This window comes from Natator depressus, chromosome 2 (genome assembly GCF_965152275.1).
Source record: "Natator depressus isolate rNatDep1 chromosome 2, rNatDep2.hap1, whole genome shotgun sequence".
NCBI classification, from domain to species: domain Eukaryota; kingdom Metazoa; phylum Chordata; order Testudines; family Cheloniidae; genus Natator; species Natator depressus.
This window is the reverse complement of record NC_134235.1, coordinates 235976381-237045639: the sequence shown is the minus strand read 5'-3', so window position 1 is coordinate 237045639 and position 1069259 is coordinate 235976381. Positions and strand designations below refer to the sequence as shown.

The 1069259-nt window shown below is 41.8% G+C and overlaps 3 protein-coding genes, 1 long non-coding RNA gene and 1 other non-coding gene across 29 annotated transcripts; 2 read left to right on the top strand and 3 right to left on the bottom strand.

The window, feature by feature from the left end:
• Window positions 1-91376: 91376 nt before the first annotated feature.
• CREM (cAMP responsive element modulator) lies at window positions 91377-172391 on the bottom strand. Of its 11 annotated transcripts, none has more exons than XM_074946216.1 (9): window positions 172358-172391; window positions 163333-163393; window positions 161026-161149; window positions 132962-133108; window positions 126244-126341; window positions 125793-125935; window positions 116730-116918; window positions 101985-102141; window positions 92267-92819 (listed from the first exon to the last, which is right to left on the bottom strand). In XM_074946216.1, the coding sequence occupies exons 2-9, from the start codon at window positions 163350-163352 to the stop codon at window positions 92675-92677; spliced, it is 1023 nt and encodes a 340-aa protein (XP_074802317.1). In that variant the 5' UTR covers window positions 163353-163393; window positions 172358-172391; the 3' UTR covers window positions 92267-92674. The 11 variants fall into 11 exon arrangements, with proteins under 11 accessions (XP_074802319.1, XP_074802317.1, XP_074802316.1 ...); XM_074946215.1 differs by lacking the exon at window positions 172358-172391 and adding an exon at window positions 171941-172054; XM_074946224.1 differs by lacking the exons at window positions 125793-125935; window positions 126244-126341; window positions 161026-161149; window positions 172358-172391 and adding an exon at window positions 171941-172050.
• Window positions 111812-111884, bottom strand: TRNAF-GAA (transfer RNA phenylalanine (anticodon GAA)). Its single transcript has one exon. It is a non-coding gene; the product is annotated as a tRNA-Phe (tRNA).
• A 36225-nt stretch (window positions 172392-208616) lies between the features above and the next one.
• On the top strand, window positions 208617-293329 carry CUL2 (cullin 2). 3 transcript variants are annotated; one of them, XM_074946213.1, is made up of 21 exons: window positions 208617-208747; window positions 214258-214396; window positions 222983-223085; window positions 223760-223854; window positions 241308-241413; window positions 241848-241930; window positions 253511-253607; window positions 253704-253814; window positions 254640-254802; window positions 256423-256547; window positions 257783-257890; window positions 260200-260259; window positions 260632-260760; window positions 260906-260992; window positions 261586-261738; window positions 262180-262257; window positions 275277-275343; window positions 277004-277206; window positions 280310-280411; window positions 284513-284629; window positions 292752-293324. In XM_074946213.1, exons 2-21 carry the CDS (start codon window positions 214278-214280, stop codon window positions 292881-292883), a joined length of 2238 nt encoding a protein of 745 aa, XP_074802314.1. In that variant the 5' UTR covers window positions 208617-208747; window positions 214258-214277; the 3' UTR covers window positions 292884-293324. The 3 variants fall into 3 exon arrangements, with proteins under 3 accessions (XP_074802314.1, XP_074802315.1, XP_074802313.1); XM_074946214.1 differs by lacking the exon at window positions 208617-208747 and adding an exon at window positions 208848-208975 and having other exon boundaries at window positions 277043-277206; window positions 292752-293329; XM_074946212.1 differs by lacking the exon at window positions 208617-208747 and adding an exon at window positions 208856-208975.
• A 78325-nt stretch (window positions 293330-371654) lies between these two features.
• On the top strand, window positions 371655-1017908 carry PARD3 (par-3 family cell polarity regulator). 13 transcript variants are annotated; one of them, XM_074946199.1, is made up of 25 exons: window positions 371655-371810; window positions 445697-445798; window positions 605702-605882; window positions 650974-651152; window positions 679014-679145; window positions 735924-736015; window positions 740422-740505; window positions 757678-757803; window positions 759379-759761; window positions 775890-776029; window positions 782776-782904; window positions 787212-787250; window positions 801169-801357; window positions 801825-801995; window positions 813852-814002; window positions 820139-820328; window positions 825176-825324; window positions 826602-826646; window positions 834280-834507; window positions 841093-841309; window positions 864953-865063; window positions 887629-887886; window positions 998405-998525; window positions 1011574-1011701; window positions 1015792-1017908. In XM_074946199.1, the coding sequence occupies exons 1-25, from the start codon at window positions 371691-371693 to the stop codon at window positions 1016183-1016185; spliced, it is 4059 nt and encodes a 1352-aa protein (XP_074802300.1). In that variant the 5' UTR covers window positions 371655-371690; the 3' UTR covers window positions 1016186-1017908. The 13 variants fall into 13 exon arrangements, with proteins under 13 accessions (XP_074802300.1, XP_074802299.1, XP_074802307.1 ...); XM_074946198.1 differs by having other exon boundaries at window positions 825176-825327; XM_074946206.1 differs by lacking the exon at window positions 679014-679145.
• On the bottom strand, window positions 777742-784579 carry LOC141983262 (uncharacterized). The gene is made up of 3 exons (XR_012638330.1): window positions 784466-784579; window positions 778593-778720; window positions 777742-778097 (listed from the first exon to the last, which is right to left on the bottom strand). It is a non-coding gene; the product is annotated as an uncharacterized LOC141983262 (long non-coding RNA).
• Window positions 1017909-1069259: the final 51351 nt, after the last annotated feature.

Genomic DNA, 1069259 nt, shown 5'->3' with positions numbered 1-1069259 from the left:
CCCATTTTCTTCACGCTTTTCCCCCCTCCCCCTTCCTTTATTTCTTCAGGATTCTCTCCTGGCCAAAAGGGGGCTTCAGGGGCGCTGGAACTGGGGGTGCCCCAGCAGCACCCCGTGGCTTTAAGTTAAAGTGTTGGTCAATGGCGTGCAGGACTCCCATTGTAACAAATTTCGGAGTAGCAGCCCTGTTAGTCTGTATTCGCAAAAAGAAAAGGAGTACTTGTGGCACCTTAGAGAGTAACAAATGTATTTGAGCATAAGCTTAAGTGAGCTGTAGCTCACGAAAGCTTGTGCTCAAATAAATTTGTTAGTCTCCAAGGTGCCACAAGTACTCCTTTTCTTTTTACAGAACAAATTGAAAGTAATAGAGATGGGCCAGCCAGACAATCCAGTTAGGTACAGAGCTAGAGCTTGGGTATGGTAGTGAATCAGGACTAGGGGTCAGGTTTGACAGCATCGAAATCACACAGGTTGTTCTTGCGCTATTTTTGCCCCAAATGACAGAAAACTCACAAAAGCCTCTGTATTCTTAAAAAGAAAAGGAGTACTTGTGGCACCTTAGAGACTAAGCAATTTATTTGAGCATAAGCTTTCCTGAGCTACAGCTCACTCCATCGGATGCATTCTTAAGATGTCATTTCCATTCAAATCTCAACCAGAAAATAGGCCCTTTATAATTTATGATTGATCAAACTATAGGGGCTGGCCACCTAATCCAAATTACACCCTCTGCCTGTCCACCTCGCAACAGACATTCACCAATGGCAAGTAGGAAACTTTCTTTGGCAAAGGGTATGCTAAGCCATCAGTTTCTTAAGTATTAATTTGCATAAAATTGTTTCTAGCCCTGAAGGTGACAAAGATAATCTTCCGAACATGAAGTGAGTGTAACCAATGCAGTGCTGTCTTCCTACACTCCATTGTCTCTATATTCATAGCTTTCCCAAACAGCAGAGTGACTACTCTCAGTTTCAGTGCTACGCAAGACGGAGATTGTGCTTTATATGAATTATTGTTGATTGATTGCTGTGCCGAGTGTTTAATACAAATTAATTGTAGATTTCCAAATGTTATTTATTTTTTTAAACATCGCATTATTTTAAGCCAATCTCATGATTTTTGGAGGCCTGATTCATGATTGTTGAACACTTTGGTTTGCCAACATTGGTAGAAGAAACCTATACTTCTCAGGTTATGAAAAGAGTTTTGTCTTGTGGCTTTATACTGTGGCGGCTCAAAGCAGTAGTCTCATGAGATTTGGTACTGTTCTTAAAACCTCAACTCCTGGAGTCATGTGATTACATGAGAGTTTCAGCTTTCATCCTTTAAAAAGTACATTTCTGGACCTCATAGTTGCATAAAAATCTTTGATAACATGCTCTAAGGCACCCTAGAGGCTCAGAAACCAGAAAGCAGAAGAAAAGAATCCAGCTTTTTAAAAGTAAATCTCATCTTTTAGCCAATTACAATTTTATGAGGCCTGACTCATATTTGAATGCTTGAGGTTGACAATATTGCAGTAGCACCCAAAAAGGTGTGTAACCTTTATAAATGCACAACTTTTGATGAGTTATTTGTTTACTTACCCATGGCTGTTTGTACTTTACTTTAGTAACACATATTGATGGGAGCATCTTTCCTATTTTCTTCCGTTGGGAGTGAATGTCTGAGTTTCATCCAAAGAAACAGAAATTAAAACTTTTTGTTTTCCTTTTTTAGGAAAAGTGTTAGCTTGTGCACTGTAATGTCTAGTACTTTCCATCATTAGCCAGGTGTCACAGTGACTGAGCTAAACTACCTCTGATTCCTCCTGGTCCTGTCAAGTGCATCCACCTTTCAGACTCAGACCTCTAGCTATCATCTGGCTTAGGTGGAATCATACAATTCTCCCACTCACAGACCAGGCCCTGGGTTGCCATCCTCTGGTACTTATCATGGTTGCCTTAGCAGGTCTGACTTAGGTTCAGACCCTATATTTCTGTACCTTCTGGGACAATGACAGTGGTAAGCACTGATCAAATAGTTTTCTTCAAGCAAAGTATTATTTTTTTAGAACAAAAGCATATTAGAGAAAACCTAACAACAGTAAAACACACTACGCATGTCTAGCTTAGCAGGTGTCTTCCACATGAGAACCCTAGTTAGGACTGGCTTCCTATAATCTCTTCCATGGAGCCTCTCTCTGTCTGCATGCCTCCCTTGTCAGAACTCACTGATACTGTCTGGACAGCCCCTCACCTTCTTGACAGGGATCAAGACACTTTTTAACAGTTTGTAGTCCTTTTTGATCTCTAGCTTCCCACCCTGGCAAAACAGCTGTGCCATTTCAGCCTGGAGCCTTGATGGATGCTACTGTCTTTTGATTGTGTGCCTGGGTATTCTTATCTGGGAAGCCAGTGGGTTACCTTCCTGTACACACCCATTGAATTTGAGCATTATAGGCATATAATAAACATCACTTTCCCCCAATATACTATAATTTTTCCTCACTAACAATTATTACACAACAGTATTCATAATATTATGACATAGTTCATTTCTGGCACACTAGGTTCTTTGTATAACTTTATATATCGTATGCGTTTTCGTCTATAACACTAAGAAACTTTGGCCAAAAACAAGCACTTATAAAATGGTACCTAAATAAACAAAACAGAAATATTTCACAGACATACATCTAGCCATACATGCTAGTAACTAACAGAGTGTATTCACTCTTGCCAATCTGTTTCTCTTGGCGCTAAGTAAATGCAACGTCTGCTGCAGGAAATATGCCATTAAATGCAATGGGCTGGATTCATCCCTTTAATGAGAGTGTCTCAGCACCTTTTAAAAACAGTTTTATTTGCATGTGTAAATCTGGAGTTAGGCACCTTCTATTAGAATTGAATACAAAATTCCTACTAGATAAGAAGGAAGACAGAAAAATCAGAAGTTGTTATTGGAGGTGAGTTTTGAAACAATTAAAACACTGATATATTTTTAAACTAGACATTTAAAAAGCCGCCTTTAAAAATGTATAAGACATTTTGAACAAATTAATGTAATTTTCTCTTTTCCTATTTGGTTACTTGTGTTCTCAATTTTATCTTGACTTGTATTCTTCTTGGTTTCACCCTCAAATCTCAGTTGGCAGTCTATTGATAAAAGAGGCTGGTGCTACATTTTGTATTTAAAAGATAATGTCAAGGGAAGAGAACATTGCCACAGGATAATGGACTCCTGCTGGTGCTACACAAGAGCTGAACCCAAAACACCTGTGAAATAAATGTCAAAAAGATATTCTTGGATGTTCAATTATAATGACTTTATTTTAGTGACATCAAATGCATGATGAAAAGGAGTACTTGTGGTACCTTAGAGACTAATGCATGATGCAAATCTTATTATTTGATAGCTCTTGGTACAGTAAAGTCAGAGCTGCTCCCTGAACCATTATTAACTTGGTTAAGTTCCACTGACTTCAAAGGAAGATCTGTTGTGTGTTTCATTTGATCAGAGATCAGCATGAGCTTCTTTCTTCTGTGAACAGCTCTATTCTGCCTACTGCAGGACAACCATAAAGCCCCTCAACACTAGGCCCAGGCCTTTGAAGATTGGCCTGCTTGAAGCTGACTAGACTTATATGGCACTTACTCCTGCATAACTACACAGCTTATCCCACAGGAAAGGGAGTGGGCTTCAATAAGGAGGGTTACTGTCAAGTTATGAAGATGGAACCCCTCGGGGTTCATAAGGTTTGATCTCTGAGATCTTCCTATAACGTCCATGAAAACTTGCAAATGATTGGGACAGTCTGAGGTGGATCATTGTACTGCTTAAAATAAGAAGTCTATTGACTCCAGGTACCACTGTTGATGTACAAGAATCTGGAAGATAGTTTTTAATCCAAAATCATTTTCAGTCTGTACAATAAATAACATGGGAGACAGAAGTGAAAAAGTAGGAATGCATTATAAATAATAGACTGGTGGCAACCATATCTTTTTAAATGGATTACATTTTCCAGGCTCATAATTTACATCTGGAAAAGAAAATAAGCTAGAACAGAAACTTCCATCATACAACTTCCATCCCACTCTGCCCCCTAATGGCTAACAGAGGTCCTACTTGCAATAAAATGTCAAAATTTTAGCCCCAGAGCAACGTTTTATAAACCCTTGAAAATAAAAGTTTAAAATGAAACTTCTTGTCATCTCTTAACTAAGACAAGACAATTTGATCACCATTCAATTTCAATAATGGAAAGAATTTTTGACATGCTTCATTTATAGGGTATAATTTCTTCAGTCTCTGTGTTATACCAATAAAATAAAAACTAGCAGGATCTTATTAAAGGGGATAAGACAAAATGTCACATTTATTGTGAATACAAAAATAATCAGAGTAGGCAGTCAGTTATAGCTATAACATTTCATTCAGTTTCACATTCATTCACACGTTCGTTCATACACACACACAGGTCGTGCAAATTTGTTATAGTTACCAGCCTGGAGGTTGCTCATGCCAAGTTACCAGCCAGGTAAGTTGGGCATGAGGGTAGAGCTGAGTCTTTGTCAGTTGCGCATCCGATGCTCCTGGAGGGTGGTAGCAGAACCGGACTCAAAGTTCTCAGTTTCTAGAATCTATTTTTGTAGGAATTTATTCCTATACCAGTCTATGGGAATTTCTTCATCATGCTGTTGCTGAATCGATCAGCAGATGGCACATTCCTGACGGCTCTGTGCTGCCAGATGTTATCTTGTTCTTTAGTTCTCCCCTCCTTGAGGCTGTTGGGTGGATTCCAATCTGCCCTCCGGGGGTCCTCTAATTGTCTCCACTCTGCGCATTCTTTGGCCTGATACTGAACTCCTCGGCTGGCACCTCCCTGGTCATTCATTTATTATCTACACCAAGCATCCATCCACAAACATCCTCTATCTCTATTTTAATTACAATTGTTAACAAAGCGAGATAAATACAACAAAAGGGTGGGGAGTCTCTGTGTGCTGTTTCTGTTGTTACAAAGTATCGCTTTGAGTCTCTCTCTGTCTTAGGATGTACTAACACAATTAGCAGCTTGCAAGTTTCATACAGAGAGGGAGAGAAACAGTTAAAATGAAAAAATTCTTGTCATCTCTTAACTAAGACAAGACAATTTGGTCACCATTCAATTTCAATAATGGAAAGAATTTTTGACATGCTTCATTTATAGCGTATAACTTCTGCAGTCTCTGAACCAATAAATGTATTGTGTTCCTAATGGCACATTTAAATATATATGTTCCATGTATGATAAATAAGGTTTAGAAAATAAAGTCTGTTATCCCAAAGGTAGTAAGAAAAAACAGAGTTAAATAAGAGTAAATGTCATTTTTATGTGGAGATGATTGACAGATCCATATTAAAAAAATCTAATTCTATGCTAATTAGAAATTTAATCTGGTCATTCAACCTATTTGTGTTTATTCTGATTCATTGTGTCAAATTGTAAAGAATTACATAATTAACCTGACATAAAACTCCATCTTGGGACTTTAAAGAGGTGAATGCCCTTGAGGGTATGTGGATTTTCTGTCAAATGGAGCTGAGACTAGAGACTTCTAGTTAACCTTTCAGTGCTAAGTGCCTACACATCAAGGAAGTAGAGAGAGAACAAACATCAGGGTTTAAATAATTGTGGAAAATAATGAGAGAAATTTATTTGAGTATTATTTAATGAGACTCCATCTACAGAGGAGAACAGACCTTCTAATGAAGTCCAAGAATAAAGAACGAATGTAATATAAATACCTACACATATAAACAGAACATAAACATTGCAAAGAGGTATATCTAGCAACAGAGCGTACTCAGTCTGGCTATTCTGTTGCCACTTGCATTTAATAGACCCATTGTCAGCTAAAGGAAGAATGCTATTATACCCACTGGGCTGGATTCATCCCTGGTGTAACTGCACTGATTTCAGTTGGAGTTGGTTGTGCTCAGCACTTCCAAACACCAGGCTACTATTATTAATCAGTCATACAGACCCAGATCCTCAAAGGTATTTAGGCTCCTAACCTGCATGGAAACCAGTGCCAGTTAGGAGCCTAAATACCTTTGAGGATCTGGGTCACAGCTACTTAGCTCTCTCAGACACTACTGGACTTGGGAGGGAAAGGGGCAAAGAGGGGTCTGGATAGTGTCTGCCTTTGCTATCACTGCCACTTCTTTGGCCATGGGGAAGGAAATAAGTCTTTTCTCCCTTCAAATAAGGAGGCTGGGAGCACTGCGGCCACCATTTCATATTTTGGGCTCAGTTGCCTGACTGCCAGGAGCTCTATGCCTCCACTGCATGACCGAGAACCAGCCTTCCCTTCTCCATCCAGAAAGCGCAGAGACTTCTTTGTAAATGTAGAAATTATTCCAGAATGTCTATATCCCTGAGTCTTCTCTCAGCTTCTCAACCTCCTCTGGTGCTTCAATAGCTGCCTCACAAGATAACCCTGTCGTAAAGGCTGACAGCTTCATCTGGTGCTTTAGCTCTACCCTGTAGCAGGATGTGGTGGTGGAGGGCAGTCTGCAAGTTCTTCAGCCACACTACTCCTAGCCTTAGCTAGCCTTGGGGAGACGTAATTCTTAAATCACAATGCAATATGCTTCTCCACAAAGCAATGCAACATGTGAGAGATCAGTCCAGTTAGTACCTGTTTTAGGAGGTGGTATTTAATGGTTGAAATAAATAGTTGGTTAGATGTAGGTGGAGAAATACTGTGTACATAAGGTTTTGTTGCTGGTCAGTTCTGTTGGCATTACTTCTGCAAAAGTGTCTTAACTTGTGAACATATTCCACTTGATTGTTTGTTTATACCATGCAGGCAAGTTCACGAGTAAATTAATATCTGACACATTTCCTTTCCTGGTCACATGGAGTCCCTTGCTGTGGTTATTTTCTTTAAGAAAGAAATCTCGAGCAAGAAAAAAAAAATCACTAGAACACATGCAGTGACAAAAACCACTGTGTAATCATGCAGTTAGAGTTTGTAGATGGGGTTTTCTGGTGGATCTAATTGTAGGAGCCACAAGTAAGGGTATCAAATGTTTGATCCCAAGTGGACTAAAAGTGCAATTAAGTACATCTTATAATAGTTGCAACCTTTCTGTCAGGTGTTGTCAGCACCTGTAAGGGCAGGCTCGAATAGTTAGGGGTCCCTCTTAAAACTAGAGGGTCACACACTTTGTTACTTCAAGGCCAAGCTCACTGCTCACCACAGGGCCTCCAGGAATTCTTCTGTTCCCTGTGTGCCCTCTCACTTCCCTCTGTATTTCAGGGACTCCCAGCAGCTCCCATCCCTCATACCACAGACTCTGTGTACCCTCACATTCCCCCTACTGCCAGGGTCTCCCATTTTTCCCCCCGCAATAAGAGGGGCTCTGTGTGCCCCATTGCCTTCTCTGCCACATGCCAGAGACCCCATGTGCTTTAATATCTCCTTCCCCATACTACTGTCCCCCATTCATTGTATGCCCTTCACCCCACATCCACAGACCCCCATTCCTCCCTTTGCCCCATTACATGGTTTCAGTGTGTCCCCCATTCTCCCCATATCAAAATCCCCTAGTCCCTTTTCTCTCCCATGCCAGGGCTCTGTGTGCACTCTCCTTCCCATCCCCCATTCTTTTTCTTTCTGTCTGGGACACAGGTCATTCAGAGTGTCGGCATCTTAAACTGTCCTGGGAGTGTAAGCAGAGCTGAGGTGAGAGGTGTTGTTATGGTGGAAGGTGTTAATGATGGCTCTCAACTGGTCCTTTGATCTACAGACAGTTACAGAAGTGACTGAAGCTACTGGGTCTACTGGGAGATCAACTATCACTCTGGTGTGGCGCCAAAGACATGTCATTTCTATAAGGAGCTGCACGCCATTCTTGGCGACAACCCCACATCCACCATCAAGAGTCCCATGGATACTTTGGGGTCAGTGGAGGCAGCGGCCAGCGGACTCAACCATGATGACAAAGTGGTGGACAAGAAGGTAGAGCTGGAGGATGATGTGGAGCACATGGCCGGGTCTTCTGATGGCAAGGCAAGTCAGGACTCGCAACTCTGGAGGAGTCTAGCCAGTCCCAGCACTCCAGCTGTGGTGAGCAGGATGCAGGAGAGGGGAGTGCCAATAAGTACTCATTTTTGTACAGTGAGAGGAGATTGAGCTCTCATGTACATTGTTATATGGTAGAGGAGGGATAAGGGACAAAAATTAACAATAGAGCCTGTCTGTCCACACAATGGAACCATGGCGGAAAAGTTTGTTAATGTACATGGGGATGTCCTGGGAATCCTCCACAGGGATCTCTAGGAAACTTTCCTGTAGGTTGTAGTGGTCCCTTGCTCTCAAGTCGGGAGAGAGGCCACTCCACCTCACTGCGTCAGGCAGCAGCACTTGGGCTCAGACCTCACTGGTGGCAATTATTTCTGCAGGGACCAGAGTGGCACACAGGTGAGCAGCATACGGAGCCAGTCTGAAGCCACATGCATGCAGGAGTTACACCCTTGCATCCTGGGTTACCCTTAGGGGTGAGATATCGGGTTCGATTACCCTAGCCTGTGGAAAAAGGGTACCAATATTCAGAATAGGCTCCCTAGACACTTATAGTAACCCCCTTCTCAAACCACCCTTTGTCCCTTCTTGCCCATTTCCCCTTAACCTCCACCCAAACACACCATTATTTGGACTCATGCTGAAAGGTGTGCTAGCCAAGGGACAGTGGGAAAGAGGTGTATGTAACTTTTGTGATTCACAACAGTGAACACACTCACAACACTGTCTCTGTTCATTGTTTCTTTGGCTTCTGCAGATATGCCCTTGGGAACCCACTCCTCCACACCAGCAGAGTGTGGCAACCCAGGAGGAGTAAGGAGGATATGTTTCACAAAGTGCTGCAGTCAACAGATGCAGCATATAGCGAAACAAGAGCATGGAGGGAGACTATCAATGAAAGACTCAGGCTGGATGGAGGTACGTTGGGTGTCCAAGGATCACTGTGGGCATTTGCACATTCCCCACTGGAATCTTCTGGTCTGGAAAGAAAGTCCCAGCATGCAGCTTTCTATACAATCCAGTGTTCCAAAAGATGCGTGTTTCATGCGCCTTCCCTGACCACCCCGTGCTGCTGTCAGAGAAACTCCGGTGAGCCACCAGCACCTGCAAGACAATGGAGAAGTATCCCTTTCAGTTGATGTACGACGTTGGGGGCCAAAATCGGAATATACATTCCATATATTGCCCTGCCGCAGTTAGGGAATCTCACTGTCTCAAAGCCATCAGTTGTTTCCAGCACATTACTGTGAGTCAGAGTCCTTTGTAAGAGGAGGCAATTAATGATACCACACACTTGCATCACCACCGCCCCCACAGTGGACTTTCCAACTCCAAACTGATTCGCAACTGACTGGTAGAAGTCTGGAGTTGCCAGCTTCCACACAGTGATTGCTACTTGCTTTTCCACTCTGAGGGCAGTTCTCATTCTGATGTCCATGCACAGCAGTGCTGGGGCAACCTCCACATAGTTCCAGAAAGGTGGCTTTGTACATCCAAAAGTTCTGCAGCCACTGCTCATCATCCCATACTTGCATCACGATGCAATCCCTCCACTCAGGGCTTGTTTCCTGAGCCCACTACCGATGGGCCACCATATGCAGCTGCTCCATGAATGCCAGCAGAAATCTTGAACTATTTGTTTCCATGGCAGACAGCAGGGCAGGCATCACCGATTCACTCAGTGTTTTGCAGCTCATGAAATACTGCAGAACCAGCCACATAGTGTTCATAACACTCATCATTGGTCAGTAGCTCAGGATCCACGTGCTCAGGCAGAGATGCTGGGCACACAGCTTACAAGGACTGTTGAAAAACAGTGCAAAATGAAGCAGGAAGCCCATGGAATTATGAGATGGAAAGCACTGCATCACAGGACAGCGAGCACATCCCCATGATTTACTGCGATCCGTTCCCAGAGCTCCCAGTGGCAGAGGGTGACAGAGGGTGGTGAGTTGCACTGTGGGATAGCTGCCTATGATGCAACGCTCTCTCTGTCAATGCAAGAGCAATGACTGTGGATGTGCAGAGCCAACACAAGGAGTGTTTGGGTGGACGTGATCCACTGATGTTATTAAAGTAACTTATCATCATCAACATAACTAAAGTCGACTTAATACTGTAGTGTAGACATGGCATTAGGAAGAAAAGGTCTTCATGTGTTGCTAGCTGTGAAAGGAAGAGATGCATACCCATTGTCAACATGCACCAATATCAAACTATCTAAGAAGGCAGACAAAAGAAATGAAGTAGATTTATTTCTTTTCCATGATCAGATGGGATCTTCCATTTTTATAGGAGAAAACATGAATAAAGCGAAGGATGTGGGAGGGAAAGGGTGTAGTTAATTAAAAGGACTCTCACATACTATGGTGTCCGCAGAGCACCTCAGTCTAGCTAGCAAAATCTGAATAACTTTTGTAGTGCCATCTATAAACCCTTCTCATCTGAATCACCCCTGCGGAGAGGAGCACATGTAAGCAACAAATCAAGCTTCCTCTTTAAGAAAAGTACACATGACCAATATAAGCCTGTTTTTATTCTCAAATTCATCCCCCGGACATGATATCCTTCAGGGCTGGAATAAGGTAGAATCCATGGATTTGTGGATCAAGCCCTGAACTGGAAGGCACCCACAAACTACAACTCTATATGAGGGGTCTGCTGTCAGAGACTGCTGGGCCTGCCATGGGTACTGGGAAGAAAAAAAGCATTGCAAGGGTGAGGCTAGAAAAAGAAGAGAAGGATGTTATGGAAAGCTCTCTTCTATCAATTAGCAGGTTTGGTAACCTGTTCTTGCATCTGGTAATAAGAAGGTGCCTATTTTCTGTGCGAAGACTACTACAAACCTAGCAAACACAGAGTGGATCTGGAATCCCTGACTTTTTCCAGCATTTCATCTCTGGTTCCACAAAAGGCAGATTTTCTGGTTTATTTTGCACATCCTCAGCTAACCCAGAACTCTTTAGCCACGTGACCCTCCTAGAGGTTATTATAGTTGCTATTGAGATGCTGCGGTTTCAAAGGCATCCTGTGTGGCTTGAGGGAATGTTTAGCTATATTCTCCCACAGCTGTTTGTCTGTTTTATCCACCTGTAATGTCTTAGACGGTGAGCAATCTGGGGCAGGACATTTTTTTATTCTTTACTTAAGAAGGATGGTCCAGTGGTTAGAGCACTGGTCTGGGAGTTAGAAGACCTGGGTTCAATTTCCTGCTCCACCACAGGCTTTCCGTGTGACTTTGGGCAAATCGTTTATCCTCTGTGTACCCCATCTATAAAATAGGGATAATAGCACTTTTCTCCCTCACAGGGGTGGTCTGAGGATAAATGCAGTAGAGACTGAGTTACTCAGATATTATAGAAATGGGAGCCAAATAATTAAACAAAATATATGATTCATATGGTACTTTAAGGTATACACAGTAGAGTTCTTTGATGCATGTCCCGTGCCTATCTTGAAATGCCTGGTGGAGATTGATGTAATTAAGGAACAAATCACTTTGAAGTTTCTGTGGCTTATGAACTCTACCCACAACATCACTTGACTGAGTGAGCAGGCAGAAGTAAATCAACTGAGAGAAGAAAAGCTAAAAAGATATGAAAGTAGCCATCTTTCCACTCTAAATAGAGCCAGTGTAAGTCACCAGAGCTTGTAATATGGCCCTGGGAAAATTAGTCACTGACCTAAAAACACTTCCCACTGGATGTCTGTGACTACATTTCACATACTGCAAAGAAAAATAATCACTGACGAGAAAAGAACAAAAGTAGATAAAGAAACACCATATGGTGAAGTGAAAATAGATTGTGCTAGCAAGTACATAAATAAAAGTATAAGGAATATAAATATAACCAAAGTACATTAAGTTAATATTATTGGCCAATTTAAAATAGTCAAAAGCCAAAACAGAAGACTGGAGTCTGCCTCTTAGTAGAAATAAAACAGAGGTTTCCTTTAAATCATCCAACATTCTCTAAGCACAACAGGAGTGGGTAATTGTACATCCCCAGTTTGCTGCAATCCCAAGCAGCACTGGCCTTTTAGAAGTTGGGACTCCTAAAGATGACCTGACATTTTTCTTTAAATCCAGCAATTTATGGTTAAACAGGAATTCAGCATATTGATTTAAAACATATTAGGCCACATACTCAGCTGGTATAAGTCACCAAAGCACTATCAAAATCAATGAAGAGGCACCAATTTACACCAGAATCTGGACCACTTTTTTTGCTTTTTAGATTAGTGATGTCCACACCTGCTGCAAATCACTGGCTCTCACTTTCCAAAAATGCACTCTGCTGATTGACTCATACCAACCACAGGATTCCACTTGAGGTGGTTTATTGGGATAAAGCAAGCCTATGTTTTTGCATTCGAATTTTACTGTTTTCCAACGCTATTAATGTTCTTAGGCCTGATACATCATTCCATCACTCCAGTTTTATGGCAGTGTAAGCTAATTGCACTCAGTGATGTCACACTAATGTAAAACTGGAGTGAAATGCTGGTGAAACTAGGCCTTTGTTTTCAAACTGTTCTTCAAAGGAGACGATTCAAAAGACATTAAATCATGACAGCTCAATCACAGTTTAGGCTCAATCACTGCAAGGTATAGAGCACATTGTGATAATTTATTAAAATTCTAAGAAATAACGTGGGAGCATATTACAGCATATGACTACAGGCTGCAACCCTCCTGCGTAGGCTTGGCTTGAAAACCAGAAGATATATCTTCTCAAATTCATTTTTCTTGAACAAACAGTGCAGAAAAACAATTAACTGCCTTTCTATAAATGTTGTTTGAGATGTGTTGTACATATCCATACCACTGTAGGTGTGTGTGCACCTTCAGCACAGATGGAGAACTTTTTCCTTCGGGATGGCTTGAGCACTCTGTTGTCACATGCCCCTGTGTGCTAGTATAAGAGGGTGGAGCTGCCCCTGACTCCCCTCTCCCCCCTCCAGTTCCTTCATACCAGGTAGACTACAACAGAGAGGAGAAGGAGGGTGGGTCATGGAATGGACACATGCAACACATCTTGAAGAAAAGTTACAGAAAGGTAGGTAACTGTTAAGCAGGGCAGGGCAGCAAACAGTCCAGGCTCTGGCCTGCAGTCAGGTAGAGCTGTAGCACCAGCCCAGTGTAGGGGCTCAGTCAGGGATGAGACCAAGCCCAGTCTCTGGAGCTCAGGTGTGGGTGAGCGCCAGATGCGGTCTGTGGGGCTCAAGTAGGGGTGACTGAGGAGTGCAGGCCTCCTGACCCAAGGAGGGCAACTACTGTCACCCCATGACTGGGGTGGCGGGGGAGATGCAGGCTCGCCCAACTCCACCATGTCCCAGCCCAGGGCCATAGCAGGGGCAGAGTGGTCTGCCACTGGGTCAGCAGGGATTCACCCGCAACAAGCTGACCTTCTTTCAGGCCTGCTCTCAACCAGACTGTTGCCTGGTTTCCCTGGGCTGCTTCCTACTCACCCCCTCGGCTGTACCTGTGTCCAGGGGTCATCCTCAGTCTCACCAGGATGCACCACCAAGTGTAGCAGTAATAGCACCTCAGCATCAACAGTGTCTGGGCTCTCTGGAAGCTCAGGCTGGTCCCCGTGGCAGCAGCGGTTCTCCTTGGCATCCCACTCAAGCAGTGGGGAAGATGCATCTGTCTCCTTCGTCAGCTCCCTCTCAACTGGGCTGCTGGGCTGACCTTTTATACTTCTGCTTCCTGTCCCGCCCCTTTGCTTCTGGCATGTGGCCAGGCAGCTTGTGGCGTTCCCTCCGCGTCCACTTCTGAAGGAGGCCACACCTCCTCGCTACACTACCTTAGTGAGAAATTTAGGGTGAGGGCAGAGATAAACTTTATTGTTATGGAAAACTGTACAGGTAGGCTCTGACACTACTGCTCTCAACTTGCCCATCCTTCTGACTGAGGTAATGGCAACTACAATTGCTACCATCCTAGATAGGTGGGGCAGAAAGCAAGTTGTAAGAGATTCAAATGGAGGTCCCATCAATTTTTCTAGGACCAAGTTCAGATCCCAAGGATGGATAGGATCTTCCATGTGAGGGTACAATCTGACCAAGTCCTTTTTCACCAGATTTTTAATGGGATCAGAGAGAAGGGATCTACTATCCACCAAAGTGTGGATGGCCGAAATAGTTGCCAGATGTACTCTCAGAGAGCTAATTTAAAACTCTGATGTTTTAGGTATAGAAAATGGTCCACTACGAGGTTCAAGGTGCATGCTCTGGAGATATGCCTTTTTTGATGGGACCAAATGAAGATGCAGTTCCAGATGAGTGCCCCTTTTTGAGGGTTTTCTACTATTCAGAAGCACTTTCTCAACATCCGTAGGAAAGGGTCTCTCCAAAGGTGGTGTTAACCATGAAGTATCCAGGCTGTCAGGTGGAAGACTTGCAGGTTGGGATGGAGGAAGCAGGCGGGGTCCCAAGAAAGAGAGAAGGCGCACAGGAGGGGATCCTTCCAGGTACCTCCAGGGTAGCAGAAAAACATCTGTCAATGAGCCTGGGCTGAAACCTTCCCGGGAACAAAAACAATGGCATTTTCTGTTGGTCTTTGTTGGAAACAGGTCCAGCTGGGGAGTTGCCAAGAGCTGGAAGATGAATCTAGCCATATCCCAGCATAATGACCACTCATGGAGATCAGCTTAGCTGATCCACCAACTGTTCTGCTTCCCTGGAAGGTAAGCAGCTCAAAGATTAATCAAATTGGTTATGCAAAGGTTCCAGAGGCAAATTGCCTCCTGGGATAGCTGGGTTGACTGCACCCCTCCCTGTCTTTTAATGTAAAACATAGTCACAGAGTTATTTGTAAGAATGAACACATTCTTTCCTGCTATATGTGGGAGGAACGCTGAATAGGCTACTCGTACAACTCTTAACTCCCTGACATTTATATGAGTCATTAGATCTTGAGACGATGAGAGACCTTGATTCTGCAGAGACTATATTAGTCCCCCAACCCAGGGATGATGTGTCTGTGACTAGAGTGAGAGCAGGTAATAGACATAATGTTAAGATTAAAGGGGACCCCCCCAACCTCCAGAGGGTCCAATACAGAGACGACAAATGTGACATTTGCACTTGAACCACCTTGTCCAAATGATGATGACTCACGGCATACCTGGATGCTAGCCATCCCTGCAGCTTTCTGAGATGCAGCCTACTGTGTTGAACAATCTGGGTACATGCTGCAATGTGACCCAGGACACTGAGGCAGCTGTGTGCCATGGTGAGAGGATATTGTGACAGGGTCAGGCCAGATGGCTATAGGAGAGTGATCCTATTGGGATCCAGGAAGTGGGCGGGCAAAGCTCGCCCACTGCTAAAGGATCCCCCCCCCAGCCTAAGGGGGGATCCACAGGACCTGGAAGCCAAATGATTACGTGGGACAACTAATGAAGAACAGGAACGGGAGTGCGGTCAAAGGGTCAAAAAAAGGGAACCGGACGGGGACACCCAGCAGAGGACCCCGGACAGCACCCACCGCTCCTCAAAGGCGTCAAGGGAGTCGGTGGACGCTGCTCAGAGGAACTCTGCCCGGAGGCGTGAACAGACGGAGGATCGGAAATAGGCCCCGCAGTCGCAGGAGACTCCATCGGCCAACCTCCTCACCCTGGTTTTATAGATGGCCACTTTAGCCAGGGCCAGGAGGAGGTTGACCAGGAGGTCCCGCGACTTAGTGGGGCCACGGACAGGGAGTGCGTAAATAAGAAGGTGAGGAGAAAAGTGCAACCAAAACTTTAATAAAATATTGGTGAGGAGCCGGAATAGGGGCTGCAACCTGGCGCACTCCAGGTAGACGTGCGCCAGGGTTTCCCTCACGCCGCAAAAGGGGCAGGTGTCCGGGATTGGGGTAAACCGCGCCAAGTACACGCCCGTGCTCACGGCCCCGTGTAGGAGCCGCCAACTGATATCCCCGGCGGGCCTCGGGACTAAGGTGGAATAGAGGCTGGCCCACCGGGGCTCCTCACCCTCCAGAGGTGGCAGGAGATCCCGCCACTTTGTGTCAGGGCGGGACGCGAGGGTGAGGACATGAAGGGTGTGGAGCACGAGCGTGTAGAGATGTTGTTTTGGCGCGGTCTGGAACCGGACCGGCTGCAGCTCGTGCAGCCGGCTCACGGTGAAGGGGCGGGGGGCTATAGGAGAGTGATCCTATTGGGATCCAGGAAGTGGGCGGGCAAAGCTCGCCCACTGCTAAAGGATCCCCCCCCAGCCTAAGGGGGGGATCCACAGGACCTAGAAACCAAATGATTACGTGGGACAACTAATGAAGAACAGGAACGGGAGTGCGGTCAAAGGGTCAAAAAAAGGGAACCGGACGGGGACACCCAGCAGAGGACCCCGGACAGCGCCCACCGCTCCTCAAAGGCGTCAAGGGAGTCGGTGGACGCTGCTCAGAGGAACTCTGCCCGGAGGCGTGAACAGACGGAGGATCGGAAATAGGCCCCGCAGTCGCAGGAGACTCCATCGGCCAACCTCCTCACCCTGGTTTTATAGATGGCCACTTTAGCCAGGGCCAGGAGGAGGTTGACCAGGAGGTCCCGCGACTTAGTGGGGCCACGGACAGGGAGTGCGTAAATAAGAAGGTGAGGAGAAAAGTGCAACCAAAACTTTAATAAAATATTGGTGAGGAGCCGGAATAGGGGCTGCAACCTGGCGCACTCCAGGTAGACGTGCGCCAGGGTTTCCCTCACGCCGCAAAAGGGGCAGGTGTCCGGGATTGGGGTAAACCGCGCCAAGTACACGCCCGTGCTCACGGCCCCGTGTAGGAGCCGCCAACTGATATCCCCGGCGGGCCTCGGGACTAAGGTGGAATAGAGGCTGGCCCACCGGGGCTCCTCACCCTCCAGAGGTGGCAGGAGATCCCGCCACTTTGTGTCAGGGCGGGACGCGAGGGTGAGGACATGAAGGGTGTGGAGCACGAGCGTGTAGAGATGTTGTTTTGGCGCGGTCTGGAACCGGACCGGCTGCAGCTCGTGCAGCCGGCTCACGGTGAAGGGGCGGGGGGCTATAGGAGAGTGATCCTATTGGGATCCAGGAAGTGGGCGGGCAAAGCTCGCCCACTGCTAAAGGATCCCCCCCCAGCCTAAGGGGGGGATCCACAGGACCTAGAAACCAAATGATTACGTGGGACAACTAATGAAGAACAGGAACGGGAGTGCGGTCAAAGGGTCAAAAAAAGGGAACCGGACGGGGACACCGAGCAGAGGACCCCGGACAGCGCCCACCGCTCCTCAAAGGCGTCAAGGGAGTCGGTGGACGCCGCCCAGAGGAACTCTGCCCGGAGGCGTGAACGGACTGAGGATTGGAAATAGGCCCCGCAGTCGCAGGAGACTCCATCGGCCAACCTCCTCACCCTGGTTTTATAGATGGCCACTTTAGCCAGGGCCAGGAGGAGGTTGACCAGGAGGTCCCGCGACTTAGTGGGGCCACGGACAGGGAGTGCGTAAATAAGAAGGTGAGGAGAAAAGTGCAACCAAAACTTTAATAAAATATTGGTGAGGAGCCGGAATAGGGGCTGCAACCTGGCGCACTCCAGGTAGACGTGCGCCAGGGTTTCCCTCACGCCGCAAAAGGGGCAGGTGTCCGGGATTGGGGTAAACCGCGCCAAGTACACGCCCGTGCTCACGGCCCCGTGTAGGAGCCGCCAACTGATATCCCCGGCGGGCCTCGGGACTAAGGTGGAATAGAGGCTGGCCCACCGGGGCTCCTCACCCTCCAGAGGTGGCAGGAGATCCCGCCACTTTGTGTCAGGGCGGGACGCGAGGGTGAGGACATGAAGGGTGTGGAGCACGAGCGTGTAGAGATGTTGTTTTGGCGCGGTCTGGAACCGGACCGGCTGCAGCTCGTGCAGCCGGCTCACGGTGAAGGGGCGGGGGGCTATAGGAGAGTGATCCTATTGGGATCCAGGAAGTGGGCGGGCAAAGCTCGCCCACTGCTAAAGGATCCCCCCCCAGCCTAAGGGGGGGATCCACAGGACCTAGAAACCAAATGATTACGTGGGACAACTAATGAAGAACAGGAACGGGAGTGCGGTCAAAGGGTCAAAAAAAGGGAACCGGACGGGGACACCGAGCAGAGGACCCCGGACAGCGCCCACCGCTCCTCAAAGGCGTCAAGGGAGTCGGTGGACGCCGCCCAGAGGAACTCTGCCCGGAGGCGTGAACGGACTGAGGATTGGAAATAGGCCCCGCAGTCGCAGGAGACTCCATCGGCCAACCTCCTCACCCTGGTTTTATAGATGGCCACTTTAGCCAGGGCCAGGAGGAGGTTGACCAGGAGGTCCCGCGACTTAGTGGGGCCACGGACAGGGAGTGCGTAAATAAGAAGGTGAGGAGAAAAGTGCAACCAAAACTTTAATAAAATATTGGTGAGGAGCCGGAATAGGGGCTGCAACCTGGCGCACTCCAGGTAGACGTGCGCCAGGGTTTCCCTCACGCCGCAAAAGGGGCAGGTGTCCGGGATTGGGGTAAACCGCGCCAAGTACACGCCCGTGCTCACGGCCCCGTGTAGGAGCCGCCAACTGATATCCCCGGCGGGCCTCGGGACTAAGGTGGAATAGAGGCTGGCCCACCGGGGCTCCTCACCCTCTAGAGGTGGCAGGAGATCCCGCCACTTTGTGTCAGGGCGGGACACGAGGGTGAGGACATGAAGGGTGTGGAGCACGAGCGTGTAGAGATGTTGTTTTGGCGCGGTCTGGAACCGGACCGGCTGCAGCTCGTGCAGCCGGCTCACGGTGAAGGGGCGGGGGGCTATAGGAGAGTGATCCTATTGGGATCCAGGAAGTGGGCGGGCAAAGCTCGCCCACTGCTAAAGGATCCCCCCCCAGCCTAAGGGGGGATCCACAGGACCCAGAAACCAAATGATTACGTGGGACAACTAATGAAAAACAGGAACGGGAGTGTGGTCAAAGGGTCAAAAAAAGGGAACCGGACGGGGACACCGAGCAGAGGACCCCGGACAGCGCCCACCGTTCCTCAAAGGCGTCAAGGGAGTCGGTGGACGCTGCCCAGAGGAACTCCGCCCGGAGGCGTGAACGGACTGAGGATCGGAAATAGGCCCCGCAGTCGCAGGAGACTCCATCGGCCAACCTCCTCACCCTGGTTTTATAGATGGCCACTTTAGCCAGGGCCAGGAGGAGGTTGACCAGGAGGTCCCGCGACTTAGTGGGGCCATGGATAGGGAGTGCATAAATAAGAAGGTGAGGAGAAAAGTGCAACCAAAACTTTAATAAAATATTGGTGAGGAGCCGGAATAGGGGCTGCAACCTGGCACACTCCAGGTAGACGTGCGCCAGGGTTTCCCTCACGCCGCAAAAGGGGCAGGTGTCCGGGATTGGGGTAAACCGCGCCAAGTACACGCCCGTGCTCACGGCCCCGTGTAGGAGCCGCCAACTGATATCCCCGGCGGGCCTCGGGACTAAGGTGGAATAGAGGCTGGCCCACCGGGGCTCCTCACCCTCTAGAGGTGGCAGGAGATCCCGCCACTTTGTGTCAGGGCGGGACGCGAGGGTGAGGACATGAAGGGTGTGGAGCACGAGCGTGTAGAGATGTTGTTTTGGCGCGGTCTGGAACCGGACCGGCTGCAGCTCGTGCAGCCGGCTCACGGTGAAGGGGCGGGGGGCTATAGGAGAGTGATAGAAGGCAGGTATATTAGCCCCAGGATAAGTAGGTCTCTTTTCCCCTGGTAATTGAACAGGGGTTACTCCAAGTTAATTAGGTCACCTGGGGCCAATTAAGGGCCTGCCAGAACCTGTTAAAAACCTCCCCTCCAGTCAGATAGACACTCACAATAGGAGCGGTCAGGAGCAGGCATGCTACTGGAGAACTGGACAGTGCAGACAATGACAAACACTGGAGACAGACCTCACAGGAACAGAGGTGAAGAGCAGGGGAAACCCTTCCCAACAGGGTGTACAGCTCTTCCAGACCCAGAGGTTTGGGGAGAAGAGACCCTGCCAGAGGGGAGAGACTGAACTGGGTGCCTGGCCTGCTGCCACTACACCCAGAGGAGTTACCAGAGACTAAGAGGCTCCCTTCCCTCTCCCCTATCAGGGAGGCCTGGAGGAACCCCTGCCCAGACAATGTGGGGGCAGTAAATCCAGAGGCGTGGGAAAATTCCCAGGGAGAGAGGCATCCCGCAGCCTGCCACTAAGAGGAAGCATGGAACCCACTGAGGCAGAGAAGGAGCTCAGCCACAATATGCTTTCAGCCACCCAAACCCTATAAGTGTTTTGAACCTGGATTGCAGGACCAAGGCCTTGGTCTTTGTGGAAACTAAGATAACTCTGGTAAACTCTATTCTCTGTGCCAATTTTAGAATTGATTTGTCCCAATTTACTTGGAGCCTCCGTGCAATGAATGTGGACAGGACAGAGGATACACTAAAGCCTCAGACTAACCTCTGATCAACCAATCATCCAGGTACAGTAACATGTGGGCTCCTAATTTTCATAGATGTGCTGCCACCATTGCCATGCACTTCGTGAACACCAGAGAAGCAGTTGAGAGACCGTGAACTGATAATGGGACCCATCTGCCAAAAATCTGAGAAGCTTCCAATGGTTGTGGCACATCGCAACATGGAAATAAGCCTCTTTAAATTGAGTGTACCAGTCTCCCTGTTCCAGGGGGAGAACAATTGAGGCTAGGGTAACCATGCGGAATTTTATTTTCTTCAGGAATTTGTTAATCTCTCTTAGATCTAAAATAGGCCTGAGACCTCCTTTTGCTTTGGGGATCAGGAAGTGGCAGGAATAGAAGCCTTTCCCCCTGAAGAAGCAACTGGACCTCCTGCTGAAGGACGATCTCCTGAGAGTGGTCCCTGAAGAGGGATGGGGAAAAGGGGTGGGAAGATTCAATGATCTGATGTTACATGGGCCCAAGCACTTTAAAAGCAGGATAAGTGATTTGTAAACAAAGGTGGAAAACTGATAGACCTACTTTAACTGGTACACTGCCCTCGACCAACCCATCAAAATGCCTGTTTGGATGAGGCAGCTGGGTGGGATGAGCCAGGTGATGCTGAAGAGGAGGGCAGTGGAGGTTGTCTCATATAACCCCCACCCTTTCTCATCAGCAAACCTTGAGAATGGGGAACAAATCGCTGGTGTCTGTATGACTGTTGTGGATGGAACTGTTTCTTCTTTGTCGCCAGAGTATAGATTCCAAGTGATTTTTAATGTCACCATGGAATCTTTTAGGCTATGGAGCCTATCATCCATCTTATCTGAAAACAAGGAAGGACCATCAAAAGGGAAGTCCTGGATGGTCAGCTGGCCTTCAGAGGGAGCCCAGATGACTGCAATCACAAACATTCTGTCATAGAAATAGCTGATGACATGGTTCGACCAGCCAAGTCTGCGCCATCTAAACTGCCTTAGAGAGCAGTTCTGGCAACTAGCTTGCCCTCATCCACCATTACTGCAAATGACTGCATGTCTTCTGGTAGCTTGTCTTTAATTTGATAATGTTCTCCCAGAAGGTGAAGTCAGAGCAACTCAGGAGTGCCCGCTGGTTTGCAATCTTGAGTTGCAGACTTCCTGTGGAATAAAGTCCAAACAAGTCCAGTTTTTTTTTAATCTTTGTCTTTTGGCATTGATGCTTGGTGCCGTTGTCTCTCCTGTTCATAGCAGCTCCCTCCACCAAGGAACCCAGGGATAGGGTGTGGCAGAGACCAATCGCTTCTGCCCCTTAAGTCCACAAAGAACTCAGAAACCTTTATGCTGGTAAAACACCGGGTGCAGTTTATTCACAATGTTGGTTCCCAACAGCCTTGTAAACTATTCATCATTACACCTATAGTCTTAGGCAGCCCCCAGCTCCTAGGGAAAACAGGTCAAAGCAATCTCTCTCTCTCTCTCTCGGTCTACTTCCCCGCATCCCACTTCCTTCCTTTGCCTTTTGTACCATGTGCCTCATGGCTTAATTAGCCTCTTAGTTCCCCCCAGTACATCAATTAGGCATAGCTCTTCTTAATGAGGTCTGCTCTGGAGTAACTAATTAGAGCTGCAGTGACCAGAGTGCTGGCTCAGCTGCTGTTGCCCGGCACTCTGTCACAGAGGGTGAGAGCATATGCTCATACCCATTAGAGAGGCCACAATACCTCCTTTCAGTTCAGTTTGCTGCAGGGGGTAAGGAGAATGGTGTCTGCCACAGCACCTTAACCAGCTCAATAATGGCTTCATCAATCGAGTGACTTCTGTTCCTTGGTGCTGATCTTGGCACTGGGTACTGGAGAATGATGCCCTTAATGCCTGGAGCAGCCTTGATGACAGTGAACAAGACGGTTGAACGGAGAACATAGGAACGGCCATACTGGGTCAGACCAACGGTCCATCTAGCCCAGTATCTTGTCTTCTGACAGTGGCCAATGTCAGGTGCCCCAGAGGGAATGAACAGAACAGGCAATCATTGAGTGATCCATCCCCTGTCATCCTGGAAATCAGGAGCTAGGGACAAGCAGAGCACTGGGTTGCATCCTGACCATCTTGGCTAACAGCCATTGATGGAGCTATCCTCTATGAACTTATCTAGCTCTTTTTTTGAACCCTGTTATAGATGAAAACTGGTCAAACAAGACCTAAAACTGAATTTAGCACTAAAACCAGCTAATTAACTTTAAATTAACAAATTTCGAACAATAACAGGATATATGTACAAAGGAGCGAGGGAAGCACTTATCACAAAAAGCCTGATATTGCTCCGACAACTGTCACTGGCAGTAGGAAGGAACTGAGGGTGGCCGGGGGTGGCTCTGCCCTGTTATACCAGCATGCAGGGCCATATGGCAACAGAGAGCACTCGAGCCACCCTAATGGGTGGAAAAGAGTTCTCTGACAACCGTGCTCAACACACACACCTCCAGTGGAATGGACATGTGCAAGCACTTGAAGAAGAATTATCTCTTGTGTAAAATAAGCCTGAATGTCCATGTATGAACACTCGATCATTTTCTGCCAGATTTGATTATGAACTACCAATAACTAGAAGGTTTTCCCATAAAAAGAGAAAGGAGAGGAAAAAAGAAAATGCAGGAAAACAAGACCCTTTGTTGGCAACACACCCTGTGTATTAAAGTGATCTCTAAGAGTAAAAAAAGCTGAACCATATTCGTCATGGGGACTTGATGCAGGAATTACCCAGTGACGTTCTATTGCCTGCATTATGCAAGAAATCAGGGTACGTAATCACAATGGTCCCGTCTGGCCTTAAAAATCCATGAAAAACAGTCTTGTTCCGATTTTGACTGTATATATATCCAACATGTATAAAGTTTTCTGAAACCCGGCTTTGCTGGGACTTTCATCTCCTCTCTGTCTGTAGAATGGTTGCCAATGGCACAGTGGTTCTGATGTTCATTTTCTAAGCAGTGTATCAATTTTTCTATAAGCAAGATATGCTGTTTTCTCTGGATCCATTTTACCACTTGCAAAATAGTCCCCGTTTCTCAGCCATGATGAGATGTGGACAGAGAATTCCCTATACATGGCTGGAACTGTACCCAGTGTATCGGAAGCTGAAGTTAAAAGAGCATCGTATGTGTGATTTTAACATTTCCCCTAAAATGTTTTGCCAAAAAAGGCTTAATTTCAGGGTAAATCTGCCACTGATGTAGGGAAGTGGATTTCTGGCCACAACCTATCAAAGAGAAAGGAGAGCAAATGTTATTAGTGACATTAATGGAAAATACAATCTTCATCATCCATCTGTAGTATTCACATTTATACCTATTTGGACTTCATCTGTAATCCTTAGTCACATGGATAGTCCCATTAAGCCTTGCAGAATCAAACCCATTGCAGGCCAGCGATTATGAGAAAGAGAAACACATATATTGTGAGTTAAGTATTTCATGGGGTCAGTGGGGGCTGTGGGTGTTCGTTACCTCTGAAGATCAGCTCAGTTTTATTTAAATGGCTAACTTTAGGCCAGCAGTTCCCAAACTTTTGAGGGTTGTGCCCCCCACCCCTGTCCGCACTCCCTGCCTCCCAGGGGCTGGGAGCAGAGCTGTGGCTCCAGGGAGGGTGGGAATGGATGCATGCAGACAGGGGTAAGAGGGCCAAGGCTGGGACAGCAGCTAGGGGTGAGTCTGGGGCCAGGAGTGGGGCTGCAGGGCAGGAGTGGAGCTGCAGACGGGCTGCGGAGGGGGCCGACAGATGGACCTGTGGTCAGGGAACAGCTGGGAACAGAGACATGGCCAGCGGCCAAGGCTGGGGGCTGGTGCAAGGCCAGGAGTGGAGCCAGGTCGAGGCTGTAGTCGGGGCCAGGTGTGGGGCCGGGAGCCAGGGATGCGGCTGGGGGTGGGACCGGAGCAGAGCTGGGGCAGGGTGACGCTTCCTCCCAGCCCCCATGGGGGCTGGCTTGGGGCCCCCCCCAAATATTCTTCCATGCCCCCATTGAGGGGCACACCCACAGTTTGGGGAACTCTGCTTTAGGCCATTCAGACATTGGCCTGTGTTGAATGAGGCAGGGATTGTGTGGAACAAATAGTTTGTGACCATGTAATGGTTGTACTATAGGGCCTAATCCAAAGCTCACTCCAAAGTGAATGGAGAGACTCCTATGACTTCAGTGGTCTTTGATCAGATCCGTATAATGCATCTGTGCAAAGGAGAAGAATTAAAGCTGGATGATCCACCTTAGTTTTGTCACTTGTTAAAACTTTTTTGTGCTTGACTTTGAAATTTTCACATTTTTGTAATGAAGTCTCCTTTTCCTTGTATCAGATGAGTCTTATATTGTATGTTATACACTTCCATTGATGTTGTAGCAAATCACTGAGGGATTTGTGCCACTCAATGTCAGTGGAACTATTACAAGACATTATTGACAGAGAAGATAAAGACACCATGAAAGGTAAAATAGAGACATGTCCATTTTGCACCAGTCATAACTTTTTGCGTTAATGCCACAAAGATCTCACAGTAGGGTTTGAACGTAAAAATGGCTAAGGCCCTCATTTCATTGGATCTATGCAGGAGCATGCTTACCCCTGCACAGAGCCTCTTTTAAGTCTATACCATAGGGCAATATCAGGTACAAGGTTCTGCCTGTTTAGATCTGGGTTGCAAAGGTTCAGTCCATCAGGGGAAGATTGGCACAAATTGGAGATAAACAACTAACTCCCAGTGAAAAATGAGTGAGGGCTGGATGCCTACCTCCTATTTGGGCCTTTGAAAATCCCCCCAATAGAACTTTAACCCAAAGTTATAATAACCAAAAGTTACATTTTTTATTTCCTTATCAAAAAGCCTGTATTTCTGCCCATTTCTAGTTTCTCCGCAGGCAAGTATTACTTTTGGTATATTCCTCACCCAGATGAGATACTGACATTCAAAATTAAGCTGGATAATATTTTTATTCTATGAAAAACTGTTTGAACACCTCAGGCCAATTAAATCTCCAGCAGTTTATTAGAACTCCTCTGCTGTGTTGTTCTCTTCTTTGAATTTATTACAGCTATTGCTCAACTTCAGCCAGTTGAATGTTTCCACATTGCATTGCTAAGCAAAGGCCAGAGCCAGAAAGGTTGAGTATGGAGGCTGAAAACAACCCTGGCTTTTTTGTCAGTCTTGTTATCATCTTTATCAATCGTGCTGGGAATCTATTTTCTGAACAATCTGATTTTACAAGCAGAAGTTGCTGGATATCTGAGGGGGTCATTGTACACATGTATTTTGAAGTAACACATACAAGGCCTTTTGCTGTGCCAAAGGAAAAAATATCAGTGTCACAGTCTTCTTTTTGTCACAGAGAAGCCCACGTATTTTACAAGAGAAACAGTTTCCAGGTGAATGTATCAGCTCTGTCACTGAGCAAAGCTTTGCAGCTTTCTGTGCCACTTCTCCACAAGACTCTATTAACACCAGATGCACAGCCAGCCAGCCACTCCAGGTTGTTACCAATTAATTATTTGGCAATTGCGAGCTACTGCTTTCCCTTTCTCAAGTTGTACACACTGGTGTCTACTCAACCTTGAGTTTTGAAAATCTATCTGGAGGGCAGGGGAAGTGAGAAAGCCTGTCTATTCCATCTGCTGACACGATGGAAAAGATTCTTCAGGGAGTAGGCAGAAGAACTACCCCTCATCATCCCAGCAAAAATCAACAAAGAACCCAGTTTCTTCAGGGAAGTCCTACAAATACAAGGCCGTCTCTCTGATTCAGACATTTTTAAAAATGATTTTATTGCTCATGAGGTGTCCTGGATTGACAGTGCTAGAATATGAATGCATAATTAGTGCCATATCCTGCTCCCATTTATATCACGGGTAGTTTTGCCATTGATCTCAAGGAGAGAGACGGATTGAGCCTTACATTGTGCACATGCATGTGTAGCAAGATGGTCACCTGCTCCTGCCCTGAAGGGCTTGAAATCAGCCCTGCGAGAGGGCTGTGGCTGGGAGCAAGCAGTTCCTGGGCTGATTGGGAGAAGCAGGCTCAGCTGTGGCCACACCCCAATCAGGGCTCAGCTAGCCCTTATAGGAAGACAGTGGGCCACGAGCAGAGAGTCTCATCTAGCTGTGGAGGGAGGTGGGCGGGCTTGGCTGTAGGGGAGCTTGAGACGGAACCTGGAGTGAAGCAGGGCTGGGGAAGGCTAGAGGAGCTGGGATGCTCCAGACTGGAAAAGCACCAGGCTGCAGGCCTGGCAGAAGGCCAAAAAGGGTACTGGGATTGCAGGGGGCAGCCCATGGGTAGGCAAAGGCAGCAGGTCCAAACCCCCCTTGCCTATGATGATTGGCTTATACACTGCAGTCTGCCCCAGTGTGCGGGGGCTCAATAGTGACTGGCAGTAGCCAAAGACTGAGGTGAGATGGGGATAGTGGGTGGAGGTTCCCTGGGGAGGGGAGACCCAGAGACTGTGAGGGTACTGCCAGGGGGCAGCATCCTGGCTAAAAGGTGCACTGGGGTCCGGGAGGGACATGGGGCCAGCGGCAAGCGGGACACAGGCCTGCAAAAGGGGCTCTGGAGGCTGGAAGAGCTAATTCCCTGAGAGACCAGCAGGAAGTGCTGCAGGAGTGAGTCTCACCCCATGACAGCACATCAGAACCCTACCATGCATTTAATTCAACTAGTTACATGAATCAGGAAAGCACCGATTTGCAAATAGGGCTTCCTGCACGGTAGTCTATTTAGACAGGTAGTAATTCTATATTATCTTATACAAACACACTGTGTAGCACCAGAGAAGCATTAAATGCATCTTAAAAACACAGCCAGAAGAACATTATTCAGTGTCTCCTAGTCAACGAGGTATTTTGGCAGGATGCCTATAGTACCTACTAATTAAATTCCATCTTTCTCTGATGGATCATTAAAATCCATAAATAAGATAAATGTGGGAAAGTTTCGCTGAGGAGAATCAATGCTATCAAATTAGTTGGCACGATCAACCAATGTACCTCTAGAATTAACATGTAGAGGCTGCTCCAGCAAAAACCAGCTTGATTTTTGTATATCATTGCAATGCAAACTAATGCATTGCCCATAGCCAATTATCAGTTCTATCTTAAAGTTAACAGGTGCTGTCTGAAAGTGGAAATATAGCATTGTAATGTCTGCTGTCTCAGCCTTCAGGAGGAGTCCACCTAGAATCCTTCTTTTTGTAGTGTTGGTAGGAAGGTCTCTGTGGATTAGTATGTTGTTCAGAGGAGTGTTGGAAATATTCCTTGAGTCAGAGACGTCGAAAATAGGATTCTAGGTCACCACAGAACTGTATCATGTTTGTGGGGGTGGAGGGGCAGAAGGAGAGGCCCCGAGATAGGACAGCTGTAGCTCACGAAAGCTTATGCTCAAATAAGTTGGTTAGTCTAAGGTGCCACAAGTACTCCTTTTCTTTCCACATCCATCTGTCTGCCTGTTTTTCTTCGTGCTCACAGGAAGACTTCCATTATCCACAACAGACTTTGGATCATACCTCTTAGCACTGGGTACACAGGGCAACCTATACTGCTACAGCAGAACCTTAATATATACCAATCTCTGTTGCAGTAGCTAGCTAATCCAAACAGCCAATTGTCATTACTTTCTATTCCAGTAAACTTATTGATTATCATTCCTGTGATCACTACTGTCTGTTGTACAGATAAGCAGCATCCAACAGAGAAGTGCTTAGCATAGCTTCTGTTGGTTCGCTTGGTAAATTTTGCTGCTTAGGGTCTAACCAGGTTTCCTGCTGCAATTATCGACTGATGTTGTGAGCTGACATAAAACCTGTTTGTACTAGTATAAGTGTGATTTCCATCAGATATATTCACCATATCTTTGAGTGGCTTTTTCTTATGGGGAATTGTTGTTAATGGTACAAAGCAGATGAATTGGTCAGAAATCTAGCCCTTAATGAGATCTAACATGTTTTACCCTTGTGCTATGTAAGGATTTTACTTATTAGACACTTATTCCCGCACCAAGTGATTGCTTTTAAACTCAGTTGATCTTACAATATTTCTCAATTTGTGCAAAGTTAATGTATTATTTTAATGGGATTATTTTTAATCAGCTATTCCATTAAGTGGGTTTCACTTGGCTGGGCATCTATCCAAGATCTTAGATAACTGTAATCTCTTCAAGGTAGCCCACAAATTTATCCATTGAGCCACTCCATGAAGGACATTAATTGACTCATTTTCTCTTTGATCTATACACAGACTTCTCCCGTGCAATAGCATTAATTATTATAAATCAGTCAAACAATTTTATTTTTTATGTGGCGCCCTCTCGAGTGATTTACATACAAAGAAAATTGAGGTAACATTCTCAGCAGAAATGAAATTGACTGAAATATGCTTTACATTTTTCAAAATAGTCCACTCTAGTTTACATTTAAGATTACATGTACATGTATGCATACACAGTAATTATATATTTCTTCTCCAGGTATAGTGAATGAAGTTTAAATTTTTCTTTACCTTTTTATCAGTAGGTAAAATAATACTGGTTTAGCAGTATTCTCCATTTTAGTGACAGGGAATACCAATTCAAACCCATAAGGAAAAAAATTTAACTGTGTCCACTCTATATCTAAGTATATATGCACATCGAATTATTGTGTATATATATGTATTGTAGGCAAGGTTGGTAGTGCTATTCTTAAGATTTCCTGACACTTTCATTGTAAGACCCTATTTTCAGTTGCTTACAACTTTCTAGAATTTTAACTATTTGGGATGAAATTTGCCATGCCAGATATTTGCCTCAGGCTGAACGTTTCTGGAAAACGTCAGCCAGAAATGATTGGTGGTTTCTGAGAACAAGGCTATGGAAAAACAGTGTTCTTCTTTGAGTGCTGTCCCTGTGGATGCTCCACTCCAGGTGATGGTGCATCCCAGCCACTGCAGTAGCAGTGCCTGGTTGGGACGCACGCACTCAGCTGCTGTCTCGTGACGTCCTTAGGGTCTGCCTGAGCATGCGCGTCCTGCACCCCTCTCAGTTCCTTCTCAACCATCCTCGGCTGAAGACGGGACTTGGGGCGGTGCTCATCTCTTCCCTGGTTACTGTAGGAAATAAGTAGAGAAAAATATAAAGTTAGCTAGCCATTTCCCAGTTCTCCCTTTAACATAGTTTTAGTTTAAAAAAAAAAAGTTTCCTCAAGTTAGTCTCTCGTTGAGACTTCCCTGGCTGCTCATACTTTAATTATGCTGGGGTTGCCAGGCTTTAAGAAATGTGACTCCTGCAAGGAGTCTATGCCGCGGTCTGATGGGCACTCACTCTGCGTCAAAAGCCTCAGCAAGACACACATCCCTGTGAAGTGTCTCCACTGTACCAACTTAAAAACTAGAGCTCGCCATGACAGAGACTCGCAGCTAAACGTGCTCCTCATGGAGAAAGCTCTGCAGCTGCCTATGGAGAAGGGCAGTAAACCCTCTCCCTTGCGCTCCCCTGCCAAGTCAGAACCGACCGGGAGCATCGCTTCACCCTCTCATGCGAAGAGGCAGGAAGCCTAATGTCTCCTCTCAGAGACATTCAAAAGGGTAAAGGATCTCCAGCAAGTTCTTTACCCTTGGTGCTGACAGCTCCGAGAGCAGGCAACTCCGACCGCCTCAGCAGCAACTCACACGAGGCGCAAAAGCCTTACTTCCACACAGATTCCTCACTATTACGCATCTCATACGCACAATCTCCGTTTGCCCCAGAATACAGGCATGGACCTGCCTACAGCTTCTTGGTCACATGGCAGCCACCACCTTAGTGGTCAAATACACCAGGCTGCACATGAGATGCCTTCAGGGTTGGCTCAACTCCAGCTACAAACCCAGCAGACACATTTTCTCCATAACACTGACTCCACTACCGAATGTATTGGCCTCCCTACATTGGTGGGCAAAACTAGAGACCCTATGCCCGGGCATTCCCTTCCATCCACACTCCCCAGTACTCATGCTCACCACGGACACTTCCCTGATAGGTTGAAGTGCACCTAGGTGACCGCAAGGTACAGGGCCACTGGTCCCTATCAGAGATGCATCTACATATCAATCTTCTAGAACTCAGAGCTGTCAGGTACGCTTGCCTTCACTTTCTTCCCACCATAAAGAAGTCCATCTGAGTTCTGATGGACAATGTAGCATGTATGTTTTAATCAACAGGCAGGGAGGAACACAATCTCACTCCCTATGCACAGAAGCCATCCAACTATAGAATTGGTGCATACAACATCACTGCTTCCTACCTGCCTGGGTCTCACAACACTACCGCCGACACACTCAGCAGATGCTTCTCCAAGGAACACGAATGAGAATTACATCCCACGATACTCCAACAGCTCTTCTCCCACTGGTGCACTCCCTCAACAGACCTGTTTGCCACTTCTCAAAACAGCAAATGCCATCTATTTTGCTCCAGAGCGGGACACAGGAACGATCTCTAGGGGATGCGTTCCTCATTCCTTGGAACAACTCCCTCATGTACGCTTTTCCACCAATTCCACTGATACACAGGATTCTACGCAAGAGAGGACAAGGTCCAGGTCATACTTATTGCCCCAGCTTGACCCAGGCAGACACGGTATCCTTACCAGCTACGCATGTCCATCTGTCCTCCAAAGACTCTCCCCGACAGACCAGATCTCCTCTCCCAGAACTGCGGTTGGCTTCTTCATCTGCAGCTCTGGAAACTATCTGATGGCATGGTTCCTTCATGGTTTCAATCCCACGAATTACTCTGCTCGGAACAGATCCAACATGTCTTCCTGCACAGTAGAAGGGACTCCATTCGTAAGACTTACCTGCAAAAGTGAAAATGCTTCTCTACCTGGTACTTCCATAGACGCTTGACACCCCAGACTGCAACCCTTTCTGACATCTTAGACTACCTTTTCGAACTAAAACAGGAGGGGCTTTCTCTCAGTTCTATCAGAGTACACCTTGTGGCCCTTACCACCTTCCATGACACTCTGGACGGCGATTCACTTTTTGTCTTCCCCCCCATGAAACGCTTCCTCACAGGTCTACAAAATCTCTACCCTGAGGTTCATTCACAAGTGGCCTCCTGGAATCTCAACCTAGTTCTCCACGGCCTTATGAAACCTCCTTTTGAGCCCTTGGCTACCTCATCCCTGCTCCACATGTCCATGAAAGTGGCTTTCTTAGTTGCCATAACATCAGCGAGAAGGGTTGGTGAAATAAGTGCCCTGATGGCCTACCCTCCCTACACCATTTTCTCTAAAGACAAGATTACTATGCGACCCCACCCCAAATTCCTCCCCAAGGTGGTGTCTACCCTCCACCTTAGCCAGCCAATACTCTTACCTGTATTCCATCCCAAGCCCCACACAACTCCACAAGAAGCGGCGTTACATACCCTCGACGTCCGACGGGCTCTTGCATTCTATCTTGACAGAACTAAACCATTTCGTAAATCCCCTAGGCTATTTGTTTCTACTACTGAGAGATCAAATGGTGATGCTATCTCTAAGCAAAGACTCTCCAAGTGGATCTCAGACTGCATCAGATCCTGCTGTCAGACCCAGAATGTTCAACCACCACAGAGTGTTAGAACTCATTCTGCTAGAGTAATGTCAACATCTGTTGCCTTCCTCCACAACGTACTTATTACAGACATATGCAAGGCAGCCACGTGGACATCTGACCACACATTTGCCAAACATTATGCTATCACTCAGGATACCACAGCAGACACCGTAGTCAGCCATATGGTACTGTCTACCATTGTCCCTCATGCAACTCCAAAATCCCATCAACCACAGTGCATACTGCTTCACAGCTGGAGCGGAGCACCCACAGGGACAGCACTTGAAGAAGAGAAAGTTACTCACCTTGCAGTAACTGAGGTTCTTAGAGATGTGTGTCCCTGCGGGTGCTCCATTACCCACACTCTTCCCTTCTACTTTGGACTACTAATCAGACAACTCTACAGTAGAGAAGGAACTGAGGGTGGTCCAGGACATCCACTCAGGCAGACCCTGACGACGCTGCAAGACAGCAGCTGAGCACATGCATCCTGACCAGGCACTGCAACCAAAGATCTCTGATCAACGGCACCGGGATGCACTGTCACCTGGAGTGGAGCACCCACAGGGATACACATCTTGAAGAACCTCAGTTACTGCAAGGTGAGTAGCTTTCTCTTTTGTCCATGTAAAAAAAAAAAAAATTCTGGAGACCTATTTCTTTCAACAGCTGTAGTGCCTTTATGCTTTCAAGCAGAGACTTGAAATTTGGCAGCAGGATGGCCTTTGAGTCAGTAATGTGCCTTTTGCTATCCCTGTGAAAATCTACCCAAATTTATAAGCCTTAGAAAATTCACAGTTTTCACATGCTCAGAGACTTTTTGATTTTTAGCAAGATTCTTTCAATTCTTTTGCTCGAACATCTCATAGTTTCTAGTGTCAACCAGATGGAGCATATTCATCCCCATGGGATGGGAGGGAAAGGAGTAGATTGGGACAAGTAGTCTGGTGAAACTGGGACTGAAGGAGTGCGGGTGGGAAAGGTAAGTTGTGACTGGGACTAGCTGGACAAGGAGACTGGGATCTAGAGGGAAGGGGAAGCTGGAACTAAGAGGGAGGAGAGGATGGAACAGGCTGAGCAAGAAGATTGGGACTGGGAACTGGTGGGGGCCAGGGCAGGTACTAGAATCCAGTTGGCTGACACACACTGAGATCAGACAAGGAGCGAGGGGCACGGGGAGGAGAAAGGAGAGCCTGGGACTGGCTGGACAAGGAGCCTGAGACTAGGAACCAGTGAGAGGGAGGGGAGCCAGATCTGACAAAGCACTGGGTCAGGGAAGAGAACTGGGTTTGGATGGACAAAGACTGGGGCAAGGAGCTATGGAAGAAGTGGGACAGAAAACAGACTGGATGAGGAACCCAGGGAGGACATCTGGATCAGGGAGAGAGTGGTGTTAGGAAGAGAGAAGAGGTAGGTCCGATGAGGACTGAGGAGGGGAGAACTGGGAATGGCTGGGAACAAGACTGGGGGCAGGAGGGTGGAACAGGGACTGGCTGGGCAAGGAGACTGGGATTGGAAAGCCTGAGCAGTGGAGACTACATGGGGATTAGGTAGATAAGGAGAATGGGACTAGGACAAGGACCTCAGGCTGGGAAAGAGACAGGGCTGGGCCAGGGCCAGGGCAGAAGAATGTGCCCACTAGAGAACATTCCCCTCCAGAGCCTAGAATAGAACTCAAGATTCCTGTGTCTCACCATTTCTCTGCTGTCAGCAAACATCTGTGAAACCTACTGGCAAACTACATGTCTCACCCCTCTCTAGTGCTGGTCCACATAGAGAGGATAACAACCTACTACTGCTATCAGTTATTCCATTAGCACACGTGGCAGAGGTCTTTGCAGTAAATCTAAACATTCCAACCCAGGTGGTGATCCATATATGTGTCAATACGATGCCACAGAATGGAAACTTTTTTTTCCAGTTTTTTTTAAAAACCTAGGAAATTGCAGAAAAGCCCCTACACTAAAATAATATTATTAATTCAAGTCAAGTACTCAAAAGTTAAGAACTGCCAGAATTTAGGTTTCCTGTACAACCTCAATTTGGTCCCCTTGGGTGCATGCAGTATGGTACGGTTGCTAATTATGAGCCTATACTATTTTTTCCCACAGGACCACTGCCTCATTCAGTGCACCGGATGTGCCTGCAGTGGAGATGAATCAAGGCTGTGTAATAAAGGAGGCTGTTGTGTCTAGGATCCCTGCTTCATTTGTTGCAGAATTTGGAAGGTGTGTACTCTTTGCAGGTACTGGGACTTGGAGGATCTAGGCCTACCCAAAACTAGAGGTGCACCTGCTCAATGGAGAGGGAGAAGCCACTGGACCCAGGCCACACCTGAATACTGGGGACAACAAATGACAAAACATGGACAGGAGTAAAGTCAAACAGGGCCACCCCTACCCATACGCAAAGTACACAGCTGTGTAGGGCACCAGGTAATTTGAGGCACCAAAGTTCCTGGTGCCCTGTGCAGCTGCGTGCTGCTCTTCCCCCTGCCCCTGCTCTGCCCCAGCCCTGCCTTCACCAAAGCCCCCACCCCTTCCTGCCCCTGCTCCGCCCCCACTCCCCTGAGGACCCCAGCAGGGTTGGGCCTGCACTCCCCGGTGGCAGGAAGTACAGCAACCTGGCCCCAGCTGTGCCACCGCTGAGTGCTGTTAGGGGCTTATTCCTTCATCCACTCACTTCCCTGGTCCTTCTCGCATGACCAGAGAGCAACAATACCCGAAGTCCAAAGGTGCAAACAATTCGATGTTTATTGGGGTGAACTTCCAGCAAGCAATGGTTCCAGTTTCCTTCCTTAATGTCCCCCGTGCCAGCTCTGACACCACAGAACCTTGCCTGTGTCCCTGTTCCCGTTCCCATTTCCCCCCATTAGCAAAACATGATTCCAATTCCCCAACCCCCATTCCCCACCTTTCTTCCTGATTGACTGCAGACTATATAGTAAAACTTGAGTTCTGCTTAGCTATACCTTAACCAATCATTTTACCAGAATTTAACTAACAAGGTTAGGATTGGTAACATGGATATTTAACCAGTTATATCCCACCACCTTAATTAGTTTACACCCAGCAAAATTAATTATACTGCAGACAGAAACAATCACAGAACCAGACAGAGATTATACAGACAAACAATAAAGAAAGTGGGACTACAGTGATAGAACAACACAGAAATGAGGGTTTCAAAGTAGCAGCTGTGTTAGTCTATATCCACAAAAAGAACAGGAGTACTTGTGGCACCTTAGAGACTAACAAATTTATTAGAGCATAGCCCACAATCTTATGCTCTAATAAATTTGTTAGTCTCTAAGGTGCCACAAGTACTCCTGTTTGTTTTTACAGAAATGAGGATTTCACATCCCAGCTATTGATAAGTGTGGTCTTGCCAGACAGGATGCTATCAAACTAAAGTTTCCTTTTACATCTTCTAGGCACTTCTCTTTCTCTGGAGGCAATAGGAATACAATCCTGTCCTGATAATGCCTAACAGCCCAAAAGCACCTTATTTCAATATGACGAGTTTGGAATGTAAGGATGTGACCATTTGCTTCCCAGCTTTTGGCTGCCTCTGCTGCTTAGCCAAAGGTCTTAGCCTAAGAACAAGGCCTCAGACTGTCGCAGTAAGAGAAGGCCCTTACACCGGCAGACAGTGATTTTGATTCTTTCTTTTATACCTCTATAACTAGCAAAGTGATAAGAACATACCTAAATTCTTAGCGTATAGGCCTTTACAGACAAGCCTGAATATCTATATCCTAACAAGTGCTGGGGGGTGGTTCCCCCCTGCCCCCCAAAGCCAGGTCCCCCCATGGAGGCCTGGGGCCCCACACACCCCCTCTGCAGGGGGTGTGGTGTAGGGCCCCAGAATAGCTAGGGCTTGTCCTGAAGTTATAAGTTGAAAATCAGGGATTCAGAGGGGGGGCACCAAGCAGAGAATGCCTAACAGTGCCTACCACTCCTCAAAGGCATCTAGAGAGTCAGTCAACTTTTCCTAGAGGAACTCTGCTCCCCAGTGAAACTTAGCCAAGGACCAATAGTCACAGAACACCCTGCCCGTCCGGCTTCCTCCTCCTGGCGTGATGGATGTCCATCTTGGCCAGCACCAGGAGGAGTTGACGAGGTCCTGCAACTCTGTGGGTTGTGCATAAGTGGGGAGCTGTGGGGAAAAGTGAGCCAGAACCTTAGTAAGAGGTTCTAGAGGAGCTGGAAGAAGGGCTGGAACCTGATGCATCCTACAGAGATGTGTGTGAGGCTCTCCTCACCACAGATTGGAAAGTGTGCACTATTTGTAGTCCTGGGTCAGGTGGGTCTGCACAGAACTAATGCCCTCCTCCACCAAATTAAGGGGGAGGACCCACTAAGCCCAGGTCACTATTGGTTTCTGAGACAACAAATGATAAAACAGGAGTGGGAGTGAGGTAAAAGGTTTAAAAAAAAATAAGGGATCCAGAGGGGGACACCAAGTAGAGAACCCCTGACAGTGTCAACTGCTCCTCAAAGGTGTCTAGGTAGTCAGTGGACATTGCCCAGAAGAACTCTGCCTGGAGATGTGATTGTACAAGGGATTGCAGATAAGGCTTTAGGGTTGCAGAGCACCTGTCTGTTCAGCTTCCTTCTCCTGGAGCAGGAGGCTCATACCAGCAGGAGGTTGACAAGGAAGCCTTACAACTTTGTGGGCGATGGATGGTGTGTACGTACATGAGAAGGTGCAGGGAGAAGTGGAGCCAGAACCTCAGTAAGAAGTTTTGGAGTAGCTAGAAGAGGGGCTGCAACCTGACGCACCCTATGTAGATGTGCACCCAGGTCTCCTCCTAACTACAGATTGGAAGGTGTGTAGTATATGAGGCAGGGGACTGCAGAAAGAGAAAGCATGGTCTCATGGTTAAGGCAGCAGAATGCAGCCCTGGGAAATGAGATCCTATTCGTGCTTCTGCCACAGAATTCCTGTGTGGTGCTGGGCAAATCACTTTGCAGAGTTCCTCATTGTGTGTTCCTCATTTTCTGATGCCCAACTTGAGTACCTGGGATCTAATTACAAAAATGCTGAACACTCACAGCTTCAACTGAAGTCATGGGAGATGTGCTTTGAATATATTAATGGGTGGTGGGTATAAGAGGCCAGGGGAGGCTAAGCCTCCCTAAACAGCCAGCCTGCTGCCTTTTGAGCACACTGCCGCCGAAAGGGTGCCCAGGCCGTGACCCTGCCCATGCTCCGCCTGAAGGCCCTACTCCCACTCATCCTTTTCCCCACAAGATCCTGTTCTTACTCTCTCTTCCCATCCCCATTCTGCCCACATGGGGGCCTTTAGGGAGGGAGTCAAGAGGCGCATGTGATGGACGGGTGGCCTCAGGGGTGGGGGCAAAGAGGCACATGTGAGCAGTGAGTGGCCAGGCAAGCAGGCAGGGGCCTCGGGGGAGGGGGCAAAGAGGTGTGAGTGGTGGGTGGGAGACTGCAGGGGAAGAGGTGTGAGAGGTGGGCAGGGGAGTCTTGGGGGAAGGGGCCAAGCGGAGCCAGGGGTGGAGTGTGGGTGGGGATTCAGGGGGAGGAGGCTGAGTGGGGGCAGGCCTCAGGATGGTGCCACAGTCCAAGTTTACCCAGCCTTCCCAAATGGAGGAGTCACATGCTGCCCATGAATATATTACATGCTATATAATGCTAAGTAATCTGAAAAATCAGGTCCTAAAGGTGTCTCAAATTGGGCACGCAAAATTAATGGATATTTTTGACCTTTATCTCTGTCTCAGTTACCCCTCTGTGAAATGGGGATAATATTCTTCACCTCACAAAGCTGTTGTAAAGATTAATTAATTACTGTCTGTGAAGTACTCAGGTACTATAATGATGTGCAGCTAACAAAAGCCCTTGAGGAAATTCATAATTCTGTCTTCAGAGCCGGAATTGAATAGTGTGCAGGAAATAAGGCAGGGGGCCACAGATTGAACAATATAGATTAAATGTAATATTGAATAGCTGCTCGTTAATTTAACACCATCCATCCTGTGCACTGAAGGAGGCAGGATGTGATGGGGTGTCTACCTCACACTAGCCTATAAAGGGTTAATGGAACCCGAGGGAGGCTGTGGAGCAGCCAGGCAGGCCCATATAAGAAGAGCCGCAGGGGAAGTGGCCCAGGGAAATAGACTGTGGGATGGGATTGGAGGGGGATGCAGCATGTGGCTGCCATCTACAGGGTCCCTGGGCTGTGACCCGGGTGTCCCCTTCTCCCCCACCCCCATTTGCCACTGAGGAAGTGGCTGGACAGTGGACTACAGTTCCCCTGGAAGGAGAACAGAGCACGACACAGCCAGAGGGCTGAAGAGGACACTGTGTTCACTGGGACAACTCGCATCTTGGAGCCGAAGTGATAGCAGTGAGACATCACCAGACAAGGGTGCACAGGCAGACTAAGCTAATTCCCAGGACAGCCAGCAGGAGGCACCACAGTGGTGAGTCGAGCCCCATCACACAGTGGTACTGGGGAAAAAATAGTATGCAATCATGTCATTAGAGACTGTATCATAAAGCGTAAGTACAAATTAAGGTTACATAAACACCCTTAATTCTGACACTTCCTAACTGTTGTGCTTGATTTTTTTTCAACTTTAGTAATGTGTGTAATATGCACGTGTCTGTTATCTTCATGGCAGCCACAGAGAAGGTACAGAAAAACATATATTACTCTTGTAGGAAGGTTGCAACTAACACTATTTTATTTCTTAGAATCCAGACCCTACACACAAAAATCCAAAAACAAAGAGAAAAAGTGGGCTGCTCCCTATAGCAGAGGCACAACTCAACCCTCATTACTCTAGGCTGGCTTTCTGCAGACTGACTCTGATTGCAGTCAGAGCTACAGAGCTCCATAGCCTCCAAGAAGGACCAGGAAACACTTTACAAATTAAAGTGATAGCTTGTAATTTTAACATATGCCAATTTTCCATATACTACTGTCACTTACAATGTACATACACAAATCAATACACACACAAAATTAAGAAGGTTTATATTTGTAAGTATCACTGATTAAGAAAGCGTCTGTGTGACATAATGAAGGACTATACATACTTCGTTAGAATGTGATCTCAGAAGGCAAGCAAACAAGATTGAGCAGATTAACAGCAGGCAGAAGCAAACAGAGTAAGACTAGGAACTGTGAACCAGAAGAAGGTAATATAAAACTGTAGCTATTGTGTGTAGAATACAAAATGAGCAAGGTTTAAAAGAGGAACACAGGGAAATAATTAACTGGAAGGAACAAATGGGGAAGCATGACAACATAATTCAGTCCTAGATAAATATCATTAGCAGGTCTCAGTAACACTAACCTCCTGAACAGTGGAGCAATTGGAGTTACTGGGAAGAATATATCAATAGCAACAAGAAGCAGGCTATCTGCAAGGGATTATCACCGTACTGAAATGTGCAAAACAAAAGACAAAATCCCTAAATTTTACTGTTGGCTCTGACACTCTGTGGCCTTGGAAGGGTTATTTAACCTCTGTGTCCTGTGACAAAGTTCCTCCTCTACCTTGGTGTGTCTTGCGCTTATTGGTGGATTTGCTCACCTCAGAGATTCATGGCAGCCCTCAGTTTGGCCGTTTTCATGAACCCAGAGTCCAGGTCAACTCTTGTGTCTGACCAGGAGTTGGGAGGATTTGCGGGGAGAACCCAGGCCCACCCTCTGCTCCAGGTTCCAGCCCAGGGCCCTGTGGAATGCAGCTGTCTCAAGTGCCTCCTGGAACAGCTGCGTGACAGCTACAACTCCCTGGGCTACTTCCCCATGGCCTCCTCCCAACACCTTCTTTAGTCTCACTACAGGATCTTCCTCCTGGTGTCTGATAATGCTTGTACACGTCAGTCCTCCAACAGTCCACGTTCTCACTCTCAACTCCTAGTGCCTCTTACTCCCAGCTCCTCACATACACACCACAAACTGAAGTGAGGTCCTTTTAAAACCCAGGTGCCCTGATTAGCCTGCCTTAATTGATTCTAGCAGCTTCTTGATTAGCTGCAGGTGTTCTAATCAGCCTGTCTGTCTTAATTGTTTCCAGAAGGTTCCTGATTGTTCTGAAACCTTCCCTGTTGGAGGACGGGACCGTCCCTCGCTTGCTCCTCAGCTATCTGCTTTCTTGTCTTTCCTAAAGCCCCCTGGCCTGGATTTTTCTTACTTTTGGACCCTGCCTTAGTCTCCCCCCCCGACCGGGCCGGACGCTTTGCTGATTTGGTTTGATTTTCTGTTGTTTTTTTTGTTTTGTTTTGATTGCTGACAAGTTGCCATCTTGCAGCCAGCACCACCACCCCCCCTCGCCTGCTTTCGGGCGCAGCTATTTGTCTTAGCTGAAACCCCCGGAGGAGGGGGGGGAAGATTGCCGATTTTGCTGTCCGGAGGGGGGAGTGAAAGCCCCCAGACCCAGCCGCTTTGCTGGCAGCTCGGACTATCTCTACAACGTTCTTAGCATGCCGGAAGTCTTGGAACACAGCCAACACGGCCAGAGAAGAAGGATTTCAGAAGACAGGAGAAATAATTTAAGAAGCTACGAATCATCATGAAGGGGGCCGTAAGACTGAGTAATTTTTCGAATTTTACTCTCGTGGGGGGAGTTTGACTGTGTTTTAATTGCATTTGTGGCGGCACAGGGGGCGTGGCAATAAGCTGCCCCCCTGATCCATTAGTGCCCCCCACCCCCCCCACCATTACTACAACTGTCACGGCCCCCCGTCACTTCGTCCCTGCTGGCAATCTGCCATCCGCCTTCGGATCCAGCTGTTTGCCTTGAACTTTGCCTTTCGGACCGGACATAACAGCTGACCAAACGAGACTCTTTGGACAAACGTGCGTGGGTTTACACCCCCCCCCCCCGGATTGCTTAGTTTACAGCCTGCCCCTATTATTGGATTCCCCCCCCTCCTTGTCCACCCCATTTGGTATTCCCCCCCCCCCTGTAGCCTAGTAGGGAGGAGTGGTTAATTTGCTTCCCCCCCCCTCCTTTTCTCCTTCCGGTGTCTCTCCGTCCCTCCCTGCTTACAATGGCGGCGAATGAGAGAGGCGAGGCCCCTTTCATAAATTTAGTTGTTTCTCCCCCACTCCCCCTGTGCCCAACCCCCAACCTTGCCCCCCCCACCACGATTGTTAAAATACTTGCCACCGCCCCTGCTGGGGCACCGGCAGCAGGAGGTACCGGAGTGATTACTGCTGCTGCTACGCCCCCTGCCCCCTCAGGTTCTAGGAATCCCGTGCCAGCTGGCCGCAAAAGCCAGGGCGGGCAGAAAGGAAAGGGCCCCGCCAAAACATCTGGGCCCTCCATGGCAGGGGCGGCCCCCACAGCCGTGGCCTTGTCATCGACCGTGGCACCCCTCCCCGCAATTCCCTCCACCAGCTCTGCATATGTCCCCCCCCCGGCCCCCAGGACGTATGCTCGGGCGGTGGCAGGCTCCCCCCTGCCTGCCGCCTCGTCATCTCGCCCACCCACTGCCTCCGCTACAATCACCAGCAGTCGGGGCCCTTTTTCCGCCCTGACCAGGAAGCACGGTGTCCGTTGCCTCCTGGTGCCCGCCTCGCCCCACGTGGAGACATACGTGCAGGCGTTGGCGAAGGTGGTAGGACCCACAGCTATTGTGGCGGCCTCCAAGATGTATGGGAAGGTCGTTTTTTTCTTAGCTACGGAGGCTGCCGCCCAAGAGGCGGTGGAGAGGGGCCTGGTGGTAGGGGGGGTGTTTGTCCCCCTAGAGCCGCTAGAAGACCTGGGTGTTCGCCTCGTCCTTACCTCCGTTCCCCCCTTTTTACCCAATGCTGCCCTGTTACCCGCTCTCTCCGCCCTGGGGAAGCTTACCTCTGTCATCAGCCCTCTCCCGTTGGGCTGCAGGGACCCCACCCTCCGTCACGTCCTTTCTTTCCGCCGGCAAGTGCAGCTTTTACCGCCGGCGGGGGTGCGTGACGGGGAGGCGCTCGAGGGGTCCTTCTTAGTCCCCTACCAGGGAGCCCGCTATCGGGTCTTCTACTCCACCGGAGAGGCCCGGTGCTACCTCTGCCGCTCGGCCAGGCATGTCCGCAGAGACTGCCCTTTGGCCCGGAGGGGAGGGGCACCTGAGACCCCCGAGGCCCGGCAGGCTATCGGCCCCGTTGTTGCCGACGCCCCTGGCTGCCCAGCACCTGAAACCAACCCTCCTCCTACTCAATCCACTGCTGCTCCCGCCCGGGCCCAGGAGACTCCTTCCCTACTACGCCCGGGCGAGCAAGGGAGTCCCACCCTTGCTACTACCACCTCAGTAGAGCCAATGGAGGAGGGTGCGACAAAGATATTATCGGGCATAGGAGAGGGCCCACCCCAAGGAGAACCCCCCCTCCTCATGCTGCCTCACCGCTGCACCCCCGAACCCCTGAACCATCACCTCCGCCCCCTGACACGACCCCTGCTAACCAGCCCCCGGACGACGCTATGGAGGACTGGAACTTAGTCCAGGGGAAATGGAGCAAGCGGAAGGCTCGAGCTCCGCTGCATCCATCCGACACGGAAGCCCCCCGGAAGACCAGGAAGGGACGCACTGACATCGAGCCCTCCGCTACGACCACGAGTGAGGTCCATCCGCTGGTGTCGGGAGGAGAAGACAGACTGGCTTTGGAGGGCAGAACTCCCCCTCCACGGGAGACCCTTCCCTCCGAGACCCCTGAGGACGCCCTTTCTGCTCGGATACCATCCGAACCCCCCGCGAACCCCGAGGCAACCGCTGAGGCGGGCCCTAGAGGAGAGGCCCCCGGGGTAGCAGGCGTTGGCCTCTCCTCCGTGTACGCGGAGATTGAGGCCCTAGATTTGACCCCAGTCACCCAGGGAGAGGATGATCTACTCCCGGCTGGCCTCAGACTGGGCAACCTCACCCCAGCCCCTTTTTCCCCATACTCCCTCCCCCTGATTGCCTTCCCGGGCGAGCACCCTGCAGAAGGTGGTCCACCACCAGATGCCACAGCCGCCAAGACCAACGCGGGGCCAGCGCCTAGCATTACTGGGAGCCCCCTCCCTTACCCCTTAACCCTCGACTCTGCTCAGGAGGCACCTTTCTTCAGTTGCTTGCCTCCTGAATCTCAGAGCCTTACCTTTGCCCCTGCCCCCTCCCCTAGCCCCACCCAGTTTATCCCCTCCTGCGATGCTCCTGCTGCCCCTGGGGTCGTTTCTTTTCCGCCTTCTGCAGATTCCCCCCAAGGAGCAGTTTTTGCACTTTCTAGTCGCGACCCATTAGGAGTTGCAATTTTTTCCCCGCCATTCCCTTCCACCTCAAGGCATGAAATGGATTTCATAACCCCAGCCTGTCAGACCCCCCGTCGGTGGTCCGCACCCTGCCTACCCGCCTTAGCGGACCTCGAGGCTGTATTAAGAGCCCCACCGGGGAATACCCCGGGAACCGTAACCCCATCCCCCCATGAGCAGCGGCATGCACTACGGAAGTTCTTAGAACACACCCGTGGTGCCCGCAATAAGGTACAGCTAGCTCTTCAGCTCTGGGGGGACTTTGAGCAACTTTTTCGGACCACAAGGGCCCTTATAAAGGAGGGCAAAGGGCAAGGCAGGCGCGGTGCTGCGGCCTACGAGCGGGCCCGCAACTTCCAAAGCGATCTACTCATCTATGAGATGGGTCACGGATTGGTGTGCAACCCGCCGGGGACCACAAACACCCCCGCCACCGAGAAACCTCCACCCCACCAGCCCTCCGCATGATGCCTACTCTTATTGCAACCTTGAATACCAGGGGCTGTAGGATGGCTCTCCGCAGGTCCCAGGTGCTCTCTTACCTTCGGGAAGGAGGGTACTCTGTAGTTTTCCTGCAGGAGACCCATACGGACCCGACCTTTGAGGACAGGTGGCGGCTGGAGTGGGGGGACGGGGTCTACTTTAGCCACTTCACGACTTGGCAAGCTGGAGTGGTGACCCTGTTCTCCCCCACCCTACGGCCCGAGGTGCTAGGGGTCACTGAGGTCGTGCCGGGCCACCTGCTGCACCTTCGAGTCCGTATGGAGGGGCTCGTGGTAAATCTTGTTAATATTTATGCCCCACAAATGAGCCCAAAGCGGCCACAATTTTACCAGCGGGTGTCCGACTTTCTCGGCACCCTAGATTCGCACGAGTGCCTGGTCCTGGGAGGAGACTTTAACACCACCCTCGAGGAACAGGACTGCTCAGGCGCCGAGCCGAGCCCGGCTGCCGCGAATATTCTTCGGGGAATAGTTGAATATCACTCCCTAGTGGACGTCTGGCGTGACCATCACCAGATGACACCTCCACGTTCACTTTTGTCCGGGTGGAGGCCAATCGGTCACACCACTCTCGGTTGGACCGTATTTATTTATCCCGTTTCCATCTTTCACAGGCCCACTCCTCTACCATTCGGCCGGCCCCTTTTTCCGACCATCATTTAGTTACTATAACGGTCTCCCTCCGTGCAGAGAGACCGGGGCCGGCCTATTGGCACTTTAATAATAGCCTGTTGGAGGACGAGAGCTTCGTGACGTCCTTCCGGGAGTTTTGGCTGGCCTGGCGAGAGCAATGGCGTGCCTTTCCCTCGGTGCGGCGATGGTGGGATCTAGGGAAGGTCCGTGCCAAGCTCTTCTGCCGTGACTACACTCGGGGCACCAGCCGACGGAGAAATGCGGCGATAGAGCAGTTGGAACGGGAGGTCTTGGAGCTGGAGAGGCACCTGGCCGCCGACCCCGAGGACCCGTCCCTCTGCGGAGCGTGCCGGGAGAAGCGGGAGGAGCTTCGGGCCCTCGAGGACCACCGGGCCCGAGGTGCCTTCGTCCAGTCCCGCATCCGCCTCCTTCGGGAGATGGACCGCGGCTCCCGCTTCTTCTATGCCCTGAAGAAAACGAGGGGGGCCAAGAAGCACGTCACCTGCCTTCTAGCGGAAGACGGCACCCCCCTCACGGATCCGGAGGAGATGTGTGGGAGGGCCCGCGACTTCTACACAAGCCTTTTCTCCCCGGATCCGACCGATCCTGGCGCTTGCAGGGTGCTCTGGGAGGACCTCCCCATGGTCAGCGTGGGCGACCGAGAGCGGCTAGAGCTGCCTCTCACCCTGGCCGAGTTCTCGGAAGCCCTCCGCCGCATGCCCACCAATAAATCTCCGGGCATGGACGGGCTGACCGTGGAGTTTTACCGCGCGTTCTGGGACATCCTCGGCCCAGACCTAGTCACTGTCTGGGCTGAGTCCTTGCAGGGCGGGGTCCTCCCTCTGTCGTGCAGGCGAGCGGTGCTCGCCTTGCTGCCGAAGAAGGGGGACCTCCGCGATTTACGAAACTGGCGTCCCGTCTCACTCCTTAGCACGGATTACAAAATCGTAGCGAAAGCAATTTCGCTGCGGCTTGGGTCCGTGATGGCGGACGTGATCCACCCAGACCAGACCTATACTGTCCCAGGTCGCAGCATTTTTGACAACCTATTTCTAGTCCGAGACCTTTTGGAACTCGGGCGGAGAGATGGTCTGTCGTTCGCCTCCTGTCTCTTGATCAGGAGAAGGCGTTCGATAGAGTAGACCATGGGTACCTCCTGAGCACTCTGCGGGCGTTTGGATTCGGACCTCAGTTTGTGAGTTTTCTCCGGGTGCTGTATGCCTCCGCGGAGTGTTTGGTTAGGCTCAACTGGACCCTGACCGAACCGGTCAGCTTCGGGCGAGGAGTGCGACAGGGGTGCCCCCTCTCGGGCCAGCTGTAAGCGCTTGCGATCTAGCCTTTCCTCTGTCTCCTCTGCAGGAGGTTGACGGGGTTGGTGCTGCGGGAGCCGGAGCTGCGGCTGGTCCTGTAGGCGTACGCCGATGACGTACTTCTCGTGGTCCAGGAACCGGGCGACCTGGCGCGAGTGGAGGCATGCCAAGCCATCTATTCGGCAGCCTCCTCCGCCCGAGTCAACTGGGTCAAGAGCTCTGGCTTGGCGGTGGGGGACTGGCGGCAGGTAAGCTCCCTCCCACCCGCACTTCAGACCATCCGGTGGAGCGCGGGTCCTCTGCTCTATCTCGGCGTTTACCTTTCCGCCACGCACCCTTCCCCGCCGGAGAACTGGCAAAATTTAGAGGGCGGGGTGATAGAGCGGATCCGGAAATGGACGAGGCTTCTCCGATGTCTCTCCCTCCGAGGGAGAGCACTGGTGCTTAACCAACTAGTCCTGTCCACGCTGTGGTACCGGCTCAACACCCTGGCCCCGGCCCCGGGTTTCCTGACCCACCTCCGGAGATTGATTCTAGAGTTCTTTTGGTCGGGAATGCACTGGGCCCCTGTTGGAGTTCTTCATTTACCCCTGAAGGAAGGAGGACAGGGCCTGAAGTGTCTGTACACTCAGGTCCGCGTTTTCCGCCTCCAGGCCCTGCAGAGGCTCCTTTACAGTGCAGGTAGTTCGACGTGGAGCATACTGGCGCACGCCTTCCTGCGCCGCTTCCAAGGGCTCCGATACGACCGGCAGCTCTTTTACCTTTGTCCGAGAGGTTTTCCGCGAGACCTCTCCGGGCTGCCGGTCTTCTACCAGGACCTCCTCCGGACCTGGAAACTGTTTCTAACGACCAGGTCCGTGGCGGCCACCGCGGGAGCAGATCTCCTCACGGAGCCCCTGCTACACAACCCCCAACTCCGTGTGCAGGTGGCGGAGTCCCGCTCGGTGCGCCAGAGGTTGGTCCTGGCGGAAGTCACGAGGGTCGGAGACCTCCTGGACTACGACAGGAGAGACTGGCTGGATCCCCTGACGCTCGCTCGGCGCATGGGGCTCTCCAGCCCCCGTACTCCCCGGCGCGTACTTCAGGAGGTGAGGGCCGCCTTGACCCCCGCTGCTCGGGCTTATGTCAACCGAGCCTTGCGCGAGGGCGCACCACGCCCATCCTCTACCCCAGGCCCGCCGGACCTTTCCATTGGGCCCCTACCCTGCCGATCCCGACAAACCCCTCACCCTTTCACTGCGAGCCGGCTGCATGAACTGCAGCCGGTCAGTTTTCAACTTGCACCACGGAAATATTTGTATACACTCACGCTTCACACCCTTCACGCCCACACCCTGGTGTCCCGCCCCGACACAAAGTGGCGGGACCTCCTGCCACCTTTGGAGGGTGAGCAACCTCGGTGGGCCAGCCTGTATTCCACCTTGGTCCCGAGGCCCGTCGGAGACATCAGTTGGCGGCTCCTTCACGGAGCTGTGAGCACGGGCGTGTTTTTGACACGGTTTACCTCCATCCCAGATACTTGCCCTTTTTGTAATGTGAGGGAAACCCTGGCGCATGTATATTTAGAGTATGCCAGATTGCAGCCCCTTTTCCGGCTCCTCACAAATATTCTATTGCGCTTTTGGCTTCATTTCTTCCCTCACCTCTTTATCTATACACTCCCCATCCGTGGCCCCACAAAATCGCGGGATCTCCTGGTTAACCTCCTCCTAGCCTTGGCTAAAACATCCATTTATAAAACCAGAGAGAGGAGGTTGGCCCATGAAACGTGCTGCGATTGTGGGGCCTTTTTCCGATCCTCAGTACATTCACGTATCCGGGCGGAGTTCCTCTGGGCGGCGTCCACCGACTCCTTGACGCCTTCGAGGAGCGGTGGGCGCTGTCCGGGGTTCTCTGCTCGGTGACCCTGTCCGGTTCCCTCCGTCTGACCCTTTGATTGAGGGGAAGAGCGAGAGACACCAGCCCCAGCCGTTGCCGCTGTGGATACCATCATTACTGTCATCTAGGAGGGGGTCCTATAATACATGGGTGTCTATCCCTCCCACCCCCAAACCGCCCACCCAGCAGCCGTGCCCATCTTGCCGGGCACTCTCAGGAGAGGGATAATCAGTGACACTGAGCGCGGCACTAGGTAACTCGAGGGGGTGGAAGACCATGTGTGTCGAGGAAGCCCCCCCCCCCCCCCGCTCTAGGCCACCAGGTAACTCAGGAGGGTGGAAGACCACGAGTGTCGAGGAAGCCCCCCCGCTCTGGGCCTAGGCTAGCCTGAACACTTCTCCCTCCTGAAAGCTGCTGTGTTATACCTTCTGTTTGCGTTGTTTTGTTGCATAGTTTGTTTTGTTTCTTTGGTAACTCTTTGCAAGTGTTACACAATAAAATTCTTTTCTGTTTCAAAAAAAAACCTTCCCTGTTCCCTTACCCAGGGAAAGGGGACCTGCTTTGCCTGGGACCAATGGCTCTCCCTTTGGTCCCAGGGAAAGGGGACTTGCTTTGCCTGGGACCAATGGCTCTTCTGTGGCCCTCTGGCCTGGAGAGAGGGAGCTCCTGCTGCTCGTACTGCTGCTACTAGGCCCTGGGCTTTCCCTGCAGCTTTTCCCCCCCTTTTGCCCCAGCCACCCTTACTAGCTTCAGTTTGTTTGCCTGCCCTGCCCGTTTCCCTCTGCAGCGTTTGTTTGTTTGCCCCGCCCCAGCCTTTGAAGATAGCCCCTTGGTTTCCCTGTCCTACCTCCAGCCCGCTTAGCCTCTCGCTCTGTGCACCCATGCCCACTCCCATGCACTTGTGCCCCTCCCCTTTTTAGTTTGGACCCCCTTCACTGCACCCCCAAAGCTGTTGTATCCCCCCCTCCCCTAGTGCAGCTAGAGGAGTCAGAATTCCACCCAGTGTCGGTTATTGACTCCTAGCCCTTGATTGCCCCCCCCGTCCAGCCCACCCGTTTTGGCTCCCTCCTCCCCGGCCTGCAGCCTAGCGGGAAGGAGTGGTCAACCTGCTTCCCCTTTCCGCTCCTCTTTCTGGTGTCTCCCCCTCCCTCCCTGTTCATTATGGCGGGGGACAAGGCAGTTGGGGCCCCTCTGGAAGACCCCATCACCTCTCCCCCACCTGCCGCCCCATTGCCCCCCCGAGCCTCTACCTCCGCGGCTGCAGCCAAACCACCTGCTACTGCCCCCGCTGGGGCACCGGCAGCGGTGGACACCGGAATGACCTCTGCTGCTGCCACGTCCCTCGCCTCCTCCGACTCTGGGGAACCCTCCCCCAGCCAGCGGGAAGGGCCAGGGTAAAAAGAAGACCAAGCCCTCCATGGCAGGGGCTGCCCCCACTGCCGCGGCCCCACTATCGGCTGCGGCATCCCGCCCTGCTGTTCCCTCCACCAGCTCTGCAGGCGCCCAGCCCCCAGAGCGTACACCCAGGTGGTGGCAGCCCCCCCGCCTGCCACTACATCATCTCTCCCGCCCACCACCTCTGCTACCATCTATAGTGGCTGGGGCCCCTTCCTGACCTTGACCAGGAAGCATGGCATCCATTGCCTCCTGGTGCCCGCCTCGCCCCATGTAGAAACCTATGTATGGCCATTGGTGAGGGTGGTGGGGCCCATGGCCATTGTGGCGGCCTCCAAAATGTATGGAAAGGTCGTCTTCTTCTTAGCATCAGAGGCCACCGCCCAGGAGGTGGTGGAGAAGGGCTTGGCAGTGGGGGTGAGTGTTCGTCCCCCTAGAGCCGCTAGAGGACCTGGGCATCCATCTGGTCCTGACCTCCGTCCCTCCCTTCCTTCCCTCCCAATGCCACCCTATTATCCACTCTCTCTACCCTGGGGAAGCCCATTTCCATTGTCAGCCCTCTCTCGTTGGGCTGCAAAGACCCCTCCCTCTGTCACGTCCTCTCGTTCCACCGGCAGGCGCAGCTTCAACTGCCGCCGGCAGCACGTGACGGAGAGGCGCTTTAGGGGTCATTCCTGGTCCCCTACCATGGGGCCCGCTACTAGGTGCACTATTCTACGGGGGAGGCCAAGTGCTACCTCTGCCGGGCTGTGGGGCACGTCCGGAGGGACTGCCCCTTGGCCCGGCAAAGAGGGGCATCTGGGACCCCTGAGGCCCCTGTCTGCCTGGTGCCCGAAGCCACTGTCCTCCTCCTCAGTCCACCACTGCTCCCGCTCGGGCCCAAGGGGCACCTCCCCCACTATGCCCAGATGAGCAGGAGAGCCCCGCCTCCGCTGCATGCAATCCGGCAGGGCCTGTGGAGGAGGGTGTGGCAAGGATACCGCCAGGCATGGGAGAGGGCCTGCCCCAGGGGGAATCTTCCCTCCCTTGCTTTGCCCCACCATTACCTCCCCGAGTCCCTGAGCCATCACCCCTGACCTGACCTCTGCTAGCCAGCCCCCAGATGATGCCATGGAGGGCTGGGCCCTAGTACAGGGGAAGCGGGGCAAGCAGAAGGCTCAAGCTCCGCTCCTTCCATCTGATGCGGAGGCCCCCCCAGAGGACCAGGAAGGTGGGCACTGATGCCGAGCCTTCCGCCTTGCCCACGGGTGCATTCCATCCACCGGTGCCAGCTAGGGAAGACGTGGCAGCACCGGAAGGTAGTATCTCCCTTCCCTTTGAAGCCCCCGATGGAGCCCCACCTGCCCTGGTACCATTTGAAGTCCCTGTGAGCCCCGAGGCAACCGACGCTTCGGGTGCCAGCGGGGAGAACCCCAGGGTGGCAGAAAGTGATCTCCCCTCCATTTCTGAGGAGATCGAGGTCCTGGGTCTGACCCCAGTCACTCAGGGGTAGAACGACCCTCTGCCAGCGGGCTTTGATCTGGGCGACCTCACTCTGGCCCCTCCCTTTCCCCATGCTCCCTCCCGCTGACCGTTACTTCCGCTCCCGCCTCTGAGGAGCCCCTGGACTCTTCCACCAACCGTGCCGCAGATGGCACCCTGCTGACAGCTGCACAGCCTGTTGAGACAACAGCCAGTGCCACGCGGCTGGGACCCGAGCCACCAGGGGCACCCCTCGTTCGTATGGAGCAATCGACCTCCTTCCCGGGCGAGGGCCCTACAGAAGATAGTCCACCTCCTGATGCCATGGCTGCCAAACCCACCATAGATCCTGCGCCCGGCGTCGCTGAGAGCCCCCTCCCCACCCCATCAACCCTTGAGCCTGATTGGGAGGTGTCACCACCCAGCTGCTTGGCTTCTGAAGCCCAGAATCTCGCCTCTGCCCCTGCCCCTGTCCCTGATCCCGGCTCTGCCCTTGATGCTGACCCTGTCCCTATCCCGTCCACCTCCCAGGATGTTATTGCCGCCCCTGGGGCTGTCTCCTTCCCTTTTCCGACAAATGACCCCCAGGGAGCGGCCTTTGTGTTTCCCTGTCCCTACCCACTAGGGGCTGCTATCTTCCCTCCGCCACCCCCTATTGCCCCAGGGTCTGAGGCGGGCCGCGTGGCACCAGCCTATCATGCGCCCCATCGGGGGGTCTGCCCCTTGCCTGCCCGTCTCGGTGGGCTATGGGGCTGTGCCAGGGGCCCCATCAGGGGATGACCAGGAGATAGTAATCGCACCCCGCCATGCGCTGCGAGCGGAGCTGCGAGAGTTTTTAGAAGACGTCCGGGGCTCGCACAAGGTACAGCTTGCTCTCCAGCAATGGGGGGACTTTCATCAGATCCTCCGGGCCACAAGAGCCCTTATGGGGGAGGGTAAAAGGACAGGGAAGCAAGCTGCCACAGCCTACCAGCGGGTCCACGGCTTCCGTGACTTGTTACTCACCTAAGGGGTAGATCACAGTTTGCGAGTGTCCCTGCCGGCGAGGAACCCCCCAGCCCTCCTCATGGCACCATTCATCATTGCCACATTGAACACCCGGGGCTGTAGGATGGGTCTCCGCAGATCCCAGGTGCTCTTCTTCCTTTGGGAGGGGGGTACTCTGTGGTTTTCCTGCAGGAGACCCATACGGATCCGGTCGCCGAAGACAGCTGGCGGCTGGAATGGGGGGACAGGGTCTACTTTAGCCATCTCACAGTTCATACGGCTGGAGTGGTGACCCTGTTCTCCCCCGACCTACGGCCAGAGGTGCTGGGGGTCGCCAAGGCTGTGCCAAGCTGCCTGCTGCACCTCTGGGTCTGTATGGAGGGGCTCGTGGTCAACCTCGTTAATGTCTATGCCCCGACATTGGGCCCGGAGCAGCTGCAATTCTATCAGCAAGCGTCCGCCTTCCTCGGCGCCTTGGATCCTCACAAGTGCCTGGTCCTGGGCGGGGACTTCAACACCACCCTCCGGGAGATAGTCGAACATCACTCCCTGGTGGACGTCTGGCGAGACCACCACCCAGGTGACATTTCCACGTTCACCTTTGTCCGGGTAGAGGCCCATCGGTCGTGCCACTCCCGGTTGGACCACATTTATTTATCATGCTTCCACCTTTCACAAGCCCACTCCTCTACCATCCGGCCAGCCCCATTCTCTGACCATCATTTAGCCACCATGATGGCCTCCCTCTGCACGGAGAGGTCAGAGCCGGCCTATTGGCATTTCAACAACAGCTTGTTGGAGGATGCGGGCTTCGTGGCAAAAGCCATCTCGCTGCGGCTAGGGTCCGTGCTGGTGGACATGGTCCACCCAGACCAGACCTACACAGTCCCGGGCCGCCCCATCCTTGACAAGCTGTATCTGGTCCTGGACCTCTTGGAACTCGGGTGCAGAGATGGTCTGTCCTTTGCCCTCCTGTACTTGGATCGGGAGAAGGCGTTCGACAGCGTGGACCATGGGTATCTCCTGTGCACTCTGCGAGCATTTGGCTTCGGACCCATTTGTGGGTTTTCTCCAGGTGCTATACGCCTCTGCAGAGTGTCTGGTCAGGCTCAACTGGATCCTGACCGAACCGGTCAGCTTCAGGAGAGGAGTACGGCAGGGGTTCCCCCTCTTGGGCCAGCTATACGCTCTGGCAATCGAGCCCTTCCTCTGTCTCCTCCATAGGAGGTTGACGGGGTTGGTGCTGCGGGAGCTGGAGCTGTGGCTGGTCCTGTTGGCATATGCCGACGACGTACTCCTCATGGTCCAGGCCCTGGGTGACTTGGCGCGGGAGGAGGCTTGCCAGGCTATCTATTCGGCAGCCTCCTCCACCCGGGTCAACTGGGTCAAGAGCTCTGGCCTGGTGGTCAGGGATGGCTGGCAGGCAAGCTCCCTCTCACCCGCGCTTCAGGCCATCCGGTGGAGCATGGGTCCACTGCTCTATCTCGGCGTTTACCTTTCTGCCACGCATCCCTCTCTGCCAGAGAATTGGAACTATTTAGAGGGCAGGGTGATAGAGCAGCTCCGGAAATGGACAGGACTACTCCTGTGCCTCTCCCTTCGAGGGAGAGTGCTGGTGCTTAATCAACTAGTCCTGTCCATGCTCTGGTACTGGCTCAACACCCTGGTCCCGGCCCCGGGTTTCCTGGCCAACCTCCAGACATCAATTCTGGAGTTCTTCTGGTCAGGACTGCACTAGGTCTCTGCAGGGGTTCGCCATCTACCCCTGGAGGAGGAAGGAGCATGTCTACACACTCAGGTCCATGTCTTCCGCCACCAGGCCCTGCAGAGACTCCTTTATAGTGCAGGTAGTCCAGCATGGAGTTTACTGGCGCACACCTTCCTGCGCCACTTCTGAGGGCTCCGATACGACCGGCAGCTCCTTTATCTCCATCCGAGAGGTCTTCTGCGAGACCTCTCCGGGCTGCCGGTCTTCTACCAGGACCTCCTCCGGACCTGGAAACTGCTTTCAATGACCAGGTCCATGGTGGCCACCTAGGGGGCAGATCTCCTCGAGGAGCCCCTGCTGCACAACCCCCAGCTCCGCGTGTAGGTGGCGGAGTCCCTCCGGTGCGCCAAAGGTTGGTCCTGGCAGAAGTCACAAGAGTGACCTCCTGGACTACAACCAGGGAGACTGGCTGCATTCCCTGACACTTGCTCAGCGCATGGGGCTCTCCAGACCTCATACTCCAGGAGGTGTGTATTTCAGGAGTTGAGGGCCGCTTTGCCACCCGCTGCTCGGGTTTACCTCAACCAGGTCCTGCATGAGGGTGCGCCCCACCCACCCTCCACCCCAGGCCCGCCAGACCTTTTCATCGGGCCCCTGCCCCATGACCCAACCGACACCCCCACACCCCTTCACCATGAATCGACTGCATGAGCTGCAGCCAGTCCACTTCCAGACAGTGCCAAAGAAACATCTATACATGCTCGTGCTCCATACCCTTCACGTCCTCACCCTCGCATCCCGCCCCAATACAAAATGGCGGGACCTCCTGCCACCTCTGGAGGGTGAGGCGCCCCGGTGGGCCAGCCTACACTCCACCTTGGTCCCGAGGCCTGCCAAGTATATCAGTTGGCGGCTCCTTCATGGAGCCATGAGCACGGTCGTGTACTTGGCGCAGTTCACCCCTATCCCAGACACCTGCCCCTTTTGCGGCATGAGGGAAACCCTGGCACACACATACTTGGAATGTGCCAGGCTGCAGCCCCTATTCCGGCTCCTCATGAATATTTTGTTACACTTTTGGTTACACTTTTCCCCTCACCTTCTTATTTATGCATTCTCTATCCGTGGCCCCACAAAGTCACGGGACCTCCTGGTCAACCTCCTCCTGGCCCTGTCTAAAATGGCCATTTATAAAACCAAAGTGAGGAGGTTGGCCGATGGAGTCTCCTGTGACTGTGGGGCCTATTTCCGATCCTCTGTCCATTCACGTATCCGGGCAGAGTTCCTCTGGGTGGCATCCACTGACTCCCTTGACGCCTTTGAGGAGCAGTGGGCGCTATCTGGGATTCTCTGCTCAGTGACCCCATCCAGTTCCCTTTGTTTGACCCTTTGACCACACTCCTGTCCCTGTTATTTCATTAGTTGTCCCCCATACTTAGTTGGTTTCCAGGTCCTGTGGGTCCCCCTCTTAGGCTGGGGGGGATCCTATAGCAGTGGGTGGGCTTTGCCTGCCCACTTCCCGGATCCCAATAGGATCACTCTCCTGTAGCCCTCTGGCCCGACCCTGTCACAGTCCATTTCCTTATCTGTAAAATTCTTGTTCCACCATGTCATAAATATAAAGGGAAGGGTACTGTATACAGTACTGTAAAAGCCGTCCTGGCCAGAGGCACAAAATGCTTTTACCTGAAAAGGGTTAAGAAGCTCAGGTAACCTGGCTGGCACCTGACCAAAAGGACCAATAAGGGGACAAGATACTTTCAAATATTTGGGGAGGAGGTTTTGGTCTGTCTGTTGTGTGTGCTTGCCAGACACAGATCAAGGAAGCAAGCAATCCAACTCCATTGGAATCAGTAAGTACTAGCAAGGGAATGGGTTAGCTTATTTTTGTTTTGGCTTGTGATTTTCTCTGTGCTGAGAGGAAGGTGTATTTCTGGTTTTCTTTTTGTAACTTTAAAGTTTGGCCCAGAGGGAAATCCACTGTGTTTTTGAATCTGATTGCCCTGTAAGATTATCTTCCATTCTAATTTTACAGAGGTGCTTCTTTTACCTTTTTCCTTTCTCATAAAGTTCTGTTTCTTTTAGAATCTGAATGCAGGTGTGTGTGTGTGTGTGTGTGTGTGTGTGTCCTAAAAAAAACCCAAGGTTGGTCTGTGCTCATCTTGTTTATTCTCAAGCCTCCCCAGCAAAGGGAGTTCCTACTCCCCCCTACTATCCCCCCAAGCCCCCGCACCCCAAGTGGTCCTTTCCCGGAGTTTGTCTAAATCACTTGGTGGTGGCAGTGTTACCTAATCCAAGGTACGAGAGAGAATTCATGCTTGGGGAGTTTTTAACCTAAGCTGGTAGAAATAGGCTTAGGGGGTCTCTCATGCGGGTCCCCGCATCTGTACCCTAGACTTCAGAGTGGGGAGGGAATCCTGACACACCATGAAGAATTCCCCTGCATCAAGTGCAAGCTGACGACCCTTCTAGAAACAAAATGTGGACTTCAGCATTAACTGACTTCTTTGAAACACACAAGGTCATTAAAATAACTCCCAGAAGGACTGCTGCAAGATGTATCACTGGAAGATCACACTGAAAAATGGAAGCAGGAGGAGGTCAGGTGGAAGAAGATCACATCAGAAACTAGAACTGTTTCTACATGGATTTCTCCATCTCAAGAGAAATGCGCAAGATAACTCAGAAGAAGCAGTAACAAGTTCTGCTGGTGGGGGACTCATTACTAAGATGTAAGGACAGAATAGCATTGTACAGTATGCAGCACAATGGGGCCCTGACCTGATTGAGGCTTCTAGATACTATCACAATACAAACGTTAAATAACTAAAGAACATTCTACAAGCAGGATCCTGTGCTGCCTGTTGCTAACAGGAGCAAAAGGCTTAAATGTGTTACAGAGTGCAGAGGAAACAACAGTTTCAGAAGCTCTTTGAAAAGTATCGTCGATGATTTCAGAGACCTAGCCCAAGAAGTGAAAAAGAGGACAGCACTGGTGATTTCCTCAAGTGTTCTGCCAGTCCTGAGGTTGGATAAGTAGGATTGTAGAAATAAACCAGTGGCTAAAGAGATCGGGGTGGGGGGGTTTAAGATTCACAGAGCACTTATGCTTTCTCCTTTTGTGGAGGGAAGGGGTTTTTCAAATTGGACAGCTTTGCCTAAATGGTAGGGAGACCTACCCCACTAGCAGAACTAGTCAGGAAGTCTTCAAATTAAGGAGCTGGCTTGGCTAGGAAATTAGTTTGGAACAGAGTTTAACTATTGTTTCAGTAAAAAACATTTTCCAGCCTCAGGCATAGTCTAGCCTGAAGGGTGGAGATGTAGTCAGTTCTAATACTAGCCAGACTCACCGTGTCAGAAACTGCTGGAATAATAATTAAGCACTTCTTTAAACACTGTTCTTGGCCCAGTAATTACCAGTGTCAGAAGAAATGAGGTGGGGCAGAGAAGAGGAGAGAACACAGAAAGGCAGCATAGTAGAGAGAGTTAATTGAAATAAAAATCCCAAATGAATTTAATTTAGAAAGTCTGCAAGTATAACACACAAGACAAGTGTACACATGCCCTCTCTCTAATTGCCTGAGCTGTGACAATGTGAAGAGGATACAGTGAAGAGGATAAGGACAAATTTAGGCTGCTACCAATTTAAAATTACTTCCATTAATTTCAAATTGTGAATGTAAACAAGACTGATTTACATACAAATATTCATAATGTGATGAAAATTTGGAAGTATTATGCAAAGTTGAATAAACAAATTCAAATATTGTGTATCCATGCACCACTTAGGAAAGTGGTTTTCAAACTTTTTAGGCTGCATACCGCTTTCCAAATAATATAGTCTACCACATACCTCCATCTGAGATAGGGTCATAATATACCTATGAAAACAGAAAGGAAAAAAAATAAAGGTCTGTAAGGGATAACATGATGCCATTGTCCACCATTATGGGATTTTTCTTGTGTACTCCCTGACAAGAGCTTGCGTATCCCTAGGGGTACTCTAACCCCAGTTTGAAAACCACTGATTAGGGAGTATTTCCATTATTAAACATCATGCTACAACACATGAAAATTAATTTACTGTACAAGAACCTCAGATTACATCTGAAGCACTGTCTTCTTCTGGGATAATTCACTTTCTAAAAGAGTTTTAATATTTTTACTTTCTTGAGTTCCCAATTATAGATCTATTTATGGCAGATTCTGCAAATACCATTTTTGTCTTTAATCCATATTATTCACATTTTTGAAAAAAGGCTAGTGAATTTAAGACATTTGCTATTATTCAGTTATATTTAGGCAGCAACCAAAGGCTCTATCCAGGATCAGGCATTAATTGTGCTTGGTGCCAAATGATAGTCTTTCAATTAAGGCTGCATGGAACCCTAATGAAATCTATGGGTGCAAGGGACCTCCTGCTCAGATATGACTGCAGGGTGAGGGTCTAGTTTATTAACTATTGCAAGGCAGAGATGAATGAAGTTGGTCTTAAAAAAAACACACACACACAAAAAAAACACTTCCCACTCAAAGCATAGATTTTCTCCACTGTTTCGCTTTTGTTTCCTAATTGTTTTTTCTCCTGCTTTCTTCTCCTACTCTCTCCAATCCCAAAATGAATTTTAATTGGAATGTTGAAAGGTAATTTCCTTCCACCTCCATATCCTGTGTTTCAAAAGGACTAATTTTTTTAATATATTTTTATTCCACATTTTGTAGTCCAAGGCTAACTAACTACTGCCCTCCAGGAACCATTATATTTATCACTCTGAATACAGGTTGCAGTGTAAATTCTTGACATTTGTGTATGTTCAACATTCAGGATCACCTATTTTGGCTCCTTTATCAGTCAGAAAGAAATCTGTAAATTTAAATTTTTTATAGGTATGATGGCTTTGGATATTGGAATGATAAAATTAGTCATTTTATTACTCGATAACTCTTTAGTGCTGACTAAATATTAGTTTTATCTTTTCCAATCATTGCAAAGCAGCTTTTATTGTAGAATTAAATACTAAACAATAAAACCTTCTATAAAAGAAATTTTTTACTCCTTTCATTGGTACTGTTTGATTCTTTAAATTGTTGCTTGGAAAATAATAAAATACAGTTAACACTTAATTCCACCAGGTGTCACTGGTGGAACAATCATAGGATTCATTTACTTTGTTTCAAATTCTAACAATGAAATTTTACAACTAGGGGGGAGTTGGATTCTCAAATGGAAAAATCCTTATGTCCTCTCTGCTCAGTTACCTGATCGAAAACAAATCAGCACAATAGGGATTTCTTCAATTAGCATGTATATTTAGAAGTCAACCTATTGAAAAAATTATTTATCAAGCTTGGTTTTACAAAAATGTCAATAAATAATCATAGAATCATAGAATCATAGAATATCAGGGTTGGAAGGGACCCCAGAAGGTCATCTAGTCCAACCCCCTGCTCGAAGCAGGACCAATTCCCAGTTAAATCATCCCAGCCAGGGCTTTGTCAAGCCTGACCTTAAAAACCTCTAAGGAAGGAGATTCTACCACCTCCCTAGGTAACGCATTCCAGTGTTTCACCACCCTCTTAGTGAAAAAGTTTTTCCTAATATCCAATCTAAACCTCCCCCATTGCAACTTGAGACCATTACTCCTCGTTCTGTCATCTGCTACCATTGAGAACAGTCTAGAGCCATCCTCTTTGGAACCCCCTTTCAGGTAGTTGAAAGCAGCTATCAAATCCCCCCTCATTCTTCTCTTCTGCAGACTAAACAATCCCAGCTCCTTCAGCCTCTCCTCATAAGTCATGTGCTCTAGACCCCTAATCATTTTTGTTGCCCTTCGCTGGACTCTCTCCAATTTATCCACATCCTTCTTGTAGTGTGGGGCCCAAAACTGGACACAGTACTCCAGATGAGGCCTCACCAGTGTCGAATAGAGGGGAACGATCACATCCCTCGATCTGCTCGCTATGCCCCTACTTATACATCCCAAAATGCCATTGGCCTTCTTGGCAACAAGGGCACACTGTTGACTCATATCCAGCTTCTCGTCCACTGTCACCCCTAGGTCCTTTTCCGCAGAACTGCTGCCTAGCCATTCGGTCCCTAGTCTGTAGCGGTGCATTGGATTCTTCCATCCTAAGTGCAGGACCCTGCACTTATCCTTATTGAACCTCATCAGATTTCTTTTGGCCCAATCCTCCAATTTGTCTAGGTCCTTCTGTATCCTATCCCTCCCCTCCAGCGTATCTACCACTCCTCCCAGTTTAGTATCATCTGCAAATTTGCTGAGAGTGCAATCCACACCATCCTCCAGATCATTTATGAAGATATTGAACAAAACCGGCCCCAGGACCGACCCCTGGGGCACTCCACTTGACACCGGCTGCCAACTAGACATGGAGCCATTGATCACTACCCGTTGAGCCCGACAATCTAGCCAGCTTTCTACCCACCTTATAGTGCATTCATCTAGCCCATACTTCCTTAACTTGCTGACAAGAATACTGTGGGAGACCGTGTCAAAAGCTTTGCTAAAGTCAAGAAACAATACATCCACTGCTTTCCCTTCATCCACAGAACCAGTAATCTCATCATAAAAGGCGATTAGATTAGTCAGGCATGACCTTCCCTTGGTGAATCCATGCTGACTGTTCCTGATCACTTTCCTCTCATGTAAGTGCTTCAGGATTGATTCTTTGAGGACCTGCTCCATGATTTTTCCAGGGACTGAGGTGAGGCTGACTGGCCTGTAGTTCCCAGGATCCTCCTTCTTCCCTTTTTTAAAGATTGGCACTACATTAGCCTTTTTCCAGTCATCCGGGACTTCCCCCATTCGCCACGAGTTTTCAAAGATAATGGCCAAGGGCTCTGCAATCACAGCCGCCAATTCCTTCAGCACTCTCGGATGTAACTCGTCCGGCCCCATGGACTTGTGCACGTCCAGCTTTTCTAAATAGTCCCTAACCACCTCTATCTCCACAGAGGGCTGGCCATCTCTTCCCCATTCTGTGATGCCCAGCGCAGCAGTCTGGGAGCTGACCTTGTTAGTGAAAACAGAGGCAAAAAAAGCATTGAGTACATTAGCTTTTTCCACATCCTCTGTCACTAGGTTGCCTCCCTCATTCAGTAAGGGGCCCACACTTTCCTTGGCTTTCTTCTTGTTGCCAACATACCTGAAGAAACCCTTCTTGTTACTCTTGACATCTCTTGCTAGCTGCAGCTCCAGGTGCGATTTGGCCCTCCTTATATCTTTCCTACATGCCCGAGCAATATTTTTATACTCTTCCCTGGTCATATGTCCAACCTTCCACTTCTTGTAAGCTTCTTTTTTATGTTTAAGATCCGCTAGGATTTCACCATTAAGCCAAGCTGGTCGCTTGCCATGTTTACTATTCTTTCGACTCATCGGGATGGTTTGTCCCTGTAACCTCAACAGGGATTCCTTGAAATACAGCCAGCTCTCCTGGACTCCCTTCCCCTTCATGTTAGTCCCCCAGGGGATCCTGGCCATCTGTTCCCTGAGGGAGTCGAAGTCTGCTTTCCTGAAGTCCAGGGTCCGTATCCTGCTGCTTACCTTTCTTCCCTGCGTCAGGATCCTGAACTCAACCAACTCATGGTCACTGCCTCCCAGATTCCCATCCACTTTTGCTTCCCCCACTAATTCTACCCGGTTTGTGAGCAGCAGGTCAAGAAAAGCGCCCCCCCCTAGTTGGCTCCCCTAGCACTTGCGCCAGGAAATTGTCCCCTACGCTTTCCAAAAACTTCCTGGATTGTCTATGCACCGCTGTATTGCTCTCCCAGCAGATATCAGGAAAATTAAAGTCACCCATGAGAATCAGGGCATGCGATCTAGTAGCTTCCGTGAGTTGCCGGAAGAAAGCCTCATCCACCTCATCCCCCTGGTCCGGTGGTCTATAGCAGACTCCCACCACTACATCACTCTTGTTGCACACACTTCTAAACTTAATCCAGAGACACTCAGGTTTTTCCACAGTTTCGTACCGGAGCTCTGAGCAGTCATACTGCTCCCTTACATACAGTGTTACTCCCCCACCTTTTCTGCCCTGCCTGTCCTTCCTGAACAGTTTATAACCATCCATGACTGTACTCCAGTCATGTGAGTTATCCCACCAAGTCTCTGTTATTCCAATCACGTCATAGTTCCTTGACATCACCAGGACCTCCAGTTCTCCCTGCTTGTTTCCAAGGCTTTGTGCATTTGTATATAAGCACTTGAGATAACCTGTTGATCACCCCTCATTCCCAGTATGAGGCAGGAGCCCTCCCCTCACAGACATTCCTGCCTGTGCTTCCTCCCGGTATCCCGCTTTCCCACTTACCTCAGGGCTTTGGTCTCCTTCCCCCGGTGAACCTAGTTTAAAGCCCTCCTCACTAGGTTAGCCAGCCTGCTGGCAAAGATGCTCTTCCCTCTCTTCGTAAGATGGAGCCCGTCTCTGCCCAGCACTCCTCCTTCATGGAACACCATCCCATGGTCAAAGAATCCAAAGCCTTCTCTCCGACACCACCTGCGTAGCCATTCGTTGACTTCCACGATTCGACGGTCCCTACCCAGGCCTTTTCCTTCCACGGGGAGGATGGACGAGAACACCACTTGCGCCTCCAACTCCTTTATCCTTCTTCCCAGAGTCACGTAGTCCGCAGTGATCCGCTCAAGGTCATTCTTGGCAGTATCATTGGTGCCCACGTGGAGAAGCAGGAAGGGGTAGCGATCCGAGGGCTTGATGAGTCTCGGCAGTCTCTCCATCACATCGCGAATCTTAGCCCCTGGCAAGCAGCAGACTTCTCGGTTTTCCCGGTCAGGGCGGCAGATAGATGACTCAGTCCCCCGGAGGAGAGAGTCCCCGACCACCACCACCCGCCTTCTCCTCTTGGGAGTGGTGGTCGTGGAACCCCCAACCTCAGGACATCGCATCTCATGCCTTCCAACCAGCGGAGTCTCCTTCTGCTTTCTCCCCCCAGACATATCATCTGGTCCACTCTCCGCAATGGTACCTGTGGAGAGAACATGAAATATGCTTAATGCTTAGTTTTATGTTCCCATCCATGTGTTACTTATTCAGGGTACATTCCACTGCCTTTTACACAACTAACATTGGCTTAGCAAAGGAGCAGAGGTCAGTTTGATGATCTAGGCATAACAGGTATTTAAAATTCTTATATTAAAAAGGTATTATCTCTCAAGAAAGTTATTCTAACCATGACACACACTTACTTACTTTTCCCTTTTAAATTCAATGTGATTGTAACAGGGTCCACAACCCACCCCTCTTCCTGGAGTCTGCTTGCTGCCCCCAATAAGGCTCAGAGAGGCTTCAGGGTTGTGCAACACCCATGTCTTTATTCACCTACAGTTATCCCACCACCAGCATCTTTCTATATACAACTGTACAGGATTATTCAACCTCTTTCACAGGCAGAGTCAGCCTTCAGTTAGGCAGCCTCTAGCCCCTGAAATTCTCTCTGGCTGCCCCCACAACTTCTGGCTCCCTCCCAGCCTTTATAGCTCTTGGCTTGTCAGGCCAGCAGGTGTTGCCAATCCTCAGGCCAGCATCAGGCCTTTTCCAACAGCCCCAATCTGTTTCCCCTGATTGGATCTGACTGGGCAGGGGCTAATTAGGTGCTTTTGCACCAGTACCCTGCTACAGTGATGTATGCGAAGAAAGTTTAGGCACATTAAAAAAAAATCAGAAAAGCAAAATACCTCAGTTGGAAAGAACACAGGCCACAAGGCACAGGTTTTCTATCCATGTGACTCAGAGTTCATTTGCTTCAGGGATCTGGTGGTAACTAATAATTTATACTTAATTTAAGAATACAAAGCAATTTCAGGAAGAGCTCATCTTTTAATCATGTGCAAATTTCATCATAGCATGTTTTTAAATACAAAAGGAAGACTGGTTGGGGGCTGGCCAGAGTTGAGGGGTGAGGGGCCCAGCTTGGGAGAGGGAAGAGGGCTGGCTGGGGTGGGAGCAAGGGACCCTGCTGGAGTGGGGGCAAGGAGCCCCGCTGTCGGGGCTGTCTGTAGTGGGGGCTGAAGTGGGTATACGGCTTGGCCTACCGAAGCAACCAAATGTGCAATCCTCTAGTAAAAAGAAAAGGAGGACTTGTGGCACCTTAGAGACTAACAAATTTATTTGAGCACAAGCTTTCGTGAGCTACAGCTCACTTCATCAGATGCCCGGCTCGCTGGCGTGGAGCCAGGCGTGGAATGCGAGTGCCTAGTGGGCCACTTTTGGTAAGCAGAACTGGTGCTCCGGGATGAACCGAACGCTGGGTTAAGGCGCCTGATGCCGACGCTCATCAGACCCCAGAAAAGGTTTTGGTTGATACAGACAGCAGGACGGTGGCCATGGAAGATGGAATCCGCTAAGGAGTGTGTAACAACTCACCTGCCGAATCAACCTGAAAATGGATGGCGCTGGAGCGTTGGGCCCATACCCGGCCGTCGCCGGCAATGAGAGCCGCGGGGGCTACGCCTTGTAGGAGTAGGAGGGCTGCTGCGGTGCAGCTTGAAGCCTAGGGCGCGGGCCTGGGCGGAGCCGCCGCAGATGCAGATCTTGCTGGTAATTGCAAATATTCAAACGAGAACTTTGAAGGCCGAAGTGGAGAAGGGTTCCATGTGAACAGCAGTTGAACATGGGTCAGTCAGTCCTAAGAGATAGGCGAGCGCCGTTCCGAAGGGACGGGCGATGGCCTCTGTTGCCCTCAGCCGATCGAAAGGGAGTCGGGTTCAGATCCCTGGAAGTGAGCTGTAGCTCACGAAAGCTTATGCTCAAATAAATTAGTTAGTCTCTAAGGTGCCACAAGTACTCCTTTTCTTTTTGCGAATACAGACTAACACGGCTGCTACTCCGAATCCTCTAGTAGTAATTTTGTACTTTAGCCAAAGCCATAAGCCGTTAGGCACTAATTCCATCCCTATTCAGCGAAGTCCCTGAGCATGTGCTTAACTTCAGCAATGTCCTTAAGTCCCATTGACTTCAGTAGGAGCTAAGCATGTGATTAAATGCTTTGCTGAATTGGAGAACTCCTTCAGTAGAATGAGCATCTCTTGCCTTAAGTCTTAATTAAAAAGAACCATTCTTTACCTTTTGATTATTTCATTAGTGCTCAATATGTGATGAATGGAGCCATATATTGAGTTATGCTGTGTGCTACACCTTTTCAGATAGAGGAGACATCCTTCCTGCCACGTATGTTTTTCTCCAGGGTGGGAAACAAGTGTTGTTATACCAATAAAATAAAAACCAGCAGGATCTTATTAAAGGGGAAAAGGCAAAATGCCACATTGATTGTGAATACAGAAAGAATCATAGTAAGCAGTTAGTTATAGCTATAACATTCCATTCAATTTCATATTTATTCACACATTCATTCATTCACACACACACACACAGAGGTTCTGCAAGGTTGTTATCATAGTTACCAGCCTTAGAGTTGCTCATGCCAAGCCACTGGCCAGGTGGCCTGGACATGAGGAGGGAGCAGGGCCTTGTCAGATGCTCATCTGATGCTCCTGGAAGTTGGTTTGCAGAATCAGACCCCAACGTTCTCACTTTATAGAGTCCATTTTTACAGGAATTTCTTCCTATGCCAGTCTATGGGAATTTCTTCATTGTGCTGTTGCTGAATCAATCAGCAGATGGCACATTCCTGACGGCTCCGTGCTGCCAGATGTTATCTTGTTCTTTGGTTCTCCCATTCTTGAGGCTGTTGGGTGGATTCCAGTCTGCCCTCTGGGGGTCCTCTGGTTATTTCCACTTGACGCCTTCTTCAGCCGATGGACACTGGATTTTTAGGCTGGCACCTCCTTGATCATTCAGTTATTATCCACACCAAGCATCCATCCACATACATTCTCTATCTCTATTTTAATCACAATTGTTAACAAAGCGAGATGAATACAAAAAAGGGCGGGGAGTTTCTGGGTGCTGTTTCTGTTGTTACAGAGTATTGCTTTGAGTCTCTCTCTACAAAGAATTGCTTTGAGAACAGACTCTGTCTCAGAATGTACTAACACAATTAGCAGCTTGCAAGTTTCACACATAGAGGGAAAGAAACAGTACCAAAAACCAAGAGACCTCTTAATTAGTAATACCATGGAATTTAAACTATGGGGAATCAAACTCATGTGTGATTTTAATACAGAACTTCTTTAATATGATCCAACAGTGTTATAGATCTGTATCTGGTAAAGTTTTTATTTGGTGTGAGTTCAACCACATTTGAAGCATCATGGAAGAAAGTCATCAAATGTGGTTGCAATGGCCAGGAAGTGGCTCACATTAGAAGCTTGTAACATACCTGTGGTCTTGAACCAACCAGGCACCACATAACAAAACAGTAGTTTAGCTGCATCACAAGACTTCTGAGTAGTGACATTTTTACAGGATACATTAACCACATCATCCTTCACTCATATGGCCATTAAAGGGCAGGAAAAATCTCAGGGGGTAACAAAACAAAGACACTTCCTTTGCTGTTTTCTCCATTTAATTTAATAGATTTCAAACTGTACTTTCCCCTTTAATCTACACCCAATATTCACTTCTCACAATATGAGCAACTGCTTTGACTGTCTGAGGCATCTGAGGCTTGTGATGTTATTTCCAGGTTATGGGAACTCTGCAACCTCTGTAACTCATGAAGTTGTGATGGTAACAACCTGCCTCTTCTTTGAAGTGCTGCATCACTACATCCACCATGCACGTTACAGTTACTACATTTTACTGACAATTACTAATAAACTACTCTCCTCATTACCTGCTGGACACCAATGAGGTTCAGAACTGAGGCCCATTAGAAATCTGTGAATACTACACAGGAGGAGGACAGGCTGTATAATAGAGATTAGAGATGGAAAAGATCTATTTGATCAGCTTATTTATCCACCTACCAGATTGACTTGGGGTAATTACCAGATTGACTTGGGGTAATTATTGCATTGCCCTAAAACTTAATACTTGAAATCTTGAAACTTAAGAAACTTGTTGTAAGTTAATGCTCTCCCATTACCCAATGAATACTAATGCTGTTGTTGAAATAATGAAAGTGTTCTTATGTTTATGCAGTACCTTTGATTCAGAAGAATCCCAAAATACTTTATAAACTGATTTAAACCATATATTGCACAGTAATCACTTTATTCAACACTGAAATGCAGCCATTTCTGCATCAATTGTTTAATGGCTCAGCAACAGCACACAACAATGTAATATTTGACTGCTTTAGGGGAAAAAAATCCTTCACACTGATTTGACTGTGGTACCATTACCATAATTCCATAATTGGACAAAGCACAAGGGAAAGTTTTAAGTAAGCAGAATGAGGCTACTCCCAGGTAGAATGAGAGTGGGATGCCAGGCTCCTCTGAAATGCTGCTGCTTTCAATAAAACAGAAGCGCTCTATCTTATATGGCCCCCAACACCATAGTATCTGATTTCATCACAATCTCTAATGTATTTATCCTCCCAACATCCTGTGAATTAGGGAGGTGCTGTTATCCCAGTTTTACATATGAAGAACTGAGGCACAGACAGGAAAAGGAACTTGCCCAAGGTCACACAGGAAGTCGGTGGCAGAGCAGTGATTTTACTCCAGTCCTGTTGGGATCCAGGAAGTGGGCGGGTGGAACAGGAGAGTGGCCACCAGCGGACACTACCCAGAGGAATTCTGCCCGGATGCGTGAATGGACTGAGGAGCGGAAATAGGCCCCACAGTCACAGGAAACCCCATCGGCCACCTCCTCTCCCTGGTTTTGTAGATGGACATTTTGGCCAGGGCAAGGAGGAGGTTGACAAGGAGGTCCCGCGACTTTGTGGGGCACGGATGGGGAGTGCGTAGATAAACAGGTAAGGGGAAAAGTGCAACCAAAAACATAATAGGATATCCAAGAGGAGCCAGAATAGGGGCTGCAACCTGGTGCACTCCAGGTACACATGCGCCAGGGTCTCCCTCCCGCCGCAAAAGGGGCAAGTGTCTGAGAGGGGAGAGAACCGTGCCAAGTTCACACCCGTGCTCACAGCTCCATGAAGGTGACATCCCTGACATCTGACATCCCTGGTGGGCCTCGGGACCAGGGTGGAATATAGGCTGGCCCACCGGGGCTCCTCACCCTCCAGAGGTGGCAAGAGGTCCCAGGCCACTTCATGTCAGGGCGGGACGCGAGGGTGAGGATGTGAAGAGTGTGGAGCATGAGCATGTACAGGTGTTTTCTTGGCGCAGTCTGGAACTGAAGTTGTGCAGCCAGCTTGCGGTAAAGGGGTGGGATGGCCTGGCAGGTCCACAGGGCAGGGACCCAATGAAAAGTTCCAGAGGAGCTGAGGTGGAGGGTGGGTGGGGCATGCCCTCTCACAGGACCCAGTCGAGGAAGACCCAAGCAGTGGGTGGTAAAGCGGCCCTCACCTCCTGAAGTACGCACCGGGAAGTGTGAGGCCTGGAAAGCCTCATGCGCCGAGCGAGTGTCAGGCAATCCAGCCAGTCTCCGACTCTGGTGACTTCTTCCAGGACCAACCTCTGGCGCACTGAGGGGGACTCTGCCACCTGCAGATGGAGCTGGGGGTTGTGTAGCAGGGGCTCCGTGAGGAGGTCCACCCCCTCGGCAGCTGCCACGGACCTGGTGTCCGAAACCAGTTGCCAGGTCCGGAGGAGGCCCTAGTAGAAGACAGGCAGCCTGGAGAGATCTCGCAGAAGAACCCTCGGATGGAGATAAAGGAGCTGCTGGTTGTATTGGAGCCCTCGGAGGCAGTGCAGAAAGGCGTGCACCAGTAAGCTCCACACCGGACTACCTGTACCATAAAGGAGCCTCTGCAGGGCCTGGAGGCAGAAGACGTGGACCTGAGTGCGCAGGCACTTCAGGCTCTGTCCTCCCTCCTCCAGGGGCAGGTGGAAGACCCCTGCAGAGACCCAGTGCAGTCCTGGCCAGAAGAATTCCAGAACCGACTTCCGGAGGTTGGCCAGGAAATCCGGGGCTGGGACCAGGGTGTTGAGCTGGTACCAGAGCATGGACAGGACTAGCTGATTGAACACCAATGCCCACCCTCGAAGGGAGAGGCACCAGAGTAGTCCTGCCCATCTCTGGAGCCGCTCTACCACCCTGTCCTCTAAACCTTGCCAGTTCTCCGGTTGAATCCAGTCCCTAGGCTAGTGCCCTAACCACTGGACTGTCCTTCATCAATATAGCTTGAGAGAGGAACTGAGAAGGGCAGGATGAATGCCCTGGGATATGGATCCAGGGCTGCAACTTGTATTTTCCTAAAGTTTGGGTTCAGATCCTTATAAAAACCATCTATAGGAAGCCCAGATTATCTTTTGTGGATAATTGCAGGGGACTTTGTCCTTCTTGCACTAAGAATACCAAGTCCTCTACACACCTTAGTAAGATCAGTTAGTGAAATCTTTAATGAATTTCATGAGGAAATCATCCAGCTTTTGAGAGTAACTATGATCTAGGAGCTATGGCTACTAAGGTTTCATCGTGTGAGCCTCAGACGGGTAGGTTTAGGAGGCCAAGTGAAGGAAGTCCCAAGAGACTGGCATTATTTGTGGCAGACAAACACATACAGCAATTTACAAACCAAGAGTACCTTCATTAAGTTACGACAAGTGCTGAGCACATTATAAGAACCAGGGGCGGCTCTACCAATTTTGCCGCCCCAAGCAGCCGGCACCGTGTTGCAGCGGAGCTGCAGCCGAACTGCTACCGTGCCCGGAAGAGCAGCGAAGCTGTGGCCCAAAAGCCACCACAGTGTGAAGAGCAGCAGAGCTGCCACCGACTTGCCACCGCGGGACACGGACTGCCACCCCATTCTGAATGCCACCCCAAACACCTGCTTGGAAAGCTGGTGCCTGGAGCCGGCCCTGATAAGAACCTATATAGAACAGAATAAACTAGTAAGGGATGATCAGGATTAATTAAACTTGAACTTGGTTGATCTTTCTGGCTGCCCAACATATGATGGGAAAAAGGTAGAAAAAAGTAACCTTGGAAATCCAACCAGGGGATAGATGAGAGCATCTGGTCTCCAGGCCTGTGAGTGCAAATGCTGGGGACAGAATTTATCTTTTTGGGACTGGGTTGCACTGGTTTGCAAACAGGTCTGTTTGTAAAAAGAACCACCTTGACGCAATATGATCAAAACTTTCTGGACTAGCCCTCATTCTACTTAATCCAGCTCAGGACAGCTGAGACAGTGGGCCAAGGATTTATGTGACACTAAGGGACAGACCCAAGTGTTCCAAGTACAGAAGAAGTTGTCTGACCTGTCTGTTTAGACCAGGGATCGGCAACCTTTGGCATGCGGCCCGTCAGGGAAATCTGCTGGCGGGCCGGGATGGTTTGTTTACCTGCAGCTTCCACAGGTTTGGACGATCACAGCTCCCACTGGCCACGGTTCGCTGTTCCAGGCCAATGGGAGCTGCAGGAAGCGGCGGCCAGCACATCCCTCAGTCCGTGCCACTTCCCGCAGCCCCCATTGGCCTGGAACGGCAAACCGCAGCCAGTGGGAGCTGCGATTGGCCGAACCTGCGGATGCTGCAGGTAAACAAACCGTCCCGGCCCGCCAGCGGATTTCGTGGACGGGCTGCGTGCCAAAGGTTGCCGATCCCTGGTTTAGACTTTTAAATTTTGTTCAGCCTAGTATGGTGAGACACGTCACCGTGATTCTATTGTCACTCTTCATATAAATGGCTACAATTCCCAGCAACACCCTTGGGAGGAGGCTGACTATTGCATTCTCTTTTGCCCACAACTCTAGGAGGCTGATGCTGACCTGGCATTCATGGGGACACCACTTCCCCTGAAATATATGAAATCGTATCTGAGGAGCTCTTCCCACCAGACTGGCCTAAGCCCTCATATGGGTTGCTGGAGGATCTGCCAACAGTTTGTCTTGGAGATATATGTTGAGGTGATCACTGCACCCCACAGGGGAAGGCAAGCTTGGGCCAGTAGAGCTTCACTTTCTTGTAGAGAATCCCCCTTTGTTGCAGCCTCTATGGCTGGTGTTGGGGAAGAATTTCCTGGCTCTTGTGAATCATAAAGGGTAACAGGATTGGCAGTCTGGGTAGGTCTAAAGTTGCAGTTGCAACTGACACAAAGCTTTCTTGCGCATCTCTTAATGATGGATGATTTGATGAGCCCAAAAGGCCTTTTTCCCAAGGCTTACCAAAGAGCTCCATACCATCAAATGGCAACTGAACTACATTGCTCTCAAAGTGGGGTCTGCATCTAGAGCCTGGAGCCACAATTTTCTTTATGTTTCAAGGAAGCGATCTGGTGAGGTAACAGACGGTATCACATAGAAGAACTCATGTCAGGTTGAATCTAGTTTCTTTCTAGTCCCCTCTTTCGGTCCCCAGAGATCTCTTTTTCTGAGAGTAGAAGAGGAAGTGGTGGCAAAACAATGGAGGTTGGTTTTAAGGGGTTTAATCTTTTGGTCAAGAAGTCCTTTGGTGAAAGTCCACCTCATTGACTATGATCAAAACCTTTTCTGTGTGAACCTGACCCTAAGATGAAGGAAGGCCAAGTCAATCTTTGGGACAGGAGAGAACTCGGTGGCTTTATTCCACTGGATTTGGTAGTAGAGACTTCACTGATCACTCTCTTTTTGTCAGAGTTGGGTTACTTCGAGTCATCAATGCTCTCAACATGATCTGCTTTTCCTTTGCTGCATTCTGAATGAGCCCTAGGGAACTGGATTGCTGATTGAGCTATCTTGAGAAAGGAATGGATTAATTCAACCAAGAGATGGCAAACAGAAGACCTGATTTCTCTCTGTCAAGGTACTCAGAGTGGGATGAATGTTCCTCCCCTCTGATGAGCACAGGGCAAATCCTTGTAATCAGATATGCCAAACCCATGGAAAAAAAAAGCAGAAATTGGGCCTGTTTTTGGCTTAATTGGCTTGTGAGTTGCTTATTGGCTAGTTTTTGGCTTCTTGCTTAATTGCCTGATAGCTGCTGCTGCTTTTTTTTTTTTTGGATCGGCTCCTGGCAGGCAGGTGCAAGGGGAGGCAATCAGGGGCTGTCACGGGTGCATAGTGGGCCCACCACAGTCCCAGTCTGCACACACACTAGTCACATAGTGTGTTGGGGTTCTTAGGGATTGACTTATTTTGGCTTTGTTTTGAAATGGGATTAGCTTGATTTTTGGCTTCTTGTGAAAGTCAGGGTGCTTATTTACCCCATGAAAGTTGGGAACTATGCTTGTAATTTGTAGGGGAATATGCAGAAAAGAGGCCACTTTGGGAAACTGGGAAAGGGAAATGGTATTTACAGTCCTTTCATTGAGAGGATACGAACAGACAGTTTGATCAGATCTCACAACACATCATCATCAGTGAGCCCAACTCTAAAGGCATTTGATACTTAATTCTCAGAGCAGAAGAAAAACTAAAGGTGGGTTTTTTCAAGTCAATGGATCGTGCACTCATAACTCCCTAATGGACTTCTGAAAATCCAAGCCTTACTTATTATAGAAGATGCTTGTATAGCCCAAGAAGCAGGCCTTCATTCCGCAGATCTTTGCACTGTGCACATCAGGAAGTGCAATGCTGCTGCATTCCCACAGCAAGAGTGAGCAGAAACTATTCATCGGCAGAAATGAGGTTAAGCATTAAGATTGTGCAATGACCAGAAGCAAGCTTCAAGCCCCTTGTATGCTCTCTCCATTACACTCACAAAGGCAGAGTAAAAAAATGAAACAGAGGTAGGTGAAGAATGGTCTTAACTGAATCCTCTTTGGCTGTATTCTGGTGACAAGAGAGGAATGACTTTGTAGCTGCACAATAATGCTCTTAAGTGTATTCTTGGAATCCCCTCTATTCCTTGTCCTCATCATCATTTTATACATTGTGCTACACTCAATATTTGTCCTATGCAAGATCAAGATTGGAATAAAAAAAATGTTTGAACAGTATGTCTCACAGACAGTGAGACTTCTTTTCAGGCTACTGCATAGCCCCAAGCAAAAAACCAAGTTCATAGAATCATAGAATATCAGGGTTGGAAGGGACCCCAGAAGGTCATCTAGTCCAACCCCCTGCTCAAAGCAGGACCAATTCCCAGTTAAATCATCCCAGCCAGGGCTTTGTCAAGCCTGACCTTAAAAACCTCTAAGGAAGGAGATTCTACCACCTTCCTAGGTAACGCATTCCAGTGTTTCACCACCCTCTTAGTGAAAAAGTTTTTCCTAATATCCAATCTAAACCTCCCCCATTGCAACTTGAGACCATTACTCCTCGTTCTGTCATCTGCTACCATTGAGAACAGTCTAGAGCCATCCTCTTTGGAACCCCCTTTCAGGTAGTTGAAAGCAGCTATCAAATCCCCCCTCATTCTTCTCTTCTGCAGACTAAACAATCCCAGCTCCCTCAGCCTCTCTTCATAAGTCATGTGCTCTAGACCCCTAATCATTTTTGTTGCCCTTCGCTGGACTCTCTCCAATTTATCCACATCCTTCTTGTAGTGTGGGGCCCAAAACTGGACACAGTACTCCAGATGAGGCCTCACCAGTGTCGAATAGAGGGGAACGATCACATCCCTCGATCTGCTCGCTATGCCCCTACTTATACATCCCAAAATGCCATTGGCCTTCTTGGCAACAAGGGCACACTGTTGACTCATATCCAGCTTCTCGTCCACTGTCACCCCTAGGTCCTTTTCCGCAGAACTGCTGCCTAGCCATTCGGTCCCTAGTCTGTAGCGGTGCATTGGATTCTTCCATCCTAAGTGCAGGACCCTGCACTTATCCTTATTGAACCTCATCAGATTTCTTTTGGCCCAATCCTCCAATTTGTCTAGGTCCTTCTGTATCCTATCCCTCCCCTCCAGCGTATCTACCACTCCTCCCAGTTTAGTATCATCTGCAAATTTGCTGAGAGTGCAATCCACACCATCCTCCAGATCATTTATGAAGATATTGAACAAAACCGGCCCCAGGACCGACCCCTGGGGCACTCCACTTGACACCGGCTGCCAACTAGACATGGAGCCATTGATCACTACCCGTTGAGCCCGACAATCTAGCCAGCTTTCTACCCACCTTATAGTGCATTCATCTAGCCCATACTTCCTTAACTTGCTGACAAGAATACTGTGGGAGACCGTGTCAAAAGCTTTGCTAAAGTCAAGAAACAATACATCCACTGCTTTCCCTTCATCCACAGAACCAGTAATCTCATCATAAAAGGCGATTAGATTAGTCAGGCATGACCTTCCCTTGGTGAATCCATGCTGACTGTTCCTGATCACTTTCCTCTCATGTAAGTGCTTCAGGATTGATTCTTTGAGGACCTGCTCCATGATTTTTCCAGGGACTGAGGTGAGGCTGACTGGCCTGTAGTTCCCAGGATCCTCCTTCTTCCCTTTTTTAAAGATTGGCACTACATTAGCCTTTTTCCAGTCATCCGGGACTTCCCCCGTTCACCACGAGTTTTCAAAGATAATGGCCAAGGGCTCTGCAATCACAGCCGCCAATTCCTTCAGCACTCTCGGATGCAACTCGTCCGGCCCCATGGACTTGTGCACGTCTAGCTTTTCTAAATAGTCCCTAACCACCTCTATCTCCACAGAGGGCTGGCCATCTCTTCCCCATTCTGTGATGCCCAGCGCAGCAGTCTGGGAGCTGACCTTGTTAGTGAAAACAGAGGCAAAAAAAGCATTGAGTACATTAGCTTTTTCCACATCCTCTGTCACTAGGTTGCCTCCCTCATTCAGTAAGGGGCCCACACTTTCCTTGGCTTTCTTCTTGTTGCCAACATACCTGAAGAAACCCTTCTTGTTACTCTTGACATCTCTTGCTAGCTGCAGCTCCAGGTGCGATTTGGCCCTCCTGATATCTTTCCTACATGCCCGTTCAATGTCTCACTTTGGAGACTTAAGTTAAAAGTGTCCTCTTACACCTTTATATTTACTTCTTATCTATATGTGTGGACACCGTGCATTTCCCATGCCTCTGAAGGCTGCTAGACTGCAACACTCCTCATGGGAAAGGACCCTTTCATCCATGCCCTTTTACCTGAGAATCCCCAGCAAGGAATTCTTCAGACATACCTCATTCCATCCTTTTTCTTAGAGGTTGAAAGGACGTTACTTACCTTACAGCAACTGTGGTTCTTGGAGATGTTGTACTCAGTGTGGATCCCACTAAAGATGCACATGAGCCTCATCAGTGTGAGACTGGACATTTTTGCATAGTGGTGTCCACTGGGGCTGTGCACATGCTCTTTGCCTCCTCATACTCCTGTGCGAGGGCATAAAGCATGGGGGATTGCTCTGAGCCTTCCTCTGTTCCTTTGCAGTTCAAAGCCTCTGATAGTTGAGGACTCCAAAAAACAAGGATGGAGGGAGTGTTGTGGGATCCACTCTGACTACTGCATCTAAAAAAACAGCTACTGTAAGTTCTTTCTTTGAGCTTCTGTCCATGTGGGTGTCTGGCAAGCAGCTTCTCCTCAGGATGGTGGGAGTTGGGAGCATCATTTGAATGAGCCAAACAATGAGCCAAACAATTATAAAGTGGACTTTGAGATAACTGAATGACAGTCTCACCTGTTTCAGGAGCAGCGTACACCAGAATTTTTGGTATCAGTTCCCTAACTGGATTCAAACCATTTGGAGCTGCTTATATGAAAGATCTTTTCCACTTCGAGAAGTAAATCTTCCTGGTGGAGGATTTTCTGATTTGCATGAAAATCTTTTGAACCTGTATGGAGCAGTTTCTCTCTGTACTGCTCAAGCAGCCAATATCTAAGCCATCAGTCATAACGACTATGGGTACAGGTGCAAGATCTAATTGTGGTTCTGGGATATTGTATCTGGCAGGCCAGGTCTGACATCCAAAACTGGCTTGCTCAGTAGAGGGCTACCAGGATGACCGTAGCCTTGTTCCGATGTTGGATAGCATCCTGGGGATCAGGGGAATTGGCGATGGAATATGAGGTCTATGGTAGACTCCTTCAGTGACTGCTTATGGTTGGTAACTGCATGCCTGCTTACAAAGTCTTCCGGGTTGTTGTTGACCCCTAGAAAGCAGGGCTAATCTGTGTTGATGAAACCACATCCATAGTCTAATGGCCTCCTGGCAAAGAGGGGATGATCGGGTGCTTTCCTGTTTGTTTATATAGTGCATCACTGTGTTGTCTGTCAGGATTTCATATGTAATCTTAGGTCATCCTGAGGTCATGTTCCTTATGCATCTGCAGGAGGTTCAGGTAGGCACCCCAAATGCACCCCTGAAACATCTATGATAGGTGTCATAGTTGGGGAGGAAACAAAAGGACCCCTTTTGGTATATTCAATGGGTCTGTCCAACAAGTTAGCTCTCATAAGACTTGGGACGGGACTATGACCTTTTTGTCTAAGTGATGTCTCGACAGGGTGTGCACGGACCTCCGCCATAGCTGTAAGGGCCGATGATGAAGTCTGGCAAGCAGCATCATATACGTGCATGGCAATGTGTGACCAAACAGGCCCAGACACAGATACACCATAATTGAATTTGACTTCAGGTCATCGACTAGTAATGGAAGAGAATCTGCCTTCTGGCTGATATGGAGTCAGTCATAGCTCCTATGAACTCTATCATCTGTGATGGGGCAATGGCAATTTCTGTAGGTCATAAAGAGTCCTAATTGGGACAACAAGAAAAGTATGTTGTCATAAAAATAAAGGGAAGAGTAAACACCTTTAAATCCCTCCTGGCCAGAGGAAAAACCCTTTCACCCATAAAGGGTTAAGAAACTAAAATAACCTCACTGGCACCTGACCAAAATGACCAATGAGGAGACAAGATACTTTCAAAGTTGGAGCTGGGGGGGAAACAAAGGGTTCTCTCTGTCTGTGGGTTGCTTTTGCCGGGACCAGAGCAGGAATGCAGGTCAGAACTCCTGTAAAAAGTCAGTAAGCAATCTAGTTAGATATGCTTTAGATTCTGTTTTGTTTAAATGGCTGATAAAATAAGTTGTGCTGAATGGAATGTATATTCCTGTTTTTGTATCTTTTTGTAACTTAAGGTTTTGTCTAGAGGAATTCTCTCTGTTTTGAATCTGATTACCCTGTAAGGTATTTACCATCCTGATTTTACAGAGGTGATTCTTTTACTTTTTCTTTAATTAAAATTCTTCTTTTAAGAACCTGATTGCTTTTTCATTGTTCTTAAGATCCAAGGGTTTGGGTCTGTGTTCACCTATGCAAATTGGTGAAGATTTTTAGCAAGACTTCCCCAAGAAAGGGGGTGTAGGGCTTGGGGAGATTTTGGGGGGAAAGACGTTTCCAAGTGGGCTCTTTCCCTGTTATTTTTGTTAGACACTTGGTGGTGGCAGCAATAAGGTCCAGGGACAAAAGGTAAAATAGTTTGCACCTTGGGGAAGTTTTAACCTAAGCTGGTAAAAATAAGCTTAGGGGATTTTTCATGCAGGTCCCCACATCTGTATCATAAAGTTGAGAGTGGGGAAGGAACCTTAACATATGTAATCCAAGGATCTCACTCGCCTGCTGGAACCTGTCTCTGATCAGCCAATCATTCAGGTACAAGCAGATACAGATGCTCTGTCTCCTTAAGTACACTGCAATTAGTGCCAAGCATTCTGTGAATACTCTTGGTGCACTGGAGAATCCAAAGGGCAGAACTCTGTATTGGTAATGGTTTGGCCCCACTGTCAATCTTAGGTACTTCCTGTGGGCCAAGTGGATTTGGATATGGAAATACATCTCCTGCAAGTTGAGAGCCATGAACCAATCTTTAACTTGGAGAGAGAGGATGATAGAGGCAAGAATTACCATCCTGAACATGAGACAGAGTATTTGTTGAGTCTTCTCAGGTCTAGAATAGGACAAAGACACCCTTTCTTCAAAATCAAGGTACACTGGGACTAGAAGCTTCTCCTCCTGAACTTTTCTGTTACCTCCTCTACAGCTCCCAGATGAAGCAAGGAGGCCACTTCTGATTACAGTAGGCTCTCATGAAGAGAGCCCCTGAAGGAGGATGGACAAGGGGGATAGGTGGAGAGTAAAGAGTGAAAATGGATGGGTTAGCCATAGGTGATGATCCCTAACACCCATCTGTTTGATGTAAGGGCAGATCATGCCCAGAAGAATTGGGTGAGGCAGATTCCAAAGGTAAAGGTCATTTGATTGGCTCTGATGTGGCTCCCAACTGTGCTGTCAAATTTGCTGTTGTGTGCCAGGGGTAGGTGTGTTGCCGAAGAGGAAGGTCAGTGTCCTCTAAAGTACCTTAGTCTTTTCTTGGCCTGATATTCGGGATACTTGTGCTGGTCGGCTGGTGTCTGTGGCCTCGACTGGGCCTATGGGTGCTACAGCTTGTGGTCCAGTGTTGGGCTGCAAATCCCTGGGGGTTGTAAAGTGACCTTTGAGTCTTCTAATGAGTGAAGAGCACTATCTGCCTGCTCTCTAAAGAGCTCCATGCCCTCAAAAAGGGCAGGTCCTCAGTTGTGTTCTGTACCTCCTGTGACACTGTGCCCCATACTCTTCATAGAGATATTATGATTATGACATACTTATGATATATTTTGTGCAAGATAAGGCATGTGAGATGTCATTGGAAAGATTATGATTTACTGAATATGATTATCCTATTTGTATGCATGTATCTTTTTTGTATCTGAAGTTATGAGCACTCTGCAAGCGTTAGGATCGGTCGGATCCGGGGAGAAAAGGCTGGCGTAGAAGGCCCTGGCTCTCCCGCACATCCCCGCCGGATCCATGAGGGGGTTGCCGTCCTCTGCGAGGAGGCAGGTGACGTGCTTCTTGGCCCCCCTCTTTTTCTCCAGGGCATAGAAGAAGCGGGAGCCGCGATCCATCTCCCAAAGGAGGCGGATGCGGGATCGAACAAAAGCACCCCGGGCCCGATGGTCCTCAAGGGCCCAGAGCTCCTCCTGCTTCTCCTGGCACGCCCCGCAGAGGGATGGATCCTCGGGGCTGGCGGCCAGACGCCTCTCCAGCTCTAAGACCTCCCGTTCCAACTGCCCTATCGCCGCATCCCTCCGTCAGCTGGCGCCCCGGGTGTAGTCACGGCAGAAGAGCCGGGCGCGCACCTTTCCTAGGTCCCACCACCGCCACGCCGAGGGAAAGGCACGCCGCTGCCCTCGCCAAGCCAACCAGAACTCCCGGAAGGATGCCATGAAGCCCAGGTCCTCCAACAAGCTGTTATTAAAATGCCAATAGGCTGCCCTGGCCTCTCTGCACAGAGAGAGACCGTCACGGTGGCCAGGTGATGATCGGAGAATGGGGCTAGCCGGATGCTGGAGGAGTGGGCCTGTGAAAGATAGAAATGCAATAAATAGATGTGGTCCAACCGGGAGTAGCGCGACCAACGGGCCTCCACCCGGACAAAAGTGAACGTCGAGACGTCCTCCGGGTGGTGGTCGCGCCAGACGTCCACCAAGGAGTGATGGTTGACTATCTCCCGGAGGACATCCGCGGCGGCCGGGCACTGATCGGTCCCTGAGCGGTGCCGCTCCTCGAGGGTTGTATTAAAGTCCCCGCCCAGGACCAGGCACTCGTGAGGATCCAAAGTGCCGAGGAAGGTGGACACCTGCTGAAAGAAACGCAGCCGCTCCAGGCCCGATGTCGGGGCATAGATGTTGACAAGATTGACCATGAGCCCCTCCAAACGGATCCAGAGGTGCAACAGGCAGCCCGGCACAGCCTTGGCGACCCCCAGCACCTTGGGCCGTAGGTCGGGGGAGAACAGGGTCGCCACTCCAGCCGTACGAACTGTGAGATGGCTAAAGTAGACCCTGTCCCCCCCATTCCAGCCACCAGCTAGCTTCGGCGACCGGATCTGTATGGGTCTCCTGCAGGAAAATCACAGAGTACCCCTCCTCCCGAAGGAAGGAGAGCACCTGGCACCTGTGGAGACCCTTCCTACAGCCCCGGGTGTTTAACGTGGTGATGGTGAGAGGTGCCATAAGGAGGGCTGGGGGGGATCCTCGCCGGCAGGGACGCTCGCAGTTCCCAACGGGCTGCGCAACAGTCCGTGACGTACCCCGTAGGTAAGTAGGGAGTCACGGAAGAGGCGGACCTGCTGGTAGGCCGCGGCGGCCTGCTTCCCGGTCCTTTTACCCTCCCCCATAAGGGCCCTCACGGCCCAGAGGATGAGATGGAAATCCCCCCATCGCTGCAGGGCGAGCTGCACCTTATTACGGGAGCCCTGGACGTCCTCAAGGAACTCCCGCAGCTCCTCTTGCAGCCTATGGGGGGCCGGGGTCACTAGCCCCCGGCTGTCCTCCAGAGGGACCACTGACACAGCCCCGTGGCCCACCGAAATGGGCAGGCAAGGGGCAGACCCCCGACGTGGCGCCCGATGGGCTGGCGCCACGCAGCCCCCCTCAAACTCTGGCTTGATTGGGGGCGGCAGAGGGAAGGTAGCAGCCCCTAGTGAGTCGGGACTGGGGAATACAGAAGCCGCTCCCTGGGGGCCATCCTCTAGGAACGGGGAAATAACGGCCCCAGGGGCAGCAATGATAGCATGGGAAGTGGAGGGGGCAGGGACGGGGTTGACATCAGGGGCAGGGCAGGGATCCAGAATAGGGACAAGGCAGGGATTGGGTGCAGAGCCAGGGAGAGGGGCAAAGGCAGGATCCTGGGCCTCAGGAGCCAGGCTGTTGGGAAATGGCCCCTCTTGGTCGGGCTCTTGGAGCTGGGGGCAGGGCAGGGGGCCCTCCGTGACACTGGGCTCCGGCACCACGGCCGGCGGAGTAGCCACAGCATCGTCTGTGGGGTCCCCAACCGGGAAGGAGGTCAGTCGCCCCACGCCCTCGAGGGGCAGCCCGTGGGGCTCGGGTCCCAACCACACTGCACCAGTGGTCGCCTCGGTGGGCTCAGCGGCCAACAGCAGGGTGCCACCCACGGCCGGGTAGATGGAGGAGTCCGGGGATCCCTCAGCGGCAGGAGCAGAAACAACGGTTAGGGGAAGGGGACATGGGGAAGGCGGGGCCAGGGTGAGGTCGCTCAGATCGAGGCCCGCTAACAGAGGGTCATCCTTCCCCTGGGTGACTGGGGTCAGACCCAGGGCCTCGATCTCCTCGTAAATGGAGGGGAGCTCTCCTTCCGCCACCCCGGAGGTCTCCCCGCCAGTGCCCAAAGCGACCCTTGCCCCGAGGCTCATGGGGGTTCCGGATGGTAACGGGGCAGGTGGGGCTACATCGGGGTCCTTGGAGGGAAGGGACTCCAAGAGAGGGACGGTACTGCCCTCGCGTGCTGCCACGTTTTCCCCAGCCGGCACCAGGGGATGGTATGCGCCCGCGGGCAAGGCAGAGGGCTCAGCATCGGCGCCCCCCCTTCTGATCTTCCAGGGGGCTTCCGAATCGGTGGAAAGGAGCGGAGCTCAAGCCTTCCGTTTGCCCTGCTTCCTATGGACTAGGGCCCAGCCCTCCATGGCATCATCGGGGGGCCGGCTAACAGGGGTCGGGTCAGGGGGCAAGGACGATGGCTCGGGGACCGTGGGAGGCAGCGGTGGGGTGGAATAAGGGAGGGAAGATTCCCCCTGGGGCAGGCCCTCTCCCATGCTTGGCGGTATCCCTGCCGCACCCTCCTCTAGGGGCCCCACCGAATTGTAGGCAGCAGAGGCGGGGCTCTCCCGCTCGTCTGGGTGTGCTGGGGGGAGCGCCCCTTGGGCCTGAGCGGGAGCAGCGATGGACTGAGTGGGAGGAGGGGCGGCTTCGGGCGCCGGGCAGCCAGGGCCGCCAGCAATGACGGGGCCAGCGCCCTGCCGGGGCTCGGGGGTCCCGGATGCCTCCCCTTGCCGGACCAAGGGGCAGTCCCTCCGGACATGCCCCATCGCCCGGCAGAGGTAGCACCGGGCCTCCCCCGTGGAATAATGCACCCGGTAGTGGGCCCCCTGGTAGGGGATCAAAAAGGACCCCTCAAGCGCCTCTCCGTCACACGCCGCCGGCAGCAGTTGCAGCTGCACTTGCCGGCGGAACGAGAGGACTTGACGGAGGGCGGGGTCCTTGCAGCCCAAGGAGAGAGGGCTCAAAACAGAGATGGGCTTCCCCAGGGTAGAGAGGGCAGGTAACAGGGTGGCATTGGGAAGGAAGGGAGGGACGGAAGTCAGGACCAGGCGGACGCCCACGTTGTCCAGCGGCTCCAGGGGGACGAACATGCCCCCCCACCGCCAGGCCCTTCTCCACCGCCTCCTGGGCGGCGGCCTCCGATGCCAGGAAGAAGACCACCTTCCCGTACATTTTGGAGGCCTCCACAATGGCCGTGGGCCCCACCACCCTCGCCAACGCCCGCACATACGTCTCCACGTGGGGCGAGGCGGGCACCAGGAGGCAACGGACGCCGTGCTTCCTGGTCATGGTGGGGAAGGGGCCCCGGCCGCTATAGCTGGTAGCGGAGGCGATGGGTGGGAGAGATGACGTAGTGGCAGGCGGGAGGGCTGCCGCCACGTGGGCGTACGCCCTGGGGGCCGGGGGAGGGACACCCGCAGAGCTGGTGGAGGGAGCAGGGGGTGGGATGCCGCAGCCGGTGGCGGGGCTGCGGCAGTGAGGGCAGTCCCTGCCATGGAGGGCCTGGACTTTTTGGCAGGGCCCTTCCCCTTCTTCCTACTCTGGCCCTTCCTGCCAGCTGGGGGGGGCTCCCCCAGAATCTAAGGGGGGGGAGGGACATGGCAGCAACGGAGGTCACCCCAGGGCCCGCCGCTGGCGGCGCCCCAGCAGGGGCAGTGGCAGATGGTTTGGCAGCGGCAGTTGAGGTAGAGGCTTGGGGGGGTGACGGAGGGGCAGACGGGGGAGGGCTGCTGGAGGGGCCCCACCTGTCATGTCCCCCGCCATAATGAGCAGGGAGGGAGGGGAAGACACCAGAGAGAGGAGGGGAAAGGGGTGGCAGGTCAACCACTCCTCCGCGCTAGGCTGCAGGCAGGGGAGGAGGGTGCCAAAAGGGATGGGCTGGACAGGGGGGCTTTTGAGGGCTTGCCGGGGACAGTTACCGACTCAGGGTAGGAAACCGGCTCCTCTAGCTGCACTAGGGGAGGGGGGTCATAACAACATTCGGGGAGTGCAGTGAGATTGGGGCAAACTCAAACAGGGGAAGGGCACAAGTGCATGGTAGGGGGCATGGGCGCACTGAATAAGGGGCCAATCAGGGCAGGGGTATCACATGGGGAGGGGGGAGAACCAGGCTGGAGGCAGGACAGGGAACCTAGGGGCTGACTTCAGAGGCAAGGGCGGGGCAAACAAGCAAAGGCTGCAGAGGGAGAAGGGCGGGGCAGACAAACAAACTGAAGCCAGCGAGGTGCTGGGGTAAAGGGGAGGGCAAAAAGGCTGCAAGGGGCAAAATGGGGCAGGGAGCCAGGGACAAAGCTGGGGGTTGCTGAAGGGGGTCAGTCCAGGATGGGGCGTGGGGCACGTGCGCCCTAGTGCACTCGCAGAAGAGTCAGTGCGGGCTGGCTGCTGCTGCAGGCCCAAAAGGTGGTGAAAGGGGGCAGCAGGCCAAGCAAGCAGCGGAGTCCCAGAAGCAGGAGCTGGAGGCAGATGGTAAGTGTCCACTGGGGATGGTGGAGGGGGCAGCGCTGATGGTGGTGGTGGTGGGGGGGGAGGTTGGGGAGGACACACTGATAGAGTAGGGGGCAGGCTCCACGCCACACCCCCTGTGTCCCCACAAACACAGTCAAAACCCCCACCACAAAAGCACAGTCCAAAAGTTACTCAGCCTTCTGGCCCCCTCCACAATGGTCTGCAGAGTCCTTGTGCGCTCCCCCAGCAGCAGATGGCCTCGTCATCTCCTCCATCGGGGTCCAGCAGCTCTCAGGCAGCAGCAAAGGCAGCAGCAGCAGCCTGGTGGCCAGGCAGGCAGAGAGGACCCCTTACAGGTGGTGTTGATGGTGGTGGTGGTGTCCACAGCAGCGGTAGCAGCAACGGCTGGGGTAGGGGTCCTTCACTCCCCCCCTCTGGGGAGCAGGCGAGCAGCCCCCTCCCCCAAAGAGGCTGCAGTTGGAACAGTAGCAACAGCACCCAAGGGTGGGTGGGGGAGTCCAGCAGCTAGCCAGCAACCAGGTAGCGGAGAAGGGGGGTGGGTGGATGGCATCCGGCCCGAACAAGGGAGCAGCTGGAGCAGGGGCAGTGGCGGCAGCAAGGGCCCAAGGCCCAGCAACAGGAGCAGCAGTCTCCCTCCTCCCTCCAGGCCAGTCGGGTTCAGCAGAGGAGCCAAAGACGGGTCTACTGGCCACTGGCTGAACAGGGTTCTGTTCCCTGACTGACCAGAGCAGGGGCTGTTCCAGGCTAATAAGAACACCTGACTCCAATTAACCTGCAAAGAGTCTGGTGAGGCCATTAAGCTAATGTGACCACCTGACTCTAATTAAGGCCCTCTGATACTACAAAAAGGCTCACTCCAGTCAGGCAGAGGAGAGCCAGGGGAAAGGAAGTGTGGCTGAAGGGCTGGTTAATGAAGACACCCTCAAGCCATTGGTAAAGGAGCCCTAAGGTAAGGGTGATGAAGAGAAAAGTGGGAGAGGCGTGGGGAAGTGGCCCAGGGAAATGTAGCAACTCTGGCAGTGAAAGGTCGGCTGCTACTATTAGGGTCCCTGGGCCGGAACCCAGGGTAGAGGGCGAGCCCAGGTTCTCCCTAACCTGCCACTATAAAAACACCTCCTGGGAAGGGAAGACAGGCCCCTGTAAAGACAGGGGGCTAAACTGTTTGGGAATAAGCCCATAGGGACAACACAGACTGTGGGAGTTCTCTCACCAACCTCCTGGCTGGCTTGTGATGAAAAGGGCTCAGTAGACTGTAACCCTGGCCCTAGAGAGAGAAGAGCTATGTGGAGGGTCATATTGAGCCTCAGAGGCTAGCATAAACTGCCTAGAAGTGCGGGACCCACGGGGACAAGGCCAGAGCTCTGCCACAGTTGAAAAAATGAACTCAGGATGACATGTTTGCCGAGCTCATGCAGTCCTCCCGCATGTATTGGGCCCAGTTGAATGTGTGGAAGCAAACTATTGCGGAGTCGCATAAAGCGTTACATGAATACGAAGAGAGGTGGGACATGCGCGATGAGAGCAGGCAGGATGCTATGGTCAAGCTCACGGGGGGAGCGAACTGACATGCTCCTGCTGTATGCAGGAAAGGCAGCAAGACCACAGACTGCTGCTGCAGCCCCTGTATAACCGCCCTCCCTCCTCCCCAAGTTCCATAGCCTCCTCATCCAGATGGCCAAGAACATGGGGTGGGGTGGGGTAGAGGCTACGGGGACCCACAGAGTCAACCCCAGAGGATTGCACAAGCAGCAGAAAGCTGGCATATCTGAAATTTTAATTTTAATTCTGGACTTGTCCTTCCCCTCCTCCCCAATCTAGCTTCTGATTTCTCTCAATGTTTTGTGCAACAAATAATACAGAATGTTTTTTAAACAATTGCAACTTTATTTCCTTTCATATATATAGGGGGCGGGTAACGTTAAGAGAAACAAACACAACTGTAACACTGTACCCTGGTCAGGCATGAATCTGGCTTTCAAAGCTTCTCTGATGCGCAGCACTCCCTGCTGCAATCTTCTAATCGCCCTGTTGTCTGGCTGTGCGAAATTGGCTGCCAGACGAGTTGCCTCAACCTCCCACCCCGCCATAAATGTCTCCCCCTTACTCTCACAGATATTGTGGAGCACACAACAAGCAGCAATTACAATTGGAATACTTGTTGTGCTGAGATCTAACCGAGTCAGTAAACTGCACCAGCACGCTTTCAAACATCCAAACGCACATTCTACCACCATTCTGCACTTGCTCAGCCTATAGTTGAACTGCTCTTTACTACTGTCCAGGGTGCCTGTGTACAGCTTCATGAGCCATGGCATTAAGGGGTAGGCTGGGTCCCTGAGGATAACTATAGGCATTTCAACATGGCCAACAGTAATTTTCGGGTCTGGGAAGTAAGTTCCTTCCTGCAGCTGTTCAAACAGACCAGAAATCCGGAAGATGCGAGCATCATGCACCTTTCCCAGCCATCCCATGTTGATGTCGGTGAAACGTCCCTTGTGATCCACCAGTGCTTGCAGCACCATGGAAAAGTACCCCTTGTGGTTTACGTACTGGCCGCCCCGGTATTCCGGGGCCAAGATAGGGATATGCGTTCCGTCTATTGCCCCGCCACAGTTAGGGAACCTCAACGCATTAAAGGCATCCACAATGGTCTGCACATTTCCCAAAGTCACTACTCTTGATAGCAGCTGGTCAATGATTGTGTTGGCTACTTGCAGCACAGCAGCCCCCACAGTAGATTTGCCAACTCCAAAATGATTCCTGACTGACTGGTAGCTGTCGGGCGTTGCAAGCTTCCACAGGGCTATGGCCACTCGCTTCTCAACTGTGAGGGCTGCTCTCATTTTGGTGTCTTTGCGCTTCATGGCAGGGGACAGCAAGTCACAAAGTTCCATGAAAGTAGCCGTATGCATACAAATGTTTCGCAGCCACTGGGAATCATCCCATACCTGCAACACTATGCAGTCCCACCAGTCTGTGCTTGTTTGCTGGGCCCAGAATCGGCGTTCCATGGCATGAACCTGGCCAACACCACCATGCTCTCCCAATTGCCCCGTGTCGTGCTTCTTGGAATGTCTGTGTCCACGTCCTCATCACTATCATAATCTCGCTGTCGTCACTTCCTTGCCTGGTTTTGCAGGTACTGCACATACTGCTGGATAATGCGCGAGGTATTTACACTGGTCAAAACTGCAGTGGAGATCTGAGTGGGCTCCATGGCTATGGCACCTGCATGGGTAATCCTGGAAAAAGGGCGTGAAACGTAGGAGAGCAGAGTGGCAGCAGAAGAGGTGCTCTTCGGTTCACGGTAGCTGAAAAAAGGCGGTAAATGGTTGTTTTCTGTAGCTTTCATGGAGGTGGGAGCCCAGGACAGACAACATGGAGAAACTCGGAAGCGCTGCAATAGCGGGAGAGCAGAGTTGGCAGTGGAAGCTGTGCTGCTCGGTTCACGATGGCCAAGCAGAGTTGGCAGCGGAAGCGTTCGATGAGGAAGAGAAAGAGTAGATAGTAGAGATTACATGGGAAGATGAAAGGAAATGAGAGGTGGATTCATAGTAGCAGGAGAGCAGCGGTGCACCATCTGCTGAAAGCAGTATGGTGTCTGCACGCCAAAAAGGCACGAAACGATTGTCTGCCATAGCTTTCGCGAAGGGAGGAGCGACTCATGACACACACCCAGAAACACCCACGAGAATGTTTTTGCCCCATCATGCACTGGGAGCTTAACCCAGAATTCCAATGGGCAGCTGCAGGAACTGTGGGATAGCTACCCACAGTGCACCACTCCAACATTCGATGATAGCCTTGGTACTGTGGATGCACTCCGCCAAATTCACACGCTTTAGTGGGGACACAGAGACTGAATGTATAAAATAGCTTCTGAAAATCTGAATAATTTCAAAATAATTTCATACTGTAGACATACCCAAAGAGTTCTCACCACATGCAAAAGCTATATAAGACAAGTGAGTGACATCATCTGGGTTCTTCACTGACTCCCCACCCAAGAAGGCTCCTGGAAACACCTGAGGAACACAGAGTGAACTGGGGGAAGTGCTGGACCGAGACTAAAGGGATTTTTAGCCTGTGAATGAAACACCTGGGCATTCCAAGCTGTAAGCAAATGCAGCTTGCCCCTTAAGAATCTGCAGCCTGCTTGTATCATCACTTAGGGTGAGACTTTGCTATTCATTTCCAATCTATATAGTATATTAAGCTCAGTTTGCAGTTTTTTTATTTGCTAGGTAATCTGCTTTGATCTGTTTGCTATCCCTTATAATCACTTAAAATTTATCTTTTATAGTTAGTACATTTATTTTTACTTTGTCTAAAACCAGTGTGTGGGAATCAGAACTCAGGTTGGAAAGTTGTCACATATTCCTCTCCACATTGAGGAAGGAGGTGAATTTCATGATCTTACACTGTACAGTTCCCTGTGCAGGAAAAGCTGGTATAATTTGGGTTTACACTCCAGAGAGGGTGTATGCCTGAGTAGCTGTGAAGTTCCCTAGCTGGAGCCTTCCTAGGCAGGGGCTGGTCATAGTGTTTGCATGTAACTGCAGCTGGGTGTGTCCCTAGCTGTATGTGTGCTGGTGAAAGTGCAGGCTGGAGCCTGGTGTGGGCTGGGCAGCTTGTCACAGCAGTACTGTATAAAGGGAGCCCAGACTGGTGGGTCAGGAGGCTCAGTGGTACCCCTGGGGGGGAACCTGTCACACCTCCTTTGGGATACCTGATGCTTGGAGACACGGTGCTTTGCACATCATCACTGTGGTGACCACAGACCTCACCACTATGTCAGAGGTATCCATTACAGCTTGCAGTGCCATCTTGGCTACTAGTTGACCTTCCTTTATTGTGTCTCTTAGCTCCTTTCTGCTATCTTGCAGGAGCTTTGCAAGGAGGGGTTTCACCCTTGGATAATAAGGCCTGTCAGTTGGCCATATGCAGCTGCTGGGAGGTACAGGAATATGACTTTCTCCCAGACACATCAAGTACTTTTAGGTCTTTTGGGATACGTTTGCTCAAATTTGATTTCCTGTACCACCAATATGACTAAGGAGCCTGGGGTGTGGTGGGAACAGAAGTTCTCAAAACCCAATGGAGGTAATTGGTATCTGTTCTCAACCCATTTCACAGTAGGTGTTTCCATGGGAGATGTCAGCCACAGAGCCTTGGCTGGGTCCAGTAATCCCCTTATAAGGAGAGTGATCCTGGCTGGACCAAAAGCTGACAGGATGTTGAATAGCTTATGGGATTTTTCTGATATCTGCCATCTCTATCTCCAGAGTTTTGGCAATCTGCTCAAGGAATTCCTAGAATGACTGCAAAAATGGACAAGGCTTGAAGCCTGTAGGTTTCAAGTCTGCAATATTAAGGAGACCTGTGCAGGGCGAGGATCAATATAGGGAGTGTGTCAATACAGGAGAGTCTGTATAGGGAGGTCTAGCTTTTGGTTCTCAGACTCAAGATGGGTCAATATGATCACAGCCATCAAAGATTAAGGTAATCAAAGATGTTTTCAAGAACTTCAGAAGGTTTGCATAAGATTTAGTCAAAGCTAAGAACTAGCAGGTCTGAAATTGTCCAGGTTCTGCCCCACTGCTGGGGAGGTGGGGGGGAAAAGAAGGAACTGAGGGAGGGTCATAGTTGTTCTTGCCCTTTATGCATTCACACAGGAGCACAGTGCACATGCATGGCCTACTCAAAAATTTCCAGACACATGCACACCTACAGTGGGATCCACATTGACACCTATTTGAAGACTTTTTTTTTTTCATGTCACCAAAACAGGCTGCATGAAACTCCCAGACAGTAATCTAAAGCTACATGGGCTGCAGTAATATAAAATGTATTAAGAATAGAAAGAGAGTCAGATTAAAACAAAATGGCATTCATAACATGAATTAATAGTCTTACCCTCTTCAAAAACTATTTCAAATAGGTCCATTCCATGTCATTACAGAGAATAACAAATCTTTTCCTTTCCTCAGGAATGTCCATCTTGTCCCTTGACTCTCTTTCTATTCTATTCACTCTACTCTTTGGCCAGGTAGCATGTTAGAGAAGCTGCCTTTTATCTTAGGTGTCTCATACCATTCCTTCCTTTTTGCTTTGTCCTTCTGGGATGCCTCAGTTGTACCTTGATCAGTCCCCCTGTAACCTCCTCCACAAATATATTTACATAAATGTAATCATGGAGAAGTATATGACAGTCTCTTATGAAATGTTCATTATATGTGTCCTGAATCCATTCAGGATTGGATTTGCTGTTTTGAATAGTCAGTTTGTGGTTCCTGTTTTTTCTTTATCACCTCGACAACCCAGATTCCTTCTGTGGGAGCATATACATATAGTTCTCTCCAGTCCCATCCTTGCATCTTATTTCCAAATAAGCATTTCCCTTCTCCAACAGTCATAGGATCTTTGTTCTCTCTTAGCAACCATATATTTGCATGTTAATTGTCCTAGTCAGAGGTGTTAATCTGAAACTGGCTCATTCTGTCTTTAAAAGTACAGGGCTAATATTTTTGTAATTCTCAATTAACGTTAATTCTGTGTTATACCAATCCAAATTACAGGACGTTTCTCCATTTTTCTAATCTCTTTCAGTTAGAAGAACCAGTCTTTTTGCCAAGTGGATTTTTCTGAAGGTATAAAAATATGATACCTTTCATTGCTGCAGATAAGTAAATAAATAATCTCTAAACGAGAGTTTTTCAAAAGGATAACCACCTATCAGGAAATCCTTTAGGTTTAGCTTCCATTGTTTACCGAAAAATTTTCCCTGTGGAAGAATGAATTTTTAATTACAGAACATATAATAAATGTGTCTTCTAGAACCTTGAACAAAGGAGGGCCCATAGTACAAGCTGTACCGACTTGGAACAGACATGGAATCCATTTGTTCCAGTTTCCAACAGTAGCCAACACCAGATGCTTCAAAGACTGGCATAACCACACAATGCAATTAATTTTGCAATACTATACAGTGAAGGGAGGGAGCTCTTCCAGACCCAGCAGGTGATCAGTTTATGCTTTGAGCACAACCTTTATAATTTTATGCCAACCATCTTAATTGCAGATGTTATGAAAGCACAATAAAATATATTGTCATAGAAAAAGAAAGTGAACTTAAAGTTACTCTTTAGGAATCCTACTACTTTAGTCATTGCCTACACAGTCTGTTATGAGCTCTAAGGCTTGCCCCAGGTCAGCAGGGAGGACTGTACACATTAAGACTGAAGCATGTTGCTGAGTATGGCTCTTCTGAGAACAAGGTCCACTGGAAAGGACATGGAATCAAGAGCTAATTGACCTGTAGCTCATGACTACACTAGAACACAGAATTTGTTTAAGACGGGGGGATGGAATTTAGGAATATAAAAATTTCAGTCCTTCTACTGAGAAGAAACTCGGTATTTGCATTTCAGGGACTTTGAAGTATCAGTTTTGCTGATCCCATTCATGATTTATGTTTTCCATTATAGTAGTGTGCACTGGGAAAATACAGTGGAATGGAAATTTCTTCTCCCAAAAACACAACCTTGTAGTTACTCAACACTGGCTTCTAAACCCAAAGAAATCAAGGCCCTGAGAATTAAGGCCTCTGATGTATCTGCCTGGGCTATCCCATTCTCTGAAGTCTAGCTGATCAGGTTGCATAAATACTTAATCCAAAGTTTTGGAGCAGAGGGAAACAAACCCATAGTTGGGACCCTCCTTCCAGAGGGTGTTGTGGTATCCTCTCGCACTGAGGATATCTCTCCGGGGAGGAAACTCCAGTTATTAGGAAGAGACAGATAATAGTTATGGGGGATTCAATCATTAGAAACGTAGATAGCTGGGTTTGTGATGACCAGGAGACCTGCATGGTGACTTGCCTGTCTGGTGCAAAGGTTGCGGATCTCCTGAGACATCTAGATAGACTTATATGTAGTGCTTGGGAGGAATCGGTGGTTGTGGTACATATAGGAATCAATGACATAGGGAAGGATAGGAACTCTTTGCCAGAGGATGTTGTGAAGGCCAAGACTATAACAGGGTTCAAAAAAGAACTAGATACATTCATGGAGGATAGGTCCATCAATGGCTATTAGCCAGGATGGGCAGGGATGGTGTCCCTACTTCTGTTTGCCAGAAGCTGGGAATGGGCAACAGTGGATGGATCACTTGATGATTACCTATTCTGTTCATTCCCTCTTGAACACCTGCATTGGCTACTGTCAGAAGACAGGACACTGGGCTAGATGGACCTTTGGTCTGACCCAGTATGGCCGTTCTTATGTTCTCCCTACTTTCAGTCCTTGCATGAAATCCTGAGCCCCCTGAAGTCAATGGGAGTTTTGTCATTTACTTGAATGCGGGGGGTGGGGCAGTTTTACTCACAACTTGGATCTGACACTGAACAATTGGATCACTCCCACAAGTCTCCATTTTATAAAATCGTTATGTAAACATGTAATAATTTAAGCATTATTTTCCACCAAGGCACAATAGAAAGTTGAGTTTACCAGAAATTTCAACCAATTTGGAGTGGATTTATTTTAAAAAACATTCAGCTCTCACTTAAAGGCCATTGTGGAACACCATAAGCCAGCAGAGAGCTAGTGTTGGTTTGAGAGCCTCCCTGCCCCCCCCCCCCCAAAAAAAAAACTTCAGTCCCTTTTGCCATCTCATAGAAAAAACAAAAAGGATTCCACTTTCTCAGCCCCCATTATAATGAACATCTTGGTCCTGTTCAGAACACTGATCTGTTAGCATTCAGGATGCAAAGTCAATTCTGATACATAATCCACTAATACATCAGATATTTTGTATAATGCTTGAAGTATAAGTAACAAGGAGCCATCTAACAGATATTTGGAACTTCATCCAGGTGTTTAAAATATTTATATTATAATATTGAAGAGCTTGCTTAAGTTATATAAAGTTTATACTAAAACCTTCTCCAAGGTATTTTTCATATCTCACCATCGGATTAAAAACAGTTTAAATGTGCCAGATGTTTAAATGAACAACAAATGCTACAAAGGGTAAACAACATGGTTCTATTAAAAACTGTCTTCAACCATGGCACTCAGTGACAGCAATACAATATTTTCTTGGCAAAGCAACTAAGAAAAATAGGCCATAAATTAATTTATAGTCTAGTATTCTAATACACTTGTGTAATCATAACATACTTTATATAAACTCTTTCCTGAGATACTTTGGGTAGTTTAATTTTGTTGTATTACTGGATGCATTATCTTTGATGATTCACTTTAAAACACCTGTACAATATTTTTGTGTGTAGGACACTATCAATAACACATAAAAAGTAGTAAATGCAAATATAGGGCAATGGAACAGCTCTTATAAATGTTGCACTTTTAACCATGTTACACACACTTGAACATTTGTCTCCTTTGGAAAAAAAAATGAGGTTACATCTAAGAATCTACAAAATGCAAAAAAGTATTTCAGGAATGTTAGGGGTTGGAGAATAAGATAAATGACACAAAGAAAAAGTCGTAATTCTTATTGGCTAGGTGTTGTCTTCAAAAGCAACTGGACATGTTGTAATCAGTTCACAGCATAATAAATATTTCTACTAATCTGTTTTGGAAGAACAAATGTCTTTTAGGGTTTCAAGCTCCTCTATAAGTTTCTTGTTCTGAACTTCTAGCACTGCAACACGACTCTCCAGACATTTTATGTATTCTTTCTTCCGACGTCGACATTCTTTAGCAGCTTCCCTGCAAAAAGCAGAAGTAAAGAGTGCAAACAAAAACGCCATTTGCAGCTATTAGAAAATGCAGATTGAAGAAAGCTCAATATAGTATGGAGACCATGACAGCATTCCAAATTTTGGAACAATTTCCCAAATCAGTCTGAAAACACTAAGCAAAACTGGGTTCACAAGGGTCACAAGTGTCCCTTCCTCAAATTCACATGGCAATCTGTAGAATTGCTTCATCTCATGACTTGATTAAAGTTCATAGTAAACAAGGTCCAAGTCAAAGACAGTTATTCTGCTTTATGGCAATAAAGATCTTTGAGGGCCTTGAGTTCCTCAATCAGTGTCTTGTTTTGGTTTTCAAGCACAGCCACACGATTTTCAAGACATTTGACATACTCCTTCTTCTTTCTGCGACATTCTCGAGCAGCTTCCCTAGAACCAACACAAGGCAAATGACTACAGGAACAGCCACAACACGGCAAAGACTGGATAAGTGAAATTACCTGAAATCCCTACAATTCCACAATAAATCAATCATACGTCAGACACAAAGAAAGCTAAGCAATAATTGTAGACAATTGCACGATTAAACAGCAACTTAAGACAACAGGAACAGCTTGTTAATTAATATAGTTTGCTCAGCTTTTACAGTACGATGAATGAACTTTTACTCACATGAACCCAGACACATACAGTGGGGACAATAATCAGATGTTAATGAACTGCCTTCAACTGCACTGTTATGATTTAATTACTGCCTTCATTTCTGAAAACAGCATTTTTTTGTTCCCATTACATCCCATGTTGATGTGCTTACGCAGGTATTCGGGGCATCATATTCTGCAATCAAAAAATTTAACTCCAAAAATGTTACAGAATTACCTTTCAAAACACTTAATGTAGAAGCACCAGATTACATGCCAAGTTTCAATTTAATGTAACCTTGACCTTACTTTTGCAAAACTATTGGTTAGGGTTAGTTATAATTCAACATGGGCATAACTGTTTTCTTTAAAAACATTCACTTGTACTCAGAGTTCTGATTCTTCTTTTTATGCAAAGACAACCACCCTTTTCACAAATCTATTCAAAATTCTGTTACATAAAAGTTAAGCAGTTTGGGAAGGATTTTCAAAAGCACTTGAGTTACCACCCAACTTCGTTGGATATTTAAGCACATCTGAGAATCCCACCCCTTAATATTTACAGGGATGATGTTATAAATTGTCATCATATATTAAGAAAAATGCTTTCCTGCATTCTCTGAAGAGGGTGTGAAACTAGTTCAGAAACTGAAGAGAAAAGAATTAAAAAGAAAAGGAAGCAGTATGAAAACACGACAATCGTGATAGAGTGATTTAAAACGAAGATAGGCAAGAGAGCAACACAATATCATGAATGCAATAAGAAAGGATGCAGCAATTCAGTAATGTAGAGATTTACATAGGGGTCTATTTCTTCCTGCTAAGTGCATGCATCTAAATTCCACTGAGGTTAGCAGCAGGTATGCACATGCATAGATGAGAAAACAACACCATTATAGAAGTCAGAGTAATGAATGAAGAAAGCAAGATAGTTTAGCTTATTCTGCACACCAAAGTACATCCCAAAAAATTAAAAAACATATCCAAAGTGACCCAGTGCACCAACTGTCACACCTAAAGCGACCAAAATTGAAGTTATCCTATGGCAGTTTTATTTATTTTGAAAAACATCTTCCTCACAGCATGCCATGTAACAGTCTGCAACAATAATTTCAGAGTACAATAAAAGTTTCTTTTACAGTACACACTGGATAGATACTTCATTACACACCCACCAAATTTAAATGTAGTTTATATTTAAAAAAATACAAAGGAGATAATGTAATTTGTGTTACAGAGAAAATAACTGATTTTAATCACAGAAATATTTTTCATCCTGCAGGATTTATATTTTTGATGTACATTTGGGTAGAGGTTTTGAAAATAATGCAGATATTCGAGTTTCAGACAGCAATAATTTTATGCTTCCTTCCAAAAGAAGCAAGCAGACAGCAACTGTAACCCACATGCTTTATACTTATGTTTGCCAACCCTCCAAGATTGTCCTGGAGACTCTAGGAATTCAGATTAATCTTTAACTAAAGATTGTCTTGTGACGAAACCTTCAGGAATACATCCAGCCTAAACTAGCAACCCTATTTATACTGCATCATCTGACCTTGTTTGTTCCAAGAAGGAGAGAGAAGCAGTGGAGGGGAGACATGGATTTTAGTTAGCATACTGTGTCTCTGCATATGCGGGGAAACTTTATTAAAAGGGCCCAGAAACATTCAGAAATAGGGTGTGGCAGTTACTTAGACATACTCACTAGCTTTTTCTGAAGTTGTATAGGAAGTTTTCATTGTGGGCAATCTGCTTGGTCTGACAGGTCACCACTCTCTGAGAGCTGAACCAATGAAAGCATACTGGGGAAGAACAGAACTGAGAGATGTATCTCCTAAAGGGCTGGGTCCCAATACCTGTACCACTCTGGATCCACAGGCTACAGATTTCTTTTTCACTAGCAACTTAGGAGACCTATTCCAAGGGCTGAATGCTTCTAGCCATGGAGATTTCCAGACTGCCTGTCTGCTGACAGGGTTCTGAAGTATTTGAAAGGACTGAGATGCACCCATTCTTCCCAGGCTCTGAAGAGTCCAGGTGACACATATTACGTATTATGACTACACTATAAAAAAAAAAAACAGTTACTCACCTTCTTGGAACTGTTCTTCGAGATGTGTTGTTCACATCCATTCCAATCAGGTGTGCGCGCACTGCGTGCACAGTTGCCGGAATTTTTTCTCCCAGCAGCTCCCGTTGGGTCAGTTGTGGAGCCCCCTGGAGTAGCACCTTCATGGCACTCAATATATGACCCTACCAACCCGGCCCCTCCTCAGTTCCTTCTTGCTGGCTACTCCAACAGAGGGATAGGAGGGTGGGTATAGGAATGGACATGAACAACACTTTTTGAAGAACAAAAGTTACAAGAAGGTGAGTAACTGTTTTTCCTCTTCAAGTGCTTGTTCATATCTATTCCAGTCAGGTGATTCCCAAGCTCTACCCTGGAGGTGGGGTCGGAGTCAAGGAATCGCTGATTGGAGCACCGCTCTGCCGAAAGCTGCATCATCTCTGGCATGCTGTGTGATGGCATAGTAAGAGGTCAACGTATGCACCGAGGACCAAGTAGCTGCCCTGCAGATTTCCTGTATCAGGACCTGGGCCAGAAATGCAGCTGATGAGGCCTGTGCCCTTGTGGAATGAGCCTTAAGAAGCAGGTCTGGGACCTTGGCCAGCTCATAACATGTGCGGATACAGGCCTTGATCCAGGAAGATAATCTTTGAGATGAGATCAAGAGTCCTTTGATGCAGTCCGCCACTGCCACTAACAGCTGGTTCAACCTCCTGAACAGCTTTGTGCACTCAATGTAGAATGCTAACGCCTGCCAAACATCCAATGAGTGCAGCCTTTGCTCTTGGGTACTGTTGTGTGGCTTGGAATAGAAGACAGGTAGAAAAATGTCTTGGCTAGTATGGAATTGTGACACTACTTTAGGGAGAAAGGCCAGTAAGGTCTGAGTTGTACCTTGTCCTTGCGGAAGACCGTGTAGGGTGGGTCAGAGGCAAGGGCCTTGAACTCTGACACCCTCCTGGCTGACATGATGGCGACCAAGAAAGCTACCTTCTATGACAGGTAGAGAAGGGAGAAAGTTGCCAGTGGTTTGAATGGGGGTCCCATTAATCTGGAGAGGACGAGGTTAAGGTCCCAAACTGGAATAGGCTGTCTAACCGAAGGATATAGCCATTCCAGGCCCCTAAGGAAACATCCTACCATAGGGTTAGTGAATATGGAGCGTCCAGACGTGCCCGGATGGAAGGCCGAAATAGCAACAAGGTGTACCTTGATGGATGATGCTGCCAGGCCTTGTTGGTTGAGGTGCAGAAGCTACTCCAGGGTGAGTGGAATAGACAGCTGGAGTGCCGGAATGTGATGTTCGGCACACCAGCAAGTGAACCTTTTCCACTTGGCCAGATAAGTGGCCCTGGTGGATGGTTTTCTGCTGCCGAGCAGGACCTTTCTTACTGGTTCCGAACACAGGAGCTCCATTGGATTTAGCCATGAAGCTTCCAAGCTGTGAGATGGAGGGACTGGAGGTCCGGGTCATGAAAGTGACCGTGGTCCTGCGTGATCAGATCGGGGTAGAGTGGTAACATGATGGGAGTGTCCACTGACAGCTCCAGAAGCATCATATACCAATGCTGGCGGGGCCATGCTGGGGCCAGCAGAATTACTACAGCTCTGTCTCTGCGGATTTTCAGCAGTACTCTGTGCACGAGTGGGAATGGTGGAAAGGCATATTGAGACGGTCTCCCCAGGGGAGCAGGAACACATCCAAGATCGAACCTGGGCTGTGTTTCTGAAAGGAGAAGAACATGGGGCATCACCTGTTGCTCCGGATGGCAAACAGATAGACCTGGGGAAACCCCCACTTTTGGAAGATGGAATATATGTCAGCGGGATCGATGGCCCACTCATGATTGTGAAACGATCTTCTGAGGTGGTCTGCTAGTTCATTCTGCACACCTGGGAGACAGAACTCCTTCAGGTGAATGGAGTGGGCTATACAGAACTCCCATAGCTGAAGGGCCTCCTGACATAGGGGGGAAGAGTGGGCTCCACCTTGCTTGTTGATGTAAAACATGGCCGTGGTGTTGTCCGTCATTAACAACACACAGTGGCTTTGGAGCCAGAATAGAAAGGTTTGGCATGCTAGCCATACTGCTCTGAGCTCTCTGATAATGATATGCAGGGAGAGCTCATCCTGCAACCATAATTCTTGTGTCTGGAGCTCTCCCAGATGCACCCCTGCAACCCAGAGCTGATGCGTCCCTTACTAGGGACAAGGAGGGCTGGGGGCTGTTGAAGGGGACTCCCTTGCAGACTGTGCAAGGGTTGAGCCACCACTGGAGGGACTCGAGTACTTGGTCTGGCACTGTGACCACAGATTCCAGGCTATCGTGCCCCAGGCAATATACAGACGTGAGCCATGCTTGAAGTGGTCTGAGCCTCAGTCTGGCATGCCGAACCACATAAGTGCAGGCTGCTATGTGGCTGAGGAGACTCAGGCATCCACTTGTGGTAGTGGTTGGGTACCATCTGAGGCTTTGGATAATATCTGTCATGGTCTGAAACGGGGTCTCTGGCAGGAGCCCCCTTGCCTGCACCAAGTCCAACACTGCACCGATTAATTCTATTCTTTGAGTTGGTGACAAGGTTGACTTGTTCATGTTGAGCAGGAGACCCAGCCTCTCGAAAATTGCTCTGACTAGTCGGACTTGAGACTCCACCTGCTGGCTGGTGTGCCCCCTGATTAGCCAGTCGTCAAGGTAGGGAGATACCTGCACCTGCCTCATGCGGAGAGAGGCTGCTACAACCAACATACACTTGCTGAACACTTGAGAGGCTGTCGACAGACCAAAGGGGAGGACCATGAACTGATAGTGTTTGTGTCTGGCTACAAACCACAGAAATTGTCTGTACGCGGGCCGAACAGCTATGTGAAAGTACGCGTCTTTCATGTCTAGGGCAGCATACAAGTCTCCCGGATCCAGGGAAGGAATAATAGTGCTCAGGAAGACCATGCATAACTTCCACTTCACCATGAACCTGTTGAGGCCACACAGGTCTAGAATGGGTCTGACACCCCCCTTTGCCTTGGGGATTAGGAAATAGCGGGAGTAGAACCCCTTGCCCCTTAGCTCCTGAGGAACCTCTTCCACTGCTTCTATGCAAGGAGCGATTGCACCTCCTGGATAAGAAGCTGCTCGTGAGAAGGGTCCCTGAAGGGGAAGGGGGGTGGGAGGGAGGGGAGGAGCACAATTGGAGAGAATATCCCACTTCTACCATGTGGAGAACCCAGTGGTCCGATGTTATTTGGGATCATGCACGGTAGAAGTGGGATAGATGATTCCGAAAGCAGAGTTGAGGATCCGATATACAGTCTGGCACGTCGTCCCCGGGTGCACCTTCAAAAGGCCTGCTTGGAGATACGGGCTGGGATGGCTTATGCCTGCTGTTCCTACCTCGCCTTATAGAAAAGTCTTGCCTAGGGCAAAGTTGGTAAGGACGTTGAGGGGGCTGAGGTTTAAAAGTGTTTTCGCTGAGTAGCTGGGGTATGCATCCCCAGCGACTTCATCATTGCCCTCGAATCCTCTAGGTTGTGTAGCCGGGAGTCTGTTTGCTCCGTGAATAATCCTGTCCCATTAAAGGGCAGGTCTTGCAGAGTCTGTTGGACCTCGAGGGGTAGGCCTGAAACCTGAAGCCATGAGGTTTCATGGCTATGCCAGAGGACAAGGTACACGCTGCTGAGTCAGCAGCGTCCAGTCAGGCCTGTAAAGAGGTCTGTGCCACTGTCTTGCCCTCCTCCACAATGGTCCCAAACTCGTCTCTGGACTCCACTGGTATTAGCTCCTTAAATTTGAGCATGGAGTTCCATGAGTTAAAATTATATCTGCTCAGGACTGCCAGTTGATTAGTGATCCTGAGCTGTAGGCCCCCCGTGGTGTAGACCTTTCTACCAAAAAAGTCAAGTTTTTTAGAGTCCTTGGACTTAGGCATGGGTCCCTGCTGCCCCTGCCTTTCACGTTCATTGACCGCAGACATCACCAAGTAGCAGGGCTGTGGGTGGAAGTACAGATACTCGTAATCCTGGGAGGGAACAAAGTACTTGCATTCTACTCCCTTGGCCCCTGGAGGGATGGAGGCTGTGATCTGCCACACAGTTCTGATGTTGTTTTGAATAGTCCTAACGAGTGGCAGTGCTACTCGGGATGGACCTTCTGGGGCCAAAATGCCCACCATTGGGTCCTTCTGTTCCACCAGCTCCTCGGCTTGCAAGCCCATGTTGCAAAAAGAAAAGGAGTACTTGTGGCACCTTAGAGACTAACCAATTTATTTGAGCATGAGCTTTCGTGATCTGAGCTGTAGCTCACGAAAGCTCATGCTCAAATAAATTGGTTAGTCTCTAAGGTGCCACAAGTACTCCTTTTCTTTTTGCGAATACAGACTAACACGGCTGTTACTCTGAAGCCCATGTTGAGCGCCACCCTGCGGAGTAGATCCTGGTGGGCGCGATTATCTATGGGTGGTGGTCCTGAGACAAAAGTTCCCGCTACCGCCTCATCTGGGGAAGAGGGGGATGCAGGTGGGGGAACCAGGTCATCTAGGGCCTGCTGGTCCATGGGGACCTGCTGATTGACCTGCTGTTCTGGGTCGATGATCCCCTGTTTCACCATAGGGGCAGGGGTCTGTGTTGGTGAAGATGCTGTAACCGGAATCCCTTCAGCACCTCTGGGCACGGGAGCCTGGGCTCAGATGCCACCGACTGGGAGCCCTTGGACAAGGTACCCTGGGGACTGGTGATATGCCCAGGGCGTCCAAAAAGGCCACTGTGCCGGTCCTTGCAATTGGGGCGGCCATGGTATTGTACCCACATCAAGCCGTCGATATGTTGAGCGGTGCTGGCTCCGGTGTGAGTAGCTAGACCCCATGTCTGATACTGAGGATGGGGACCGGTATCTAGAGGGCCATGGCAGTGCCATTCGGAGCTGGCCAGGTGAGTGGTGCCACATGGAAGGGGAGCCGTGCTGAGACCTCGATCTGTATCGAGCAGATCGGTGATGCAATGATGACTGGTGCTGGAAGTGGGACCTCTGACGATCCAGGGACCAGCACCGGGACTCTGAGTGGCATCCCCTTCCAGTGCTAGGGATTGCTGACCTGGTGATGTGGCCAAACACATCATTGTTGGTTTGCCGCAGGATGGTAGCACCATCGGTGGTGCCGGGGGCTTGCTACAGAGAGTTGGAAACTGCGCGGCCTCGAAGGTGTCCTGAGTGGACGGCAGCTCCACCTCCTCCACCATGTGGATTGGGGAGTCCAACGGTCCCCGGCTCAACAGTACTCCTTGCATGTCTGAAGTTCCCAAAGCCGACTCCAAGGGTCTCAGGGCCGGGTGTTCCTCTCTGGGACACGTCCCATTGGCAGAGACCACAGGGGAGGGTCTCACAGGAGATCCGCCTCTACCCTGCTTGGCGTGCTTCTTCTGCAGTGCTGGAGAGTTGGACCAGTGCTGGGCAGTTCCCACAGTCTTAGGCACGGGGGATCAGCGTGGTGCCACAAGTCTCTGTTTGCTCGGAGATCTTCTGCAGCGCCAATTCTGTTGCCGATGCTGGTGTGCTCTGCACTGAGGAGCTCGATGTTGGCTCCTGCCGTGCCAAGGTGGGCTGCAATTTAAGAGCCGCCTCCATGAGGAGTGTTTCAACCTGAAATCCCACTCTTTTTTGGTCCTGGGTTGAAAACCCTTGCAAATCCTGCACCTATCAGCTTGGTGAGCCTCCCCCAGACACTTTAAAGAAGCATCATGGAGGTCGCCTGTTGGCATGGGCTTATTGCAGGACTTGCAGGGCTTGAACCCCAGGGATCAAGGCATGCCCCGAGGTCCCCAAGGGGAAAGGTTGGGATGGAGGGGAAACCTCCCCATTCCTAACAGAACTACTAGCAACTAATAAAACTAGAATAACTATAAACTACTAAGGTAAACTACACTATAAAGCTAGGGGAAGCGAGTAGAACTTGTAAGCAAGCCACTCGCAGTTCCGACAACCATCACAGGCGGTAAGAAGGAACTGAGGAGGGGCTGGGTTGGCAGGTTCATATATTGAGTGCCATGAAGGTGCCATTCCAGAGGGCTCCACAGCTGACCCGACGGGGAAAAATTTCCGGCAACTGTGCACGTGGCGCATGCACACCTGATTGGAATGGACAAGCACTCAAAGAAAAAGCTAGGAAATCATCTCTGAAAGAAGATCAGAGGCAAATGTGTTTATACATGTATACTAAAGAATAGAACTGTAAATGTAATGTTGAAATCTTATATTTAGATATATTTAACAGCAACAAAGGGGTGGACAATTGCTGGGGCTTTTTGGCTCCTGAAGAAGTGTAGGTAACATAACTATGTGATAAGTACACTAGCTGGATACCTCTACAAAATATGACTGGCAATGAAAAAGTTAACACTGATATTTAAATTGTCATAATTATATTTCAGTGTTAAAAGTCCATGGGGATGAGTCGGACAGCTCATGCCTTTGATTTGAGAATTATTGTTTCAGGCTCTCTGTAGACTCAGGAAGACAACACTGCATTGCTTTCTGATCAGTTAAGATTGAAACTGATTTTCACAGTCATGAAGGCTAGAAATATTTTTTTCAATGAAAGCTTAGATTTAGTAACACAGTTTTGCAGGAAAGGTGTTCCTCATGACTCAGTGGAAGAAAAGCAACTTATGGTTTAGTTAATTATTGGCCATTATACATCAGTTCTATGTAGGTACACACTTGGTGGTTTAACAGCTAAGAATGTTCTGCTCTCCCTCCATCAAATCATGGGCCACAATACCTTAAGAATAAGAATTTATTATAATACTTTCCTTTGAAGAAGATTAATCGTAGCTGACATTTGCACTTTGCCGCCGTAACTAATAATTATATTACAGCTACACACTCTTACCTATTTTTCATAAGTCTCAGTTCCCTTTTGCGTGTTGCCTCTTCTGCTAGCTGCTGAGGGCTATGCAAAGTTCCTGGTGAAGCTGCCATTACCACTCCCTGAGGCAAGGCTGTGGTGGGAGTTCGTATCTGGTAAGTTGGCATATCTCCAGTGGCAGCTGTATTAAAGAAGAACGTTTTTTACTTTATATAAACTTAAGCTGTCAAAATCTAACTGAAATAGCAAATGTCTGACACGTTAATCAGGATCTCTATTATATCAAACATTTCATAGGCTTGTGATGTGATGACACAAAAGCTAACAAATACAACTAAGACATTCTTCTATCTACTTTGTAACACATTAGTTACACAACACATTTTAAAAGTAGTTTTATGTTTTTAACTTGGAACCAGTCCCTTTCTGAGCTCTCTCTGTGTTTTCTTAGTTTCTCTAATTTTTCATTCATTTCCAAGATGTTCTTTTGCTACTTTTATGACAGAGGCAACCTTTAAAATGTCATTAAAGCTGGGTAAGCCTTAATGTATGTGGCATGTCTAACATTTAAAATTAATATACATTTAAATGTTGAGTGTCTCACACTTAAAAATAAGAGCAAGTTCTTGCCTATTAATTTTGATATGTTTTCTATATCATTGCAGACCAAAGAGCATAACTTTCCCTCATCACAGCAGATGAATACAGAAGATCAAATTTCAGGTGCTATCACATCTCATTAAATTTTGTACTGCGTTTCTTTAAAAAAAGTAATTCCAATACACAAATAATGGAACAGTCAGTGAAATTCAGAAATGGGTTAAACACAAAACAAAAGGTAAAACTCCCTCCCAACACTCCACTCTTTTGGGGGAGAGAGAGAGAGAGAGAGAGAGAGACAGGTTGGGAAGATAGAGAAGTCAGTTATATGGAGGAAAATATAGAAAAAACTAAATTAATAAATAATTACCCTTCTTACAGGCTTCTTCCACATCTTTTCACACCAGTGGATCTTCTAAAGCAGTACTCAGAAATTGTGAAATGGGAGAAAAATAGATTTAAAATAATAGACTCCTAGGAAGACCACACCAAAATTCACTGGACATAGGTCACATTCAAGCAAGAGAGGATGGCCTTGTATGTAAGGCACTGGACAGATTGGCATTCAAGAGATATAGGCTCAGTATTGGTCTCCCTGTGTGACCAATGACAAGTCACTTAGCTCCTGATTTGGCGAGGTACTTAAGCACATGGATTTTGTTTCAGTTCACCATTTCTAAAATGGAGTAATACTTCTGTGGTCCTACACTATATTTATCATGTTTATTTAGATAGTAAACTCTTTAGGGCAGGGATTGTCTTTCACTGGATGCATCTTCATTAGGAAAAAGGTGTCATCTTAGTTAACTAGCATGAGTCAAAATCCTAATGAAGACAAGAACGTTTGTAATTTTTACTTGAATTTGCAGATAATCCTAGGCTTCCCCATAGTCTTTAAGATCACCTGTTAATGCCTGTGTAAACTATAAACTGCCTTTTATTTCACCAGGATTTTAACTCATATCAGCTAACGCAAGACAAAAACACCCTTTTTTCCTCAAAACACACTGCCCCTATGTATATATACACAAGGCTCGAGCACAATTGAGCCCTTATCTCAGTTGGGGCCTCTAGAGGATGCTAGTGTAATTCAAATAAATAATGATAATAAGGCCTTGACCAGGTCAGCATAATGTCTTTCCCTACCTAACAAATAGATGCCAGTGAGTTCTAAAAGCATGATGTTAGAGGAAAACAATTGTTTTGAACCAGCAAAGCTAGCAATCGGATCATTACACCAAAACTCAGACAAAGCCTCAACATTTTTTAGTTCACATCACTGTATAACAGAATAATGTGATTGTGCAGTAGAGTAAATGTCTTCAAAGTACTTTACTGAGTGAAATTACATTTGAGCTGTGATTATTTCTATCTGCAAACCATTTTATATAATGTCTCAAAAAATTAGAATTGACCAGAAAGGAAATTGCCATTTTCCTTAAAGACAAGCTGCAAAAAGTGACATAAAGAGATGTACATGTAAAGTATATCCACCTGTTTTTCTATTCTTTATTATTATTTGTTTCACATCAAGAGCCTTTGGTGCTATACACTGCACAATAATAAATATAGTTCCTGTCCCCAAAGATATCATAATCTAAAAGGGAGACCCAGGGGATGGGACACACTGGGAAATTCAGAGGATGGGGTGGCTTTATTTGGTTTGGAGTGGGGTGGTGGTTGTGTTTTAATTATAAATAAAAAACATGCTTCTTGTGAGACTCACAAAAAAATGGATTTTTAAGAGGAACTTGAGCGAAGACAGGATTACACTTGGAAAGCTGGTATGAGCAGCATTACCTACTACTCCTGAGATGATACAGAAAATGCACAGAGCCACAAAGGGAGAAATGAAATTGTGTATTGAGACTGGAATCATTGTCAGAGTGAAATGGTTAAGAGGGGACACAAGGCAAGGTTTAAAATTTAGGTAGGGATGGATTATGAAAAGCTTTAATGGGAAGACAGATGTTTTAGAAATGCTGATGTTTGGTACCATTCAAACCTATGTGAAATGTGCTCAGATTCCATAGTGACGGATGCGTTACAGATACCTGCAATAACTAATAAAATAATAATGATGATCCATTAAACACTGGAAGAGTGGAAGTGGAAAGCCTCAAAATAAAGAAGGTCATTCAGTTTATTATTTACTTTAAACTAATCTGTTTTCGTCTTTCTGGTCCCCCTGAGGTAGAGATTCACCAGCTCCTGCTCTATATGATACTCCACCATGTATTCTATTGGTGACTTCCATGGCAGGTATGATCACCGAGAAAGTCAAAGCATCATATTGAATATGAGTCAGTGAGACTATTTCAACAACCCAAAGGACAAAAGAAATAATATAATCTGATCAATGCAGATGGACCCCTGCGAACATGTGAAACCCCATTGTCTTTAATGGTACTCTATGCAAGTGTAAGAGTTTTGTCTACCGTACAAATCAGACTGCAGGATTTTATTAGAGAGGGAAGAATTACAGCCACAGTGTTCTGTTTCTTCCTGAACAAAATCCCAGAAAAATGTGATTCACAATAAAAGTATGTGCTCAATTCACTTATCTTAAGGAAATACAGTAATATTCATTATGACTTTATAAAGAAACGGAATGTAGACTGTTATTGTAAATTCTTTTCATAAGACAGACCAAACTCAAATCAAGCACTAAGGTCTCTGGTACGTATTGGTAACAGCCAAAGATTGGGAACCAGGATAGTCCTAATGGCTGACCCATGCTCTCACTGCATTTCCCCAGGCAAGTCACTTTCTCCTTAAGATTAGGCAAAATTAGTTAAGCAAACTGGGTAAAAAGCAGTCATTGAAAGCACTGGGCTGTATCTGAGTTCAGGCACATAATTTACAAAATGACTGAATTACTAAAAAATTACTGTTTTATCTTACCTTGTAAATCAACCTTATCTGGAGAATTTAATAAGACCAACATACTAATAAAAATCCCTTTAAAAACAGGCTGTTGAAAAAATATTCTCTTGCTGAGCACTAGAGAGGAGGCAGAGTCAAGTTCTTATAAAGAACTATCCAGGAAAAAGAATGACAGGCTATATATCCCTCCCCCCTTGTGAGGCATAGCAGTAACTACCTAATTAGAAGCATTTTTAACTTTTCCTCCATAAGCTTTCTAGTTAGCTCCTGAATAGTTGTTTGTGTGAGCACAGGAACCTAAAGTGCGGACCTAGAGAAGATACTTACACTTTTGGAGTAATAAAACAAAGTATATGAAATAGCTTTACTCAGCTAAGCGCAGAACGTAGATACAGGCTGCAAACTAGATAACATTACAACTCCGCAGCGGTTGATGAAGCAGAAAGGAACTGACTAAATCACAGCATGACTCGGAGCTGACGTCAATGTGTATCTTGTTTGAAGTTTAACTTTTCCAGTTCCCTACTGCAACACGATTCCAGGAAATCTAATGACGTCAGTCCTTTGAACTCAATTAGCTGAGGAACAGACCATTTTAAACAGAGGAGGAAAAAAACAAGCAGGCATTACAACACTCACCACTACAGCTCTTTCAGATGCATTTGTGCTCCCTATTTTCTTTAGTAATGAATAGTAAAGGCTTATTTATATAACTGGAACAGTGCACATCTTTCACTTACAGCTGCACTTTCGTTTTGACAGGCTAAAATAATCTGACGCGATAGTTTATTTATTGCCCAACCAAAAAGCAACAGACCAGCTGCACCTATCATTTATAAAGAAAAGAGACTGCTGCAATGCAACAACAAAGATACACTAAAGAGTGCTGTTAAAAATGGTTAATTTACACTAAAATGCTGCAATAGCTAATGGGGAATAAAAATAATTGGCACCAATTTGTGCAACTTTACACTGTAAAATTAAAGAGCTACTTCAACAAGTTCTAAAAACAAGTTCCACATACTGCTAACTATGAAACCTTTTCTGGATTTCCAAATAAAGTATAGAACCTGCTACTTTAAAGACCCTGACAAGAGATTCCTCCTACCTGTTTCATCTCCTGTTACGGCCATGATCAGCTTTTGCATATGGGATTCTCTTGTTGCTCTATCACAGCCCAACATGAAATGTTTCAAACTAGCAAGCATGTGCAGGATTACAAGCAGGAACACTGACATCACAATGACCTCACTGGCCTACCTCTGTCATTAACATGCTTTGTCCTGGAACAGCTCACTAAAACTGCAGCCCCAAAAAACCTGTTTTTGATGATAAAGCATCCTTTCATATTTCTGTAGCCTAGCTTTGGTTTATTCCAATTTACATATTTTCCTAATTTACAAACGACACTCATCACAGATCTACTTGCAAATCAGTCTCAAAGACACTGACAGCAAAGTCTGATGGAAATTATTTCATAATCTTAGTATTGCCAGTTCCAAAAATCATGAGTCAGAATCCCTAAAAATAGTGAAATTAGACCAAAAATCAAGAGATTTTTAAAAGAAGTGTAAATCATATTTTTTGGACTGCCTTCTAATTTTTCAACTCTTTCTGCTCACCCCCAACGTGTGTGACAATTATAGAATTGCCAACTTCTACAAATTTATTGTGAGTATTTGTTCCCCTGGCTGGAGATTTTCCTAGAAGACCCAACTGAGACCAGGGCCCCATTGTGCTAGGTACTGTACAAAAACATGGTAAGAGACAGTCTCTGCCCTAAAGAGCTTACAATGTAGTGCAAAACATAGTGATGAGTTTGTGACATGGGAACTCAAACTGGGACTCACTAATCTCTTATCATATGGGACTACCAAACATCCATTTGATGGGAACAATCCTTGCTGAATGAGGAAGGACTAGCAATGCCCTGAGCCTCCAATACTCCATGAGTACAAATGTTATACCTTTGAGAATGAGGCTGCTTTCTGGGCCTTGTACTTGTAGAACATAGTGTAGGGCGGCTCTGAGGTAAATGCCCTAATCTCAGAGACCCTGAAGGCAGATGTTATTGCTAAGACCTTCCATGAGAGGAGAAGGAGGGAACAGGATGCCAAAGGTTTGAAGAGGGAGCCAGTGAGCCTAGACAGCATGAGATTTAAGTCCCATGGAGGGACTGGGTCCCAGATGTGAGGGGTAGAGTTGCTTCAGAACTTTTAGAAATTGGACTGTCAAGTCATGAGCTGAGACCGACCTACCCTGGAACGGGGGATGGAAGGGGGGAAATAACGGCCAACTGGACCTTAGTAGATGAAAGAGACAGACTTTGGAGCTTGAGATGCAGGAAGTAGTCCAGGATTGACTGCAGTGAGGTTTGTTCAGGCTGAATACCTTGGTCCAATGCCCAGCATGTGAACTGCTTCCGTTTGGCCAGGTAGGTCACCCTGGTGGAGAGTTTTCTGCTGCCCAACAGGACTTGTTGGACATGGGCCGATCATTCCTGCTCCTCCATAGGCAGCAGCCAACCTATCAGGTGCAGCGTTGCCAGGTTGGGGAGCAGAAGACTGCCATGGCTCTGTGACATCAGGTCCGGCTGAAGCAACAACTGTAGCAGGGCATCCACCAAGAGGTCCAGCAGCGGGCTGAACTAGTGCTGGTGCGGCCAAGCCAGCACTATGAGGATCACCTTTGCCCTGTCCTGTTTGATTTTCATGAGGACTCTGTGGATTAATGGCACTAGAGGGAAGGCATACATGAGTGCCCACGACCACGGGAGCAGAAAGGCGTCTGACAGAGAGACTCTGTCGATCCCCCAAATCAAGCAGAAAACGTGGCACTTCCTGTTCTGCATGGATGCAAACAAATCTACCCGGGGAGTCCCCCACATTTGGGAGATGACGCTGACCACCTCTGGGTGGAGTGACCATTCTTGGCGAGACGAGAAGATCCTACTGAGGTGAACTGCCAATGTGTCCTGGCCCCAGGGAGATGCATGGCTACGAGATGAATGGCATGATGAAAACAAAAGTTCCACAGCTGAAGACCTTCCTGGCAAAGGACTGACAAGTGGGCTCTGTCTTGTTTGTTAATATAGAACATTTCAGCGGTGTTGTCTGTCAGGATCTAAACCACCCTACCCCCCAGATGCGACAGGAAAGATTGGCAGGGCAAGTGAACTGCTCTGAGCTCTCTGATATTAATGTGGAAGTGGCAATTGTGACTCGACCAATACCCTTGTGTGCTGAGATCATCCAGGTGGGCTCCCCATCCCAGATCTGAGGAATCGGAGATCAGGGTTACTGACAGGGATGGGGCCACAAAGAGGACTCCCTCCAGCACCGATATGGGATTTAACCACCATGTGAGTGATGACAGTATGTGGTCCAGTACCCTGACTACACAGTCTATGTTGTGTCTGTTGGGGACGTAGACTGACACCAACCACACCTGTAGGGGCCTGAGCTGGAGCCACGTGTGCCAGTCCATATAAGTACAGGATGCCATGTGGCCCAACAACCTCAGGTACGTATGAGCGGTGGTGAGAGGGTGGGCCCGCAAATACGAGATCAGGTCTATCATGGCTCCTCTTGCAAAGGAAGGCTCTGGCCCAAGTGAAGTTGAGGACTGCCCCCATGAACTCTCTCCGTTGCACTGGTATCAGAGTTGATTTTTCTTTGTTTATCAACAGACCCAGATCGCAACACATGGAACGTACCAGATTGAGGTTCCTCTGCACCTGACCCCGAGATCAACCCTTGATGAGTTGCAGGGTCTTAGCCAAATCCGGCACCAGGTGCAGTGTATTCGGTACCAATAGGACCATCAGGTCTTTAGCCACCTGGGCAGCCTCGGGTGTTGCAGGCCCCAGAAGGAGCCGGGGTCCCCTACCGCTCCCAGGAGTCGGAGGCAGATCCCTAGTTGGGCTAGGGGGTCTGACCACAGCGGCACCCTGTTGCAGCTCCATGACGGGCGCATGGCCTGAACTGGGACCTATGCCCAGAGACCCCTTCCCTTCCTTGTATGGCGCTGGGGAGCTTCTTTTCTTTTGCCGCTTTTTGGACACTGGCGAGGGGGAATGGTGCCAGAAGGAACCTGGTGCTGACGGAGTGCTCCGCACCAATGCCGAGGTGCTGGGCACAGAGTCTGATTGGGAAGGCTCCAACACCAGGCAAAGTGCAGCCTCCATGAGGAAGGCTTTCAGGCGGATGACCCACTCTATCTGGATTCTGTGACAAAAGTTCTTACAAATCCTGCACTTCTCCTTTACATGGGACTCTCCCAAGCACTTCAAACAGCTGCTGTGGGGGTCACTAACAGGCATAGGCCTGTTGCATGATGAACACAGTTTAAAGCCCAGGGAATGGAGCATGCCCCGCTCTGGGGCAAAGTCCCTGCCAGGACTCTAACTACTAAACTAACACCTAACATTTAATAGCTAACTAACTAACTATATACAAAGAAGACAGTCAATGGGCTGTTAGAAAAAACGCTAACACTCTTGCGAGGCAAGACAAAGCACTTCGGTAAGAAGGAACTGAGAGGGCACAGGACCGGTGGCGCCTAACATACGGACGCATGAGTGCGGCACTCCAGGGGGTGCCACAGCCAGCCCTATGGATACTGCGAAGGCAAAAATCTCTGACGACTGTGCATGTGGGCACGCACACACCTAGAATGGAATCAACATGAGCAAGCACTCAAAGAAGATTTCTTAATTTCAGTGTATTTACTCCAATTACCCAGAAACTTCCAATCAAACTCACACTGCAGCAGCTTCACTCTTGTTGTGCTACTATGAAACACTCTCTCACAAGGCCTGGACAAAAGTGTACATATGAGCCAGCAATGTCATCACACTCTTCCCTCATTACTATATTGCCTCTAAAGTACATAAACATTTATTTTCAAATGAGAGTAGCTGCCTTTAGTGAGCAAACCAATCCATTCTTCTCCTAACACTAACTTTCTCAGTTCCTTTTATTAGTAATTCTCCCACTGATTTAACTTCACCATAATGTGCTGCCTTGGTGGGTCCTGTGCTTTTGGTGGATTTGCTTGCCTCAGAGATTCACGGCAGCCCTCAGTTTGGCCACTTTTGCTAGTGGCTCAAACCTGCGTTCACTCAGCTAACCTCATCACTGGCCAGCATGGGAAAAAGGAAGGAGAACAATCCCCACAGTCTCTGCTGATCCACCGTGTGGGTCGGGGAACAGCCCAGAGACCCTCCCCTCTGGTGGAACCCACAGTCCATGTCAACTCTTCCTGTGTCTGATCAGGAGTTGGGAGGTTTGGGGGGACCCGGGCCCGCCCTCTACTCCGGGTTCCAGCCCAGAGCCCTGTGGACTGCAGCTGTCTAGAGTGCCTCCTGGAACAGCTGCGTGACAGCTACAACTCCCGAGGCTACTTCCCCATGGCCTCCTCCCAACACCTTCTTTATCCCCACCACAGGATCTTCCTCCTGGTATCTGATAATGCTTGTACTCCTCAGTCCTCCAGCAGTACACTTCTCACTCTCAGCTCCTCATGCCTCTTGCTCCCAGCTCCTTGCATGCACGCCACAAACTGAAGTGAGGTCCCTTTTTAAACTCAGGTGCCCTGATTAGCCAGCCTGCCTTAATTGATTCTAGCAGCTTCTTAATTCGCTCCAGGTGTCCTAATTAGCTTGCCTGCCTGAATTTGTTCCAGCAAGTTCCTTCTTGTTCTGGAACTGCCCCTGTTACCTTACCCAGGGAAAATGGACCTGCGTAATCTGGGACTAATATATCTTCCTTCTAACACTCTCCTGTAGCCATCTGGCCTGACCCTGTCACATATCCCCCCGCTCTGCTCAACACCACAGGGTTGGGCAACTTAGGACATCAGGCAGTGTACGTGTGACAAGCCATCTGCATTGCCATGGTGGCTTCCAGCCCGGTGTTGTATGGTGAATTGAAAAGGTTGTAGGGACAGGAACCATCTGGTCATCCTTGCGCTCTTCTCTTATTTCTCTGCATCCACTGGAGGGATGCATGGTCGGTCACAAGGGTAAACTGTCATCCCAGAAGGTAATAACATAGTGTTTCCATCACCCATTTCACACCTAGGCACTCTCAACCACGGCATACTTCTGCTCTCTTGGGAGGAGTGTCCTGCTGAGGCAGAGAACTGGGTGTTTTTCGTCTCCGACCATCTCATAGAATCATAGAATATCAGGGTTGGACTTCAGGAGATCATCTAGTCCAACCCCTGGCTCAAAGCAGGACCAATCCCCAATTTTTTTTGCCCCAGATCCCCAAATGGCCCCCTCAAGGATTCAACTCACCACCCTCGGTTTAGCAGGCCAATGCTCAAACCACTGAGCTATCCCACCCTCTGGAAAAATCATCTGCTGAAACCTGGGATTGAACCAGGGACCTTTAGATCTTCAGTCTAACACTCTCCCAACTGAGCTATTTCTGTGATAGGACAGCTCCCAATCCTACTTCAAATGCATCTGTTTGTAAAATGAATTCTTTGTTGAAGTGCAGGGCTATAAGCATGGGGTTACTGCAGAGGGCTGTCCGTAGATCCGTGAATGTGTTCTCCGCAGCATCAGTCCACTTCACTATCTCCGGACCCCGGGCTTTAATCAGGTCTGTCAAGGGACTCGCTCTGGTAGCGAAATGGGGAATAAATTGCCGATAGTACCCCACCACACCCAGGAATGCCCGGACTTGCTTTTTCCGATTCTGCCGGGGCCAATTTTGGATAGCCTCTAGTTTGTTTAGTTGGGGCTTGAATATGCCCCGTCCTACAAAGTAGCCAAGGTATTTAGCCTCAGCTAGCCCTATAGCACACTTGGCTGGGTTGGCTGTGAGGCCAGCCCATCTTAGTGTGTCCAGAACCGCTTCCACCTTTTCCAAGTGGGTCTCCCACTCAGGGGTATGGATAATTACGTCATCCAGGTACGCAGCTGCAAAACTGGTATGGGACTGCAGGAGCTTGACCACAAGACGCTGGAAGGTGGCATGTGCCCCATGCAGTCCAAAAGGAAGAACAGTATATTGAAACAGACCCTTTGCTGTACAGAATGCCGTCTTTTCTTTTGCCTCTTTGACAAGGAGAATCTGCCAGTATCCCTTTGTTAAATCAAGGGTGGTCAAAAATCAGGCATTGCCCAGGTGGTCAACTAACTCATCAATATGGGGTATGAGGTATGCATCAAATTTGGATAGCTCGTTCAGCTGGCGAAAGTCATTACAAAACCTAGTGGTGCCATCGGGTTTGGGAACCAACACAATCAGTCTCAACCATTGACTGTGGGATTCTTCAATGACTCCCAGCTCCAACATCCTTTTTACCTCTGTCTTGATCTCCTCCCTTTTTGCGGTTGGGACCCGGTAGGGCCTTAAAGTTACCTTTGCCCCAGGGTCTGTGATAATGTGGTGATATGCTTCGGTGGTCCCATCTGGTTTGGTTGAAAACATGTCCTGGTATTGGTTGATTATCTCAGTTACCTCCTTCTTCTGGTTTGGTGTCAGATCAGTGGATATCCTGAGCTGCTCCTGCAGGTTATTTCCCTGGATTGGGGTCTCTTGAGCCATTACATATGCCTCTCGCTGGTGCCAAGGCTTTAAGAGGTTAATGTGATAAATCTGTTCTTGTTTCCGGCGTCGTGGTTGCCACACCTTGTAGGTTACTTCCCCCACGGGTTCAACCACCTCATAGGGCCCCTTCCATTGGGCCAAAAGCTTGCTTTCTGCTGTAGGTATCAACACCAACACCCAATCCCCTCGTTGGAACTGTTGGACTTTTGCCTGGCGATTGTAATAGGTTCGCTGGGCCTCCTGCGCCTTTTCCAAATGTTACCGTAAAATAGGGGTGACCCGGGCTATCCGGTCTCGCATCTGCAATAAATGTTCTATTATATTTCTCCCCTCATTGAGTTCCTCGTCCCAGATCTCTTTGGTGATATCTAGTATACCACGGGGGTGGCGCCCATATAACAACTTGAAGGGGAAAAACCCAATTGAGACCTGAGGTACCTTCCAGATGGCGAACACAAGGTAAGGTGGTAAGGTGTCCTAATCCTTCCCGTCCCAACTTACCAGCTTCCTTATCATAGCCTTGAGGGCTCGATTAAACCTTTCTACCAGCCCATCAGTCTGCGGATGATAGACTGAAGTTCTCAGGGTATGTATATGGAGCAGGGTACAAAAGTCCTTCATTAGCTTTGACATAAATGGGGTTCCTTGGTCTGTTAATATTTCCTTTGGTAGCCCCATTCGGGCAAAGATCCCCACCAGCTCTTTGGCTATCGTTTTAGAGGCCGTATTCTGCAGGGGGACAGCTTCTGGGTAGCGAGTAGCATAGTCCAAAACAACAAGTATATATTGGTGGCCCCAAGCCATCTTCTCCAGGGGTCCCACTAGGTCTATGGATATTCGCTTGAAGGGGACCTCTATGATGGGAAGGGGTACTAAAGGTGCCCTCAAGTGGGGACAGGGACTGTGCTGCTGACACTATGGGCAGGACGCACAGTACCTCCGCACTTCTTCATGTACTCCGGGCCAGAAGAACCGTTGTAGGACCCGTGCCAGGGTCTTCTCTACCCTCAAATGCCCCCCAAAAAGATGACATGGGGCAAGACTTAATACAACGGTCTGGTGTTTTTGCGGTACTAGGATCTGCTGTACCTTCTGCCCCTGTCCTGGTGCAATCTGGGATAAGAGATCCTTCTTCATTATGAAGTAGGGTCCTGGTCCCTGGGTTTTCCCTTCCACGGGAACCCCATTTATTTCAGTCACCTCTTTCCTAACGTTGTCGTGCCTTGGGTCTGCAGCTTGGTCCCGTCCAAAATTTCTTCTCCTGGGGCTAATCTGCCTGAGATCTAGGGGGCCAGTCTCTGTTGCCTCTACTGTTTCAGAGGCGTTAGGGTGGGGATCAGACTCCAGTGTTTCTCCCTCCTGGGCGCCTCCCTGTTCAGCTGCTGGGTCAGTATTCGGTTTCCAAGACCTTAGCTGCCCTTCTTTCCCTTTTCGTATTTCTACCCTGTCTGGGAGTGCAGGACAAATCTGGGGATATTTCAGAGAAAATTGGGGCTTGACAGTCTACTGTGGATGCCTCACTAATTTCAGGGTTCCCCTCTTTCTCCAATCTGCCTACAGGGAGTAAGTCTCCAAACCCTGGGAAGTCCCTCCCTATGAGCACCGGGTATGGGAGTTTAGGTACTACACCTGCTGCTACCTCAGTAGTGTTCCCTTGGATCTCGATTTTTACTGGGATGGTGGGGTAGTAACTGACTGTCCCATGGACACATGTTATCCCCATATGTTTAGCCTGCAGCAGCTGACTACGCTTTATGAGCTTCCCGGAGATAAGTGTGATAGCACTCCCCGAATCAACCAGTGCTGTAGTCTCTACCCCATTTAGTTTCACTGGTCTGGTGTACATATGTGGGGTTAGTGAGACCCCCACAAGGTGGATTAGGGAGCATGGGTCTGCCTCGTTCCCCATGTTACACTGCATACGCTCCTCGGCATTGGGACACTGTGCAGCTATGTGTCCCCACTACCCGCAGGCGTAACATCTGTATGGAGCCCTAGGCGTTCCCTGGTCTCTTGGTTTGGGCAGTTTAACATCACGATCCTCTTCCCCCTCAGTGCTTCAACTCTTTGTGATCTCTGGTGGGCCTTCAGCCCCTCTCTTTTTCCACCTGGGCCCTCCTGGCAGCCCAGTCGCTCGAGCTCTGGGGCTTGGTACTGCTAATTTAACCCGGGGTGCCTCTTCCTTAACTGGTCAGGTCAGCTCCCTCGCCGTCCTTCGCCTCTCTACCAGTGCGACAACCTCGTTGTAGGTGGAGGGCTCGTTCTGGCTTACCCAGGCGCAAAGGTCTGGCGGTAGTCCTTTCACGTACTGGTCGATGACCAGAACCTCTAGTATCTCCTCCAGACTCCAGGACTCAGTTTGTAACCACTTTCGTGCGAGATGGATGAGGTCATATAATTGGGACCACGGGGTTTTGTTTTCCTGGTACCTCCACTCATGATATTGCTGGGCCCGCACTGCAGTCGTTACCCCAGATCTGGCCAGGATCTCTGCTTTCAGCTGGGGGCAGTCTGCCGCAGCCTCTTCAGGCAAATCATAGTAGGCCTTTTGGGCCTCCCCACACAGGAATGGAGCGAGGATGCCAGACCACTGTTCTCGGGGCCAAACCTCCCGCAGGGCTGTCCTCTCAAAGGCCAGGAGGTACGCCTCTACATCATCCTCCCGCATCATTTTCTGCAGCCACACTGCCTCCTGTTGGTGGCTGCCTGGACATGGGTAGTCTCCTGCTGGGCAGCCATGGCTTGTATCAGTGCCCGCACTACGTCCTCCATTGTGGTGAGAAAAAAAATAAACCCTCTCCCTGCCCCCCCCCTTTTTTTAATAACACCCTCCTTCTTCCGCTGCGCTGTGAACACCAAATCCCACCGCTAACACCAGTTGTGACAAAGTTCCTCCTCTGCCTTGGTGGATCCTGCGCATATTGGCGGATTTGCTTGCCTCAGAGATTCACGGCAGCCCTCAGTTTGGCCACTTTTGCTAGTGGCTCAAACCTGCCGTTCACTCAGCTAACCTCATCTCTGGCCAGCATGAGAAAAAGGAAGGAGAACAATCCCCACAGTCTCTGCTGATCCACCATGTGGGCCAGTGAACAGCTCAGAGACCTTCCCCTCTGGTGGAACCCACAGTCCAAGTCAACTCCTCCTGTGTCTGATCAGGAGTTGGGAGGTTTGGGGGAACCCGGGCCCGCCCTCTGCTCCGGGTTCCAGCCCAGGGCCCTGTGGACTGCAGCTGTCTAGAGTGCCTCCTGGAACAGCTGCGTGACAGCTACAACTCCCTGGGCTACTTCCCCATGGCCTCCTCCTAATGCTTGTACTCCTCAGTTCTTCAGCAATACACTTCTCACTCTCAGCTCCTCGTGCCTCTTGCTCCCAGCTCCTTGCATGCACGCCACAAACTGAAGTGAGGTCCTTTTTAAACTCAGGTGCCCTGATTAGCCAGCCTGCCCTAATTGATTCTAGCAGCTTCTTAATTCGCTCCAGGTGTCCTAATTAGCCTGCCTGCCTGAATTTGTTCCAGCAAGTTCCTTCTTGTTCTGGAATTGCCCCTGTTACCTTACCCAGGGAAAATGGACCTGCTTAATCTGGGACTAATATATCTTCCTTCTAACACTCTCCTGTAGCCATCTGGCCTGACCCTGTCACAGTGCGCACCAACAAAAATCACTTTGTGAAAAAATCATTTGTATAAATCTAAAATTTAGTAGATCACAAAATATACCTTGGACAACAACTTGGCTTCCAGGTACAAAAAACTGCTGTGTGCCATCAGGTGTTTGTGCTGCATATTGCACAATGGTAGCACCTGGCTGAGAAGCTCCTGAATTTGTCATCGTTAACGTCTGCAGTCCCTGGACGCCATCAGAAGCTGGATTAGAAATCTGGATTGCTCCACCTTGAGCTATGGCAACTAAATACAAAAAGAAAAAAACAGATTAGGCAATAAAAACAAATATATACAAAATATTATACTATATCACTTTTGGAAGAAAGGTTTTTTTCCATCAGAGAGGGACTTCCAATCATCTCTGTGCTTAAAGAAATTTGCAGAACTAATACTATGGCGTGGCATGCTGAATGAATATATTTTTAAAAAACTGTACCAGTCTCTTACGTGTCATACTCCTGTTTTATATTATTCAACTTTTGGGTCAATCACATGGAGAATGCACTACTTCACCCATTTTTTTTCAGTTTATAATCCCAGCAATTCTAATGCTTCCATAATAATTTCCATATAAGACTGATAAAGACAAATCATCAAGCCATTGGGGAAATGGAGTAAGAAGTTGAGGGTAATTATAACAGATGCAACGGGAAAAATAAAGAGACATTCAAATTTATCCTGACCCTTCCATAAGATGCAAAATACTGGGGGATCAGGAGGAAGGGAAATGGGTACCCTTCCCAGGAACTCAAAATTCTCTAGTCCTCCTTTTCTCAAGTTAGGATGTCTAGGTTTAGGCACATTGCACTTTAAGGTTATCTATTTGAGAAAAGACTGGGAAATTTTGTTTTGAGATACCAAAAATGTGAAAATCCGAATCTATTATCATCCAGTCAAAAATACAAAAGAAAACGTATGTATACATTTTGCCCATATCAGCTTGATTAAACTCTTCCATGTGACTCACAGAATACTCAGCACAGTAAGTGTTTTGTAAAAATCAAATTCATTAAAGGGGTAAATGCTAACTTCAGCAGAAGTTCACAAATACTCATTTAAAAACAGGAACATATTCACTAACTTCTATAATACCCACTTAGAAACATCATTTAAAGAGTACCCATTCCCTGGGAAGACGTAAATGCTCTTTCTATGCAGGTATTTAAACTGCACACATCACCAAAGTATTTAAATGTTGCTGTGTGATAGTACATAAAAATCTATTATAAGCATAGCAGTGTTGCCAACTCATGATTTTACTGTGAGGCTCGTGTTACTTGGTGTGTTTCTTAAAGTCTCAGCTTCTGGAGTCATAAGAGTTCAGGAGAATCTCAGCTTTCATTATTTTTAAAAAGTAAGTTTTTGCCCCTCATGGTTGTGGAAAAAGGCTGTAAAATGTGAAACCTAAAGTTTCAAAAAGTATAAGATAAATAAAAATATATTTATTATTTTTAATCTTATGATTTTTAAACATATTAGATGATTTGGGGAGGTCCTGACTTGCGATTTTTGAATACCTGAGGTCAGCAATACAGGATGTTTTTCTTTAAAATGCAACACAGTGCATTAAGCTTAGCCCATATCAGAGGGCCTTCAATTACTGACAGTTGATCTAGACACAAGATACACATACTGGTACTTCAAGTGGTTAAAACTTTTGAAAGGTAGGGGTGTTCGTGTTCCAGTTTCTTTGCACAAAGGGCCAGATATGATGGTGCAGGTGCCCTATAGCTAGCTTGTAGAGTATTGGAAAATTCCCCCTGTATAGAACGTTGGGTGAACCAGCTGGCCTTGCATGAATCACTGAGGCATGGTTCAATCCCACATCCAACCTGACTCTAGCACAGCAAGTCCACACAGGATATTCTATATGTCACAAGCCAAGACAGACTCCAGAAGGCACCAGAAAAAAGAAAGGAGGTGGAGTAGCAGTCCTGCTCCCGCCACTGTTGCCAACTTTCACACGGTAAATAAGTACCCCGACTTTCACAATAAGCCAAAAATCAAGCCAATCCCTAAGAACCCCAACACTCTATGTGACTAGATCCCCCTGGTGTGCAGTTTGGGACTGTGGTGGGCTCGCTGTGTACCCCTGAATCTCTTCCCCCTTTGCCCCTGCTTGCCAGGAGCTGATCAAAAAAAGAATCAACAAGCTACAAGACAAAAACTAGCCAACAAACAACTCACAGGCCAATTAAGCCAAAAACAAGCCCAAATTCTGCATTTTTTTCATGGGTTTGGTATTTCTGCTCCCCGCAAGCCTGGGATGCACAAGATGTTCCATCCCAGAAACAACACATTTGAGCGCATCCATATGACCAGTGAGATGGAGGACCAGAGGTATCTAGGACTCCTGGTGTTGTACAATCCCTCCAACGGAAACCCTGTCAACTTCCTGCAGGATCATATAGAGCTGCTGCCCAGCATGGTATTTGAATCCCCCAGATTTCTTGTCCTTCACAACTTCAACATTCACAGAAAATGTCAATTATACAGCAGTATATGCTCTAATGGCTTACATGGAAACCATTGGATTCTCCCAGGCAATCTCTGGACCTATGCATGCAGCCAGAGATAAGTTGGATCCTATCTTCAGTCCTGGACTGGCAACTGGAAACTTCACCAGCATACCAATCTCCTGATCCAATCATCACCTCATCCAGGCAGAGATCAGACCCTTCTCTCCTTCCCATCAGGTAGTGACCACCAAAGCTGGTCCTCCCCTGAAGACTCCTGAACACCCTACGTTTTCCATTCATCCCAGGAGAACAAGCCACCCAAATACAAGGCCAAGGTGCAAATGAGTTTGTACAACAGTACAGTACCGTGTTGTCCACTACTATCAACAGCTTGGCCCAAGCCATCCATTCACACAGACAACAATGATCACTATGGGTCTCAGATGAGCTATGGCAGATGAAGTGCACATCTAGAAAGGTAGAATTCCAGTGATTCAAAAAAACATTTTAAATTCCTCTACCATAGCACAAAATAACACTTACAAGACTATGCCACTGCAGTAAAGATGGCAAAATGAGCCTTCTACTCCTTCAGAATCAACGTGGCAGAATCAAGGCCTACAGAGATATCTTGCATAGTGAACGGCCTAATCAACCCAGACTGCATAGCCTGAACATCCAAATAATAAAGCTTTGAAGAACTGTCAAAAATCTTTAATTATAAGATTAACTAAATACATACATACAGCTAACTGGGAAAGAAAATTCTACCCCTAACTAGATTGCATTATCCTCCCCATGACCCATGACTGAGTTTGGTTCCATCACACATGCCAAAACTCAAGAAACCCTGAAAAAATATTAGAATTACAATCAGTGAAACAGATCTATTTCCCTCCCGACCGGTAAAAGCCAGTGAAGAACTATTAAGCAAAGTTCTAATGGAAATAGTCAATGCCTCTTTCAGAGAAGCACATCTACCAAACTCCTAGAAAAATACAATAGTTTGCCCAACTCTCAAGAAGCCAACACTCAACCCTGAAAATCTTTCCAACTACTGTCCCATCTCCAATCTCCTGTTTCTGGGCAAAATAATTTAGAAAACAGTAACCACTAAGCTCAGGCAACATGTGACAGCAGCCAATCTCCTGGATACCTCATAATCAGGACTCACCACAGTGAGGGCTCTAGTGGCACTAAAAGATTATCTCCTCATGGCCATGGACACAGGTAAAATCAACATGCTTATACTGTGGACCTCTCCGCACACTTTGATACAATGGACCACCAAGTAGTACGAACACATCTACATGACATAGCAGGAGTAAATGGCCACCAGTATAGACTCCTATTGTTCCTCTCCAACAGAACTCAGAGAATGGAGATAAACAACTGCTCCTCCTCTCCAAAGGCCCTCACCTGTGACGTCCCACAGGGATCCATACTATCCCCACTTCTCTTCAATACATAAGATCACTGGGAGAGTTAATAAGACATCAAAGGCTTAGTTGCCAACATTATGCCGATGCCACTCAACTCTCTCTCTCATTCTCAGCTGATGTAACCACTGCCTCCACTAACATGTCAGAATGTATACAGGAAATTAGTTTTTGGATGAAGAGAAGCTGGACTGAACTGAGCTCAGGCAAGACTGAAGTGATGCTGGACAGAAAGGGGAAATATTTCCAAGAGCTAATCAAGATGTTGTCTCCACCTTCCATCGAAGACATATAGTCCTCATTCATCAAAGGGCTGCGAAGGCATACAGGCTCTCAGTGTCCTGTTTAACTCTTCGCTATGCTGGGTAGCATTAGTTGCCAAAAATGACTCTTTTTTTAACCTCCAGTTTGCTAGGGACCTTCATCCCTTCCTCCATCCTACATACCCTGAAATTGACAAAGGGGAAGTGGCCAGGGCATCCTTACACTGTGTTGATTCTTGGCTGACATAACAGCTCCTTAGGATTGTAAGTGGCTGGAATGAAGTGACAAACTTGCTGTGGCTGAGGATCTGTGCTTAGAAGCTCAAGACCCAAAGGAAGTAGTTAGGCAAAATGGTATATTTTTATAAAACAACAGTAAATTCCAAATGGTCAAACCTAAATTTCATCTGCCACTATTTAGCAGGAACTGACCATCAATACTACAACTTGGATTGACTCTCAACTCTAACTTTTCTTTCACATGACAATTCTGACAACAACGAAAAGCATCTCAAGAAACATTTTGCTATAATTCCCTTAAGCAAAGGTAGATCTAATATACTGAGTTCACTGCAATAAAAGGTGGACGGGATTTTGTTTTAAGGTTTTTGTCCTTTTCACATACAATGAAGAACTTTTTCAGATCTAGTTAATGAACTATTAAATTATGGAGTAAGAAAACTGCTTGCAAAAAGATACAGATGTAAAAACAGAGATCCCAAACCAGACTCATCGTCACATATGAAGGTTGATATCTGCATTCTTGAACAGTGCCTAATATTGAAGCATACTGCTGCAAATGTATTTAACAAATACTGTACATGAAATCAGTCTAAAAATGCAGAACATGTTGTTCTAAGCTATCAGCATGATTTCTTATTTGAGGGAAGAAAAGCATGCAGCAGGACACTTCTAGATCAGGCTCAAGCCAAAGCCTTTTAAAAATTATATTAAATAAAATTTAATTAAATTTCTTATGGACTCTGTTAATTCAAGCAGACATTGGTGATAAATTTCTTTTGCTTATTGCAAAGTAGATGTCTTTCTGAACAAATATTCCAATTAAAATAAAGAAAAATGCCTGCACTACTAGTTAGTACAGTTTTGGTGAATTGTAACAAAGGAAAGTAATATGCAATTACAATTTTAAAAATTCTTGTTACTAAAATTTGCACTTAATTTCATATTAAAACATTAAATTTCTTAAAGAAACTCACTAAACAGTCACAAAAATAATCAGAATAAAGTTTTAAAGAGTTCTTTCAGATTAGACAAGAGCGATCCCTGAGCCAAAAGAGGGAAGATGGCCATGTGGAGAGTATTTTCTCCAAAGAATCCCAAAATGAAAGTGGAAAAGCATGGAGTAGACTCATGCAAGAATGCCCAGGATTGCTGCTGACATCCTGAAGCCCAGGAGGTGGTGGTCCTGATTAATGCAATTATGGGAGTTCTTCAGGCTTTACTGAACAACACCTCAGATCTTAGCCACCAGGAGGAAGACAATGATGTGACTAGTGAAAACACAGGTCCCCAGATTGCCTGGCTGCTGAGTTAAGATGTTTTAACTCCCAGTTCATCGCAAACCTGTAGGACTGAAGATTCATTGTATGTCTGTTACAATACACCTCCACAGACCCTACGGAGTTCCCCTTGTACGACAAAGATGATAAATGTCTCATTGCAACTAGAACCAACCCAACCCAAAACTAACAGACCGGTGATATTTAAGAAGAAAAAATAATTTTGGCATTAATGGTGGCTACATGATTTCAGATATGGGGAACATAGTTAAGAAAAGTAAAAGTTGGAAAACATGACCAAAGGAATTTTTACACAGAAAGAAGATTTATTCTTTGTAGCACTCAGTAATAATATTTGATACTAATTCTTGATGCTAATGGAAATGTTTAACCCTTCACACATAAGGCCCAATTCTGTTTCCATTCAGATCAGCATCCAAATTCATACTGACTGCAACAAAGCAAAATTTAACTATAATTCATGTAGAGCTTCTTTTATATGTACTGAAAGTTGCTGCGTAGCATAAGTAATCATTGAATTTGTGTTTAATTTCCAAATGCAGATAGTTTCTTCTGGCACTTATTTTCTTTTCAGTCTTGGATACATTCAACAACTCTATTACTTTGTGTTTTGCTACTTCCATTCCTTCAAGCCTATCCAGGTTTTCCTGAAAAGGCTACGTTTTGGAATGAATTCTTCACATTTTTTAATATAACTTCAATGCTGAGTCTCTTGACAAAACTGTAGTTTGGTCAGGACGACCCAAAATGAAAAGCTGAACACAACTAATAAATAGTGGTACAAGTTGTGAGCAGCTCCCAAGAGGTCCTGAGCACTCCTATTGCAGTCACTGGGAATTAAGGAATCAGCATCTAGCAGGAGTGACTATCAATGCCCTTACTTTTCAGACCCAACAAATTTAAGGACTTTTATATTCTACAGCAGGGTTCTCAACGTTTTTCTTTCTGAGCCCTCCCCCCTCCCCGCCCATGCTAGAAAAACTCCACGGCCCACCTGTGCCACAACAACTGGTTTTCTGCATATAAAAGCCTGGTCCGGCATTAGGGGATAGCAAGAGGGGCAATTGCCTTGGGCCCCATGCCACAGAGGCCCCCACGAAGCTAAGTTGCTCAGGCTTCAGCTGCAGTCCCGGGTGGCAGGGCTCAGGGACCTGGGCTTCAGTCCCATGCGGTGTGGCTTCAGCTTTCTGTCCTGAGCCCCAGCAAGACTAACACTGGCTCTGCTAGGCGGACCACCCGAAACCTGCTTGCAGCCCCCCACGGGGCCCTGGACCCCTGGTTTTGAAACACTGTTCTACAGAACCTTAATTTGGTCATCACCATTAACATCTCTACAACCAGAGTAATAATGAATATGAAGAATAGTAATTAGTAGTTCACTGTTAAATGTAAATTTAGTTTTCTCAGTGTTGATAAAATCATTTTACTTTTACAAATTATAAAGAATAGCTAGAGGAATTCTAAGAACATTTAAAGAATTAATTTATCTAGAAAGAGCCATCTATCCTTTTATAAGTTCCATTGTTAACATTTTAATAGGAGTCCTCTGTTCTCATTTACATGCTTCAGAAGAAGCAGACCTCCTTGCCATTTTCCTGCCATTGTGTAGGAGAAAATACACTGCTGTTTTTAATAAAAATCTTCATTATTTTGACACATGAGAAGACCTGAGACATAAATGACTCATTGTAACAGTAAATTCTTTGTTTTTAATGCTATAAAAAACTCTATATAAAAAGGAAAAAGATTAAAGGAAATTCAACCTACAGAAGAGAAATGACTGCAAAATCTAACATTCATAGTGAGGTGTGAAATGTTTGACACGTAAATAAAGCAAAAAAAATCTTTAAGGAATACTGCTATGAAGCTATTTTTTCTACCACTGTTTAGAGAAAAAGGATGAGCAGTTCGAAATTGTAGCTTATGGTTAATTCCATATAGAAAAATTATTATTAATGCAACAGGAAGATTGGAAGATCAATCAATCAAAAGTCAGAAAACTGAGAGATAAGCGAGAAAGTTCCACTGTACCTTTCCCTCCTGTGCTTATCCCTAAATTATGGTCTCTATCTCATTACAAATTATATGTCAATTCATACCATAAACAATGTTATGTTTATATCATGGAGGTCATGGTCATTCTCTGCTTCAGCCCCAGGGGCTGTGGGACTCTGGAGCTGGCAGCCAGCGGGGCCCTGGCAGGGTTCCAGTGACAGGCGACAGCAGCGACAGGGGGCCCCCTGCAAGGTTCCAGCGACAGGTGACAGACTCCTGAGGGGGCCCTCCTCAGGGTTCCGTCAACGGGGCGACAGCCTCCTGCAGGGGCGGAGGACGCCTCGGCAAGTGGCTGGGGGTGTGCCATTTTCTCTTTGGGAAATACGGTCACTCTGCAGCTCCCAGCTACCGCTGGCAGAGGGGGAACCCCAGAGCTCCCAGCCACCATGGAGGCGGGGGAAACCATAGACACACATTTCAGAGTAGCAGCCGTGTTAGTCTGTATTCGCAAAAAGAAAAGGAGTACTTGTGGCACCTTAGAGACTAACCAATTTATTTGAGCATAAGCTTTCGTGAGCTACAGCTCACTTCATCGGATGCTGTGTCTCATTGGAGACACAGCAGCAAAAGTCACAGACAGGTCACAGCTTCTGTGAATTTTTGTTTATTGCCGATGACGTGCCCATGACTTTTATTAAAAATAACCATGACAAAATCTTAGCCTTAACCATAAATAGGATGAAAACTATAATTTGTACAATGTGACATGCAATAAGTTACCATACAGTACACACATTCTTCAGATGACTTGATTACTGACACAAGTAGAGATTAAAATACAATGAATACTCTATTTCACACTACATAATTTGATAGTATTGATATTTTGCATTAGATTAGCAAAATGGTATTACATTTTTAAGACAAAAAGTGAGCCATAGTCACATACAACTTTGTATTGCACTGTATTGATGTTTTAATCAACATTTTCCAATCAACATGCGCATTTAATACAACTTTAAAACAATACAGTTATAAAAAATTCTTATAATATACAAATACAAATACCTGTCTATGGAAAAGACAAGAGAGACACCTACATTTTGCTCTTTCAGCCAATACCTGGTTCTTCCATTCTTTAAAGCACAGTACAATTTCAAAATGACCCCAAGTTTGGGAAATTAACAGAGGCTTTGAGGTTGGGGGGAAACAGACCAGAAAAAGTTTTATTTTTGCTAATATGATGTGGCAGAAGATGCAATCTGCAATCCTCTTGGACAAATATGAAGATAAATCTCATTCACTTTTTCCTGGTCCAAATAGTTCTCTCTATTTTTCACTCTGCTATTTTTAAATTCAGCAAAAGATAGTATCAGATTTTTTTAAATTAAAATGCTATACTGTATCTTAGCATACATACTGTATTGCCCTGTGCTAGTCTGATATAGGCTGGTTGGTACTGCCATTGCAGGGATGCCAGAAGGTGTTCCTTCTTCCTCTGACTTTTCCTCTTCAATCTTAGGGACACCAGTAGGATCAGAAGATAGTTCATTCAGAATTTTTCTAAAACATAATTTAAACAATTTAATTTAAAGTACAGATTTAAAATCAATGCCCGTACGAGAAACATTTTGAGGACTGTCTTTTACTGATATTTATACTATGAGTAGCATGTATGGAATGTTGTAGCCGTGTTGGTCCCAGGATATTTGCAAGACAAGGTGGGTGAGGTAATATCTTTATTGGACCAACTTCTGAATGGTGATAGAGACAGGCTTTCGAGCATACACAGAGCTCTTCTTCAGGTCATAATAGTAGTAATATGAGTAGTATGTGGCAGTTAAGCTCATTTTAAAAAAGCATAAACTTACCGGTATGAAGGCCTTCTTGAAAGAATCTCTCTACGTTTTTGAGAATCAGTTACACCCTCCGAGTCTGCAGAGTCCTCTGCATTTGCAACTGATGTTACCTATAATTCCAAAATTTCTGAAATTCATCATCTTATATAATACAGATGCTGGTAACAGGGTTGTGACACTACACCCCATATTCTTCATAGAATTATTGTTATAATATGATTATAGCATATCTAAGATATATTTTATGCAAGATGGGTCTTGTGAGCTATCATTGGAAAGATTATGATTTACTGAATAGGATTATCATATTTGTATGCATGTATCATTTTTGTATCTAAAGTTAGGAATATTGACTACACATCTGTACTACAAAAGTGTTTGCACCTGGGGAATGCCCACCAGACAAAATGCAATCAGTGTGGCTGGTTAGCTGGGGACCAGGCAATGAACCATTAGGGAGAACAATAGGTCTTTGAAGATGCTAATCTCCCACATTCCTGGGATGCTACAAACAAGACCTTTGACTCATGGCTGCTTTGACACTGCAGGGCCATGTGATCATGTCACCTGGTACTGGACTCCATGATAGAATACCAGTATTTTTCCATGGCAGGGAGAGGGGGAGGAACCACACTGGAAAACAAAGGATTCCCGGCATATGTAAGTCAGGGAAGTCCTGACCTATGTAAGTCAGGGAAGTAACATAATGAGTGGTTGTTCTTCACTGAATCCCTGCCCAGGAAGACTGCTGGAAACATCTAAGAAACAAAGACAGAGACGGGGAGGAGCACTGAGCGTCTATCTTCTGTAGTTAATAACCTTGTTTTGTTTTCTCTAAAACCAGTTTGTGGAATTCATAACTGGGGGGCAAAAAACTGTGCATATCTTCCTCCACATTGAGGGAGGGAGGGAGTGAATTTTATGAGCTTACGCTGCACAGTTCTCAGTGCAGTGCAAGACAATAACATTTTGGATTTACACTCCAGAGGAGGTGTGCACTTGAGTGCTGGGCAATTCCTTAGCTGAAGCCTTCCCATGCAGTGCTGATTTCAGTGTCTGTGTCTTTCTGCAGCTGGGTGTGTCCCTACCTATGTGTGTGCTGGAGAAGGCTTGAGGGCCTGGTTCAGCAGGACAGTGTAAGGGAGTCCAGGGTGGTGGAACAGGCAGGCTCAGTGGTACCCCAGTGTATCAGATGGCATCCCGGGGGTGAGGGCAACCCATCACAAGGGTGACTGACTTACAGGCTACGTCTACACTATGAGCTAGGCTGTGATTCCCTGCTCATGCACACATACTTGCATTAGTTCTGATCGAGCAAGTACGAGCATAAACAACAGCATAGCCACATTAACACAGGTAGGGGGAATGGAAGCACAGCTTAGCTGTGGATACATATTTGGCACATCTAGGCTGTGCCTCCGTTGCTACCACAGCCACACTGCATTTATACTTGTGCTAGCTTGGCAAGAGCTAGCACAAGAGTGTGTACACGAGCAGAGGAATCACAATGCTAGCTTTTAGTGTAGACATAGCCTTACTCTGCCCAGGTCTACCAGAGCAGGGGTTGCTCCAGCCGGCCGGCTAGCGACCACTGCCAGGAGCCGCCGGAGCAGTGGCTGGTGTGGCTGTCCCAGGGGCCAGCAGCTTGGGCAGCCTTGGGGTCAGCCACACAGGCCCCTGCAGAAGTTGTGGAGATCAGGGAAAATCACAGAATCTGTGACTTCTGCGACCTCCATGACAGACATGGAGCCCTACACGTAAATAATTTCCATGTTCAGTGTGGTGGAACCTTGAAATTTGGTACGCTCATTCATTATAAACTATAGGACTATGCCCAAATTTGAATTCTGACATTTCCATCATAGATCATCAACTGGACACCAATTTGAAACATACATTAATTTTTTTCTGTGCCGTGATCTCCAGTTTGGAGAAATAAAGGTAATCCAAATTCTATATTTCTAATTTTAGCCAAAAAAAAGTCAGAGATGAATGCATACATCCATGTTGTTAATCAAATCCATTCAAAAATGTAGATTGCCATCAGCTAGTAAAACATAACCATTTCTTAAATTGCAATTACAGAATTAATCAATTTCAACTTAATACCAAAGTCAAACTAAATACTAAATGCAAAATGTCATACTAACATAACTTTAATTTTAACTTCAATGCTAATGCACAATATACGTGACATGCAAAAGTTAAAGTTGCTGTGATAACCTCACCACAGCTACAGAAATTAAGTTACCATCCAGAAATTAAGGAATGCATTTAAAAACAAAAATGATCATCTAAAATACTACATACCACATGTGCACAGGGGCTAGGTTAGTATTAGTGTGCAAACTTTAACTTTAGAACTTTCTTGACTTTTGTGAGTTGACATTTTCACATTTTCTTAGAGTTGCATTAGCATCATTTTTTACATATTAATTTCAGGTTGGGAGATTTTAAATGCAAAAAACTGCACAGCTAAACCACAGTCTATACCAGCAGATATTATTTTGTGCAAAACTGAAACTGCGATTAACTGAGTAAGGCAAAACACTATTTACATGATTCATTTAACTGCTCAGTCCACAGTTGTGTAGGATATGTGCAAAAGTGGAACTGTGCAGTTACATTAGTTAAATGGAAAATAGCATATTCACATAGAGAAAATCAAAAACTACAGTTTTTGTAGATTAGGTAATTTAGATAGTCTAACTATTAACTTGATTCAACAAAAGTGAGCTAGTAGTCTGACAGAGTCAGACTTGGACACAGTAAAGGTTCCTACACCTGGAGCTAACATCAGAAAAGATAGAACTCAGACTATTGCTGTACCTGTCTCACATAATCTAGGGCCCTAAATGCTTGTGGCACAAAGCAGAACTTGCGTGGATCCGAAAGGGCATGACTTCCTGGAAGATTCTGAAAACTTGTGGCATTAGGGCACCTCATCCCAAAAGTATAAACAGTCAGAGGCCATGACTTCAAAGACCTACAGGTTACTGTAAACAAAAGAAACCTAACGTCTCTTTTCCTTTACTGATTTAACTGCAATTCCATTTCTGCTCAAAACCATTTTGCTCAAAACAGTATGGTGCTTGCTAGGATAGTGTGCGACATACACAGTAAAATGAAGCATCCACATAATTCAAAAACATAATGAGAGATATTTCTGCAACCGTGCACAAACCTAATTTTAAACTAGACTGCAAAACCCAGCTGGGATGAGCAGAATCAATTTGTGGAGGTTCTGCTCATTTCTCTCACAGAAATCACGAAGATTGGCAAAGGGGACTTAAAAAAGTTGCCTTAAGGATTCCCTTAGCCTAGGTACAGGGTCACTCCAAGGCAGGTTGGAGGCATGTCAGCGGTCCAAGGGGCAAGGCAGGAACATGATGCTATCCAGCAATAATGTCAGGCAGAGTGGTCTCCTTGAGGACCCTTATCTGATGTGCACTGCTGAGATACATTAGGACAGTGGTTCTCAACCAGAGGTCCGGGGCTCCCCTGGGGGCCGCAAGCAGGTTTCAGGTGGTCTGCCAAGCAGGGCCAGAGTTAGACTCACTGGGGCTCAGGGCAGAAAACTGCAGCTACACCACATGGGTCTGAAGCCCGGGTCCTTGAGCCCTGCCCACCCAGGGCTGAAGCCGAAGCCTGAGCAACTTAGCTTCGTGGGGGCCTCTGTGGCATGGGGCCTCAGGCAATTGCCCCACTTGCTATCCCCTAGTGCCAACCCAGGATTTTATATGAAGAAAATCAGTTGTTGTGGCACAGGTGGGCCGTGGAGTTTTTATATCATGTGTGTGTGCATGGGGGGGAGGGAGGCGAGAGGCGGGACGACTCAGAAAGAAAAAGGTTGAGAACCCCTGCACTAGGAGATCTAGCCTCAAGTATGTAGCATACGTCTTCAAAATGTGGAGAAAGTGGCCAAAATCAATACATGTAATTTCTTGGCTATCTGTACATATAATTGGGGGTTATACCAATGAAAGGGCTATACAATTTGGTTGCTGTAATGAGTTCTGTACCTATGGATTTTTTTTAATGATATGATAAAAATACTTAACACTTGCTGTTTCGTGAGGGATTACCAGAGGAAAAAAAGACTTCATTAGAGAGCAGCCAGAGCTGCTGGTTCTACAGGCTTTCACCATCTCCATTCCTTCCCAGCTCTACTCCAGCTCACAGCTCTAGATTGGTGTTTAACTACAAGGCCAAGTTAAAGTTCAAGGGCAGGGTGGGTAAAGACCCTTCAGCCCCTCTTTCTTCCTCCCTCCTATGAATCTGTTGTAGACACCTGGCAAAATGCAGAGGGGACTGGGTGGAAAACAGAAATGAACTTCAAAGAGTGAGCTGAAATGCAAAACATTCGCCACAATGCAGAGCAGTTAAGATCCCTAATTTTGGGCAACAGCTTTTTCACTCAAAAGGCTGTGGTATCCCAAAATACTCAGTCTTTTGTCACCTTTCTTGTTCAACCTCTTGTGAAGCCACGGGGCAGAAGGGGGCAGGAGACTGTGTGCAGGTACAGGCACCATATCATCAATATGCAGATGACATTAAGCTTCTTTTAGTGAAACCCAGATTATACCATTTCCTCAGTGTCTCAGTGTCCAGTAGGGTCCTGGGTGAAAGCCAGTTAAATAAAGAGGTGCTGCTGATTGGATGGGGAGAATACTTTAAGGATGTGATGAAATCTATAATTGCTCATGTTATGGGGTATACCAGCCCTTTAGAACCCCGTAAGGACAGAAACACCCTATCTCCCTTTAATAACCATATTCATAGAATCATAGAATATCAGGGTTGGAAGGGACCTCAGGAGGTCTTCTAGTCCAAACCCCCACTCAAAGCAGGACCAATCCCTAATTTTTTCCCCCCAGATCCCTAAATGGCCCCCTCAGGGATTGAACTCACAACCCTGAGGTTAGCAGGCCAATGCTCAAACCACTGAGCTATCCCTCCCCGCAAAGGTAAGGGAAAAAAGGAAGCAACCAGCCAGGGTTAACTGGGCACAAGTGCTTCCTTCCTTCCACCCTGATTGTGGGAGAGGACAGGGCAGCTGTAATTGGCCCAATACCCGTTATGGGAGAGCAGTTGGTTCCTGTTCCCCTAATAAAAGAGATGGTTGGTGAGAAACCCAGGGGAAATGCTTCTCTTGCTGGGTGACTTCAAGCCATGGGGCAAATATTTTATTTTTTTATGTTTGTTCCAAACTAAACTGAGTTGAAAAATGGTGATTATAGCAAGTGAGAAGGGCTCTCAGATATTTGTTTGTTTTATTGGTAGAGCTGAGTCTGCTGTAAATTACTTTTGAAAGCAGTATTTTCTTTTGAAACTCAAACACTGGTGCGGCTGCCAAAGTGTGGTCCAGCCCAAAGCTTGGGCCTCCTACTCCTGTAGTCCACTATCTTGGGTTCTTGCCAGGCTCCATACTACATACATGTCCCAAATAGCAGCAGGGCGAGAAGTTCAGTATTTCACTTTCCACTGGTTAAGAGAATGTACTCCTCCCTCACAGACACATCCTCACCGTGTTTATATGTCTCTTTGTTATCTAACTGGGGCTAAACTTGAAAGCTACTCAGAAGCTTCAGCGAATGCAGCATGTGGCTGCCTGCCTTTCAAGCAGTCCAGTGAGAACATATTGCTCCTGTGCTCTATGTGTTGCCAAATAATTTCTGGGTGAAATTTGAGGTCTCTCAAGTCCTTGATATGAGTGGTTAGATTCCAGTTGTCTAAGACACCACCTCTCTTTGGAAGGAACACTTCTGCTCTTTCAAGAGTAAAATTTGAGTGAGCTGAGGATAGGATTAGCAGGGCCGGCTCTAGGCACCAGCAAACCAAGCACATGCTTGGGGCGGCACTTTTCAAGCGTGGCATTCAGCCCCCCGCCCCCATTTTTTTTTTTTTTTGGCTTTGGCGGCATTCCCCTTGGGGCAGCAAAAAGCCTAGAGCCGGCCCTGAGGATTAGGCAAGGTATTGCCACTCACAGCAAATACTCCTAAGCCTGGTCACTTTCAGAGTAGTTGTAAGATATTTTTATTCAGTCTTTTCACTTATGAGAAGCTCTGAAAACTCCTGGTGCTTAGTACACTGGTCCCCGTCTTCTAACTGAAGCAAGATCAGGCTTGTGAAGGTTTGCCAAATATATGCTACTTGTTTTGTAGCCATTTTTAATTTTTATCGACCAGTATATCATGTAAAGCAAACCCAGATGCAATAATGGATGCTGCTAATTATAAACAATAAGAAGAGAAGCTGTATTTATAATACTTTTATTTGTACTGCTCCCAGATACTCTCAATGGGGCCCCATTATTCTAGACTTTCTACTAATACATTGAAGAGATAATCCACGCACTGAAAAGTTAATAATCCCATTTGAGACGAGGAGGAGCAGAACAACCAAATGAGAAAACAAAGTGGAAGAGTCATTAAAATAGGACCGTGTGATTATACAAGTTTGCTATTGCACAAATTGAGGGTTGAAAGGCATCATTTCTTTAAAAGATAAACAAGAAATATTAATGAATCTCTACACACCACCTGCCTAGCTATTGTCAGTTGGCCATTACCCATGGGCATCATGGTAGAAGTGGGTCTTCTATCCACTGGTGAGAAAGAAGATGGAAAGTTGAAGATCCAAGGTGGAGGTTTCAAAATGGGAGTGGGGGGAGAAACTACAAGCTTAAAATAATCAATATCTACAGCAAAAAATATAAAGGACAGCTAACCTGAACAGCCTGCATTGGTGTTGACTGAATCACTGATGGCTGTGCGGCTTGAATCACTCCCTGGACGTGTACAGTTTGACCAGAAGGCAACTGTACTAGAGTTACAGCTGGAGATCCTCTTCCAGCACTTGATCCAGCTACAGAAACCTGCAAGAATTATGATAATCATGTTTAAATAAAGTGCATTGTGGATTTCAATTTAATACTTCAAAAAGCAGTAACACAGATAAGTTAAATGATAAAATTTTGAGCCAAACTGCAAGAAAAAAATACACACTATACTACTTATTACTAGGACAAAATTATTACTATTTGTGCTAATTACATACCTTTAAGCTGTCTCAAATTGGTGACCAAAAAAACCACTTGTCACTTTTTAAAATTTTGACCTTTAGTCTTAATTTTTCAAGGACCCTGTCTGTTTTTTATTAAAGAGCTCCAAGCTTTCAAAGACTAAATCTTCTACCCCGGCTTGTACTTTAGGACAGAATCACAGAGCTCTCAGCTAGAAGTATCAGTATGGGGTGAACAAATCCAATCATGATAGGATACTCTCAATCAGTGGTATGAAATCCTTTGGTCCCCTTTTATCCAATCTTTGGCTTTCTACTTGTATTCTTCAGGAAGATGTTCTAATATAGAGGACAATTTTTTCCCATAATAAAACAGTTGTATCATTAAAGCAATACTTGGATTGTAAACTCTTCAAAGCAAGGACTGTATCTGTATTATGTTCATACAGTACCTAGCACAATGGGGCCAGTGCCTCTCAACACTACTGCAATATAAACAACAATACACCACAACTGATGATTTTCAATCCTCAAGGCTGACATGGTGGAGAAATATGGTTTCTTACCCAGATTAGCAATCATTCTGGCCTCTTTTTCTTACAGTATTCTACAACAAAATCTTCCTCCCTTAATCTCTGGTGCAGCAGTAAAGCCTATCAGAGATCCAGGTATTGGGTGGGAGAAGAAATATTCTAATCCCTATGGTGGAACATGTTAAATTGTATCAGTTTGTTTGCCAACAGGTAGTCATAACCCCTTTAAAAGGCTCCAGTAAACCTTAAATAATTGACAGCACAATCTTCTCTTTTCTGGGTCTCTAAAACCAAATTTTGTGAGACATCTTGTTGAATTATGATACCTCTAAATTTAGAGCATATGCCATTCTAGATTAAAAAAACACTTAGAAATGCCTACAGCCATCCAGCTGCCAGAGATGTTGAAATGATGGAAATATTGTCCTATGGAGAGGTAAACAAGACTGGAAACAGTCATGAAGCAAAAGGAAGATTTTAAAGATCACTGTAATCGATCTGAATCTGTCTCTGGCAAATCATCCCTAATCCTGGACACAAGAAGAAAAGGTGATATAGAAGAAAAGAACAAAGACAATTTCATAGGATTTGTAGAAGATATGATGGGATAGCCTAATTTTTGCAATGAATTGATCTTTGACTAATAGCGGTAGATATGCCCAATGGCCTATGATGGGATGTCAGATGCGGTGGGATCTGAGTTACTACAGAGAATTCTTTCCTGGGTCTCTGGCTGGTGAGTCTTGCCCACATGCTTAGGGTTTAGCTGATCGCCATATTTGGGGCTGGGAAGGAATTTTCCTCCATGGCAGATTGGCAGAGGCCCTGGGGATTTTTCGCCTTCCTCTGCAGCGTGGGGCACGGGTCACTTGCTGGAGGATTCTCTGCACCTCAAAGTCTTTAAACCACGATTTGAGGACTTCAATAGCTCAGACATAGGTTAGAGGTTTGTTAGAGGACTGGGTGGGTGAGATTCTGTGGCCTGTGTTGTGCAGCCTGTCAGACTAGACAATCATAATGGTCCCTTCTGACCTTAAAGTCTATGATTCTAATATGAACTCAGAATATGATCCAGATTTTAACTAGTGGTAATTGCCGTCACACAAGAGCCATTACAAGGAACGAACAAGGGTTGATTCTAAATATTTTCAAAGTATTCTAAATTGTCAATACATACTACAAAATTATTAAACAATAAATTTGTAAGCACCTGGAAGATAATAGGGTCATAAGGAATAGCCAGCATGGATTTGTCAAGGACAAATCATACCAAACCAACCTAATTTAATTCTTTGATAGTGTCAGTGCCTAGTGGATAGGGGAAAAACAGTAGATATATGTCTTCATTTTACTAAGGCTTTTGACATAGTCCCATGTCACATTCTCATAAGCAAACTAGGGAAATGGGGTCTAGATTAAATTACTAAAAGGTGGGTGCACAACTGGTTGAAAGAGCATACTCAAAGAGTGGTTATCAATGCTTTGCTGTCAAACTGGGAAGGCATATCTAGTGGGATCCCACAGTGGTCAGTCCTGGGTCCAGTACTATTCAGTATTGTCATTTAATGTCCTTGAAAATGGAGTGGAAAGTATGCTTATAACATTTGAAAATGACATCAAGCTGGGAAGGATTGCAAGCACTTTGGAGGACAGGATTAGAATTCAAAATGACCGTGACAAATTGGAGAACTGATCTGAATTCAACAAGATGAAATTCAATAAAGACAACGGAAAGTACTTCACTTAGGAAGGAAAAATCAAATGCACAACTACAAAATAGGGAATACTGGTTAGGTGGTAGGGCTGCTGAAAATGATCTTGGGGTTCTAGAGGATAACAGACTGAATATAAGTCAAAATGTGATGCACTGGCAAAAAAGGCTAATATCATTCTGGGGTATATTAACAGGAGTGTCATATGTAAGACACGGGAGGTAACTGTCTCACTCTACAAGGTACTTGTGAGGCCTCAGCTAAAGTACTATGTCCAATTCTGGGTGCCACAGGTTAGGAAAAATGTGAACAAACTGGAGAAAGTCGAGAGGAGAGTAACAAAAATGATAAAAGATTTAGAAAACCTGGGATATAAGGAAAGGTTAAAACACTAGCCATGTTTAGTTTTGAGAAAAGATGACCTGGGGGACCTGATAATAGTCTTCAAATATATTAAGGGCTGTTATAAAGAGGACTGGATCAATTGTTCTCCATGTCCACTGAAGATTGGACAAAAAGCCATTTGCTTAATCTGCAGCAAGGGAGATTTTAGGTTAGATATTAGGAAAATCTTTCTAACTATAAGGGTAATTAAGCTCTGGAATTGGCTTCCAATGGATGTTGTGGAATCATTGCAGGGTTGTAAAAACAGGTTGGACAAACGCCTTTCAGAGATGGTCTTAGGTTTACTTGGTTCTACAACAGTGCAGAATTCTGGACTTGATGACTTCTCAAGGTTCCCTCCAATCCTACATTTCTATGATTCTAAAAAGAGCCAGGCAAACATAATCACAACAAACCTTTCAATTTTTAGCTAGAGCACAGACACCAGTAATACAAAACAATACTATAACTGATATGAACAAATTCTACCACACAACTGATAGTTATTACAGCTTGTTTCCAGTACATTAGTAGGATGCATGGAATTTTCACAACAGGGGCTTGAATAATCAGGAGTAACCCAGTTCTGATTAACTGAAATACCTGGATAACCAAGGTGTAAGTTATGTTCCCTAGAGATGCATTAAATGAAGTTCCTGTCCTGTGGATCTCTTAAATTTTACTGAACTAAATTCTCCAGGAACGGAGAGACAGAGGAGTTTCTGTAAGATCCCTTTGGAATTTAAGAAAGCCTCATGAGTGGAGCTTCAGTCAACGCAACTTTCGGCTACATATATTATTTAACCAGTTACTTCAAGTTAACTAGAGTTGTCAAAACTGGGATTGCACTGCACTGCCACAAAAAGTAGCCTTCTAACCTAGGCCCAAGTTTTACCTAAGCCACTTGTCCTAACATAGACATAATGTCTATTTGTGCAAATTACTGGTGTTTCTTAGGTTAAATACACTTTGGACAGCCCTAAATCTTTACCTGGCCATGTAACACTTAATACATATTCTAATACTTTCCTAATAAATAAGCACAAAAATTTATATCAAAATTCAACATTTCTGGAAGTCAGTTTTTCTTATAACGGTTTGATTTAAAATTTGGTTGAATTGCCTGCTCTCCTATAAGGCTGCACCTTAACTAGAATATTGAACTATAAAAGCTTCTAGAGCAGGCTTTCCTTGTAAACTTAAAGGCTAATTATATATAATAGCCATTACAAGTAGAGTTAAGAGTCCATTTTATGCCAGATTATAACCACACAAGAAAATTTATCCAAAACTCTACCAGAGTAAAGCTTATTTAAAATTTCACAGGGAAAAATGATTTTGCTCTAATGAGTTCATATATGAGATTATGTTCCGGGTGAAAACAAGCACATTTAAAACTGGATCAAACTAAAAGTAATCTGTTCTTATTTACAGAAAGAACTACATAAATAGAAAAAACATAATTCACACATCAAACTAGTATTACATGAAAATTATTACATTTGAGTGACTTTTTCTTTTAAGATTTGCAGAACCTTAACAAAAAGTGATTTCAACACATCAGATTTACTTCTGTGATTTTTTAATTGAGTTTTGTTTCTGTAACTTTGAGATTAACAATCATGTTTCCATTCTGATACTGTGTATCTTTTAAAAACAAAGTATAAATAATCCTGTACAAGTAACACTGGATTTATTTTCTTTCATTCTAAATTGTTGACTGTGTTCCAAAATTGCAGCCTTCTGCATTAACTAAAATACTAGAACATTTTGACTTGTTTATTAGGTTACTTGTGTACTGATACTGATGGAAGTAGTCTTGGCAAGCCATGCAATCCTTACGTCAATGATGAGCAATGCTGCCTACGACATCTGAATTTCAAGGCTTGCCTAGACTGTCGATTACTGAAGGCTGATGATCAGCAATGGCAATTCAGCAACCTGAAAAACACAGCTTTAAAAACACTGAATAGTGCAATGTTACAATGCATTTCACACTGTCCCAGGCAAGCAGAGGAAAGGAAATGTTGCATCATGTAATATCATGAGATCTGATCCACTGAGGTGCTCAGCTCTCTCAAATGCCAATGACTGTCAACACGCATCAAGGTCACTCAGCGTTACACAGACACTCATTTTCTGTATATTTAGAGCCAGATTGTGTCCTACTTCTGGATCGACATGAAAGAGAGGAGAAGGTGTAGGAAGGACTACACACAATCTCTATTCTGATGCTTGAACCTGCATCCATTCAAAAGGAATACTTCCCAAGGGTAGTGGCACTGCTATGGGGAAAAGGAGTTTTGAAGGTCTCCTGCTTCCCAGTTCTGTACTGATTATGAAAGATGGAACTCCTCCTGAACAAGGATTTTTAAAAAAGGCACAGAAATGCTCTCCTAAATCCCTCACCTATGAGTCAAAAACTTTAGGTGTTGAAAGGACTTGGGCCTTCAGCAGAGAGAAGATTTTTATGACTGTTTTCTTTTTTATATTGTACCCCACCAACTGGTATCTGGAAATCTAATACAAAAATTAAAACAACCAACTGTCAACAAGTGGCATAAATCAAACCCATTCCTACCTCAACCAGTTCCACCCTTCATGAGATAAATATCCTGGGGACAGGCCCAAATTTTTAAAATATATCTTATCCGCCCTCCAACCAATTAAAAATAAATCACACCTCCCCCCCCGCCAAAAAAGGGGCTCTGACTACTGGAGAGAAATCAAGAACAAAAGGCATTCCACCAAAACGGCTCTGTGCCCATACCCAGGAATTAAACCACGGGACAGAAAGCAAAGGTATTTTGATAAGACACAATTTCTGCAACAGCGCAAGGGCGAAGAGGTTCTCTCTAAAACAGTCAGCTCCCAAGCCACTCATGGCTTTATAATGGTATCCCTTGCTTGAACTGCACTCCAGAAAGAATTCTGAACCACTGCTCATGATGACTTGCCCCAATCAGGCTGAATGCTGACTGACTTGCCTCAATTAACCTGCATGCTGGCTAGCTGAATGTTATCCATATTCTTCAAAGTCAGTCTTAAGACTATATGCCAATATAGTGACAAAAGAACAGATAACTGTGTTGAGATCTGCATCGGAAGGAACAGGTTGGTCTAGTCTGGACTCAAGAAACAAATGATCAATTGAATGAAATCCCAAGATCACAACAACTGAGAAAAATTGTGAAAGTACCTTTTCAATCAAGGGAGTAGGTACAGTTCCCTTTCTTTTCAGATGTACTTTCCTCTACCTAGCAACACCAGCTTCATTTTTTCGTTATTGAATTTAAACCAAGCACTGAGAAGGTAGAAAAACTGAATATTCCAGATTTGATGTGGAAACACAGAGTTCACTTTCATCAACTTAATGATAATACTGCAGTTCAAAAGGCCTTTCTTCAACAGCCTTACATACATGAGGGTGACAGGATGGAATGCTGTGGGACCTTCACTAGGAGAGGACATGCAATTGCCCATCACAATCCTCTGAGTCTTCCCTATATGAGTAAACAGATCCTCTGTAAAACAATCCCATTCACCTCTATCAGCTCCTACAGACAAGTTAACAGTAACTCAGGATAGCCTTATCAAAACTTATACAATTTAATAAAATTGTATGTACTATGACCTCTGATCACTGCCAGAAGATGACCAAACAAAGCAAAACGTGTTCTTTCAATTTTTTCCCCAGGTCTAAAGCCAGACAAATCCAGGAATCTAAAAGAACATAGGTGTCAATTAAGGTATCTTTAAAGTGGAAAGATTGTTCCTGTCAAACAGATGGTTTCTTGCGTAAGAGCCTAACCACTACCTGCTGTAGGTCACCAGCCAGCTTTCTTTCACAAAAGATGACATAATCAATTCTGATCAATAATGGGTGTGATGTTTCACTCTATATTCTTTATGAAAATATGCTTATAATATGAATACAACATAACTGAGATGTACTTTATGTAAGATGGGTCTTGTACGGTAACACTGGAAAGGTTATCATAGAATCATAGAATATCAGGGTTGGAAGAGACCTCAAGAGGTCATCTAGTCCAACCCCCTGCTCAAAGCAGGACCAATCCCCAACTAAATCATCCCAGCCAGGGCTTTGTCAAGCCAGGCCTTAAAAAACACTAAGGAAGGAGATTCTACCACCTCCTTAAGTAACCCATTCCAGTGCTTCACCACCCTCCTAGTGAAAAAGTTTTTCCTAATATCCAACCTAAGCCTCCCCCACTGCAACTTGAGACCATTACTCCTTGTTCTATCATCTGTTACCACTGAGAATAGTCTAGATCCATCCTCTTTGGAACCCCCTTACAGGTAGTTGAAATCAGCTATCAAATCCCACCTCATTCTTCTCTTCCGCAGACTAAACAATCCCAGTTCCCTCAGCTGCTCCTCATCAGTCATGTGTTCCAGTCCCCTAATAATTTTTGTTGCCCTCCGCTGGACTCTTTCTAATTTTTCCACATCCTTCTTGTAGAGTGGGGCCCAAAACTGGACACAGTACTCCAGATGAGGCCTTACCAATGCCTAATAGAGGGGAATGATCACATCCCTCAGTCTGGGAGCAATGCTCCTACCTATGCAGCCCAAAATGCCGTTAGCCTTCTTGGCAACAAAGGCACACTGTTGACTCATATCCACTCGTCCACTGTAACCCCTAGATCCTTTTCTGCAGAACTGCTGCCTAGCCACTCAGTCCCTAGTCTGTAGCAGTGCATGGGATTCTTCCATCCTAAGTGCAGGACTCTGCACTTGTTCTTGTTGAACCTCATCAGATTTCTTTTGGCCCAATCTTCTAATTTGTCTAGGTCGCTCTGTATCCTATCCCTACCCTCCAGCGTATCTACCTCTCCTCCCAGTTTAGTGTCATCTGCAAACTTGCTGAGGGTGCAATCCACGCCACCCTCCAGATCATTAATGAAGATATTGAATAAAACCAGCCCCAGGACTGACCCTTGGGGCACTCTGCTTGATACCGGCTGCCAACTAGACATGGAACTATTGATCACTGCCCATTGAGCCCAATGATCTAGCCAGCTTTCTATCCACTATATAGTCCATTCATCCAGTCCATACTTCTTTAACTTCTTGGCAAGAATACTGTGGGAAACTGTATCAAAAGCTTTGCTAAAGTCAAGGAATAACACGTCCACTGCTTTCCCCTCATCCACAGAGCCAGTTATCTCGTCATAGAAGGCAATTAGATTAGTCAGGAATGACTTGCCCTTGGTGAATCCATGCTGACTGTTCCTGATCACTTTCCTCTCCTCTAAGTGCATCAGAATTGATTCCTTGAGGACCTGCTCCATGATTTTTCCAGGGACTGAGGTGAGTCTGACTGGCCTGTAGTTCCCAGGATCCTGCTTCTTCCCTTTTTAAAGATGGGCACTACATTAGCCTTTTTCCAGTCATCTGGGACCTCCCCTGATTGCCATGAGTTTTCAAAGATAATGGCCAATGGCTCTACAATCACATCCGCCAACTCCTTTAGCACCCTTGAATGCAGTGCATCCGGCCCCATGGACTTGTGCTTGTCCAGCTTTTCTAAATAGTCCCAAACCACTTCTTTCTCCACAGAGAACTGGTCACCTCCTCCCCATGCTCTGCTGCCCTGTGCAGTAGTCTGGGAGCTGACCTTGTTAGTTAAGATAGAGGCAAAAAAAGCATTGAGTACATTAGCTTTTTCCACATCCTCTGTCACTCGGTTGCTTCCCTCATTCAGTAAGGGACCCACACTTTCCTTGACTTTCTTCTTGTTGCTAACATACCTGAAGAAACCCTTCTTGTTACTCTTAACATCTCTTGCTAGCTGCAACTCCAAGTGTGATTTGGCCTTCCTGATTTCACTCCTGCATGCCCAAGCAATATTTTTATACTCCTCCCTGGTCATTTGTCCAATCTTCCACTTCTTGTAAGCTTCTTTTTTGTGTTTAAAATCAGCAAGGATTTCACTGTTAAGCCAAGCTGGTCGCCTGCCATATTTACTATTCTTTCTACACATCGGGATGGTTTGTTCCTGCAACCTCAATAAGGATTCTTTAAAATACAGCCAGCTCTCCTGGACTCCTTTCCCCCTCATGTTATTCTCCCAGGGGATCCTGCCCATCAGTTCCCTGAGGGAGTCAAAGTCTGCTTTTCTGAAGTCCAGGGTCCGTATTCTGCTGCTCTCCTTTCTTCCTTGTGTCAGGATCCTGAACTTGACCATCTCATGGTCACTGTCTCCCAGGTTCGTCTCCACTTTTGCTTCCCCTACTAATTCTTCCTGGTTTGTGAGCAGCAGATCCAGAAAAGCTCTGCCCCTAGTTGGTTCCTCCAGCACTTGCACCAGGAAATTGTCCCCTACTCTTTCAAAAACTTCCTGGATTGTCTGTACACCGCTGTATTGCTCTCCCAGCAGACATCTGGGTGATCGAAGTCTCCCATGAGAACCAGGGCCTGCAATCTAGTAACTTCTGTTAGTTGCCAGAAGAAAGCCTTATCCACCTCATCCCCCTGGTCTGGTGGTCTATAGCAGACTCCCACCATGACACCACCCTTGTTGCTCACACTTCTAAACTTAATCCAGAGACTCTCAGGTTTTTCTGAAGTTTCATACTGGTGCTTGAGCAGTCATACTGCTCTCTTACACAGTGCAACTCCCCCACCTTTTCTGCCCTGCCTGTCCTTCCTGAGTAATTTACTGAATGTAATTATCCAATTTGTATGCCTGTATCATTTCTGTATCTGAAGTTAGGAATATTGACTATGTATCTGTATTTCAACTATGTTACTTTGAGTGATGCCCACTGCTAATACTTCAGATACAACAATGGAAAAGCCAGACAGGGCAGATGGCCCATTAGCGAGGACAAAGGCTTGGCCTTCCTGCAGACACTACATACTGCACCTGACTCATGGATGCTGTGATACTACAGAGTCAGGTGATCTTGTCACCTGATACTAAATATTACCTAGGACTTCCTGTAACTTTCCACTGGAAGGGAGGGGGGTCAGGTTTGGGAAACAAAGGATTCCTGCCTTATGTAAATCCAATTTAATGGTGGCGAGGAAAGCAAACAAGGCTCCTCCTCTCCATGGCCTGTCTGCCCAAGCAGAAAGTCTGCTAAAGCCACCTGAAGGGAAACCAGTGGGGAGTCCAGACTGAAAAGAAATATAACTGGAACTCTGAACCACAGAAACTTTGCAACCTGCCTAAAATAACACTTAGAGTAAGAAATTACATTTTGTAACCTGTTTCTTAAGTATATTGAGCTTAGCATGTGTACTTCGGTTTATTTGCTCAGTAATCTGCTTTGTTCTGTCTGTTATCTCTTATATTCACTTAAAATTCACCTTTTGTAGTTAATAAACTTATTGCTTGTTTATAATATAACCCAGTTTATGTAATTTCTAACTGGGGGGGGGCAAGAAGTTGTGCATATCCCCCTCCACATTGAGAGAAGGGGCGAATGTCAGAAAACCTTTGGGTTTGTACCCCTTAAAGGGAGTGGGCACTAGAGTGTTGGGGAGAGCCCCAAAAGCTGAATCTTTCCAGAGTGGATCTCTGTCTCTCTGTGCAGCTGGGTGTGGCCCTGCCTATGTGCTTGGCTGGAAGAGGCTTGTGAGCCTAGCCCAGCAAGGCCAGGAAAAGGGGACCCAGGCTGGCAGAATAGGCTGATTGAGCAGAGGAGGCTCAGTTAAACCCCAGCACATCAGCTGACACCCCAAAGGGCCCAAACCTGTCACAATGGGCCTGTGCTCTCCCCACTTGTTACTAGCCATGACATGTGAAGGCCCATTTCACAGGTGGCTGAAAAAGTTTATTCCAAACATCTTGCAGTTCCATCAACAGAGCTGTATGAAACATAGCCACTGCAGAAATCCAACTGATTTTAACAGCAATTAGATAAACTCTCCAAGAGACAGAAATGCTTGATTCTGGTTCTAAGTGGCATTAAGATGGATCCAACAGGCTGCTTACTGTTCACTGGTCTAGACTTTGTAGATCCTGTGGTTTAGGAAAAGAAAAATGTTTTTACTTTCACCACAGAAATGGCATAAGATGTATATATAACAAATCTATGTTACAATCAACTGGGAAAAAACCTGCTACTAGCTCATAAGCCTCCTTTCTTATTGATGTATTTGTCATAGGTCATCTCTGTGAAGATGCAGAGGAAGGGGGAATACCTAAACAGCAATGCTTCAATAGTCAAAGTAAAAAGAGTATAATGGTCCAGTAGGCTTTTAATACACTGGCCCAGTGGCTGATCACCATTATTCTTTATATTCCTACAGTCCAACAGGATTCATTAGTCTCCCAGGGCAGACACTTGAGAAACACGATTGGAGAAAAGATAAGTAGTTATCTTTGTCACGGTTTCAGGGTAACTACACCTGTATTCCCCACTCCGTAGTTCACTCCAAGAGTTCCCAATCAAGTCTCAGGTCTCCAGCCATCACCTGTCTTTGGGCAGGGATCCTTGTGCGACTTCCTTCTGACCAGGGGGTTGTAAGGCTGAACAACTCCCTGACTTACACTGCGATATCCCCAGGGCCAGCAAGCCAATTTGCCTAAAGGCCAGCATCTGTGCTTTGCTTTGTCTCCAAGGTCTGTGAACAGCGTATTGTCAGCAGTTACAAGTTACCACACAGCTCTTTCTAAGCAAGCACATTTATTCTTAAGGTAAAAGCATTAGAGAGAAAACATAACAACAAACAGATTTAAATACACAATAAACATCCCGGGGTCATCCATGCTACTAGGCCAAAGTCTTTCGGACCCTTCTGCAAGGGTTGGAGTTGCCCTTGGACAGAAGGCCCTGTCTGTTTTCTGGATCAGAAAGGCGGCCTGAGTCAGTGTTAACCCAGACTTTTATCCAAAACTCCTTTCTTTGTCTTATGGCTGTGGTGGGCAACCTGAAGCCGGTCAGGGTAATCCGCTGGCAGGCCGCGAGACAGTTTGTTTACATTGACCGTCCGCAGGCACAAACACCCGCAGCTCCCAGTGGCTGCAGTTCGCCATTCCCGGCCAATGGGAGCTGCGGGAAGCGGTGCATTCCACAGGGACGTTCTAGCTGCTGCTTTCCGCAGCTCCCCTTGGCCAGGAACAGCGAACCGCGGCCACTGGGAGCTGCAGGCAGCCGTGCCTGCAGACAGTCAATGTAAACAAACTGTCTCTTGGCCTGCCAGCGCATTACCCTGATGGGCCACAGGTTTCCCACCACTGTCTTAAGGTTTCTGGACAATCCAGTTTAAACCAGTATATGGGAGCCTCCCCAGGTGGTGGAAACTCTCGTATGGGGGTTACAATCTGACTAATTTGCCTTCATCACCTCCCACTGCTTTTGGTTCCTGGAGAAGTTGTGGGAACCCTCCCCACTGGAGTGGCATACAATCCCTAGCCACAGTGATACACAAATTTAATAGAATATTGTCCTTAAAGATATTGTATGGGATTGCAATATCTGTCACACTCTTACCACTGTTGAAAGCAGCGTTGTTGTAGCTGTGTTGGTCCCAAGATATTAGAGAGACAAGGTGGGTAAGATAGTATCTTTTATAGGACCAAATTCTGCTGGTGAGAGACAAGCTTTCAAGTTTACACAGAGCTCTTCTTCAGGTCTTGAAGATGACCTGAAGAAGAACTCTGTGTAAGCTCGAAAGCTTGTCTCTCTCACCAGCAGAATTTGGTCCAATAAAAGATACTATCTCACCCATCTTGACACTCTTACCACCTTATTTAACATCTTGTCCCCCTTTATAAAGCAAAGCTGCATTTAACTGTGAAGTCTGGATTCCAGCCAAACGCCAGATGTTGCATCTCCTCACAGTAGTCAGACCATTTGACCATGTTGCTAGGCATACTCAATCCAAAGAGAGAGCACAGAGAAAGCTGCAAAGTAATTAATATTGCTTAACTCATTAAAAATCTCATGCTCCTGATTTAGTTCATCAGAAGCAAGGTCAATAAACATCTGGCTGGACAGAACAGAAAAAAAGGAATGGATGAGTAGCAATCTTAAATGCCATTCAAGAAATGTCTCATGCCTTGAGAAGAGCTAAATCATAGACTCATAGACTTCAAGGCCAGAAGGGACCTAATCTGGCCTTCTGCACATCACAAGCCACAGAACCTCACCCACTCACTCCTGTAATACACCCAGAACCTCTTGTTGAATTATTAAAGTACTCAGATCATGATTTAAAGACTTCACGTTACAGAGAATCCGCCATTTACTCTGATTTAAACCAGCAAGTGACGTGTGCCCCATGATGCAGAGGAAGGTGAAAACCCTCCAGTGATCCCTCTTGTCAGTAATTTTGGGTAGCAGCCAGAGAGCTGGTGTAGAGAGATGATTTTGAAGTCAGGGAAAGCAACATTCCATTCAGTTGCTTTTTCTTTATTTAATTCCTCCAGAGACAGAATATCTAAGAGAAGCAACCTGAGTGAGAACCACAGATCCATTAGTATGTGAACATACTGAAATATGATGCCTACGAATCCCCTATAGAATGAGAATGCCAACATTTTCCATTCAATATACCTACAAAAATATCCATTTGATACTCCAGCCTAGGGAACTTACCTCCCAAGGAAGTGAATAGCAATGTCTTTAAACTTTCTGTGTAAGACAGTGGCTCACCTTCAGACTCTGGCGCATAGAAGTCTCCCAGATGGGAAAATTTGTTAACCAAGTCCTCCTCATCTTAAGTCAGGAGACACTTAAAAAGGGGACCACTGGAATGCTAATACTCCTTCCCAGAAGTAGGCCGTGCTACAGAACCAGGCTGTGGATTTGCAGAAGGAAGAGCTGGGAGAAGTTGATCTGAAAATGTAAAGCTGGATAGAAGCAGTTGGGGAAACCAGGTCCTGAAGATGGCAGCCAACTCTTGTTCTAACTGGTTGCAGTGGAAAAGAGCCCAGTCAAGAGACAAAGAGCAGAGTCTACTATAATGCTTTGCTTCAGAGGAACAACACGCTAGAAAAACTTCACAGTCAAGAAAAAATGTCCGGCTGAGCAAAAACAGTATGCAGCTATAACAGTGTGCCCCTGGTGGCCAGACAGCTAAAATGCATGTTGATCTGCAAGAGTTGCTAGGGCGGCACTCTGGCTGCTCACAGCTCTCAGTAACCCTCCTCCTGCTGCAGATTATTTGATGCCCAAACAAATTTTTGCAGAATTTAAGATTTTTTTTTAATTGTAAAATGCCTATTTTTTTCAGAAGGGCTGAGCACCTACAGCTCTCACTGACTTCAGCAGGAGTTGTGAGTACTCAACACTTCTGAAGATCAGATCATATGTTTTAGCCCTTATTGCTGAAAAGAAAACTTTCCAAATGTGAATTGATTCTGTGCTCTCTTCCTGAGTCTGCAGAAAACAACAAGATGTAAACTGCTTTAACTATAAATTTCCATGTCAAATTATATACCAAAATTTCTCACTATTTCACAGGTAATCATTTTAATTGAAACATCTAACTAAGGTGTATAGCTAGTGTGACTTTAATCATCTGGTGCTGATTGTGACAAATCTGACAATTTCCTGCAACATCCTTCAAAAATCTTAATGAATGAAGTTTAAGTATCTTTGCAATCCATTGTATCAAATGCAAAGGTTATGTATTATTGTGGGCCAAGATTGTATGTAATGTCTCCAGCACGGAGATGTGAGGTGAACCCTGGGAAGAGTTATGAATTTCAAAGGAGGCACTGAATAATGTGCCAGACAAGAATGGACTTTTGGGACAAACAGTAAACAAGTTTGCCTGAGGAGCCTCTACAGGGAGGTGAATGAAAATTCCCCAGCTCTGTTTATGCAAAAAACCTAGCCTTTTGAAGATATGCCCTGGGGAGAGGATCATTATCTGCTGATTACCTGTTCCTGGAGTCTCAACATCAAAGGCCCAAGCTATATAAAGGAAAAACTAATTTATCCTTGGGTGTGCTAGTTCTAAGCTAAGCTGTTATGAATTTGTGACCTTGTTTAAAGGGCTGACTCCTATCAGAGACCTTGGTGAAGTAGGAGGATGATTTCTGGTAAGCTTATTAGCATGTTTGTAGGTACTTTTGTCATTTTTAATATGTTTTCTCTGTAATGCTTTCACTTAAGAATAAATGTGATTGCTTATTAAGAGCTGTGGGGTAACTTGTAATTGCTGGCAATTAGTTATTCATAACCTTCAGAGAGAAAGCAAAGCACAGACACTGGTCTGTATAGGCAGTCTGGCATGCTGGAAATATCACAGTGTGAGCAGGGAACTGTGCAGCCTCAAAATTCAATGGTCAGGAGGGAGAGAAATGTGGGTCTCTGCCCAAGAGAGGTGACAGCTGAGGAGCCGGGAGCCTAGAGTGCATGCCCTTGGTGGACCATCGCGGAGAAATACAGACGCAGTTGCCCTGAACTGTGACACAAATAATTACAAAAAATCTTTACCAAGGAAAGTGCTTTGTTTAGTTCATCTGTCAGAAGTCCCAAGTGATAGACTTTCCAGCACTTCTCTTGAGATACTATTCCACAGGCTAACAGAGCTCAATGCTACGAAGTTTATCCTGATATTCATCCTAGATTTTATACTTCTTAATTTCTTGCCATTATTCCTAGTTAGAACTTGAACTGAGCCACCTGAGAGAGGAAAAGGAATTGGGGGGCAAGTAAGTGGTGCTTATTTATTTTCCAGTTCAATCTTTGGAAGACTGAAATTACTGCCTGAAGGAACACGGGAGTCTTAAAACCATCAGGAGCACCCCTACACCAAATACATGCACTTTCCTGAGAAGATTCTTTTTCTACAGGGGATATAAAAGTACCAGAAGAGAGAAGAATTAATAAACAGAGCAAATGCTGTCTAGCAAAGGAGAAGCAGCAACACATACCCCGAAGAGACAACTGTAGTGATGACTAACTAGCCGGGGTCTGAATATATGGGGCTCAAAATGAGAGAAATCAAAAAGTACAGACCACTTGTCTTCATTGGGCAGGAATCCTATCTAGGAAAGTTTAAGTGGTAAAAAGATCACCTTGCAGGATTTCTTCTTCAGTGGACCCGTTCTCCTGCAGAGGCCTCAGGTATAGCCCTAGTAAGTGGGGTCACATGAGTGCATGAAGCTATTACGCCTAACATCTGCAGGAAGAACAGTACACTTCTCGGGTGCTGGGATCCCAGAGGATACTATCTCCCAAATGGTATGGAAAACTCAGTGCTCGGAATAACCCCTTTTTTTATGCCAAGATAAAAATAGGTGCTTCATTACTTAGGCAAAACCTCAAGGGTTGGAACTATCTGTATGTTTTCCCTAGAAACAAGAACACTCCCTGAGCTCACGATACTCTGATCAGTCAACAGTCTAAATACAGGGAAACAATGATACTTGTGTTGTCTGAGGAATGAAGACTCAGCAGTGAAAACATTCAGTGATCTAGAAAGACCAAAGGGTAGGATATCATAATGACAGTGGCCTTTTCCTACACAAAACCAGAGATACTTCTCATAAAATGGATGGATTATCAGGTATAAGAGATACTGTCAACACAACCCCTTTTCTTTCTGTAACAAGAAATAATAGGAGAAAAACATGTTCTCCATTTTACTACTAAAAGACCACCTCTATACCCTCTTTTTAGAGAAGGAAGATAACTTCCTCCCTTAATATCTTCTCATGAGAGGGATCTCTGAAAATGGAGTGGAAGAGGAAAGGGTACAAATCTAAAACTGAATAGTTAAAGCTGTTGACTATCACATCAAACTGTCTGCTTGGTGCTCAATGCAACAGGCAATCTTACCACTGAGATAAGGCAGACCACTGACAAAAATGTTTGAACTTCTGCCTGAAAGAGGAGTGTCTATGGACAGACTTCCAATCTGTTGGAGGTCAAGGAAGAGCTGTGCCTCTAGAATCAAAGGGAGTAGTACCCTCTTAACTGAAGGCATTTAAAGTAGCTAAAGATGTCTGGAAAGTTGTCCAAAAGTTTTCAACCTTTTTAAGCTATCATCTCTTTCTTCACTAACAGATCTTTTCACGCAGAAAGTGAACTATTGTGGTCTGAGCTTCATACAGCAATGTGGTGCTCTTCAGCCAAGAGAACTAGTGAATGGTAATAGCTGCATTATAATGGGCATTGTATGCTAACTCGTAGAGCATGTTTGGCCATCATCTCATCTTCAGACACAAAGAATTTAAGATCTTGCATGAACTGAGAAAGGATTTAATAAAAAATGAGCAACAGCTTGTAACCTGAGAAAGTTGCACTTCTCAAACATGGCTTGCTAACTGTCAATTCACACCTGCAAGATTACATCTTTTCCAGCACCAGTGAGATCTTTTTAAAAATTATATATTTTCAAGAGTGTTTTTTCCTTAAGAGTTCAGTTCTTTTACAATCTAGCCTTTTCGATCAGTCTCCCTTTGATAAAGGTACACTGGTAAAGTGGGAATGAACAAAGGAAAACATACTTGAAATACTCACTAGAATATAGTTTTTCAATCACTGTAAATGTAACTATCCTCTTTGCACTGGCAACTTACTTGTGTCTAGATAGTGAAGTGGAAATGTACAGAAAAGACCATAAGAGCTGCTTCAGCCTCATGGAAACCTATGAGATGCAACCTGCTGTTTTTGATATCTTCTGTTACTCTTTTCCATTCCTGCAAGGATATTAAATGAAAAAGAGAAAATACCAGTAGCTGTAGTTCTTTAATCTGGCTCCCTCTGGCTATTTACACTTGTAGTATCTAGGTGTTTACGCTGCACATTCCAGGATCACATAGAAAGAAGTGTTTACTGGAGATACTCGCTCTTTCTATTCACACTGCTTCACACAGGGTTTCAAAAGTATAAAAGGGGAAATGGCCTCAGCCACCCTTTAGTTCTTTCCACTAACGCAGGAATTCTTAACCCAAAATCTAAAGCAGTTAAGAAAGCAAGAGAGGAATGTGAATATGCAGAGGTAACACTATCTAAGAGCAGATCTACACTTAAAATGCTGCAGCAGCTTCTCCCATCTGTGTAGTTAATCCACCTTTGCAAGAGGCTGTAGCTACATGGAAAGGAGACGCCCTCTTGTTGACATACCGCTGTCTGCATAGTGGCTTAGGTCAGTATAACTGCCTTGTTCAGAGGTGTGGATTTTTCACAACCCTGAGCGACACAGTTATACTGATGTAAGTTTATAGTGTAGACCTGGCCTAATAATTATAGTTGTGGAAATATAACTTCTGTCACGTTGAGGTAGTCCACATATTTTCATTTGTAGAAGTTTGGCAAACAGTACCACCCCCAAAAAGGGCACAGATGTTCTAGGTGAACAAGAACTTCAGAAGTGCTAAAATGAACAACAGCTCTGGATACCAGGTCCAGAGAGTATTAGAAGGGACTTGTGATAGGTTAGTCTGCCCTTTAAGGGCAGTGGTGCCAAAGGGTCAGCCCACCACCCAATTATATGGCATGGTCCTTTAATGTTTTGAGAGGTTTTGGGGTATGCAAGGATCTAGGAAATAAGAGGTATTGCTGGAGAGGAAGAAGTCCTGGCAATAAACAAAATGTGGGAGAAAGTCAGTTACCGTTTCTTTAAGGGTCCAGGACTAGTGAACTTGCAGAGTGGGTGAGGCAACCTACTGGGGATGAGCTGGAAGAAGGAGACTGGCATATACGCTACCTCCACCCCCTCAGCAGGGTAGACACCAGCAGTAGAAGGCTGCCTACTGAGCCCTCCAAGTCCGAGGACTAATTGGGAGAAAAGGGCCAGCTGAAGGAGAAACTGGCTAAGGTTCTATAGAAGGCCTAAATTACAACCCAGCTCCAGGGAGGAGAACTGGAGACGCCTGCCTTAAGGAGAAACAGAGAGACTGCCTAAGTTTCAATCCAACTTCGGGGAGGAGATATAGGGACTTCTGTCTTAAAAGAGGGTTACCATTTAGGCTACCTCTACACTATGAGCTAGAGGTGTGATTCCCCTGTTCGCATACACCTACTTGTGCTAGCTCTCATCAAGCTAGCACGAGTATACACAGCAGCATAGCCATGGTCGTAGAGGCTTAGCTAAGCTTGCTGAGCAGAAACCCACCTGAAACTGATGGGTAGGACTCTGCTGCCGCTACCTGTGATACCTTGGCTACACTGCTATTGATACTCATACTAGCTCAGTGAGAGTGTACACCCCTGGATTGTACTGTAGACACAACCTTAGGCCCTGTCTACACAGGCGAGTTTCTGCACAGTAAAGCAGCTTTCTGCACTGTAACTCCCAAGGTGTACACAGTGCCAAGCCACTTAGTGCGTAGAAACTGCGCAGCTGCAGCGCTTTTAAAAAAAAAACCCCAACGAGAGGCGTACAGCTTTCTGCGCTGGGGGTACAGGGCTGCGGTGCCAGTGTAGACACCCTGGTCGATTACAGCGCTGCAAATGGCCTCCGAGAGATGTCCCACAATGCCTGTTCTCGCCTCTCTGGTCATCAGTTTGAACACTACTTCCCTGCCCTCAGGTGACCAACGGTCATCCTCACCCCATAAATTACTTTGGAATTTTGAAAGTCCCCTTCCTGTTTGCTCGGTGATGCATGCAGTGGTCTCAGCACATCTTTCCAGGTGGCTATGCCTGCTCCATGCACTAGGCGATCCCCCGCTTGGAGCAATGCCGAGCTGCTGGAGAGGAGAGGAGGCTGTCCAGTCCCAGCTGTGCTCCAGCCATAGGAATTATGATACTTACGGACAGATTTCACAATGCATGACAGAAAGGGACACTGACCAGGACACACTGCAGTGCAGGGTCAAAGTGAAGGAGCTGCAGAACGCCTACCACAAGACACAGGAGGCAAACTGACACTCTGGTGGTGCGCCCACGAGCTGCCGGTTCTACAAAGAGCTGGACGCGATACTCGGCAGCGATCCCATGTCCACTGCGAAGACCACTGTGGATACTTCGGTGGCTCGCATGCCAGTTGAGATTGGACCGAGCCAGGAGGAGGAAATCTTGGACAAAGATGTGGAGGGGGAGGGGGACCCAGAGGCAGAGAATGACTTGGAGGTCAGAGATGCAGCCAGGAGCTCTTTTCTACCCCGGAGGAGACTAGCCAGTCACAGCTGTTAGATGTTGGTGAAGTGCAAACAGGAAAGGAGGCCCCTGGTAAGTGGATTTGATATGGGAAATCGCTGAAGCGAGTTGTTGGGAGCAGAAGGGTTGCAGAAATCAGGCTTGTCTCCCACCGCATGCCTATTTTGAGCAGCGGAACACGCTGTTGATAGACTCCCTCACTTCAAGGAATCTCCCTCAGAGATCTCCAGGAAACTCTCGTGGAGATACTGAGCAACCCGCTGCCACAAGTTCCTCGGCTGAGCTGCTTTGTTTCTTGCCCCATTAATGGTAACTTTCCCGCACCACTGTGCCATTATAGGTGGTGAGGGGGAGGAACCATTGCTTCACACAGGCAAGCCACTTAGGGGCCAGGGCAGAAGCCACAGTCTTGGAGAAGACTCTCCCTTGATTCCCTGCTCACCCTCAGCAGCGAGATATCTTCCATAATGATCACATCCTGTGGAAAGTGTGGGGACAGGAATGATTATCAGGCCCCACCTACAGTGCTGGCTCTCCCCAAGAGCCACGTCCCCAGTGTACAGCAGGGTCTGGGAAGAGTGATTTACCTTGCCCCTGCAGCTACTCACCATTTTGGGGGTCTTATGGCTCATGTGTGCTTGCGTAGGGTCAGCCAGTTAGTGACAGGTGTGAGAGTACTGGCTGTATTTTAAATTACAATTCAGTGTTCTCCGTGTTGCAAACAATACGGCTTCTGTACAATGTTGCATTTAAACTTCACAGAGATGACCTTGGGAGCCCAGCCTCCTTCTTTATTATCAGCGACTGAACGGCTGCGCAGAATTAGAAAGCGGCCAAGAAGAACTAAAGAGAACTTTCTGCGTGATGTTATGATGCACTCCGCCGCTGAGAAACAGGAATTGAAGGAGTGGCGGGACAGCAAGAAGAGGAACCGAAAGGAGAACGCGGCATGCCAGAATGAAGCCATGGAGCGGCTCTTAAAGGTTATGGAGTGCCAAGCAGAGACGCTCCAGGCAATACTAGCTCTGCAAACCGAGCAGAGCTCTCCGCGCCCGCCCTCCCCTGCAGCTGCTGTCGCAAAACTCTTTCCCATGTGTCCTCCAGACACCGCCAACACACTCTTATCAACGTTCTGGCTCCAGTCTCTACCCACAGCATTCCATTCCTTCCTCCTCACAGGCCAGAACTGTGGATTCCTAGTACACACTGCACTCAACATCCTTAACCCTTCAGTTTGGCCCTGCTGAAGTACTGCACCTGCTGCACTGTACTCCAAAGAAGAAGGTTGGATCTGATCCCTGGACATACACAAATCTTTAGCCATCCCAGGACCCCACCTCCTCCTGGGACCTTCCCTTCCCGCATCCCTCTCACTGCTGATTTTTTTGTTTGTTTGACTCTCTCCTCCAGTTGTTGCTTTTTAATAAAAAATTGTGTTGGTTTGAAAGCAATCTTTATTCTATTAATTGAAAGCAAAAAGAGCCCTGCAAAGCAACATACAATTATATTAAGCCCACATATTGCATTGTCTGCACCAATTATCTCCAAGCATTACAGGCACTGCACTCCCAAGCATAGCAACAAATATTAGTGGCTTTCGGTGTCAAATTGCTGCCTCAAGGCATCCTTGATCCTTATGACCCCGTGCTGCACCCCTCTAATAGCCGTGGTCTCTGGCTGCTCAAACTCAGCCTCCAGGCACTGAGCCTCTGCGCTCCTGCCCTGAGTGAAACTTTCACCCTTCCCTTCACAAATATTATGGAGCGTACAGCATGTGGCTATAAGCACAGGAATATTGTCATCGGCCAGGTCCAGCTTCCCATAGAGGCAGCGCCAGTGGGCCTTTAAACAGCCAAAAGGACACCTAATAGTAATTCTGCACTTGCTCAGCCTGTTGTTGAACTGCTCCTTGCTGCTGTCAAGTTGCCCTGTGTATGGCTTCATAAGCCACGCCATCAAGGCTTAGAAGGAATCTCTCAGGATCACAATGGGCATTTCGACTTCACCTACGGTGGTCTTCTGGTCCGGGAAGAAAGTCCCTGCTTGCAGCTTCCTGAACATGCCAGTGTTCCAAAAGATGCGTGCGTCATGCACCTTTTTGGACCAGCCTGCGTTAATGTCTGTGAAACGCCCATGGTGATCCACAAGCACCTGGAGAACCACTGAGAAATACCCCTTGCAATTAATGAACTCTGTGGATAGGTGGTCTGGTGCCAGAATTGAAATGTGTGTCTATCTATCGCCCCTACACAGTTGGGGAAGCCCATTTGTGGAAAGCTATCTACAATGTCAAGCGCGTTGCCCAGAGTCACGGTCTTTCAGAGCAGGATGCGATTAATGGCCCTTCAGACTTCCATCAGCACAAGTCCAACGGTACACTTTCCCTCTCTGAACTGGTTAGTGACTGATTGGTAGCAGTCTGGAGTAGCCAGCTTCCACAGTGCAATCGCCACACGCTTCTCCAACGACAGGGCAGCTCTCATTCTCATATCCTTGCGCTGCAGGGCTGGGGCGAGCTCATCACACTGTCCCATGAATGTGGCTTTCCTCATCCAAAAGTTCTGCAGCCACTGCTCGTCATCCCAGACATGCATCATTATGAGATCCCACCACTCAGTGCTTGTTTCCCGAGCCCAAAAGCGGCGTTCCACTGTGGTCAACACCTCTGTGAAAGCTACTAGCAATCTCGTGTTGTAGCTAGGAAGCGTGGCGAGATCAGTGTCACACTCCTCTTGCCTTTGTAGTTTAAGGAATAACTCCACTGCCACGCGTGACGTGTTGATCAGAGTGAGCAGCATACTGGTCAACAGTTTGGGATCCATTCCTGCAGCCCGAAGAGGCAGGGAGCGCAGTACACAAACTGTTGAAAGATGGAGCCAAATGCAGACAGAAGCACAGAGATTGCTGGGATGCAAAGCAATGCATCACGGGGCACTGGGACAAGACTCAGGATGCCCCATGACCCTCTCCGCCTTCCCACAACTATTAGCAGCTGAAGAGGAAGAGGTGTTCTGTGGGATAGCTGCCCAGAGTGCACCACTCCGAATACCGCTGCAAGTGCTGCAAATGTGAACACACTATTGCGCAGGAACCTGACAGTGTGAACACACAACAGCGGTTTCCCGTCAGCGCTCTCTGAGCAGCGCTGTAACTGCCGGCGCTATAACTCTGCCAGTGTAGACATACCCTTAGAGTACTACCCCAGCTCCCAGAAGGAGCAAGAATGATTACAAGGATTTTTAAAGAGACCAAAAGTGAGTGTGAACTGGGATGACTGAGTGAGTTACACTGTAGACTTAATAAACACTCAATAAAGCAGACCCCAGAAAGAGGCTACATATTTTGAACAAATCTAGTTGGGTAATTGATTGAAAGAACCCAGGAAGCGCTGAGTGAGATACACCAGCAGAGAGGTGAGGAGCCACAAGGGTGTATGCCGGAGGACAGTCCCCATGACAGGATTGCAACCTCATTCTCCCAAATCAGGCTTCATTTGAATGGGGAAAAAAAGGTTTAAATCCCACATAGAGCCTCAAGTAGCAGCTTTACAAAATGTTAAGATGAAGACCATCAGAAGGCATATTATATCTCCTGGGGGACGAACATCTGCCAGGTCACAGCAATTCTGAAACACAGTCACACTGGATTCAAATTCTGAACTGTGATGAACAGATCCCTGATCTCATATGCATATGCCCCCAAAGAAGAAAGAAACTGTGAATAGATTTGGTGATATATAGATAACTTAAGACCCAGTGGACACTTAAAGTATGGGGCATAACTTCCCTGGATGTAAATAAGGCTCAGGGAAAATACAGACAAGCTAGAACCCAGAAAGAGCTGGAAGTAGGAGAGAGACTATGTTAGCCATCTAGTTTCCATAACCAGGACTTCACCCAAATTCATGTCTAGGGATCTGGTGACTTTCACTGGCTGGTAATGTACCAATTGAAGTAATTACCAATTGAAGCAATTACCAGTTGAAGCCTATGTGGTGCCTGTCACAGGACTGATCCTTTAAGAGGGAATCAGGGACCCACCTACCTGTGACAAACTCCTGTAACAAAAAATGAGCCAACTTATACCCACCAGGATCCAATTAAATCCTTAAGTGACTTATTGCCAGTTGTTTAGCTAATGTGCCTCATTAAGGGTTACTAGCACTCAGTTGGGCTCTAGAAAACAGGAAGTGCCTGAGAAGAGTAGCTCTCAGGAGAGCACACCAGAGCAAGGAATCTGGATGGTGTGTTCTCAGAGAGAGTAGCTCCTCAGCAGCAGGAGGAGGAGAAGGGACGATAACAATGAAAACGGAAAGGGAATAATGCCAGGAGTCTGAGGGGCTGCAGCTGGCTGGACAAAAGTGGCTGCAGGTGAGTGCTGCAGCAGATTAAGGTAGAGACCGGACCGGACCCAGAGAACCACAAGCCCCACAGAGGAGGCTTTTGTAAACCCCAAACTCAATGGGAGAGACTTTCTATTTCAAATATATTTTGATTTAATAAAGTAGAACCATAACAGGGGAACTTTGTTTTTCATTCTTTTGGACTGTGTGGCATTCTTACGGGAAATTGAGGTAGGAAGAACCTATAGTGCCATGCTCAGCCAGCAGGAGGCATATGGGTGCAGCCACCACCCCAAAACAATGCCCTATATTTAGTGGGTAGTCTCAATTCAGTTTTTAATTCATAGGTGTTGTGACAAAGTTCCTGCTCTACCTTGGTGGGTCTTGCAATTATTGGCGGATTTGCTCGCCTGGGAGCTTCATGGCAGCCCTCAGCTTGGCCGTTTTTCTGAATTCACAGTCCAGGTCGACTCCTCCTGTGTCTGACCAGGAGTTGGGAGGATTTGCGGGGAAACCGGGCCTGCCCTCTACTCCGGGTTCCAGCCCAGAGCCCTGTGGAATGCAGCTGTCTAGAGTGCCTCCTGGAACAGCTGTGCGAAAGCTACAACTCCCTGGTCTACTTCCCCATGGCCTCCTCCCAACACCTTCTTTAGCCTCACCATAGGACCTTCCTCCTGGTGTCTGATAATGCTTGTACACCTCAGTCCTCCAACAGTCCGCGTTCTCACTCTCAGCTCCTAGTGCCTCTTGCTCCCAGCTCCTCACACGCACACCACAAACTGAAGTGAGCTCCTTTTTAAAACCCAGGTGCCCTGATTAGCCTGCCTTAATTGATTCTAGCAACTTCTTGATTGGCTGCAGGTGTTCTAATCAGCCTGTCTTAATTGTCTCCAGAAGGTTCCTGATTGTATTGGAACCTTCCCTGTTACCTTACTCAGGGAAAAGGGACCTACTTAGCCTGGGGCTAATATATCTGCCTTCTATTACTCTCCTACAGCCATCTGGCCCGACCCTGTCACAGTGTACATGTCACAGAAATCACTATCACAGGACCTTTATTAGTTAAAGTAGAAAAGGCCAAAAATAGGATGAGTTTTCAGAAAGAACTACCTTCTAACCTTTATACCTGACTTTCCAAGTCAAGGTTGAAGAGAACAGGGATGAATGGGTGCGTCTGGTGTGTGTGTAAACTGCACGGGCAATATGGAGAAGTTTGGATTGCAGCTGATACACAATTTCTATGGAGAAACAGATACAACACCCTTCTGGGTGCTGCCAATCTGAGTCCTTTCACAATATCACAAGCACTAACCTGATAAGCACAAAAAAAGGACAGGTCACTTGAGTAGGTACTACGGCAGAGCAGTTGGCACAGTCCACAGGGAGCCAGAGACTAACACAGGAATGCATCCTGCTCACACAGAGGTTATGCCAATAAACTGTATTTGGATAAAATAGGCATCTCAGAAGCATTGTCTGGATTAAAAATAAACATGTGATGGAAAGCCATAGGAGTTGAATGGCACTGAGGTACTGTAGTATTCCAAAGGATCAGGATATAAATACTGACCAGCATACTGGAATGTTAGTAGCAATTTCCTTTTAATGAAGATCATGGAAAAAAACCTGAAGCTTTTATGGAGCTCACCTAATATATCAAACTAAAGTTTGATTTTTTTAATTGTCACCTCCATTCTATTAATCAGCAAAATACTTTTCCAGAGAATATCTAAAAAGTTTTTTAAAAAATAAAAAAAATCCAGAAAGTGCCATCAAGTGCATAGGGAAGAAACATAAGCAATGATTCTAAGATGTTTTGCCTGCAGAATTGGACTCATTTTGAGTAAACAAGAATACTGGGGGGGAAAAAACAAAAATTATCTTCACCCATTATCGTAAATTGCTAAATCAAGCATCTCCAAATTCTAGGATACATGAGGTTCATCTCCTCCCTCTAATCCTGTAGCTGCCTCAACTTAATAGGACAGCGTTATCAGATAACTACTGCATAGCAGTACTTCCAAGAATACGGAAAGACAGTCTACTGGCTTCCACTACAGTGCTATCCTGAGAAACTCTTGAAGTGTTACTTCTGTGAATGACTTACAATAATGTGCTGTAAGAAAAGGAGTACTTGTGGCACCTTAGAGACTAACCAATTTATTTGAGCATAAGCTTTCGTGAGCTACAGCTCACTTCATCGGATGCATACTGTGGAAAGTGTAGAAGATCTTTTTATACACACAAAGCATGAAAAAATACCTCCCCCCACCCCATTCTCCTGCTGGTAATAGCTTATCTAAAGTGATCACTCTCTTTACAATGTGTATGATAATCAAGGTAGGCCATTTCCAGCACAAATCCGGGGTTTAACAAGAACGTCTGAGGGGGAGAGGGGGTAGGAAAAAACAAGGGGAAATAGGTTACCTTGCATAATGACTTAGCCACTCCCAGTTGGAGGGGTTTTATTATTAAGGATCTACAACCTATCCTGAAGGATGACCCAACACTCTCACAAATCTTGGGAGACAGGCCAGTCCTTGCCTACAGACAGCCCCCCAACCTGAAGCAAATACTCACCAGCAACCACATACCACACAACAGAACCACTAACCCAGGAACCTATCCTTGCAACAAAGCCCCGTTGCCAACTGTGCCCACATATCTATTCAGGGGACACCATCACAGGGCCTAATAACATCAGCCACACTATCAGAGGCTCGTTCACCTGCACATCCACCAATGTGATATATGCCATCATGTGCCAGCAATGCCCCTCTGCCATGTACATTGGTCAAACTGGACAGTCTCTACGTAAAAGAATAAATGGACACAAATCAGATGTCAAGAATTATAACATTCATAAACCAGTCAGAGAACACTTCAATCTCTCTGGTCACGCGATTACAGACGTGAAAGTTGCGATATTACAACAAAAAAACTTCAAATCCAGACTCCAGCGAGAGACTGTTGAATTGGAATTCATTTGCAAATTGGATACAATTAACTTAGGCTTGAACAGAGACTGGGAGTGGCTACGTCATTATGCAAGGTAACCTATTTCCCCTTGTTTTTTCCTACTCCCCGTCCCGCTCAGACGTTCTTGTTAAACCCTGGATTTGTGCTGGAAATGGCCTACCTTGATTATCATACACATTGTAAGGAGAGTGGTCACTTTAGATAAGCTATTACCAGCAGGAGAGTGGGTTTGTGTGTGTGGGTGGGGGAGAAAACCTGGATTTGTGCTGGAAATGGCCCAACTTGATTATCATACACATTGTAAAGAGAGTGATCACTTTAGATAAGCTATTACCAGCAGGAGAATGGGGTGGGGGGAGGTATTTTTTCATGCTTTGTGTGTATAAAAAGATCTTCTACACTTTCCACAGTATGCATCCGATGAAGTGAGCTGTAGCTCACGAAAGCTTATGCTCAAATAAATTGGTTAGTCTCTAAGGTGCCACAAGCACTCCTTTTCTTTTTGCGAATACAGACTAACACAGCTGTTACTCTGAAACCTGTAATAATGTGCTGTATTATCTGTGGCCCTTATTCTGCCATGTCCATAACACAGCAGTCATCATTTGGGACTATATCTTTATTGTTTTTAATATGAAATCACTACTCCAAGAACAAAAGACTGATACAGGACAGGGGGATTTAATGATGAACTGTAGAAAAGTATCATGTTCACCCAAAAGCAAGTAACAATTATAAATGATCATTTTTATTTGTTTTTCTTAGCTTCCTGTATGTCAAATTACCTGAGCTATGGGGGGAATCTGACTTTGGCCTGGCTGATTTTGTATGCAAACAGCATCGCTCTCTGCCACAGAATCTGTTGCACTTCCATCCTGTTGCGATTCAACCATTTCCATGGTCATTTGTCTAAAAATAAATAATATAGTGCAAGGAAATGAATTCAGACCTGAAGAAGGGATATTTATTTCAACTCTATTAAATTATTTTTCTCCTCAACTCCCAATTTCAGCTCTTTAAAACATCTGACAAAAGAGCAACCCAACAGTATCCTAGCATCACAGTGTGTTGCCATGCATGACCTGTAAATTAGGAATCAAACTCACTCTCTTGGCTAGCAAGGACTAGATGCAGCATGTAAGCAATACTCCCAGCACTGAGTAAGGAAATCAAAGCCTCATTCTCTAGCAACCCATTATGTCCAGATACTAGCTTGCGCTGCTGATTCCAGGAAGAGACCTATCCAGCCCTTCCATATAGGGAAGGGGAGTGGAAGGAACATTAAAACAAGGGGAAACTGAAGATGAGAAGAGAAACTGGGAAAAATAAGAGGACCATTCTGAGGAACCCTGAGGGAGAAATATCTGGCAACTATTTATTCAGTCAGGTCTATCAAAGAAGCAGTAGTGCATAGATTCAGTATAGTATAAATGGAAGTGACAATTAGATATCTAGGAAGAATTGGTTAGAAATTTTTATCTTTTCTTTATTCAGTTAGGTTAGATAGTCATAATACTGTGTATCCTGCAATGGACACAATCAGATCCACAAGATTATACCTAACAAGTGAATATTTATTCTGGATTACCATGTCTGGATTGTGTTTTATTTTGTTTTGTGATGAAAGCAAAACTTCATTCAATTCCTATTTGTATAAATTAGCCACTGGAGAGATATACCAGAGTAGGAAATTATTAAAATATTGAGACATCTGAAAAGTGTTGACAGAAATATTGTACATAAATCCTACTGTTCTGTCCCACTAAATAGAAATATCATCCTCCTTTAGACAAAAAATAATTGTATTATGTACTTTTGTCTCTTTTGCTAACAGTAATTCCAGACGTGAAGATCTCATATTCAGGACACTGAATTGATTTTGTTTTGAACCAAATGACAGATGTTTAACACTTAATTTTTAAATTGGTATCAGCAACTCTCTTGTGATTTTTTATCCTGTAAATCTTAAACCTACACTTGGGTAAATTACATCCATCAATTGAAACACATAAACCGAAAGACTCTGTTAGTGGAGAAAACTTTCAAATATATCGGCTACACAAAAACACAATTACCTTACAGTTGTTTTTCCATGATATTTCTTGACACACTTGCTCATAATGGATGGTGGGAGTGTTTAAAACAAGAGCTTGGTTTTCCTCAGCTCACTTTCTCGCCTACTGAACACTGCAGTGAAGTTATGATGTTGAAGTTGTGATGTCACAATCATCACCATAGCAACAAACCAATGTCACAAACAGTATACAGCCTTCACTGCAGGCTCAAGGAGAAGTGTGACATTAAAAGAGAGATCTTGTTCAAACATACCAAATATTATAGGAAATGCAGGAAAAGACCAGACAAGGAAAGGAAAATCACCTATTTGTTGTTCTAATTTTTCTGAAGATATAATATGACACGGTTCCTATTCTTGGGTCTTCTGCTATCATGTGAGACAAGCAGGAACTCCCTGTTTCAATGGTTTGAGGCCCCTGAAGAACCCATACATATTTTTAATGCACAAGCCAACTCCTAGTATCTCAATGCTCTCTGGAATGTTATTTCTTGGAGTGAGAAACAAATAGCTCCTTAAACACTACACATAATTTATGTCCAAAATAAGTCATCAAAATGTTTGTCTTCCACTATGGTTGAGAAGGAATCAAGTTAAAAGATATCATCAGAGAAGCAGAATTACAGGTAATTTTCATATCTCTAAGAATACCATCTTGACCGAATACACAAAAATGCCCTGCCTCCTTCCATCTCAAGCCCCTGTGCTGATCTCAGGTTTCAATAAGTCTCTTCGTAAGTAGGTCTTGAGTTATTTATGGCTTTAATGGTTAAAACTGCCAGCTTGAATTCTATCAGAAAATTCTCAGGAAGCTACTGCAGCTCACAGAGTGCTAGCATTCATACACTGTTAAAGTAAAGTTCCTCTTAAACGAGCTTGTTTCCAAATGGTGTCAGTGTATACACAATGAGGAATGTATTAGAGTAGTCTATCTTTCGTGTAGTTTGTTAGAAAAATTATTTAATACATCAACAGCGGTTCCAATTCAATCCATAATAATATAGTATTTAATATTTACCCAGATGGTACCTCCTGCATTCCTGTTTCTTCTCGTGAATTCCTTTCCCCTGGAAATAAAGCTAAAATAATAGTACAGTCAAAATCTTTGGCTGTTGAGAGCACTGGTGCTCAGTTTGCACCAAGGACTTAATCAGAGCAGAGTGTATAACTTTAAATGGGGCAATTCTGGATTGACTCATAGGCTACTCTGAAGATCTCCTACTGTATCCAGCCACTTCTTCCTACAGCACATGTAAGTGAGAAGAGTATCTTGCTGAATTACTGTACTTCTTATGCACATACCCAGTACAGTAATAGGCAATGATCTGGGAAGAAATAGTCTTTCTCCCAGAAATTTCACTATGACCTGAGACTCAGCCTTGAGGACACTAGTTGTTTAATATGTACATCCAAAAGGATGTCCCCGTAGATCAAAACAGCTTAAATACCAGGATCAATAATGTAGTTAGTATGCATTACCAACATAGTCACTAAAACTTTCTTCTGGAATTAAGAGTAGGATCCTGATTATTTTACCCGATGCAGCTCCAAAATCATACCTTCATATTTCATATCCAAGATTGTCTGTTGCTCAGAGATAAGGTTTAGTTCAAAATTACTAATTTTACCCCCGTCCCACGGAAAATGTTCCATTGGCTTCTCTTGGCAAGGATCATCTATCATGCTGTAGAAACTGACATGTTTCCAATTTTACTACTTTATTGCTTTGGGTTTGATTTATATTGAGTCTGGACCCATACATCCATTAGTTAGAAATGTAGCACTTTTCTCGCTTTGGTGAAAAGACAGTCTCCATTAGCTGTTGAATGTCATTGCCTGTTGCTCTAAGCATCATTGAAACAAAAGCAATAAAGTGTTTGAAGAAAATGCCTATCTAGTTTTGTAATCTTGATAGTATCTTTTATTTACCAGATAGGGACTTAATCCCTTATGGATTGCTGAAGGTGCTCCTCCTACAGAAAAGTTGTATTATTCTATTTGTTTTTGACACCTCCATGATCCTTCCTGATCTTTCTAAGGGCAAGTCTTTCATGTAGTATAGACAGCTAAACACTTAACTAATTTCAGTTCACGTGTCTGTTATTAGATGTATGTACAGTTAAACTGTACTACTGTAAATAGTGAAGACAACTAAAAAATTAAGAAAGTATCTCTCGGATATCTGCAGCATTACAAAATATGACAAGAAAGAGGACTGTATTTTTATTATGCTCTAGATTTTAGTTAAAACTCATGGGAAATTAGAACGCAAATCTCAGAGGCAGAACACAATTAAAATACACTTTAGCCACACCGAAGCATGGGAATCTATTCAAATGTATTCTCCAAAGATACAGCTGAATATACTCTGGATTTTAGGTAGACAGATGATTTACTATTTTTAATCTTCAGCACAGCCAAAAAGCACTAGAATTGTTTATATTGTCTTTTTTCTGGTATTCCTGAGATTTGTTAATACCACTGTTCTCCTAAAACATCACTTCTGGCCAAGCCATTATTGTTATTATTTTCAAGAGGAAATTAATTTAAATGTCAACAGCGTGTGAACGCATGCACTTGTTGAACAAAATGTTAAACTGAGCACAGAAATTGCCTTCTCCAAGTATGAAGGTCAAATGAAACCTGAAACTTTGGGCCTGTAAAAGACAAAGCTTCAAAAAGGTAAATAGCCATTTAAGTCCCCTTGACATAAACATATATAAAAGGCCTGACTAAAAACAAAGTTGCAGTATAACAGCTGCATAATATAAAGACATAGTGCAAGACAAAGGACCTATTTTGGTTGGCATATCTGAAAATAGCAAGGCAGGTGATATGTTTTTCCAAAAGACTATTAAAACTGTTCTCAATATCAAGCACCCATGAAACAGACAGTTATTAATTTAGTACAGACACTACCAAAATGGAAGACTTTTTCTTACTATAATGTAAGCAGAGTTTTGATTAGAGGCAAACCACCGATGACAAAGGAAATGTATTGACGGATTCACTGCTCCTAAATTTAAAACAAGGCTCTACATCGGGGTGGGCAAATTACAGCCCGTCGGCCAGATCCAGCCCATCAGGGCTTTGGATCTGTCCCCCAGAATTGATGCCCCCAGGGCGCCACGGGCCCTGCGCCAGTCCAGGAAGCGGCTGGCACCACGTCCCTGCAGCCCCTGGGAGTGTGGGAGCAAAGGGCTCTGTGCGCTACCCTCGCCTGCAGCCACCGTCCCCCACAGCTCCCGTTGGCCGGGAATGGGGAGCTTTGGGAGTGGTACCTGATGACAGGGATCACGTTGTCTGGAAAATCAGGAACAATAAACAGTTTCTATTTGTTTTTTAAGGAAGACTGATCTTTCAAACCATTATAACTTTATAGGCCTTGCATATGGACTTAACCCTAAACTCAAAAATTGATTTTATATAAACATGGTTTAATTACAAATCAGCTACATATCATGAGATTTATTTTGATATTAAATATTAATAGGATTGTTACATTTTTCATCTGGGTTGCTTACTACCTTTCAAAAGTTACGAGGCAATACATTGATATTAATTAGGCAGGATTTTTATATTAACACACACAAGTTACATGACTGCACTTCCATGAATTATGGCTGAAAATATATTCTGTAATTTAATGTAAGGCAAACGTATGTGTATGGTGAGGAAAAATCATGGGGCTGGAAACACATATGCCTATTTTCTCTGTCTCACTAATGACACTGTAATAACTTATTGTGACATTGTTTATTGTGTACCTAGTATTGAGATTTTGCAGTTTGAGTAACAGGTACACTCTGCATTTGGAAATGTGTTTATCTGTGTCTTTACTGTTAAATTTGCAGTACTTAACTTTCTCAGAGCGTCAGGAAATCTGAAATCCTCTAAGGAAATGCTTTTACTGTTTGAAAACATATTAAATTATATTGCATTGTGATTTGTTTCGTTTATGTATCAGTTTCTTTAATCTAGTGTTTTTGAAGTTTATTTCAGCTTGTGGGATGGATGTTTGGCATTGGCCTCATATCAGAACTATGTTGACATACTGCTCAATTAATGAGAAAATGCCAGTACATTAAGAGTGTTACTGACAAGAGATTTTATATGTGGAAATAGCTTGAAAACAGCGTCAATAAAGATGTCAGACATGTAAAAGAGAAAAAGGAGAGGCAGAAGTAACCCTCTTCTACCCCTCCTCCCAAAATAAACTTCACAGCCAGAAAATTCATTCCACCAGAAACCATTTGCCTTATGAGCCACAGAAGCAGCATTACTGGATAAAAGCCAAGTAGAAGTAACCATTGCTAGAAGGGAAAGCTGATCATGTGTAGAGTCATGCAAATCTGCAGATATCCATGGATATCTACATCTATGGATGCGGATAACCGCAGATCATGTTTGTGGATAGATGCGGTCATAAATATAGGGGGAAGGGTAGCAACCTTTATGTATCCTTGGCAACTGTACTGGGGGGGAAGGATTTGTTTGTTGTTCCCTCTCTGGATGGAGGGAGAAGCCAAGCAGGTACAATATCTCCTGAAAATATACCTGGAATAATCCATCTAAAACCACAGAAACTGTGAGTAGGGCAAGGAAACATGTTAGGTTATCTTTTGTTTTGGACCGTGAATTTTCCTATGATACAGGGGTAGTTTCATTCCTGTTTTTGTAACTGTGAAGTTGAGCCCAGAGGGGAATCCTCTGTGTTTGAAATCTTTTTAGTACCCTGTAAAGTTAACTTGCATCCTGATTTTGCAGGTGTGATTCTTTTACTTTTTACTTTATAAATGAAGTTCTTCTTTTAAAAACCTGACTGATTTCAGTGTCCTGAAGACAAAAGGTCTGGTCTGTGCTCACATTGCTAAGACAACTGGTTGGTAGTTTATTCTCAAGCCTCCCCAGGAAAGGGGGTGAAGGGGCTTGTGGAGATATTTTAGAGGGATAGGGATTCCAAGTGACCATTCCCTGAATATTTTGTGTAAATCACTTGGTGATGGCAGCAATATCAGTCTAAGGAATTAGTGCCTTAGAGAAGTTTTAACCTAAGATGGTAAAATATAAGCTTAGGGGGTCTTTCATGCGGGTCTCCACATCTGTACCCCAGAGTTCAGAGTGTGAGGGGGAACCCTGACAGATGCAGATCCAAATTTTATATCTAGAACCCTGCAAAGCTGTAGATATCCACTTTGTATCCACAGACCATATTTGTGGATCATGGATTGGATGCAGATACAAATTTTGTACCTTTTGCGCAGGGCTCCAATCATGGGACGCAAGATAGGCAGATGCCACTCAAATTTGGAGACATGAACCTTTATTTTGAAACTTTTTCTTTCCCACTGAAGGGAGACTGATTAAAAAAAAAAAAAAAAAAGCTTAGCCCTATAAAGATTAACAAAATACTTTTGAGGAAAATAATTGCATGCTGTTTTTAATTTTGAAATCCTTATAACAAAAAATTAATCTTTAATACTTGTTGATGAGATTTAGCTGCATAACCAGTAATCAAACTGCTCCAGAATTCAGTATGACCTGAAGCATCAGATACCTTAATTAAATACACAGAGCCATTGTAAAATAATTTAGTTTATTCCAGTACACTTTTATGATATAAAATATCAGAATGTATAAATTCTCAACAAAGGTTGCTTAGTAGTAAAGAAACTGCTACTAAATAAAAAGCAGATAAGCTATGTGATTCAGCACTTCCACTGATGTCTCACTGGGTGCATCATTTTTCTGCCTCTGCAAATCTTTCAAATGTCAGATGGACATTACACATTTTAAGGGTTTTCTTCTTCTGGCTACCAACCCTGTAAACTTCATCCATAGAGTGCAGGGCCTTGTGTTTGAGGGAAAGTTGCAGATAGGAAACTCAGAATCCATTTTTTTATGGATTTCAAGGCCATTATTTTTTCTTCAGGCCAACAAGCAGGGACCAGACAGAAATAGTGTTCAGGAACATGTATTTGTTATGCAAACTGAGCACCACCTGCAGCTCTCTCTATTTAATAGCATCATTCTATTCATTTCATATCAAGACAGTAGTTCTCAGATTAATTTCCATTATTAGTAGCACTCCCCACTTTTCATCTTGTCCCATATTCCAACATTTTTCCATTCTATTCCTTTTCTCTGAGGACTGTAACAATTTTAGCAAAAGGGGGAGGGGGAGTCACTGGTATTAGGGCAGGTAAGATGATATATGTCACTCAGGACACATCTGCTCACCTAATACTACAGGTGAGAGAAATTCAATATTAGGCCTGCTGTGATTTTTAGACATGCAACAGCTGTGTCAAAGAACAAAGTGGAGTTCAATCTACAGTTACAGTGTAGATGAGATTACCGTTTAATGTGAAGATCTGGTTGGAACAGCTCTTCAGCTGCATGAGATACAACTGGACTCAGGCCTGTGTAAAAGCTTGACAACAGCAGAGTTGGAGCCAAAACACTGACTCAAAGTTTCGGAAAGAGACCTGTTTCTTATCAATCCCACAGGGACCTTCTCTGCCCTTGCCCGCAAGGCTATAATCTAGTTAAAAGGGATCAGGCCCATCCAGATCCCTTCCCAGAGAATTGCCAAGGAAGGCTACCAAGAAAAACGGTGACTCAGTGCCATTCACCCGAAATATTATACAAAACAAGAGCATCCCCAGTAATACACAGACACACATATTGCTTGAGAGTCTGCAATTTACCTTAGCCACTTCCACAAAGTGCTTCCCCCATAACCTGCCACACATAATACCATCCTTTGTGCCCCCCATCTCCTCTTGATGCATATACGCAGTGTTACTCCTACCCTAACCACAGAGGACCTTGCTGAGCCCCTCCCGCAGGCAGTGTGCCCTCACTCCCTCTATACCAGTGGTCCACAACCTCTCTAGACTACTGTATCCCTTTCAGGAGTCTGATTTGTCTTGCGTCCCCCCAAGTTTCATCTCACTTAAAAACTACTTGCTTACAAAATCAGACATAAAAATACAAAAGTGTCATAACACACTAATACTGGAAAATTGCTTACTTTCTCATTTTACCATATAATTATAAAATAAATTGGAATACTTTGTACTTACATTTCAGTGTACAGTACATAGATCAGTATAAACAAATCATTGTATGAAATTTTAGTTTGTACTGACTTTGTGTCATAAATATAAAGGGAAGGGTAACCACCTTTCTGTATACAGTGCGATAAAATCCCTCCTGGCCAGAGGCAACATCCTGTTACCTGTAAAGGGTTAAGAAGCTCAGCTAACCTGGCTGGCACCTGACCCAAAGGACCAATAAGGGGACAAGATACTTTCAAATCTTGGGGAGGGGAAGCCTTTTGTTTGTGCTCTTTATGTGGTTGTTCTCTCTCGGGACTGAGAAAGGCCAGACAGAAATCCATCTTCTCCAACCCATCCTAATCCAAGTCTCCAATATTGCAACCAGTATAGGTAAGCCAGGCAAGGCAGATTAGTTTATCTTTTGTTTTATGTGAATTTTCCCTGAGTTAAGAGGGAGGTTTATTCCCGTTTTCTGTAACTTTAAGATTTTGCCCAGAGGGGGATCCTCTGTGTTTTGAATCTGAATACCCTGTATTTTCCATCCTGATTTTACAGAGGTGATTTTTTTTACCTTTTCTTTAATTAAAATTCTTCTTTTAAGAACCTGATTGATTTTTCATTGTTCTTAAGATCCAAGGGTTTGGGTCTGTGTTCACCTGTACAAATTGGTGAGGATTATCATCAAGCCTTCCCGCAGGAAAGGGGGTGAAGGGCTTGAGGGGATATTTGGGGGAAAGACGTCTCCAAGTGGTCTCTTTCCCTGTTCTCTTTGTTTAAAACGTTTGGTGGTGGCAGCATACTTTTCAAGGACAAGGCAAAGTCTGTACCTTGGGGACGTTTTTAACCTAAGCTGGTAAGAATAAGCTTTGGGGGTCTTTCATGCAGGTCCCCACATCTGTACCCTAGAGTTGAGTGGGGAAGGAACCCTGACACTTCATTAGTGTTTATGTAGCCTGTTGTAAAACTAGGCAAATATCTAAATGAATTAATGTACCCCCAGAAGACCTAGGTGTACCCCCCCCAGGCCTCTGTACCCCTGGTTGAGAACCACTGCCCTATACAAACACTGTGCTCCCTCCCACACACATCACACCAAGTACTGGCAGCCTGCTGCCAGTTGTACACATGTCGTGTGCCAGGGCATCCAAGGCTAACCCTTTACATCAGCATGGACCCTGTTATTGCTCCATGCTACAGCATGGGAATAACTCCCTTCTCTCTCTCAATAACAAACCAAAGAGAGAATGACTCTGAAATGCCGTGATTACGGCATCCACCTGAGAGGGGGAGATTTCAGCCCAGTCCCCTGGCTCCAATCACTCTTACATTATTTATCCATAGGGGAACAGCTTCAACAGGAGACACTAAGGGAGCCCCACATCAGAAAACTCCCACAGTTCAGTGGTTAGAACACTCTCCTGAGCAGAGAGGGCTGGTATTGAACAGCAATCTCCCACATCTCAGGCAAGCGCTCTAACACTGGGATCAGAGTAGCAGCCGTGTTAGTCTGTATCCACAAGAAAAAAAGGAGTACTTGTGGCACCTTAGAGACTAACAAATTTATTTGAGCATAAGCTTTCGTGAGCTACAGCTCACTTCATCGGATGCATTAATGCATCCGATGAAGTGAGCTTAATGCATCCGATGAAGTGAGCTGTAGCTCACGAAAGCTTATGCTCAAATAAATTTGTTAGTCTCTAAGGTGCCACAAGTATTCCTTTTCTTTTAACACTGGGATGAAAGTTATACGGTTGGGGACACCACTTCCTCTGGCTGTTTGTGTGGATGAAGCAGGCACCTAACTTATTTCTTCAAGCAATAGGTTAGGCAGTGAGCCTGGACAGTTGGTTTCCCTTCATGGGCTGATAAACAGATTGATCTGCAGGGAGGAGTCTGACTTACGCCTGGTCTACACACATTGCTTAGGGCTGTGAAAAATTTCATGCTGTGCGACATAGTTGGTTGATCTAACACCTCCTCTCCCGCAATGCACATGCTGCTAGGTCAGTGGAAAAATTCTTCCATTGACATAACTACCACCTCTCGAAGGGGTGGATTTTCTACAGTGACGGGAACACTTCTTTCGTCACGGTAATCAGTGTCTCCGCTACTGTCGCTACACCAGGGGAGCTGCAGCTGTGCCCCTGTAAGACTTCTAGATACGGCCTTAGGAGGTGCCTCGCTCTGTGAGCAGGGATGGGGTTAGCACATGCCCCTCTGGCCAGGCTCGCTTAGGCAGCTCTTGCTCTAGCTGGCTGGCGTTTGTGGGTCGCATCCTAGGCGCCTCTCTCCCCTCGTGTATCCTAGTGGGAGTCCAGGCGCGGGACTCTGCGTTGGGGCTGGCGTTGTTGTTCCTGTAATTTTCTAGGTACCTAAATGTTAGGTGCTGTGATGCTCAGCGGTGTCTCAATCCCTTTGGGGACCCCACCCTCAGTCTCTCCGCGCCCCCGAGCCCCAGGGGTAAGAGCAGCGCTTTCCCATTCCCGGCCTCCCCGGGTGATGTGACGATGAACCTCCCCCCACCAGACTGAAGCGCCTGCACCCTATCGCCGTGAAACTGACCTGCTGATAGAGGGTGTTTAAAGGGGAGGGAGCGAAGCCCAGAGATTCGGAGAAAGGCACCCGTGGGCCCGGGAGTGCGGCGGTGGGGAGCCGAGCTGCTCGGCTGAATCGCACCCTCTACGGAGGGGCAGGCGGCTGGGTAAACAAACCCCTCCGGACGGAGCCCCCCGGGGACGGGGGGGGGGCACACGCAGCGCGTCTCTCTCTCTCACACACTCTCTCTCTCACACACACACACACACAGAGCCAGGGCGGCCGCTCCCGCCCTCTCCTCTCGCGGCCCTGCCTGCCCTTATGCCCCGCTCCTCTCCACACCCCGCGGCTTGTCTCCCTCGCCCGGCCTCTCCCCCCACTCCCGGCCGGCAGGGGGTCGGGCTGCGCGCACACACACGTGTCCCCGCCCCCTCCCGCACTCACCCGCCGCCCTGTACGTGATGCCCCCGTCACAGGGGGGTGGGGGGGATTGGGCCGGGCGGAGCCGCACGTCGCCTCCACGTCAGCGCTGATGCAGCCGCGCCGCCGCGGGGGCGCTGAGGAAATGGCGCCCGCGGCAGCTCCCCGACCCCGCGGTCACAGGAGGAGGAGCCCAGGCCGAGGCAGCCGGAGCCGCCCGCGCCGATTGGTTACAAACGAGAGTCAACGGCCGGCGCCGCGCCAACCGCTGCCACGGGACTACCAGCCAGGCACCTGATTGGTTGCGGCAGGAAGGCGTCTGTTCTCTCAGGACTCCCCTCTCTCTGTTTGGGGAGGGTGGGTGTCTCTGGGCATCGCACCCCGCTAGCTTGGGGCCTGACCCCATCCCCTCCTCAGAGGCACGGGTAACTTGAGGGGTGCGGGCCGCCCGCACAGCCTCCATGGGCATTGGCGGGGGTGTGATCTCCCCTGTGAGCCAGGCCGGGGAGGGTGTAACTCACCCAACACACAGGCATTGGGGAGGGTATAACTGTGCCCCAGCCCCACACTCACCACACGCCCTAGACCCCATTGGAAGGGCAGAGGGTTTAGCGTCGAGGCTGCTGGGTTTTATACCGAGCTCTGCTGCTGGTTTCTGCGACTTTGGCTCATCACTTCTCTGCCGCAGTTTACCTTTCTGTAAAATGGGTGTAAACTCTTACCTAAGATGTCTGAGCATGTTAAAATACTTGTGGGGGGCACCAGGAAGCCACTTCCTTTCTATATCACGGAACCTGCTTGTTGTATTAGGAAACCGAATTGTCTGAGAAGTTCTTATATATTTCCTTTCATCTGAAGATATCAAAGTACTGAGGACAGTTCAGCAAGATGTTAAGTGACCTGCTCAAGGATACACTTGTGGAATATCTTTGTATACCAAAAAAATTATTCTTTAATTCACATTACATTACTAAGAAATGTTTTTGTGTAGGGGTCTTAATCACACATAATACAGTATTTATTTTATATTTTTTAAAAATCCCAAAATGTTAGTATAGTATATCAGAAAGTTGCCAATAGATAAAAGAGAGACTGGTGGCTGAGTTTATGTTCTCTCCCCCTAGAACCAAATAGATACATTTAGTGACTATAAATAATGTTTGGTACTTACTGTGCATTTGACATCTTTGCTGTATTCTGGAAGGTATAATATTGGTAGCCTTAATTTTGATTATGCCCAAATTCTATGTAAATATTTGGGCCATGGAGATTATTGCTACTGTTCTAGTTTGTCTTCTCGTACAAATGTTTGTTGTTTCACAGTATACAAAAAGAGAAGAAGAATGATCCTGTGTTAGGGCACTAACTTGGGGACTTGTGAGACCTGGGGTTGATTTACCTGCTTCATCACAACTTCTGTGTGACTTTGGACAAGTCACTTAAGCCCAGATCCTCAAAGATATTTAGGCACATAACTCTTATGAAATCAATGGGAGTTAGTCCCCCAAATACCTCCCAGGATTTCCAATAAGGCCTCTGTAAAATGGGGATAATACTTCCCTACTTCACAGTGGCATTGGGAAGATAAACACAGTACAGATTTTGAAGAGCTCAGATAAGACACTAATGGGGGCCGATAAGTACAAATATCCCAATGTACAAAATTTTAAGGATATAAACTCTGCAAGTAGTATGCCAATTGTAATATTTGAGACTCAAGTGTTTATACCATATGTTTTACATAGCATGTTTATACAGTACACAACTTTTATTCTGAAGAGTCACCTCTTAATGCACTGTCCATCAATACGGTGTGTAATAATAATGAATTTCTTCTATGTGCTTGCTTAAGTATTTGAGAACCTATTCAGTAGTGGTTTGTTTTTTTAAAAAAAGCAAAGGTCTGAATTAATTTTCAGATAAATTACTATGATTAATGAGTTGGAAATTGTCAGGACTGGTTATGTTTTGTCCATTCCCATCCTCCCAAGAAAGTAAGTCAGGTTTTCAGTCTCATTCACTGAGTGTGGGAGAAGAAATCTGGGCATCTATCCTGTTTACAGATCATGATTGGCTGGCTCCACCACTGGTCCCACTGTTGAGGCACAAACAAAGTGACATTTATCAAACGTTCAGCTTTAGGTTTGTTAATTTTCCTTTGTGTAATCAGTTCCTAGTAGATGTTTCTCTATTAAAATGTTACTTAGTACAATTGTCAAAAGTACAACACAATGCAAATAAAGTAATTGTAGTAACCTAAATATTATCACTTTTGAAATGTTTTTGTTCTCCTCCTACATTTCCTTTGTTGAAATATTGAACAACATCCCCTTCCTGTTTTCAATTCTTTCCACCTTCTCTTATTCATTGTGACTTCCTGTATGCTTCGCTTTTGGGGGTTTTGTGTTAGTGTTTCCTTGCTTTCTTACCCTAACCTTTTCCTGTTAGTATGGTAGTCATTTAACCCACTAGGCCAGGGGTGGGCAAACTTTTTGGCCTGAGGGCCACATCTGGGTGGGGAAATTGTATGCAGGGCCATGAATGTAGGGCTGGGGCAGCAGGTTGGGGTGCGGGAGGGATTGCAAGGTGTGGGAGGGGTGCGGTGTGCAGGAAGGGGTTCAGGGCAAGGGGTGCAGGAGGTGTGCGGGGTGCAGGAGGGGGTTCAGGAGAGGGTGTTTGGGTGCAGGGTGCGGCGGGGGTTGGGGTGCAGGAGGTGTGTGGAGTGCGAGAGGGGGCTCAGGGCAGGGGGTTGGGGTGCAGCAGGGGGCTCAAGGCAGGAGTTTAGGGGGGTCAGAGCAGGGGGTTGGGGTGCAGGAGGCGTTCGGGGTGCGGGCTTTGGCCCGGCACCACTTACCTTGAGCGGCTCTGGGGTGGCAGTGCTGTGCAGCAGGGCTAAGGCAGGCTCCCTGTCTGCCCTGGCCTTGCACTGCTCATGGAAGTGGCCAGCATGTCCGGCAGTGGCTCCTGGGGCTGGGGTGGCGCAGGCGGCTCTGCTGTGCGCTGCCTTCGCCTACAGGTACCACTCCCAAAGCTCCCCATTCCGGCCAATGGGAGCTGCGGGGAGCAGTGCCTGCAGGTGAAAAGCCCCCTGCCCCCCATCCCGTTCCCCCAGAGGCCGCAGGGACGTGGTGCCAACTGCTTCTGGGAGCGGTGCAGGGCCAGGGCAGGCAGGGAGCCTGCCTTAGCCCTGCTGCACCACGGGGCTGGCAATCCCACAGGCCAGATTGAAAGCCCTGATGGGCCAGATCCGCCACAGGCCATAGTTTTCCTTCCCCTGCACTAGGCCCTATGGCAACTAATTGAAAGGCCAAGCGCTGGATCAAACAATTTGATTTAAAATGTTATGTCAATTAGAAAATATTTAACTGAATATGCAGCTAAGACTAAGGAACTAGCAAGCCTGAAGAGTTTGAAGTCAGCTATTTAAATGGCATCATTATACATTACATCTAAAGCTTAATATTGTTTTAAAGCTCAGAATCTTTAATGCGATATTCAGCTTGACCTAAAATTTTACATGGGTGTGATTGAGATGTCATCAAAACCTTTTTCTTGGAAATGTAGTTAGGGATTTAAGTGACTATGTTAAATAAAAGAATGAGTTTGAGTGGGTTTCATGTTCACTTGAACCAGGCTTAGGTTTTCTGCCCTTCAGTATGAAGTTAAAAAAGAGAAAAACACCTATCTTCTGTATAATACGCTAGGTAAGTGATGGATATAAATCATCTCTCATCTTCCCAATGAGTTGCTAGCACCTTGCAACTTTCAAAACTAGGCTCTTAAAAGTTAATTTATTACAGCTTTATTTATATCACTTTGTTTGACATTCCAGTATGATCTTGCCTCAGATGTTTTTAATTGAATGTAGATTTTGAATGGTAACCTGGAAACTGAGACCCCAGCCTCTGAAACTCCAATGAAAGCCAAGAGACAAGAAACCAAAGAGATTGCATTCTAGAGCAGCAGAGAGGACGGACCAAATTCAGCTCTGGAATAAATGGGCATGGCTCCATTGAAGCCAGTGGAGCTGTGCCCATCAAAGCCAGAGCTAAGTTTAGCTAAGAGAATCAGAGCTATGAACAGGGGGGAAAGGTGGTGAGGAATAAAATTGCTGTGTTCTTGCAGTGATAAGTTTGGGGCAGTATCTGTATTTTCTTAGTTGAGACCCAGACCTTGCATGTACTAGAGCAGGGGTTCTCAACCTTTTTCTTTCTGAGGCCCCCCTCAACATGCTATGAAAACTCCTGGACCCAGCAGGGGACGGGGGGGAACTCAGGACTCCAGGCCAGGGGTGGGCCCTTGGGCATAGGCATAGTTTGACTTCTATTTTTAGGGGCAGGGGCCGGTGGGGCTTGGGCCAGCTCTGCACAGCAGGGTCTAAGAACACAGTGTTGCCTTCACCCCCTGACTCACTTCAGCAGGCCACCTGGGCTGTCTGGGTTGTGTGTGGTGATGGTTCAGCTCAAAAAGTTTGAAAACTGCTCAGCGTACAGGGAGAGGTTAGCTAGGGGCTGTGTGCAGGCAGGGAGGTCGCTCATGGTACAGGGAGTGGGTAGCTAGGGGCTGTGTGGGATCGGGGGGCAGCTCAAGTTGCAAGGAGAGCATAGCTAGGGGCTGTGTGCAGGCAGGGGGGTAGCTCAGGGTGCAGGGAGAGGGTAGGTAGGAGCTGTGTGCAGGCAGGGGGGTAGCTCAGGGTGCAGGGACGGGGGTAGCTAGGAGCTGTGTACTGGGAGGGTTCCCGTGTGGGCAATACTCCCCAAGGGCTCTGCCAGCCACAGACTGGGGTCCCCCTGCCTAGGCAGCTCTTACCGGTTGCATGAGCTAAGGAGCAGCCGCAACCCTGGGCACCAGCAGCAGATGACTCCCTGCTTCATGACACCAGTCAGAGCAGCAGCTGCCTGCACTGCCCGACTGCAGCTTCCTGCCTCCGACCTAGCCAGGGGGTTGGGCCTCGGGGGTGGGGAGAGGAGGAAGTGGGGTGTGGAGCTGCCCCCAGGACTGCTCCACTCTGGCATTGCAGTGCCGGGGCTCGGAGTTTCAGCCTCTTGGCAGGGGATGTCTCGTTTTTGTTCAATATCTTCATAAATGATCTGGAGGATGGTGTGGATTGCACTCTCAGCAAATTTGCAGATGATACTAAACTGGGAGGAGTGGTAGATACGCTGGAGGGGAGGGATAGGATACAGAAGGACCTAGACAAATTGGAGGATTGGGCCAAAAGAAATCTGATGAGGTTCAATAAGGATAAGTGCAGGGTCCTGCACTTAGGATGGAAGAATCCAATGCACCGCTACAGACTAGGGACCGAATGGCTAGGCAGCAGTTCTGCGGAAAAGGACCTAGGGGTGACAGTGGACGAGAAGCTGGATATGAGTCAACAGTGTGCCCTTGTTGCCAAGAAGGCCAATGGCATTTTGGGATGTATAAGTAGGGGCATAGCCAGCAGATCGAGGGACGTGATCGTTCCCCTCTATTCGACACTGGTGAGGCCTCATCTGGAGTACTGTGTCCAGTTTTGGGCCCCACACTACAAGAAGGATGTGGATAAATTGGAGAGAGTCCAGCGAAGGGCAACAAAAATGATTAGGGGTCTAGAGCACATGACTTATGAGGAGAGGCTGAGGGAGCTGGGATTGTTTAGTCTGCAGAAGAGAAGAATGAGGGGGGATTTGATAGCTGCTTTCAACTACCTGAAAGGGGGTTCCAAAGAGGATGGCTCTAGACTGTTCTCAATGGTAGCAGATGACAGAACGAGGAGTAATGGTCTCAAGTTGCAATGGGGGAGGTTTAGATTGGATATTAGGAAAAACTTTTTCACTAAGAGGGTGATGAAACACTGGAATGCGTTACCTAGGGAGGTGGTAGAATCTCCTTCCTTAGAGGTTTTTAAGGTCAGGCTTGACAAAGCCCTGGCTGGGATGATTTAACTGGGAATTGGTCCTGCTTCGAGCAGGGGGTTGGACTAGATGACCTTCTGGGGTCCCTTCCAACCCTGATATTCTATGATTCTATGATTCTATGTCAGGGCTCGGGGTTTCAGTCCCATGGTGGGGGGCGCCGGGGCTCAGGCTCTGGGTTTCAGCTGCAGGGGTCCTGCGGCCCCCTTGAAAGGGCTTGTGGCCCCCCAGGAGGCCACGGACCCCCGGTAGAGAACCGCTGTACTAGAGAAGTGTACCAGTTTAACTAAAATCACTTTTAAAATTATCCTGTTTACAAATAAGTGCAAATTCCTAATATAGCAACACTCAAACCAGTGTAACCATATGTCCAGGATTGAGGGAAACTTAGTACCACCACAACACAGAACCCGCTATTGCTCTGTCCTCAGTCGCACACCAGGGGCCTGCAAACAGCCTGGAGTAGCAAGGGGCTGCCCTCCTCCACCCAGGAGTGTCAGAACAGGTCCCTTATTGTTCTCACAGAGAGACAAGGGGCTCTCAGTAATGAACAGGGTGCCTCTGCAGACTCAGGCAAGCATCAGTGCTTTGATAACACCCAGTCCATGTTTTCAAGTTTCTGAACAATCATGAGGGCTAGAAACTTTTGTTATTAAATAAAAGCTAAGCGTCCAATGTAATCATATAAATGTAGGTTGTACGGCCCTTAGCATGGCCTATAGTAGGGGTGGTCAAACTTTTTGGCCTGAGGGCCATATCGTGGTGTGGAACTGTACGGAGGGCCAGGTAGGGAAGGCTGTGCCTCCCCAAACAGCCTGGACCCTGCTCCCTATCTGCTCCCTCACACTTCCCGCCTCCTGCCTGCCCCCATCAAAGCCCCCAACCCATCCAACCTCCTCCCCCAACTCCTTGTCCCCTGACCGCACCCCGGGACCCCACCCCCATCTAACCCCCGCCTGCTCCCCATTCCCTGACCGCCTCCCCCCCAAACCTCCGCCCCATCCAACCGCCCCCTGTCCCTTGACTGTCCCCCAGAACGCCCTGCCCCTTATCCAACCCCCCGGCCCCCTTACCATGCTGCTCAGAGCAGCATATCTGGCCGCCACACCGCCCAGCCAGAGCCAGACACGCTGCTGCGCTGCCCTGCATGAGCAGGCAGTCCCGCTGCCCAGAGTGCTGCACACGCGGCGGTGTGGCTGTGTGGGAGGGGGGACAGCGGGGGAGGGGCCTGGGGCTAGCCTAGCCTAGCCTCCCGGGCCATGAGCTCAGGGGCCAAACAGGATGGTTCTGCAGGCCGGATGTGGCCCGCGGGCCGTAGTTTGCCCACCTCTGGCCTTTAGTGTCTGTACCTTCATCCAGCTCTGTATTGCTTTAGTGCTAATTGGTAATTTACCAAAGAAAGCTAAATCAGTGTAAGCAATAGGTTAAACTGGTTTAAGCGTTTCTACATTTTGGCAGGTTTCAGAGTAACAGCCATGTTAGTCTGTATTCGCAAAAAGAAAAGGAGTACTTGTGGCACCTTAGAGACTAACCAATTTATTTGAGCATAAGCTTTCGTGAGCTACAGCTCACTTCATCGGATGCTGTAGCTCACGAAAGCTTATGCTCAAATAAATTGGTTAGTCTCTAAGGTGCCACAAGTACTCCTTTTCTTTCTACATTTTGGGATTGTACCAGTATAAAAAAAGCAAATGGGATGTTAGGAATCATAAAAAAAAGGGATAGAGAATAAGACGGAGAATATCTTATTACCCTTGTATAAGTCCATGGTATGCCCACATCTTGAATACTGCGTACAGATGTGGTCCCCTCATCTCAAAAAAGATATACTGGCATTAGAAAAGGTTCAGAAAAGGGCAACTAAAATGATTAGTGGTTTGGAACAGGTCCCATATGAGGAGAGATTAAAGAGGCTAGGACTTTTCCAGCTTGGAAAAGAAGAGACTAAGGGGAGATATGGTAGAGGTACATAAAATCATGAGTGGTGTGGAGAAAGTGAATAAGGAAAAGTTATTTACTTGTTCCCATAATATAAGAAGTAGGGGTCACCAAATGAAATTAATGAGCAGCAGATTTAAAACAAATAAAAGGACATTCTTCTTCACTCAGCGCACAGTCAACCTGTGGAACTCCTTGCCTGAGGGGTTGTGAAGGCTAGGACTATAACAGGGTTTAAAAGAGAACTGGATAAATTCATGGAGGTTAAGTCCATTAATGGCTATTAGCCAGGATGGGTAAGGAATGGTGTCCCTAGCCTCTGTTTGTCAGAGGGTGGAGATGGATGGCAGGAGAGAGATCACTTGATCATTACCTGTTAGGTTCACTCCCTCTGGGGCACTTGGCATTGGCCACTGTCAGTAGACAGGATACTGGGCTGGATGGACCTTTGGTCTGACCCAGTATGGCCATTCTTATGTTATGTTATGTTCTTATGACTATACAGATTTTTAAATCAATTTAATAAAACCCATGTATATTTCAATTACATATAAGGGTTGTATTGATTGTACTCTTGTGAAATGTACCTGCTGAAATGTGGGTGCGGTAAAATATTCTAGAAAATTTGTAGTCTGTGGAGGGTTACATGACGTTAGAAAAGGGGTTACATTGTATATAAAAACATTGTTTGTAGACTTTTCTTATTAGGATTTAGGGGGTCAGTTCTTGGCCATTTTGAGATTATGCATTGTAATGCTTGACAGGAAAATAAAGATTTGGTGCTTATTATTGCAACAGTACTGTGTTAAAGAATTTTGTTTTGTTATGCATTGTAGTACAGTAACTCCTCACTTAAAGTCATCCCAGTTAACATTGTTTCGTTGTTACATTGCTGATCAATTAGAGATTGTGCAACACTGATCAATTAGAGATTGCGCAATGCTCCCTTATAACGTCGTTTGGCAGCCGCCTGCTTTGTCCACTGCTTGCAGGAAGAGCAGCCCGTTGCAGCTAGCTGGTGGGGGCTTGGAACCAGGGTGGACCAGCAGCCCCCCATCAGCTCCCTGTTCCCCTAAGTTTCCTGTGTGGCAGCCGCCCAGCAAGCTATCAATTGCAATAGTTCAGCTGTCCCTCCCCCCACTGCCATGTGCTGCTCCTGCCCTCTGTCTTGGAGCTGCTCCCAGGAGCCTCCTGCTTGCTGTGCGGGGGGGGGGGGAGGAGTCAGGGGGGCAGGGAGAAGAGGGGGGCTAATGTCAGGGTGTCCCCCTCCCCCCTGCTCCTGCACCTGCTTACCCCATCTTCCACAGAGCAGGGGGACACACAACAGGGCTCAGGACGGAGGAAGCTTCCTGGCAGCAGCTGCCATCTCAGCTTGCTGATGTACTTAAAAAGGCAATATATTTAGAGTGCGGTCAGCGTACTTTAAGGAGCAATGCACATCTCTCTCTAATACACAGGGTGTGTGTCTCTTTCTGCCATGCTGTCTCCCCTGCCTCCATTCATGCTGCCTTGTAGAGTGTGAGGCTACACATAACAACGAGTTAACCCTTGAGGGCTCAGCCAATTGCTAGTTCATCATTTAGCAGAAAGGCATTCCCTGGGAAATATCCCACTCTCTGACTTCACCACCTCAACCAAGCTTCACAATCATCATTGCTGTGTACCAATATTAAATTGTTTGTTTAAAACTTTTACTGTGTGTGTGTGTATATATATATATATATAATATAGTCTTTAGTCTGGTGAAAAAAATTTCCCTGGAACCTAACCCCGCCATTTACATTAATTCTTATGGGGAAATTGGATTCGCTTCACATCATTTCACTTAAAGTCGCATTTTTCAGGAACCTAACTACAATGTTAAGCAAGGAGTTACTGTAATTGCTTCCTGGCTGCTTGTTTCAATGACTGCAAACCTTATTTAAGTATTTAAGTTTTATATACTTTTGTAAATTTATCCTGGCTAGATGTGTTACAGAACCACTGTTCCAACTAGTTTCAGATGATGTACACATTAAGATATTGTGAAATGTGCTTTTGCTCGGATAAAAAGACAGCTGTAATTCAGATGTTGAAGTCTGATATATCATGCATCCTGAGTATCTTGTAATGTTTTGTTTTTCTGTAGTTTCTTCTATGTTATTTATTATGCCAGAAACCTCTGTTATATTTTTTGGGGTAAGTGCTCGCCAAAAAATACCCAGTATTTTATCTTCACTTAACTCAGGGGTGGCCAACCTGTGACTCCGGAGCCACATGTGGCTCTTCAGAAGTTAATATGCGGCTCCTTGTATAGGCACCGACTCCGGGGCTGGAGCTACAGGTGCTAACTTTCCAATGTGCCGGGGGGTGCTCACTGCTCAACCCCTGGCTCTGCCACAGGCCCTGCCTCCACTCCACCCCTTCCCACACCCTCCCCTGAGCCTGCTGTGCCCTCACTCCTCTCCCTCCCCTCCAGATCCTCCTGCATGCCACAAAACACTGATCGGGAGGTAGGGGGAGGCGCTGATCAGCGGGGCTGCCGGTGCGGGGGACGAGCTGGGAGCTGATGGGGGGCTGCTGACATATTACTGTGGCTCCTTGGCAATGTACATTGGTAAATTCTGGCTCCTTCTCAGGCTCAGGTTAGCCACCCCTGACTTAACTGTTTCTACGGAGCTCATTGTTTTGGGTTTTTCTAGCAGGGCTTTTTATCCTGGTTTTGACTTACATGATTTGTTGTTCAAGGCCAACATTTTCTCCTTTGAAAGAGTGCATACCTGTAAATATTTCAAAAGATTAATAAAAATAAATGGCAGGGGAGGGTGGGAGAGAGAGCTTTGAATTTTGTAATGTCATGCTCAACAGATCATATGTAGATGGGTAGTGTTTACAGCAGACATACCATGCTTTGAAAGGAATCAGGATTTTGGGGGGAGTTTTCCAACATCTAATGGGCTTCATGTAAATAAGTGTGAGAATTCTCAATGAGAACATTAAACTAGAAGAGATTGTCTAGATTATATATGTAACCCTTCTGCCAGGTGGAGCCAGCAGCAACCAGGGCCAGGTTCAATATCTAGGGGTTCCTTTCCATTCATACAACCTAGAACTGGCTCGAGCTCCCACACCGTAACCTGGAAAATTAACACACGAACCCTGGGCGCAGCTGAGAGACAATACTTCCCTACTCGTGAGCACAGAGTCTGAGTGTAGAAAAGAATTAAAGGAGGGAACTAATTGGGCATTAATTTTGGAAAACACCGCAAACAGAGCAGGTAGGGCAGAAACACAGTCCTACAACAACTGATTTCAGCTCTGATTGGGCATTTAACCTAACAAAGAGGTTCCTAATGAAACCTATTTAGCTCTATTCTTTGAACAGTGGGGAAGAACAGGTTAAACCACTCTAGAGAGGACCCTTGAGGCTGTGCAGCCTCCTGGTTGGGGATACCTGTCCCACCCCCTCTTACTTTCACAGGGCTCTGACATTAAGACCCTGGCTTAATGAGGTTCTTTCAACTGAAGGTGACCCCCACATTTGGGACAGGTTAAGCACAGTCCTGCTTTCCTATATTCTTACAAAAATAACAAGGAGTCCTTGTGGCACCTTAGAGACTAACAAATTTATTTGGGCATAAGCTTTCATGGGTTAGAACCCACTTCATCAGATGCATGGAGTGAAAATACAGAAGCAGGTATAAATACATGAAAGGATGGGGGTTGCTTTACCAAGTGTGAGGTCAGTCTAACGAGATAAATCAATTAACAGCAGGATACCAAGGGAGGAAAAATAACTTTTTGAAGTGGTAAGAGAGTGGCCCATTACAGACAGTTGACAAGAAGGTGTGAGTAACAGTAGGGAGAAATTAGCATTGGGGAAATTAAGTTTAGGTTTTGTGATGACCCAACCACTCCCAGTCTCTGTTCAGGCCTAATCTGATGGTATTCAGTTTGCAAATTAATTCCAGTTCTGCAGCTTCACATTTGAGTCTGTTTTTGAAGTGTTTTTGTTGAAGAATTGCCACTTTCAGGTCTGTTATTGAGTGACCAGAGAGATTGAAGTGTTCCTCTACTGGTTTTTGAATGTTATGATTCCTGATGTCAGATTTGTGTCCATTTATTCTTTTGCGTGAGACTGTCCGGTTTGGCCAATGTACATGGCAGAGGGGCATTGCTGGCACATGATGGCATATATCACGTTGGTAGATGTGCAGGTGAATGAGCCCTTGATGGTGTGGCTGATGTGGTTAGGTCCTATGATGGTGTCCCTTGAATAGATATTGAACATATCTAATTTACATAAATACACCTGACAAGGTATACATTTGCTCTGACATGTAAGAAGCTACTGGGTTCCTGTCTGTCACATAGCTGATTTGGGCAGACATAAAAGGAAAGGGGAAACTGATGCAATGGACACTAACATAAGGAGAGGGTGTGTCTTCTCTCTTCCCAGCTGACGGAAACTAGAAAAGCCTGGGTTGGTTATTACCCAGTAGTCTGAGTTGATTCATTCTGGTTTTGAAATAAAGCCAGCCCTGAAGTAAAAGATGGGAAGTGGCCTGGAGTTCGGACGGACACACGCATGCACACAATTTATGGAAATTTGACTAAGAGCACTAGTTACAACCAGGGCTTCAACAACCAAGTTTTTCCACACAATTTTGTCTTGATGTCAGTTCCATTCAGATTACAGATCAAATAAAAAAGGACAATCCTTGTGGAACAAGAAAAAAACCCTTCTAATATATTATGAAAAGTAATAATGTTAAAAAATGTAGTTAAAAGATCATTAAAACAAAATTTACAATTACTTTTAAAATAGGGATAGCAGGATAGGAAGTAGTGGATTCTTTCTACTTTATATTCTGAAGTCTTGCATACACCCAGAATTGCTTTTGCACTTTGATCTCATACTGGGCATGATTCATGGAAATACAAGGCTGAAGGATAATTTTACCCTTGAAATGCTTACGGGGTATATCCACAGGCATGTGTTAGCAAGATGTGTTCACTAAGTGAAGTTTCTCAGAAGAACCATGAGGGTTGCATTGTTTTCTGCTGGTTACTGTGATCTTTCAATGTAAATATTTATACCATTCCAAGATTTATAGCGGAAATCCTTGTCCAGGAACTTGAATGAACTAGGCAAGCAACTAACTGTAATAAACCCAAATTAAAATGGCTTCAACAGAGCAGAATGTACCTTGTTCAGCAACTGAGCATTCATGCTGAGACAGTTGTGGACATATCTGATATATCCAGAGAGCAACAAAGATCTAAATATTTGAAATAGGAAAATTGAAAGTTCTAAAATCATTTACAGTTCTGATAAAACTTAGCACAAACAGCATTTTATGTATTCAATGTCCTCTAAAAACTGCTTTTTGCTCACTTAAATTCAATACTGCATTTCATTATAAAGTTTTATCATTTTAAAAGTACACCACTTAAATACACAATGGTACTAAAGGATTCTAATTTACTCATTAATAGAATATATTCCAGATCTGTGTTCATTGGCAATATAAAAAAATTGGGGAAATTACAAGGAGAGACTAGTTCAGGGGGTTGCTACAGAGGTATGGAACCTTTAGCTGACTACATGGCCCATGTAAAATAAGTTGTGGTCTTAGATTCAACGAGGAAAGATGTTTGTTTACATCATAAATGATGGTTGTTGGAACCCTAATTGGCAGTCTCAGCAGAGAGACCGAGGAAGCCCTGGAAAGTGAACTAACACTCTCACCATTAAAGATGATGGGGGTGACTAATTCACATCGGTTGAGAAACTTGGACTCCTGCTTTTCTGTTTTGTGGCTAAATAGATTGAGATTTCAGTATTGTTAGTCAGACCTCTTTCATGAACAGTAAATATCTGTATCACTGGTTTACTATATATTTATTGAATTCCAACTAAACTACTTAGTATTGCCATCTAGTGGACATAACTGGATTGCTATTTACCATTTCTTGAAAGAGTAAAAAGAAACTTGCATTAAAAAGGCATGCTGAAATTATCGTGTTATTTAACTTCTTAATTGACTTCCCATGGCAGAAGCTACAAGAACAACACATTTCTTCCGAAGGATCTTGGATAGCCACAAAATCTGTCCTACACTTATACTCTAATTATATGAATGTTATCTTATGATGGACAAAAGAGGCTGACAAAAACAAGATTTTAAAAGGAACCCATGTTTTCTTTGTGAGGCTTTGAAAGTTCTGTGCTGCTGATTTCTTGTGTTTTCCACTGATGTCACTTATGGAAACATTTCCCAACATGTGAGGCACATCTTCCCAAAGGTCTAACTGGGGGGCGGGTGACATAAGAGAAGCGTACACAGACCTCTTGATTATTTTCCAGAGTCTCCGCTTCTTTTTTTAAATTAGTTTCCAACTGTTATGGTTATGGAGACAACTTTCAAAATGTGTGACCCCAAGTGTAACCAAGGCAGCAGTGTCTTCCTGAGTTTGCAGACAGACTGAAGCAAGAGCTCCAAAGGGTAATCTGCCCCATTTAGTTCAATAGGTGCCAATTCAAATGCCAATGATCACACTTTAAATATCCACATTAACTACATCACTTCTCATTACACCATGTTATAAAATGCTACACAAGCATTTCTTGAAGTAAGGGGGAAGAAAGAGGCTTGAGGGATTAGCTTGGATGTGCAAGACATATAAGTTAAAATGAGCGAGCCTTTACCAATACATGGTATGGTCGAAGGGAGGTTTCATTTTTCTGAAAGGATACTCATATCTGAAGTTTGGGAAAGTTTCAAAAGTTTGGGAAACACTGGCTTGAGGGATTGAGGCTTAAGTGAATAATTGTTCAAATGAATCTAAACCACGTAGAAGTGAAGACAGAGCGGAAAAGTTAACAATCATTAGAGGACTAGTCTGTTCAGAAAGGGACTGATTTGATTGGGCACATGTTGATTTCAGTATCATTTGTGAGGATATTATTATTACTATTTATTTATTATTTGGACTGGCTGAAATGTTTACATTTTCTAATAACTTCAGAATCATAAGCCACAAAAGCATTACTAATCGCTGAGGGGACTTGAAACTACAACTCAGGAAGAAATTCCTGAAATTATTCTTGTCATAAATATAAAGGCAAGGGTAACAACCTTTCTGTATACAGTACTATACAATCCCTCCTGGCCAGAGGCACAATATCCTTTTACCTGTAAAGGGTTAAGAAGCTCAGGTTACCTGGCTGGCACCTGACCAAAAGGACCAATAAGGGAAAAAGATACTTTCAAATCTAGATGGGGGGAAAGGCTTGGTCTGTCTGTTCTGTGTGTTTGCCAGAGAGAAATCAAGAAAGCAAGCAATCCAACTCCATTAGAATTAGTAAGTACTAGCAAGGAAATGCATTAGTTTACTTTTGTTTTGGCTTGTGATTTTCTCTGTGCTGAGAGGAAGGTGTATTCCGGGTTTTCTTTTTGTAACTTTAAAGGTTTTGCCCAGAGGGAAATCCTCTGTGTTTTAAATCTGATTGCCCTGTGAGTTAAGCTTCCCTTCTAATTTTACAGAGGTGCTTCTTTTACCTTTTTTCTTTCCAATAAAGTTCTGTTTCTTTTAAGAGCCTGAGTGATTTCTCTATGGTCCTAAGACCCAGGGGTTTGTGTCTGTGATCACTACATAACCAATTGGTTAGGATATTATTCTCAAGCCTCCCCAGGAAACGGGGTGTAAGGGCATGGGGGGATATTTTGGGGGAATAGGAACTCCAAGTGGTCCTTTCCCTGATTCTTTGTTAAATCACTTGGTGGTGGCAGCATACCCTCCAAGGGCAAAGAGTTTGTGCCTTGGGGAAGTTTTACCCTAAGCTGGTAGAAATAAGATTAGGGGGTCTTTCATGCGGGTCCCCACATCTGTACCCTAGAGTTCAGAGTGGGGAGGGAACCCTAACAATTCTCTTTGAACATATGGAGAAAAATCTTAGCTTATTCTTATTGCCTTATGTTACATTGGGTCAGTGTTCTCTAAAAAGTGCTCTATGGATAAGTGGGTACTGAACTGTAAAAACTTTATTCTTGATTCTTTTCTCAAACCTTGGCTCAACAGTTCCAAGAAATATCTACCAAACCCATGGATATTAAGTATATATTGTACAGATCCCAGTAGGAAACAAATAGAAATTTGCTATCAGAAATGGACTGGCAACAGGCATAGGATATTTTACATTCTGAGTAACAAAGAAAAGCAATTTAACTAAAAAACAACGTATCTAGTGAGTGATGCAATTTATGCAGTATTTTTTCAGAAACCATAATCCATAAAATTCTTAAGAACCTGATTCATCCTCCTTCAGATATGATGTTAGCCTTTATACTCTGTAACATGCTTTACTTGTGTTTTGTGGCAAGACCCATGATTTTTGGAGCTCATTTCTGCAGAAAACTGGAAATACTCTGGCAACATGAAATAGATAAATATTTAGAAAAATTAGGTTTCAACAATATTGTCTATGTTGCTGATTTTAATATTTATTTCAATGAAAACTCTGTGAGTGTTTTTCACATATTTTGGGGTGCTGCCTAATTTTCAATTTGTCACAGTATCTAATACCGATGTCATGCAAACTGGGGAAGGAAGGAGAGAAGAGTGTAACATGCTGCAGAATCTAGTCATTATGTCATACTCCCTCCTTCAACCTGGAAGCAACATGGAAAGACAGACATAAGTGGAGTGGGAGGGAAACAGGCCAGATAGGGAGGAGGAGGTTTACAAAAACAATGGATGGCACACAGATAGCTCTTGGCACATTCAGCACCGACCCAGTCTATTTATTTAGTATTATTTATTTAAAGTTATTGAGGTGCCTGCAGGTTCATGAGATACATAACTGACCTGTGGTACTCACTGTTGTAATTATGAAAGGTCTAACACACAGGAATGCTGATAAGAAATTGATCTCTATTTCCTGGGCCAACTCACAAGCCCTAGGTCAGGGTCCAAAACACTATACCCATAGCACATGATAAGGATCAATATCCAATTACTCCATTAGCTGTTACTGCTTACACAAGATATCATTGGGTAAATCTACACTGCAATAAAAAAACTCACAGAACCAAATCTCAGAGCCCAGGTCAATTGACTTGGGCTCATGGGGCTTGGGCTGCTGGGCTAAAATTGCAGGGTAGATGTTTGGGTTTGGGCTGGAGTCTGGACTATGATGCCCTCCCCACATGCAGGGATTCAGAGTCCAGCCCAAGCCTGAATGTCTACGCTGCAATTGTTAAGTTGCAGTCCGAACACCGTGGGCCCGAGTCAGCTGACCCAGGCCAGCTGCAGCTGTGCAACAGGTCTTTTATTGCAGTGTGGATGTACCCATTGAGTTCATATGCTTAGTGGGATTCGTAAAACGACTGGATATTTATTATGGACAGTATGTGTAGCAACACCTACTATTATGGCTGCCTAACAGTGATTTTAGTTGCTTATAAAAAGAAAAAAGAAAAGGAGTACTTGTGGCACCTTAGAGACTAACCAGTTTATACTAACCAGTTGCTTATAGTTTTGTCAAATGGTAACTTTCTAAACTAATCTTTTTGGGTATGTCTTCACTGCAGAGTTAACTTGGGTGAGTAACACCTGGTTTAAATTAGCCAGAGTGTGAGCAGCTACACTGCAACCCCATATTTGAGTGTGTCTACTCAGCTGCATCCACTCTGGGTGCTGTACTCACTAGGACTTCTGTGGGGGGCGTATCCCATGGTTCTTAGTGCCGCAGTAAGCTGAGGTGGTTTGAAGATAGGAACTTTGATGGCTTGGAGATTCCTGATATTGTATTAAGCTCCTAATTATCAACAGACCTCATAATAATCGAGAAAAATGTATATATGTTATCAAACAATTGCTCAATATTATTTTATAAGCTAACTCATAAGCAGCACAGTCCAACAGAGTGTGAAGTAAACCACTTTAAATGGGTGTAAAAGGATGTATCCAGTGATAAAGGATATCTTTGGGGGGGTTTTCACATCTATACACACACTATTCATTTTTTGATTCTCTTTATTTCCTTATTTTTATATATATTGTAAAGTATTTAGAAAAAATCATATTTAGAAAAAAATTAAGAGGGAGTTAAGTTTGTATTAATTGCTTAGCGGAAAAACCTCAAGAGTGTTAACATTAAAAAAAATATTGGAAAGCCAATCAATTTTCCATTGAGTTAAAAATGTAAAGAATAAAAACTAAAAAATTACAAAATTCAGAGGTAATTCAACTTTAATCTGGCCCTATACCAAATGCATGAGACAATCTTATGCCTACATCCCATACATCTTCATTGTTGACACTAAGAGCCACTATGCTGTTCCACATCCTTACTATTTTGGGTACTCTAAAATATGCAATACTCTACTATATATGTGCTCCCTACACAATCACAAACTTTCGTCCAATTCATCTGTCATGGACAAAGCAGCAATATCTATGTTCTCTTCCATATTTAATACTAGATACAGACCGAAGACCTATTCATCCCCCACCTTCACAATATAGTTTCTTTTTGTCAACCATTAGAAATCTTGCCACCATTTTTAATCTTTGTTTACCTACACGCAGTGGTTCTCAAACTTATTTGATTGCACCCCCCTTCTTTGTATCTGTAGTCACTTACACCCTCCCCCGGACAGCCAGAGCTCTTTAAAAAAAAAAAAAAAGCATATAGATTGTGCCTCCCTTGACACATTGCCGCTTGGGTGACCAGAAGTCCTGAGAAAATTGGAACTGTCCTGACTTTTAGTTCTTTGTCCCACATCCCGACCGATGCACGGTCAGGACGCCACTTGTCCCGATATTGTGGCTTTGGCTGCTCCGGCGGTTGGTTGTTTTTTTTTTTTTTTTTGCTTCAACAACTCCGCTCCGGCCACTTTTTTTTTTTTTTTTTGCTTCCCCCATGTTTCCCGATATTTTGTCCATTTCATCTGGTCACCTACATTGCCGCACCTCCCTTAACTTCTGGTCTACGGTGATCAGATTCCTGTGGGTTGAGGATTTCTTAAACCCTGCTTCACTTGCTATTTGCTTACACAAACCTTGCTATGGAAAATCTTGGGTGGACTTTATTAGGATGTCCATATCTTCAGGTTGTATAAAGTCAATAGGCAAACAAGATGTCAACTAGTTGTGATACTTCTCATAGGCATGTATTTACCTTACATATGGTTACATAGAGATCAAGTTTTTTGGAGTATCTTGTCTCTCCTTTTATCTACTATCCAATGTTCATGCATTAATTTTTTTTGAAATTTACCATAACTCTGTCTGTCATGCTGTGCATTTTCTGTGCAGAGTACATACAAATTTAGGAGAGGTATCACATTTTTCTTTATACGACTTCAGAACTTCATGTCCATTTGCATGGAGGTCAGTCCTGGGGACGGTTTTGTTCAACATCTTTATTAATGATCTGGACAATGGGTTAGATTGCACCCTCAGCAAGTTAGCAGATGACACTAAGTTGGGGGGAGAGGTAGATACACTGGAGGGTAGGGATAGGGTCCAGAGTGACCTAGACAAATTGGAGGATTGGGCCAAAAGAAATCTGATGAGGTTCAACAAGGACAAGTACAGAGTCCTGCACTTAGGACGGAAGAATCCCATGCACCGCTACAGGCTGGGGACTGACTGGCTAAGCAGCAGTTCTGCAGAAAAGGACCTGGGGATTACAGTGGATGAGAAGCTGGATATGAGTCAGCAGTGTGCCCTTGTTGCCAAGAAGGCTAACAACATATTGGGCTGCATTAGTAGGAGCATTACCAGCAGATCGATGGAAGTGATGATTCCCCTCTATTCGGCACTGGTGACGCCACATCTGGAGTATTGCGTCCAGTTTTGGGCCCCACACTACGGAAAGAAGAGAGCCCCGTGGAAGGCAACAAAAATGATCAGGAGGCTGGGGCACATGACTTACGAGGAGAGGTTGAAGGAACTGGGCTTGTTTAGGGTACATCTACAGTACGAAATTATTTCAAAATTATTCAATTCAAATTTTTGGAAGCGATTTTATACATTCAGTCTTGTGTGTCTGCACTAAAGCGCGTGAATTTGCGGAGTGCATCCACAGTACCAAGGCTAGCATCGAATGTCAGAGCGGTGCACTGTGGGTAGCTATGACACGGGTCCCGGAGTCCCCGCCACCCATTGGAATTCTGGATTAAGCTCCCAGTGCATGATGGGGCAAAAACATTCTCACGAGTGTTTCTGGGTGTGTGTCATCAGTTGCTCCGCCCATGGTGAAAGCTACGGAAGACAATCGTTTCGCGCCTTTTTGGCATGCAGACGCCATACTGCTTTCAGCAGATGGTGCAGTACGGTGCACCGCTTCTCTCCTAGTACTATGAATCCACCTCGCATTTCCTCTCGTCTTGCTATGTAATCTCTATAAGTATCTACTCTTTCTCTTCCTCATTGACCGCTTCTGCTGCCAACTCTGCTCGGCCATCGTGAACCGAGCAGCGCAGCTTCCGGCGCCAACTCTGCTTTCCCGCTCTTGCCGCGCTACCAAGCTTCTCCATGTTTTCTGTCCTGGGCTCCCGCCTCCATGAAAGCTACAGAAGACAACCATTTCCTGCCTTTTTTTGGCTCTCATGAACCAAAGAGCACCTCTTCCGCTGCCACTCTGCTCTCCCATGTTTCGCGCCCTTTTTCCAGGATTACCCGTGAAGGCGCCACGCAGCAAGCATGGAGCCTGCTCAGATCTCCGCTGCAGTTTTGACCACTGTAAATATCTTGCGCATTATCCAGCAGTATGTGCAGTACCTGCAAAACCAGGTGAGGAAGTGAAGACAGCACGAATACGATAGTGATGAGAACATGGACACAGACATTCCGAGAAGCACAGCGTGTGGCGATTGGGAGATCATGGTGGCATTGGGCCAGGTTCATGCCATGGAACACAGATTCTGGGCTCGGGAAACAAGCACAGACTGTTGGGACCGCACAGTGTTGTGGGTATGGGATGATTTCCAGTGGCTGCAAAAGTTTTGTATGCGTACGGCCACTTTCATGGAACTTTGTAACTTGCTGTCCCCTGCCATGAAGCGCAAAGACACCAAAATGAGAGCAGCCCTCACAGTTGAGAAGCGAGTGGCCATAACCCTGTGGAAGCTTGCAACGCCCGACAGCTACCAGTCAGTCAGGAATCATTTTTGAGTTGGCAAATCTACTGTGGGGGCTGCTGTGCTGCAAGTAGCCAACGCAATCATTGACCAGCTGCTATCAAGGGTAGTGACTTTGGGAAATGTGCAGACCATTGTGAATGGCTTTAATGCACTGGGGTTCCCTAACTGTGGTGGGGCGATAGACGGAACGCATATCCCTATCTTGGCCCCAGAATACCGGGGCGGCCAGTACGTAAACCACAAGGGGTACTTTTCCATGGTGCTGCAAGCACTGGTGGATCACAAGGGAAGTTTCACCGACATCATCGTGGGATGGCCGGGAAAGCTGCATGACGCTCGCATCTTCTGGATTTCTGATCTGTTTGAACAGCTACAGGAAGGGACTTACTTCCCAGACCAGAAAATTACTGTTGGCGATGTTGAAATGCCTATAGTTATCTGTGGGGACCTAGCCTGACCCCTAATACCATGGCTCATGAAGCTGTACACAGGCACCCTGGACAGTAGTAAGGAGCAGTTCAACTATAGGCTGAGCAAGTGCAGAATGGTGGTAGAATGTGCGTTTGGACATTTGAAAGCTTGCTGGCACAGTTTACTGACTCGGTTAGATCTCAGCACAACCAATATTCCAATTGTAATTGCTGCTTGTTGTGTGCTCCACAATATCTGTGAGAGTAAGGGGGAGACATTTATGGCGGGGAGGGAGGTTGAGGCAACTCGCCTGGCGGCCAATTTCGCACAGCCAGACAACACGGGGATTAGAAGATCGCAACAGGGAGTGCTGCACATCAGAGAAGCTTTGAAACCCAGTTTCATGACTAGCCAAGGTACGGTGTAACAGTTGTGTTTGTTTCTATTAAGTTACCTGCCCCCTATACATATGAAAGGAAATAAAGTCACAATTGTTTAAAAACCGTTCTTTATTATTTGTTGCACAAACACATTGAGAGAAATCAGAAGGTAGACCGGGGAGGGGGGTACTAGAGGAGAGGGGTGGAGGAGGAGGGAAGGACAAATTTGGAAACCCAATCAAAATTTCAGATATGCCAGCTGTCTGCTGCTTGTGCAATCCTCTGGGGTTGAGTGTGTGGGTCCCCGTAGCCTCCCCCGTGTGTTCTTGGGTGTCTGGGTGAGGAGTCTATGGAACTTGGGGAGGAGGAAGGGCGGTTATACAGGGGCTGCAGCAGCAATCTGTGGTCTTGCTGCCTTTCCTGCATTAGAGCCAGCATACAGAAGAGCATGTCAGTTTGCTCCCCCATTAGACTGAGCATAGTATCCTGCCTGTTCTCATTGCGTACATCCCTCCTCTCTTAATGTTCATTTAATGCTTTACGGGACTCTGCAATTGTTTGCCTCCACGCATTCAGCTGGGCCCTATCAGTGCGGGAGGACTGCATGAGCTCGGCAAACATGTCATCCCGAGTTTGTTTTTTCCGCCTTCTAATCTGGACCAGCTTGTGGGACGGAGTAGATAGGGGCTGCGTTGAAACATCTGCACCTGCAGGAGGAGAAAAAGGGAGGGTAGTATTTTAAAAGATACATTTTAGAGAACAAAGGGGACACTCTTTCTCAGTGAAACAGGCAATGCATAGTACACAGCATATGTTCTTTCTGTGCAAGGTTGCATTTTGCCTCTTATACTGAAGTGCCTGCCACTCTGGTGTGAGTAAGCCATCACACGCGGCCAGGCAACAGAATTCAGCTTGCAGGCAGCCATGGTAAGCCCAAGGGGCACATGGGGTTCTGCTTCTTCTGTATTCATTTCAATGCTTTCAAACTGCCAGGCCCCCTTTCCCATAGCAAGCAATGCCTGGTGGGTTTGCCATATAAAAGGAGGGCCTGCGGGCTCTCTGGGATGATTGCATCACACAACACCGCCCCACACACACACCCTGTGTGACTCCGATGAGGCTTTAAACTAAACACGAACAGCCCAGCGCAGCTGGGTTTCCCCGCACCCCGTGGCTCCGATCAGGCTCTCACTCACCAGAAGTGCCTTCTCTAGGGTCACGGTCTGGGAGCCCACACTGGGACTAGGGGGAGGCTATTGGGTCCAGTGTTAAGTTGGAGAGGGCCTGACTGTTATAAAAAGCCAGTCAGCTGTAAACCAGCTGAGCGGCGAACAGCAGAGAGGCTAACAGAGGGAGTTCGCCTGGAATCTGTCTGAGAGGAGATATGCTAAGGGCTGCATTAGGGAGGCTGTGTTGGTGAGTATCTGAATGTCTGTTGGGGAACAGTTTGACCATGTGCTTGACTGGTTGTTTGAAAAGTGTGAATTGGGAGTGCTTTGTTCCAGGTGAGCCTTGAGTGGGCCTGACTTACAAAAAGCCAGTCAGCTGCGAACCACCTGAGTGGTGAACAGCAGAGATGCTAACAGAGGGAGTTTGCCTGGGGAGAGCCCACTGAGGCTTACATCTTGCCGGCACTTCTGAGTAGTTACTACAACTCCTGAGGAAGCTCGTAGAAGGAAGGTAATATGGATGGGGAGTGTTCAGCTATTGTGACCTGCACTGAATGTGCCATGTTTGTCTTTCTTCCATAGGAGAGAAGCGACTTTAGAGACCAGCTTGCACTTTGTACAGACATATTGGAAGAGAAGGTTCAAGGTCTGGAGAAACAAATATCGACCCTGCGTTGCATAAGAGAAACTGAAGATTTCCGGGACAGACGTCAGGATATGCTTCTATGGGCACAATGTTCTGAAGATTCAGAGCAGGCTGCGCAGCGGAGACAGGAGGACGGTGAAGAAATTTGGCAGCATGTGACCTCCAGAAGAAGAAAGGGGAGCATCCATGTACCAGCAACGCAGATACAGGTAAGCAACCATTTTCATGTTCTCTCCACAGGTACTAATGCGGAGAGTGGACTAGATGATACATCTGAGGGAAGGGAACAGAAGGAGACTCCGCCAATTGGAAGGCATGAGATGCACTGTCCTAGGGATGGGGGTTCCACGACCACCACTCCCAAAAGAAGGAGACGGGTGGTGGTGGTCGGGGACTCTCTCCTCTGGGGACTGAATCATCTATCTGCCGCCCCAACCGGGAAAACCGAGAAGTCTGCTGCTTGCCAGGAGCTAGGATTCACGATATGACGGAGAGACTGCCAAGACTCAGCAAGCCCTCGGATCGCTACCCCTTCCTGCTTCTCCACATGGGCACCAATGATACTGCCAAGGATGACCTTGAGCGAATCACTGCAGACTACATGGCTCTGGGAAGAAGGATAAAGGAGTTTGAGGCGCAAATGGTGTTCTCGTCCATCCTCCCTGTGGAAGGAAAAGGCCTGGGTAGAGACCATCGAATCGCGGAAGTCAACAAATGGCTACGCAGGTGGTGTCGAAGAGAAGGCTTTGGATTCTTTGACCATGGGATGGGGTTCCAAGAAGGAGGAGTGCTAGGCAGAGAAAGAAGAGAGGGAGGAGCATCTTCGCAAGCAGGCTGGCTAACCTAGTGAGGAGGGCTTTAAACTAGGTTCACCAGGGGAAGGAGACCAAAGCCCTGAGGTAAGTGGGGATGTGGGATACTGGGAGGAAGCACGAGCAGGGGAGCGGGAAAGGGGAGGGCTCCTGCCTCATACTAAGAAAGCAGGACAAACAGCAAGTTATCTCAGGTGCCTATACACAAATGCAAGAAGCCTGGGAAACAAGCAGGGAGAACTGGAAGTCCTGGCACAGTCAAGGAATTATGATGTGATTGGAATAACAGAGACTTGGTGGGATAACTCACATGACTGGAGTGCTGTCATGGATGGATATAAGCTATTCAGGAAGGACAGGAAGGCAGAAAAGGTGAGGGAGTTGCATTGTATGTAAGAGAGCAGTATGACTGCTCAGAGCTCTGGTATGAAACTGCAGAAAAACCTGAGTGTCTCTGGATTAAGTTTAGAAGTGTGAGCAACAAGGGTGATGTCGTGGTAGGAGTCTGCTATAGACCACCGGACCAGGGTGATGAGGTGGACGAGGCTTTTTTCCGGCAACTAATGGAAGTTACTAGATCGCAGGCCCCGGTTCTTATGGGAGACTTCAATCACCCTGATATCTGCTGGGAGAGCAATACAGCGGTGCACAGACAATCCAGGAACTTTTTGGAAAATGTAGGGGACAATTTCTTGGTCCAAGTGCTGGAGCAACCAATTAGGGGCAGAGCTTTTCTGGACCTGCTGCTCACAAACCAGAAAGAATTAATAGGGGAAGCAAAAGTGGATGGGAACTTGGGAGGCAGTGACCATGAGATGGTCGAGTTCAGGATCCTGACAAAAGGAAGAAAGGAGAGCAGCAGAATATGGATCCTGGACTTCAGAAAAGCAGACTTTGACTCCCTCAGGGAACTGATGGGCAGGATCCCCTGGGAGAATAACATGAGGGGGAAAGGAGTCCAGGAGAGCTGGCTGTATTTTAAAGAATCCTTATTGAGGTTGCAGGAACAAACCATCCCGATGTGTAGAAAGAATAGTAAATATGGCAGGCGACCAGCTTGGCTTAACAGTGAAATCCTTGCTGATCTTAAACACAAAAAAGAAGCTTACAAGAAGTGGAAGATTGGACAAATGACCAGGGAAGAGTATAAAAATATTGCTTGGGCATGCAGGAGTGAAATCAGGAAGGCCAAATCACACTTGGAGTTGCAGCTAGCAAGAGATGTCAAGAGTAACAAGAAGGGTGTCTTCAGGTATGTTAGCAACAAGAAGAAAGTCAAGGAAAGTGTGGGCCCCTTACTGAATGAGGGAGGCAACCGAGTGACAGAGGATGTGGAAAAAGCTAATGTATTCAATGCTTTTTTTGCCTCTATCTTAACTAACAAGGTCAGCTCCCAGACTACTGCACTAGGCAGCACAGCATGGGGAGCAGGTGACCAGCCCTCTGTGAAAAAAGAAGTGGTTTGGGACTATTTAGAAAAGCTGGACGAGCACAAGCCCATGGGGCTGGATGCGCTGCATCTGAGAGTGCCAGAAGAGTTGTGATTGCAGAGCCATTGGCCATTATCTTTGAAAACTCATGGCAATCAGGGGAGGTCCCAGATGACTGGAAAAAGGCTAATGTAGTGCCCATCTTTAAAAAAGGGAAGAAGCAGGATCCTGGGAACTACAGGCCAACCAGCCTCACCTCAGTCCCTGGAAAAATCATGGAGCAGGTCCTCAAGGAATCAATTTTGAAACACTTTGAGGAGAGGAAAGTGATCAGGAACAGTTAGCATGGATTCACCAAGGGTAAGTCATTCCTGACTAATCTAATTGCCTTCTATGACGAGATAGCTAGCTCTGTGGATGAGGGGAAAGCAGTGGACATGTTGTTCCTTGACTTTAGCAAAGCTTTTGACATGGTCTCTCACAGTATTCTTGCCAGCAAGTTAAAGAAGTATAGGCTGGATGAATGGACTATAAGGTGGATAGAAAGCTGGCTAGATTGTCGGACTCAACGGGTAGTGATCAATGGCTCCATGTGTGGTTGGCAGCCGGTATGAAGTGGAGTGCCCCAAGGGTCGGTCCTGGGGCCGGTTTTGTTCAATATCTTCATTAATGATCTGGAGGATGGTGTGGATTGCACCCTCAGCAAGTCTGCAGATTACACTAAACTAGGGGGAGAGGTAGATATGCTGGAGGGTATGGATAGGATACAGAAGGACCTAGACAAATAGAGGATTGGGCCAAAAGAAATCTGATGAGGTTCAATAAGGACAAGTGCAGAGTCCTGCACTTAGGATGGAAGAATCCCATGCACTGCTACACACTAGGGACCGAGTGGCTAGGCAGCAGTTCTGGAGAAAAGGACCTAGGGGTTACAATGGACGTGAAGCTGGATATGAGTCACCAGTGTGCCCTTGTTGCCAAGAAGGCCAATGGCATTTTGGGATGTATCAGTAGGGGCATTGCCAGCAGATCGAGGGATGTGATATTTCCCCTCTATTCGACATTGGTGAGGCCTCATCTAGAGTACTGTGTCCAGTTTGGGCCCCACACTACAAGAAGGATGTGGAAAAATTGGAAAATGTCCAGCGGAGGGCAACAAAAATGATTTGGGGACTGGAACACATGACTTATGAGGAGAGGCTGAGGGAACTGGGATTGTTTAGTCTGCAGAAGAGAAGAATGAGGGGGGATTTGATAGCTGCTTTCAACTACCTGAAAGGGGGTTCCAAAGAGGATGGATCTAGACTAGCAGATGACAGAACAAGGAATAATGGTCTCAAGTTGCAGTGGGGGAGGTTTAGGTTGGATATTAGGAAAAACTTTTTTACTAGGAGGGTGGTAAAGCACTGGAATGCGTTACCTGGGGAGGTGGTGGAATCTCCTTCCATAGAAGTTTTTAAGGTCTGGCTTGACAGAGCCCTGGCTGGGATGATTTAGTTGGGGATTGGTCCTGCTTTGAGCAGGGGGTTGGACTAGATGACCTCCTGAGGTCCCTTCCAACCCTGATATTCTATGATTCTAATAGTTCCTGGCTAGGGGGAAAACGGATTCCTCACTTGCCGCCTTTGCACTGTCCTCCTCCTCCTCTTCATCCTCCAGTAACTCATCCTCCTCGCTCCATGCAACTCCCCTCTTGCAGGTGTCCACGGACAGTGGTGGGGTAGTGGTGGCGTCACCCCCCATAATTGCATGCAGTTCACGGTAGAAGCGGCATGTATGGGGCTGTGACCCAGTGTGCCCGTTCACCTCCCTGGCTTTTTGGTACATTTGCCTGAGCGCCTTGATTTTTGTACGACACTGCTCTGTGTCCCTGGAGTAGCCTCTCTCCATCATGGCCCTGGAGACTTTAGCGTACCTATTTGCGTTTCTTTTTGGAACGTAGTTCTGCCATAACAGATTCGTTTCCCCAACACGCGATGAGATCCAGTACCTCCCGTTTGGACCATGCTGGAGCTCGTCTGTGAATCTGGGACTGCGTGGTCTCTTGTAATGGTGGACTCTGCGAGGGACAGCTCTAGGATTTTTGCCGCCTTAAGCAAAAAAATGTTTGGCCACCCCCGGTTTTTTTCCGTGCCCCCCCGGCTCCGCCCCAACTCTGCCCCTTCCCAACCCCTTTCCCACCCCTTTCCCAAATCCCCGGCCCCTCCTCCTCCCCCGGGCGTGCTGCATTTCCCTCCCCCCCGCACCATTGCTGCCTGCAGCTCCCCCCCACAACCTCCCGCCCTAGCTCACCTCCGCTCTGCCTGCTCCCCTGAACACGCTGCTGCTCCACTTCTCCCCCCTGCCTCTCAGGCGAGGGAGAGGCCGCGCGTTCAGGGGAGCAGGTGGAGCGGAGGTGAGCGAGGGTGGGGGGGAGCTCAGGAAGTAACTCTGGGGGTAGAGGAACCGCTCCCTGCCCCAGCTCACTTCCACCCCACCGCCGCCGCCTCCCGAAGCGCGTGGCTGCTTGGCTTCTCCTCCCTCCCTCCCAGGCTTTCAGCGCGAAACAGCTGTTTCACGCGCGGCAAGCCTGGGAGGGAGGGGGGAGAAGCGGAGAGGTGGTGGCGCACTCAGGGGAGCAGGCAGAGGCGGAGCGGAGGCAAGCTGGGGAGGCAGGGGCACATTTCTAGGGGCGGCCTGGCTGGCGCCGGAATGCCGCCCCTTAGAAATGTGCCGCCCCAAGCACCTGCTTGTTTTGCTGGTGCCTAGAGCCGGCCCTGGACTCTGCATGGTCACCTGTGATGGTGGACTGTGCTGATGGTGACCAAACAGGAAAAGAAATTCAAAAGTTCCTGGGGCTTTTACTGCCTACCTGGCTAGTGCATTGGAGTTGAGAGTGTGGCAGATGACAGAACAAGTTGCAGTCGGGGAGGTCTAGGTTGGATATTAGGAAACACTGTTTCACTAGGAGGGTGGTGAAGTACTGGAATGGGTTACCTAGGGAGGTAGTGGAATCTCCATCCTTAGAGGTTTTTAAGGCCCCGCTTGACAAAGCCCTGGCTGGGATGATTTGGTTGGGGTTGGTCCTTCTTTGAGCAGGGGGTTGGACTAGATGACCTCCTGAGGTATTTTCCAACCCTGCTATTCTAGGATTCTATGCCTAAGTGAAGCTCTCTTTAAAGCAGGGGTTCTCAAACTGGGAGTTGGGACCCCTCAGGGGGTTGCGAGGCTATTACATGAGGGGTTGTGAGCTGTCAGCCTCTACCCCAAACCCTGCTTTGCCTCGAGCATTTATAATGGGGTTAAATATACAAAAAAGTGTTTTTTAATTTATGAGGGGGGTCACACTCAGAGGCTTGCTATGTGAAAGGGATCACCAGTACAAAAGTTTGAGTACCCCTGCCTTCAACTGTATCCAAAACAAAAATCAATTTTTTCTGAAGTGTGTGTGTGTAAAATTGTTGACTTCTAACATTTAGAACTGTAAAAATACAGAATTGACTTTCTTCAAATTTGACTTGATTTTTAAAGGACTGCTGTGGTTAGAAAAGTGACTGTAGAAACGGCACCTTATTATTAAATATATGTGCTTCCTATCCAGGGATTTCCCTATACCCTGCCTGAATTTCCCCAACATCCCCGCCAGTGGTCAACTAGTTACATGCAATGTTGTCAATTTAGTCATTGGTTGGAAATTTGAATTGAAATTGAAACATTAATATGCACTTTGAAAGCATATACAGTATATAATAAAATACTTGTACCTGAAAAAGCATAATAGGTTTCAAGAGTAGGAACAAAGACTAGCTTCCTCACACAACTGTTATTTTTTCTGACAATGTCAGTGCATTCGTTTCAGCAATGTTGGCCAACCTAATCATTTCAAATTATGATTTGTAAGCAAGGTCTGAATGAGCTCTCCCCTGACAGCTAATGATGATCTGGAGGGTGGGGGGAAAGGCTTTGGACCAGACTGTATTTACATGAACACACCTACTCAAAAAAAAAAAAAAAAAAAAGAGTACTTGTGGCACCTTAGAGACTAACAAATTTATTTGAGCATAAGCTTTCGTCAGCTGTTTAGTCTCTAAGGTGCCACAAGTACTCCTTTTATTTTTGCGGATACAGACTAACACGGCTGCTACTCTGACACCTACTCTACTGCATCCAGGAGACCGAACTGTGTTGCCCAAATGATCAATTTTGGCTGGTGTTGGGTTACAAAATCATTGTGACATAGCTGGCATCACAGACACTTGGTGGGATAATACGCATGATTTGAATATTGGTATAGAAGGGTACAGCTTGGTCAGGAAGGACAGGTAGGGAAAAAAGGGAGGAGGTGTTACCTTATATATTAAAAATGTATACATTTGGACTGAGATTGAGATAGAAATAGGAGACAGACTTGTTCAAAGTCTCTGGGTAAAGATAAAAGGGGTAAAAAACAAGGGTGATGTCATGGTGGGGGGTCTACTACAGACTGCCTAATCAGGAAGAACAGGTGGATGAGGCTTTTTTTTAAACAGCTAACAAAATCATCTAAAGCACAGGACTTGGTGGTAATGGGGGACTTTAAATACTCAGACATCTGTTGGGAAAATAACACAGCAGGGCACAGATTATCCAACAAGTACTTGGAATGTATTGGAAACAATTTTTTAATCTCAGAAGGTGGAGACAGCTACTAGGGGAGAGGCTGTTCTAGATTTGATTTTGACAAATAGGGAGGAACTGGTTGAGAATTTGAAAGTAGAAGGCAGCTTGGATGAAAGTGATCATAAAATGATAGAGTTCATGATTCTAAGGGCATGTCTTCACTAGCAATGTTAAAGCAGTGCCACGGCAGAGCTTTAACATGGCTGCTTAGTCGTGGCACCAGCATTATAAAAAAGCCACCTCCACAAGGGGCATGGCTCCCAGCGCTGTAGCACTGTCTACACTGCCACATTACAGCGCTGAAACTTGCAGTGCTTAGGGGGGGTGTTTTTTCACACCCCTGAGTGAGAAAATTGCAGCACTGTAAAGTGGCAGTGTAGCCAAAACCTAAGGAATGGTAGGAGGGAGAAGAGCAAAATAAAGACAATGGATTTCAAGAAGGCAGACTTTAGCAAACTCAGGGAGTTGGTAGGTAAGATCCCAGGGGAAGCAAGTCTAAGGGAAAAAACAATAGAAGACAGTTGGCAGTTTTTCCACAGTGATATTATTAAGGGCACAAAAGCAAACTATCCCACTGAATAGGAAAGATAGGAAGTGTGGCAAACCAACCTGATAGCTTTCTTTGACAGAGTAACAAGCTTTGTGGATGGGGGGAAGCAGTAGATGTGGTATATCTTGACTTTAGTAAAGCTTTTGATACTGTTTCACATGACCTCATAAACAAACTAGGGAAATGCAACCTAGATGGAACTACTATAAGGTGGGTGAAAAACTGGTTGGAAAACCATTCCCAGAGAGTAGTTATCAGTGGTTCACAATCATGCTGGAAGGGCAGAACGAGTGGGATCCCACAGGGATCAGATTTGGGTCTGGTTCTGTTCAATATCTTCATCAGTGATTTAGATAATGGTATAGAACAGGGATCGGCCACCTTTGGCACACGGCCCATCAGGGAAAGCCACTGGCAGGCAGGGATGGATTGTTTACCTGCAGCGTCCGCAGGTTCAGCTGATCGCAGCTCCCACTGACCGCCGTTCACTGTTCCAGGCCAATGGAGGCTGCGGGAAGCGGCAGCCAACACATCCCTTGGCCCACGCTGCTTGAGGCAGAGCAGAAGCTGTTAAGAGAATTATGAAGCCACTTTTAGTCTTTTTTCAGAATCTAACCACAACTGGATTATCCATTGGAAGTTTCTAGTTTCTCCATATTTTTTCGTTGAGCAAGTGAAAAAATTATTAGAACACGTGGGGAGTGTGTGTATAGGGGTTGTCATGCTTATATAACACACTAACAGCTAAACTGCTTTTGCTCAAACTTAAAAACCTAATTAGCAGGCTAAAACCAAACAGCATTCTTTCTGGGATGAAACTTTCCATGTGCATCTGAAAGGGGAGTTAGAACTGAAACTGTATTTCTGAACAAGGTATCAATTGCACTAGCAAATGCTACTATATATTTTGATTTTTTTCCTCTGTTCAGAAAGTCATTGTTTGACAATCTTCTTTTTTCTTGTCACTCTGAACTTCCAAACTGAAAAGAAACACAACAAATCTCCCAGCACAGAGAACAGATTTGTTAAGAATGTGCAATTGGTTAGTTACTTTTCTGACCATAACTACCCTTTAAAAAGCAAGTCAAATTTGAAGAAAACATTTTTTTAAAGTCATGAACATTGAAGTCAACAATTTTACACATGCACTTTAAAAAAAAAAAAAAACATTTTCTATGGCTTTGTTGGGTTGCAAAACACTAGAATTAGTTACTACTCGTTACTATGTAACCCAATATCAGCAATTTTTCTGTTTAGGGGCCTTCAAAGGCAGGTTCCACCTCTCCCTTCTCCCCATCCCTGTTTCTGTATGGAGAAGCCACTGGCCCACTGACATTCCCAACTGCCAAGAACCTTTTGACTTCAACGTTCTATTCCCTCCACCTGTTAGAGGTCTCGCCTGTACAGGCATTCTAAACGGTATGATACTGTTCAGCCACTAGGTGGTGCTGTGTGAGACAAACCTTAATTAAGCTAGCCTCAGCCACTCCTGACAAAGCATTAAAGTATATTGTTATAGCAAACACATCTGGTGTGTATCTCTATGAGAAGCTCTGTAGTCAGTCCCTATCTGTGACAGAAACTTGACTGCTAGTAGCAGCCCTGGAACCTACGGTGTACAAGAACTACATGACATCATTCAAACCCATTCTACTTGCTGTTTGAATAGTAGTAGAGCTGAAGAGTCTATCATTCAATGTGCCCCTTATTTCACCAGAACCTAATACAGCTGCAGATGTTTCACCATAGCACAACCTTCCTCTAACTGCAATTGATCTAAAAATATCAGCAGCCTTAGGACTATCTGACCCTTACAAGGTGCTGCACTCTTACTCTAGGTGATTGCACAGACTTGCCCAATTCTTGTTTTATAGCCCACAATCTGGCCTTGCATATTTTTCTTTCTGGATAGCTGCCAGAAATTCCCCCCTCTCTCAGTTGCTGGGGACTATATTCTTCTTATTTAGGAGAAGCAGGGCTTGTAGTTAATAACTACATTATTTGTATTTAAACATTATATAACTCTAACACAAGAGCAGCCACAGCCTGGTGTTGATTGCAACTTGCAGCTCTCTGCAGTCCAGAACCCCACCTTCCAAAATGGAAAATCACCTTTTATCACTATAGCCATATTTGAGTCCTGAGGTACTAATCAGCTGCTCCACCCTGAGGATGCTTTATCAATTGCTCTGGGTGAGGTAAAGGGGGCTCATTATCTCTCATATGATTTGCATCTGGTGCCAGGGGTGTAGAGGAATAGTCCCCCTTGTATGACCCAAACCCTCTTGCCCTTGTGATGGGTTTTGTTCTCTTTCCTATGCTAAGCAGTGGCAGCAGAAGACATCTTCTTGATCACTGAATAACAGTGTTCTGAGGAGAGATGCAAATGAGCAGGCCCCTCTCAAGAGAAAACTGGCCTAGCCTCCCGGAAGAATGAGAGATGAGCACCATTTGGGAAGGAGATGCCTGAGCCCTATTAAGATTAGGAAGAAATTGATAGACTGTGAAGGTAAAAGCTTGATGGGTTGTTTGTTTGGGTTGAAGGGTTGGAGAAAAGTAGAGAGTACTGTAGTGGGGTGTCTTTGTTCAGAGAGGCCATTTATAAATGGCTATATCCTTGAAGGGAGGAGCTGGTTTACAGGTGTGATTCAGCATGATGAGAGAAGAGCAGAGGGGAAGTTTAAGAGGTAAGGAACAGATGGGGAAAGTCAACTGTGAATATATACAACTTATAAAAATGTTAGTTTTACATAAGTTAGTTTACACCTTTTTCAGGGGCCAATGTAGGTAGGTCTATGGTGGAATTTAGCAATCCTGCCCAACTTATACAAACTGCAAAAGGCATCTTTAAGCAAAACAGCAGCCTGTTAAGTTATGTCTTGGCTAAGAAAATTTTCACTCTTCCCAGTGACTGGCAACTGATGATTCCCACAGCATATCCTTAGTGAAAGCTGAAGAGGCAGCTATGCAGAATACTGTGAGGAGTCCCTGAGGGTGGGAGGTACATAAGAATGGCTATACTAGGTCAGACCAAAGGTCCATCAAGCCCAGTATCCTGTCTTTCAAGAGTGGCCAATGCCAGGTGCCCCAGGGGGATTGAACAGGACAGGTATTCATCAAGTGATCCTTTCCCTGTCGCTCATTCCCAGCTTCTTTGGCAAACAGAGGCTAGGGACGCCATACCTGCCCATTTCCAGGATCCCAACAGGCTGGCTAATAGTCATTGATAGACCTATCCGTCATGAATATATCTAGTTCTTTTTTGAACCCTGTTATAGTCTTGGCCTTCCACAAGATCCTCGGGCAAGGCGTTCCACAGGTTGACTGTGTGTTGTGTGAAAAAATACTTCTGTTTTAAACCTGCTGCCTATTAATTTAATTTGGTGACCCCTAGTTCTTGTATTATGATAAGGAGTAAATAACACTTCCTTATTTACTTCCTCCACACCAGTCATGATTTTCTACACCTCTATCATATCCCCCAGTAATTGTCTTTTTTCCAAGCTGAAAAGTCCCAGTCTTATTAATTGCTCCTCATATAGAAGCCGTTCCATACCCCTAATCATTTTTGTTGCCCTTTTCTGAACCTTTTCCAATTCCAATATATCTTTTTTTGAGATGGGGTGACCACATCTGCACACAGTATTCAAGATGTGGGTGTACCATGGATTTATATAGAGGCAATATGATATTTTCTCTCATTATCTATCCCTTTCTGAATGATTCCCAACATTTTGTTTGCTTTTTTGACTGCTGCTGCACATTTAATGTATGTTTTCAGAGAACTATCCACAATGACTCCAAGATCTCTTTCTTGACTGGTAACAGCTAATTTAGACCCCATCGTTTTTTATGTATAGTTGGGATTATGTTTTCCAATGTGCATTACTTTGCATTTATCCACATTGAATTTCATCTGCCATTTTGTTGCCCAGTCACCCAGTTTTGTGAGATCCTTTTGTAGCTCTTAGCAGTCTGCCTGGGACTTAACTGTTTTGAGTAATTTTGTATCATCTGCAACTTTTGCCACCTCACTGTTTTCCCCTTTTTCCAGATCATTTATGAATATGTTGAATGGGACCGGTCCTTGTACAGACCCCTGGGGAACACCACTATTTACCTCTCTCTATTCTGAAAACTGACCATTTATTCCTACCCATTGTTTCCTATCTTTTAAACAGTTACCAAACCATGAGGACCTTCCCTCTTATCCCCCCATGACAGGTAGGAGCATATCAAGCTGTGAGAATCTCATGGGTAGTGGGATATTTGTTATAAATTATGTGGAGATGTGAGTGAGACCTCTAAGTAATCACATGTGGACTGCCTTCACTAGGCGAAAAAGTGTTCTTAGTTTGTGTGTAAACTACAGACTGGCTTGTCTTCATTAGGAGTTTATCTTGTGTGAGTTAAGTCGATTGAGAACACCTTCCCACAGCCGGGCGAAGAAGGTCATGGGGGAGTTAGCTGTGAATGTATGTTTGGAGACCTAGGTATTTCGTTATAAATGCCTGTGATTAGCCTCCAAGTGTATGTCTTGTATTATAAGCGTTTTCTTTATTTACAGTACTTATTTTCAGTCAAGCAATGGTATGAATACAATAGTAAATAACATGAAAATGCATGATGGGCTTTCTGGAAGGGCTGCATGCCCCGCCTCCCACCCCTCCCCGCAAGAGGCACTCCCTCGGTCCCTAGGGAATTGGACTCTATGTGTAGGATGAGACCTTCCTGGGCGGACAGATGATCCCACATCTCCCTGCTGGAGGGTTTCTTGTACTGTATCTATTCCTGTGTTTTTAATTCTGTGAAAGGCTGGAGGCATGCGAGGTGCCGGTGGTGTGGTGCGGTTGTATGGGAGGACGCAGCAGTGGTGTGTGTGCAGGATGTGCTGCAAGTGCATAGGGAGGAAAAGTGGATGCAGTAGCCGTGGTGGAGTAGCAGAGCTGCGACTGTAATGCTAGAGACCGGTGCGAGCGGAGTCCCATATGCCTAACTTGCATTGCCCCAACGATGCTCCATTTCAAGCCGTGAGTGCAGTGCACCACGGAGACTGATTTATTGCGATGCACAGAAGAGCGGAAGCATGCGCAGAAGAAACCATATGGAAGCTGGTGAGTAACGCATGCGCATGGAGGAGAAGGGAAATAAATCCGAACAAGCAGCGCGAAGCATGCGCATGCGGGCCCCGCCTGGCCCTGCGCTAAGGGGAGTTCAATTAGTTATTTGCGGTAACAGAAGTCGAATGAATTTAGACTCTCTGCACTTCCCGTAGTGTGGACTGTACCAAAGCCGGCCGGGGGAGAGGTGCATCGCGGCCAGGCCTGGCCCGGCCGTTCGCCCAGCGCCTTTGGGCAGACGCAAGCAGTGGCCGGCTGTGTGATTTGAGGCGCACGCAGCGAGGCGGGTGAGTATCCGGCAGGACCGGGGCGCGATGGGGCCGGAGTGTCCGGAGGCTTCTCCCCCATACCCCTTGGTCTGCAGTGCATTGGCGGCGCCGGCGGAGAGACGGGGCTGGGGGCCGCGGCTGGGTAATGGCAGCGCTGTGAGGAGGGGGAGCGGGGCAGGGACTGCAGCCTCAGGACACGGAGGAGGGAGGCCGGCCGGCTCCGCTGACTCAGGCCTCTGCTGCCAGGTAACCCCGCGCTGGAGGCGCCTCTGGCTCCCCAGCGAACGCCGTGGGGAAGCGGAGCGAGGGCTGCCCCCGGCTCCGAGGGGGTATGACCTCTTCGCGCACGGCCTGGATCCGCTGGGCCCGTCTCGGGGGGGGTATGTTACCGCCGAGCGCCTTTGCTGGCCCTGCGCCTCCCGCGAGGGCGGACTCCTTCCCCTCTCCCCCGGGGTCTGTTGGCTGCTGCCCACAACCCTGGTCCTCGTGACGGGTTTTGTTCTCCCTACGCTAAGCCCCGCCGGGTTGAGGTCCCGGCCATGTTTGACTCCTTGCACCCGTTCTGAGTTGTTCCTCGCAGGCCCCGAAATCCGCCCCCGGCCCTCGAGGGAATGAATGTTACACCCCCGTCCCCGCCAGTTTCACTTTTGGTTTGGGAGTGAATAATGTGGGTGTGGAGGGGCAGGGAGGTGAGGGGCCCACTCAGCCTACTCATTCCGCTGCTGGGCGATTTCGAGGTTGCTGGACTTGGCCAACTTACATCTTTTTGATGTTCCAACTTAAGTAGGCAATGTTTCTCCCCCTGGCTGGCCCCCACACTCCACCCTTGTGTCTTTTGTTTTCACAACATATTTATATAGCTGAGAACTATTGGGACCTGCATGTGGTCACACAACCTGCGTTTATCATATTTAATAGCCCCACTCTCATAAACAGCACATATGAGGACGGGAACCAAAGGCTGTTTGCTGCTTCTAATGTACAGTGGGACATTATGTCTACCTGTTTCACTAGTGAAACCCCTTGGTGTAGAGTAGACCTGCACTGATGCAGCTTACTTCAGAGCAAGATGCACTAGTTTGTTACTTTTTATAGTAGTGCAGTGTGTCCGCATTGTAGCTACACTTATACACAGGAGTGTTTTTGTAACACCCCCTTATAGACAACCCGTACTGAATTTTCTGAGGATTAGTTTATCTAAAAATGTTTTGAAATTATAAAAAGAAATTATGTAAATACTTTGCTGGAGAAAAACTGCAATAATATATCCATCTCCAATATTAACTCAAGCCAGTTAATATTTTACATTTTTGGGCTTTTTTTGTCACAAAGGATCTGAAACTGCTATACAGACTACATATATGCAGCACCACTGAAATACAGCTTCATTGGTCCTGTATGCCTCATGGCGGGGTGGGGGAGATACTTTCTTCAATCAAGTTAGTTTCTCATGACAGAAAGAAAAATCATCCTTCTGTAGAGATACTCGGAGAGAATTGGGGCAGCAACAAACTGGTGCACAGCATGCTACCCAACCCTTTTGAGGGGATATTGTTGAGGGATGTGGGGACATGGCAATTAAACCCTGCTCATACAAAAAGTGCCATGGGATCCTTCATACTCTTAAAGAGCAGAGATAACTTCTGCTTAGGTCTCATCAAAAAGTGTTCCCACATATTTTAATATAATTGTGTGATTAATCCTTTTAGATAAAGACCAGTTACTAATTTTTGTTGGTTGCCAAAGACCTGCTTTGTTGTGGTTTGTTTTAGTTTTTTACTGGTGTTCATCTTTGTTTTGGAAGACACATCCCTCAAATCTCTTCCTTTCCTGGGATTTATTATAACTTGTTGCCATTTTTGTCAATTCATGTTAAGAGTAGCAATATATTATCTCTGGATTCTGGAAAATATCTTTTCTTTAAACATAGTAGTGTCCATTTTACAAATGTTTTGAATGTTTCTACGAAACTGAAAATACTAATACATCACTTGGTGTGTGTTAATAGTAATAAGTTTGGTTTTTAGCAGGAAAAAGGCTGCTGTTTTAGAACCTAGGACAGTATCTTGATGTAACTTGGTATTCTCATCTGTATAAATGTCCAATACTGCTCAGAATCCTACTAAGCTCTCTTTCTTCATGTTATTCTAGTGATGAGTTCCACAGGCCAATTTTTTAAAATATTTCCTTTTATCAGTTCAAAACTTGCTGCCTTTAAATTTTATTAAATTTCCCTTTGTTACTGTTGGAGAAGGTAAATAGAAGTGCCTCATCTACTGTCTCTTAAATCATGCATTATTTTGTATGCGTTTCCATCTTCCCGCTTTGTGTCCTCTTCAAACTACACGGACCTAATCTTTGCAGTCTTTATATGCAAATTTTTCCATGCTTCAGATCACTTTTGTCAGGGATCTCTGAACACCCTCTATTTCTTCTATATCTCTTTTGGCGAAAGTGGCCAATATTTGAATACGGTATACTAAATGAAAGTGTGCCATTCTTCTGTATAATGGTATTTGTATTGTATTGAAAAGAGGTTGACTTATTTTTTTTTAATTTTATGCATTTGACAGCACTTTGTCAGTTTCAACTATTTTGTTCATGGCTAGGTGCTCTTTTGTCTCATGCGCAAGCATGCACTTCTGTAGGGGGAATTCATGTGTACAGTCTTTCCTGTATAAGAGTATATCAGTAGCATAAAAAGCTACTCCTGTTCCTGAGTTTGGGACCTAGGGGAGTTGGCTTTTATCTAAAGATATCTGGATCTTTTGCTTCCTTGGTAAGGTTAAACCCTCTCCTATACTATGTCTCAGAATTTTGACCCTTTGAAGCACTGATATTCTACCTTCCTTCTGAGGCCAACTGTCAATGGCTTTGTTTCTATTGCTTTCAAGCAATCCCTGCTGACCTCAATCTGTTTGGACATTGTATAGAAGCCGTACACAGCAACTATGTAATCCACTGGGCTAGGAACCATTCAGTAAGGAGGCAAGTTTATTGCCAAAGTAGAGAATGCTACTTGGTTTTCAGCCAGTAGAGAAGACTCCAGAAAATACCAACAGCGGTTACTATGTAGTAGGTGAGTGTGCTGACACATGCAGTGAATTCCTAAATGTTACCAGGTTGGTACCCTTCAAGTTGACCAGCTTTGTTACAAATAGAGAGTCATTACTCCTTGAGAAAGAAGACAATTTTTCTCTCTGCAAGACAGTTAAGGTCATTGAACAATAATCCTTTCAAGGCTTCAGTATAAAAAAACGAATAATTTTCCAACAGATCAAGATACATAACAAAGGATGAGCTTTCTGGATGATGATGAACTTTCACTGTTGTTCAAGGTGGCTGAATTAAACCTGTTGCTGAAGTGACAATCCTTAGGCACTCAGTATTATAGGAGATCACATTGTAATACAGTGCACAACCCAACATTTTACACTGCACTCCTGACTTTAAGGATGGGCTGCCTCCTTCTGTCCCTCCTTCTCATACAAAAGTTCATAAGTACTAGAGAACCTTGTGTGTTCAAGCAGTGGCAATATGAAGGATTGTGAGGAGGCATCTCTAATTAAGAATGACAAATACAGGTCTTTCTGCTTCTCATGGACCAAGCACTGCAAGTAGCTGAGCTACAGAACGCTGTACTCTTCGGTGTCCATTGACTATTTTTTAGGTCCTTGAAGGTACTAATCAGGGGTGGGCAAACCACGGGCCAGATCCGGCCCCTCAGGGCTTTGGATCCGGCTCATGGGATTGCCACCCCCATGGTGCCGCAGGCCCTGCACTGCTCTCAGAAGCAGTCGGCACCATGTCGGCGGGGGGGTGGGGGGGCAGAGAGCTCTGTGTGTTGCCCTTGCCTCCAGGCACCACTCCCCGCAGCTCCCATTGGCCAGGAATGGGGAACTGTGGCAAATGGGAGCTTTGGGGGAGGTACCTGGAGGTATGGCAAGGGCAGTGCGGGGAGCCCTGTGGGCCCCCCATGGCTGCGCAGGGACATGGTTCCTGCCGCTTTCCAGAGTGGCATGGAGCCAGGGCAGGCAGGGAGCCGCCCTGGATCCGCTTTAGGTAAGCAGTGCTGGGCTGGAGCCTGGCTCCCTCCTGCACTCCGAACCCTTCCTTTTGCCCCAATCCCTTGCCCTGAGCCCATTCCTGCACACTGCACTCCCTCCCACACCCCTGCCCAGGCCCTGCATACAATTTCCCCATCCAGCTGTGGCCCTCAGCCCAAAAAGTTTGCCCTCCACTGTACTAAATCATGAAGATCTGAAAGTGTCGGGATTCAAATAGAATAGAGTAAGTACCTGATATGTATATAGAGCTCACAAGCATGATCATCTCAAAGTCTCAAGGGTAGAGTCTGTCCAGTTCACCATCACTGTTAGGAACTATGTAACAGCATGTGAAGAGCATAAGCCTAACCCTTAACTGAAAGGGATAAGGAAGAAACTTTTATCTTATGGGAATAACCATCCCTGCCCATAAACCCATTGTCTGTACAGGGTTTCTTAGTTTTTGTTTCTTGCTGCTGCCAGACACAGGATGCTGTACTAGCTGGACCACTGGTCTGATCTAGTATGGTAATTCCTGTGTTTTTAAAATTGACACTTATCGCCTAACCTATGGCTCACTGATTTGATCACAACGCCTGGAGTCAACTTTACCTGGTTTAAGGATTACCAAGTATTCACATAACATTATTAAAACCATTTGGAAAGAAAGTGTTGCCTAAGCTACTAACACTTGCTCATTCTGTTAGCAGCATATTCTGAAATACGTTTCTTCAGTGGGTTACAGTGTTAACCTCCTGCTTATTTTGTGTGTGCATGTGAAAATATGTATGGTCAGTATAGCAAATTTATACTTGTGTTTTCCAGAAGAATACACAACTTCTTGACAAGCAAAAATGTAGAACTACTTTTTCATTGTTAATCATCAGAGTAAAAGGTGGATGGCTAGAGTTTTGTGCCTGGTCTGTCAAATTTTCATGACAAATATTGGTGGCCTGAGATAGATGTAGGGCACACAATACTAACTTGTTTATACTTTTAATATATTCAGCATGTTGTTTGTCATCTGAGAAACTGTAAGCTCCTTAGGGCAGGGACAATCTTACTTTGTTCAGAAGCAACCAAAGCAAATCATAGCATTATGTGAGAGTGTTAAGTTGTAAACATTATAAAACACACTGTTCCATTCAGTTTGGCAGATTTGATGTTACTTTTTAGAAAGCTTAACTTCAGTCTTCATAGACTTGGACTTTGTGTGACCTTAATGTTAGAATAAGAGGTGCATTTAATTTTTACATAGGGTCCTTAATGCACAATATTACACCAATGTACATAGTTATAATATAAAGAGAAAGTTTAAAGGTGGTGCTTTTAAAGAAATTACTGTTTGCTTTAAAGGAAGAAGAGTTTCAGGGCTCTATCAGTTACTTTCTAAAAACTCTTGAAATGTTCTGTTTGACTGCTTCTTGATGTTTAGGAGGTTGAGACTAACGCCTTTTTTTTTTTTTTCCCACCCCCCTACAGATTAACACTAAATCCCCACAATGTCCCTGAAACCACGAGTAGTTGATTTTGATGAAACATGGAACAAACTTCTAACAACAATTAAAGCCGTTGTAATGTTGGATTATGTTGAAAGAGCGACATGGAATGACCGCTTCTCGTATCCTTTTAACAGAATTTCAACTTCATTTTTCTACATATGAATATATTTTAGCACAGAGTGGCCCTCGCAGTTTGTAACACAGTAATGTGGGCTTGCTCCAAAGCCCATCAAAACGAATGAGCTCATTTCACGGACTTCAATGAGTTTTTTGGATGAGACGTTGAGAGGAAGACATGAGGTTTTGTACAAATGTTACTTGTTTTTCACTGTTTTTGTATAGAAGTGGAAATAATCAAGTCTCAGTTTTTCACATTGCTTTCAGCAGGATAAATCTTAGTAGGTGTAATGAGAGCTGTTTTAACTATTTTCTTTCCCTTCCAAAGAGGTATTTGTTTTTGTTGTTAAACTCATTTTATATCAATCTTCCACTACGCTGGAACTGTTCTACATTCAAAACATCTATTGGTTGAGACTCCTCCTCCTAAAAGCAAGCTATTTTTAATTGTACACTCAAGTAAAACCACTTAGTTCTAAGTATTCTTGATAGCATGTAAAGACACAATTGTTATAACTCAAATCACTTCCTTAATTAACAGTGGCCAAGGCAAAAACTTCTGCAGATTAGCAACTCACATCCTGCTTTAATACCATTTTATTCTTCTCCAACAGCCAAGGATAAATACATTTTTTGTTTTGTTAAATATAGCTTGTGGTGATACTCACCCTTCCCTCTTTTACGTATAGTCTTACGATATGAAGAATCTTCTTTTTTTGAGACAGAGAAGCATTGTTGTTGCAACTAAAATAGGCTTGTAGCATAATGAAGAGACATAACCTACTGACTTTTTTTTTGCCTTCAGAGGGGAAAGCTGCCTTGTTATGGGGAATAATGGGTGAATTTTCAGAGACTCACCTGCAATCTGAATCCTTCTGAGAAGCAGTAATTTTCAGATCTAGGAGTCCACATACTACAGGACAAATTTGATACCTAGCTTTCTACCACATAAATTTACAAAAAGGGAAGAAGAGCCTTTTGAATCTACGTCCCATTTAACAAGCTGTGTTTGCATTTCAGAGTAGATGGCTTTCTATTGTGTCCCTAAATAATAATATAACATTGAGTTTGTTGCAAGTCCATTTACCACCTCACTTTTGAGGACAACAAGTTTTCTGCAAGGCTCTTGCATTAGAAGCCCTTTTGTAATTGCACGTCTGGAGTCATGACTTCTCACCCTGTCTTTGGGACAGCCAGATTTAAAAAGTCGCTAGTGATTTGGTTTTGAGGACTTGATTTTGTCAAATTGTTCTGTTACTCTAAGTGCAACTCCTGAAAACCAAAATAAGCTGTTTAAGAACTGCATATTACAATCTCACAAGGAAGCATAAAGCAAGGCTGTAGCTCTGAGATGTAGAAGTTAGCCAGAATCTTCTTTTTTTAAAAAAATAGTCAAGTCAAAATACTTGCAAATTTACATTTGTTTCACACTCCAAGAGCCTGCAAAGGAATAAGATAAGTGTTCCTGCCCTGATAAATCACCCACCACAGCATTATTTATTTATTTTTAAATTGTACATGGGAGCCATTGTTTTAAAAATTCAAGCTGGCAGCATTTTTCATGTTTCAGGAGACATTGAAATTGTTACTTCATAAATCACTATCTGGAGCTGAGTGTGTGTGTGTGTGTGTGTGTGTGTGTGTGTGTGTTAAAAAATACTGTCTTTTTCCTATATAACCCCAGTTTGTAACTTTTGTGTGAGGAACATGGAGATTATTTTTCAACCATGCATGACCAATTTTGTACTGATCCCCCGTCAGAACTTACTCTGCAGCTGACTGAATATCAGTCAACTAGAGAACGCACACTAGCAGACTACCAAAATATGCTTAGTGGAGGCCCTTGATGTAATTCCTAGGACCCCGGTGGTCAAAAACTCTTAACTCCATGTTTAAGAAGGTGGCAGCATAGTGACTATTTTGGCATCTTGCAGCTATAGGAGAGAAAGAGATCTTCTTGGAATATCCTCTGCAGCAGGATGAGCTTCTGTAGCTTGTAGTTTCTAAGCAAAGATTGGCTCTTTTTGGAGCTTCTACTAGCTTAAGTAAATTATATACATCAACACAAGTCTCATTAGTGGGTATTCAAAACTTAATGACATTACCAATTTTTTCCTGTACAGTCAGTGTTACAGTTTATTTCAGATTTGGAACAATCATTTAGTAATTCAGATGCTCTTACAGTGACACTTTAAAAAATAAAAAGCTAGTTTTAAAAAGCCAGCTTTTTTACAAGCTGGATCCCACTCACCTGCTACAACAGCTTCAGATGTCTTGCTTAAATGAACATAGTTTAGTTTGGAACAACCTGTTTCTTAAGAGTTCAGATTTTAGATATTTGCAAGGGCTTTAACCTTATACTAACTTTTCTTAAATGTATATGAAGGAAATGTTACACCATTTGCCTTCATTTTTCTTGTCTTTTATTAGACTTCGTAACCTAGAGAAGTAATGTGGCAAAGGCATTTTGAACTGTCGTATTAAAACTCTCTCACTATTTAGCACACTTACTCATTATAGCACGATTGATCAGTCTGATCTGTTTATACTAGCAACTTTTAAAATAAACTGCTACAACCAGAAGATGGTTATGAAGAATTGGGGGGAGGAGGAGGAAGTATTTAGTTTTTAACTGTGGTATGGTATTAGAAACCTAATATTTACTGTGAATAACTTAGTATTTATATTGCTACAGAAAAAGGAATCCAATTGATTCTAGACCACATTTTGTAGCAGTGTACACTGCAAAAATGGAGACCTATTTACAGGAGTTGAGTGGTCAAAGTGGGTGAGTGGTATTTCAATGAGGGATGAGGTTCATCCATTGAGAGCACCATTTCTGGCATTTGCTTCTCCCCTCTATTCCAACAGAGCCTGAGGTTTATTGATCTTCTTTTTATAGGGTTGTCTTTTTATTTAGAACAAGCCTCTTTAAAATGATGACGAAAACAGGATAAATGAGTTTGGGATACCAACTGAATAGTGTTACCTGCCTCTGATAAGGAGCAGCTCATAGACTGTCTCTTTATTTAAAGCATGACTCATTTTTAGTTACCTTTGACCTTCAGATTTCCTCTGTCTGCACCTCCACAGAAATAAAATTGTTCTGGCATTATTTCACTGTGCAGCGTTATCGCAGTACAGATGCTAGTTTGCTTTGTTTAAAACTTGTTACTGTAAGTATCTTAGCTATTGAGAGTAACTTTTTAATTTGGAATGTTAACGTATTGAACAATTTGGTGTGGCAAAGCTTCTAATCAGTAACTAGCAGGACACCGGTATTTTTATCAGATTTTATTGGGGTAAGGTAGCTAACTGCCTTCTTTTATTTCGCACACTGTTTAACAATAAAAGTAAATCTTTAGAAAGATGATGTTCAACAGTGCAGAATAGTGTGGCGTTTTGTTTTTCCTTTAGTCTGTTCCACAATATCCAGATCCACATTTAATTGCAGAATTCCAGGTGCCTTGGCTTTTCACACCTGAATAGTCACTTTTTCAGCCAACCAAACAGACTTGGGGACATCTGAAATAAAGAATACTGTATATAGAATATTTCAATTGGGTATAAAATGCTAGTAGTATTTCCTGCTCTGTTTTCCCCCCTAACATTTCACAAAGGATTCTGCAAGAGACTAGAAATCTGGGAGTCTGGATTTACGTTTTGTATTTTTTTTTTTTTTTTAACACTCCCATCTTAATTACACTCTTAAATAGGATGCCAGCATAATTCAGGCTTTCTTCACATTGGAGTCTGTTGCATGAACATGGCTGCCAACCTTCAGAATGGGATGTGAGCTTCCCTTGTCAGCTGGTTCCAGATGACTTGCCTGTATAAGAATTCTCTGGAAGTTCTGCTTCTGTCTGATGTGCATCAGTTCAGAGACTTCTGCTACTATATGATTCTAATCTGGATGGGTTTTTGAACCTTGAGATGTGAGTATTCAGGAGGATTTGGGGACCTCAGAGGTTAGGTTGGTAATATTTATCCACCCTTTCTAGATCCTCTCCTTATCCTGAGACAAGCCTAGTTTTGCATTGCTGGCTCAGGCACAATGCAAGTGGCAGCTGCCATTCACAGTGTCACATACATACTCCACATGCTCTTGCAACCTCTTCTCTCTACTTAGGGACATGTGCCAGTTGTGCCTCAACTTATTTGGCCTTGGCCAGCTGTCAGATATAGCGGCTGAAATGAAAGGACAGCTGGCTTCCATTGTTCAAGATAAACCCTTGCATAGTAAAAGCGGGATTCCATTCCATCTCCCAAAAGGACAGGAGAGACCCCAGGACAGAAATGACTAGGCACGTCTTGGTTTGGAAATGGATATTTTTGGGACATATTAACAGGGATTTTTAATCGCCCTTTTCTTTCTTAGGGGCACTTCCTTTGTGAGGGAAGAGATTTCTTTTAACCAACTGTGAGGACAAGTTTGACTGAGGAATCGCCTCCAATATCTCTACATTATCTATGTGAACTGACCCTTTTTTGGGAGCAGGGCTCTCTTTTGGGAGCCAACAGTCTGAGTATTTCACAGGCTTTTTTTCCCCTCTAAACAAATAATTTTTTTGCCTTCGATAGAATTATGTTTGTTTAATGTCCCACTGCTACTCAGAAGGCTCTTCCACTTCAACCAAGAAAGAAAGTGAGCTTACTCTTGTGCCAGGATGGGGAAGGAAGAACCACAAAAATAAACTTTTTCCTTCTTATTCCTGATACTGTATTCAAGAGAATGTCTGTCTGATTCAGTTACTGTTTGACTCCATTGGCTAGAGAAGCTGCAGATCCAACCTGAGTTAAATACTTTTCTGAAGGGTCAAACAGGAGTTGGTGATACTAGTGCACAAATCGATAAAGAAAATTATTTGCTTACAGTGGGAAGCCCCTGTGAAACTCAAACAGTGTAGGTAGTTTGCTTATATTCAACATGCTTACAGAAGTCAAGAAGTAGTTGAACAGATTCCTCAAGTAGCTGTAGCTTCAGCTGTACTTTCTTAGCTAAGTGTAAAATTGATTCCAGCTAAGGGATAATTCTTCCCTAAAGACCAAGAAGAATTCTTCTGGGGAAGAATTCTAATGCTTTGGCAGGTATTAGTCAGGCTTCTGTCAAAACAACTTACTTTAACAGGATAGCCTTGAGTAACGAGCTAAATTTGTCAGGGCAAGAAAATTTAAGTTTAGTACTGAGAGAGAATTCTACCATATGCATTTCTGGTAGATTTTGCATTTGACACTATTAAATTCTCTACTTTTGCTAGCGCTTCTAACCTAGGCAGGTGTGCTTGCTTACCTGGAAGGCAGATGGATAAGTCAAGTAGCTTCATCTGTGTATTTTAAAAAAGCTTTTGTTGAGTCATTTGGCCAAAGCAATTATGGCACCTAGTGAAAAGGGACAATTCCTTTACTGGCTACAAGGATGGAAGATTTTCTGACCCTGGAGCTGTAAGAAAAGAGAATTTTCCATATGTTGGAAAGGCTTGGAATGATGGGAAGGGGAACTAGGGTTTGAGCCTCTTTAGATCCAACAAAAGCCATTTTGATGCCTTCTTATGGCACTAAAGTAAGGGCAAGACTTTCTATGTATTAAAAATAAACTAATACACACAGGGATATGAATTAGGATATGCTGTGGAGCTCCTTTAATCCTGCTCTTCACAGCAAACTATCCCCAGCTTTCTCCAGTCTTTCTCCAGTGACATATAGTGTCAACAGTGATCTCTAATTTTTGGAAACTGAGGCACTTAAGTTGTCCCACTGAGAGAGCAGCATTTAAGGGATTTTACTCTGTATTCTTTGTGGTCCCCAGGACGAATGGCACAGTGAGCAATTCTGGCACTTGAAGGGCACATCTTGCTCATGAAAATCAGCAAGCTCAGGATGGAAACTGGTTTCTGTCACTTTGTCTATCCAGAATTATTGATACCCTCATGAGGTTGCTGTGTACTATGGTGTTCTGTATAAACATCTTGCCTTCGGCCCATGAGGACTCTTCAAGTTTGATTCTCAGAAGCTGGCCACACAGCTCCCTGAAGGGAAAAAAGCTAAAGATTCCACCAAGAGAGATGCATGTGAGTCTACTCAGTTTGAGTGCAAAGGGGACCACGAGTCAAAATTTGTCTCCTGTTACTCCGAGTTTGGAACTATCAGACCATAGAAGACCTACAGTCTTGCCTGGACTAAGCACATTTCTTCATCCATGTCAAAATCTTGACTATAGAATAGTAAATAAATAGCAGAATCCTGGGGGCTCTTTTCTTTAGAGACACCACAGTCCTTCTCCAGTGGATTCAGTTGCTTGCTTTTATTCAAGAAGGCTCACACTCGACTCCGCAATAGCGTGGCTAAGCAGTCTGCAGCTTCACCTGGGAGTAAGTGTCTCAATGAATTTTTCACTTTAGTGTCCCAGTGGGGCGTTCCCAAATTTTGGATCTCTGTGTGTCAAAGATCAATGTGAAGATGTAATTTTTCAAGGACAAGAATGCCAGAGAGTTGGTGTCCTGTTAACCATGTCTAAGCTACCGCCTGTATGCCTGCTTTTTTCTTTCCTCAAGCCAAGGATCTCCCCAGAATCCAAGTGCACAGAACTATTCACTGATCCCCACCCAGGAGGATGTGGTGGTATTCTGTAATGGAGAATTTGAGAGACCACCTGTACGATCGTACTGCTGCATCTTCTGTGTTTGGGTTCCACCCCTGCAACCAAACCCAGACTGTCTGTTGACAAGAAAAAATAGAGGTTACTTTGTCTCCCCTGTTCTGTTTTCTGTGCTACAGTATTGTGGAAAGTGAGCTACATTTGTATACTGTTTCCCTGGAAAATCAGGCAGCCTGCTGAAAGCTAAGATGTCATATAATCCATTTTCTTCAGGAAGGAATTTCTTTGCGTATGAGTTCAACATGACAACATAGTGAATGTCCTCAATTTCCCAGAGAAGACCTACTGTATCTATTCATCCCATGTATCAAGATTTTTCAAACTGGCTAATCTTCACTCTAAGTGATCAACATGGAAATTCATCTTGTTTCTAATGTCATCCCTACGAATTATTGGCATGGTGCCAACCACTCTGTTAAATGATAAATGTGTTTTACCAGGGTTTCCACCCAATAATTTCCTTCCCTCTTTGCATGCTGAGGAGAACCCTTCTTGTAAAGTTTTATATTAATATAATACTCCACACACAGATTACAATTCTTGGCTTCTAAGATGCCAGCTGCCACGTAAACCCCTTTCTGACTTGTTTGTTTTTGTACTTCAGTATTTTCATATTATCACTTGCATTTAAAACTAAGAATTACCAGTAGGTTTAGAAAACTTCTTTGTATATTCTTTTATTGGTGTTGAATGACCAAATGGCTTGCCTGCTGTCCATCTCCTTTTAAACTTTTAGCAGGCATGCAAACATGCCATCCTAAACTTAATGTAGTACATGATTAGAGGAAGATGGGTCATGTGTGCTATCTTGCAGTTCATATAATCTTTTGTATGCAAAGGTTTATTTCTAAGATACTGTACTTCTAACAGGGATGATTACATAAACTTACCAAAATCGATCAGCATAAATGGGTTTTTCATTTTTTTTTCTTTTGCCTTTCTACTTTTCAAAGGTTACTAAGCAATACATACTAAAAAAATTGCCTAGTGACCCTAGTATCTGTAAAGGGATCATCTTTATTCTAAAATGTATATTGTTTCCTTGACCAAGTGATAAATTGTTGAAAAAAATTACCTTTTCTAGTCAACTTTCCCAACTACAAGCTTTGTGCTTGCTTTACAGTCACACTTAACTAAGCAAGTCGTAAGAGCAAAAGTGGATCCATTCTTCAGTGTCAGTTTCTCTCCATACCCCAAAAATAGCAAGCATAAAAATTCTAATATACTCAAATTCTGTATAGGATGGGGATGATTTTTGGCAAATAAAAAGCATCTATTTTGCTTGAGAGTGAAAAATAAATCTTCAGTTTTTGAGATTACCTAAATTTTTTATTTTAAAAAGTCACAGCTTCAGAAACCAGGGAAGTTATATTTCTCACAGAGCAAGGTAAATACTTGTCAAAAATCCATCAACTTTATTGTTTAGTTTCCACTACAAAATACTTCTTTTATTAATACAGTTGTCAAATACTAGGATTCCAAAACCTATATAAATTGATTTCTTTCTTAGTATGTGTGGTGGTAATTCACGGAGTTCATATATCTCTAAAAATGCAATGAAGTGGTAACTTAAGACCATATGCTTTTAGTAAAGCTAATGATGCAAGACTTTAAAAAGTGCGCCTAAATTCATCTTTAGACAATAAGGGACCGAATTTAAAACAGTGCTGAGCACTGAATTGTTGGGCGCCCAGCACTTTGAAAACCAGGCTGTTTTTTAGGTGTCTAAATATGTATTTTGGCTGAGGGGTTTTAAAACAGTGTGTGTAATGTCTTACTGTTCGAAGAAATGGTATCCAAAGAAGTATTGTGCATACACCTGTGTGACACATTATAGCTCTTTGTTTTATCCAAAATATGAAAAACATAAGTATAACCTTTAAATTTACAAAACCTGTTTAAAGAACCTTTTAAACCTTGACTTCAGACTCAGGGACATTTATGCTTTATGTGTGGCCTATCCAGAACCTCTTGGAGAGAGACTTTATACCGAGACTAAATTTTTTTTGGAAAATCATGTACGCCATTTGCACAAGGTAACTATTATATGACTAAAAATATGCATGTTTTGTCACTGTACTTAACAAAGAAATTCTGCAAGTCCTGTGTGGATAGATGTAGCTGACAAGAGTACATATTCTTGCTGCTTTCACTACTCCTTAAAGGGAGTATAAAACATGGTCTCGTAACCCAAAAGTGGTACAGTTTGTTACATTTTGTTGGCTTTAGGGGGATTGTAAATGCGTTTAGTGTGACTGGATAACTTCAACTATAATTATTTGAATAGTTTTCCAAAAGCTGCTTATGCTTCTTTATTGTTCACTGGTAAAAAAGTTGAAAAAAGGAGGGATGGGAGAGGATGGGGAAGCACAGAAAACTAGATTACCAAAGCATTGTCCAACTGAGTATTTGCATTATAAACATGTACTAATGAGGATATTTCAGCAATTCTATTTTTGTCATTCATATACCCATTGACTCAATCAAACTATATTTTTTCCAGCATGTAGTATAAATTAAGTTTCCCTGAAATAGGGACTGTCTCAGTTTGTCTTTATGGCTTGAAGTACACTACTGAAACTCATAGTAATCGATTGACTCTGTTATGCTGTCAGAATTGTAATATACTGCACATGCATAGGTACACGATATTTTGCCATTACATTTGGAAGTAAACGTTTACAATATGGCATGTTTTTTTCCTTCATAGCGTGTTCTGGAATCTGAAGAACAAGTACTGGTTATGTATCATAGATACTGGGAAGAATACAGTAAAGGAGCCGACTACATGGACTGTTTATACAGGTAAATGTTGCTAACGAGTTTTTCAGCAATGTAACTGCAGGTTACTGGAGTAAGAAAGTTTTGAGAATAATTTGTACAGAGTTGACTAAAGGATGCTGTAGAAGATGATTGCTCACCTAATATGGTGGTAGCTTGAGCCATGGTTAGAATATGGCCCAGATCATTAATGACTACAGTGTTATAATTTGATGGTCTATATGAAATTGGATCGTGATCTCAATTAGTGTTTAGTGCAATGGTTCCCAAACTGTGGGGATGACCTAGTAATGATCTGTGGAACACATGCTAGTGGTCCACAGAAAGTTAGCTGGCCAAGTTGTGCCAACTCCCTCTTCCGTTTCTACATGCTACGTGCATTAAAGATACGAGGGAGTTTTTTGTAGCTCAAAAGCTTCTCTCTGTTACCCACAGAAGTTGGTCCAATAAAAGATATTACCTCACCTACCTTATCTCTGTAGTTCACTAATCTTGTTGTATGTAAGAATTGTTTGAGTGATGCAATTTCCATCCTTGGTGCAAATAGAATCTGATCTTGCAGGCAAGGCCTTTTTGAATAGCAGTGCCCTTCCTTTGGGTTGGCACCTGCACACTGAATGGCCTCTTGATACTTGTAGCGAAAGGCATACAGGACAGTGAGGCCTCAACCATTGCTCAGTTCCTTCTTACTGCCTGTGACTGCAAGATGGAACATTGGCAGCATCTACATCCCTTGCTTCTAGGGATTAGGCTATTACTTTAGTACCTTTTAGGTAGGTTAGAGTAGTTATTGGGCTAGATTTGTTACGTTTCATTTTTGCCCACTGACCTTCAAAATAAAAAACCCTTTATGGATACCTGTTTTCTTTCCATGCATGCAAAGCAGCCCGAGTGAATGAGACCCCCTAGGAGAAGTGGGTGGAAAGAACAGGAGAAGCCAAGTTAATACTGATGTTCTTACTCTATATTATGTAAAACTTTAAATTTGACACTTCGTTGATTTTTTTTTTTTTTGGAAGTGTATAAGCTTCACAAGTTTGTTTGTGAGGACTATACCATCATGTCTCACTTACAATATCTCTTTAAAAATCCTGCTTTTTTCAAGGTTTTTTCTAAATTACTTGTATAGTGAGAACGCCATATGAAAATAAAAATGTTATCTTCAGTCTCTGGTATAAAGGTTGAAACCTGTATAGTTTCCAAAGAACTTGTTGGATGAAGATTCTAGGCTTGCAATACAGCATTCAGTTTTTATATACATAAAAGTTAATTCCTAAAATTATTAAATTTGCTTTTCCTGTTCTTTCTACTCAAAGGGTTTATTTGAACTGATAGACTTGGTGCCAATTGATTCAGCTAAGGGAGTGGCTCCTTTTCAAACATGCCTAGAAAGAAATTTAGTTTATGCTGTGAGAGGAAGAAAAGGATGCAATCTTCTCTCCTTTGAACTTGTTTGATTCCCAGTCTTTGCTTTGCTTTTTTTTGGTCTTGCGGTAGTGCCTAGAGGCCCCAGTTGAGGATCAGACCCATTGTGGTACGCACTGTGCAACATAGCAAAAAGATTATCCATGCCCCAAGACGTTATAATTTAAATATAAGACAAGATACCGGGTGGATATGACAAATAGTTGACTGAAGCACACGGTAACATACTGATCATAATCCTCAACAGATAAGCAGCAGTTACATCACTCCAGCTGTCTAATTGTCAAATGTTTTATAGGCATCATGGCAGAAGTATGGTAAGGAGAAATTTGAAGGGCAGTGCAGTGTCTTTAAAGGTAGCATGCATGAAAGAGTGAAGAGCTGATTGAAAAGTTGAATAAAGGGAACAGTGTTGGGGTAGGAATGATGCTGGGGGTGGAGTAGAGTTGGAAGTTTGGTGCTTGCTCCTTGTGTGGGCTGGCAGAGGTCCTGCTGCGTGCCTCCCCAAATAGTCCTTGGGGATGAGGGGGCCACAGTTTGGGGATCACTGCTCTACTCACTGTTGTAGCCTAAGTATTTATTCAAACTGACTCAGCATGTCTCATTCCCTAGACCTTTAGTCTTACCTATATTGCTTTCAAGCTTAGGCTTTGGCAAAATTGGAATTCACCCCATAATGACTAGAAGATATAGCTGCTAGCCACTGAAATTTTACATGGATAGATACTAGCAGTTTCAGAAGCCCTTAGCAGGCATGATCAATAGTGGGTAAACATAGCATATGAGGGGCATTAGTTGCACTGCATTGAGGTCCCTTCCAACCCTGATATTCTATGATTAAATGGTGTATTCTTATTGAAGGCATTTTCAAATCCGCAGGTGGTGGTATGCAATACATGTGCAGCGAGGGCCTGTGTCTGCAAAGAGTTAAAGTGTGCATATAGTTACTCCTGTGTGAACTCTATACAGGAGTATTTAGGTGCATAGTCCTAACTATTTGCAGAATTACTCCCTATGTACATTGTGGTACATGTTAATGTAGTGTTCGTCACATAAATACCAATCCATTACACATTGACACTAATCATATGAATAAAAATCCACTTCTGTTGTGTAATATAGAAATTGGATTTCACTGACACTGTTTTGTGTAATTTTTCTGGGAGTGTTCCATTTTTGAATAAGTGTGGAGTTAAACTAAGAAGACTACAGATGCTAGAGCTATTCCAGCCCCTTGGGTAGTGTGTCTTTCTGGCATATGTGTGATTTAGTCGCTTGTGATGACTGTAGTTTACACATGTTGGATCACGGGTTTTTGTAAGAGACACTTTGTGTAAATGTAGTACATGTTACTTAGAGGGTTAAAAATGTACAGGCTTATCTGAATTACAATATCTGAGTAGTCCACCTGCCAACAATGAGAGCCAGTTTTGTAATTAGATGAAGCTATATTTTATCCTTTAAAATTCAGGGCCAGCAATACTGGCCCTAATTTTTATTCCTGCTTTGCAGATAATATTGTGGAGCTGAAAAACTTTCAGCTAAGAAGGAATTTTTATGTCCATATTTTGTGTTTAAATATTTGAAAAGAAAACGTTGCAACTTTCACTGTAGTGTTGGGGATGCTACTGCTCTTAGAGTATGAGATATGTAAAAACAATTCAGAGAGCCACATGGCAGCTTTTTTGTACTTCACTGGCTAATTCAAAAAAATTCCCATTAGCTACAAGAAAACTAGCAGATGAGTGGATATTATGGACATAAGTATCGCATGAATAAGGAAACTATGGGGCATGAATCACATTGCATTTAGTACATTCTTGTCTAAAGCTTCCTGATAAAGGCACTTTAAAGGCCTGAATAATGTAAAATAAATACTAAAGATAAGTTTTTTGTATTAGTGGCAAGAAAATTAATGTTCTTTACATAATGCTTCATGAAAGTAAAATCAGCTGAACACTGTCATTCTTCTGTTTCTTTTAATCTTTGAGTTAGATACAGTCTAGTAGTGACATGTCTTTAATCTAGGTTGTGAATCTTAAATTGTTTGGCTGTTAAAACTAAGTAACGCAAAGATTTTAAGGTCCTAGAGGTACCTGTGCTAAAATAATAAAGTAATTTCTTATCTCCATTTGTTGGTCCTCTTCAAATTAACACAGAACTCTCTTCTAAATGTCATTAAGATTTGATACATTAAAGTATTGTACAAAACACTTCTCCAAAATGCTTGGTGGGGGAAAAGACTGATAACATAATTGTCACTGAGTAGATGAGTAAGGAGTTACTCATAACTTTTTTTTATCTCAAGGTTGCTGAACATGTTTTGATTTCCTTATTTAAAAACAAGTCTGAACTCCATTTCAAAATAGGATTCTATTATCAAGATTAAATTTATGATACATAACCACCTTTATAGTTATCTTTCCCATAGATCTTTCTTTGTTGTAGTAGTACCTAAGGGACAAGCCTGGCCCATTATGCTCTTCACTATACGAACATTATAAATGACCCTCCCTTTCCCAAGCGATAGAATTAATTACTAAAACTGGTACAAAGGAATATTTGACCTTGAATAAATTTCTGTTTTAGAATTCTGATGTGCCAGAATCTCCTAGTTGAGGTCCATGATTACAATTCTGGTAGTTCAGCTGACCAACATAAGAGCTAAATGAGGAACAAAGTTAAACATTATAGCTTATTTCTGTTGTGGTTCTCATACATGCTTTCCCTAGTTGGTTTAATGGTGTGAGTTTCTGCTATGTACTGTGCTTTTAGTTCCAAAACTGCCCACTTTCCATCTGCCAAAACATCCTCTTACCCTTGGAATTTCTTAAAATGACTCTCCATTGTAGGCACAGCAAATGATCTATGTGAATGTTTACTATGTTAATACATAACCTTTTTATTTCTCTAGTCTTACTTGCTCCACTCTAATCTCTTTAGGGAATAACTTTCTATACATGAGGCATCTTGTCACCGCTTCAGAAGTTAATTCCTTGAATGTCTATGTCACATGATTGAAATAATTTATGCATAGAATTGAATTAATGCTGTCTGCTGCTATAGTTAGATTTGAAAACTTGGCTCTCTGAGTTCTGAATTGCTTCTACTTAACAGGAGTGAAAGGTGAACAAGGGGGATTGATACTTGTATCTACTGAATATGAGCAGAGTTTTCTTTTATTAAAAATGTCACTAGCATTAAAGACTTGACATTCATGATGCACTCTCGCTGTAAGCTCTTCAAAAGAGTCTACTTCTGTGTATAGCATGTAGTCCAGAGGGGTCTAGTATTGTTCCATTTTAATTGTATGCTGACGCTGGAGTCTCAAGATCACTGGCTGTAATGGTACTTGTAGCGCTTTTGATAATAAGTGAACTCTAATTGTATTAATATTCACAAAGCTCTGACGGCTAGTTATCCTTATCTTACAGATCTGTAAACTTAAACAGAAGTTGTGAATTGACCAAGGCTATAGAGTGAATTAGTGACAGAGGCATAATTAGAAAGTAGGAGGTTTGTTTTCTACTGCTGCTCATACCAGTTGAGCATGCATGGTACCAGATACTGTTGGCCATTAGATTCTCGTCCCGCCCCCCCCACCCCAAAAAAAAAAAATACAAACAAAAACAACACTTAACATTTGGTATGATTTATCCAGTTTGAAACTTCGGTCATAATGGATACTGTCAGTTGAGTTAAGCTTGTGTGCTTCTGTTAACTGATCCTAGTTTTGAATGTCAGGGACTGGAGACACCATTCTCAGTGAAGAATCTTTGACTCCAGAATAGTCTTCCCTTAAGCCACGTCTACACTATCAAGCTTACAGTGGCACAGCTGTACCAATACAGCTGTGCCACTGTAAGATCGCTCATGTAGCCACGTTCTGCTGACGGGGGAGAGCATCTCCCCCAACATAGTGCTACGCAGACGAGCACTTATGCAGGCAAAATTTGTCACTTGTGGGTGTTCTCTCATACCAATGAGCGACGTAAGTTTTGTAAACATAAGTGGAAGTGTAGACATAGTCTTTGACTTACTGGGCCTGATACAAGGTTGTTCCTGTATTTATAGTTAAACCTATTTTATTACCTTTAGTGTTAAACTATTTCCTTTAAATCTAAAATGTCTTGTGTGCTCTAGCCCAGTAGGCTATTTCCCCATTATTTTTTTTGAAATCTCAGTTTTTAGGAAAGTTTTAGGTGTCCCCTCAGACTTTTACAATTGAGTTTTTCCTATATCAGGGTGTCGGATGGATAGTGGGGAGATTTTTGTTTTGACTTCTAATTTGTGGTATTTTCACCCTAAGGCTTATATGGATGCACTTTTTAAAATTTTTTTTTTAACAAAGGCAAAGAAATAGCACAGAGGTTCCCAAACTAGGCTTCATGAACTCCCATGTTACAGGAGGTTCCATAGGGACCCTGGGCAGCATGAAGCCAGCAGTTCGGAGCCTTGGGGACTTCCAAGAGCTAAGCAGATCAAAGCAAGCATATCTATCTGACTGAGGAGATTTAAACTTCAAGACTCCTCTTACGAAATAGAAAGAGAGGTGGATTTTTTTTGCTGTTTTTAAAGTTAAATAGGCTGCTAGTGTTTTTAAATTATGAAGAACAAGTTTAAGCTTTGTTATGTGTGTTTTCCTGGACTGCTCAAGACTTGCATGCTTGTGTAGAAGGAACTCTTTGAGTTGGCTTCTTAAGTAACTTCATGCTGTTTCACATCTGATACTCCTTGATGCAACATAGGAGCCAGAGGTGCCAGTATGTGGGGGCGATGAGGATCATGTGGCCTCCATGGGCCCCCCCACTTTTCCAGAAGAGTGCGTGGGGACTTCAGCCCCGTGCCCCTTTTTTCTACCGGCTCCTCTGACAGGAGCCTTGTTTTATAACCGGCTTAATCAAAAGTGATACAAGCTACAAAAGTGAGATCTTGGAAGAGTGTTGCTGTTTTCATAATGTAATAAAAATACTGTAATGATTGATAATGTATAATGTCATAAAAACAAACTTTGTATTTCCAAGATCACTGCTTTATAACTTACGCTGAGGTAAGGGAGAAACTCCATCAAACTATTCATTTTTTTAGAATAGGAGCCGTGTTAGTCTGTATTCGCAAAAAGAAAAGGAGTACTTGTGGCACCTTAGAGACTAACCAATTTATTTGAGCATGAGCTTTTGTGATCCGATGAAGTGAGCTGTAGCTCAAGAAAGCTTATGCTCAAATAAACTTGTTAGTCTCTAAGGTGCCACAAGTACTCCTTTCCTTTATTCATTTTTAGGAAGGGGTTCACGAGACTTGATTTTAATGAAAGGGGTTCGCAGTGGTTAATGTTTGGGAACCACTGAAATAGCATGGAATCCTTTTAACTTTCGGTAATGCTGTTATCTGAAATAAGTGATTGTGCTTGGAATTTTATATTTGAGGGTTCATGTTAGTGGTTCTCAAACTTTTTACCATGAGATTATACTTCTATCAGAGCAGACAAGCTCAGGTCATGGATTCATTTTAGTTTACATTAAACTAAACTCATATGAAAACCGACATAAAAGAAGAAAAATAAAAATCTGTGTGTTATACAGTTACAATAGCTTTCACATTGATCTGTTTCCTTGAGGTAGATGAGCTTCTTTTTCTGTGCCCAATTTCTTTGGGGGTGGAAATGTTGACCCAAATTGAATCGTGATCAGGCCACCAGGCTAAAAATAGTGTTTGCAGGGGAGCCCTTGTCTATCTAGAACATAAGAATATTGCCAGAGGATGTTGTGAAGGCCAAGACTATAACAGAGTTCAAAAAAGAACTAAATACATTTTATGGACGGTAGGTCCATCAATGGCCATTAGCCAGGATTGGCAGGGATGGTGTTCCTAGCTTACCGGTTCTCAACCCCTGGGCCATATGCAACCCAGTTAGCACACAATTGTGGCCCAGCTCAGCTGTGCTAAAGGCCGGCCCGCATGGCGGGGTCCAGGTTTCTGGCAGCTCAGTGGGGTCTTGGCTATCCAGCGCAGCAGGGTCCAGGGAAGAGGCTGCCTTGCCCCTGCAGCCCAGGTAACGCATATGTGGCCCACAGTGATAAATAAGTTGAGAACCACTGCCCTAGCCTTGGTTTGCCAGAAGCTGGGAAGGGGTGGCAAGGGATGGATCATTGGATGAATACCTGCTCTGTTCATTCCCTCTGGGGTGGTTGGCATTGGCCACTGCCAGAGGACAAGATGCTGGGCTAGATGGACCTTTGGTCTGACCTAGTATGCCCCGTTATGTTCAGTAGTTGGAAGTTGAAGCTAGACCATTTCAGACTGGAAATAAGGTATACATTTTTACTAGTGAGAATAATTAACATTGGAACAATTTACCAAGGGTTGTGATGGATTCTCCATCACTGGCCATTTTAACTCAAGAGTGTATAGTTTTTCTACAAGGTATGCCCTAGGACTGACTTCGGGGAAGTTCTGTGGCCCTGTAATAGAAGAGGTCAGACTAGATAACAGTGGTCTCTTCTTGCCTTGGACTCCATGAAAATGTTCCTGCCTGGACAGGACCACCATCACTCTGCTGCCTGAGCACCCACAGTTGTGATTTTGAGTGGAGGAGGAGGAGAGTATCGCTGTTTAATAGTGTCAAAGCTACAGTTGCCACCAGACTGCTGGTGTATCGCTGGACAGGAAACCTTGCTCAGATCCTGCTATCCTGCTTAGATGAATGAGACCCACCAATTGGAGTTGGAACAGGCATACAGGAACTATAAAAGAAAATGTCATACAGCATTTTACATTGTCTTAATTTCAAGACTGTAAATTAGAGGCAAGTATCAAGACCTATAAAACCCGTGTACCTATTTTGAAGTACAGTTTCCCCTCTCAGGGAGTGGCAGATTATTACAGAAGGGAATGTTTACCTCCGAAAGGATCTGTCCAACACACTACTTGCTCTTTTCCCCTCTACAGCACTGTTAGGACCTTAACTGCACAATGGACACAATAAACTACTTTTTTTACTTACCCTGCACTTTGAAGAGCACATGGTTCATGTGTTGTCACTGATGATAAATTGTATTTCTTTGATGTGAAGAAAAATAGAAAATTTACTTTCTTGAAATGAGTGTGGACATGCTGTTTCAGTAGTGGTCTCCCTAATACCATGTACAATGGTAAATATTACGTATTTACTTTTGATATTCCCATTTATTCAACCAAGACTTGTAGTTGTCCTTTTATCATAGCATTACACCTCCTAGATCATATTCTGTTGGTTATCTATAATTCCTAAATCCTTTTTGAAGCCCCTGCTTTCTAGAATACAATTCCCCTATCCCTCTTCCTCAATTTTTCTATTAAATATGATTTCCCCCACTTTAATTACAAATAGAAATATTGGCCAAGATTTTTGAGTGACTAGTAATTTTTGGGTGTCCAACTTCGATGTTTTAAAACCTCCTGCTTTTCAGAAAATGTTAAGTATTGTGACAGGGTCAGGCCAGGTGGCTGTAGGAGAATAATAGAAGGCAGATACATTAGCCCCAGGCTAAGTAGGTCCCTTTTCCCTGGGTAAGGTAACAGGGAAGGTTCCAGAACAATCAGGAACCTTCTGGAGACAATTAAGACAGGCTGATTAGAACACCTGCAGCCAATCAAGAAGCTGCTAGAATCAATTAAGGCAGGCTAATCAGGATACCTGTTTTTAAAAAGGAGCTCACTTCAGTTTGTGGTGTGCCTGGGAGGAGCTGGGACCAAGAGGCACTAGGAGCTGAGAGTGAGAACACATACTGTTGGAGGACTGAGGAGTACAAGCATCATCAGACACCAGGAAGAAGGTCCTATGGTGAGGCTAAAGAAGGTGTTGGGAGGAGGCCATGGGGAAGTAGCCCAGGGAGTTGTAGCTGTTGCACAGGTGCTCCAGGAGGCACTCTAGACAGCTACATACCACAGGGCCCTGGGCTGGAACCCGGAGTAGAGGGCAGGCCCAGGTTCCCCCCCAAACCTCCCAACTCCTGGTCAGACACAGGAGTTGTTGTCCTGGACTGTGGGTTCATGAAAATGGCCAAACTGAGGGCTGCTGTGAAGCTGCAAGGTGAGCAAATCCGCCAGTAAGCGCAAGACCCACCAAGGTAGAGGAGGAACTTTGTCACAGTATCCACCATCCAAAAAAAGACACTTTGAAGGTGTCTCAACCTGAACATCCCAAATGACTAGATACAATAGAAAGTGTTGCTAGTGTGTTTATACTCCTGTCAACTTCATCACTGAAGCAACAACATTACTAATGTTATAAGTACACATCTAAGAGCTGGGATTGTTAATTTGTGTTTGTTTTCAGCTGACCCTGCAGAAGAAGGGACAGTATCTTATACAACTAAAGATTCTATTTAATCTAAAAATGAAATTTAAAAAATACATATTAATAAAGCTCACATAGCAAAAAGTTCTGGCTAAAGCACTGCACTACCCAGTAATTTAATTACGAGCAAAACCTGTTGAAGTATTACAGAACTATATTATAGAGCAGCACCATTTGTATAAAATGGCACACTTAAGGTCAGGGCCAGAGAAGTATTGTGCCATCCTATTCCCCTTGATGTATACCATTGACTTTAAGCCTAAGGATCCTTCAAAATGTGAAACACATTCTTGTTGATCACTGATATCTTCACTTGGAAGGGAGCTGCACGTTTATGAAATCTGAAGAGTGTGCTGTGTTTTGCCTTCAGTGAAGTGCTCACTCATTTGAATCCGAATAAGTAATAAAAGTTGCACAGCAAGATTGGCATTTTAGTTTGTGGAGATGAAAATTGGCTATTACCCCCGTCTGTTTGTATCAAATCATAATAAATGCCTTTAACAATTATAGTACTTGTGAATAATCACCCATGCAATTTACACAGCAGAAAAGAAGACTGCTGGACTGAATATTCATACATGAGCTGAATGGGTTATACATATTGTCTAATAATGCATGTATAAGTCCAAAGATGAGTACAGAACCATTAAATTGTGAACCTACATTAAAAATGATACCCTCTGCTTTCTTTAATGAGCTTGTACTGCTTTTTATTCCTGTTAATTCTGAAGAGCCCAATACAGCTTACACAGATTCTGTTCCTCCTTATCTGCCATCAGAGTTGTTTGCTAGATTCTAGTTAGTGCATACTGAGAGTACAATTTCAGTACAGTGGAATTAAACAGATATAACTTGACTAATGTAGCTTGCAGAACTTTCATTGTGCAAGAAGGAAATAACCTAATTTGACTTTCAGAGCCTAGGCTTAATTTACAGAGTTAGCACTTGGGAGGTGTGAGGATTTTTTTTAACATGCAAACTGGAATACATAGGACCCCATAATACTTTTTTTTTTTTTTTTTTTTTTTTTGGAGTTGCTGTTCAGTGTATAACTACAATTTAGGAGTAGACAACATTTTTGTAACCTTATGTGGAATTCTTTATTTACTATTTTCTGATACACAAAAAGATACTAAGCACATCACAGAAACAAGTAAGGACTCATATCTGCCCTGTAGAATTTACACAACAGGTGATGTGATGACGTGGCTCATTGATGGATAGAAAGAGGCAGGGGCTAGGGTTTGAGACACGTTCCTGTCCTGGCAGTTCTGTTATGTCAAGCTTTTTTATTACCATTTTACTTCTCTCAGGCAATAAGGCAAGAATGAGCAGATAAAACAAAATTCAATTAATGAATTGGATAGGTCAGCCTAGATAGCAAGACTTACAAAGAATCTCTTAAAACACATTCATGAGCAATGGATACAGCAGTTAGATATGTAGATATCCAAATGTGCTTCTAAAACAAGCAAAGAATTTGAATACGTATAGTGCTGCATGATCCAATTGCATGTAATTATAAATTGGCAAGATCATGTACTATTGTTTGTCAAGTGATCATTAAGCATGCAACAATTAGCATCATAAAGCAAAATTATGAGTCTCAGGTGTTAAAGTGACATCCACTTCGTAACATCTTCCCACTTCTCTCCTTTGTGATTCCCCCTACTTTCTAAAAAGAATGGTGCTAATTTATATCTGCACATATTGGAGCTAAAGGTATATACATTTTTCAGTTGAAGAGTAGTAGATTTAAATTCTGACAACTTGGATCTACATTAATAATGAGCAAATCTTATAACAGTAAAGCATAATTAATCCCTCACAGAGGTCTTGCTTCTGTTTAAAGGGATAGTGTCAGGTCAGTTTTGGCCTATAAATTTCACTAAACAGATTACATAACCTGAGGCTAAGAGATGTATTTATGTATTTTTAAAAAATCAATAGCAAGTTTTTTAACTAACCGTGCCACCCACCTCCTAGTTCCGTGCTGTGTTTACAACACAAACTTTGCAGCACTGGGAAGCTGTAAGTGAAATGACTCCATTTTAACTTTTTTTTTTTTTTTTTTTTTTTTTTTTTTACTGTGTATTTGTATGTGTTGTAAGTGGTGGTTAAACTTGCCTCGTGTCTTCTAAAGCATTGGTTGTATCTGGTTTGAGGTAGGGTGTGTATGTGGGGTTTTTTTGTTTTGGTTTGGTGTTGGGGTTTTTTTGGTCAGTGATCGTCTTAGAAGTGTGCGATTATTTTCACTGGGACTACTTTTGTAGTGGTGAGAAAGTGGCTGTGTTGGTATTTTTAAGGAATCATTTTCTGTGGTACCCTGAAACTCTACTTCCCCTTTTTATTTCTTATGTTGCAACTTATTGATCTCCGTATCAGTCCAACTTTGCAATTAATCCTTTTATCAACATACATTCAAAGATGTTGGCTGGTTTATTTCTTCTCAATCTGGTTTGGATCCAAGGTAGTGGTATAACTGGAATAATTCATAGAAATCTGATTTTTGAAGTTTGTATTGTCTCAATTTCTCAAATGTCAGGTCTGCTTTGTAAGAATTGATCTAAGTAAAATATTTAACTAGGAAAAACAAATGTTTGTGGGACAAGGAGCAGTCACAGATTTTTAAGACAAGACTATCATAATCGTTCCTTCTGGTCTGACCTCTTGCACAACAAAGGCCAGAGAATTTTGTTCAATAATTTCTACTTTAAGATCATAACTCCTGGTTTTGAGGTAAAGCATATTTCTTAGATCTCCAGTCTTCATTTAAAGACTTCAAGTGATGGAGAATCCATCAGACCTTGGATCATCTTTGTAGCTCTTTTCAGAACTCTTTCCAGTTTGACATCCTTTTTGAATTGTGAATTCCAGAACTGGGTAGTATTCCGGTAAGTCTCTCTAATGCTATACGTAGAGGTAATGTCAGCTCCCTATTCCTACTCTCTGTCCCCCATCTACTACATTCAATGACCAAGTTAGCCCTTTTAGCCACTTCATTGCACTATGAGGTCCATAGTGCAGTTGCTTATCTACCATGACTAAGGCTAAGATTTTTGTCATGGTTATTTTAATAAAAGTCATGGACAGGTCATGGGCAATAAATCAAATTCACAGAAGCTGTGACCTGTCTGTGTGACTTTTGCTGCTGCGGCTCCATGGTTTCCCCTGCACCATGGTGGCTGGGAGACATGGGGTTCCCTCTCTGCCCGCGGCAGCTGGGAGCTGCAGAGTGACCATATTTCCCAAAGAGAAAAACGGGACATCCCCAGTCGCTTGCCCGAGGCTGTCTCCCGTCACTGGAACCCTGAGGAGGGCCCCCTAAGAAGTATGTCACCTGTCGCTGGAATCTTGCAGGGGGCCCCTTGTTGCTGCTGTCATCTGTCACTGAAACCCTGCCAGGGCCTTGCTGCCTACCAGCTGCAGAGTCCCACAGCCCCTGTGGTTGAAGCAGAGAATGTCATGGAGTCTCTGGAAGTCACGGATTCTGTGACAAAAACATAGCCTTAACCATGACCTCCAAATGCTTTTTACAGTCACTACTTTCTAGGATACAGTAATCCATTGTGTTAATGTTACCTACGTTCAAGTTTGGGATAGCCAAAAAATACCTTGTATTAGTTGGGTCAGGAAGCCTTTAGTATAGGTTTAAGTGTTTCTAAATAGGAAGGGTATTTTTAGTTGATGTGTTTTGAGTGCAGTGTTTTCCTTTATAGAGTTTTTGATGAATGCTGATTTTTCTGGGTAAATATAGAACAAAATATGACTGTTACGCACATCATCACACTTCACTACACTTGGGGAATCTGAAATCAAGCAAAGTAAATGTTACCAGGCAGAGATTACTTTTTTCATTTATCAAAAGAGCACAAGTAATGAGAAGTAAACTTAGATTTAAAAAAAAAAAAAAAAAAGTTCTGTTGTCTAAGAAACAGGTAAGGACTTTTGTTTGCAACCTGTAATTTTAAAGTTGATACTCTAATATTTGTCCATCACTTGGAAGTTATAAAACTGTATACAGTATGTACTGAGAATTATAGCCATACATGTCAAAACATAGTGCCTTTTGGAACAGGTCCGATCCAATTAATAATGGCATCTTGTATTTACTGACAATTTTTATGTGCAAGTACTCCAAGATAAATACTGACTAAAATAATAAATCAAGCAATTATTTCACATGCTGTATAAAAGTCATTAATATGTAAGAGCTAATGGGATAAGATCATGTGATATTAAAATAAATATTAAATTCATTCTCAATTGTGTTTTCAGAATTCCTTATGGAATTCCAGTGTGGTGCTGTGGCCAGAAGGGCTAATGCATGCCTTATACGTGTTGAGAGTTGAATATGGAATAAGAGTAGGGAGGTTGTGTTATCTCTGTACTTGGCACTGGTCTGACTGCTACTGGAATACTGTCTCCATGTCTGGTGTTGTAAAATCAAGAAAGATGTTGATAAATTGAGGAGGATTCAGAGAAGAGCCATAAAAGATAGGAAAACATGCCTTATAGTGAAAGAATCCAGAAGCTCAGTCTGTTTAGCTTAACCAAGATAAGTACCTAAATGGAGAACAAAACTTTGGTAATGAGCTCTTCAGTCTAGCAGACAAAAGTATAACAAGCTCCAGTGACTGGAAGTTTGACCAATTCAGGCTAGAAATAAGGCATACATTTTTAACTGCGAGGGTTATTAACCATATGCACATGAAATTGCTAGTTAGTATCAAGGATTTTTAATACAACTATTCAGGAGTAATACCCTATGATTGGAGAATAGCTAATGTCAGACCTGTGTTTTAAGAAAGGGGGAAGTTATCTGGGCAATTACAGACCTGTTAGTCTAACCTCAATAGTATGGAAGACTGTGGACCGCATGATAAAAGAAAGGAAAAGAAAAAACTAATGGATGTAAATGGCAAAGGGAATGTAATGCACCATAGGAACATGGGTTTACCAAGGGTAGATTGTGCCAGAATAACCTGATTTCCTTCTTTTTGTGAAATAAATATAATATATATGATAAGGAAAATCAATAATATACCTAGACTTCAATAAAGCATTTGACACGGTACCAAATAGCAAATTATTAGTTAAATTAGAGAAGGTGGGGATTAGCACAAGAACTGTAGGTACATAGGGAACTGGCTAATGAAGAGAAGGGAAAGGTGGTGCTGAAAAGTGGAGGGAGGTTACTAGTGGAGGGTTTCAGGTTTGAGGGAGGTTACTAGTGGAGTTCCTCAAGATCTCTCTTGGGATTAGTCTTACTCAATATTTTTATTATTGACCTTGGCACTAAAAGTAGGAATGTGCCAATGAAATTTGCTGATGATACAAAGTTGGAAGTTATCAATACAGAGGAGAATCAAAACATTATACAGAAATATCTGGCAGACCTTGAAGACTGGAATGATGGGATTAAAGTCAATGGTAAAAAGTACAAAGTCATGCACTAGGGCAGGGGTCCCCAATGCGGTGCCCGCGGGTGCAATAGCACCAGCCGGGGAAGTTGTGTGCGCCCGCAGGATACCGCACCGCTGAAATGCTGCCACTGAGCGAGGCCGCCGGCGAACTGCCCGCCAAAATGCTATCGAGAAACGGGCAACATTTCTCGGAGGCGACACTTCTTTCCACTGCCGCTTCTATGCGGCATTTTGGTGGCGGGGTGTCTGGCGCCCGCCACAGTCTTCTGGGAATAGGAATGTGCTATTCCTACAGAAAGGTTGGGGACCGCTGCACTAGGGTCTAATAATAAGTTCTGCTACAAGCTGGGGTCTCCTCAACTGGAAATGATCGAGAAAGAGAGAAACCAGGGTGTGTGGGTTGATCACAGAATCATGATGATGGGCTACCAGTGTAATGGAGATGTGAAACAGGTAAATGCGATCCTAGGATGTATCAGGTGTGGCATTTCCAGTAGAGATAAAGAAGTATTAATGCCATTGTACAGGGCACTGTTAAGATCTCATGTGGAATACTATGTACAATTCTGGTCACCCATCTTTAAGAAAGATGAATTCAAACTGAAACAGGTGCAGAGAATAGTTATGAAAATGATCAAGAGACTGTAGGTCCTATTTTATGAGAGTAGACTGGAAAAGGTTGGTTTATTTAGCGCAGTGATTCTCAACCTTTCCAGACTACTGTACCCCTTTCAGGAGTCTGACTTGTCTTGCATACCCCAAGTTTCACCTCATTTAAAAACTACTTGCTTACAAAATCAAACCTAAAAATACAAAAATGTGGCAGCATGCTATTACTGAAAAACTGCTATTTTTTTACATTTTTAACCATATAATTATAAAATAAATCAATTGGAATATAAGTATTGTGCTTAAATTTCTGTGTACTGTGTGTGTGTGGAGAGAGCAGTATAAACAAGTAATTGTATGTATGAATTTTAATTTTTATGGACTTTGCTAATACTTTTTATGTAGCCTGCTACATAAAAACTAGGCAAATATCTAGATGAGTTGATGTACCCCCAGGGGTACGGGCACCCCTGGTTGAGAACCACTGGTTTAGCTTGTCAGAAAGAAGGCAGAGAGAGGCTATAATAGCTTTTTATAAATACATTAGAGCAGTAAACACCAAGGAGGGTGAAGAGCTATTTAAGCTAAAGGAAAATGTTGGCACAAGAACAAATGAGAATAAACTGGCCATGAACAAATTCAGGTTGGAAATTAGAAAAAGGTTTCTAACTGTCAGAGGAGTGAGGTTCTGGAACAGCCTCTCAACAGGAGTTGTGGGGGCATACAACTTATTTAGTTTTGAGAGTGAGTTGGATGAATTGTTTAATGGGGTTCCTTGGGATGCTGGGGAGCAGGGCTCAGGAGCCCAGGTGGGCACTTCTGGTTTATGTACTGTTCCTAATTGCTCATGCTTCACAGTTTCAGTTTGTCACCTGCAGGGGTCAGGAAGGGATTCCTTCCCCTTTCCCCTTCCAGTGTGTTCTGGGGTGTGGTTTTTACTGGTCGTCTTCTGAAGCAAAAGGCTGGAAATGGGACACTGGATGGAGTGGACTAGTGCTCTGAGGGGGTACCGAGCATGCTTTGCTGACTGGTTCTTGCTCACACTGATCACCCAATGTGGGGTCGGAATGCTTCCCGCGATAAGTTTGGCAGTGACCCTGGCGGTTTTTCACCTTCCTCTGCAGCATGAAGTACAGGTCATTTGCCGGGATTATCTGGGTATATCTCTCTTAATGAATTCCCTGATACTGATGTCGGATATTGATGCATCTTGATCCCTCCTGTCCTCTACTTGTGACACATAAGTTTAGTCTCCTGTGGGCTATAATACTTTGGTCTAATTTTGGTTGTTGGGTTTAGTATACAGGTGCTGGGTGGTGTTGGTGTCCTGTAATATACAAAAGGTCAGATTAGATGATCTGATGGTCCTTTCTGGCCTTAAACTTTCACTCTATGACATTGGAACAACTTGCCAAGGGTTGTGGTAATTTTCTATCACTGGCCATTTTTTTTAAAAATAGGCTTTTTTTAATGCTGTAGTTCAAGTGAATTAATTCAGGGAGGTCCTACAGCCTTTGTTTTTATACAAGAGGTCTTGTAATAGTCATTTTCAAAGTCACCTGCTTTCTCTCCTTCCACTAAGCTAAAGACATTGTGTGGTTACAAAGGTTATTGAAGTATTTAGTATCTCACTCAGTTTTGTGCTCTGGGGGTTGATTAAAATGCTTTTGTTTCCATAGGTACCTCAACACGCAGTTTATTAAGAAGAACAAATTAACTGAAGCTGATCTTCAATATGGCTATGGAGGTGTGGATATAAGTGAACCACTGATGGAAATAGGAGAGGTAAGTAGCTGTAAGAGGTAAACATAAACTGTACATAAAAACACATCTTATAATTCAACTGTGTTCTTTTAAATATTGATTTTTAAAATTAAAAATATGTACAGTCTAAAAATATATAGCTTGACTTTCAGTGGGAGTATTGAGCACCTTGGAAAATCAGGTTAAAAAGTTTTATAGAGGACTTGTCAGTTCCTTATCTGAAAAGAAAAATTAAATAAGGTACAACCTGGAGGTGGGAGGAAACCTATGTAGGTGTGGATCTGGGTAAAATATTGTTGATAAAGCAGACCTGGAATTTGTCAAACAAAAGAATTGAGAATGAAAACAGAGATTGGGAAGGATGTTAATTCCTGCCCAAATCTTGCTTCAGTTTGTGGATTTTTAAACTTCATTTACTATGGGATAAGTTTTCTGTGATGTTTGTATCTTTACAGCTAGCACTTGATATGTGGAGGAAATTAATGATTGAGCCACTGCAGGCCATTCTCATTCGAATGCTCCTCCGAGAAATCAAAAAGTGAGTGCTTGCTTGTTTTCTATGAGTTACAATGTTTCTAACCTGGTCTAAAATTTTTTTGTAATTGTTTGCTTGGAGAGGCCTGTGAATTGATTGGACTTCAGCTAAGCTGCTTTCTTATTTTATTATAAGCCAACTCTGAACATGTTATTACCTCATTAATGTGCCAAAAGCTTTAGTTGTTGAAAATATGAATGCTTTTGTTGCAATTTACTTGTGCAGAAAGAGAACCTGAGTTGAAAAATTTAATTCTCTATAGTTAGGCCTGGAAGAATTTAATGATGATTATTTTTTTGAAATTCAGTTAATATCGATTTTTATTTTTAAGCTTTCTTAAAAAAATTTCTATTTAAATAAATTTCCAGTTTCAAACTGGGGCTACAGGGGGCTACCTGTGTGGCTACAGGACTGATGACACTGGATCCCTGCAGCTGCGAGGTGTGGAGAAAGCTGTCATCTTGGCAGTGCAGCGCTAACGCTCCTGGGGGAGGTCACCCCCTTGCTGCATGGCTCCTGCCTCGGGATGGCCCCCACACTCCCAGCTGGTCTGTGAGTGAATGGGACCGTGACAGTGGGGCTGCAGAGAGTTCCCTGTGCTGCTGTGGGGCTGGATTCCTGTAGGCGCAAAGTGGGAGATTTTTTTTTTCTCATCTGTTTCAGTGTGTCAGGTGAAATAGATGTTTACTAAGGACTAACAGTTCAAATCAAATCCTACCAAGCCTAACTATAATCCAGAGGGAATGTTCTTTAGTACCGAAGACTTGAGACTAGAACTCTGCTTTCTCTTCCTACTTCTAATGCTGAGTTGAAGAGAAACCTTGAGCTAGACACAGTGTTTGTGCCTCTCTTTATATATCTGTGTAATGGGGATTTTTACCTACTGTACATAAGGAAGTGTGTTGTGAAGGTTAATATTTCTATACTGGTTGAATATAGTTAAATGAAGCACTTTGTAATTGCTTTATAGCATACTAGTAACTATTCATATTTCATTTCTACTCCTTTCAACTGGATTTTATGAAAATGTGTTAAGGACTGATATTACATCCTTCTGAAAACATTACTTCTGAAGCCTGTAATGTACCTAATAATGTTTAGAGCTGCCTAAGACCACTTCTTCTGGAGCCAACAGGGACACTGATTCAAGGATAAATTGGGTGTTAAGTAACAATAATCATATCTTAACTCTTGAGTCTGGTGAATGAGGGTCATAAGGGTATACCACTTAGCAATTCAGAAGTTTCTGTTTAATTACACTAAGGACAAACAGCACGGATTCTCATCTTGACTATTTATTAGCTGACCTAAATGTGAATGACACTACTGAGACAGAGGGCCTGATCAATGAAAATTGGGTATTTTGTAGGAAAAGGATGCTGACACACTTATTAGAGAGGGCTATTTATTGTCAACCATGAAGCAACACTTTCAATAACTATGAAAATGATCACATTCCTTCCCTGTGGAGAATTAGCTGATTATGGGCCTGATCCAAAGATTGTTGCAGTCAATGGAATGTCTCCCATTGATTTCAGTGGGCTTTTGATCAGGGCCTATAAGAGAGTGGGGCTGATTGATGGGTTTTTTTTTTTTGGTTTTTTTTTTTAAAGAAACTTTGAAAGTGGTAAAAACTGTGTGCCTGTAGGGCTCCAAGCAGCATTATCATCTAATGGCTAGACCTGATTTCTCTTTTCTGCTCTGCCACAGGCACTGCTATATGACTTGGAGCAAGTAATTTCACATCTGTTCCTTAGTTTCCCCATCTGTAAAATAAGGCAAATGACTTTCCTTTCTAAAGCAATTTATAATCTATGCGTGATGAAATGCAGTATACAAGTGAGAATTGGTTATTATTGTTACAAAAAATTATTTCTTTCAAGTACCAGACAGTGTAGTGCTTTCTGTCAAACTTTTACAATTTTGCCTTTGCTGAACTAACATTTCAGTAGTATTTGTGCTATCTTCCATGATTCATAGATATTAAGGTCAGAAGGGATCATCAAGTCTGACCTCCTGCACAATGCAGGCCACAGAATCTCACCCACCCATTCCTGCGATAAACCTCTCACCTATGTCTGAGCTATTGAAGTCCTCAAATCGTGGTTTAAAGACTTCAAGGTGCAGAGAATCCTCCAGCAAGTGACCCGTGCCCCATGCTACAGAGTACATCCAATCGTACATAATTAGTACAAGCAATATTGCCAGCAACTAATATTATGGCAAAGAACAATTGTGAAGATTTTAGTGGCAACTGCAGTAGCTGTCTTTTAGAATCAAGTTTAGCAGTGCAGGAATTGCACAATATCTTCTGAAGTAGCAAATATTACATGAAGTAGATGGAACATTGAACTATATAAAAAACTAAATTATATGCACACTTCTCATATCTAGTACTCAGTATGCAAGCCTGTACATAAAAGTAAATTCTGCTTCATGCAATTATTTCGCAGTCCACTAACGTGTTTTATGTTTTTTAAAAAGCATATCAGTAAGTAGAAGGGGAATTATACCTCTTATAACTGGAACTTTTAATGCATAACACAATATAAAATTAGTAAATAAATATATCCCAATGATTGTAGCCTTGTTGGTCCCAGGATATTAGAGAAACAAAGTGGGTGAGGTATAATCTTTTATTGGACCAACTTCTGTTGGTGAGAGAGAGAGAGGCTTTTGAGCTACACGGAACTCTTCCTCAGGTCTAGGAAAGATATTCAGTGTCGCAGTTAAATACAAGGTCAGACAGACAGTGTAGCATAAGTAGTTAACCTTGAAAGATCCCTTAGAATATGTGCTAAGTGGCCTGTTAACACCTGTCACAGAGTCAAGTCACCAGGGTGATGCACTGGAACTATTCCATACAAAGCCAGTCAGGACTCTGGGGTAGCATGCCTCCTCTCTCTGAGCATACTGTCTCCAGGGCAAGAAGCTTACACAGCTTTGACCTTCTGGGGTCTGACCTTGGAGCATTCAGTATCCCCTTCTACATCATGCGCTTCCCGCAGCGAGTCCATCCAGGCGGGGTTCCTGGGGAAGCCAGAGAGCCCTGCACCCCAACTCCACAGTCAGATGTGACTCTAAGCCAACCGGTAAAACAGAAGGTTTATTAGTCAACAGGAACACAGCGTAGGACATAACTTGTTAGCACAGAAAATCAGTGACTTTCGGCCAACTCCATCTTGGGGGGAGGGGAGCCCAGAGCCAGGGCTCTGGCCCTCCCCCTGTGCCCCAAGCCAGCCGAGACTGACTCTCTTCCAGCTGCCTGGCCCCTGCCCTGCCCATTGCTCTTCCTCCGGCCTTTGTCTCACTTCCCCGGCCAAGAGTCACCTGGTCGCATCCCCCTGCTTGGTCTCAGGTTATGAAGGGGCGGCCATAGCATCCACGCACACAGCTAGAGCAGCCTCCACAAAAGTGATTCACCCTTATTCCCACCATCTAGACATTGGTGCAATACACAGGGAAACTGAGGCACACACAGCATTCATGCAAAACAGTAAGACTCACATAGGCTCACATACAACATAACAAGGGAAAATCTCAACTATGTCATAACACCCCTGGAGTCATAAGACAAAAAGGGGGTTTAGTGGGTTGCAGATTGTCATAAATTATAAATCCAGTGACTTTATTAAGATGGTGCTTGTTAATGTCTAGCAAAGTTATGAATTTAAGCTCCCAGGCTCATCTTTTGCAAGTGTTGTGCAGGTTTCCTTTGTGGATGAGGACTGATAGGTCAAATATAGAGAGATCACTTTGTGAAAAGTGTTCAGCCACAGGTGATACGATATTTTTCTCTCTCATCATTTTCCTGTGTGCGTTCATTCAAGACTCTCCTGATTGTCTTTCTGGTTTTACCCACACAATAGTTATTGGGACATATAGTGCACTGGATGAGGTACACTGCATGTTGTGGTAGGAATCTGTAGGAACCATAGGTCTTGAAAGGTGCGATATGTGGGGTGTTGATCATGGTAGCAGTGGAGATCTGTCTGCAGGTTTTGCATCTGTTGTTCTGGCAGGGTGTCGTGACACTTTGAGTTAGTGTGTCCCTCAGAATACCATCTTTGCTACCATGGACATAATTTCCCTAGATACCAGAATCCTTAACAATGACGGCATGGGTGCCTGTTTCAAATATTTACAAGACAATGGACAACCCTCAGATACCCACCCCAAAACACATGCCAAACTCATCCGTTTAATCCATTTTACATTCAACAACAAACACTGAGTCAAACTGCCATAGGTACTAGGATGGTTACCGAATATGCCAACTTCTTCATGGGCCCCCGTGAAGAATTACTGCACAAATGCACCACAAAACCAATTTGATAATTTCATCCTCTGCACAGATGACTTAAGATCTCATAGATTTCCTCCACAACTTCAACAACCACTGCCCATCCAAACTCTCTCTGGAACACTTCCGCACTAGTATCAACTTCCTGGACACCATGATCAGCTTCAACTATAAAACCCTACAGACAACTACATACGAGAAATACACAGATCACGACACTTACCTTCATATGTCCATTAACAAACCAAGAAATCTGTTATCTACAGCCAGCCACTCAAATACCACAGAATATGCTCTGAGGAGAAAGCCGGGGATATACTCAAAATCACCTTCGCCCAACAAGGACACTCCACCAGAGAAGTAGATCACATCATGTAATGGGCCACCCAAATACTCCAAGAAAACCTACTTCAGTACAGAAATAAATCCCCCTCCAACCGCATACCCGTAGTTGTCACCTACCACCCCACACTGGGACCCATACTGGGTGTTATCGAACAACTCCAGCCCATGCTCAATGGGGACCCCATCCTGAACAAAATCTTTCCTGAACCCCATCTTCTGGCCTTCAAACAACCTGCCAACCTCTCCAAACCAATCAGAAGCAAGCTCCCCACAGACCAGGACGCACCAACTCAAAGTGGCACAAGATCCTGCCAAAACAACAGATGCAAAACCTGCAGACACATCTCCACTGCTACGATGATCCACCTCCACCACATCACGCCTTTCAAGATCCATGGGTCCTACACATGCCTATCACAACATGTGGAGTACCTCGTCCAGTGGACTAAATGCCCCAATAGCATCTATATGTTTGAAACCAGACAATCACTGTGCTCTCGAATGAACTTACAGAGGAAAGTGCTAACAGAGAAAAACACCATATCACCTGTGTGTGAACACTTTTCACAAAGCGATCTCTATATCCGACCTATCAGTCCCCATCCACAAAGGAAACCTTCACAACAACTTGAAAAGATGAGCCTAAGAGTTTCAATTCATAACTTTGCTAGACACTAAAAATCATGGTCTTAATAAAAACACTGGATTTATGATTTATTATAACAATTTGTAACCCACTAAATCCCCTCTCCCTCTCATAACTACAGGGTTGTTAATGGACCACTTCAGCTTGAATTGTCCCTTAGAATATGGCTTATCTACTTACGAGAAACTATTTGTTTGACCTTGTATTTAGCTGTGACACTCTGAGTATCTTTCCTAGACCTGAGGAAGAGTTCTTTGTAGCTTGAAAGCTGGTAGTAAAAGAGAAAATCTCATCCACCTTCTCGCCTATATTTCACTGAAACTGTTGATATGTTGGAAATGCTTTTTATGGCTAGATTGTCAAGTATGTTATAGAAAAATAACTATAAATGTTGTGAAAGCTTTTTAGTGCAATACAAACTGAACAATTTACTTGGAATTTTTTTTAATAAAGGCTTCTGACCAAAAGCTTAAACACATTTGTAGTTATGCTTTTAACTAAGTACAAATGACCGTTATACTCTGTGTTTAAAAATAAGCCTGTAAAATGTGTATTAGTTTTAAAGCAAGAAGACAGCAAAATATAACTAGGAGACTTAAAAATAATCCTGAATATAACACACTTTGTTCCCCCCCTCTAGCCCAAGCTATACTTCTACAAGGCAAGCTGAATGTCAACTTTTGCATTTGTGTTTGAATACAGCAGGAAGCAGACAAGATCATGAATTGTGAGGAAAATTCAAGTATGAGATACCTAAACAGAGAAATAATTTGAAAAGGATTGACGTGCTAGTTCAAATTAGAGTAATTAGTAGAAACTGACTAAAACTAGGTTACAGATTTTTGTATTAAACACATATAGTTAACTGGTTTCTTTATCAGAAGGGTAGCCATGTTAGTCTGGATCTGTAAAAGCAGCAGAGAGTCCTGTGGCACCTTATAGACTAACAGACGTATTGGAGCATAAGCTTTCGTGGGTGAATATCTGACAAAGTGGGTACTGATGAAGTGGGTATTCACCCACGAAAGCTTATGCTCCAATACGTCTGTTAGTCTATAAGGTGCGACAGGACTCTTTGCCTGGTTTCTTTACTAGTTATGAAATTACTAATAGTTGTTGAGGTGTTCATATTATTCACTGTGAAAAGAAAACCTATTACATTCAGTAGCACTCAGAAAAATAAATGTAAAAGTGGCATTTTAGTCTTCCATATTCTCAATGACTTCCATATCAAATTTGACTAGTTAACAAGTCTTAAAGGTTTTCTTAAAGCACAGCTTGTTCAAAAATCAAACTGAGTTCTTCCTCATGGTATACTTCCATAATCATTACAAACCAGTAATGTATTTTGTAGTTTTTGTTCACAAAATTTGCAACATAATTTGCTCTTTAGTAGTTGGTTTGTTTTGCAATGTTGAATATTGGCATTAGTGACATAAAAATTCCTAGTAAACAAGCAGATATGAATCGGAATATGTACTTAAGAATAAGATACTGTGTACGAACTATCCTGGATCCATTTTTTTTTTAAACAGATTTTTAACCACCTTTATTAACAGAACTTTGGATCTGAAGTAGTAATTGGACATTTGTTCCTGCATTCTTTCTGGTTACTTAAAGAATTAACACTACAATACATTTATTTTGAAGGCCATCTCATGTAAACATAGGCTTTCCTTGCAAGGACAGCCTGTGTTTTTACTGTTGTATCCTGAACCTTAAATGTGCCTATTGGTCACAGTTGTGCAGTGTGCAATATAATGTTGCCTTGTCATTCCACCACTATAATTTAGTTGTTAAAATGACATAACAGTGTGGTTGACATGAGTTTCATTGTGTTCTACTTTAAAAGTTGTGCAGTTTTCTTATTTGATTGTAAAAAATTCAAGCGTGGAGGTGTTGGCAAGTTCAAGTGTAGCATAGTCTTGTGGTATCTATATGCTGCTTATTTGACTGACAGGCCATCTGATGTATCAGATAAATGCATGGTGATGAAGTTTTCCACATAGTTCTATCAATAAATATATTAACAAAATAATCTATAGCAAGATTATCCTGCTCAGAAATAAGTTTTATATGTGCTCATCTTAAAATGAGGAACTTATAAAGTGCCTGTTAAAAAATTACTGTTCTAAAGAACTGTAGTGGGCATTGTCATTTCTGAAGAATCATTTTTAATAGCTATATATAAAGATGTTTGTTTTTAACATAATCTTATTTTAAAAAAAATTAAAACTCTGAAGTGGCTTGAAATATGAGGAAACCCTAATAGTGTTCATTTACCTTTTAGACTATTTCCTCCTTAGTTTTTGTGAGCCAAAACATATTCTCTTTGCCACACAGTCCTTTTGGTCATGTTTGAAATACTTACATAATAGCATACTTGTAGTGAAAGAGTGAGTACACTAGAAAATGTTTGGCAATATAGCTATACCAGCAAACCCTCCTACTGTAAATGTAGCTTCTATCAGCAAATACGGGCTTTGGCTTTTATAGCTTATTCCAGTTCCTCAAATAATATAGGTTATACTGACAATAGTTTTTTGCTGGTATATCTGTCTCTACACTAGGGCTTTTGCCAATATAAAAAACTGAATAAAAAAAATCACCCTACAAACCCATGTTGTTACACTGACAAAAGTTTCTAGTGCATACCAGGCCTGTGCTTCTTCAGTGGGCCAATTCTGTCGCTAATTTTAAGAACTCACCTTTTCTTTTACTTTATATATAGTTCACTTTTTTGTGTGATGGTTGCGTCTGGACTATTTTTGTTCCTCTTGTCTGTTCTAGGTTTCTTGGTTTATGAGTTTCATTATTGTAGGTACATAGAAAGCTTGATGGTACTGGTTGCTCTAAAACATTACTAACACAAACAAGATTGTAGATGTGATGTGTCTGTAAAATGTCTTTAACAAACACACCTGCTGCCTTTTTGTCTTGGCGAAGGTCACTTTTTCCTTGATGATCTTTCTGTGTGAGTTTCACATTAAGGAGGTGACAGTTTTGAATAATCCTCTTTGGACCCTCCAGAGGAACTCTCTCATCAAAGTGACAGAAAAATGGCCATGGATCTCAGGGCAAAACACTAGATATAGCTTGCTCCTTAGGTTCAAAGGGATTTCAGAAAACTTCAAATCTTGGAATTACTTAAATGGTGCTTAATGAGCCAATGCCTGTGGATCCAGGAGGTATTCCAGAACAGATGTTCGTGCTGGAGCTTCATTTGGTATGATATAGTGTTTTAGTCCTTGACAGAGTAGTTTCTCTTCTGACAACGTCTTTTCCTCTTCTGGTTAGGACCTGAGAGGTATCTGAGTCAGTCTCAGTTACAGCAGAAATAAGCCTCTTCCAGGTCATTCTGGCATCCAGCTTCCTGCCTGCTTCACAGGGAACTATTTCTAATTTTAGATGGGTTTAGAGGGGAGCTCAGAGTAATTAACTTTGTGTGTGTCCTGGTCCCTATACATGATAGCCTTTTGCTGCTCTGGACCATTTTTGCTGTTGAACCATGTGGTCTTTTTGATAGCAACCTCTTGCTTCTCACTAACATACTTGTTCTAGAGGACCACAAGAAAATCCTGTGCCTGTTTGTTACTCTTCACATAAAAGGGAGAGAAATACTTGATCAGTTCTATGTGGACCTCCTCTGATTTGGAGAGCATCCGTCTATGACAGCCTTTCAGGTACAGATGGTAGGGGATGAATACAATGTGCTGTCTGAGTCAGTGCTTGGCAAAAATGACCATTGTTTGACTCAGAAAGGAGCTAATGTTGGCTGTAAGTTATTAAAGATGAAAGTATTTGTAAGATGGAATTTATCACAATTTTTGGTAGCAGTTTTGTTTTTGCTATTATGCTTGAAGCTAATAAAGTACACATTCTGAGAAGTCAGCGTCAGACTGCATCATGGTTAATGGAGGAGGAGTTTGAGTTCGAGTTCGTGGGAGAAAATGACACATCATGAGAGAGAGTGGCTTGGAGACTGAAGAACGCAGTAGAGAATACAAGAAATTGAGCAAAAAGAAAAGGAGTACTTGTGGCACCTTAGAGACTAACCAATTTATTTGAGCATAAGCTTTCGTGAGCTACGGCTCACTTCATCGGATGCATACTGTGGAAAATACAGAAGATGTTCTTATACATACAAATCATGGAAAAAATGGGTGTTTACCACTACAAAAGGTTTTCTCTCCCCCCACCCCACTCGCCTGCTGGTAATAGCTTATCTGAAGTGATCACTCTCCTTACAATGTGTATGATAATCAAGTTGGGCCATTTCCAGCACAAATCCAGAGCAGACAGATTCAAAGGCAGACTTGATGAGACTAAAAAAAAATACATCTGAGCAGAATGAAAGGAACTTGAGAATTATAAGGAGAGTAAGAATATAAAAGATATATTCACAGTGGTCAGCCTTCCTACTAAAAGATTTTCCCTGCAACAGAGTATAATAGAAGATCATGATGGCAGAGTTCTTAGTGAAGGTGGTGATATCAAACACTGGTGGATGGATTATTGCGCCAGTCTCATCAGAGCCACTTACAATGCAGGACAACAGAAAAGAGAATACCAAGACAGAGCGATCAGTCTTGAGGGAGGAAGGGGTCTGTGCTATTATGAAAATGAAGCCTGTGATAGCACCTAAGTAGATAACATAACTAGAATTGCTAAAAGTGATTGGTGACAACTATATTGATCTTGTGGAAAATTTGCAACAATGCATGGTGTACATAATTCAGGATTGCATTAAGTGAATGATAGAAGCAGAGCTATCACCACAACCAGCTGGTTTCAGAGAGGGATGAGGCACATGTGATCAAATTGCGAATATATGTCATATCCTATTGAAAAATGCAGACCGTATAATCACCCATAGATTGTTTCATTGGTTTCTCCAAAGTGTTTGATGTCATCTGGCATGACCGTCTCTGAAGGATACTGCCAAGCATGGGGATTCCGGAGCATCTCATTGAATTAGTATCTAATGTCAGTAACAGACCATGATTTGAACAGCAGTGGCGACAATAAGTGGTTAAACTTTTTTCATTGGGCAGCATGAGAGACAAGAAGGAACATGTATGAAGAATTTATTGTGTGAGAAGCCCTGGAAGTTTTTGAAAAGGGGCAGGAGCTGGGATTTCTGTTGGTTGCAGCGAAGAGCATCGTACCTAAATTTAGTTAAGAAGTGTCCACCATCAATGCTATGAATGTAGAAGTCTGTAAAAACTGTTAGTGAGGAATATGGATTATTCCTGAATGTGGTGAAAACTAGATGGATGTATGTTGAAACAATAACAGGATGCAAGTGGACATAACAATCTAACAGTCAAGTGGTAGAGGCAGCAGATAGGTCTGATCCCAGATGATTAGATTTATCTAACGAAGGAGTCTACACCAAAAAAATTAGAAGATCACCAGGGATGGCTTGCTCAGCCATGGTTTTCCTTATGAAAGTGTGGAAAGACCATGGCATCTTGGAATGTACAAAGGTTCAACGGGTGAAAAGCTTAAGCTTTCTCCATTGTTACTTATGAGTGGAATCCTGGGGAAAAAATGCTGCTGACAAAAGGAAAATTGAAGCCATTGAGATGTGGTGCTGGTGAAGACACTTGTATCTCGTGGATGGGAAAGACAAAAAACACTTATATTGGAAATATTATTGGAGAGAAGCAGACACCGCTCTCTGAAATCAGCAAGCGCAAGCTTACGTACTTGGGTCACAGCCTGTATAAGAATGAGAATAACCTGGAGACAGTTAATGGAAGGGGTGGTGGTGGGCCATTTGTAGTAAGGAACGACCAGCATAGAGATGAATAAATTGTGTGTGGCCTATCATTGGGAGGTCAGTTGCTGAGTGTGCAAGTGAGTGATGGATCAAAAAGTCTTCAAAAGTTTCTAAGACGTCACCTGTATTCAGACAGGAATAAATGGATTTTACTTACTTACCTACTTCCTAACAAGCTAGAGTTCATTGACTTATGTAGCATGCTGATGTAACTTATAGTATTGTTAATGTACTCAGTACTTGGTAATTGTTCTGTGGAGGCTGGCAAAAACTTATGCATCACCATTTATGTAGTCTTCATGGCATGAGAAGAAGAGAAATTGAATCAGTGTTCATTAGTGTATCATGTAAGGTTTGGCTTTATAAATTTTTGTCTTTGGTTAATTTAAACAAAAACAATAACTGGAAAATCTTCCACCTAATGTCAAGGGGTTCAATGTCTCATGTTTGTCTTAGTAGTCATACAGTTTCTTAGGAATGCATATTTGTTTTTGCCTGTTTCAGTGATCGCTGTGGAGAAGACCCAAACCAGAAAGTAATCCATGGGGTTATTAACTCCTTTGTTCATGTTGAACAGTATAAGAAAAAATTCCCCCTAAAGGTAAAAATGCATGATTGCTTGATGTATTTTTAATTGTGAATGTTAATACTTTAATACCTTGTATTATTTGTCCTTGATTAGACTTTCTTGATTTAGTTTTATCAGGAAATTTTTGAGTGTCCTTTTCTGAATGAAACAGGGGAGTATTATAAACAAGAAGCTTCAAACTTATTGCAAGAGTCAAACTGCTCACAGTATATGGAAAAGGTAAGAAGCCCTACTTTGACTTGCATCTATTGTGTATATATAAAACATCTAAAGGCAGCGTACAGAACAAGTTAATTACTTTTTATACAATAGAATATTAAAATGTTGATTATTTTAGAAGGGAAAGATTTTTGTACTAATTATCCTCCTGGTGATACAACTACATGCACTCAAAATGAAAAATAGATGGTTTTTATTTTGAAGACATGTTAGTTTCTACAATTCTGTCTCATTACCTTGGCCAATGAGAACGCACACATGGTGGTGTCCTTTGACAGAGTGAACATAGATATCGTACAGATGGGAGATAGGCTTTCCAGAAACCTTATTAACCAGCTTATGAAATTAATTGTATTTAAAGAACATAAACTGGCTGGCAAGACCAAAAATGAGGAATTTACTTGCTGTCTGCACTGTAGAAAGTTGTTCCATAATTATTTCCCCGTTTTAATTGTCTTCTACCTCTATCATGTTCATTTTATTACCTGGAGAGGACAGGGTCACGGAAGCCAGGACAAAATAAAGTTGCAAGAGGAGGAGCATGGTCAGCAACTTTAGATCTTACAAACTATAATGAGGTTTGAGCCTAGTCAGTAGTTGTGAGTCACCAATGCAAACAGGAATTAATGCAAGAAATAAAGTTAATGATTCAGTAGGTAGCACTCTTCTCTCTGAATTAGCATTGAACTAATGCCTCAGTGTCATGTACAAATTCAAATTTGCCTTCTTCCTACTTAAATTCTCAAATCATACGCAATTCTCCTTTCCTCTCCTGAACTGTTCTGTAGTATTTATCTGTTCTATAGCTTGAAAATTTGCCTATAGGTTTTAGGTAGATTAAAAGATGAAGAAATGCGATGTCGGAAATACTTACACCCCAGCTCATATGGCAAAGTAATTCATGAATGCCAGCAACGAATGGTAGCTGATCACTTGCAGTTTCTGCATGCAGAATGCCATAATATTATCAGACAAGAGAAAAGAAGTGGTAAGTCTCACAAAATATTAAATATTCTGTAGGTGTTGTGTATGATGTTTTACTTTGCAATTGATTATTTCAACAGATAGAACTCTTCCCTCTGCATTAACATTGAACTAGTGCCTCAGTGTCCTGGACAATTCCAGTATTCTCCTTCCCTTTTTACCTACCCAGCCTCTGCTTAAAATAGCATAACTTGTAAGACTTAGTTCCTATATTACTTATATTTATGCATTTCCAAACAGTACTAGTTTCTCATGATTCCAGCTTTCTTTGGAAGTGAGGAAGAACAAATGTCAGAGAATCCTACTGCTCCAAAGTGTTGGTACATATGCCTTTTTACATATGTCTGAGGAAATTCCCCTGATGTCAGACTTTCTTAGACTGCAATCCACAGGTGCTTTCTACCCCAACCTTGGTCTTCTTGCTAGGGGGATAGCTACTGAAAGGACCCAGTGTGTCTCAAAGTAATAAGCACCTTCCAAGGCACAGGAAAAATCCAAACTGCTTTTTTTTCCTTGTAGCAGCCCATTAATAAAGTTTATCTTGCCTCTTACTATATGCTCTTCAGATTATTTATTCGAGTGACCCCTGCACGTTTCCCACTATTGGGAGATGTATCTGTGTTGCTAGAATCTTGTAGAAGCAGTGTTTACTGCTAGTCAGATTCTTGTTCATCCAATGAAATATCTGTATCCTTGACACCTGATGGTGGTGTTAATTTAGGCATCTAATTCTGTAAAGATGGGCTGGGAATTTAAGAGGGCCTCACTACTTCCTGTGTGGATGTTGATGGATATTGACAAATAATTCTTCAGGAGGTTTCCTCTATCATACCAATCCTGCACTTGGGTTGGTTATATTCCTTGCTTGTGTATGTAAAGTAGGAATTGCTGGACAGATTCATTCTACTATAAGTCTGTGTCTGGGATGCAGAAATATGAATTTCTATCTATTAATTTGTTCCTTGACACTGGCTTGTAGTAACTCACCAAGAGGAGAGAGTGATAAGCAGTGTTCCTACCACAAATATTCCTAGCTACACATTTTCAGGATTAAAGTTCGGTATTTTATTTCACGTTTTCTTTCATCAAGTTTTTGTATTGGATGGTAGACTCCTTTTGCTGTCTCCTAGGAAACAATCACTTAGATATTTTAAAAGTTTTCTAAGCTGATGTGGAGCAAAGTGGGAAAAATCTAGCAGAGGATGCCAGAGCTCTCCAGATTTGCCACCGATTACCTGCTGACATGGAGGTCCAGGAAGATAGGAAATAAATTAGCCTAGTGGTGTTCTACCTTTTTCATACTGGGCCACTGCCTCTTGTCTCTCCACTCCTATCTGGAACTCTTTCAATTTAGCAATATGTGAAGTGTAGGTTGTTTGTAACTCCACCAATTACCAGGTGAAAATTGATGTGTGTTTCAACCTTCATCCTTCCTTTTTCTGCTTTTCGCTTTATCTTTATGTTCAATATTTAGATTATTTATTTCATAAGATTTTTCAAGGAAAGGGACAGTTTTATTTTAATATTGGTAAAGATCCATGCAGATTTATGGTGCTATGTAAATGTTAATTTAGAGTAGTGGATTTTTGAAGTATATTGTGTAAAAAGTATGTTTTTATTGCAGACATGGCAAATATGTACACTCTGCTTCGTGCTGTGTCAAGTGGTTTACCTCATATGATTCAGGAACTACAAAACCATATCCATGATGAGGGCCTTAGAGCAACCAGCAATCTTTCTCAGGAAAATGTAAGTTTCATGTGGCAGCTGAGTTAACCTATCTTATTACATTCCTGATGAAATCTTTGCTTTCTTCCCTAGGCTGATTTAGTTTATTGCCTACAGATGAGTGGTGGCACTGAACAGAAACATGAGTATAATGTTGTCGCTTATAAAACACCCTATTAAACAATCTTTTTTTATTTTTTTTATTAAATCTTGTTTATATTAAATAGATTTAGAACTTTGTGCACAAATTGCAGTTTTTGATCAGCTCTCAGTTGTGTAATGCATTGATTCAGGTTTTTTAATTTCTTCTTGCTGGATCAACTTGATCAATTTTTTTTTTTAAATAATTGTGTGAAGTCATCATGGCGAATGGCCTTCTGCTGTTAAAAGGTGCTCTTGTTCTGCTAAATTTTGTTCCCAGATGGTTGCCGATGGGTCATTTTGGTTCATTAGGAAACAAAAATATCACTTGGTTTGAGTAAATGTTATTTGTAAAGCGGGGCATCCTGTGCTAGTACCAGAAAAGTCTTTTTCACTTAGTTGCTGTATAGTAGCAGTTGTACAGCTGCGTAGTCCCACGCTTGCATCAGAATTTCTGAAAGTACTTTGACTATTGAATTGTTCTGCTCAAATGTTTTTGTTGAAGTACTCGCTTCTGATATCCCTTGTGGAATGTGCCTGTGGCACTGCTGTTGTAGAAAAGCAGGGCTTCCACCTACAGTTCTGTTCACACGTTTATACAGCACTACTTTCAACTTGACATCTAGATCTGATGTTCGCTTTAGGAGGGCAGTTCCTGTCATCCTTTTTTAAATTAGAACTCTCAGCCCACTTTTCTAGAAGGTGGTACTGTTCTTTAGACTCTCTCAAGTGTCAATATGCAGAGGCTACCTTGAAGAAAAAAGTTGACTTATTTTAATAACTGTGGTTTTAGAAGAGAGGCTTGGGGTTGACATCCATTTATCATCTTAATTCTGAAAGTCTGGTGCCACATTTCATGCCATGTTTTGGTGCTTATGTCTCAAGGGCACATCTTCTCCAGGCCATTCCCAAAACTCAACAGTGCCATGGCCGCATCCAGCTAGTGTGAATATGCAGGAGAAACTGTCTTAAAGATTCAGTTACTTGTTAGTGACCTTGATTTTTGGTGGTGATCTTCCTCCAGAATAACCATGACAATCTATATTAATTTTTTACATTTTTGTATAGCTATTGAATTTTTCAATAAATCTGTTTTCTGTATTGTGTATTTTTAGATGCCAACTCAGTTTGTGGAGTCAGTTTTGGAAGTACATAGTAAATTTGTTCAACTTATCAACACCGTTTTGAATGGTGACCAGCACTTTATGAGTGCCCTTGACAAGGTAATTTTTCACAATATAGTAAACAACACTACACTCCAGAATATGTAATCTTTTTTTTCACCGGAGCAATAAAACAATACCCTTGAGAGAACTCTCATGGAGGTCTCTTGTTTTAAAGCAAAGAAGAAAAAAAACTAAGTAATTTAGTACTCTCAAAAACAGATCCTGCGTACAAAGGAAGCAGTCACATTTCTTCCAACCATTGGTACTTGAGTTCAACCTAAAAGGATGGACAGCTTTCTCATCAAAACAGCTGTTTAAGATCCTGAAATGAAAATGGATCCCTTATCTCCAACTAATGTGAAAATAATATAGCATATTTATAATATACTGTGTCTACTAAGCAACTTTTAAACAACATCAAAACTGCCTTTTCTCTTGGCAATAATGAATTAGACTCTGATCACTGAAGTTGCCAGGTATGTTAAATAAACATTAATTTTGTATCTTGTTGCAAATTACTTGATTGTACAGAGTTGTGTTGAAACTGTTCAATTGCTCAACATGGGTAATTGCCCTGTTCTGGTTACGTACCGTTTTCAAGACCGAGGTTTATGTAACTGATTTGTAAAATGTGCAGCCAGTTAAGGCATTTGTTCCTAGGTACTGCAATTGGCACCGTATAAATATAATGTAAGTTAGATTGTAGAAGTAGTTTATTTTATAATAGCATGACTAGGCTCTCTGAAGATCAGGTGTCTGGTTTCCTCAAGAAAAGATACATGGTATCTAATGCCTTCCACCAGTTGTTAATTTATTGGACCAGGATTATAATTTTCACATGTACAATATTTTAACTATTAAACAAAATTTTCTTCTCCCCGGTCACCAAACTCTGGACAGCTTATGTCTTAGATTTTTGTTGGGGATAAAGATATAGATTAGGATAAATATTGTATATTTGCAATATAACTTTGTTTTTCTATTTTGGGGGTGTATTTTGAGCTTCTATGAGTTTTGTCCATTTTTGTCACATCCTATATTTTCTTAATACAAGGCTTTTCAGGGGCTTGTAGCCATGTATCAGGATGTTGCTGAACCGCATGATGCACTGTGCAGAAGAGTTATAGGTTTGACCATATTCCTGCAGGACACCTCATCTGTACAGATGAGTTTTGGCTTTAAGCTTTATAATGTAATATAGAAAGTTAATGGTTATCTGTGGTGATAAATATTGCCTATATCATATGTCAATTAAGTGTTCGTTGAATTTTGAAGCTTAAAATTCCATACCTACATACACAGAGTATAGACAAGGTTCCTTCCAGAGAAGGCCTCTGTAACCCCTCTTCTCCAAGGACATCATGTGATTCAGCAATGTGCTGATGTTCAACACTACATCCCTTTGGAGCCTATAAGAAAAAACAAACAAACTTCAAACTCCTGGAAAACACTAAAAACACAGGAGTAGAGAGCTTCAGTGAAGCCCTTCAGCTTGCTTTCTTTGGAAAAGAGCTTGTGACCCAACAATCCTTGAATGTATATATAATTCACAGGAACTGGTGTATGGTATTTTTTGGTTTTGCATATACTCAAGTTGTGTTGCAATTATTTCAGTGAGACTTAAATATGAACTGCTCTTCAGAATACTAGTGTTGACAACTCTGTTACTCTTCTCATCACTTATGCCCTGATCCTGAGTTATCATTTAATTCCCTTTTCTTCTCCCTTGCATTCAGACTCTCTCCAGATCTCATCTTTACTATAATGTTTCAGAGATCTGCCTCTTCCGCTTCTCCCCATAATCCTTTAGATGCTGAGATACTTTTACAGTCTCCCCCTGAAGTTCAAATATATGCTCCTGACTTAAGGCTTTGCTGCTGCTGCTTATATCTAATTTGATCTCTCTTTTCACTCCCCAGTGTGTACTCCCAGCCCAAATTATATACCATTCTGATTTCTCATCTTATTGCTCCCTTTGTGTTCCCCCACTCTCGTGTTTGTTCATCCTGCTCCCTACTTTTTGAACACCTTTCATCCTCTCTCCTCCTTTGCATTCCTAATCAAAACAGTTCTGTGACCTTGCTTTCCGTAGCTGACTTGCTCACCTGTGCTATTTACTCCTCCCCTTTGGTCCTCCACAGTCTCACTTAATAAATATCACTGCTTATGATTTGCTCATTGTATATTATTTCACGTTATTTGTGTCAATCATTATCTCCCTCTTTTTGTCCATTTTTCTGTTTGTCTTTTTTTAGGATAGTCTTTGCCCTGAAGAACTTGCAGTGTGTTCATACCTCTCTGTAAATCACCAAAGCAAAAGTTCAAGTATTTCTTAATATTTGTCTTTATTGTGTATTTCTACATAGGCTCTAACATCAGTAGTAAACTATAGGGAACCCAAGTCGATCTGCAAAGCGCCCGAGTTGGTAAGTAACACATATTGTGCTGTAATAGTGATCGTAGTTTAAAACAAAAACCCAAGCACTCAAAACAGTCATTATTAACACATGGTGATCACCAAATTAAAATAATTTTCACTTACTGAATCATCTTCAAAAGCCTTTTTTAAAAATAGGCATTTAACCTATTGAACCCACACAAAACGTGCATGTTCTGGGCACACAATCTGACGTGCCTTTGTTTCAAAATGTGGCCCTTTGTGTCTTGTTTGTGTCATTTGTAAGCTGAGCTCTGTCATGTTTTAACCCGTATTTAGTAGTTGCAGATACCTTCAAACACTGTTGTTCTCTAGCTTGACAAGTCAATTTTGTTTTGCTTTTTGTTTTTTTTTACTTGAGCTGGCCAAGTATTGTGACAACTTGCTGAAGAAATCAGCCAAAGGAATGACAGAGAATGAAGTAGAAGATAAACTTACAAGTTTCATTACTGTTTTCAAATACATTGATGACAAAGACGTTTTCCAGAAGGTAACCTCCAATTTTTAGTGAATGTTAAAAGAAAAATGTAATTTAGCTAAACCGCTTTACATTGGATGTTTGTGTTCACATTCTTTTTTAAAAAAAACCTCACATCTGAGAAAATATTTTGCTTACTTTGTTTTGTTTCATACAGTTCTATGCCAGAATGTTGGCAAAACGATTAATTCATGGTTTATCTATGTCTATGGACTCTGAAGAAGCCATGATTAATAAACTAAAGGTAATATGAACTATCTTTCAAAATAATATAAACAGCAGTAGTAACTGTTGAAGCATGTCTTGTTTAAGAGGGTCAGCAGAGGATGCCAAAATTAATTTAGCAATTGGTAGCTGCTGTTGCCAGTAGATGATATGAAAAATCACATCATCATCTGTTCTGAATTCATGTATTGATACACACAAAATCCATTACCTGGAAAACCCCAAATATTATAAGTAGTTCCTTATTTTGGGTAGTTGTATAAAATGTGCCACTTGATCCATATTTCCATAATAGTAGTATCAGTCAGTGAGCAAAACTAAGGCAGTCCATTAGAAACTTTCAGTTTTGTAAGTTAGTATTGGGCAAGGACAAATTTTAGAAATACGTTGTATAGAAGAGCAACCCTCTTAAGACAGGTAATATAATTTTACATATGAAGGCATTATTGGCTATACTATAGATGGCAGGCATTAGCAATATAGAAGTCTGTGTATCAGTACTGTTTTGTGGATGTGTACAATATATTAAAGAAATATATATAAAGAAATGTGTGTATAATATATTAAAATAATTATCTTACCTATGAAATGTATTTAAATGTTTCATTACAGCAAGCCTGTGGTTATGAGTTTACCAGCAAGCTCCATCGAATGTATACAGACATGAGCGTTAGCGCTGATCTCAACAATAAATTCAACAACTTTATCAAAAACCAGGATGCCATTATAGATTTGGGAATTAGTTTTCAGATATATGTTCTACAGGTACTAATGAATAATTTATTGCTATTCAGTTACTGGTTTCTTGTATTTCCATAACAAGTAAACAATTTTCTAAAATCTAACTAATATGAACATTTCTCAGACTGAAATTGACAACTTATAAATTTGATATCACTATTTAACAATCCTGATGATATAAAACAGCCTATTATTCCTAGCTTTTTTGAAAGATAGTCTACCCTCTACACTGCATAATGGTAAGATAGAAACAAAGGCCTTAACAGGTTTCTTACCTAGAGCAAAGGCCTCACAACAGTATGCATTTTAGTGAGTCTTACAACTCCTTTTCTAACTCATATGTCTTATAACTTGACTTGAACTATAGGACCAGTTCTTAAAAGGAAGATTTTGTTTAGTGTATATGCTCCTTGGAGCTCATTTTAACATGTTAGAATGTTAATTTTTTTCTCCCCCTACCCCCAGGCTGGCGCATGGCCTCTAACTCAGGCTCCTTCATCAACATTTGCAATTCCTCAGGAACTGGAAAAAAGTGTACAGATGGTAGGTTAGTAGTTTCTTGCAAATTTGTAGCAAATTTAATAATACTTTATTAGAATCTCAAACAAAAAGCTGATAATTGTTATTGTGAGGCCACTGTGTCTGTCGGGTGTATACGTAAACCACAATTATTCGAGCTCCAGTTATCTGAAATTTGAGTGGGTTCCCCAAATAAAAGTCTGATCTTATGAAATTCCAGGTTTTCAAATTTTAGCTGTGCCCTTCTAGCTCTTCAAATAATTGAAATTTATAGGAACATACCTCTGAGCTCAAATGTTGATCCCTAATATTCAGGGGGAAAAGATGATCTTTTGCAATATCAAATCTTAGCACATATAAGTATCTTGTCCTGTGATTCAGAGGAGCCCTTGAAAACCAAGATTCTGACTGTTCTGCATGAAAGCTCTTCTTGCACTTTTCAGAACAGTATGGGTGTTTCCCCCTGTGCTCCTTGCCTTTGTCCAAAAATCTCCATCCACCCCTATTGGCATTCAGAGTTCTGTATGATTGCTTTTTGTCCTCCATCCTAGAAGTGGCACCATTTCAGAGGCCCTGTATTTTTCTTATATTCTTGTATTCTAAATTCTAGTTACATGTACCTTGTATATATTTAAAATATACAAAATATCTGTGTTGACCTGTGTCAACATGTATGTAGGTTGTGAAGCACATTGGAAAGAAAGCATATAGAAATGAAAAATATTTTTATGTTATCAGAAAAACTGAAGTCTGTAGAAGTGTACACGTACAATTTCAGGATATAATCTTAAATTAATGTCTAATGGAAAACATCTATATTTGCTGTAAAGTGTCCTTTTGCTACTTAATAAAAGTGTTTAAAGTTTTTTAATGAAATATTCCAATTTCAACTTTAGTATATTAAGCAATATTAAATCCTGTAGTACATCAAACAAGAAAGTATTCTCATACTATACTCATTCCACCAATCCTGGCACTGCTGGGAAGTCCCACCCCATGGCTGTTATCACTGATGCAGTTCTCTAGAAGATTCCTGGAGGTGAATATACAGCCTTTATTAGAAGGTGACTCCTCAGCATGCTCCTAATATGCGGCTTCTGCAACAGCTTTCTCCCTCAAACCTATTAGGAGGCCCTCTTTACTACTGTTATTAGATGGGAACATTTTTATGCTCTTCCTTTTGTGTCTTTCTTCCCTCACTGGCCTTAAGAGCCACCAACAGACATACCCACCCACAAAAGGTCTCCACTGTTAGCCAATGAAAGCAGCTTTGCCTTCACCACTTGCACACGCATTCTGCTCCTTTTTCCTGTGCTGTCAACAGCTATGCCTCAGCTTGCTAAACTAGCAGCGCCCCCAATCAGTAATGATTCCAAAGATGTCCAGTGAGGGCAAGACTAAGAAGGAGTCAAGTAGCCCCTACTCCACTTCTGGAATTCCTTCTGTTTTGATTCTCTTTTTAAATAATGGTCTGACCCCTTCTTCGTTGACTTGGGCTTCTGTCTACTCCCTTTTAGCATTGCCTTTCTTTTCCTGTTCCCAAGAATTTTTATTGTGCTCCAGGTTCTTGATCCCCCATGTTCCTCAGATAGTACAGTGACAGGAATTGGATATATGACTTAATAGCTACCTTAATTATGTTTTTGGTCAAAGGCAATGTTTCTCCCTACTTCCCAGGACTCTCCAGTGTAAGGTCCTGCAAGGATTCCTTTTTAATTTTTGGCCATTGTTCCTCTGGGTTTTCAAGGGCCTTCTCCTTTAGTATGCACCACATGTCTCCAGAGATTCAAAGGCAAAAATGTCTGGGGGGGGGGACGACTAAAACCTCAGAGGGTTGTAAGCTTTTGTGAGTTTGATTCAGATATGGACAGTAGGTTAGTCTGAACTGAGCGCCTTACCTTAGTTGAAAATTGAAGCGCTCCAGATTTTCTTTTCTCCCTATTTCCCCAGGCCCCTGAAAATAAAAAAGCCAACAGGGAGGCTACCTGAAGGGGTGTTGCCCACCCCTCAAGACCTCTGATATAGAAATCTTGAATCCATTTTCAAGGAATTAGGATTCCTGTTCTACAGTCCATCTTGTGGCTTTGATCTGTCTGGTTACTTCTAGAGCCTCACTGTCTTACCTAAAAGCCTTCAGTAAAATGTAGAAACCATACTGGGAAGGTAAAACGTTTGTTAAAGGTCCCTGTGATGATATATGCTATTTGAGTTCTATGCTATGCTGTGCTCCACATATAAACAATATTTCAATTGACCATGATTCAGGCTCACTTCACAGGTATGTTCTTTGGAGGAGATCCTAGACATCACCATTGAGGAATCCTCAGATCTGAATGAGCTTGAGTTTCCTTGGGTGAACAAGGAAAAACATCCAAAAACCAGATTTAGGCAGTACTGATACTCTGCCTTTCACTCAAAGTATCTTTTCTCTCTCTTTTCAGAGCAGACCCAGAGGTTACTATTCTAGATGCTCTTTCCAGCAGTGCAGGCTTTCAAATCCCATGCTTCTGTCAAGCAACAATGAAGAGTGGTTGGCTCACACTCCACTTCTGCCCATCAAGGAGAGACTAAATCTGTCTTCTTCGAGTGCTTGCACGTGTCCATTCCAATGTAGGGGTGTGTATGCCCTGAGCAATTGCTGGAATATTTTCCCCATAGTGGTATCTGTCAAATTGGCTCTACCACCCCCTGGTACTGTGCGCTAATAGTGCCAGTATAAGGGGCCCTGCTGAGCTCGCGCCCCTCAGTTCCTTCTTACCACCCATAGCGGTTGCTGGAACTTCCCTCGTTGCTTCGGCAATCTTCTCCAGTGGTTTCCTCTCATTTGTTGCGTGTATATATAGTTATAGTAGCTAGTTAGTTTGAAAGTAGTTTTAGTAATCTTTCGAAACCAGACACCTCTACACTTGTTGAAGAGGCTTGTCCAGTCCCCGGTGACAAGGTATGCCTCCCTCAGTCACCAGGCTTTAAGCCGTGCTCTTCCTGTAGCAAGTCGATGCCATTGAACGACCTGCAGTCGAGTTGCCAAAAGTATTTAGGGGAAACTCACAGGAAGGATCGCTGTCAGATCTGCAAGGAGTTCAAGCCCCGTACCCAGAAAGACCAGGCAGTGAGACTGAAGGTCCTCCTGATGAAGGCAGCCCTGAGGCTAGCATCAGAGCCGCAATCGGACTCTGCACCGAGAACCTCTGCTTCGATGTGGAGAGCGCTTCCCACCAATCGAGACTCTCAGCACCACTCCGCCTTGCCCAAGAAGAGGCACCGCAAGCACTGAGACAAAAGTTGCTCCCTGATACCAAAAGGGAGCAGGCAAGGGGACAGGAATAGTGTGAGACTCATGTCATGCCGATCTCCCTCTCTGGCACTGCTGCAGCCCCCACCATCAGCACCGCTACTGACTCTGGTTCCACATACCCCATCGAGGGATGCACCATCCTCCGGCAGGCAGCGTACCAGACAGTTTGTTGTACTGTCCACTCTGGAGGCATATGCAGCATCTAGGGACTTGCTCATGCTACCGGTACCAGGATCCTCTGACATCCAGGACTCGGTGTCGTCGAGTGGCAAAGAGGCCTTACCCAGCCTCCAAATGGCACTGAGACCACTCTCCAGGGGTAAACCCCCTCTAATTGCCTCACCCCACGTGTCCCCACAGAACCACTAACTGGCACCGGGAGGATTGGCACCTCCATGGTCCCCTCAACTTAGCTCATCTTCCTCATCAGGGTTGGAGGTGAGGTCCTATTTTTCCCACCACTGGGAGCGCCCACGCTACTCCCTGCACCTGTCCTACAAATACTGGGATATATCTAGTGCAGTGGTGCCTCAAACACGTGGACCATGAGGACAGGCACCGATGCAGTGGCCTTTTTGGAACCTCTGTGGGTTTCCACCAGGCCAGGGCACCGTCTCAAGGCATTCTTATTCGGTAGCCTCAGATGGTAGGGTGCTTCTGATTCCGTGCTGCAAGACACCAGACCTGGACTCTGCTGTTGAGCCTGGTACCAAGCTGCTGGAGCATGTCCCTCAGGTCACTGCTGACACAGAGGAAAGAGCAGAGTCCTTACCCGCCTCCCCCTCTTCTTCCCCAGATGATGCACTGGTGGCTTCCAGAGTATCCCCACCCCAGGATGACCACAAGGCCCACCAGGACTTATTAAAGCAGTGGCCTTGAATTTGGGCATGTAGGCGGAGGTGGTGGAAGAGATCGCACTTGGCCTTCTGGACATTTTGGCAGTGGCAGGCCCCTCAGGAGTGGCTCTTCCCCTCAATGAGGCGATCATGAAGCCCGTTAAGGCTCTCTGGCAGATCCCCGCTTCTCTCCCGTCTACAGCTAAATGGGTGGAGGAAAAATATTTTGTACCTGCTAATGGCTGCAAATTCCTATTCTCTCCCCCTTCTCCTGGGTCCTTAGTGGTGGTAGCCGCTAATGATAGGGACCATCAAGGTCAAGCGGGGCACAGACCTAAGGCGAAGGGTCCCCAAAAGCTGGACTTGTTTGGCAGTAAAGCCTGCTCCACAGGGAGAGTGCAGCTCTGCATAGCAAACTAGCAAGCCTTGCTAGGTTGCTATAATTTTACCTTGTGGGAAGCAATGCAAAAATTTAAGGTTCCCCAGGGTGCCAGGCAGGAGTTCTCTTCCCTTGTAGAAGAAGAGAAGACACTGGCCCAGGCCTCCCTGCAGGCAGCCTTGGACACCGTTGATTCCACGGCCAGATCAATGGCCACCGGCTGTCACCATGTGCAGGAGCTCGTGGTTACAATCCTCTCGGTTTCCTTAGGAAATGCAGCAGACGCTCCAGGACCTTCCATTTGAAGCAAACAGATGCTAAGCTGTAGATGCTATATTGCCCTAAAGACTATAAGGCAACTGTGAAGTCTCTGGGCCTGTATATTCACCTGCAGCATCTAGAAGGCATTATAGGCCCCAGCAGTCTGGGCGTTTCTACTCTCAACTGCCCAGACACCTCCAGAGGAGGAGAAAGAACAAGGCATTCATGCTGTTGCAATCTGTCCCTTCGAAGCACCCTTCATTTCAGGATCCAGTTACCTGTATTTTTCCCAACTGTCTGTTCCATTTCCTCAGCGCTTGGAACCACATTACCTTGGACCTCTGGGTCCTAAACACAGAAGAATTTGGGTATATCCTCCAATTTTTGTCAACCCCACCTTCCCACCCACCCTCCCTGCCCCTCTCCAGGGACCCTTCTCATGCGCAACTATTGAAGCAAGAAGTCCAGTCCCTTCTTCGGATGGGGGCCATGGAAGAGGCTCTGCATCAGCTAAGAGGAAAGGGGGTCTATTCCCGCTACTTCCTGATCCCGAAAGCCGGGGTGCGTGCGGGGGGGGGGGGGACTCAGACCGATCCTAGATCTGTGATAGCTCAACTACTGTCTTAAGAAGTTGAAGTTCTGCATGGTCTCCTTGGCCTTCTTCATCCCTTCACTGAATCCAGGGGACTGTTATACCACCCTCAACTTAAAAGACACACACTTGCACATATCAATTTTCCAAGGACACACGAGGTTTCTAAGATTTGTTGTAAACCAGACCCATTACCAATTCATGATTCTGCCATCTGGCCTATCAGCTCCCCGTGGGTCTTCACCAAGTGTATGGCAGTAGTAGTGGCTTTTCTCAGAAAAAGGGGAGTTCACATTTTCCCGTATCTCAGTGATTGACTAATCAAGGGCCAGAATTCAGGGGGAGCCCGACATAGATCTCGTACATTCGACCTTCCCGACTTTGGGGCTATTAATAAAAGACCAGAAGACTATTTTTATCCCCATCGAACTAATAGAGTTCATCGGGGCAGTTCTTGACTATTTGCAGGCAAAGGCCCTGCTCCAGGAGGACCCCTTCTCAACTTTGATAAGCTGCCTTCTGGCACATCCGATCATCTCACCTATCAGGTGCACAGAACCAGCTCTCAGATTGCCTCAGCTGGTCCTTCTCTCCTCACCATGAGTGGTCCCTTCTCCTGGATATCACAATGGACATCTTCCAAAAGTGGGGTAGTTCCCATATACACTTGTTTGCAACCCATGACAACAGGAAATGCTAGCAGTTCTGCTCCTTGAGGGAACCTAGCCCTGGGTCTATTATGGATGTCTTCCTGTTAGCATGGATGACTTGCCTGTTTTATCTTTTCACTCTTCTTCCCCTTCCCTTCCCCAGTTAATTAACAAGGTTCTGTCGAAGATCAAGCAAGACCAAACATGAATCATCTTTATGGCCCAGACAGCACTAAGGTTCATCACCCTCCTAAACCTTTCAGTGAAGGTCCTAATCCAGCTTCCACTGCTGGATTAATCACACAGGACCATGGCCAGCTGCTCCACCTGAACCTCAGCTCTCTTTATTGATGGCCTGGAACCTTCATGGCTGAACCCTGAAGAGCAGGCTTGCTCAGAGCAGGTTCGTAAAGTCCTACTGGGCAGTAGAAAACCTTCCACTAGGGCGACATACCTGGCGAAGTGGAAATGATTCTCCATCTGGTCTTCAAAGCCTGGTGTTCTACCTATGCAGTCCTCATTGCAGCTTGTTCTGGAATATCTCCTACTTTTGCAGCAGCAAGCCCTAGCTTTTTCTTCAATCAAGGTCCACATGGCAGCTAATTCAGCCTTTCATCTGAAGGTTGACGACAGGTCAGTTTTCTCTCACAAGATGATAATTTGTTTTCTCAAAAGGATGGAGACAGTGTTCCCTCAGATAAAGGAGCTGATATCTTCCCCCCCGGGACATAGACCTTGTCTCATCAAAACTGACGATCCTGTTCTTTGAGCCACTAGCAACACGCTCACTGTTGCACCTCGCTTGGAAGGTGGCCTTTTTGGTGGCCATTACATCAGTCAGGAGAGTTTGAGATCCGAGCCCTCACCTCGGACCCCTATATACAGTTTTCTTCAAATATAAAGTGAAGCTACACCTGCACCAAAAGTTCCTCCCAAAAGTGTTTTCTCAATTCCACTGCAACCAACCAATTTTCCTACCAGTATTCTATCCTAAGCTGCATGCAGATAGGGAGAAACGTCTTCATTCCTTGGATGTCAGACGAGCTCTGGCATTTTATATTCAGAGGACCAAATCGTTCCGCAGATAACCGCAGCTCTCCATAGCTGTAGCAGAGAGAATGAAAGGGCTTCCCTCTCTGCTCAGAGGATTTTGTCTCAGATCACATCATGTATCCAGGCATGTTATGACCTTGCGGGGGCTCTCCCTCTGCCAAACCTGATCGCTCATTCCACAAGATCTCAGGCCTCTTCAGCGACTTTCCTGGATCAAGTTTCTGTTCACCATATCTGCAGGCCTGGGACCTGGTCCTCGGTGCACACGTTCTCAGCACTGTATGCCATCACTCAAGAAGCCAGAGATGAGGCCTACTTTGGTCACACAGTGTTGCAGTCTGCTTGTCCTTAAGCTCCAAGCCCACCTCCAGTGCACCTACCTGTGAGTCATCTACACTGGAATTGACATGTGAAAACACTTGGGGAGGAAAAAATGGTTACTGACCTTTTGTAACTGTTCTTCGAGATGTGTTGCACATGTTCATTCCAAGGCCCACCCAGCATCTCCTGTCTTGAAGTGGTTGGTAAAAAGCAACTGAAGGGCGCGGGCTCATCAGGGCCTGTTATACCAGCCCTATGAGAGCACACCAGGGGGTGCTAGAGCTGACCCAACAGATACCACCAAGGAAAAAAAATTCTGGCAACTGTGTCGGGGTGTGCACACACCTCTCGAAGAACAACAGTTACAAAAGGTCAGTAACTGTTTTTGGTTTTTACTGGCCCAGATGAAAATCAGGACCAATGCTTTGTGATTGTCAAAGGGCTACATCATTGAACTTGTCTCCTTCTGACTAGATTCATTTCAGCCTCTCAAAGGATACAATAAAGTTTACCTCCTTATTCCAGTCTATATGGCTGATTCCACATTCATTTGTTTTGCTATTGAGAGACTTATATTATTAGTACATTGTTCTATCCTTTGATCTTTTCTTAGCTCTAAAAGTCCTCTAAAAATCCTGTTGATAATGGTGCCAGCTTCAGTGTGTGGGGGGAAATCCTTGTTTTCCATAGTTTGAACAACCTGCTTATGAGATCTCCTTTCTTCCAGCATACTTATGGACAAGTGCTCTCTCTTCTTCCAGACCATGGGTTTATGGTGCACTGTAAGAGCTCTTACTTTCCTGGGACATGGTCCTCCTAGGCACTTAACTTCACATTCACCTCAGCAAGGTGGTTCTCATAGGTCAGAGGTCCCACAAACTAAACGGTTCAGTCCAGCCTGGTCATAACCATGTGTTAGATTCTGTATCTTCTATACATTCTGGTATCCTGTCAACCCATCCTTAATTCTCCCTCTCTCCAGGCTTTGTTTTGGTATGAGACTGCTAAGGAGAGACCATATACCTGCATACCACCATTCCAACACAAGTAATTCATTTTCTCAGATGGTGGAAGAGCTCCCAAGATCTTGCACGAAGGGAAGCCTGTTTCTGACGTGATCGTGATCTTCATGAATGCAAGCTGAGAGGGGCTGGGTTAGTCACCTGGGCTTCCTCGTGTACGATGTGCAAGAGGGAGGCTCCGTACAGTAGCAGCTGACTGGAATTCTGGGCTACTAGGTTTATCCTGAAGAAATTTGTTTTTCGCTGAGAATCAGAATGGTCCTTGTGGAATGCTGTAACTAGTCAGCCATTACCTTCACTATCAGACAAAGGCATTCAGCTTCTGAAGAAAGGTGCTTCATGGGGGTTCTGACGTAGGCCTAAAGGAAGATGATAGAAGATCAACTATGTATGGGAGTGTCTCCGGACTAATTGATGAACAGGCAGGCAGGTTTTCTTCAAGATCTTAGAGCTCTGGAACTTCTCAAAAATATACTTTATTTGCATCTTATAACAGCAGTTTTAATGTGTACTGCTTCAGGCACTGGGAGAAGGCAATCTGGAAAATAGACATCTTCTCCTTAAAGTGTTCAAGCGCTGTCTTCTATACATTCCTCCTCTGTCATTATTAAACATCATTGCCAAGAGAAATCGGATTGGGCCAAACTGACCCAAGGAAAAACTGTCTTTTTTTTGGCCTGTCTCAAGGAGAAGTCCCTGGAACCTGCTTAAGTTCTTCCCATAGCCAAAGAACATCCTGACCACAGGGTCCAACCAAACTCCTGAACCTGAGCTTCTTGTCCCTTTCAGCTGGGAAACGAGAGGCTGAGACTTCTGGACTTTTGCTGGGCAGTATCCTGACAGGAGATAAAATATTAGAACTAAGACTTACCAATGGGTATGATCCATATTTGAAGCCTGGCATCAGCTGTAACAAAGGCTCAGTCAAGGGACTGCCTTTATGTTTATCTGTTTTTGAGAAAAGGTTCCAGCAAAATTTCAGGTTTAGATGGTAGCACTAGGAGCTTGGAGGATCTGTAAGGGAAAATCTACTGCAGTCTCACCCCTGTATTTCTAGATTTCTTCATGCAGTCGAAAGGATTGGACTACCTTTATGCCGTCCCATGCACAGTTGGAAACTCAGTCTGGTTTTGCAAGCCTTGTTGCAACTTCTATTTGAGCTTTTTGGGGACTGCTAACTTTATCCACAGCATCAAACTAACTTTTCTTGTTACAATTACCTTTAGCTCACAGGAAAAATGAATTTGAAGATATATCTGTTAAGGAACCTCTCTCATGCAGTCCATTCCTTACAAAGGGGTCCTGTGAACCACTCTGGAATGTGTAGTCCCCGTGAATTTAGTTTTTCATATCAGTCAAGATATTTCATTTCCTTCCTTGATCGCTCCCTCTTTCTCTTCCTTACAATTTACTAATCCCCAGCAGTGCCAGGATTGGTGGATTGCATATGGTGTGAGAATGGGACAATTTGTTCCTTACCTGTAAATTGGTTTTCTCATATATAACAATCCACCAATCCTTTATTCCCTTCTTAAAGTTACTGTTTGTTGTTGATAGGAAATTACTGTTAGATGTGGATGCTTAAGCTTTAGAAGAATCTACTGGTAATACGAAGTACCCACTGCCTATTTAGACTGGGAACTGGATTCCAAGAATCTTCTAGAGAGCCACCTCAGTTACAAGAGCCATGCTCAAGACTTCCCAGCAATGCCAGGATTGGCAAATTGTGTATATAAATGAAGACCAATTTACAGGTGAGGAACAAAATTGTCCAATAATACTGGAAAGATACTATTAAGGACTTTTTTTTTAAAGGAAAAGAGGAGACATTCATTTTGTTCATTTCTAAGTGAACATCTTTGTACCCTTGGACCTCTTATTGTGTATATTTTCTGTGTGTGGCTTTGTAATATGAGCATGATAAATCTATATTGAAATGTCTTAAAATAGTCGCACCAAAAATCAGTTTCCAGCGCTATGAATGTGACACCTTACAGAAGCACTAAAATGTATGTAAAAACGTAAAGGAGGAAGAAATGAACGAGATTATTACTGTGTTGAACAATGTCGTCTAAGGTTTTTCAAGAGCCCAATGATTTTAGATGCTTCAGTTTTGGGGTGTCTGGTTTGATGTGCCTTAAAAAGGAGACTGCTTTTCAAGTGGTGGGTGTTCAGCACTTCGTGAAAATCAGAAACCTTCAAAGTTCAGGGAGGACATCCAGAAATTGATGCACCCGGAGTTACTACTCATTTTTAATAATCTTGGCAATTAGATCTTGATAACTCAGTTGTGGCAGATCTGAGGTCATATTACTCTCTAAAAACATCAAAATAGTAGTGAAATTTGCTTGCACTTTAACCTTGCTTCCAGAGTCACCTCTGAAAACTGGGATGGAGTGGGTGTGGTTGCACGATCTGCGCTTGGTGATGGTTAATCCTGCTCAATTGTTAGCCTACTAGAAAGAAATTAGGCCCTTACTTTTGTGGGTTTGATAAAAGCTAATCTGCTTACATAGTGCCTTCGTTGGCTCATCAACACTAAGCACATGTCTAGAAAAACATGTTAGCAGCAGATGTAATGATATAAAATGTAAGTAGTGAAGGAGACAGGAAACTGGATTGCAAAGTGTTCCCTGCTTTCCAGGAAAAAAACAACCTAAAAAGTAACACATTTAAAGAGTTAGAACCAATTCTTTTTTATAACATGTTTAAAAACATTTTGACAGGGTTCTTTAAATAACTTTAAAATGTTGGGCCATTTGGACTAAATATGACTAATAGAAATACTCTTAAAAGTGCCTACTTCAAGAGGATGTAGGCTTCAGTTATGTTAGGGAATTATTCCGAAATACAGACTGTGCTCATATCTTGTTCTTCCTTTTTAATGCCTCTTATGGAAAATTGTAGCGTTCCTGTGCTTTGAAAATTATTATTTGGATTGTGACTGTGATGTTGAAATTTAATTTTTAACTGTTTGCAAAGTGAAACAATACTAATATATGATCCACACAGGCTGGCCAATGCCACCGCAAAGGGGAATTCAATCCACCTTTGATGCTTTTGAAGGACACTCTTTGCTTTTTAAGGGTAGTATATCTCTGTGGCTCGCTGGACCCCTGTTGTGAATAATAATGAGGGGATTATCTGATGGCCATGTTGCTACTAGATATCGTCCTCTTTTTTTTTTTTTCCTTTGCAGATGTACAGAATTAAATGTTAGCTACAGCTTTTACTTGTATTTCTGACTTTATTGTGCTATTTAGAGTTGTGTTAATCAAAATATGGTGCATTCTGCTTTTCACTTTATTTAGTCAGTAGAATCTTACAACTAATTGAGCTTACTTCAGGAAGATACAAAATCTCTATAGATCTAGCTCAAAACGGCTTCAAAGAAATCATTAAGAGAAAATAATTGTTTTTCTTCTGAGCTTTTTATTCTTTTGTAATCTCTGGCTGTCAGTGGGCTATGCTCTGAGAAGTTGTCACCCCTGTGGTTGGGGAATTAAATAAAAGCTGCTTTTTGAGGTCTTTCTACTAATAACTCTTCTTTAAGCATCTACTTCCTTTAATTTATTAAAATAAATATGTATGGAGGAAATAAGTAACATAAAAATGGGTACGTATTTGTAGTGTACAATAAATTTCTGAAATTAGAATAAATTTAATCTAAAATAAATTAATTGTATGGAACTTTCTTGATTATCTGACTCTCCAGACCTCTTAATTTGTGTTGAAAATCCGTTTTGTTCAAATTTTCATACCTGAGAAATTTAAAACATTAATGTAGTTTATTACATCATGTGTATCATGAGTAAGCAGTCAGGTTAGTACATGATGTTATGGTACATTTCCTGAATTATCTTTTACATTTCTTTATTGATGCAAGTTATTCTGAGAGATGTTAATCTAGATTGTTTCCATATTTTTGCTGCACCTTAGATAACGTGTATATATCATAATATGTAATAATTATATATGATTCGCTTTAATAGCAACATCCATCAAAACAGCTAGATCTAGCTAAATTATATCAAAACACAAATGAAGTGGGTTTTCTAATTTGATTGAAACAGTGAATCAAAATTAGTGTGTGAAGGATTATGATTGCATCAAAGGAAAGGTTACAAATATAATTGTACTGTGCATATGATGATAGAAGCGACAATGTAACAACCGTAATAGTAGTAATGCACTATTAATACTATAATAATAGTACAATATTATAATAATTGTTATACAAATTTTATCAATTTATTCTTTTGGGATCAATATTGACAACACTTGTATTTGAACAATACTGAGCTACAGCATTGATTGTTAATTCATATGATGATTTCTTGATGTCATCTCTGACATATTCAGTCTCTAAAGTCTTAGGTTTCAAATTATAATATGTAGATTTAAACATGTTTGGCTAAGACATTTTGGTCAAAACTAAAAGCTCAAATTTTTCAACTTACACCTTGTAAATATATGAAGAAATACTGTGTAGTATTTTTAAATGTGTAGGTACAAAATATTGAACATTAAATTAGTATTTCTTCTCTACTAACTATGGTAGTAATGTGACAGTGAATTATTAAGGCTATAAATAGTTATAAGTGATATAACTGAAGATGACTTTTGTTTTACAGTTTGAATTATTTTACAGTCAGCACTTCAGTGGGAGGAAGCTTACTTGGTTACATTATCTCTGTACAGGTAAAATAAATGCATATTTCTGATGTGTTGAAAACTTACAAAATAGCACATGCTTCACATAACAGGCAATAAATAATTTTCTGTTCTACATATATGTAAACTCCTTTCCAATTTGAAACAGTTTTTTATAAAGCCATGTGTCTTTTTTTACATTCATAGTATATTAACATGGTTTTGCCCTTATCTGAAGCAGCATTTCTTAATTAATCTTTTATAATCTACATTTTATGCATATAATTAATTACATCCAATTATTGGTTTAAAAAAAAAACATTGATGTACATTGTAGGCTTTAAAAGCCATGGCAGAACTTCTGGGTTATTAACCAATGAACTGACCTTCAACCAGTTAATTGTTCTGTACTGCTTGACTGCTTGGGTGGCCTTTTAGCTTAACACGAGTACACAGAAGTTTTAAGTGAGACTAGTTTAAGTTATATTGCCAACTACCATTTAAAAAAAAAAAAAAAAGTTGGCTTCCCTGGCCTGTTGCATGAGGTTCCGCTCTGTGATTCACAACTAGGAGGAAGCTGGAGATGAGGGGGCTGGGCTACAGGCTGCCCCGGGGTTGCAGCGGGGCGTGAGGACTCCCCCCAGCCCTCTTTCACCGCAGCAGCTTGGGGCCGGGTGAGAGGGGCCTCTCCCCAGCCACGGCAGCTCTGGCTGGGCTGGGCTGGGCCAGGGTAGGGGCTCCTCTCCCCAGCTACAGCAGCTCCAGGGGAGGGCCGGGCCAGGCCAGGGGAGGGGTGCCTCTCCCTTCCTGCATGGCCCTTGATAGCCTGCTGCGTGGCCGCGCAACTTAAAGGGAACTTAACTTATCCTTTAGTTCTGTGAGCCATAAAATTAATGATTTTACTTTTTTCCCTGCTCATTCTAAATTATATAAATTATATTACTTTGATTCGTAGCATTAATTAAGCCATGATTTACTATCAGTCATTTGCATTATATTTCCAATAGTTCAGTAAACCGGGTCCTTAATAATTGAGCACCATAGCCTATTTTTTAAAGGTGAATGATAAAGTCAGAGTAGCACACAGCAGTGCATTGCATATTCAAATGCATGCACTGGCATGACAACTGAGGATCCCCATTAGTCTAGTTCTACCCTACCCCGCCCCACCCCCACAAGTTCTCTCCGGTGCTTATTTTTTTCAAGGGAAATGTAAAGAAACTTATAATATTCAGAAAACTCCCTTTGTAGAAAATTCTCTTTTTCCATTGAGCATCCTTACTGTAAGACAGTGTTAACTGCAATTTTAACATTGTAATGCTCTGAAACTATTTGGGATTTACTTTCTTCATTCCTATAAATGAAATTCTGCCCTGTCCAAGTGCAATATTAGCAGGCTTCACTTCATCTCTCAAACATGTTGCATACCTATAGCATACTGAATTTTTGATTAAAAAGTCCATTAATCTGTTTGCATACACACATACAAAAATGACTACACAAACAGGGTGTACACTACACACACAGCTAGATTAAAACCCGTGCAAATCCCTGATCTGTATGCACATCTGTAGTAGTGTGTGTCCAGGACTGCACATGCAGCTTTTAATATTCAAGTCTTATATGACTTTACAACATAATTGCAAACTTATTATACCAGTTTATGAAACTACTACTATTGTTATTATTATTATTATTACTACTACAGGTGAAGTAAAAATGAACTATTTGTGTAAACCTTATGTAGCCATGGTCACAACATACCAAATGGCAGTACTGCTTGCCTTCAACAACAGTGAAACTGTCAGTTATAAAGAGCTTCAGGATAGCACACAGATGAATGAGAAGGAACTGACAAAAACCATCAAATCGTTACTTGATGTCAAAATGATCAACCATGACTTAGACAAGGTACGTTGTAATGTCACAAAGAGAATGTGTAACATTTCCAGTCATGGTTTGTTTCTGTTTTCTCATGATTGTTTGTTTGTTTTTGTTTTAAAAAAAGTGTTTGCTCTTCACTTAGGTCCGTGTTATTTTCCCCTATGCTTGTTCTCAGATCCCTGTGGGAAAGGCATGAGCACCCACCTCTGGATGGAATAGCCAGTGGGGAGGATAGACGAACAGATGTGCTATCCAAATTCCTCACACTGGCTGTACGCCAGCAGGGTCTGCTGAAAAGGTAATACAGCTGAGGCAGTATTATCTTTTCTGCTGAGCCCCTTTTGTGTGCAAAACCTTCCCTTTATGGCTTCAGAGGCAATAACTATCAGTGAAAACTCTAAGCATAGCTCCATTAGAGCCAGGCTGATTTTGGAGTAAAGAAGAGTTGTTATGGCCTGGGATGGAGGCAGTGCAAAGGCACTGACCAGATGCTGGAACCAAACCACTTGTTCAGTATTGTCTCTTAAAGTCTTAGAATAAAGTGGCCCATGAAATAAGAAGTATTTTTAGTTGAAGGTACCAAAAGGCTTGCAAAAAATAGGTAGCATATATGAGAGAAATGCTCTATTTACTATCTGATATGTCTTCTGTCAGGGGATTGTGTTCTATCCTTATGGGGCTGGACGAGATCATCTAATGCAGCGGTTCTCAACCTGAGGTCCGAGGACCCCTGGGGGAGGGGAAGCTGCGAGCAGCTTTCAGGAGGTTCACCAAGCAGGGCTAAGGTTAGACGTGCTGGGGCCCAGGGCAGAAAGCTGAAGTCCCATTGCATGGGACTGAAGCATGGGGCTCTGAACCCTTCCACCTGGGACTGGAGCCAAAGCCTGAGCAACCTAGCTTTCTGGGGGCCCCTGCAGCACGGAGCCCCAGGCAATTGCACTGCTTGCTACCCTCTAATGCCAGTCCTGGCTTTTATATGCAGAAAACTAGCTGTTGTGGCACAGGTGGGCCATGGAGTTTTTATAGCATGTTGGGGGGGAGCCTCAGAAAGAAAAAGGTAGAGAACCTCTGATCTAATGGGTCTTTTCTATCTCTGACTTTCATATATAATACTTTTCATAATTTTCTGTTTCTGGAACCTCAAATTGATACTTTATGCCCACTAACTAAAAAGATCTCTTTTTAACATCACTTCTGACTGGAAGGGGAGTACAATAGCTTTGTAATTTTTCCTTCTTGATATGTTAACTTTTGTATGCATCTGTCCTTTAGCTAGAGCTTTGGCTCCGGAGCCGCATGCAGGTTAATATGCAGCTCCTTGCATTGGCGCTGACTCTGGGGCTGGAGCTACAGACATTAACTTTCCAATGTGCCAAGGGGTGCTCACTGCTCAACCCCCTGCTCTGCCCTGGGCCCTGCCCACCCCTTCCCCCAAGGTCCCTGCCCCTTCCCCCGAGCCTGCCATGCACTCACTGCTTCCCCCTCTTCTCTCCCGCCCCCCGCCCCGCACATGCGAAACAGCTGATTGCGGCAGGCAGGAGGTGCTGACTGGCAGGGCTGCTGGTGGGCTGGAGCGGGGGGAAGCTAATGGAGAGCTGCTGATGTATTACTGTGGCTCTTTGGCAATATACATTGGTAAATTCTGGTTCATTCTCAAGCTCAGGTTGGCCACCCCTGAGCTAGAGTGTTCATGTACCAAAATACCTATACGAATTATGTCTTCCTTTCACGCCACCCAACAATGAGAGAGAATGTGCACAGCTCAGCTATCAGTGTACTTATTATTACATAAGTCGGTGAACTCCAGGGTGCTAAAACAGTGAAGTGCACTTACTTCTATTTTGCAAGTGGTTTACAAATATCTGAACCACACAGCAGCTAGGAAAGAAAATGCAAAGCACAACATATGTTACATACCATACTTCCTTTCTGTTCAAGTTCAGAAAGACGGGAAATTAACTTTTTTCCCCCTTGGTGATAGATTCACTGGTTCATTCGAATAATTTTCTTCCTAGTGGCTGTTTGGCCAAGATTGTATTTTTGTTCTGATTTATACTTAGCATTACTGTGCTTAAACTGTTAAGTTTTTGATATGCTATATTGCTTGTAACTGCTGATCCTTAACCCTTAATGTATTGTCTACACTGTGCCTCAGTGGCAAAAAATATTAATTTAATAAGCTAGATTTCTTGTAGAATGTGAAATTAAAGTTGCTACCTAAGCATGTCATTCGATAAATATTGACTTCCTGTGTTCTAAATACTGGCATGTGAACCAGCCAGTGTGTAGGCAGTATTCCAAAGCACTCTATGAAGGAGCCCAGTAACTTGCCATTTTACTGTGGTTGGAGAATTGGTAGTACTTGTACAGGTTACTTGATTGGAAACTGGTAAAGAAGATAGGTGCTCATGCTACATGTCATCCTGCTGGCCAGTTTAGAGAGTCATTGTCTTCAGAGCACAGTGAACAGCTAGCATGGCTATCGGGCATGGAGGGGATAAAAACAGACACGTTTTTTGGAAAGAGCAACGATTAGAATGATGGGAGAACCCATAGTTGGATCACCATGTACACTACAACTATAAAAATTTTGTAGGTGTTAATTTCTTTGTTGTTCAAGCAAACCATGCAATGTATAGAATGACTGACTGTAGAAAATGCAGCAGTCTCCCCAAAACTCTTCTATAGATAAATGGAAATCCTAGTCTCCTCTCTTGGCTTAAATGCACTGTGTGTTCTCAAAAAAGTCTCTCCAAATTGTATTTTAGAAATACTAAAACAACTAGTTTCAGTAATAGAAAAAAATTGCTTTCATTGTTTGAACTGATTAACACTGTTTATATATGGCAGTGTTCTTTCTGTTCATTTTGGTTCTAAAATAAGCTGATTTTACAGCCCAAATAAGCTGTAGCATGAGAAAAGTTGAACTCCATTCAAATGGATCTTCAGAATTCCAAAACTTTAATAAGTTGCAGTCGACTTCTGACCATGCATATGAGAGTCCTATTTAGATGTGTTAATTTTCCCCATAAACTGTTAGCCACCTTAAAAAATGTGTATGCTGCTTGTGCTTTTTGGCAACATTTGTGTATTTTAACATTCATAAATGTGTTTTTTTTTTTTATTGCAGGAAGATATAGAAGCAGAGTCTACTTTTTCATTAAATATGAACTTCAGCAGTAAACGAACAAAATTTAAAATTACCACATCAATGCAGAAAGACACACCACAGGCAAGTATTTTTCAACATCAATAAAAGTCAACAGTTCAATAAAAGCGTTATTTAAAACTGACTTCATCTAAGGACTTGGCTACACTTGCAAGTTAGAGCACATTAAAGCGGCCCTGGGGTGCCCTAGCTCACTGCCCGTCCACACTGGCAAGGCACATAGAGTGCTCTGACTCCACAGCTAGAGCGCTCCCGGTACTCCACCTTGGCGAGAAGATTAACGCTTGGTGCGCCTTAGCTGAAATGCCTGGGCGTCGGTGTGAACGAGGTGTTGCATTACTGCGCTCTGATCAGCCTCCGGAAATGTCCCATAATCCCCTTAAGTCAAGTGGCCACTCTTGTCATTGCTTTGGAATCGCTGCAGGAATGCGGATATGTCCTCTGAAAGCTCCGTTTCTGACAGCCGGCTGCTTATCTGCTCTGACACAAAGCAACCATTAATGTGGAATGCTGTGGCGGGAGGGGGTCTGCTGCTGTCTGAACTTACAAGACAGCATGCTGACATGCTCTCAGCCCCCCAAAAACCCACTCTCTTCCCCCACATACACACAAAACACTCCCTGCCGCACTCCATGCCCCTCTTGCCCCCATTTGAAAAGCACGTTGCAGTCACTTGCATGCTGGGATAGCTGCACCACTCCCAATGCACCACTCCCAATGCTGCTGCAAGTACCACAAATGTGGCCACGCCAGTGTGCTTGAAGCTGTCAGTGTGGACAGACTGCAGCGCTTTCCCTACTGCGCTCTCCGAAGGCTGGTTTAACTCAAAGCACTCTACATCTGCAACTGTAGCCATGCCCTTAATTAATGTAAGTCTGGTGTAAACAGATCCAAGTGTATCTACAAAGGGGTTTAAACAAAATCCATTAAAAATATCTATATCTGTTATATTAATGAAAGAAATCTATAGTTATACAGAGTAATACTGTAACACATTTGTTATTGTTTAATACCCTTAACTTGTTTGTCTTCATTAAAGGTAGTATCCCCTACTTGGAATACATTATATTATAATAAATGGTAGGATATCTGGCTTTGTTCGAAAGAACAAACCCAAGAAATTGTGGAATCTCTATTTTGAGTTCTGTATATAATCAAATTTGAAGTTGTGAGCATGAGGGTACACTCTAGCTCTGATCTTAGCCTTCCATGTCTTAGCCTTCCATGTCCTTCTGAGGCAGCTATTTTTTGTTAGTGCTTTTTAAACAAAAGTATCTTAGAACCTAATCACAGCCCTGAAAGGATTACTTAGTTTGACCCTTTTTAAAACATCAGAACTCAGAAACCTGTATCAGAATGTCTTTCCTTACCTTTACTACTGCTAGAAAAAGGAGATAAATATGGACTTCCAAAGATTTCAAAAGTGCCTATTTTCATCAGACTGAATGTTTTATGTTTCAGAACCATTCTTGAAACTATTTAAAACTACAGAACTGTGAAGAATGGGTTTCACTAACTTAAATTGAAGTACCAAGTATTCAGTGGTTTTGTGGATGCAGAATCTACTTCCCCTGCTCCTAGTCACAGAATTGTATTCCAGAATGTAAACTTTAATTTTTTAAAATTGCTTCTGACCCTCATGGCTCTGAAGATTAAGCTTCAAATTGTGAGCGAGGTGTGAATTAGTATACTGTGTGATGTTGTCTTGAGTGAACAGCATGGAACAATAGTTCTGAGAGGTGTGAACTATTCTATTCATTTCAATATGTTTCAGCTCTCAAGATAAAAATGTTGGTGTTTTATGGTGTCTGCTACTTGACTGCTGATCACTCTTGGAGAAATATGCAACTAATGTGTTTATCCCACACATTCAGTTTGATTTCCACACCTCCTAAAATGTCCAAAGATCTAACAGCTTCCAGCATATCTTTTTCCCTTGCTAACTTCTGCAGTGTTGTTGCATTGTTAATACAGAAATCTAAGACACACTGGAAATAGATAATACAGAAACAACATGCAATTACTATGTGTGCGCCAGTATTTATTTTTATATTATTCATATTCTTATTTATTAAAATACATTTTTAAATTGAAATGAAACTGTTATAGAAATCCCAGTCTGCCAGTATCAGAGAAGCCACAGACCTTGTTACAGGCCCTGTTCAGTTGCCATTTGCTTCAGAGTATATGCAACTGTGTATATAGAGCCTTTAGAAAAGCCCGTTCAAAATCAACACCACCACTAAACTTTTCAGAAATAACTCTTTTTTGGATGCCTAGTTTTGTTTAAATTTTTGCAATATTTTTGATACGTGTGTGTGTGTGTCTATATGCTTGTTATCAAGGTGAATATAACATAAGAACATCCATAGTGGGTCAGACCAATGGTTCATCTAGCCCAGTATCTGTCTCCTGAAAGGTGGATGTTGAATTAAAAGAATCCCATCAAAACCTGAATTGATTGTTTCCCTTTCTGTTTAAAGTATACTCAGCTAATGCAGTAGCAACTTTTTGAGGTAGAATTTTCCACCCAAGGCTTCTATGTGATTCATATTTGGGCTTCACTTGCCACCTTTCAGAGCTTCTATGAAAAATCTTTTATAGAACCATTCTTTAGTAAGACTGCTAGTCTTCATTTTTTTGTCATCTCAAGGTTGTTGTTGTTGTTAAAACTTAGCCAGCTGCAGGCACATCTGTATAAAAATGGAAATAGGATTACATGTCATTCCTTGTTTCCTTTACTGAGCATAACATCCTGAAACCATAGCTTATTCCTTTTCCCTCTACCAGGATCTTTACCTTTATTCATCTCTAGCTCTCTTGCCTTTTTCATGAAGTCCAGGCCCCAGGCCTCCCTTTCAAGATCCATTTCAGCTGTCGTGCTCCTTTATATGTGCTCTTTTTCTCCTCCTTTATCCTTCCACTTTAAGCCTTTCTGAAGCTACCCTTGCACTCTTATCCCATTCGTAGATTTTCACCTTCTTCCATGGCACCTTTTGTGCTTTGAATTCACTCATCTCAGATACCAAGCAACTTTCCTTTCATCTTTCAAGAACATCTTCCTCCTGAAAACACACTTCTTTTATGGAGTCTTTTTGCACTGATCTCTTCAGACATCTTCACCACTTCATGAAATGTCTACCTGAATTAATTAAGGTTCTCCAGGCAGGAGCATCTCTCTTTGTTATATAAAACACTGATCACATGAATCATAATTTATAGATTCTAATCTGACTGAAACAGTAAGCATTTCTGTCTCTGTATGTGGGGGAATAATGGGCTATTAGTACAGATTGGGACAGTTTTAAACAATTTCTCATTAGAGAATGTTAATTCAAAAGGATTTACATATAAGGGATTTGTAGAATTTTAGGAGAGCTTTACAGTTTAAAAAGTGAGTGAACACTGCAAATATGCAGAGCTATAATTATGTTTTTATATCATGCTTTATGTAGATCAGGCTGCAATACCTGTGCAATCTGTTCCTAAAGCTAAAATATCTAGCTCCAGAGGGATCTGTTGGTGGCAGTTATGGGCTACAGAGGCTCTAACACTGCTCTCGTTCCCAATGTACACACATCAGGGAAAGGGGATTTGGACAGAACACTCTGATACTGATCCTTAGCTGTGGTTTTGGCTGCTTAGGGTTATTAGCAGTGTGACGGGGTCCCCGAGGTGCAACCTGGACTGTGGGACTGGTGAGCCCTTTGTTCTAGCAGCCTGAGCTCCATCTCATTTTGTGATGCTGTAAAGCCACAAACCTCTGGCAGGTACTGTATTTACATAGACATCCACAGGGACACACCCAGCTGAGTTACATGAATGCTTTCCCAGCCACTCATGAACCAACAATACAGAGGCTCCAGCTAGTTCCTCCCAGTCTTGCACCCCAGAACTGCACAGTCTTATACTGGTCAGAAGCCTGAACAGTGCAAGTTCCTTATCTGGTTTGCCACTTCTGCAAGGGAAAATGGATGTGCACTAACCTTTGTAACCTCATAGACGAGAATCCTGCCCAGAAGCTCTAAAATTGAGATTTAACTAGAATTCATTGTTAAAATTTGACTTTTTTTTTTCCTTTAGCAAAGTCAGAAGCATTGTAGATGTTTTCTAAATGTTTATTGATCGTAGCGTGTTTGCATCACCATTTTTCCCATATTTCAGGAGATGGAGCAGACCAGAAGTGCTGTAGATGAAGACAGGAAAATGTACCTTCAAGCTGCTATAGTCCGTATCATGAAAGCACGTAAAGTGCTGCGACATAATGCTCTTATTCAGGAGGTAAGAGGAAATGCTGTCCATTATCATGATTTAAATGAAAAGCTGTATGATGACTGAGTGCTGTGTTTAATCACAAAACTGAAGCAGTGTATCCCTCAGAACTAATATTTTAATGACTGGCAAGAATTTTTCTAGAGTTGCTTTAGTTCAGAATGTAGGAGTTTTACTTAAGTGGGAATGTTTAGTTGTGGTCATCTGGTCTTGCAGTTATCCCTGTCACAGGAGTTAATGTATAATTTTCATGGTGGTACCCAACAAGCCCAGAGCTCTTATGATAAGGCTGAATTTCATTTTGCTTTATAGCTCAGTTTTTAAAAGTATGTTGAAATTTTAGACTACATTTCAATTTTTAGGAGAGACAAAGTGTCTTAAATTCTCTAAACTGCATTGATTCTCCCCCACCCCCAAAAACCCCGCAGAATGTGCATCTATCAAAAGTCACTAGTGATCTTGTATATTCAGCTTGAGATCTGAACACCCACCTTCTGAAAATCAGCTCTGTAACATATCTTAGTTTGAACTCTCCAAAATTGAGAAACCCTCAGTCCTAGCCACTCTTGAAAACCCTGGCTCAGGTTATCTTCCATCACTTAAAATCATATAATTATACTATATGTTAAGCTACCTCCATCCTATAACAAAATCCAGTCATAACCAAGTAATATAGTAAGTAAGTAAATAACCCATTCCATCTCAGTATCTACCTCATTCCCTCTGCACTCCCACCTTGCCTAAAAGACAGGTGAGCCTTGCAGCATGCCCAGGTGGTGGTAGATTTAGGCTATTTTACATCAAGAGAAGGAATGAATTACCAAGTCAAGGAGGTTTTACAGGAAAAAAAACTAGTTGGCAGCTCCTTCCCAAATTTAACCGAAGAGTGCTCCTGCTCAGATGCCTCTGCAGATCTCCACTCTGGCAATACAGAACAAGGAAGGAAGCAGTCTATCAAGACAAGTCCTGTAACATTTAGAGCTTTATAGACAAAACCAACACTTCAGTTTCCACCCAGAAATTGAATGGCAACCAGTGAAAATCACACAGCAGTGTTGTCACATACCTTGTTGACACTCCACTCATCAGGTAGTCAGCCATACCTTCCAAATAAACTTAGAGTAAACGTTTCAAAAATGCCTTACTGACGTATGACCATAAGCCTCAATTTCTAAAGGGATTTAGGCACTTAGGAGCTAAAGTCACTTTTGAAACTAGGCCTTAGGATCCAAAGTCACTTAAGTGCTTCTGAAACTTTTTTCCAAGATGCAGAGCAAATTATGTGTAGTGTTATAGAAGTCTAAGAATTAACACTAAGTTGGTGCAGCCTTCTTTCTAGGCTAATTTGTTTACACAAAGAACAAGTCACACCCATATGATATATATTCTAAAACTTTAGCTTCTTAACTGTCCAAGTTGAAATGCTTCTTTCCCAGTTCTTGCAACGTTTTTATTTCGTGTCAATGGCAGTACATTCAGATTTCTTATTACCTTCAGTCCCATTACATTTTTCTAGCAAAAATTGTCACTTCTTTGTCTGAGACATTTGCACCTCTTCCTGTAGGCAGGAAGGTACTAATGGCAGTTCATATGTGGCCACACACCTTCCACCAGGCACCAGATTTTTTGGCTGGCAGCTCAAACAGAATAGTGGCTCAGTACTCCCACTTTAGCTATCCCCGTGCTTTTAAAGCTTTTTTTCCCGTAGCAGCAAGCACAGACTTCTCCAGCGTCCCCACCCCACTTAGGGAATCAAAATTTCTATAGCTCTCAGCTCTGAATGTGATCACCCGTTAAGCGCCTTTCTATTTCTCCCTACTTTCTTTATTTAACTTGCTGAACAATGGTGGGAAAGTAAAAGGCCAAGAGGAGATCCAACTATGAGGAGACCCTCTTAGGACACACAGAAAGAGAACATTCTACCAGTTTTTCTCTGTATATACACCCTTGCTGTCCCACAGGAAGGGTCTAATAGTCCAAACCTGTAGGGGACTCTGCATCCAACCCTACACCAGCCAAGACTCCTCCGGAGACAACTCAGCACAGGGCAGTCAGTCCTCTCTTTCACCTGGGACTCACCATGCCAAAACATCTTCACCAATTCAGACCATCATACCTCTCAAGAGGCTGAACAATCAAATCAGTGAAGAAAACAAAACTTAGCCTGGAGACTCTAGCTTCCGCCATCACTACAGTCTTTCCAGTAGACTTTCTAATGATCGTGGACCTAACAGATGCTTCCTTGCATAGTCCAGTCCAGACCTGTTACCTGAAATTTCTTTTGCGTACAGAAATCATCACTATCAATACAAAACCTTACCCTTTAATCTGTGTACCCCAAGGTGCTTATGAAGGTATTGTTAGTAGCCAGTTTGAGTAGTTCAGGGCTTCATTTTGTACTAATGTTTTTAGAGCATAATCCAGGATGCCTTGCAGAAAGATTAGGAGGACCCTCTCCATGCTTTTGGCATACAGATATGTGATGATTTAATACCTAGCGCTCTTCATCAGTAGATCTTGAAGTGCTTTGCAAAGGAGGTAACCATCGTTATCCCCATTTTACTGATAAAAGGAATTTTTAAATCCCTTCTTAAAGGATTATTTGTGTAGAGAGTTGAGAAAGCTGCAGAACATCAAATGACCCAGAAGTCCCTGAACCAAAAAGTACTCCACTATGATGTCCACAGAGATTTCTCAATACAGTAAGATCCAGACACTGATCTCCACACAACTGTCATCCATCTATCTTCATCTGCAATTCCTGGGTGTTCTGATTTCATGCTTAGTGGTTACTCCACATGCAATACTGCATGTGGCAGAGTTTCAGTGATTCCTATTGTGAGCCTGGAATCATTCCCAAAAAAAGACATGAAGAAGAGTAAAAACACCATCGGTAGTGATCCGGTCCCTCAGTTGGAGAAAACATGAAGCCCTTACAGTGGTAAAATCCTCCCTCAGATTCCTGACCTTGAATGCTAGTCTCTAAGAAGTTATCTAGGACTCCACAATACGCAAGATCAGAAAAAGTCTTCATAGAGCATCAACTTTCCAAAGATTAGTGGCCAGTTGGGCCTGTAGGATTTCTAGGATAACCAGAGGAAGGAGTATGCCTCAGTGGGATACCATGACAACATAAATAAATCAACAGTGGAGCATACAGGAAGTTCAAGTCAAAAGCTGGAGTGATGCAGAGCCTTGTCTAGGCAAAAGAGGCATTCCACCCAAAAAGGGACCGTGAATACAAGCAAACTAACTTAGCTATCGGTGAATAACAGAGGTCCCTGAACCAAACTCCACCTGATGTCCATTGAACTAGGACGGTGGTGGGCAAAATACGGGCCCCATCCGGCCCTCGAGCTCCCACTGGGGAGCAGGGTCAGGGGTTTGCCCCGCTCCGCATTTGCCGTGGCTTCTTGCAACTCCCAGAAGCAGTGGCATGTCCCCCCTCCAGCTCCTACACATAGGGGCATCCAGGGGGCTCCACACGCTGTCCCCACCCCAAGTGCCAGCTCTGCAGCTCCCATTGGCGGGGAACCGCTGCCAATGGCAGCTGCAGGGGTGGCGCCTGTGGACGGGGCAGTGCACAGAGTTGCCTGGCCAGTGCCACGCCTCCACATGGAGCTGGAGGGAGGACATGCTGCTGCTGCAGGGGTGGCGCCTGTGGATGGGGCAGCATGCAAAGCTGCCTGGCTGCACCTCCGTGTAGGAGCTGGAGGGGGGACATGCTGCTGCTTCCAGGAGCTGCCTGAGGTAAGCGCTGTCCAGAGCCTACACCCCTGACCTCCCCCCATGCCCCAGCCTCTTGCCCCAGCCCTGATCCCCCTCCAAACCCTTCAGCCCCAGCCCGGAGCCCCCTCCTGCACCCTGAACCCCTCATTTCTGGCCCCACCCTGGAACCTGCACCCCCAGCCCAGAGCCCCTCCCACACCATAACCCCCTGCCTCAGCCCAGAGTCCCCTCCCATACTCCAAACCCCTGTGCTCAACTACCAGCCCCCTCCTGCATCCCAAACCCCTCATCCCTGGTCCCACCTCAGAGCCCACATCTCTAGCCGGAGCCCTCGTCACCTCTGGCATCCCAACCCCCTGCCCTAGGCCAGAGCCCAGCCTCTCCCCCCCACCCCCCCCCGGCCGAACTCCTCATTTCTGGCCCCACCCCAGAACCTGCATCCCCATCCAGACCCCTCACCTCATCCCGCACCTCAGCCCCCAATTTAATGAGCATTCATGGCCTGTCATACAATTTCCATACCCAGATGTGGCCCTCAGGCCAAAAAGTTTGCCCACCCCTGAGCTAGGATGTCCCCCGCTGTATCCAGTTGCAGTATGAAATCGTTTTCACCTGGGAAGCAAATGAGAGATTCCTGGCAAAAGATACTGTTGCTCTCAGATAGCCAGGTCTGCTTGTATTTCCTTTTTCCCCTTCTTCCATTGCTAGGAAGATTGTTGCTTTCTCCTTTCTAATCATTTTCATCACCTCAAATCGCCTACTGGCGTAAATTTTCAAAAGCACCTAAATGACTTAGAAGTATATATCCCATTTTCAGAAGTGACTTAAGCACTTAGACTCTCACTGAACTTCAGTGGTAGTCATACAGCTTGGCTACTCAGCAGCAAAAAAAAGTGTACTCCTCTAAAGTAATAGACTCACCTAGCCTCTCACAGACCTGCTCTCTCGGGCTGCTCAAGAGTATGGACAGTACTCTTACAAGTGTTGAGAGAGATCTATGATGATGTCTTCCACCATCATTGTGTATCTAGTTCTCAGGGATGAATAGGTTTTTTAATTTATCTACTAATTCAGTGTTTCAACATCTCTGATGTGTGAATGGAAAGGGCATGGCCAAGCTCCAGAATCTTATGAACAAGTCTGAACTGCCTGGAGTAGTTGTAAGAAGAGAGGCACAGCTCAAATATCTCACTGTGGGGGGAAGTTAGTCCCGGAAAAAGATGGTTTCTGCAGGCCAAATTAGGCATTTAAATGCATCTGTTCAATTTCTTCAAAGTCTGGGGCAGAAGCAGCACGGGTATAATGGATTAGAATTTAGCAGACAATTTTGGTTATGATGCATAAGGAGGTACAGAATCTAGCTTGTTCCCTCTTAGAATCATAGAATATCAGGGTTGGAAGGGACCCCAGAAGGTCATCTAGTCCAACCCCCTGCTCGAAGCAGGACCAATTCCCAGTTAAATCATCCCAGCCAGGGCTTTGTCAAGCCTGACCTTAAAAACCTCTAAGGAAGGAGATTCTACCACCTCCCTAGGTAACGCATTCCAGTGTTTCACCACCCTCTTAGTGAAAAAGTTTTTCCTAATATCCAATCTAAACCTCCCCCATTGCAACTTGAGACCATTACTCCTCGTTCTGTCATCTGCTACCATTGAGAACAGTCTAGAGCCATCCTCTTTGGAACCCCCTTTCAGGTAGTTGAAAGCAGCTATCAAATCCCCCCTCATTCTTCTCTTCTGCAGACTAAACAATCCCAGCTCCCTCAGCCTCTCCTCATAAGTCATGTGCTCTAGACCCCTAATCATTTTTGTTGCCCTTCGCTGGACTCTCTCCAATTTATCCACATCCTTCTTGTAGTGTGGGGCCCAAAACTGGACACAGTACTCCAGATGAGGCCTCACCAGTGTCGAATAGAGGGGAACGATCACATCCCTCGATCTGCTGGCTATGCCCCTACTTATACATCCCAAAATGCCATTGGCCTTCTTGGCAACAAGGGCACACTGTTGACTCATATCCAGCTTCTCGTCCACTGTCACCTCTAGGTCCTTTTCCGCAGAACTGCTGCCTAGCCATTCGGTCCCTAGTCTGTAGCGGTGCATTGGATTCTTCCATCCTAAGTGCAGGACCCTGCACTTATCCTTATTGAACCTCATCAGATTTCTTTTGGCCCAATCCTCCAATTTGTCTAGGTCCTTCTGTATCCTATCCCTCCCCTCCAGTGTATCTACCACTCCTCCCAGTTTAGTATCATCTGCAAATTTGCTGAGAGTGCAATCCACACCATCCTCCAGATCATTTATGAAGATATTGAACAAAACCGGCCCCAGGACTGACCCCTGGGGCACTCCACTTGACACCGGCTGCCAACTAGACATGGAGCCATTTATCACTACCCGTTGAGCCCGACAATCTAGCCAGCTTTCTACCCACCTTATAGTGCATTCATCCAGCCCATACTTCCTTAACTTGCTGACAAGAATACTGTGGGAGACCGTGTCAAAAGCTTTGCTAAAGTCAAGAAACAATACATCCACTGCTTTCCCTTCATCCACAGAACCAGTAATCTCATCATAAAAGGCGATTAGATTAGTCAGGCATGACCTTCCCTTGGTGAATCCATGCTGACTGTTCCTGATCACTTTCCTCTCATGTAAGTGATCACTGATCCTGATCACTTTCCTCTCTTAGCTTTGCAGGAATGAAAGAAGTGAAGTACAGTTATGGGAAATGTTATCCGATGATTACTGAGGATAATTAAGACTGTCTGGCCATGATGTCTGTTACAGAAAGTGCCTTTTAGGATTTTTTTCATTCAAAATATGGGCTATATCAACCCCAGCCAACCTGCTACTGAAAGGCTCCATTTTTTCTAATTTGTCTTTATTTGTCCTGTATAGTGGAGTATGGGAGAGTGAGCTGAGGTTTTTTTAATGGTTTTAAAACCATGTAATTGATGAATGGATGACATGTTTTGTCCAAACAAACATGCTACTGAGTGTTTCATAAAATGCTTATCCATTTGGTATATTTTTGTATTTTTTTTCTTCATATATGGTCTTTAAACTGTTAGTGATGGCTTTTCAAAAGGAAAATGAACTTATTTGCTGCTATTCTTCCTTTTTAAAAAACTAGAATTACCTTTTTTTTTTTTTTTTTTTTTTGCCACGACAAACGACCAGCCTTAGTTATGATGATGCATGAGGAGAAAACCGTGCTTAGCTCTGAGATCCAATGCTAGATTTAACCTCTTTAGCCCTGGTCTACCCGGGGGGGGGGGGGGGTGTCGATCTAAGTTACGCAGCTTCAGCTATGTGAATAACGTAGCTGAAGTCGACGTACTTAGATCGACTTACCAGGGTGTCTTCACCGTGGTGAGTCGACTGCTGCCGATCCCCCATCGACTCCGCCTGCGCCTCTTGTGGCAGTGGAGTACAGGAGTCGACGGGAGAGCGCTCAGGGGGTCGATTTATCGCGTCTAGACTAGATGCGATAAATCAACCCCTGCTGGATCGATCGCTGCCCACTGATCCGGCGGATAGTGCAGACATACCCTTACTTATTGCTTTACTTGTAATCTTGAGCATAATTCATTTGGTAGTCCGATTATAAACCCAAGTTAAAGGAATACTGTCAATCACTTCAGATTTGCCTCAACATTTTTTATAAAAACAGTTATAAAACCTACAACTAATAATTGTTTTAGTTTTAAATTCTAATTGAAACTATTCTTTTACAAATAACTAACTACTGTATAATGTTCACAAATGAAACACTGCAGCACTTATAACTCGGAAGTGAAACTGACCTAACTGATTTCTAGTGTATTTGCCAAGCTGACAAATTCAAAAAGTAAACAACATAAATAGCGAAAAGCACATTGTATTTTTAAAATGATTTTCTTTTTTATTATCTAAGACAGTGATTTTGAACCTTTTCATTTGTGGACCCTTAAAAAAATTCAAATGGAGGTGCAGAGCCCTTTTGAAATCTTAAACATAGTCTGTGGACCCCCTGGGGTCCATGAACCACAGGTTGAAAACCACTGATATAAGAAGTTGTTAATATTGGTAAAGAAATTTACACTATATGAATTTTAAATTGAATGATTCCCTTTATCTGTTCTGTTACAAGCTAACCAAGGGGTGCAACTGCAAGTTACAATTTTCCATTGATGGTAAAAGTAAACTTAATCAATAAAAGAAATAGATATAGTCAGGAAAGAAACAATCCATGTGTATTTTTTGACCTTAGTACATGATGGAGGCTTTCTGTCTCTCAGAAATATAGTATGTAGTAATAATTTTTGTGGTCTTTTTTTCTTTAGAGAAAATTATATTGCATTTGCGTTGAAGCGATGTTAATGAATAAGTGATACATTTAAATATTTTTTTTTCCACAGGTAATTAGCCAGTCGAGAGCTAGGTTTAACCCAAGTATCAGCATGATTAAGAAGTGTATTGAAGTTCTAATAGATAAACAATACATCGAGCGAAGCCAGGCCTCAGCAGATGAATACAGTTATGTAGCATGATATTGCTCTCCAGCAGGTGTGGTTGTAAGGAGATCATTGCTGTCACTGTTTGGTGTGTTCCTGTGGGAAGAAGCAGGCCTGTGCCTCCATAACTGGTCACTTGGCAGCCCCTGTTTTTCTGCTGTTTACAACATCACCAGTGCCACGTCATGAGCGTCAATGAAAATGCCTATAGATATTTCAAGCTCATGTCATTATGACATTTCTTAAAACTTTACTAAAAGAATGAGTGAAGTATTGCTGAAATGTGGAAATTTGGTTGGGTACCATGCTTTTTTTTTTCCCCCTCCTTCACGTTTGCAGTTGATGTTTTTTAATGTATCTTAAAAGAAAAAGTTAAACTAAATATTGTATTATGACAGATATCCTAATAATTGTATCTACATTAAAATGTAAAATAAAAAAGATGAACATGATACTGCTGCTTGTCAAATAAAAAAAATAAAGAAATGGAATGTGTTTCCAGGTTAATGATTATAAAAGTAGCTATGAAATCATGCCTGTTGATATTCTGGGGCCCTAGAAGCTCTGAAAACTGTATCCATTATGTTCATTTTTTGAATTCCCTCCGATTTAGCTCTTTCATGGGGACTTGTTTATAAGGTGCTGAAAATGAACATGGTAAGTAAAATAGTATTTTAAAAGAGTATACTTATGTTAAAGTACATGTTTTGATTATCTGGGATCAGGCTAATTTTGATATATTTTGTCAATGTCTAAAGGCCGTGTGTGTGTGTATATATGCGTCTGTCTTTCTGTCTTTTTCTCAGTATACAGCGGGAGAATAACCAGGCAATTGAGAGAATTAGTGTCATAATTCATGAAGTTAGAGTGATTATCATAAATCTCCAACTGGTTAGTTTAGTCATCACACTCCTGAGAAGGAATATAATTGACCAGTAATTCAAAATTTGCTTGTTATTTCGCTTTATACACTATATATGTGGATCCAAGCCCTACATACAGAAGGCACCTGCTGCTGCTGCTACTCTCCAGTTCCTGAAGAGGATTTCTGTCCTTTCTCCCGAGCTCCTAAGGCACCTTTTATTTACTCCTTTCTCCCACTGCTTCCTCTCCTTTGCTAGCTCCCTACTGCAGAAGTGGCCTTCCTCTGTTCACTCAGGCTGATGCTCAGCCTCTCATTTCCAAGACGACGACTATGTGAATTACCTGGTTAGGTACATTAGATTGGTTTGTTGTGTGTTTAATACCGGAATGCATTCAGAATGTGCTAAAACATTTTGTTTATTTGGATCTTGCTGAATAAGTAACAGTAATGGGCACTACACATTTCTGTATATACATGGTGCATGCTTTTATTAGCATTGTTAGGATGATCTAGATTCACAACACCAAGCTCACTTCCCAGAATAATATGCAGTACTGACCTGAGTGATAGAATACAGTAGGTCCCTGTTCTGTAGAGTGGGAGCTCAGTTACTGTACTTTCAAACACATGCATTCCAAAGATGGTACTAAAGCTTCTTAAGGCAAGTCTATACTTTATTTCCTCTTGTGATTTATCTGTATACTAGACAGCTCCTTACTGTCCAATTTTCTAATCCTATGTCTGTACTCTCACTAGAATTTTTAGTATAAATGCGTTTACGCACAGGTCTTGCTGGTAGAATACTAACGTTTCATGTGGTCAGAGACAAACTTTTACAAACCATCTTTTACAGAACCATTCTGTAGACTAAACAGAATTTTTGCTGGTGCACTCCAGAACAAAAATTTGGGGCTTCAATGTTACCTTATCTCTGGGGGGTTTTTAGACAAGTGTACTTCTTAGTCAAGACATGTCTAGTCATTATAAAAGATCCATATATGCCAGTATAGTTGGCATCCTCATACAATATCTTTCATAAGTATACACAAACTGAGTCACTGCCCTTCTCCTTGAAATGTAGCTGTAGCTATGCAGTGCTTTGAATTTTACTTTAGAATTTATTCCTACCCACACCCTCCCCCCAGGGAAAAAGTAGGGGAAAGATTCAGCCTTTTCAAGTTGGGTTAGTTCACTGAAGTCATTCTTGGCACAGGGTGATACTGCTTACAGCATTGTGCTACAGCCTGGCAACTGTCATCTCAAAGCACCAGCAAATGCTAATAGGCAACAAGAGAAGGTGCGAGCTACAAAAAGAGAGGAAGGAAAAGGCAGATTTTCAAAAATGCTACAGTCTTTGTGTGTTCCATTATGGAGCAAAATTAAATCTGAGGTTTTCATCTGCAATAAGCCTGTTAATGTATGTGATTTGCTGGTATATTTGCAGCCATACTGCTGAAAACGTGATTTTTGTCCATCTGAGAGCAAAACTTTTTTCCTGATATTACTGTCGCTCTTAATCGGCATTATGGATAATTCCTCCATTGAGAACATCAATTTAACTCTAAATCTAAATTTATTTTTAAAAATTAAGGTGGGTCCTGTGTTTTTCTTTCCCAGATCAAACTTGCATTATTTGTAACGTTGAACTTTGTCTTGGAACTCTCAAAAGTGCTGTATCTATGCAGTGCTGTGCAGTGTATAAGAGGAAACTTTCAAAATCGCTTGAGAGAGCATATCTTTCTTAATCTGTTCATAGCTCCCCACTTTCAGCAAGTGTACCAGTATTCTGAAGAATGTCTCTATTGACTAGGTAATAAACAAAACTATTTTAGGAGAAAATACTTTTTTATAAACTGTTATCTTTCAATTATATCTTTAGGACAATAAGTGGCAGAATGTATCCTGTAACATATAGGCTGATGACTAGGGGTAAAGAAAGAATGTGGGGGAGTGTCCACATTAATTTTCACAAATGTGTTGAGTACCTCAAATTAAAACCAGTTAATGGGAGGTACTTAAGTCTGGTGAAAGCACCCTTCAGGAGTAATTGTTCCTGATCTGATTAGTATTTAGCATCACTGTGATATATCTGAAGACATCCAGAGTGGCATGAGCTGAGACAAGTTTCGCACAACTCTGGGGAGCTGATAAGACGACATAGTTTTTGTACAAGACGCAGCAGGAGCAGGAATCAGTAAGAATTTCCAATCTGATCATGGTAATTTTGAAACAATGCAAGATTGACCTTCGCTTTCCTTGACCAAGAGCAAGTTTGGACTCTGCAGTAAGTACTAAAGACTGTGCTACATGGTGTTCAGAAGTTAGACAACTATAAACTGTGTTATACAAAAGAGGAAAACAAGTGATGTATAGGATTTGTGTACCTTCATGGATGTGCGTGTTGCTTTGTGAGGAAATAAAGACAAGCTCCTTGCCCTGTGAATCAAGTAAAAAATACAATAAAATGACAACAGACCACAGGAGTTAGAGGTAGGGAAGCAGGCTATGGGAGAGGTTGTTGTTTTGGGGAAATTTAGTTTCTTCAAGTATATGTCCCTGGGAGTGCTCCATGGTATGATGCGCATGATGATGCCCATGCGCTATCGACCAGGGATTTGAGTTAGTCCATGTCTGCTTACTGCATGACCTCATGCCTCAGAACAGAAGCTGGAAATGGGTGACAGGATAGATCACCTGTTCATTCCCTCTGAAGCACCTGGCGTTGGCCACTGTTGGAAGACAGGATACTGGGCTAGATAGACCTTTGGTCTGACCCAGTATTGTCATTCTTACGGTCATATAGGGAGGAGCGGATTGCTGCCGTTCCAGTTCCTTTTCAACAACCTGTGGTTTGAGACGGAGCAATTCTGTGTCCACTGCTTCTTAGTGGCTATTAAGCTACTTTATCCTTCCATTATTGATATTTCTTTTTGCTTATTATATCCTTATTGGCATAAATTGTTGCCTTTGGGGGGTCCCCCGCCTTTTACTTCTCCCCCAGCTTCCAGGACTGAATCTTTTGCTCTCTTGGCCTCTTATCTGGGGTACACCAAAGGCCCCGGGATTCAAAGCCTGTCAGACGTGCAATAGGTTTTTTCCCCTGGAGCAACAGGCATTCTTGCAGTCTCGGCATCTCTCATGTTCCACCCAAATGCAAAGTTTTTATGGGATGTAAAAGCAAAGAGAAGTAAGTGAGAGAGAAGCTCTTCATGCAACAGTCCCTAAGGCTTGTGTGGGGTCTGACTCCCCCAGTACTTCAGTATCTATTGGAAGCTGAAACACTCCAAAAATAAGAAGAATAATAAAAAGTCTCAGTCTTCTGAGAGAAGAAGAGGAGGTAATCACTTCAGAGTTGTTCCTGAGGAGCCTGTGGCTCCTGGAATGGTACCTCCAAGGCTCCATCAGACATCAGCACCAGAACCTCGGTATTGTCTAAATCAGGGTCGGCAACCTATGGCACGTGTACCAAAGATGGCAAGCAAGCCGATTTTTAATGGCACGCTGCTGCCTGCCGGGTCCCAGCTGCCAGCCCCGCTCAGCCCACTGCAGAACCCAGGCCAGCAGCGGGTTGAGCGGGACCGGGGCCAAGACCCCGGCAGGCAACAGCGTGCCATTAAAAATCCTGCCCGCCCCGGCCCACTCTTCTCTGCCCCCGTCCCCCCTACCCCCCCGCAGGGGCAGGGTGAAGAAGCTTGGTCTGCGGCTGCTGATGCAGGGCAGGCACAGTCCCCCCTCCCCCGCCTCTTCCCCCAGCATGCTGGGTTCCTGCCCCTCCTCCTCCCTGCCGCCCATCAGCTGATGGCCCTTGCGAGGGAGGGGGAGAAGCAGAGCCGCAGCGGGCTTGCAGCTTCGGGGAGGAGGCAGAGACGAGGTGGGGACAGGGTCTTGGGGAAGCGGGGTGGAATCAGGGCATATCCCATCCAGCCCCCTGCCGTGAGCCGCTCTGGGCAGGGGGCTGGGAGCACCCCCACGATCCTAGCCCACACCCCCAGCCCTCTGCCCTGACCCCTGCACCGCCGCCCCCCCCCACACACACACACACACTCCCGGCCCTCTGCCCTGACCCCTGCACCCCCCACGACCCCAGCCCTGACTCCAGCACCCCCCACATATACCCAGCTCCCTCACACCCCATGCCCTGACTCCTCCACCCCCTCACATGCCCCCAGCCTTCAACCCTGACTCCTGCACCCCCCATGCCCTGATTCTTGCACACCCCACATTCCTACCCCCACCCTGAGCACCAAATGGGAGCTCCTGCACACACATTCCCACCTGCACCCCTTGCACCAAATGGGAGCTGCCCTGCTAAGCACTCCACATCCAAACCTCCTGCCCCAACCCTGGGCCCCCTCCCTCATTCTAGCTCTTGGCCAGGCCCTACACCCCAACCCCCAGCCTACTCCTTCACCTCCAGCCCTGTGCTCAGTGCACTCCCACCCTCAGCTCAGTGCAGAGAGAGAGAGAATGGGCTAGAACCAGGGAGAAGGTAGGTACCCATTCTATGTGGGCAGGGCCGGGATCTCAGACCAGCAGTGGGCCTGTGCCTTTGACTGGGTTTCTGCAACTTCTCTCCCACACAAGGTATCTTGACACCTTCCCCATTTTTCTCTGCTTTTAAGACTAATCTTGGCAAACTACTAAAAAACAGACTGCAGGAATAATCCAGCACTGGCGGGACTGTGAATGGCAGGGACCACAGAGGATAGATTCCATCCAACTTCCAGGGCTGCATTTATTCTAGCTTTTATTTGCTCAAATTTCCTACCATAGCAATGACAGGACCACTAGCATACACTGACTGCCAGCATCAAGCATGATGTCACCTAACATCAAGCAGGGCTGTATGGCACAGTGCTTTAAAACCACTAGTGCCTTGTTTGTACTCTAAGTACAGACACAGCCACTCCTTTTACTGGTGAGCCTGAAAGTCCAAGGTCATCCTATAGTGATTGTTGCTTTAGAAAAGCCCAAGAGCCACAGCAAGTGTCTTGTAATTTCATCTGAAAGATTCGTTTTTCTCCAACTAATAGTACGTTCCGCTTTGATACAAGTGAAGTGTTAACTCAGTAGAAGTGATCAAAAGTATTTTTCCACTCATGGCCCGGGACCCCATTGTGCTAGGCACTATACAAACATAACAAAAAGCTAGTCCCTGCTCCAAAGACCTTATACTTAAATTATAGGACAAGAGACAACTGCTGGAGCCAGACAGATAAATGGAGGAGTGGAGTACATGACAGGCAATGGTCTCAGGCTACTGGTGTGCGGAGTGTTAAGTTTTTTGTAGGCATCACAGCAAAGGAGCATTTAAGGATGGGTTTGAAGGAAGCTAATTAGAGAAGCTGTGTGGCTATTTACTTTTCCAAACACTGTGGCTGGATAAACCAATTTTCTTGTACTTTCTGTTGCAATAGAATCCATTTCCTTGTCATCATGCTGGCCTGGAGATGTCTGGGTAGCTTTATTTCTGCTTTAAATTTCCTATTCACAGCCTGGTAGGTAAAAACCAATAAAAGTATGCAAGTTTTTGCTTGGTGTTAGAGCAGAAAGGGGATGAATTTCCTTTGTTTCAGTAAAGTGGGTTGTATGTACTAGTTTCAGGAGGTGCAACATTTCATTTACAGGACCAGCCTGCAGGTGCAGTACTCAATTAATTTATAATGAATGTACTAAAATGTACTATGCAGTCACTTGCATCTCCCCATGAGGGGATTTATCAGTAGCAAATAAAGAGAGTCGGTAAAGTTGTATGTTCTCAACTGCACCAGAAACTTTTAGTGCAAAATTCTGCCAGATCTTGCATGAATAATCTGAACTGGAGCTGGGATGCTTTCTCCACCCATCAAGAGAAAAGTTATGAATCCTAGAACTCATTAAAGTAAGAGTCTAACATCCTTTTGAGAGAGGTACTGGTACCATGTAGTCTGTAAAGAAGAATGCCATCTGGCTACATTCATCAGGAGCATCTTTTTTTTTCTGCATGAACTATTTCTGGACTCTGAGTACCCAGATGAAAACATAGTTGACAAGAACATCTCATTACCTTCCTTCAGGCAAAACTGGGCTGTGTATAAATGTGTGATCCTACTTTCTGACAGGGAAGAGCTTGAGTGTGAGAAGTTCAAGCATACAATTATTTAAATTAAAATAATGGTTAAACACACATACTATAGCATTCAACCTGCACCCATGGATTGCTCCCACTACCACCTTCTACTTGTCTTATTAAATCAGTCAAGGTATTCTCTTCATTCACATCTCACTCCATGCTCCTGCTCCTTGGGTAGAGTGATGCAGCCTTGTGCAGATCAGCCAGCAACTGCCCAGTTTCCCCGAGGCAACCAAGATCATCACTTCCAGTCCTCACTGATGCCAGCAAGAACCATAATGGTCATCTCATGCTTTATCTCCCTCAACAATAGATAAACTGCCCCACGGTGCCTTTGGACTGCATAGAAATGCCTTCTAGGATGCAAGGCAATAGTATAGGTTGGTTAAATAAGCCTGAGGCAACAGGATTTACTGTTATCCATTATTGCTATAGTGCAATGCAATAATTAGCTGAATACAAAGTGAAAATACAGACCCCTGCATGCTGTATGCAGTTCAAGTGTGTTATACTCCCTGAAATTTCTACACTAGTGAGGAAATATGCAAGACCTGCCTTGGCCCCATTTACAACAAAAGGAACTCAAGAGCAGTGAAAGAACTCTGTAAAGTACTACTGGCCCTGGGTGTTAATAGAAGCCATCTATAGTACATATGTTGAGATTTTCCCATAAGTGTCATCTTGAAGCCTCAACATTTTACATACCATCAGGGAAACCTGACACGTGTTGCAAATTATTTCTCAGTTGAGCTTGACTTCCTTTGTTAAAATGCATATAGCTGGAGAGAGTGCAACACCATTTTTACCTTGCTTTCTACAACAAACGGGCATGGGTAAAGAGGCTTGAGCATAAGCTGAGGCTTTAGTAGCTAGTCTATATGTGAACCTGCTCCTTAAGTTCATCCCAAATCATGGGAAAGGTGTAGTTATAGTGTGAGGAATAGAATATTAACCTTCTACCCCCTTCCCCTTTTTCCTTTGCCATTCCAATAAATAAAATGGACGTAAGAGGAAAATCTGCAGAAGCATCAATCTCCAGCTAAATTAGTAACATCATGTAGCTTAACCAGGAGATCTGCAATCATCTAAAAATCAAGAGAGTCCTACAAAAAGTGGAAAGAAGATCAAATTACAAAGGATGAGTATAAACGAATAACACAAGTAAGGACAAAATTAGAAAGGCCAAGGCACAAAATGAGATCAAACTAGCTAGAGACATAAATGGTAAACAAGAAAACATTCTACAAATACATGAGAAGCATGAGGAAGACCAAGGACAGAGTAGACCCATTACTCAATGAGTGGGGGAATAACAACAGAAAATATAGAAATGGCAGAGATGCTTAATGATTTCTTTGTTTCGGTTTTCACCAAGAAGGTTGGTGGTGATTGGATGCCTAACGTAGTGAATGCCAGTGAAAATGAGGTAGGATCAGAAGAGGCTAAAATAGGGAAAGAATAAGTTAAAAATTACTTGGACAAATTAGATGTCTTCAAGTCACCAAGTCCTGATGAAATGCATCCTAGAATACTTGAGCTGACTGGGGAGATATCTGAGCCATTAGCGATTATCTTTGAGAAGTCATGGAAGATGGGAGATATTCCAGAAGATTGGAAAAGGGAAAATCTAGTGCCCATCTATAAAAAGGGAAATAAGGACAACCAAGGGAATTACAGATCAGTCATCTTAACTTCTGTACCTGGAAAGATAATGGAGCAAATAATTAAACAATCAATTTGCAAACATCTAGAAGATAATAAGGTGATAAGTAACAGTCAGCATGGATTTGTCAAAAGCAAATCATGTCAAATAACTTGATAGCTTTCTTTGACAGGGTAACAAGCCTTGTGGATAGGGGGAAGCGGTAGATAGGGTATATCTTGATGTTAGTAAAGCTTTTGATATTGTCCGACATGACCTTCTCATAAACAACCTAGATGGAGTTACTATAAGGTGGGTGAAAAACTGGTTGGAAAACCGTTCCCAGAGAGTAATCATCAGTGGTTCACAGTCAGGCATAACCAGTGGGGTCCCATAGGGATCAGTTCTGGGTCTGGTTCTGTTCAATATCTTCATCAATGATTTAGATAATGGCATAGAGAGTACACTTATAAAGTTTGCGGATGATACCAAGCTGGGAGGGGTTGCAAGTGCTTTGGAGGATAGGATTAAAATTCAAAATGATTTGGGCAAACTGGAGAAATGGTCTGAAGTAAATAGGATGAAATTCAGTAAAGAAAAATGCAAAGTACTCCACTTAGGAAGGAACAATCAGTTGCACACATACAAAATGGGAAATGACTGCCTAGGAAAGAGTACTGCAGAAAGGGATTTGGGGGGTCATAGTGGACCATAAGCTAAATATGAGTCAACAGTGTAACAATGTTACCAAAAAAAGGGAACATCCTTCTGGGCTGTATTAGCAGGAGTGTTGTAAGCAAGACATGAGAAGTAATTCTTCCGTTCTACTCCACTCTGAGTAGGCCTCGACTGGAATATTGTGTCCAGTTCTGGGAGCCACATTTCAGGAAGGATGTGAACAAATTGCAGAGACTCCAGAGAAGAGCAACAAAAATGATCAAAGGTCTAGAAAACATGACCTGTGAGGGAGGATTGAAAAAATTGGGTTTGTTTAGTCTGGAAAAGAGAGGACTGAGAGGGGGCATTATAACAGTTTTCAAGTATGTAAAAGGTTGTTAGGAGGAGGAAACATTGTTCTCTTTAACGTCTGAGGATAGGACAAGAAGCAATGGGCTTAAATTGCAGCAAGGGAGGTTTAGGTTGGACATTAGGAAAAACTTCCTAACTGTCAGGGTAGTTAAGCACTGGAATAAATTGCTTAGGGACATTGTGGAATCTCCATCATTGGAGATTTTTAAGAGCAGGTTAGACAAACACCTGCCAGGAATGGTCTAGATAATTAGTCCTGCCATGAGTGCAGGGGACTGGACTAGATGACCTCTCAAGATCCCTTCCAGTTCTATGATTCTATGTACTATATGGTGGGACAACTAAAAGCAAATCCTCCTAAAATGCCTCCTATTCTCAATATAGCCACAGTGTCTATTTCTTTCACTCTTACTCTGCCCGGCCTCTTGATATATTATTGCTTACAGGGGGAATGGATGCATAAAAACAGAAGCTTAGGAGGATTTCCAGCTGACAAGGTCCTGTTTTCAGCATATTCAGTGAATGGTAAATACTATGATTATCCCCCTCCTGATGGAAGCTAGCTACTCTAATATGCATAAAACCACTTTCCTCAGCAGCTGTGAACTAGGGCCCAAGCTTACAGCAACTGGGCAGGGGTAGGGTGGGGGTTGGGTGTGTTTTTTAAGGCAACTTTGGAACTGGCTGAGAGCTTCTGGTATATCTTTTGATTTTACTTCCACAATGGCCTGTAACTTACTAGAAGCATATGGTAACAATGCATACGCTTCATATATTATAGATTCATATTATTTCTCGGAGAAAACTGGTTGATATACCAGCACCTTGCGAATTAAATAACATAAATTTCAACTCTGTATCTGCACTATTCCAAAAGACACACACCTCACTGTTCCTCCATAAACTCTGTACTCAAGTCCATCTCCCTTGCTTTTCTTCAGCCTGGAAGTTTATCCAATCCTGCTAATTAAATCTGTGATCAGCGCAGGGAAGAAAGAGGGAGGTTGGGGAAGAGACTCAAGTGTGCCCAAGAAATGCACAGAGTGGTAAATTGTTGGCTTGCAGTATGTAAATTAGAAAAGAGGCTCCTGAGGCAGCAGATCTGAAAATTACAGGGTCACGTACAGTATGTAGTCATCTGTACTCTGGAGTGATCTCAAAGATGCCAGGTAAAGGGATTAGTGTCCATTTTTGTCCAAAGAATCTTTCCCAACCTTTTAATATATTGGTGATATATGTCTAAACACTGCAGTAGCCACAAAATGAAAAGAATAGACACCTCTCCATGTAGGAAATTCAGTGCATGAATTCCAGACGTGCTGGAAGAAATCTGAGTCACCTGCTGTGATTCACAGACATGTCCCTTAGAGCTGTTGAAAGATGCCTGGAAACATAACAGCCTGGAGAACAGAGATTGCCACTCCAGATTTGCTGAAGGAAACCTCCCACCCACCTGGAAACACGTCATAGTCTTAAGAAATGTTCTGTTGACTGGGTGGACCTCACAAACAACTGCCTGCTGCCCATGTGTGAGCAAGATCATTGAGAAATTAGCTGAATTGCTCCCACATGCACCTATCCTCAGCTAATAGCCTGAATCCCTTGTACTTGGCTTCCAGTTCAGGTTGTGGGTGCCCTCCGCACACTTAGGGACAGGAGGTCATCCAGCAGTACCACAAGGCATGATGATGAATCTTCCTCTGTTTGGGCATTTCAGTTTTAAAGGGGAAAAAGCATGCATGTGATTTGACAGTGGGGGAAGGACTAGAGATAGGACTCTGGGCACTGAAGAGGGAGGGGAATTAGGCAAGGGGGATGGGGGTCGTTGTTCTGAAGCATTTGGCAATAAGGGGAAGAGATTGCTGGCTTTTGTGGCCTCGCTGACAGGCTGACTCTATTCTTTCCCATACCCAGGCATGAGCTCTGGAGTTCAGGCTTGTCAGGGCTGGAAAATCTGCAACCTTTCCTGGTGTGGCTCCTGTGAGCGTGGGGCTACATGTCCTAACGTGCCGTGCTTTGTCAATGGCTTTGCAGAGAGAATCAATGTCCGTATCCTACAAAGCAAGACCGTCTGGATTATGTAGTTCCACACTCACTCAGGTGGGGTGCCAAAGGAAGCTGTGAGCTCCAGGCACTGCACTTAATTCTAAAATGAACAGAGACAGCAGTGATAAAATGTGTAGTCATGCTCCACTGGACATAGAAACTCTACGTGGCAGATATGACATCTGAAAAGTCTCTCTACATAGCCTTGAGGTGCAGTTCTACTGTACAAGTCTGAGCAGATTGGATTTAGCTAGGACTTGTCCTAACAGTTCATTAAAAGGTTCCCAGTATAAAAAGAAAGTCCTTAACAGAGTTCATTATTTGGGGCAGCACTGCTAAGGTCTTTCTCTAGGCCATAAATATTATTTCAGTATCATCGGTACAATAGCTACCAGTTCACTTATTAATTTCTTTTTAGGGCTGGTGTCCTGCTACAGTAATATAAAATTCAGACACTTAAAGAATACAGTTTCAAAACTTTTTGTGGGTTTTAGTTACATGCATTCTGTTAAAATCAATGGAAATAATGGGACTGAAATGCTACCAGCCCCTTTCAAAATTTTCTCCTTATTGTTTAAAATGGCTACTCTGTTATTCCAAACCTATAATAATGTTTGCTTTGCTGAATTCTAAAGAGAGTAAAATCATGTTCCTTTCAGAAGTGACTCCTCTTGGCTCTCCCCTAGCCCTTACCTAGTTTGCTATCTCTTTGCATAAGGAACAATTTGGGTCAGTAGTGAAATTTTCTAACTTTATAGAATGTAATTTATTTATTTCAATACTGTCCTCTGGGAAAAACTTAACTGGGCCTTCTCCCAAACCACTCTTTTGGCATCGCTAACTTCTTTTAAGATGGTGTCTTAATATAAAACCATAAAAATCATATTAAAACCTGCCTGAGTTTTTATCCAGGCAGTGTGGGGCTCTGGTTTCACTCCTAAGGGATAATGCAGGCTATCAATCAATGTTTCACATGTTAGAAAGTAAAATTTTCATAACATTTGGTAATGTTGGGGGTTTTTCATTACACTCCAGCAATCCCATGGCTTGGCTAATGTGCATCTTTCTTTTTATTAAGTGCATCTTAATGCTTGTGATGTCCTCCATTTAGCTACAGAACTGGTACAATATGGACAACAGCATAGTATCCTTTCAATGTGCCTCAGCCTTACTTTAGAACATTATGTTGGAGAGGCCAGATGGAGGAGCAGCACGATTTGTTGTTTCGTCTTCATCTTAGTCCTGGATCTCTCTGCTGCGGCTGCATCCAAAGAGATACATGTCCAATGGGAACTGAACTAAGCTCACCAAACACAGGTGAAATTGTAGTGTGGACCAGAACATGCTCCCACTCCCCATTCTTCAGCTTCCAGCGGCCAGTTCTTTTCTTCTCTGCATTGTTGGCTGGCTGGGAAGGGTGGGGGAAGGTGGCTGACAGCAGTCAGACTTGCTTTGGTGAGCAAACCCAAGGCCCAGATCAACAAAGGTTTTTAGGTTGGAAGTTAGGAGCCTGAATACATTTACGGATCTGGGCCCAAGTTTTTAGCTCTCATGGCTGCAGAGAGAAACTTGAAAGCATATCCCCTTAAGGGTTCAAACACCAGATGCAAATAAGAGGAAACCAAAAATTACTATTTTAAAAAATCTCATGAATTTTAAAACAGTCTCCTGCCATACAGGGGCCTGGCTCATGATTTTTTAATGGTGCAGGTGGGCAGAACTACAGCAGATGCCTCCCTGCAGGCTCCAGCCAGCAACAATTCCCATGTTCCTATGGGGTAGGCAGAAGACTGCCCTGAGACTCCTCTGTGCAGCTGGCTCAGCTCCCTCCCAGGCTTGATTGGGTTCCTTTCCTCCATTTCCCCCTTCCCTCCCACAGCTGGGTTCAGAGGGTCTTCAGAGGTGAGGGAGGAGTTCTAGATACTGGCCTTCCCACCAGCAGCAGCCGCCACTGCAGCCACCTCTCCTCTCGGTAAAAGATACAAAGAGGGGAGAGACCTTTGGGGGTATCTTGGGGAGACAGATAGGGCTCAGCACAGTGAGCAGGGAAATTTGGGGAGAAGGGGAAGGTTTGAGAGCTGGAACAAAGGCAGGGTCTCTTGTGGAGTGGGCACCTCTTAGCATTGTCAACTGTCATGGTTTCTTTGGGAGCCTCATGATTTTGGCCCTGCTAGAGCTAGTCTCATACTGACAAGAGAAGCTCCAGCCCTGCCTGGGGAAACACCCTCTCTGACTGCCTGTCTTCCCAGTGGGGGCTGCAGGACACAGGCAGAACACTCTCTCTCCCGCACACCCCCGGGAGCAGAGTTTTTAGGTGAGAAAGGGAGCAGCTGACACCATTCTCATGGGCGGGGGAAGCAGAATTTCCCCAGCAGCTCAGGATGTCTTCACTCCCTCCTCCTCTCCAATGAAAAGTGGGTCACTCTGCTGTTCCTCCCTAAGTCTTCTCCATCCATACAACAGGAGGACTGAGGAGGAAGTCAGAGCCTCTGAAGCTAACACTGTTCCCCCCCCCCCCCACAGGGGCATGGAGAGCAACTGAGGGGGGCTAAGGCAGAGAATTAATCAATCATGGGTGGGGGGGTCTGGGGAGAAGCTGGGAGCTCTGCACCATCAAGCAGCCTGAGAGCACCTGCAGCAGGGGCCAGAATCACCTTACTTGGTACATTTGGGAAAGCAGCAGCCCTGTAAGTATCCCATGCAATGGAGGTGGGCAGGAGGAGGGCAAAAATCAAAAGAGGACAAAACCCCCACAATAGAATCTAAAAAAAAAAAAAAAACCCCAAAAAACGAAGATGTTGGGCCAGTTTTGTGATTTTGTGGGGCCTGACAGGGTATTGAATCTTGGGGGCTGGCAATATGGACTTTGTGTATGGACATGGGTGGGGTGGGGCAAGAAAGCAACTTAAAGAGTGGGCACTGGCAAGTGCTTGGTACTGGTACGGTGGAGCCTTGGTAGGGAGAGCTGGCAGAGACAGCGGGGACCTGAGACAGGGAGAGAAGGGGGTGGAGCTGGAGAATATGGGGTTTCGGGCAGGGAAACACGGGAGTTGCTGCAGCGTTTTGAGGAAGGAGCTTGTGCTGGGAAGGATGGGAGTTTTTACACAGGAAGGGGAGGATGAAGGGGGTGGCAGGAGGAGCAATGGAGGGGAAACGTGGGATTGGGGGAAGAAGGAGGGAGAATGTGGTGTTTGTGAGGAGGTAGAGGGGGAAAGTTGGGGTTTGTGCGGATGGAGGGAACATTCATGAGGCTCCCTTCAATGTAAGTGGGGCCTTATGCTCTGTGGAGAGGGGATTTTTCCTTCCCAACTTCAGTGGCTATATATATTCCAGTGTCACAAACTCATTCAAAGAGGCCTACAATCCTTATTTTGTTACTATCCTATCAACATGGCTAGTTCAAGCCAAGTTTCCTAGCTGTGAAAGCCACTGTGCTCTCATCAGTCCCTTGTGTCCCCCAGTGCTAAGACTTCCATGGCTTTCTAGATGATTATTTGACAGCAGGAGATCAGATTTTTCTCCTGCTGTCATTATATCTAGTGTTGTCACCATCTCCTCCTCTTTGTCACCTGACTGCAACTTACACTTTCTTTGTCTCAGATCCATACTTTGTCCATTCTGCTTAAATGAAGGCAGGGTCAGCATCAGGTATCCAACATTTGGGGCCCATGAAAGTTTGTTTGAGGCCTGTGCTGCTCGTTAATGGGAAAAAAATTGATGGAGCTGTTATTGCCACTTGTGAATTCTCTCTCTGCTCTTCTAGCAGGCACCACTCTGTGAGGAGCTTTTAGGCACAGATTTATAAACTTGGGATATCATACATTTTTTCTAATGCATCTTACTGCTTAATAAGGTTCTAATGGATACGGTTCATACCCTCCATCAGAGGGTTAAATCATTTGGAATCCCTGGCCTGAAAGTTCAGATGTCCCAGAAGTTTGTCTCCTCCAACTCTTGTTTCAGTCGTCACTTGGCTTCTAATCCTTCTAAACCTTTGAGGTCTGTGGGAGTTATGGGTTCTTTGTGGCACCCCACAGGACTGAGTCCCTTTACTATAGATTTTTCATTTAAACAGTTTGTACATGGAGGGTAAATGGAGCAGATTTTGTTACACATTTAGCATAGTGGAGAGGGAAAGAAATTGATTTCAGGCTCCACATTTCATATGTGAACCACCACATCTCATAAAGGCCAAGGCCTGGGGCAGTATGTGCTGAATTTTTAAAGAAACGTCCATTCATCATAGAAAGCTGTGAGCAATCGCAGCTCCAGAGTAGCAATCAGTGTTACGTATGGACGCTGGTATACCCATAATTAACTGCCCACAGGCATCCCAGAGACTTCGCAGCAGTGTCTGAATTCCATGCCAGTTGGACTGTGCTGTGGAATATTGAAAAGAAACTCAGAAGAGGCTGCAGTTTTTACTGAATCTGCAGAGTAAGCACCTTGGCTAACTTTTTTTTTTTCCAAGCGGTTTCATATTTAATTAATTCTGAAAGTCGTAACTCTTACTTCCTTCTTCAGATCTGAAGGATGAGTGTGCTGTGAATTTAGGTATATTACAAAGTAATATTTTCCCCTTATATAGGTGTTCTTCCCCCTAAAGGCTGAATAAATTATTAGGCCTCAATTTCTCATAGAAACAGCCCACAATGCCACCAGGCAGGCACTTTGCTTCACCCCACCTAATTCAATCTGTACTGCACACAAATAGAAACCTTGCAGCTCGTTTGATCCACTGTAGATATTATCAAGTAAACATGCTTGGCTGAGCCAACTTTCAGAATGCTAAAAACTATTTCAACTCCACCTCCTTTCCCGAAACATTGCTGCGGTTTATGAAATCTGTTTTTTAAAGTGTTCTGTACTGTAACAGGTTGAACTTTCTCTCTTCTGAATACAATCTGTCCTGCCTATTCCGTTCAGCTGATGAAAACTATATTACTCCTTCCTGAAGACTCAGTTTTGCTGCAAAAACTACAAGAAACCAGCCAACCAATAATGGCTGTGAGGCAGCCAACGATAACTGAAAAACATTCAGACAATTTGAAACAGTCAGGAAGCATTAGGGCTAACCTCTTTCACCACAGGATCTTATCTTTGTTACCCTCATCCTTCCTCTCCATTTTTATTGGTGACACTGACTTGTATCTTGTTTCAAATTAGAGATGGGATTTAGGTTCAGTTATTGGCTTTGCCACAGACATTCTTGTGTGATCTTGGGCAAGTTACTTGATCTCTTTGCCTGAGTTGTCCATATGTGACACTGGGAGAATAACACTTCCTTTCTCTCAACTGTTTGTCTATCTTGTCTTGTCTATTTAGACTATAGGTTGGTAAGGGCAGGGACTGTGTGACTAGCACAATGGGGCCGTGATCTCAGTTGGTGTTTTTAGGGGCTTCCATAATACAAATATCTTATTTAATAATAGATCATAAGCGGTTCAGGGCAAGGACCGTGCCTGTTGTGTGCTTTTCCAGCATCTACCAACTTGGGCTGTGCTCCTGACTGGAGCTTTTAGGTACTGCTTCAGTACATGTAATGATCTCAGTAACGCTAAGTCTGCTAACAACAAGAGGGACAGCTGAAAAGCTGTCATCTCAGGATAGTATTTCCCACTGGGTTCCCAGAAGGTGGAAGATGGGTCATGGTCCCAGTGCAGAGGAGAGGCACCGGGGTGAGGGGTGGTAGGGTAGTGGTGCTGGAGAGCAAGCCTGCCCCTCACTCACCCTGCCGTGGCTCCGGTCCCACAGGGCTGGCCCAGCTTCCCATTTTGGTCATTGTGACCTAGCGCACAGGGGCGCAGCACCACTCAGGTTTGGACAGGTCATCCTCATGATGGAGGGGAAGCTGGGCCAAACCTAGGTGGTGCTGTGACCCTGTGCTCCCGGTCGCGACAGAAGCCAGGCCCTGCTCCACAGAGTGCATGCTGGGCGGGCTGACAGTTGCTCTCCAAATCCTCATCCCAAAGTCTCCTCTCTGCACCAGGCCAGGATTAGGGTTGTGGTACCAGGGCGGAAGGGGGCTGCTGCTGTGGGTGGTCAGCACCCCATTGGTGTGTGAGGTGGTGACTGTGGCCACTGGCCTATGACTTTAGCACACACACCCTCCTCTGAATTTGGGACCTGGATGAGTCACAGAAAAGACAATTTTCAGTTGGTGGGTCACCTTCCTAAACAGTCTGACAAGACAAGAACTTGTCCCTCCATGTCCTCACCAGCATATGGACACTCAAAGTTAGTGTCTAAACTCAACCCCTCTCTGGAGTTCGGGTTATTGATGACATAACAACAATTCCCAGCTTAAGCTTTCTCCCCAAGCTAGACTATTTCTAGAGTTTTCCTTTTCTCTTATAGTTCCTTCTTGGTTAAGAGTTTATAAATATTCAAAGTGTAAACATCAAGGAGGAAGAGAAATTATTTAGGGTACTACTAGGGATATAATCAGGAGTGATTGAAAGAAAGAAAGAAATGGAAAACTCAGGCTGAATAGCAGAAAAAGCTTCTTTTCCATGAGATCTGTACAACAGCCTCCCATGGGTAGTGATGAGAGCCCCAATATTTAAGGTATTTAAAACTAGAGTGGTAAAGCATTAGGACATATACCTCAGGGAAGCATTTTGCATTGACAGGGGGCTGGACTTAGCAACCTCTACGAGGTATTTTCTATTTCTGTTTTATTGTGATTGAGACTAGGGGTGGGCATCAGGGATTTCCAGCTGTGAGGAATATAAATTAGGATAAGAATCAAGAAAGCTCTGAGGAATAAGAGCTTTGTCCTTTAGGAAAATTGAATACTCTAAGATTGCATTAAAAAAAAAACTAACAAGATTAGTATTTAAAATAAAAAGTTACATCTCTGCAAATGGGCTGTACCAAGGGACAGAACTGAATTATTTGCTTCATTGTGCTCAGTTTTTTATTACATGGCTTTAATCTACAGTAGAAGCAGGGGTCATCTAGTTTAGAGGGGGGTTGTTTTGTGTTTTGTTTTGTGAAGCTTCTGCTTTCCAGAATGAGCTCCACAAACAATTGTCTCCTTTTGATTTATTTAAAGTGATCTCATGACTTTCCGCTATATAATAATAATAATAATAATTAGGGCCCTGATCCTGGATGGGGCTGAGGACGCTCAGCTCCACTGAAATCCATGCCAGCATGACGGGATCAGGTCCTAGATTAACGAAGCAATGCTCATAAAGCACTCTAAGTACTAAGCAATTTTCATTATCGGGGCAGTTGTGAAAGCTGATGACACACAGTTAATGAGATATTTCATTGAAGGCACAACTACTGTAAGTTGTTTGAAAACAACCGAAAGTAGATTGAATGCTAGGTCACACTGGGATTTGCTGAGGGTGCAGAACAGCTGTTCAGTGGTGTGCAGGTGGCGCTGGGAAGGAGGGGGAGAAGCAGGGATGGGGTGCACTCAGGGGAGTAGGTGGGAAGAGGAAGGGGTGGAGTGGGGGCAGGCCTAGGGCAGAGGGGAGGTCAAGCACCCCCGGGTAGAGAGGAAGTCAGCGCCTATGTTTGTTTGTTTGCAAGTTTCAGCTACAATGGTTGAGCCATTTCCGAGAATGACACTGGGGGGAAATATGTTGGTTTTCCCAGGTTAAACGATTGTTACAGCTGTTTCACTGAGAAGCTCTAGTACCTCTAAGCTTGAAGTTTGACCAGCAGGTTGTCCTAGAGGCAGGGGCATGCCTTTTGCCATATCTGTGAAAATCAGCCAAAATTTGGCCAAGATATAACCCTCTGGAAATTGCAGTCCATACATGTTCAGTAGAGATATGTCAGAGTTTGGCAGCAAATGTTTCTGATTCAGTCTGTCCAGGGCATGCTGTGTCCCAAGTCTGCAGGTGTTGAGCAGGACTTTCCTGGCAATTACTTCTCTTGGCTTCTGGGGGCCACTGTGGTGCCAAGGACAGGAAATGAGACTCGAGAGATAATGTGTCCTTTGCTGTCAGTGCTGCCCTGCCAGTTCCCAGGCTGTATGGCGGAGAAGAAAACGGCCTGACTGGAATGCAGAGGGCTCAGGAGCTGGTGGTGAAGACAGATGGAGAGGGGAATGCCAACATACTATTTTTTCTACAGCACCTTCCCTCATTCAGTGCACAGGATGCAGCGTTGTCAACTCTCGTGTTTTTTTAGGGTATGACAGGATTTTGGCTGAGAGGGAAATAAGTCTCACGACGACACAAGAAATTCCAGCAAATTCCTCGAGCAAATATGAGCCCTCTGGCTGACTGCCGAGCTTTCCCAGCTCCTGGGGCAGAATGCTGCAGGCAGTGCTCTCTTCCTCTCCCTTTTCCCTCCCACCTCGCAGTCTGAAGCCATTCTCACAGCAGGGACGGAGGGAGCTAAAGAGCCTGGCAGCTGAGGACTCTTCTGCTCCCTCCTCCCCCCACTCCCAAAACTCCCACCCCTCTTTTGAGCAACGGGGCCAGGATGGTTTGGGGCAAAGAGCACGAGAACAGCCAAACAGGGTCAGACCAATGGTCCATCTAGCCCCATATCCTGTCTTCTGACAGTGGCCAGTGCCAGATGCTTCGGTGGGAATGAACAGAACAGGACAATTATCGAGTGATCCTTCCCCTGTCATCCAGTCCCAGCATGTGGCAGCCAGAGGTTTAGTGACACTCAGAGCATGGTGTTGCCTCCCTGACCATCTTGGCTAATTGCCACTGATGGGCCTGTCCTCCAGGAACTTATCTAATTCTTTTTTGAACCCCATTATACTTTTGACCCTCACAACATCCCCTGGCAATAAGTTCTACAGGTTGACTGTGCGTTGTTTGAAGTATTTCCTTTCATTTGTTTTAAACCTGCTGCCTATTAATTTCCATGGGTGACCCCTGGTTCTTGTGTTATAAGGGGAGTGAAGAGCCCCTATAGCCAGTGATGAGCTGCCAAAATCTTAACAAGCTGTTCCCTCCTCACCCCACGAGGGGGTCATGGCCCATCCCCACCCGCCGGGGACTCCTGCCCCATCCAACCCCCCACGTTCCTTGATACCCCCCCAACCCTGCCCCATCCACCCCTGTCCCCTGACTGCCCCCAGAACTGGGCAGGAGGGTCTCGTGGGCCAACATAGTGGGTGCCCACCCCGCCCCTAAGAGCCAGAGGGACCTGCTGGGGGGGCGAGCTGGGGAGTCCCAGTGGTGCTTACCTGGGGCAGCTCCCAGGAAGCATCCAGCAGGTCCCTCTGGCTCCTAGGGGTGGGGGAGCATAGCTAGAGGGGGAGCAGGGGGAGCGGCTGCTCCCCACACTGATCACATCAAAAGTGGTGCCTTAGGCACCGACTCTGTGGGTGCTCCGGGGCTGGAGCACCCACAGGGAAAATTTGGTGTGTGCAGAGCACCCACTGGCAGCTCCCTGCCCCGTGCCCAGCCCTAGCTCACCTCACCTCCACTCCGCCTCCTCCCCTAAACATGCTGCCGCGCTCTGCTTCTCCGCCCCCCTCCCCTGGCTTCCCTCGAATCAGCTGTTCACGCGGGAAGCCTTGGAGGGCTGAGAAGCAGGCAGCAGCTTCTCAGGCTCAGGGAGGGAGAGGTGAGCTGGGGGGGGGAGCGGTTCCCCTGTGCGCCCCCCCGGGGTTACCTGCTGTGGTGCAGGCAGCCCTCCTCACGCCCTCCCCCCGTCCCAGCTCCCCTTCGCTCCGCCTCCATCTCCCTGGGCTTGAGTGTGAAGCCGCTGCTTGCTACTCAGCCCTCCCAGGCTTCCCACGCAAACAGCTGATTCGCGGGAAGCCGGGGGAGGGGGGTGGAGAAGCAGAGGGGGTGGCATGTTCAGGGGAGGAGGCGAAGAGGAGGTGAGCTGGGCGGGGCATGGGGCGGGGAGCTGCTGGTGGGTGCTCTCCACCCATCAAATTTTCCCCGTGGGTGCTCCATCCCTGGAGCACCCATGGAGTCAGCACCTAAGGTGCCACTTCTGGCCCGTTGTTAAATTTAACAACCGATTCTAGCAAACTGGTGCGAACCAGCTCCAGCTCACCACTGCCTATAGCTCCCCCCCAGTCTGGAAAGGGGAGAGCTGACCCTGCTGCAGAGCCCCCAGGCCTAGAAGTTGGGGGTGAAAAGTCCTAGGAGGAGCAGAGGTGAGGTGGGGGAACTGAACTGATGAGGACTGAACTCAGGCATTGGGGGCTGGGGAGTGAACCGGAGGAGGGGTGACCTGATGGAGGCTGGGGGGAGCAGGGGATGGGCAGATGTGGGAATTAACTCCTTCAACGGGGGCCAAAATCATCTTTGCCAATAAAATGGGGAGAGTGGACAACACATTCTCTCTCTCTCTCTCTCTCACACACACACACTCTCTCTCTCTCTCTCTCTCTCACACACACTCTCACACACACACACACACACACACAGAGGAGTGTTCAAAAATAAAAAGACAGAACAAAAAACAAAATATGATATTTTTAAAAACAAATCTCATGATTTTGGGAGGGGGTCTGACTTGTTTATCTCTTAGGGGGGTTTGAGTCAGGATTTTTGATCTCTTGTGGTTGACAACACTGAGGATGAATCTGGGTTGTATAGTGAATGACCCGTGCCCCATTTGTTGCAGAAGTTGGAAGGTGTTTAGTGAATGAGGCAGGGGGTCTTCAGGAAGAGAAAAGATGGTCTCATGATGAAGGCAGTTGAATGTTGCCCTGGAGAACGGGATTCTATCCCTGCCTTTGCAAACAGTTTCCATGTGATGCTAGTCAAGTCACTTAAACTAAACTTGTCACACATGGTCACTAGCTGTGTTCATCATTTTTGGGGTGCCCAATATGAGACACATAGAGCCAGATTTTCAGACGTGCTGAATGCTCACAGCTGCAACTGAAGTCAACGGGAGCTGTGCTTTTAACACAAAGTGCTATTAAAAATGCTAAGTATTCAGAAAAAGTAGACCTTAGGTTTCTCAAGTTGAGCACCCAAAATTAGTGAATGCCTGACAATTTTGGCTTGAATTTCCCTCTCCTCCAGGTATCCATCTGTAAAACGGGGACACTAATACCAACTAATCTTACGGCAACGTTGTGAAGACAAATTAATAAATGTTATGGAGCACTCTAACAGTTTGAATGTACCATAGAAATATCCATAAGGAAATTAAAAAGTTTGCCTTCAATACATGGCTTGGGTGGTAAAAAAGGCTTGGGGACCATGCATTTAAAGTGCAGGATAAATTAATGAATTGCACAGGCAACCTTAATTCTGGCCTTTCCTAGCTTTTGCGTGACTTTGCAACCTTAACATTCTTTTAATGTAACTTTTTGTATGTAATATTTAGAGAATGTCTGTAGCTCATATGAGTAGACCGTAAACTCTTTGGGAGAGGAACTGTCTTGTGTGTGTGACAGAAAGAGAGAGAGGCCTCTCACAATGGCGCTCTGAGGACTTTAAACATCATTATAACAGAAATAATAATAATACTTTTATAAACAGTAAGGACCTAATTATGTTACCACATATAGGAGGTTGGTGTCAGTGGAGTGGTAAGTGTGCAGGAGTAGCATAATTGGGTTCCAAATTTAAAAAAACAAAACAAAAAAACCCTCCTCCACCAATCACAAGTTGAAAGCTATAATTGTAGGGCTAGCTTCTGTTAAAGTGCTATAGACAGACGGCTGGACACTCATTCAGCAGTGAGATTATCCCCCAACGCTGAGAAGGCTAGGACTTTAGACTCTGCATCACTGACCATGCACGGTCACTGACAAAGCAAAACCATGACAGATCCACTCTACCACTTCGTAGTGCAAACAGCATGTGTGTCTTTTGATAACTGATGGCTCTGGGAATTAACCACCATTTAAGGGATCAATAGACTGTGCAAGCTAAAGCTCTATTATGTTATTACGTACCAGAATAATACCAAATTAAGTTTTACTTCACTGCGTAATGTTGTATTACTAATTTAAAACTCATGGAAAGAAAAATTAAACTTGCTTGCAGAAACCACTATGCTGGAAAAAGAAATATTTATCTCCCTTTTTCCCATCTGACAGCAATTTCTCTTTGGTCAGCCGTAGATACTAAAAATAGCAGCGAATGTAAAGGGTTAGCTGTATCAGAAAAGGAGATTAATCTTCAAAGCAAGTGCCGTCTCTGTGAGAGCAGAAAGCAGAGGTGCAAATTCAGAATAGCCTTTGTGATGCTATGCTGGCATGTGTCACTGGAGTAGTAAATAGCATTGACAGGACCCTGTGGTCAGGAATGTTCAACTGCTTCCCGACACTGACTCTCCTGAGAGAGAGGTCTCCACAGGCCAGGGTGTAGAGGACACAGACCCTGTGACTGTGGAGCGTGAGATATTTGTACGTTTTGTAGATTCAGTCCCACAATACCTTCATGGGCATAGCTCCCACTGATGTCAGTGGGCATTGTAGACATGCCCAGCAGGTTTCAAGTACGGGGCCCAGTGTGATATTTATTTTTTGAGGAAGTGGTCTCATGTGGTTTTTCTGACAGAAAGAGACCGGTGATACCTAAGAGCTGCTGCTCTTAACTTTAGTTGGTAATTTAACCAAGAGATTGATTCTGAAGGAGAAACATAAAGAAAATTTGCTGCATGTCCCATAGGCATGGATGAATCAGCTCAGAACAGCAAAAACTAACCCAAGCCTGTAGCTAAAACTCAGTGTGACCATTCTTTCCCAAGCAGACTCCCAGCCACAGGAGTTTGAACCAAGATGATGGAAAATTTCCCTTCATCCCCATTATTCTTGGGATGCTGTTCCTCCCTGTTTAAAAGCCTGTTCCTGTGCCATTGAGGTGAACGGGCCCTTGCTTTTGACTTCGGGGTGACGAGCTCTGCTATTCGGGAGAGCCTCAGGGGTACAGCCGCTACTCCTCCAGATCGAGAGGAGCCAGCTGAGGTGGTTTGGGCCCTTGATAAGGATGCACCCTGGGAGGTCTCCCTTGGATCTCTATTGGCTATGTCCCACTGGGAGGAAGCCCGGAGGCTGACCCAGGCCACACTAGGGGGATTCTATCTCCCGGCTGGCCTGGGAATGCTGGGGAATCTCGCAGGAGGAGCAAAAACCTGGTGCAGAGGAAAGGGAGGTCTGGTCCTCCCTACTCTCCAGGCTGCCACCGCGACCCTCACCAGGAAAAGTAGCATAATGGGAAAAGAAGCAGCAGTTATGGACGTCAGTGGGTGCAGGATCAGACCTTAAATCCTCATCTGACTTGCACATTATCAAGCCACACTTCATACATTCTCCTCTGCTAGGAAGCACTGCTGGAGCAGCACATGCTGACTCTCACCTCAGAGACTGAGATGTGGACATCATCTCTCACCTGCCCCTCCTGAGAGACTCGCACCTGCCTTCATCCTGCACAGAGCTGCTACCATCTCACTTTCTTGTGTTCATTTAATAACATCAGAAATACTGACTCTCCAAACTGAGTTAGTTATTTTAGCCAAATAAATAGGAATCCCTGCATTGTTTTCAATACCAAGCACACTTGTTCTGTTCTCCTCCCACTATTTTTGTGACTTTATCCTTTCTTTTTACCTTAGTAGGCTGAGATTTGAGATGGATCTGAACAAAAACCTGAGATCCAAAAAGCCCTGAGAGTTATGGTCCCAAATTGAAAATTGTGCCTGAATGCGGGTCAGCAACCCAGCAAAGCATTTAAGCAGGTACTTAATTTGAAGTACTGTATGTCAGTCAGAACTAATTAATCACGTAAAAATGATGGGGGTAAGTTTCACACCTGCACAGTAGGTTGGGGTGAGTGGGAATGTGGGTGAGTGTGAGTGGGGTGAATATGGGAGTATATGGAGGATCGAAAGGTGGGGTTGTAGCAGGAAGAGTGAGCGAGAGAGAACATAAGAGTAGGGTGACCAGATGTCCCGATTTTATAGGGACAGTCCCGATATTCAGAACTTTTTCTTATATAGGTGCCTATTACCCCCATCCCCTGTCCCGATTTTTCACACTTGCTATCTGGTCACTCTACGTAAGAGCATCAGGGCTACCATTATTTATCAAGTAATTAATCATGTGCTTAACACCACAGTGCCTTGTGGTGCTCTAATATTCTGATCAGGGGCAATGGAGTCTTCCTAAAAGTGGGGGAACATGAGGCCCTAACCTCTCTGTGACCCTGCCCCTCCTCCTCCCCATGAGGTCCCGGCCAAGCCATAGCTGGACCAGGGAGTCCGGGCCCCTCTACCGCCCAGTGTGGGGACGTCTGAGAGCAGCCCCTTGCCCATGTCCCTGTCCCCTGGGATCCCCCACTCAGGGCAGGTGGAGGATCTGCAGCTCCCCACAGCTGCCCACGTGGCTCTTACTCCAACCTGGCTCCAGCTTCCAATCTGGCCTGGGGGCAGGGACTTGGAGCCAAAGAGCCATGATAAGAACTGCCCGAGCAGCTGTGGGGAACCGTGGACCCTCCATCTGCCCAGGGTGGGAGCCTGGGGGGCAGAGATACATTCTGGGGACTGCTCTTGGTCTCCCCACCCCAAGCAGATGGAGGGTCCGCAGTTCCCCATAGCTGCCTGGGCTCCTCAGGTGGCTCTTACCCAGGCCAGGCTCCAGCTTCTGGCCTGGTCAAGGGGTGAGGCCCTGGGAGGAAGAGCAGGGGCAGGGTGTCGGGCCTGTGGTGAAAAGTGGACAGGCCACGGCCCCTTGGCCCCCCTGTTCTGGCGCCCCTGTTCTGATCCATAGCTTTTATCTTGAGCACATCTCCATTTGAGATGCATTCTGTTCACCAGCCCGTGAAACAGACATCCCAGCTTGCAGGCAGCTTTGATTAGAAGTGCCTGACATTTGGTTCTGTGAGAAATCTGGAAAAGTGCTAAATGTTGGCTGACTATCAAATTAGTGAAGATGTAAGAGGGATGAAAGAGGAAGGAAAATCAAGCTTTTCTCTGTGTGTAATGATGAAAGTCTGTAGTAAACAAACCAGCAGAGCCTTTGGCGGATAAGAGTAACATTCTGATCTTCACCAAGGAGCAGGCCTTGTGTCATTTGTTCCAATAAAAGGTACAATTAAGGACTTAGTGGCTCAGTAATTAGTTACATGTAATCATTGTTTGAATTCTCCTAGCCAGGATCATGTAAAGCCATGCTGATTATAGAGCATTACAAAGCCTCAGAAGTCAGAACATGATTCAATTCTAAACATACCATGGAACACATGGACCCTGATTATACACCCAGAGGAAGATTCCACCAGCCACACCCCAGAAGAATCAAACATTCTGTTCTCACAAATAATATTGGAACCCTTATTAATCTTATGGGCTAACCTCAGGGGTGGCAAAAACGGTTGTGTAAGTTTCACACCTGTACAGTAGTAGGTTGGAGTGAGTGGGAACGTGGGTAAGTATGAATAGGGTGAGTGTGGGAGTATACTGAGGATCAAAAGGGTGGGCTTATAGCAGGAAGAGTGAGTGAGAGGAGAGCATAAGAGCATCAGGGCTGCTATTTATCATGAAGTATCTGACATCCTTGTCTTGGTTACTTTGTCTGCTATTAACTCAGCATTTTTGAAACTTACTCCTACGTATGACAGTATGAAAGTTACTTCTATGTATATTTCTGTCTATCTCCATGATGCACACTGAATCCAGCCCAGCATGTCATTCCTTGTCCATGTAGACCATTCCCTCAAAGAATTATTCACTTCTAAGCTTTTTTAAAATATTAATTGCCCACAAAAGCCACTTGCCGCTGCTATATTTCTCCTCCATGAACATTATCATTTAAATATTCTTCTTCACCTTAAACCTGAGAAACAAATAAGATACAAAATCAAAAATATTAACAAAGACATTGCAGATTCCTTTAACATCATACATAGCCTCCCACCTATCATTATCCAACGCCTTGCTACCATTCTCAGTCCCCTCAGCTAATTCACTTATTAATTCTCTTCACTTCACTCTCTCCTCCCCTCTTGACTCCTTTGCTTCTCTTTCCCGCTGCAAAGTCCATCCCTTCAACTCCTAGGGTTAACCTAGGTTCATTCATAACATTCTCTTTCTTGTCTCCTTCTCATATATTGCTGACTGCCTCTCTGAAAATGCCCTGCAGCCATGCAGGCTTCCTCTATCCCTTGTTCTCTGCTCCTTTCATTTTTGGGTCCCCTGGAGTCTGGCTCTCTCCACTTCAGAAAAACTGCTCTCACCAAGATTTCTAAGTCTTATCCTACCCAAATCCAAGGGCTGTAGTTTTGACACTGTTGATCACACACCCCTTGTTCAAATTTTGTCATCCCTTGCATTCGTAACTCTGTCCTTTCCTGCTTCTTCTAACTTTGATTGTTCCTTCAGTATCTTGTTCAGTTGGTCCACTTCCTTCCTCTTCTTCTTCAGCAGGGATCCCAGAGGGCTCCTTCTTTTCTCTTTACATCTTTTGTGAGTGATCTCAGATGCCTACATGGCTTTAACTACTGCATCAGCTTACACCAGTGACTTTCAGATCTACCTCAACATGGCTCCCTCCATCCAAACTTATCTTTCTGACATCTCTTCTTTAATGTCTCACCACAGCTTAAATATAAATGGCCAAAACTGACCCGTCACTGTTGACAGCACCACCATTCCTGTCTGTCACCTAAGTCCAGAAACTAGGAGTCATCTCTGACTCCTCCTCTCTTGCCTGCACATGCAGGTGGTGTCTTAATCTTTCCACTTCGCTCACCATAAAATTTCTTTGATCACCCTTTTCCTTTCTGCCCAGATAGACAAAAGCCTCATCCAGGCTCTCAGCATCTCCTGTCTGGAATAGTGTAACCTCCTCCTCTCTGGCTTTGGTAGCCCCAATGAAAGTCCCCTGCACAGCTGCTAAGATTCTCTTCCTAACCAGTCACTTTGACCACCTCACATTCCTTTCTAATGCCTCCTTCTTGTTTCGTCACATCAAGCGTAAGCTTTTTATGGACATTTTGAAGGATCTTCACAGCTCTGTGCCTCTCTACTTACCCACACTTCCGTCTTATTCCATCACTCCACCTCCTCTGCTTCTTCAGCAATTCCTCATTTGTTCATACACAACCTCTGAACCTTCTTTGATGCTGACCCTTATGCACAAAACACCCTCCCTCAATTGATCGAAAAGGCCAGTGCTCTCTCCTCAACACACGGTTCTTTCATGATGTCTGTAAAAAAAACCAGACAATGAGTGATGGGTTGAGACACAAATGAAAATAGCTAATATTTATAGTTTTCAGGGGAAAAAATAGCAAGGGCCCATATTTGATTGTATCCCTCCACTCCCTCTCTTCATGTCTTTTATCTTATATTTGTACAGCACAAAGCACAATGGGACTCTGATCATGATTGGCATAACACAATGTGATTATTTAATACTAAGTGCATGAAGGTAAGTAGAATGACTTCAGTCCTTAGCACGTGGAAATAGGAAACGGTTAAGAGAAGATTGCTTATGCTGCTCTACCTTTCTGCAGAGTTTTTTTTCATTTTCCTAACTTCATGTCTGATCCATTCGACAATAGCATGTGTCAGCAGCAACAGAGGCTTTGCCATCAGATGCATTTTCAAAATAGAGCTCTTAAAAGAATTCCAGCTGTCGTGCTTGTCATTGTTTAACCTTTACTGACTGTGCCTCTTGAGGGTATCTTTGTTTCCATTTCCATGAAGGTGGTGGTTGTCAATCAAAGAAACCTTAAACTAAAGATTCCATTATGTTGCTTGTGGTATCATATATATTTTCTCAATTTGTATAACAGGCACAAGTGCGGATAGTTGTCAGGAAATATAAAATGGACATACATGTTCTGATATGTAGTTCCAAAGCTGTGTCAAGAAAGACTGGCAGTAGCAGTGTTTATTTAGAGCCAGATTCAGCCTGGCTCTTGTGCAGGTGCACAGGGATAGCGGTATCATGCAAAAACTCCATTCACATGCTGTAAACTACTCAGGGCAGGGACCATGTCTTCTTAATTTCTCTGCTGCATTACGCACACCTGTCACTCCATTTAACTTTGTTACCTCTTTTGACCTGATCAGTTAGCCAAAATTCAGGTCTTGTGGATTATTTTCCAGTCCGGATGACTGGAAAAAGGCTAATGTAGTGCCAATCTTTAAAAAAGGGAAGAAGGAGGATCCTGGGAACTACAGGCCAGTCAGCCTCACCTCAGTCCCTGGAAAAATCATGGAGCAGGTCCTCAAAGAATCAATCCTGAAGCACTTACATGAGAGGAAAGTGATCAGGAACAGTCAGCATGGGTTCACCAAGGGAAGGTCATGCCTGACTAATCTAATCGCCTTTTATGATGAGATTACTGGTTCTGTGGATGAAGGGAAAGCAGTGGATGTATTGTTTCTTGACTTTAGCAAAGCTTTTGACACGGTCTCCCACAGTATTCTTGTCAGCAAGTTAAGGAAGTATGGGCTGGATGAATGCACTATAAGGTGGGTAGAAAGCTGGCTAGATTGTCGGGCTCAACGGGTAGTGATCAATGGCTCCATGTCTAGTTGGCAGCCGGTGTCAAGTGGTGTGCCCCAGGGGTCGGTCCTGGGGCTGGTTTTGTTCAATATCTTCATTAATGATCTGGAGGATGGTGTGGATTGCACTCTCAGCAAATTTGCGGATGATACTAAACTGGGAGGAGTGGTAGATACGCTGGAGGGGAGGGATAGGATACAGAAGGACCTAGACAAATTGGAGGATTGGGCCAAAAGAAATCTGATGAGGTTCAATAAGGATAAGTGCAGGGTCCTGCACTTAGGATGGAAGAATCCAATGCACCGCTACAGACTAGGGACCGAATGGCTAGGCAGCAGTTCTGCGGAAAAGGACCTAGGGGTGACAGTGGACGAGAAGCTGGATATGAGTCAACAGTGTGCCCTTGTTGCCAAGAAGGCCAATGGCATTTTGGGATGTATAAGTAAGGGCATAGCGAGCAGATCGAGGGACGTGATCGTTCCCCTCTATTCGACACTGGTGAGGCCTCATCTGGAGTACTGTGTCCAGTTTTGGGCCCCACACTACAAGAAGGATGTGGATAAATTGGAGAGAGTCCAGCGAAGGGCAACAAAAATGATTAGGGGTCTAGAGCACATGACTTATGAAGAGAGGCTGAGGGAGCTGGGATTGTTTAGTCTGCGGAAGAGAAGAATGAGGGGGGATTTGATAGCTGCTTTCAACTACCTGAAAGGGGGTTCCAAAGAGGATGGCTCTAGACTGTTCTCAATGGTAGCAGATGACAGAACGAGGAGTAATGGTCTCAAGTTGCAATGGGGGAGGTTTAGATTGGATATTAGGAAAAACTTTTTCACTAAGAGGGTGGTGAAACACTGGAACGCGTTACCTAGGGAGGTGGTAGAATCTCCTTCCTTAGAGGTTTTTAAGGTCAGGCTTGACAAAGCCCTGGCTGGGATGATTTAACTGGGAATTGGTCCTGCTTCGAGCAGGGGGTTGGACTAGATGACCTTCTGGGGTCCCTTCCAACCCTGATATTCTATGATTCTATGATTCTATTTCCTTTTGGAGTAGAAATTGATGCCGAGGTCAGTTGTTTTGTTGATGCACTCCTGGTTATTTACAAAGAATGTACAAAGTCCTGTTTCCCTGACCTCGGAATCAAACTGCAGGAGACAGTTTCTTTGCTCACAGTTCCAAACCCCTTTCCACCCACCACTTAGCCCAAAAGTTCTCTCTCTAGACTTTTTTCTTAGGTTCATGCTACCATTGCTTCTGTGTCTGGTGCTTCCTTGTTCCTCTCTTGCTGTGTCTACACTGTAAAAATGCTGTGTTCTTAACTTGGGCTAGCTAATATGCATTAGCTAATTGAGGTTAAAATAGCCGTGAAGACACAGCAACTCAGCCTTTAACTCAGGTTAGCAGCTTGAATTTAACCCTAGGTTAGACTTTAATGCAAGCAGCCAGCGGAAGTTAAAAGATAAGCAGCCCTATCTTTGCTGCTATTTTAACCCAAGTTAGCTAATGCAGGTTAGCTAATCTGAGTTGAGAACACACTTTTTTGTTGTTTTTGCGGTTGCTGCTGCTGTTGCAATGGAGACACAATACCCAGGAAAACCCCTGTACCCATATAGCTCAGTTTCTGAGGAGCCCTTCAGCCTGTATTTGGGTGGTAGTTGAAACAATAGGAGTCATCTATTCCACAGAGGAATTTAATTGTTTCTTACATTTATCCTGAATGACCAGTTTCAGCCATGCTTAACCCAACCCCAGCATAACCGTATAGTAGACATTGACATCCACATTTACAGTCATTTGGTTCCTGCAAGGTTCCCTCCCTCCTCCATTTTAATTTGTAATCAGAGGCATTGTAATCAGAGGTCAAGTATCTGAAATGTTTCTCCCCATTTACAGACCTGCATAGCTGTCCAAATGGAAAACAATCAACCTGCTAAAAGAGCCAGAAAGGGAAAATGCTTTGGGATTGGGGCTATTTTCAAATTAGAAGGATTGTAGTTAAAATTAACGAGGAAGCCAGTGGCACTTTAAAGACTAACAGATTTATTTGGGCATAAGCTTTTGTGGGTAAAAAGCTTCCTCGTTGTTTTCGTGGATACAGATAACACGGCTACCCCTATGATACCTGTAGTTAAAATTGTTTTCACTTTTGCATATGTGAAAGTGTATTCCCAGCACATAAGTGAGGATTGTCATAATGGTCTTTCAGAGAGACTGTACTGGAAATCTGTGTAACTTTGTCCTTCCTTCTTTATCCTCCCTGCTTGAGCTTCATATCACCCTTTGCCCCATGCACCAGCATTTCCACCTTCATTCTTCCATTTGGGCTTCTTGCACAATTAGCTCCATGTCTTCTTCTCACCACCCCATGCATGATACAGCCACAAAGCCCCTTCCCTGTCCACATCTTACAGACCCACTTTTACCATGCTGCTTGCTCTGCCCCTAGTTGACTTGTATATAAAATTCCTATTATGTTGTCTCTCTTTCCCTAACCACTAGGTACCTTTCTGTCTGGCCAGAGACTGAGCGCTCCTCAAGGCTGGGACCAGCCCTCCTTGGAATAAAAAGTACCTAGCACATCTTGGGTGCTACCAAACATAAACAAATACAAGTCATAATAATAATTGGACTATGAATCAGTGCATGTAGAAACCCATTTCAGTGTATACTTAGCACATACTTCCTTTCAGAGAAGATTTTTAGTGTTTATACTTATTAAGCATTATTTATTAATACAGGAATATGTTGCCAGTAGAAGTTAAGTAGGTCTTGCGTTACAGAAGAAAGACTTAGCACTGTGAAATGATTATAAAATAGCTACATGGCTTATTGTGAGCAAGAATATAAAGACAAACCAATAAAATACACTCCCAATGCAGACTTATATCCTCAGGCCCTTGGGAATCAACTCCCCATGTAACAAGGGCAACAATGTCATAATATATATAACGAGGAGTCCTTGTGGCACCTTAGAGACTAACAAATTTATTTGGGCATAAGCATTCGTGGGCTAGAACCCACTTCATATATATAGTCCTCAGTTTCCAGCTAATATGGGCATGCAAAAAACACTGAGAAGTACATAAGGGGAAAAGATTAAAAGGAAAATAAACACATGGGAAGGAATGAGGGGGGTTGTTCCAAATTGCATTTTTAATTACAAAGGTCCTGATCACGGCTGGAGCTGTGTGGTCATGCAGGGGCTTAAGCGACAGTGGGTGTCTAAATCTTCCCCGCTCCCACACACAAGCCCCTGCGATCTGCACAGCTTTACTGAGCCCTGGGTCTGGGCACATTGGGATGGGTGCTGCAGTTTTGCCATTATCAGACACGATGCAGGTGGGTAGGAAGTAGTGGAGAACTGGCATTGGCTTTTTCCCCTCTGCTGTGTACCAGTCAGCACAGCTGAGCCAATATGGGGGTGGGGGGTGTTAAGTAATCTGCAACTGCTAAGGGCCAGTAGCAGATTACTACCTGCAGTGAGGCATGGACATGAAAGGATTTGGGTTTGAGCCTTTCAGAGAAATGATTCCTTTCCTGTGCTGCTCCTGGGGTGGTGCATGTACATGCCACCCCTTACACACAGAGGATTGTAAAGCAGATTCTCTAGCCCAGATATTTTTCCTATCACAGTTTACAAATAACAGAATAAACTCAAATCAAATTACAATACAGTAACTGGTTTCAGAGTAGCAGCCGTGTTAGTCTGTATTCGCAAAAAGAAAAGGAGTACTTGTGGCACCTTAGAGACTAACCAATTTATTTGAGCATAAGCGAATACAGTAACTGTGCTGTTGGGTAGTTTAAATTCATTGTCATTTGCTTCCTGATGTAGTGCAATTAACTTCACTGGGTTTACACTGGGAATTTGGCTCACTATTAATAAATCTGCTTCGATGTACACATTCCCTTCAGTGTCGGGTGCCTAAACATTGCAGCATGGTGCTTAAGAACCAGACAGTAAAATTGACTAGAAACCAAATGGCAACAAAAGTAAAACTGACTAGTCTATTTTCATTGCCAAGTTGAAAAAGGTGCAAAAAGGAAAGAAACGAGTTACGTTGGGGAACAGTAATTTAGAGCTTAAAAACTTCTTTCAGATCTGTTAATTTAAGTTATTAGTAACACAAATGGAACATTTGCTTTTAAACAATACATAGGCCAAGATTTTCAAAATTACCTTGTGATTTTGATGCCCATCTTGATACATCTTAAAAAGGCCAAAATCACTAGGCATTTTAAAAAAACTTTGTAATTATTTTTTGCCAGACAGTGTCTGTTTAAAATCAGTATTTTTAAATTATACCATATTACCAACATTTTTTCCCTTTTGTTGATTATTAAGGGTCTGATTCTGCAATCCTTACTCAGGCAAACCTCCCACTGACTTCAAATGAAATTCCATTGGAGTCAGTGAGGTTTTTAGCCTGAATAAGGGCTTGCATGATGGGAACATTGATTTATTCCTCCCCTCCTCCCCCCACAGTGAAGTTATGCTCCACTTCATCTGTATGTAGGTGACAGAAACTCATTGTAAAGTGATTACTGGAGCCAATGACCAGAAGAGCAGTGGTGGGTCAAAAGAACTCAGTGGCAGCACCCATCTCTGAATGGTTACACACATTTGACCATTCTGTGGTTAACCAAAGTCCTTTTGATATATTTCACAGGATCATAGTCATAAGAGATAGGAAAGCCCGTCTGATGAAGTCTGCTAGTCTTTTAATTTTTAATCACACACCAGTAGAAAAGTATATCTAGCTATCATTACATCACAACAAACCAATCAGCATTCTTGATTCACCTCCCTGCCTTTCCCAAATCCACATGATTCTTCAGGGCTCTTGTTTTGCTGCTCTCAGAACACAGAGGAGTCAAGCTCTCTGACTGGCTGGAGGAAAGGACCTGTAAGTGATTTTCCTGTTGATGCAATGTTCATTAGCATCTTTCCAAAAGGATCTGTTTCTAGGCGTTAGGAATGTGGAAAAAGAAGATGCTTATCCACAACACAATAGTAAATTCTTAACACACCCCAAAGGAGGCAGTGTTTGTATAGTTCTTTGTTTAAGACCTTGACAAGTGGGTGGTAATGAAAACTAAAGAAAATCCTCCTCACAAAGTATGTGGCAGGTCTGCTGAACTTTTGTTTACAAAAATGTTTTAATCCATTTAAGTTCAAAAAAGTTGTCTTGATATCAAGTTGTTTAAAAAGTTTTCAGTGTTTCTTTCAGCCAAGCTGTGTATTTAGCCTGTTATACCTTCTTCAGGATAAAACAGAAAGAGCTGTATTTACACATTCAGAAACCACTACTGACTACCCTCACATTTAACAATAAAAAATGTAGGGCCTGATTTTCATAGGTGCTGAGCACTCACAGCTGTCCTTGGCTTCACTTAGGCTATGTCTTCATTGCAAGTGAGATGTGTTTTTACCTTGGGATTGCTAACATGAGATATTGCAGGGGTTCTCAAACTGGGGGGGTCAGGACCCCTCAGGGGGTCATGAGGTTATTACATGGGGGGTTCACGAGCTGTCAGCCTCCACCCCAAATCCTGCCTCCTGCATTTATAGTGGTGTTAAATATATTTAAAAGTGTTTTTAATTTATAAGGGGGGGGTCTCACTCAGAGGCTTGCTATGTGAAAGGGGTCACCAGTACGAAAGTTTGAGTACCCCTGAGAGATCAATCTTGATGTAAATCCTAGTGGAGACAAGGCTCAGGTAGTTTTTACCTCAATATAGCTTTTTGAGGTCAACCCTGCACCCTCCACCTGGGGTTCACCTCAGCTAGCTGCATCGAGGTAAACATACACTGCCTTATCTCCCCTATGATTTTACGTTGAAAGCGATCTCGGTGTAAAAATACCCCTTATTTTTGCAGTGAAGACAATGCCTTAGAGTTGTGGCTGCTCTGCGCCTCTGAAAATCTGCCCTATAATGATTAGATTTCAATATGAGTTGATGCCTAACTTGCTTTAGGCACTTTTGGAAATCCAACCTGGCACCTACATGCATCTTTAGCCACTTAAATGTCTTTGAAAATCTGGCTCTTTTGTATCCTTTAAGTACGATCCAGCATTTATCTTTCAGAGCAACTGTTTCAAAGGGATTTTGGGTAACATATTACTGAACTGTAAAACTGGGTGTAGGTGAAATTATATGTCTGTGCCTGTGACTTGTTTCTAATACACTCTAATAATAGCCTTGTCAATACTAATAGCCTTCTGGGCCAGATCATGAAACTCTTACCCATGTGAGTAATCTTTACTCACACAGTTAGTTCCATTGACTTCATACTGGTCTGTAAGTGTTAATGAAGTAATTAGTATTTGCACAGTACTTAGAGGAAAAGAAATAAGTGCAATTATCATTAATATGTGTGCTAATGGCTTATGGGAATTTACAAGCTTCTAAGTACACAAACTACTAAGAGAGGAAAAACATATTTCCTGGCTGCAAAATTATTAAACAGTTAGAGCCAAGCAACAGAAACCTCAGAGAAAATTTCCCAGGTTCTCCCTGCAAATAAATTGCTGTACAGTGCAATTCAACTTTATTTAGAGTAGCATATTTCTTACAGTGTGTCCCCAAACACTTCACTCAGCTTCGTTGCTGAGCTATGCTGCAGAGTTAACTAATAAACAAAAGGGAGGAAGTGAAAAATTAAAAACAAACAAGAAGAGGCCATTTTTCAGCTGAAAGTTGAAATGCAGTAGAGAGTTCAGGGAAATAAAGGAACACATATATTACAATATTATATTATATTATATTTGGTTATAGACAAATTGAATTTAGTGATGTTAAGCAGACTGAGGAACCAGTTCTGACTTCAGTGGAGTTATCCAGATTCACACCAATGTAGCAGCTATTAGAATCTAGCCCTCTATCTGTGAGAATTCATTGCCAGGTATCTGCCTGATGGGTTTTGCCCACATGCTTAGAGCTAACTGATTGCCATATCTGGGGTCAGGAAGGAATTTTCCTCAGGGGTCAGGTTGTTGAAGACCCTAGGAGGTTTTCACCTTCCTCTGTAGCATGGGGCACGGGTCACTTTCAGGTGTAAACTAGTGTAAATGGTGACTTCTCTGTAACATGAAGTCTTTAAAGTTTAAATCATGATTTGAGGACTTCAGTAACTCAGCCCAAGGTTAGGGGTCTATTATAGGAGTGGCTGGGTGAGGTTCTGTGGCCTGCAATGTGCAGGAAGTCAGACTAGGTGATCACAATGATCCCTTCTAACCTTAAAGTCTATGAGTCTGTAAACCTTTCTCAGATAATCTGCACTAAGTTTGTTGACTATTGATGACATTCATGTGGCTTCTTGTAATGCTGTCCATCCCTCAATCAGGAGTTTATTATTTTTTTTTTTTTTACCCCTTTTTGATGCAAGCTATTAGCCAATATTTGGGGCCTCGTGTGTTTCCCTGCATTAGGAGAAGAAATTGATGATAGAGTCAGATATTTCTTTGTTGCAATCCTGTTTATTTACAAAGAACATACAAAGCCCTGTTTCCCCAAATACAGTAAGAAGCAAACAGGAGGCAGTTTCCTTGGTCACAATTCGAAGCCTCCTTTCAGGCAGCACTCTTACGCAAAATTTCTCTCTTCATTTTTGTTTAGGGCAACGTTAGCACATTGCTTCTTTCTGGCTTTCCTGCTGCCTTCTGACGCTGCTTGTGTATGCTCCCTCCATGCACATAGCTCATTTTTTGATCAGTTTCACATAGGACCTGTATGTTAGCTGAAACAATAGGAATCACCACCTATCTTACTCCAAAAAGTCACATAACTGCTTCTTACATTCATCCTGAATGAAGGGCAGTTGTCACACTCTGTATTTTCAACATGGTTTCAACCAAATTCCATCATAACATTATTTTTAAAGATTGATTTAATGGACATGAATAGATATTGTTTAGGTAGCAGTGAGATGTTTCAGAGCAAGTTACATTTCCAAAATATATTGGCAGTGATTGTTGGTGATTACAGGTAGGAAGCAGAAAGGAGATGGCTCAAAATACCCGCTCCAAACTGAGCAAAAACAAAACAGTAAGCCCCAAAAGAGCTGTGATGAGAAGCTAAAATATTAGGTTACATCTTCAGCTTTCACCAAGTGTCCTTTGCTCATAACTGCATAAGAGTCCCCCAGCACAAAGGAATCCTTGGATAGCATGAGGTGTTTTTTACACAATGGTACATAATACTCTGGCTAAGTCCTTGACTGCTCTAGCTGACACAATTTCCAGCAGGCCTTAAGTTGATGTAAGATACACTGGTGCAAACCATTTGGTGAAGCCTTTAAACCAGCTTAATCCTTGCTTACGTTGGCTTAGCTTGCATTTGTAAATTACCAATTAAGCTAACCTGATTTAAGCGAGGATTTAAATTAGTTAAAGGATGTCTACATTAGGTTGATGTAGATTGATTTAGAAGTGATTTTATTAAACAGAGCAAATTTCCTAATGTAGACCAGGTCTTAGAGAGTACTTTTCCCAGTGCAGGTCCAAAATCCATCTCTTTGGAGGATAAATAGGCATTACTGTATACTTCATGTGTTCTATCCTGCTACTCTCCTTTGGTGCTTTACAGGTAGCCTTTCATTTCCATACTGCAAGAAGAAATGTCGTGTAGCAAGATGTCTGCTATGTTTAGGATGGCAGTGTGTAAATGAAAGGCTCTCCATGGGTATTGCAAAATCATGATGGAACGGTATCTGTTAATGTTCTGTATTAGCTTTAGTGTGTCACTGGTGGACTAAATTCACTTTCCTTCTGCCCCATCCTGAGGTCCTTACATGTAAAGAAGAGCCAAAGGGTGTTTGCCAGAGTGAAACCTGAGGCTATTAGGAGGATTTTGCTCCTTGTGAGGAGGGATAAGTGAATCTTATACATTTAGAAGGAGCAATTCAGATAAGCATTGCATGTTTGGATAGTTACACCATGCTTATCCAAACTAGCCAGACCTGTTGAGCATGGGTTGTAAATCTCATGAGGACAGGTTCTTTCATTGCTGTATATATGCCAAATATCATAGATACTATGTGATAAAGTCAATCTCTCCATAAAAGTTTGCCCAAATGTTATGGTGATGGACACTTCAGAAATACGTACAAAATATATAATAATAATAACAACAGCAACAATAAGTAATAATTAATAAACCACCTATTATATAAAGAATTCCAGCCACAACCACCATGCTGTATGTCATAGTGTGTGGTTCTCTTCTACATTCACTCATTAAATTAGATTCTTAGCTCTACCTCCCAGGGTCCCATCCTTTGTTTGGAATAGCTCTCTTGTTGTACAGTGCTCCTAGCTCCCAATAATCCTTGAATGCCTTTTTTAGGCTCTTCTGGATAATAATGGTCCTCAACCAGTAGTTCTTAACTTCTCTTAACTTCGTGTTGTGTGCACAGCCCCTTGCTGGATCAGGCCTAATATTTGTCAGTTATTCACACAATACAGCCAAATGCTGGGATTCCTGTTCCTATCCAGAATTCTGATACTCAAGGTGGATTACATATGATAATAAAATGACAGCACGGTGAGCTAGATGCTAGTAGCCATAGATCATGATTAGAAAGGAATGTTATGACAACATAATCCTATTTAATTCAAAGCAATCTTCCAATGGAAACCAAACAAATAAAGGTTGCCTCTCATTAAACACAAATGCTTTGCTATAACATTCTATCATGTCACAGCAGAAGCCAGTTGCTGTGTGACTGAAATCAGTACAGCATCTCTTGATCCATTTCTTGAGCACTGTTTTGGTTTGTCATGCTTGGCACTGGTGAGGCCTCAGCTGGAGTACTATGTCCAGTTCTGGGTGCAATATTTTAGGAAACGTGGATAAATTGGAGGGAGTCCAGAGGAGAACAACAAAAATTATGAAAGGTTTAGAAAATCTGACCTGTGAGGAAAGGTTAAAAAAACTGGACATTTAGTCTTGAGAAAAGAAGACTGATGGGGAACATACCAGTCTTCAAATATGCTAAGAGCTGCAATAAAAAGAATGGTGATCAGTTGTTCTCCATGTCTACTGAAGGTAGGACAAGAAGTTATGGTCTTGATCTGCACTTTGGATATATAGGTTAGTGTGACACTCTGTACCTCAAAGGAGCACCCTGGAGCCCCATATTCACCACTGTGAAAGGATTATGATATGTCTGATACAAATCCATGTCTTGTGAGGTATCATTTTAAAAATCTTGATCTGTTGCACATTAATATCCTGTTGGGTTGTATGTGCTGTCATTGTACATCAAGTTATGAAGTATTGCTATATGTGTGTTACTGAAATATGTTGTGAAGTTGGGCAATGCCCACAGCCAGCCTTTCAGTTACAACAAAGAAGTAGCCATCAATAGCCAGATAGCATTAATGGCTCATCAAAAACAATCCACTATCCCAGAGGCTTCTTGGAAAAGTCATGTATACCCTGGGGGCAGACTAACCCACATCACAGCAGGATCCTTCTAGAAGCTGGAAGAAAGTATAAAAGAGGGAGCGTGACATCATCACTTGGTCTTTCCCACCCCCATCTCAACCCCTGGGAAATTGTCTGGAAGAAAAAGACTTTGAACTGGGGAAGATTAGTCCTAGGCTGGAAGGGGATCCAGTCTGTGTACTGAGGAACTGTAAACTCAGCTGACTGTACCATCTGGTAGGGTGAGACACTGCTTGATTCAAATCCTGCTTAGTCTGTTTAAGTTAGAATTTAGACTGCAAATTTATTTTTGTTTCTTAAGTAACCAATTTTGATCTCTGTGTCTGCTACTTATAGTCACTTAAAATCTATCTTTCTGTAGTTAATAAGTCTGTTTTATATTTTACCTAAAACAGTGTGTCTTTGGTTGAAGTGCCTGGGGAATCTCCGCTCAGATTATGATGCTAGCATATGTTCAGTCCGCACTGAGGGAGCGGATAACTAAGTAATGAGCTTAAACTGGTCAGGCTTGTGACCAGTGCAAGTCAGTACAGTTCTGGGGAGCAACGCTGGGGAGCTGGGGGAATTGGTTGACGCCTCTCAATTGATGGTTCATCAGTGGCTGGGAGATCATCATGGGTGCTGTGTATCGCAGGCCAGGGGAGGCTAAGCCTCCCCAAACAGCCAGGTGTGACTCTGCCCTGAGGCCTCCTCCTACCTCCCGCTCTTCCCACATGGCCCCAACCCAGGCTGCTCCTCTTCCCTGAAGTGAGCAAGGGCTGGGGCTGAGGCTAGGGCAGGCCGACTGGCAGCCCGGGACTCAAGGTGGCTGGGGCCCATCCTCGGGCTGCCTGGCTAGCACGGGCTGGCTGGGGCGGGGTGACCTGGGACAGCTGGCAGGCCAGGACTAGGGATGGCTGGGAGGGGCTCCTCTAGCTGTGGTGAGGAGCTCAGGGCTCTGATGGGGTAGGGGGACAAAAGGGGTGGGGCACGGCCTGGGGTAGGGCTATGGGCTAGCCTCCCTGAATGGGCAGTTCATGCGCCACCCATGGAGATCATTTATGTAGCTGTTGGATATGTCCCTGCCTGTGGATGGCTGTGTAAATGCCAGGCACTGCACATGTGCAGAGCTATAATTATGTTTTTATATCATGCTTTATGTAGATCAGGCTGCAATACCTGTACAATCTATTCCTAAAGCTAAAATATCTAGCTCTAGAGGGATCAGTTGGTGGCAGTTATGGGCTAGAGAGGCTCTAACACTGCTCTCGTTCCCAATGTACACATACCAGGGGTTTGGACAGGATACTCTGATACTGATCCTAAGCTGTGGTTTTGGCTGCTTAGGGTTGTTAGCAGTGTGACGGGGTCCCCAAGGTGCAACCTGGACTGTGGGACTGCTGAGCCCTCTGTTCTAGCAGCCTGAGCTCCCTCTCATTTAGTGATGCTGTCAAACCACAAACCTCTGGCAGGTACTGCACAAATGTTATACCAATAAATTAAAAACCAGCAGGATCTTATTAAAGGGAAAAAGGCAAAATACCACATTTATTGTGAATACAGAAAGAATCATAGTAAGCAGTTAGTTATAGCTATAACATTCCATTCAATCTCATATTTATTCACACATTCACACACACACACACACAGAGGTTCTGCAAGGTTGTCATCATAGTTACCAGCCTTAGAGTTGCTCATGCCAAGCCACTGGCCAGGTGGCCTGGACATGAGGAGGGAGCAGGGCCTTGTCAGATGCTCATCTGATGCTCCTGGAAGTTGGTTTGCAGAATCAGACCCCAAAGTTCTCACTTTTTAGAGTCTCTTTTTATAGGAATTTCTTCCTAGGCCAGTCTGTGGGAATTGCTTCATCATGCTGTTGCTGAATCAATCAGCAGATGGCACATTCCTGACGGCTCCGTGCTGCTAGATGTTATCTTGTTCTTTGGTTCTCCCATTCTTGAGGCTGTTGGGTGGATTCCAGTCTGCCCTCCGGGGGTCCTCTGGTTATTTCCACTTGACGCCTTCTTCAGCCGATGGACACTGGATTCTTAGGCTGGCACCTCCCTGATCATTCAGTTCTTATCCACACCAAGCATCCATCCACATCCATCCTCTATCTCTATTTTAATCACAGTTGTTAATACAACAAAAGGGCGGGGAGTCTCTGGGTGCTGTGTCTGTTGTTAGAGTATTGCTTTGAGTCTCTCTCTGTGAATTGCTTTGAGAACAGACTCTGTCTTAGAATGTACTAACGCAATTAGCAGCTTGCAAGTTTCACATACAGAGGGAGAGAAACAGTACCAAAAACCAAGAGACCTCTTAATTAGTAATACCCTGGAATTTAAACTATGGGGAATCAAACTCATTTGTGATTTTAATACAGAACTTCTTTAATATGATCCAACATAATCCCCCTTTTGACACTAAGATTTATAATCGTCAGTGTCACTTTCTATGTAGCCAATTCAAGAGAAGGTACTGTGAGGCAATTTGAGTTTGTGATTCCAATTCATGCCACATACACGATCCTAGTGATGTATCTTTACTACAAGGTTCTGGGGCAACAGGCAAGGTGAGGCACACCCACTTTTGAGGAGTCCATTCGGTACAACCTCTAGTGTCCAATAGCTTCCCTCCCTCCCCAGCCCACTGGCTCAAGGTCCAGGGTAGCCAGAAGGATCCCATGTGTAATATGGGGAGTGGGTTAACCTTCAATACCTTTGCCTCCAGGGACTGTTGGTGTGCAATTTTGACAACAATTTCTCCCATTAACAAGTCTGGTTTCACAATACTGGAAACATATTGCATCCATTCATGTTGATAAGTGTCAAACAATGATCTCTTTCTTTGTTTTAACAAATGCATCAAACCCTTAATATTTCCCAATATGACGCAGAACATTTTGTGTTCCAAAGTAGCTCGTGCAAGTATCTGCATTTCAGTGCATCCCAGAGCTATGGCTGTGTAGTTTCCTATTTCTAATATTTTTTTTTTAATGGATAAGTCATGTGGTAGTATTAAGCCATTACTAAAGATTCCATCGGCCTTTTAGGTTACCCAGACCAATTTGGACCAAGTCTACGTTGGCATGTACTTGTTTTTGTATCAGGCTGTCCTGTAGCTGGGACAGAGAGCTTAATTTATTTTTAAGTTCCTGCAGGTCTTCAGTATCTTTTTTTTTTTTTTTTTTTTTTTTTTAACACACAACAGTGCTAGCAACAAGACAAAACACAAGACAAAACATAGAACACAAAACACAATTTCTATTGTGACAGTAGATTCATGGTATTGGGTTACTTTTCAGCTGGCATCAGCTTTTCCTGATTTTTCTGAAAGACAAAAAGAACATGTTTCTACCCCTTTTGGGGTGGCAGATTATTGCTTAAAATATTTCTTTTACAAATACCCTTGCTGATTGCAGGCAAAACAGAGGAATTGCCCCCACATTTTCCTGTTTTTGTTCTATAGGTGGGCCAGGTTTCAATGGCTTTTATCTTTTAAGGGTTATGGGGAAATTATCCCACTGTTTAGTCATTAAATCCCTGAGTTTTCCTTCTTATACAGCAGACCAAGTTTATAATGTTTTTCCTGCTGTGTTAAGCTTTAAGTTTTATTTACAGGTAATAACTGAGAAGCATCATTACCATACGACCTTAAAGGGTTTTTCCAAAAATCATACACACTATACGTTGTTACAGGGATACTTATTATCATTAAATTTATTAAAATTATCTTGTTATCCCATGCCTTTTATTTAGGCAATTTGTTTGCTGACCAGGTGTGTCCTTTATCTGCAGCTCCTTTGTGCTGCTAGTTCTTTCCTTCCTTTATCATTTAGGTAATTTGCATTTTCACAGAAGCTTCCTGCTTTTGGATTTAAAGCCATCAGCAGCTCAGAGACTCTATCTTAAAAGGGACACAATCAGCTTTCACCAGAGTTTTGATTACTTTTAACTTCTGCTTCCAAAACACACAGCAATCTGAAAAAGAAAACCCAACCTATTGTGGCTCCCTTTGGAGCCCTAATAGCATTTTAATTAAGTAGCATGGTATGTTTGCATTTCTTTTGCCCCTTCTACAATATACCCTGCACATGTTCTGGGGCAAATGCACATTCCTTCCATAGTTTAACTTCTATAACATTATCCAGATCCATTTTTACATAAGGTGTCACTATTCCTTTTTTTTTGCTTGCAGAGGTTTCATGTACCTTTATCAAAGTGACAGTCTGATTACTCAGAGCCATTTTAAGACTCAGTGTTTCTCACATTGCTTCTTTTTGTTTTGTGCACCTCACCCCTGCTGTTGCTTCAGAGGCACTGTTTTTTTAATTTTTTTTTCTACAACTCTCATCTGTTATTTTGTTACAAAAACAAACAAACAAACAAAAAGAATCGAGAGAATTTTTTTTTTTATATTCTCCTGATTTTGACTGCCCAGCTGCAGCCACAACTTAAAAACATTTTAAATTTTGTAAAGCATTGAGTTACCTTTTAAGGGTTGAATGCCAAATCCCAAAGCCAAACAGCACTAATTACCTGTGTCTAGCAAAAAGGTCTGTCAGTTTTGCAACTTTGAATTAAAGAGTCAAATGGATTTTTAGTGGCATTATTTAAAACAAAAACAAAACCAACTGGTCCTTAGAACTTTACATATTTACACACACACAGATAGATACATACACATTTTCTTTTCTTTAACATCCCTTCCACGTTGCTCTGTTTTTTTACATCTTACATTCCCTTTATACATTTGAGGCAGTTAAGTTCCAATAGAACCCCCTTATGTTCTTTTAGCAAATTTGACTAAATTGTCCAGTCAAATGATTTTAATCAGTTTATTTTGCCTGGCTAATTTACAGACATTCCTTTGGAAAAGGGCCCATTTTTCCCTCAGAATGGCTGCAAAGAAACCAAGAATGCTCTTTCTCTAACACTTTTTTTTCCTTTTTAACATTTTCACAAAGTTTAGCTGCTTAATTCCCTCCAGCCTCTGCAGAGTTAACTTTTTTTTTTTTACTCTTTCTCTTTGTAATTATGCCTGGGGGTGCCATACATAGGACCTTCTCCCCCTTTACCTGCCTCCCTCCAGCCTCTGCAGAGTTAACTTTTTCACTCTTTTTGTATTCCTGGAGTGCCTCTTTCACTATTTTCAGCTGGCTTTGGGTATTTGTAGCCAGCACCTTCCAATTGTCTGCTCCCTTTTCCGTTTGTGCCTTTTCCTCTTTACATGAAGACAAGCGGAGGGAAGAATCCTTACATGCCTCCCACAACAACCAAATTGCTGCTGCATCTCTTTTGGCAGCACTAGAAGGTTTGTATATGAGGATATACTGAGCCAATCTATCCTCTAGGTCCGAAATAGTGCAGAGATCAGCTAGGGCTTGTTTAGTCCAAGGACTGTGCCCAAATTTTTGAAGGTTTTGTTTAAAAGGTGTAATTTCTTTAACAAAAGGTGAGGTTGGAGTTCCTTCTGACTCCATTCCTCCCTCTGGTACTGGCTTACCCTGTTTTCTTTTAAACATCTTAACATGGATATTTCAATCTCTTTGTCACTGCTGGTATTACTTAGCAAGTGACACAGCCTAGATTCTGAAATCATAGCTTAATCTATGCGTTTTTCCCCTGCTACCTTCCCGGAGGCCAGCAGGTCCCCTGCTACCTTCCCGGAGGCCAGCAGGTCTGGTTAACCTATTTCTCCCTGCTACCTTCTCGGAGGCCAGCCGGTCCGGTTAACCTGTTCTTCCCTGCTACCTTCTCGGAGGCCAGCAGGTCCCCTGCTACCTTCTCGGAGGCCAGCAGGTCTGGTTTAATCTGTTTTTCCTGCTACCTTCTCGGAGGCCAGCAGGTCCCCTGCTACCTTCTCGGAGGCCAGCAGGTCTGGTTTAATCTGTTTTTCCTGCTACCTTCTCGGAGGCCAGCAGGTCCCCTGCTACCTTCTCGGAGGCCAGCAGGTCTGGTTAACCTAATAGAAATGCCTAGCTCACTAGAGCTGGCGGTGTGCACACCAATATTTACAATAACTGAGGTTTTTTACCAATATTCCCCCTTTCGCAATTCTCCACCAAAATGTTATACCAATAAATTAAAAACCAGCAGGATCTTATTAAAGGGAAAAAGGCAAAATACCACATTTATTGTGAATACAGAAAGAATCATAGTAAGCAGTTAGTTATAGCTATAACATTCCATTCAATCTCATATTTATTCACACATTCACACACACACACACACAGAGGTTCTGCAAGGTTGTCATCATAGTTACCAGCCTTAGAGTTGCTCATGCCAAGCCACTGGCCAGGTGGCCTGGACATGAGGAGGGAGCAGGGCCTTGTCAGATGCTCATCTGATGCTCCTGGAAGTTGGTTTGCAGAATCAGACCCCAAAGTTCTCACTTTTTAGAGTCTCTTTTTATAGGAATTTCTTCCTAGGCCAGTCTGTGGGAATTGCTTCATCATGCTGTTGCTGAATCAATCAGCAGATGGCACATTCCTGACGGCTCCGTGCTGCTAGATGTTATCTTGTTCTTTGGTTCTCCCATTCTTGAGGCTGTTGGGTGGATTCCAGTCTGCCCTCCGGGGGTCCTCTGGTTATTTCCACTTGACGCCTTCTTCAGCCGATGGACACTGGATTCTTAGGCTGGCACCTCCCTGATCATTCAGTTCTTATCCACACCAAGCATCCATCCACATCCATCCTCTATCTCTATTTTAATCACAGTTGTTAATACAACAAAAGGGCGGGGAGTCTCTGGGTGCTGTGTCTGTTGTTAGAGTATTGCTTTGAGTCTCTCTCTGTGAATTGCTTTGAGAACAGACTCTGTCTTAGAATGTACTAACGCAATTAGCAGCTTGCAAGTTTCACATACAGAGGGAGAGAAACAGTACCAAAAACCAAGAGACCTCTTAATTAGTAATACCCTGGAATTTAAACTATGGGGAATCAAACTCATTTGTGATTTTAATACAGAACTTCTTTAATATGATCCAACACTTACACAGCCATCCACAGGCAGGGGGACATCCAGCTGAGTTACAAAAATGATCTCCATGGCACTGTCAGAGGCTTGTAGCTTGACATCAGCATCATCACAGTGTGAGGGAGAGCCCAGGCTGGTGGGTGTGGAGGGCTCAGTAGTTCCACAGACCTGGTTGCACTCTGGGGACCCTGTCACAGTTAGATATTTTAACTATAAGAGGAGTTAATTTCTGGAGTAGGCTTCTAAGGGAGGTTGGGGAACACCCATCACTGGAGGTTTTTAATAACAGGAGACAAACACATCTCAGGGTGGGTTAGGTTTACTTGGTTCTGCCTCAGTGCAAGGGCATGGACTGGATGGCCTCTCCCTCCAAGAAGAGAAAACATTACAAAAAATAGAAAGTGCTTGTAAGGCCACCAAAATTGGCAGGAGGAGAAGGGACAATGCGGCAGATGTAGTAGCTAAAACTACCTTTAGCTCAAGTTTTGAAATTGACTAGATTGAGTTGACTGTGCCCCTTTAACTCCCACCATTTAAAAACTCTCACTACTGATTATGGGCCAAGGAAGACAAGGAGAGGCCAGATTCTGCACTGAGTAAGACCTGCGTACATCACAACTAACTCACTGGCTTCAGTTGGGGTTACTCCAGAATCTGGCCATACATTTCTCAGTCAGTATAATGAGATAAAGGGACAAAAGAGCTCTCTTAAATTGGTGCTGAACAAATCAAATAAATGTAGCAAAGATTAAGTAGGCGAATGGGCTTTTGTTAGGAAACCATCCAACAAAGAATGCCATTGTGTAAAGACAGAGCATGACACAGTTATAATGGAGCTACATAATTTGACAAGATGTCTGAAGAAGAAGAGCATGAGTAGCAATGATGGAGCAGGAGCCATGGTGGAGCAGGCCTGCAAATAAATAACCACCAACCTAGTGGCCTGTCAGGGGGAGGGGAATACAAGCAGCTAGGTGGCAGCTGCAACTACAGAAGCAAATAAATCCTCCCATAGTCATTCTTCCCTCGCACCCCCAGCCCCGTGCTTTTCAAGTGCTGATGGTTGTACTGATTCAGCTGTTTTGGTCATTCTGAACATTTGGCGTCACACCTGGTGTTAGTGGTTCTGTTACTGTTTTACATACTCTGATCTTGCATTGGTGTTCTCTTATGCAGCTATTCCTTTGGGAAAGTCAGGGCTTCCTGGAAAGCATGGAAAAAAGATCCCACTACAACAAGTGTTTCAGTTAGGATTGTCTCCAGCAGGCTAATCTTACATTACTGCATTATTATACATAGCACCAATTCTCTTAGTTTGTTTTTCTGAATGAGTATGTCACTTTCTCTTCTTGAATGAGAAGCACCCTAATGTCTAGGCCAAACTCTAGGGTTCTGACACAGGAGAAAACAATGGGTCCTTTTGCCAAGGACTGCGTAAAAACTAAGCAAGGATTTCAGCATTTGGCCCCATATAGCAGAAGTTAATCCTGTCAGTGGGATATCTATGTCCAATGTTACCAATGATAGTTATACATGTGAATAATATAGTAACATTGCACACGCCTGTAATACCTTTCTTCTGAGGAACATTGGGTCCGATTCACACTCAGGTCTGCTCCTGTGGGCAAAAAAGAATTACTTTTGCTGAGCCAGGAGTGTTTAAAAAGAACAGGAGTACTTGTGGCACCTTAGAGACTAACAAATTTATTGGAGCATAAGCTTTTGTGGGCTACAGCCCACTTCATCGGATGCATAGAATGGAACATATAATAAGAAGATATGTGTGTGTGTGTGTGTATATATATATATATATATATATATATATATATATATATATATATATATACATATATATATACACACACATACATGAGAAGGTGGAAGTTGCCATACAAACTGTGAGAGGCTAATTAGTTAAGATGAGCTATTATTAGCAGGAGAAAAAAACTTTTGTAGTGATAATCAAGATGGTCCATTTAGACAGTTGACAAGAAGGTGTGAGGATACTTAATTTAGGGAAATAGATTGTGTGTTATTAGAGTGATTGGTGGTGTGCTAATTCAGAGCATCTAGCAGTGTAACAGAGCATCTAACAGTCTTGACCTCTAGGAATTCTTTTCTGCTCTAGGAGTGGAGGATCAGAAACATATTGCAATATCCACTGAGCCAAAGAGACAATTTAATATATGTATGTAATGGTTCATTATTGCTTATACAGAATTATAGCAGTAAGTAAATCCTTTGGTATTGTATATTGGAAATACACAAATGTTGTCTGTGTTGGAGTAGAACTAGCTGCAAAATACATCCTGACTGTAAACAGTTTCAGAAACTGTACAACATGGCAATGGACAGTATTATACTGTTTTGATCCTTTGCATTATTTTACTGTTAGTTGCACTTGACCCCCAGTTGCTATTTGTTTTATTAACCTGTTTTGCCCAAACTGGCTGTGCGCTTGAGAAATGTCGTGAAGAGATCCAAGGAAACAGTGACAGGTAACAGCAACTGTCTGAAGTGGTGTCAGATTGACTATCACTTTCTATATGTGGACTATATAGTACTGCTTGGACCAACCTCTGCTCTCAGTTACACCGGTATAAATGTGGAATAAATCAATTGACTGCAATCCAGATATTTCAGATTTCCTGTAGCATAACAGAAAGCAGACTTTGGCCCTCTGTGGTTAGGGCTAGTGTCTCACACAATTTTTGATAAGGAGACCACACCAAATCAGAATGGTTCAAAGAGTCCAAAAGTTAATTCAAATGGCTATTTCCTCTGGTGACAAGGTTTATATTATACAGTGAGATATGAAGAACTATCACAATTATTCAGAGTAACAGCCGTGTTAGTCTGTATCTGCAAAAAGAAAAGGAGTACTTGTGGCACCTTAGAGACTAACCAATTTATTTGAGCATAAGCTTTCAGGTGCCACAAGTACTCCTTTTCTTTTTATCAAAATTATGCTACTTGTTTATAGTTCATATTGATAGTCTCATAAATATGCACAATATTGCTTTACTTAAGTAAATAAGCAGATATAGTTAGCTACTGCTGGTACGCATGAAATCTGGTTATTCAAAAAGCTAACTTTGTACACTGTTTCGCATCACTTCAGAAATACAGGGTGTTGAAACTGTTCCACAACAAGGCCTCTCAGTACAGATACTGGGCCAGATCCTTCAGTGATGATGGATGGTTTATTTGTCCATAAACTGGCCTATCTGGCCCAGGGAGGATTGCCTCAGAGTAAGGGTATTCCTGCGGTAGTGCAGAGCTGATGTTCCTACCGGGGCATGCACCACACACCCTCCCTGCTGCTTGCACCCCAGGCAAAGGGAGTGGGATTGTTGAAAAAATGCATGGGAGAGCACCCTAATGCAATGCTGATCCTGGGCTGTGTCTTTGGGCCCCTGTGGCCATTTAAAGGCCTGCCTAAGTCCAAGCAGCCCTTAGGCCATGGGGGAAATGGCCATGCAACGACACCTAGCTGTGGGTAATACGAAGGTGAGCCTTAAGCCACGTTTGCATTTCACCTTCTGACTTGCACTGTACATTTTGGCCTCACGTGAGGCTCTGACCCATTCTGTTGTTTCTGAAGAGCAAATTGTTACAGGTTGAGGCAACACTCACTTCAGACACCATTGCCATCAGCCTTCCCATGTACACACCTACTTCATTGTATAATAATGTTTTATGTAGATAAAATGACTCTGGATCCTCTTATGACATGAGAGTTTGATTAATTAGATTTTTTTTAAAAGCAGGGATAGGACATGCTCACCTCTGTACTATCTCATCCTCCTCCCACGACTCTTATTTATCTCTTTCATCCACCTGTTGGGTCTTGTTGCAACCCTTCCTGGGGAAGGAGCTGTCTTCTTAGTACCTGTTTGTATAGCTTCTCGCACGGTGGGGCCCTTAAGCTTGATTGGTGTCCCTAGATACTAATATAATGCAAATAAATAATAATAAAGTGGCTGATTTTTCTGTGCATTGCAAATTACTCACAGGACTGAAGGTAAAAAATCCAATACAATCTACATACCACACAGACTATGCTGACAGCTTGTGCCACACGCTCTCAAAGAAACTGCGGAACCACCTGATCAACATCCTCTACAGCAAACAGGGAAAGATTAAGAATGAGCTCTCAAAAATGGATACTCTCATAAAAAAACCAACCTTCCACACAAACTTCCTCATGGCTGGATTTTACTAAAACTAGACAAGCCATTTACAACGCACACTTTACTTCTCTACAAAAGAAAAAGGACACTAAACTTTCTAAACTACTACAGGCTACAAGGGGCCACAGCAATGGTTCCCTCAACCCACCCAGCAATATTGTTAACCTATCCAACTATACTCTCAGCCCAGCAGAAGCAGCTGTCCTATCTCGGGGTCTCTCCTTCTGCCCCTCCACCCCCTCGAACATGATACAGTTCTGTGGTGACCTAGAATCCTATTTTCGACGTCTCCGACTCAAGGAATATTTCCAAAATACCTCTGAACAACATAATGATCCACAGAGGCCTGCCTACCAACATTACAAAAAGAAGGATTCTAGGTGGACTCCTCCTGAAGGTCGAAACAGCAGACTGGACTTCTACATAGAGTGCTTCCGCCGACGTGCACGGGCTGAAATTGTGGAAAAGCAGCATCACTTGCCCCATAACCTCAGCCGTGCAGAACACAATGCCATCCACAGCCTCAGAAACAACTCTGACATCATAATCAAAAAGGCTGACAAAGGAGGTGCTGTTGTCATCATGAATAGGTCGGAATATGAACATGAGGCTGCTCGGCAGCTCTCCAACACCACTTTCTACAAGCCATTACCCTCTGATCCCACTGAGAGTTACCAAAAGCATCTACAGCATTTGCTCAAGAAACTTCCTGAAAAAGCACAAGATCAAATCCGCACAGACACACCCCTGGAACCCCGACCTGGGATATTCTATCTACTACCCAAGATCCATAAACCTGGAAATCCTGGGCGCCCCATCATCTCAGGCATTGGCACCCTGACAGCAGGATTGTCCGGCTATGTAGACTCACTCCTCAGGCCCTACGCTACCAGCACTCCCAGCTACCTTCGAGACACCACTGACTTCCTGAGGAAACTACAATCCATTGGTGATCTTCCTGATAACACCATCCTGGCCACTATGGATGTAGAAGCCCTCTACACCAACATTCCACACAAAGATGGACTACAAGCCGTCAAGAACACTATCCCCGATAATGTCACGGCTAACCTGGTGGCTGAACTTTGTGACTTTGTCCTTACCCATAACTATTTTACATTTGGGGACAATGTATACCTTCAGATCAGCGGCACTGCTATGGGTACCCGCATGGCCCCACAGTATGCCAACATTTTTATGGCTGATTTAGAACAACGCTTCCTCAGCTCTCGTCCCCTAACGCCCCTACTTTACTTGCGCTATATTGATGACATCTTCATCATCTGGACCCATGGAAAAGAAGCCCTTGAGGAATTCCACCATGATTTCAACAATTTCCATCCCACCATCAACCTCAGCCTGGTCCAGTCCACACAAGAGATCCACTTCCTGGACACTACAGTGCTAATAAACGATGGTCACATCAACACCACCCTATACCGGAAACCTACTGACCGCTATTCCTACCTACATGCCTCCAGCTTTCACCCTGACCACACCACACGATCCATCGTCTACAGCCAAGCTCTGCGATACAACCGCATTTGCTCCAACCCCTCAGACAGAGACAAACACCTACAAGATCTCTCTCAAGCATTCTTACAACTACAATACCCACCTGCGGAAGTGAAGAAACAGATTGATAGAGCCAGAAGAGTTCCCAGAAGTCACCTACTACAGGACAGGCCTAACAAAGAAAATAACAGAACGCCACTAGCCGTCACCTTCAGCCCCCAACTAAAACCCCTCCAACGCATTATTAAGGATCTACAACCTATCCTGAAGGATGACCCAACACTCTCACAAATCTTGGGAGAAAGGCCAGTCCTTGCCTACAGACAGCCCCCCAACCTGAAGCGAATACTCACCAACAATCACATACCACACAACAGAACCACTAACCCAGGAACCTATCCTTGCAACAAAGCCCGTTGCCAACTGTGCCCACATATCTATTCAGGGAACACCATCACAGGGCCTAACAACATCAGCCACACTATCAGAGGCTCGTTCACCTGCACATCCACCAATGTGATATATGCCATCATGTGCCAGCAATGCCCCTCTGCCATGTACATTGGTCAAACTGGACAGTCTCTACGTAAAAGAATAAATGGACACAAATCAGATGTTAAGAATTATAACATTCATAAACCAGTCGGAGAACACTTCAATCTCTCTGGTCACGCAATCACAGACATGAGGGTCGCTATCTTAAAGCAAAAAAACTTCAAATCCAGACTCCAGCGAGAAACTGCTGAATTGGAATTCATTTGCAAATTGGATACTATTAATTTGGGCTTGAATAGAGACTGGGAGTGGCTATCTCCCCTTGTTTTTTTCCTACAAACCCCCCCCCAAGACGTTCTGGTTAAACTTGGATTATTGCTGTGCACATTGTAAGATGAGCTATTGCCAGCAGGAGAGTGAGTTTGTGTGTGTGGTTTTTGGAGGGGGGTGTGTGTGTGTGGGGGGGGGGTGGTGAGAAAACCTGGATTAGTGCTGGAAATGACCCACCTTGATTATCATGCGCATTATAAAGAGAGGTTTCAAAGAGGGATGGGCTATTACCAGCAGGAGAGTGAGTTTGTATGTGTGTCTGTGGGGGGGGGGGGGGAAGGGTGAGAAAACCTGGATTTGTGCTGGAAATGGCCCTCCTTGATGATCACTTTAGATAAGCTGTTACGAGCAGGACAGTGGGGTGGGAGGAAGTTTTGTTTCATGGTCTCTGTGTGTATATAATGTCTTCTGCAGTTTCCACAATATGCTATGCATCCGATGAAGTGAGCTGTAGCTCACGAAAGCTCATGCTCAAATAAATTGGTTAGTCTCTAAGGTGCCACAAGTACTCCTTTTTCTTTTTTTCTTTTTATGACTATACTTTGTTGATTGGTATCACATGCTTGCAAGAGGTTACATTGTCATTACCCAGACTGTTAGCAGAATATTCTCCACATCCTGTTTGATGAATCACACTGAGTAGCAGGTATTTTCATATCCATTAATTGTATGCATGAGTATGGTTCTGGGAACCAGGAACTCCCCAGCTGTAATCCTGGTTCTGACTCAGTGTGACCTTGAGTAAGTTTCCACCTCTTTATATCTCAGTTTCTAAATCTGTCAGATGGGGACAATAATACTTACTTGTACCTATTGTACAGGAATGGTGCAAGAATGAATTAGTTAATGGTTGTAGCGTGTTTGAAAATGTAAGAGAACTAAGTGTTGCTGTTTTGGAGAGAAAATGTCTTGTCATTTGCTCCCTGCTCAGTTTATGATTGAGGGCTCTTGTCTTCAGTAACCAGTTGGGGACTTGGAAGTTCCTGGGTCTCCTTGGTTCATTTTGCTATCAGGGCTGACCATAGGTGCAGAGTTGTAGTGAGGTCAAGTCCTTCGAAGGCTACATGGGTGGACAGAAACTCAGTAATTTCAGAATGGAGGTCCAGGTCTTGTCTGTTCCTGACTGACCATACTGGTTCCAGTTTTATTCTCGGGCCATTTTAGAGAAGGTGCTTTAGATGGCTGTCTCCTTAGCTGCTCTACAACTTTAGCCTCCCGGCTTCTGGGACACGACAACTCATTTGAGGAGCCTGCTAAGAAAATATAGCTCTTCTGGCAGATGTCAGAAGCAGCTGTGTGAGCAGGGAGCTGTTTCAGATTTGTTACTTTTTATACAGTTTTAAAGGGATGTGGCAATAGAAGAAAGGAAAATCCTCCACAACACAGGCCAGTAGCTTCTTTGCAATAAGAGTTTTTAAAAATATTATTGTTATACTAAGGCTGCTGAGCCAATATCTATGGCGGTAGCCATCCTTGTGCAACTTTCACCTTGGGCAGGAGTAACCCTTCCAAAGAGAAACAAGGTTGCTCAGTGGCACAGACGAGAACTGGAATCTCCAGGCCTGAGGATTCAGCAGCCCATGGAGAAAGGAGAGCTCATTTGCATGAGCTTCCCCTCCCCCTAATCTGCAGTCCACTGTATCTCAAGGGCCATATGCAACCAGACACAGAACAAAGGCTGCAAGGCCTGCTTGTGTCTTGCTGAATCAGCAGGCCAGATGTAGAGCTGCTTCTCTGTGGCCTTGCAGGAGCTGCTGCATGGAGGAAGCTAGAACCCTGTACTCTTGGATACTGAACTTGGCATTGCTGGGGAAACATATCTCCATTACCTAAGATACTTTTAATTACTTTTTGTTAGCTTGTATTTTTAAACGGCATTGTAAGAATTTCAGTGTATTCCGTGTGGATGTGCCTACACGGAGCCATACAGAACAGTAGACAGGTTGCCCTGTGGAGTGTGACTGTTTCAACAAGTGCTACATGCAGTCAGTCTGTAGCAGTATCTATTTGTTTTCACTCTTTGCTATAAATGTTGTCCTGCAAAATGACATTTTTTGCATAGAAATCTGAGCTTACTCTCTTATAAACTATAGTGTAGCCTGAGTGAAACACGTCTAATAGTGTTCATTGGAACAGTTATAAAGGTTATAGCTGGAGTCATTAATGGAACAGGTGAAATAGATTTATGTAACCAGGGTGGTACCATTTATAAAACAGACCCTGGTGTAATTGCGGGTATCACACTATGAAACATAGAGTCCATAAAGAGAAATGCCCCTGCAGCCACAGATGAAAATGTTGTAGCCTAAAATTTATCTTCCTATAATTCAGCTCATGTAATTTTGTGGGTCATTGAATTATAGGATAGAAAGAAACAAAGGGAATGGCTTGGGATAAAGTACATTTTTGCTGATAAGAGATTTAGGAGGAAACAAACAAACATTGCTGTATGGCTAAATATTGGTAGAGGAAATTTTATTGATTCCATATTAAATTTTTTGGTATAGTTAAAAATAGATACACCTAATTAGCTGCTTTGGCAATTGTATTTAAGCGACAATAGCAAGATCTAGTGTTTGTGCTGCAAATATCAATATGTCTTTACTGCAAAAATATATGTTTAAAATTTAGTTCAATATTTCTGTCTATGAATAGCCAGCTGTTTTTTACAGGTCTCGGTATGAATCCTGTTTGAATCTCTGCAAAACTTGAAAGATATCACCTGGCCACACTTTTGTTGGTTATATTCTATTATTTTGACTTTGGCACTAAATCTGTAAAATCATTACAGCAATCTTTACACAACAGGAGTTCACATTCATTAGGGTTTGTAAAATACTTGGAGAGATTCTCCAGTACCAGATGACATACAAGTGCAAAGGAACAGAAATGTTTTCTTCCAGTCACTAGTGAGAGAGTGGAACCTTTTCCTTCTAGAGAACAAATTCTCATTACACGATCATTGCTATATAGGAGTGACATAATCCCCCATCCCATGCACGCTACCATCTAGCTCCTAAAGTGCTTTTATAAATTTACATTTCATAATCGCCACAGCCCTGCCTCATGTCTTCTCTTTATTCTTCACCCGCTGTTGACCAGCTACTTCTGAGATCACTAACATGCTGCAATTGTGCTGGGTTGCAGTGTTATTTCACCCTCCTCTAACTGCAGAGTCCTGCTAGAATGTACTGCTCTGCTCGCTTATTACTCTACTTAGAAGCAAGTTCAAACTTGCAGTTTACAAGGTGACTCATGTTGTTCCCTACATTGCTTCCTTGCCCTTGGCTGCATGAGCTGTGCTTCCTCTCTTATGCCAGCTCTACAGGATCCAAAAATGCACTGAGAGTAATTATTCTGTTCTTCTAAACAAATTTGAAAGCTGCCTGATTCTGTCATTGCATTCTGGTTCCTGCCTGGGCTATTTATTTATTTACACAGCACCTACATATTCTCATGCTTTAATATTTGATTTTTTTTTAAATATATATATTTATAGACCTGAAACATTAACAGAAAATGATTTTTTTCTCTCAGTCCTTTCTTTTTAATACTCCCATCACTGCAGGGTGTCTGGATTCTGACAATAATTATGTAAGTCCCAATCAGTCATTTCCTAGCCCAACCTTGTGTTGTTCCATGAATTGAACAACAGGTAGTGATCAATGGCTCCATGTCTAGTTGGCAGCCGGTATCAAGCGGAGTGCCCCAAGGGTCGGTCCTGGGGCCGGTTTTGTTCAATATCTTCATTAATGATCTGGAGGATGGTGTGGATTGCACCCTCAGCAAGTTTGCAGATTACACTAAACTGGGAGGAGTAGTAGATACACTGGAGGGAAGGGATAGGATACAGAGGGACCTAGACAAATTAGAGGATTGGGCCAAAAGAAATCTGATGAGGTTCAACAAGGACAAGTGCAGAGTCCTGCACTTAGGATGGAAGAATCCCATGCACTGCTACAGACTAGGGACCGAATGGCTCAGCAGCAGTTCTGCAGAAAAGAACCTAGAGGTTACACAGAACAAGAAGCTGGATATGAGTCACCAGTGTGCCCTTGTTGGCAAGAAGGCTAATGGCATTTTGGGCTGTATAAGTAGGGGCATTGCCAGCAAATCGAGGGACATGATCATTCCCCTCTATTCGACATTGGTGAGGCCTCACCTGGAGTACTGTGACCAGTTTTGGGCCCCACACTACAAGGAGGATGTGGAAAAATTGGAAAGAGTCCAGCGGAGGGCAACAAAAATGATTAGGGGACTAGAACACATGACTTATGAGGAGAGGCTGAGGGAACTGGGATTGTTTAGTCTGCAGAAGAGAAGAATGAGGGGGGATTTGATAGCTGCTTTCAACGACCTGAAAGGGGGTTCCAAGGAGGATGGATCTAGACTGTTCTCAGCGGTTCCAGATGACAGAACAGGGAGTAATGGTCTCAAGTTGCAGTGGGAGAGGTTTAGGTTGGATGTTAGGAAAAACTTTTTCACTAGGAGAGTGGTAAAGTGCTGGAATGGGTTACCTAAGGAGGTGGTAGAATCTCCTTCCTCAGAGGTTTTTAAGGCCCAGCTTGACAAAGCCCTGGCTGGGATGATTTAGTTGGGGATTGGTCCTGCTTTGAGCAGGGGGTTGGGCTAGATGACCTCCTGAGGTCCCTTCCAACCCTGATAGTCTATGAAACGTGTGTGGATCTTTTAAAATATTTTAGTGATGGCTAATTCTGTTACTTGTCATTAGCATTGTAATTGTGGGAGGAAATCTTTGCAAAGGCAGAGGTTTAACATGTTGCTGAGAGCCATGGTCATTCTGCATTTTGGTGAAAGGAACTTCTTTAGCCAAGGGCTAGCTGCCAGCAATGGCTGGAGCTAATAGCAGTTCTCTCAATTGTGTGGGGGGGGGGGAAACTGTCCTTGCCTAGAAGAGACTACAGCTACATAGGTCCCACAGGCAGGAAGGGCGACAAGGATGGCCTAAAGTTGCACCCTGGGAGGTCATGTTATCCTCAGAAAGGGTATTAAAAAATTAATATGAGCTTGAGCCACACAGTTTGGATCTGGATGAGCAGCCAAACTTTTCCATAGTTCGAAGGTAGAGATGGCTTGGGTGAATCTGAAGTTCTGACTCATCCTGTTATGGAGAGTGTGGCCCAGTCACAAAGTTCAGGTCTGGATTCAAGCTTTCCTAAATTTGATGTGTGTTTAGCTCCAGTGTTTTTTATTCTGGGCACACCTTTAATTAAAGTGATCAGCAATGTGACCTGCCAGGACTACATGAAGTTAAGCTTTCTGAAAATTCCAAGTATCAGAGGGGTAGCAGTGTTAGTCTGGATCTATAAAAGCGGCAAAGAGTCCTGTGGCGCCTTATAGACTAACAGACGTATTCGAGCATAAGCTTTCGAGGGGGGAATACCCACTTCGTCAGATGCATGTAGTGGAAATTTCCAGAGGCAGGTATAAATATGCAAGCAAGAATCAGGCTAGGGATAACGAGGTTAGTTCTATCAGGGAGGATGAGGCCCTCTTCGAGCAGTTGAGGTGTGAACACCAAGGGAGGAGAAACTGCTTCTGTAGTTGGCGAGCCATTCACAGTCTTTAGTCCTGAGCTGATGGTGTCAAATTTGCAAATGAACTGAAGCTCAGCAGTTTCTCTTTGAAGTCTGGTCCTGAAGTTTTTTTGCTTCAGGATGGCTACCTTTAAATCTGCTATTGTGTATCCAGGGAGGTTGAAGTGTTCTCCTACAGGTTTTTGTATATTGCCATTCCTAATAGCTGATTTGTGTCCATTTATCCTTTTAGTAGGGACTGTCCAGTTTGGTCGATGTTCATAGCAGAGGGGCATTGCTGACACATGATGGTGTATTGGTGGACGTGCAGGTGAATGAACCGGTGATGGTGTCGCTGGTGTAGATATGTGGGTAGAGTTGGCATCGAGGTTTGTTGCATGGACTGGTTCCTGAGTTAGTTACTATGGTGCGGTGTGTAGTTGCTGGTGAGAATATGCTTCAGGTTGGTGGGTTGTCTGTGGGCGAGGACTGGCCTGCCTCCCAAGGCCTCTGAAAGTGAGGGATTGTTGTCCGGGATGGACTGGTTGTTGTGGCATTGATGGACAAGCAGGGGGGAAATGGCCAGTGTATGTAGATGTACTGCCTAGAAGCTACATCGTGAATGAAGAGTGCCTCTCCTTTCACTACTAAATAAAACTGTATAGATTTCCATAGAAATAGAATATATATTTGTTCTTTTATATATATTTATTCATATATATATATATATGAATCAGTCTCTCTCTCTCTCTCTCTCTCTCTCTCTCTCTCTCTCTCTATATATATATGATTTAGTTACAACTGTTAAAATATTTAATTCAGCAAAAAGGGGGAAACAGAAGGTTTTATTTTATCAATTATAAAGAAAATAGAAATATCCACAGTTTATCTGGTTAGTAAAAATAGCACAATGTTCATTGTTCTCCAGGATAGTTCTGATGTTCATAAATATTGAAAACATGTGTCTGTCTCTGATAAACTGTATCAACAGAACTGTGCATTGTAGAATGTGTTCAGTCAGTGCTTCCCAGTAACAGAATTAATGGCTTGCCAGTTTTGGAGAGTAGGTGTTTTTTGTTTTTATTCAGAAGTATTAAAGATCTATTGAACTACCTTATAAAACAGGAGGTCCCCCACCCACAACACATCTGGGGTACACTAGCAAAATGGTGCAAGAAAATTCTTGCTGCTTGATTTGCTGCCTATGCTGCACCTGTTCTGTGGATAAAAAGAGCACATCAAATTCTGGAGGCATAATTCTCCACTGCTTTGAACCTTGTGTAGTCATTTCCCCTTGTGTAAAAGATGATCAAATCAAAATTCTCCAGACCCTCATTTCACCGAAGGTACAAGACTGCAGAAAATCAGACTCCAGGTCTTTTCACAAGCACTAAAAACACAGCCACTCTTCCTCACATTGAATTGTCCCAGTGATGTCAGTAAGGTTCTACTCAACATGAGTAAGGACAGCAGAATCTGGCCTTCAACATTTACAAATAATAGGGTCAAACTCTGTTCTCAGTTCCATCTGGGAAATCTCTGTGAGATCTTTAATCACCATCAGCCTGCTCTCCCCACCTCTTTAGAGAGCTGTGTGGATTGTGCTCGTATTACTGGCTTGTCTTACCCCCTTTTATTTATATGATCTGAAGAACTTTCCACAGCAATGAAAAGGAGAAGGGAGGGCAGGTCTGGTGAGGCAAAACCCTGTGAGAGTTGTGGGGAGAACTTTTAAGAGAGAAACTCTGGGAAAAGGAGACTGGCAAAGGTGAAGAGATACATTAAGACAGCAATGGCCTTTGATAGAGAGAAAGAGAAATCGCATACCACACGGTTGGAGGGGGGGAAGAGTGATGGGGAAATTGCTCATGGAATTAGGGGCCCCTAACATTTATTCCTATGTATGACTGCCATCTTTCTGTACAGGAAGTTGGAATCTTGATGACAAGCTTTCAATAAGCTTTTTCCATTTTCTTCATTCGTATGTAAATTATCATACTGCATAAACAAATATGAGTTTGAACAGAAAATATATTTGTTGTAGGAGGCAGAATTTATAGTAGATCAGACTCTCAGTCCATCTGATCTGGTATGTGTTGTCTGAAGTGAAAGCAAAGAATCCAGAGGCAAATTATAAAGATTACAACTGCTTGATCTTGAGAGATTAATCAGCTACAGGAGCAGAAGGGCTGGAGCATAAACTCAGATGGTGAGAACCAGATCAAACTGGTTCTCACAGAAATCCACTCCACCCACACAGCTGTCCGCTGAAGACATTAGGTTACTAGTCTTACTTCATCAGAACAAACTTTCAATGCCTGAGCAGCAATCATAAGGGCCAGATCTTGTTGTCCAACTACTTCTCAAAGCGGGCTTTACCAATTATTAACCCTTTTTGTGAGAGTCACACATCACAGCATCCTTTCATGCTTCAGAGGACAACACATACACAACACCTAACCTGTTGCGGACTGCTGTTTCCTTGAGTGTGGTCGGGGGGTGGGTGGTTCTTGACCCCCAGGGATCGTTGCATATGCACTAAAGAATGCCATACTGGTATGACATTTTCTACATTTAAATGTCGCTAGAATATTTGTGTTCTGTAAGTTTTCATGCCATTGTTATCACCAGGGTATTCGAGTACCTTCTTGCCCCTGGTGCTCAAAGTGTATACAGGAATTAGCCATGGGGGCTGGAAATGGAAATGCCTGTCCACACTGGGGCAATTCCAGTAAGGCAGGATGTCTGATCACCATACCACAGCCAGCCAATCAAAAGCCTGTGTATGCTTACCTGCATGTGCATGGACACCCCTGCAAAGCTGTTCATTCCTCATGCGTCCCTTCCTACTGTTCATAAATGCAATTGTTTAGGTTTGACCAGGATTGAGAATCTATAATGAGGTAAAAACCCCTCCCCCTCCCAAGAAAAGGATGGTTGTGGGGCTGGTGATTCATTCCTCTGCAAACTATGAAAAACTTGAGGCAATTTCCTGCATTTTAAAGGAGAGACTATCCCGAATCACTGGATTTTTTATTATTTGTGGTGTTTGTCTCTCCCCAAACTCCTTCTCCAGAGAGGAGAAGTAGCTGGCAGCAGTGAGTCCCCTTTTTCCTTTCCCCATGGAGGCAATGGGGAACCAGCAGAGTTTGGAAAAGAGGATATGAATAATGGACTCCTGGCTACCTTTTTTGCCCCATCAGGTGGTACTGCCTGCTCCATCTGCTGCCAGGGAGACTGGGAGCCTCAAACACCTGGGTCAGGCACTAGCTATTCCAGCTGCTCCCGCTTCAGATTCCCACCCAGACTGAGGAGTTCTTACCTTAGCAGCCAAGCAGGACGAGAACACCAGAACAGGACTCTCATAAAACTAGAGGGGGCAAGGATGGGGAGCTCTCCCTTTGCTTTCAGGTTAGAGGAACAGCTGTTTTCCTCTGCTCTCCCTCAGATAGTGGAAGCCTCTCAAAAGTCCCAGGAATATAGCAGTGTTCAAAGGTAAAAGCAGAGATAGGTGATTATCTAAAAACACTTTTAGAAATATTCAAATATGATATTGAACTCACCTTGTCTATTTTGTGCCTCCCTTCTTGTCACTTTCCATCAGTATTCTAACGTACAAGTGAACGGGCAGGCAGGAAATTTTAAGCAAATATTAAAAAATATTCACAGATAGTAAATTTGGTATGAGCATTAGTACTCAAAGACTTTCACTCATCCAACAAGGGAGCAGAAACAATACCATGTAACCTGTGTAGTCAGGTATGCAAATTAACCCATGCATCCTATATTGCTAAGGTCAAATAATTAACCTGTTAAGGAATGATCCTCAGATCAAATTTTGTGTGTGGGGAAAATTTGTCAAATTTCATATTTGTAAATCTATTTTTATTTGTATTGTGGTAGTTCAGAGGCACCCCAGTTCTGCATAAGGACCCCTTACTGTACTAAGCATTGTACAAATACAGAACAATGAGTCTCTCTCTGCCCCCAAGAGCTACATCTCAGGGCTTGTCTCCACTAACATTTAGTTCACAGCAAGCTGGGATGTAAATGTATCCCATGCCAGCCTGCTGCTCACTGTCAGTAGGGACCCTGCTGACGTGCACTAACCATTCCTTACTGCGTTTTGGTCTGCCCTGCTTTGAAACAGGAGTGGTTCAAAGTGCACTAATTAATTACTGTTAGTGCATCTCAGCAGGGTCCACACAGACACTTAGTGTGCAGCCGGTCAGTGTGGGGTAGATTCGCATCCTGGTTTGCCTCGAACTAAATGTTTGTGTAGACAAGCCCTAAGTAACCTAACTGTAAGGTGCTCACAGACAGTTTGGAAATAGCAAATAATTTGATAGGTTCTCTTTTTCTATGAATTATTCACTCATCTGTCGGTAAAACAGACAGGGAATTGCTCACACCACCTTCTCTGCATTCCCCTGGAGCTGCAAGAGCCTCTGGGATTTATTTGCATATACTCTTGGGGTAGTCAGTGAATCTCTACTAAAGTACAGTACTTGGGCTTGCTTGGTAAAGGGGTGTTTGTGATATGAGGACACGGGGATTCGTTTGAGGTGCGTGACAGAGCTGTGATTACAATGCAAGGAGATCTATGTTTTGCACTGTAGTAGAGTTACCATTTACAAAGGACCTCTGCAGCACCCTGCTGCTGTTTCCCTGTCTTCAGGGCCCCTTAAGAATTGCACACAGGTATTTCTCAGTTACTAATGCCCCACCTCAAGCCAATTTCAACAACAGAAATAGTCCTTAGCAGTCCTCAGGGCCAGAACAAAGTCCATCACACACAAGCCCCTATTTAGCTTTGCTGTCTTTTCTTATAGCCAGAGCTCTTCTTCTGTTCTGATCACCCTCCCAGCTGGAGTGTCACCTTTTAGCATTAACCTATAGGCACAGACTCCATCCAGATTTCCCCTCAAGTGCTGCCTTGGCTCTTCTTTATCACACCTTCCTTCAACTCAAGGTCTTTCCTGTAGAGGCCCTTCACACACCACTATTTCTCTACAATTTCCTGTACTACCTTCCCTTCATTGCTGCTTCCTGGTGCTCTTTATAGGGCAATCACCCTGCTCTCTCCCAGGTGTGGTTCACTGTGTAATCAGGGTTGGCTAGCCCAGGCCCTTAAGAGGTGAGCCACCCTGTTACAACCACCCAAGGCTCTCCAAGTATAGCAGCCTCCAGCCACTCACTGCAAAGCTCTTTTGTCCTAGGTGGGGCTTGTGATTAATTTATCCTTAATTATGTTAATTGAAGAGTGGGGTCACAGCCATCAATCTCAATGAGGTCTGTGGTTCATCCACTCATTAGTACCTCTCAGTTTAAGAGTACAAGGCCACAGAAGGAAACCACTGGGGCGGGGGTGCACCTGAGGAACCCTTTGGTCAAATGGCATCAGATCTGGAGCACTTAACACTACCCTATGCCCCCATCAAATTTCAAAGCAATCCTGAGTAACCATTTGGATTTTGGATCATTTACAATGGTTGAGCTTTAAAGCGTATAAAATTCCAGGAATGGAAACCCTCTAGTCATTTTTCTGTATTGGTACATATGTACTGTAAAACAATGTGCATTTACTTAAATACTGTTCGCAGTTTGGCTTCCCCAAAAACTTACGGGGTGCCATCTGCAGACTGACACCATTTTAACTCGCATCACATCAATACTTTGATCTCTAGTTCTGCACAAAAAATCCTACCTAGGAACTTTTTGCAAAGTGGCTATTTTTTTCAAGGCTTATATCTCTGCAACCTGTAGCTCAAATGACCCCAAATTTGGGTGTCTCACCGTATCCTGCACCCTCCTGAGGCACACCAGATTTCAAGGGAATTTGTCTAAGCATAGATTTTTAGAGGATTTAGAAATGTCTATCTTTAAAGAGAAGTTGGAGGCAACCTTAACTATGGTGATCAGTGCTTCCACACCTCGTGGCAGGCAGGCTTCATAGTTAGTTGCTGAGAAACGAGTCAGCTTGCAACTCTCTTCAGTACTCTGAATTTTTAAAATTTGTTTCTGTCTGACAGGAAAACAGTGCTTCACTCACTCTCATTTCAAACACTGCCTTTTTATCTGGATCTGGAAATACCCATTTTTAGAAGTGAAAGCTTAAATTCTGCAACTGCTCATTGGTAAGTCCTGCACTTCCAGGGAAAATTCCACACTCACTATTGGTGAGTGAGCAACTGCATTTGTCAAACCCTGAGAGTGTCAACCACATCATCTTTATCTACTATTTTATCAGCTATTTCTAATAACAGGTTGAAGAGACACAATTTTTCTTTACAGAAAATGGGTTTGTTTGACTTTATCAGATTTTACTTATCCAAGTCCTGTACTAGTATATCTTCAATTAGACTCCCAGTCAGTTTCCCTCGAATTGAGGTGAGATTTGCAGATCTGTAATTCCTGGGATGTCACTTGGCTCCTTTTCTGAAAATAGGCAGTAGCTTGACAATTTTCCTGTTTTTGAGAACAGTTTGATGTTTTTTAAGGCTATATTGCACATGCTGATCCATGTTGCCACTATTTCACTCCTTATTTCTTTCCCCTCTGTGACGAATAACATCCTGTCCTGGTGATTTACTGCTCTTGAATTCCTCAAGCTTATGCATACCTTATGTTTTTATGGTATTATTAGTAGCAAGGCTAAGTTTTTAAACAAGAAAAATGAGTTTCATAAAATCTGATTTAAACCTTTACATTTCTATAAGTGAATAATCATCAAATAATGGGTCAGCTGAATACCCAGAACAGATATTATTGGTATAATGACAGGGGGATTGGTATTGAACAGTTGTGAGAGTCTGTGGCAAATCAGAAGAAAATGGGATTTTTGTTTGTAATGTATTCCCTACCAATAGGACACTAGCCAGAAGATCAATAGAGCTAATCTTATCTGTCCAACCTATCTAATATTTTTTAGGTGCGTGAGGGGATTGATCAGGCCTTCTCTGCCCCTTGCTGGAGGCATTGGTGCCCTGATGCCCTCCACTCAGACCAGGTTTCCTGCAAGACAGTCCTCCAAAGGCCGAGAAGGCCAAGAAGAAATACTGACCAACGAAGAGCTAGCAGGCCAGTTAAAAATGGTTGCCTATTTCATCTCAGGGTAGTGCAGTGTGAGAGTGGGATAGACCACCTCCTCCTCCTTGATAGCCCAGAACCCCATGCCCTGGCCCTGGCCCTGGCCCTGGCCCTCAAGCACTGCAGTTAGGCATTTGACTTGGAGTGTTGTTTTGTTTGTGCATTTAAAGGTACAGAGTGCCAAAGTCTGTTGTTGAGCTGGGTGTAGACTGATGCTAAGCTTACAGCTACAGCCAATGGATTGAGGCAGGGAGTGCCTGCAGTGCCACACTTGGCCCCGCAGGGGTTACTCTGAAGCAGGCTCACCTGCCTCAAAGTGTATTAGTAAATTTAGTCCAAAATCTGCCCTCAGATAGGCATAGAGAATCCCTGCTGAAGACAGTGGGAAGTATGGGTGTGTATCTTAGGGAAGAATTTGTTCCTATACCATTTCAATAATTTCTCCTATTTAAAGATGATAGTAGTCACAACTCAGCAGGATATCGACTCTTTGATCTGTTCCCAGAATATTAAATCTGCCTGAAGTGCCTGGTGTATAGGACTCTTGTTTACTCAACGTAAAACAAGATGAGACCTGAGCGAAGACTCTCCTTTTGGCACTGTGCACTAGCTCCATGTACTGTTTGTTCCCTTTCTACTCATGGCAACTTCTGGAGTTTACTGTATTTTATTCATTACAGAAGTCAGCAAATTAGAAAACAAAGGGGGGAAAGATCTTATATGTTGATTGCATTCATACCACTTTTGCTTCTCTTGAAACATGCACCTTCATGAAACTGATATATGTTACATGTATTGAGAGTACTGCACTTTAATTTCACCAGGTATAACCCGATTTTAAACCAATGCAGGATTTTATAAGATTTAGAGCAGATTAATGTACACTAGTACCTCAGAGTTATGGACACCTCAGGAATGGAGAATGTTCGTAACTCTGAACAAAATGTTATGTTCTTTCAAAAGTTTTACAGCTGAATATTGACTTAATGCCGCTTTGAAACTTCAGTATGCAGATGAAAAAATGCTGCTTTTTCTTAATTTAAATGAAACAAGCACAGTAACAGTTTCCTTACCTTGTCAAATCTTTTTTTAAACTTTCCCTTTATTTTTAGTACTTTACATTTAACACAGTACTGTAGTATTTGTTTGGGTTTTTTGTCTCAGCTGCTGCCTGATTGTATACTTCTGGTTCCATATGAGATGTGTGGTTGACTGGTCAGTTCGTAACTCTGGTGTTCATAACTCTGAGGTTCTACTGTACCATAAAACACTGCAATTGCATTTTGGTAACTGTAGCTTGTTCTGTTTATTGTCAGAGTCTTTGTGTTCTGCAAAATGAAGACGTATTTACCATATACGACAAGCTGTCACAGATTTTAGCTCAACACAGGGAGTCTCTTATTTCACTTCATTCTTCTCTTTACTGCATTTCAGCAGCTGCAAATACAGCTAAGGAAGATAAGATGGAGGAGAGGGGGAAAGGAGATGAAGATGGAAAGAGAAATGGGAAAAGGTGTGGTAAAGAGAATAAAAGATTGGGGGGGAGAAAAAAAAGAGAAGAAATGTCAAGAAAGGATGTAAAGAAAAATGAGAAGAAGGAAAGAATGAAGTTGGGTGCGCCTCTCCTTTCCCCCATTCATTTGTTCTTATTCCATCTTTTCTTCTGATTTAGCCCCAAAACTATTTTGATGGTAGTGTCCTAATTTTCAAAGGGGCTGAGCACCCACTATTCCTCCTCAGTGGGAACTGCAGGTGATCAGCAACTCTGAAATTGGGCCATGGTGTGCTTCTGGAGCTTTTCGGAGTATATGGGAAGTCCGTTCAAGGGTTGTTCTGCGGCAGCATTCAAGATAATTATGTACATCCTGGGCACACTTGTGACAAGGAGTTCTAGTAAATGCATACTCCGATTATCCTTTCTACCTGGCCACTTGTTTCTTGTTTATACTGTAGAAAATTAATTTTGCAGGCACTTCAGAATCTTGCTCTGGAGCAAATATTTATGCAGGCGTGGTGGTGTAAATGGAGTGAAAGTGGCCAAGGTAATGCATCTAAATAAATGTTTAACAGGGATCTAGGTTTTCTGAGGGTATGTCTGTATATTAATCCTTCATATTCCCATTAAAACCCTGAACGTCTCTACCCACTTTTTTCCATTCTTTAAGTCCCCTGTGAGGCCCCATGTTGCAGCCACCAAATTTCAACCAGTGAAGACCTGATGGAATTCCCTTCGCTCCTACCAATGCTGTTCCTTAATCAGCCAGAGAATTCATTGATGAATGCCACAATACATCCCTTCACCTTTTACTCCAAGAAGGAAATGAATGGAACCAGAAATTAAACTGGGATTCCTAGCAGTTCAGAGTAGTGCCAGCAGAAAAATGATTTCTTAATATATGTATAAAACCTGTACATAATTTGCAAGGTGGAATCAGATAAAACTTGAGCACTGGCAAATGAACTGGCATAGCCTCTGTTCAGAGAATATGTTGCACTGACAATATCTGAATGAAGGTATGTCTACAGAACAGGCATTGCAGCTGTGCTGTTGTAGCGCTGGAGTGCAGATGTTTCCTACATCGACAGAAGGATTTTTCCATTGACGCAGTCAATTCACCTCTCTGAAAAGTGGTAGCAAGGTCGCCCAAAGAATCCTGTCAACCTAGCGGCATCTATTCTCAGGAATACTTTGACCTAATTATGGTGCTCAGAAATTTTTCAAAGATCTGTGACATAGCCAGGGGGAGCTAATTTTTAAGAGTAGACCAAGCCTTTTGACAAACAGAGCCCAGTATTGTAGTTGTTTCTTGCTATTATTTATTTGGGGATTTAGGGTCTGATCCAATGCCCATTGAAGTTAATGGAAAAACTCCCTAAGTCTTTGCAATTGCTAGGGAATCCTAGGGATTCTGTGATTCACAGTTTTGAAGACTGACATTTAATCTGTTGACCCTTGCAGTCCCTTCTAACCATGAGTCTATGATTCTGTGACTCCCAGCCAAGAATGACTGAGAATGTGGAAGAAGAACAAGGGTGGAAGGGGGACAACCTCTCAGCAGACTCAAAATGTCTTGAAGTAGATTCTGCAGATTAAGATCCAGACTGGTGAAGTAATTTTATGGTAGTTTTATGAGAGCAGAGAATTTCTAAGAACCTTGAAAATAAAATTAAAATGAACATCCTGAGTCTTCCAGTCTAACCAACACAATAATTTTGCCTTTGATAATTTAACTGCATTATCTTGATGTGTCGTGCTGTTCAGATCATAATAGGAAGGAAAGCCCCTCAAACTGTGTTTAATACATTATTCAACAGGCTCTTAACAACATGATCACTTGAAAGATGATTACTTAATTTTGCTACTTAAATGATTTTATATGTACTCACATTAATAGTATGGGGGAGCTGGCAGGTTTAAAATTATCTGTACAACTTTAATTCTGCATCCTTGTGCATATTCATTATGAGACCATCCTTAATTACAGGATCACATACCGTTTTTTCCACAAGACACTTACGTCATCCAGAGCACAGAATGCATCCACAAGATAGCAGAATTAAGGTTGCATAGGTACCCTTAAATCTGACATTTCCTAACGTTCAAGTACTTGATTTTTTCAGTCTAAATTATGTTCTCTTAATGTAGTTTTTTGGTATATAGAGGACTTGGCACAGACACTTGATTCTTCTCCCAGATGAGTGCCCTAACCACTGGGCTCCAGGGTATCTTGACCTGGGTCTCTCTCAATCTCTCCCGTTGAAACTGTTCTGCTTTGTATGAAATATTTAATATTCATTAGAGCAGGGACTGCAACCTGGGTCTCCCAGGTGAGTGCCCAAACCAGTGGAGTATAAAATCATTCTCTCTCTGGCCCAATGAATATTTAAGTATTGCATACAAAGCAGAACAGCTTCAACAGGTTTTTCATGAAAAAGGGCTGACTAGCGTAGGCACCTACTTCCACAGTGTTCATGGCTGTGAAACCCAACTGGAGGGAGGCACCTCCATCCAGCCCGGAGCTAGGCACCTAACACCCTTTGGCAGGGGAGGCGGACCTTCCCCTTTCCTCAGCATTTCCTGCTGGCTAACTTAGGTGGCTCTGTGCTTATTCTCAGGTGCTTAATTCTTCCTATGCATTGTAGCATTGTATAGGGCACCTGGGTGCCTAACTCAGGGCCCTGGATTCCACTGTTATGTATTACCATAGTGCTTAGGAGCCCTAATTTTGAACCAGGAACCCATTGTGGTAGGGGCTATACATACACAGAACAAAAAGGCAATCCCTGCTCCAAAGGACTTACAATCTAGGTAGCCTAAATGTTAGGTGTTACTATGTTAAGTCTAAGTCCCCATTCAGTGAGACTTAGGCTCATGAATCCCTAACTTTTGAAAATAGGACTTTGGTTTCTATGTCACTTAGGTGTTCTTGAAAATTGTACCCGAAGTCTACAAAATTTCTGATGATTTTTTTTGTTTTGTCTGCATCATCTAAGTAACAGTTCATCAGTATACAAGCCCTTTCCTCCTTTTTATTTCAATCCTTTCAGTAGCACCTGGCCTGTACTGGTCTGTCCATACCATATTCTGATTGAGTTTTACATCTTTATAATTTAAAACTGCATCACTTTGAAACAAGGTATAAATTGAGTTAGTGTGAAATATTATTACTGTTAGACCAAAAGTCATTTGTAACCCATAAACTGGCTGCCAACTTTGAAATGCCCATCTGACAAACATTCCTAGAACCAATTGTCATTCTACTGCTCAAATATCTTTTGATGCTTAAATCAACCTCACATCAGATTAGCTGCATTGGGCTTGGATAGAATCTCTTTGGGGTAGTGACTGTCATTTACTATACGTTTGTAAATGGGGCTCCAGCTTGGTTGAGGTATTTAGGTGCTACTGTAATATAAATCATCATTAATAATAAACTCTGATTATTTCCATCTGCTGTTTCATCACCTACTCCTTTCTGCCAGTGGTAATTGCCTTAGAATGGAAATCTTCCAACAATGTACCAGTTAATAAACGGTTTGTCTAATCCTGCGGCATAACTAGCCACTGAAAAACTCAGCATCCAAAAAAGATATATATGTCACCCCTATTGAAACATGGGATCCTTTCATTAAGTACATGGAAAGTACTCGTAATTTATATAAACCAGCAGACTTGCCAATTTTTCTCCTAATTAGTATAATCCTTTTCTCATAATCTTTTATAATGTTTCATACTTAATTTATCTTGCATAATTAGCCCTTGGACAGTTTCAGAAACTTTGCTGTTTTGGGGGTTGTTGTTTTTTGGCCACATAGTCCTGTTTTATGGTTGTATACTTATTCTTGCTTGAATAAAATTTGAAAAAACCCAAGCACACCCCAAATCCAACAATCTTGCATTAGAGCTGTTTGCAGATGCTTTTTTGGGGGACCAGGAGCGTAGGAATTCCACACACGAGGGGCAATTTAACCCCTCTAATGGTATGATCCTTAAAAGCCTTATACACTTTAGTACTCTGTCTATACACGTGAATGTGAATTTGTAAGATTTGGCCTTAAGTCAGGTCTCAAGATATACTTCCTTCTCTTACCTTGCTGCTCTATTTTCCCATTTAAAAAACTGAATACTGAAAATGTTAAAGTTTTATTTAACCTGCATTTATGTTGTTTTCCTGGAGACTGCTAGAGTGGCTGGGGAAACCACCAATAAGCTTGTTCCATATAGTAAGGGCAGGATCCATAGTTTTAGAAAAACATGAAAGACCTCTAGCTGTGGCTGTGCATGAAGTGACTAATGTTGACCAATGACCAAATCTATAGCTAATTAGTTTTGTAGCAGTGCAGGAACATTTCCAATATGCAACATTATGTTTCAATTAGGGCTGTCGGTTAATCGCAGTTAACTCACGCGATTAACTCAAAAAAATTCATCTCGATTAATCGCAGTTTTAATTGCACTATTAAACAACAGAATACCTATTGAAATTTATTAAATATTTTGGATGTTTTACTACATTTTCAAATATATTGATTTCCATTACAACACAGAATACAAAGTGTACAGTGCTCACTCTATATTATTATTTTTGATTACAAATATTTGCACTATAAAAATGATAAACAAAAGAAATAGTATTTTTCAATTCACCTCATACAAGTACTGTAGTGCAATCTCTTTATCATGAAAGTGCAACTTACAAATATACATTTTTTTTTGTTACATAACTGCACTCAAAAACAAAACAATGTAGAACCTTTAGAGCCTACAAGTCTACTCAGTCCTACTTCTTGTTCAGCCAATCGCTAAGACAAACAAGTTTGTTTACATTTACAGGAGTTAATGTTGCCCACTTCTTATTTATAATGTCACCAAAAAGTGAGAACAGGCGTTCGCATGGGACTTTGTTGCCAGCATTGCAAGGTATTTATGTGCCAGATATACTAAACATGCTTCCATGCTGATGACACTCTTTAAAAAAATAATGGGAAGGAGTACTTGTGGCACCTTAAATTTGTTAGTCTCGAAGGTGCCACAAGTACTCCTTTTCTTTCTGTGGATACAGACTAACATGGCTGCTACTCTGAAACCTAAAAAAATAATGTGTTGTTTAAATTTGTGACTGAACTCCTTGGGTGAGAATTGTATGTCTTTGGCTTTGTTTTACCCACATTCTGCCATATATTTCATATTATAGTAGTCTCGGATGATGACTCAGCACATGGTGTTAATTTTAAGAACACTTTTGCTGCAGATTTGACGAAACACAAAGAAGGCACCAATGTGAGATTTCTAAAGATAACTACAGCACTCGACCCAAGGTTTAAGAATCTGAAGTGCTATCCAAAATCTGAGAGGGACGAGGTGTGGAGCATGCTTTCAGAAGTCTTAAAAGAGCAACACTCCGCTGTGGAAACTACAGAACCTGAACCACCAAAAAAGAAAATCAACCTTCTGCTGGTGGCCTCTGACTCAGATGATGAAAATGAACATGTGTCGGTCCGCGCTCCTTTGGACTGTTATCGAGTAGAACCCATCATCAGCATAGATGCATGTCCTCTAGAATGGTGGTTGAAGCATGAAGGGACATACGAATCTTTAGCACATGTGGCATGTAAATATCTTGCGACACCGGCTACAACAGTGCCATGCGAACATCTGTTCTCACTTTCAGGTGACATTGTGAACAAGAAGTGGACAGCATTATCTCCTGCAAACGTAAACAGACTTGTTTGTCTGAGCGATTGGCTGAACAAGAAGTAGGCCTGGGTGGACTTGTTGACTCTAAAGTTTTACATTGTTTTATTTTTGAATGCAATTATTTTTTGTACATAATTCTACATTTCTAAATTCAACTTTCATGATAAAAAGATCGCACTACAGTATTTGTGTTACGTGAATTGAAAAATACTGCTTTTTACAGTGCAAATATTTGTAATAAAAATAAATATAAAGTGAGCACTGTATACTTTGTATTCTGTGTTGTAATTTAAATCAATATACTTGAAAATGTAGAAAACATCAAAAAATATTTAAATAAACGGTATTCTATTATTAAGTGTGATTAGTTGCACGATTAATTGCGATTAATTTTTTTAATTGCTTGACAGCCCTAGTTTCAATAGATAATGGAAATGACTATAACATTGCACATTACAAAATTTACTGAACCACTACAAAACTGTTTATTAAGTATAGAGACTCTGGATAGCTCTACTGACTTTGCTTCTTTGCAGCTGCTTCTGCAAGTTTCTCTGATGATGTCTATTATACCAATGATTTATCACTCTTCCATCCTCTCCGCATGTTTCCCAGCAGCTCTGGCGATCACCTGGAAAGTACAATAGCAGCAGGTTAATGGAAAACTTCAAAAGATTTAAAGAATAAATCATGGCTATAAAAAAAAATTGGAATGTATTTACAGCTCATATGTCTGGGATAAGTGAACTGTTTACTTCAGTTTTATTTCTTAAATCTTACCTTTATATTTCATAAAAGTGAAAAATTATACACAATAAACAAATGGTAAAATATAATATGGCAGTACACAGATCAGAGTAATGGGATATATAATATTTTGTATGTGTATGCATCTGAGAGAGAGAAACTTTTATTTAATTATCTGAATAACATTAATTAAGCGTCAAAATATTCCTATGAGAAATGTATTATTCCTATTTTAATTAAGGGAACACTGAAGTACAGAGAGGTGAAATGTACACCACACTTTGGTGGCAGTCCTTTAGGAGAGAGAACTTCCAGGTGCTTGTCTCCTACTGCAACAACTAGGCCAGGTCTGCTCTTGGAAATTAAGTCAGTATAACTACATCACTCAAGGGTGTGAAAAATCCACACCTGAGCAACACAGTTAAACTGACCTAACCCCACATGTAGACAGTGCTAAATCAATGGGATAATTCTCCTTTAGACATAGCAACTATCCCTTGGGGAGGTGAATTAACTATGCTGATGGGAGAAGCCCTCCCATTGGCATTATTAGTGTCTTCACCGAAGTGCTACGAGAGCACTGCTGCAGTGTTTTAAGTGTAGACCTGTCCCTAGACACATTGCCTCTTATACAGAGGGATATAGTTTCCAATTACTACATCACTAGTTCAAATCCAATACAGGTTGATAGTGGATGAAAGTTAGCATATGATAACTGCCTGTGTGAAATGAGTTGGTTGTCCAAAGCCCACTGGAGAAGACTTCTATCGACTTCAGGGGGTTTGGCATAGGCTCCCAGGTAGGTGGGGGTGGTGGGGGTAGGGATCAAACCTGGCATCCTCACTGGCTGTATCAGCAGACAGGCCAGTAACTCAGTGGGTGTGGGAAAGGACACTCACCTTCAAGAGGCGCTATCTCAATATCAGAGGTGGACATATTGTCAGGGGGCTGTAGAAAAGGTTACATAGCTTTTGTCCAGGCTTTACCTGTTGGGTGGGTTGAAGGGTTCAATTTACAGGACTGCCATCTGATTACTTTTCAAAAGCATTATACTCACTGAGAAAAGAAACATGTCAGGAACTTAGTGTAGTAAAATCTGCTAATACCAGATACATATTATAGTACTTAAAGTGTTAAGATATAATATTATGAACATATAGTTTCTACAGAAGTAGTGCCTATGTAGAGAATATTTAATTGTAAATAATTTATCCAAAAGCTATGAAGAGCCGATCATCTGACGTCTTGATTACTGCAACATCTGTTTTCTTTGGCCATGACAAATGCAATCTTGCCACACTCATCTCCATGCAGAATGCTGGTGGAAAGTCATTTCCCCAGCCCGCTGCTTTGACCATATCACTTCTTTCTTTGCATCCCTCCACTGGCTCTCCCTTCTCTATTGCATCAAACATAAGGCACTTGTATTCACTTTTAAGGACCTTTATGGACAGCTGTCATCCTTATTTAGGTCATACTTACAGGATGGGGGACTCTATCCTGGGAAGCAGTGACTCCAAAAGGATTTGGGGGTTGTGTTGAATAATCAGCTGAATGTGATCTCCTAGTGTGATGCAGCAGCCAAAAGAGCTAATACAATCCTGGAATGCATAAACAGGGAAATGTTAAGAAGGAGTAGAGAGGTCATTTTCCCACTGTATTTGGCACTAGTCCGATTGCTGCTGGAATAGTGTGTCCAGTTCTGGTGCCCACAGTTCACGTAGGAAGTTGATAAATTGGAGAGAGTTCAGAGAAGAGCCATGAGAAAGATTAAAGGATTAAAAAACATGCATTATAGTGATAGACTCAAGGAGCTCTATCTATTTAGCTTAATGAGGAGAAGGTTAAGGGGTGACTTGATTACAGCCTATAAGTGCCTACAGAGGGAAAAAAATATTTAATAATAGGCTCTTTGGTCTAGCAGAGAAGGTATAACGTGATCCAATAGCTGGAAGTTGAAGCTAGATAAATTCAGACTGGAAATTAGGTGTAAATTTTAGTGATAAGAGTAATTAACCATTGGACCAATTTACCAAGGGTTGTGGTGGATTCTCCATCATGGAAAATTTTTAAATCAAAATTGGATGTTTTCCTAAAAGATCTGCTCTAGGAATTATTTTGGGAAGTGTTATGGCCGGTGTTAGACAGGAGGTCAGACTACATGATCACAATGGTCCCTTCTGGCCTTGGAATCTATGAAATTATCGTCTCATTTGCTATTGAGCAGTTAACACTCTGCTGTGATCGGCCCATGGTGTTAACATTTCAAACAAGCATCTCCTCATGCTGCTCCCTATCAAGCTGACCAATATGGTCTCATTCCTTGTACTCCCACATCTGTCTCGTATGGTGACTCTGTGAAAACACCAAAAGGGAGGATGGTTCATTTCCCCATGCACTGCTGTAAATTTTGGCCTATGTCTCCTATTGACTAACCAAGCTTCTTGGGGTTCAGGGTCCTCTACTTCCCAGTCTTGATGACTGAGAGCAGCCTTAGAGTGCTGGGAGACTGCTCTGAGTCAACAGGTAGGTATAGCTGCTCCTCTTGTTGATAAGCCACAAGGTGGGAAATTGTGAGGACCTAGGATCTGGTAAAGATCCTTGGGGGCAGGAAACAGAATTTCTGTCCGTGGCTCCTTCCATCCCCACCTCACTTGGATCGATACAGGTGAACACCCATTGAAGTCAACAGGGATCTGCCCACACTGATCCAGTTTGTGTGTGTGTGTGTGCTCCTGTGCATTGTTCCAGTCTGCCCTGCCTTTTGTCCACCAGCAAAAATTGCCAAAAGTGGCTGCTATGACTCTTTCACCTGACATGTCTGGAACATGCAAAATATCTGGCTAGAAATTCATTTCAGAGTGGGTGGCTGATGAAAGCAACCTGAAGAGGTAGGCACACCATGGCTCCACCCCTACAGCCCACGTTTGTGTCATGGCCCTGCTCCCCACATGGAATGACAGTGCCCCCCTTCCAAGAGGCAGGGTCACTCAGGAACACCAGCATCGGCCCTCTTCCCTCAAAAGGAGCAGAGTGCATCTGCTTAGTAGCCAACTGCACTTGTCCCCTCCTGCTATACATGGAGTCCTCTGCTGGGAGTAGTTAGGTTCCCCCCCCCAGCAGTTAACACCCATAGAGATGCATGGGGTAGTCTGTTACACGCATATCATGTGTTTCCAAGCTTTTCTTTGCAAGGACCAGGGCTGGGAGCTTGTTTAAAATGAAAGCTGAGATTCTGCTACACTCAGGTGCCTCCAGGAGCCAGGGCCCTGGGCCCCTAGGCAGACTTGAGTGTGGCGCAGCTCGCACCCACCTGGACAAAACAGGCCCTTGACATTTTGGGAAAAGCACGAATTTGGGAAAAGCACCTAAAAGCAGCAGAAGCGAGGGTGTGAAGAGAGGCAGCTGGAGGGGGGTGCGGAGGTTTAAAACCTGCCCCCGCCAGGTGAAGTGGTGGGGGATGTCAAAGTGGGCCCCCTTATTGCTAGCCTGGGCTCCCTCTCTCCTCCTCTCCCCCCTATGGCTGCTTGCAGCTTGACTTGGCAGGGATAGCCCGGGGGAGGCAGAGAGGTCTGGGGCCGAAAAGCGCTGTAGGGCGAACGAGGCACGAATCACCCGCGCCGGGGCTGAGCAGGGCTCCCCACTGCGGCAAGGACACGGCTGTGGGGCCGCCTCCTTTCACAGCCCTTAGGAGAGTCCCGCGTAAACAGCGCCCCATGGGCCTCGGCCCTATTCCTGGCTCTCCCCTCCCCCGGGCTCGCCCCCGTGACCCTCCCCGCTGCCCCAGGCATGTGTCAGGAGGCGCAGCCCCACACCCAGCCCCGCTTCTGCCGCCGGTGGGGGAGGGCCGGGCCCGGAGCCCGAGCGAGCGGCAATGCCCTGCGCGGCCATAGCGGGGAGACAGCGCGGCCCTTCCCCCGCCGCATGGGAGTGAGCCGCCGCGGCCGCCGCCTCGCTGCGCGCAGGAGGAGACGCGGAACAGGTGGCCAGAGGCAGCAGCGAGCGGTGGCACCGCCCCGGCGGCGGCCGAGCATGTGAGCGGGGCCCCCGCAGCGCCGGCCCGGGACTCGGCCGGTCCGCAGCAGCAGCAGCCGCCGCAGCCGCCCTCCCTGGGGCCGGGCTCCTGCCCGGTGCTGGCGGCTGGCCGCGGGGGGCGCAGAGCCAGGCGCGCCCGGAGCTGGGGGCCGAGCGCGGGCGGGCGGGCAGCGTGTGCGGGGCAGGATGAAAGTCACGGTGTGCTTCGGGCGGACCCGGGTGGTCGTGCCCTGCGGGGACGGCAACATGAAAGTTTTCAGCCTCATCCAGCAAGCGGTGACCAGGTACAAGAAGGCGATCGCCAAGGTGAGGGTGCGCGCCCGGGGCAGCGAGCGGGGGAAGGAGCAGCCGGAGCAGGGAGAGGGCGCCTGGGATCAATATGGCGCTTCCTGGAAAGGGGGGAAGGTGCAGGCTGCTCGGCTGGGGAGAGACGTGGGCATGGGGCCGGAGGGGCCTGGCCTCCGCAGCCCCCCTGTCCTGGGCGAGGAGGGGAGTTTGGGTGTCCCACCTGGCGGAGAGCTCCAGGGACGGAAGAAGCGCGGGGAGTTTGGGCCAGAAGCGCTGCTTGCGCCTGGGGGCAGCGGTCTAGTTTTCCTGACAGTAAAGTTGAAAGCGCTACTGGGCTGTCTGGCCCGGCCCTGGGGACAGGGAGCGTGTGTCTGTGTGAAAGGAGCTGCTAACTGAACATGGCTTCTTTGTACCCATCGGTGCGAGCTGAGATTTATCCGGGAGCGAGATACAGTCGCAAAGACTTGTGTGTTTTGGGGCCTAAGCTCTTTGTTCGTTACTATTTTGTAACGAGCAAGTGAGCCTCTTGTAGGTGTGCTTTTGAAAAGGGGGGGGGGGATTCTTCTCTCCCCTCCCCCCGTTTTTCTTATTGTTGGTTGCATACACCCTAAGTGCACCAGGTCCATACAAACTGGGATATTGGCTGTCACTTCAGGGGTCACATCTTGTTAGTTTAATTGTCCTGGAGAAGGCTGTGTAACCGCATGCTTTAGGTTTTGTTACATTTGTTCAAAGCCTGGTGTTTGAAACAGAACAAAATTAAAATCCCCCAAAGCAAGTCTCCTTTAAAATGATTTCTCTTTCCTGAGCAGTAGTTACTGCAAAGAGTTCAAATCCAGCCCCAGGCTTCCCGGCTGCTCCAGGCCCAGGAGGAAAAGAGCAGTGAAATGTGTGGAGTTCACAAAACAACAGGCATCTAATGTTTATATCTGAAAAAGTAATATGTCCCTTGCACTACCGGAGAACAGAAAGGTGCTGGAAAGAGGATGGGCTGCAGAATAAAAAAGCTAGTGATGGGTTAAAGAGCATTTTGTTGGATTATTTGCTAGGATGATCACTAATGTGAAGCAGCACATTCTTCACAGCAAGTCGATGCCCTCTTGTCTGTGTCAGAAATGCTCATGTCAACACAGAGAATCGTTTACTCTTCCAGTTATTGCGAAAAAAAGTTGACAGTATAGGCAGCCTCTGTGCTGGAAATATATCCATTACCTTTATGTTTCGAAATGTAATTGACTTCCTACTTGCTTTTTGGTGATGTTAATAATAATTACAACTTGTCTGGAACAGTTTCTATATGGTGTTGGTGTATGATTAAATATAGTCATTTACAAACAATTGTATCTGCCCATCTGTATACACTTACAATATTTTCCTTTTTTGCTGCAAAACATTTTTCATTTCTGATCAACTTAATTCCCAGACCTATTTGATAAAGACCAGTCAGTTTAATGAAATTTCGGCTAGTGCTTCCCTCCCCCCCACCACTAACTTTGCTCAAGTAGTTGGGTATGAATTATTTTTTACCTTTCTGAAATTTTTTTCTGTGCAGGACTTGGTTGCAGAGTTTCAGTTTAGAAATTGTTACTTCAAGATTTTTTGAAATTGCACCAAGCTGTAGTTTAAAGTCTGTTGGCATTAGCATTGGTGGATTGGAAGTTATGTGCATGGGTTTTTTCCAAAGAAAACCCATGACTGGTATTGGAAAAGGGGCAACCAAAGTTTCCCTGTTTTGTTTCCTTTTTCTTGAAGATTTTTTTTCTGGGACAATCACTACTTCTGAGTGTATTTTTAATATGCCTCTTAAGTGTAATGTCACATGGCATTGACTAGGGAAATAGCATCTTGACATCTTTCAGTGAAACTTTTTACTATATACCAACTGTAGTTATTTATACAGCTTCATTAATGTGCATGGCATTTCATATGCAAATAAAAGACAATGTCCCAAAGCACTCTTAAAATTAAGACACAACACTGTAAACCCTGACTGATGAGCTTAATGCTACTCACTTAAATGGGACTATGTTTAGCAGTAAATATTTGCAGGATTGGTCCCTAATTTATACAATATTAATGTTACATTAATACCATTATATTAAATCTGTGGTTCCCAAACTGGTCTGGGAATGAATATCTGGCTGGTCATATTGTACTGGATCATGTTCTTATTTCCAGCTGTTAAATTGCGTTAAAGACAGCTACAAATACATTCTTAATATTATATTTCCATGTGAGCAAATTGCAGTATGTAACACAGGGAAGTTATGTGAGAATGAGTGGGAAGGATGTTTGCTTGTATGTTTGCAAATGGAGGGGAGGGGCCAATGACAAAAGCTCTGTGTTATTTGGCTACATTATGGGAAAAAAATAAATTAAGAACCTCTGAAATGTGATATATTGACAGATCAATTATTTAAAGATAATTTACAACTTTGCTCGCTCCTAGCCTTCAGAGCTCTTGATCTTGGGTTTTGGAAAGGACCAGTTTGCTTTTTATTTTACTGTGTGTATTTTGCACGGGGTAAGCTTTGTTGCAGTTGTGTGGGGTTGGAATGGTGTTAATTACAAAGAGATGGCTTCTATTATGTGGAAATTCTGTTGTGAAAATGCTAATCTACCCCAACTGAGACCACAGGCCTTTCTTTTAGGGTTTTCTACTGTTAATTTGAAAGTGAGGTTTGACATTATATGCGTTGCAGATCTTCCATTGAGACACTTGGATAATATAGTGTTGAGTCCATGAGTGCCTCTGTAAATAAATATATATAGTTTTTACCAAATGTTTCCCAAGTAACAGTGTGGATGTTCATGAGTGAGTAATATGGAAATAGTTAGGTATGGTAATATCAGATTTTTATGGTCACTGCCCCACCCTTCTAGTGTAAATTAGATGGTCTTTTTATATTGGAGTTCAACAGTTTTACAGCTCTTCACTTTTTAAAAAGAAAAGGAGGCAAGGAATACAATGAGTTATATATTTGAGGGAACAAGTGTGGTTTTTTTTAAATTTATTTTTGGTATCATGTTGACATCATTTGAAGTTTTTCTGACTTTTCCAAAACATACTACTCTAGAGTCAGTTATAGCCTCGTGCAGGAAAGCAGAAATTTGATAGAAGTTTATATAATGTTTTAACACTTACATGAGACTGTAGGCCCCAATCCTGCAAAAATGTATGCACCTGCTTAATTTTGCATATTGTGCGTAGTCTGAGTGATTTCAGCAGAGCTGCTTGCAGGGTGTAAAGCACATGGGTAAGGCTTTGCAGGATCAGAACCACACTGAGCATAGCTCTCTTTCCACAGTTTTCAGTTTGTGACTAGCAGTAGATCTAAACGAAGAGTGGTTTTGATAAGCCGACACAACACTAGCCGTCTACATGCATACTGTACAAATCAAGAAATACCAATGGAGTTATTCTGGCACTAAAGACCCTGTTTGGAATTGTGTGCAAATGTGTTCATAAAATACTGAGTGTGTAACTCAATCTTTAACCTTTATTTTAATTTTATTTTTCTCACTTGGAATTATTTGAACTGAATCAAAGTGGTGGGAATGGAAACAGCACCTGTTTAAAAACAGGAAATTAGGGTCAGAAAAGAAACCCTTACTATTAAAATAAAAAATAAAATTAAATAGCATATGAATAACACATTTCATTTTCTTCGGTTATTGCCTTTTATCATTCTGTAGTTGTATTTGATGATTAGGAATGAGTAAATCAGTCCCCTTTATATTTTAATTGTGAATATTTCCCATTATAGATGCAAAATCTCTCTCTCTTTAAATATGGGTTAACTTGTTAGTATGATGGACTGCATCCCCATGCCGATGTGATGAAAAGTCTAAACATTTTCTTGAAAGCTTTATTACAAGTACTCTATCTTTTAAAATATTCCAATAAAGGTTGTATAGTTGAAATATAAACTGCTCTTTCTCAACGAGTTTAAAACAAACAAAAAAACCCACCCAACAAACCCAGCTCTCAATATGATGCATTCTTGAATTGTAAGCAGGGCTTACAATCCACTTGCCCAGGATAAGAAGAAATCTTTCTTTGGAGAATGCAGTCAAGTTTGGCAGACTCTAAGGCCGTGTCTCCATTGGGATTTTAGCCACTGGTATTGCAACATCAATGTAATTTGACTGATGTAGACCCCTAATGAAGAAACGCTCACTGGTATAAACCACTATGACTTGCACCAATGCATTTTACCCTGGCTAGTAGGTGATGGGTACATTTTCCAAAATGTACTTATGGGGAAAGCAGAAGTTTTTGTGTAGTTCTGCTCACAATATTATAGTAATGACTTTGAGTTTGCAAGTTACAGAGGGTGGCAATCAGAATGTTGTAGGGGGACTTTGAGGGTATGAATTATGAAAAAAGAACAAGAAGACTTGGCCTATATAACTGAATAATGAGTTGAGAGCTAGCGTATCTTGGGAGTGTGTATGATTTTCAAAGGAAATGCATGGATTGATGCCAATAAACTGTTTGACACAGTAACTAGATTAAAATATGTATTATGGACTGCTACAGATAAGGGCACAAGCAACTGAACAATTCAAGTTGAATAACTTCACCAAAAGATTGACTTAAATACCCAAGATTCTGAAATTTGTCAGAAAAGTTAGTTATATGTTTGTAAGAAGCTGGGACATGTCCTCTAAAGAGGAGCAGATTATCTGTTTGGTATTTTTAGTCTACAGTGGCTTTGGTATGAGGTCCCTTTTTGGTTCTCATTTTTGAATTTCTACCAGCCTGGTCCTTGATTTTTGTCGCTGTAAGTGTTTGAAAATATATAAAGAATGTAAAGTTTACAATAAAAAAGATAATGCACAGTTACTCTGGAGGTGAAAATGATGGAAGCAATTGTATGTGTTATTTTCTTAACGTTTGATGTGTGTGACTGGACATGTAAATGTGCAGAGTAAATGAGAAGTTGAATATATTTCATTGAGAGTCTTGAGAGAGACAAAGCCATGGCAGAGGCCAGTAGACAGCAAGTGGTTGATGGCACACCTCAAAGAGAGAGAGAATCAAATGGGTGTACTTTCATTGGAGGCTACAATGCCGGTATCCACCAAAAGTACTGAAAACTGCCAGGTAGGGAAAAGTGATTCATAGGTAGATTAAGGTCAAAGGGACCATTTTGAGCATCTTATCTGAACTCCTGCGGAACACAAGCCAAAGAATCTCACCTGGTAATCTCCTGCTTGAGATAGTAGCAAGAAGGCCTCCAATCCCCCTATTGGCACCCTAAAGATTTTAAGAGAAACTTTCAAAGATTGTGACTCTGAGAGTGAAAATGAGGCTGTAGACTTGCTTCGAATGGTTCCTTACATCTATTTTCCCTCATTCCCCCAGAAAATCAGAGCAAATTTTTTGGTGGGAGATAGTGATGTAATATAGAACATCTGGAACAAAGCTTAGTTGTCAGTTTTAAATTCACACTGGGACAGTAGTGGCAGAAAGTATCTGCTATCTGACAGTTTGATCACCTGTGTGAGGTGCATTGGTCATCTCGCACCCTAAATGCTCGTGGATATCGGAGTACATGCCACAACTGGCGTTGTTGGCTGTCTAAGCAAAAAGGTCAAGCATCAAATGGGTATGTGGTCTCAGCTACTTGAGAGCTGGGCCTCCCAAAGTTGAAAGTTTCAGCTTTGTGCCTGGAACTGAAGTGCATTGGCAGGGAGTGTGGGAAATTTGTACTCCTAGTGAATGTGCTGCACTTTTTCCTGTTATGTGATCATCAGTGCTAGCAATGTGGCACAAGTGAAACAAAGTACCAGAAACCATGCATTCACTTCAAAATAAGTTTGTTTGTTTAAAAGCTGATCCCTCAAAGATAGTCTGTTATGATACAGTGATAATGACTTTAAAAAAATACCTGATTTCCATCACTTTTTTGATATTTGCAACATAAAACAGTTTCTCACCTCCACCCCACCCCCAAAATAATTACTGAAAAACTCAGTCCTAGTGATATAGACCAGCCCATGGTTTCTAGGGTCCTGGTGCTGCGTTGTGTAGTGCATGGATGGACTGCTGTGGCAGCATGGAACTCCACTGACTTGAGTGGGGCTTCACTCAGGAACTGTATGCTGCTACACTTTGCATAACTGGGACCTAGGTTTATGAGGGCTAGCTTAGCTGGGACCACTACAGTCACTTCTAACCCTAAAGTATTCTCTGGTGTCTCAGTAAGAGCACACAGGAGAAAAAGTGACATGACAAATGCTCAGTTGCTTCAGTGAAAAATCTGATTTTATTGGGCATCACTTAATTCAGTCTTTGCATAAATCTTGAGCCTCCTTTAAAGCTAAATAAATGTACCCTAAGCTAGCCTCAGAATAGGAAAAGAAGCCGCTACTCATTTCAGTTGATAACCTGAGGCTGAAATTTATCTGTCCAGTATTTGACTTTTGATGTGCAATGCTTGAAAAATTTACCACGTCACCCAGCCAAAGATTGATTTGAATGACTGGGTACTTCCATGGCTGCTCATAGTTCTGTAAGAATGATTCTTGACCACTTTACTGATGGTGGGTCTGAATAGAAGCAATGAAACTGAACTGACTGTTAATTTTGCTCTATTGCTTGGCAAAAGCTGGAAGTAGGAGCAGAGGGGTTGGAGTTTTCTGCAGTCTCAGGAAAGAAACACTGTGTTGGTTTATATTAAGTTCATGTTTGGAAGTTCATCACCATAAAGACTAGGAAAAATAAATATTTTAAAAATATAAGTGTACAGTTTGCAGACATAGATGGACCCTTGACTGTCCTTTTCATAACGAATATAGCTGATCGACTATTGTTAGTAAGAATAAATCCATGAAAATTAGGATGTTTCTCACAAGTATGGTGCCTACCCATCTTTTTATCAATCTGATAAATATATTCCTTAAGCTGGACAGTATAAAAACTCCACACATACAGTGTACATTATTTAACTTAATATTATGGGGCTTCTTAATATATACATATTCTTTTATGATGGAAATAATCTATTTGAGCATGTGGGAAAAATGGTTTGAGAGTTACATCGGTGTGTAATATATAAACTCTATTCAGAATCTATTAATGGTATTTCATAGGTTTTTAAACAGTGCTCGGGAGGTGGGGGCTGTGAAAGAACTTGGCATGTTAAGGGGAACAGTCACTGTATCTACTTTGGAGGATCAGTTTAAAGTCCGTACTTAGGTTGTAGGGAGTTGCCAGGCTTCCTTGTTCTAGGCTAGTGTCTCTCAACCTTTTTGTGCTGGTGACCCTCTTTGGACTTAAGAAAAATTGCCCCCCGCTTGTGGCTTTGTGATGAAACACGTAAATTAGCTTCATGAGGGCCTCTGTGCTGTGGGTCCCCAGACAATTGCCCTGCTTCCTACCCTCTAACACCTGCCCCTGCCCAAGCCCGTCTCACGACCCCCAGGTTGAGAAACACTGTTCTAGGTGATAGGCTTCAACCAGCGGGAAACCATTTGAATCTCATAGTCCTCTACACTTTAACCTTTCTAATAATGGTTGCTGATGTTTATTTAAAAAATGCCATTGGAAGTAACACGTTCTTATTTGTGCCATAGACTATGACATCTCTTTGCATCTTAGTACACTTAAACTGACTTTAGGCAAAACAAGCTGGATTAAAAGGAAAAAGAAAAAATGAAGATGATATAGACAATAAGGTTCGTGTTGCCTTAAAATTTCCTTTTGTTTAGGCCAATGAGCAGCTGCTCCAAAAGAAAACATTTTTTTCCCTGAAAGCAATTTTTTTCATGTAAATATAAATTGAATAAAATGTGCAACAGTACTGACCTAATACACTGAAAATAAAATGGAGTTTTCTTTCTATAAATCTAGAGCATTGCATAGCTCTTCTTGCTCAGAAATATTTTGCAAGCAGTAACAAAACCAAAAGGGTTGGGCGGGGGGGAAGGTAGTACAGTCTAAGGAAGTTCTGAAAGGTATTTTGGGGCATCTGGTGTGTGTGTGTATGTATGTATATGATGACCCCTCCCAGTTGTAACAAAGAAAATGTTGGTTGAGTCACTGTAGTGGCTCAGCAAGTCTGGTGCTGGAAGACAAATAAAAAATTAAACTGCCTCAGTGCTGAATTACGTTATCCAGCAGATCTCTGAGAAGGGGCATTTAACTTAAAAGGGCTCAGAAGCAGTGCTGGGCTTGAGCCTTGTAATGTTTGTCATTAACAAACTAGTAAAAGGGAAATGAGTCCAACTCCAAAGCTATCCAGAAATGGACAAATTTCAAACTAACAGGGAACATCCAGTTTCTTTCACTGATCAAAATATTTTAGCAGTTGCAGATTTTTCGACTGTAGCCCTAGTTGTTTTCTAAAATTGTTTCCAGATGTTACCGCTAGATCAAAGAAGATTTGTATACTCTCTTTGTTGCAGTATATACTGTATGTTAACAGGCACTGGTTACAGAAAAGGTTATTTATTTTCCACTTCAGTTTCTTCTTTGTGTTTTTTTTTTAACATTGGTAACATTTAGCACATAAAGAAAAGAGAAACCAACACCTAGAAGCTGTTGACTTTTAAATACATATGAGCTTTTCTCCTGTGAGTAGACCTGTTGAAAAAGTGAACAGCATTTGGTCCCTTCTCCAAATATCTTGTAAAATGTAGAGTGCTTGGCCTTTGAAGTTCTTGTACTATAACTGCTAAAGAGAGAGTGGTGTTTGAAGTTTTAGGTTAGGGAATGTCAGTACAGAAAATATAAATTGCATTCTGACATTACTAACAGCATGACTTGTGTCCATAGGGACTTTACAGAGTCCTTCTATCAGCAATACAAAAAACTCCTGATCGCTGGTGCTAAGGGGTATCCATTCCCATTGATTTAGATGGGAATAATGACCTGCAGTACCTTGCATGACTGGGCCCTTAAATGCAAGTGAAAGCAGGTACTGATAGCTCATTTCAGCCTGAGGGCGGTACAGTTTTAGAACTGTAGTACTTTGATTGTGGGCCCAGTCCAGATGTTGCTGGGAAGTAAAGGTGCCCAGAACCTTGTAGGATTAGAGCCTGGGTAGTTGCTGCTTTATTATGGCCATCTTCTGAAAAGCCATACCCCCGTGTGTGCTCCTTTGTACTAGTGCAATTTACTTGTCTAGCCTTTCAATTCATTGTCTCTCTGGCTCTGCAAGACTTTCATGCTTACTGGGCTAGGGAAGTACTGGAAGGAGAATGACTGTGGGAAGTAGGGAGAGGAAAACTGTGAGAAAGGGACGCATTCAGGAAGAGATGCGGTTCTACAAGAGAGGAAGAAAACAAATGGGATATCCCTGGAGGCTGGCAAAAAGAAAGGGACTGAGGTAATGAGAACATGAATAGGGCCCCCCTAATGAGTATTCCCTTTCAAAGAATGCAGACGAAGGGAAGCAAAGAAGTTGTTTGTATGGAAGCAAGACAAGATAAAGGAATGAAATGAGTAAACAAATGTATAAAGTGAAAGAGCTAAAGTCTAACTCTTGAAGGAGGAAAGAACAAAACTGGTAAGGAGGGGAGTGTGTGAAATGCAATCTCCAGAATTCAAAACGAAGAGACATGGGGGTATCTATCATAGAACAGGGATGAGAAGATTGGAATTAGTAACAAACTTTTTTCAAAACAATTTTTTAAAAAAGAGAAAATGTTATTGGGCAAGGGGAGGTTTGGGTAAAATGTTACTGAGAGAAATGAATCACTATATTACATGTGCACACTCTTTCCACATGCTTTCACACACAGCCTGTTGATGATGCTGAGAGGTTCAGGTTCCATTACATGGGGAGTTGGAGGCTAATGCTTCCCTCTTCTTATGTTTTTTTTTTTTTTTTTTTTTTTTTTTGGAGGATAGGAGGTGGTGGTCTTTCTGGGTGAATATATATCTTTAATTAGGAAGAAGATTATAAAGATTGAAACTAATAGTAATTCAAAAATATTTTTGGACTACTTTCTGCTTTGATTAATCAGTAAGAAGAAGATTCTGAGTCTCTAGCTATGGAAATATGTCCACGATAATTGTCAGGATTTCACATTTTTTGAAGAAAATTAGCCAGAGTTGCTAAGCTAAAAATTGTTCCACTGTACCCCACTTTTTTGTATCGGCTTACAAAGTCCCTTGATTACTACTTCATTCCCCCAAAACAAGTGCCGAGTAACGTATGTCTTCTCTATTAAAGATCAGTGGCAATATCCTACTTAGGAGAAATATGCAATAACAAACCAATGTGTACATGTATCGCATGTGAAATAAAGGAATAACTTATTTCGAGTTTCCAGAGTTGATTCTGAATGGAGAGGGGCAAGGATTTAATTAAGAAATGGTACTTTAAAAAATGAGCACTCTTCCTGAGTGATGATAGATTTAAAAAAAAAAACCTGTCTGAAGGTTTGAGCACTATGGATAGATTGCTATCAGTTTTTTTTATTTCATAATAATTTGATGTACCAGCTGCTTTAGCTTCATTAGTAAAATAGCTAACTGGAATAACAAGATCTGAACTCATTTGGATTCAAGAATCTGTTGCATTGAACAGTGTTTGCGTTTTTAAAATGTACTTTTTTGTGTGTGCATGTGCTGTCAGTTTCTCCTCTGTTGCCTCCCTGTGAAGACTGCTTGCCTGCAGCTGAAAGCATTGGGAAAGCAGCCAGTTACCAAATACTGACAGAGGTGGAATTTCAACAGTGTAGTGGTGGTGGCACAGCCTTTCCTAGTGAATGAGTATTTAACCTCTGTAAAGCATATAGGCTCTGAAGGCACAAGAATTTTATCCTGCTCTTGAATTTGGATCACCCTGTTGGCAGCAGAGAGGTGATAAACTATTGTTCAGCTCAGAGTATGAGGCTAATGTTGAAAGATGAAAATATGGTGCCGTTGTGATCCATAATTGATCGCAGAAAAGCCCACTGAAGTGTAAAGTGCAGTTATGGTCAGCAAATTGACGTCTTGTTAGTTAACTTATTTGTTCTCTGTGCAAAAAACCCTACTTTCCGCTATGTTGTTAAAAGGCCCCAGGCATGGTGGAGCAGGTGTGATTCTTCTGGTTGGAGGCAAGATTTTTAGGAATCATTCCCCTGCAAGCCAGAGAACTCAGCTCTGTAGATGACTCAGCACAAAGATACGCAGGCAACTTTTGCTGGGGCTAGTGGATTCACTATCCATGTCCCATCCCTGCTCCAAACTGCTTCTCCATGGCAAGTGCAGAAAGGATCACTTGGCTATACTGTCACTTAATGTGTGAGGGTAAAAGATTTGGCCTTGTGTGTGCCCTGAAGCATATTATTTACTTTTCTGGAAGAGATGATGTTTTTGCTCATGTTGGCATTGGAGGGCTAATGAAGTGGAGGAGAAAAGAGCTCAAATGTCTTCTGCCTTGTGTATCATCACAAAATTGTTAGCTAAAATGAGCATGCAGAATCTCTTCCACTGATGATGATGTGAGAACAGAACACTTAAACTCATCCTTGGATTTGAAATTTCAGCACTGGAGGCTAGAAAAATTTCTTTGATTTTTTTCAAGCCGAACAAATTTGAGAAGTTAGCTCAGCAAGAGAGGGGAAAATGTTGAACCTCACTTCATGCCATTTTCAGAGCCTCTCGTCAGATGGATAACCACACTTCGATACAGATATATTAATTCACAGGAATAGTTTTTTCATGTTTAATTTTAAAACAAAACACATTCTATAGCACAAATTGATGGATATTGTCTATTACAATTTTGTAATGGTTGACCACTCAAGGAAATGTAGTTTGAAGTCCCATTTTAAATTAAGTAACTGCTAGAAAAATGTGTAAAATATCAAGTGAAAAAACAAAGGGCTCTGTGTTACCCTTAACTCTGCAGCTGTGTGTTACTCTATCTAACCTAGGCTTCAGGTTACCATACAGCCAGGGAATGTGATTTTTAAAGGTGTTACACTGTGTGTACACAGAATGTTCAAAGGTGTTTCAAATTATGCTAACACTTTTTTTTGGGGGGGGGGGAGGAAGGAAGGAATCTTTTTCAATGTCTAGATGAAAAAAGGCCACAGATAGGGTTGTGAATTAAGTGTAGTGAATTAACAGGATTGAAAAAAGGTACCTTTTTTGTCACCTAGACAGCATCTGCACTGCAAAATTTCCTACCCTACGTGCACGAGCAATATAGTGCAATTCGTTGAGATATCCATGGTATGTTTTAAGTTTCTGGCATTGAAATAGTCTCTCTCCATTAAGAACATAATGGTTTGCTAAACCAAAGCCAGCTAGTAATCGGCTTTTAAAATGGAATTGTGCTCAGTGTTTTGCAAAACATCGCCTACTCCATTGGGATGTTTCCGTGAAGTAAATACTTCATGAACTTTTCATTGTTGAGCTTTATCACGCAGCAGTCGTGGCCAGGTGCAGCCCTACAAACTAAGCCCTTAGACCCAGGCTAAAATAGGTAAACTTGGTATTGTATCATTGGTTAAGTACATAAACCGTCTTTACCAAATGAAGCTTTTGGACCTGATCCTGTTGTCTGTGGAAGTAAGAGTGCTTGAGGCAGTTCCCTTTGCCAGAATGGACCCCTATTTTGAGTGAAAGAGAGAGTTGAAACATGGAAAGTAAGCGTACAAGCAAAATTAATGTGTGGTCAGTTTAATAGGATGTTAAACTGACTGTAGATTAATTTTGCTTGTAAGCTTACTATTGAAAATGAACTAATTAACTTGAATTTACTGCTGTATTTATTTGAACGTTTGGAGAAGTCTAAACAAATAGAGGGAGCTTCTAAGTATTTTTCCGAACACTCTATATTTCAGCCTGATATCAAAATTCAGTTATCTTAGTTATTATAGTGCACTTTTTTCGTGGTCCATGGTTGATAAAAATGAGATGTAGGGCTATGTGCGATCAGGTTATTGATGGCCCCACAGCCCATATCATTTGTTTTCTTCCCCATGGCCTCACTTCCTGAGGATCATGCAGGGGTGAAGTAATAGAACTGTGTGGAAACCCCCTCTATGAGAGTGCCCTCAGGATGGATGAATAATTGCACATGCATGGACACTAGTCCTCTGTCTCAAGTATATTGTAAACATTTATTAAGCCAATTATTATATTTGACTAAAATTTGCTGCAGAAAGTGGTCTTTCTGGTCGTTCTAAATTCATTACCCTTTAATAACTCGGTGCCTGTGTGATCTTGAATATAATGGGGCAAGGTAAAATGGAAAGGACTATTCAGTTTGTAGTTGAATGGAAATTTATTAAAATAATTTATTTACTGAGGTTGTAAACCATTGGAGGCCATCTCATAAAATGAACAACCTGTTTTCTGGGTGGTTTTTAATTGAGTATAATATTTATTGTATTGCTGATAGGCTAGATTGAAGTAGCATATGAAGAAGCTGTTTCAGCCTTTGAGACAACTATATAGAGAGACATGCCCCTAAATTTTCAGAAGTGAGTACTGATTTTGTGTGCCCCAATTTTGTCACCTTAAAGCAGATGGATTTTTTTTTTCTTTGAAGGAAGGTGGGTGCTTAGGATATTGTGAAAATATGCTCTTTATAGCTGCCTCAAGATGGGCTAACTTACTAGTCACTTTTGAAACTTTTAGGACGTGGCACTTGCCATTGCAATTACAAAAGACATTAAAGTTGTCACTCCAGTCTCTCCATCAACTGTATAGTGATGATAGTTGCTGCATTTTATTAAAAATAATGGGAATCTTGTCTGGAGAAAATAGCACATATTGTGAATAATTGTTTTTTTATTTAGTATTTTTCCACTAGTTGCTTTCTAAAAAGTTAATATTATCTTGGATTTTTTGTTACTTTATCAACCCCTAATTTCATTTCAGTGAAAGCCACTTTTTAATTAATCTGTGTAATTAATACGGCAATTAAATTGAAGAATAAAGATGCAGAAGAGCTTTCAAATCACATGCCTTTCAGTAAATGGCCTATTGCATCACCTGACTGATCAGGAGGTTCTCTTTAATGTAGTGTTTGAAAGGGCACACATCATACACTGGACCCTTGCTAGAATGTGGGGTTTGGGATCCATGCGTGGTACCGCATTAACGCGGGGACCGCGTTACCATGGATCCCAAATTAAATATTTAAATTTGGGATCCATTGCCGTGACCACGCTGTATGCGAATCCGTGTTATAGCGATGCGCACTCTAGCGAGGGTCCGCTGTAATTGTAATGGTCTTCATTCTTTGTAAGCACAAATAATGCCTCTAGCCTCTCCAGCAAAGAGAAACAGTCCACTACTTTACACCTTCTTGCTCTTAGGGCTGTGGTAAGTTGAAGTGAGTGGTCCAATAAAGTGTGTATCAAAGACATATTGCCGAATAACTATTTCAGATTCACTCAGAAATTGGCTTCTGAGTTTTCTGATTGAAGTGAATGTCTCTTCCCTTAATGTTTGAGTTTAAAATGTGACTATATTCTGAAATGACTGTCAACTGGCATTGTGGAGATCCATATTTTTTGTCAGTTATTTCCATATTTAAACAATGTACAGGTTAAAAGATATGGGGAGGGTGAAATTCAGCCCCATTGAAGTGAATGGGAGTTTTGCCAGGGACTTTAAAAGACGTCAGGATTGTGTGTGTGTGTGTGTGTGTGTGTGTGAGAGAGAGAGAGAGAGAGAATTCCCATCTTCCCTTAAGAGCCAGTACTACAAACCCAACCTGGGATCTGAAAGACAAGCTATGTTCTTTCTGTCTTTGCATCATCACAAATAATAAAGGTTCTGCAGAACAAATTATGCCCTCATTATATTTGCTGCCAGACTGTCTTCACTGGAATCATGCAGAGCTATCAGAGGGCAGAATTTAGCCCTGTAATTAAGAGCTTCATTAACATCAACAGATGTTGAGCCAGCAACAGTAGAGGCTTTCCCCATAACTGTTGGCTTGGAAGTGCTAATAGAAGTAGAAAGTAGTAAGAAAAGTTGTTTTAATGGCTTTTTTTTTTTAAGAGTAGAACCTCATGCACAAATAATTAAGTTCAGTGTAGCAATGTATTTGAATAGGAAAAATGGCATTTTGTTGCTCCTCAGGCCCATTCTGTGACAATTATGAGAATTTAGCGGATAGAATTCTATCACACTTCAAATCTTTAAGACTGGGAGCAGGTTGTAGTAAAATGTAAAATACAGGCTTTTCCCTCTTGGGTGGTTCTAATGTGCCGCTCTCTGCAGGGCAGATGTTCATAGACTTTTGCAAGATGTGTGTCCTTTGCCAGTTCCTTTAATAGTGGTTGGTTGAATAGTATGTGTTCCATGGTTGAAGGAAATAGAAATGCTGTATTGATCTTCAAGCACTGGATAATGTGTATGTATAAAACTACCCTTCGTTACACAGGAAATATGTGTGATCTGTTTATGACATATCTACATTATAATATAGTTATTCTGGAATAGTTATAGTTATACAGTTATTTTAGTATAACGCTCCCCCCTCCCCCCCGGTGGACACTTATTCTGGAATAGCTATTTTAGTGAATGTCCAAGTGTCTGCAAGCTCTGAGTATTGGCATACAGCTCCTTACATGCTAATGAGTGGGGAAATTACATGCTACAATTGCCATTTAACAAAAAAGTTACAGTGTCTTCCAGTTTTCTGAAGCATCAGATGAATCCCATGGTCAAAAGGTAGGAAATATCTAGTTAGCCCTCTTTTGCCAATCCTATGATTTGAAAGGGGGAATGCTTTTCTCATTGCCCAATTTGGTTCAAAGGCAAGTTCAAGTATAAAATGAATGAAATAGGATCTTCACACTCTTAAAGTCCCTACCCTCTGTGGCCAGGGTCGGGGCTGATGGGATGTAAGCTCTCTGCCTCCCTGCTAAAGTATTCCTGAGCAGTTCCCTAGCACTTCTGTGGGAACAAGCTGCAATGCTAGAGGGAGCTGCTCTGGATGAAACCACAGAGAGGAGTCACAGTGTGTGTAGATGCCAACAGCTATGCCTCCTAACTAGAGAGAGACTGACTGTAAGTGGGTAGGTGGAAGAGGACATGGATGAGAATGGAGGGTGGGTGTCAGGGTTAAATCAAGGTTTCCTGCTTGCTGATTTAAATAGATTTCAATAATCTAGTGTATATGTACTTTTTAGTTATTTTCCAAAAGAGAGGTTGAATCTCATTCATTGATCACCATTAAAACGTGTTGATTTTTAACTAAGGCCGTGTCTGCTCTATGGGCATTACAGCAGCACAGGTCTGCAGCTATGCTGTCTTAACTCAGAGTATAGCAATGGAAGGGTTTTTCCTGTTGCTGAAGGAATACCACCTCCCAGAGTCACACTAACTATGCTTCCGTTGACCAAGCTGCGTTTATATTGAGGGTTAGGTTGGCATCACTACAGAGCTCAGGGGTATGGATTTTCACACCCTTGAATGCTATATCTCTGTTGACCTAAATTTTAAGTATAGACCTCGTCTAAATGTATGTGGCCTTTATGCTAAATTTGATGTTTCTTTTTGCTGACTGGGAGGATGTACTCACTCAGATTCATAAATAAATATATATAGATAGAGTATAAGTTAAGTTACATAATGGCTTAATTTTAACATTTTTATTATGTTAGAAAATGGTGAAAGATGCGTTTCTTTCTTTCTTGGGATTATTTTGTCAAGCTCTATTGGGTGGAAATTCAAATTAAATTAAAAATGCCCCAAACCAGTATTTAATTTATTTTATTAAATAAAACTACCTTAAAAGTGCTGGATACGTAAGGAAAGAGTTTATTAAAAATGTTTTGCCTTTAAAACTGACTGACTGCTGTGCAGATGTTTGGGTTCGGGCTGCAGCGCAGGCTCTAGGACCTTGCAAGATGGAAGGGTCCCAGAGCTTGAGCTGCAGCCTGAACCCGAATGTCTACACCACAGTTAAACAAACAGTCCCTTAGTCTGAACCCCACCAACCTAAGTGAGCGCTCTCAGGCCAGCTGCGGGTGTCTAATTTGCAGTGTAGACATACCCTCAGAGGTAAGGGACTTGCTTGAGACTACATGAGAATTTCATGGTCAAGTTGGAAATTAAAGGCAGACTTACTCCCTTTTCTGTGGCTGATTAGGTCACATGACTATCCTTCCCCTCTGGTAAAGATGTGGGAAAACACTGCTGTATTTTATGCTGATGCTCACAGGTGCTGGAACTAGGAATGCTGGGGTGCTGCCGCACCCCCTGGCTTGAAGTACTAATAAAAACCCAAATACATGGTTTCTGCCTTCAGCACCCCCCACTATAAAAAATTGTTCCAGCATCACCACCTGTGTTGTTTTGCAGTCCATATGAAAAAACTCTTACGCCACATTCAGCCAGTCCATTAGAGGACAATGTCTTGCAGTAGCATCAGCAAATTGAAGACGAAATTAGTTTCCCTCTTGTATTTGGACTCTGTGTTTTGTTAAATTTTGTCTTCTTACTCTTTACCTTGGTTATAATTCCTTTCACAGTTCTAAATGTACTAACATTACTGTAGAGATTTTATGTAGTGTGTAATACTTGGCAGTGAGAATATTGAATCCGGAATTGTATACCTGCCTACATGTTTCTAAATCAGAATTAGGGCAAAACATTTCAGCTTCGTTTTAATGTGATGTAGCTGTCTTATGCCAGATGTTAGTAAATGGTATGCAAAACACAAGCTGCCAGATTACCTGGTTGTAACGTCTCTGAAGCCAGTGGAGTTACGACCATGATAAATTTGGCCCAAAGTATCAGATGTTGCCCTGACTTATTTGTAAATGTTTGTCTAGTCAGTCAGTTACAGAGGAATTAAAAGGCTTAATTTTGGTGTTAAAGAGCTGGAATTTTGCTTTTAGTACAGACAGTATTCCAATTATGGCAGCTTTCAGTTGAAAACCAAAAGCATTTATTAAAGGCCATAACATTCAGTTGATATTTGTAAGAAATGATGGTGAGGTGAAGAGATGATACATAGTAGAGTAAAATAGTTATGTCTGCATAAGTTTACCTACATTTAAAATTATGGGGCTCGTTGTTTGGGGTTTGTCTCTGCTTGCAGATGATAGTGCCAGTGGTGCTGCTATAACCAATAATAATTCTCAACTCCCTCTACTTGTGGCATGGAAGAAAACTAGAAATCTTTGCATAAATACAAGGTTGGATGACCAGAACTTCGAAATGGCCTACCAGGACACCTGTCACAAGGAGAAGGGGATGTGCTGAGGACTGTTATGGGCTGTTATGGTGGTAGTAGGGAAAGGGGGAGTTGTAGCAATCTGTGAGAGGAGAGAGTGGCACCCACTCCTCAGCCAAGCAACTCTCCTTCATCTCCTTTCCATGCATGGAGCATGCAGGGCTGGATTAACTTTTCGTGGGCTTGGCGCCAAACATATTTGTGGGGGTCCCATGGAGGCAATAGAGCATGGCATGGGAAGCATGGCAAGAAGGGACAATGGGCAGCTCATAGGTTATAATTTCACTCTAAAATGGCTCCTTACAACACAAACATTTGAGTTTGGAAGGTGGTACCTCTCTGTAGAAAAAGAAAAAATATGGTAATGTTCAGAAAAACTATAGCTCGCTGTTGTTGTTTCTCATTGAAGACTTCATTAAGAGTCTGTTAACGAGATGGATACATTACAAATGTTGACTTCAGTTTTTGGAAAGATTGAGCTTGTGGGCTATGCAAACAAAATAATTTATTCAGTAATTTTAGATTACATTATAGTCATTGTTCATCTTCTCTCTTTTTGACATGTCATTTAAAAAGGCTTTCTAAATACAGCCCATGTTCTACAGAATCTGTTGTTTGCCTTTGACAGACACACTATTGTAATATGAGTGAGGATGTGTGATGGTAAGCAAGGCTATAAGACATGATAGTCTGATTCATGACTCCAGTACATCTATTATAAAATATTGCTTTGATATCACACAAGATCTTTGTCTCTCTCTTGTTGAAATACCACTATTGTTAAGGGTCTCTCACCTCAATTATAAACCCCTGAAAAAGAACAAGCTGGTAGCAGTCAAATTTCACCACATTGTAAGGTAATAAAGTACTCTGCTCTTCCTGTTCTCATTAATGTTCCTTTTATCTCCTCCCACGTGACTCTGACTTTTTTCACATTGCTTCCTTCATCTGGAACAAGCTGTCTTCCTACATGTCATGTGACTCCTCCAACGCCAGTTTTATCATTCTGTTCAGTTAGTTTCCCACCTTTTTAATATCTGGTCTGGTGCTGTTTGCTTTAGCTCTTGCAATTGATCTTAAATATAACACCACCTTCCCTTCCCTACAAACTGTGTGTGTGCACGTATATATATATAACTAGAGGTATCGTTATATTTTAATATATTTTACTTGCTTTACATCTTTCACACTGGTTCCATCCCATTATGCTCTAATTTTATTTTTGTAATCTCAGTTGTTACCTCTGGTTCGTGGGCAGTTTCCTATTGTAAGGGAATGTCACAGTGTGGCTGGGCCCCTTAGGGGGAAATGGTCTGAGGTCCACCTGAAACAAGTTTAGCTCATCTCCCCAGGGGAGGAGGATGAGTAGTAATGACTGAGGTCAGGTAACTATCTTGGGCCAGGCCTAGGGATATAAAGAAGAGTCCTGAGAGAGGGTGAGTGAGGAGCTAGTTAGGTAAGCCAAGAGGCCAATGCAAGACAGAAGTTTGGAAAGTAGCTGAAGCTACAACTGCTGATCCTGCAGGGAGAAAAGGGTCTGTTTGGATTCCTTCCTGGAGCTGGGTTAGGGGGCTGGGGACTTCTGAGTCAAGGAGAGAGAACTAGGCTTTAAAATGATGGACTGGGTGGTGTTTTTGCAGAGTTCTGTGAGAAGGAGAAACTGAGGGAGTCCGAGTGGCTACTCAGGAGGCAGTTGCTTGGTTACAGAGAAAGAGATTGTCCATTACCCCCTGAAGAAAGGTGTAAATAAATAACACACAAACTTCATTTCTTTTGTCTCTGTCTCTGACATCCTCTAAGACTGTATTTTATTGAAATAGCAATAATTAAACCATTAGGTTAAAAAAACCCAAATAATAAAATCATTGCTGTTGGATTTCTTGAAAAGTGGTCACTCTGCTGAGCCACTATAGAGTATTGTAGTATGGCAAAACACCTTCTAGTGCAATTTGAGTGCTCATTTTGTCTACATAACTGTCTTCAGCATATGCCTGTACACGATATGCAGTGCACAGCTAACGGTTGTGCTGTTGTCTTAGGTATACCCTCATGTCTTCATTTAAGATATATTAATCACAGCAGCATTATATTACTTGATGGTATTTGAATCTTATCCAAGGCCAGTACAATATGTTTTCAAAGTATGTGCAGACAGTTTGTTGAAATCAAAGTCCCTATAATTTTTAATTTGCAAATGTGTATATATATATATGGCAAACAGTGACTGTATGCTTAAAGTAAACATTGAGTTTCCTGTATTCTGTAGTATATCCAGTTACATCAACAGTAACTTGTGCCAAGTCAGAAGATGCTAAATTTGCTTTACCTTTCTCTTGAATTAAATAGCTAATGGAATGGATTCTTCTGTTTTAAACTTTGCATTCCTGCCAGTGTACACACTGATGCTTTATTTTGAAACCTTGCTTGACTTTTGTAGTCTCTCGAAGAGCTTGATCTTGTAAATGCTTACTAACAGGCCACAAGACTTACCACAGTGTATAGGTCCACTGAAGACAATGAGACTATTCATGGTGGTAAGTGCTGCACTGTAAGTGGACAGTGCTTCCAGAAATGGACAATAGGAGTCACTTCTGTTGTTTTTTAAAAGTCAGTTACATTTCCATATGGAGTTTGTTTGAAGAATTGCTTAAAGGGACACTGCTGGGTCAGTTCTGCCTCAAAATATACGTTTCTTTTAAAAAAACTTTTACAATATCTGAATTCAACATAAATGTCCTTCTGAGTTTTTGTATACGGTGCTGTTGTAGCTGTGTGGATTCCAGGGCATTAGAGAGGGAAGGTGGGTGAGGTAATAGCTTTTATTGGACCACCTGCTGTTGATGAGAGAGAGAGAGAAGTTTTTGAGCTTACACAATTTTAGATGTGTGAAAGCTTGCCTCTCTCACCAGCAGAAGTTGGTCCAATAAAAGCTATTACCTCACTCACCTTGTGTCTCATGATTCCACCCCCCGCCCCCAGCCAATAAAATGCTTGTTTGGGTTAGACGTACTTCTGTAGTGTTCACAAGCCGAACACTGCATCATAAAAGACAGAAAGTGACACTGACCAATCTGCTTTTATTATCGAAGCTGAGTTATATGTAAAGATCATAAACACTATTAGTAATGAAAAGTAAATTATTTAATATGAGATGGCGTTTCTAAAGGAGGAAAAAAAATTCATTTTAAAAACATGATAGCGTCCCAATAAAACAAATAACTTGATAGCGTCCAAATAATGTTTAATTTAAATAAAATCTTATAAATCTAAAGGAAAAAAACAAACCCCACAATATAATATGTGCTTATATTGATGCAGGGACTGCCCATACGTGACTGTAATCTGGCATCCAAATCTGTTGGACCTCTTTCTGATCCTCATGATACTACTGTTCTGTCTCTTTTCCTCATGAAACTGTGATTGACGTTCTTTTTCTGAAGCTTCTCTATCCAGCTGGAGCAGAAAATGTTCTTAGTTCCTTTTGTTTCTTAAAACCACTGACAGCTCCAAGCTGGTTGTATCAGTAGAGGCAATATGAATGGGCTTTCTGCTTTTACAAACCAAGCATGCTTCCCCGAGTGTTGCCATTCACTTTGTCCTTTATCTGTCAGGAAAAACTGTTCTGTTTGTTTTTTCCTCCAACACCTCTCCTTTTTATCAGCATGACACAAAGGGCAGATTTTATTATTTGCATTCTGCTGAGTTACATACCAAAAAAGGAATCATCCCAACTGTATCTGTCACTGAACCAGCTCAGCTATTATTCTTCCTTTTAGACATGCCAGTTCACATTTTGCTATATACATCACCTAGAAATGCAAGTAGAGAGATTTTTATAAACATCTATCATAGTCTTCATCCTGTTACTTATGAATTTAGACAATAGCCTGAGGTGGTGTAGGAAGTACTTGCTACTGTCTGTATGGATTGCTGATGGAGAGAATGTATAAAAAAGAAAATGGGTCCAACTAGGTGCTGAGTACCTTCTGCAAAATTCTAAGCTCCATCAAGTTCTACGATAAGGATGCTACAAGATGAGTCCCATGTAGGAGGCAGTAAGTTACCCTGATGACAAGATATCTATTAAGGTCCTGATCATGCAACAGGCTACATGTGGATAGAACCCCACACCTACATGGTGCCACATTGAAGACAGTGGAGTTCTGTGCAGGCACAGGGATCTTGTCAATGTACAACTGCCTGCAGGATTCAGCATCTAAGATTGTAAACTCTTTGGGATAAGGACTGTATTTTACGATTTATTTCTACGGCATCTAGCATAATGAAAATCGTTATTGTTAAACTCACTAATATGCTCTCATCTGTTATTTTTAATGTGTTTTTTACAGTTCCAAACAAAAGCACCATTCTTTCAAAGATCTGTGCACATGCTTAACTTTAAGCACATATGTGTCTTACTGATTTCATTTTTTTTAGGCACCAATCCTACAATTGGCTGTGTCTAGGCAGACATCTGCATCTATGTGCAACTTCACTGAAGTGGATGCGGGAGCCTGTCTGCCCAAGTCATTTGCATAATTGGGGCCTGCCTTTTAGATGTGACAAAATGACTGAGGGTTACAAAAATGACTGAGCATGTAGGACTAGGAATCATGTGGGTTACTGCAATGAGATGATTGTTCATATAGGAATGTACACATCTTGGTGGTTCAATTCATGCTTCGAAGGTGTGTGTGTGGGTGTGTGTATATGTGTATATATATATATATATATATATATTTAAAAATATTGGTTTCACTTGCATGAAAAACTATACCATAATACTTGTGGGAGAAATTGATTAATGGGATACTAGAGGCTCAGGTCATCTGACTTAGATAGGAAATCAAATCTATGATCATCTCATCTGCCTTCTTGTATAATGCACGCCATAGATTTTTTTTCACCCTGCATTTCCTCTGTACAGCCCATAAAGTCTGGTTGAGCTAGAGCATATCTTCTAGAAAGACCTCTAATTTTGATGGCAGATCCCCAGGTAAATTGTTCCAGTGCCTAATTATTTTCACTTAAAAATTTGCACCTTAATTCTAGTCAGAATGTGTCTAAGTTCAGCTTCCAGGCATTAGATTTTATGACTTTGTCCACTAGTAAAGAGCCTTCTACGATCAGAAATCTTCATCCCTCATAGGTACTTAGAGACACTGATCAAGTCACCTCTTAACCTTCTCTTGGATAAGCTAAATAGCTGAAGCTGAATGCGGTCAGGGTGGGGAAGGAGGGGAGGTGCATGCAACAAGAGAATAGCGCCTGACCCTCCAGTCAAGTCCATATGGATGAAGTCCCGTCAACTTTATTTGGGTTCTAGATGGGCACAGGCCTCTTCCCAGCTGGGTTCAATTGTAGGGTCAGGATATGTAAGTAAGAAGGCAAGTTGACTTTGAACTATTAATGGGGGAGGGAATAAGCCATGTTTGGGACTTTCAAGGGGTTTTACTCCCATTGCTATGTATGATCCAGCTCTATGATTTTAGACCAAGCCCTGGAATGTTCATTTGCATGGACTGTTCTGTGGTTTTATTTATTCACTTGTCTATTTTTGGTATAAGTTTTTGTTTTATCTTCAAAACAAACAAAATGTGTACTAGGAAATGGATTTCCCTTATTTCTTATAATCCAAAACGCTCCTCTTTCTGAAAACGCAAACCTTCTAGAAGAGAACGTGACATAAGACTGTACATTTTATTATTTGTATAATAGCAGTGTCCAGGAGACTCAGTCATGGACCAGGACCTCATTGTGCTATGCAATGTTCAAAGATAGTCCCTGCTCTATGGAGCTTACAGTCTAAGGCAGAGGTCCCCAAACTGTGGGGTGTAATGTTCGGCTGGGTGTGGTGGTGGGGAGGGAATGCTATCCAGCCTGTAGCTTAATGTTACATATGTAAATAACCTCATTGGCTTCAGTGGGGCTGCTAAAGCACATAACTTTGTGCATGCCAACGACTGATGGTTTTGTTAGTACAGACCCTTTCAGTGGTAACTTGGGTAACACTAATCCAGACAGCTCTTTAACAAGAAGGAAGAACAAAAAGACAGCCAGAAAACCTCTGCATCACTATGAAATTATACCTTCTAGTTATGCATAATTTGTGTCTGAACTGTAGTGTCTGTGCATTAGACTGTGAGCGGCTTAAGGACAGGGACAGCATTTTCCTGTTTCTACATTGTTGGTAATTGGCATTTAAATACATAGCACATTAGTAAAACATCAGTAACGGTATTCATCTTCAATTTTTGTACCACATAAAAGTGTGTATGTGTGTGTGCTGGAGTAAAAATGAAAACCACTGCAATTTGTGTGCTAATAGAAGTTGGGGTGGGGGAGGAGCGGACGGCAGTGGGTGGGGTGATAGTCACAATTTGCTCACTGTTGGTATGTCTGCACTTGGAGATAGGGATGTAATTCCCAGGGTGAGAAGGCAAACTTGCACTAGTTCTGATCAAGCTAGTACACTAAAAATAGTGTAGCTGTGGTGGCTGGAGGGGCTAGCAGCCCTGACTCTGTACCTGCCAAGACACTGGAAATGCATGCAGATGGCTAGCCCCTCCTACTGCTGGCACCACTCTGGTTACATGCTATTTTAGTGCACTAGCTCAATCAGAGCTTGATCGGTGTGTTCCTTGATCTGGGAACCAGCTCAAAGTGTAGACATACCCTGTGGGGCCTCTCCATGATAATACTTGTAGCAAAACCCCTGCAGCAGTGTTTCCACTTCCCTGTGTTTCGAAAGAGATCTCAATTTTAGCTCTATTTCAGTTACGCAAGATCTTGCCAGGTTGAGTTGCGTCTCTTTTATTCACTCATCTCAATTGTCTTGAGGGCAAGCACTGCAGTCACAGGTGTGTGGAAAGCACCTAGCATGTTATGGGTGCTATCATTCCAAATTATAATAAAAAGCTCTTAAAATTAGTGCCCAAGATAGGATCTTTGGGTCCATGGGTTTGCTTATCAGCCACTTATAGCATGTGTGACTGTCTCATTTACATCATAACCCTACAGACCCTTTTAATGAATAGTGCTGAGTCACACCATGTGTTTGATTTAAATTGATTGAGGCATGGTTCTAAGCACAATATAAATGCAAAGGTAAGTCTTACAGGATGTAGCCCTTAGTCTATGAACCTTTGAGGGCCTCTCTTTCTCTTTGTATTGCACAGCACAGTTCCAAAAGCATTTATTAATAATTTCTATTATTAAATATTTAGTCTATAACTTCTTACTGTGTTCATGTTCTTGACTATAAAATGATCTCTGGTTCTCTCATTGGCTTAATGATCCCCTATAAAGAGCTCTGTGTAAGCTGCTCTGTCCCACCAACAAAAGTTGGTCCAATAAAAGTTATTACTTCACCCACCTTGTTTATCTAACCATCCTGACATTTTCTTCCAAACATGGACTTTGGATATCAATTTTTGGTTTGGGAAGATGTCTTCAAAAGGGATCTTGGGAAACATGGGATTGGTGTTTTCCCAACTTACTGCCTCTAGGTAGACCCGCCCTCAGACATGGTTAGATGGCTATCACTCCTGTCTTCATTGCGACAACCATAGAGCTCGTTGTTCTGGCTGTATTCAGTCTGCTCTCATTCAAAACATTAAACTTTCTCACTATTTCAAAGCAATGATTTCTTTAGGCTCTTCCAGATTCTCAACACTTGCTGTTGCCCTAATGGGTCTCAGTAGCAAGCGGGAAAGTGAAAATCTGGAACTGTTTAGACTTGAAATCTGGAATGGGAGCTCAGAGAAATCGAACTGATTTCAGTTTCTTCTGTCATGCATGAGACTCGGTATAAGCAGTAATTCAAAGCATTTATCTAAGTTTTAAAGAAAGCTGGTCTGAAGCTTGTGCTCTGATATATGTGTGTTTTAGACCTGATGTGTTAAAGTGGGGGATCTTATTTGTCCTGTGATTTTGGACAGGCTACTGGGCTTCAGTTTGGAGCTTTCTCAAACTCTCTAATGCACAATCTTATTCCTCTGCTATATCTCGTGGAGACTTTCTAGAAGGAAGCGGAAGATGACTGCCTTGCTTTGCTGTGTTCACTACATAGAAATGCAATAATATATACTATGAATGGTATATCACAATATTATGTAAAGGGCTTTGAGATCTTTTGGTCAAGTGTTGTATGAGCACTAAGTACATTGGGTCTATGGCCCTCTATTTTAGTGACTCCTAGTGGTCAGTGAGGGTTAGTAGTAGTAGTTTGAATTTTTCTTCATATCTTTGTTGGTGTTGAAAGATGTGGTTGGCTCGCATTAAAGACGGTATTGTTAGAGGAATGCATTTATAGCAATGAACTTCCTAGGTTCAAAACATTTTAGAGTTTAAAAAATTGTTTTAATTTTTAATACCCCCCCCCCTTTTTTTTTTTGGCTCACTTCTCTTAGCTTGGATAGGGAGAACAGATTAGCCAATTTCCCTCTTGGTTTTACCTTTAGGTTCCTAGCACTTGTATGGTTCTGTGATACTTCAGTTGCAAATACTGCAGGAAAATATTTGTTGAAATAAACAAAACCAAAATGTCTTCTATTGGAATATTTAAAGAAAAGTTTCAGTCTTAGATTTTCTAAATGCTTATTTTTACAAACTCTTTGTTGGATCAAAATTGGTCCAAAACTATGTCATTTCATTGTCTTTCTAGTTTCCATTCAGAACCCAGCTCTGATTACACTTTGATTGATTTGAGCTCTGACTTTGGACAGACTTTCTGCCCAAGAAAGAATCTTAAACTTTGCCCAGTCTAGCACCCTGATGTAAAGTATATATCAGAGAGTTTAAATGACTGTTTCCTGTTACAGCAACATTGAGACTTGATCATTTTGACTTTTGATACAGTGTTGCTGAATAGCCTTGCCTGTCGGTAATCTTATATACGTTTCTTTATGGAGTGCCACTATTTCTTTGGCAGTATTGGTGTGGGAATTTACCTCTTTCCCCTTTTCAGTACACATTACAGAAATAGGATTTTTGTTTTGATTTTAAATTTTGAGGTTATATTTCAGTTTTCCTAGGTTAGGACTCCACTTCCAACCAGTGGTCTGGGATCACTGCGATGGTAGTTGTTGCAAAAGCAGATACAACATTAAGAGAGCAGTGATATGTTAGGATATTGACACAACTTAGTATTGTTTTTCAAAGCTGATGTTTTAAGCTTCTTTAAGATTTTATCTTTATATGTTTTAAGTCATGTTATAGAAGATACCCATTGTCTGCCCCATCTCACATGGTGAAATATCAGAACATAAGAAACGAGTCATCATGAAAGAAACCAAGCCAGGGAATCACTGCTTACGATACACACTACTGTGTTTAAGTTGTATCATTGCTATAGAAAGCCAGTAATAATTCAATTAATAAATCGTTCAACACCAGTACCATATACTTGAGTCAGACTGCCCTCTTTGTGAGTGCATTTTCCCACCCTGTCTCTGGAGCATGAGAGATTTCTATGTAGGTAACAGCCATATATTGACAGAGTATGTTGAACGAGAGAGAATTCTTCCAACATGGAATATTACCAAAGTTGGGGGACAGAGGGAGGGAAGCAGGTTTTAAGGGTGGGTTTGGGGAAGCAAGAGCGATCTGGTTGGATTGAGCAGGATCGAGAGAAGAGAGACATTGAACATTTCAAATAAGTGCTTTTATTTTTTTAGAACTTTGGCAAGCCATTGTTAGCTCTAAATGTCTGAGGCTGTGCTGTAAAGTGTCAGTGGTGAGCCCTATCGATATTCAAATCCTTATTTTTGTTTTTATGTTGCACATTTCTTCTTCCATGTGATTGTAAGCAATTTACAAAGAGAATTTGGAATGATAATGTTCATTCAATGAGAGACAAGGTGGGTCCAATCTTTTATTGGACCAATTTCTGTTGGTGAAAGAGACAAGCTGTCGAGCTCCACAGAGCTCTTCTTCAGGTCACTGTGAAGTTTGAAAGCTTGTCACTTTCACCAACAGAAGCTGGTTCAATAAGAATAAGCTGGTTCACTCACCCTGTCTCTCATATCTAACACTGCTCCAACAACACTCTCCATGTAACGAAATTTCCAAATGTCAGTGTCTATTAAAAATAGTTTGAAATATTTATATAGCTCAGTTTCTTCTATTAAACATTGTTGATCTCCACAGAGCCCCTCTGCGGAGCTTTGATTGTAAAGATTGTTTTAGTTTTGAGACTAAGTGAAAATTAGCATCTTAGCATCAATTCCTCCAATTAGAGTTAAGAGCCTCCCCAAAAAGCAAATTTTGTCATGTCAAGGCTCTATCAAGTTGTAACACGAATTCTTATAATGTGATTTGATTTTGCCAAGAGTTCATTTGGTATAGAGCCATTAACATAGGGTTGCGAATTGACAGCCTCTGCATTCTTCTGCTGCTTTGCCACTGACTCACTGTGGAGCTTTGGGAAGTCATTTCACACCTCTGCTCCATTCTGTCTATAAAATGGGAATAATATCTCGCAGCGTGTTGATTAAATAAAGTCTCTACTGACTTTGAACTTGTAAAGCATTAATGGCTTGACTGTGTCATTTGAGCAGGGTTTTGCTGCAGTGCTTCACAGGGAATATGAGGAGGCATGTTTCAGAGAGCTCCCTTGTGTGCAGAAGAAGTATGCCTATTGCATCACATTCTCATGGAGGGCAGCAAATTTTCCTTCCCTATGTGCAGGTGGCCAACTGTGTTGGATGAGTAAGGCTACGATTTTTGTCACGGCGGTCACGGAATCCATGAGTTCTGGAGACCTCCGTGACTCCAGCCTGTGGCGGCCAGGAGCTACTCATGGTGGCAGGGGGCAAGGGCCCCTGGAGCGCCAAACCACTGTGGGCACCCTGCAACTCCTGGCTGTTGCAGGCAGTGGAGGCCCTGGGAGCTCCCCATTTTGTCACTGATATTTTTACTAAAAGTCACAGATAGGTCATGGGCTTCTGTGAATTTTTCTTTATTGCCTGTGACCTGTCTGTGACCTTTATTAAAAATATCAGTGACAAAATCTTAGCCTTATTGAGGAGGCATGGTGGGGAGAGGAGGACCAAGACTACATCTATTCTCCACCCCTTTGCTCCCTTATGAGCACCATTCATCCTTGGAGGGATAGTAAGGAAGTGAGCTGAGAAATGCCTATTTGCCCTTTTTTGGGGGGGGTGGAGGAAGGGGAAAGTGAGGAAAAGAGGGAAGTACTCAGTTGGGAAATTAGGTGTATCATTAAATTCTCAACATGACAACAAAACCCACTTGAAGCTAGCCATTTATGAGCTTTAAAAAGTTTGTTTTTTAAAAAAGTGACTTTAAGGTAAACTTTCCAAACATGTCAGGGTATTGGTTTGTATTTGAATGAGAGTATGAAAACATTTAACCTTTTATTTTCTTCAGCAGCACGGAAATGTTCTTGGTTGCTTGATAAAACATAACACTCATATTTCAACAAAGTAATACTCTTCCCAGAAATAGATTTAAAATTTTGATACCTGCTGTCCCCATGACTGAAAAGCCAGAAAGCTAAGGAGAGGTTGGATAGAGACAAATGCATTTTACATATGGCTCACTGCTGCTTATGAAGTGTTGCATTTAATAAAATATTAAGATCCTTGAAAAACCCATGGGAAGGTTGTGTGAGAGAGAAGCAGCAGTGTTTTGTAACCAGTTCCAAGCCGTACAGGGTGATCTCAATCTGAGAAGTGGACATGCTGGAGCAGCTCTATGAGCTCTTTGAAGAGAAATTGTAGCAATTGTTCCTTCTAATGTAAACATTTGTAATGCTAATTAAAAGGCACATAGAAGAAAATTGCTGTTCTTACAAATATGGAATGGTCTTAAATTAGTTTTTTTCCCCCATTAAGAATAACAGTAGTACTATTTTGCAATTTATGATGGTAATGTTAACAAATAAAGCCTTGTCTTGATGCAATTCTTTTAAATATTATTAATGTAGCTCCATAAAACAAGTAATCCTAAACTATAGATAACCTTTCTAGTTATCTCTATAGGCAAGTATTCTAGACATCTACAGGCTTTTACTGACATTGTTTTGAAGTAAATTTGATAATGGTGATTTGATGGGACTGGTAAATTTGATAAAACTACTCACTATTCTGTACAGAAGTGTAACTAAGTGCTCTCATAAAGTTTTATCGGTAACTTGGCACAGATAATAACAAACAGTACTACAGTTGGCACCCATGTTAGCTTCATAGCTCTGGAAGCCAAACTATCCACTTACCCTCTGAAGTGTAATACCTTAGCTCAGGGTTGAGGCAGGGTGCTTCTAGGGATTATTACATGTGCATTTCTGTAGTGTCTATTGCTGTAGTGTTGATTGCCCGTACTTTACTCATTCATGAATGAGTAGAGAACTTCAGGTTTCAAAGCTGTCAGTTCAGCACCATTAATGAGCCTGGTGAATTTAGAAATTTTCTTAAAGCTAATGTTAAAAAATTATATAATATGTTGAGAAAAGAGTGTCTGTACCTCTGGGTGTCGTGCTTAGATTATCCACAAATACAAAGTTTGTTTTAAAAGTCACAAGATACATGTAGTGCATAATCAGCAATAACCCAAATTTAGATGAATAAATTTAACTACTACTAAAGTGAACTAAGACTTTCCCAAGGACATAATGAGGGGACAGATAAGTTAAGTTTCTGGCAATACAGTGTCAAGTCATGTCTCCATGCCCATGAGCAATATAGAACTTACAGAACTCTAACAATATAGTTAGAATTTGTGTTTAGTACTTCAGTTATAAAAGCTTTCCTTTTCTCCTTATAAACGCTTTTATTCAAAACTCAAACATTCCAAATCAATGACAGAATATGTTGCAGATGGGGGCTGAAATATCCAATATGTCCAACTCTCTTTTTGAAAGTAAATGGGAAGTTGGGTGTCTAACTTCCTTGGACTCCTTTGAGCTTGTGTATTTGTAAGTCCCGCTTTTAGCTCATAAGTAATGGATAAATAACATTGCAAGAGCCTAATGCAGTACAGGGAATGCTTGAAAGTGTTGTGCTTTTGGTGTTGTGGGCAGAGAGCTCAGTTCCCCCAGTAATTTTTCAGTTTTGCTAGGGTCATTGAACTTTTATACCACCTTCTCTTTGGCTCCATAGTGTGTCTATTCCCCAATGAATAGACATGTATATAGGCAACTTTCATCATGTGGCCACGAGGGCAGGTAACCAACCCGTTCAGAGGATGCTGACAACATTGTTTGTTGAACTTGGTGCTGCTAATGTGCTTAGAAAGGATGTTTCACAGCTGTGAAATCTTGTATGTGCTGATCCATGGAATGCAAGTGCTAAAGCAATTATGACCAATCTGAATCTACAGTATTTTTCTCTTGGGGGGTGGGGGTGTGTGTGTGTGTGTGTGTGTGTGTGATGGATGAATATAACAAATGTTATAATTGGTTATGGTAAGTATTTTGTGATGGAAATTAGTATTTTAAACAGTGAATGTAGAAGTTGTGAGAGCTACATTTAACAATACAGTACACAATTCAGAATGACAGGAGAGCTTGGGTGGTGTAATCGGCTAATATAATATCTTTCTTTTAGATCTGTAAAGCAGAGGCCTGGGGTGAAAAACATTGGGTGGAACAAATTCAAGGTATAAATGGAAACACCTCATATGGTCAGGTTTTACTAATGCAAAAGCTCAGTGAAAATGATTTTTAAGCTTGTAATTTCAAATGCTTACAGAAAAGAAATGTTAATTTCTGTCAGTTCACATCAGATGCCTTACAAGGGTTGGTATGTCACATATCAGTGATCTGAAATCATATCAGAAAGGAGGTCAAGGGTCAGACAAATGTTTAACAAGGGAATTTGTAAGAGTATTGAATGGCTGCAAATAAGATTTAAAATCCGGACTATTTTCCCTGCCTGTAGACTCTGTAGATAACTAAATCTGAATTTGAAAGCATTCGGTCTTCCAGTAATATTTCTGCCCTCTACTGTCAAGACTGCAATTTGCGTGCAATATTACCAATGAGAATTGGTCATAAAAATTTTGCTGATAAGAAAATCTGTTAACCAAATAGTCTGCCTCAGAGAGAGGGAGAGAGCCAAACCAGTGCTCATTTCAGCCCTGAACAGGAGATCAAAGCAGGGACACATGGTCTGTTTGTGGAAGAATTGACTGACATTTCCACCAACTGGTGGATTCTATCCATAGTTCTAGTGCTACAGAACAGATGTTGAGCTTCTCCCACTATTTCCAAGTTGTCTTCCCGCCTTGCTTCCCAGGAACTGTGACTGAGAGCTGGCTCTCTAAGCGCATGTTGACAATGCAGAAAAAAGACCAATAATAGCAACTTTCAGAGCCTGGGTCAGCTGACTTAGGCTCATGGGGCTTTTGCCATGAGGCTAAAAATAGCAGCGTAGATGTTTGGGCTCGGTCTGGAGCCCGGCCTCTGAAACCCGGCGAGGGGGTGATCTCAGAGCCTGGGCTCCAGCCTGAGCCTGAACATTTACAGTGCTATTTTTAGCCCATTAGTGCAGGCCCAAGTAGGTTGCCCCAGTCTCTGAGACTCTCTGCCACAAGTCATTCTTTGCAGTGTAGATGTACTCTAAACGGTCAAGGACCTCAGTCCTGACCTGTGCCTCAATCAGATGACTGAAGGTCCTGGGGAGGCATCCTGAAACGATGCCTGCTATAAGAGGGACGGGATTTCTCTCAGTTTAGGAAAGATCTGGTGTGAAGCTCTCCACAGCAGTCTGCCTGTGTATAGTGTAAGTGCTGCTGTTGTAATCTCGACACTTGCTACAGTGATGGAAGGTGTTTTTCCATTGCTGTAGTTAATACACTCCCTTCAGAGATGGTAGCTAAGGTTATGGAAGAATTATTTCATCAGCCTACTGGTGTCCATGCCAGGGCTTAGGTTGTCATACTGCGTCTCTATGGGGTGTGACCTTGCTGAGCAATGTAGCTAGGTCGACCCAGTTTTTAGGTGTAGCCCAGTCCTTACTGTACACGTGGGACTAGCAGAGTCCCTATGGGAGCCCTGAAGGGGCTTACTGGAATAAAACCAATGAAGGGATTTGGTTAGGAAGAGCTTGAGGAAACCAAGTGGTGGGGAAGAAACCTGGTTAGAGTAACCACAGGATGGAGAAAGGAGAGGAATTTGAGGTGAGAATGGATGGACAGTTCTCTGTATTGGGTCTGGGGCTGGAACCAAGGGCAGAGGGAGAGGGTCTGTGTTCCCTTATCTCATCAGCAACGTATGTGTGTGGGGCAGAAGCCCCTGCAATCCATGGGGGAAAGGCCTAAGCTTGGAGGGGTAGAGATGATGAACCTTGCTGCCCAGAGAAGGAACTACTTGCACCTAGGAGGGTGAAGGAACTATTTATGTCTTGTATTCTAATAAACAAGCCCAGCAGAGGGTGAATGCTGCTTGAAATATGAGTGTGTGCGCATTGATTGGAGCGTCAGGGACAGGGGTGCTGGAACAATTTGTATAGTGGGGGTGCTGAGAGCCATTGAAACAAACTGTAAACCCAGTATATCATGGAAACCACTTCAATGTAGTGGGTGCAGCAGCACCCCTAGTTCCAGCACCTGTGGTCAGGGGGGAAAGTGAGGCCAGGATGACTGAACACTAGGATGAGGTAGACTGACTCCCTTCCTCCTGCCCCCATGCACTCCCGGAGGTTTAACCTCCCAGTTCTCTCTCTAAAGGAGCTGCCACACAGACACTGTCACCTCAGATTGATCGCTCAGAGCACAAAAAGTGAAGTTCTCTATTAGGTTGTTTCTTGCAATTCATGTAAACCAGTCCAGATTGTTCTTCCCTATAGTTAGATTTTTTGCTTCACTCTGGTTAGATTCCAACTGATAGGGAATTAAGAATAGTTAGTCCATATACTGCTTTACATCTACCATACGTTCTTTATCATTAAAGATTCCTGCAAAGTAGGTAGATATTACAACCTCCATTTTACAAGTGGGGAAACTGAGAGAGAGAAGTTCAAGGCTTGATATTGTAAGCTGCTGAGCACCCTTAACTTTCATTGAAATCGGTGGGAAAGTGCTAAGGGCTTTCAGTGCTTGTGGAATTGGACCTAAGGCCAAGTCTACACTACCCGCCGGATTGGAGAGTAGTGATCGATCTATCGTGTCTACACTAGATGCGATAGATCGATCCCCGATCGCTCTGCCGTCGACTCCGGAACTCCACCATGGCGAGAGGCGGAAGCGGAGTCGATGGGGGAGCGGTGGCTGTCGATCCCGTGCCGCGAGGACACAAAGTAAGTGATTCTAAGTCTATCTAAGATACGTTGACTTCAGCTACGCTATTCTCGTAGCTGAAGTTGTGTATCTTAGATCGATCCCCCCCCTCTAGTGTAGACCAGGCCCATGTGATTTGCCCAAGGCTATACAGAATAGGGTTGGAATTAGAATTCAAGACATACCGGTTACTAAAACCAAGCTGCCTCTATGAAGCATAGCTCTTAACAAGTTTTTCCCTTTGAATTTGTTTTTACTACTTATAAATTACTGGCATGTTCTCTAGTTAATCCTTTTAACAAGACGTGCATAACAAAAGCATGTGCATTTTCTGCTCTCTGTGGAAAACAATACTTTCCCAAGATGAGTGTTTCCTTCTTGTTGCTTCTTTTCTGTCTCTTACAACTGCTGTACTGTGCTTTTGCCATCATCTGTTGTTTTTGTGTTTTTAAATCTAATATGGATTATAATATCCACTGGGATAACGATATGTAGCTCTGATAAGAATGCACTTGAAATATTGTTTTCTATTTTGGGCACTATGTTAACTCAAAGAGAACAGTTGAGAGAAGAACAAAAAAAATTGTGGGTTTGGGAGGATCAATTTATGAAGAAAGAATGGAGGGGCTGAATATATTAGCTGTCCTTTCAAACTATATAGGGCTGAACATAATCTACATTCTTCAAATACATTCTCTAGCCATGGAGAGGAATTATTTAAGACATGTCTCCAAGGTGTCTCTTCAGAATGTGGCATTTAAAATGTTGCATAATCCTAGTATCAGGACATATTGTGGTTTTACTTCAATTTAGCTGGTTGAAGTGAACCGTAGGGTTAGTTATGTTGGAAAAAAAACCAACTTTTTCCTTTTGTAGGCCAGCTTTAATATGAAACATGAGCGTGTAACTGAGGTGTGTGAAGAATTGGAAAACTTAGGCTAGATACATCTGGTAACAATGAGCTATGTTAGGATGTTGAGTGAGGAGGGAGAAGCCCCAGTGATTTTGTTATAAAATTCAGAGAAAAAGCTAGAAAAATGCACGGAAAGATCTTTGCTGCATTGCTTGCGAGCTGGGCTGGATTATATACAGTAGAACCTCCGTTATGAACACCTTGGGAATGGAGGTTGTTCGTAACTCTGAACAAAACATTATGGTGGTTCTTTCAAAAGTTTACAACTGAACATTGACTTAATACAGCTTTGAAACTTCACTATGCAGAAGAAAAATGCTGCTTTCCCTATTTTTTTAAATAGTTTAACACAATACTGTGTTGTGTTTGCCTTTTTTTTTTTTTTTTGGTCTTGTGCTGCTGCCTGATTGTACTTCCAGCTCCAAATGGGGTGTGTGGTTCACTGGTCAGTTCATACTTCTGATACATGCTTTTTTGAGTGCTTTGGAAACTTGATTTGTGGAGAGGGACTTGGAAAGCTGGAGACACTTGACTTTAGCACCAAACTCTTGCAGCCAGTTCTTGTTTGTGCTGCTGCCTGTCAGACTCAACAGCAGAAGTTACATCCTATCAGCGTAATTCATTTCTTTTGGTCTGGAGGCCATTTCTATAGCCATTCTTGTTCCCTAGCAGTAGTGAGTATCTGAGTCACTTTCAAGGGTGACGAGCCAAGGAGGGGGAAATGGTGTGTGCCATTGTTATGCTCCTGTATGGTGTGTGCAAAACACCAGAAAGGTGTGTGGCTTCTTTTAAAATTCTCCTTCTTTTTTTCCTTAGAAATATCATTTTTAGGGTTTGTCTTCCATAAAATTTGGATGACTTGGTGTGTGTTGGGCACTATCCAGCCTGTAATTGAAGTGAGGATGTTGAATCTTTAACATAAACCCGGAAAAGAAAAATAAATGTCTTTTTTGGCACCTTTCTATAGGAGCTAACAAATACTCTTCTTCCAAAAATAACTTTTTTTTGCTTGTTTATTCCTCAGCGTCAACTTGGGTGTTTACTGGTAGTGTTGGATGACTGACTGACTGACTCTTGTGTGTTGAGTTTTCTCAGCTCTGAACTGAAGGGGCTGAGATGTTGAGTCTATGACAGAAAGCTTTTTCCCTAATTGTTCTTCATATAATTATGTTAACCCTCTTATTTAACCCAGGCACAACCCACCCCGGTCAAGTTCCAAATAGTGCAAATAAAAATCACTTCCGTAAATCAAGTTTCACATCTATGATTTTTCTGAAATCTTTTTACCATCTCTCTAGTTATCCAGAGAACCTTAAAGGGTAGACAAGACCTGAATTTCTGATATAGAATATAAGCCAAATAAAGAACAGTCATAACCAATTTTATATATCATAAATGAGCAAAAAAAAGTAGGATTTTTTTTCCTTTCAGATCAAATTGTGAATTACACATTTCTTATGAGCAGAGGCAAACTGTGAAAATCCAAAAAGCTTCTCATAGAAATAACAAAAAAAAAAAAAAAGTCAACCAGTGAAACATTAAAGAAGTGGTAGGTATTTTTTTGAAGTTTCCAAGTGAACTAAAAGAGGGCGAGGGAGAGCACTATGAAAATCACTTAATCAGCATTAATTGGGAAATAGAAAACAATGAGTGTCTTAACCCCAAATCCTATTTGTGCACTGGGGACTTCTTTTTTTAGTGGAAGAACATAGTGTGTAACAAAGAGAATTATTTTTAAAAAGTCCATTTAAATTTTAAAGAGCAAGATGATAATAGCATTAAGACACCTCAGGGCATGCTCAATGTTTAATTAATATACACCTTGGATGGTTGAAAGCCCTTTGCCTGTGGCTATGTGCTTCCCAGTACACCAGAGAGCTCTATTAATGGACGAGTAAAACAGGCCTTGACATGTCATACTATATTAGCTTATGGGAATGTGATGATGACCAAGGGAGAATGCTATTTCTAGCAAGTCTTTTAATGGTTGAAGTAGTCTTTTGTATGAAGTGAAAGCATTAATATTGAATGGATGATGGATTGTATACATTTTAGAAATTAATGTGACAGTAAGTTAGGGCTAAATCTTGTCTCCTTCTCTCTCCAGATGCTAAAGGGAAAAGTAGGCGCAAAGAAATTGCGGAGTCCGGCTTCTAACAATGGGGAGATAAGGTGATGGCAGGCAGTTTATCAACGCTAGATGCCCTACAAGGACATCTCTTTTTATGGATGTCTGAGCTGATGAGGGGGAAGTGTTGCCTGTTCCTTTTGTACAGGAGTAGCATGCTCCCTTGTTGAGAACTTTATTTCTTTTAATGGCATATTGCTTCCCAGCTACTTTTGGTGGGGTGATGCATCTTCCTCTCTTCAGCTCTGCCCCGCAATAGGTATAAAATATGCCTGTAGTGTGTTATGAGATATATGTATATTTCATATTGAGACCTAATCTGTTTAAATACTCAGGCACTTATTAAAATTAACTTGGACAACTGATTTTCTCAGATGTATTGTATTCTATTGGAGGCTCCTATGTATTTGTGAAAAACATGATGTGATTATATAAAATATCATTTTTTGTATTATTCTGATTAACACATAACAGAAAACTTTGTCCATGTGAGGTTAGAACAGTGAGAATATTTTTTGTCTTCCAACATAAAATGTTCTCACCATTCCTTGAAAGAATAAAATGCATTGAAGCTTGTTCCCATTTTGCTGAGCAAAGCATTCTGAACTTTTCATGGTGAGAGGCAATAGTTGTCACATACTCTATGGTGTGTTAAACACATTTAATTAAAAACTGGTATTCCCAAGTTAATTGCTTCAGGTTCTTCTCTTGCTGAGAGATATCATTTGTCTCCTATACCTGTCAGCATTTAAAATCTATAAATAGGGGTATTTATGAAGTTAAATGGCATGTCCCTGTTTTCTTCCAAGGAAATACATTTGACTGGGGGAACTTTGAAGGATACAAAGGGGAAAATGGATGAGTTGCTTGCTCTAAAAGTGAAGGAGGGTTATCCTTCCTCCTAGCTTTCATTAATACTGAATATCTAACTAACCATTTACTACTTTTTTAAGAAAAGTCAGGTTTGTGTTTTTTATGTAGAGAAAGGAACTTGGAGAAGTAAATCGAAAAAATAATGAGCAAATTGAAGGAAGCAAAAAAAGTAAACCACTCACATACTCTGAGTCCCTGTGTAATTCATCATGTAATTTCTTTGGCAACAGTTCCAGAAATAGTCTTGCTGCATTTCAAAATCATCTCCCTTTCCTTGAGCACAAAGTAATAGCCTTTTCATTGGAGGAAATGCTGTACTGATGAGCATAAAATACCACTGAGAAACAGCACAAGTGAAGGCACTAGTCCAGCTTAACGGAATGCATGTAATTGATTGTCACAAGAGGAATTGATTCAATGTAAGTACTTTTTAAGCGATCCCATCATGGTCACCTAGCAAAAACAAAACTGTAATAGGCGCCAGTGGAAGTCTAGTAAAAATAATAGTGTAACTGGATGGATCCCAAAGGCATCTCATCAGTAAAGTAGTTTTGGCCTAAATGGGGACAACAAAGAGTTGGTTCTACAGAAGACTTCGCTTTCCTTGTCCCCATTTTTTCATCTTCCTCCTCAAGGCTCCACAGCAATTCCTCAACCTTCACTTATTTACCATGAAGCATTTACACTTTCGTAGTCCAGTGACTGCATTTGTGTGTGCTACGTACTGTGGTTTCTGTTTTTACACACACACACACACACAGAGAAAGAGAAAGAGAAAGAGAAAGGTAACATGTTACTATCAGAATGAGACTTGGTATTATTTCCATTTCTAGAGTGTAGTCCTAGTGAAATTCAGGTTACTAAATAAAGTAAGATTCCTTTTAAGTAGCCATACAACATATAAAACTGCTTATGAATATTTAGGTTGCCAAGTCAAGCACTCAGAAATTAGGTAATGCCAGAGTCTAGGTTGCCAGTGCAATACTGCCTCCTTGTGCATAAACATTATGACAGGGAGGGTGGAATTGGGACTCCATTGAAATCAATGGCAAAACTCCTGTTGACTTCAGTGGAGTCAGGATTTCACTCAGAGTGGCAGAGGAAGGGATAGAACTCAGCTCGCTTAGTTCACAGCCTTGAATACAAATGAACACCCTTGCTGCTTATATAACTCTCTCCTGTGTTTATTATCTCTCCTGTACATTGAATGAAGCAAGGATCCTGTAGAATTAATACGTGGACATGTAACTGGAGACTGCACCATCATGTATACATAGAAGGGAGCAGGATTGCATATACACAAAGAATAAGAAAAGGAGTACTTGTGGCACCTTAGAGACTAACAAATTTATTTGAGCATAAAGCTTTTGTGAGCTACAGCTCACTTCATCGGATGCATTCAGTGGAAAATACAGAATAAAAATAAGAAGAGCTCTCTGTAATTGGAAAGCTTGTCTTTTCCACCAACAGAAGTTGGTCCAGTAAAATATATTACCTCACCCACCTTGTCTCTGTACACGAAGAGGCAGTTTTCTGCTTCACACACAGCAATTTTATCCTTCCTTAACCCTCCATTTTGTCAGTGCCATTAACGTTCCATTTTGTCAGTGCCAGGTGGAAGAGCTCTTATGGCTGCTTGCAGGTGCACCTTCGGGAGTGGCACCATCCTGTCCTGCCACTCCCCTATGATCACTCAGATGTGGCTAGTGTGTCTCTCATCCTACTCCCCTGCAGGGTCTATGGGGCTATTCTTGTCACACTGTGTCTCTACTTGAGTGAACTGCCTTAGGGAGCTCAATCAAATGTGTCTGCCTTCTCCCCACACCAACGGGTGTGTGTGTGTGTGTTGAGCAGCTGCTAGGTGCACTCTCCTGTCACACAGTCATTGCTTGAGGGAAAAGAATTCTCTAGTTTTGTCATCAGAACTCTGCCCACCCTTATCCCCTCCCATCCCTGGGATATTTGTCCTGAATGGATCGATCCTTGTGAGCCTGCAATCCATGCTTCCCTCTCCATATCAACACTTTCTTTCCATGTTCCCTCTATCTTCTTTTTCCCATTCCCCAGGATCTTTGCCTGCACTTTCATTCCCCCATCCTCCCCACAGGACATCTGTTACCTTTCCCATCTTGTGTCACCCACCAAAAAAAAAAAACCAACAAAAACCTCATACATATATCCAGGATTTCTAGATCTTTCACCAGGTTTCTGTCTGTCCTCTGTTCCCAGTAAGGGCCTCTGTATGTCGTTCCCCTCTGCTCCCCCCCACTATATCTGTCCTCAGATCTGTTTGCTTGTAGCGCCCTTCCCATAGGAAGAAGGTGGTCCAGAAATCAGCTGAGCAGAGAGGATCTGTGTCCTACTTAAGGTAACCCATGCAGGGGCTCACTTCTCCAGGCCCAATGAAGAGCTGAACTGACTGAGAGAAGCAGAAGGGTTGGGTATGCTGCTAGGAGAAAGTGCTGGGGGAAGGCAGGTTCGAAGTTGGTGGATGCAAGTCTCCATTTCACCTTTTCTTATGCCAGTGTTACTGACTGTCGTCAAATACAGTTAGTCCAGCAGGCCCCAAAACTTACAAATAAGAACAGTTATCACTTTAATTTGGGGATAGTACTTAAGGAGTTAAGTTTTATTTATATAACACAAATGTGCTAAGTCCCAGAATTTCAGTAAGCTTGCTGACACATGCATAACATTTTAACAAGGAAGTCTTTGCTGCCAGAATGAAAGAAATGACTTTGATTGTGGGTGGGTAAATTTGTTTGACTAAAGTATTTGAAATAGAAGCAAAACAGCTACATAAAGAAATCATCTCAAATAAGACAAATGATTTAGGAAGCTTGGGTTTGTTTTTATTTTCCAATCGGCTGAATCAGGAGAGTATGAAAATAAGTGTCCAGCAATTTGTACAGAATTCTGTGAAATGCCACCAACGGCAAAAATGAATCTGTACAAAATACAGGATTGCTTTTCTGTTTTAATGTAATGGACATGACTTCCCATGAGCTGGCTGAAAGATTTCTTAAGTTACATGGGTGTGTGAATCATGCGTCACTAATCCTTTTAAATGTTGTTTTTTGCCTTAACGTTAACCTGGCGTCAATTTCTATATTAAATGATTTGACAACTCAATAGACTTTACATCATTCTTGGGTGTGGAACTATAAACTTCAGCTGCTTCTGTACTATATGTAGCTATAACTATATCTTTCTGCAGTTACTCTTTCTCAATTAAGTTAAATAATTAGACACAATATATTAATTATATCCAATTTTAAAGTCTATTTTAGAGTAAGGGAAATATTAGCAAGAGCATAGGGTATGGACAAAATCAAACCAAAACTTTAAAAATATTCTGGCTACAGATTCACTTCCTTTCATTGTGGAATATTTGTTTCTCTTGCTTTGAAGTAGTAACTGAAATCACTTTGAATGGATAAAAGATGGTCTATTTTCATTGGCGCTTTTATTAAGAACTTCTGCTTTGCTATTTTGTGAGGTCTTGTAGCCATTTCCCTTCACTGATGTATAATTGAGGTCCTGCTTTCTATTGTAAGAACACATCAGGAGGGCTGTTGTTTTCCTTCAGCTATGTAAACACGATGATTTTAGAGAAGGTAGTGCTGTTTCTGGGTTCTATCCCCCTCTCTGTTGATACCAGTAGGTTTTGTAGATAAAGGATACCCTAAAAACAGAAGGGAAAGAGAGAAAGCAGTGGGCCACGTGCTTCCCCCTTGGAGAGTATGTCTGAGGAACAGTTGGCTACTCTGTCTTTTGTCTGACTGAAGCACTGTTAATTTTTTGTTACATTTTTTAAAGATTTGAGACATGAGGCAGGTCTGGCCAGAACCAGTCTGAGTAGCCTCCTGTGAAATAAGGCATATGAATCCCCAAGCAAATTTCTGTAACTCCATGTAGTATGTTTCTGGAGTGTGCTGAGAGATTTCAGCACATGCGGATGGCTTGGGTACTCGTGGTAGAGTTATGGAAATTTTGCCCACTGGAAGATCAAGACAGTGTGAGAAGAAGATGCCAGTTTCAATAATTGGTGCAGGTGCTTGCTTGCTTGAAACTGCCTTATCCATCAAGCCTGGTGCACCCTTTCTTCTCACCTGTCCTCATCTCTTGCTAGGCAGGTTTTGGACTCTTCTGACTCCTACCTTAAAAATGGGGCCTCCTTGCCTACTTCTATTCTGAGGCCCACTTGCGTACCCTGGCTATCTACCATTGCTGGAAGTCTAAGGTAAGCATCTGGAGCACAGTAACTTCGGATTGATCAGTCAGTTGGCTGATGTGCGAACCAGTTAATTTATTCTGTTATTTATTGACACTGTCTGAAAGGCCATTTGTGGGTGGGGTGGAGTGGGGAAGCTGGTGTGATGATTTACTTATCTGTTTTTCTCTAGATCCTGCAATGATGGGTGCCATATACATTTCTTGTTAGATACATGGAGTGTATATACATTGATCTGTAAACTGACAGCCTCACCTCCGCCCCTCCCCCCCCCAAAACAAACAACCACCACCACCAACCATACACACACCTTTTTTGTGGTGAGGGCTATGCGGCTGCAAGCCATGCATATGCCTGGAACAGGATTTGGAAGGACTGCCCCTCAAAAAAATCACAGGATTATAGGACTTGGAAGGGACCTCGAGAGGTCATTTAGTCCAGTCTCCTGCACTCATGGGAGGACTAATTATTATCGAAACCATCCCTGACAAGTGTGTGTCTAACCAGCTTTTAAAAACATCCAATGATGGAGATTCCACATCCTCCCTAGGCAATTTATTCCAGTGCTTAACTACCCTGACTAATGTCGAACCTAAACCGCGCTTGCTTTAGTTTTTTTTAAGCCCATTGCTTCTTGTCCTGTCTTCAGAGGTTAACAAGAACAGTTTCTCTCTCTCCTCCTTGTAACAACCTTTTATGTACTTGAGAACTGTTGTTATGCCCTCTTCTCCAGACTAAAGACACCCAATTTTTTCCCGTCTTCCCTCAGAGGTCATGCTTTCTAGACCTTTAATCATTTTTTGTTACTCTTCTCTGCTGGACTTTCTCTAATTTGCCCACATCTTTCCTGAAATCTGGTGCCCAGAACTGGACATAATACTCCAGTTGAGATCTTATCAGAATGGAGTAGAGCGGAAGAATTACTTCTTGTCTTGCTTACAACACTCCTGCTAATACATCCCAGAATGATGTTTGCTTTCTTTCTTGCAACAGTGTTACACTGTTGACTCATGTTTAGCTTGTGAACCACTATGACCACTAGATCCCTTTCTGCAGTATTCCTTCCTAGGCAGTCATTTCCCATTTTGTTTGTGTGCAACTGATTGTTCCTTTCTAAGTGGAGTACTTTGGATTTGTCCTTATTGAATTTCATTCTTTTTACTTTAGACCATTTCTCCAGTTTGTCCAGATCATTTTGAATTTTGATTCTATCCTCCAAACCACTTGCAACCCCTCCCAGCTTGGTATTGTCTGCAAACTTTATAAATGTACTCTCCATATTATCTAAATCGTTGATGAAGATACTGAACAGAACCAGACACAGAACTGATCCCTGCAGGACCCCACTCAATATGCCCTTCCAGTTTGACTGTGAATCATTGATAACTACTCTCTGGAAATGGTTTTTCACCCAGTTATGTACCCACCTTATGGTGGAAAATGTGGAGTATGTAATTCTCCAGGCCTTTTTACTGAGGGGAAAAAAATATGGGGATGGAACATTTGGCATTTGCCAACCTAAAATATGCTTCTACCTCTTGAACCCCTCATCTTATTTCACCTTCCTTTTCTGTGAGTCTCCCAGACTACATTTAATAACAGTTCTTATATCTAGTTGTTTTCATTGATCTTCGTTTCATTGATCTTTGTTGTCCTGTGCTGCTATGAGCTGTTGGCTGTGAGATAATCTGCTATCCACTTTGGCCACTTCTTCAGTCAAGCTCAGTGTATCTACTAAATCCTTTTTCAGTGCCTTCAAACCCCATTTTGTTCTGCTTTGTAGCTCCTTCATGCTTGTCTATTCAGCTTCTTCCAAGAGTTCATGTGGTTCTCGGTTCAAATTAAACTGGCCAGGTAACTTCAAAAATGTGGGCCTAGAATTGTAATTGTGCCAAAATATCCCAGGGATCTGGGCTTATAGAATTTGTTGTTAACCTAAAACACCTGCCTTTTCATGTTTCAGTATTTTATAATTTGGATTCTCAGAAGGAAGTAAAAGTTTCTAAAAACCAGGACTCTGAAATGTGTCCGAGTTCCCTTCTATAACTTTGTTCTTCTAATTGCTGTTGAAAATACTTTAATATGTGTTTTGTTGGAAATGTAAAATTCTTCAGCTCGTTTTTTTGGAATACTAAATATACCGTAGTATTCATTCAACTAACTAAAAATAGACAAAAGTACCAACCTTACACAAGTAAACGAGATATACAACACATTTCATGGTAACCTATGTAGAAAAATTAAATGTGAGGCCTTAGAGCTTTCTACTGAAGGTCATCTAGGAACAGAGAATACCATTGTGTGTGGAGGAGAAAACATTATGACACTGTGCTACTTGCCACGGCTGTTCAAAACTCTATGGTGTCAGCAGAAATTGAATACGGATCCTTCTTATCCAAAAATCACAGGTCCTAACTAGTAGAACTGAAGGAGAATTTTGGTTTTGTTGTTAGCAGTGTAGGTCGTATGACATACAGTTTGGATGTGATTCCATCTAGCATAGGGTGTTGTCTGTCACATATAAGCAGACACTTACATTATTTACTCGTGGTAGCCCCTGTTTATAGGGACAGAATCCCTATTTTTCAGCAAAATGACCATTTTCTCCTACCTCCTTCCCATGAGTTCTAATAATCAGATCTTTGGTGGAGCTTTAGTCTCCAAACTGTCCCTGTATATAGCTTTAAAAACTTTTCATGTGTATTTTTACCAAGGAATCCATTTTAAAACCACAGCATGCAAGCACTTAACTATGAGAAAACAGCATCTTTAGTGCCAAATTAAAACATTTTATACAAAAGATTAAGAAATAAATGAAAGGTAAATAGGAAAAACAATACAGACATAACGCTATACAAGTGTCTTTGTAGAAACCAGTGTTCCCTGCTGGGGTACCAGTCCTTCAGTGTCTGATCCTCCCGAAAGTGCTCTGACTCTTAGAGGCATAACATTTACGTGTAGCTTTTCAGGGAAATACCAAGTATGATATGTAGCAGTAGATCCACACTAGGTATTTAGAGCCAGTAATGCCCCCATCCAACTCCTCTTTTTGCTGACTTTAATGGTAATTGAATATGGCCCTAAATAAGTGATCGCACAATTAACTTGGCTTTGCAGAATTGTTTCTTGGCATTTAAAAAGGCTTCAGTCAAACCAGAATATTTAAAGCACAGGTCCCAGATATTGCTGTCCTGACCCAGTCCATCTCTGAGATTTGAACTAGTGAAGACATATGGTCAGAAGTACCCCAAAGCTAAAAATACCAGATAATTGGAATAAAAGGCAGGCTTATCAAGCAGCACAGATACCTTGTTATCTGATCTAAGTGACCATCTTACCTTGTAAAACTCTGTCAGCTGTGGGCTATAGCCCAAAAATCAAGCAGTGCATCTTCTAGAATATGGCAGGAATCATTAGGATTACTTAAGGGCATGTATTTGAGGGACGTAGAACCATAGCTAGTGAACAATTGTATGCTTTTTTCCTTGGCTGTTTTCCCTAATGTTTCCCTGATGTGTTACCTGCTCAGAGCTGGTCCTACATGTTATCAAAGGATGTCTGAGAGTCACTGAGAAGGCTGCTAATACTTCCCTGTCTCATGCCCCACAAGATATCTCCCCACGAAAAAAACCCCATCTTCCTGCTGCTCCATCCACGACATAGCCCCCAAATGTAGCAAATGCAACACTCTACTCTCCATTAGTTTTAGTCATGCTTCTTATATTTACTTCTAGTCCCAAGCTCCCTTTCTGTCCTCTTGCCTTCAGGAGGAGCCAGTGGAGTGGAGGCAGAAGGGTGGGGTCTTCATCCCCTCACCCAACAATAGAAAGGGATGTAACCAGCAGGGGGATCCATTTTTCAGCTTCTGTACACCAGGGAGAAGAAAAGGTTTCTCATTTCCTGGGGGTGGTCCACACCCAAACTCCCACTGAAGCCAGGCTTATTTCAAAATGGAAGTGGCTAAAGTTGAGTTGATTTATTATTAACTTTGGTGAATCAGTTTTGCCACTTTGTGCCACTTTGCCACAACTACAATATATCCATATTTAGGATGCAGAAAACAAACACAAACAACCCCTTGTTATGGGCATAAAATAAAACTGTAGACCCAAATACCTCTAAGATTGGGACTTGGTATTTGAAATCCTAACCCAGATTTTTTCAAACAGCCCTATCCCCTGGATGGGCTGAATTAAAATCTCACTTCCATTCACCCCCAGGTTTCAGAGAGAACGATTATCTAAATTTTGCAGCTTGAGGTTATCTCTATTAAATTACATATTTAATTATTTCAATACATTTGTTAAACAGATATCAGAAGTGATCTATTCAGAAAATAATTAAACATCAAGATCAGAGGATTAATTAAAGTAATAAAGTATATAAATTTCCCTTCTGAGTTCATGTGACATGTTCTCTCCTACACATGAAACTATAAGACCCTGAGGGACATTACTGTGTCTCTACATTATAATCATAAGACTAGCTGTTTTATCTGTCCCATTTTGAAGGTGTACTTTCCTATGAATCTTGAAAGAGATTGATGTTTACTCATCCACTAACCCAAATATCATGATGTCAGCCAATCCTTAGTAAACTGACTAAAAGATAAAAGATTAATAAAAGAAAGAATAGTGTTATAGATGGTTAAAATATTATATACATACAAATGTTTGCAAAGTTCTGAGATCAGGTTTGTAACAGTGATGGACTAGTCTGCTGGTTTGCAAAATGACAGGTTTCAGAGTAGCAGCCATGTTAGTCTGTATTCGCAAAAAGAAATGGAGTACTTGTGGCACCTTAGAGACTAACCAATTTATTTGAGCATAAGCTTTCGTGAGCTACAGCTCACTTCTTGGTTTGCAAAAGTCTCTCTGGTAACTTCCAAAAGATTGGAAGGTCCTTAGTCCATAGTTTGAAATATTCCTTTTAGTTGTAAATCCACGGTCAGTTGGAGCAGGAATGAGACAAAATAGATATTTCTCAGGTGTCTTTTATATCCTTTGCCACGTGCATGGAAATTTACTGTCCCAAGCAAAGCCCACAGCCCCTGTGTATGGAAAGTTACTGACAAAGATGGAGTCCAAGGTCATGTGTCCACATCACATGCCCGAACATGTTTTGCTGAATTACAGGGGTGGTCACTGGCTCCTTGCTATCTGAGGCACTTTCAGGAATAGGTATCTGGAAAGTTGATTCTTCTTATCATGGCCCATCAAGCTTGAATAATCCATTTACAATGGGCTGGGTGGACTGGATGTAAACTACCTTGTGGGTGTCACCCCAAGAGCAAATACATTTCAGGTCCAAATACATAGCCAATATTCAAAACTTCAGATACAGTGACGATACATGTGTTTAACCAGGATGACCATACTTAACAGATTGTAACTTTCCCATTGACACATACATGATTGACTTTGTATCAATTTAATATAATTGTATAATATTGGTAGGTAGCAACAATGATACAAATGGTCCTCTTAAAAAATACAGCTAGAACCCTATGTGGATACACAAATTTGGATCTGTATCTGAGGTAATGAAATTGTATCCAACCCACGATCCACATTCCACCTGTTATACGGATCTGCACCAGCACCCTCTAGAGCTGCAGTTCTCTACTGGCCCTCCATGATCCCCTGGGTGGGCTGCAAGCCAGTTTCAGGGAGTCCATGGCCCTGCGAGGCTGGAGCCTGGTGGGGAAGTGCTGGATCTTGAGGCTTTAGCCCCACTAGGGGGCGCTGGGGCTCAGGGCTTCAGACCCACAGTTGAACCCCTGTAACTGCGGCCCCACGTTGAGAACTGCTGCTGTAGTCTAGAGCCCTGGCAGATTAAAAAAAAAAAAAAAAAAAAATTTGGATCTGTATTCAATCCACAAAGAGGAGAAACCAAGAACTGCATCCGCGGTTGCAGATATCTGCAGATATATAGTGGATTTCTGTGGATTTGCAGGGCTCTACATATAACATTACAATTGTAAAATCATGTTATGTGGGTATTCAGTGTTAATTAGTGCTAGTTAATGGATGCTGTAGAGAAATCTCAGATAATAAAAATCTTTAATTCTATATTTTACCTTATTCCCTGGTGTTGTGATACATTAGGAAGGTCCAGGATGACTAAGATAAGTAGGCTTACTGGAAAGAGATTTGCATAGTTTCTTCCTGGAGCTCATTGAAAAGGAAATCACTAATGCCATTGCTCTTGCCATATCCAATAGGCAGTGTTTGCTTTGAAGAAAGGAAAACATGGGTTTTGGATGATTTAATAAACAATTGATGCTCTTCTACAATTATAATGCTAACCAGCATTGTGGGTTTTTTTTTCTTCAGATTGGTTGTGAAACCTTTAGGGGTGTGTTGTTTTAAAAAAAAAAATCAACTTTGTGTAAATAATTTTTCCCCCCCATGGGCTAGGAAGACTTCAAACAGTTTTATCTGTCTAGTGTTCTAGTGAAAGAATCTTTTATAAATACCAGTTTGTGAACAGGCGGACCATTAATCTAGCCCCTCTCCCCAAACAGACTTAAGTTTAACCAGGTAATGAACACTATATTATATGTTTCTAGTGGATGGGCAAAAGAAAGGACAGTTCTCTTGTCTTTTACAAGCCTTAAAGGTATGCTTCTAGACTGGAAAGCAGAATTATATTTCATTGCATTTTTAATGTGACCTTTTTGTGTGTGATTTCGGTCATTTCTTTGTCTTTTGCCAAGGTTGGGCTTTATTATAGAAATTGGAATTCACTAGTTTAAAGCACTTTCTAAGAAGTGTTGAATGCACCAAAATGTCATGTTGCATATTATGCAAAAATTTTAAAGCTACTCAACATTGTTCCCTTCCACGGGAATCTGCTTTTACAACTTCATGTATACTGTTTTGCTCCAAACAGAAGAGAAGGTTTCCCTCTCCTTCACAGTAAAATTCAGCCACCTTTGGATCCACTGATCCTCCAATCTGAACAGATACGTTTTCTGTTTCTTTCTCTGTTGGACATGAAGTCTAGCTGATTTGCTTCCCTCTTAATCTAGTCTCCTGCTTTAATTTTGACCAGTACAGACACGCCACTAGAGCTTTAAGCAATCTTGCAAGATGTAATGAGCCATTGGCATTCAATGTACAATTGTTAGATGCCTCATACAACTATAGATGACAAGGAAGTGAAATAATGCTTCAAACATTAACCCTGTCTCCAGCTATCAGTAATCTGCTTATGTTAAGGGCCTGATTTTGCAATCATAATTCATATCAAGTAGAGATGACAGGTTTTATAAGGTGCTGGATGGAATTAGTGGGGTGATAAAATAAAGGGAGAGGATGTGCTTGTATATTAGTTTGCAAATATTCAAGGCAATCATATCTTCCTGGAAGTTCTCTCTCTCTCAATTGGTACTATAATCTTATGGTGGGTGGGTGGAATGCCTGAGTGTAGATGAGTGACAGAAATAAGTTCATTTTGGGGAGGATAGTGAGAATGCTAGATGTGCAAAGGAAGGTACTTTGTTTCAGGCATGGGGGAGGATTCTGAAAAGGTATGGAATTATGACTGGGGGAAGAGAACAAAAGGAGCTTGAAAATGGGTAGGATAGGACATGATAGGAAAAATGAGGGCAGAGTTGACGATGAGCTAAGGACGTAGAGGAAGGAGAGGGGTTTAAATGTGCAGAGGAAGAAGACAGCTAATAGAGGATGGGAACTCTCTTGGGGTGGGGCTGAATTACTATTATTGCTCACTCTTGACAGCATACAATGCTTTCAGTGCTGTACAGGCAGCAAGGAAGACGGGATTCTTGCCCCAAGGAGTTTATAGTCTAACACAGGAACAGCCAGTACAGGGCAGACAGTGATATATGTGTTGAAGGGCCTGAGTTCAAACACTGGCATTCTGTTTGCATGTTTTTAAATAACCATGTGAACAACACTCGAGGGGAGGGTAATGTTGTTAGAGCTTGTGGAAAAAGCTAGGCCTTATCTATACCTAGGTTTTAGCCCTCAGTGGATTGTAACTGCTGTATCTACAACTGTGCAAATCCCAAGTGTAGGCAAGGAAAGCTGCAATTTTCACTGCTTAAGCTTGCCTGTGCTTGAACCCAGGATCTACACTTGGGGTTTGATGGGCACAGGGACAGCAATTTCTGGTCTCTGATGGCTAAATTGGGGCCAATCCCAAGTGAAGATGATACCTGAGTTTAAGTATGGCTTGGAAAAAGTGACTATGCGTGTGTGAGGAGGAAGTTTAATTGATATTTTTTGCTGAAGGCTAAATAGCTACAAAATATAGGGTTAAACTGATGTAGGAATTGATGAGATTGCATTCTCAGTAGGGGTCTTGTCTTGATTTTTTTAGGGGTTATCTACACTTAAAACACGGCACCTGCACAGCTGTAGTGCTTCAGTGAAGATGCTGCCTATGCTGATGGGAGGCGTTCTTCCATCACCATGGGTACTCCACCTCCCGGAGAGGTGGTAGCTAGGTTGAAAAGAGAATTTCCTATTGACCTAGTGCTGTCTACACCAGGAGTTGGTTGGTTTAACTGTGTCACTTGGGTGTGTATGTTTAACACCACTGGGCAACGTAGTTATACTGACCTAATTTCCTAGTGTTGACCAACCCTCATTAAAATTTCTTGCCTGCCTGTGGCACTACTTACAAATGTTAAATCATAAGGATGATGATACATTTAGGGTCTGTTAAATAAATTTAAAAAAAAATCTGAAATCTCTCAAATTTGGTAACAGAATATCTGTGTAGCGGTAAAACAAAATTAAAAATCAGTTCCTTTTTACTTGCGAAGATGGGAGGTGAACGTTTTTTGGTTTTTTTCTTCCCTCCTCACTAAAACCTAGAGCAGTATATTGCAGCTCCTGCTCTTTTCGTTGATGATGATGAAAGCATCCAGAACCTAACTCACATTTTGGCAGGTACATTTCAATTAACCTTTTAAGCAATCAGACGTATTTATGTAGTGTAATGCTCTGTGTTTTCAAAGTGTTGGACAAACACTAAACATGAGCAGAAATGGATAAGTGAAACGTGATTAGGTAAATATAGTCTTGAATAAGAGTCATTGGAATGTGTTTTACAGATGAAAATAAGTAGTGGCAGTTATTTGGAAAGAGCTGCAAAATATTTCTACTATAAATTTACATCTTTCAAAAAGATGCAAGTTTAAAAACTCTTTTGTTTAAAATATCTTGAAAGGTAAGATTAATATAGTAATATTAAGTGTGCTCACAAATTCTTATGCAACTTGCTGACTAGTAGCAAATTTTACTGAGAGCTTCAATCTCTCTAAATATTTTTTCACTTCATAATTGCATAGCTACTATATGTAGATGACATGAATGGCTTGGGGGAGTCTTTCATGTATGAGTCACTGTTCCCAGTTCAATCCAGTTAAGTAATGATGGAAAGTGGTTATCTGGTAGTTCTTCAGTCTGTATGAACACCGTATTGCACATCATAACTGGTAACTTTTTGGACTGTCTTAGAAGTCAAAGAATGAAAGGGAATTAAACTTTCCCCTTATCCATAAAGGTGGTCACTCCAGTTCAGGATTGGGCTGTTTCATTTGCAACGAGTGAAGCTGAATGCAAGTTAAGCTGAACAAGTGGATCTTCATTAAACCCTGTGCACTGCTCTGTCTGTGTGGCTGAGTTGCTTGCCGTGTAACTCCCTGTGTTCCCTGTTTTAGTGATCTTCCCTTTATAACAGTCCCTTCAGTGATTCCAATTCCACTGGTTGTGGTACAGGGACCAGTTGTGGGACAGTGCGGAGAAGACTGGCCCTCTGCTGTTCCTGTTGTAATTGGTCTATGGTTATAAACAGAACAATTTCTTAGGTCTATCAAGCTATCACCTTACTCCAGGACTAAATTCAGTATGAAAAATACATTATATAGTTGTGTTGGGACATTGCACTTGGTGGCATATTGCATCGTGCCAGGTTCTGGGAATTCTTACCCTGCTCCTGACACAGTAGGTAGGGTCCAGACATACCCTTTCATAAGTTTTCCTTATAATTAATGTAATGGTGAACACACATCTCTTGCCTTAGTTTGGTTTTAAGAGGGGCTGTTTCTAGAGTTGCCTTTGCAAGGCCCTTCTGTCCCTGCCTCTGATTACTTAGGCTACATCTACACTACAGCCGGGATGGATGCTCTGAGATTGATCCATAGGTAGTCGATTTAATGGGTCTAGAGAAGACCCACCAAATCAACAGCAGATCGTTCTCCAGTCGACCCCTGTACTCTACCCCTGATGAGAAGAGTAAGGTAAGTCGACAGGAGAGTTTTTTTCCCTTTGACCCCCTGTCCTGTGGTGTAGACCCCACGGTAACTCAACCAAAGATACATCGACTCCAGCTATGTTGCTCACATAGGTGGAGTTGCGTAGCATAGGTCGACTTACCGCGGCAGTGTAGACATAGCCTTAGAGTCCCTTGAAACCTTGTATATCCTTGGCTGGAGTTAAGGAGCTTGTCCAATCAAACACTTAATTCACAGTAAACGAGGATGTAAATCTACCCCCCACTAACGTGCCATTTACTAAGTATCCATGGGAACCCTGTTAATGTGCGCTAGGAATTCCCGAGTGTGCTTTGATCTACGCTGCTTTGTAACAGGCGTAGATTGAAGTGCACTAGGGAATTTATAGTGCATGGTGGCTGGGTCCACATGGACACTTATGCATGTCAGGTTATCGTGTGGTAGATTCACACCCTGGCTTGCTGTGAACTAAAGGCTTGTCTACACAGTGAGGTAATATGCTTTATGGGGTGTGATTTCTAAAGTGCACTAATGTGTTGCACATGAACTGGTTTGTGTAGACTATGCTGGTGTGAACAAAAGGTTTCCCAGTACACTTTAATATAGTACTGTTTCAAATAGCACTAATTGATGTAGACCCTGTTTATGCATTTTAATTAATGTGCAACATGTTAGTGCACTTTAGAAATCACACCCTTGTAGAATGCATTACCCCACCATGTAGACAAGCCCTAAGTATGTGTAATAAGTCCTTATATGATAGATTTTGGTCTACCTGCCAGCATTCATAGATTCATAGATACTAAGGTCAAAAGGGACCATTTTGATCATCTAGTCTGACCTCCTGCACAACGCAGGCCACAGAATCTCACCTACCCACTCCTGCCAAAAACCTCTCACCTATGTCTGAGCTATTGAAGTCCTCAAATTGCGGTTTAAAGACATTAGTCAGTAGAAGTCAATTTGACATTTTCCTAATTTTGTCCCTTGTTAGCTATGTACAGTTGTAAGCAAATATTAATGCTTCCTTATTTGCTGGTGTGTTGACTACAAATGTTTGTATCTTGATTCAGTTATGTAATCTTAAATAAACAATGCTGCAGGAGTATCTTATAAAAAGCATTTAAATACTTGTGCACTCTGTAGTGCTGCTACTGTCTTCAGGAAATACTTTATTGCTTGAGCAAGTAAGTAAACTCAGTTTCCTGTCAGAAACTTAACACAATGTATACATGAAACTTTATTCTTACTTGCTGGCTCAACCACCTTAAATAACATAAGTTCTTCTTCAAGAATGGTCCGTATCTATATGCACACCATCCATCCGAGTCTGGAATGTCTTGCATGCAGCGTCTGTTGGCTTGCACATGCGCCCATGCTCTCCTTGTGCCCCCAACTGAGGGCATAAAGGGCGATAAGGCTGATGCCTCTCCCATTTCTTCTTACTCCTGCATGGTCTGAATTGGAATCTTTGGTGTCCTTCGCTCCTTTTTATTATGTCATAAGTGTATAGTTAGGATTTTTCTCCCGCCTGGGGATTTCCCCCCTGAGAAGCCTGGGATTATGACCAGGGTCTTGGGGTTCAGAAGTTGTTTCCTGCCCTTGCTTCTTTTCTGAGCGTGACAAATACTATTGCAGCATTTCCCACTCTTCCCCCTCTCCCCCCAGCTCCTGAGGGTTGGAAACTGAGACTCAGAGAACACCTTATGGCAAAGACAATGGAGCCCCATTCAGATCCCAACATCAGCCTCAACAAGCGGGCAGTGCTCCTCTGAGCAGAAGCTTGAGAACGGAGGCTGGCTGTTAAGCCTATGAGAAGGCTTCACAGGAGAGTAAGGGACACTCTCATAGACATAAGAACATCTTCAGGAAAGCAGACTTCGACTCCCTCAGGGAACAGATGGCCAGGATCCCCTGGGGGACTAACATGAAGGGGAAGGGAGTCCAGGAGAGCTGGCTGTATTTCAAGGAATCCCTGTTGAGGTTACAGGGACAAACCATCCCGATGAGTCGAAAGAATAGTAAACATGGCAAGCGACCAGCTTGGCTTAATGGTGAAATCCTAGCGGATCTTAAACATAAAAAAGAAGCTTACAAGAAGTGGAAGGTTGGACATATGACCAGGGAAGAGTATAAAAATATTGCTCGGGCATGTAGGAAAGATATAAGGAGGGCCAAATCGCACCTGGAGCTGCAGCTAGCAAGAGATGTCAAGAGTAACAAGAAGGGTTTCTTCAGGTATGTTGGCAACAAGAAGAAAGCCAAGGAAAGTGTGGGCCCCTTACTGAATGAGGTGTTGTACCAATAAATTAAAAACCAGCAGGATCTTATTAAAGGGAAAAAGGCAAAATACCACATTTATTGTGAATACAGAAAGAATCATAGTGAGCAGTTAGTTACAGCTGTAACATTCCATTCAATCTCATCTTTATTCACTCATTCATTCATACAAACACACACACACACACACACACACAGGTTCTGCAAGGTTGTTATCATAGTAAGCAGTTAGTTATAGCTATAACATTCCATTCAATCTCATATTTATTCACACATTCACACACACACACACACACACACACACACACACACACACACACACACACACACACAGAGGTTCTGCAAGGTTGTCATCATAGTTACCAGCCTTAGAGTTGCTCATGCCAAGCCACTGGCCAGGTGGCCTGGACATGAGGAGGGAGCAGGGCCTTGTCAGATGCTCATCTGATGCTCCTGGAAGTTGGTTTGCAGAATCAGACCCCAAAGTTCTCACTTTTTAAGAGTCTATTTTTATAGGAATTTCTTCCTATGCCAGTCTATGGGAATTGCTTCATCATGCTGTTGCTGAATCAATCAGCAGATAGCACATTCCTGACGGCTCCAAGAAGTTATCTTGTTCTTTGGTTCTCCCATTCTTGAGGCTGTTGGGTGGATTCCAGTCTGCCCTCCGGGGGTCCTCTGGTTATTTCCACTTGACGCCTTCTTCAGCCGATGGACACTGGATTCTTAGGCTGGCACCTCCCTGATCATTCAGTTGTTATCCACACCAAGCATCCGTCCACATACATCCTCTATCTCTATTTTAATCACAATTGTTAATACAACAAAAGGGCGGGGAGTCTCTGGGTGCTGTTTCTGTTGTTAGAGTATTGCTTTGAGTCTCTGTGAATTGCTTTGAGAACAGATTCTGTCTTAGAATGTACTAACACAATTAGCAGCTTGCAAGTTTCACACATAGAGGGAGAGAAACAGTACCAAAACCCAAGAGACCTCTTAATTAGTAATACCCTGGAATTTAAACTATGGGGAATCAAACTCATTTGTGATTTTAATACAGAACTTCTTTAATATGATCCAACAGAGGGAGGCAACCTAGTGACAGAGGATGTGGAAAAAGCTAATGTACTCAATGCTTTTTTTGCCTCTGTTTTCACTAACAAGGTCAGCTCCCAGACTGCTGCGCTGGGCATCACAGAATGGGGAAGAGATGGCCAGCCCTCTGTGGAGATAGAGGTGGTTAGGGACTATTTAGAAAAGCTGGACGTGCACAAGTCCATGGGGCCGGACGAGTTACATCCGAGAGTGCTGAAGGAATTGGCGGCTGTGATTGCAGAGCCCTTGGCCATTATCTTTGAAAACTCGTGGCGAACGGGGGAAGTCCCGGATGACTGGAAAAAGGCTAATGTAGTGCCAATCTTTAAAAAAGGGAAGAAGGAGGATCCTGGGAACTACAGGCCAGTCAGCCTCACCTCAGTCCCTGGAAAAATCATGGAGCAGGTCCTCAAAGAATCAATCCTGAAGCACTTACATGAGAGGAAAGTGATCAGGAACAGTCAGCATGGATTCACCAAGGGAAGGTCATGCCTGACTAATCTAATTGCCTTTTATGATGAGATTACTGGTTCTGTGGATGAAGGGAAAGCAGTGGATGTATTGTTTCTTGACTTTAGCAAAGCTTTTGACACGGTCTCCCACAGTATTCTTGTCAGCAAGTTAAGGAAGTATGGGCTAGATGAATGCACTATAAGGTGGGTAGAAAGCTGGCTAGATTGTCGGGCTCAACGGGTAGTGATCAATGGCTCCATGTCTAGTTGGCAGCCGGTGTCAAGTGGAGTGCCCCAGGGGTCGGTCCTGGGGCCGGTTTTGTTCAATATCTTCATAAATGATCTGGAGGATGGTGTGGATTGCACTCTCAGCAAATTTGCAGATGGTACTAAACTGGGAGGAGTGGTAGATACGCTGGAGGGGAGGGATAGGATACAGAAGGACCTAGACAAATTGGAGGATTGGGCCAAAAGAAATCTGATGAGGTTCAATAAGGATAAGTGCAGGGTCCTGCACTTAGGATGGAAGAATCCAATGCACCGCTAGAGACTAGGGACTGAATGGCTAGGCAGCAGTTCTGCGGAAAAGGACCTAGGGGTGACAGTGGACGAGAAGCTGGATATGAGTCAACAGTGTGCCCTTGTTGCCAAGAAGGCCAATGGCATTTTGGGATGTATAAGTAGGGGCATAGCGAGCAGATCGAGGGATGTGATCGTTCCCCTCTATTCGACACTGGTGAGGCCTCATCTGGAGTACTGTGTCCAGTTTTGGGCCCCACACTACAAGAAGGATGTGGATAAATTGGAGAGAGTCCAGCGAAGGGCAACAAAAATGATTAGGGGTCTAGAGCACATGACTTATGAAGAGAGGCTGAGGGAGCTGGGATTGTTTAGTCTGCAGAAGAGAAGAATGAGGGGGGATTTGATAGCTGCTTTCAACTACCTGAAAGGGGGTTCCAAAGAGGATGGCTCTAGACTGTTCTCAATGGTAGCAGATGACAGAACGAGGAGTAATGGTCTCAAGTTGCAATGGGGGAGGTTTAGATTGGATATTAGGAAAAACTTTTTCACTAAGACGGTGGTGAAACACTGGAATGCGTTACCTAGGGAGGTGGTAGAATCTCCTTCCTTAGAGGTTTTTAAGGTCAGGCTTGACAAAGCCCTGGCTGGGATGATTTAACTGGGAATTGGTCCTGCTTCGAGCAGGGGGTTGGACTAGATGACCTTCTGGGGTCCCTTCCAACCCTGATATTCTATGATTCTATGATCTATGTCTAAGACAGTCCCATAAAAGAAGGGATCCATCCCCGACGCTGTCAAAGTTGGGAGAGCCAGCCGGCAAGGTGCTGAGCTCTTAAGCCTGACTAAATCCTTTTCGGGGGCATATGGAACCAACGGTTTTGACACCAGCTCTCATGGTGAAGACATGGGATAGACAGCTGCTGGTACTTCCATCTGCTTTGGGAGCCGAGGTGGTACCAATAGCGACTTGGCCCAGAGAGCCGACAGCAACTGTCACCAGAGAGACTCTGGCTCCACCAGTGGACTCTTCTCATACTCCAGGACAGTTGGAGACCTACGTCTCCCTGGAAGACACTTTTGCTCTCTCCATCCACATTCACCGCACCTATTGGGTCTGTCTATATTCTGGGACATTGTTACTTCAGGGAAGGAGACACCATCGGTCCCATCGATGATCAGGGATCCAGCTTTCTCTGCTGATGAGTCTGTGGCTCCGCAGGCGTTTCTCTGGCATTGAGGAGTGGCAGCCCCAAACAGAACCCCTGGAAGGTCAGAGTTCCGATCTCCAACCAGACACGACTGGCCAGGAGACAAGTGGTACCCTGTGTCATGGAGTCCCACTCTACTATTGGAACCAACTTATCGGCAATGTTGGGCATTCTGTGAGCCCTAATCCAGACACCCAGGATCAGTACACAAGTCCCATATGCACAACTGGCCCCGGGTATTCGGAGGAGGATGGAGAGCCAGATCTGACAGTTCTGGATCCATCTTGTCATAGTGACTGGTAAACAATACTAAGGGTAATGCACAGGATAGTGACAGAGCTACAAATCCAGCTGGAGGAAATTCAGGTGCCTCAGCATGTCTTGTTTACTAGACATTCTGTAGACCTCCAGTCCCAGTAGAAAGAAAAGGAGGACTTGTGGCACCTTAGAGACCAACAAATTTATTTGAGCATAAGCTTTCGTGAGCTGCAGCTCACTTCATCGGACACATTGCATCCGATGAAGTGAGCTGCAGCTCACGGAAGCTTATGCTCAAATAAATTTGTTGGTCTCTAAGGTGCCACAAGTCCTTCTTTTCTTTTTGTGGGTACAGACTAACACGGCTGCTACTCTGAGTCCCAGTAGAATGGCCCTCCCAATCAGGGAGGCTGTTGTGGACCCCTGCTTCTTGTGCTCCCACCCCTAAGAGGGCCATGAAGCGCTACTTTGTCCCATCCAAGGGGGGAGTTCTTGTTCTCTCATCCTCTGCCAAACTCCATGGTGACTCAGGCAGCTAAGCAACAGCACCCATAGACTACTTGCTCTGCTAAGGGACACATGACAGTCGACCTTCTGGGAAGAAAGGTCTTCTCTTCCACCTTCCTCTAGTTCAGGATTTCTAATTATCAGGCCCTTTTGTCCGAATGTGATATCAGTTATGCTAGATTTCTAGAGTTTAAGGACAAGCTCCTAGAGAAGAATGGAGCCCACTTCCAGGCCTTCGTGGATGAGGGCAAATTGCTGGCCAAGCTGCAGTGCATGCAACTTGTGGTTGCAGTCCTCAGGTTTCCCTAGAGAGGTGCAGAGTACCATCCAAGATCTGCCGTGGGATATCATCTAGCTATTCCATGAGAAAATGGATGATACTTTCCATTCCCTCAAAGACTCAAGAACAGTGCTTTGCTCCCAGGGCATTTATGCCTCTGCCCCCAAGAGGAAGTTTTATAGGAATATTGGGCAAGACCACCTCCTCAGCCCTTTTATCATCAACGTCTTCAGGAGTCACCACAAAAGATAGAGGGTTTATAGACACAGAAACCCAGCCCCTGCAACATCCACGCTACTTCTTTTGATGGTCCTGTCAAGACCTGTGTCCCTTTATTGATGCCTATTTAGATGTTTGAAGGCTGCCTTATTCAATTTGTCCAAAAACTGGAGGGCCCTAATTACAGACAGATGGGTGTTAGAGGTTATCCATGTCAGTTATCTAACTGAGTTTCTGCAAACTTCTTCCCACAGGCCCCCTTGCCACTTCCTCACTTTTCTCACAAGGAGATTTTATGACAGGATGAGAACTCCCTGCTCTTCAGGGACGCCATAGAAAATGTTTCACCTCAACACCACAGGAGTTTATTCTATTCTCCTTGCTTCTCAATCCCCAAGAAGAATGGAGGCCAATTCTTGATGTCAACTAAACAAGTTTACCCGAAAACTAAAATTCCGCATGATATCCATGGCACCAATAATTCATTTGTTAGAGGAGGGCACGTGGTTCACAGTTCTCCTCGTGCAAGATGCATGTTTTCATACAGATGTGCAGGCACTCCACAGGAAGTTCCTCAGATTCTTCTTCAGTCAAGACCGTTACCAATTCAGATCACTCCCCTTTGGTCTGATCATAGCACCCAGGATGTTGACAAAAGTGTCCCCCACTCCCCCTCCATGGTGGCTGCTTGGATAAGAAGAGAAGGATTTACAGTCTTCATACCTTGATGACTGGCTTCTCATAAGCAACTGCAAGGAGATCCACAGGGTAACCTGTGATCTGCTCAGACTTTACTTTCCTAGGTGTCTTTGTCAATCACGAAAAATCCACGTTGACCCTCATGAGGTGCATAGACTTCATAGGGCCGATGTTAGACTCGACTATTGCAAGAGCATATCTGCCTCTCAGGAGGTTTCAGAACATGAGAACTCTCGTATACAGGGTCACTATCAGACACAGGATATCACTAGAACTTGCCTTTCCCTACTTGGCCACACGGCCTCATGCACACACCATTCACCAGGCTACATCTATGATGCCTACAAGCCTGGCTTGTCTTGGTGCACTCACCATAAATGACAAAGTCATAGTTCCAACCAAGGTATTAGGCTCTTTTTTCTGGTGGACAAAACTAGAGAAGGTTCAGGTAGGGATCCTTTCCCCCACACCTAAGGCAGCCTTTATTATTGTTGGCTTCCTCTTGAGTTGGGGTGCACACATGGGTGACCATATGGCACACGGCATTTGGACCCCCTGGAGTCAACTTACTAGACCTTGGGGCAGTCTGTCAAGCCTGCAATGCCTTTCTCCCACTCATCCAGTCCAGACCTGTTCAGTTAATGCTGGACAATATGACAACAGTATTTTATATGAACAACAGGGGGAAATGAGGCAGTGGAACTGGTGCATCAAACATCATGTCACCTTATCAACAGCTTTCTTACCATGGTGAAAAATTCCCTCGCGGATTGCCTCCGCAGACACTTTTCTTTGAATCACGAATGGGAGACTCATGATTCCATTCTCAACAACGTCTTTGCTCAATGGGGAATACTGGCATGGAACTTTTCACTTCAGGTCAGGCCGTGAGTTTGTCACGGAAGTCACTGCGTGATCTCCATGACTTCTGCAGTGGCCGGTGCGCTTGGCCTGGGGGCCGCCAGAGCAGCTCAGGCAGCCTCTGTGCCTGCTGCACTGGCCGCTACTGGGGCAGTCTCAGGCCACCGCCTCTCCCCCGCAGCAGCAGGAGTTTGTGGGAATCAGGGCTAGGGGTTGGGACATGGGATGGGGGGAGGGCACTGTGTGGTGCTTACCTTTGGGGGGCTCCCCAGAAGCGGTGAGATCCCTCTGTTCCTAGGCGGAGGCGCAGCACAGCCAGTGGTCTCTGCAGGCTTTCCTCGCCCACAGGTGCCGCCCCCACAGCTCCCATTGGACGCGATTCCCGGCCAATGGGAGCTGCGGAGCTGGCGCTTGGGGCAGAGTCAGCACACATAGCTGCCTGGCCATGCCTCTGCCTAGGAGCAGAGGGAGGGGGATGTTGCCACTTCTGGGGAGGCGCAGAGCCAGGTAGGAGCCTGCCAGCCCTGCCAACCCCCCTAGCACCATGGTCCAGGGCCATGTGCTGCCGCCCGCCCCCGTCACCCCCCTGCACCCATTACCCCCCCCCCCCCCCGCACGCTGCCCTCCCCCCAAGCACTCCCCCCCACCCCTCTCCCTCCAAGGTTTAGTCATGGGTATACAGTACAAGTCATGGACAGGTCATGGGCTATCAGTTTTGTGTGGTTTTTTTTTTTTATTACTGCCCATGACCTGTCCATGACTTTTACTAAAAATACCCGAGACTAAAACGTAGCTTTACTCATAGGTGAACAGCAAAGTTCCTTGTTACTGCTCCAGAGCAGCCCTAGTCAAAGACTCCTTGGGAGATGCCCTGCTGATGTTGTGGAAGGGTCACCTGGGGGTATGTTTTCTTCCCAATTTCTTTGATACCACAGGTTTTGTGGAAGATATGCTGAGACAGAGTTCTAGTCATCCTCATCCTGCCTAACTAGTCAAGACAGTTGTGGATCACAGTTCTGTTGAAGCTATTAGTGTGACACCCATGAACATCCACAGGCCTTCTAATACAACACCGGGGCAAGATCAGACACCACAATCTGGGGTCTGCAACTCAGTCTGATATTTGGGTGGGCATCAGAGATAGAATGCTCATGTTCACAGAGTGTGCAATCTGTCCTTAACCAACGCGGAAAATGTTCTACAAGAAGCTGTTACGCAGCTAAATAGAAGTGTTTCTCTGTGTGGGCTCATCAGTGCAAGTTGTCTCTGGATTCCACTGTAATCCCTGATATCTTAGAGAAGCTCCTCACACTTAAGTCCTTCGGGTCTTGCATTCAGTTCCCTGTGGGTGCATTTAGAAGCAGTCAGCGTTTTCCATCCTCCAGTGAATAACAGTATGATTTTCATGCACACTATCACAAATAGATTTTGAAGGGGATTCTCAGATCCTGTCCATCAGTGATGGTGATCATACCTCCGTAATCCCTTAATTTTTTTCTATCATCTCTCACAAAGATGCCCTTTGAGCCATTAACCACATGCTCTATGACCCATCTGTCCATGACGGTGGCCTTTCTGATAGCTAAACATTGGTCAGAAGAGTCAGTGAACTGGGAGTGGGCCCACCAGATACTACCTTCTATAAAGAAAATGTCTTGCTACACCCCCACCCCAGATTCAGACCCAAGGTAGTTTCCAAGTTTCATACAAGTCAGATCATCTACTTATCTGTATTCCCTCCCCCCTCTTCCAAATCACATGCATGAGAAATGGAGAGAAGAGTCCACAGGGCATTGGCCTTTTATCTTCAAAGGACGTTAGAAAGATACCCAAACTATTTGTTTCTGTAGTAGATCAATCAAGAGGCCAACCTATATTGGTGCAGAGACTTTTGAAATGGATTTTAGATTGTATTACCCTTTGTTACTAGCTAGCTGGTCTCCATGCCCCATCACTTCTGGGTTTATTCCACCAGGGGCAAGCTACTTTAGCTGCATCTCTGGGAGATGTACTCTTACTAAAGATATGTAGGGCAGCTACTTGGAGGTATTTGCATACATTTACAAGACATTATGCCCTGATACAGTCAGCAACAGTTGAACGGTGTGGACAGCACACTTTTTGACTAATGCTTATTAATCTCCCACATGAGGAATACACATATAGACCATCACTTAAAGAAGAAGTGGAGGTTACATACCTCTATGCGGAGGCTCTTTGAGATGTGTGGTCTCTATCTGTATTTCACTACCTGCCCTCTGTCCCCTCTGCTGCTGATTTGTTACAGGGAAACTGGAGAGGCATTTGTTCATACTGCCCTCTGTGCCCTCGGTTGGGAGCACAAAGAGTGCTACAGTGCATGTGTGGGCCAGCGGACGGTGCCTGCAAGAAATTCTAGACTCAAGTGCATGGTGTGCGTGCGTATCCCATGTGTGGAATATGGATAGGGACAACACATCTCAAAGAACTTCTAGTTACAGGTAGGTAACCTCTGTTTTCCCTCATGAATCAGATACTGTATGCACTTTCCTTCCATGTGGTTCAGGCATGTGTCTTTACATAAGTAAGTTTCATCCTCCAGATGTTGACTTTGAAGATTCCAATATAGCAATAATAACAATGGAATAATTATAATGGGTAATGGTATTTCATTATTTAGTAGTTTCTTAGTTTATAGTAGTTGCTGGAAGTGAAACACTGTATCTTCTGTAGTATCTACAGTAATATTTGCCATCTTTAATGTTCATAGTCTGTATCTGTCTTTCAAGAAGGTAATCACTGTTCTGTGTCAAATGCTATCGAATTAGATGACCTAATCCTATCCAGCCAAGGGGAACAGATCGATACTCATTCTGCTGCATGTTTCTATGTTATCTGATACCATTGACCACCAAATGCAAATCCTGCCTCTGAGAAATCTCAGGGGTGAACAGAAACATTCTGAAGTGGCTCAGCTATTTCCTATCATGCTGAACTGGAGAGTTACTTCTAGGGCCCTCACTTTGAGTCTTCCAAATTCATTGTTCTCCCATGTGTTGTTCAACATTTAGATGATGTAATTGGAAGAGCTGGTGAGACAATATGGGCTGAATTTCCAGCAGTACACAGATGACACCCTGCTTCACATTTCCTTTATACCAAATATAAAGAGCACTATCTTCCTGGATGAAGAACTAGTGAAATCTTGAACCCAGGCAAGACCATGATGATGGTAAGAAAGAGGAAAGCACTTTGAAGAATTTGCCTCCTCTTACCTTCCGGCCCTGCCCATCTCCCAAGTTAAGGGCATCTGCATTAGATTGTTTCTATGCACAAATGGGGTATGTTTTTGCCACAATAGCACTGAGGAATCCAAGAGCACTAAGACAGAAGACTTAGAACAATCATCTAATTAATTTTATTCATGGCCACTTTATAACCATTTACTCTGGTCAGCATTATCCTTTACCTTAAATAGGTCGTCTTTCTCCTTGATATATTTATAGAGAGCAATCATATCCCCTTTGTCTTGTGTTATGCTAGGCCAATGGAGCCCAAGTTTTTATTCTCCACTTAGAAAACAGGCTCTCTGTTCCCCAACCATCCTATTAGCTATTCTCTGCACCTGTTCCAATTTGAGTTCTTCTCTCTTGAGCAGAATTATACTCAGTATTGCGGATACCTTGTATAAAGCCATGAATACTTGAGAGATTGCCCCTCTCTCCATGCGCATGACTTTCCATGGTAGATAGTTTTCACTGGAATAATGAAACTGCTGATAAGAATGGGGAAGCTTGTAAATGCAAGAGACAAAAGAGCTGAATCTAGATGTGGAACTCACTCCCACAAGAGAAGAGGATGGCTACAGATCTCATCACTTTGAATGCCAAACATATTTTTTTCCAACTTAGTTTCCTTCTATAAATTCTGCGCATGCACACCTATATGTATATATTTGTTACTACGATAACTTCCCATACTATTGGTAATGGGACATGTGTCATGGATGGGATGGAATCTGTATTTCTGTGGAATTATTTGTAATGTTTATTACGGAAGTACAGAGAAATCTTTTCAGGTGACTTTTCTCTAGCTCTAGGATTGGGAGATCAGAGGGAGGGGTAGAATCAGTAGTAGGAAAAGGGGAAGTCAGTGAGCTGGACTTTCCTGCCCTGGAGCAGGACACTCACAGGGTCCTGGTGGCCCAGGGATTTTAGAGAGGTCACAGCTGCCAGCTCATATATCAGGTCTCCTCACACCACCATGTGAGAGTGGCTATTCTATGATGTGCGGGAGCACCTTGAACTCCCATTAAAGTTCCCTATCTTGTAGATTTAGGTCTTCAGAGAGCAGTTGAGTATGCTTATATTGAAATAGCTATTTCTGCATGCTTACACAGGATACCGTACAATTTCTTTGTCTTTAAAACTTTTTCTTCCTGCAGCTGAAATATTTGTTGCACAGTGGGTCTTATTTGGAATTCCAGAAGAGATATGAAGTGAATTAAATGTGATTTGAATGATAATATTTGTGCTTGCTAGGCTGTTGGGCTGTGGGACATATTTAGAATCCATCTTATATTAAAAGCTGTTTGCTGCTTTTCTTTGGCACCTGAAAGTTTTTTTTGAAAGTTCCCTGCCGTAGAACAGAGGTAGACATGGAAATGAATAAATGTATTTGCAAATTTTCAGATGTAATCCATTTTGTAACGTAACCATTTTCATTTCAGCCTGTTACCGTTCTCCAATGTTTGTGGTTTGTTTTGTGCTATGATGTTGAACAGAGAGTTCTGGTACACCCCCCAGGCTGATTATTTTGTGTTTTTAATGTATGTACTCTTTTGCCATAAAAGCTTTATCTATTGTGAAAATATTCAGGAAGAGTGCAGATAACAGCACCGTATGTAATGTACTCTTACGTTCCAGACAATTTTAAACACATACAAGAAAAATGTGCTTGCATTTACTATTTGAAGTATTGTAAAGGTAAAGCAATCATTAATAGAATTGGAAATTCGAAACCTCTAAAACATGCTAATTCTTTTTGAAGTTGTATATAAGAAACCCCCCAATAATTTCAGACAAGAATTACTTGATGTAAGGACATTTAATATTAAAAAAGTCACACTTCTATAAGGGTGGTCTTGACAGCACACACAAACTCTAATGGCTTTATTTGAATAAATGACATCTAATTTTGGGTGCCTCCAATTTAGAAATTTTCAATCTGCTTTTCAGAAATTTTGAGCAGCTGCCATTGATTTCAGTTTGATAAATAGATGCTTCTTGCCTTGCAAAACCAGTCACCCACATTAAAGGTTACATTTGAAAGTTTGTTACCAGTTGGTGTTGATCTGAAAGCATGGAGTCAATGTAACTACATCTTAAAAGGATCTAGTTTAGTTTGTTTCCAGATAAATAAACTAACAATTGTAGTGGCTGCTGATAGGGCTGCTGCCAGCTCTGAGATGGAGGAGTCAGTAGGCATGGGTTCCTTGGAATATCTCTTAGCAGTGAGTGAGCAGTAATGCAAATGGTGCTCTCTGCTGGCCACTTCAGACATTTTAACAACCAGGCATCATTTTGTTTTAGTTACACGAATATACTATGGCATATACCTCTGGATGTACTGGAAGGAACAGTATGTTGATGTCATGACCAGATGCCGCAGCAATGAGCATCATATGAAAAACTAATAAGTAGATTAATAAAGGGAAGACTGAGATTAGATTGTTTTTTAAAACTTGTGCGTGTTGTGAATGTCACAAAATAAAATGCTCTAAACAGGGAGGTCTTCACTACTCACCGGATCAACCCCCCCCCCCCCCCAGTGTAGACCAGGGCTTAGGAAACTTATTTCTGTTGTCCCAACACAGGTATCGATTTGTGAACTGAGAAGCTGCAATTGCCTTCCTCTTGAATAGGTTGAATTAAAATATGACAGAAAACAGTTTTACAGTAACTTTCCTTCATGATTTAGAAACTCCTTTGTACTCTTTTGGAAAGGATAGAGTTATGAAAACAGAGTACATAAAATATTTAGATCTAAAGGAGTAGGAAATCACCTTCTATGCCATTAACAGACATAATTTCCATTGCTTTTCCCTATATATATATATTCTATCCTCTGCATATGGTTCTTCTTTCCATTATATGGGAGAGTACAATCATAAAATAGTAAAAGGTTACTTACAGTGATGGCTTTCTCAGTTTATCTTGAGTATGTCTTATTTTTCTATGTAATCCCTGTGGAATAAACAAAATGTAAACCACTTACTAGGTTTGTTGGACAATCTGTTCTTGGGTTCACTTTCTAGGTGAATGTTCACTTAACAAAATATGTATCTTCTTTAATTACAGAAAACTCTGGGGTGGAAAGTGAAGTGTTTACAAATGTCAAATATAAGTAATTTTCAGAGCACAGCCAGGTAGAATATGTAACTGGGTGGTGTACCCAGGAAATAGGAGGACTGACTTGCTTAGACTTGAGGAGTGTGATGCAATGATTACATGAATGTATTATTGCAGTGAATTTCAAGTTTAGCATTACCTATGCCCTTGAATTGAATGAAGTGAACTGGCCAGTTCTGCACATTGTTCGAACTATGCTAAAACCATCCACATAGCTTTTACAAAATAATTGTGCCTTACTGATTTACCCTTCCCAAAAGAACTAAATTGTTCTAGAGCAGTGTAATTTAACCTCTTGCTGTAATAAAATGCAACTTGATAGCTGTTGTGCTGAAAACTTAAAAAGTTCGTTGAACTCTGAGGTTAGCATCAACAAGTAAGTGAATATAATTGCCAAAATTCTAAAAATCCTAGTTCTGAGTAGCTAAGTAGGAATTTTAAAAGCTTAATTCTACTTCAAAAAGTGAAATTCAAACTGTCACCAAAATGTTATTGTCCTGAGTAGCCATCTGTGTAAAATTGTAATGGACTCTAAGTAGATGTTGCTATAAAAATATTTTCCTGAGAATTTCTTAAACAATTTTCTCAATAGCATTTTAAAATATATTTAGTTCTTGGTATTGGTCCATTTTAAAAAGTGGCATTTCGACTTAAGATTCCATGTATTTGCATCTTCGCTGTTTTTCAGTTTTTTTTAAAAGGGAGTATTTGGTCTTGGTCTTGCAGCAGGACAGCTTTGAATCATAATCTTTTATGGATATATTTTTTTATACACAGCAAAAATTGTGACACAGCCTGATAGACACACATCAGATGTCTGTATAAGTTCAGAAAAGGGCACCTTGAGAATTTTTATTGCAGAATTTAGAATTTAGTCTAGTGCAGGGTTTCTCAAACTTCATTGCACTGCGACCCCCTTCTGACAAACAAAATTACTACACGACCCCGGGAAGGGGGCCCAAAGCCCAAGCCGCACCATCCTGGCCAGGGGGGGCAAAGCCCAAGCCCAAACACTGCTGCCCTGAGGGGCACCAAAGCTTGAGGGCTTCAGCCCTGGGCAGTGGGGCTCAGACTTTGGCTTTAGCCCCAAGCCCCAGCAAGTCTAATGCCAGCCCCGGTGGCCCCATTAAAATGGGATCATGACCCACAGTTTGAGAACCACTTGTCTGGTGTCTTTTGAAGGTAGTAAATACTATGGATGGGCTCAAGCCACATAATGTATAGCCTAGTTTTGAATATTTCCAAAGCTGAGGTTTTTGGACAAGTTATTTTTGTTTTGCTGTATAGTATAGATAGAAACCATTGCCAAAGTTTGGACTCAGTTCTGGGTCTGGATTTCAGTTACTCACAAAGTTCAGTGGTGGTAGAAGCTTGTGTTTTCATTTGGCCGTATCTATTTCTAGAAACTAAAGTCTTTTCCATTGCTCAAAAGGCATGTAGATAAACACTGTAAAATGTGGAGTAATCACAGGGAGCAAAGGGGACTCAAGAAATGACACTCTCAACATGGTATAGAGGAAACTTAAATGAAAAGGTTTATTGTTGTTTCATATTTATTTAGCAGATCTTGTCTGTGTAGGCTCTTGCCAAACTTGTTTTAGGTATTTCTTGTCTAGTCTTGCTGACCTACTATTTTGTGTTAGTGGCTTGTCAAACCGGAAGAGCCACAACAGATGCAGCTCAGGTTTTGTGGAGTAAATTGTAAAATATATGTGGTGCATGAAATTAAGTTTTTTCTTTGACATTTCTCACAGAAGAGAAAACCACCTTTTAAAAAACAAAATACTTGCTAATTGGCGGAAGAATGCAGCTTGTATCTAAACTATGTTTTTACTGTAGATTGGGCATATGATGTAGCATAAGGGCAGCAATTGTGTTTCTGAAGTTGTCCTTCCATTATTGATCCTGTAATTTTGTGTGTTTGCTAAGTTGCCCTTTTATTAACGTTGAATGGAGTGGAACTTTGGCGTGCACACTGTCTGAAAACAGGATAAAGATCCAGAAATACCAGAGTTCGGCTTAATGCTGGCTGTCCTTGTGGATTTAGCCACCCTTGTATCTGTACCCTATCTATAATAGCCCCATTTTACAGACAGGAAACAGAGGCTAGGGAGGTTAAGCTATTTAGCCTAGAACAGTTAGAGTTCAGATGATGGGGTTGAAGAGGCAGGTTGGTTCTTGTTCCCTGTAAATTAGTTCTTTCTCATTTCCAGATGGTGATAAAGTTGGGCTTATATCTCAAATCCTAGTTAAGTCTTTGAGCTGGGGTAATGAGTCACTGTAATAAGTGACTTGTTTTGTTTTGAAGTGTAAACCTTATTGTAGTCTGTCAATTCTGTCAAGTCTTAAAAACCCAGCTGTATGTATTCGATCATTTGACAGTGTTTTTTTCAGATGCCGGAGGTAGAGGTACTTTACATAATGGGGTGTGAGACGAAAAACTAAGTCTTCCCTACTATTCACTGGTTTGAAAGTTGAGTTTACAATGGCATGTTTTCTTTGGACTATGTTCTAGAGCTTGCCATGAGAAACGTTAGGACAATGTGTATAAACTGATAGCTTTGCCTTATCTTTTTATAAACAGTGAAACATTAAATGCTCAAATTAAACAAAAGCATACATGATTACCCTCTTTCGTATAATCACTTCCGGGTGTATATGCCCCAGAAGGTCCAATTGCAACTTGGAATGTTTTTTCATAAAGTAATTTCAGAGAAGAATTTAAAATAAACTTGAGCTCTCCTGTTTACTGTAGAATTTTCGATATATAGACGAATTACATAGGAATGAAGTGTTTTCGTCTCCTTTCACAAACAAAAGGCAAAGTAGGTCACAATCTTAATCTAGAAACACTCTCTCTCTCGTAAAAAAAATCTTGTCTAAAATCTGTCCATTAAGTTTTATATGTGTACAGGGTTTTAGCTAAATCTTGGTGCACTTGGCTGATATTAAAAGCTTTCCTGATTTGGGTCTACTCAGTAGCTAAAATGTAGGTTGTATATGGAAACAGCCCCATAACTTGGTATTGCCTTGCCAAATGGGGGGTTGAGCTAGGGAGGAGAGAACGCTGCCTTTTGTAATGTTTCTCTAAACAGAAAGTGTTAAGTTCATTTTTGCAAGTGTAAAAATTGTGTTTCTGGTACATTTATGATGTTATCTGAAACTGCTGATATTTTCTAATTAAACAGCTATAAAAATGATGCCAGTATTGTCTAAAGCCCTGTACCTCACAGTAGCCATGTAGTATGTTGAGCTAGTACTTGTAGAAAACTTTTTGTATAAATGATGATGTCACTAGGGCAATTACCATAAGGGGAAACTGTGTGTTAGGTAAATTAGGGCTTGTTTAAACTGGCAATTTACAGCGTTGCAACTTTCTTGCTCGGGGTGTGAAAAAACACCCCCTGAGTGCAGCAAGTTTCAGTGCTGTAAAGTGCCAGTGTAGACAGTGCACTAGCACTGGGAGCTACGCCTCTTGTGGAGTGTGTGTTTTTTTTTTTTTTTTTTTTTTTGAGTGCATGGGGAACTTGGCGGGCGGCAGGGAAGAACCCCGCGGGCCGCTTGTTTGAGACCCCTCGCATAAATGAGAAGAGTAAAAATCTCTAGGCAACTTAATCCCTCCCAAATCATAAAAGCATATAAACTCAGAACTGGTTTTCCATTGATTTCCAGTGATACTAAAGCCAATGTGTGTATGAGAAGATGCCTAAATGAACAGGGCAGTTTCACAGGGGTGTCATTTGACTAAACCAGTCACTTAAAACAAAAATCGAGAGGAAGAAGAAACATTACTTTTCCCTCTGACTTTCATTACGTATGATTGCTCTGCTTTCCATGCAGTTTCTCCCAAGGTTTAACAATAGCAATGAATTTATGGGAATTGAGGGCTATGACCTCCCTTGCCTATCTCCCTTTCCATCCTAAGTCCTAAGAGTCCTAAGATTCTTAAAAAGAAAAGGAGTACCTGTGGCACCTTAGAGACTAACCAATTTATTTGAGCATAAACTTTTGTGAGCTACAGCTCACTTCATCGGATTCTTAGGCATTCACATGAGAGATGCTACATGGAAGGCAAAACTAACATGGTTAGAGAGCCAAGGAAGTATAGATCTTTTAAATTTAGATTATATCTGTTCAAAGTACCCCTTTCCCTGTGGCAGTGGCAGCAGTGGTATGAAACCAAGGCTGATGCATGTTGTGTTTATGCTGCTGTAAACAGTGTTGCCATGGGGTGTAAAATACTACTAGGCATGAGGGCAGCCTAGATTGTGTTACTAATAAAGTTCTTTATAGGCTTTTGGGGTGGCAAAGGAAGGGACAGGAGGTGTAGACAAAGAAAGGGAAAGTGGGGTAGGGCAATGGAGACCTAGAGGACAAAGAAGGATGGAAATCAATACGTAGCAGCAAAGGAAAAGAGAAGTGGAGGTGTAACCGGGGGGGGGGGGGGGTGTTTTCCAGTAAAAGCATTTGCTTCGTAGCATTTTTTTCTACCATGTAAGAAAAAACTCCCCTCAAATGTTTTGGCACCACACCATATTAAAACAGGGGATATACCGGTGGGGATGGCATTCCTGTCTCCCCAACTCCAGTCCTTCACATACAAAAATGAGAAGAAAGCCCTTCTTCCAAGAGCTCTACCTCCCACACATCACTGATTTTTGTTTTGTACCTTTCTCCCCATTGGTAGCGGTGTAGCTTTGAGTTTGAAAAAGTGATAACTTGAACTCCAGTAGTTTACGTTGCCTACAAGATATTAAAAGTTAAAGTGAGAGTTAATGGTAACTCGTAATTTTAATTATTCAGAAATGCAAATGGGAAATTGAGATAATGTGACTGAGGATAAGTCCTTTTGAAACGCCAGATGCTCCAGCAATTAACTTGAAAAACAGCCTCTGTTTAAAAAATTCCACAGTATCCCTGATCTCAGTCAGTCAGAAACTGTGTAATACATGCTCTTGATGTCAGATCCATGCGCAACAGATTTGTGACCCACTGCCTAGTAATGTTATCGTTGTTTGTTCCTTCGTTCAGCACCAACAGTGCCCTTGGCGTGGCCAAGATACACCCAAGAGACAGCCCCAACCTCGAAGACCTTACAATCTGATTAAGCCAGATGCAGAGCAGACGTTATGACTGGGAAACCCAGAGCTATTAAAACTTTTTGAGAGGTTTTGGTGAAAACATATGCTTTGTTTCCTTCATTTAAGTGGTGGGTGATACCAGAGGAATTTCGAGATGTGTTCATAAAATATTTAGTCCATTCCTATTATAAGGCATGCAGGCCATGATTTTCAAGCTTTCGGTGGCCCATCTTCAGACCCCTTTTAAGTGTTTCATGTTTAAAAGATGGGTGGTCAGTACTTTCTGAAAATCAGGCCTCTTTAAGGTGCAATAGATTGGGCCCCCCAAAATTGTGGCACCCAAACTCATTACTCAGTTTTGAAAAGTCTGGCCACCATATGAAATTTATTGAATTTGTCCTAATGTTAGACATTGAACAACAGCTCAGAGTGTTGTCATTGTGGCATGAGTGGGCTGGCTAAGATGCAAAGAAGAGTTACATATTATGTCATGTCCAGCCGTCTGTGGCCATAATAGGACTTTTCACTATAAAAATGATCTTGTTTGGAAATAACAAATGTAGTAACCCAGGCTCAATACAGTAGATATCAGTAGGGAAATGGGCATGTACCTCTATTGATGCAGTACCATTCTACTGATTGTGCTTGTATGGTACAAGGGTGGGGGAAGTTGTGGAATCCTATATCCCCATTTGTTGGTAAATTATGGTATCCTTCCTTCCAAATACAGAATGTATACCATATCTGAGACATACGTGTCTTGTATAGCAATAATATGTGAAAGAGCATTGTTGGAGATTGATGTGATGTTTCTGAAATGTTTTTTGATGAACCTTGTACTGGTGTATAGAGAGAGTTTCTGTTTATAGGGACCTGTTGACCAAAGTGCTTTGACTATTTCAGTCTGAGGAGACATTTTTGAAAATTTTCTGTCACCTAGAAAAACCACCCTAAGACAGGGAAGTACTATCATGCCCCATCCCTCACTGGTGGTGTAAGGTGCTCAGATACTACAGTAATTGGGACCATAGAAATACTGATGCTATCAGAAAGAAGAATCTTTCACTTTACATAATTCACTTGTGTTAGAGGGTGAAAGGTTTTATGTACAGGACTTGAATCTGAATGGAAACTTTACCATTAACTTCAGTAGGTATAGGACTGGGCAAATTGACTGTTAGGGAAATATCTTTTTACCAATATATACTTGAAATATCTGATGGATCTTTTTTCTTTGCATACAGGATCCAAACTATTGGATACAAGTACATCGTCTGGAGCATGGGGATGGAGGAATCCTAGACCTTGATGACACTCTTTGTGACGTAGCTGACGACAAAGATAGAGTGAGTACAGACTGTTATTAAACACGCTCAGGGTTCATTGCCCGTGAACACACCATGTTTCATATTTCTAGCGTGAACACTGAAGATGAGGTAGGAGAAAGAAGAGAAGGGATGGAAAAAGGTGAGAGTCAAACAACGTGAAAGTAATTTTCCTGAGTTTTCTAATATTGGCGCTTTCACAAACATGCTAAGTACATAAGTGAAATTGAGCTGGAAATGTAATATAAAATATTTGATTTAAATTAAGATGCTTTCATTATGCAATTTAAATAAAGTTGGAATATGAAAGTGAGGATGAGAAGAGAGAGGAAATCCCTAAAAATCATATACAAGATTTTCCAGAATGTGTCTTAAATTTAGTATCTTAACTCCATGTTTAGGCACCTAAGTAAGTAGCCTAATTTTGGGTACTGAGCACCCCTGATTTCATTTTCAGAAGTCATTGATTTTATTGGGAGCTGCTGGGTACTCAGCACTTGTGAAAATATTAGTCTGCTTATGCACGTTCAGACTTTTGGGACCTATTTTTGAGAATCTCAGGCATGTAACGCATATTTGTTTTGTTTGCAGTCAGCTAGGCTATGTTTCACTTTAATACTGTCTTAAGTAATATAGTCAGATTGGATAAAATAGGCAACACTGACATTAATAAGCTGGGGAAGTTTTATGTAATGTGCTAAATATTGGCATTTCACTGCCAAGCTGTGCTCCTAGCAATTCTTACTGAAAATGTAATTCCACTGCACTGGAGCAACTGAGGACTGTGATTGAGCCTTCAGTCTAGAGGTATGATTCTCAGGGCCCTGCTCCTTTCACCGCATGACACAGAATTGCCTTTGTGAGTAGCAACAGGCAATCTGAAAACCTTCTTGAAAATTACTCAAATGTAGAAATGGATACTGTCCTTAATATTTTGCTTGAGACTGAGTTTAATTGACTGGGTTATTTTAACAGCTGTACTAAGAGTTTAAAAATCAGGGAATCATGGGGTATGGACTCCTCACTGTCTGAAATGCTGAGGTTACTCAAGTTCTATAAAGTAACAACATACAGTGTCTAGTTTTTAGAAATCTCCTCTATAAAAATAGTGCCCAGCTAAGAGATCATGACAAGTGGAGACCATGTAACATTACCATTTCATCCTAAAGCACTTCCTACTACCGCTTTGCTTAAAGGCCTCAGGTAGGACGACTATTACCATCAACACTGGTTTTTCTGTTAAACTTACTTGAGTCATGTACTCTTTACTCCTCTCCTTCCTAAGGGAGGAACCTAATATCTGGTTACTTAGTGATTTTCATTTTTTGGCTCTAACCTTGGCTTGCAGGCTTCCAGTGTGGGACTCTTCATACTGAAACCGTATGTAGGTGTTTTTATGTGCATGACTAATGGAGAAAAATCTCTTGCTGCCATTGAAATAAGCAGTGCCATTATTACAACAGTATTCTCTTTCTGCTTAAGTGGATAAGATCCCTTTTAGACAATTGACTTACACCATTTCTGTAGGTTTGCCTAGTTTGTTTCCTCTGATTTTATAAAGCTGTCATTTCTATCCTCAGTTTCTACTCACTGCATATATCACTTAAATTTTATTTTTTAAAGAGCCTTGAGATGTTGATGTGAAGGGTGAAACATAAACGTATGTTGTATGTAGGTTGTACTGTACTAGTTTATCCTTGAATTAATCATTCCAGCTTGACCTTCCCTTTTGATTGTTTTCAAGAACTGCAGTCATTAGTCACTAGGTTTTGATTACGTATCTTCTGATATTTTTTTACACCCCCTTTGAACACCAATGACTTTTCTAATTCTGTTTCAGTTTTGGGTTGTTAACTTCTTTCACATATAGCAAATATTTTAATTGTTTTATGTTTGTCAAACCTGATACAGAGCTCAGTATTGCAAGGAGCTGAGCATTATTGGCCCTCTAGCCAGGCAAGCACGTAAGTACATATTTAACTTTAAAGGCCATGTGCTTAAGACTGTTTAAACAACCCATGGTTAAAGTTAAGCATGCACTTAAATTACCACTGAAGCCTGAGATTACTCATGTGCTTAAAGCTAAGTGCTGAAGTATTTTGTTGAACTGGGGCCAGAATACTGAGCACCTTGCAGAATTGAGATCATAACATCTGTATGTTCATTTTCAAGGAGGAGATATTCAAATGCACAAAGGACAGCGGAGTTGGTCAGTCATCCTCAGTGGCGTTAATGCTACACATAGGAGTAATCTTTAAAATGGCAGTGCTGCATTTTTCTTAATTGTCCCCTGCTCCTGTAGTATCTAACTATTACTCTAAAATTGCATATCTTCAGTTTATTAAGGGTCTAATTTTAACTAAGCAGCCATACATATAAAACATACAGGTTTTTGTAAAGTCTATTATCTTGCAAAACTCTGCTACAGAGTATTTAACAATTCTAGTACAGAATATAAAACAATTAAGGACTGTACAGTCTTTGGGAACCTTAACTGTAAATACATTAAATGTTATGCGGGGGGCAGCTACTTTAGTAAAATAACATAAACTCCAGGAGTAATGGGGAGAATATTTGCTTCAGTTCCAGTGTCTACATGGAAAAATTGTTGTATGCTATAAATGCACATAAAGATCCTTATAGACAACAGCTGCTAAAAGTGGAATAAAAAAAGACATGTCCTTGTGACGGTTCCTTACCCATTAAAATGTGGCTTGTTAGGACAGTCTTATTTTATCTTTTTCACTATCCCTCTTATCCCCTGGTTTCTTTTGTACCTTAATAAAATGGAAAAGATTGGTGGTAGTGGACTCTCTCTGGAGTGATTTGAAATGTTAAAAACGACCCTGAATATATGGGGGGGGAAATATACTTTAGAATGTTAATTGTGTGCTTAGCTTATTTTCTCTTTGAAACAACAACTTCTATGTTAGTGTTTTTAACATAAAAATAGAAACTGCAGGATTCAGTCTAATTTAGACAGCAAATCAATTTGACATTCACATTAAACTGCATTACCATGATGATGAGAAAGTTAGCAATGTTGGAGACTTTTTATGGAGCTATATTTCTCAAGAGGGTACTTTTTTTTTTTTTTTTTTTTTTTTTTTTTTTTTACAACTCTAAACTATTGAATTCATTTGCAGTTACTTTAGCTTATCACAAAATGCTGATAAGATATAAACTCTTGTTAGCCTATTCCTAATGTCATTTATGAAAAGTTGATTTATATTTTTAAATCTTTTATTGATGTATAATAGAAAACTAGTATGTGACTTCTGCTCCTTGATGCAAGCAGATTAGGTGATCATGCTTTGGATGGTTTTTAGTTGTTTTTTTTTCTTTTTTCTTAAAACAACTTCAGTTTTGAACAGTTATGAGGGTACAGCCCCCTGAGAAAGAGGCATTAGGATATTTACCTGTTCAAGTAATCTGACTGGATGAATCCTAAATACTACTTAGTAAAACTAGTCATCGTATAAATATCCCTACATGAGATTAAAATTTAATACGGTATTTCATTAGATAATAAAACATTAATAGATGCACAAAAACCTGCTTCTTTCTGTGTAATAAGACACTCATTTGAAAGTTGCCAAGACATTCAGTTTCGTTAGTGGAAAAACATTGTATAATGGAAACATTGCTATTGAAAAATGTATTTTTTTTATATATCCATATGTAAGCATTTTTCAATCGGAACAGTTTTTGGTTAGCGTTCAGAAAAATTGTTTGACTGGAAGAAACAACAGGAATCTACTTATGACTGGAGGTATCCAATCCAAACCCAAAAGAGAGGCATATTTGGTATTATGAAATGTGATCAATTCAAATGATATTTTTCTGTGTACTAGGAAACTGTTTGAAATACAGTTAATGTTTTTCAATATAAAGTGCATTGCTGGTGATGTCTGTGAGGAATTAATCTTGACTGCAGTTAACTTTTCAGTATCTCAAAAGTTTTTTTTTTCTTTCCCCCTTTGTTTTAAATAACTTTCAAAATAGTTTGAGTCCTTAGAGACTCCAGTCTGGAAGGTAGGGCACTCAGACTTCCACACTATCAGTCACCAACTGAGTTAAGCAGCTTTTCTGTCTAGGCAGCCCTAATAAGGAGAACTGTGCAGAACTTTAGCCTTGGTATGTGATTGTACAAAATCAACACAACTTGATTGGCTGTATTTGCATTATTAACAGCACAAAGTGGGAACTCTCCAGATAGATTGAGTCCACAAAACAGTTTCTAAATTTATTTCCTTTGTGTAAAATTACAGTGCTATCATCTGTATAATTAATAATTTATTCAAATTGTACAGGTTTAGGGACTGATTGCTGTAGGGGGTCGCTATTCGAATGTAGAGTTTTTTTTACCTCTAAATTATCATAACAAATTCTGTTCAGGTTAATAGGTTTCCAAAGAGCCATTAGATAATATTGTGCAAAATTCTCTGTGATCTCACTTGAGTTCCTAATGGATATGCGTGCATATGGAAAAAACGTCTACCCTTCCTTCCATCTTTTGATTATGGTCTTTTCAAGTCAGATTGAGGCACATGGAAGGTGGTGCTATTGTCCAACTTTACTTGTGTGAGTGAAAAGGACTTATTCAGGATCTCAGACTGGCACCATTTATGAAAACTAAATCACTATAAGAAAAACAAAATACAAAAAATACTTTTACTCTTCTGTTTCAAAAAGCATGTATATATGTATATAAACATAAAAAACAGTCTGTTAGGTAAGTTCTAAGTGAAATGATTACTACTTGGCATGGATTTAGGACAGAGGCGCATTTTTTGTGTTGAAAAAATTAAAAATAATTTGTAATTCGAGGCACACAATAATTTTAGTGCTGCTACCAAATGAATTGCTCAGAGACTTGGGGTTTCTGTCTGGTGTAACTCCAACATATCATTTGCATGACAGGGTTTGACTTCAAGGGAAGGGTAAATGCAGTAATTAGGCTCACAATTTCATTATGGTGGATAGTGTGACTATAAGAAATAGTGACTCTATCTCTGGAGGCTGTGGGGTATGAGGTGTATGGCCGTTGTTCAGATGGTCTGCTTACCCGATGGTAGATTGGATTTTAAGTAGCTTTGGGTTGTTTAAGATTTATGCTGAATTAAAGCATCAGCCTTTCATGGTTCTTGTACTGCTTTCTCCCGAAGTATAGTGTACTACTTCTCAATTCACTGCTGTTTTCCTGTCTTTGGGTTATGCTCATAGAAGAAAACATTGTGACAGTAACTTTGCTGAAATTATTCCACAATCTAAGAACATGCTTTCTTTGCCTGGCCTACCATTTCCTAATATACCATCAGCTCTTTCCTTCTGCCTAAATCTTCATCTTTTATTTATGCACGATGATGTGCAGAGATGCAAAGTGAGTCAATATAATGCAGCCAAGTGGCACTATCTAGACTAATTTCCATACTTGCATGTCATTGTAGCTGCATATTTCTTAGCAGATTTTTTGTATTATCTGTGGTTCAGCTGTTGCGAAACAGATCAGAACATGATCTTTTTATTGGTGATTATGGACACCAGATAGGGCACTATTTTTTGATTAGTGATTAGGAAGCCAGAGAAATTTGTTGTGTATTGTGTGTGAAAAGTAGTTGGTGAAAATGAGAGATTCATTAGGTAGATCGTTGTTGAAATGGAGTCCATGAAACATTCAAAACCAGAGCTGTGTTAAGTGATCAAATTATTGCTGAAATTTCCAGTGAGCTAACAAATTGCATTTTACACAAATCCCATTTTAAAGCCGTATAAAGGCTCTTTATCCTTTTAATTAATTTCTGGCCATGTCTTGCCTAACAGGAGAAAATGTAAGGCTTAAACAGTTGCCTCCATGTGATGTTAGGTCAAAATAAGAACTCTTGTTGTTTTTTAGTATACTGAAGCGAGGGTATTTTGGTTTGTGATGAAACTTTTGGGCTGCCGTAGAATATGGGCTATTGAAGCTGCTGTTGGACTATAATGGAGGGTATATCATCTAGATGTACAAGGTCCATGTTTTGGAAAACATGGATTATATTTGTTTGCAGCCAAAGTTGTCATGCAATAGACTACCTTAAACCACCTTAAAAATAAGTCAGAGAATTGTGCACATGTGTAATGGTCTCGTGGATGAAGGCACTGGACTGGGACTCAGGAGATCTGGGTTCAGTTGCTAACTCCACCACAGACTTCCTGAGTCATTTTTAGATGTTACGTAAACCCTGATCCTGTAGTGAGCTCTCTCTGGGATGACTGGCGCAGTGCAGTGCATTACACGTTGCAAGATTGGGGCCGTGTCTCTCTGTGTCTGTTCCTTTTCTGTGAAATGAGGATAATAATATTTGAAATCACACAGGATGTTGGGGGCATTAAATTCATTAGTTTGTGAGGTGCTCAGATTCTACATTGATGGAGGCATTATAAGATTCTAGCTAGATAATTATGTTGCGTTCTCCCAAATTATGGGTCTGATTTTGCAGTCTTTTCTACAGGAAAATTTCAACTGAGTGTAAATCAGAGTTCTAGCTGAGTAAGGACTTAGAATCATAGAAGGTTAGGGTTGGAAGAGACCTCAGGAGGTCAACTAGTCCAACCCCCTGCTCAAAGAAGGACCAACCCCAACCAAATCATCCCAGCGAGGGCTTTGTCAAGCTAGGCCTTAAAAACCTCTAAGGATGGAGATGCCGCCACCTCCCTAGGTAACCCATTCCAGTGCTTCACCACCCTGCTAGTGAAACAGTTTTTCCTAATATCCAACCTAGACCTCCCTCACTGCAACTTGAGACCATTGCTCCTTGTTCTGTCAACTGCCACCACTGAGAACAGCCTAGCTCCATCCTCTTTGAAACCCTCCTTCAGGTAGTTGAAGGCTGCTGTAAAATCCCCCCTCACTCTTCTTTTCTGCAGACTAAATAAGCCCAGTTCCCTCAGCCTCTCCTCATAAGTCATGTGTCCCAGTCCCCTCATAATTTTTGTTGCCCTCCACTGGACTGTCTCCAATTTGTCCACATCCTTTCTGTAGTGGGGGGGGGGGGGGGCAAAACTAGATGCAGTACTCCAGATGTGGCCTCACCAATAATCACTTCCCTCAAAATGCTGGCAATGCTCCTACTAATGGCAGCCCAATATGCCATTAACCTTTTTGGCAACAATGGCACACTGTTGACTCATATCTAGCTTCTTGTCCATTGTAATCCCCAGGTCCTTTTCAGCAGTCCTTAACTGCTGCTTAGCCAGTTGGTCCCCAACTTGTAGCAGTGCATGGAAGTCTTCCGTCATAAGTGCAGGACTCTGCACTTGTCCTTGTTGAACCTCATCAGATTTCTTTTACCCAAATCTTCCAATTTGTCTAGGTCATTCTGGACCCTATCCCTACCCTCCAGCATATCTACCTCTCTTGCTGAGGATGCAATCCATCCCATTATCCAGATCATTAACGAAGATGTTGAACAAAACTGGCCCCAGGACCAACCCCTGGGGCACTCTGCTTGATATCAACTGCCAACTAGACATCGAGCCGTTGATCACTACCTGGGATCAACACAATTTCAGGGTTGGGCCCTACATTTCTCACAAAAAAAGACACAATTTAGTTAAACTTGGACAAGATTATCACCGTGGCCTAAAGATCACTTCTTCAGCCGCTAACAGTGTATGACCAAAATATAAGCTTAGCAGCATCTAGACCAAATTCAGTAATTTGTGGAACTGGACCAAGTCATTAGTGAGCTTGAAAACTTAGAATTGTAACATTGTAAAACTATTATAAACTTATGCAATGCCTCTTTTCACTCATTCCTCAAATCCCTTCCAATAGCATTTAACTGAATTTCCAATTGTTACCTCTGTTGCTGTCATGTATTGTGACCTCCATCTTTGCACATGTTTGTGATTAAAATAACAAAGTTTGTACTTAACAATATTTGTGGCTGCTGTGCAAAGCGTATAACATTGAGGAAACATTTGAGTTTCCTATCTGAATGAACAAACATCTGGAATTGTGCAGAAGTCTCTACTGCTGAGAAATGTTAGTTAGCTTAAAAAAAACAATAACAAAAAACCTTCCTTGAGATGAGAATCTTTCTTGTATGTGTGTATTCCCTTTTTAATGCTGTTTTGTAAGTTGCTGATCTCTTCACCACTTGGTTTTTCTGATCACTTGAAGTAAAGATATCTACTGATGATTTTTTCTGTTTGCTTTCTGGCATATAGTTGCAATACCCAGAGCTGCTTTCCTGTTATCTTGGCATGTCTGTTGTGTTTTATGCTGTTTTTATTTATGTACATACATGTATGAAACAATAACCACAACTATTCATAGAGTTAAAATGCTACTCAACCCCAGAAAGGGTAGACAAATCTGGCCCAGAATGATGATGAAACATTACCTTGTTGAAACATACTGTGATATGGAATGATCATTTGATCCAAGTTGCTGATGTTTCAGAAAGGTCTGTTTGCCATCCAGAGGTGCACTGACAGATTAATTGACCTTCTTAAGGTAATATGAATACAGTTTTAAAAGACGCTGTTTTTTCTGCCGGGTAGTGTTTGCAAATAGGTAAGAGTGGCTTGAAGATGTACTTACCTATGAAAATGATTTAAGTAAAATGTGGTCACCATACTTTGGCTGTATATGTGAAAAGAGACCTCTGTTGATCTGAAGTAAATATAATGCCCTTTCCTAGAAAAGCCCAGGTTTTGAGGCCACCTTCAATTTTCACTTCTTGTAAATTACTGGTGATAGTTTTAAGGTTAAATTCTGCTTCTGAAATAAACTTAGACATTTAAGGCCATCTGGTTGTCTGGATGATATTATTCTGCACTGCCACGAAGGTGGGAGATCAGGGTTCAGTTTCCAGGCTTGGTTTCTTGCTCCTTGAATCAGCAGGAATTGGAACCACTGTAGAAAACCAACTACCAGACAGAGAAGGATTTGCATTGGGTGCTTCAATGGAAACCCTCCTGATAAAAAGGTGTGCTTTGGGTGCAATATGAGTGGAGTCCCCACCTCATTCTTTTAGGCAGAACGGGTGACCACAACTTAGGTTGACCAGACAGCAAATGTGGGGAAACAAACTGGATGGGACGGGGGTGGGGGATAATGGCCTATTTAAGACAAAGCCCCGAATATCATGACTGTCCCTATAAAATCAGGACATCAGGTCACCCTACTATAACTGCAGGCCTTGCATGGCATGGAGTAAAAGGGCCTTCCTCTTTTGCTAGAACCGCATGTCTTCTGAGAGAGAATCTAGTGAAAGGTAGCTGGAGTCTCTTCATGAAATGTCTAGTTCATTTCTGGAGGACTTTCCATGCTTCTAACACTGGTGAAACTAATTCTGAAATTAAAACAAAACCCCAAAAATACCTTATGACATGCCTGCATTGTCACCGATTCTGTACACAATATCCAGGGACTTGCTCTCCATATATTCATGTCGTCACTTCACATACAAGACAACTGTGAATAATTTATAGGGTAAGACTTACCCGTTAGTTTAGGAAAACCTCTGTGGGCTAGGCCTTTTGTGTATAAATCTCACTTTCTCTACAGCAGGGGTGGGCAAACTATGGCCCATGGGCTGGATCTGGCCCGCCAGCCATTTTAAGCTGGTCCTCGAGTTCCTGCTGGGTAACGGGGTCTGGCGCTTGCCCTGCTCCGGTGCTCCAGCCAGGAAGCAGGGTCATGGGCCACTCCATGCAGCTCCTGGAAGCAGAAGCATGGCCCTGCTCCGGCTTCTATGTGTGGAGGCAGCGAGGGGGCTCCGCTCTGCATGCTGCCCCCACTCCGAGTGCCACCACGCAGCTCCCATTGGCCAAGGGGCGGTGCCTGCAGGCGAGGCAGTGCACAGAGCTGCCTGGCCACAGCTCTGCGTAGGAGTTGGTGTTGGGTCATGGCTGCTGCTTACTGGAGCTTGCACCCCGAGACTCTCCCTGCACCCTAACCCCCTGCCCCAGCCCTGATTCCCCTCTTGCCCTCAATCTCAGCCTGGAGCACCCTCCTACACCCAAAACTACTCATTCCCAGCTCCCCCCCCCCCGCCGCACCCTATTCCTCCAGCCCGGAGCCCCCTCCCGCACCCTAAACTCCTAATTTCTGGCCCATCTCTGGAGCCCGCACCCTCACCCCCTCCTGCACCCCAACCCCAATTTTGTGAGCATTCGTGGCCTGCCATACAATTTCTATTTCCAGATATGGCCCTTGGGCCAAAAAGTTTGTCCACCCCTGCTCTACAAGGTATATCTGTGGAGTACAACAGTAACAGCAAGCACATAGCTCAGTGGTTTGAGCATTGGCCTTCTAAACCCAGGGTTGTGAGTTCAATCCTTGAGGGGGCCTTAGGGATCTGGGGCAAAAATTGGGGATTGGCCCTGCTTTGAGCAGGGGGTTGGACTAGATGATTTCCTGAGGACCCTTTCAACCCTGATATTCTATGGGAGTGATGCTAATGCAGAAGTGAACTTTTATCAGTGACATTCCATAAGTGCAAGATATCTGAAAGGATAGTAAATGACCACTATAAAAGAGCATGTTCACTTTCAATGAATAAGGGTCATCAAGATAGATTTATTATAATATACACTGAGATCGGCAGTAGACCCATTTTAAACTTTATTGGAGCCAAGATTAAACGCTATGGCTATCCTGTTTTCAGCACTTTATTTTTGGACCTTTCCTTTGTACTGTTTTGATGTTTTATAGAGAAGGCCACTTTAAAAACTCCCTCTTAAGAAAGGTGATCCTGCATAATGTAGCATTTCCCAGCATTCCTAGGTGGTATCTCTAACTAGCAAGAGCAGCAATCACACAAACATTCCTTCTAAATCGGGACAGATGTCCAGTAAGAATTGCCCAACCTCTTTGAAAGATCTGCTCAACGTCTGATACAATCATTGCTGCAGTTTTCTCTGTTTTGATAAGTGGTGAAAATGAAGGTTAATAAAACAGTCTTGTAACAGACAGCTATGAGGAGAGAAGAGCACTATTCTTTGCGCGTCAGCAAACTACCCCCAAATAAGACACATTAGGGCATAAACAACTGTAAAAACAGTTAATTAACAAAAGCAGGTTTAACTTACTATGGTCTGATGGAAGGTGTACCAAGCCTGTGGTTCGCCTGCCTGGCAACATAAATCATGTAATACGTGTACATGCAGTTTTGGGCAAAAGCTAGGATTGGTGCAGTCTAAATCAGCATAGCAGTAAGTTTGAGGATTACGCCATTATAATCGCAGGTTTCAGAGTACCAGCCGTGTTAGTCTGTATCCGCAAAAAGAAAAGGAGTACTTGTGGCACCTTAGAGACTAACCAGTTTATTTGAGCATAAGCTTTCGTGAGCTACAGCTCATTTCATCGGACGCATTATGCTCAAATAAATTGGTTAGTCTCTAAGGTGCCACAAGTCCTCCTTTTCTTTTTACCATTTTAATCATAATGGTCCTAGTACAGTTATGCAGTCAAAACATCCATACCACAGTACAGTGGATCACAAAACCCACATCCTCATCAGCACAAGTTGTAGTCCACAGTGGTTTTGGCTTTATTTCCAGATTGGCTTAAAAAGGAAAATATAAATGGCTGGCGGGTTTAAAGGAGCAAATCCTCGCCCTAGTTATTTTATTATCAAATCCTTTGACTTCAATTTTTATGGTTATGCTACCGTATTTTAATTTTTTCCCAGTACTCTTCTCCCAGTGTGCTGCTGTATGGACACCCACGCACAGCTTTCTGCTCCCCAAAACTTTGCTGCATCTTCTTCGGCTACCAGTCTGCCAGATGCATTGGTGATGGGTTTGGGTTCAGGGATGAAATTCTCTTACCATCTCCAGGCTGCCAGTTTCATACAATAGCAGCTTGTTGCTTTCAGGCTACTGCTGGCTGTGTCCACTTGTGGAAAATATATGGAAATAACTGTGTGGGGGGAAATGAAAGAAAAAGGCAAAGTTAAATGACCTTAAATTGGTTGTTTACTCGGGATGGCCCCATTTCCCCCCGCACCCCCCCAAAAGGGAGGCTAGCAGGTACCTTTTCAAAACTCAGTTTAGGACCAAAAAAAGTCCTCCTTCTGGGTAAAATAAAATTGCTACTTTAGTTAGACCAGCTTGGTTATTCAGATGCATAATCTCAGTGGCTTTTAGCGAGGAAGGAGTTAAGAGGATGTTTTGAACCCAAACTCTTCTGGTTCATCCCCACACCCTGTTGGTGCTAGAAGTACTTCCACACCCTGTTGGCTTGTAGTGCATTTCCTTTTGTTCACCTGTAGCATGGTTAGCAGGATAATTACTGCATTTTTTAAATCAACATCACAGCTGCAGCCTGTTTCAGTTTGTACAGTAAGGATTTTGGACCTGCTCTCCAATGTCAGTGCTCCTTAAAAAAGCACCTACTCTTTTCCAGGTGTGTATCCTATTGGCAAAATTAAAATTGCCTTTAGGTGGGCTTTGTTTTTCTAGGTTGTATCTCTTCCTGTATGATTGAAGAGAGTCCATTGCATACTTGGTGTTCCTTGGAAGGTAGCATCTCTGCTGAATTTCAGTTTTTTGGGACATTGCCTGCTTTGGAGGTAGCCTGTTTATTGTGGATTTAAAATGGCAGACAGACCAAGACGGAAAATTACAAAGAAGTCTTCCTCTTTTTCATATGATCCCCGGAGAGACTCTGTGAAAGTTCGGAGATACTACAAGTCTCTGAGCTTCAAGTCAGCTACTTTGGACTCTCAGAAAAGGCAGGTGCAGGAAAAGCCGGTTTGTATCATTTTTTTAAAAATAGCTTTTAAACAAAAAATAAAATAAAATCTGTATTTCTTAAATTCTGAAATAGTAAACCTAGCTTTGTGAGTCCACAGGAAGTGGGAAATGACATGTATTTATCTGTGACACTTGTTTGTGTTGCTGTTAAACTGCTGTTGTGAATTCTTTTTTTTTTTTTTTTGGGGTCACAAGAGTCAGTAGTAGTTTTTTTTACCCCTATGTAGAGAAACCTTAAAACCTATTTACTTTGTTTTTAAGGTACCTAGATTGGATTTTAGCCTCAGGAGCTGCTTCTTGCCCATAACTTGCGTCATATGATCTTTTTTTGTGAGTTGTTTGTCTGTCATGTTCTTCAGACAATTTTAAAGGTTCGGTAATCAGCACGGTTATTTAAATGAAAACTGCTTCATTGCTCTTCCTTTCTTTTTCAAATGTTGAAAAGTACCATACTGTCGGCTTTAGGGATTGAAGTATTTTAATTATCTGCAGAACAGGTAATGCAAATGTGCAACAGCACCTCGTCTGGAGGGACCAGTTCCATGGGTTACAGGGCAGCGTAGCCTCTAAACTGCCCTACACTTTACTATTGTAAAGGACTGAGTTTGAAATTCTTTTGTTTGCCTACTGAGGTAGTAATTAAATGATAGTTTCAGAGGAGAGAAAATGCAGTATGGATTTCAGTAAATGAAACTGAAGTGGGACAATTGATAGATTATGTCCATATGCACAGTTACATTTATCAGAATGTTTCTATATGTTTATAATATATAAAATCAATACTCCTCTCAATGATTAAATGAATATGTATTCCTATCTACACATGAAATGCCTTTCTAAAAGGCTTAAATAGCTTTCATTGGTATGTAAAATGGACTGTGTGGAAAATAAAGGTAAAAATATTTTGCACATAGTATACTATAAATGCCTATAAATATGTTAGTTTTCCATTAGCAGCATTAGGGAGGGGATTAGTTTATATATGAATTAAACACACAAGTGTATTCTCCATGCTGCACCCAATGTATCTGTGTTCAGAAATTTTCAAGACTGGAAGTGAGATTTTGGCAAATATTATATCCGTTTGAAGCAAAAGAATTACATTGTTATCATGCTAGTATAAGATGAAGCACTTGTTTTAAAAACACATTGCATATGACTTCGCTGACCTCACAGAATAATTTTAGATTGCTAATATTTTCTTGTTGTGCTTGGAGATTTGAACCACAGAATATTTAATATGAAAATCTCCAGATGTAGGGTGTACTTCTCCAGTGCTGTTCATTCTAACCTTAAAATGCTATTTAATCTTAGGTTTTAGAGTAGCAGCAGTGTTAGTCTGTATTCGCAAAAAGAAAAGGAGTACTTGTGGCACCTTAGAGACTAACCAATTTATTTGAGTATAAGCTTTCGTGAGCTACAGCTCATCCCATGAAGTGAGCTGTAGCTCACGAAAGCTTATACTCAAATAAATTGGTTAGTCTCTAAGGTGCCACAAGTACTCCTTTTCTTTTTATTTAATCTTAGTTACAGTTGAACCTCACTGATGTGCATTAAAGGCTGGAAGACACATTTTTGGGTTGCAGAATTTTGTAAATCAGTGAATATATGAAAAAACAGGATAATTACTGTAATTTCATACTAAATTAGCAGATGTAACAATATAATTTTAAAGTAATAGTGATAAAACTTAGTATTTAAAGATGTAAAAAGTTAAAGCTATAATTGAGCCTTTGGGAAATGGGGAGAGACCATCAAATTTTTGTGTGAAGGACGCAATTTATAAGGGATAACAAAATCAGAATTAGTGAGTACTACTTTTGAAAGTTTTCCTGGGTTTGTGTATATTTCTTCCTTTGGCTAGCTGCCATAGCTAGTGCATGACCCCTAGTGGTCAATAAGGAATATTTTTAGTTTAATGAGTCAACCTTATTATTTAAAAAAATAAATTAATAATTTTAAGTATTAAATACTTAGGTGGAGATGCCATAATATGCTGTTTTAGAAGATGGAAAGGTGCTAATCTGTTTTAGATATTAAAACGTTTTCTATTCCTGCTGTCAGAAGGAAGAGTTTAGTTTTTGCCATAAACATTTTTTCTTGGTATATTGTGATGCAAGCTAAGTACTAACCATCAGTCTCAGTCTTATAATCATCCATATTTTACTTCTTTGGTTTTGAATTCAGCAAGCCTTTTGACAGTCTTAGCGTTTCATGTTAACTCTTAAGTACTGTTTTGAGGAACTTATGTTGGAAGCACTACTGTACACATAGGGCTAGCATTTTGATCATTCTGTCATCAAACCATTAAAAACATTGGTGGCGAATTGTTGGTCTGCATTTGCTTGTATAGATGTATTCTTGGGAAGTGGTTCCCAAACTTTTTACCAAGGGAACCCACCAATTGCATTTTGTCTTTTTTGGAGACCCACCATTACTTTTATACTGTGTGTATATTTATTTTATATATAAATAGTCATTTATTTATGACAGGTTTCAGAGTAGCAGCTGTGTTAGTCTGTATCCATAAAAATAAAAGGAGTACTTGTGGCACTGTAAGGTGCCACAAGTACTCCTTTTCATTTATTTATATATCTATATATAAATGTGTATATATATGATTTACTATTTTTAATGTCTTTTAAAAATTCAAAAGAAAAACAGTCTCCTCCCTAATCCTCCCGTTGTCCCAGTCCTCCTCCTTGTGGATTGAGAACTCTAATAGGGCTCCTGCTCCATGTAGTTTGAGGTCATCACTCATTTATGTGAGAGTGGAAGACAGGATACAACAACCCTCATCCCCCTCCCGCCCTCAATCCCAGCCTGGAGCACCCTCCTACACCCCAAACTACTCATCCCCAGCTCCACCCCAGAGCCCACACCCCACAGCTGGAGCCCTCAAACCCCCCTCCCCCCGCACCCTATTCCCCCAGCCTAGCTTGGAGCGCCCTGGCCCCATCCTGCACCCACTCAGGTGTCAGGCCTGGTGCCTGTCCAGGTGGAATTCTGTACTTCTCCCACGCAGCAACAAGGTCACCACTCTTCCGGTCTTCCACTCTCACATAGATGGTTACAGAACGAAATCCAAATCCATCACACTTGTATTTCTGGATAATGAAGAATGATATATAGAACACCTTTTAAATTTTTTTGGGGAAGGGGAGGAAAAGTTGCTTACTAGATATCAGTAATAACATGGAAAGGTGATATAAGCTACCTAAGTGCACCAAATAAATACCATCCACTTAGACTGTGATAGCTAGCAGTGTTTCCAAGTGCTCTAAATAAAAGCACTGTTCAAAAAAGGGGTGGGGAGAGGGGACTTTGTTGACTCTTAACTGACCTCCTAAAGCCTAATATCCAGTGATCCACACATGCCCATGTCTTCTCATATTAAGAATATTTTGGTGCATTGTTGAAACCATTTTAACCTCGCCAGGAGCTTTGAAATCCCCAAATCAACAGTTTTTATTACAAACAAACTGCATTGGTATCATGCTTTTGACTATGTTGTGGGCTGGCTTCCAACAACAGTTTTTACATATTGATAGGTTTACAATGATGATAACACCATTTTTTACTCACCCTGAATAATTTGTCATTTCAGCCCAGGGTAGGGTTTAGGGCAGCAGCCCCCTCAACTAACCCTCACAGTCCAAGCGAAGGACTGTCAAATCATAAATCCTCCAGTTGTTGAAATTCTTCAGGCTGTCCCCTGCCCACTTGTTTTTTGTCTTTGTATGTAGACTGGGCTCTGCTAGTAATCCCAGCTGCTGGGATACTCCAGGGTCCATTCTGCTCCTTCCTCATTAAGGCCTCATGGAAACAGCCCCGCAGTACCCCCAAGTCTTGTGAAACTGGGGACTGAGGTCACAGATGAGCTCTCAGGCTTGGCAATACAATGTTGCACTAAACACACAGCAAAAAATGGTGGGCCATTAGTGTCTTGATTATTATGCAACTAATTAAGACATATTAAAATAATAAGATACAAATGATGTGTACAGTGTGCTCAGCTAAAATGTCAGGCTGATGCAATGTGTTTTGTGGGATTTTGCATATTTTCTATATTAAAAAAAAAATAATTGTTCCAGCAGCAGTGGTCTGCTTTTGTATCTTTGATTTGATGTTTATGAATGACTCTTTCTAAAATATTTGCCATTGAAATATGGGAATAGGACAAAATAGAACCAAAAACTAAATGAGAAATCCCACAGATTTTAACTAAAATTCCTGATGACCTCCTGCATACATTTTGATAAAATCCTTTGAGTTCTGATGTCTTTTGGTCTAGTATATTTTGTTTCTCTTGCTATTTGTTTAGGTATGTATAATCAAAGCGTGTTTTGGGAGCAGTATAATTTAAAAAATAAATGGTGTTGCTCATTGACGTAATGACAATAAAAGATCCCAGTTGACCTCTATTCCTGCCCCACCCTGCTTGCCCAATCTGGTAAAGAAAAAGAATGTCATATGCCTTAGATAGCCACTGATGCCACTAACCTACCTTAATTTACACCTTGACATGGAAATTACTCCATTACAAGTCCTATACTCCCTCAGGAAGAGCTGTTGTAAATAATTTGAAGTGGGTCTAATATGTGCAACCTTAGGTCTCCACCTCTGTCTTTGTCAGTTGAAGGGATATCATGGACCAGTGAGACCATGGCTGTTTCAAGGCACAGGGAGCTTTCCTTTAACTGGATTGTAAAGCACTCTTCATATCTATTTTGTGCTATGTAAATAATATATTAGTACTATCTATTTTAGGTAGTCAAGTAATTTTTGAGCTTATTATATCATACTTCTTCATTTTTAAACCTCCAGAAAAAGCTGCAACTTAAAATATGTATAAAGCATTTACTGATGATAGTGTACATTTCAGCAACTATAAAATTTTTAATGTATTTGCTGACTCCTTGCATTTTAAAAAAATTAGTTTAGTAGATGTTAATCTTGTAAAACTGTCACTTCCAGTCACAGGCCTAGCTAATAAAATTGTCATTTTTAATATAGTTTATATTTCTGTTGGCCTGTGAAAGAGCAAAATATTCTACACTTTACAAAAGGGTTATTTTTATGTTTCATGACCAAAGTGGAAAGAAAATTTAAATTAATGATATAAAAATGTGTCCCCTGATTCAAACTATATTTCTCAAAGGGAAAAGGAAGCAGTGTTTTTGCTTTCGCAGCAATTTCTCTGTCACTTGAACCATGAATCAATCACAGAGGTAATAAGACATGGAGAAAATCCAGTGGGAGCTGTCTGATTTCATATATGCTGCAGTTCAAGCACTTATTTTCTTTTGATTTGTGGATTGTAATTTTCACTGACAGTATTAGCAGCTTTTAGAAGAACAGCCACTGACAAATGACATCCTCCCAACCAGATGCTACCTCATCTGACTTCAGCCTAATGATTGCATTATCCAGCTGATCTGAAGTACAATAAATCCTAATGGTTGTACATCTATTATTTAAAATAAACAGTCAGCAGTGAAATGGTGAAGCGGCGATGCCATGTTCTATACTGCTGCACGTACTAATTTCTTAGCTGCTGTCATATAATGTTAATTTTTGTGACTAAGATCTTTTGTCCCACCTAAGCTCTTTGGGAAACTGAATGTGTGCGTGAAATGAAAAATACTGTTTGACAGCATTTTAAATTATTTTTATTTATCTAGCACATAATATTTAAACTGTTAAATACTTAGAGATGCTTGTAGGGGTTCTAATAAATTTTGAAACCTCGTTCTCACTCTGTGTTTGATATTATTATTATGAAAATAAGGATAGCATTAATAATGTGAACAGAATGAAGAGATTTGCTGAGGGAGAGACTCCCAAAAAGAATGTATGAGATTTTGGGCTTTTCTGGGCAGTTTCAACAGCAACTGTAGATTGTGAAAATGACCACTCTCAAAGTATACTGTAATGAAGCTGCATTCAGTGCACATTCTTAGGTTTCAAAATGCGGTAATAGATTGGAAACTTATTGTGAGCTCCTATAGGAAAACCCCTTTTATAATGAGGTAAAATGGAAGTCTGAAATTGTTTCACTCTCTTTCATTCAGCAAATTGCAATTTGTGTTGTAGAAAACCTCAGTTAAGTTCTCTTTAGGAGAATGAGTGATTTCTCTGTAGGAGTTCATGGAGCATATTTTTAATATACATTTGATTTCGTTTATCCTCTTGCCATTATGAATCTCAGCATTTTCATTTCATTAAAATTTCTGTACGTGCACAGATATTGTAATATATATTAGGAGTCTGCCAGGATGAGCAATAAGTCTCTTGCATTTAAAACATCTCCTGAAGTTTTTACTTTTGGGGACAGTGAAATTTTATGGTTCATCTTCTGTGTTTCTTTAAGAAACGCTAATGTACTGTGTGTTTTATCCTTTTGGAATCGTTCTGTTTTCCACAGTAGTGTAAGCAATGCTGTTAATTCAAAATGCCAGCATTCTTCAAAACTGAATCCATCTTGTACTGTAGCTAAACTTTCTATTTCTTCCTCCATTCACATTCTCTGATCATTGCTTGAAAAGTAGCTTTTGTTATCACTGTGTACCAGATGCTTCAGAGAGAGGTGCAAGAAACCTTGTAATGGACAATTATGTCATAACCTGCCCACAGGGAAAGTTTCTTTCCAACTATTATTTATTGGTTAACTTATGCCATGAAGCATTTTGATATACCCTTATAGATTTTTAATCCTTTGTCATGTATTTGATACAATACAGTGCACATTGAGTGGACAGGCACAAAATAAATGTAAATGAGTTGTATGACTGAAAACGCTAGCTCAGGTTTGGTAATAGGATATAAATTCTGTCACTTTTTTGTTCACTGCTTTAAATCCAGCCCAGATAATATAGTGTTGGGTAGCCAAACAGTGGTCCCTATGGGTAAATTAATGGTCTTAGTCCAGTCCCAACTAAATTAAACCCCATAACAATCCCATTTGTGACAACATCCCAGTGGCAACTGCAGTAATTGTTTACATGGAAAAGTCAGTTTAGAAAAGTACTGAATGCATCCTGAGTCATCTTTAATGAAACTTAGCATCTGGAAGCAAGAATTGCCAGATGACCTGCAAGCTCTCCATAGACCACTCCTGATCCACCAATCACAGTTTCAGAACCTCTGCCATAGACCCTTGCAGAGTAGAGCAAGATCTTGTTTAAAAAACATAAAACAAGCAGTGCCTATGCCACGTCTTAAGGAAATAACTTTCAGGTTTTCTTGATACGTCATAACGAGCAAAAAAGACATAAGCCTCCTTTTTTCTCCTGTGCATTCCATTTTTAAGCTGTTAGAAACAAATATAAATACAATTTGTTTATTATTTACAGCAAAAGCACTGTTTTTAATTGTAATTATTTCCTTTTGTTTAAAGAAAAAACTTGGGTGAAAGCAGTAAGTTAATGTACTAGCCTTTCACATTTCTTCACCCTAGCTAAGATCTAGTTTTAATCAAGAGCAGAATCTAGTGGCTTCAGTTTTGTTTGTGTTTCATGTTTATGCAAACAAAACTTCTCACAGTCTGGCATTACTGAAGAAAATGGACTTGATTAAGATGTCCCAGGTCTTAAATATCAGAAGTCTGGCAAGTCACTATTGAGCTTCAACACTTAACATGCAGTTACTAGTTTTAATCATTAGAGTGACAAGGTGGGTGAGGTAATATCTTTTACTGGACAATGTCTGTTGATGAGACAGACAAGCTTTTGAGCCACACAGAGCTCTTCTTCAGGTCTGGGAAAGGTACTCCCAGATCTGAAGAAGAGCTCTGTGTGGCTCGAAGGTTGTTTCTCTCACCAACAGATAAAAAATATTACCTCACCCACCTTGGCTCTCTAACGTTCTGGGACTGATACAGCTACAACTACTCTGCATAGTATCAATCATATGATTGAATTTTAATAAAAATCACAAATCGTTTCCTCCACTAGTAGTTTGCAATGTCAAAGCATGTATAAGTTAGGATTTTTGTTTTGTTTTGACAGAAACCCACAATATGATCATGGTTAAACAGATAATTTGTGTCAGACATTTTCCACCATAATAGCCTTTTGTAAATATTTGTGACAGTAGCCAGCTTTCAATACTTTCAAAAAAAATTACAATAAATTTCTGTTAAAGCAAGCTGTCAAATAAAGAACATCTTTTTCTTATAACCCTCATAGTGCATTGATGAATGATACCCAAGCATCGGTGCTTCAGGTTATTACATTAGTTGGCGTACAATAAGAGTGAATATAGATGTAAGACTAAGACATCAGTCTTCTTCCTATCAGCCCACTGCAGCTGTTTGGTTTGAGAGAAAACGTTAGAGTACTGATGCTGGTGGTAGCTTGGAGACATTGATAGATGTGGTTTATGTGAAAATACTTACAGGATGGTATTTGTAGTGGTTCATTGCCATTTTAGAATGGAAATGATTTTCTGAATCATTGAAAATGTTGTTAAAGTTGCTGGTTGTTTCTACAATGGTAGAGGGAGCTATTTAGTATGCTATATATAAGTGTGTATGTGATGTCTGTCTGTGTGTAAACCAATTCCCCAACCCCCTTAAGAAGTTAAGTAAACTAAGGCCATGTAATCTAAAATAATTAGTAGACGCTGAATTAAATTACCTTATTGTATGTGTCATTGGATTAATTTCTGCAGTGCCCTTTAGAGTCAGATGACTGTTTTTGGATATAGGTGTTTGAGAATTGACAGTTTTCTAAAAGCATTTGGGACTCCTGTATGCTTGTAGTTACTAACTTATATAAAAAAGTAAAAGCTTTCTCCGTGCTGTACCAAAGAAACAGTGCCTAACATCTGCTTATTTGGTCTTTCCAGTTGATGCAGTAGATGTGTAGGTTTTCAGGGTTAATAAACCTTTTTTTATTCTTGATGTTTCATCTTGTGTGTTGAGGGCATTTCTTTTCCTGCGTAATTGCCTATCTATATATAGTGTCAGTGGATATATTTAATAAATTGTATTGCTAAGGGGCAGGAACCTGTTATCGGATTACAACTCATTCTTGGGAGTCTCTCTGTATTGTACATGTTCCTTGCTATTCACGTAGCTGGTAAACTAGGAGATTGGAATCTTAATGGCTTACCCCTTTTTTCCTCATTCAGATTTATGGCTGCTGTAGAATGAACATACTTTTGCCTTCCAAAGTAGAAAATGGGGAAATCCTTAAACCCTTTAGTACATGAAATCCAAATCTTTTAGGCGTTGTTTGGATAAGCACCCAAATGTTTTTCTACTTTATGCCATCCTCTGGAAATGTCACAGAATAGACCTGTCTCCCTAGAATTCTCTAAGACTACTCTGGCATTGTGTATAAGGTTAAAACCAGGTCAAACAAATATTTGCTGCACTTATCTGTTCTTAATTACTCCTACATGTTTTGGCCTGTTAATACCTTGTGGGCAAGTTTTTTTCAATTTTTCATGAAGGATGCTATATAAATGAAGTGTTGTTGATTTATCTGTTTCCATAGTTGTTTGCCTGTGTCTCTGTGTGTGTAATTTTACAAAGATTGGAGTTTTAGGTTGATCCCTTTTTAATTAATTAATAAGTAAATAAATAAAAACCACACACACACACACACACACACACAAGGAGGCCACACAATGTTTGGATTCAGATACAGATGTCTTCAAAGAACTGAGTTTTGGTTCAGGCTTATCTCTATCTGTAACATTTAAACCCCTTAGTATGTGGATCATAATCAGAATAATTTTTTTGTGTTAAAATATAAGTTTTGTTAACATCCAATATGAAACCCAAATCTGGAGTATTTTTCTGAATGTTCTTAAATATATTTTTACCAGTTTTTAAGAATAAAACATGAGTAAAGATGCTTCTGAAGAGTGTGAAGCTAAGAAAATATCTAAGCTCTGTTTTGAAATCAGCTTAGGAACTGGCGACCACATAGAAATGCCCAAAGCTTTCTGGCCATGCTCTTAATGCATTGGCTCCCAACGTGGCATCACATAACACAATGATGATGTCGTGAGCGGATTCTCTACTTATGACATCATACATGGCTTGTGTCTATTGTTCCCCATTGGTGAGGTTAGTGAGTGTATAAGCAGTGGTGATGTTGCCATGTCTGAGAGTCTGGTCACCCATGATATGTTCGGAGATGGGAGTCCTGCTTATGAGGACTTTATAAGCATTCCTTGACAAGGCCAAAGCAATGCTGCTGAGGCTGACATGGCTACCACCGTGCCAGCCACTTGGAGTGTCTGACTGATAACCCTGGAGCAGATTTTTATGAGTAGCCAAATTACTGAAAAGTTCAAGAGTTTCAGCACAGGAAGGATGAGGTTTAAATAGACTTTATTGATTTAAAAGCTGCCTTTGACTCTGTTGACAGTTGCGCCCTTTGGTTCTGCCTGCAAGCTGCTGGTGTGCTTTGCAAGCTCCTCAACTTTCGTGTAGAAATGCACTGCAGAAGTGAGAGCTGAGTTGATGTTCAACTGGTTTGAGTACAACAGCAGTGTCAAGGGTGCATGGCTGCCCCTGATCTGTTCAACACTGTTATTTGACCAAATCATGGAGGCCATCACGAGCCACCTGCTGTGGATGGTATTGCATGATTTCTCCATAGCAGACCTAGAATATGCGGATGACAGGATATATTTGCATCCTCATGAACTAATTTAATCAGTGCTCTGAATATATTTATGAAAGAAGTAACTGAGCTTGGTCTTCTAGTCACTCGGAAGAAGACTAAACTGATGAAAGTGACTGATGTACTTCTGTCCCTTCCCATCATAATAGATGCACAAGAAGTTGAATTCATCAACTCCTTTGAGTATCTTGTCACCAAGGAGGGAGGTGTTGCCTTGCTGACATGAAATCAGTAAGGCTATAGGTGTTAGGCACACTCTTTGTAAGGCTCGGCCACTTCAACACCACATATCAAGTTGGGCTAAGATGCATATATATCAAGTAGCAGTGGTTTCTGTCCTTTTGTGTGTGGCTTTGAAACATTGGCCACCACAGAGATGCTAGGGTGCCAGCTCTATGCTTTCAACATGAAACAGCAGTGACATATTGAAGGCATATAGTGGTTCCATCGTGTAACAAATGAGGATGTTAGGCATTGGGCCAAGCGATCTCCAGTGTCTTCCCAAATGACTCAACACTGGCTCAAGTGGCTTGGTCATCTGCTTCGTATCCTGGAGTCCATACCAGTTCTTCAGCTTTATGTATTCGATCCAGCAAAAACTGGATGGAGAAGACTTTACAGACAGCTTCGCACATGCTGGAGGGATATCATGGCTTCTAACTTTGTCCGCCTCAGCCTTTGTATAGAGCAGGCGGGAACATTGGGAGGAGACGGGGCTATTTGGAAATGGGTGATTCCAAGTGTGCACTCTGTGCTCCACGAGCAGGAGAATGTATGAAGAAATGGCAGAAGTTGCTTTGTTTTCAAGTGAATGGAGTGGCCTGGAGACTTTTGGGAAGAAGTAAGTAGCACTTTTGTCTGATCTTGTGGCTATTTTTTTTCTTTTTGGTCTTGCCACAAACATCCTGTATTACTGTGGGCAAGTCGGTTTTGGAAGAAATGTTAGTGTGACACAAGAGGGAAAATGAGTAGAGGGAATGTGGGGTAGCTAGCTTTGATTCTGTGTACTGAAACTTTAAATATAAGATAGAGGGTTTCCTGACGCTTTGCTAGGTCTGAGCTGGCATGTGAGGAGATTCAAGATGAAGGATCATACAGAGGGAGTGTCTTTCACTGCATGCACGCTCAGACTTTTGTTCTGTATTTGGTGTTTTTCATTCATTTAAATGATCACCTAGGCTGAAAGTACATGTTGGTTCTTTGTGAATGAGAAACATGAAGTTTTTACTAGTCCTGTTTGCTAGTGCCACCCCATATATTTAGAAAAAGAGAGGACACTCAGTTTGGTAGAAAGGAACAGGCTTCAGCTTTATGGGAAAAAACACATATACAAATGCCAGGTCTTGTATGGTAGCAGAGCCAGTGTTGCCAGTTTCTGCAGTATTTGTTAATATTCTTGAAGCTCAACCCCAATAACATGAATCTCACAGCTTTCATTAAAGAGAAAAGAAATTGTAGGTGTATTGAAGAGAAAAGCAAACTTCTTTTGACTCCATGTGATGGGGTGTTCTCCCCACACTGGCCCTGCAAGAGCTGAATTGGGCCAAGTGAGCCCAGATAGCCAGTTAGGCTGCAAACGGGGGAGATTTAGGCTGGTGGAAGCTAATTAGAAGGAAGCTGACCTGTAAGGGAACCTGTGGGGCTTCTATAAAGCTGGGACGATGGCAATAGTGTGGGGAGGCAGCAGGGAGGAAGCCTGCAGTCTCACTTCCTGAGGTAAGGGAGAAGGAAGGGGGGAAGGAGTCCAGGGGTGAGAGCAGGCAGGTTGGTGCAGAGGCACACCTTAATTGTTCACTGCAGGGCCCTGGACTGGAACCCAGAATAGAAGGTGAGCAGGGTTCCCCTACTAGCCACTGAGGGAGTTGCACCATAAGGTAGTGAACAGGAAGACAGCCCGAGTCACTGTTGGAGTGACATTGTCAGGGCAGCAGGTGTGAGGACTACCTGATGTTTTTTGTGGCAAGAGACTTTAAAAGACTACACCAGAAGGGGAAACCACTGAGTGACCTGGCCGGAGGGCTGAGTCACAAAGAGATGGCAGCAGCTCCTGGAGCAAGAGATTCGCTCAGTCTGCAGCCCCTCTGCAGAACCTCCAGGAGGTGGCACTGTCTAGCGGAGAGTAGCGTGCCCTGGTACACTCCTTTGGAGCCAGGATTTCACCCTAAGTTTCTAGCACTCATAATTGCAGAGAAAAGTTTAAAAATAAGACCCAAGTGCACCCTACAAGGCTTAAAACCTAGAAGATAAATAAAAAGGAACCAAAATCTATTTTTAAAAAGAGCTCTTTATTTGTTTGGTGGCGTGTCTCACGATGTTTGGGATTGGCAATTCTGAAGCCCAACAAAACAAATGGATACCTTTTTATGTCCCAGTATCAAAGGGGTGCAGCCTGAACAAATTTTGACCTTTTCGCAAGGTAGGAGTCTAAGCCCATTTGTAGGAATGACTTTCCTTTGTGCCTGGTGAGGCTTTTTTCTCTAATTGTTTTTCATTACCTCCACGCAGTTAGACTTTGTGCCAGAGCTTTAGGGAAAGGAGCTGTCTCCTATTTCCTTCTGCCCAGAACTATTCCCACTACATATTTGCCACATTTGGCACCTGCACCTGCCTCCAGCTTCATGTTCTTGGAAGTTCTCCAGATGGTGGGGGGAGGGATAGCTCAGTAGTTTGAGCATTGGCCTGCTAAACCCAGGGTTGAGAGTTCAATCTTTGAGGGGGCCATTTAGGGATCTGGGGCAAAAATTGGGGATTGGTCCTGCTTTGAACAGGGGGTTGGACTAGATGACCTCCTGAGGTCCCTTCCAACCCTGATATTCTATAATTTCTATGATTAAAAAGAAAATAACAAAAATGCCATTCATGTTAGAACACCGCAAGGCACAATTCCTGTAGAGCTGGAAATGGGCACTTTCCAATGCTCTCATCCCTGTCTTTGCGAAAGAGAGAATAATTTACACCCACACGCATTTCAGGGATATTGCATTGAACAATTAATTTAATGCAGGTGAAGGGCCAGGTGACGAGGTGTTGAATTCACATGGCTTTCATTGAGGTTACAAATGCAAAGTGGCATACTACAATACTTGATTCTTATGTAACATTCTATATGTTCAATCTCTTTTATGAGCCTTAAGTAATTTCAAAGCAGTGTACAAAAATTGATCAATTAATCCTCAAAACACTGATCTGGAGTAAAAGACTGTTCCCATTTTACATATGGGAAACTGATTAAAGTTAAATAACTTGCCAAAGACAACACATCAAGTCAGTGACAGCACTGGGACTTCATTACTGATGGGGATTAGAATTCAAGTGTTCCTAGTTGCATGCTTAGGCCACTTGACCAAGCTGCCCAAAAAGAGAAAACAATGGGCCTATTGTAAATGCAGTATTGTTTAGAGATAAACTACTAGAATGTCCAGTTTCTCATCTATTGGTTCTTTTTTTTTTTTTCTAAAATAATCTATTGCTCCCTTTTCTGGATTAGAGAAGAGAAAACTTTTTCAGTCACAGCTGTTAACTGGAATTTGCCCTGGAAGTCTGGAATGTGGCTAGAGGCTTTCCGTATGTATGATGTTAGGGCTTTCTTCAGCTAGGCATTTGTTGACTCTGATGAACATAGTATGAGACCCTTTAGATGCTGCTAAAAAGTGAACATCAGTAGTTTGTGACAAATTCTGAAGTAGGCTTGTTTTGTTCAAGTTACTTCTAAAAGGTGGATTTTATACATTATTTTTCTAAAATAAAACTGAAAAGTAGAAGTAAAAATGTGCTTTAGATCTTGTACATGTTTAAATTATTTTGTGCACTAAATAGCTTGTGGTTATTTTCAATTTATTTCACACCAACTGGCTTCCATTAGGACTAGCCTTGCCAGTGTATTCTGTAATTCAGTAGTTGGGGAAAGGATCTCACTTTGTGATTTGAGGGTACATTTTTTTCTCTAAGGCTACTGAGGCAGAGGTAATTACAGTTTCAATTAAAAAACATTTTACTTAAACTACCCTGTGTGTCTTAAAGGCTAGTTTTATAGAATTTTGAAAAACACTTCTGTGACACTAAATCCTTATTTCATCTTGACTCTTCCAATTAATTCACAGTCCCAAATCTCAAATACATACATGGTGTAGTCCTGACTGTCACTGGATGATATTTAAATACATGTGAGTGGATAATATCTGAGGAAAAGATTATAGCTGAGTTAATAATAAAAAAATATAATGGTTCCATTCATTTACAATTTCCAGCAGAACAGTTTTAGCTAGACATTAATATCTGTGTCCCAAAAGGGGGAGATTGGATAGTTTGAGATTGTTAATGGCAGTGACTAAAATTAACGGATGGCTACTTGGCAGATCCTCTGTTTAGTTCCTTTTGGGCAGATATCTACTTTGTAATTGGCATTAATTATCTCTTAATAGGCAATCTCCTCAGAAAGTTACAGTGGACGAGAAGCTGGATGAGAGTCAACAGTGTGCCCTTGTTGCCAAGAAGGCCAATGGCATTTTGGGATGTATAAGTAGGGGTATTGCCAGCAGATCGAAGGACGTGATCGTTCCCCTCTATTCGACATTGATGAGGCCTCATCTGGAGTACTGTGTCCAGTTTTGGGCCCCACACTACAAGAAGGATGTGGAAAAATTGGAAAGAGTCCAGCGGAGGGCAACAGAAATGATTAGGAGACTGGAACTCATGACTTATGAGGAGAGGCTGAGGGAACTGGGATTGTTTAGTCTGCAGAAGAGAAGAATGAGGGGGGATTTGATAGCTGCTTTCAACTACCTGAAAGGGGGTTCCAAAGAGGATGGATCTAGACTGTTCTCAGTGGTAGCAGATGACTGAACAAGGAGCAATGGTCTCAAGTTGCAGTGGGGAAGATTTAGGTTGGATATTAGGAAAAACTTTTTCACTAGGAGGGTGGTGAAGCACTGGAATGCGTTACCTAGGGAGGTGGTGGAATCTTCTTCCTTAGAATTTCTTAAGGTCAGGCTTGACAAAGCCCTGGCTGGGATGATTTAGTTGGGGATTGGTCCTGCTTTGAGCAGGAGGTTGGACTAGATGACCTCCTGAGGTCCTTTCCAACCATGATATTCTATGAAAGTAAGTACCCTATTGGCCAAAAACCAGTCCTTTCTGGTGAGGATTGAAGCATGTTTCATGAATTATATTACAAGGCACACCACTCGCTTCAGACTCCTATTTACTCCATCCTACACAAACCTGCTGTTACTTCTGCATAAGATACCTGGGAAGAGAAATATTGAAGTTAAGGTTATAAAAAACTTCCTATATGGTAAAGACAAGAACCCCACATAATCTCAAGTGGCTTCTTTCACTGTTTTTTATTTTGGGATCCTGTCTTGCATTAAGAAGGCCAGTGTTCTAAGTTTGAAATCTGTGCACTAGTGGGGCATTATGAAGGAGCTATACGCATTCCATGGCTTAGATTGTTGTACTGCGGTTATGTAGAGATGTCATCAATCTGGCATCTTTGACCAACATTATAGACTCATAGATATTAAGGTCAGAAGGGACCATTATGATCATCTAGTCTGACCTCCTGCACAATGCAGGCCACAGAATCTCACCCACCTACTCCTGCAATAAACCTCTCACTTATGTCTGAGCTATTGAAGTCTTCAAATCATGGTTTAAAGACTTCAAGGTGCAGAGAATCCTCCAGCAAGTGACCCGTTCCCCATGCTACAGAGGAAGGCGAAAAACCCCAGGGCCTCTTCCAATCTGCCCTGGAGGAAAATTCCTTCCTGACCCCAAATATGGCGATCAGCTGTACCCTGAGCATGTGGGCAAGATTCACCAGCCAGATACCCAGGAAAGAATTCTCTGCAGTAACTCAGATCCCACCCCACCTAACATCCCATCACAGGCCATTGGGCCTATTTACCATGAATAGTTAACATGATTTTGGCAATTAATTAATCTTTATCCCATCATACCATCTCCTCCATAAACGTATCCAGTTTAATCTTGAAGCCAGATAGGTCATTAAATTCGTTATTTGGGAGAAAGGATTGGTGAAGAGCAGGAGCAGAAAAAAACAGATTTGTAGACAAATTCAGTGATACCACCTGTAGCAATTTCTGCCTTCAAAGTTGAACCGTTAGATTGTTAGTTTTGCTGTAGGATCAACTTTTGAGAAAGCAGAATAATTTATCATTCAGTTTTTTTTTGTTTTTTTTAAGTTTTCACTCCCTAATAGCAAAATATTGTTGTCAGATACATACAGGCAGCTCCCATTGTCATCAGCCACATAGGTGGATGTGACCTCTAAGGGCAGAGCCTGGGTATCTGATGACCGAATTGAGCCTTGTAAAATAATTAATTTCATTATACATTTGCATTTCTAGTTTGCTATGATTTTGCCTTTAAAACAGTCAACAATTAGGACTTCATAATCCTAGAACAAATCCATATTGCTTTGAGTGTGAATTACAGAATGCAGCAATTTTTAAATGTGTTCACAGAGAACATAGTTTATCAGTTTTTTATATAAAAACTACATATGAGGCTAAGTAAGGGGTTTGGGAATTTTGTTTTGATATAGCAGTTTTGCTTTATTTTAGTTAATATCTCTTTATGTTAAAATTGCTGATAATGCCAAATGATAGTATGATATTCTACTTCTAAATGGATTCTTAACCTGTGTCAAACTAATTATAATTGAGTCTAAATGTATGTGTTTAATTTTGCATTTTATCTGTTATCCTCTAGATGGAGTAGCTTGTTTGATCTAGGATATTTATAATAGGGATTGACAGAGTAGTAAAATACAGCAGTGAACTGTTTCATAGCCTTAGTTGCTTGAAGGTTAAAGTAGAATTAAAAAATTAATAAAGAAGAGAAGTGTGGTCTTGAAACTTTCACCCTAGATACAAATTCATGTACACCTTGCATTATCATTTTTAATACAAAGTTTGTATCTAATTATATTCCAGTTTTAAAAAAAATCCACATATCAGATATGTTGAGAAGAAAAGAAAACTTGTTTGTAATTCCATTATATAAATAAAAATAGTAGCCTAAAAGTGCCACTTTGGAAAAAGAGAGAGGAGAAGGCACCTGGGCCAGATGAAATACTGTGGATGTACAGAAGCCATTGGGAAGGGAAGGCATCAAGTATTTTACAAACCTATTCAGCTATGTTATATTAAGACAGAAAATGTCAGATAAATGCAGAAAAGCTTTGCGGTGACTGTTTTTAAACATCAAGGAGATATTACACTGTGTGCTGACATTACATGCTATGAAAGTGTGGGAGAAGATTATTGAAAAGCATCTGCAAGGAACAGTTGAAGATGGAAGGGTCAGTATAGATTTATGCTGTGAAGAAATACAATGTGGAATGTGCTGGTCACTGATGACTTAGGCTTTGTCTACACTGGAACATCGTCTGTAAAACTTTTGTCTTTCAGGGGGTGTTAAAAAAAAATCTCCCCGAACGACAAATGTTATACTGACGAAAAGCGTTGGTGTGAACAGTCAGTTGTCGGCAGGAGCGACAAACAGCAGCTACACCTTTTAGTGGCACGGATATGTGGCGGCACAGCCTTGTTGCTAAAAGCGACATAGTGTGGACAAAGCCTTAGTGATATGTGCAGAACGTTGTGAGAATGTGCAAATCAACTTTGAATAGTGGTAATGCAAGTTTGAGCAGGAGGGACTTAGAGGGAACATTGCTAAGACTGAGGCTCTGAAAACTGGGGAGGAGGACACACCATAAAGGATATTACAGGCATGGTACGAAGAGGAGTGAAATAATTTTAAATATCTAGGATCAATGATTACTGACCACGGTGCACTCCTGAATGATGCCTGGCATCATAGCAAAGCTGCTTAGTGAAAATAGCAGGAGCAGAGCCCAGTTTGCTGATTAAAAAGATGCAAATAAAGTTGAAAGAGCGTATAAAACTGTAACTTGACCCATCCTAATGTACAGAACAGGGACTTGATAACCACAAGAAAAGAAATTCGTATGCTCTCCACTATGGAAGTGAAGATGTTGAAACAGTCTGTGATAGGAACGATGATGAAATGCTCTGCGATAGGAATGAGGTGGTGACGGGCCTAGTGTCCCAATTGAAGACAAGTTGAGCGAGGCTAGGCTATGCTGGTATTCATGTGTCCAGAGGAGACCTGACAGGTATATTAGTGGGATAGCCCTTGCAATGATCGTGGATGGAAGGTGACCAAAAGTGATGGAAATGGTGTCTCTTAGAAATAACTTAGATTACAATCTCAGTTGTCTGCTTCTATCAGAAGTAGCAAAGTTTGCAAGAGGGTGTTTATAATGCGCAAAGCTGGAGTTTGGAGTAACCCAGCTCCCTGAATGTTATAGCATGCATTGTTGAGTGGGAGAGGAGGCAAGCAGGTCTTGCATCAGGGCTCAGTAGAGAGGCAGAATACAGAGCTGAATCCTGATCATGGAGATGAATCTTCATGGGTGTAGGGGTTCTTCCATATGAAGAGAGTTGTGTGTTTGAGGCTGTAATCATTCATGTGAGGCAGTGGAGGGGGAGATATGAGGTTATGGGGTTGAGGGTGGAGGTCTTCAGTGGCTATAGGGGCTTTATCTATTATCAGATACTAATTCTGAGAAATAAAATAGGCCAGAAAACATATCATAATATATTTACACATTAAAGTTGATTACATGGCAGATTATTACTTACACAGAACACTTTAGTTGAAGCAGAATGCCTGTTAAAACTGTGTAAAAGATTGGAAGTAGATGTTCCATTTTATACTTTTGTCACTCAGGTCCATTGAATTGTTCACCAGTAATATGTATGTGTGGTGCGTTTATTTTTTCTTCAGTCTGTACCTGGTATTCCATTCAGCAATGCAGCTGTTTACAATATTAGCACCTAAATTGTCAGAAGTAGGACCCCACTAATATTAATTGGGGAACATGCACACAGTGGTGAGCTGCTTCATTGTATGGATGCAGGCCTGATAGATGGACAGGCCATTCTGAAGGCTGGTGTATGGCTAGGTATATGGGTTGAGGCTAATGTCAAGAATATAATCTGTAGATTTTAATTACTCCATCCATAATTGTATGAATCAGGATTATTCAATTAAGTAAGTAGTTGATGATTTCACGATATCTTCCAACAGTAATTAAAATAGGCGGTATTAAAGAAAACAAGAGAAATCAAATATAGGACACAACTGATGTGTATTAAATAGGGACTCCCAGTCCATTTCATTCTTAATTGCATCAAAACATGACACTGAGAAAACTGTACGGTTGCACTGATAAGCACTCAAAGGAAATCACAGTTAAAATTGCAGGTCAAACTGTCCTCTTCTCCATTGTGCATGATATTCTTTAATTGCATTTTGACCTAATGTTTCTCAGATAATACAATATATCATATAATTTTCCTGCTGTCTGTGCACATGTAACATCTTGTAACTTCTTTTCATTCTTACATGTTTTGTATTAGTTTCATTGCTGTCATGGTCTCTTGTTTCCTCCATGAGCACCACACAGAAGCAGACGAGGCTTGCCAATATGGAGCTCGTTGTAGGTCTGGGGCCTTAGGCTTTTTGTATAAGTTCTTTTCTGTTCAAGGTATATATTTTATATTCAAGCATTTTGAGATCTATTGATTAAAAGTACCTAGCTTTCATATTGCACTATTATTATTTCAATAATTTAGTCAGAAACAATATTCTAGGCACTGCTTTCCAAAAGCAGCTCTGGATTACTTATGCGCAGTCCAGTGGATGGTGGTTATTTTAAGTTGTTTGCATTACGCTAATACATAGAGACCTCAATCAGAATATCAGTACTGCAAGCAAACCTCTGATGTAAACACTTAGAGACTGAAACCAAAGAAAATATTTGTATGAACCTCTTGCAAAGTATTACTACTGAGCTTAACACAGTCCTACATATTAGTTCATGGTACATAAAATATTGGCTGATGCGATATAGTGTGTTCTCTCCTTTTTAGAGTTTAGGGCATCCATCTGACTGAAGCAAAAGGTACTTTGATGAATGCTGTCTGGCCTCTGACTGTAGAAGGAGATTTGCTCTGGTAGAGCAATGCTTGATCTAACTAAGTTAAGCATTAAGCATAAAAATTGTGACACGAATATGAAATGTTAACCAAACAAAACCCCCGAAACTGTCATAGGTCAGTTGGTTAGGAAAAGTTTTATTCTAATAGCAATTGCACATGCAAAGTGCATTTGCAAGTGTGTGTCTAATTTAGACATTGTATGGAAATAATTGCATAATAGTACAGAGTAGTCCTATCTTTAAAAAAATCAATCCCTTAAGTGTGTGTGTTCCACTAACATTCTCTTTTGAATAAACATCTGTTGCATTGTCATTGAAATATAAGGACTAAAGATAGGCCAAAACTGAAAAATCAATTGAGAGAGAATTTCATGATAAGCACCAAATTCCTCATGGTTCGGGCTCTACCAAATTCATGGTCCATTTTGGTCAATTCCATGGTCATAGGATTTTAAAAATAATAAATTTCATGGTTTCAGATATTTAAATCTGAAATTTCACAGTATTGTAACCATGGGGGGTCCTGACCCAAAACAGGGTTCTGGGGGGCAGGGTTGCAAGGCTATTGTAGGGGAGTCGTGGTATTGCCACCCTTACTTCTATGCTGCTGCCCTCAGAGCTGGGCAATATCATACCATACCAGCCTCACTTCTGTGCCGCTGCTAGTGGCAGTGCTGAGCTCCTGGCCAGCAGCTGCTGGTCTCTGGCTGCCCAACTCTGTGAAATCTGGTCTCCCCTACAATAGCCAGATTTCACGGTGAAGATCCCATTTCATGGTCTACTTGGTGGAAAGTCACATTGCAAAATTTTCCAATGCTACAAACAACGGTGTTTTCATAATGTTTGGGATTACAAATCAATTAGATGAGGTAAGCAAAATAATTTTTCTCTCAAGAATTTTTCAATTACTTTACGCTAGGGTTGCCAACTCTCCCAGAATCGGGCTCGATCTTCCAGGGGCTACTGAAGCCAATCCAGGAGATTTTAGGCCACTAACAGTCTGGCAGCACAGTGGGGCTAAGGCAGGCTCCCTACCTGTCCTGACTCTGTGCGGCTCTTGGAAGGGACAAGGCACAAGGGTGCTGAGGGGGCTTCTGTGCGCTGCCCCCACCCCGAGCACTGACTCTGCACCTCCCACTGGCTGGGAACCGCAACCAATGGGAGCTGCAGGGGTGTTGCCTGTGGGCAGAGGCAGTGCATGGAGCCGCCTGGCTGCCCCCGAGCCTAGGAGCTGGACATGATGGCAGCTTCCCTGGCGCTGCCTGAGGTCAACACCGTCTGGCCGGAGCCCGAACCCCCATCCCCTACCCCAGCCCTGAGACGCCCCTGCACCCAAACTCCCTCCCAGAGCCCATACCCCAAACCCCCTCCTGCACCCCAACCCCCTGCCCCAGGCTCAGTCCAGAACCCCATCCCACACTCCGAACCCCTTGGCCCCAGCCCAGAGCCTGCACCACAAACCCCTGCCCCAGCCTGGTGAAAGTGAGTGAGGGAGAGCAAGCAACGGAGGGGGGTGGAGTGAGTGGGGGTGAGGCCTTGGAGAAGGAGTGGGGTGGGGTGGGTGGGGTAAGGGTGTTTGGGTTTGTGTGATTCGAGAGTTGGCAACCCTACTTTACACCCCTATCTCAGTATACAGCAAAATCTAAACAAGAACACTCTTTGGTTAAATAAAAGTTTCTGCTTGTAGTATTTCATAAGTTGTGCTTTTTATAAAGCTTTCAAAAACTTGGGCATTACTTTCAGTTGCTTTAAGGTCAGAGGGTAGATAAACGAATTCTACACAAATTAACTCTAAAAAGTGAACTTCCCCCCCCAGGCACAGTAATGAAATGTTTAATAAAAGCCTGTTTCTTCGCAAAATGTTTACATCAAGGATGCATGCATTAGTTTAGTACTCTTGCAGTTTTAATGCAGCATCTGTTTTCAAATCTGAGAATGTTAAAAAGGCCTTAATACAGATAGCAGTTAGTGCAATAGGGAGTTGCTAAGGTTGTTCCATGAGTGCTCCCACAGACTTGCGTTGTTATTCATAATGTAAATTCTCTCTGTTCCCAGCATGTACATAATTAATGGAAGAAACTACCCAAGAAAGAACTAAGCCACAAATAGGTCATCATGACCAGATGTTTAATTATTGTCGTTAGGAAGCATTTGGAACTACCTGGTGTGCACTTTAAAAACTTAACTATAATAGAATTCCCTTGGATTTTGATGGATTGGTTCCATTGTATTAAACGATGATTAAAATAATTAGGTGCACAGTGTTGAAGCATTAATCTTCTGAACATCTTTATCAAGAAGAGGTAATAATTATGCTGCAGTTGATATGTGATGCACGTTATACTTCTTTTCATGCCTTATCTGATTTTTCTGCAACTGTGCCAGGCTTTAATTAACGTGCTTGAGCAGTATGAAAACTAGTGCATCTATAATTATATCTTCAGTAGCAATATTGTTAACCTTTCAAGATAATATGTTTATCACCTAGAAAGTGCCTAGAGTTAGGGTCAGCTATCTTCATTATCAAATAAATATTGGAATTAAATGAGAGAGCGATAGTATTCTTTCTCTGAAAGCCAATAATTCATCAAGAGAAGCAGCCTAACTGAGGCTTGGTCTACACTAGAGAGTTAGGTCGACATAAGGCAGCTTACGTTGACCTAATTATGTCTGTGTATACACTACAGCTTTGCTCCCGCTGAAGTAAGTGCCCCACAACACTGACATAATAACTCCTCCTCCCTGAGAGGCTTAGGGATTATATCGGTGTAGTCAGGGTGTGCAGCGTCTGTGTAGACACTGCATTCTTACATGGCCAGTTGGCTGTCGTTCTTGTCAATTTCACAAGCTCCAGCATGGAGCTGTGAATTTGACAAGAAAGCCGGGGGCCAGTGATGGGCTCCAGCTAGAGTCTGGGTCCTCCTTCCCCGCTCCCAGCCAGGCTGCTGTCTGTGCTTCCTACTGGAAGCCCTGCTGTTGCGGGGCTGCTGCCCAGGGTCCCTGCTTAGGGAGGCGAGAAGCCCAGGGTGGTTGCCCCCTACTCCTGGTGGGGAGGCAAGAAGCTGAGAGCTCAGGGTCGGGCAGCTGGGCTCCTGGCAGGGAGCTGTGCAGAGCGAAGGGCCCTGGCTCTCAGCCCCGCACACTGCTTCTTTTCAGTTGGTGGAAAACGCTCCTGGTGAGGATGTGCACCACCGACAGAAGGAGGGTAGTGTGGACATTAGCCATGACAGTAACATAGGGTGACTTAAGTTTGTAGTGTAGACATGCCCTGAAAATCTTACATGGTAATTGATCCTTTATATATGTTAATTTTTGTCTTGTGAGGACTAATGTTTTGATGGTGAAATGACAAAAGAAAGTACAAGGCATTTTCCCCCACAGGTAATGTCAGTTTTCACATGGCTGTTCTCTGTGGAGTTTCAGTGCACAATAGAAATGAATGTAGTATGAAAACTTTTTTTATTATTTTCTTCCATCACAGACCTGTTGAAAATTACATGTTTCTGTGCTGGTTCAGTTTTATTCAGTTAAATCTGGGTAGTCTCCACTGACTCACTGTAGTGCGTCTTTCGTATTTTATCTTAATGTCGTCATGTTCTTCAAAGTACTAATCAGAACATGGAGTCACTAGCTACCTCTTGTGTCCAGTCTCTTGAACTACACTTCTCTTTGCTTTATAAGACAGCTAGGTAGTCAGTAGCTTATTATGATAGTTTCAGAAAAAAATGATTTGTTCTGAAGGATTAGGCTTCAGTAATAGTATTTTACTGTTATGCTCAAACATGTATCAGCATTTCCATGATAACTCCCTTATTTTCAGTGGTATACATCATTCCTGTTGAAACTGTCTTTCTGAAATTGGCAGAATGCTATATGCTAGAGCCTGACGTTTTGTGTCGTACAAAAATTGGAATGCATAAAAGCCACAGAGCCGAAAAAGAGAGCATCTGATTACTGATTTTAGTTCTTTATTTAAAAGTAGCAAAATGTTTGAATTTTTCTGTTTAAGAATAGGTAGGACACATGATAATATCAACGAAAGTGGCTAAATTATAAATATTGACTGTTTATGTACAATTATTGAAGTGGCATTTTAAGTGTATGAGAGAGGGAGTGTGAAAGAGCAAGCGAGCACAGTTGTGCATAGCAAGGATAACGTTTTGTATTGCCGTGGCACCTGGAGGCTACAATTGGCATTAGAACGCATGTGCTTTGCGTTGTGCAGACGTTCTCCAAACATGGTACTTGCTCTATAGAGCTATTAATTTAAGCTTAAAATGCTATAACTATAACTTCATAGTATCAAGTCATTTTTGAGAACAGGAAAATACACTTGGCTTAAATAGTAATCACTTTCCTGCATTGGTTTTTTTTTTGTGTCTTTAAAACATCCACACACCATTGGGAAGACAACAAATGACCGTTAGGTCTTTGGTGCTTTTGCCTGGGCATTTAAGATACACTTCCCTTCGTTATTTATAGTCTATGTGCTGGGAAAGCCTGTATTTTAAAAGAGGCTACAAATATGAATCACTCCTGTTCTGGGAGGCAGTTGCATATTCTACACAATAATGTTGCCCACTCACAATCTTCGGTATTTTTCTCAAAGCCCCAATTACTGAAATAAGGTTGTTGCCTGACTATCTCTGCTTGCTTTTTTCCATCCCCAATGAATTTCCTAGCCCTCATGGTTGAAGAGAGCAGTTTGAAAACCTGTTCCCTAAATGATCCAACACCAGGAGGCAAATTGAAACAATATATCTAACGTGTCGTTTTTAAAAAGTTCATTGTTGTTAAACCAATCTCATGATTCTTTGGGTCTGACGCATGTTTTTTAAATTCTTGGTGTCGGCAATACTGACTATTGTTTCTTTAAGTGATTTACTTTGGCGTTTTACAGCATGTTAGCCATGTTAATCATACTACCTGTATGAATGCCAAATAGTTTAATTCCTATGTTTTACCATTGTCTGCAGAACTCTTAAGCTGACACAGCATGACTTTTGTTGTCTTGGTACTTACTGCCTACCTGCCAACATCTTCTTTCTGAAAACAACAAATGTGCAGATTTGCATGAGTTTTCAAATATTTTCATATATTTATGCAGAATCCATCAAAGCATGTTCCTTCCCATGTTAAAGTTAAACGCTAAGAAAGCCACAACATTGGGAAATAATTCCTAATGTTTGCAGGAGGTAATGTTAGATTTGAATTTGGCCCTCTTGTGGTATGCGTTCTGATATGGCCTTTAATTCAAGATCACGTGCTATTTTTTCACAGGAACGTCTACCTCATTTAGTGTCCAGGATGGATGGAGAAGGAGGCTGAATAAAGCTTTGCATAGGAAATTATTAATCGAGTGTTTCCTAACTTTTGAATGCTTGACTTTGTCACCTAAATAAAAAATTTAACTTAATTTTTTTGTATGCAATACGTAGGTATATTGAGTTTTGTTTATAGAAAGTATAGTAATGTCCGAGAGAATTCAAGTAAGTTATGCTCATCAACCAATGTAATCACTTGGCTCTTCTTAAATTTTTTTTAAACGTTTTTATTTCTGGCTAGATATTTAAGAGCAAATGGTATCACCAAAAAGCAGCATTAGGTTTTCCTTTGACCAATCCCTTCCCTTTTCTGACCTATAGTAGAAGGTTAGTGCCAAATAGTCTTGCTAGATCTTGCCTTAAAGTGTGCTTTCAAACCCCCCACCCTCCTCAGAGAAATTTGCATGATGGTTGAACAGGGCAATCCTATATAAAAAGAGAACTTCAAAAAAGAAACTACTTAGTTGAAGTGTTTTTCTTTTTTTACTGCACTGTATATTTGAAAGGATTGTTCTCTTAAGTTATATAATACACTTTCCGCATTATGCTTTATCCAAGGACAAATGCCTTTTTTGTCAGCTTTTCTCCCTTCTGCTAGTATGGCAACTACTGAGCCCAGATGCTATTCTTTGGAGGGTGATGTTTTCCAGCAGCATGTATCCTTGGCGCACACTTCAGACAGTTGTTACGCTGAGGGTGCCAAATGGTTGGGTTGTCTCAGTTGTTAGGTTTCTCTGGATACAGTTTGTTCATGACTTGTCTTTGATTTTTCTGATGTATACAGATTTTACAGTTTATTTGTGAAAAATGTCAGTGCAAATCCCTCACATGGGCAGGCTTTTATTTACAAGAGGGAAGGATGGCTTCACGTATTTTCTGTTAGAATTTAAAAGCAGCCAAGGTCTTGTTACATGTCCTTTTTGAAATGCCTTTGGAAGCAAGCAAAAACAGAAACCATACATTGAGAGTCTGAGTATTCTGTACTGTTCTTTACACACCTGAAGTCCAGTCGGATCACTTGGTTGGCAGAACTTTGACACTTCTAGAAAGTAGGTGACATCTTGTGTACTGAAAGACACTCTAGATGGGAAAGGAAAAACATTTTAAAAAAGTTGGTATCTTAGTCTCAATGGAGGAACGTTTTCAGTTGCTGTCAGATACGATCTCCCACCAACCTCCCATCATAAACTCCATGGGCTGAACTGGGCTGCTAGGATTCCTTTCTCAACCCAACGCCACTGCTCCTAACTCTCCCATAAAACTTTCTGCAGGCAGAGAGTAATCAGATACGACTCTGAATGCAAACAGTTCAATTTCTTGAGTAGGTAATTACCATTTTTACATAGACACTTTTCAAAGTGTTACTGTACTTTAAGAAATTATCCCTTTAAATGAAATCTCAATCTGTTATTTATAAAATGCAAATAAACTCTTCAGGCATATAGAGGTACCTTATGCCAAGATATTTTCATGTACAGTAGGTATTCAACCAAAACAAACAAAAAATTATAAAATACAAGACACACTTAAACAGCATTGCAATTCATAGTTTCAAAGCACTGTACAAACATTGGCCAATTCGTCTTCCCAGCAGCCCTCTCAGATAGATTACTATTATCTCAAAAAGAAAAGGAGTACTTGTGGCACCTTAGAGACTAACCAATTTATCTGAGCATAAGCTTTCGTGAGCTACAGCTCACTTCATCGGATGCATTCAGTCTGTATTTTCCACTGAATGCATCCGATGAAGTGAGCTGTAGCTCACGAAAGCTTATGCTCAAATAAATTGGTTAGTCTCTAAGGTGCCACAAGTACTCCTTTTCTTTTTGCGAATACAGACTAACACGGCTGCTACTCTGAAACCTACTATTATCTCAGTTTTACAGAAAGGGAAACTTGGAGACAGAGAGGTTAAGAAATTAGCATGAGGCTACACAACAGGGCAAATGTCAGACCTGGAATTAGAGCTCAGATTTTTCTGGCTCCTAACCGTGTGCCCTCACACTAGTTGGTTCTTAATCTTAAAATATCAGTTCATAATTTGAATTCCATATTCAGCTAATGCATCAATTATTATAATATCACAGTGTATTAAAGAGTTTAGATTTATAAACATTTACCATTTTCCACATTATTTTAAACAAAAAAATGGCATGTAGGCATTCTGCATTGCAGATGTTATATGTAATGTGTATATAGTGTGTGTATCTATTTTGCTGAATTCAAAATTGATGCTTTCTTCCAAACAGAAAATTTTTGCAATATATTTCTTCAACTATATATATCTATATCTCTAATTTGATGTTGAATAAATATATTGCAAACAGGTTGGCAATTTAGTGTCAGCAAAACAGGCAAAGATTACTTATGAACAGAATTCTTCTTTCATTTGTAAAATTAGTATTAATTTCTTTTGAAAGAGAAGATGGTTAGAAAGCTTTGAACAACTGGGTAAAAGTGCTTATGTTGCAACTGAAAAAGCAGTAGTAAATTAAAACACAGAAGCACTACCATATCGTATTAAATCTTCCAAATCCATTAGGTTTCAGAATATGGTCTTAAATTCTGTATTTAGTTACCTTACCATAGCTAGGCCTTTTGAACGCATGATAACAATGTTGGAATTTAAGTAGCACATGCACTCCAAGAAGTGCATCTACGCTAAAATTTTTTTTGAAAACTCATCAATGCATTACTGCTAACTTACTTTATCATAGGAACTGGTAAGAGAACCTTCTTATAAAAACAAAAACAGAACTTCAGTTTGACCAAAACCAATGAAATAGTTGGTCCCAAATGTGGGCCCTGTTCAGCAAGAAACTTAAGTATATACATAACTTTTAGTTGCAATGAGACTACTCACCTGTTTAAAGTTAGGCATGTGCTTAAGTACATCACTGATTTGGGGTCTTAATGTGTTTATTCTTTTCTTTATAAATTCCTTCAGGTTTTCTTTGAAAACATTTAATACCTTAGTAAAGAATTTTTAGGCCAAGGGTTTCTTTACTACTAACATACAATAGTAATCCCAAGACTTCTCAAACATTTTTGTGGTATGGACCATTTTTTAATAGAAGGCTGGTCTTCTGGGCACTTCTGTTCCCCTTCATGATGCATACCCTGCCTCCCCAATCTTTGTACAATCATGTAGAATCCTGTGGCATCTACAGCACTTGCTTATATAGAAGTTGGTATCAGGAAGGTGACTAATATAATGTTAGCTGTCTTTACTATGGTAAGTTTTTAAGCTTTTTTTTATTTTGCGAGGACGGGGAAATTACTCACACCATCTACATTTGCTCTTCCTTTCCTATTTGATGTTTTGACCTTTGTCATTTTTGTTCCTCTCACCTTCTGTTCCCTTTCTCTCTGCACATGCTTTTCCTGATCCTTTTCTTTCCTTGGATGCTTTTTCTTCCCTTGCTCCTGGGATGTTCCTCTCATATAGCAGCTGACAGCTCCCGGCACCTCTCCTTTCCTTCTGTAGCAGCAGCACCTAATGTAGGAGACTAGGTTTGCTGATCATTGTCCTAGTTTCCAACTGCTTTTCTGGGCACCCAAAGTCACATTTTCAATTAGCACAGCTAGAAATCAGGGGGAGTCAGCACTGTGTAAGCAGCAGCCATTTCTACATGGACCACCAGCAAGTGCTTTGTGAACCATTCTTTGAAAACTGCTCATGTGCGTGTGGTTGTCCTGGCATACCCTCTGGTGGCCAAGGTATGGATGCACAGTGCTCCTCTAGGAACCCCCTGCTGTCCCTTAATAATTACCACACAGATTTTTATGGTTCAGACACCTTTTCCTGGGGTTTTATTTACTTTTCTGGAATACATGTTTTACATGCTCCATCTCAAACCTCATAGTTAACTTAAGTACGTCTCTGCGCTCCACGAGTTAATCTTCTTTCGGAATGGTTTGTTGCTCCTAACAGCTAGGCACAATTTGTTCCTGCCCTCCCTGGGCCTGCCTTTCTTTGTGAAGGGGCTTGCTGCTTCTAGCCCTAGGTAAAACTCTTGTACTCCCTAGACCTTCCTTCTTCCTGAAGGGATTTGTCTTGCAGACAGGCTCTGCCCAGAGAGAGAGACATTCTCCAAGGCACCTCTTTCCAGACCTCTCCAAGCTCTCTGTCCTACCTTCCCCTTCTTAGTTATACTCCCAATCACGTATCACCCTGCCTCCTCCTCATGTTCCAACTGGATACACCTTTTTAGTCTTCAGGAAGGCTGCTTCAGTTAAGGACCCAGCCACCGTGGGGAGCAGCTTCATCATACTTGTTGAGGTGTCTTGCCTTTTAGAGTATAGCCGGGGTGAAAGTAATTTAAAAGTCTTACTGGTATAGGGGCCTGGCTTTGTCGGCTGTGTTCGGGCCCGTACTGGCGACCACTTCTTACTGGTATGCTGTACCGGCCCACTTTCACCTCTGAATATAGTATAGCAAATAGTTAAGTTTAGTGACTTGAGGGTTGTGTTTGTGGAGCCCTCAGATGCTGATGTTTTATCTCAACTATAATCTGTGACACACATCCCCACACCCGCTCCATCCCCGTCATCAAGTTTGAGCAGGAAATCTCCTAAGAATACTTTTTCTTGCAGATTTCTGATACTACTTCTGCTGGCCCTGCCTGAAAATGCCTTGACTAATCTTCTTTATAGTATTTTGTCACTTTCTGTTTCAATTAGGTCTGGAAGCAAAAAGGAAGGTGGTTTTTTTTTTGGTTTTTTTTTAAAATGTGTGCCAGCTCGGCCCTTATTTTGTATTGGGGGTAGAGCCTGGGGAAAAGGGATTGGGAAACTAAATTCTGCCACTGAGTCATTATGCAGTCTTAATCAAGTCCCTTAGGCTATGTCTACAGCTTATGTCACTCAGTTGTATGAATAAATCACCCCCCCCCCCGAGTGACTTAAGTTTATACTGACATAAGCACTGGTGTGGACAGCACTATGTTGGCGGGAGAGCTTCTCCCACTGACATAGCTTCTGCTACGCATGGGGGTGGGAATAGGTAGGCTGATGACTTAGAGTGGCTACATTTGTTAAGCCGCTGTCCTTGGCGTAGAGAGCTTACAGTGGTGCAGCTGCGCTGCTGTCAACTCCCTAGTGTAGCTGGGCCCATAGATACGCATTTTCAATGGTGGTCTCTAATTCTGAGTGGCTCCATTTTCGAGTGCTCAACTTCAATCACAGTAGGGTCAGACTTTGAGGTACTGAGCACCCAAAATGCCAGCTGAAATCACCGGGAACTGTATGTGTTTAACTCTAAGTATCTCATGACAAGGGCTAAAACCTGCACCTGTACCTGTCGTTCTAACATCTGCAACCAGATTTATGCTCCTGGAGAACCCATGCAAGGTTCCAGTAAACCTTATTGATCTACTGAGAACATTACTTATGTAGACAGTGATCATGTCTCCAAGTCGGTGGAACCTTTTGTGAGGGAAGCGTTTCATTATTATTTATTATGTCTTTACTATACTATTTTATCTAATTCAGGATGTTTATCATTCTAGACAGTCATTTAAATTAAAATAAACAATTTAAAGTATGTCATTAAAAATATATTGTGCCAAAAACAGAGCCAATAATATGTCCCCGGGACCAAAAAAAAAAGAACCTCCAAACGTTGTGGACAATTTAAAGTGGGCAAATTTAATTATAGCAGGAAGTGCAATTACTGAATGAGGTATGAGAGACATGGGAAATGTTCCCATCTAAATAATGACCAGAATGTGCTTGTTGGAATGATATTCCATTACACGTTCAAGGCCTTAGGATTACAACACTTTCAGGTTATTAGAAGATGATGATAATACTGTGTTTTATTACCAAATTACTATCATACTCTCTGAGGTATGAAGTGATATTAATGACCATTTTCAATAAGAAATAACATTCTGCAGCATCAGTATCATTTAAACATATTAGAATATGTTACAATGCGCAGTAATGCCCTAGGGTATAGAGATGAAAACTAAAGAGTTTAATTTTAAAATGCAACTGGGAAATTATTTGGACATTCAAAAAAGCTTCAGGGTGAAGATTCATTAATAGAGTGGTTTTTTTAAAACATTCCTGATAAATCCAAATATGCATGTAGATTACTTGGATGTAATTGTGGTTTATTAAAAACATTAAAAAAAATCAGTTCATAGCCTGTGTTTTATTTAGTGCAGTGTATTAAATTTCAATCATGTAAATGTTAATGAAATATAGAAATGAACCAATAAAAGAATTAATGCTAATTAACATATCTATGTAAATGAAAGCACGGTAGGGAGTTAACATATTAAAAATATTTTTCAAAATTGAAGCCGCTTTATAGAGTACTTTATAATGCAGTACTCAGTTTCCCTAGTAATATATTCTTTTAATGAAAAGCCCAGTGTAAAACTGACAGGTTACAAACAGCCATCCTTTAGAGGGTTTTTTTTTGTTTCCTACAGTAAATATTACAATACTTACATTTTGCCAAGGTCAGATGCTCAGACTTGCTGACACTGTTGTCATTGATCTAATGAACTGTAACTCTCATGCCATCTGTTTGTTATGTTGATCCCAAATAAATAAGTTAATTCCAGTCATCCAGAGCTGCCAAACACTGGGGCATTGTATTATGTCAAAATATCTTTCACAAAAAAAATAATGCACGGAGTATCTTTAATTATTTTTACTACAGGATGTTCTAAAAATGAAGGATTGCTTTTTCTGTATAAACATAATATTCAACATAAATTTCACCTGATTTAGATCTCTAAAATTCGGATTTTTGGCTTTCAATATCTATACATTTCCACGAACAGTCCATAAATCACTGTGTTGTGGTTGAGACCCTGATATTGGGTAATTGTGCATTACATAAGTGTGTCCTCAATGGGATGTCCTCAGGATGGTTTTGTAGCTACAACTCAGGATTTGTTTTTTTAATTTTAACTCCTATGTATCTGATATTACAAGGCCTATGATAACACCTGCTTGCATATCTGAGATCAGAACCAAGCACTAATAGGTCTATTTTATCCTTGATATCTTATTGTTCACTCCCTTTTAAAGATAAATTTAAAATAAAATGTGCCAATTACACCACTTAAACAATGCTTGCCAGTTCTGCATCAAAGATGAGAGCTAGAAACTTTTTTAAAATGCAAGTTGAAATTCTCACGCATTCTCGATTCTAGCACCTGGGATTTTACAAAAAACAACAAATCATGAGACTTTGGATAAAATTGTAAGAGTTAGTACGGCAGGCCTTCTCCCAGTGACATCAGGATCAGGCCCCAATTGCTGAAAAAATTGGGCCTTCGGGTGGTGATGGGGCTAGCAGGAATATTTTTGAGTGATCCACAGGTGTGATGGGGAAAAGGTTAGTGTTTAGGTGCAATATGTTCCAAGGTCTTTGTAGCTTGGTGAGGTGGACTGTGCATAGTTCTCACTTTTTTTGTCCTGTGTAATGTTGTCTGCAAGGAGTTTGTGGCTTTTTCTTATCACCGTCTGATGTCCATTGCAACACACTGTACAATTTCCCAAGCTGTATAGTTTTTAGGGTTTCTTGATGATCTTTATTGGAGCAAATAGGATTCTGAACCATGAAACCATGATGCTTAAAAGCTTGGTGAAAATAGTCTTCAAGGTCTCAGAGGCCTATCCATTTTGTAAACCGAAAGTCAGTGACAAAATAATTTGTGAGCTATGTATTCCTCAATGAGTGACTTGTCAGACTTTATCCAGTTGGAGTCATCAATTTGTAATGATTTGCCAAATAAGAGGCTCAATTATCTTTTAGTAGTACTATGGGAGGACTCATTACTTCAAGTAAAACAGTTGCCTCCTTTTGTAGTGTGCGAATGTATAGCTGTAGTCACATTTTCTATTATTTGTGTATGCACAATGACTTTTGTAACCTTAAGTTCCCTTGTTCTGTCATACCTTTAAGTCACTCTTACCAGATGTTGTTACTGTATCCATCTAGTGATTGAGAGATGTAGATTTCTGAAAGGGCCGCTGTCAATTTTAAAATCACGTTTGTCAGATGGCTTGCTGTTGTGTAACCCTGAAAATTACTAAAACTGACACAGACTAGAGGAAAATAACATTCATTGTTTAGTCTGTTTTCTATGTGCACTTTGTACAGAGTCAGTTTCACTGCTGTGTTGGTGGTCAGTAGGACTTTGTCTCATGTGTTTGCAAAATAACATCACTTTCATGCTCTGCTCTTGGTCGGAGTCAGTATAAATATTCTTCCCTAGGCTTTGCAAGAGAGAGGGCAGCAGAGCTGCTGCTGTTTGGCTGGGGCCAGGAAGGGTTGTCTCTTTTTCTCTGGACCCCAAGTGGGTTGAGGCTGGGGGTTGGAGGTAGTTTGCTCCCCTCACTAACAAGACCATTGCATGGGACCCAGGATTGCTATCACTTTGATAGAGAATGCTGCGGGGAGCATCCTTCTCATGCCCTGGACCCCTGGCTAAGATCAGGGAGCTCCCTTTTTATTCTTATACCTGTATGGGCTGGTCAGCCCAAGGTGACCCACACCATGTCCTGCTGCAGGCCCTGGCTTGGGGGAGAGAGTACTGTGACAATTTAATAAGTAGGTTCTACTGAATGAGACTCTGAGGTAAGGGAAGAAGCCAGGAGATACCAGGAGGGAAAACTGGGGTTTGGAAGGAAGATGGGGGCACCCTTCTGGGAAGGAGCAAGGCCAGGTGGAGGAGACAGTTGTCCTTCCCCAGGGACAAGGGGAAGAGTGGAGATGGTAGGGAGCAAGCAGAAGCTAGGGGCTGGAGTGATATCAGCCCTCCCCAAGCCCAGAAAGGGGAGTCTAGAAGGGGTTCAACTCATCCTCTTTTCCAACCTTTCACCCTCCAAAAGGGTTGGGATTTGGAGGCAATGGGGCTTCTCTCCCTGTGGGAGCCAAAATTAGGGGAAGCAGCTTAGAGAGTGAAGGGGAATGGAGAGCATCAATCCTAGTCTGCCCCTTCCAGGGGGATATAGGGACTGAGCAACCAGACAGGGAGCAGCAGGGATCTCCCACCCTGGAGACAGGGAACAGGCGCAGCCAGGCTGGTAAACTATCATTTCTCCCCTTCCCATGCCTTACCCCTTACAGCAGGAGCATGGAGCAGCCAAGGAGAATATGGGGAGAATTGGAGGGAGGTCTTCACCCCTGGTAGAATTCCTCCACAGTCCTGGGTAGGAAGGAGGACGGAACCAGCCAGTGGAGAACAGGAGTAGCATGCAGAGAGAGAAAGGGAAAGTTAGCATAATGGTCCCGGGTGCTCTTGGCTCTCCCACTCCCCTGTTGAAAGATCAGTGGCCACATTATATAGGACTTGGATTTTTAAAATCATGATTTATACTCACCTCATTGCATTGGGAGCAAGATGGGCCTGTTACAGTTGTGTTCAGTGAAAGGAGTAGAATTTTTTTTAAGCAGTTTGGTTAGATTAGAGTGAAATGTGCCCTATAATAGACAAACACATGGACAAAGGTTTTCATTGTGGTTTATCATGACGTGCGGAACATGTTTCTGGGTGACCAGCCCAAACGAGTCCCACTGAATAAATGCGTCAACGCCCAACTCGCATCCCCTCAAACCCCATAACTAGCTGTCTTGCACTGATTTGTCTTATAACTTAAAATAAAGAGAAGGAAATGTTTTTCAGAATTGTGTGCATAACTAATTTGAAAGAGGTTAATAAAATTGTAAGTAAATAAGTGATCCACACTTGAAGAAAAGTAAGATATACTATCTGTTCAGCAGAGGTCACTGTAAGTTTGTGATTGAGGTATTTTAGTCGTGCTCGTCAAGATGTTATTAACAGCAGTAAACCTGTAAGGAAATTCTCAGGACTGCATCTAGTTGAAAGCAAACACGCACAAAAAAGCTTATTTTTCACAGACATTTGTTGTGGAAATAGAAAATTTAGGTGATTATGTATAGTGAGGCTTTTAATGAAGCTAGAATGTTAGCACCCAGATAAGTGTGGATTATACGTAGCATTTACCCTGTAGTGTTACTTAGAAGAATTTATCCAGATCATTACTTCAAGGGAAATTTAAGAGAGCGAGAAGAAAAGCTTCTATCAAAAACTCTTTCATGTATGTACTTCTGTTTCTAGTTATGATGCATGCACCTCTTACTTTTCTGTATCAGGCAGTTTGTGTTATAATGGCATTAATAGGGACTCAATAATTAAGGTTATATAGAGTAGTTGCTTTTTGTTAAAAGTAAGATCAAAATCCCTCTTTCACAGTTCAGTTATTGAATTTAGTTTCCCAATATAACGTAATTACTGTTCAATAAGCAATTGAATCTTCTGTGACTTGTTTTTGGATAAAACAGTCACTAGCTTTTCCAGAGAAGATAAAGTTTCAAAACATTGATTTTTAATTATCCTGAGAATCTCATTTGGGGGGATGAACCACAGATACTGCATACTCAGACTTCATCCGAACACACATGCATTGCTATAGTATCTTGAATAAAGCCAATTAAAAATTTAAAAAAAGGAATTAAATAGAAGAACAAGTAATCCCCTTGTTTATCATAACTGTTTTCGTTTCTGCCAAGAAAAGCCAACAGATATTTATGAATCTGCCATGCACTTCTGTTCTCTGACATTGTCATCTTAGCCCACCTGGACAGCTGCCTGAATCCCCAGCTCTGCTTCTCACATGCACCACCAGCCAGCTCCTGACAATCTAGGCAGCTGGGAGCTCTGTTTCCCAAGCTCTATAGATATTGACTAGGGCCCTATCATTTTGGTGAATTTCACAGTCATTTAAAAATTGTAAATTTCATTATTTCACCTATTTAAATCAGAAATTTCTCAGTGTTGTAATTGTAGGGGTCCTGACCCAAAAGGGAGTTGTGGGGGTGGGGAGGGAAGGTTGCAAGGTTATTGTAGGGGGGTTTGCAGTACTGCTACCCTTACTTCTGCGCTGCTGGTGGTGTTAGTGCTGCCTTCAGAGCTGGGCATCTGGAGAGCAGCGATTGCTGGCTGGGAGCCGCTCTGAAGGCAGCACTAACACCACCAGCAGCAGCGCAGAAATAAGTATGACGTGGTATGGTATTGCCACCCTTACTTCTGCGCTGCTGCCTGCAGAGCTGGGCCCTCAGTCAGCAGCCGCCACTCTCCAGCCACCCAGCTCTGAAGGCAGTAGAATAGTAGTAAGGGTGGCATGGTATGTTATTGCCACCCTTTCTTCTGTGCTGCTGCTGGCAGGGCACTGCCTTCAGAGCTGGGCGCCCAGCCAACAGCCGCCACTTTCTGGCCACCCAGCTCTGAAGGCAGCACAGAAGTAAGGGTGGGAATACCGCGACCCCCATAAAATAACCGTGCAACCCACCCCTGCAACTCCCTTTTGGGTCAGGGCTCCCAATTTCAGAAACACTGGTCTCCTCCCGTGAAATCTGGTCTTGTGTGTACTTTTATCCTATACTGTACAGATTTCACGGGGCAGGCCAGATTTCACAGTCCGTGACGTGTTTTTCATGGCCGTGAATTTGGTAGGGCCCTAATCTTGATTTATCCCCTTTAGCTGGTATGGTAAACTGCTAAACTATACATACAGCAAGACACACAATCACTCTCTAGGTGAGACTCTTTCTCCCTCGTTATGCACTTCCAGTTACTGTCGCTCTGATAAGAATAGTCCCACTAACTGGTCCGACTAACTGTCCCTCACCCTACTTGAGAATCTTAATCCATTTTTAGAAATGAACTCAAACCAAACCTTAGAGGTTCTGAAATGATTAGATGGGTTATTTTGCATTTCGGATTTTTGGTCAAGCCTGGAATCACAAGTTCCAAAATACTGCAAGAGATGCCTGTTTTTGCATGATTTCTGGCCACAGCTAGAAAAAGTAGTAGTAAGATCTCATGAGGAATCTTGTTTTCTTAAGGTTTCTAGTCTAGTTTTGAAAAACTGGAGAGTTTAAATAAACGTCCAGAATTTGGGATTCTTAGCCTGACATTGATTATTTTGGGTCTCACCCATTTTAATATGGAATTAGTGGTAGCAAACATTCATAGTTTTGTATTGGGCTCCAAATGGACATTGAGAATTAAACATAAGGAGCTGGGACAAGACAACTGGATGAGAGAGGCAGATGGGAGCAGGTTGTTGAAGGGTCTTGAAAAAAAATGACAAGGAGCTTGAAATTTTGATTCAAAAGGTTATGGGAAGCCAGGAAAAGATCTTGCAGATGGGTTCATTCCGATCAGAGCAGTGAACAATGCAGGTGATTTTTACGGTTTTATTTCGGAGACAATGAAGAGAGGCAAGGTGGTAGTCCAAGAGGTGAGAGGAAGAGCTTACAGTACACCAGGTGGTGCACAATGAATGCGTGGCCAAAAGATTTTGTAGTGAAGATGTGGAAGAATGGGCGCATGACTGAGGTTGTTAGTCACTCCACTTTACATTGTCATGTGAATTTTCTGTGCTATATTCTATTATTTTTTGTCATGCTGGCTTCTTTTCAAGGAAAACCGCCGGAAAAGGGAAGGGGGAGTGTGTGTGTGTTATAAATAAGGTGGAAATGCCATCAGTTTAAAAGGGTTTCCCGAGTACTAGCACCTTCTCTGCAGGATGAGAAGGCTAAGTCCGAGTGCAATGAGGAGGATTGGGTAAATTGTGCTTGTAAAATTCATACAGTCAGAATTTTGGAAATATGCAGCAGACTAGATTTTTTTCAGATGTTACCTCCCTACAAACTCATTGTAATTTCTGCAAACTACTTTGTTCATATATTAATAGTGTGTGCTTCATTCCAGTTTTGTTTTCAAGAGATGAATTGCACTAATTAGGTTAATATTGGTTATCCACAGTTCAGTAAGAAAATATTTTCACTACCAGAATGTGTATTAGCACAAAGCTTCCATTTAATAGGAAGATTTAAATTTAATATAAAAGCATCTCTTCTCTGTTGTCTTTAAAAAACTCATATTTGCGTAGGGATTGTACAAAATGTGTCCCACATTTATGGGTATGTCCACCCTGATTAGGAAGACGTTTCCCAGGGACATTGCCTGCATGCATTGTTTACAAACAGGTTAGCATGTCCATGCAGTGACGCTGTTTGTGACAGATCTGTACCAATACATTCTGGGATTTCTGAAGCATGCACTCCTAGTGCAGGATGCTGCTGCTGAGAGCAAAGGCTTTTGGGTAATTTTCAAACAATAGGCACTGCAGCTGATCTTTCTCACAATGAACTAGTAAAGCTGTAATGCCTGTGGCTTCCTTTTGACCCAGGAGGCTAATCATTGTCTGACTCTGTTGGTCCCAATCAGACCTTGAAGTCCGTGATCCCAGGTGTTCCAACCAATATGTGTACAATACCCACGGTGCTGTATGTGTAGTGGTGTGTTTGAAAGAGAGCACATGTGCCAGCTGTCGTCTTGGCCGATGCCCTGGGGATTGAGATGGGGACCTCCAGAGCTAAAACATCAGCTGCTGCAGCTTGAGCTAGAGAGACCAACTTTTTGGTTCGGGCTGTAATGGAGTCCTATCCCCTGCAGATTTGTTAGGGAGGACTTGTACACACCCTCATCAGTGGGTTATACGCACAGGGCACTGTAAAATCATTGCAAGTGCAGAATGTTCCAGCCAATGGTTTTTTCCAGCACTTTTAAACTTAGGCCGGGACTATGTATATCAGTAAAACAAAAACTGATAACTCACTTTGAAATCAGTGATGAAACTTGTGCATTTTAGTCCAGTGATTATTCCTTTTTGACTCTTGATTTGGGTAAATAAATTAAGTAACTTCCAGTTGCATTGTATTTATTCAGACTGACTGATTTGTTCCGCCCCCAGCTAGAGTTGCTGAGAGATCATATTAGTTTAACCTTTACATGCTGAGGTGTAGATGAGAGAGTTGTGGCAGGAATATAATTTTAACATGTTCAGTCAAACTGTTGAGAAAATAGATTGAAAATGCTTAATACGTGAGATATTGGCAGTAAATCATATTCTGCTTTATAAAAAAATATCCACACTGTGTGTACTGGCTACATATAGAGTATGAATATCTATGCATATATCTATTTGTATAAATAGCTGTTAATTACTGCTCTAATCAACTATATTATTTATACTTATTAATTTCACAATATTATTCTACAATCTCTTAATTGAAGATTTTCCAGTTATAAAACAAAAGATGCAAACAAGAAATACAAATGCAGTATGGGGCTTGAAATTCAGGGCATGATCATGCAATTTTAAGACCAACCCTGCATATTTGATTCTCAAAGTAGATGACTCCTGATCTGAAACAGCTGTCCCTCAGGCTGAGTCAGGGTGACTTTTGCTCAGTTCCCACTTTGCTCCTGGGTCTGCTGGAATTGTAGGCACAGGAGAGCAGCTTGAGATCATGACTCCTTCCTCTCCAGCAGCTCATCAGATTTCACTCTTTAGTCTGGCTCTGTGTGACGGTCCTCTTGCCCTTGTTATGGAGTAAAACTTCTCCCCTCCTTGCAAGTCCATTTTCTGTCTTCCCTACCAGGTTGGTACTAATGGCTCCCTGTAGGAGTTCTATGGCAATTAAAAGGCATCCGCATTAAGAAGAGATGGGAGAGCCATCTTTACTGTCACTGGGCAGGAAAAACAGAGAGTAGCCTTGCAGATAAGGATTGTTCTCCACAGCATTCAAGAACTGGAATAAAGAGGTAGGGAAACCTGGGGCAATGATGGCATCGAACGAGGTAGGTGGGGTTTTAAGAACATGGTGTTTGTGTGAGGAAATCTCCATTAAATGTAGGTTCTTCTTATATTCAGGGGCTGAGGGTGGAGAGAGAGACCTCATCCCCAAACAAAACTTTAGAAATCCTGGTTTCCTCCCACAAATCCCATTGTAATCCAAGCAGCAGTAAGAAGATGCCATTTAAGGAGAGGTGGGGGGAGAGAGAGGAAGCAGAAGAAAAAGATGAGGTGGTGGTAAGGGGACAGAAGATGTCTGTGATCCCTCCTGAGTCAGCTGCACAAATTTAATTTGCATCCTAGTTTAAATTTATGATTTTGGCTAAGAAATCATACGATTCTACTGATATTTTTCTAAATCGTCATTCACATACCACATATTAAATGGCCAGTGATGCACAAACTATTGATATAAACATTTTACTGTACATCTTTGATCAGTCACCAGGATTTTGACTGAAAGCTATGTTTTCTATAGTTGAGGGATAGGCAAGAGAATAGTGTAAACCTGCAATCCCCACCCCAGCTGCTTCCACCCACCCCATGGGACAACGAGCACCTCCACTGAGCAATTGTATGGGCCAGATCTGGTATAAATGGCAGCAGCTTCAGTGACTCCACTGGAGTTGCCCCCGTTTACATCAACTGAAGATCTGGCCCTGAATTTTTTCTGGTCTGAACCTGGATTATTTTCTATGGTATGTAGGTCCTTATAGATTCTTTCTCTCTAGTTGTTTAAGACATTGTGTTTTGCCTCTAGAAGCTGGGATCATTATCAAATTTATGACATGGAATCATAGCAGTTAGGTAGGTGCCAGATGGTCCTTCACCTGCAGGGTTTGGAAAGAGAGAAAACTGACACATACGTAGTAAACTGGGGGAAGGAACTGTTTGTCCTGACTGAAGCAGTACAGGAAAAACCCAACTCAAACTGAGCTAATACTCCAAGTTGTTGATTAAAGTGTATGACAGCCCCTGTACAACATTAGTTTGATTAAGTGACTGACAGAGCTTGGAGTCAAGTTGGGAAAAGGGAGAATGTGTCTCTAATGCCAAGTGCTTGTGCAAAGCGTTTCTCAGTTGAAATGAATTTTCCCACTGAAAAAGCCAACAGCTTTTCTTTGTCACAACAGCTTTCCCCCCAGCTCTGTTCCGAGACTTGTCACATCACTTCAGACATCTTGAAGCTTTCAAAAATGTTTTAGCAGAACGGAGCAGGAATTTCACTATAAACTGTGTTTCAGATGATGATCTTACTAACTTTATTGATATCGCTACTTCAGTGTGTTAAAATTAAGATGACAGTAAATAGAGCAGCATCCCATTAAACAGGGCTTGGTCCCTGTCAGTGTACATTGTACACACTGTTCAAAAATGGAAACTAAACCAACTGCCTTTGTAGTGAAGAATCCGCTCACTTTGGTGGAATAAGAACATTTTCTTGTTCAGAAGACCAGGTGTGGGCAATTTTAAGACACACTGTCAATGTGGGAAAACTTTATTTTGTGATGGGTTTTCAGTACCTCTGCTGACCTGGAACCTGTTCTGTAGAAATTTCTAGATACGTCTGAAATTAGTGAATAGGTTTGTTTGCCAGTGAGGTCGCTGCTTTACAGCCTGATTTTATTTTTTTTTTAATTTAATTTTATTTTTTTTTGGCCTCCTGGTTGTTCCTGCAATGAAGAGGTTGTAATTCTGACTGACTAGCATCACCGGCATTACAATGGCAACAGGTGAACTGACTATGTAGTGTCGTCAATTCACTCAACTAACCCAACAGGACACGTATCCTCACCTTGTTGGGAATTACCTGGGGTATTGTCAGCCCAGCATGGAGGCCCAATGTCCTTCCTTTGCTTCCGCTACATGGTGGTTTTGTGCATGTGTTGCTTCTTCTAGAAATGGAGGCACACATCTTCTTAATCTTATTTTCTAGTTATAAAAACTTTCTTTTGTCACAAAATATAATGACATGACGCACTCCGCGGAGAGTGGATCAAAGCCTCAGTCCAGCAAAGCACTTAAGCAAATACTTAATTTTTAGCTTCAGTGGGACTGCTCACATGTTTATGTTTAAGATGTGAGCTTAAGTGATTTGCTCTTTCTATATTTAGATACTTATATAGCCCCTATTACAGTAGTATCTGAGCGCTATCTAATAAGATACTATTATCTGAGTAGTATCATGAATAAAATTGTATCTTTATTTTTTACTGCAGTACGGTTTGTTTTTGGGATGGAGAGAGCGGACTGTATTTTCATTCGACTCGGCATTTTACCCACAGCAACAGGCGTGTTCTCAGCTCTGTGCGTGTAAGAGAGGGAGATTCAGAAACTGGCGGAAGAAATGAAATAGCAAAATTTTTCACCTTTGGGAAAATTTTAGAAATTCTCTTAAGAATATATGAGAGAAACATCAGATTTAGCCTTGATGATATCAAGGTGAAAATCAATATCTTTTACACAGGCTCTTTCATTAACACATGAAAACACACAGAAAGAACACGCAGAAAGGTTTAACCCTTTCTACATGTACAGGAAAATGGTTTACTCTGTTGAAGCTAAATAGTCTATTTACAGGGCACACTCGTTTTTTTTTTTTTATTTTCTAGTGAAGGGTTTCAGATGCATTTCTTTCTGGCTATTAATGATAGTTTTATATAGCACGATACAGTTGAAATCAAATATTCCTGTTTCTCTGAAAACAAATTCAGAATAATTTTTCTTTTATAAATGTGTTTAAATGCATCACTTTACTAGGGACATAATTTCAATCTACTACAATTTAAACAAAATATGATTTAAAACTGCATAAAATGTGCATGTTAGAACAGCTTTCTATTCTCATATTTCAGGAAATTATCATTATTTGAGGAAGATATTGGGATAAATAGTCATGAAGTATCTTAAAAACAGAGGAATTGTCATATTGATCAGACCAGTGACCCATCCAGTCCATTATCCCATCTCTGACAATGGCCAGTGCCAGATGTTACATAGGGAGGTGCAGAAAGCCCCATAATGGACTATAATGAAATAATCTTAACCCTAAAGGAATTTCTTTCCTAACCCCAAGCTGCTAGGCTTTGGCTTAAGCCCTGAAGCATGAAGGGGTTTGAATCAATGTTTTCCTCTTTAAAAATCCAAAATGTTTTCAAAATATCCACGTTACAATATTCAAGTTCGAAAACACTATAATACTCCAGTATGTCATGGATTTATGGTGATTGTCCTGTAACTGAAACATTCTTCCATGCCATAAAGGAAATTCAATTAAAAACTGAAGATTTTCTTAGCAAAAGGAAGCGGATGCTTTGGCTTACTCCAAGGTTTAGGTTGGTACTAGTCACTGTACTGCAGACAGTGGGTCATATTAATCCCTGATATAGCACTGCTGACATCAGTGGAGTACACCAGTTATGAATGTAGCACTGTGTGTGTGTATGTAAGTAGCATAGGGCAGGTCTACACTGCAAATTTGCAGCGGTGCAGCTACGTCGATGCAGCTGCACCACTGTAGCGCTTCTGGTGAAGATGCTTTAAGTCAACAGGAGAGAGCTCTCCCATTGGTTTAAAAGCTCCACTCCATGAGAGGCGGTAGCTATGCTGGCGGGAGAAACTACGGCCAGCGCAATGGTCAACATAACCATGTCACTCAGGGGTATGGATTATTCAGACTTTTGAGCACCGTAGCTATACTGAAGAAATTCTGTAGTGTAGACCAGGGCATGTTCTTTCTGTTTGTCCTTCTTTGTTAGTTGGCCTCAAGTCAAAATCCTCCATCACTATTCAGATGAGAGTTTACAGTCTGTTGCTATTCATATAATAGGTCAAATACAAACACCTTGAACTCAGGAGATGTTTGAGTTTAGATTTGCAAGCATCTATATTCAGCAGTTGTCAACGTATATCCAGTTTTTGTTTTTGTTTTTTTAAAGTGAGGTTCTCAAGACTCACAGCTAAGCCTCTAAGAAAAATCCCCCAGATATTGCGAGACTCATTATAAAACTGCAAGAGCTTGTAACACTGGTCATTTTAAAAGTTCAGGATAAGGGCCTGATCCTCAGCTGGTATAAATTGCCAGACTCCAGCAAAATCAGTAGAGCTATGCCTACTTACACCAGGTGATGATCTGGCCCAAAGTACTTTGCAATAACGTTCGTAAGGATACAAAAGAATGCCATGCAGGGAAGATTTCTGATGGATGGATATACAATACATCTAAACTATTTGGTATTCTCATTTTCTCATCCATATGTGGTATTAATGTGTTCATACACATGATATATATGTGTATAAGCTAAAATAAATGTATTTGTAGACACACAATCTCCATGATGTGTATTGTACTTTGGGGAAAATGTGTATTACTAGAAGAATTTGAGAGGAATTATAATATAGTTTTTGTGATATGTGGGTAGCACACATAGAGCCACCTATTGTAAAAGTTCACCACCGCCATTTTAAAGGGTCAGTTTCAGATTCTGTTAACTTTTAAAGTTTTTTACCCTTTTTTGTTGAAAGTCGGTAAGCTTGTCGTAGGTCAGGGAGCAAATGTTTTCTGAAAATTTTGCCCAAAGATGTTCAATTGTGTTAAAACATGGAACGATGTAAACCGAACAAAACAACCGCCTTACCCACCCCACCCCACAAAACCCTGTAGTTTTTCTGCTAAGAAAAAAAATCTGTTCAAAAAGAGGTTACAGATTTAGCATCTCAGTGAGAATTGGTTAGAAACCTGCTTTATTCAAGTTGGTATTAATCTGCATTTTTGAATGCCTTTGAATGTCTGTAATATGTTCGACAGAATTTAAACATCTGGATTTTTCTGCTTGTCAGATATAGATTTTAATTTTGTGACTCCATCCAGTATGGGCTGCTTCATGTGCTTCAGATATTGACTTTCATGTTTAACTTGGGCACCTTTTTCCTCCCCAAATCAATCATTACCAAGATTAAGCAAAAGATCAAAACTCTCCCAGTTGTAGAACAATATAGCATTTGTCTCTTGTGGTGTTATCCCTCTTGCTGTTCGGCCTGTTTACAACTGAACAATCCTAAACCTGGGAAAGCCTTTGGAAAGCCTTTTTAACATCCTCAAACTGATACAGTTTTTGGAATGTGGCCTATATACAGTGGACCTTATGACTCAAACCAAGTGATAGTTGGGCATTTCTTCAGTTCCAAGTTCTTCGTAACAGTTTAGCCCTTCTTTTCTTATTAGACCAAGAGGTATTTGAAGCATCTTTAATATGCTCTTATGGGACCACTTCCTTGTTGTCTTTAAGTTCAGAGGCTACTTTTGGGTCCATCCACCTTGGTCTGTCCTTATACCTTAGACAAGAACTCCATTAATGCTAGTGGGATTTAGAGCTGTAATTTCCTCAACAAAATGTCCTAGATTAACTATCTCAGGAAGACTGCAAGAGCAGCATCCTGAAGGCAACCTCAGAACCTTGTTTGCAGCAGATTTCATGTTGGAGGTGAGCCCACCCAACCCCTCCTTCCTCCCAAAAAATGTTTCATAAGGGGTACTTGTTTCATTTTCAGCAAGCTTGATCTACCAGAATAGCGGAACCACTCTGGTACAGAGTTAGGGGATCTTTAGTGGGTGGTGTATTTTTTACTAAAGGGTTCTTCAGTTACTTCTGGAATTTGTCTAGTTGGGTGATGTTAAAGATATGTTCCAGAGTCCTGCAGGTTTGTTTGTGTGTGTCTGCCAGAATTAGAGAAGATGTAATTGCCTACTTAAGTACAACCTTCTGCAGAAATGTCTTTTTTGCATAGTTACTCTAGATCCTTGCTCGTCACTCTGGCATTTCCTCTTTTCTCAGCCTTGATTGAATTAAGGTCACCCACCTTCACAAATATAGCAGAGAAGTCTTGCATGTTGTGTTCTAGACCAAGTATTTTTTTAAGCAAAGCAGACCAGATAAAATTGAAGATAGTGCTTTTGTTGCAGAATTTCCATTTGGTTGAACTGCCTGATGGATGTCAGAAGGCAGGGATAGCTTATCTGTATGTATTTATGGGTCTGAATGAAAGAAACAGTTTAAAGAGAGAAAAACTTCTGTTTTCCTTAGAAAATATCCTTCACCTGATTCTTCAACTTAATAAAGTTTCTTTCAAATCAATGTTAGCATTACTATATCAGCTGTGTGCATTCTGTGCATACACAGAAGCTGAACTCCAATTTTTTTCCTTGTCAGGTTTTTTTATAGCTACTTAATCAGACAGTGAAGAGAACTGTTGTCTGGCAATGTCACATACTAGAACAGTAATTTCTACACTGGTTTCTGGTTTATTGATCAGATCTCACGTGCAGGCTGCACTGATGAGATAGACTCTATCCGCTAGAGCAATGAGTGCTGCAAGAGTTGGGAAAATGTAGCTTGTGTGATAAATATATTTTAGTTTTGTTATCGAGGTCACTGAAGTTTGCGAGGCATGTCTAAGGGCCGTATTGCGTGATATGGTGTATTGTTGCAGTATGTTTGTAGGGTGTGGTAGTTGGAGTTTCCAAGGTTCTTAAACAAAATAATATATTTTTTCATCCTAATTTCCCTCTCTTACTGAAGCTTCTGTCATTGTTGTTGTTATTATTTATATAGCACAATAAGTGTGAAATAAGGCAAAACTCCTGCTTTGATTTTATGCAATTAACATTAATAAACACATGGGTGAGGGAGGGATTAGTGGGCTGATAAAAGGAGGAGAAAAGCTCTTTGAAGACTGTGTGCGCGCGCGCGCATGTGTCATTTGCTTTGTTGTTGTGTGTTTGTTGTATGAAGGGACTGTGGTTCGCTGTTACATTGCATGTGTCTGTATACCCCTACACTCTCATATGCTGAGAAACCTATCATTAGTGGTGGAAGGCTAATCAAAAGAGCTTGATGGTGAAGCAAAACTAATGACCCTCATGACCAGACAAGAGTTCGTGAAAATGAGGTTCAGGGAATGTATACAAAAGTCAGATAAAATATTGGAAAAAGTTTTTATATAGGAGCATGTAGCATCTGTTTTATATCACTAGCAGTGACACCACTAGACTACTTTCTCAAAGAGTCTTCAATTGCCAACAAAGTTATACACTGAAGCCTTCAGTAATCCCAATACTGGGAACTTAATTCTATCTTTACAGAACATCTGTGGGGTAATTGTTTTCTTGTGATTTTTTTTTTAAATTCCTGTTTTATTTCCCTTATGGCATTTATTCACACAATGGCAGTTGCTGGTAGCTGCCTAATTGTAATGTCACTGAAGATTTTTTTTCTTCAGGGCTTTGCTAATGGCACTGCCATTGATTAACCAGAAACTGCATAAGCCTTCATTGTATAACCACTTAAATGCTTGTTTCTATTACATGGGTAATGGTTCTTGTTGACCCTACTGTCTATATCATAATTATAAAAATTCCCCATTGGCTACTGCGGCAGTATGCAAAGTCCATAGAAGGGCAGGAAATCAGATATGTTCATATTCCTTTATGTTTAGTATAGGTTAAGAAAGAATAGAGGGTTTAATTGTTTTATTTTACCTTTTTAATGATACAAAACATGCATGGGAAAATGTGGATAGAAATATAATCTGAAGTATAAATAGATTATTTTGTAATTTTCTAAAAGTAATCTAAAGCATCTCAGCATGTACAATGTGGAACTCACGCACATTGAGTTTTTTCTCTAAAGCCATTTGGGGTCAGCAGCCGTTCTGGCCATCTTAAACTTCATGTAATGCCAGAATAGTTTTTTGTTTTTGTTTTTTAAATCTTCAGACTTCTCCCACATCAATCTCTAGCTGTGAGACCAATATGGAGGTGCCCCTTTCATACAATCTTGGTGGAAACCAGGCACGTGCTGTAATCCTCTGGGTTGTGTGTGTATAAATACAATAACAATAAAAAATACTATGTTAAAAGAACTTTAAGGTTGCATGGTCAAGTGCTCAAAAGATAGGAAATGGCAGAAGTATGGTTGCCTATGCAGTCTTAATTGATCCCCTTTTATGAGTAAGCGTTATGATAATAGAGTTTTTAATTAGATGATTACACATTATTTTTTCCACAAGATGCCTGCCTCAGTTATTGCACAGGGTGGACCTGCTCTGGGGATGAATCAGGACTGTGCAGTGAAGGAGGCTGCTGTCTCTAGGATTCTTGCCTCATTTGTTTCAGAAGCTGGAAGATATGCTCAAAATGAACAAGGCAAGGAATTGCAGAGCACAGGAGAGACAGGATCGCTGTTTTCAATTCTGATGCCTGGCCTATAGCAGCTCTTCTGAGGTTCTGTAGTCCTAGAGTAGAGCATGCTCAGTCTTTCCATTCACACAGTCTGTTCATCACTGGAAGCTTCAGAGGTGGATCATGCTCAGTGAGGACAAAATGTTTCCGGAGTTCAGCTATTAAACTCTAGCAGGTCTCTATGGAGCATGGGCAAACTGAATTTTCAGAGACTTATAACTTGGCCAAATTTGGGGATGGCAAAAGTTAGACCCTGACACACACCTGCTAAATTTGAACTCCCTACTCCATAGTATAGACACATGGGAGCATTTAAAAGAAAGGGCTTCAGGAATTTAACATGGTCAAAACACTGTGTTTTTTCCTTAGCCCTGTTTTCATAAACAGCTGAGCTGTTTTGGCTGCTTTTCCAAACAAACAAACAAAAAAAACAGTCTGACACCTGGCTTGGAAAATTTCAGCCATAATAGTTGAAACTTAGTCAGGTTATAAGCAACTGAAAAAAGGGTCTTAAAATGGGAGGTGGTGTGCCCCCTTAATGATACTTCCACCAACACCTGTAATAAATCTGTAATGGCACATATCAGTTAAGAGCAATCATATTTGATTAATCTCATCTTCCTTCCTGGATGTCCAGGATGTTGCTGGTTTCTTCTCCACCGTCTTAACAATTAGACCCTTCCTTTCTGTCCCTTAAACAATCTTGCACAGATTTCCTTCTCTGTAGTTCCCTCCTATGGTAGGGGTCAGCTGGGCCCAATATTATTAAAATGCTGACAGCCTGCTGTGTGTTGCATAAGATGCAAATAAAATGAAGTCCCTGCTGCTATGATTTAATATTAGGAATTATGTTAAGAATATTTATCATTGAAATAAAATCCATTGTTAGACTAAATAGAACTTGTTATGCTCCAGAGAGAACCATGCTGTTCATTTTGTGTCTGAATTGTTTCCTATTTTAAAATTGTGCTCCTCTACGTAGGATCCATGTCAAATTCTGTGAGTTCTTTTGTGTGGTGTTTAGCCCACTTACAACAGTTAACTAGAAATAATATCTATATTTTTGCTCATTTAAATTAGGATTTTTTAAAATCCCAAAATACCCCAATGTGTCTTTGAATTCATTTTCTGAAAAAATAAAATAAAAATTACGAGACCTGAAAGATACAACTAATTAATGTCAATGTTTTTTTCAGCTGAAGACAGACTTGTTCAGGTCAGCTTTTTCCCATGTTGCCATATTGTCTAAACTTTCCTCCTGGCTACAAAATTGATAGGGGTCTAATAACCACAGTGGAGACAAAACAGAAACATAAAGATCATATATTGTATAATCATGCTGATTACTCTGAACAGTACTATGCTGCAGGTTTCACTAATGATGATTAATTGTGAGCCAGGCTACATGAACTGCCATGTAGAGTGGATTGTAATTAAATAAAAATATAATCATTTTAACATTGTGCCACTAATATATATTTACGATAGATAGGACTTCTGAAAAGAGTTTGGTTCCCTACAGTCATTAGGAAGTTCGCTTATACATGTTAACTGCACAGATGTTGTTAAAAGCTCATATTTCAGGCCATAAAAGCTTATTTTATTTTTGGATTGTAGTATAAATAAGCTTTGTACATCTGTCTATTTTGTGAGGTGCTAAAGAAGTTTTTTTTGTTTTTAAAAGCCTGGTAACTTAAGGAGGGTAGATTTCTGAAAACCTAATATGGGAGAGCACTGGTCTACAGCAAAGCATTGTTTATACTATTGTTTAAAAAAAACCAAACAAAAACCCCAAACAACAACAAAAAAACCCCCAACACTTATTGATTTTTGTCGCCTCATTCTGGTTTGGCAGTTTTTTCCAGCACACAGAAGGAGAATGTTAAGTATGGGGGATCATTTCAGGTATCTCGAAAAATGCATTGGCAGTTCATGGCTAGTTCTTCAACACTGTTAAATAAAACACACACACACACACCTACCCCCCCCCCCCCCCCACTTCTCATCTTTATATAGAAGATATATTTGTGTGGCTGTGAAGAAGCCTGAACGTTTCAGGTCATTCCCAAACTCAGGAAACCTGAAAGGTCTGTGTGGGTATTTTTTAGTGGGAGTACTGAGCTTCTTTGTATATGGGTTTTATGTGGGTATTTTAAGGAAGGAATTGTTAGGCATACCCCATTTCTAGCCTACATACTTTCTGAATGTAAATTATGTAACAAATGCATGACAAGCATTCATAATATATTAGCTGTGTGCAAGCAGAAAAATATAAAAGCTTTAAAATCAATAGTTTTCACCATTTCTGCCCAATGGAGTCTTAGTGATGGTTTTTTTTTTTTTTTGGCTGGCACCGATGTTGTGTTGGGCCAGCAACCATTCCAGTTGTTAGTTGGTCACTATCTTGGGTGTCTCGACTTGTGTGTAAATGTCATTGACCTTGATATTATCAGGAGAGTGTTCCATGCAGTGTCTCAGAAGATTTCTGAATAACCGTGCAAGGTTTGTTTTATTTCTATAGTCCACTAACAGGAGCGCTCCGACTATAGAGCTTTCTAGGCTTACAAGGTATTAGAACTGTATTATTAGAGAGGTCAGTGTAGTGGCCTTGCATCATGTTGGAGGGAGCCATGTTGATGTCGGAAGTGTATCAAACACTTGTAGCGAGATTGTATCGGTCTTGAAAAAGCTATCATATCAGGAATAGAGCTATCTTATGCGCTTGGTTGAGATTGTATCAGCGCTCTACTTCTCCTGTATGAGCAGACAATGTAGTTTGTTTTTTTTAAATATGACTTGCTTTTAAAATATGTAATGGTTGAACTCAAAAGAAATGAAATATTGATATGCACAACAGAGTGAATTAACAGCAGATGGGCCTTAACATTAAGTGTTTATGCAGATTTTGTTATTGATTAATATTAAATAAACCATTATTTCAGTGATTTTCTTAATCATTAATGGAATAAATTAAAAATTAACGTTTTTTTTAAATCCAGCACTTTCTTTGGAAAAAACCCCAACACAGAGGGTATTACCAGATATTGAAACATCATGTGGAAGGGATGATGAGCATCATGTTTGCTGGGTGATATGTGAGGCCATCTTGCAGAAAGACTGAATGAGGCAGGGATACTTGAATTTTATCATAGCTGTAATCAGGCATTTCTTTGGAAATGTAGGGCCTTAGTCTCACTAGTGATCAGCACCAGTTGAAGTCATTGAGAGCTGTGGATGCTCAGCCCCCACTGAAAACCAGGCCAGTAAAGTTTATTTGTGTTTTATGGGGCATGAAGAATAGCTTCTAAAACCCTCTCTTGCTGCATTATTAAAGAGTAGACAATGTAATTAAAATATATGAGAACAATATTTTCTGGGCAGGATCAAACTTTAATTACAAAAAATATTTTTGTTAAAAATACAAAATAAAATATCAGATTTTTAAGCTACTAACAGCATCAAATTAAGAATGGCTGTCATGTTTGTTGGCACTTTTCCTATCTATGCAAATAAAAGAAACAACAAAAAAAATCCAGATTATACTCTAGAAAGTGCAGTGCCTGCCAGAGATGCAGAAATGTTTTCTCACTCTAGAGATGTTGTAGAAGCTTCAGATTAGTTGTCAGAATGGCCAAAAAAATTTGCTTTGTGATTGACTTTGAAGCGCACCTGTTCTCTCTCTCTCTCTCTCTCTCTCTCTGTTGCTGAAGTGTTGCAGTGTGGGTAGTAGTGCAGTAACCTACTAGCACCTTGGTTCTGCTTCCCCCGAGCCACTCTGTTTTTTGAGGAATGGGACAGTCTTGGCAGAAGGTAATCAATCAAGCAGAGTGCTGTCATTAGGCTTGAGGATATTTACCCCGCGGGGTTGCTGGAATGGTTCCAGCGGCTGCTTGCTGAGGGCAGGATGCACTTAGGGATAGAAATGCATTTTTGTGGAAAACTAAGCAACAATTTTACTAAACAAAACCACACAGTAGCAGCAGTTTGTGATGAGTTAAGCCAGTAAACCTCCGAGTCTCATTTGCCCAACCATAATATGCGGGCTGCAGCCATTTTTTCAACCAAGAATATCTAAAATATGTATCTTTAGATTTTACTTATTCAGGCCCTGTCATTCATAGGTACACACAGTGTACCTAATTGTTAAAATTAGCAATGGGAAAACCTGAAGGGGTTGGACTCTGGTAAACACCCACAATGTAGTGTGATTATCCAGAACTTCATTCTACATAAAACTTCCACTTCTTACACTGTAGGAGACATTAGAGGGAGGGTATTCCTGCTGCCTGCTTTCATTGTGTAACTGTGAATCCTGCTTTCCCTTCTAGTCACTGGGCTTTCAGTGGGCAATCCACTCTGTCTTGTGTTCAGAGCAACGAGACTGCTGCCTTATCATAGACCCCAATCAGCACTACACTTGAGCATGGCTTAACTTCAACTTTCTGAGTAGTATCATTGATTTCCCTGGGATGATTTATGTTTGATTCAGCAAAAGATCAAATGCTTTGTTGGATCATGGTCCTAGTCAATAGGAACCAGAAACTCATGGCACTGGGTCCTACATTTGGGAGTTTATGGAAGAACTTCTAATTAATGTGATTGGTTCTTTTATTGATTGACAATGAAAAGTACAAAAAGTAAGTGATTTATAGCTTGTGTATGTTTCCAAATACCACATGCTTCATGGGATCTCCAGTAAGATTCTCTTAACTTCATTGGCTGTGTGGTCATCCCTGAAGACAGTGGAGGAGTGAGTCACCTGGTTGTCCTCTAACGGGCAATACCAACTTCCCCCTCACTCAGGAAGACCTGATATCAGTTAAGCATCTGTCCATGTACAGTAGTTCTGTTCCCAAACAGATTTTTGTATCTTTTATTCAAAATTAATTTAGAACCGGTAATGTGTTTATGGCATCAGTATCCAAACAACATTGATAAAAATACTTTGTCCCAAATTTCATTGCACATTACTACTGAATTGTAATATTATTTACCTAAAGATCTTCTATGAAACCCTGTTTTCCTGGCTTCTGCTGTGGAACTACTTTAATTCTGAGACTATAATACCGTCAGAAGGATTTAACTTTTTTGACATGAAAAAAACCACTCTATATACTCTTCCCAGTTTAATATTACAATGCTGAAAATCTATAGTTTTGTTATTGAATTAATACAAAAGTAGATGTTGAAATTTTTCATTGAACAGTAATGGTCACTTCATATTTAGATGTTTAATATAGTTTTTTGGTTATGTGTCTGGTCCTATGAGAAACTAGTGATCATTTGCATACCTTAGTTATGCATGAAATCCAATGGTTTTACTCTACTTTAGACTGTACGAATCTGTTACATTATCATTGATGTAGCTATGTCCACCAACTTCCTCCCTAAGCTATGTTTTTGAATTTATATTACTTGCTATATTTTTGAATTAATATTACATCGCTACATAGGTCATGTTCTTATTTTCTTTTAATAGGTACTAACATTGCAGTATTATTTGTTATCTATTTTAATAGAGACAAACCAAAGATTCTCCTGCTGTCTCTTCAGAGGCAAGTGTATTTGAATTCTGCCTCTTCCTGTGTTTTAAAAATTTAAAATCTAGAATAGACTTTATATGTGTGCATAATATTAATAAGTATTTCTTTATGAGCTTGAGCTTCTGCTTCTTAAATCCCTGTACTCAGCTAGCAATTCCATTTGCTCCCAAAAGGCTCATTTCCTCCCATAGCTAGATACCTTTTAAGAAGGTATAGTAAAATCAGAATCCTGTTACCCAATTACTAAGATGATTTCCTATACAGTTTGATTCCACTAGATATGCTAGGTAGATCTGCCATTATTGAGTATGGGAAAGACCGTTTAAACATTTCAGTTTATTTCCAGAGATGGCAGAAACCTCAATGTTTCCTTTTGATATTGCTGGGTTTTACTATTTCAGAATTAATAGATGGGTTAGGTAGGCTAGAGTACCAAATGCAGTGCAGTCCCTCAAAATGATGGTCATGTGAGATGTATTGGTAACAATGGGAATAAGTTTTTTTTTTTTTTTTTAAACAAAATTAACCATCATGTTGCAACCAAATCATCACTGTGCTTCTTGATCGTCTTTTTTGCTCTTTGTGGCATGAATAGATATTCTGGCCATCAGAGATGCTTGTAACTTCTTTAGAAATCTCCTATGTAATTGAATAGTGGTCTCTGCTTCCAAAGCAACTTGATTCCTGTTATAAACCATTGATAGCCACTTAAGAGATTATCTGCAAGTTGATTAGAATTTTACAACTCACATTTACCAATGTATAATGTACTTGTAAATTACAAAATATACTGCATAAGATATTAGATTTTCAAATGCCTTTTGAATGAATATGAGACCAAGGTAGAGGATATTATACTTCAGTGTGGCTGATGGAAAAATTACTGATTTCTGTTGTGTTAGCAGGTGCCATATACATAGCAGACCAAGGTAATAATAAAAGCATACCATATTTATTAAAGCATAACTCAGTGTGACATGCTTCTGGTCTAGCCCATAGATGCAGCAGCCAGAGTCCTGACATAGTGGGAGGAACAAAGTAAGGTCACAAAGAAGTCAACTTCTGTATAGCACAAACCCCTGAACAGTCCTCCAAATAGAATGAATGTTGGTAACACCCTTAATAGGCCTTCATTAAAGTTTCTGAGAAGTGAGGTGGGTGGGAGATGTACCAGACTTTTCATCAAAATCCTACACCTTTCTTCTCCAGGCAACTTTCCAGTTCTGAGGCCTTGAAAAATGATCCAATATTGATTAAAGTCTGTGCAACCAATCCTGTTACACAGAAAGTAGGTTAAGGAACCCATAAATAAGGGAAGAAGTTCAAAAGCATGTAAACTAAAATAAGTCCTTAAACATGGTGGTGTAAAGAGATCAGACCCACAATATTTTACAGAACAGGAGAAGAAAATGATGTTTGTCATAATAAGTCTTTTGTGGATGTTGTCTTAGTGGCAGCAATCTTAAAGAATTTGAGCTTGAGTTAATGGAATGATGTGACAAATGAGGTCAGAGAAGGTCGAGTTTTATTAGCAACCCCATTGTTCAAATATTTACTTAGAATGAAGGCAGCTGGCGACTTACACTATCACAGGACGCTTGGTGTGGACATGGGTACTGTAAGTGCTCGTTCAGGGCTGAAGAGTGGTGACTCAGCCCTGTCTTTCCTACAGTGCTAACATAAAACAATAGAGCTCCTGACAGGATGGGTAATATGCTGCCAGCTTGAAAGTGAACTTGGGTGTGAAAGGAAACTGCAAGGAAGAGAAGACATGAAGGAAGTGAGAGGTGGAAGAAAATGATAATCAAAGGAAAGAGGAACTGCATTTTCTGTGTGAATCGTATGGATTCATGGTAATGCCAAGAAAAGCTCATGGTGTTGTAGTTCGACATATCCTTTATCCTCCTATTCTTGTAGAAAATTGAGGATGTCATTAACTTCAACAGCAGTCTTTTTCAGATCTCTCTCTGTGTGTATCAAAATGATGGGTTAGAAACAAATATGTGCAAACTGAGTAATCCAGTAATGTAAGCTAAGGATCTACTTTTGTGAACTTTTAAAAACCCTTATAGACACTTGGAAATTTATAGTCCTCTTCTGTGTTTGACAGAAGATGGTGTGTGATAGCCCAGAAGTCAGTGGAAAGGAATATGAACTATAAAGGAATTTTTATTAATGATGGCACGGTGTAAACTGTGCAAAGATCTGGAGTTTATATTCAGATCAAAAACATTTCAGATGTCGATACCTTGGATATGGATGTTATAGCAGTGGCTATAAATAGATGTACAGAAAAGCCAAGTTAGCAAAATAATAGCTCAGATGTAAATTATAATTTTTATTTTATTTGTTGTATCCTGACAGCGCAGAACTGTATGTGAGCAAAAGAAGATATGGTTCCTGCCTGAGGAGCTTGCAGTGTAAATGTGCAGATAACACAAGTACCAGACACAAATGTACCTGGAGGTGACCTGTGAACGTTTTAATCTTACTGTTGAATCACATTATGTGCAGAGCAGTTTGATGGTTGACATACATGTTAATGATGTGAATTGGTTTGTTTGCTTTGTGGAAAAAGTGAGTTTTATGGGAGGAGGGGAAACTTTCGAAGCTACAGATGGTAGATGCCCAACTGCCATTGAAAGTTGATAGGAGTTAGATGCCTAACTGTGCAGTCTGAAAATATCCTCCAAACACTGCATAATGATTTAGGTCAAAATTTGAGGGTGAGGTTTACAAAGAAGCATAAGGGAAGTTGCCTGGTCGTCTCCCATTGAATTTCAATGGCATTTGGATGCCCAATTCCCTTAAGCTCCTTTGAAAGTCCCAATTTGGATGCTTGTCTTAGTATGCTAAATAAAATGCCTAATTTTCAAAGGTGTTAAGCATCTGTTGGTTTTATTAATGTCAATGTGTACTGCAGGTCTAGCTATTTTTATTTTGAAACCTAAGTTGAGTCACCAAAGTTTGAAAATGTTGGCCTTGAAATCTAGAAAAACAGCTGTTAGAAAATAATCTTGTATTGCATAGATTTGTCAAGTTTAAGGCCAGAAGGGACCATTAGATCATCCAATCTGACACCTGAAATAACAGAAGCCATTTATTTTCATCCAATTACCTCTATATTGAGCCCAATAACTGGCATGACTATAGCATAATTTGTGTTTGGCTAAAGCATATCCTCAAGAAAGGTATCTAGTCATGGAGTGATGGAGAATCCACCACGTCCCTCGGTAGTTTGTTTGAATGGTTAACGACTGTTTAACAGTGAGGAAGAAGTTAAACTAGACCTCACTGGAATTACAGTAGAGTTATAAACACCAGAGTTACGAATTGACCAGTCAACCACACACCTCATTTGGAACCAGAAGTATGCAATCAGTAGACAGACAGATGACCCCTCTGCCCCAATACAGTACAGTACTGTGTTAAATGTAGACTACTGAAAAAATAAAGGGCAAGTTTAAAAAAAAATCTGACAAGGTAAGGAAACAATTTAAATGAAACAAGCACAGAAACAAAGATGGTTAAAAGCAGCATTATTCTTCTGCATAGTAAAGTTCAAAACTGTTTTAAGTCAATGTTCAGTTGTAAATTTTTGAAAGAACAACCATAATGTTATTTTCAGAGTTACAAACAACCTCTGTTCCCGAGGGGTTCATAACTCTGAGGTTCTACTGTAGTTTCACCCGCTCTTAAACTTTGCAAACTAATAGTTTAGAGCACTGAACTGAAGAAGAGGGGAAACCAAGTCAGCTCTAGCAATGTTTTGTTAAGGGCTGAGACTGTTCCTTTTTGTTAAAGTCATGTCTTGCTAGCAACATTTTTCTTTTTCTAGATAGCTTTTTTTGTACCGTATATGTTTAATCTATTGGTTGAGGACAAATCATTATTTTGCTTTAGAAAAGAGGGAAGATTTAATCAGTAATTCTACTGATGGAAAAAAATTAATAGGAATTGCCAAAATAATGGGAAATTGTGAAGTTAAATCAATTACTAGAGAGGCCCCATTCAGTCCTAGTACATGGGAAGCCTTTATTTTGAGGGAAAATAAACATTTAATTTTGCTACAGATTTCAAACACACTTAATATCTGTGTGGTGTGGAGGCAGAGGATAAACACAAACTGCCCTTACCCAAAATTTCATGAAAAGATTAAATATCCTATATTGCATATTTCCCCAAGAAACTTTTTTCATATTCTTGTTAACAGCATGTTTTGGGACTCTAAAGATAATTTACTATGGAGAATGCAGTTTCCCATTTGAGGAGGTAAGGCAACAAGGAAGCATTTTTAATAAAAACCAAGCACCAACAATATTTGTTCAGAACTACTATATGTATTTTTTAGGGCTGTCAAGCGATTTAAAAAAAATTGTGATTGATCGTGCGATTAATCGCGCTGTTAATAATAGAATACCGTTTATTTAAATATTTTTGAATGTTTTCTACATTTTCAAATATATTTATTTCAATTACAACACAGAATACAAAGTGTACAGTGCTCACTCTGTATTTTTATTACAAATATTTACACTGTAAAACAAAATAAATAGTGTTTTTCAATTCACTTAGTACAAATACTGTAGCACAATCTCTTTATCTTGAAAGCTGAACTTACAAATGTAGAATTAGGGACAAAAAACCCCTGCATTCAAAAATAAAACAATGTAAAACTTCAGTGCCTACAAGTCCACTCAGTCCTACTTCTTGTTCAGCCAATGGTTCAGACAAACAAGTTTGTTTACATTTGCTGGAGATAGTGCTGCCTGCTTCTTGTTTACGATGTCACTTGAAAGTGAGAACAGGTGTTTGCATGGCACTGTTGTAGCCAGTGTTACAAGATCTTTACGTGCCTGATGCACTAAGATTCACATGTCCCTTCATGTTTCAACCACCTTTCCAGAGGACGTGTCCATGCTGATGACGGATTCTGCTCGATAACGATCCAAAGCAGTATGAACTGATGCATGTTCATTTTCATTGGTGAGTCAGAGGCCACCAACATAGGGTTGATTTTCTTTTTTGGTGGTTCTGGTTCTGTAGTTTCTGCAGAGAGTGTTGCTCTTTTAAGACTTCCAGAAGCATGCTTCACACCTTGTCCCTCTCAGATTATGGAAGGCACATCAGATTCGTAAACCTTGGGTCGAGTGCTGTAGCTATCTTTAGAAATCGGATATTGAAACGTTCTTTATGTTTTGTCAGTTCTGCAGTGAAAGTGTTCTTAAATCAAACAACATATGCTGGGTTGTCATCTGAAACTACCATAACACAACATAGGTGGCAGAATGTGGGTAAAACCATGGAGCAGGAGACATACAATTCTCCTCCAAGGAGTTCAGTCACAAATTTAATTAACACTTTTTTGTTTTTTTTTTAAAAAACAAGCATCATCAGCAGGGAAGCTTGTCCCCTGGAATGGTGGTAGAAGCATGAAGAGGCATACAAATGTTTAGCATATCAGGCACATAAATGGGCTACAAAAGTGCCATGCAAATGCCTGTTCTCACTTTCAGGTAACTTTGTAAATAAGAAGTGGGCAGCATTATCTCCTGTAAATGTAAACAAAACTTGTTTCTCTTAGCGATTGGCTGAACAAGAAGTAGGCGCTAAAGTTTTACATTTTTTTGTTATGGGATGCAGTTATATAGCAGAAAAACCCCTACATTTGTAAGTTGCACTTTCATGATAAGTTTCAGAGTAGCAGCCGTGTTAGTCTATATCCGCAAAAAGAAAAGGAGTACTCGTGGCACCTTAGAGACTAACAAATTTGTTTGAGCATAAGCTTTCGTCAGCTACAGCTCACTTCATCGGATGCATTTCATGATAAAGAGATTACACTACAGTTACTAGTATGAGGTGAATTGAAAAATACTATTTCTTTCATCATTTTTACAGGGCAAATATTTGTGATCAAATGTAATATAAAGTGAGCACTATACAATTTATATTCTGTGTTGTAATTGAAATCAATATATTGAAAAATGTAGAAAAACATCGAAAAATATTTAATAAATTTCAATTAATATTTTTACCAGTACCATTAAAACTGTGATTAATTTTTTTAATCAAGATTTATTTTTTTGAGTTAATCGCGTGAATTAAATGTGATTAATTGACAGCCCAAGTATTTTTGTAATACCAGCCAGGCGTGTGTTCCACCAAGCTATATATTATTGTCTGGTAAACACACATGGATATTTGTATCTTAGAAAACAGTAAATTATTTTTTGGGATTTTTCTTTAGCTGAACGGTCAAACACCTTAGTACGTCACTGATGCCCACCCTTTACATTGTCATTTGAATACAGTACACATGAGATACCTTACTTCCGAGTGGGAGTCCTGTCTCTGAAACTACCCGATTTTCTGCTCTTCTATATCAGGGGTCGGCAACCTATGGCACGTGTGCCAAAGACGGCACGCGAGCCGATTTTTAATGGCACGCTGCTGCCTGCTGGGTCCCAGCCGCCGGCCCTGCTCAGGCCACTGCTGAACCCAGGCCGGGACCCTGGCCTGCTCTTCTCCGCCCCGCAGCGGGGGCAGGGTGAAGAAGCTCTCCCCGCCTCTTCCCCCAGCGTGCTGGGTTCCTGCCCCATCTCCTCTCCCTCCCTGCTGCCGATCAGCTGATGGCCCTTGCGAGGGAGGGGGAGAAGCGGAGCTGCAGCGTGCTTGCTGTTCCTGGGAGGAGGTGGAGAAGAGGTGGGGACGGGGTCTTGGGGAAGGGGGGTGGAATCAGGGCATATCCCCTCCAGCCCCCTGCCGTGAGCCGCTCTGGGCAGGGTGCTGGGAGCACCTCCACAACCCTAGCCCACACCCCCAGCCCCCTGCCCTGACCCCTACCCCCCCCCCCCACACCCCAGCCCTGACTCCAGCACCCCCCACACATACCCAGCCCCCCACACCTCATTCCCTGACTTCTGCACCCCCCTCACATGCCCCCAGCCCTCTGCCCTGACTCCTGCACCCTTCTCACACACCCGCAGCCCCCTGCCCTGACTCCTGCACCCCCCACACCCCATGCCCTGGCTCTTGTACCCCCCACATTCGCAACCCCACCCTGAGCACCAAACGGGAGCTCCTGCACCCCCCCCCCCCATTCCCATCTGCACCCCTTGCACCAAATGGGAGCTGCCCAGGTAAGCACTCCACACCCAAACCTCCTGCCCCAACCCTGAGCCCCCTCCCTCATTCTAGCTCCTGGCCAGACCCTGCACCCTAACCCCCACGCTGCTCCTTCACCCCCAGCCCTGTGCTCAGTGCACTCCCACCCTTAGCTCAGTGCAGAGAGAGAGGAAGAGAATGGGCTAGAACCAGGGAGAAGGTAGGTACCCACTCTATGTGGGCAGGGCTGGGATCCCAGACCGGCAGCAAGCTGAGAGGGGCCGGCAGCTGGGACCCTGGCTGGCAGGAGCCGGTGGATGGAACCCCAGACCAGCAGCGGGCTGAGCCGCTCAGCCCACTGCCAGTCTGGGGTTCTGGCTGCCGGCCCTTTGCTGCTGCTGCTGGCCTGAATGGAACCCCAGGCTGGCAGCAGGCTGAGCGGGCTGGTGGTGTAAGATCAGCATTTTAATTTAATTTTAAATGAAGCTTCTTAAACATTTTGAAAACCTTCTTTCCTTTACATACGGCAATAGTTTAGTTATATAATATATAGACTTATAGAGACCTTCTAAAAAACGTTAAAATGTATTACTGGCATGCGAAACCTTAAATTAAAGTGAATAAATGAAGACTCGGCACACCACTTCTGAAAGGTTGCTGACCCCTGTTCTATATGTACACAGAATAACTTTAAAAACATTAAAACGGTTTCAATTATTTTGTTTTTGATTTTCAACAGAAAAAAGGAAGGAGAATTTTTTTCCCCATAGAACAGGACAGCTATTCAAGATCTTGTTTAAGAAATACTAATACAGCATTTTTTAAAATGCCATATTCCAATGCTTAATGGTTTTGTCCAGGCAATATCCAGATTGCTCATCAAGTCTCCCACAGTGATTAACAAGTGTTCTGCTTTAATTTTTTTCAAATATTTACTGTGAACTGTGATGCACAATAATTTATCAAACAAAAAAAGTCAGAAATCGAAAATAAAATCTGCTATTTTGAAGACTTGTTTTCTGCTGTTTTTCAGTCTCTTTGGTTGTCAATAGTTAGGAATGCCCTGGTTCCCCCCCCCCCCCCCCCACTGCGTTTGCTTATTGTTTTGGAGTTGAGTAGGATTTGTATCTTGATTTCGGTGCTTTTTGCGTTTCCTTGTTTTTTGTTAACTTTTTTATTTTTCCCCAAGGATGGCCCTATTCTGATTACAAACATCAGGATATTTATTTTTCTCAATTAGTTGTGGGCCACAATTCAGGCAGGAAAACTTTGGCTGGCTGTGCCAGAATGTGATCTTTCGGCAAGTCCAAATGATGTGGGGATTAGAGTTCTGTAGCCATTTGTTGTGGAGCCACCATTCCCACCTTATACTTAATTGTTTCCCTCAAATGGTTTCCATCCCTGTAATTATTCCCTACCTGGGGTACAGTTAATCAGTTTCTTCTCAGAAATAAATAAATAAATAATGCTGCAGTGTAAATGGACCATATGCTTGGGAAGCCATGGCTGTCATTCTCTGGAGAGCAAATGCCTCCCCTGTTAGACACTAAGGGCTTGTCTTCACTACCAGGGTAAGTTGACCTAAGTTATGCTACTCCAGCTATGTGAATAATGTAGCTGGAGTTGATATAACTTAGGTCAATTTACCCCTGTGTTTTCACTGCACTGCGCTGACAGGAGACGCTCTCCCATCGACTTACCTTAATCTTCTCAGGGAGCTGGAGTACCAGGGTCGAGGGGAGAGTGCTCTGCGGTCAATTTAGCGAGTCTTCACTAGACCCGCTAAATTAACCCCTGCTGCATTGTAGCGTGAAGACCAGCCCTAAGTGTGTGTCGTCTTGCCCAACCGCGAGAGTCTTGAGGCTGCTCTAGAGCAGGGTCCCTGGGGCGGTGGCAGCAATACCTTATGGTAACTACTAAGCATGAGCTGACTAGCTGAGTTAATTACAGATACGTGTGTCATGCTGTGTAGAGTAGCTCATGACCATGAATGTCTGCCTCAGTGCAGACTGTCAGAAACAGGGCAGACACGCCAAACTGGTGCTGTGTTCTGTAATTAGATTTCACCACGCCAGGAACAAATATGATCTCCTGGGTCACTATAACTGTCTGTGACTCCATGATAAGACTGTCCCTTTAACTCTCCAGTCTATCTAGCCATCCAGGTAAACTGGACTTAGTGATAAATGGTCACTTATACCAAAAATCACACCACATTCAAGTTGCTTCCAGTACCAAGAGACCAGTCATGTACCCCAGATCAATTGGTACTGTAGATCTTACACCAAAGACACTACTTGTAGCCAGTCCTGTAATAATGTCTAAAGGTTTACTAACTAGGAAAAAAGGAGAGAGTTATTTATAGGTTAAAGCAAGCAAACATATACACACAAATAAGTTACCATCTAAATCCTAAGGGCATGTCTTCACTACCAACCTTAAAGCGCTGCCGCAGCAGCGCGTTGGCGTGTCTATGTAGCTGCAGCACCAGTGCTGGGAGAGAGCTCTCGCAGCACTGTAAAAGAAACCACCCTCACCAGGGGAGTAGCTACCAGTGCTGGGAGTGCGGCTCCCCTTGCTGGTGCACTGTCTACACTGCCACTTTACAGCGCTAAAACCTGCATGGCTAAGTGGGGTGTTTTTTCGCACCCCTGAGTGAGAAAGTTTCAGCGCTGTAAAGTGACAGTGTAGACAACGCCTAAGAGTGACAGAGTTATTGTGATTGGTCAATTCAAAGTGTATTTCACAACGGGCCCAGGAGGCAGCTCATGCGGATCTCTGGCTTCAGTTAAGAGTCTTTGGCCCTTCACAGTTCAAACAACCAAAAAGATGGAAAACTTTCCTGTGGCTTTGTTTTATTTCCTTCATTCAGCTTCCAAGCCCACAGGATGAACTTCCTTGTAGGTAGCATTTACCAGGTGTGATAGGGCCATTAACCAACCATTTGCACTGTGATCACTGATGTTCCTTGATGGCTCATTTGTTGGTGGTGAGGGGGATGACAACTCCCATGCCTGAGTTCACAAGTTAAGAGCAAACATTTTCAAAGCAAAACTTACATATTTTCTTACAGCATGGAATAATGACATTACAAGTCAAATTAATGCATGCAGAAATCTACAAGCGTTTCATAGAGACTAAATACATTCTTATAAGATTAGTGCCTACTTTGAGCAAAACTAACATACAGGTGAATTGACCTGGTCTCCAGCTGTGAGTTTGTTAGTTAGCTAATGCCTGCAGCCTGGACAAGAGCTGGCATCTGCCAGTGTCACAGCATGTTTGACTTTCTCAATCTGTTATGTTCAACGTAGTAATAGTGCTGGTAGCCGTGATAACTCTGTCAGCTTTTTACTTGGTCACTAACATGATTCCAGCATCGAATCCTAAATGGCAGGCTCAGTGTTCGCTGTCTGTGCAATCTCTGATAAAACATTAATCATCTGAAGGTTCCATTCAAACCCATTGACAGAAATTGTGAAATGTAATTTAGCGTTTGGAATAGAATTAATGTTTTCTAATAGCTCTAAGCTATTCTGTGATTTATTGGTTTTGCTGCTTGAGGGTTTTTATAATTGAAATTGGTGATTATAAATGATACACAACGTATATCACAAATAGGAATTGTGTCTGGTGAAGATCATAATAGGTTTTTTTAAACTAGTATGTATATTGATACATTCAATAGCCTATTAAGGACTATTTTGGGAACCTGAAGTTAATTTTACCCACATATTGTTCTTCTCAGCTCATTCAGTTTGTAAAATTTACCGCTATCACTCTAATTCAGTGAATATACAGATGTTTAAATATTGCATTTCTTGATACTGCAGTGCTGTCAAATGGAATAAAATAAGAATATGCCTGTGGAGTATCAGTATCTAGTTCTACATACTTGATAAATATGTTATCTGTTTTTCTGTTCTAGTTTTTGTTTTGCAGTGGTAGCTAATGTTATCTTTTTCATTGACTGATCCAGGATTATAAAGGAGTCTTGTGGCCTAATAAAATGATATCAGATTAATACCTTTTAAGGGAAAAAAAGTGCCTGACTCATAAGACTCCAGTGTAGTCAGATCCCCGCTCTTAGAAAACATAGCTAAAACTTGGGGGACATGAGGCAAACAGCTTTTCACATGATAGAAATGACCATTTAAATCATGTTCTAGTCTGAAGCATTATTTCGTATCCCATCCTGCATATCCCAGAATGTCTTTCCTAAAATGTAAATATATAAAGCTGAACTGCTTTTCATGTATTTGTTTTATGACAGCTGGAATAACAGGCTGTCTTGACCATTGTCAATGGAGAAGGTTTCATGAGGCTTTTACAGTGACAGAAATTTAAAACCCTGTCCTAGCAAAACCAAACGACTAGTGTGAAAAGTGATACTGCATCCCATTTGTTACCCGTTCCTATTCACAGATCTGGAAGTTTTGCATGCACATTTTGACTTCCTAGCTTGGAGACAGTGGGAACAGAGGACCCACAATTACCCAGAATGTTGCGTGGCTTACTTTTTCTTCTTCATAACTTGTGTACACACAGTAATGTAAATCTCATTAAATACACCATATATATAGGATTAATGATGTAGGAAATGTGATTTAGAAATGAATTGTACTGTGAGCCAGATCTTCACCAATGTGTATCACATTCGCAGCGATGTGTATCTCTATTTTTTTTATTTTTGTTTATCTCTAATTAAAAGCAAACCAGCTTCAAAGAGAGCTTTTAAAGAAGAATACAGAGGTCCTTTAGTAGGTTTAGCATATTTCTAAAATGCTCAGTTTTCATGGTGATGAACATTTGTTATTATTTATGGTATAAATGTCCAGATGGAAAAATAGAAATGGGTGCCAGCGATGAATTGAATCAAGATCATATGGATAACCTGATTTTTAGATAACGTTCTAGCATTCATAAGAGGGGACTTGCTTGAATTACAAGATTAGATTTTTTTTCTACAAGGAAAATCACTTTTGACTTACCAAAATCTTTTTGCTAACCATACCATCCTTTTTTCCTCCTCTTTTGCAGTAAATCTAAATCAGATTTGTCTGAAGCAGTAGTAGGTGATTAGCTCCTAATTGCAAAGTACAGATGAGCCTCTTTGGTTAATCTTATCCTGCTTGCCATCTACAGTGGCTGGGAGAAAAGAGAGTAAGAGACGACTTGAAAACGTGACTTCTCTGAGATCATTTTTTATAGGAGGTGTAATCACGTCCAAGCGCTTTGCAAAATGGAGAGAGAACATGGCAATTGGCTTTCAGTGAAAGGGGCATGTGAAATGATTTTTTTTTTTTTGAGGGCTATTTCCCGTCTTTGCATAAACAAAGTAATTGAAGTTATTCTTTGGCTAACCTTATGACAATGAAGGATGACTTCCACTATTTTCTTTTCAGCTTTTGTTAAACTGGAGATGTGTTTAGAAATGGATATTTAGGGGGCATGTAACTACTTTTCTTTTTTCTTTGTGTTGTTTTTCAGATACTCAGGTAACATGTTTTCCTGTTTCAAAATAAGGAAAAGCTATAAAAATGAAATGTAATTCTTTAAAATCCTGATATAATTTTTTTATAGAAATTCAAAACACAAATTGGACTGTTCTTCGAGTGATGGCCCCTATTGTATTCGACTGAGGGTTATATGCGTGTGCCATGTGTCTGGAGCCAGCAATTTTTAAAGTAGTAGTGTCTGGCGGTCCATGCATGCGCCCTTGTTTTGCCTCATGCGTTTTGTCCAAGGCGATCCTAGTCATCGTCTGGTTGGACAAGATCAATTATGCCTTTCCTTCTGCTGCCCATCCTACACAAGATCAGATGGGAGAGAGTGACAGTCATTCTGATCACCCCATTCTGGCCTCACCAGTTCTGGTTTCCCCTTCTTCTCTGCATGTCAGCATGTTCCCCGCTCCTGCTGCCAGCGTTCCTGGAACTCCTCACGGAACTTGGTGATAGGATTTGGCATCCTGAGCCACAGACTCTTTACCTCAGAGCTTGGTTTTTAGATGGGCATCTTCACTGGAGTGGGAATGTTCGTCAGCAGTACAAGATAGCCTATCAAGTAGCAAAAAAGAGTCCACAAGGTGGTCCTCTAGGGCTAAGTGGAAGTGTTTCACCTCATGCATGGGCCCAACAGAGGGGTCTTGTCCCTGAAAATAGGACGTCCCTCCTCTTTCGACTATCTCCTCTCCTTGAAGATGTCAAGCCTCACTCTCAACTCTGTCAAGGTGTACGTAGCCGTTATCGGTGCCTTCTATCCCCCTGTGGAAGGGCACTCTGTCTTTTGGGTCTCCTATCGACTTATCCTCCCATTCAATCCATCACTCCTGAATGGGACCTCAACTGTGTCCTCATGGCGTTGACTAAATTGCCCTTTGAATCTCTGGCTTCCTGCTCCTTGTCTCTCCTCTCCATGAAGGTTGCCTTCCTGGTAGCTATTATTTCCACGAGAAGGGTTGGTGAACTGCGGGGGGAGGAGGCGGCGTGATGGTGGACTCCCCCTTTACCATGTTCCGTAAGGACAAACTTTCCCTGCCCTTGCACCCTAAGTTTCTGCCAAAGGTTGAATCCTGCTTTCATCTCAACCAACCCATACGCTTACTTGCTTTCTTTCTGAAACCTCCTTTTCTTCACCACTTCAGTTTCCTTAAATATAAGGCTCCTTTCCATGAATCTCAGTATTACTTACAGGTGGCCGTTGCTGTTTGAGCGAGACGGTTGACTTGTAGCTTGATTAGCAAAGGCTTTTGCTTGAGACAGATTTGTTAGGTGCTTGATGAACCTGGTTTATGGGAGGGAAAATGTTTGCATATCCCACCCATTTGCCACCTGGTCCTTTTACCTGACATAAGTAAGGAAACTTTCCCATGACAATAGTAAAACTATACTCTATCATTGATCTTTGTGCAGAAATCCCATTGCTATCAATGAAATTTGGAAAGTGGGTAGGAAAATGGAATAAGTTTGTAATTTCTCAATTTGTTCATTTGTTCAGCACGCTCTTTCTAGTTTTTAATGCTTTGCGCATTGGAACATAGATCAACCTGATTATCAATCTGAAGCTAATGTTGCATAAAACTGTTAAGACACTCTACTTCAGATTACTGGCAATCATCCACAATACTTGTCCACTGTTGTGTTACAGAGTGGTATGATATAAATAATGTATGGCATGAATTATAGGTTGAGTGCTTTATCTACATGTACAGAATTTCTTTTTGACTCTGTAATGGATGACCTGTCAGTTTTGGGGAAGGTGTAATATTTTGGGGAACGTCATTTTGTATGGACAAGTGTTTTAGAGCTATTCTTTCTGCAATTAAATCAGTCTACTATGCAATGTATGTGTACCCTATGTGATACCATGATGTTCACCTGACCCAAATTAATACAACTTACTCATGTAAAAAATTGTATTAAAAATGTGTGTCTGAGGCAAAATCAGTCAGCTCTTTCATATAAGGGACATATAGCTGTTAAAACTACATCCTTTCAGTTACACGTAGGTGGCCCAGCAAGGAACCATACAGAACCGAGTTTATCACTGAATACTTACGGACCCTACACATTGCTTCCACTCTTTGGAGCTAGCAGGGGACTCTACTGAATCCACATCTCTTAGCTCTTCATTTGAACACAGATAGAACATAGAGTTGGAGTAAGCCATTTGCTCTTTAGGATTATAACAAATCAAGTACCTTAGTTTGACTGGTGTGTTGCCTAACTGAGCATCTAGAACTTTACGAGATTCTCAGTCGTAGTTCTGCAAGGCTGACATAGGAAATATTAAACATTGGCCCTGTAACCTGGACACTGCCCCTTTAGTGTGATACAAAGCTGTCTTTCAGACTCTAGCTCATTCTTATTGTTTTTGTGCTGTGAAATTTAGTGTTTACAGAGAAAATACACTGCAGAATGAAAAAGTTTTCATTTAAAAACATTTAATACAAAACCGTAGTCTTCCATTGATTAATGACTGAATGGTATTAACACATTAAAGAGAAACTCTCTGTGGTGAGTTTGCTAATGATTTTATTAATTCTCTAAATGCAGGTATATCATGTGGTGATTATCCTTTTAAAGCTGTATCATTTAAATTGTTCCACCTTCTCTTCCTTCCATCTCTTGTGTGGCAAGGATAATCGTTAGCTATATGATTGCACTTAGCACAATGTAGTCCCAATCTGGTTGTGGCCTCTGTGCACTAGTGTAATAATAATAATAAATAATTATAAATAATGAAAATTGAATACTGTACTTTCTAGTATTCTCCATGTTGATTTTAAAAAGACAAAATTAAATGACATGGGGACCTTTTGCAAGATTACATGATTTGCATTTGTGGTTAATATATTCAGTATAATTTAGTTAAAAAGGTGTCTTCAGCTTACAGACAAAACAGAACTAATGAGAGTACTATGAAAAAGATGCTGGGTTACAGTTTTCCTGGCAGTTCCTCTGCCCCAGTGTTACTCAGGGAACAACTCAGATTTGTGTGTGTCACACCACAAAACCTAAATGGAAAATGATTTTGTTACAAAAGCACTAATTTACAGTAAAAAGAGGTGCATGGAAACTCTAGTGTTGTTGAGCTTTACTGTAAAAGCATTGTGATGGCTCCGGGGCAAGTTGCACCTGTGAGCTCTCCCAGGAGCACTCCTGGAATGTGACAAACCTTGACCTGCACTTTCACTAGGGTGGAGATCAGTGGTTTGCCCCACATTAGACTTGATCAGCAGGCCTACAGCATGCCTTACTCACACCATCTTGCCATGGTTACAATGCAGGCAGTGCCTCAGACCCCTTGGGAGTCCCTCACAGGTACACCTCTTCAGGTGACAAGTTTGACTATCTTCATCTCTGTCTGTATTACAGTGTTTAGATTGGATCCCATGGTGGCAGCCACCCCCTCTCTCACCCGCAATTGGTACCTGCAAGTCACTCCTCTTTGGGTGCCTATGATCAGTGGCTGATTAAAGCGTCTTCCAAGCAGATGTATTTTCCATTCACTCAAAATACACAGGAAGCTGGCAGAAAGGGTTAAACCCACAATAGGCCTCAATTGCCTGGGGCTTGCCTGCAGCTCATCACCTCCCCCACAGTTTAGTGGAGCCCAGCTGTCCCAGGCACATCCTGCAAAGCCTCTGCCTTAGTTCCACAGCCCTGCTGCATGCATTGCTTAATTCAATATCTCTCCCCAAGAAGCTGCAGCTCACTCCCTCTATTTTTGCTCTAGGCTGGGGGGAAAACACTTAGTGTTCATTTGATCTTAGTCTCTGGCTTTATGCGGTCAGCCAGAATAATATCAAGCTGGTAAATTGAGGCACATATTTACGCAAAATGCTACAGATATCTCCCTCATTCTATGCATTTGTTCTGCAAGGTATGAGTTTTGCTGACAATGGTGTTGGCTGTTCTTGAGACTGAGAAATTCTGACAGCTCTTCAGAAACATGTAGGCAAAGCTTCTAAGATTCCATTTCCATGTGGCTGTGGAATCACTGATCCAGCAAAAGCTTAATGTACTAACTAATGAATTATGGTAAAAAAAAAAAAATGTAACTTCAAAGGTCCGTGCAGAGTAGAACCACTGTCTTAAGAAGCAATGGGACTGACTCATTTTTCCTTCGCTGCAGAAGGATCTGAATTAAAATAGCTAGGCTCAGTATTGTGGTCCAGGCTGGCAAGATATACAAGATAGCCATCAGGGTATTGCATGACAAAAGCAAATAAACTGCTTTTTCCACATATTTTAATAATTTTAGAAAATTACTATGCAGTATTGTTACAAGGCACAGTTTAAGAAATCCTCATGGATTTATATTTAATAACCTTCCTTGCACAATAACATCTTATAAGAACAGCAAATAAGAGAAAACGCAATTCTATATTTTAAAAAGGCAGTTCTACCCATCTGTCAAAGCCAATGCAAAATTCACTTCATTGTTGCCAATCATATAAATTAAAAGGGTCATATATCTCAACCTAAATGTATAATTCCTACTGTTCCTGGTGGGTGGTGGTACTACCACTGCAAATCATTTATATTATGGTAACAAGCAAATGTCCTAACCAGGATTGAACTGTATGTTGTAAAAATGCAGATGAAGAGTGTTCCCGTATCCTAGAGAGTTTACAGTCTCCTATCATTAATAATTCTGTTGGATATAAGCAATTTCCATCTCAAGCTTGTTTAGCTTTGCCTATGCCCATGGTGGTGGTTGTCTTATTTCAAAGAAGAGATTGCATGTCTTGGATTTCTTTATTTTTGTTATTTCATACTTCTGGCTTTGTGTTTCTGTGGTCAAAGTTCAGTTTCTCTCTTTGAGGAAATGACAAACCTACCAGTGTCCAAGACTCTCTTCAGGTTATCTTTCTGGCAGATTACAGAACTAGAGAGAAAATCATAAAATAAAAGGTAGTTGAACACAGATATTGCCCCCATAATGCAAAATATTGAGCTATTACCCGTGGCATGTCAGGAAAAAAATTCTGACCAGGAGCATGCTCTGTCTCTGTTTCCCACAGAGGGGTGGCACTGGTCTGTTAGCAAACCCCCTTCACATGTAGGAAACACAAAATCTTTTTGCTTTCTCCAATGCTCAACTTTCTAAAAATACTCATGTCCGGTTCCTAGCCCCAAATATGAATACGTTTGAGACTTATTTAAATGCCGATCTACTGGCATTAATGCTTTTTCATTTCAAGGAGATAGGCCCTTGTCAAATTGCTAATTGGGCAGTCTCTCCCAGATTGTGGAGTGCGCAAAATTCATGGATACATGTTAATTAATCTTTTTTTGTAAGTCTGACTGTAAACACTTCGGTATTCCATTACCATGCATAGAGAGCGAGAGACCTTTTGTATAAGCATCATAATGCAGAGTATTAAAATATATCTGTGAAAGAAGCATAGTGAGATAATACTTGTTTATGCATCAGGTGAATGTCATAGTGGACAGGCAGTGCACCACAGGCTAATTTCAGACCTGTGGCTCGACATCTTACAATTCTAACCAGTCTGCCAAAATACATATAAAAATAGTTTCTGAAAAGTAGTTTCTGCATTGCCTAATTTAGAGCTCATTTTTATGGCTCAGTTGCAAATAATAGTGCAGTGTTCTGCTTTCAACATCTCCATTTCTAGTACTGCCTTGTAATGATGTATGGTGCATCTGACTGTTCAGGTCAAACCAGCACATTTTCCGGTGATGTATGTTGTCCACCCAGAACTGCTAAAAGGATTAAGCAAATTCCAAGGCTGATAAATGATTCCATTGCAAATTATGTGGACATGGATTTATGAAATGGATGTATTGGTAGATGTATTGTGGGACTGTGGGAGAAATCTATGGAAAAACTAGTAATATAATATGGTTATCTGAGATCTAAGGAGGAAAGATAGTTAAAGCTTATTTCTTTCTCATGTTGTAATTGCTGAAGGTACACTTAAATTTATTTGCTTGAATTTTCAATTTAATAAAATACATGTTTCATTTTAATTTGAATTTTTAAAAAAAGACGTTGTTCCTTTACCTTTCATTCAGAAGTCATTAATGAAGCACTCTTCTTTGGTTAGTCATTAGCATTCACAGCTCTATCAGACTGCAGTTCAAACTTTCGCTTGTTTTTGTCACAGAAGATGATGGAGCAAGGTTGCTTAGAAACACTTAGCTGCACTCACAACGGGAATTACCAATCTGTTCTGCGTATTCACCTCCACATGCAGGGGAGAAAATTGAGTTTCATTGCTGACAGTGTTAATTGATTGCTAGTTGTTTTAGCAGGAATATGATGTCTAAACTCAGTGTTCCTTTCATTTCTTTCACAAGATGTAGGAAGAAGATAGAGTAAAATATTGATGTTCAATTATAATCATTTTTAATTTTGGCTTTTATCTGTTTTTACTGTACAAATCTTTATTCTGGTCTGTGTTGTTAATCATAGAAAGCGTGTCTGATCAAGAAGCTGGATAAATTTATGATTATTTCAAGATCCATTAACTTTATTTTATTAATAAACATGCTTTGTTGAGTCTAGAAAAAAATATGTATTCCCTGGTTTGACTATCAGTTAGCAAATCTTATTAAACAAAGAGCATTTGCTGTCTTAGAAAAGATCAGGGATTTCAAAATCATTGGTGGATTGGCCTAATTTTATATCAGCAGTAACTATTAATGATTGGGAATGCTAAATTTATCCCAAGGCATCTATCACATTAGTGTCTAAGCACTAAAGTTAAACACATTCTTTTTTCACTGGGTTTGTGCAGGGCTCTCCATTATCTTAAAGGAGCCCTCCACTGCATGCTAGGTACATGCTTTTTTGCTTGGAGGTGGCTGCTTAATACATCCTTACAGCTTGTACTATTTCTCACCTCCTTCTTGGGCTGAACACCTGTCTCCACACCCTAAAGAGCAAAAGACCAGAATAAAAATCAAAGTGTGGTCCACATGCTTGGCGGACAAGAGTGCTATCACAGGCTTATGAAGAGCTTATGGTTACTTTAAAGAAGTTAGCTCTTAAAACAATAGAATATAATATGTGCACTGTAGTAGTTTTCCTGCAAGTGACTGACTGATAAAGCATTTATTGCTAACAAGCAGAAGATTAGTTAATCATCACTTTATTAAATTTTGCTGTGCTTTCGATGAATCTTGCAATCCAATAATATCATTTATGAAAGTATACCACATATTGGTAATGAAGGAATAATTCCACTTTGCTTAAATATATTAAGTCTATGCAATATCTGAGTTGCTATTTACTGCATGCTCAGAGTTGTTGAATCTGGATTGTTAACTTATGGAGATATAATTTAGAAATTAAAACCACTCTTAAAAAAACTAGATCTTGTGTATTAAATATTAGGCTTATAATGGAACCCACTTAGCAAGGCTCTTCATTTAATCAGTATGTATACAATACAAATGGAGGGTGAAGTTGCCTTTCATAGTGATACACCTCCATTTACCCAAGAGGGAGGGGTAGCATCTTTACTTTATTTAGGTGTTTTTGTACTCACCATTAGCTTGATGTCACATTGAGAAACTATAGGATGCACTGGTTCTTGACATTGAGAAGCTTGTTCCATTTTATCTGTACATTTCTCTTCTCGGAGATAGCATCTCTCCCAAATAAATCTAGTTTTTGGGGTGATATTTTTGATTGGCCCAGCTTGGGAATTGTAAAATTGGATTCTTGTTACTCTCTGTGTTTAACATACTTCTTGATGCAATTGACTCTTATTTCCAAGTTTCTTTACAACTATGTGTTAGTCCATTCTGGGTTCCAGCAGGCAGGTCTGTAGTCAAAACACGACCATTGTCAGCTATTCTTGTATGTCTGCACTTACCAAGCTGGTCAAACCATGTGGATATCAGTGTCGTCTTGGAAAATCTAGGCAACTATCCATCCCACAGTTCCTCCTCTAGAGATAGTGCTTGGAGGACATGCATACAGAGCAGCATAGAGGGATGTGAAGAAAGGGGGACAGCCAAACATGTCCAATAGAAATGGTTAGCGGTTTTATCTACCCTGAAAAACAGTGTGCAGAACTGATTATAGGAAAGCAACTGCTGCCAAAGAAGCTTCCCTTTTAGCTATCATGGTCATTAGTAGAGCTGGTTGGAAGAACTGCAATGAAAATTTTTTTCTTTGGAGTTTGCTGATTGGTCAAAATCAAAAAGTTCTGCAGAGACAGTTTTATTTTTTTACAAGCACTGATGGAACTCAGGCAAGACTGCTTCAGACCCAGGGACTTCGGGGCTTCCGAAGCGCATGGCTCTGGGCATCCCTCAAGTTGGATTGTCTCAGACCCAGGCCTCCATTTCCTTTGGAAATTTTTGTTTCTTTTTCTGAATTGCAATGAAAACAAATTTTGAAATATCAAAATCTTCCATGAAGTAGGATTACTTTTGTCCACCCAGCTCTATTAATTAGATTAATTCATTCATTAATTAGAGTTTTGTCTTCATGGCAAAAAAGGGTATTTTTTACATCAAGGTAGCTAACCAGCTCAGTGTAAAAACTCATCTTTTCCCCACCCTCCAGTGTAAACATAGCCTTAGTATTAATCAGAATGTGTGTAGAAACACATTATCATTAGAGTCAGCTATGTCACTAATTGTAATACAAACCCAGTTATAAGTTGTAGTCTGAATGGGGCTTCGGTAAGAAATTCAAACACACCTGCATTCCCAAGATAATAAGAGGAATTCTTCAGTGAGTCTGCATACCCAGAGTGTCGCAGAAGCAGAAATAAAAATATGCCGAGAGGAAAGCAAGTTGAAGGATGCCTCTTCTGGCCTCCCTTCTCACTAACTCTGAAAAGCAAGGCCTTCCATGGGTGAAATCCATATCATGTCCCCACCCACGTGAAGCAAGAGTAATTGAGCTTTATGAAAGTGAAGTGTGGGGATGGGGGCAAGCAGATGCAACCTACAAAACTGCTTAGGCCTGTGTTGCCTCTAAGTAAATGCAGTGCTGCCTTTGTAGAGTACATGCTTCATGTGTTTGGGCCATTGAATCCACATAGTGTTAGAGCCTCTGGTCCCTTCCCCATCTTGTCTCCAGTCAACCCTCCACATTGAGGCCAATGCAGAAACCCCTCCCCTTGTGCAGATGGCACAGAGGTGCAACCCCACTCAGGGGTGTCAGTGATATGCAGGGCCTTGTGCTGGCCCTTCGCTCCAGGGTGAATATACACAGGAATGAAAAAGTCCCTGTAGATTGAGGCTGTCAGTAAACCAGGTCCACAGTTGCTTTGTTCATAATATGGAGGAAATTTCCCTCCTGTCCTGATGTTGTCAATTCTGAAAAAGCTTAGGTGTCATCAAATTCTTTTCAGGCTCCTATGAAACTATTAAATGGAAAGTATTTAAAAATCTAGTACTCTCTCTCTTGAGGCTGTTTGTTCAAGTTTAATTTTTTTTTTTTTTGGAGGGGGAGGGGGAGAAGGGAGGAAGGCAGAAAGGGCCTAGGATTGGCCTAATCCTAGGCCACATCGGGGTGCAAAACTGTATGGAGGGCTGAGTAGAGAAGGCTGTGCCCCCCAAACAGCCTGGTCCCTTCCCCCATCTGACCCTTCCCACTTCCCGCCCCCTGACTGCCCCTCTCAGAACCTCTGACCCATCGAACCCCCCTCCTGGGACCCCACCCCCTCTGTTCCCTGTCCCCTGACTGCCCTGACCCCGATCCACACACCCACCCCTTGACAGCCCACCCCATCCAATCCCCCCGTTCCCCTGAACCTCTGCCCTATCCAACCGCTCCCTGTCCCCTGACTGCCCCCTCAGGCCCCCTGCCCCATATCCAACCCCCCGGCCCCCTTACTGTGCCACTCAGTGCAGCATGTCTGGAGCCATGCTGCTCGGCCGGAGCCAGACGCGCAGCCCTGCATGAGTGCGCTGCCTGCGCGGTGGCATGGCTGTGTGGGAGGGGGGTGAGCAGAGGAAGGGCTGGGGACTAGCCTCCCCGGCCGGGAGCTCAGGGGCCGGGCAGGACGGTCCCACGGGCTGGATGTGGCCCGCAGGCCGTAGTTTGTCCACCTCTGGCCTAGGACATTCATAGACTCATAGAGTATCAGGGTTGGAAGGGTGGTCCTCAGGAGGTCATCTAGTCCAACCCCCTGCTCAAAGCAGGACCAATCCCCAATTTTTGCCCCAGATCCCTAAGGCCCCCTCAAGGATTGAACTCACAACCCTGGGTTTAGGAGGCCAATGCTCAAACCACTGAGCTATCCCTCCCCGCATTGAAGTGTGGGTTCCTTTTGCTCACACAGATGTTTGCCAAGCTGCTTCTTTCTTCCCTGTGGTGGGAACTTAAGGATTGTACAAGAGGGATGACAAGTTTTTCTAATAATCTCTTTGAGCTGTAGCCACCCAGAATTATCTCTGCCTTTTGCGTTGTGGAAACTGTGGAAGTCTGCATCCTCCTGGGCTATTTATTAAATTCATAAATAAATATTATCTATGGTGCACTTTGTTTTTTTTCCTTATCTGGACTAAGGGAAGCAGAGTGGAGGTGATAGAGCAGTGTGCCATTAATGCTGAGGCAAGAAGAACAGTGTACATCAGTGTAATGTCTGCCCAACTAAGTTTGTGCCTGTTGTAATGGGTGCTGGCCCTTTAAGGCCAGAGGAGGAAGTTTGAAAGGGCAGTTACCCTATTCCAAGTGTCTGGAGGAGGCTGCTAAAGGAAAAAGCAAAGCAGACACCGGATGAGGGGAAGATGATCCCGAGGAATAGCTAGTGTCTGGGAGAAGGAAAGGTGTAGGAAAATGCAGGCCATTGTTAGCTGAAGGGCCCAGAATCAGGAGCCTTGTAGAGTAAGTGAGGCTAGGCGTGGCTCTCTCCCAGCCAGCCCAGACTGATATCGGGTAATTTAACCCACCTGGGAATGGTAGAGGGCATGGTCAGATGATGAAAGCAGATGACTCAAAAAGGAGGCTCCTAATGCAGTCAGAGAGAGCTTATTGAGAGGAGGGCTCTATCGGGACACAGTCACAGAAAGAGAGCTGTGGAAACTTCCCTTTTAGTTCAAGGGTTTGAGGCTGGGGAGGCCAGGAGTAGAACCACCCAGTACCAGGAAGGAGGACTTGTGGGCCCTCAACTTCTGGATGGGCAAATGGGCTCTTTTGGGAGCTGGACTGTTTTTAATAAATGAGGCCCCAAGAATGGGAAAATACTGCTTTTAAAGACTTTATGGGTGAGTGGATTATTTCCAAGAACTCTAAGGGAAAATGAGGCAGGAGACTGCGGTGGCGTGCCATGCCATAAAGGGGTGTCCTCAGAGACTGCACCCCTCCTACACTATTCTTATTAAGACTGAAGGCGACACTATACAAGAACATTTGGGTATTAACAGCAGTGTTACAAGACCTGAAACCGGGTTCAAGAGCCTAGTGTGTGTGCTAGAGTGTTAATCACATGACCCAGGCATTCTAAGTAATGTACAATTGTGCTATGTGCAAGCAAGTCTGAAAAGGAAGGATGGAATAGTTATCACCATAAACGTACTGCTTCTGCAAAGCCTCTATTCCTTACTAGGGATCACACCTTCAGAGGTCTTTCCTGAGCCACAGGTCTGCTGATAAAGTAGTGTGTAATAATACATTGCTGTGTACATGAATTGTTATTTTCTTAAGTTTGTTAGAACTTTTTCCATTTATTATGTACATATAATTGACATGAAAATTTCAAGCTACTGATGTAAGGGCATGTGTTGTGTTTGAGTTTAATTTACATGTAAATTGTATGGTTCTAGCTAAGCTGTTGTACAGACATGAGCATTAAGGAGATGATTTAGAGAAGCATAGTTGTAAATACATAAACACATTTTTTAAAAAGCAACATAGTTTTTAACTAAATGTTCAGGTTTCCTAAATGCTGAATGAAACTAAACAATGAAAAATTACTTTTTTGACATTTAAAGCATCCATTAAGTTTTAGTGGGCTATTATGACTAGTTAATTTTACTTGTTACAAACAGGTTTTAAAAAATATTATATATGATTTATGGAATCTGTGATTGTAATTAGCCCTGTGCTAATGAGCATCAACATACTTTAACATATATAAAAAAAGTACACCCAGACGTTGCATTAAATCTAGATCAATTTATTTTCACTCCACCAGTAAGAGTACATTACTGCAAATTGTTCTCTACCTCTAAAGACTAATTATAATGGGCAGTTGTACAGTCAAGGCAGAAAACAGTAATACATGTTTTTGGTTTTGCAAAGCATCCCTAGTAGGTGTTTTATTTAAACAGTAGATCTACTTAATCTCTCAAAGTTTTTATTCTGTGGCAGTTACTGTAGAATGTAAGTGCTATATGTGCTTCCATTCATTTCAGACCTTATTTTTTCCCCAGGAGATGTTACATGGATTTGAAGCACGTCTACACTGGGCATTTAAAGATTAAATCCTGTACCAGGCTGTGCTCCCTCACACAAATATATCTGACATAAGGTTGCTCAGCATCTCACAGGCTCAGGGTGCTAGCTGTCTCAGTATTTTTAATACAACTTTTAAATAGTTGAGGGTACCATCTTGTAGGCAAGACTTGTCTGGCTAATGGACACCAGGATGGACTGTTTTGAAAAATAATGGTAGGGACCTAGACTAGAACATACCTTTCTGGAAAGGTTTAAAAAGTAGGTCTCTGCCAACTCTAGGCAAACTATCTTAATTCTGCTATCCTTGACTGTCTTTAAAACTGGTTCAGCTCACAGCCCACAGCCCACAGTAGAGATGGGCTGCACCTTGGGCTATTTAAGGAAGAGAATGGGAAACTGACTGATTGCCAGTATACAAAGATCATTCTTCAGAATATTTTTAGTAGTCTAAATAATTGCACCATATGTACCATGGCCTTTATCATGTTCCCAATCCCTTCCCTGATTATCTGTCCTCCCACTATGGAGTAGCTGAACTAGTTTGTTCTATGATTTGGATAAGAAAAATTTCCAGTTAAATGTGGTTTAAATAGAAGCATTGTATTTTGTCAAGATGACTTTGATAGTGACTTATGCCAAGATACACATGTGCAGTATCGAGGTATTACATTTCAGTACTTCCAACCCCAAGTATTCAAAAATCATGAGATTGGCTTAAAAATCATGATTTAATAAATAATTATTTGATTTCTGTTTTCTGGAACTTTAGGGTAATACTCACTTTGTGGTGTTAAGCTTTTTCTTGACAACCATGAGGGCTAGAACCTTGGTATTCTTTATTAAATGAAATCTCAGAGTCCTACCTATAAACACACCTCCAGGAGCTGGCACTTAAAAACAAACCAAAACACAGAACATTGTAAGATAGAAATATGGGAGTTGGAATGTATTACTTTGATTTTTAAAAACTGGGTGGCTGAAATAATAAAGTAACAAAGTAATTCCAGCATCTGAATTTTGATTAAATGAATTTTTACTACTAGCCATTTAATATTACTCATTCTGAGCATATTGTTGTTGTCTGTTATTTACAGTTTATCTTGAGTGTAGGCATAATCACTGCCTCGTTAAGGATTTTTGATTTTAAATATGTCCTAAAAATAGAAAATATTACTGTGAACTTTATTGTATGTTGTTTTTATACTGTGTGTGTAGTGGAGAGTGTGAATAACATGGTAGTTGTCACTGCTTAGACTTTGTTGGTTATATTAAATGAGCAAGTGACTATTTAAGTGTAACCGTAAACCTTAGTTCAAAAGCAAATAGTTTTAGTGTGTGTGAGGGAGCTTATGAAAGGACACCATCAGGACTAAGTGGACCAGATATAAAAACTTTCTCAAATGTTGGAATCATTGACGTTTAAAATTCATCTGATTAGAGGCGCAGATATACCTAAAAATAACGTTCTACTCTGTGGAGAAGCTACCCATGGACACTGCATACTTAGAACAATGCTTGATGACCATGGGCTATATGGTAAATTGAGACTTATGTAGGTTTCTGGTGAGGTAGGCTGGAGTTGTGACATGAACTGGCAGATGGACCTACAGCTATGCTCGGTGACCAAAGCCCACCACAGAGGGATGTGTACAGGGGCTGCGGTTACCCGTGGAGACCTATGGCTACAGTAAGAATTGCAGAGCGGCTGTGTGAGTGTTTTCCAGCCTGGTGGGAGGATTCTGTTTCTTCCCAGTCTCTGTGGAGAAACCCCTGTGTTTACTCAGGATTTGTACAGGGGTTAAGGTCTTGGCCCCTACTGTGGAAACTAAACAGACTCTGAAGGACTATGTAATGGTCTGAAGATCAGATTTATTTTTTTAATACTCGCTGGGTGATATTTCTTCTCTAACATACATGAGTAGAGTTGCCAATTTTGGTTGGATGTATTCCTGGAGGTTTCGTCACATGATAGTCTTTTTAATTCAAGATTAATCTTTAATTCCTGAAGACTCCAGGGCAATCCTGTAGGGTTGGCAACCGTGCCATTTGAGAAACAGTGCTGGCCTTGGTTTTTCTTCCTCTTCTAAAGCTAACAACTGCCTTTGGATGTATACGTGCAGCTTCTTTTGACATTGTGGGATCTGTGTTACCACATCTAAAGGAAAATTCAATCCTAACCATAATTTTCTGATTATTTGTGTAAGGGTAGCTTTTGCGAACTTTCTTCTTATACCTTAATGAAGTGCCTCATGCTGTACCCCTGTATCCCTGGGTGGAGGGTGGCAAAACCTAGGTACCCAGCTGCACTGCCCTGCCCTGCATTGGGGTGCCACATTGAGAAGGAGTATTGGCTCCGCAACATGTTCTTCCTTGGCCCTGTGGAAGTCCACCCTGGAGCAAGGTGGTGGTGGGAAGGGATAGGGCTGGGGTAATGTCACTCTAATGCATGGTTTCCTAAAACCTAGAGGCTGGCTCTTGAGAGAAGTCTGAGCCCTGGTCTACACTAGGACTTTAGGTCGAATTTAGCAGCGTTAAATCGATGTAAACCTGCACCCATACACACGATGAAGCCCTTTATTTCGATTTAAAGGGTTCTTAAAATCTATTTCCTTACTCCACCCCGACAAGTGGATTAGCGCTTAAATCGGCCTTGCCGGGTCGAATTTGGGGTACTGTGGACACAATTTGACGGTATTGGCCTCCGGGAGCTATCCCAGAGTGCTCCATTGTGACCGCTCTGGACAGCACTCTCAACTCAGATGCACTGGCCAGGTAGACAGGAAAAGAACTGCGAACTTTTGAATCTCATTTCCTGTTTGGGCAGCGTGGCAAGCCGCAGGTGACCATGCAGAGCTCATCAGCAGAGGTGACCATGATGGAGTCCCAGCATCGCAAAAGAGCTCCAGCGTGGACCGAACGGGAGGTACGGGATCTGATCGCTGTATGGGGAGAGGAATCCGTGCTATCAGAACTCCGTTCCAGTTTTTGAAATGCCAAAACCTTTGTCAAAATCTCCCAGGGCATGAAGGACAGAGGCCATGACAGGGATCCGAAGCAGTGCCGCGTGAAACTTAAGGAGCTGAGGCAAGCCTACCAGAAAACCAGAGAGGCGAACGGCCGCTCCGGGTCAGAGCCCCAAACATGCCACTTTTATGATGAGCTGCATGCCATTTTAGGGGGTTCAGCCACCACTACCCCAGCCGTGTTGTTTGACTCCTTCAGTGGAGATGGAGGCTACACGGAAGCAGGTTTTGGGGACGAAGAAGATGATAGCTCACAGCAAGCAAGTGGAGAAACCGGTTTTCCCGACAGCCAGGAACTGTTTCTCACCCTGGACCTGGAGCCAGTACTCCCCGAACCCACCCAAGGCTGCCTCCTGGACCCGGCAGGCGGAGAAGAGACCTCCGGTGAGTGTACCTTTTAAAATACTATACATGGTTTAAAAGCAAGCATGTGAAAGGATTAATTTGCCCTGGCATTCGTGGCTCTCCTGGATGTACTCCCAAAGCCTTTGCAAAAGGTGTCTGGGGAGGGCAGCCTTATTGCGTCCTTCATGGTAGGACACTTTACCACTCCAGGCCAGTAACACATACTCGGGAATCATTGTACAACAAAGCATTGCAGTGTATGTTTGCTGGCGTTCAAACAACATCCATTCTTTATCTCTCTGTGTTATCCTCAGGAGAGTGAGATATCATTCATGGTCACCTGGTTGAAATAGGGTGCTTTTCTTCAGGGGACGCTCAGAGGAGCCCGTTCCTGCTGGGCTGTTTGCCTGTGACTGAACAGAAATGTTCCCCGCTGTTAGCCATGGGGAGGGGGGAGTGTTGAGGGGGTAGCCACGCGGTGGGGGGAGGCAAAATGTGACCTTGTAACGAAAGCACATGTGCTATGTATGTAATGTTAACAGCAAGGTTTACCCTGAAAGAGTGTAGCCAGTGTTTTATAAAATGTGTCTTTTTAAATACCGCTGTCCCTTTTTTTTTTTTCTCCATCAGCTGCATGTGTTCCAATGATCACAGGATCTTCTCCTTCCCAGAGGCTAGTGAAGATTAGAAAGAAAAAAAAAACGCACTCGAGATGAAATGTTCTCTGAGCTCATGCTGTCCTCCCACACTGACAGAGCACAGACGAATGCATGGAGGCAAATAATGTCAGAGTGCAGGAAAGCACAAAATGACCGGGAGGAGAGGTGGCGGGCTGAAGAGAGTAAGTGGCGGGATGAAGAGAGTAAGTGGCGGGTTGAAGACAGGGCTGAAGCTCAAATGTGACGGCAGCGTGATGAGAGGAGGTAGGATTCAATGCTGAGGCTGCTGGAGGATCAAACCAGTATGCTCCAGTGTATGGTTGAGCTGCAGCAAAGGCAGCTGGAGCACAGACTGCCACTACAGCCCCTGTGTAACCAACCGCCCTCCTCCCCAAGTTCCATAGCCTCCACACCCAGACACCCAAGAACGCGGTGGGGGGGCCACCGGCCAACCAGCCACTCCGCCACAGAGGATTGTCCAATAAATTCAATAAATTTTAAAGCTGTAAACTTTTAAAGTGCTGTGTGGCATTTTCCTTCCCTTCTCCACCACCCCTCCTGGGCTACCTTGGTAGTCATCCCCCTATTTGTGTGATGAATGAATAAAGAATGCATGAATGTGAAGCAACAATGACTTTATTGCCTCTGCAAGTGGTGATCGAAGGGAGGAGGGGAGGGTGGTTAGCTTACAGGGAAGTAGAGTGAACCAAGGGGCAGGGGGTTTCATCAAGGAGAAACAAACAGAACTTTCACACCGTAGCCTGTCCAGTCATGAAACTGGTTTTCAAAGCTTCTCTGATGCGTACCGCGCCCTCCTGTGCTCTTCTAACCGCCCTGGTGTCTGGCTGCGCGTAACCAGCAGCCAGGCGATTTGCCTCAACCTCCCACCCCGCCATAAACTTCTCCCCCTTACTCTCACAGATATTGTGGAGCACACAGCAAGCAGTAATAACGGTGGGAATATTGGTTTCGCTGAGGTCTAAGCGAGTCAGTAAACTGCGCCAGCGCGCCTTTAAATGTCTAAATGCACATTCTACCACCATTCTGCACTTGCTCAGCCCGTAGTTGAACAGCTCCTGACTACTGTCCAGGCTGCCTGTGTACGGCTTCATGAGCCATGGCATTAAGGGGTAGGCTGGGTCCCCAAGGATAACTATAGACATTTCAACGTCCCCAACAGTTATTTTCTGGTCTGGGAATAAAGTCCCTTCTTGCAGCTTTTGAAACAGACCAGAGTTCCTGAAGATGCGAGCGTCATGTCCCTTTCCTGGCCATCCCACGTTGATGTTGGTGAAACGTCTCTTGTGATCCACCAGAGCTTGCAGCACTATTGAAAAGTACCCCTTGCGGTTTATGTACTCGCCGGCTTGGTCTCCGGTGCCAAGATAGGGATATTGGTTCCGTTTATGGCCCCACCACAGTTAGGGAATCCCATTGCAGCAAAGCCATCCACTATGACCTGCACGTTTCCCAGGGTCACTACCCTTGATATCAGCAGATCTTTGATTGCGTGGGCTACTTGCATCACAGCAGCCCCCACAGTAGATTTGCTCACTCCAAATTGATTCCCAACTGACCGGTAGCTGTCTGGCGTTGCAAGCTTCCACAGGGCTGTCGCCACTCGCTTCTCAACTGTGAGGGCTGCTCTCATCTTGGTATTCATGCACTTCAGGGCAGGGGAAAGCAAGTAACAAAGTTCCATGAAAGTGCCCTTACGCATGCGAAAGTTTCGCAGCCACTGGGAATCGTCCCAGACCTGCAACACTATGCGGTCACACCAGTCTGTGCTTGTTTCCCGAGCCCAGAATCGGCGTTCCACTGCATGAACCTGCCCCATTAGCACCATGATGCATGCATTGGCAGGGCCCATGCTTTCAGAGAAATCTGTGTCCATGTCCTGATCGCTCAAGCGACCGCGCTGACGTCGCCTACTCGCCCGGTATCGCTCTGCCAGTTTCTGGTGCTGCATATACTGCTGGATAATGCGTGTGGTGTTTAGAAAAAAGGCGCGGAACGATTGTCTGCCGTTGCTGAGGGAGAGGCGACTGACGACATGGCTTACAGAGTTGGCTTACAGGGAATTAAAATCAACAAAGGGGGTGGCTTTACATCAATGAATATTTCAGGCAGGACTTCATGGAGGGTTCCAATAAGAAATGGTGCACCTAAGTTATTGTTCTTATTAGAACAAGGAGGTTAGTCTGGCCTCTGATTGATACATGGCTAGATTTACCTCGCTGAACCTTCTCTATGAGTGACTGCAGTGTGACCTAGAGGAATGAGTCCCCTAGACGGGGGGCGGGTTTGCAAATGAGTACAAAACAAATCTGGTCTATTTCTTGTTTTGATCCACTCCATCTGTCTTTTACATCTTTGGCTGGCAGCAGATGGTGCAGAAGGACTGCATGCCATCCACATCTCATGGCTGCCCGGCAGAAGATGATGCAATAGGACTGCTAGCAATCCGTATCGCCTGCCTGCTCACCATAAGATGGTTCAATAGGACTGACTGCAGGACTAAAGAGAGTGACTTGATCAAGTCACTCCAACTTTAGTCCTTGCGCCCATGTCTGCCCAGGCGCTCCTGATCGACCTCACACAGGCGACCAGGAGCACCTCGGACATGACGATGATGGCTACCAGTCCTATTGCACCGTCTGCTGCCACAAGGCAATGGGTTGCTGCTGCTGTGTAGCAATGCAGTACCGCGTCTGCCAGCACCCAGGAGACATACGGTGACAGTGAGCTGAGCGGGCTCCATGATTGCCGTGGTATGGCGTCTACACGAGTAACTCAGGAAAAAAGGCGTGAAATGATTGTCTGCCCTTGCTTTCACAGAGGGAGGGAGGGAACGGGGGCCTGACGATATGTACCCAGAACCACCCGCAACAATGTTTTAGCCCCATCAGGCATTGGGATCTCAACCCAGAATTCCAATGGGCAGCGGAGACTGCGGGAACTGTGGGATAGCTACCCACAGTGCAACACTCCGGAAGTCGACTCTAGCCTCGGTACTGTGGAAGCACTCCGCCGAGTTAATGCACTTAGAGCATTTTCTGTGGGGACACACACACACGAATATATAAAACCGATTTCTAAAAAAACGACTTCTATAAATTCGACCTAATTCCGTAGTGTAGACATACCCTAAGGGTGAAGACCAGCAGGTCAATATCTCTTTGCATGACAGAGTTGTGCTGCTCAGGAGTGAGGGCACACAACACTGAGGACATCACACTGATTTCTGCATACACAGAATTTTGGAGCCATGCCTTTCTGCCCCTTCCATGGGGATGGCAGTGAGGGAGAGTAAATTCACTTCCTGCCCACTGGAAGGATGAGGAGGAAGCTCCATTAGTGAGACCTCAGGAAAAAAACTTGCCAAGGGAAGAGTGAGCCCAGTACTTTCCTGGGAAGATTCCTGCTCTCTGTTCATGGACAGTATCAGTATAGACTTGAGATCTCCCTCACTTTTTTGATCAGCATTTTGAACATAATAATGGATATAATATGCAATTCCCACCCATAGAATTTGAGGCTAGAAGAGACCATTATGATCCTCTAGTGGTCTAACCTCCTGCATAAGATAGGCCAGGGAGTTTTTATCCTGCATTTCCTGCACCAAAGTTAATAACGTGGTTGAGCTAGAGTATCTACCACATCCTTGTTCTTCCTTATGAGCTGCAAAAGAGCTTGTGCCCATATTATTTCCTGTTCCTTCCTCCTCTCCATTTTCCTCTAATACAGGGATTAACAACCTTTGGTATGCAGCCCGCCAGGTTAAGGCCCCTGGCGGGCCGGGCCAGTTTGTTTACCTGCCGCGTCTGCAGGTTCGGCCTATTGCAGCTCCCACTGTCCGCGGTTCGCCATTCCAGGCCAATGGGGGCTGTGGGAAGCGATGTGGGCCAAGGGTTGCCGATCCCTGGCAGCATGCCAAAGGTTGCTAATCCCTGCTCTAATAAATGCTTGTCTTTGCCTTTTTCTAGTGCATGTGTAAGTCTTACTACCAGAAAGAGTTGATGTATCTCATTTTGAACTTTGAGGCTAGTTTTGGTTACTGAGTGGGCTAAACTGAAATCATTTTGTGCTAGACAGAGTGGTTCTTTTTTGTTTTTGTTTTTAACTACAAAGAGAATTTATTGTATTCATTTTATGCATTTACTAAAAATAGTGGTGTAATATTGCTAACATTTCCATTGAGATTCAAAAAAATTTTTTCCAGGATTTTTTGCTTGTTTTATGTGGCAATTTATCATCAGTGCTGTAAGTCCCATAAAGTGAGTTCTGCAACTTGCTCTTGAACATACTTTCAGCTATACCTGAAATATTCTAAACCAATGAAAGTATTTTTGATGAATTTTTTGCCTTTGATTTGTGTCCATTGGGCCTGAACTTAGGTCTCACTTGAATTTTATCAAGATTCCGTTTTTGTTTTATATTTACAGTTCATCACTATTACTTTTCATCCATGTTGCTGAGCAATGTGCGGTAATTACTGTCCCTTGTTGTTAAGGTGGTTAAATGCCTCAAACTCTTGATTTAGTGGCACTCAATCACAATTTTGGTGGGTTTAAGACAAAACAACAAAATAAACGGTGGAAATCTTCAAAATAAACCTCTCTGTGGAATCATGCCAAAATCTGTTGAAACTATGATTGTGGATATCTATCCTGTACAGCTAAAGGCTGCTTTGTTTGTAGAGTGTGGAATAGAAACACATGGTGAAAAAAGGGAATATTGATTTTTTCTTTACCTATTTAAGCAGCAGTTTTCCAAGTGACAGACCTCAATTATGTTATACTGACTATATGACTATTTAACATATGTCTTTTAGTGAAGTGATTGTGGTTGCTGGTTTCCTGTATCCTAATTAAACCAATAAAACATTGTAAGGACAGTTTGCTATAACATAAATTTGAAAATATAAATGTCAGGTTAAGTCTTGCTACAATAATCTATAAAATATTGTTAGGTTGCAGTCCAGATGTAACTGTTGGGGTATCATAGCCTTTTTTCTGTGTGATTGTATAATTGAATCATGGTACTGTCTCTTTGATAACTCCTGGAACACTCCAAATTAGATTGAATTATAAGTGAGTGTATGAATGTGGTATTTAAATCTTTACTTAAACTAATTAATGAGTAAGTGCTCCACAGGAGGTCAGCCTTGAGGCCTGTTTAGAGAAAGTGTGACAGGAGCTACTATTTATTGTAAGAAAAATGCATGTATTAAATGGGACAAAAACCTCACCAGAAGAGACAGTGCTCTTCAGTTCTGAGAATTGTAAATAACCAATATGTTTGATTATGAATGTTTGATAAACTCTGTCACAGGAAAGTTGTAAAAAGTTACTTAAGAATAGAAAACAAGGATGAAGATGTTGGTAGCATAGTACAGGACTGTTCTGTTAAACTAAAACAAGAGGTCACATTTTGAATGTGTTTTTATCTTGAAAAATTATATGGTATTGACTCATTTTTAAATGGTTAAGATGAAAGACAGATTCATTACACAATAAGTGTTGAGATTTTTTTCTCTGATCTTGCAGAGAGACTGTGTGTGTGTGTGTGTGTGTCCTTGCACACAGATACACATGGGCCCTGGAAATACCTAGCAACACATAGCGGTATCTTGTATATTCTGGTAGATGTTCTACAAATTCACCTTTGGTAGAGGTTTCTATTTCTGTGTGAAACTGTCACCAGAGTTACTGTAAAAATACATTAAAAAATAGAATTGTTGCCAATAGGATTTCATTAACCTTTTGTTTCTGTGTGTGATTCATAACTGCTAACAGCTGTAATGTACATTTTGAGGTTTGCACTTCCTGCTGTTTGTTTCTTGTATGCCTACCCCCCCCCCCCCTTTCCTAAGCAGCCATCGCTGCTACCCATTTCCAGATGTTTATAGGGAAAGTGGACATAAATAGCAGGATAGCTATTACAATCAGCCTTCAGCATGAAATGCAAACATTGTCTCTATACCAGGAAATCTCTTAATAGCTTGGGAAGTGTATTTTTTAAATGCTCTTTGTATTTTGCACGTCTTTATTTCTATTACGTATTATAAACAGTTATGAGTTTTATTCTAAAATGTATTGAGACAGTGCTTCATACTAAATATTTCTTAACTGGTCAATCAACTTTTAAAATGTTTTAAAAATTTCCAGGTATGTGCCAGGTTTGATTAAAAAAACAAACAAACAATTTTATAGTTTGCAATTTATGCAATTGGTGCATTTTCATATTCAGTGCACTGCTTTTTCTGCCTTTATTTAGTTTATTAGGATGATCTCTAAATTTTATAAAGTGATAACTTAAATATCTTCCATCTATGTATGTGGGTGAAACATTTCTGTTATCAATAATGAAAGATAGAAATACGGAATCCTCTTTTTAGGGGATAAGTAAATTATCATCCTCTTATCACAGAACTTCTGTGCTGTTTTGCAGGATATGACCTTTCTCTTACGAATGCACGTAAAGTGTATCTGCAGCAGATTCTCTCTGCATGTAGACTAGGAAAAATAATGCACGTAGAGTAGGAAAAAACAACTTCATCTTCTAAATCTTTTTTGGGTATTTACCTTCATGTTGGTATTTACCTTCATGTTCATCTTCTTTAAGATTGATAGTACACATGTTTATATGGCTATTGTCAAATTCTGATGCTTCTAATTCTTGGTTCCTGTAGTGATCTGATGCACTTCTAGACTATTAGAACAGAAAAAATGCCTATGTGTTAGTGGTGAATATTGTTAATTTGGAAAATTACATAGGTCAGGGTTGAGAAGCAGTTAGGTGACCAAATGCTCTTTACAATTTGGAAGAGGTTTGTTCACCTTTAAAATAAAAATAAAACTTCCCTCTATGTCATTTCATGAAGAGATTTGAGATCCTGTGAGAAGTTCTGTTCTTGTGGTATTTCTGGTTTGGCTGAAGCCTACTTTAGAAATAGTGGAAATCTTGTAAGAAAAGACTGTACAGGATTGCCAAATTGTTGAGAGATTCATTTAAAAATTTGAACTTTGGTGCTTCTCTGCACCTCCCAGGGTTTCAACTCTTTCTGCTTCTGTGAAGTCTAGGGTCCAAGTTAACAATTAAAGCATAAAGCAATGTAGCTGTGGAAGTTATAGTTTTAGGATCATGCTACTAGAAAAAAATATTCCTATTTTTGTATTGTTTTTAGAGCAACAAGGAACAATGATCTATTTTTCAACGCAGTATCACAAGTTACCAATGAGACTAGGAGAATAAAATATCTCAGAGAGGAGATGTTCTTCCTTGTTCAACAGACCAAAAAAAAAAAAAAATTAAGCCTCTTCCCAAGTAAGATACTTTCTTTTGTGTAGGAAGAATTGGTCAGATATGAGGGAAATGTCTGTATGGAATTGCTACAAGGGTGAACAATTTGCCAGAAAGGTCAAAGATCTAAGATGCATATATCTAGTTTATTATATTATTTTAGGGGATGGATTACATTGAGTAATATGAAGGATTGGTTGTGTTACAAGGAGAAATGCTGTATATAAGTCTGGAATTCACATCTACCTGTTCCTGTCTACTGAAGAATTTTTAGCAGTGTATACAATTTTGCTACTCAGTTTATCCCACAACCCGTGTTAGGTGACTTTAATGAAATTATAGGTGCATTATTATTTCCTTTCTCTGGGATGTTAGGACCCCAACCCAGCTCCACTTCACCTGCATGAAGCCTCAGGTTCTATGTGGAGAAGTGGATTTCACCCTATGCAAGACGCATGGCTTGTCTGCACATGGAAGATGCATAGCTGTTGTGCAGTAACTGTTCCACTACAACTCCGCTGTGGGGGGACAATGGAATAAAAATGAATTTATTACAAAATGGATTGATTATTTTGGAATTAAGTCACTTTTATTCCAGAATAGTGTGCCCACATGGGGAGTTATAGCAGAACAGCTCTTATGCCATTGCTGTGTCATTTAGTTTCCCTGTGTAGACAAGATATTTACTGCTTCACTGGTGTGGTGGCTTAACTACAGAATCATAGATGCAGAGATGGAAAAGACCATCCTGCTCTCTTTTATCTAGATACTCACGTGGCTCCATCTGAGAACCTCACAAATATGAATTATTCTTACAATACTCTGAAATATTTAGTGATAGGGAACTGAGATAGAGATTGAAGGTCTAAAGACAGTGGGAGGCACATTTGAAAAAATCATGTCTTAAGTGGCTTGTCTGAGAACACAGAGGAAGTCTACAGAAGCGCTTAGAATTGAACTCCGATCCCTTGGGCGCCAGTCCAGTGCCTTAACCAAAGGTTCATTTGCTGCCTTTCAGCTACTTCCTTGTCAGTGTAGAATTGTTCCTAAGAGTATATTTCTAGTTGTTTGTTTAGTCCAGTTTTGAATGTCTCAAATCATGAGATGTCCACTGTTGTCTTGGGGAAGGGGAGCAGGGAGAAGGTGTGTGATTCCTCAGCTTAATGCATCACACTGTATGGAAACTTCTGTTGTTTAGCCTTTCACAGTTTAGTGCCTTTTCTCCTGATTATATCCCTATGTCTCACCTTGAACTTTTCTCTCTCCCTGTGGTTTATAATGGTAATCTCTAGATTATGATTAATTTTCTGACATGCCAGATATAAAGAACTGAAATGTAGTAATTTGAGTATGTGCTGCAGAAGATGTAGTCTAGTTGAGAACCACTGAATAATTTGGGGGATATTTCTGGCTTTGTCAAAGTTTGGAAACCGAACATGACCCAAAGGAAACCATTATCATAATTCGAGTAAGATCTGCTTTTAACTATTTGCCTGTTATGTAATATCCTAGGCATTAGAATCCTTCCATGCATAAAAATATAGTTTAAAAAGGTTAAAATAATTCATGCATATGGGGGACTGGACTAGATGACCTATTGAAGACCCTTCCAGTCCTACACTTCTGATTCTATGAAATGGAGAAAATTATAGTTAATCTGACACACAGTCAGGACATGTTTGTGCCAGATAGCCATCAATACTGATCTTGTATAAACAACTCTCTGATACGTAGTTCTATGAGCTGTTAGAGATGGACCATAATAGCTAATGCTCTTCAACGCTTCAGTTTGAAATTAGCTTTTTATTTTGGTGTCTTGTTACCAATTGAATATACTGTAGTTATCATTAAGTTATATTCTGAGTGCATAAAGAAACGAGATTTCTGAGGAGATGTTGTTAATTTCTTCACGTTAACATGTCTGGTAGCTTTTTGATAATACTCATTGTGTTAACAACATAGTAGAGGAGCACCATGTGAAGGTTGTCTCAAGACGGGCACAAGATGGGATACTGATGCGCACACTTTGAACAGCCACTCTAGAACTAAGTAAAATCAATTGCTTAGTGTTGTGCACCAGTCTGAGCAGACAGCTCACGTACGAAATCTCTGGATCCGCAGCTTAATGCTGCGAAGAGAATTATAATCAAAACATTAAAATCAACATCCGTGTGCTGGTTGGTTGGTGCATATATGCCCACCAGGATATGGAGATAAATGCATACAGCTCACGAGTACAAGAAAGCCATGGTCAGCCTGAACTTGCCAATTCATGAGGATCTCCGGAACCTTCCAGAGACAGGCCTGAAACCTTGCAAACCTTTCTGGGATGGGGCTAAAGCTCTTAGTGTCCTCATTCAATCCTGCATCACACTGGAAAGAATTCTGGGATAATGCTGATGTCCTAAACAAACATATGATTGCAGATTGCACAAAAGAACTTCTAGGCTTCAGTCGACTCTGGACACAGTGGTTGATGTTGAATCATATCAGAACATCACATGGCAGATGCGGTTTCTCTTACACCTCTGGAGGATAAGACAATATGCAATGTGCCTGCATACATGAGCCGCACACTATGGACTGCATTGTAAATCAGTGCCCACTTTGATTGTTTGCTGGTGGCATCTCAGACTTGTATCAAGCCCCTTCTGAAGCTACCCATTGGCTCGCTAATCTGCATTTGGCTATTTGAATGCTGCTAATCACCTCTTTCGTCATAGAAAAGAAGACTAATCTAGTCACCATCTAGTTCCCAGAAAAAAGATGTTGACTGAACTCTGTTTTAAAACTCGTTCAGATTTTAAATGATGATGTGAGAATGGTACTTGTCATTAACATTCATTTGGCAGCATCTTTTGAGTCCAAAGTATCTTGCTCTTTTCTTTGTGGAGATTGAAGTCAACATGTAAATCAGTTGCTAGAGACTTGTCACTGGCAAGAGGAGAATTTTTCCACCAAAATTGGAGTTAATCAGGCAAGCTCTTCACAGATTAACACACACACAAAGGAGTGGTGGCAGTGAGAGTGGTGACCACATTGAGAAAACTCCTGTCACACTTTTAGGCCAGATACTACCCTGTGAAAGTGGGAGATAACTTAATTTTAACTGTTTGTTTATTTGGTCAATTTATTGAACAGGAGAAATGACTTCCTGCTGTGGTGCCATTGCCAGCCCTACCTTGCCCCTTCTTGCAGATCTCCTAATGTGCTTAATGTGTGCTACAGGCTTGATTTCTTTTTTTGAAGGGGGTCTGTTGTGGAGGGCATGGGAGGCTCTGGGGTGTGTGTGTGTGTGTAAGTGTAAAAAGCAGGTGTAGTAGGGAAGTCAACAGAAAAGGAAGTGTGGAGAAAAAGTCCATGTCAAGGGGATAGCAGAATGTGAACTCTGGAGGAGCAGCAGAATGAAAGATATTTTGTTAGTTAGGAAGAACTTAATTTGAGTTGTATACCACCTACCCTTGTTCCTTAGGAGGATCACTGGAGCTCTAGCTCCTGCAAGCTTTGGGGGTCTTTATTGGGCCCTTAAATTGCTGATATGTATTTTAATCTTAATGGAGTTTTCTGTCTAGTTGTGAGAACAGCTAAATCTCATACTACCTGTTGATCTATGGGGATTAAAATCGTGTCATAAAAATCTATTAACATAATTTGAAGGGTATGATTTAAACCCAACTAATCAAGGAAATTCAGACCTAAGTGACAACTCTGTACTTACCCCAAATCTGTTCTATGAGTTCATAAAAATAATTGATAGCAACATCTAATTTAAGCAGTTTGAGTATAGTATGTACCACCAGCCCCTGGACATAACCACATCATCAAAGAAGGAAATTTAGTGTTTAGTGTGCATTTTCTTTGGGTTTAAATATTGACTGTAGTATTTCTTCTTGTGATGTGCACTGTATTTTAGTGGCTAATAGAGAATGGTGTAGGAATCTTGGTACACCTCTAGTAAGAAAAACTTATGTATTACAGAATAGTTTAAAAGCTCTTCCTTATCAAATTAATGGAGTTGGAACTTCCCCTCCCACTAAAGGATGCTAACATCTGGTAAGAGTCTTGACTTGCCTAGAAAAAAGTAAGCTTGAATGACTGAGTTCTGTTCAATTCAGCCAACATTGTACTACTGCAGAAAGAAGACATGTGAGAGTGCAATTCTAAGTGAAGAGTGCCATAAGGCTTGCATGTGAATCAGGTGCTTCAGCAATCATTATTAAGGTTAGTACAAAGATGTAGGTGTATATGGTATTAGAAAAAGCAATAGACTTTAATCAAGTGTTCTGCGTAAGTTTCATTGATTAAAGGAAAGCTTCAATTTTGTCTTTCACCCAGAGATGTAGAAAATGAAATTTCAATATGAGTTTCTCAACTCACCTAGCTAAATTAAATGAAATCCTATATAAAGGATACTCATCATTAGAACTAACAAAACCAAAGACTGGTGCGTGGGATTTGAAAGATAGCAATCCGCAGAGCTGTGTTCTCCCGCAGTGTGGCTTTTTTTTTTTTGCTGGCATTGCAATGATCTTAGTTAAGCCATCTTGGTTTTATTTCTCATTTGAAAAGTGGCTTTCAAAATCTTCCATCGCAGAAAGTAAATTTAGGTATTGCTCATTTTAGTTACTTTGAATATCTAAAAAGCCAAAATTACAAACTGGCAGATATCGCATTTTGCTGTGCTTTACCTTGGATTTTAAAGCACTGAATCTGGATGTATTTAGTCAGTTAGAGATGCCAGTGTGAATTACATTTGCAAATTGTGCCAATTGTGATAGAGGCTTTTATGATTTTTGTCATATGTCTGCCAAGATCTAGATGACCAGTAACTCACGTCACATACACCATTGAGTAGCCAGTGGATAATGGATTTCAATCACTGTGAATCAGGGCTGGATTCAAACCAGCGTTTTAGAGATGAAGATTTCTGTGTGGTTGAGGGGTTATATACAGGGATGAAGAAGAATATGAATCTTCCTCTAGTAGCTAAGAGTCAGTATCAATTCACTGAGTATTTATTGGTCTCTCTGAAATGAATTTGTGGTTGTATCTTATCTACCTGAGTTTTTACACCATCTCTAATATCATGGATCACATCACAAAAGCCATTGTCACAATTGGCACCTTTGTTAATAGGCTCAGCAGAGACCTTCCCCACTACTGGGCATTAGGACCCTGGTAGTGGCCTCTCCTCCCACACCATTTGGGAGTAAGCTCTAAAGAAGAGCCAGCCACAGTCTCCAGGCAGTAGGTGCATAAGCAGCCAAAGCAGGGCCTTTGGTCCTTGGAGAACTTTCTGTTTTAATTGGACTTTCTCTGCCCTGTAGCCACTGGCTATTTACTCCCGCCCTCAGACTCTCTGCCTCAGCTTAACTCCATACCTGCCCCTCTTACTCTCTTCTCCCTGCCCCGTGCCCCTCCTAACTATAGACCCTAAATAAATCACGATGGAACTAAAACGTTTGCTGCTATCACATTGTTCACTCTGCTTGTGTGTTGCATCCCTTCCCCCACCCTGTCTGTCTTGTCTATTTAAATTGTAAGCCCCTTAGAGCAGGGATAATCTTTTCTGTTGTGTTTGTACAGCACCTAGCACAATGCTCTTGACTAGGCTCCTCGGCGCTAGATAATACCTTTAATAAATGATAGGCCAGATATTAACTGATATTTCCTATTCTGTTTGTTTTGTGTGTGTTTGTTTCTATAGCCACGAGCCTTGCACCTTCCATGACTACTATTAAAAGAGATCATGTGGACATAGATGGAACTAGAGATGCAGTCTCATTAAGGACAAATCATGCCTTCATTGTTAAGGCACAGGATTGGAGTTTGAGACACCTGTGTTCTATTCCCATCTCTGCTCCAAAGTTCCTGTGGGACTTTGAACAGATGCCGTACTCCTTCATACCTTGATTTCTTCATCTGTAAAAATGGAATAATATTTTCTACCTCACAAGAGTATCATGAAGCTAAATTTATTCATTTGTAAATTTTTTTTGAGGCCCACAGATGGAAAACGTGACAGAAGCATGAGGTACAGAAGTGTGGTCTTATCTTAGGGTAGCCTTGTAAATGCAGACAATTGGATATGTTTACTTTAAAAGGGGTGGGTTGGATAACACTTGGACTTTATGTTAATAACTTTAGCAAAAAGGTTGATATCAGTAAATTTCCAACCATTTTTTTTATCCACTATTATCTGGAGAGGATTTAAAAATATCATTGAAATTCAAGCCCATATACTAAGCAAATAAAATCAATCACATTTTGGCTTTACATTTTTGGAGTATTTTTCAACCCCCAGTTTTCAGTATATTGTCAAAAAATAATTATGTTTTGAGGCTTGATCCGCAAATTTCTGTGAGCAGGTCTACACTAGAAGTGCTACACTGGTGCAGCTACACCGCTGTAGCACATCCGGTGAAGACTATGCTGATGGGAGAGTGTCTGCCACCAACATAGCACTGGTGTGGACAGCGCTTAAGTCGCTGTAACTTGTGTCGTTCAGCTAGAGTCTTTCACCTCCCTGAGCGACGTAAGTTAGATTGACTTAAGCAATAGTGTAGACCTGTCCTAAGTGCCCACAATGATCAGTAGCTGCAGTTGGGAGCACTCAGCAAAGTACAGGATTGGGCTATTCAATTTATGTGGTTTGGAGAAAAAATTTAGGAAATTCAACTCATGTCCACAGTTCGTTCATTTTATTGTCAAATTCCAGAAGTTTGCGGGGGGGGAGGGATAGCTCAGTGGTTTGCGCTTTGACCTGCTAAACCCAGGGTTGTGAGTTCAATCCTTGAGGGGGCCATTTAGGGATGTGGGGCAAAAATTGGGGATTGGCCCTGCTTTGAGCAGGGGGTTGGACTAGATGACCTCCTGAGGTCCCTTTCAACCCTGATATTCTATGATTCTAAGTGTACAATAAAGACTGTGTGCGCAAAATATTTTTTAGACAAAATGCAATGGAAACCTCCAAATTACTTAACTGAACTCAGAATACTTGTACTGTTTGATAATGATTCAATTTAAAAAGGCAGGAAAATCTTACAAAGAAACATTTTTTTGCACAATTTCGTTTAATTCTTTTAATACAAAATACTGTTCTGTAGTATTTATTTATTAAATTCTTCAAATTTATAAAAATATCGCTCACATCTGTTTAAAATACATTATTTGACAAATATCAGACCTGGCAGGGAATACATCTTTGTGGAGACACACTAAACTATATTAATATGACCTCTGCAAAGTTCATTATTTTTGCTATTCATAGGATGTATCATAGGATGCCAAGTCTGCTTGTCAGGCAGGTTTTTCATCTATTTTCATAGCTCTGCTGGCCAAGGAACCCTTAAGATTGGAAACTAATAATGCTTCCTTTGAACGTTGGCTCTTAGTTAATGTGATCTAAGTAACTTATTTCCTTTTTCTCACATCTCTGAGAGGATTTACAAGGTGTCTTTCAAGAAGCTTAATAAAAGATGCATTTCAACCAAATAGTCAGTAATGGGTATTGACTGACTTACGTAGATGATGATGCAAATTTTTCCTTTTTTTGGTGCATATACTTTGTTGTATCCTGTGAGATTTGCATTGCTTAGGCATCAAGAATGGTTGAAGACTGAATCTTTTGCACATCATAAGATATACAGAGAACAGCTTCCTGCTGAGAGAAGTTTAGTTCCACTCCTAATGGCTTAGTCAGAAGAAAGCTCCCATTTGGCTCATCTGGAAAAGATGTCTATGCAGGACCCATTAGTGTTCTGGTCAAAGCTATAGTACAGTGGTGTGCTTGATACACACACAGTGACTCTAGATGCTGCATGAAGGATTCTCTTAAAAGTTTAATCCCTTCTAGTTACTCTCCATCCATTGATGTGCAAATGTCAGTTTAAATTTATTCTCAATATTTATTGAACACTGTAGTTTTAAAGTGTCTTTCCTTTTTTAGAGACTATCAGGGTCCTATCTTTAGTCTTTTTTTTTTTAATAGCAATTAGTATAAGCAATATTTTCTCTTTGAAGCTCTTTGGGAATTCTGGCAAAGTTGCATTTCAGAGATAATTACATACCTTTCTCTGTTACTATAATTACATAATATAGTACAGTAATTCCACCACCCTCTGTTCGGTTTGCATTATCTGATAAAGAATTGAAAAGTGCTTACTCTAGTTTATTTTCACAGCTCCCCAAAGGTTTTAATACATGTGTGGTTTTAAATTTCACATTAGAGCATTATACCAAATTTGCTTTTTCTTTGTCATGCCAGCTGTTTCCCAATGCAATGATTGTATTTTTTTGTAAAACTGAATATACAGTGTGTCTCAAAACAACTTTAGAAAATTAGATAATACCATGTACAGTTTATGTATTTCTAATTCTGATTTTATGACTGAGAAGGATGATGGTTTGGTGATTAAAACACAGGACTTGGAATGAAGAGATCTGGTTTCTAGACTAAGCTCTCCTACTGACTTCCAGTGTGACCACTGGCAACTCATGTAACTTCTCTCTGCCGCTATCTGTAAAATGGTAACATTTCCCAAATTCACAGAGGTTTAATTCATTCCGATTTTATGAATGAAGAAGCAGAGTAATTTGAGTGGATCTCTGATTGCTTCCCACACACCAGTAATAGATTTCTGGCCACTGTGATCCTTTAAGCACGTGGATGGCCAAGAGATGTTAGAGGGGTCTAGTGAGAGAATTGTTTGGAACATACCAAATCATAACTGGCTCATTTTACATTATTAAATCTATCTGTGTGACAGAGTGGAAAAGGTATAAGTGGAGCACAGCTGGTATCTCCATTTCTACCATAGCAACTGGTTTCCTTTTCAATCTTAGTAATTGGTTTACATTCGTTTAAATTTTCAAGGCTAACTCCACAAGGAAGAGTGCTTGAGATTGAGTTACTGAAATAAACAAATCTGAGATTGTCTACCTGTTGCTGGCCATGTCGACAAGGAGCTTGTGTGAACTCCTATGAATCCCCCGTTCAGCACGTGAGTTCTAATGCAGTTAATACAATGAGATTGAAACAGACGCTTAACTCCTCTTTTACAAAAACACTGCACATGGGGTGTGCGATTAACGCAGGCGTGGGCAAACTACGCCCCAGGGGCCGCATCTGGCCCTCCAGACATTTTAATCTGGCCTCGAGCTCCTGCTGGGGAGCGGGGTCCGGGGCTTTCCCTGCTCCAGCTGGGGAGCAAGGTTGGGGGCTTGCCCTACTCCACGCAGCTCCCGGAAGCAGCAGCATGTCCCCCTTCTGGCTCCTACACACAGAGGCAGCCAGGGGGCTCTGCACGCTTCCCCCGCCGCAAGCGCTGCCCATGCAGCTCCCATTGGCTGGGAACCGTGGCCAATGGAAGCTGCAGGGGTGGCACCTGGCTGCCTGGCTCCGCCTCCACATAGGAGCCAGAGGGAGGACATGCTGCTGCTTCTGGGAGCTGCTTGAGGGAAGCGCTGCCCGGAGTCTGCACTCCTGACCCCCTCCCGTGCCCCAACGCCTTGCCCCAGCCCTGATTCCCCTCCTGCCTTCTGAACCCCTCCATCCCAGCCTGGAGCAAACTCTTGCACCCCCAACCCCTCCTCCCCAGCCCCATCCCAGCGCCTGCACCCCCAGCTGGAGTCCTCACCCCTTGCCATCCCAGAGCCCCCTCCCGCACCCTGAACTGCTCATTTCTGACCCCACCCCAGAGCCCACACCCCCAGCCAGAGCCCTCACCCGCACCTGCAGCCCACCCCACAATTTCATGAGCATTCATGGCCCGCCATATAATTTCCATACCCAGATGTGGCCCTCGGACCAAAAAGTTTGCCCACCCCTGGATTAATGACTGAAGGAAAGGAGTTAAATGGCAGGATGACCCCAGGATGGTCCCAGCATGGAGAGAGAATTAGTGGGGAGGAGGAAATATGATTTAGGACATCTTCAGTTGCAATACGAATGTAAATTATGACTGTCTGGATTCTTTGTGTCGTGATCAGGGAAAAGCTGGTTGAAGACCGTAAGAAAGGGGAATGAAGAAGGAACATGAGTTGCATTGACCTTTGCAAAGGCATGTTTTGCACTATTCTGTCAGACCATGAGCTTTTCAAAGAGAGGAGTCAGTAATCCCCCAGTTGTTGCCAAGATCACCTTGTTAGATTACTAAAAGTTGGTTGTCGGGGAGGGGATGGTGCAAGGGGGAAATCAGCTAGCTTTCTCTTGCAGTGGCAAGTCAGCATACTGCTGCTTGTCTGCATTAGGCGAGCCCAGGGATTTAAAAAACTTGTTTGATAATTATGTCAGTGAAAAGGTCATATTATAGCATTGTGTAAACAGGTACAAAATCATTTCTTTTGCCATAATGTATTGTTACAGATTTCAAAGCAGTAGGGTTAATGTTAGAGAATAGTGGACTTGGAGTGAACTCTGAGAGATGCCTTACGGGAAGAAGTCAAATACCTGAGTTCCGCTGGAACCGCTGAAGAAAGGTAATCTCCCCTTGACACACACACGCTGGAGAGAAGGACTTTGAACTTTATGCTATATTATTTGGACTGGTGTTATTGTAATCCATGTTGGCAGGGAAGCAAAGAATAGAATGGAATTCATAGACAAGGAACTAACGGATTCTTTTATATCTTTGCTATAGCTGATTTTCTTTATGGATTTGAGAGTTTGTGGCTGTCACATTTTTTTCTCCTCTAATTTCTGGTAAAAATGTAAATCTGGCATTAAGACTGAAGAGAGAGGTCAAATGTGCTGAGCATGGGGTGGACTAGGTGTTGTCCAAGGGTAGAAACATTACAGTGACACAGCTGCAGCTGTGCTGTAGCATAGGCACTGATTTGCACAAGCAACGGACCGGGTTTTTCTGTGGCTGTAGCAAATCCACCTCTCTGAGAGGTAGCTAAATCGACAGAAAAATTCTTCCATCAACCAAGCACTATCTATACTGGGACTTAGATCAGCTTAGCTACATCTCTCAGGGGTGTGAATTTTTCACGTTCCTGAGTGATGTCATTAGGCCAACCTAAGTTTTAGGTGTAGACCAGGCCCAAGTTCGACGACTTCTTGCTGAATTTGTTTAACATATGAATAGAACTGGTACCAGAACTAAGGGAGTGGTAGAACTCACCACCTGACCCCCCCACAAGTTATGAGATTTTTATGCGAAAAATGCTTCACAGGCTATAGGTAGCCAAAGGATGAAGACAACAGTAGGGAGAATGGCGGTGGAGTAATCAAGTGATGGTACCACATGAATTCATTGTATATGATGAATTCCAACTCATACACAGTTTACTTCTCTGAATACTGCCTATCCCCTAAATCAGTGGTTTTCAACCTTTTTTTCATTTGCAGACCCCTAAACAATTTCAAATGGAGTTGCGGACTTGTTTGGAAATCTTAGACACAGTCCACGGACCCCAGGTTGAAAACCACTGCCCTAAATGATGTATTACCATACATAATATATGCCTCCCTGATGTGGACTTTTGTACATTGTGTATAATTGTTGCTTCTCCCCTGTCACCATGGAAGCTTGCTGGACACTGCCGCTCTTCTGGGTACAAAAGATAATTGGGAGCTTGCTGCCCATTATATTTTTGGTGTTTAATAGTTGTAGATTTCAGGTTTTGTTTATTTTAAAGCTCTGTGAATTATTTTTTCCTTTTCTCTTCAGAGAAGCCAAGAAATCATTGGTTTAATAAGATATTCTGCAATAATTATGTACGCTAATGGAGTAATCACATTACTTTATTAGCTGTACATAACCTAACCCCTAGTAAAGTTGTCAATCTACATCAAAGAAAAAGATGAAATAGCAAAATGCATTTATTTGCAGACATCTTGAAAAATGCATAAACTGAGAAATGACCTTTTTTATTATAAAACACTTCTCGGTTGAATCAGTATAAAATCCCACTTTTGTAGAACATGCAAAATTACAGTACATTGTGGATCTTAGGATCACTTTTAAATGCCATCCACATCCTTTGTATTTTTCTGCTTTGAGAAACGGAAGCAATGTTTGCCTCTGAAGTGTTATGTACACGTTTAGTCTCAGTAAGTGAGCAAGGTCAAATTATATTGCCATCATGGGATTCATTCTTTTCATTGTTTGTCTGTACATTTTTTTGTTGGATGAGTAACTCTATTAAACTATAGAATGACAATTTACAGTAAAGATTGCAGTTTGTCTGCTGTGGGCATATAAGCTATGTGAAGTGCATCGTTTTTGTTAGATTTTTTGGTAGATTTTGGTAGTTTTTTTGAGTGGTAGTAATTGTTTCTTTTGACTTGCCATTTTCTTTTATAATAGCACAGTCTTAGTGCTGTGTAATAATGGACAGTAATCCTGTGTTTCTTCCATTTATACTAAAAAGAGGAATATATGCATGAAGTAACAAAATACAAAGAAAATTTAGTTTGATACACAAGGAAACTGAGTCACATACCCTTTTGTGACATGACATGTAGACAGAGGTGGTTAAGGGTTCTTACTATAGGACTTTTGTCTGCAGTAGCTACCATTGAAGCAAAGGCTACATTATGGACAAATATCAGAATCAGGTGGATTACTAATCAATGTGAACTTTTAATCAGCTATTCATGCAGGATTCTCTTTCTTTAGTGTTAGCTCCTTACCATGAGGTTGGTGGAACTCTCCTACCTCGCAAGTTCTTTTGAATGCAGCATTGGCAAGTTGGATTGAGTGTCAGGACACCTATTGGACACTCCATACCATTCTCTGCCAAAGTATAAATGCTGCCCTACTTCTTCTCATTTTGAAATTGACTGTAATTGTGTTTTATATGTTTCTGTGGTTTTAAGAATTAATTTTTATTTAAAAATGTGCTACCGTGGTGTTTGTGCAGGAATTCCCCCCTACTACCCCCGCCCTACTCCCACCAAGACATAATTGGTTTCATTAACATCCATTACTGGTATAGCTAATTACCCTATAGCTAATTTTGTTTGTGGTAGATTGAGACTCTGTAGTTCTCAGGAAAATTAATTGTCTTCATGTGTTAACCCACCTGCCATTCCACGTGGGTCTATACCTGCCTTTTAAAACGATTTTGCATACAGGTGTGTGTATGGATTGGGTTCATGTTCTGCTTCAGCAGCTGGAATCAGTTGAGGCACTTGACTTAGCAGTCCCCAGATTTAAACGTCAGTGAGTTTGATACATTCTCAGTGAATGGCCCTTTTGTTGCAGCCCTGGCTGAGCCACCTTTTGTGGTTGGTCACCAGTGTGCTGTATTGGACTCAGCCGTAGAATCTTACATGCTACTAATTTCTCTGAGTCTGAGTAGTGACTTATCACTGCTGATGGAGACCTCATTTCTGACACCCCTCTTGGCAGGGAGACCCCCCAGTGCCTCAGCTCTTGCAAGCCCCCCCGGTTGCATATGTATGCTCCCCACCAAAGTCTGTCTCCATGGGCACTCTAGGATTATAGTTTAGCTCTCCCAGGACCATGTGACAGTTTAAGAAGTTTTTTGCAAAGCCTGTGTTCCTTATTTTTAATGCACATACTCAGATAACACAAGAGCATTACAGATGTAGGCAAAACAACAAACAGCAGAATGCAAGAGCCCGTCATCTGGTCTCTTATGTGTGTCTCAGAGTTTGGTCCAAGTCTGTAAGGAAGGCCGGGTCCCTCCTGCCCTCCACTCCTCCTGCTGAGTCATCTGGTTCCCCATGCTAGAGAACATGCAATGTTAAGAGCTGTCTTCGACACTTTTTCTTTGTTCCTGTCCTTCTGCTGGGATTTTCCATGCAGGGTTACTGACAGAGTAATTAACTCCCCTTTGTTCTATCAGGGTAGAGCTACATAATGCTGATGACTCCTTGAAGGCCCTGATGCAGTTCCCCCAGACATAGCCTGCTTTCTGCTACAAAATGGAAGTTCTGATCCACACTGAAGGTTCCAAACATAAATGCTGTTCATAAAACAAAGAGAAATTCATCAGTTTATCAGAGTAGCAGCTGTGTTAGTCTGTATCTGCAAAAAGAAAAGGAGGACTTGTGGCACCTTAGAGACTAACCAATTTATTTGAGCATAGGCTTTCGTGAGCTACAGCTCACTTCATCGGATGCATTCAGTGGAAAATACAGTGGGGAGATTTATATACACAGAGAATATGAAACAATGGGTGTTACCATACACAATGTAAGGAGAGTGATCAGGTAAGGTGAGCTGTTACTAGCAGGAGAGTGGGGTGGGGGTGGGTAATAGCTGCTGGTAACACCCATTGTTTCCTGTTGTCTGTGTATATAGATCTGCGGAATATTGTTATAAGACTACATTGATCATTTTGGGATGGGAGTAGACAATTGCTCCATGTCTTACAGGACAGCATTTGAAAATATTCTCAGTTCAGAGAGATTTTTGTTACCAACTCCCCAGTTAACTCCTTTTCAGGATCTCCCTTGGGAACTTGAGTTTGTCTGTCTTTGTAATCTTCTTTGTGTATTTCCCAGCCTTTCCATATAAATTAAAGCCTCTTTTTATCATTCCCCCCCATGCCTTTTCTGTCTTTTCAAAGTAATTTCTAAAGCAGTGGTCCCCAAACTTTTTACCTCATGTCCCCCCTGCCCCATCCCATAGAGTAAGGGGGCTAAGGCTGGGGCCGCAGCTGGGGGCAGGGACAGAGCCTTGGCCACTGGGGGCTGGGGCCAGGAGCAGAGCTAGGTGGTGCCCCCCTCCATGGGGGCTAGCCCGGGTCTCAGCTACGTCCCCCTGAATGTTTCTCTCTGCCCCTGTAGGGGGGTATGCCCCACAGTTTGGGGACCTGTGTTCCATAGCGTGGATCCAAAATAGTGTGTGTATCATAAAGACTGCTGAGTTAATGTGGCATCTTTACATACATAAAATGTACCTAGGCATTCCTTGCCTGAAATGTCATGCTTATAAATCCACTTTTCCATTCTCCTCAGGAAAAACTTGGTGGTTGCTCTGAAGACTGAGGGGACCTGCCCCATCAATTTTGGCAAGAATTTGTATTCATTAAAAATATATATATATTCTAGCTATGATGTTTTCAAAGATAATGTACCATTGTGAATTAGCTATAAATGGATGCAGATGTCATCTTTGAGTCCGTTTGCAGATCAGTCTAGTGCCATTGCCTCTGCTCCTAGCTTTGTTGAGCTGCAGCAGCGACTGGTTGCTTTGTTGCTATTGTGCAGCAGCAAAGCTGCCCAGAATCTCTGGGTGGCAGCAGGGTCAGACTCTGGAGTTACATATATTAACATGGAGAGAGAGCACGCAAATGAAAAGCTCAGGGTGGAGTAAAGTACAGGACATCCGTTTCTGTGATAGCAAGGAGGCTTTTGGTTGCAGTAGTGTGATTGAAAGCCCCTCTATATCCCCAGTGGTTGGGATGTTGTATGTGAGATTAGAAGGAGTGGGATTAGAGTAGTGAAGACCCATCACTCAATGTCCACCAGGCTAGTAGGGAGAGAAGAGAAGAGTAAATAGAAAGGTTCATTCTAAAAGTAAATAGTCAGGTACTGATTGAATACTTTGATTGGGGTACATGAACAGCACCTGGGACCTCTCACAAGGGTGTTGCCCCTAAACCTCACACAATCTGTAATATCTATCTCAGGCCATGTCTACACTGCCATTTATGTTGCTTAGGGGTGTGGAACCCCCCCCCCCCCACAAGCGACGTAAGGTACGCTGGCATAAGTGGTAGTGTGCACAGCACTATGTCTACTGCTGCTCTTCGGCTTAAGATGGCTGCACAAGAGATTTTTACAGTGGCGCAGCTGTATTGGTACAACTGTGCCGCTGTAAGGTCTTTAGTTGTAGACATAGCCTCAGACAGTGAAATTTTGTTCTGGGACGCTCTCAAATTTTTAGGTCAAATTTTTCAAGCCTTGTGAAATACTGTGCACACTTACGGCACTGTATCCAATTTTAAACAGTCATGATAAAGTATTTCTATTTGCTACACTGTAGTTTTAACAGAGCTGTGGGGGGGGGGGGGGGATGCTGGATAGACTATTTCACACTTCTGTCATCATAGCTAACAGGATTATTTTTCTACTGATTAAGTTTTTGCAGAATCCAGGAAATTCAAGGGTCCTTTTCAACTCTTCAAGTACAAAAGTAGAAAGCTGCTTAACCCTCATAGTTTCTTAGTCTAATTTTACTCTTCTATTTAACAATGCAGTCAAATTAGAAATTGACAAGGGGGATAGAGGCCCAGAGCCGCTGCATTTTAAAGTGTTTACAATTTAGCTCGCTGACTAGATATTTGTCATCACTTCATTAACACTGCAGAGTAGAGGCAAACTGAAGAGTTTTGAAAGCTCTTATTTTCAATTTGAAGGCATTTTAACTTTTAGGATAATAAACAATAATTGTAGTGTGCTTAGTGGAAGCAAGGTGTACATATCATGTTTGCATTTTGTATTTTTGTGCACAGTAAAGCCTGATATATAAATTTGTGGTCTCTTGTGAAAACTCTCTTCATGTGTTGGTAACATTGTTATCTTTTGGCATTTCACCTAAAATCTCTTCCTGTTTTTTATGTGGAATATTTCCTTCAGGTAATTGCTAACATGTTTTCGAAATATTTACACACAATCCTAATGGTGCTAATTGGCACTGGAAGATCTGATGAATAGCAAACTGTTGTAGCTGAAATTAAATTAAAGCACATCCACAATAAATTCTTATATCCCGTGCTGGGCTTTCTTGCCTTTGTCACTGTTTAGTTATAAAAAACAGACAAACATACAGAAATGAAAGGCATCCTGTGAGTTTATATCATCAGCCCTAATTTTGTTTTAGTAAGTTGAGAGTCAGCATTTTCTATATTTTATTAAATATAATTTGCAACTTTCCCCTAATGTTCCTGTAAGAAATTTTGCACCTTTGTTCAAATGAAATGTGTTATACAGATACATTTGAAAGAACAGGTTTTTTGTCTTGCACATATCTTTAGTGCAATATTTAGGTTTACTACAGCATCACCAAAATTCCTCTAGTAGTTTCCAGATTTATACCCAGTGACTCCCTCTAGTTTGTTTTCTTTATATTGCTGTAAAGTGTTACTTTACCTTCCGATCTATATTTCACATATATCTGAAAGAACTAAAGTGCTGTGCTTTTCTCCACATGGATAACACCATCTTTAATGGGAATTATGTTTCCTTTCTTAAAATGGAAATTTCATTACTTAATTGTTACATCGCACAGCGGAGGAGGATATAGCAAAGAATGGATGGAGGAGGAATGCTCACTGTCTCATAAGAGGAACCAAAACTATTCCCCTGGCAAACAATATCTTAAATATATCCATAAGGCAGGAGGGGGAGAGAGAGAGTGTGAGTGTGAGAAAAATGACTTAGAAAGTGCTCTTATGCACGCGTATTAGCCTATCCCAGGAAACAAGGTGAGCGTGAAGGGAAAACTTATTTACAAATCTGTGGTCTTTTCTTCAACTATGATAGCTGTACCTTCTCAGAAAGGAAGGAGTTTGGAGAATGTGTCTTTTGCCCACATCATAGTCCCATCTGTGTTGGGATGACAGTTAAACTATAGACTCTGGGAACCTCTGTCTCAGCATAAGCCTTCTTTACATCTGTGCACTCCTAAAAGACCCCTGGCCCTGTTAGCACAGCTGGCTGCCATTGGATGCCCCAGTGTTATGTACGTTCTGGTCCCCTCTTTGGTGTTGCGAAGAGAGGAGGAGGAAGAAGCAACAAAAAATTTGTTCCCTGATTTCAGTACTTCCTACCATGGCGCACACTTCTTTTAAAATGAACACCTGTCATGGATTTAGAATAAATAGCAAGAAATCAGTGGTGCAGGGGATGGTTCAGTGTACCTGCCTGTGTTGTCAGTGCTGCCCCCTGTCACTTTTCTGTGGGTTTCCTGCTCCATGCCTTCCTGGAGAACACACAGGCAGACTCCCATGTACTCAGTGGCATTTGCCACAGTGCCCACTATTCCAGTGGAATTGTTCGAGACTCTCCGCTTCCATTTCAAATTATTTTTCGAGTCCTCATGTTTATGAAGATAGCGTTGAAAATTTGAACGGAGATTAAACAGACACAGTGCGGTCTTTCTGAATCTTCAGATCATCTAAAACCATTGCTCTGAGAGATGTTAACTGTACCATTCATCTCATGGATTAACTTGGAAACCTAAAGGTGACAGGTCAAGCCAAACTTGCTCTAATACTGCTCCAGTTGGGAAAATTAATACTAAAATAACTAGGACAGAAGCTGCTGTACTGATTGATTCATTTTCATATTTAATCATTACAAAAATATTTTTTTAAATTCAGACAAAGTTGTCACAAAACTTTCAGTATACCACACTAGAATGAGGCCAAATCCAGGGACCTTACTTTTGAATTTAGATGTAGCTTTGGTGCCTATTATTGTTCAGAGTTATTACAGAGTCTGTTGAGTTTTTAACAGAAAGTTAGCGATTATTTCCAGCCTGAGGATGCAGCTGAAAACTTTCAGGGCATAAAGAATGTTGTATTCCTAATTAGACCTACTTTTCAGCATTTTTGTGTGTGTGAAGTCTAATTAGTTTATCAGTTGAATGTGCTATCTATCATGTTATTCTACCAAGGTAGAATGATCGAACAGTTCCTGAAGTCTTGCCTGTCTTCCTTAACTTGATGTGGTTGTATGGGATTTGCATGTATTCAGATTGAATTTCTGTGCCTCAGTTAGGGAACTGAAGTTCTTTATAGGCAAGAGTGAATTTAGTGTCTTGAAAGACGGACTGGAGATGCAAGTCCATTTTTTTAAGAGTGGGTTCATCATGGACAAGAGGCAGTGAAAGCTTCCCTGCACTATTCCAGTGATGTGCCTAAACTCTTACCTAGAAGAGGCTACCTCTGATTGGGAGTAGCTTATTCTTCTTGCCTTTCTGTCCTTGACTTCTCTGCGTAGACTGTTAATAAAGATGTCCTTTATAACTGGTTCTGGAGATGGATTTTCTCAGTCTCTTTCCAGTGGGAACTTTTGACCACCCCACTACTTTATTACACTGAAGCCCTCTGAACAGTTGTTGAGGCAGATCTCAAGGCACTGATCCAGAAGCAAAAGTCTCTTATCCTTTTACCAATCCCCTCGAACCAATCCCTGAGAGACACCATTTAAAAATATTTCTATGAATCCGAGTCAGTGCTTCATTTCTTATGCAATTAGCTATATTTCTTAATGATTATAAAACGTATAATTTCAAGTTAATGTTGGAAAATTTGTTAACATTATTTTTACTTCTGGGCTTCAGGGGTCTAGTTTACATTTCTTTGATTTAATTTAGATATTCCTGACTTGGCTGATTAAACTCCCAGAGAGACACATTTACATCAAAATTAATCATATAGATAGTTGAGGCGCTCGAGTAACTGAAAACTGAGTTTAGAATTAGATTGTCTTGTTTGTGTGGAACACGTGCTTACTATATAGAACAGCTGTTTGTATCAAACCAGCAGATTCTTAACAAAAAGGGTTTCCTCAGACGTGATGGATGCTATAGATGAAGTTGAGAATTACTATTGTACATATTGTGTTGTGAATGTTAAGTGTGTGTGTAGATATAGCTATATAAAAGTGTTTTTGTGCAGCAAATTTTAGAATTAATATTATTGATAAACCTTTTTCCATTACTACTATTAAAAAGGAAATCATCTCACCGAAAGATTGCTATTATATATAAGATGACCGTTACATCCCACCATATTAACAGGATTCCATGACAAAGTTATTAAAGTTGTTAAATAAAATCCAAATTCTTTACAGGAAAATATTGATACTGCAGCCTGTTTGAATAAGTATATTATAATTATTCATTCAGGTGTTTGTTTACCAGTGTCCTTTAAAAATATGATGAAGTACTGTGCTGAATATGGATAGAGTTACATATGTGCTATAGGATTTTATTGAATTGGGGCCTTAACTTACGTTCTTAGTAAAATATTGATCCTGGAAAGCTTTTATTTAAAAGAATATCTTTTAAAAAGAGGAGAGAGAGACATAAATATTCTCTGAATAATTTTGGTGAGATTTCCTTTTCCAGCAGCACTTTAAATCCAAGGGAACTTGGTTGGCTATAATAAACTTTATCTATTTGTAACAGTGGATTAGATGTAACCTCAAAAAATAGTTCAGACAGGGATTGAATTCTGGATTTATTCTAATGTTATTGATTAGCCTGTTTACAAATGCCAGTTACTTTAAAACGTGTTGCCTGCTTTTACTTTTGAAATCTTTTTTCTTAATATAACTTTCTAGAAGACAGGAAATTCAATCTTTATTTTACCCTATTTTTATGGCCATCTATTACGGACCTGTAAGAATGGCATATGTAATATTTGTGGTGCAATATTTGGGCTGGGGAACATGCGTTAAAGATGTAATGAGAAACTAACTAAATTCCTGTTTTTTGAGGACTAGACCCTAAATGTTATAACAAGAAACGTGTGTGTGTGTGTGTGTGTGTGTGTGTGTTGACATTGGTAAATACTTTGATATTTTAAAAAGGTTTTGTGTGCATCTTATTTAGCCCTTTCTTCAAAAAGAATAATGGATAAATGGGATACAAGTGTTACTTACCATAATGAAAAACAGAATCTCTTGGAAACCAGAGCACTACAGTGTTTCACTCCTGCTGTTTTATTTTTAACCTCAAATAGTTAAAAGAGCTGAAAACCTATTTACCACTTTGCAGAGCAGTAGAAAGTGCCTAATGATCCTCTAGTACAGAACAGCTACAAATCTTTCATGCCCTTTCCTAGATTTTTTGGTTCCAAGAGTGGATTTTTTCCCTTTCCAAATAAAAAGAAATCTTAATGTACAGAGCACCATTTTTATCATTCTTGACATTTTGCCTATCATGCTGGAAGATTCTTCAGAGCATAAAATAGACTCTTCATAAAGAAAGCGTGAGCTCAGTGCTTCTTAAAAAGTGGTACGCATTCTTATGGTACTCAGAGTTCTGAAATAATGCTGCGTAATTAATATATGATACTCGGAAATTGTATCAGACGTGATCTCTACTAGATTGTTATGGCATCTGAAGTAGCTGTATTAAAATGCGTGTATCCTGAACTTGAATTATTTTTGTAAGACTGCTTTCCGATTGGCTTATGAGGATTCCAGTCCTTATGTCTCTGTCTTGCAAGAACTTGTTAGCTGTGATTCCTTCAGCACTCCCGTAAACCCAGTAAAGGGCAGAAAAATAGGCAAATTCGTATTTCCACCTTAGTCCTGATTTTATTTAAACTGAAAATGAATACATTGCATGCGTTAAAAACCTACTGGGACCAAAAATTTTAGAGGTTTTTTTAAAATTTAGGAATACAACCTGAGAGGGAACGAATTTTAAAGTTTACACAAGTAGGATACATAAGATTTCTTAGCAGTGCTAAAAATTATCTAGTTTTGGGCTGATGAGTTGGAAATGTTCTGAAATGCCAATGTGTTTGAAAAGATATTGGGTCAGATTCTGATCAAGCATGAGCCCATTTTATGCTGGTGTAACACTGCTGACTTGAGTGAGGTTACTGTGGATTTACACTGGTAAAAATAAGACCAGGACCAGGCATATTAGCTCGATCTCTCTTACTGGGGCTGTCTTCAAACAATTTGGATACAAGGATTCGATTTTGTAAAAGCCTATAAGAGTCTTCGTTCCATAGGGTTCTGAAGACTGTGCTTTATTAATATTCGTGGGAGAAGTGTAGCATAATCAGTGTATGTATCCATCTCAGGCCATAATATTGCTTTGCTGAGTGTTGTACTTAATTTGTTTTTATGCCATTTTTCTGTGCGCTTGATTTCGTCGTCAGATATTTGATTGGTCCATATCGGTGAATTTAGAGAGGCGAGGCTGCTCAAGGGAAACCCTACATCCATGGTATACCCGTACAGCAGGCAACTCTAAGGTGGTTGGGTGCACTAAGGGAATGCAAGGTGTTGTGAGGACTAACTAGTACTGCTGGCTCCTTGTAACGCTGCTGGATTTCATGTGAGAGCCCCTTTTCTCTGTTCCTCACCCTCCCCAGGGTCCAGGGCCTTGAAGGGCTACAACTGGGGCTTTTTTTGTAATAAATACACACTAAAATATGATGTATAAAATTCTAGGCATTGCTGCTTATATCAGGCCATTCGTTTCTGACCCTAGCAGAAAACAAGTAAACATGGTAGTTGATAATAGCAACCAGTTTGTCAATGCTGAGTGTGTATTAAAAAATGCTACTGAGAACTTGAACAGAAAAGAGATTTATAAGCTTAAACCCATGTTCAGTTTTTTTGCGGTTATTGTCCTTGGTTTTCCTTCTTGAAGTGGTAATATTGAAATAGAGAACCAGAACATATCAGAAATCTTGTTTCCTAATTGCTGATGTGCACCAAAGTGGCCTTTTTGCAAGTAAATTTTATGATTGTATGAAGTTCGTTTAGGTAAAAAGTAACTGTTCACATATTTCTGTCAGTAGTTTGCATAAAAAAAATCACATATTGCATTTTCTTGATGGTGTAATCAAAGCTTTTTTTTTAAAGCACAAAGTGTTGAATAACCTCGTTTTTAAGATAAACCTGAAAAAGTAGAGAGACATCCTCTCCTCGCTCCCCCATTCTTCTATTTCTAGCTTTTCTTCTGAACATCAGGCTAATAACGTCTTGCCATTTTCAGAATATTTCATTTGAGTTCTGACAGTAATAACCATTTTTTATCTGGCTGCCACGGGTCCTTCTAAGATGGACTACTGTAATGTGTTCGTTCTCTGTCCAGTGAGGAGAGAATACATTAAACGTCTGAAACAGTGTGAAAAGGATGAAAGCCAGCTCACAATTCCAGTGAAAATAAAAGCAATATATTTATTTCCAGTGGAATGTGGAAAGTTCCTGGTTAGATGGACCTTGGGAATTGCTGGAGATAAAGCATTTGCTTTTTGCGTAGATGTATGTTTGTGTATTTTGAGGTGAGACCACTCACTTCATTGTTTTCTCCAGTCTGGAGAGCTTGAGCCCTTTTTCTATGCCTGTGAAGGTTATGGGAGATTTTATTTTTAAATTAATGTGGTGCTTATGAAAAGTCAGGTTCTGGGTTGACTGCCCTACAGTGTGGAGTTTTCATAGAATCATAGAATATCAGGGTTGGAAGGGACCCCAGAAGGTCATCTAGTCCAACCCCCTGCTCGAAGCAGGACCAATTCCCAGTTAAATCATCCCAGCCAGGGCTTTGTCAAGCCTGACCTTAAAAACCTCTAAGGAAGGAGATTCTACCACCTCCCTAGGTAACGCATTCCAGTGTTTCACCACCCTCTTAGTGAAAAAGTTTTTCCTAATATCCAATCTAAACCTCCCCCATTGCAACTTGAGACCATTACTCCTCGTTCTGTCATCTGCTACCATTGAGAACAGTCTAGAGCCATCCTCTTTGGAACCCCCTTTCAGGTAGTTGAAAGCAGCTATCAAATCCCCCCTCATTCTTCTCTTCTGCAGACTAAACAATCCCAGCTCCCTCAGCCTCTCTTCATAAGTCATGTGCTCTAGACCCCTAATCATTTTTGTTGCCCTTCGCTGGACTCTCTCCAATTTATCCACATCCTTCTTGTAGTGTGGGGCCCAAAACTGGACACAGTACTCCAGATGAGGCCTCACCAGTGTCGAATAGAGGGGAACGATCACGTCCCTCGATCTGCTCGCTATGCCCCTACTTATACATCCCAAAATGCCATTGGCCTTCTTGGCAACAAGGGCACACTGTTGACTCATATCCAGCTTCTCGTCCACTGTCACCCCTAGGTCCTTTTCCGCAGAACTGCTGCCTAGCCATTCGGTCCCTAGTCTGTAGCGGTGCATTGGATTCTTCCATCCTAAGTGCAGGACCCTGCACTTATCCTTATTGAACCTCATCAGATTTCTTTTGGCCCAATCCTCCAATTTGTCTAGGTCCTTCTGTATCCTATCCCTCCCCTCCAGCGTATCTACCACTCCTCCCAGTTTAGTATCATCCGCAAATTTGCTGAGAGTGCAATCCACACCATCCTCCAGATCATTAATGAAGATATTGAACAAAACCAGCCCCAGGACCGACCCCTGGGGCACTCCACTTGACACCGGCTGCCAACTAGACATGGAGCCATTGATCACTACCCGTTGAGCCCGACAATCTAGCCAGCTTTCTACCCACCTTATAGTGCATTCATCTAGCCCATACTTCCTTAACTTGTTGACAAGAATACTGTGGGAGACCGTGTCAAAAGCTTTGCTAAAGTCAAGAAACAATACATCCACTGCTTTCCCTTCATCCACAGAACCAGTAATCTCATCATAAAAGGCGATTAGATTAGTCAGGCATGACCTTCCCTTGGTGAATCCATGCTGACTGTTCCTGATCACTTTCCTCTCATGTAAGTGCTTCAGGATTGATTCTTTGAGGATCTGCTCCATGATTTTTCCAGGGACTGAGGTGAGGCTGACTGGCCTGTAGTTCCCAGGATCCTCCTTCTTCCCTTTTTTAAAGATTGGCACTACATTAGCCTTTTTCCAGTCATCCGGGACTTCCCCCGTTCGCCACGAGTTTTCAAAGATAATGGCCAAGGGCTCTGCAATCACAGCCGCCAATTCCTTCAGCACTCTCGGATGCAACTCGTCCGGCCCCATGGACTTGTGCACGTCTAGCTTTTCTAAATAGTCCCTAACCACCTCTATCTCCACAGAGGGCTGGCCATCTCTTCTACTTTCTACATCTTTTCTACTTACTCCAACCACTGACACTACTTGTGCAGTAGGGCTACTACCCAATTTGAGTAAAGGTGGTTGAATCGAACCCGACGTGGTTACGGAACAGGTGGCAGCAATGCGAGGTTCCCCAAATCAAGTTCTTGATGTGCTTGAAGTTCTGGCTGGAGGGATCAGTCTTGGGGGTTGGAGAATAGTGGAATCTCCAGTCCCTTTCATGTGCTTTATTAACATTCCCGGGAGAGGTATAGCATAATGAGCATATGTGTTCATCTTATGCCCAAATATCTTGCTGAGACTACCAATAAAGCAGCCAGTTAGGTTACTAGTGCTGTGGACAACTATCCGCCATGTGCAAAGGACAGGAGTGACATGGCAGATTATCTCTATCAGGTATTCCAACCTCGCTGTCTAAGGGTTGTGGCATGTAGCAAAGGAGTTCTATTTGATTAATCTTCTCATTAGTTTTTTATTTGATCGATGGCAAAAGGTCTGAAAGTTTTTTTGTTTTTAAAGTTTTAATGAAACATTTCTTGCCAGATGGCCAAAAATGGCCATCTCTGATCTGTCAGCTGTCTGAACTGCTCCTTACTTCAGTTGTCTAATTAACTAGTCTAATGCTTTGACTGTAATTCATTAATAGAGAATGGCCAATAAATGGGGTGTCAAAGCCACTGTTAAAATACATATCTCAAGAATATAAAGAGATCATTAATAATGAGGGGACAGAGCTGGAATTTGAAATCCAAACAAGCCACGATCTTGTAGTCCCTCACTTTTTGTGAAGAAGTCATTGTCCTAATCACGTTAGTAAATTCTTTTTGTCAGAGGACTACTGGGATCCTAAATGTGGTTATCCATCACAAAAATAAAGTTTTCTCCAGTTGCGTTACCTGGGCAGTGTCTGATCTGAAGCTGAAACTGAAAATTGCATGCCTGCCTGAGTGTCCCTGCAAATGCCATTGAGTGGCAATTGCACCCAACTGCACTTTAGGGAGAGCATATACACAGTCAGCCATATGCACTATTAATCAGTCAAGTGCAGCATGCGGCTGAGTAGAAAGGAATTAATAAAGTAGGAGGAGAAAGAAATTAATAAAGTAGTCAGTGGGTCAGTCATCAATTTCTTCTTCATTTGAGTGACATTTACAAGGAAACTGAGGCAGGAGGCCAGTTTCTATTTTCAGCAGTGGGCTGGATGCACCCATCAGTCAGCACACCCAATATTTTTATCTGCAGGTCAGCAACATGACCTGTAGGCAATAAATAGAATCATAGAAGTGGAAGGGACCTCGAGAGGTCATCTAGTCCAGTCCCTTGCACTTGTGGCAGTACTAAGCATTATCTAGACCATTCCTGACTGGTGTTTGTCTAACCTGCTCTTAAAAATCTCCAATGATGGAGATTCCACAACCTCCCTAGGCAATTTATTCCAGTGCTTAACTACCCTGACAGTTAGGAAGTTTTTCCTAATGTACAACCTAAACCTCCCTTGCTGCAATTTAAGCCCATTGCTTCTTGTCCTATCCTCAGAGGTTAAGGAAAACAATTTTTCCTCCTCCTCCTCCTAACAACCTTTTACATACTTGAAAACTTTTAGCATGTGCCCTCTCATTCTTCTTTTTTCTAGACTAAACAAACCCAATTTTTTCAATCTTCCCTCATAGCTCATGTTTTCTAGACCTTTCATCATTTTTGTCGCTCTTCACTGGACTCTCTCCAATTTGTCCACAGCCTTCCTGAAATGTGGCACCCAGAACTGGACACAATAGTCCAGTTGAGGCCTAAGCAGCGTGGAGTAGAGTGGAAGAATTACTTCTCCTGTCTTGCTTACAACACTCCTGCTAATACATCCCATAAGACTGTTCTCTTTTTTCTGAAACAGCGTTACACTGTTGACTCATATTTAGCTTGTGGTCCACTATGACCCCCAGATCCCTTTCCTCAGTACTTCTTCCTAGGCAGTCATTTGTATGTGTGCAACTGATTGTACCTTCCTAAGTGGAGTACTTTGCATTTTTCCTTATTGAATTTCATCCTATTTACTTCAGACCATTTCTCCAGTTTGTCCAAATTATTTTGAATTTTAATCCTATCCTCCAAAGCACTTGCAACCCTTCCCAGCTTGGTATCATCTGCAAACTTTATAAGTGCAGTAAATTAAGTAAATTAAATTCCACTTGTCTGGTCCAGGATTTTGGCTGTCCTGGCCTGTTTTGACAGTAGATGTTTTCCTAGCCTGCTTTTAATGTTTAAATCAAACAATCCTGAAAAGAGAAAGCAGAAGCATGTGACACTGAGCCCCTTTGTTCCAACTGGCAAAGGACACACAATTTTCTGTATTGTATAAACAAATATTTGACTTATTGAATTCTTGCTTAATGTGGCTGGATAGTCATCAGGATAATCTAAGGTGAATAAATCACTCAACTATTACAGATTTTAAAGATCTGATGTGTCGTAATTTTAATCCTTAATATATTTGTTTGTTACTTCAGCTCAGTCAGTATGATGAATCAGAGAGATGGGAAAATAACTTGCTATGTAAGATGAGGTATTGGATCAATAAAAATCTGTATGACAATGGGATGCATGGTTTTCTGAGAATCTTCCATTTAGTCCTTGGCCTTTATTTTCAAATGCTTGTTTGAATTTAATTATGACCTAGTTTGGAGGAAAGCCTGAACCCCCCGCAACTAACAGCAATATGAATATCATCCTTTGGTTTGAAACTTCTGCCTTTTAAATGACTGATTTAGACCAGCAACATTTGAGTGAAAACAACCACAGTGTGTGATGTTACTGTTGCTGAGACAATATTTATTCTTTGAACTGATGCTGTGGTAGATTTGATATTTCTGATGTGTGGAAACACTACGTGCCGGTAGCTGTCATCTTTACCAGTGTGCTGTCATTGAATAATTGGAAGTAGAACAGGTTAGACCATTGTGAAATTTCACTGACAAGAAAAGGAAAATTAAGGTTTTTCTGGTAACGTTTCTCCTTCCTCCATTTCCAATCAGCTCTGCATTTGAATAACATGAAGAGCTGCATTAATGAATGCTGACGCAGATTCCAAATTATACGCTTAATATATATCTCATAATTCCATAATGATGTAAATGGGAACTGGATGAATATCAGGGGACAGGATTTGGCATTTTAATGTAGGGTTCAGAAAGAGATATTTGAGTATTGGATGTTATAATGAGGGGGGGCAATCACCCCTTGCGTAAGTGATTGGGTGTGTTACTGCAGTCCTTTTCTTGCCTCTGGCATCCCCTGCAGGCTGCTGTCTGACCTTGGTGGTTCTTCTGTGGCTTGGCCCTCCAGCCAGGTCACAAAGTCCAAATGAACTCTTCCAGGGTAGTAGACTCCAGTAAATGAACAATCCTGTTGCTCTTGTTAGGCTCTTTGGTCCTGGCTCTGTGCCCTTTAAATTTAGGCCTGTGTTCAGGCTCTCAAGTAAACCCTGTCCCTTTTTTGGGGTTTATGCCATAATGGCTGGTAGGGGAATCGAGACCCACCCACTACTCTGCACTGCTTTCCTTCACTTATTTGCTGCTTCTTCCCTGGGCCTCTTCCCACCTGGCCCCTTCAGCTTCACCCTTACCTCAGGGTTAGGGTTGTTAGGTCCTTCTGCATGGAGAAAACCCAGCTGTGCAAAATGCAGCCAGAAACAATCTCCAGCTAGCACTTGAGCTCCTGGCCAGAGAGGAGCACACTTGCCTGCTCCTCTGGTCCCAGCCAGACACTGACTGCTAAGGCCCTTCAACTCCTTTTATCTGGGTCAGCAGGGCTCTGCTTGGCTCTTGCTAGCCCCTGGAGAACTGGTCTCTGTGGTTTCCAAAATGGGCACCCTGGAGACTCTTCTCTAGGCAAGCTTGGAGGTTCCAACTTCACTGCTCTTTTCCTATCAGCTCACTGCTTCTTGAGGCAGGGTGTAGTAGGACAGCAGGGAGCCACAAAGACTGAATACACCCCCATTACATATGTAATCTATATGTGAGACATAGTATTTAGTACTAAAGCACTCTTTATGATTTAGATGCTCTGGGATCATTCTCTCAGGATTAAGCGCTTTGTGGCACCAACAAAAATGTTTATCTTATGTTCCTGAAAACCACTTTTGATTTGGTGGCTGCTTATTGCCAAGATCTGGCAGTGTTGTTTGCCCCTTTTCAGCAAAGCAGTGTCCTGTGAATATAGTCATAACTTCTTCAGGAAATGCTTTTTACTCATGATGCCTCTCCCCCGCACCTATGTTGTAACCAGCAATTAGTAGTAGTTTTAATGCCTAGTATAAATAGATGCTGTTTTTTTGTTTCATTTAAAAGTATTTTATTAAGTATGTAGTTTTACTACCATAGGTCCCATTTTCTACTTCTGGCAATCACCCTAAACAATTGTGCATTGCGTAGCTTTCTGTAGTCTGGGAGGAAAGAGTTAGAGGGTTTAGGGTTCTAATTACCTCTTACTGTTGTTTGAAAGGCAAGGCCAGAAAGAAGAGAAGTTAATACCAAATCCCTGAGTCAGTGTTTTTATTTTCTCTAGAAAAGGTTTACTTTGACCAGAAGTTAGAGATGCTCCAAGCATTCAGAACTGATTGATCTAGGAATCCTGAAAAAAGAAAGCAAAAACATGTGGCACTGAGCTTTTGTTCCAACTGGCAAAGGACACATTCAACAGACCATTGTTAAAATAGTTACCTTACAATACATTGTTTGGCTATCATATAAAAACTGGTGACACTTTGGTCATGAATATCACCATGTGGTGTATGTATGGTTTGTGTATAAAGAGTTATATATATGGAAATATATTGTTAAAACAAGTTTTGGAGGTAGTGGATACACAAGTTTGCCCTAGACAAAGGAATGTTGTTTTGCCTGTTTGCCGGTGTCTCCAGTGCAAATTGAGCAAGATGAGGCCAGAGACAGTGGAAGTACATTTACATCTAAGCTCAACAAAGTGATTAAACCAAATGGGGAAGTAAATTGACCAGAGGAAGAGGGAGACAGCATGGGGTTTGCACAACAGTAGGGAAGAGAAAACCTTTATCTGAGGATACTCTTAAAAGGTTCAGTGGACTATAAAAAGAAAGGAAGAGAACCCTGTAGGTATCCATCACTTAGGGGATATAGGCTCAGAGCGTGCGGTTCCCTGTGAATGGTGGATCCTCTTGGTTTGAAGGGCAGGCGCTTATTATAGTTTGTAAGTGAGAAACTGTTTTAGGCTAAGATATAGCTTGCTAGAATTAAGTTTAAGGCCCTAGAAAGTGTGTTGTTTTTGTTTTGTTTGTAACCCCTTTCTGTCTTTTTTTGTTTTGTTTTAATTCTTGCCTGTGTTCTTTATTAATTTATTCTCCTTTTACAGCAAAACCGTCTCCGTTCTGTTACGTTAGATTAGCTGAAGACTTATGCTTTAGTTTAATAGGCTGGTGTGTACACTTTTTCTTTGGAGGAGGCAAAACTTAATTTCTCTGAGTGTCCAGTGAGAGAGACTGGTCACTGCAGAGAGATGTCTCTGGGGAACTGGGATTCACTGATTCTTAATCTTGCCTTGTAGATACCACTGGTAGTCTTGAGGAGTTTACTGGTGAGGTAGACAGACTAGTGTGTCAGGGAGCTGCCACAGGCTAATCTCCAGTAAAACTCCCTCTTGCTGAGAGTTTAACACAGTGGCTTAGGGTCCTGGGCTGCCCTGAGGAGACTATCACAGCACCACTGTCAGAATATTGGTCTGGGCTTCATAGTATACCAAGAGTGGCCAAACTTACTAACCCTCCGAGGTGTATAATAATCTTCAGAAGTTGGAGAGCTGCAAGACACTCGCAACCTGCCCCCATGGGGTGGCACCTGCTGGGGCTCAGAGCTTCATTTCTGTGGGGTGGCACCTAGCTGAAGCCCCAAGACCCGCCCCTCCCTGCAGAGCAGAACTAGCTCTACCACCCTGCTGCAGGGCAGAAGCCCCAAGCCCCCTCCCCTACTCTGGTGGGTGGAGAATGGGGGGCTCCATGAGCCGCACTTTAACTGTAAAAGAGCCGCGTGCGGTTCATGTGCTTCGGTTTGGCCACACCTATAGTATACAGTACTTTGTCAGTGCTGCAGTTTGCAGATGTTACCTTCATCTGACTTGGCTTTTGGCAGGCGTACCCTGCAAGTGGGAGTTGTAAATCCTGTGGCCCTGACATGCTAGGTTTAGAATGCTAGCGTTATCTGGGATGGTACTGTATAGGAGACACATTTTAAAAAACCAATAATAACAATTAAAAAACCCTTCTCTGTGATAATAGCTGCTTCCTGTAAACAGCTCAGGCTGTGTATGTGGTGTTTGATTTTGGTGCTTCATTGTTATGGACTAATTGCATCTTTGCTGTCTGAGTTAAGAAAACTCTCTTTCCCTCTCCACTTCTTGGATTCTACAGCACATCTGACTCCTACACCAAACTGCTCAGTTTCTCTTGTATTTATTTCAGGCCTGATGCTTACAGCATTCTGGATCAATCTGGTCACATTAATTCAACTTAATGACAGGAACAGCCATTGTTGGTTACTAAGTTCTGTGAATGAGCATGCAAGTGAACAAACACAATGAAAAGGCAAGCATAATGCAGCGCTAAACGTACTTAATTCATTTATTTTGGCAGGTGTGATTAGTAAATATACTGAAGAACATTTTGGAAGCATAGTAACAATCTTAACACGAGAGCTTATCATAGCACTGTCCTTGCTATTGAATGTTTGCTGAGAGGTGGTGGGACCATTTTTAGTGTGAATTCTAAAGATTGACAAAGTGTGCATTAGTGAGATACCAATGTACTTCTAATGTAAACTTTGCAGCAGACTATATTCAAATGATGGTTACTTTTTTCCACAGTATTTTTGGTATTTTTGATCTCTGCTTTAGAGAGAGTCTTAGAGATGGATGTACATTGTTTTTGTTGTGTTTTAAAGAAACAAACCTATTTTGCACTGAGTTTCATTCTCTTCCCCCAAAATGCTTCTGTGCCTTGTTCCGCTTGGGTGCAGTGGGATGAAGGAGGGAGCTTCTTCTCCCGGCCCATCTTGTGCTAGCAGTGGGGCATCTTCCCTCTGATCTTGAAAATGCACTAGGAAATAGTCTAGGCTAATGCACACACCACTGCCTCAACAGCTGTTTTAGGGTGTGTCCCGCACCTCAGTCTGGCTACTGTGTGTGCTGTGGTCAGCACCAAGTGCTAGCTGGCAGATGGATGTGCACAACATTCTTGCTCAGAGAAGCAATGTGAAATGCTGACAGAGCTTTGGGTAATAATTATTTGAGCCCCCTTGAGTATCGGGTCTCCCCCATTCTATTATGGCTCTTCCTTGTATTACAGATTCTGTCAACTTCTTTGAGAAATGTAGGCTTTAGTATTGGACAGTTTATGTACTTCTGTCTTCCTACATGGGAGTGAACCTCAACTGATGTGACACATTTTGGGGAGATGCAAAAAGTACAAAGATGGGGATGGAGGAGGGAGGAGGAATTACTTGGTGTCACAGGGATATACTGCACTGGATGGCACAATGAAGATGAATTGTACTTCGCTGTTTTCAGTGTATACCTTGAATAGCAAGATTTTATTATACAAGATAATAAAGCAACACAAAATTAACGGTATTGGTTGAACCCATGTAAATACCTGCCATTTGCATACAGATGCGCTTTACTGTTTTTGAAGAAATATAGCAGTCAAGGACCCAAAATAGACCTGAGAAACTCATACATTCAAGCATCCTTCATTGCCACAGGATGCACACTGAATGAATTATTTCACAATGATTTTTTAAAATGGAGCTTGCTAGCTTTGTTAGGAGGCAAGTTTAACTGTATGTATATCTTTAATATAATAGCTTCCATTCTGAAAGTCTCGATGCAAGCCATTCTCTTAAACTCTTTTGTACGTTAATGACTTGTAGAAACCATTATGAAGAGTTCTGTTCAGTGTCAGCTGACTTTTCCGAGGCAGCTTCCTTGCACCAAGAGAATTTTAATTCTACCCTCATGAGATGTCAAAGAAAAATGTAAGACTCACAGTTGTACCCTCTCCCCGGCACTCTTCCAAAGGTCGTACTACACATACATTTATATAACTACAGTATATCATGGTATCTCCTTACTGCTTGTAACATAACTGTAAATGATGCTTAACCCTTAAGTCCAAGTCCCGTAATACCTGCCTGATCAAAGGACTGCAGGAATCCCAAAGCACTGAAATGTTTTGTTTGTTCATTTACACAAGCCAATCCTTCCTAGCTGGATTTTCATCTCTTCTCCTCCCCATCCCGGCAGCAGCTACTGAATAGCTGGAGTTCCTCTTCTCTGTTGGTCAGCACAGCTGCAAATAACTGTGTGCAGGGTGCTTAGACTCCCTCTGCCTGCTCAGTTCCCGTGCTGCTCCTGTTTCTTTTCCCCGTTTCCGTCCCCCACATCCCTCTCTGATCCTGCGTAATGCCTCAATCCCCACTGTTTCTAGTCTCACCACTTTGCTTCTGTTTCCATTCTGCTCAAGATATCCAGTCTGCCTTCCTTTCCATATTGTCCATACTAATCCCTCTCCCCCCCCCGCCCCCCAACCACCCATTCCATCCAGCAGCCTCTGATTCTTCACTATCTCACCAGTATACCTCAATCCTGACCCAGGGGGGTAAATTCCCAGCATCACAGAGTAGTCCACTCTTTACTGCATCTCTGCTAATCAGGATGTAGGATTGTGATGATGACTTTTTTTTTTTTAATGTGTTTGTCCGTCCTCTGCAAACTGGACTGAGCCCACCAACTAATTTCATGCAACTCTTCGAAAAGGCTTTTGATTGTAACAAACCTGAATTACTGCTAAACAGTGCCAGGTTTTGACTAGTGAATTAGAGGTGAAAACTTGGGGTTCTATTATCAGTTCAATATAAAGATTTTCTGTCTTTTCAAAACAATTATTGAAGTTACAGCATGAGCCTTCACTTATTCCCCAGCAACTTTAGATTCTTCATCCTCTTCTTCATATTTGTCCTTCCATCATACTGTCTACGAAAGCACTAAACTAAATCTAAAATAGAATGGTTAGCAGAGTGTGAGGCCAGCACAGTGCAGGGCGGGTGGCCTTTCTGACAGTTGAAGTTATTATATGGAATGTCGTAGCCGATATTAGAGAGACAAGGTGGGTGAGATAGGTGAGGTTACATCTTTTATTGGACTAACAGAAGTTAGTCCAATAAAAGATATAACCTCACCCACCTTATCTCTCAGACATAGTTATTATACCATTCCAGTTCTCTTTGAACATGGAGAATAAAATCAGCTATGATTTATTTTTGAGCACTTAATGGTGTGTTCTGCTTTGTGGTATAAATATTAGATTCATGTTCATGGAAACGATGTTTCTGTCTCTCTGATGAGGGAGTTTTTACTTTTGATATTTAGGTTAATTTTTAAAGATGTTTTCTGCAAGTCTGCCACGGATATCCATGACAGAGAGTGAGGAGATAGTGACTGTTCTTTTAGGTTGTGTTTTTTCTTTGCTACTGTTTCTTGCTAGGCTGATGGAGCATTTGCTCTGGCAGCTGCTGAAAAGTGCGATTTTTGTGAGATTCTGAGAGAGCTTAGCAAGATACCTCTTTGGAAAGTGCTGTGCTACCTGTAGCCATGTGGTGCCTTCAGCTCTGTGCTAACCATCTGTGCCCAATATATTAAAATAAGAATGACAGAGATGGTAATCCAGGATCTCTTTTGTTTGCGTTTTTATACTGCCACAAGTAAGGACTAATTCATCCATAAGGACTAATCTCTTTGTCCTATGCATTTTAGAAAGACCAATAAAACAGAAGCTGTGCCATATTTGAAAATCAAGGCTTTATGGTTTGGGTTTTTAAAGAACTTCAGTATAGAATTTAAATCACAGATACACTAAGTAAATGGGCAGTATTTGAAATTTTAATTGTCAGACTGATTTAAGAACAAAATGGTTTTCAGTGATCTATAATGTGTATTATTTATAACCCAAATTACTGAAAAATTTCCTTTTCAGCAATTTGTCACTTGCCTTAAGGAATTACATAATCTGACAATATGGAAAAATGTCTAGTACACTGTTGGCACAATACAAATAAGAATAGGCCAACATTTTCAAAATGGTATGTCTTAAGTATGAAAATCTGCATTTATATACCCAAATAAAAACACCCTGGTTTTCAGAGATGCTCAGCATCCACTGAAGACAAAAGATGTTTTAGCTACTCAGCACTTTGGAAATCAGGCCACATGTATTTAGGCACCAAAGTACTTTTGGCCATAATAATAATAATTAAAAAAAAAAAAGGTTAAGTGAAAGATCATTGCATGGAATTATTGTAATGCTGTAACTTGTAAAATCAGCTCTTAGAACTGTGTAACTGTTTTGAATTCTGAGGCCAGTTGCCTGGTAAATGAACACATTTTATCCATCACCTTAAGTTTTTAGCCTTGAAACACACGTTTCATTTTACTTTTGTTTGTTGTGAACAACTCCAAAGCGTCATGGGGAAGAGTTTATTTCAGTTTATTTTGAATTTCAGTTTATTTTGGCTGCTGGTACAAATGATGGACATTGCTTCTTCAGTTCTTCCTCTTTCACTGGGTGTCCTATTCCCTGCTCGCTGCTCAAGTACAGACTCCCTCCTCTCTGGTGCCTGTTACCTTAGGCAGAGAGCATGCAAAAGATGCAGGTCTGTGCAGTGATGAGCTGCCAAAATCTTAACAACGGGTCCCTCCTCACCCCACGAGGGGGTCGTTTCCACCCCCGCCCCCTGGGACTCCCGCCCCATCCAACTCCCCGCGTTCCTTGAAACACCCCCCCACCCCCGAAACCCTGCCCCATCCACCCCCCCTCCCCTGTCCCCTGACTGCCCCCAGAACCGGGCAGGATGGTCTCGTGCGCCACTGTAGTGGGTGCCAACCCCACCCCTAAGAGCCAGAGGCACCTGCCGGGGGGCCCCGGAGGTGCTTACCTGGGGCAGCTCCCAGGAAGCATGCGGCAGGTCCCTCTGGCTCCTAGGGGCGAGGGAGCGTAGCTGTGGGGGAGCAGGGGGAGCGGCCGCTCCCCCACTGATCACATCAAAAGTGGTGCCTTAGGTGCCGATTCCCTCGGTGCTCCGGGGCTGGAGCACCCACCCGCAGCTTCCCGCCCCACGCCCGGCCGCAGCTCACCTCACCTCCGCTCTGCCTCCTCCCCTGAACTCACTGCACCGCTCTGCTTCTCCGCCCCCTCCCCCGGCTTCCCGAGAATCAGCTGTTCGGCGGGAAGCCTGGGAGGGCTGAGAAGCAGGCGGCAGGCTTCCTGCTCAGGCCGAGGGCGGGGGAGGTGAGCTGGGGAGTGGTTCACCTGCCCCCCCCACCCCCCGGTTACCTGCTGCGGCACGGGTGGCCCTCCTCGTGCCCCCCCCCAGCCCTAGCTCACCTCCGCCTCCCTGGGCCTGAGTGCCAAGCCGCCGCCTGCTTCTCCGCCTGCCCTGGCTTCCCGCGTGAACAGCTGATTCGCGGGAAGCCTCGGGGGGCGGAGAAGCAGAGCGGGGTGGCGCGTTCAGGGGAGGAGGCGGAGCGGAGGTGGGGCGGGGAGCTGCCGGTGGGTGCTCTGCACCCACCAAATTTTCCCCTGCGTGCTCCAGGGCTGGAGCACCCATGGAGTTGGTGTCTAAGGCGCCACTTTTGGCCAGTTAAATTTAGAAGCCCTTTTAGAACCGGTTGTCCCTCATGGAACAACCGGTTCTAAAAGGGCTTCTAAATTTAACAACCGGTTCCAGCGAACCGGTGCGAACCGGCTCCACCTCACCACTGGGTCTGTGGCGGCCACCAAGAAATCACTTGGGCTGCTTGTTCTTCGGGCTGGCACTTCCTCTTCCCATCTCCCAGATTCTGTGCGTTTTTTACTTTTCTTATTCGTGTTCTTGCATCTTCATTTATCCCATCTCTTTCTTCTCATTTATCGGTTCATACTTCATGCTTTTCCTCTGCAACTGCTTCTCATTCTGCTTTGTGGCCCTGCCCTCTAAAGAACCCCTGTGTAGGGGAAGTTTCCATCTCCCAAGTTCCTGCCAAATAGTGGTCCCGGATAATCTCCAAGTGGAGTAATACTATAAACCTTGGGGCCACAGGAAAACGTGATTCCTCTGCTCCTATGCTCAATTAAAACCTCAGACACCATGTTTAGGAAGCTGTTAATGTAGTAATCAAATAATAGTAATATAGATTGTCAGCCTATTGGAAATGGTGCTTTTGACCAGGAAGGTTTTTCTTGCTGAGTTCACTTTTCCTCATTTCCTCCTTGACACATTCTTCTTGGGGTGGGACCAGGTTTGTTTCCCCATGGATTGATAGAACCAGCAAGTACAGCAAAGGGTTACATACTGCTTTGCTGGACATACACTATATATCCACGGCTCTTAAAGGGTTGACTGTTAAGGACTTCTAATATATTAGCACAGGTGATATTTGATAATTGCACTAAGCAGAGAAATAATTTGGGAGAAAAGAATTATTGGACACACATTCTTCACTGAGGTGCAGTGTTATAGTAAAGCAAGGGGTTCGAACAAATATTGAATGCATAATATGTTTCTCATTATATGCATGATGTGGCCCCATTTGTTTTTAGATGGGCAGAACTACTTTAATAAACAAATGATCTCCAGTGATGCAGGTAACTTAAAAGTGGTGAACTTCAAAAAAGGTGATCCTTCATGAAAACTTTGAAACATATCTTCTTTAGAAAAGACTCTGCCTCTCTCATTTCCAGTCTTTCTCTCTCTTTTTAATTACTGGGGATGTTTTCATTAAAACAGGAGCTTTAAGGTATTATCTGCTCCTGCTGTTTATTTCCCATCTTAAATTCTAATCTCTTATGACAGCATAATAATTTCCACAGCAACCTGTAGCAGTTTCATACACTACATCTTTATTTTGTTCAGTGACTTCCTTACAAACTGCATCCCAGAGTTTTTTTAGAAGTTGAATAATAGGTACAGTTTAAAGATCAAAATGAAAAGAAAAAAAGTTTGGCAATAGAAATTAGGAGGTATATGCAAAGAAGAACAGATATATGCTTTCAGATGAGATTAAAAAAATGAAGAATTGATGAGGCGAAGAGACAGGAAGGCTGTTGATGGCTGAAGCAGCAGACAAGACAATTCTTGCACCAATGGTAATGAGATTAAGTGAAGGTACAGAAGGAGGACAGTGCTTTTTTTTTTTTTTTTTAAATGAGACAGTTGGAGAAGAGTAGAAAGAAAGAAATGCAAGGTTCTTGAGGTAGCCTTGGAGCAACTCGCTGAAGAGTTTTAAAAACATAAAACATGATTATAAATGGAAAATAAGCTAGAACAGATATATTCTTAAAAACTGACATCCTGCTTTCATACAAATGTTAATAGGAGCAATGCAATGAGAAATACAGAAGCTATGACAGACGCAGAACAGAATTGAGTCTAAATGGAATTTTCAAGCCCCGGCCTCCCCACCCCCGGGGAAAAAAAAAGCCTTTAGGGGCTTGATTTTCAGAGGCACTAAGCTCTGGTTGATGTCAATGGGGGTTATAGGTACTTGGCATCTTTGAAAATCCGGCCCTAATTGTTTAAACACATGATTGACTTTTTATAACAATCCAAGGCTACAGGGTAATTCAGCATTACACCTTGTAAGCCAACATAGAGCCCTGGACTGTCATATCTCTAACCCCATTCCCAGCTGAAAATCTGAATGTGAATTTTGGTGCCCTGGCTTGCGTGGGTATGATTTTGGACAAGGCACTCCACTGTCATCTCTGTTTGTCTTAACTGCCAAGTGAAAAATATTACAGTCATTGATAAATTTCACTTTCCAGTTATAACCCACACAGAATATAATGGGGGAGCAGTCTTAGGGAGAGACACTAGTGTGTGGGGGTGGGAAGTGTTACAGAGCAGGGGAAAGAGGATGAATGAGTAAGATATTGGGAGAGAATGAGATACAGGGATTTAGAGATAAGAGAATAGAGGAGATTATTGATTGAGAAGAGGAACCAGGATGAGTGCTCCTCTAGTCTGCTTGCTTAAATATGTCTGTGTTTCACAATGAAACAAAAATCCCAGAGGGCAGTATTAATTTTTCAGAGAGAGACAAACATATCCATAGAGCTGCCCTCCCCAAAAGAATGGGTGAGAGAAAGGAAAAGTAACTTACATATGGGTGATCCCAAACCATTTACCATGTGTAGGCTTAAAAACAAAGGTTAGAGTGATTTCCGGAAAAACAGCCACATGGGAAAAGTTAGCTGTGTTCTCAGTGGTCATGTCCAGCCAGACAATTAGGGTTAACTTAATCCTGTGTAACATGGGTGCTCTGATTGGAATCAAGAGTCTGAGAGGGACCAAGTTAGACCTGTGACTGCAGTAATTGAGCTCTGAGAATAGGACCGGTCCTTTTTGAAAAAAGATTTCCTCCCTCTCCCATTTGTATGGCTGAACTGTTCTTTCTCAAACTTGGCTTTTAAATGTGTGACTGCACACAATCTTATCTCTTTACTAAAGCTACATCTGTGCAATAGCTAAATGTACATTTGTATACAGAGTTGCTATATAATAGCTATACATCTGTACACTTGTATATCCATAGATGATAATTACTCTGTAATCACACAGCTAGAAAATTAATAGAAGCATTAATGAATATACAATGCCAACAAAAATTACAGGAAATTATAAAGTTAAAATCAGCCACCAGCCGAAGCCCATGTAGTTTCATGGGTACCAGGGAAGAATTTATATTGATGGAAATAGAGAAATATTTAAATTTGATATAGAGTTCAAACTGCTCATATCTGTGTGATGTGGGAGCCTGGAACCATTGGTAATAAGCTTCAACACACACACTACGTTTATGCAAAATTTAATGAAAAACAGACTGACTATTGAATATATTGTTTTGCCTATTCAACAAAAGGAGTTCAATTTAGAATATTTTTGCATAATAAGGATAAGTGTTGACAGTGTAATGATCCATTTGGCATTGAGAGATAAAAATCATGAATGATTTTTAATAAAAAAAAAAACAACAAACCCCGCAACAAGATTTGAATTCAGTATGAAATAGACACTTTATCGAAAGTCTGTGTAAGCCGTTGTCCTGGAATTGTTTCCCAGGAGCCCAAGCTTTTTGCAGCCCCTGCTCTTCTTGGAGGGCTGAGGGAGCCCCAAGTGGGCCACAGTAGCCCCCAAAGTAATTTATTCAGCAAGATGGTGGTACCAGGGTATCCAAAGGATCAAACGGATTGAAAGCATCTCTGGGAAAGCTTCTGCTGGCAAGTCGACAGTGAATTCCCTGTCTAGAGATTAAGCCTGCCCTGTCTTGGTGGTAGAGCTGATTGGGAATTTTCTGTCAAAACATTTTTTGTTGGAAATGTCAATTCAATGAAACCAAATCTATTCATGAAAGAGGGTTGGTTTCAGTGAATCTCCTGATTCAGAGACTTTTTGGAAAAAAAGCTTCAAAATTGCTGAAATGTCCCATTTCAACATTTTTGAAATGAAAAGCTTTGTTTTTTTTAACTCAAACGGCTTTTCGTTTAAAAAAAAAGGCAAACTGACTAAAATTTCTAAATTTAGAATTGAGATATATCAAAATTACCAAAACAAAATATTTCATTTGATCCCATCTTAAAGCTTTTTTGGCTTATTGATTCATGAACATTTTCAAGTTTTTTGACTTTTTGTTCCATGTCAGGCCAGCAAAATTTTTCAAAATCTTGAAAACTCCCTTGTGGAAAACCATTTCCAGTTCAGCTCTGTTTGGCACTACCACCACCTTGCTTCCCACCCAAAGAGGCTTACTGATGGCTTGAATGGCTCTGCTTCATTGAAGGTGAATGGAGCTCAAAGACCATAAGGGCTAGAATGTTCCTAAATTATCTATCAAATTATTTTTCATGTAAAATGTATTTTTCTTTTGGTTTAGCTTTTCTCATAAAAAGAAATCTGCTTTTTGGGTAATACTTTCAAAAGCCCCTAAATGATGTAGGGCCACAAGTCCTCTTTTTAAAAGTGATTTAGGTACTTAAGAGCTGAAGCAGACAGCTTGGAAAATGGAGCTTAGGTTCAGAATGAGAGTCAGTGGGATTTGTGCTGCTGTCAGGAGCTTTTGAAAATGTTACCCATTGTCTATAAAATTACTCATAAAGTGTTTTAATAAATTTCTGATGTTTTGTATGTAGCAATGGAGTGATTGGCTCAGTACAAAACAACTGAGAATAAAGTTCTAATGCTTAGTATTATCTGGAAAATAGTGTAGATTCCATTTTCAGTTCAGTTCTGTGTATAAGGGGGAAAATCTTTTGCTAACTTAACTTCAAGTGACCATTTAGTGTGCTATACGCCTATTTATAATCAGCTGTGTCCTGTGTTCTTCAGTTGTCCTCCCCAATCCTTCCTGTTGGTACATTCCTGACAATGTTACTTACTTCCTTGGCCTCTAAGGGCCAGATTTTTAAAGGTGTGTAGGCACCAAAAGATGCTGATCGGCATCTGGTGGGATTTTCAGAAGCATCTAGACACCTATTTCCTGTTGTTTGCAATGGGATTTGGGTGCCTAGGTGCTGAAAATCCCACTAGAAGCCTATCTTCATCTTTAGGTGCCTAAATACCTGAACAACTTAGGAACCGAAGTCCTATTTCGAAAAGTGATTTTTTTTTTACGCTTAGAAGACTGAGGGCTTGTCTACACTACCTGCTGGATCGGTGGGCAGCGATCAATCCAGCGGGGGTCGATATAGACACGATAAATCAACCTCTGAGCACTCTCCCATTGGCTCCGGTACTCAACCAGAACGAGAAGCACAAGTTGCGTTGACGGGGGAGTGTCAGCTGTCGACTTAGCGCAGTGAAGACACCGCGGTAAATAGATCTAAGTACGTCGATGTCAGCTACTCTGTTCATGTAGCTGAAGTTGTGTATCTTAGATCGACCCCACATGGTGGTGTAGAAAGTCCCAACTTGCATTGAAAGTCAGTGGGATTGTGGTTTCTGGGTCACTTCAGCATTTTTGAAAATTTGTATTTAATGCCTTTTTATTGGAAATAAGTCCTCTTCCTTATCATTATATACAGTATGCACTCAGACTGAGTGGGTGTATAAGAAGGAGCCTTTCCCTTATGTCCTTGCATAGCCGTGCACCGACCATTCAGAGCACAAGGAATGTAGAGTGCAGTGTCAGTCCTCAAAATCTCGAAGTGGGTAGGGAGGGCGAGGGGGTGAGGCTGTAGCAGTGGACATATCCCTTTCCATATATGGGAGGTGTGATGATAGGTGTACCTTGTTAAAGGGTGTCACAGTCCCTCATTAGGCATGTGTTCCTGGAAGAATTGTGGCTGAGTCAGCTAAGATGGCTCTGGGAACTGCCCCGAATAGTATACCTCTGTATCCCTCCTCTGCAGCGTACCAATGCTGTATAGCTGGGGTGTGAACTGAAATGTGATCATGTGTCCAAATGGAATTATATTTTGTGATTTATTGTACAAGTATATAGCTAATGAATATTCAAAATTAGGTTGCATGTGCTTTCACTGTTAATATCTCTTAAAACAAAGGTGAATGAACAGTTATAAAATGTCTGCTTGTGATTATTTAATCACAGATGTTTACATTTAAGCTTTGTTAAAGTACCATTTAAACAAAAAGGATGGCATGGACCTCTGCCTATTGTTTTGTGTCTTAATTATTTCTGTGACATTATGCATAGAATCTTGAATTTAGTTGTTGACTTGATGGTTTTTTTTTGTTTGAAAAGGCAGAAAATAAACACCTTTATAGTTTATGAGCACCTAGCAATGTCAAAGACTGAATTATTTGGCTTAAAAATATGGCAGCCTTTACTTTCAGAACTCTTTTTTAATAGAGAAAAGATGCTAAATAGGTTATAATAAAGGCAAAGGGTAGTTAGACAGAATTTTATGATCGAGTTTTACCTTGTGAATCAACCTTGGCAAGTGATTTAAAATAAGTTTAATTTAAGAGGTATTGTATTGTACACCAAAGATAATTTAAGCTAATGTCAAGGACAAGTGTTATCTATTCCTTTGTTGTAGTAAGGTATTGAAATTAATGAGTGGAACAGAAAGGAATCAGAAAATGTTTGAAGTTTTTCATCTCTGTCTCTAGATGGGTATTTTTAATCACATTCTCCTGGCTTTTGCATGCAAATTAAACTGAACAGCATACTTTCTATAAAATTAGCAGTTATATTTTACAAAATCTATTTCCTTGAACTTCAATATGTTGCAAATGTTGGCTTGTGCTTTTAGTTAGCTGGATACTTTTTGTACTTTGGCTCAAATTAAAATCTTAGATTTTTAATGTTGTTTTAATCCAATAATATAGAAGAATTGATAGCCTTTGTACTTGGGAGGCTGCGATAGCCATTTTCTCTTTGTGTTTAAGGGCTGCAGCTCAAAATGACAGATGAGACAACTGTTAGATTTAATATATCTTTATTTGAACAATATATCTTGCAGTGTGACACCAGCCCCTCTAATAACCCCACTGTCTGAATTACTTACTGCATAGCGTCACTGCTTAACTGGCGACCCATGTCAAAGGTAAAATACAGAGCTCCTGTGTGACCCACATTTTTTACTTGAAAAGCTGCTGACCTGCAGAGAGTCACCTCACACCCACATTCGCTGTTCTCCACTCTCCTCTATTCAGATATCAGGGCCCCTTTTAGAAGCCTGCCCTCTTAAAAGGAGACAGCATTTTATGGAGCACTCTAAAGATATACATTGCTTGCAAAGTGATATTAACAGCTTTGCCCCCAGTGTGGATTACATACTTTCGTTTGTGCTAAGGGAGCAAGTGTGAGAGAGATGAAATCTGGTTATTCACACAGTTTGGAAGTGTACCTGTTTGTCTTTCCAAGCAAAGCTCCCTCATCATATATTGTACCTCTCTCCCAGTGCCTCTCTAGAACCATGATGTTTGTTCTCTTTCTCTTTTTAAAAATTAATTGGTCACACACTGTTGTGTGTTGCATAATATGGTTATTCTTCAAAGTATGTCCTGAGTCTCAAACAAAGGGGGCTGCTTTTACAAAATGAGTAGCTTTAGTCACAGATTCGTTTGTATTTGATGAAGATGAGGAAAATAACAAGTATAGCATTATACTCTGTTTGTTTCCAAAGTGAGATCCAACAAGAACTCCCACCAATTAAAATCATAACATTAGCATTGGAGCTTTGAACGCAGAACTCTAGCCATTTGGTGCATTGAATTCCCACTCTTTTCAGTGGGAGCACCATGCATCAAGTGCTATGGAATTGAGCCTTTTGACTCCATTTAAAGGGACATCATTAATTAAAGAGCAAACTTCTCTCCAAATTTATTGTTACAAGTAACATCTAAGGCAAACTAAAATGGAAAGAGATGAGTGATTTAAAAAAAAATACTTTTGTCTGTTTTTGCAGTTTTACTTTTGCATCTTTTTTATCTGTTGGTTTTAGTCCTTCACAGAGGACCTGGGAAGGGAAAAACATTGTAAAAATCCAGAAAATATGGTTTTTAATCCACAAAACTGGCTGGAGGATTTAGAGGCAAGTATGGTACCTGAAACTACTTTTAACTCTGATTTTGGAAGCAGAGTAGATTGTGTTTGATAGTGCTCCTCTAATTTGTCCTAATGAAATACACTAGAAGAAATAAATATCCACATAAACATCAAAAGCAATGCTAAATCTAATATTAAACATATTTTACTTTAAATTCATGTTCTGAGATCTAAAATAATACAAAGGCCGTAAGGGTCTTACTCTGACAATCTGCAAAGTAGCGAGGCCCCTGGGAACAAGATGAGATACAGATTTGCAAGTGAATCACAAAGGCTAGTAGACTTATAGTTAGACCTCCAAAGGGTTTTCCTTTTGGAGAATTAATGTGCATCATAGTTTCTGAGTACCACTTTATTTAAATTTCTTATGTGTAATGCACAGAAATACTAATATGAAGTGACCATCAAATGGGAGAAGTTGGACTTTAAAATATGATTCTCATACTCTATATTTTGCATTGTCCAAACTTTCATTTGAACTCTAAGAATTCAAATTAAAATATGTGAAATAGTGTTGGGATTAGCATTGCATTACAATGGCATTTTCAGTGTTATCCAGCATGGTCTTTGTGACTTCATGGAAACTTGACATTGAGGAAATAGGATAGGTAAAAGCTGATTCTTTGTTGAAGTTACTAAGTGCTTTTTTTTTTTTTTTGGTATAGTGATTTATTTGAAATTTAAATTGAGCCTTTCCTTTCAAAGTATTAGGCTTCCCTTTAGTTGTGTGTATGTATGTAGTATAAATATTACCTAGAATGTCTCTTAGATGCTTCTGCTTTTTGCCATTTGATTAATTTTTGTAGGTTTAGGGGCAATAAAGCATCATTGGCTAAAATGTCACTTTTTTTTTGCTGTATTTTCACTCTTACCAGTCCATTGAAACAGTAGTTATATTTGAATGGGTTTTTAATGAAGCACGGAGGAGACTCAAAGAATGATTAAGTATTTAGGACTGTCACTGTACCATTAAAGTCAGTTCAGTCATCAGAAAGCTTACAAATTGATTTTATAGTTACTTTTCTTAGTGTCTAAATAATAATTGGTTACTATCTCATTAAACACACACCTAAATTTCATATTGCTCCTATGTTCATTCTACATTTGTCATTCACAGATAATGCAAAACTTGATTATCCTCAAATTTTAATTTATGATTTTTGGTATCTGAAGTACCAATAGTTGTAATTAATATTTTATCCTATTAAATAGTTACTTTTTAGACCAGTATCTTAGAAACTTTTTCATGGTATGAAGAATGCTTTGCTTACACAGTATCACCAATTCTGCCCTATTCTCATTTAAATAATTACAAAAATCTGTTTCTCTCCTATTCCAGTCTGACTAGGTAATTCATACACGCAGTGAAGGGATTGCTTTTCCGACTCATAGTAGAGGCTTGCTTACAACTGCATAACTGTCTGAAAAAGGTGTCTCATTAGGAAAGAATACCAGTGATCCTCTTGTGTGGATCTGCTGTCATACGTCTACAGCTTTTTTCCCCTCAGGCTTTCTGCACACGTACTACAACGGGTACATATCAAGGCTCTCAGTCATTGAACTCTCCCACATTAGTAGATCAGGCAAGTAGCTAGGAGGCACATGCAGAAAGAGAGGTTTGCTTATTAGATAGTCCTTGCAGCAGCTCTTTGTCAGTGATTTTTAAGGAAATTACTCATAAAAACGTTCCTGGTTTGGATGAATACTTTTCACAGGATCCCTTAGATTTCAGAATCTGATATGGGACAGGATCAAAATCTCTTTCTCCAAGGTCCAAAGTTTCCCCTGGACCTAAGCATAAATAAGCATAAATCCCAGCAGGTGATGAATACAAGCTGAAAGGTGTTGGGCACTGCCACTTTCCACTGACTCCACTGGGAGTTGAGGACACTGCATAACTCTCAAGCGGTCTCAGAAACTTGTGTTCTTGGACTCAAGGTATCTTTGTGCTTGTCAGTGTATCTTTCAGATGTTCTAGCTTTCCCTGTTGGTTTCCTCTGTCTTTAAAGAATGCTGACATTATCAAGATATTGAAAACAGTACTGTATTAATACACGTATGTTTGATTAATATCTGAGTGAGTAATTCCTCCCTGTCATTGAGGGGATAGAGCTAACCAGCAAGACGTAGATGCTAGGTGAACTCCTGAGTGGGTAAACAGGGATTTTTGAGGGAGTGAGGTTCCTTCCATTTAGGTATGGCTCTGTACCAGATAGCGGATATGGATGATGAGGGAACAACTGCTGTGACCTGCCTTAGATGTGCTGTTTACCTTTCTGCAGGAAGATGGAAGATATTTCTGGTAAATGAAATGCAAGCTGGTGGCTATACTGGAGAAGATATATGGTTTATAAGTGCAAGTTTCAATGCTGTATAGCATCTGAGAAGATGAAGACTTCTTGGGCAAACAGATTTGGAGATTGTTACTGCAGACCCCACAAGGGGAGAGAGAAACAATGAGAGAGAGAGAGTAGAAACTAAGAGAGCAACTGGCGATTGGGAGCAAGAGGCCAAAGAGAATGAGGAGGCATTCAACCCAGCAAAAATGCAGGATATTACTGAAAGGTTGGATGGGATTATGAAGTTGCCTGTGAAGTGATAATACATATTGAAACTAATGACAGGGCATCATGTGAAACCACACAGTTTATAGAAGTCTTTAGAAAGAGAACTGAAGAAGAGGCAAGCCCCAGTTACCTTCACAGAAATCCTTCTGGTCCATGAGCGACAGAAGGTACATGGTAGAAATACTGGAGGGGAGCCATTGGCTGTGCATCTGTTGTAAAGCTGCAGGTTTTGCTTTCATGGAACACTGGACCACATTCCAGTGGAAGAGGGGCTGTACAAACAGGATGGCTTGCGTCTCACTTGTAGGTGGCTAATCTTCTTGGTTGGATACTAGCTGGAACAGCGAGATAGCATTAAACTAGCAATGCCAGGAGATGGTGCTAAGAAATCAAATGTGAACAAATTGAGCCAATGTGGCAAAATATGTGAAGAGAAGTTTTAAAGTTGTTTATGTACCAATGCTAGGAGTCTGGGTAACAATCAAGAGAAATTGGAAATTTTCATCAACAAGTAGTAGTATGATATAAATGGCATTACTGAAACCTGGTGGGAGATTTGCATGATTGGAATGTTAAAGTCACTGGTTATAACCTATCTAGGAAAGGCAGAGTGAGTAAAAGAGTTGGGGGGTGGCACTGTACATTAAAGACAACATTACTTGTTTTAGAGTTATTGCTAATTCAGAACCACAGGATTTTGCATACATATGGATTAATATGATAACTAAAAAGCCTGGTTGGGAGGGGGTTACTGATGGTGGTGGATTGGTTATAGGCCACCGAATCGGATCAGAGAACAGCATGAGTTACTCTTTAAGCACCTATCTGTAAAGTGTGGGAAGAATGGGTGGTGGTGTGGAGGACTTCAGTTTGGGAGAGACATGCTGGAGATCTCATGCAGCAGAAGTAAATCATTAGTGTTTCTTAAAAAAAAGGCGCACATGCGCGTGCACACATCCCCTCCCCCCAAACTACAGATGGTAATTTTCTAACACAAAAGGTATTGTACCCAACATGAGAACTCTATTTTAGACCTCATTGTGATGAATAAAGATGAATTAATCACTGGACTGAAAATTGATGGTTGCCTAGGGATTAGCGATCATGACTTGATTATGTTTAATACAGACAAACAGAGGACAATCCAACCAGAAATATCTGGTGCTTGGTGCTTCAAAAGGGCTAATTTCCCAAAGCTGAGGAAACTGGAGGGATAGCCCAGTGGTTTGAGCATTGGCCTGCTAACCCCAGGGTTATGAGTTCAATCCTTGAGGGGGCCATTTAGGGATCTGGGGCAAAAATTGGGGATTGGCCCTGCTTTGAGCTGGGGGTTGGACTAGATGACCTCCTGAGGTCTCTTCCAATGCTGATAATCTATGATGAGAAAAATTGACTGGGTGGAAAAATGTAGACAGAAACATGGGAATGGCAATTGGAAACTCTTTAAAAAAAATTTGTAAGATGGACAAAAAAACACAGTTAAGAGGACAACTTTAGCAAAAAGCCCATTGTGGTTCAGGAGTTAAGTAATTCCTTATGTGGTAAGAAAGGATGATATGCTTGTATCACGTGAGGATGTTGAAGTACTTTTCAGTCCATTAGCAACTGAGGAAGATATTAAACTATATCTTCTAGGGACAAACATTTTAAAATCAGAAGACTTAGGTAACTTGTGCCTAGGAGTGCTAAAGGAGGAGATCTCTGTCCTGCTGATGATAATTTTTAATACATTTTGAAATTTAATACCAGGAAATTTCCAGAAGACAGAGGGCTAATGTGCCAATATTAAAAAAAAAAAAGGGGGGGGGGCAAGTGAGATGATCCAGGCAACTATAGTTAGCTTGACTTTAGTCCTGGGCAAAATAATGGAAAAGCTGATATGGGACTTAATTGATAAGAATTAAAAAACAGGAATATTAATAATATCAGTCAACATGGTCGTAAGGAATATAGGTCTTGTCAGAGAAACCTGATTGCATTGCGTTGGTGAGAAATTTGGTTGTTTAAAGGTAACATGGCATTTGACTTAGTTCTTCCAACGTTCTAATTAAAATATTACCACTACACTGTATTAATAAAGCACACGTTAAATGGATTAAAAGTTGCTTATCTCAAAAAGTAGTTATGTGAGGGGAATAATCATTGAATGGGGTGTTTCTAGTGGGGTTCCATAGGGATTGGTATTAGTTCTGACACAATTCAACAATTTTTATCAATGATCTGGAAGTAACAATAAAATAATTGCTGATAAAACTTGTGGATGACACAAAGATTGACAGGATAGTAAATAATGAAGAGAATGGGTTGTCATACAGAGAGATTTGGATTGCTTGGTATGCTCGGCCAATTCAAACAAAATGCATTTTAATACAGCCAAACAATAAGTTATACATCTAGAAACAATGAATGAAGGCCATACCTACAGAATGGGGGACTGTATCCTGGAAAGCAGTGATTCTGAAGGGGACTTACTGGTCATAGTAGATAAGCAACTAACATGAGTTCTGTTATATAAATTTCAATGGAATATATGCTCTGAAAGAGTCCCAATGGTGTTAACGTGACCATGCCCCTGTCCAACATTAAACAGTGTTAAATAAGGTTCATGGTTTGGTAGACAGAGACCTTAGCTTGCTTAATTTCATGGCAAACACATCATTAAAAATATTTTTATTAAAGATACAGAAAATAGGGAAGCGAAGCATTTGAAATGTGACATTATCGCTGTGTAAACTTGAAAGCACATCTCTCTCTCCAGCAGAAGTTGGTCCATTAAAAGATTGCCTCACCCACCTTCTCTCTCGTTGTTTGACCGTCTCTTAGATGGTAATAATTGCCCTTTTGGAGAGAAGAAGAGGTTAGTTGAAATAGGCTGAAGCTGTGGTGGTTGTGGTAATGACACGCACACTCACAAAGGGAAAGAAAAGAACAACAAAGGCAGAAAACGCAGCTTCTGTCTCTGTGTTGACTTTCACTTGCAGTCTCACTGTTGGGGAAAAACAGGACCAGCACATGGTTTTATTAGCCTCTTTGGGACCTGGCAAACTTGTACTAATATCGGGCTATTTAGGGCATTTTTTTTTCTGCCTCTCTGGTCATAGGTTTACAGAAGTATTGCAAAATATATCCTCATGGCTGGCTAAGCCAGACTCTTAGTTGACATAAGAAAAAAGGAGAGGGATAAGATAGAGGGAAAAATAAGGTGATGGTCGGGATTTAACAAAAGCAGGTGAAGGTGGCAATGTCATCTGGATCTCTCTCTTTGTGCCAGTGTGGCCGTGACATCTCTGAGGATTAGGGTGATAAAGGCCTGATGGAATCACAGTAGATTGTGTCCCAGAAGATGGTGGGGATGGCAGCCAGGATGGTGAAGCTCACTGCAGTGGTTGTTGGCAGACATCTTCTTTTTTCTGGCGTTTTTCTCCCAGAAGTCTTTTCTTTTGAGGACCTTAAAAGGGAACGATGGGCAGAATAGCCCATCCTCATTATTTTGCTCACCAATTAGGCCTTCACTGTGTACTGAACTCTGATAGCTATTTTTAAAAAGTGATGATCTTTATTTAAATGCTTTTTGAGCGTTACATGGAATCCAATTATATATGTGCCAACACCTTGCTTTTCTAAAATATTACATTGTCTGTAATTCAACATTAAATTACTTGGATTTCTGTATTTAGCTCTTAGGTTTTAGTTTAAAAAAATCTACAGTTATTTGACCAGCAGAATATTTCTGTTACTGGAATTGAAAGATTTGTTCATGATACAATCTGATTTTAGAATATTTGGTTGTAGATTTAAAAGTGCTGTTAATAAAACAACAGGTGAAACAAATATATATGCACACCGACATATGCACAAACTGTGAGCCAGATTCTTAGCTGCTGTAAGTTGGAGATGCGCCTTTGACTTTAATGGAGCAATGCTAGTTTACACCAGCTGAGGATCTGGCTTAATATTTAAAATTTACCCATTGCTGTTTCCATAGTGTAATTTGCAATACACACGTCAACCTGAGTTAAGACCGTCACTTAGCTAAATTAGAGATGGTGATAACCCAGTGGTTTCTTGGTGCCAGATTTCATTCCTGTCTGTCAGTTCATCAGTTCATTGATATAGTGGTCCAAGAGTTCAGTCACTGTGCCCTGCAAACCCTGAGTGATTAGGTCTAATTCATGCCACTAATCAGGAACTTTGCTCTTCACCTCTGAGGGAATCAGGAAGACCTGGGGAAGAACTTGAGCTCTGCCTGGTTGTAATGTCCCACCTGTGGGCTGGGGTTTACAAAGGAGCCTAAGGGTATGTCTACACTGCAAAGAAAAACCTGTAGTTGACCCATGCAAGCTGACTCAGGCTCGTGGGGCTCCAGTCATAAGGACAGAAGCTGCTTGCATGATCTTTTTCTCAGAGTTAATGAGGAGCAATATGGTCCAGAACTGGAAGTCCAACAGAGAGATGGTCGCCCTGATGTTGAACTATCAGAAGTTGCCATTGGCCCCAAAAAGCTCCAGAAAGTTATTGCACAGTGTTTTGTTAACAGCCTGCGCCCTGCAAAATTATTAGCCAATTCTGTTAAATTCTTTCTTAGAAAAGTTAATGATGATGTCTTCTCAGAATTTATGCAACAGAATTTTGAAGCATGTTCCTAGGTGGTGATGTCTAAGAAAAGAAGCTCCTCTTCATTCTCCATCTTCTTTTTTCTGCTGGACAGTAAAAGCCTGTCATGATTCCACACTTTTACCATTGTAGATAGGGCTGATAAAAGCTGGTCTTGTAATCTTTCCCAGATGCTGTGTCAGATGAATAATGCATGTTTGGCCTCAAAGTGTAGCTGGAATCCCAGGCTGCTTCTTGCAGGACATCTGTACATCTAATATATATAAACATGTAATGAAAGGATGGGTTCCCAGAGAACACAGGTTAAATTATTGTTGTGCATACTGGGGATTCATGGGCACAAAAATGGTTTCTCCATCCTTAATGAATAGGTCCTGAAGCTCTAGGTGTGTGAAGTCTGATGAATGGTACAGCTTTCTTGAAGATAGCATTGAGCTGGTTGTTTGTCAAGAGTGTTTTTCATGCAAAAACAGTGGCTCAGGAGTGGACAAATGTAAGAGGAGCTCATTGGTTTAACGGAGCACATCTCTTCCACTCTGTGCTCCTACAACCTCAACATTGCCCTAACACCAGTTTTGGAAAGTCTGAATCCACTCATTGCAAGTCCCCCGGAGCTGAAGACTTTCTAGACTATCATTAGAGAGCATGATATTGATGATAATCTTATAAAATTACTAATGTGTTCTACAGTAAATGTACAAAATGCTGCAGCAGGGTAAGCCTGATGTGTTGAACCACAAACCATTACTGTAGAATAAGAAAATGAAGTTATCAGGATCTCAGAACTGGAATATGGCTTATATTTTTTTCCTAGTAGTGTGTAAAAATGTTATAACTCGATGTGTTTTTCAGTGGAATTGAAACCTTATGAAGGAAGTTTGGTGCTGTCAGAATTGGTGAATAACTGCTGAGATGTGCGGGGACCAAAGGGGAAACTTGAAATGGGAAATGCTAATTTTCAGGGCTTGTACAGTTAGTATAGTCTTTAGGTTACAGACTGACTAGTTGGAATACAGAGAAACCTGGAGGCAACTTACAGTAAAAGGTATTGTCATGCCAGAAATCGAAGAACATTTGTCAGCTAGCTTCAAAGGAACAAAATGTAATTTTGGGACACAGTTTTATACACATTCTGTAGGGGAAAAAACAGTTTGTGTCCCTTCGAGAAATTTTTAAATGTATTTTTCATGTCCTGATGCTGTAAGACTATTCTTCCCACTCCTCAGTGTCATAGTCAATAGAAGCCTGCAAATTTACACTCCCAGGTTGAGCCATTGTGAATTACTGAATTTTGTAAATTCGTGTATCAGCTAAAAATAAGTAAATAACATTGAGGATAAAAATCACAAAACGTGCTTACAAGTATCAGTTTCCATTAGTTATGATGCTTCACAGAGTACTAAAAATGTGCTTTTGGTATATTTATGAAGATACTGAAGTCTTAGTAATAATTAGGGCTGTGAAGCGATTAAAAAATTAATCATGATTATTTGCATGATTTAAAACATTAATCACGATTAATCACACTGGTAAACAATAATAGAATACCACTTATTTAAATATTTTTGGATGTTTTCTACATTTTCAAATATATTGATTTCAGTTACAACAGAGAATACAAAGTGTACAGTGCTCATTTTCTATTTATTTCTAATTACAAATATTTGCACTATAAAAAACAAAAGAAATAGTATTTTTCAGTTCACCTAATAAAAGTACTGCAGTGCAATCTCTTTATCATGAAAGTTGAACTTCCAAACGTAGAATTATGTACAAAAAGCCCAACATTCAAAAACAAAACAATGTAAATCTTTAGAGACTACAAGTCCAATCAGTCCTCCTACTTGTTCAGCCAATCTCTCAACAAGTTTGTTTACATTTGCAGGACATAATACTGCCCGCTAATGGTTTACAATGTCACCTGAAAGTGAGAACAAGGGTTCACATGGCACTGTTGTAGCTGGCATCGCAAGAATTTATGCAACAGATATTTGCGTGCCAGATGCGCTAAAGATTCATATGTCCATTCATGCTTCAACCACCATTCCAGAGGACATGTATCCATGCTGATGATGGGTTCTGCTTGATAACGATCCAAAGCACTGCAGACTGATGCATGTTCATTTTCATCATCTGAGTCAGGTGCCACCAGCAGAAGGTTGATTTTCTTTTTTGATGGTTCAGGTTCTGTAGTTTCCACATCAGATTGTTGCTCTTTTAAGACTTCTGAAAGCATGCTCCACACCTCATCCCGCTCAGATTTTAGAAGGCACTTCAGATTCTTAAACCTTGGGTCGAGTGCTGTAGTTATCTTTAGAAATTTCACGTTGGTATCTTCTTTGCATTTTATCGAATCTGCTGTGAAAGTGTTCTTAAAAGGAACAACATATGCTGGGTCATCATCCGAGACTGCTATAACATGAAATGTATGGCAGAATGTGGGTAAAACAGAGCAGGAGACATACAATTCCCCCCCAAGGAGTTCAGTCACTAAGTAATTATAGCATTATTTTTTTAATGAGCATCATCAGCATGGAAGCATGTCCTCTTGAATGGTGGCCAAAGCATGAAGGGGCATATGAATGTTTAGCATATCTGGCACATAAATACCTTGCAATGCCAGCTACAAAAGTACCATGCAAATACCTGTTCTCACTTTCAGGTGACATTGTAAATAAGAAGGGGCCAGCATTATCTCCTGTAAATGTAAACAGACTTGTTTCTCTTAGTGATTGGCTGAACAAGAAGTAGGACTGGGTGGACTTGTAGGCTGTAAAGATATACATAACTGAACTCAAAAACAAAGTAATGTAAAAAAAAATTTCTTTTTGAAGTTGCACTTTCATGATAGATCGCACTACAGTACTTGTGGGAGGTGAATTGAAAAATACGATTTCTTTTATCATTTTTACAGTGCAAATATTTGTAATAAAAATATAAAGTGAGCACTGTACACTTTGTATTCTGTGTTGTAATTGAAACCGATTATATTTAAAAATGCAGAAAAATATCCAAAAATATTTCATAAATTTCAATTGGTATTCTACTGTTTAACAGTGCGATTAAAACTGTGCTTAATCAGGATTAATTTTTTTGTGTTAATCATGTGAGTTAACTGTGATTAATTGACAGTCCAAGTAATAATTTGAAGAGGAAACCTCTCTGCAGCCCTCATATACCTTTGGTGTGAAGGGAAGACATATTTTGTGTGTGATTTCATGAATTGAGAAAGAGAAATATATTGTCTGCTATCACAGTTTTGTTCTTATTTTGGTCCCTGCCTTTCAAATTCACCTGGAAAAAGTACTGAGCTTCTACCCACCACGTCATTCTTACTCTTTTGCCCATGACGCTAGATACTATAGTGAGGGGCACATTGGATGTGCCTGAGAGATTTTCTTCCTCTGCAACAGTTAAAGGGACATTGACAACCTTTAAATCTAGTCATTTAAAAAAAAGTGTTAAAAGTTGTTTCGGATATCTTGAGATCCCAAGTTTTCTGGTTTCAAAATCACATTCTAATGTCTGTAAGTATTTTTCTTGCCCCTGTTTTATCAAGGTACCACACAAACAACAATGAAACTAACTGTGCAAATGGTGTCCATTCACAAACAAAACAAACCGGAAAAACTAAAGAAAATATATATTTTTTTATAATCTCTTTTGATTGTGGTAATTTTAGGTCTTAGAATAATAGTAGGTAAACAGTTTTCAAAGAGAAATCTGATTTTATGTTGTCTGTCCCCCTTTAACCTCTAGCTTGGACAGTCGGAGGCAATACTTTCTTGGAAGTGCTTGTTAGATGTTGCATTACAGAGCAGTTTAGAGTTGCACGAGAGTACTGGTAAACAACATAATCTTCCTCCTTGAAGTTCTCAGCTTTAAACTTGAGTTCATATGGAACCCGCCTTTTGTTTTTAAAATGGTTCACTGAAGCTGACAAAACTGGATAGATAATTTTCATTCCAAATAAATGTTGGCATGTATTTCTTATGGAAAAATATCTAACACTCATTTAAATATATAATTTTTTTTCTCTGTGTTGCAGTGAGAATAGATTTAGGGAATTTGTCTCCCTTTAATTAAAGTGACTTGTATAAATCTTTATCAAGCTCTAAATGCAACTGTTTTTATTTTTTATGCCAACCTTTGGAAATCCTCCTTCGTGCAAAGACAGAAGTATCTCTGGAGAGTTGGTTAATGAAATTCTGCTGGAGATGCACACAACTCATATTGTATTAAAATACATAATGTGCAGTATTTAATAACAATTAAAACATTTTAGGATGGCTCCATACATTCCATATCCTTCAGTACATATGCTAGCATTTCTTGATGTGTATACTTTCTCATCAGACACATTTATTTAATAATGCTGTCTGTTGTTACTTACCATTATACTTTCAGGGCACATTCCACCCTCTGGGTACAGGAGAGTACAAATTGTGCCCCTTTGCATCTACAAGAGGTGATGCTGATTTATTCACTGCAAGATAGGGCCAAAGGCATCTCCCAGGGGGTTGCCAGAGAAAGGAACCTTTTTTTTTTACAGATGAGACTCCATCCTGGTCAGACTTTCCTTTCTCAGCCCAGTCCTGCTCATTTTATGGGGTGTGTTATTTGGCACTGAGCCTGTATGACCGTACCACATTCCTGGTGGACTTGCCACTGGTAGGTACGAGGACAACCCATGGAGGGACTTGGCCCTCACCTATTTAGGTGGTTAAAGAAGGGATAATGTAGTGCTGATTTACAATGGCACATTTATGTTGCTGTCTTTTTAACAATAGATTACATTGGCTTTCACAGCTCGTAGCCATATTTGATGAACAAGATCCACATCATGGAGGTGATGGCACCAGCGCTAGCTCGACGGGCACTCAGAGTCCAGAGATTTTTGGCAGTGAACTTGGTTCCAACTCTGTGTCAGCCTTTCAGCCTTATCAAGCAACAAGTGAAATTGAGGTCACACCTTCAGTTCTTCGTGCAAGTAAGTAAAAACTCTCATTGCCTCTGCACATTTCATCTTAATTTACGAGGATGCCAGCTTCTGTTATCCGTTACTGCAGTTGGGAATATGATTCATTATCTGTCCTGATCAAAAGCTGATTAAAGTTCAGAATCTGGGTAAATGTTTGTTGCATGCAAGCAAATAAACCTCTCCATTTTAATAAATTGGATATAGGCGCCTTTAAACAGCAATAAGCTCTTTTTGTCTCTCTCCAGTTTTAAATTGCATAAACACAGAAAATTACAGCAAAATCTCCAAGTGAAGTTGCTGTGTGTGTAGTTTCCAGTTTGCCAGTTTTGATTTATATAGTGAAGATGAAAGGGGTAAAAAGGAACTATAAACAGCAGTAGGTGCACTCTCCCCCAAATCTGGGAACGCAGGTATGTTACTCTTACCACCCTTCAGTTGAAACACCTGGTGATGCATATAGTAAAATCCTCTTTTTATAAACAGTCAGGAAAAGTCTTCTATTTTGTTTATTTCAAAACTGGGAGTGTTATGTGTTCAAGACTGTAAACTCAGTGAGGCAGAAACTACATTTATCTTTGTTTGTACAGCAATTAGCACAATGTGGCCATGATCGTACTGGGGTCTCTGTGCACTATTATATTATAAATAGTAAAAATTTGGGGGCTCTCCTTTTTTTGGGTGTTGGCTTAGTCTTAAGTTATAACACAAAAAAATGAAAAAAAAAAAACCCCCAAAACTAGAAAGATGGTAATTAATATACCCTCCCCAGGAGACACCAGCATTCTGCCCCCCCCCCCCCCCCCCGCCCATTTATTTATTTAATTTACATTCGTCCTCCTAATCTGTGTGCAGGGAAAATGTTGGGAATATTACTTAACTCAAAATAGTTTGCACAAGGGTTATACTTCATCTTACTTAGACATCTGATATATAATATAAAGATTCCCTTGTGGAAAACTCATGTAGAATTCAATATTAATAAAGCACATAGATTTCTATAAAAATGGAATGGCTTTTTTTAAAAGAAGAAATACCTTTTAAAAACTCTGTGTAAATCAACAGAGAATATTTTTCCATTGGTTTTTTCAACTATCATGTAAAATTTTAAGCAAAATATAATTTTTTTCATAAAATTGATTTTAAAAAAACCTCTAGAAAAGTTTTTTTCTTCTATTAGGATTTTTTTCTAGAGGATTTATCTGTAAGAGTTGTCTGTATCAAGTATGTGGGAATAACATTTTAAAGTAAGCTGCAGTCTCACTAGTTGGAATTGTGGTGCAGCTCTTAAAATACACTTAAGCTTCTGTAAATAACCCAAAATAGCTTAGGGAAGGAGTATGGTCAAGTGGCTAAAGGAGAAAGATGTGTACTTGTGTTTTCCTCCCAGCTGTACTACTGACTGACTTTGCATCTGTTCAATGGAAATGTAGCATTGCCAAATGCACACCCCAGTTGTTGGCCTGAGCCCTGCAAGTAGCAGTGTCCTCTGGAGTTCCCAACTGTAGGCAAACATTAATGAATGTTTTCTGTGTTGATGCCCCCTTAGGGTGGGTGTATGGTGTGTTTTCAGGGGCTTGCTCAGGAATTTAAATTTGTCCTATTTTGTGGGGCACATGTCCCCCAGGAACTCACTGCCCTCCCCCACAACCAGCCCGGGAGGAGCTCACTGCCCCTGCTCCCCACCTGGTCTCAGGAGGAGCTCAATCTTCACTTCCTCCACCTGGACCCAGCCCCAGCAGGAGCTCGATCTTTCCTCCCTCAACCCGGGCCCTGGGCCCAAGCTTGATCTTCCCTCCTTTCACCCTGACCTGACAGGAACTCAGTCTTTCCTGCTTTGGTGGTCCTGGGTCAGAGAGGTTCTGTGCCTCTGGCGACTACGTTCATGTCCCCCCATTGTGCACGCCGCTGAGTGTTGTTAGTATTCCAGGACATCTACACAGTGATTATTGTATCAAGACTACTGTGACACATTGGACAAGGCACTCCACTTCAGTTGATTATTCTATAAAATGTATATGATGATACGCAAGTAGCTCACAAACATGTTGAAGGATACCCAGTGACTGTAAAGTGCTTTGAGATCCCATGATAAAAAGGTGCTAGACAAGGGCAAAGTATTATAACACTTATGAAGTGTAGCATCTTGAAGTGCTTTTGTGAACGCATGCAAAAATAAAATGGGTGAAATATTTTGGCATAAATATGTTAATACCAATCAGAGATGTTCCATTTGCTCTTTAGAATGTATTTCTTTGTATGTTGACAATGAGATGCATTTTGTGTTATAAAGAGTTCCAGCCCATGGCATAGAAGCCAATCCAATAACATTATCCGATATTAGACATACCTATTTCAAGTATTTTATTTGAATACATGTTGAAAATAGAAATAATATGCCTCTTGTATTTTCTTTTTAACTTGTGAAGGGAAGCATAGAATACAAATGGTATTTACAGGATTTAACATAATCATGTTCTTACTGTGTAACTTCTATTCAGTATATAAAACCCTTCTAGTTTTGTGGTAGATGCAGATCCTGATTATTACATGTTGACAAGGTCATATATCTATTAATTGGATTGGAGATGGGATACAAAATTGCTATAATTATTGTAATTTTCTAGTTAATTGCAGGGTTGGCAGTGAATATTTTACTTCTAACAGATGAAAAACAGTGTTCTGGCTGCAATTGTTTTATAGCATTTTCGACATTTTATTTTACATCTCTGGGGCTTTTTTGTCCACAAGCTGGGCTGTTTCTCTCAGGGGTTCAGTTGCAAAGTATTGCTGTCCCCATCTTCTACCGTTCACCTGGATGCAAGTAGTATATAGTGGTCTCTGTTCTGAGGCAGTGTCTACGCTGGGGATTAAGGGCCTGCTGAGATTTTCATCTCTTTGTTCTGGTTGCCATGTTACCCATTTTGTTTATAAGTCACACCACCAGTCCTCCCTCAGAAAGGAAAAAAGGTGAGATGGATAAGGTCCAGCTGGACTGTCATCTTCCCCAGGCACAAACACATAACCATGTACTGTGCACATATGGAGGTGGCTCAAATTGGATCTTTCCAGCTAAATGTGAAAATGAGAATAATGCTGGGCAATACTGTGAAAGCATCAGCCATCCATAGAAGTGCTTACTACAGTTACATTTCTTATTCTAGCCCATTCTCCTTGTATTATTATTATTTATTGTAAGCTAAACTTCCTGTTGCTGTATTTCATCAGTTGTTGAGCTGGATTTTTTTATAACCATACACAACACAACGTGTTTTGTATCTGCGTGCGCCTGTTTGCTTCTGAGAGGAGGTTGGAAGCTCACTGCAGAAGACTGTTAAAACAGACTGATGTTTATTCCCTGCTGAAATATAAACTGGAGGCGCAGGTGAAAATTGCCAAACCTAATGAGCAATTTGGCAGATAAGACAGGATGTCAGGCAGTGACAGTTCAGCAGCGGGTGCGCTGTCTGTGAACCAAGTTGTTTGCTTCACAGTACTGCATTTAAATACCATAAATAAATTCCCTTTTAAGCTACTTCCAATGTTGTTAGTCCTTTACTTTGTATTGTTCTCCTTTAAAATATTGTATTTATATTTTTAATTTATAATTATATTTACTTAAATAACCAACAGGTGTGAAAATATGTTCCAAACTTCATTTTGAATATTTCAGTAGCTACAGTAGAGCGAATAATCCCTCCCGCACCATATTAGCTGTATTTGAAAATCAATATAGTGAAGGAAGTATTAAAATACAGTAGTAAAATGAAAGTAATCACTTGGTTCATGACACTGCATTTTGTGTGCTATCATCTTTATGGTGAAACGTTTAGCAGTACATTGCACCCTTTTAAGCACATTGTGCCTTAAATCCTCCTATATTCTGAAGAAGAATTCTTTTTCACTCTGTACCTAAAATTTCTCACCTGATGCTTGGCTATTCTTAGTACTAGTCCATAAGACACGGTGGCATTCATTAAGATGACTGTGTGTGTCAGAAAACTCCCCCTTTTTTCAGTTTTCAGGAGGAGTTTTTGTGATTCATATTGATGGTTTCTTAACCATTACAGACTGGCCACCTGCATGGAACATTGACCTGGTGAGCCAGTGAAACTTTAAAGAGCATGCACTTCCAGGGCCATTCCCTGTTGCCATTTTTTCCGCTCCACAAGAGCCTCAGTGGGTATGTCTACAGTGCAATTAAACACCAGCAGCTAGTCCGTGTCAGTAGGCTTGGGCTGTAAAATTGCAGTGTAGACATTTGGGCTCAATCTGGAACCTGGGGTCTTGGGATCCCATGATGGGGGAGCCCCGCGAGCCCAAGTCAGCTGACGTGGATCAGCCATGAGTGTTTAACTGCAGTGTAGACATGCCTAGAGAGGACTCTGCCTTCCCAGGCCCTCTCATCCCCACACATCATTGAAACAATTGTCTTACCCTCAGATATTTTGTACATACTTATTTGAACTTTCTGCTCTTTGAGGTGGCTTCTTTTACCCATCCGAGTGTGTTCTTTTTCCCTATGCAATGTCAGCCAAGCTACCTTGTATACCGGGCAGGTCCATGCCACCTTGAGGGAACAACTCATAAGACTTCTTTCTTCTTCGAATGCTTGCTCATGTCCAGTCTATAGTAGGTGTGTGCGCTTGCCACATGCATTGGTGCCGGACGTTGTCCCCTTAGCAGTATCCATAAAGGACCGACTTTGGTGCCCTCTGGAGTGGCGCCCGCATGGTGCAGCATAAGGGGCGCTGCCGGCTCCCCCCCACCCTCAGTTCCTTCTTGCCGCCAGTGGCGGTGCTGGAACATCTGCTGCTTCAGCTAGCGTTGTTTCGTTCTCTGTTCTTGCAAACTTTGAAAATGTGTAAAATAGTTATATATAGTTAGTAGTTTCTTAGTTAAACCCTTAGTAGTAGTTCTCAACTCTTTGTTAGTCCCGAACGGGACTCAGCTAGGGGACGGGGCATGCCCCAGTCCCCAGGCTTTAAGCCCTGCGATCGCTGCAAACTACCTATGCCCATCAGCGAGCCGCATACCAGTTGCCTAAGGTGCTTAGGTGAGGGGCACATAAGTGACAAGTGCTGTATCTGCAAGTCCTTTAAACATAGGACGAAGAAGGAGCGCGACATCCCTCTAAGAGTGCTACTAATGGAGTCGGCACTCACTCAGGCACTGGAGCAGCAGTCTGATTCCGCACCAAGCACCGTGGCCTCCACGCTCAGTGCTCCCCTGGCGTCATCCACGAGCCGGCACTGGTCTTCCTCCACGACTCCAGTCATGAAGCTGAAGAAGAATGTTAAGGGATGATCTCCTACCTCCCGTAAGGGAAAGGAGAGGGCTGGGGGCAAGCCACGACCTGTGCTGGGCAGCTCAACTCCCCCTTCAGGAAGTCAGGCCCCAGCTCAAGTCTAGCGGTGCAGCCCATCTTGTACTTGCCTGCAACTCCAGATAGCGGTGCAGGCCCCAGCCAGCTTCAGGTGCTGTCGATGCCCGAAGCCATTCAAGCAGCTCAGGAGATCCTGGTGCTCCCAGTGCCCCCCACACCGGCTCCAGCGGTACCCCAGTCTTGGGAGGGAAAACCTTCTCTGGGACCTATGCGTGTGTCCCTGCCTCAGTGGTACCATTCCCCATCGAGAGAGAGACGTCTCGCCATCGCTTGCCCACGCGAAGCTGTCATACCTCGGGACTAGAGAGACAGGCTCATTGGAGCCCCCTTCGGTCTCTCAGGGTGGCCCTACCCCTTCATGAAGGGGTTTACAAAATCACTAATGCCCTGTGGCAGACCCCCTCTTCCTTGGCCCTTATCTCTAAGAGTGCTGAATGCAAGGGGCCAAGGAAGAGGGCATGAGTACCCTTTGTGCCAACAAGGGGCATGAGTACTTATACTCCCACCCAGTACTGAGAGTATTTACTGAGTGCATATCGGTGGTTGTGGCTTACCTCAGGCGCCCGGGTATCCAGATCTACCCGTACCTCGATTACTGGCTCATCAAGGGCAGACTGCATCTGCTGGATCACATGGCAGCATGCACTGCCATGTGAGGCTCTGGATGCAGTCCCTGCAACAATGACTGTGGATGGTCTATTCCCAGTCCCGAGACCCCTTGGAAAAGATGGTTACCATTCCCCAGGCAATACTTACCTCGCTGCAATGGTGGACCAACCTCAGGACAGTCCTGGAAGGGGTTCCTTTCGACAACCCCCGTCACTCCATCGGAGCTGATGTCAGACACCTAGGAGCTTGGCTGGTGTGCGCATCTCAGCAACCTCCAGACACATGGGGACGTGGTCCCCGGAGGAGGTGAAGTTGTACATAAACGTCGAAGAGCTCCGAGCAATCCAGCTGGTGTGTGGAGTCTTCTTGCCCAACCTGTCGGGCAAGGTTGTATGAATCCTGATGGACCACATCAGCTGTGGTGTTCTACATCAGCAAGCAAGGGGGAGTGCACTTGTTGGCTCTCTGTCAAGAGGCACTCCGTCTATGGGAGTTCATCGGCCACAAGATCCACCTGGAAGCTTGTCACCTTCCTGGCATCAGTTACTGTGTTTAGGGATTGAAGGCACTGCAGCATATTAGTTCTAGTCGTATTCTATCAAGTCTTACCTTTTTCTCGCTGCTTCAGATGGGATTGTGATTCTGGCACTCTTTCCCACATGTTAATCTATGCTGCCATTTTGAAATTTTGAAAAATTCCTCACTGCCATTTTTTGCCCATTTTGACTGTTTCCTCTTTTCTCCATACCAAAGATGTCTAAAATCAATTGAACTCTTCATCGGGTGCTTTTGAGCAGTGCTGTAGATGTCGTTCCCCTGGAGGCCGGCAAAGTGGAGAGATGTGGGATGGGAGTTGTTGTTCATGGCAGCCATCCTTGCTTTCTCAACAAAGAATAGTCCAAGGCAGCTATCAAATTGGGTCTCAAAAACTGCTGGGCTTTCCCTGAGTTGTAGAGTTGACCCCCTATGATGCAGTTGGATAACTTACACTATTTTCATGTATCTTTCCAAAGAATAAGAGTGGGAGAATATCATTAAGCAGTGTATTAAAAGCAATAAATAATCATAGAAATAGGTCACTTGGTTCAACAAACCGTACACATGCACTGCTGAAAAAACCCAGTTTTTCTTTAAATGGGAAATAAGTATTCCCTTCCACTTTCCTCTTCCATTCAAGCTGTCTGGATGCTTAATTCATTAATACATGTCATGGAAACACCTATATTGTGGATTGTTTTGTCAATGAGAGATCCTGGCAGATAAAATTCTTCCTTCTCTTTTTGCTGCACTAGATACAAATCTCTTATTTACTTCTCTGGAGTGTATTTATTTTTTCATTTCCTTTTTAGTATCAGAAATTGCTTTGCACTTCCAGTTTTGTTTTCTTTTCTCTGAATCCCCTACACTGCTGGAGATTGGCTTTGTATCTAGAAATCACATCAGTTCCAAATAGTGAAGGATTAAGGAAGCAACCCACAAGGAAACGGGTGTGTGTGTGGGGGGACGACGACGACGACGGGTTTGGAAAAGGAAGGTCCCAGCACTGTCATAGCCTTTCTGCAGCTTTGGTCAGGTACACACCCAATTTGAACTTTAAGATTAAAATTAAATCAAGATGACAGTTCCTTCTACATTAATAATGAAATACAACGATGGGCCAGATCCATACCATTGACGTCAATAGGGTATTTTTCTATTGACTTCAATGAGATTTGGATCAGGTCCTATATGTGTAGACCTAAATATTTCAAATATATTTATATTTAGCCCTTCTTGCTCAGAAACAATCATTGCAGTGAGTGCAAGGGCAGCGAAAGTGAGCTTGTAAAGAGTGATGTGGAGGGGGCGCTCAGATGTCCTTCATTCTGCTGCAAGAACTAAAAATCCCCCAAGTGTTACCTGAGCATCGCTCTCAGCCTTCTGTACCTGCCAGGATCCAAGATGAGATTTTCTTTTACCACACTGGATGTTGTTGTAAACACCTGTAGCTCTTGGCAGCTAAGTAGGAGCTGTTGCTCAGATTTTACTTTTCCGGGGGGAAGGGTCAGCAGAGCCCCTGGGATTCTCCATTGTCAGCTTTGAGTGCCCCAGCCTTCAGGCCTGCTCATCACAGCTGTCGCTCCAGCTGACTCTGGATGTGAGACTCAACAAGAGCGATGCTGACTAGCTCTGTAAAATCATTTAAAATCACTACAAGGTGCTTCTTTCTTGCACGGCACTCCTCCCAGTCTTTATCAACTTAGGAAGTTCAGGACCATAATGTACATTCCTTGTGTTGCAATTTAACACAGTGCCGGCCCAATGTTAGGTTGGTCTCTGTTTCAGATTGCCAGAACTCCCATGTACACACCCAATTTGAACTTTAAGATTAAAATTAAATTTTTCGAGTGATTGTTCATGCTCATTCCAATGTAGGGTGTGTACTTGCCCCGAGCTCTGCCAGTGTAAAGTTTTCCCTTAGTGGTATCTGCCGGATCAGTTCTGGTGCCGTCTGGAGTCACACTCTCATAGTGCTGGTATAAAGGCCCCTGCCGCCCTATGGCCCCCTCAGTTCCTTCTTACCACCTGTGATGGTTGCTGGAATCACGACTTGTTCTTGCTTCTGCAAGTACTCCTCAGTGGACTTCTCTCTCTCTCTCTGTCTTGATTTAACTTTAATCTTAAAGTTTAAATTGGGTGTTAACCTGATCAAAGCTGCAGAAAGGCTATGACAGTGCTGGCACCTTCCTTTTCCAAACCCATCCTTCTCAACACCCTCTTCCTGATTGGTTGCTTCCTTAAATTGATTGAACTTAATAGTTAAGTTTCAGTTATTAGAGAACCCTGCTAACCTCCTTGATAAGGAGTGCCCCAGCTTTGCTTCAGGACACCCGGTGTTGCGCCCCATCTCTGGCATCGAGGCGAGACACTTTGACTGCGTCTAAGGAACCTTGGCTCTGTCAAACATCCCTGGTGCCGAAGAAAGATGCATTGGTGGGAGATTGTAGGCACCATTCACCATTGCCGGTGCCTAGGAAATAATAAAGGAAGACCGACACAGGCCGATCGCCAACACCGAGGTCAGCAGGATAGAGGGACGCTGCCAGGGTGCGACCCACGTCAGTCTACCGTGTGGCACTGATAACCAGAGCTGTTGAGTCCAATGCCGATAGACTTGCTGCTTCAAGAGAGGCATTGTAGCCCCACGACTCTACCGGTATTGTCAATGCTGGAGTCATTCGTGGCAGCGAGGGACTGACTTATGCTACCGGTACCCACATGCCCAGCCATACAGGAGCTGTCAGTTGCAGCACTGACGAGGAAGTCTTCTGCAGGCTCGAGGCCTCTGATAGTTTTGAAGGAGAAACCAGCCATGATGGTACAGCCCCGGTCCCCTCCCTCCCAGCACTGCTCGCTGGCATGAGTTGACACTGCTTCGCCCTGGTCTCCAGCAGGATCCTCAGAGGCGGCGTCTTTCATCTTTTGGAGGAGCTGGCCTTGCCATTCCAGCAGGCACTATCCCCCTATGGATCCAAGCCAAGGGGTCCCACCTGCAGCATGACCACCAGGGCAGTAGCAGTTCCCTGTGCAAATGCTTTTCTGAAACACCTGGGCATTTCCAGCACAGCCAGGTTCCCATTCTAGGAGGTCATATTCAGTGGCTTCAAACCCCACACTGCTTCCATCACCAGAACATGATTCAGCCTCCATACTGAGGCCAGTGCTGTGTACCAGGAGTTGGCATCACGGGACCCAGCTGGTACCAAAGGTGAAAAGTAGGGCCTGATGCTGGTCCAGACGTCGTCATCCTCTTCCCTAAATGAGGCGGTTGCGGGAACTGATAGTACACCTCCGCAGGAGGATTGTAAGGCACATCAAGAGCTCTTAAGGAGGGTAGCTCAGAACCTGGGTATCCAGGTGGAGGAAATTAGAGAGTCCTCCCACTCCGCTGTGGACATCTTGGAAGTAACAGGCCCTGCAAGAGTGGCTTTGACCCTGAATGATGCCATTATGGACCCCATCAGGGCATTGTGGCAGACCCCGGCATCCTTTCAGCTGACAGCAAAAAAGACTGAAAGAAAATACTTTGTCCTGACAAAGGGGTTAAAGTTCCTGTACACTCACCCACTGCCAGGCTCATTAGTTGTGTTGGCAGCCTACGAGCGAAAAAGGCAGGGCTAACAGGGACTAACACCAAAAAGTTAGACCTTTTTGGGAGGAAGGTCTGTTCGGCAGGAGGTCTCCAGCTCATGATCACCAATGAGCAGGCGCTCCTGATCAGGTACGATTTCAACTCCTGGGACTCTCTGCCACATTTAAGTCCTTGGGCCTTCATACTCTGGCCCCTGTGAGAAAGCATTATAGGTCACAGTCGATGGCTCGCTTCTTCCCCCCACCTGCTCGACAGGGCTATAGCAGAAGGAGGAGCAGGGGCCACAGTTGTCACCTGCGTCTACAGACACTCAGCAGGGTCAAAGCAGGCTTTGACATGGGATGCTAGGGGACAATGTACCTGGACAGTTTGTGGATCCAAATTTCCCAGGTTTTGTGGACCTGTTATCCCACTTCTATCGGGCATGGGTCCATATCACCTCAGACCAATGGGCGCTACGCATGATAGCGCTAGGATATACCCTTCATTTTTGTAGTTTAGGGACTCTTCTCATGAGCAGGTTCTAGCCCAAGAGGTGTAGTTACTCCTAAAGGTGTGGGAGCAGTGGAGGAGGTTCCACCAGAGATAAGGGGCCAGAGTTTATACTGCCGCTATTTCTTAATCCTGAAAGCCAGTGGTGGTCTCAGACCAATTCTGGACCTGCGAAACCTCAACAGATTCATGAAAAAGCTGACATTCTGCATGGTCTCTTTGGCCTCCAGGGGACTAGTACGCTGCCTTCAATTTAAAGGATGCTTATTGCCATCTTCCAGGGGCACAAAAGTTTCCTCAAATTTGTCGTGAACCACGTGCACTACCAATTTATGGTGCTCCCGTTTGGTTTCTTGGTGGACCCTCGGAAGTTCACAAAGTGCATGGCAGTCATTGCATGCTTCCTGAGGAGACAAGGGGTTCTGGTTTAGCAGTACCTTGACGAGTGGCTGGTCAGAGGTCAGTCCAGACTTCAAGTAGAGGCAGATGTGGGACTAATACAGTCGACCTTCCAGGACTTAGGTCTGCTCATAAATGCGCAGATATCCACCTTCTTCCCAATAGAGGATAGAATTCATTGGAGCAATTCTGGCCTCAGTACAGGCCAGAGTTCTCCCAGAAGCATGTTTCCAAGCAATAAAAAAGCTTATAGAAAGACCCAGGAATCACCCTGTCACCACAGGAAGAAGTTGCTTACTGCTCCTGGACTACATGGCATCTTGTACCTTTGTGGTTCAGCATGTGACACTTCATCTCAGACCCCTCCAGGCATGGCTGGCATCGGTATATTCACCATGCCAACATAATCTAGCCTCGGTCATTACAGTTCCCTCGTTGGTGATTACTTCCCTCGAATGGTGGCTAAACCCATCAGTGGTGTGCCCGGGAGTACGTTTCTCAAGGTCCCAACCATCAGTGTCTCTCGTTACAGATGCGTCGGCGATGGGATGGGGAGCTCACTTAGGGTCCCTCAGAAATCAGGACCTCTGGTCTCCAGAAGAGCTCTCGTCACATCAGTGTCAGAGAGCTCAGGGTAGTTCATCTGGCTTGCCAGGCGTTCCAACCACATGTAGCGGACAGGAGTGTTAGACCTGTGCCAGGAGGGACTTGGCTTATGGGAATTTTGCATAGTCCACTCAATTCACCTCAAGGCCTTCTATCTGCTGGTTTTTCAGAACGAACTAGCAGATCAGCTCAGCAGGGTCTTCTCCAACAACCGTGAGTGGTCCATTCGCCCAGAGGTTCTACAAGTCATCTTCCAGAAGTGGGGAACTCCCCAAATAGATCTGTTTGCAATGAAGCACATCAGAAAGCGTCTCAAATTCTGCTTTTTCCTGGGCCACAGTCCAGGACCTCTGACAGATACCTGCCTTTTGCCCTGGACGTGTCATCTTTTCTATGCATTTTTACCCATTCCTCTCATACACAAGGTCTTGCTCAAGATCAGACGGGACAGACTGCAAGTCATTGTAATAGCCCTGACCTGGCCAACACAGCACTGGTTCACTACCTCATGAACCTGTCAGTGGAAACACTAATCCAGTTACCTCAGATTCCAGACCTGATATCCCAGGACCACGGTTGCTTGTGTCACCCAAACCTTGAGTTCCTTCATCTCATGGCCTGGAAGCTCCATGGCAGAATCCCTCGGAGCTAACATGCTCCAGGCCGGTTCAAGAAGTTCTTTTAGGGAGCAGGAAGCCGTCCACTAGAGCTAGGTACCTGGCAAAGTGGAAAAGGTTCTCGATTTGGTTGGCATAGAAAGGTGTCCTGCCCATGCGGTCGTCAGTGTCATTCATTCTTGACTACTTACTACAGCTGAACCAGCAAGGACTATCAGTGTCATCAATTAATCCACCTGGCAGCAATCTTGGCATTTCACCTATGGGTAAACAGCCAGTCCATCTTTGCAAACTCGATATGTAGTTGTTTTTTTCAAGGGACTAGACATACTGTGCCCCCAGGTATGACAACCCAAACTGGGATCTCAACCTGGTATTGTTGAGGCTCATAGGTCCCACATTCGAGCCCTTGGCAACATGTTCTCTGCTCTCTTGTCCTGAAAGTTGATCTTTCTGGTGGCCATTACTTTGGCAGAAGGGTCTTGGAGATTATGGTTCCTTGCTTCAAAACCCCCATACACGGTATTTTTCAAAGATAAGATCAAGCTGCGTCCTCACTCAGCCTTCCTCCTGAAGATGGTTTCATAATTCCATAGTAACCAGGACATATTCCTTTTGGTATTCTATGTGAAACCTCATGCCAACAAACAGGAGCAGAGACTTCACTTGCTAGATGTCAGGCATGCACTTGCCTTCTACATAGAAAGGACTAAATCATTTTGAAAAACTACTCAACAGACAGGATGAAGGGTCTTCTGGTCTCAGCCCAAAGAATTTCATCATGGATAACTTCCTGTATCTGCACATGCTACAATCTGGTGAAGGTCCCTGCTCTGGTCCTGATGGCACATTCTACAAGGGCACAAGCATCTACAGCTGCATTCATGGCACAGGTCCCTCTGTCCAGGACATCTGGAGAGCAGCAGTGTGATGTTTGGCTCACTATGCTATTGCTCAGCAGGCTAGAGATGATTCTGGATTTGGCAGAGCGGTGCTACAATCTGCTTGTCAATGAACTCCAAATCCTCCCCCTACATCTGCTTGGGAGTCAATTATATTGGAACGGACATGAGCAAGCACTTGAAGAAGAAAAAAGTTACCAATATTCCATTAACTGTTCTTAGAGATGTTGCTCATGTCCATTCCAACCCCCACTGCACCCCTATGTCAAAGTTAGCTCGTAAGAAGGAATGTAGGGGGTGTTGGGTCAGCAGGGGTCTTCATACCGGCGCTATGAGAGCGCGACTCCAGGGGGCACCAAAGCTGACCCACTGGATATCACTGAGGGAAAAACTTTCTGGCGGTGGTGTTCGGGGGGAACACATTCCTACATTGGAATGGACATAAACAACACATCTCGAAAAGCAACAGTTATGAAAGGTTAGTAACTTTTTTCTGCTATTAATTTTGCTATTAATCTCAGGACACTTTTGTAAAAACAAATGGGTTTTAAATTGCTTATGATCGTAAATTAACCTTTAATATCTTGCGCCTTCTCAGTTTATCATCAAGGAAAATACTGCAGCTTTCAACATGGTAAGAAAACCTGGAAGCAATAAACTTAAGTATTTTAGAATTTATTGAATTCTAGAAAGGAAATGTTTTGTAATTATGGGATTTTCAAGGTTTTATTCCATAGGCGAGAGGATGAAATTTTTTCCCCTTGAGTATGGGTAAATGGGACAAAATACAACATGGTTTTACAAAAGGTAGATCATGCCAAACCAACCTGATCTCCTTCTTTGAGAAAGTAACAGATTTTTTTAGACAAAGGAAATGCAGTGGATCTAATTTACCTAGATTTCAGTAAGGCGTTTGATACCGTGCCACATGGGGAATTATTAGTTAAATTGGATAAGATGGGGATCAATAGAAAAATTGAAAGGTGGATAAGGAATTGGTTAAAGGGGAGACTACAACGGGTCCTACTGAAAGGTGAACTGTCAGGCTGGAGGGAGGTTACCAGTGGAGTTCCTCAAGGATCGGTTTTGGGACCAATCTTATTTAATCTTTTTATTACTGACCTCGGCACAAAAAGTGGGAGTGTGCTAATAAAGTTTGCGGATGATACAAAGCTGGGAGGTATTGCCAATTTAGAGAAGGACAGGGATATCATACAGGAGGATCTGGATAACCTTGTAAACTGGAGTAATAGTAATAGGATGAAATTTAATAGTGAGAAGTGTAAGGTCATGCATTTAGGGATTAATAGCAAGAATTTTAGTTATAAGCTAGGGACGCATCAATTAGAAGTAACGGAGGAGGAAAAGGACCTTGGAGTATTGGTTGATCATAGGATGACTATGAGCTGCCAATGTGATATCGCCGTGAAAAAAGCTAATGTGGTCTTTGGATGCATCAGGAGAGGTATTTCCAGTAGGGATAAGGAGGTTTTAGTACCGTTAGACAAGGCACTGGTGAGATCTCACCAAGAATACTGTGTGCAGTTCTGGTCTCCCATGGTTAAGAAGGATGAATTCAAACTGGAACAGGTACAGAGAAGGGCTACTAGGATGATCCGAGGAATGGAAAACGTATCTTATGAAAGGAGACTCAAGGAGCTTGGCTTGTTTAGCCTAACTAAAAGAAGGTTGAGGGGAGATATGATTGCTCTCTATAAATATATCAGAGGGATAAATAATGGAGAGGAATTATTTAAGCTCAGTACCAATGTGGACACAAGAACAAATGGATATAAACTGGCCACCAGGAAATTTAGACTAGAAATTAGACGAAGGTTTCTAACCATCAGAGGAGTGAAGTTTTGGAATAGCCTTCCAAGGGAAGCAGTGAGGGCAAAAGATCTATCTGGCTTTAAGATTAAACTCGATAAGTTTATGGAGGAGATGGTATGATGGGATAACATGGTTTTGGTAATTAAATATTCATGGTAAATAGGCCCAATGGCCTGTGATGGGATATTAGATGGGGTGGGATCTGAGTTACCCAGGAAAGAATTTTCTGTAGTATCTGGCTGATGAATCTTGCCCATATGCTCAGGGTTTAGCTGATCACCATATTTGGGGTCGGGAAGGAATTTTCCTCCAGATTGGAAGAGGCCCTGGAGGTTTTTCGCCTTCCTCTGTAGCATGAGGCACGGGTCACTTGCTGGAGGATTCTCTGCTGCTTGAAGTCTTTAAACTACGATTTGAGGACTTCAGTAGCACAGATATAGGTGTGAGGTTTTTTGCAGGAGTGGTGGGTGAAATTCTGTGGCCTGCATTGTGCAGGAGGTCAGACTAGATGATCATAATGGTCCCTTCTGACCTAAATATCTATGAATCTATGGGGAAAGGGTTTCTAAAACAGGTTATTAGAAACATCTTACAACTTTTTGAAAGAATCTCTCAGGTTTTGGATCTCAGTTCAAAAGATGCCTTTTGTTTTTATTTTCAGAAATACCAACAATTCAATAAACAAAAAATTACAATAAGGGAGTGAACATGGTAGTATTACAGACAATTGGTATGGAATAGAGTGGGCCATGGACAACCACAAAGATGATTTAGATGCATAAGTACAGAATTTCAATTGTTTATGCAGGCCAAGGTTAATATTAAAGGAGGTTTAGTTGCTGAACTGGACATGTGAAATAGATTTAACCACCAGCTTGACTGTTTTTTTTTTTTTTTTTTAAATCTAATACTGAAATTTATGATAACTATATTTCATGAGCATCAACAAAGTACTTCTATACTTGCATTGGTATCCACCTGTCTTTAGCTGAGAAATTGGTTTTTACTGGAGGGATTATATTTTTGATATCCTTTATCTAGTCAGACTTGAAGGAGGGATGTGCTGGATTTCCACTGCAGAGTAGCTATGCAAATACAGTAGCATTCAGATAAGTGTAACACTATTATGAGGAACCTATATGCTTGTTGAAAGATGCTGTCATCATGCTAGAAAAAGGAAGCATAATAACTTTCTCAGAGAATTTCCTGATCGGTTCCTCCATTTTATACTTTTCCACTGTAAGAGAACCGGGTCACACAGCGAAGTTAAAGATAATTAACTTTAAAACAAATAGGAAATGCATTAAACCATCCTGTGAAATTTACTGCCTAGGAGGTCACAGAGTCAAATACCGCAGGTAGGTTTTAAAAGGAATTGGATACAATTTATGACCAATAGTAACATTTGCAGTTACATACGTGAAATGGGATAATTAAATGCCATGCTTCAAATTATCCTGTAATATACATAGGTATGAGGATAGAATTTCCCACCAATCTACAATTGTGGTCAATTGACAAGTTGCATTAGGTTTTTTGCCTTCCTCTGATGAGTTAAGCATTGACCTAAGATGGGGATAGGATGTGATCTACTCACAGAAAATTTTCAAACATCATAAGATGCAAAATTTGTTAAATGTATTGGTTATGAATTATTCTCTCAGCTCTAAAATTGGGGCGTCTTCTATTTGATACAAAAAAGATTGACAGCTAGGAGACTAAAACAAATGAAATGGGCAGGGGGGATTGGATGCTTGTTTACGAGCATATTATCATTGCTTAACAAATAATGCTCTCTGCTTCTCCTCCTCAGGTCGGAAAATCATTTCTCTTTAAATTGTCATTATGAGGCGACAGCAGTGTTTCAGTGCAGTGTTTTGCTGACTGTGTAGTGTTGTGAGCCCTGGTGAGGACAACATTTCTCAGTGCAACTGCTAAAAAAACCCCAAACATGTGGCTTAAATTTTTGACTAGCGAGCCCAAGGCTGTAAGACATTATGCTTAAGGCATATTCCAAATTAGACCAATCTTAAACTTCCACAACAAAAGTTAGATAGGCATTGGCTCCTGATTTGTGGTTCTTTAACCTCCAGGGTCTTACTTGTTTCCCCCCTCCACTCCATTTACCACCAGTGAACTTATACACTCTTGTCTTATAGGGCCAGGCTGGGAAGCAGACTGTCATTTGTGCTGAGTGTTGGGATAAGCTACAGTTGATTTTTGTGTCATTGTGTGTGTGCTTTTGAAGGAGGAGGGAGGCTGACAGATGGCTGCTTGTTAAACAGACTTGTTTGTTAGTTCTCCAGGTTTTGTTATTTCTCTCTGAGAAAAGACTGAAAGATGAAGTGGGAATAAAGCAAGGAGTGGATGAGGAACAACTAACTCTCTATTAATTTCTCACTTTATTTCAGAGTTGTCAAAAGATCAGAGTTGTTCCTCCTCCCTCCTTGCCCCGGCTGTAAATCTGAAATGATTTGTGTAAATAAGATGAAATCCAGCTTCAAAAATACTCATGTGGGTTCATTTTAGGGGCAGTTTAAATACTGCAAATAGGAATTCGGTTTATATACAAGAAAGCCTTTGTATTATGTTTTTGTTATTGGAAACCACAGTTAGCTACACCCCGGTGTTTGTGAAATTCAAGGAAGCCTTATCGTCAGAAAATCAAATACTCTGTACAGGACTCCCTGATAGAAAAATGAAACTCCGTGTCCTTTTGGGGTATCTTGAACAAAGAGTGATATTCAGATTTGGATAAATAACTTGAAGTATTATAGTATTGCTATTTGGAGACAAGATAGAGTTTGGGATGGGAATGAGGTGCCTGATTCTGTGTAATGTGCTTGTATACCCTGACTGGTGCTGTTAAGCAGAGTAATTTCTAATCTGCGCACACAGTCTCTTTCAAAACACTTAGCAGTACCTTGAACCTCACTCTCCTTGTGGTCCATGGGGATGGTTGTTAGGGGAGAGAAATCCTCTGGTTGCCTCTCCTTAGATCTCTGTTGAGGAGGAAGAGAAAAGAACTCTCCAGTCACTTCCTATATATATATGATGGTGAAAAGAACTCCTCAACCCCCTTTCCTGGCCTATGAGAGAACCAAGTGTGGTGCTTCATTTTCTCTCCCTGTAAGAATAGGGAATGATCCACTATGTTCATGTTCCTTTTCCCCCAACGGAAGTTATGGAGGGCCATTTGAATAATGAGAGAGAACAACTCAGCACCTCTTTCAACTAACAGCACAAGGGGGAGAAAAGGTGACCACAAAAGCGACCACACCAATATGCCAAGGATCAGGAAGGTCAAAAGCCAAGCCATGTGTGGACCCAAATGCTGTACTTCCACAAGTTCAGGAAAAGAGATCTGAAAGGGGATGATTTTAAATTATTTTATTAGTTTTTGGCTATTGTGTATTCAAGCTGTAGACTAGGCTTCTTAGAGCAAACTCTGAGCAGTCACTGGAGTTACCCCTTCCTGCACCTAGTGCCTGGACTTTATGTATGCCTATGTATACACATTATTTGCAGGTAACGTTCTAATTGGGACCCTTTTTGTGGTCTTTAGGCAGCAGCTCTCTCAAAGGAAACCCAGGGAGGTTGAAACTTAGAGCTACAAAGCTAAACAGTGTTTATATAGGGCAGTCATATTTGGCTGTGGCATTACACCAATACAAGCAGCAATGTGCAAGTGATTTGGGAGTATCGGCTGTTAATGTGCATGCACTGCAAGGGTCTGGAGAGAGAGACACACACGAACAGCAAGCAACAGCCCTGGAGTTGTTTCCGAATGAAGACACGTTCACAGCAATACTAGTGCCTAGTTTTCTTTACAGTTGGCAGCTATTCAATAGAAGCTAAAATTCTTTCAAACCGAAATAAAAAATGCCGTTGATGGTTCAGTTTCTGATAGGAACAAGAGGGTACAGATGCCTCCTTTTATTAAGTAGCCATAAACCCCATGCGAATCCATCTTCTGCCTATAACAGATTTTGATACACTGTCGCTATCCTCATTTGTTGTATGTTTGTAAGCACATGCCTCAGACATGTGCCTCAGGGCAGGCTTAAAAATGTGTGTTTGTGAAAAGTGCTTCCATCAAATATAAAAATTACGTTAGCTTCTCTGTTTCAATCCGTTTTAAGCCAGGTGTTTCAGGACCTTCAAATGACAGCTCATCGCCATATTTGGGGTAGGGAAAGAGTTTTCTTTCAGGACGGATTGGAAGAGGCCCTCAGGGTTTTTCACCTTCCTCTGTAGCATGGGGCACAGGTCACTTGATGGAGGATTCTCTGCACCTTCAAGTCTTTAAACCATGATTTGAGGACTTCATTAGCTCAGACATAGGTGAGAGATTTATTGCAGGAGTGGGTAGGTGAGATTCTGTGGCCTGTATTGTCCAGGAGGTCAGACTAGATGATCATAATGGTCCCTTCTGACCTTAATATCTATGAGTCTGTGAGACACAATCTGTGGATTTTAAGCCAGGAAATTGACCTATCCTGATGTTGGGTAGCATTTAGAGAAGGTCTCACCTTCTGATATTTCTCCATCTTTTCTTTAAATTTATTTAAAACTTTAGTCTGGTCTTTTCAACTCATGGGAAAAGAAATAAGAAAATATGGTGTGCGACTTGATTTGAGTGCTGCAGTGAAGAAAGCTGTACATGTACACTACCTCTAACATAGGCTGCTGACACTTCTGGACAAAAGATGTCCATTATGTAGCTGCGCACAGACATTGCTGAAGTTTGATATAGCTGATGGTGTATTTTGAGTTCTATACAGGCAGAGGGAATGGCTAATTCTGATTTAAGTGTCTAAAATCCAAGACTTCAGTAATGAAACGGAAGCAGCCAAATTCTCTCCTCAACCCTGGTCTCCCATAGGGCACTACTAAACAGTTCTTTATTTACTTCATTTAAACAATGGTAGACTGCAATAACATAATTTTCACTTTTCTCCAGTTTAAAAATATCAGGTTGTAAATATTGCTGGTATCCAAGTAATACTATTGCTTTGCACTTCCACTGGAGGATCTCAAAATGTTGCTCAAGCATTAATTGATAAAGCCTCACCAACCCTTGTGATGTAGGGAAGTATTAGGCACAGAGAGAGTCTCACTTACCCCCCGGTCACAAAACAAATCTGGCATAGGAATAGATATGTTCGGTCTCCCAGGCTATACTGCCTTTCCAGATGTCCAAAATAACTTTTCCCCCCTATCCGCTGAAAATTATACAGCCTTGCTAACATTGTTGTGATCTTAGCGCTGCTTTAGGATTATATATTTCTGTCCAGTCATTCTAAAAGATCAGGTGGAAGTTATAGTATTCCTTCAATCTTCTGCTAAAGATAATATGAGATTCTTTTACAGGCGTATAAAATACTTAGACATCTTGAGGGAAATACATGTCTTTAATGAATGAATGAAACTTTTTATTCCCATTCTTGTATGGAATTTTATTTCATGCATCTGTTTGACTTTCATGGTCAGGTATAGAATGAAATGGTGTATTTTGATGGACATTTTATTCCAAACTACTTGCTTTATCAGATTGATGAAATGTTTTTAATAGTTTTGAAAGAGTATATTGTATAAATATTATCATTGTTCTTAAATTTAACACACACTTTCATTTCTGATGACTGCTATCAAGATGGGGGTTAATTTTGTAGGAGACTTGTAATGGTTTTTTCAGAATGTCAAAACCTTTAACTCATCTCTTTACTTTAAGATGTGCCATAAGTTCAGGATACAAGTCTTTATTTTTTCACTGCATAACTGTTAGAGAGTTATGAACTTGGTGTTCTGGATGAAACCCGTGCAACCTTAATTCTGCCCTAGCATGTGTGCGTTATGACAGTGATTCTCAGACTGTGGGCCATAGAGCACTCGGTGATAAGCGTGTCTTCCATGGATCACTGGTGGCCTAGAGAGGGCTGGCTGGTCACATGGTTCTGTCTCCTTCTCCTTCTCTCCATCTCCAGACCCAGGTCAGCCTAACTACCTCTAATGGGGCTGGTGTCCCATAAAGACTTTGAGACAACACCTCTCACTCTCCAAGAGTGAGAGAGTTGCCACCTGAGAGACAGAGAGGAATGTGCGGGGAAGAAGGGAACCCAAGATCAGGTTAGCACAAATAGGGGGAGAGGAGAAGAAGGGTACCAAGTGGCAGAAAATATTTACCACAAAACTGGCAAGTACTAATACATAACTATTTTTCTAACATTACTTTTCCTTGTAAGCAATCTCTGTAGTAGTCAGATGTTATGCGATCATCACCGGGGAGAGAGGTGGACTGTACAATAATGAGTGGGAAGCAAGCTGCAGGACAATCTCTCTGTTATTAAGTTGTGTTCCATGCTACGAAAAGCTTGATAACTCCTGCTTAATGATGTAATTTTTAAATTATACATTACATGATCACATGCTATTTATCAATAACAGAATAATGCTATACAGTATTTTCTGCAGCCTTAGATTCGTAAGTGCAGCATTTTGTAGTACTCTGCGTGCTATTCGGTGTGTGTGTGCCAGAAACCCAGTCCATGAAAGTCATTGGTTTAGAAGATACACATGAATTGAAATGATTCAGTCTGGAAATCCTGCTTTATAGGGAGAGGATAAAGAAGCTCAGTTTAGTTTATCAATGAGAAGTTTAAGCAGTATCTTGATGACAGGCTACAAGCATCTACATGGCAAAGAGATTTCTGATAGTAGAGGGGTCTCTAACTTAGCAGAAGAAGGTATAATGAGCACCAGTGCTTGGAAGCTGAAGCCAGAGAAATTCAGACTAGAAATATGGCATACGTTTTTAGCAGAGTGGATAATTAACCATGGAAACAACTGGCTTGGGGATGCGGTATATTCTCCATCACTTGAACTCTTTAAATCAAGAGTGGATGTGTTTCTAAAAGACATGCTATAACTCAACCAGATGTTAAGAATTTGACGCAGAAATTATTTGTTATGCAGGAAGTCAGACAAGATGATTATAATGGTCTCTTCCGTCCTTAAAAATCAATGGGGCTTTTTTGGAGTTCTGCGTTATTTAGTGAGCCCCACACAACATATGTCAGAGTATATATGGTGTTGTGTTGCTCTGTTTTAGCTTTTCTCTTGCTATTTATTTTTCTTCAGTGTTTTCTTTCTCTGTCCCGATCTCTCTCACATCCCTCTTTCCGTCCTTTCCACCAGTTGTGTGGTCCCCTTCCTTCCCATCTCCCGCAGTCTCTTGATCTTTATGTACTCTCTGTCTCTCCCACAGTGTCATCTTCATACTCTTCTCTCCCACAAGTGGTCTTCTCACTCCCTCCCCAAACCACTGTTTTTGTCCCCGCAGTTCTCTCTCTTTACCAGTGCCCCTCTCCCCCACCCTCCGTTTCCTTTGTCTCTTCAATGAGGAGGGAGGGGAAGCAAACTGGTAACTAGAAAAGGAGGAAATGCCCTAATTAGTGTGTCTCTTGCACCCAGTACCACATGCATGAAGTTATCTTAACTGGGTTCAGTGTGTCCGTTCCTCCTTCTGTCCTGCAGCTGGCAGTACGGGTGCTGAGGGAAAGCATCTGGCCCTATCTTTATTTCTCTTGGTAATCCTGCTTTCCTTCTTGACCCGCTGACAGGACTAGGTAGTTGAATGAATTTTGGGCTGCTAGCAGCAAACCCAGTTCTAATACCAGCTCTGCCACTGAATGGCTGTTTTCTCTTGGGCAAGGAACACAAGCCTCTGCCTCAGCTGTCTCATGGAAAATGGGGAAAATAAGCCCTTTTCTTCGCTGAGGATTTGTGCTGATTATAGCTGTTGGTGACCAGTCATTGGCTTAGCTGCATCAGTGCCAACCCCTTCTGTGGAAAGGCTTACGTAAACTGGGATTTGCAAAAGTGTTTTCATGCTGGGTTAAACTGCACATGTACAAATACCAGTTTATATCAGCTTTGCCTCACTAGGGGGTTTGCACTGGTAGCTGCCTTTTGGCTAAGATCTCCAACGTAGGCAAGGCCTAACTTACCTACTTTGCCGGGGTATAGAGAGGACTGTATACAATCATTGTTTACAATTTCAAAGAATATGCTACAGCACCATTTAAATATTGTTACTAATAATAATTTTAAAAAATGATAATCGTATTTACTATGAGAAAAATTGCTTAAGGAGGCTGGTGGGCCTACATTTTTATCCTTTAGCTTTTACAGGAAGAGACCGAGAGTGCTTATGTAATATTAATTCAGAATGTGCAACGAATTGGCGTTTGGAAGCATTCAATTTTCTGCATAATTGTTCTTCATTCAGTTGGCCCATTATCAGTAATTTCAGGGAATTAGAGATACTCCCTGTGAAAGTTTCTAGTGAACTCTTTGGAATTGTCGAACAATAACAAACCTGCTACTTAGACAGTAATTTTCCCTCTCACTCTCCTCTCACAAATGCGGTATTGCAGTTTGGAAAGTCTAGACAAGGAAACTGCCATGTAGTAAAGCAGTGGAAATTTTCTTTCCAGCTGTATGCTGCTGAGTTTATTTTGATCCAAGAGCCTCTTCATCTCTTTCGTTTGTGCAAATTCCATTTGTACCGCAGGGTGAATTCTTTCTTGCAATCTTTTTTTTTTTTTTTTTTGTGCTAGCATGATTGCAAAAGATGGTCTTCTTTTAAAGATGCTTAATGCTGTAGTTTACTAGGGGAAGTGCATGCTTAGTCTGTAGATGAGTCCCATGAGAGCTTCCAGTTCTAAATCTCTAATGAATAAATCTCAAATCTCCCCTCTGCTGTAGAGTGAGGAGAGGGGGCAAAATGCAAGAGCTCACAGGATTGTGGTGAGAGGAAGCCATACACATAGAAAAGGCAGCTGCTTGGTAGCATTCTGTGCCCACAGTACACCCTACATCCCTTCTCTGGCCACAACTCAGGAGTGTGCTGCTGCACATCAGAAAGGGTACCCTCACAGGAGGAGGAAGACTTGAGCAACTGCTTATCAGAAGCTCTTCTTTGAGTGATGGTCCCTATTGTATTCCACTGAGGGTTACGCATGCGTGCCATGCATCCGGAGTTGAAGAATTTGAAAGTAGTGTCCATTGGTCTGCTCATGTGCCCCTGGCTCTTCTCGTGTTTCCATGTGAGGCGATAAAAGGCCGGGTGGACCAACTGCATCTTCGGTTCCTTCTTACCGCTGCATGGTCTGGGTCTGACCTCTGATGCACTTGTAGAAAAGATAGTTATACATAGTTTTTAAACACTTTTTGCAGCAGTTCACAAGATTTATTTCTTTTCTAGTTTTTACCAGTTTTTATTAGTTACTAGTTTCAGTTATTTTAGATAGACTTGGGGGTTTTACCCCTCTTCCCCTCCCCCCTGTACCTAAGTGTGGGTACTGGATTATGCCCACAGCTCTGGGCTTCAAACTCTGTGCCTCTCTGTGGGGTAAGGGGGGGTGACCCTAAAAAGTTTGGGGATGGTTGATTTATTGCAATAGCAGAGTGACTCAAGGGACAAGTCATTTCCCTCTAGAGAATTTCCCAGTGGATTTATGGTTACGTTGCACTTTGACACCAACTATCAGGCCTACCTCCCCCTTCAGGGGTGTGGGCTCACTCCATGAAAGCTCTGGCTTTGACCACAAGCTCCCTTCAGGACGTTCTGCTTGTAGATATATGTAGAGATGTCCCATGGAGTTTGGCGCCCACCTTTGCAGCACACTTGATGGTGGATGCCTCCTTCGGCATGGCAGTTCTCTGCTCGACCATTCCATCCTCATCCTCCCACCCTCCCCCAGCTTAGGTACTGCTTGTCAGTCACCCTCAGTGGAATAAAATGCGGGCCATCACTTGAAGAGGAGGAGGAGGTTACTTACCTGTAACTGGAGGCTCTTTGAGATGTGTGGTCCCTATCTCTCTTTCATTGAGGCTTACACATGCGTGCCATGCATTCGGAGTTAGAGAACTGGAAAGTAGTGTCCATTGGTCCGTGGATATGCCCTAGCTCACCTCATGCTTCCGTCTGAGGCAATAAAGACCAACAGCATCTTTAGTTCCTTCTCTGCGAATACCAGGAAGTGGAATACAGATGGGGAACACACATCTTGAAGAACCTACAGTTACAGTAAGTAGCCTCCTCTTATTGCTATATGGAGCAACAGCAAGTCCCTCGCATGGTTTTTACAGTCTGGTTGCAGGAGTAGTCTGTTGGGGAAGTCTATCCAGTGACAGTGCAATGGAATGGGGATCCTGTGGGGACTGCGGAAGTGGAGGGGATTTCTGTGCCATAGCACAGATCCATAGAGTGACTTACATTTGTTGTGGATGTTAACACAGGTGTTGCTAGTCATGGGTGAAATCCTTTTGAGTTGCTGGTTCCCTTTCTACAGAGAAAAGATTGAGGAGCAGCAGGTTAGACAAGCCCAGAGAGATCTTAAGGTTTTTTCTCTTCAAAACATAGGAAATTGCCATTCTGGATCAGACCTGTTGTCAATCTAGTCCAATATCCTGTGTGACAGTGATCAGTATCAGATGCTTGAGAAAGGTGCAAGCAACGTCATTTTAGGCAGAGGATCATTTTAGTCATGGAGGGAACATCTAGGTCACTTAAATATGTTGGTCATATATTTTAAATCTGTCCCAAGCTAGAGTTATGATATCAGTTATTACTAATCACCATAAACTGGAAATAGGACATGTAAGTAATGTGTCTTATAGTCACAAGAACTAGGAAATCAGTAGTTTACAGAGAAGGTAACAAGTCAGGCTGGACTTTGACATACAATGCTTAGGGTTTGTAGCGTCTGAGATTGTTGTTGATGGTAATTATGGCATATTTTTCTCAACTTAGGTGGAGAATCTCTGTTATGTGAATACATATTCCTGTTACTGGTTTTCTTACGGTTATGTAGCGACAGAGTTAAAAAAAAAATGTGTAATTATGGACCGACAGTGGCTACACTCCAGAGTTAAGGTTTAGATTCACTTTCCACTATAAGCTTAAGCTTGGCTCCCTTTCTAAAATTCTTAAAACGGTTCATATTTTGCATGTGTGGTGTGTGACTAACAGATAACTTTTCCCTGCCCCCAAATTTGAACTGTGGGTCTCAGAAAAAAGTAGGTATTAATCATGTTTGAAAATTCCTCAAACCCTTTAAAAATTTTTTTTTTTTGCACACTATATATTATCTTTAAAAGCGTTTGGTCTACATTATGGTTTAATTTCTTTCTAAATAACTTTACAAATTTCTGAGAGAAGCACACTTTGATTCTTGTTAAAGTTATTCAACTTCAAATTAGTTTTAATGAATGCTTTTCATAGTTTATTTCAATAATGATGTTGATTTGTATGTGGACTGAAAATCCAGACTTCCACCTAAAATTAATATTTGTGGCAAAGTTTGAAGAAACTGCCATAAGAAATTACAGTAGAATATCTTGTTGCTAATTGTATAGGATCCCAAAGCACACCTATGTGAATTTAACAAAATGAAAATCAGTCTATACGAAAGGGCTTACTTCACCTACCAGTAAAATTTGGTAATTTCTTGGGTGAAATGAAGCAGCTGTTGAACAGTACAGGGTAAAACTTCATAGTCATTTTTCAGAAGAGTTGAAGGGTTCTCCGGTTTTCTTTCATTTTTTCTTTTTAAATCTTTTCTCTTTTTATCTCTTCTTCTAGGTATTTCCTATTTTAAAGTATAGGGAATGCTTCCATGGATGAGTAACATCTGTTTCTCCTGGTGCGACTTTTTGAATGTATCCACTAATCTAATTGATAATATAATGCTTTCCTAATCCTTACATAGAGGTCACATTGTGTCTTACCAAACAAGATCAAATGCTGTTTGTATACTGTGTATGCTCCCATTTTTACATGCAAGTCCATCTGTGGTTATTTAGCATAAACTTTAAAAGGGACCTAGCACATGATAAGCAAGAGCTAAATGGAATTTAAATATCTTAGTTCTGATAATGGGAGCCATTCCTCATTATGTTTGGTCATGTGGCTGAAATATTCTTTTTCAGAACTGCACAAAGTTCACTTGAAAATAGACAGATTCTTAGTTTCTTTATTATGTGAATAGTTTTTAACGAAGTTCTTCAGAAACTTTGAGTGTTTCCTGGTAGATATAATTAGAATTTATTTTTGTCTTGATGATCAGTGTGGCGCAATAGACATTGTGCTGCGACTGCTCTCTGTATATTTTCTCTCACCCATGCAGTCATCCTTAAATCATCCCCCAGATTCACCCATGTTTGCTCTGGGAATGTCCACATACAATGTACAAACCTCATATGGATACATAGATTGAAAAATCAATATGCGTGGAAGGCCATAACAGCAGATAGCTTTCTACATTCTAATGTAAGATAAGAATGATGGTGTGCTCGTAAACCCATTGCACTCCCAGGTGAGTTAAAGTAATAACTCCTCCAGCACAGGAGATGTCTGTCTTCGCATGCAGTTCTGCCTCTTCAGTGGCTATGTAAGGCTTCATTCTTCTTTTCAGCAATCAAAATATTTCAGCATTGTTTCACAAAGCCCATAGATTAGATACTGTGGAGATGTTAAGAAAATTGCTGTCACAGGATGATTCTGTTATTTTTGTAGTAGTAGCAGCAGCATTAAGTAAATAATAAAAAGGTCCACACGCAGTATTGTATGCCACCAAGCTGGGCTGTAGCAGAGACTTTGGGAGGGATGTTGTTGGTGTGTCTCAGTATTATTCCATGGCAGCCTGCTGTGGGGCTCTTATACCATTCTCTGGAGCACCTGGTACTAGACATTCTGAAACAGGATTCCGAACTAGGATCTCATCCAATATGGCAATTCCTGTGTTCCTAAGTCCCTCCTCTGGCTCCAGCTGTGGACTGGTTGGATGGATAGAGGCTGCTGTTGGCTCACTCCCCTACACTGTTTTACGCCTTACAAATATCGAAATGCAACAACTCCGATTGTCCCTGGGTGTTATGCCCCTGCACTTTGAGTCACTTTAGCTTCCTCTCTTTACACAGTTTTAAAACATGCTCTTGGAACCTCTGAATGCAAGAGGAGCAAAAAATATGCAAAGGCTATTTTTCTCCCTTAAAATTTGTCAAGAAACTGGGGCAGGCTGCTGAAACACATTCTCCCAATACTCTTTAAAGAACGTGGTGGCTTCTTTTGAGTGACATTACAAAATGGACAAGGGGGTATCCTTCTCCTCTTCCTCCAAGCAAATATTTAACAGTGAGAATGCACTGAAGCATAACACAAGGGGTTGGGGGCACTGAAGAAGGCCTGGAGAATACTTATTGAGCCCTGACAAATTCTAGCAGCTCAAGAAACAAACAGGATCTTCATCTCCAGCTTAGAACTGGTCACATGCTATAAACAATTTTAAAATAATGAGATTTCTAGACATGGTTCTTGGGGATCCCATGAGTTTTTGCGGAATTTAACTTGTAACCTTAAGGGGTTGTTGGGAAGAAGTCAAGGGGCTGTAGGAGTGGGTGGAGTTTCCAGCTCCCTACCCACATGATCATAAGAGGTGGTTTTGATGCTAGTGAATCGGCACAGACTGTGACCTGCTGGCCACTCTCTGCCTCTAAAACCGCTATCTGACCTGCCTCCCAAGAAAGGCTCAGATAGGAAGTGCAGAGTTCCTCTGCATAGTGCCTCACAACCTGTCTTTCCCTCCTGTGGAGCACAGCAGTTTTATTGCATTGCAGGCTTCCCCAGGCAATGAGGAGTGGCAGCATTTCATCCTAATTGCTTAAACATGAAAATACATTGTCTGCGTTTGGGGACTCAGTTTGCTATTTGTACTTCAGTGATTGAAATGTATGGCCTCACCTCTAGTTCTGCTCACTTTTTTTTTTTTAAATGCCCTCTCTTCCTTTTGGAGTGCAGAACGTATGTATGTATGTACCTTCTGCTAAAAATGATGTTTAACTGGATGTGTCAGTGTTTGGCATGACATCTTTGTTTTTTCTAGTGCCATTTTGCCTCCTCTAACTCCACACGTCCTGGTCGTCAGTGGCAGATATGAGGCTGCGAAACCCTAGCTTGCATTTACTGGTGACACGTGAAATGAGAATGTGCTTCATAAATGTAGGCAACTTGTTTCTAATAATTCTAGTAGATATTTCTGCCATTGAAATAAGAGCAAATGCCATTACATTTATAGAAATGGGGTAAAAGTTGGACATTTTTAATATCCATTCAGCAGTACCTTTCCAATATATCTTGTTCTAAAGGTTAGCTGTCAAAGTTTTGTAATAGAGAAAATTCAAACAGAAAAGTGGAACCGCTTCCCCCAGCCTCCTTCCACAAACACACACACATAGTTTCGTGCAGAGAGAGGTGTAGGTCTGTTACCAGGAGAAAAAAATGGCTAACATCAAGTTTCATTACATAGGTGTCATAAGCCATATGCTCAGTTTCCAAACGCTTCTAAGCTACGTGGTCTATTGTCAATATGTAGATGATTTATAATGCGCTTGTAGGTCACAGATTCAAATCCAGTCCAAGTCAATAAAGACCAGAAGTTGTTGCCCTCTAGTGGCTGTTCTGTATACTGGGTGAAGTGACTTGGTAGGCAGTGGAAGGGCTTGCTGCTGTTAACATCAGAAAAAAACCTCCACCATCACGAATGGTGGTAAAGGGACATCACTGGTGGTGGTTTCAGAAGAAAGGCTGGAATGAATGTGAAGATTGAACTAACCTGGGGTCCCTGGTCATGTTCCCTCCTGTTGAAGTTTGAGGCAGATTGGTGCGGCTGGGGAGGAGGAGCTTGCATGTTACCAGGTCTGTGGAGAGAGGATTTCATTCTACAGGAATGTCAGTTGGACACTTTCATCAGTCCTCAGTTCACACACATGCACTTTAGAGATGAATAATTTATTTAACAGTTGGCAGCGAGCTACTTCTATCCTCATTGGTTCAACTACAACTGAAGGAGACAAGGACCCTATTTATGTAGTCCATCTTCTCACAACTGAACTAGTGAAGATAAAAATAGCTATCCCGTTGCTGCCATATTATTTACCATATACTGTTTACACTATGGAATTTTCAGTGTTGGTCCCTCTGTGACACTTTTAACAATTCAGACATATTTTGTTTTAAACCCCAGTAGAACTGCTGCAGGTTTTTTGTTCCTCTGCCCTGTCTGCGACTGTGCTGGTTACCTAGGAAACAGCTATTGGGTGGAATTTGATTTGCTTGGTTTTCAGAGTTATGTTTAAAGTTTCAGGGAGTAGAATGGTGCATGTAGGCTCAGAAAATGTAAATTCATAGCAATATCATTATTTGGATTTTTGGTAGCTTATACTTCGGAAAATTTTGTTAAGAAATAAATAATAAGCACTTGCATTGGATTTCTGAAGGGGAGAGAGAAATTCCTGCACCAGCTAAATGAAGGATTTGTATAGCACAGGGACATTAATTACTCATATAGTTGCTGGGTAATAGACAGAGTTAACATATGTAACCCTAGGGTACTCACGCATGTTCAAAGTATAAACTTATTGTTTGGTTACTGCTCTATGGGAATTGCTTGTGTAGAATGGGAGTTAATTTCTTTCTGCTCAAGGGTGAATTAGCAGAGGCAAACAGTTTTCTATAGCTGTAACCAGGGAATATGTACAAAATCAGGTTTATTGGAGGGTAGGGGAGATGAAGGTTGAGCACTTTGCATAGTAGAATGGTAGATATTTCTAGAAAATATTTTTTACCATTACAATCTTTCCTAATAGTTTTTAGATTGCTGCTTTATGCACATGCATGAGGCTGTCTGAGGGAGGGTTGGGGTGTGTGTGTGTGTAACTAATTTAATTGTATTTCTGTCTCTGTACCAAATGTTTACAGGCTTCTTCCTGTAAATGTGAATCCCTGGGTCTACCAGAAATGCTCAGACACAATCTCAAACGTGAAACTGTCACTTTGCTCCTGCCGTGGTTACTGATAGCAGCAGTGGTCCATCCAGTACTGTTGCAGATGGTAATTTCTCTCTTGCTTACTGACAGTTCACTAAATAAAACCCAAAGTTATGTTAGAAGCAAACATCATTATGTCTCATAGGCATTTACAGACTTCGCACTTACCCTCCATGAAATGGAATCCAAGATGGAGGGCATATAGTAAATTGGTTCTGGTCTCTGAACACCTTGTATGAACCGGCCAATGGATTTTAAGTGAAGATGATGCAAGACATTTTTTTAAATTTTTGGGGATAACTTAAATACTTAAAAATAAATGTAAATCAGATAAATCAGACTTTTATTTACCTTGCCTGATCTTTGGTCCGTGAGAGTCTACCAGCTGCAAGGATGGCAATGCAAACCATATTACAAGCAAATGTTTGAAGAATCAGTGTAAAGGAATGATATTTTGCAAAAATCCATCATTGCTCTGGAGAAGTGAGAAGAACTTTCTTACAGTTTTATAGCAGTAGAATTGCTGAAGCAGAGAGTCACTTATGTATTAGAAGAAACTTCCCAGGAAGTGCATGCAAAAACTACTGGAACTCTCACAAAGATACTAGTGAAATGTAATACTCAGACAAATGACTCGAATTACTAAAAAGAATGAGGAGTACTTGTGGCACCTTGGAGACAAACAAATTTATTTGGGCATAAGCTTTCATGGGCTAAAACCCACTTCATCGGCTGCATGCAGTGGAGAATACAGTAGGAAGATATCTATATATAGAGAGAGATATAAATATATACAGAGAACATGAAAAAATGGGTGTTGCCTTACTAACTCTAATGAGACTAATAAATTAAGGTGGGCTATTATCAGCAGGAGGAAAAAAAAACTTTTGTAGTGATAATCAGGGTGTCCCATTTCAGACAGTTGACAAGAAGGTGTGAGTAACAGTAGGGGAAAAATTAGCATGGGGAAATAGTTTTTAGTTTGTGTAATGACTCATCCACTCCCACTCTTTATTCAGGCCTAATTTAATGGTGTCCAGTTTGCAAATTAATTCTAGTTCTGCAGTTTCTCGTTGGAGTCTGTTTTTGAAGTTTTTTTGTTGAAGAATTGCAACTTTTAGGTCTGTAATTGAGTGTCGAGGGAGGTTGAAGTGTTGTCCGACTGGTTTTTGAATGTTATAATTCTTGATGTCTGATTTTTGTCCATTTATTCTTTTATGTAGAGACTGTTCGGTTTGGCCAATGTACATGGCAGAGGGGCATTGCATAGAATTACTAAAAACTTCAAATAAAGGCAAGAAACATAAGAATTTTGGGTGTGCTGGATGTGATTGATTTGTGCAAAATCTTTTCCTTTTGCCAGGCAAAGATGTTTCTATTTGTTAATTTTAAAAAGTTAACTGATTTCCCTGAATTAGGAGAGAGGGAGGACGGTAATAGCACTATAATGGCAAAACTTGCTGATTAGGAGAGAGAATTTTGAAAGAAAGCCAGGGTCAGGAGAGAGTGACAGTTTGAAGGTGCAAAGATCTTTATCTTCCCAGCTCTCAATACACATACTTAAAATAGGAGGAGGGAATTAGTGTGTACTGAAGAGGACTTTCAAGATGAACAGTTTAATATGTCCTTACGGTTAAAATAGGACCATGGCAATAGATATTATTTTTCTGATCATTAAATCTGTGAAGAGATTGTTGGAATGAATACCTTTTGAAATTTAAATTCAAAACAGGCTCTGGCAGAGGAAGTAATTTGAAAAATGACACAATTACTAAAGGTTTGTTCTGTTTCTTTCTCTTTAAAAGCTAAGGTGATTAGGTGATGTTGGTTGCTGCGTGGTTGTCACCTTGCTCTGTTCTCCTGGCATGTCCAGTGGTTCTTTAAAATTTTATTTTCACACTGTTAATTATGAGGATGCATGTCCTGTATTTGTAGCAAATGTGCAAGCAGACAAATATATTGAAATTTTTGCTAAGTAAAAGGTACTCTTAAAGTTTCATTCACGATAGGTAGAGACTTACATCGTTTTTAATACTTATTACTCCCCAATTCCCATTCACTAGGCAAATAGGGATATAAATGTGAATGTGCATTTTTAGTTCTAATAACACTTTTGCATAATGTTTATTTTATAATCATGCATATAGAAGTAGTTCAAGTTGTCTGTAATCTACTTAATTGTCATTTGTTTTTTTATGTTAGCATTTGGAAATGCTTGTGAATGTGTAATATTAAAACCTAATTATTATGAAGGTTAAAAAAGGGAATATTTGAGAAAGTGGAAATATATATAATGTTTTTTAATAAGAAAGTTCAGGTAAGATGCATACTGAGATCTGAAGACATTTAGCTAATGAAATTACTTAAACCACTCGCATCCTCTTTTGAAAAGGCATGAAGTATGTGGTGCTGCAAATATCAGAACATAGCAGGAAAAGGTAATGGTGGCACTATCCTTTACATAAAGAAAGGAAGACAGTGTTGGCAATAAACTAAGTAATATGAATGTAGACCCTAGTAAAATAGTAGGATATATATTTGAGTGAAAATATTAAACACTCAAGTATAGCTTCTCATGCTCTCTTCTAGTTCCTAGAAGATAAAGCCATGATAATTAAATAGCGTGGAAATATGAAGAACAAATTATTCCAGACCAAATTAATCATCTTCTTTAAAAACTATAAAATTTGCGGATGAAAAAAATGCAGTTAGTGTAATAGTTAGAGCTCAGTAAGGCATTTAGAGCATTTGATAGAAATCTCAGGGTAGGTTAGATAGTTTTCATATGGATAGAAAACCAAAGCAAGGCTCTTAAAGAATAATGACAAATGCTGGTGTGTCAGTCTGGGAGATTGTTGTCCAATAGGATACCATAAGAACTGCTGTTAGGACTGGTTTTATTTAACATCTTATTAATGGTGTGGAAGAAGCAATACTGTAAACAGGACATTAATTAAATTTGCATGTTTCTAAATGGTGAGGTGAAAGAATAATGACATTGAGGACAGATAAATAACACAAGGAGATGTAGAATGGTTCAATGTGTATGCTGGAAAAAAACACAGTGCAGTTCAACCTGGAAGGCCCAGGAAAAATGTGAGCTAATACAGCTGAGGAATGTTGATCTGCATTTAACAAAGATACTTAATCAGAGGGTTATCTGGAAAGTTATTATGTTGAAAGAAGTTTTTTGGTTGATAGTAATAGTCATTTGGTGGCAAAAAAGGAAGATGTGATTTCTGACTGTAAACTAACACCACAAACCTAGGGAGGCAATGCTGCTCTCTAAGTCGTATTGTGGAGACTGCACCTAGATTTTTGTATATCTCCTAGCTTCTGGACACACTAATACCAGAAGGATGTTGACAAAACCAGAACAGCAACCAAAAATTATTAAAGGAAGAGAGGAGGGACTATGTAACTTGGCTAAGTTACAACCAGTGTGAGAAATTTATGATACCTGTGACACAGAGGAGGGAAAAATATTGTTTAGTTGTCCAAGGGGAGATAGTAATGGGATGAAATTGTATAAAGGAGAAAAACAGGCTGAATAGGAGAATTAATTTTCTAACAGATCAGCCTAATAGACTGTGGAACAGTCGCCCAGTGGAAGTGCTAGACGTCCCATTACTTAATTTTAAAAACTAGATAGACAAAAAAGAATTGGAAAACACGTAAAGAAAAATCCTCCATTGGGCCTGTAGGAGATGAACTACAATAGTTGACCTAGTAAACTGTTTCTATCTCTATTGTGTTGCTGGAAATTTTGTCCTAATTTTGGAAAGAACTGAATTTTATAGAGAAATTATTTCTAAGTGCTATGGGTTAAGTGTAAGTATTTTTTATGACTGCAAGGCTAGTTGGTGATACTTTTCAATAGATGGAATGTATGTTTCTACTTTACATGAAAAAAGAATATGAAAAAATAAGGAAATATCTTTGGTCAATTACATAACCTCCTTAAATTGTGTGTTTAATACATCTGATCAACAGGCTAGTAGTATGTTTCAAATGATGCTAAGGACATCACAAACCAGTTATGTCATGCTCAAACAGGTGAACTGAAAAGATGCTCATTAGTTCATTCACATGATCAGGCAGAAGGCGACTTCTTTCAGAACACAAAACTCTATTCAATGATGAAAACGCTCAACTGTAGCTGTTGTGACTGGGAGTAGCAAGAGACTAATTCCAACTTCTTTCATCCCAGGAACATAGGATAAAGATTGGGTCGAGCCACTAGTGATGATAAAAAAGAAGTTGAAATCAAATCTTCACTCATTCATTGTATGATATTCCACTCTGTGTTCAAGTTCTCTGTTCTGTCCTGAGCACATGGCAGCCCCATTGCTGGTAGTGCCTCACTCCACTCAACTGTCAGTGTTTTGTAGGACAGTGATCTGTAAAAGCTATGCAGAGGTTGAGTAGAATCTAGAAGTCGCTGTTGTAGATTTTTAATAATCAAGTCTGTGTACTTTTTCAGTTGTCTTAACAAATACTTCTTGTCCTCTTCACTAAAGGATTCAATATAAGCCTCATTAGTCAACTTCTGGACTGAAGTCTTTGCTTCTTCCAGTACTTTTTCAGTGGATAGCTCTCTGATCCAAATGCAGCTTCTATTGCTGGACAAAAATCTATTAATATTGTAGATGCTTGGATGGCATTGTTTAATGACCTAAGTGGTTTCAACAGTAGACTTACAAGAGAGAAAATGGCAATAGTCTTCTCTGAACGTAGTAGCAAAAGTAACCCACCAGCCTCATTACTTAGATCCATCCCATCTTGGTAGATACTTTCCAAAGCCAGTAATAACGGCTGGAGTAATTTTAAGACAACAGCCAAGGATAGCTCATGAGAAAGCCAGAGGGTTTTCCCAGGTTGGACTAATTTGAACTTCAGTCCCGATGTATCTTCTATATTTTCCAAGATATTCAGTCTTTTTGGTCTCTTGCTGAAAAAAGAATATAATGAAGACATTAAATTTATAGCTTTTTAAATGTCTTTTGAAGAGTCAGCAGCTCATACTAGCTCTAATTGGAGTAGATGGCCTCTGCAGTGCGTATAGAAGAGATTAGGGCTACACTTTTCTCTGAGCAAAGCTTGTACTCCACCATGTCTTCCAGAGAAGTCTGCAGCTCCATCAGATGCACAAGCAGCCATCTGTTTGGGGTCCAATTGACAAGCATTTAACTCTTCTAAAATATGGGTTCTTACAGATGCAGCTGATGTGTCTTCTATAACTTGAACATCTAGAAACGCATCTACTGGCCTACCACTGACATCAAGATAACGTACACAATGACTTAATACTTGATGTCCATTTGCATCGGTGCATTCATCAGCCATGTAGGCTAATTTTTTGAATGTGGTGAGAGAGTTCACTTTTTCAACTGTTGAGTCTTTCACTGTTGCCACCACATGCTTCTAGCCAGTCAGTTGAGTTTCTTGCAGAAAGATAGTGAGCATTTGCTGGTCTTGTTCGGAACCAGTGCTCAACTTCAGGATGAACAAGTGACAATGCACTTAACATTGGCCTCCAGTTTGTAGTGTGTGGTATCTCTTGTTTAAATAGAAAGTATGATGTCACAGCCATGTTTATTTGCATGAACTGTGTTGTGTCTCCAGCATTCTAAACAGTCTCATTAACACTCACTGGTGTTGTCCTTGCTCAGTGGAGACTCAGAGTTCAGTGGTGCTTTCACATGAGTTCACCTCCCAGGTGGGGGGCAAGAAGGCACCTTGCTCGTTCCTCCAGCTGCTCACTGTTCGCTCTGGCCACTGTTGTTCGTTGTGCCACCGTTCACTCTATTGCTTTGTTGCCAATGGCCCTGCGCTGCCACCTGCCACTGTGTCCTGCGAGTTGGTCTCTTGAGGTTCCACCCAGCTCTCAGTGATTTCAGCTCTCAGTGGGGGAATCTCACTGCTAGTGCAGATTGGGCTGTCTCTTCCACAGAAACACTGTCCCACAGTAGGTCTAAGCACTTAGACCTGATTATCAGTGATTTCAGCTGTAGTGGTCACTTAACAGAACAAAAGACTATCTATGGAGCCTAATCAGCTCTGACTTTAAACAGTGGAGAGGGGCAGGTCAAATAGTACTTGTGACTCAGGCAGACCATCAAGCAAAACACCTGTCCCTACCCTCTTTTTTGATGCTCTCAATCAGCACAGGCTAAGTACAGTTCTACTGCCCTTTACTCAGACAATGTGAATAACAACATTTCATCCCCCCCGCCCGCATTCAAGTGATTTGTAACCCAACCCCAGCCAAAATCTATCACTTGGGCAACACAGCTCTGTTTGCTGGACACCTAGGTAAATTAGGTGTGAGGGTAAATACAATCTGGTCTTGAAGCCTTTCCCCCCAGCTCATCACTAGCTGTCAGGGAGAGCTCATTTAGATTTTGCTTACAAATCATAATTTGAAATTATTAGGTTGGCCAGCATCACCGAAATGAATGCACTGACGATATCATAAAAACAACAGCTGTATAAAGAAGCTAGTCTATGTTCGTACTTTTCAGCTCTATTATACTTTTTCAGATACACGTATTTTATCATACACTTTATATGCGTTTAAAGTGTTTATTAATGTTTTAATTTCAATTCAAATTTCCAAACAATCACTAAATTGGCAACACTGCATGTAACTAGTTCACAAAACTGGGGGTGAGGGTGTTGGGGAAATTCGGGGGAGGGGGGGTGTAGGGAAACAGAAATCTGTAGCCTGGATTCAAAGTGGTACAGGGTTTGGGCTCAGCATATAAAATACCCATTTTCTGGATCTCTGTATGGTTCTTACTCTGTAGGGCATTATCTTCCCCCCCTCCCAAACCCCAGGTGCGTCGGGCAAGAACGTGTTAATCCTCACTAGGGATTTAAATACTGTTTAAAAAGTTAACCGTTTAAACAATTTAAAATATTTCATTTAAACTGTAAACTGATTAAAGGGACAGCCCCCCCCCCCCCCCAAGCGTGGCTGAGGCTGGAGCCTCTCCGGCTGTGGTCCCTGAGAGAAGACTCCTCAGAGTCCAAAGTAAAATCTTTGGCTCTGCCCAGAGCACATCACCAGTACTCAGCCTATGTGCCAGCAGACGTTGGTACCGGCCCCCCTGCCAACACCTGGCCAGTGGGCAATGCAGTGGCCATACTGGAACCCCTGGGAGTTTCACCTGGTGTTGTGTCCCTCCTCCCACTACTCCTTCTCGGTGGCTTCAGAGAAACAAGTTACCGCCCTTTCCTACTCAGCACTGGATCACGACTCCAGCACCAATCCCGGTGCCAACATTCAGGAGATGGCTCCAGGGTGGATGTGGTGGAAATGGAGGAAAACAAAGGAGCCCAGCCTCAGATGCAAGCCTCCTCCTCCTCCTTGGACAAGGCTGTCATGGGACCTAGTAGTCTTCTTGTGCAGGATGACTTCAGGGCCCATCAGGACCTTCTGAAGTGGGTTGTGGCGAACTTAGGTTTGGAGATTGAGGAGCTCAAAGCATCAGCACACGTCTCCTCCCCACTGCTTCTTGCCCTTTCTTTCGGTCAAACAAAGTTAAATGCTGCAGTATAAGGCAAGTGGATTACACTTCAGTTTCAACAGAATGCTCAGAATAGTGACCAGATCTGGTCTCTGCTTTTCTTTTCCATGGGTCCTAAATTCCATTCACTATAATGGTCACAACTGTTAGCTGTTAGTACCCACTGTTTAATGTCTGGTGTAATTTTTAAGGACCAGGTGATAGGTGTCTAACTGCATGCAACAACTTGGTCATGAAGATTTTGTTCTGTTTTAAAGAATTATCTTCTGATTGTCAGTCCAATTACAAAATATTTGGTCAAAACTTTGTGCATCTTCTATTATTTTGTTAATCACTGCTATTTTCAGTTTCCAGAAAGCCTGCAGCTGGTGTGGTTATACAATTCGACCTGTCTACTCCCTCTCCAGCAATCAGCCAGATAATGGGGACTGAGTTTCCTTTAAAATAAATTTGTCCAGTGGAGTTGCTATTCTTGCTACTGGAACATAGTGATATTTTTAATAATTTTTCTTCTTTAATTAGATACCTAGCTTCTGATTGTACTTCTCTGTTAATCCGCCAGAAGAGTGTTCACAAGCATTAGCCCTTATTAGGTTCCAATAGTTTGTAGATCAGTTCTCAATGAGTTGATTTTCCCACTGTTTTTTCTTCTTCTGAGAGTAAAGACCTTAAAAAACTTATCTTGAGGTCCAGTTTATAACTAGCTTTAAATTCTTCAAAAATTAACATCTTATTTCCATAGGATTGAAAAATAAATAATAGTCTAGTTTTCTCTGCTGAAAAATTTCTAACCCTGTAGAGATTAGGGAAGTGCATGAAACTCAGTGCATCTAACTTGGAAGAATAGAGAGCTGAATTGTCCATGGTGGGATTTGAAACTTCAGTTCCAGGAAGTTTCAACACTTGAGACTAATGTAAACCTTTTAAAAAATAAAATAGATTTTGGTTAAGGATAAATGTCTGAAGTCTTTACTTGTGGGAGTTGAAACTGTCTTTACTTGTGGCTCTACCCATTATTATGAATAGCTCTGCTTTTAACTCTTGATTAGTTTAGATATCTGCTTTTGTGCACCCACCAGTTATGGTGGCAAAACACAATCCATTTGACTAAGACATGGTCATACTTAACCAAATATAGTCTCCAACTGTTGATCAAGTTACTGCAATATTTGTCCACATGGTCATTTACCTGTTGTTCAGTAGTTTCCTTTGAATCTCATCTGTCATGTCCTAGATACTTGGCTGTGGGTGAAGAGCACAAAGCACAAGTTGGGGCCAGGGAGATGGTGTAAAAATAGCCAGATGTTCTCATTCTGAACTACCCTGTCTCAAGCTCACTGTATGCAGGGCCTCATCAGCTGTGAATGACTCTGTAGGGCTGAAACATCGGACCAAAACCTCACAAGACAGAGGTCTCCTAGCTTCTGTGCTTACCCCCACCCCCCAGCTGTCCCATCTATGCTGTCAGCAGGGATGAAGTGGTATGGAACTCTGTTCATCAGCTCTACAGCACCGGAAGATCCTCCTTTTGCACTGGCATAATTCTCCCAGGACTAGATACTCTGGGCTCACAGACAAAATCTGCCAGATCCTTAAACACATTAGCACCCAGCTGCCACACCTCAATAACATACTTCTTACAGCTCAGGATCAGGAAAGATGGAAATCTTTTTATAATAAAAATGGAATTGCTGGCAGGAGGGAGGGGTTGTACTTCTGTGTCCCTAATATTGAAAGAGTAGAATGTATAGGGAGAAGGTTTCTAATTTATAGCTTTTTTTTTTTTTTTTTTAAAAGTGACTTCTCAGTCAGCAATAATTCCCAGCCTCTGAATTGAGGCCTTTTCTCCCTCAGGGTGGTTCCAGCTTACCAGATAATAGTTTTCTAACTTAACCATAAAGTGATGGCATTGAAAATGTAGTCTAAGTACATAAGCTCCTTAAATGTGGCAGAAGAACTGATTCAGTGACACCTTTCCATGATTTTTTTTATATTTGATTTCCGTTCTTTGACTTTTAAAACTTTCTGTAATTCATTATTAGACTTACCGTTTCTAGTGGTTATTTAAAAGGCACCTTAGCTACAGAAGCAAATCAATATTTACAGTGCATTAGTGCCACAGAGAATTTGAAGCCTTGTGATTAGAGTTCATTGCTGTTTTATCCAATCTTCAAAGAAACCACAGACATCAAATGCTATCAGCTGTCATCCTGGAATCAGTGACATTGCATTGGTCCCATGCGCACTTCATCTGCTGGTTTAATTATTGAAGCTCATTTTTAAAAATTTTTTTTCTTTTAATATTTCAGAGTATATCCTTTTGAAATCTATAAAATAGGTAAACCAGAAAATTATAACCAACAATACTTTAATAGAAAATCCATTCAATATATTCTTTTTTTATGACCATCACAATTGGGCAGGAGGAGTTTCTGAAATTGCAATATCAGCAAAGAGTAGACGGAGATGATACTTATAACTTGCAGTAATTATGGGGTGGTGGAGATTAATCTGTTGGAATAGCTGTGGTGAAAAGTTATGCTTTAGCAAGGGGTGTGCGATAGAGCTACACTGGCTTGCCACCTGTGTTCCAAGAATGCAAAAAGTGTAATGTTAAAACTTACATATGTGTAACCTGGAAATACCTGTAATATGTGCTTAAGCAATTATGTTTCATAATTCATTGTTTGGCAAAGTCTGGATATTAACACCTATCACTTTTATGTTTAAACATGGAATCAATCTGGGAAAGACCTCATGCTGGCTGTGTACATGTCAGCGGTAGTTACTTAGCAAGTAATATCTTCTCGTTAGCAATGTGTATACAAGACTCTTTCCTCTCTCTCCTCTCCTCTCCTCTCCCCAGCCCTTTAGGAAAGTGTCTAAGAAATGACTGAAAATGCCTCCTTTAGTAAGCTTGTCACTAAGTGTATTATGTGTGTTGTATACTGTCCTCGTTACATTTATTTTTTTCTGATGCACATTAATATTTGGGATTCCTTGTTTGTGCAACAGCTTTCTTTTTTGAAAAGCTACCACTATTTAGCAAGGTGTAAGTGATTATGTTTTGCTGCAGAGAGGCAATAAAGTGTTAATTGCCATCTCTTTCAGAAAAGTAGTCTTGAGTAGAATTTCATGTTCTTTCCATGCTTAAAATTCAGCTTAATTTACTCTGCTTATAACAGTTCATTGAAAAATCATCATATCAAGTAATTTGTAGGGAGAAAATGAAAAAAGAGGGACTGCATGCCAGCAAGTATCTATTGGATTTCTAATCTCAAATATTTCTTATAGCAAGTGAACAAAGTGGTTACATGGCTGTAAGTTATCGGTGCATGTAGTAGGGTTAACCCTGGAGAAATATATTCTGGTGACTGCTGTTTGGAACTGAAATATAGATTGGCATTTTTCTTAAGTGGCACAACTCTTACCACAGAACCACTTGCCTGACCAGGCTAATCTAATAAATGAGAGATGGTGTTCAGAGCTAAGACAAGAGCTCAGATATCTCTGTTAATGTGGTCACTTCATTACGCTTTGTGGTGGTGGTGCCTGTGACTACAGCTGTGTCATCTTTGTTATACGGATCTCTTGGGATTCCACAGTGTTTCTTTTATTATGCTTACCATCTAGAGGAAATCTGATGCTTAAGTCATTGGTAAGCCGCTGGAAGTAAAGTTTTTAAAGCCATTGCAAGTTGAAAACAAAAACACACTGTATTTGAGATGGTGTGCTGAAGGAGTAGATGCATATTTAATATTCAGAAATCAGTTAAAACAAGTAAGGTAACTTCAGTGTGTATATGCTGTTCTGTAGGATTTAATTGATCCTTCTTGAAATAAGCCTCTAATTACTTCACTTCTGTTTTGATTTTATTGAATACTGTATATCGTTAGCAGAAAACATTTATATCTGTGCTGAAGTAAAACTATTGTGAAAATCTTGGAGTGTAAGAAAATTGTAAGGTTTTGAAAGAGGAAACAAACCAATATAATGGTAGTGAAAAAATATTTATTGATTTTTCTTTTTTGCTATGTTCCACAGTAGTGCTCATTACAAAATATGATAATTGCTGTTGGGTACTACTCACAGTGAATGCTTTTTAAAGACAGGAAATCATGTTGCTAAACAAATATTCTTGCACTATAAATTCTGGAGGGCAGGAATTGTCTCTGTCTGTGTGACACTATAACACCACTCAAAACAGAATTTCAGTGCTGATCAGGGCCTCTGTGTGCTAGCGTATAAAATGACATTGCAGAGCCTGGAAAATCCACTTGTTGAATTCCTGCTATTGGATTTTTTTCTGCTGAATGTGTGTGGGACACATGCCGTCAACCTCTGTAGAATCTAATCTTTCCTGTCAAAGGAAAAGCTGGTTATGGTTCTAGCCCTACAGTTCTGAAGATCACTTTCTGAATACGGACCAGATGTAAGTCAGTGTAGTGCTTCAGGCTGCTCCACTGATTCTGCTGCTGAGTGCTCAGTGTTCTCATGGGTTTTTTTTGCCAGTTATTATTTCTGTTACTCAGAACCCTGCGAACAGAAAGAAACTGGCAAAAATCATTAGCAAGACAAGGTGGGTGCGGTAGTATCTATTATTGGACCAACGTCTGTTGGTGAGAGAGACAAGCTTTTGAGCTACATGGAGCTCTTCCTCAGGTCTGGGAACTCAAGAGTGTCACAGCAAAATACAAGGATGAACATTCAAGGTGAAGTGGCCCATTAACACCCCTGTAGTCATAGGACAAAAAGGGGGGTTAATAGGTTATAGATTGTTAGTTGGTGTTATAGATAAGCCATAAATGTAGTGTCTTTGATTTTTAGTGTCTAGCAAAGTTATGAATTTAAGCTCCCAGACTTGTCTTATGAAAGTGTTGTACAGGTTTCTTTTAAGGATGAGGACTGAGAGGTCAGATATAGAGTGAGCTTTTGGTGAAAAGCTTCAGAGTAGCAGCTGTGTTAGTCTGTATCCACAAAAAGAAAAGGAGTACTTGTGGCACCTCAGAGACTAACCAATTTGAGCATAAGCTTTCGTGAGCTACAGCTCACTTCATCCGATGAAGCTCACGAAAGCTTATGCTCAAATAAATTTGTTAGTCTCTAAGGTGCCACAAGTACTCCTTTTTTTGGTGAAAAGTGTTTCACCCACAGGGTGTTAATGGGCCACTGCACCTTGAATGATCCCTTAGACTGTGTGCTAATTATTTATGTTAAACTATGTATTCCACCTTGTATTTAGCTGTGACACTCTGAGACCATGTGAAAAAAACACCCCGACCAACATACGTTTTGTTGGCATAAGCTCTCGTGTGCACAGTGCTATGTCGGTGGGAGACGCTCTTCTGCCGACATGGCTACTGCCACTCATTGGAGGTGGTTTTATAATGTTGACGGGAGAGCTCTCTCCCATCAGCATAACGCAGCTACACGGGCGCTTTTACAGTGGCACAGCTGTGCCGCTGTGAGCTTGTAAGTGTAGTTATAGCCTGAGTACCTTTCCCAGACTTGAGGAGGAGCTCTGTGTAGCTCAAAAACTTGCCTCTTTGAGGGCAGGTCCACAACAACACTACGGATGACAAAAATCATGTCCGTCTCACTCCATTGTTAAATGGGAAAGCGTTGAATGGCACCAGAGGCAGGCAATGGGGGCTGTTTGGGGAGGAGGGAAAAAAGGAGGGTTGGTAGATAGGGTCACCCGATCATATACTGAAGACTCCTTGTAGTATAATAAGTGGACCTGGAAAAAATTAAATCATTTTTCAGGAGGGACCTAGTATGAGAGATCACCAGGGGTTCAGGAACGCAAGCCAACTGCCTAGCATATATAATAAAGATATCTTTCCTACAGTTCTTCCTACCTGCTGCATTCAATTATTGCTAATGAAATAGTTCCCTCATCCCGCCTGCCAACCGCTGCAGCTGGAAGGCTGGGGAGTAGGGTACGGTAACAGACATATCCCTGTTACAGCAGCCAGGAGATTGGGCGCGGGATAGAGTAACGAGGACGCTTAACCCAAGAGGCTTTGAAGGGAGAGGAGAGGTGTGTGTGTGCGTGCATGTGCTCCTTTTCAGTGGAGAGGGGGGGGGCTGCGGGGCTTCAAACGTATTGGGTATTTATTAGCTGGTGACTGATTTGAAAGGTGGTGCTCCCAAGAGTCAGCACCTTGTAGAAACCCCAGCTCCCACCCTTTTCCCTAGCAGATAAGAGGAGGGGACTGGCTTCTCAACAGGGCTTTTCTCTCAGACAAGGCAGCCCTTCCCACATTTTGTAGTGGCTTCTGGCTAATTGGCTTCATCTCCTGGGTAGTTGGTTTCTATTACATTTTTTAAATAGCTGCAGGTAGTTTCTTTGAGGCCTCAGGTTGGTCAATTGATTAAAAAAAAAACCTTCTGAAGTAAAAGGCGCTTAAGATATTGCGATCGTGCTTATAAAACCAAAAAGTAGCTTCAAATATTTCACTCTTCGGACCCACTCAGTCCATGTCTTCTCTTCAGAGACTGCTAAGCAGGGAGTAATTGGTGGTGGTTTTCAAGAAATAGATCCATGTCCGCTAGGCAGTTGCCTGAGGTCAGAAACTAGCCAGTCTGTGCAAACCTCTTTTGGTCACAACCAGTTACCTGAGTTTTAAAATATATTTTTTTTGTATGTGGAAGAATATTCAGTTTACTTGTTGTTTATTTAGTTTATTTTATTCCTTCAGATATGCCTCTTCATGTACGGCGTAGCAGTGACCCCGCATTGATTGGCCTTTCGACCTCTGTAAGTGATACTAATTTTTCTTCAGAAGAACCTTCCCGAAAAAACCCCACAAGATGGTCCACAACAGCAGGCTTCCTTAAGCAGAACACCCCTGGGATGCCCAGTAGTCATGACAGAAAGGTACGTTTTTGTTTATCTGTGTGTAAGGTTGTGTCTGATATATGAGCAGTATGTCTTCGTTCCAGGGACACAATTTTATTACTTTCCCTTAGTTTCAACCTTTATATCCTCTTCATCCAGTGGACGTGGAATGCCACCAGAATAACCCTTTTCATGGTAGGATGTGCTGTGTTCTTAAGGATATTGTCACTTATATTCACTAATGGCTTGATGTTTGCCACAATTTTCTTTGGAGCTTTGAGTGCTCAGCGCTTCTGTAAAGCAGGGCCTAAATGCTATCAAACAGTTTTCCTTGATTCTGAATGAGCCACCTGTGCAATGTGCCTATTTTCACCAATCTCCTCTTATATCCTGATGTTGCCCTCCAGAATCTCTGTAGGATAACACAGAGCACGATAGGCATGCCAACCAGCTGTTTCATTTTATCTTTCTATTGTAGCAAATAAACATTTCGAGTGTCAGAATGACTACTCGAGTAATACAAAGAAGAAATTGCAACTGTTGTATTCACTGGATAACTTAATTAAAGCGGAAACAGTCAGGTTCACAGTATTTTTTTTTTTTTCTCCTTCATTTAGAATTCACTGTCTCTACGTGAGCTATACTGGTAACTAAAGAAACCACCATGAATCTTGTTTCTGCATGCAAGTTATTTTTTTTAAACCAAAAAGATTAGTTATTTTTTGTTTTGTACAGTCGTCTGTTATCTTTTCTCTCCTCTAACTGTGACAGTGAAGAAGAAGTTCATGTTGTCTAACTTTAAATTTCTAATAGAAATTCATTACCCAGATAAGAAGTTACATTTTTGGTTACTATTGTGACTATACTGCACAAATTGAAAAGGATAGAACATCTGAAATCTGATATTTTAGATGTTTTTTCTTTCTCAAATAGGTGGTTTGGTTAATCACAGCACTAGATTTCAAATGCTACATTACTAGATTAAATCTTATATAAAACAGCAGAAATGCAGCAGAGTCGGGGCTATGTCCTCTGACAAAGACACATGTTTTTTGCAAAAGAACGCTCCTTTCTCTTGTGGTATTCTTCCATCTATTTAAAAATAAAAATCCTGCCTATAAAAAGGATCTACAGTGAAATATCATGCAGTGAGTATAAATGTCTAGAGCCAAATTTTTAAAGGCGCCTCAGTCTGGTTCTGCAATTGACTGTGTGTGCAAATTATATCATGTAGATGTCTACTTGATCTGCAAGTCAAATCTGATAGTTAAATGTCTAATTTTTGTCACTTGCACCTGTGCTTGATTGTGAACACAACATTAGAAGCCATTTTGAAAAATTTGGTTTTTGATGTTTTAATAAAAAGAACAAAATGGGTTAGAGAATTATCTGTGCAAAATGCTAACATTTTCCATTGATTTATCTGAAATGATAATGAGATTATACTTCATTACTCAAGAAACATGGATATTGAAAAGAGGGCCATATATAGCATGAACAGGAGCCTCCCTGAGTGTCTCAGGCTAGCATTTGGAGGGATTTAAAGAGCAACCAAGCTTCCACTTCAGCCTCCGTGCATCATTAGCTGTTCAGCATGTACTTACTCTTGATTTTCATGAAAATATTTGAAGTGCACTGAAGCATGGCATCACTGGAAATAAACATGGTGACCAAGGTGGAAAGGAATTCAGTTGATCCAATGTAGTGATGGGAAGGTGGACACAAGAGAGCATTAAATCAAGAAGATGGGAGAGAATTAGTGTAGGTTAGTACAGCAGATATTGATAATGTATCTTTTAAAATGCTTTTTCTTACATAGTATCTGCATTAATCTTCCGAGTGAAGCAGATCACTCGGAGTATTAGTTTCTGGTAGGTAAGATGTTGCAAACAATTGAAAGTAAACAATACAGTCAACTGCTCATGTAAACATTTTGTGCATTAACCTCATTCTGAGTGCAGTTACATTAAAGCTGCTCTGTTCATTCCCTCTGGGGCACCTGGCATTGGCCACTGTCGGAAGACAGGATACTGGGCTAGATGGACCTGGGCTAGATGGACCTTTGGTCTGACCCAGTATGGCTGTTCTTATGTAAATAGATTTTTATTTTAGTGTATTCATAAATATCTTATTGCCAGTCCAAAAATGTTAGTCCACGTTTTGCAGAGAATCCCAGTTATGGCTCTTAAGAATTTCTGATAAGTATTTTTCTGAATCTCCTGTCCATTACCAATTTTATAAAATTGTCGCTACAAACATTTATTTCATTTGTGTCAATATAAAATGTACAAATGTATCAGTTTTGACATTCTTGTCATCAGATAGCTCTGGAGGACTGATACTGAGCTCTTGCAACATGTAAAACTTCTTGCCTAAGAGATTTTCATACGTACTTAGACTGTCTGGCCAGCAGGAACCTGCCACTTTTTAATATTAAAGTTTCTTCTCTATCCATTCAGATAATGACTGGAGATGGAACTGTCTTGTTCCAAACTGTTTCATTGCATATGTACGGCAAGTACAATTCAAGAAAAGTAGTCAGAACACTCTTAGTTTTCTGCTTTGTGTATGGGATTAGAGGTAACGCCCATCTATCCTGTATGGGCAACTGGCACTGGATAGTGTTTTCATTGCAGTTCCACCTTCTGGCTGTCTTACAACTGCTGTGACATACTTTCTTACTATTCCTGTGCTGCAACTTGCTGCTCTGCTCCCTACAGTGTCTGTGCTTCTGCTGTAGAGTTACGAGGAAAGCAAGGAGAAGACGACAGCTCCCATCCACTGATCCTAAACAGTGGTGTTAGCTACTTAGGTTATACTTCTAAGTATATGAGTGGGTAAGAGGTGAAATGTCTGATAGGCGGAGACTCCATAGAGTTGGGAGGAAAGACTACTTCCAGGGCAGCAGGGAACATCATATATCAGGTGGAAAGGTTTATTTCTCATGGGCATAGGGAGGACTCCAGGGTAGGGTTTGCATCCTCCTGGGTAGGCAGGATTTGGAACACCAAGACAGCAGTAAGCCTCCCAAGGTGAATGGAAGAGAGGAGAAGGCAGTGGGATTGCCACTGTCCCAACAAGACTACAGGGAGTCAGGATGTGGGAAGACAGCCTTCAGGCAGTAGGAAGTAAAGGGTGGTAGGTTTCTTGGGAAGAGGGAAAGGGGAAAAGAATGAGATGTTCCACAAGGACTGTGGGGAAAAACCAGGTTTACAGCTGCTTTTAGGCACCTCCAAAGGCCTGGCTTGGAGGTAGCAGGTAGCCAGGCTCTTTCTTGTACCCGGGAAACAATTATAGGCAGTGAGTCCCAGAATCATGGGGGCTGCAGCGCGGGGGCGGAGTGGTATCCAGGTCCCTGACAGGAGACCTTTATAGGTTTGAATGAGCTTTGAACTTTAGGATGCTTTGGAAGCAAACCTAGACTGAACCTTTTGGATTCTTCCCTCTCTGTATTCTGTGTGCTATAGCGATGTTGCATTGCCATGAAGAAACATCACCATGTAATATTGTGATGTCACAATAAACTGTAGTGGGGTGGAAAAGGAGAGTTTTGATGGATTTCTGTTCTTTGTCTTGGCAATAGGGGAAAGCCACTTGAAATCTGTATTAGTTTTAAAGTGTTCCCAGTTGAGAGGCTCTTTAGATACACTGCCTGGTAAACCCCAAGACTTCTATTTATTTGAAGATTTATTTCTGGAGATAGATTGTAATGCTGGCAACTACACTCAGATGAGTAATCCCCACCTCCGTGAGTAATCTTAATGAAGTAATTAGAGCGACTCTTCTGAATAAGTGTTTACAGGATAGGGCCCATATTTGTCAACACCTGCACACACTAACTTTCTCTGTATTCCTTTCACCAACTTATTTTGATTAATTTTGGAATATTTTTTCTTATATGTGGTACATCTACATTCCCAGTAATTACAGGCTCAAGTTAGTTCTTTAGGTCTTACTCCCTCAAGTTATTAAATTAAAAGAAAGTTGTTAACAAAAATACTTCCCAAATTTTCCCATGTCATTGGTTAGAAAACTGTAATTTTGACTTGTTTCTTTAGTCCTCCTGACAAAAAATAAAATAATAATCTTATGTGCATTTTCTGCCACAGTAAAATATCGTATGAAAGTTTGATTTGTGAATAATTGTTACACATTGAATCACAAACTTAAAAAATAATAAACCACTATCCTAGCCCCATGGCACAAGCCACGAGTTGTGTAGCTTTAGTAATATGTGAGCTGAGATCATGCAAAACACTATCAAGAGGTTTTTCCCCCCCCTCAGATGCTGTATCTTGGCTGCCTGTGCCAAACACATTACCATACTATATGAACACTGAGTGTAGTATCTTACGTCTAATGCTGATTACAAGGTAGTTCAGCCCTTTTCTTCTTAGTGTGCTCAGCAGGTACTTTTTTGTTTGCGCCTCTATGACAGTGAGGAATGGGGTGGCATTACTAAATATCAAACCTGCTTTGATTCTGTGTCACTTAAATACTCAAGGTTTGTCTGGTAACCTCATCTGCTTCACACAAAAGTATGGCATGGACATTTGGTTTCTAAAGACATTACCCTAATGTGATTTTCTGGAGTAGAATTATATATCGTTGCATTAAGGATCAACACTGCTGCCATAACCCGAAGAAGTGAAAATGTATGCTTAGAAGAAATAGAGATCAAGAGGGAGCAGTGAAAGGGGAAAATGAAAGTGCATTGACTTGCTTGCGCTTTCTCTTTCTCACATTCGTCTACCCAAAGCAAAGCAAACTGCATGTAGCATGCTCTGCAGGGGTGGATCAGTAACAGCAAACACACAGCTGAGTTTACTTGGTGTGCAGGTTTTTTTCTATTTGTATTTGCCATTTAGTCAGCAGCCAGTTTTTTTTAGTGTGGTCACCTTCATGTGCCTCACCGAAGGAAAGAATGGCCTATCTGTATGAATAAATTAAGCAATCTTTGCTGTCTTTTTGGTTAGGAATCTCATTTCATTGTGCATTGTAAACTGGGAAGGGAGGTAGTTAATGTGGGAAGCATATGGAAATTTTAACAAGTAAATCTCTCAAGGGTCAAGTCCCTCATCTGTAATGCACTGAATTTCCCCACCTTCTCTTCTTGCAAGAGGTACTTGTTGTTTCTTCTTCAAGTAGTGTCCCTATGGGAGGGTCGACAATTTTCTAATCCCACAAAACCGAACACCCTAGCCCTGCCCTCCGCTCACTGTATTCCCCCTCCCTCGGCGGCTAGCTCTCCCCCACCCTCACTCACTTTCACTGGTCTGGGGCAGGGGTTTGGGGTGCAGGACAGGTTGAGGGCTCTAACTGGGGGTGAAGCCTCTGGGGTGGGGCCAGAAGTGAAGGGTTCAGGGTGTGGGAGGGGCCCCAATCTGGGGAAGCAGTTTGGGTACGGGAGGGGTTCGAGCTCTGGCTGGGGGTGTGGGCTCTGGGCTGGGGCCGGGGATGAGGGGTTTGGGGTGTGGGAGGGGGCCCTGGATTGGCAGGGGGTTGGGGTGCAGGGGGGTTAGGACTCAGTCTGGACATGCAGGCTCTGGGGTGGGGCTGGGGATGAGGGGTTTGGGGTGCAGGAGGGTATTCCTGGTTGGGGGGGGGCTTAGGGCTGGGCAAGGGTTGGGGCATGGGCTTACCTCCGGTGGCTCCCAGTCAATGGTGTAGCAGGGGGGCTAAGGCAGACTTCCTGTCTTTCCGGGCACCACGGACTACGCTGCGCTCTGGAAGCAGCAAGCAGGTCCGTCTCCTAGGCGAAGGTGCGGCAGGTGACTTTGTGTGCTGCTCTCACCTGTAGGCCCTTGCAGTTCCCATTGGCTGCGGTTCATGGCCAGTGGGAGTGCAGAGCCTGTGTTCAGGGCGGGGGCAGCATGCGGAGCCCTGTGGCCCCCTCCCCCCATCTAGGAGCCGGACCTGCTGGCTGCTTCCAGGTCGCAGCATGGTGCCAGAACAGGTAGGGACTAGCCTTCCTTAGCTCTGCAGCACTGCTGAGTGGACTTTTAATGGCCCGGTTGTTGGTGTTGACCGGGGCCGTCAGGGTCTCTTTTTGACCGGGTGTTCCGGTCAAAAACTGAACACCTGGTCACCCTACCCTATGGGTGCTCCACTGTAGGTGTGTCTGTGTCCCTGTGCTCCTGATCGGAGAATTTTAGTAGCAGTCTGTTCCGCCCGCACATGCATTGTTCCTCGCTTGCCAGGAGGCTAGCCAGCTGGTGCGGCCAATCCCTCCTCAGTTCCTCTGAGCCGCTCCTGCTTAGAGATGGAGCTAGAGCTGTCTGTTCACGGATCGTTAACTCCCTTTAGATTTGTCAATTTTAGCTTCTCTTGAAGCATTTTTCTTTGTTACCTTGTTCGTATTTTGATGGCTATGCCAAAAAAATAAATAATAGCGTTTGCTTTTTGCCAACCCCGATGCAGGGGGACCCCCCAGGACAGGGATATGCCCAGCTTCCCAGGTTTCATAAAGTTCCTCAGTTGCAGGGAATCTGTCACAGTGACTGATGGACACTCACAGTGCATTCGCTGCCAGGGAGAAAAGTACAATCCACAAAAGTGTGGTTGGTGCCAGCAACTGAAACCCAGGTCCAGGTAAGACACAGAGTTAAAACTCAAACTCCTGCTCATGGAGTCGGCCCTCCAACCCTAGGAGTCCTGGCAGGAACTCTCCCTGCAACCTTCTGCTTCAAAGGAAGGTGAGCCCAGGGTGACAAGCCACTCACACAAGACCTCCAAGAAATGGTCTGTGAGCCCTCATAGCATGCCCTGATGGAGCTGAAATCTTTCTCTGGCTCTGTCAGTATCATCAGTACTGTTGGCACCATAGCTGCCTAAAACTGGGACCCAGAGCATGCATGGTGCTGAACCGACAGAGCATGTTGGCCTTCCCAAACACCTGTTAGGCGTGGGCAAAGTAGTACCGGTACCAAGGGGGCATGAAAGGCATAGAAGATCAACCCCGGGGAAGGCTCTGTCAGTACAGACATTGGCACCTCCACTGACCCTGGTGTATGTGACACTGACATACCGTATGGCCAAGTCCGCATCTCTGACTCCATTGTGCATGCCTCTTGGCACCAATAACCACTGCCAGAACCAACACCATCTGCACCATTGGATTGACGGTGCATGATGGATCTTTTGGTATCCAATACACCAGATTCACCCCCTACTCAGTTCCCTGGTGTTGAGGTTCCTTGGTACTGAGTTCAGTATTTACTGGGTTCCCTGATACTGAGTTCAGCCAGAGCAGTGGACTCGCCAGTGTCTGCCTGCTGTGCACCGCCTTTCTCATTGTACTACAAGAAACTTTATTGAACAACTTCCTGACTCTCATAAGGAGCAATCCAAGGTCATAGTCATTGGTGGCTAAAACATTGCTCCAGTCCACAGTAGATGCTGCTGAGATGGTGGCATGCTCGATTTCAACAGCCATTATTATTAGATGGGCTTCTTGGCTGCATTTGTCTGGCTTCCGTAAAGAAGTTCAAAGCATGGTGAAGGACCTTCCTTTTGAAGGGACAAAGTTATTTGCTGAGAAGACAGACATATCTCTTCACATGTTGAAGGATTCTCAGGCCACTCTTCAGTCCCTAGGGATCTATAAACCAGCCTATAGAAGAAAGTTCAAGCCCAAATCATTGCAATATACACACAGAAACAGGATAGACAAATTATTATTGATGCCCACCAATTGGGGTCACGCAATCCTTGAGCTAGTGGAAAGACTCAGTAAATGTATGTGTGGGAGTCCCATTTGTTCAGCTTCCCCCAGTGTTGCTCCTGATTACCGATGCATCCCTCATAGGATGGGGTGCACATCTCAGTGGTCTCACGGTGCAGGGCAAATGGTTGTCATCTGAGATGCACCTCCACATCAACCCGGTCGAACTCAGAGCCGTCAGAAACGCTTGTGTTCACTTCCCCCCACTGATCAGATCCACACACAGTGGTCATGAGAGACAATGTGGCCTGCATGTATTATGTAAACCATCAGGAAGGTGCCAGATCCCACTCCTTGTGCATGGAAGCATTGAAGTTATGGAACCTAGTGCATTTCCCACAAGGCTTCAATATCTGCGGCCTGTCTGCCAGGAATACACAACATGACAGCAGATTATCTCAGTCACATGTTCTCATTCAGCCCCGAATGGGAAGTAGGTTTGATGGTCCTAAACAACGTATTCCAACAATGGGGGAGACAGACAGACAGATCTGTTTGCTACTTACCAGAACAAGAAATGGCCTGTGTACTGTGTTAGAGCTGGCATCTGACAACCCTCCATGGGGAATGCTTTCTTACTCTCATGGGACAAGGGTTTTCTATGCCTTTCCCCCATTACTTCTACTTCTGGCAGGACCCCAGCCCCGGCGGGGCCCCAGCAGGACCCCAGGTCCTGCCGTTCTGCACCGGCCTGCCAGAGGGACCTTGGTTAACGGTTAACTGGTTAAGCAATATTTTAATAATTTAAGTGGTTAACTTTTAAAATCGATATTTACATCCCTAGTTCCTTATTTCCATTACATCAGCAAGAAGGATAGGGGAGATAGCGGCCCTGATAGTGTATTCCCCCTTCCTGTGTTCTTCCGTGACAGGGTCACTCTTTGGCCACATCTGAAGTTCACTCCTAAGGTGATTTCTGGTTTACATATAAACCAGGTTATTGAACTTCCTCCTCTTCCCTCACCTTTTCCAAGGGTATCCCTATGTCGGAAATCTGCAGAGCAGCTACCTGGGCATCTGCACACACCTTTGCAGAACACTATGCCATCCTGGGAGATTTAGCTGCAGATGCCAAATTTGGTGCCACTGTGCTGTCATCCATAACAGACTCGACTCTGAAACCCCAGCCTCTAGTAGTGGGCACTGCTCGGGAGTAGGGTGACCAGATATCCCAATTTTTGGGTCTTTTTCTTATATAGGCTCCTATTACCCTCCTCACCCATCCCAATTTTTCACATTTGTTATCTGGTCACCCTACTCGGGAGTCACCTGCAGTGGAGCACACATCGGAACACTACTTGAAGAAAAAATAGTAGTTATTCACCTCGTGCAGTAGTGATGGTTCTTTGAGATGTGTGTCCCGATGGTGCTCCATGACCCACCTTCCTCTGCTTTGCTTCGGAGTTCTAGTAATTGTCTTGCATTGGAGAAGGAACTGAGGAAGGAATGCCTGCACATGCTGGTCAGCCTTGTGGTAGGCGAGGAGCAGCGCATGCGCGGGCCGGACGGACCACGACCAGAACTCTCCGATGAGCAGCGCAGGGACGCAGACACACCTACAGTGGAGCACCCACAGGGGGACATGTCTTGAAGAACCATTGTTACTGCACAAGGTGAATAACTTCTTCTCCTTCTCCTTCATGTTCATTCAACTTAGGTGTGTGTGCTTGCCACATGCACCAGTGCCGGACGCTTTTCCCTCAGCAGTATCCATAGGGACCAGCTCCGGTGCCCCAGGAGTGGTGTGCACATGCTGCGGTATATAGGGCGCCACTAGTTCCCCCCACCCTCAGTTCCTTGCTGCCAGTGACGGTGCTGGAACTGTTGCTTCTTCAGTTAGTGCTGTAGCTGCTCATTCGTATGAACTAGTTATCTTCTGTATTAGACTGTATATAGTTTTCTATTCGTGTTTATAAATCCCTTAGCTATAGTTAGAGACTTTGTAGGTCCCGAACGAGACTTTGCCTCAGGAAGGGGCACGCCCCGATCCCCAGGCTTGAAGACCTGTGATCGCTGCAGGAGGCCCGTGCCTGTTAGTGAGTCAAATAGCAGTTGTCTGCGTTACTTGGGGAAAGGACATATTAGTGAGAAGTGCAAAATTTGCAAGCCCTTCAAGCCAAGAATGAGAAGGAGTATGATATTCATTTAAGAGTGCTCCTTATGGAGTCGGCCTTCACCCCGGCACCGGAACAGCGCTCTGACTCGGCACCAAGTACCGTGACCTCAGTGAGCAGCGCCCCGGTGGGTGGGAACATCCACTAGCCGGCACCGGTCCCCATCCGTGGCTCCGACTAAGAAGGCGGGATGAGGCAGGTCTCCAACTTCCCAGAACGGAATGGGTAAGTCTGGGAGTGAGCAAGGTCCCACGCTGGGAAACTCTTCACCCACGGCAGTATCTCAGGCCCAAGCTTCGGGGGAGCGATGTAGCCCAACCCGCTCCTTGCCAGCTACCCCAGATAGTGGCAGAGGCCTCCATAAGTGCCGCATGCTGTCCACACTGGAGGCCTTGCAGGCCGGTCACGGGGTAAACCCGCGTTCGGACCCCTTCAGTCTTCACTCACCATCCCGCCAGTGCTCGCCCTCCTGTAGCCACTATGCATCTGACCGCAATAGGCAGACAAAGCACAGCTGTATTCGGTCCTTGGACACAGGCAGAGAGGCTCGAGGCGCAGCTCACTGGCCACTGGGTGCAGACCTTTGGAGGCACGTGCCCCCCAACAGGAGTACTAGTCCCAGCACCCGGTATCTCTGAGTCTGTGATACCACTCAAGGGACCTGTCAAGGGATTGATGGTATCATTCCTTGGACCGTCGCTGATTCCCTAGGAGGGCATCACCATGCGCGGGCACTTCCTGGCACCGGTCCCGCTCAGACTCCTGATCCTGCTCATCAAGTGCGAGATGTGGATTGACAGCTCCAAGCCGTTGTGGATCCGTCGAGCGCCGCCGGTCCCTAAGACCCTGCTCCAGATCGGACTCCAGGCGGAGTGACTGGCACCGGTCAGGACAGAGCTACTGTTCTGCTCCGTCCTAGTCACCTGGAAGCGAAAGCTCAAGATCCAGCCCTGGTTCGGAGCAAGGTTCCTTGATGGCAGGACAAGTTCTGATATTGGTGGTACCGGCTACATTGTCGGCACCGAAACTGGACCCGTGGCCTCAGGCACAGTGGCCGGCGCTGTGGTATTCATGGAACCCATGGGGTTAATCCAGCCCTCCCAGACTGCCTCTTTCTCCTGCCCTCCTCCAGCACACAAAACCTTGGGTGCAAGGACCCCGCAAGTCCAAGAGGGAGCAGAGGATCAAGCCTCTGGGCCACCGATAGTTGTGGAGGACCTTACAGCACCGGCATCTTCCTCATCATTGCCAGACGAGGCTGTAACAGGGCTCCCTCCCCCAGTTCCTCCTAATGATGCTAAAGCGCACCAGGAACTACTGAAGAGGGTCACTGCCAACCTGGGTCTTCAGGTGGAGGAGCTAGAGGAGCCCTTGGACTCTCTTTGATGACCTCTGCTCCATGGCACCAGCCAGGGTCGCTCTGTCCCTTCATGATGGGGTCTCTAAGATCACTAATGCCCTGTGGCAAACTCTCTCCTCCCTGCCACCCATCTCCAAGAGGGCTGAGCGCAAGTACTTTGTGCCATCCAAAGACCACGAGTACCTGTACACCCAACCTGCGCCCAACTCCCTAGAGGTAGAATCGGTTAACCACAGGGCATGACAAGGTCAACCTGGGGCTACCCCTAAGAACAAAGATTCCAAGAGACTATACTTGTTTGGGCATAAGGTTTATTCGTCCTCTAGCCTAGTTGAGGGTGTCCAACCATCAGGCCCTCCGGGGACGCTATGATTTTAATATGTGGCAAGCCATGTCCAAGTTCGAGGGCTCCCTTCCTGAGGCTTCTAGGAGGATTTCTGGGCTATTATGGAGGAGGCCACAACTATGGCCAGTGCGATACTCCAGGATGCGGCGGACACTGCTTCCTAGCAAAGCTGAAGTTTTGCATGATCTCCCTGGCCTCTATCATTCCCTCCCTGGATCTGGTGGACTGGTATGCCGCCCTTGATCTGAAAGATGCGTACTTTCACATTGCCATCTTCGAGGGACACAGACGTCTTCTCCGGTTTATGGTAAGTCCCAAGCACTATCAGATTGCGGTCCTCCTGTTTGGCCTAGTGACAGCACCGCAGGAATTTACCAAGTGCATGTCGGTGGTGGCTGCCTTCCTCAGACATCGGGGTGTCCAGATCTACCCACAGCTTGACGACTGGCTAGTCAAGGGCAGAGCCAGGTCCAAAGGATGTCACGATGCTGTTACCCACCTTCCGTCACCTGGGTCTGTTGGTGAACGACAAAAAATCCACATTAGTTCCGGTATAGAGGATAGAGTTCATTGGAGCAGTGCTCAAGTCGAGGCTGCGCCAGGGTGTTCCTGATACTGGAGAGATTCAGGTCACTGACGGATCTCATCGCATGAGTCTCCGCGTTTCCCCTGAATCATGGTCAGGGTTTCCCTGTACCTACTAGGTCACATGGTCGCATGTACGTATGTGGTGCTCCAGGCCTTATAGAAGGATGCAACCCCTGCAGCAATAGCTGGTGTAGGTCTACTCCCAGTCCAGGGAGCACTAGGAGAAGGTCATCACCATCCCCACGATGGCACTTACCTCGCTGCAATGGTGGACTGACCTCAGGAAAGTCCTGGAAGGAGTTCCCTTCGTCAGCACTCCTCACTCAGTCAAGTTGGTTTCAGACGCCTCAGACCTTGGCTTGGGGGTGGACCTCTGGACCCTCCAGACCCAAGGTATGTGGTCCCCAGAGGAATCAACGCTACACATAAATGCCAAAGAGCTCAGGGCAGTACGCAGAGCATGCGTGGTCTTCCTACCTCACCTGTTGGGCAGAGTGGTCAGAGTCCTCACGGACAACACAGCCTCGATGTTCTACGTCAACAGGCAAGGCAGATCAGGATCCTTGGCCCTTTGCCAAGAGGCACTCCATCTCTGGGACTTCTGCATCGACCATGGAATCCACCTAGAAGCATGTCACCTTCCGGGTGCCAGGAATATGCCAACAGATCACCTACGCAGGGACTTCTCCTCTCTCACTACAAGTGTGTGCTCCACCCGGAGGTAGCCGGCATGATCTTCTGGAGGTGGGAAACTCTCCAAGTGGATTTGTTCAGCACCAGGCAGAACAGGAGGTCCCACAGATTTTGCTCCAGATGGAGTCTGGACAAGGGCTCCCTCTCCGACACCTTCATCCTGCCATGGGTAGGAAGCCTGATGTATGCTTTCCCTCCAATTCCACTCATCAGCAAGGTCCTTGCGAAAATCAAGAGGGACAAGGCACAGGTTATTGTGATCACCCCGGCGTGGCCTCGCAAGCACTGGTTTGGGACGCTATCAAGCTTGACAGCTATCCTTCCCTGGCCCCTGCCGAACTGACCGGACTTGCTGTCACAGGATCATAGCTGACTCTTGCACCCCAACCTCACGTTCCTCCACCTCACGGCGTGGATGTTGTGTGGCTGAACCTGGATGAGCGGGCCTGTTTGGAAGGGGTCCATAAGGTCCTCCTCGAGAGTAGAAAGCCCTCAACTAGGCAGACCTACCTGGCAAAGTGGACGAGGTTCTACCACTGACCAACCAAATGGGGCATCTCCCCTTCATATTCTTTGGTGCAGTTGATCTTGGACTACCTGCTTCATTTAAGGAACCAGGGCCTGGCGCACTCCTCTGTCAGGGTGCATCTGGCAGCCATTTCAGCCTTTCATCTGCCAATTCAGGGGTGACAGTGTTCTTGCAGGACAGGATGGTCAGGCTCCTTAGAAGCCTTGAGAGAGACTTTCCTCAAGTCTGATCCCCGGCCCCTCAATGGGATCTCAACTTGGCTCTGTCCAGACTCACAGGCTTGCCCTTTGAGCCTTTGGCCTCATGCTCCCTATCTCATCTATCATGGAAGGTAGCTTTCCTGCTGGCAGTTACGTCGGCGAGGCGAGTCTCCGAGCTGCGAGCCCTGACCTCAGAACCACCGTACACGGTCTTCTATAAGGACAAGGTCCAGCTCCGGCCCCATCCGGCCTTCCTTCCCAAGGTGGTGTCCACGTTCCACATGAGCCAGGACATCTTCCTTCCGGTCTTCTGCCCTAAGTCCCGTGAGACTAGTGAAGAGAAGTGCCTTCACGCTTTGGATGTAAGAAGGGCTCTGGCTCTCTACCAAGATCAGCCAAAACCTTTCCAGAAGTCGACTCAGATTTTCATCTCTACAGCTGATAGGATGAAGGGCCTCCCAGTGTTCACACAGAGGATTTCTAACTGAATCACCTCTTGCATTCGGACCTGCTACAATTTGGCGGTTGTCTCTCCGCCACCGATCGTCAGAGCCCACTGGACCAGGCATCTTTGGTGTCCTCCCTGGCACACTTCCGGATCCAGGACATCTGTCGAACCACAACATGGTTCTCAGTGCGCATGTTCATGGCCCACTACGTCATCACTCAGTAGGCCAGGGATGATGCTTGTTTCGGCAGAGCTGTGTTGCAATCTTCACGTCCGTGAACACCTACCCACCTCCGAGGGGTACTGTTTGGGAGTCACCTAAGTTGAATGGACATGAGCAATCATTTGAAGAAGAACAGACAGTTACCTTTTCCATACCTGGTGTTCTTCAAGATGTGTTGCTCATGTCCATTACAGAACGTGCACTCCTTCCCCACGGTTGGAGTTACCGGCAAGAAGGAACTGAGGGTGGGGGAAAACAGCGGCACACTATATACCGCAGCATGTGTGTGCCACACCAGGGGCGCCGGAGCCGGTCCCCTGGTACTGCTGAGGGAAAAACTTCTGGCACTGGTGCATGTGGCGAGCACACACACCTACATTGAATGGACATGAGCAACACATCTTGAAGAATACCAGTTACAGAAAAGGTAACTGTCTTTTCCTGATGGGGCTGGCCAGCATAATAGAATTTGCCAAAAGGAGCAAGCCAAAGAAATGAGCTCAGGGATGGTAACTTTCTGTTTTGGGAAACAGTGAAAGATATAGCCCTTGTTGACACCCTCCTTTGTATGTGTATAGCAAATGCTTAAATTTGCTATTCAAGTTTCCTTTTCTGTTTTTTCAAATGGAACGTTTCCATATGTGAGAAGTGCTGCTTGGTATGAAAGTTAAATAAAAAGCCTTAAGTGACATAGCAGTCAGTGGTAGGACACCCAGGTTCAAACCCATGTCTGTTGACTCAGTCCTGTGCTTAATCTACGAGACCACAGCACTTCAGTTTGAGCCATGTAACTTCTTTAAGTCTCAATTTTTCCATCTGTAAAATAGATTTTTACTGTAAAGGAGTTAAAAATAATGTATTGGACCGAAGATATTAATAGCCATAGATAGGTAGGGCAGATATTAGCCCCATTTTACGTCTAGGGTAACTGAATTGCAATGTGTGAGTGGATTGTCTAGGAGGCACTGTAGCTAGAATGATCAGGCCGCAGACTGGGAGTTTGTGACCTGAATACTAATCCTGATTCTTGGACCTCTGAGCCTCACATTCCCACTTTAAAATGGAGGTAACGTTTAGAAGCTGAATAAAGTTTGTAATGTGCTATATAAGTACAAAAGGCCAGTCAGTGGCTCGGGTGGTAATAGAGTTCAGGTCCTTGTCACTCTTAGCTCTGTGTTTAAACCACTAGACTACACATAGAACCCCCTTCCTTCAAAATGTAAACTGTGAATTTTTGAGCAAAAGTGACCGTTAAAATGTTCAAATTATGAAGAATATTGTTTGTGTGACATTTCTTTGGAAATATTTTAAATTTTGGAAAATTGCTCCAATTTGAAAGAAGCTTGGTGCACTTCAGAACAGGATAATTTCAACAAACAAAACTGTTTTTGAGAGACTTTCGTCCAGTTTTATTAAGCTGGAGCTTTTTTTTTTTTTTTTTTTTTTTAAAGACCATGGGCTTTTGTCATTTGAGATGCGGAGAAAGAACATGTCTACAAATGCTAAATTAATAAAGCTGCTGAAATAAGTTATTGTTGATTTGCTGGAAAATGAAATACATGTGGGCCTACAGTAGCTGGTTAAAAATTTAAAGATAGAAATATATATATTCTTTCTTTGCTTTGTGATGGGGCACTTTGCTGTCACCTTCTCAGGTGGTGGTGAAATAGCTTAGATCAAATGTACCCAAACAGAACTTCAAATCATAAGGTAAAATTGTGTGATTTTTCTCTCATGTACTGTGTAAGATTCATGAGTTTTCTGTCAAAGCTGCTGCTGCAGTTTTAGAGCAATAAAAATTAAAATCCCAATCTCCGTGGGTGACCTCAGCATTCCTGCTTTCAAAACAAAACTAAATACATATTTCTCACCTGTTTTTTCCTTCTTGCTGTGGTGAGGGCCTGTAAAACCCTTTATGAAATCGCTGCAGCAAGTTGGGAATGAGAGACGTGAAATGAAAAATCCCTGCCTAGTGCTCAGATAGATAACGGATGGTGCTATACATTTACTCCTCGGCCATCCTGTTTGCTGAGTGTTGTGCACACAGACAGACAATATTCTGCTGAGATGAAGCCAAAAGCCAACCAAGACCAGAAGTGTCAACCCCCCCCGCTTCAATAAAATGTTTGCTTTTAAGGTTTTTATTATTTTCCCCCCTTTACCAATCTCATCTGGGGGGAATCCCCCTTCATATTTGTTAAAGAGAATCCATCCACTCATCCCTCCATCCCCAAGAAGTTAGAGGAACATTAATAGTCAGATGCTGGGGAAAAAGGATGGAGAAGATGTGGATAAGGTACTGGACTCATTGGCTGAAATCTGCCTTTAGTTCCCATACTTCCCCTGTGAGATTGGGCAAGTCATGTAATCCCTCTCTACCTCAGTTCCCAATCAGTAAACTGGGGATAATAATCATGAGCCTACGATGAGTGTATTTTCGAAGAATGTGTTTGTGCCTTCTCCTTCATGGTTTAGGAAAGGCTGATGCTAAGGTACATAAAAAGTGGTCTTTCTTTTTTCCTTACACATTTGTAGATAAGGTAAGATGAACGTGTCTCCTCAACATTGAGTTTCTCTCTGTTTTGAGGGCCATGCTATAGACCTGTTCCCTTACAAAAATCAGAGTTCTGTTCTGTGTTTTGTAAAGTTTGGCCGAACATCTACCTGAAAGAGCCATCAGTCAGCTGAGCTGGTGAAATTAATGAGAGGTTGGCTGAGTGCACAAACACTACAGAGACCATGTCTCCTCAGGCTTGGCACACGTTTCACATGTTGGCCTTCCTGCTTCTGCACAAGTCTTTGAACAGCCTCCTTCTCAACATATCTACTGAGCTTGCAGAGAAAGTATGGAAAGTGTGTGGTTTGGCTGAAGAGACAGAATAATGGTTACGCCTTTCTCTCTCATCGTCCCGTGAGCAACTTCTTAATGCCTATCAACCACGTTTTTTTACACCCCGCCCCCCACCCATAGTGTCCCAGTTTTTCCACTTTGAAAAAGTGGTCATCCTCAAATGAGATTGTGTGCCACCTGCCCTACTCTTCAAATAATAGTACTAATTTTGATGGGTCTGTCCCACAATCTCCAAGTTAGACCTCTACAGCACCACAAGTCTTGAATCATGTTGGCACCCATAAGGTTTCCTCCTGTGATTTCCTATAATGATTTATTCCCATTCTATTTATTTATTGTTCCTCTTCCTACCCAAAAAGATGATTCATCAATACACCTAAATAAATAAATGCCAGCAGTCCACCACTCATGAGCAACTGTACAAAAAGAAATTAATCTGGAAGAGGGAAAAATGGTAAGGAAATAGACGGTTTTATGCTTGGAAGAAAAGAGGGATTTAAAATAAAAATAAAATGCACTTTGTAATATATAGTCTGAGTCCAACACCCACAAACCTCTGGATAAATATAGGTACAAAAACAAATTCCTGGTGAAAACTGCAGAGTTGTGCACAACTATTTTTTCCTTAATCTGTTTGGTGAAAACCTGTGGTTTTTTTTGTATGCATAGCTACATACTTTTAGAAACTGTTTACAGAGGGCTTGCAGGAAAGATGAGCAATGGCCGTCTCATGGTGTCAGAGTGAGCCATGCAATGGGGGGAAGTGTTGAAAATATAAAAGCCTAGGATCTGATCCTGCAACTCCGCCTCACATAAGTATTCCCACTGAAGTTCTTCTGGAACTGTCATGTGAGAGAAGAATGCAGGACTGAACCCCAAAATATCTTAAATTTGCTTATTTTGACATTATCCTACTCAGTTTAAAAGAAGTTAGAGGCTTCGGATCATTTCAGAGAAAGGGACTGCATGGATGTAGAAAATGAAAACAAACTTGTAAGGAGTTTTGTGGCTAAATGAGTACGAAACTGCTTAGTGATGGAGTACATAGGTACTGCTTTTTAAATGTGTGCATCAGATGCAGATCCATTGCTTATGAAAGGTTTCTTAAATATTTGATGCATCTCTTTGGGAGAGAACAGTTTTAACTTGCTTTTTGATTTATGAAATATGCAGGCAGGAATAAGCCCCAACTTCTGAATTGTAATTGCAGTACATCAATCACCATATGCTCTTTTGTTTGTTTTGCACTATCTTTACTGAGATTTTACTGTGAAATTAATGAGTAAAGAGAGAATTGGGAAAGAGAATTTCTTCACAGCCGTGAGAGTCTGAGAAATACAATCTGTAGCATGCTTGATAATTTTTGGTTTTGCATGTGCACATGCAAAGATCATGACATTTTTGATATTCCTTTGTAAACAAGAGAGATCAGCATAAGTTTGATTGACAGCCTAACAGATTTCAGTTTACTCTGAATTTAATCCGTATCCTTCAACACTGAATATCTACATATAACACCAGCTGCACAGCAAAACCATTCATTCATTGCATCTGTCCTAAATAATTGGGGTGGGTGTGGGTATCAGGCCTTGCTTGTCACTCAGAGGTATCGTGGAATATACAAAATTGGAACTGCACAACTTTGGAAATTCATGACCATAAGGCGATTGAAGTTAAATATAGGAATGACTTTTAAATGTGGCTGTCTTCTCATTGCATTAGTAACTAATGATCTGCTCTTTATGCATAATAGATTAGTCCCATTCATGGAAATGTAGAGGCAGTCATTTTCTAAAGACTTCAGTTACCAAAATGAGTAGTGAGTGGGTCATCCGTCTCGTCTCTTTCATAGGGAATGCAAAAGACCTGACCCAAGATAGCCTTTATCAATAACTGGAAATTACCCCTGTTTTAGGTTAGCAGCTTCACATGCTCTGGGAGAAGACACTAGGCTATGAAAATTCTTTAACGCGGTTTCCTTCTAAAACAAAGATCAGCACAAATATTGTGTAATTAGAACTGCTGCCTTGCTAAGCATGTCTTATGGCCATCATCTGTCTGGTCTTCTTTACCTTCCAAGGTCACATTCTAAAATAATCTTAAACTAGACAGACTGTTAAACTGCATCGTACAATAATACAATAAACTGAACCTACCCAGAGGGGAAGGGAGACCGCTAAGCAACGGTGTCTGTCTCGTTTGATATACACAGATTCTTGTAACAAGTCACTCACTCACTGACTGACCCAATTAATTTCCATATTTCCGCTGAACTAAAATCTTGAAATTTGGCGCACTAACTCACAGAAAACTGCTGACTAAAGAAAACATCTCAAATTTGACTTCTCTGTCAGAGATCACCCAAAAGGTCATCCATTGCTTAATGGTCTCACTACGCCAGTAGATACCTATCAGGGAGTATCCATTTATTTAAAAAAAAAAAAATTCCCCGTAAAGTAGCCTTGTTTTGTACAGTGGCTTTGTTCTGGAGAAGTTAGTCACTTCAGATCAACAGTTGTTTTCATACCTGCTCATGAATGGTTGATGTCAAGTAAAAATGGAATGAAGGTATTGTACCAAACCTCAAACATTGTGAAAACTAGTAAACAGGTTATACTAATATCGTAAGAACATACTACTGCTTGTCCTTGGGAAAGATGAGGTTGCGTTCCGTATATGAAATGTTATTGTTAACATGATTTAGAATCATACAAGACCAAACATGTCTCAGTGCAACACATACTCCTAGGGGAATTCTGTGCCAAAAAATGAAAAAAATCTGCGTGCAATATTTTAAAATTCAGCATATTTTATTTGTCAAAGAAATACAATATAATCACTCTAGTTTCAATTATTTTGGTAATTTATTTCAAAATACCAGTCAGCAAGTATGTCAGTAACAATACAGGTTCTGGAATTTTATTTTTTTTGGACAAATAAATTCCATACTAGGCATATTGATACAGAACTTTGAGTAATTCATTTAAACTGCAATAAGAAACTTATTTCCTGCATTCCTCAGAAGCAGTGCACAGGCTTAGTGGATTCAGGGGCAACAGAAGAACTGAGGGAGAGGGAAGGAGCCTGGGAGAGAAGCAGTGGGGCTGTTGGATTTGGGTGGGAGAAGTATGGAATAGGTTGGGGGGGGTGGAGAGAGGATTGTTAGGGGGTTGGGGAGCCTCCCCCAAGCACACCCTAGCTGATCCCTGCTGTGGAGCCAGAAGGTTCAGGGCATGAACAGGCTGGAAATCGCTTCCCCCGCCCACTCCAGAGCTTAGCTGAGGCGGGAGAGGCTTCCCCATGTCAGCGCTGTGTGGGGCTTTGGCACATGCAGGGCTCAGCTACTCCTGACCAGTGCCCCAGGCTGGAGGGTTTGGGGCTTTCCTGTGGCACCGGCCCAGCCAGAGGCAGTGGAGGAAGAAAGGAGCCAGCCGGCCAGGCTGTTTGTGAGCTGAGTGCTCTGACCAGAGGCTGGTTTTCCGCACAGTGTTGGCACCCCACCGGGAGGGCGGGTTGGGGGTTGAAGAAGGGGCAAAGCAGAGAGAGGACAATGAGAGGGGGAGCATGTAAAAGGTCGCTGGGTGGGCAGCAGAGGTGATATGTAATTGACTGCTGCTTGGCGCCTGCCTGCATTCACCAACCATGTCAGCTCACAGTGCGAAGCCGGAAGTGGGACTGCGGGGGGGGGGGGGGGGCGGGGAGAGGCAGGGACCTGCTTGCAGATAGCTGGCACACGGTGGGGGCTGCACTGATGGTTCATGGGGGGAGTGGCTGGCCGCGTGTGGGGCTTCTTCGCCTGCCCCTAGCCTTGCACACCCACCCCCGTTGTCGGCCACTGGACCCCCCCTCACTTCTGGTGCGCTGGGTGGCTGGCTAGCAGGGATCCGGCCAGCAGGTCCCGCCAGTGTAACACCAACAGACCCCGGTCATCATGATCGAACCTGGGGCCTCTGAAGCTTAGTGCGTAAGTGTCTACTGCATGAGCTAAAAGCCATATGGCTCTTAGCTAAGGCTGTAGAGCAAACTCATTAATCTCTCTCTTTCTGTAAGTGGTCTGTGCCACTACATGGGACAGAACACCACACCCAGGAGGTGTGTGGGTTACACCAGTACTGACTGGGGGGGTGGGAGAGACAGACAATTTGGGACACCTGCAGGAGGGCTTAAATACGGGACTGTCCCTTTAAAAATGGGATGTCTGGTCACCCTACCCTGCATCCCCCTTCCTATTCAGCCCCATGTTCAGTGCTGTTACCCCACTAGCTCCTGAGCCCATGCATCGGTCTGTCCCCTCCACTAACTCTTTTGAGCCTCAGTCCGTGACCCTGTCCCCCGCCCGCCCCGAGCCCTGTGTACCCTGCTCTGTCCGTGCCATGTCTCCTCACCTGGCCCCACTGTGAGGAACACAGCCTCTTCTGCCTCACTGTCTGCTGACTGGTTGCCATCTCTTTTGGCACCACGGCAGTTCCTGGTGGGTGAAAGGTGTAACTGCAGCCCCTTTCCCGCAGAATCTATATCCTGCAGAAGAAAAATCGGGGAGGGGGGCATAAATTCTGCGCACGTGCAGAATTTCCCTAGGAGTAAACATAAAACGGCCCAGGAGTTACTATGCTCTCTCTTAGATGGCCTAGTGTAATGTGGGAATTAATATAATTTTTATAATCATCTATCTGTTACGCCAGAGGTTCCCAAACTTGTTCCGTCGCTAGCTCAGGGAAAGCCCCTGGCAGGCTGGGCCGGTTTGTTTACGTTTACGTCCGCGTCCGCAGGTTCGGCCGATCGCGGCTCTGAGTGGCCGCGGTTCGCTACTCCAGGCCAATGGGAGCTGCTGGAAGCGGCGGCCAGTATGTCTCTCGGCCCATGCTGCTTCCAGCAGCTCCCATTGGCCTGGAGCAGCAAACCGCGGCCACTGAGAGCCGCGATCGGCCGAACCTGCGGACGCGGCAGGTAAACAAACCGGCCCGGCCTGCCAGGGGCTGTCCCTGCACTAGCGACGGAACAAGTTTGGGAACCTCTGCATTAAACGTATACGTGGAAACCTTTCTGTTTAAAATTTGGTAAATAAGATTGGTGGCCTCAGATGACCGTCCCTTGACCAAATAGGAGGCCTCATGCTCAACATGACCACTTCATAGAATAAATAAATATGTGTTTTTTAAACCATTCTTACCTCTAATGTGGTTTGAGGACACTTGAATTATTCATATCTGAAAATTGATGACTTCTGATGGAAAGATCAAATCTGGAATGTTTCTGTATTCCAGTGGTTCATAATGAATGGGTGTAACAAATTACAAGATTCCAGATCAGTGGTAAAATGGCATTTGTTAGTGCCCAGTCACAAACATATATAAATTATAGATTATTATTCTATTAACCCATTTATTTTATATCTATGTCTATCTATATAATTGTTATTTAAGTTGTTATATAAGAGAGTGAATACAACGTAAAGAAATGTTCACATGGGACTAGAAGTTTATACATTTTCTGTATATTGTCCGTGGATAAATTCCACAGTATGGGGCTGATTCTGCTGCTCTTATGTTGAGTTAGGGATGTAAAATGTTAACCAATTAACCAGTAAGCATTAGTCTTACCGGTTGACCTGCCTTAACCGTTAATCCCCGGGCCAGCTGGCCGACTCCAGTGGCCCTGCACCGCCCAGCTGGAGCGGCCCCAGCCGGCCAGCCCTTTAACCAGTTAACTGTTTAAATGATTAAAAAAGATTTCATTGAAATGATTAACTTTTTAAATGGTATTTATATCCCTATGTTGAGTAGTGTCATACTCTGCAAGTAATCCCAGTGAAATCAATGAATCTGTTTGGGGAGTTAGGTGGTACTCAATGCACTTGTGGGTGGCAGACTCTATTTTTATCTATGATAAAATTAAATGTACAGTAGTTAGTATTTTCAAATGCATAATGCTCATAGTAGCGGGAAGATGATACGATTAGAGCAGAAGACTGGGAATCGATATCTGGGCTCCAGTCTTCAGTTATGTTACACTCTGTGATCTTGGGCAAATAAATTAATACCTCTGTGCCTAGCTTTCCCATTGTCACAGGGGCATTGTGAAGCATAGTTCTTGAATGTGTATGATGCACTTTAAGATTCACTCATGGCAAAGGGAGTATAAAATTTCAGAACATAATTTTGTAATTAGATATGTGTGTGTGTGGTTTTTCGTGGATTGTGCTCAGATTACACCATATCAGTGAATAGCATGCCAGCTTCCTGTTACCTCATCTTCACCTATGCCACAGATCACATTTTGCTGCTGTTACTTGGAATTCAAATTATGGTGTTTTGTGCCAGCAATCTAGTTGGCAAAAGTATACGTTTTCCTAGTTTGAATTCAGTATTTCCTCCTCTCAACCCGCTCCACCCTTGTATCCCTGATCTAAAATGGCAGACATAATTTTCTTTTTATAAACTGTCAGTTTTACAGATGGATGCCTGTAGTGCTGCAGATGAGCAATATGAAGTACATTTTTCAAAGTTCTGCTTTGAGTATCTGTGTACGCTTTATTGCAGTATTGCTTAGCTCCAAATGAGAAGCATTGCTCTTCTTTAAATTCAAAGCTCCTGCGTGTACAACAAGCCATATGATGTTGCTGTAACTATTTTCTGAGCAACCAGGGTAGAGGAATAAAAATCACCATTCCAGAAATGTCCAACAATGCAGTAACAAGAGTGCATAACAGAAGTTTAAGCAAAATAAGTCATTGACTGAAATGAAGTCCCTTGCGGGAGGGTCAGTAGATGAGAGTGGATGGCTTGTTGCAGAAATGGTTATGGTGGGAACATCAGTAAGTGTGTGCAACTTGGGGACAAGGAATCTTTAGAGAGAATTTCATCTGAGATTATTTTGATCCATTTCATTGTTGTTATATTCCTATCCCACAGTAACAGTAAAAATTGAAAGCATGCTCCTGTCATATCAATTTTACATCAGACATATGGGAAGCAAGAAACACATGGCAGTTCATATTTTGAGAGTGGCCCAGTAGCAACTGAAGTAACAGGCATGGAAATTTCAGATTGCAGGGTTCAGGATTTCTGTTGTTGGGATAGGGTGACTTAGTAAGTTTAACAATTTTACAACTATAGGTTTAAACCACAAACTGGTTGATGCACTGACAGCTAGTAATTAAAGCATTGCTGTACAGAGGTCACGCTAATGCATCATCTTATCAACAATTTCTAGAGGGTCTCCCTAATGACAAGCTCGTTGTCAGTTGTAAATCGTCTGAAATTGAAAATACAGCAAAATCACTGTACTGTTTTTTTTCCAGCTCAGAAAAAATTCAGCGGGGAATCCATAGTAAAGTAAACCCCTTAAGTTGCTGGCATATGCATTTTAATTTGAAATGCAGTAAAATGCTACTGTTGAGTGTTGCTGTAATGCTGTGACCTAACAACTCTAGCATTATACTGATCAGTTCCCATTACAAATATTATAGAACCGTACATGTCGGCAGTTCCTTAAAGCTGTTTGGGGAAATTCTTCTTAAAAATTAGAACATTTAATTATAACCGATGATCCATGTCAGTAGCAGTCTCGTGAGGACTCTTAGCTGCAGCTCCAGAAGAAATGAGTTTTCTGTATGACCCTGGTGGCTACCTTGTTAAAAATCTTTTTTATGTGATGTTGCAGTTAAAGTGACATGCACCATGTTTGCATGTCTGAGGAAACTGGCGTGCTAATGCTTTTTTGTTTTGTTTTAAAATGAATGGGTGATAATTTTTAAAAAGGTTCCCTGATTATGTGTTTGCATATTTTATCTTAGTTTAGAACAATTATTTTAATTTATTTTTTCAGTGGCTCCGAATGTGCAAACTGCATCTACCGTAGCTCTGCTCCTCTCCCTAATATTTCCTGCTATTTCTTTAGCTCTGATAGTGGGAGTAGTGGTGGAAATATTGCTGTAGATAGGACACCCGTTGGCCACCAGCAGCATAAGTACTCTTCTATAACCTTGCTCAGAGCAGGACTACATCAGACTTTAGTTAAAATGCCAATGGCCAGCCTTGTCTACACTAGTGTTCACTGTTGCAACCACCAATGAAGAACAGCCAGTGGTAGCAATGGATAGTGGGATATTTTAGAAAAAATGTCTATGGTTTGTCTATACTAAGTTGTTTTCTTAAAATGTTCCATTGTTGGTATCACACTCTCAGCTTATTGGTGATCGCAGCCATGTGGACTAGGTACACCACAGTTCCATTTTTTACTTGCTCTGAGTAGGTTAACAACATTGTAAAAGCACCAGCAGCTACGGGAACCTGGTCTTCATTAGCATTCAGTTTTTGCTTCCACCAGTGCAGCTAAATGCTGGTATCAGCTGTGGGACTGTGTTGGGAAAAATAACCTTGTATAGAGGAACTTAACTTCTTGTGGAAGAAGCAGCTTACTTTCAAATGGTCCGGAGTATTAGTGTTTGATGCTTACTTTTAGCAGAAAAGGATGAACACACATACCCCATATGTACATACGCCTATGTCTCTCATAGAATATCAGGGTTGGAAGGGACCTCAGGAGGTCATCTAGTCCAACCCCCTGCTCAAAGCAGGACCAAACCCCAACTAAATCATCTCAGCCATGGCTTTGTCAAGCTGGGCCTTAAAAATCTCTAAGGAAGGAGATTCCACCACCTCCCTAGGTAACCCATTCCACTTGGTAACCCATTCCAGTGCTTCACCACCCTCCCAGTGAAAAAGTTTTTCCTAATATCCAACCTAAACCTCCCCCACTGCAACTTGAGACCATTACTCCTTGTTCTGTCATCTGGTACCACGGAAAACAGTCTAAATCCATCCTCTTTGGAACCCCTTTTCAGGTAGTTGAAAGCAGCTATCAAATCCTCACCCCTATTCTTCTCTTCTGCAGACTAAATAATCCCAGTTCCCTCAGTCTCTCCTCATAAGTCATGTGCTCCAGCCCCCTAATCATTTTTGTTGCTCTCCGCTGGACTCTTTCCAATTTTTCCACATCCTTCTTGTAGTGTGGGGCCCAAAACTGGACACAGTACTCCAGATGAGGCCTCACCAGTGCTGAATAGAGGGGAATGATCACACCTTTTTCTACAAAGCAAACATTAATGCCCAAATTTTGACACAACACTCAGCTATTTGCTAGTGCAGTGTCAAAACACAAATATCTTGGCGCATACTCCATGCAAACCCACAGATGTTAGGTTATATCTGGTGCTGTCACATAACGTTCCTGATTTAGTGGATTGAGACATTACCATGAAAATTTAATTGTAAGCAAAAGCTATGGTCTTGAATAACATCTAGTTAAATTCAGAGTCTAGGCTTTGGTGCTCAGCTGAAGTTGGAATACAGGCCATGATAGTGCTGTTGGGTTTTTTTTCTTTTGTTCTCACAAAGAGCTTTTACTTTTTGTACATGATTAATGGAGACTAAATGGGGAAGGAGTTTTGTGTAGAATAGATAAAACTCTTGTTTAAAAGGCTGTGTTGAAAACCGTGTAAATATAGATCAATCATAATAGAATTATATATGAAGAATAAAAACAAAATGCATCTCTTACATAAGAGGCAGGGATGTTTGTTTAGTCAGACTAGCTGAAGGTCTGTTATATGACAAGGACTAATCAATGACACATGGACCAATTGTGGTTTTTCTTCATGTCAAATCATATTTCTTTTATTTCCTCATCCAGATTGTGATTTTGTTGTACTTTTCCACCACCTAAAATGATTACAGTTGATTTTCTTGGCTCACAGTAATTGCACTGACCATTTCACTGAAAGAGGGAAATAAAATGAGAAAATCCACAGAAAGAATTCCATTCATTACACACTCCTTGCTGCCTTCTATAGCACTGCTAAATAAACTTGTGTTCAGCAGAGTTCTACAAGTAAACTAACAGACTTTCTGATTTAAAAAAGAGAGAGAGAATCCTCACCATCTATTTTTGCCAGCATAGTCCTCAATATGCCACTTTGAAAAACCTGAGTCATTTTTTTTGCCACTTTTGACTGATCTATGCCTGGGTAAATTAGTGTAGTAGAAAATTTTATTTGAATTCAGACAGGAATTTTGTTACAAGGATATCTGGGTCTGGTTCAATTCATGCTTTAATTTCTTGATGCTTAAGTTAATTTTCTGACTGAGTCCATTTTTAGTAAACAACTTGTCAATCACGAGGCATTAACACTCCAATGCAATATATTTAAGAAAAAAGTTGTTTTATACCAGAAATCTTGCCTGGAAAACTTCATTATATATCCCATTTATGTATTGAAGGTTTCATTTTGTAGCATTTCATATTATGCCCTACAATATGTCCTTTACAATTTTCTTTCCCTGTAAGTGTGTGTGTGTTGGCACAGGAGGTATGTTATAATGCTTAACTTGCCTAGGGTAGCACCCTATTGCTTGTGCTTGGCCCAAGTAGTAATGGGCTGTCTCTTCTTGTAGTTTATTTGCCTAGGGAGGGAAAAGTTGGTCTGAGACCCTGAAAATGTTGCTGAAATATGTACCCATCCAGTAGAAGTTTAAGTTGGAAGAGACTGTGAAAGCACAAGCTGGTGCAGGAGATGGAGACCCTCATAAAGCTTAGTTCGGAATTTACTGGCTTAAATAAGAAGGGAGTCTTTGCAATTAAATGGTTGTTTACAGACTCAAGGCAATAGAATTATACATGCATCTTTCCAGTGTAATTGTCCAAGTTCACTTTCTCCTTTTTCAGTGTTTCTTTCATATTATCTGAAAAACCAGCTGCATTGTCAATGTGCAAGGACTGGTTGTGTTTTTTTTATAAGACACTTTCTTTGTTTCTTTTGAAATAGAAAGATGAAAACTACAGAAGCTTACCTCGGGATACTAGTAACTGGTCTAACCAGTTTCAGAGAGACAATGCTCGCTCATCGTTAAGTGCCAGTCATCCCATGGTGGACAAGTGGCTGGAGAGGCAAGAACAGGTAATATATATTAATATATATATTACTTTAATAATTTAACCTTTATGTTAGTCCACAAATATTACAAAGAAACAAATTCCTAATTGATAATGGTTCTGGAAGCATGGGTATTCGCATCAGATATGTAGGGTGTAAATATGTATTGGGATTCCTCTGCTTCCAAAAACTTCATTAGGACTAAAAGTAGAAATCAGGAAATATCACCCATTTTTGAGCCATACACTCGTTTATACAGTACGTGGAGAGTGTTCTGATGAGCACTGCTATTCTTTGCTACTCTTCTTCACAGCTGGTATCAGCAGGCTTGTTTTATTTAGAGATTGTTGTTTTGAAGTAAATTTTATTGCTGAAAAGCCAGTAATGTTATTCACAAAGCTATTTAACTAAATAAGGATTTATTTTTGCATATCTTTTTTTAAATGCTCTTTATTCTTCTGAACCAGTGACATGTCATTCGATTCTGGCTTTAAAGTCAGAATGGTTATTTGCCTTTATTGCCACTATATTGAAATTACCAGTTTTAAATTTTTCTTTTCACACAATAAATAATTATGCCTAATGTTCTCCTTTATTAAGAATCTCATGGTTATGAATATTGAAAGACTTAAAATGAAGATCAAGATTGCTTGATATCACCGTTGCTTGATCAGTTTGATGTTCAGTAAATATCCATATTGCAAACTTGTTATTTGGAACCATTTGCTGATTGAATTATGTGTTGTAGATTTGGTGCCATAGATTGTAAGCAATCTCCTGTTGCAGTGTTTTTTGTTTGATTTTTGAGGCATGCCTTCCTGAGTCATTAGAATCTCATTGAAGTACTTAAATAAGCTGTTGTCTCAGCAAAAGGAGTTGGATTAGAAATCTTAAAATTAACCTTCCTAGAAAATGTCAGTGACTTGCATATTTAAACATCTATTGTCCAATAAATGTTGTATTTTGTGAAGTTTTGCTCACAGTCCAGTAGCTAGACCCACTTTACCCAACTTTGTGGTAAATAAATAATGCTATGGAAGCCTGCTTAAACAACTGTAGTCAACTGATTTAATTTCTGTAGCTGCAAAATTTTTATTTCTTGTGATCAATTTTTTTTTAAAATGAGAGAGATGATCCATTCATTACATTCTGGATGTTAATAAGTCACATGCACCTGGAAGAGCGGGATCCTTTGGTGATTTCATATCAGCAGGATAAGTAATTAGACTGAAAACTGTTTAACAGGGCATGAACAGCGGAAGGAAACCCATAATGAGAATGGAATGAAGCACAGCACTGGGGAGGGAGGGGAAGAGCCTTACACATGAAAGAGTGGATGCAGGTGGAAATCCTGTTTACTTCTTTTCTCAAACTTAACATCCTTTTGAATGTCCCTCTGAGCCCTTTATGTTTCATTGGATAAACATAATGCTTTTTCATTTAATAAATTAAATTTGGAATGCTTGGTAATAAGCAAACTGGAACTTACTGAATATAAGCACATGTTGCACAGTGAATAATAACTAAGCAACAAGTCCCCTCTGTTTGTCCAAGGGACTCTTCTGTCCTGTCCCGCTTGTAGTATGAAATCATAAGAGAGTCTTTTGGATTTTAAAATGCTCTGAATTCTTTAGTTCAGAACATAAGGTGAGTAAATAGTTTCCCGCAGCACTCTGAATTGGCTCTTCCTTGCCGGGCCTCTGCTTTTCACTTACCTTTCTTTTGGGAGACACTCAAGGCAGTAGAAGCTCTGCAAATGGAAATAAGCAACAAGAAAAAAAAGGCAAATAGGAAGAATTTAAGTGTCTAGCCTATGGTGTGGCCTACCAACCTGCATAGCCAAGTCATTTGGTGTCTTTAATCCCTATACTCTGCAGAGGTGTGGCGGTGGAGCTGGTATCCTCACTTATGCTAGTACAGCTACCAGAAATGGCTGTGGATCTGGTGACAAACCAAGTGCAATGACAATGCTAAGAAGCCGTCAGAATATAGCTGTGCTCTAATATAGCTGTTTGGTTTCATAGAACTGAAGCGAGTACCAGGTTCACCTATGCTGGTCCCAGAGACGTTGCTCACTGGAGGAGTTTCCTTTGGAACTGTGTTACTTAAGGCAAGGCTTATTTTGTATACGTGTAAATCCTGTGCCTCACCTTTTCCTCTTGAGCATATGGAAGAAAGGAAATTTCCCAGAGGGTCCTGGTAACCTTCAGAGATAGCTAAATGTTGTGAGATTCTGCTTTGAGGAGTACAATTAATTCATTAAGCAACTCACCAGGATTACTAATGTTAAAGACCCCCTGTCAAGACTGATTCCTCACACTGGCACTCTGAGTGCAGAAGGTGGGGGTCTGCAAGGATTTTAAAAATTAATACTTGCCACTCCAGGCTTGTATTAAACTCCCAAGGTTACAGTTTTTCTCTAACCTTAGCTTGGTAAATGCTGCCACCACCTAAATGCAAACTGCTCTTCAGATCCCATGAAGGAGCACTTGGGAATTCCTTCCTGTGGGGTACCCTTCAGACCTTTCACAACCCTCTCCACCCCCATCCCAGGGAAGAGCTGAGAAAGGAAATTAGCTGTTGCCACCAGCTAATTTAACAAAATATGCACAAACCTCTTAGGACACCAAAAATCCAATCCAGTTCTTAAAAAAGGTAAATTTTATTAAAAACAAAAAGAAAGAAAATACATCTGGAACTTCGGCTTTTGCTAGATTTTAAAAGAGGAATTCCAAAACTTAAGCACCCAAAATAGCTTTCTTGGGGGTTCAGCTTAAAGGTTACAAGCCCACAAAAACATCTGGGGTTCGCACAGAGGAGTCCACAAGCCTTACAGAAAATAAAAGAAATAAACCTAATTGCATCTATATAAACATTCCCTGTCGCAATGAATCCTCCTGGCTATGGACGATGAATTTTCATACCTGGTCCAAACTTTGCACAGCATTCCGGCTGTCCCTGTCTCTTCAGCTCGGAGAGAACAACCAAGAGATAAAGGGAAAGCTTTTTTCCCCTTTTAAAAATTTCTAGCCTTCCCGTTGGCTCTTTTGGTCAGGTGCCCACTCCCTTTTCTTTAAAGGGTTAAAATGTCCCCCAAGTACAGGTAAAGCAAGCAGCCACCAAGAGGGACTTTATAGCTAACTGGTTAGCTGGGTGTCCGTAAAAGGGAGCAGCCCCCACCCCCCATTTATCAGGAACCCCCCCCCCCCCGCCCCGAGCCACTAGGTGCCAGAGAGATAAAGGTATTTTTACAAGAGAGAAAACATATCTCATTTCCCATACAGGCCCCTATAGAGCAGACTGTGATCTTGCAGTGAGATTGTTATAGGATGATATAAGGAGTAATATACCCGGCTTCTGTTGGTGTCAATACTGGCACTTGTTAAAGAAATAGCTCTGCTTCTGTATACTACGATGGATGTTGGGCCTCAGTACGGAGGGACACCTGAAAATATATAGTACAAATAGCAATTAGCTTCATCTATGGTACATTACTAGGCCTCTACTACATTTTGAAGTGGGACATCCAAGAAGATGAAAGATTTGTGTCTGCCTTCTGAATTGTCTTAGGGAATCATGGCTCTATATGATGGGTAGGAATCTGTACTTCAATTTAGGGATCATTCCCAATTCATTTACAAAAGATTCAAACTATTCGCTGAAAGAATCAACAAATTTAACTTACAGAAAGGTTTGTTATTCCAACCCATAAAATAAGACATGCCAGAACTGGTTGCACCTTGAAGAATTCCTTTGCTAGCAGGAATTTGAAGGTTTAAATTCAGACAGTTTCAGCTTTCAAATTTTTCATAGATTGCTGTAAACTAACAAGCCATTCTAGAAGATATGGGCCTCTATTGTTTCACTGGGCAGACAAGCTCACTCTGATAGATTTCAAAGTAGTGTTAACATAAATTGTTCGTTACTCTCTACTATTTATCCCTTTAAATAATAATTAGAAATGTATAATTTTCTTATGGAATCAAATTAAATGAAAGTAGTGCTTCTAAACTTTTCTTCTTAAGAATTCCCAGTAGCAGACTTGTTCCAAAGAATCAGTTGAAGATAGTTGGCAGTTTTCCCAAAATTTGTTCACATACATAGTATTACCACTGTTCAATTGAGAAATCATAAAATAACTGACTAAAAAGCTCAGCCCACCTGAAGCGGTTGCAGGATTGGATTCAAAGATTGGGGAATGCCATCTAACTGTAGAAGTCATAACAGTGGGGAGGTTGGGGTGGAGAAGGCGAGAGTTAAAGTTAACATTTGGTGGAAAGTATAAATACATATACAGATTCTATGGCATGGTCATTTCAGTTTCTATAACCAAATATTGAAATTGGCAAAGATCAAGTTTACATAAGAAATATCACACTAAAATAGTATATTCTTCGCTTTACTGGAGAGGCCCTACGTTTTAAAAGGATTAAAAACTCTGTGCTGTTTTATGTGGTGGTCGAGCAGAAGAAGGGGAGGGAAAGGGAGTTATATTTTTGATTGTTTAATTTCTAAGGCAGCTGATCAGAAAAGCCATTTGCAAATCTAAAGGACAGCATTCAATTAAATTAAAACTGCATAGGAATTATATAAATTGATTTGTGTTCATTAATGAATAAAAGCAAGATACTTTATCGAGCACTGTTCAAAATACACAGTGGCTTATTCAGCACAGCTCAACATAAATTCAGTTTTCCAACAAGCATTTAAAAAAAAAATTAAGAAAGCATCAAATTTAGAAGATGAAATGTACATTCATGGTCATCGCTGATGAACAGTGCTGAATAGCAAAATCCGTGAAGCTCTGCAGTATTCTTTAAATACGGAAAATGAAAATGGATTTTTCCCTATTCAAAAATGGGGGATGGGGAAGAAGAAGTTAGGTAATTACTTCTGCTCTCCTCCTGTGGTGGAAACTTATAGAATAGTAGATCAAGCTGGGCAGAGCTCTTTTCGTTTTAAACATATCGCTAGCTGCCTCCTTCCTCTTACAGTTAGCTTCTTGCTTGTGACAGCTGTCAGCACTGAAATACAAAGATAATCTCTGTGTGGTCTTTCTGGTTCTCTTCCTAGCAATGATATCTGACATGCAAATATTGTTAGTGTTTGATCTCCAAGCACAGAGTACCTGCCTTCAGCTTGGTTTGAGCAACTGAATGCTTATTTTTAATATGAATAAATCTACCATTTAAAAATTTTCAGACATTACGAGATAGAATGGGACTGTGGGTTGTAATGCTGCAAAGAGTCTGAGCCTGAAGCAACGGTAGGAAGATTGTATGATGCCATCTACTTGAGAAGGAGATGGTATTCATCTATCAGGGGATATAAGCAGCCACCAGATCTTGAACTGTACATTTGCCTTAGCACTGTAGCTAAGGCTGAGTTTCTTTCATCTTTTCTTAGTTCCCTTTTTCAAGTTCTTGTCATTGGCTTGCATCTCACAGGCTTGTTCTTGGCTCCAAGGTGTGGTTTTATTTTGTTTTTTATGGTTTCACCATTTTTGTGTTTATATAGTGTTAAAAGTCGGTGATTTTTATGCTTACAGGAATTAGTGAGTAGTTTTTTCCTCTCTTTTGGGCTCTGAACTAGTGCTGTTCAGATTTAAAACTTAAAGCTTGCTGTCACAGTTCAGGGCAGCTGCACCTGTACTTCTTGTCAGTGGTCCAGCAAGGGCACTCATTCTCAGCTTCCCAGCTTCCTGGCTGTTGCCTTTGTGGGTGGAGACCTGTGTCTCACTCCCTTCTCGTCTGAGTATGTCCAGGCTGCACATTTCCCTTCTTTCACTGTGTTGTTCACAGCAGAGAGAGGCTGCCCAAGCACACCTGTTTGCTTTTTCTTCAGAGATGGGTTAACAGTGTGACTGCCCAAGATTATTGATACCACATACCTCTTTTAGTGCAAGCCTATTTTATTCTTAAAGTAAAAGCTCTACAGAGAAAACATATTGAAAACAATAAAAGAACCTACACGCATGACAATAAGTTTACCAGAGATCACCCTAACTCTAGCATGGGCTCTGACAGAGGCAGTCCTTCAACCTCTTCCCCACCCAAAGGGGTTTACTTTGTGGTCCCAAGTTTATCACAGCTTTATCTCAAAATAGTCTTATGGGGCCTCAGTAGGCCAAGTCCTTCCAATCCTTCACTCAGTTATTCTGTGGACCGGGATGTTGTCTGTTTGCTGCTGAGGAAGAGGGCCATGAGCTGGTTTAAAACCAGGCTATTTATCAGACAATCCTTTCTTTGTCTGTTAGTCCCTAGAGAATCCAATTTGAGCGTAGTGTGTGTGCACCTCTCCAGAGGTGGCTTCCAAGGGCTGATAATGAAGGAAATACATCAGCATCCCCATCCCTACTAGAAAAGACACATACTATTCTTCTTCGAGTGCTTGTTCACGTCCATTCCACATTAGGTGTGCGTGCGTTGCGTGCACGAGTGTTGGAAACTTTTTTCCTTAGCGGCTCCCGTCGGGCCGGCGGAGCCCCTGAGTGGCACCACTGTGCGGTGCATATATACCCCTGCTGCCCGACCCCCTCCAGTTCCTTCTTACCATCCGTGGTGGCGTTGGAACAACCTCTCTCTCTTAGGCTAAGGGACTGCTCTCATCCTTCTCATAGATAGCTGTTATCAGTTAGTTAGCATACCTTTGTTGTGGACACTTAAGTGATTAGGTGCTTGGAGGCATCTAGCACCTGCCCCGGGCCGTGGGGCATGCCGCAGGCCCACAGGTTTAAAGGCTTGTGCCACATGCCGCAAGCCTATGCCAGTTAGTGACCCCCACGGCTCGTGTCTACGTTGCCTGGGGGAAGAACATCAAACTGAGCGGTGTAAGATTTGCAAGGCGTTCAAGCCAAGAACAAAGAAAGAAAGAGACTTTTGTTTAAAGCAGTTGTTGATGGAAGCTGCATTGTAGCCACTGGGCCCAGAGCGCCCGACACCGACTCCAGCTTCCTCGGTGCGTAGTGCCCCAGAGCTGTCAGGAGACCCGGCACCGGCTAAACACAGAAAGCTGTCGGCCCCAGAGCGCCAGACTAGGCCCCGGCACCACTCGTCCTACCTGGCGCGGCCCACGGCGCAGCCCAAAGGAAGGCGCGGATGTTCCCCGAATAGGAGGCCGGCGTCTTCCAAGGCCCCGAGCACCAATAAGAGTGGAAAGGCCGCTGTACCGGCGCTGGCACCGGTGGCTTCAGCACCACAAGTCCCACAGAGCCCAGGCCTAAGTGAGCTCAGTGCAGACGATGGGCTCAAGAACTTAATGGATCAGCCCTCCACTCCTGGCACCTTTGAGGCAGCAAAGGACCTCATTGAGCTGTCGGTGACGAGCCCCCTCCCGTACAGGGAGAATCCTCCGGCACCCATGCCACGGGTGCTGTTGAGGGGTAAGCCGGCAATGGTGTGCTGTTCAAGGACACCGTCCTGGCATCGCTCCCGGAGTTGGTCCCAGTTGAGCTTCACATCTGCGGACTCCCAGTTACCCACGGCTCAGAAGGAAGTCGCGGTACCGGGAGTGAGTCGGAGCGAGGAAGTAATGGAAGAGGCACGATGCTCTCCAGCACCGATTAGAGACCGGCACCGGGAGGAGTCGAGACGGCCCTTACCGGAGAACTCCCGCAGATGCCGATCCCGGTCCCGAGAATGCTGGTGCCTGTCCCGGTCCAGATCCCACTCCCGGTCCCGGGGATATCGGTACCAGTCTCGCTCCTGTTCCGTTAGGAGCCGCTTGTCGACCTCCCGCTGGCACAGATCGTCGGCACTGCCGTGGCCTTCGCGGTCAGCGCCGACTCCAGTTACTCGCTCCATGGTCTGGACAGCAAGGACCCTCAGACAGGGTGGCACCCCCAGTGGGGGCCGCCAGGTCATTGGCCCTTCTGGACTCCTTGGGCCTATCAACAGTGCCAAGGGGCCCAGTCCAGGGCGAGCTACTTGGTGCAGCGGTCCCGGTCCCTGCACCGATGCCCGACGGCACTGGAAGCTACAGTATCCAGGCCTTTTGCATCCCCCCAGGATAAACCGGAGAGACGAGCACTGAGTCCGGTGCTGCACCGAGGTCTCCCGCCCCGGCCCGAGCCAGAGGCCCCTCCCATGGGAGAAGGGGAGCAGGAGGACCAGCCAGAGGGGGTTGAGCAGCTGCTAACCTCCTCGTCATCCCCGGATGAGGCAGTGGCATGAACAGCAGTGTCCGGCCCTCCACCCGTAGATCACAGAGGCCACCGGGAGCTATTGCATAGGGTCGCCCAGAACTTGGGGTTGCAGGCCGAGGAGACAGTTGAGCAGGAGGACCCCATGGTGGACATTTTGAGCCCCGAAGGTCCATCTCGAATAGCGCTCGCTCATTAAGACCGTCCAATCGAATGATAAGACTATATGGCAGACCCCGGCCTCCAGCGCTCCAACGGCCAAAGGTGTGGAGCGCAAGTACTTTGCCCCGTCAAAGGGCTATGAATTCTTGTTCTGCCACCCAAGTCCGTGCTCCCTGGTAGTCTCAGCGGTGAGCAAAAGAAAGCACCATGGACAACAGGCCCCGGCACCTAAGGCCAAGGAGGCAAAACTTCTGGACCTTTTTGGCAGAAAGGTGTACTCATCAGGGGGTCTTCAGTTGAGGATCGCTAATCAACAGGCATAATTTTAACTCCTGGGCAGCGGTGGGGAAGTTTAAGGGTAACCTCCCGCAAGGTTCCCAACAGGAGTTTACGGCCCTGGTGGCCGAGGGCAAGGCAGTAGCTAAGATCTCTCTCCAGGCCTCCCTGGATTCAGCAGACGCGGTGGCCAGAACAATCGCGTCGGGGGTGGTCTTGAGGCGCTCGGCATGGCTGCAGGAGTCAGGCCTACCCCTGAGGTCCAGAGTACGCTTCAGGATCTCCCTTTTGAAGGGTCCGGGCTCTTTTCGGACCAGACAGACGCGAGGCTGCATAGCCTCAAGGACTCGAGAGCTTCACTTAAGTCGCTGGTATGCACACCCCAGTGACGCAGAGGAAGCCCTTTAAGCTGCAGCCTCCCCCTCAGTGCCAGTACCAGCCTCGTCATAGGCGTGAACCTTACTGTAGGTGAGGCAGACGATGGTGCAATAATAACAATAATGTGCCGGGTCAGAACCACGGTCAGCACAAATCCCAGCCGGGCACTAAGCCTGGCTTTTGAGGGTGCGCTTGAGGACAGTGTACCAGACCAGTCACGAGATCCGTCCCCTTGTTTCCTGAACTGCATGGCCCGTTTCTCCTGTGCATGGTCCCGCATTACATCGGACCGTTGGGTCTTACACACGGTACGGAACGGGTACTCGCTGCAATTCTCTTCCCTCCCTCTCTCCCACCCCTCTTCCCTGTCCCTCTTCAGGGATGCCTCTCACGACCATCTCCTAGAGAAGGAGGTTCACTTGCTGCTGGAGGCAGGGGCGGTAGAGGCGGTGCTGCATGGCCTAAGGGGGAAAGGGTTCTCCTCCCGGTACTTCCTCATTCCCAAGGCCAAAGTGGGCCTTCATCCCATTTTAAACCTGCCTGGGCTCAGCAAGTTCCTGGTCAAGGCCCGGTTCCGCATGGTCTCTCTGGGCACCATCATCCCTTCCCTGGATCCGGGAGGCTGGTATGCTGCCCTCGACATGAAAGACGTGTACTTTCATATTGCCATTCACCCAGCACATCAGCGGTTCCTGTGCTTCACCGTGGGCCAAGAACATTACCAGTTTGCGGTTCTCCCGTTCGGTCTAGCTGCGGCCCCACGGGTATTCATGAAATGCAGTGGCGGTGGTGGTGGCCTTCTTATGGAGGCAGAGAGTCTGGGTTTACCCGTACCTTGACGATTGGCTCCTGGTGGGTCGATCCGAAGCGGAAGTGCGGGGCCACATGGAGGTGGCCCTGAGATTGTTCCGTGAGCTGGGGCTCCTGGTCAATGTCCACAAGTCCACTCTCGTTCCCACGCAGAAAGTGGAATTCATAGGGGCGGTCGTGGATGCGGTACAGGCCAGGGCAAGCCTTCCAGTATCCCGATTCCTGGCTAACCAGCAAGCGGTGGCCTCCCTGCACCAGTTTCCAATGACAACGGCCAGGTGCTGCCTGCAGCTGCTGGGCCACATGGCAGCATGCACGCATGTGGTCAGGCATGCCAGACTGAGACTCAGGACTCTGCAGGCTTGGCTCGCTCAGGTGTACCGCCCAGGGAGGGACCCCCTGGACTTGGTAGTGACAGCCCCAAAGGATGTGCTGGAGTCCCTGCTGTGGTGGCAGTCCCAGCCTGTGGTTTGTGAAGGCATCCCCTTTGCCGCCCCACAACTGGACCTGACGCTGGTGACGGACATGTCAGACCACGGATGGGGGGTTCACCTGGGAGACCTCAGGGCTTGTGATCCGGAGCAGAGTGGTCGCTCCATATCAATGTGAAGGAGCTCAGGGCGGTTTGTCTAGCCTGCCAGACCTTTCACGCCACTCTGAGCGGTCACAGCATAACAGTTCTGACAGACAACACTACTGCCATGTTCTCTATAAACAAGCAGGGCGGGGCCCATTCCTCGCTGCTGCGTCGCGAGGCTCTCCTCCTCTGGGACTTTTGTATAGCTCATGCCATTCACCTTGAGGTGTCGTATCTCCTGGGGGTGCGAAATGAGCTAGCGGACTACCTCAGCAGCTCGTATTGCATGCACGAGTGGCTGCTCGGAGGGGATGTTGTGCTTTCGCTCTTCCGCAGTTGGGGGTTTCTCTGGGCAGACCTGTTTGCCACCAGGGCCAACGCCCAGTGCCCGCGGTTGTGCTTGTTCCAGGGCCACAGCCCAGACTCAGTCGCAGATGCGTTTGCTGTCCCGTGGGGAGGGGGCTTGATGTATGCTTTTCCCCTGTTCCCCTTGGTACACAAGGTCCTGCTGAAGGTACGCAGGGACAGGGCAGTGGTGGTCCTCATCGACCCGGCGTGGCCCCGCCAACACTGGTACACAACACTCCTAGGGCTGTTGGTGGAGGCTCCAGTAGTCCTGCCCCTACACTGGGACCTCATCACGCAGGATGGCGGGCGGCTTCTCCACCCCGACCTGCAATCACTACACCTGACGGCATGGAAGCTCTCTGGCTAAACACCTTGGAGAGCCAGTGCTTCCTTCCTGTGCATCAGATTCTGCTTTGCAGTAGGAGGCCCTCTACGAGGGCTACCTATGTGGCCAAGTGGAAAAGGTTCTTGTGTTGGTGTGAGCTCCGACATGTGCGGCCGTGCCAGCCCCCAGTGCAAGCCATCCTCGAGTACCTCCTGCACCTCAAGCTGCAGGGGCTGGCCCCGTCCTCACTCAGAGTGCACGTGGCGGCCATCTCTGCCTTCCATCCGGGGTTTTCGGGGGGCTCGGTGTTTTCCCACCCAGTGGTGGGACGGTTCTTTAAAGCATTGGAGAGGATGTTTCCGTACTTACGCCTTCCAGTCCCTCCTTGGAACCTTAATTTGGTCCTCTCTAAGCTCATGGGACCCCCATTTGAGCCCCTTGCTACCTGCTCCCTCCTCCACCTTTCCTGGAAGGTGGCATTTTTGGTGGCCATTACCTCGGCCAGAAGGGTGTCTGAGCTGAGGGCTCTCACCTCTGAGCCACTGTATACAGTGTTTCACAAGGATAAGGTGCAGTTCCGACCGCACGCCAAGTTCCTCCCTAAGGTGGTCTCGCAATTCCATTTGGGCCAGGATATTTGTCCTCCGGTGTTTTTTCCAAAATCCCATATGGACCTGAGTCACCGCAGCCTACACACCCTGGATGTCTGTCGGGCGCAGGTGTTCTATTTGGAGCTCACCTTTCGTAAATCTGCGCAGCTGTTCGTGGCCATAGCCAAGAGGATGAAAGACGTCCTGGTTTCGGTGCAGCAGATCTCGTCTTGGATTACAAGATGCATCCAGGCGTGCTATGAGCTCGCAGGTGTTCCGGCCCCGGCGGTCGTGGCCCACTCGACCAGGGCGCAAGCGACTTCCATGGCTTTCCTGGCACAGGTCCCGGTCCAGGAGATCTGCAGAGCAGCCCCCTGGTCCTCGGTGCACACCTTCACGACCCATTACGCGGTCAACCAGCAGGCCAGAGAGGACGTGGCGGTTGGCAGAGCGGTCCTCCAATCAGTTGTTCTGTGACTCCTGCCCTCCTCCAGAGGTAAGCTTGTGATTCACCTAATGTGGAGTGGACATGAACAAGCACTCGAAGAAGAAAAAATGGTTACTTACCTTCTCGTAATTGTTGTTCTTGAGACGTGTTGTTCATGTCCATTCCACCACCCACCCTCCTACCCATCTGTCGGAGTCGCCGGCAAGAAGGAACCGGAGGGGGTCGGGTGGCAGGGGTATATATGCATGGCGCAGTGGCACCACTCAAGGGCCCCGCAGGCCCGACGGGAGCCGCTAAGGGAAAAAGTTTCCTACGCAATGCGCGCACACCTAATGTGGAATGGACATGCACAACACATCTTGAAGAACAACAGTTACAAGAAGGTAAGGAATCTTTTTTTTCACAATTACACATTCACAATTTCATTTTTAATACAGTGGACCCCAAAGGAATTAAACCTAGTTCAATAAGGTTTAACTTAATTCTGTAAAGTTTATCTTAATTCCATAAGGTTGTTCAGGATATTGTCAATCTGTCACACATCATTGTCCGTGAGGAATGTCTGCTTTAAGTATGAACACAACTGAGAAATGAAGGAGATAGGCACTAATGAAAACACTGTCCTGGGATATGCACTTCCTTCGCCCTGATAGGCCACTTTGTACTGGTGTGGTAATGCAAAGGAGCTATAAATATGGCTTCAGTGGCCAGCTGAGGCATGCTGGGATGTAGTCAGAGGAAAGGGGGTATAGACCAAATTCCCCTGCACTGTGGAGATTCCTGGCTGCTAGAATGGTTCAGTGGCGGCCATTGTAGCTAGATGCAAGTTCATGAATGGTGCCAAGATGAGGAGGTGTAAAGGTGGCTTGGGGCACCTTTCCCTTTCACTGCCCTCGATCCTATATCAAGTAGAGCTCGGCCAGATCCAAGAGTTTAGCCTCAAGTATGTCTGAATGACTACACATAGACCTTTGTTGTTCTGACCCCCTCCCTGCCTCGTCAATTGTCTCGTCCCTGTTTTACCATGTATGTTTTTTCTCTGATCTCTTTTAAAGATGGTGTCACAATGGGCCCTGGATGTCTTGTGACCTTTCTGCTGTGCAGGATCCTGTGCCTGCAATTTCTGATGTAATGTGCTCGTTGTCACTGCACCCCAACCCCACCGCTCACATTTGAAATTGCAGGTACCAGACTACAGCAGAAACCAGACCTAGTTGATCCCTACAAATGTCATCTGACTCATTGTCCTCCTTCAACCTGAACCCACATACTTCAAGATGGCGTTGGATGTACATGAACTGCCCTTCATAATTTATGGGCATTTGTGTGTTGTTTGGCACATTGCATATAAAATCACCAAGAGAGATGAAATACAAGAGTTAAGGGTCCACTGAAGTCACTAGAAAGACTCACATTACCTTCAGTGGGCTATGGACAAGGCCATAAGTGCTCTGCTTACAGTGTTTTAAAGTCTCAATCCTAAATCAACATTTTTAGTTTTATTTATGTGACGAAAGATATTACGTACTGTGTGCTACATTATTCTAACATTTTTTACACCAGTGCAATCCCATTTAAGTCGATTGGCTTGCGCCTTGTAACTTGAGAAAGAATTAGTCTCTTAACCTTCTTCCAGGGAAAAGTAATCCTAACATTTTGTTGTAACATCACCATGAATCTGAAAAAGGGCCATATTACCTATAGATGTATGAAAAATGTTACGTAACATCCATTGTGTAGTAGGACTTTTTTGTGCTTTATAGTAGAATCCATACAACCTTAACTTGAAATAAGTGAAAGATGAAGCATTCAGATAAACTACAAATAAATGAACAGGTCAGATTTCAGTCATATTTGAGAGTAAATAAATGTTTTTTTTTTAGCAGGGTCTTAAGGGATTTTTTTAAATATAAGAATCATTTGTGGCAAAATTTGGGATATTTAAATTTAAAGTAGATGAGCATTGGTATTCCGGGTGTCTGTAGCAGAATCATAACTGGGAATGACTTTTGCATTCATTCCAGGAAGGACAAAGGAGAAAATCCATTAAGGAGGACTTTATGAAGGCTGAAGCTTTTCATATCAAAACAAAATCAAAATTTGTATTGAAGCAAAGTTTATTTAGGAAAAACGAAGCAAGAAATACTTGGCCAGTACTTTTTATAAACATTGCTGGTCAAGACAGACATTGCTAAATCTCTTTAGAGTAGTTCATGTACTTTGAATAGTTAATTAATCATTTAATGTGGGTTATTTTTGGTTAAATACTCCTGTATGTGAACATGTAGTTTGTACAGTGATGATTATTTGCATAGATAGTTCTGACTCTTCATCGACAATAACTGATAGGGATTGTTTATTACTAAAGGTTGTAGGTAAAAGACAATATGGGGGACTGTATCCTGAAAAGCAGTGACTCAGAAAAGGACTTAAGGGCCATGTTGAACGTGAGCTCCCAATGTGATGCTGCAGCTATGAGGGTGAACGTGATCCTTGGATGTGCAAGCAGAGAAATATCAAGTAGATCTAGGAGGTGATACAGCCTGTGTCTCTGGCATTAGTGAGGCTGTTACTGGAATCCTTTGTCCAGGTTTGATGTCCACACTTTGTAACAGTTTAGGGAATATGTCTGTGTTCAGTTAGGATTCCATTTGGTTTTATGAACACTATTTGGGCTTGTAACAATCATTGTGAATTGGATTCATTTGGTAGCTGGCAAGGAAATCCAAATAGTGTTCATAAAACCAAATGTAGTTTACTGCCCTCCTATTCCTTACTAATCGGAACCAAACTGCAGGCGAGGAAAAAAAATTATGCTGTTAACTGGTATGGCTGTACTTCTTACGTGGCCAACGGGGGTGGGGGGGAACGTATAGGGATAGCAAAGCTGGATGCTCAAAGAATGAAAATCATTTGTTTAAAAAAAAACTTGAGTGGTGGACATGTCATGAGATCAGAGAGAAATCTGCCAGTAACTTCTGTTTTCCATCAGAACCAGAAAAATATCCAAATCATATTGATAGTCTTCATATAATGTCTTCTGCAGTTTCCACAGTATGCATCCGATGAAGTGAGCTGTAGCTCACGAAAGCTCATGCTCAAATAAATTGGTTAGTCTCTAAGGTGCCACAAGTACTCCTTTTCTTTTTGCGAATACAGACTAACACGGCTGTTACTCTGAAACCTGTCATATTGATAGTGAATCAGATCCAGCGATTTGAAATATAAGATAAGCATTGCACAGCATGTATTTTCTGTGGGTCTTAAAATATGGTCTTGCATTACCCTTTCTTAAGTTTACATGTGAAGTAGTGGAATACCACTAATTATTTCATAGCTTTATATGAAAATGTTTGTGTGTGTGTTTACATACCTGTATATGTGTGTGTGTATATATATATATAACTCTCTGCCCCATCTATATCTACTCTCACATATATATAGATGTGTGTGTGTGTGTATTTCTGTATATCTATATGTATACAAATGCTTTATAGTTCAAAATTGAAAGGTTCATATTAGGGCTGAGTGTATTAATATCTGAAAAGGAATAATTGCTTTCTAAATTGTTGTGAGATATTTTTAAAAAAGCCTATTTAACAAGAATTTAGAGCTCTGTGCACATATGTCCTGTGTGAAAAACAATGAAGTTCTTGAAATATGTGGTAAAGTGGTTAATCAGGTCTACCTAAAAGTTTATCCATTATCTCATTTGAATGACAATCATGTATATTGGTTAGTTTTTTCAGTGTGGTTGAGTGGGACTTTAGTTTCTATTAGACAGTCAGATGGAATAAACTGATTAGGGACAACAAGAATAGTTCAGCTTTTATAAACAGTGCTTTAAATAGCTTTAAATAGCTTTAAATAGGACAGACAATCTTTGGGCCACAGCCTACACTTGCATGTAGCGGTACATACACTGGCCTTGGAAAACAGAGAGAATTGCACCTGGGAATCCAGGGGTAGAATTTAGATCTTTGTATGAAGAGTTGTTCATATTCAACAATTTAATTTTTTTTTCTTTTACCAAAAATGGTTGGGATTGGGGATTTCAGCTTTTTGCTGATACAGGGGGAAAAAAAGGAGACGTATCAGATATTTATTTATTTTGTGTGTGTACCATACAATGGACGTAGATTCTATAGCACTCACTTTTTAACCACACGTGATGATGGTGTAATATAATTGCAAGAAAAATCATTGTTGCAACTAGTCAGTTTTTGTTGTTTTTTTAAATATATCCCATTGCAATATCAGCTCTGATTGTATTCAAGTCTGCCTTCCTGAAATTAATCTGATGGGTATCAGTCTTCATACACCTCCTGTCTTTAAAGAAACCCCCTCTGAGTCTTAGGTGCTTGAGTCTGAGGTTCTTGTGCCATTGCAAGGATGATCTCTGTTTGAGTTCTTCCTTCCCTTCTTTTAAAAACCAACAGTTTGTTATCTCCCCCCTCCATGTAGCAGGGTTATTTTTTAGCATGATCGCTTTTGGTTGCACAAATACTGTAATATCCTTACTACTTTCTTGTCTTGTGTCCCTTGTCCTCCGTTCACTTTCATTCCAAGTTTTCTAAGGATGGTTTATTATACAATTGTTCTAATTATTTTTATAATGTGTTTGTGCTACTGCATAGCATCCCCAAGTGTCTTGGTGGGAGTGCTTTATAAATTATTACTATTCAACACTATTAGTGACACTAATGGTTAAAAGTCTGTGGTCTCTCAGATTTTCTACATTAGGTCCCATGGAACGCCAGTTCCATACTTCACTAAAATTATTAGAGGCTCAATTCAGAACTCCTTACTTAGGCTAAACTCCCATTGGGACTTCAGTGAGAATATGGCCTTAGTGAAGAGAGAGTGAGCAGTGCTGAACAGGACCCTTAATTACTATAGTGCCAGAGCAATGCTTAAGTGAAATACATTAGTAAAATTAAAATTTGTCTTCATTCCCTTGGTGGGTAATACAGTTAATGAATATAGATCTAACCAAATTAAGATAATTTATTTCATTGGCTGGCGTCGCTGTAAAACTTTTCAGTGTATTGTAACTCTCTTATACAAACGTTAAACAGATGCAGTTCTTGTATCTGCTTCAAAGACCAGGAAGGTTAAAAGTTTTAAGTGTATTAAACCAATTTTCTTAATTACATCTGTAGTACAGCTTTTTTTTTCATTTAAAATTCACAATGTACTCACCAGGCACCTTCTTTTCCAGCAATTTAAACCAAGGATTTTTAATAATTATTTACACTGTAGTTATTTTTTTTTTAAAATCCCACATTTTTGTTTCAAAGTATAACATTTTTAATGCTTGATGTTGCTCATTTTCTCCTACTCCTCTACTTGCACTTTACATTCCTCTCACTTCTCGTTTGCTGTCTCTTTGCCCGTCTGTCACATTTCTGGCTCATGCCTGCTATTGTGCTGTTGCCTGTGGTGAATCTTCCCACTTCCTATCTGCCATGCTCCTTTTCTTTCCTTCTTAAAATCCCTTACAAGAAAAAGCAATGTTTAGATATGGGCAGAACAACCCAAGACCATGGGAAACTTCCCTAGTTTTGTTGCAAAATCAAATCACAGGTCAGGTTTGCTGGGGTCTGTGAACCTTTTAAGTGAAGTTCGCAGTTTTGCACTGAAAGCAAGTGGAAGTTGGTGCTTTCAATAGAACGTCAGTTTGAGATTTTGGCCTTATTTGAGCCTGGAACTCAAAGTAAAATTCAAGGGATAAGAAATCGTGCGCGTAGAAACTGAAGTCCTTTCAAACGGAACCTCCCAAATTTTCACCCTAGTGTACTTCCGCATTTTTTCACTGAGGTGGTTAATGGTTACATGGTTAATGTTATTTTGGAAACAGGATGTATATGCAGAGGTATATACATTGGTGCTATCATTTCAATATTCTTTGTTCTACCGAAATAGACTGCTTTAACATGGATGTCATGGCTCGTCTGTTGTCACTCTAGCTTCAGGTGGGTTCCTGAGAATTGCTGCTGAGTCATGCTAGAAGATGGATCCTGGTAGTTCCAACCAGGATAATAAAGGGGGTCTGAATATTATGACAAAGTAGATTCTGCAGGGAAAACCTATGGACAGCTAAGCTTAGGGAGTAATCCTGTATTGAAGTTCGTTACTGTATGTGAATTACCAATAAGGAGCATTCCCAGGAAGGGAGTGAGGTTGGACAGTAACTCAGGTCTGTATACTCTGTTGAGGAAGTAGTAGTGAATCAGCCTACTCATAATTGTAAATAAATAAAAGGGCTTGCCTTGCATAATCCTTGTCTGGATGAGTCATTTTAATTACCTGATTCCACTTTGTGGTAATAGGGAATGGTATTGTATAATGTAACATTAGTTTAAAGAGTTAATAATTTACAGGTAAGTGATATGTCTGTTTTTCCCCCCGCTTCATCTTGATTTTATTGCTTAAGGACAATAGTTTCATTATTAGATATCTTTAGTTATATTCAGTGGTGAAAGGAGTTCCTGTAATTTATGGGTTCCTTTGAGAAATGTCACAAGACGCCAATGAAGCGACACAGTAAGATTTACTGAATATAGCACACTGAGTACACAGAATTATGTGATATGACCTAGCTTATGTGATATATCCCAAGATCTCTATTCATTTCACCCCTATAATAGAGAGGAAAAAAGGAGCAGACTAGCCTGACCACTTATTATTTAATTCATTGAAGTAGGTCATTTTAAAATTACCTTAAGACTATTTGGCTTGGCATATGAAATTACTTAATATTTAAATGTTTTTCATTATCAGCAAATTCAGTGTATTTTTTATATGAAAAGAAGAAACATCTTATAGGAACATCTTATAGGTAGGTACATATAGGTACCAGTGACATAGGGAAAGATAGGAGAGATGTCCTGAAGCCCAAATTTAGGCTGCTAAGTAAGAGATTCAAGTCCAGGACCTCCATGGTAGCATTCTCTGAAATGCTTCCAGTTCCACATGTAGGGCTAGTTAGGCAGAACTGCAGAGTCTCAATCCATGGATGAGACAATGGTGTAGGGAGAAACCAGACGGAACCAGACTGCTAGTGTGTAAAATTTAAAAAGAAGTTTTTAAACTAAGGGCTGGGAGAAAGCCAACAGGTGTGAAGGAGAATATGGTTTGGACAGAGATAACTCTTAGGATAAGATCTATTAAGGGGGAGCCTCTATGTACTACTAAGGAGGAGAGGGATGGAAGTTGCTAAAGTACAAGTAGGAACAAAAGAGAAACAGTTGAAAGACTTATATTCAGTTACATCGCATAATGGCAGACTGCTAAAAAGTGACAAATGTTATAGTTGCTTGTCGACAAATGCTAGAAGTCTGAACACTGATATGGGTGAACTTGTGTGCCTGGCATTAAATGAGGAGATTGATATAATAGGCATCACAGAAACTTGGTGGAATGATGATAATCAACGAGATATGGTAATACCAGGGTAGAAGAATATATAGGAATGACAGAGTAGGTCGTGCTAGTGGGGGGAGTGGCACTATATGTGAAAGAAAGCATAGAGTCAAATATACTAAAAATCTTAAGTGACTCACACTGTACCATGGAATCTCTATGGATAGAAATTCCATGCTTGAATAATAAGAACGTAGCCGTAGGAATATACTAGTGACAACCTGACCAGGATGGTGGTTATGACTGCGAAATGCTGAAGCAGATTAAAGATGATATAAAAATAGAAAACTCAGTTATAATTGGCGATTTCAACTATCCACATATTGATTGGGTACATGTCACTTCAGGACGGCACGCAGAGATAAAGTTCCTTAACACCATAAATGAGATGGTGTTTCTTGGAGCAGCTAGTTCTGGAACCCACAAGAAGAGAAGCACTTCTTCATGTAGTCCTAAGTAGAGTACAGGATCTGGTTCAAAACATGAATATAGCTGAACTGCTTGGAGGTAATGACCATAATATCATATAATTTCACATCCTTGTGGGGGATGGGAAGGGGACGAACCAAAGAAGCCCACCACAGTAGCATTTAACTTCAGAAAGGGGAACTACACAAAAAATGAGGAAGCTAGTTAAAGGAAGATTAAAAGGTACAGTCACAAAAGTGAAATGCCTGCAATCTGCATGGAAACTTTTAAAAACAGCATAATAGAGGCTCAAATTAAATGTATATGCCCAAATTAAAAACATAGTAAGAGGACCAAAAAAGAGCCACCATGGCTAAACAACAAAGTAAAAGAGGAGGTTAGAGGCAAAAAGGCATTCATTAAAAATTGGAAATTAAATCTTACAGAGGAAAGGAGAAAGGAGCATAAACTCTGGCAAGTCAAATATAAAAGTATAATGAGGCCAAAGAAGAATTTGAAGAGCAACCGGCCAAAGACTCAAAAATTAACAGTAAAATTTTTTGAGTATGTCAGAAGTGGAAAGCCTGCTAACCAATCAGTGGAACCACTGGATGATTGAGTTGCTAAAGGAGAGCTCAAGGGACATAAGTCCATTGCGGAAAAGCTAAATGGATTATTTGCATCAGTCTTCATGTAGAGGATATGAGTGAGATTCCTTTAAGTTTTATTGTTTTTTGAATAATAATTACACACCATGGAGCAAACAAACAAACCCATAAAGTGATATATCCTAAATGTACTAAGCTTCAGATTCCTTCTAAATGTTTCTTCACAGTGGAGCCAATATTCAACCACTGTATTAGAGCTTAATTTGCATTTTCATTCAAACCCATATTTTTTGTTTATTTCAGAACCTTATGTTTTCCCACTGCTTTGTCTTTTATGGTGATTGCTGATAATTTCAATCCATTTATCCAAAGCAAATAAATTAAATGTTGAAAAATAAAATATCTTCAAGCATCTCTGTTTGAAATGAATAAAACAAACATTAGTGTTAATTATTAGCTTTCCTCATACCCTTATTTGGGATAGCCATTTTATTTATCTTGGTTTGCTCTAGTTTGTACTGTATTTGCTTCTAGAATACATTTTATAAAATAAACCAAGGGATAGTGAAACTGTCTTGCCCAGACTAACCCATGAGCCCTGTCGGTAGCCTGGTGACCTGAGGGTCAGTGGAGAGAGATTGCAGTAGAAAGAATACATTTTAAATACAGTGTGTAAATAGGGTGGCAGACACTTCAGGATCCTGTGTGGGGAGCAGCGCTCTGTTGGGCCATCTTGAAAATCAAATGCTTGACTCCAGCAGGAAGGTGCTATGTACTTATGGCTGAGTCGCCTTGGGTATGTCTACACAGCAGCTAGACAGCTGCAGCTGGCCTGTGGCAGCTGACTTGGGCTCACGGAGATCAGGCTGAAGCTTGAGCTCTAGAATCCTGCAAGGTGGGAGTATCCCAGAGCTTGGGCTGCAGCTTGAGCCCAGAAGTCCAAGCAGCAATGAGACAGCCCCACTGCCTGAGCCCCGCTGCGACGCCGAATTGGCTGGCACGGGCCAACTGCAGGTTTTTCTTCGCGATGTAGACATAGCCTTTGAAGTAAATTCAGGTTCATCCAGTTAGCTGCAGTCTAGGAGAATAAAAATGTGTTTCTTACACAGGAGGAAAAAGGGTCAGATTCAAGTAAGTTTTTTAATGAAACCCTGGTTGGAGGGAAATCTGAGTTTGACATTTATATTTGGCTACTAGTAATTGACCTACCAATAAAGCCAAATCCCAGAAAAGGCGTACTGCTTCGAGTTTATAGTGTGGGAGTTCAGAGCAGCATTAGGAGTCTGCTTCCTTAGAAAGTGGTACTAGCAATTGCTGCATGCACGAAAGCATGGTCTGAATTAAGTTGTGCATGGAAAACAAGAATGGTTGAAATTCTATAATTTACTACACTATTATGACGTTGTCTGTCTTGCCTTATCTAAAAAGACACATTCTAGTTCTTCTGAATTTGGAACACATGCCATATACCAGCTTTAGCTGATTCTATGAAACCATTTATCTGGTTAAAAGAAAAGGTGGGTGAGGTAATATCTTTCGTTGGACCGTCTTCTGTTGATGAGAGAGACGAGCTTTCAAGCTTACGCAAAGCTCTTCTTCAGGTCTGGGGAACTTACTCAGAGTGTCACAGTTAAATACAAGGTGGAACAGATGGTTTAGCATAAGTTTAAAAAAAAAAGGCAGCTGGGGAGGTTGTTAGTGGGTTATAGATTAACAAACTGCCCCCACCATCTGCTTCCCTTTCCTTTCCTCCCTGTGACTGGAGGGGTGTTAACAGGACACTTTGCCTTGAATGGTCCCTTGAAATATGTTAATGCTAGCTGCTACTTTTGCTAAACAATCTGTTCCACCTTGTACTTAGCTGTGATACTCTGAGGGCAAGTCTACACTATAAAATTAAGTTGACTTAGGCTGTAGTGTAGACATATCCTATGTTGGCAAAACTTATATCGCTTAGGAGTGTGAATATTCCACCCACCCCCGGGTGACATAAGTTACTCCAACATTAGTGAGCTTCTCCCGCTGACATAGCATGTGCCGCTCGCGGAGGCGGGTTTTTCTATGCTGATGGGACACCTCTCTCCCATCATCATAGAGCACCTTCACCACACTTGCTGCAGCAGCACAGCTGTATTGGTGTAGCTGCACTGCTGCAACACTGTACGTATAGAGATACTCTTAAGTTACGTCAACGTACAGTCACTGCAGTAATGAAATGAGTTTTGTATGTCCACATACAGCTCCTCCTGTAGTTGGTGCGCATCCTCACCAGGGGTGCTTGCACCAGGTGTCATGGGGCACTGACAGCTGGAGCCGCGCTGCATGGGGCTGACTGCCAGAACAGTCTGGTGCAAGCAAAGCAGTGTCTACACTGGCACTGCGTTAAGCTAACTACATCGATCGAAGGGGAGGGAGTTTGGTGCAGGAGGGGGATCCGGGCTGGGGCAGGGGATTGGGGTGAAGTAGGGGGTGCAGGGTCTGGGAGGGAGTTTGGTGCAGGAGGGAGTTCTGACCTGGGGCAGGCGGTTGGGGGGTGCAGGAGGAGGCGCAAGGTGCAGGCTCTGGCCGGGAGGAGTTTACCACAGGTGGCTCCTGGCCAGCAGCACAGCAGGGCTCAGGAAGGCTTCCTGCATGCCGTGGCCCATGCTGCTCCCAGCTGCTGCTGGCAAGTCTCTGCGTGCCCCTCGGGAGAAGGGGGGCAGTGGGTCTCTGTGCATTGCCTGCGCCTGCAAGCACTGCACCCGCAGCTAACCGGCCAATGGGAGCTGTGAGGACAGTGCTGGGGGTGGGGGTAGCATGCAAAGCCGCCTCCCCCTGCCAAGGACTCGCAAAGACATTCCAGCAGCAGCCGGGTGCTTCCGCGAGTGGGCAGGCAGGCAGGCTGCCTGAATGCCCCGCTGCGCTGTGGGACTTCTAGCGGCCCAGAGATTGCAAGGGGGCAGCCAAAGAGCCTGGTGGGCAGGACAGAAACGTTAGACGGGCTGGACCCCTCACCTAAGTATTACTCCTCTCCTGGAGGTGGAATGAAGTTGGTATAGTGGGCCACTTACATCGGTAAGAACAACCTTGTAGCTCAGACGCTTACAGAGTTAGGTCAATGTAAGCTGCGTTAATTCAACCTAACTGTGTAGTGTAGACCTGTCTTGAATCAGTTTTCCTGACCTGAAGAAGAGCTCTGTGTGGCTTAAAAGCTTGTCTCTCTCACCAATAGCAGATGGTCCAAGAAAGGATATTACTTCGCCCACCGTGTCTCTTTAATATCCTGGGATCAACACTGCTACAACAACACTCAACTTTTGGTGTATATTTTATTGTTTTCTTTTTATAGTTCTGTTTTTTGTCTTGTTTTGTCGTCAGTTTCATACATAAATTTGTCTTAAGTACTGTTCAGGTCAGCTTGCAGTATATAGAGGTTATGCTGAACATATTTAACATATTGATAACTACCTCTCTTCTATAGTGAATAGTTGTGGCTATATCATTAATAGATTTTTAACCACAGTTCTTATTGAGAAAAGTCAGTCATTGGTACTTGTATATTTTTATCCACAAATCTTTTTTCTTTACTATAGTTTTTCAGAGCTAGTAAATGCATTTGTATTTTGCAATTTGGGGGCATTTTCCTGCTCTCATTTACCCTGTTTTCTTTGAAAACTAGTAATTATTTCCATCAGTTGCTCAGCAGGAAGATGGCCTATTGTAATCTTCCTTGCTGGCAAATGCAGCTAACAACCTAATATTTTCTATTTAGGTGGTAGTGTGTTTTTTGATTTTGATGCCAACAGCCATTGTGTTTCAGTGCTCATTCCCAAATGGAAACACCACCATGTTGAGATGATGGAGATATGGTACAATCCTGGGGTTTTGGAATGCCGACCAGCAGTACAATAGAATTAATTGAACATGCTGGAATGTTTATTTACAGTAATGTGTTTTTAAAAAAGTAATTGTACTTACAGTATTTAGAGCTCAGTTTAATTTTTAAATTTTTTAAACAAAAATAAAAACATTTGTGAACTTAAAACATATAACACAGTAGTACATGCAGTTTCTTAATTTTTATGTCTTAGGTAGCCTATTTCTCTCTTTCTGTGATTACGCTAATGCTCTGAAATGCATTAGCTTTTAAGGTAATTGTGGTGATTGACATCACACACTCTAAATAAGATTAAAGACCAGCAAAGTTATTAAAATAGCAAAATTTAACAATACAGAACCTTGGAAACATGGCCTTGCTTCCATCTGGAGCATTAAACTTGAACATACTTCCAAGAAAGAAAAGCTCAGAAATGCTCAAATAGCCAAATAATGCTCAGTGCTGTAATATTATAAATCTGCAAATGGATTTTGAGAGTCACCTTTCTTACCTCATTTACACAGTTAAAAAAAAAAGTTTTTGCTCTAAGACATTAATTTCACAGTGTTGCATGGCTTAATTTTTTCCTATATTTTTAGAAGACTGGCAGTGCAGATACCACCATGTCTGTCACACCATTTTCCTTTGTTCAAGAGTGTGTGTTCCAGGGCTCTTTGTTTCTCATACATTAATAGCTAGTAGATTGGCCCCAAAATCACAATCTGGGATGAGTGTCTTTGTTTTCCTCAGGGAGTAATATTTTAAAGTCACTGTATGGGTTGGTACTTAGGAATATGATTTTTGTACTTTTTATTTTTGCCAGCTTTTCCCATCTGTGTGTCTGGTTTTTTTGGCTCCTTGATTTAAATTTTCAGTTTAATTTCTCAGTTTCACTGGGATTTCTCTGTCTTTCTGACTCATCTGTGAACTTAGACATTTAAAAAAATCATTTACATCAGTTACACAGTAAAAAAAAAATCTTGGCCTTCACAATTGGAAGCTTTAAATCTATCCTGTTTAATTTTTTATCAAGTCATTTCTGGTATAAGCAGCCCACTTTTGGAGGTACAATACTTTTATTAGACTTTACGTTTAATTTTTTTTTAATTGCTTTGGATGAAATTGAAGTATTTTGGCGGGAAATGCTAGTTTGATCAGATTAAGCACATTCTAGTTTTTCATACTCATTTAGCTTTTAATACCCCAGAGGGAATAATATTCTTGAGAAATTTGTGTGGTAATCATAAACAGACATAATTTAGTAATTTTCTCATGAAACATTGGCTGAAGTTTTGGCCCTAATGACCCGAAACTCTCACAAACAGGAACACATTTTTGTTTAAAGTCCAAGAAAAATAGTTCTTGAAGTCAAATAAAAATAAGTTGTTGTTCAGTATTTTACAGACTTATTTTCAATAAAGAGGATGTAGAACCATCAGTTGGTAAAAGTTACGTGACTTCAGGCATATTCTAACATTTCAATAATGGAGCTCAAGTCATTTTTTTCAGTTGTTCTTTGACAATATTTTACAATGAAATTGCAATTTGTAAATAGCTTTATTTTAAAGTATGAGTGTAACTGTGTAGCACATTCTATCAAGTCTGTTAGTATATGTAAGAATTTTTTTAAACTAACAACAGTGATGCTGTCATGATCTTTTGACATACATATTTGCTTTTAGCCTGGAAATACAGTACATTCCTTATGGTCAAATTTAATTAATTTTTCATAGGAGCAGGTTTATTTTTAGCCCCTTAACATCTTTTTGTCACTAGCTGTTAAAGGTTATTTTCACCCTATTGTACACATTTACTTATAGCTGATCTTTGGAAACAGACCAAAAAAAAAAAAAAAGAGTATCTTTTCCCTTTTGAGCTTGTTTTCTGGTTTCTAATTAAATATTATTTGTGTACTGCTGTCAAAAAAAACACAGCAAGTTTGTGAATCTTATTAAAATACCAGAATAAATAGGTGAAAAGATGTTTTGAAAACATGAGCCTAATGATCTTATTATGCTTTCCACTCTGTGTGGTCTACTGGGAATTATTTTTCATATCAGCAATGTAGAATATCAAACGCCAAAGTGAGTGTTCTGTTTACTCAAGCTGGTATCCCTTTTTTTTTTTTTTAAGGGAAACATTGCTGTGAAATTCTGTGCTGTAGCTATTCCTTGTTCTATGCAGTTTTGATATGCTTGTAGTTTTTAATAACCACTGTTTCTCTTTCAAATGCATGCTGTTACCCTTTTTGTAAAGAGGTACAGCTGGGGAAGAACCAGTACAGACATATCCTGTTACTATTTCATTGAATTATTTTGAACTTTGAGTCCGAGAGAGAGAGAGAGAAATCTGTTTTTGTTTTGGAGAGGAGAGGAAGGGCTGTAATAAGTGCTTTGTTTGCCGTTTTCAGTTATATAAAGTTTTAGCAAAGCCTTTCAGAGTTTCTAATAAATGTACATTCAAACATTCTTTTAGTGTCCTAATCAATCTTGTTAAAAGGCCATTCTCAGGGTTTATGAGCACCAAAATTTTACTTGACCTTACCTTGAGGGGTTTTTTTTTTTTCCTTTTTGGATTTAACTTCCTGAGTCCCCTAAGAAACACTAATCCTTTTACTGATCCTTTAAGTGATGGAAACTAGACAAACCAATCAGTATGTGTTCTCCATTGTAATAATGTCCATGCACAGATGTGATTAATTGAGAAGTGACAATAATCTGTGATCTATATTTTTGTTGTCATTCATTCGTTTAAGGTTTGAAGTTTTAGGAAGACTTGCGTTTCAGTTCAGAATGTAGGCTTTAGAGTCCCACCTGGGTGCCTGCACTCCTCCTCTCTGGACTGCAATTTGTTGCCCTCGAGTCTGTTCAGAAGGGAATGGCTAAACTAACCTTCCTTGTACGTGGGCCAAGTAATTCACATCATCCATTTTCTACACTGGTTTCCTTCTGCCTTACACCTCAAGTTCAAGCTGTTGCACTCATCTTCAAGGACCTGTTCAACTTTGCCTCCACTTAACTCTTTTCTTTCTTATTTTATTTCTCACCTTCTCAGCCTTCTGCATGAATCCTGTCGCACCTCTTATGTCACATCCTTCTCCCACTTGCATGTGTGCTTTTTTCTGTGCTGCCCTTCCACACCTGCAATGCTGTACCTATCCAGTGGGACATCTATTCTTACAGTTCTTACTACTTATTCAAATCCCAGAAATGCTAAACCAGGTCTGTAAAGATGCAGTCTCAGCTCAAAATAAAAATGTCTGGAGACAGACCATTCCTCTGGGTATTCCAGCCTGTCCAATTGGTGGTGTCGGTCTGGCTATAACATAAGCTCCTCAGGGTAGGGACTGTGGGTACATCTACACAGCAAAGAAAAACCCAAGGCTGGCCCATGCCAGCCGACTGGGGCTCGTGGGGTTCGGGTTGCAGAGCTGTTTCACTGCTATGTAGACTTCCAGGCTCAGGCTAAAGAACCTGCGGGGTGGGTTGCAGCCTGAGCCCCGTGAGCCTGAGTTGGCTAGCATGGGCCAGCTGTGGGTTTTTCTTTGCTGTGTGGACATACACTGTTTTGTTTCTGTCTTGTACATTGAAGACCTAACTACTTGTATTCAGTAATATTAAGTAAGGCTAAGATTTTTGTAAAAGTCATGGACAGGTTATTTTTAGTAAAAGTCATGGACAGCTCGCAGGCAATAAACAAAAATTCATGGAGCCCGTGATCTGTCTTTTTATTTACTAAAAATAACTGGGGGCAGGGCTAAGCAGGTGGGATGAATGGAATCCCATTTGGGTGGGGGACTGACAGGCCAAGCCCCCTTCCATGGTTGGGGGCACAGCCCTGGCTTCAGCAGCCGCAGCGGGGGGCGCAGCCCTCACTCTGGAGCTGGCTGCAACTGTGGGGCAGGGGTGTGCAGCTCCAGCTGTAGCCTCCAGCAGGGCAGGGACATATGGCCCCAGCTGCAGCCCTCTGGTGGAAGCCATGGGGCTGGGACTCAGGGCCCCTGCTGCAGCCCCTGGCGGAAGTAGCTGGGCTGGGGTGCAGCCATGGGAGGCGCAGTCACGGGGGGCGCACAGCCCCTGTTCCGGAGCTGGCCACCGCTGCAGGATAGGGGCACACAGACTAGCTGCAACCCCTCCTTCCACCCCCACCCCCACGGCAAGCCACAGGGCGGGGATCTGCAGTGTCCTGGTTCCAGCCAACCAGTCCCAGTTGCAGCAGAGCAGGGGCTCACAGTCCCACCTGCAGGGAAGTCAGAGGTCCGGTAAAGTGGAGTTGGTGTCTATACCACCTGGTTTGTAAGTGCACATATATGGTGGTTGTTTGTGAGCATCTGAGAATGTGTGCGCTCATGGTGTGCATACAGGACCCCTTTAATAAGTCTCCTATTTATAAGTATGGGAACAGCCCATGAGGTTTCAGCAGCATCCTATCTGAACCTTAACACTGAGCCTTGAAGTCAAACTCCATACATAATCCTAAAGCTAACCTGTAATGTAGATGTGAAAAGAGCTGAGTAATTGGGTGGAAGAAACCTCATAACATACCTGGCTAATTGTACGATGCTTTAATCAGGGATATGAGTTATACTCAATTCCTTCCCAGTACTTGCATGCAGTCATTTTAGGTAACGAAGCATAAGGATTGATTACCATAGTAACAGTGTTTTAACTTGTATAATTGTAAAGGTGGTTAATGGTTATAGAATTCTCTAGTCATTTTAAATCCTGTTATACTATTAGGTCATCTAGTCCATCCTCTCATTAGGGTGCTAGGTTATTCCCTACAATGTATCTTGTAGTTCTTCATCCAGGCTAATTTTACATATCTTAAGCAGTGGGGGATTCTGCCTGTTCTCTTGGGAGATGGTTACACAATCTGATACATCATGCTAACAGGGAACATTTCTGATATTTAGTTAAAAATTCCCTTAATGTCACCCCTTTTCTCCTAGTCATATAGCCTTGCACCATGTGACAGTTCCAGTCTGATCTTGGTATTTACACCTATAGAATAATTATAGACTAATTACTGATTCTCCTCATCCCAAACCTTTGTCAGAGAGGAAGCTATACTCCCCTCCCCCCCCTTTTCCTTCTAAATAAGCCCCTTAAACTCCTTAATTTTTTCTGCTTTTGTCTTTGTGTACACCTTTCTGGTAGCAGGCTGACCGGTACTGACCACAGCATTTGTGTGTGGTCTCACTGAGCTGCACAGAGAGGTGCTATCACCTCCTTGCTGCTGGACAAGATGCTTCGGCATATGCAGCCCCCAGAATACATTGGGGTACGAGTGCATGTGCTGATGTATTTGGCCCAAATAAGACTGTACTTCTCAAGGATGCTCTTTGGTGAATAGGAGAAGAGAACCTGTCAATCTGAAATCTCCTTTGCAAAGCTACGTCATGGCCACTATTGCCATCCGTGGGCTGCGGTAGCCTTAGGATATATGTACACGCCTGCTGGTGTAATTCCTAGCTTGGGTGGGCTTACCTGTGCTAGTTCTGCATGAGATATTGTGTCAAAAATAGCAGCGTGGCCATGATGGTAAAGACAGCAGCTTGGACTACCTGCCCGTGTACAGTCCCACCCAACCCCCGGGCTGCTGCCTGTGCGGCTATGGCCATACTGCTATTTTCAGCACGCTCCAAGCAGAACTGGGGTGTGCATGTCTACATGAGCTGGGAATTACACCTCCCAGGTACTGAATAAACATAACTTTAGAGTCAAATGTGCCCACCACCCCAGTGCATGTCCATATGTATAATGAAGTTTTTCCCTTCCCCTGACTCGCATGGTTGGGGGGGTGGGGTGTAAAATTCAAATACAATCACCTTTGTTCCCCGCAACCTCTCAGGTCCTGGGCTGAACACATTGGCTGGACCTGAGACTCAAGACTTCATATTGTTCGCTACTACATGCTCCCTGCCCCCCGCTTGCTTATGGTTCCTTGGCGAGTTTTCTCTTTGTCATAATTTTTACATAACATGACCTATTATCTGTCTCATACAATGTGTTTATTTTCTTAAATATTCAAATATGTATAATATTAATAAATACAAACGCCAATGGATGGATCACTCTGCCACTCCTTCCCTCTAAAGGCAACAGGAAGGGGAATTGTTAGCTTTAAATTTGGCTTGAAAATTGATTTTGTGAGACACTGTCAGCGTGTTAGTAAAATCCTGATATATTAAACCTATTGCATTCCTATCATGCTCTAATTTTGGAATTTCTGTTTTTTGACTGCTGCTCTTCATTGGCTTCAATGACTTTTCCCAAGAACCCTGTTTCTTTAACCCCCTTAATGGATCCTGCTAGTTGATCTGGCATTTCCCAGTATGTTACCTGACAATTATCCAAGTTAAATTACCTCAGTCACCAAACTTCTTCTTCGGGTGATTGCTCATGTCTATTCCACAATAGGTGTGCATGCTCGCCACGTGCACCAGGGCCGGAAGTTTTTCCCCTAGCAGTACCCATGGTGGGGGAGTGCCCCAGCGACCTCTGGAGTGGCGCCTCCATGGCACGGTATAAGGGGAGCGGCGCGCTCCCCCCACCCTCAGTTCCTTCTTGCTGTCAGTGAAGGTGAGTTGGAACTACTCTGCTCCAGCTTTGCTGTAGCCATAGGTGCAGACTCCGCGGGTGCTCCGGGGCTAGCACGCATGGAAAAAAATTGGTGGGTGCTCAGCACCCACCATCAGCTCCCCGGACCGCCCCAGGTCACCTTCGCCTCCTCCAAGAGCGCGCCACTGTGTCCTGCTTCTCCCCCTCTCCCAGCGCTTGCACTGCGAATCAGCTGTTTCGCGGGGCAGGGAAGGAGGGGGAAGCAGCGGGACCAGGGCAGGGATTTGGGGAAGGGATCCAATAGGGGCAGGGAGGGGGTGGAGACTTTGGGGAAGGGGTTGGAATGGGGGCGGGGCCCGGGGGCGGAGAAAGGGTGGAGTCAGGGCTGGGGGGCACAGGCACCCACTGACACAGGAGGAAGTTGGCGCCTGTGGCTGTAGCTCATCCCCAGAACTGCTTGTTCACTCAGTGTTAGTACCTGCAGTTAGTTAACTGTTTAGTTAGTTCAGTTAGTTAGAGTGCCTGGGCTGGGCATGCCCCGCGCCGCGGGTTTTAAGTCGTGCGACACTTGTAGGCTATCTCTGCCAAGGAGTGACCTGCACGCAGACTGTCTGCGCTATTTGGGAGAAGCCCGTATCAGCGATCGTTGCAAGATTTGCAAGTCGTTTAAGCCTCAGACCAAGAGAGAAAGGGACATTAGGCTCCGGGCCATTCTGACGGAGTTGGTGCTGACCCTGACTCTGGCGCGCCACTCCGAGTCGGCACTGGGCACCGCAGTGTTGGTGTGCGGAGACCCTCTGGCGCCATCGACCAGTCGGCACAGCTCCCCATCCATGGGGCACACCGAGAAGGCTAGAAAGATGCCTTCTTTGCAGCAGCACCAAAGTAAACCTGGGACAGAGGCTAGACCCATGTCGGGCAGTGCTCGATCCCCACTGGCCTCTAGGCCTCTGACTCAAGTCAAGCGGAGCAGCCCGGCCCATTCGGAGCAGACCTCCCTGGCTGTCCGGATGCTCTCCACACCAGCGGCCCTGTAGATGGCCCAGGAAGTTATGTCCATGCTGGTACTAGGAGCACCACCGATGTCGGCTTCACGGTCCAGAGGCAAGCCACCGCTGGGATCTCTGGAGTCGCCCCCTGCTCAGTACCAGTCTTGGTCAAGCGCTGTTTGCCGTCCACGCGGATTGCCCTCGACTTCCACCAGACTGTCTAGTTGGGTTCCGTCCGACCGAGACTCTCGGCACCGCTCCACCTTGAGGAGCGAATACTGACGGGACCGAGGCAGACGTCGCCAAAGGTCCTTGTCTCGGAGGGTTACCACAGCCGGTCACAGCACAGACGTTGATGCCGTTCCTGCTTAGAATCCCGCTCCAAGACCCCGCCAAGGCATCGCCTCCGCAGCCCTGGGCATCGATCGCAGTTGTCTCGTCGTCGCGGCTCCGCCTGTCGGAGCCAATCACAGAGCAGCTGTTACTGATGGTACCGGTCCTCCGTGTTGGGATTGTGGTCCTGTGGTTGGCATCGCTCCCGGCACCACCGCTCTTCCCGGTCCGGGGACAGCCGCAGGTTGTATGTCAGCCCGGCCTCCATTCGTAGTCGTCCATCAATAGGCCAGGCTGAACAACCAGCTCCGCCAGTGCCGCAGCAGGTGCAGTGGCACTGGGCCTCGTGGTCGGCCCAATGATACCAGTGGGCGCTGTGGCCCACCGACGCAGCCCCCAGTGGGGCTCACTCGGTGGCTGCAGCCTCAGAAGGACCATTGGCTTCCTTCCCCAGACCTCCAAGGAAGGGGTCAGTGGGACGTACATCTTCTGCACCGTGCCTGGAGACTGACCAGGTGGTGGACCCTCCGGTGCCAGCAAACACCCAGAGTACCGCACCGGCTTCCTCGCCCTCCCCAGATGAGGCGATTACGGCCCCGCCCCGCTCCGCTCTGTCCCGCCCCGCAGGAGGACTTTAGGGCCCACCAAGAACTCTTAAAAAGGGTGGCATCAAAGGATGGAGGAGCCCTTGGACTCCCTGTTTAATGTGCTGTCCTCTTCAGCACCGGGCAGGGTAGCCTTGCCTTTCCGTGATAGGGTGGCAAAAATTTCAAATGCCCTGTGGCAAACACCAGCCTCGTTGGCCCCATCTCTGAGGGCGGAACACAAGTACTTTGTACCCGCCAAAGGACACGAGTACGCCCAAGGGATACACCCACCTGGTGCCCAACTCCCTTGTGGTCAAGTCGGTCAATCACAGGGAACGGCTGGGCCATCCAGCCCCCCTACCCTGAAAAATAAAGACTCATGGAGGCTGGATTCTTTTGGAAGAAAAATTTATTCATCATCGAGCTTTCAGTTACGAGTGGCAAACCACCAGGCTCTCCTGGGCCTGTCTGAGTTCAATCTCTGTCTGAGTTCAATCTCCAAGTTTAAGGACTCTCTCCAGGAGTGCAATAGGAAGGAGTTCAAAGTGCAGGTGGAGGAGGGTACAGCAGCTGCCACGGCAACCCCGCAGGCAGCTTTGGATGCGGCGGACACGGCCGCTCAGTCCATGGCCTCCGCGGTGTCCATGAGAAGGGCGTCATGGCTCCTGATCTCTGGGCTGTCCAGCGAGGCAAAGACTTCCATGCAAAACCTCCCATTTCACGGCAAAGCTCTGTTTGCAGAACAAACGGATACAAGGCTGCATGGCATGAAAGACTCCCGCACGACCCTACAGACTCTGAGTCTCTATGTTTCGGCTCCAGCTAAATCTAAGTTCAAGCCGCAGCAGACTCCCGCTCAGGCCACCCACCCAAATATGAGGCCGTCTATAAGAAGTTGCGGGACTATAAGAGGCACTCTCAGAGGCAGTCTCGGCCCGCCCACCAAATCTGGGTCCTCCAAGGGTAAGCAGGCGGGGAAAAGGCAGTTTTGACCGGATGCTCAGGGGTGCCCTGCTAGTTCTCATCAGGGATCCACCCTCAATAAAGCTTCCCTTCTCCAATCGGTTGTGTGCTTTCCTCCCGGAGTGGTCGCGGCTGACCTCCGACTGATAGGTCCTCAACACCGTCTCCCGGGGCTACACCCTCCAGTTTACTTCCTCCCCGCCCAACCATCCCCCGCCCTCATCCCTCCTGGGAGACCCCTCGCACAACATTCTGCTCGAGCAGGAGGTGGGGTGGCTCCTGGGCGCAGTGGAAGTGGTGACCAGGGAGTTCAAAGGCAAGGGGTACTACTCCCGCTATTTCCTTATCCCGAAGGCCAAAGGGGGACTCAGGCCCATCCTGCACCTGTGAAGTTGAACCAATATGTGGTGAAACTCAAGTTCCACATGGTCTCCCCTGCCTCCCTCATCCCCTCCCTGCATCCCGGGGACTGGTATGCTGCCCTCGATCTGCAGGACGCGTACTTCCACATTCAAATATTCGAGGGGCACAGACGCTTTCTCCGTTTTGTGGTGGGGCAGAATCACTACCAATGTATGGTCCTCCCTTTTGACCTGTCCACTGCCCCCAGGGTATTTACAAAATGTATGTCGGTGGTAGTGACCGACCTGAGGCACCGGGGGCGGGTCCAATCTTTCCCTGTCTGGACAATTGGCTGGTCAAGGGCAGCTCCTGGTCGCAGGTCAGGGATCACATGATGTTCCTCCTGTCCACAAGCACCGCTTTGGGCCTGTTGGTAAACAGCACCAAGTCCACGTTAGTCCCGGTTCAACACACAGAGTTTATTGGGACGCTCCTAAACGCCTCGTCGGCCAGAGCCTTCCTCCCATCGGACAGGTTTGAGATCCTGAAGGGGCTCATTGATATGGTCACAAGGTTCCCAGTGACAACAACCAGAGCGTGCCTCCGAGATCTTCGGTCACATGTTGGCGTGCTCGTACGTGGTCCGTCACGCCAGACTCGGGATGAGGCCTCTCCAGCTCTGGTTGGCCTCGGCGTTCCCCCAGGCCAGGGACAGGATGGACAAAGTCCTCACCATACCTGACTTGGGTACTGCTATGGGAAAAACTTCCGGCACCAGTGCACGTGGCAAGCTCGCACACCTATTGTGGAATAGACATGAGCAACATCTCGAAGAACACCAGTTACGGAGAAGGTAACTGTCGTTTCTCAATCCCCAGTCTTGATATGATCCATCTGAAGTTTCTAACAGAGCTCTTCGGTTGTTTTGGTGTGGTGATTGATTATTTTATTTTATTTTTAAACTCATCTTAATTCTGTCACCAGCAAATTTCATCACTTTACTTTCCCTTCCTTTTGCATATCATTAATAAGTACATTCAGCACTTACTGGTACCAGTACCAATCCCTGAGGAAACCATTGAGCTTATCTATGCTCTACTCTGAAGAGATTTCTCTCTCTCTCTCTCTCTCTCTCTCTCTCTCTCTCTCTCTTTCTGTTCATTACTGCCTTCAGCATGGCTATATGTAAGGAGAGAGACAACTGCTTTTAGTCAATTTTATAGATTTCTCTTGCTTTCTGTGCCTATTATGCTGTTGCACTATTATACAGTATGTGATTTTTGTAGGATTTTCTTGGAGTAAATCAAACCTCAGAAAAGCTTCAATCCAATAATGTTAAGGAACTGACATGAACCCATAATGGCAAGGCAATTCAGGGTTAAACTCTGCTTACATATTGGAGCAGTAGGTACCAATGACATAGGGAAGGGTAGGAGAGATGTCCTGGAGGCCAAATGTAGGCTGTTAGGAAAGAGACTGAAATCCAGGACCTCCGTGGTGGCATTCTCAGAAATACTTCCAGTTCCACGTGCAGGGCCAGGTAGGCAGACAGAGCTTCAGAGTCTTAATGCATGGATGAGACAGTGGTGTAGAGAGGAGGGATTTAGATTTATTAGGAACTGGGGAAACTTTTGGGATAGGGGGAGCCTATACAGGAAGGATGGGCTCCACCTAAACCAAAGTGAATCCAGACTGCTGGCAGTTAACATTAAAAAGGTTGCAGAGCAGTTTTTAAACTAAGAGATGGGGGAAAAGCCGATTGCTGCAGAGGCACATGTGGATTGGACAGAGACTTCTCTTAGAGGGGATTCTATTGATAGGGATTCTCTAGGTTTTAGTCAGGAGGAGAGGATGGTAGAGGATAAAGTACTGTCCAGATCAGACGAGAAACATTCACATAAAGAATCTGACACATCAGAAAAGGGCAGACAAATAAGCAGTGACAAGTTTTTGAAGTGCTTATACACAAATGCTAGAAGTCTAAACAATAAGATGCGTGAACTAGACTGCCTCGTGTTAAAGGAGGATATTGATATAATAGGCATCACAGAAACCTGGTGGAGTGAGGACAATCAATGGGACCCAATCATTCCGGGGTACAAAATATATTGGAAGGACAGAACAGGTCGTGCAGCGGGGGAGTGGCACTATATGTGAAAGAAAATGTAGAATCAAATGAAATAAAAATCTTTAAATGAATCCACATGTTATGAATCTCTATGGATAGTAATTCCATGCTCTAATAAGAATATAACAGTAGGAATCTATTATTGACCACCTGACCAGGACAGTGATAGTGATGATGAAATGCTAAGGGAGATTAGAGAGGCTATCACAATAAAAAAACTCAATAATAGTGGGGGATTTCAATTATCCCCATATTGACTGGGTACATGTCGCCCTCAGGATGAAATGCAGAGACAAAATTTCTCGATACTTTAAATGGCTGCTTCTTGGAGCAGCTGGTACAGGAACTCACAAGGGGAGAGCCAACTTTCGATCTAGTCCTGAGTGGAGCGCAGGATCTGGTCCAAGAGGTAGCTAAAACAGGACCGCTTGGAAATAGTAACCATAATATAATAACATTTAACATTCCTGTGGTGGGAAGAACATCTCAACAGCCCAACACTATGGCATTTAATTTCAGAAAGGGGAACTATGCAAAAATGAGGAGGTTAGTTAAACAGAAATTAAAAGGTACAGTGACAACAGTGAAATCCCTGCAAGCTGCATGGACACTTTTTTCAAAGACACCACAGTTGAGGCTCAACTTAAATGTATACCCCAAATTAAAAAACAGTCAAAGAACTAAAAAAGAGCCACTGTGGCTTAACAACCATGTAAAAGAAGCAGGGAGAGATAAAAAGGCATCTTTTAAAAAGTGGAAGTCAAATCCTAGTGAGGTAAATAGAAAGGAACATAAACACTGCCAAATTAAACGTAAAAATGTAATAAGAAAAGCCAAAAAGGAGCTTGAAAAACAGCTGGCCAAAAACTCAAAAGGAAATAACAAAATGTTTAAGTACATCAGAAGCAGGAAGCCTGCTAAACAACCAGTGGGTCCCCTGGACGATCGAGATACAAAAGGAGCACTTAAAGACGATAAAGTGGTTGCAGAGAAACTAAATGAGTTCTTTGCTTCAGTCTTCACGGCTGAGGATGTTTGGTAGACTCCTGAACCTGAGCCGTCCTTTGTAGATGACAAATCTGAGGAATTTGTCACAGATTGAAATATCACTAGAGGAGGTTTTGGAATTAATTGAGAAACTTAACAGTAACAAGTCATCGGGACCAGATGGCATTCACCCAAGAGTTCTGAAAGAACTCAAATGTGAAATGGCAGAACTATTAACTATGGCTTGTAACCTGTCCTTTAAATCAGCTACTGTACCCAATGACTGGAAGATAGCTAATGTAACACCAATATTTAAGATGTGCTCTAGAGGTGATCCTGGCAATTACAGACCAGTAAGTCTAACGTCAGTACTGGCTAAATTAGTTGAAACAGTAGTAAAAAATAAAATTGTCAGACACATAGAAGAACATAAATTGTTGTGCAAAAGTCAACATGGTTTCTGAAAAGGGAGATCATAAAATCATAGAATATCAGGGTTGGAAGGGACCTCAGGAGGTCATCTAGTCCAACTCCCTGCTCAAGGGAGGACCAATCCCCAATTTTTGCCCCAGATCCCGAAATGGCCCCCTTAAGGATTGAACTCACAACCCTGGGTTTAGCAGGCCAATGCTCAAACCACTGAGCATTCTTCCCTGGCCTCCATCCATCCCCCCAAGGCACAAGATCATATTTTACTAATCTATTAGAGTTCTTTGAGGGGGTCAACAAACGTGGACAAGGAGGATCCAGTGCATGTAGTGTACTTAGATTTCCAGAAAGCCTTTGGCAAGGTCCCTCACCAAAGGCTCTTATGTAAATTAAGTTGTCATGGGATAAGAGGGAAGATCCTTTCATGGATTGAGAACTGGTTAAAAGACAGGGAACAAAGGGTAGGAATAAATGGTAAATAGTCAGAATGGAGGGGGTAGCTAGTGGTGTTCCCCAAGGGTCAGTCCTAGTACCAATCCTATTCAACTTATCCATAAATGATCTGAGGAAAGGGGTAAACAGTGAGGTGGTAAAGTTTGCAGATGATACTAAACTGCTCAAGATAGTTAAGACCAAAGCAGACTGTGAAGAACTTCAAAATGATCTCACAAAACTAAGTGATTGGGCAATAAAATGGCAAATGAAATTTAATGTGGATAAATGTAAAGTAATGCACATTGGAAAAAATAACCCCAACTATACATACAATATGATGGGGGCTAATTTAGCTACAACGAATCAGGAGAAAGATCTTGGAGTGATCATGGATAGTTCTCTGAAGACGTGCACGCAGTGTGCAGCGGCAGTCAAAAAAGCAAACTGGATGTTAGGAATCATTAAAAAAGAGATAGAGAATAAGAAGGAGAATATCTTATTGTCCTTATGTAAATCCATGGTATGACCACATCTTGAATACTGTGTAGAGATGTGGTCCCCTCATCTCAAAAAAGATATACTGGCATTAAAAAAGGTTCAGAAAAGGGCAACTAAAATGATTAGGGGTTTGGAAGGGGTCCCATATGAGGAGAGATTAAAGAGGCTAGGACTTTTCAGCTTGGAAAAGAGGAGACTAAGGGGGGATATGCTAGAGGTATATAAAATCATGAGTGGTGTGGAGAAAGTGAATAAGGATAAGTTATTTACTTGTTCCCATAATATAAGAACTAGAGGCCACCAAATGAAATTAATGGGCAGCAGGTTTAAAACAAAGAAAAGGAAGTTCTTCTTCACTCAGTGCATAGTCAACCTGTGGAACTCCTTGCCTGAGGAGGTTGTGAAGGCTAGGACTATAACAGGGTTTAAAAGAGAACTGGATAAATTCATGGAGGTTAAGTCCATTAATGGCTATTAGCCAGGATGGGTAAGGAATGGTGTCCCTAGCTTCTGTTTGTCAGAGGGTGGAGATGGATGGCGGGAGAGAGATCACTTGATCATTACCTGTTAGGTTCACTCCCTCTGGGGCACCTGGCAATGGCCACTGTCGGTAGACAGGATATTGGTTTGGATGGACTTTTGGTCTGACTCAGTATGGCCATTCTTATATTCATGTGTAGCAGGCATCAGTAGAGCTGTGAGCACTGGTTTCAGTAAACCAAAAGCACTGGATTCACTTGAAGTATGTTTGTATCTTCCAGTTTGCTTGGATTTTTTAATTCATCTAAAATTCCATGTGAATCCAGTGAACCTCATTAGGTTCAGTATGAAATGAGAGTTCTCTTTGCAGGCTACATCTTTCACCAACAAATCTTAACTGTCTGACCTTTATATCAAACCATCTTCTAACTGTGAGGCACAGTAGATTTTGTTTTCTTTAATATCCCAGCATCTTCAAAGGTTAGGTGGCTGGCCCTTCCTGGGTTGTTAAGGTGTGACAAACAGGCTTGCTGTTCAGAAGGGTCACCGAGGAAGTCCTGTTCTCTCATGAAACCTGTAACATTTTTATGGGGCTTGAAGTATATGTCTAGCCAGCATGGTTGTAAACCTTCAGGACACAGTCCACTCATGGACTGAGGGTGCTAGGAAGGAACTTCGTCTGCGGGCAGGTTAGGATTCTTGCACCTTCCTCCAAAGCAGCTATTGCTGACCGCTGTCAGAGACAGGATACTGGACTAGATGAGCCATTGGTCTAATCCTGTATACACTTGAGAGTAGAAGCTACAGCCTTCCTACCCAGCCTGTCCCCAGAAAGTAAATGGCAGGAGATAGGTCTGTTGGCAAGGCATATAGTGTAAATGAAGAAGAGTAGCCTAGTTCAGCCTGAGTCTCAAAAGTCTGCATGAATCTCAAACTTGTGCTTTTTCTTGAAAATTGTGTAAAACCTTGTGTGTTTATTTTCGTTTGTGTGTCCTATTTTGGAGTATCTAACAGTTTGTCTTGACTAGGATTTAAGGATGTGTTGTTACAATGTGTTAGCTAACTGGATCTTGTTCACCCATTCCTGACACTGCAGTGTACACTTTAACGCACTGTAGCTGGTTGCGTTGAAGTGTTGCACACCATCTTGTCTAAACCAGAATAATAAAATACTTTAGTTAGAATGTGGTGGTTACTATGTCCAACACACCATTAATTCCTAGTCAAGACAAACCCCGACTCAGTTTCTTATCAACGTAAGCTAAATTGCAATAAGTCACTCTTAAACTGAAATAACAGTGCCTACACTGGATATTCACTGGATATTGTCACTCAGTCAGACAAAGGAGAAAAGGGGGAGTGAAAAATATTAGTGACATGGGAAAATTTCCATATGAGAATAAATGAAAAAGATTTGGGGCTTCTGGTTGTGAGAGGAGACAAAGAAGAGGTACATAAAATAATGATGGTACTGACAAGATTAATCGTGTTATTTACTCTTAATAAAAGAATAAGGGGACACTAAACTATAAAGGAAATAAAATTAATATTTGACATACTTTTTTTACACAACTTATAGTTAACTTGTGGAACTCGTTACCACAAGCTCTTGTGCTGAATATATAGGTCTGGGAGTCCAGAGAGCTGGTTTTTCTTCCTGGTTCTCATGCACATTTTGACCAGAATTCATTGGACTCAGAGGATCTTCTGGCAGAGAAATGTTCATTAATGGGGACACGTTGGTGCAAACTGCTTGCAACCTGTGCACCACTAAGGATGCTGGCACACAGCACAGAAAACATGAGGGGGCAGGCCAGCGAGGGGGTCAAAGGCAGGTTGGTCAGAGATGTCTTGATTCAGTGCGTTTCCCAGGCTGTTTTCATTTCTCATATGAGGCTCCTATTGAGGAAGCCAGTGGCATGGTGAAGGGCTTCTCTGGTGTTGCTGTTTCTGGAGGGGTGAGTCTGGCACTTTTTGTGTGACCCTTGACAAATTGCTTAGAGACAGGTTTTTCAAAAGTGGCCTCTCGTTTTGTTTCCTTAACTTCTGTGTTCAGCTTCAGCTTTTCACAGGTGCTGAGTATCCATAGCTCCCAATGACCTCAACAGGATTTGTGGGTGCTCAGCACTCTTCTTAAAATGAGGCTATGAATTGTCGGTTTAGCTACCCCAAAATGAAGGCACCTAAAGTTCGAGATCATTCTTTAAACATAGATCATCATGTCATAGTGCTTCAGTTTCCTGAAATGAAGAATATGAATAATAAAATATGCCTACTTCCCAGGGGTGCTGTGAAGCTAAATTCATTGAAGTTTGTGGAGCACTTTGCCACAATCTGCTGGAAGGAACTATAGAAGTGCTAGGCACTATTTACAGAAAAACCCGCCAAAAGCTACCACTCATGGGAGTTAGCAAAAGTGGTCATTTGTAGGAGATGGTCTCTTCAAAGGCATGGTATGGTGTTACCACCCTTACTTCTCCGCTGCCGCGCTACATTCAGAGCTGGGCACCTGGAGAGTGGTGCCTGCTGGCCAGGTGCCCGACTCTGAAGGCAGCACTGGTTCCAGCAGTAGCAGAGAAGTAAGCCTGGCAATACTATACCATGCCACCCTTACTTCTCTGCTGCTGGTGGCGGTGTTGCCTTTAGAGTTGGGCACCTGGCCAGCAGCCACTGCTCTCCGGCCACCTAGCTTGGAAGACAGAGTGGCGAGCAGCAACTGCTGGTGGGCACCCAGCGTGGAAAGGAGTAAGAAAATGTGGTTGCTGGTTGCAGATGACAGGTGATCACTCTTCAGTTTCTTCACAGTTAAATGAAAGAGGAAAAAGTTCCATGACAGTTGGTGTCTCTTTAGAGGGGGTTGCTAAGGCAGGTTTTACTGTATTTTAATATTTGATTTAATGTTTTTGATTAAAAAAATCAATGAAATTGTCAAAGACCAGGTTATAACCCGGTAGGCAGTTGAAATGGAGCATTCACTGAGAAGTTTGAATTTTTTCCCCACATTAAATTCAGCAAAACAAATTGACCAAAAACAATGAAAAATGCTATACTATTTTAATTAGTAAGAATTTCTTTTTTGGTCCTCTTAGGTAAAGTCTGTGTCTTGCAAGAGACTGTCTTGACATGGAGTCTTAATTGGAACAGACTTTGGATACAGGGAGGGTTAAAAGTGCAGTGGATGGCAGACTAGAATGTGAATCTTAAGGGGAAAAACTATAAAAATTTTAAAATTGAATGAAATACATTTAACTCAAAAGGACACTGAATTATTTAGGACTTGTATATTTGTGTGCTTGTATTTACAGTACCTAACATAGATAAACAAAATTCTCATGAGATATTTTTAATACCAGTAATGAAAATTTCAATCTGCCTTGATAGAAACTCAAACCAAACAGTCATGTAATGCATGAGAACTGCAGGTTAAATAGGCTATAAACAGAGAGTAAAACTGACCTGTTTTTTGACTCCAAGCAAAATGAAGTGTAATAAAATCATAATATGAGTGGCTATGAATCTCTGAATATACTGGATTTTAAAAATTCTTCAGTTTTATGATATTGGGTTTGGGGTTAGTAGCACAAAAAGAAAAATGTTTTTAGAATCCTGTCTGTTGTTTTTATCTCAACATTCTCCCCCTTAAGAGGGGAAACTCAGTTAAAACATCCACACCAACTTACCCATAAATATTAGGTACCTTTGCATTATTGGAACATATATTTTGTGGTTTAAATATAATTTTAAAAAGCACAAACTTTTATTAGCTTTCTGATGACATCACTAAACAGTACTGTGCGGGGATGGAAAAAAATATCCAGCCCTGAATTTTGATATTAAAATGCCTGAGTGAGTAAGGTGATTTTCAAAGTGACAGAGAACAGAACACAACACTTTTAGCTCACTTCTGGGTTGATTCTTACATTCACTACTCCAGGGGATCAAACTGAACTGAAGCCAGTGAAAACCTTGCATAGTGATACAGATCTGCAAATCAGGCAACTAGGGACTATTTCAGATTAAAATAAAAAGGATAAAAGAGTCATGAGACCTATTTGAAATTTATCTAATGACAAATTCAGGTTTCCAAATAAGAGATGCTATTTTGTATTCAAAAAAATTAGTTCAAGAATGAGGAAAAATGTAGCCATGGTCCTTAAAAGTTGAGGTGAATAATAATGCAGCAACGGTTACAGCAAAAGTGTGAAGTGATTTATGCCAATTGTTTTCCCCTTGGTCTCTGTATCAAGAGAAGACACCGCAACTCATATATAATGCATCTCTAGAGAAATCTTTCAGATCTCTAAACTTATAGGTGAAGGCTTGTACATTTGTTTTTCTGCAGAGAAAATGTGTCCCAATTGAATGTATGGAACTAGATGACCCCCCTCTTTTTTTTTTAAAACTATAGTAGTAACAAACTTTGTCAGATTGAAGCAAAAAAATATTAAAAATTCTGTTGTTCTGCATTAGTTACAAGAAGGTGAACTCAAAGTAGTCTATTTATAGGAGAACTAATGGACATGACTAACTTGACCTACTTTTCCCAAGTACTGTACTTCACAGAGAAAACAGATGCGCTATGCTTGTGAGAATACTGGCTTTGAACAAGGTTTTTCTTCCTTAAAAAAAAAAAAAATGTTGCCAAAGCTACCATCAAGCCCTTTTGAATATTTTTCTTTTTGCTTCTTGAACACACTAGCCCTTTTTATAGAGATTGTAATGAGATCTTTCTTCTTCATAAGTATTAATGTGACAAAAAGTTTGTAACTATTTATTTTAATACAAAATAAACGTGGATTTTGCTGTGTTCCCTGTAACAAAGTTCCAGCTTAGTTTAACATCAAGCAGGGACAATGTTAGCTAACAAATTTAGGAACCTCATTTTGCAAAGTTCTGTCATCAAAATCAAAAATGCGTTTCCCCCCAAAAGTTCTCCAATATTAGTGTTTGACGGGTTTAAGTAGCTGTGGTGCCTACTTGTTGCACTGATAAAATGCATTATATTTGATAGGAACTGTACTTGCTTTTAACACCTTTCAGCAACAACTGACAGAAACTGTTTGGGTTATTTTATTTTTAGATACGTGCTTTGATTTGAAATAAGGTACAGATCTGGAAGTGTAAAATGAATGCAGTTAAATTGTTTAGCAATATGTCTTAATACAATAGTTTGCAGAATATTTCAGTTAAGACATTTTCAATCTAATGTGAACATTTTGTTTTAAACTTTCAAATGAGTCATTGGGGAAGTTGTCATCTGATTATTAGACTCAAGAGGAGCTTGAGTTCTAAATCATTCTGAGACATACAATAATTGAGTGACCTTGAGGTAAGTTAAATGACCTTGTGTCTCCATTGCCCTATTGGACAAAAAGTAAAAGCATTATATATATTTATATCAGGCTTGATATTTGAACTAAATCTTCCTAGGTAAATGTATTATAGACCATACTGTAACTGTAGCCCTGTGTAATGTTCACAACTAAATCCATCTAAAAATCTGTCCCATGTTTTCATAACAGCAAAACATAACTTTATTGGTCTGTCTTAAATGTTGACCCCACTATTTAGTTAACACAGACAGATCTTGATAGATTCCATATGTTAGTCTACAAATTGCACATCAAGAATGTGCAATGCCAGAGGTTTGATCCGGTTTGATCCTGAGGTCAAGGCTAAAGTTTTTTTTGTTTTGTTTTTAATTTATTTAAGTAGCACAATCCACTGTTTTGTGGAACTTTATATAAAAATAGAAAGTGTATTAAAAATCTGCAACAATGTAATTATATGAAATGAGCCCATTTTATTTTCAAGTGACCGATCAATTTGATGGAATATTAATATTTATACATAGGTCTAATACATATACCACAAAATAAATACTTGTGAAATAATGAAAAAGAATTGCCTGTAATTTTATATTAATCAGATCTCCTAGAAAGCACTTTAGATACACTGGAAATTGCTGAGAGTGTTTTTTATGCTGCATTTTATATATTTGAAATATTTAGCACAATAAAGATCAGTATTTTCCTATTACATGCCATCTTTCTTATTCCTTATCTGTCATCTCATCATTTTTCAAAAACATACTGTAGTGGGCTCACCAATAGGTGTCACTACCAACACTGAAATGTGCATATACTAATAAATGTAAACCCTAAGAAAAGATTTTTTACCATTTAACTTGTTTATGGTTGTGGATTATTCTGCAAGTGAGTTATTGACATAAAATAATTATAATAGCTAATTTTTTTGATGTTTTGTGTCAAAAATGATTTTGCATTATTTCCAGTAAAAGAGCTAAAAAGTCGGTCAGGGATCCCAAATGTTATCAGATGGCTGAAGAAGAAACACATCTGATACAGACTTAGTCAGGCTAAAGCATTTTGTGGCAACATGTTCTGGCCAAAAGACCTATTTTCTTAAGGCTTTAATAAACAGCATTTTGTCAGTATTATTGATCCCAGAATTGGCCTGATTTGGGCACATTTTACACTTTGCAGTTTGTGAATGAGGACACAAGAATGTATTAATGAATATACAAGGTGTTAAGATTAATGGAAAATGGGTGAATAACATTTGCTATGGAGATGACACAGTTTGTTGGCTGATTCCAAAGAAGGTCTGATGATGATAGAGGAGATTATATATGAATATGACAAAGCATATGGTATACAGTTGAGTGTGGACAAGACCAAATCTGTGGTTGTATGGTGGGATCCTGAAAACTTGCAAGATACCAGTGAGTTACATGGCTATCGCAAGTGAGAAATTATTGCTATTTAGGAAACATCATTACAGCAGATGCAGAATTGGATACTGAAGTCAGCACCACAATAGGAAGAGTGAAAGACATTCTAGACGAATAACATCTGATGAGAAGGGATATAAATCTGAAGACTAAGTTCTCGAAAACTTACATTTGGTTTGTGTTAAATTACGGCCGAGGCATGTGTACATTCAGATAATTAATAATAAAGAAACAGCAAATTATGGTGTAACAAGAATTCTGAAAATATCATAAATAGACCTTGTAACCAATGAAAAAGCGCTGGAGATGATTGGAACTATGCAAATGCTAGTTCAGAGAGCTTATGAAAAGAATGTTACGATTTGAGGACGCATTTTAAGAGGATCAGCAGGTGACACAAGTTTATGGCAGCGGAACAGGAAGTAGAAAAAGAAGATCTTGGATGCATGATGCGGTATCTTGGGTATATCAAAAGGACTATTAATCCACAAACAGATTAGCAGAGGATTATACAGAATGGGATACCATAGTTGCAAACTTCCAATAATGGAGATGCCACATAAGAATAAATGAGTATTCAAGGTACAGGGCAGTGAAGTATCAGGCATGTAATTTCTAACACTATTTGCATTACAATTATTAGTAAACAAAATGCTGCTGAATATTGAGAGCTCTGGTGTTCCTGTTTTATGAACAGTGGGGGAGTGACACTAGAATGATCCTTTCAAATATGCCTCACACCTGAACTGGCAGAAGCATCTGCAGGGGTGAGATTGTATTTCACTCTTTTTATCCATTTAGTTCTTGTCTTCTTTTTCAATAATCCTGGATCATACAATCACTAAGGATCACATTGCAATACACTTAGGGTAAATAGCACTTTTCACCATGAGTAGTCACATTGAAGTCAATGGGACTACTAATGCCATAAAGTGCTATTCAGTGTGTGAAAGGGTATCACAATTTGGCCCTTAGTGACTAATATATTTTACAATATATTACCGTGACAATTCAAATTTACTTACACTTTATAACTAGCATTGCTTTGGAAAGCAGTGAAGGAGCTGCATATTAATCTTTCTATTATTTCTACCCTTAGCTCACTCCATTGCAGATTTGCTGAGAATATTAGAGCTTTATGGAGTCTCTTTATTTTGCAGTGTTCTCTCTTCACTGGTGAGCAAAGACTATTAGAAAGTCTATTAAGTGTGTATTTCTATTGACACAAACACTTTAGGCCAGTGTGCATCTGAGTCTTACTGCGTTTTTTGTTGTAGCTCTTTGGCAAGCTGTCACGTTAAGGTCAGTGTTAAAGCCCCATCTATTAGAGATATGTCAGCAACAATAGCTAACCTGAAATTGGTTCTGCCACATGAGATCCGCAAGGCAACCCCATGAAGCTGATTACATGACTTTACTATGCAATAGTATTTGATAAAAGTACAGGCAGATCACATTCAGTGTGTCTATTCTGCAAGGTCTATTAACGAGCTGAGAAGTCCAGCTGTTTCTAGTTACTTGGGACATCTCCAAGTCTCTTGTCATGCATTCCAGGTTGTGTATATGTAGGTTTCTTTTGTGTTATATGTAGTTAAAACAAAGATTTTTTTTTTCCTGGCACTATAGCTTGTTCTTTTGGAGCAGGTTTTTATGAGTTGATTTTCGTCTTACTAAGGCTGTGCTGCATTTTCTGGTTATCATTAAGTTTCTGAATGTGATGTGAAGAAGATCTCACTTCAGTATTGTCTTCCTCACATATACAGAGGTATGTGGGAAACACTCACAGCTAAGACAATGAGAAATTACCTATACATTTGTCCTTTGAAAGGATCACACTGAATAAGTCCCAAGACACCTAGCTACTGCTCTTTCCTTTACGAACCCTCGCTTGTCCTGAGGTGAGAGGAAAAACCTCAGAGCCAACAAAACTCTCCAGAAATTACATTTTTAATAGTTCACCATAAAAAAAATAAAGATTCTTGCCACATGTTTTTCGTGAACACCTACTTTTTCATTATAAAGCTCTTTTATAACATTTCTTAATGAAACAAACAAACAAAACCAAATTAACATCCTGTTTTTTCTCAGAGGCAATCTTTTGTCTTAAGTAGCAGAACTGGCAACACAGCCACAAATCAAATTCTCAAATACGAAAATATCTGGTGTAACCTGCCAAACTTAAATCTTTGGTACAGTAGAACCTCAGAGTTACAAACTCACTCAACCGTATACCTCATTTGGAGCTGGAAGTACGCAATCAGGCAGAAGCAGAGAATACTAAAAAAAAAAAAAAAGAAGAAGAAAAAAGTACAATACTGTGGCTAAATGTAACATATAAAAGGAAAGCAGCATTTTGCTTCTGCATAGTTTCAAAGCTGTATTAAGTCAATGTGCAGTTGTAAACTTTTGAAAGAACAACCATAACACTTTGTTCAGAGTTATAAACAACCTCCATTCCCAAGGTGTTTATAACTCTGAGGTTCTACTATGTTTGTTTATTTCTACGCTGAGGTTCTAGTGGAATTTAGTGACAACCACAGTACAATCCAGTACTGTATATTCAAACCCTCTTTCTCCGTGACTGCTGCCTCAAGAGTGGTAGCTGATAATGTGCCTGAGCAATACTTACGAGGGGTGCCATTGAAGTCAGTATGGCTAAATGTGTGATGAGGTGCTATACAACATACACATTAGAGAATAGGTCCACAGTGATTACCGGTGAAATGTCATAAATTGTGACCTTCAGGATACCGGGGTTCTAGTATATATGATCAGAGGACAAATATAGGTCTAGTTTGTGCCATTCAGTCACAGTTTGGTCTTCCTCCTGGAGCTTTCAGGCATGCAGAGACTTCATACCTGCTGCAACGGTCCTTTCTGTGGTGCAGCTTATTTCCCCTATAAAAGCTGACAAGTAAAAAGTAATCTGAGATTAATGAAGGATATAACTTAACAAAAATGACTATTGACTAGTTTGGGTGGGGGGGCGGGTTGGTGGTGGGAGTGTGTGAGGTTTTAATTTAGGGTCTCTTTGGTTTCTTATTTTCTGCCCATCACCAATGACATCTGTGTGCCTGATATGGATTGCAAAAAAGCACCTTTCTAATTGTGAAAGAGAATTTGTATTTTTTGTTTTGTTTCTGTGTTTATTCAAGAGCTTCCATTTTCCATGTTATCTTTGTAACCATTCAGATTTGAAAATTGTTCTTCTCTGGAGATTCAGCAGTTAATCAGGAAGTGAGAACATTAGCACGAAAGCTTGAGGCTAGTGTACTTGTGCAAGTTAAGATACTGGAAAAAGGTCTGTAAAGAGCTGTTTCCCACCAAACCTGATCATAAAGAGAAAGAAGCTACTTCATGTCTTAGGGGTCCAAACAAACATTTATAAAACACTGCTCAGAGTTTAATAGCCAATACAGCATCTCTCACCTGTTATAAGCAAAATAATCATTACACTTAAGCACAACAGCACAAAATTGGGGAATAAGGATTAGAGTAGTAGGGTTATTTTAGTAATGGAAACAAAATGTTTACTTTGTGTTTACCAGCTGAAATAAAATTTGCTTCTGTGCAATATTTTAAGAATTATTTTTAATGACAGTCTGTTCTCCTCTACAGTGAAATCTGTTAGTAGAACACTTCACCTTCTGTTATGAGTATTCCACGTCATGGTTCTTGTTTTAGATAATTTATACTACTTCATTTCATTATATTACAAGAATGGATGCCATAAAAATAAGTTTGATTAATCTTTCCAATATGTTGAAATCAGTATATCAAAAAGGTTATTTTTTAGACATGCATGGTGGATGGACCCATCATGCATTAATATTATGGTTATTTGTACTGTATTATAGATGGGACTGCACCCTCCATCCCAGGACTACAGTGCAGAAGCTGGACTTTGTCTGTAATAACTGCTCCCTGATGCCGCTGGGCTATGCACTGGAACTGTGAGCAAGGAGTCTCTATCTCCTGTGTGCTCAATATTTACTACATGGAAAAAAATTAAAGAACATCAAGTTCAAAGTCATGTGCTCAAAAGTTAGGAAATGCCTGAATTAATTTGGCCTGTGCATCCTTAATTCAGCATCTTTGAACATATGCATTATGATAGTCTTTAATTACATCATCCTTAGGTCTGTCAATTAACCGCAGTTAACTCAGATGATTAACTCAAAAAAATTAATCGTGATTTAAAAAATTAATCATGATTAATCGCAGTTTTAATTGCACTGTTAAACAATAGACTATCAACTGAAATTTATTAAATATTTTTGGATGTTTTTCTACATGTTCAAATATATTGATTTCAATTACAACACAGAATACAAAGTGTACAGTGCTCACTTTATATTTTTTTATTACAAATGTTTGCACTGTAAAAATGACAAAAGAAATAATATTTTTCAATTCATCTCATACTAGTATTGTAGTTCAATTACTTTATCCTGAAAGTGCAACTTACAAATGAAGATTTTTTTTTGTTACCTAACAGCACTCAAAAACAAAACAATGTAAAACTTTTGAGCCTACAAGTCCACTCAGTCCTACATTTTGTGCAGCCAATCGCTCAGACAAACAAGTTTGTTTATATTTATTGGAGATCATGCTGCCTGCTTCTTATTTACAATGTCACCAGGCATTCACGTGGCTTTTCTGAAGCCGGCAGTGCAAGGTATTTACGTGCCAGATATGCTAAACATTCCTATCCCCCTTCATGCTTCAGCCACCATTCCAGAGGACATGCGTTTGTGCTGATTACGGTTGTTAAAAATCAATGTGTTAATTAAATTTGTGACTGAACTCCTTGGGGGAGAACTGTATGACTCCTGTTCTGTTTTACCTGCATTCTGCCATATATTTCATGTTATAGCAGTCTCATGATGACCCAGCACATGTTCGTTTTAAGAACACTTTCACTGCAGATTTGACAAAACACAAAGAAGGTACCAATGTGTGATTTCTAAAGACAGCTACAGCACTCGATCCAAGGTTTAAGAATCTGAGGTGCCTTCCAAAATCTGAGAGGGATGAGGTGTGGAACATGCTTTCAGAAGTCTTAAGAGTAACACTCTGATGTGGAAACTACAGAACCTGAACCATCAAAAAAGAAAATCAACCTTCTGCTGGTGGTATCTGACTAATGATGATGAAAATGAAAAGGCATCAGTCTGCATTGCTTTAGATTGTTGTCGAGCAGAACCCATCATCAGCATGGATGCCTGTCCTCTGGAATGGTGGTTGAAGCATGAAGGGACATATGAATCTTTACTACATCTGGCACATAAATATCTCATGATGCCGGCTACTACAGTGCCATGTGTATGCCTGTTCTTACTTTCAGGTGACATTGTAAACAAGAAGTGGGCAGCATTATCTCCTGCAAATATAAACAAACTTGTTTGAACGATTGGCTGAACAAGAAGAAGGACTGAATGGACTTGGAGGCTCTAAAGTTTTTACATTGTTTTGTTTTTGAATGCAGGTTTTTTTTTGTATATATTTCTACATTTGTAAGTTCAACTTTCATGATAAAGTGATTGCACAACAGTACTTGTATTAGGTGAATTGAAAAATACTATTTCTTTTGTTTTTTACAGTGCAAATATTTGTAATAAAAATAAATATTAAGTGAGCACTGTACACTTTGTATTCTGTTGTAATTGAAATCAATATATTTGAAAATGTAGAAAACATCAAAAAATATTTAAATAAATGGTATTCAATTAGTGTTTAACAGCGCAATTAATCACGATTAATTTTTTTAATCGCTTGACAGCCCTAATCATCACATACAATTTTTTCATAGGACCTCTGCCTCATTCGGTGCACTGCATGGGTGGTGCTCCCTTACTGAATAGCTATTCAATATTTTTTCCCCTTGTTTAATCTGTGGTCTCATGCCTTATTTACTGCATGCTATTCAAATCCTGCTCTGAAGACAGAATTATTAATTTTCTCATGGGCTTTTCTGTGACACTCATCCCTATAGTGTCTGAGTGCTTCACAAACTTTAATTAATTTGTTTTCACAATATAGGGTAGCCAGGGTGCCCAGTGTTCAACCGTAAAGTCTGGTAGAAAAGGGGACCTGACAGTGTCCGGTCACCACAGGTCGGGGAGGTGGGGAGGCACCGGATCGTCACCTGTGCCAGCCCCTACTCAGCCAGGACAGCCTCCTACTTGTGTCAGCTGCAGCTCCCTCCCAACTGGATGAGGGTGGGGAGAAGGGAAGAGCAGTGAGCGATGGGGGCAGGGCTTGAGGGGCAAAGGTGGGGCCTCAAGTGGAAGAGGCGAGGTGGAGGATGTTCTGGCACTCCTGCTGGAGATTTTAAATATTACAAAGTTTGCAACACCCCACCCCAGTGAGAGGAGGGAGGTGGTAGTATCTCCATTTCACACACTGGTAACTGAGGCACAGAAATATTAAGATAAAAAGTACCCACCAATTTGGGTGCTCAGAGATGCCTAGGACCTGATTTTTCAGAGTGAGCATTATACCACACTTTATATGTTTGAAGTACAGCTCCCATTGACTTCTGTTGCAGCTGTGAGGGCTCAGCATTTCTGCATCTTAGACCCCAGGTTTAAGTGACTTGAGTAACATCAGATGGCAGAGGCAGGGATAGAATATACTTCTTCAGGACAGCATTCTACTACCTTAATCACGAGATTCATCCTTTTTCATCCTGAAGTCCCCTGCCTTCTTCATTACTCTCTTATCAACTTCTTCAACAAATGAAGCAGAGGTCCTATAGATCATTGCCTCCTTTAGTACACAACCCTGATGCATCCCCAGGACAGGTCTATGCTGTGCATTGAATGACGCAAGGGTCCCATGAAAACAATAGAATGTGATCATGTAATTAAAGACTGTATCATAAAGTATAAGCACAAACGGTCTGAATTAAGGTTGCACAGGCAACCTTAATTCTGGTATTTCCTGACTTTTGAGTGCTTGACTTTGTAACTTCATTGTTCTTTTAATGTAGTTTTTGTGTGTGTAATAATTACTTAAACTGTGTAAATAGAATTATTGAAATATTTTACCATGCAGTTTCAGTGACTGGATCCCCTCTTGTATTCATCCATTAAGATTCCCCAGAATTTAAAATGCCCAGTTTGGTCAACTTAGCTAATTTTCAGTGTTTGACTAGTTAGTTTTATTACAAAATTTAGTACAATAATGATAGAAAAATAATTACTTTTCTGAAAAAGTGCTGTTTCCATATTTAGGGGCTTGATTCATGAGTGCAGATCTATAACCACATGCTTTGAAAGAATCTGCTATTGCCTACATATGCACAAGCTTATTAATTGATTTCACACGATTAAGAGCAATTGCACATAATGTATCTGAAAGCAATCGAGGCTATCCAGTTAACTCTGGGGGTCACAAGTTTTAAAATTTTTTAACTGGGTCACAAAAAAATTATTACTGTCACTGCACAAAGTTTTTACCATATTGTTTCTTAATTACACTGAAATGCTTATTCTTTTGATGTAGCATATTAGTGTTATATGTATAATATTTTACTAGTGGTACTAAATAGAAGGTTTGCCTTGCACTCGTACAAATATGTTTTCGTGGGAAACATGCTTCAAAGAGAATATCAGAAGCTGGGTTTCTGTAACTTTCTTGACCCACTAAATGTAATGTGCCTTCTTCTTAGTTTACCTCAGTAATAGCACATACAGGTGGATTTTGCCTTTCAGGAAGAAAACTACTTTCCAAATAAAGAAATAGTTGCTTGATGCAGAGATTTTCACAGCTATTTACTTTGCTTAGTACATCAGAATTTCAAGTTACATGCTTCTGCAGGTGTCCAATTTACTGTACATTTGGTTCCATGTATATCAAAATCTGTGTTATATTGGAAGAAAAAGCGTTCCTGATTACTGCAGTATTAAATAATTTTTTTTTTAAAGGATGCATCTGTTGATTATGGCATTGTGGTAGTAGTGCTGTAGCTAGCTTTGAGAATACACTTTCTGTCTAAGCACCTATATCAGATGGTAACTTTTTGATTAAAAAAAACAAACCCAAACATTCTATTCTCCATGAGTTATCCAAGTTTGGTTTCTTGATATTTTTTCTTGTGCTTGGCTAACTGAAAAGCTCTTTTGTTTCAAATGTACAAACTTATCGTGTTCACTAAGGAATGTCCCGTTTCCATGTGTGGAGTAGAAATGAGAGAAAGAATGAAGGTGTGTTTCAAAGACACGTATTGCGCATGTTGAGCATATTGTCTTTCATTGATGATGATGAAGGTCACAGAGAACCATAAACATTCATGGCTGTTTATAAACCAGATAAAGGTAGAGTGTTTGTCTAGAAAACTTTCAATGTAAGATCCTCAATTCTACAAACACTGAAGCATGTGTATAGCTTTATCCTTGTGAAAAGTACCAGGGACTGTAACGGGACTCCTCATGTGAGTAAAGTTGTGTGCGCTTCAGTTTGGTGGATTGAGATCTAAATGAATAAACAACAAACGATCTGGCAAACTAAAAGGAGGGGCTGAGAGAGAAGGACACGGTAGATAATACTAAGATCACATGTGGTTATCTTTATTTCGGTGAGTGATGCTTGCATCTTAAATGTTCCCTTACCTACTGGGTTTATTTAGACTATGGGTTGATAATTATATCACATAAAAATGTATCACCTTACACAGCTCCAGATATATATAAGCATCACCAAGAGCCACCCAAAGTGAAATAAAAGCAGCTGACTGTTGGTGTGTGTGACTCCACATACCTGTGTAGAGCGCATGTCTGTGCATTCCTGAAATTCAAAGAGATGATTCCTACAGTAACTGACTCTGCTACATTGTAGACATACATAAGACATTAATTTTAACACCATGTGCTATGACACTATATATCAAATCTGGGGAGGAGGTACTGTTTATGTGAGTAACAAATCTAAATGTCCTGTTTTTTGCTTGTTTAAAGCAACTCTGCATTCCACAATGTATACATTGTTGTACACCACCTGTAATTGTAAATAATGTCTATGATCCTTACGTATTATTTTCAGTTGTACAAAATTTACCATATTCTGATATATAGTTGCAGTTTTCATTAAGACCAATAAATCTGAAAAAAGGTAAAACTTGTTACTGCATATTTGTGACTTACATTGTAGTTATCCTTTACAATTGATTTATAAACAGCTTTTTCTGTATAGAAAATATCTGGTTTGGAGTTCTAGTTTACATTCATAAAACAGTTCTAGGCAGGTTCAAGATGCTGGTTAACCTTTGAAATGTGTTACTTGCCTGGTGCTTGAGAGATAGATGACTAAGAAGTGCATATTATAGCCTCTCAAAACATAGGATCATCAATCTTCAAGTAGCTTGGCTTCAAGCAGTGCCCTGCTATCCAGGATGCACAAAGCATACCTACGACTCAGAGAAGCTCAGTGCATCCAGCCTCTGATTTTTGCAGACTCTCAGACAAAATGTCAATTGGACATTACTGAATGCCTCTGCCTTGCTTTAATATCTATCTCTTCAATAATTTAATAGATTGTCTGAATCTGTGTGCTGAACTCATAACCCATCACTTATCATTTTGCTGATTGATGCCTCTGCCAATGGAATTTAAATCCGTGCTTTGAATTGTGCTGATTACAATATAATACTTCTGTTTGGTCACATGGGTAATTAAAATCATAAATTTCTATTGAATCACATAGTTATAAAAATGCTTTTGATTCTCTTTTCCTAATGGAAGTCCTTTAATTATGTTGGTCTAAATTTGGAAGTACTCTATTCCCAATTCTGACATTAAAAATTATAGGCACAGTGAATAATATATGTATTTTTAATTTGCACTTCTGGAAAGTAAAATCAATCAATTAACAGAGCTTTTTTTCATTCTTTGAAGCCATAAATACCTCTCAATTCTGTTAATGAAGTTCTGTGGTAAACAATATATAAAACTCTCTGTACTTTGTTCAGGAATAATGCATTGTTATGTGAGATTAGTTGGCATTGTTGGCATTAGTAATTCCATTATTTCAGTAATTGAAATACACTTGCAAAAAAAATCTATCTATAATTTAATGGCGAAGAGCCAGATCCTGCAGAATCTTATTCAGGAAAAGAATCCATACGGACTTCAATGGGATTATGTATGTGTAGAAGGGTTTGCAAGACTGGGATGCAAACACTGCACCAATTTAAACCTCATTTAATTTAGTGAAATCACATGAGACATAAATTCGTCCAACATTTGGCCCTAAATATTTTAAAGGGACTGTCAAATTAAAACATCATATTTCTGTGATATTATTTTACCTACTGTTATTACATGTTACAGCTTAGATTGCCACAAATCTGAAAGAGATTTTATATATAGATGTATTTCCCCAGTTCTTTTCGGTTTGATCACTTAGTGCATTTGACAGCACTTTTAGGATAATCATTTTTCACTGTTTCCTCTGTATAATTAGTTAGTTTCCCCTTATATTTATGGGAGCTTTTCAGAAGACAACCTTGGAGAGAATAAATGGGAAAGAAATTCAGAAGCAGATGCAGTACCTGTTACAACTTTTAACTTATTCTTTTTAAATTAACTAGCATTGAAGTTGAATGTATCTCTTTATTTAAGTCCTTTAGTAAGCTGCCTAATGACCGGACTAGATTCATTAGTCAACAAATTGTGCATTACCTCTTTATTTTATGCATTTATGTTGTGTAACATTTTAAAACCTTATTTACCTTAATATGGATTTTCTTCCATGTCATTTCATACTTACTGTTAAACTCTAGCAGTGCATTATGATAACAATTCTCTAGATAAATGTTACAGAAAAGCCACAGCGATGAAGTAACTGTGCTTGTAATGTTAAACAAGACTTTTGATCTTTGAAGTATATATTTCCATTTTGGATATAATAATTGCAATTTAAAAATTGGAATATTAAAGGAGAACATCTTCTTTACTTCCAGGATGAAGATGGGACAGAGGAGGACAACAGCAGAGTTGAACCAGTTGGACATGCAGACAGTGGTTTGGAGAGCACCACCAACTTTTCCTTAGAGTAAGTTACTGCTGCAATTCCATCATTTTTAACAGTAAGATTTAGAGTAGTAAAGAATTCTTACTATCACAAGATTGATAATGTCAATAAACAAAACAAAGCATGTAACATGCATTTTATTTTGACTGCAACTCTGCATAAAACAGCTCCTTCCTTTTGCCCTTTGCACCTTGGGCATCTTTTAGACCCAGTGTTAAAGGGTCCAGACTAGTGATTCAGCAGCAGAGATAAAGAGCATTTTCAGAGCCATTGCTATAGTATGGTTGGGTGGGTAGATTGGTCTATCTCCGCAGAAGATGCTTAACCCTAGGGCATTTTAGGGTTTGGTGCTAATGATGGGGGAAGGAATGGGCCCAACTGGCTGTCCCAAAATATTGGCGGGTGAGACTTTGGGTATTAAAGGCCTTTATACCTTTCATAAATGCCGTGAACAAGTCACAGGAAAGGAGGAGTTTTGCAGGGGAGGACTACCCAGACAAAACAGAACTCCACACTGGTGATGAGCCTAACCTGAAACTCCCCTTCACACTAGAAAAGATTCAGTGACTGGTTTTATGATGAAATCTGAAATCCAGGGAGTTTTGCCCTTTGAGTTTCATTACAAAGACCTGACCCAGACCTGGCTGTGATGTTGGTTGGGAAATGGTCCATTATGCTCCGAATATTTTAAAATTCTTCCTTTTGTTTGTAGAGCTGCTGATTGTTATAGGGATTAAAAAGAGTGAGTTAAGTATTATAATAAGTGCATTAATTTGCATTAAACAATAGTGTGTTTCATATCCTAGTTGCAAAATACTTTATGAAGTATTATGAATTCAAAATACTATTTGCTAATTAGAGTATATAAAAATTTTGTATCAAATATAATGCTGCTTGTTTCTATCTTTAAACTTATTTTTGTACCAACATCTTATCTTATCTTCTTTTTTTCTTTCTTTTTTTAAACATCACCTCTCCTGTATGCTTAGAGATGAACTCAGAAAAACACATCAATTAAAAATGTAGTGGGAGCTTTCTTAGTGCTTGTGCACAGGGTGCAGCAGTGCATACGATGGGGGTGTGATTTCTAAAGTGCACCAGCGTGTTGGGCACTAACTGGCCCATGTAGATCCTGTTGGTATTTGCTAAAAGTTCTCCAGTGGACTTCAATATAGGATTGTTTCAAACAATGCTACGTTAGAGCGTGTTAGGAAACGTGTGCATTTAGTGCACACCAGCAGAGTCTACACAGGTCAGTTAATGCGCAAGACATTGGTGCACTTTACAAATCAACCCCCATATAGTGTGCCTTGCCACACGGTGTAGACAAACACTTAATACCATGTGAGTGCTTTGCATTTTCATGTGGGAATCTCAGGGTTAGGAGCAAAATGAACTGTGTGATATGGCGCAGGTACCGTGAATGCCACTGTAGGTATGTCTACACTACAAAGAAAAACCCATGGCACCGAGTCTCAGAGCCCGAGTCAATTGGCTCAGACTTGTGGGGCTTGGGCTACAGAGCAAAAAATAGCAGAGTAGACATTTCTGCTCAAGCTGGAGCCTGGGCTCTGAAACCTGGTGATGGGGGAGGGTCTTGGAGTTTGGGAATATCTACCCTGCTGTTTTTAGCCCTTCAGCCCACGCCCCGCAAGCCTGAGTCAATTGACCCAGGCTCTGAGACTCAGTGCCTTGGGTTTTTCTTTGCTGTGTAGATGTACTGTTACTGAACTTCTGGTTTTTGCTGGCCTCTAGTACTGTACATTTTTCACATTCTCTGGTACTATATACAGTACATTTGACAGTTGGCTTGCCTCTTGAATAAGGACAAACAAGATTTTACCTACAGTCAGTACAGATACACATGGCCAGATGCAATGGCCTATGGATGTCATGAGGGGACAGACCCATCACTGCCACACCAAATGACACCATTTTATCCAAAATATTGTGCCTGATGCTGGACAGCACATCATTCAGAGGAAGGTTCAAGAAACCCTAAACCTAAATTGATTAGGCAAGGACAAATTTTCCTTTACTTTTCCATGTCCATTTTATGGGGCTCAGGATCTGGGAGTTTTGGCTGTTTGCAGAAGAAAGGCAGTTGTGGGAGCAGAAGCTATGAATAATCTTGAATAGATCATGGGAAAAAGGATGTCCTCTATGGTTTAAGCAATTCAGAACCTGGGGCTTGGTTATGGAAACTGTCTTGTCCTCGGTGTCCAGTTTTATTGGATTATGGAGTATTGCATATCCCTTACAAAAGTTCTAGTTACATCACATGGATTGCCACTCTTATATTCCTCTCTGCCCTCAGAATTGAGAACAAAGCAAAATGTGTTCCTTAGAACAGAAGGATATACAACAACCTATAATGAGCAAAAGGCACTTCCTGCAACACTTTCTGGATTTAGTTGATTCTTGGAAGACCTTGTGCACAGCTCATGTGCAGTGGGAATCAAACACTGTTATGATGCATGAAGATTGGGACAGCAAAAAATACTGACTATTATAATGCTCTCAAGTAAATCAGTGGTTTACCATCATCTGGAGAATTGATCAGTTCTTGGTCATCCTATCTCGAAGAAGTCATAGTGCTAACAGAGGGGCAGTGAAAATGAACATAGGCATGGAAACATTTCCATGGAGTAAATTGGAAAGATGGGAACAGTGTGGTTTAGAGAAGGGGACATGAGATAAAGCTATACCAAACAAATATGATAGAAAGGTTGGTACATTTATCTTTTTTTGTTATATAATTAAAAAGGTAGATTCAATTAAAGCCAAAGGCAGTAAATTCAAATCAGCTAAAGGAAAATTTTTTTTATGCAATACACAATTAACCTGTGGAATTCATTGTCACATGATACCACAGAGAGATGACTTTAGTAGGATTTTAAAAAAAGATTGGACATGTATATAGATTATGAGGCCACTTACATATAATTTATGTAGGATTTTAAAAAAATGTGGAAGAGACATAAAGCAGTCTCTAGCTGACAGATGTAGGAGGAGAAAAATCCCTTAAGGTCAGGTTACTCCATCATGTCCATTTTGGGGTTTCTTGAACCTTCCTCTGAATGATGTCATGCTGCCCAGTGTGTTCCCAGAGTTTTGGAGTGTTTAGATTTGGGGTCTTGACTGATGATTAGTCTGTCTACAGCTTGTAATGTTTTATGGCTTTTGGCTCCCGGACCAAACATCCCCAAAATGTGTGGATGTTCTGAACTCAGGACATTTGCTTCAGGCTCACTTCTGATTCCTTCAGAAATCTTTTCTTGAGCTTTTTGGACCTTTGGCTTATTTGATTTTCTCTTTCCAAAGCAAAAAGTAAAACACAGAGCTAGTTCTGCTTGACTACATGGCATATTAAACATTTTCTTTGAGAAGACAGAAATATAGATCTATAAATACACATAGCAAACAGAAATAATTGTAGTAAGCTCACTACAGTAGAACCTCCAAGTTATGAACACCTCGGGAATGTAGGTTGTTTGTAACTGAACAAAACATTTTGGTTGTTCTTTCAAAAGTTTACAACTGAACATTGACTTAATACAGCTTTGAAACTTTACTATGCAGAAGAAAAATGCTGCTTTTAACCATCTTAATTTAATGAAACAATCACAGAAACAGTTTCCTTACCTTGTTAATCTTTTTTTAATCTTTCCCTTTATTTTTTAATAGTTTATGTTTCACACAGTAATGTAATGTGTTTGCTTTTTTGTTCTTATCTCTTCTGCTGATCGTGTACTTCCAGTTTCAAGTGAGGTGTAGCTGCCTGGTCACTTTGTAACTCTGGTGTTCATAACGCTGAGGTTCTACTGTAGGCAAATTGTGGGAACACAAGACATCAAATGATGTTAGTGTTTTGCAAAACTGAAGGAGGTTTACCATTTAAAACTTAAACTGTCCTCTTTGAATGGTTTAAGATAATGCCTAAACTAACATTAAAGGCTAGAGCAGGCTTTCACTGGGATAGCTGAAGGAAGTATGATAGGGTCAGTAACAGCCTTTATAGTTTTTGAGAAAAATTGATTGTTCCATATTTGACACATTAATTGAAAAAGAAATAAAAAATCCTCCACTTGCCTGAAAACAAGACAGCTTAAATTTAACAAAAAGCCCCAAACCCAACAATATAAATATAAAACTGTGCCATTGTGTAGTTTGTAATTCATGTAGCTGATTAAGGTTACCAAAAGGGCTAGTTCACTTTTCATTTGAGTTATTAATGGAATTGTTTTTGATGATTGATCTCCTTTCATGCCATCAGACTAATATTCAGGTATGTAGTATTTCAACATTGCTTTCATCACCATTGCTTAAGTTCTGGAATATCTGTTTTGTGTGTGTGCGTATGTATGGGTTTTTTTCGTTCATTTACGGCACATGTTCATGTTCCCTCATTCATCATTGTCTCACAGTGATATGGTAAAGCTCGTAGAAGTCTCCAATGACGGCGGGCCTTTGGGAATCCATGTAGTGCCTTTCAGTGCCAGAGGCGGAAGGTAATGTATTGTGTAAGATTTTAATCGAATCATAACTTGCTGTGTTTTATCTTGGCTGTGCTTACTCTTGTATAGGTGCCTGTAGGTTCTAGTTGAAATACCACGTTTTTTTTTTCAAGAGGAAGTTTTACTGATTTAAAATAATTGAAACATTCTGCCACTCTTACTCACTCTGTACACTGTTGTACGAAGACAGTACATAAGGGGAAGAAAGATGGCAGAATCTGTCCCTTAACTTATAATGGAAATTGTATTGTGACTTGATGGAAACTTGAATTGCAAAGATATGGATTATTTCCTTCAGACTCTCATAAAGTTATTTTTCCCCTTTAATTCAGGAGAGTATTTGTACATCATTTCCCTCCTATTTACCAAAGTAGCAGCATTCTAAACCAGAGAATTCTACATCTACGTGCATTTGATAAGCAAGACTGAAAGAAAAAGAATTTCAGTCCTTGTAATATTAAATAGCATTCACTGTGTTGAAAGGAAAACAAGAAAGGCATACAGTATGGGGTTTTGAGGTGTTGGAGAAAGGCATGTATTCTCCACAACAGTCTTAAATTTCATTACGTGACAAAAGGCAAGAATTTCTTAAGTTCCAGAAAAATGAATGCAATGCAGGTGATTTACATTATAATAACTTTCAGGATTACATTAGTAAACAGAACACTCCATTTATAGCATTTGCTTTGCTGAAGTAGAATTTTAGTATTTAGGATCCTTAATCGAAACATTAATGTATTCTCAGGAAAATTTTATTACTTTTTTACCAATCATTATTCACTGTGGGAGATTTAAAGCTTGTGGGCATACTGAAAAGGAGTCAATCTGTCAAGAATATAAGTAGGATTTTATTTTGGGGTGGAAGAGATTACCTTTATCTTTAAGTGTAATTACATTCACTATTTCTGATTTTTTTGATGAAAAAGGACCAAACAATACATTTAAAAAAGTATAATCTTAGGATGAAAAGGATATTATGTTCTTACAAGTCTGCCTAACCATCAGCAATTTTAGTTTAAATTGATTAGAAGCAAGTGTAATTTACTGTGTATCAGATATTTATATCAAGTGCTCTTCACACGATATACATTTTTTCTTCTACAGTAGGAGGAGGAATATGGTTTTAAAAACTTTTTTTCTGATTATTATTTTAACCTTTATGCTTCAGTAGCTATACTGACAAGTAGTACTGTGACAAAACTAATAATTTTGTTGAACTGAAGGCAACTTTCCCTGAGGATTTCAGGAGGTAAGAACAAACTGTCATAATATGGTGACTCTCTCTTCCCATGAGTGACCTGACCCTATCTTCAGTAAGTTCAGTCAGCAGATATGAGAGTGGTAATGTTTTAATCACAACCTCATAAATAAAGACAGGAGCTAATAGCATGCTGTGATTTTGCATCGTTATCTAGGCCATGGACAGCGCTGGAAGAGATGGGAGGGTCAGATCAGAATTGTTGGCTACCTCTTAATCAGGGTGATATTTAGTTTAATAAAGCTGTGTGGTTTTTAAAAAAAAAAAATCTCTCAAAACACACGTACTGTAGGTCTTCTGACATCTGTCAATCAGTTCTTTTCATGTAACCAACCCTCATGGAAAAAGTAGGGATTAGATCAACAATCCTTATAGGAATAATGAGGTTTTTATAAAAATTACTCTTAAAAACCTACCACATCTAATAATGAGTCAGTAAAAAGGATGTAATTCAGTGATAAGTTTTGTAAGATGGTTAAAAAATGTAGAGATTTTTCTGTTAAATTCTATAGGAATTTTCCACTCAGGAAGTCAGTGGAATTATAATAAAAATCAGTTGAAAAGGCCGTGAGTTTACTTCTTGATTTTGTGCCTGCTGAAAGATAGGTGACCATAGTTATTAACTTGGATAAGCTATTGAACGGGTGCTCTCTAAAAGTATTGCTAATGAAAAATAATATTTTTAGTTTTGGTTATTCAACCGACTAATTTTTTTGATCATCTTTAATCATTAATACTATACTAGGGGAGCCCCGAAACGTTGGCTTTTACACTGAGGTGTACAGGTGATATTTCACCTGTAAAAATGAGTTTTATATTGTAATTTTTTTCACTTCATATTGAAATAATATAATTTCTTTTTCATGTAAAAAAATTCAGCCACTTCTGCAAGCACTTACTCATAGTAGTTCTTTACCATCAGTGGAATTACTTCAGTGAGTAGAGACTCGATTGGGGGTTGCAAGCTCGTAATATGGGTGTCAAGAATAAAAAGTAAAGTTTAAACTGTTTATACTGTACATAATGACTGAATAAAGTAGATTTATTTTTTAAGAATGCCAGGTATGTTGTGAAGCATCAAAGGCCCTGCATACAGTGTACTCTTCAGCTATTTCTCCTCCAGGAATTTTTGTTGTGTTAATAAAAGCAAATGTCCACATAGTGTGCCACACTTTTTGAACTTGAACTTTAATAATTGGAAAAGAGTTGGAGATAAAGTTATGGATCAAATTAATTGACACATTGAAACTGACCAGGTTGTGTTTAATAATCCCCCCTGGATGACACATAGTACCAATAATTCTAGTTTGTGTTTCAGGAAAGTCTCAACCCATAATTCCTTGCATCTAAATTAGAACATGATAGTCAAAGTTTTCCCAATCCCCAGCTTCTTATGAGTTGCCTTATTTCTCTTTACAGTCTGTCTGCACTTTAAATTTTCCAGCTCCTTAATGCTGCAGTCCCTCTTGGCCCCAAAGTCTTTATAATCTCTAAATGCAAATGTTAGAATACTCTAGTGGTGATTTTCACAGGTTGCTGACCTCTGTCTTGTCTTCTTTCTCAGTCTACTTATGCTTAAGCTATTAAAACCCCACCATTTAAACTGCTAAAAAGAGAATGTACTAAAATCCAAATACTTCTTAGTTAACAAAAAACATATAAAACTCATAATAAATATGTAAGCTTAACGTTGCAAAAGATTACATTTTGATTTATCCAAAGCAAAACTACTATGCAGTGACATTTAGTTATGTATTATGTATCTTACCATTTCCTTAGTATGTGAGCACAAACATGAATGAATTTATCCCCAGAACACTCCTGTGAGGTAGCTAAATATTACCATCTCGATTGTAAAAGTGAAAAATTGAGGCACCAAATGATTAATTGACTTGAAGAAGGTCACATAAGTCACTGGGCCAAAATCCTTTGAATGCCAGAATAAGGCTTTATCCATAACACCAGTAGAACCACAACTCACACGGACATACTTGTTCAGCGGGGAATTTTGGAGAAGTTCTTTTTTAAAAACATGCCTTTAGAATAATTGAGAAGTTACTTGTAACATAGTGATATAGTCTTCATTGCTGTCCCCTTCAAATTACGTTGTACTTCTGTCATACAGTAGAGCTAAGATGTGGTTTGGAAGTCTTTTGAAAAGTTCACCCTGTTTTATGGAATAACCAATATAGCATTTACTTTACCACGTTGTGATTGTCAGCTTTTGTGTTGTTCATAATAGTGCTATAAAGGCTGCATAAATCAGGTCAGGCCACTATACTGAGAAAAATTAATAGATTTAGCTCTGAAGGGGACATAATCTCTTTCAGAAACATCCACTCAAACTGGACTAGATGCACTTTCAATGACACTTGCCTATGTCTCAATTGAGAGCTGAACTGTTGCATCTTCAAAGACTTATTTGTATGCATGTGGTTTTTTTTTTTAAACACAAGTGGCAAAGATGAATGGCAGGGAGGGCAGGAATAGTCAATTCATTAATTTTCAAAGGAGGCTGTGCTTGGTATTACTGCACTACTCAGTAAAACAAACAAAGCTAATGACCACCCAAAAACCAGTTAAACATTCCGTTTGTCACTGACATAGTCAAGGTTTGCAGAGTGAAGGACAATGTGCTCCATCTATCAGTTATGCCTGTCTGTTATATCTGATAGGAATGCATGATCTTAAGTGACGTGCTGCCTGCAATAGCCAAGAGCCTTATAACAAGCAGGGGTCAATTTGAACATTCTTGTGCTACTCAAGGAAATATTGCAAATCTTTAAAGTGCAGTTCTGCTTACTGAGGGCTTGTCTATTCCTAAAATGCTATAGTGACATAGCTGCATCACTGTAGCACTTCAGTGAAGGCACTACCTATGCCAACAGGAGGGTTCCTCTCATTGGGGTAGGTAATCCACCTCCCTGAGAGGTGGGAGCTAGATCAATGGGAGAATTCTCCCATCGACATATGCTGTCTACAGCGGGTATTAGGTAGGTTTTACTGCATTGCTCAGAGGTGTGGATTTTTCACACCTCTGAATTGCCAGTTATATCAACCTTATTTCCTAGTGTAGATCAGGCCAGAGAGAACTTTTGGTGTATGTGTTCAGGTTGGGCTCAGCAAATGGACATTTAAAAAATATATATTTGGGGTTTTAGTGGCTGCCTATCTGGTGGGTTTGTTTATTAGTAGGGGTATAAGGCCTGGAGCAGCAGAGCACTGCCATTCTTTGAGTGGTTGCATGTGTGTATTTTACTCAGGTATGTGTGCCATCCGAGTGTTAGAGCCAGAGAGTTTTCTGCAGCAGTACACTTTGGGGCGGCATGTGTGCCCTGCACCTCCTCATGGCCCCTCTTGAGGCTACCTAAGGGCAGTGCCACCTTGAGCCCCCTCAGTTCCTTTTCACCGTCCGTGGCCTTAGTCAGAGCTTGCCATGCAATTTACCTCATGGGGATTTTTTTTCTTCTTAGTTAGCCAGTTTAGCTTCCTGCCTTATCTGGAAATAGAAGTTATTATCCATTAAATTTTATTTTATTTTATTTTTACTTTAAAGTTCATTTTTAATAGTTAGTTTCAGTGCTCTGCATACAGCATTCGCCAGGCTTTAAGCACTGCCTGTCATGTGGCGTGTCTACCCCGAATAGTGACCCCCCATACATTTGCTTCAGTGAGGGGCAAATTAAAGAGAGGTGCAGTATCTGCTCCTCTTTCTAGAAAAGATAGGCGATTTCCAGAGACTAGTGCCTCAAACACTACCTCGTGGAGCATGCCTCAGCCCTGGGGCCCTCAAGTGAGTGCCCTAGTTACCCACATGCAGTCTGCAAGTGCGGGTGTGGTCGTCTCTGACAGACCCTTGGACTCGGACTCTTCTTAGCAGAGAAAAAGGAATCAGTCTTCTTCTCCTTCCCAAAGGAATTGTCTACACTGGCAAGTTTCTGTGCAGTAAAGCAGCTTTTTGCACTCAGACTGCAGATGTGTACACACTGCCAAGCCACTTACTGCGCAGAAATTCCTCAGCTGCAGCGCTGCAAAAAACCCAGCTTGACGAGAGTCGTAAGGCTATTTGCACCGAGGCTCCAGCGCTCTATTGCGGGTGTAGACATTTGATTGCTTTCTGCGTTGTAATTGGCCTCTGGAGCTGTCCCCATAATGACTCACGTGCCCACTCTGCTCATTGTTTTGAACATTGTTTTGAACTGGAGACATGCGCCCCTCCCCTTTCAAAGCACCGTTTCTGACAGCCCTTGTGTGCTGTGCTGATCTGCCCCGGGACACAGAGCAAACCATGAATGTGGAATGCTCATGCTGTTGAACACAAAGGCAGGTGTGTGCATGTGTGTTAGAGTGCTGTGTAGAGAACCCAGGGAGGGAGGTGAGAGCTGATGTTGGGGTTTTCCCCCCTCCCCCAGGACTTGTTGCTTCCTGCCACTGTCTGAACTTACAAGACAGCATGCTGACACGCTCTCTGTTCCCTGAAACACTCTCTCCCCCCACCTCCATACACACACACTCCCTGTCACACACTCCCCCCCCCGCCACTTCAGTTGAAAAGCAGCTGGCAATGTAGTAGGATGCCCATGGAACAATGGGATTGGGAAACCTGCATCATGTGACGCTGTGCCTGCCCCATGAGGCTTTGCAAACCTTTCCCAAAGCACCCTGTGGCCAGTTGCACAGTGGGATAGCTACCACAATGCACTGCTGTCTTTGCTGCTGCAAGAGCTGCTAATGCGGATGCATTCCAGTGTCACAAGGAGCACAGTGTGGACACGCAACAATGGTTTAATTCTAGCGTTTTAATAAAAGTGGTATAAATTATGGAGCAGAAACTTGCCAGTGTAGACAAAGATTCAGGTACCGAGAGCAGAGCTGAGCTATGGACCTGGTACCATGGCGGGAAGATATTGGTACTATGCTGTCGACTGTCTGTAGGGAGACTGTTGATTCTGGTACCAGTGAATGCCATTTCAGTGCAAGCATTGTTGGTAGCAACAACCCTGCAGACTTATGAGGCAGCAAAGGATTTGCTTTACTTTTCTGTACCAGACTCTCCTTTGGGGCAGGAGTCCATTGTGTTGTCAGCACCTCTTCCAATACTGGGTCCATCTGTCTCCTCAGCTATGGTGCAGAGACTCTGAGTGGCTTGTCCTCCAGTACTTTCTTTGGTTCTGGCACACCCGGTGTCACCACCGCTACAGTCATTGGCCTCGGTTTCAGTTTCAGTCTCAGACTCTCTTGGCACTGTCAGCTTTGGTGCTGGACAATCACTGGCTTGGGTACCAACCCTTGCCACCGACTTCCCCTTTGATGTTTGGTTTTGTTGAAACTTTGCATTCATTCAAAGACTCTCCTGCTACCCTTCACTCGTTAGTGGTCTGTACCCCTGCCTCCAACAGACATCACTATAGACCCTTGAAACAACAGTATTATAGGCAGTTTTTCTATCTGCCAAAGCCAGCATGATTTTTCGAGGGGGAAGCAGACATCACAGAGAAGGGGGTTCTCCAACTCCAGTTTGAATCAGCATACGCGTCCTCAGTCAGCTCTCGGGAATCAGCCCATTTGACTTCCCCTTCAGGGACAACAATACAGAAGTTGGTGATCTTTCCCCCAACTTGGGGACAGATTGTCCCACTTCGTTGATTGCTTGGGAAGCCATAACAACAGACAAATGGGTCCTATGCACTGTGAGCCTGGAATATTCTATCCAATTTCTTTCCACATCACTTTCTCACTCACCTACCTTGTACCTTTATAGAGACCATCTCATAAGTCAGTGCTCCTTCAAGAAGTTCAGACTCTAGTTACGGTAACGGCCGTACAAGTTCACTGTCACCATTGAGGAAAGGGACTTCAATCATGATAATTTCTGACCCAAGTCCAAGGGGGTCAAAGACCCATATTGGACTTTCAGAATCTTAACATGTTAATCAAATACATAAGATTTTGCATGTTTTCCCTAATGTCGGTCCGTCCTTCCTTCCTTAGATTGCAATGACTGGTTTGCCACCCTCAGTCTCCAGGATGCCTACTTCCATGTGGCAATACTGCCAAGTCACAAGAAGTTGGTGAGATTCATTGTAGTGGGCCAACAACAATGTACAGTACTTCACTTTGGCCTGTCATTGGCATCATAGGCACCAACTCTGTGGATGCTCCAGGGCTGGAGCACCCATGGAAAAAGAATAGTGCATGCTCAGCAGCCCACTGGCAGGCCCTGCCGATCAGCTCCTCCCCCACCCAGTGCCTCCCGCTCACCGCTGATCAGCTGTTCAGCAGTGGGCAAGAGGTGCTGGGGCAGGGAGAGGGAGAAGCAGGGGCAGGAAAAGATGGAGCGAGGGTGGGGCGCACTTGGAGGCGAGGTGGGGCCTTGGGGGTAAAGCATCCCCCAGGGAAATCAGAAAGTCGACACCTGTGATTGTTGCTATGTTTTCACCAAGGTGGAGGAAGGAAATTCATGTCTTCCTTTCCTTGGTGGTTGCTTAGTGCAAGTCAGATCCGAACATCAGGTTCTCCACCACATCCCATTTATCGTCCATAAATTTAGAGCATATAAATCAAAGTCTGTGTCTTATAAGGTAGTATAACTTGGTCTGGATTTACTGTAATCTTTATCTATCTGGCCCTTCATGGTATGTTGGGAACCCCTGAAGAAGGGATCGAATAGCACAGACTGAACTATGAATTTCCTTATTTTTGTCATTGTAAATTACAACCTTAATATTACTTTGACAGATTTTGGTGTGTAAATAATCTCTGCATTTATATGAAGGTAGACACTGATGTACATGAAGTTCCCCTACTGAAGAATTGTGATTGATTTTTCTGTTCCATGGTGCTCTTTTCTATCATATTTTTTTCATTTCCAATGTGTGTGTTAAGTCCCTTTTATGTTCCAAAGTTAACAAATCACTTTAAAATTTGTTGCCATTTTTTCAGTAAAGTTTACTCCTTTGTTTTGCTACTTTAGTTGTTTAAGATACAAAGAAAACTGAAGCAATATCTGGTAGCCATTGTTTATACTGAAATTCCTTTATGCCAGACTTTATTTTTGCAGCCACATAGGTGTGTTTTGTCTCCCCACTGGAGCATTGAAAATCCTCCCCATTTATTCTTCTAATTGATTCCCCATCCTCAAGGCCCTGCATTGTAGCCTTAATTCTCAAAGACACAAAGGACTGGAAGAGCGTCCCTTTGCTGCCAGTCAGTCCCATTTCATCATCATCCAGATGGGCTGCTGTTGAGTAACCCAAGGCATTCTTGGTCTCACCGCCTTCTCCGGAAGGTTGTATGGAACCTCATCATCCTAGCCAATCTGAGAACTGAGAGTTCAAGAATGGAAAACAAGCTTGAGACTCTGGAATGAAAATGTTGGGCACTATTATAACACCGCTAGGGTGGGGGTAATGAAATATTAGAATATTGTAGGAAAGGTTTGGGTTGGTGTCCTCCTTTGGGCCTGTCAGCTATGACCATTTAATTGACTAGACAAGGCCTCACTTTCTAGTATGATGGTATTGCTTTTGTGTTCTAGTGGCAATGTTCTGTGGCAATTTTCATCACTGCACAGCTTTGTGTGTGCCAACGACCCTGTTATTTTTTTGTTTCAGAATCAGTAGTAGTTTTATAGAAATACTTTTACTCTAGTCATTGCCTTGTGTGTTAGTTATGTTCTTTAAACAGTTTTAGTTGACTATTTTCATTTGTGTCTCAGTTGATTCAACTGAAACTGGATCAGAGTTAACAGGTGAATAACTTCAATGCGTGTGTGCAATGGGCAGTGATAGCTGAACCATATTCTGGCATATTCAGTGTAATGTTCTTATTACGCTCATGGTGTTTACACTGTCAGCTTTTATTAAGATAAATTATGATAATTCCCATACAGCTGGGTGGCAATTGTGGGGAGTTCACATTTTCAAAGAAGAACTCAGGCAATTTGGATGTCAGTAAAACATTTGTGCTTATTTCCAGTTTTATCATTCGTTGTAATTTATACTTAGAAGTGAAATGTTAACATGTGTGGCTGAATTTGTTTTAATTGTATAATTAGGCTAATGAACCTTGTGGAAATATAGTGGTGCAAGTGTTAATATAATCAAAGCAGTTAAATTCCTAATTATATATCTAAACAAGTGTAAAGACAGAAGATCTCAGTGGTTTGCCATTTCTGCTCTCCCTCCCAGTTAAAATTAAGCTGGTGTAAAGCACAGCCTGGAGAGCAATTTTCATACATCATTGTAATTTCTACTGGGTCATAAGTTTGCAGAGTTTTTTGCAGAGCTTATAAGAAATTCAATCCCAGTCTTGGAGAGCTCCTAGGCTAAGGTCTTGTCTACACTGAGAAAATGTACAATGTTCTTTAAAATGTGAGAATTAGCCTGTTTTCTAGTCTGAGGTAGCATGTAGCATAGACAAGGACTAGTAATGTTTAAAAACATGTTATCTGGTTACAGTTAACCCCGTAGGGTTTAAAAATATATTTTTAAAAATAATTTGCCCTTTTGCTTAAAATCATGTTAGTTAGAACCGGTTAATTAAGATGTTTTCTAACATGATGCATTTTCCTAGGTAGGAATATACCATTCATGTATATATTCTTAAAAAGAACTCCCTAAAACGGCACTGGTATTTCGTGTTTGTTTTTCCTCTAGATGCCAGCCCAATTGTGCTTGGTTTTCAGGTTTAAAAAAAAACACACAAAAAACTGAACAGTCAAGTCTGCAAAAGAGTCCTGGAATCAGAAGGTCAGGCAGGGTTCTTCCTTGTTACACATCATCACTAATATCCCTGGCCGAGCTGCAGAATATGTATGTGTTTACTATACTTACATGTGAACTACATCTATGCTGCAGAGCTCCAATGACTGGGAAGACTGGTGGTGGTCCTTGACAAGGAAAGAATCCAATTTATTTTGTAGATTCCACAGTAAGTCTGCAAAAAATCCTTTTACTTCTAAAATGAGCAAATGAAATGTGGAGTCATTGCAACAATGAACATGAATCCAAACAACACCATTTTTAGAGTAACATTTCTGAGTATACCTCTACGTTAAACTACTGTTATGATGCAGCAACATGAGTGGAAATTACTATTAAAATTGTGTGGGGAAACTAGGTTCTTGCCAAATCTTGGGGCAATTTATTCCATCTCTGAAAGAGTTGTATTGGAAAACATTCCTGAGTGTGTGTTTAAACTGTGATACAGTATTATGCCTTTTCCCAACATGCAAACTGTCTGTGTATGTAAAAAAGGGATGTGATCTCTAGTGCTTACAGCAGTTGATTAGAAACCAGGAGGATGCTGGGTTTAAATTTGACTAAGGCTAGTCACCCCCTTTTTGATCACTAGTAGAGCTGCTTGGAAAAAAATTGATGGAACTATATTCCATTGGAATATACCGTTCTATATAAATGAAATCCTTTGCAAAATCTCATCACCATTCACCAACCTTTTGTTTCTGAGGGGAAAAAAAAAAGGGAGGGGTTCTGACAGTGCTGAAACATCCCAGTTTTTCCTTTTGAAATGAACTTTTGTTTTGATTTTTTTAAAATTTTGTATTATATATGCTAAAATTTTTAAAAAGACAAAATTGAATGTAAACATTTTGATTGGGCCCCAAACATTTTTAAAAACATTTTCTTTTGTGGATTATTTAGAGATTTTCAACTTTTGTTCCTAACTGAAATGAAAACACATTTTGAAATCTGAAAATCCTTCACAGAATGGAATTTCTGTTCTCCACCCAGCTCTAATTGCTAGTTATGCCACTTCAGCTGTATGTTCTTTAGTCCATCCAGCTCTAATATTGGGTAAAAAGCAAGATCTCCATGAATGCCAGATGCTGCAACTGAGCTGAGCATTCCTGCATTAATAGAACTTGTAAGCTTTGTTTAATGAGAGTAATTGCAATTTTGACATGTAGTTTGTTTCTGTATTACATTATTTTACGAGTGGTTAGGATTAATAAGGTTTTTATTAGATTTGAGCGCTTATGTGGATAGGTTTCAGAAACAATGAATCATGCAGAAAATAAGATGTGTCCTATATTATCAGTAGGTTAACACAACTCCACTAGAAAGGATAACAATAGCAATCATTATACCAAAAAAAAAAAAAAAGTAAGGTGATATTAATAGGTAACTAATCTCAAAATAAAAAGAAATGTATAAATACCTCAAGTGTTCTGGTGACACCAATAGCTATGAGAGTTTGAATAGGTTGTAGTGTCACCATTACTACTAAAGTGAAGTATTATTTATGCCATTATATACTGTAGGGCTTTATTTTTTAATTAAAATAGAAATAGAGGATCTTCTCCCTTAGCAAAGCACATCTTGTGTGCCTTTTGATTGTATATAGGTATATGTTTGCCCACATCCTGATTTATACATGGACCTTGAGCCCAGGCAAATGTACAAGTTGAGCCCATGCAAAAGTGTTGCTGGGGTGGGGGTGGAAGAAAGAGGTTCCCAAAGAGTTTATTAATAAGAGTTTCTTATTTTATAAGAAAAGGAGAAGTTGTTTTCCCTTTTGGGCGTGAAGGAATGTGACTTGCTGGGATCTGTTTCTTCCTCATCCCCGATCACTATGTGGGGTGTAGAGTATCGTGTACTTTGGACCCACTCTTGATGGCTCCTTTTTGAAGCTGTGAGTGGAGACGTCCCTTGAGGGCTGCATAGTCTTCTCAACTGTCAGGTATGGGGAGGAGAGCCAACTCCTTTTATAAAGTAAGGGAGGCACTGTGTATGGTCAATATTTCCCTACTGTCATCCACCAATCTGTGCTGTGTGAACGGGGAGAGGGATTGATTTTTGGCTTCAACAGGTGCGGCTGGGCCACGCAACTGTGTTACAATCTGAATTGGGGATGCATCAGGGCACAGAATTTAGGGTGGGATTTTCAGCAGTATTGTCCCAAACAAAATGCAATGATAAATTGTATGGACATCCATTGTAGGGACTAGCATAAGGCCCTAAGCACCACTTACATCCCACTTCAGTCCTATATTAGGCTTCATGGTGCACCTCTACACGAGGAGAATTTCATCAAAAATGTAATTTTTTTTATCCTATTTGAACAAGTTGAATGTTTGTCAGATTTCAGTAAAAAAAAAAACAACCCAAGGGGGTAACAATAAAAATAATGCCCTTTCCCAGAACCCCACTTTTGGGCTGACAGACAGAATGGTGGAAAGTTTAATCTCCCTGAGATAATTTCAGAAAGCTTAATGAGTGAAAATGGATTGGTTTTTTAACAGCCTTAACTATAGCTTAGGCTGCATGGAAACTGTAATTATCGTGCAAAATGTTGTAATAAATGCATGCAAACTGTTTTAGCATTACTTTATATTTTACTTAGAGGAATAAAAGTATTTTGTGTAATCACCAGTTATGAATGTTATTTTTAGTGCTTTTCCCCAACTAAGAGACAGAACATCCTGGTAAAATTTTATTTTGTAATTACACACTATAATTTTAAAATCCCAATGATGTGATCAAGACATTTTGCAATGAAGCCAAAGAAAAATAGATGTAATCAGGAGCTATTATTAAAGAGCTTTCTGTTTTACTGATTGTGACAGACAGGAATTGCTGTGTAATCATTACAAATACTGAGCTCTAATAATTTTATGAACATTGTGTGTGACCTAGGAGGTGAGATGAAGTTACTGTATAACTATGGTTGTATATTAGAAATGCCTATATAACTGTACTGATCTAATTTGATAGGGGGCTGTAGGAAGACCAATGAGGAAAGAAACTCAGTAGAACTAGATATGGATACCCCAGAACACACTTGAAAGACAATGGGGCAGTCTTTTAGTTTCAAGGATGCAGTCTCTTTCTCTTACCCACCAATTTTCAAGCCTTGTTTTTCCAAAGCTAGGAGCCTGGAGATGAAAAGAACACAAGGTGTTGTTCACTTGTTGGAAGTTGTCTGAGGAGACAGGTAGACTGGGAGAGGGAGAGAGAAAGCGAGCAAGACAGACAGATACTATGTAGAGGGAGTCAAAAGAAAAGTGGGCCTTCCCAGACTAGGCAATGGTAAGCCTAAGGGAAAAGCTAAACATGTGTACAATCTGGGGTGTTTTTTTTGTTTTTAAGGTATGTTTTCATTGAAATGATTTTGTTCTAAGTAAATAGTTTCTTTAAGGAGTTTGGTCACTGTATTGACCACTGTCATTGCTCTTGGAGGGAACAGAACTGCAGGGTTTAAGCCAAAGTCTGACCTGCTGAGACAACCAGGGTTAGTACTAGGGAACTGCAGCCAGGGTCCTAGCTTGAGAATGGAGAACCACATGATTCCACCTGAAGCCATGTGATGACTAGAGGTGCAGTTCTCCTGGGAACTGAGACACTGATGCATCTAAATTATGCTAAGAATTTGGGGGATATTCTATATGGCTTCTTGGCAGAATAGCATGAATTAAATTTTAATCACTTGTTTGATAGTTTGCTGTTTTCATGTCACCTGTTTTCTGATGATAAATACATACTATCCCCATTATCTGTGTCCCCCCCCCCCCCCCCCCAGTAGCATCTTCACACCTCCAGAGTATTTAAAAATAGAAATATAAATAATACTCTTAGTCTTTCTCTCTCTCTGTTCAGCTTTTAGGAGACATAGTATGATTAGGTTTTTTTTGTGTGGGATGTGTGTCTGTGAAGAACTTATACAGGGAAAGCTAAGTTAAAGACATTACTTTTGCATTTGTGCCTGATTCAGCAAGGTACTCCAGTGTGTACATAACTTTAAGCATGAGAGGAGTCCCATTAAAGTTCAATGTACCGCCTCATTCGCTTCTAGGTATGCATTCTGCTTGAACAGTGTATATATCAGCGGGGTCTCAACCAAATTAACCGTCGTGCCCACTGCATATGCAGCTCTCTATATGTTATGTAGGCCACATCCATACAATATGTATACTACCTGTATGGCCCTGAGGATGTCACATGGGCCGCAGCTGTGTGCTGACTGGGCCTCAAGTGGCCTGCAGGACGTGGGTTGAGAACCACTGGCATATATGGTCCTGTCTTTGTCATGCTGAAGTTAAGGTGGTGATTTTTAAAAAAAGTAAATGTAATGTGTGGATTGTCTGTCCTAAACACTGACTCAGTCTGCTTACTCATTGCCCTGTCAAAATATCACAACCCTGACCTGAAGGGGCATCTTGAATTATGAGAGGATAGTTTCAGGCTGGATGTTAGTTCACCTCTGCCTCTTTGAGAATGCCAGTAAGGGTGGCTTGGGCCCCTTGTGCAATACAGACTAGACAGAGGTAACCAGCTCATTGCACACAGGCCATCAGAGTGTAATTATTCGTCATCTCTAGTGACCTACTAAATTTGACCTGGTTACTTCAGGGTAAACTGTCTACTTAAAAGGTGACAGGTTTCAGAGTGGTAGCCCTGTTAGTCTGTATCGGCAAAAAGAACGAGGAGTCCTTGTGGCACCTTAGAGACTAACAAATTTATTTGAGCATAAGCTTTCGTGGGCTAAAACCCACTTCATCGGATGCATGCAGTGGAACATACAGTAGGAAGATAGTCCACAAAGATGGACTACAAGCCGTCAGGAACAGTATCCCCGATAATGTCATGGCAAACCTGGTGGCTGAACTTTGTGACTTTGTCCTCACCCATAACTATTTCACATTTGGGGACAATGTATAACTTCAAGTCAGCGGCACTGCTATGGGTACCCGCATGGCCCCACAGTATGCCAACATTTTTATGGCTGACTTAGAACAACGCTTCCTCAGTCTTCTAACGTCCTACTCTATTTGTGCTACATTGATGACATCTTCATCATCTGGACCCATGGAAAAGAAGCCCTTGAGGAATTCCATCATGATTTCAACAATTTCCATCCCACCATCAACCTCAGCATGGACCAGTCCACACAAGAGATCCACTTCCTGGACACTACTGTGCTAATAAGCGATGGTCACATAAACACCAGAAACCTACTGACCGCAATACTTACCTACATGCCTCCAGCTTTCATCCAGACCACACCACACAATCCATTGTCTACAGCTAAGCTCTAAGATACAACCACATTTGCTCCAACCCCTCAGACAGAGACAAACACCTACAAGATCTCTATCAAGCATTCTTACAACTACAGTACCCACCTGCTGAAGTGAAAACACAGATTGACAGAGCCAGAAGAGTACCCAGAAGTCACCTACTACAGGACAGGCCCAACAAAGAAAATAACAGAACGCCACTAGCCGTCACCTTCAACCCCCAACTAAAACCTCTCCAGCTCATCATCAAGGATCTACAACCCATCCTGACGGATGATACCTCACTCTCACAGATCTTGGGAGACAGACAGCCCCCCAACCTGAAGCAAATACTCACCAGCAACCACACACCACGCAACAAAAACACTAACCCAGGAACCTATGCTTGCAACAAAGCTCGTTGCCAACTGTGTCCACATATCTATTCAGGGGACACCATCATAGGGCCTAATCACATCAGCCACAGTATCAGAGGCTCGTTCACCTGCACATCTACCAATGTGACATATGCCATCATGTGCAAGCAATGCCCTTCTGCCATGTACATTGGTCAAACTGGACAGTCTCTACGTAAAAGAATAAATGGACACAAATCAGATGTCAAGAATTATAACATTCAAAAACCAGTTGGAGAACACTTCAACCTCCCTGGTCACTCGATTACAGACCTAAAAGTTGCAATATTACAACAAAAAAAACTTCAAAAACAGAGTCCAAAAAGAGATTGCTGAATTAGAATTAATTTGCAAACTGGACCCCATTAAATTAGGCTTGAATAAAGACTGGGAGTGGATGGGTCATTACACAAAGTAAAACTATTTCCCAATACTTATTCCCCCCCCCCACACACACACACACTGTTACTCTCACCTTTTTGTCAACGGTTGGAAATGGGCCGTCCTGATTATCACTACAAAAGGTTTTTTTCTCCTGCTGATGATAGCTCACCTTAATTGATCACTCTCATTATTGTGTGTATGGCAACACCTATTTTTTATGTTCTCTGCATATGTATATATCTATATCTATATATCTTCCTACTATATTTTCCACTGCATGCATCCAATGAAGTGGGTTTTAGCCCACGAAAGCTTATGCTCAAATAAATTTGTTAGTCTCTAAGGTGCCACAAGTACTCCTCGTTCTTTTTGTCTACTTAAAGATCACACTTCTGTTGCAGTTTTCCCCCTTACTGTTTTACAAGTAACAATAATGGATTTCTGTAACTCAAAGAAATCAGAGAATGTTGTTTTATTTTCTGTTTTTTCAGTTGGTTTACTCAGGATGTAAACCCCAAGTGGGGTTCCTAAATCTTCTACTTATCCCTTCATTCTATGCTTGTCTTTTATCTGGTATATCATCAATTGTCACCCATGCAGTAGTAGTAGTAATGGCTGAGGATTTCTCTATTAACTGGAAGCGTTGAGGTGTGAATTAAACGTGCTGTGCCCTCCTTCAGTTGCCTTACTGAGAACATGCAGACTATCACCTTCGTGTTGCTGTCTGGAGCCAAACATGTAAGAGTCAGAAATCCAGGCTTCTTGCATCAACCTGCACTGTGATGTCAACGGAGATGTACTGGCTGCTCCTGCTTGAATTTTAAATGTAGACAGTATTGTATATTCTTATTTCAAAACAGTAATGCCCTGATGGTCTTTTTTTTATGTAAGGGCGGATCCTAATTCAGGTAATATTTATAGGTGATTTGGAACTTTGATATCCTGCTCCTGAACAGCTGTTTCTTTAGTTAAGTAGCTCTGCTTTAAGCAGAGGGTAGGCTTAGTGATTATCATGAAAGCATATTAAATCGGGGACATTATGTACTGAGGAAATATTAGATGTGTAATCATTTGTAATCTTAATGTTCCAGAACCCTGGGGTTATTAGTAAAACGACTGGAGAAAGGTGGAAAAGCTGAACAAGAAAACCTTTTTCATGAGAATGATTGTATTGTCAGGATTAATGATGGAGACCTTCGCAATAGGAGATTTGAACAGTAAGTGCATTTACTGTACAACTTACTGCTTTTTCTTTAATCTTTAACCATTGCTTATTGCAGTAATTTGAGGAAATAAAGCATTTAAAAACAAATTGTCTAACCTCTTTTTTATAGAGGAAAGAAATAGTCTACAGTTTTAGAGCATTTTTCTTTTAATTAGTCAAGCTGCAAAACTACAGGATAATTACTGCCATCAGAATATATGTGACTTTTCAGTTGTCTGATAAATTATGCCTTGTTTCTTAAACATTATGAGCCCATTTTTTCTTCTTCACCAGATGATAAACTGAGCCTGGTTTTGTTTTGAAAAATCAGTCATGGTTCTTGTTTTTGTATATTTACAGTATGCAAGCTGCATATATGAGGGCAACATGGAGTCCTGTATGTTTAACATTTTAAAACATTTGTGATTTTGTGTGTGTGAAAATAAAAGACACTGTAAACAAAGTAGCTGAAGGTTCCCTGTAGAAATTCGATTTGTAGGAGGCTGGACTTTGACGGAAGGCCGGAATGTTAAATCAAGAAATTTTTTTTTAAATGAAAACAGGTCCAAAAATCTAGAAAAGAAAGTAAATATTCATATCGCAGGGGGCGGAGGGCAGAATATATATATTTTTGAGGAATATATCATTAGATTTTTGTAAGAAGTAAATTTCCTTTCAGTATATAATATATTGTCAACTAAAGGAATGATGTCTTAAACCGACAGTTGTGCATTCGTTGTTATTTGTAATGCATTAGTTTCTAATAGTCCTAACCAGGATTGGGACACCATTGTGCAGAAGTATAGTTAAAAAAAAAAATCCCTGTCCTGTAGAGCTCGTGTTCTAAGACAATGATCAAAAACCCATTGGTGTCAATGAAAAGACAAGACTCTCATGGAACTCAGTGAGGCTACTAATGGGCAGGAAATTAAGTATGAGTTTAAGTTTTTGCAAGACTGGGACCTAAGAAAACAGATAAACACATAAAGTGGTGCATGAATGTATTTATATTCCAATTAAATGTTGACTGACTATTATCAGCTGAGCAATTTATTGTAGACATTTCAGAAAAAGAAGGTCCTGAGGAAGGTTTTGCGGGAGGGACTGGGCAGCACCTTGTGGACTACTTCAGGGCCATATGAATGGGACAATGTGGGGAAAAAACACTCCATTTTGTGTTGTAAGAAATTGCAATGAAAACCATATTTAGTTTCTGTCACCATTGCAATGATTGTATTTACAGATGCTGTTACTTATTTAATACGCCTCATAGAAAAATGATAAATTGACACAGAATAATTACGGTTTAAGTTGCTGCTGTGATATTTAGCGTGTACAGAACTTTAATGTATATTTAACGTATATTTAGTTTTTAAGAATTTTTCAGCTGTACTACGTGGCCCTATGGAAATAAACCTTAGCAAAAAGCAGCCATGGTAAACTAATGAACAAATTCAGGTTTTTTTCATTTGTTTCAGCAGTATGTCTGTCAGCTCATGTTGCTTAATTAACACCAGTAATTATGCTTGTAATGTCTTGTCGTCTGCCAGTCTTAATTTGTTAATTTTGTATTGATTCTGAAACCTAGAGCACAGCATATGTTTCGTCAAGCCATGCGTACGCCCATCATTTGGTTCCATGTGGTTCCTGCAGCAAATAAAGAGCAGTATGAACAGTTATCCCAAAGTGAGAAGAACATGTACTACTCCAGCCGGTTTAGCCCTGATTCCCAGTATATCGACAACAAGAGTATTAACAATGCTGGACTTCACACATTACAAAGAATATCTAGAATGAGTAACCAGACAGATCAAACAGACTCTTACTCACAGCTACCTCATAGTGTGAATTCATCAGGGAAACCACCATCGGGCCTGGCTCCATCACCTCAAAAAGTTCTTACCTCCACTACAAACAGTGGTTATAACACCAAAAAGATAGGGAAGAGACTTAATATACAACTGAGAAAAGGTAAGGAGCATGTTTCTGAAGTAATTTATATTGAGGATGTGTGTATATATAATGTAATATGTGTGGATCTCTCTCTCCCTCTCCCTCTCTCTCTCTCTCCCACCATGAAAGCCTAATGTAGTCTGTTGGCTTGAGTTTGGTATGGCCATATTACTCATGAGTGATGAAGCCATGAGCAAATTATGTAAATTATCTCAAATAAAATGCCACAGCAACCCATCATGCATTCTGTATAGACAGCATATTTACGGAAAGTTATTTTTGAAACATTTTGAAGAGGACTAAAACATTTTATTGGAAGATCTTTTTGTACCTCCCAACCTGTAAAGGCCTGGTGCCTTAGTTACTGTAAGTCCTATTGAAATGGGCCCAGTGGGAGAGGAAAAATGTAACTGGTAAATATTTTTTAAAACCTCCCAAAATTACTATATTCTGTATCTAAAAATTAAAAACTTCATGACTTAAGTCTAATATCTCAGCTCTACCTTCACTACTACTTTGCACATCCAGTTGAAAATCTTGGAATTTCCTCTTTCGAATTATATAAAGCTGTTGTTTCTTACTCTGCAGGGTTGTGAGATATTCAGTCGAGATCACTGCCTGATATGACTACTGATATTTCTCACGCTGAGCCTTAGGATACTGTAATTTGAGTTTGACGGTAATCAAGTTTTAGGGGAGCAAAACTACTCTATTTGTGTGTGCGCGTGCACATGGTTGTATTGTAATGTGTGTGGTATTTGCATATCTCTATATATGTATGCGCATATAGAGCGACAAGGTGGGTGAGGCAATATCTTTCATTAGACCAACTTCTGTAGGTGAGAGAGACAAGCTTTTGAGCTTTAAGCCACACCCCCCTACCCCACCTTGTCTCTCCATAACCTGGAACTGACACAGCTACAGCAGCGCTACATTCTTAGAGCTATATTTATTTATTTAGTGTGTACACAGTCGCCTAGCCAAGCAATGGCACTTTCAGTGGCGTGATGCAGTTCTTCTAGGCCACCGCTGAACCTAGTCAGCAGGCATTTCTCGACCATGTGTGTCATCATCTGTGTGGTGCTGCAGCTGCACAAAGGGCTGTCACGAAGGTCCCAGCGATACTGGTTGGCTGCACAGAGACCTTGCCTGGTCCGGAACCTGTTCAGTAGGGACCATTGGCGATGGGGCAGGTCAAACCCAGGTGGGCAGATTGTGGGGTCGGCGATGAGGAGCTGGCTGGGGATTATAACACATATCCATTCCTCTCGCCAGAGTGTTTCTGCCCTAACATCCTGGCGTGGCGGATGAGACCACAATGGGCGACATGATGGCAGACGTGCAGCTGGTGGTTAAAAAGATTATTGTGCAGCGGCAAGCTTGAGTTGGCGCATACTTTCTCCAGTAACTTGCCAGTGGCAACCTCTCATCTGATATGAGATGGGGCAGTATTGCTCAGAATTGGAAGCCATGGGTGTGGAGTTGGACGCTTAGTGCCGGAGATGATATGGATGGCGGCATGTAACTGCATATCCGCCAGTTTTGTGTGTGACAATCAGCTCCATACTGGTGCGCAGTATTCCACCACCGAGTACGAGGTAGCAATAGCTGACATCCACAAAGTTGGAGCACAAGCACCCTATGACGAATCTGCCTGTTTGCTAAGAAGATTATTGTGCGCCTTAACTTGAGCTGCTGTCTTCTTCAGGTGGGCTTGGTAACTCTAAGGTCACCTTCTGACCATTGAGATAGATATTCAGTTCTCGAGTTGCCCTGGCGTGATGAAGATGGAAAAAGCTGCAGACTGTTTTTATGATGCTTGGGTGGAGACGCCAACTCTTACAGTAGTCAGCTAACTATGGTCATGTCCCGGTTTAAGGTGGCACCAAGCTTGTGAAACATCTGGGCCTGGGAACTGCAACAGATGTTGTCTGCGTAAATGAACTTTCGTGACTCTGTTGTTGACAGGTCATTGATGTAAAGATTGAACAGGGTTGGAGAAAGCACAGAGCCCTGGGGTAACCCATTGCTCTGTCGTCTCTAAGCACTCGTCTTCTCCTGCATATGGACTCTGAACTGCCTATCGCGGAGGAACAGTTCAACAACGCCTATGACCCAAGGTAGCAGGACCCGTGATACCTTCACGAGCAGGCCAGTGTGCTATACCATATCGTACATCGCTGTTAGGTCAATGAAAACAGCACCTGTTTTCAAGTTTCTTTGGAAGACATTTAAACAGATGTGGTCAGCACGAGTACTTGGTCGCAAGTGCTACGGTCTCGGCGAAAGCTGGCTTGGTCAGGGCGCAAAATTCTCTCCCTGTCGGGTAATACGCACTGAAGGACCAAGTGCCTTGAAGCACACCAACAATAATGATATGGGATGACAGCTTGATGTTTGACTTGGGTCCTTTCCAGGCTTTAGGAGGCCAATGACTTTTGCGGTGCACCATATCTTCAGTGATATATCTTCACTGATGATCTTGGGGAAGAATTTCACAAGCCAAAGCCGAGCACAGGGGCCAAGGTTTTTCAGGAATTGTGGAGATATGTTGCCATAGCCCACAGCTGTTCCACACTTGATGCTACCCAGTTTCTGTTCCAGCTCTGTTCCAGCTAGTGGTTCTGGGTAGCTTCTGATGTACACGTTTAAACATGCACCATTCGTTCCTCAATTGTCTTCGCACCTGTTTCTCCAAAGGTGCTCTGGCCACTTTAAGTAGGTGTCTGGCTACCTGGTTGGGTGTCACTGAGGGTTGGCAGAGTGCAGATGGCTGTTGCACTGCTCCATGGTGTTGGAGCAGACTCCAACACTTGCGGCTGGAGTGGGTAAACCTCATCCTCTCGGTCATGTCCTCCTGTCTGGCTCGGCGAGCAATGTCCAATGATTCGGTCAGGTGGTCAGTGACATCTGGGTCACCAGATGCCTCATAATTCTTGAGCAAGGCTGCACTCTCCACGTTGAGACAGGGGATGTAGACCAGTTGGGAGGGATAGCTCAGTGCGGGGGGGAGGGGAGAGATAGCTCAGTGGTTTGAGCAGTGGCCTGCTAAACCCAGGGTTGTGAGTTCAGTCCTTGAGGGGGCCATTTAGGGATCTGGGGCAAAAATTGGGGATTGGTCCTGCTTTAAACATGGGGTTGGACTAAATGACCTCCTGAGGTCCCTTCCAACCTGATATTTTATGATTCTGTGAACTGTGTGGGATGGCTCTGCAGGCTGCTTTGTAGTAGCACCACAGAAGTGATGGTAAGTCTCATTTACTGAGATATGCTGGGCTGGTATTGTCACCACACTCTTCTCGAGCACTTCCCTGTATTTTTCCCAGTCAGCCTTTCGGAAGTTCCACCGCTTCTTTTTGGAACTCTTGACAACTGGGAGTAGTAGCCCAATATGGATCAGCGACGCTCTGTTGGCTGCGTGGAAAGTTATCCAGGACTTGGCATGTTGCTGGCAGAGGATGGCCATGAACTGAACTGACCCATCACAAGTCAAGAGAGTAGTCACAATCCCATCTAGAAGAAAGAAACGTGCCTCGCTGCTTCGTATCATGGATACAGACGAGGTCATTTCGAGATGCCCAGTCTGCAAGTTTAGAGCTATATAAATTATATAGCTTGTGTACTGCAGTCACCATTAAAAGTCAGTATTTGCAAATAGTTACCACCCAGTCATTTTTGAAATATTAGTTATTTCATTATACTTAAAATAGGAACTGATGTGTTTCAGATGCCACTGTGTTGTAACTGTTGGCAAATGATGAGTTTTTAAATGACAATGCATGCCACAGTCTTTGAGTCAAGGCAAGGTGCACTGCATTCAGTATGAAGAAATGACATTGGAAATTATATAGCAAACAGCCTACCACTGTGACAGAATATGCTATATCTACCGATTCTGTTAACCTTTCACATGAAGGCAAAGTTTATTTGTTTCACATTAGATTTTTGTTAGTTAATAAAAATTATTTTCTTAAAAGGAGCTGATGACAGAGTATCTTGAATGGTAGAGATTACTGTGGCTTCATAATAACCAGGATAGCAGTTTTGTTTCTAAAATTACGCCCCCTTTTCTGTGAACTTCTGATGAACTACCAGATTGCTTGTTTCTGGTTACTGAATTTTAAGCTCTACAAACTTGGATGACATAAGGCTGAATTGACAGTTTGCTTCTGTTGTTGATGCTCCTTCAGAAATACTTAAGGCCATCAGCTTAAGACAACTTGGTTGGAAAAATGTTGTTATTGGCCGAGTAAGGAATTGCTGTACTTACAAAAATGCCCCCAGTCACTACACTGATTTTTTGTTCTTTAATGGAATGGATAAATAGGAAGCCAATGAAAATATCACTGGGACATAATATGCAAACATCTAATTTTCTCAGCCAGGGGTGAAAATATGTATGTTTCACATAGCTTGTAGAACATCAACAATAATTATGATAACATAAATGTTGGCTGGAGGAAATAATTATTTTCTCACAAAGCAATCTTGATGCCAAAGATGTTGGGGGGAAAAAAGAAAACAGGAACATCAGTTTTTAATTTGCTAGAGCAGAGATTTTCAAACTGTGGGATGTAGCTCACTTCCTGGTGTCCTGTAGAGAGCTGGTTGATCACATGATGCCAACTTTTCCCCTGACTTTCCACCTATAAATACTACATTAGAGACAGCAATAATTACTGTAAACATTTTCCGAATATAATTTAGACATGTAAGCAGTTGCTGTAAATGCTGAGCTCATGAATGGGAGGGGAGACGTGAACCACGAGATGGGAAAGGGTGGAGATCCTCAAGGCAATCTGGCTAGGAACGTGGTCCATGCTGTAAAAATGTTTGACACCCCATGTACTAGTGAATCCTGTTTTAATGAATTTTCAGATAAAAGAAAAAATACGAGTACCCGTACTTAATCAATTTAACTTGATTTGACAAAAAATGCCTCTAAGTTCAGACTTTAAAAACACAACCTAAAACATATATCAGAGGTGTTAGTTTTATTTCTAATAGATTGTTTTTATAAGAAGAATTGCTATGTAAAGACAGCATGAGTCAAATTATAAACAGACACACACAATAATTTAGCATATTTTGTTTTATGCATGTTAACCTAGGATAGAATGCATGCATACAGAAAGGATTCCTCGTTATTCATTCATCAATCTCCTCTGTAGAAAGATGTCTTCCCATCTTGATTTTCATTTGATTAGTCTGAGATCGTAAATGTGGAGCAACAAATGAAGCAAAGTGCTTAAGTATACCCCCAAGTAGTTTATTATAAATGAGTGAAATAGGGACATTGATTTTCTTTGATTATTTCTAACGAAAGACATTGTAGTAAGAGGTTTTATAGAAATATAACAAATACATGTTCTTTGAGGCTAACAGATAGCAGTTATTCACCAAATAATATAGTTTGATTAAAAATTCCTTGTGGAGTGCATTAAAGTATACACATACTTATGGCTTCAACTTGAAATTCACTTCTGATTTAATCAGTGTATTCTAGATGATGTCGTATGGGTGAATTGACTCCTCAACATAGAGAGAGAGACCTTTATTATAGCTGTGTTTTTACATATTGTGTGAGCTATGTCAAGTAAAATGACAGACTAGGACAGCCCTGTAGTACTTGCCTCCATAATTATGATTTCTTAATATTTATTGCCATTTTGGCATTTTCAAATAACCTGATCTTTCACAGGCATTAGCTGCTTAATAAAGTCAGAAGAGAAGGTCAGTAATATGTTTCAGTCAATGCAGAATGTTTGTTGGCTTTTCTAAATGAAAATGGATATCTATTTATCTTTCCTTAAAGGTCAGGCCCTGAACTTTTAGCATACAGATGTAGGGGTTATTGCTGATATTCTAATACTGTTGAGGCTTGAACTGCAGTCACTCTTCATAGTTCATACAAGTTAAGACAGCTTGAGGAGTGACAACTGTCTTGTATTTTTTATTTACGTTTTACTGTGTATCATATTTTATAATAAACCTAAACAAGAAATGAAATAGAGAAAATTCCTCCCAGCTGACAAGTAGAGAGAATAAGGCCACTTATACAACACTCACAATCAGGCCAAACTTTGATCTCAGTTACACTAGCAGAGACCCAAATAAACTCCTTTTGACAAAACTACTCTGGATTTAAGAAAGTGTAACTGAGAAAAATCTGGCCCAACCTTTATAAATAATGTACTACAAACAAACCAAAAAAAAAAAAAAAAAAAAAAAAGAATGATGATTCCAGGAGTTTCATATGTTCATTAGCTTGTAACATTTAGCTCAATAGTCCCTAAAGCATTCAAGGTCCCTGCTTTCAGTCAGGCATCACATCACTCAGAGTTCAAACACACTAGTCTGGAAACAACATGGAGTATTTCAAGACTGCTGCGGACTAGAATAGCTTCACATCACCTGAAGGAAAATACCATTGCTCCTTCAGTATATTAACATTTAGTGCATCAATTCATTTCGGCTTGAAATAGCTTTTTGTCTAATTTAGTAAATACAATACTAATAATACTTAATAAAATATTAAGCAGAAAACCCTATATGGTAAGTGGCCATGGAGACAACAACAAACTCTTTAGTTCTAGTTTCCCAAGCTGTCGATAAATCAAGCATGAAAAGAGACACTTTCAGAAAACCAAAACAGTCAGCCAAAGGTCAGAGAGTCTATGATTTTATTTTGACATTATAGCAAAAACTGAAATCCAACTTAGATGATTCAACCCATCTATCTTATCTGATAATTTGGTAATTGGCCTAGGTAATTTGGTTATTAGATTTTCTAATCTGAATTGCAAGAGTTTACATTTTTCTGGTTTGGAGCCATATCCTGAAGTCCATTCTTGAGCCCTGAGCTTGCAAATAGCAATTTGTGGACGGACTTTTGCACCTGTTTAGCTATCCAGTGAAGATGTGGGGCTCCAAGAAGGCATAGTGGCCCATGTGCAGAGCTGCTTGAAGGATCAGAGCCTAGTTTTTAATCAGTCCTTACTCATGCAAAACTCCACTGCATCCTAGATACGGACAAAGTAAAAATTTCAGGCTGAGACCTGAATTAGTTATAAATGGAGTTTGCACCCGCTATGCAAAGACTGCTAACTATTTTTCATGATAGCTTCCTGTTTTCGCATGTACTTTTCTGAGATAGTCACCTTTTGGGCTGAAGTTGTCCGTGCGTGGGATAAAATTTTCAAAAGTATCTTAGGATACTCAGTCCTATTGAGGTGTAAAAGCCAAAGGTCTAAGTCACTTTTGAAAATGGGACTTAGGTTTCTAAACCACTTAGGTGAGTTTCAAAATTTTACCTCAAATCTGAGGTGAAAGTGAAAGGAAATCACTTCAGCCATTTCTGAGTTACTGGAGAGAGGTGTTACAAACACCATTTTCCTGTGATGAAAAAAACCTCTCTAACCATTAGTTTTAGCAGGGATGCAGTGAAAATGGCTGGACTTAAATACTGGAATGATCATAATGCTTATTTAGGAGTGGGCTCTTTGGTTAGAGGGGAAAATGATGTTCTAGATTCTCAGACCCGCACAGCTAAACAGGCATGCACATGCAACTGCCGTAATTTCACAGGTTTCTAACTGACCGTTTGCACATGCAGTTATTCTCATTGTGCATACGCAGTCCTGAAAATATGGACTCCAAAAACCACTTCTCAGAGAACATCTAAAATGGTTTTGATCATCTTAATGTAGCCCCCTTTTGTGGTATCACAACATGTATTCTCTCTGCCTGGTTCTGCAGGTGTGTTGTAGACTCTAACGAAGTGCACTTGGCCATATAGGGCGCATGGTTGATGAAATAATTAACCTGTCTATCCAGAGAATGGTTCCAAAGAGGAGAGATACCATGGACCTGAAAGAGCCCATTTCTCTACTTGCCTGCTATAATTATTGCCGTACGTGTGGCACTCGTGCATGGATTTTTTTTAAATGTCCCCACGTTTTATGTATTTTACGAACAATACTTGCAACACTGCCATTAAATGAAAATGCTTCTGTTTAAAATTTACCTTTGAGCTACCTTCATCTCTGTGCTGCCGATAGATTTTCCCCAGCTATTTGCCTCCTTGACCCATGAGCCTTAATATTTAGGGAGTGGCAGATTATGTTCTGGGTCCTTCAAGTCAGATCTAATAATCCAGACTCTACCTGTACAGCCCACTATCCCAAGGGAAGTCTGTTCTCCTCTATATATGGCATGGGCTCTCTGTATTTGGGTAATGATGAAACTGTTCCCAGTGTTTCATATTTAAAACACTAATATATATTGAAAACATCACCATTGGCAGTGAAACAGTTAATGTGGATGTTCAAAATGTTCGTAATTAGACTTCAGGATGAATACCCTTTTGAGATTAGAATGGATGTTCAAATGTGTTAAACCATTACAGTAACTCCTTACTTAAAGTCGTCCCGGTTAACCTTGTTTCATTGCTGATGAATTAGAGAATATGCTCATTGAAAGTTGCACAATGATCCCTTATAACATTGTTTGGCAGCCGCCTGCTTTGAGCACTGCTTTCAGGAAGAGCAGCCCGTTGGAGCTAGCTGGTGGGGGCTTGGAACCAGGGTAGATCGGCAGCCCCCCATCAGCTCCCTGTTCCCCTAAGTTCCATGTGCAGCAGCCACTCAGGAGACTATCAATTGCTCGCAGTTCAGCTGTTCCTCCCCCCACTGCCATGTGCTGCTCCTGCCCTCTGCCTTGGAGCTGCTCCCGGGAGCCTCCTGCTTGCTGGGCGTGGCGGGGAGGGCGTAGGGGGAAGAAGGGGACTAATGTCAGGGTGTCCTCCTGCACCCCGCTTACCCCATTTCCATAGAGCAGGGGAGACACACGACAGGGCTCAGGACGGAGGGAGTTTCCTGGCAGCAGCTCTGTCTCAACTTGCTGATCTATGTAAAAAGGCAGTGTACATTGAGAGGTGTCAGCATACTTAAAGGGCAATGCACATCTCTCTCTGTCTCACACACGGTCTCTGTCTGCCATGCTGTCTCCTCTCCCTCCATTCCTGCTGCCTTGTGGAGTGTGAGGCTACATTAATAACAATGGGTTAACCCTTGAGGGCTGAGCTGATTGCTAGTTCATCATTTAGCAGTAAGGCATTCCCTGGGAAATATCCCACCCTTTGACTTCACCACTTCAACCAAGCTTCACAATCATCATTGCTGTGTACCAGTATTAAATTGTTTGTTTAAAACTTACACTCTGTGTGTGTGTGTGTGTGTGTGTGTGTGTGTGTGTGTATAAAAATTTCCCTGGAACCTAACCCCCCCCCATTTACATTAATTGTTATGGGGAAATTGGATTCGCTTAACATCATTTTGCTTAAAGTCGCATTTTTCAGGAACATACCTACAACATTAAGCAAGGAGTTACTATATTCCTTTGTCTACAGACTCTGGAAGGAAGCACTCAGTTGGGTCTTATTTGGAGAGTTTGCACAATCTGAAGGGCTGTATACACAAGTATGTATTTTTAATTAAAGCTTTAATCTGCAGAAACCGATATGGAGACCAGAGAAAGTGCCAATTCATCATACCATTGAGTTTCAGCTCAACCCAACCCCCATCCTCAACAAATGGCTAACTTGTATTTAAATACGAGAAAAGAATCCAAGGAGTTTAGCAATCAATATTGCAGTCTCATCATCTGAATAGCCTGTACATCTTTAGCTTCCAGCAGACAAAACTGGAATCAAATCAATTAGATATAAAGCTGCAAAGAACATTCATTGCAACAACGTATCATTTTTTATTGTTCTGAAGCACTTTCGGCTAAAAGAAGATGGGAAGTTGGATGGGCTCCAGCTTAGCCCATGAACATACAGTGGGAGATAATAGTTAATGGATTAACAGTGTGCAAAGTTCCTGCCTAGCAGTAACACACAGGTATGTTGTTGTTTTTAAGTCAAGAAAAGGACCTTCAGGCCCTTACTGAAAAGCTGCTTCCTGACCTGATTAGCTTCCATTTGCATACTGCATTTGACCATTAACTGACTATTATTTTTAGCCCTTGTGTGGAACCATCAGAGCCAGACTCTGGATTTTGGATCTGTGTTCCCAAAGGAACCTGGCAGCTTAAGCACGAGGAGTGAGGAGCACTGTTCACTCTAAGCTGTGCGTTTGTGCGCGCGCACACAGATCCTAAACCCCCCGCACACGGCGAAACACCGCGCGCACAAAAATTTGCACAGAAGCACAACAATTTGCACAGAAGAAATTTTTTGTGCACATGGCCCGTCAAAAATTTGCGCAGAAGAAATTTTTTGCGCACACGGCCTGTCAAAAATTAGAGAGAACATTGGTGAGTACTCCACCTGCTCCCATAACTGGCTGGCTCTCAGGCATGCAATAAAATATCTAAAGTGCAGAGATTGACACTGCTGGAGAGAATGCTGCTGTTGTGTTGGTCTGAAGTGTGGGGGAGAGCATGAGGCCTTGTAGCCTGTTGGCTGTATATGCTCAGGTTTGTACAACTTGCTCCGATGCAGGGGAAGCTGGGTTTGCCAACCACCGAGTGGCCTTTTTAGCGGCTCCAGATACTGCCCTCTTACGGATTATGTAGGGGTGCTCAAATACACTCATTTTAAATCCTAGCTCCTTCTGTTTCCTCTGAGACTTCTGGACTGTGGCTGTAAATGCAGCAGGACCCTCCCCACTTCATTTAACACTGATCTCCATCCAATTTGCAGTAGGAAGTGGGGAAGGGCAGATGCCTATTGAGAAGTACAAGGCCTCCTTAGTGTCTTTTGTCCGGGCAATACTTTCCTGCACAATGGCACACCTGTACCTGACATAGGCCATCAATTACTGGTGGGTGAGGAGAGCACACTTTTTTCATGGCAGAGAACCTTAAAGAGACTGGCACATAACACTAAGGACACTGCTTACTAGCAAGGGGCTGATCCTAGGAAAAATGGAAGGCTAACCACTATTTCATAGGGAAGCAACAGAAACTTTGTGGCACACAAGCAGGTTCCTGCCATTCCTGTACCAACTTCCCAGGTCACAGTAAGGCTGATCTGTATTTAGGAAGGGATTTTCATTACAGTATATATTCACTTTTACAGTATAATGTAATGATGGATTTTTTTCCCTTTTAATTTTACCAGCTACCCACCTCCCAAAAAACAAATCCCAAAACAACCAAAACTTAGAAGCTGCAGTTCCCTGTTTCAGTTGAGAATGCTGCTCTGAGCAATTATCCTTGACTAGAGTACTTGCCCAATTAATTGCCCTTTTTGAATTTATCACTGAGCTTGCCACTTGTCAGCCCCTGGGTAACTTGACTCTAGAACGCTTATTCAGCATTGCACATGAGATAGAAAGGAAGCTCCAACTTGTCAAGAAAGCTGCTGATGTTATCAAGAGAAGCTTGAGAATTTGAATTACACAAATCAGTAGGGTAATTTCTAAATGCCTCATTAATTTCAGTATCATTAAGTGTAATTTGATCATATTTGGAGACAGCAGCTGTAGAGGAAGACATGGATTCTGCCCTTATTCAGTAACTTAGCCATTTCCTGGCTTTCTTTGGAATCCTATAAAAGATTAACTTGAAGCTTTCAAAGCTTAGCTCAGATGGAAGATAATCAGGTAAGGATTCTAAGGGTCAGTCCATGCTGTCCTTGTTCCAACCCCTTAAAAATTAAGTTGAGGGTGAGAATCAAATTGTCTTGTGCTGATGATTATAAGGGACTATCAAGTCAGTAAAGCCTGTTGAGGATTTGTGAAGGTGGGAAAAATCTCATCTCCTCCTTCAGCTTCCTTGCCATTCTCACTCTGTTCTGACTGTGTGTGTCCAGTTTCTTTTCTCCTTTAAAATTTTGAAAGTATCTTTTCTTTGGACCTTTCAAGGGTACCAATGGAGCCTGCCATATGTTTGCACAGTTCCTTCATAAATAATAACATGATCAATTTTGTTCCCTAAGAACTAAATAGGTTCAGTATCTTTCAGCAGCAGGGGGGGTATTGATTCTCCCAGGTCACCTAAGTAATCACATTTCTACTGCCAAGTTGGCTGAGACATATGTAGCATGGATAACTGAATCAATTATATGGGCACAGAGGAAATAATAGGCATAAAATCCATCCAGCCACGTGTGTGTTGCCCCGAGTTGAATGTATTATAGTAATTTCCAAAGTTCATCAAACCCTCAAACTACATATGGAACACACAGGTTCTGATTAAACAACATTATATACCCAATACACAACGATGGTGAAAAATACAAAAAATATGACTAGAATGGACAGCGCAAATGTTCACCAAAATGTTATCAGTTGCAAATATAAATAATCTAGCAAAAGCAAGAACAACTCTGGCAAAATGAGTTGGCCACATTTCTTGCTGTCCCTTCAGAAATTAGTGTTGGAAAAAATATTACTTTGTACACTAGCATGCTGGTAAAAATGTCATCTTCACACTAAAATATCTCCCAAATTTGTGAGCTTTTTTTTCTTTTTCTTTTTTTAAACTGGGTTTCTTAAGCCATTAGGAAAGTCCAATATAAATTGATTACAATCTATAAAATTACAACTATCCAAGACAACTAAGTTGTATTTAAAAACCCACATTTTAGGTTTCATACTTATAAATGCAAAAGTAAAGCATCTTGAAGAAGAGGTCCAGCCATTTTTACACTCAACAGAGAGTACAGAGATTTCATAGTAGACAAATACAACTGGAAATGTTATTTCATCTGTAGAAATGAGCAGCTGGGATGATGCATATGGGAGAAAATTTAAAACAAAAAATCTAAAATGAAATTTAATCAAAATTTGTAGATGTGTAATAGCATTAAAATACAATTGTTTTTTAAAAAAAGGAGGGGGGCAGGAGGACACCCAATAATCATCTTGACTATAGGGGGAACATAAAGCTTTTATAAATCAGCCCAGCAAAATTTATCCTGAAAATGTATCTGCCTAGGCATTAAAAACCTATAAATCAACTGTTTATAGTGATGAGTAGAGTTAAGATTTTACTTAGTGTTTAAAAAATAAAATCATTAACCTTATGCGAGTGGACATGTAGAATTCTGTAAGGCTTTAACAATAGCTGTGCTAAGCACACTTGCAATATGAAAATGTGAGGTCCAATTTCCCCCCCCCCAATGGTGTGTGAACTGTGGATCTGCAATGACATAATAATGCGTCAAAGGGAATTAAGATTAACCATGAAAAGACATAGTCTTGGACATGCACTCAAAGCCTTAACATTATTTAGAAACTTGAATATCTTGAAAACTATATCAATACGTAGCCCAAAAAATTGTTTTTAACCCACAACCGAGATTCTTTAAAATAAGAAAGGGATAAACACTGCAAAGGAAAATTATTGAGAAATCAGTCCATAACCATAGGCTTCTGCATGTCATCTTCACACTCTTGGAAGGAAGTGAAGAATTATATGAAAATTTTGCAAGATCATTAAAATACCAGGATCTCCTAAGCAAAATATGGTGGCTGCAGAATTTATATCTTTTTCCATCTTTCCAAATAGTAACATTGACAAATTCTGTAGTGTCTAGAAAGTGGATGAAGTTTTTCAAACTATTCGCATAAATATCTTGAGTCCTATCGAGCTCAGGGAGACCAATTTATTTCATGTTAGGTTAGCACATAACAATTGCTCTGCCCCAAACTTTCTGAACAATATCAATCACATACCCTTACTTATGGATGATAGACATCAAAGTATTTTTCTTCATTTTGTGCAGGAAACTGAAGCTTTATTAAAGAATTGTAATTTTTTTCATCTCCTGTCTTAAACTCTTTCTACAAAGACCATCTTGATTTAATATTCCAAAATCTTTCCCCAGATTATTGGAGTGCCTGGTCAACATGAGATTTTTTGGGGGTTGTGACTTGGAAAAGACACTGCTCTTTCTGGCTGGCAGAGGGTTGGGTTTTTTTTTTTAGATGGCTTTTTAATAGCATATTTTCAGTGGTGGTTGTCATAAAGTAAGATTCCAATTTCAGTTTATAAGAGTTTTATTCTTTTAAACCCTTTAGGCCATGATATTTACTTAAGAAAATTCTTTGTAGCTCAGATTTACAAAATTGTGACTGGTAATTAGTGGGCACCTCATTTGAAATACTTTAGAAGGACCTGATTTTCTACAAGTGCTGTTCATCCACCTCCTGAAAATCTGGCTCTGTGGGTACCTCTGGACTGAAATAAAAGACCTACAGTTGGCCCTGGTCAGCTGACTCAGGCACCCAGGTCTGAGCCCTCCCACCTCATGGGGTCCCAAAGTATGGGCTTCAGCCAAGTCTGAACGTCTACACCGCAGTTTTACAGCTCCATGAGTTTAAGTAAGCTGACCCGGGCCAGCCATGGGTGTTTAATTACTGAGTAGACGTATTCAGTAAGGTGTCTCAAGGAGTCTCTCTCTGTCTCAAAATCACTCATTACTCCTGAAATCTTGGCCATTGCAATATGTTCATCTTTTCTGCTGAAGGTGATGCTTGTGAATTTTATGTAAGAAAATAAATGAAATCCACTTTTGTATCCTAAATTAATTGATACATATTTTATTTTACAATTTATAAAATGTGTTGTTAATAAATCTGTGAGCATATACAGTTATGTACGTCTTTGGGTTCATGTACAAACAAGGACATCAACATATGCATCAATGTCAACTAAACTGGATTCCAACCTCTTTGGTATATGTAAATATGACCCTACTCACTCAAAAAAAATAGATAAAGAGATGCTCATGACACTGTATCCTGAAAGTCTACAAATTCAGGCTTTGCATTAAACAAATTCCAGGTTGCATACCCTCCACAGAGAATACTACATTCATCTTCCTCAAAGTTCAGCTCTTGGGACTGTTAACAGGAGCTCCCAGCTGATCTCAGTTACTGAGGTAGAGGTTGTCTCTAAGGTGAATGGGAACCAAACTATAGGGGACATTATAAATCTAAGGTGAAGATGTCATCTTTCTCCAGCAGCTGTGTGCTCCATAAGTGGCTATGTACATTCTGTACTAGATGAAAAATTCCAAATGGTCCTCAATGATAACCCCATGGTGGAATGTTGAGGTTATCTAATGTGGAGGTCACAAACCCACCGATAACTGTGGGACAGTTGAAACCAAAAAGATAAAGTAAAAATTTTTCATAGCCTAGTGGAAAAAACCCTTTCTAGCCACCATGGCGACTTGTGAATCCAGGAGTTAGTCTGCTGCAAAAGTAACCCTGGGCTGTACACCACATTGACCAATTGTGGGTATATCACTTTATTAACGGGCAACTTCACCTATGGGAACCCTCCTGTTATTTCTTCATGCCTCCCAGGATCACTTCCAACTTCTCTAAATTGAGCTTTAGCCAGGCAGAGAAACTGTAATAATCTGTGTCCAGCAAAAGAGACATAAACTTGAGTGCAATCTCAATAGCACTGAAGGCTAGACAGTCTCACTATCTTCCTTAGAGGCATTATATAACATAATGTTGAACACAATGGAAGGAAGCATGGAACCCTGTGGTAGCCCACATCAGAGAGTATTCAGGGTGGATGAGCAATTGATAATACATTCTGAGGCCTATCTGAGTGGAAAGAATGGAACCGCTGAACTGTTTCCATCCATCACTGCCAGAGTCCATGGATGAGTTGGCAAAACCTCATGGTCAGCAGTATCAAACTGCTAACATTGCTAAAAGAGTCATTGTAGAAGGAGAGTAGATTATTGACCAATGAAATCAGTGAACTCTTTGTACTAAATCAAGGACAAAATCCAGACTGACAAGGGAGAGGAAGTTAAGGAATGCCAGATCTGCTTTGCCCTACTTCCATCTCATTCATCTTAATCAAAAGTGGAAGTTTGGAGATATGGCAATGAGCAGGAAATTCCCAGTACAGAGATTTCATGAGAAAGGGCCCAACAGTCATTTGTGTTGTAAGACGGGGGCCCTAAGATTCAAAGTTGTTGTTATTTCCAGGTATTACATTTTCACATTTTTCTGTGAAGCATTGTTAGGCAGTATTTTTATAAGGCTTCTGTATGTAATTGTCACAACAGAAAATATTGGCAACGAATGAATTAGAATTAATATGCAGTATAATTAAATGAATATGCACTTCTTAGACAAATGATAATGCTTTATATTGTTTATGCAGGTACAGAAGGCTTGGGATTTAGCATCACTTCAAGAGATGTACCAATTGGTGGCTCAGCTCCAATTTATGTGAAAAACATCCTTCCAAGAGGTGCAGCTATTCAAGATGGGAGACTGAAGGCTGGAGACCGACTTACTGAGGTGATGAAATATTGTATACTATTCCTCTAGTCTAGTTCAAAAGGCGCTTTCTGTATTTTGGCATGAGTCACTGAATTAGTTCATTTAAAATATATTATCCCAGGAAATGTAACAAATTAAGGGCTGTATATTTGCAACAGGGCACATATTTAAAAGGAGGGTCCCCAGCCAGGTTAAGAGTAATGATTTTACAAAACAAATTTCTTTAAATAGAATCATAGAATCGTAGGATGGGATGGGACTTGAGAGGTCATCTAGTCTAATCTCCTGCACTCATAGTAGGACTAAGTATTATTTTAGAGTAGACCATCCCTGACAGGTGTTTGTGTAACCTGATCTTAAAAATCTCCAATGATGGAGATTCCACAACCTTCCGAAGCAAGCTATCCAGTGCTTAACCATCCTGAGAGTTAGGAAGTTTTTCCTAATGTCCAACCTAAACGTTCCTTTCTGCAATTTAATCCCATTGTTTCTTGTCCCATCCACAGAGGTTAAGGAGAAAAAAAAATTTCCCCTCTTGTAACAGCCTTTTATGTATTTACACCAGTTCTATCACTTTCCATAATTAAAAATGAATTGACTTTTAAAATCTAGTGCACTTTTCACCTTTCATGCTGTTTATTTTTTGTACCAGCAAAATGCCACAGTGTTGGATTGCAAACATCATAGGGGGTTGTTTATAGGTTCAAGGGAAGAAACCCTACTTCCATTAGAATTTTTCTGAAATCATGTGGATGGAGGTACAGTAGTTGTTCATTAATAAAGGGTAAATTGTCATTGTGCAATCTGCCTTGAGTAAACTGCAGACCAGGGGAGGAATTGAGTCTCAGAGTCCCAGTTCTCTCATTGGCTTCCCACTTTCTCCAGATACATTGCTAGCTTGGTCAATGGCAGCCTCTTGCCTCCACCCATTCCCTGCCTGTGCACACACTTGGATCTGCTAGGTGCATGCCCTATGGATTCAGAGGACTGTGGGGCAATCCCTACTTTCCTGTGTAGGGCAAAGCATTTTTTTCACAGAATTATTGCAAGGGGATAAAATTGGGAACAGTTTGATCATTAGAGTTTTTTTATAAAAGCTTGATTTTTTTGTAAGACACAAATTTTGGTATGTCAAGGTTCCTTCCCCACTCTGAACTGTAGGGTACAGATGTGGGGACCTGCATGAAAACCCCCTAAGCTTATTTTTAGCAGCATAGATTAAAACTTCCCCAAGGTACAAACTATTTTACCTTTTGCCCTTGGACTTTATTGCTGCCACCACCAAGCGTCTCACAAATATATAACCGGGAAAAAGCCCGCTTGGAAACGTCTTTCCCCGCAAAATCCCCCCCAAACCTTACACCCCCTTTCCTGGGGAAGGCTTGATAAAAATCCTCACCAATTTGCGTAGGTGAACACAGACCCAAACCCTTGGATCTCAAGAACAATGAAAAAGCAATCAGGTTCTTAAAAGAAGAATTTTAATTGAAGAAAAAAAGTAAAAGAATCACCTCTGTAAAATCAGGATGGTAAATACCTGACAGGGTAATCAGATTCAAAACATAGAGAATCCCTCTAGGCAAAACCATAAGTTACAAAAAGACACAAAAACAGGAATATACATTCCATTCAGCACAGCTTATTTTCTCAGCCATGTAAACAAAACAGAATCTAACGCATATCTAGCTAGATTACTTACTAAGTTCTAAGACTCCATTCCTTTTCTGTTCCTGGCAAAAGCATCACACAGACAGAGAGACCCTTTGTTTCTCCCTCCCTCCAGCTTTGAAAGTATCTTGTCTCCTCATTGGTCATTTTGGTAAGGTGCCAGCGAGGTTATCCTAGCTTCTTAACCCTTTACAGGTGAAAGGGTTTTTCCTCTGGCCAGGAGGGATTTAAAGGTGTTTACTCTTCCCTTTATACTTATGACAAGGTACAAAATAAGTGTCCCTTTAAGGATGTAGATGAAACAAAGGGCATATGTCTCCTGCTGCTTTGGAATCGTAAGATCTCCCCTCTTCTTTCCAACTAAAAGGTGCGGCTAGTCTTTGAATGCTGGGGAAGGTGTTGCAACACTGGAAAAGTGCTGAAACAAAACAAACAAAGGGAAAACAATGAGAAATGCTCTCTTTTATTTATTTATTTATAAATATTTATAAATATTCATTATTTATTAATGGGCATTTGGGAGGGTTGGGAGGCTTTGAGGCTGAATATCTTGTTCAGTATTGGGAAGTGGAGTGCTTTTGCTTTGTAATATGGTCTTGCAGACTTATGGTCTGTTTGTTGCTTTTTTGTTTTTGTTTTATATGACCTTCAGGGTGTAAGGATTGCATTTGTAATTTACGACACTGGCTTCTAAAGCCTGGTATTGGTGTTATTTTATGGTTCCTTAAATGCAAATAAATTAGAGGAAAAAACACAATTGAGGGAACAGTGGGGGCCAGAGAGAAGATTGTAAGAAAAAAATCGTAAAGTAGAGCATCACAGATATTGGAGATAGGGAAAACAGAGTAGATTGAGAGAGCAAATCAAAGCATGTACTTGTTGTTTGATAGAAAAGTCAGTTAAAAACAAATACCTGTTACCCTTTCAGGTTTACTTGCAAAATTCCCTGCTCTCCATCCCCTCTGCTCCTGCAGATGAGATCGTTGTAGTGTCATATTGCTTCAGGGTGGAGATTCACATTCTGTCACTTACAATATTGAGCTGAAATAAGATGTTCTGGTGTCAAACAGTCAGCTTGAGCCAACATTTTCTTTTAAATATTGGTCCAAACTTGTCCCTGATGTAACTCCATTTCATTAACTATAACTTACAATGGGGGATGGATTTTGACCTAATATCTTTTATTTAGATTAATTGTCACTTCCAAAATGAGTTGTTTATTCTCTTTCATGTCTGTCCGCTAAGATTTCTTTTGTCACTTCTGCACTTGATATCGCTACATTTACCATTTGTCTTCTTTCCAGCTGAGTGCTTGTGACAGGGTGCTAGGAGCCTAGTGCTGACCCTGTATTCTGGCACTAAGGCACTAGCTATTCCCCTTAGAGTGGATTTAATTGAGAGATGGGTGTGCAGTGGCTTAATTAGGCAGGAGGCTGACAAGCCAGTGAGAACAATCAACCCATCAGATGGGAACACTTAAAGGAGAGGAGGCTGGCAAGGGCTAGGGCAGTGGTGCCCAAACTTTTTACCTCGCGCCCCATTTACCCCTGTCCATCCTTCCCCTTCTCCCCCCAGCCACGGTTCAGACCCTAGGCCGGGAGAGAGACCATTGTTGGGGCAGGGGGCGAGGCTGGGACTGGGAGTGGAGCTACAGCTGGGGATGAAGGCCTGGGCTGGAGCAGAGTTGGGGCAGAGCGGGGCTGGGTGGTGCTGTCTCCCCGCCTCCCATGGGTTCTGGCCCAGGCCCTGCTGTGCCCCCCCTGAATGTTTCTCCACAACCCCCTAGGGGGACATGCCCCACAGTTTGGGGACCACTGGGCTAGGGGGGATGCAGGATGTCAGGATAAGGGTATCTTTCCCTCTCTGCCCCTGGAGAGTGGATTAAGGGGGTGGTTTATATCCACTTGTATTTTGTTGCACAAGGCTGTACTGATGAACTGATGATGGAGGGGACCTAATAACTAACACACTGGCGCTTATAAACCTGGACAGTATCCCGCCTGTTTGTGATGGTCAAAGGGGTGGAGAAGGGAGCTCCGTTACAGTGCCATATATGCATAATATATTTTTTCAAGACACTGGTCAACCAAAGACCTTTTTCTGATTCACAGCATTCCTACCTTCCCTTCATTTCTATTTTTTCCCTCTCTACCCATTTCTTTCATCCTTCCCCAGGCTCTCCCCAAAGTCAGTGTTTCACCCTCTTGTTGCTTTGGTCTTTTCTCAGTCTGTGACTCACCTCCTTATACCAACACAGCAGTGAAATAAAAATTCACAAGGCCTCTTATTGAGTTTAGTTTGCTGCTGCACCAACCTATGGAAAAGCCTAAGAAAGTGAAACTGACCAGATTTTACAAATTTCACTTTTCTAATCTTTGTGAGCAGCAGAGCAAAGTGAAGCCAGCAATATCTCTTGACAATTTCACTTGGTAGCTTGCTCAGGAGTTGAGCAGAGTATCAGGGGAGGAGGCAAGAGGCAAAGGCTGTCAGCATGCCAAAGCAACAGGGTTTTGCATTCCACCCTATAGCATGTTTATCTGTGGTTTCTTCCCTCTGTTATACAGGGACAGAGTCTACTCTGAAAACATGTTTCATATATATCCGCTGTGCAGTCTGTTACGTGTCTGTGGAGGGAATGCTAATTACAAGATAAAACTTGGGTCTCCAGGTTTCCATGTGATGTTGCATCAATACATTGTCCAGTAGAAGATTTTTTTGATGTATAGTAGTTGTCACTATCAAATATCTATCTGTTTAAACAAAATGTCACATAAATCCACGTTTGAAACACATCTTTGATGCAGTTTAAAAAAATTCAGTGTTCTTTAAATAATAATCATAACATTCTTCATAATTTGGGTGAAAAACACAGGTTAACATGCCAGCATTTTACTTGGGTTTCTATTTGGCTATGCAGTAGGTTTTTTTTTAAAAAAAAAAAAAGAGAGAGAAGGTTTTCACAAGTACAAGGGACAGGTAGGTTCAACTCCCATTTAAAGTTGATGGGAATTAAGCTACTAACTCCCACTTGTGCCTTTGAAAATCTCCCTGAAAAACATGTATGTGGGGTGTGACCATAAAGCCCTTCGTGTCAGCTGGCAGGGGGGGTTACAAGAATATCCTAATCCTGGAATGTGCATTCTGGTTTACCAAAGAATATACTGACAGGTTTCAGAGTAACAGCAGTGTTAGTCTGTATTCGCAAAAAGAAAAAGAGTACTTGTGGCACCTTAGAGGCTAACCAATTTATTTGAGCATAAGCTTTCGTGAGCTACAGCTCACTTCATCGGATGCATACTGTGGAAAATACAGAAGATGTTCTTATATATATATACATGTATAAGAACATCTTCTGTATTTTCCACAGTATGCATCCGATGAAGTGAGCTGTAGCTCACGAAAGCTTATGCTCAAATAAATTGGTTAGTCTCTAAGGTGCCACAAGTACTCCTTTTTTAAAGAATATACTGTGAGGTCGTAAATAAAAGCCATGGTCACACTAGTTCATATCCTTGTGAAATGTATGTACCAATGCTATATGTAAGAAGTTATCTATCTGTGCTAAAAATATGTTTCTGAAATCCGAATTAAAGCAGAGTGGACAAACAGGTTTCTGCCCAGCAAAGGATGTTTATTCACTTGTCTCTGTTGGTCTACATGTAAATTAAGCATTGTAAGTTAACACAATAGGGAGTCATTTACATGCAAAGTCAGCGGGAGGATGTGAAGGCAGCAGGAAGGCAGCAGGCTGGAGAATTAATTACAGGGGTAGGGAGAGGAGTTATCCTGACTCTGAGGAGCAAATGGTGAAACAGTATTGCCAACCCCAAATGTTCAAAAAGCATGAGTCAGGCTCACTAACAATCATGAGATTATGTACAAATATTAGATTTGGTGTTCTTTTTATTTGCCTTCTGCTTTTTGAGTCTTGAAGGTGCACTGGGGTCACATTTTGAAGCTTTCTCCACAGCCATGAAGGCTAGAAACTTCTTTTTTTTTTTAAAAAAAAGAATGAAGGCTGAAATGATCATATATCCACTTGACTCTAGGACTTGGGCCTTTAAGGAAACAATTATCATGAGACTCAAAACAAAATCACGAGAGTTGGCAACATTAGGAATATAAGGAGAATGCAAGGAAGGAAGGGACACCTCTTTATCTTGCACCTAGGAAGTAATCGAGCAGTGTGATTACATCCATGAAAACAGGATCACAACCAGCCTTGGCTGAATTGTTGCAAAGGATATTTGGGGTGAGACTGTTAGCCTGTTAAGTTTAGTCTCTAGGGACCGTGTTATGATTTTGTTTTATATGTAACCCTTCTGTTTCCATTATCCTTACTCATGATCTCTTGATCTTTGATCATAAACTTATGTTTGGTTTCACTATATATGTATCTCAGTGATGTGGCACTGTACAAGGAGCTGATTCTGAATTGAATCATTCAAGCTATTGTGTATACTAGTCCCCTGAAGACAGTATATCTGAGTGTTTTGTGGACAAGGGGTTGAACACTACAGGGGAACGCTTCAATGGGGCTCTGGGATTGGGGTGCACGTATTGTTAACCTGCAAGACAAAATAAGGTCTGGCAGAGCCCAGAGGAGCTCATTTGGGTGGATAAATGTCTGCAGGTGTGAGGGAGCTGACCCACAGTTAAGCACAAGCAAGTCTCCGTCTTGCTGAAGGTAACTTGGTGACTCACAATCCTGGGCACCTCGAGAACCATCACAGGGGACAGTTCCACTTCTGCCGCACACGCTCTGTTCTTGAGCATAAAGACGCCTGAGATCTCCAGAGTTGTCAGTGTGACAACTTTCCTGGTCATCTCTTTCTCTTGAATGCTAGAAATCATGAATAGAAATGTAAGACCAGAACCACGAATATTATGCGTTTTCCTATAGATTCCTTGCTCCTACTGATCCCATTAGCAAAATTCCCATTGACTTGAAGAGGAGCAGATGCAGAGTCATTATGTTAGTTCCTTCTAGATTTGTAACAGAGTTTGGCCTCCAAGTGAATTGTGCTGTGTGATGGGTTCAGTAATATTTTCTAATGCTGGAGTCTTAGCAGTTTTATATGTTTTATTTGTCACAGGTAAATGGAGTTGATTTAACCGGCAAAACCCAGGAGGAAGCTGTCTCCCTGCTGAGAAGCACTAAGATGGGAGGGACTGTGAGCCTTTTGATTTTCCGTCTGGAAGAAACATTCCATCCAAGGGAACTGGTGCGTAAAACAGAGAGCATCTAGGAGATTTTAGATTAATTTAGGCAAATGGTCTGGTCCTGATACCTGCTGGTAAATGTGTGTGACCAGAAATGAAGACAAGAAAATCAGTTTTTGTTATTCTCTGGTCATGTTAACTTTACATGAACGTTTATTTTTTTTTAAGCTCTGGTCTTGGAATTGTATATTCACTAGAATATGTGACTGGGAGTTTTAAAATCAGATTATGGTGGTGTTTTGGGGGACAGGAAATGCTTATTACAAACAAAACTATTGCATGGACTTTACTTGAATACATGAGACAAGTGGATTATTTCATACCTTTCACATTCGCGAGTCTGTGTTTGAAAACTTATTGTTTGTCCTGCCACTTGATCAAAAAAATTTCTGAGCACTTAAAAGTAAGCCAGAATGGGCTGTATGAATGCTATGGTACCAAAAGAGGAATTTGCAAGAATAAAAGGTTATTATTTTAATATAAAGCATCCCCTATGTGGTATTGGACCCCCATTGTTATTAATTTAGCAGGGTAATTCACAGAATGTATTCTGAATAATCTGAGTGAAATGAAACAATCATTGTTTATTGCAACACCTGTTCAACTTGCAAAGTGTATACACATATTTCCCTGATTATTACCCATGATAACTTTTGTTATAAAAAGGTAGACTATGAATATAAACAGTATTATGTTTTATATTCAATTAAAGTGCTATGGTTATAAATATATAGCTATTAAAATAAATTGTTTGGATGCATTCTCATAAACAGGCAGAATAAGAGCAACTGTTGTCTTTTTTGGTGGGATGAACAAATTGTTTTATTTCTACAGGATTTTTAATATCTTGAATGCAGAAATAATGCATTTTTATTTGGCATTTTAAACCATTTAATATCAGTCCTTGTTCTGTCTTTTATCTTTCAAAACAGCATTTAACCCTAAAAAACTGTAGTGGTTGATAAGGCTGCAAATGAGCTAAATTTGTTAGCCTAATTCTTTTGGAATGTGACTTCAGGTACTGATATGTCATGGTTTCTGAAAGCTTTTCTTTAAAGACTGAATCAAATTGAATGGTATGGAAATCACATCACATGCTTCTGAATGGCTGGAAAGGTGAAAGCAATTGGTTTACAAGCTTCTGTGATGTAATTTTCACAATATTGATAACTTACAGTAAAGGTGAATGGAAATACTTTTGTGTGTTGTAAATAAACTCTTAGAAGCAAGAATATACCTTAATTTTGTATATATTATTTCTATATTAATCTTCCTGTTATAATACATAATGAATAGTAATGCATATAAAATCCTGTAAAGATTTAACTTCCTTGTATCTAGAATAGCCTAGAAGTACATGTTAACCGTAATATTTAATCAGTTTAATTTTAGCTTTACTGCTTATCTTTTGACATCACAAAGTGAATCAGCTCCTTTAAAAGAGCTGAGCCTCAGCAGCCTCCCTGCTGGTGCTGTGCTGATGCCACTCTCTGTGGTATTTTGACAGAGGTCAGTATAGCAGCATAGTCATGGCAGGTGGTAGATGGAGAAGTCTTTACTTACCTACATAATCAGAGGTCCAGATCATAAGCTGGTGTAAATTGCTCTAACTCCAATGGAGCTACAGCAAAATACACTAGCTGAGATTCTAACCCGGAATGTCTGATGAATCCTGATTGCATAAAGATTTGTTCATTCACACCTTGACATGACCAAGTTCCAACTCTGCTCGGCTGGCAGCTGTCATGGGGCATAATGAAGAGCATGAGTAGAGAAGTGGTGGGGAGCTGCTGAACTGACACTTGTTCTGAAGTGGTGCTTTTCCGTCTGCTAGTAAGAAATAATAAAGACAATTTGTTTGAAAACTATTCATCTTCTTGACTTTTATCAAAATTTCACATATAGAAGTTTTATATGGAAAAAAAATCTAAACTGTGTCTGTTTGCCTTAATGATAAATGTAATTTTTTACACATGGTCCAGTTGCAATACTTCGTCCTTTGTGTCCTCCCCACTTTCCCTCCATCTTTTCCATATTGCTTTATTATTTCTTACAAATAATACTGTAAGTACATTTAATGAGCAATATATAAACAGAGTTTTCATGACTATAAATACTCCATGAACATTTACTTGATACGATCTTGTGCATAAAGCACCGGCCTGGGAGTTGTCTGCTGACAGGAGCTCAATATTACAGCCATTTACACTTTGGCTACACTTGTATGGCTTGTCATGCTAATAAAAAGTTCTTTAGATTTGATTCGGGGAATCAGGGGTTGTGGATTCTGCTTTCTGTATGACTTTTGACAACTTAGCCTGGATAAATTCATGGAGGTTAAGTCCATTAATGGCTATTAGCCAGGATGGATAAGGAATGGTGTCCCTACCCTCTGTTTGTAAGAGGGTGGAGTTGAATGGCAGGAGAGAGATCACTAGATCATTATCTGTTAAGTTCACTCCCTTTGGGGCACCTGGCATTGGCCACTGTCGGTAGACAGGATACTGGGCTGGATGGACCTTTGGTCTGACCCAGTATAGCCATTCTTATGTTCTAACTTTGCCTTAGTACAAAACTTGCCTACATCACAGGAGAGTTGTGAAGCTTAATGACTTTAGAGCGTGTTGAGATTGTTGGCTGGGAGGAACTATGGAAGTACACAGTATTATTTATATATAGGTAATTAAGGGAATGTTTAAGCAAAGACTGTCTTGGTTTACTGTAAAATCTGTACAGTTTGTGTTGTCATATGTGCACATGAGAGAGAATAATTATTCAGCACCAGCAGCATTGAAACCTGCACTTACGTTGATCAGGATGCTCAGGCAAATAAAACACAAATGCAGGGAAGGAATTCCAAGTGGAGGCTGCAACTTTATTAATTCTAACTAACGGTGGTGATAGAACTATCACACCCTTCCCCAAAATGCCAGGCATTTTCTTGGGTCCACTGTGTTGATAAATGGCATCATGCCACATAGCCAGTTAATATGGGTTAGTCCTTTTCAGCTTAACCAATAGGACACAGACTTCCTCTGAATCCTCTTGCCCTTCCCCAAGAGGAGAATGAGGATGCCTCCAAGAGGTACCCCTTTGTGCCCAGTCCACAGAGGATGCAAATTATGTTACAGTTCTGAGAAAGTAGCTCTTTAGTGCAAGCTCTGGAGGCCCCAGGTTCAGTCCCCGGTTTCAGCCAAGATGGAGGCAGATGCGGATTTAAGGTCTCTCCTCTGCCCTGTGAGGTAGTAGTTCCACCTGCATATCCTGAATCCCTTACTTATGTTTATCTTTGAGAGCTCACCCTTTCATTCTTCTATCATCATTGGACACTGGCTGCAAGTTGTGGCTCACTAGATGTTCACATATAACATTAAATTTCTGTTCTTATTCCCAGTCCTTTTGGCCAAAAAACTGAGTATCCAGGATGCTGCAAGGAAGCCAGAAAACCCCAAATAAACTACCCCTAGCCAGCTTGCCATTTTGGACTAGAGAGAAAAAATCCTACCAAATAAGGCATTTGGCTAGACCCACAGCATCCTGGAAACACAGCTCGGCAATACCTCAGCTAGAGAGGGAGGGCTGAGCAGCAGTAGTGGCAAGATGGCCACTGGGTGCCTGGGTGGGCCTGGGCCTGTAAGAACCAGTCGGTTCCCTAAACACACCTCCAAACTGGCCTATGGGGAAGAATGTTTTTCCCCGAGGCCTGTACCCACGTGCACACTTAGGCTTAAGGAGAGGCTGATGGCAGTGGAAGGGGTCCGGTGTGGCTGAGCGTGAGCACTCCCTCTCCCCTCATGACCACAGGGTGTGGCCATTCCGTTACCAAACTCAAAGCCACGCTTCTGCTGAGAGAGGCGTGGGGCATTTTGACAGCAGATATTTCTTTAAAATGTTTGCACAAGATTGTCCAGGTTTGTACCATGTAAAGTGGCCTTAATTCAGCAAGGGGTGGCCAGCTGAGAACTCCCCCTGAGTAGGAGAAATCTCCTTTGGCATATAGGTAGTGTAAACAGCTGGGCTTTGTCGTGTGCCAACCACACCTTCATCACTCCTGGCAGAAATGGAGGGCACGGGGCTTGATAGGAGATGTGAATGTGGCTATGTTCCAAGGTCTGGTATAAGATTTGTGCCTGTGCAACTCTTACAGTGTGCCAGAGTCGGGTGGCTGTGGATCGCAGAATCCAACCAGCTCCCTACACTCCCCCATCTCCGCTACATGCCAGAATTGAGACCCTTTCCCTCTGCTAATAGACAGTGAATGTCTTATGTAGCCATGTTCTTATTTATTTTCTTTTTTTACTTCCTTTAGAGTGCAGAACAAAGCCAGTCACAAATTGCAAAGGAAACGGTAAGAGCTTTGTCTTTTACATCTCAGAAGACTCTCAAAATATTTTAAAATTTATATGGCACTTTTCCATCAATTAAAGTTTCACAGACCCTCCTTTCACATTCTATACTGTAGAGGGCTCTCTCTAGCCTTACATTTTAAACTTCTTTTTATTATGTAATTTGCAGTACTATTTGAAAGCCGCCTGGTCAGAAGACAGAGGCTAACAATTCAATAAACTGAGGATTTAGTCAGGATGTTTTAAAGAATCATTATGTGACTTAAGTTTGAAGTTAAGGCTGACATGTATCCTCATCTCAAGCCATTGTTTGTTGTTGCAAGTGATTTTTAAGGAATTGTGATGTAAGTTAAGGAAGTAGTAAGTTTTAGGAGGTTTGGATTGAGATCCCTTGGCAAAGTTGTGTACAGAGATTTCCATAGATCCACTGATACTCTCCAGGCAGAAATATCAGTCTCTTAATATTAAGAATACTAAAATATACTCAGTCATTTATTTCAAGAAATGCATCATCTTATGGAGTATTATTATAAAATAATACAATATATGCTTTTCATGTCTATAGTATCTTTCCTACAAGTGATACCTCAAAAACTTTCATATAGTTAGGTAACATGGTTGCTAAGTTAAATAATAAATGAGAGCAGGGAGATATTAAGAGTTAGAGGCAAGGGAGAAGAGAGATTTGGCAGGATGTGAAGTAAGATGGGGAGTTGGTGAGATATAGAAAAGTTATTTAATGTGACAGGGGCGCCTTCCCAACATGGGTGAGTTTAGGTGCAGAAAGAAAGTTGGGTCTAGGTGAGCAGAAGGAACAAGAGGAGTAGAAGTGCATGTCCATGAGGTAGATTGGAACAAGCCTTTAAAAAGTAATCAAGTCAAGGAGGGCAATTTTTAATTGGATCCTGAAATACATAATGGGGCAATGAAATTCTATAAAGATGAGCTTATTTTTGCATTTATTGGACACTTGAGAATTGGGCAGCAGCTTCCTCCATATGTTTGGCAACCTGAAACTTGAGGATGCCATGGAAAAGGTAGTTGTGGTAGTCAAAAGGAGAGATGGTTGAAGATGTATTCCTGGGTGGGAATAAAAACTGGACTCAATTTGGGAATTTAGAAGTGAGAATTTGTAACGGACAATGATCCTTCATTTTGCAAATGGTCTTTCTGCTGGAGTGATTGTGACCCAACAATATTTTATAACCATCACATACAGTATAATTTAGAGATTTCTACAAAGGCAGTTTTCCCCAGCTGCAAATCAATAACACAGTCACTGGTTTATTTGTTTTTTAAATCTTGTTTGTTTTGACTGCCTCTCCCCACTCTCCTTCCTTCTGCCTTATTCCATGTTTAGTTCTCCTGTCATTAGCTGTCTGGCCTTTCAGATTCGTACTCTTGCAGTTTCTGTTTTTGCACCCACTTCCAGTTCTTATGATGCTAGTTGTAAGTTTTGTGTCATGGAATTCACAGTAGAAGGCAGAGCGAAAATAGTAGCAGTAAGAGCAGTGAAGATGCTGGATCTGTGTAGATCAGGAGAGACAGGTGAAATACAAAAAATCTGCTCTTTTAGATTTAAAAACAAAACTGCCACAGTTATTCATGGTAGTTTTGTATTGTGTATATAATTTTAAAAAACCTGTTGAAATCACAAGCCAGGAATAGAACCTATATGTAGATATTAGTATTGCAAAAACCTAAGGGCATTGTTCAATTCTGCGTTACTCCAGATTTACGGTGATGAAATTTCATTGGCTTCAGTTTCATTGGAGTTACACCAGTGTACATGTAGAGAAGTGCAGTAGACAATCAGACCCTCCCAAATATTTGAAAATGAGTTTTTACTTCATTTTTCTTTAAGTATGAGTCCTTTCTTTCCAGCCACTCCAGAAGAGTACATGACTTTAGATTTCCCTCACTTTCACAAGATTATAGGCTCTGATTATTCCCATAATAACAACAATCAAGAACTTCCCCAAGGCATTAACCCTGCAGCATCTAAATTTGCTCATCAGTCACCCACCAGGAAGTACACCTTCATTTCTATCTGCAACCAAGCCCCAGCTAAGCATAAGGTCTTACCTTCTGCTTCACTGATGAACAAGAAAGAGGCCAAATTACTTCCGAACCATAGGTCTTGCCTATATGACATTTTGAAACTTTGGTTTCATGTTCTACTACTGCACCACTTTGATGGCCAATAATGAAACAAAATGGAAGAGCTGCAACTGTTGCTCCACAGGATGATTGTTTTGAATGTAGGAGATTGACCTTGGTAAAAAAAAAACCTAGTAATTTGTCATTACATATCTGTTTTGAAGCATATTTAATCTTGTTATAGAGCATTGAAATAAACTGTTAATTATACTGTGTAAAACATCTGCCAATTAATTCCCTGTCCCCCTTCTCTTTGAAAGTTAATTGTGTTTGGGTATTATTTTGCATTTACAGTTGTTTTCCTCTGTTTATTTTCTAAATTCAAACCTGCATGTTACCTGCATGTCAGTGTACTGCTAGGAAAACAATAATTTCCAGCTACCTGAGAATTTTACATTAAAGAGAGTCATGGTCTAGTGAAGCAGTTCTCAACCAGAGTTCCAGAACCCCTTGGGGGTCACAAGCAGGTTTCAGCGAGTCTGCCAAAATAAGCAAGAGAGGGGCCAGGGCAGAAAGCCAAAGCCTGAGCCGCACCACCTGGGCTGAAGCCGAAGCCCGAGCAACTTAGCTTCGCAGGGCTGCCTGCGGCATGAGTCCCTGGGCAGTTGTCCTGCTTGTTACCCCCTAACGCTGGCTCTGGCTTTTAATCTACTGGATATGCAGAAGAACAGTTGTTGTGGCACAGATGGGCTGTGGAATTTTTATCGCATGTTGGGGGAGGAGGGGCTCAGAAAGAAAAAGGTTGAGAACCCCTGGTCTAGTGGTCAGAGTCAGGGAATGAAAATGGGAACTCCTGGATTCCATTTCTTGACTCTTCCACTGGTTTACTTAGCAACAATGGGAAAATCACAGTCTCTCTGTATGCTTTTATATGTCTCTCTGTATTCCACATTTGTAAAATTGGCATAAATGAACCTTACCTCCAAAATTGGGTGCTTGTGAGGTTTGATTAGTACCTTGTTTCCTAAGGCCAGCTAAAATAGAAGGATGGTCTTGGGTTTAAGGCACTGGTTTGGTCGTCAGATCTGGGTTTGTATCCTGGCTCTGACAAAGACTTCCTCCATGAGTTGTTTGTGTGCAGTTTCCCATCTGTAAAAAGGGGATAATATTCCTTGCCTCAGATCGGTGTTGTAAGGAGAAATTCATAGATGTTTGTGAAGCACTCAAGTACTAAAACGATGGGGGAAAATATACCAGCTATTACCTAGAAAGACATGCTTTGCTTTTAGTTGTGAAGAGTTCAGGAATGAAATGATTGATAGTTGAAAATTTATTGGAGAGCCGTCCTCTGAAAGGCACTGCAAGTGGTAAGCATTTTCATTAAAATATCAGTCATGGTTCTTTCCTTGATATCCTCTTGGTATGTCTTTAACATGGCACTCACCTTCTATTCATCTCCGACCATTTGTCAGAGTATGTTTGAATTTGACTGCTTAATCTTTTGCATAAACCTGGAACATGGAATAGCTGAATACTTTGACATGATATTACTCCTGGGGGAATTCTGCACCAAAAAATCCAAAATTCTGCGCCAAAAAAAATCCAAAATCTGCATATTTTATTTGTCAAAATAATGCAATATAATCACACCAGTTTCACTTATTTTGGTAATTTACTTAAACCGCTGTACAGAAAAAAATCACAATAACTGTTGAACATTTCCTAAATACATGAAAGTTAAGTTACAAATACTTGATAACCAATACTCTGCATTCCAGTTATAATCCTGGATTTTCATTTAAATTACATTACTTTTATGTTGGTGTTTGGTGTTCTGTAAAGTAGATTGTCGCTTTAAATTGCTCAGACTTTCACACATGAAAGTCATACAGTTTTGCTAATCATTGCCCTTCATTTTTTTTTTAATGGATAAGTAAAATAGATCACGAGCTGTAATCTAACCCCATTGTGCCTGTCTGACACCGGGGAAAAAAGGGAGAAAGCACATAGACCTTCCTAGGTGAGGATTCCGTTACTGTCATTTACAATAAGGTTCCTTTACACCACTCTGGCAAGGTAAAGGAGGCTTAGTTAACTAACAAAGGGAACCTTAGCAGCCTGCTTGCTTAGTTGTTGCATTTCTGCTCTGCCTCAGGGACAGAGCCTGCTTCACACAGACCTATGCCTCCAAGTCCAGGACGCAACAACAGCAAGCGGGAGGGACAGAGTGAGTGTCTCTCACTTGTTCACACACAGGCACATGCCCAGCCCCACCCTCTTAACATCTCTCCACGGACACATGCACGCTCAGCCTCCCTCCTCCTCCTTGTCGTGATCTTCTCTGCGGCTGGCTGCTCCCAACAGACACACCCAGGCTGCTGCAGAAGTGGCATGTGTTCCCCACAGATTTCTTTGCTCCCCCATTTTTCTGCGGAGGAGCCATGAAATCTGCAGAAGTTATAAATTCTGCACCCCTGGAGGGGCGCAGAATCTCCCCTGGAGTAACACTGATATTTTGCCCAAGGGGAGAAGTATCAGTTCTCATCACTTCTTTTAGAGGTAATTCATACAGATCTTTAGTTTACATGGAAGCTTTGCCCTGTGGAAGAAATAGAGCTGTCTCTTTCACAAGGAGCCTGAATTTCTTACAGGTGCTGAGCACCTATATTCCTCATTGAGTTCAACTGGAGCCATAGGTGCTCGGCATGTTTGAAAATTGAGCCCATGCAGTATAGTCTGAATAGTTTTAACCTATATGCATATACTGAGGACAGCACTGACATTTCATGTGGGATGTTATTACCAGATGGGGAGAGGTTTGCCTGTTGATGAGGTTGGCAGTGTTATTTTCTCTTATGTTGATTTTCTGTATCATGAATGATTGATGCCGATTATTTTTTATAACTTTTTGTTATATAAGGAAGAGATGCAGCTTTTGTCTTCTAATAATTTGGTACTGATAGCAAGGGATGTGAGGGTGATTGCACTGGCTTCAAAGCTTTTTTTAGGGTAGTTTTGAATGGCTTTAGATTACATTTTTAATAAAGATGCAATCTAAGGAATTGACAGCTTTTTTAAAAAAAAGAGAATCTGTAATTTTCTGCAGGATACTGCTGTGTGTAAACTCTCTTACCATTGGACATAGAATATTACTGAATGACTTACATGGAGGACTAAAGAAGATAGCAGTCCAAAGTGAATGATGTATATAACAAATTTAACATTTTCCGTTTGTGAATTTTCTTGAAATGAATCAGTTTCCATGGATAATTCCTATCCAGTAGTCAATCATAAGCAGCTTGCTGAAATTATAAGATACTTGAAATTCAAAATTCAATCTGTTGGTTAGATTTGATTTGGCATGTAGGTCACATGGTATTTTGTTCCATGGTTGGATGTGCAAATTTTAGGATTAGTTTTCTAATTTGAACACTTATGTTAAAAATGTAAAATTTTCTTACTGCACTGTGGGCTCTGAAGTCTTCAAGTATGAGTTCTTCCTTGGTACCCAATCCAGGAAAGTCCCTGAGAGGTGAAGGGGCTTGCCAACATCACCCAGAAAGACAATTTAAATACTTTGTTTCCATGACCATTCCTGCCAGTGAAGTTATTTGGTGGAATATTGGCGGAAAGCAAGCCTACAGGGGCATAAACACAGGCCACAGGATATTAAACTTTTTTTTTAATTATTCAAGAGAATAGCCATGGAAAATTTTTTTATATTGCCTCAGCTTTATTAACATTATTTTGTACAGCAAGCCGGTGGCTCAATATGGATTTAAATCAGGGGTGGGCAAACTTTTCGGACTGAGGGCCACATTGGGGAGTGAAACTGTATGGAGGGCTGGATAGGGAAGGCTGTGCCTCCCAAACAGCCTGGCCCCCCCCCATCTGCCCCCTCCCACTTCCCACCCTCTGACTGCCCCCCTCAGAACTCCCCACCCATCCAACACCCCCCGCTCCTTGTCCCCTGACTGCCGCCTCCCAGGACCCCCCCACCCCAAACTCCCCCCCACCCCCAGGACCCCACCCCCTATCCAACCCCCCCCTGCTCCCCGTCCCCTGAATGCCCCTGAGCCCTATTCACACCCTATCCCCTGACAGGCCCCTCGGGACTCTCACGCCCTATCCAACCCCCCCCCGTTCCCCATCCCCTGACCGCCACCCCCCAGAACCTCTGCCCTCTCCAACCACCCCCTGACTGCCCCCCAGGACTGCCTACCCATTATCCGCCACCCCCTTACTATGCTGCTCAGAGCAGCAGGAACTCGCAGCCGCTCCGCCTGGCCGGAGCCAGCCACGTTGCCCATGCGGCGGTGTGGCTGCGGGGGAGGTGGGAACAGCAGGGACACCAGGGGCTAGCCTCCCTGACTGGGAGCTCAAGGGCCAAGCAGGATGGTCCCGTAGGCCATATTTTGCCCAACCCTGATTTAAATTAAGGTCACCATCTTTACAACTTTGACCTCTGGAAAAAGCAAGTCTGTTACAATATCACGAGGCAGATATTCAACATAAGGACATTAGAATCGCCATGCTTGGTCAGACCAATGGTCCATCTAGTCCAATATCCTATCTTCCAACAATGGCCAATACTGATGCATCAGAGGAGATGAACGTAACAGGGCAATTATCTAGTGATCCGTCTCCTGTTGTCCAGTACCAGCTTCCGGCAGTCAGAGGTTTAGGGACACCCAGAGCATGGGTTTGCATCCCTGACCATTTTGGCTAATAGCCATTGATGGACCTATCCTCCATGAACTTATTTAATTCCATTTTTAACTTATTTATACTTTTGGCCTTCACAACATTCCCTGGCAATGAATTCCACAGGTTAACTTTGTATTGTGTGAAGAGGTACTACCTTATGTTTGTTTTAAACCTGCTGTCTAATTTTACTGGGTGACCCTTGTGTTAAAATAACATTTCCTTATTTACTTTCTCCACACCATTCATGATTTTCTATCCTCACCTCATGATGCAACATCAAAATGTTCTGAAGTTGCTTTACACAACACTGCGATGCGATGAAGCTAACCCACCCTGAAAGATAATTTTAGGGTAGTTTTAATAGAGTGTTTGTGGTATGTGGCCATAGCCAAGTCATGGATTGCTTAGTGGATTCTAGCATGAAAGTCAACAAGGGAAGGAATAGTAGGTAGTTTGTGTGTCCCTAAGAAACTTTTCCCTGGTCAACCAAAGAGAACAAAGGGTCGGGGCCTGCTAAGCCAAAAGCCGTTTCTCCCCTCCATGTCATTTCTATCATGACAGCTGTGGTCCCCTAGAATCTCCAGCTGGTCTCAACAGACCCTGTCCATTGGTCGTGGGGACTGCTTGTCTAAATGTTAAATGTTTGTGTTTGCTAAAATTTGAAGATGTCTGGGTCCTGCATTTCCCTCTCTTGTGGGCAGACCGGGGCGGAGTAGGGGGTGAAGGTGCGGGAGGAGGAGGATGGGGGTTTAAAAATCAGTTTGCATGTGGTAGGTGAGGGGGCAGGAGTCTATTACTATTTATTATTTGTTTTACAGTAATAGCTGGAGGCTTCCAACCAAGCTTAGGTTCATTTGCGTTTGTCACCATTACACACACGTGGTACGGTACAGTCTCTGCCCTGGTGAGCTTACAGCCTGAATAGATGAGACAGACAAAGGGCAGAAAGGGCAACAGAGGCACTGAGAGGTTGAAGTGATTTGGCAAGGTTACCTGGCAGGTCAATGGCAGAGCTAGGAATAGAACGTAGGTCCCCTTACTCCCATACTCAGTGCCCTTATATACTGATGTTGCCTCCGTTGGAAGTTGTATTGTGCTCCCACCACAAACTGCTGCAAAACCAGGATTTTTTCCTTTGATTCACAGGTTTTCTCTCAGATATGTCACCTTTTGCTGTCTTCCAGGTCATACTATGGGAGACATGTTCAGGATTAGGATCCTGTGTGATCAGTGTGCTGGGCACTGAAGTTCTTTCATGAACTGGAGATAGCTTGGAAAAGAGAGCTATTTTATGGGCTTTCTGGGTTGAGCCACATGCCATTGGATTAATGCCCAGGTTTTCAGTTCTACAGTGTAGAAGTCTGTGAAGTATCAGGGTTATTTTTACCACTACTTATGGGTTGTAGTACATAGTGTGGGAAAAGTTTGAGTAAGAGCAAAATCTAAGATAGAGCATGTTAGCTTTAATTGTACTCATTGTAATAGCTACCACTGACCATTACCTGTGTGATCCAAAGTAGTTGATGATTATTACACTGATTTCACCTGTTTCACAGAGTTTGGAAATGTTTAATAAGCAGGATGTGTATAGCAGTGGTTCTCAATCACAGGTACCCAGAAGGCTTCCAGGGGGTACATCAACTCATCTAGATATTTATCTAGGTTTACAAAAGGCTACCTAAAAAGCACTAGTGAAGTCCATACAAACTAAAATTTCATACAATGACTTATTTATACTGCTATACACTATACACTGCAATGTAAGTACAATATTTATATTCCAGTGTATTTATTTTTATAATTATATTGTAAAAATGAGAAAGTAAGCAATTATTCAGTAATTGTGTGCTGTGACAGTTCTGTATTTTTATATCTGATTTTGTAAGCAACTAGTCTTCAAGTGAGGTGAAACTTGGGGTATGCAAGACAAATCAGATTCCTGAAAGGAGTACAGTAGTCTGGAACGGTTGAGAACCACTGGTTTATAGAGTTCTGATCAATTGATTTAAATATTGATTTTAAACTAGTTATAATAGTCATTGTAAGTGAATAAATCCACAGGTCAGAACAATAGTTGTGTGATCGTGAAAAGAAAAATATTAGTATAGACAAGCAGTGGTATTCTTATACCCAGGTAAATAAGAAAACACGTGGAAATACTTAGACTTCTGCTTTCACAAAGCTTTGATTTCATACTAAATGAAAATCACATGTTAACATTTTTGTTCCTTTGAAAAATGCCTGCAAAATATTCTTTCACTTGCACTTTTATTATCCATTTTAAGCATTAAATTGAAAGCATCTTTGAAGATGGGCTATGTGTTTTTGCTATCAAACTGAAATTTCTTTTGCATGTTCATGAACCCAAATCCTTTGCTTCAAAATGAATCACAACTAGTAAGACAGCAGGATTATGTCAATGCTAGTTCAGTAAAACACTGTACTAGTATATAAACAAATTCCTAACTTAATCTGGATACAACATGCAAATAATTTCTCTTTGCTGGGATTAAAATTTAAGCAGACCACATTTCCCATAAAATGTTAAAAAAAAAAAAAACACCACCAAAACCACTCATTTCAAATATAGTTTTTGATATTTAGCAGCTGCTATTTGATTTGTACAGACTGCAGTCTCTGCCAGATGTGACATATTAACTTAGCTAATATGAATGATGACTCTTGGTATATACGTGCAAATAAGGTTCATTATTGTTTGTTTAACATATGGGGGAAATTAAAATACTTAACCTAGGAAGAGTTAGGGAGGGAAAGAGAGCACAAGATTTTTTATATTAGTCAGTTTTGAGGAAATTCAAGGTAAGTTCTACATCAATTTATAACTAGACAAATAGATACTTTAAGCCAGTAAAACCTATAATGCAAAAAAAGATCGTAACATACTACAAATCATTTTCTTTCTCTTTTAAAAAGTATTTTTTAACAGAGGGAAACGTAGATGGAATCTCTGTGTGTCACTTTTAAATCGATGGACAATGTTTTCTCCACTGGAGGCCCAATTTCATGTCTAAATGAGCTCCTCTTTTTGTATTTGTCTTTAATGCATATCCACCACAGGACTCAGAAGCTTTCAGTGTTCCTTCTCTGAGAGAGGCCAAAAACTGAAATTGCAGAGGTGTGTTGCAGACCACCTACATGCTCGGTTTCTAGTACATCTAGCCGTCATACATCTAGCCAGTACTTACATAAATACTAAATTTTGCCTCCGGGAAAACGGTTCTCTATAGACAAAATGAGCTGTTATTGACTCCTGTTAACTCTTATGTGTTTGGAGATGTATGTACACACGGATATAGATATATACAAAGACACAGAGAAGGAGAGAGTGAGTGTTGGTACATTTTGTTGGGGTTTGGTTTAAAGGCTTGCTTAATATGAAATTGGAATATAATTTGAAACCATAAATGATTGGAAGCCATAAATGATTTTTTGCAGGTCATTCCAAACAAGTGTCAATAAAGCCTTCACGTCACATCAAAACAAACTACCATGTGTCCTGTATATGTCACACATAACAGAATAAATATTTTAGAAATATTTCAGACAATTTTTATGAATTTTATTGAGGCTTATTTTAATCTTTCTATCTGTAAAGCCACAATCTCTTAGTACATGAATCCAACTGTACAGGCCTCTGAGGGAGAGAAGAAGAAAATGAATGCATTCTAAAAATCTTGTTAAAATGCAGTAAAATTTCTTTCAATACATAAAAGTGCTATGATTTTAGAGTCCGGTTGTACTGGGACTTTCCAAGGCTACAAGCAAAAGACAGAAGCTGGGACTCTTCCCTTTCCAGTGATGTGAGGCTACCATTTCTAGCCCTAGTGTCACCTTAAATCTATCACTTGTCCCGTACTAAATATGTCTGTTCTTAGCTTTGGGTCAGTGTAATTTTGAAGCCAAAATTCCACATTTGGTAGGAAAGAAGAAAATCGCTATTTTGGTGATTGATTTACAAACTATTAATAATACTAAATGAGGCTGATGGCATTGCCCTAAGGTTTAGACTGTTTCAAGCTGAAGTACATATGGATTAATGGGGGCAGAGTGTGGGTAGAGTGGTCAAAGTTAGGTTAAGTGTTTAGGGGCTTCAGGTAAATGTAGTTTATAACATAGTTTTACAATTTATCACACGGGTATCATCACCAAGTATGTAGGATTGTATATATACTAATGAGAAATGAGTTTAATCCTTAAATGGTCTGCTTTTTATTCTATAAATAATTTAGAGATATAAGTATGTTCTTTCAATCTGTGTGGGTGTACAAAGCTTTTTAATTCAATGCTTTGAAAGAAATCAAGAACGAACTGGAGTTTGCCTGAGAGCCCCATGTTAAATTTAATTTCTGTTCATTTCTTAATATATAATCGCAAAGTAACAACAGACAAGTTTCAGTGACTTGGTTAGGCTGAGAAAAAATGTCTTCTCTTCCTCAGAGAATGAACCTTGTCTGTAGAGAACACCGCCTGCTTTGTAACCACAGCAAGCCCCTTTGAAAACTCATCCCAGCTTGATTGAAAATTGCTTCCCCCATTAGGTGGGAGTAGTTTGTTGATTTCTCCATCCCATGCTGGTTATTCTTTAGCTTATCCCAGATGAGGTCTTGCAAAGAGAAGACTTCCAAGCAGGAAATTTCTCTACAGGGATAGCAGCAGGAAGTGATAAGAAGGAGATGCTGTTACTAAAATGACAAAATGGACTTAGCAGATTGTCAGTGTCAGTGGTTCCATTTTTACCTTTGTGGAAAATTACAAGTTTTATGATCCTTCTAAGATCAGGGCTGAGTTATTAATGGCAGTTTAGGACAGAAACATCATCTGTTCTTTATCTTATTACTTTTTATCTCCACATTCAATGTATCTAAACACTGCCACAAGTTTGCTCTAGTCGAGAAAGGTTATAATTTAAATGTATACTATATTCAAATTGTATTTAAAAAGTAGAAAATTTATCTCAAATATCACTTACTATGAATGGATGCAAGGTGTGAATTTGAAGCCAAAAATTTACCTACATATTTTATCACCCATCGAATTTTTATTACAAATTACATACTTGAGCAGCTTCATTCATTCGGTTGAAGTCATTTCAGATGACCTTTCCTTCGGCAGACTAAGTCTGAACAGGATGTTGCATGGTTGCTAATTGTTTTGGACATGGTGTGTGAAAAATCTTAAGGGAGGTGAATGTTGTTCAGAGATCACAGTACATAGATTCTCTTGTGTGTTTATTTCAGGCATGTCAAAGTATATGAAGCAATACGTTATTCCTGCAGATCAACTAATCATGAAAATAATGTTGAGGTGTTTGATTGACATACTGAAGCTGCTAATTTGGAGTGTATCAAGATCAAATGGAAGTTATTGCAATTAGGCAGTGATTGTGTTTTCTTTTCATTTTAAATTTTTAAACGCCACATTTTACATTTTTGTGCATTTTAATGCTGTTGAGTGATGTTCTTGGTGCAATTTTTATAGTTTTTAAATTGAGATTCTTAATGTTAAATATGACTTCAATGCAAATTTTATTTTCTTAGAATTGTTGGTATATAATTGTTGGCTAGGGAAAATTTTAGTACTATCTGTGTGTTTCGATGTTCTGCAGCATTGTGATTACCAATTAAAGGGGCATTGTCAATGTTAAAATCATATGTTGTTATGGCTTTGCCTCAGTGTACCAGGCTGCGGTCTTGATACCCAACCTCTCAGGGAGGGTTAAGGGTAACAAAAATGATCCCACTACAAAGAAGGTGCATGAACTAGATGATCCACCTAGAGGCTCCTAGCCACACACACATCATATATTTTCTGAAACAGGAGGTTGTGTCATCAGTGATGCACATATTAATATCTCCTTTTGTATGGTGGAGTGGCACAGCAGAGACTGGGTTTTTTTCAATACTCACCAGTTTCCGTGTGTAGTGCTTACTGTTATTTCAAGCATCTCTTTTCACTCAGATGTCTTTAGAAGATTTTTGCATGGAAATGATGGTATACAGAAGGAAAAACAAACTTGTTGATCTAACATCCCCTCCCCAGCTTGACCTCTCTCTGCCTGCGCAGATATGTGAATGCTGCTCCAGTTCTGGCTGCTCAGTGGGGCCCTGCCCCTCATAGCAGCAGGCAGCCAACTCTCCACTGGAGTAGTTGCTTGGGCTGTCCTCATGTCAGCAGGCGGTGAAGTTGGAAGCCAGCTGCCTGCAGATGAACAGTTAAGAGGAAGTGTGGATGAGTGTCACTGAGCAGCTGCCTGCCACACAGTCTAGGGACATTGGCTGGGATAGTCGTTCCTTGGGATGGATTTTCTAAAATTGTGCTCATGAATGGAGAAAGGAAGGCATGGGATGTATTCAAAGGAATCTGGGACCAGAGGGGTGGCGAGTAAGAACAGTGGTGCGGGGCTGAGCAAGAAAAGAAAGGAAATAGTGATTAGGCCCAGCCTTGACTCTGCAGTTTTTTTGGCACCCAAGAGCAAAAAGGTTTCCTGTTGCTGATTTCAGCTGTAACATTTTTTCAAGACATTTATTTTAATACTGATAATTCCAAATGTAGAAATTGGGGCAAGTGAATAATATTTATCTATCTTCCTGCTGTTTGTATCCTCCTGTGGTTTAAAATACATAAATACCACAGATGATTAAATTATTGTACATATCATATGTATTTGCAAGTAAGAAAGTATAATAATTTAAATACTTCTAATACAGTTTTCCTCTGGCTAGTAAAATGGTTTGTGTCAGTATTGAAAGTGCTCCATATATATGGCACTTAAACCTTTTTACTAGCCAATGATGGGTTAAGCATATGTGCACGCGGCTGCACTCTTTCTCCCCTCTCTGGTTCTAGGAATCATCTGGAGGTGATACCAGATGCTCTATTAACATGAAGAAAAGAAGTACTTGTGGCACCTTAGAGACTAGCCAATTTATTTGGATTTCTCCATGGAACTTCAATGGGAAATATTGTGATATTGCAGTTAAAGAACGTTTCTTTAACGTTAACTGTTAGACTGTTAACGTTAACTGTTAGCCAGAAGACAATTGTGAGCAAAAAACATTTTAAAATAATGCCATGCTAATCCTTTCCTGACAGAAATCAGAGGAAGAAGATCTTGTTCTTACACCTGATGGCACAAGGGAATTCCTGACATTTGAAGTTCCACTTAATGATTCTGGATCAGCTGGTCTTGGTGTCAGTGTCAAAGGTAACCGGTCAAAAGAAAACCATGCGGATTTGGGAATCTTTGTCAAGTCCATTATTAACGGAGGAGCAGCGTCTAAGGTAACAGGAATATCCATCTGTACTTTGTTTTCCCACTATTTAGGTCACAGCTTTCAGGAGGAGAATGGGATTTCTGTGTTCATTTGAACTCGTATTTTCTAATTTCTCTCTCAAATGTAGCTTTTAGATTGCTACTCAGATTCACATATTTGTGTGTCTCAGGATTTAAACAACCTTTAAAGGCTCTCTGGAAGGAAGAAAGCAATCACTGGCACATTTCTATTAGTATGCTATTTGGGTAAACAGATTATGATAATGGCTTGAAGTGCAAATGTATAAATGATTGGAACATACACTTCCTACAATGGCTGCTTAAAAGCTATTATACCAGTGTTCATTTGGCCATAAACTATTAGGATTAAGCAAAAGTTTGGGGGGTTTTTTTGGTTTTTTTTTTTACTAAAGACATAAGCTTCCTTTATAACACATTATTTTATGTGACTGATTGCTACCTTTTCTCTTGCCAGGATGGCAGGCTTCGAGTGAATGATCAGCTAATAGCTGTAAATGGAGAATCATTATTAGGCAAGACAAACCAAGATGCTATGGAAACCCTAAGAAGATCCATGTCTACAGAAGGAAACAAACGAGGAATGATTCAGCTTATTGTAGCTAGACGAATAAGTAAATGCAATGAGGTAAAGAATACACTCTTTATTTAGTGTCTGAAAGCTTTAAATACTTTTGGATATTCTTGTTGATAGAAGATTTGATGCTTCCTTAGGGGCCAGGAAAATAGTACTTAAAAATCAATAAGAATGTAGTGTGGAATTATTTCAATTTCAGTTTTATACCTATTAAACTTATTACCAGAACAATGAAGTTGATTTCTTTTGAGTATATTATTTCTTTTTGAGCATATTTATCAATAAATAATAGGAAACACTACATAGAGGTACATTGATTTTGTAATTGGATTACACTATCAATATGAGTATAGGGGGGTTTATGCAATATTTTTTCTCAAATGCAATTTATGTTTTTATACTTTAGATTTAATGGTCTTTCTTTTTTCATTCTCAAAACTGTTTTTAATTTGTGAAGTGTGAAGTTTTTAGGATGGAGTGAATTTTTAGTGCACTATTTGAAACTGAATAATGTAAAGTTCTACTGCAAGCTTCTATAAAAGTGAAAATAGCACATATTTAAAATTCCCAATCAGAACAGAATTATTGTGCCACCTCCCCAGTTAAGCATATACCCAGTCTTTGCAGGGGAAACAAGAATCCTGAATTCAGGACTTACCTAGAACTATAAATAAAGATGGAAATCACTTTCAAATATTTTTAAGTTTTATCAAACATGTTGATATTTTAAATTTTTAATTTCTTTTCATGGTGCCTAATAGTTTACCTTTGACACTAAATTAAATAATATTATGTAGCAGAATATCTACCTACCTATCTAAAATTTTAAAGCCATGTTGGAACATAACACTGATTGCACTAAGTGCATTTGGATCCAGTGGCTCATTCATTAGTGCATGATTTTAGTGTTAACTGCCTTCTTGCCATCTGAAGTATAGATTATTAGAGAGAAAACCAGCACAGATTCATATTATTTCTTATATTTAGGGATCCAAATTTTCTCATCTCATTAGCACTGAAGGAATTCTGACTTTGTATATTGGTCTTATCCTATCTAATCAGAAGAATTGTTGGGGATGGGGGAAATCCCACTCAGCGATTTTTCAGGAAGTCTTCCATTTCTGTCTGCTGTCAAATTTTTTATCTGCTTCTACGTACTGAGGATGAAATGTTTTAAATTTGGGTAACACAGGGCCCAGGCCTTATAAAAAGGTCTATATGAAGGAAATCTGCCAATTCTTAGTGGAGACTTAGCAAATGTGTCTGGATAATATTTTTAGAAATATAATGAGGCAAATCCAGCCCTGGTCTAAGTCAGCAGGATTTGTCTCCCCACTTACATTAGAACTAGGTTTGATTAAGAAGAGATTAGGTCTATATGATATTCATCATGGTTGCTAGACAAAAGTCACATGGCAACAACAGCAAACCTCAGTCTGAGTCTCTCCTGCTTCCAGCCTGGAAATCCCGTCTTAATGCCTGACACAAATATAATAAAATGTACTTGTGAGGGAGAGAGGGTTGTGTCCACTTGGCTCCCATCTACCAGTTTTTTAGCTTTCCCAACTCCTTGGTGGGCTAGTGAGATGAACCATGGTGACCTACCTGGCTCAGTGTTGGGCAGTTATTGGCACTGCTTGCACCTTGGTAAACTGTATTTAAGCAAGATTTTTGAGACTGCTTTTGTTTTCTCCTGGAATGCTTACTTTCACCACACTTGCCAAAAGCAAAACATGGTGGCTGTGGTATTTATATGATGGAACGTAGCTTTCACAGGCCAAAAAATGACCTTCCTGCCCAGTAGGAAAGATACAGGCCCAGTTGCTTAAAGTCACTGTGCCCACGCTTGAATAGAACATAATAAGAAAAGCAAAAACTCTTCTCAGGTGGGTCCCAAATCCTCTCCCTAAACTGCCTTTGTTATTTATTTAGGAACACTCCAATCTTTAAACCCCAAGCTGATGGCCACAGTGACTGGGAATCATAGAATCATAGAATATCAGGGTTGGAAGGGACCTCAGGAGGTCATCTAGTCCAACCCCCTGCTCAAAGCAGGACCAATCCCCAATTTTTTCCCGAAATGGCCCCCTCAAGGATTGAACTCTCAACCCTGGGTTTAGCTGGCCAATGCTCAAACCACTGAGCTATCCCTCCCCCCATCTTTATGAACAGCATTAAGTAATTGACAATTATGGTAGTATGTTCCTACCTGAGAAGCATCAGATATTGGCCATTTCTTGGACTGTGCTAGATTCTGGCTGCCAGACTTATGAACCTATAGGGTGGCAAACCTTATGTCAGCAACAGTGGTGAACATTACTCTCTGGTGGGCTAGTGTGTCCTCCTGAAATCTCTCTCCAGCTGCCACCTAACCATTATGCAGCCTTGATAAAGTTTTATTTGAAAAGTGTTCTGAGCTGTGTCCCAAACAAACTGTCCACATGCCAGCAAGTCTACACAATAGAAGAGATGGCATGGAGAAGGCCTAGAATGATGCAACTCATCCAAAGAAGGGTGTGCTTCAAAAAGTATTTTCCTCAGGAGTCTACTTCTGCATTTCCAGGTGGTCATAAAGAAAATTCTACCTCTTCTCATAGTAAAATATTAGAGAAAAGACAGTCTTTTTTTTTTTTTTTTTTTGGAGAATCTGGTCAAAAATGAAAGTGTGCTTGTATTCTCAAGAGTGTCTGTAAAAATTGCACTTTCCTATTTGACTGGTTGTATTCCCTGTGTTTGTTAGAGTGGTATCTGCCAACTTTGGTGACAAAAAATAGTTTATGTTCCTGTTAATCTTGCAGAGCCAACACAAGATGGAGGGAGCTAGATTATGTATGTTTCATCTTGTGTATCATCAAATACAGCCCAGTAAACAATTTTGCAATTTGAAAATCAAGGTGGGTTCTTACATGATTCTGTCTTGTAACCCTGCCTGCTGTTAGCAATAAGATAGAATCAGTTTGATATTAAGCAAGTGGGGTACATGAAGCTTACTTATTGAATTTTTTGAACCATTTTTAATTTCTTGTAAATATTGTTTTTAATGGTTAAATTTTTACTTGTAAAATTAGTCTATTTGATCTGGAGTTGGGGGCCTGGGGAGAGAGAAGGATAGAGAGAATAAAGTGGAAGTGTAGAATAGCACATTTTAGAGTCCCTTTTCAGAGCAGAATTTCAGTCTAAGGCCTAATCCTGTTTCCTCTGAATGAAATAACATTTTGACCATTGAATCGGATGGAAGTAAGATTGATAGACCAATGTCCCATGGTTCTACAAGGGACAGATAGTTAGATATTTAAGTTAAATAGCATCTTTACATTTTTAATTTCTGAGCTTACTTAATTAGAGCAGTTTGAAAGGTTTGGAAAGCTTTTTCAAATATTTCATTTGTCATATTCATATTATTTTTATACAACTCCAGTGGTTCATGGGCCACACTAAGCTTATAAAGCAATTGAAGCTACAATAACTGCTGTAAAAACTAGATAAACATCGCATTTTGTCTTCATCAACGTGCTAATGAGGGGATCATTTGTACTGACTGGTCAAATATAACACAGTAAAATCAAAAGAGACCAGTGTAACTTCCCAGAAGGTAAAAAACATTACTATATTGTTATTGCTTTAGTAATAAGCAATAAGCATTATCTCTAGAAGCAGTTTTCATTGACTCACCAGAAGATAGAGTATAATCCAGCCAGACTTTCAAGTAAATTTTGATATAGTAAATATTGAAATAAGCATAGCGAGGATTGTTGTTCTAAATAAACTTCAAACCAAGCCAGGTGTTTGAATTTCTCTGCTCTACAACGGGGCAGGGCACAATCATGTAGCTAAATGTCTGTCAAGATCTCCATTATAAACCTTGCAAAACCATTACAAACCCATGTTTACTATCTCAGCCATTTCAAGTGAAATCATGCCATTGGTATTAGATGTATGTTGCTGGCCCAGAGATGAGGAGTATATATTTCAAACATTCTGGGTTTTTCTGGTTGTTGGTATTTTAAATACATTTAATAAAGTTACATCTTTTGCTAAAATCTGTGTTATCAAATTGACAATTTTTGGGTATTCTGTGATGCATAACATAAGAACAGCCATACTGGGTCAGACCAATGGTCCATCTAGCACAGAATGCTGTCTTCCAGCAGTGGCCAATACAGGTGCTTCAGAGGGAGTGAACAGAACAGGTAATCATCAAGTGATCCATCGCCTGTCACCCATTCTCAGCTTCTGACAACAGAGGCTAGGGACACTTCAGAGCATGGTTTTGCATCCTTCCCCAACCTGGCTAATAGCCCTCCTGGGTATAACTAGTATTGTATATTGACCCCCACATATACTGGAAAACTGAGGCACAGAAAGGTTAGGTGATGTACTCAGTATCAAACATCAGTAGCAGAGATGGGTAGAGTTTGCAGTAGGATGGTCTTAAAATTAATATTGGCTATATTTAATAAAGGTTTCTGGAGCTGCCGGCAGGTTTCTAATGATCTATCAACCAGCTTTCTGCCCACTTAGCACATTGATGCCTTTTGTCATGTAATTTCTTGTTAAATCATTGAGATGCCTCAGATGTAAAAAGAAATGCCAGACTCCTTACATTAGGGTTTTTATTATTATTATTATTATTATTGTGCTGGATGGGCAGACAGCTGGCTTCTGTATCACCATAATGCATGCACAACCCTCAAGCACCAGCACCCGCCAAATCAGCACAGCTGTCAGGCATATGTGTTGAGCCCAGAAAATAAGAATTATTACTTACCCAGCTCTATTTCCCTCCTCTCCCTCCATCCAGAACAGCTTGCAATGACAGATATCCACACTGGCACTGAGTTACTCATTGTATGGGATAGGTGAATATCTGCTATCAGGAGGGAGACCAGTACATGGTCACTCACGTTGCAATAAGACACAGGTTTCCATAGTCTAATTAACTTGTTCAATTAAGTATTTTTGAGAAATTTTTGAGACTCAGCTCCAAACATGCCAAAAGAAAACACGTTTGGTAGATTTCCATGCTCCTAAATCCTTTGTGTGTCTCTGCTCATCTCTCTTCCTCCTGCCTTCTGAATGCAGAACAAAGCACAGCTCAGAGCTAGAGAGCAATAGCAAGCACCTGTCTTCATCTATTTTAACACTAAAGTGATGGGAACTGGATCATCTGTCCCACCCACTTTCCTTCATCACTTTGACATAATTTGGGTGCATTATAGAGGGAGGAAACAGGGCAAACAAATTAGCCCTCCTACTTGTATATGTGTGAATGCATTTAACTTTAGTTGCCATACTGAGACGTGTAGCACATCCATTTTCCAGCCTCCAGGCTCTCTTGGAGTGGATAGTGCCACTAATTATTGATTCTGTGTCAGAAAAGATATCTCAAATAGAACAGCCAATTTCTTAAAAATAGTTAAGCCAGTAAAAAATCTGCCCAAGTATCCAAGCTCCAAACAGACCTGGAAATATTGAAAAGTAAATTATGGGCATGGTGTACTCCAAATCCTCATCTTCACATCTCTTCATAATTCCATCCCACACCTCCTTCTATTTCCTTCTTTATGCCCAGTCCTTTTCTTCTGTCTACTCCCTTTATCTCTTTCACCCACATTTTTCTTATGCCTGAAACAGATTATCACTAAATGCCTGCCAAGCTCCAACCCATCGCTGATTTTTAAAAAACAAAACCCAAGAAACTTCCAAAGAAACCTCCAAAACCTATGGTGCAACTTTTCCTGCAAAGCGTTCCAGCTGGATGCACTTGCGCCATTCTGTGTGTGGTTTTATCTTATACTGGCCATGGCTTTATTAAGTAAGTTGGTCGGGGAAGAGATGTGTTATTTCTTTGGTACACTGAATCAGTGGCACAGTGCTGTGGACACCAACAGCACTTTCTATATAAAATAATCAATAGCACACAAACCAGAATTAACCTCCTCACCGGCCATTGCTTAAGTTTTCCCATTTTACAAGTTTGTACCTGGTTTGGAAGGCTAAATTAGATGTTAACAATCAAAAACCTATTTAATTTTGGCAGTAGTATTCCGAAAGGAACTGTGTTGGGAAAGGAGGTCTGAGTAATTTGGACACATTAGCCTACAAAAAGCAGAAGAGAAGGGAAGAAGAAAGCTTGGAGAATAATTTTGTGCAGCAGAAAGGAATTTAAGTCTCCTGAAGTTAGAATGCAGTGCTCTATTTAACAAATTTCTATAGCCTCTTCTCTAAAACCACAAATGCTTTCATGTCAATCAGAGTTTTGATAAATTACGTTCTGAATGGGAATGAGAGAGCTGGATGATTGTTCCATTTATAAAGATGCATGATATGAAATTTGATTTGATCGCTTATACAGATTAATATTTTGGCGGCAGATAACCTTTCATATACTTACGGTCATAACTTCACATGGGACGATATTGACAGGGACCAAGTTAGTTGTCCTTTTATCGTCCAGATAAGGAGCAGATAGTGCACATAGTTTTTAGCAACCAGCTGGTTCTCATCTGAGTGATAAAGGGCCATGATGGAGATCCTCATTCTTAGTTTAAGAAAAACAATGAAAACCTGACTCCCTTAAGACGAAGACAACCTGCAGCGTGGAACATTTTGCTTGTGATTCTGAGATGGTTTGGTTAATGCAGCCCATTATAGTTTAGTACTAGTGCATAACGGTGGAACCATCGAGCGATGCTGCTGCTACCAGTAATCAATGAGGCAAAATGATGGGAGCCAGTAGCATTTTTGTGAGACGCTAGCCTTCATAGTCATGCCTTTATTGAAAATGGGAAGCTTGTAAGATTTTGTTTATATTAGCTGCCCTTTATCTGTTAATCAAGTTAAATAATGCCAAGATAGCAACGAAACCAGTTTAGGAGGGAATGAAGCCACCTATCAGGAACAACAGCTCTTCATTTTTACTGTACTGTTGCTTTTACTGTCCATTGCTTTGTCTTGCTAGCAGCATTTACTCCAACTTTGACATATTTTTTTTACACAAACTTTCCTGAAACAAGGGTAGACAAAAGATTTATTGAAAAGCCCTTTGTGTACCTCCCATCCAGTTTTTGTTAGTGTAGAAAAGGCATTGTATCTTTTGTTAAATATTTGTGTAGCTGACTGTTGATGTCTTTATTTAGATCTCTCATTTGAGATTCTAATTAGAAACTGAAAAAACTCTTTCCCATGAAAATAGTAAAATACATGGTTCCTGTTACAAAGCACAACCATCTAAACACAATGATCTTGTTGTTTATTCTTTATGCACACTGCAGCTTATCAGCCTACCTGGTGTGAATTTCTATGAATTTCTCTATGGTTCTAAACTTTCTTCGTGTATCTTTCTAAAAATCTGTTGGGATTGTCTCTCAGGGGAGTTTGATAGTTGTCTTTAGAGCTTTGTTGTCACATGGAAAATGGTTACATTATACGGTTGAGTAAAAAGCTAGACATTTGTTACTTGAACTCAGGGATACAGGGCTATCTTTCTGGGAAAATAAATCATTTGATTGCATAAATTTACTAATCTGTTTAGACTCATTTTCACACTTTCTTTAAACAAAGTGAAATAAAGATTAGTTCATCTTTGAATATAATTGGCATGGAAGTTAAATTCCTGAACACTCTATGTATTTTTTTATAGCATTTCAAATTTTAACATTTTTATTCTTCCCAAATTTGCCTTTGATATCTTTGCATCAGAGGCTTAGAATATTGTTTAATTTACTTTTTAGTAAAGCTGTCACTTGTAATCTGCAATTTAAAAAAACCTAATAAAACAAATCCTCATTTCACAATTTAAACCTTAGTGAGTCTAATTCACTTGCACTGCAAGTTTATTATTCTCCTGCAGCTTGACGTGCCTCCAATTGCAATTGTGTTGACCCTTCAGTGCAGGATCTCCCCAGTGCTTATCAAACTGGGAAAGATAAGTCCACAATTTGGAACTTCATTAAATATTTCATTTATATTAAACAGATGATAGCTTAGAACAGAAATAATAATTTTACAGACGTATGGCCTCTGACTCTGGTCTTTGTGGTCATCATCTTCGGAATGCAATGATTTTCTCAAATGCCCACTCACTCTGTGTTCCTGGCATGGAGCCAGTCACCAAATGTCATATGATGTTAGCCCATTGGGTTGACTTCAAAGCCTCTCTTGTGAAGATTGTAGTTGAATGCTTTGTAGCTCTTGAAGCAGATTTTATTTAAAGACTTTAATAGCATAAATTTCTTTGTCATGCTAGAAATTTGAATAGTATGAATCATAATGGGGAGCTATTTAAAAATGTTGCTTATTATTTTAAGTCGTGAAAGTACAAACTGTTCTTCCTTTAGAGACTATTCCTGAGAAGTGCTGAGTACTCTCAGTGCTTGGTGACTTCCAAGGCATTGCAGTATGCCCCAAATCTTCTGGGAAGCATTCAGTATAGGGCAGTATAGAAAGCATTAATCGCAGTTAATTCACATGATTAAAAAATTAATTGTGGTTTAAATCACGCTGTTAAACAGTAGAATGCCAATGGAAATTTATTAAATATTTTTGGATGTTTTTCTACATTATTAAATATATTGATTTCAATTACAACACAGAATACAAAGTGTACAGTGCTCACTATTATTATTTTTGATTACAAGTATTTGAACTGTAAAAATAAAAAGTACTGTAGTGTGATCTCTTTATAGTGAAAGTGCAATTTACAAATGTAGACTTTTTTTTGTTACATAACTGCACTCAAAAACAAAACAGTGTAAAACTTTAGAGCCTACAAGTTCACTCAGTCCTACTTCTTGTATAGCCAATCACTAAGACAAACGAGTTTGTTTACCTTTACAGGAGACAGTGCTGCCCATTTCTTATTTATGATGTCACCTGAAAGTGAGAACAGGCATTCGCATGGCAATTTTTGTAGCCGGCATTTCAAGGTATTTACATGCCAGATATGCTAAACAGTCGTATGCCCCTTCATGCTTCAGCCACTATTCCAAAGGACATGCTTCCATACTGATGATGCTCGTTAAAAAAAATGCAATCATTACTTTGTGACTAAACTTCTTGGGGGAGAATTGTATGTCTCTTGCTCTGTTTCACCCGTATTCTGCCATGTATTTCATGTTATAGCAGTCTTGGATGATGACCCAGCATATGTTAGTTTAAGAACACTTTCACTGCAGATTTGTCAAAATGGAATGAAGGTACCGATGTGAGATTTCTAAACATAGCTACAGCACTCAAATCCAGATTTAAGAATCTGAAGTGCCTTCCAAAATCTGAGAGGGCTGAGGTGTGGAGGATACTTTCAAAAGTCTTAAACCAGCAGCACTCTGATGCAGAAACTCCAGAACCCAAACCACAAGAAAGGAAAATCAACCTTCTGTAGGTGGCATCTGACTCATGATGATGAAATGAACATGCGTCAGTCCACATTGCTTTGGATCATTATCAAGCAGAATCTGTCATCAGCATGGATGCTTGTCCTCTAGAATGGTGGTTGAAGCGTGAAGGGGCAGAGGAATCTTTAGCGCATCTGGTATGTAATTATCTTGCGACGCCGGTTACAGCAGTGCCATGCAAATGTCTGTTCTCACTTTCAGGTGACATTGTAAACAAGAAGAAGGCAGTATTATCTTTTGAAAATGTAAACAAACTTGTTTGAGCGTTCGGCTGAACAAGTAGTAGGACTGAGTGAACTTGTACGTGCTAAAGATTTACATTGTTTTTGTTTTAATGCAGTTTTTTGTACATATTTCTACATTTGTAAGTTCAACTTTCATGATAAAGAGATTGCACTACAGTACTTGTATTAGGTGAATTGAAAAATACTATTTCTTTTGCTTTTTACGGTGCAAATATTTGTAATAAAAAATAAATATAGAGTGAGCACTATGCACTTCGTATTCTGTATTATAATTGAAAACAATATATTTGAAAATGTAGAAAAGATCCAAAATATTTAAATAAATGGTATTCTCTTATTGTTTAACAGAACAATTAATCGAGATTAATTTTTTAATTGCTTGACAGCCCTAATTCAGTACCTTGCAGAATCTGGGCACTAGTGTATTTTGATAGATCATGAGATATTTATATGCTAAAGGATTCATATAAGAATATTGTGCATTGAGTTCTAAACACAGCTTTAGATAAAATGGCCAAAACATACTGACCTTTGATGCCCTAAATGATTACAAAACAACGCAATTATTTTTGCTGTATTAGTTCATCAGAATTTCTCCTCAGGGTATCTGGAAATTAATTTAATAGCTAAGCTGATGGTTGACATTTTGTCCAAAATACCCATCATCACTCAGTTATCAGTATCTACAAGGATCCAAACGACTGGTTCAGGCACCTCAACAAAGCTCAGTAAGCAGAGTGATTGGACAGTTCAGGGATTGGATAATGGGAGATGAAGTCTTTCATATCTGTGGTTATTGGCCTAAGTGAAACAAGTTGGAAGTCTCAACTGGTTCCCTTGTAGACATGTGTTCATATCACTCCTGGGACCCTTATTGGAAGTCTCAGCAGAGAGGCTAACAGAGATGCTGTTGCACCTAGATCAGTGGTACTCAGACCTCAGTGGTTCAGGAGCGAAATCAGTGATCAACATTACCTGAAAAAGCCACATTAGTGTGAATTCATTGTTTCATTTACTATCATGCTATCTAGTCATATTATTCTCACAGCAAAATGACTGACCAAGTATTATTTTATCAATTACAGTTGGTTAATAACACAGCAAAAGCATCCTGATTGGTTAATAACTTAGAGTGGTTAATAATTAAATCACACAGTGCTTTAATATCATGTGCTGCTGAGAGCTGCCAGAGACACATTGAAGAGCCACTTGCAGCTTGGGAGCCTCAGTCCGAGTATCGCTGCCTTAGATGATGTCAAAATTATATTTATTTCACCCTATAAGAGCTTTGCTTTCCCGTGAAGTCTGATTCTCTATAGTACATTGAGGAAAACCTATTTTTTCGTCTTTCTGAAAATCTATTCTGTGCATATAGGAAGAGAGGTGACTAGATTCTCCCAGAGAAAACACAGGGGCACCCTCCAGACACACACTAGACAGTTCTGATGAAGGACAGCTGGGAGTGGGGGAGAGAAATGGTGTTTGTTCTTTCTCCCACTATTTGCATGACCAATCAACAAGCTTCTGCACCACATAGGGGATCTGGTTTTTCATACATGGGTGGAGTTCCCTCTTGAGGACTCATGCTGGACAGAGGACTCTTGGCTGTGTAAGGAACCTGTCGGGTTTTGGAAATGCTGATTGTTGTGAAACTGACAGGGATGCAGCAAAAGGCCCTGAAAACATGGGACATTCACAGATTTGATGGGCATGTGAAATCTCTTTACCCTAAGGGGAAAAGTCTGAGCAAAGACTTTATCATAAACAGCAGGTATTCATGTATGTCAATACTAATGTGTACAACAGGGAGCTTCATGTGGGATCCCATGATAATTATGTACAAAAGCAAATTTCACCATTTCAAAAAGGGTCGGAGGCCCAATTCCAAATGGAGTTGCTTGAAGGAGTCTTGTCCTGACAACCTATCAGTGTGTGAAAGAGGCCAAGTTGTTTGTCAGATAATATTGAAACATGCAAACTGTACATTTCAGGAATTATGCTGCAAAGGTAGACTAAAATGTGATTTTTTTGTCTACATATTTTCTGCTGAAATGATTGAAATCTGACAAGGCACCATGGGAGGTGCAGTGTAAAGTGTCATGGAAAGTTGGTCATTAAGCAGAGCTGTCACTGCAAATTATTTTGGGTCCAGGATGAAAAGTTCTCGCGCATTTGGTGCCCAGCCGGGTCCAGGCCTTAGGCAAGTTGTTATCGTCCCCCCATGCTGTTAAATGGACTTCAGTGCTGATTTTCCTCTCTCTATGCAGTTGGAGTCACCTGGAAGCCCTCCTGGGCCAGAGCTGCCTATAGACACTATACTGGATGACAGGGAACGTAGAATTTCTCATTCGCTGTACAGTGGGATTGAGGGTCTCAGCGAATCGCCCACAAGAACTGCAGCACTAAGTAGGATAATGGGTGAGTCAAGTAGACTCTGCTAATCAGATCTTGTTTTTGTCCTTTCTGTGGCTCATTGAAGGGTGATTAATGTATTATTTATGTGCGAAGCATGGAACATGAAAGTGGCAATGACCAATTTAAAGCATGCCTTTTTAAAAGAATTGTTCATCACAAGCCTTCTAGCTAGCTTAATGTGAGAGGGGAAGTCAATCAATTGATTGATATAGTAAGTTTCAGATCCCATAACAGGTGGCAGAACATTTAAAATGTCTTTCAGTGTCTGAAGTGAGAAGCTACACTTCATGTTAGTCTTTTTGGTCTCAGTGGTGAAGTTTCATACAAATAAAATGTCAGTGAATATTACTATAAAGAATGTATGGTTATGTTTCAGCACTGATTCACCTTCACTTTAATCATGCTCAAAAAGAAAATAACGTAAACTGAAGCCAATATGTGTAATAACGTCTTTCCTTATTTCAGTTGAATTTCTGCTTTGCAGGGCACCAGTTTTAAAACCTTGTAAGTGATTTTTATGCATCCTTTGTTTGGATTCTGTGCCGTACTGTCTGCATAGCCCCCAGTGGGTAATGAGGTTATTAGCACTTGCTCTGCAGCAGTTCAGCTTTCTACTAACAGATTTAGTTCATAAAGACTTGTCTTGCCACAGGAGTGGTTGGACTTACTGAGTAGCTCAATCATGGGATTAACTTGTAAGGATTTTCAAATTTAAAACACAAGAAGATGTTTGATTAAAATAGCACCTGACATAAAATACTTTTATTGCTAGCTTGAGTTGCAAGTCCTGAACTCCAACATAGCCATTACATCCACTGCCTTTTTGTATGTTTGACATATATGTACAGCATTAAAATTGGAGATCCTGTTATAGAATTGACATGAGGAAGAGTGAATTTAGTTTTCAGTTCCCTAGGATAGCTATTCAGCTTCAGAAAGTGAAAATCTCCATTTATGGCCTTTTGCTAGTTATTGCTTTGTAAATATTTCTCCTTGTACTTTTTGAAGTAGAAAAATCATCCTTTCTTAGACCTCTGTGAAACACCACAGTTTTGCTTTGTGAGATTTTGTATCCGTTCAGTCATATTGTAATCTGAATGCATGCCGCAAAGCCAAAACTAAAACTGAAAAGTTATCTTAAGCTCTATTGCATTGCATTGCATTTTGTACTATCCAAAAGAAAAATATGACCAAGTATCACAAATCCATGAAACTATGTCTCAAAAAATTCACGTCTGTCTAAAGACAGTGACTCGTTTTATTTTGAGATCTGATAAAAAGTTCAAGGAGTAAAAATCTGTCTGAAATTGTTAGCACTGTAGTTTTAAAAGTGACACTAGTCTAATTTTGCTATTTCAGTTTTCCAGATAAAATGTTTGTACAGCACTTAGCTACTGTTTTTTTTCTATCAGTGTGCAGGGGATTTACGTGTAAAATTCATATATGCATTAATGAGTTACCATGTAAACATCTTGTGCAGCAACAGGTGAATAGGCCCTGAGAGAGGGTATTTGGTATGCATGTCAAGGGATGCACTATAATTTGACATCAAAGGAATATAGGATTTGCCCTGCTGAATAAAACTAGTTGTCCATCAAGTCCAGTTTCTTTCTTTCAACAGCGACCAATAGCTGAAGTCTCAGCAGGCAAAAACAAACAAAACCTTACCCCTTCCAAAACCCCTTAAAACCTACTGTTCCCCTGGCCAGCTCTGCAGTGTGTCCTGTGCATATAGGGGATAAAAGTCCATCCAGACTCTTGCAAATATTCATTTTAGGGATGATTAGTACTATGAAATTAGGTTGGCTTAACTACAATGCTCAAGGCTATGAAAAATGTTCTGCCCTGTGCAACGTAACTAAGCCAACCTAAGTCCCATTGTAGATGGGATTTTTCCATCGACCAAGCTATTTCCTCTAGGAGAGATGGCGTTACTGTGATGACAGAAGAACCCCTTCTGTCACTGTAGTGTCTACACTAAAAGTGCTACAGTGGCACAGCTACAGTGCCACTATAGAGCGTTTCCAGTGTAAACATATCCTTACATTCTGAAGCATAGGTACTGATTCTGTCTCTCTCGGCCCTCATCCTTAATGGGACTCCACGGTTACACAGCTGGACACCACAGAGAAGGTCAAACCAAGTTTGAATAATGTATATACATGTGATCTAGCCCACCATGGTTAGAAACTGGTTTTGCTGGAACTGGGACAGACTTTGCTGGTGTAAATCAGCATAGCTCTGTTGTCCCGTCACATTTAAAACCAGTTTGCAGGCCGGTGTGGATTGACTAAAATGTTAAAAGTTTGGAATGCCTCAGTCAAGTCCCCTCTGATAAGTTTTTCTTCTTTGATCAAATAAAATCCTAGTTATTGCAATCTTCTGCCTCACGTTGTGTGAATGTATGTGTGAGTTAGTGTGTACTAAATAGCACAACATGAATGTGTTTGCATTACCTGTGGTCACAGAAGTGGTCAGTAACCACAAACCTGCTTGTTTTGGCATACGCAAAAAGACCACAGTGTTGTTAATATAAACCACATGACAAGCACACACATCATCCATTGGACCTAGCAGTTCTAATAGCATTTATAATTTGAGATTTCCTAGACTTTTTAACTTCCCTGATAACTGAGGTATATTGTCCATACTATTACCATACTTCCTCTGTGAAAACTTGGATTCACCTGCATAGTTGCCTCTCATCTGGGCCTAAAAATAAGGATTTATGCCTGTCGTCTTTGCTGGGTTTCTAGTTTTGGTCTTTTTTGGTCTAGATTCAAAAGTGTTTTGAGGCTACATGTTTGCAATTCCTCCAAAGTGAAATTTAAAGTAAAATCATGTGGTCATGTACTAACTTGCTTGTGCCCAGGCTTAAAAATTGAAGACCTTTTTTTCTGGAGTACTGTAGCTATTTTTTGTCCATGATGCAACTGATTTCTGTCATACACAATTATAGAGCTGCTTTCAATGTAAATTATTCTTATTGAGGCAACGTTTGAGTACAAAGTCATCTTGCATCTCTTAGCTTTAGTTGCAGCCTGAATGCTTGCTGATTTCTTATGACCATAGCAAGGTTTGATGCTAAAGGTGACTAATCAGAAGTTATTTATCAAGGTTTTGTTAAGAATAAAATGACTTAGATTGTATGCAGTGAAGTTTTAACTGTGTTGGTCACAGGATATTAGAGAGGCGAGGTGGGTGAAGCTCTCTCACCAGCAGCAGTTTGTCCAATAAATGATATTCACTCACCCACCTTGCCTCTCTAATGACTGGGATGAGAGGCAATGTCAATCTAAATGTCCCAATGTACTTCATAAACTACCATACATATGCATAACAGGAATTGCTTTGCTCACTCTAAAAGCCCAGCTTTCTTTGTGTTGCAATACAGTAGCAGCACTACAAAAAGATTTAGAATAGAGGTTTTCAGAAGCTGCTCAGCTTCTAACATGTATAGAGTTTCTCTAAACTCAGAGTCTATACCTTAGAGAGGTTGTGTAGAATTCCAACAGGCAATCTCAAGAGCAAATTCTTGAACCAGTAGTCCAATCTAGTTCTATCAAAGAGTTCTAGGTGTGAGGTATCATCCTTTTTTTGAGACGTTTCTTGCAAGGAGTGGATTCATCCTTTCCAAAGGTTGGTTCTGTTTACAGTTGGCTGTAAACTCCCCACAGAAGACATGGTTAACTTTCTCCATTGGTGAGGTGTGTCCAACTGTGTCCTGAAAGTGAAACCCTTCTCCCACTTGGTTTCATCTGCAATGAAAATCCTGGCTGCTTCAAGTTTATCTACTTCTTAATTTCAAAGCATCAATAAAATACAATAAAAAATAAAATAAAATTCTTCACGCTTGACAAATATTAAAAATGGTAGAGGAAAAGTTAAAAATGTTACTGAATTACTTTAGCCTCTCAAACTGGAAGTTCAATCTGTAAAATGCAATAAGGTTCTACTTTTTCATAATCAACTCTTTGGAGACATTATTAACTATAGAGTTAACAATCTTGTAGGCAGTATGTTTGAAAAGGAGTACATTACCAGGCTAACCATTAACCCATCCATCAAAGAAGTGATTGCTGGGCAAAGAATTAGCTGTTATGCAAACTGAACACATTCATTTCAGTTTGACAATGATGGGTTGTTTGTCATTTAGTACTGATGTATTTCAGTCATTTTCATCTATTTTAGAAAATATCTCATTCAGCCACAAAATTTTCATTAAATAACCTTATAAAATACATTCAATTAGCTAATATCCTGTTGGGTTAGCTAATGTTCTTTTGTATCAGTTTATTGGCATAATTAAAGTAACAGTACAGCAGCATGATTATATAAAAGGGAAAAAAAATAAAATTGCTATAGATCCCATAACTCCATACAGGTTTTTCCACTTGTACTTATGTGTATTATAAGTGATGAGCAAAATATAAATATCTGGCCACATGTGTGGCTCATTTTAACAAAACATTTCCAATTCTTGGTACTTTTTATAACACAGTACATTATTATTATACAGCACCATGGGGTTCTGTCTCTCTATTACATATCCATATATAATATATCATACCATATGGTAAGTCAGCTGATTTCATAAAACTTATTCTTCATTGTTCATAAATATGACAGTTTTGTTAATTACATTTTATATGAAAACAAAGTTTCCTGCAACATTTACCATTTTGTTCCATGGTGATTTATTGGAAATATTTAAGCCTATGCCTAGGAAACAACCAAACTTTTTAGAAGGCAATTTTTTAGCAGGCAACAATGTCTAGAGGGATAGCGTTGAGTTACAGAGAAGCTTATATTGCATGGAAGAATTTGAATAACAAATACACTGGAGTTACTCTTAATAACTTGCCAGTTGCCTGAGATAACTGAATAACTTTATTTCCATATTTGCAGTATGATTGGTATTCCTTATAGCAAGTATAAGTAAGTTTAGCTCAGTGATGTTACAAATATTGAGGTAATTTTATATTTTTAAGACTAAACTGACAACGTTTCAAGGCTGATCATTTTCTGTGGCATCAGTTTTACTGTTCTACTAAATATCTTCACTTGTTCTTTAACCCTGAGCATGTTTGCACTGAAAAACAGGAAATGGTGACTCAGGCTAAAGTTACAGTGATATTACTGAACATCATCATAAAAAAGCCCCTTTGTGACACATTTGTATCTGTTTAGTCTATTCTGGTGATGTAGGACTTTTATATACATTTAAAAGTTACATCTGCTTTTTGTTAAACAGGTTGAAAAGTGTGTTACGCAAAATGCCATAGAAAATATGACTGGAAAATATAATTCCATGTATATTTAGATAGTGGTGGTAACTTCAAAAAGATACAAATTGGCTTTTAGCTGGGAAGAAACAATGTTTCACTAATTAGTAAAACTCCTTAGGGTCCAATGCTACAACTCTTGCCTGCGGGAGTTGTCCCACTGAAGCTGGTTCACATATGAGGTGCAGTGTCAAGCCCTTATGTCATCTCTTTGATTCATGAGGGTGCTGTCTTGATCCCTTTAACATCAATGTCAAAATTCACTTGGGCTTCAGTGGGAACAGAATTAAGGTCTTGGGCCAGATTTTCCAAGTTTGGTGTGTAAAATCATGTTTTAAAATCTATATCTCGGCACCTACATAGGTGACTTCATTCATTCATTCATTCATTCATTCAACTATTATAAAAAAAAATTCCAAATTTGAAATTTTTCAACCAGCTCTAGCTACAAGTACTGAACACTTCTGAAAATTAAGCCATTTGTTCGGGCATCTAAATATGAATTTAAGTTCTTAATGTTAGTAAACCAAGTTGGAAAATGTTGGCTTTGATGACCCAGGGCTGGATCATGAGAGGTGATGAATCCCTTCCGTTCCCATTGACTCTATTCCTTCTGAGGATCACAGCCTAAGCCAGTTAATGTTCTCCTTCAGTGGGATGTAAGTATTTGATATGTGTATTTTCAGACTTCTGTGTAGTAAGTTGCATGTAATTTTACTAATTGTGTTACATCAGTCTTATCAGTGATGTGACAGATTTGACATGACATTTTATCATTTGGAGAATATATGGTATGTAATATTCAGGGCTTTATCTACAGTTTCTTCCCCCTTTTTCCTCCCCATATTAAACAGGTAAATACCAGCTGTCTCCAACAGTGAACATGCCACAAGATGACACTGTTATTATTGAAGACGATAGACTGCCAGTACTTCCACCACATCTTTCTGACCAATCATCTTCCAGTTCCCATGATGATGTAGGATTTGGAACCACAGATGTTGGTGCATGGGCTAAAGCCACAATTAATGAATCTACAGACTGGTAAGACAATAGTCCAGAGCATGAAAATGATAGTCAATTGTAATAATTTATTTTTCTTTAGTTTAATGGTTAGCTACACTGAATATTAATCTTTTTTTTTTTTTTAAACATTCAGATAGGGTGACTAGATAGCAAGTGTGAAAAATTGGAAGAGGGGGAGGGGGCAATAGGTGCCAATGTAAGAAAAAGCCCCGAATATCAGGACTGTCCCTATAAAACTGGGACATATGGTCACCCAACATTCAGATCACAACATTTTCAAACTTTTAATTGCCACTGTTTCAGTAAGGAAGTCCATTCAGATCATTTTGATGGACTTTTACTTTCTAGCTGCATAGTTTTATGCAGTGTCAAAACACATTTAGACAAGTGTTACGAACTTATTAGGACCAAATTGGTATATAGCTGTGTTAACAGAATTAATATTATGTATTCAAATTATAAGATGAGCTAGCCTTGTGTTTAATCAGAAAATCTCAGCATTTGTAGGATTGCCTTGTTAAAAGCTTAAGGTTATAAAACATGAAAGATCAATTCCAATGGGAAATGTTAGTTTATAAGTCTCTATAAATAAGATTTTATTTTGTATATATTTAGGAGACTTTTATCACACATGCATCAGCTTTTATTGTATTTAAGGTAATGAATAATTTTTAGATAATCTATTTAGAAATTAAGAGCGCTCTTAATTTAGGCCTGCTAGTTATATGTTAATGCTCACATAACATTTAACAAGTTAAGATTTCCTGAATATTTAGGATGAATATGATGATCAGCATTGTGATTTATAAGTAGTATCATAAAATCATAGAATATCAGGGTTGGAAGGGACCTCAGGAGGTCATCTAGTCCAACCCCCTGCTCAAAGCAGGGCCAGTCCCCAATTTTTGCCCCACATCCCTAAATGGCCCCCTCAAGGATTGAACTCACAACCCTGGGTTTAGCAGGCCAATGCTCAAACTACTGAGCTGTCCCTCCACCCCCATGTTAGTATAGTAACATTTCCCATAATTTAAAACACTGAAACCAAATTACCTTGTTTTACCTTCCAATTGGGTTGAATCTGTGATCTTGTGTGTAGATTTTTACATATGACCCCCAGTGGCTAATGTATTAGTATTATTAACTTGTTTATTGTTCTTAATAAAAGAAATATTGCATACTGTTAGTACAGATCTAAGAGAACTGTGCTTTAATTTGCAAGTCTAGTAATTATGTACTGCAATGAGCAAAATAAAAGATGGTCTCTATGGAACCACCTCCTAAGGGTGTAGTGATAATTAACACAAGCAGAGTGAAGAATTAGAATTTTCTTACTAGCCCCATCTACTGTGTCTATTATGAATGTGTCAGCAATATCTTAATAAAATAGCAGTGGCAATGGCCTTTCGTTCTGATTTGCACCAGTCAGCTACTTCCGTTTTGATACTATGTTTAGTTGAGTTGATGTTTAGGGATTGATCTTGCTGATTCTAAACAGTGTTTTAATGCCTGTAGTGAAAATAACTTTTTTTCATCTTCATTTTGCTTTTCTCTTAATATTGCAACTTTTTGTGTAGAAAAGTCTCCCCTGTAATTTGGGCCCTTGAAATGTCCAGCTGTGTCTTTTGTAAAAGGTTTTAGAGCTGAAAATCTGAGATTTTTAAATTGAACAGCACTTAAGATGTCATGTAATACTTATCTCTGAGTGAATTTTTCAGCCGAATGGCGGTGGGGTGGGGGAGAACCTACACCATAAAGTAAAAGCCCATTTGAAAACTGCAGATGCTTTTTACATTTACTGCTGCAGTGTAACTTACTATTCATATACCTTTCTGAGATTAAATGAAAATAACAGCAAAGAAAATAGATTAGATATTGTGGAATTCATTTTGTACAAAAACCTTTAAATCTCTACCGTTATGAGAAATTGTTGAGGTCTTTAAATACAATTGCAGCTTGTACAATAAATACAATAAAAGAGCAGATCAGTTTAGGGCCTTACTCATATATAATGCTTTTTATTTGTAAAAAATAAATAGCAGCAGAAGTAGATTGTTGCATTAATTTCCTGCTGCTAATGGATGAAGGAAGACTTATAAAATGAAGGTGCATTGTATGATACTGCTGGAAAGCTCAAAGGGTAAAGCTAAGAATATGGATGAAGGGTTATCCAAACAAGAATGGCAGCTGTTCTGAATCACCACAGAAAATGTAAGCTTTTTCCAGCCTGACAATATCTCCCTAATCCTTGATGAAAATGTTATGAAAACAAAGGGGCAATAAGACAGGATTAATAAGTGGAATTTTAATAACACTGAGGGTCAGTAGACGGTTACATTCTTTTAAGAATCAGCTGTCGTTCCAGAAATCTTATTTGTTAAGTACGCTAGAACATAGTAAATTGTGATTGGTATTAACTGAGTTGCAGTAATGTGAGACAGAAGGTGACTTTAACAGCTGAAAAATATTAAAATTAGCTATTTTGGGTTACTAGTTACTCAACTATGCTTGTTGACTTTTTAACATATGGATATTTACCATTTGGAAAGTGTATATGTTCAAATGGCTATGATGTTGGTCTTTGTTAATTATTGAAATAGGTATTGCTTCATTAATAATATATTTTAAATTCTTTATTGTTGTGGACATTAAAATGGGTAGCATGATGTGGCATTCTGATATTTCCAGCAAACTAGATTTCAATGAAATTGAGACTTGTAGAACTTGGCATCTAGATGAGAGAAAAATTCTTTGTACTTATGTAGCACCTATAATTTTTAGCATGTTTTGCAAATATTAAGTAATTGGTCCTCATAATAGCTCAGAGGGGGAGATAAGTATGTTAGGTGCAGATGGGGAAGCTGAAGAGAAACTGAGAGGTTAAATGATTTTCTCAAGGACTCAGAAGCAGAGTCAGTCAGTTTAAGAGCTGGGATCAGAACTCAGTAATTCCTGGCTCCTCGTCCTGTGTTCAGAACATACCACTCTCTCCACTCTCCTTGATCTACTTTTGAAATTTTTATTTAATCATCAAGTTTTAGTATTTTGGATATGACTTTAAATGAATAAACACACAAACCTAAATTTACATGAACATCATGTTCAGCTTTAAAAGAATTATGATATATCTTGGCTAAATAAGCAGTTATGTGAAGAAGATCAAATCAGAAAAGGAATAAGTTGCCAAAACAAACAGGGTTAGAAATTTAGCCCTTGCAAAGAAAGAAGCACGCAATGTATTCTCTTCAGCAAGATGAAACTGAGCACTTCTAACTTACTTACGCCACATTAACAGATGTTGCTAAAGGAATTCCTCACTTTAATATTCTACCAACTCATACCAATACTAGTTGTGAGCTCCTGTGTGGCCTTTGGAAAGATGTTTATGATCTGATTATGAGAGGTGCTGAACACCCATAAGTTTAATTGAAGTAACTGAGAACGTATTCCCAAACCCATGTGAGCCATATTCAGCTCACAGTTGCACTGCCATAAATTTTTTTTAAATTCTGTTTTCTCCGTCTGTAATGTGGGGATAACACCTACTTCACAGGAATATTGTGACAATTAAATTGTTAATATTTGTAGAGCGCTTAGCCCCCAATTCAACAAAGAAGTTAAGTATGTGCTTAAATGCTTTGCTAAATCATGGCATTGGGTACCACAGAGACAAGCACCTTAGAAATGGCTTCAACAGTTAGATGTAAAGTACTATGGGTCTGAGCCAACACCACTAACGTCAAAAGACATTGGACGTTGCCTTCAGTAGGACATGATCGGGGCCTTTATAAGTGAAAGGTATTGCATGGCTGTCACTTGTGAGCATATATCCATTGTCAGTCATGCACCTATCCTTATCTCATGCACCTATCCCAAAACTCATTCACATTCTACAAAATAAATCAATGCATAGCTACAGTATATGGATGTTTAGGCTGAGATTTACACACTGATGCTTTAGTATAAGAGCTATCAGTCAAGGTTTAGCTGGCACTCCTGAGCCGCTGAGTGCCACACCAAAGTAGATCCATCCCCAAATCTTGACCCTCTTTCTCCAGTTTCCCTCCTCATTCTACAAGCATTAATTCATTTATCCTCAAACACTCCTGTGAGGTAGGGACATATTGAAGTCCCTTCTTGTTAAAGAGCTAAATGACTTGTCCAAGTTCACACAGGAAGTCCACGGCGAAGTCAGGAACTGAATGCAGACACCAGTGACTTAATCAACATTATCCTTTTCCCCCCAAATAAAATGAGATGGGAAAATGTTAGGGCAGTATTTCTAGTCAAGCTAAATCCAGAAAATACACTGAAAAATTCACAAGAGAACCTTGGATTTGTTTGTTTTGTTTTTGGGGTGGAAGGGTTCATCCCAATTCTTTAACTGCAGAGTTTCAGAGAAATTCATGTGACTTCAGATAGGACAGCACATTTGTGCTTTACTACTGCACTATAAACTTACTTGGAAAACAAACCATATGTGTCACTAAGAATGAGAAATACTCACTCCGAAATTATTCCTATATATATGAAAAGTCAAAGTAAACTGCAGTATCATGCTAATAGCTCTCTGTGTTTTTACTGCATGTGTTTTCATGTGCATAAGCATTATATACACATTTTTTCCATAAAGGTTTAGTAGGCTTTTAATTATTGATGCTTGTTAAATCACTGTTGTTGTGGACACAATAGGCCAGATTCATTCTTGATGCAACTCCATTTACATTAGTGGTTTATTTAAAATTGGCTGCTTTATCAACAGATAAAGAAGGTAGAAATCATGTACCAAATAAAGACTTTTCTTTGCAGATGAGGGGGTTGCATGATCTGAATAAATGTCTGCATGATTTTTTTCCTTCCCACAGCACTCTTAGTCCAGATGTTGATCCGGTGCTTGCCTTCCAGCGAGAGGGTTTCGGACGCCAGAGCATGTCAGAAAAACGCACAAAGCAATTTTCAGATGCCAGTCAGTTGGAGTTTGTTAAAACACGAAAATCCAAAAGCATGGATTTAGGTAGTGAGTGATATTTCTTTGAATGTTTTATCTGAACGTATTTTTGATGATGTGAATATAGATTTTTGTCATTTCAAATATATGATTGACACACAGAGCTAAACATGTATGTGTGATGGAGTGGTATAAAAACATGAGTGGCCTGTGTACAGTTTGTAAATATCTATAAATTTGCTTGTTGTAAACGTGCAAACGTATATGAATATACATGGGTATATACTTATATGCTAAGATACTTCATTGTTGTATGGGGTGTTGTTGTAGCCGTAGTGGTCCCCTGATATCAGAGAGACAAGGTGGGAGAGGTTTGTACCAACTGCTGTTGGTGAGAGAGACAAGCTTTTGAGGTACACAGAGCTCTCCTTCCAGACTTGAAACATGTCTCTCTCTCATCAACAGAAGTTGGTCCAATTAAAGATATTACTGCACCCACCTTGTCTCTGTCAGATATTTCATAGCAGGTGAAAATATATACTTAAAAATAAACCACTGAATACTATTTTTAAAAAAGTAACTATTTCTGTTGACATTGGAAAGAGATCCATATTCTCATTTTATGGCTATACCTTAAATAACCATAAGTATCCTTGAGTATTTGCTATCCTAGTAGTCTACAGTAAATCTTACTGAAAATAATCGGGATACAAATGAAGCAGCATATTAGAGAGTGTGTCCAGGTCCCACTCCTGGTTTAGGCCATACAGTAATATGTGTGGTGGAAACTATATACTGTAGTAGCAACCAAAACAGGGAATTAAATGTTCCATTTAAGAACATAATCTCTTACGTGATGAGACAATCAGGTATAAAACATTTCTAACTAAGCTATCCATAGATGTGTCATTGGATTCAGGTTTTGAAGTGCAGAATCTAGTAACCTGAATAAGCAGTTTTTCAGTGTTTATACAATAAAAATGCTAATTAATAAAATGCAAGGAGTACTTTTTGCTTTATAATATTTGTGGATATCTTCACTAAAATCCTTTCTTCACCACCTTCTCTAAAGTAAGATTGGTGGTGTTGACTTGCCTTGGCTAGTTGTGAAGCTCTAACATGTAAATAACATATTGTACCTGCCTGTGATATGAAAATGACTGACATTGCATGATGGTTAATAGTTGGCTGCCGTTTTTATCAAGAACATTTGCTCAGTGTTGCATATTATTTGCATGGAGTGTGACGTTACCAATGCCTCCTAACTTAGAAAATTGGAATGTTGTATGCATGTGGGGTGTGGGCACTAACTAGGCTAACCTTATACATTTACCTTTTAACAGTAGCTGACGAGACTAAGCTCAGTACAGTGGATGACCAGAAAACAGGTAAGAATTGACAGTAAGGCTGTTGCTATAGAAACCTTGGTCAAAGCAGCTAACCACAATTACAGAACTGCCAATCACATTGCATGAAAACATAAATATTCCAATACTTGCATGGCTGTTTTCTATTATTGTGAATAATCAAGTAGCACAGAACAGAGAAAATTCTTCATAGAGCTAAATATATCTGAGTAGTATACTCAACGCAGGTCATACAGGATAACTGTATACCAGTTCCTATATTCCTGAAATTCATAAATATTCACTTTCATTTTGATTTTCTTTTTCTTTTTCAAAAATCCTGAAATCTGTTCTTCAGGCCTTGAATTCTAACTTAAAATGGGATGATCAGAGAAAGCTGATTGTTTAGCTATTGCAGTGTTAACATTGTGCTTGCAAATAGTTAGTTTAATTCTAAAGTTTCCATCTTTTCATTAAGATGGCCAACAGACACATACCATAGGTCTGAGTTGTACATTCTTAGCTCATGTTGAATTCCCTTTAGAATTCAAAACAAAGTGTCATTTTTCATATACTAAGCATCCTAATAGATTTTATATGATGATTATGAAAAATAGCATTCAAAGCATAATTTTTATTAGTAATTAAAATAATGTGCCGGCTGTAATCATGAGCCTTTATGATTTATTAATGCAAGTTAGCTTTTGACCTTTGGAATTCTATTTTAATTAGGCTATATCCAGAAGACATAGTAACATTACTTAGCTCTAATTAGGAATAATTCACCTTTTAAACCTGAAAGTATTACTTATTTTTAGCATAACTCAGGGAATAGGATGTCCCACCCACATTTATTAGTAGTATTTTACAGTTGCTTCTCTGTTTAAACCACATTTTAGAGAGTGAACAATAGACAGAAAACTGTATCTCAAAAACTAATAACCTTTATAAGACAATAGGAATAACTCTTAAAATGTTGCTGACTAAGGCCAAAATGCTGCTAATAGTTAGGTACTTTTTCAACTTTACAAATTGAGAGTAATCCTGTTAACTTCAATGGGACTGCTTGGTACATAAAGTTAAATGTGTGTACATTTTTGTAGGAGTGGAACACAGGAACCAATTCTGCAACTTTTATTGATGGGAGTAAACCCTACTCCTGGGTAGAGCTGGGTGACAGTTTTCTTCCAAAACTTTTTTTGCTGAAAAATACAGGTTCAGGTTGACTGAAATATTTAACAAATTCATGTTGAATTTGCAAAATTGTTTCACTCAGGAAAAAGAAACACAACACTGAAACTTTTTGTTTCAGCATTTTCAAAATGAAATGTTTCAATTTTTACTGTCTTTTTGTTTTGAATTTTATCTTTTTATTTTTAAAAATTTCAAAAATTAAACTTTTTGTTTAATGAATGAAGTATCTTGTTTAATCCAAAATTTATTATTATTATTATTTTACTTTGTCAGTTGTTTATTGGATTTTTTTTCCTTGTTTGTCCAGCAAACTGTAAAACCTATTATTCGCAAAGCTTTGCCTTGCTATTTGCATTACTAGGCACTACTAAAAGTTACAGGATCAGCTTCTAAATAAATATTAGTTTCCTTTTTAGCTTGTTTTTAGGATAGAGCAGTGACTATACTGCCTAAAGACCACATGTGCAATAAGAAAAATATAATTCTTGTTTTTAAGGGTGCGCACTGTTTTAGGTTTTATTTGTAAGATGCAAGTCATTCCACATAGAAAGCCTATGTTAAGTTCCAGGGAGACCCAAGTTGTATGACTTGGGTTAAACGGCATGACCTTAACCACGAAGCCACCTGGGCTAAGCAAGATAAATATTTTATTTACAGCCTTAGTGGCTCGAAAAAGGAAGAACACAATTTATTGTGCTTTGATTTTATTCCTTTCTTTTTCCATGATGTTAACCAGATTCTTTATATAACCAATATATATATATTCTTTATATAACCAGTGGAGTTCTGCCATTGCTGAAGTAATTACATGAACAGTAATTAACAGTAATACAGTAATTAAATGAACCACTTACAGTAGTTTGGCTGAAAAATTTTATATGAGGTTTTAAAAGGTTTAATATTGGTGGTGAGCTACATTCTGATGAACTATATAAAATGGAAAACTTCAGCATATTTACTTTAGAAAAATAAACTCAAACTCCGTTAAAAGTGAAATTGGGTTTAATTGCGTTGACCGAAATGGAAAGCAAATTTCTCATCAGCACTAGGTACTATAATAGATTTTTAATTATTTTTCTTTCTTCAGTTCACTTGAACTGTCTAATCCTTGCAGTGTTTACAGTTCATTCCAAAGGTTAGAAGTATATTCAGTGCCAATTGAGCATGGCTCATTTATCCAGCTTTAAGCATACAGTAACTGTAGTTGGTTCTTATTTCTATATACACCTTGTTGTAATGCTAAAGATGTCTTTCAGAGCTTATCTAAATCATTTGTTGTTTTTTTCATGGTGAATATCATCAGCTTTCATAAAACTTCCCCCTATTTTCAGCAGTGGATATAATTGCTTGTTATTTCTTTCTTTAAACCAAAATGTTGCTCCTTTAGTTTGGAAAAACAAATAGAAAAAAAATTATATTTTTAGTTTATCCGAACTTAATAGAGTGGTTGTTAGGAAATAAATTCACTGACTCGCTGCTCTTGTGTGACCAATCAAAAAATAAAATAAAATAGACTTTGTGGACTTGCACAAGTTTACAGTTAAGAAGCAGGGCAGGTTTTTATATCATCAATAATATCTGCCCCTGTGTAGCGTACTGATTTTTTTTTTCCCCATTTAGCATAAAATACGACACACCTATTTGAGACTACTTTAATTAGAGAGCAGGATGACTTTAAATCTCTTTAATTTATAGTTTTATTGAGGATAGAAACTGAAGTCAATTGTCTTTTTTTTTAAGCAATGATTCCAGTTTTGATTTAAACATCTGCAGGATCAAGAACAGCTTTCTAAAAGAAAGAAAATAAATTATTTAGAGAAAATTCAATTAAAAATTAATTTTACAGTCTTTTTAAAATAATCAGTGATAAAGGAACCATCATACATCCTTTGAATCAGAGACTGCATATGATTTTTATCTTTGGAAATCATCAGGCAAAGTTACGACACTATATAAATACTTAATATAAAATCAAAAGGGGAGAAAGTATGATGTAGTTGTTAGAGCAGGAGAGTTCAGAACAGTTGAATAGGAGAACTAAGGCATTTGGAGGGGGCAGCAAGTATGTATATATGAGCCATGTGTATCATATGTCTCCATGAGTACACATGTGCTCTGTGGGGAAGGTTGTTGTGTGCACTGTAAGGGACATTGTGTATGACTGAATACATGTGTGCATGGGAAGGAGGTGGGAGTGTGTTCTGTGAGATATTGCTTAGCTACTATGATGTGGGGACAATAGAAGGATCAGCAAAGGGCGGAGGGGCATGTGATGTGCACTGTCAGGAGTATGTGTGGTCTGAGATGCATGTTTATGCTGGGTAGAGGGCTGTGTAAAATTGCACGTCCCCAGTGAGGATGTGTGCTAGGTAGAATGCTCTGTGGGGGTATGTGTGTGGGTCTCTCACATAAGGTTACTTTGGTGCACTCTGAGAAGGAGTGGTGTATATATGTGGTCAGAGTGGGAGATGAAGAGCAGATGGGTTGCAGGCATGTGTACATAAGGGGTTATACAAGGCATGTGTATGTTCACACAGGGACGAGGGTGCCTAGCAGTGCCCTCTGAGAAAGGGGTGTTAGCAGTCTGAAGGAGCATGCCCCAGTCCTGAGGGTGGGCACCTGGGAGCCATAAGAGTGCAAGTATGTGCCTTATAAGAAGCAATGGTGGACGTGCCAGAGAAAGTGTGCAGGGGGTGTTTTGGGGTGAATGATGAATGTTTGGATGAATGAATGAACGTTTATATACAGTGCAAAGGGACTGGGTGCACACAGCATGGTTTTCATTGGGAGTGTTGCTTCGTTACAGATGGCTGGCTACATCAACAGTCATTTGTCAGGAAAAAAATATTGGGGAGGAAAATGCTGATAACTTCAAACTTTAAAATAATAATAAAACACCCCCAACACCCCCACACACACACACACACACGCACATGATGTGGGGCAGGGGGAGAAAATCTTGTATTTTTTTAAATTAAGACTTCAAACTAAATCTAAAAGACGTAAACATTGATTCTGAGTGTATAAAAAAAATGTTCACAAAGTTTCTCAAGGATTTGTGACTAACCACTGACTTTATGATTCTCCTGATCACACAGATCTTGAGCTTCTCCACTCAGTTTAAAGGAAGACTTTTTATCCATATGTTTTCAAAACAGTTGCCTTGCTGTGAAATGGCCACAGATGATAGTGTTGTATTAAAATATAAATAGCTTTATGATCACAGTACTTACATTACTTCTGTGGTGATACTTCACTTTTTCAGTTTCTGTAACCTGTCCACATTTATGTTGATGGCCACCCAACGTCAATAAATATTCCTACCATTTCTGCAATCCATTATTAGTTTTACAGTACTCTGGGAACATTAGGTCATATCCCATCTAGCTTTCCCTTTGGGAAAGCATGACTTACATAAATATTGTTCTCACAATGATCTTTATTGGGCAGCAGGAAATGGGATTTTTTAAAATGTCCTTTATGAGCATAAATGGGCACATAATGCTTGCTTTATAATTACTGTTTACTAAAAGAGTATATAGCCATTCAGTAATTAGGAAAAGATATAAGAATATTTCATTTAGAAAGGTCTTTCAGATTTCATTTTGCAGTAAGGAAGCTTCCAGTAAGTTGCTAGGTAATAGGATAACCTTCTCCCTTTGTATATGAAAGTGAATCTGTCAAACAACAGGTTTATTCATAGCTGTCTTGTCTTTCAGAATTTTGGTAGGCATTTTTTTTTCTGTCTCATCAATGGGTTTTAACAAAATTTAATCTTGAACAGTAAACAGCTCATCACGTTTATTATACCGCAAGCACCAGCAGAAGAGAGTGTGTGGGTGTGTACATGTGCACATACCCATAATGCAAGAAAGTAATCTGTGTAAAAGTTTTTAGGCTAATGACTAGATCAGAAATATTTATCTGATGAAAAGAGGTGAGAGCTGTGTGAATATTAACATCAAACTTCAGCCCATGTTCACAAAAGTTTGGCGAACATGGTGTGAGGTTTGTTTGCACAGCTGGGAAGACATGGAACTCCCTGTTCCCAGCTGGCCTTCCTTGCTCACCCCAACAGCTGTTCCATGCCCCCAACTATCCCCATAACCCTAACCCTCCGAAAATATCAGTTGTCTGTGAAAGCAAAGGTGGTTCTTGGAGGTGGGAGTTCAACAAATTTAAACTTCCAGGTGAACCTGTAGGGGCTTGTTTGTTCCCAACACCTGAGGTCCAAACTGCAGTGTTTTTTTGTGGACCTGTGTGTGACTCAAACTCTGCAGGGTTTGCACAGCCATGGGGAAGAAGTGATTTTTCAGCAAGTTCATGCAGTCAAGAATGCAGCTGTGGAAAAAACACTTTGGCAGCTGCTTTTTGAGTTCACTTGGTTTCAGGCTGTTCAGGTTAGCTCAGTATTTCTCAGACTTTTGAGAGCTGAGTCTCCCATTAGGAAAATGAAGCCAACTGCCACCCCTCTTCAACTCTGCCATGCTAGTGAGTAGTATGGGGCAATTTTGCATTGCCACTGTTCTGCACCCCCAGTCATTTGCACACCCCCAGGATAGTCTGGGGGGGAAATGCTGCATAAGTGTATGCTTGGGGTCAGGGGTTTTACAATTTCTGGTTTAGATTTAAATATATTTAGTTCAAATTTAAGACATTTACGTTCATATAATAGTCCTAGGAAGATGGGTTGGACTGTTGTCTACTTTTCTTTGAATGATACCTAGCACAATGGGGCCCAAATCCAGATTGGGGCCTACTGGGCACCTTTCTAACAAAAACACGTTATAACAATATCATTCTTCATGGCTCTGGTATGAATAATACATGCTTGTGGGAGGAAAAGTGGATAGAGCACTGGATTGGGACTCGGGAGAGCTCTGTTCTATTCCTGGCTCTTCACTGACCAGCTGAATGACAGAGGGCAAGTCACTTTGTCCCTCTGTGTCTCATTATCTCATTCTGTAAAATGGAGTTACTGATCTCCTTTGTTAAAGCACTTTGAGATCAGCTAAGAAAAAGCTCTGTATAAAAGCTAGGTATTATATTATTATTATTAGAATAGTGTATTCAGTTACACACATCTTATTACCAGAAAGATAATAAAAAATGGGAGAAAGATCAGGGAAAACCAGTGAAATGGGTTGGTAGGTGGAGGACTACATTGTTTTATTTATGAAGTTGAAAAGAGTTATGTACATATAGCCTGGCAAAGCGACAACTAAGTCAGGATGTGATAATAGTTGAAAAAATTTGAAGAGTGTGAACACCAATGACGAAGTGGAATTATTTAATGTCATAAAATGAGGACTTCCTCGCAGTTCGTATGAGGAACTAAGAAAAGTTAAGGAAAATCTTCTGATAATAAGAGCTATTAACCTGTGTAGTGGTCTCCCAAACAAAGCACTGGAAGTGTGATCACGTGGCACCTTTAAAAGTATGCTGGCCAGAACACCAATAAATGTACAGTAGGCCTTCCATATGTAGATACGATGATTCTGTGAACCCCCATGCATGAGCTATCAGTCAAGCCGTTTGAGGTTTTTACTGTTATTTCATCACCACCTTCAAATAATAAAACTAGAGACTGACCCAAGACACCTATTAATCTACCCATAACAGCAAACCCTACGTAACCACAGATGGCCTCCCATTCTGTTTCATTATTTCTCCCCTCTTCTCCTGCACTTCTGTCCATGTAGACCAAACTACCACATATTCCTGATGGAGCTTCTGAACTTCTGGCAAAATTTGTTCCTGTCCCTGTTCCTATCCCTGTTTCCTTTGGTAAAAGTCTCAGTGCCAGCTCTTCCAGCCTGACTACTATTTTGAACATTATGATGCCACCTTGTGAGAAGTGAGATGATTTGGATCACAGGTGTAGTTGCCTCATTATAAAAGGTCAGGCCTCTGGTCCACAAGCATAGGGAGGAAATCTGGGAAGAGAGGTGGGAAAGAAAGTCCTTTATCATATAATTCATTTCTTATCTGCACCTTTAAAAAGATTCAAGTTTAACTCATAGGAGATGGTCTCAGATGGTTCTGAGTCCCACCACTACCCTCAAACTTGTATGTCCCAGAATTGCAGTTCTTTTTCAGGTGATGTCAAGTATTACCTGAGTAATTGGATCCCTACTTCAGATCTTTTCAACGAATATGTGAACTTGTCCCATCAGGTCCGCTTAGATTATTCAGATGCATTTCATTATAAAATTAGTCTACTGTAATGTTTTGATGCAAGTCTTTAAAATTCAGTTGAAAAAGCCACTTGAAATTAACAGGCAAGATATTTTCTCTCGATGTTACACTGAAAACGTAAGATGTCATTGACTGAGACATGACGTACTGATTCATTGTTCAAACCAACAGGTCTGCACAGAAATCCCTACAGATTACAGAGATGATGTGAATAATGTTAAGTATATTCCCCACAGACGAATTCCCTAATATCCCCTAATTCACATTTTTTTTAACCACTAAGGTTCCCCAACAAGAGATGTGGGTCCTTCATTAGGTCTGAAGAAATCCAGCTCATTAGAAAGTCTACAGACAGCTGTTGCTGAGGTGACTTTGAATGGTGACATTCCCTTCCATCGTCCACGCCCACGGATAATACGAGGACGAGGTTGCAATGAGAGCTTCAGAGCTGCAATTGACAAATCATATGATAAACCTGTTGCAGATGATGACGATGAAGGCATGGAGACCTGTAAGTATCTTGTTTTGCTGTATGTTAAGAACATTATTGTTGTTTAATTTTCTTTGAAGGATTAAAAACAGATTCATAACTATAAAAGGGGTCAAATAAAAAAACAATGTAATTTTAAGTCTTTTAAAATAAAGTATCATTTAGATGTCTCTGGATTGTTAGATTAGGCTTTATAAGTGCTTGTGTCCTGCATATGTATTCACAGATTGTAACATTCTGAAGTTACTTTTCTTTCTAGAGCAAGAAAATGAGATTAAAATGAGCATGTTTGTTTAATTATTTAGTATGAAAAGTTTCAATAAGACTATATTTGAACTTGTTTAATTAAAAAGTTTAACCAAAAAGAAAAAAGTTGAATTCAAGTTGAAAAATGTCAGTATGGAAGAGTACATTAATGATGTGTTGGGGAAAAAAATTACCACTGTTCTTTAATTAGAATGAGTAAGGCTGGCAGATATAATAAAATTCTGAAGTTAATGATCAGCTATTACCCACCCTAATGGGCATTAATTTACATTTCCAGTTCTTTAACCCCAAGTGTGACCCAACATGTGGAGAATGTGTCATTAACATAAAAGAACCTCTTCAAAGCTAACCTTATCATTATTGAACTATGTAAGAATGGGCTGGTAAAATGACAGTCCATGCTGAATGCAAATACAGTAGTATGAATGGTAAATTATCCTAATGGGGGTTGTATTCAAATTATTGAAATTTTAATCTTCTTGTTGTACTATTTTCGCTTGTCACCCTTCAGAAGATTTTTTTAAATCACCCTGATTCTGTTTAGAAGAAGTTTATGAATGAAGAAGGTTTAGGGAAGAATGAAACAATGTAATCGTTAGGTCAAATACTAATGAAAAGGATTTGGAAAGTGAACTTTCACCCTCTGCCCTTATTTTTTTTTATTTGTTTTCAGTTTGAGAAAGGCTATGCTTAATTAAATAATTTGGTCCTGCAGTTATACTCTGTACAAGATCACTCATTTTCCTTACTCTGTTCCTAAAAATATTCTATGACTTAAACTGAGGTCATTTTGCCAGAGTCCATATTCCTCAGAATAGTTACAGATAGAATTAATTCTACATCCCCTCCCCACCATGTCTAGCAATTGCATGCAGCAATGAGGCTAAATGCCAGTCTTGTGCTGCTAGCTGTCAATCTACTGTTAACCAATGGTTGAGTAAGAATGAGAGAATGTGTAAAACGATCTTGATCATTCTTCCAAAGTACATGCCTAAGGTCTTTTGGGACATGAGGCCATGTTTTTCTAAACGGCTTTGTTTTGTGCGAGCCAACTGACAGTGATTTCCTGTTGTCAGACATCAGATACCCCATGCTCAGTGGGAATTAGTTTCAAATGGTTTAACCTCATTTGACCAAAAAAGGAATCTAAAAAAGGGCATAACAAAAGGGTTATCACTGAACACTTTCTAAGTGACTATAAACATGCCAATTTATTGGAAGACATTTTGAGCCAGTTCACTTGCCTTCATTAGGGGCGGTATGAAGATGCATGGCCACTGGTATACCTTTTGGAAGGGTGCAGTGGATGCTTCCCTCCCACAAACTCACCCTGTACAAGGTCAGGGCTGCTGGCTGATGTGGAGAAGAGGCAAGGCTATGTCCCCAACCTCTTCCTGCCCAGTTTGAGGAGTTTTGCACTGATAGATCTGGGGTGTTCTCATGTTCATGTAGCATTGGGCCCAATCCATACAAAATGACTCAATAAGGAGGGGCACCTTAAGCCACCTCTACCCCTTGTGTACCTATACAGGACTGGACATACTCTTATCCTTTTGGTTCTTAGTGCCGTGTAAAACAAACCAGATTGGTAGAGCTTCACCTGTGTTACAAATATTGTGTATTCATAAGTGATACAGAAACTGGTAGTACCGTGGCAGGATAGTGAGTTCAAACCATGGAGTTGTACTGTGCAGTCTGTGGCTTCCCTTATATTCACGATAGTGGTGTGGCCAGTGAAATCTACAAATCCTAGAAAGCCATACTACACTTAGAACAGAGTGGAAGCAATGTCATTTACTGGGACCTTTGTCTCTGAGGGCTGTGCATACGTGTTAAAGCAGAGAGTATCAGCAATCTGCTCCATTTCATGCAAATTGTCTATGGCCTCAGGTTCCATGGATGTTACCAAACGACCTCTTCAGTTGGGCAAAGTTTGGACAGTCCTGAATAGATATAGGTCCATTTAGCAATCAGGTACTCAAATAACTAGTTTTTTAATCATATTTAAGTATTTTATAATTGCTTAGAATTAAAAATGCTGCTTTGTCTCCTAAAATCCATTCAAGATATTGGTGGTCAATTTGCTGTTGCCCCTGAGGTTGTATTAATTTGTCTTGCTTGAAATTTTTCCTTTCTTTGCCAAATGTTTTGGAAGTAGGAATGTTTCTTCCTTCCAGTCCTTTGTGTTGGCAAAACAATAGCTCTGAATTGCATTTATGAAGGACTCTTTAACATTTGATCATCTCATGAAAGAGCTGTAAAAATATGGAGATACTGTATGTGATAAAGGACTGAACTGCCTTTTAAATATAATTGCTCTCCCTGAAACAATATGTTATTCTAACTGTTAAAAATAGTATGAATACCATCTGGAAATGTCCGATTCTGTGAAAACATTTTAAGAGTTTTAAGGAGGATACTTATGGATTGTAATGGCTATAATCAGATAATAAAAACGGAATGTTGTGGGTGTTTAGATTATAAGAATCATTGTGCTTGTTTTTTAATACTTGGAATAGCTGACTAGAAGCAAAATTTCTATCTCTGGTGTGTTGTCTGAGAACAAGCCATTTGAATCTGGAGAAATTGGCAAAGCTTTCTAATCTTTGTGAGTCTTAATTGCTAGAACCTACAGTCATATTAAATATCACAATAAGCAGTCTAGGAGTTCAGTTATGAAACAGTTTCAGATTAAATAGCTTCAATTTCTCATGTGCATCTTTTCAATTTTATGGCCTAAATAGGGGAATAGCTTCACAATACCTTTTGTAGTTCTCTTTAATACAAGTGTGGTTTGTGAAGGATGACTTTGGTCTTCAGCTTGAATTGATACTTGAAGCATATCCCAAGTTAATTTTTGCCTTCAGTGGCCTAAATGGGGAAAAAAATCTCTTGTATATTTTCCAGCCACCTAACATCATTACTGCAACATAACAAAAATCAGATGTTTCATTTGTAGCATTGATTTGAATTTTAATTGGACAACATTTGCATCTGTTCTAAACACTAGTAATTAGGTATATCTTAATTGTAGAATCACTGTGCTGCACAAAAGGGAAACAACTTTCTTCATGTCATGTCTTTTTAAAACCTGGAAATCTGCTTATTCTAGTGTGTCATGGGGGAAAATGCATCCTAGTTCATTAGGTAGAAGAGGCAATGGTGCAGACTAAGAAGTTAATTGCAGACAAACCACTGTGGAAGCTTGATAGAAAAATATTTATTGCAGAACAGCAATGGAAAGGAAGCAATATTATCTGTATAGAATACGCAAAATAAATAGTAAAGGGGGATTCATTGTTATGACAAGTTGTTTCGCAACTCAGCATAATACAGTACCCTTGATACATTTTTAGGATTAATTTAGTGTGTGATTATTTTGAATATGAACATCCATAGGTCAGAATCCATTCATCTTTAAAATCCTAGTGAAGTAAAGCAAATAAATGTATGACTTAAGTGTGTACCAGATTTTTCATTTATTTTGTACTGCTTGTGTTCATTTACAGGCACTATCAGATAGTTAAATGTCTAAATGTTGTTTGCACCAGCAACGGATTCTAGGTGCTAACTGGATTGCACAAAATTAGAGACTGTTTTTAAATGTGGTCTTCTGTGTCCAGATTTAAACTTTTAATAATCATTAAATACATCCCTATGTTCCAGTTCTGGTGGTAAGCACAGTGACCTCAAAAGCACTAATACTATGTGGACATATTTCAGAAGGTTTCAGTCTTATCGTCTCAGTTACAATTGCCTGAATATTGGAAGTGCACCTGCAATGGAAAATTTGTCAGGCCTGGCCAACCCCTAAAACTTAAGTCAACCTAGTTACGTTACTCAGGGCAGTGAAAAATTTCATACCACGTGCAATGTAGTGAACTCAACCTGTAGATGCAGCTAGGTTGAGGGAAGAATTCTTTCATTGACCTAGATACTGCCTCTCAGAGAGGTAGATTACCTACATCAATGGAAGAACCCCCTTCTGTCCATTTAACATGCATCTACGCTGCAGGACTATAGAGGCACAGCTGCAGAGCCGTAGCTGTGCGGCTGTAGCTGCTGTAGTGTAGATTAGCTGTTTTACTCCAGGCGTCCCCAATAGACGAGCTAATGGCATGAGGCAGGTAGATCTTTCACCTGTGTTCAGTTCTTTGGGATTCAAAATTATAACCATTGTGGCTTAGAAATAAATGTCTCTACCCACATTTGCCTGGCCTGAAATATTGCTTTCAGAATATATTTGTCAAAGGCTGGTGGGTTGATGGGGTATTCTCGGAGATCTAGAATGCGTAGTGAACAAGTATTGCCTGAGTCAGCTGGCTAAATCCATCAATTGTGGTTCTACAGAAGAACAACAAACTGCTCAGGCAAGTCTCAGACAGTTCAGCAGCTGATGATGGAGAGCCAAAAAATGTCTCTGTGACTTTGAGAGTTTCATTTTCACTGACCCACTGGAAGCTTTTCCAGTTTTAGAGTGGAGAATCATTTAGAAATATGGCTACTACTATATATTTTTTGTCACTATTCTCTTCAGGCTTTCTGGAATATGTGTTCCAAATTATATATAGTCTCTCTGTGGATCCAGGCTTGAAACAGTTCATAATATACACTTAGAAGGTCTTATTTGTTCCAGATTACGTAACCTGCACCTCTAGAGTCTTCGCCTCAACCAATGGAACTTCTCTGAGCAGTAAAACTGTAACTTTTTAAAAATAAACTGCTAAAGGAGATGAGTTATTTCATCAAATTCACGGTGGTATTTTGTTGCTGAAGAAAAACGGTTAAAGGCTTGTATTAAAGGTCAACTCTCCTAAATGATGTTTTTTGCAGTGTTGTAGTCATGTTAGTCCCAGGATATGAGAGAGACAAGGTAGATAAAATAATATCTTTTCTTGAGCCAACTTCTGTTGGTGGAAGGTACAAGCTTTTGAGCTACACAGAGCTCTTCAGGTCAGGGGAAGGAAGCAGTGGGACAAACTGGTAAACAGAAGAAATGTTGGAGACTGCCACTTCAGATGGTAGGCAATTGGGAGTTAGATTGTTACGCATAAAGGGTTTGAAGTGAGCAATTAAAGGTAGCAGGCCATGTGGTATATTACAAATTAATGTAATATAAACAACTTGTATATTTTTAGGAGTTTATTTAAAATTTATTAACTATGTAACACTGATCTCACTCTTTATCTTAAGCATATTTAAAGCTCTCCTCACTATAGAATCTAAGCACCAACACAAGAAGCCAGTTAGCAGCACTATTGGCTAACCCTGTTTATTGGTCAGTACTGTTATTCCACGATGTTCTGTGTGCCTCACAGAATATACACAGTCATTCCCTTCCCTGTAGAAGTTACAGGGTAAAAATAGACATGAGGAGCATAGATGTGGAACTCACAGAATGAGCAATCAAGGGTTAACAACATAATGTCATATGGTTACTTAGTTGTTATGCACATGTCTTGCTCCAAAACATATTCCACAATATGCTGAAAAACCTCTTTTGTTTGTCTCAGCGTTCCCTCCCCACTCTGAACTCTAGGGCACAGATGTGGGGACCTGCATGAAAGACCCCCTAAGCTTATTTCTACTGGCTTAGCTTAAAAACTTCCCAAAGGCACAAATTCTTCCTTGTCCCTGGAACAGTATCACTGCCACCACCAAGTGAGTTAGACAAAGATTTAGAAAAAGGACCATTTGGAGTTCCTGTTTCCCCAAAATATCCCCCCAAGGCCCTTCACCCCCTTTCCTGGGGAGGCTTGAGAGTAAACAAGGTGAGCACAGACCAGACCCTTGGGTTTTTAGGACACTAAAAACCCCAGTCAGATTCTTAAAAACAGAACTTTTATTATAAAGAAAAAAAAGTAAAAGAAACACCTCTGTAAAATCAGGATGGAAGATAATTTTACAGGGTAATAAGATTTAAAACACAAAGGATTCCCCTCTAGGCAATACTTTAAAGGTACAAAAAAACAGGAATAAACCTTCCTCTTAGCATAGGGAAAATTCACAAGCTAAAACAAAAGATACTCTAACGCATTTCCTTGGTATTACTTACTATTTCTGTAATTTTAGATGTATCATTCAGTAGGAGCTGGATTACTTGCTTGGTCTCTCTCTTTGTCTCTGGAGAGAACAACAAAAGGCCAAACAAAAACCTCCCCCCACCAGATTTGAAAGTATATTCTTTCCCCATTGGCCCTTCTGGTCAGCTGCCAACTAGGTTAATGGAACTGATTAACCCTTTACAGGTAAAAGGGGGATTTTATGCTACCCTTAGCTGTATGTTTATGACAATTTGTTCATTCCTCTCCCGCCAATATTTTTTTCTTACTCTTTCAGTGGAGGAAGACACAGAGGAGAGTTCAAGATCAGGCAGAGAATCTGTGTCCACAGCAAGTGACCAGCCATCCCACTCACTGGAGAGACAGATGAATGGAAGCCAAGATAAAGGTGACAGAAAAAAGGCTGGAAAGGACAAGAAGAAAGACCGCGATAAAGAGAAGGATAAAATTAAGGCAAAGAAAGGAATGCTCAAAGGCTTAGGAGACATGTTCAGGTAGGTGCTATGCGCACAAGATTATGAGAATGTATAACAAAATGGAGCTTCATTTTTTGTATTCTACTAATGCTCAAAGGTCCCAGTTGGGAACAAGGCCCCTTTGTGCTAGCCCCTCTGCAAATATATATTTCACTACAAGCTCCAAAATACCAAGAATTTGAACATACCTTTAAAGCACCATATTGTGAACTCCTGTGATTCTGTACTAAGCTTCCCAGGGGGCAGCGAAGAATTTGCAGTCTGAGGGAGGGACAGCTAAGGCAGCATTAAGCCACCTTTGTGACCTCCTTTTCATGTGCTGCTCTGGGAGCTGGAGTGGTCCCAATCATAACTTAAGAGAAACTTGTGGGCCTGTTTAAGGCTGCTCTATGGGCCACAGTGCTGTGTGCTTCACACCCACCCTGCCTCTAGCATGAAGGCATGCTGCCTATGCCAGGGCGTGCAAGCGGATCCTTGGAAAACAACAAGGGTGGTGGTCCACTTTAGTTTGTATGCTGAGAGAATTCTCTCCCAACTGGAATTCGGGCTTCAAGAGCTGCTTTATGCCACTCTGGTCCTTCTACTTGTTGTAAAGGGGCCAGAGCAGAGGTGAGGATCCCACCTGCTGTCTCCATCTAGATCTGACAGTTGTCCAAAGATTTCATCACATTCTGAGAGACAGATTTAAGTTTGGTTTTAGTAACTGTCTTTCCCATAAGTGGTAGTGGAGAAAGTAAGCAAAATTTTTCTTCTAGCTAGCAAGGGTAAATAAAGTTCCTTGACAAAGGTAGTGTCTGGTTTTGTGTGTGCAAAAGTTCATTACTTAAATTTAATTAGAAGTAGTTACTGGTATCATTGTAATGGTTCATTAATAATAATTCACCATGAAAAGGTACAGAGCTTCGATTAAGCTCAGTCAAAATTTAGTACCTGTTACATTTCTGATTCTGTAAAGAATTCATTAAAGGTAGGTTCTCTGTATAGTTTGACAGTTGTTCTGTGTCTGAATTATACTGCGGTATTAGTTAGCTTGTCTTTTTAACGAAAGCTAAATAAGAAGATCATGTTGTTTTGAAGTTGCATGTATTTATCTTAGGAGGAAGTAAGGCTTTGTAGTCAAGGCAAGAGAAATGGGAAATCAAGCAATCTGAGTTCTGTCCTCAACTTTGCCACAGGCTTCATCTACGACCTTGGGCCTGATTTTCAGAGGTGCCAAGCATCCACAACTCCTGCTGAGATCAATCGGTGCTACAACACATACCTCTCAATCTGCCAATGCCCAAGTTTCGTATACAGTGTATAATAAAGGCTCAGAATGAGGGGGACACACAAATTATCCATGCAGGAAACTTAAAATGCTGCAGGATTTGTTTCTTTGGTGTCAATAACTCTTTCTACAGCTTCAGCTCTGTGATTCTTTATTTCTGATGTTAAATCACTTTCAGTAACAGACTTGTGTGGAATGTAGGTAACTTAGGGAGTAAAATGAGTGATGTCCCTTGAAATGAGGGATTTTTATAAGGTATGGGTCAACTTCTAAAAAGTTACATTCTTGCTTTGTTCTTGAGTTGCCTCCTCTGTAAAATGATGGTACAAGTACCCACTTCACTGGGATTCTGCAAGGCTAGTGGCTCAATCTTGCAAGGCAAAACATAAGGGTAGACCACTTGCATGCACCGTTGAGGTAGTAGGGTTCCATGTGAGCTCAGGGGTCCTTTCACATGTTGTAACTTGCAGAATTTATCGAGATTCATAAAGATTTTATGTTTCTGCATCACTTGGAGGTCTCCAAATGGAAATTGCTGTAGAAGAGGGAAGTATTACTGATAGAAATTTTTATATGACATCAACAACTAAATATAAAATCAACTTGATTGTGTCATATACATTAAGCACCTCACAAGGACGTCTTTAATTTGGAAAACAACAGCAATTTGGTTCTTCAAAAAGGATCATGATCCTCTTGTCTTTTAGTGTTCATTTAAGTAATTACCTCTAATACTCATGCAGTGCTTAGATTTGCTTTGTTAATACATTCTCCATAATTTTCTGAGTGATGGAATATGTTGCATTTTGTAAGGTAACAGTTGCCACTTCTGCCTGCCACATGCCTTGTATTTTTACACATCTGATGCAGTTGATAGTTTGGTAACTGGTGAAAGAGCATACAGATGGTAAATAGAAAACCATGATACCAATAACACTTAATATTTAAGCCATAATTAAAATATAGTTAGATGTTTAGGTGCCTCACAGCATTATTATTATTTTCTTAGCATTTCTCCATCTCTTTCCTTCCCTTCCTCTTTTGCTGCTTTTCAATGCACTTAACTTATCTTAAGATAATCTTTCTTCATTACATTGCCTGGGCAAGAACACTTACGGGATGGAGTTACTGTAACTGACACTTTATTTCAGTGTCTGTATTTAGCCAAGGGGCTTTTTATTGCCTATATGCAAACTGACAGCTCATAAACTGGCGCCTACATAATGCACAAAAATAAGTCTGCTTCCCCTCAATTAAAATCTCAGGATTTGGTACTGGGATCTTCATAAAATTGTAGTGAAAGATGCAAACTCCCACTAGAGGTTACCTTTCTCCCTCTTCAGCATAGAATCATTATTTCCAAAAATTCCCCTTAAGATCCTTACTGCAATTTTGAAGTAATAAATAAACCTTTTAAGCACTTACATTATTTTGCCACTTCTATGGAATAGAAGAAAGAAATTTGGTACAACTCAGAGTGACTCTATCAGGATTAAAAATGAAGCGTCCAATTCTACAACCCCTTCATATGTAGAATTCCCATTGATTTCAAAGGAGTTCTGTTCACAGAGGGCTTGAAGGATCAGGCCTGGATATTCTAATGATCACTCATTCTAACGTGTGCATTTCTGTGTTATGCATATTTTGGGGTGGGGAAGAGAATAGTATAAGTAAATTGTTCAACTGAAAAGATGATTCAGTTCAAAATTATTCCTTTACACCAAAGCTCATATCTAAATACAGGATACTCATATACACTTGGAACAGAAAGTTGGCCTTTGTTGCCATGGTAACTTACGCAAAATATTGAAGAATCAGCTTTTGGGGCCTGGTATACAAGCTGGAAGTATAGTTTTTGCTAAATTCAGATATTGTTTTGCTGGCTTTTATGTTTCATGATTAGGAATGCCCAGAAGACTGTACGCTATTCTATTCTGTACCAGTTCATCACCGAGGTATCTAAGTACCTCCAATATACATTTAGCAATGTGACTAGCTTCTGCTGTGTGCAGTTCTTTCTGGGGAGAGGACTGGAAAAGGAAAATTGCATATGGATTTTTTTCCTTAGTGTCCACTGTGCTTTTATTTGTGAAAGTCAGGAAGGCTATGTTTGCCTTGCCCTTTGGAGTTTAAAGTGGTGAGTATTGAGATTGTTCTTAGCTCCTGTGTTACAAGTTATGGCCATAGTATCACCCATGCAGTTTTACCATAGTAAATGTAACCACTTAGAAGACCCATTTATTGCACTGATGCTTCTCCCCTGGGCATCAAATTGAATGTAGTTTCCATAAGGGTGGTGAGCTGTGTTAGGATCAGGTACACTAACACCCAGCTCAGCGTGATTCCCTGGGCAGGATCTTGAGCATGGTTCTGTAATACAATGGCATCACAGTTTAAAAGGTGGCATAGTACAAACTCAAACTGAGTGACACCCTTTTAAGCCATGGTGAGTTCTTTAATATGATTTATGGGCCTCATCTTGTTCCCAAGGGAGTTGATGGCCAAGCTTCCATTGGTTTTCATGGTAGTAGGATTGGGCCTAGCAAGTGGACAGGGACAACTGTTCAGTCTCAGGAAAGGAGACGAGATCTTCAGGTTTCATGATGCTGGTAAAGAGAACAGATAAAATGTTCTTATACCTAGGCCAGTTTAGCAAAAATGAAATAAATGCATTCCACGTTAGGACTCAGAAGTTGATTTTTCCAGCCTTCACGGTTCTTGAAGCAGTGAAGCTGCAGTTTCCAATCACATCTGGTTGGAAATATAAATTAAGGGGAGGGGGAGCCTGAATCAAATGCATGATAAGAGAAATGGTCTGAATGTAAATAGGCATCAGCATTTATAGCTATGAAAACAGGTTTGGAGCTGGCCAAAAAAGGTAGGTGGGCATGCCTCTGTGTGTGTGTGATGCAGAAATGTATTTCCTTTTTGGAGGCTGTTCATGAAATGAATATTATTTAACTATGAAATGGGTAGATAAGGATATTATGATATAAATTAATTTATACTTGCCTGCGTTCGAACTAAGGCCCCAATCAAGTGAGCACACACCTGTACAACTTTAAGCATGTGGATTAGTCCATTGAAGTAAGTCAATGAGAGAGCACCATCTGTTTAAATGGCATAAGTGTTAGCAGGATTGGGGACACAATTTCAAGATTTGGCCTATGGTGTTTACGAAAACATAAAGCTCTGATCGTACAATGCCAGGCCTTCATCTCATCTCTCGACTATTGTAGAGCACAGATGGGTAAACTGTCACATTGGAAAGCCAATGCAAATGCAATATTCCCATATTACCATTAGAATCTAATCCTACAATTACATTTAAAATGATTACTAGGAGCCTTACAGTGTTGTTTCATCCAGTTCTGCAAGAGGAAATAGATAATTTAGTTTGAAACCTTGTTTAGCTGAAATCAGATATAGTGTTGTCTTTTTTACACAGCCGTTTCCAGAGTGCACTGAACATGTCCAGATTCATAAATATATTATTTGTAGCTTTGAATTACACATTTCAACCACATTAGCCATCTGAGACCTCTGACTGGGCATTTGGGAGAATAACGTACACAGATTACTATTGTCTGTTACATAGCTTCCTGATTGAGCTGCCTACATCATGTTTTTCATTTAGTTTTCCTTGTCATGATGTCTGAGAAAGGAGAAAAAGCAAATAAGTATTTTTTCTTGCTAAAGATTTGCAGACCAGTTTGAAATGAGCATTTTTTGAATGTGTAGGGTTAAATAAGTCCTTATATAAATGTTGAAATTTCAGTCATTTCAAAGATGTAATAATTAACCTCCATATTTGCAAACTTAATATTTTCTTTCTTTTTTCAATCTTCACCAATCATCTCCAGACCTTTAAAGTTGAACATATATGGCAGAAGTGCCTAATGCTCTACAATAGTGTTGAAACACGCACAAATCAAAATAACTGGAAAGCACCCCAACCTTCGTAGAGTTTAAAAAAAAAAAGTGATCTGATCTAAAACAACTTAAAAAAGAGGCAGTAAGGCTCACTGAATAATAATGCCTTATAGCAAGAGGTAAAGCTTGCCAAACCAGGGCTCTGGTAGACAATTAAGGGGGAGCAAGTTCCAATGGTTGGAATTTGTCAGCCAAGAACCCTTTCTATCCCTGCTCTCTAAAGGCTGTGTTCCCAGGACAAGCACCAGAGAGCTCATGTCTCACAGCAGGACACTTCATGCTTTGAAGATTGTCACTGGCACCTTGAACTGCACCTGAAGCAGTATTAGTGCCCAGTTGGATGCATGGTGCACAGGCTTTGTGCCACCAGTCACCTACCCCATCAAAACGGTTGGCTGGTGTGTTCTGAACCATTTGGAAGTTTCAGGAACTTGACAAAGGCTGCTCTATATCTAGTACATTACCGTCATCCATCTTGGTTGAAGCAAACTGTGCATAACTGTAGCAAGGTCCACATCTAGTCAGCCACAGATAGAACAATGTATTGTGGGGCATTGCTGCTTTCAGCATGTCCAAAAACAGTCAGGGATGTAATAGGACCCTAACTGAATTATACAGGGAAAGGGTAACACTGTACTTCTCCTATTTGTGATAGAGGAGGCATAGTCCTCTTCCATTATGCTGGGGGAATCCTATTCATGACCCACCAGCTTGTCTAGGTTCTGTCTTGGCCAGATTGCTCTGATCCTGGTTCAGATTTTTGTTAGTTACTGAGAATACACAGAAGCATCAGCCTTCAAAAGAAGTCAGCCATAGAGCAAATATTACCTTGATATAGATTATTACGTTTGTTTTTATAACTCTTATTCAAAGAATTTTCTTATTTTTCAATTCCTACTTTCTAATTAAAAGTAAATATGGACCGGAAAGAGAGAAGGTTTAATAAAGCTAACAAAAAGCCTGGCATGAAAATAGTTATGTTCTTATTAGATGAAGAAAACAATGCCTCCTCCAACTCTCCTCTTCCCTTACTTTTCATAGTCTGATCTCTTTTCCTTCTCTCCATTCCCTCTTGGCAATTATAATCAGTTGTTTTGTGGAAAATAGACCTTAACATAATGGTGTTTCATTTCTTGCGTCTGAAAACATCAGGCGTTATAGTTATTTATGACTGAGATCTAATTGGTGCATGTGTGTGTGGTTTGATGAAGCAAATTTCTCATTGCTAACTAAACAACCTCACATAATCCGGCAGTGATTTAAGGAATGCAGTTACAGTAAGTGAGTTGTAAACTCTATGCCTTTTTAAATGACATACAAAAAGTACTGGTGTGTATTTGTGAAAGATGGATATAAAATGAGAGATTAACATAATCTTATGTGGCATTCTAGTTTGTCATTCTGACAGGAAACAGTGGTTTTGCTCTATGTATTCTTACCACTTGATTTTTCCAAAGTAAATCTTGAATTTGTAAATCTGATGTGGGTATAGTGTATGTTTTTTAATTTGAGGAGAATCAGGGTTTCTGTTTCTAACACACACAGAAATAAGTGTCTGACCTGTTACCAAAGACAAGTCCATAGTAGCTGATAACATATTCTCCCAATATTCTTCCTTTGCTTGTCAGTGAGTTTAAATAGAGAACCTCTGACATCTACAACACAGTATCTGACTGCAAAGCAAGCAAAAGGAGGTGCATAGCATGACAGCTGAGTCTTCTAAGACCCTTTCTGACGTTCCTTAACGTTTCTTTTCCAGATCTGCAGAGTGAATATAGAATGCAAGTGTCAAGGATGACACCTACTTTATAATCCCTGTAAAGCAAACCTTTTCGTAAAAGAATTTGTTGACAGTTTAGATATTCTAAGTCAATTTCAATTCTAGTCTATATAGAAAATGGGAATTTGTTTCTGCAATTGATGTGAAAATTGAAGGTTACTGACTATTCAGTCCCTAAGGAAGTATGGTAAATAAATACTGTCTTCAGTAGTGAAGGATCTGTTAGATGAAAGGATCTGTTAATGACATTCATTGCAATGTGTGTTGGAAACATTTCTTTTGAGAGTTAATTTGCAACTGATCGTGTCTGGATATCTGTAATATTGGCATAATAGTTCAGAGATGCTTTAATTCTATACCTTGTTTTTAAAGCTGTAGTCTTTTTTGAAAATCCTGGTTGAAAATAGTTTTAAGAATGTTTTGTATTTGTTAAAAGAAAATGAATGTAAAATTATATTTTAAAAATGGAATAGACTGAGTCAGATGACTGTTGAACTACTTAGGTTGACATTTGCTTGAGTGATCAATTTCTAAGGAATAGAGTTTTAACTTAACATTGCATTTCACTTGTTATGAGCATTGATCTGTATTCATAGTGTGTTGGAATGTTCCTGTTAGGACTTCCTTGTGTTTTGTTAGCGAATAAAATCATTACATTTGTAGCAAACACTAGTTTGCACAGGAAATACCTATGTGGATTAGCCTGGGGTCATGAACAAAATGATTCCTGTAGATCAGTAGTGCACAATTAAAAAGACTGTGTCTATAAATACTGAGCACAATCTGTGAAGCCCTAGAGCCTAGGTGAAATCTACATGGATGAAAGTAGAGAGAAATCAGCTGCTGTACTGGAGGGTAACAAATGTTGAACCAGTCTTTCAAAAAATAGGTGTGAGTGATGAACCTGGGAGTTACAAACCAATGAGCCATACTTTAGTACCAGGTTAATTGGTTGAAATAATTAAAGATAGAGTTATTAAACACATCCATGAACATGATACGATAGGGACAAACCAGAAGGATTTCTGTAAAGGAAAATTATTCTTCTCCAGCCAACCCGAATTTTGAGTGTGATCACAAAAATAGTGGATAAAAAAGAACTTATTGATATAATTTATTTGGCCTTTCAAAAACCCTTTGATAAAGGCCCTCCAAGATACTATTAAGGAAACCAAATAATCATAAATAGTCACAAGAAGAAAAGTAAAGGAAGAAAGTAAAGTACTGTCTTGGATTAGAAACTAACTAAAAGACACGAACAAAGAATAGGAGTAAATGATCTATTTTCAAAATGGGAAAAGGTTGTTACTATAGAGTGTCCCAAAGAGCCATACCGGAACACTGATTGAAATGCTTATACACATTGCTGAACAGCAACCACTCAGGAAAAAGGCCTAGATGTTGCAAACCTCTATGAATTGCACAGTGGCGCTTAAAAGAGGAAACAAAATGTTTGGATGTAGAAACAATGGAGCAGACAATAATACTGAAAATATTCTAATGCCATCATATATGCATGCCCTCACTTTGAATACTGTGTACAGTTCTGGTCGTCCTGAAAAAATACATGGCAGACAATGTCTAGAGACATAGAAAGACTTCCGTCAGAAGAGATATTTAAATGATTGTGACTTTTTGGAAAACAAGCAAATAAGAGGAGAATGATAAAGGCATACAAAATAATGATTAGCTTAAAGAAAGTACACTTCCTTTTTTTTATCCTTTCTCATAATACAGAGCATGGGGATGTCTAATGAAATTGAAAGGCAACAAATTTAAAACTGATAAAAGGAAATTCTTATTACACCACACAAGTTTCAGTGAGGCGCCTCTAACCTCGAAAATGTTATTTGGCTAGTGGTTAGTAAAGTAAAAAGGATGTTTCAGTGTTAACTCTGAAATTCCTCATTTTGATCTCAAAGCATAGGAATTAAATAGGAACTTTAACATAATGAGGTCAGTCAGTCACTACAGGAGAGATTTTATATTCATTTGTAAAAATAAGAAGTTGTTTTAAATACCCTCTTCGCATTTTGTATAATTGTGAGAAGTGGTTCTAGAGCATGTAGACACTGGAGCTCGGCTAAGTCATCTTACAGCTCAGAACGGACAACTTGTTAAATATGGCTTCATTCCAAAATGGTGATGGATTATATAGAATATCATATGTTAACATTTCTTTCAAGGATAACTTAGAGTGGCTCCTGCATCAAGGAGCTGGCCCCTCATCACCAGTGTGAAGAACTGATTGGAATGCACTGCAACAGACCTGACATTATATGTTAGTATCGCTCTTTTTATGGCTTTCAGGTAAGCATGTTTGCAAAGTTGCAGTAAACCTTTTTAATGTGCAATAATGTTTCAGCAGCTAATGTAGTGTTCTGTTGCACATTAGCTTTTGCTGCTTCTGTGCAAATTTACGAAAGATGGGAGTGCAAACAAATGTTACTGTTGTTTGTAAAGTAGACCCTGCTGCAACGTGTTCACCTGATCAGCAGTTTCTGCAGAGCATATTTGGGCTAGCTTCTGATATGGGGTGACTAGAAATGATTCTTGAAAGATCACTTCCTCAGAAAATATCCTTATAGATTCCATTTTTCCAGCACCTCCTTCAACGACTTTGTTGCCTCCTAACTTACAGAGCTAGTCAGATATATATATATTTTTAATAAATTCATGTTAGGAAGTTAAATACACCTTTAAGTCATGCAGTGGAGCACAGTGCTACTTGGCCCAGAGACTCTATCCATAGATCTACTGGGATTTGTGCTTTTTTAACATATAATTATGGCATACTATTATAATGGCTTCTATGGAGTCTTTCCATGCTGTTTTGTGAATACATCTTTATGGTTAATATTTATATACATTATATTTCCACAATGCTAAATTTATAGGGATATTCCTTGTTAGACTTAGGCACTGTGGAGCCAAAATACCATTGATTATAGGATTTAAGGTCCTAAGTGCTGATTCATTTTTGAAAATGAGATTTAAATGTCACAATGCCTAATACTTTTAAAAATTTGGGCCTTGGTCTTTCTGTACCTCCGTTTCCCAAATTGTAAAATGGGGATAATACCTACCCGTTACTGTCTTTTATAGTTCCTTCAGATCCTGTGATGGATGACACTTTTGCAGTGCACAAAATTATTATTAGGCTAATAACATACAGCATTAACAACTGCTGAATACTTGGGTTAGGTTTTGTTTGTTTTGTGGATTGCCTCGTTTCTAAATGGCTGGAAATATTTGTATATTTGCTTTTTTTAAAATTATGCTAGGTAGCTAGCACCGAGTAAGAAAACTTCAAATCGGAACCAGAGTTTATGGATCGGCTATATACATTCCATATACAAGGGTTAATATAAAAGCTAGTAAGCCCTAAGTTGCATCAGTATTAATGAACACTGCAATAAAGAACATGAATATAATACACCTTAGACCAATATCAAGGGCCTCTAGCAAATTAGACAGGAGCTGTACTAACAGTATTTAGAATGCAAGTTGAATTGCTATTAAACATTTGAACAAGAACATCTAATAAATAAGGCTAAGATTTTCTCATGCATATTTTTAGTAAAAGTCAGGGACAGGTCACAGGCAAAAAAGTAAAAGTCATAGGAAGCCGTGACCTGTCCCTGACTTTTACTAAAAATATACCTGACAAAATGGGGTTCTGTGGATCCCCACACCACCTGAAGCGGGGCAGCTGAGCAGGGGCTAGTAGCCGCCTGCAGCAGCTGGGGGGCTGCGGGGTTTCCCTGCCACCTGCTGCCCGTGGTGGCCAGGAGCTATGGGGTGCCCCCTGCTTCCCATGTCTCTGGGAGCTGCAGAGTACCCCCGTCGGCGGTAGCTGGGAGCTGTGGGATTCCCTCGCCATGGCTGGGAGCTGCAGGGCTCCCCGCCATCCACGGTGTCCAGGAGCTTGGGGGTTCCTCTGCCGCCCACGGGGACTGGGAGCTTGGGGATTCCTTTGCCACCGCCGGTGGCTGGGGACTCGGGGACTCCCCCGCTGCCCACAGTGGCCGGGGGCTTGGGGATTCCGGGGCTCAGGGGTCCTCTGCCAGCAGGGGCGCGGGAATTCCCCTGCTGGCAGCCAGGGGCTCAGGGGTTCCTGCCACCAGCAGCCCAGGGCTCAGGGGATCCTCTGCCTATGGGGACGTGGGGGTTCCCCCACCGCAGCTGGGGACTCGGGTTTCCACCGCCGGCGGCCTGGGACTTGAGGGTTCCAGGGCTCAGGGGTCCTCTGCTGGCAGGGGCTCGGGGATTCCACCACTGGCAGCCGGGAGCTTGGGGATCCTCTGCCAGTGGGGGCTTGGGGGTTCCTTTGCCAGTGGGGGTTTGGGGGTTTCCCTGCCAGCCGTGGGAGCTGGGGGTTCCCCACCGCCCACAGCGGCCAGGAGCTCCAGGGGTACCCTGCAGCTCCCAACTACCACAGGCTGAAGTCACAGAGGTCACTGGAAGTCATGGATTCCGTGACTAAATTGTAGCCTTACTAATAAATAATCTAAAATATTTCCAACTATTGTTAAAGCTTCTTTCTTTTTAACCTCTAGTGCTGAAAGTCTTACATTCAGAATACAACTTGGTACTAAAAAGACATTAATGCTTAGCTGCGGGAGGTCCAGACAAAGAAGCAATTAATGAGTTAAAACATTTATTTTCTCTGATGATACTGTGTAACTAATGATACCCATTGCATTATCTTCAGAAAAATGCAAGAGTCTCCAAAGCAGGATATCTGGATAATAGATTCTGATGATATCAGCAGTACAAAGAAATCTTTACTAGTTCATTTCTCTTTTTTGGCTACAAAAGTATGAAAAGTGCTTTGGTACTATAAAGAGTTTTGCAAGTCTTAGTGCCAATTTCATCTGCATGTGTATTCTTAAGATTTATTTTTAGGCTGCAAAAGTTTCTGTGGAAAGTATGTTTTGAAGTTGAAATAGAGATTTTTAAAACCCTTCATGATGTCGTAGCTCTGTTAATATGTACTGTAACAAGCATTATAGCAGCCCACTCTTGCTAGGCCTCCTGGTACCAGTGAAATACAAATCATAAGAATAAGGTGTCAGAACCTGAAGAACCCTTGGGCCAGGAAGGGGGTTGCTTTGATTTAAATAATAAATTGTTGATCCTGGGACTGTTGCTGCTTTTTCTTAGAAAATAGACTAAGCCTACCTCCTCTGCTGTGGCTGTGGATCACATGAGAACAGGAGTTAAAAGGTGAATGTATAAATTCGAGCAGCCAATTGGCTGTTTTAACCAGGTACTCATCTCCATGGTAACTGGCACTGAAATAACTAAATTGCTTGTAATTCACACCTCTGGTTATTTTGGTGAAGGCTTTGTGTGGACACTCTTATTTTGAATTGAGTGTTTTATTTTAATATCTTATTTCTCAGTTAAATTATATCAAAATAGGACATTCCTTATCTGAAATAAGTATGCACACACACATAATGTAAGGCATGATTTACAACTGATTCAGTTATTGCACTTCCAGTTACCATGAAGTCAAATCCTAGCTCTTACTACCAATAGCCTAAGGGGCTGTTAGGGCAGCCAGGTATTTCTAGGGCTCAGAACATCTCTAGCCAGTTCCCCCTTCTCCCTGGCCAACGCCAGAACCTGTGGCGGGGTTGGCACAGGATCCTGTCTGCCAGCTCTCTCCCATCGGTGATTCCTCCTACCACAAAATGATCCTCCCATCTCTGGCTATGTCAGTTTTTGAGATGCTTTGCACCAGTGGTGCTGCACAAACATTCCCGTAATACAGAATCCAGCTCTTAATCTTTCACACAGAAGATATTTTCCATATGAGGTAACATTCAACACTGCATTCTCGATCCTCAGCCAATGTAAATTTATGTAGCTGCCCTGAAGGCAACAGAGATATGCCAGTTTATGCCAGTGGAGGATCTGGCCTTGTATTTCCAAGCCGAAAAAGTGTGTCTGAAATGTTTTATTTATAGACTTTTTAAACACACAATTTAACTGCTATTCTTTGACCTCCACTTGAGATTTGCACAGGAGCATGGACTTCATTTGTATGTAATAAATTAATTCCTTGTGTCTTAGGGCAGGGGTTTTCAACCAGGGGTCCGGGGCCTCCTAAGGGGTCTTGAGCAGGTTTCAGGGGGGCTGCCAAGCAGGCCAGCATTAGACTTGCTGCAGCCCGGGACAGAAAGCTGAAACCCCACTGCATGGGGCTGAAGCCCAGGTCCCTGAGCCCTGCCACCCAGGGCTGAAGCTGAAGCCTGGGCAGTGTAGCTCCATGGGGGCTCCTGTGGCATGGTGCCCCAGGCAATTGCCCTGCTTGCTACCCCCTAACATCAGCCCTGGCTTTTATATGCAGAAAACCAGTTGTTGTGGCACAGGTGGGCCATGGAGTTATTATAGCATGTTGGAGGGGGGGCTCAGAAAGAAAAAGGTTGAGAACGTTTGTCTTAGGGCACCTTGTAAACACGTCCTGCCCACTGGGATTATTCCTTGATTTTTTTTTAAAAGAAGTATTTTAAAGTGTGGTCTTTATGATTAAAAAGTATCTGCCATGTTCAAGTCATGTTCAGTTTTACCGGTCAAATTGGAGGTGCCCAAAATGTACCCTGGGGCATTCTAAAATGTGACCCACCTTCATTCAGGTCATGCAGCTCAAGATGCAGAATGACATGCTGAGACCTGCAGTCTCCATGAGTCTGCACCTCCATGATGGAGATGAAGGCGGCTGCTCATCTTTATTAAAATTAAGCATGCCCCACAAGTTCCTGCCAAGTTGTCTATGGTGTCTGTCACCCTCTGTTGGGAAACATTTGTTCCCCTCCTCCCCGCCATATTAAGTGTGTATTTGTGAATCAGAGTGAAGATAACATGTATGCTTAATTTGCCCTACAGAGAATATTTTCTGGGAAACATGTAACAACAAAGATTTTCCAGTAATTGACAGAAAAAAATGCTGACTGACAATTCAATTTTTTCAGATAATGAGATCTGTAGGGAAGTTTTAATCTTCGGAAGGTTCCACGTGAACTATCAGTAGTTTGATTAACCTTTTATGTGGCCATATACATTTTCCGATTTTCTACAGTTTGATTATATGGCTGTAAGACTTATTTTTAGGAGGAATGTTACTGAGGAGTCCTCATGGTCTAATTAACAAATGCATGTCTTAATATTCCATCAAATCAGTGTATACCATTTGTATTCTGATGCTAACTGTGTTGATGTTAAGAATTCACTGTATCTGAAAAACTTTCTCTTTCTTACTAAGATGCCAACTAAGCACATGTTGACTGGGTTTTTGTATCAAACATTTACACTGAGGGTACATAACACTCAAATGCAAGCGTTTCAATTATAAAGTGAATTTATAAAGACTATTCATAATACTAAGGTCTACTTCCTTTGTTTTTAATATTAAAAAAGTGTCAGATAAAATTGCCCTTCCAACTCTTATTTTTGCCTTCTCTTAAGTGCCCATATGAATGGATGGGGTTTTATGATGCATATCTCATTACCACTTCTTATAGGGTCTGCCTTTGGACCAGTACCAATTTTCTAAATTGTACTGCTTCTTTAGGAAAAATAAAATCATGGTAACCAGATGTGGTATGATTATTTGCCTTTGACCTGGCAAAGTGTTAGGTTTAACAAAAGAAGCTAATAGAAATATTCAGATTGACCCTTCTCATCATGTGGTTGCTTGGAGCACAATCAATCTCTCATTATTATCAGAGTTATTCAGGCAGAGGCAGCAGTGCTAGTATTTCTCATGATCAGCCCTTGAGCCAGATGTAATTTGCAATTTGGAGCATTGTATTTTGAAACAATAATGCATTGAAAGGAACAGAACAGGGAATTAGAAGTATAGTAGTCAAGAGGACACGCTAAAGAGTATCTACAGCGTAAATACACTCCTCAAGTACTTTAAGTGGACACTGGTGATTTAAAGTCACATAATGTAGCTTTATTAGCGCCCACATTCATCCACAATTTTTAAAGTCATCGTATGTATAATTGAACAAATCCAACAAGAGAAAATGGCCATCTTGGCCTGTGTTTTTGACATGCTAGGCCTTTCATTAGGAGCCATGGTGTGGGTAATAAGATCCCTTTTAGCTGTGTAGTGAAATTTGAACGAAATAATGTTGAAACGCATTAACATGAAATCTTCTAGAGTAATATTTTTCACAAACAGAAAATTCACAAAAGGGCGGAGGGTGAGAAAACCTGGATTTGTGCTGGAAATGGCCCAACTTGATTATCATACACATTGTAAGGAGAGTGATCACTTTAGATAAGCTATTACCAGCAGGAGAGTGGGGTGGGAGGAGGTATTGTTTCATGGTCTCTGTGTATATAATGTCTTCTGCAGTTTCCACAGTATGCATCCGATGAAGTGAGCTGTAGCTCACGAAAGCTCATGCTCAAATAAATTGGTTAGTCTCTAAGGTGCCACAAGTCCTCCTTTTCTTTTTGCGAATACAGACTAACACGGCTGTTACTCTGAAACCAGTCTGTAGAACAAGTCACAGTCCCATACTTTGGATATGACAGCAACTGGCAAATGTTAATATGCTGTTGTTTATGATTAATCTGATAAGTATAGACTTGAAAATTTTGTTTCCGTATATGTTGTTTATATATTACCATGTAGAGGCCTTTATATGTCTATACAATAAAATCCCTAGTAGTGTGGCACTGAGACTTTTAATCAGTGACTCCTTCAGAATGAGAATCACACTCCCCTTCACTTTGTAAGTGGAAACTGACTCTCAGTAGTTCTCTTCTCCCCTCCCCCATCTTCTATTTCAAATTTCCCAATAGTTGTTTTTACATCCGACTGTTCACGTCTTTATAGAACTCATAAGTGTTGAGTTACCTGATAAAGCATTGCAGCCTCGACTGGTGAATACTGACTATGAGAGAGAGGGACAAAAAGCATTTGTAAATGCATTAAATGACAGTAATGAAAGGATATGTTGTCCATTAAGAGCACATGACCGATTAAAAGCCTACTTTTAATTTGGCCAGATCTCTCGTAAGAGTTATTTTTTAAAAACAAATTTCTGTTTTTCCGTGCTAAACAACATGCACTGAGTTTATCAAATCTGATCTTTCTAGGACCATTGAAACTAATGTTTCTCATGTTCATGGGTGTGTGCCTTGTAAGAGCTCTTGCTACATTTGAGCAAACTTCCAAATGCATTGCATTTTACAAAATCTCCTTTGAACTGTCATGTATTTTTTCTTTGGTTACTCTCATCATTGCTGATTACCAAGATAGTCATGTGTAAACGGAAGGTTTTTTTCTTCGTAATCAGTTACCTTCCTTCTTGATTCATTCAGGGATGCCACAACTCATTGTTTAACAGATAACAATTCACCACCATGAAGTAAGTAATTTATGGTGTCTCTCACAGTAGATTGTGGCATCACTGAGTGAGTTGGGCAGGAAGGGCAGGCTGAATAAGGATAATATTTCTAGGTCTCTGTTTGCTGACTGGCTGATATCTCCTGTATATTGTCACTTAGAAAATTACCCCTGCCTACTGTGCCCTTCCCAGCCTGCACATGATTTGGTTTGAAAGTGCAGTATTGTGGATTGGATGTTAATTTCTCGCATATTTCTGACTTGCCACAGGGTGTCCTTTTTATTTGTTTATCACAACTCTTAATGACAGCAGCAAGTAGAAACGGTCATAATTGTAGGAAACAATGCAAGAAGTTTAACCATATGTTTAACAATTTACAGAAAGATGGACTCTCTTAACAGAGAGATTTACTAAAGTGTTACATACCTGATACGCAAATATGCACACTGTAAGGAGCAAGTGGCTTGGTATGGAATAATAATCATTTAACCATATATAGTGTCTTCCATTCCAAGGAATTGAAGCACTTTATTAAAGTTATTGAATTAAGCCTTGTAGCATGCCTTGGTTCGCTAATCATTTTATGAATGAGCAAACTGAGTCACACAGAAATTAAGTAATTTGCCAAAATCACAGAGGAAGCCTGCAACAGAGCTGGGATTAGGAGTTGGGTCATCCTGATTTCACAAGACAGTCTTTCCTCCCCAATGTAGTGGATCTAGATTTTGGTTTGGTGAGAGCATATGCTGGCAGGGATACATACAGGGAAAGGAGCACTTTGTGATTGTCTTGACACATCTCGCATTCTTTGTGGCATGGAGGGCCTTCTAAGGGTGATGATTGATAGATGCAAAGACCATACTAGTTATCTGTGTTGGTAGCTTGTGTAATAGTGGTCTGTGTTGATGGTATTCCTTTTCAGTAAAGACTTGGCAAGTGATCTTCTTGTGCAATAAACTGTGAATCCCAGGGTTTGCTCTGGAAGTATTCTCCATTTCCATGGAAGATCTATGCCACTACAGAGCATGCAGGTCCCCTTTACATGCTTCTGCAGCATGAGAGATCTCAATAAACCGTGTTACCAGGGCCTCCCCTGTTGGATGCTGCATCAAAAAAGCCAGCCAGGGTGGGCTCTTCATAAGAGGAAAGAATGTGTCTGTCATTTTTTTAACATAAGCAGGGAATCCTTGTTGGTTTGAAAGGGGGATGAGAGAATGTGCGTGTCAACCATATCACCCTGTTCAAGCAGGGCTTCCATGGCACATGGAGGAGAATGATGCTGCGGAGGCAGATCATGCAGAGTCTGATCTACCTAGGTTTTCTGAGACTTCATGGTTAGTAAAGTTGGTTGTGCAGAACATGAGCATTTAGGACCACCAGATGTTCTGTATATATGTTGGGAATATATAATACACATATTGCATTAAATAGGAATTTTATTAAATATTAATTTTAAAATTTTGCCAAAGTCTGGAAAACTCTCAAGATCATTAATATTTCAGGATTAATATTCTACCATTTTTAAGTTAAGCAGCTGATGCTATTTTAAGCATCTGTTTGCCATAAATCAAGAACTTTTTGTTTTAAGTATCGTGTTGGACACTAATTTAAAATACTTTTTATTTTATTTATGAAAAGAGGTACTGTGTTTTTAGAAGAATTTTAAAAAATATAAATCTTATAATTTTGCTGACACAACAGGTTAAAACATTACATAGGTTATTGGTAATACCCTTTTTGAGTAATGGGGTGTGTGTGTGTGTGTGTGTGTGAGAAAGAAAAATATTGTCACTACTACTGGGAAAAGAGCATGCCTTACTTTACGTCAGAAAGCATCGATAGAATAGCTTGAGACACTTACCATTTGTTAATTTTTAATGACGGTCCTTTGTCTATTAAAGAACATAATGCTACTGAACTTTTTCTGTCTCAATCAATTTTTGTGTTTTTTTTCATTAATCAGCTAATGCATATTTCTTCCATAGCTCTTTATTCTAATGAAATATGTGGACGATTTGGCAGATGGCAATGATCTCATCAGTAACGCATCAGAGTAAAATCCATTTAGCAGATTACATGGAGATTATTTTTGTTGTATCGGAGATATTGATATGTTCTTTCTAACTGACGCTATTCTCAATAGATAACATTTCAGAATTCGTATTCCTCACATATAACCATTTTTCCTCAATCTGAAAACTGATCTGATTTGTTTTTTTTATATGAAATGAACTCTCCTGTGTATTTATCATTACATTCCAAGGAATTTTTCTCTCCTCTTTTCACTCTTTCCTTATATTGTTGAGCAACTCTGAGGGCCTGATTCTAAGTCCATTGAAGTCACTGGGAGTCTTTCTCTTGAGGTTAATAGGAGTTGGATCAGTCCCCAAATTGGCTGATGGAAAATTCACTCAAGCAAGCGGACGCCAGTTTAGTACAGCTGGGTGACCAACAAAAGGATTTTTGCTATGTACTTTACTCTGCTTGGATGGTTACACACAGATTATCCTAGTTTGAGGTAAAGATTCAGAAGTACAGGACTCTGTTCTCAGACCCTCTTCCCTTTGTTAATAATGTAACAAACTACCACCATGGCTTTAAGGATAGCACTTTCTTCTGCTATACTGTAACTTGAAAGGTGGCCTGTCTGAAATAGACACCCTGTTCTAGAAGGTAATAAAACAAAAATAATTGATCCTTTTATATCTTTAACTGTCTTGATATTAAATATTGTTGTCATAGGCTGAGTTGAGGTTTAAAACTCTGAATCTGACATCGGGAGTTCACATGTGTATTGAAATGTTCTCTGACCCTTGCTGCAAAAGAAAAATGAAGAAGCTAAAAATTAATAGAACCCTGGAGTACGTTGGCAATTAGAGTGAACAAGGTTTCAGTTGCTCTCCATCATCAGTTTCTCAAACCGTTGGATAGATAGGGTATTTTTAATTTTCACCCCTTATTTCAATCTGTCACAAAAAAAAATTCTTGAAATATTTGTATATGTTCCAATTAGAGTAGCATTAAACCATTTTTTAAAAATACGCTTTAAGAAGCAGAACTTGGATTAAGGAAACACTAAATAAACTGATTAATGTGTGAGAGATGCTCTTGCTTATGTTATTATTAAGAGGATATTGTTTAATAATATGATGCATGCTATATCCATCCTTAGAAGAATATTAAACTATGTTTGTAAATAGAAAAAAGTTACATTTAGAATTATTTTAGTATTATCTAGGGTGGAGAAGAAGTATTACATTTTTGTTTGGTCTATATTTCTCATTATACATTAAGGGTGTACCTCCAAAAGGAGCAGTGGGAAAGGCGGCATGGTGGTTTCAAGTCACCTTTGTATCTTCCCAATGCTGGGCTGCTCCTGGCATAACATAGACAGCACTGGGGTCCTGTCAGAGTTACAACAGCCTGGCCCTGGCTGCCTATGGAGCGTAATGCTGCCTGGAATCTCCACAGAAGTATGTGCTGTAGCCCGACCCCTGAGGTGCTTCTCTCACCACCAGCCTCTTTCCCCTCCCCCCACAGCAGCACACATATACCAGGGCTTGCAGCTGTCTTCCACGGTTCTGGCCCTGAGGGAATCCTCTGGCCAAATACTGGGGTTTACCGCTCCTTTAAACTTGGGCCCTTTCATCCAGCATATAGGATCCAAAACGTGGATGAAAATCTTACCTGAGATATATAATTTTTCTTGTCTTATTAAGGGGAGCAACTATTATTTGATAAATAGGTGGATTTTTTTAGAAGATTACAGAACCATAGAAATGCAAGGTTTCATAGAAATGAAAAGGACCTTGAGAGGTAGTCCAGTCCACTGTGCTGAGGCAGGATCTAGAGTCTAGATTCTAGACCATCCCTGATAGGTGTTGCCTAATTTAAAAGCCACCAGTGATGGGGATTCCACAACCTTGCTTGGAAGCCAATTACAGTTCTTAACTATCCTCTTAGTTAGAAAGTTGCTGGAGTTTTTTGCCAATATCTAACGTAAATCTCCCTTACCGCAGATTAAGCTCATTACTTCTTGTCCTACCTTCAGTGAACATGGAGAACAGTTGGTCACCATCTTCTTTAGAACAGAGCTTAACCTATTTGAAGGCTATCAGGTCCCCCCTCAGTCGATTTTTCTCAAGACTAGACATACACAGGTTTTTTTAACCTTTCCTCAGAGGTCAGGTTTTCTAATCCGATTATCATTTTTGTTACTTTTCTCAGGACTCTCTCCAGCTTGTCCACATCTTTCTTACAGTGCGGCATGCAAAACTGGACCCAGAACTCCAGCTGAGGCCTCACCAGTGCCAAATAAAGTGGGACAGTTACCTCCCATGATTTACATACAACGCTCCTGTTAATACACCTCAGAATAATATTAGCCTTTTTCAATCTGCATCACATTGTTGGCTTATATTCAATTTGTGATCCATTATAACCCCCAGATCTTTTTCAACCGAACTACTGTCTAGCCGGTTATTCCCCATTTTGTGGGTGTGCATTTGATTTTCCCATGCAAAGTGTAGTACTTTGCACTTGTCTTTACTGAATTTCATCTAGTTGGTTTCAGACTGGTTCTCCAATTTGTCAAGGTCATTTTGAATTTGAATTCTGTCCTCCAAAGTGCTGGCAACCCCTCCCAGCTTGGTGTCATCTGCACATTTTATAAGCATACTCTCCACTCCACTATTCAAGTCATAAATGAAAATATGAATGGTACTGGACACAGAGAGATCCCACTAGATAATGTCCTTCCAGTTTGACAGTGAACCATTGATAACTACTCTTTGAGTACACTTTTTAGCCGGTCGTTCTCTCTCCCCCAACCCCCAGCAATTTCATCTAGACCACAGTAAGCCGGTAACCATATCAAAGAAGGAAATTAGATTGTTGTAGCATCACAAATTTGTGTGGGTTATAATTTATCACCCTATTTTCCTTCAGGTGCTTACTGGAACAAATTGATAAAAAATCAATTTGTATCTTTCCAAACATCAAAGATAGGTTGTCTGGTCTATAATTCCCCCAGCTCTTCTTTGTTACTCTTTTTAAAGATAGGTTCTATGTTTTTCCTTCTCCAGTCCTCCCGAGACCTCCCCTGTCCACCAGGAGTTCTTGAAGAAGATAATCACTAATGCTTCAGCTAGTTCCTCAAGTACCCTAGGGTGAATTTCATCAGGCCTTGCCAACTTGATTACATCTAACTTATCTAAACATTCTTTAATCTGTTCTTTCCCTGTTCTGGCTTGTGTTCCTTCCCCCTTGTTAATATTAATTGTGTTTAAGCATTTGGTCATAAGTAACAATTTTAGTAAAAGCTTAAGTAAAATAGGCATTAAATACGTCCATCTTCTTGATGCCATCCATTACTAACTGTTCCCTCCTGAATGGTGGACCAATGCTTTGTCTTTTGTTCCTGTTGTATTCATAGAACCTCTTCTTTCTGGTTTTTGTATCCCTTGCTAAATGTAACTCATTTTGTGCCTTAGCCTTTCTGATTTTGTCCCTATATGCTTGGTGCTACTCTTTTGCATTCGTCCTTAGCAATTTGTCAATTTTTTCATTTTTTGTAGGATTCCTTTTTGATTTTCAGGTCGCTAAAAAGCTCCTAGTGCAGCCATATTGAACTTTTACTCTTCTTCCTGTCTTATCCAGGTACTGCTAATCTCTGATTGAATTTTAATTATAAAAGTGATACATAAAGCAACTGTCCCAATGTATAACCAGATATTTTAATTGCTAATAGAATATTATACCTCCTTTTAGTGTTTCTTGTCTTCCGCTCTGTCATGTCCTCTCCCTTTCCAAATAATTATTAATGATCAATTTAGCCTCATTGGCCTGGATTACTTTAGAAATGAGCATCCTGGGGAAAACAGAGAACATCCATATAGTCCAAAGTTTGTGTAGTCCTCATTTTCTTCATTTTTTATAGCTACACCTAAGATCCATAAACTTGGCTGCCTTGTGTAATTTTATCTTTAGATGGTGTGGCCTAAGATTAATCTTTCTGTAGGGTCACTGTATGGTATGTATTTGGCCCACACAGTGGCTTTGTTTTAGAAAGAAGGAGGGAAAAGCGGAAAAAAATGTTATAAATTCCTGCTAGTTTCAAAGTTTTCCTCTGAATACTAATTTTTTAAAGTGTTTAAGAGAAGTTTGTATTCTTCTGTTTGTAAACGTTTTGCCTGGATGGCTATTTGAATGACCTGGCTGCACTTTGCACATGGTTAGTGCTTTCATTTTACTTTTGATGTAAACTTCTGAGTGAAGGGTGCCACAAGTCACTATCTACTTTCATCAGTTTCAGCAGAGCATTCGATGCAAAAAATACTCTTAATGTTTTTGAATTGATCAACACAATGGGCTTAATAGATATGTAGCTGTTATCCCTTGTGCTTTAAATATGCCAAAAAGTGGTCGTTTTCTTACTCCCTAAAACTTGAGGAATATTTTATTTATTTATTTAAATGTATAAAATATGTAATTCCATCTATGATAGGTAAAAATTAACACACACACTCTGCTCCTAACAATAAATAAACTTCCAGACTCAGACATTCCCCTGCCCAAATGCTTGGCAGAAAACAGTGGGATGTGCAGCATTCCTGGAAGTTAAACAGTTCTGAGGTCTGGCTAAGCAAGTGTGGGAAAGGCGTTCCAGAGGTGAGGGACCCTCATGGAGAGCACTCTGCCAGCAACTTCTTCCTGTATGTAGAGGAGGAGGTCCAGCTCAAGCACCTCCGCTGATCTTAATCGCGACAGCATATCACAAGGAGAGAGACAATCCTACAGGTAACCAGGTCTCAAACCATTTGGGGCTTTAAAGGCGAAAACCACCAATTTGAATTCTATCCACTATAGCCAATGCAACTGCTGCTATAGGGTGAAGTGAACTGATATTGCTTTTCAAGCAATTATTATATAGATGATTCTGGATTGTCTCCTGCAGTTCATAAAAGAAGGGCCTAAAGTAATGTAAACTCTGATTTACATTCTCTGGAAGTTGCAGTGTTGAGTAATTTTTAAGACATCGGTTGCCTTTGGATTTAAAAATAGTGATCTGGAAATGTCATAAAAAAGCTTACAATGCTATAATAAAAAACAAACAAAAAACCCTCACCTTTATAAATTCTCAAGAAGACAAAGAGAAAAATATTAAAAATGGAGGTTCAGAAATCTTGGAAGTCTCCCCTCCTGGTTTTCAAGCAGCTGCTCCGATAATAAGCACAACATTGTCTTAGGAAAAGAGAAATACATTTGTGTTCATTTGACAAGTTAGAATGTTTTGTTATTAACAGGTTTGGCAAACATCGCAAAGATGACAAGATTGAGAAAACTGGTAAAATTAAAGTTCAGGAAGCCCTTACTTCAGAAGAGGAGAGAATACGAATGAAGCAAGAACAGGAGAGGTAGACTTCAGTATTTGCTTAAACATTAGCAGAGAGAGTTTTTGTTTGTTTGTTTTTTTTTGTGGTGTTTCTAAACTCAAGAATTTACATGCAACTGAAGTTTGGTTTTCACTGATAAAATTATCCAATGATGATGTGTTTATATAGTTAATATAACAGAAAGAAACAGAGAGAAACTGGACTTGTTTGGGACCTAAACAGTGCAGTCAAAAGAAACTGTCATTCAGTATCTTTTATGCGACCAGTAGCAGCCGTATAATTATTTCTTAATTAGGGCACGTGAAAGAGTTACTTTAATTTTTTCTCAAGACTGATTCTATAATCTATTTTACAGACTTCTCAGAAAACAAATATTTATATAAAATTGAAATACATTTTGTATCTTTCCCTTAAAGTCTTTCATACCTAGTTTATTACTAATTGTTTTTATGCTGTTCAGAAATAGAATTTAAAATTTGATCATTGCAAATAAATTTGTCACTGCAGTTCTGTTTGTTGTCATGGAGTAATGTGTACATTAAACTGTTAATTGTAAAACCGAGTGGTGAGTACCTCTATTTTTGCCTTGTTCTCCTTCCCTTAACATTTGAAGCCTCTATATTGTTTGTGTCATATGCTCCTCATTATTTTAAACAAGCTAGTATTTCCAATCTGAATTTCACCCTCTGTCTTGCAGACCCCAGGGATTCTGGGCCGAGACTCTGTTATGTCTTATTACTTCATTTAGGGCTAAATCCAAGAGAAGATTAGGAAGTGACTTGATCACAGTCTAAAATTACCTACATGGGGAGATTTCTGAGAGTAGGTGGCAGTTTACTGTAGGAAACAAAGGCATAACAAGCTATAAGTGCTGGAAGCTTAAGTTAGACAAATTCAGACTAGAAATAAGATGCACATTTATAACAGTGAGGGTTATTAACCATTGGAACAACTTACCTAGGGATGGGGTGGAAGACTGTATGTTTTTCTAAAAGATATGCCCTAGCTCAGCCAGAAGTTGTGGGCTTGGTGCAGAAATCACTGGGTGAAATTTTATGACTTGTGTAATACAGGAGGTTGAACTAGTTGATCATGATCCCTTCTGTCCTTAATATACATGAATCTGCGTACTCTATATTTGATGTTTGGCTCCCCAAAAGATATGTGGGATTAATCTGTTAATAGAGTTTAATTGTAAATATCTGAGTTTCTCTTCTGCTAGTATAGAGGCCAAACCATAGCTTTTGATCTTTACTTATGGCTTAATTTTCCTTTTATTGATAAAACCAAAAATAGGAGCACTAAATGTCTTCCTGTTTTGTTGAGACGTTCTTTTGAAGTAATTGCTCTCTCAAATAAAACTGTGAGGGAATGTTTTGAAGCTGGAGGAAATATGTAACAAAGTGTGTGTGTGTGTGTGTGTGTGTGTGTTTATATAATCAAAGCTGAATGTTGGAATCTCTGCATGACATACAAAATTATTTTTCATGGTAGGGAAATTTTCTGTTATGCGCGCACTCAGTAATATTGGAGAGAGTATAGAATGTGCATGTCATAAAACAGATTTAATAGTCACTCTGAGTACTACTGTATAATTATATAGCCTCCTATGTATGGAACAACTTCCCAGTCCCATTCACCAAACTACTCTGGCCTCCTTGAAATCTCTCCTTAAAACCTCACTCCTGCTGTGTCACAAAATAATTTATATATCCACTCGAATCATCAATATATGCACATGCCAGAACTTGGTTACAGCATGATCTTATTATTGTGACCCAGATCCTTCCTCTCCCCTCAGATCCCCACCCCAATTGTTGGTTTCGTTCTTGTTGTGTCAAGTGTACAATTATAATGTAATTTCTTTGTGGCAGGGGCCTGTACTACTATAAATGATGATAACATAGCAACAAAAATGTGCTTGGTGCTTCCTTAAATTTCCAAAAGTACCAGATTATGACTCAGTCCATGGTGGTGTTGAATTGCCGCAGTCAGATTGCAGTTCTTCCTTTCTATTTTGTCATGTAACTATATTAGATACATAATAAATTATTGCCCATGCAAATTAACTAAAACTCTAGAAATAATTATTGGGGGAGACAGTAAAATGATGCTGGCTCATAATGGCTCCTTTTTTCACTTTCATTATGTTTTACTGGCACAGTTCACTTACTCTGTTTTGTTTGGTGTTTGAAGCTCTATACCTTTAATGATGCAATACTTTTGGGAACTAGGCTGAATTTAATGAATTTACTATGTGTAAGAGGCTTGGAACAAAAAATCCTTAGGGGTCAGAGAACAAGTGAATGGTCCATTAAAAAATCAATCATGCCCACAATTTTATAAAATTATTATACTCTGACTTTGCAATTTTAATAGTAATGTGCTTACAATAGTATTTTGCTTAAACTCTTGAAAGTATTTTGTTCATATTGATTAGAAGACAAATAAGCAAATTAATATACTTCAATTGATCACTGATTGAAATGGATAAAAACTGCCTTTTATGAATACAATACTAATACTAACAATAATTCCTTTTTAAAAGAGAATGTCATTTTAGCCAGCTTTGGTGCATGTGTTCCAGCAACAGTAATAAAGCAGTTTAGCCCAGGATGTAAATTATCCAGTTGAAAATACAGGGGTATAGACCAGATATGTTTAGCAAATACCTCCATTGGAACTGTGTCAGGAACCTGGAGTAAGCACCCACCATTCTTATAAAAATTGTCAGAGGATACTTATTAATGGTAAATTGCCTGGATCTCAGGTTGACGTTTCACCCGACAGCACAGTACTGCGTATCTGCTTTCTGGGGGCACTGGTTTACTGCGAGAAGGGAGGCTAGTGAGTTATCTTTGAATATCTCCAAGCACTGACCATCTGACCCAAACTGCTTAGGTTATGAGCTCTGACAAGCTTACAGCTCCAGGTAGCATTGTTGTTGAAGCCTGAGCGCAAAGGAGTTACCTTGGATTTACACCGCTGGAACAGAGATCAGAATTGGGTCCATTCAGGGCCAGATGAAGGCAATATTGGGTTCTGGGCATACCACATCATGGGGGACCCTCTGTGCCTGATACCCATGCTCTGATTCTGCCCCTCCATGTGCAATACTTGGAGTGGTGGTGTCAGTGGGTCCCCTCTCCTCCCAGAGAGGCAGGGGCAGTAGCATGGGCCCTCTTTTCCCTCAGGAGTAGTAGGAGCTTTCCTTTCCTTCCTCGAGGAAGGGTGGCCCCCAAGGGTATCTGTTTGGATTGGTGAGATGCATCTGCTAGATTCTTCTGCTCCTGCCATGCATAGAATCCCCTGATGGGGTTATGCTGGTGCAGTCCCTTCAGAGTAGCTGATCTTATATTTAACATCCCTTAGAGACATATGGGGTAGTAGACACTTCAAGGGTTTCAGGTTGTCTACAGACTCAGGCAAACATTGCTGTATTGGTTACACTCAGGTCACGTTTTCAAACTTTTCTGGGCAACTAAAAGAGCTAGCGTTACTGCCCTGGCTGCACTCCCCTTTGTGGATGCTCATCTGACTGTTGTTGGCTGCCACAGGCTTTTAAGGTTATGATAAAGTCTCTATATCTGGCCTTTCAGGCACACTCCTGGTGTGTAGACTCCAAGTCTGGTGCCCCACGGGGAAGTTGGATCCCATAGCCCAACTGCTCCTCCAAGTCTTTTCAGAGCCTTCCTTCTCCCTCCCCAGAGTTCCACTCACATATGTGCTGTGGATTACTGTGTCACCCTTCTGTGGACTTCATGACAATTACAGCAAGTAACACATAGGCTTTGCAAAGGCACTTCTAAATTATACATGTACTTTAATTCATAGATGAAGCACTTGAGATACACAAATCTATGGAAAAATAACTTCACTCCTGAGTGTCTTTTGGGTCTTAGTGCCTTCCAGGGAGTCCAGACTTCTTCTGCACCCTCCTCTTCTCCTGTCCAGTTTTGTCTTCTGGTTCTGGTCTGTTCCCCTGGCTGGAGGGAGACTTTCTTTTTACAGCTTATTCCAACACCTTTGTTTTTCCTGTCCTTCCCCAGGGTTTTTCCAGTCTCCAGCAAGTCCAAAGTCTTTGGCTAGGTTGTTCACTGCTTGGATTTAGACAGTTCTTCTTCAAATAGTGTCCCTCTGGGGGCTCCACATCAGGCTATATATGTGTCTGCGGGTCTGCACCTGCACCCTAGACATGCTCATGCCATAATACGAGGGCATATAAGTGGACCCACCGCCACTCCAGTTCCTTCTCAACTGCCTTCAGCTTGAGACAGAGTATTGCAGTGTCCATTAGCTAAGCCATGTGACTTGTTACGCCTCTTGCTTATTTTTTTTAATTTTTTCTTAATTTTACAGGTATTTCTTTTCTTTTTTTCTTTTTCCCTTATTTAGCAGTTTGTGCCTTTTGGAAATGGGGAGGATTCTCCTTCCCGTTTTTGTTTTTTTGTTTCTTTTTTTTGTCCTTTGCCTGTTCTGGGCCGTTTGTTTTCTTGGACCTCAAGATGCAGCATTGAGTATGGATTATGCCCAAGGCCCCAGGCTTCAAACCCTGTCAGACCTGCTACAAGTCTTTTCCCTGGAGCAACAGGCATTCAAGCTGCTTCAGTTGCTTTGGGAAAAAACACATTCCCTCCATATGCAAGATCTACTCAAATTCAGGAACTAATAATTCAAGAAATTCAGAGAGGTCAAACTTAAACTCCTATTCTCAGAGACCCACAGGGTCTGAGTCATCCCCTGTACATTGGAGCAGCTACCTGCCTCCATTTCTTTGGTAGCAAACACTCCAGGGGCCCTAGGGGACCACCAAAGAAGAAAAGACCCCACTCCTGAGAACAGGACAAGAGAAGGGAAAATTCACCCCTGCAGACAGAAGCTCTAGAACCCAGCAAAGGCTGCTGTCATATACTGACCTAACCTCAGTACAATCCCCAGTACTGTGATATATAATGACTCCTGAGGGTCCATACCAGAGTCTCCAGTACAATCTAGGCTGCTCTCTCATGAAGATCTTCAGCTCATGGAAGAGCTTGAATCACCCTTGTTGACAGATACTAAAAGGATTCACCACTGTTACTGATGCATTTCTTGGGGCCTACTTACTCTCCATCCATATCATTGTCAACTGTGGCTTGTCCTCCAGTACCATTACAGTCTCCACTGCACCACTTGCACACCTTTGATAGACACCACATAGGACTTGGAGATATCTATACGTGGCTTCTCTGCCTTCAAGCCTCCCTCTCTTGAGGCTCACTATGAGGAGGAAACTCGTAGCAGGAAACACGTCAGAGACCCTGGCAAGGACATCCATGGGGCCTCACTCCATCTCTTTTGCTCCACCTTAGTGGGCATACCGGAACCCCTGGTCCTCCTATGCTGACCAGTTCTACAGGGTTCCACCTCATAAGAGGACGTGTCAGGAGCAACAACCAACACCCTTTAGTGTTGCTCAACAGGAACATTCCAAGCAGAACATGAACCAGCTGAAGAGGAAGAAACACCACATTCACACAAGTCCTCTTCCTCACCAGATGATCCAGTCATGCCTCTTCCATCATCTTACCCTGATGATTTCAAGGCCTTCCAGGACCTTATGTAATGTGTGGCAGACACATTTACAGATTCCAGTGTTCCCTGTTGACCATCCATCGTACATCTCCTCCGGGCAAGATTGCACTACCTATCCCCAGCAACTGTACCACTTAGATGCAAGCGGGTTGACAAGAAGTACTATATCCGGCCCATAGGCTTGGAGTATTTTTTCCTTCACCCTACAAGTAACACGCTGGTAGTTGAGGCAGTTAACGAATCAAACATGCAACACTGGTTCCGTTCAACCCCATCAAATAAAGCTAAAACATCTGGTTCGTAAGAGCTACTGCTTGGCCTCTCTACAGTTCAGAAAAGCCTATTACAAGTCCTGATGGCAAAGTACAACTTCACATATTATTCCAAATTTGTATCTTTTATTGTACGCCGGCCTCAGGATCACAGGGAACAATTTCAGGCCCTCATTATGTAAGGCTAGACAGTTGCCAAAGCATCTCTCCAAGCCTCACTTGATGCAGTCAACACAGCTAAAGGCCCCATAGCTATGGCAGTAGTTCTCCGAGTGCTTGCTCATGTCGATTTCCATTGTAGGTGTGTGCGTACAAACATGTGCGGCTCTTGAAGACTTTTGGCTTAGCGGTACCAATAGGTCCGGCTGTGGCACCCTCTGAAGTGCCGTGCTCATGGCGCGATATATCAGCACCACCAGCCCTGTGCCCTCTCGGTTCTAAGACTGTGAACTCCAAGCCCACCTCCTGGGATTCTGCTTGTGAGTTACCTACAATGGAATCAACATGAGCAAACACTCGAAGAAGAAAAAACGGTTAATCACCTTTTTTAAACTGTTCTTTGAGATGTATTGCTCATGTCCATTCCATTACTCACCCTCCAGTCCCTCTGTCGGAGTTGTGGGCAAGAAGGAACTGAGAGGGCACAGGGCTGACTGAGCCTGATATACCGTGCCATGAGCACAGCACTCCAGAGGGCGCCTCACCCAGCTCTCCAGGTACCACTCAAGGTAAAAGTCTCTGATGACCATGCATATGGATGTGTGCACACCTAGAATGGAATGGACATGAGCAACGCATCTCTAAGAACAACAGTTACAAAAAGGTGAGTAACCATTTTTTATGTGCTGTATGCACCAAGCTTCCTGGCTGCAGTACTCTGGCCTTCCCTGGAAGGTACAAAATACTGTTGAGGGGACTGAATTGTTTATCAACACCACAGATGGGTCCCTTTGCTCTCTCAAGAACTCATGGGTGATGCTATGATCTCTGGGCAATTACACACCTGTGACAAATAAGAAATACAGCAGGTCACAGACGGCTCCATAATCTTGTTCAGTTTACCCCCAGCCCATGAGGCCAACTGAACCCCCCCAGGAAGAGCCCAGATCTAAAAAAGAGTATTCTCTCAATCAGTGACATCTTCAAAATGTCCACTTTGACCCACTAGTGAAGAGTTACGAACCATCTCCCACTCTAGATCCTGCACTTGACCACCGTTATAGGGATTGTCTTTCCCATTTTCTCTCTTCCTTGGAGCTTATCACCTTTGACATGTGGATCTTGGAATAATTTCTACAGGTTATTCCATCCATTTCAGGTCTCTACTCCGCCACGCCCAACCCACTCTCTGTCTCTTTTCAGGGACCCTTCTCACGAGGTCTTTCTCATGTAGGAAGTACAATCCCTGCTAACGCTAGGGAGTGGGTAGCAGGGTTGGCGATCAACCCTGTTCCCCTGGACTTTTGTTAGGAAAGTGTTCTATTCTCAATACTTCTTGGTCCCAAAGAGAAACTGGAGAAGGAGACCAATTCTGGACCTCAGAACTTTGAACATGTGCATCCATGCTCTCAACGGCTCAGAATGGAAACCCTATCAGTTGCTGCTTCCCACCGTCCCTAGATGTGAATAATTGTCTTTCCCTACCTGGATCATTAGCTCCTAAAAGGTCACTTGCTTCTAGAGATATAGACAGCAACCACAAAACCTGATCTCTGTTCCACTCGGTAGGCCTTTACCTCAACACAAAAAAAATCTATGCTCTCACCCTTTCAATACATAGACTTCATTGGGGCCACTTCATCTCCACCACTGTTAGACCCTACTTGCCAAAAAACAGATTTGCCACGATGTCCAACCTTGTTTCAAAGATAAAACAAAGACGACAAACCACAGCACATTCTCTGCAAATGGGTGTCCATACCTTGGAGGGGCCTCATCTCTCTAATTTGGTGGAAAGATCCCCTAAATGTAGGAGTTCCATTCCTGCAGGTCCCTTCCCCTGAGAGTCATTACCGTAGACACTTCTCTACTAGGTTGGGGCACACACTCCAAAACCTCATAGCTCAGAGAAGATGGACCCCTCTGAAGTCTATCCTCATTATCAACATATTAGAGCTCAGAGCAGTTCATCATACTTGTTAGCACTTCCTCCTCCACATCAGGGGCCACCCGACCAGAATAATGCTGAACAACAGAGCAGCAGTGTATTATATATCAACTGTCAAGGCGGAGAAAGATCCCACTCATTATGTGCAGAAGCCATAAAACTGGTAAATATACAGTGCATACAGATTTCAATGGTTAATCTACCAGGACTACAGAACAGAGTTGCGGATTCTCTCAGCAGACCTTTCAACATCAACCATGAGTAGAAGCTTTGAACAGCGAGGTTTTCCAAAAGATATGTCTCACCTGGAGCAATCAATGGATAGATTTCTTTACAACTCCATCCAATGAGAAGTGTAGACGACTTTGCTTGAGAGGAGAGAATGGCTGCAACTCAATGGCGGATACCCTAGTTATTCCTTAGCCTTGTGTACTGCTTTATGCTTGTCCCCCCTACTCCCCTACTGCTTATGTTCCTGAACTATTTGAAACAAGAAAGATTACTAGCCATCATCACAGCACAGTTTTGACTCAGACAGTTGTGGTTCACAAAGCTGGTTCACATATCTCTGCAACCACCTCTCCATCTTTCCCTGTCAGTGAATCTCCTCACCCAACAGTCAAGATCCATCTCCTCCATCCACCCGAATCTTCCGGCACTTCACCTCAAGGCCTGGCTACTAGATAGCTCTCTGGTATAGAACAAGACTACTCCCCAGGTGTATTAACAGTTCTCAGTTCTGCTTTATAGCAGACTTTCAATAAGGAAAACTTAATTTTAGAAGCGGAAACTCTTCCAGACTTGGTGCAGTTGCCAATCTATGCCTCGTCTTTAGTCTTGCCTTACACACATTCTCGATTACCTGTTCAACTTAAAAACCTCAGGATTATCGTTGAGTTCCATTAAAGTTCACCTCCCCACTATCACAGCCTTTCACACACAGCCCCTATTGAGAGGTTTTCAGTTTTCACCCATCCAGCCACAACAAGGTTTATGAAAGGCCTCTTTCCACTATGGGGCCTCAACTTTGTCCCCAGTGCACTGAGGAAACCTCCATGATCATGGAACCTATGACGAACTGTTCCCTCCTTCATTTGTCCCTTAACACGACATTCTTCATAGCCATCACCTTGGCTAGGAGGATAGGAGAGCTTGGAGCCTTGATGGCTGTACCCAGTATATATATAGTGTTTCACTGTGACAAGGTGATGCTTCATTTTCACTATCTCTTCTTTCCCATGGTTTCCTCAGAATTTCACATCAACCAGGAGATTCACGTGCCTGTTTTCTATCACATGCCTCACTCTTCCATAGAAGAAATGGGCTTTCATACACTGGACATAAGAAGAGCTCCCACCTTTTTACGTAGATGTGACCACACCTGTCAGGATTTCACCCAGGCTTTTTGCAAAATGTATGAAAAGACAGTCGATTTCCACCCAAACACTGTCCAAATCGGTTACCGGCTGCATTTTAAACTGTTACAAAGCCTCAGGGGTTGGCCCTCCTCCAAGAGTCATTGCTCATTCCACTAGGGCTCAGTCTACCTCATTAGCCCTTCAGAAAAACATACCTATTCCAGACATCTGCAGAGCAGCCACCTGATCCTCAGTACCCACATTTTCCCAGCACTCTGCTCTTGTGACTGCTCTCAGAGCTGACACAGCTTTCAGTGAAGCTGTTCCATAATCTGCACTGAATCCTCCTCCTCGGCAACCTTCTCCATGATGGGGGGACTGCTCAGGAGTCTCCTCAGGTGGAGCACCCATAGAGACATTACTCGGAGGAGAAGAGATTATTTATCTTGTACAGTAACTGGAGTTCTTTGAGATGCGTGCACCTATGTATGTCCCACCACCCACCCTCTTTCCGCTCTGCCTTGGAGTCTCTCTCTTTGGACTTTTGTGGTTGAGAAGGAATTGAAGTGGCAGCAGGTTCACCCCTTCCTATATACCTTCCTGTTGGGGCATGAGGGTAACTGGGGCGTAGGTGTGGACCCACAGACACTGTCAAAAAAAAAAACCCCTCCAATTAAGAGAACATGGTCGTGCACGTTTATCCTGATGTGCAGCAGCCACAGGGGGACACAACTCAAAAAACTCATTCCTGTACAAGGTAGGTAACTGCTCCTTCTTGATGTCTGTATTGTTTGGTTAAATACACCCATAGCTTGCCTTCTTGCAGAGGAGTAGCTACCTCCACCTGTAGGACTAAATTAACTTTTTTTACCCATATAGCAAACTCGAGAGAAATAGAGACTGAGGTATCTATAATAGTTGTATGATACAGAGTTATTTTCCATGTTCTTCATGGCTAGATTCTTGTTTTTAATAAAAGCTGAAATTCTGATGTAATCTTATGATTCAGAATATGAATGGCCCTCTAAGCGTGGCCTATAGTGCTTGTGTCTTAATCCAGCCTTGGGTCCATTATCTATCTCATCTTGAAAGATCATTGATCTAATGGAACGTTTTATCATTCTGTCTATTGCACTTCGATATTAAGTTCAGTTGCTAAATATCTCTAGGTTACTATATTTTTAACCATTAGTAACTTTTAATATTTTATTCCTTCCCCATTCATAAACCCCAAACTGTCTAGACAATCTTTACATGCAATTCACTTGCCAAATTCAATTTTAAAACTGAAGTTGTAAAGTTATATAATTGCAAAAACAATTATAACTCTTTGAACACTACTGTTTGGGAAGATGATGCATTCTGAGCATTTGTCTGGGATTGGGGCAGGCATTGGGAGGAGGAAGGATGTTCTGAACCTGGAAGAGAAGTATATGAAGTAAGTGTTTAAGGTGGGATGAGAAACTCACTTGGAGAGGGAAAAAGGGTTGGATACTTATTATGTAAAAGAGGGTTGGATACTTATTATGAAACATTTGGGGAGAGTGTTTAGCAGATGAGAGAGTAGTGGGAATAAGTGCTTTATTGAGGCTGGGGACCATGCTGGCTGGGTCGTGTCTTCCTCTGCGTTCTAAAGATGTTATTCAATTTTACTGTAATTATTTTTGTACTTGTGTGGATTAGGAGTGATGTGTGCTCGCTCTCTGTATAAATATAGTATAATTTTATCTATTTTTGTTTTTGGAAGCATTGACATTTTCGTCCTTTAGTTTGTAAAGGAGATTAAATTTACATAATTCTTCTGTTTGTATACTTTTCTGTGCAAATGTCACCACCAATGGCATCAGTACTGCTCTGGGAATAGTGTCTGTCAACTGCAGCTGTAAAGTCAGAAGGGGGAGCTCCCAACATTGTTTTTTGTGTGTCTTGACTAAAGAGGAGATAGTGCATGTTTTTAATATAATAGCCAAACAAAAATGGAGGGTAGATATTAGGGTACAGAGAGTATGCTCTGCCAGCTCATAAGATTTTCTGTATTGCTGCTGTAAGTGATGTGGTAACAAATCCTGTGCTATGCAGGAGGTTGAACTAGACCCTTTCCATCTTCGAATCTATGAAATCGCAGTCTTACTTTGTAAGTTTATTGGGTACTTGCCCAACTTTCCAAAATGAAGACATTGTTAGTATTCAATATACTTACATCCAAACAAGGATTCAGAGAATAACTAAGAGAAAGGGAATGTTCTTTTCAGAAATTCTATGTACTGTAGTGCACCAGAGCTACCTGACAGTAAGTGAAAATTGATGTTATAAATGGCTGCTTATGATGTTGTTATATTTAGCTTCATCCCAGAGTAAATTTTAATGCCATATCATAAACACATGAAAAACTATAGCAGATTGAATAACCTCCTGCGACAACCATTGTCACTGCTTTATCTACTTGGATAAAAAACTACAAGTAATGGAAGAATAACTAGTGAACTTTGGTCTTATAGAGACACAGGAAGAGCGTTATGCCATATATTTTAAGAGAGCCATTCTGGAGCAGATTTTTAATTTCTTTTGTTAGGTTACTCAGTATCCCTATGGAAATATTTTATATGAATTCAGATTTTTTAAAAATATTGAACATAAACAAGGCTGTATTTTTAGTGTCTCATTTTGTTTCCCGGATTTTGAATGCAACACTTCATATGTATATCAGTAATTAAAATAGCCCATTGATATTTTGTCCCAGACTATTTGGTCATTCCATAAAGGCAGTTGCCTGTATTGTATATTTCCTGAGGGTATGAGAGCCTACATGTAATAAACTTCTCTTCATCTTTCTCTAGTGCTATTAAAGCTACAAGCCTTTTGTTGTAAAAAGTATACTAATGAATAGAAATGTTACAACAAGAACTGAAGTCTTGTGTTTTCCCTTCATCATGCATCATCCATTTTAATTAGACAAAAGGGTGGTGAGCACTGTGACAAGAGTCTGGAATTAAAATCATTAATTGATGTCAAGTTGAAGAGAGACTGCTAACATGAATTTAGTGACAGCAGGAAAGAAATTAACCTATTACTTTATTTAGTATATTAGATTATTTAATATTTTTTCCTATGCAAGGTCAATGCACTTTATGATTATGGAAAAGGACAAATGATAAAAACTATGTGAATGTTCATTATTGTCTAACAATGAAACTTACACAATAAACCCTTTGAAAACTAAAAACAAAAACAAAAAATCAAAGGGCACGCACTTCACAATAGCTTCTTACATATTCTAAATGATCGTCATCTACCATATGGTCTGTTTTTAGTTGGCCACATGTGTTAACAAGAGGTATCTGATAGAAAAAGTGCATCTAACAAAATATTACTTTTCTATAGAATAGAGGAAAAATATCAGCATAGCAAAAACTAAACACATTTCCTCCGTGATGGTGATTGGAATAACTGACTCTCTTTGCATCATTGGAAATTTGGACTAATAAGAGTTGACATTTAATGTTAAGCATCTACCTTACTCTTGAGAAGAAAGGATGACAACAGCATCCTACAGATAATTTGTGACCTGAAAGGTCATAATAAAAGAATAAAGGCAGCGTTATCTTCCAGTAAAGGCCATCTGGAACTATTAAAGTATCAGATGGAGTAAGGGTTGAACAGCAGGACACTCTCCTGGTGTCCTTCCAAATTTCCCAGAGAGACCATAATATTTTTATTGGAAAACACCCACCCCCACCCACCCCTCGCCAAATATTTTCATAAAACAGTTTCATCCGACATAAAGAAGAAAAGTAATTCTATATACTGTAATATAGAGAGAATTTCTGCTTGGTTTTGTTACATAACCTACTAAGTGTTCACATATATCTTTAAAATAGAACCATACCACATTCGGTTGTAAAGTCTGCTTTTGATTGGTTTATCCCTATACTACTTAACGCTTCTCAGCAGTGATCATCCCTCTACATCCATATATACAATAGATATTCATTGTTCCATTGTTTTCCATAGAAGTGTGAGCCACAGCAAACCTTTTCTGGCATCCTGGACAACATTTTGCATAAAATTCATTAGTGAGTATAAGAAAAAAAATCAAAATATGAATTTCTCTTTTGTGATCTTTGGGAAGGAGTATAGATGTGAGTGGTGTTTGTTCTTTTCACCATAGCTTTAGTGGAGAGCATTTAGTATTGTTGATTGTATTTTTACGTAATGCTCATGAGCCTAATGTTTTAAGATGAGTGCAGTGTATCAAGTAATTCAGTGGCCATAGTTTTTGCAAAAGAGAACACAGAAATGGAGCATAAGAAGACTGAGCTTTGGCTAATTCTTTGGGCTCAGTCCTGCTCCCACTGAAGTCTATGAAACTATTGTCATTGACTTCAGCTGATGCTTAAATTGGGCCGTTGGTGGAATGACAATTGCTAAAAACGGTCAGTTTTTTAACAGAACACCTTTTATTTTCTATAAGTACCTTTCATAGTGCACACAGAGTACTAGATAGTATATTAAAGGTCTCCACAGTATGCATCCGATGAAGTGAGTTGTAGCTCACGAAAGCTTATGCTCAAATAAATTGGTTAGTCTCTAAGGTGCCACAAGTACTCCTTTTCTTTTTGCGAATACAGACTAACACGGCTGTTACTCTGAAACTTCTCTATCTATGTATCTAGGCGGTACAACGGCTTAGTGCACTCACCCATCTCTGTTGGAAACTTAGGTTCAAATCAAGAATGCATTCTAAAGAGAAACACAAATCTGCAAGGAATTTTAGGGGAAAATGTTTCTCCCCAAATCTGACAAATTATTGCAGGGACAATGGATTTGCTTTTATTTTCTAATCCAACGTGGCCATATACTTACATTTTAATACCACATACCCATTAAAAAAAAAAAAAGCAAGAGTCATTCCACTATGTTTATTAACTTGTTAAACTAAACTGTGTTTATTGCTGTTGAACTGAATAGCACTGAAAACCCATGAAATTCTCTAGGCTGCACTACAGGAGTCTAACACTTTGTAGCTAGCAGCACTTAAACAGTGCGTTTACTCTAATTCTTAAGGACAGTAGCAATTATCTGAATAATCAAAAGGATACCTGATAGCATATTCACAACATGCATCCATAGGCTCCATCCATCCAGTGCAGCTGGAATCTTCATTTTGTAATAAGTTAAGGGCGCAATCATTTTAACAGGTTACAAGTGATACAGTTCAGGTTGACAATGCTGAAGCTTTTCTGCTCTCACAACTGTGTTTTCATGTTCACAATTAAGTGTTACCAACCAGGGGAACAACTTAGGGAAGCATTCTGAGAAATTTTGCTATCCCCTGGAGCCCCAGCAACAGTTGCACACACCAAAACTGTGGATATTTTTGTTTTTTCTCCTTAGGATTTATGGGATTTCTTATGTAAAATCCGTAATCCCCCGCCTCACAGGTCATGCTGGCTTTTTCCATCATGGAGACTTTTTTGTCACTGCAGATTGCTTCATCTTCCAGCTTCAGAATTATGCTGCTTGTCACCCAATGCCGTGGAAGCACAACCGCATAGAAGAGATAACAGCATGCTCTGCGTAGGTGTCTGAAAAGGAGGCAGAGGTGCATGCAGAATTTGCTGTCCACTTATGTTACCAAACTGAAGACTGAGGAGCAGACTGTGGGCTCGGCTGAGCTCAGCCTGTTGGCGGGATGATGGTCTAAGTGCCTGAACCAGCAGTTACTAGATGAGACAGCTGCGAATGACCAAGCACACATTTCTGACATTCTGTGTGTCTGGCTGGCGAATGGCCTAACAACAGAAATGTGTGAGTATGCGAGCTGCTGTCCCTCTGCATGATAGAGTTGTCATGGCCCTCTGGAGACTGGCCACAAACACCAAATGCTGTTCCCTGACAGAGCTCTGTGTCTCGGGGAAGATCACAGTCGAAGAAGTGGTCCAACAAAGCAAGTGCTACTGACTTGTCTGACTGATAAAAATGGTGCTCCTCATGTAAGCAAGGGAGGGTTTGAACAACACTGCTGGAGCTTCCCAAGTCATGCTTGGATTACTGATGGATCTCATTTTGCACTTCTTTGTTCTTTCAATCAGGCCAAAGCATTGAATATTCAGCTGAAAGTTTTGCTACTCTGTGGTGGATCACAGGAGCCACTTCCAGGGAGGTAGATATCATTTGGTGTGCCAAGTTTCAAGATGCCAGAACATAAAAGACTTCCTAAGAGACAGACTGCAACATTACTATCCCTTCCCCTCAGCAGGGTTACCAGCTGGGTTTCTGTGCCAACTGCACTTCTTGGCTTTTGACTCCATGCCCAGATTATAAGGATGAGGACATGTTGGCTCAGTTGTGTCAGAGTGGTGCTTCGTGTATTTTGGGAGACTGGAGGGCCAACGCTGAAGAGAAATGACACATATGCCGTCATGACTACTTGGTGTGTGCTTCAGAACATCCGTGAACGCAAAGAAGAGCATAGTAGGGGATGTTAAAGCTGGCCTATGAACTCTGTGCTGGCTATTCCTGGCTGTACTGTGCAGGTGAGCAGGAAAAGGAATGCTCTGTGCCATTAATTCTTTCACTTTGATGCTTGAAGCAAATGGAGGGTGAAAAGGAATGAGCGCTCCATGTTCCTGCTTCTACAGGGTTTTCCTACTTGACCTTTTTTCTTTTTGCTTGTATTTAATATACTAATGTGTCTTTCCATCAGTGCTGTCCATAATAAACTGATTTTAATTAAAATGCTCCTTCCGTAGATTCCGCAGAGGTGAATGTTGGCTTAAAAAATGAATACAATCCCCCAAAATTCTGCAAGTTCTGCAAACTGTGCAAAATTGTCAGAGTAATGTATGGGAGTGTAACTGAGATTCTGGTTTTCAGCCATTGATCACAACTGGTAATAATTTTCACCTGTGCTCTCAAGGTACCATTGGAAGCAGGTCTAAGATCTTTGGATGTATGGGTGGTACTCATCATAAGTAGAAAAGTGGTTATGAGACTAAGATAAAGATCAGAGAAAGATACAGAAGAGGGTAATTTCACACACACGCTAGATTGCTGAAAACTTGGAAAAAGGCTGCCATCACCCTGAAAGCAGTTGAGAGGGGAATGGACTGCATGAGCTGGCTTACTTGTTGGTATGCCAAGCCCATAAGGCATTTTCCACCAGTAAAGGGGGATCTCTGGCAAGAAACAGTTACAGACCAACCCACCTAATAACCTCTTTATTGGATGGACACTCTGGCAAATATTCGCCTGAATGCTGGCATCCCATTTGAATGGCGCACACATGTTGGCAGACTTTCTGTCACTGCCATCGTTTTTTCCTGTTTTGAATCCATTACACAGAAGCAGGCCAATCAGGTGGCTGAAGCAAAGAGAAATTAACTATTATGGGGAAGCTTGTCCAGTGAACTGGCAGTATCGAGCAGCTTGTCATTTAGCTTCTGCCCTTACATAATGCTACTTCTATCCTTAATAAATACTGCTTCAGTCATCACTGGTGTGGAATTGTGACTGTTCAATGCAGATTTTTGTAATACACTGAGCCTTGGTGGAAGAGGCTAGGATACTGATTATCACTTGTTTCAGAGTAACAGCCGTGTTAGTCTGTATTTGCAAAAGGAAAAGGAGTACTTGTGGCACCTTAGAGACTAACCAATTTATTTGAGCATAAGCTTTCGTGAGCTACAGCTCACTTCATCGGATGCATACTGTGGAAAGTACAGAAGACGCTTTTATACACACAAACCATGAAAAAATGGGTGATTATCACTACAAAAGGTTTTCTCTCCCCCCACCCCACTCTCCTGCTGGTAACAGCTTATGTAAAGTGATCACTCTCCTTATATTTGGGGAGAAAAAATTGTAAGGAGAGTGATCACTTTACATAAGCTATTACCAGCAGGAGAGTGGGGTGGGGGGAGAGAAAACCTTTTGTAGTGATAATCACCCATTTTTTCATGGTTTGTGTGTATAAAAACGTCTTCTGTACTTTCCATAGTATTCATCCGATGAAGTGAGCTGTAGCTCACGAAAGCTTATGCTCAAATAAATTGGTTAGTCTCTAAGGTGCCACAAGTACTCCTTTTTTGATTATCACTTGGGCAATGGTTGAATCTTGGCAGCAGCAGGAGCAACAAATTAAATTGGCGAGGCATGTTGCAGACCTGAAGCAGCAGCCAACCCCATTTCTGCTTTTATGGGAGGACAGTTGTGCCTTCACAACAGATCTAGTGCTTATGAACTGGGTGCTGTGGTTCATTACAGTCTCCCTCCCAGCCTGCTGTAGTGCTTGCTACAAACTGCACTCCCACACTGTGCACATTAATAAAGACATAGGGTAGAGTTTCCAAAATGCCTAAATCGCTAATTTAAAAAGTCCCACAAATGGGATTTAGGCTGCTTTAGGTACTCTTGAAAAATTTACTCTAAGCCAATACTTGAGTTAGGCTTTTCCTTCTCCAATGGCCAGACCAGCTTATCGACCTTGACTCTCATCTGCTGGTATCTCAGGTTTGAGTTTTCCACTGTCCACAAATTCAGTTGCCTGACATGGGTCTACTTGTTAGCACTCAGTCCAGTCACTTGAAAGGGGAACAGATTGTCTGTGGTTGCTGGAGATGTTGTTCAGATCCTTCTCTTAGTTGTACTACACCTTCATGCAGTTTTTCTTCAGAGCTGTCGAACGATCATAGAACCATAGGGTTAAAAGAGACTGCAAGGGTCATCTAGTCTGCTGGATCTCATTCTCGGCAATGTGATCAGAGACTTGCTGATACTCCCTTTGGCTTCATTTGGCAGATTTCAAATTGGGTGGAATGGTCTCCTCACTCTAGAAAGCAAGATCTTGAGAATTCCTTTTTGGCAAAGTGTATTCTCTGTTTCTCCATAATAGAGATGGGGGCTGATGACCAGGTCAAAGCTATCTGGACAATAGTGTAATTATAAACCTAATTTCAGCTTCCAGGTGACATAGTCAGGTAAGATTTCTGACTTAAGTATAAGGAAAAGAGTCCCAGGAGTCATACACAGTGGTACCTACAGAATATGTATCCATACTAGTTATGGAGAGGAGAAGAACTAGATTTACCAGTTACGGTGGTATAGTGAGAGGAGCACGTCTACACAGCAAAATAACCATGTGCCCAATGACTTGTAGGAAGCCATGAGTGTGCCAGAGTAGGCCTCTAGCAAGAGCAGTGCAAGCCTAGGGTTCACTCCTGGTTATCCACATATTAACCACATGTTGTCGTGGCTTGGTAACTGGATTAGGGGCCTTTATTTCTGTGAAACATCATTTCAAATGAACATAAAATCAAGAGGTGTTAGGTAGTCTAGTGTCAATGGATCAGCTTGTTAGTGGAAAGTTCTTGGTACAGTTATATGAAGTTCTGTGGCTAATAGTGTTGTCATTTAAGCGGTCATCATTAGCCTTTGAAGTTAATGCCCCACAGATGTACATTAAGAGAGTTCACACCTTGCCCCATGCCATGGTTTCAGACTGTCTGCCGCCTCAGAAATACAGCAGTGCATCAGTTGACATTTTCAAGGCTATCTTTATAACCAGATGGGCTTAGAAACTTCTTGTGTTTTTAATCTAAAAGTTCAGATTCTTTTTAACGCAGAAAAATTAGTCAATGTTTGCAAAATGCCTTGGAGATTAAAAGGATTATATAGATGCTAAGCATTATTATTATTATTGTTGTTAAATCCATTAGCAATCTGTAGGCAGGCCCTAAATCCTCAGAATTAGCTGATTTAAAATGCCAGACACAGTCATTTTTATTATCCCATGTCATAAGTAAATTACATTCAGCGGTTGTCAGTCTACTATCTTTTGGACATATATCCACATCACAGAGCTGCTGCGTGATGGTCAGTCTCTTCTCCTAAGGCAGGATTTAAATAGCAGGAGTGAGAAACACTGGTGGGGATGAAACAATGTGAGCAACTGCTCAGCTCTAGCCCCTGCTGCACTGTATGTTTCCATTAAAGTATACATGCACATATAGAATTTAATCCCTTCCAAAATGTTGTAAACTCCAAATTTGCCATACGTATATTTATTTAATGAAATGCATAGAAATCAGGTGAGTGGCGATCATATACCAAGCAAGAAACCAAAAAGGTTTTAAAAAATGTAAAAAGCCTGTTGAAGCATTCACTTCTAGTGCTGGTTATGTAGCCCCACATGCATAAAGACATTTCAGAGTTCAGAGTGGTTTAAATCATAGACATTACAGCACAAAGCATCCTTTGGGGCAATAGCCAGCATTCTTTGTGAAAATGTGTTTAAATATTTTCTTCTTGTCATAGGATTCCTTTAGATTTGCAGAGACAAAATAATGTTAAAACATATTGTGTCCCAAAGAAGACTGTAAGCCAAAACAGTATTTTAAACATTATTTAAAAAACGTGTTATTTAAACCAGACTGGATACATTTTTAACATCTGAAAGTGATAGCAGTGTGTGTAGTAGGCCTGTTTTTCTTTTTGTTCAATCTTAAAGCACAGAAAAGTAATTTTAAAAACATTTTATGGGTCAGTAGAAAGGAGCCTCCCAAAACTTTAACCTTAGAATTATGCTGTGTGTAAAACATTACTGATTGTAAGTGGCAATTGAATACTTGGGGTATAATTCACAGAAAAACTGCTCCTTTGTTCCTCAGACGTTCTTGTTAACTGCTGAAAATGGCTCACCTTGATTATCACTACACAAGGTTTTCTTTCCTCCTCTCCCCCCGCCCCTCCCCCGCTCTCCTTACAGTGTGTATGATAACACCCATTTTTTCATGTTCTGTGTGTATATAAATCTCCTCACTGTATTTTCCACTGAATGCATCCGATGAAGTGAGCTGTAGCTCACAAAAGCTCATGCTCAAATAAACTGGTTAGTCTCTAAGGTGCCACAAGTACTCCTTTTCTTTTTGCAAATACAGACTAACACGGCTGCTACTCTGAAACCTGTCTATTTATATGGTATTCAGGCTTGAATCTAATTTTTAACTCTGTGTATTATAATATGGATAAGAGGGCAGGACAAGAGGCAATGGGTTCAAGCTACAGCATAGCAGATATAGATTAAATTTCGGACTTTGCAGACCCTTCTTACCCTATGATTCTATAATTCTGTATATGTATAATAGGATATGCGTTATTAATTAATTATAGGTAATATTCTACAAACTAGTCTGGGAACTACCATAATTATTGGCATAACACCTTACTTTATCAATCCTCAGCCATAGGAGAAGAGATAAACACTGTGTGTTGAATCATATGCGGTCACGTGAGCTATGATACTGCATTGCTGCAAAAACATTAAGGCCCATGAATATATGAATGGCAGACTATCATTAAGAATAGATGAAACTTTACAAAGTACATCTTGCCAGGAAGTAGATGGCTATGTGATATTCATGGGAAAACCATGGCTAAATTCATCAGAATGGCAATATGATATTCATTGTAACATTAAGGATGATCTCACCAGTTGGGTAGGAACAATTCATAATCATCACATGTAAAAATCATATCAGGCATAGTTTGGACTGACCAATATACATTTTAGTTCATGCCATTTATGGTTAAATTGTCAATTTTCATGCACTAAAAGGTTGGCTGCCTGCAATATTCGAAATATTTGTTCAGTCAAGGCAATATCAACTAAAGCTTCCAGGATGTGATGAAATGATGGCTCTTGAAACTGCAGATAAAATGCCAGAACCTACCAGTGCCTGACCTCCCTTATTTATTTTTCTTTTCAGATAGCAGTAATATCAACAGATGGTTGATATTACAACAAGCCCCCAAAATACAATTAACATAGAACTTCAAAATAGAAATGAAATCTTCAGCTAAAGCAGGTCATTTTTAGGCTTTGGTCCCTTTTGTTTATACCTTGTCTATTATAGATAGAACCCAGTATAGTTAAGGTTGCAAACAATTTGAATCAGAACCACCTATTCTTTGAATTATGGGACAGTGAAAAATATGCCTTTTCCCCACTGTGTAACAAGTTGTAATCACACTATTTTTTAACAGGCATACAGCAAAAACAGTGTAAGTTTGAAACTTGTTTTGGGCATAATTCTCATGGAAAACTAGTTCCTTTGCCTATTTGAAAAAAAAATATTTAATCTGAGAAAAATTAGGAGCATTTGAAAAGAGGAAATTGAATCATTTCAGTAAAAAGTGCCCTTAACTCTCTGGGTGTCCTTCGAGAGATGTATAACAAACTGTTTGCCTCTAGATTTTCTGTTTTCCTAAAAACCAAATGGAAAAAAAAACCCTACTGTTAATACAAACATTAGATTTTCAAAATAAAACTTTCAAAAAATGAATGAATTACAAAAGTTAACTTGCTCTGGTAATGTTCACTTGATCATATTGCACCTATGTGTATTTTCTGTTTTTTCTTAACTGAAAATCACAACCTATTGCTTTTTATTTGTATGCCATAAAGTCTCTTGGAGTCCAGATTCACTTCAAAGTGAATTTGAGTGTAGAGTCTTGTCGCAATATCTAGTGCTGGAAAGATCACTAGAAAGAACAGACTGAGCCTGCACAAACTTTCCATGACAACGTTAGGATAGGTGAGTGGATTGTAAGCAGGTGACTACTACCTAAAAAAGTGGATAACACTGGCTGGGAAGAGAGGAATGGCCAGGCAGTTATTTTGTGTGAGGAATCGGTGCTTTCACCAAACATCTATGGAGTTCAACAGGAATGAAACCTGCCCCTACCAACCCTTGGCATATATAATTCCCACCTTAAGTTAATTCAGATGAACTTTTCTGAGGGCTTGTCTACATGACCCCACAGTTCGGACTAAAGGACTGCAGCATGCACTATGCTGTAACACCCCCATGTGGACGCTACAAATGCAAACTAGAAGGTACTTAGTTTGGGTTAATGTAATCCTGTTTAAACAGAGCTACATTAATACAAACTTAGATATCTTTTAGTTCACACCCACAGCATCCACACAGAGGAGTTACAGCACAGCACATTGGCGCACACTGCAGTTCACACCCATGTAGTCTGAACTGCGGGGCCATATAGACATAGCCTGAGTTGTCCCCATGTAGACCAGCCCATAGACTGAAATTGAAAACACTTGAATGTACAGGATGTGCCTGCAATATTGCCCTAAAGTGCCTGTTAGTTAGCGAGGAAAAAACCTTGCATTGAAAGAAGTATATTATTGTGAATAAAAGTATTTTCACATGAGTTATTTTTTAAAAATTCAGTTTCAGCCTTGTTTTTATTTTGCAGAATTCAAGCTAAAACTCGGGAATTTCGAGAGAGACAAGCTCGCGAACGTGACTACGCCGAGATCCAAGATTTTAACCGGACATTTGGATGTGAGAATGACTCAGTGTATGCTGGAATGGATTCATATGACTCTTCCACAAACAGTGGCGCAATGACTTTGAACACCAGGCCACAGAGCCCCAAGGAAGGACAGACAGTTGAAGCGCTGTATGCCCAAGTGAAGAAACCAAGAAATTCAAAGTCTTCGCCTGTAGACAGGTAGGCACCAGACATCAGTCAATACTGTGTTTCAAAATTCAGCTTCATAATGTTTTTGCCATAGGAGTACTGTTCATCAGTTGTAAAGCCAGAGCTGCATTTTATTAATGGCTTTTAAAAAGCCTTTATGTAGAAAAATATTGAATTAACACAAATCAAGTCATAATGGAATGAGAAGCACAAGCTTTTGTAATGATTCTAACATTTCATCTCCTTTTTTAAATGGTTTTGGACCCAAGATTCACTATTTAGTATAATTCAAATTACAGTCAAACTTGTAACAGTTTAATTGTCAGAGGTCTTGCTAATATGATTGGAGGACAATGACAGTTCTGAATTCTGTTTGGAGTAATTATTTGAGCTGTGCAAAACTCTTGTAATGAAACCAAAAGCCAGGCAAAGCTTACCTGGATTCTGATTTTATTGCAAATCTGAACCTCAGCTCAGCTCTGTGAACTTTTTTGAGAAAACCTAGGCCAAATAAGTGAACTAGGGCTGGCTTTGGGCCAACTTCCTTACCACGGACTCTGGTGGGGAGAAATTTGTGTGTGGCTGTTTGGTGGTCATGTGGGGAGTTGTTTCTTTGTTTTGGTGGCCAAACTATGCTAAATATGTCAGTTTTGCATTGCTTCATTCCAAAATCATGTACAACTCTACTCTGTTTTAGCTGAGACTTGAATTCACCTGAATATTCGCAGCAAAAATTGGGATGCAAAAATTGTCTACGTTTCTGTAGACCAAATGTGGCAAAGTTCACACAGCTCTGATTATTAAATAACTAAGAAACGCCTGTCTTGTTTGTTCATATTCCTGGCGTGGTAGCTTTGCATTGTCTCAACTTTGAAAAAAATAATTTTAAATTCCTAGTACAGAAGACATTGGTAATTCAATAGAATATATACATTCATCGCAGATACATTTTAGCTCATAGAGGACCCCCTTTCCTCTCAAAAGATCAATGCTGCTGCACTTACAATAACCCAATGAAACCATTTCTCCTGGTTGCAATAGCTGAGGTCTGTAACCTACATCGGAATAGGACTTTAAATTTGAATATTTCATTTAAAACCAACAGACATTAAATTCCCATGGTGCCAATGATGATGTAGCATTTGACCTCAAGGGGATGTAGCCGTCACCTATAATTTAGCTGATTGTTTAGAGCTATTTTTAATAGACGGATGGAAACTGTTATGGGTAACCCTCAGCTGGACCGAGTGGGGAAATATTTTTTAAAAGGGTCCTACAGCATGGCAGAAATATGTGCATTATAACAGAAAAATATGCCATCAGATATGGAGAACTAATGAAATTTCAGGTGGACTTTTCCAAACATTTTTACTAACATTCAGTAACATATGGCTGCCTTTCCTTTTTCAATCACTCTGCTTTTCTAAATTGCTTAGCAAATATGCATGGTGTAGGGCCTATTTTGTGCATAATATAAAATTGTTTATAATAAATACAGTCTGAATATACAGCTTATTTTTTTTAAAGTGGGAAACCTTATGGTTCTAAACAAAGACTGTTTCACCTTTAGACTTGGAAGTTTTACATACCTTCTTCCTTTTTACTTAACCCTGTATTGACCAATGGAAAAATAATTAGGTGCCAGAAATCACATCACTTTTAGTGACCTTGAAAATCAAGATAGTCTGGTTGGATAGTATGGTTGCCACACTGACTTTTACAACTGTTTTTGTTAGACCAAAGGCACTGTTTCATGCCTGAGTTGAATAGCATCAATGTCATATGAAGAAAAAGAGTTATCTTTGATGAAAACCTGGTAGGGAGAAAAGTAAGACCTGTCTGACCTAACTAACTGTGTGGGATCGCTGATGAAAGATCAAGGACAGTGAGAGAGAGCAAAAGTGAAGTTATGGCTGGGATATTGTTGGACTGTGGTGAGAAGGAAGAATTGAAGAGCACACTAGTCTCTTGTTTGCACCTTCAAGCGGTTAGTTATTGAAGTCCAGGAAGTACAGAGGACTTCACTAAGGACTATTGGATCATGCCATGAGAAAAGGAAAGACCCAACACACCCATCAAAATTGAGAAAAAGCGATTCAAAAGCTAGAGTTGGAGCAGAAACAGCCATCTGGACAAATGACTTTGTGAAAACAGGGTAGTGAGGAAGCAGGTTTGACTAAAGAGAAGGAAGACAGGAAACCTAACAAGAATGAAACTTGGGAAAAATTGAACTGTTGAAATGAAAAGGGAATCATATTTGTAAAGTGCCCATCACAGTAGTTCGTATCTGGCTCTATGACACAGACTTGACTAGTACATGGAATACTCTCCAACAGGACCCTACGTCTCCGCTCTCTCCTCCCACTTCTTAATAGAAGTCAAACTCCAAATGGAGTTGGAAAGTACCCCCATTAAAATATGGGTATTGCAGCAAGTCCGAGAGGCTTATGCTCAGCTTAAACTCCTATCAAAAGCTTAATTTGTAGTTATGGATCCTAGTTGAGAGAGCTTGGCGTCTGATCCTTGCAAGAGCTTCGTCTCTGACAGATGAAAACCATGTTTGAATGCAGCTGCCACTCTTGGTCATAGTGGTGAGTACCAGTTTTTGAGATTACTGGGACGGGTCCCAGTCTCTTTAGGATTTTGTGAATGAAGGTCAGGATCTTGAATTGATTTAATATTCAGTAGGTGAGTCTGGAGATGGGTGTGGTATGTTCATAATCGAGCATCATGTGTGCATGTCTTCTTTAGTATGTGGATCGCTGCCTGCTTCACCATCTTTATCTTCTTGATGGCCTTTATGGTATCTCCAGGCAGATCATGTTACAGTAATCTGGCCTGGAAATATTGAAATTCTAATTCACACTTAGGTCGTTATCCAGTGTCTCCTGGCCAGCCATTTATAAGAGACATTCTTTTACCCTCTGGTTGTGCGTTACCTTGACATGTGCCTCAGCACTTGTCAACCTGCTAGCTTCTTGTTACCATCTTCCAACCCCTGAATAACTTTGCCCCTTCTACTCATGTGCCCTCATCTTGTTTCTGATTGCCCCCACTGCCTCCTCTTCACCAGTGATGCCAGCCTCATCTGCTTTTTGTCATTTCCCCACACAAATATCTCCATGCCTTTTTCTGTGCCATCTCCCATGTATTGACTGCCCCTTCCTAAGCTTGTTTACAAGGCATCTAACCTCTGAGCCATCAACTTTATTCTGATGACCCACCTCTCATGTTGCCCACAGGGAATTTGATGACTCATAATGGCTAATTTGAGAAGTAATTGGGAATAGTATTTACATCCTAAACATGTTGTTTATATTAATGTTGACATAAACTTTTATCACAACGATGTGACTAATCATTTTGATTATAAGTTTTACCCATTTGTCATAGAATCATAGAAACATAGAATATCAGGGTTGGAAGGGACCTCAGGAGGTCATCTAGTCCAACCCCCTGCTCAAAGCAGGACCAATCCCCAACTAAATCATCCCAGCCAGGGCTTTGTCAAGCCTGACCTTAAAAACATCTAAGGAAGGAGATTCCACCACCTCCCTAGGTAACGCATTCCAGTGTCCTACCCTATCTGTCTTTAAATATGTAAGCTCTCCTAAGTAGAGACCATCTTTTACTTTCTCTTTGGAAAGCGGCTAGCGGCCATTGTAGATGTTAACAGAAATGAATAAAAATAGTATTTCCTCAGTAGATCATCTGGTGGATTGCCATTTGACAGTTCTAACAGCATCCCTTTCTGAAATGTTCAGCTTATATTAAAAGTGGGGTGGTTTAGTTGGAACATTTTTATTTCTATACAGGTTTATGTTTAGTGCCAAACAAAATTTGACATTTAAATATGTTTGAAAGGTTATTTGAATTTTCATGTGATGAAACCTGTAAACAAAATATCTCCAGAATAGCTTGCATACTGTTGTTCAGAACTTATGTCAAATTTTTCCTTAACTTACAATAGAACTATTATGTCTAATTGTGAGCTATGGTCAGGGTTTGTTTTTCTGTAATATCCTGAGATGACTTTTATTTTCATCAAGACTAGCCGTCAAGTTGCGTAACCTTAACTGTCATGCTATATGAATGATAACAAGCAGTAGATAAAGCATATAAACATACGGCTGCTCATTACAATCTTGTGAAAGCTGGTTTCTGTGTTAAGTGTAAGAATGCTATAGTGATAGCATCTATGGGATATGACTCTGGTATTGTCCTTGTAAACTGTCAAACAAAAACTGTCCCAAAATTTCTTTTGCATCCTAATATTTCTAATCAGCACACTACTAAAAATTCATTTTTTCCCTGCTGAGTGGGGGGTGCTCAGATTTTTTTAATGTCATGAGAACTGTTACAATGTTTGACAAATTTCTGCAATACATTGAAAAGACAAAGAAATGTTTGTTCCTGAAAGCATCTATCCACACCTTTCCCAAAATGTAAATGAAAATGATGCATATAATGCCAAAGTAAATCAAAAGAGAGTGAGGTGTTTGCTTACTAACTGAGGATATAGATAATATTGTGGTCAATTCTCATGCAAAAGTTAAGGTGCTTCATTAGAACATAAGAACGGCCATAGTGGGTCAGATCACAGGTCCATTTAGCCCAGTATCCTGTCTTCCAACAGTGACCAATGCCAGGTGCCCCAGAGGGAATGAACAGAACAGGTAATCATCAAGTGATCCATCCCGTCACCCATTGCTTAACTGCAACTTCAATCACACAAGTTTTGACTACAAGAATTCTGTATAATAGAATTTATGAGCACCTTCTCTAGGACCTTTTTCTTCGTAAATTTCCATATGGGATTCATAGGGGCTGGAATTAGGGGTGCTTGGGATGCTGCCACATGAAGTGGTTTCCATCATATACAGGTTTACAGTTTGGTTCAATGGCTCTCAGCACCCCCACTATACAAATTGTTCCAGCACCCCAATAGGATTTCAGATTGCTTCAAAAATACTTCTGTATGCAGAATTTAACTGAGGTTAGAGGAAAATAAATCAGTGATGGGTACTGTAAGATGTTTCTTTTATAAAGAAGGGTACCATCAATCAAGTCATATATATAGTTTGACATTGTGAAGTTCTTCATTTTGAGCTTTTATGAAATCCTTGCAGATTTCAAGCCTACAGGTAGGTAGATAACAAGCCTCAGTGATTTTCAAAACCCATTTTAAATCTTAATAATTCTAGTCATATCAAATTGTCTTCTGTAGCACTAAACAGGTTTTCCAAATCAATCTCTAGGAAGTACAATAGGTGGCTTTTCTTAACAGAGGGGGAACTTATATGTTCCGAAAATGGTTTTTGTTACAGTTTCAATATTCTTCAGGCACTTTGAGGGGTTGGTTATCAATTCATCTGTAATTATATTAGTTGTCTTTGCTATATTAGTTCCATTCTGTGTTCTAATGATTTGCACAGACAGTTTGTGCTGCTAAGACTTTGTTTAAACGTATCATCTCTTCACTTTAGACATTAAAAAGAAAGAAATGTGGTGGAGTTCATGAGGCATGTTTATTTTACATGACTGGACCAAAAGGGTGTCTTGGGAATTGCATTCCTGTAGATATGGCTTTTAGTTTAGCTAGAAATGTATGTGTTAGTATGTTTTACATCATGCAGAAGAAAACATGGACTGCTGATCAATAATATTTTTCATGTAGATGACAATGATGCTATACAATCGAGTTTTTATAGCTATCACCTAACATCCATAGTTGGAGAGTCCATAGAAAGACAGCTCCTAATGGGCATTTACTGGCTGTCGCCATGTAATCATTTCCCACCAAGAGTGCATTGTCCTCAAATATAATTGAAATAAAATAGGCACTGTGCTGCTGCAAATCTAAATAGCTTGAAAATAGTAGGCTAGACTCCCCCAACTCACTGAGGACACTTTAATGGAAACATAAATACCATAATCATATGCTTTTTGCATGCATTTGACCATTAAAAAGAAAAATGCCCATTTTAGAAGAAGAGACCTCTATGAACTGGTTTCGTTTCCATCAAAACTGGAGTCAAGTTATGTCAAAGAAATATTTGGGGACTGAAAAAAACCCAAAACCCTAAAAAAACATCGGTTGCCTCAGCTATCATCTGTATAGTGCTAAAAGGCAACTGCTGTTTTAAAAATTTAAGGTCACACCACATATTTTTATTTGCTGCTCTTACAAATGAGAGGGAGCATTTTATTTAGATGTTAACTATTATTTGTTCAGTAATGTTCATCTCTGCTTAACTTGAGGTGGGAATAATGAATTCTTCAGAGTAGCAAGACACATCCTCATATAATTTCAAAATACATTTTAAAAGAGTAGAATAAACATACTCATTCTTTCTGGCCTATGTGAAATAATTCTCTGTAATAGCCCAGTAGGTCACAAAAGCTATGAAATATTATATAGTAATGCCAGGATAAATATTTGTTAAAAAAACTAAGACACCCATACTGTTATATTAAACTTCTCCTTTATTAGTAATGTCAGTCATAGGAATTTTCTTTAAAGTCTGAGGTATCATTCACACATATAAATCTAAGCTTACTGCCATACCCATAATAGATGAAGATATGAGTTATTACTCAGGGTGACACATCCTGTAAGTGCCAAGATTTTCTCTTACACAAAAAGAGTTATGACAATTCTTTCATTTGCTCTGAGGTGCTGGTATAGGAGCATTGCAATTTAATGAAAGACCAAGGTAATATAAACCACCTAACCAATGACATTTTAGACTGTTAACTGCCTGGTCTGAATAAGGCTATGATTAGCGCCTACCTCACCCAACCTTTGTTTATTGCCATCCTTCCTATGGATGATCTGTCTTAGAGCTTGATTCTCCAGCCTTATTCTTGTTCAGTACTGCCTTACTCCACAAGTAGCTGCACTGAGATTAGTTTTAATGGGGCTACTTGCAGAATAAAGGTACCCCTTCATGTGAGCAAGGGTAACAGAATCAGGCCTTTATATTGTAAGCTTCTCAGAGCAGGGACCAGTCAGTTTTATTTATACATAAGTCTCCATAATTCATGTGTGGTGCTGTATAAATAACTTTTTTAAAAATCCATATATTTTCATTAGTGTTACCTCAAAAACACAGGGCCCTAGTCTCATTTACAGCAAGCCTCTTTTCACCACTCTGGCAGTGTAAAGGAGCCTTAATTTATGCCCATTATAAGGCCGCTTTACACTGGCAAATGGAGAAAATAGGCTTAATATAAATGAGAACCTGCCTTCCTATTAAGAGGGGCTTTAAAGAATGGCATGCATCCTATCCTGGGTAATTCAATGACAACATTGTGGGGAACAGCTAACAGTCATACCTGTCCAATGCACCAAGCTGAAAATAATACCTGAAAAAAGAGGGGCATGCATGTTTGGCTCGTCTTTCTCTTCCTTGTGGCATATTCTTCCTGTGACTGTGGTGAACTGAGGACAGGCTAGTAAATGGGGTTTGAGACTCAGTGGGATCCTTTGTGCCTGCTACTATTCCATTTGACTTTAGCACTTACACTCATACTTTAAAGCAGTTCAGTGCATTCCTGTTCTTCCACGGCCCACACCATAAACCAACAACTCTGACCCCCTAGACTGCCTAAAAATAGTTTGCTGTCTTATAGGCCTGTGGATCTAGGAACCATTAGAAACTAATAGCACCAGTATTCCTGGGACTTAGGTTGCTTTCCTTTTTCCTTCCTGAATCTTGATGGACTATAAAACAATTTTTAATATAAATTCATGAGGATTTATGTAGAGCTCCTATTGTGAGGAGTATTTGCTGTGACACTATCCAGTGTTTGGGTTATTATTGGGGGGGGGGGAAGGGGCACGGAATGAAGATTTACAGTGAGCTCTATTCAAAACATTCATTTTAATTACTCAGATGTTCTGTATATTCTCTGACTAGATCCCAAGTGCTGACACTGTTGTGAGAACCACTTAATTATACATTTACCACAGCCTCACTGAAACCCTGGAATGTTTGCTTCTTCCCTCTCCAAACAGGCTTGATTTGTAGTCTAAAGAGTGACAGCTATTTGTTGTTTTTCCAAAAACAAAATGAGTTAGTACTTCTAGAAATGTTTTCAGTGGGAAAATGTATGGCAAGATAAGAAAGAAATGAACTTCCTATGGAAGGTTACAAAGCAGGAAGTGAAGTGGGTTCCACCCAAAAGTACACCTTGTTACTACTATACCTAAAGGTTGTTGTAATTTTCTAGAAGTAAGCAATAACTCTGGTCAGTTCTGTAAATGATTTATGTAAGTGCAGCTATTTTCTGTGATGAGCCAAGATAGTTATAAAAAGTGGAATTTACCACAGCAGAGATTCAAAACTTGTCACTCTTCATCAGTATAACTGTACAATCTAGATGCAAAAGTGGAATAATAAGACGTCCTGTTGCCAAGATGTGAAAGAAGAAAGCAGTTTTTGTTTTTTCATGCTGTGGAAGACAAAGTTTAATAAAAAGAAACTTGCACAGTGTTTTTCTTTAGTGTGAAGCAATACTTGATATAAAGGAGAAAAAGCTGCTGTTTCAGTGTCTAGTGATTATCATAAAATATATTCCACCCAATGAACTATCTAGCAACAAAGTGAGCACACAAAGTTCTCTACTACCCAGCATACCTGTGCTGTAGTTGTTGTTTGTGGTTTTCTTGTTGAAAAAAAATATAGTAAATTCTTTTTGAAAGCCTTAAAATGCTTTTGAAAAGCAATAGCTCTTTCAGTTCTTAAAGGAAGTGTTATGTTCTTCCCATTAGGTGCCGTTAACATCCGTTCCCTTCTAGTCCTGTTGACCTAAATGTGCAGTTGGGGCCTGATGTTGTGCAACATAGTTATAGCAGAGGGCACTCCATTTGTACTAGGCACTCACAGTGGACATACACAGATTTAAAAAATCTCTAAAGGGCATAATGGATGTTTCCTGGGCATTATTAGTGCTCCAAAGGTGGGAGGGGAAAGTTATCAAGTACTTGAAATGGAAGTGCTTGAAGAATATAATTTCCTACACTTCAACGTTTCACAAACCATATAAACCTTCAGACAAAACCAAAAACTTACAAAATACTAACACATGCCTATCTTTCTGCTGAGTATGAGCCTCAGCAAATAGAAAGCAAATTTGTTCCCTGTTATACCTTTGGCTGTCCCTCCAGTCTGCCTGTGTACTCTGTTCTTGTGAAGAACTCAAGACCCTTGCACTCTGAGCACATTAGAAAGTAGGGTTTTTGTATATTTCAGTGTGCTGCCTGATCATAAGAAGGAAATAGATGGGCAGAGCTAGGGGACAACACACTGTGCATATGAAGAAAAGTAGTTATCTGCTCACTGGGAAAAATAGAATTTTATTACTGTTGCAGCACTCATGTATATCAGAACGTTTATAGTGTCCTGGCTAAAGATGACAGTTTGCAAAATGGGTATTCTAGAGGTGCCACTTGTAGCTCTGTAGAGAAGGCTGATTTGAGTTTTACACATAATTTATAAAACAGGTCAAATTTTGGATTCATCAACTTTTACAAATATCCCTTTTAGATATGCATAGGAAGCAAAGATAATCAGGACTTTGGATAATCTCTAAATCCAACTATGTTTTTTCTCTCACCATCCTGCTCTATGTACACAGTACTGTACACTTTTGTCCCATGTGTTGTACCCCTTCTGAGCACAATTACTGCAATAAACAAGAAGAAGTTTTAGAACAGTGTTTGAGGAAGTACAAGAATTGCCTTGTGAAGAAAGGTGGAAATACTGTTTAATTCATACCCGTCCTTGAGGCTCCTAGTACTCTCACCTCATCTCTTTCCTATTTTAAAAAAAGAAATGAAATGAATTACCTTGGAGGAGGAACTGTGTGTGACTGCTTCATACTTACATCCCAAGACCCGCTCTGATTTAGTACATGGATATCTCTTATAAAGGACATGCCAGGCATTCCCTCTGTTCCCACTATTTAGGGCCCTGTAAGTAGCCCAGTTTACTTCACTGGGACCAATCAGGAAAGTATAATCTACTCTCAGTAGTAAATATTTGCAGGATCCAGAGTTAAACTAAGTTACAGCATGTCTCCTTGTGTATCTTGTACAGTACACTGGTACTTCTTAACAGATAACATGATGATGATGATAGGTGAAAGGTAGTATAATAGTTAAGTTCTATAACATTCCTATAATTAGCAAACTCAATTTGACCCACTGTTGTTTTATGATTAGTCTTCTTTACGTGTAAAACAAACTATATTTAACCACACTGTTTATTCTGTTAGCCTGTCTTGTTTGTTTATGTGACCTAAAACATATCCTGCTTCCGATCCAAGTATTTCATGATTGCCGGAAGTGGTGCAGCCTTGTCAGGGGGAAAAGAATCCTGTACAGGAACTTTTAGGAAGGAAATGACATCACTGTGATTATGTGTGTGTGTGTGTGGGGCGGGGGGGGGGTTAATGCCTTTTAACATCTTGTAAACTGATTTAATGCTTGTGAAAGGTTCCAGATTGACAGCCCTGGAAGTTGAGTAGTTTCTTAAAGTTTAACTTTTTTTTGGCTGGAAAGATATAATGCTTCCCATTCTTCCCCTCCTCAAACTGTATAACCAGTAGTATATTGCATTGGTACAGTACTTGTGGAGCTGTAGCTCACGAAAGCTCATGCTCAAATAAATTGGTTAGTCTCTAAGGTGCCACAAGTACTCCTTTTCTTTTTGCGAATACAGACTAACACGGCTGCTACTCTGAAACCTATTGGTACAGTGTGAATGATGGCATCATTTTCTAAGAACTAAAAGTTTATATGTAAGAACACTGAAGTCTTGTTTCTTATGGCTCAGATATTGAGATATTTAGAAGTTAAAAGGTTTTTCACATGATCTATTTTATATGATTATGATTTTCTGAAAAATGTTCCTGTAACATCAGTTGTATTTACTCTCTACAGAATTATTTTCCATCCCTTACAATACCAATGACATTTAAACAGGTTTTCAATCTGATGTATTTGACTCATGCATGCAGATCTTTCTTAGATTATGGACGTATGAAACATTTTGACAATTAATAGAGTAGATATTTGTAACTGATAAGCAATTTAGTACAGTATGCGATAATTTTATGCAGTTTTATGTGATTTACATTAATTAATTTGAAAGAAACATGAAAAGAACAAGTTTTGCTTCATTTTAATTTTTATAAGCCATCCAGTAAATTAATATTAATAGATTTTGTAATAATATATAGCACTTGTATAATACAATACATTATTTAATAAAAATGTCCCCTGCATCCAAACACTGAACCATTAGTGCAGAAGAACATGGTGCCTATAGAAAGAGTCCTACTATTGGGCACCTAAGACTAATCCTCGTATCAGCACCCTCACTTAATAAACAGAGGAGATGGAAGATAACAGTCTCAATTTCTGGCCTATAGCACTGAGACATGGTTTATTATTACTTCCAGCTCATGACTCCCATGTAACCTAATAGTTGTAGTATATGGCATTGGGTATTATGTGCCATAAAGAAAACGCTACAAAACTGTCTGATTTTCTTTATCACTGGCATAATAAATCTAGTATAAAAGTAGTAAAAGGGTTTCCTCTGTGTTGTTTTATGTATCCTCTTAAGTTGCACTTTGTCCACTTGCCTGAGATCAACTACGTGCATAGTTCCTAAAATGTAGTCACATGAACCCACCCCTTAAGGAAGGAAGGAATGCATCTGGGCTGATTTAATTAGCTAGGTGTGATTTAAAGGTTGCAGAAATCAAAAAGGCTTATTCATTTTCCCTCAATAATCATTTTCCTTAATATTTCATCAAAACCTGCTGATTCGGAGACCTCCTTCTGGGCTTTGATTCATTATGACTGCAGACATAATTTAATTTCCCCCCTTTTTCTCTTTCTGTGGTATACTCTTTCATCTCTGAGACACTGTTAAGATGTTTCTAACATTCACACATTGCTAATTGATCTAACTTTTTTTAAACTGTACTTAAAGCTAAGATCTCTCTGCTGTAAAAGCAATTTTTCATGCATTTGCTTTTAATAAGTTTTCTTTCATTCTGTGCATCTGATAACGTGTAAATTTTCTTACATATGTACTGAAAATTAAGGACATTTCATTTTTTTACGCCCTAGTAATAGTGAATCACATTTGTCTATAATTTGGAAACATTCTTGGGGTATAGACTGAAGAGATGCCAGAACATTGACTCAAAAACTGATTTGTTCTACAATCATTTATTACTATCACTACTACAGCACTCAGATGTGTGCTAGGTGCTTCACAGTACCAATGGAAAGAAATTACTTCAGCCCTGATGAATTTACAGTTTCAGTTTGGGTGTGATGCAATGGGTGAGGGTTACAAACTTTAGGGAGGTGGTGGGGGTGAGAGTCTTTAAAGCAATAAGATCACACAGTTACTGAGTTAGGCATCTGCAGTTATTTATGATTCAATTGGAACTAATTTCAAATTTTCAAAAAATTACTATTTAGTCACTTTGCATAGGCCCCACATCAGAAGTGAGTCTCAAGGAATTTGAATGAAGAGAGGGGTAGTAGCTTGGAGCACCAGAATTGAAAGGGCATTTCAGTGGAAGAAGCCTTAGTCTCTCACATTCTGGCACAATGGAACTCTCAAAAATAAGAATCTGGCTCATCTCTGCAGGAGACAGAACCTTCTCCGGGGGTGAGGAGACTGTGGAATGAACTCCCCCAGGAACAAAGGACTATCCCAAAACTCACCACTTTCCACTCCAAGTGAACAGGGTGTTTATTTGACCTGCTTTCTCTAGCATAAAGACATAGATAGCAATAGGTATATTAAACAAAACAAAACAAAAACCCCACAACCCCAGCACCCTACCAAAACAAGACACTCCATTCTGCGTGCTTCTCCTTCCGGGGAGGGGTTAAGAGAACAAACAACACACGATAGATCTGTAGTCACGTTGCTTAATGCTCTACTAAAAGGCGCTCAGATACTATCGTGAGGAGCAGAATATAAAAATCTATGCAGTATAGAATAGACTCCAGCAGGACTATTCACGTGAGTAAGGTTGTGGGATTGGAACCTACATGACCACACAGTGAACTCGGGTAACTTATAGCTTAGAAAATGCATTTGTGCTGCTGTTTTCAATGGAGTTACACTGCTTGCTTCCTGATGGAAAATCTTACTACAGGTCAGAGTACAAGGGAGCCTTAAATGCAGGTTTTAACCCTGCCAGTCACTGGTTATGTGTCAACAACAGAATTCAGTGGGACAGGAAAGATAAAACTACGAGGCAGACTGGTACTCTTACTGGTTTTGGTGGTGGTGGATCTGGAGGAGCCAGAATCCTCGTATTTTGACATTTTACTTTGCTCATCTCTCACTCATAAAAAGACTACACTTAGTGAATGCAATTGATGTCCGTACTAGGCATGCACATGATTTAGAGCAGGATCATGTTTTTCTTTTAATAGGTGTGATGATTTAACTCAATCCAGTCTAAACTGAATTTCAAAGAATGTTCTCTAAGTCTTGCTTAGATGGTCAGAGCTAAATTGTAGTCTGTCTTCTAAAGCCACATTGAATAATTTGAGTAGACTGAATTTCATTAGCTTTCATTAGTTGTACCATTTTTGATGGTGGGTAAAACTGCTGCAGCTTAGGACATCGGAATCGAATAGGACAATAGGTAGAACCTAGACAGCATTCAACATTAGGAATAATCATGCTTCATTGGGTCTCAAATTTACATTTTTTACCATACTCACTGCTGCCTCCATCCTGTATGTACTATATTGTGTGTGTAGGTAATAAATACAAATGTATATAAAGTGTGTGTGAGTGGAGATGGAGACATAAATGTGTACGTCTGTTTAATATATATCACTCTGTAACATCAGAAACATGAACTTTAAGAATCAAGATTATACAGGATTTGAATGATTGTTTAAATAACACAGGATAAGGGCCACCTTGCAAAATTATAATTCACTATTTACATGCAACATTTCTTGACATATTTTCTGATGTTTGTAGTTCTTACTCATATTACATTTCTATAAAATAAATATTTTGTTCATACATATTTCATAGTTACACTTAGCCATGTGGCTTGTTTTGCCTGAATTATGTTAATAAACCCAGTGTCTCTTTCATACAGTATGAAAGGGCAAACCATCCACCCTTAATTTTTCTTTGTCATTCACAAAGTATATGAAGTTACTTTTATTCTTTCAGAACATACGCTGACACATACTCATAAAAGTAACCTTTATGGTATTAATAGGAGAACTTTAAGAATACAGCTGTACAATTTCTGTGCTGTTGGAGCTATGAAAAAGTACACCAGCTGAGCATCTGTTCCTATATGTGTTTACAGTTCATGCCTTTTAGTTTACTGCAAATTCTTCCACAGAAGTCATACTATGCTGGCACCGTTGCTGTTACTGTGGCCCTGCTTTTACTATAGCACTGTTTCTGTTGCGCTTGCAGAGGGCATTTAGCATTCTTATTTTCACATTTTAGGATTCTGTAGCTCATCTGTACGCAGTCCTTAGCTGAAATTTAGCATAAATAAATCATGGCCCACAGAGATTTGATATTGCATTATCAAGGGACTGTATAACAAATTTCTTCCATCCAGTCCTCGACAACTGCTCACCTACTCTTGTTTTGTGAGCTAAAAATCACAGATAGTGAGTGCTGTGGCTTTGCTGGAGAAGAGGGTAAGGGCTCCACAGGAGAAGGTGATGGGGAGGAAATGGAGCATCTCTTCTGTAGAGATCAGGAGCTCTACAGGACAGTGATCTGGGAGAGAAAGCTTACTGCTGAGCTCTGCTATGCATCCATCCCATGCGCTGGTGGTGAGAAGGTTACACGTTCTGTGTATTGAGCCACAAGTTGATCTGTGATTTTTGAGAGCATTGTCTTTCATCTACACAATGTATTGGAACACCCATCAATGATCCCAAAGAACTTTATAAAGTTTAACTAATGCACATATTCAGGATAAAGATCCATTCACCCCACTACTGAACCCTTCACCCAAAGTGTAAAGATCCCTCTACTGGAATGCAACTACCTCTGGAGTGAAATATAACAGCTGTGACAGGAAGTGAAGACTATTGAAGTCAGTTGAATCTTCAAGGGGAATTAGGTAGGCAAAGATAATTACATGAGCTGGAATTTGGCCATGGCACCCAAGGTTAACACCAGTACACGTACGAAAAGTGCCAGGTGATATTATTGTGTTGAATGATAGAAAAGCACATTAATTAGAGATAGAAAAGACCCTGTTGGTCATCTGGTCCAGCCTCCTGCTTACACAGAATTGAATCTTACAGTATATTTTCTACCACCATGTAAAGTCTAGTTTCAAATGTCTTTTGGGGTGGGTTTTTTTCACCACTTTATGTTGGGACACTATTCTTCATCTTTATGCATCACAGCTAGGAAGATTATTTCTTGAAACGTAACCTAAATTTTCCTTTTGTTAACATCATCCACTTATTCCTAAATGTACTATGCTCAGGTCCTGAGAGATGCTGAGCACCGGGAATTCCCAGCAATCCACAAAGGGTATCTCTCAGGATCAAATCCTGAATCTTTTTCTTCTTAGCATCTATACTCTTTGTATATTGGTAGGTAAGTACCTGGTCTCTCTCTCATAAACTTAGTTCATGTCAGTCCCATTAGACCTTTAATCAGTCTGTATCCTATTCATGTAGAATACAGCAGGAATACAGTTTAAGGTAATTGAGCAGTTACATCATCTCTTTTGTGCTATCTGTAATTGTTCAAGTCCCCTCTTTACTGGGGAGGATGGTGAAGACCGGGACTTCAGGCACCTCCCATTTTGGAACTGCCCAGTTATATAAGAATTCTGAAAGCTAGTTTTTCAGTTCTTCTTCCGCATGACATTTCTGTAGTCTGAAGTCACACAATAATTATATCTGAAGAAGGGTAACCCTTGATTTCATATCTATCTCAGTATCAGCAGAAAAAAACCTTCCCAATCTTGTTTTTGTATAACACCTTTCATCTCTATGGAACTCGTATGAAAACTGCTTCACAGAAGTAACAAATATTCAGTTTTATTCTACTTTGATTTCATATTGTACCTGTTGCTGGTAGCTGAGCACCTCTGAAGTGCAGCTGTGATGATTGCCATCTTAGCTGATGCACTGGGGATTGAATCGGGAACCTCCAAAGCTAAAAGTATGAGCTGCATTAGCTGGAGCTGTTTAATTGAGGTTGTAATAAACTCAGATCCTCTGCAGATCAGGCACAGAGAGGATGCTCACCAGTGGGTCACACAGCTGCCCTTACAACAGTTATCGAATGTGGTGGTTTGTTTTCTGTTGTGAAGTTTTTCTTTCCTGTTCATAACATGTCCAACATAATATGTCATTGCCATTTTCAGTATTGGAGGGGCTTGTTTTAAAATGATTTAAAAAGATACTTTCATAAGGCAGAAGTTTTGAAATTCACATACCATTCCAGAATTCATCACCCACTCCTACACCCTGATTTAAAAATGTGCTAGCAGCCAGAGAACAAGAATGAAGAGGAGCAAAGAGAAGATGAAAATCACAGGATTTTGAGTAAAGTGGAAGTAGAGGTGAGGGGATCATTTTAAATGGTGACAAGATATGGGGCAGGAATTAGGAAAGGTGAGCTCAGAGGATACGTTGTTAAGAGAAGAGACAGAGATGGTGGGGAGAAAATGAGATTTGGAAAAAGAGTGGTGGTGAATGAAGAGAGAAAGAGAGAGAAGCTGTGTGTCCAAGGGAAAAGGCAGCTGTGTGTCCAAGAGAAAAGGCAACTGGGAGCCTGGAGCCTGAGAAGGATGAACAGTGGAGCTGGAGAGTGCAGGGGAAAGGAAACAGCCCCTAATCTGTGTCCTTAAGCTACATGACTATACTAATTCACACATTATTCACAGAATAAAACAATTAAACGTTGCTGTTAAAATATTTTTTCTCCTATGAGCCTTTTCTCCAGAATTCACCTAAGATTTACCTGGTCCAGGACACCCAAACGGTGTTCATTCCCTCCCTGCAACACTGCAGGAACAGAAATAAGGCCTGGCTGCAGGATCCCATTATCTAAATTCAGCCTTTCTCCCTGTCTGTATCAGATCAGAACAACTTGAATGGGCATGAAACAGCAGGAGAGGCAATGTATGTGTTCAGGTTCTTGCAGCTCAGTCACATTACCATCTCATTGTGTCTGCAAGGGTGCTGCAGACTTGATTAAAAAAATTAATGATGAGAAACAAAAATGAGAGAGAGGAGAACAAAGGAAAAAAGTAAAGGGAGCATGGAGGAAGTTTACTGCATAAAAGTCATTCAGTTATCCCTCAGAGCCCAGATCTCTTGTCTAATTGTCTAAGTTGGTCCTTCAGGACTGAACTGCTTAAGTGAAATGGCAGTGTTGTGGTAAGGGAACTACGGGAGGCAGGTTGTGAACAGGATTGCACATATATGCATGAACAGTGAAGCAGAGATTCCATCTGTTTGTATTTGTCTCGTGCCCCTGTTAGTAGCAGAGATGCAAAGACTGGCAAATAAAAAGACTAAATGCTAGCCAATAGTCCTTTCTGGTCAAGGTTGAGGCACTGGTGGTACAGTTTGAGGAAACTTGACCTGATCCTTTGTGTGCTGTACTCTTTCTGTGGCTAGTTTCCATCTCCAGGGCTGTAAATCTGTCAGTTTACACTATATTAAATTTGTCTAGAAATCTGAAGGAAAAGAAAAACAGCATAAAAATATCTCACTGCAAAGTCATTGGACACTGAAGAACATCAGAACTGAGCTGGAGTAGAAATGAAAGAGCTTTAACCAGAATCAGAATTGGGAGCCATTGCAGCTGTTTATGCCAACAAAATACTATGATTGGAGGAACATTATGATGCTTAACTTTCAACTTCAAAGCACTAAGCAAGAATAAACTTATCTTTGGTACCACTCCCTCCACATTCCTTTGAGAAGAGAGAGCCCTCTTCCATCACTTCCCCTGACCAAAAAAACCCTCCTCCCAGCCCTCTAGTCCTGTTCTATCATCCCATTTTAAACAAGTCCCAGGACACCCAAGGCATCCAACCACCTGTGGACTGAGAACCATGTACTTCCCTCTCACCCAAATGCAACCACCCCAGATTATCAGTTCATTAGCTCTGTTGACTCCCTACCAAGTTCTTCTTTGTCCCTTCCTTATTTCCCCACTGAAACCAGCTCAGCTCTCTTTCTTTCCCAGCTGTATGAAGGTGTCAGGAACAGGTAGGGTGAGGAGGCAGATGACACTGGGAGCATAGTCAGGGAGAGAAGACGGGAGTTCCCATTAAGGAGCAAGGCAGAGAAAGTCTATTTCATTCTAGGCAAGAGTCCTAACCAGTACTCCCTTCCAGTGGCCAGAATCCTAGGGTTTGCCGAGACAAATAGTTGGTGTGCAGCCCACTGGGGTGTAAATCTACAGGGCACAACTGTGCCGCACACTACTTGTCCATGTGTACCCTGCTACAGAGTACTGAAAGGTCCCTAGTATGCACTGACCTACTCCTGTTTAGCAAAGTAAATCAAAGTGCAATAGGGAACTTTTAGTGTACGGTAACAGGGCCCGCATGGACAGGTAGTGTGTGGCACCCTTGTGACCTGTAGATTTACACCCCAGCTTCCTACACACCAAGTATTTGTCGAGGCAAGCCCTGAGGTTTTTCCCCTAGCACATTGCCCCATGCAGACTTTCAGTTTCTTGGGAAATTTGCAAGTCCTTGGGTAGTGATATATTTTTTACTTATATAACACCATAAGAGTATGGTAGGCACTTTTTATAGATTAATAAGATACAGTCCCTGCCTCAAAGGTCATAGAGTCAAAGTTTAGATGGAAGACAATGTAAGGAGAGTGGAAGAGAAAGGGGGAGGACAAAGGTTACAACAAAGAGATCCTCATGTGGTTGCTTTGCATGACATCATGTGGATGCTTTGGTGACATCCACCTGGGAATTAGCTAGTTTCCTAAGGGATCATGTACCACCTACAACAATGCAAGTATTATCTGGAGTCAAAAAAAGAGTTTCAGAGAGACAGAATCAGAAGAAAAAGTGCTTTCTTTAGTAATCCTAATTCTTACTTATGCGACATCATTATACCTACATTTCATCTAAGATTTTAAAGAACAACTCCTATTCATTTAAGATGTTTCCATCAAAAACTTTTTCCAAACCTGCTCAGTGCTGAATGAATACTGAAATGATTCATGCAGCCAGACCTTTCTAACTGAATAACTGATACATTTTGACAAGCTGAACATACAATTGGGTATATTTGCCTCACTATATGCGTGTGAATAACGTAACTAGGAGTTACGTGTGCTCATCAAGGGGAGAAAATGCCCCAGGTGGATATTGCCTGATGGTTCAGTGAGCTGAACTTTGGTACTCAATTTAGTCCGTTGATAATGTTTAACAGAGTATAGTGATGGTTTATAGATCTGCATGTGAAAGTATAAAATTCAGTGCACTGCAGAGAGATAGGTAGCTAATTACAATGGTGAGAATGTAAATGGACACTATCAACTTGTTTAGGCCCCAAAATTTACCCTGCTAAATTCTAAACCATATTCATGAAGGATGGATTAATATACTCTTATTTTTGACGCCTGGCTCATTGGCAGCATGATGCCATTGGAGCCATGCTGCCACGGCTGCCTCCAGGCCCCTGAGAGTACATCTACACTGTACTAAAACACTGTGGCATGGCCACAGGTGGACTGACTCAGTTGACTCAGGCTTGCGGGTTTAAAAATCAGAGCGTACATTGCTCAGGCTCAGGCTGGAGCCCGGGCTTTGAAAGCTGACATGGTGCATGGGTCTCAGAGCCTGGGCTCCAGCCCAAGCCTGAATGTCTACACTGCAATCTATAGCTCTTCAGCCCAAGCCCTACAGCACAAGTCAATTGACCCTGTCTCTGAGTCAGTGTCGCAGGTTTTTTATTGCAGTGTAGACATGTATCCATAGGCTCTAAGCAAGAATAATACAAGCACTTAGATGCCAAGGGGATGATATGTTACCTCAGACCCCATATCTAGCCCACTTGTGCCTCCTTTCACAGCTTACTTAGTCGTTGACCTGGGGCTCCAGAGTGGAGATTGGAGTCATGGAGGTGGCTGGACCTCTTTTCTGTGGAGGGGCTGGAGGGAAGTCTGTTCATGTAGAATTCTTGCAAGGTGTGGATTTCAGGGGGACAATCCAAGTTATTTATCTGTTTTTCTCTTATATATATTTATAGCTCCCCATTACTGTAATATCTGAATGCCACACAGTCTTTAATGTATTGTTTCTCACAACACCATGTGAGGTTGCTGCTATCCCCATTTTACAGACAGAGAACTGAGTCACAGAGAGACTAAGTGATTTGCCCAAGGTCACACAGTAAGTGTGTGGTGGAGCTGGGAAGTGAACCCAGGGTCTCCTGAATCCCAGGTTAGCACCATAGCCACTAGGCAATCTTTCCCATTGTTTGAAGGGGGAGGGAAAGGGTGTGTGTGTCTCTGTCTCTCAGTGGACACATAATACGATGATGCCTAGACACATGATGACTAGTGTTGTATCGCATGCATTCATAAGAACTCGTGTGTAGTAAATAAAGTGTGTGTGTGTGTGTATAATATAAAATTACACATATACACACACCACCCTCTTTAAAAGAACATTATTAAGGTTGCAAAGTCAAGCACTACAAATTTAGGGAATGCCAGAATTAGGGTGGCCTGTGCAACCTTCATTCAACCCCTTGTGCGTATGTATTATGATCTTTAGCTACATGATCGCATATTAATTTTTCCACAGAGCTCGTGCCTCATTCAGTGTCCAGGATGGACAGTGCTCACTTAATATTTTATTTTTTTCTCTCTGTTCGATGAGTGGCCACCTGCCTTTTTTTATTACACACAATTCAAACCCTGGTATGAAAAGAGAATTATTAATTTCCTCCCGGGCTTTTTCTATGGTGCTCATCCCTATAATATCCAAGTGCTTCGTGAACATTAATGAATTTATGTTCACAACACGCCTGTGAGGTGAGAGGTGGTATTATCCCCATTTTACAGATGGGGAACTGAGGCATAAAGAAATTAACATAAAAATTGTCCAATAAATCTGGGGGCTCAATTTGACACCTAGCACCTGATTTTTCAGAGTACTTTGCATGGTCACATACTATTTTTTCTTAGGATCTCTTTGTCACTCTGTACGCAGTTTGGACAATGTTCAATATTTCCTTTTTATCCTCATCATTCAATGAGGCTCCAGGTCTTATTTACCTCACACCATCGAATCCTGTACCAAATACAAAATTATGTGAATGTGTGGATTGCTGTGTACCATTAAATACCTGCCTGTCAGTGGTGGGCAGGTATCATCAGTGTATAGAATTCCCCACTCTTGCAAGATTCTGAACCCCTTGCTGGACCAGGGCCTAATTTTATAATCTATTTTGAGACCATGTAAGATGCTATATAAATAGAAATTCTTATTTTATCTGGACAGTATAGTATGTGGTAGACTGGGGGAGACATTATTCAAAGAACATTTTGAACCAGCACGAGTTCCAATATCTGAGCAATTATAATATTGCTATAGAATTAATTGCATAATGCATTTGATCCCTTAAAAAGAAATAAGAGACTATTTTGGATTTGTAACGTAATTTTCTCACTAGAAAAATATAATTGGATCTGGAAGTAACACATTTTAAATATTTTATATTGTTAGTAACACCAGTGTGACACAAGAATTAACATGACAGAAATGCAAATGGATTTTTGCCTGACTACTTCAACCATAATTGCTACTGGAGAATTGGTTCATAATGATTTTCATTATACACATCTCCTTTTAAATGCTAATAATTTGGAGTGTCTGACTATGAGATCCATGAAGTTGATGTCCTGCTCTTCTGTCAGTGAAGACCACTCCACTCTGGGCTTGATCCAGAGACCAGTGAGGTCAATAGGATTCTTTTCATTGACATCTACAAGTTCTGGATTGGGCCATTTTTACCTTTACATAACCTGGATTGTTACCTTTTTCTTTTACATAACGTTGGCTCTTTTTGTTTTTTCTTCACCAACCCTTTAGGTTTTAGTGATTGTTTTTTGGATTTTTGATCATGTTGTGCTAATACATTTAGCTACTTCTTTTTCAGAGCGGTGTTTGTGTGTGTTTTTGTTTTGTTACAGTGGTTCTGCAGCTACCTTGTAAATAAAACCTAGTCATTTTGTGGGTCTATAAGTCTCTCTCTCTGGCCTTTATTTTCTCTGTTTATTTCTTTATCTGTTGTAAGAGATTCTTTCCCTTGAACGTTATTTCCATGTGTACGATGAACTTAGCAACTCAAAATAATAAATCTGGGTTTTGAGGGGTTTTTATGATTATTTTTTTACAAAGTGCCTAAATCCAGAGACTAAATGTAGCCAAAGCTAGTCTCTGAAAAAATGTCTCTTTGTGATCTTGTACAAGAATGAAATTATTAGAAATATGTTAATTTTTATAAAGATGGAAGCTGTAGTTTTTTTTATTTTCACTAAAGAGCTATTTTTCTGCTGAAATGCAAATTTAAAATGAATTGTAATCCATATTTTTTCCTAAATTTACATGTGTAACTTGACTCATATGAGTAGCCCAATTATTTCCAAGGAACTACTTGCTGCATAAGTAAAGTAACACACATGCTTCAGGGTTCACAGCATTGGGGCCTTAGGTTTTGTATCTCTGAGAAGTAAATGCTATAGCTATTGTATTAAGCTAATTATGATAATTTTTTTAAAAAGAAAATGTATTGCTTGGGGTTCTTTAAGAAACACCTCATTACTACAACAATAGTCTTCAGAGTGTTTTTCATCTGAAAATCATGTAAATAGTTAGACTTCTTGGCAGCTACTAGGCTACAAACTTCAGATGAATTATGGTCTACTTACACAAGTAATAGGTATATTAAATATGAGTATTTCATCATCAAATCTCTAATACAAGTGAGATGAAGTAAAATAATAATAGTTAGCGCTTATAAAGTGTGTTACATTTCTACAGCGTTGTACAAATAATTGACAGGTTTCAGAGTAGCAGCCGTGTTAGTCTGTATCAGCAAAAATAACCGGAGTACTTGTGGCACCTTAGAGACTAACAAATTTATTTGAGCATAAGCTTTTGTGGGCTACAGCCCACTACATCGGATGCATAGAATGGAACATATAGTCAGAAGATATTTATACATACAGAGAACATGAAAAGGTGGAAGTACCCATACCAACTGTAAGAGGCTAATTAATTAAGAGGCGCTATTATCAGCAGGGGGAAAAAAAACTTTTAAAGTGATAATCAAGATGGCCCATTTTGGACAGTTGACACGAAGGTGTGAGGATACTTAACATGGGGAAATAGATTCAATTAGTGTAATGACCGAGCCATTCCCAGTCTCTGTTCAAACCTACGTTAATAGTATCTAGTTTGCATATTTAATTCAAGTTCAGCAGCTTCTCCTTGGAGTCTGTTTTTGAAGCTTTTCTGTTGCAAAATTGCCACCTTTAAGTCTGTCACTGAGTGATTAGAGAGGTTGAAGTGTTCCCCCTCTGGTTTTTGAATGGTTTCAGAGTAACAGCCGTGTTAGTCTGTATTCGCAAAAAGAAAAGGAGTACTTGTGGCACCTTAGAGACTAACCAATTTATTTGAGCATGAGCTTTCGTGAGCCACAGCTCACTTCATCGGATGCATACTGTGGAAACTGCAGAAGACATTATATACACAGAGACCATGAAACAATACCTCCTCCCACCCCACTCTCCTGCTGGTAATAGCTTATCTAAAGTGATCATCAAGTTGGGCCATTTCCAGCACAAATCCAGGTTTTCTCGCCCCCCCACCCCCCTCTAAAAACCACACACACAAACTCACTCTCCTGCTGGTAATAGCTTATCCAAAGTGACCACCCTCCCTACAATGTGCATGATAATCAAGGTGGGCCATTTCCAGCACAAATCCAGGTTTTCTCACACCTCCACCCCCATACACACACAAACTCACTCTCCTGCTGGTAATAGCTCATCCAAAGTGACCACTCTCCCTACAATGTGCATGATAATCAAGGTGGGCCGTTTCCAGCACAAATCCAGGTTTTCTCACCCCCCCCCCCGCCCCCACAAACTCACTCTCCTGCTGACAATAGCTCATCCAAACTGACCACTCTCCTTACAATGTGCATGATAATCAAGGTGGGCCATTTCCAGCATAAATCCAAGTTTAACCAGAACGTCTGAGGGGGGCGGGGCAGGAAAAAACAAGGGGAAATAGGCTACCTTGCATAATGACTTAGCCACTCCCAGTCTCTATTTAAGCCTAAATTAATAGTATCCAATTTGCAAATGAATTCCAATTCAGCAGTTTCTCGCTGGAGTCTGGATTTGAAGTTTTTTTGCTGTAAGATAGCGACCTTCATGTCTGTGATTGCGTGACCAGAGAGATTGAAGTGTTCTCCGACTGGTTTATGAATGTTATAATTCTTGACATCTGATTTGTGTCCATTTATTCTTTTACGTAGAGACTGTCCAGTTTGACCAATGTACATGGCAGAGGGGCATTGCTGGGACATGATGGCATATATCACATTGGTAGATGTGCAGGTGAACGAGCCTCTGATAGTGTGAGAAAACCTGGATTTGTGCTGGAAATGGCCCACCTTGATTATCATACACATTGTAAAGAGAGTGGTCACTTTGGATGGGCTATTACCAGCAGGAGAGTGAGTTTGTGTGTGGGGAGGCGGAGGGTGAGAAAACCTGGATTTGTGCTGGAAATGGCCCAACTTGATGATCACTTTAGATAAGCTATTACCAGCAGGAGAGTGGGGTGGGAGGAGGTATTGTTTCATGGTCTCTGTGTATATAATGTCTTCTGCAGTTTCCACAGTATGCATCCGATGAAGTGAGCTGTGGCTCACGAAAGCTCATGCTCAAATAAATTGGTTAGTCTCTAAGGTGCCACAAGTATTCCTTTTCTTTTTGCGAATACAGACTAACACGGCTGTTACTCTGAAACCTGTCATTATGCAAGGCACTGCATTTAGCCGTATGGAGTGGAAATCTATCAACTGCATGAAAAAACTTGTACAGATACAGACAGACTTCATCTTCCTTTCCAAATGCAAACAGATGGACATCGTACCAAAAGGACTGAAGGTAAAAAATCCATTACAATCTACATACCACACAGACTATGCTGACAGCTTGTGCCACATGCTCTCAAAGAAACTGTGGAATCACCTGATCAACATCCTCTACAGCAAACAGGGAAAGATTAAGAATGAGCTCTCAAAAATGGATACTCTCATAAAAAACCAACTTTCCACACAAACTTCCTCGTGGCTGGATTTTACTAAAACTAGACAAGCCATTTACAACGCACACTTTACTTCTCTACAAAAGAAAAAGGACACTAAACTTTCTAAACTACTACATGCCACAAGGGGCCACAGCAATGGTTCCCTCAACCCACCCAGCAATATTGTTAACCTATCCAACTATACTCTCAGCCCAGCAGAAGCAGCTGTCCTATCTCGGGGCCTCTCCTTCTGCCCCTCCACCCCCACGAACGTGATACAGTTCTGTGGTGACCTAGAATCCTATTTTCAACGTCTCCGACTCAAGGAATATTTCCAAAATACCTCTGAACAACATACTAATCCACAGAGGCCTCCCTACCAACATTACAAAAAGAAGGATTCCAGGTGGACTCCTCCTGAAGGTCAAAACAGCAGACTGGACTTCTACATAGAGTGCTTCCGCCGACGTGCACGGGCTGAAATTGTGGAAAAGCAGCATCACTTGCTCCATAACCTCAGCCGTGCAGAACACAATTCCATCCACAGCCTCAGAAACAACTCTGACATCATAATCAAAAAGGCTGACAAAGGAGGTGCTGTTGTCATCATGAATAGGTCGGAATATGAACAAGAGGCTGCTCGGCAGCTCTCCAACACCACTTTCTACAAGCCATTACCCTCTGATCCCACTGAGAGTTACCAAAAGCATCTACAGCATTTGCTCAAGAAACTTCCTGAAAAAGCACAAGATCAGATCCTCACAGACACACCCCTGGAACCCCGACCTGGGATATTCTATCTACTACCCAAGATCCATAAACCTGGAAATCCTGGGCGCCCCATCATCTCAGGCATTGGCACCCTGACAGCAGGATTGTCTGGCTATGTAGACTCCCTCCTCAGGCCCTACGCTACCAGCACTCCCAGCTACCTTCGAGACACCACTGACTTCCTGAGGAAACTACAATCCATCGGTGATCTTCCTGATAACACCATCCTGGCCACTATGGATATAGAGGCCCTCTACACCAACATTCCACACAAAGATGGACTGCAAGCCGTCAAGAACACTATCCCCGATAATGTCACGGCTAACCTGGTGGCTGAACTTTGTGACTTTGACCTTACCCATAACTATTTTACATTTGGGGACAATGTATACCTTCAGATCAGCGGCACTGCTATGGGTACCCGCATGGCCCCACAGTATGCCAACATTTTTATGGCTGATTTAGAACAACGCTTCCTCAGCTCTCGTCCCCTAACGCCCCTACTCTACTTGCGCTATATTGATGACATCTGCATCATCTGGACCCATGGAAAAGAAGCCCTTGAGGAATTCCACCATGATTTCAACAATTTCCATCCCACCATCAACCTCAGCCTGGTCCAGTCCACACAAGAGATCCACTTCCTGGACACTACAGTGCTAATAAACAATGGCCACATAAACACCACCCTATACCGGAAACCTACTGACCGCTATTCCTACCTACATGCCTCCAGCTTTCACCCAGACCACACCACACGATCCATCGTCTACAGCCAAGCTCTGCGATACAACCGCATTTGCTCCAACCCCTCAGACAGAGACAAACACCTACAAGATCTCTATCAAGCATTCTTACAACTACAATACCCACCTGCGGAAGTGAAGAAACAGATTGATAGAGCCAGAAGAGTTCCCAGAAGTCACCTACTACAGGACAGGCCTAACAAAGAAAATAACAGCACGCCACTAGCCGTCACCTTCAGCCCCCAACTAAAACCCCTCCAATGCATTATTAAGGATCTACAACCTATCCTGAAGGATGACCCAACACTCTCACAAATCTTGGGAGACAGGCCAGTCCTTGCCTACAGACAGCCCCCCAACCTGAAGCGAATACTCACCAACAACCACATACCACACAACAGAACCACTAACCCAGAAACCTATCCTTGCAACAAAGCCCGTTGCCAACTGTGCCCACATATCTATTCAGGGGACACCATCACAGGGCCGAACAACATCAGCCACACTATCAGAGGCTCGTTCACCTGCACATCCACCAATGTGATATATGATTCCTGATGTCAGATTTGTGTCCGTTTATTCTTTTGCATAGAGACTGTCCGGTTTGACCAATGTACATGGCAGAGGGGCATTGCTGGCACATGATGGCATATATCACATTGGTAGATGTGCAGGTGAACGAGCCCCTGATGCCACAAGTACTCCTGTTCTTTGTACAAATAATTGTTACTACAACCCTGGGGAGCTAGATAAGTCTTTATCCCTTTCCTTAGAGAGGGGAAATGGAGGCAAAGAAACCTCAGTTCAACAGTGTGAAGCCTGCCGGGTTTCATGGGTTTTGCTGAAGGTAGGAGATGCATCTCTGGGTGTATCTACACTGCAATGTAAGCCCAAGGTTAGTGGGGCTCGAGTCAGCTGACCCATGTTAGGGAACCCTGGGCTTGAGTGACTACATTGTTTTTGAACCCTAGGTTAAGATTTTTCTAACCCGTTCTCGAACCTAGGGCTCTGGCATCCACACTGCAGTGTGCAGACCCGAGTCAAAGTAACCATATCCCAGACTTCCTTGTGTTCTCCCCCGCTCCTCCCACCCATTCCAAAATGTGGCTGCTCTAGCCTTAGGACCGTGGTACACTGTGAGAAAACTTTACTGCCCACCCTGCATGTTACCAAGAAGCAGCTCGCTTTCCAAAAGGCTTGATTGGCTCACTCTCCAGTGCAAACCCAGGAGGCTCTGTGATACTGTGCTTGCAGATGGTGATGAGAAGAGAATGGGTTAACGCGGGGCTGGCTTCCATTTTCAATAGAGTGGATTGCAGATTGTTGGGATAGTGTACTAAGGAAGTTGTCCCACGGAATTGTGGGATACCTCCAGCTAACTCCTGGGACCTGAGTCAAGGGTGGCGGTGTCTACACTGCAAAGCAAGTAGACCTGGGTCCCAGCTTACTATGAGCTCAGATCCTTCAGTCTTGCAGAGTCCTGGGACCTTGGTCCAAGCCCTGGGTTAGAGCAATTGCAGTGTAGACACAAAGGGGGTTAAGCTTGAGCCAGGGCTGAAGCATAGATTTATATTGCAAAATAGACACACCCTCTGTGGCTCAGTTTCTTCATCTGCAAACTGGGAAACATATCTGTGCGTCAATTTCTACATATTTATTATATGTTGTACAACAGCTTAATGCTCCTGCTTTTGAAATCAATGGCAAGATTCCGGTTGACTTCAGTGGTACAGGATTGAGCCCATGTTCTGCATCTCCCTTCCAGCCCTAAATATTGGTAGAGACCTCAAGAGGTCATCTTCTAGTCTATTCTTCTGTGCTGAGGTAGGACCAAGTATACCTGGACCATCCCTGACAGGTGTTTGTCTATCCTGTTCTTAACCTGCAGTGCTTAGTGTCATATTGAGTCAACTGGATCCCATTACTGCTCTGCATTTTATTACAGCCAAAAATGTGTCCTGCTCAGATGCCATTTAATCTTCTCTCCTCCTCCTCTTACTACTCCAGATCAAGAACAAACACTGAAGAAAATTATTTTAAGTCTTACAAATTTGAGAAATATTTAACTTTGCCTTTAGTATCATGGGCTATTTGAAATTATTCAGTTTTCAACTCAGTGAGTTCTCTCAGACTTTATTCCAAGCTGTTCTGTTTCATTTTAGGAAAGGAATTTATAATTGTGATTTTAGCATATGCTCTGTGTGCGAGTGTAAAATCTCCTTAGTGGTTACATACTATGTTTTTAAGTGTGCCGATTTCTACTGCTTTTAACTTAAAACTCATGTTTAGAGCACACTGTTACATAGTGTATTTTAAAGAAATCCCATTGTCCTCTCAATGAAATATACACATCCTAATTAGTTTTTCACTATCTCTATCCATGAGATTTCTCATGTTTTTATTTATTGCTCGGGGATGATTCTAGCGTTTTTAAAATAATCTATAACATCAGGCACTGTCGAGTTTTTTCTGTTCCCCTCATGAGCTTTGTTGAGTCCACCTACTTCCTTTTTGCCATGATGAATTTCCTTTGTAGTTGAGTATAGTGATTTTCTGGGTTGACATCCCTGAGGCTCTGCCTTCCAAATCAATATAGTTTTTCAATGAGTGTTGTTTTATGTTGTGATGTAGTCCCTTGCCCCCTTTCAAATGTATTTTAGAATAAGCCCAAGTGGAGATTTTTGATAATATGTCAGTTTACTTTTTCTCCATGTGCTTGTTTCTCAGTCAAATCTAAATCAATTGTTGTCCAAAGGTTTCTCATTTTCTGTTCTTATAAATTGTCATGGTCAAATGGTTTTTCTAGGCTGACATTTATCTTTGTCATGTAGCTGTCTACATTTTGAAGTATACAAATACCGTAGACCTCTGACATTCCATCATTAAATATATTAGAAGGGTTGACCAGATTACAAAACCCATCAATTCCTTTTAGTTAGGTTTGAAAATATTAGGAATATGAAATGTACCCAGGCCTCTGAGAAAGAAGTGAACAAATTTTCTTTGTTTAATTACTCATTTGGGATACTACAATCTGTTGCCAAAACCAGTTATCATCAGCTTTGATTAGAAATCATGCAAGACAGCTGCTGAAATGTGGAGTGAAAGAGATTGTATTGGATTAGAAAGGTGTTCCTTTGAATTTGAAAGAGCAGAAGGGTATCACTGGGGAACATTTGAATATGAATTTATTTTAATATGGAGATGGCTAGGGGTACAATAACTTATGTTCTGGTTTCAAATGTTTTTCATTATTACATTAACTGTCTTTGCAGAATTTCTCTGTGTCATGCAGTCATTTTAATTTTAACTTAATTTCAGTGCACAGTGTTGCAGCCATACACATTTCCTGTGTTCATAAAACAAATCCATGAATGAACCTTTTTTCCCGACCAAGTGAACCCATACTTTTTTGCTAGTTTGAATCTATCCCAACAGAAGGAAGCCTTGAGAATGTACAACCCCACCTCTCTTCTAAAATGGTACATTCCGGTGCTAAACTTCAAAAGCATTGTTCTGCTTCCCATTCCTGTTTGTCTGGTGGCTAGTCCCTTTTTGTAACAGGGCCTTACTAGCAGAGTTCAGGTTGTGGGCTCCAGCCTGGTGCCGCTTACCTGGAGCGGCTCCGGGGTGGCAGCGGGACTCAGATGGCCTCCCGGCCCCGCGCCGCACCACTCCCAGAAGCAGCCAGCACCACATCTCTGTGGCCCCTGGGGGACAGGGACAGAGGGCTCTGCTGCACGCTTCCCTTGCCTGCGGGTACCTCCCCCGAAGCGCCCATTGGCCGCGGTTCCCCATTCCTGGCCGATGGCAGCTGCGGGGGCAGTGCCTGGAGAGGAGGGCAGCGCACATTGCTCTCTGCTCCCCCCTCCCCCAGGGGATGCAGGGACCTGGTGCTGGCCACTTCCAGCAGTGCAGGGCCCATGGCGCCACAGGGGTGGCAGTCCCGTGGGTCAGATCCAAAGCCCTGATGGGCCGGATCCAACCCGCGGGCCGTAGTTTGTCCACCCCTGTTCTAGAATATGGAGCTGATTTTCATTTGTCCTAAGGCACCTTTACATGATGCTGTGCCTTTGCCTTTGATGCAGCTGAAGTGATATAGAGAGATCTTAGTGTAAATGAGACGCAGATCCTGTGTGTTTGTTTCTCTCCTGATTCCTGAAGGGCCTATTCATTTTATATATGTAAACACCCGTTGTCATTAATCGAGATGCAGAGCACTAATATTTCAAATCCTGCAAAATTATATACTTGGAACTTTATGCCCCTTAGGATATTAATTTTAACCATTACTGTAGTTCACAAAGCAGCCACTCTATAAAATGAGTAGATTCTAAATTAAAATATCATTTCACTATTTACTTTTTATAAGTCAATATTGAGGCTAATGTTTTCCACCTGAAGTTAGTCTCTAACATCCATATTCAGGCACCTAAATAAGTGTTCTGATCTTCACATGTGCTGAGCACTTGCAGCTCTCACACAGTGGGAACTGTGGGTGCTCTGCATCTCTGAAAATCAGTCCACTTTGCTTTAGGGGACCAAATTGGAAAATGTTGCCCATACTCTGCAGATACATCAGTGCAAATATTAATTGAGGCTATTATTTATATAGCACCACAAGTATGAATTATGTTGCTTTACAGACACTGAGGAACTAAATTAGATATATTGTACCACTCTAAAGGATGATGGCAAACAAAGGGAAGGTGAAGGAGGCACAGAAACATGAGATATACGACAGTGATCAGTCATGAAAATGCTTATGGTCAGTCATGAAAATGCTTATGGTTACTGTCAAGGTTCCTCCCCCACTCTGAACTCTAGGGTACAGATGTGGGGACCTGCATGAAAAACCTCCTAAGCTTATCTTTACCAGCTTAGGTCAAAACTTCCCCAAGGTACAAAATATTCCACCCTTTTGTCCTTGGATTGGCCGCTACCACCACCAAACAAATACTGGTTACTGGGGAAGAGCTGTTTGGACACGTCTTTCCCCCCAAAATACTTCCCAAAAACCTTGCACCCCACTTCCTGGACAAGGTTTGGTAAAAAGCCTCACCAATTTGCCTAGGTGACTACAGACCCAGACCCTTGGATCTTAAGAGCAATGAACAATCCTCCCAACACTTGCACCCCCCCTTTCCAGGGAAATGTTGGATAAAAAGCCTCACCAATTTGCATAGGTGACCACAGACCCAAACCCTTGGATCTGAGAACAATGAAAAAGCATTCAGTTTTCTTACAAAAAGACTTTTAATAGAAATAGAAGTAAATAGAAATAAAAAAAAAATCCCCCCTGTAAAATCAGGATGGTAGATACCTTACAGGGTAATTAGATTCAAAACATAGAGAACCCCTCTAGGCAAAAACCTTAAGTTACAAAAAAGATACACAGACAGAAATAGTTATTCTATTCAGCACAGTTCTTTTCTCAGCCATTTAAAGAAATCATAATCTAACACGTACCTAGCTAGATTACTTACTAAAAGTTCTAAGGCTTCATTCCTGGTCTATCCCCGGCAAAGACAGAATATAGACAGACACACATACCCTTTGTTTCTCTCCCTCCTCCCAGCTTTTGAAAGTATCTTGTCTCCTCATTGGTCATTTTGGTCAGGTGCCAGCGAGGTTACCTTTAGCTTCTTAACCCTTTACAGGTGAGAGGAGATTTCCTCTGGCCAGGAGGGATTTTAAAGGGGTTTACCCTTCCCTTTATATTTATGACAGTTACAAATACATCTTTAACTCATTACTCATTTAACTCATCTTTAACTCATTACTCATTAACTCTTTACTATAGTGAAATGAAGGCTAGTTTGAGAGTCAGCATTGGAAGAAGAACCAAAAGAAGTGTTTAAATGAGCGGGAAAGAGTACTTGGTGCACAGGATTATAGAGGGCAGTCCTGGCAAAAGTAGCACTATGCGGAAAAAGTTGTAGGACCATATGTGGTTGATGATAGAAAGCGTTGTGGTGAGCTGAAATGGCAGAGCATGCAGAGTGCGGGGAGGAATCAAGGAACAACTAGCGATGAGATGAAATATAGGCAGAGCCTTTTAAGTTAAGAATGAGGAATATGAAAGGAAGTAAAAATACTTAATAGGGTCATGAGGTTTTTGGCACAATAGCTTGATATACTCATTCTTCTGATTGAACCAAATATAACCAGATATGTCCTTTTAAACAATGGAACTGCAGTCCCTCACATTCCATTTCACACTAACAGGAATGGGATTTATCTAATTGGCACCAATTCGTTGGGTTCTATTAATCTCCTATACAATCTAAAAGACAAGCTGTAATAGGTGGATGAGACACACAAATGGGCCTGGGGCAGCAAGCTGGGAGAGTAACAAAGATACTAATGTGTTTCAGAGTAACAGCCGTGTTAGTCTGTATTCGCAAAAAGAAAAGGAGTACTTGTGGCACCTTAGAGACTAACCAATTTATTTGAGCATAAGCTTTCATGAGCATCCGATGAAGTGAGCTGTAGCTCACGAAAGCTTATGCTCAAATAAATTGGTTAGTCTCTAAGGTGCCACAAGTACTCCTTTTCTTTATACTAATGTGTGTAATTCTTAGCTAATCAGGTGCAATAATCTCAATGTTATAATGGTACAGTCCTTTATAAAAAATCTGTATAGAGATAAGTGAGGGGCATGTATAAAATCTACTGTATACATGTTAAATGTGTGAGTCTCCTATACACAGATATATGAAGCATTAAATTATTTCCCAGTAATGGTCCAAAATATTACATCTCCCCACTGTATTTTCCACTGAATGCATCCGATGAAGTGAGCTGTAGCTCACGAAAGCTTATGCTCAAGTAAATTTGTTAGTCTCTAAGGTGCCACAAGTACTCCTTTTCTTTTTGTGAATACAGACTAACACGGCTGCTACTCTGAAACCTGTCATTAAAGCTGTTGTTATGGTTGATTCTTGTAACAGTTTTAAAAATATGGGCTGAGTAAGAGCTTACTGTATACATAATATACACTTACCTTAAGCATAAAAAGCTATTGTTTTCTTTTTTGTAGCTCCTCATTTAAAAATTTAAAACTTCAAATAGTCTCCTCTACTCATTACTGCAGTGAGCTGTGACACTTAAACAAAACAAAGATAACATTCTCTGAATGAACAATGGATCACACACAATGCTTTCCTTCATCCTCACTTCTGACCATCTGTTTAAAAAAAACCAACAACACCTAAATAACCACACAGGAAGCAAGACTTTAATCTATGGTTAAGAGTTAAAAACACATGCATATTTTCACAACACAGATATGTGTACAAAGTGCTGTAATGGGTTTGTATTAGCTGTAAAGGTTGGGTGATTTGACCTCAACATCTGTCAGATATGCCTGCTCTATTCTTCACAAAAAAGTGGGTTTCTGTTCTTTGAAGTGTGTGTGTGTGATTTCATTTTACTTTAAACTAACTCTTTGGTGTATTATGTATAATGTAGTTTTCATTGTGAAGTTGTTTTCTGATTATATCTCCCAAATACATATAGTTTTAAATCTCATTTTCTTTCATGATAAACCAACACACGACATATTTGTAAAATATTTGTGCATACTGTTTTTTATCTGAAGGCTTGTCTATACATTGAGCTAATATGTACTTCCGGGGGTGAAATTTTAAAGCACACTAATGTGTTGCACATTAATTGGTCTGTGTAGACCCTATTGGTGCTCACTAAATGTTCCCTAGTGTGTTTTAACATAATGTTGAGTTACTTTGATCTGATAACTTGGGATTTTGCCACCCATCTCACATTAATTTCAAAAATGAGTCAGTATTTTTTTAAAAATTATTAATTGGGTACCGAGATTTGGGGTGAAGCTGATTTGACACAGCCATTTGTAATGAAAACCTTAAGCAAACAAAGCAGCAGGTTAAGGAAAATCTATGTCCAGCACTAGGTTGCACAAAACCTTTAAAACATTGTCAAAGGTTTATATTTGCTTCTACAGAAGACAGAATTTTTCACAGACGTATAGAATTCAGAATTAAAAAGACCTCTTATGTCACCTAGTTCATGTTCCTGCCAGTGAAGCATTGTTCCCTATAATGTAATGAATATTATATCCAGTCTAACGTTAGCGGTCTCAAACAATGGAACTTCTCCTTCCCTTGGAACTGTTTTCCGTAGTGAAATGAATCTTACTCGTAGGCAGTTCCCTTCTAATATACAGTCTGACGTCGCCCATTTTCTGGCTTCTTCTATATGCTGAGAAAAATTGCTCATATTGAGGATATGAGAATCTTCACCAAGACCCTATGTGGTTATTTTCAATGTTAAATAGTTTTGTCTTTTGATTCAGTTCAGTACATCTCTGACCATTTTGGCTACAGTGTTTGACAACAGCTATTTCATATAATTAGTGCAATACATATGCAAGGCATAGTCCAGACAATTTGACAATATGATCTTGGCCCTGAAGAACTTATATTTGGAATCTCCACTTCTTTGAACTATTTTCTTGGAACTGTTTTTATTTAAAAGAATTATTTTTTTTCCTCTGGGAATAGATCAGGCTCTTGTATAAATTCTCTTGCAAGATTGTACAGTGACCCAGAAGTCCACAGATGGACTTTTTATTTACAGTCATTTGATAAAATAAATACATTTAATTCCTTGCAAACTTTTAAAGAAATTTCTAAAAGCACGTATTAAAAGGGAGAAGTCTAATGAATAGTACAAATTTTGTGGAGAATATATCACCAGTGGGAGATATTGGCATGTTTAATAGTGTGTGGAAGAATAAAACTCTTAATACTAGCAGTGATATATGAAGCATAAAATATTCTTTTGCTTTGTAAATGTGCAGTCCAGAGCTATAACAAATAAATACCACAGTCACATTGTACAGCACTGTTATTGTGTTGCTGCAATCACTGTAAATATTGAATTTATAGTAATTCTCAATGGTTAGATTTTACCAGTCTTCTGTTAGGGTTAGCCTTCTAACACATCCTTAGAGTGAGAATGCACATTATTTGCTGTTTTCTAAAATGAATCATTGACATTTGTAGCCCTGCTGTCAACTATGTGAATTGCATTAAGAATTCTAGTTTCAGAATATGTGTGTGATTGTATTTTGAGTTGCCCTGTTCTTTTCACATCAGTTATCTCAGGAATTGCATACTTAGCCATAGTTTGCCACAATTATTAAGACAAAAATCGTATTTTTTGGTCAAGGGCTATTTTTATACTTGAACAAAACATGTATTGTTTTACTCTGCTTCTCAACGAGCACTACTGTTTTCTATTACGGTTACATTTGTTAATTAGGTTTTCTAGGGCCAAAAGTCAACTATATCTTTAATGAGTTCAGTGACATCACTAAGGATGCTTATATTCCTAAGCAATGGTCTGCATTGTTTGAGTATATCACATTAGCTTTAGGAGGAGTAGCACAGATGCCAAGGTCAGGGCATTAGCAAGTAAGAGATCTTTGAGTAAAATAAAGACTTAAAGCTAAGTCTGACCAAGTCAAAGGGAACAATGAACTGCTGTTTAGGGAGTATGGTGGAGAACCTCTCAGCAGTCATTCCCCCACCCCCCTGACATAAAAGTTTCCTGCATGTCCCATCCTTATAAAAGTTATATAAGTAAACAATAATACAGAATGTGGATCCATTCTTAAATCTTCAGCTAAGCCATGATAAGAATATTAAGGTGTCACATCAGAATTGTGGCCTCTGCCATTTTTAATTGTCAAACCTTTTAAATATGTCCCCAGTAGCACTGCCATTCCATAACGTTATTGAAATGGTGACCCTCATAATCAGCTAGAAATGCACCATTTGCAGAAGAATTTTTGGAAACCAAATCAGCAAAAGCACAACAAAACAGTGTTAGGGCTTTCATTCATTTTGTTGTTGTTCTGTGTGTCAGCCAAAATATATGTCAGGTGTAATGGGAAGAATGTGTAATTTATCTGCATTTGGAAGGTGATACCTCCAAATTCACTCTCTTACCCACTCCCACTCCTCAATACACATATCATCCACACTGGGAGAGTCAGCATGACCTGTTCCCTAACCCTGATCCCAAGAGACCCGAGGGGTTGAGAAATGGCGAAGAGATATTTTGTCAGAGGGGTTAGGAGTGCCAGTAGGGAAGAGGACCAAAAGGGTGGAGGGGAAAGGAGTAGAAATGGGGTATGGAAGAAAAAAATCTGAGGGAAGTAAAATCAGAGGGGTCAGAGGCAGTGGTAAAGAATGGAGGATAGACTGAGAGAGAAAGCACTGGCGGAAAATAGTGGATGAAAGCCCACATTAGAAAAGAAAAAAGATGGATAAGCAGAGGATGTGGGGGAGGTAGGAATTAAAATGAAACATTTTAAATAGGATTTTAAAAGTTGCAGAAAACATGGTGGAAATGTGAAAGATGCATACGTTAAGGTATGCTGTAAAGGTGCAAGTGGAGAAAAGGGGAAGGAGGATGAAAATTACAAAGGAGACAGGTTTTATTACACATTTTTAGAAAGATGGCTTTATAAAACTTCTTCATTCTATGATTTAATAGTGGTTTGGCTGCTTTTAGTCCACAAAATATATGAGTTAGAAATGCTGCCAACTTTGGATGCACTCTCCAGCCCCAACACCTTGGGACACTAGTCTATAGATCACCTCATTTGGGTTTGGAAAAGTTGACCAACTATGTAGGGAGCCAAGCTCCTGGTTAAGTACCTGTATGTGGAAGGCATTTGGATTTGGAACAGGAATTAATATACTTTCACCTGAATGTTATTCATCAGACCAAAGAGAATGAGGGAGTTAAACCAGTTGAAGGAAAACACCCTCCCAAAGCATCAGAGAACAGATGTACATCTGAAACATTTGTTTATTGGTGCTGAAGTTAAGCTTTCATTCAAATCCCCATACATATCATTCTCTCAGATTAAGCTCTCAGATTCCAAACAAAACCTTTACTGGTTCTGTTAAATCCAGCTGAGAAACAAAAAGTCTAATTGTTGAATCAAATCAGAGGAAGAGGGGCTGTGCCTTGTGCCCTGGGGAAGGAGAGAGGAGATTCCTTCCCTCGAATGGGCTGGAACAAATAACAGTGTATGTTAGCTATGCGTGCAAAGTGCTGTGCAAACTTTAAGCCTCACAACATCCTTGATGGGAGGTGGAGGGGGGGCATTATCCCCACTATATAGACAGGTAAACTGAGCTACAGAGAGTTTAAGATTATAACTCCTGACTCCCAGCCTCATGCTCATTTCTTCTGGTCATGCTGCCTTTGAGATGCAGTTTGGAGAGTAATAGTCTTTCCATGGAGTGGGCTAGGATATTGAAGGGAAGGTGCTTTTTCCTGAGCAGGCTGGAGTGGGAGCAAGTTTGTAGGAGATACCGTTCTTTGATTGATAGTAAGAGCAGCATAGCAAAGAGCAACACAAAGATGAAAAAGGGAGAGGAGGGAGATATTGTGATCCAAGAATACAATTTATACAATAAGTAAAAGCTGCCGGTGCTGCTTCACTCTGACACTACTTGTTCTAATTTGCACAAGAAAAACATGCCTTATTGCTTTCTGTAGAAAACAGCAATGCTCATTTTAGTACAAATCCATCAACACTGAGTGACTGGTTCAGTATATGGAATATTCTGTTGTTTGTATTGGGGAAAAAATGGGAAAACCAAAGACTTGATCCAGAGTGGCCCAAATGCAAACAGGTCTTTTGGAGTCTTTACACTAGGAACTTTGATCATTTCAATCTTTTTTTCTTCAATCATGCTGCTGTGTGTTGACATCACTTCTATCCATCACAGAGATGCACGCCCTCCCACAGGAAATATGTTCTTGGCACTTTCCTCTTCAAAAGGCTTTTCAGCCAGATAGAATTCTAGATACTATGTGACTGAACATATTCTAGGTGGAGTCATTGCATGCATTGTGTACAATGTTATTAAGAAGGACCTTATTCTTCATTTTGACCAATCATTGAAGAACACTGAAAAAATCTGTTCCAAACTGTAATACTCCCATTGTACAACACACTGATACTATGGTGTTCAAATACTAAGGGTGATGAGCAATCTCAAAACCTAGACAGACAGACAGCGCTGCCCCTTTAAAAAGGAACCCAACACTACTTCTGTGCCTCCTGTTTTCAGGGTGAAATTTGAAGGTGCTGAGAGACAGTAAAGAGTATTGAAGCAGTAGGAGAGTTCCTCTAGAGAGTTTGCTCATCTTTTAAGCCTGAGTTCTGGCTGAACCCCAATAACTCCCCATGGGGCAAAAGTCACTTATCCCTCCTAGAATGCGATTTGATCTGTATAGAGCTAACCTTTTGTGTTAACCTAAGTAGACTGTAAGTAAGCTGTATCCATGGAACTTAGTGGAAGCTGAAACTGCAAACTCAGCTACCTCTTTGTTTTCTCTTTTTCTGGAGTGTTGCTCAGGGCTCGCCCATTCATTGAAATATCTCAGTAATTTGATGATTGACACCCCCCCCCCCCCCCAAGATCTAGAGTTGAAAAAGTAGTATTAAGAAAGGTTATCTGCCCTCTTCTTCAGAAAAAAATATTTAAAACAAACGCATATCTCAGCTGGGACAGGCACTGCATTTTAAAAAATGCAGATTAATGTATGTTTACCCTCTAGATAGTGTTCATCACAGCTTGATAGTTTTGTTTAGTTCCAGGAAGCGCTCAGGTTTGGGCATGTGTGGAGTTTCCTTACAACTCTTGATAATGGCTCACCACAGATCTTATTTCAAGTTTACATTGTAACAGCCCATAGGTTATGCAATGATCTCATCAGACCAGTGGATTGTTCATATTTGAGCTAAGGGGGCCGGGGGGGGGGCACTTTATCTAATGTATTTTGTCCCAAATCGCTCTGTGTCATAACATGTGTGAAGTATGACACACCAAATGCAGTCACGCAGCAGAAAAATATTAGAGTTGTTTTAAAGGTTGCAAAGGAGTTTTAAAGGTGAGAATCCTCCTTTTTGTTACTCATGAAGAGGAACGTGCTCAATTTTCACAACACAAAAATAAGAGGGTATCAGATGTTTCAAATGTAAATACTGCATTATGTCGTTTCCCGTCATATCTGCAGTTTCCCTCTGGATGAAAATTTTAATCAGATGTTTTTGTACTTCAAAGATTTTCATTTGATTTACAACTTGTAGGAGTGGAGCTGCAGTAAGTAATCAGGGAGAATGCCACGAGGAGGACAAAAGGAAGGTGAAACGTAGTGTTAATAATTTAGTTTCAATAACCTTAAAAGGTTTACTAGTCACTTTTAACCTTGTATCCAGAAAAAAGTCAGCTACTGCAGTGAATCATAAAAACGATTCTTTTAATTTGCAAGTCATTTATCTAAGTCCAGTTACAAAGGGTCTCTCTCTTTCTCGCGTATGGTGGCTGCAGAAAAACATTCGGTAGACACAGTTGTACGTTCATAAGCCATTTCATGGCTTTCTCTGTGACTCTTTGAATCCATATTTGGGGCAGTGTATTATGATGTGTTCGATGGTTAGAATAGTCTCACCGCAGTCCATAGGTGCTGGAACTAGGGGTGCTGGGGGTGTGGTAGCACTCCCCCCTCCCCCCCCCCCCCGCCCGGCTTGAAGTGGTTTCGATCATATATAGGGTTTACAGTTTGGTTCAGTGGCTTTCTGCAGTTCCACTATACAAATTGTGCCAGCACCCCGCCGCAGTCACACAAAGGGGAGCGTTCGATATTCCATTTGTGCATCAAGTAGTTGCATCTTACATGGTTTGTTCGGATGCAATTCAGTGTGGTCCAAAGTCTGTGTGGCAGGTCAAAACCGGGAGGGTGGCTTGTTGGGTCAGTCATAATATGCTTGTTTGGAATGATGACGAAGTCCAGACACTTTGCCCTTCCCTGGCCATCCAGAGACATGAGGTGGTCAAATGTGGTCCATAGTGGTTTTCACAATTTCAGGCATTCTTGGGGTATGTTGTCCATAACGTGCCAGATGGGAAGTTCTGTGTAGCCGTTGGTGGATTAAGTTCTTGTGCTATGGCTATACCTTTACAGATAATTGGAAGTTCAATGTTTGCTTGTACAGAAAGCCAGGGTAGAGGCATTGATTTTAAAGTTCCTGTGATACATTTGTTAAACAAAAAAGTTAAAAAGATTGCCACTGTTCAATTTGACTCTGACCTTTCGATGGGCTTCCTACATGCCCTCTCTGGTCAAAAAAGCCATTGAGTTAGAAATCATTAAAAATGTAATAGGAATTGGTATTTTTTTCAAATGTATAAATAGTAGTAGTATAAACTGTTACCAAAGCATTTAACAAAACATTGCACAGTATGGATCATCACATGCCTAATACGCACACCATCACTGCTAATGCATATCTATTAGAGCATCTTTCATCTGAGGATGGCAAAGAACTGTTTTAACTTGTTAATTACACCTCACAACACTCATTTAGATAGGTAAATTGGCTTGTATCCATTTTATAGGGAGGTAAAATGAGCACAGAGGGCCAGATTTCCAAAGGTATTTAGGCACCTAAACTTTTTAGGTGTGCTTGAATATTCCACTATGTGCCTAGCTGCATATTTAGGTTCCTAAATACCTTTGGAAATCTGTCCTAGAGAGATGAAGGGCCTGATTTTCATAGGAAATGTGCACGCAGAGTTCCCACTGAACTTGCGAGTGCTTAGTCCCTCTAAAAATCACGGTGACGGATCCAAAATCACATGAGTGACAGAATGTAGACGTGAACCCAGGAATCTTGGCTCCTAGACCCAAGCTCTGTTTCAGTTCATTTATTTTATGCAAAATGTTTAACATTTTGAAAATAGACAAGATCAGGAAATGTATAAACAAAATAATAATCAGGCAATGTTTTTGTGGTAACATAACTATTCAACAAGGGAGCTCTATATTTTTGATTGTGAATATTGTGATTTACTTTAAATCCATCACCATAATTTTCTGTCATCATGGCTTAGGCAGTTCATTCAGCACTGGCCAATGAAGCTAAAAGTGCATAACCTGGAAATCCTAAATAAAGTGATAAAATGAATCAGATTTGAGACAGGAAACTAGAGCTTTGGATTCAGTTGCTAAGATCCAGTGTCATAGTAATGATTTAATGCTTCAGTTGTAAACACCTAAAGCACCTGGTATATCTATTATGGGCCAGCAGGCTTTTATTTTTTTTTTTGTTTGTTTGTTTTTGTTTGGTGCATGTTTATGGCATGAACTACAAAAGAAAGTGTATTTTTCCAGTTGTAGAGTGCTCCTATACTACATAAAAGCTTTAAGTACACAGTGTTTAGTAGTGCATGTGTATATTTCATATTCTGCTTTACAGGTTTATTTCAACCCTTTAAACCAGTGGTTCTCAACCAGGGGTACATGTACTTTTGGGAGTATGCCAAGGTCTTCCAGTGAGACGGTCAATGAAGAGGGTGTGGGTACTGATAATATCACAGAGTTCTATTGAATAGCTCTTGCACAACCTGATAATTCCAAAGCATCTGAATTTTTTTTTATTGTTTATAAACAAATAAAATCAGCTATTCTCAGACTGCCTCACAATCTAACTGACTATCAGTGGTTGGCTGATTATTTGGTGACTCCAGACAGAAATGTGTCCTGAGGAGGGATTTGATAAAAGGTGAGAATAGTGGTTTCACAGCTTAATTCAGAAATGGTGAATTTGGCATTAAAAAGACATTAAAGCTGAATAGCATACCAATGTAAGCCGTGAAGTTCTGAGGAACCCCATCTTAATGATCTGCATTGGGCCTAATTGTTTTAGAACATCTGGAGTAAAAGATTGTCCACTGAGATCCTTAAATGAGGGGCTGTGTGCACATCACCATAGATTTCATTGTGATGATGAACGTTTTTATATTACTGTAGCTGCACTTTAGTAGAGCCATTTTGATGAGATATAGAAGTTTACTTGTTCTCGTATTGTTTTGTGAGGGCTTGAGGAAGAGTCCTCCTGATTTTTGTGTTATGATTAAGGCTACGATTTAGTCATGGGTATTTCTAATAAAAGTCGTGGGCAATAAACAAAAATTCACGGCCCCGTGACCTATAAGTACCCCTGACTAAATCTTAGCTGGGAGGTCCCGGGGGGAGCTGCTGTGGGGAAGGGGGGTTGCTGCTGTGGGGGAGGCCAGGGGGCTGCTGCTGTGGGGGAAGACCTCACCAGCAGCACCAGCTGCCAGAGGCCGCCAAGCAGCAGCTGCTCCGGCCACACCCAGGACCACTGCTCAGGTGGTCCCTGGGACAGGCCGCCCCAGCCACTGCTCAGGCAGTCGCCAGGACCTCTGCTGGGAGTTGCCAAGCTGCAGCTGTTCTCGCCACCCCTGGGACCACAGCTCACCCAAGTGGCTGCTGCGGAGCCGCTCCAGCAGCAGCTGGTGTGGCTGTCCCTGGGGCCGCCTGAGCAGCTGGCCTCAGGGTCAGCTGCTTGGGCAGCCCTGGGATCAGCCACACTGACTGCTGCAGAAGTCACAGAGGTCGCAGACAGTCATGGAATCCATGACTTTCGCCACCTCCATGACAGACACGGAGCCTTAGTTATATGAAAATGCAAGTTCCTGAATTCATCTAAAATTGCTATCTCTGAACAAACTTTGATTTTTACTCTTTTTACTAACTTATTTGAAACTGTACAGCCATTTTATGTAATTATAGTTCAGTCCATGGATTGGTCACAAATCAGTTACCTCCAGTGTCGCTTGGATTGTTGCTTATTCATGGTGTGCGATTGGTAATCAGAGTCACATAGTATAGTTTCAGTTTCTTGATTGAAGGACTGAAACTTTTATAGATGAGAGAGAAGATCAGCGATTTCAGGATAGCTATGCAGACACTTCCAGTATGAAACTTGGTCAAGCATGGACATCCACAAGAGTTTGTTCACAATACATGAATAAACAAGATCACAGATACTTTCAAAATGAATTTGCAGTTTTTACTCCAGTGAATGTTTGTGAATACCTTTTACAGAATTTCCCCATAACTATCATTTTGTGCGTGGGAACACTCAAGTTCAGTATCTTATTTTTTATTTCCGTTTTATACTTCTACCTTCACTTTCATTATTCACTGCACTCTTTCTTTGCTGAATTAGTTTTCATGGGTCTGATCTCCATGAGCTCAGGTTTCGGGTTCAAATGGGCTTCCATAGCACTTATTTATTGAATTTGTTTATTAACTTTTCTGTAACGCTCATCACTGTAGTGTCTGAGTACCTCACAAGTACTAATGCATGTTGCATTTCAGCACTCCTGTGAGATAGGGAAGTTTTATTTTACATGGTCCAAAGTCATATAGAAAGTTTGTGGCAGAGCTGAGGAAAGAACATAGGTCTCCTAATTCCTACTCAGGTGCCTTAAGCATAAGACTATCTTTCTTCTCTAAACAAGTTTATACTTGTTTCCCAGTGATAAACTGACTGTCAAAGCATTTTAAAGGTCTGTCATGGTTCGAAGCTATCAATTGTGATTCCAAAGTAAACCATGAGCTAAAATGTTCTCTCTCTGTTGGCAATGGCCATTGCCTTCTGAATTGTTTGGTACCATGAAACCCTGAGGGACCCAACATGATTTGGTCTTACTCCAGATGAAATTGAAAACCCCAGGCACTTTGAGCCCTGGAACAGTTGCCAGTGAACTGTGAACAATTTTTTTTTTCTGTATCATTGACAAATGCTTACATTGTGACATGGCCATGGCTCAAGGGGTGCAAGGGATGATATGAAATAAAACCCATGTGTGTGAGAGAGTTGTTCCAATATGACCAGACACTCAGCTGAGTCATTTTCATGGGGAGCAAATGAAAAAAAATTCTCCTTAAGCCTAGCACTCTGAAATTTTGGGCAAAGTTTTTTATTTAATTTATTTTAATTATTTTTTGCTAAGGAAGAGCTAGTTGTACTGTCAATAGGGTATGAAAATGAGTGAGGAAAATGTCATTGGTTTAATTTCCACCTCTTCTGCTTGCCAAAAGAGGACCTTATATCTGAGTTTCCAGTCACCTGATCTGACTTCTTATTTGTCATAGACTATATTATAATAGGCTTGATGCTAAAGATATTTACAAAGGAAGGCATTCCTGTCACTTGCATTAAAGTTAGAGATAAGACAAATATAATTGCCAAGGCAAAAGTGTTTCTATGTTGGAATAATACCATTAGAGCGGAAGTGAGGAGGGCAGGAGGGGAAAAAATATTTTGATCTTCAAAGTTTATTTTAGTTCGGTACATCTGTACAAATTCAAGTTACTTTTAAGTGTAATTGGCTGTAGTGTTAAACTCCCTGTCCACTGCCAAGGAAATCGCTGTTATAGCTTTCATCTGTGAAGGAACTCAGAAGTGCCTTGTTTACATTGCTGCCATTTATAAAACATTTAAAGCAGCTATTCTGCTGAATAAACATTCAAGGGCCTGAAGGATAAGCATATCGCTTAAACTTCTTAAGACTAAACTTTCCAAACCATTTCCTGCCACAGGGACCTAGCAGTAAAATTGCAAACTCTGTGCTCCAAGATGAGATAGGCAGAATTAGATTAAGCAGCTTACTGTTGACATGTCTATTGATCTGGGTTCAGTGCAGTTTCCTGTCTCTGCTAGCAGTCAGATTGCTGTATACAATAACATAGTGGCCTGGTTTATGTGAAATTGGGGACTCCAAGCATCAATTACTCCAGGAAGGCAGTGGCACTGGGAGATAAGGTTAAGCTGCTCGCAGTGTTTAAGACTGCTGAAACCCAAGCAACATATTTGCTGTCTAAATGGCTGCTTATAAATTTGACAGTGTTCCATTTATACGTGAGGTTTTTTCTTCCCAAAGAGATCATCTTGTATTATTCTTTGCAGGTAGCAACTCAATGCACATTATAAACACTCATTGAAGGTAGTCTTCCGCCTCTCTCCCTCCCCTCACTTTTGTTAAAAGTACCTGAACTTCACTTGAACATTTTATATAGAAATGTATTAAACTTGAGGGACAAAGCATGAAATATTGTAGGAACTACCTATGGTAATCAAGCCAGCAAGGTTATCATTACAAATAGATAACTGGTCCCAAGAACAGCACAAAACAAAGATCCACTTTTTTTCTTTGGTCCTGTGTTCAAATAATGCTGTTTGGGGGAATGGGTCACTTACTGTATAATAGTTCCAAGAGGAAAGGAAGGTGGTACCCTTGAAATTGTTTTCTTCATAATCAGTTCTTTTACGCCATGATACTTCCTTTTTATCTTTTCACAAAGAATGTTAACAGAGTCACTTGAAAGAAAACGGCTTTTTTTCACATTTTAGAGGCGCCTGGGGAGCATTGTTGCAGCAGCCTTGTGTTGAGCCAGAAACTCAACCCCACAGTATTTTTCAAAAGAGATTCACACAGAAGAATTTTTTTCTCCAGGGGGAGTATCTTTTAAACTACTTTGCAGGTGGCTATCTCAGTACCATGCCACGCACATTGCAGCCAAGTTGCCGTTGTCTTAAATTCAGCCTTCAGAACGAAATTCCCTGTTCCCAAAGAAGTATTACAGAGTGGAGTCAGTTCTTCTGGCATTCCAAGGAGAGATCTGTGCTGTGAAACTGATGAAAGGAGATATTTTAATAATGACATCTGAGTTTGTTTATCATGACATTTTAGGGGCTTCACAGTGCATGTTTTTATCTTTGAACAATCTCACAGCAGTCTATTACTGTTAAGGGGGGGGGCGCTCTTCACACAAAATACAACACCATAAAAGTCCAAAATGATGCAGCATTTGGCTGAGCAACAGAACCAGGGTCTATCGGATATGCTTTAAAATTGAAATTAAAGCACAGTGTATTAATTTATTTTATTTTTATAGTTTATCTTGCTGTAATTAGCATTAAAACTACACAACATCTGAACTTCTGCATACCTTGAGACTGACTGAGTGTTAGCATGCCATCATGCTGATTGAACATGTTTTAATATATGTTCTAGCATTTTATTGGCATGGTTTTGAGTTTTATCTTTTAATGAGATGTTAATTGATTTTACTGCTGGTTTTTATGTAAGGGGGCTAGAATGCCAGTGGCAGATGGGTACCTAATAAACTCTATTATTAATAATAAATACAAGTACAGAAATGCAAAAGCTATGTTAGAATATTATTAGAAGGCTTAACCCACAAAGTCCATTGTCAGTTAAGATTCCTCATTCCATCCTTGTCCTAGTCTACTGTCCAGGTACTGAGAACAGTGTGTGTGATGTTTATGGAGAATAAGCAGTTGCTTAGACTGCAGTACTTGGACATGACAGGATTGGTGGCATTTAGTGCTTTAAATCACATCCTTTTATTCTGTTAAGTGTTTCAAACTACCACCTTCTGCTCTTCCTTTCTTTCCTGGCAGAGAATCCTTCAGGCTTGCCAATTCTTAGGGGCTTTCCTGACACCTTTACTGTCCTTCCTTCAGTGTGCAGTTAATCAATGGGACCAATCAGAATACAGGGATTAGCATAGAGCAGAGTTAATCTTGTCTGTTTTGCAGTTAATTGTGTCTATTGTTATGAGGGAAATAAGCACATAGTGCAGAAGCGCTGTGTTCCAGATTACTTGCAAGGCTCAGCTAGTAATTTGATACGCAATAATGTGTACCCTGGAGTCACTTACAGTAACTAGGAAATAGTTCTAATAATTTTAGTCTTAAAAATACATAAAAATAATAGTTTTTAAACAGATAATCTCCCACCATGAAAAGGGCAATTTATGGCAGATGAATGTCACCCAGAAAGCAGGTAGTATTTTTGGACTGATAAAAGTGTATTAAATATGGCATGATTAGATCATATGCATATGATTGCAAAAACATACCCTCTCACATATGTATACTTTAAGAAGGCACTAATAGGAAAGTGGCTTGGCTCTAGTTAAAGCAATGTTTGAAGCCACAGAATACAAATCAGGTTGTTATCAATACAACTTTAATTATGATATAGTGACACTGCTTTTGTCGTTTGGTTTGGTTTGTTTGTTGAAGACAAATAAAAAGTAAATCTAAATTAAGGGAATGTAAACACTGCTACATTGCTCAAAAAATTGATGTTTATATGCTTAGCCATTTGCCAGTGCCAAATACACATTTAGCTCTGCTCTATTTTCCAGCCATGTCTGTATGAAAACATGGCATAACCCTGTCACCCTGCCCTGTCACAACCAGCAACAAAAGGGTTAAATTCAGTGGTCAAGTAATGTATTAGCAAAGTGAGGGCCTGATCCTACAAACACTCCAAATGTGCACTGATCACTATTTGTATGATATTAGGAAACCGTTAGTATCCCCGAAGGCCATTCCACGCTCCTCTCATATTTAATTCAAACATAGCTGTAACAATACGAGATCATATGAGATCACACCATTTCCAGTTAAATACGTTCTCTGCATACCTGGAATGGTAATGATGTGATATGTCCTAGGACTGATGGACTTTTCCTTTTCATACATGAGGCTTCTCCATTCTCTGGATAGTAAATACCCGTTGACTAATTCAAGGCACTGAGACATTATTTCCAGTTTTATAATGTTTTTTTCCTTACTCATTGCAAAGGGATGAAATTGCTTAAGCTCTTCCAGATGAGAAATTAACAAAAGTCTTCATATCTCCCAACAGTAAAAGGAATGACCTCACTGCACATTAAGTGTGTGTGTGTGTGGGGAGGGCTGTTGTCTGGCTTGTTGGAAACTGTGTATGCCTCATTAAGGGCTACAGAACTGCATGGGGGAGGTGACTTTCTGCTGCAGCTGGAAGTGGGGGAACTATACAGGTCCATGCCAGTGCAGGAAAAGTCCTCTTTTACCTGGACCAGGCAGAGCAGCAGTTACCCTCCCTCTCATGGAAGTGGTGAAATATCAGGTTTTGTCAGGATCCACTGGGCCATTGCACTGGTTGCTCCTTTCTCAGCGGGGGTGGGAAGGAATTTTTTCCCTTACTGCCAGCTTGGCCAAGGTAAAGTGGGGTTTTTTGCACCCTCCCTACAGCGGGTTAGGAAGAGCTTACTTCGGGCAAACATGAAATGGCAATTAGGCTATGATGTTGTAACTCATTCTGTAAACATGGAGCAGATGTCCAGTGGAACGGATAGAGTGATCAGGTAAAATGGATACGTAAAGGATTTAAAGGAGGTATTCTTTAAAGGAGTAGAAATGGGGGTTTGGAAGCTGCTGTGACTGGTATGGCAGGGAGCCAGCCCCTCTTTATAGCTCCCCTTTAGCCCTCATTCAAGGGGTGGGGTGAGGTCTCAGCAGCAGGTTGACTGGGGACCAGGATGAGTAAGGGGGAGGACTCACAGAAGCCCCTGGGTATATATTGAAATGCTTATGGAATTACCTACGCTGCCAGGCATTCCTTGACATTTGAGAATAAAGTTGTGGCCTTATTAAACCCCATCCAGTGTCTCCTGTCCTTTTTCCAGCATAGCCGGACAATGTAGCAAGGAAGTAAATACCACCCCGGTAAACTTCTGGATCTCATCAAATGCCTCATTCTAAAATGCAGCTACAGTTTATGTGGACGCTTCCCATACTCCCATGAGTTGTTTACATTTCTGCCATATTGGTGATTTTTGACCATAGCTGACCTGAAAACTGAAATAAAAATTTAGTTTTTCCTCTTAAATATCCCTTTTATGTTACTGTATAGAGTTTTTCTGTTTTACATGAGATATGAATAACTTCATTACGTATTTCTATAGTCTTCTATACTACCATGAACATTCTCAAAGTATTCTGCAGCTATTTAACTCTGTATGTTTGATTATTTTTCCATTCAATAGTGAATTATTTTTCCAGGGAAGGTTTTAACTATGTTAGGAATATAATGGCATATCTGGAAGAACACCAAAGGCAAGACTTCCATTGATACTAGGTTTGCACATGAAACTCTTGATTATTTAGACATTGAGAAATTCACTTCGTTGTCAATAAATGATTGATTACGTGGTCACAGATGAGATTTGTACTCACAGTATTTATAGCCACTGTTTTACTGCACAGTTGCTACAGAATAGTAGCACTAAAGAACACCATACATATTCCAGCTGCTGTCCTTTGTTTCCACAGTTCCTTTCCTTTACACAATGTGACCTTTGTAACATAATAAGATGGAGAGGAAGAGGAAAAAAGGGGTTCATATTTACCAATTAACTGACCAATATTTTATTTTAAAGTTGTCATTTTTCAAATCCCACTTCGTAAAAGATACAATTCCTTTGTCTTAAATTTTCTGAGACAGCTGAGTGCATCACAAGTCCCAGTTGCAGATTTTGGTTGCTGTTTTGCTGAACCACTGGTTAAAGAGTTGCATTAAATCTCTGTAATTTTATCCCTACCGTTTTCAGGTAATCTTAATTTATGCATCACCTTATTGTTTATGACTTTATTTCCTTTTAAATACAACTGATTTAGCACTTTCACTTTAGAGAGTGGCTTGTTTATTACTTGCTTATTATAGTATAAAGAGTGAAGTTCAAAAAGCATAATCTAACCAGGAAAAAAGTGAAAATCTTGTGTATGTGTATTTGTATTATTTGATTAATCCTGTTCTATTTACAAATAAATGAGTGCCTGAGAGTGCACAAACTCATCAGTAAAGAGCAGAAGTCATTAGTATTAACAAAGGAAAAGAAAAGCAATCTTTGCAGATTTGGCATGGTGTGTATCTTTATGGTAGGTCGGAGAACATTAGATCTAGTGAGAATGATTTTAGTGAGCTGTTTACATTCATCTCTCCTCCAGAATGTTAACAAACTATATTGTCCTTTTCAAAGTAATACTTGTTGTTTTTAGAAGCTGAGCAAATTTCGTTCAGAGAAAATGAAGCAGGCTTTTTTTTAAAGTTAAATTTCTGGTTCCCCACAGTTTTATAAGAAAGATCCACTATTGTAAAATACGTACAAAAGTCTGTGCTATATGTACCATTGATTTTAAAGTACGGACTTACCAATAAAATAAATGAGCTCTACTTATTAACTGATGCACAGTGTCTTATATTTTTAATTTGTTTTTGTTACTTTGGTAGGCTAACATTTGAAATTTTTGATAAGTATAAGTCTTTTCAATATAACCAGTTGTTATGGCTAGTTTTTGGCTCAAAAGATGAACAAATGCATTTATTTCTTAATTTCTTTTTTTTTATTTTAGGATAATGAGAAATAAAAGGAAGTATTTCACACCTTTATGCAAAGCTGAGTTTGAACTTAACTCTTCCCTTACAAGAATTGGTTATATTTTAAATATTATTGAAGTAGTATCCATGATTATGCACTATGCTATGCCCTGTAACGCACCATCAGATATTGGGTAGACAGTTGTTCCCAATGTGTCAGGTTTCTCCATGCACAATTGGAATGGCTATTAGCCAATTACTGCAGGGCACTGTTTTCACTTTTTCTATGTCTTGCCTTGTTTATGTTAAATTAGACCACAGGAGGTCTGCTACATCTCTCTGGCAGTTAGTGCAAGGCGTGCTGTTGCAAATGCTAGCTACGATACTTATTGTATCTTAGGCACAAATGTTTACATAGTTAAAATAAAAATAACAGGCAGAATCTTTACTAATCCAAAATTCTTCCTACTCTTATAGTTGTAGAACATAATATCTCAGTAATGGTGTGATCGTAGTGACTCACTAAGGCAGTCCTAAGTTCAAATACTGCAGTAGCTGAGGAACCTAGACATATTCCAATTGCTGGCGTGACATTTGAAGTATTTGCTCGACTGCTGGATGTAAAATATTAATCTGAAACACCTTCTGCTTTTGCTAATGTCTGTTCAAATGGAAGCTAAAGATCCTATGGCAGTATTCCAAAAGGATAGGATAATAGAGTCTAGACAATATTTTACTCAGGTACTAAGATTCAATGTATTAGTTATAATCATATTTCTCAAGAGTAACATATCTAAATGCTACATGTATGTATTTAAATATTATAGTTGTTCTCCATGGTACATACAGTGCCAAGCACACTGTTGCTACTCAGCAAATGACAAGCAATAATAAGTGATGAGGGGATTTAAGATTACATTATAATTCTGTACCAGTGTAAAAATAAATGAAATCCATGAGAAGTATATAATTGGCCACAGTCAAAAATGCAAACTGTTCACAGATGTGTACAAAATGAATCACTGAGTTGTAATTTTTTCATTTTGTTTTTTTCAGTCACTTAAGGTTAAAGCGTTTTTTTTAAACATTACAGTTGTGTTCATTTGTTTGGTTTTGTACAGATTTGTAGATGGACTACAGATAAACCAAATGCAACAAATGAAATTACTGCCATGAAACGAGAGTTGAGCTAATCAAATTGCTTTCTGGTATTTTAGGTCTCTGTGTTCTCCTTGAAATACCTTAATGGTTTGGTATGGGAAGAAATCCCCCACATTGTCTGTACTTGCAAGAGCGGACTGAGAGGGGGTGTGGAACTAGTAGCCTGGGTGAAATTCACTCCTGTGTAGAGGGCTTTCAGCAGTTGTAATTCTCATGTGAGTTTCCATATATAATTCGCATGTGAGTTCTCAAAATAAGAATTTATTGAGACTTTGTGGTGGCCACGGCTTGCATTCGGCCTCTGTGTGAGGAGCTAAAACCAGATGTTGCCTGCTGAATGTGTGGAGCTTGAGGATGTGGAGCTTGAAGGATAAACTGGACAAACAAATCTCTGGATAATGCCACATAGCATCTGCCCTTAAGGAATAGCCCTCAAGCCAAGCTCCAGTGCTGGCAATACCTGTGTTGCCATTGGCTCCCGCACAGTGGTGAAACACGTGCTCCTTCAGCTGTGTGTGGAAACCATGGGAGCCTGCTGCACAGAGTAACTTCTTCCTAGCTCCTCTCTTTCTGTGCCAGATTATACTCCAAGTTCTCATGGAGCTTCACTTGCCTGTTGTTGGCACGGAGTAGCCGACAGCTGCTGTGTAGTGGTGGTTGAAATGTACTCTGAGCAACATTTTTCTTCCCTGCAGGCCCCTATAACTTGTGATTCATGTGATTTTGCTTCCTTTAACACTGTACAGAGAAGAGTAATGGAACTTTATGGGTGAGGAATTTGCTTTGGTGCATTGGAAAGTTTTTCCCTTGTCATAATAGGGTTCAGTAGTCTTGTGGATTTATTGTTAAACCCAAAAACCAATACTAATACAAATTCACAAACTAATACTAATATTTGAATCTGAAACTGGCATTATAAGACTGGCCAGGCAAGTGTTGCAGAACTCACTTGGTTCCCAACTCCAGGTGCCAATGCCTTTAGTAACAAATACACTCAAATCTGAAATACAAATTGTGCATCAGTCAGGTTTGTTTCCATTGTGAGTAAACAGCACAGTTAATTGATTTCACTAGGCCCTTAGGCTGCTGTTGACGAAGCATGCTTAGGATGCAAAGGTACATTGTGAGTGGTTGTTGGGGGGGGTTCTGTTTTTTTCCTGCTGAACTGCTTGTCCCTAGATTCAAGTTACTCTTAACATTTTCTCTAATGATCCCGGAAGAGTAGTTCTGCTTAATTATTGCTTGCTGTCTCGAACAATCTTTCCCTTGAGTCACTGAAAGTTTTACTGCAGCTCTAATACAATTATGAAAATTAATGGTCTTGCACTATTGTTGAATTTACAAGAGTAAGTGAGAAAAATGTATATTCCCCATATTATTCCATTTCAACCAAGTTAAAAAATATATAGTGGGGAAGGTTGAGAATTTGAAGGCCCAAAAGTCTTGATGTTCTTGGCAAGTCACATGCCATGGAGGCATCAAGCTATTACAAATCTGAATTAAATAAGAACAAAATATATTTCTCTAATGCGCAGGCTCTGAATTAATTATATATATATAAAAAGCCAGAAAACTCAGGCCTTGATACGGTAAATAAAGACCCACATGTGTGTTCATCTTTGTGCTCTGTGAGCAGTCCCATTGAAGTCAGTGAGACTGTTCGCAATGCATAAAGTGAAGCGCCATTATTTCAGAGGGACTACTCACATTTCAGAAAGATAAATACATGCATAAGTCATTCCAGGATCAGGGGTGCTGACAACCAAGGCTTTATTTATGCTGTTGCTGGGATGGGAAAGAAATATACCATGGGCAAAACCCAGGAAATGCACACTTTAGTTCCTAACTCCTTGACATGATATGATTTTGATCAGGGGGAGTATGCTGGAAACAAGTATCTAGTACCTAAGCAGATGAAAAAGTTCTTTTGGCTTAGACAAAACAGAACCTGCCAGTGTGTTTAAATTTTAAAGCCTAGGTTAGGGGACCTCAGTTGTGGGACACCAACAGCCTTGCCAACAATTTACCTGCCAAGCATCCACCTACTTTGCATACGAGTTTGCATAGTGTTTAAATCACAAAGTAAATCCACACAACTGTTTCAACCATTATCTTTATAGCCGAATACCACTTACACTATGTGTTCCCCAGCAATAAAAAATTACACCTGATTAGCTGTATCTTCACATAGCAGTTGCAAGGGGAAAGGGTGACCATGGGCTGCATTTAAGATGAGATTCTGCTGTTTTTATTAATGTATGTAGTTCTGCTGAATTTCCTTAGTCATGAAGGCATCCCAGACAACAACTATTGAGTAATAAACAGCAAAGATATAGTGCAATTGAGACAAATTATCTTCCATGTTTTGTTTTGTTTTTTTTTTTTTTTGTAAATCATCATTGTGGCAGATTATAGGAAATGTTAGTGCTTATTTTAGCAAAATACACCTACAGCTATTTCCTGGAGACCACTTTTGCAGTTCACAATTTTTTAATTTATTTGCTTAGAAAGCTCAACTCTAGCATAGCATCTGTTCTGGTGTTTCTAATGAGTTCCTGGTTTGACATCTGGATTATTGAGGCATGGGAAGTAATAGAAAACATTCTGAAAGTCAATTTCTGTAATCAGTCCATACTCAAAAAACACTTTTGCATATAATGGCAACTTTGAATTTGAATCCATTGCCAGATTTAATTCATAATTGAATCCAGGGTTCTCCTGCTTTACTAGTTTGCTCAAACTACTCATGAATAGTTATACCCCAAATTTGACTAACTCAAAGTACTCATCACTAATTATACCCCAAAATTGGCCCAAATCATTAAAGTCCTGACAGTGAAACTCTCCTGGGTTTGTAGTTTACTACTTTTACAGTAGAACCTCAGAGTTATGAACACCTCGGGAATGGAGGTGGTTCGTAACTCTGAAATGTTTGTGACTATGAACAAAACGTCATGATAGTTCTTTCAAAAGTTTACAACTGAACATTGATTTAATACAGCTTTGAAACTTTACTATGCAGAAGAAAAATGCTGTTTTCCCTTTATTTTTTTAGTAGTTCATGTTTAACACAGTACTGTACTGTATTTGCTCTTTGGGGGGAGGGGAGGTCTCTGCTGCTGACTGATTGTGTACTTCCGGTTCCAAATGAGGTGTGTGGTTGACTGGTCAATTCGTAACTCTGGTGGTCGGAACTTTGAGGTTCTACTGTAAATTGGAAACAATCTACAACTTTATTACAATGAAATGAAACAAAATAATCTAAAAGGATAATTTAGGGCAAGTAATTTTGGAGGAAATTTTGAGGTGGTGCAAAGAAGTAAATGTGGAGGATTAAATAAAAGACACGTGGGCTCTTAAAAAGCAGAAAGTGAAAGCAATCTCAATTTGGAGGACTGGTGGTTGGGCACATTATGAAAACAGCTAATTAAAGGTAAAGCTAGTGGCAAGATATATAGTCCTAAATATTACTGTGCTTGAGATCATAATTAGAACTGGACAAATATTTTTCAAGGTACCATAACTATTCACAATTCAGGTGAAATTTGACACATACTTTTGGATGAAAAAAATGGATTTTTTCCCCTGAAAAAGTCAAGATAGTTCATTTTGACCATTTCATAATGAAACATTTTGAATTTTCATTTTGAAACAATGTTTAATTTAAAATTTAACTATATTTATTTAAAAAGTTGAAGAACAGCCAAAAACTAAACAAATGAACAAACTTGTTACTTTTTATTTTTTTCATTTCATGTGTTTTTTAGATCTGAAATAAATTGTTTTATGTATTTTTTTTTTTCATTTCATCAAGGGGAAAACATCAATTTCATTTAAAATGAGCTTTCACAACCCCCCTCACTACCCGGTTCAGCCTCCAAATTAAAATATCTGTTATTTGGTCAGTTCTAATCATAAGACATTCTGTCAAGAGGATAAAATTCTAAACTAAAGAGAGGGATCGAGACGCTAAAGATATTTGATACAATTTATTTGAGTATACTTATTTTCATGTATGGAATAATCCTACAAAAGTCTGTAAAGGAAACAGTGGCCATGATTCTGAAAACATTGAGGTTCGTATTTAATTTGCACCTCTGAGTAGTCCCATTGACATGAATGGAATTACTCATTAGTAATGGGAACTCTTTTCGTATTCATTGACACTGAGCCTGTAAACATGCACATACTCAATTTTTTTGCAGGATTGGGGCTAATGAATGTAAGAAATCAAGCAGGGCCAATGAGTTGCAGGATGATGGACTTAATTTTTCTACAGCAGACATCTTCCAACTTGATGTGGCATATGTTTCTGTGTAGAAAAGGGCTAGCAAGTTGTGTTTTGCATCTGTGTATGTGAAGAGCATATTTTTATTAAAGAAATTACTGAATGGAGAAAAATATATGTAGTTTTCAATAAGTGCTGTTCTGTATTTATGCAAATATTAAAAGTGATCCTGTAAGTATAGTAGGTAATCAAGGAAAGATGATGTTTCTCACAGAGATTATAGTTTTATTTAGGAAAAAAGAGATGGATTTTTTACTTTGTTTTTTCAACATTCGTTCAAAATTATACACAAATGAATGTAAATAAGCAGGCCTCACTACCAAGGTGCTTAGAAGTATAAAAATGTGTAGAATTAAGATGCTCAGAGGGCAGTGTGCATCTAATTAAGGTAATGTAAAGAAATGTGTGAATTCAGATTAGGTACTTCTGTTGAAAGAATTACTGACTCAATTCATAAAGTGTTTTTGTATATTTCATAGAGGGTTTATTTCTTAAGTGGTGTTTCCATTATTCACTGAAGACCCTTTAGGTCTGACCTCATCCCAGTTAAAATTTAAAAGAGAATCTACCTAGTAACTAAAAAACTAGCACTGCAATTATGGACAAATACTGAATGTACATATACATACTGAACCTTCAGCTAGTGCAGAATGAGGTTTACTTTTTTATTACACATGTGCTCCATAATCTGTACTGACATCCAGCTCATTTCCAAATTCAGTTCATATTGTTAGTTTTGCTCTATAAATTCCTGTGTGGCTTAGCTCCTGGCTTCCTTAGCAAACTGTGTGTTTGTGTCCCAACTAGGCAGTTGAGGTCAGCTGAAGTACTAACAACATCCAGTGTGGAAGCTAGAGACAGAGCATTCTCACTGAGCAGCACTCGTGGCCACTGTTCCTGTTGGCTGAAACAGTGACAACTGCCCTCCGGTACTCCTTCTGGAGGATATTAGCCTCTGGGCCCACAGATGTCCAGATCCCATAGTCCCTCCTAAATCCATCACCACTGTCTACTTTTGTTTGTCTTTTCATGGCTAGAATAGCAAGTTACACCTCTTGCCTTATCTCCACATATTAGAGTAGGTGTGGGGCACAGAAATCCCTCCCAACCACACAGCTCCAATTGTGATTGATGGTGTGGAGAGTCAGGCATGGGCCCCGCTACCCCTTGGTGAATTCCACCCAAGGAGAGGCTTAGTCTGAACTGTAATTCTGGTCTTCAAAGGCCTCTTCAAAATGTAAATGTATTAAATCTGATTCCTCCTGCCTCTTATGAGTGCTCCCTGTCTGCTTCTGTCTGAGGCAGAGCATTATATGTAGCAGGGAGGGACCCTGGACTGTTCCATCCCAGGACAAATTTAAAAATCCATTGACAGACCCAGAAAATCATGACTACTGGCAAGTCCTGTACACTTCGGTCTGAATATTTTAAAAAACTTATTCTTTTCATAATAACGCAAACCACAAAATTTACCTTTATTAAACAATGAAAACGGTCAGCAACAGCAAAGGCAGTTCCTCCTGTAGGTATACACAATGTGTTCCTCAGAGAGGCAACATTTTTAAAGAGCCATACTATAGAGACAGTGGCAGGAGGGTTATAATCTCCTTAATGACTACCCCACAGGTAGGCAAGTCTACTTTATTGACAAGGACTGGGTAATTGAGTAGAAGGCATATTCTTACAGTTTGTGTTTGTCCACAGTGTTTACTTGAACCGCAGTCCCAGATATCAGTTGGTGGTTATTATATCGAACAGTGTTTTTCAATCTTTTTAATACCTGAGACTTGCTTTCTGCCTTCTAAACTGTGTCAGTGAGATCTGAGGGACAAAGCGCCGGTCCACGGACCAGATGTTGGGAAACACTGGTATAGAATACCTACTTATACTTCTGTTATAGACAGTGTTTCTCTTCTTGTGTCAGCAGGACAGGGGCAAGGGAGAGAGTAGCTCCCTGGTACGTTAGCTTAATGTAATAATTTCTAACATGTATTTAGGTGCATAGGTGAAGAAATACATTAATAAGGGTTGTTATAAGCGTTTTGTTGGACCGAGTTTTCAAATCAGCCTGAAAATACATCTTGACAGTCTTTGATTTGACATGTTATTCTTCTGTTGTGGGAAGGGAGAACTGCAGCTCAGTCTTCACCCTTCTGGAACATCACTGTTCAGATCCTCCAGAGAGACTGCTGGGATCCTATAGCAAAGAAAGGAAAATAAGTACCTATTATTTCTAATGTGGAAAAAAAAAGTAAAGTAAAGTGCAGACACACTTATAAAACACTTACAAAATTAGGGACACATTCTTCGTTTTCTCTTTGCAGTTCACTTTAAGTTTTAAAAGTTATGACTTCCTTTTCTCCAAAAAATGCCTTCACTCACTACTAGTGTCAGTCAGAAGTGAGCATGCTAGCATGTAATGTGTAGAATGCAATGACGCTTGCCAATTTGCAGTATTTTGGGTTGAGTAAACGTGAAGCTCAAGGGGTATGAAACCATGAAAACAATAGCTACTGAAATAATCTGGTTGGTTAAAACCTGTGTGAGCCAAAACTAGCAAGTTTCCCACAGTTCTAATTGTACAATATATTATTAGAAAGAAAAATCCCCTTTGATTTTCAATACATTCTCGTGCTAGACTTGTGACTTTGATGTCACAAGGGATTAATGATCTCCATACCAGTATTAACCAGGCAAATGAATGTACATTTTTTAAAAGATTTGCTAGGATTTTATTATGTTTCTAGGATAAATCCAATTAATAGGACTCATTAGTTTCTAAGACATAGCTAATTTACTTTGAATATACCCATTCTTTGAATGACTATCTCCATGTATATCATCTATTTTGGTCATTAGTTTATGCTCAGTCTGCACTCCCTTGCTGCGTTAGCATGAGCATGAAGTACAAAGTGAATTTTCTTGGCGTAGGTATATTATCACACATCATAGTGTATGTGGAAAACATTTGCTTTCCATGGAAAGCATCCATGTAATTCAAGGTAGGGGAGTCATATTGCATCGTTAAAATATCTAGGTGGTAATTGGTATGTAAAATAGATCTCCTGTCACTTCAGAAACAGGAAGCCCAGGTGCCATTGGAGTTCCTATGGGCTTCCACTTTGACGGGCACTTCTAAAACATTGGGAGAAATATAGAGCATCTTTTAACTCTGTTGATTCCATTGTGATTGATCTCTCAGATTTTTGAGATAATTGATGGTATTGTCTTAGTTGAGTCTGTTAGTGCAAATAATTATTAATCAATATGCACTCAGCTCTTACTTTAGAAGATAATTTTAACACATGATTTATTCTGAACATTTCAATTGAGCTACCTTTACAAGGAGAAAATCAATTGGCTAGTGGGCTAAAGCACTTTAATTATCTGAAGAGCTGTGTTCTTTTTCTAGGCATTTTTTGCCATGGTAACTTATTGTGTCCCATAGTGAATAAAGCCCTTTACTCCTTACTGACGACAGGAAGTTTTTCATTGCTATATTAGAGAAGTAAAAATAATGCTTTTTCTATTGATTGGTTTTGTTTTAAAGATGTTTGGTTTAAGACCCTAAGAACGCTATCTTAAGCACTGACTTTGGAAACTAATTAATATTATAGAAAAGGAGAAAAAATAGCACTTCTTCCAAACATAAAGACACCTAGTTTTTTGATGAATATGTCTATAGACTTGTAATTTTTTCCTAACCATTTGCTCATGTATCGCAAGTGCAGCAGTGGACAATTGCAGTTAATGTGAAGGGACACTCTCGTGCCAGAACTGAGACTTAGGTGGGAAGCATTATAGTACAGAGGTGAAATCACTTGCAATGTGTGTTAAAGTTGTTTGTATTTTGTATCTTTTAAGCAATACTTTGGCAGTTTACATGAACATATTAGTAATACCTCATTTTCATGTGATTTCCACTGGCATTAAGGTACAAGGTTATGGAACCATCTACCATCATACACAATTATTTGAGTGAAAGGGGTACTGATGGAACTGTTTGTCTGTGTTATTATTTTAACTATAGCATCGCATACACTGCTGTCAGCTATACAAAGGTACCTCCCACAATGACATTTAAAGATCATTTCCCTGCTTTATCATCCAGAATCCAGTGCACTGGCACTTGAATAACACTTAGTTTACAAACAGTCCCATTGAATTCATGGAGTAAGATACTATTCAATGAGAGTAAGGGTATCAGAATCTGACCTTTGTCAGTAATAACACAATTTAATACATTATTAAAGTGGATACATTTTAAATATCTAGTTTAGTTTTCATTTCTAACGCTGCTCTATTTTTTTGCATTTCTCTCAACTTGATCAATGAATGCAAACTATTAAGTTTCCAGTTTTGTATTCACTCAGTTTCTACTCTATTTCAGGTTTAGGTTCTTATGCATTACCACAGTTCTGCAGTAGGTGAGTTGCAGAACTTGCACGTTTATATTTTTTTTTGTTACACACACACACTCACACTCTAAATTTTAGGAAACAACTGTCCTGACAGTGTTCCTTTAAGAAAATAACGTCAGCGGTTATGCCATTTTACATCATACTTGCAGGATCTGACTTAGACTAGGAGAGCTTTTGTTGTAAGGAACAAATATATGTATAATCTTAGTTCCTACAGCTGACTGGAAGAAGAGACTTGAAAGACATGAGAGAGGATTTCCTGGAAGGGTGTGTTATGGCTGCATATGTTTTCCTGCCAAATGCAGACGTTATCTCTGACCAATGATCATGCTTAATATTTTTGGGATAAGATAGAATTAAGCAAGCATCTGAATATTGAGCCTGGTCCCACTGAAATCATTTTGAGTTTTACCAGTGACTTCAGTTGGGATTAAGATTTCTGCAGGAGTCTTTGGAAGTGTGGATTAGTCTTTAGATATGTTTACTTTCTTATCCAGATCTGTGATTTTCACTGCATAGAATTTTGCCCTTCTCTTAATCTACTGCTTTCCTGATATATATGTAACTCAAATTATTTTGTTAAATTCTGGCCACATTGAAATCAATGGAATTTTGCTGATGAGTTCAGTCAGACCAGAATTTCACGCTCTGTATGGTTAAGTGACTATCACAGGTTATGTTACTCCCTCCAATGATGTGAGTGGAGTTTGCAAAAAATGTAGCAACTTCCTTTTATAGAATAAAATAATTGATGAGTTGAGCTGTCTGAAGTGGCTCAAGAGTGTGAGTACCAATCTCAGGGCAGACTGTTAAGAAGCAGGGCCCAAACCCTAAATTGGTTTTGAGTTCTATACTTAGATTTCACCAACCAAGTATCAAGTGTGACTCCTCAGACACTATAACAGCCTTAACATGGAGTCACAGACCGTCCCCTTGGGTACTCTGATCTATCTTGCAATCCAGGTCAACTTGCCTCTGTCATCAGTGGTCCCTTACACTGACAGTATTCCGGTTACTCCCAGTCCCAAAGAACCAGTCACTTACCCCAGGTCAGTAGTACCTTAGATCTTACATCAAAGACAATGCTTGTAGCCAGTTCTATAATAAGCTATCTAAAGATATATTAACTAAGAGAAAGAAATAAGAGAGAGATTTACAGGGTTAAAGCAGGTAAACATACGCACACAAATGAGTTACAGTCTTAGGTTCCAAAAGATAATAGAAGCTTCCATAATAAGCAAGCACTATATGTCGGCGTATCTCAGGCCAAACACTGGGGACCTTTTGCTTATGCTTAGTAATCCTTGCCCCCGCCCTCCGAGTCCAAGCAGCATGGAGACCCAGTTTCTTCTTGTCGTGGATTTTTATTCCCTTTCTCCCAGAGTTCAAGCTGATGGGATAAGTTCATGTGCACATTCTCCTCTTCATGGGTGGTGGGGAGCATTCAGCAAAGTCTTTTGTCCTGTGATGTTCCGTAGTGTTTTGTCTGGTGTTTATGGGCCTTCTTTTGTTGGGCAGGAGAAAACACGTTCTGTGGTAAACTAGTAAATCACACATAGTAATGTTTCTCTCATGACTCTTGGTTTACAGTTACAGAGCAAACACTTAAAATATTACCTTATAACATGAGATACAGATATGATAAGAGATTTATGCATGCAGCAACTTACAAGCATTTCACAAAGTCTAAACATATTTTGGTAAATCTAATACCTCGTTTAACAATACTAACACACAGGTGAGCCAGACTGGTTTCAGCTATGTATTTGTTCACTGAGGCCTATGACCTTGACATGATCTGGCAGCATTTAAGCACATGGGGTTAAAATTTAGACCTGTTATAAGCAGGTGCAATATCAATGCAGCAGCACTCACAGCGTATGTGTATTTGGCACTGAGTAGTATTTGTGTGTAATGAGTGGGGTATGGAAGGAGTGTGTGTGTGTTTGTGTGTGTGTGTGAGAGAGAGAGAATATAATGTTTGTATAACTCAAACCTCAGTAGTTCAGGAGCCAAATTAGCGATCAACATTACCCAAAAGAACCATAGTAGTGTGAATTCATTGTTTCATTTTATTCATTTCATATTATTATTATATTATATTATTCTCATGGCCAAATGACTGACCAAAAGTAGTATTATTTTATCAATTGCAATTGGTTAATAACATAGTAAAGAATCCCGATTGGTTAATAACTTAGATTGGTTAATAATTAAATCACACAGTGTTTTAATATCATGTGCTGCTAAGAGTTGCAGGAGACACATTAAAGAGCCAATTGCTGCTCGCGAGCCTCAGTTTGAGAAACACTGGTATAACTAGTCATTACTTACTACTTTGCTGGTGTGACTGTGTCTTTTTTAGAAACAATTATCCCCATCTCAAGCTAAAACTTCATAGTGCAAAAGACAAAAGGTTAGCTCTTCTATAGGTTTGTTTCATGTTGCTTCCAACTGAAATGATCTGTGCAGGAAGGTCCCATTTTTAAAAGACAACATTGTTTCTTTTAAGTGTTCTAACTTTAGAACAAAGGAGATTATGGAGTTCCAAGAGAACTTCCATGCAGTCTGAAAGCAGGTACCTCTGACAGTGTGGAAAAGCTTTCGAAGCACAAGAAAATCTGTTTGGTATGTGTGAAAGATCAAAAAGGTTAACTTCTGGGATTTTGCCTATCAAATTATTCTCTTCCTTCCAGTCTGTTGCCTTCTGGCTTTACAATGCAGTAGCATTGCAGCTTTCCAGATGAAAAACATCTGGCTTTCTATCTATTGTGTGCCTCAGAAAAGATAGCCCTGAAGAGTTAACAGGGTCACAAAATTCTTATCTTGTGTATTTTGTTGACATTATTTAGAGTTGATATCATCAGCAAAGCTAAAGGCTGAGCAGGTGTGTCTGTTTTTTACAATTTGGCCACCCAATATTAATCTTTTTTTCTTTTAACAGAAATTTTGTTGCTGTTGCAGTAAAATTCCATTCCTGGGTGGTGGTTAAGCCTGATTTAGATTAGGGACCAAAATGATATAGGGACTAGATCAAATTTAATATTTCCTCCAGCAATTGCTTTCTTGTAATTTATGAAAGTAGTGGCAGACTTGTAACTTCAAACACACTGTTACATAAGAAGAGATCATAGTTTGTTACCTCTTGATATTAAAATTGAAATATGAAGGTGAAGGAGCTAGACTAATGTATTTTATTAAAAAGAATTTGGAAACGTACTTTTATATATCAATGACACTTCTGCAAGGGAGGAGATTTGGTTTGTTTGGCTCCATGAAGAGATGACAATTGTTGAAGAGCTGAAAATTGTTTTATGCTTACAGTCATATGAAGAAGCTATGTATTAAAACCAGATCTTATAAAGAAATGATAAAGTTTATGTTTTTAGGTTATTCAGGTCAAACATAATTTTAATGCCTTTATTAATACTTGTCGTGGACATCAGTTTTCAGGTTTGAAGTCACATAAAACTGTCTTAATTTATGAGCTGTCATGTTTGTATTGGATAACTAGCTACAAGATAAATCTGTACTTAGTACAAATCTGATCTGTACTTAGTACAAATCTGTCTGAGTTGATGATAAGTATAATTTATATAGAAAGTGTAGTTTGGTTATGAGAAAAAAAGTGAAGCTTTATGTGACAACTTTAGATGTATGGATGCGTATTAATCTTGGATCATAGCATATATTCTCAGGAATATTTTCATATTTTGTATCTTCAGTATTTGAGGGGAATTTTATACATTTTGGTTTGATTTACAGCAAAATTGGCTTGTTGTGATGAATATTGGCTTTTTCTAGTGCCTATAAGGCAATAGAAACAACTTTTACTTTACACATGTGCATTATGAGACAGATTCTGCCCTTCTGAACAGATTATAAACTGGAACATCCTGGCAGATCTCAGATCTCTGTGCAATAGCATGCACACTGCCCTTTGATTTTCATGTGTCTGACTGTACAGAATTGTGGGGAGCTGTTTCAAGATCCCCATTTCTGGGACACATGATCACTCTTATTAACTCCTATGCTGTAAATAGCCAGTTATGGATGGCTTCTCTAAATTTTATTTTGGGAGTGGAAGGACAGAAAGGTTGTGGCTGCTCTGTGCCTTGTTTTTGCTTTCCAATTCAGAGGAGACTTCCTAGTTATTTACTAGATATACCATAAACCAGCTTCATAACTGTGACTAGCATGATATGAATAATAAACAATGGTCAGCTGAAATGTCAGGATCCAAACAGCTTAGGCAACATCTGTTTGATCAAGAAATGCAATACACAGCACACCCCTATTTTACAGAGCTCTACTTAACCAAAATTCTTGGTTAACCAAAGTTTTCTTATGTCCCCCAGGGTTGTACTGGATAAGGATACCAGTCAGCTTTGCTCAGCATAGACTCTTTAAAGCTGGCTTTTTGAAAGCCAGCTGGCATCTCTGTCACTGTACCCTGGGATTGGGGACATGGAATGCAGCCTGTTCAAAGGGAGAGAAGGCCAACGGGCTTTGGAAAGGCTAAATGTCTTTTCCTTTCAGAGACAATAAATGGGATTTCATCTGAAGGTTTTGATGTCCCTCGAGGCCATTGGATAAATTGGGAAGGGGCATGGAGACAGAGGGGCAGAAATGTGTGTAATAGAACATGCATATATTGAGGAATGTCATGTGGGTTTTGCTAAGGATACATCTCCTAAAATGGCTAATGGTTAGAATATACAGCCTTGGTTGTGGGAAGGTCTTGATTTTTGGAACTATTTTAAAGGTCAGTTTGCCATTTCAGAGGGTTGTGATCCTATTTGGGTCTGTCAGCTTTCGCAGTAGAAATGGGCCTGATCACATAATTCAGATTCAGATTTCAACCCTCCTTCCCATCCAAAATTTGATGTTCAAATTCAGCTTTTTGTTCAGCCTGTTATTATTGAGAGGCAGTTGCTACTGTATAGTTGGTAATCCAATTAGCTTCCATTACAAGGAATGTTTTTACTATTCATTGATGACTAGAAGTATAACCAGAATGCTGAAGGAAAAATTAAAGGTATCCATTTTATTGTTTTGAAAGGAAGGAAGATTGATCCTGGCAGTTACTCTCCCATTAATCTAACTTTGATCCCTAGAAAAGAAAAGGAAAAAAAGGGTGAGAAGAAGAAGAAAAATTGTTAGCCATCTAGAGAGTACAGAATCATGAGTATGAGTTGGGGGAGGTATTTGCTGAAGTATGGTAGTGATTGGCATCCCATCTTGTTTAACATGGTCCATAAAATGATGGGGTGATCGAGGACCGCAAATCAGACATGAGTTTGCAATGCAATAAGCTGACAAAAATGCTAATGCAAGTGAGCTTACATATAGAAATACATCATTTCACAGAGCAGAAACATAACAATGACTCTGTCAGTGATGCAATGGCAAATTGCATATTGCTCTCAGATGTGGATATAGGGTTATTTGAAAACAACTGACAAACTGGAAGGAGTTCTGAGAAAAGCAAAAAAAAAAAAAAAAAAAATCAGAGTCTGGAAGGGTTGATTTAGGAAAGATGAAAAGAACATGTATAGTCTGGCTAACTGTTGACTAAGTGAGGATTTAACAATGTACAGATATTTGAAGGATGTAAATGTGGTGAGGAATTATTTAGTGGGATGAATAGGGAATAACTAGGAGTAACTGGCTGAAATTTAAAAAATAAAATATTAGCTGTATGTCAGACATCAAATATTAGGCTGTGGAATAACCTTTCATGGGGAAAGCTGAAAGCTCCCCAATCACTGTGGATTTCACCACCATCCTGCCTGTCATTCAGGCCCGTAACCCGGGCATCATCGTCAACTTCTCTCTCTAGGTCATCACACGCAGGCTAGATTGTAGATTCTTTCTGCAGAACCTCTCTAAGATAAAGCCTTTCCTATCTATCCACACAGCAAAAATTCTCATCCAAGCGTATCATCTTGTGGTTTGTTTACTGCAACATGCATCTCTCTGGTTTTGACAAATGCAGTCTTGCCCCACTCTTATCCATTCAGAATGCTGCTGCTCAGCTCATTTGCCCAGCCCATCACTTTGACCATGTCACCTACCACTTTGCTGCCCTCCACTAGCTCCCCCTTCTCTATCACATCGAGGCTTCTTGTATTCACTTTCAAAGCCTAGTCAATCCCCTCCATACTCAAAACTCTCATTCACTATCAAGCTATCGATGTTTATCTCCGATTAGCCCATGATGCCAGCCTCCTCTGAAAAAACTCTGTGCTTTCTTCCATGCTGTGATGCCTACAAAAAACTTTTCAACAGTTGGGCTGCTAGTATGGTGAGATCCACTGCCTATCATGCTGAACGATATTGTCTCATTGTTTCCTTGTACTCTCACATCTGCCTGTATCTATCTATTGTCTCTTGTTTTATACTTAGAACCTGCCCCAAGGTTACAAGCTGTGTTTGTACAGCACCTACCACGATGGGGTCATGGTCTATGACAAGAGACCCTAGGCATTACAGTAATGCTACGAAAAATGCTGCTGATAATAACTGGTCATGATAAAACTCAACTAAAACAAAACACTAGATAATGTTCTGCAGGGAACAATCCTTCACTGAAAGAGTGATGAACTGGATACTCTAATGGGTCTTTCTTTTCTGATCTTTTCCAAGATCAGAGATCAACAAAGTTTTTTTAAAATCATTTTCATGCATTATCCCAGAGGTTATTCTGGAAACAGAATGGATTCAGAGACAGTTTCAGCAATGAACTCAGGTTTTGAAATTACATTCAGCACTCTTTTGATGGGTGCCAGGACTCTTCAGAAAAAAAAATTATTCTTCCCTATTTTAATTTCTACTTTTTTCAAGCTGTCATAAGAATTCCCTCCTTACCTTGCTTAACACTGAGAATAGCAACTGCAGTACTTCTAGCAGCAAGCTTTCTATTTGCTGCACAGACCTTATTTTACCAGGATCTTTTTAATCCCAGCAGTCTCTCTTGCTGTTTTTTTCCCTTGCCTTTTCAACATGTTTCATATGAGCCTTCAGATCTTCCAATTTAGTGGCTGCTATAAAAGGCTTATGTGGTAAGGTTCCTACTTTGGAAAATAAGGACTTGAAAACAATTGTCTTTATCTGTTTTCCATTCCAGTATTTCCAGTGCTTATCTGATGTATAGCTCACTTGGAGCTGAGGCAGTGGCTGGTGAAGTGAGGTGTTTCATTGTCTATACTGAGTGGAGCAGCAGCACAAAGGCCCCTAAAACTTCACAGTAAACAAGCCTGAACTCCTGGTATTTAGGCTTTCCCTTTGTTCCAGTTGACCAAAGCCATTGGGAGTACTGTACTTTTGGGAATGGCTCCCCAACACACCATGGACCCATGCCTTTGAGAAGGTGCTCGAATTGTAATTACTGCCTCATCTAAGTTCTGTCTCTTGGTTTCCTTCTCTTGGGAACAGGGAGTAACCCCACTTTAAGTAATCTCATTCCTGTTCAGTTTGTTTTTAACTAACGCAGGCTTATATAATACAATCGAGGGTCAAATACACATTAAAACACCTCAGTCTAATGTCACTGAGAAGTCTTGTTAAGTACAGATAGTGGGCTAGTGCTCCAGGTCGGACAAACTGCTTGTACAAAGCTGGAGGTGGGGGAAGGTCTCAGCCCAACTTTGCAGCCACTGATTTCAGTTGGTTCAGCGGTAGGTGACACCTCCAACATCTCCTCTAAACTGTGCTGGCTGCTATTGGTTGCCAGGGGCTGTTCCAGCAAGTGGGAATCCTTGAGGTACAGGGAGATCCTGGGTGTTCCCCCACTACTAAAGGAAGGGAGGTGGGGTCGGAGTAGCTCTACACCACCTGAGAATTCCTCTGTGCAGGGGCTGATGCAGCATTGCCCTAATCGACCAGAGAATCTGGCCTAGTACCTGCAGCCTAGACAAAAGGTGCCATCTCTGATCCGTTGGCTGAGCAAAACTGCCTTATGCTCAGTGATCTTTCATACTGTTTTTCTCACCCTTCTGCAGTCAGATCTTTTGTTCCCATTCACATTTCACTTCTACTAATTGTAGTCTGTAACCTATCATTTAAATTAGCTTCTGTACCAGATGACTGGAGGATAGCTAATGTGCGGCCAATTTTTAAAAAGGGCTCCAGAGGTGACCCCGGCAATTACAGGCCTGTAAGCCTGACCTCAGTACTGAGCCAACTGATTGAAACTATAATAAAGAACAGAATTGTCAGATACTTAGATGAACATAATTTGTTGAGGAAGAGTCAACATAGTTTTAGTAAAGGGAAATCAGGCCTCACCAATCTACTAGAATTCTTTGAGGGGGTCAACAAGCATGTGGACCAAGGGTATATAGTATACTTAGATATTCAGAAAGCCTTTGACAAGGTCCCTCACCAAAGGCTCTTACGCAACGTAAGCTGCCATGGGATAAGAGGGAAGGTGCTCTCATGGATTGGTAGCTGGTTAAAAGACAGGGAACAATGGGTAGGTGTAAATGGTCAGTTTTCAGAATGGAGAGAGGTAAATAGTGATGTCCCCCAGGGGTCTGTTCTGGGACCAGTCCTATTCAACATATTCATAAATGATATGGAAAAAGGGGTAAACCGTGAGGTGGCAAAATTTGCAAATGATACAAAATTACCAAACATAGTTAAGACCCAGGCAGACTGTGAAGAGCTACAAAAGGATCTCTCAAAACTGGGTGACTGGGCAACAAAATGGCAGATGAAATTTAATGTTGATAAATGCAAAGTAATGCACATTGGAAAGCATAATCCCAACTATACATATAAAATGATGGGGTCTAGCTGTTACCACTCAAGAAAGAGAGCTTGATGTCATTGTGGATAGTTGTCTGAAAACATCCACTCAATGTGCAGCAGCAGTCAAAAAAGCAAACAGAAGGTTGGGAATCATTAGGAAAGGGATAGATGGTAAGACAGAAAATATATGGCCTCTGTATAAATCCATGGTATGCCCACATATTGAATACTGCGTGCAGATGTGGTCACCCCATCTCAAAAAATATATATTGGAATTGGAAAAGGTGCAGAAAAGGGCAACAAAAATTATTAGGGGTATGGAACGGCTTCCTTTTGAGGAGAGATTAATAAAACTAGGACTTTTCCGCTTGGAAAAGAGACATCTAAGGGAAGATATGATTGAGGTCTATAAAATCATGACTGGTGTAGAGAAAGTAGATAAGGAAATGTTGTTTGCTACTGCTCATAACACAAGAACTAGGGGTCACCAAATGAAATTAATAGGCAGCAGGTTTAAAACAAATAAAAGGAAGTATTTCTTCACACAACGCACAGTCAACCTGTGGAACGCCTTGCCAGGGGATGTTGTGAAGGTCAAGACCATAACAGGGTTCAAAAAAGAACTAGATAAGTTCGTGGAGGATAGGTCCATCAATGGCTATTAGCCAAGATAGGCAGGAATGGTATCCCTAGCCTCTGTTTGCCAGAAGCTGGGAATGAGCGACACGGGATGGATCACTTGATGATTACCCGTTCTGTTCATTCCCTCTGGGGCACCTGGCACTGGCCACTGTCGGAAGACAGGATACCGGGCTAGATGGACCTTTGGGGCCCAGTAGGGCCATTCTTATGTTCTTAAAATCAGTTTCTAAATTTCTAGAAAAAATTCTAAATCTAGTCTACTGGATAAGGAGACAACTTTGTGTAAAGGTAAAATTAGTAAGAGCTCAACCATGAGCTGGCCTATGTCTGTGCTGCAGAGTAAGGGAATGTAAGGCAAGTGCATCTCTGTTCATAATGCAGGAGGAAAGCAATAGCTTCTGGCCACTAGTCCCCTTCCTGTATAGGTGGGCATATAATTAATGGGTCTAGCCTTGGCTTCACACCCTCTCCCTCAACTCCAGTGCACTGAGCCGCAAAAAGTGTTAGTGCTGCACTCTTCCCCTGTGCACATTGCTAACCTAGCCCTAAGCAAGCTAGTAAGGGAAATAAGAACAAACTCTTCAGTGCTATTGCTATGATAAATATAAGGGTGTTCTGAGGTAGATTATTAAGGCAGCTATGATGTTCAGATGTGAAAAGGTTTAAAGAGATCACCTCGATCGTGTCATTCTATTCAGGAAGATAGTTGGAGTGCTATGCTTGGGGTCAGTTTAATTGCCCACTGGACTAGGGCTTGGAAACAATAAGTGGGCAGTAGAGAAAGAGGTCAGCGGTAAGGAAGGAAAGAGAGACTGTTGTAGCTTCAAATCACTTTACCAAAGTTAAATTCAATTATTTTAAATTTTTTGAGCTGCATGAGATGAAAAGAATCAGTTTCTACTTTCAAGAATGCATTTTCCAATGCAATGACCCATAGGCTTGTATTCAATTATTTATAATGATGTATCAGTAGCTATAGAGGTTCGGATCAAGTATGCTAATGGAAGTATTCAAACAATATGGGAACTTAAAAAATGAGGTGGAATGAATCATTATTAAGTAATGTTTTATTCTCTCAACTCTGTTAACTCTCAGTAGTTTTCAAGCGTTCCATGTTGATATATTTGTAAAAATATTTGACTGTGCCTGTTGCAATGACATTTGCCTTCCAAGTTACTTCCTCAGGGTCAAATTCATGAAAACAGCAAAATCGCCCTGTCATACAGTTGCATGTAAACACTGCAAAAGCAGCATTAACCAGAGCCCATGTCCTATCTGCCTCATGCACAGCTTTCTCAGCAAGTTATCTTCTGTCATTTGCACTGGACAGAGATATGATAGGCCAGGCTAGGGCACGTACACACTAAAATGTTCAGGCCTTCCCCTCAAGCCCTATACCTTGCTCCTTGCTGCTCCAGCTGTGGTGGACTGGCAGGTGTGGATGGGAGTTCTTTTCCTAGTTTTTTTTTTTTTCAGTGTATCCCTAGCTCAGAACAGAATGTGGCTCTGATGTCGTCTTAATCTAACCTGTTACAGTAATGTCAACCTCAAGCATCCAGAAATCATGCATTCTTTTTATTTGTTTTCTTATTTTTGAAACCTTTTGGGTCCACTTGGTTTATGTTTTCAGTCCTCTTTGTGCAGCCATGAGGGCTACCAACCTACTTTTAAAAAAAATTAAAGGTGAGACTGGTGATGAAATCACAAGAGTTAGCAACATTGCTATTATATACCAATGTCTTAAAAATGAGCAAATGGTTCAAAACAGTAGCGGTTGAGTGGGGTACATTATCTTAAAAACTCTCGAATTTACTGAAACAGATAACAGGAGGAAGTAAATGTGACTATTACATAGGCATCCTATAATTATGGCAAATAAGTGGAAGCTGAGGTAGAAATCTCAGATCTAGGGTTTCATTAAGAGAATAACCACCTCTGTTCACTGCCAGCATTGCTAATCACTGCCTGTTGACTATTTTATAACCACAGAAAGCTCTGTGACTTTAATTGCTGGACTCTGATTCTTTTCCAGTGCCTGATGTTCATGCTAAGGGGCAGCAGCCAACCCAAACTGCAGAGGTGTACCTCTCTTTTTGGTCTGAGTTAGCCCTTGCTGGTGTGTTTATTTTACTTTATTGTTAATCTCCTTCCACTTGACTGTGTGTGCAACGTCTCTATCCTCTTGGTGAGGTTAACACTCAAAGCCTCCTCTGAGATCGCTGTCAAAGCTGCTGTGTTGATTGGCAAGCCTGGGGTGCTGAAAAGTTGTGCAGGTGGCAAGCTTTGCCCCAGAGACGAAGCACATCACCTCTGTGCCTATTATTTTGGTTGGAAATACGTAACAGAAGTGGCAGCAATAAACAAATTACATCATGTCCAGCGTCAGCAATTCTAAATGCTAATTGTTCCTGTTCATGGATAAACAGGAGGATTTTCTTCTAACAAGCCTGTAATTCATCTTTTTTTTTTTTAATCACAAGGTCCATGGGTACTTTAATTATGAGTTTATTGTAGTTTATGGTTCCTTCATGTGGTAACTTTTTAGCAATACCTTGCCCATGTTGCTGATTCTTGTTTATTGTCAAGCCAGAGTCATGCTATTTTGTATAAAGACTTAATATTGCTTTTTGCCCATAAAAAGAAAGATAGAGCTAGATCAACTTTTTATAAAATGTTCATAGCCATAACAAAAAAGTGGCAGCTACTGTAGCTTCCCCAAGTCAAACCAAGACCTAATCTGACAGCATCATTCATTATTCACTGTTCCTGAAGTAGATGAAATGATTGTGTTTGAGTCTCCTTATTTATAATAACATTTGTTTTAAATCATGTCAGACTGGAAGATTTAATTTTCAGGAGAGAGCTGTTATTAAATAAAGGTGCAAAGAAAGTGATTAGTTACAGTATTGAATTATATATGATTTACTGAGTGTTTGCCAGAAACACTGACTTATTAGTCCATTTTCATACATCTATAAAAGTTTTTTTATGAAGGGTATTCTTCATTGCTGAGCTAACTAAGGTCACATTTGTATTAGTGTTTAAATTCAATAGAACAAAAAAAGAAGTATGAGTATGACAGATGTACTATAAGAGCTTAAACACCTGTTTTCTGTTAAATGATTTAAAGGATTTTGAAAGAATCAGCACAGGGCAGACTTAACACTTGTGTTACAAATATAATTCTACTTTAGAATTCTCAATCATCCCATAAAGCTGATTGTTTAAAACCTTCTTGTTTTACTCTAACTTTTCCTTTTTCTACTGAGAAATTGCTAGTTTTTATTGGCCTTTTTAAAATTCTGGAACATTCACACCCATTTATTGTAAATAATCTTGGACTGCATATGTAATGAAATATTTCATTGTATGAATACTGTTGTTCCCCCGCTGAAAATATAATTTGTTGTTATGATTGCTCACTGCACCCTCCAAAGGGAAAAAAAATCTTCTAGGCCCCTTTGAAAGTGTGAATCTGTGATAATGCCTCAGAGGTCTCTGTCTTTCCAGATGGAAGCATATTTCCGTTTACTTTTCATCCTTGTGGCTGATATAGTTTCGTCTTGGTCTATGAGAAATGATAGCAGGAAGTATTAATCTGGAAAGAAGCAACAATTTTTATAGGGTTACTGCTTTTTCAATAAATTGTAATCTGTGTTGTATGTTATAAACATAATACCATACGAGTGCTAAAGCTAAATTGCATTCAAACTAGTCTGTAATGTAACTTAATCATATATTTTTCGGTCTTCTGCTAGGCAGTTAACCTCATTATTATGGCACAAATGTTTGAGACAAATATCCATAAAGATAAATAATTGTGGGCCAGATTCTCACTTTACTATGTGTACACTAAGCAGAGCAGAAAGCGGGATTGTCAGGGAGCTGTAGGGTGACCAGACAGCAAGTGTGAAAAATCAGAACAGGGAGTGGGAGCACCTATATAAGAAAAAGCCCCAAATATGAGGACTGTCCCTATAAATTAGGGACATCTGGTCACCGTAGGGAGCTGGTCCAAACTGTGCCAGCTGGAAACAGTCTCTAAGGTGCAGTCCCCCTATTGAAATAGCCAACAGCACAGCATGCTCTATTCTGAATTACCTTACATCACATTGAACACCACCATCCCCCTTTCCTCCCTTTCAGGGAGAGTGCCCTAGGAGCCAGCTACACCCACTATGTGCCTGCTGAGGACTCTGCCATGCTGGGAAAAATCCCCAGTTTGGAGGATCTAGAGCAAATCAGGGAACCAGAGCTGTTAACTGTAAATGAGATTTTAAAACATAACTTAAATGTAATGTACTTGTGCAATACAATAGAATCTCAGAGTTATGAACGCCTGGGAAATGGAGGTTGTTCGTAACTCTGAATGTTTGAAACTCTGAACCAAACAATATGGTGGTTCTTTCAAAAGTTTACAGCTGAACATTGATTTATACAGCTCTGAAACTTTACTATGTAGGAGAAACTTTCCCTTTACTTTATAGTATTTGCTTTTTTTTGTTTTGTCTCTGCTGCCTGATTGCATAGTTCCAGTTCTAAATGAGGTGTGTGGTTGACCAGTCAGTTTGTAACTCAGGTGTTCATAACTCTGAGGTTATATTGTAGTATAAATTTGTACATACCATGTTATAAATAATATTTTAAATAAAATTAACGTAAGGAACAATATTATTAACAGTTTTTAAATAGCTGATATTGGTGAATAATTTATTTCTTCACCTATATGATTCATTTATTCATATACAATAAAGAATATAGTTCTTCTATTAACCAGTGTATATTATTATGCAAATATCACAGCAATTAGCAAATTCTTCAGCCAGCAGGAAAATTTAACTCTTATTTAAGTTTACTACAACTTTTGGTTGGTCCATAGATAATATCACTAAACAAAAATAGATCACACAAGATCACTAAACAAAAATAGATCACACAAGTTTAGTGGACAATAACTCCAGAAATATTATAGTCCAATCACATTCCAGTTGGTAACTGAAGTCAGCTATGTTTTTACAAAACATTCCAGTCACCAGATGGTAAGGGTCAAATTTTCCAAGTTAAATATGCTCAAATATTTGTGCATATCTAACTTACGTCACAAACATCATTTGTATTTATTTATTTGCATTGCAGTATCACAATGAGACCCCACTCTGGTCTGGGCCACACTGTGATAGACACTCTACAAACATAATCTAATCTAAAACAAGACACAACACATTGATTGGGATTGAAGGGGTAATAAGGGAAACAAATAAGATTGAGGATTTACATATGTTCATTCATTTATATCCTTTTCTGCGGCACTTATCACCATAGTATCTGAGTGCCTCACAAAAAATGAATTTCAGCTTCAAAACACCCTTGTCAAGTAGGTAAGTAGTAGTATTTCCATTTTCAGATGGGAGGCTGTATATATGTATACATATAAAGGGAATCCTACTGGCCTCCACCCAGAATCTACAATCAGCTGTTTGTACAAATGCATGGCTAGTTAGATTCTTAACTGTTTGCTTGTGCAAATAGCTGGTTGGTATGTAAACACAATATTTGCCTATACAAATTATAAATGTAGAAATTATTACCTATTGCCTAACTTCCGAAAATCTGGCTCTGTGGCACTCAACACATTCATTTTGTCATTATTTTAAAATAAATGACAATGAATTCACCTTGTCCCTATGTAAGTTGTTTCAATGGTTGATTATCCTTATTTAAAAATGTGTGCCTTATTTCTACTTTGAATTTGTCTAAGCTTCGTCTTCCAGCCATTGGATCTTGTTATGCCCTTGTCTGCTTGATTAAAAGAGATCTGTGGTATCCGAAATCTTGACCTTTATTTAGGTACTTATAAACCGTGATCAAGTCTCTGCTTAACCTTCTTTGGATGAACTAAATAGATGGATTTTCTTTAGTAAGACAGCTTTTGCAGTCCTCAGATCAATCTTTTTTTAAGCCCTTTACAGTTTGGCAGGATCCACTTTGAAGTGTAGAGACGAGAAATGGACACAGCATTCTAGTAATGCTCACACTAATGCCATATGTAGAAGAACTACTCTGTACTTGATATTCCCCTGCTTATACATTCAAGGACTGCTAAGAGCTCTGAACCTCCATTGGGCTGGAAACTCATTTTCAGTTGGTAATCCCGTGTGATCCCCAAGGCCCTTTCAAGGTCACTACTTTCCAGGACACAGTCCCTCTTCCCGTAAGTGTGATCTACACTTTTTGCTTCTAAGTACCTGACCTTGCATTTGGCTATACTGAAATCTATGTGGTTCAAATGAGTCCAGTTTACCAAGCAATTCAGGTAGGTCTGCAGAACTGACCTATCATTAATATATCATCACAAGAAACAACACCATTCCCTTTTGACATCTGTCATTTAGCCAGATTTTAATCCATTTATTATGAGCTGCATTGATTTTTGTAGAGTGCTAATTTTGGTTCAGAATATCATGAGGTGGTGATACTACTAATGTTCCCTAGTTCTTTATGTAGAAGACTAAGAGTATTATGTCAAGATTTTTGTTATCATCCAAATTTGTAATCTTATCATAAAATGTGATCACGTTTGTTTGGCAAGACCTGTTTTCCATAAAGGCATGTTGATTGGCATTAATTATGCTACCATTCTATAATGCTTTATTGGTTACATCCCTTATACTCCTTTCCATGATTTTTCCCAGATTTTAATGTCAGACTAACTAGTCAATAGCTACCTGGGTCATCCCATTTACCCTTTTTAAATATTGGCGCAATGTTTTCTTGTTTTCCAGCAATCTAGATTTCCCCCAGTGTTCCATGATCATGTAAATTTCAACATCATGGGCTCCGAAAATCCCTGCCAGTACTTTTAAAATTCTTTGGTGCATGTTACCTTCATCATGCAGAATTTAAAATGTTTAACTTTAGTAATTGCTGTTTAGTAGTTACTTTTGGGATAGAAAGTATTTTATTGTCACTATAAGATGTGACTACATTGTACAGTTTCTTTCCAAACAAAAGACCAAAAATTTTATTGACTAATTCTGCCTTTTCTGTGTCATTACTGATGATTTTACCATCCATATCTAGTAAAGGACCTATTCCATTGCTAGGATTTCTTTTGTTCCTGATGTGTTTTAAAAATTATTTTTGTTGGGTTAATTTTGTTTGTCACATCTTCTTTAAAACAAAACTTTTAAAAATCCACAATGTGAAAACCATAGAATCCTCAGTTCTTGGACTGTGATAGACTTTTCCTTACTGTAGGCCTACTTTAACAGTAAAGAAACCCTTTTTAGTTTTTTTTTTTTCCGGGGATATAAGCTAATGCTAGCCCTTTATCGCAACACATGTATTTAGTGTACACAACTTAAAATAGTATTACTACCAACCTTATTCAAAACGTTGGTGTTTGCCACCTTGAAGAAGCATATACACTTATTAGGATAATGTTTCAAACCAGGTTATAAAACTGAAGTTGTGGTAGTAATGGTATCTTCTTTATTTCTGAGCACATAAATATTTGACTGTTTTTAACTTTGACAGTATTTCTGTATATTAATTATTTTCTTATGTTCCTTTATATTGGTCTTTAAAATTTTATTTTGACATTGGCAAACTGAATACACAAATGCCAACAGAATTCCCATATTGTGTTGAGAAGCTTTCTAAGAGCCTAAGAGCTTGAATTGCCGCTGGCTCTCTTTTGTACTATCCCATAGGAACGCTACTTGCAAAAATCAGAACATTTTTCTTGCTTATTTTAAAATAATATTCTAACAAGCTTTAAAAGTTTGCATCATGAATTTCATTTTCCTCTCTCTCTGGTCAAATAATACAGTGTTATGAATCAGTATGGAAATGCTTTTAGTTTTATTACCTACATTAGAAAAGAGTAAATTACCCAATGCTTATTTTCTTTAAAAACTTATCTAATTTAAAGAATATACCTCTTCCATGTTGCCTGGTTTGAAACGTAGGGTTGGCAGCACCAAACATTATTATAGTTCCTGTATTTGTTACTTTTGTAAAAAGAACTGTATTTGTACTTGGCAACATTTTGCAAGTTTCCTTAAGGCTTTTTACTACATGTATTGATTGTTGCTACTAATTGAAAAAGTAATAGTTACATGCTTGCCCCTTGTATTGTATAGCCATGTGCTATCATTAACATAAGGGCTGCCCTTTGACCCTAACTGCTGCTAGGAATCAGAATATAGTGTTATATTGGAATGTAGTATTTAATAACAAAGTTCACAATGTAAGAATAACTTGAGGTTTGGTTGGTTGGTTTTAATTTTAAAAGGATAGGATATTGAGAAAAAATGTGACCTGTTAACTCTGTTTATCATACACCTTCTGTAACTGTTGGCAAAATATAGAGTCCTGATATGTGCTGTGTAAATATTTTATGAAGGAAGCTTCTCCAGCAGAGATGTTAATAATTTAAAATATGATGTACTACATACAGAGTTTTAGACATAGACATTTAGTAATACATTTGTATTTTGTATGAAAGCCTAGTAAATGGCTCCCTTGCCACATATTTAGTGTAAGCATTGAGTTTGCATGCTTTTCTTCACAAATTATGCCCACATAAAACGTGTCATAATGAACTTAATTGTTTTTAAAAAACTGTTTTCCAGGCTGCACCCAGAAATTGCCTAAATGTTTGTTTTACAGAAAGCTGAAGTGTATGTATTATAATACTGTAAAACTATTTTAACCCTGCAAATTATGTCAAAATGTTCTGATCAGGAGAGAAAGTAAAATTGAACTCTTACTGGTATGGGGGCCGGCTCCGCCCCTGCCCCCCATGGAAGGGGCAGGGCTGGGGGGGTCAGCATCCCCCAGCCAGCCCATCCACTCTGCCTGGCCTGCACTGTCCGGGGCTCCAGTGTCGATTTAAAGGGCCCGGGGCTCCGGCCACTGCTTTTAAATCGCCAGCCCCAGGGCAGCTGCTCCTTTTGCCCCCCCACCCCACCCCCATTGGTGGCCCGGGGGTGCAAAAGAGGCAATGACTTTAAAGCGCTGCTGTTGCAGTGCTTTAACGTCAGCTGTATGGACCAGTACCTGCAGCCACTTTTTACCGGAACGCTGTACCAGCCCGTACCACCTTACTTTCACCCCTGGTTCTGATGATAAATATTCACAGTATAATAATCATACCGGGTCAGCAGATTTGATAAACTAGCTAATGTTAAAGAAATACATAACTCGACTAGTCAGTTTGTCAAAATACATTTTAAAAATTTGTTTTTAAGTCTTCTTTGCCAAGTCTGATGCTTTTGCCACCATCACATGTACGTCTCTTGTAACTTCTTGTCCTTATATGTATTCATTGTCCCATGCAGCTTTTAAATGGGGACATGAGTTTCCTAGACTGTGTGGAATTAACCAGAAAGAGCATCCAAAATAAGTAACTATGTCCTAGTATGTCAGTATACTTTAGCCAATTCATATATATGGAATATGCTGTTCCAGTGCAGGTGTGCATGAAAAATATGTAAAGTTCAGATTTAAATCTTTTCTTTTCTGAAATTCAGGATGCTGTGCCATTAGGTTAGCACTAGTTCAGTCTCTCTGCATCAGACAATGTTCTCCATTTATACTTTGTTAATGAGTGCAGACGTTCATATTTTAGTACCTGATGCAGATGAAAGAGACAAAATGTAGAGTTTTCCTCTAAATTAGAAAACTCTCTGAACTAAAGTTGATCAATAATCATTCTAAATAAAAGTGCTGTCAGAAACTACCATACAGAACTGAAAATTAACTCACTTTAAAAAAAATCTCTTCCAAAGCTGTCATTTTCATAATTTAATAAAGCAATTGTTTGGGGGGTAGGAAAATATTTGCCTAGTTTTGCTGCTTATGAAACTGGAAAAAAATCACCCAGCTAATTTACAGTATTGCAACACAGAGTAAATTGATAAATCTTTTAAAGTATTTCTCAGGCATATTGCTGTAATATCTGTGCTCTGTATTGTGTTGAACAGCACAATACTAGAAGGCAATAGGAAATATAGCAGTATAACTTTTACAACTCTACTTTTGATGTATTGTATTATTTAAATCAAAGGCAATGTGGTCCAGAGGATACTGCAATGTGCTCTGGGTTTAGGAGGACTTGTGAGCCTCTATGGGGCCCCTATAGGTATGTCTCACTGCAGTGGCTGGCCCACTGATTCAGCTGATTCAGGCTTGTGGGGTTTGGGGTCAGGGGCTGATTAACTGAGGTAGACATTTGGATTCAGGCTGGAGCCAGAGCTCTGGGACCCTCCCCCCATCATGGGGTCCTAGACCTGGGCTCCAGCCCAAGCCCAAACATCTACACCTCAGGTAATCAGCCCCTTAGTCCAAGCTCCACTAGCCCAAGACAGCTGACATGGTCCAGGCATGGATGTTTAATTGCAGTGTAGGCATACCCTTTGATGTCAGTGAAGCTGTGAGTATGCTCAGGAATTCACCCCTGTGGAGCTCACAATAGAGTTGAGGCCTTATGTATGGGGCTGGGAGCCAGGAACACGGCTGCTACTCTGAAACCTGAGTTCTGATCTTGACTCTACCATGTGGCCTTGAACAAATCATTTAACCTTTCTGCCTCAGGTTCACTGGCTTATTACCTACCTCCAGGGTGTTGTGAGGCTTAATTGGATAATGTGTGTATAGCTTCTGGAAAGTGTTGAGTATTCTTGTTATTAAAGCTCACAAAACCTTTATTTTAGACTGCAAAGGTGAATCGAACAAGAACGGTACCAGAAGTTCCATCCATTTTGGCTCATAGCCATTTACTGTTCCTGAGTAAAACAGTATAATATCTAAAGCTGTAGCATCCCCCAAATAACCCTGTTCCAGGTTTTGCATGAGACCTAGTGCAGTTCGGAATCAGGAATTTGGGAGTTTTCCACAGTTGTGCTGCAGGTAAACCTCCTGACAGAATGGATGTGTTCAATAAAGCTACTAGTTATTGAATCTTAACACCAAGTCTTAGTTTTCAGGGTAATTCTAGGCTCTCAGGAATCAGAGACCCACCATTACGATTTTTAACTCGTTAATAAATTAAAAATGTGTGTTGTACACCTGAAGAACTGACTCGAGGGTATAGGGTTTGGCTACATTGTGTCTCCTCTTTATGGAAAACAGTAAACAGACCACAGGGGGTGTTTCAGTTCAGCAGCTTTGCTCTCTGTTACCTTCTTGCTCTGCAGTATCTGTTTCTCCCTTCAGATGTTCCGTAAACAAACACCAATCACTCTCATAGATCACATTAACTCTCACAGACCGCCCAGCAGTCCTCAAAGTCTCACAAAGGTTGTAACATTTCTTTAATCTTAGCTAGCTTACTTTTCCTGTGGCTGCCCAGTTACCATGCAGTCGTCTAGTCAGACGCTCGCTTCATTGCACAGTGCCGCAACTACCTTTTCCAAATGAAAATCGGCTGGGCCCAGGGTTAAGGTATCACCTATCTAATAATCAGAAACATCTTCAGGGTTTTGTTATTTTATTGTGTATTCAAAAGTTGAATGAAACAACAATTGCTGCCTGTCTGTTTACCCACCTTCCTCTGTTCTCCTCCAATTTTGTTAAATTCCTTCATGCAACTTTTCTTTCTTCAAGACTTTTCTCTTCCAAACATCGTTCTCTCTCACTTTTTCCTCTTTCCACTCCATTTCCTTCCTCCACCCTACCTGCTGAATTCCTATCCTCATCCATTTCCCATACTCCGCTTGTCCTAGTCCTCCTATTCTCCTTTTAGTATCTTATTTCCCAAGACTCTTGCTTGCTATCTTGGATGCACATTGTTCACTCACAGATTGCCTAAACCCCTCATCCTCTTGTTGCCTCACCCCATTTGCATGATTTCTTCATTACATCAATCAGATCCCTTATTGCTCTAATCTCTATTACCCCTGCAAACATATCCCTTACCTCTCAAATCTTCTGAATCCTCTGTTAACCTTATTCATACCTCCTCAGAAAAAAAACATCCCCTGACTCATCTGTCCACCCTGGCCCCATTCCTTCAAAAGAACCCTGACTCCCCCTTGAGCTCTCCACATCTTTACACTCCTTCTCACAGCTCCTCTCCTAGCTGCAGGGAAGAATGGGGGAGAGGAAGACAAGAGAGCGGAGTTATAATAAGTAATCTCCCTCCCTCCCTCCCACTGCACCACCTATGGCGTAGGTGCAGAGAGGCTCTACCTGGATTCATTGCTGTAATTTCTCTCCCTCCCCTCCCCCCCCCCCCCCCCCCCGTCTCTCCCCAGCAGCAGGCAGTGCTGAAAGGAAATGACTGGCCCCATTGCATCTCTTTCCCTCCAAAATGCAGGTGATCAAATGGCCTTGGAAGGTGAGAAGGGGAAGATGTGGGTCTAACCCACAAAGTGCAAGTCTGCTGATAGGCCTGCACTGGCAGCCTAATAAAAGCTTTGTAATCTTTTCCCTCTTCTCACCAATTGTTACTTCATACTACTGCCGCTAACATTTTCTTCCCACACTTGCCTATTGTTGTTTAAATCCTCTGACACTGAAAACCAAGCTATTGATGTGATAGAGAGAGTGAGCAGGGCAGAAGTATTCATTCAGCTCTGTGCATTTGCTCTGTTACTGCTTGTTCTTACTCTGCCGCTTCTTTGCTGACTTTGAGCGCTGCTGTAGTAGCAACAGCACCACCTGCCTATTGTGTGGCCTCCCAGGAGAACCCTTAATCAGTTCTGTCCCAAGCTCTCTCTGCATCCGACTGCCCTTAACTTATTGCTGGGGGGTTTCTTTCTTGTTTCTCATCTCCCTTACATGCATTTTACTTACACTAAACTCACACCTTACTGGGGCAGAGGGGTGAAAATTCCTTGTTAGATGATCAAACCTTATACAGGTTTCTTCTTCAAAGCTGCTTACCAGACACAGGTCTCAATGGCCTTTCATGCAGTTTAAGATGAGGGGAATAGTAAGTTAATCATTGCACTGTCCTTTTACCAACTAGGTCAGTAACTGAATATGAAAGGTCAGGGTTTACAAACTGCTGGGAACTCTGGTCCTGGATGCCCTTGTTCTCGCACTTGCTTTTCCCGTTGAAAAGTAATTGCTTTCAACACCAAAAATGATTACAGAAGATAATACCTTTTAAAGGCAATCTGAGAACCTTGTTCAGTGGAAGAACATAGTTTGTAAAACGTTGTATGACTTGCACAGCAATTACTTACCTTGTTGTAGCTAATTTCAGAAAGCATAAATTGCCCATTATTTCTTCAGTCTTTTTATAAGCCCAATAACAATGTGGAAAATAGCTGCTTTTTTTACAGATTTTTATACAGGTTGTGCACATTCAGTGTAAAGGGAGGATAGTACATTTCCCCCCTATTCCTCTCCTATTTTTGTTAGATTTTCATTATTGTTTGAAAGTTTCATTTAGATTATGTGGTTAAAGCTTTTACCATTAAGCTAAACTTAATAAAATCAGTCGTGCTGGTCAGGAGTTTTGCTGTCATTTTAAAATTTATTTTTCCATTGGGAATATCTAAACAAAATATTCTGCTTCAGGTTGGTCAGCTCAGAGTGAAATATTTTGATTTGTCAAGCTGAATTGAAACATTTTGGTTCAACGCAGTTCAGTATTTCTCTCTCTCTCCCTTAGCTGGTCCAGTGCCTCATGCTCCCATTCTCTTCTATGAGCTGGGCATTCTGGCTGGACTACATCTCCACTGTGATTGAACTACTCTGATGCATCATTTTAAAAGCAGAGCAGAAGGGAGGTATGAGGCACCTGAGTTACAACTCCCACAAGGCACTGTAGCAGTTCAGAGGACAGAGATTAACGTCAGACTGACCCAAAGTGAAAGCTCTTGATTCCGTTTGACAAACTGAACTAAACACTTTAGTTCTGGAGAATGTCAAAACATTTCATTTTGAGTGAAAATGTCAAAATGAAATGTTTCCATATTTCCAAATCATACTTTGCTGGAATCCTCTGTTCTCTGAAAGATTTCAATATTTTGACTTTTCAATTCAATTTGGGACAAAAACAAATGTCAAAATATTGGAATTTCCCACATGACAGAAATTCCAATTTTCAGCCAGCTCCAAAAATCAATCCCTCTTCAGCAGTAGCAGGAGTCAAAGTAATGGGTTGAAGAAAGTGTGTGTGTGTATATATATAATTAAATACAAAGGTGGTTTTTTTTTAACTAATCAAATTAACAACAAGCAACTTATTTTAAATAATTATAAACAATAGAAGTCTGGCTAGAGTGAGAAGACTGAGTTTACCTTAAATAAACAGTACACTCCTGTCCTATGTGCCCGGGCAGGGGAGCAAAGAGTTTCCTGGCCTGTTTCTGGTGCAGCACTATCTTATTTGCAGGGCTCATGGCAAAGTGATGCCTGAGCCCACAGTAAGTGATTTGGTAGATATATTTTTATAAATAAAATACATTATATCAACAATCTAATTGAATCTGTTTTCAATCTGAATTGAAATTGAATCATTACCACCATGAAATAACAAACTTTTATTTTATGTTTGAAACTTGCATCATCAAGATTGTCTGTTTTCCAAAAATGGTTTACACCAATAATACATATGAGACTATGTCACCACTTCTGTAAGCTTGTGTATCGGGACTGAAAAGAGAATGTAGCACAATTGGATCTCGTTTCTGTTACCCTAATGTTCCAGAAAATTAAATTGTAACCAATCCTAAGGAGCTAGGTTGTTCATCTGAAATCTTAATACTGAAAAACCAAGTCTGAAAATTGATCTGGAATAAGAAAATATATTATGATTGAATAAGTGAAAAGTATAGCATATTACCACCAGACCTATTCTGTAATTACACAACCCACAGTTTAATTTTATTTTAGAGTTGAGGATACATCTTTATTTTATGTTCACTTTTTGCAAATTCTAACGCTAATTATTAAAGGAGGTCTGTCGTTAAATATATTCAGTACTTGAAGTCATCACATCTGCTTAACCTGTTAACCAAATGGGCAGACTCCAGCACAATCAAGGGGAGTGGTAATGTGAGTCCTGAGGGGAAATGTAAGCAAGAGAAATTTGCTTTTCAAGGCAAAAAGATAAACCTACTGTGATGGTGCCCACCATAAGGCTTCATGGAAATAGGCTTATGAATATACATGACATAACTGGAATATGTTCCATGCTACATATGCCATGTAACATATCTATGTAAAGGTTATGATCTACTGAATCTATTAATCCTATTTGCATGCATGTATCATTTTTGTATTCAAAATTATAAATATTGGCTGTGTACTGGCTTGATTTCTAAATAACCTTAGTAGAGCATTTGGTCAGTTCCTGGAGAAAGGAATTGCAAAGTTAGGTGCCCAATCAAGAAGCACTTAAGGAACAATGCATCTTGGAATGCTCCAATCCACATAAGAAGTCCTCCTGGAGACATTCAAGATGCCATGTGAGCAATGGCTTCTGCCTGTAAAAACTGAGAGTCATGCATGGACATGTGACTTGCCCAGGTGACTCCAGAACTCCATCTTGGAGCTGGACTTTGCATAGGAGAGAGGAGGGGGTCTCCACCCACAAGAGAAAGTCTATTTAAGCTTGTGGGAGACACCTCCATTTTGTCTTCAGCTGGCTAAGGAGATAGCCTCTCCACCCCCAAGGATACCTGAAAGAAACTGGAACAAAGGACAGTAACTACAGGGGGTGTGAGTGATTGCTGGACCCAGACTAGAAGGAGGCTAGCCTGTAAAAGAGAGCTTACTGGAACTGGCGAGGTTTTTATCTGTATTTAGTTTGATTAGACATAGACTTGCGTGTTTTATTTTATTTTGCTTGGTAATTCACTTTGTTCTGTCTGTTACTACTTGGAACCACTTAAATCCTACTTTCTGTATTTAATAAAATCACTTTTTACTTATTTATTAACCCAGAGTATGTTTGGGGGGGGGAGACAAACAGCTGTGCATACCTGTCTATCAGTGTTATAGAGGGAGATCAATTTGTGAGTTTACCCTGTATAAGATTTATACAGGGTAAAACAGATTTATTTAGTGTGTGGAACCCATCGGTAGTTGGGCATTTGAGTGTTAAAGGCAGGAACACTTCTTAAATTGCTTTCAGTTATGCCTATAGCTGTTAGGGGACATGGTTCAGACCTGGGTCTGGGTTTGCAGCAGGCTAGCGGGTTTGGCTCAAACCAGGCAGGGCACTGAAGTCCTAAGCTGACTGGGCAGGAAAGCAGGGGCAGAAGTAGTCTTGGCATATCAGGTGGCAGCTCCCAGGGGATTTCTGTGATCCAGCCCGATCTCAGCCTACATGTTTTCCATAAGTTTCAGAGTAGCAGCCATGTTAGTCTGTATCCGCAAAAAGAAAAGGAGTACTTGTGGCACCTTAGAGACTAACAAATTTATTTGAGCATCAGCTTTCGTGAGCTACAGCTCACATAGCAATCATTATTTGGAACTGACTGATCTTCAGTGCTTCCTACCTACACCCTGCCATTGAATTTCCTGGTAGAAACATCTTTTCCATCACCCTGGGAATATGTGATGTGTCCAAGGGGTAAATCTTACTCCATTAGTACTCTTTTCAACGTAGTGACTTTCTCTGCTGTCCTGCTACTAAAAGCTGGAGCTGACATGGAATTTTAAAAAATACATCTCGCCTAGGATATGACTAAAAAAACTAAATTAATATCCAGTGCTGCACAGAATAATTCAGCTTCTCGGCCAGTTAAAATAGAGAAGCAAAGGATGGGAGAGCAAGCAGGGATTGATCATTACAGAGGTCTGTATACTCCAGTGACTATGAAATTCAAGAGATTGGTGTCCAATTTTCAGTTGACAACTTAAAGATGCCAGCTAATTGATCGAAGCAGGGTATATTTGACAGATGCTTCAACCAATTAGGGGAACAATGAGAAGTTCCCTCCTGAGCTACAGCAGTCTGGAAGGGGAAATGTGCGCATAATAAAATAGCTACATGTGCTTCTAAGTATAGGTGAAGGTGGAATGCAACTATTATAACTCATGAAAGGTGAAACCTCGTGAATTACTATCCTTCTTATGAACCAGTGAGATTAGGAGAGGTAGATACGCTGGAGGGTAGGGATAGGATACAGAGGGATCTAGACACATTAGAGGATTGTGCCAAAAGAAATCTGATGAGGTTCAACAAGGACAAGTGCAGAGTCTTGCACTTAGGATGGAAGAATCCCATGCACTGCTACAGACTATGGACCAAATGGCTAGGCAGCAGTTCTGCAGAAAAGGACCTAGGGGTTACAGTGGACGAGAAGCTGGATATGAGTCACCAGTATGCCCTTGTTGCCAAGAAGGCCAATGGCATTTTGGGCTGTATAAGTAGGGGCATTGCCAGCAGATCAAGGGACATGGTCGTTCCCCTCTATTCGACATTGGTGAGGCCTCATCTGGAGTACTGTGTCCAGTTTGGGGCCCCACACTACAAGAAGGATGTAAAAAAAAATTGGAAAGCGTCCAGCAGAGGGCAACAAAAATGATTAGGGGACTGGAACACATGACTTACGAAGAGAGGCTGAGGGAACTGGGATTGTTTAGTCTGCAGAAGAGAAGAATGAGGGGGGATTTGATAGCTGCTTTCAACTACCTGAAAGGGGGTTCCAAAGAGGATAGATCTAGACTGTTCTCAGTGGTAGCAGATGACAGAATTAGGAGTAATGGTCTCAAGTTGCAGTGGAGGAGGTTTAGGTTGGATATTAGGAAAAAACTTTCACTGGGAGGGTTGTGAAGCACTAGAATGCATTACCTAGGGAGGTGGTGGAATCTCTTTCCTTTGAAGTTTTTAAGATCAGGCTTGATAAAGCCCTGGCTGGGATGATTTAGTTGGGGATTGGTCCTGCTTTGAGCAGGGGGTTAGACTAGATGACCTCCTGAGGTCCCTTCCATCCCTGATATTCTATGATTCTATGAATGGTAGTCTCCAACTGCCAACAATGTTTTGTTTGCTGTCTTGGTCCCAGGATACGAGACAGACAAGGTGGGTGAGGTAAAAAATTTTATTGGACCCTCTTCTGTTAGTAGAAGGGACAAGCTTTCAAGTGCTCACGGTTCTTCTTCAGGTCTGGAGAAGGAAACTAGAGCGTCCAAGCTAAATACTTCTTTATATGACATTGTCTTTTGCTGGTATTTTTGCAGCTTTTTGGCTGTCTGTGGGCCTTAAACTGCTACTTGCTGAGCACTCCTAAGTCCCACTGACTGCAGGGGGTATTGAGGAGGATACTTAGCGCCCCTTAAAAGGCACTCCTCTAAAAATGCAAATGCCAGGGTGTGAATGTTGATTTCTTTATGCTACCTAACGTCGACTTCTCGCTATGTTGGTTACCTAGGAAACAGCTGCAGAATAGAATTTGGTTGTAATGTCAGCTTTGTGGGAAGAATGTATTTTTTGCTATAGATGTATGCATGTGGATTCACATTATACACACACACACACAAAGAAGGAAAGAAAATTGCTTGATAGTTTAGCTTTTTTATTTGCATCATGAAAGAAACATTAGGCAGGCTGCACTTTGTTTAAAGAGTTTTTGGAACTGAATTGTACACTGAGGTGAGTTAGCTGAAGAGGAGGAAATGGTTTAAATTATCGGGTTGGGGGGTGTTTATAGGTGATTTAAGCGTAAGTGTTAGGTTAAATTTGTTTCTAGCAACAATACTGAAAATAACATAATTCATGTACCAATTATTTCCATTTACTGTGCTGCAAATACAATAGTTACAAATGATAGTATTTAACGTATACAACAATTTCTATCCTCAGCGTTCTTTTACAAACATTAATCTTTGTAGCACCCTGTGAGGTAGATAAGTGGTGGTGGTATCTCCGTTTTATAGTTGGAAAAGCTGAGACACAGAAAGGTTAAGTGGCTTGCCCATGTTCACAAAGGGAGTGATTGTCAAAGCTGGGATTAGCTCTTAAGAGTTCTTGGTTCCCCCTACGGTGCTCAAATCCACCAACTTGTGGTACATCTCAAAAACAGAGAAGGATAAGAGAGTGATGTGAAAAAGCTCACTGTCTTAGTATAAGGCTGTCATGGAGTTCTGATGACCTACAAGATCAAAGCTCACATGGTTTGCTGTATCTCTGTATCCTTATCTGGAGTTTCATTGTGTTGGTTCAACAAAGAAAGACACGATATATAAATAATGTATGTGAGTAAATAATATAAAATGTGTGTCTGACTTCCTGTTGGGTTAAATTTTCTTGGGTAAAGAGAGAGAAATGTTTTTTTTTTTAAACTATTGGATTTCAAAATAGTTGTGAGCAGCTCATAATTGATTTGTCATCATCATGCCATTAACTTTGGTTCCACAATTTCCTATTTACTAAAGTGCTGGAATAATTCTCTTAGTTTTCTCTTGCACTTTATGGCTGGTTTTTCAAAGGTGCCTAAGGCTATGTCTACACTACCTCGGTAAGTCAACCTATGCTATGCCTCTCCAGCTACTCTGTTCATGTAGCTGGAGTTGACGTACCTTAGGTTGAATTACTGCGAGGTCTGCACTGTGGCGGGACTTACCTTACTCTTCTTGTCGGGGATAGAGTACAAGGGCAACTGGAGAGCGGTCTGCGTCAATCCCGGCTGTAGTGTAGACATAGCCTAAGAGAGTTAGTCCTCCAACTCTTATTGAAATTCAATGAGAGTTGAACACCTAATTCTCTTAGGCTCTCTTGAAAATCCCAGCCCAAAAAGTAATGCCAGTATTTCACAGCAATAATCTACCAGTCATGAGATATCCTCTTATTATACCACTCGTGTGAGAACTGATTCCTTGCTGGTGTTATTTGTATCATATACAGTGCAATTCCAATTAAGTGAAACTCCCAGTTAAAAAGATACCCACATATTGACAGAGATGGAGTATAGAGGTATCGATCAATATATGATATGTAGGTATTTATCGGCCTACATTCACATAGGGGCATGGAGATATAAAGTATTTATTGATGAGTATGGGACAGCTTGTGTTATTCACAAGTAGGGAAGCCTCTAGTGAGTTTTCTGTCTTATTACATATATATTCCAATAAAACCTTTTGTACATCCACACATCAGGTACTCTGAAATTCTTTTAAAATGTTCTTTAGAGCAGGGTTCTTGACCTTTTTGAGCTCAAGACTCATTTGAAAACCTTGATGGTCTGTTGTAACCCAGAGACCCAGAAGATACACCCAGACTCAGTGCCTCCCCACAGGAGTCCATTGGGGGTAGAAAGTCTTGGAGCTAAGACTCCGGATGTTCTGACCATAGGTGAACAGTTAGGGAATCCCCCCTGCTGCACTGGCAACGGGGGGCAGGGGCACTGAGCTGAGACAACCCCCCAAAAACACAGCCCATCCCATTGACCATGGGAGGGAGAGGGCAAGGGGGGATTTGGTGACCTGGGGGTGAAGTGGGAGAGTTGGGGGAGGGGGGCCTGTGTGTATAATAAGAAAGCAGTGAATGGCTGGGAGAAGGAAATGGAGGCAGAGTGGTTTGGGAGAGGGGCAGGGAGCTGATACATGCAGTCCCTACCTCCAGGCATGGGGAGCAGAGGGTAAAGGGGTGGGGTGGGTTTAGGGTCCTGGGGGGTAAAGTGGGAGGACTGGGGGAAGGAGTTGGAGGGCAGGGAGTCGGTCATGTAGAAGGAAAAGATCTGGTGTGGGGGGGCAGGATGGGTGGTATGAGAGGGGGAACCACCTGGCTGTGGGGTAGGGGTATGTGGGAGTTATTCTGAGGGGCAGAACAGGGGATATGGAAAATGAGGTGTTGCCCTGCTGGAGGGTGGGAGGTACATTTTGGGGGGCCGATACTTACTGGAGCACATATTAACAGTGAACCATAGCGGAAGGCTGCTCTTCCCCAACCCATGAGAAGAAGGAGTAGATTAGAGGGAGCAACCAGGACCCCCAAAATTCCTACATTCCCAACCAACCCTCCCCACGCCATATCCCAGAGTGACCTTGTGTTCAGCACAAACAGGCACCAAATGCTCCCTCCCCACTCCTGTCCCGTAGGGTGGGCTGGGCTCAGCTCCCACTCCAAGAATTGCTATCTCTGGTCCTGCAGTGCTACTCAGATTTCGCCTGGACCCCCTGATGCAGGGCTGGCTGGGACAAACTTGTGAGAGTGGTGGTGGTGATCTGGTGCATGGGGCCACAATGCCACTCAAATTTGGCCCAGCTGCGCCTCCCCCTTCCCCCCCCCATCAACATGACATGGGGCGGCTGGACCAAACCAGAGCTGCACTGTGACCTCGTGCACCAGGTTGCAATGCCCAGAGTGGGGAGCCATTCCTGCGATCCTTTGATTCATTCTGGTAACCCAGTTTTGGGTTGTGATCTATGGGATGAGGAACTCTGCTTTAGAATCTTACATTTGTTTTTATTGATACTAATTATTTAGCCTTCCAACTGGAAAACAAAGTAGCCTCAGTTACCAATGTGTTTTCATTTCAAGGTCTAATATCTCACCGACTCCTAGGGCTAGAAGAAATGCTTTGTACATTAGCCCAGATTTCCAGCTCTCCAGTGGGATACAGTATCTCTTTCTAATCTGCATGGTTCAAGAAGCATCTGACATTTAAAATGCTCCTTAATCAACAAGTAGAATGTCAACCCTTTACCTAGTATAAGTGTAGTTTTTTTGTGAAGAGGAAGGAAAGAAAAAAACATTTAATGCAAGGCCTATTTTGTTAAAAATGGCAGCTGTTTGAAAGGTACTCAACTTGACAGAGAGTAGGTGGTGAGGGAAAAAGGTGCAAAATAATGCAGTTCATTTTATGAGTTTGTAGTTTACAGTTACAGAAATAAAGAAATTTATCATGACCACAGTGGATGGGTGGGTGGGTGGGTGTGTGCAAAAAAATAAGTATGTATCATTACCTCCTTAGATTTTTTTTAAACAGTCTGATGACCAGAGATCCTAGCAATCCATTTGCCAAGGAAAAACGCAGAATTTGCGTTTTTATAGAGACTCTTTAGTTTTTACGTTTTGTGAAAAAATTAAAACATATACAGTTGGCACCCCAATTATCTGATCTAATTGGGCCCAGGGCCAGATTAGATAATCAAAAAAAATTTGTAAACATATCAATAAAACATTGTATTCAACTGATACCTATATATATTGTGGCTAGGGAAACTAAAGTTCAGCGTTTCATTTTAATTGTGGATAAACACTTTTAAAACAGAAGTCTCTAAGAGTACAAAGACTCAACGCGTAAAGATTTCTAAACTGCAGAAGGGGGAAATTTCACGTGTGTGTGTGTATATATAAATAAATAAGATCATATATCATGTTGTAATTTTGGTTTTGAGAAGAGGATATTATAGTACAAAATAAATGCAATCAATTTTACATATGCTGCTGTTGGAGCTGCATACTGCTATATGCTACCCCTTACACTTAGCAAGTCTGTTTGTCAGAAGGCCCTAATTGCTTTATGTGTGAGAACATTAAGCTGCAATAAATTTATATACACAGCTGTTCCATTACTGCAGAACAAGTTTTATCTTCTAATAAATTGATGTTTCTTTTTAGTGTCAACTCAAACCAAAATTTACACTCAAGTAGGTGAACCCTTAACATCATATAATTAGTTCAATGCCACTAGTGATAATAGAGGGGACACATTGCACACTGTACATCCCTTAAATGTATCAAGGAAGAAAAGTTTTGACTTCTGTTAATTGTTTCTTGAAAGCTTAATTGTGATTAAGAGCAGCTTTAATTGGAACAAGGAAAGAAATTATGACCTTTAAAACACATACTGTAAATAGCAGGTCTACATTTGCTATGAGCTGCACCATAAGGGAAAAGACTAAAAGCCTTCTTTTAAATATATATATAAATATATATATATATTATTGAATTGGTAGTTCTGTATGGAGTCACATTTAGGTTAATGGAACAGAAGCTGAGATTGCTCTGGACTTTGATTAATATTTAATTAATTCTTGGTAGAAGCCTCTGATTTTAAATTAAACTGGGTACTAATAAAAGAACCAATTCACCAAAGAGGTCACAAAAATTTGACCTGCCATTATGAGAATTTAAATTAAACTGGCCCGAGTTTTGTTTTCTGTTTATTTTATACGTGCTGTACATCAAGTGCAAGTAATTTGCTAGGGATGAGAGAGTTGGGAAAAATGTCGCCTGAATTTGGCAGTAGTAATCAAACCATAGCTGTAATATAAGACATGCCATTTGGTTTATTTAAAATAAATAGGATAGCCTAGTGAGTTGTATTGTTCTCTCAGTACACCTTTAACTCATAACAACAAGGAAAGGACTACCTGTATGCGTCAAGTAGAATAGAATATATTCCTATATTTGTAATCAGTTAAATAGACATGTCTTAGTGCTGAGTTGGATAGACTGCTGATGACATGGAATTGGGAAGGGTATACTATATAAGGAGTATGGATTAAGGTTACTTTTATTTGTGGTTATTGCTTAAAATGAGAATTTTATGATTATTTAATTCTCTATCTTAAAAGTTAAGGACCCTGTTCTCCTTCCCTTTGCAGCCATGTGCAGAGTCCCCAATGCCTACAGAAGTGGGAAGGTCTCCTGCTCTCACACGTTCTGTTCTTTTCTCCCCAGACTGTGGGAGCACCTCCAGTTAGGCTCTGTACAAGAGCTGTTTAATCCAAGACTATATAGACTCATGCTGTCTCTCCTTCCATACTGTGGAACCACCTATGGGTAACTGCAGACAGTGGAGCCCCTGGGAATAGGGGTCCTGCAAAGGCCGTGTTCTCCAGGGTACCAGGGAATTTGAAGGGGCCAGGTCCTCAAGGGGGAGGTAAAGGGCAGTTTATGGATCCCTAGCATTTCTGGGTTAAGTGACCATAATCCCGGGCTTTTTCCCTGAGAAGCAAAACATCATGCAGTCCTCATGGAAAAATTCAAAGGAAATTGAGTTTAAATTCCATGAATTTCCTATCCTATTAGTAGGTTCATCTCAATCATAAGAATGGAGCCCATAACAAGATAGAAATATAATGGTCCAAGTTCATTTCTGGGACCCATGCTTTTATTTTTGTTTCAGTGGGCAAATTCCAGTAGATACTATGGGAGTTTCCTTTCCTTCTTCAGGGAAGTAGCCACTGCAGGTGATGATATTACCCTGAGTTTAACAATGATAGCACATGAAATCTTGTAATACATTACATGGTAACTCTCTTTACTAGGTCATAACAGTCTCTCATGACAAAGTTAACGTGTGACCTGTCTTGATACAACCTTGACTTAGTGTGTTACCATTGTGCCATAAACCTATTTTCCGTGAAGTTACTGTGAAGTTATTATTGACTATAATTTGACAAACTCATCAAGTTACCAGAGAGTAACCATTAACACTACTTCAGCAATTTGTGAATGTTTCTTTAGTCTATGTCATTGAAGAACTCATTATATAAATCATGATGCTAATTGTGTTGAGAAAGATAAAAAGCAAACTGGAATTCGTATAATTTTTCAGATAATTTGGAGGAGCTTCCTCTGAGGAATTTTTCACGTACCGTAAAGGAATTGATACATACTTAATTTTTAATAAATGTCAGCATTTTGTTAAACAGAAGATATACCTTTACTATATAAACAGTTCAAATAATTTCTTAGTCTGTATGCTTTCTAGTTAGTGGGGACGGGGGCGCTCAGTGCCAATCAGGATCAAGAGCACAATTTTTCATAAAATGGTCCCAGTTCCATAGCATGGCCTTACAAATAACTACAGGCTCTAGGATGAAATCCTTCATCTTGGCCTTGTGCATCAAGACAAAGTAATTTATGTGTCAGATCCCTGAGATCTGTTGGGTTAATAGTCTGCACATTTCCACTAGGGACAGCCCCTTCTTGACAGAAGAAACCAGAGGAAACTCCGAAAGAGTATACTGGCTCCTGTATATGTATTGGCATGTCAGGGTACAATCTGGCTCTCTGTTATTTATTTAATAACCCTACTGCCTCTTGTGGTGTACATTTTTTCCTCCCACGGTTAGCTTTATAATATATTTATAAAGACTGCCTTAACTGTCTTTTAGGAATTATAAAATGCTTTCAAGAACTGTTTGAATAATTCCAAGTTCTTCTCATCTGTGGACTGTCAGCCACAGAGCTCCTGAAAACACTTCATAATTCCAGAACGAGAGAGGCAGTAAACGTCTTTTAAACATATGAATATTGATGGTAGCAAAAATATGATATTTTGGTGTTTTTTCTTTTCATAGAAACAACTTTACTGGATGGATCGAATGTGTAGACTATCCTTTTCCCAAGGCCAGTACATTAAGTAACATTGATCTTTATTCATGAAATGGGATCAGAGGATTGTCTCAAATAAACCTTTCTGGACTCTCTAAAATAAGATAAAACAGGAAATTTCTACTAAACATGATGACTTCAGGAGGATGGGGGAAAGGAGGAAAATTCTATAATCTGTTTGATCAGATTTAAGCACAAGAAGAGTCTTATGCAGTAATGTTAAAAATTAGAGAATTTATCAGTGAGCATTTGTAAATAGGATGTGGACTATAGTACAGAGTAAATATACTTTTTAATACATTAAATGTACTCGGTTCTGAAAAGATGCTGTTTGATTTTCTATAAGAAAATTAAAGAACTAGAAAATAACTAAACTAAGTTGTTGAGTGATATAGCTCTAAATGGTTAAACATGGTATGATATGTAATTTCCTAATAGTCCAGGTAAAGCTGTTAGCTATAGTGCACCCATTCCAGAATCAATCTCTTTAATTTTGTGTTTATCACAGGAGAACATAAGCTCACAATTTATACTTTAACACTGGCTTCTTTAGTGGATATACCCTGATTTACATCAGCTGAGGATCTGGCCAAGTATTGCATTTTATAGATCTGCACTTGTACTGTGGATACTATTTTTCATTCACAATAACGTGTATAATAGTTTCCATTTTAGGGAAGATGATGAATCATCAATAGATATAACATTTTTAAAATATTCAGAGAATAATTTCTGCTCAGTATACATGGAAACAAAAACTCATCTTTTTAATGATATTCAGAAGAGACTTTCTGGTGAGTACACATAGAAGCATGAAACATGCAGTTTAGACATTCTGAAAACAACAACTGATTTGCAAGGATATTTTTGCTGTTGGAGCTCCTGCGTGAATTTCTGAAATGGGAGAATAAATCCGGACACATTTTTACCGAACTCTAGAACAAAAGACATTTTACATTCTCTTAGGAGCAGATCATCATCTGGAGTGAATTGACATAGGCCCATTGACAGAGCTATGGCACTTTATACCAGCTGAAGATCACCCCCATACAGAACCAATTCCTTACTGTATTTTGAACATGCAAGTTTCAACAGCAGCAGCAAAAACCCAACAACAACTATGCAGAACATTTTCATAACTTTATTTTAGCAACTGTCATATTTTACCGCCCATTTTAATGGAAAGGCTATCAAAATAAAATAATATAATTCAAATCCAAGAGAGACAATATTAGGGTGACAAAGACGTGATATCAATTGCGTATATTTTTTTTAACATGATGTCAAAACACGTCATCCTGAATCCATGGAGATACTATTATGATGTCAAAATGAAACATCATCAACACAAGTTGATGAAGACTATAAGAATGGCAAAATGAAATGATATTAGTGCAAGTCTATAAGATTATAATTTCAACATCATGTTAAGGGCATTTGACAGATTAAGTGGTATTATTTATTATACATTTTTCATTTCTGTTCCTAGCAAAAATCCTGCAATTTAATAGCATTTGTTGAGATACCATTAAAGTTAGAAAAACAAATGAGCAAAGCTAAAGAGGTTTTAACCACAGAACAGTTGACTTACTAAATTTCACATATAGTAGATGTAGTTGTACTATAATATATGGTTTTTCTGTAAGTGAGAATCATATGTTATAAGGCATTGTATTCTGTAAAAAACCACTCACGATGTAATAATTAAAATAAATTTGTACTTTTTATATAGCACTTACTTTGACTCGCAAAGCACCTTATAAAGGTGGGCATTACTTCTTTTGCAGATGAGTAGCCTGAAGCCCAAAGAGTGTCAGTGGTAGGGACAAATCTTGACTCATAAATCTGCCTCCTACTGTATTGCTCAAGTGTTAGACAATGCTGCCACTCTCTTCAGGTTGCTACCTTCACGAAGCACCATTACAAAACCTCACGCTTTGTTTCCTGTTGAAAAAGGAAAACCCCTTCGCTTTTTCTTAATTTCCTCCAGGCTAGTCATCTTGGTGCCAGCTTTACCTCATGTTTTAGTAACTCAGGTTGTCCTGGATAAATCTCATTCCTGATGTGGTCTGCCGTGATAAGAGGAATATGTGTACGCTGAAGTATCTTAAGTCTGTTTCTTGTTGGAAACGTAAAGAAAAGTAACACAACGCAGAAGTAAAGTAGACTTATAACAGTTTCTAATCCAGTTTTCTTAAACATGGCAAAATCACCATTTATCCTTCAGGACTGGGTCCTTCACTGTACATGCCAAATAGGAATTTAAAAAGAAAAGTAGCATTTAAGGTATCCAAACGCAGAAATAATTTGCAGTCATCTTAACTGGCAAAACCTGCTTTTCAGCTCAAAAAAGAAAACTAGATGAATTAATTCTATTGAAGGTAACTCTTTTGACTGTAACATTTATGACAATTTGTAGTTTTAAATTATACGAGACAAAAGTGGTTATAATAAAGGATAAAAACAGTAAAGGAAAAGTGTCACGGTTTCAGGGAAACTGCACCTGTATTCCCCCTTTATGGTCCCTCAAGGGTACCCCTCTAGCCTTCAAGCTCCCATCCATCAAGTCCCTTGGGCACATTTCACTCTCTCCTGATGGGGGCTTCTTTAAGGCTGCACAGTTCCCTGCCTACATTGTGATATTCCCAGCAAGACAGAGAGCCTAAAATGGAGGCTCTGTGCTTAGCTCTCTCTCTAGAAGAATGACCAGTGTATTACTCACAGTTGTAAGTTACCACACAGCTCTTTCTATTTATTCTTAAGGTAAAAGCATAACAGAGAAAATAATAAAAACAATAACATTTCTATATACATGCTAATAGCTTACCAGAGGTCACTCATCAGTTGTAGGGGCTCAGTAAGCCAAAGTCCTTCTGACCCTTCCCTATGAGTTGGGGCCCTCGTTGGACTGGAAATCCTATCTGTTTGCTGGATCAGAAAGAAGGCCCTGAGTCAGTTTAAACTCAGGCTATTCATAAAGGCTGTCGATTAAACGCAGTTAACTCACACGATTTAACTCAAAAAAATTAATCGCAGTTTTAATCGCACTGTTAAACAAGAGAATACCAATTGAAATGTATTAAATATTTTTGGATGTTTTTCTACATTTTCAAATATATTGATTTCAACCACAACACAGAATACGTGTACAGTGCTCACTTGATATTATTATTTTTATTACAGATACTTGCACTGTAAAAATGATAAACAAAAGAAACAGTATTTTTCAATTCACCTCATACAAGTACCGTAATGCAATCTCTTTAGTAGGAAAGTGCAACTTACAAATGTAGATTTTTTTTTTTTGTTACATTACTGGTGTTGGGGGGGGAGAAAACCTGGATTTGTGCTGGAAATGGCCCACCTTGATTATCATACACATTGTAAGGAGAGTGATCACTTTACATAAGCTATTACCAGCAGGAGAGTGGGGTGGGGGGAGAGAGAACCTTTTGTAGTGATAAACACCCATTTTTTCATGATTTGTGTGTATAAAAACAAACATCTTCTGTATTTTCCACAGTATGCATCCGACGAAGTGAGCTGTAGCTCACGAAAGCTTATGCTCAAATAAATTGGTTAGTCTCTAAGGTGCCACAAGTACTCCTTTTCTTTTTGCAAAAAAACAATGTAAACTTCGGAGCAGGGGTGAGCAAACTGCAGCCCGCCAGCCATTTTTAGCAGGTCCTCGAGCTCCCGCTGGTGAGTGGGGTCTGAGACTTGCCCCGCTCCGGCGCTCCAGCTGGGGTGCAGAATCATGGGCCGCTCCTGGAAGCTGCGGCATGGCCCCCCTCTGGCTCCTATGCTCTCCAGTGGCCCCACTCCAATGGCCCCCTCCAGCGCTCCGATGGGAGCTGCAAGGGTGGTGCCTGTGGAGGGGGCAGCGTGCAGAGCCACCTGGCTGCGCCTCCGCATAGGAGACGGAGAAGGGACATGCCGCTGCTTCCAGGAGGTGCTTGAGGTAAGCGACACCCAGAGCCTGCACCCCATAGCCTCTCCCCATGCCCCAAACCCCTGCCCCAGCCCTGATCCCCCTCCTGCCCTCCGAACCCCTCAATCCCAGCCCTCATGCACCCCAAACTCCCCAACCCCAGCCCTACCTCAGAGCCCACAGCCCCCAACCAGAGCCCTCATCCTCACCCTCTCCCGCACCGCAACCCCAACTTTATGAGCATTCATGGTCCTCCATACAATTTCTATTCCCAGATGTGGCCCTCGGGCCAACAAGTTTGCCCACCCCTGCTTTAGAGTCTACAAGTCTACTCAGTCATACTTCATGTTCAGTCAATTGCTAAGGCAAACAAGATTGTTTAAATTTACAGGAGATACTGCTACCTGCTTCTTCGTTTCAATGTCACCTGAAAGTGAGAACAGGCGTTCACATGGCACTTTTGTAGTCGGCATTATAAGGTTTTTACATGCCAGATATGCTAAATATTTGTATGCCCCTTCATGCTTCAGCCACCATTCCAGAAGATATGCTTCCATGCTGATGACACTGATTAAAAAATGCGTTAATTAAATGTTGACTGAACTCCTTGGGGGAAAACAGTATGTCTCCTATTCTGTTTTACCCACATTCTGCTGTATATTTCATGTTATATCTTTCTTGGATGATGACCCAGCACATGTTGTTCATTTTAAGAACACTTTCACTGCAGATTTGACAAAGCAAAGAAGGTATCAATGTGAGATTTCTGAAGATAGGTGCAGCACTGAACCAAAGGTTTAAGAATCTGAAGTGCTTTCCAAAATCTGAGAGGGACGAGGTGCAGAGCATGCTTTCAGAAGTCTTAAAAGAGCAACACTGCAATGCAGAAACTACAGAACCCGAACCACCAGAAAAGAAAATCAACCTTCTGCTGGTGACATCTGACTCAGATGATGAAAGTGAACATGAGTCAGTCTGCACTTCTTTGGATCGTTATCGAGCAGAACCCGTCATCATCATGGACGCATGTCCTCTGGAATAATAGTTGAAACATGAAGGGACATAGGAATCTTTAGTGCATCTGATACCTAAATATCTTGCTACACCGGCTACAACAATGCCATGTGGATGCCTGTTCTCGCTTTCAGGTGACATTGTAAACTAGAAGCGGGCAGCATTATCTCCCGCAAATGTAAACAAACATTCGTCTGAGTGACAGGCTGAACTAGAAGTAGGACTGAATGGACTTGTAAGCTGTCAAGTTTCACATTGTTTAATTTTTGAATGCAGTTATTTTTTGTACATAATTCTACATTTGTAAGTTCAACTTTCATGATGAAGACATTGCATTACAGTACTTATATGAGGTGAATTGAAAAATATTATTTCTTTTGTTTTTGCAACACAAATATTTATAATAAAAAATAAATATAAAGTGAGCCCTATACTCTATTGTAATTGAAATCAATATATTTGAAAATGTAGAAAACATCCAAAAATTTCAGTAAAAGGTATTCTATTATTGTTTAACAGTGTGATTAATCATAATCGCGATTAATTGACATTAATTTTTTTAATCGCTTGCTAGCCATACTGTTAATCAAAATTCCTTTCTTTGTCTATTGGCCTCTGGAGAATTCAATTTGAACTCATATGTGCAAGCCTCTGATGTTAATTCTCTGGAGGTGTTGCAACCTGAGTGAATTCGCCTAATCATCCCCCACTGTTCTTAATTCCTGGAGCAGCTGGGGTTACCGTTCCCCATGGAAGTCCATACAATCCCAGGCCAACAATGATGAATAAACTTAATACAGTAAGTTCTCCCAAAGATATTGCAGGAAATTACTATATCAGTCACAAAAAGTATTTTAGTAAATACGTTTCAGGCCCAATGTGATTTTACGCAGAAATAAAGGTGTTTTGATCAACCAAGTTTTTAAAGATTTTTTTAAGAAGTCTTCATATGCAAATATTTATATATTTTAATCTTAATTAGTTTTTCTTCTAATCAGTATATAAAACTAGGAGGTTAATTTCATAAGAAAGAAGTATCTATAGGAAATGCATGTAGGCATGAATTCAAGTAATCAGACTTACCTTTGATTTCCATTTTTTTTGCTGGTTGATTCAAGTGGAGTATTGCTGGTTTCATGAGAGCTGGTGAAAATTTTCAAGATGTTCCAACCCAAAGCCTTGATCGCAAATGTCCCCAGACTTTAGAAAATTTTAGGTGTGATCATGAATCTTAACTCAGCAGCTAGCCCCCTTCTGATATTGCACCTTCTGAAGTTTATCCCAACACTACCCTGGATTTAGTGGGAGTGGGATCAATACGCATAATGGCAACTGGATCTGAACACTCCTGAAGTTTGGATCAGCCTCTGAAATGCTTGGGCCCATGTCAATGTTTTAAAATGGACTGTTTCCCATCTGGTATATGGAAATTAATCTGTCATTAGTGAGAAAGGGAGAAGGTACAAACAATGAAAATATTAGTTTGGGATTTATATGTAAATGTCCCACAGTTAAAGAATTAAAATAATTGTACTGGAATTTGATTATGAAGTGGTAAGGGAATGGGGGACCATCTCTAATATGACCATGTGAATACTGTGCAATGTTGTATCATCAAAACTGTTCAGGTCCTTCAATTAAATTTGTATTGCTATATTATTTTACTAATTAACAGATTCCAAGGTAAGAAGGGACCACTATGATCATCTAGTCTGACCTCCTGTATAACACAGGTCGTAGGACTTCCTGAAAATAATTCCTAGAGCATATCTTTTAGAAAAACATCCAGTCTTGATTTTTAAAATTGCCAGTGATGGAGAATCCACAATGACCTTTGGCAAATTGTTCCAATGGTCAATTACTCTCACTGTTAAAAATGTATGCCTTATTTCCAGTATGAATTTGTCTAGCTTCAACTTCCAGCCAGTGATATGGTCCTTGACATTGTGGTTTTATTACTTTTATTTTTTTAAAGATTTCATTTTTACTGAAAGCAAATGTGCATTTCAGTCTAGAGAAAATGCTATTTGTTTTTCATATACACAACACCACGATATAGAATTTTTTATGGATCATTTCAGTGGTTAAGAGAAAAAACAATCAATCTAAAAATGCTTTTCCGTTCTCTAATATACTTTCTAGCAGTTCGCTAAGCATGACATAGAACCCCGCTGACCATATAAAGAAAATAAGCTTGTTGACGTTGAAAGAGAACTAAAGGGTACAGTTCAGATATGTAAATAAAAGTATGCACTAAAATTTCGTGTTGAAATTTGCTGATGACTTTAAAATCAATTGTATAATCAGAATCACTTGCTCTGTGAACACTGAATGCATCCGATGAAGTGAGCTGTAGCTCACGAAAGCTTATGCTCAAGTAAATTGGTTAGTCTCTAAGGTGCCACAAGTCCTCCTTTTCTGTGAACATAATTTAATAGTAAGTATTTAGGCCCCCATCCTGCAGAGACTTAGGCCTGGTCTACATTAATAGTTGTGCTACTATTGCTATGTCAGTTAATGGTGCAATTTTTTTACCCTACATAGCTAGGCCGGTATAAGACCTACTGTGGACGCAGTTAGACTAGTGGGCCAACCGGCATAAACTATAGTGGTATAAGCACAGTTATACTGGAATTACCATGTCCAGCTAGGAGCGTTTCATCAGTTAAATACACCGGTGTAACTATAGCAGCAAAGCCCTCCTAGAGGAGACAAGGCCTTCCACACAGCATCCTATGGAGATTAATCATATGTACAGTTACCTGCATCGGACTTTGCAGGACTGGATCCATCATCAAAAAGATATTGCTTTCAACGTTAGTGTAGGAAAATATTTTGAAGTTCACAGACTGCTTCTCACCCCTTCTCTAGCATATTTTTTATGCTTCATCTGTGGTCAAGAAGACTAATCTCTCTCATGCTGATCTCTCTCATACTGATCACCTGTATTTTACACCATCGAGGGATTTGTTGGTGGTTCTTATGGGTTCATGTACCTCCCCCTTAATATTTTGAAAAGGTCTTCCCTTGAGTCAAATGATTTACATTCTCTTTTCTATAAATTTTTTAAAAATAGTAAATCATAATAGTATGTTAAAAATTAAAAATAAAGAAGTGGTTTTTTTACTCTGGCATTTTAAACAAAATCATCTATGGCCATGACTGCAGCAGACTTTACAGTTGTTTACGATTTGACATTGGCTTGGATTGTTTCTGTGCAACCTCACAGCTCTAAAGTAAAGATTAGACTTCGAAATAGCCCAGTTGCTTAATATCTGAATTCACATGTTTATTGCAGGCTTCTAAAATATTTGCTTTTCTTTTTAGTCAAAGAATTCCCCTGAAATGCAAAACAGAATTTCTGTCTCCCATATGTGAGCTCTGACAGGCTAATAAGGAAGAAAGATGGTCGCAATAAAAGGGGTCTTGGGTGCATTCCTCAGATTTCACTGGTTGTAAAATGATGGCCCTGCTACAAAATGACCACATAGGGGTTGGAAGTGAAAACTAGTCTTGAGAGTTTGAAGAGTCTGCTGTACTGAAGCGACCTCCCTATCAGCTATAAAATATCCAGAGGACTAGAGTTATCACATCAAAAGCAAATGCCATATTAACAGCTTTGGAGACCACCATTTTAACCCAGAGAATAGAGCTGTGTATTTTTAATTTGTGATGATTTACTACATTGAAATTGGTGTGAAATGGACAACAAATCACAGTGTCAAAATCTGGAAATGACTTTTATCAGCTGAAGGAAGTTGAGTGCCTTCTGGGATTTGCATAACTTTCTCATAATACTTTTCATTTTAGAGATGATGCTTAAAACTGTGAAAGTAAACTGGAAAAGCCATCAAACTTCCTAAGTAGCTGATTTCACACATACACACTGACATATATCCTAGTATTTATAGCCTTGTTTTGGTGGGAATTAATATACCATTGTGTGTGTGTATATATATGACTGGGGTAAAATGTGAAGAGATCTTGCTTGTCATATTAAGCTGATCCTGAGTTTAGCTACATTTTAAAAAGTACAAACATGAAAGGAGATATTATTCTCCGTATTCACTTTGCAAATATGAAATGGCAGAGAGGGGCTTTTGTAACTCTGTATATGGTAGAAATAAACTAAGATTGAAAAAGATCTGTGAAAGAAAATTCAAATGGGAGGTATACCCTTCAACATGCAAGGAGCTGTCCCTGTTAGAAACTAACTTTGCATACATAATTAATTTGAGCAACACATTCAGTCTCTACAGCTACAAGAGAAATTGAATTCAGGTGTTTACTGAACATATGGGGGATTTACTGTGAATTTATGACCTGTGGTTTGAGTGTAAAACCCCAAGATACTAGCTGATAAAACTTAATGAAGCTTGTGCAGAGAAGCTATTTTTATTTGCATTTTAGTAATTGATACATTTTCTTCTCTAAACACCTTCCCCCTTGCCCCATGTCTCATAAATTCTTTGGAACTTGCAGAAAACAGGAGCAATAAAAGACCCACCTTCCTAAGTCCCGTTCCATAGTACCTTTACAACTGTTGGTATTTAAATCCGTTTGTGACACACTCATCTGACCCTATTATAACACACACTGTTGAGCTGTGATCACATTAAGAAAAGGAGTACTAGTGGCACCTTGGAGACTAACCAATTTATTTGATCACATTGTTACTCCTTTACACGATGCAACCCTATGTTAGCCCCGTTTGCACATCCAGTACTATGCTGCCTAGCCAGGTAAGTGCACTCTGGGAAAATCTGTGCCTATATTCCATAGTGCCTCTGAAAGTGAGAGTGCGGAGGACACGCACACAAAATGGCACCAGTGGCATGTGGGACTATGCATTCTGGATGCCTGCAGCACAGACTGCTAGACAGAAGAATGACTGACCAAACTAGTAACACAGACATGCTTAGGGAGTTCCAGCTAGATTGATGGAAGACAGGAGGACTATTAACTACCTAGCTTACCAACCAAGTATTAACCATATTGGGTCTGGATACTTCCATCCATGTCACTCGCTGTTTATAAACTCACTTAGAACTTGTAGAATAGTGGGCTGCATTGTCTAGTATAGCATTAACCTTAAAGTTAAATCCAGGGATGTTTTTCATGCCATTTTACCATATGTCCTCATCTTTTTTGCAACAACATGACAGTTGCTGTTTAGTCACCTGTTTGAGTGATTTGAGACAAGCCCATCTGCTTTGAATGAGCGCTGTTATGGGAAAGGTATTCTAATTCCATTAAATTTAGAGGAAGCTTTTACAGTGGATTAACACTGCCCTAGCACTGTTCCTCTATTTTATCCTGCCCTAGCAATGAAGACAGGTCCAATTTAATACACGCTCAGCTAGTTCTGAACTTTGGCAAGCATATATTGGGCAGGCTAATGCATTGCCCCAAGAGTGATAACGCCATTAATAACCAATGAGGCAACCTTTTAAAATTCCCGGGAACACATTTTCTATTTGCTTCTACCTGTGGCTAGAGAGATATCAAACTCTTGATTTTTAAAGTAACATAAGAAAGTTTAAGTCAGATGAGTATTCTGTCTAAACTTAAAGAAATGTAATTAGTACAAGTAGTTAATGTTTGCTCGCTAGCTTGCCGCGATTAGGAACCCAGTTATTACATTTGTGTTTTATAACTGCAATCGGGAGATCTAAGCAGCTAGGTAGATCATGGAATACCAGGCAGCTCCAATCCATGTTGAAAAATTTCAAGGTGTAAGAAACATTGTTCATTTACTAACCTTTTGGTTATTCTAGCTGGGTTGTTACAGGCTGGCGGTGGTAGTGTTAGGACCCTTTTTGCTCCTCTTTCAGGCCAATGAATTTTTCCAAAGCTTTAGTCATCCCTGTTCAGAAGCTTGTTTGTATCCACTTTATCACACTGACAATGTCTGTTTTGAAAGGATTACAGCTCTGTACATCAATGCATGATATCACAGTGAGACATTGCTTAATGATCTGAGACTCTTATGGTCATTGCTGTGGCTGCCTGTTACTGAAAATATGTGACAGGTCTGGTCTATGTGAGCTTTGCTTACAGTTGCTTTTTTTTTTTTTAGCCCATGCAGGTGACTGTGTTTTAAGTAGCATACATGAAATAGCCGACTGTTAAATGGATCATCTGTAGTCGAAAGATAACTAAGGGCCACATGCAGAACTGGTGTAAACAGGCCCAACTCCGTTGCAGCAAATGGAATTGTGCTGGCTTACACCAGGGCTGAATTTGGCCCTGAAAACTTTCCTCTTGATTTTGTTCAAGAACTGTTAGTAATTGGAGCAAGGGGAAATTTAATTTGTCTTCACAAAAACTGGGTTCTCACAAGTGCCTGATCCTGTGAGGTGCTGATTGTCTTCTGCGAAGTTGTGGGCACCCTCTCTTGAAGTAAATTGCAGCTGAGTGAAAGGTTTGTAACAACAGCACAAACTAGGCAATAGCTGGTTTATTATACAAAACTGAAACTCAGTCCAGCTTCACATATGCCAAATTTCAAATAAACCAAGGCTAAGTTTCTTGTTAAACTCCTTCCTCCCTATAGATAATTCTGGACAGTTTGGACTGAGTTGGCTTTTAAATTTTGGGTTCATGTGAATACAAAACACAAACGAAAATGTAAGATAGTGCTTATAAGTAAGCCGCTCTGGCTATTACCCATCCTCAACCAGTACTGGTTCTGTACAAGTCTCCTCCAGCAAAGGAGAATTTTAAGCAGCCTGGGACAAAGTTTCTCTCTCCTAGAACTTGCTAGGTTATTTATTAATCATTAAGTGCTATACAAGACTAACATAAAGACAGTCCTTGCCCCAAGGAGCTTGAGGTCTAAAAGGCAGCCATAGATTAGACAACACACACACTGGAAGACACAGGAGAGAAGTAATTTTAGAACAGTTGTTTTGTGTGTGTGGTTTTATGTTTCTGTTTCATTTATCTAATTTCTTTCTTGTTTTTTCACTTCCTCATGGAAGAAATGAATGAATGTTCAAGAAGGCTTTTGCTGAGGATAGGGTTTTCTCGTGGCTTACTGGTCATTTTATGCATAGAAGCATGCAAAGATGGGAGCGGGTGAAGGAAACAAAGGAGCTGATGGTGGAATTAAGAAGGAGAGGAGAAAGGTGGAAAGAAACGAGCTTGGGTGGCAGGCCAGGGTGGAGTTGTGCAGGGCCTTGAAGACAAGAATGAAAAGTTTAAACTTGATATGATGGGCAAGGAGATCACTGGAGTGATTCAAGAAAGGGGCATAGTGCAGGGTTGAGAATGAAAACAATAAAATAAAAGAAAGGCAACATGTGCTCCTCCTCAACCCTCCCCCCCACCAAAAAATAATCTGTCCTTCCCTTAAAGGTTTCTTAAATCCACCTCCCTATTTTATCCTAACATTCCTCCAATTCCCCACCTTCTCTCTCAATTTTTTTAAAGTTTTTTTAATAATATATGGTCACTTGATCTCACTTATTCTGTATCTTTGTGACTCTTTGTGCACAAGGAATTTTGGATGGCAATTGTGCTGGGAGACTGAAGTGATTTTGTCCTTTAATGATCTGTTTTTTCAGTGAAATAGTCCTAGAGCTCCATCCCCTACCTCTCTCCATTTTCTAATTTTAGATTTTGTCCCTCACTTTTTCAGTCGGGAGTAGAATAGAAAACATGTGGAAGGTTTTTCTTGTCTATCTGTGGCAAAGCCATTAGTAACTTGAATGCTTCTCTTAAGTCAGCTTGACATTTTCTTTATGCAATTATGAACAATGTGTCCTTTTTAGAGTTTTTGGAGAAGTTATTCATAAATCCTGCGGTCCTCCTTACCCTCCATTGCTCCATCTCATTCCAGTGAAAAGACGACCAACCCGCTGAGCATACAATTCCAGAGGAGGCTTAACCATTATCGTTTACAATACCTTTATTGATTATTTTGTGTAATATTCAACTGTTGATGGAACTATTTTTAACAGCATCCATAGAATGAGCCAAAGTTTTTTACAGTATGTTTTCTACAATAACCCCTTCACCCATTTTGTGGTTAATAGAATGCCTTAATTCCATTTAATCTGTGGACTCTATTTTGGCTTATTGTCCCAACACTTTAGCACAAGCTGCCTTACTGCAGTACTTTTTCTTACCAATAAACAGAGTCAGCTCTTTATTGTCATGCCTTCTTTCCTGCTGTGCCCCCAAGAGGCTAATCCCCTCAGTTCATTCAGTGGCTCTCTTATGCTGTTGTCTGTTCTGCGTTTGAAATGAACCACATCCCCTGACTGATGAGCTCCCTCATATTCATTGATCATTTAAAGTACATCAAGTGGCCTAACTGGAGCTACTTGCTAATCTCTTTTTACCACAACTAAATGGTGTTGCACACACAAAATATTCTTACTTCTTAAAGCCTAACAATTAAAAACATGTCAGCAAGTCTGCATGTATTTTGCATTGCATCTTATATATACTCTGCTACTATATTGCTTGTTTGTTATGGTCAGAATTTCTAGTTTTGAAAATCAGCAAACTATACCAAAAAATATTTTGTACTTGTATTGAACTGTGCCAATTACAAAAGTCAAAGTGCATGGTATCACTGCAGATTAACACAGACAAGAGCTGTACAGCTCCAACAGGACTGGGGGAGGTGACATGACCTGAGAAATCTATAGTCTTCAAGTCCCTCCCACCAGAGGGGATAGAGCGGGGAAAACTCCGGAAGTGAGACTTCAGAATTTCTTCCCCCTCTGATTTGTTTTCCTAAGGGAGGGGATGATCTGGGATTTGTGTGCATTGTGCTTTTTCTATGTACAGTGTCTAAGTCTACATATCTATGGAATTATTCTTCACTGTTTCTCTTTAGCCTTCTCATTTGAAACAATGTAATAATATAACATTTTTTCATCAGCACTTTTAACAGAAGGCAATAAATAAATGCAGAGTTTAAGAGCCCCAGAATACGAGATTAAAATGGAGAAAGAATTGCTTCTGGTTAGCCTTAATATAAAAGATTTGTTTGTCAGGCATCCTACAATTCCCACATCAAAAACTCTGAAGTATGCTAGAAGGGGGTGGGGCGGGGGGGGAGAGAAGTGAGGGAAGACCAGAGAAGCTGGAAAAATGGCAATGAGATTAATGAATATCCACTTTTCTATCTGCCTTATTAAACTAGCCGTTCCTGTGCATATTTCATGATGGTTTCACATAAATCAAGCTTAAAATGTACTTTGGAGAGGGGATTACCTGTTACTGCCATTATGGAAAATTTATGGTTTTAAATAGTTCAAGTCTGCGTATGACTGTACATAAAAAAAACTATAATGTTGTTCAATCTTCCACAGAATACTGGAATGTCACAGGATGTCAACAAGCCTGTAACCTGAAAGTGTTCTTGTGAGCCTATGGCCCAGCTATGTTCTTGAATATTGTACTGTCAAATATTTTTAATTTTACATTTCCATTAGCCTTTTAATGATATCAAAATATCAGTTTAAAAGACTTGTTAGAAACAGAACTAAGGGATGACAGGTTCTTATTGATTGGAAGAAAATAATCAAATTGTGTGTAGACACAATTTCCAAATATCATAAATTAATTTGATGAAACTAAAGATCTGACATCAGTACTATAGATTAAATGGTGAATGAGTATCTCCCATGTTTATTAAATATTAGCGGTCATTATGGCAGTTTTTCTATATGTTCCTCATTTTTAATCTACGAGTTTGTCTGATGCGAATGAATATTATTCTTTGTACTTTATAATCTCTATGGTAACATTAACTGTAGAAGTGCCAATTTGCTTTGATGAGTTTAGAAATTGCATTTTAAAATTGCCTCACTAGTCTTATTCTCATTCTGTTTGAAATTTCTTTTAAAGCTGCAAACAGCATTAATAATAAGAACAAATGGAAGAACATTTTATTTAATGCCTGCAACTTGTTTTAAAATTCTTTCATTACTTCTAAAGTAGTGTCATTTCACAAGAAGCTGCCATTTTCCTACTAACCAAATTTCACAGATTATGGTTCTAAAGTGTGTTCATCCTTTACCTCCTCCTCCTTTTAGCAACAGATCAACTCCTAGCAATCATGACCGGATACAGCGTCTGAGGCAAGAATTTCAGCAAGCAAAGCAAGATGAAGATGTGGAAGACCGCAGACGTACCTATAGTTTTGAACAACCATGGGTGAGTGTTTAGATTCTCCATATACTGGACAAAGCTCCCCCCTCCCCCCATGTACATTAAATACAGCCATTTCAGCTGTGGTCTTTAATCCTGCATGCAACAAAGCAATGTAGATCCAAGCTCCTCTGACCTTTTAACTCCTGACCTTTCTCTTATCTCCATCTGTGGTCCATTGTTGCTAATTTCATTTTATATCATGCTCAGCCATCTGTCCATTGTGTAAATGGTATCATTTGCTCTGTGACAAAACACAGCTCAGTTTCTCATCACTGTGAACTAATTTATAGTTCAGTTGGTATCTAAAGGAGGGGGAGTTGTCTGGACATTTTCCATAAATAGGTAATTTTTCACTTCTCAAACTGGAGAGATTCCATTGCAATATGGATATATTCGTGAAATACAAGCTGGACTGGATGGAAAGACTGAGTATATACCAAATGACTGCCTGAAAATATTGAGGTCCTTGTGAGGCATTATCACGGGTTGAGATTAATTTTTTCCTTATGAAAAAAATTACATGTATTTTCTCACTAAAAAGAAGAGGTACATATCCCAATTGATCTTTTAAATCCTGTTCATGCTGATGTAGCAAGGGGATACAATTATGTAAATCTATATGCTTTCCTTGTTTACCATAACTGAATCAGTCAATTTGTTTTTGAATCAGTTATGGTTCTTAAATTAGGATTCTTTAAATATCTGTGGCAAATATTTTTATCTAGTTTATTTTTTATTAAAATGTCACAATAAAGAAAATGAGCTTGGTGTCAACCTGTTCCAGGAAAGAACAGCTGTATCTTGAAGCCAATACAGTACATCACAATTCCAAAAGTCTTGTACGTTGGGTGGTATTCTTGTTGTTAGGCTTGGAAGGATTAGAATTTTATTGGTAAACGATGATAAACATCAATTTCATCATACACACACAAATTGATGAAAAATTCCATTGATGATAATAGAAATTTACAGATAGGCAAAGTAAGAAAAGTGTTGCTTGAGAACTTATTAGAGTTTGATTCTAAGGCTGTTTACTTTGTACATTTTGACATTTGCTGTTGACAGTTTGTGTTCTAATGGTTATAAAACTTTAACTTTTTGAATCTGAACATCTACTGTCATTAAATAATTATTGTCTGACTACCCCCTCCCATAATTTCCTGCAACTGTGAACATTTAAATAGATAAAAATAGGGGAAAAAATAGAAAATAGAAGAAAAGAGAGAAAATGAAAAAAATGCTTAAAACCCATACCTTTGCTCAATTATCTATATTTAAGTAGATAAAAATAAACATCAATAGTATTTGTTGAAATTGTAAAAAAATGAAAATTGAATTCTGCCAAACCTACCTCGTAGTATTATAATGTACACTGGGCTAATGTGGAAATACCCAGAGATAAATTTCACTGAGTATGATAGTTATTTGTGATAACATAGGTAAAATCATAGATGTGCACATCATCTCTATTTGTCTGTGATGGTGAATATAGAACTGACATGTTTACATGCAGTTTAACCTTTGTCCCCTCGTCCTTCTTCAGTGCATCCATTTGAAATTGTGGTGTTTTTAACATGCAGCATGGAAAGGAACAAAGGTAAATGTGTCCTTAAATGACCTAAAACTGCTGAGAATACTGGATAGGCTTCTCTTTGCCACGATGGAAAACCTTAACCTTCTCTGAAACAGAATAAATAAAATGCACATTTTGTTTTTTTCATTACCAGATGGTTTTCATATGAAGCGGTGAAGATAATCTGATACCCCATTTCTGTTGTACTAAGATTTTGGGGAGATAGAAGGTTGGGAATTGGGAGTATTTGTCCATACTGAATATCCACTGTTTCTTAGTCTCGGAATGAGAGATCGAGCAGAGTTCTTGGGAAAAGTGTTTTATGAGAAAAACTTGCACTCTTGAAGACTTGGGAACTTAACTACTGAAGGTCATGGGCCAAATTGTTGTATATCTAAATGCCATAGCAACTTTAGACAGACAACTTGGCTTGTATTATAGTTTCCATTAATGAGTGAGTAGGGAATTATTTGGATGACAGGCTGATTACCTTAGGAATGGAATAATTTCCTAAATTGTGGGTCAGAACATTGACCTTTCCTTTTTTTCTCTTTCAAACAATTGGGATCTCTCCATTTACTCCCCATTCTACTGATTATGCAAATGAGCTCAAAGTGACTGTAATTCTACTTAATGTATTAATTTTAATTCTGAAGCTTATTGTTACTTTTGTAGGAGCTGCTCTGTTGTTAAAGCTGTAACTAGCTGCATGATTTTTATTATATCTGTACTTTTTAAAAAATTGGTCCAGAATAACTCAGAATTATTTTTTCCTTTCATGTACTCCAGCCTTCTAAGATCACAGTTCTTGGAAAGGATAAAACAGTGATCTCATCCATTTCTATAGTTTACAATCATTTTAGTGTTCAGGAACCATAAACTCCTCTCTTAAGCAGTGTGTATATCTTCAATATATTAGTCTGAGATTATGGAGTTTGTAAGGGCACCCTCTCAAAATGCATCCAGATGTGTTATTAAATACCAATGACTTCAAAAATGTGCAAGTAGTTGACTATACATATAGAGGAGGAGACTTAGATGCATTTGACAAACTCCTTTTCAGTCTTCTTGTCTGTAAGATGTTGACTATAAACTATAGCAGTGAAAAGTGCACGTATGCGAGGACTATTGTTTAAAAAAAAATGTTTTTGCCTGAGGGAGCTGGTTTGTCACACAAATGGGGCTTCCACGGACAAAAGGCTTTAAATCCGGAGAAGTGCCTTAGCCATGTGATTGAAGTTAACTTTGCCCTGATTTGGATAGAAAGAGGAACAAAAACAATCTTATCATCTGCGGAGTCACGTGCACTATAAAGTGATAAGTAGTTTGCATTTTTCATTAACATGATGATGGGAGACTGGAGGATAGGGAGCAAAGTGATGATACGATATGGGACTGCTGGTTACTTTAAAACAGTAAATGAAAATGTGTTTTGGAGTATGTGCTATGTGTACTGATAGAACTCCTGTGGCTATTAGGATATTCAAATGCCTTGATGGCTAGTATGACAGACCTTGTCTACACTAAAGGAAAAAGTCAATCTAAACTACGCAGTTTGAGTTACGTGAATAGCATAACTCAAATCCATATAGCTTAGATCTACTTACCGCCGGAGACGCTCTCCCGTCGACTCCCCTTACTCTTCTCGATCAGGTGGAGTATAGGAGTTGACGGGAGAGTGATCGCCGCAGCATCGATCCTCCAATAAGTGTAGACAAGCCCTTAGAGAGACTATCATCTCTGTGTCATCAATTCCAATCCGCCCTGGGTTGATAGTGACCAAAGGTACTACAATTCAGTTATGTATGTCAAATGAGTTTAATCTCAGCTAGAGCTTAGTGGGAAAGTGTCCCTATTACAAAAAGCTGCATCAAATTGGCACAGAATTATACCCTTGACAAAGAGTCTGGTGACTGCCTGGGCATGGAGTCTGAACTATCCCTTTCATTGAAAGTTCCCATCAGGTTGTATTTACTGCTCTGTAGCTGGGGAGTGCCCAATCTGGACCTGTTATGTTTATAACAAAGGACTTGAATCTTTAAGGCTGTTAATGCAGCCCCTTTCATGGACACTAAATTCACATTAAAGTGTTTTTTAAAATACTGAAAATGCTAGCATGTGAAAGATGAGATGAGCACATATATTAAAATAACAAGGTACAATTATAAAAATTTGGTCAAGGTCATTTGAATGATGTATCGATTTTTTTCAACCATTCTCTCTTCATTAACAATGATTAAGCTTTTTTTTTTTAAATCCAGAGTCCACTAAAGTCCAAAGTAATTTTTCTGTCAGCTCATAGTTTTGTTGAAGGGATTTAAAAAAGTTAACTTTCTCATGGCCTGCTTATTTTTTTTTTTTTGTCCCTAACCACTTATTTGTGTTTGAGAGAGAGAGAGAGAAAGAATTCACAATTGCATTAGGTGCACAGCATATACATGACGCTACACAGCTAAAATGGAGAAGTAACGCAGGGATATGAACAAGCCATTGTTATCCTGCTGGCAAGAAATCAAGCCAGTATTTGGTGTAATAAAGGTGTAATTTATATTTGTAAATAAATAGCAGTGGACATGCAAAGGAACCAGTCTACATTCAGAGTCTGGTATGGCATCATTCTATATCAGTTAAAACTTAAGATGTTTGGTGGTGCTATGTCATATATCCCCTCAAAAGCTGGAGACATTTTGTGTTGATATTTCAGTTCAGTGCCAATGTTTTGTGACTGGGTTTTTTTTGTTCTTTTCCATGTTGTGAGTATTAAGTCTGCTGAAACTCATCTTTGAACCAGTGCTGGAGTTGTGGGATTCGGGCTATAATTTCTTCTATATCTTGTATTAAATGTATTTTTGTCTAGTCACATTTTAATTAACTGATCCCCACCTTCAATAACAAAAACACAGCAACTTAGTATTATAGCCTTAAATGTCAGGGGATTGAACCACCCAATTAAAAGAAAAAAAGGAATTGAATCAATTGAAAACAGTGCACTGCTTCCCAGCCCTGCTCCAAGAAACACACCTACCACCCAAAAAGCATTAAAAACTCCTTTTCACATGAAAACTGATGCTAAAAAAGGAGCATTGCAGTTTCCATTCACAAAAACATTCCCTTCCAGTCACTCATAATCTAATTGGATGATTCAGTCTGCAGAATATTGATATCATGAGGGATTGCAGTTAGACAGAATTTACTCCTAAATACTTATGCACCAAATAAAGATCCTGTATTTTTTAAGGCAACAGTTAATTTGGTCAAAACTGACTATATTACTACTGTTCTGGGTATAGGATTTTAATTGTACACTGAATTTTGCAACAGACAAATCACTGAATAGTTTCCATAAGGTAAAGGCTCAAAAACATTTAACAACCTAATGAAGAATAGATTGGTATAACAGGTGTTGGGAAATTCTCACTCCAAAATCTCTCTTCTCTGTTGCTTTATTCCACCTCAGGCCTTTTCCCTGTTTCTAAAACAGACATAATGGAAATCTTATCCTTTCTGTCACTTTTTGCTATCCTCTTATCCCTAGAAGCAATTCTTACACCTTACACAAAATCATAGGGACTTAATAGCTCATTCCTAGAAGATAAAACCTAAAATAATTTGAACAACTTACCCAACAATGCAAAACAAGAAAGGTCAGCTTTTTCTGAGTATCTGCAGTTGCAACAGCACTTTAACACTATTTCTGACTGGGAAAACACATGACAGTCAATGTTGAAGCAAAGACTTGGAAGATAAACAGGAAGTACTAAAGGACAGGTAGCTGTAAATTATGCAGAAACAGGTTCATCACTAAAAGGAGAATGAGAATTTAAATATTCATAGTTTTTAAATTGATCTTAAAATTGGCTTATGATATAAGATCTTTTATAAGAATTTTTATTCCAAGATATAAGAGCCCTGATCAAAATGTAAAAGAACTAACTATATACATTAAAAGCCAAACAATGTTTTTTCTTTCCCCAAAGTCCAGAGATAGAACCATAGCCATGTAGGTGGTCCTGCCCAAAGACTCCTTCCCTTCATTCTGTATGTAAATCCTATCCTCTTTGTCAACCATTAAGGGAATTAATACAATATCATACCTTTCTTGCAAAGATTTAGGTTCCCTCTTTAAAATCTTATATTTGAAAAGTATGTATTTCTAGTTCAAATTATGCTAAATTAGGCAATTCTAATTTACCCCACATGAAATGAAGGTGGCAGATTTAAAAAATGCAATTATCGCATTTTGTATTTCAATATATTTATAGCTTATATAATGGAATTCATACAAATAGAAAGGACAGAATTTCAAAATTCTGAATGAACGGTGGTTGGTTTCTGCCACAGAGACTGTTATTTTTCCATCTGCGGTGATACATAAAATCAGAATCTTAATTCTAATGCTTTTCAGTTTTCTGTATGTACTCCGTAGAGAAGGTATACAAAGAGATGGAATTTTCTTATTACATGGTGTTTGAATAGAACGCCTGCTGGCAATTACTTAAAGGGAATATTACGATATGTTCTGTTTCCCGTAGCAATGTAAACAAAGAGATGGAGGTAAAAATACTCCTCAAGGACATCTCTAGATCCATAGAATGTTTTATATCATTGTACATTTTGAAACCCACAGATAATGGATTACATTTCATCTGGGTCAAGCACATCTGTACATAAAGCAGGCAAGGTCATGCTATCTTATCTATTTCTAATTCTACTGGACATAGGTACATCAAAAGTTTTTAGTGCCTTAAGTCTACAAACTGGCCATGAACTTGCTGCAATTTTTGGGTTAAACTATGAAGCCTTTTCTAGAAAAGTTAAACAAATGTATTCAGATAATTAATGGTGACTTTTTTAATTGAGAAAATAATAAAGAACTATTAGCTCTATTAGTTTTTATGTAGGTGCAAGGAAATTCTGCAAATTTTAACTCAAAGTTTCTCTGAATTCTTTCACCCTGGACAGTAGGTGGTGCTGTGAGTTTCACCTCTTGAGCTAGTGGATTCCCCAAAATCTTCAGAGGCCTTGGATCCAGGATTCCCCTCATATTTTCTTTCTGTCGCTTGCATGCATGCACACACACAAACTCTCCCTCTCTAGTGCTGTGATAGTGCAACTCCTACAGGAACCACACAATCATGGAATCTACTGCTGCCCTAAAGGGTATGGATTCCAACCTGCAGAGAGGGAAACTGAATACATCTGCGTTAACTTACCCACAAAAGACCCACACGTTTGGTGGTGGGATAGTTCCATGGATAGTATCCTGAACTCCCTGGAGAGACTTCTTCAATAAAGGGGGAGAATGCTGCTGAGGGGCAGTATTCCTGCCTTCTACACTCTCCCCAGGCTGGAGTTCACTAAAACCTCTGTCCCGCTGTTGGTGGTAGTGAAGGATACAATATGGCCCAGAGAGATTAATGATGTCAGCGCATTCCATGCAAAATAATATCTTAGTTTTGCTATTTTAATAGCATAAGTGAAGTTATAGAAATGTGTAACTTCCCCAAGCCAGGTTTTAAAGTAGCGTCTGTTTAAGAATAGAGCTGTTTAATTTCATCCATGTCACACCTTTATGTTGAGTTTTCATTTTACAAGATGAGTATCCTGTATTCTGTTGAACGATGCTGATTGGGAAGCTATTATCATCACTTAAATGTATTGTTGAGGACTTGAACATACATTTATGTGTATAATTCAGCCTTGGTTGTTGTTGCAGCCTTGACCGCTTTTTGGTTTAAAAGGTCACTTGTCATACATCTCATCACAAACAAGGACAGAGTTCTTTGCAATTTTCACTAAGAGCTGTTGCCAGGTTTGTCTGATGGCTTCAAAGAATTATTATAATTATACTTTTCTTTGCAGTACCCTGTTTGTACAGGTGTTAACATGTTTTTGTGCTGTATTCCAAGTGCATGGTTTGTGTTGTAAGACATTAAATTTTTTCACCATGGAGGTTTTCCTTTATTCTCAGTGTGTATTTTTGTAGTAACATAAATTATGTGCATATGTGTTGTGTTTTGGGGGCTGAAATGAAACTGACAAATCCTAACGTACAAATTTCCTTTAGAAGATACATTTTACCTGTAAACTAAATTTTAGTATTGTGGCAACACTTTTAAATACGTTTTTCTCAATTAATCATTTACAAAGAGAAAGCTTCATGTGTAGAATTGAAGTTCTCTTATCAAGTTAAGTAAAAGATGAGCAAATTTGGGAGATTTTTGGTGTGATATCACATCAATGATATATAAGGCTTTCATTAGCCATACTTTGGATGTCTAAATTCAGACCTGAATCCATTCTATAACCAACGTTTACAAATGGACAGATCTAAAGGCAATCACTTAGGGTAGGTCTACATTTCAATTAGATGCCCACAGCTGGCTCGTGCCAATGGACTTGGGCTCGCGGGGCTTGAGCTAAGGGACTGTTTAATTGCATTGTCAACATTTGGGCTTGGGCTGCAACCCAAGCTGTGGGACCCTCCCACCTTGCAGGGTCCTAGAACCCAGGCCGAGCATCTACGCTACCTGAGCCCTGGGAGCCTGAGTCAGGCCAACTGCGGGACTTTAATTACAGTGTAGACGTACCATAAGCAAATGAATAACTGGCCTGCTTCTCAGATGTGTTGAGCAACTTTGACTCCAAATGACTTTAATAGGAGTTGCAGGCGCTTGTCACTTCTAAAAGTCAAGGACGTTGATTTAGGTGCCTTCCTTAAGACACCTCAGCATGAAAATGTTGACCATTGAGTGCAATTTTCAAACTTGGGTGACTACGAATCCATGCCCCGCTCAGAAACCGTTCATGGGCCTGGTGCTTTAATAGCCCACATACCTTCCCCCATACAGAGACACATTTTAGAGTCTTTAACTGGTATTGAGGTGTCTAATGCAGATTTAAGTGCCTAACTTTAAGCACCCACTTTTGACAGTTGGTACCATAACCTCTGAACATTTTTAAAGCATCTATCATTGTAGTAATGTTTCCATGGTTACTTTGTTTATATTAGTGTGTGTGCGCGTGTGTGTGCATGCGTGCGCACATAACTGTATGCACCGAACAGGTTTTCCAACCCCAAGCATTCAAAAATAATGAATCGGGTCCCCAGAAATCATGAGATTGGCTTAAAATCATTTAAAAAAAATAAACATGAATAATAAATATGTGAGGAAAAGATTATTTGCCTTCTGATTATTGAATGTTTATGATACTACTGCATTGCAATTTCAAGCTTTTCTCTTTAATCATTCTGTAACCAGAATGGCTAGACTCTTACTCTTATTTATTAAATGAAAGTTGAAATTCTCATATAATCACTTGCCTCCATAATATGGGGGCATTAAGTAAAACACAGAATATCACAAGATTGACAATAAAGTCAGGAAAATTGGAAACGTACTGTAGAAGAAGTGAAATGCTCTTCTTTTCATTTATGTCTGTCAAGTTTTGTAAGGAAATTTGTCTGTGTGAATTATTATCATAGAATCATAGAATATCAGGGTTGGAAGGGACCCCAGAAGGTCATCTAGTCCAACCCCCTGCTCGAAGCAGGACCAATTCCCAGTTAAATCATCCCAGCCAGGGCTTTGTCAAGCCTGACCTTAAAAACCTCTAAGGAAGGAGATTCTACCACCTCCCTAGGTAACGCATTCCAGTGTTTCACCACCCTCTTAGTGAAAAAGTTTTTCCTAATATCCAATCTAAACCTCCCCCATTGCAACTTGAGACCATTACTCCTCGTTCTGTCATCTGCTACCATTGAGAACAGTCTAGAGCCATCCTCTTTGGAACCCCCTTTCAGGTAGTTGAAAGCAGCTATCAAATCCCCCCTCATTCTTCTCTTCTGCAGACTAAACAATCCCAGCTCCCTCAGCCTCTCTTCATAAGTCATGTGCTCTAGACCCCTAATCATTTTTGTTGCCCTTCGCTGGACTCTCTCCAATTTATCCACATCCTTCTTGTAGTGTGGGGCCCAAAACTGGACACAGTACTCCAGATGAGGCCTCACCAGTGTCGAATAGAGGGGAACGATCACATCCCTCGATCTGCTCGCTATGCCCCTACTTATACATCCCAAAATGCCATTGGCCTTCTTGGCAACAAGGGCACACTGTTGACTCATATCCAGCTTCTCGTCCACTGTCACCCCTAGGTCCTTTTCCGCAGAACTGCTGCCTAGCCATTCGGTCCCTAGTCTCTAGCGGTGCATTGGATTCTTCCATCCTAAGTGCAGGACCCTGCACTTATCCTTATTGAACCTCATCAGATTTCTTTTGGCCCAATCCTCCAATTTGTCTAGGTCCTTCTGTATCCTATCCCTCCCCTCCAGCGTATCTACCACTCCTCCCAGTTTAGTATCATCTGCAAATTTGCTGAGAGTGCAATCCACACCATCCTCCAGATCATTTATGAAGATATTGAACAAAACCGGCCCCAGGACCGACCCCTGGGGCACTCCACTTGACACCGGCTGCCAACTAGACATGGAGCCATTGATCACTACCCGTTGAGCCCGACAATCTAGCCAGCTTTCTACCCACCTTATAGTGCATTCATCTAGCCCATACTTCCTTAACTTGCTGACAAGAATACTGTGAGAGACCGTGTCAAAAGCTTTGCTAAAGTCAAGAAACAATACATCCACTGCTTTCCCTTCATCCACAGAACCAGTAATCTCATCATAAAAGGCGATTAGATTAGTCAGGAATGACCTTCCCTTGGTGAATCCATGCTGATTGTTCCTGATCACTTTCCTCTCATGTAAGTGCTTCAGGATTGATTCTTTGAGGACCTGCTCCATGATTTTTCCAGGGACTGAGGTGAGGCTGACTGGCCTGTAGTTCCCAGGATCCTCCTTCTTCCCTTTTTTAAAGATTGGCACTACATTAGCCTTTTTCCAGTCATCCGGGACTTCCCCCGTTCGCCACGAGTTTTCAAAGATAATGGCCAAGGGCTCTGCAATCACAGCCGCCAATTCCAATTAGATATGTATATTCAGTAGAGTTTTTTAGCTCAGTGAGTTTCCTGTTTATGACACTCTGAGTTTATTGCCTCATCATCACACATTTCTTTTAAGGGTTTTTTTGTTATGAATACTTGTACTGAGGCTTTGTGAGGGTAAATCTATCCCTAAAGTAGGCACCATTATTGTATCATGCACTCTTTTTCATATTTCAGAGTAGCAGCCGTGTTGGTCTGTATCCGCAAAAAGAAAAGGAGGACTTGTGGCACCTTAGAGACTAACCAATTTATTTGAGCTTATGCTCAGATAAATTGGTTAGTCTCTAAGGTGCCACAAGTCCTCCTTTTCTCTTTCCTATGCTTCCCTGTACCAGTCATTTTCCTTTTTATGCTTTCAAACTGATTCTCGTACACGATAATCTTCTACTAACAAGTAAAACAGTTGCTCTCCAAATTTTGTCAGATTTTGAGCTGCTGATGATGTTACATCTGATGCATATCATTGTTCAAAACAGAGGTTCTGGCAGCTGTAGACCTGTCTCACATGTTATGTTTTACTGGCTACTTTCAAGTACCTCAATTCTTATTAAAACAAAGGAGCAGCTTAAGTCAAGAATTACAACTCTTTTTTTTTTTACATTTGCCTTCAAAATGTGAGGAGCTTTTGAAAAACCTTTTATCTTTCAGATGTGTCAGCCACTACTGCGTATGTCTGCTGCAAAAATTATAAGGGCAGAAAACAAAAGAGATGTTCACTGTGAGTGAAAGAAATAGAGGAAAAGGCAAAAAGTGGCTGAACATGACTCATGCACCAACATAGCTAATAATTTTTTTAGAGAAAGCTAAAAAATCTGGGTTTTTTTAATAACTAGTTTTCACCTATCTCTCTCACACACGACATTGTTTGCTCTATCGGCAACATACGGGAGAGCTTGAAACCATGCAATCTGAAACATGGTCATATTGGAGTCTTGTAGTGCTCTGTACTATCAAAACAATAGCCCGTTTTCACCTCAAGTCAATGTAATGCTCAATAATTTCAATGCCACAATTACATCCTGGCTGTAATGGTATTTGAAATCCTTGCCATGAGGTATGGGTTGCCCTAGTCTCTCCACAAGACTTGCTAGCATTTTCTCTGGAAGGATTATATACGCTTGATAAATGGATAATATCCAAGCAGAGAGAAGTGGTATTTTCAATGGTACATTGTACGTAAGTTCAGTGTATGTACTTATTTCATAAGGAAGACAGAGACTTCAAGTTAAGCCGCTAAAGACTAAGGGTATATCTACACAGGCATAAAAATGATTTGGGCTCTGGGACTGAAAAATTGCTGTGTAGATGTTCAGGCTGAAACTGGAGTCTAAGCTCTGGGATCTTGCAAGCCCAAGTCAGGTGACCCAGCTGTGCCACGGAGCTTTTATCCCTGTGTAGATGTACCTTAAGAGTCAGAGTTTCAGTGGTGCTCAGCATCTGCTGCTCTTATAAGTGCTCAGTGCTTCTGAAAATCTGTCTTTAAATAAATAATCCATCATTCTTTATTTTACAGTCTCTACTTGCAGACACCACCAACTTCCAGTTAAGGATTGTGGATTACAGTAGTACAACAGGGAACTTCCTATACTTGGTATTACTGTTATTAGAACTACCAGTTGAAGGCACTCAAAAGACTACAGGCTGAATTCTCTCTGTACAGGCACAGTGGAAGGGGATTGTGACTGTGACTCCCTGATTCTGCTTTGCCTGGCCCTAAAGCAATTTAAAGCTGCAGCAGGCGAGCAGACAGTTAGGTGTGACAGAATCTCACTCTGCCACGATTCCTGCCCTTCCCTCCCTTTCCCTTACCTGCCCTCCCCATCCCTGACACAATTCCCCCCCACCCTTATGCAGGACAATGCATCCCCGTGGGGAAGGCAGCAAGTAATGGAGCAGGCACAAGAGGTGACTGTCACCTCCTTCACACCAGACACCGATTCCCCCTGGGCACAAACCATTTGCTCTGTTTGTAGCTGACTGGAGAATCCATTCCTACATGCGCACATTACTGCATTACATAGTAAGAAGCAGTGTTTGCTCTCATTTGAACTAATTAATGGTGTGCAAACATTAAGGCCGGACTGTGATATCCTTACTCACATGGGGTCAGATCCTCAGCTGGTATAAATAGCCATAGCGTCACAGACATGATATTGATTTACACCAGCTGAGTACCGGTCCACCGATTTCACATGGAGTTAGGTATTCCTTCATATAAGAGCGAATCACAGTGCAACCCTTAGTATTTATCAGGTAGCGTTTCCAAAATAGAGGGTTAGATTAAAATATAGCCCATAGCAGATGACATTGTTAAAGGTCAGAATTTATTGCAGTTACGGAAAGACCAATTTGAACATTTGAATTTGAATATTTTAAAGTATGTGTGTGGATATATAACAGTAATTGAGTCAATTGCTCCTATGTAGATGTTTTCATGCTTTGCTTAATTATTTTGCTTAACTTTCCATATTCTAGCCAAACTCCAAGACATACTCACAGAGTGGCAGACACTCCGTATCTGTAGAAGTTCAGATGCAGCGGCAACGACAAGAAGAAAGAGAAAGTTTCCAACAAGCTCAGCGCCAGTATAGTTCACTACCCAGGTATAGTAACTGTCTAAAACTATGTGGTATATGTGAGCCTGGAGCTAATTTCATTTGTGGAAGGAAAATGCTGTGCTTAATGCATGCACCTTAAAGCGTGGATCCTGTGGGACTATCTAGTATCACTTTCCCTCTCTAGAAAAGAATCTCTTGAGTATGAAATAGATCAGAGGAGAGAAACAAATTGAGGGGTGTTTGCACCCTTTTTGTATGTCATATTTTTGTGTTGCTTAATTTCTTACCAAACCAAAAATCAGTCTTGTGATGTTGATACACAGACATATATTTAAAAAAACAAGAAATCAAACAAAAGAACATGGAGACAACCATGAAATGCTATCCAAAATTGAGCCACATCCAAGTTTCTGGCATACGGGTTTCTTCAGACTTACTGGATCATTAACATTGGAATGCTGAGAATTAATATCCTTTCGTCTAAACAAATCTGTACTCATAAAATGTTCACAGGCCAATGAACTGATTAGAGTTAATTTTTTTAAAAAGCCAAATACGAAGTAAAATGAATGGTCAGAATTTTACCCTGCTTGTTGTGTAGGTTACATAAGAACGGCTACACTTGAACACTGTATGTGAATGTAGAGAGTTTTTAGAATTCTCAGACATTAATAGGGGAAATCTGTGACAAGAGCTGAGGTAGAATGGAGCTGCCTTTCGCTAGGGGTACTTTAAGCTTGAAAACTTCCTTGACTTGGGTGTGCCTTACATATTACTATGTTGTCCTTGCTTTGGTCCCTTTATATAGATTTTGGGGAGCTGGTAATGGTTATATATACATCTCAGCACCAGGAACTGCTGAACCCTTGCAAAAGAGGCCATTTCACTATTTTATTATGCAGCAGCCATAGACGTTTCATAGTTAAAGGTGAAGTTAGCTTAACAATTAAGTCCCTGATTTTGAACCCCATCATCATCTCCTCTATTCTGCAAAAGAAACCATATCTATTGAGTTTTCACATGTCACAACTCATCTCAGAGTAGAATTTTTCTGGGAAGTTTGGAAGAAAATGAAAAAAGGTGATTAAAAGTTATGGTGGTCTGGGTTTTGGGGTTTTTTTAAGGAAACTTTTCAAATTGGCAGCTCTATTACTGTTTTTTCCCCCTATACCTCTTGCTTTCTGTAGAGTGGATTACACCTCAAACCTCAGATTAGTTTTTCTGAGGAGAAGTACGGTAGAACCTCAGAGTTACGAACACCTCAGGAATGGAGGTTGTTCGTAACACTGAAATGCTCGTAACTGAACAAAACATCATTGTTCTTTCAAAAGTTTACAACTTAACGTTGACTTAATACAACTTTGAAACTTTACTGCGCAGAAGAAAAATCCTGCTTTCCCTTTATTTTTTTAGGAGTTTACGTTTAACACAATACTGTACTCTATTTGCTTTTTTTGGTCTCTGCTGCTGCTGATTGTGTACTTCCGGTTCCAGATGAGGTGTGGGTTCACTGGTCAGTTTTTAACTCTGGTGTTCTTAACTCTGAGGTTCTACGGTATGCTTTAGGCATTTTAGTATGTCTTTCAGAGGAAGAGGTAATTAAAAAAGGTAAATAAATATAAAAAGGTTCTGACTGCGTGTACCCCAAACTAACTTTGGCACAGAGTGGCTTAATTAGAGAATCATGACAGTGTGAGTATGAAGAGATGGCACAGGAAGGCTCTCTCGCGAGCCGTGTTATACTAGGATTTTTCAGACATTGTAATTCTCAAAGGGTGCCGCTCCACCAGTGGACTGTCGTGATATAAATAAGGCTCAGACAGATTCAGGGGTTAGATGACAGGGAGGTAAAAACACCAAACCCTGTATAAATAATAATATTAAGGGCTTGTTTGAACAAACTGGAGTCCATTTCAGGCCCATTAGCTCCGTGAAGGCATAGATCACCTGGGAAAATATGAACCCTGCATTTTGAACCTGTGTTTTGGGTTTTGCTGTCGTAGCCGTCACTGTACTATCTAAAAGCTGGAGAGCTGTAATGCAAAGTTCCAACGTCAGAAATTCATATTTTTAAAGAGAAATTTCGTTGACCACAAATCTGGAAAATAACCATAGGAAACGGAGAAGTTTAATGCGTAAGAGAAAATTTACTGAATCTATTGATTAGTGTGAAAAATGATAAGTAAATGAATAAGAACGCTTATTAATGTGCATTTGATGAGCGTTTAATTGCAGGGTTCATATGACCTTTGACATGGCTACGAACACAAGTGGTTATTCTCAGCTCCAGGTGAAGGGAATTGTTAGAAAATTGTGCTGCTGAAATTCTGTGGTTCAAAAAGTTGCCAGTAAGAAAACAATCAAATGGGACATCAGTGAGCTCTTCAATCATCAGAGATTTTTTCATGAACCTAGGAAGAAATCTCACTATCACTAATATCGTTTGGATCCCAAATTCATTGATCCAATTACAGTTTTATGATTAACACCGATGCACTGGTTTTATTCTTAAACTTGGTTACTTTCCATCTTGTGTAACTTCAAGCAGCGCAGTTTGTTTATCTTTTAAGTTAAAATGTTGAGCACTTTAGGCAAATAAAAACCTCTTCAATTATATTTCTTAAATCTTCCCCAAAAGACAACACAAATGGTCCAACTAATTTTGAGCTAGGACCAGAAAACAGTAATTAAATGAAGTCTGTTCAATCAGTCATTACCATTTCCCAGGTGAAACTGTTCTAAGTAATGTTTACCTCCAAGCTAATGTTTCATATTGAAAAGTTATCTTGCCATATTTCAGAAACTTTGGAAGCTTTGTACCCTAAGGGTCATTCAGTTTGCTTGTGTACAAGTAAGCAATAGAGCTGTGGCCCAGAGACCTTGTTTTGTAAAGAAGGGTATGCGAACATCAACAACAATAATAATAAATTACATTTATGTGGAATAGTAAAAGTTTTCATCCAGTGATCACAGAGTACATTACAAATGGGGGTAAGCATAGTCGTCGCCAAGTTACACATGTGGAAAGAGAAGCACAGAGAGGTTAAGTGACTTGCCCCATAAATCGGTAGCGGGAAGACTGCCCATGTCTCCTGACGTCCAGCTGCCTATTGAATCCACTAAGCCAAAACTGAGCCTTGTTTTTATTCTGTGTGCTGACATGAAAACCTGAGCGATATATACAGCAGTTAAATGACTTTCTTATTGATTAATGCAGCAATATATTTTGCTTTACTGCTTGATTCTCTTACACTAATTTTAATCTCAAAGTGGGTGTCTCTCTTATTCCAGCACAAAATTGTTTTACTTTATCATATCCAACCTTATTTTAAATTCATAAAAGCATCTAGTGGCTTGATAGTAAATTAAAGATATTTCAAAACAATAATGTTTCCTTGAAATAACGTGATGATTTATTGCAAAAAAGCAATAAGAATTTGTAATTCCGATATGCATTTGATTTATTTATCTACCCTGTGGAGTCAGAAAATGAGCAAAATAGGTTATCCCTGCCATTCCTTTCAGGAAAGATATAGCATGCTGGGAAATAGTTCTGATAATACAAAACTCCCTAACTCTGGATTCTGGAGGAACATAACCTCATTGGTACTGTACATCAATGAAGAGTTTTGTCAGCAGACTTGTAAAGCTTTAAAGCAAGTATTAAATGGATCAACCTGTTGCCTTTTTAATCAAATAGGAGTCTAGATTTTTTTCATAACTGACTTATCATTCATTACACGTGCTTGCTGTTATCTGGTTTCTCTGGCATTGTGGCAATGTTTTTGTAGACTGTTTTGTTGGTTTCCAGTTGAATTATAACATCTTAAAGAATCTAATTATGATTGTTGTACTGGCTGCCAAATTCCATTCCCCTACTGCAGTGCTTTGGAAATATATCTAAAATGCAAAAGAGACAAAGTGGCCATTTTGGGGGGAAAAGAGGAATGCTTATCAAGAAGTCTCCTAGCTGCAAGGCTGACATCAGCTGAGAGTCCCATCTGGGGGGGGGGGGAATCTCCTTTATGAAAAAATTGACTTGGCTCTTGAATTCCCATTCTTCTAATGATTATTGTTTAAACATTAAGAGCGTCCTGCAGATTTCTTTAAAACATTTTTCTGTTCTTATTTTCAGGCAGAGCAGAAAAAATGCAAGTTCTGTATCTCAAGATTCCTGGGAACAGAGCTACTCTCCTGGTGAAGGGTTCCAGACTGCAAAGGAAAACCCCAGGTATTCCAGCTACCAAGGATCAAGAAACGGCTACATGGGAGGACATGGCTTCAATGCCAGGGTAATGCTGGAAACACAAGAACTGCTCCGTCAAGAACAGAGGCGGAAAGAGCAACAACTGAAAAAAAAGACATCTTCTGAAGGGCCTAACAACTATGACTCATATAAGAAAATTCAGGACCCTAATTATGTCCCTCCGAAAGGTCCTTTCAGGCAAGATGTACCACCTTCACCATCTCAGGTAGCCAGGCTGAACAGATTACAAACTCCAGAAAAGGGAAGGCCATTTTATTCTTGAGTTGAAGAAAAAGATGATCAACATATCATGCAATAAAGAACATTTTCATATAAAGACTTGTATTTCAAAAACTGTTTATACTGATGGTACTAAGGAATACATCTGTTGTCTGTTTCAGTGCCTTTAGCAATATGGGCAAAGAATTGATAGGCCTTATGTCTTTGCCATTCTGTCTCAAGTGTTATATTCATGGAAGGATTTTCCACCATTTGACAATCATACTATAGGTAAGCAGCGTGTTGGTTACCAAGCGTCCTAGCCCAGTCCAGTAGTTGTCAATGGCTTATTATTAGGATTTACTCTGTGTTCTACTTTGCAGTGAGTTATTGCACAACATACAGCATTGTGGCATAAATTAAAGAATTTGAAGTTGAAGAAGGCATTGACACATCTTTATTATTTCTCTTGGGGTGGAGCCTGGGTTACATATCACTCTTGAGTGGATAGAGCTTAAGTCCACTCAAGATCAAAGTTCTAAGATGTTTTATGGTGGAATCATTTACAGTCTTTGTTGATCAATATTTAATTGTCTATATTCTAAAAAACTGTTTTTCTCCTGTTATGCACACATTCTCTTTCTCTGAGCTCATTTAAGAAGTCTTTATCCTGATTCATAAGCAAAACAACATTACGGCTTTCAGTTATCCTGGGAATCCTTTTACAGTGTCTTATATCTTAACATGTAGTACTTTACCAGTGAAATAACTAAAGAGAGGGTATTAAATTTATAAATAAAATCTCAGTCCAGACTATGACAGATATATTTGTTCTTTCATGAAATATGAGGAATTGTGGAAAAACGTAAGGCTGGATTGTGATTTGTTTTCCTTAAAAATGTATGAGGTCATGTGAAATTGTACCTAAGAAAAGAATTAGGGAAGAATTACCCCACAATCGTCCTATATATGATTATAATTCACTTGTCTTTATTGTGGGAGGGTTGGGAGGAGGGCTTAGAGCAAGACAAAATGAAATCAGACCTTCTTTTTGGATCAAAAAACTGAAAAAACAAAACTACTAAAAAAAACCCCAGAAAACAAACACATACACCCCAACTCTTTTTTCTATCATTTGTAAAGTTTTGTGGATGATCACCTTGTGATTCTATGTGCTGTACCTTTGCATTGTGGTACCACATTAAAAAGAAACTCTAAAATGTATGAATAAGAGATAAATGGAGAAAATCTGTTACACGTCATCCTGAAAACATGTTAATGTCCAAAAATAACTGAAGTAAGATTGCTCGAGCAGTGATATTTTAATGTGCATATGGGATATGAGAATTTCTTTTGCAGCAGCTGGTTTTATGTTTGTTGGTCTGAACTTCGTGTATGGTAAATATATAGCTGGGTTACTAAAGTGCCTGCAAATCCTTATGTGAAAAGGCTTGAGATTAAGACTCAACATATCATGCTTGAAAAAAGAAAGAAAAAAGAAAAATCGTAGATTGTGTGATTTAAAATATGCCTTTTTTTTTTTTTTTTTTTTACTGGCACATTTTATTTTTGCATCAACCAGTTTTTAGAATATATGTGACATTTCAGCACATATATCTGTCTTTATGCCTGTTTGGTAATGGTTTTTGTTGTTAATAATGTACTCCAGTGTTTAAAAATTGTTACTCATGTAAACACAGTGACATTGGATGACAATGGCTCTTTTATGCAGAGTTTACAAAACTGCGTAAAACGGCTTTCCCTGTACATATGAGATTTAGAATAAAAGGCTGTTTCCATTCTGGTCTTAGCATTGCCTGTTCTATTCCTTGCTATTGCCTTATGAAAACTGCAGCAGTCCTTACCTTTAACAGTATTTAACAGATGCTATTTTATCATATTTCTAATGGTTTATGTCTGTCTTTCTGTGAGTGCTTACAAATATAGACAAAAAGAAAAGAATTATAACCCGTTTGAGCACCTAAAGACCCTCTCAGAAAAAAATCTCAGAAAAAAATGCGCTGAAATCTCTCATGGTATTTTTAGAGCAGACCTGTGACATTGCAATGCTATTTTTCTTAAGACCAAATTCTGTGGCAGTCCTCAAAGAGCGTTCTCTCCACACATCTCCACTGGAGGTAGGGACATGATGGGCAAAGTTGTAGCCAGCGGATCCATAATTAACACAGATCCCTTGGCAACTCATTGCTAAGCCAGAGAGAGTGCAGGGGTGTTTACAGAGCGTCTCCACTAGTGCTCCATAGTCAAACTGCATCAGATTCTGTCCCCAGCAGGCCGGCATGAAGAACCCCGCTTCAAAGACTGTTTACTTCAGGCTTTGCTCAGGAGTAAGGTTTTGGGCCTTAAAGAAAGATGTCAACACTAGACAAAACTTGAAAAGAGAAGACTTAGAGATAAAGCATTGTTACTGTGCCAGTGAAACTCCATTAGTATTGAAGCTGAGTCTGCTTTTGTCCACACAGCTTCTCCGCTTCTTGGATCCTCCAGTAATGTCAGTCATAATCCTATATATGCATGACATCTGTTTGCTGCCAGGGTAGTCGTAATGTCAAATCATGCATTGTGACTTTATTGTAGGCTCTCCTGGGGAAGAGAAAGAGTGGACTTCAAGGTGCACAGGCGGGTTTTGATGCATAAATACGTTCTAAGGCTTGATTTTGAAAAGTAGCCTACATTTTTGTGGTATTCAATTAACAGTAGCCAAATAATTGCACTCACAATTTTGCAAGCCCAACTACCATCTAGATATCTCACCTCCAGACTGTATCCACAAGTCAGCACATTTCATGTTGCTATGGTAGCATTTGTACACACAAATAACTGTGGGCACTAAATTGTATCCATAAAAATGGAAAAAAGGTTGGAGTCCTTTTTCAAAATTAGGCCCTTGATAAACTGTTATAAAAAAAAAAAGGAACATGCATGGAAAAGAATGAAAAGCCAGATGAAAGGTGTTTTAAGAGCAAATATGGCGTATGTTAAAGTTTACCCTTGCATGAAAGTCTCTCTTCAAGGTGTGAACTGTTTGCCATAATTAGATGTGTTCATAAGAACAGACAGATGTACTCTTTGGGAAATGTCTGTGTTATGTTAGCTAAGAATAATTTTTTTTTTTTGGCCTTCATCGTCCTGTCTTCTACCTGACATAGCATAGACAGGATTTCTATTATTAACTTCCTAAGTTGTGAAGGGCAATTAGGAGGAAGGAGCAAGATGCTCTAAGAGGAACTGACCTTTAATTCTGACTAGTGACTAACGCTAAAGCTCATTAAACAAAGTACATTACTAGAGCAGTTCATTTGTGGACCAATTAACATGAGACTAACTCTGGTGGGCTAGTGTATCTAAGAATGGTCATGAGACAGAATTTTAGGAAACTTTTAGAGGGCTCCAGCAGTGGGTGTTGTCTTACAAAATCAGTCAGAATTCTTTTTTTCCCTAGATCTCCTAAAATCATCCTTGAATCCTCCTGTATTTTATCAAAATAATTTGTTAATGCTATTGTAATTCCATGGGAGAGTTTTATATTATGAACGTATGAGTTTCCTGCTTTTCTGTAAAAGTATGTTTCCCTTCTTGCTAGAGAGCCTCCCTGGAAACAAGACTGTGGCCTCAGTGAATTATTTTTTCTGGCCCAAATATTTTCAAGTACATCTTTGAGGACTCCTGCCATCAAAAACAGTTACAATGGCGTGGTGCCCAGCATAGCACAGACATGACGTACAACTGCCATTTATTGCTGGCAAACAGCAGCAAGGACAACAAAAGAAATTTTTAAACCAATCATGACCTTGGATATATTGTTCAGGTTTCCAGAATCTACTAATGTCTGGCTCACGTTCATTCTGTTTACGAGTGTCAGTGGCATAGCATTGATTTCCGCTGCTTATGTTGGGAAGAAGCTCTGGCCAGACAATGCAGAGATGTGCCAGATGAGCAGTGTCAGCTGAAGAGAGCATACACTTGAGTAATTCAAATCTTTGAACTTACATTGTTGAGTCTTAAAGTGAATTTGGATATTTCATGTCCTGGCTTGCAATTCTATTTTCAAACATTCCCTAATTTTAATTTGCTGGGCTTGACCTTTTCTTCATCTCATTCTACACTGTCTTCAGTCTGGTTCTTAGGACTTGTCAGGAACCATACACGGCGTGCAAATACAGGACAAAATTCATATAGTCTTCATCTGACCTTTGTGTCATCCCACCCTGGGCTTGCAGGCTCACTTTCAAAATCGCATACCAGTGAAAAATACTCTGTTACAATAAAGTATAAATTGCAAAAGCAAACACGAGCCCTTAGAACAGAAAATATTAAAATAAGTTTGATAAAGCTCAGGGGGGAAATATCAATCACAAGTAAGCAGCAGCGTAGGGTATTAATGGGTGCTGTGCCATCAAGAGAAACAAACAAAGGCAGCAGAATTCAGAAGCAGATGCAAAAGAGATACAAAATGATGCAGATCCAAAACAGAAAAAAATCAATATGAGGGTTGTGAAACAATAATAATTTGCATCAATTCATCAGCTGGTTTCTGCACAGATGGAAGAAGACTCTTAAGAAATGTTACAAGACACTTGAAAAGAGTTTCAATCTGGACATAAATTAAGAGCAAATTAATCTAATCTCATCGCCCACTCATACACAAACCCTATTCTCACAGAATCATCTCCCGTTCTGGTTTACAAACCCATCCTCCTTTTCTCTCTCAAGATCGATATTTGAGAGAGAACCAAACGGTTCTCTCTCAAATAGAGATATTCGAGAGAATAGAGATATTCGAGAGCCATGAACCAAACGGTAAACCCAGTATATAACGGAAACCACTTCAAGCCAGAGGGTGCAGTAGCACCCCCAGCTCCCCTAGTTCCAGCACCTACGCACTGCTCCAGCTAAACTTCAGTAGTCTGACCTGGAGTATCCTCTCGATGCCTTGCATAGCACCAATGTTTTGTTCAGGCCTTGTCTTTTCAATTAAGAGGTTCCCTTTTCCAGTTCCTCTGAAGAGGGAGAGGTCTATTCCTCATAAAAAGAGGAAATGGACTCTCAGGGGCACTTTAAAATTGAAGAATTATTTTAGGAAATGAGTTTTCAAGGTGCTTGTGTTCTCCCCAAAGCCACAGTACAGTTGACATCCACTATCTCTTTTTTTCCTACTCCTAGTAAGCTGGAGAAGATGTTAACTTTTGTTCCTCCATTGGTTTGGTTCTTATTTCCATTTGGACTCTTCCAAAGACTGAGACTTTATTCTGGGATTTAATTCAGATTGTATGTCCTTAAGGACAAGCACAAGGCCATGTAATACTCAGTGGGGTGCAGGGCTGTGTAGCCAGATCTTTAAAAGGTACGAGCATCCCTTACCTACAAAAGGAAGTATCTTTGTCTAAAGCATTTGAATCTAACAGTGATGTGTAAATAGCTGCCTTTGTCCCTATGTACTTAGAAAAATATATAATAGAGTTGTGAGAATAGTGGGGGGGAAATCTGCTAATATTTGTTAAAAATATTAATTTCTGTGTTCCCCAAAGCACATTTTAGGTTGTATATTCTGTGGTGAAGTTCACAGTTCTCGGTGTGTTGGTTAAGTACATAAGTCATCCAGTCAGGAAACAGAAACAATATCACACGATTAAGTAAGCAACATGACCCACATGGTGAATAATTGTCAACAATCTGGCAAACCATGATTTTGACACTGAAGAAATAAGCAAATAATTTTTACTCACAAAGAAATTAGGAAATTTGACCATTTCTTTAAAGACAATTTGCAAACAGAATAAAAGGTGAAATTTGCCAAAATGGATTGTTAATATTTTTAGTGTCCAAACATGTGCTAGTTGTCTCACCAACAAGACACAGTCCATGCCCGAGTAAATATGCAATCTTAATTTGACATGACATTTCAAATGAGGTTCATAAATGGACAACAGGAGGGAAAAAGGGTGAGGAACGGCAAGGGCTATAAATTGGCCTGGTCGCTCAGTACAGCCTGTGCCTATCTTAATGATCTGGTTCTTTCCCCCATACCTCTCCTCTTGTCTTCTGGAAGCCTGTGAAGTGACTCAAAGAGATGGGGAAGGGTGATATGATCAAAGTGATGGCTGAAAAGGATAAATTAAGAGCAGCATTTTTGGAAGATCAGAGGAGGGTGACATGAGTATAAAAAAGAGCCACGAGGAGGAGCGGGTGGTAGTTCAGACAGGAGATGAGTAGAGTGTAGACAAGTTATTTGGCCAGTGTGAGACAGAAAGGAAGATGCTACCAATTATTTGCTCAGTGCTGTTGTTTATATACTCACTTCTCCACCATTGACCTGAAGCCATCTCTGGTGTAAAACGTGGGACCTCTGCACAACAGTTTAGAACAGGAAGCGAAAAAGAATACTGTGTGCAAATGAGACCTCAAGGGAACCTTTGGTAGGCAAAATTTAATTACCTTGGTTGGAGTTTGTCCAAGTCACCTGTGCAAGTCCCTGCACAATCCTTTTGTGTTTAGCAGAGCCCAATCTCACTTTCCAACACAAACTGAAGGCAAAGCAGTTCTTGTCAGTAATTCCGTGTCATTCTACATAGGGGGCTCAACAGCCATTCCTCAGTGGGAGAAATCTCCTAGTCTCTTGGAGACAAATTCTGGCCTGATGTACACCTTGTGCAACTCCTTTAACTGCAGTTGCAATTTGGCTCTCAGGTAGAAAATACCCTTTTCTCCATGTAGTGGAAGGACATAATGGATGCTACAGTTTGGGAGGTTCTGCCTCTCCTTTTCCCAAATCCAAACAGGAAAAACTCTGGTGTTGCCAGGACATCGCCGCAGTCATGGCGTTTTGTCTTGATCATACTCAGAAAGGACTTGAGTTCTTCTGTGAGTCAGGGACTCCTGCAAAGTGATCCCTGTGTCTAGACTGGTCCTGGCTGTATTGTTACTTTCCTGAGTTCTTTGTAGGGTGTTGACAAGGAACCAGATAAAGTTGTGATGGTTGTTAGTTATCAATCAGAGAAGGGCCTGGTCCTCTGATTCATCTGGGGTCTCACCTCCACTTTCTGTCCCTCTAGTTTTTGTCTCTGCCCTCAGATTTGTTCTTTCCTTCTCTTTCCAATATCCAGCTGTCTATCATGCCCTATTAAACCCAGTTTTGCTTCTTTCCACACTCTCTACCTCTTAATCCATACCATAAACCCTGCCTCACCTAAATTCCAGCTGAATTATCATCTCATACCACACTAGGTTTGCCAGCTCTGCTCTGTGGCTTCCTGGCTTGGCAGATTTTCATCCGCAGTCTATCAAACCATCTCTAATTTATGACCCACAAAGAGTCGTCTTCATTTAAAGTGCAGACTCCTGACAGTCATTGACCAAAGTTGAAGCCATAGCATTGGTGTGCATTCTTTGTTGGTGGAAAAGTATATGTAAGTATAAATTAGTGTAAGAGAGAGGGGCCTGCATTATCCTTTTCCTTTTGTTTCATTCTTACACCCTTCTGTTCATCCTTTTTATGTGATGCACGCACATGTCCTTCCACACTTTCAGCACCCATTATTACACTGTATGATCAAGGCACTGGTCTCAAGGTAAGGCTGGGTTCTTTGGCCCCTCAAGCTATTGTAAACATCTGTCCACACACAATCTTGCTACATAAGTGATTAATAATAATAATAATTTTCTTAATATAGAATGGGAGGTCTGATTTACCATTTTCCTGGGAAATATTTATGCTATAAAAGAAGTCAAGTGAATGCTACAGGAAATAGTTCTGCATTATCTGGGGGAGAGCTAAAATCTAAGAAGTCTTTTCCATCTCTAATTTCAGAAATTCAGTGAGGGGAATTTAACCAGCTCTAGAACAAAGGACGGAGGCTGTCAACTTTTGGATTGGCTTCAAGACTAAACTACAGTTTGGATTGAATTAAAAGAAATTTCCAGGCAACTATTCATCCTACATACTATATTGCTACTTATTATGAAAACTATATAGAGATACAGTCATTCCCAAACCTGAGTATAAGCCACTGAATTATACAATTTGTTGATATTCATGAGTTCATTTAGTATTTGTAGACTTAAAAGGCAAATAGGATTGCTAGGGTATGGATGTGAAATAAACCATATTTGATTATTCCATTCTATGGTAAAAAAAAATGCAGAGAACTTCTTTTGTGAGAGGCAGTGTACAGAATTGTACAATTGTTCATTCTTGTTTTTAAAAGTTAGTTTGCATGAATAATTTTCTCATCTTTATGCAGACTTTTCCCACATTTTTGTTGACTAAAATATTACTAATCTAATTTCCTATTAAAAAACTCATTTCCAGCATTGCAGAGCTGAAAGGTGCTATGAAGCATTTAGTCTTCAATTTACATACAACAAATCCTGTAATCTGATGGGGGCTTTCACACAAGGGTGGCTGCAAGAAATTACATGGGCAAAGACTTATTTTAGTCCAAGGTTCTGCTCTACGTTAATTTCATTGGTTGAATTCCCATTGAGATTCTTCTATTGTTAAATTGCTTATTGATGTGGATACAGAAGAGGAAAAATCCACACAATGTTGGGGTGCTAAGTTTTTAATGCTGTTTGCATTTCTTTTATTTTTCTTTTTAGTTATAAGGAATATGGGTTTATTAGAAAGGGACAAAAACACCAGATTGGAATAATTCATTTCATTTAACACTCATTGACAAGACACCTTTAAACATTCTCCAGATGAAGCATCAGTCATGACAGACTAAAGGATAATCCTAACATTACAATTCAAGTAAATTGGTTTCCTGTGGTATGTATTCCAGCATGGCATCAAGCTGTACAAAGCTTAATGCTTGCCTAATAAACTGGGGTTTTAAATGATGCCAGAAATTATCATTGCAACACAGATATTTCAGTGTCTGTTTTTATTAATGTGGGGAATAGGGGGTTGTATTGAATGCAAATGAAGCAGGGAGGGTGTTTCATATTAGAAGTCACAATCTAGAGCAGTTAAAAGTTAAACAATTGTAAAACTGATCAAGAGGATTCATAAAAATTAAAATTAGGGGCTGAACTGAGGCTTTAAGCCACAGCCAGGGGTAGGTGTGCCACAGCAGGGGCTTAATGGTATTATGCTTCAATTAGGCACGGTGCCTCTGGATTCACAGAGCAAGTGCAGACTCTGTGAGCCCTTTTGTAAAGCTGCAGTAAGTTTTCCCCTCTTCTCTGTGTTTGTAACAGGGTGGCTTGGCTAATCAGCCAGCCAATTCTGATTAGCAACGGAAGAGCTCCAGCCCACTGATGCAGTGCTAACAGCCTGGGTGGGGCTTGATGGAGGACAGCAGATTCCCTTAAAGGATGGCAGGGCATTGCGGTAAAGATGATGGTGGTGGTGAGCTCACGATTCTGCAGTGAGTGAGAGAGGCTCCTGAAGAAAAGACCCTGATACTAAGGTAGTTGATAAGTGAGAGCCAGGAGACTAAACTCCAGTCAAGTAAAGCTTGGGAGTGACTGTTGACTTAGGCCTGGGATGGAGGACTGGGGACTCCCTACCAAATGGAGAAGAGGGAGAGAAAAACTGAGGCGGGGCGGGGGGACCTTGGCCTGAAGGGCTAAACTTCTGCTCGAATCCTGAGAGAGGCTGCATAAGCACCCAGCACTGGGAAGAAGGGCTGGGGGACCCCCTCCCTAAGAATAGGCAGGCCACTTGTCCGGTATTAAACCAAACAGTCCTGCTTTTCCAGGGTACATCCCCAGGCTGGTACACAGACAAAAGCGGACATGTTTTGTCTGGTATTGGAAAGGGATGACATTGCACACAAAGTCACACTGGTGGGGATGGAGCAGTGCACTCTTAAAAATGGTGCCCCTCCCATGAGGTGTGAGCTTGCATGCAAAGTCATGCTGGTGGGGGCAAAGTGGTGCACTCTAAAAAATAATGCCCCCTTTCCCAGTGAGGTGTGATCTCAGGGGCCCCAATGAGGTGTGGCAGGGGCAGCACCCTCTTAAAAACTAGCATCTTCACATGCACCATGCATCCGAGGTCACTCTGGTGTGGGTGAGGTCATGTTGGCAGGGGCAGGGCCACACCATTCCCTTAAGTGCTGCAATGGCCAATATTCTGGGAATGCGTGAGTGGCCACCCTACCTAAAGGAGAGAACAGAGAGTGGGCCTGGAGGGCCAGTGTGTACCCACAGGACTGAATAAATTGGACCCCAGAAGGGGAATGTTTTAACTATGGGTTGTGTTTTTTAAGTTTACTGAGGAACCAAGGGGGAAAACAGAGGCAGGGTACTGCAGAGTGACCTCTGGCCATGAGGGCATGCTCAGGAGGCAGCTGACTCTGTCACAGAGGTGTAAAGGAGAGGTGGATTAAAAACCTGTCTTTGCCCTTCTCCCTTTGGGGAGCCTAGTGTTGTTGGAGGTACTAGCCTGAAGCAGGTTTTGCGCACATTGAGCACAAGGGAGCAACATGCAGCCTAGCTGGCCCAATCCCTATGCCTATGAGTGGCAACAGGCACCGTCTAGCTCTGTGGATGTAGGTGCCTATGGATAGAAAATGGAGAATCCAAAAAGTGGATTTTGTTTGTTTGGAGGTCAATATCAGCTGTTTTCCCTGCTCAGATAGTGTCAATGACTTTAACTAACAGTAGTTCACAATGACACTATCTCACGGAAAGCAAGATGTCTCCTTCCACTAACAGCAGCATAGGAGGGAATTTGACTGGCCAGCAAGAAACTGCAATAGACTGCAAGTCTTCTCAACCACGGAAAGCTTCACTAGTTAATTCCTGCAGAGGAAACAATCAAGTAAAATGCTTATCTGCTACTCTGAACTGTCAGATCTCTACTGAATGACAGGTTTCAGAGTAGCAGCCGTGTTAGTCTGTATTTGCAAAAAGAAAAGGAGGACTGGTGCCACAAGTCCTCCTTTTCTTTTTTACTGAATTACACTGCATGCTTTTGATTCTGTACAGACACAATATTGCTGTTGACACTTTTAACCTTTGCTTTTCCCTGCAGATCAGGGACGCAGGATCAGGACCCGGAAAGAGACAGACAGAGATGGAGCACAAGAAGAGGCATCAAGACCCGAGTTGCACCAAGTCAGAAAAACCCATGTTACAGAGCAGCTAGTCATCTAGTTCCCCTGACGTACACTCTCCCAGCCCAGCAAAGGGGGCTGTGAAAGAAATGGAGGTATAGGTGGACAGGGTTCATAGATTCCAGAAGTCTTTCCCCCCCATGCACTGTATAGTTATTAAAAGACTATGAGTGAGCTGCATTATTATTAAATTTGATCAGTGATATTTTGGATCCAGTTGCTAAAGTTTCATTAAAGAGCTGTATAACAGCCACAGCTTTTGTATTGTTTTTAGCTGGTGCTCTAAAGCACCAGTGACAGCAATCCAGGCAGGCAGGCAGTAATCTAATACAGAGCACAGTCTGCGTCTTTTGTTAAACATCTTCTCCTAGAAATGCCAGCAAGTCTACTTTGTTCCTTTATCATTTTTTCCTCTTGAGAGATTTCAATTCCATTTACCCCCACAGGCCCAAATCCTTCCTGAACATATGAGTTAAGACAGCAAAGAGGATTACTAGAAATAGCACAATGACCAAAAGGCTGTCTTGCATGCCTTTTTTTTCCCAGCCAGCCACCCACCTTTCGTTATCAAGGGGATGAATACCGTATCTGACTGCGTAATCAAAATCCAGTGACCTGTCAGTGCAGGAAGTAAAAGGAAGGTCTCTGGCTGTTTCCCTTTGACTAGGCTTCAGTTCTGGAACCCTTTTAACCCAATTTTTCTGACATACTGTATCTGGTAGGCATTTAGGGAAACAATCACTGAGCTAACATGCTTTCGCTAGTATACTTGAAATAAGCTTGGTGTACTTAGAGTCCCCCTTTCTGGTCAAAATTGAGCACCTGGATGCTAAAGTGATAGACTTTAATTAAAGAGCTACAGCAGGAAAAAAGTTAAAGTGGATGGAACAATGGAAGTTTCTGATCAGTTTGCCCAGCAATCTTTCCACGGATGATTTTTGCTGGCACATTCCTACTGAGTGCCTCTCAAAACAGAATAGCTAAAGTCAAAAAGAATGCGCGTGTGGCTCTGGAATGCAGTTCACTGTATGGAAAGAGCCTTTTGGTTTTCTTTCATTGCAGGCCCACGCAACCACAATGCAGATCTGATTTTTACTTCGTCATTACAATTTGATGAGCAGATTAGTGCTGGGCAAACGTCAAGGTTCAGAGAAGGGTCTAAAAGATGCCCAAAGGGGCTATCTTTTTGGTCTGATTCAGGGCCCAAACTGTGTTCATTACCCAAAGCCAAATACGGTGAAGAGCTTTGTATAGAAGCGAGGGAAGGGCTTTCTTTTTTAGCACCATTTCCCTTTCCTGGGACTCCACAAGTTGGGGAGGGTGCAGGCTAGGAACAGATAGATAGATATCCTCCCACCATCACCAATGAGATTTCCTGGCAGTATAGCCCTCCACCCACCCCAGATGTGCCGGGAAGTGTACTAGGTGAAGCCAGATCAGGGAAGATTTTGAGTGCATGCCTTCTATTGAACCTATGTTACAAGTGATGGGGAAAGGCCCTAGAACTGAGGTGGTCATGTGTCCTTTAAATCCTTAAGATCCACCTGTCCTGGGGGCAGAACGTTCCCTTTGGAGCATCCAGGAACAGTCTGTGAGGACTTCTCCCAGGATCCTCCAATAGTTATTTGGCAGGAAGGGACAGTGAGTCCCAGTCTGGAGTGCTTAGATTCCTTACAAAAACACACACAAAAATCCTGTCAGGACCAGCTCCAGCCCTCCATCTGTCCACAATAAACAAGTAGTAAAATCCCCAACTATTGTAATAAGGGCCTTTTGGTTTTGCAGAGGGAAGGGATTACAAGAAGCCCCCTAAAATATCTTTTATTTCTCTCTTCTCCCAAAGTTCCCGTGTTCAGTCAATCCCTCTTCTGACCATGGAGGATTGGATGCACCTTCCTTCAGAACTCAGACTGCAGGGTTGACAGAAGGGGAAGGTCCTTTTTCTCTTCTAGAAGTCAAGCATACTGACTCCAAGTGCTAGTCTGTGAGCATATGACCGACCCTCCTTGTCACCACAAATTGTATTGTGCTGTCACTAGACTTAGATCTGCCCGAGTGCACATAAAGGACTATTTTATTTCCAGGTACTCAGTGTTATTTATTTATCACTTTTACATCTCTGAATTCAATGAGACTTTGATTTTTAAAGCTAACAACCTCTTAGTTAGCTGGTGCTTTGAATATCCTAGAATATGAATGTGATCAGTAGTCATGGACCAGGAGACTTTTGCAGAAGAAACCATGTCATATCCAGAAACACATTTATTTAGACTATTAAGAGTCTTTCAATTGATTTCAGAGGATCAGTTTCTGCTGTTCCAAGCATTTCAACAACAATACACGCTACCTGGATACGGCCACATTTCTAAGTTGTCTGTTTTCTGTGAAAACAAAATATTAGAGTTAGTGGAAGAAGTGAATTTTTAATTTTGTGTTTCAAACTTTAAGCTGTGTAGTCTTCATAGTGTGAAAAATATCCTGAAATAGGCACTTCTGGAAGATACCCGGGGATCTCTAGGATCCTTATTTTATGTTTTTCATCCACTGTGATCACCAGGAATTCTTTGTTTCCTCTTGGTTCACAGTTCTTTTCATAGCTAGCTGTTCCACACTGCCTTCAGTGGCTCAGGCCATTCTTGTAACAAATTGCCTCAAATTTTATAGATTCATAGAGATTTTAAAGCCAGAAGAGGTTATAAAAATCTAGACTGACGTCCTGCAGGAAAAAGGCCATAGAATTTCACCCAGTAATTCCTGGATCAAGCCTCACAATTTGTGGTTGAAGTAGAGCAGATCTTCTAGAAAGACATCCACCCTCTAGGGATGCAAATTTGACCATATCCCTTGGCAATCCGTTTGAGTTTTTCTAACTTGAACTTCCAGGATCTTGTTATGTTTTTTTGTCTTCTAGATTAAAGAGCCCTCTGATAGTGGATATATATTCTAACGATGCAGGTATTTATACATTGTGATAAAGTCTCCTCTTCGGTTTCACTTCAATAAGGTAAGGTTATCTGGGTATACCGAAAGAAGGACAGCAGACACTTGATATGGATTTGAATCTTGCCACAACTTTATCATATAGATGTCTGGACTACCCGGCAGATAAAGTGTACAGTGCAGACCAATTCATGCTTATTCAAATCATTACCTGGGGCTTCCACCAGCCCCCCTTCATTTTCCTCCCAGGTTCCTCCATCCATCCCATGGTTTGGACCTTACCATGTACCCCCCTCGTAGGAGGGTTAAGGTGCACTATAAGAACTGGAAGGGGGGGAGGGTTGGCTCCCTGCCGTACCAATCCTAGGAGTCCCCAGTCCCCTCCCTGGTTCTGTTCCTTTATCTAGCACCTCCTTTTAAGCCCTTTACTATGCCATTTGTCTGGTCGCTGGATGCCTTCCCCTTGGAGTACTTGCACTGGACAGCTGCCCCACACTTACAAAGTAAGTGGCAACATATAGTCTACTACCTTTTCTTCTTACCAGAAAAGGTCCTCCCAGACACCTGCTGTGGGGAAGGTGAAAAAACCTCACTCCACCGAAGCCAATCTGGTGCTGTGGGAAAAATTACTTCCCAGCCCCTAGGGGAGGGAGGGTGGATGCTGCCTTGCCTGCTGTATGGAAAAAGGGGCTTTCCATGCCCAGGGCTTGCACCTTTATAGCCTTCAGACCTCACCTTCCTGGGGGGCGAGTCAGCACCGCAATGCTGACTACTGTTCACCTTTTCCAGCAGTTTCTGCCTCGTCCATTTCAGTTTTTTGTTGCCTTCATTGTTAAATTCCATCTTATTTCTTGTTTGAATTTTTTTAACTTCAACTTCCAGGATCTTACTATGGTTTTTTGTCTTCTAGATTAAAGAGCCCTCTGATTTTGGATATATATTCTACCAATGCAGGTATTTATACATTGTGATAGTCACCTCTTCAGTTTCACTTCAATAAGGCAAGGGTGTTTCAGATAATGAGTGCCTAACTTGAGGCAATTTGGGCTGGATTTTTGGAAAAGCTAAGCACCAAAAGCTCCACTGGAAATTCATGGGAGCTATAGGTATGGAGCACCTCTGAAAATCAGTCCACAAGTTCACTTAGGCGAGACATCCAAAAATTGGATGCAACCAAAATTAGAGGCCAATATTGAAAATTTGGCTGTAAATGCTACAGTCTGGCTAGGAGTCTGTCTATTAGCAGAACTACATGTGCCACCATAGTTCACAATCTGTTGGTGTTTCAAAGGAATCTCTTCTGGGGGTTATAATTCATCACTGTTTTTTTTTCTTAATGTGTCTATAACTAAAAACAGCTTTGTTTTACAAAGTGATATTTTGCAGACTATTAGTCAGTAATATGAACTATAGACCTAATGAACAGAAAATTCTTAATGCTACATTAGTTTGGTATTAGGTAATGAAATATTGTCACCTTGAATCTGCTATCTCCCCATTATGGGCTTTATCTCATAATCCCTGCTTAACAGAGGCATGCTCAGATCCTTTTGTAACAAAAAGGCAATAATTGATTTAAGATCTCTTCAAAGAAAGGACGTTATTGTAATTTGAAAAGATAAGATTAAAGGTTAATAATCCTAAAAGCTATTTCTTTTTTTCTTTTTATTTCTTCGACAATTGAGATTCTAGCTAAAAGTCCAGGGAGAATACTTAAAAAACTCCAAACCCCCAGAATTCAAAACCTCTGAAAAAACTTGTCATTTCATTCTCTTTGCTGACATTTTTTCCTCTCCATTTAGTTATCTAAACACAAAACAGGTCCTCACAAATATTGTGAGGAAGCTGTAGGCAACTCTAAGTTCAAATGAGTCTAGTGAGGAACATGATCTTTTATCAGAGCAAATAAAGGTAATGTCAATTAATGAGAGACAGAATGATTTTTTAGTTCTTTTACGTGCTCTTATCTATGCATAACTTAAATCAATCATCATATATAAGAACTCTTAGATAGCATTTCTCAACAGTAGACCTCAAAGTGCTTTGTAAAGGAGATCGGTATTTTTATCCCTATTTTACAGATGGAGAAACTGAGTAACAGGGAAGGGAAGTGACTTACCCAAGGTCACCCCACAGGTCAGTGGCAAATACATGAATAGAACCCAGGTCTTTAGTGTCCAAGTCAGTGCTCTCTCCACTAGGTCAAACTGCTTCTTCTCTCCTAAATCAAAGCAGCTCTGATTACTTTATCAAGTTCAAAATACAATTAGATGAACTCTGTCATAAGGCTTGGGGTTAGAGTAAAGCCACACTCCTTTTGGTTCAAGTCACTGATTGTCATAAATGTCATTATGAATGTTTTTGATTTATTTCACTCAAAGAGCTCTGTGAATTGACCTGCTTGAAGTTTGGACTTTAGGTTGTGGTCGTGATAGGATTACTGGGTTCAGAGGTGGATTACAGTTTTGTGAGGCCCTGCAGTCCCTCTCCACCCACCCCCACCCCCCGGCGCTCCTGCCGGGAGCAGGGTCGGGGGAGTGGGGGAAGGCCTCATGACCTGACCCTGCTCCCTGGCAGGAGTGCCAGATGGGCAGACTGGGGCAAGCACCAGCACCGCCCCCCTCCTCCGCAGGAGCGCTAGGTGGGCGGAGCAGGGTGGGGAGCGGGGGCGCCCATTTTTCCGGGGCCCTCGGGTACGGGTCCCATTGGCACAGTGGCTAATTCGCCACCGACTGGGTTACCCAGAGTATTATGGGATGGAGCCAGACCCTTTCCTTACTTCCTGTTTAGTCAGTGGAAATTCTCCTCCCCATTTACACCCCTCCACCCCCGCCACACACACACACTGTATTGTGATGTAATTAATAAAGTGGTAAGTTTTCAATGTGCAATCTTGTAAGTGGATTTATTTTTGTTGTGTTAAGCAGTCTCTTTACAAAACTGGTGATGAGGATGGGATAGTCTGTCAGGCAGCGCATCAGCATGACAATGCAGATGATCTCAGTCAATTGCTGTTACCAGAATAATTGACTGATTTTTGCCTTAGGAATTATCTTGTGGAAGTTCTATGGCCTATTTTATACAGGAGGTCAGACTAGATGATCACACATGTCCCTTCCAGCCTTGGAATCTATGAACTTCCAGGAGAGAGAGTGTTGCTCATAGAGTACCCATCACCCCTGGGAATGGCCAGGACATCCATTGTTCCACATACATACAGACTGTAAAGGCCTACAGTCTATATCGGAAAAATGTTTCTAGTCATATTGGAAGCGCATCTGAAATTATTAGAAGTGCATGTGTTGTCTTCAACCACCTCCAGTGCTACCTATGAAAAGCTCAGAGAGATCTTTGCCACACACAGACTATTGGTAGCAGAGAGAGCCGTTAGAACTTTTAGAGACGGGATGAAGAAGATTAATGTGAGCTTGGAAACAAAGCTGGCTCAATTTCTGTTGAAATACAGAACAATTCCTCTAACTATGATGGGCATGAAGCCTGCCCAGCTTTTGATGGGCAGAAAGATACAAACTCATTTGGACATAATAAATCCCAGCATGGAGAGGGAACTACTAAAGAAGCAGGATTTTCAAAAACAAAACAATTACTATCGTGCTAAAGACAGCAAGTTGGGCCAAAGGACCTAGACTATACCAGTGGTTCAATACTTGCCAGCTAGTGTCAATTCCAGATACTATGATGGGGCAAAATGGACCCTTGGATGCTCAAGTCACAAGATGACATCAGGATCGTGTCTGCTTGCAGAGTGATATGCAAACACCAGAGGCTTTGCTCTTGGGTGATGACCATCTGGAAGAACTGAGACCAGGAGAGGAAGCACTTTTGCGAGGAATGCTTGAGTTACAGACGTCTGCAGAATTCCTGAATGTAGACTGGGAAAAGTGGGTCTCTGCCTCTGGCTGCCCCAAAGTGATGTTACCCAATTAGCAAGTGAAGAGCCCCATATTATTTAAAAGACTACATCTTGGCTGCACAGTAAGGGGAGAGGGATGTGATAATTAGCCTAAAAGAAAGTATCACAAACAAACAAAAAATAGTGCTGGTGAAAAGTGACCTGTTAGGTTTAGCAAACGGAGTGTTCTGTCACACTACATAACTTTCCAGGCACAAACAGTGGCAGTGCCAGCTTCCTACTTATGTTCTGCCAATATGCTTCACCTTGTTCTGAATATACCCCTACAGGGGTGAGAGGATAGTTTTCTTTTTCATGGTTTCCCTAGTGAGAGTGCTAACAAAGGTGCCAATGGTTAAAGCCTGAGAGCACTGTTGAGCCTCACTTTTGTAAAGGCAACACGTCCGTGCTCTAAAAACAAGTTACTTGCAGGACGGCAGGCAACTTGCTGCTTTCTATAACTGCATCTCAGCCGTGTGTGTGTAGTCAGTGGGAGTTCCCCCCACCACATACAAAGAGGTAGTAAGGGGGATAGAGCATGACTCCATCCTATAATACTCAAGATAACCCAGTTAACCCTATCATGGCCTCTTTGCTACAGTTTGGTTTTGAGTATTCTTTGTGGCAGGGCACTATCTGGGTTTGATATGGCATTGCACTAGGATACAGGCCGAGTTGTATCTAATGAGAACGAACGACTGTAGAAGATGCCATTGGGAAGGCTCACCTAAGAACAGAACACAGTCCAAAGGCTTTATGTCCTGATTCAACAAAGTACTCAAGCACATGCAGAACTTTAAGCAGTATGTATAGTCCCACTGAAGTCCATGCACATAAGTACTTTGCTGGATCAGGGCTTTAGTTAGCATGTAGATGTTTTTAAAGGACCAGGTTGCAAACTCTTTGAGGCAGGGACTGTGTCTTCCTGTATATGTTGAGAGCTGTTGGCATATTTTGGGTACTATCAGAATATTGTTTTGCTGAAAGTAGTTGAGAATGCTAGCTTGAATCCAAAAACAATCACAGGCCTCATTGAGTATGTCTACATAGCAAAGAAAAACCCGCTGCTGGCCCATGCCAGCTGACCTAGGCTGGCGGAACTTGGGCTGCGGAGCGGTTTCATTGCAGTGTTCACTTCCGGGCTCGGGCTGGAGCCTGGGCACTGCAACCCTCCTACCCTGCTGCTTGCTTGTTATGTGACTTTAAGAAGTAACTTAAAGTAAGATCTTTGCCCCCACTGAAGTTTAAGGCAAAACTTCCATTGATTTCAATGGATCTAGGCCTTAAATCTTTCTGCCTCACTATTCTCTTCTGTAAAATGGAGAGGATAACACAGTCCATACTTACCTGCACTTTGTAAATGTAATTAATATTTGTAAAGTGCTTCCAAGATATAAAGTGGTATGTTAGTTGTAAAAGTATTACTATTTATTATTAATAATACTTAAAATGTGAGATTTGAACACCTAGTCCTAATTGTGTAGGCTGATGCTAAATTATTAAGCAGTGAAGAAACCATAGTAATCAAGAATCTAAGTAATCAATGCATCCTCAATTATATAAATTTCACTGTTCCATCAGGGATTCTGCTTTTAAATATGGAAATTAAAGGGTTTTATTCCCAAAAGTTACATTAAAATAACATGAAGTATCTACCTTAAACCAAGGTAGTTTGAAAATTTAGAGGCTGAAAAGCTCTCCTTAACTCATCCCATCTTGCCCTGTTCATTTGCATCTAATAAAGCACTCTGCCAATAGAAATCTCATCTCTATTGGCAATCCAAGTAATTCTTTATAGTTGCATAATGGATCCAAATGGTCTAGCAAAGAATATCTTTCTTCAGGAGTAGAGCTTCAGGGCAAGTTGTATTGATCCCCTTGAAATTATAGATTGGACTAGGGCAATCACTAAAGTTAGGAAATCTTTTTGATTCTGTATTGCACAACTCCAATCAGTATGTCAGATGGTCATTTCCAGTGCATTTATTGTACAAAGCTGGATTAGGCACAAAGGATACAGAATTTGTAAATATCCTTATGTCAAGGCACAGAATGTGACCTTCCACTTTCCAGAATACCAAAATTGTCAACAAATTTACAGGTGCAAGCTGAGTGTCATGGTCTCTTACATTAAACCAATATGCAAGAGTCCGCACACAGTTGTACCAATTTAGCTAAATAACCTTTAGCTGTATTGGTACAACTTTGTGGGTAGACCAGGCCTCAGTTAGTTTTAAAGAAACTCGACCTGATTCTCATTAAAAGAAAAGGAGTACTTGTGGCACCTTAGAGACTAACCAATTTATTTGAGCATGAGCTTTCGTGAGCTACAGCTCACTTCATCGGATGCTGTAGTTCACGAAAGCTCATGCTCAAATAAATTGGTTAGTCTCTAAGGTGCCACAAGTACTCCTTTTCTTTTTGCGAATACAGACTAACACGGCTGTTACTCTGAAACCTGATTCTCATTGACATTAAGATTTACTGTAAATGAAAATCAGGCTCATAGTTCTCTGGTTCTTTGAGCTGTTTGGTTTCTAAACTGCAGGGCGTGTGAAATAGCCACCCAGGTGGCAGAGTTCACCTTTCTGCCAGTGTGTTCAGGGCCGTTTTTCAAAAGAAAGTGTTTTAAGTTGCAAACAGTAAATCATAATGAGATCATTCCCAGTAAAAGGAGGGACTTCAGAAAGGGAGCAAGCTACAGAGACGCTGTCTGCCAGAGTCAGATATGCACAGGAACTGGGAGACTTTGCCCTCTGATTTACAACTTCATCAGTGAGTTTAACTAAAATGCAGCCTGCCTCTAGTGAACAAGAGAAAATGGCTTTTCCTGAGCGGACCCACCTGTTTCCTTAATGGAGGCTCTACCAAACAGGAACACAGACAAAATACCAATACTGTGTGACTTGCCTCAGGAGCCCTGATCTGGCAAACTCAGCTCCAGTTCAAAATAAATTGTGGAGACATATCTGGAAAAGTTTGTGAATATAAACCCGGCTTGTAGGATTGGTGATTCTGATGGTGAAATTGTTCTACTTGGTAAGGATGCTACTACCTGAAAGCTCCTGGCCTCGTAGTGTAAGTAGTCAAATTGTCTCCATTGAAGGAAATGTCCTGCAGGAGTGGCAAAGTGAATCAAAAGTGCCCAAGAGAATCACAGCATATATTGTGTACAGAACATTAGCCTGGTCTTTCTTAGGTAATTGCTATTTGCTGGGAATATAGATTAAACAGGAGAGAAAGAACTGTGTTGTGCAGTGTTTATTTTACTTGTACAAGCACATAAACATCCATATAGTGGTTACACAGGTTAATTCCATACCCCCTAGGAGAAAGAGGTATCAATCTGCCCTTTGCTGCTATCAAAAACTTAACATTTGTAAGTAAAATTGAGTCCCCATGGATTTCTAGAAAATGAAATTGAATGAAAGACGCCCACTGTGTCCTTCCTGACCATTCACCCTTCATTTTTCCATAGGCATCTGTAAAGAATTTTCACTGTGATTTGACTCCACTTTTAATTCAACATGAAGAAGAAAGAGGATGGCATTTTTGCTACACAAACCCCACAGAGTTATAGAGTTGTTGGATCCTGGTGTAACACTGGAAGAATACCTTAACAGTAGCAGACAATCAGTAAGGGCCTGATCCAAAGCCCATTGACATCAATGGGAGTCCTTCAAGTGACATCAATAGGCTTTGTATCAGGCCTGTAATGCCTTACTTTCAAAAGTTTCTCATTAAAGTACCCTTTACACTTGGAGATAAGAAATAAAACCCTCCCCCTGACCTAGTGTTTATGATCTAATCTCTATTACTAAGAGTTTACCCTGACATCCCTAGAAAATACCATTGAAAAGTTTCTGCCTGTACAGATGCACACAATCCTCCTGCTGTGGGAAGAATAGTACAATAGATCTGAGTATTCTCTTAGATGCTGGCTTTCGCTCACAAATTTCTTCAATTAAACCTTAATCGAACAAAGTATCAGTGAATTACAAAATACTCTGACAGCACCAGAAATGGCCACACTTCCCTACAAATGTAACCTGAGTAATTTAAAACAATACTTTTCTGTCAGTGACTTCATGCCTGATTCTCAACCATTCACTCATGAGTTTATTGCATACATACTGTAATGTCGCTTGGTGTCATGCAAAATTGAAGTCTATGTAGTTATATTATGGATAAATTTAGATGAAGATATTTAGCTGTAGCTAAGCCAGCGAAACCCTATGCGTAAAAGTTCTGAATGTCCAGACCTTACTGAAGTTGATTTATTTTCTAAACAAAGGACATGGCAGAATTTGCCAGTGTACAGTTCAATTGTATATGGAACTTTGAAATGTATGTTTGTTTTTATGCATTTTTATGCAATTGCTTAGTGGAAATACTACTTTGACCATACTCCGATAGTGAATAGAGTTTCTGGAAATAATCAGCAAGACCAATGAGTCAAAACAATAGTGCTAATACACCATCTAGCTGTGTCAGCTTCTCAAATAAACAAACCAACAAAAAAAAAACCAAACCCTTTTCAACAACACCATATATCTGCGTCCAAGCTGTGTCTGCCAAAGGGACTCTGGGTAGGAGTTCTCCAATGACATACGAAGAGGCCACCCAGTTCCTATTGGTACACATATGTGAAAGGCAGTGGAGACTGTCACTTGAGTAAATGGTCAGCCACTCCAGACCCAAAAGGCATTAATTGGCCACTTGTTTGAAATTATGTGTGCTGTTTATCACACAACAAATGTACCTACATGCAAGGTTTCATGAAAATAAGGATCCTGGCTTTGATGGAAGTAAAAAAGGAATCAGTTCATAGTAAAAATAGAAACTGTCACACATTTAGTTGCACATTATAAATAGAAATGGGTCCAAAGCAAAATATTCAATCTATACACCGTTGGGATTGCATCCAGAAGGAATGTATTTTCTGGTTCAGCTATAAACTGAATAGCTGTTTGTGACGGGTTTTCCTGGGGTGCAACCTGAACTGTGGGACTGCTGAGCCAACCTGGGCTCCCTCTCACACTATGATGCTGTTGGCAAGCTACAAACCTCTGGCAGGCACTGCACTTATACAGACATCCAGAGGCAGGGACACACCCAACTGAGTTGCATGAACGCTTCTCCCAGCCACTCATGAACCAACAATAGAGAGGCTCCAGCCAATTCCCCCCAGCTCCCCAGCCTTACACCCCAGAACTGCACTATCTTGCCCTGGTCAGAAACCTGACCAATATAAGTTCATTACCCTGTCCATCCCTCCCTTGATGTGGAGAGGTCTACTCTTTGTAAACTCAGCTGAGATTTCCCAAACACTTCAACTAATGCACACTGTTTTAGGTAAAATATAAAACAGATTTATTATGTACAGAAAGATAGATTTTAAGTGATTATAAGTAGTAAGCATAAAGATTAAAGTTTGTTATCTAAGAAATAAAATAAATTTGCAGTCTAAATTCTATAAACTAAACAGGATTTGAATCAATCAGTGTCTCACCCTGACAGATGGTATAACTCAATACACAGGCTGGGACTCTCCTCCAGCCTAGGACCACCCTCCCCCAGTTCAAAGTCTTTGTCTTCCAGACATGCTTCCAGGTGTTGACTTGTGGGGGTGGGGGAGTGAGACCGAGGCATGATGTCACTTCTCCTCTTTATAGTTTCTTCCAGCTTACAGGAAAGATCTTTTGCTATGACATGGGTCAAGCAGTATCCGTTGTCTATGTGCTGTCTGTGCGAAGTCTCCATTGTATACAGTTCCTGGGATAGTAGATTCTCTTTAATGGGACATCAGCACATCTGGCTACTCCATTGTTGTATCTGTAAGGCTGGTTGTGGGTGTTTTCAACCTTACAATATATTTCGGTAACACACACAGAGCAAAACTTCATAACTTCACCTACAATACAACAGGATATTAATATTCAACGGATCAAAACCTTTAAAATGATAACTCACTAGGCATACTTTTTACAAAACATATCATAATTATATGATAGTGGTGAATGAGGGTTCCAGGGTGTTGCTTTGAGGTATAGAGTGCTACACTGTTCTTGTGAGATTTTGATCAAAGATGATGGAAATCTCACAAGACCACCTGATTTCATAAGACTTCTACAATTCAAGATGGCAGAAAACTCGCAAGATCAGCTCATTTTATTAGATTTTTGCCAAGGTGGGCTGAAATCTCATGAGAACAGCTTGCAAGATTTTGGAATCTGAACCCTTGCCTCATTTCAGCCATGATCCTGAAATCTGAGATGTGGGCTTAAATGGCAGCCATGCCCATAACTTACCTACTGTCCCCATCTCTTGTCATGATGCTTTTGGAAATTCAAAGTGACAATTTCAGCCTTTTGCCTGAAATGTGAGTAGAGTAAATCTCTTCTTCTCTGTCATCATAATAGAAGACACTTGGATGAATCACCTCACAAATTTCAAACTAATAACTTCTTATTTTTCACTGATACAACATGTAGGTGGATGACATTCCATCATTGATGGCTGTAATCACCTTCAGCCCAGATAAAGCATCCCAAGTCCTGATATTCTTTGACTTGATAAAGTATTTGTCATTTCTAGTGTCTCCTCTTCTGACAGGGATAACTTTGTTTTAATTTAAGCTGTCACACTTTGCAGTTCAGCAAGGACACGTAAGTGTCAAGTAATAATCTCCCCTCAATCTGGTAAACCAGTTAACACTGCTAATATGCAGAACTGTTATTATGTTGATTTACTTTTCCTAACATCATAATCCTCAACAGCCCAAACTTTACTGATGAATACTAGACCTATTAAAGCTGATCAGGATAAGCTTCTCCTGTCTTCACCAACCTTATTATGCTCTGGGGGCTTTTTTAAAATAATCATATTTAATATTGTATTAAACTTTCAGAATACTTTTAAAACTTCATTTTAATGCGTTTTGGGATGATTTGAACAGCCTGCAACAGCGCACACACATTGTGCATGCAAACATTTGACTGGCAAGTAATCCAAAGCAAACTGAAGCCCTCTAGCTCTGAAGAATGCCTTCACTGCTGGATTATGGAGATTATCACAGGCCAGCACATTAATCACAATGGGGTGCGTGTGCTTCCAAGAAAAATAGTGAATAAACATAAAACCTGCCTACGCTAATAAGATAAACAACTAAAGAAAATCCAAAAATAAGAGAGGGAACTGGTCAACCATGTAAAGAACTGTAAAAATGTCCCCACACCCTGTATGACCTAAACATTTACTATTTCTCTGTTATAAGAACATTTCCTAGGGCCATTCTCTGGTTCTATTCTCTCCCCTATGGCAAAATCAATGGGGACAATTTTGGCCTGAGGTGCTGAATTTACAAACACAGCCACTGAGTAATCTTGTCACTTCTTAGACCCTTGGGGTCTGATTCTTATTTAGACTGTAGCACCTTCACACTCCTCTGGCAGACTTGTAAATGATAATCAGTCCCTTGGTCTTTTGGCCACTATCAATCTGGATTCAGTTTATCTGGTATGTCCTCTGTTAGAAGACCATAAATTATTCTTGCAACATGATGGAGTTCCTGACTAAGTACATGTAGGGCTTTTCCATTTCTGACTCTTTCTACACACAGTAACATTGTTTTTTGTTTTTATCTTGATGCCAGTAAAAATATTCGGTTCTGTTCCATGTCCTTACTACTTTAATTTGCCTGACTGAGACACATGAAAACTATCACCTCTATATCTTTACTGAGTAATGACTGAGTATTACAATCAATTTGTTGTTTTGATGTGATGAGTCAAATTAGTCAATAGGACAGAATAACTTCAAAGATGAGGAAACTCTTTCTAATACGTGATAGTTACCCCTTATTTGCAGTCAGGAAAATTATCAGAGATGAATAAGTTATTTGGGACAGGGACTGTTATTTACTATGGTCCAGAACCTCAATGGCATTTAGACGCCTAACTTAAAATCAATGGGAGTTAGATGACTAAATATCTTCGAGGATGTGGACCTACATGTTTGTATAGTGGCTTGCACAATGTGGCCCTCAACTGGGTTAGCTTCTAGGCATTACCTCAATATAAAAATTAAATGAAAATAAATAATAAAAATGCATTTATAGGTCCCCAGCTGAGATGTTTTGAGGTTCTTAATTTAGATGGGCATTTTCAGTTTCCTGAATGACTGTCTCTGGTAGGGAAAATGTAGATTTGTCTGAATGAAAAGACTGGTCTTTGATGAACAATGTTGGAAGGAAAGCTTTATTAGGAATGTTTGTGTTGCCAGTGTAACATACTCTACAGTTTGAGATTTAGCAGCTTTGCCTCTGCTTGCATTCCTGAACCCCTTGGTGTCACCCCAAAATCAGGTCGTGCTTGAAACCTTGACCCTCTTTCTCCACTTCCACTCATCATGCCTATAAGCTTCCCATTTTTATAACTGAATTAACACTAGCTGTTAGAGGTTACTAGCATTTAGCCTAGTTGGTGTCTACCATGGATTAAATGACAGGTTTCAGAGTAGCAGCCGTGTTAGTCTGTATCCACAAAAAGAAAAGGAGTACTTGTGGCACCTTAGAGACTAACAAATTTATTTGAGCATAAGCTTTCGTGAGTTACAGCTCACTTCATCAGATGCATGCAGTGGAAAATACAGTGGGGAGATTTATATACCTAGAGAACATGAAACAATGGGTGTTACCATACACACTGTAACGAGAGTGATCAGGTAAGGTGAGCTTTTACCAGCAGGAGAGCCGGGGGGGGGGGGGGGGGGGGGGAAGAAAACCTTTTGTAGTGATAATCAAGGTTGGCCATTTCCAGCAGTTGACAAGAATGTCTGAGGAACAGTAGGGGGTGGGGGATAAACATGGGGAAACAGTTTTACTTTGTGTAATGACCCATCCACTCCCAGTCTTTATTCAAGCCTAAGTTAATTGTATCCAATTTGCAAATTAATTCCAATTCAGCAGTCTCTCATTGGAGTCTGTTTTTGAAGTTTTTTTGTTGAAGAATTGCCACTTTTAGGTCTGTAATCGAGTGATTACAATAGACTTATAGTCCCTGAGATAATGTGGTTTCCTCCATAGGCAACTGGACCTCACTACTTCTGTCCCTCTGTCATATATTTCTGAACCTGGCAACCTGTCTCTCTCCAGAATCTCTCCAGAATCTCTTCCAACCCTGCGGAAGGTTGGCCACAGGATTATTCGCAGACTCTGCTGACACCCTTGGCTTCTCAGCAGACTCACATTGGGTGACTTCCCCACTGTGTGTATTGGTTTGTAAATGCCTGCAGTTTTGTCATAGCCCTTGACACTTCTGAATGGGCACCTTGGATTTTCTGGGAGCTGCTGCTCACAATTCATTGAATTCACCAGTTCCTGTTTCTTTCTAAAGGTTAGAGCCAGCCTGGAATGTCCTCTCCCAGAGCTGAGAGGCTGTAACAATTCACGCACTTCCTGTTTTCCAACTCCATTCTGCCATTTCCCACTTCTTTTGGCTGCCACTTCCCACTACTTCTCATTGGAAGCAGGGTTTTGGTTCTGTGACTGGTGCTGGACTCCTCTGGCACCCCTGCAATGAAATATTCCTGTGTGGCAAGAGTGCCAAATAGGGATTCCATCAAGAGGATACTGCCATGCATAAATTGTCTCTTCACTGTTTTCATGGCTGACTCCACATTCCCCTTGGTCTGAGCGTATGCTGTGGAAGATATGCCTTGGTGAAATTCCCATTGCTGAGAAAATATCCTGAATACTTCAGAAACAAAATGGGAGTCCATGGTCACTGAATACAATGTCCGGACTGACACGCTTTGCAAATTACACTTTTAATTTGAGAATCACTTCCCTAGCTATGGCTTTGAGATACAGAAGCTGGAAATTCTTTCCCTCCAGAACACCCGAGGCAGGAATACTCCTTTCTCTATAGTTAAAGAATGACTATTAGGCTTCCTTGTAAGAGCTATAATTCATTTCTTTAGCCATTTCCAATCTATCTTTTTCATCCTGAGAGCAGGTTTTTTCTTTTCCTTTTCTGGGTCATGTCACACAGGCGTTAGGACTTACTGATGAGAAAATATTTCGCAGAGATTAAATACACCCTTCCAATGGTTTGGGTGCATGAAACATCCAGTTATGAGGGATGAAATTCAATGAAATCCTTATCGCTAGGTTGAAAAGTTCTCCAAGAACCAATTTCAGATTATTATCTTCTGGTTTCACAGATACCTTTGTGAAAGAAAGAAGATTAAGGGCTAGATTCTCTGCTGGTGTAAATTGGCATTGCTCCTTTGAATTCAGTGGAGATGTACCAATGAACATCACCTGAGAATCTGTCTGTAGGTTTGTGAAAGGTAGCATGTATTAACTCCTTGTGGCTATTAGAGCCACACCTCCTAATATGATATACTCATGTGAAATGTATTAAGACCTCCTCTTGGGAAATTAGCTGATCACATTATCAAGAGATGTTAAGGGCATGGCTACACTTGCAGATGTAGAGCGCTTTTAGTTAAACCCGCCTTTGGGAGCGCAGTAGGGAAAGCGCTGCAGTCTGTCCACACTGATAGGAACAAGAGCACTGGCGTGGCCACATTTGTGGCACTTGCAGCAGCATTGGGAGTGGTGCATTATGGGCAGCTATCCCACAGAGCACCTCTTCCCATTCTGGCGCTGTGGCTTGTGGGAAGGGGGCAGGGGGTGCGGGGCATTCTGGGTCCTGTCCCAACGCCCCGTGATGCATCGGTTCACATCCCAGCAATCCCTGTGCTTCCGTCCACATTTGGCACCATCTTGCAGTGTGTTGTGTACTGTGCGCTCTGTCTTCCCTTTTGGTCTGCGGGAATGGAGCCTGAACTGCTGAGGAGTATGCTGACGAATCTCGCCAGCACGTCACGTTTGGCAGTTGAGTTATTCCTTATGATCCAAAGTGACAGTGAGGGCTCCAACGACGATATTGACTCGAGTAACACATATGACACGAGTTTGCTTGTGGCATTCACAAACATGCTCACCACCATGGAACGCCGCTTTTGGGCTCGGGAAACAAGCACTGAGTGGTGGGATCACATCGTCACGCAAGTCTGGGATGACGAGCAGTGGCTGCAGAACTTTGGGGTGAGAAAAGCCACTTTCATGGGACTGTGTGAGGAGCTCGCCCCCACCCTGAGGCGCAAAGACACGAGATTGAGAGCTGTCCTGACAGTGGAGAAGCGGGTGGCTATTGCAATCTGGAAGCTGGCAACTCCAGACAGCTACCGATCAGTCGCTAACCAGTTTGGAGTGGAGAAGTCAACCGTTGGAATCGTGTTGATGCAAGTTTGCAGGGCCATTAATAGCATCATGCTCTGAAGAACCGTGACTCTGGGTAACGTGCATGACATTGTGGATGGCTTTGCACAAATGGGTTTCCCTAACTGCGGAGGGGCGATAGATGGCACACACATTCCAATTCTGGCACCAGCCCTAGAGTACGAGTACACTAATCGGAAGAGCTGTTTCTCTGTGGTTCTCCAGGCGCTTGTGGATCACCGTGGGTGTTTCATTGACATTAACGCAGGCTGGCCCGGAAAGGGGCATGATGCACACATCTTTCCGAACACTGGCCTGTTCAGGAAGCTGCAAGCTGGGACGTTTTTCCCAGACCAGAAGATCACCATGGGGAAGTCGAAATGTCCATTGTGATCCTTGGAGACCCCACTTACCCTTTAATGCCGTGGCTCATGAAACCCTACACAGGGAGCCTCGACAGCAGTAAGGAGCGGTTCAACAACAGGCTGAGCCGGTGCAGAATGACTGTGGAGTGTGCTTTTGGCTGTTTAAAGGGCCACTGGTGCTCTCTGTATGGGAAGCTGGACATGGCCGATGACAGCATTCCCACAGTTATATCTGTGTGCTGTACCCTCCATAACATTTGTGAAGGGAAAGGTGAATGATTCACTCAGGCATGGAACTTGGAAGTTCAACACCTGGAGGCTGAATTTGAACAGCCAGAGAGCAGGGCTATTAGAGGGGCCCAGCGCGGGGCTGCAAGGATTAGGGATGCCTTGAGGGAGCAATTTGAGGCTGAAAGCCACCAGTAATGTCTGGTGCCCTGCACGGAAGTGAAGTGCAGTGGTTCCAGTGTTAGTAGGAATCTGGGTTTGCTATGCTGACTTGCAGTGCCTGTTTCTTTCCTGGGCTAAGGTATCTTTCACTTTATGCAATAATAAAGAATGTTTTCAAAGCCAAAAAATCCATTTATTGAAAAGAAAATTCATTTATTGAAAAGAAACACAGCTGCGTGGGAAACAGAAAGGGCAAGGGGGTGGGGTGGGGAACGGTACAATCACAGGTTTGCGTATGTCCTGTTATACTCAGCCTTGCTGTCTGGAGTGCTGTGCAATGAGTGCTGCACTTCAGGATGGCTATACTGCATGGTGATGGGGGTTGAGTGCAGAGGGTAAGGGTCGTAGTTTTCAGGGCTGGGTGGTGAAGCTACAGGTGTTGGAGGCAGCTGGTGGCGGTAAGAACCCGGATGTTGGGGAAAGTGGGTTGGAGGTGACGGGGGCACAAGGGAAAGAGTTCTGGGACAAGGGCTGCAGGGGAGGGTCAGGCATGGTAGTGTTCCGCCTGCATGGCTACAAGTGCCTGGATCGAGTCTGCTTGGCTCTCCATTATGCTTATCAGCCGATCCGTGCTTTGCTGCCGGAGCACCGTGCTTTTGTGCCAGCGCTCCTCATTCTCCTGGCGGATCCTCCTTTCACTGTCCCGCCACTCCTGCACTTTTAGATTTTCATTACTTGAATGCTGCATTACTTCATGCAACATGTCTTCCTTGCTTCTACGTGGCCTCTTTCTGATTCTTTGGAGTCTTTCAGCAGGTGATAACACGGATGGCTGAGATCTCAAGGTTGCATCTGTAAAGGCAAAATGCAACACTTAACAGAGGCAGCATTGTTCACACCAGACAGAGCAATGATTCCCCCGTACTTAAGGGCAAGTACAATCTACACAATAGCATAATTTGCCCATCCCAAAGCGAATGCACATAACCCACAGGAGCCCCAAAATGGTGAGTAACCACAGGGTCAAGCATGACTGATTGTTTCACAGCTGTACTCTCCTCTGGGTTTCTGTGCCTTGGGGAGAGCCAACAGTGACAGGGGGCCCCTATCCTGAACACTGTCCCCAGATTTTCCACAGGAGTTCGTCCTGGAAGATATTTTGCTGCTGAGGGTGACCTGGGAAGCAAGGGAGGGTCTTCTACTGCAATGTGGATTCTGCCTTAGCCTATATGCAGCTTGCCTGTGTGCAGCAATGGTCCCCCTGTCCCTCACGGCACAGTGGCATGGACAAGTTAGCCTTACTGGGACAAGGACCACAGTGACTCTCCTGAGAAACCTGCGCAAGTGCATCGCCCAAGTTCTGGATGAGACCTTTGAAGAGACCACTGGGGCCGTTTACCATGATGTGAGAGAGCACATCACATCCTATTCTGCTTCTAGGCATGCATGCAGCCCTAACACTCCTCACCCCAAGAGCCCGCACCGAATAACTTTCTTCCCAAAATAAAAGCCACTTACTGGGAACCTCCTCTGGTGTTTGTCCTTCCCCAAGCACCGGCTACCACAACTGGCTACCTTCCTTCTGGCTTGAGAACAGCTCCTGGCTGCATGCATCTAGGGATTCTGGGGTGTATTCCTCCGCCTCAGCACCCTTGCTCCTGCTTTGCTCCTCCTCTTCCTCCTCCTCCTCCCGCCTTGTCGAACTGGGCTCTGAAGTGTCCATGGTGATACCGGAGTGGAGGTGGGGTCAGCCCCAAGTATCACATCCAGCTCTTTGTAGAAACGGCAGGTCGCAGGAGCAGCACCAGAATGGCTGTTTGCCTCACAGGCTTTGTGGTAGGCATTCTGCAGCTCCTTCACTTTAATCCTGCAGTGCAGCGTGTCCCAGTCATGGCCCCTTTCCATCATGTCCCTTGATATCTGCCCGAAGGTATCGTAATTCCTACAGCTGGAGCGCAGCTGGGACTGGACAGCTTCCTCCCCCCAAACACTGATGAGGTCCAGCACCTTGCCATTGCTCCATACTGGGGATTGCCTGGTGTATGGAGGCATGGTCACCTGGAAAGATTCACTGAGAGCACTCCACCCCTGGTTGAGCAAGCAGGAAGGGGATTTTCAAAATTCCCAGAGAATTTAAAGGGCGGGTCTGACGGTTGGTCACCTGAGGGCAGGGCAGTAGTGTTCAAAGTGATGACCAGAGTGGCTAGCACAGGCATTGTGGGACACTTCTGGAGGCCGATCAGAGCGCACTATAGGAGCAGGGCGTCCACACTGGCGCCGCGGCGCTCTAGCAGGGGTGCAGCAAACGTTATTCCACTCACCGAGGTGGAGTAACAGCAGCGCTGTAGCTGCGGAGTCAGAGCGCTTTACGCGCCTTGCCAGTGTGGACGGGTTGTGAGTTAGTGTGCCTGGGGCTCCTTTATTGTGCTGTAACTCGCAAGTGTAGCCAAGCTCTGAGTCTTTAGAAAGCAGCCTTCTCTCCAGATGGATGACAATTAAAAAACAGAATTGTTTTGGAGGTAGGTTGGGGTGTGGCTATGAAAAGGCACGGCTAGTTAAAGGGTTCCTCCAAGTAGGAATTGGATCAGGTTGTATGTCTTATTGCGCATGGAGGTCACATCTGTATCAGTTCATGGGTAGCTGAACCAGCTTGAAACAGTAAAACTTGCTGACACTGGATATATTTGCTCATAAAGTTCTACAGGATAAGTGCAATTTTTTCTTATTTCACTCTGTTCATCAACACCAAAATCTACACCTACGCATCATTTTTAATGGCAGAATAAAATCAAGAGTTGAATCTCAAGTGGAAGACTTATAGTATGTTTTTGAGCTTCGAATACATTAACAATCCCAGTGGCTTCCATAAATGGAAAGAAATGGGAATGAGGAGGGAAAAATAAAAAGGAAATATTTGATTTTTTATTTTCTTCCTCCATGTTTCTTTTTATTTTTGTTGTTTTTTATTTCCTCTTTGGATAATGAGAAAAAACTGTATTTAGTAAAACTCTTTATGAAGAAAATAACTTGTTTTTCCTTTATTACCAAATGCTTTATAAATATACTTAAATACTGTGTGCTGATGTTCATTAAGAATCTGAAATAGTGCACTGGAAAAACATTTGCATATCAATGTCCTGAGGGGTTATGCATTATAGCTTTTAAAAACTTATTTGTTGTTGGCTTTATTATTCATTTTGTAATAATGTTGGCTCCTGTCTTTCAAATGAGTAGCAAGCTATAGATTCTTTTATTACAGCAAGAGCCCGGAATCATTTCTGGGGACAGTTGGGTAAGTAAATGTATTAATAATTCCCATTGTTCTTATCTGCCACTGGCAAGCTTTGAAATGAGAGAGAGGGACTCATCCAGGTAAGGTGTAATAGTTTGAAACTCTGTCACTTCTGGGTGTTTTGGACTGTTTGGAGGGTTCATTCAGTATTTGTCTTTCCTTCAAATGCAGATATTTGATCTCCCTTTCACAGACAACAATAGAATAATCTGATGCATGGCTAGAAGGAAAGATCGATGCATTAAAGATTAGGCATTAAAAATTAGGATGTGAAATTTTTACAAAACCGATGGACTATTTTCTGCCACACTGTCTGGCTTCATGGTTTCATCTGTTTAAAGAAAACGTCATGCAGTCAAACTGTAATGTTTCAGTTAGATGCTGGTATACTACACTGTGAATTTACAATAGAAGATATGGTATTGTGGATCAGAGACAGGCGAGTGGAAGTTCTGAGAACTGATGGGTTCAAAGTTCTGTGAGTTGAGTGCTACTGTGTGACTTTACCCAGGTCATTCATCCAAAGCCCATTGAAGGCAATGGATCTGGCCCTTATTGATCTGGCCACAGCGGCAAATTAGGCCAAACACAGGGATGGATTTTTAGCAGCAGCCACAACCTTATTAAACTTAACACGGGGAGGGACGCTACCCACCCTGTCACCCAGAATCTCACCTACCTTGCATTTTAAGTGATTCCACTATGAGAGTTATAGGACTCCTACAATATAGGCCATAAGTCAGGATAGACTCTCCTCTGCCTACCCCTAGGACTCAGCTCATCTGAGTCATACCACCCCCCTCCCTCATAAGGAGGACAGAGGGTACTAAAGGAAGTGACTGCATGACTTAGGCAAGGTTTTAACTTAATGAAAGCAGGGGACCAAGGGACCAATCAGCTCACTTTCTCTGCTGGCTGGCCAATAACTGGCTAAAGATGCTGGAAGGGGAGGGGGCCCCCAGTGTGTGTTCTCCACCCTCTTTCTACTGGGACTGTCCTCACATTCCAGGCATTCTTTTTAGGTGGCAAATCTGTCCCAGATGCAGTGTCAGTAGAGGAGGTTTTGGAACAAATTGATTAATTAAATAAGAAGTCACCAGCACCAGATGGTATTCACCCACGAAAACTGAAGTAACTCAAATATGAAATTGCAGAACTACTAACTGTGGTATGTAACCTATCATTTAAAGTGGCCTCTGTAGCAGATGACTGGAGGGTAGCTAATGCAATGCTGATTTTTAAAAAAGGGTCCAGAGGCGATCCTGGCAATTGCAGGCTAGTAAGCCCAACTTCAGTACTAGGCAAATTGGTTGAAACTATAGTCAAAGGACTGAATTATAAGACACATCAGTAAATATGATATGTCGGGGAAGAGTCAACTTGGCTTTTGCAAAGAGAAATCATGCATCACCAATCTATTAGAATTCTTTGAGGGGTGGGAGTCAACAAATGTGAACCAGGGTGAGCCAGTCAATATAATGCACTTAGACTTTCAGAAAGCCTTTGACAAGGTTCCTCACCAAAGGCTCTTAATCAAACTAAGTAGTCATGGGATAAAAGGAAAGGTCACCTCATGGCGAGATAACTGGTGAACAGATAAGAAACAATGGGTAGGAATAAATAGTCAGTTTTCACAACAGAGAGAGATAAATGGGGGGGGCCTCCAAGGATCTATACTGAAACATGTGTTCTTCAACATAGTCATAAATGATCTGGCAAAGGGGGATAAAAATAAGGTGACAATACAAAATTACCCAAGATAGTTAAGTCCAAAGCTGACTGCAAAGAGTTACAAAATGATCTCACTAAACTGAGTGGCTGAGCAATAAATGGCAGTTGAAATTCAGTGTTGAGAAGTACAAAGTAATGCATGTTGGAAAAAATGATCCCAGTTCTACATACAAAATGATGGGGTCTGAATTAGTTGTTACCACTCAAAAAAGATCTTGGAGTCGTCATGGATAGTTGCCTGAAAACATCTGCTCAGCATGCAGAAGCAGTCATAAAAGCTAACAGAATGTTAGGAACTATTAGGAAAGGGTTTGATATTAAAGCAGAAAATATCACGACGTCACTATATTAATCCCGGGTATTCCCACACTCTGAATACTGCTTGCAGTTCTGTTTTCCTGATCTCAAAAAAAAGATATGTTAGAATTGGAAAAGGTGCAGAGAAGGGCAATAAAAATGATTAGGTGTGTGGAACGTGTTCCATCTGAGGAGAGATTAAAAGGACTGGGACTGTTCCTCTTCGGGTATGTCTACGCTACCCACCGGATCGGCAGGCAGTGATCGATCCAGTGGGGGTTGATTTATCGTGTCTAGACTAGACATGATAAATCAATCCCCGAGCGCTCTCCCGTTGACTCCTGTACTCCACCGCCGCTAGAGGTCCAGGCAGAGTCGATGGGGGAGTGACTGCAGTCGACTCACTGCGGTGAAGACACCACGGTAAGTCAATCTAAGTTTGTCAACTTCAACTACATTATTCACATAGCTGAAGTTGTGTAACGTAGATAGATTCTCTCTTCCCCCCCCCCCCCCAGTGTAGACCAGGGCTCAGAAAAAAGATGACTAAGAGGAGATATGACAGCTTTTATAAAATCATGAACGGTATGAAGAAAGTGAATAGGGAAGTGTTATTTACCCCTTCATACTACATGAGAACTAGGGGTCACCCAATGAAATTAATAGGCGGCAGGTTTAAAACAATCAAAAGGAAACACTTCTTCAACAACACAATCAACCTTTGGAACTCATTGCCATGGGATTTTGTGAAGGCCAAAAGTATAGCTAGGTTCAAAAAAAGAATAGGCGTGTTCATGGAGGATAGGTCCATCAATGGCTATTAGCCAAGATGGTCAGAGATGCAACCCCACTGTCTGGGGGTCCCTGAATCTCCAACTGTCAGAAGCTGGGACTGGACAACAGGGGATGGATCAGTCAAAATGGCCCTGTTCTGTTCATTACCTCTGAAACATCTGACACTGCCACTGTCAGCAGAGGGGATGCTGGGACCCGCTGTGGACATTCTTATGTCTTTATGTTCTTAATCACTGCTGTATCCAGCAAGTGTCCCACCAATTGAGGGGATGGGTAGCCATTTCTCTCTCCTTTGTTTTCCATCTATGCTAAATGGGAATAAGAATACTTACCTCCTTCACATGGATATTAATGAGCCTAAATTCAGTAATGCTTTTAATTCTGGTCTGGTTCTTGTACTGCACATATCCCCATGATATCTGAGTGCTCTGAGATCCTCAGAAGACACAAGAAGAAAATATTATTAAGTTTTGGCATATCTTGGTCTGATTTTTTCCAGAGATGCTGTACCCATTGCGTTCAGTGGGATTTGAGAGAACTAAACACCCACAACAAATCAGGCTATGCTGCATTTCAATGTACTTTATTATATTGAAACAAGAAACTTCTTAATTCCATATCTCATTCAACTCAGGCTTTTCACAAAGATAACCTGCCATTCTGATCCCTGACACCACTGGCTTTTTTTGCTGATGATGCAAATAGTTATGGCCTGTATTTTCAAGGAAGAAGCTCTCATAGTAGGCCTGACTCTCCCTCACTTTGCAGCAGTTGTGTGGTGGTGTAATTCCACTGACTTCAGCTGTCTTACTCTTGGTTTATGCTTGAGTGAATATGAGGAGAATGAAGTCCCATTTTATAGAACACTGTTCTACTGGGCACATTTACATAACTCCCTGTTGCTCCAGGAAAGCAACACAAACCTTTTTAAACCAATAGAAACGGTAGAGCTGTCTCTAACAGATTTGTGCTGTACTGAATGCCCCCTTTCATGTCGTTCTTATAATTAATTTGGCAGGCTTCTCAAGAAAAACTATTAAATTATTGTCCCAGTGACTTAAACCTTTAGCATGAAAGTCATCTGACACAGTTGTCAGGGACTTTATTTGTAGGTCCAGTGAGAGAAGAATTCCTTTAGGAAAACCTGAGATTTTAATTATTGACTTGTAGGCAGGCATGATTAACAAGGATTTCTCATCCTCAGCTATCAAATCCCAAGCCTCTGCTCTTGCGTCCGCTGTTTCTTAAGAGAAATCCCTAAACTGTACCTTCCAGTTCTCAGAGCAGCCTCATTAAATCAACTACAGTTAAACCTTCAGTAGATTAGAACTTGTAAGGGGAATGTAGATGTAACACCTGATTGCCTTTCTAAAGCTGATGACATGAATTGATTTTTTTAGAGCTTGGTCAGCCATGCTACTGCTAGCTCCCCCACTCCAGTTTTCTCACACATGGGGAGTCAAACTGTGCATTCAGCATGACAGGAGCAAATGAGCTCTGCTACTTACAAAACAATGCCAAGGTTTGAACTAAGAAACTACTAGAAGAAAGCACCAGAAATTCTGTAATCCACTGATTTCAGATGTGTTGCATTATCCTTAGAAAGGACTCGGCCACCAAGGAAAAAGATTGTATGTCACCACAGCAGGTGATCTTAAACCATTTAGCACTATATGATTAGATGTGGACTTGTCCTTAATTTCTGAAGGCAAGGGCAGATATAGTACTGCTGTTTCCACCACAATAAAAATTTACAAAAGACCTAGGCTCTCACACTGTTCTTAGAAACTGGATGAAATGCAGTAGTTGCATGTCAATGGTAAGTTTTACATCTAAAGAAGATCCATTGGGGTTAGCTTCTCTTTTATCCAGGTTCTTTTACAATACAGGTGTTTTCTGTCACATATAAACGCATAGTGATTCATTATGTGATGGGACAAAAAATATGCCCTTTAAGAGTCATTATATTGAATCATAATGTGCCTTTGTTCAATTTCAAAACTGTCTGCCTTGATTATCAAAGACCTGAAGATACAGACTATTAAGAGCAAAACAATATATCTTCTGTTGCAGTACAAGGTAACACATTGCGCACTGTGCAGATACTGACTTCACTACTGTATTTGTTTGTTGTCTATTTTTCTAGATAATGGAGAATATTATCACCAAACAAGTTAGCTGGTGTAGGACTTTATGTACTTTATTGGTTTCTGAATTAACCACCAGGTTGATTTTAAGATTCTGTAACTAAGAAAGCGGCAAAGAGTCCTGTGGCACCTTATAGACTAGCGGACTTATTGGTTAGTCTATAAGGTGTCACAGGACTCTTTGCCGCTTTTACAGATCCAGACTAACATGGCTACCCCTCTGATACTTGTAACTAAGAAGGCTTTATAGGCTTAACATCATCCTTTCTATATGATCATGACTTCATTACATTTATAATATGCAAGCAGAATAAAGTCCAGACCAAGAATATATATATGTACTTGGTGCTTTAATGGGGTCAATTTCACAAAGCTGAAAACAATTATGAGCCAAATCATCTGGGAGGAAAAATTAAATCAGAAAGATGTGAATGATAACTGGGAACCATTTAAGAAAACCTTATTAGATGCCCCAAAAGCCACAATTCCATAACTAAGGAAGACTGTCCTGGTTAAAAAAAAACAACAACAATCTGGTTTAGAGGGGAATGAAGATAGATGTAAATATATATATATAAATATGTAAACAAATGTAAGAAAAGGGAAGTAGCTAATAGTGACTATAAATCAGAAGTTAGGAATTGTAGAAAATTGATAAAGGAAGCAAAAGGTCACAAGGCAAAATCTATGGAAAGCAGAGTTAAGGACAATAGGGATTTTTTAAAAAGAATCCTGAGAGTGGTACTGGTCCCTTACTCATTGGAAATGGTAGAATTATCCATAAAGCAGCAGAAAATGCAGAAATGTTCAATAAATGTTTATGTTCTTCATTTGGGGAAAAACAGATGATGCAGTGTCATCATATGGTAATGATAACACTCTTTCCATTTCACTAGTATCTCTGGAGGATGTTAAACAGAAGCTACTTAAGTCAGAAATTTTTAAATCAGCAGATCCAGATAACTTGCATCTAAAAGGTTTAAAAAGCTGGCTGAGGAGGTTGCTGAACAGTTAATATTGATTTTCAATAACTCTTGGTGAACTGGGAAAGTTCCAGAAGGCTGGAAGAAAGCTAATGTTGAGCCAGTTTTTAAAAAGGGTAAATGGGATGAGCTGGGTAATTATAAGCCTGTCAGCCTGACATTGATCCCAGGCAAGTTTATGGAGCAGCAGGTATAGGATTCACTTAATAAAGAACTAAAGGAAGGTAATGTAATTAATGCAAATCAACATGGGTTTATGGAAAATATATCTTGTCAACCTAGATATTTTTGATGAGATCATAAATTTGGTTGCTAAAGGTAATGGTGTTGATGTAATAGATTTCTATAAGGTGTTTGACTTGATACCACATGACATTTTGATTTAAAAACTAGAATGCTATACCATTAACATGGCAGCCATTCAACGGATTAAAAACTGGCTAACTGATAGGTCTCAAAATATAACTGTATATGGGGAATCAATCTTGAGCTGGTCTGTTTCCAGTGGGGTCCCACAGGAATTGGTGTCCCTACACTATTTAACATTTTTATCAGTGTCCAACAACAAAATATAAAATCATCACTGATAAAGTTTGCAGATGACACACTAGTTGGGGGAGTGGTAAATAATGAAGATTGATTTAGCACGGTCTAGATTGCTTAGTAAACTGGGTGCAAGCAAACAATATGCATTTTAATACAGCCAAATGTAATACATCTCGTAACAAAGAACGAAGACCTTACTTATAGGATGGGGGGCTCTACCTTGGGAGGCAGAGAGTCTGAAAAATATTTGCGGGTTGCGTGGGTAATCAGCTGGACATGAGCTCCCAATGTTATGCTCTGACCAAAAGAGCTAATGAACTTCTGGGATGCATAAATAGGGGAATCTTGAGAAGGCGTAGAGAGGTTATTTTACTTCTTTATTTGGCACTGGTGAATACTGCTGGAATACTTTGTCCAGTTCCGGTGTTCTCAATTAAAAAAGGTTGATAAATTTGAGAGGGTTCAAGGAAGAGCCATGAAAATGAGTAAAGGCATAGAAACATGCCTTATAGTGATAGACTCAAGGCGTACAAGTGATTTAACAAAGAGAAGGTTAAGGGGTGATTTCATTGCAGTCGAAAAGTACCTGCATGAAGAACAAATATTTAATAATGTTATCTTCAGTCTAGCAGAGAAAGGTATAACATGATCAATGGCTAGAAGCTGAAGCTAGACAAATTCAGACTGGAAATAAGGTATACATGTTTAGAAGCTATGAATCTTTTTGGCCTCTTATTCACAGGCCTTTTCCTTTGCTCAACTTCGAAATGCTTTTCATCTATCTCTTATGTAGAGTACAAAATGCTCTATATGGATTAGATACATTTGCACATTATGTACCCTTAGCTATAAGAAGTGATTACTTGACTCCCGCTGGAGCTGCCGCAGATGGGGAGAGGTGCCTCTCACCCGGCCCCGAGCTGCTGGGGCGAGAGAGGGCTGGGGGGGAAGTCCTCTCTCCCTGCCACAGCCCTGGGGCAGCCTGCACCCCAAACCCCTCATCCTAGGCCCCACCCCAGACCCCACACCTCCTGTACACTAACCCTCTGCCCCAGCCCTCAGCCCCTTCCCACACTCTGAATCCCTCATCCCTGGCCCCATCCCAGAGCCTTCATCCTTAGCCGGAGCCCTCACCCTCTATACCCAACCTTTTGCCCCAGCCCTGAGTCCCCTCCTACACCATGAACCCCTCATCCCCAGCCCCACCCCAGAGCCCGCACCCCCAGCCAGAGCCCTCACCCGCCCACACACCTCAACCTTCTGCTCCAGCTCTTGGCCCTCCCACACTCCGAACCCCTCATCCCCACCCCCACCCCCACCACACATCACCTCCATATTGGTGGACATAACAAAATTCATTCCGCACATGGACGTAAAAAATTAGAGGGAACACTGCATATCTACACTTCTGAATCAAACCACACAATTTCTAGTCTCAAGTTATATTTGCAAAATATTATTGGTATTTTATTTTACTGTAAAAACTCAGTTGTTACCTCTGCTGCTTGCTTAATAAAGGATACCTTAAATAATCATGTTGTATTTATACAGTTAGTACCTCTCAGACCAAAGGATCTTTAAATTCATTACAAATTATGTGCAGTACGGAATTACTACCCACTACTGAAATGCAACTACCTCTGTTATGGAAGGCAGCACACTGGAAAAGAGAGAATTAAGGTTCCAGTGTTGGTCACAGACACCAGGGCACACACCTACTTTTGTTAAAAAGTGCCACATATCTTTAATGTCCATGAAGAGCAAACAGAACTTCACTTTTGAAGAATTTGTCTATGAGGCACCCTGTTGTAAGTTGCCTGGAACTCAATTTGTCTCACGTGGGAGGATGAGAGTGGGGTTACTATACCTTGCCAGGGTTCAAACCTATCGCTCAAGGGAGTCTGGGTATCTCAGACCTAGTGCTTAGGCCACTAGAGCAGCTCATTCAGTTTTTGAAGTGTCGGCTTAATGAATCATTCCCCACAAAATGGTTGCTCCTGATATTTCAGCCAAAGCCCTGCTGCTTTTGCAGGAGTCTGAGTTCTTTTATCTTGCACATTGGTCTGAGCTGCAGAAACATTCCAGTTTATCACACACTGTTCTGTTCTGTCACTTAGAAATATGCTCATGCTCACCAAGTGAATATTGATAAGATACCCTGAGAATGTGATAAAAACGGGGTTAAGAAAAGATATCTTTCAAATGTGACAAATAAAGACTTTTAAAATGTGATAAAAGACTTCTGAGAGGCCATTATTTAGAGTGAAGCCTCAAAGGTGTACATGGAGTTGGGGGCTTTATTGTTTGGTCATGCTCTTTCAAAGGTTTAGGGCTTTTACTCTGTTTTTCTAAGAAAAAGCTCTTTGAAGGTCATGTTTGAATTCAAAGCTGTATTTATTGTCTGTTTTTCCATGCTATCTACATTACTGTTGCATATCGCATTTGGAAGGCCAATACCTCCTGAAGGTAATATTTTCTAATTCCACTTTTATCCTACCCTCTGGTGTAGTGTTTGCCAGTGCACGTTTGCATCTGCAGGTGCTGATAAGGTAGAAAAAGCTACCTGACTAACATTATTATAGTACTTTTTTTCCCCCCTAAGTAGTTTGAAATGATTATCGCCTGCAGACTATAGTCATATGCTAAAAGCTGGCATACCTTCATTCTGCAATACTGCCCTCACCACTTTGAAGCGATGGTGGCTGCAGAGATTACCAGGCAGTGGGAAATCTTTCTGTCATTGAGCGAAAGGGGAAGGGAGAAAGGCAGCTTTTTGAGACAAACACTAACACGGGTAATATTATTTCTGAACAAAAGACTGGGGCTCCCTGTTCAGATGTCAGAGCAGACAATTAATCTCTCTTGGTTGGAGAGCAGTACTAAACATAACCATTCCACTAAATTGCTGGATGTAATGATGGTTACAGAAAAAAGAAGCAGGCAATAAAACTGGAGCATAACCCCCCTTTCCCCTGATTCTGACCTTGTTGTGTGAAATGTTGGCCTCTGTAATAGGGTGTGATTGTGCCTGGTGTTTACATGGGTACAAAGTCTGGGGGAGGGCACAGGAGACTCCCTCTCAATGCATAGTCTGTGGCAGTCAGGCACAGTTACAGTCTTTGCATTAAGAGGAACTTAGGGGACCGCTCCCACTCTACTCCTCCAGGGGCGCACAGTCACCCAAGGGGAGTGGAAAGTTAAGTGGCGGGGGGGGAGCAGGTTTACCATTCGGTCTCCCTCATGCAGAATGAGACTTGTGTGCCAGGGGTGAGAGTGTGCTGTGGTTAGGGAAGAGGAGTAACGGTGAGTGTGCTCCCTAAGTTCCCCGGGGAACTCTGGGAGGCAAGGGGATACCTCCCTGTGCTCCCCCAGAAGCAGTGTTACTCTGCACCACCTCAACACAAGACTGTACCTTCAAGGCACAACTGAGCCAATAGAAAACATGGTCAGTTTGACTCCCCACTGAGAAGTCAAAGAGCAGCTTTTCCAGGGGTAGGAGCTGTCGATACACTTGAGTGATGATGAGCCTGAAAATGATTTTGTTGTCCTTAACCTTTACAAAAACGCAACTAAAGAAACAATTGACTGATTAATACTTGTTCTCACTTTTAAATTGCTGAGGGACATTCACAGAACTAAGCCCATGTTTTCCTGGGTACTATTGCACTGTAACAAAACAAGCGAGGAATTTTGGGGCAGGATGCTTAGCTGATGTAAATGATATAGCTCAACTGGCTTCAAAGGAGCTAAGCTCATTTACATCAGCTGAGGATCAGGCCCATCAGACCTATAAATACAAGTTGGCATGTCAAAGCAGGCCTGCCATTTGAGGACCTCAGGTGTGGCAAACGTGTCCTCATGCCTCTGTGTTTTTGTAATGGAAACAAGCCCCCTGAAACACATTCAGTTATAATGTAGGTAGTTTACAGCATTCTTTCACAGCCTTCTCTTCCCCAGGCTCAGTTATAATAATACAGAACTTGGATCAAAAGGCATGTAATAAGCATATCAAAAAAAGAAGCATATTCTCTCTGAACCACAGAGCTTATATTATTTCATTTTTGGTCCCTTTGTCCATGTTTTTTTCTTTCAGTTCTCTTTTCCTCTCTCATGAGTGAGGTAGCACAAAGATACATGATAGATAGAGTGTGGAAAGGGAGTCCAGGATGCTCCTACATTCCAACCCACCATCTGACCATGGGCAAATCATTTATGCCAAAATTTTCAAATGTAGGTGCCTAAGAATCCATGTTAAATATAAATAAGGATGAATATTTGGATAATCTGGGGCAGCCAAATTTATATATTTTGGCCTGAATCCCTCTGCCTTGGTTGCTATAAGATGCTAACGTTTTAAGAGTAACTCTTATCTCACCAGGGTGCCGTGAAGATTAGTCTTACGTTTTGTTCAGCCAATCACTAAGACAAACAAGTTTGGTTACAATTTGCAGGAGATAATGCTGCCCATGTCTTGTTTATGTCACCTGAAAGTGAGAACAGGCATTCGCATGGCACGTTTGTAGCCAGCATCACAAGGATTTACGTGCCAGATATGCTAAACATTCATATGCCCCTTCATGCTTCGGCCACTATTCCAGAGGACATGCTTCCATGCTGATGATGCTTGTTAGTTAAATTTGTGACTGAACTTTTTGGGGGAGAATTGTATGTCTCCTGTTCTGTTTTACCTGCATTCTGCCATACATTTCATGTTATAGCAGTCTTGGATGATGACCCAGAACATGTTTGTTTTAAGCACACTTTCACAGCAGATTTGATAAAACGCAAAGAAGGTACCAATGTGAGATTTATAAAAATAGCTATAGCACTCAACCCAAGATTTAAGAATCTGAAGTGCTGTCTAAAATCTGAGAGGGATGAGGTGTGGAGCATGCTTTCAGATGTCTTAAAAGAGCAACACTACAGAACCTGAACCACCAAAAAAGAAAATCAACCTTCTGCTGGTAGCATCTGACTCAGTTGATGAAAATAAACGTGTTGGTCCGCAGTGCTTTGGATCGTTATCAAGCAGAACCCGTCTTCAGCATGGACACATCTTCTGGACTGATGGTTGAAGCATGAAGGGACATATGAATCTTTAGCGCATCTGGCACATAAATATCTTGCGATGCTGGCTACAACAGTGCCATGCGAATGTCTGTTCTGACTTTCAGGTGACATTGTAAACAAGATGTGGGCAGCATTACCTCCTGCAAATTGTAACCAAACTTGTTTGTCTGAGCAATTGGCTGAAGTAGGACTGAGTGGACTTGTAGGTCCTAAAGTTTTACACTGTTTTATTTTTGAATGCAGTTATTTTTTGTCCATAATTCTACATTTGTTCAACTTTCATTATAAAGAGATTGCACTACAACACTTGTATTAGGCGAATTGAAATTTACTATTTATTTTGTTTTTTACAGTGTACATATTTGTAATAAAAATAAATATAAAGTGAGCACTGTACACTTTATATTCTGTGTTGTAATTGAAATCAATATATTTGAAAATGTAGAAAACATCCAAAAATATTCAAAGAAATGGCATTTTTTATTGTTTAACAGTGCAATTAATCACGATTAATTTTTTTAATTGCTTGATAGTCTAATTCCAATATATCTTTTTTGAGATGGGGCGATTGCATCTGCAAGCAGTATTCAAGATGTGGGCATACCATGGATTTATATAGAGGAAATATGATATTTTCTGTCTTATTATCTATCCATTTCATAATGATTCCCAACATTTTGTTCACTTTTTTGACTGCCACTGCATATTGAGTGGATGTTTTCAGAGAACTATCCACAATGACTCCAAAATCTCTTTCTTGAGTCGTATTAGCTAATTTTGACCCCATCATTTTATATGTATAGTTGGGATTATGTTTTCCAATGTGCATTACTTTGCATTTATCAACACTGAATTTCATCTGCCATTTTGTTGCCCAGTCACCCAGTTTTGTGAGATCCCTTTGTAGCTCTTTGCAGTCTGCTTTGGACTTAACTATCTTGAGTAGTTTGATATCATCTGCAAATTTTGCCACCTCACTATTTATTCCTTTTTCCAGATCATTTATGACTATGTTGAATAGTACTGGTCCCAGTATAGACCCCTGATGGGACACCTCTCTCCATTCTGAGAACTGATAATTTATTCCTACCCTTTGTTTCCTATCTTTTAACCAGTTACTGTTCCATGAGACCACCTTCTTTCTTATCTCATGACAGCTTACTTTGCTTAAGAGCCTTTGGTGAGGGACCTTGTCAAAGGTTTTCTGAAAATCTAAGTGCACTAAATCTACTGGATCCCCCCTTGTCCACATGCTTGTTGACCCCCTCAAAGAATTCTAATAGATGGGTGAGGTAAGATTTCCCTTTAAAAAAATCATGTAGATTCTTCCCCCAACAAATTATGTTCATCTAAGTATCTGACAATTCTGTTCTTTATTATAGTTTCAATCAGTTGGCCCAGTACTGAAATCAGGCTCACTGGCCTGTAATTGCCAGGATCACCTCTGGAGCCATTTTTAAAAATTGGCGTGACAATAGCTATCCTCCAGTCATCTGGTACAGAAGCTGATTTAAATGATAGGTTACAAACCACGGTTAGTAGTTCTGCAGTTTCACATTTGAGTTCCTTCAGAACTCTTGGGTGAATACTGTGACGGGGCAAGGCCAGATGGCTATAGAAAAGTAGTGGGAGATAGATATATTAGCTCCAGGCTAAATAAATCCCTGGTACCTGGATAATTTAAATGACAGCTGCTCCAGGTCAATTAAGACACCTGAGGCCAATTAAGAACTTTCCAGAAGGCAGGGAGAATGCTAGGTTGATTGGGACACCTGAAGCCAGTCAGGGACTGGCTGAAACTAGTTAAAAGTTTCCCAGTTAGTCAGGTGGGTGCGGATGTCAGGAGCTGTGGGAGGAAGTTGTGCTGGTGGAGAGATTGAGCAGTACACACCATATCAGGCACAAGGAAGGAGGCCCTGAGGTAAGGGTGAAGTGGAGCTTGAGGAAGTGGGGGTTGCTGTGGAGAAGTGGCCCAGGGAATTGTACGTGTCATGTTTCTGAAAGGTCAGCTACCATAGCTGATACTATTAGGGTCCCTGGGCTGGAGCCTGGAGTAGAGGGCAGGCCTGGGCTCCACTCTTTACCCCTCCCCCCCCCCGATTAATCACTGAGACTGGGAGACAACAGAGACTGTGCAAGGGAGGATAGCTTCTCCTCATCTCCCTCTCTGGCTTATGATGAAAATGGCTCAGTAGACTCTAGAGAGAGAAGGGTTATGTGGAGGGTCACAGTGAGCCTCTGAGGCTAGTAAAATCTACCAGGAAACGCGGGACCCACGGAGAGAAGGAGAGAGCTTTGTCACAATACCATCTGGTCCTGGTGACTTATTACTTATCAATTTGTTCCAAAACCTCCTCTAATGACACCTCAATCTGGGACAGTTCCTCAGATTTATCACCTAAAAAGTATGGCTCAGGTTTGGGAATCTCCCTCATATCCTCAGCCATGAAGACTGATACAAAGAATTCATTTAGTTTCTCTGCAATGGCCTTACTGTCTGTAGGAAAGTTGAAGACTCACCGGTGTGGTGCCTCCTGCTAGTCGTCTGGGAATTAGCTCTTTTTTTACCATCGGAGTGCCCTCTGCTGGCCAGTGGCTTGCCTACCGTAGGCCCCGTGTCCCTCGTGGACCCCGGTGTCCCTTTACCCAAGGGGTTCTGCCCCACAGCAGTCCCCATGCTCTAGGTCTCCCCTTCCAGGGGAACCCCCAACCCTCCAAGCCCACTGTGCCTCAGTGGCTACTGCCAGTCATCATCTAGCCCCCTTTCCCTGATGCAGACTGCAGTCTATAATGGCCACTCATCATTGGCAAGGGGGTAGGACCTGCTGCCTTTGCCTATCCCCGGTTTGCCCCTTTTGGCCTTAGACAAGGCCTGCAGCCTGGGGTTTTACCAGGCTCAAGCTCCCCAGGTCCGTTTGCCCTTCCCCAGCATTGCTCTGCTTCAGGTACCTTCTCCCAGGCAGCTAGCCCTTCCCACTCCTGGGCTAGAGTGAAACTCCTCTGTCTCCTGTCCCCACAGCCCTTTTATCCAGTCCAGCTGTGGCCTGATGAAGCAAGCCACACCTGGGGCCAACTACCTCGCTAGCCTACCTCAGCTGCTCTTAATCCCTTTTACCTTGGAGTGGGGCAGCCGCCCCACTACACTGTCCTTGAGTGCTCCTTTAGCATCCTGATCGACCAGTGGCCCCACTGACTGTTTAGCAGGCTTCCTACTTCTGATGAACTTAACATTTTTTTTTATTACTTTTTGAGTCTTTGGCTAGCTGTTCTTCAAATTCTTTTTTTGGCCTTCCTAATTATATTTTTACACTTAAACCCAGATGCCTTAACATCTGATATTAGACTGGGGGAAAAGAGCCTCCCCAGTCTAGTACCTTAGTCCTGAGTACATCCTATCTTTCCTTTCATCTTTGTATGCTTCCTTGTAACTATGTATCACAACAGAGCCAGTACTTATTGTTAGTATTAGGGTATGTCTACACTATGAAATTAGATTGAATTTATAGAAGTCGGTTTTTTAGAAATTGTTTTTATATAGTTGATTGTGTGTGTGTCCACACAAAATGCTCTGAGTGCATTAAGTGCATTAACTCGGCAGAGTGCTTCCACAGTACCGAGGCTAGCATCAACTTCCGGAGTGTTGCACTGTGGGTAGCTATCCCACAGTTCCCGCAGTCTCCGTCGCCCGTTGGAATTCTGGGTTGAGATACCAATGCCTGATGGGGCAAAAAACATTGTTGCGGGTGGTTCTGGGAACATGTCGTCAGGCCCTCCCTCTCTCCCTCCGTGAAAGCAATGGCAGACAATCGTTTTGCACCTTTTTTCCTGAGTTACCTCTGCAGACCCCATACCATGGCAAGCATGGAGCCTGCTCAGCTCACTGTCACCGTATGTCTCCTGGGTGCTGGCAGACGTGGTACTGCATTGCTAAACAGCAGCAGCAAGCCATTGCCTTGTGGCAGCAGACGGTGCAATAGGCCTGAAAACCATCGTCATCATGTCCAAGGTGCTCCTGGCCACCTCGGTAAGGTCGGTCAGGAGCGTCTGGACAGACATGGGAGCAGGGACTAAATTAGGAGTGACTCGACCACGTCATTCTCTTTAGTCCTGCAGGAAGTCCCATTGTACCATATTCTGCTGGGCAGTCAGGAGATGAGGATGGCTAGCAGCCCTATTGCACCATCTGCTGCCAGCCAAAGATGTAAAAGATGGATGGAGTGGATCAAATCAAGAAATAGACCAGATTTGTTTTGTATTGATTTGCTCCTCCCTCCCTCCCTCTGCCAAGAATCGTTTTGGTGAGGTCTGTCAGGGGTACCTTGAAAACTTTAATGGAGGTTCAGTCCTGCCTGAAATACCAGAGGGAGGGATAGCTAAGTGGGTTGAGCATTGGCCTGCTAAAGCCAGGGTTTTGAGTTCAATCCTTGAGGGGGCCATTCTGTGTGATAGTTGTTTTTGTTTCTCCTTGATGTAAAGCTACCCCTTTTGATGATTTTAATTCCCTGTAAGCCAACCCTGTAACCCATGTCATCAGTCGTCCCTCCCTTCGTCAGAGCAACGGCAGACAATTCTTCCGCGCCTTTTTTCTGTGTAGACGCCATACCACGGCAAGCATGGAGCCCGCTCAGGTCACTTTGGCAATTAGGAGCACATTAAACACCACGCACATTATCCAGCAGTATATGCAGCACCAGAACCTGGCAAAGCAAAACAGGGCGAGTAGGCGACGTCAGCGCGGTGACATGAGTGATGAGGACATGGACACAGACTTCTCTCAAAGCACGGGCCCTGGCAATGCGGGCATCATGGTGCTAATGGGGCAGGTTCCATGTGGTGGAATGCCGATTCTGGGCCTGGGAATCAAGCACAGACTGGTGGGACCACATAGTGTTGCAGGTCTGGGATGATTCCCAGTGGCTGCGAAACTTTCGCATGCATAAGGGCACTTTCATGGAACTTTGTGACTTGCTTTCCCCTGCCCTGAAGCGCATGAATACCAAGATGAGAGCAGCCCTCACAGTTGAGAAGTGAGTGGCAACAGCCCTGTGGAAGCTTGCAATGCCAGACAGCTACCGGTCAGTTGCGAATCAATTTGGAGTGGGCAAATCTACTGTGGGGGCTGCTGTGATGCAAGTAGCCAACGCAATCAAAGATCTGCTGATATCAAGGGTAGTGACCCTGGGAAATGTGCAGGTCATAGTGGATGGCTTTGCTGCAATGGGATTCCCTAACTGTGGTGGGGCCACAGACAGAACCCATATCCCTATCTTGGCACCGGAGCACCAAGCCAGTGAGTACATAAACTGCAAGGGGTACTTTTCAATAGTGCTGCAAGCACTGGTGGATCACAAGGGACGTTTCACCAACATCAATGGGGGATGGCCTGGAAAGGTACATGACGCTCGCATCTTCAGGAACTCTGGTCTGTTTCAAAAGCTGCAGGAAGGGACTTTATTCCCAGACCAGAAAATAACCATTGGGGATGTTGAAATGCCTATAGTTATCCTTGGGGACCCAGCCTACCTATTAATGCCATGGCTCATGAAGCCGTACAGAGGCAGCCTGCACAGTAGCCAGGAGCTGTTCAGCTACAGGCTGAGTAAGTGCAGAATGGTGGTAGAATGTGCATTTGGATGTTTAAAAGTGCGCTGGTGCAGTTTACTGACTTGGTTAGACCTCAGTGAAACCAATATTCCCACTGTTATTACTGCTTGCTGTGCACGCCACAATATCTGTGAGAGTAAGGGGGAGATGTTTATGGAGGGGTGGGAGGTTGAGGCAAATTGCCTGGCTGCTGGTTACATGCAGCCAGACACCGGGGCAGTTAGAAGAGCACAGGAGGGCACGGTGCGCATCAGAGAAGCTTTGAAAACCAGTTTCATGACTGGCCAGGCTACGGTGTGAAAGTTCTGTTTGTTTCTCCTTGATGAAACCCCCTGCCCCTTGGTTCACTCTACTTCCCTGTAAGCTAACCACCCTCCCCTCCTCCCTTCGATCACCGCTGTCAGAGGCAATAAAGTCATTGTTGCTTCACATTCATGCATTCTTTATTAATTCATCACACAAATAGGGCAATAACTGCCAAGGTAGCCAGGGAGGGGTGGTGGAGGAGAGAAGCACCAGGAGGGGTGGTGGAGGAGGGAAGGAGTAGGCCACACAGCACTTTAAAAGTTTAAAACGTATTGAATGCCAGCCTTCTGTTGCTTGGGCAATCCTCTGGGGTGGAGTGGCTGGGTGGCCAGAGGCCCCCCACCGCGTTCTTGGGCATCTGGGTGAGGAGGCTATGGAACTTGGGGAGGAGGGCGGTTGGTTACACAGGGGCTGTAGTGGTGGTCTGTGCTCCGGCTGCCTTTCCTGCAGCTCAACCATATGCTGGAGCATATTAGTTTGATCCTCCAGCAGCCTCAGCATTGAATCCTGCCTCCTCTCATCATGCTGCTGCCACCTTTCAGCTTCAGCCCTCTCTTCAGCCCACCACTTACTCTTTTCAGCCTGCCACCTCTCCTCCTGGTCATTTTGTGCTTTCCTGCACTCTGACATTGTCTGCCTCCATGCATTCATCTGTGCTCTGTCAGTGTAGGAGGACAGCATGAGCTTAGAGAACATTTCATCACGAGTGCGTTTTTTTCGCCTTCTAATCTTCACTAGCCTCTGGGAAGGAGAAGATCCTGTGATCCTTGAAACACATACAGCTGGTGGAGAAAAAAAAAGAGACAGTGGTATTTAAAAAGACACATTTTATAGAACAGTGGGTACACTCTTTCATGGTAAACGTTGCTGTTAACATTACATACATAGCACATGTGCTTTCATTCCAAGGTCGCATTTTGCCTCCCCCGCCACCGCATGGCTAGCCTCTCATCCCTCCCCCCTCCCCATGGCGAACAGCGGGGAACATTTCTGTTCAGCCACAGGCAAACAGCCCAGCAGGAAAGGGCACTTCTGAATGTCCCCTTAAGAAAAGCACCCTATTTCAACCAGGTGACCATGAATGATATCACTCTCCTGAGGATAACACAGAGAGATAAAGAATGGATGTTGTTTGAATGCCAGCAAACATACACTGCAATGCTTTGTTCTACAATGATTCCTGAGTACGTGCTACAGCCTGGAGTGGTAAAGTGTCCTACCATGGTGGACGGAATAAGGCTGCCCTCCCCAGAAACCTTTTGCAAAGGCTTTGGGAGTACATCCAGGAGAGCCGCGAATGCCAGGACAAATTAATCATTAAACATGCTTGCTTTTAAACCATGTATACTATTTTAAAAGGTACACTCACCAGAGGTCCCTTCTCCACCTGGCGGGTCCAGGAGGCAGCCTTGGGTGGGTTCGGGGGGTACTGGCTCCGGGTTCGGGGGGTACTGGCTCCAGGTCCAGGGTGAGAAACAGTTCCTGGCTGTCAGGAAAACCAGTTTCTCTGCTTGCTTGCTGTGAGCTATCTACAATCTCCTCATCATCATCTTCCTCATCCCCAAAACCTGCTTCCATGTTGCTTCCATCTCCACTGAAGGAGTCAAACAACATGGCTGGGGTAGTGGTGGCTGAACCCCCTAAAATGGCATGCAGCTCATCATAGAAGCGGCATGTTTGGGGCTCTGACCCTGAGCGGCTGTTCGCCTCACTGGTTTTCTGGTAGGCTTGCCTCAGCTCCTTAAGTTTCATGCGGCACTGCTTCGGGTCCCTGTTATGGCCTCTGTCCTTCATGCCCTGGGAGATTTTGACAAATGTTTTGGCATTTCAAAAACTGGAACAGAGTTCTGATAGCATGGATTCCTCTCCCCATATAGCGATCAGATCCCGTACCTCCTCTTCAGTCCATGCTGGAGCTCTTTTGCGATTCTGGGACTCTATCATGGCCACCTCTGCTGATGAGCTCTGCACTCACCTGCAGCTTGCCACGCTGGCCAAACAGGAAACTGAAATTCAAAAGTTTGTGAGCCTTTTCCTGTCTACCTGACCAGTGCATCTGAGTTGAGAGTGCTGTCCAGAGCGGTCACAATGGAGCACTCTGGGATAGCTCCCAGAGGCCAATGCCGTCTAATTGTGTCCACAGTACTCCAAATTCAACCCGGCAAGGCCGATTTCAGCACTAATCCCCTTGTCGGGGGTGGAGTAAGGAAATCGATTTCAAGAGCCCTTTAAGTCGGAAAAAAAGGGCTTTGTCGTGTGGACGGGTGCAGGGTTAAATTGATTTAATGCTGCTAAATTTGACCTCAACTCCTAGTGTAGAGGTTTAGTACCGAATGGGAGAAAACTCCAGCTTTTCCCCCATTCCTCTTCATCGACGCTGTC

Coding starts and splice junctions, on each gene's coding strand:
- CREM (XM_074946216.1), bottom strand. CDS start 163,352: ATGCAGGAGGTACCATCTGG. Junction 161,150..163,332: donor ATGCAGGAGGTACCATCTGG/GTAAATATTAAA, acceptor ATTTATTTTTAG/ACAAATGACCATGGAAATGG. Junction 116,919..125,792: donor GACTAGCACAGGGCAATACA/GTATGTATGCTA, acceptor TTTTGTATTTAG/TTGCCATAGCTCAAGGTGGA.
- CUL2 (XM_074946213.1), top strand. CDS start 214,278: ATGTCCCTGAAACCACGAGTAGTTGATTTTGATGAAACATGGAACAAA. Junction 241,414..241,847: donor CACTGATGGAAATAGGAGAG/GTAAGTAGCTGT, acceptor GTATCTTTACAG/CTAGCACTTGATATGTGGAG. Junction 254,803..256,422: donor CAGACAAGAGAAAAGAAGTG/GTAAGTCTCACA, acceptor TTTTTATTGCAG/ACATGGCAAATATGTACACT.
- PARD3 (XM_074946198.1), top strand. CDS start 371,691: ATGAAAGTCACGGTGTGCTTCGGGCGGACCCGGGTGGTCGTGCCCTGC. Junction 445,799..605,701: donor TAGCTGACGACAAAGATAGA/GTGAGTACAGAC, acceptor TGGCTTTCACAG/CTCGTAGCCATATTTGATGA. Junction 736,016..740,421: donor ACCACCAACTTTTCCTTAGA/GTAAGTTACTGC, acceptor ATTGTCTCACAG/TGATATGGTAAAGCTCGTAG.